At 42.8% G+C, this 999380-nt stretch overlaps 6 protein-coding genes, 2 long non-coding RNA genes, 2 other non-coding genes and 4 pseudogenes across 39 annotated transcripts; 5 read left to right on the top strand and 9 right to left on the bottom strand.

Annotated features, from left to right (window-relative positions):
- Positions 1 to 25789: 25789 nt before the first annotated feature.
- DUT (deoxyuridine triphosphatase) lies at positions 25790 to 35310 on the bottom strand. The gene is made up of 7 exons (XM_061595364.1): positions 35162 to 35310; positions 32675 to 32819; positions 30966 to 31057; positions 29901 to 29945; positions 28382 to 28456; positions 26197 to 26267; positions 25790 to 25929 (listed from the first exon to the last, which is right to left on the bottom strand). The coding sequence occupies exons 1-7, from the start codon at positions 35196 to 35198 to the stop codon at positions 25873 to 25875; spliced, it is 522 nt and encodes a 173-aa protein (XP_061451348.1). The 5' UTR covers positions 35199 to 35310; the 3' UTR covers positions 25790 to 25872.
- LOC133369787 (uncharacterized) lies at positions 33018 to 66643 on the top strand. Of its 3 annotated transcripts, none has more exons than XR_009758990.1 (5): positions 33018 to 33170; positions 42572 to 42687; positions 47329 to 47849; positions 61944 to 61993; positions 64306 to 66643. It is a non-coding gene; the product is annotated as an uncharacterized LOC133369787 (long non-coding RNA). The 3 variants fall into 3 exon arrangements; XR_009758991.1 differs by lacking the exon at positions 33018 to 33170 and adding an exon at positions 34772 to 34851; XR_009758988.1 differs by lacking the exon at positions 33018 to 33170 and adding an exon at positions 34996 to 35244.
- On the bottom strand, positions 39010 to 99774 carry SLC12A1 (solute carrier family 12 member 1). Of its 2 annotated transcripts, none has more exons than XM_061595362.1 (26): positions 99367 to 99774; positions 97693 to 97827; positions 96077 to 96152; positions 91248 to 91343; positions 88172 to 88311; positions 87634 to 87744; positions 81553 to 81664; positions 80080 to 80207; positions 76423 to 76507; positions 73923 to 74074; positions 71763 to 71870; positions 70860 to 70983; positions 67714 to 67815; positions 64312 to 64467; positions 61581 to 61680; positions 61386 to 61497; positions 58947 to 59087; positions 54353 to 54459; positions 51669 to 51751; positions 47887 to 48034; positions 45799 to 45926; positions 45465 to 45576; positions 44797 to 44883; positions 42484 to 42619; positions 40272 to 40339; positions 39010 to 39851 (listed from the first exon to the last, which is right to left on the bottom strand). In XM_061595362.1, exons 1-26 carry the CDS (start codon positions 99772 to 99774, stop codon positions 39716 to 39718), a joined length of 3291 nt encoding a protein of 1096 aa, XP_061451346.1. In that variant the 3' UTR covers positions 39010 to 39715. The 2 variants fall into 2 exon arrangements, with proteins under 2 accessions (XP_061451346.1, XP_061451347.1); XM_061595363.1 differs by lacking the exon at positions 91248 to 91343 and adding an exon at positions 90468 to 90563.
- An 18970-nt stretch (positions 99775 to 118744) lies between these two features.
- On the bottom strand, positions 118745 to 130359 carry CTXN2 (cortexin 2). Of its 6 annotated transcripts, none has more exons than XM_061595201.1 (4): positions 130124 to 130359; positions 129060 to 129207; positions 120935 to 120985; positions 118745 to 119205 (listed from the first exon to the last, which is right to left on the bottom strand). In XM_061595201.1, the coding sequence occupies exon 4, from the start codon at positions 119155 to 119157 to the stop codon at positions 118912 to 118914; it is 246 nt and encodes an 81-aa protein (XP_061451185.1). In that variant the 5' UTR covers positions 119158 to 119205; positions 120935 to 120985; positions 129060 to 129207; positions 130124 to 130359; the 3' UTR covers positions 118745 to 118911. The 6 variants fall into 6 exon arrangements, with proteins under 6 accessions (XP_061451185.1, XP_061451184.1, XP_061451182.1 ...); XM_061595200.1 differs by lacking the exon at positions 130124 to 130359 and adding an exon at positions 129696 to 129854; XM_061595198.1 differs by lacking the exon at positions 129060 to 129207.
- An 8840-nt stretch (positions 130360 to 139199) lies between these two features.
- On the top strand, positions 139200 to 171473 carry MYEF2 (myelin expression factor 2). Its single transcript, XM_061595413.1, has 18 exons — positions 139200 to 139532; positions 146349 to 146578; positions 147760 to 147812; positions 149030 to 149037; positions 149144 to 149237; positions 150168 to 150359; positions 151127 to 151280; positions 153507 to 153556; positions 153634 to 153697; positions 153834 to 153935; positions 155783 to 155833; positions 155911 to 155982; positions 156067 to 156162; positions 158130 to 158228; positions 158790 to 158865; positions 164204 to 164414; positions 164497 to 164548; positions 170703 to 171473. Exons 1-18 carry the CDS (start codon positions 139366 to 139368, stop codon positions 170864 to 170866), a joined length of 1935 nt encoding a protein of 644 aa, XP_061451397.1. The 5' UTR covers positions 139200 to 139365; the 3' UTR covers positions 170867 to 171473.
- Positions 171474 to 171521: 48 nt separating this feature from the next.
- Positions 171522 to 180855, bottom strand: SLC24A5 (solute carrier family 24 member 5). Of its 4 annotated transcripts, none has more exons than XM_061595410.1 (9): positions 180289 to 180855; positions 179321 to 179500; positions 178562 to 178645; positions 178364 to 178467; positions 177513 to 177613; positions 174779 to 175059; positions 173945 to 174151; positions 172386 to 172487; positions 171522 to 171907 (listed from the first exon to the last, which is right to left on the bottom strand). In XM_061595410.1, the coding sequence occupies exons 1-9, from the start codon at positions 180413 to 180415 to the stop codon at positions 171585 to 171587; spliced, it is 1509 nt and encodes a 502-aa protein (XP_061451394.1). In that variant the 5' UTR covers positions 180416 to 180855; the 3' UTR covers positions 171522 to 171584. The 4 variants fall into 4 exon arrangements, with proteins under 4 accessions (XP_061451394.1, XP_061451396.1, XP_061451395.1 ...); XM_061595412.1 differs by lacking the exon at positions 180289 to 180855 and adding an exon at positions 180003 to 180166; XM_061595411.1 differs by lacking the exon at positions 180289 to 180855 and adding an exon at positions 179805 to 179994.
- Positions 179801 to 381247, top strand: LOC133369801 (uncharacterized). The gene is made up of 2 exons (XR_009758994.1): positions 179801 to 180477; positions 381015 to 381247. It is a non-coding gene; the product is annotated as an uncharacterized LOC133369801 (long non-coding RNA).
- On the top strand, positions 297647 to 297722 carry TRNAA-UGC (transfer RNA alanine (anticodon UGC)). Its single transcript has one exon. It is a non-coding gene; the product is annotated as a tRNA-Ala (tRNA).
- LOC133370159 (5S ribosomal RNA) lies at positions 322184 to 322303 on the top strand (annotated as a pseudogene).
- Positions 365258 to 779839, bottom strand: SEMA6D (semaphorin 6D). Of its 19 annotated transcripts, XM_061595391.1 has the most exons (24): positions 779500 to 779839; positions 757507 to 757685; positions 651288 to 651393; positions 646420 to 646487; positions 561573 to 561682; positions 543887 to 543899; positions 403136 to 403304; positions 402658 to 402769; positions 400727 to 400787; positions 400561 to 400623; positions 398934 to 399035; positions 396107 to 396197; positions 393733 to 393852; positions 389711 to 389799; positions 388219 to 388436; positions 387959 to 388090; positions 384832 to 384987; positions 383471 to 383644; positions 381154 to 381294; positions 380988 to 381065; positions 379211 to 379302; positions 378776 to 378832; positions 373735 to 373902; positions 365258 to 369732 (listed from the first exon to the last, which is right to left on the bottom strand). In XM_061595391.1, the coding sequence occupies exons 5-24, from the start codon at positions 561608 to 561610 to the stop codon at positions 368426 to 368428; spliced, it is 3381 nt and encodes a 1126-aa protein (XP_061451375.1). In that variant the 5' UTR covers positions 561611 to 561682; positions 646420 to 646487; positions 651288 to 651393; positions 757507 to 757685; positions 779500 to 779839; the 3' UTR covers positions 365258 to 368425. The 19 variants fall into 19 exon arrangements, with proteins under 19 accessions (XP_061451375.1, XP_061451374.1, XP_061451376.1 ...); XM_061595390.1 differs by lacking the exon at positions 651288 to 651393; XM_061595392.1 differs by lacking the exons at positions 651288 to 651393; positions 779500 to 779839 and adding an exon at positions 778750 to 778767.
- Positions 502064 to 502218, bottom strand: LOC133370124 (U1 spliceosomal RNA; annotated as a pseudogene).
- Positions 611263 to 611381, bottom strand: LOC133370170 (5S ribosomal RNA; annotated as a pseudogene).
- Positions 779840 to 857937: 78098 nt separating the features above from the next.
- Positions 857938 to 858012, bottom strand: TRNAE-UUC (transfer RNA glutamic acid (anticodon UUC)). The gene has a single exon. It is a non-coding gene; the product is annotated as a tRNA-Glu (tRNA).
- A 131868-nt stretch (positions 858013 to 989880) lies between these two features.
- LOC133370077 (5S ribosomal RNA) lies at positions 989881 to 989999 on the bottom strand (annotated as a pseudogene).
- Between the last annotated feature and the right edge of the window lie 9381 nt (positions 990000 to 999380).

Below are 999380 nucleotides of genomic sequence, written 5' to 3'. Positions count from 1 at the left end.
CTCACTTTTGTTTTCCCCAGCATTATTGTCTTTTCTAGTGAATCATGTCTTCTCATTATGCGTCCAAAGTATGATAACCTCAGTTTCATCATTTTAGCTTCTAGTGACAGTTCTTGTTTAATTTGTTCTAACACCCAATTATTTGTCTTTTTCGCAGCCCATGGTATGCACAAAGCACTCCTCCAACACCACATTTCAAATGATTTTTTTTCTCTTATCTTATTTTTTCACTGTCCAACTTTCACATCCACACATAGAGATTGGGAATACCATGATCTGAATGATCCTGACTTTAGTGTTCAGTGATACATCTTTGCATTTGAGGACCTTTTCTAGTTCTCTCATAACTGCCCTCCCGGTCCTAGCCTTCTTCTGATTTCTTGACTATTGTCTCCATTTTGGTTAATGACTGTGCCAAGGTATTGATAATCCTTGACAAGTTCAATGTCCTCATTATCAACTTTGAAGTTACTTAAATCTTCTGTTATCATTACTTTAGTCTTTTTGACGTTCAGCTGTAGTCCTGCTTTTGTGCTTTCCTCTTTAACCTTCATCAGCATTTGTTTCAGATCACTACTGGTTTCTGCTAAGAGTATGGTATCATCTACATATCTTAAATTACTGATATTTCTCCCTCAATTTTCACACCTCCATCTTGGGCCAATTCCGCTTTCCATATGATGTGTTCTGCATATAGATTAAACAAATAGGATGATAAAATACACCCCTGTCTCACACCCTTTCCATTGGGGAGCCAATTGGTTTCTCCATATTCTGTCCTTACACTAGCCTCTTGCCCAGAGTATAGGTTGTGCATCAGAACAATCAGATACTGTGGTACCCCCATTTCTTTTAAACCTTTCCATAGTTTTTTGTGATCTACACAATCAAAGACTTTGCTGTAATCTATAAAGCACAGGGTGATTTTCTTCTGAAATACCTTGGTCCATTCCATTATCCAGTGTATGCTTGCAATATGATCTCTGGTGCCTCTTCCCTTTCTAAATCCAGCTTGGCTTTTTTTTTTCCAGAGAGCCGGTTGTTAAACATTTACCAGCACACCACTGCCCATATCCTTAAGAATGAGAAGACCAGCAGCCATTCATTTACTCAAATAATTCCAAAAGTCTGGAAGGGAGCCAACTCAGGCCAGGGAAAGCCTCCAATGATGATCTTGTCAAGGCTGCTTTGACCTCTTCACGTATGCCTGGTAGACTGAGTTATACATGGAATTGGGCCCAGGAGCATGGACCCAACTTCTTCAACAGAGGATAGTACCCTATAAGTGGGGAAAAGAATTTTTAAAAGACAAGGCCATTGGTAGGGTTGCCATATTATCTAGAAATCTACATATTACTATGGTCAATTCTAGGCTCTCCACCTAACTCTTTAACACATTATAAGAATCAAATGCACAGCCAAAGTGATGTGGATGTGGTCTTCTCTTTGGGGGGGGGAACACTTTAAAAAATGGAACCTGCCAAGTAATAAGAAAGTATGACAAATGTTACTTCTTAAATTGTCAAGAAGGTTCTATTATATATCCTGAAGTAAGTGATGAAAATTAATAGTAAAATCTGGCATCATGCTACAAAGCCCTGTGCCACTAGATCAGGCTAGAGCAGAATGAACAACTACAGTGTATGCAATTTCATAATAGCCAGCCAAGCTTTACATAGCAGGAAACTGGCTTCATGTTAGTGTATAGTGTATGAAAAATGATATGCTAACCTTAGTGTGTCAATCATAATAAACTCTAAAGCAGTAATGTAAAACAGGTGAAAAGAAGCTTTGAGTTCCATTTCAAATCCATCATGATGGCCAGGTTTGTCAAGGTTCATGAACCTCTTCTTGAAACTGGGCTCACTTTCAATAAATCCTGGATTGTTATTCAAGAAAGACGGGGCCAAGTTTTGAGCCAATTTGGAATAAACTTCAGGTGAATAAAGGAATGTTTATGTGGTGACGTAGAAATCCTACAAGCCTTGGAGGCTTTACTTAGTTTCAGACTAAACCCAGTGAGTTGTTGACAGTGCTTTCCGTTTGGTTTTCAATCCTGAAAGCAAAATGGCAAGATGAACTCAAAAGTAGGTACCAGCAAGCTGTGAGGGAGATTCATTTCCTACAGTAAATTACTCCCATGTTAAACATTTTGTGAATTCTGCATGCAATTTGATTACATGTTGGGAAATAGATTTGTGTGCATGTTATCATGTGTGCTCAACTACGCACAGAATCCCTTCCTAAACTGAACTGACGTGTAGGAAATGTTACGTGAATTGGCCCTGAATGAAACATCTTTCTGATTACTTGTGCAGCTTTCACCTTGCTGTCAGCATCTGCCTTGTCTTTCATAAATGAAGCTGAAAACATTGACCCAATAGTATCCAAGCTAGTTTGGGAATTACTATTACATTTTGATCTGCCAGAAATCACTGGACATGGAGCCTCACAGCCTATAGCAGGTATGAGAACCTTAGGACCTCCAGATGTTGCAGAGTTACAACTTCCATCATCCCTGACCATTGCCCACATTTGCTAGGGCTGGTGGGAGTTGCAGTTCAGCAACATCTGGAAGGCCAAAATTTCCCGCTCTTGGTCTATATGCTGGTACCTGTTGTACTGAGCCATTCTAGAATCTTGAACATGTGGAGTAGGATCTTGGCTAGTGCCCCACCCCAAACCTCTGTGGGCACAATACGAGGCATAAAGTGTATGCACATAGCTTCTCCCATGCCATAAGGAACATGCAAGCATGATGGGGAGTCTCAAACATGTGTCCAAGTCACACGCACCTTCCGCTCAACAGATGTAAATCAGGTTTAACTCTTTTTCTTATTTTTCCAATATTGAGTTCACCTCATTTCTGGTTTTTTTCCTGATTATTTCTCCTAATATACACTTCTTAAAATGCAATTTTTCTTTATACAATTTTGTAAGCAATTTAGCTACACTTTCTTTGGTCAGAGAACTGCATTAAAAATTCAGGGAAGTGTGATTTTAAAGGATAGCAGCATTTCAATTTGCATGTTGTTTCAGGAAGTGTGAATTAGGTAGGTTCACATTAAAATGCAAACCAAATCAAATTTGTTTCCCGGAGCAGGCATGATTCCACTTTATATGGTCAGTGCTCTAGAATGAATAGAGTTTGAAGGTCAAAATAGGGCTTAATGGAGTAGAGGGGAGACAGTATGATCAGGGCTGGTTTGATATGGCTCTCAGCAAAGTGCCCTGTGGTGGGTCCCCGGCTTACCTTGTGGGATTGGCAGATGACTATGAGCTGCCATTTCAAAATTTTCTATAATACCCTTAACATTGTGACATTCCAGGTAGGGATGACAAGATCTGCCTGTTTCTGTTCTTTATGTAGCCAAAACGACACAATCCATGCATAATATAGAAATATCAGCAGGCTTGGGCAAAACAAAACAAAAATTTAAGGGGAGAAAACCCTAAATGGGGAGCACCTCCAAAAAAAGCCCTATGAGACCTGCATATGCTTAGTGGTCACAGAATGCAGTGAGTTTGTTGAGGAGGGGATGGTGTTGGAGAATTTTGTATTTCTCCTTGGGTTCTTTTGCTGGGGTCCTTGAAGACATAGGCTTGCAGCAAAAAGGTAGGCCTTTATTGGATGACAAGTGTACACTTGGTCAGTCTCCCTCCTAGTGAGTGGAGAACTGCAACTTGGCACTGTTTGCCTGGGGGTTTTATACATTTCAGGACAAAGACTTTAGCATCTACCAATCAGGATTTAACACATCAGAATGACATAGGCATTACAGTATTACACAGGCATTTGCACAGGTATTGCATAGGTATTGTACTTCTCTGCATCGTGTTCTAGTGAATTTGGTGTTCTAATGAATTTGGCAATGTTCAGTACTTCACATGAAAGTACATTTTCACAGTGAGCTAAGCACTCCAGCTAATGAGCTAAGCATTTTAGCTATTCTGCAATTCTTTCTACGTCTTAGAGGTACAGAGATATTTAGCACAGTGTTATAATTTGTTTTGAGTACAAGTAGTTCCAAACAACCAGCATAGTCAGGGGTGATAGCTCCAAAGAGAAAAAGATCTGGCTTCCTACTAAACTATTAAAATGTTATGCACCTTTATAGCTTTATAAAAGAATATATTTTGCTCATTGTTTATGTATCTCGAATTCCCCATTAGCTATACATGTATGTATATATAAAATTCCCCATCAATGGAATGGAGTATCTAGAAAAGAATGTGGCTTGTTGGCTGGCACCCTGAACAGAAATACTCACTGCAACATTTTGTGAAGATTCTATACCAGGGGTAGCCAACCTAGTATAGGTTGATTATACAGATGATTTGAACTGCAACTCCCATCAGCCCGAGGCAGCATGGTGCCAATGATAAAGGATGATGGGAGTTGTAGCTCAAACCATCTGGAGAGCACCAGGTTGGCTACCCCTGCTCTCTACCTTAGAAATAGGAGGAGAAATCAGTTGCCGTTGAGAGGTCATTTTCAATGACGTTTCCATTACCGCTGTAACGTATCTCGCAGCCTTAGTTCATGTTCTGAGATTTCTCACTAGAGTAACATTGTTTTCAATATATAAGGAGTGCTAAACTCAGTTCAGGTCAAACGTAATGTCTCAAGCTCAAAAGAAAATATCCAAAAAAGATGACAGGTTTCTGGCAAGGGTTGTGATATGAACACTAGAAGGCTGCAAACAGAATATATGTCAGTTTAATACAAAGTCACCCCCTCCTTGCTATCTACAATCCTTAAACGTAATGATGGTTGTACAGTGTAGTCTCTGTTAAGCTCCACGGTTGCATTCTACTCATTTTATGTACGCTACTGTGCTGATCTAATTACCATTATAGCAGTTTGCAGAGGATGTGGGATCTGCTAGCCATATATCTTGCTCCAAGCAGCCTGATTCAGATTAAAGAACATATACTGTAGAGGGCTCAATTACGTTTCAGTGTTAGCAGGCGTGGTAATAATTCGACTTCCATGAAATCCCTGTTGCTGGACAGCTGGGAATTAGGCTAACTATCTTTTTTTGCTGTCATAGGGCAATGGTCTCTTGAGCGTCCATTAGTTTTTTATGTTTGCTTCAAAAATGTGTATGCAGAGCTAATCTCTTGTGAATCCAGCCCTCGGTAAGAATATTGGCGTCATGCTAGAATGTAAGGAACCCCATCAATGAAATAAATCAGGGTACAGAAAGTTTATTTGATTCTAATGTAAATTATGCATTTTGAATGGGAAACCCAGACAAATAATTCATCCCACCTCCTTGTTGCTTTGTTTGCTTCTTATCCCTATAATTGAGACCATGTGTTATAATGTAACAAACAATAACTCTATATATTACTCATTATTCTCATTTGTACACTTTGTAAGGAAAGTGATGGGGAGGAGAATAATTTCTTTTTGGTATGTTAACAGCTCTAAATTATTAGGGTGGGAAGCAAATGTCAATGGAACATGAAAGTTCTTGGTGCAGTATTCACATTTGCTCATGCTTTCAAATCCACTGTGGCTTATTAGTTCATGGGAAAGATGACAAAGAGAGAATAAAAATCAGAGAATGAATCCAGGATCAACAACTGGCTTCTATAGTAACCGAGAAAATTGGACTGGTTTGCTGAGAGGTGGCAGCATGAGGAATTGTATACAGGGGGAAGGAATCAAAAAATGAGATGTCCTCCTGAGAGATGCATTGTCTTTTTGGCACAGCAGGTTCCAATGGAGAAAGTGCTGTCCTGCACGTTGCTTAGAAGGGCTGAGATTCTGAACCCTCTGCTTCTAAAAACTGGTGCTTTGACTATAAAAATACTTCTCCATGGACCTTGAAAAATTATCTGCTTAAGAGGAATGTATTTTCTCAATTTACTGCAAGGGGGTTCATACCTTGTCCATTGGTTGTTAGGGATGATGGACTTCAAGCAAAGTGCAAAATAGTCCAGAGCTTATAACTGCTCCCCTAGATTTCCCGCAAAGGAGATCCACCCACCCATGCTCATGTGCCCATGGAAAACTAGAAGCTTGGGTCTTTCCTTGACAGGACCAGCTGGGAACAGAAAAGCAGAAGAACTAAGCTTCTTCAGAAACCACTTCCTGATGCCTCACAGCATTACCCCAACCAGAGACATATCATGTGCCAGTCTCCTTTCATTAGATTCTTTCCCAGGCATTCAAAACTACTCCAGCAACTGGTGCAATATACTGGCTATGAGTGTGAACAGGGAAGAGGCTGGTTCAAACCTCTTCCCTCTCAAATTCACTAGAATCTGGTCTTCAGACAAATCACTCTTCTTTAAGACCCCCTTCTAAAAGAAAAGTATCACTGGCTTCTCATACAGGACTTTTTTGAGAATTGCCAAAATAATGTATGGGAAATGAGATATAGAAATGCTAAATATTATTATTAAATAGCAATTTAATTGTTGTTACTTAAACTGTTTTACCTTAGAGCGATTCTGTGGCGGTGGTGGAGTGTATGTGAGGGGGAGAGTCTGTAGCAGAGGAACTGCCACTTCATAAGCCTTGGCAGGCTTGCTCCACCAAGGGCAGATGATGGGGGATTTTCTCGCACCTCCCTTTCTGTTCTGTATTCTCTTCCTCCCCCTTCCACTGGTTTTGATGGAAGGGGAAATAACAATAGCTCTAAGGCTGGCATAGCTTTTCTTTCTTGTTGGCAATGAATTGGGGGAAGAGGAGAGCTGCAGATCCAAAGTCACCCCTAATCTATACTGACACACCCCTTTCCATCCCCTCCTGCTGTCAGAGCACCAATAGTGACAAGGCAGTGGCAGCAGGGCTTTCTGGTGCTGTCACGAGGCCTCTGGCAGTGGATCTCCTTCGTCTCAAATGGAGGAGATCTGGAAGATCCAATAGCCCCTCAACCATCACTCCTGGGAGCTTAGAATTGTTCCCTGTCAAATGTTTGTTTTCTGAGGTTTTTAAAAAATATTATTTTGCTGCTGCTTTTAATTTGGCTGTGTTTATTGCTGGTTTATTATTTTTAGGATTTTATTATATTGTAATAATTTTTAACTTTTATCTGTGATATCTCGTTATGTTTTAGCTGTTTTGAAAAGCCCAAGATATTATCAATTTAATATTATTATTTTATAAATTTATATACTGCTTAAAGCCTAAGCAGATTTCTAACTGAACACAAGTATAAAAGGTTGGTGGAATGCCAATACAGATGGGACCTCTCATATTTCAGCAGGGAGTGCATTCCATAACACGTACTATATCACTGAAAAAGCCTGCCTCTGCAACATCACAAGCCATAATCATTAGGCTGTGGTAAAACTATCCAGGTTCCATTAGTTGACCTTAATGTCTTCACTGGGCAACGCAGGCAAGTCAGTCTTCCAAGTAACCTGGTCCAGTATTATTCATGGCTTTATGTAAGGAACAACAACTGAACCTTAGAACTGGCTTGGTGGCTAATTGGCAGCCAGTGCAGACCCCGTAGCATGGGTGTGATATGTGCCCAATAAGTTTTGGGACTCCTGACCTGCAGGTCATGTTTTTTTACTTTTTTTGTCTCCTGAGCTACACTCAGGTTTGTCAAGATGCTGCTCAGGATCCAAATTGGCAGGAAAAGTAGGAGGAACCTGTCTCCAAGATCTAGATTCTGAAAAAGCTTGAGTGCAGCTCAGGAGACAAAAAAAGTCAAAAAAAGTGACACGCGGGTCAGGAGTTCCAAAAATGTGAAAATTTTTAAAAGTGCCTCAAACTACCTTAAAATGCTGCTCAGGATCCGAATTGGCAGGAAAAGTGGGAGGAACCTTCTCCTCTGTTGGCATTCAGCTCACATGGACCCTAATAGCTACATTTCCATTATCAAAAATATTGTTCACTTTCTATTTTGGCACAGAGGATATCAGAGCATTTTTTTTAGTGCGTGGAGGATAGGGATTGTTAACTGAAGCTTTATTAACACTGAAGGGCAAATTACCCATTCTTGCAAATGTAAGATTCCATTTGCAACTTCACTTACATCCATGAACCTCACATTAATTGAATTGTGGCTAGCTCAAAAACCTGATCTCAGCCTAATATGTAGTTATGTGGGAACTCTGGTTTCTGGAAGAGTTCCCAAGCTGCTTGGGCGTGTCCCAGATGTCAAGCATTTGGCACAGACAGAAACTGTGATGCACCATTGTCCTAAATGCTCTCTGGGATATTCCTTAGCACTAGTGTTGAACAAAGCAGAGAAATGACCTATTGCAAGAGTGATTCAGGCCATTAATTTGGAGAAAAGAGGTTAAAGGAAAACAAACACGCCTGGAACAGCCCTCTGTACATCTCTGACACAACTGCATTCCAGCCCATCACATATATTCCATCCTACGTATTTCATTCGTGGCTAACAGCCCTGGATTTGATCAGATCATCAGACCAATGTACAAATTAATCAGTATTGTTTCAATGCCATTTGAAATAATGTGGTCAGAAGCTACACTTCCAAATCTGTCAGACTGCATAGAAATACATTTTACAGAGTTAATGGAGGCGGAGTGTGTGGGTGAGGTAGTTGTTCTGAAGACTGATGATTGAATTACAATTCTGCCAACTCTGAGGGCATATCTTAAAGCTATTTTAAATAGTTATGTTTTGTAATAAAAGCTATGTTTTCATTATGTCTGTAAATCACCTTAACACACACATAGATGATTATATACTATACTATTACTATAGAAGCTTTCTCTAACTGTAGATAGCTGAATTGCTGTTTCCCAAACCATCGGTTATATTCCTTAACCTATCTCTGAGCAAGCTCATCACTCTGAAGGATACTCAATTTTGCATTTTTAAATAAAATACCAAACATACTCACCCCACTCACACATACTTTATAGCCTGTTTTAGCACCTAGTCAGGATGATGGAATTGTGGCTGGTTGGAAAGTCCGGTTTTTGTCTGTTAATACTCCCCACCTGATTCAGAGGATATGGCAGGTGCTCTGGATAAAGGCTGAAAACATGGGAACCTCACTATAGACTGTTTTTCTTCTTCTTGGAAGAAAACATCTATTTTCAGACCCTACCCTGCAACCTGGCACAAGAATGGCTTGTGGAGGTATAGTCCAAGCACAGATGGCACAGTAGGATCTAAGGTGTTTTGGCTGAATCTGGCTAACTGAAAAGGTTTTCATCCAACTAGGACACATGGTTATTTTGTCCTGACAAGTTGGAGACAGCCTTTCCTTTTTCTTCTTAACTCTGGCTACAAATCTGTAAACTGCAAATACTCGTGTTAGAAGAATCCAGCCAAAGTGACTTCTTTTATGATTGTTCAGTTTCCTTGATTATTTATTTTGTTATGTCAATTTTACCACAATCAACAGCAATCAAGAGAAGCATTTGCTTCATTTCAAAACATACCAGCTTCAGTTGTTAACTGGGTGGTTTGGTTATTCATTGACATTTTTATCCTACTGTTCCAGGATGCTTCAAGTGTTTCATATTTAATTAGAATTAAAAACATGATAAGCACTGGGAAAAAACCTACTAAACAATCAACAAAAAATGATAAGACCATATAAACAGAAGTAGCATCAGCAGTCTTCTGTAGCCAGATAACAGCCAAAGTCCTCAATCAAATGCTTCCATGACCATCTAAAAGGACAAGGCCTTTTCATAACTTTGGGGCCACCACTTAGAAAATCCCACTTCTCACTGCAAATGTGCCCAAATCAAGGGAATTCCAGAGCAGGCTATCCCAAAGGTGACTGGTAAGAACAAGACCAATGGAGGTGTCCAGAGCACTGTCTGTTCCATCTGTACTGGATCAGTTTCAATTATTACAGCTTATTGCAAGAATTGGACAAGCTTCTTGAAGTGTGGCAAATCACCTGCCCCCTTGACCCTTGCCAATCTTGGCTTCTTAGAGCTAGCTGTAGCTCTGGGTGGGTCCAGAGCGTGATTAATGCACCACTTGAGGAGGGGGAGGTACCATCAGCCTTGAAGGAGGAGGTGGTGCATCTCCTTCCTAAGAAGACCTCTCTGGACTCAGAAGTGTTAGGAAACAACTATCACCCAGTAGCAAATATCTCCTTTGGGGGCAAGCTTGAGAAGGTGGTGGTGGTCCAGCTTCCAGCATGCTTTGAGTAAACTGATTACTTAGATCCATTCCAGTCTGGCTTCAGACCTGGCCATAGCACTGAAAGTACCTTGGTCACCCTGGTTGATGACATTTGTCAGGAGAAAGATAGGGGGTGTGTGACCCTGCTCGTTCTCCTTGATCTCTCAGCAGCTTCTGATACTGTTCATCAGTATATCCTTCTCAGGGAGGTGGGGGCTGGGGGTTGGGGCACTGTGTTTTAGTGGTTCTGCTCATACCTCCAGGGCCGCTTCCAAAAAGTAGTTATAGAAGGCTACTGTTCTATACTACGGGAACTGTCCAGTGGTGTTCCACAGGGTTTCATCTTGTACTCCATACTATTTAACCATCTACAATATATGAAGCTGTTGGGGAGCTGTCATTAGGAGATTAGGAGTGAGCTGTGATCAATATGCAGATGACACCCAACTCTATCTCTCTGTTCCATTTGAATTGGGAGAGGTAGTTGAGGTGCTGGACTGGTGCTTGGAGGTGGTGATGGGCTGGATGTGGGCCAATAAATTGAGGCTGAATTCTGAAAAGACAGAGGTGTTATGTGTCTAGAGTTCTCATGTCTAGGAGATAGGGAGATGTCCTGTTCTGGACAGGGTTGCACTCCCCTGGAAGGAGCAGGTCTGCAGCTTGGGGATACTCCTGCATCCAACATTGTCACTGGAAGCTCAAGTGACCTCAGTGGCTAGGAGTGCCTTTTTTCAGCACCAGCTGGTTCGCCAGCTTCAGCTCCTTTTGGACAGAGATGACTTGGCCACAGTACTCCACGCTCTAGTAACTTCCAGATTGGATTATTGCAACGTGCTCTACGTGGGGCTGCCCTTGAAGACAACTTCAAAACTTCAAATGGTCCTGGCACTGCTGGCAGACCAGGCCAGATTAGGGGAACTGGGGATAGAAGCTTAATACCCATCCCATGTTCCGGGTCTGTCCAGAACCAGATGACAACTGGGGGATGCAGGATTCCTACCGACCTTCGACTGCTGTTGTGTAATGCCAGGTCTGTAGTACAAAAAACATCACACATCCATGATATTATCCTGGATGAGCGGGCAGACCTGGCATGTATTACGGAGACCTGGCTGGATGAGGCCTCAGCCCCCATTCTTGAGGCCATGTGCCCGCCGGGTTTCTGTTACGCACAGCAGCCGAGGGTAGGAAGGCGGGGAGGGAGAGTGGGAGTCATCTATCGGGAGTCTTTAGTTTTTACCAGACCTCTTCTTCATAGGACCAAGTTTGTTGACTGCATGTACTGGAGGTTGGGTCCGAAGGGCAGTCTAGGGATCCTGCTGGTGTACCGCCCACCCCGCTGCACAGCAGACTCCCTGGCCGAGGTGCTGGAGGTGGTCTCGGGTGTACGGGCGTTGTCCCCAGAATTATTGGTGCTGGGTGACTTCAACGTGCATGCCGAGACCACTCTCATTGGAGCCCCTCGGGATTTCTTGGAAACCATGGCTTCCTGGGAACTGCACCTTAGTAATATTGGGCCTACCCATGTAGCCGGTCATGCTCTCGACCTTATGTTTGTCCTGGGAGGGGAGGGAAGTGCTCTGAAGTTGGGGGTGGTTTCTTCCACCCCTGTGTCATGGTCAGATCACTACTTGGTAAATATAGACCTCTCGATGCCACACACCCTCCGCAGGGGAAAAGGACCTATTAGAATGGTCCGCCCCAGACGCCTGATGGATCCAGAAGGATTCCTGACTGCGCTTGGGGAATTGGAACCTGCTGAAGGCCGCCCGGTCGATGCCCTGGTGATAGAGTGGAACGAGGGAATCACCAGGGCATTGGACCGGGTGGCTCCGAAACGTCCTCTCCCCCTGAATAGAACTCAGTTAGCACCATGGTATACACCACGGTTGCGTAATCTGAGACGGGAGGTGAGACGACTAGAACGCCGGTGGCGGAAATCACATTCCGAAGATGTCCGGACACAGGTTAGAGTAGCAGTAGCTACCTATCAAGTGGCAGCGAAGGCAGAAAAGAAAATGTTCTTTGCTGCCTCCATTGCGTCCGCAGAGTGCTGTCCCAGGAGGTTGTTCCAAGTGGTCTGAAGCCTGGTCGGTCCAGTTGCTCAGGAACCCTTGGAACCGTCAAAGGCCTCCTGTGACAAATTAGCAAAGCACTTTGCTGATAAAATTGAACACTTACGGAACTTGATCCCGTACGCCGTGGATACAGTGGATGAACCAGAGTTGGCCAGTTGCAAGCCGGTTAAACGGGATCTGTTTCGGCCTCTCCCTTCTGAGGATGTGGACAAGGTGCTCTCAACTGTAAAGCCTACCACATGTCTAAATGATCCTTGCCCGTCGTGGCTCCTTGTGAGCTGCAAAGAGAAATTGGGCGAGGGGATTAAGGCGGTGGTTAATGCATCCCTAGAGGAGGGTGTAATGCCATTAGCCCTCAAGGAGGCAGTCGTGAAGCCCATCTTAAAGAAGCCCTCCTTGGATCCCCAAGTTTTGAATAACTTTCGCCCTATTTCAAATTTACCATTTCTAGGCAAGGTCATTGAGCGAGTGGTGGCTAATCAGCTGTCGGCACACTTGGATGAAACGGATTATTTGCATCCATACCAATTGGGTTTCAGGACTGGACATGGAACTGAAACAGCCTTGGTCGCTCTGGTGGATGATATGAGGAGGGCATTAGATAGGGGAGAATTCACCTTTCTTGTCCTCCTCGATCTCTCAGCGGCTTTTGATACTGTCGATCACAGTATCCTTTTACATCGCCTGGAGGGACTGGGAATAGGAGGCACTGTACTGCAGTGGTTCCGCTCCTTTCTCTCCGATAGGCATCAACAAGTAGCATTGGGGGAGGAGGTTTCAGACCCTTGGCCTCTCAATTGTGGTGTGCCACAGGGCTCTATCCTCTCTCCCATGCTATTTAATATCTATATGAAGCCGCTGGGGACTATCATTAGGAGATTTGGGCTGCAGTGTCACCAGTATGCAGATGACACTCAGCTCTATCTCTCGTTTAAATCCTCACCAGAGTTGGCTGTGGAAACCATGTCCAAGTGCCTGGAATCCGTGAGTGGATGGATGGGAAGGAACAGGTTGAAGCTGAATCCTGATAAGACCGAGGTGCTACTCGTGGGGGACAAGGGAAGGTTGGGAGATATTGACTTGATGTTCGATGGGGTGAAACTGCCCCTAAAGGACCAAGTCCGCAGCCTAGGGGTTGTTCTTGATTCCAAGCTGTCCATGGAGGCTCAGATTTCGGCAGTGAGCCGGGCAGCTTGGTATCAATTACACCTCATACATAGACTGCAACCCTACCTCCCTGTTCATCAGCTCCCATTGGTGGTACATGCCCTGGTCACCTCTCGTTTGGACTACTGTAATGCGCTCTACGTGGGGCTACCCTTGAAAATGGTCCGGAAACTACAACTTATACAAAATGCGGCGGCTCGACTACTTACAAACTGTCGTTGCCAGGAGCACATCACCCCAGTGCTGCTCGATCTGCAGTGGCTCCCAGTTGTTTTCCGGGCCCAATTCAAGGTGTTGGTATTAACCTTTAAAGCCCTACACGGTCTCGGCCCAGTTTATCTGATGGAGCGCCTCCAACGCCACCAATTATGCTGCCTGACAAGATCAGCCACACAGGGCCTTCTCTCAGTCCCACCAACTAAAACAGCTAGGCTGGTGGGGACTAGAGAGAGGGCCTTCTCAGTGGCGGCCCCCACTCTCTGGAACTCCCTCCCATATGATCTTCGACATGCCCCTTCCCTGAATGTATTCCGCCAGGCCTTGAAAACCTGGCTTTTCAGACAGGCCTTCGGGACTTCCGGGGAGGGTTAATCTTTTTGACTAATTGCCTGCTACTCTGAACTGTCACTGTTTTACTGTTTTATTGTTGTACTGTATTTATTATGATGTATTTTAATTGAGTTGTACGTCGCCTAGAGTGGCCATTGGCCAGATAGGCGACTTATAAATTAAAATTATTATTATTATTATTAAATGCAACAGCCAGATTACTGGTTGGAGTTCCCTTTAGAACTCATATAAATTCTATTTTAAAACAGCTGTTGCCAGTTTGTTTCCAGGCCCAATTCAAGGTGCTCACACTAGTGTTTAAAGCCCTAATATTTGAAAGACGGCTTCCTTCCCTACAGACCCTCTTGGGTGTTGAGCACAGCAGAGGGGGCCCTTTTGGTAGTTCTGCCACCCTCAGAAGCTCAGGGTGGTGGCCCAGGAGAAGGCATTCTGTCAGCACCTAAGTTGTGGAACTCCCTCCCCACCAAGGTGCATCTGGCCACTTCACTGTACAGTTTTAAGCAAATGTTGAAGACACCTCCTTACCCTGACACCTGAGACATGTACTTTTAGGACTCACCCTAAATTTTGGGATTTTAAAATTGTTTTTAATGTTGTATTTTAAAATTGTTGTAACCTGACCTTTGGGTGAAGGGCGGGTAACAGGTGATGATGATAATAATATAGTGGATAACCAGGGGAAAGAACGGTGGTGCTACTTTAGAAACCTGAATAGTCCATAACATGACCATTTTTTTTTTTAAAGCAAAACCTGGAAAACACTGGAGCAAAGCATTCGCTTTAGTTTCATTTGAGATCACAAATGTATGCAAGCTGAAAATGCCATTCCTGCCAAAAAAAGCAAGCTGAATTCTAACCAAAGAAAAGGACGCTGTTATTCTTGTAAGGATTTGACAGGGCAGGAAATTGGCAGGGCTATAGAAGTTTGCTTAATACTGAAGCTCATTTAACCATCCTGAAGCCAAAATACAATGACAGCAGACACAGAGTACCTGTCTGAGTAGTTACAAGAGTCCCAGCCAATAGAAAAACTGAGAAATATTCACAAGGATTCTCTTAACACTCCCATGTTTCTGTAAGCAGATTAATTTAATGTGCAGAGGTCGAGCACATTCAATTATCATCATGAAACAAAAGTTAAATTAAAGGGGAGAATAGAAGTTAATAGTGGGGAAAGGTAACATTTATCTTGCATTTTTCCATTCTTGTTGAAACCCAGCAGGGGAAAGAATCCAGAAGTTTCTCTGCTGGTCTCCTATGCCAGGAGCAATTGTACAAATGGCTCAACCTTCCAAATCTTATTTTAATTATAGGCATTGTTCCCCTCCTTGACATGTTATGCTTTTGCCAGCTTTCACTCAGCTATTGCTGAATGTTGCTTTCCACCAATGTAATCCCATTGGGAATCATCAATGATTAATTGCAGACAAAAATATATTTGGGGAAAAAAATCCCTTGCACAAGTATGTGCAGTGTGAAAAGCAATGGCTTCAAGTGCCATCTAGTGGTTAATTTGCTAAAGTAGAAGAGGCATCCCGCAAGCATTTTCACAGTCTGTTACTGCTTTGCTGCCTGTAGGAATGCAAGAAAGGGGAAGGCGGTCCAACACCTAGCAGGCCACCATACGTGGCTAGTGGGCTACATTCAGCTTGGAGGGTTACAACTCAGGCAACCCTTCATTAGGCAAAATAGTAAATATTGCAGAATAAATTATGAATGAGATGGCTTCATTTACATTTACACAGAAGTCATAAAATTTAGATTTTTTTAATTGCCAAATCAGTCATCAAGGTGTGGAAATTTTTAGTAGTAGTACTTTAGAGAGCCAGTGTGGTGTAGTGGTTAAGGTGCTGGACTACAACCTGGGAGACCAGGGTTCGAATCCCCACACAGCCATGAAGCTCACTGGGTGACCTTGGGCCAGTCACTGCCTCAGCCTCAGAGGAAGGCAATAGTAAACCACCTCTGAGTACCACTTACCATGAAAACCCTATTCGTAGGGTTGCCATAAGTTGGAATTGACTTGAAGGCAGTCCATTTCCTTCCCCCCCCAGTAGTAATTTAATTAAAATTGTTAAATAGTATAACAGTATAATCCTGATTATTTATATGCCAGATAAAAGGAAGTCAGTTCAACAGTGACCCTGTCTCACATCCTTCCCATGTGATCGAGCTTAAGTGTACAAGGACAGCTTTGTGAGCCACCACTAGGGGAAAACTTTTGTGGTCTTTTAACAGCCATGTAATGACAGAGGGTAGCTGTTAAGTCCAACACTAAGGGCACAATCCAGCTTGCATTTATGCCAGGCTGAGGAGTTGGCTATGGTGGATCTCTGGCCAAGCCGGCTGGATACCAGCTCAGCCAGGGTACGTTGGCATAAGTCCCTTGTCCTGGAGGTCCACCAGAGAAGCACAGCCTGGCGTATGGGGAGCCTCATAAGGCCTGCAAAAGGGTCATTCCAGGAGTGTTGGAGAAGGGGCCGAGGGGGAGACTGGATATCCAGGTCCTATTCAGCTCTCTCCCGTGACACTCCGTCACAGCAGCCAGTACGCTGGGAAACGGGGTGGCAGAAGAAAACTTACTGTTTCCTTCTGCCATGCCTTTAATGCACAGCCTCATCCCCCTCTCCATGAGGCAGCTGGATGTGGTGGCCCACATTTGAGGAAAGGTGGGATACTAACGTAATGAAATAAAAATGCCAGCTCATAAAGCTGTCTCTTTGCACTAAACCCCCTAAGGTTGATCATTTGCACATCGGCATGGACTACAGAAGCTGTAGCAGACCAAAGTACATATTAGAAGACAGAGCTTGGTATACAGTGGTCCCAACAAATTTGTTTCCTTTATGATTCTGACTGCCCATGTTGGTTAAAAAGCAATGCTTGCTGCTGATATACATTTTAAGTATTACAATTAAGTCTTGTTGTATTAGTTGGGTTTTCTTAACTGTTCACACCATGGTGGCTCAGGATGATGAAATTAAATGCTGACATAAGTAACAGTTTGCTAGGCTGCTAGTTCAGCAGGATGCACTTGGAAGCCATTGGGAAATAACAGCAGTCAGAATGCTTAAGAGTTCTCCAATGTTTATACTGGAAAAGTTCAGCTTGAGGTGAACTTGAAAGCATTACTTTCCCATTGAAGTGGATTTTTCCCCAGATCCTTCGTGGCATGGGTTCTGCAGTTTCTTTTCTTCAGTTCAATATTGACTTTCAAAAATAGGTTTTGAAAAATGTATCATAAGATGAAATGCTTTGTCTTCCTCAGGGAAGGATAATAGTATAATTGCAAAGATGCTTTCCTTGAGCATTAGCTCCACACATGTGCATATTACTCAGCATATTTTATATGGAAAAAGGCCGAATATACTGTACTCAATTCAGTTGCAATCTTGGGCTAAAATGGTTCGTGACTATATACATCCAATTCCATTCTAACTCTCTGCTGTAACATCTAAATTGGGAATATGCTAACATTATCTGAAGGCCTGCTTTAGCAGCCTCACTGAACAAAGCAGGGCTGAGGCTAGTAAGTGACTAGATGGGTCCAATGTATGCTGCCTTATGCCCAATTTCCAAACTTTCTACTTTTCCTCCCATATTCCGCTTACTCACCCACACCAGATCATATACCTAATTTTCAGTTCCTGTGTGGTCTTTTAAAGGTCAGACTGTTTTGTCTCTGAAGAAAAGTCTCAAACATTAGGCTGTTTATTTGAGCTAACCACTTTTCCTTTTTGTGCAGGAAGTTGCAGACTTGGTAATAATGAAGTATCAAAATATCTGTGCACGTTTCCTGAAGTTCCTGGTACATTGTTATATCATTTAACCCTAAGACTCCTTTTTCTAAATTTAAATTTTAAGTAAACCATTATGCATGGTGGATAGAAATTCAGGAGGCAATTATTTTCATAATCTATCACAGTTCTGCAGAACAGTGTAAAAGGCTTTTGAATGATCTTGTTTTCATTCCATATTAGTGCATTTAGGACTATCACCTGCTTTATATGAATTCATAGCTTATATTTATAGACATTTCCCAAATGTTAAAATGGGCTAAACAGCTGAGTAGTAGAAGTATGAGGGTAAGGACATCTCTCCTTGTCCATTTACCTTATTAAGAACCTTATTAGGAATTTCCTATTATACCCAGGCAGCTCAGTGCTTTTGATGCCCTTTTTAAGTTTTGAATTGTTATATTATGAAATATATCAATTCCATTATCTGCAGATTGGAATAATCGATTTCAAATTCCAACATTTTCTTCAAATGCTCTAATACAATAGCTGAGAGCAAAGCAAAGTATATTTATTGCATATAGCCAAAACGCCGTTGCAGCATAAACAGATAAAAATAAAACAACAGAACAAGGTTAAAAACATCTATACAGAGTAAAATTTGCAGCTTGAGGGAAGAATTCTGTACATCTCAGATAGTTTTAACAAATGCAGCTCTAATCTTTTTAGCAGCCAACGCAAAATTGGCAACTGCAATTATGATTTGCTTATGTGGGGCTGACAATAAACTAATTACCAATTGGGCGATGGGAATCCCTTCGACCGTATCTATGAGAGGGACTATAAATTTCTCTCTCGGAGACTGGTATAAAGGGCAGAAAAACATGTAATGGACTAGATCTTCGGGGACCATACAGCCATTGATACAGTGGTGTTCGGCATGGTTTGGAATCTTAATTCTGTGAAGGCCCTGTGGAGAGGTGCACATGTCAAAATATCAAGATAGGGAGCCCAAGCGTGGTTAGGTTTAATGTATGGGAACCATAAGGAAAAGGGTGCAGTGGCTATCAAAGCCCTGTCTTGCTGCGCATCATAATCGAAGATCCTATTGCGCAGTTCAGCATGGTTAAAGTTCTTAAGATTATTTCGAGTGAGATCGTAACGGGATGCTAGCTCATCAAATTTAGCTGCCCAACCCCCTTTCTCCAATTGGTCTTCCCAACACTGTTTCACAGGAGATGGGGTCTCCAACAAGGACAATTTTTTCCAAAAATGAAGGAATGCAAGGTCGGTCTGGGCCAGTAAAGATGGAAGGCCAAGCTCAGCCCTGATGTGTGCTGAGGGGGTGCCTTTAGGAAGCCCCATAATCTGTTTCAAAAAAGATTTTTGAAGAACTTCAAGATTAGGGCGTACAGGGTACCCCCACAGTTCTATCCCATAAAGGATTTTGGGGAGAATTTTGGCCACAAAGAGTTTGGTCATTGGTCTTATTAATTGGCCACCATGGGAATAAAATAATTTCTTTAGTTGGCCGCAAGATCTGGAGGCCTGAAGCTTAACGCATTCCAAGTGGGGGGTCCACACCAGATTATTGCTGAAACAAATACCAAGATATTTAAAGGTATTTACCTGTTCTAATGGCTGACCATCTAGGGTCCAAATTGACATTGTTCTATTATACTTCCCACAGACCATGATTTTAGATTTAGTATGATTGACCTGTAAATGTTGGGCCTCACTATATTCTTGCAGTCGAGACAGCATTCTTATGAGTCCACTCTTATTTAATGAAAGGAGAACCAGGTCATCGGCATAAAGTAATGGGGGGGGGGAAAGGCAGGGGAGGTCATTGAGGGAATAATATCATTAATGAAGAAGTTAAACAAAAAAGGGGCCAGGATACATCCTTGCTTTATGCCTCTTTTAACAGGGATTTTGTGGGAGAGGGATCCGTTTAGACCTAAGCGGATCCTTAGGAATGTATTCTGGTGCAGGACTTGGAGGAGCCACAGTAATCTCTTCTCGATACCTGCCTGATTGAGTTTCTGCCATAGTAGTGTTCTGTCGATAGAGTCAAAGGCCGCTGAGAAATCGATAAATGCCAAATATAGGGACTTAAACGCCCCTGTTTTGATCTTGCTTATAAGGTGCTATAATACAAACACGTGATCGAGACTGCTTCTGCCTTCTCTGAACCCTGCCTGTTCTTCATAAATAATGGAGCGGCTATTTTCCCACTCAATTTATTTATTTAGTAAGAATCACCCATATAATTTAGATGTCACGTCCAGCAAGCTGATCGGTCTATAGTTACATGGATCAGAGGGGTCACCTTTTTTAAATATGGGTATCACAATGCTGGTGTGCCAGCCTGGGGGAATGGTACCGGTGTCATTGATCTTTGTGAAGAGTATTGCGAGAATGGGGCTCCACCATAAGGGATCGAGTAAACATAACTCAGGTGGAATCATGTCCTCTCCTGGGGCTTTCCCTGGTCGGAGAGAGGATATTAAGTCTCCAATATCCGCACATGTAACTGGCGGCCAGGGGGGTAAATCATACCTTAGTGTTTGGGGATATTGAGACTGAGTTCCCCAAAATTAAGCAAAAATGAGAAGTCCAGGTTTCCGGGAGGATTGGTGGCACCGGTACTGAAACATTTTGGGACAACCCTCCCCGGGCCAGTCTCCAGAACTCCATGTCATTCCCTTGCAGAGCAGCAAGGCCGAATGAGCGCCAACTATTGGCAATAAAGATTAGTTGTTTCTCATTAAGATGTTTCTTATATTCCCTTTTCAAAAAAAGGAGACAAGAAACTGCTGCTTCTGAGTGATGGCGTCTAGTGAATCTTATTTGGGTACAGAGTTCTCTTTTTTTGGCTTGACAGACCTTATCGTACCACGGTTTGGAGCCCTGGGAGGGTCTAGGGGCAATTGATGTAGAGACTAGGGGTTTAAGGGTTGAAATGACCTCCTCGTACGTCGGGAGGATAGCATTTGGAGAGGAGAGGACCTTTTGGCGTAGCTCAGTTAGCTTTGTGGCCGCCAAGGATTGTCTTATGGTAGCCTCTATAGCTTGAGACCATTTAAGGCGCCTGGTCCATTGCAAATCATCTAATAGCGGCATCGATGGGTGAGGAATGACGTGGTGGAGAGGGCCGCGGAAGGATAGTTTCAGGGGAAGGTGGTCACTGTCAGGTCTATCTCCTATAGATAGTTCCCCGACAAGGCTAATCAATGAAGGGGAACCCAATACATAGTCCACCACACTAGCTCCCTTACTAGATATATAAGTGAAGAAACCTTTGGAGGAATCCAGGTGGGTGCCATTTAGGCAAATTAGTTGGAATTTGATCGACCTCCTGAATAAAGCTAAACCGTTTCTATTGGTTAGCCTATCTCGGGAAGCTCGGGCCAGAAGCGCTAGCTTGCAGGTGGTGAAGTCAAGAGTATCATAAATTCCTGGATAGCTAACACCCATCCTGGCATTGAAATCCCCTCCCACAAGCAAAGGACACAGGGGGAATTCACATAGAACATTATCGATAAAATCATCAAATTCCTGCCACTTTAACATCATTTGTGAAGAACTTAAGGGAGGGAGATAGATATTGATACAGATAAAAGGTGGGAAATCTGAGGTAGGTGTTATATGAAGAGCTTGACAGAAATCGGGAGCTGCACAGGGTAATTCCACCGCGAGCACATCCATAGAAGTGGCTATCAGAATTGCAAGGCCGCCACTGCCACGGCCCATGTTAGCAGAGCGCTTCGCCGGTTTAGACCAAGATTTAAAGCCATCAATGAGGATATGGTTTTTTTCAAGTAGCCATGTCTCTTGTAAGCAGACCAAGTCAAAAGATTGGAGAAAGGTGGTTAATTCCAGGTCTGCCGCCTTATTGTTCCAACCTGCTATGTTCCAAAAGACGAAGTTTGTAAGGGACAGAGGCAAAACAGTGCTGTCTAGGGAGGACTTTATCGGGGGTAAAGTCGACACAACAGAAGGCCGATCTTGTCATTCCCTGTCATCTCTCAGGGGTGTGATTGATCCATTTCTGAACTGTGAATACAGACGTTGGACAATGGCGGGCTATTGTAACGTAATGGAGATTGTGGTGCGTGGGAGATCTTGACTGGAGACCCCAATTCCTCCGGGTCCAAGCGGGTCATGTCAATCCATGTCGGGTTGTCAAAAGAGTTTGGTCTAGCAGCAATTGTAATCCTGTCTCGGAGGGCTGGAATGTTGTCGGTCCCTCCATGTTTGCTTTGGTTAGGATTGTTGGCTTGCAGGTCTGACAAATCCATTCTAAGACGGTCTAGTCTACGGATTATTGCCAGCTGTTCCTCCTTGGGTAAGTCCCTGAAAACTTCCAACAGCTGTAGATCCTCTGGTTCACGTGGATCATCGGAGGGAGCAGTTGGAGGAACTTGAACTTCTGGTGAAGTAAGAGAATGTAAAGTGACTGGAGGATGGGTTGGCGGATTCATCTCAGGTCTGACCAATTGTGGAATAGTTCTTGGCTTATAGGTCGGAGGTGTATGAGGGAAAGGGAAGAGAGGCTGCGGGGAAGCCGCATTTTCGAAATACCGTCGAATGTGTATACCAGAGTTTCCTAGGCGCTCTTTTAGGCTATAGACCATTTTTACAATGGCTGGATTCTTAAAGGTAACAATTGTTTTCAGTCTTGTAGCTGTTATAAAGAAAGTAGATATGTAGAATATCTGAAAGATGGAGCTGTGCTGAAAAAAAGGGCTCCAAAATTTCCCAAAACTGAAATTTACTAAGATGTTGCTCCTGCTTTCGAGGGGGCTTAGGATAATTGAGGAAGACCAGTTTGTTCTGTACCAGGATCAAGTTCCAGTACCATTTTGCCTGGAAAATACATGGCAGGGCCTCCTGTACTGCCAAAGGAGAACTAGGACTGGGAGCCGGTTTATGGGACAGGGGCTGGGCTGGAGGAGGGGAGGAAGGGACGCTCACCAGTGGAGTTGGAATAGTGGTAGTAATACCAGCCACGTATTTCCCTTTAGCGCTTCCCTGTTCCTTAAAATTCGCTGGAGAGCGGGTCCCTCTGGGGGATTGAAAAGTCCCGCTGGATAGAGATTTTAGGAGAGTGAAGAGCGGTTTAAAGTTTAGTTTCTTGTAGCGAGGTTGTTTAAAGTTCTTAATATTCTTTGTTTTCTTTTGTGATACGTTCCTTCGACAACAAAAAGTTGGATGATGTTTGGTCTTTCCTAGCCTCGAATAGGGGGGCTGGAAGGTGGGCTTCTTTGGCTTAGTTTTCAGCTTCCTGTGGTGTTAGCGCTAACATCTCCTGCTTTGGTCACGTTGTCAGACTTAAGTGTTTTGGCAGCTGACACCAGTGTATTTAGGATGGCGTTGCACTCAGAGAGGAAGGTTTTAATACTTTCTAATTCATCCAAAATCAAAAGGGACCATCCTACCAGGGAGTTGTTAGATTTTACTTCCAAGGAAGGGACTGATATATTCCTTGCAGACTTGGCAGAATCGAGAGAAAGTGGGGATGATTGTGCCGGTTCTGTAGCAAGGAGCGTGGGTTCTGGAGAATGATGGTTGTCTGCCAGTGCAAGCTCCCCTGCCAAGGACAGGGAAGGAGGGCCTCCTTTCAGCTCGTAAATATCATTTATGTGGTCCAAGGACCAGTCCATGATAGGAGGCGGAGGAGGCGGCGACAAAGGCCTTTCTGTAAAGAGGTACGTTTCCGTTGAAGATGGGAAAAATTGGGTGATCTTTGGCTGTAAATCAGGTGGAGGAGTTTCAACCAACTGAAATTTCCCCTCAAGTTCTTTGCACTTTTTCCTGGTTAAAACCATGTTGTAGGAAACATAAAACAGAGAGACAAGGTGGAAAAATTATCTGTCTTGGATAATGACTTTATCAGTAGAAAAACACCTTGCCTCTTCGGGTTTCTGCTTCTGTTTCAGCTTCTACTAGTAGAAATGTTCGGCGTTGGGCACTCCCCAAACGCTGCGTTTAATGGTGACAGGTTTATGCCCGTCTAATAATAAAACTCTGAACAGCAAAAACACATTCCAGAGGGGGGGAGGCAGGGAGGCTAAACCGGGAAACTAATAGCCTACTATCTGCTGCAGTAGCCCTTTTTTAAACTGTTAAAATAGTTCATAGGAAGAGAGCTGTGAAATGTGCTGCGTACCTGCCTCCACCTTGCCCGGACTCTAGCTGAGACCAAGGTTTCCAAATTAGAGACATAAAAGATTATGGTATCCAGTTATAGCATATAGGTTTTTGGCTGAACAACTAGAATCCTTGAAACTGTCAATTCACTCAGTTCTAAAGGATGTATTGGGAAGAGGTGATAAATATTTGCAATATTAGTGGAGATTCAACATGGGTCTAATGTTCACGTTTGTATAAAGTAATTGAAAAGCCATGATACAGGACTTTAAAATCAATATTAAAATCATAGCTATCAGATTCAGAAATAAGCTCAAGGCTATGGAAAAGTAAAATATTTACATTATAGCTTTGGTAGAAAGAAGTTCATCGAACATGGAGAAATTATATGCAAGGGTGATCATAGTAAGAGTGCAGTTAAGTAGGGAATGCCCCCCTTGCATACTTTGTTACCACCTGACTCTGGTATCAGCTCACTGGAGATTCAAAGGTAGAAAGTGGAAACTATAGGGTATCGCTGTTGAGAAGTATATTGTTGAAACTGTAAATATTTCAAGAAGCATATTGTTAAGATTGTGTTGATGCTGAAGACACTTACATAAAGAAGAGGGCCCCTGCTGACCTTTCAGTCTGACAACCACACCATTTATTATAGGAAAGACAATGTTAACATTGGAGAATGCTCACTGCTGTTTGTCTCAGTCAATAATGAACACCAAGATGGGAGATGACAGCAAAGCCACCTGAAGCCTCCCTCACCCAGCAGCCCTACAAACCTTGAGGCCCTAAGTCTTGGCAGAGCTGGGAGGAAACACCAGCTGTGGCTCATTAACTGACTTTCAGTCCAGATATTATTTAAGGAGTGCTGTAGCCGGCCACCACTGCCACCTCACTTCATGAGGGCATGGGCATCACTCTTTTTCTCTTGCGCATTTTGTTATTTGCTCAGTTGCTAAGTGTGGCTTTTGCTGTGTATGCTTGTAGGCAATAATTGATGCCACTCAGGGTCAGACCCTAGGAGAGTTCATGAGTGAGGATGAAAAAGTTGCTCATAAGCTGCAGTGACTCTGTTGGCACAGCTGAAAGCTTTTTGGATGAGAGCTGAGAGAAGGGATGGGAGCAGTTACTCAAGCCATTAGGTCATTTTAGTTGGTTGGAGGTCCTGTTTTCTTTACCCAGGTATTTGACTGAATTGGAAATTCTGATCATTGTCCTCATTGCTGTTCAGCTTTGTTCATTTTATGACAAAGTTGTGAATCTGTTTGTTGGACTTGTTTTTATGGATCTGCACATTTTTATTTTGGCTCCTCAACCGTAGTATCAATGAAAAGCAGGTTATACATATTTAATAACTGTTTCTCAAAAGCAAGATCCACATGGATAGCTTAAGATTCATATTTAAATAAGAATTTCTAAATATTTTCTCTTAATATTTGCATTTTAGAATGTATTTTGATGTTTGAGCCAAAAACTGTGTTGCAAGTAAGTACAAAAGCTGATAGATAATTCTAGTTCTGCATATTACTTTGACAGATGTGGGTCAGATCTGATTACATTGAGATTTGTAAAAACTAAGCATTCTACTGGTAACCCTTTCTGTGGTGGTGTCTCATTCATGCAATAGCCTTCCCAAACAAATTCGCTTGTCAGCATCACTATTGCCCTTTAGGTACTAGATTGGAGTTGATCGTGTTCTTAGGCATGTTTTATCTTTGCTTGTTCTTGCTGCTTTGTTCCAGTCTGTTTTAAGTGTGGTTTTATATACTGCATTTTGTTAAGATTTCAGGGATATTTTGTGAAAATGTTCAGGTGAATAAGTACCTTTTGTGAGAATTTAAAGTAGTCCCTGAGAGTTGTACTTTTTGAAAATTCTTCTGCCCTGCTGCAGCATTATATTAACACCTACTGACCATAAATTGGTGGAGAGTAATACTTGGTAACACACTCATAATGGCCGTCACTTCAGCAACTTTTTATGAAGAAAAAGCGAGTCTAGCAAAAATGTTTTATTTATAAAAAATACTTTATATGAAACCAATAAAACAAAGGCATTTCCTGCATGTAACAGCTCTCATTATTTCTGGCCAGTGGACCCAAAGCCTCCTGAGCCACGTTCTGTTTCATCCAAAACCTAAAAGAAAGAAATGCTGTTAGCTTCTCTATGTCATGTTCTGCCTCTTGTTCTATAATTTTTTTAAAACTGTGTGACCACCATAATGTATTCCATGTTTAAATACAAGAGATTAATTCATAAAATGTAGTGGGTAGTGAATGACAAATTCTCGTGCAAAAGTGTAATTTCATTCAGCAGGATATAATTTCTTCCCTTCCTTTTTTTGTTAAGAATAAATCAGCTGGGCAAATAGTCAACTCTTTTGCACATTAAAATATTCCTTACCTGAACTTCTTCAATCTCAGGATAGTAGATGCGCTCACAGATCAGCTGGGCAATCCTGTCCCCCCTTTTAACTTCAAAACCAAAGCAAGAAGAATTTAGTATTAATACTTTTAAGAAGACTACAAAATATATTATTTCCCCTGCAATCCTATGGCTCCTAGGCAGAGATCCCAGGAGCCGACTAATAATCAGATCTCCACAAAACAGCCCTCACCTATCAACATTTGAGCTCCATGGTAGGGCTGAAAAGGGGGCATGCTGGAGGACAATCAGAGAATGGTTTGGATCCAACCTATCCCCTAAATCAAAGATTAGTATATGTCAATCTTATTTTCCTTCCAGTGTTTGCAATGCTTTAAAAAAAAACAAACGCTTGGGAAAGAACAAAAGCGCTCTTTCACCTTCATTTCTGCCTTGCCAGCAAAAGTGTGGCAGGGCATTAGATATGGTGATATACAACCTTTCTTCCCCCCCCCCCACAGCCTTGAGACTGCTTACTTAGTTATCAATTTTAAATCCTGTCTTTTTTTGTTCTAAAAAAAAAGTGATATACATAGGGTTTCTAACAGGGTAAATTAAGTTTTTTTTAAAAAAAAAGGTTAATGGGTGTTTTGTAAAAGCTCAGTGATAGCAAGTATCTTTTTACAATGAAATCCTGATTTTATACAAACATATTAATATTTACACCTATATTCCAAAAACGGATTAATTACCATTTATCAGAACAAATGGGCCATCAGAATGGCATTTTTTGCTATTGTCCGTTCTGTGGAATTTATTTCCTTTGCCATACGTGAACCAACAACCATCAGTTGTTTCAGATGTCTTGTGAAGGCTTACCTTTTTTGCCCAGGCTTTCCCTGACCCATAAGACTGGACTCTATTGTACGTGTTTGAATGTTTTGAATTTGTTTTATTCACTTCTGTATGCTTTTATGTGTTTTTATATTGCTGTTTTACTGGTTTTAGGTTATGTTTTTGTTTTAATGTTATTGCTTTTTAGACTGTACACGGCTTAGAAATTTTTTAAATATTAAGCGGTATATGTTTTTAAATAATAAATCTTTTTATCCTGAGATTAAAACATGAGTTCACCAATTCAGAACAAACATTCATCATTATAAACAATTAATAATTTATGCATTATATTATTCTGGGTTTCTACTCGATCCAAGGACTAGCAAGTCATCATAATTGCTAGGTTCTATGATATGCCATGTTATATAAGAACCATCCGTGGAGCCTCTGTGTATGATCCTGAATACTCAATTTATATTGTCCCTATTACCCAAGCTCTGCAACGTTTAGTCTTATTCAGTTAACAGAAAAGCATGTTTAGCTTCCATTGTTTCAAAGAGAAACTCATAACTACCAGTCCTTGCTTATAGAAACCATCAAAGTAAGCAATGTTGCATGGTATCCCCAGAGTGAGAGGAAGACAGAAACCTCTCATTTCTAAGCAGATAAAGTGTTGCAGTGCATGTGAGCTACATAATCAAAGGTTTTGGATTAGCCCCCATTACAGCTGTAAACAAGTGCTTTTTTAATATAGTTAGTAGGTTTACACAGACTATGAATTTTAGAATGAAAAACGTGATTTAAAAACAGCAATTTAAAACCCAGTCCACCAGATCTAGACCTGCTTTAGCAAGGCTGTCTGCATTATGTTCCTTCAGATTATGCCCATAATCTCAAGCAGTGTCAATTCATCTCCAATTTAATGCAAAATCAATGTATTATTCTGATTAAATATTTAACTAATTTATTCCTGAAGTGGAGCTTTGTTTCACCACACACTTTAATTCTGGTAACATCTGCATCAGTCATTTGCTGATATAGCAAGAATGCTGTAGAAGTTTTAAAAACAAAACAAACAGAGCAGTTATGCCATTTACTTTCCTTTGTGGATGCTGCTTAAACTCCAGGAAGAATAGACATCCTCTAAAAAACAGACCAAGCTGACTACACAATTCTGGAATACTGAAACCTACTTTGTAAATGAACTTCAGAGGGGAAAAAATGTCACAACCAGAAGCTTAAAGTATCATTAGATCTTTCACATTAAGCACTGGACTTTTTTTGCATGTATTTAGTGTACTACTGGATCATGTTTCTGAAAAGGACGGTTTCTAAAAAAAAGAAAGAAAAAGATTAAAAAAGAACTTCAGGTGGATATAATTCTTACCTTTAAAAGGTTCCTTTCCAAAGTTAAAAAGTACAACACCAACATTTCCTCTATAATCCTCATCAATAACCCCAGCTGTAATAAATAAATAAAACAAATGTAAAAAAGATGTTTTTCATTACATATTTATGCCAATTAAGAGATTCCAGCTTTTATTTGATAGTTAAAAGCACCTGAATATTGAAGAAAGAAACTGACTTTGATGCAGCTTATATTACAGTGGTGTCAGCAACTGATTATTATCTGTATTTATTATCTTTATTTACGGGTAATTTAGAACTGAAGTTCAAAACTCTAATTGCCTTGTTACTACTTGCTACTAGAATAGATGATAGTTAAAAAATGGAAGGAATTGGATGGACTTGATAAATCAGCATAAATCCAATTATGGAGAAGATTTCTTATGAAGTAAGTTTACTGCAGGGGAAAAAAATAATACTGGGCTGCCCAAGGAATTTAACAGCAAGCTAGCATGTAGTTCATTGTGAGCATCACATAAGCAATGACATGAAATGCTGCACTCTCTCTGCTGGATTAAGAACACACATTTTATTGAAAAGCCTTCATTCCAATCTGCACAAACAGATTATGGAAAGTCCCTAAGTACTTTTTCAGAATTAAGGATCTCCCAAGATAGCTACATTTTAATACTTTTCAGAAGATAAAACTATCTTCTGAAAAGCAGAAGATAGTACCTTTCAAACCCAACGGTGATGCTTCACTCATTCAAAAATGTATTCATAATTTGTGTGCATTTTAATCTAGTATTACAAAGATAAATAATGGAGTTCTCTGGCATTAGGCCCATTTATTCAACTGCAAAGTTTATATATAAACCAGAACCAGCTATTCCAAATATTCAGTGTGTGGCTGAAGAAGCAATAATGAATTCCATATGAATAGGCACTAAGCAAGATTTTTTCCTAGAAAATGTTAAACATTAAGAAATAAAGCTGTTCTTATTCAACAGTTATAAACCGCCTAAAGTTTCTAGAAGATAATTCTTGCTAGCAGGCTCACAATCCCCAATCAGACAAGGAAAAGGGAAGAAAGAGGAATGCAAGAACTTGACCAGCTGCTCCTTCTCTGTCCAATGAATGGGGCCAGGTAGCTTCCTTTAGTCACCTTGCCAATTAAATTATCATGTATGCACACCATATGTAACTTCTTGTGTTTATCAAGCAGTGCAAATGTTACCCAGACCAGATATTACTGCTGGTTCAAACCATTAGCTCTTTGACCAATGTATATGTATAATGGACATTGTACCACCTCACTAGAAGAATTAGGGATTTTATTTCATATCACACATTTCAGTATTTCGGCTCCTTGCTTGTGAAGATAGTATGTCTACATCTCTTATTAGTGAAATGTGTAGATTTGTAGTGAGCCACACACCTCCTGAATAAGCATGAGCTTTTATACTGACTTTTTATATAAAAAACACAGGAATAGGAACCTCATTTTGTAGCATACAAATATATACCAGTATTACAGAACAGAAAAACAAAAATCTTACCACCAACATCTATAAAATGGTTTGCAGCTAGTCCAGAACGAGGAGCTAAAAAAAAAGAAAAAGGAGAAAGAGGCTCTCAGTTTTAAAAATAAATCAAAACTATTTTCGTAAATGTACATTTTACCCATGGCAAGTTGTTCAACACTAGTAATACATTCGCATATTATAAATATTTCTAAGCTATTTCCAGTGAGAGCATTATAGTTGCTTTCAGCCATAAAATAAAATACAAACATCTTAAGATCTGTGTTTAAGTAATTGCATCTTGCATGGTTGCAATATGTAGCTCCACTCACATTAGTGAGCATTATGAAGTGACACTTATGGACATGTCTAAGTTGATTAAGGTAGCCAAGTTAAGAAGTACATTTCCATCCATAGTTCCTGGACAGTTACAGTACCTAGTGTGGCCATTTCCTCCAGCTTCAGTAGAAATCTGCATTGCTTACAGAACTGCTATGCTACCTCCTTCAATATTTTGTAATCTTTTTCAGTTAAGGGCGCATTTTTGCCCCTAAATATGGGCTCATTACTCATTTTATACAGTATAAGCAAATAGAGGCACTGCAATCATATAAGCATGTGAAGCATATACATAAATTCCTGAAGGACTGGAATACAAATGGTTTGTTAAAACAAGCTCCAACTCCATTGACCCAGAGTTCACTTCTGTGCAGGTGGTAAGCTCAGGACCTCAGCTACAAAGGGACACATGGGGGAGGGGAATGGGAGTCCGCAACAAGGGCTAAGGCCTCCATAAAGTCAAACATATCACACTCCTGTTGATTGTGGTGATAATTAGGCCCAAACATCAGTCCCATTGAACCCATGAATCAAGGTGCCTTCAACATGCTCCTCCCCCAGATGCCCACACCCTAGGCTGCAAACTCCAATCACTTGCTTCAATACAAGGAATTATGCAGAGCTAATGCAGTCCTACATGTAAGCATGTTGTGGATTTCCAGAAAATACTTAAAATAATTTAAAATCTTACTGTACAGCTCTCATGAGAAAAGCCCTAGGAAACAATCTGCAAAATTAGAATCTTTCTGTTTTGCAACTTACCTACTCGACCATAGCACCCACCAGGAAGGGCAATCTGAATATCTGTTTTCACTACAGCCTTTCCTGAAGCAGGGATCTCACAGTCATATGCACTAGAGAAGAAAAAAGAAAAAAATGTTATTGCCACAAGACAATGCAAATGGTCTTGTTGAACAAGACCATTGGGCCAGCATTCAATTGCTAGGCATGACCAGCAAGGTTCTCTGGAAGCTCTGAACAGGGCCTGAAGGTGATGGCCTTCTCCTAGTGTTTGCCCCCAGAACCTGGTACTCAAGAGGTATACCATCTCTGAAAACAGAGGTTCCACTTGCCTCATCATGGGTTTCAGCCAGGAGCATTTTCTAACATAATACAATTTCTTAACATGCATTCAAACATTTTTAATCACATGGGAGGCATAGAAGCCATAAAACGCAAAACTTGTATGACATGCTAATAAGGAGCCTTATTCATAGTGAGTGAAATTCAGCATATAACACACAATACAAAACCAGAACTCTGCCCCTCTCTGCTCCTAGAAAACTGACCGACACACTAGTAGCGGTACCCCTACCTAAAAAAACCAGTTTTGTAACAGAAAAGCAGAGAACTATTAATACCTGTGAAGAAATTCAGCAAATGCAACTTCAGCAGGTGATGTTTTACTTGTGTTTATTTTACATGTTTTTATAACTGTATATTGTTGCAACCTGCCCTGGAACCTTATGGCAGGTAAACAAACAAGCTTTTCCCCCATTCCACCTAACAAACCGAGTGTCAAAATTCCCGCTTGTGTACATCAGGGTCTTTTCCATCTGTTCACTCTAGCTCTGGAAAAGCAGAAAGAGGAACAGTGGACACCATAAACATTTAGAATTGGGTCACATGGTGGAGGCTGGAAATAAGGATAGGTCCTGGATCCAAGAGTTGAAAACTACCATTTTACAGAGTAATACAGATAGAAGCACCATTTAAGACATTTAATGGGGTGCTCAACACTGTACTTTTTTTTTGCATTAGACTGCCTCCAACCACAGGAAAATGAAAAGTGACTTCACACTCTGCAGCCAACTCAGGCAGATTTAGAGAAGTGCTTGAATTAATGTGTGTGTGTGTGTGCGCATGTGTGCCATTAACCATCTTGGGCACTATTGTGTGGAAAGGTAGGGATAATAAATTTAAATAATATGTATCTTTTCTGACAGACCCATACCTGCTTTTAGAGAGCTAGTGGTGGGGAAGATGTGATTCAGCTAAAATTGCAGGCATTCAGTGACCACAGTGTTGCACTAGGACCTGGGAGACCAGGGTTCAAATCCCCACGCGGCCATGAAGCTCACTGGGTGACTCTGGGCCAGTCAGTCTGCTAGCCTAACCTACCTCACGGGGTTGTTGTGAGGATAAAATGGAGGAGGAGGAAGACCGTGTACACCTCCTTGAATTCCTTGGAGGAAAGGTGGGATAGAAATGCAAACTTAAAACAAATATGAAGAATTCTGGGGCAGTCAAAAGATTGCCCACGGCTTAGCGACGTTTGGGCTGGCCCTACTAAAAGATATTGCCCGATTGTGAATTTGGGACGGGTTTCCCACCCATCTTATGCGTCAACACGGCTGCCTTTGTTTGCAGCTTGTTTTTTTGTCGCCTGGAATCAGCAGGGCGGCGTAAAGCAGCGAGAATCCCTCAAGCCAGTGACAGAGGGGGGGGTTCCTTTCAAATCCCTCACTCACCTGTACAAATCGTAGCCCGCAGCCCTGGACGACCCTCTGGAGGGAGCAAAGGCGTTTTCGGACAGTTTGGAGAAGCGGAGTTTCTGGCCGGGCTCCTCAGAGCTGGAAACTTTGAGCTTCTTGGTGGGGGAAGAGGCGAAGTCCGCTTCAGAACAAGGCATATTGCGAGCGCGACAGAGAGAGAAGGAGCACGAAAGGAGAAAGGAAAGAGGCGGTTAGTTCTGAGCAGCCCGCGCTTTCTTCCCGCGCTCCCTCTCGCGCGCTAATTTCAAGCCAAGCACCAATGGGAGCGCGGCGGGGGAGGGACCTTTACAAGGCGACCGGAAGGGCGGGCGAAAGGCACTTTCCCCGTCAGTCACCACCCTCTTCCCGCGCTCTCGCAGAGATAAGAAAAATGTAGAGGACCCTAACACTCTGCTGGAAGCAACGAAACTGGAAATGGACTGCCTTCAAGTCGACCCCGACTGATAACTATCCTATGAATAGAGTTTTCATGGTAAGCGGTATTCAGAGGGGTTTTCCCATTGCCTCCCTCTGAGGCTAGTCCTCCCCAGCTGGCTAGGGCCTGCTTAGCTTGCCACAGCAGAAGAGCTGCCCAAATTGAGAAATGCAAAAATGGATCACTGAACACTAAAGTCAGGATCATTCAGGCTGTGGTGTTCCCGATCTTTATGTATGGATGTGATAGTTGGACAGTGAAAAAAGCGGGTAAGAGAAAAATGAACTCATTTGAAATGCAGTGTTGGAGAAGAGCTTTGGACTGTGAAAAAGACAAATAATTAGGTGTTAGAACAAATTAAACTGGAACTGTCACTAGAACTTCAAATGATGAAACTTAGTTTATCATACTTTAGACACATCATGAGAAGACACAATTCACTAGAAAAGACAATAATGCTGGGAAAAACAGAAGGGAGTAGAAAAAGAGGAAGGCCAAACAAGAGATGGATTGATTCCATAAAGTAAGCCACAGACCTGAACTTACAAGATCTGAACAGGGTGATTCACGACAGATCCTATTGGAGGTCGCCAATTCATCGGGTTGCCATAAGTCATAATTGACTTGAAGGCATATAACAACAAAAGATTTTAGCGTAGGTGTGATTAGGTAATGGTGTGACCTCTCCCATCAAAATAAAAACCCAAAACCAAAACAGCATTAAAGACAACTGCTCTTTTTAACTTGGGTGTTATTTTATATGGGAGAATGAGATTATTTTAGATGAAGATGATTACCTTCGTTTTAAAATGTTTGTCCTCGCCCGCCCCCATGCCGCTTCCGCATGAAAGAAGGCCACAGAAAGATTCAGGAAATTCTTGTGGTTGACAGTAACTCTATACACATTTACACTGGAGAAAGCCTCATTTGAACTTGATGGTGCTCACTTCTAAGTATACATCATTAGCTACTAGCCACCATGGCTATGTTCTGCCTCCACAGTATGACTGTGGGCCTGAGGCCCTTTTGGCTGGAAGGTGGGGTAGAAATATTAAAATCAAATCAAACTGAGTATCAGTTGCTGCTGGGAATCGCAAGAGGGGAGAGTGTTGTTGCACTCAGGTCCTGCTTGTAGGCTTCCCATAGGCATCCGGTTGGCCAGTATGACAACAGGATGCTGAACGAGATGGGCCTTTGGGATAATGTAGTAGTAAATTCAGAAGTGCAGTGTCCCATCATATTAGTCACAGCCACACCATTGCCATCTCTTTTCTTTGTTGCCGGGTTGAGAATGAGATCCATGTTAATGCCCCTTTCCTCAACAACATACATCCGTAGGAGCCAATAAGCATGAAAGGGGAGAGTGTTCCCAATGAGAAGACTCTCCTCAGTAGCTAACACACTCCCGTTTCATGCTCATAGAATGCTGGAGACATAGGGACCCTGCAGGAATCCTGTTCCCAAAAAAGTAGCCCCCCTTAGTCACCGGATGACTACACCCCTGTTTGCCAGGAGCCAGTAGGGCTCTTCTTTATGTTTCTACATGTATACGATTGCATTAAATATATATGCATCCAGCTGGGTTAAAATACCCTTAAGGCATATCCCCCCATAAAAGAATAGTGGAGGCCGTTGTTTGCTCAGAATTGTAGCTCTGTGGGGCAAACTACATTTCCCAGGATCCTTTGTTTCCTATGGACAGCTCTCCGTTGGAAAAGACCAACAACAGCCCCTCTGTGTGAGTCTATACTACAAATTTACGACTCCGCTTTATTCTTACGTCTTCTGTCGCTTTTGGTACAAAACTAGACTGACAGTACCGGCTTACAGTAAAGAAAGAAACAGTTGTTATATTACGGTCAACGAGGTAAAGGAGCCCCCTTGTGGAAGAAACCAATCTATCCAAAGGGGAGGAAAGAGGGCGTTTTTGCTCTTGCGGGTACGATTAATTGAACCCCTGTCCTGGAAGGAAGTGGTTGCGTCCTTCTGAGCATCTGGAGCTAACGGACAAAACCGCCGGTTCTTGGTTCTCCCCATTCCCTCCTTACTGTTTCTGAAAAGCTTCCGGAAGAAACGCCAGGCCATGGCGCCTGTAGGTCTGCGTTGGGGCTTCACCGGTAGGCAGGCGCAGGTAGCTTCTCTCTCAACCCCAGTATGGCAAGAGCGTTGCTTATAATACAACCCCCATGAGACACTGTGGAGACACTGTAGTTGGGACTACATTTCCCAACAGCCCCTGTTGTGTGGCTGGGTCTGAGTAAGGAGGAAAATTGCGTTCTTGGGGGAAGGCGAGAAAGTGTGCTTCATTAAGAATTATTAATAATCACCACTACTACTACGGCCTATTAACAATCACCACCACCATCACAATAGCAGATTGGGGGGGGTGTCGGTGGATGAGTGTGCTGGTGAGCACCGGGGGGGGACTTCAGAGGAGAAGATTCAAATCTAGCAGTTTGGAAGCAAAGCAGCCCTGGGATGGTTGCTAGACAAAGTGATTCTGTGGGAAAGGCTCTGAAAAGAAGGAAGGGAAGGGTATAGCAGTGGTGGAGTGTGATGCGTCCTTCCCTGGCTCTCCCTGTCAGGTTCCTACCTGCTCGTGGTTACTGCCTGTCTCTAGGCACCACCAGGGACTCCACCAGTCCGGACCGCTCTCTCTTATGATTTCTCTCCCCGCTCTAGCACAGATCTCAACAGATCCCCCTGCTAGGCAACCACCAGTAACATCCCAATACTAGTATTCCCAGAGACTCTGAATACTGGTATTGTTACTCTCTTCACCGCTGCCACCATTTGTTACAGTTCCCCTTCAGCCTTGGTCATTACCTTACCCTCCCTTCTGGTCTGTGAAACCCCAGCCAAGGATCAGGCCTTTGGTAAACCAAATTAAGTATTTATTACAGATAACAAAGCTAACTAGATTAACAAGATTTCTTCTTAAGGCACATAGGCATATGGTTTTACTCAATACTAATCCGAACTCCACCTCCCTCCTGGTAAACAACTCTCTAAACCCCACCAAGCAATCCACTCTTTCTCTTCTCCCCCCCAGATTCCACAATTCACCATCTCACATTCACCCAGATTTACCTGTCATCCTTTCATTTATACTGTCAGCCATTTTAAACATTCAGCCAATCATCAAGCATTCTATTGCCCATTCACTCCCCCTCCTCTTTCACTACTTACCATGTATACTCTAAACAACCAGCACTTACCATATATACACTAATATATAGGAACATCACATGGAGGCCTATCGTTCACCTGATAAACTCAGAAGCCTGGGCTGTTGCTGTTTTACCCCAGTTCTTTCTACTATGTAGGTGGTTGAAAGTTTTCATATTCACATGACCCAGTAAACCAACTTTTATTAGCTGTAACCAGCAGTTGGCCAGGTTGGGCACCAACCAAGAGCCCTAGGGGCCTGGAAGGGCCCTTCATTGGCCCAGCCATGCTGCCATTTATCACCTTTCCTGATGGGTCTCCAGATGCTTTTCAGTGGCGAGTGGTGGTGCTGGTTTTGAATTGGAGCTTAGCTCAGTTTCTGCCTGTAAATTATCCAAAATGTTGTCTTCTGCCCCATACTTTATAGATCTATGGGCCAGGGCATTGCATTCTGAGTAACTTAAGGTGACAGGCAGCCACTATGGATGGGACCCGAGCTTAGCTCCTATTCAAAAGTGCCACCTCCCCTCCATTGTGGAAGTGTGCCCAGTGCCCAAGGCAGTGGCAGAGAAAGCATGTGACAGCTGCAGCTAGGAACACAGGAAGTTGCTCTATACTGAGTCAGATCACTGGTCCATCTAGCTTAGTATTGCCTGCACTGACTGGCAGCGGCAATCCAGGGTTTCAGGCAGGCATCTCTCCTAGCCCTACCTGGAGATGCAAGGGATTGAACCTGGGACCTTCTGCATGCAAGGCAGATGTTCTACCACTGAAATACGGCCCTTCCCCTATAGCCACCACAAGCGGAGCTGGGCCTACCCTGGTTGTGGGGTGTTAGGGACCCCATTGTTGGTATGTTATGCTGGTGCCAACTTTAGCGACATTTTAGTGTGATTGTTGGAACCCATTAGGTTAATGCAGAGACTAAACACTAAAGTGCCTTTAGCACTTGTCTCCAGTCCTGCACACTACAGATTTTAAAGTGTACCAGATCCCTAAGGTTGGGAGGCATGATAGTTGTGTTGGTGTTGTTTCTCTCTTCCCACACCCTCCACTTTGGGTGTGGCAACTGGGTTCGGCTTGAAACAAGGGATGAAGCTTGGCTGCCACTCCTTTTGCAGTGTCATACTAATTCATAACCCTCTTTGCATCTTGTGACAGTGAATTCCATAAGTTAATTATGTATTGTATGTTATTTTGTTTCTCTTGAATCTACTGTCACTCATTTAACTGCAATTTCTTATGGGAGAGCAAGGGGAAAACGTTGCATTCAGCTAAGTTTTACTCAGAGTAGACCCATTGAAATTAGTCACTTTGAGCTGAGTACAACTTAGCTGGATACAACCTAATATCTTGCCTCTGCCTCCCCTGGTGAAGCATCTTTAAGTACCTGAAGGGCTGTCACATAGAGGAGGGTACAGATTTGTTCTCTGCTACCCCAGAGGGTAGGACTAGGTCTAATGATTTTAAGTTGCAGGAGTGTAGATTCAGATTGGAGAAGGAACTTCTTGACAGTAAGGGCAGTTTGGCAATCGAACCGACTGCTTAGGGAGGTGGTGGGATCCCCTTCACTGGATGTCTTCAAGCAGAGGCTGGACAGCTATCTGCGGGAGATGCTGTAGCTGTGGATTTCCTGCTGTGAGCAGGGGGTTGGACTTGATGGCCTGCAGGGGGTTGGACTTGATGGCCTACAAGGCCCCTTCCAACTCTATGATTCTATGATTCTATCACTTACACAGCTTCCTAAGGACCCTTAGCCAGCTTTATGGTGATGTTAGGCTTGCTTTCTTAGGATGCAGTTTTAACCCCTGCCTGGCAAAGGCAGGGCTTGATGGAGCAGTATAGGCCGTGTGCCGCATCCACAGCTTTGACGCATCCACCAGCCAGAAAACGTGGTGAGAATTGTCACTGCATTGTGTAAGTTCCCAGACGCAGTGAAGAGGCCCTGATTGGGACTGTTGTTATCGCACGTCAACAGCAAGGTCCGCACAGGATCTAATGGATCTCCATCAGCCCTATGCCATTCCTGAAAGGGTCCATCTGCTGGTTACAGCAGATGGTGAGACCACCATTTGGGCAGGCACATTGGGCTTGTCCTCACTGGAGGGGTTTCCCTGTTGCCAGTGGAGCTCCCCCACTGGTAGACCTGGGTGGAGGGATACCCTTTCATCCAAACCCTCTCCAGCACAGCAGATTGGCGGTTTAGATTGCTCTGTCCAGCTACAATCTTAAATACACTTACAAGGGAGTAAGCTGCATTGAACACAGAAGAACCTAACTTCTGAGTAAACATGCATAGGGTTACGCTATTTGTCTTTAAGGTGCTACAGATCTCTGTGAACTTCATGCTGCTACAGACTACCCCTCTGGAACTGGATGTTAATGATAAAACACTTAGAAATAATATATCAAACATGCAATAGGAATAATACTGTTGAAGTCACTTTAATTCACTTTAGTTTATTTCATGTTAAAATATTCAACATGCTGTTGCAAGTCCAACAAAATTTTTCCTAATCAGATAAAATTAAAACACATGAAAAATAATTAATATCAAAATCATTTCAAGACCCTGTGGCAATTTTTCAAAATATATTTCATTATATTTCTTGAGATTATAAATCTAGAAAAAATAATAATGTCCATATGAAATCTTACAAAAGCTTAAGTTAGTATTACATTAATTTTGCATTGAAATTGATTTAATACGATTGACATTCTTCTCTATGCAATAATCTGAAAATTCATTTTAATCTAATGTAATCTGCCCCCCATGAACTTGAGAAAGACTCTGGCTCAGTACTGGAGCATCTGCTTTGCATGCAGAAGGTCCCAGGCGCAATATCCAGGAAAGGCAAAGAGTGACTCCTGACTCAAATCCTAGAGCGCTGCTGGCAGTCAGCACAGAAAATGATGAGCTAGCTGGACCAACGATCGGATTTGGTATAAGGCAGCTTCCTATGCTCAGATATACTGGTTGGACAGGAACAGGCTTGTCTAGTATTGTAACCAAATCCCCTACCACAGATGGAAAATAAAACATAATGAAGTTACTTGGTTTGGAGGTAAAAAATGGTTGAAGTCAGAACCTCTTTGGGGGTTTTGCAACCACCCCCTTAGGCTTTTTTTCTGCACGTTTTTTGTTATTCTGCGATTCTTGGGTTACCCCAAGTCTGCTGAGTCCTCTTCTGTATGGGTGGTGCAGTTTGGGCTTTGTAGGCATGAGTACAGGAAGACTCAGATTGATCATTCGTACATATGAGGATTGGAATTTTGCTGTCAAATGGTGAAAAATCAAAATGATATATCGGTAGTTTGGAGAGTATATTGCAAAGTGTCAGACATTGAGATACTGTTGCTTTTTAGTGTTTCTTCAATATGTTAGTGCCATTGATGTGTACAAAATGCATATATTGGCTTCTAGGTGCTGCTTGCTAAGAGTAAAATGTTAGTACATTTTTGTGGTTGCCTCGGATGAGCAAAATTGGAGGCAGGTTCTTTGAGAGAATTTCTAACCAAGCCATATAGAGGTAATCGGATACAATTCCTTTTCTTGCTACTGGTAGAGTCCTGTTGAATTGAATAGGATAATAGTATTAGTGATATTCTTCAGTAATACAATAATATTCCCTTCAAAATAACATTTCAAGGTGCCTGATTAGCCAGGTGCCCGAGCAGCCAGGTGCCCGAGCCTTTTCCATTCCTGAATATGATTTGAAATTGGCAGTCATTAGTAAAATGGTGCCATTTTCACATTCCTCTTGCTCAGATAAAAAGTACATTTAAAAAGAACAATCAAACAGAAGCATAATAATCTCAGCTAAAGAGCCTACAAAAGCCTTTTATTCCCACAAAAAGCTTCAAATATAGGAGTTTGTAGGTACAAATGAATCTCAGTGAACCACTGTAATTCATCCTTGAGTTCTTGCTTTAAAAAAGCACTGGCTTTGCTGGCACTATACAGATCAAAATTAAAATCGTGTAACTTACAGAACAATCAAATTAGCAGCCCTAGAATGTTCCTGAAGGAGTTGGTTCAAACGGACCTGGCGGTAGCTCTGTTTAAAAACAAGCAAAACTTATTGGAATTAAAAAGCTGGGGTCTGATAGAATGCTTAAAGTCAGAGATGTGATTGATAAGTGAGTTATTTGGACACCAGGCAATAGGAATCCCTGGGGTCCTAAAGAGCTGCTGTTTTTCTCTCCCTTTTAGGACACTTTTCTTGCTTCTTCCCCCCCTCCCCCCTTAGAATCTCTGTAATTTGCCCTTCCTTTTTTCCCTAGCAAACAGGATGCATCTTTCCTGTGCTGGGTTTGCCTGAGATCAGGTAGTGCGCAGAAATTTATTTGTGTTTAATGGGGCTTACCTCCACGTAAGTGGGTACAGGATGGCAGCCTAGGCTTTGGTTTAGGGTTGGCATTGAGTAAAACGTAGCTGAATACAACCCATGAAGGGTTGATTGCTTGAAGAAAGCTTAACAGTTCTGAAAGAATTTTGTTTTCTGTTGTCATTGTCAAATTAATATGCACCAGAATTTCTTTTTAGTCTGCTGCATAATGAAATACTGATGGCTATGAAGTAAAATTCTACCTAGAGACATGAAACAGCTAGATGAATGTTTAAAACTACAATTACTCTTATGCTTTCTCGGGTTGATGATCCTACTGAAGATTAACAATTTCCCAGTTTTCACTGAAAATTTACCTACTTTAGAGGGAATATAGAATATATTCTACTTTACCGACAGACTGGTCCCTACAAAATTGGCACAGCATATTTCTCTATATATAAAAATATAACAATGTCATGATATCATGCAGTGTGATGGTAGGGGCTGGGCGAGTGGGCAGGCTATCCAGTGGTGGAGACCTGCGGTGGCTGTGCAAGCACATGGGCGGGCTATCTGGTGGGGGCCACATCAGTGGCAAAGACCTGTGGCAATAGAGGCCCATAGCAGCCATGCAGGCATTGTGGGCAGAGTCTGCAGCAGCAGTGGAGGCCTGCAGTGGTAGTGCTGGCTGAGACTGTCGTGGCAAAGCCCCACAGAAGATGGGAGGGCTGTGGCCTGGGCCTTAGCATGGGTGGGTAGGAGGCCAAGGGTGAAAGCAGCCAAACAGCTGAGGCAAGTTGGTTGGTGTGGGGAGTGCTGATGTCTGGGGGGATGGCAGTGGTGAGAGGGCAGCGGTGGTCTTCATGAGAGGGACTGTGTTTCTCTGTGTGTGTGTGTGTGTGTGTGTGTGTGCGCACGTGCGTGTGTGTGTTTGTGTGTGTGTGTGAGAGAGAGAAAGAGACCCACTTAAAGGAAAGAATGTTATAACACTATGAAAAAATTGAAAATGGACTGCCTTTCAAGTTGATTCCGACTTATGACAACCCTATGAATATGGTTTTCATGGTAAGCGGTATTCAGAGGGGGGTTACCATTGCCTTCCCCTGAGGCCGAGAGGCAGTGACTGGCCCAGTGATCTTCATGGCAGTGTGGAGATTTGAACCCTGGTCTCCCAGGTCGTAGTCCAACACCTTAACCACTATGGCACACTGGCTCTCTTATAACACTATAGTTCTAATTTTAAAAATGATGGGAGGGCAGAGGGAAATACCCTTCCTACACACACCACATCTCTCCCTCCTCCTTCCAGGCAAGGAAGAGACGTTGTCACAGTTCAAGGGTACATTCCAGCCAGACAAAACATCTCAAGAAGGGTGTGGTATGCGGGAGGGAGTGTAGCCTGGGGAGAGTCTTGGCCTCTGGGCCTGAGGTTCCCTACCCTGCTTTAGTAGAAGTTATAACAGTTAATCTTGTAAAAAAGGATAAACATTTCAGTGTACATATGCCCTTAGTCTATTGATTTCTCATTGGCCATGGGATTCAATCTATCCTGAAACATTAGAAGTAGTGTCTTGAGTACCCTTTGGGTAGAAAAAAACAGTGAATTAATGCCATAAATAAATATTATTCAGGGGCTATTCTGACTAGTGGTAGTTTGCTTGTGTCAAATCTATACAAGGGTTCAATTAAATACTATTTTCTTCTGAATTTTACCACTTGAGCTACTTAACAGTTTCCTGACACTTAATGAAATCGGGTTCTCTTTTTTTCTTTGTAACCTACCAGATTTGCCTTACTATTCTCAGGCTACATTTTCTTTCTCAACTAGTCATCCTGCAATGTCAAAAGTAATGGCAGGTATAGCTCTTTACCTTTTCCTTGACAGCTTCCAGCTCTGCGTCAGTGATTTTCCATGGTGCCTCTCTCTTTAATTTCTCAGCAGTTGTTAAATCTTTGCAGCTTTCATGAAGGCGGAATGGTTCAATCATCTCTTCAAAGAATTTCCAGCTGGAACAGAAATTATAAAGGAGACTTCACAGCAGGCCTCTGACTCATTATTTCACAGATATTCTAAGGTAGGACAGACTGTATTGGCTGTAGAACTGTGGGTGAATTACATTCAAAGTCTTTTAAACTTCATGCATCAGATTTCATGCTCAGTTATAGCTGTGGAGCTTCACTGTGGCAATACCTTGTCTAGATAGATCTCTATTTGTCACTGTCCTAAGTTTATAACTTGTGCTTTCTTAGTTGTAACCTAAAACATAACACTAGAATGTGTTATACTTATGCCATTGTACACAAGAAGAAAACAAGGATTTTTCTCTTTTCTTGTCCCTCTGTATAATACTGTAACTGTGGTCTTGACTCCCATTACTTCACTTAACACTATCAGTAAAACTGACAGAAGTAAAACATTTAGGCCACAATGCAGCATTTAGGCACACTTAGGTTGCAGTGCTAACCACAACTACCTGTGAACAAGACCCATTGGATATAGTGAGACTTGCTTCCAATTGAACAAGCATAAGATCATGCCCTTAAATGTGTTGAAATCAATTGCCTACTTATGTGCACCTAATTCTGTCTTGGTTTGTGACCACAGAATAATCATTTTTCAGAGTTGTTAGCTGGTATGTGAAGTCATTATGCATGCCACACCCTGACTATTTGTGATCTGCCATAGTCTCTGATTAAATCAATTTGTCAGGTTTTCATAGCATTCAAGTTTGTGCCCTGGAAAAGCCAAAACTAGCCCCCTAAAGCGCAACCAGTAGAGATGCAGGACATGTGTGTACACTTTGACATTATTGTTATGAGCAGTGTGTGTGAAAGCAGAGGTGCTCATCCACCTATCTAGGAATGCCCTAATTCTTATTTCATCACCGAGTGAGGCTCATACTTTTGTGATCCATGACAGAGTTCTCTCAGTACTGGCTCTCTGGCTGGGGAATGCATTCTCTTTCTCACTCACTCACTCTCTCTCAAAATCCAGCAGTAGCTGAAAAATGTACCCATTTAGGGGGCAACCCAAACCCTGTAGAGGGCAGGATGATAGCTGTGCCAGCCTGGCACTAGCAGAGTGTTCAGGCCCACATTCGCCCCAATGCTGTAATGCAACAGGAGTGGTACTGGCTCAGGATCCAATGTTTTCCAGGCCGGCTCAGCCCCTCTTTTCTGCCACACCTCTGGAATGCCCCGTTTTGGGGCCTTCTACTGACTGCTGCCAGCAGGGATCCCAATCCCACTGGCAATGCTTCCACGTACATGTTTGGTGGGTAGAAAGGGAAGCTTCAAACAGGCAGAGTGACACCTATGTCACTCTGCTAGTAGCTGGCCACTTTAGTCAGCACAGCTGGATAGTGAGACACCTTTGTCTAATCCAAATCCCCCCCCCCCCCGGGCCCAAGGGCCAGGGGCACTGGATTGCTCTGCCCACCAGGCATGTAATGATGTAGGTTTTATTATGTATTAAGCCGCTCATATTTGGAGTTAGTAAGTGTAGTTGTGATATTTATTAATTTTATGCTGATTTAATATTTATTGCATCTGTTTGTTATTTTGACCCTGGGACCACTTGGCCGATGAAGGACAGGATAGAAATTAAATGTAATTAATTATATTTACATGAATACTCAAGTTACCTTTAAAAATAACAAAAAGCATAGGGCTACCTGCCACAGCAAAGCCTTTTTATTTCTATAATATTTTAAAATGTCTATTTCTCATCAGAATTTATGTATTGCCCTCTGCAAAACTAGAGTAAACATCTCCCGTCTATTTTGTTTGCCTTTACCTACAAGAAAACAAAAATAAGTCCCCCCCATCCCCAGCAAAGATATTCCCACTAAAGCAAATTGCCACTCCATTCTTTTTTATAGTTATCAAATAACAAGCAAGATTGGGAATGCCATAGTGGTAAGTAGCAGTTACTACTTTTGCTCAACAGAATATCTGGGTTCAGCTTTAGACCCTCAACTCTTAGATGTTCTGGGTTAAAAAGTAGCTTTGCTTCTTTTTAAAAAATGCTACAATAAAATCCATATTTTCACTCATTTCAATTTCTGAGTTACAGTGCAATCCTATACATGCCTACTCAAAAGTAAGCCACATTGAGTTCAATTAGACTTCACTCCTTGGTGTTACAGGATTACACCTTAAACATTTTGTTTAATTGCTCTTACCTCTCTTTGTTTGGTTTCATATTGATATCACCAATTATATTAATGTCAGCAAATTTTATTCTGAATTTGCTTAAAAGAGAAGCCATCCTGAAAACAAAATGGAAGTATATTTTAGTGTTACAATTCAGAACACTGATAAATAAAGACAACAAAAGCAGTAAAGTCTTGCTAAATTACTTGTCCTGCTGTTAAAATATAGTAAGGTTTTAATTAGGACTTTTCATTTATAGAATGAGATGGACACGGCAGGTGTTTGCTACTTGATTTAGCTGAAAACCAAAGTGGAAAATGCATGGGGCTTTACATGAGCTGAAGCTGCCCCATTCTTTTCAGGACCAAGTAATGCTCTGTATAGCTGGAGTTCTGTGAGTTCATCAGAGCAGCTAAACTGGGATAACAGCTGTCAAGAACAGGCAGAGGGCACGTTTATAGCACTGAAAATATTTCAGAAAAAAAGATATAAGGAGATAAAATGTATAAGGTTTGGTCCTGCTATAAATACCTAGCATTTATATAGGTATGGCTCAATAATTCTTGTGAGAATCCTGTAGTAGGTAATTAGGACTGATAATATGAGGTCATTACTATTAATTTCCCTCTTTTCCCACCACATGCAAATAATCTCTGTAAGCCATAAAATATTAAACATGGTAAGGAGAGCATCATACATTAGCTTTTCCTCTTCAAGACGAGTGACTTTTCCACCAGTAAAAATCCTTAATTTACAGTCTTTCCATTTTTTACGGAGAGTGAGGATGTACGGAATTAATAATATTAACCCTGGGTGAACAAATTAGATCACATTAAATATTTTTTTAAAACAAATAAACCAAATTAGAACAATGTATAATAAAAAAATCCAAACCACTTTTTATTACCATTAAAAGTGTGTTTGCCTGATATTTAAATTATTCTGATACTTTTTTTAAAAAAATTGCAAATCCTATTTTGGTTACTCAGCCTCCCACCCCACACTGTGTAATGTTCTTTTCAGTGACTTACCTCCATCATCAAATAGCCACCACACATCAATGGTACCTTTCCCTTGCTTTTTTTTGAACTGAGTGCTAGCTTCAAGCAGTCGCTGATTGAATTCACCCTCATGCATTGAAGAGATGGTCTTAATGCTGCTCTCTGAAATGAGAGGACACACTCAGGGCTTTTCTGAACATGCTCACAAACGCAATTTTAGCACTTGGAATGTAGTGAGTACAATTAAAAATGCATATTTAGCCTGTGAGCCTTTTATGGACTTCAGTGGGATCCTGTGTTTGGTTATTTAGTCATTTAGTTGTTCAAAAGGCTGTGAGATGGTATATTAGCCAAGATGGGTGTTGAGTGTATAATATGTGTGATTCTTGATTATAGCTAAGCTGGCAAAATAAAGTATGTGTGTGTAGACAGATAAAATATGCAACGATTGTCACTCCATATTAAGTTTATACAACTGAAAGTGATGATGATTGAACTAGTACAGGCTATGAAGTTTTCCCTCCTCTCTTCCCATGCTTATCCTTAAGTGTCATTGCTGGAGATCGGCTACAGCACCGAAACCTGTAATCTTTAACTCAGCAGTACTTCTTAGTTTCTAAGTGACTCAACTCAGATGCTAAGTGCCTGACCAGCTATGAAATGTGCTTTTTAAAAATTGCTAACCCTCTACTATGCACCACATAGTCCTATTCTTAGCTCTATGTTTGGTACATATACTGTAGATAACCTGGCCACTTTCCCTGGCCTTGGACACCTAGACATGTTTTTAAATTGTTTTTAATGTCATATTTTAACATTTTTGTAACTCGCCCTGGGACCTTTGGGCGAAGGACGGGTAATTGTTGTTGTTGTTGATGATGATAAATCCTACTTCATTTCCATAATCACTTTTCCATTACATACTATACATTTCGAAAAAGCTTTTTAAAATGTATTTCCCTATTTTAATTGCTCTGAAAGATTCCAACAGTTAATTTTCATCCCAATCTATGTATGCAGATTTGCTTCATTTTTTTAAAACAGGGAACTTGATTATACTTTTTGCATACTGTGCAATGTTTACAAAGCATTTCAGGTGAGTGGTGAGCTATGACATTACAGGTCTTTCTTTGGCTTCTGCTCCACCAATCAAACAGGATCTTAAAAAAAACCTACCTGACAAATTACAAGAGAAAGACAGATGGGTTTTTAAAGAAATAGGAAATCATTCTGCCAACAGATGTTAGGCTGAACCTCATTAAATACTCATTTAATCCACCGTAATCCATTAACATATGTGTAGCGAAATAAGGGAGTAAAGCCCTTTATTCTCATGGTTCTTTTTTGGTAACATGTTCCTGCTTATTTAAATTGTTAGTTAAGATACAAGAAGCTACTTTTAAAGAAAAGAATAGTTTAAAACAGGGTTGTGAACATCATTATGAAACTAGGTAATTGCACAGGTTGAGAAGGGTATCTGTTGAAATGTGATACAATAAACAGACAAGGAGGACCTCAGTACTCTTCTCTTGCCCCTACCTTCTTCTGCCTTCCTTTTAGCCCTTCTCTATCTACTCTTCCCTGGAGCCTAGCTGGGAGACACAGACATTGCATTGGAAACATTCCTAAACTGAAGGTTCCATTATTGGGGGAGCTCAGAAATCAAAAAGCATCATCCCCTTTTCCTCCTTCAAGCAAACTGGATGTCAGCAGTCTAAATGTAAGAGTCTATGGAAAGAGAATGTGGGAAAACTGGAGTCAATTCCTGGGCTAAGTAAATTCTCAGAAGAGTTATCCTGCCCTCCCCCTAGCTGGAAACCCAAACTGATTGTGGAGGAGTGGCATCTGCAGGAGCAGACATTCTCTGAGCTAATTTGCGGGGGAAAGGCATTGAGGTCTTGGGGTCTCCATTTAGAAGTCCCTTCTCAAAACTAAAGAGAGTATCTTATGCTGAAATAAATCTGACTTTAAAGTGCCACAAGGCATTTTGTTGTTTTTGCTGCTGCAGAGTTAACATGGATATCCTTCTGAAAAGTGTCCTCTTCTCAAAGTAGCACTTCAGGAATATGAGCTGGTGACCAGTGAGTTATTACATATTTTATTTTTCAGCTTCACAACTTGCCTTTTTTGGGTATAGTCTTTGTAATATTGAGCTTGGTGGCTCTTCTGAAGAATCCATGGATGCCACCATTACCTTCTTCAAATTCACTATCTTTAATGCTAGCTTCTAGGGCTTGCCTCTCCTGCTCCAGCTTCTTCAGTTCCTCTGTTGAAAGAATGCAAGATTGGCAATATAATCACATAAGAGTTGAGAAAAAAATAGATAAGATCCATTTCAACCTGTGGTATTTACATAGACCGAAACATTTTCTTTTCACTGGCACAATCGCCTTGTATCAGATAGGAATAGAAACAGTTCTTCAGAGTATCTTGGGTTGACTTCAAAGCTCAAGGTGCTCATCATGATACTTAAACTAAAAGCATGGTCAGTGTCCAGCACAAATATTTCATTGCTGTGTTTTGTTTCACTGCATTTTGGACAAATGCTCTTGTGGAAAGAGATCTGGTCTGCAATTCAGTACCTGCTTAGGAGTAAGCCTCACTGAGCTCAATGAGACTCACTTATCAACTAGCTTTTTCACTATTTTTTAAACAATAGAACAGGTGATTCTTCTGGAGATACAAACGGAATAGATCATAGTCCCAACTTCATACATGTGAACCCTAGCCCACAATTTACTAGACCGTTTGGTTCAAAGTAGATGGATTTTCATTATATGAGAACGCAGCAAAGAAATTAGTGGTATTTTTCCTCCCAGTTTGATCAGAAAGGTGTATGTAGGAGTATCATCTTAAATACTTCACTTAGATCATTAATTTCCTACATTAGATGTTTCTGAGCTTTCCCTCAACATTTTGGGGATAAGCTATGGATAGAAATGAGAAAAGGCAGCAGGTGGCAGCAGAGAGTTGTAATTTTGCATTATGATTATGACCAAATATTAATTTTAAGCTAATTCCTGTAGACTATGGATGGGAAACCTGTGGCTGTCCAGATGTTGTTAGACTATGAGGCTGCATTCAGACATGGGGTTTATTGAGTTAGTTTTATAGATTATAATGGTAGTGTTTCTGTCCCAGTTTCTAACAGTCCTGTCATGCTGCAGTACCTTTGCATTATGGAACTGTGGCTTTTTAACCAATATACCGCCATATCATGTTACATTTAATTCATACCAGTGGACCTAGTGTGATACAGCAGTGAAAGTTATTGGGCACGTTGGTACTCCCTCAATGTTTCTGCACATGCACATTTCTGTTCCCTCATGAAAACAGCAGGAAGGAATTGTATGCCGGTATACTGCCTCAAATTTCATAACTTTACTCCTGCGATTTTCTGGGTTAATAGGGTTGCAAACAGATGTTTTCTGGAAGCAATTAACATGGAAATGAAGGCTAACTTACACTATATTCTATGGGGTTTTCAGCAGTGGCTTTTACGTCACGTGCAAGATCAAATAAAATGTGGAAATTATCAGGTAAGGAAACACTGGGAAAACAATAAACTACTGTGTGAATGTAGCCCAACTCTCTTCAGCCCAGCTACCATGGCCAATGGTTAGGGAATATTGGAGATGAGGTCCAGCAACATCTGGAGGCTCACAATTTCCCCATCCCTACTCTAGACACATCAAAAAGTTTACTCTCTGTTTTTGGGGGGTTGCTTCTGGAAGCCCTCTGGAACAAAAAGAAGTCCAACTGAATGAGGACGCCTTCACACTTTACAATATTACTGTACGGAAGGGACATAGATCTCTGTCCCCATATTCACACAATTCACACACAGAGAGAATTCAAACACATATACAGAATGTGAAAAATCTCTGTATGTGATTGCCACATGTGGTGATCTAATATGCGGAAGCAAGCTAACATTTGTATTATATGAAGTGACCTTTGTTACTTTGCCAAGCTGTTCAAGAAGTAAGAAACAGTCAGATTTTACAACAAAGGAGGTATAGAACACTCCCCAATAGATAATATATTGTGGTCCTGTGCATATTACATTGGAATCCTATTAAAATCAATTGATAATAATAATAATAATAAAATTTTATTTATTAGTCGCCCATCTGTCCGACTTAACGGACACTCTGGGCGACGTACACAATATAAAATACAATATCAACATATTCATAACAATCACAGTATTAATATCATATCATCTAAAAAACCATCCTACACTGATACAGTATAAAACCTAACCCACCCCAGAGATCCCATAGGCCTGCCTGAAAAGCCAGGTTTTTAAGGCGCAGCGAAAGGTCATCAGGGAGGGGGCATGCCGAAGGTCAAAGGGAAGCAAGTTGCAGAGGGTGGGGGCCACAATCGAAAAAGCCCTCTCCCTGGTCCGCACCAGCCTAGCTGTTTTCACCGGTGGGACCGAGAGAAGGTCTTGTGAGGCTGACCTCATTTGGCGGCATATTTGGTGATACTGGAGGCGTTCCTTCAGATAAACTGGGCCGGAACCGTATAGGGTTTTAAAGGTTAATACCAACACCTTGAATTGGGCCCGGTATACAACTGGCAACCAGTGTAACTCAATCAGCACTGGGGTGATATGGTCCCGGCGATGGGTCTGCTTTATTAAGCGTGCCGCCGCATTTTGTACCAGCTGGAGTTTCCGGACCGTCTTCAAGGGTAACCCCACGTAGAGCGCATTACAGTAGTCTAATCGAGAGGAGACCAGGGCATGTATTACTCGTGGGAACTGAGTTTCGCATAATGGTCTCTGTTGTGATTCTGATCTCAAATAGCAGCCAGGAGTCAGACATGGGGGGGGGGGAAGCCAGCCAAGTCCAGAGAGCCAGTGCCAAAACACTGAGCCTGATGGCAAGGAGACACTGGAGCCCAAAACTCACAAGCCAGGGACCCTATAAACAGAACCCCCTGAGCTAGAATACCCTCGGGGATCAGACCAGTCCAAGCTAGAAATGTTATGCTGCCTCATGCCTGTTTGTCAGCAAAGGCAAGTTGAACATTAACTGCTTGGCTGCAGGCTGAAGGGCTGCCCATTAAGACCCCTCAATTATCAGTAGGGGGTGGAGCTTGAGAGGAATAGCCAGGGCCAGGAAGGATATAAGAGCTCAGGACCAAGACTCTTCTTGAATAGGAAGTTAGCTCGCAGTGATCTGTCCATGGTCCTGAAAGTCTTGTAACTGACTTTCCTTGTCCTCCAGTCTCTGATCTTGGACTATAGTCTTCTGCCCATCTGTTTGGTACTTTCTAGCACTTTTACCCCTTGCTCATGGATTGGACTCTGTCTGCCTACTCGGTTCCTATCTCCTGACAGCTTCTTGGATTTTCTGCTTACCCAGCTGTCCGTGGGCTTCATCACCGCAGCCTGGGCATGGTCTGCTTGTTCTGATCTGAGAAGTTCCTCAGGCGGGGACCTCTATAAGTGGGGAATGCTCTGTATATACAGTGGAAACTGCTGTGCACTTGTGGAGTATTCCTCTTTTATGACATTGACAGTATGAATCCTGACCAGAATTTTTAGGACTGAGTGTTACATGCTGAAATTCTTTCTGTGGCCATGTAATGGGATAGCACAGCTTTTTAAACGGCTTTCATGATTCCCCCTCTCCTCAATTTTGTGCCTAGATTTCCATTGGGCTGTGCCCCTTGATTTATTATATAGCTAATATATCTTAAGAATTCCCTATCTCCCAGGAAGATAATTAACAATATTAATGGTCATGTCTAAAAAGTAATTGAACAAGGTTTCTTAAGGCTGGTGTGTTTGGAAATCAGTGGAATTGTTATGGAAACATTTTTGTTTACAGAAATTATTTCTCTAGTATAGGAATTATTTGAAATTCGGTTAAGTCTTTACATACCTTGAACCAGAAGTACTTGGGATATGTCAAACCCTTGACTTATTCGAGCAACAATCACACCAAAGTCAAAGTCGAATGCATCACTGAAACAGAGTGTAAGAGTTAGGCTGTGGATCAGCAGCAGTGCAGTGGATTGAGTGTGTGTGTTACCTGTAAAGGAGCAGAGTTTAACTCTGCTATGATCATTGAGGCTTCAGACTTTGGTAAAATAAGAAAAGCTTACTTTATTGAAAGAAATACATCACAGATAGGAAAGGGATTCTAGTTCTAACTAACCAGCTAAGTTGGAGGCACAAAGACCAGATGTTGTCATTGCCTTCGTGCTGCAGGTCAGAGAGACAAAGGAAAGATGGCTCCTCTCCTCAAGAGATGGAGAAGCAGCAGGAAGGAGAGTTTGAATGAGTGGTCAGCTTCCCTAAGAAGGGGGCTGTGACGCCCTTCCCTGGCTCTCCCTGTCAGGTTCCTACCTGCGCGTGGCTACTGCCTGTCACTAGGCACCACCAGGGACTCCACCAGTCCGGACTGTCCTTTTTTATTGTTTCTCTCCCCGCTCTAGCACAGATCTCAACAGATCCCCCTGCTAGGCAACCACCAGTCACGTCCTAATACTAGTATTCCCAGAGACTCTGAATACCGGTATTGTTATTTCTCTTCACCGCTGCCACCATTTGTTACAGTTCCCCTTCAGCCTTGGTCATTACCTTACCCTCCCTTCTGGTCTGTGAAACCCCAGCCAAGGATCAGGCCTTTGGTAAACCAAATTAAGTATTTATTAAAGATAACAAAGCTAACAAGATTAACAAGATTTCTTCTTAAGGCACATAAGCATATGGTTTTACTCAATACTAATCCGAACTCCACCCCCCTCCTTCTCCACTCTCTCCTGGCAAACAACTCTCTAAACCCCACCAAGCAACCCACTCAGTTTCACCTCATCCACCCCCACTCTCACTCTTCCTTTTATACGTTCAGCCATTTTAAACACTCAGCCAATCATCTAGCATTCTACTGCCCATTCACTCCCCCTCCTCTTTCACTCCACTTACCATGTATCTTCTAAACAATAACACTTACCATATATACATTAATATAGGAACATCACAGGGGCACAGTAGGATGGTATGGTAAGCTTCCTTTACAAGAAAGGAGATGAGCAAAGGACAGGTGCAGCCAAGCATCCTGGAGGACTCCTCTGTCTCCCCACAGACATGCAAACCTCAACCCAATTTGAGGTGCATTTCCACAATTCAAACATATTTAACCCAGTATTAGAATAGTGACAGTTACCTGTAAGCTGTGCTATAATATTTACTTGGACATTTCTCACAAGCAGTACAAGAAACTATTGGATTTCTAAAATTAGAAAGTCTATGTTGAACTTCCCTCCCTCCCCCCCCCAAAAAACAAGTCCTTGAGCCATCAACAATGCCTTGATTTCTGTTTCTTGCTTCCCCAGCTGTCTGGTGTCCAGTTCCAGCTTCCCATCTCACTGCCATATTCGCTTGTGACATTACTGCCCCTATCCCTTACTGAGCTGTTTTTAAACCCCTACAAGGCAAGCTCAAGCTAAACGTTATGTAGAGTTCCACAATTCTTGTGTGTGTGTGTGTGTGTGTTAACCCAAAACATGTCAGCTGGTTTTCATAAGTGAAAGAAGGGCATAGCTCGAAATCACCTTCCTCATGACTTTTCCTGCCATTCTTCTTAGGTTTCATATGCCCAGGTTGTTTTGAGTTACAGAAAGCAAAAAGAAATTGCAGAGGAAAAAAGAATCTTGGAACTCTAGGTAACACGTAGTTCGAGCCATAGATGAAAGCACAAAGTAGAGTTTGCTTGAGATAAATGCTTCATCATCAATTTTGGTAGAATTTTCAACATGAGCGCATCTCATGCTTTGCCTTCAACCATATGTTTCTTTCATGGAGAAACCTTCATATTCCAAGGTGTATACAGACTACACATTTAAATTAGTTTGAAACTAGTCAGGGGTATCTCAAGAACTCTATGAACTGTACTTTTCTGAGATAGCCAAGAACGCTGTGTCAGAGACCCCTACACTCTGGGTCAAATTGCAGTCCATAGAGTTCCTGTCATGGGAGCCATGACAGTTATACACAGTTTTGAAACAGGCATAAAATTTGAAATGTTTCTATTAATATACACACTTTTAAGGGGGCAGGGTAGGATAGTACATTATTGCCATTCAACTGCTGGAATGGAACATCACTGGTTGAGGAAGCTCTGCCATGGTGGAGGTCCCAGCTTCACCCAGTCAGGTGGAAAGCTACCAATGGCAATAGATAGCAGGAAGCCCCCAAACAGGAGATTTTTGAGTGGGGTGCTGGATCCACCAGATCCAAAGCATCACAGATCCCCTGAGGTGCCCAGTTCTCAAGCCCCTCAACTATGCCAACCTAGAACTGATGCAGCAAAAAATGAAAATACCCCCACCCCATCTATTTTGGTCAGTGCAAGATGAGAGGGCTACAGATGTGGTGTGTCTGCTGCAGTGGTGCTCCCCAGCTGGGGTTTGAATTGCTGTGCCTCTCTGTTTTCCCCCTGAACCTCATGCAGTGCTTGAAACTGGAATCCCAAAGTTCAATAATGTCTCCATAATTTATTTATATGAAACTATTTAAAGTTCCAGGTCTACCTAAAGCAGCATGCTAAATGCTTCAACTTACTGTATGACACCCATGTAGTTTTCAACTTGTGTTGCACTGGCATCTCTCCAGTCCTTTTTAAATCCAAGCACCAAAGTATTCGGTCTCATCCTGCCCAAACCAGAAGCCTAGTAATATTAAGATGCAGTGTTTAAAAAGATGCATGTGCAAGGTTTATCCAAAATGAGGAGTAATGGCAAAAGATAACTAAAGTAATATTCTGGAGGGATTTAAGATTAAATTACACAAGTGTCCTTCATGCTTGTACCCAAGCAGCACATATAAAGATTAGCCCTAAATCATCTCGGCTATAAATGGTTTTTAGATGACAGAACTGTATCTTTGCTAAATTAGCATTCATTTGCATTTCTTCTGATGCATACTCATTAAAACAGTTTAATAATTTAAGATCAACAGAGTTTTCATGCCACTGCTTGTATGCTAATTTTTAACATGATAGCACCAGGTTTGCAGCTCACGTTATGTACGCATGATATGACATGTTTGAAGAGTTCTAGAATCAAGGAAGAGGTATACAGGTCCTGTTATTCAATTTAAAATTGCAATCCTAAATACATTTACTTATGACTAAGTCCTGTATAAGACTGAATGACTCTTGGCATACTAAGAGATCATTCACACCTAGCACCTTAGGGGGCCAGGATTTGTGCATTATCATAGCATCATAGAATAGTAGAGTTGGAAGGGGCTGTAAGGCCACTGAGTCCAACCGCCTGCTCAATGCAACAATCCAACTTAAAGGAACTTGCTGCCCTGGGCTCCTACTGGGAGGAAGGGTGGGATATAAATCAAATAATAAATAAATAAAATAAAATAAAAGCATATTCGACAGATGTCTATCCAGCTGCCTCTTGAATGCCTCCAATGTTGCAGAGCCCACCCCTGGGTCATTGTCATACTGCTCTAACAGGACGTTTTTTCTGACGTTCATCTAAAATCTGGCTTCCTGTAACTTGAGCCTATTATTTCTTGGCCTGCTCTCTGAAATGATCAAGAAGATATCCTGGCCCTCCTCTGTGTGACAGTCTTTCAAATACTTGAAGAGTACTATCTTATCTCCCCTCAGTTTTCTCTTCTCAAGGCTAAACATGGCCAGTTCTTTTAGTCATGGGACTTTGTTTCCAGTCCCCGATCATTCTTGTTGCCCTCCTCTGAACCTGTTCCAGTTTGTCTGCATCCTTCTTGAAGTGCAGTGTCCAGACTTGGATGCAGTACTCAAGATGAGTCCTAACCAGTGCCATATAGAGGAGAACTAGTACTTCACACTATTTGGAAACTATACTCCTGTTAATACAGCCTAAATAGCATTTGCCTTTTTTTGTAGCCACATTGCATTGTTAGCTCAGCTTGTGATCAACAACAATTCCAAGATCCTTCTCACTTGTACTATTGCTGAGCCAAGTATCTCCCATCTTATAACTGCATTTGGTTTCTTTAGAACTTTGCATTTATCCCTGTTAAATTTAATTATGTTGTTTTCAGCCCAGTGCTCTAGCCTATCAAAATCACTTTGAATTTTGTTTGTGTCTTCCAGGGTATTAGCTGTCCCTCTCAATTTTGTATCATCTGCAAATTTGATAAGCATTCCTGCACCTCCTCATCCAAGTCATTAAAAAAATGTTGAAGAGCACTGGGCCCTAGACTGAGCCCTGCGGTACCCACTCGTTACCTCCACTCAGTTTGAGAAGGAACTATATAAGCACTCTTTGAGCACAATTCTGTAGCCAATTGTGAATCCACCTGATTGTTCCATCCAGCCCACATTTAGCTAGCTTGCTAATCATGGTTTCCCTGTTTTAAATTGTTTAAATATATATTTTACTTTTTAAAACCATGTTGATATTTCTTTTATTGTAAGCGGTATAGAAGTGTTATCAAATAAATTTCTCTCTGATAGGTACCAACAGGTGGCATTGGGGGAGGAGGTTTCAGACCCTTGGCCTCTCAATTGTGGTGTGCCACAGGGTTCTATCCTCTCTCCCATGCTATTTAACATCTATATGAAGCTGCTGGGGGCAATCATCAGGAGATTTGGGCTGCAGTGTCACCAATATGCGGATGACACTCAGCTCTATCTCTCATTTAAATCTTCACCAGAGTTGGCTGTGGAGACCGTGTCCAAGTGCCTGGAGTCCGTGAGTGGATGGATGGGAAGGAATAGGATGAAACTGAACCCCGACAAGACCGAGGTACTTCTCGTGGGGGACAAGAGAAGGTTGGGAACCGTTGACCTGAAGTTCAATGGGGTGAGTTTACCCCTAAAGGACCAGGTCCGCAGCCTCGGGGTTGTACTTGATTCCAAGCTGTCCATGGAGGCTCAGATTTCGGCTGTGAGCCGGGCAGCTTGGTACCAACTACACCTTATACGTAGGCTGCAACCCTACCTTCCTGTTCATCAGCTCCCACTGGTAGTACATGCCCTGGTCACCTCTCGATTAGATTACTGTAATGCGCTCTACGTGGGGTTACCCTTGAAAACGGTCCGGAAACTACAACTTATTCAAAATGCGGCGGCTCGATTACTCACAAACAGTCGTCGCCGGGACCACATCACGCCAGTGTTGTTCGATCTACACTGGCTTCCAGTTGTTTTCCGGGCCCAATTCAAGGTGTTGGTTTTAACCTTTAAATCCCTACACGGTCTCGGCCCAGTTTATCTAAAGGAGCGCCTACAACGCCACCAATCATGCCGCCTGACAAGATCGGCCACACAAGGCCTTCTCTCAGTCCCGCCAACCAAAGCAGCTAGGTTGGCGGGCACTAGAGAGAAGGCCTTTTCAGTGGCGGCCCCCACCCTCTGGAACTCCCTCCCACAAGATCTTCGGCACATCTCTTCCCTGAATATGTTCCGCAAGGCCTTAAAGACCTGGATTTTTCAGCAGGCTTTCGGGACTTCTGGGGAGGCTTAATATTCTTCTGTTTTAAATGCCTCCTATTATGTATTGTTTGCTCTTATAATTTATATATTTCACTGTATTTTTATATTGTATTCTGCCATTTATTATATGTACGTCACCTAGAGTGGCCATTGGCCAGATAGGCGACACATAAATTAAATTTATTATTATTATTTAATAATAATAATAATAATTATAAATATATAAAATATTTCATGCACCTGATGAAGTAGACGGTAGTCTATGAAAACCTATGTCATAAGATATATATGTATATTTATTCTTAAAGATGCCACAGACCCTTTGTTTTTTCTGCTGAACATTTGTGCAGTCTGTCTCTGCCAAAAACCTGAAAATCTAAATGCATTTGTATGAAGATGATTGTTATTTAAATTTATATCCTGTATCTTCCTCCAAAAAAGCCCAGATGTGACTAAAGATCCACAGATGCACATAACTGAGCTTTTTCTATGGTGGCAATTGTAGTTCTTTGATCGTAAGATTGCCTATTGATGTTTTATGTAATATTTTATTTATTTATTTTTTATCTATTAAATTTATATCCTGCCCTTCCTCTCAGAAGGAGCCCAGGGCTATTAAAACTATTTTAATAGTTTTTATATGTTTGCAAACTGATGAGAACTTTCTGGTTGGAAAGACAGGCTGTCCATTTTTAAAAATTATAATAAGTATGTGAAAATGCAAATACAGAGCACTCTTTGTTACTTCAGAAACATTAGTGCAGTCATTTTGTCCACTTATGGATGATGTCAGTAATGGATTTGCCTTCTGATCCTAAAGAAAGTTATGTTTCAGTGCAACTTAAAACATCTGGTTTTACGTTTATCATTGTATCCTTTGTAATATATGCTAGGGACTTCCCCCCTCCCCCAGTATATGCATCTTTCGTCTAGTGTATGTATGGCATACTAAGAGGACTGAACTGTTACTATATGACAGATGAATTTCAATATAATATTAAAGTACATAAACTATTGAATATATTTCATACTGTATATGGAGACAATAATACATATTTGCAGTGAGCGTGTATAGTCTCAGACACTTGTGAGACATCCTTAAGGCATCTCCATTTACTACCGGGCTTTGTTAATTTAATATGGAATTGCATAGTTTGTCTCATAGTTCCATAGCCAAGAACATAAGAACATAAGAAGAGCCTGCTGGATCAGGCCAGTGGCCCATCTAGTCCAGCATCCTGTTCTCACAGTGGCCAACCAGGTGCCTGGGGGAAGCCCGCAAGCAGGACCCGAGTGCAAGAACACTCTCCCCTCCTGAGGCTTCCGGCAACTGGTTTTCAGAAGCATGCTGCCTCTGACTAGGGTGGCACAGCACAGCCATCACGGCTAGTAGCCATTGATAGCCCTGTCCTCCATGAATTTGTCTAATCTTCTTTTAAAGCCATCCAAGCTGGTGGCCACTACTGCATCTTGTGGGAGCAAATTCCATAGTTTAACTATGCGCTGAGTAAAGAAGTACTTCCTTTTGTCTGTCCAGAATTGTTTCTGAAATAACCCATAATACAGAGAGAGGTGTCTCCAGAATTCACTCTGCCCTTACAAGATATTATCCAGATATACATGAGTGCTCTTAACAAATAAACAGAAATTCTTCACATAACAGAGGCTGCTTTGAAGTAATGCTTCTTGCATGTGCTCTGCAAATAAAGAGCTTACTTGGAGGAGACTTTTGACTCCATCTCTAAAGCTGTCAGCTGCCACTGCAGCATAAAAGGCTTTCCTTTTGTTCTTTGTCAGCCAGGCCTGCTTCGTTGCCATGCCACTGTTCATCTCCGTAACGCACAGCTTGCGTGGGCCCTGTGTGACACAATAATATATTAGGGAGAGGACTTTGTATTATGCATCACACAATAGGGTGATTTTGAAGGAGTAACTGAATCTGCTCTGTGAGGGAATGGAAAAATACATTTCCACCAAGGTTTTACAGAGATTCAACCTTTTGAAATGAAACCTGCTGGTAACACTCATTTTCTATTCAAGGAGGGGCAAGCCTGTTAACACCACTTAGGCATAGGGAGAAGTGGCAGGAACAAGTTTGAAAATATAACTTGAGAAGTTGACCCCATAGCTCTTCAATAACGGAACAAATACTGTAGTATGGGGTTAATTTAACAATCCAGTCTACAATCCAATTAAATAGAAGTAATTGGATTTTGAAGTGATTTCGGGTCAATTCACACAACCATTTTTACATGGTGTTTATTTAGTAAAGGCCACAAGTTGGCATTTGGGGGGGACGACATGGTATCCTGTTTTAGGAATGTTCCAACAAATGGTGAATTGCAGTCTTGGCACACGGCAGCTAGTTCAAAAGTCCATTCATTAAAAGGTCAGCTCCTAGTGGCCTTGTTATATAAAAGATCACTATGTGCCTAAGAGGCACTATCTTGCAGCTGGGTATGACTAAGAATGTCAGATGCATTGCTTCTAAAAACAAGGATGCCCTACGAAAAGCACTACTTGGGACTACAAGGTCTTTCTGCAATGGATCCTTGATACATGCCAGGTTCCTTGATTGTTAGTACCATTCTAGGATTCAGAATAAGGTAAACTGGAAAAATATGCAATTTGAATAATTGTATATTTTACATGTTTGCAACATATGAGTGCAATTTTTTTCAAGGCACAGCATAAGCAGTACTCTACACAGAAGTAAAAAAAGCAACCAAGTGAGTTTAAATCAGCAGTCTTTACTGTTGACAGCACATTCCTGTTTTATTACTCTCTTATTTTCCTAGTTACACATCACAGAAGATCATAGTGTCACATATTTTATTAGCCAATAAAACTAAGCTTGGCTTAAATTTCTAGAGAAGGTAGAAGCAGCCAAAATGCTTACAGTAGCATAACAAGCTTGTTGTAAATATTAGTAGAAATAAAAATCTACCAACATGAAAACTGATAAGTAAAACAAAACCCTTGCTGACCTGGAACTCTTATAGAACCTTATGATGTCTCCACTGGAATAAACCATAAAACTTCCATGGGTTTCAGCTGCATAGGTCAGCTAGGTGAAGAGAGATCAGCTAGCTCCTCCTTTGGACTGTGCAGCAATCCTACACTATTTTAATTATTTAGGAACAATCTCATGAAAAAGAGTATCTCATAAAACTTGCTAATACTGCCCTGCTATTTGAATTTGAGTCTAATAGCTTGGAAAACGCTGATTTAGTGTACCACCATGATCTCCAAAACAGATGCTACAGACCTTTCTTTTATTCCAGAGTGTATTTTAAATTAGGAAATGTTAACATTTAAACCTATGTCATATAAAACAGGGAGGTTTGCTCTGCCCATCTTTACTGTTTGAGGCTCTCTGAAGTTGAGGGGTCTATTCTCTTGAAGTATTCTGTTGCTAAGTTTTGTTGCAGCTCAATTTTTTAAAATTTAGTTTGTTCGCTTCATGTCTTGTTTTGATCATTGATCACCTAAGCCAGGTGTGAGGAACCGTTGGTCCTCCAGATGTTGCTGAACGACAACTCCCATCAGTCTCAGCAAGGATGGCCTATGGCCAGGGATGATGGGAGTTGTAGTCCAGCAACACATGGAGGACCAAAGGTTCCCCACACCTGATCTAAGCTCCCTTGTGTGGCGTTGCCAAACCGTTGAGAACCTAATATTTTAAATAAATAAAATTAAAAATAATATGAAGACCTCTTGAAACCACACCCTTATTGGCAGATGCTCCTTACACAGCATGCTCCTTACACTTCATACATAGCAACTTGGCTGGGACTATGTGCTACTGCAAACTACCAATGGTAATGTTTTGTGACAACATTGAAGCAAACCACATAATGAGGAACATAGGAAGATGCCTTTTACTGAGTCATACCGTTGGTCCATCCAGCTCAGTACTGTCTACGCTGACTGGCAGGGGCTCTCCAGGTACATTCCCAGACCTTCCTGGGATGCCAGGGATTGAACCTGAGACCTTCTGCATGCAGAGCAGATGCTCTGCCACTGAGCGATGGCCCTTTCCAAGCCTCTGATCATTGCTCAGTTTTCCACACTGAGCAGCTGCAATTTCATGTTGCTGTCATGGGGCAGCCGTTTTGTGTGAAGCAGCCCTTAGTACATATTGACCTAGCTTACCGTGTATACTTCACAACAGATGCAGAGACCGTTGTTCTTTGTGAATGAATGTGCAAGGTCTAGCAAAGCTGGTCTTGACATGGGTCCTCCTGTTAATACTATGCACTGAGGCCTGTGAAGGTGGAAAAGGATGCATTAAATTTGGTAATGTATCCATGTAAAGCAGATCTTGAATCATGTCCATTGAGACCTTACCTGAAGTTTTTCACATGATCATCTACTGTAGTTAATTCTAGTGCACTGTCAATGGCGTTAACATAGTAGAGTGCCTGTGATGATGACCCCCAATTTACATCTGTAGTTGCAAAGAAAAATATTGCATATTGCATCATTTTTAGTTTCCACTTTTCGGTCCTTATTTGTGCAGAAGTTATCCATTTTCTTATGTCATAGCCATGGGAAGAATTTGACTTTTGTGTGGGGGATGGTCAACAAATTCAGTGCATTCACTACAAAGAAGCTCCTAATACGGGAACACTTTTATTAAGAGAACATCTGTGTTTTATAATGGACCTTTCCAGTGAAAACCTTCATGTGGCTCAAATAATTGTTTTACAGAACATTCCTCTGCATGTCTACTCAGAAGTAAGTTCCATCGACGCTTTCAGGTAAGTGTATATGATTGGAACCATGCAGTGTTTTTTTTTAAAGGAAAGGAATATGCAGGGGGTGAGTGAATTGTCTAGCAGTGACCAGAACACTTGAGTTGCAGGCTACAATGTCACTGGCTAAGACTCCAGATTGAGTTTCTTGCTCTGAGCCAGATGCTGGTGATCAGGGGACCACTAAACCAGATGCCATGGCAGCAGGTCCCATAGAACCAGGACCCTCATGGGTGCTGTCCCCAGGGCAGAAGAATCTAGTACCTCCCATAGTACCCTGCCAGTCCAATGGCACGGGCCTCAGAGAGCGAACCAGGTAAGAGGCTATGGAATGGTGAATTGTACCTCTTCATGCAAGAGGACTGGGTCTTTAAGAGTTGCTAGTTCTCCAAAAGGAACAAAACCTAGCAGAGGTGGACTGGACGCAGTGGCTCAAAAGGTTTCTGTTCCAACCCTTGTCCTTGGAGCACGTTACTCACTAGGAGCACTCCATAGTGCTGTGACAGCCAACTTGCCTTGCTGCCCTGCCCTGAGAGTCATCCACAGGCCAAGAGCAGGATATTCATACTATATACTCTTAAAAGGTTCAAGATCAGGGTTGGCTGCCAGTCCTGAATCTAAGCACCTTATTGCTGTCTGGCATGAGGAGATACTCTTTTTTTAAACTTCAAGGCATGTTCACCTCCTAAACTGCTAGACGCTCGAACAGACCAGACATTTTTCTTTCCTTTTTTAAAGCACTGCATGGCACAGCTGCCTTAATCTATAGATTACACAGGCTGCCTGTGTAAGTAGGTACTAGTGCCAATATATAATTTAGTCTTGAGAGGCATTGGACTTAATTGCATCTTGGAATTAGGATTTTCCTCTTGCTGTTGTATTCTTGTTTGAAAAAGATAGTAAAGTTCTCGTCTAGCTTCCTAACTGGTTTGTCCTCTAAGCCTTCCATGATGCTGCCTGACTTTCAGTAGCTTTAGACTCTTCTACAACCTGAGGCACAAGTAACAGCTGCCTATAAAAAAATGGAGAAATCAAGGATTTTGGCTGAGCTGTGCCTCTGAAGGTTGTCTCCCATTCCCCACAGTGAATAGGAAGCAGCAAAGCCAGAAATTTTTGTCTTTGACATTCACTGTGAACCCAGGCTTTTCTTCTTCTGGCAATGAAATGAGTGATTCTAAAATTTCCTTACCTCTGTGACCCCAAATTCTGTAGGTCCTGGAAGCTGACAAAGCCATTTTTGGAAATTTTATTTTTTTAAACAAAATTTTAAACATTTACTTCTGCATACGTAGTAGCCCCCCATATATAAAAATTGCTATCTTACTTTTGAGTGGCACCAGATTGATTTTGCCTCCAGACATATAGGCACTCAAAATACCCTATTGTGCTATTAAAGGGAATGGAAAGTCTTCCTTTTTTTAAAGTGCCACTTTCCATTTGCTTTCTGTGTGATCCTGACACATTGCACTCATATATCCGTGTTGGCTAGAAACATTTTGTTTTAACAGGAAAGTGGAAAGTCATGGAAATTATCCTATGTCTAAAACAGTAGTATGGGAAGCAAACTCAGTTTGAAAAAATAATATATTTTTAATCTTGCACATAGATATTCAGATATAAGCTTTTTTGTCCTTGGTTCATTTGGATAAGTGTATACTGTACATTATTGTGAAGATGTAGCACAATGACTTCTAGATTAAAAGAAGTGGGAGAACAGGTGATTTTTGTTGATGTGTTCTGCGAAGAAGGACTGAGCTGTACTCATAAAAGCCTCATTATTAGATACATGTCTGGAGTCAGGAAGACAATTTTTCAGAAGCTGCCTTCTGAACTGTCTCCTTGAGGATTTTTCTAGCAGGAGAGAGTGGCAGATTAAAGTGGCAGCAGCCACCTGGTAGGAAGGATTAGAAACCTGAGGTAGGAATGAATAATATCAAGTGTTCTCAGGAAATATTGGTGTTTAAAAATATATATATTTCACTGGGGCTGGATTAAAGCACCTAAGGGAAAGGAGTAGAGTGGAGCAGAGGGTAGATTAGGGAAGAATTTAAAGCTGTATCATCCTTTTATGTTCCTCGATATATATTTGCTTGTAGCTAACTGGACAGGTCCATATATTTAAACATTGATCTGTCTCAATCGCATAGAAAGAAGTAGAAAGTCAATTTTTAGCAGCAAAAACAGTAATAGTGAAACATTTAAACGGTAAATAAGATACCCTGTGGGAATCGTCCTTTCTGTATCAAACTTGGTCTTTGAGGTTTATACACCGAGCAATCCTTCCATATTTAATTATTCTCTCCCTTTCCATTGCCCAGTCTTACCCGGCTTCTTGTATGTCACATAAATATAAAGAAAGAGCTCAATAGCATAAGTGATGAGAGCTGCCCGCCAGTCGATGACGAACATGACTCCACAACACAGCACAGCTCCAAAAAGGGACACCCACAAGTTGTAATATCTGAAGGCAGGTCTCCAACCTGTAGAAAGCAGAAGAGAGTAAAAAGGGCAAGATTGAAATAGGTCTCATGTATTTATTAAATTTATATCGTGTCTTCACAAGAACATACCCAAACTCCCAACTTGCTATTATTGTGTGTGAAATAGGAGTGCAAATCTTTTTCGTCGGATTTAAAACTGAAACAACTGTTAGTATTACATGGCATGTGTTGGCATGTGCAACGCTAGCAAGCAAGAGACTTGGAGGCTCTAGAGATGTTATTGACCCTGGTTTCCTTTTTTATTATTATTCAACTGGTATCAAATTAGTTTTGCATGCTTTTTGCAACGCTTCAAGCAGATTCCTGGAAGAGCTGAAACTAATCTTCAGATGTGTTTCCAGTGCTGCTGTAATACATGTGTTCATATTTTCTGTATTGTTTGAGACTCATGCATGGAACTGATTTGGAACTGTCTTTGGAGGAGGGGGTGTAAAATGGCTTTGTCTGTCCTGAATTTTGTGCCAATAACTTTACAAGTTCAGGTAGCATGAATGAAGGAGAATAAATTGCTATCTGTTCACTTTTTCCATGCCTTGCATATTTTTTTCTAAACCTGTCTCATGACCCCCCTTATTTTCCTTTTTTAAGTTTACAAAGACATGCATGATATAGAGGAAGAGGGAAAAGAGAATCCCCACCTCTCATAGTACTAGGATTTGGGATCACTCCATGAAGTCTATTGTCAATGATAGTTTATGGTCCCTTCAGCTTCAGACCCAGGCCATTTAGAACACTAAGGGCAATCGTAAGCATCTTGAATGTTTAAATTGGTTGAATTTTTAAAGCTCATTTCTACTATTTTAAAGTTTTGTAGTTTGGAGGGGTTGGGGTGTCCTGATAAATATTGGTTAGTCACATGTTGGCATTTCCTCTTTGTTATATTAAAGCTTTCTCTTACTAGAAGTTAAAAATGGACACGTGGTGATTTGCTGTTCTCTGCTAGCTGCTCTTCAGAATGTATTACTTGAAGCAAAAGAAACAGTATAATTCTGTGCTTGCTTTCGTGGAAGTAAGCCTCTGTTCAGCTGGTTTACTCCCAAGTAGATGAGCATAGAAGGACAATCTCTCTAAGATACAAAGTAGGACCCAGCAGTCCTAAGATGTACCACCCTAATAACAGTGGGATGACAGGTGCTGCTGTGCAGAGTTTTTTCTGTTTTGTATCCATGCAGTTACGAGCACTTGTTTACTAAACTAGTTTGGGCAACCACAATTAGCTGAGGAAAAAGAGCAATGATGGAGAAATGGGTATTGCTTTTTCTGGAATGAATCCAGGTCTTAAGTAATCACAGTATTCTAACCCATGGCATTCAAAGTATATACAGTAATTGGTACTAAGGCTTCTGCCAGCATGGATCTAATCTGCAATTGTTTTGCTCTGCAGATAATTAGGGGAAGTCTGTCTTTTAAGCCTGCACTCTGATCAGGCAGCAGCATGGAAACTGATAGGAACAGAGTTAATATATATATTTATGCCACCACTGTGGTTTCTTCCATGCTGGAAATAAGAGGGCTGTTTCTCTGCAGCTGAAATAAATATCTCCATGTGGTATGACAAGCGATTTGCAGCCAAAGGAAGTTGTTCTTTGAGTAAAAAAAGTAGGACTGTAAGCTTTAAACTCTGGCTTTAGCTGATTTGATCCAGAGAGGCTGCGAGTAAAGGGCACCATCTATTTTTTACTGAGGTTAGCTTTGCTTGTGGTGCATTATTGTAATAGGCAATGAAAAAGAAAATCTGAATGATGGTCTTCTGACAATGAGAGGTAGCTTTCATTTATTAAATTACTATTATAGAATGGCATTTTTCCTGCATTATGTCAAAAAGGCATCAAACTGAGGTTTGGTAATATGCAAATCATATAAATTTCATTGATTTTTTTAAAGGATAATTTGTCAATCAAAAATTCTATGACCAGTGGATGTCCCTGGTAAAAAGATCATAAGGGAGGGGGAACCAACTGGTAGAAGATAAACTGGTAGATTTATTCTATTTTATGTAAACTATTTAGAGATTTTTTTTTAGAGTGATATGTAAATCTTGCTAAACAAAATAGATTTCCAATAATTTATGTTCTACTGCTTTTAAAGTCTGCTTTGATTGTTATTTTAAATGAATGTTTTATACCATTTTTGTAAACCACTTAGGTTTTTTAAATTGAGAGGAATACAGATCTTGTTACATAAAATAAAAATAAAACACATTTATTAAACTTCAAGATTCAGTATTTTTCTTGGGTTTGTGGATTGGATTATCTCCTCCATTTTTGTTTGCTTTTCAGTGGGCTGTTGTGCTCCCCTTCCCTTCAATCTAATAAAAAGGCCAGTATTTTACATTTGTATTTCTTTCTTTCATTTTCAAATCTGAATTCACAAAAACTGAGTGGGACTTTCGTTTTAGCATACCTTGATAGACTCATCATCAGATTATATGCATTTGTATAAGAGTTATATAACTTATTGTTATCCACAAGTCAATGCAGTTCACCAGCCTATAGGATAGCTCCCCTGGTGTTTAATAAACTAGTTTTGTTGCCTGCATCCCACTGGATTTGGTGGGTGACTTCTTGTTTGTAAGTTTTACTATCATGTTTTTAAATATATTTTGTTTGTCACCTTGAGCACCTCTAGGCTGGAAAATTGAGAAAGAAGCATGATAAATAATAAAATGAGAAGGATTCTGGCCAGTGAGGTTGTGTTTGACTAGGTGGGTCACAAGTTTTGCAGCCTTGATATTGCCTCTCTGTCTTTGTCAGTTGCATGCATCTAATGAAATTGAGTAGTTGTTCACTAAAGCTTATGCCACAATATATCAGGTAGCCTCTAAAGTAGCAAAATATGTATTGTCTTCAGCACTTAAATGCAATACAAGCCTGTCAGGAGAAGGACAAAACTGTGATTTGAAAAAAACCAAAAAACTGCAAAATTGTATATTGCCTAAGTCATCTTTTAAGAAGAAAGGAGATTAACATAATTTATACATAAAACAAACAATAAAATACAACAGTTGCTTAACAGTTGCTCAAAACCCATGTAAGTTACTTACACTGAGGGCTTATTTCCGTTATTTTTCAGACTGGGCATCATGAGTAGCATGGACAACAACTTGCCATCATAATGTTAGCCTTAAGTTAGCAGTCTGAAAATCACTTTTTCCTAACTGTAGAAATGGTTTCAAAAATCAGCTACCTGATAGATATAACTGAAAATAGAAAATGAAAAGCTAACCTGGAGATTTTGCATACGATGCATGGAAACAAGAGAAATTGATAAGTGCATACGAAGCCAAGAAGAAGTTGGAGATGATGGGAGCAATGGTGTTCAGCTCAGCTGCAGGGAAGAATCACAAAAAAGATGTACAGATATCTGAAGAGAGTCAATCAGGGATTAGACATCTGTTTCTTCAAAACAGATCCCAGACCAAGAAACACCTCTCATACAGTACATTTCTTTATTGACATCCCTAAAAGTATAATTTCCTCAAACAACCACCTGTTAGACTAAATATTAAATTTATATTAATCTGACAGAAAGAAACAAATTTGGAGGGCCACAAGTTTTCCATGTTATGTAACAAAAGAAGATCACAATTCCATTCATTATCTACTTGGGAAAAGTATTCCAGAGTGTACTATGTATCTTGGCTGAGGAAATTACTTCCCTTTATTAGATTAAAGGTATAGCTACACTACATTTTTTAAAATTTTAGGCCATTTTAACTGTTGTGACTCCCCCCCCCAAAAAAAATCTGGGAATTGTAGTTTGCTGAAGTGCTGAGAATTTTCTCCTCTAAGCAAAACATTATTGCAGCCTTCCCAGCCTGGAGCCCACCAGAATATTTTGGTCTCCAACTCCCTTCAGCCCCAGCCAGTGTGACAAATGGTCAGGGATGATGAGAGCTGTGGTCCAGCAACATCTGGAGGAGACCAGGTTCAGGAAGGCTACATTATTGTTCCTGCATATCCCTTGAGAAATACTTGTGAGGGTGTAACCACACCTCCCAAAAGAACCACATACCAGTTTAGGAAATGCTACTATGAGGAATGAATTTATCAGTAATAAATGCATATTGGCTGTAGTTTTTGTTTTTGAAATGGTGTATTTTGCATTTATTGTTTTAGTGATTCAGGGGGATTTTTTAAATTTAAAAGTGGGGTATAAATAAATTATAATGAATTAACTCTGAATGTGAGCAAAAATATTTTGTGCAGGGCTAGTTTTATAGCCTTTTTTTTTTGGATGCTCCTTAGGAGAGTAGACATAGCGTGCACCCAGATGAAAAAAGCTTCTTTGGTACTGTTACAAAGCATTGTGCATTCAAAACAGGGAGCCAGGTGCAAAGTAAAACATCACAAACTGAAATCAGCTGTGATCAAATGAGGAGTACTGTAGCTGAAATATTCCAGGAATCAGTACTATGAGCCTGATGTGAAGGCAGGTAGAATTCGCTGTGCTAATGGTTTGGAGCAGGAGGCCTTTGATTTATGTAGGCAGGTTTTTCAAAAACTAGACTTATGCTACATTGGGGAAAGTGCCTTGAAGGGCAGTTGCTTGATTGCTTTGATTTCTTAGCTAGACTTATGTATGCTGCTCGAGGTAACTATGACTGAATGACTTTGACATCAAACAAAATATTTAAAAGAACAAAACCTTCCTTGGGTTCTCTTCTTCCTATTCACTAGTCAGCTGATAGCTCGGTTGCATAATGTGTTTCTGTATAATATGTGCCTGGCTGGGCAAGGTTCTCCTGTCCCACCCATAGTCTGCACACAGTTGTGGCAGTTGATAAGTTCTTCCTCTTTCTCCACACTTTCATGCTGGTGACAACCAGGTATCACAGAATGCATTACTGTAGTTGCCATTGTTGGCCATACACTGCTATTGTAACATCCTACCCAAAGTGTTGGAAGTATTCCAGGAATAGGTAGATGCTTTACATACAATCTCTTAATTGGCACCTTCACCCCAATAGTTGAAAGCCAACTCTGATAAATGCAGAGCAGTGTTGATACTAAAGTCTTCATAAGCCACCCAGAATGTGTGGGCCACTGTGGAAATCCCAGCAAATGGGGCTTCTGTGGGTCAGATGCACTTCATCAGCACATCTCAACCACTAGATAAGCAGCATGTGCACATTACCTTAGTTATCACACAGCCAAATCATGCAGTCAGGATATGAATGTATATGAGTTTATTTTGGACTTGTATTAATGTACAAAGCCCTGAACAACTTAGGTCCAGGGTGTCTTAGGGACCGCCTGAACCGTTATACCCCAGCTTGATCTCTGAGATCATCTGCAGGAGCAGGTTTGGTTGTCCCCCGAGTTGGCAAGGCGCATTTAACACTGACAAATCGAGCCTTCAGTGTCATTGGCCAAATTCTCTGGAATGCTCTGCCATCAGAGATTCAAAAGGGACCTTTCCTTTAACTTTTAAGCACCTGCTTATGCAGGCAATTAAGAAGATGCTTTTTTTTTTTTGCAACAGTTGACCTTTGTTTTTATTGTATTTTTTAATGTTTTTATTCTATGGTGATGTTTGTTTTTAACATGTTGTAAACCGCTTTGATGTTTTTAACAAAATAGTAGTGTGTGTGTATGTGTGTGTATATATATAATATATTTGTTAGGGGTGTGCTAGAATTCTACCCGGTTTGGGTTTGGTACAAAATTTTCCATTAATTCGCTTATTCTCTATAGTTGTGGATTGGATTTTTATTTAGCTATTTTCTACGGCTTTTTTTGAAAACTTTTTTAACAGATGTGCCTCTAAAATATTGATATTAATAATGATAATTTTATCAATATTTAAAATTATCTAATTTCTTTTAAAACATAAATATTGATATTAATATTAATTTCAATTTTTTTTGCGAGGGAGAAAAAAGGATCAGTAAAATCAGTGTAGTGGCCAAAGATACTTTAATAGATACTGGTCTGTTAGGTTGACAGAATGCTTTTAAACTGGCACGAACCAACAGATCCCATCTCTAATATACATACAGTCTTGAGTGACTATTTTTGTAACCTGTTAGAAGGTGCCCAATAGCTGTTGTAATATCAATAAATGCTTTGTCATTCCTCAAACTGCAGTTTAGTTATTCCAGGCTAAGATATGGTTTAGCAAACTAATCTCAAGCAATTCTTCTCACTTTAATTAATGCTCTGAATAGAAGATGCATTAATAGTCAATGGCAACAAAAATGTATTCTCTCCTTTTTACATCTCTCTTTCTTGCAATATGGCACTATTTTTTTTTTAACATTTAGCTCAACATTTGAAATAACAGCCTTTCCTGAAACACGAGGAATGGTTCAAAAGGAGGCTTAGGGCTGATAAAGAAAAAAAAAAGGAAGGTATTTGTGATATACACACCAATCAAAATAAAGGCCATGGCAATGACGAATGTAAGAACGTATCCTCTAATCGGCTCATTGTTTTTCCCATATCCTTTGGCAAAAAAGTGGAGTGCTCGGTAAATGTTATCCTTGCAGAGAGCCTGTCAAAACAGCACAACTTAGTTCAGAAAGGCAGAGTTGGTTGTGTTTTTTATTGTAACAAAAAAACTTTACTTCAAGTGTGAAATGTTTGCTTTCATACAAGTCTCATCCTATGATGGCCTGATAATGCTTGAAGCGTGGTGTGAGGAGAAAATGGATGACACATTCACTCTAACACCACCCTTTCCTGGGAGCCGGTAGAACTGGTTTTGAAAATAATCATGTTAAGTACCCCTCCCACCTGCTTTCCCTGTTTCAAACATTTTCATTATGGAGTGGCGTGGGATGCAACTATGTAGAAGAGCCAAAGCCACACTTCTCTGGTAATGTAAGAATTCGCCCACAATTGCAGAGAGTGGGGAGAACATGCCTCTATTACAAGAGTGCCTTTTCATAAACCTGAAGGAGCTGGCCTGTGACTGAACAGGTATCGCATTTGTTCAAGTTGCTAAATCTGTGGTGCTTGCCATGTGGAGACCAGCTCTGTGCCCTCAGGACCGCCCATTGCCATAACTTTACGTGTCAGACCCAGCTGGCCAAATGTGGCAGTTGAGGCTAGAGAAGAAGGAAGCATTTTTGAGTTATGAAGAGATAGAAGACTTTCTTGACCCCTTCTGTGTCACCCAAGAGGGAAGTAGAGTGTGAGCCCTAGAGACAGGGTCTGCGAATGCGGTATTTGTCGAACATACATATCAGTTGGCCGGCATGCATGTGGTCTAACAAATCACACGATTATATGGAAAACAAAGAACAAAGAACATTGTGCTTTTGGTTGTACCTGGAAAACTTTGGGTGCACTGACAAGCGAAGCTAGTGCTGATGAAAGAGTTGCAGAAAATATTCCGGCAGTGATTAAGGGACCAAACCCTGAAACCATGGTCATAACCTAATGGGAGGAAACAAATGCACAAAAGATAGCCATGAAACTCATGTCGGCAAAGGGTACAAACAGAGCTCCCAAATCCCTCCTGTTTGCCACATTGATGATAATGCACTCTGCCATTTCCCACCACTGCTCTATTATCTCTTAAGTCACCCATTAAAGATTTCCGAATGAGCCTGTACTCAGCACAGCAAATTACTTTAGTTAAGAAAACAATTTGCCTGGTAATGGAGAAGACTGTTCTGTAATTGAGGCCTGCCCTGTTCCTGCTGAAGCCAAAGGCAGAAGTTTTATTTCTTTTACAAATGGAGAAGCAAGATGTTACAAGAAACAAGGTTGCCACACTTTAAAAAGTGAGTGATCTCCATATCCTCCAGACAGAAGCTTTCATGTGTAATACTCTCAAATTCAGACTTTATATGCTGAAAGATGGCATGCACATATATATTTATGGAAAGTTTCTATCAACAACTTCTCAAAAGTGTGCCTGTGTCTATTTAAGGCACAGACCAGTTCCAGCTGTCTTTGGCATGCTGGTTCTATTAATTGTTAGAGCACCAGAACAGTAGCTATATAGATGCTGACTTCTGTTGGGCCAATTTTTTATGGAGATGTAATTAATAAGTGTGTTTCTAATATAGATCTTATTTATTTTTTTATTTTAAAAGAATAAGCTTCCAAACTCACACAACTCTTCACAGAGTGGTTTGTCTTTATATTCTGTATCGTTCAGCATTTAATTTAGCAGTACACAATACAATGCGTTGCTCTGATCCAAAGCTCTCTGTGTGTTCTGGTGTAGAACGAACTCTTGAGAAGGTCTGCTTTCCTGATTCAATTCATATGAGGTAGCAAATCTGCCCAGGCATTGTTTTGCAAAAGCAGAATTGGCACCTCATTGGCAGTGAGTAGAGAAGCTCTGGCGTGCATGAGATACTTTGTACACATTGGAATTCCTTTCTGCCCATATGTAATACATGCTACTTACAACAGCCTTCCAAAGTAAGGCAGTACAGCTACAATCCTAAGCACACTTGCTAGGGACTAATCATCCCCACCTTGAGATATCAGGTCTTACTTCGGAGTAAACATGCTGCCTAATACTGTGTTGTGAATTTTTTTATAGATGGTGTTATAGGCTGAGACCTGATATACACACACAGCAGATTGAGGTGGTGTGGACAATAGTATTTCAGGCTGCAAGGAGGGGGTGCCATTTTCCCTGCAAGTAAAGCTTAGCACATCAAGGGGAGGCCAGGTGTGCCAGCCCACTCCTGCTGCTGTAATTTTCCACTTGTAGGAATTTTTTTGGGTTGCAGAACATTGAACATGAACCCTGGCTGCAGTTTGAAGAAGCATATTCCATTCTGCCAACTTACAATACTATCACCTCATTCCCACACATTCTGCTCCTTGTGTAGGCCAAGCCTTAGAGAGGGTGAGTTGCCCAAGTGTTTCTGGTTCCAGTTATTCACCTTCCCTGGCTAGACCATGCTCCCTGCCAGCTGGGCTATTAGAGCATATGTACAAATCACCCAAGATTGAATAGAGTGTTGCTTAGGAATCTAGGAAGCTGCCTTATACCAGATCAGACTATTTGTCTGTCTAGCCTTATATTATCTACTGTGACTGGCAGTGGCTTTCCAAGGTCTCTGGCAAGGGTCTTTTCCAGCCTTGTTAGTCTGAGAGTGTTTTAACTAGAAATGCCAGGTGTTGAACCAGGGAACGTCTGTGTGCAAAGTTTTTGCTCTGTCGCTAGGCTATGGCCTTTCCATATAGGCTATAGTTCTGCTTCCTGTCCTTTTGAGTAAGGAGGTATGGAAAACACTTGCTGGATGTGTTAATGACTACCTCAAAGGCACAATGGATTGGCTTTCATGTCAGGCCATATACCTTACCTGGGTTGTTGTTAGTAGAGATATTGAATAACCAGACAATGCACACTAGTGCACGGTTATGTGCGTGTGAGTTTGTGTTCTTATATGTAGTGTGTAGCTTGCTTAGTTGTACAACACATATGATTATACAAATTGCATAATTAGAGCTCTTTTGAACCTGGAAATTATTCATCAGCCCATAATCACATGTCTGGGTTTTACAGCTGGAGAAATCATAGCCTAGGGCACAAGCAGATGATCCATTGCAATTCATTCCAGACACAACTGTATCATTGACATTCCCTGTAGCATCACGTACGACACACGCAGCTGTGGAAACAACAGCATATTATTATTTCCCTTCCTTGTGACAATACGAGAATATTCTCACCACGCTGCATACATCTTAGATTGCCTAATGCTCTCTATATGTTCCTGCCTTTATTATCTTGGGGCAGAGGGGTGTTGTTTATTTTTTATCACTGCAAATAATTCCACTATTCATTAGAATGTTGTTATCACTGCTCTACATTTTATACTTGGCCTACTTTACATTCAACAAACTAGAACATATGCAAAATTTACTAACAGCTAATGCTTGACCCACCTGGACTTCTTTAACCTTAACTGACAATTGCGGTGTCTGAAAGATACTGGGGAAGATTATGAGAATGATGGAAAGTTCTTGATGTAGCATCATCTGCTGCATTTTAACACTAAAATGTAGATAGCTTGTCCTCGTGCCACCTGTTGCACAAAACAACTGTCATGGACTTGACCTATCAGGGACACAACCTAATGAGATATCTGATCCAGAGCTTGGAAAAGTTACTTTTTTGAACTACAACTCCCATCAGCCCCAGCCAGCATGGCCACTGGATTGGGTTGATGGGAGTTGTAGTTCCAAAAAGTAACTTTTCCAAGCTATCTGTATATGCTCAGTCCTCAGATCTCTCTTCGAGCATGGAAAGGAAATGAGAGTGTCACATCCTTCAGTCAGCAGGCAGTATAATGCCTCTAGATCAACCAGGTCAGATACACATTCCAGGAACTTTGCCTTCTGTCCTGGTGCCCCCATATTTATTTATTTATTTATTTATTTATTTATGAGATTTGTTAGACGCCCATCTGGCAGAGGTTAATCTGCCACTCTGGGCGACTTACAACCAAACACAGGTACAATCCATATAGACAATCAGAATACTAAAATCTTAAAAATTAGAAATGAAATTAAAACTCAGACATTCAACCCCCAAAATCTGCAACCTGCCAGAATTTAAACCCCCCAAGAACTACATTGTGCCAGCCTGACCCCTTCCCACACCTGAGTAAAGAGCCAGGTCTTTAAGGTCCACCGAAAGCATAGCAGAGAGGGGGCCTGACGGAGATCAGTTGGCAACAAATTCCAGAGCGTAGGAGCCACGATAGAAAAGGGCCTGGACCTTGTCCTCACCAGCCTCGCTTCTTTTGCTGAAGGTATAAGAAGTGAGCCATTCAAGGACGATCTAGTAAGCCGATGCCCCTGGTGCGAGTGAAGGCGACTTTTTAAATAGAGCTGGCCAGCCTCATGAAGAGCCTTGTAAGTTAGAGCCAGGATCTTAAATTTGGCCCGCGCAGCCAGTGCAATTCCTTAAGGACTGGGGTGATATGGTCATGGTGGTGACTGCCCTGAATCAGGCGGGCCGCTGCATTCTGCACTAGCTGCAGCTTCCGAACCGTAGTCCAGGGAAGACCAACATATAAGGCATTACAATAGTCCAACCGGGACAAGACCAGAGCATGTACTACTTTGGGAAGCAAGTGGCTGGGGAGGTAAGGGCGTATCCTTCAGATGATGTAATTGATGAAGCACCACCCTCTTTGCGGGTTTCTCAGAGGCATCTGGTTGACCATTGTATAACAGGATGCTGAACTGGATGGGCATTTGGTGTGATCCAGCAGGACTCTTCTTACATTCTTATGCCTGGTCAACAGAGCAGTGCCTCCTGCTGGCCAAACTTCATGCTCCAACTCAAGTCCCCAGCTTCCAAAGATACTGTGGTTTTGAAAACTTCTTATCACACAGCTGGATTCAGGCACAGCTGCCCACAGCCCCACTTGGACATTGAAGTAGCTGGTCAATCTGTCTTTGGAGGAAATCGTCTTTCTTCCTTTCAAATATGGCAAGTGGTTATTCCTTGAGAAGAACAGAACTGGCTTTTCTTGTCTTATAGAATTGCACAACCCATGTGTTGTTCCCCTAATGGCAGTGACGAAACAGGAAGAGGCATCCTGAAGCGGAATAGTTCTTTTCCCACTGTAGGCAGTATTTTTCCTAACTCATTCTAATGGCTGTAGTAGTTTTCCACAAACCAAGCACTGGTGGAAGCTAACTATATGGTGAAGTCACGTGTTTGACACAATGGAACTGTTTGACTCGGTGAACTTTTCCTAGAACAGGAGCCTCTTTAACTGTCTGTAAATTCACAGTTGACCCAATTCTATGTAGTGCTAAATGATTATTGTTTCTTCCCCCCAAGTCTGTTATATGGTAATATTCATCTGTTTTACTATGTAGGAAATCCACAAGATAAACAAAAAATGAGGATAAGTAATGATCTAACCACAATACTTTAAACACACTTAACTATATTAATTGTGACTCTGTATTATAATGCAAACATGTGATTCCTACTTACCTGCACAGATTGCTACACCTAGGTAAGCAACAGTTGTAAGCAGAATGGACAGCATTGTTCCTTTGGGTATAGCATCTTGTGGATCCTGGAATATTACAATAAAAAGACTGCAGTGAATACTCATAAAGCACACACACGCACACCATAGGCAGGATTGTTCATTCTCTGGCTTTTTGAATGTACAGATAGTTCTAGTACCAAATTTAAATCACTTAAAACTCATGGTAATGTGGCAGTTAAATATGAAAATGTGTAGGCAATCTGGAGCTTTTGTGTAGCATTACAGGAACCTTTTTTAAATGGACATCGTTCACCGCACTGTGTGGGTTTCATGGAAATTGGAGGGGATGTAAATCAAAAGGGGGGAAGCCCACCAACTCACTGCTAGCCATGTACATAAGAGGTATTGTTGCGCCAATCTCTGAGCAGTGCAAGACTTCCAGGGGCTCCTGTACTTACTCAGGGTTTGGTTTCCTTGGAAAGAAGGCCAGGGGAAATGGGGGTGTCAGATACAGTTTATTTACACACATTCACAACCTGAGCTTAAGATGGAGGGATTCGAAGCATTAACAGTCCAATAGATCGTGCTTTTCCATCAGGCTTGTAGGGAGGCACCCCAAAACCATGGAGTAGAGCGCAGGCCTCTCTGTGTGTCTTCCTAGCTCCCAGCTTCTCCAGACTAGACTAAAAACACAAGCCTCTGTTTGGTACCAAGATGCAGGAGGGGAGGACTGCTTTCCTGAAAAGAGTTGTAATACCGACAGGATCTCTCCTGGCCCCATCCCTTTGGATATGCAGATTTACCATTCAATACGTCCAATATAGGCTAGCTTAACGAACGAAATTAGTCTGATCAGTAGAGCAGGATTCTTGCTTCCATATCCCAACTTTAGGCTTGAAGGGGACCCAAAGAAATTATGTATCTCAGCCTTCAATCCCATAACAGTATTATATGTTTAGCTTATCTAAACATTGATGAAAAGCTGGCACTACCTAAAAATGGTAAGATATAGTGATATGTATGACATTTAGAATTCCACCCGCAATTTTACCCCCCATGTTGCTAACCGCATGACTGGACTGCAAAGGTTATAAGTGCTGTATTTGTTAATGTTTCTGGAGTCATGTCAACATGTGACTGTGAAATCTACAGCTTTCATAATTTAATACAAGAGTTCCCAAATGCCATTTGCTGAAGGCTTGAAAAGCAAAAAAGAAAGGAAAGCCGTATTTATAACAAAATGAGGCCAAAAAAAGGGAAGAAGAAGTCTTGTGTCGCATACGTTTCCGTGATTATACCAAAAACTTACAAGATACTTGACAAGTGATGGGGCATGATTAGGTCTTCATGCAAAGAACCTTGTAGTAATGTAAAATATAGCCATGTGAAGCCTGTACTAAGGCTAACCCAATCCACTTTGGAGAGAGGAACTTTGCATATTACTCTTCCCCTTCCTACTGTAAATTTGATTTCCACCTCATATGCAGTTTTTATGAATTAGCAAAGCTGTATTAATAGGAATTGCATAGCTCATTTCTATGTGCAATACCCTGGTAATGGGCCTATTAATATTCTGCTTCTAGAAGTTGCTGAAGTGGCCATTAAATTTCATAGTCTGTTTCTGAATGACAAATTTAGTTAAATTTGTGTAGCTAGCTCTGTTTTATCAGACAATGCAAGTAGGGTACTTAGCTAACCAAACCCATTGCCTGGATCCAGAGGTGCCCTTCCATATACAGACACACGTTTTCTATTTATTAAATGACTGCTTTACAGCTTGTGATATTGTGTGAAAAAGTGAAATTAAGAGTGCTTCCAGATGACTTGTTTATTGAGTATTCATCCTGATTTATTTGCGGAGAGATTAGATGATATTGGCTATTTATCAAGCATACATTCTAATTTGTTTGCGAGGAAATTAGACAGCGTTGTGTCAAGCAAGTGTAATCCCACACATTCCTGTGCATTTTCAGTCCCTTTCCTTACAGCAAAATGTCTGATCTTTTTAGGAAGCAGGTTGTTGTTGCATAAGAGCTCCAAATCAGCTCTAATTGCACAACCTGAACTTGCCAGTAGGTGGCTGAAAATGACCCAAAAAGAGCAACGGTCTGGAAGTGCCCTAAATTCAAAGGTGTTCTTCCAATTTGGGGCAAATGTGTGAAGCAGAAGTATAAGAGCTGCTCTAGAACCTACCTATGACACCACTGCACAAATGCACAAGCTCTTGATAAAAGGTGTATGGAACAGTGTTAACAACTATTTCCCCTTACAGTTAGGATTATTTGGATTCAATTCCATGGTTCAGTGTTAAAGTTTGTCAGTATTCAACAAGAAAGTACATTTTAAGCACTCTATAATAGGGCGGGAAACCTTTTTCAGCTTGAGGGCTGCATTCTCTCTTGGGAAACTTTCCTGGGGCCACATTCCAGTGGTGGGTGGCACCAGAGGCAAAAGTGGATGGAGCAATGGATTTATTACATTTATATACCGCCCCATAGCCAAAGCTCTCTGGGCGGTTTACATTAAAAACAAATATACAAATTTTAAAACACAAAAAACAATTTAAAAACAATTTAAAAACACAATTAAAAATATTTAAAAACAATTTAAAAACAACGGATGGAACTTTAACCTTTTGTGCAGTATAAATCAGAGGTTTATACAACCATCTCTGGCCATCCAGGAATTCGAGAGGCATCATCACAGTTCCAGCCAGGTAAAACACTCAAGGGAGGTGTGAGAGGCGTGACCTGGGGAAGGGCATGATGTAGGGAGAGTCCCAAGGGCCAGCTACAGAGGCCTGGAGGGCCACTTTTGGCTTCTGGATTTGAGATTCCCTGATATAACTAAATAAAGGATGACTTTCACAATAATTATGTTATTACTTAAATAAAAGACATTGTACTGGATACCCCCCACAGAATCAAGACTTGGCTTCACCGGTGTGATTGTTGCCAAAGGCTTTAATCCAGAACTTGGCTCATGACTGGTACGTAGATCAAACTACAGGTTACACAGGTGTCTTCAACTCTACAAGGCATAGTGTCATGGGCCCGGCAGAATGGGGGTGGAGCGGCAAGGTGGCAGAGGAGGAGGAAGACTTTGAATGGACTGACGCTTCCCATGTCAAGCCACCGGGCACACAGGACTATGAGAATTCTCTCACTCTGTATTGTATTGTTCTGTTTGCTATAATGGTCTTAAATTATGGGTGCATTTTTACCTTTTTTGATCATAGTTAAGTGTCTCAAGAAATTTAAATAGTATTGTGCATGATTTCATTTATATGAATAGTTGACTTCTACATTTTTAATTATCTCAAGATTGTTTCTGAAGAAGAAACCTTAATTCTGAAATGCAGTGAACTACAGTAAGCCAGTGGCGGCTGGTGACTCCATGTCAGTGGGGCAATGAAATCTGCTCCGGGTTTTAGTCCAAACTTTCTAGGAGCTATCTGAGTAACTTTCCACCTTGAAATTTTGGACTAAAACCTGGAGCAGACTGCACTGCCCCAGAGACATGGCGCCACTGGGCGCCATTGTAATAAGCCTCAATAGATGGCAATTTGAGAACTAGTTTCTCTTTGCATTCTTTTTGACTTCATTCTAGCAACATTCTAGTATAATTCTTATTCTGTAATTTGAAATATGCTGTACCTCCAGGTCTCCAGAGATATTGGCTCCAGCAAGAATGCCAGTGGCTGCAGGGAAAAAAATGGCAAACACAGAGAAAAAGCCTTCTTCACCTCTGAAATCTGGTCCAAAATTTTCTGCAAATATTGAGGCTGTAAAAGCAAAGAGAAAAATTGTTGTGAAATTTTGGGGCCATGGCATGGACTGATATTTTATAGCTTGCAGAACCTTCTGGTATAGGAAGGAGCATGACCAAGATTGCTTGCCACATAGATCCTCCTGAAACACCGCATGCAGTCAACATGGCATGGAAACTCCCCACATAGTTGGCAAGATCATATATGTGTGAAATCGTTCCAAGTGTTACGTCCAAGGTATTTTTATTTATTATTATCACTGCAAATATTTTAAGCCACCCTTCATTGCAATGGAATACCAGGGCAGGATATAAAGCGTAGAGATGCTGGACTCAATTCTGTTAAAAAATCTCTAATATATCAACTAACCCTGATTCTAGTCCTTGCTGCTCTATGCTTTAAAGCATTACTTAGGAGGCTGTCAAACTTAGATCTCAACTGGAGCCACATAATTCAGTGTATATCAGCACTTGCTAGAATTGAAAGTTCATAGCACAAATCACATGAAGATTCAGCCTTCAGTAGTCCTTGGTAAGAATGGAACCAATGAACTATTTCAGGAATCCATTCAGTATGTTGCAGTTCCCATGTGGGAGTGGCTTTGTGCGGAGAAGATAATATATAGATTGGCCCTTGATCTATATTGGCAAGAAGGGGCACAATTCAGCATAATGTCAGAACCAGTTCATATGAAGTTAAGGGCAGGGGAAGGCAAAGGAATCAGGAAGGAAGTTGAAAGCAACATGGGCCGATATTCTCCTTGTTTAGATGAGCAAGCGACCCTGACCAAGAAGCTTCAGTGTATCAGGGAATACCACCCGACCCATTCTGACTCCTTTGGCTTCCTTGGCTAGTTTTCCTGCAGTTTCCTCATTTGGCCAGAGCTGAGTGGTGGCATGCAAGCTGACATTTCTCAGCTTACCAGTTCAAAAGCCACTGTGAGTTCAAGTCTGCCTGAAAGTTAAGATGTGAAAGCGACAGAATGGCTCTTCATTGTGACTAAAGTTCCACAAGTTTCATTAGGACTAAGTCATACCAAGCATCTACAGGATTGTGCCCAAGGCCTAGTACAAAATCCATCACTTGTGATGTTGTACCAGTGACACAAAGAGACCCAGCATGTTAGACAGCAGGATGTCATCACTGAGTACAGGTAAAAGAAGTGTTGCAAAAGCTCAGCCATCTGGTTATGATTTTCAAGTCAGCTACTGGTGCAAACTTATGCACATAGACTGACCCCATTTAGCAGCCTGGATGTACACAATTACTTGATGTAAGATGCTGCTATAGTCACCCAATGTATGTCAGTAGTTTTTTTACTGCAGTAACTTTGCTTACCTGCAGCAAAAGAAGCACTTGCCTTGATAATTGAAAAAACCTCTAGCCTTCTTGTCGTTGCTGCATGGAATGACTGTCCCAATGAAGAAATTTATGATAGCAGCAAGCAGGATAATTAGAAGAATAACCTGTGCCTATAAAAGCAAGAAAGAGAATATTTTTGGTAGAAGTCATGCCTTCAATATTAGTTTTTAATTTCTGTTAATAAGCCGCTTCAGAACGTCACAGTTCCACAGTGGCACGGTGTTGGTAGTGCTTTTAAAAGGTTTGGGGCCTAAATTCAGAGTTAGTCACATTTGTAAGTCTCATTAATTTCCGTAGGGCCTAAGCATGACCATGGGCCCAACATTCTCACCCCTCCTCTACTCTTTGCTTTAATGGCTGATAACTGCAAAAGTTGACATAAGTACTAAGAACATAAGAACATAAGAAGAGCCTGCTGGATCAGGCCAGTGGCCCATCTAGTCCAGCATCCTGTTCTCACAGTGGCCAACCAGGTGCCTGGGGGAAGCCCGCAAGCAGGACCCGAGTGCAAGAACACTCCCCTCCTGAGGCTTCCGGCAACTGGTTTTCAGAAGCATGCTGCCTCTGACTAGGGTGGCACAGCACAGCCATCACGGCTAGTAGCCATTGATAGCCCTGTCCTCCATGAATTTGTCTAATCTTCTTTTAAAGCCATCCAAGCTGGTGGCCATTACTGCATCTTGTGGGAGCAAATTCCATAGTTTAACTATGCGCTGAGTAAAGAAGTACTTCCTTTTGTCTGTCCTGAATCTTCCAACATTCAGCTTCTTTGAATGTCCCCGAGTTCTAGTATTATGAGAGAGGGAGAAGAACTTTTCTCTATCCACTTTCTCAATGCCATGCATAATTTTATACACTTCTATCATGTCTCCTCTGACCCGTCTTTTCTCTAAACTAAAAAGCCCCAAATGCTGCAACCTTTCCTCGTAAGGGAGTCGCTCCATCCCCTTGATCATTCCGGTTGCCCTCCTCTGAACCTTTTCCAGCTCTATAATATCCTTTTTGAGATGAGGCGACCAGAACTGTACACAGTATTCCAAATGCAGCGGCACCATAGATTTATACAACGGCATTATGATATCGGCTGTTTTATTTTCAATATCTTTCCTAATTATCGCTAGCATGGAATTTGCCTTTTTCACAGCTGCCGCACACTGGGTCGACATTTTCATCGTGCTGTCCACTACAACTCCGAGGTCTCTCTCCTGGTCGGTCACCGCCAGTTCAGACCCCATGAGCATATATGTGAAATTAAGATTTTTTTCTCCAATATGCATAATTTTTACACTTATTTATATTGAATTGCATTTGCCATTTTTCTGCCCATTCACTCAGTTTGGAGAGGTCTTTTTGGAGCTCTTCGCAATCCTTCTTTGTTTTAACAACCCTGAACAATTTAGTGTCATCAGCAAACTTGGCCACTTCACTGCTCACTCCTAATTCTAGGTCATTAATGAACAAGTTGAAAAGTACAGGTCCCAATACCGATCCTTAAGGGACTCCACTTTCTACAGCCCTCCATTGGGAGAACTGTCCGTTTATTCCTACTCTCTGCTTTCTGCTTCTTAACCAATTCCTTATCCACAAGAGGACCTCTCCTCTTATTCCATGACTGCTAAGCTTCCTCAGAAGTCTTTGGTGAGGTACCTTGTCAAACGCTTTTTGAAAGTCTAAGTACACTATGTCCACTGGATCACCTCTATCTATATGCTTGTTGACACTCTCAAAGAATTCTAATAGGTTACTGAGACAGGACTTTCCCTTGCAGAAGCCATGCTGGCTCTGCTTCAGCAAGGCTTGTTCTTCTATGTGCTTAGTTAATCTAGCTTTAATAATACTTTCTACCAGTTTTCCAGGGACAGAAGTTAAGCTAACTGGCCTGTAATTTCCGGGATCCCCTCTGGATCCCTTTTTGAAGATTGGCGTTACATTTGCCACTTTCCAGTCCTCAGGCACAGAGGAGGACCCGAGGGACAAGTTACATATTTTAGTTAGCAGATCAGCAATTTCACCTTTGAGTTCTTTGAGAACTCTTGGGTGGATGCCATCCGGGCCCGGTGATTTGTCAGTTTTTATATTGTCCATTAAGCCTAGAACTTCCTCTCTCGTTACCACTATTCGTCTCAGTTCCTCAGAATCCCTTCCTGCAAATGTTAGTTCAGGTTCAGGGATCTGCCCTATATCTTCCACTGTGAAGACAGATGCAAAGAATTCATTTAGCTTCTCTGCAATCTCCTTATCGTTCTTTAGTACTCCTTTGACTCCCTTATCATCCAAGGGTCCAATCGCCTCCCTAGATGGTCTCCTGCTTTGAATGTATTTATAGATTTTTTTGTTGTTGGTTTTTATGTTCTTAGCAATGTGCTCCTCAAATTCTTTTTTAGCATCCCTTATTGTCTTCTTGCATTTCTTTTGCCAGAGTTTGTGTTCTTTTTTATTTTCTTCATTCGGACAAGACTTCCATTTTCTGAAGGAAGACTTTTTGCCTCTAAGAGCTTCCTTGACTTTGCTGGTTAACCATGCTGGCATCTTCTTGGCCCTGGCGGTACCTTTTCTGATCTGCGGTATGCACTCCAGTTGAGCTTCTAATATAGTGTTTTTAAACAACTTCCAAGCATTTTCGAGTGATGTGACCCTCTGGACTTTGTTTTTCAGCTTTCTTTTTACCAATCCCCTCATTTTTGTGAAGTTTCCTCTTTTGAAGTCAAATGTGACCGTGTTGGGTTTTCTTGGCAATTGGCCATTTACATGTATGTTTAATTTAATAGCACTGTGGTCACTGCTCCCAATCGGTTCAACAACACTTACATCTCGCACCAGGTCCCGGTCCCCACTGAGGATTAAGTCCAGGGTTGCCGTCCCTCTGGTCGGTTCCATGACCAACTGGTCTAGGGAATAGTCATTTAGAATATCTAGAAACTTTGCTTCTTTGTCATGACTGGAACACATATGCGGCCAGTCTATGTCCGGGTAGTTGAAGTCACCCATTACTACCACATTTCCTAGTTTGGATGCTTTCTCAATTTCATATCTCATCGCAAGGTCTCCCTGAGCATTTTGATCAGGGGGACGATAGATCGTTCCTAGTATTAAGTCCCTCCTGGGGCATGGTATCACCACCCACAACGATTCTGTGGAGGAGTCTGCCTCTTTTGGGGTTTCGAGCTTGCTGGATTCAATGCCTTCTTTCATGTATAGAGCGACTCCGCCACCAATACGTCCTTCCCTGTCCTTCCGATATAGTTTATATCCAGGGATAACCGTATCCCACTGGTTTTCTCCATTCCACCAGGTCTCCATTATGCTCACTATATCAGTGCTCTCCTCTAAGACCAAGCACTCCAGTTCTCCCATCTTGGTTTGGGGGCTCCTAGCATTAGCGTACAGGCACTTGTAAGCAGTGTCTCTCTTCAAGTGTCTTTGGCGCTTGTGGTTAGGCCTGTGGTAATTTTGCTCTTCTGAATTTATATCCTTTGCCCCTGCTCTCACAATGCCTACTTCTAGGCCTACCCCTTTTAAAATTTCATCATTTCTTTGGTTTTTATCCCAGGGGGGAGGTTTATTCCGAACCGGACCTTCCTCAGCTCCTGTTGGGTTTTCCCCCTCAGTCAGTTTAAAAGCTGCTCTGCTACCTTTTTAATTTTAAGTGCCAGCAGTCTGGTTCCATTCTGGTTCAAGTGGAGCCCGTCCCTTTTGTACAGGCCCGGCTTGTCCCAAAATGTTCCCCAGTGCCTAACAAATCCAAACCCTTCCACCTGACACCATCGTCTCATCCACGCATTGAGACTGCAAAGCTGGTCCTGTCTGGCTGGTCCTGCGCGTGGAACCGGTAGCATTTCAGAGAAAGCCACCTTGGAGGTCCTGGCTTTCAGCATCCTACCTAGCAACCTAAATTTTGCTTCCAGGACCTCACGGCTGCATTTCCCCATGTCGTTGGTGCCAACGTGCACCACGACCACTGACTCCTCCCCAGCACTGTCTACCAAACTATCTAAACGATGGGCGATATCCACAACCTTTGCACCAGGCTGCTCCACGAGCTAGAGGGAGCCCCAGCTGACAAAGCGTCAAGGCCCCAGCTGACAAAGCATCAAGGCAAGTTAAGCAGCAGAGCGAGTTCGGCAGCAGGGCGAGGAGGCCAGGGCCCCCCACTCTGCCCGTCCATTCTGTAACCTCAACTAAACCGCAGTCTCCAACCCATTGACGTAATAAACCTTAAACAAAACTATGCAGGTAAGAAGCCAGCAGGGGTGTGGGGGCTTTCCAGTGTTTTGCACCATCTGCAGCATGTACGACTATCTGCCTGTTGGACAGAAGTCGTGGGTGTGCTCTCGGTGCAATGAGCTCCTGGCTCTCTGGGAACGACTTCATTTCCTTGAGGCCAAGGTGGCGGACCTGGAAAAGCTGAGAGAGGCAGAGAGGTGTGTGGAGGAGGCCTTCAGGGACGTTATAGCTGTGTCCCACTCCAACGATGATAGCTCTCCTGTTATCATGGAGAACGATGGTCTCGGGGAAGGAGAGCATCCAGCTGAGGAAGAGGGAAACTATCCCTTAGAAGGGACCCATTCCTTGGGGGATGAGCAGCTATCCTCTCGTGCCGAGGATATATCTCCAGGGGGTGGAGGGATCCTTGTAGTGGGTGATTCGATCATTAGGAACATAGACAGTGGGGTGTGTGATGGGCGTGTAGACCGCAAGGTGTTTTGCCTGCCTGGTGCGAAGGTATTAGGAGATGTTGATCCCCAGTCTCTGATCTGATGTCTCATCTCTGGGTATTTTAGCAAGTAGCTACTGTGTGCCATGTGTGTGTGAGAGAGATTTGGATCGGGACCTGGAAGGGGCAGGGAGAAGAGCCTTAAGCCTTTTCCCAATTGCCCTCTCAAGCCTCCTTCTTGCCCCACTACAGGCAATGTACATTTACGTTTCCCCTAAAGAAAGAAAGAAATCCAACTGCAGATCTTGACTATCTTGTCTCACTCATCTAATTAGATGTTTTAATCCACCTAATATCATTAAAACCGCAAATGGCACTAAAACAAATGGTAATAACAGGCACTGTCCTGAAAGTACATCACAACTAGGGCTGAGCCAAATTTGCTAATTTGATTTGAAGAGGGTTTTTTTCCTTGACCAACTCTTCAAATTATGAGAAAAATCAACCGCTTTGCTTTCTTTTTATTTTTATTCATTTATGTAAGGCATTTATATACTGCTTAATCATTACCATTTCTAAATTGTGTACATGAAAATAAACCATACAGAAAATGAAACAATAGAATTCATCATAAAACCAAACAGAAACCTGAACACTACCTTAAAATGCCTGCTGGAATAAGAAAGTCGTTGTCAAGCGCCTGAAGTTCAGCAAGGAGGGTGTCTATCTTATCTCATTTGGGAAGGAGTTCCACAGGCTTGGGCCCAAACACTGAATGCACAGATTCTAGAGATTACAAGCTGTGCATCTGAGCCATGGGGGACCACTAGCAGAGACTCCTTGTCCAAGTCCCAGCCACTAAGCTTTGCTTACTAGGAGTAGTGGAGGAAGCCCCAGAAAGTATTCTAGTGAGCCATGCAGTCACATTTCACAGGTTATGAAGACCTGGGAAATAGCTATTTGCATCAAATATGTGGCAGTGGTGGGACTGAATACCACATTTCTCCCATTATCTTTTATACTCAACAGAAAATACATGAAAGATATGTGCATTTTTCTTTATGTACATTTCTGCCACACTCCATTTATTGGGTGGTTTGCATGTATTTTATATTTTCAAAATACTTCGTTGTGCCTGATTCTAGAGCTGCTCAGAGTAGACCCATTGATGTTTGTGAATATGACTAACTTGGGTCCATTAATTTCAGTGAGTCTACTCTGGGTAGGACGTAGTTGGCTACAACCCATAATATGCATGCATCTTTTTTACTGGATGGGGGATATGTGCATGTTGTATCTATAATGGAGTAAAAATTAAGTGAAAATGGACTCTCAAACCCAAGGGCAACTATTTCCGACAAACCACATTGGCTTCTCTTGTGTATTCATCTTCTCTAAACACTTCTAATATTAAAAGTGTTTTACCTTAGCTTCCCATTCCATACCAGCCACCGAAATGCCCAAAAGAATGACTACAGTTATTGCACCTATTATTCGGATGTCGTTGGTTGCATCTACCATGATTGCATTACTGCTCTGGGGAGGAAAATGTGAGACAGAAATGATTAAGAATATAGTTTCTGCAAGATAGTTTCTGGCAGCAACATAAAATAGAAAGGAATGGCTAGAGAGGGATTCTTCATATTCCATGGGTAATGAGCCCTGAGTTTCACATTTCTTATGATGGTTGGGCCTCTATCGTCAAGGTTATTGGCTAGCTAATTAGAACCCTAATTCCCTTTAGTAATTTTGAAACTCTTAACGGCCCTGTAAGAAACATTTTTTTTTGACCTGGTTGTAGGAAAGGCAAAGCTTGTAAATTAGAATTTATGATACATTTAGGGAGTTCTAATTCATGAATACGGTTGCCACTTAACTCATTTATTAGAGCTATGATAGTTATTTATAAAAAGTTATTAGCCAAGGTTCCCTGACTTAACTGCATATAAAGACTTGCACGTACCTTGAGGAGATCCACAACTGTTTCTGCAAATCCAACAACGTACATGGCCACTGCCACAGCATTTGCAAAGGCAAAGATTAGACCAATGGAACCCCCAAACTCCGGTCCTAAACTTCTTGAGATAAGGTAATATGCTCCACCTGTCAGCACAGCAAAGAGTATGCTTTGAGCATATAAACAGAGTTGACCAAAATATTTTGCTGTCCCCAGTTACTGCTGCATGTGAGCCAAGGATCTCTTGCCCAGTTGCACAGTGTAACTCTTGTATTGTGCACACTGCATAGCTGATTGGAGAGTTTTGCTCTGATATCATCTGCTCTGATGCTGCAAAGGATCCTGGGTGCATCTCTTGGATTACAAGGTGCTTCATTGTCCCTCCTAAGAATATTGCTGCTCTGCTCGGCTGCAACTCAAGCAACTGGGCTAGCCCTACGTAGAGCATCCAGGATGGAGAACCTGTGGCTCTCCAGTTATTTTTGGACTCTAACTCCCATTAGGCCCAACATTTCCAGTGGTTGGGGAAGATGGCGGTTGTGATTTGACAACATCAGGAGGGTCACAGATTCTCCTGCCCTAACCGAACCGGTCCAGATTGCAACCTTGTACTTGCTAGAGGGGCTATGTAAACTCGCTGCTTTGTCAGGCTGTCAAATAATATATTGTTCCACCGAGACAACAGCTACAGTCCTGAGCAAACTGTTCTATGGAACTCTTAAGATTTATTTCCAAATCAACATATTTAAGATTGGGTTGCAGAAACAGGAATGCAAAAACCAAATCCTCACTCAGCCATGGAGCTCACTGAGTGGCCCTGGGTCATTTACTATCTCTCAGACTTGCCAGGGATAGCCAAGGTGGTGCCCTTCAGCTATTTTGGACTTCAGCTCTCATCATCCTTGACCATTGGCCATGCTGGGAATTGTAGTCCAAAATATCTGGAGGGAACCATGCTGGCTACCCCTGCCCTAGCCCATCTCTCAGGGTTGTTGTTGTGTGTAAAATGTCAGTGGAGGGTGGGAATCACATGTGATCCTTGGAGCTCCTAGGAGGCATAAACATGTAATAATAAAGTAAATCAGCCTGCTCTATCCCATAGGCTTCCCCAATCACATTTAAATCCAGTGACAGTATCCTATGAGAACTCAATTGAACAGCTGCAAACATAACAGATTAAAACCACAAACCTCCTTGCAAATGTATAAAAACAATTGCTGAAGCTGAAGGTGGCTTGTTTCCCGGGACTGAGTAAGCTTACCACGATCCACAACTGGGGAACATGGAGAAATAGGAGGCTGGAGCCTGAAGGGCAGCATGTACTACTCTATTGTCTAGGTAATAGTAGAAGGACTGGTTGTTAATATTTACAACAGTCCTGGCCAATCTGGAGACTTCATACTATAGGGATCAACACTGCATGGTCCGCTCGTCTTATGTCCTTGTAATAATCCTCTGTAAAAGCATTTGTGCCTTTGGTATGGATACCTAGTACCTAGGCCCATTTATTTGTTTTTTAAAATAGTCACTCATTGTAACCGTTGGTGACCTTCTAGGGAAAAGAGCTCTTGTCTGATGCTATTATTGAAGCCAGTAGTTTGGCCAGAAATGTGGGTGCTCCTAAGGAATAATCCCATATGGTCTGAAAGATGGGGAATGTGAAAACTTTCCCCCATCTGTCTTCTCTAAATGGCACTTGTAGGATTTCTGTATGTAAATGTTCCTCTTCATGGAATCACCAAATCGTGGATCCGGAGAGTGTTTAAAGACCAAACAGACCAAATCCTGGGCCTGCAAAGCAGGACTGTCTCCAAGCGTCAGTGCATCCCACAGTATGCCACAATGGCAGATACTTTGCTGAAAGGCTCTTGCTGAATAAACAGTTACTTTGTTTAAATACATATACCCTTTCTTGAAAACCTCAAAAAGAGGTGATTCTACATCTTCAAACAACTTGTTCTACTGCTAAACTGTTAAAAGTTGGGAACATTGTCCCAATATTTAATCACAAGCTGCCTTTATGTAATGCAAACCATTTTGACTACTAGGTTCAGTAGATATGGTGAAGATTGTCCTCATCTGATTCTGCTGTCCTAAATATCTGAAAAGTGTCTTTTTCTCTAGGCTAATTTAACCATTTAACAATGGGTAATGATCCTGTCTCCTATAATCCAAGCTGCCTCCCATGGCTCAGAAGAGTTCTTGTAGTTTTGTTTTGATATATTTATCTTGGCTGGATCAACACAGTTATTACTTCTCCAGAGATATCTGTATTCTTCATTCAGACATGAAATTGACTCACCTCCTCTTACCACTCCATTTGTACATATGGCAGACATGGAGATACCTGTTAAAGTTGTAACTACCACACTCAGGGAAATAACTACGACTCCAAGACCTGAAAAAATCCCAAAAAAGACGTTTGACCCAAATCTCTTTGTTACAGTATTAGTGATAAAAATCCTCTTAACAAGAAGCCGCCATCATTCATGGAGAGGGAAGAGGTCCGACTGGATCTGTTAAGTACCTGGAATTCACTAGGTCATCAAGATAAAGAGTAAGGCAGTGGACATTGCTGGTGTGCCCCAGAACTAATACTATCCTCAGGAGACCTTCTGTAGGTAAAAGCTAAGAGAGTGAGAAACAAGTTAATGAATCCAATGATCTTCATGAAGTATTCCATTTTTAAGGGATCTGGTTCTTCATGCCCAATCCATCCAAGGAAGCACAACCTGCAATGTTCTGAATACATTTTTTTTTAAATGAAAGAGAAAAAGAACAAAAGTATCTCCAGGGAAAAGTTGGTTCTGTTCCTCCATCAGTCTCGGATAAGATCATCTGCCCTTTATGAACTGAACTGGACTTTATGATTGACAAATATATTACAAATCAGTAAATTATAGAATCTTAATATTGTTTATTGTGTGACTCACCTTCTGATTCCTTTGAGTCTACTGTCTGCTCTGCTCTTATTTTAGGGTGAGGAACCCTTGACTCGTCTCATAGTAAGACAAAACATGGGAAACTAATTTAGAAAATAAAGACTGGGGGGGGTGCGGAAAAAAATCCTAAAGATTTTTACCTCCACGGACAAAACCATTAGTTGCTATTGCGGAAGTTGATAAACCAGTAATGGAGGTGACCATGGTGGCAAGGAGGATTATGATAACTCCAAGACCTGTCAGCAATGAAAAGATTAAAAATGTAACTTGTTCATAATTCTACAAAACTGATATCTAAAGTGGTACAGAAACTGGGCTCTTGTCTTTCACTGGTAAAACTTTTTCCCCTTTACTGCTTTATGAATCTCTGTCCCATCTCTCTTCCTCATTTGATCAGTTTCATGTATAGGCTATATAAGCTATTTGGGGTAGGATCTGGATCCTCTTAATGTTCTCTATAGCGTCTGGCACACTGTGGTTAAATACATTGCAACAAAAAAGAGCAGCAGTGTTATGTTGTGTTACGTTATAGTTTATTTCTATAGCACCTTTTGGGCAAAAAAGCCCGCTAAGGCAGCTCACAAAGAAGTAGGAGATGAAGCAGAAGTGGGAACCGTTGCCCCTCCAGAGGTTGCTGAACTACAACTCCCATCATCCCTAGCCATACTTGCTAGGGCTGATGGTAGTTGTAGTTCAGTAACATCTGGAGGGCCCAAGGTTTCTCACATCGGAGATAAAGTATGGAGGGTAGTATCTAACTATATAATTGTCTACACAGAACAACTTCCATGAATGCAGTGGAACTCCCCGTCTCTACTATACACTCCCTGCACTGCCCCCAAATCTGTTCCAGAGGATTGGGGAAAACTCCAGAGCAGATTTGGGGGTGCATGGAGGAAGAAGAGAGAGGGGAAGTTTCATTGGGCTCATGGAAGTTGTTCTGTATACACGATGATCTGGTTCAATGCAACCATGGGTATCTGCATTTGTTCATATGCATCCCTTGCCCCTCTCATTTCTTCACTCTCTTCATTGTCCTCTCTGCTTGTGATCTCCACTGCTGATGTATAGATTTTAAGCTGCTTGTGGACTTATCTTTTATATATATTACTCAGCAATAATGTCATATTCATTGATTTCATTTTAATAAGTAGTAATTTTGTAGTAATTTCTCCATAGTGTAATATCTTGCTTCTAAACAGGGCATATTTTTTAAAAATTGCAAGCAAAGCAATATACAACTAAAAAATGAACCCCATTTGGATGATGCTCTCTGTTATTATACAGCCACGAGAATGGCTGTATACTATAGCCAGCATGGATTTTCCGCATTCCTCATTGTTAAATTGAAAATACCCCCATGCCATTCTGATGTTCCCATAAGCTAATTTCAAAACAAAACCTTGCAAAAGTTACAGTTCTGAACTCAGAAACTCTTGCTTAACCCTCTAAAGTTTCATGGCCATACACAAAACAGTCAAAGAATTGAGAGTTCAAAGTGTAAAAAGAGAGAAAAAAACATCCCTTTTGGACTTTTTTTCTGTCAGAGTTCTCATAATTTGTTGAAATTAATTAAAAATTAGCCATGTTCACAGAGTACCTGTAATCCTATTATTGACCTTGCCCCATACTCTGACCTTCATCTTCCGCAGTTTAAAAGTTTTTAAAATGCCTAGACAATTTTTAATTAATTTAAGAAATTTAGCAATGATAATGTTGGGCATGCTCAGTAAGAACCAACTGTCAGTGTTCTAAAAGCCAGACTTACAGCTGCTGGCTTGCCTAATCAGGGGGCCACACCCACACCAGACCTTTATTTCACTTTCAATAGGCATGGCGTTCCCCAAAGAATCCTGGAAAGTGTAGTTTGAGAAGGATACTGAGAGGAGACTCCCCTGACAAGAGCTCCAGTGGCCAGAGTAGTTTAACAGTCAGCCGCTCTGACTGAAACTCTGTGAGGGCAACAGGGCATCTCCTAGCAGCTCTCAGCACCCTTCACTAACTACACTTCCTAGGATTCTTTGGGAGAAGCCAAGACTATCTAAAGTGAAATAAAGGTCTGGTGTGGATTTGGCCACTGACAGCTTTGGTTTAAATTTGGGTGGGAGACTATATGTGCCTGCTGTAGAATAAAAAGGTGGGGGAAATGCTGAAAAATGATACTATTCACAATGTTTTCCTTTTGGAAAGGAAAGGGGCTTCCCTTCTGTCCAGTGCCTACCCACCCAATCTCTTCCCCTCCCTTTCTCCTCCCTGCCCCTCCCCACGGTCAGTTTCACCTATCATAAGTGTGATGTAGAGAAGTAAATCCCACTGAACTCAAAAAGCATGCAAATGATCAAACCTGCCCTCCCCTCTTCCTCCCTCCTATCCCCTCCCTCTTGCCCCTCCCTCCTCCTCCCCTATCCCCTTCCAATCCCCTCCTTCCCCCTCCTCCTCCTTCCCCTCCCCTCTCTCCTCCCCTTCTTCCTCCATGGTCAGTGGCAAATGTTACCAAATGCTTCCAAGTTTACCCAGAAAGTAGACTGGACTGGGAAAGCCCAACCCAAATTGTGTTGTCATTTTTACAAATTTGTAGGGCAGTACAATATCTCAGAGAGGAGGTCAGGTCTCCTCCCCTGGTGCATTCACTATAGCTGCCCAATTTCCCTGCTTTTGAAAGTTTGGTAGAAATATCTGTTGACTATAGGTACGTTCTTAAACTGCAAGGTTTTTTTTGCCTAATAGTGAATCTCCCTATGTCCAGCGGAGGAGCAAGATGGTGCTTCTGTCCCACCAACCCATTCCTTTGGGAACTACTGTCCTCCATCTCTCCTGGACATCCACAAATAGGCATAATGTTTGAATAGGATGTTCGTTCACAGGATCCAATGCATATAACCAAAGTATGTCAATCCCTCCCCTCCTTACACAGACACAATCTGGGATTTGACTAAGTGATGGGACCCTATGTACATTGGGTTTAGTTGTGCACAATATATTCATATGTTACATCCATATATAGACATCTGGGAGCGTTTCCAACAAGACAGCCATACGTGGTGATGAGGAAGCACAGGGAGAAGACAGGGGAGAGTATCCCTCAAAGTTTGATTACTAACAAACAACAATTTGAGAATTAAACGTGAAAAGGCAAAGCCATTCTAACGGCTCTTGTTGCAAAGTAATGCCAAGCTCTGATTAAAGTTTAGATTAAAACCTCAGTTGTAAGGACATTAAATAACATTAAAATGAATGACTCTTGCCCATGGCTATTTTCATACCTTGGAACAAAGTAATGCTTCTTGATAATGGCAATAAGTTACTAAACTACCCTTAAAAAAAGGAACTAATCTTGCATGAAACCCCTGAGCAAAGTCTTGGCAATGTTGAGATGCAGAGTTTTCATGGCAAGGCATATATTTATATGTGCTTCCAGCTGCAAGGCCTCATTTGTTATGCATCATAAAACCAGCAAGTACCTTTTTGTCGGGCACAGTTCCCGGTGCAAACATGTAAGGCTGCGTAGATGCGGAAAACTTCCCGTCTCCCCTTCATTTATTTCAGCAAGTTTCCTGCCTCCTTATTCTCCTCTAAAGCAAAAGTTCTTTCCTGGTGCAATCCTCTACATGCCTACTTAGAAGTAAGGACCGTTGAGTCTAATAAAACTTACTCCCAGGTACACGTCTATAGGATAAAACCTTAAAGTTTCAAAATCTAATTACAGAGTTTTTTCACTCAGTTCAGAGAGAAAAATCCTGGAGTCCTTATCCCAACAAAATGCCCTTGGAGCTTACTGAAAAAGAGATGTTTTAGGCTAGACTGGGAACTCTAGCAAATAAAGGCTGCCACAACTGAACTGAATTGGGTTTGTACTTTGATCTTCATCCTATCCATTAAGAATAGGAGGGTTGCTTTTAGAGGATTGCAGCATGGTGTTATTGCAGGTGTGGGTGTTAAGTTGTCAAGCATAAGGTCCCAATGGCCAAAGTTCTCAGCCCACATAGGAACCGCATCAAATTGTGGTCTGTTTGTGACTCTGCAGTCCACATGGAGAAAGAGACAATGGAAAAAACCCTCTGCCTTTTGTTTTGCCTTCTTTGTTTTACCATTTACCATGGTCCCAGGCTATGGTCTGAAGGCACATAAGGCCAGCTCCAGGGTCAGGTCTGGTCAGTGCCTGGATGGGAGGCCGCCTGGGAATCATATGTAAGCCACCTTGGGTTTCAGTCGTGAAAAGAGAAGGCGGGGTATAAATGTAATAAATAAATAATAAATTTACCCTGTTTACTTTTCTTTCTAAAAACATTTTTATAATTCATTAATGAGCACTATTAATGAGCACTACATAAAAATGAGCATCAAAAACAGAGAACAGAGATGTACAAGTCATTGCTTAGAGCAGCCTTTCCCAACCAGTGTGCCTCCAGATGTTGTTGGACTACAACTCCCATCAGCCTCAGCCAGCATTGCCAATGGCTGAGGCTGATGGGAGTTGTGGTCCAACAACATCTGGAGGCACACCGGTTGGGAAAAGCTGGCTTAGAGGCTTACGCAGCAATATCTGGCAAAGGTTTTAAGTATTAATATTTGCCCAATAGTTAGCATTCAGAACAGTTAGGGGTACTTAAGGCTGCGATTCTTTGCACATTTTTTCTGGAAGTAAGCTCCATTGAACACAGTGGGACTTACTTCCAGGGACGCATGCTTGTGATTATGTCCTAAATCTCCTTGACTCCATTGGCAATGAAGCACACATGTATTAGTGTGGTGGACATCAGCGAGGCTAAGTGGTAATCTGACTAACTCTCTGGAAAATTCCAGCATTGGTTGGGTTACCTTTGTCTTCAGAGATAACTAAAAACAAAAAAGACTGCAAAACGTGAATATATACCATATGCCAATTCACACCACAAAAGTTAATCATCTTTGTAGAAAGTTGATCCTGTTTCACCTTCAAATAGTAAAAGAATACTTTAAAAATACATACCAATTCCAGCTTGACCTACAATCCAGGAGAGACGAATGAAAAGCATCACACCCCAGATGTTCAGCATGCATCTCACCTAAACATTAAACAAAGACCATTGCATCACTGTGTGATTGCAGAATGCGATTGATAGCAGTTTTTAATTTGTAAAAATAGCCTATGGTTTTAAAGACTCTGATCAGGTCAGTTAAAATGTTTAATAAAGCTAAGAGGCCATAGCAATAGAAAAAAATGGCCACAACAAACAATCTCTTTAAAACACACACACAAAGATTGATTGATTTAATTTTATTACGGTCATAGACCAGCCAAAGACAAACATACCAGTGTCCCTTGAGCTCTAATTAGCTTTCCAATATGGAATTTTAAAAAGTTGTGTTTTTAAATCCCTGTTAAGGCATTTGCTAAGAATGGGGCCATACAAGTTAAGTCCACCCCCAACGTCCCTGATTCCACTGGCTTCAGCCTCAGACTTTCACATGTTGAGCAGGGAGGTCTGAAGGGGAATCTTTGTATGTTCAGCTGAATATGCTTAGAATCCTGCATGTAATTCATGCCATGATTCATGCCACTCAAGGTGAGAGCCTGGGTGGGTTGGATAGTGAAGGTGAAAGTTGTTGAGTTGATCATCAGCTACAACGTGGGAGTCTGTTGGCACATAGGATGGGACCCTCTTTGGGTGAGAGATAGAAGGGGAGTGAGTGGGCTGCCCAGGTAAGAGAAGGGTTGGGACCTGTTGCTAAGGCCATTTGGTTGTTTTAGTTGGTTGGATGTCCTGCTTTCTTTACCCAGGCATTTGGTTGAATTGGAAATTCTAATCATTGTCCTCATTGCTGTTTAGTTTTGTCTTTTATCATGAGGTTGTTAATTTGTTTGTTATTTAGGGGTGGCCACTCCGTGGCTCTCCAGATGCTGCTGGACTACAGCTCCCATCATCCCTGACCATGAGCTGTGTTGGCTGAGACTGATGGGAGCTGTAGTTCAGCAGCATCTGGAGAGCCATGGAGTGGCCACTCCTGTTAGACTATGGATTCTGTCATTTTTGTATTTTGTTACATTTTTTCTTTATATGTTACTGTTATTTGTTCCATTGTTGCCCACTCTGAGATCAAAATACTCATTGAAGAGCAGATCATAAAATAAGAAGACATAACTAGAAAGCCTGCATGACTGGGATTTCTGATTGTATGGAGGATTGATTCTAAGTGTGTTCAGCTAAATGTGTAAAGATTTCATCTTCAGACCTTCCAATGCAATATGCCAAGGTTAGGCATGGCGCTGACGGGAATGCTTGGAGGAGAGTTAGTATGTGCGGATCTGCTCTTTCCTACAAGCGTTCTGAGAAAATGAGTCAAATATCTGAACAGTGCTTTAAATGTAATGAAAAGCACGACATAATGTTCAAGCAACGTATGAGTGCTAATCACTGCCATCTCTATATGCATTACAGAGAATGAAAACGTGATATACTAACTGCAGCAAATAAGCTCCAGCACAAGCAACTGCATAGCTTTCTTGGAAATATTTGGAAATATGATTATATCTATTGCACAAAGCTTAAACTTTTAACTGAAAGGAGCAGAATGTGATCAACTAGTGAGATGTACTTTGCTTACCAGGACACCTTTCACCCATCCAAATTTCACAAAGCCTCCTTTGGTTTCTTCTTCCTTGTTGGATTCAGCTTCTTCTCCCACATTGCCATCTGCTTTGGTGAATTTGTCGGCTGAACCAGAAGACACTGCAATGTTCTAAACAATAATTTATTCATTTATTTTAAAAGTATTCAGTATTATTGGCTTTCCTATCTAAGGAGCAGGTCTATGTATATGCTGACTTTCCACAGGGACACAGAAGACCTGCAGAATGTGGTAATGGGTGCAAAATTTTGAAAATGCCAACTTTCATGTAAAAAGAAAAGAAAAGAAAGGGTTTTGGCACTAATGTTCATGAAGATATGGTTGGAAGTGTGTGGGTAATGCCAGCTGAAATATGAGACCCCAAAGCAGTGGCATGATAAGCTTTTCAGTGATTAGAGGTAGGGCTTCAGGACTCTGGATAGTTTCTTGTCCATTTCCGTAATTAGCAACACCAGAGTAAATCATGCAACATAAGAGAAAATAAGCAAATCTGCATAATTTATTCAGATCGCAGAACTGAGCTTTTCTTTGTGCAAAATATGGAGTGCCTTAATGGAGAATTTCAGTGTTTCCCCTCACATAGAATACTACATGGCTGGGCAAAGGTATAGCAAGAGGCTATGAGAGATTTTCTCTGCATACTGTTATCTCATTTCTTTAGGGCATTAGGCACTTGAATCAGGATCTTGGGTGGAATGTGGAATCTGGAGACATATTCATATTGGGCTGAGCAAAAATGGGCTCCCAAAATTCTCCATGCTATTTGTGGGTGGCAAAATGGAGGGGGGGATTTCTCAGTATATTCTCCAAGGAAGGACATCAATTTTCTAACAGTTCAGGAGATGTTTGGAACATTAAAAGAACTGTCAGAAAATTATTTTCTGAGAAATTTTGGATCAACTCTAATCTACACAGGAAAGTGAGGCTTTGCTTTCTTTCTTTCTTTCTTTTCTTTCTTTCTTTCTTTCTTTCTTTCTTTCTTTTACATAAGTGGGTTCCAGATTTTCTAACCTTATGGGACTCTTTCCACGTTGGTTGGTCTGTAGGACAATCCTTGCAAACCAGCTTTCTCCAGCTTGTTAGGGATTGTGTGAAGTGATGCATCCCAGTGATTAAATCAGTGAGAACTAGGGCTTTGTGTAAAGATGATTGCAAGCTCCTTCTTTTTGACAAAAAAGTCTTGCGTTATTACATAAAACCATGGAGGTTTATTTACATACTTAAACTTTTCATGTTTTGTAGACTGCAGTTATATGCATGCACACTGCCAGTAGGACCCATTGAACAGTGGTACCCAATGTGGTTCCATCCAGAGATGGACTCACAACTCCCATCCACCCCAGCCAGCATGGCCAATGTTCAAGGATGACAGGAGTTGTATTCCACAACTTCTGGAGGGTACCATATCGACTACCCCACCATTAAATATGGATTTCCATATGAGTGACATGAATTGGATTGGGCTACATGTCTGAAGCATACTTAATTCCTTCTGAGCTGAGGCTATATGGGTTAGATTACCAACCTGTTATTTGCCGCCTTGAGCTCCTCCTGGGAGGAAGGGCAAGATATAAACCTAATAAACAAACAAGCAAGCAAATAAATAGCTGAAGAACAAAAAGAGAATGTCTTTTCTTTTTTTTTACATACCTTTACCAACTGTTCATGAATGTCCATCAGACTTGGTCTGTTCATTTTGATTCCACTGATGCTGCCAGTGTTTCGGTAGTAACCAATCTGAGGGACGGCATCTATTGTATTATGACCAAATGTTTTCAGATAATATGTGTTACTGTGAGTATCATAGGGGTGAAAGCTTCCATCTGTTTTAGCAGCATCACCATTTTGAAAGAAATTGTCGTACAATTCTCTGTTTTCAGGCTTGTAGCCGATTCGGAGTCTATTGACATCATCTGCAAAAGATGTCTCTTCATAACGTTGAGAGTCTGGATCTCCCTGTGATTGTACTGTATTATCATGGTTTTCATTAATGACATTGACCTGAAATCTATTTGGACTTGGGTCCAAAAATACATTTGGAGAATTATTCATAGACATATTTGTGGGCAACAGGTGTTTCCGTCACAGAACTTTCTACTTCTGCTTTGTCTTCTGATCCTCAGTAGGTGACTGTTGTGGTACCTGGATGATCCTGGTGTCTCTCATGCAGTAACTACTTCCACAAATGCTCTTATGCAGTCATAGTGATGTTGTACAACTCTGTCATCAAACACACAAAGCACATGATATATTTAATCAGCTAATTTCTTTCCAACCATCAAGCCTGGTGTCTTACCAATTTTTTTTTTTAAAAAATATCAAATTTATACACTGCCTTTCATCAGAAAAATATCAGAAGGGTTTGCAAGACTTAAATCTAGAATAAAACATTGGCAAAAATAATACAGTCCAGCAGGGTTAAAAGCAGCAGCAAAAATCCATGATGAACATCTCAGATAGTAACTGCCTGGAACATCGCCTGAAATAACTTCATATTGCTATCTTGCTGGTGCTAAGCAGGTCTGGGTCTGGTCAGTGGCTGGATTGGGAACCCCATGTACACACAGTCTTGAGTTTCATGTGGAAGAAAGGTGGAGTATATAAATATAGTCAATAAATCAATATTTGTTGCTACTGTTGTAGGACACGATCCAAACCCCCTTTGCACCGGGCTGGGGGGACTGGATTGGGGGGAGGTATCATTTTGTGCAGAGCTGGCTCAGAGCTTCCCCTTCCACCCACTAAATGTACAGGTGGGTGGAACTGCTGCTGGCAGGATCCCAATGGCGGAACCAGCCTGCAATCCGTTGGATCCTGAGCCAGACATTTGGCTTGAACTAGGGCTGATTCCTGCACCAGTTCCAGGCTGGTGCAGTGATTTGCCTGCCCTCACCTTCTTCCTTGGCTGGTGTGTGTATCCAGGGGCAGTGTGACCCCACCATGCAGCAGTTGAATTTTGGATTGTACCCTGAGGGTTGTATTCAACTAACTTTTGCTCAGAGTAGATTTATTTAAATTAATGGGCCTCAGTTAATCATGGGTAGTAATTTCAGTGGGTCTACTCTGATTAAAAGTTAGTTGTGCATATTTTAAGGTGTGTTTTAATTTGTTAATTTATGTTTTTGCCCCCTTTTATTTTCTTATTTTTTCCCTGCTGTCTTGGGTAGACCTCTGGAGCTTTTAAGTAAATAAAAATATGTCCATGCACACCAAGCTTCCCTTGGTAGAGAATGGGGCACCACAAGAGAAGGCCCTCTACTGACTTTGGGGAAGGTCCATGACTCAGTGATAGAGCATCTGCTTTGCATGCAGAACACCCTAGGTTCAATCCCTGGCATTCCGAGGTCGGGCTAGGAGAGACTCCTCTCTGAAACCCTGGAGAGCCACTGTCAGTCAGTGTAGACAGTACTGAGCTAGATGGATCAATGGTCTGATTCAGAATAAGGCAGCTTCCTCTGTTCCTAATAGGTGTCTCCTAACAACTCTCAGCATCCTTCACAAACTACACTTCCCAGGATTCTTTGGGGGAAACCATGACTATAAAGCAGTTCCCAAGGTTCTTATGGCTTGCCACATCAGATAGCTGGGGTACCCAGGGAAGGGCCTCTGAGGACCATCACAGTACAGGGGCAGGTTGATCTCAGAGTGGGAACAGGCATTACTTCAGGCACAAGAGTCCCAAGGTGCATGAAAAGTAAGTACCAGCACTCTGACTTGTGCTCAGAAATGGATCGTGCCAGTGCATCTCATTAAACACATGCGAGGTATGATTTCGGCGTCCCGCCCCAAAGGTTAACTGGTATCCTCACAAGAACTTCTAACAGGTAGTTAGAGCTGGTTCGGCTTGATACCAGCTATGGGAAGATAGTGCAGTTTTGGGTTCTGTCAAGGGACCACTTCCAGCTTATATATTTATTTTTCAACTTCCTAGTACAATTCCCAGCCAACAGGGCTCAAAGAGGCTTATAGTTAATTTAATAAAGCTGCAGATGAAAAATTAAATAGAAATATAGGGTGGTATCCAACTAAGTTCTACTTAGAGCAGACCCATTGAAATTAGTGGACCTAAGTTAGTCTCATAGATTAATTTAAATGGGCCGATTCTCAGTAGAATTAACATTTGATGCAACCCATACCTCTCAACAGCAATGAAAAAGAAGCAAGAAGAACAACCAACAAAACACATGGCATTCTGAGGACAAAGTGGAGGAAAGGAAGAACCATACACCACAGGGCAGTGGTGCTGTTGTGTTCAGGACCTGCTTGCAGGTTTCCCACAGGCATCCGGTTGGCCGCTGTGAAAAGGATGCTGGACTAGATGGGCCATTGGCCTGATCCAGCGGACTCTTCTTATGTTCTTAAGTCTCTCACCACTTGGAGACTGGGGTGCCCACAACAATACATTTCACGCTGTGGCTGCTTGAGAGGGCAACATCCCTCGTGCACATTGTACAACAGCTGAGTCCTGGGCTCTTCCATCCCCTCTTTCCAAGGCCCTATTCCAAAAATGGGGACCTGGTGTTTGACAAACACTGATTTAAACCTCCACACATGAGTCAACTGCCTCACTGTGTATAAGACAATTAGTAGCATTCCAAATGCAGTTTCCCCCAAATTAGCTGATTAACATATTTTCAACATTTTCAGTGGTTTGTTGAGCAGACGTTGCTTTGTGGTGCTTGTAGGTTACCTGAGCAAGCAAAGAATTAATTCTGAAAAGCGTCTATTGATATTGGCTTAGGCCCAAAGGAGCCTTTGTGCAAGGGGAAGGCATTTCAGCTCGTGTGTGTGATTTCCCCAATTGCTCCCGATTCCCTTTTCCCACTGCATCCCCCCATGCTACATGCCACACCACTGCAGATGATGCCCCAACCCTCAGGAGGCATGGAGTCCCAGGGATCAGTGAGAAAAGTACAGCAAAATTCTGCAAGTGGAAGCCCACTCCTGACACTTAGGATCCAAGCCAATATTGGCAAGAAGCTACCTTGTGGGTCACTCGGGATGAATGAAAATGCAGAGCATTGTGACTTGCTCAATTCCAAATGTTGCAAATGGTGGAAATTAATCACCCCATTTCAGCAAACATATCATTTTATAACAGAAGTCACCAACATGGCACCAGTGTGCCTACTAGGGATGGGGTTCGCTATCTGATTCCATTCCGTTTTTCAATTCATCAAATGGGCTGCCAGTTACGATTCACTATAAAATGTGTTCCACTAGTTATTTTGATTCCTGGTTCTCCCTTTTTTCCCCTCAATTTTTTCCAAAAAAATTGTGTAATTTTCTCTGTTATTCCTTATACTACTGTATATTTATACAATGTATATAGCAGCAGCAGATTACAAAAATAATTACATAAATAATTATATGATTCTTGCTGCAGATTTAAAAACACACAGTGTCACTAACAGCTGGAAACACACACAAAGAGTGGGAGCCTGTTGAAAAACCCCCAAATATTTTAAAACTGGCAATAAAAATGTGAATATTGTTTTATACACACACACACATATATATACATATGCCTGGCTAAGTTTTGCTAACTTGGAATAGATGTCAGCAGCGAGAAAATTATTATGGCAAAGAGACAGCGACTGACTGTTGAACTCCAGGAACTGATTTTGTATTCCCTTCACATGTCAGGTTCCTGTTTTATAGATGTGTTGAAATAAACAGTGGCAGATGGTCAGACCTCAATGTACCCAAAACACAAGACTAGGCTCCATTAAAGAAAAAGATGAGTCAATAGGTGCATATTTCTGCCAAGATGGAAGGGGAGCATCCTGGCTTCTTAAAAACAACAATGAATTTGCCACTGCTTAGCAAACCAAAGGAAGAAGGGAACATAATTTCGGAGAGTGCTGCAGCCTTCAGAACGTTGTCACTGTTTCATTTACTTGAATGCAGTTTCTTGGATCAAGATGACTGCAAGTCATTAGGGCTGAAATCTTAAATGAGTTTAATTGGCAGCTTAATCAGCTGAGGTTCAGTTGGTTGACAGATGAAGACCAATTTCAATTGGTTAGCGTTAATTTTAATGCGGTTGGTCAAAACAGTTGTGTCAGCTTCAGGTTATCCCAAAGGTACCACACACAAAGAGGGGACAAAAGACAAGGGATTGGGTCCAAAGAGCTGTTAAGTAGATAGAAATAGCCAATAGTACTATTCAGCAAACTCTTGCACAGAAGTTCATGTAGTGTACTGTCCCTTCCCCCAGAGCATTCTGGAAACTGTATAGTCCATTAAGAGTGCTGAGAGCTGTTAGAAGTATTAAAAAATGTAAATGTACTGCCTTCAAGGTGATCCCGACTTATGGCGACCCTATGAATAGGGTTTTCACGGTAAGCGGTATTCAGAGGGGGTTTGCCATTGCCTTCCTCTGAGGCTGAGAGGCAGTGACTGGCCCAAGGTCACCCAGTGAGCTTCATGGCTGTGTGGGGATTCGAACCCTGGTCTCCCAGGTCATAGTCCAGCACCTTAACCACTACACCACACTGGCTCTCATTCGAAGTATTATACCACTTTAAACAGTTGTGGTTTTCCCCAACGAATCCTGGAGCTGTCATTTGTTAAGGTGCCGAGCATTTTTCAGAGAACCCTATTCCACTTGCAGAGCTACAATTCCCGAATGGTTTAACAATCAGTCCTTCTTCACCAAGAACTCTGGAAATTGTAGCTCTGCGAGGGGAATAGGGGGTCTCCTAACTCCTCTCAGGATTCTTGGGTAGGAAGCCACAACTGTTTAAAGAGATATAACAGTGCTTTAAATGTATAGTGCAGATGGGGCCATGTTCTGTGTGCCCCATTGGAGTTAGTAGTCTATCTGCTGTGTTTTGTGCTAATTATAGTTTTTGAACCATCTTCAGAGGCAGCCTCACACACTACAGAAATCCAAGTGGGTGGGATGTTATCAGAGCATAAATAACTGGCTAGGCTACCAGAGCTTGGAAAAGTTACTTTTTTGAACTACAACTCCCATCAGCCCCAGCCAGCATGGTGCTGGCTGGGGCTGATGGGAGCTGTAGTTCAAAAAAGTAACTTTTCCAAGCTCTCTGTGGAGTGTAGCTGGGGATTTAAAGCAGAGAAGCAGCAGACCGGAAAAAGGTGCCGAATCCTTCCTTGCCTCTGTTACCTCCTGTAAATGGCCTCCCCATATTTTCAGTCTTTGATCTCAGCACAGAGAAAAGCAATGGGGTTGGAGATGTGGAGTCAGGGAAGAGTTCTGCACCTCCTCCCCACATCTACTTTAATTCCACCCCATCATTTTGGCAGTGGCCCATGTTCTAGCCTCAGTTTGCCGCCATCACATCTGAAAACCCATGTATATTACTTATAAAACACAGTTTGCATTTAGACACTTGTTTAGTTTCCCAAGATAGCTAGCTCCCAGAGGCCACAATCCAATAGAAAATTAAGCACATAAAGGTTCGTTGATTTCAGTTGGTGTCAACATGCCTAGTTACGTGTTGGATTGTGGTCAAACACTACAAATACTGAGAACTTGGAGGGGTGTCTCTGTATGTTTGCAAACAGCCAAGACAACTGGTGTTCTTCATGACAAATCAACATAGTTTGGAGGTAACTTTGGATGACATAGGTAATATTCAGCGCTAGTTCTACTCAGGGTAGACCCTTTGAAGCTAATAGACATGACAAGCTTAGGTTCATTGATTGTAATGGGTCTACTCTGAGTAGGATGTAGTTGCATACAATCCCATAGGAACATAGGAAACTGCTTTATACCAAGTTAGGCCCTTAGTCCATCTAGCTCAGTACTGTCTACACTGACTGGCAGCAGTTCTCCAGGGGTTTCTCCTCCTCTACCTGGAGACGATGGGGATTGAACTTGGGACCTTCTGAATGCAAAGTAGGTGCTCTACCACTGAGCTCTGGCCCTTTTCCAAATGTTCCAGTATTAGGTATATATTTGTGCTCCATTCTGGCAAGCCTTCCATGCATAGCTCCCCTTGCTGAACAGGGTGTCACTGATCGCACATGCAGATCAGATGTGCATGCATGTCAGACATCTGTATATGAAGTATCCAACTGTTATCTCAGCTGCAAGGCTCAGTTTGGATGTAGCTCTGTCTTACTATCTGTCCGGCAATGCAGATGGAATTCTGTATCCCCATCCACAGTCTTGGACTACCAGTTGTGTGCAGAATCGGTTGGTTCAAATGTTCATTGCTTATGAGCAAAGAGCTTCGCAAAAATTCAACAGGCTCAAACAAACCACATTTTTAAATACAAATACTGAAAGTACTGTGTATATATAAAGCACAGTAAAGAAAGGTATGGCATGACCAGTGCACTGCCTTGTTTCATATAGCGCTTTTTAGGCTAGTTCCCTAGCATACATCAACAACTGATACACCAAGTATTCTGCCACACTGGGCTTATTTTAACCATCAGATGTAGTCACACAGTGTTTTCAGTTGATACAGTTCGCATATGCTAGGGATTTCAGCTTCTGTTGGTTCTCTAGTCAATGACAGTTGTGGAACCAGTATGAATGAAAAGATATCTGTGCTTGCTAGCTTCCTGTGTTGTCTAGTGTGAATGAAATTGAATGAATGAAACTTTATTTTTACCCCGCCCTTTTTGCAAACTGGAACTCAGGGCGGCTTACAAATAAAACTACATGTAGTTAAAAACATAGAAAAACATACAATTAAAATACAATTAAACAATGCACAACCTTAAAACCTTAAAGGCACTTAAAAATCTAAAAACAATTTAAAATAATACAAATAATAATATAAAACAAGCCTTGTAAAGCCCAATCCTAAACACCTTCTATCCCAAAAGCCTGTCGGAATAAAAAAAGTCTTTACTTGCCGACGGAAGGATGGCAAGGAGGGGGCCATTCGTGCCTCCCTAGGAAGGGAGTTCCAGAACCTAGGAGCAGCCACTGAGAAGGCCCTATCTCGCGTCCCCACCAATTGCACTTGCGAGGGTGTTGGGACTGAGAGAAGGGCCTCTCCTGAAGATCTCAGGGCCTGGGCAGGCTCATACAGAGAGATACGGTCTGACAAATAGCCTGGACCTGGGCCGTATAGGGCTTTAAAGGTCAAAACCAGCACTTTGAATTGTGACCGGAAACAAACTGGCAGCCAGTGGAGCTGTTGTAACAAGGGAGTTGTATGGTCACTGTAACCAGCCCCTGTTAACACTCTGGCTGCAGCTCTTTGTACCAGTTTAAGTTTCCAAACAGTTTTCAAAGGCAGCCCCATGTAGAGCGCGTTACAGTAGTCTAAACGGGATGTAACTAAGGCATGCATAACCATAGCCAAATCAGGCATTTCCAGGAACGGGCGCAGCTGGGGCACCAGTCTTAAATGGGCAAAGGCATTCCTGGCCACGGCCGAGACCTGGGCCTCCAAGTTCAGAGCTGAGTCCAGGAGCACACCCAAACTGCGAACCTGTGTCTTCAGGGGGAGTGTAACCCTATCCAGCACAGGTTGAATCCCTATTTCCTGATCTGCCCTTTGACTGACCAGGAGCACCTCTGTCTTGTCTGGATTTAGTTTCAATTTGTTCACCCTCATCCAGTCCATCACTGATGCCAGGCACTGGTTCAGGACCAGGACAGCTTCCTTGGCTTTAGGTGGAAAGGAGAAATAGAGTTGAGTGTCATCCGAATACTGATGGTACCGAACCCCAAACCCCCGGACAACCTCTCCCAGCGGTTTCATATAGATGTTGAATAACATGAGGGACAAAACTGAACCCTGAGGGACCCCATAGGTCAAAGGCCAAGGAGTCGAACAGGAGTCCCCCAGCACCACCTTCTGAGTTCGTCCCTCCAGAAAGGAATGGAGCCATCGTAACACGGTGCCCCCAAGTCCCATCCCAGCAAGGCGGTCCAGAAGGATACCGTGGTCGATGGTATCAAAAGCCGCTGAGAGGTCCAGTAGAACTAACAGGGACACACTCCCCCTGTCCAGCTCTCTGCGAAGGTCATCCACCAAGGCGACCAAAGCTGTCTCTGTCCCGTAACCAGGCCTGAAACCAGACTGAAATGGATCCAGACAATCCGTTTCATCCAAGAATCTCTGGAGCTGGGCGGCCACCACACGCTCTATTACCTTGCCCAAAAATGGAATGTTGGAGACTGGCTGATAATTTCCCATTATAGAGGGATTCAGGGAGGGCTTTTTCAACAACGGTTGTACAACTGCCTCTTTTAGGCGCGATGGAATTCTGACTTGTTGTAAAAAGGGATTAACTACTCCCCTCACCCACTCGGCCAGTCCCCCTCTGGCACTTTTGATAAGCCAGGAAGGGCAAGGATCCAGCAGACATGTGGTGGCTCTCACCTCTCCAAGGATCTTGTCCACATCTTCGGGCTGTACAAATTGAAAGGAATCCATTATTATTGGACAAGCAGGGGCCAAAGTTACATCCCCTGAGACTGTATCAATTTTAGCGTCCAAGTCGGAGCGAATCTGAGCAACTTTATCTGCAAAGTGCCGTGCAAATTCTTGACAGTGGGCTGTTGAGTGGTCTATATTACCTTCCTGGGGGCCAGAGTTTAAAAGACCCCTGACCACTCGAAACAGCTCCGCTGGACAGCTCCCAGCAGACGCAATGGTGGCAGAAAAGAAAAGTTTCTTCTTAGCCCGCACTGCCACGGAGTAGGCCTTCAGATAGGCTCTAGCCTGTGTTCGGTCAGACTCGCACCGAGTCTTCCGCCAACGTCGCTCAAGTCCCCGTCTTATTGCTGGTTTGGCTCCACTCCATAAGAGGGGACGCTCAGGAGCAGTCGTGTCCACCGCCCTGGTCATTTCCCCATTCCAGAGGTCAACCAGGGCTTCGACAGAATCACCTGCCACTGTGACAGGAAAATCCCCAAGAGCCATCAGAAAACCATCCGGATCCATCAGCCTCCTGGGGCGGACCATCCTAATCGGTCCCCCACCCCTGCAGAGGTTCTGAGTCCCAGTAAGTCTAAACCCAACCAGGTAGTGATCTGTCCATGACAACGGAACTATAGAAAGTTCCTCCACACCAAGATCACCATCATCCCATCCAACACAGAAAACAAGGTCCAAAGTGTGACCAGCAACTTGAGTGGGGCCAGATAATACTTGGGACAGACCCATGGTTGCCATGGAGGGCCATGAAATCCTGAGCCACTCCCAACAGAGCAGTCTCAGCATGAATGTTGAAGTCACCCAATACCACAAGCCGAGGGACTCCAACACCAACCCTGAGACTACCCCAGCTAGCTCAGGAAGGGAGACTGTTGAGCAGCGGGGTGGGCGGTACATCAACAGAATCCCTGTTCTGTCCTGGCCACCCAACTTCAAATATACACATTCGAACCCCGAAGACTGTGGGAGAGGGCACCTGGCCAGGGGGATGGCCTCACGATAGACTACTGCAACTCCACCTCCCCGTCCCCCCGGTCTCGCCTGCTGCTGCACAGAGAAACCTGGTGGGCAAAGCTGGGAGAGATTAACTCCCCCAGCTTCATCCAACCAGGTCTCCGTGATACAAGCCAGGTCGGCGTGCTCATCCAAGATCAAATCCTGAATGGCCATCGTTTTGCCATTCACTGACCTGGCATTCACAAGCAGCATTTTCAACCTGGGGGAGCTGACACCGCGGCTATCCAGACTATTTGAATGTTGCACTTCCATCTCCCCCGATGACATAATTGCCTCCCCACTCCATCTCTCCCTCTGCCCTCCACAACATTAATGGCAGCCCCTTGGTTCCCTTCCCCTACCTACTTACGTTGAAAGCACATCCTTCCTATATAGCAGGCAAGCTATACTCTTAAAACCAACACGCTACACCAACAGGCAGGTGTCAAACACATAAAAAAAACAAACACCTTCCCACCGCACTAACTTCCAAAAAAGAAAAGAAAAATAATAATAGTAATAAAATAAAATAAAAAATAAGAATAAAAATAAAAACAAACCCTCCCCTCGTAGTGTGACGATTCTCACAGTGAAAGATGGTAGCATCATGCATCCAAGCACAAGAAGAAAACTGTAATAGATACAGAAAAAAATATTAACAAACCCTAAAGAGAATCCAGAGCCTTTCAGGCATGTGTGCTTGCTCTTCAAGAGGGAAAATAGTCCAAAAAGTAAAAGGTGTTTTTGCAATTGATTCCAGCTGTTCTCCAATGAGTTATCTAGATTTGTATCTTTCTAAAAGAACTGACATGCAAATGCATGTAACAAGCCTGATAGTTTTTAGATGAAAAGTAGCCTAAGGATGATGAGAGCTGTTTGTGGGGGGGGGGGAGGGAGAGACAGTGCTTAACTTTCTCTTTGCTGTCTGTTTTTCTATTCAAAATTCCAGATGGGTATTTTCCCATGTGTAGCTTGTGAGGGTAGGGGAAGCAGTTTAGGAGTGGAAAAATCCATGGCAGGGAAAGGGTAAAGAATCACCATCCCTCCACCACACAAAATCACAGCCTCTTGAGACTGCTTTTCAAAAATAACAACAACCAGGCTTTCTTACCACGCATTTACATTGAGTTTGCTTCTGACTCTTAGGCAATAGCATCCCAAAAAGAGTGGAGGCAACCACTGTACAGAGATGCTGATGGGAGGAGGGCATGCTACCTGGCAAATAAAATTAGTTGGGGAGTACCGATCTTTTAAATTAGTTGGGGAATACCAATCTTTTAAACTGGCAAGGTTTGCAACTGAACCTGGCAACTCCATTCATCAATCAGTGGGGCAAAAAAGGAACAATGTTAGGATCTTACACCTGCTTTTTTTCTTTCTTTAAACTAGTGCAACACCCACACATGCTCCTGGGGATGGGAAAGAAAGCAAAATGCATAGTTCCCCCCCCCCCCGATTTCCTTTGTGCACAAATATCTGCTCAAAATTCCCTTCTTGGCACTGAGCTGATGAAAAGTTGAGGGCAATATCGATTGCGCTATATCTACGGAAGGTGTTTTATTGAATTCAATATCTCAAAATGGTGAATATATCACCATTCATTCAGTTTACATTTATTGTTTCATTGTTTGGATTTTCTTTCACAGGAGAAAATATGGATCAACTCTGCCCATAACAAGTTTTCTATTTGCTATGGACAAAGACTTCAGAATATGAACAATTAATCCAAATAATGAATGAGCTGCAACCTTCATGGGAAATGAAATAAAAAATAACTTACCTCTTCCAAATGATATTGGGTGGGATGCCAAATTGTGTTTTCAGGGATCCACCTGCTTCAGTTGTTTGTCTTTAAGCATATCCAGAATATAAAATCCTTCCCTTTAAAGTGACCAGCAGTTTGCTTCTTATTTTCTAATATGCATAGGTGGCCTTTTCCACCATGAACAATATCTCAGTGGCCGGGTCCTTTCTTCTATATAGCCAATCCCTGAATTCAAAACACAACCTCTCTGAGCTACATGTTCAGAGGAACATTTCAGCTTTTTAAATATTAGCTAATAATGAGCCCATTAATTCTTGGATGGAAGGAGACAGATTTGGCACTCAACTCTTGCTGAATGTCAGTGGACCTAGTGAAGGTAATTCCGGTACTCTTCAAGATCTTGACCTCTGCTCCTTTGAGTTCATAAACTATGGTTGCAATTGTAAATGCACTCACAGAAATATGCACAGGACTGTTTGGGACTATACTCCCAGCCAGTCATGTGCTACTGAAATAATGACTATGGAGCAATGTTAAAAGGTCCTTAAATATTCATGCCAATATGTTAAATTTTTATTTATACCCTTGAAGCTTAAAAAGGTCGTTCTTTCACTTTAGACACTGGAGCAAAAATTAGTTGTAAGACAACCTGTTTCTCAATAAAAATGAACTTTGCAGATGTCTCTCACTAGATCATCCTGTCTAAGAAGTTAAGCCTAGTTGGTGGGTGACAAGCATATTGAAAGAATAAAATCTGACATTTAGCTCTATCCTGAGAAAAACATGGAATAATTAGTATCACTTCTGAAGCACACCATTCTTTAACAGTTGGGTGTTGCTCTTCATTTGATTTGGAGTGATTAATAGCCGCCCTGAGTTCCAGCTTTGGAAAAAGGGCGGGGCAAAAATAAAGATGATAATAATAATAATAACAACAACAACAACAACAACAACAACAACAATAATAATTCAGACAACAACAACAAAAACCTGCATACAGAACAGCCCAGATGTTTTGAGCTTAGAGATTTGTTGTATCTGTTTACAGCCCGGATGGGCAATCTCTGGCCCATGGGCCAACTCTTGCCCAGCAGGCTTCTCAATCCAGCCCTAAAGCTGACTGTTTCAACCAATGGTTATAACAATTTCACATCAACCAATAAAATAGCATTTGAAAGATGGCAGTAGTAAAGCCGTAGCATAACAAATTTAACACTTTGTCATTAGGACAACTAATTTATTATTTATTTATTTATTTATTGCATTTGTATACCGCCCCATAGCCGAAGCTCTCTGGGCAGTTTACAATTAAAAACATTAAAAACAAATATACAAAATTAAAAACACGTTTTTAAAAACAATTTAAAAACACATGCTAAAATGCCTGGGAGAAGAGGAAAGTCTTGACCTGGTACCAAAAAGATAACAATGTTGGCGCCAGGCACACCTCGTCAGGAAGATCATTCCATAATTTGGGGATCACCACTGAGAAGGCCCTCTCCCTTGTTGCCATCCTCCGAGCTTCCCTCGGAGTAGGCACCCGGAGGAGGGCCTTTGATGTTGAGCATAGTGTACGGGAGGCAATAGCATTTGTCCTCAGAAAATCCCCACAAATCTTAACTGATGCAGATTCAAATGATAAAGGGTCAAATCAGGGCCCTCCAAATGTTGCTGGACTACAGCTGCCATCATCCCAGACCACTAACCATGCTAGATGAGACTAAATGGAGTTGGAGTCCAACAACATCCAAAGGCTACAGGTTCTCCTTGCTTGAGTTAAATATATTCACGAAGGGAAGGTGTATCAACAGCTATTTGACACAGTAGCAAAGAAATGCTGGATTAGCTGGATCCAACAGGGTCTGATCAAATAATTCTTACACGCTTGTATTGTTTGTTTCCAGGGTTTCCACATTTGATAGCTTACTACAAGTTTACTATCTATAGTGCAACAAAAGTGGGACATTTGTGGTATAAAAAATGGTAGGACTTCAGCAGGAAGTTATGGGACATGCATTGCTTGGAAAAGAAGCAGCATGTCTGTCCTAAAACATTTGCAAGTGCAAACAGTATTGAAAGCAGGGTCATGGAATGCCTCTCCTGCTATGAACCTACCCGTGCACTTCGTTCGACATCTAAGGCCCTCCTCCGAGTACCGACTCATCGAGAAGCTCGGAGGGTAATCACAAGATCCAGGGCCTTTTCGGTGGTGGCCCCCAAATTGTGGAACAGTCTCCCCGAGGAGGTACGCCTGGCGCCTACGTTGTTATCCTTTCGGCGCCAGGCTAAAACCTTCCTATTCTCCCAGGCATTTTAATGCATTTTATATATTTTAATGTTTTAGTTATCTCAATACTGTTTAGTGTTATTATGTATCTGTATTTTATATCTAGTGATTTTTGTTGATTTATTGTATTATTGTAAGTTGTACACCGCCCAGGGAGCCATTGGCTATGGGCGGTTTATAAATGAAATTAATTAAATAAATAAATAAATAATGTATAACCGCCCCCAATATCATCATGAGCCCAAACCAGAGCTTAGAAAAGTTACTTTTTTGAACTACAGTTCCCATCAGCCCAATCCAGTGGCCATGCTGGCTGGGGCTGATGGGAGTTGTAGTTTTAAAAAGTAACTTTTCCAAGCTCTGGCCCAAACTATCATGAATGCAGAATAGAAGGGATGTCTGGAGGGACCCTGAATGCCTGTATGAGCTTCACTTCTGCAAAATATTGACAGTCTGGAGGTGACATTATTCTCTTAAATAGCACACTGTCTCTTGCCAAGGCCTCAGGAAGGGATCTTTGACCCTGAGATAATGGGCAAAAAACTTTGCATCTATTTTTTTTATAACTTTGCTTTTATTCAATGGGCTAATAGACAAGGTAGACATAGGAGTCCACCATCCCCACATTGGACTCTATGGACTGTTCTGCTGGGATAAATAAGAGACATTCCTTTCCTACTCAGGGAATGAAACTAAGGTTGTTCTCTACCTACATTTGTACTATGAAAACGAAAGTAAGATTATCTACTTACATTCATATTGTACCGCATCTTGCTATGCTTTTAAAAAATATAGATGGTTTAAGAAAAAATATTAAAATATTTAATACATTAATAGTGCAATCTTAGACATGCCTTCTCAGAAGTAAGCTCCATTAAGTTCAATGGGACTAACTCCCAAGTAAGTGTGTAGAAGATTGCAATGGAAGCTGGTCCATTTTAGGGCAAATAGGGCAGTGCTCCACCAACTTCAGTGAGCTCCCATCTGCCTGCATTCTTGTAACCAATCGGGATGGCTCTACCCATCATTGGCTCTGGTTGCACCTACTGTTGGTCTTCCTACCTTCTGCCCTACCAGTATCAATTGGCACCAGCCTCCACTGGATCTTTCCCAGTCCTGCTATATCAGTCTTTGAGAAGACATGGTGGATTGAACCTGGGATCTTCTGGACGTGACTCATGTGCTGAGCCACTGTGCTGTGCCCAACTGTTACCTTACTGCAGTGTTCCATCATGTTCATATTTCCTGCGCATCTGAACCTGTTCCTCTCTTTGGACTCTGGATTTATGTTCTTCTTGGCTTCTCCCTTAAGATCCAATGCAGTCTGAGTGACATTTTCATTCAGCCAACAGACCCTCAGTTGTCATTTGTCTAGATTATAAGGCAAATGGCACTATATGAAATTAAAGAGATGAATGAATGAACTGTCTGTGCCAATTTGCTTTATCTCAGTGGCTCTCAGAGTACCTCTTCATTAACAAGAGTGACAGTGCTGAGATGAAAGTTTGATTCCAGCCTTTCTTAAAATGGAATTGAACCGCTGTCAAATATTGTCACTCTTGCTCTCCCCGTATGAGCTAAGAGGTGACCTTGAGGCACAGCTTGTTACTATCTCTTCTTTGTACCTTCTGAGAGCTTTTCCACACAGTCTTTATTGTGACAGACCAAGTACAAGGACTCTTCGCAAGTAATGAATGGTGCAAGGTAGCCCCTTCCAGATGTTCCTGGATGATCTGTATCGCCATGTGGCAATTAATTTGTGGATGGTTGAGTGCTATGTTTGCTTCATTCCACCTCCCCCCCCCCCATTTCCTAGGTATGGGGCAGAAATACAATTCAGTTCTCTTTTAAAGCCAAATCTATCAAATTCACACTTTCCAAAACAATATGCATACCGAAACACAGCCATACTTTGGAATTTGCATGTATCTGGATTTTGCAATGTAATTCTCCAACCAATAAATGCTTGCAAAAATGCAAATATTTGGGGGAAGTATGCATAATCATGAAAATAACATGTAGAATGTGTTCTGTTAGGAGAAATTGCTTGCAAAGATGTGTACATCAATAAAAAATGCATAAATGTGTTTATTATTAGGAGAAATTCACACTAACATTTTCATGAATTTTTTTTTTTAAAAAAATTGCAAACTGCTGCAGAAATGTGGAGAACTGAATGTAAGATTGGAACCAAAAGTAACAGATCTTTCCATCCCTCCTTTTTCCTGAGTTACTGCTCACTCGCTGCCAGTTCCTATGTCCTGGAGTTGGCCCCAAGAACCCATAGGATTGGGATCAGCAGCTCCTTCTTTTCCTGGTGAAAATAAAGTAAAATTCAGAGTTCAAGCTGGATGCAGCTTGGTGGGCTAGGAGAAGGAAGAACATGGATCTCAGAGCATTGGTCTTCAACTGGGTGGGTTGTGAGTGAACCCACTACTGGGTCACAGTCTGATCTAAGGTGGGTTACAACAGCACAACTACCACCACACAAATATGTGGTAAAAAAGAAAAGAAAGAAATGGGTCCTCAAGTGCATGTTTGCGTTAAAGATGGGTCCCAGGTTGGAAAAGATTGAGAGCCCTGCTTTGAGATGCATTACAGAAAGGAAAGCTGAAGCTAGGACCAGAGCTAGCAGATGGAAATGTCAATTACTTGCTGAGCCCCAGTAACCAGTGAGGGTGATGGAGAACCCCTTAAGGGGAAGCACTGAACCAGGAGCAAAATGGGGAAGGCCTTTGGGAAGGTCAGAAGCAGTGCAAGCCTGTCATGGCTTCCAATCTTTCTGGAGCAAGACAGAGGTCCGCTTCTCTCCCCAGCCTCAGAAAAGCAGCCTTGCTGAAAGCACCATTTCTCCTTTTGTACTTCCAATTATCCTCAGCGTCATGCTAATGATGCTATTTTGTTTACCACGGATGGTGAGCCTCAGGCTCAGGTGCCAAATATCGATAGATATTGGCATCTCTATTGGGCCCCAATTCTCCCTAGGCCACACCTCTCACTAGCTTTACGTCACACCCCAAATGTTTTTGCCTGGCTCGAATGTGTCCTTGAACTCCAGTAACCACTTTTGCTTGCCTGGTTGGAGCACAGTGTATGTGTGTCTGCTTGTGTGTGCGCACGTGCAGAAACCAGCCTATTTTCAAAGGTTAAAAATTGCTCTCATTACTCTGCTCACTTTTGCCTCTGGCCCCACCCACCACTGGCACATGGCCCTCGAAAAGTTGCCCCAAAGGGTATGTAGCCCTTGGCCTGAAAAGGGTTCCCCATCCCTGCTGTTTACAATGCAGAAGATTTTGCCTTGCGTTACGGCTACTCCAAATGTAGATCTTTGGCATTTGCATCAAATTACCGAGCAAGTCCACATAGTGTAAGAACTTTGTATATATATAAAAAGTATGGAAATGTATAGAAATTTTCACTTTAGTTAATTTATGGATTGTGCATCATGTTGGAGTGTTGCACAGCCTGTTGGGAGTGGGGGAAGATGCAGTGAGATGGTTCAGTGTCCTTCCTTTTGCATTTCTTGTTATGTTAATCCTGTACTGGTTTGAGGCCCTGGTTCATGGCATTTCATTTATTTATTTATTAACATTTGTAGACCACCTCTCCTCCCAGGAGCTCACAGTGGTGTACGTGGTTCTCTTTCTATTTTATCCTCATGTGAAGGACCACCAGGGACTGCCCCACTGCCCCCTTGGCTTCATTCCTGTGTGGATGCAGAATCAGGTCCCCAGTCAACTGAACTAGCTGAGGAAGAAGGGCTGGGAGACAAGCCAAGTAAGGAACAGATGGAGAGAAACTCAGCTGAGGGTAGGGAGCCTGCAGAAGCCCATATAAGAGAAAGCCTGAATGAAGCTGGAGAGCAGGTCGGTGCCAGAGGGTGGCCTGATTGGACCCTGACTAAGGGCCCTGACTAAGGGCCCCTGTGGCCCAGAGGAGCCTCTGAAGGGCCCTTCCTTAGGTTGAGGAGGTAGTGCTCCCATTCTGTGATCCATGGCAGCATCGGCTCCCAACCCTACTGCAGATTGCAGACAGGGAGCTCCAGGGCATCCTCCATACAGTCAGTGCAGGCTTCAGTTAGTCCTCACGCACACCCCATCTATCTCTCCCATCCCTGTGAATGATGTGTGCACTGCACGTGCATGCCTCCCATCAGCCAAGATGGTGGCAGAGGTTTCCCTAAGTGGTTGATGTCCCTGCTACCATCTTGGTTGATGGAACACATGCATGTGCATGTTGTTCACAAGAACAGGAGAGGTAGATGCGATGCGTGGGTAGACTTATTAGCCCCATGCCACATATATGGGGAGGTTAGGCTACAACACCGTGGGCCCAGGACAGGCTGGTGCCCAAGGACCCGGTCATGCCTAGGGCTCGCCCTGCTGGAGAGGGTCTTCAACCTTAGAGGAAGAAAGGACTGCCAGAGATCTCAAGGGCTGGAAGGCTACAGGATGAGAGGTGAGGCCTCAGACTAGCACACACACACCAAGGAACAGGAAAGGACACTCACTGGGGAAGTGTGGAGTGATGTAACTGCTTGTCCCCAATAAAGAATAAGAAGCCAAGCTGTTCTGGGGGTTGTAATTTTTTTGTCACAGCAAAACGGAAACCCAGGCCCTGGAAACCCGGCCTTTTGATGTTCCCCTACCCATGGATGCCCGACAAGTGGTGGAGAATGCGGGCAACGCAACCCAAGGGGCATCAACCCATACCCAGGAAGACTGGTTGGCCTGGTTGTCAGAGCATCAGCGCATGCAGGCACAGGAGCAGCAAAGATTACTGTAGCAGATGGCTATGTAGCAGAACCAGTTGGTGGAACAATTGTTTGCAGCCCAACAGCAAAACCAGGACAAAATGCTGAGGCAAGCAGTGGTCGCCCTACAGGAACAGTGTACTCTTATGGCCCAGTGTGGATTTTGATAACTGGGGTAATTTGTAGCAACTACCCATCTTGCTGATTTATATTTCTCTACTGGTGCTTCAAGCCACAAAGCCATTTTACTTACTGTCCCTCATTTTGTGGAAATAATCTATGCATGTCTGTTGGCATTTGCTGGCTCTTGCTGATTCCTCCAATTAAGCAAGACAATCGTGGTAATTCCAAAGTAGTTGTGTCCATCCCAATTTTGTGGCATGCAGTCATCTCCAATAAACCACGTCTTCTGTGAACACATGTGTAAGATACAGGTTCACATATGTATAGAGTTGTTTTTATGACCTTTACAGAGGTCTTGCGGTTGTTACATTTTAGTGGTGTCGTCTCCCTTCACTCTGGAACAGGCACCTGCCATGTTCTTCAGCCTGTGGAGCTTGACCCTCCCAGGAAAGATGCTCAGGAGGAGCCATGAATATATTAACAACAAAGAGAAAGTTTGCCCCTCCCCCAGCAGCTTGGCTTGGCTGCGTCTGACCTTCAGTGCTGACGAACTTGCCTATCCCTGTCCTATCGTTACTAAAAATCAAGCTGTTTTGGTTTTCTGCTTATGCCGAGTCTGTGAACCTTGATCATGTTTTAAATATTCCCCTCCACCTCTTCTTCTTTCTTATTTGCACAGTAACAAAACACAACAGCATCCCAAAGCAAAAACGGCATATAAATGGTTTATGAATCTGCAACAAAGCTTTATTCAACAACAACAAAAAATGCCATCACTGTATCTTCAAAACATAGATGTCTGTTACAAATGCATCCTTCCTAGGGAATTCCGCCCCCTCCCCCCCAAATGAAAAACATCAGAATTAAGGCAGGGTCATTCTTTTGAAAGATTTCATGCAAGAGCATATTCAAATGTCCCCTTATCCAGCCCTTCAACTTCATCCTCCCACGTGGAAGACGGCATACTGCTATAAGGGTCTAATAAGATTTTGAAGCATCTGATAATCAGAAGTCCCAAGAAGACACACAGGATCCCTACAAAGGCAAAGCCGGTTTTTTGTTCCAGAGTCAGGGGAAAGGTGGACACCTCATTGACGCTCATGCTGACTGACACGTTGTTGCAGTAGTTACTGCTCATATCTGGGCTTCACATCCTGCTGGGCCTTCAAGATTTTAACTTCTTCACCTGGGCACAAAAATAGGAGGCACGTTTTGGGTATCTTAGTATAGTTTAGGGAAGGGGGTGAGAAACTCGATTCAGTTCGCATTTCAAGCCAAATCTCTCAAATGGGAACCGAAACACAGCCATCCTTCAAAAATTGCACTTGTTCAAATTTCGCAATGCAGTTTGCCAAAATAATGTTTGCAGTGTTCGGTTCTCTCACTTTCTCTTTTTTTCCCGATCTTAAATTCAGTCCTCCAGCAATTGCAATTTTTAAAAAAATCCTCATGAAAATCCTTCAGCATTTTAGTGCAAATTTTTCTTAATATACACATTTTTGTCTGCAGCTTTGACTAATGTAAACATTTTTGCAAGCAGTTTTTCTTAATATAATGCATTTGTATGTTATTTGAATTTGATAAATGTGGCTTCTGTGTAGGAAGGGTTACATATGAAGGCGTTCTTAGAACAGGAGAATGGATCCTGTGTGCCTCCAGAGGTTGTTGGTCTTCAACTCTCATCATCCCTAGCCAGCAGGGCCAGTCATCAGGGATGATGTGAGTTGTATTCCCACAACTTCTGGAGGGCCACAGGTTCCCCATCACTGTCTTAGAACAGGTGAGGAACAGCAGCTTTAGAGCTGTTTCTTTGCCACTTCTTCCATTCACACGCACCCACTGCCTTGGAACAAACTTGTCCAAATTGCAAGATTTGGCAACAGTACTTTTTCTTCATAGAATCATAGAGTTGGATGGGGCCTATAAGGCCATCGAGTGCAACCCCCTGCTCAGTGCAGGGATCCAACACCCGACAGGTGGCTGTCCAGCTGCCTCCTGAAAGCCTCCAGTGTTGGAGAGCCCACCACCTTCCTAGGTCATTGGTTCTCTGGTCATACCACTGGCACAGTTAGGAAGTTTTTCCTATGTTCAGTTGAAATCTGGCTTCCTGTAACTTGAGCTCACTATTTTGTGTCCTGCACTCTGGGACAATCAAGGAGAGATCCTGGCCCTCCTCTTTCAAGTTCATTTCCCCTGCTTTTTTAATTTTGGGGTCCTGGCGAATAATGCTTCACTATTTGAGTTCTAAGCATGTATATGTAGTATACTCAGAATGATTACTTAGGAAGATATAGTACCTTAGAAAGATATTGCTACAGTAGTGAGTGGGATGATTTGGTTTAGTGGCTAAAAGTGCGACTTGGCAAGTTCCCAGTTCAAATGTCACATCAGACTTAAGTAAGCCAGTATCATAGGAAGCTGTCTTATACCAGCTGAGACTTTTTGTTCATCTAGCTCTATACTGTCTGCTCTGACTGGCAGCAATTCTCCAGGATCTCAGAGAGAGGTCTTTCTTATCCTCTGCCACCTGATCCTTTTAACTGAAGGTTCCAGGGATTCCTGGGACTTTCTGCATGCAAAGCATATACTCTGTCACTGGATATGGTCCCTATCTCTCAAACTTACCTTGCTTCCAGCCCCAAATCTGCAGTGCAAAAATGATGACAATGGCCTGGTTTACAGGGATATTGTAAGGATTATCTTGCAACATAATGTCCTGCCTTGCAGGGTTGTTGCCTCAACAAGGTATGTCAAATATTTTGAACACTCCAAAATGCTGTATAAAAGTTAACTATTATTGTGTCTGTCATAAAACAAATTCTTAATTTAGATTTTTTAAAGGTGAAATATCTAGGTTCATAATGAAATAATCAAACAAAGTTAAATGCTTGTGTGTTGTAACTGATAAATGGTACCTGATGCATTCATGTAAGGCACACTTCCAGGCTTTCCTGAAGTATGAACAGCTGTAGAGACAGAAAAGAAAAAGGTTAAATCACTGAGCTGCTTTATTTGTGGTAGAAATAGGCAGGTGTTGAATTGGATCAAAGTGTCTTTCAAAAAGGATGAAGTAGTCACATGTTTTTCATATTAAAGCAGGAACACACAATAATAGCAAAAAAAGCTTACACAATGTGCCATATCTTCCATTTCAAAAGGCAGTTATGAGTCTGAATGTTTTATTCAACCTATGTAGACCACCTGGAAGTATATACATGTGTCTCTCTCTGTGTGTATATATAGCTTCTAATTTGTCTCATCCCTGGAAAATATGGTTGTTATGAAATATGTGAGAGCATAACATTCTGGCATTCTTTCTTCTGGCTATTGAGTGCCTCTCATCTCTGCATCTAGATGAGAGAAACCTGGGGATCTGTCACCCCTGAGATGCTAGAATTTTCTTGGCAGATTCCCAAGTGCCATCTACTCCATGTACCTCCGGGCTGATGCACAAATGGGGACTACCAGATCCAGGAACTACCCAAAGCCCCCAGAACCCATTTAGCCTGCCTTGAAGTCTCCAGAGCATGGATGGAGAACCTGTGGCACTCCAGAGAGGTTGCTGGACTGACAACATCTGAGGACCTGCAAGTTCCTGGTTATATGTTCCTCACCCCTAGTCTTCCACCTCTACTCCCCTTTTTTCTGGCAAATAATCCAAAAGCCACTCCTCCCACATCAGATTCCTAGGGAGACAGTCAGAATCATCCAAACTCTTAGGCTATGTACTCATTACTGTTTACTCTGGCTCCAGTACACTCTGACCACTCATTTTTGAATCCAGGTACACACAATGTTACTCAGGATCCCGAGTTATCCTGTAGTTTCTGTAGTGTTTTGATGTGGTTTCCTGAGCCAGCTTCAATCCGACTTGACCACAGTACCCTTATTCATGTCACACTGAATCCCAGGTGTGTACATTTGAGAAGCTTTCCCTTCCTACTGGATTTCCAGCAGTGGAAATGGGGCAGAGAAACGAACTGGATGATTCCATTAGGCAAAGATATCACCACACACTCTCTGCCCACTGGTATGGACATACAGGTGTTGACTTCACTATACATCAACCCGTGCTGATGTGTTGAATTTGATGAAAATTCAACTTGAAATGCAGCAAGAAAACCTCGCTGTGTTTTAAGCCGGTAACGTGTATACACCGTTAGCGCTCTTGCTCTCTCTGTCCTGTGACTGTCTTGATTCTGCCTCCAAAACTCCACACCAGAGACTGTCCTCTACATACAGCCACTTGGATTACCACATTCCTCTGTGTGTGCGCGCGTGCATGTGCACTTATGGAAGCATTAGCTTTTCAGATATTTCCTTAGCCATTGTGCAAGGGTAGCTATACAGAGCCATCCGCCCAACCTCCCTAACAAAAGGAATCAGCCAGGCTCAACTTGTCCAGCCAGTGTGACCCACTTTAACAGTACTCCTTGTAAGATCACAGACTCAAACACTTGGAAAAAGTGGTAATCAGACCCCAGTCCCATAATAGTAGGTTGACCCATTCTCTGAATTTAGCGAACGCTTTCCAAAGCTAGCCTAACAAGAATGAGGCCAGCCCTTCAGGCAGCTGATCTGGGGTGTCACAAAAAGGCAGAAAATTATTGGTTACTAATGGTTAGTTATTTAATGCATTGCTGTTGTGTGTGTTTTCTCCCAGGGAGACACACTTATGGGATTTTCTGTCTTTGGTCCAAAATAACCTGGGGCACATTCGAAGTCCTATTTGTGCCAGGCTGGGGAGAGGTGGATATGGTAGACCCCCAGCTGAGTTGGCAGGCTCTTGGTGCTGCTGGGTTCTGCTGGGCTTTGCCAGCAGAAGCCCCCCATCTCAGCTGAGCTGCAGTGGTGCCAGGACCCTGCCGGTGTTGCCAGGAGTCCGCTGGCACGGCCAGCCCAGAAGACGGAGAGCCAATGGAAGCTGGTGGTAGCCCCCAAAATGGGACATTCTGGGGCGTGGTGGAGGAGGAGCCATGAGGGGACACTTACGTGACATCCAGGTCCCCCTCAGAGCGCTCCCGTGGGTCCCAATTCCTGCGAGAATTCCACCGGCTAATAAGCCAGCGCAGTAAATCTATTCCCATGGCGGCCTGAGGGGACCGCTTACTCCCCAGTAGGCCTGTTTGTGGGGGCGGCTCTTCTCTGCCGGCTCCCGTGAGCAGCTCCTGATGGAGCCGGCACTCAGCGAGGCCGGCAGCCCCTGAATGGGGAATGGGTGCCCACAGAGCTTTCCGCTGGCTCCTCCTCCACCAGCACCCCCCTCCTGCAGGCTCCCCGTCATTTGGATTGCACTGCCCAACATCCTTGGGTGCTATGCAACCCAGGAGTATAGAAAGCTGCCCAACACCGAGTCAGGTCTTTGGTCCATCTAGCTCAGTATTGCCTACACTGACTGGCAGCAGCTCTCCAGGATTCCAGACTGGGGACTTTCCCAGCCCTACCTTGAGATACCAGTGATTGAACCAGGAAGCTTCTGTATGCAAAGCAGACACTCTGCCACTGAGCTAAGGCCCTTTCAACTTTACTTGAGGGATGCGTATGTGGAATTTGCTGCCCTGCCTCAGGCAGCAAAATGTCTTGGACGGGTCCTGGCTACTGGCCATCTAGACCATCACCACAGCATGTGCTGAGATGTTAGGAGATGAGGCTTGAAGAAGCGGTTTTGAATGCTCTAGAGCTTCTTCACTCGTGTTTGTCCAGAGGGCACCAACGTCTTTTTCCTACTTCCTTATCATTCTCCCTCAGCTTGCCATTCCACAAATAAGCAGATGTCTTTTACAAAAGAAGCTTTTTTGTGCAAGTCTCCAACGGCCCAACTCGTTCCTATGAGAAGGGATAAAACATAATATCCAGAGTATATATTTTACTTGAGGAGAGATATGATAACAACTTAAGAACATAAGAAGAGCCTGCTGGATCAGGTCAATGGCCCATCTAGTCTCTTCTCACAGAGGCCAGCCAGATGCCCATGGGAAGCCCGCTAGCAGGACTTGAGCGCAAGGCCATTCTCCCCTTCATAAGCATACTGCCTCTGACTATGGAGGCAGAGCATAGCCGTAAGGGCTAGTAGCCACTGATAGCCTTAACCTCCATGAATTTGTCTAAGCCTCTTTAAAAGCCATCCAAAGAGGTGGACGTCACTGCCTCCTGTCTAGTATGAATTGCTGTGTGCTAATAATATGTATATTTTGTGATTGGTGGAACGAGAGATTCTATGAACAACATAGAAAGCTGTCTTGTACTGAGTTAGGGTCTTTCCCTAATCCTACCTGGAGATGTCAAGGATTGAACCTGAGACATTTTGCATGCAAAGCATGTGCTCTACCACTGAGTAAGGATGGGAGAATCGATCAATGTTGGGTCCTCTCCATTTCTAACTTCTTGAATCTTAAGTTTAGGTCTCTGGGTTTTCACATCAGTTTGCAATTTATTAAAATAAAAAGTCATCTACACTTTACCATCAATTTCTCCCAATATGCACATGTTTGTATGCAGTTTTGCCTGATATACTCATTTTTAAAGAGCAATTTTCCCTAATGCATTTTTATGTAACTTTCTCTAATATATTTATTTATTTATTTCATTTCATTTCATTTCATTTTTAAACCGCCCATAGCTAGTAGCTCTCTGGGCGGTGTACAAAACAGAGTTAAAATACCATGTTACAATAAAATCCATTTCAATTAACAGGAGAATTTAAAACATTAAAATGAACAATTAAACATTAAACATTAACATTAAACATTAAATGCCTGGGAGTATAGCCAGGTCTTAACCTGGCGCCTAAAAGAAAATACCGTAGGCGCCAGGCGTATCTCCTCTGGTAAGCTGTTCCACAATTCAGGGGCCACCACAGAAAAGGCCCTAGATCTAGTAGTAATCCTCCGGGCATCTTGATGAATTGGTACCCGCAGGAGCGCCTTAGATACTGAACGAAGTGGACGGGTAGGTTCATAGCAGGAGAGGCATTCCACAAGGTACTGCGGTCCCACACCGTGTAAGGCTTTATAGGTCAAAACCAACACCTTGAATCTGGCTCAGAAACAAATAGGGAGCCAGTGCAAACGGGCCAGGACAGGTGTTATATGCGCGGACCGATTGGTCCTCGTCAACAGCCTGGCCGCCGCGTTTTGCACTAGCTGTAGTTTCCGAACTGTCTTCAAGGACAGCCCTACGTAGAGCGCATTACAGTAATCCAATCTAGAGGTTACCAGAGCGTGAACAACTGAGGCAAAATCGTCACTGTCCAGATAGGGGCGTAGTTGGGTGACTAAGCGAAGATGGTAAAACGCGTTCCGTGCCACCGAGGCCCCTTGAGCCTCCAGTGACAAGGAAGGGTCAAAAAGGACACCCAAACTACGAACCTGTTCCTTCAAGGGGAGTGTAACCCCATCTAGAACAGGTCGAACATCCACCATCTGGGCAGAAAAGGAGTTCACCAACAGTGTCTCGGTCTTGTCTGGATTGAGTTTCAGTTTATTAGCTCTCATCCAGTCCATTATCGCGGTCAGGGAACGGTTTAGCACATCGACAGCCTCTCCTGAAGAAGGTGAAAAGGAGAAGTAGAGCTGCGTGTCATCAGCGTACTGATGGCAGCGCACTCCAAAACTCCTGATGACCGCACCCAGAGGCTGCATGTAGATGTTAAAAAGCATGGGGGACAAAACCGATCCCTGAGGGACTCCACAATGGAGAGTCCAGGGTATCGAGCAATGTTCCCCAAGCACTACCTTCTGGCGACGATCCGCTAAGTAGGAGCAGAGCCACTGCCAAGCAGTGCCCCCAACTCCCAACTCCGCGAGCCTCTCCAGAAGGATAACATGGTCGATGGTTATCAAACGCCGCTGAGAGATCAAGGAGAATCAACAGGGTCACACTCCCCCTGTCCCTCTCCCGACAGAGGTCATCATACAGGGCGACCAAGGCTGTTTCAGAGCCAAAACCGGACCTAAAACCGGATTGAAACGGATCCAGATAATCGGTTTCATCCAAAAGCGCCTGGAGCTGGGTGGCAACGACCCGCTCCAAAACCTTGCCCCAAAAAGGGACATTCGCCACCGGTCTATAGTTGTTCAAAACATCTGGGTCCAAAGAAGGTTTCTTTAAAAGAGGTCTCACTACTGCCTCCTTGAGACTGCCAGGGACTACTCCCTCTCTCAAGGAGGCATTTATCACCTCTTTGGCCCAGCCAGTGGTTACAGCCCTGCCAGCCTTCACCAGCCAAGATGGGCAAGGGTCCAGAGCAGACGTGGTCGCCCGCACCATTCCAAGTACCTTGTCCACTTCCTCGAGCTGCACCAACTGAAACTCATCCAATAATAAAGGACAAGACCGCGCTCTGGACACTTCAATGGATTCAACTGTCATAATATCAGAGTCCAAGTCCTGACGGATGCATTCAATCTTATCTTGGAAGTGCTCCGCAAATTCGTTGCAGCGGGCTTCTGATGTTTCCTTATGGACATTTTAGCCCACTGTATGCATTTTTTTTACACATTACTTGGTTGGGGAGCTGTCTTTCAGTTCACGTGTTGTTTCAGATAGTGCAAATTAGGTATGTTCACCTTTAAATGTGTAATGAATCATATTTTCCCCTTATTCCTATCACTGAGTCACGACTGTTCCCATGCATTGCCATGAACCTGCTAATGTCAGTATACCTAGGCTTGCTTGTTAATATACTACCAGTTAATATACTACTTGTCTGGGGTCTCAGTAGGTCTTAAGAGTCCTGCGAGCAGGATCCCAGCAGGGTCCCTGTGTCTCCAGCATCCTATGACCCAATCAGCATGAAAGGAAAGTCTGTTAGCCACTAAAAAGAGTCTTCTGACATGCTTCCTTGTCGTTTCCTGTTGATTGCAGCCAATCAGAGTCAGGGAGTGAGAAGACTCCTTTCAGTAGCCAAACTCTCCCTTTTCATACTTGTTGTCTCCTAGGGACATCTGTTGTTGTGGGAGAAAGCATTAACAACGATCTCATTCCCAAAAAGAAAACAAGCGGGGAAGGGATGTGGTTGTGACTATCATGAAGGGACCCTGCGCTTCTGAATTTGCACTTGCATTACTGTACTTCCATTACTTATATACCGAGCAGGGTAACATAGCAGGAAATAAGATTTTAAAAGCAAGCCAGTTGTTGATTCCTGCTTGTATCTGAAGAACGCAACCTTTCAAAGACTTTTCTGAACTTCTTAGGGAAAGGGGATGAAAAGACACGGAAATATTTCATCACAACTACCATCATATTTCATCATCTGCTTTAGTCTGGAACACTGGATTGGAAATGAGAATTCATGACTGTGAAAGTAAAAACCGATCACTGCACTTTTTGTTCCAGTTCATTGCTATATTATAGCCTGATTTTTTAAAGAATCACTTTAGACCTTTCCAGAAGATAAAAAATAACACACTCCCCCCCCTTAGCTGAGGGAGTGTAACAGTAGACTGTATGAACTGAGAAATCCCTAGCTGGACATCACAGTTCAGGCTCCAATCCTAACCGCACTTACACGAGCGCAAGCCCCACTTAATTCAATGGGACTTCTGGATAGACATGGTGAGGATTGCAGACTCAGCCATGAATGCACAGCATGGCTATACAGGCAAACAACACTTTCTCAGCCCCAGAATCACCACTCCACCCTATAACCTGTAAAACAGGCCTGCTTTGCAGGGGTGTCATAAGGATTTCTATGGTAATGTGTGCATTTAGAGGAAAATGCTCCATGGATTATTTTTACTGTCATCAACAACAATAGCCCCGCCCCCAGCATCAATAGTACTACATCCTTTCTTTCCAGAATGGAAAGAGGTGTGGGACACCTGCTGCAGGTAATCGCCTAATCTTCTTTGCATTTAAAAGAAAAGTATGTGTGATGTGTGTTTCAGTTCTGGAGCTGAGGAGTGCACAACTTTACACAAGGCTGGGATCCTATGCACACTTCCCTGGGAGTAAGCCCCATTGAACACGGTGAGGCTTACATCTGAGTAAAGATACATAAGACTGCAGTGTAAGTTGTTGTTATGGCATAGGCATATCTAATGACACACAGCCACATTTCTTACTGCAGACAATTGCAACGGATGCGTTCCCTGGAGAATCTAAGTTTTCCCAATATACAGTTAATTGTGAAGAAATGCCTCAAAAGGCAAAAATACAACCTGAAAGAAAGGTGTCTAGATCTCCAGCAAACAAATAAAATAACATCTGTGCATCTATTGCAATTATACATATATTGGAGTGGCCCTAAGATGATACTTCTCTCAGACAGGAGAGTTTAAGATCCAACATCCACAGAGCTCTAGATTGTGAGCGATGCAACTGAGCTGTTCTGGGTGTGGACAGCCATTTTGAAGATTTGGCTTTCAAGGTACTGCCTTGGATCTGCATTTCCCTCCTCTTTGTTGCTTTTGAGCAACAGTAGGTTGCATTGCAGCCAGAAAATGTGAATCACAACAACCTTACCTTGCAGATAATGGCTATAGAAGGCAACTCTTTCCAATTGGAATGTATAATAAATAACCCTCAGAATATATATTTCTTTGATGAGAAATGTTTGTGTTTAGTATGTTTGTGGAATGTTGGGCCGTTAATAATCCTTGTCTTTTGTGGCCAATGGAACAGGAGACGATGTGTTGCTCTGAACCTGCAACCAGACGTGTAGTTGTCCAGGGTCTCAGGGGGTCTTAAACCCCTTACTTTTGTGGGAGCAGGGTCCCTATGTCTCCAGCATCCTGCAAGCCAATCAGCATAAAAAGGGAGTGAGGTAGCCACTGAGAAGGATCTTCTAACATACTTCCTTGTTCTTTCTTGCTGATTGGAGCCAATTAGAGTGAAAGGAGGTGAGTCAGCCACTAAGAAGACTCTTCTCAGTAGCTAACACTCTCCTTTTTAACACTTATTGACTCCTAGGGATGTCTGTCAAAAATGGGGTGGGGGCATGGCTGTGACTAACATGAAGGGCCCCTGCACTTCTGAATTTGCCATTACATTACTGCCAGCAACCATCAGTGTAGCCAGGCTTGGTTGTTAACATACTTGTTTGTCTGCCTGTCTACGTGGAGCAGGTTAACAAGACAGCATATAAAGTCTTCAAAATATGCCGGTTGATTCCCACTTGCATCTGAAGCCTCTTGGGATATGACTCTCTCTCTCTCTCTCTTAAAGGCTGTAGTCCTCATCACACCTGCTGGAAAAAGAAGTCCCACTGTAACCAGCGGGACTTGCTTCCAGGTAAACATGGTTAGGAGATTAGCTTGCTCCACAGTGCACCCACCCAAATCCCTGGGTGGATCCAGCACCCAGCAGTTTTTAAGCAGCAGCCTTTATTTAGGTGTTCTAGAAACAAAAGCAAAATAAGATAGATCGGCCACTCCTAGACAATCCCCCTCCCACCCTGCTGTGGGATGTCACCTGGTCGTAATAAAACCGAGGTAGTAAACAGCACAGCAGTTACGTCTCCGGCGTCGCTGCCTGGGAGGAAACCAGCATAACACATCAAACCAAAGTCAATACACCCTGTTGCGTTAAGCCCAGTCAATGAACCAACACGGATGCCTAACCCCACTCCCTGTTTTCTTGCCCGCCCTAGATCTCTTAGCAACACAGTCCCCGCCACCCCGCAGAAAACAGCCCCCTCACCCCGTCCGAATCAGACATTCTGAGAGTACAAACCCTTTTCCTCCTGAGCCTTTGACCCCATGCTAACGACCTGCCGAAGTTTCAGGGGCTCCAAGAGGATCAGATCCCAAACTGTCAGGGAGCCTGGCTAAGACGCTGTGGCTCCCGCCGCCTTGGCTTCACCACACACGCCCAACGTGACCATCCTCAGGCTCAGGCTGCTGGTTCGCCGTCGCACCCCTCCTCCTCCTCCTCCTCCCCCCCCGAGTCTGGACTCAACCTATGGGCGTTCCTTCAGCCGGGTTAGATGCTTTGCTTTTGGGTGGGGTAAAGGGTCTCTCTCTCTCTCTCTCTCTCTCTCTCTCTCACACACACACACACACACACACACACACACACACACACCGGCAAGTACCTGCAAATGGTCAAGAGGTTTTTAATTTGAGGGGGGGGAATGAGGGGGATAGATATTAAAGTTTGACCATTATGCAGCCAAGGCTCCTCTCGCCAAACGATCCGGAATGATTCGGACGGCCGTGGAAAGTTCCTGCAAAACACGACGTGCGAGGCATTCGCAAAATCTTCTGCACTCCCCACCCAACTGCAGCAACGGCGGCTGGCTGCCTCCTCTTGCTTTCTTCTTGCTGGCTGCAAAGGCTGTTGTACTGAAAGAGGCGAGCCTCTTCTCCCCGGGGAAACCGTTTCCCGGCCGCCACGAAACACCTGCGAAGGGATCGAAGGGCGGGGGGTGTGTGTTTCTTGTTATTTATGGGGGGGGAGTTCCCCATCTTCCATGTTGGTTGCTAGGTAAATAAAGCTTGGGGAGGGGTTTTGAATCTGACTAGGTGCCAAGCTAGAAGATGCCCCCCCTTGTGTGTGTGTGTTTTTTCTCACAGCAGACAAGTGCCACATTATTTAATTTAAACACAAACCAGCAAGCAAGCTGTGGCAAGTTCCCGTAGAGCTATTTGAGAGCGCACGCTGGTTTCGAAGACGGCAGGGTCCTATTCCGTCAAGGCATCGCTAGAAAAAGACAAGAAAATCGATGCTTTGTCGATCTACCGTGGCAGGATTTTTTTTGGCGGGGGGGGGGATTGGATGACGACTTCCCATTTCGCTTGTGTTGCTCCGTTCTGGAGAACTGCCATGTTATACGGAAGCCGGGATGTGTCTTGTGAATGAAATGGTGCCCCCCCCCGCTTATTTTTAATAGGTTGCGAATGCCATCTACAAAAGTCAGATCAGGGGCTTTCCCCATTAACTTCAATGGAATGTGGATTGCCCTCTCTGACTCTTCCCCTTGCTAAAATGCTTTTCAGGTATTTATGAGAACAATAGGTGCGTTTCCAGATTTCTGCCCTGAAACCTCACATGCAAGGGGTAACAAAATGAGAGAATAATTCACTTGCATTATTTGTTTGTTTTTTAAAATAATCCTCTGATTTTATTTGATTTTTACCTTATGAGGCACATCGTTATTTGCAGCTAAACGAGCAGCAAGTGAAACGAGTCTCGATAAAGCCGATTTATATATTACCTTGAATAAACGCCAGGCACAATTTTGAACGATAATTTAATATCCATGGTGTTCTCGTAACTCAACCACCCATTGGGGAACCATTTGCTGGGATTGTGTGGCAATGCTAATGGGCTGGATGAAATTACAGACCCATCCTTCATATTTATCTGCTATTAATTCTGCACCAGTCATTTGCTATGGCTGCTAAGAATGGCTGAGAAAACAGGCTTCCAGTTCTTGTGGGAATGGCAGCTCTTACTAACTTATAGTCATGATTGTGAGAACCGAGACCAGTATCAAAAGAAGAGGAAAATTTTTACATGTAATTTTAATATGTAATTTTATTTTTTTATGTTTTTTTATGTATGTTTTTTTCTGCCTAAGAATAGGACTGGCTCTGAGAGGGATCTTGGCGGTCATCTAATTCAACCCCTTGTTCAATGCTGTGTGCCCAATGTAGGATGCAACTTGCAGAGATACCGTAAGGAAGGAATGTTTAGCTGAAATCTGTTTCTCTGCAAGTTCCACCTGGGTCAACAAGGAACAAGTCCGCTCCATCTTCTGTGTGACAGTCCTTCAGATATTTGAAGATCACTATCATTTCTCCCCTTAAGCTTCTCTTGTTCAGGATAAGCATACCCAATTCTTTCAACTGTTCCTCGTAGGGTCTGGTTTCCAGATCTTTCACCATTCTGGCCCCTGCTGCCATCTTGGTTGTTGGCAGGCATTTGTAGGCAGCACACATGTCATTCACAGGGATGGGAAAGGTAGGTGGGGCTTGCTTGCGGGCTTATTAAAGCCCACACTGACTGTATTGGGGGGGTGCCTGGGAGCTTCCTCTTCACCATCCGTGGCAGGATCGGGAGCCAACGTTGCTGTGGATCGTGAAATGGGAGCACTACCCTCCCATCCTAAGGAGGGCCCTCTCTGTGTTGCAGGGCCCCTTGGCCAGGGCCCGACCGGACTGCCCTTTGGCACTGGCCCTAAGTGTATTCCATAGAATTCAAATTGTAACACAATAAAATACAATATAAGAGAAGCAATTAAAATACAATTAAAAACAAGCTGAATATTTAATATGATGGATGTGTCATCTCCTGTCTTTAACCACAAATCCACAGATATGCTGTGGACCACCTAAATGAAACTCGTGGACCACTGTTGGTCCATAGATCACAGTTTGGGAATCCCTGCTCCTTGTTTGGGTTTCAGGCAGGAGTTTTTCTCAGCATTAGCTGGAGATGCCAGGGATTGATTCCTCTGATCTTCTGCATGCAAACCATGTGCTCTACCGCTGAACTACGTACCCTCTCCTGAAATAACATCTTTGTTTTCCATTACCTGAAACTGTATGATTCAATGAAACTGTAATTCTGGTACAAGTAATCCTTCACAAGTTTTGATGTGAAAGCCATGTGGATGTGGTGACAAGATGAGACACTCAAGGTAACTGAGGACTCAATCTTAAGAACACTTACCAAGATATAAAGCCCCACTGAACCTAGGAGACTTCTTTCTTAGCACATATGCATACGCCAATACGATAGCATGCCTTTTATATACAGCAGCGTAATTGAAAACCTAGAAGCTTGGGGAGTCCTTCACTTCTCTTGACAGTCTTTTGCTAAATGAAATGTAAAATATGTAGGCTGCTTACAAGAGGCCAATTCAGTATGATGAAGCAAAAAAGTATAAGGGATGCAAAGGACAGCAGTAAAGTAATTAACTATTAATTAACATTTACATATAAACTGTAACTACAAGACAATACAGGTGGGCCCCGCTTATACAGCAGGTTCCATTCTGGACTGCTGCCGAAAAGCGGAAACCGCCAAAAAGCGGAACCCATTGACGATAATGGTGTGCGTCACGCAAAAATGACGCCAAAATGGTGTGCGACGAGCAAAAACCGCCGTAAAAGCAGAACAAGCGCCTTAAAGCGGGGACTTTCCCTAATTGAAAGTCGCTGTATTAGCGGAATGCCGAAAGGTGAAGCGCTGTAAAGCAGGGCCCGCCTGCAGCTTACATCTGATAGCTGTGTAAAGATGCTGGCAACTTGTCTACATGGTATGCCTCTGAATGCCATTTGCTGGAATCACAGGTGAGGAGAGTGCTGTTGCACTCATGTCCTGCTTTCAGGCTTCCCCAGGCTGGCCACTGTGAGAACAAGATGGCGGACTAGATGGTCCACTGGCCTAATCCAGTAGAGCTCTTCTTGTGCTCTTCTTGTGAACAGGGATGGATTAGGACTAGTATATGAACTCTCTGCAGCAAGAAAAGTGGCAACATCAGGGAGAAGACAAGGCAAGGCTCATCTTTCTGTGATGCTAGCTTTTTATGGGAAAACAGGTTGTGCCATGGGTGAACATTCAGTCATATGCATCCCCCACCCCCACATCCTAGTAGTACAGTCACAGGGGGACTCCCTCCACAAAGGACTGTACCACATATTTTTCCAGTCAGTACAGAGAGGCACGTAGTTCCCCTTAGCACTGCAGCCTAGGTTGGAGGTAGAGAAGTGAGGGAACAAATAAGGATGGGTACATCTGCTCTGGTTTAAAAAAAAAAAGTAAGAAAGACTGATCACCACAAGGAGAAAACTGATCTCTCAATGCTCTGAGAAGTTGGCCAGGAGAAAATACAAACTGTAAAAAAAATGCTGAAATGACAAGGAGGATGGCTTGAAGCAATTTGCAGCACAGCTGCAGGGACACAACTCAGCGGCAGTGAGATGGTGGATTTCAGTGCTGAATTTATTAGGCTGCTTTTGTGTTGGTTCTGGAATGCCTGTGCCAATGAATGAAACAACAGATATTGCCATTTGTCACTGTAAAGTATTTAGGTTTTCCAAACAATAAACATCCAGCCCGGCCAGCAAATATTGTTGCATTTCAGGAGGCTTGAAAATGGATGATTCCTGTTATCTCTTTGAAGCTCTCTACTGAGATCCTTCCTTTCTTCAGGCTAGGGTTTCTTTCTCTAAATTCAACTGATGTGGGCTAGACATGCCTTTAAGCTTTCAACTGGAGCTTATTTCCTGGTGAATGTGAGTCTGTATGTCTATGTCTCTATGTCATAGAAAATAATCTATAAGAGAGAGAGAGAAACCCAAGTTAAGCATTTCCTCTAAAATAGAAAATCTAATTAACAAAAAACTGTTAATAAACATGTATTAACAGCTTTCCACATTCACTCAAGCTCTAAAATATGGGGAATTGCAGTTAAGGGCCATGTCATTGACTGGCTCGATATTTAGGCAAAATTGCCATGGTCTGGTGTCCTATCCTGTGGTTAGTTTCAGCTTCATCACTATCTTGAATCTGGTTGGCTGTCAGTGGCAGAATGGTAGACTTAAGTTCCAGATTTGTCTGTTCACTGGAACAGACACATGGAATCTATACAACTGAAGTTAGTATTCCAAGTTAACATCTATGCTGTTTAACATCTATATGAAGCCAATATAAAATGCTGTTTAACATCTATATAAAGCCTTGGGAGTGGTCATCAGGAGTTTTGAGGTGAAGTGTCAGCAGTATGCTGATGATAGATACTCAGCTCTGTTTCTCTGTAACATCTGAATCAGGAGAGGCACTGAATCAGTGCAAGCCCTGGATCAGTGCCTGGACTCGGTGGTGGGCTGGATGAGGGCCAATAGTCTGAGTCTGAATCCTAGCAAGAGGGAGGTGCTGTAGGGAGGTGGTTCCTGAGTTTGGATAATAGGTCAATTACCTGCTTTAGGTAGGGTTGTACTCCCTCTGAAAGAGCAGGTTCATAGTCTGGGGGTATTCCTGGATCCATCTTCGTTGTTAGAGGCCCAGGTAATCTCAGTGGCTAGGAATGCCTTTTACCAGCTTCAGCCGGTAAGGTAGCAGTGCTCATTTCTGGACCGGGATAGCCTGCTTGCAATGGTAGCCTCCAGCCTAGATTACTGCAATACACTCAATGTAGGGCTGCCTTTGAGGTTGGTCTGGAAGCTGCAGCTCATGCAAAATGCAGTGTAGTGATTGTTCACTGGGGCAGGATATTACCATCACGTTACCATGCTGCAGAAAGAATTGCACTGGCTGCCCATTAGTTGCTGGGTCACATTCAAAGTGCTAGTTTTGGTATACAAAGCCCTATGCAGTTTGGGACCAGCATACCTGAAAGATGAATGAATCTGTCATCCTTGCACCTCTTTTAATAGAGTTCTTCAGTGTATTGCTTCCATCTTCCTTTTATTTTATCTTGGTCAGTCAGTGTGTCCCCTGTTGATCCCCACTCTTGGTTTAAATTTCCCTTTCATTTTTCTAATCTTTTGGAATAGGGTTCTTGTTCTTCCCTTTTTGTTGTCCTCTTCTATTTCTATACAATAACTATTGTACTTTTTGTCCCTACGTACTAGTCGCTGTATTGTTGCATTTAGGGCTCTAACCGTGTTTCTGTCTCCTTTTGCCTTTGCTTTCCTTCTCTTTTTAACCATTTTAAGTTTCTTCAGTCATCCATTGAGGTCTTTCTCTCTTTTTAACTAGAGGTATTGTCTTTTTGCATTCTTCCCTGATAATGTCTCTGACTTCTTCTGGTTCTCTGTCAACTAAGTTTAAAGCCTCAAATCTGTTCCTAATTTGATCTTTACATTCTTCTGGGATATTTAAATTATATATTGGCATTATGATTGCTTATCAGGAGGTCCATTCCTCACAACATAGCAAGTGGACCTTTAGTGGGGTGGCACCTGTCGTTTGCAATTCCCTCATCTTAAATATTAGGTGCCATCTCTGTTATCTTTTTGGTGCCTACTGAAGTTTTTCCTCTTTCAACAAGCCTTTTAAGTAGAGACCTTATCCCAGTCTGCGTCTGTGATGGAATTGCTTTTTAAGATGTCTAAAGCTTTTTTTTAAAAGATGTTTTTAAAGATGTTTTTGTTTTAATATGTTTTAAAGTCCTTTGTTTTTAAGAGTGTTTTTAGTGTTTTTGTTTGCCTCCTTGTACTCCTTCTAGGAGGAAAGGTGGGATATAAATTTAATTAATAAATAATATTTATGAAACTCAGACAAAATCACACTGGACTTGAGCGGTGGGGAGAGTAAAGAAATTAAGGCCACATCCACACTATACATCTAAAACACTATTATACTGCTGTTATATGTACAACATAGGAAGCGGCCCTTTAGTGTAGTGGCACCTCCCCTCCCCTTAACTATTAGATAGGCACCTTCTTTGTTATCTTTTTGGCACCTCCTGAAAACCTTCCTTTTTCAGCCTAAGCAGAGACCTTATCCTAGTCTGCATCTGTTTTGGAATTGCTGTTTAAGATGTTTTTAAAGATTTTTAAACAAGATTTTTAAAAGATGTTTATTTTTGAAATGTTTTTAAGCTGTTTTGTTTTTGAGATGTTTTAAGATATTTTTCGTGTTTTGTCCTTCGTTTACTGCCCGGGGCTCCTTCTGAGAGGAAGGGTGGTATGGAAGTTTAATAAATAAATAAATAAATTACATGTGCTACTCATTGGCTAACAATATCATTCACATAGAATGACACAATTCCCATTGAAATCTGATGGCACCTGCAATTCTGATATTTCATCAAAGAGTGCTTGTTTTGCCAAGTGTCCTTAGAGGATTAATTTGATTCAATGTTGGCCATCTGTTCTGCATTTTATGATTTAATGATTTTACTGTACACCTCCTTGACACTGTTCAAGTGGTCTCAGTATTTATCTGCACCTCTTGCCTGGATGAAACAGTAATGTTGGAAGAATTTCAGTTGATACAGCTCGAGGATGTGGACAAGGTGCTTGGACAGGTGCAGGCGACCACTTCTGCTCTGGACCCTTGCCCCTCGTGGCTAATAAAAGCTAGCAGGAATGGAACAGCCGGATGGGCCAAGGAGGTGATCAATGCCTCTTTACGAGAGGGAGTGGTACCACCCTGCATGAAACAGGCGGTGGTGAGACCGCTCCTAAAAAAATCCTCCTTGGACCCTGAAAACCTTGACAACTATAGACCGGTAGCAAATGTTCCATTCCTGGGCAAGGTTTTAGAGCATGTGGTCGCTCGCCAGCTCCAGGCTCTCTTGGACGAAACTGATTATCTAGATCCATTTCAATCGGGCTTTCGGCCGGGGTTTGGTACAGAAACAGCCTTGGTCGCCCTGTATGATGACCTGTGCCAGGAGAAAGACAGAGGGAGTGTAACTCTGTTGGTTCTCCTGGATCTCTCAGCGGCTTTTGATACCATCGACCATGGTATCCTTCTGGGGCGTCTTGCGGATTTGGAGGCACTGCTTGGCAGTGGCTGCGCTCCTATCTCGAGAATCGTCTCCAGAAGTTGGTGCTTGGGGAGCATTACTCGAATCCCTGGGTACTCCAATATGGGGTCCCGCAGGGTTCAGTTCTGTCCCCCATGCTCTTTAATATCTATATGAAGCCGCTGGGTGAGGTCATAAGGAGATTTGGAGTGCGTTTCCAGCAATATGCTGATGATACGCAACTCTACTTCTCCTTTTCATCTTCTTCAGGTGAGGCTGTTGATGTACTAAACCGCTGCCTGGCCGCGATAATGGACTGGATGAGAGCTAACAAACTGAGACTCAATCCTGACAAGACTGAGATGCTGTTGGTGGAGGGGCTCTCTGCCCAGATGGTTGACGTCCGACCTGCCCTAGACGGGGTTACACTCCCCCTAAAGGAGCAGTTCCATAGTTTGGGGGTCTTATTAGATCCGCTCCTGTCACTGGAGGCTCAGGTTGCCTCGGTGGCACGGAATGCGTTCTACCAGCTTCGGCTGGTGGCCCAACTACGACCCTACCTGGACAGGGAGAACCTCGCCACAGTTATCCATGCTCTGGTAACCTCTAGATTGGATTACTGTAATGCACTCTACGTAGGGCTACCTTTGAAGACGGTTCGGAAACTTCAGCTGGTGCAGAATGCTGCGGCCAGAGTTCTTACTGGGACAAAGAAATTTGACCATATAACACCTATTCTGGCCCAACTGCACTGGCTACCAATATGTTTCCGGGGCAGATTCAAAGTGTTGGTTCTTACCTATAAAGCCCTTAACGGCATTGGACCGCAATACCTGGCGGAACGCCTCTCCCGCTATGTATCTACCCGCTCGCTGCGCTTGACGTCGAAGGCCCTTCTCCGGGTTCCAACGCATAGCGAGGCCCGGAGAGCAATAACTAGAACTAGGGCCTTCTCAGTAGTGGCCCCCAAATTATGGAACGCCCTCCTTGACGAGATACGCCTGGCGCCTTCTTTGTTATCTTTTCGGCGCCAGGTAAAGACCTACCTCTTTGCCCAGGCTTTTTAAATTTAAATTTTAAATTTCAAATGTTATTTTTGTTGTTGTTGCAATCTTGTTTTCACATATGTTTTATAGCGTATTTTATTTATACTCACTTGTATTTTAACCTGTTTTTATTGTTGTACACCGCCCTGAGAGCTTATTGCTAAAGGGCGGTATAAAAGCACAATAAATAAGAAGACACAGAATGGGGGCAGATGACGCCTAAGGTGGGAATGTTTAGGCCCCGATGGGGAGCAAGGGAGAGGGTTGGTGAAATGCAGTTTGGATCCCAACAAAGGAGGCTAAGCATGATCGTGGGTTCAAATTCCTACTCAGCCATGAAGAAGGGAGGACCTTAGTTCAGTTGCCACCTCCTACCTCCCTGCTTTGTTGCAAGAATAAAATGTATACGCGAGGGGAGGTATGTATGTATGTGCCCCGAACTCCTTGGAAGGAGGACAGGGTAACAATGGGATAAATACAACAACATAAATAAACATAAATAAAAAGAGCAACACCAACATCAAGTTGTACTATGTGAGTAAGCAGCAAGGTTTAGCTTTATTTACAACCAGCTTTCCCATCGCAGGCTTCTTCGCCGTAAGATCATTTGTTTTATTAAATGCAATGAACTAAAGGCGGGCGCCCTCGCCCTTCTTCTTCTCCACACACCAGTCTCGGTGGGGTAGCCGCGAGAGCGCGCGCTAGGCGGGCGCCAGCACAGGCCTCCGTCTCCGCCAGAGTTGCTGTCGCTATGGTAACCCGGCAGTTGCCACTCGACCAGACACAGAGGCATCCTCACCTTCTCAGCGCTATTAAAAAGTTCTCGCGAGAGCCTGGCGAAGCCGGGGCGGAGAGCTCCAGCGAGTAGAGGCCGAGGCGCGCGCTCGCTCGGGGGAGAGGGGTGGGTGGCCTTTTCAAACCCAGCGAGCAAATGGCGGAGAACGACAAGTTCGAGGTTGTGGCGTCGTTGGGAGAAGCTGAAGAGGCGGCCGCCAACGACCACGAGCGGCAGCAGCAGCAGCAGGATGGAGAGGCGGGCGGAGCCGCCATGGCCGAGAGCGGCGACGGCACCAGCGGCAGCGCCAATGGCGTCAAAATGTGTGTGGTTTTTATGTGTATGTGTGCGCGAGGAAGAGAAAGCGGGCGCGGCGGGCCTGGCCGAGAGGCCGGCTTGGCCGGCCCTGTTACCTGAGTGCGGGGATTCGAGGGGCCGCACAGGCCGCGCACCGGGGTGGCCGGGGAGTCTGCGCCATCGCGGGGAGGCGGCGGCGGAAGGGGATAGCTTGGGCGGGGAGGGGAAGGTTTGGGGCTCTCCCAACCTGTAGTGTCTCCAGTGTTGGTCAGAGAGGGGGAGCTTAATCCGGGTGAGGGGGGCGGCAACGAGCCTGTCAGTCTCCCTGCCTGGGGGAAGGGAGGCTTCTCAGGGGCTCTGTAGGCCTCCGCTTGTTCCTTAAGAAGGAATGGCAACGATGAATAGTGGGCTTAGGGAATTCGCTACCACACGGTGCGGTGATGGCTGCTAAAAACACCACTACTGCCAGAGACAACAATAATAATCATAATAAACAATACTGAGGCATATTCATGAAGGATGAAGAAAAGGACCAGCAGATTCATGAAGGATAGAACTTGCAGCTTCCAGAGGGGTAGCGGGGCTTGTGTGTATCCTGCGCACACTTTACCTTGGATTAAGCCCCGTTGCACTTAATAGTTTTGAGTAAATACGTATATCATTTGCACTCTTAAGTTTGTTTACAGCAAGCACAACAAAGATTCCCATGGCACCTTGAACACTGACAGGTTTGTTGTGACACGCTTTTGTGGACTGTGTGTGTTATGTGCCTTCAAATCGATTATGATTTATGGCAGCCCTATGCATCAGCGACCTCCAATAGCATCTTGTAAACCACCCTGTTCTAGGGCCCACTTTTATCCCAAGTTTGCAAATACACAACAAACAGATTGCAGACAGCCGGGCCAGTTGACAGTGAAGTGCAAGAGGGTACAGTCTGTGACACTTCCATGCAAAGCTCAAAGTGTACAAGATAAGCATGGTAGCCATTCACAACAGCAGGAATTGATGATAATGCTAGGCTTTTGGTAGTGGGCTGCTTGTTGGTGAGTACTAGTTCCGCTTGAGAACTGTTGTGTCTGTATTAAGGCGAGATGAGTTTTGTTTTTATAAAAACCTTGATCTCTCCTATACATTTTTTTCAGTCTTATTTTGGAAGAATTTCAGTGATAAAAGCATAAAATCCTCTTCCAACGCCCTAATGTCCTTAGGGATAGTTTAAGAAACCTCTTCCACATCTGTTTGTTGCTGAATTGTTATGACTAAATAGAATTTGGGGTTTATGTGTGTGTACTGTGACTTTTCAGTTCTCTTCCTTTGATGATTATGAATAGTGTGGAGAAAGTGTCCCCACGCTCACTGGGATTGCTCACTGAAAATGATTGACAATTCCACACAGAAGTACTCTTTCACATTAACAATCACTTTATGGAATTCACTACCGTAACATGCATTGATGACCATCACCTTATTTGGTTTTAAAAAGACACACATTCGTAGAGATAGTAGCTTCGGCTATGGGGTGGTATAGAAATGCAATAAATAATAATAATAATAGTTGACCATGATATCTAAATGGAATCCCCCCAATACAGCTGAATACCACATGGTGGGGAAAAATAGCAGGGGGAGGGCCTTCATGCATTGCTTGCAAGCTTTCCAGAAGCATCTGTTTGGCCACTGTTGGAAACACAATTCTAAACCAGATGGACTGTTAGTCTGAGCCAGCAGCAGTCTTATTACATTTCTCCTTAACTAGTCTATAACTTGTTGCTGTAAAGGAATGCTTGGACTTCAGTCAAGTCACCTGTTCAGCTCCTTGGTTGAAAGCAGGATAAGTTACTCCATTTCCACACTGTTACAGATAAATCATACTGGCTTTCTTAATAGCAGCAAGCTGTTTTCATTCTGGTCTTCAACTTCTACAGTGATGGCTTCACAGAATGCCGTTTCCCTTTCCAGGCTTGGAAGTAGCTGCTATCTCTGGCAAGTAAGGATGCCCCAAGCAGAGAACTTTCAGGCCCAATGGTCTTGGTTTTGTCTCTGTCTGGTGTATGTTTGAAGATCACTTAGGTGAATAATAAAACTCAGTTTACAATAAAACCTTTATGGTCTTGCCTTTTAATAGCTATAGTTTATCTTGTATTTCTTTACTGTAGCCTTTGGATTACTTTAAAACCTACATTATTGGGCAAGAGGTGTGGATATCAATTCTTGGTTAATTTTATAATTTATGCTTTTATAGAAGTAATGAACAGTTGGATTCCAACTAAATAATTTGGCTGATTATTCCTAGTTCATTCTTATTGTATGAGTTGTTCAAAAAACTTTATCTGTTATGTTCAGTAAAACACTGTGCAGAAATCTAATATAATGAGAGCTTTTTGGTTAATATTTCTATTCCATTAAACCATAGTGAAATCACACTAAAAACCATTATGATGAACCTTGTTGCATTCAGTTAATTTGATGACCAATGTCATTCTGTTTTCACCTATGATAGCATCTTTTGTCTGGCCTGGAGTTCCTATTAAAGAGATGAGCATCCACAAAAATGGAAGGAGAGTCTCTTGTGCTTTATTCAGGCATTCTAATAATACAGCAACATGAAATACTGTGAATTTCATGTAAAATCTGTGAATCCATTGGTCCATTTCTTGTTGATTGATTTGTGCGTGAAGGCTTTTTGAGTTGCACTTTGCCTAGGAATTGATTGTGTTGGAGAAGTTGCAGTTGTGTTTGGCCTTAAATATTATTGCTACAGTAGTTTTTTCCTTAGAACATTCACTTACAGTTCAGCTACCCCACAGATCTCCTTTATTGGACCACATAAGAGCTTTCAAAGTTGGCCCTAGTCTTTTGCATTATAATATGTTTTAGCATCTAACTAACATGCTGTAAGATGTTTTAATTTCAGGTGGCAATGAAAACAAAAAAATATGAATTTATCCAGTTCCCTGCCTAACAGAGAGAAATCCGTAGCTGAGCACATAGTTCTTATTTGTGGCCTTTATTTTTACAGCCACCATTAGATAATGATTGGAGTTTTTTTATTTGTAATGCATACATTCCTCTTGATCTTCCTCCTGCTCAGTCAGATGTGGACCTGTCCAAAGTGTGTTGTTTCCTTAGCAATCTTGTGTTATTATTTAGAAATATTCTCCTGTGAGCTCTTGGCTTGTTTGTGGTGGAATTAGCATGAGTTGACTTGTGATAAATACAGTCACATAGAAAAAGTGTATAAATTGACAGAGTTGACAGTGAGCACGGAAGATTGTCAACAGATGTTGGAGAATATGACTGCCAGAGATGTTTTCTACAATTGCTCTGGCAATTTGTGTAATTCAGCCTTGAAAATTCACGTAAAGAAATTAGTAGCCCACAAACTCTTTTACTAGCCTGTTTTCTATTCCTTAGACGGACAGGTGGATAGATGGGGCCTCCTGCCAGCTTCCCTTATGAGTAAAAATCATGCTACAAATGCTGTGTGTGGGGGGGCAGAGAACTTGTCTCCTCCACTGGCTTCTATAGTAGATGCACAGGAGGCTTATCTGCTGTACATCTGGCTTGGAAACTCAGCAGGCTGGCTGTGGAAGGAGAGAGAGTACTCCTTCCCTCCATGCTTGTGTCTGCTTATGGACTTGACACAGTGGCCAATCTGATGTCTATGGGAACAGGATGCCAAACTAGATGATCTTTTGGCCTGATCTGTCAGGGTTACAGTTTTAATACTGGTTTCTGTGCTGGGTTCTCTGCAGCCAGCATGGAAACACAGCAGGCAGCTCAAGGAGGGATGCAGTGTTCCGTGCCTTCTCCATGAGCCTGCTTGTTTTCTGCACACCCGCAGCTTATATAGCAACATAGAATTTGTTGCTGTGTTGTATGCTAAAGAAAGTTCCTGCTTTGTAGACAAGTGTTGATGTCTTCATGCATTCTGATCCTCTTAAGTATGGCAAATATCAAATACTTTCCTTTATATGAAACCTAACTAATCTTTGACTGAGAACATTGTGATCTTGTATTATCCCACTTCTGTAATCTAGCTTGCAGAAGGAACTGCTTAGTGTCAAAGTTAACTAATTGGCCTTAAGTAACTGATATAATACCCTCCCCCATCCCCGTAATGCTTAAATGTACCGGAAAATAGCAGACATTTTGGTTATATTTTATGGAAAGCTAAAAAAAAGGATGATGGTTGTGGAGTTACCATGACCAGTTAACGTATGTTTGTTTTGTCTCCTGTCTCCTTTGCCATTTGTGGAAAAAATAAAAGTGCCAAAAGCAGCATAATTGAGAAACAATTAAAATATAATTATAAAATAATTATAAATATAATATAAATGGTAGATAGCATAACAGGCTGAAAATTCTGTTTTCTTTTTGTGTCTTCCAAAGACCTGTGCAAATGAATAGCTCTTGCATGCTTTCTAGGACAGGGAGAAAACATTGATGGCTCATTTCTGAAAGGTTATTCCAAATCTTCGGAGCATACCTTTTGAAGGCCTTGGTACTTCTAGTAGCATTTTAAATGTCTTTGAAAAATGCCATTTGAAGCAGGGCTATCTCTAGCTATCTTAATAGATGATATAAAGGGGACCATACAAGGAGAGGTGATCTCCTGGAGACTAAAAATTGTGAATCTTCTGTCAGCTGGAAAGTCTAGAACTGGTTTGGGCACTTTCTTTAGGCCCTTAAGAACATAAGAAGAGCCTGCTGGATCAGGCCAGTGGCCCATCTAGTCCAGCATCCTGTTCTCACGGTGGCCAACCAGGTGCCTGGGGGAAGCCCGCAAGCAGGACCCGAGTGCAAGAACACTCTCCCCTCCTGAGGCTTCCGGCAACTGGTTTTCAGAAGCATGCTGCCTCTGACTAGGGTGGCACAGCACAGCCATCATGGCTAGTAGCCATTGATAGCCCTGTCCTCCATGAATTTGTCTAATCTTCTTTTAAAGCCATCCAAGCTGGTGGCCATTACTGCATCTTGTGGGAGCAAATTCCATAGTTTAACTATGCGCTGAGTAAAGAAGTACTTCCTTTTGTCTGTCCTGAATCTTCCAACATTCAGCTTCTTTGAATGTCCCCGAGTTCTAGTATTATGAGAGAGGGAGAAGAACTTTTCTCTATCCACTTTCTCAATGCCATGCATAATTTTATACACTTCTATCATGTCTCCTCTGACCCGCCTTTTCTCTAAACTAAAAAGCCCCAAATGCTGCAACCTTTCCTCGTAAGGGAGTCGCTCCATCCCCTTGATCATTCTGGTTGCCCTCTTCTGAACCTTTTCCAACTCTAGAATATCCTTTTTGAGATGAGGCGACCAGAACTGTACACAGTATTCCAAATGCGGCCGCACCATAGATTTATACAACGGCATTATGATATCGGCTGTTTTATTTTCAATACCTTTCCTAATTATCGCTAGCATGGAATTTGCCTTTTTCACAGCTGCCGCACACTGGGTCGACATTTTCATCGTGCTGTCCACTACAACCCCGAGGTCTCTCTCATTTTTAGTAATATATTCCACCTCTTTTGTGATGCTGTGACATCATGGCTAGCTGTGACGTTGCTGCCTCGTGGAAAATATCACACTGAAGAGGGTGGCAGCAGAAATCTAAAAGCAAAGCAAATGATTCAATGAATGCAGAAGAAAAGTATCCTATATTGCAGCACAGATTCAAGTACACTTGGAGCATTAAGCTCTTCATAAGGGAAAATGTGATAATATTTCTTTTGGTTTTTTAATATTTACTCCAGAAGGAACAATTAACATAGTCTCTTGCTATATAGAATGAAAAGCGTAACACTTTGAATGCATTGGTACCTTTGTTGTGCTAAATGAAGCTGCTTCCTGCTGCTTCCTGCACTCATTTAATTTTATTTACTCATTGAAACTGGGCAGAGATGCCAGCCAAAAGAGAGGATCACAGGCTGCTGACCGAACTTCATGTTATGTTGCATGTCTTTGCATTTTCAAGTTTATCTGGTTTTTAGATGGCAGCTGTGGGGCTTCCCAATCTGGATTGGGACCACAGCACAGCTGGAACAGTGTCTAATCATTTTCCCTCTGTGCCAGGGTCTTGCCAAAAAATTTTTCCTGGGAAGCTGCTATTAGCATAAATAGCAACTCTTTTTTTAATGGAGAGATTAGTAGCTTTGAGAGGGGTGGGATTTATGCCAGGACCATGGGAGTAAGGTCTTAATGCGCCCACCATCTGCCCTGTGCTGCAGTCCCAGTTCTGGATCCACTCCCATGCCTGCTACTTTAAAACACATACACAGATGTGAAGGTATTATGTTGAATATGTGTCCCAGTAATGGATGCAACTCCAGCCTTTACATCAGTGGTTCTCAACCTTTTTTGCTCCATTCCCCCCTTTCACCATTGTTCAGAATATAATCCCCCCCTTCCCAAGATAGTCTCTCATAGCGTGTTGACGTTTCGCGAGTGACGGTGGTGTTTCTCGTGAGAGAAAAATTTCTTAGTTTATATTATAACAGAATTGGAGCACCTTCTGGTTTTTAAATAATAATTTAATTTTGCAAATGAAAATAATGCTGCATGTTCAAGAATCGATTTTAATCTGTGACATTCAATAAACTTCATTGAATGTCGCAGATTAAATTAAAAACAAACTACAATTTTACAGATTGTACATAATCTACAGGACATCACACTTTGCTGAATAGTGGTCCCAATTTCCCCCCTGGAACCCTAAAATTCCCCCCGGGGGGGAATTCCCCCATTGTTGAGAACCCATGCTTTACATTTTGCTATAAGGACTTGACAGAATTATATGTTTGAAAGAAAAAATAATCTTTCCTTTTTTTCCTCAAATGTAGGGAAAATGATGAAACAGGAAAGGATGAGAGACCCTCTGTGAAATCAAAGTATATTTCAAAGCCTAAGGCAATCCCATCGCTTGGACACAGGAATAGATTCCATCCCTACACAAAGGAGAAGGGTGCAGGCACTGGAGAAAAGAAGACCCTTAACCGTAACAGAGTATTCATTAGCAACATCCCATATGATATGAAATGGCAATCTATTAAAGATCTTATGAGAGAGAAAGGTAACTTGCTCCTTACAGCCTGCTTCTCACAAGAATGGGACAAACTCAAATATTTGGAATACTGTGAACCATACAGTTTTGGTTTGTCCTTTTCAACTTCTGCTTGTCATGTCTACTTTTCCCCTCTCTTTCACTGGAGACATTTGCATTGCAGGATAGTATCGGTAAACGAATGAAGTATCCACAGTCTCCTTCCATTCTTGTATGACCGTAGATAGCCTAGAGAATATGCATGCCCTCATGAACCTTTAAAGGGACTGCGTTATGTCTAGGTGTAGTTCTGAATATAAGCAAAATTTAGTGTGTTTTTAAAGTATGAATGACAAAGGATGTCTTTCAAAAGATGTTTCTGTATTTTTCTCGGTGGAATCTGGCTGTGGAATTCTTTGTCTGCATTGTCACTTCTGCCATGACTTGTCTGTCTGGAGCTCTATATCAAGTGTGTTATTACAGTTGTAGTCTTTTGAATGCCCCAAATGTCTTGCCATGGGCATGTCTGGGGTGGGACAAACCCCTATTTATGAACTGTTAAAAGTTAGTTTTGCATTAACTGGGAAAAAATGATTGCTTCAAAATCATGCAAAGAACATTTGTTTTCTAGTTTTTTTAAAAAAAATTAAAACAAACCGTTTAACTGTGCTAGGTGTATCTGTTGTAAGGTGACGTGACTTATATGATTGGGTTTATGCAATGAACCCTTAGAAAGTGTGTGGCTTGCTGTGAAATTTTTGACTCTTGTAAATTGGTTATTCTATTGAAGGCAACCTCTTTACTATTTGAAGCTATTCAGGTAGAAAGTCACCTTAAAACAGCTGTTGTGAGCAGGATGACAAATGTCACTGAAAGTGCTATTGTTGATGTCCTTTATTGATAGGTGAAGGGACTATTTGTATATCTGAACTTGTTCACCAACTATATCATACTGGCCAAAATATGATCTGTAGTATGAATTAGGTTAAACATAGTTGTTTTTCTTTAGCTTTTGAGAATGTGGCTGTTGCATATTCCTGAAAATTAGCTAAATTATATAGACCTTGACAGGAGGTATGTTGGTCTGGTTTTGATTGTTGGTGAATAATAGGTGCTTCTTCGTAGAGTTGTGCACAGGGACACAGCAAAGCAAGACATTGGTGTTTAAATGCATTGTCTCTTGGTATTTTCCCTTTGTATGTCTTATGTAGTTGGTGAGGTTACATACGTGGAGCTGTTTAAGGATGCAGAAGGCAAATCAAGGGTAAGTGCCGTGGGCAATCATCTGCTAGAGGTTTAAAGTTCCTCAGCAGTTTTACTTTTGTATAATACTTGTACCAGTAATTGGAAAGTAAGTTTCATTTTTTCTCATTGATGTTATTACAGACTGAGGTTTCTGTATCAGATACAGTTTTGTCAACTTCTATATAAATTGGTGTAGCTGGATGCAAGGGGAAAGCTCTTCAATAAGTGTTTTAAATAAATGGCATTTACCTAATTCATTTAAAACAGCAGCTCACTGTAGGATTTCTGGTGTGTTCAGATGTGTTTAAGTTGAGATTTGGAAAAAAAATCACTGAAATGATAAATTAAGTGTAGCATTCTAATTAGAGGCTGAGTATAAACATAACGTTTTGATGAGCCTAAAAGATTGCAGGACTACTTTTGGATTATTGAACTTGTCTAGGTTTCTTTTCAAAAAATGGAATGGAAGGAAGTTGGTTGTTAGGCAGTGGATGCCAGTAATGAGGGAGGCAGTTCAGTGCAAAGAATGTTAAAGCTGCTTTGTGTCTGTCTTCTTAAAAAGGTCAAACGTTCAAACTATAGTAAGTCAAAGCCTGCTGTGTGAACATGCGAAATGCAGGTTTGACTCAAACGTAAGCAATAACATCTGTTGGGTGTTTGATTTCTCCCCCTTTTTAATTGAAATGCTCTTTTTATTTGGCCTGTGGGAATGTTTTTTTTAAAAAATAGACTTAAGCTGGTTGCTTTATTTTTGTTGAAGAGTAACATTGAAAAAAAATCAAAGTGTTCTTCTTAAACTTGAATTACGGAGAGAGTACCAACAATTGTAAAGTAATGTGATTGCAGTCATATTTCTGAAAAACCTGAGATAATCATCCAAGATAATCATCCACTCTTGGTTATCGTGCTCAGTTTTTTCCTTGGTCATGGAGATTTGTGTATCACTGCCACATTCTATTTCTGGTTTGGCTCAAAGAAAAGATAGTGGAAGGAGTCAGATTTGTTTTAAAAAAACTGACTATTTGTATCCATACAACTAATGGTAAATAAACTGTTTACTATTTTTGAAAGGTGGTAGGAGAAAAAACTAGTTAAATGCTGCTCTTCCCACTCCAAAACGTTATTCTTTTGTTCAGTTTGTCTGAAGTCTTGAAGTACTTTACTGCAACTGCATTTACTGATTCAATTTTTACTTATTTTTTTCTTCCATGTTGGCAAATCTTCATGTGGATATAGGGTTGTGGGTAAGTATGTTTTTGTTTTTCCCTTGGTTCTTAAGACATTTATTTTTACAAAGTATTTAAAAAGTTATTCAAATAAACCACCATGTCATTATTTTTTTTCATCCAGTGTGGTTGAATTCAAAGATGAAGAATTTGTAAAGAAAGCACTGGAAACTATGAATAAATATGACCTAAATGGAAGACCACTGAACATAAAAGAGGTATGCTAGTAGTTTTTGTAGCTTTGTTAGAGCGTACTAAAAGAGTTTTGGATTTCTTTTAAAATAACAGAAGAAATTGTAGAGCAGTATTAAATGCCCCCAAATATATTTGTACACAGTATCTACAATCAATTGTAGTACACAGTATCTACAATCCTACTTCATTCCCAAACAAAAAGTGAAATCAAATTGCCAGTTCTCTTTTAAAATACCTACTGTCTGTTTCTATTACTTACAATTTCTAAATTGATTAGATCGGCTGCAGCCTCAGACTAATCTAGGAAACTTTCAAGGCATGTAAAGATAAGAGCGCTATATTTACACCGAGTTGCTTAAGTTGAGGATTCATTCCCTCATAATTTTCTGTGGGACTTTAATAATATGCCCATTTACCTACAAGATTATATCTGTAGTTAGGTGAAGAAGTATTTTTAAGTCCTGGGGAATTTGCTACAAAACAATGATATGTATCATGTTCAAATTACCTTGCTGTGTATCATTGAGCCTGGTGGTGGTGGTTGGGGAGGAACAAATTGTGTCAACATATTCACTTGTTTGTATGAGTGTTTCAGTCTGAACTGTTCTGTCACTGAGGGTTATATCTCCTACATACATTAACAAAAAGCACCAAGATAATTGAATTTGGTTTTTGAAAGAACATGTTAGGCTGATAGATTTCTACTTGTCCATAGGCCAGGTAACAACATATGAAGTGGCAATGCACACTGTCTCAACCCTCATCTGAAAGGACCACCTCTAGAGGTGAGGGAACTAGGTCTCCATGCACATGAGCTATTTATTCCTTCTGCCACTGATAAGGATGCTATCTACTCTTTTGTGATTTTGTGAAATTTCAAAATAGTGATGTATCATTTGTTGCCTGTGATTTGGGATTAATAGATGTGTATTCTCTTATTAAATATGTTGTAGGATCCTGATGGTGAGCATGCTCGCAGGGCATTGCAGCGTGGGAGTGGACCATTCACAGGAGGACATGGCCCAGATATATCACCTGGCTTGATGAATTTGCCACCTTCTATTCTTAATAATCCAAACATTCCTCCTGAGATTATCAGCAATCTGCAAGCTGGCAGGCTTGGGTCCACCATTTTTGTTGCCAATGTAAGTATAAAGATGTATGTGCTGAGCATTGTTTAACTTTTGAGTACAATTTCAAGTTTTCTTGGCATAGACGACTTCTTAGCTGATAGTAATAATACTATTTTTACAGGGCTTTAAGCACCGTTGCATCTCATCTGATGGTGGCTTTGTGTATCTAAACTGGGATACAAATATTTCTCAAACTTGTATGACAGCCTTCCCAACTTGGTGCACTCCATCAAGTACAGCCATGCTAGCTGGGGCTGATGGGAATTGTAGTCCAAAACATCTGGAGGACACCAGGTTGGAAAAGGCTACTCTAGGACCATTAGTTTAAAGTTGCTGCTGTGCAATTCTTGAAATCCTTTTTAATGAAACTGTGAGTGGTGTATGCATACAAATGAATGTATCTCTTAAAGTAACCAATTTTAAAATCAATAAATTGTTTTTGTTTACTCTTCTCTAACAAGAGACTATTGAATTGGGTGCTGTGTACTTCCTTCCTTCTGGTAGCTTTTAGCTAAGTTGTTCCTTAATCTGAACTAAATTGCCGATCAACACGTTGAAACAGTGGAGGGAAAAAACATGGATGTGACCAAAGATTTATTTGCATCTCTGACACTAATATTTCAGTTTTAGAACTCTTAATGTATCTGTCAAGACCACATGATAAAAAAATTGCTGTATTTAAGATATGAGTAGAGTTTGCCCTTGATTTTAAAATCCCCTCTGTTGAGTGAGGTAAACGCGTGTTGATTTGTCTCATGGAAACTCTTGTCTATTTTAAGCTTGATTTCAAAGTTGGCTGGAAGAAATTAAAGGAAGTGTTCAGCATTGCTGGGACTGTAAAACGTGCAGATATTAAAGAAGACAAAGATGGCAAAAGTCGAGGAATGGGAACAGTGACTTTTGAGCAACCAATTGAAGCTGTTCAGGCAATATGTATCCTGACAAAAGTTGGAGAGTGACTGGGACTGATTAAAGGAATGTTTTGACAACTGTGGGTTAAATATGAGGAATGTTAAAAGGATTTTTGTCTGTCTCCAGTATATTTGACATGTATGGTTGCTTGAAATAGGTGAACTCTTCAACAAAGCAAATGATATACGAAAAGTTAACTTTGGTGTTTGTAATATATCTGATCAGTTGCATGTTTTACCTGATACACTAACAGTAGTACTGCTAGTATATTAAGGACATTGACTACAACATGGTGGTGCCATTGAAGTAAGAATAGCATGGAGTGGGGGAATAATGGTGTTAAGAGAAGGATTTGAAGCCATATTGGAACAAAATGGCTCAAGGCGTTAGAGATTCGTGCTTCTTATAAATAAGTAGCTTTCTAGCCTAATTACAATAGGTGGGCCCCCAATTTCATGTCTTGGGGTGAAGTTAACAATGGATTTGGCATGGGGGAAACGTGGCCCTCTGAGGAAAAGGATCCATAGATAGTTAACTCCTCAAAGCCATGCCTGCAACACTGCCTTCTGTCTGTCCCGTCAAGTGCTTCGTCTTTTGGGGATGCCCTGCTCTGTGCCCTCCAACCCTTCATCAGAGGTTACATTTGTGGCTATATGGAGAGGCACCCTCTCTGCAGAATTCTTTGTTGAAGGAGGCTCATCAGGCTGACACGCTTGACAGATTTCTGTTGGCTGAGGAAAAGTTATTTGTGAACCTTTTCGGGTATAAAATAATTTGTTAAATTTTTTAAATAAATATATTAGCTACCAAATAGACTGCATATCACCTGGGGAAATTATTATTTGATAAAGCCAGTTAAAAATACTATAATATTAAAATAATTCATTAAAAATGAGCAGAAAACAATAAAACCATACCATCTATTTCATCCAGCAATTCCATCATGGACTGAAAACAGTTTCACTAAGCAAGGAAGTTGCTGCTATGGACTGCTGCTTGTTATAATTATTTTTTAAATTATTTTTTTAAAACACAAAATATTTGTTTGTTTATTATTACATTTATATCCCACCTTTCCTCCAAGGAGCTCAAGGTGGCATACAAACACAATTTTTCCTTTCCTGATTTTATCCTCTGAGGATAACCCTGTGAGGTAGGTTAGGCTGAGAGACAGTGACTGGCCCAAAGCCACCCAGTGAGCTTCATGGCCGAGTGGGGATTTGAACCCTGGTCTTCTGGGCCCCAATCCAACATTCTAACCACAACACCACACTGACTATATTATAATGATGACAGCTTCTGCATCCTAGTATTTAAGACCTAACAGAAGAATTTGCCAAATACAGCTAGACTATATGGAAGGTTAGTGCGACTTGTACAGTCTACAGAGCATTGCTTAAATACAGACTTATTTCACACTTGTCAATTGTGTTATCTACAAATATTGCTCTGGTAATCAAAATTACTTAAACCATTGTTAATCACAACTTACAACCCGTGGCATACTTGAAGGATAATTTGCTGCTCTTTTCTCTTTGTGCCATTAGCTTTAGGTAACAAATTTCCTTCTAGGAAATGTTTGTAGTTGGTAGGAGTGCAACACTGCTTCAGACAGGTGGGCCATTAATGAAAGCTATAACCCACCCACCCCAATGTGGTTGCTACTCTCTTGTTTTAGCTATATCATTTCTTCTACTATATCAAATACCTGGTAGTCTTGTTAAACTGTAGCTAAGGTTTCTGGGCCCCTGCTGCCCTCTCCATAATTTGAGCATTGGATTGCAAGTTGAATACTTTCCTACAATTGGTGAGAAGGCAATGATTCATAATAGTATATAGTAGGACTGCACTGTTTCGTTGAATTTTAATTGCTTAGCTTGAGGGACTAAAAACATGGCCCAGTCTAAATCATATAGCAGATTTTAAAGAAAATTATTTTGAATGTAATTGTATCAAGATCACAAGCAACAGTTGCCATCAGAAAAGGCATTCCATCTTTCTCTTGCACCCTGGTGAGAATTCTTCTAAGATGGTGGCTTGCTGTAATGCATGCAGAACACTATTTTCTGTTGCACTATTTTATGTGCATGCATTTATATGAAGATTTCATTAACAAAACTCTTATGATAGATCTACTAGTATCTTGCATTGGATGGCAGCTTACTGTATGTGTGTGTGTTTGTTTATAAGTTCACGTGTAGTTTAACATCTGTCACTGAGAAGCAAGATTCCTTGACTTACTTTCAGCTATGTTCAATGGGCAGTTTCTGTTTGATAGACCCATGCATGTGAAAATGGTGAGTTATCAGTTTACTTTTCCCAAGGTGGCTGAAACAAACTGACATCTTTCTAAAAGCCTTTCTCTTGTTGTTAGGATGACAAATCAATTCCTCATGATGATTTCCGCGTAGCAGACAGCAAAACACCGCAGCTGCCTCGTGAGTGTGAACTTTTTTTGGGGGGGACGACGACTGCTTATTAATATAGCTACTGATGTTGTTTTAAAGAATTGCCCTTGCCTTCAACTGTTTGGAAACCCTGGAAAACCTTATGGGGTGATCTTTGCTTTTAAAGGTGGTCTTGGAGGCATTGGAATGGGACTTGGACCTGGTGGGCAGCCCATAAGCGCAACCCAATTGAGCATGGCTGGCGGAATAGGAAGTGTGGCTCCAGGAGGTTAGTATACTTTTCTCTCCGCAATCTTATAAATAACGTTTTCTTGCCTTGAGGTGAGGAAGACACTTTTTGAAGTTTCATATGAGTCTTTAAACGTAGTGAGACTCCAACGTTAGGATGAAGGAAAAAATGATAAAAGGTAACAGAGCAATCCAACTTGGGGAGCCAGCTTGAGTTGTTCTGGAGCACGAGAAGCCAGCATAAAGTTCTGCCTCATCTAATTGCCATTCAGGAGCCTTTGGGTTGGCTGAATGCTGGCTCAGCCAGGAGCTGTGAGCAGGGACCAGAAAGTAAAAGCTTGTTCTCCCAAATGCCCCTACCAGGGAGTAAGCCCTCTCCATTAACTTCTGTTGCAATTTATTTTCTTAGACCAACCTTTTTCACAGTGTAACTTTTGCCTGGATTGGGACCTGCAGGAGCGCTCCAAACATGAGTTGAATGTGGTCTGAGTCTCTTCACCTCGGCACCTTCCTTGACATGCACCTTTTTGGGGCCTTATGCCGACTCCACTTAGGCTGGTCCCAGCTGAACTGGACCGAGGGACTTACGCTGGTGTAGCCTGGCTGAGGCAGGGCTCAGCTGGAGATCCACCGCATGTAGCTCACCTCAGCCCATTGTAAATGCAAGTTGGATTGTGTCCTGAGCCTTTTTTTTTTTTTAAGCTTTAAAAGTGCCTTTTCAGTGGAGGTACCCTGTTTATGGAACTCCTTTCTTTGGGAGGGTTGCCTGGTACCTACTCGGTGATCTTTTCAGTACCAGTACTGATACTTTTTTCTTTTGTTCTTCCAAACTCTTATGTATCTTAACTTAGTCTTAACTATTGCTTTATCACTAGCTTTGTTCTGATATATTTTGTTGCTTTATTTCATTGATTTAGGGCGCAATCCAACTCGCATTTATGCCTGGCTGAGGGATATTGGATACGGTGGATCTCCAGCTGAGCTGCCTGGGTCCCAGCTCAGCTGGGCTACACCAGTGTAAGTCCCTCAGCTTGGCTCAGCTGGCCCAGCCTGCTTTGGGGACTTAGGCCACATCCAGCTCATGTTCAGAGTGCTCCTGCAGGTCCCAATTCAGGCAAAAGTTACCCTGGGAAACGGTTCAGTCTAAGAAAATAATTATAATAGAAGTCAATGGAGAGAGCTTACTCCCTGATAGAGATATTTGGGAGAGCAGGCTTTTACTTTCTGGTCCCTACGTGCAGTTTCTGGCTGAGCGGGCGTTCAGTCAACCCAGAGGCTCCTGAACAGCAACTGGATGCAGTAGAACTTTATGCTAGCTTCTTTTGTGCTGGCACCACTTCCTCTGGCTTCCCTTGAGTGGGATTACTCTGCTTATTGTGAACCTCCCTGGGAGCTGTTTAGCTGCAGAATGGGGTGGTATTTATTTTATTTAATAAAATGTATATACCACTTCATTGTAACAAAATCTCTAACCTATAAGCAGTACACAAGAAATATTAAAATTACCAACAAAACAATTAAAAACAAGTAAAGCATTTAAAAGACAATTAAAATCGCCACAAACTAAGAAGAGGTTAAAAGACATTGACATCTGTATGTCCGGGTAGGCTTGCCCAAACAGGTGCCGAAAAGAGTATAGCAAAGGCACCTGCGTAATGTCAATAGGCAGGAAGTCCTAAAGTGTCACACTAAAAGAACAATTTTTTACAAGTGCGGAATGAGTATTACGTGGCATCTGTAACCATGCCAGTTCTGGAGAGATCAAGGTGGTCGAGTGGGTACATATGGGGGTAAGACAATCCTGCAAATAAACTAGTCATAACATACACCCAAATGTCCTAAATAATAACTTCTTAATCTGTGTTTGTGTTTCTCATGTATTTTAAGGAATGGGAGTGGATGGTCCAGGCTTTGGAGCAATGAACAGAATGGGTGGAGGTAGGTTTGTACCCTGCTTACTTTCTCTATATATAAAGCTTATAAATTTAGTAAAATGCTCTTTGCTTATGGTACAGGTGTTGGTGGATTTGGGGGCATGAAAGGAATGGCAAACATGGGAGGATTTGGTGGAGTCAACCGAATGGGAGGTAGGTGAATATTTACTCTTAAAATGTCCAGTTGTTTTAATGTATCTAGTAGTATTGTAAAAAAAAATAAAAATCTCTTTCTAGGAATGGGCAGTGTGGATGATTTCCGAGGAAATATTGGCACTGGAATGACTGGTGGCATAGGAACAGGCATGGGGGGCATGGCAACAGGTATGGGAGGTAAGTTAGTCAGCTTCGTTGTTTATGCTGTGTTTGCCCTTGCTGCCCAATCTTTTAAAGCTGTGTCCTTTGATTTGATTTAAGAGCTTAAAATCAGACTTGGAGACTGACATTAAATGACTTCAGCAAAATGTAAACTTCAGTTGTCTACTTAAACAAGGGGAGCACAGTGTTTGAGAGGCCTTGCACACTTTAATCTATTTTGTGTTCCTCCCTCTCACCCACCCCACCCCCCAAAACTGGTGTGGAGGGTTGAGTTGGGTTTCTTACTGGAAATACAGAATGTTCTGGATATGAATACCAGATTTCTTTTCAGTGGAGTTCATGTATTGCAAGCAAACTTACAACAGGAATGTCTAATGGGTGAGCTAAAAGGCCTCAGTTGTGAATTGACCAAATCAGCTGGAACTTAATGTTTTTTAAAAAGATGATTGAAATCCTCTGAGCGTATTACAAATTAATAAAAATTAAGAACATTTAAACTTCATCAAATATCATTTTAAGTGTTCTTGACCAGAGCTTCTATCAAAAACTCAAGTTAGCTGTTGCACACTCTCCAGTACGTTTTTAACACAAGCCCAGAGGCATTTATGTGAGACTGCCCTTGGTAGCCTCATTCTGGGACATAGTTGTCAAGGAAATTATTAAAATTATTGGACAAAATATTGTCAAAATCCTAAAGCTTTTGTTCCCTGTTTTTGATGACATTTACGTTGATACTAAATATAAGGAATTGGTAACATTTATGTTGGTTTCAAACTGACCATTTCACAACAATGGAAGACTATTATATATAGCTGTTAAGGAAAAGCTAACCCTCCAAATTTATTTATCCAAGGGATAATCAAATTGGATTCATTTTTCGTAGTATTGCATGACTTTATTCTCTACAAATAAAATACTCTGTAAGACACCCCCCCGTTACAGTACAAGCGCATACATACTTGCAATAATGACTAATAAACACTCAACATGATCAAGTGTTTATAACTAGAAATTGACTGAGGTTTCCTCATCCAATAATACCTCATAATGAAGTAAATATTTTGTCTGTATTTTCTGTTAAGAAAATCAATGACTCTATTAGCTTTATGCCAGCGTCCTCAGTGTTTCCCTAAGGGATCCTGGTGGCTGTGTACAAACATATTTATTTTGTTTTTTGAATGCTATTTGTTTGTTTTTGTTAAAACAGCTGAAGGATTTCTCTTTGCATTTATGTGCACATGCACAGAGATGGCCCACCTTGACATGATGTTAAAAATGGGACTTTGCATTTAACATGATTTTTTTTAAAACTGGAGGAGTCTGCTTATTATGATCAAAGCAGCTGTGGATGGGTAATTTAACCCTTTCCTCCCCTGGTTGGTCCTGAGGAATACCCGTGCTCTGAAGCTGGAATTTGGTGGTGGTAAATCTCCCATTGCTGCCAATGCTTGATGTCATGCTGCACTTTGGAACTTTTGCATTTTGGTGCTGTTGCCTCCAAAACTACTGGGATCCTTGAGTGGAGGATTCATGAAGCTAGATTACATTGGGATCATCCATTGAGCCTGCGGGGGAAATCTGCTACAACTATTTTACAGTGCCTCTTTTAGACTTCTGAATCCTGCAACTGTCATAGGGGAGTGGAAATGAGCTAATGAGTTGTGTTTAGACTGTTTAGCCACCATATACAATCAACAATGCATGACTCCTGCCTTGATACCCTTGGAGAGCCACTTCCACTCAGTGTTAACAATACTGAGCTAGATGGATCCATGGTCTGACCTGTGTAAGGCAGCTTCCTGTGTTGCTAACTTTTTAAATGAAGTTGCTTGAAATCAATGTCTTAAGAATCTTTCCACGTGTCAATTTGTGGTATCCATTTAAAGCCAATCCTTAGGACTCAAATGTCTGTCTATAAGCGTGCATACACTATACGGGATTTTTTTAAAAAAAAATAAAGTTGCCTACTGTGTTTTCTGCAGAAATGTTTCGTGGAGGAATGGGAGGCAGTATTGATAGAGACTTTGGTCGAACTGATATGGCAATGAACCGTGGCTTTGGAGACTCGTTTGGAAGAATGGGTATGACCCTTAGCAAACTTGTATTTTTCATGGAATTGAATATCAAGCATGTAGCAAGCAGATCATTTTCACAAGTGAACATGATGTCACTTCATACTCATAATCTCCCTTCCCCCACCACCCCCTCTGCCTGAGATGGCTGCTGTGAAAAGTACTGTGACTTTCTGGAGATTGGCAGAGTGCAGGGATTTTCTTGTGCTACTTCTTGAGACTCAATAATAGTAACTTAAAGCAGTAATTCAAATTAATATCTTGCAACTGTTCTCAAATAACCCTTTCAATTGTAAGAGATATTTGTGGACTTACTGCTCCATTGTAGCTCTACTGACTGTATAACTTGCATTCTCTGAAAAGCATTCAATGAGAACATTGTAGTGTAGATATTTTTCTCAAGTTCTAGTAGCTGTCCTTGTTTAGCTTTTGCATTTTTAGATGATTATATCCTTTGAATATTACACCCAGAGATAAATTGTTTTGTGATAAGAAACTGGTTTGGTAGAATTCCCTAGCTTTAAGTACAATTGAGTTGTATAACATAACTTTTTTTCTGTCCTTGTTTAGGTGGTGCAATGGTTGGTGGTTTTGCAGGAGGAATGGGAGCTTCTAATATGGGCCCAGTAGGATCTGGAATGAGTAGGTTGATCTGTTTCAACCAAATGCTTAAAATAGAAAAAGGGTGGTTTTTTTTAGTGTTATATTTAGAAGGATCCAGAGAAACTTGTTGTCAATAGCAGGAAAACCACACAGTTGATTTATAATTTTCCATATTATGTGACTGTAGTTTTAATTGAAGTTGATTAAAATGTGGTGTTTTGAATACAGTTTCTAGTGTTTTGAGTTGTTAAGAGTTTATTCCTAGTAGTGTTTCCTGTGGAATCAGCTTCTAGAGTAGATCATTTGTATAAAACAATAGCAGTCCTATACCTGGGATTTCTTAGGAATTATAAGAAAGCAAAAGAAATTAGTGCAGTTTTGTAAGGTTTGGCCTGCCATTTCCATTCAAAATGGCATCCCATTGTATCCAAACATAGATGAAAACCTGCTGCTTGGTCTCAAGGAACCATCATGCAAAATTTGATTATGATATCTTAAGAGGTGTCTGAATGCATAGAGAACAGACAAACAACTTTCCAAAATATATAGTAGATAATAGCACATAATTGGAATCTGAAGAGTGAAATCTGTAGGAAAAACACATCAAGAATTTTAGATTACTGACATACGTGGTGGCTTGGTTTAACATCTGTTTGTAAAAGGGAGATTCATAGAGTTGTCATGCATGGCTACAAAATTACTGAAAGGTGCATGTTAAGAACACTAACACCTCTACATTGTAAGTGTGAACGCATTTCCAGTATGTGTGGTGGAATATGATTCTAGCTTTCTCCTCTGATCATTTAGTAAGGGAATAAGGGCTCCTACTGGGAGGAAGGGTGGGATAAATACATACATACATACATACTGATAGTTTCATGCTCATGAGAACCATTATGCTTAATTTTGGGAAAACTCAAGAGTTTTGATTAATGCATTTCTATAGTAAGAATATTGGAAAGTTCCCTTATACCCAGTCATATGCTAGGCCCTGAATCTGTTGACGTGTGGCGGTTCTTGCGTGAAACAACACGTTACGTTGGATGTAAGATGGTAAAGAATCATCACAGAGGCTTGAGAAAGTTTAAGAGTCTTTACTTAGACATTAAGGCCAAAGGCTTTAAAAGTAGATACATGTAGAGTTCCCCCCCTTCAAGGAGAAGCTCTCAGTTCAGATACAAGACACAGACAGCACAGCACAGAACAGAAGAGCAATAGAACTTTTTCCCAAGCTGTTATCACCCATTACCATGACAACGTGTCTGTTTCCCAGGCCAGTCTTAGCTGATAACGCTGCTCCTGCAGACACAAGCTTGTAACTCTTTCAGACCTGATGAAAACATCCATAGGCAGTACGGCCTAATGCCAACAGTTCCCCCTTTTCATCATGTCTGTATAGCCATTACAACAATTACATTACAGTAATACATTTCTACAATACAAAGTAATGCATTTCAATACAGTGCATCATACATTGCCAGTTCAGTACATTACAGGACATCTCAGTACATTTTCAAAACTTTATCAATCAAATTTCGGTTGCACACAAGTCAGATACAGTATCTCAGGGTCTATCTCAACTTCTTTGTGCATCCCTGGACTGGTTATTAATCCCACAGTAAATCTTTCTGGCGGTTTTCCAATGTTAGATCTCTCAGAACGTCTCAAAGGCACTAGAGCTTCTGCTCTCTCAGCCCCCCTGTTTGAGCTGGTGCTTGGCACAGCTTGATCAGGATACTCCATTTCCTCAGCCTTGCGTTTCTTTGTTCTCCGTTTCCCACAAATGAGTTCATTTAATGCATCCCTAAGTGGAATTTGTGTGCCTTCCACTTTTATGTCAAGGTTTGGTTTAAATGCCAATGCCGGTGCTTGTGTGTCATCTGACCCTGTGAGAATGACTGTTTGCCTTTGATCCCAAGGCTTTTCTGAGACTTTAATGCTTCTGCTCAGAATTAATTGCTGTGTTTCCAGTATCCAAACTCTGAAATGTGCATTCTGAAACCCCAGAACAAATCCCTGTTGTGCTCTGGGTGCAAGTTTGCCTCTTCTTTTTCCCTGTGGAATGTGGACCCAGCATCTTGCTCCAAATCTCTGAATGTGTTGCACTTTCGGCTTTCTCCCAGTGAGCTTCTCGTAGGGAGACATTCCAAGTGCACTGTGTAACACCCTGTTGTGAATGTAATTCGCATACATAATTGCCTCTCCCCAGAAAGAATTCCCTAAACTGGAATCCATTAACATGGCTCTCATAGCTTCTTGAAGCACCCTGTTTTTTCTCTCTGCAGTCCCGTTAGAAGGTTTAAGTGCTATTTTCTTACTTGCCAGCACTTCATGCAATGCTTTACCCATGAATTCCTCCCCCTGGTCTGAGTGTATAGCCCCCACCGTGGTGCCATGTTGAGTTTCGATTCTCTTAATGAACAGTTTCAACTTCTGCTCTGCTTCATCTTTCCTCTTGAGTAAAAAAACATGACAAAATCTTGAAAAATTATCAACCACTACCATAAAGTACTTAGCACCTCCTCGTGAAGTGTTTATTGGCCCTGATAAATCAACATGAACTAGCTGATAGGGAGCTGATGTCATGCTTTGAGCCTCCCGGTTTATGGGTGCAATTGTCATTTTCGCTTTATGGCATGCATCACAATCCATCATAACTGTCCACAATCTTTCAAACGCATGTTTTCACTATGCATCGGGGTTTTCTTTATCGTGTCAAAGTTTGCATGCCCCAGCCTCTGATGCCATTCGTGGACACAGCCTTGATGTGTCTGTGCCTCAGCGTTTAACACAGCACACCCTGCTTGACTGCCTTTTATTACAAACTGGGAATCATTCAGGCTTCCCTGCAAGCACACTTGATCTCCCCTCATTACATAACATTTGTATCTGTCAAACAACACTGAAAACCCACAACTGGTCAGTTTTCTCACAGACAACATGTTATGAGACAGTTCTGGTACAAACAAACAATCTGACAGTATTCCAAGCTTATCAAATCTCACCAGTCCACGAGCCTCTACATTCTTCCGCGATCCATCCGCCAATTGAACAAAGTCCTGCTCATCTGTAGACGTATAAAACAAACTCCTGTCTTTGATTAATACATGGGACTCACCACTGTCAATAATCCAGTCAATTTGTCCCAAATCTTGAGGCTTCTGTTTACAAACAAAGTTCACACTTCCCTGCTTCCAGCCTCCGTCCCTGGAGTTGCGCCTGACTGCACAGTCTCTCTGGAGATGCCCACGAGCTCCGCAGACATAACAAGCTTTTAGCCGCTGCTGCTCCTGCTTGTAATCCTGCTTGCTTCCGACTGCTTCCTTCGGCACGGCATTTTTCTTCACCTCTTGTCTCCGCTGCCATTCCTGGGTCAGTTTTTCCTCAATAAAGGCGACATTCAGCCCCCCATCTGGCAGAGCTTCCATTGCCATGACAAAAGTATTCCAACTCCCATCGAGTGAAGCCAGGATCAAATAGGTCTTCTGAAGCTCACTGTGTTCGATGCCTCGGTCCGTCAACTCAGCAAACAAGCATCTGAATTCCGTGAGATGCTCACTCATATCGCACTCACCCGTGAAGCGCATCTGGTACAGCTTCCGTGCCAAACACAATCTAGATCCCGCGGTCTGTTGCACATGAAGGGCCTCCAACACGTCCCACATCTGTTTGGCGTTTGTAACATCTCTCACGTGTAGCAGTTGAGAGTCTGATAGAGCCAGAGTAATAAAAGCCTGCGCCCTCTCATCATTCCGTACGCAGGCCGCTGTAAGGGGTGCAGGGGGTGTTCCTTCAATAGCTTCCCATAAATCCTCTTTTATCAAGAAAGCACGCATTCTTGGCTTCCAACTGCCATAATTCTTTTCCGTAAGTCGTTCCATCGGCAAGCCTCCAGACATGTTTACAGCAGCCATCTCTGCTCACCTCTGTCTGGCACAATCAATCAAGCTGCCCTCTGGATCTCCGTCTGCCGTTCAGACCAGCCACTTACTCCTGTGTAACGCGCTGTGGATCTGGGCCCATAACCCTGTTGACGTGTGGCGGTTCTTGCGTGAAACAACACGTTACGTTGGATGTAAGATGGTAAAGAATCATCACAGAGGCTTGAGAAAGTTTAAGAGTCTTTACTTAGACATTAAGGCCAAAGGCTTTAAAAGTAGATACATGTAGAGTTCCCCCCACCTTCAAGGAGAAGCTCTCAATTCAGATACAAGACACAGACAGCACAGCACAGAACAGAAGAGCAATAGAACTTTTTCCCAAGCTGTTATCACCCGTTACCATGGCAATGTGTCTGTTTCCCAGGCCAGTCTTAGCTGATAACGCTGCTCCTGCAGACACAAGCTTGTAACTCTTTCAGACCTGATGAAAACATCCATAGGCAGTACGGCCTAATGCCAACAGAATCTGGTATCTTTTGCATGAACAGTAAGTGATCTGCCATTGAGCTATGGTCCTTTCCTGCAATCAGTGTCTATCAGACACACAGAATAACTTTTAATATTCCTCAATAACTTCAGCTTTTTTAAATTCACTCGGATCCTGCTTGCTTATGTCAAAGGCATATGATCTTAATAGGACTGGTGAAATCACAAAAGTTGGTTCACACAATCAGTAAGTGACAGACATGACCCTATAAGCCTACAGAGAAGCGTTCACTTTCATGAACTATTATGCACTGAGTTACTTTCGGTATATCATGCAAACCACCCTTTAAAGGTTAGCTGTAACATCCCAAAAGCTGATGAAGGTGGAATTCAACATGGTGGCAGTGGAGGCATCTAGTTGGCTGAATTCGACCACTGTATGTCATGGGCTGATACTAGCATAAATCGCTAATAGTTAACTGAACGGTATAGTGGCAATATGAACAGCCCTTCAGTTTTGCTGTGTGAGTTAATGAAACATTAACGGGTTTACATATACTTGCACAACCCAAATATATACCACTTAAAATAATTCTGTAATTCTGTTAATTACAACTTACATTTATGAAAAACGTAAGCCAATGGCTCGAAAAAGAAAGGAAAGAAACAAGCGCAGTCTCTTTGTTGCTGGCTAGTAATTAGCAGCATAATAAATGTTTGCCCCCTTTGCATCCTTGAATCAAATCGGACAAAGTACTATATGAATTTGGTTAAAATAGCACTCAGCCCTTTAAGTGCTGTTTCATCTGAGTATCTTGGGATTCTATTGCATGTCAGAGTTAACTTGACTGGTTGCACAAGAAATTTTAGTTTTCTCTATGTTAACTGATCTGCATTTTCCTTTGCTTCAAACCAGTTTATATACAAATTTGAAACTAATCTATAGCTTGTGTTTATTATAGTATACCTGTCACTCTTGGATTCCTAAAAGTATTTCTTTGTGTTTTCAGGTAGTGGAATAAGTGGTATGAACAGTATGACTGGAGGAATGGGTATGGGTATGGGAATGGATCGGATGAACTCCACGTTTGATCGAATGGGGCCAACCATGGGAACTGGTCTGGAGAGAAATATTGATATGGATCGAGGATTTGTGCCTGGCCCAATGGGAAGTGGTGTGAGAGACAGAGTAGGCACCAAAGGCAACCAGATATTTGTCAGAAATGTAAGCCTATGAATTAAACTTAATGAGCAGCATTTCTCTTGCTTTTTCTCCTTGCGTTACTATATGCTTATCTTCATTTCAGCTTCCTTTTGACTTGACCTGGCAGAAGCTTAAGGAAAAATTCAGCCAGTGTGGTAAGTATTAGGCACAAATGTTGTTGCCTCTCAGAGAAAGATTAGCTGCAACAAAAATGGTAGGGTGAGACTATCACCTGTACCAGTGTCGTTGGGCATCACTCACTGCTTAGTGTGAACGGAGTAGGCACCCAATTTCAGGGGAAGAGTTGGCCTTTCATGGAAGCTTGACCTTCATTACTGATCATCATTAAGGAACCCCAAGGTTCCACAGAATGTGGAGGGCTGGCTTGGATGCAATGCCAAAGTATGCCAACTCATTTTAGTCTCCAAACTATGACCTGCATTTCTCATGCACAGGCAGACGATGGTTTGAGCAGTTTCTTGCTTTTCCTGAGAGTCCCCAGATGCTGCCCAAAACTGACCTCAGAGGGTTGAGCAAACTGGTTTGTTCAAATGTGATGAGAAACCACAGTTTGCCCAAACTAGTTTGCAAACCAGTTTCAAGCCATGGTTTTAGTTCCTGCTTGGTGGCCACTCACAATTTATGATTTGTTTGGATCATGTTGATTCTTTTACTTAAATTGCCACAAGCCATGGTTTGGGTTTACATCTGAATCCATCTCAGTTTGGAACTGTTGGAATGTATTCAGACTACATTGGGAAGAAGCCTGATATTTCCTTGATAACTGAGGTCTTCATTTTAAGGATGTCATAATGTTGGAGTAATGCTAGTTCTTGGCATTCCTGTAAAGTATAGACATCTGGTGGTAAGGTTTTTAATGTATTTAGTTTTTTTGTTTTTATAGCAAATAATGATTTTTTAATTAAGGTCCAAGTCATCTTAGCTTCCTTTTGTTGACTTCTGAAGGGAATGTTATCTTCATTTATATTACCTTTTTGTGAAAACTCATCCTTACTTTGTACAGATTGTTCACAAAGTGAACAAAGAGAGAGCTTTTGTGGCTTCTAGTAGAACTCAAGCTTTAAATACCTTCTTTGACTGCACACCTCTCCAGTGTTTGTTATAATCCATAAATCTTGCTTTGAAATCCACAAAAGTGCCTATTTAAAAACAAATAAACTTTATTTTCAGTAGCATTTCCTGTTAGTATAAATCACCCGCAAAAATTATATCTTTTTGCCCTGTTTAAAACAGGAATAGAGAACCTGTGCCTCCCCCCCGATCATTCGCTATGTTGTCTGCAGCTGATAAGAGTTAAAGTCCAACAGTATCTGGAGGGCGAAAGTATTCCCATCCCTGATTTCAAACATCAAAAAAGCAAGATTGTCACCATGTGAAATTTGCTCTTTATTATATTTGTGGCTTAAGAAGTTGAGGCTTCTCTCTCTCTATGTTTTTAAAAAACATAGCATAGACTTGGTCTGTCCCAGTGTGAGTGGTGACCTAGGCTGCTTGAAAATGCAGCAAGGAGTGTTGGAGTCAGTTGATCTTACTTAAGGGCCTTACTGTAAACTATCATAGTCTGAATGTAGAATTGTGCTGTTTAGTGTCAATTTTAAATCCTGTTCAAGATTTTAGATCAGTATGCCTGTTTCCTGGGATCATCCAGGTGACTAAAATATTGAGAAGCCTCTCAACCTTTAATTACTGTTGAAGTTCTTAAAAGTGTGTCCCCAGTGTATCAATTCAGCTTTGCTTGAGGGGGCAAGAAAAAAGTCTGGAGGTATAGGAAAGAGAGCCACCATAGCCAAACCTGTTGGAAGAAAATGATTGCTTTTTGAACAGCTGAAAGCAGGATAGACTATTCAAGGACAGGACATAGCAGAGCAAGTAGAAGTGGGAGAGTTGGGGTGGTGAGTGAAAAATGATGGGAACTAAACATCTGCAGCTAAGGTAGAGGAGGAAGTCATAGGTGGGCAGATAGCTGGAGTACAGTGGAACTTGGGGAGCACATAGCACAGTGTGACTAGTATTTTGTTAGAGTGTGGTATGGCAGAATGGAGGCTGCTAAATGGTTAGTCGTATTTGTGTGGTTGGTGTTAAGATAGGAAAGGGGGAGGTATAGCCATAGGAAGGCGGGCTACTCTGGAAGACGAGGACAAGGCTATCTATGCCTTGCTCCCACTCCTCCCATGGATGGGTTCCTGGATGCTCATCTGCTGTGCCCACTGGCCTGTGTGTGTTACTGTTTAATGCCAGACTGGTACACAATAAGACCACATTCATCCATGATTTGATCATGGATGAAGGTGCCGATTTGGTGTGCATTACTGAGACCTGGGTGGGTGGGTGAGCTGGGAGGAATTGACCTGACCCAGCTTTGCCCACCTGGGTACTCGTGGGCTGCAAGGAGGGGGGAAGAAGTTGCTGTGGTCTATAGAACTTCCATCTCTGTCACCAGGAAACCACTCTGTCAGAGATGGCTGTGAGGGCTTGCACCTGGTGTCAGCCTAAAGAAACAGTAAACTAGGGTTGCTCCTGGTGAACCGTCCACCCTGCTGCCCAGATTGAGGTGGCAGAGGGCGCCTCGGCTGTGGTATTGAAGGAGCCCAGAACAATAGTCCTGGGTGATTTCATGTCCATGCTGAGGCTGCCTCTAGTGTTCTGGCTTGGAACTTCATGTCTTCCATAACGACCATGGGACTGTCTCAATTTGTCACCGGTTCAACACATAGGGCAGGGCACACCCTCAGTTTGGTTTTTGTTCCAGATGAAGGAAAGGGTGTTCTGGAAATTGGGGTGGTGGTAGTTGTCACCCCATTGTTGTGGGCAGACCACTTCCTGGTGAAGTTTACACTTACAACTCCCCTACAGAGGTGGTGGACAGATTAAGATTGTTCGCCCTTGGAGAGTAATGGAATCTACTGGCTTCTGGAATTCCCTGAGGGAGGTTTCCAGTAGATAGAGCAGGTGACCATGTTGAAGCCCTTGTTACACTATGGAAAAATTAGACTTGTCGGGCTCTTAATACGGTTGCCCCTGAGCGCTCTCCCTGGCATTGTGGAGCCCGGTTTGCACCTTGGTACACCGGTGAACTAATGACAATGAAACGGGACGATGGCTAGAGCGCAAGTGCAAAAGACGTGTTGTGAGGCTGAGTAGGCATGAATAAAACATCATAACTGTACCTACTGTGTGGCAGTGAGGACGGCAAAGGTGGCCTGCTGTTCTATCTCCATCGCATTCTCAAGTAGCCATCCAGTGGAGCTTTTTCGTATTGTCAGGAGGCTGTTAACATCAACTCGAGGAAATGGAGTGTTAGGCTGTTTGGAAGCTCACTCTGAATTGTTTGCAAGGGCCTTCGAGGATAAAGTTGCTTGCCTCTGTAGCAATCTGATGTCCTATCTACATCTACTGTAGCCCCCAGTAAGGTGTCCATTGCAATGTCCGCTGCAACATCTTGGGATCAGTTTCAGTTGATGTGGCTTGATGATGTGGACAAGGTGCTTGCAACAATGTGGCCAGCAGTGTGTCCTGTTGACCCTTGCCCTCCTTGGCTTATTAAAGCCTGCAGAGGGGGTATAACTGAGTGGATCCAGGGTGTAGCCAGTGCATCTTTGTGAGAGGGGGTGGTCCCACCTGCCCTGAAAGAGGCGGTGATCCGACCTATCCTGAAAAAGCCCACTCTGGACTAGGGATGGGGTTCACTGCATGGTGCTCATCCACATGCAGTTCGATAATCCGTTGTTTCTTTACTGGTCCGTCTTTTTTTGTTTCTGCTTGCTCTGGTGCTTGCCAATTTGATCTGCTTTGGGTGATTCGATCTGCAGGTTTTTTTTTCTCTGGGTTGCAAAAATACAGAATTGTTTTCATAGATACTTATGTAAATGACAGCATCCCATGTAGTTTTTTTGGCAGCGGAAAAAAACATTGCGTAATTTTTAGGTTGCCTTACGACCTGGTTTAAGCAATGAATTCCCAGTTAATTAAATTATTTAAAAACTCTCACACTTAGACAGGGTGCCAGGAGCTGTGCCAATGATTGAACATCAACAAGGGTCTCGTGAGGGGTGGCAATAGAAAGTTAAAAAACACAGTCTGAGAGAGTGTGGGAGAGGTGCAGGCAGGCGCTGGCGGTGCCCCACTGCGCTGCACAGACACTGTCTGTCACTGTCAGTCACACAGTGACACACACACACATTTAGCACAGAGAGACCGAGAGAGAAGCAGCCCTTGGTTAGCTCAGAACAGCAGCAAGGAAAGGGGCGGGAGCGGGGTGAGGCAGGTAGTGTGGGTCAGTTTCATCATCGTAATGTTTCCCATGCAAGAGATTCAGAATGCTCTGAGATACCTTGTTTGAAAAACATGACCTTGCAGGATGATTTGACAATTAACATTGAAGACATATATAGCCAACTTTTGTGGTATTATGTTGCGATAACAATTTTTTCCCCATAATATATATAATGGATAAATGGAAATCCTGTGGTTGACACATCCTAAATTATGAAAAAAAAAACCTAAAATAGGGGGAGATTAAAAAAAAAATTTTGCTGATTGCAGTCATAGCCACAAAATCCGTGCTGTGGCCCGCTGCAAGAGATCGGTGCCACTCTGAAGGGATAGCGAACTTGCGAATTCAGTCAGGATCCGGTACGAGGTTCGATTTTGTCGGATATTCTCTCCTGTCCCTACCCTGAACCCATTGGTTTGTGACAACTGCTTGGTCGCAAATACCCCCTTCTTAGGGAAGGTGATTGAGAGAGTTGTGGCGCAGCAATTGCAAGTCCTCTTGGATGAAACGGATTAACTTGACCCATTCCAATCTGGGTTCAGGCTTGGTTATGGGACTGATTCAGCCTTGGTAGCCCTGATGGATGACCTTTATTGGGAGAAGGACAGGGGGAGTGCGACCCTGTTATTCTTAATTGATCTCTTGGCAGCATTTGATACCATTGACCATGATATCCTTCTGGGCCAACTTGGTGAGATGGGTATTGAGGGCACTGTTTTACAGTGGCTCTCCAATTCTATCTCCAAGGTTGTTTACAGAGAATTGGGTGATTTTCTTTTGCCCCCCTGGCAGTTGTGCTGTGGGGTGCTGGAGGGTACCATCTTGTTTCCAATGCTGTTTAACATCTATCTGAAGCCCTTGAAAGTGGTCATCAGGAGATTTGGGGAAAGGTGTCAGTGGTATGCTAGTAATACCCAGCTCTATTTCTTTGTAACATCTGAATCAGGACTCAGACCAGTGCCTAGACTCTGGTGGGCTGGATGAGGGCCAGTAAACTGAGTCTGAATCCTAGCAAGAGGGAGGCACTGGGAGTTAGTGGTTCTTAAGTTTGAATAATTGGTCAGTTGCCTTCTTTGGATGGGGTTGTATTCCCTTTGAAAGAGCAGGTTCATAGCCTCTTTGTCACTAGAGGCCCAGGTGACCTCGGTGGCTAGGAGTGCCTTTTACCAACTTTGGCTGGTAAGACAGCTGTGGCTCTTTCTGGACTGGGATAACTTGACCACTGTTGTCCATGCACTGATAACCTCCAGATTGGATTACTATAATGCACTCTATATGGGACTGCCTTTGAGGTTGGTCCGGAAGCTGCAGCTGGTGCAAAACATTTCAGCGTGACTGGGCAGGATATCACCAACATGTTACCTTGCTGCTGAATGAATTGCACTGGCTGCCTATTAGGTACTGGGCTAGGTTCAAGGTTTTAGTTTTGCTGTACAGAGCCCTACGCAGCTTGGGACCAGGATACCTGAAATATCGTCTTACCCCTTATATACCTGGTTGAACACTATACTGTGCAGGTGAGGGCCTCCTACAGATACCTTCTTATGAGGAGGTCCGTTTCACACAACATAGGAAATGGACTTTTAGTGATGTGGCACCGGCACTTTGGAATTCCCTCCCCTTAAATATTAGACAGGCACCATTTCTGCTATCTTTTCGGCGCCTATGCAAGTGCTCCTTTCAACAAGCCTTTTAAGTAGAGGCCTTTTGTCAGTCTTTGTCTGTGCTGGAATTGCTTTTTAAGATCTTTTTAAAGCTGTTTTTTTTAAAAAAAATGTTTTAAAAGTGTTTTGTGCTAATATGTTTTAAAGTCTTTTGTTTTTAAGATGTTTTAAGGAGCTTTTAGTGTTTTTGTTTGCTGCTGTGGGCTCCTTCTGGGAGAAAGGGTGGGATATTAATTTAATGAATAAAATAATCTTGTGGATAATTCAGATTTTTAAAGTTATCTGTAGCGACTGGTATTTCAAACATCAGTATATTGTAGACTAAACTAAACTTTATTTTTCTTTGTCCAGGTCATGTAATGTTTGCAGAAATAAAAATGGAGAATGGGAAATCGAAAGGCTGTGGAACTGTCAGATTCGATTCACCAGAATCTGCGGAAAAAGCCTGTAGAATAATGAATGGCATAAAAATCAGTGGCAGAGAAATTGACGTACGTTTAGATCGCGTTGCATAATTTATAATGACATGCTGGGGAACATTCCTTTTTGTCTGTTTAGCTTCTCTCTCCCTGTCTCCTCCTAGTAAGTCATTTTTAGTAACATTGTATGCTTTATTTCAGTTGGAAAAACAAAACTTTTAAACCCACCAGCCTTTAACAGTATAGCGTTAAATATACTGTGAAGTCATTAACTGACTCTTATTTTGGTTTTTGAAGAGAACTTTCCTGACTTGTTCAGTGGTATGAACACCCGCACCTTCTCTTGAAGTCTAGGAGCTGTGGCTGTTCTAATACCTTTCCAAAATCATGCTAAGTGTCTCTAGTCATTCAGTTTAAATGAATGGTTCTACTGTTTTTAATAAAACAAGCCATTTTCTCTGTTTAACAAAGACTGTATAGTGGAACTTGTTTTGTGTCATATTTCCCCATGTTACAATTGTAATGTAAAGAATGTGTCTTCCCTTTTTTTACCCCCCTTTCCCAGTTTGTTTTACATGCATTTGTAGTCACTGCTGCTCTTATCTCTGAAAGGAAATGCTCTCATTAATTCTTGATAGCCTTGAGCTTTTCAGTGATTTTTATGTCATGATGTGGAATTTCTGTAAATAAGTTTTAGAGCTCAGAGAGAATTCTGGAGTTTTTTATTTGATGAAATGAAGAAAGTAGTCCTTTCATTCCTTATGTATGTTTTATTTTTTTATTCTTGATTACAGTGTTAAAAACAACAACCAACCTAGTCCCCACACATCGTCATAGGAATGTTTCCTATGGCTCCAAGTTCATATAGGACTGATAATACTACAAATGCTAAGTACATCACTAGGCAGACTGCCCCCAATTTTTTGTCTAGCTTCCATCCATTAAGGTGAACGGCCAGAAAAATAAAAGCAATGGAGCAAACAAGTGAAATGGCAGTATAAGTCAAGCCGCTGCTGTTTACTTCCATAGGAGCTGATGTGTCTACAAAGGTTGTCTTTATAAACCATGGTAATCCCAAACACAACAAATCAAATATATTGGATCCTACAACGTTTGACATTGCCATATCTCCTAGTCCTGCAAGATAAAACAAACTTTAGTATCAGTCTTAAGGAAACTCCTTGCTGCATTTTACTGTATTTTAAAATTAATCTACTATACTATGATCACAGGAATTGCCACCTTGGTCGCTTCTCAGTTTAAACATGCCTGCAATATCTTAGGATGGCTGCTAAGAATTTTTGTTGCTGTATCCAAGCTCTATGTGGTCTAGTATTCTGTCTCCTAATAGCTGCTGCTTCATTGCCTTTTGGAAGCTCACAAGTGGGGTATGAAGGGGGTTGCCTTCTGTTTTGGCCCAAGCCCCTGGTGCTACTTACAAAAGTAACATTTCCTTCCAGTTTTATATGCTAAATATTTGCCTGTTCTTCAGGGCAATATAGCGTGTTAGTGAATGTAAACGGCACCTAAATGCATTGTGTCAGTGTATTATAAACAAGGGGGGAGAATCTTCTTTGCAGTAGTTGCAAATTGCTTCATAATAGTATGGGCTTACCTTTCCTAGTCACCAGCACACTTGCAACTGTATCTGGTATGCTTGTTCCTGCGGCTAGTAATGTAAGACCCATTACAGTTTCTGGAATGTGCAAAGTTTCTCCTGAAGCAGGAAGAATCAAAAGGATGAAATATTTTAGCTTTCTCTTAAAGGACAAAGAACAGATTAGGGGGTAGTTGTACTACTATTGACTCAGGGGATCACCTTTTAAAATTATTATGAACAGATTAACATGTTGCAGCTTCATGGTTTACGCTGAAAGAAGCTATCAGTTTAACAGTAACAGATGAAAACTTTCTAGCTTGGAAAATATTGTCACTAAACAGTATGAAAGTCTGCACCAAGTCTCCATTCAAATACTGGAGAAGCTTGCTCTTCTTATTGCAGCCCACTTTTTGGAGTTGCTACAACTGCTTATAATCCCCTTCTGTTCCCTTGGCATCTTTATCACATGAGCTCTTGAAGTCATATGAACCACTAACCCCTTTTAATCATCTGCTCTTGAAAGAAACACATGAATTCCCGGGGTGGGGGGAAGGGATGAAGTCAGCTGATAATCTTTACTCAACAACTTTCAAATGGCATTGCTGTGAAAGTTCCAATGGAAAAGTAACTTTAAGAGTTTTGGTCCTGAAATGGATGAAAAGGGGCACTCTTCAAGACTGGTGTAGGCTTTTTCATTGCAATAGTTTGGGATCCAAATTTCTAAGGTGGTCTTGTTGGCTCTAGGTTTTACATAGTTGGTGATGCCTGAAAATTTATTACAACATTGCAATTTGCTACACAGTCAGAGACTGAATCCAGATGTACTGTTCAACACATGATTCCCATATATTTATTTTCCACTATTTCAATTGCATAGTGACAGATGGAATATAGGAACGATTCAATATAATACTGCTTGTGATTTTTTTTTAGCTCATTCTTCAAAAGATTCCATTTTGGAATGTTAACATAGGAGAATCTGATCTTCAGGGGAAGGTCTGTAGAAGACCCACACGCTTTGCAAGCAGCACTTCTCAGGTCCAGTCCTTGGCATCTTCAGTGAAAAGGACCGTGTAGCAGGTGATGAGGAATCACGAATGGGTAAAGTGCTGTTGTGCTTAGGTCCTGCTTTTGGTCTTCCCATAGGCATCTGGTTGACCATTGTGAGATCAGGATATTGGGACTAGATGGGTCTTTGGCTCTATCCAGCAGGCTCCCCTTATGTGTCCTAAGGTTAACTACCTGAGATACTAATTCACTATTCAGATTACCTTACATTAGTTTGCTATGCACTTTGATTTTTTTCAGGTAGTTATACCTACTGAACATGTAATCTAAACTTTTTTAATTAAAAAAAGAATGCTTTTTATCTCCTACAACATTTGTTAAAAGGTGGCTAAGCCTGTCTCTTAATTCTAGTAAATACGTACTCATAAATTGGCCTTTCATGAGTGCAAGGCATTAAATGTCAAAGGGGGCCAGTCTGAAATCTTAAGCACGGTAACTTTATTATAAGCACCACTGAAATGCTGATTACTGTCTTAGATGGATTATTATGTAGACTCAATACATACCCACTATTGTTACCATCCATACAAGAATGTATGTAAATGCAGAAATCCATACTGCTGACATGAAAAATGTAAGCATGAACAAGTTCTTCCAAAACTGTCTCCTGCAGTCAGGTGTTGTCAAATAGAGTAGAGTAATAATTGGTAGAGACAGCACCCACAGAACTCTTTTCAGATCTGTTTCAGGCATGGAGAACACACTTGGAGAATCTGTCAGATGACAACGCATTTAAGAAATGAGATCTTGGTTTTAAAAAGTCATGCTTTCAAGAAGTGTATAATTTTCCTAATGTGAACTTGGTCCTATTTAGCTATTTGGACAGATGTGCATTATATATTATTTACAGGACTTACTACTTATCGTTCCAATAGAACTTTCTCCAGGTAATGATTACCTTGTAAAGCATCACAAATAATTATTCAAATCCCCAGTCATCTTATGACTATGTATAGACTTTAGCTGTGCAAAGCTTAGGCCTCTTAGAGATCCACTAAAACTAACCAAGATTGGGTATAACAGGAAACAAAACTTAAGATATCCATCTATGCCTTGCAGGCAACCCAGGATCAATGATTATTCTGTGCGTGAGTGTTGCTGGGGGAATATCACCCTGATCAGGCCTAGTGTAGTCCTGCTTAAGCTTATGTCTCACCTGAGCCATTATAAACTTTAAAACATGAGCTTCCAGACTTGTAAGTTACGTTCAGTAGCAACATTTTACTTTCATAGGAAAACTTGAGAGTGACAAGAGTGGCTAATAGTTTAGTTTTGGACTAGAATTTCTGAAGCTGTGCCAGCCCTTTTGAAAAGAACTGTTGGTAAAGATTGCAGTTTACCTTCAGAAACCGTATGGAGTCCATGTAAACTTATTGAAAGTTGAGAGTAATTGGAATCATCATGGAAAATTCCGCTGTCTGCTCTTGACTGTCGCCGAACAAGGGGTCCTGTCTCTTCCTTCCAGCCAATCAGTGGCTGTTGTTCAGCCTCTTCTGTGGTCGCCATGAAACAGGTACAGCAACAACTAAACTTCTTCATGATGTACTGACTGATTTTAATGTCAAAGCAGAGCACCAAAATATAGATTCCATATATTAACAGAAGGGAAGCAGATTCATACCTGGAACAAAGAAAGAATTCACAGGGGAAAAAACCTTACATGTTTCATGGCATGTTTTTGTATTCAGTACATTTCATATTTGGCTACAGAACAACCGTAATTGAAAATAATTCACATTTGAGGATGTATGCTTAGTCCAAAGGGATGGGTTAACGGTTTTCTTTTTCCAAGAGGGAAGATTGAATTTGCAAGGCAAGATGGGAACATAGGAACCCCCCTATACTATTTCGGAGTGTGGTCCATCTAGCTCTGTATTGTCTTCTTTGACTGGGAGCAGCTTTCCAAGGTTGCAGATAGTGGTCTTTCCTAGCCCTACCAGTAGATACCAGGGGTTGAACCTGGGACTTTTTCATATATGCTTTGCTACCAAGCCATGGCCTTTAAGTCTGTCTCTCTAAGGATACCCAGCATTTCCCAAAGCATTATTTCTTTTGAAGGGCCGAATGACTGGCAATTGACATCTGACTACTTTCCATATTAGAGTGCAAAGATAAACAGCTTTCTATATAATCCGAGAGTTCTCAAATCTTCATTGTAGCGAGTCTCCTAAAATCAAGGACATAATTATTCAAGCCGCCTCAAATATTCCTTGGCTCGCTATAGCAAGGTATGGGAGTGCTGGGCACCTGCAGAGGAAGGGGGCAAAAGGTACGTTCCCTTTGTGTGGTGGATTGTTTAAAATGGACATAGTTGCCAGCACCTTGCTCAGAGAGTCTTTATCTGCACTGTACTTGTGGGGCCTAATCAACATCTAGGGCAGAGGAGAGGTCGAAAAAGCAGATTTACCTTCCCCGAAAGTTTAACTCTCCATATCTTCTGAGAGATTGCCTTTGGATCATGCTGCACTACCACTTTAAAGCAAGAAGCCCCAGTCCCTATGTGCTTTGGTGCTGCTTGTTCCTAACTGAACGTGGCTATTTTAATGGCCCTATGTCAGGCAAGTAAGGCCTAGAGAAGAGGGTAGGCACTCTCCCCACATCTGTGTCCTGGTTTTGTCACCTAGTGGCCAGCTTTCAAACAGGAACAGGAAGTGACTGTTTTTCACTATGTATTGTTAAATTGGGGGGTGAGGGAAAGGAAGGGTCTATTTGAAAGATGCTATTCCTTGCAACCATGTGCACTTTGAAGGACTCATTAGGCTTGAATTTTCATACACACTGATGCCTTCTAAAATACAGATGATACAGAATATACTTTCTCTGGCCATAGATTCCCCATTTTTGATGGGTGGTTTTATGTGTAATGGGGACATGATTACTTGCTAAATTTCCCTTCTGCAGTGGTGAGTGGTGGCTGTTGCCCATAGAGACTTGTTGGGTGGAAGGCAAAGATGGCAAAAGCAGAGGAATTAGAGCCAATATTAGTCAGAGCAAACTCATTCTAGCTTTCTCCTCATCTTGCTGAGTTTTACAAAGGCAACACTGAGATGAAGGAGAAGGAAGCTGTTAGTGCCACCCCCTGGACTGGCTATATGTAAGAAGACAGGTAAGAAGTGGGGGCTATCCGAAGGCAGATCAAGGTTAGTGGATCAATGCTCCATATGACGTAATGGACCCACCTCCGCTGCTTCTGTGAAGGTGGCGATGACATTTAGTGGCACTCCTCGCTTCATGGCATTAATTTTTTAAAAAACATGTTTTTAAAGATGCTTGATTTTAATATGTTTTTAAGGATGTAATATAATTTAAAGTTTGTTTTATGTTTTAGAGTGGTTTTCAGTGCTTTTGTTTGCTGCCCTGGGCTGCTACTGGGAGGAAGGGCTGGATATAAAACTAAATAATAATAATAATAACCTGCACTTACAGGTGTGATACATATGATCATTGTCACGTGAACAAGTCCCCTTATCAGACAGAACTAAACCTGTCTTTTACCAAAGTACATTTTAAGATCGGTTCTTGCTGTTTCTTGACTGAAGGAAAACCATGTATTAGAGGCCATTATAATGAAGCAGCTTGTATTTGTCAAACTAAAGATGGGTATTGATTGGACACAGTTAGCATTCCAGGTCTGACTGTATGCTGCTCCCATGTAATGCCAAGAATAGAATAAAATGTCTCATTGGGAGTGAAACACACTGGAAAATCTATGTGGGAACAAGGGATGCTCACCAGTTTAAATAATTTTGGTTGATTGATAACCTGCCTTTTAACTGTGTAAATAGCATATTGTCAAAATCTCAACGTTCTGAGATGTTGAATTGCAGCGTAAGAGATGTTACCACTAACCTTTTAAGGTCATATTTTTATTGGCGTCTGTGCCTGCTGTTCAGCTAACTAACCTTTCAAGTTGGGTAATTTCATATAAACTTTGAGGTTATAGAGAATTGTAGATTTGCAAAGGACTTCAAAGATCATCTAGCCACCCTTCTGCTGACGGAGGAAATAACTACAAAAGAGAACTGAAAAATATTACTGTATGGCTGGCTAGTGGAACACTAGCTGGGCACTTACCAGTAAACTTTGTTGTCTATTATCATTGCCAGAACTGCTGCTGCACTAACTGCATAGGCTAAACAGTCTCTAAATAATGGCCAGCAAGACAGTCTTGAAACCTGTAGAATATAATTAGATACATTTTTTACAAAACTAAAAAGCTTGTGTTCTACAAAGATGTATGTTCCTTGCTGCAAATGCTTCAGTTAAATGTGCAAAGATGCAACAGAGTCTCACAGTCTTTAATATGCCATCCCATATGCTGCTTGACTTGGAAATGTTGGTTACAGTTAAAGCTCACAGGCAAAATCTAGGGCTTGAGGTGTAGAAATATTTCTCATAATTTGTATAGCAGACTCCATGCATGTGTGTACCATGGTTTCTGGGTGACCTGGATGTACCTGTTTGGGGAACATGCTAAGAACTCTAATTTGAGAGAGAGGTGAGCCATTTGCAGATTTTTCTACTAATTGGGATGACTTGGATTAACTACTGTACTAGTTTCTTTGGCCGTGTGTGTGTGTGTGTGTGTGTGTGATTGTAGCGTACCTGGAAATGCCCTAAAAATTTCAGTAGCTCTGTAACCAAATCAGTCAGTGAGACCCAAGCATCTTTATCGATGTAAGATTTTATATAAATACACAATGATGCTATTGTCATACAACTTTTGTGCTTGGATCTACATTTTAAACTTGCAGCATTCTAAAAATGACTGAACCATGACTAAGTGGGGTAGCTTAACAAAAGTTTTCACTGTCTTCCAATTGATCACACGCTGCTTTGCTATCGTAAATGACCTCAAATTAAGTAGGCTTCAGCCCTAGAGCATGAGAAAACCGTTGCAGAGCATCATAAAAGCTAGGACAAACCATGGTAGATAAGAGCCCGCAAGCTGCACAGATACCAAGAACATTGTAGATCGCAGAACCAAGGATGGTGCTGACTCCAATGTCTCCTTTAGTGACAAATACCCCTAAAAGTAAAGCATTCAACATAATTAATTTCTGCTTTCACAAGTGGGGTGGAAGGAATTCTGTGTGCTGTTCGAAACTGTATCTTAACTTTACCGAGAAAGGCTGTGACTAATTCAGGCGCAGAGCTGCCGGCTGCCATGAATGTTGCTCCTGCAACATCCTGAGAGAGACCAAGAGCTACGGTAAGGAACAGAGGGGTGAGAAACGAAAAATACATATGAATATTGGGGCTATACATGTTTCTGAACATAACTGCAGTAGTGGATCCATGGCGCAGAACAGAGGTTATGGTGAAATACTACAGCAGCTGAAGGAGGAATGGATTTCAAACAGAAGTGGCAGACAAGCCTCTTAGGATAATGGTAACTCTGCCTTCTATGTGTTATCTGGGTGCGATTATCTGCTGGGGTGGGGAATTCATTCTGTTGAGAAGACCTTAGCTTAGGGGTAGTGCACATACGTTTTAACTCGTAGCCAAGGGCTGAATCATCAAGGAGCAAGTGATGGGAAAGATCTCTGCTTGTAAACCCAGAGAGCTGCTGCCAGTCAGAGTAGATTAATAATATTGTTGGGCTAGACAGGCAAATAGTTTGACCTGATAGGCAGCTTTCTATCTTCCTAAATTCCTATAGGAAAGACTGCTGAACTCTACCCCCACACTCACCACTTTCCATAATCTACTCTCCCAACCAAGCTTTGTGACTCCTTAAAAATTATACTAAATTTTCCAGCTCACATCTTATCTACGTAAGAGAGAGCAACCTCCAGTTTAATCGAGTGAAGGCCTTTCAGTTTTGTAGCAAAGATTTATGCCCTTTCAAAAACCACCACCACAAGAAAAAACAAACTTACATTCGCTGATGATCTCCAGTGAAGGGAGGAAGTAATCATCACACACAATGGACACAGCCAGAAACATATAAAGAATTATTAGGAAATAGATAATGATGCCTCCATCTTCTTGCTCCTGCTGAGTGAAAAACCCTTCTGGGAATTCTGATGACAGTGAGACAATGCACTGGGTTTTATTTTCTGAAAACAATGGTTGTGAGGTTTTAATTTGATACAGAACACACCTGACTTGATGAAAATCAACTGTTAAAAGTGTAATAAGGTAGAGCAGGCTCGAAAAGAAAGTGAGGCTACTAAAAGTAAAATCTAAGAAATAGTATTTAGTTTTTAAAAACCTTAAGCCAAAGGAGCACTCATGGGGGTGCTCCTCTTTCTTTGATTCTAGACGGGGGGGGGGGACCATTTTTAGCCCAAGGGCTGCATTCCCTTCTGCACAACCTTCGGGGGGCCACATGCCCGTGGTGGACAGAGGATGCAAATTTACTTTTGAACAGTAGGCTAGTTTCTACACACTCGACGTTCTTCATCCACGCAAGCAAGAAGTGCTATCTAAGTTCAGCCAAGCAAAACCACACACGGCTAATGAGAGAAGAAGGACTGTGGTCCGGGGACTGTCCTGAGGGGCCTGAAAGCCCACATTTGGCCCCCGGGCCTGCTATACTGTGAAGTTTTCAATGCGTACTCTCAGGCTGCTCCTAATCACATTTATGCAGAACATCCCACTCTTGCTGTTTGTCCCCAGGTGGTTCACTCTTGACGAATGCAAACTCAGGTGATGACTTGCATGTGTGATTGGCCCACTGCGCCGCGCAATCCTAAACACGCTGGCTCATAACTTTTCCCCTTAAGCCCCACACTGGGTTCTAGAGGGGACCTGTTGCTTCCCCTTAAAGCGCGCGCCAGGAAAAAAAACAAGGACTACCGCCCAGAGCTTTCCAGCAAGCAGCCAGCTTTGCAGAGCCTCCTACCTGAATCCTCGTGGAGCTGCTGGGGAGCTGCAGCAGGGAGATTTCCTGCAGGAGCCGCGGCCAGCAGCAGCAGCAGCAGCAGCAGCAGCAGGCGACTCTTCCTCCGGTGGCTGCAGCCTCCGTGCATCCTGACTGCAGCCTCGCACTGGGCGCGGAGCGAGGCGGGATCAGGGGCTCCAGCGGGATCATGTGAGTCGCCCAGGCAGGCCTCCCCCGGCCGCGGGTCTGGGATTGCGCGGGGAGAGACGGAGAGAGGAGGGGGGAAGGAGGCGAGGAGAGCAGCGGCCGACAACTAACCAGGCCAGTCTATTTCCTTGTGGGAGATATACTGAGGGTCCATGAAACAACTGGTGTTTTACTGTTGCGAGTGTATCTTGCAACATGTTCTTGGTGAGCCCATAACGGGGCGTTCGTGGTGGGTTTTAGGCCACAGCCACGCCATACATTTATTCCGCTATTGTTCCACTTTACACCGTCTCCCAATGAATCCCGGGAATTGTACTGTGTTGAAGGTGCTGAGAGCTGTGAGGATGCCTGGGGGTGGGACTCGATGGCCTTAATAGCTCCCTTACAACTAGGGTTGCCAGGTCCATAGCCTGAGACTGATCCTGTATCTTTAGGAGAAGAGAAAGTCAGCCAAGTGCAGGTGTTCTTGCAACTCTGTAATGGGAAAAACCACTAGGTGGAATTTTCCATTCCCCCTGCACAACTTTTAAAGATACAGCACACCTCTGGGAGGCCAGGCCTGGCAACCAAGAGGTCTTCTGTATCTTTAAAAATTGTTCATGGGAAAGGGAGAATTCCACCTGGTGGTTTTTCCCATTCCATTACAATGTTGCAAGAACACCTGCACTTGGCTGACTTTCACTTCTCCTAAAGATACAGGCCAAGAACCTGGGAACCCTACTTCCAACCCTATGATTCTGTGATTCTATTCCCATTGGAATGGAAATGAACTGCTTTCAAGTCGATCCCGACTTATGGTGACCCTATGAATAGGGTTTTCATGGTAAGCGGTATTCAGAGGGGGGTTACCATTGCCTTCCTCTGAGGTTGAGAGGCAGTGACTGGCCCAAGGTCACCCAGTGAGCTTCATGGCTGTGTCAGGATTCGAACCCTGGTCTCCCAGGTCATAGTCCAACACTCTAACCACTACATCACACTGGCTTTCTCTGTTACCCTTACAGACCTACAATTCTCAGAAAAGAATTACCTGGAGAGAGGGATTGATTGTTACACCATTCTGGAACTGTAGGTCTATGAGGGGAATAGGGTCTCCTAACAGCTCTCAGCAAACTACCTTTCCCAGGATTCTTTGGGGGAAGCCATGATTGTTTAAACTGAAATAACAGGGGAATAAATGTATCATGTGAATGTGGCCCTAGTTTCCGTTAGTTTGTTCTGCATTGCTTCCCCATTAGTGCTGTAAAGTGGGACAAAAGTCAACCAGACCATTTGTGATGCAAAAAGTGACGAGATTTCATTAGGAAGTCACAGGATATGCATGGATGGGAAATGAAGCAGTGTGACCTCCCCAAGACCTTTGCAGGCACAAACAGTATTAAAAGCTGGGTTGTGTATGACTGCTTTGATGGCATTGTGAGCACAAATCATCTTGAATGCTCAATAAAGGCTGCCTGAAGGAGTCCTATGGGTACTTATTTAATTTATATCCTATCCCTCCCAGAAGGAACCCAGGGCAGCAAATTTATTTTATTATTATTTTATTTAAAATACTTATACCCTGCCCTTCTTCCAAGGAACTCAGGGCGGCTCACAATTAAAACAATAAACAATCAGAACAACCAATATGCATGTTAAAAACAATTAAAAATAAATTAAATCAAATAGATTAAAACTGTAACATTTTCAGTTAAAAGCCCGCCTAAATAAAACAGTCTTCAAACAAAAACACTAAAAGCACTATAAAGCATCTTAAAAACAAAATACTTACAGGATCATAGAGTTGGAAGGTTCCCTCTAGGATACACACCTTAACGTGGTGAGGGGCTCTGAGGGTATCAAAGAAGCTGAGAGCAATGCCGTCAGGAGTCTAGACCAAGAGGCTAGGCTCCTAGCAGGGGCACCCAAGGTGGAATGGTCAATGCTGAGATGCCAGACTAAGATGCATCCAGACTCAGAGGAAGGCAATGGTAAACCACCTCTGAATATCTCTTACCACGAAAACTATGTGAACAGAGTATCCAAAATACAACATAAGATAGTGCTGGAAGATGAGACTCCCACATCAGATGGCACTCAACGAGTTACCGGGGAAGAACAATGGACAAGCACGAGTAGCGTTGTAACTAATGATGCAACTGGATCAAAGCCCAGAGGCTGATGTGCACAGATGCGAAAGGAGAGTTGGGGTGGGATTCAATTGCATATCGAGACATTCGGGTTGGGCAATTAGAATTGATAAGGAGTTTTTGTGGAATTAGCTTGCTTCCCCAAAAGGAAAGTGATGGGGAAATGCCCTTGCTTTGAAAATAATACTTGCTTTGACTCAGTACCATCTAACCTCCCTACAACCAAATCGGAATGAATGCTCATTAAATAGACAGTGTCATCTAATCTCCCTGCAAACAAATCGGGATGAATGGTTAACAAACAGGCTGTCTGGAACTGTCCTGAGAGTTAAAAGTACAGGACAAACACACACAGGCCAACAGTGATAGGTCAAGGTCAGTACAGGAATGAAGAAACAAAGAGCACAACCAATGCACGTTTTTAAAGCATGTGGAAAAACGGTGATGGGAATTTGTAGCTCTGTGAGGGGGACACCACAATTCAAAGGATTCTTTGGGAGGGAGTCATGCTTTAAATCTGCATTGGATGTGCTTAGACTACTGCAATGCGATCTACATGGGGCTGCCCTTGAAGGCAGTCTGGAGGCTGCAGCTAGTGAATGCAGCTGTTAGGATGGTAAGCAGGGCAGCCTGTTGTGATCATGTCACTGGTCCTGAGAGCACTGCACTGGCTGCCAGTGGGCTACCAAACCCTATTCCAGGTATTAGCACTAGCATACAAAGCTCTAAATGGCATGGGACCCAAGTACCTAAAAAAGCAGCATCCCCAATATCAACCATCTTGGGCCCTACAATTGGCAGGGGAGGCCCTGCTGGTTGTGTACCTCTGGGAGCTGCCCAGTTGGCAGTGACCTGTTCCAGGGCCTTCTTGGTGGTGGTCTCCCTTTTGTGGAATGCTCTCCCTAGTGTGGGTGCGTCTATCTCCTTCAGTGCTAACTTTTCGGGGAAATTTAAAAACATCCCTGTTTACCCAGACATTTGATACTTGGAAGTCTTGTCCCTGGCAACTCTGAAATTATTAGTGTGGGAGTAGGTGATTGTTTTGAAAGCACAATAGAGTGCATAATAGGGTGAATCCCAATTATGTTTAAAATCATAGGGACATGGGAAGTTGCCTTTTACTGAGTCAGACCATTGGTCTTTCTTGTACTGTTTACATTGACTGGTAGTGCCTCTCCAGGATTTCAGACTGGGTTCTCTCCCAGCCCCACCTGTAGATGCCAGGGGTTGAACCCAGAGAAACTGCATGCGAGGCACATGCTCTACTGCCAAGCTATAGCCCTTCCAAATTGAAAGCAGATGCTTTCAATCAAGCAGGGGAAGAGGGGAGCACTCATGCCCATGGTGCATTGTGGCTAGTTCTCAGAGCAAGTAATCATAGTTTCTTGTTACATCTGAACCAAACCTTTGAGTTATTATTTATATACAGCAGAAGCAGTATAGGGCACTTTTACAGAGTAATATCAACTAAATAAATAAGGTACGAGTTTCTGCCCCCAGGCACCTACAGTCTTAATTTTGGCAGTGAAGAAACAACAAGGAGAGGAGAGGAAAGCCAGGGGCAAGAGTAACAATGGAAGGCATCTTCACCCTAAATCCGTGCTGTACAGAGCTTGTTCCAATTGTGGTGCGTTTGCTTATCTGGAATGGGAAACTGACCTCAGTTTTGTTGGTCTGGCAGGATGCCCACCCTACAGCTTTTGGGGCAGAGGGGCTTCTAGTGCTGTTTGAGGAGCGGGGGAAGTATTTGGCAGGAGCAGCATTGAACTAGACAACACAAGCCCCAGGCTACTTTTCTGGCTGTTTTGCTCCGATGCCCTCTTTAAACACTGAAGGATGTATGTAATTGAGGATTAAATGCTAACGTACTTGGCTGTTTCAGCACACAGGCTTTATGTGTCTGTGAAATAATGATTGGCTATCTAAAAGATGGGGCAATGCAGAGTTATGGTTCTACTGAATCAGTTGCGGTGGTAGTTTTCATAAATATTTGCAAGTCAATTATGCGCAATCATATGCTACTATTGTAACTAATGATTTATAAAGGATTGGTCTATTACTTACATGGAGGTATATGGGTATATTAGTCATGTGCAATAGGGAGGGAAAAATACACAATTGTTTTTCTTCATTCTACTTCACCTTTGGGTGTTTTTCTTTCTTTTTTTAAGTCTCCCTGTTCTTACATTGTTTTACTGATTCACAGTCAAGGTGATGTAGGTTTAGTGACAAATTGAGAAGCTCACGGGTTGCACTGGCAAAAATATAGCCATGCGAAGGTTTTTGAGTGTCCTGCACTCTTTCCTGGAATTAAAATGTTGCCTCCAAAGCAATTACATCAAAGCATACTGGAAACACTTAATTACATTATGTGGAGACTGGTGGCTCTGATGTCAGTGGGGCCGTTAATCCACTCTGGGTTTTAGTCTGAACTTTCAATGAGCTGACAGCACCTTGGACAGCTCCTTCAAAGTTTCGAAGTAAAACCTGAAACTGTTTCGCTGCCCCACTGACATTGGAGCCATTAGAACTGATTCACACTTGAAAGTACACACTGATTTCACTGAACAGTAGGGATGCTTGAGGGATTTGTTTTTTCAGATATGAATCGACCTCCTTCACATGTAATAGACTACTGTGTGGATTTGAATAGAGTTGTCCTTTTGGATTTCATAGTTCTCAGAATTTTGTGATTCAGTTCTCAGCTGAGAAAACACACCAAATTACAAACAAAATGTGCATTTTTGGATAAAATATGCTTAGCATTGCATATGTTGTGAGCAAATACTACTGCATGCACCACAGTCTCCAAATGGTGAGAGATTTCAAGGGTGCCAAAACAAACCTTGGAATGAAGGTCATTGGAGATGCTGGTATCTTTCTGATACATGGTTTTATTTACATATGTACAGAGTGAGCATAAGATAGGGGCTCTCAGCATTAACACTCCAAAAGATGTTGCTCTTCATTAGGTTTCATCTGGAGGGGGCATAGGTGTAGATTCATAACAGAGAGCAAGTCAAGCCTATGTCTCATCCAGCTTCAACTAAAAAATTGAGACTGGACCAGATCTGTTGTTCTCTTACACTCACCAGTGACATCACCTCCAGTCAAGATGGGTGGGTAAAGGTCTCCTATCTGGAAGTATCTCCAGGTAGTATCCTTGTTAATGCCTTCTCCCACAACAACACATGCCTCTTGGTGCCAATAAACATGAAAAGGGAAAGTGTGAGCTGCTGAGAAGAGACTTCTCAGTGGCTGACTCACCTCCTTTCACTATGTTTGGCTCCAATCAGCCCGAAAGGACAAGGAAGCATGTTAGAAGTTTCTTCTCAGTGGCTAACACACTCCCCTTTCTTGCTGTTTGGCTTGTAGGATGCTGGAGACAAAGGGACACTGCTGAGACCCTGTTGTTCACCGCCCAGAGAGCTATTGCTAGTCGGGCGGTATATAAGTTTAATAAATAATAATAATAATAATAATAAAAAGGTAAGGAGCCTCAGACCCCCCCAAGACCCTTGATGACTACACCCCTGAATGAAACTGATCAATAAAGAGATTTCTCCCAGCAGAGACAGTGAAAAATATGGGGATTGTTTGATTTTAGAGAGCAATGAGAAATAGCAAGAGAATGAAAGCATGTTTGCTGAAAGAAAAATGAATGATATACGAAAGAAGAATTACAAGGTTCCCCCACCCCCTTTCCAAACCTTAAAGAGTGTTGTAAAGCATTGAAGCCTCCTTTGGCACAGATATTTTTGCTTCTGGTTTGCTGCCCAAACCTTGGGCTTAGCCACATGTTTGATCATTTTAGTTATACTAGAAAGTTTGCCGGTTCCTGGGTAGCTCAAGTCAGAATGCTTTAGGGTTTGAGAATTTTATCTGATTTATTTGTTGACCATCCAATCAACAAGGTCTTTTAAGATAGTTTGCACAGACTTCAATCAATAAAATATTGATTTAAATTTTAATTCTGCACCCTCCCCCACCTTCATTTGAAGCACTGTGAGGACCATACAAGCACTGATAGGGCAGGGCAAACATTTTTACATAAATAAATGGTCCTCCCTGATTGGTAATTTGGGAAGCAGTGGGCAAAGGGGGCACTGTCCCACCACTTTCAGTCAGCCTTCACCTGCCTGCTTTCAGACTTGCATGCAGTCTAAGGAGTGGCACTGCCTACCAGCTTCTTTCTCCTTAAGACTCAGGCTTGTCCTTGTAGCACTCAGCCGGAGGATGGGGGAGTAGCCATAGTTGGCTTTGCCTGCTATGCCTGCCATTGCCTCTGGCTCCACCTACTGTTGGCCTCCCTGCCTTCCGCCCTACAAACTTCAAGGGATACCAGCCACCACTGATAGGAAGACTACAGAGAGCCCAGAAAGTAGGTTATCTCTGGACCAAAACGGATGTTAGTCAGTTGTGTGGCTAGCAGCCACGTCTGGATTTTTAAAAATTAAGCATTTGGCATGCTCCCTCCTCTGAAAAAAACATGCATTGGGATTGCCGCACATAATTCCAGTGAAAATTGCTCTAGCTTGGCAATTAGCAGTATAGGAAAAAAAAACACATGCCAATTTCCCAGTGCTAATTGTGGTGTTGGGGACAATTGTCCTTGGGATTGTTGTTATCTCCCATGTTACAATCCTGATGAAAATCCCCTCCTCTCCTTGCTGGATATTCCATTTTAAACAAAAACAAAACCAGATGTGGTTGCTACCCTTGCAGTTCCAGCTGGTATGTGGAACCTATGGCCCTCCAGATGTTACTGGGCTAGGCTACAGCTGCCATCATCACTGACCATTTGGCTATGCTGGCTGGAGCTGATGGCAGCTGCAGTGCAGCAACATCTGGAGTGTTGCAGGCTCACCGTCCTTGAATTACAGTAATGTCTGCTTTTGCCCTGTGAGTGGCCTAATAAAGAGTGATTATCTGAAATGCCCTGGTATTTATCTGGATAACAATGACAGATACAAAGTCATTACAATGTATATTGCATTGCATTATCATGTAATGCCTTTGTAGGTTGTGTGAAGACTATTGCAAAGTGTGTCCAGGGGGCTGCCCCTCTCCAGAAATACATTGCAATATGATTTCTGGAAGTTGCAAAGCTGCGGGTCTTGGGCTCTGACCTTGCAGATCCTTTTTTTGCAAAATCATTTCACGAGTCTGAGTAGCCCCGCCGAGAGTCATCCAAGAAGTAAGAATGACTCTTTTTTTGTGGTTTTTTTTTACAAAAATGACTATCAGGCTGTGAAGCTCAGGCTCAGTTAACGGCTCCTTTTTGGCATGTGTCTTAAACAGCGGAACTGCTTTTATTTCCTTCTCTGCTGGTGAGTAAAAGGGGACTCTGGTTTCTGCAGGAATCTGTTCTCTGAAATTATTGTCATCTGCTAGAGTTGTGAGCCCATTTCTATGCAAATGAGATCATGGCTATCAGTTTGTGCCAGCTCCTTATCAATTCACAAAAGACTTTAAAAAATAAAAATAAAAAAGAGGCCGAGGAAAAGCTGCCTTTTTTGCTTTCCATCCTGGCCTCCCCAAACTCTATTAGGAGCCAGTCATGGAGCTAAACAATCATTCCCTTCTGGCGGTGTTCTTCTGACAGGTGCGAAGCAGTCGGAGAGAAAAGAGGAATCCGAATGTCATCAAATCAAACAGGAATGCTTTCCTTATTTTCTATATTGCAGTCTTGGCTTTCTCCTTAAAAATCAGTACTTCGCCAGTATTCTATTTTTTTTAAATCTTCTGCCAAGAGTACAACTCTAGGGCTTAGTATGCCCTTTTATTGGTGAGGCTCAGCTGTTGGACAATTTAATAAATGATTAACCAAGACAAGACAGTTTCTGAGCATGTAAAGACTGCATATGAGGCAGAGGGTGTGGTTTCCAGGTAGTCCTGAACTTGTGCTTGCAAGCTTATTTTCCAGGCTAAGAGCACTATAGAATTGTAGAGTTGGAAGGTAACCTCAAAGGTCATCTACTCCAACCCACTGCCGATGTAGCAAATCCACTGTTACAACATCCCTGATAGATGGGCATCCTCCCTCTGCTTAAAGATTTCTAACAAAGGAGAAGCCACCATCTTCAGAGGCAGGCTGTTCCACCCGAATCCTAGATTTTTGAAACGTTTGGTCTGGTTCATATTCTCACAGGCAGCATCCGCAAATAGTTTGTTGGATCTCCTCCACCTCTAGACTGGGTGGGTGGAGGCTCCTTCCTAAGTGCAGCGTGATGCAGTGTTGAAAGTTGGTGATGCCGTCAGTTCACATCAGCATGTGCTAGGACATCATCTCAAGTCTAGTTAGGATCAGCTTGTGGAGGGGAAAGTGTGGGAGTCTTGGATCATCATCAGTGGCCTGCATAGACTGTAGACTCCATCCCCCAAATGCCTGTGGCATCTGCAATGAAAACACGGCTTGTGTAGCATTTTGTTCTTCGGTATCTACTAAACATCCCATGAGAAGCAGCGCTAAAGAGATTAGATAATTTTATTAGATGTTGCCAAGCACAGGCACAGCCACTAGGGGATGCTGGAGGGCAGTTTAGGCTCCTTGGAGTGTAACAAGATGCACATCTGGAGCTCTGTTGGCTTTTATTTATTTATTTATTATTTGATTTATATCCCACCCTTCCTTCCAGCAGGAGCCCAGGGCGGCAAACAGAAGCACGAAAAACACTCTAAAACATCATAAAAACATAGCTTAAAATAGATTAAAACAAAACGTTAAAAACATTTTTAAAAAAAGCTTTAAAAACATCTTTAAAAAAGAGTTAAAAACATTATTAAAAAAACCATATTAACAAAAGCAGTTCTAACACAGATGCAGACTGGAATAGGTCTCAACTTAAAAGGCTTTCTTCTTTGTACTTACGTATTTAAGTCTAGATTATTTCTTTTGTAATACTGTATTGAATTTATTTTACGCTTGCTAAATTGTTTATTTTTGTCTTATTGGAATGTATTGCTATGTTTTGTAAACTGACTTCTCTCTCCTACCCCGGTGCTTTTATTTTGAGTGTTCGTTGTAAGCCACTGTGGGCACAGGTCACTGTGGAAAGGTGACATGTCCGTCCGTCCTCTTACCTTCTACATTCTTTGTGCTTTAAAATGTTGCAAGAACAAATGTAATGGAAGGCGAGGGCTGCTGTACTCTTAACAGGAGTGTAGAAGAGGGCGTTTCAGCAGGGGCAGCTTTTCTTACCCCGGTGTGACAAGCTGGGTCTGCCAAAATCCGTTAAAAGACCTTCCATCTGATGAGGTTTTCACCGGTGGTGGCTGGTGCCCATTGGAACACATAGGGCAGAAGGCAGGGAGCCCAACAGTAGGCGGAGCCAGGGCCAATGGTAGGTAGAGCTAGAGCTGATGACTGATGGATCCAACTAATTCTGGGTTTCTCCCCATCCTCCTCCCTGCCGAATTCTGCAAGGCCAGCGTCACCCCCTAAACTTGTTGTAAAGAAGGAGACAGGCGGTCAGGACATGCTGAGGGCAGCCTGAGCTTGTTTGCACTAGTTTGTCTCAACTGGTTTCCACCTTGGTGTACCTCCCTTCTCTCCAGCTGTTGGCTGCTTCACATGTAAACATTGCGGGTGGGAGAGAGCCTCTGTTTCATGGTGCCAGTGTGGCGTACTGGCTCGATGTTGAGGTTCAAATCCCCCCTCTGCCATGAAGCTCCCTGGGCGAACTTGGGCAAGTCACTGTCTCTCAGCCTAGCTTACCTCACAGGGTGATTGGGAAGAGAAAATGGGGAGGAAGGGAAGAGGGTATGCCATCTGGAGGCCCTAGGAGGAAAGGTGGGACATAAATGTCATGACTAAACAGAGCAGAGGTGAGGCGAAATGCCCTCCTGCTTTCAAGATCCCAAGCAGAAGCTGCAAAAGCGTGTGGGGAATTTTTAGTGTGTGGGGTGAATTTTGAGAGAGCGGGTGTGAAATTAACCACTGCCCTCTCAGCTTCTTGCTCAGCCAGCCGCCATCTTTAAAAATGTATCTTTCTGAAGAGGAAAATGGCCAGTGAGAGCCACCATATCCCCCATACCCTCTCAGTATATATTCCCCCAAAAATCCACAATACAGGATCTGTTTGCCTTTTCTGATAAGTTCCTCTTTGCAGTGCCTCAGCCTCTCCTATACCCCACTTAAACATGCTCACATTTGATTGGATGCCAGGATTGGACGCCCCCCCATCCCTGTTCTGAACAGTGGAAAGGTGCAAAGAGCTCCTTTCTGACTCAGTGTGGCAGTGACTGATATTGCCACTCCCCCTTTTCTAGCTATTTTAGGTGCGCCAGCCATTTTGTGCTATGCCACACCCCATGGGCAGCCATTTTGTGATTGGCAGCCGTGGCACTTTCTCAAAATTCCAAATGTGCCCGCTGGCCCAAAAAGGTTGACGACCCCTGCTTTACAATATATGCAAAGCATACGAGCCTTTACTATTAAGGTGATAAACATTGTATTAGAGGATCTGACCATCCTCAAAGGGGTTGGATTGTTCTGGAGACTGTAGTCCCCTCTGCCCCTATCCCCAATAAATACAAGAGCTGGCTATCCCTAATCTACAGGCCCAGTTTGCATAATGCAATGTGACAGGAGTCAATCCGCTGTTCATTTGTTCCACCTTTGATCAATTTCCTCACTTTGTTAACCCTCCTCCCCTCTTCGATTAGGGCTTTAATGTGTTTGCTTAGATTGCATGCTTTTGCAGTGGTCAGCTGTGTGATTTTGTTATAGCGATTGGCGTCAACGTTGTGAGCCTAGACAGTTATGACACTAAAGTGACAGTGCAGAAACCTGGAGCCATCACTAATTTTATTGACAGATGGAAGACTCCACGGAACCTTTCCCCCCTGTTCTCTCTGTTGTTTTCTTGGTGACGTGCCATTTGTTTGAGCCTTGGCCAACAACCAGATTTGTTGCTAATATATAATGATTTTAAACAAGAAAAAAAGAGCAGCTGCGCTTTGATTTGGTTCATACTTGTGCTCTGGCTTTCCCAACAGCCTTCAAACATCCAGGCCCGCTTCTGAATGTCAAGCTGTCTCTTTGATGCAGGCGGCTTTATTTTCACGGTTTTAGATCATGAGTGTTCTGTAATAATAACAATAATACAGGAGACATGTGGCGTAGCAGCTGAAGTGGACAATTTGCATCAGGGAGGTTGCCTTGCTCTGCCTGATGGTAGAGCCGGCCTTGATTTATGAACATATAGAAGATTGCCGTATACCAAGCAAGAGCAATGGTCCATCTAGCTCAGAACTGCCTACACCAGTGGTTCCCAAGCTTTCCCTCCCCATGGACCACTTGAAATTTGCTGACGGGTCTGTATTTTATATATTTGGAGATATTTTATGTAGTTCTCATCACATTCTGGTTATTGACCATAATAGAGATTGATTGGGTGATTGCTGATGGCCCTGGCTGACCACTTAATGATTTTTCTGCCTGTTGTGACAGTTGTAATGTGCTGTGCTAGAAACTGAATGATTTGTAACATTTTTAATTGCTCCTTTTATTTTTTATATTGTATTTTGTTTCACAATTTGTATTCCATAGAATTTGAATTGTAATGCAGTATAAGGAAGCAATAAAAATACAATTAAAAATCAAAATCAATATTTAATGCGGACAGGTCATGCACCACCTGAATGATGCTCATGGACCAGTTTGCGAACCCCTAGTCTACACTGACTGGCAGCTGAACTTGGGACAGGGAACATTTCCAGTCCTACCTGGAGATGCCAGGGATTGAATTTGAGGCCTTCTGCATGCAAAGCAGCTGTTCTGCCACTGGGCTAAAGCTCTTAGAAGTTCAGAGGGCAGCTGTGGTTTCTTTTGGAAGAGACTTACAGGGTTTTTGTAATGTTTCCTTTTGTAATATTTTATATTATTCTATATAAACCACTGAAAAATGATCATGAAGCAGCCTGTAAATCTTGTGATTGTGATTATGTTTCTGTTTTATATGGTTTTAAATTGTTGTAAGCAGTGGTGGGAAGATAATGTATTTTAAAGACAACTGTTCCTGGGTGCTCTGGAACTCGGGTGCTCTGGAACCCGGGTAGCTTGGAAGCCTTGAGCACAAGTCTTGTGGCAAAGATGACCAATCATGGATGAGAGCGCATAACCATGCTTACTATGTGGTGGTGATGGCGGCGAAGGAAGCTTGGGATTTTTTCTTATAGATGCTGCTCTGTAGTTTTAGGATTGATGATGGCTGTAGGTTTAACTGCCCATGGGTGACACTCAGTGCTCGTCATACTCAAGAGTAGACCCACTGAAGTTACTAGACAGACTAATAGGTTCATTAATTTCAGTGGGTGTACTCTGAGTAGGATTTAGTTGAATACAACCCCTTATGTTTTGATTATGCACTTTAAAAAAACCAACGAGATTAGTGTTCCCTACCCCGAGATCTTGTGATGAAGAGCAGATTATAAATATTTTAAATAAATGGATGTAAACAGTTTCTGCCATGTTTGTCTCCTCAATGTGGTCCCAAGGGATTTTTGGGACATGTTCTGGAATAGGGGCTGCCAACATTTTTGAGCCAGTGGGCATGTTTGGACTTTAGAGAAATGGTCGGGGTGCAAAATGGATAATGTGGGGGCATGGCATAACAAAATGGATATTTGTGGAGACCTTTCGTGGGTATCATAGGAAGTACCAGTGGGCACCATGTTGGTGATCTCTGATATAAAATTATCTCTGCAAGGGAAGGTCTTTGGAAATGTAGAGGTGCAGAGAGAAGTGTGGTAGGGGTCTGAACTGGCAACGTTTCAAACGTTTTTGGACTTCTGAGCATGTACTGTGGACTCATGGGAGAAACATATTTTCTCTCACACACTTGCTTTGTGGCCTTTTAACCTGCAAAAGAAAAAAAACACATTAGGGGCAGAAATCTATCATTTTCATTGGAAAAACTTCATCTGTTTGGTGATGGGTTTATGGTCTTCTGTGATATTCGGTATTGGTGTATGTTGAGCCGTTAATTCTTGACGTGGCTATCTTTCAAAGGGGATCTGAAAGACTCATGTCCTGCTGTTCAAAGGTAGGTGGATCCTGCGTTATATTTTAATCCTCTGTAATGAGCTGACATTTTAACTGTAAGCAGAGCACAGCCACAGTCATCTTCAGCCTTTTCATGGATGCATCCCCCCCCCCCCGGTTGTCTCACCAACCCCAGGTGCTGCCTTCAGATAAGGTAAACCCATATGCATATGCAAAACGGCTCTCCTGGGTCTCTTTGTATTTATTCAGTTTTTAAAAATATCTTACCCAAAGGCCATAGACTGGGTTGCATAACTAGTGTTTATAATGTTATGTCTTTAGAAATGTGAATTTACTATAAACAGCACAGAGAGGGAATTATGTGGATATCCAAGTGTAGATAATAATAATAGATACCATGGCAGGCTGCACTAGGCCATGTAATCAATAAGATGTTGCTGTGTTTCTGTGATACAGTTAGAGATTATGGGGGGCTCTTTAAAGGCTGCAGACCTAACCATCTTTACTCAGAAATAGGTCCCGTTAAATTAAAAGGTGATTTCGGCCAGGTAAGTGGGGTTAGAGAGAGCCAGTGTGGTATAGTGGTTAAGGTGTTGGACTACGACCTGGGAGACCAGGGTTCGAATCCCCACACAGCCATGAAGCTCGCTGGGTGACCTTGGGCCAGTCACTGCCTCAGCCTCAGAGGGAGGCAATGGTAACCCCCCTCTGAATACCACGTACCATGAAAACCCTATTCATAGGGTCGCCATAAGTCGGGGTCGACTTGAAAGCAGTCCATTTCCATTTTCAAGTGGGATTAGGATTTCAGGCTAACACCATCATCGTTGTTTATTATCTGTCCTTCACCCAAAGGTCCCAGGATGGGTTACAACTATTAGAAAATATGATATGAAAAACAATTTAAAAACAACCTTATGATCTTCTCCAGTTATATTTATTTATTCTAATTTCTACCCCACCTTTCCATCCATAAAGGAATCTTAAGACAGCTTTACCAGTCTGCAGAGGAGAAATTAGGCTCCCAGCAAGCCCCTTTGAAGGCATGCGCAGGTCAGCACTGGCAGCAAGCTCCTTTGAAGTTGCCACCTAATGTCATAATGACATCAGGTTGTTGACTGGTAGAGGGCTGCACCCAGCTGTGAAAGTATTCATGGAAAGTGAGGGAGGTCAGGATCCATTCTCCATCTCTGCTGTGAATGGATCTTCTCGTTGATCCAAGGGCTGTGACAGCGGAGCTGCGGAATTGACTCTACATCCAGGTTTTGCTTAATCCTGTCTGGAAAGTCCTTTTATACAACAACCCCAATTGTTGGTTTTCTAATTGGTTGTTTCAGGTCGCTGGAGAGTGTGCTTGTACAATAAACAATCATCGCCATACACTTGCTACATTTATTCCCCTCTGCTGCATATTCAGCACATATTTCTCTGATGTCCCCCAATTCACTCCTCTGCGATTTGGATGCCCATAGTATATCCTTTTGCAATCCTACATATTTCACTCCCTTTGAGAAAAGCCCACTCCTGTATGGTGCACTCCATGTTGGCCCCTCCCCTTTAGAAAAGCCCCACCCCCAAAGCCTTGGAGGAAGATGCACATTATGGACTGCCGGCTATCCTTTTTATACCTTGCCCATAACTCATCTTTGGGGCCAAGAAATTGGGCTAGCCAAATTGCTACCTACCCACATAGCAGATGCGGTTGCTATTTAGAATTCTGTTGAACCTTTACAGCTTGTTTTTGTTTAATATGGTTTCTCTTGTAATCCTGACAGCTGGCTGAATGCTCTAGTAGCTTTTAGCCAAATTGTTGCAAGCTTTCAATTTCCATCTTAAACCCTGTGGATAGATTTATAATCATATTATTTTAATAAACAGCCAAGGGCTTCCTGGGGTCAACAGAATAGAGGAAAGAGATTCAGGAGCTGTACAAGACTCAAATACAAAACTGTAAGCTTATGATAAACGGAGTTTATTTTCTACAAATGTCTAGTAGTATACAAGACTAATGTCTTTCATCACAGTCGCTCAATTGAATCAAACGAGGCTACTTGGGAACAAATCATTTAGGCGTTGCTTCTCTCTCTCTCTCTCTCTCTCTCTCTCTCTCTGTCTCTCTCCCCTCTCTCTCTCCCCCCCCCGACATCCACAATGTGCTTCAGATGGAGGTTTAACACCTGACTTCTCAGTTCAGCAGTAGGAAAGGGGACGAAATTTTATTTTAATGGCATTTTAATGAGAAGCATTTCTTGAAGAACCAATACAGGAACTGCAACACTGCTTATCCTTCGAAATCTGCACTTCTGTAAATTTTGTGATGCAGTATTCCAACCAACCAGTGTGTACAAAAATCATATATTACGGGGAAGTGTGCATACAATGTATATATAAGTGAAAATGACATACACAAATGCATCATTAGGGAAAACTGCTTGCAAAAATGTGGGTGTTAGTCAGAAGTGCATACAAAAAAGTGTATATTAAGAGCAAATCACACTAAAATGCAGACACGTTTTTATGAGGTTTTTGTAAAAAAAAAAAATTAGCAAATTGCTGGAGAAATGCGGAGAACTGAATTTAAGTTTAGAAAAATGAGAAACTGAAAGAAACTGGTACCAACAGATGCATCCATCCCTGTTCAGCAGCCTGTGACTCTATAGCACCTGTGCTGATTAGGAGTTATTTATTTATTAATTTTATATCTCACCCTTCTTCCCAGAAGGAGCCCAGGGCAGCGAACAAAACAGTAAAAACACTTTAAAACATCTTAAAAGCAGACTTTTAAAATTCATTAAAACAAAACATCTTTAAAAGCATATTAAAACAAAGCATCTTTAAAAAACATCTGTATTAAAAAAAAAGCTTTAAAAACATCTTTAAAAACATCTTTAAAAGCAATTCCAACGCAGACATGGACTGGGATAAGGTCTCTACTTAAAAGGCTTGTTGAAAGAGGAAGGTCTTCAGTAGGTGCTGAAAAGATAACGGAGATGGCACCTGATTCATATTTAAGGGGAGGGAATTCTAAAGGGTAGGTGCCACAACACTAAAGGTCTGCTTCCTATGTTGCGTGGAATGGACCTCTTGATAAGATGATATCTGCAGGAAGCCCTCACCTGCAGAGCATAGTGATCAGTTGGATATATAAGGGGTAAGATGATCTCTCAGGTATCCTGGTCCCAAGCTGCATAGGGCTTTGTACACCAAAACCAGAACCTTGAACTTGGCCTGGTAGTTATTCTTTCAGTAGTGGAGTAACATGTTGGTCATACCTTGCCCCAGATGCTGTTGGATTTCAATGGGATTCTGTCATTCTATATGGATGATATTGGTGTGGATGATAACGAGTACTTGTAACTTATTATTTATTTATTAAACTTACATCCTGCTCTTCCTCCCAGAAGGAGCCCCAGGAGATAAAAGGACAAAACACTAAAAATAGCATAACACATCTCAAAAACAAAACAGCTTAAAAACATTTTAAAAATAAGGCAGCTTAAAAACATCTTTTAAAAATAAAACAGCTTAAAAACATCTTTTAAAAAATCTTTGAAAACATCTTAAACAGCAATTCCAACATAGACACAGACTGGGATAAGGTCTCTACTTAAAAGGCTTGTTGAAAGAGGAAGGTCTTCAGTAGTCTCTGAAAAGATAACAGAGATGGAGCCTGCCTAATATTTACGGGGAGGGAATTCCTAAGGGTAGGTGCCGCTATACTATAGGTTCACTTCATATGTTGCGTGGAATGGATAAGATGATATCTGCAGGAGGCCCTCACCTGCAGAGCGCAGTGATTAGCTAGGTATATTGACTGAGTTCAGTATGATATTGAGAAGGAATAGTAAGGAATCTTCCAAGCGACTTTCATTTCTTGCACAAATAGTTTGCAACTCTTCCTTGAAAGCATTTTTAAAAAAAGAAAAGTGGCATTCAAGTAGTTTTTCTTCTTCTTCCCATCCATCTGTCCACTGATGACACGTCTGCTAAATGAATGTTTTCCAGCTTCTTATATCTTCAGCCAATTTTCAGCCTCTTCAACCTCTTCTCTTAATGACTCCTCTTTACGAGATCAATCCGTCTCTTCCTTGGCCTCTGCCATTGCTTTCTCCCATCCGCCCATTTGTTACTGCGCTCAGGATATTTTGCTAGTCCTGTCTCATAACCAAACTATTGTAACCTCTTTGTCAGTCTCAGTTTGAAGGCCAAACTCATTCGAAATTCTGTGTTTCATAGTTTATAGCTAAGTAAAAATCGTAACTTTTCAGAAACTTGGATGTAGCACGGTAAAGTTGTTATTGTCTGTGACATGCACATAATTTTTTTCTGTTCTGCATACTGTATGATCAAACCAGTTGTGTAGATTTCTGGAGTACAGGTGTAGGGAACCTTTGGCCCTCCAGATATTGCTGCACTATAACTCCCATCATACCTAGCAATTGGCCATGCTTGCTGGGGCTGATGCAAGTTGTAGTTCAGCAACATTGGATGGTTCAAAGGTTCCCCACACCTGCTGTATTACTTCAAAATAATACTTAAGAAAAACCATGATTATGTCCCAGGAACACCATTGACACATAAGAAAAGCCTGGCTGGATCAAACCAAAGGCCCATCTAGTCTAGCATCCTGTTTTCACAGTGGCCAGCCAAATGCCTCTGGGAAGCCCATAAGTAGGACCTGAGTGCCAGGGCACTCTTCCCGCTTGTGATTCCCAGCAGCTGGTATTCAAAGACATGCTGCCTCCAAAAGTGGAGGTAAAACATAGCCATTAGCCATTGATAGCCTTATCCTCCATGAATTTGTTTGTTGCTGGACATCATTACCTCTTCTGGGAATGAATTCCATAGTTCAACCATACAGTTTGTGAAGAAGAACCATAGCTGGAGGCAGCATGCTTGTGAATAACGGTTGCTGGAAACCGCAGGAGGGGAGAGTGCCCTTGCACTCGGGTCCTGCTTATGGGTTTCCCATATGGGCATCTGATTGGCCACTGTGAGAACAGGATGCTGAACTAGATGGGCCGTTGGCCTGATTCAGCCAGGCTCTTCCTCTGTTCTTTTGTCCGTCCTGAATTTTCCAGGATTCAGCTTCATTGGTGGATCACTGAGGTTCCAGTGGAATGAGAGTGGGAGAAAGATTCTCCCAATCCACTTTCTTCCTACTGTGCATTTCCAGTTCCAAGAAAGAGGGAACAGATGATGAGGAAGACTTCTACCATAGACTCTGGAGATCTGCTGCCTGTTGGAACAGACAGTATAATGGGCTAGGTAAGGGTGGGGAGTCTGTGATCATCCAGATGTAATAGTAGACTACAGCTTCCAGTTTACCTGACCATTGCACATGCTGGCGGGGGCTGATGGGAGTTGGGAGTCCAGTGACATTTAGAGGGTCGCAAGTTCCCTAGCCCTGGACTGGATAGACTAAAAGCCTAGCCTGGTAGAAGGCAACCCTTGTCTCAGGTTTCTGAGTTTTTCTTAATGTAGTAAAGAATGTGTGCATATCCACTGGGAATGGGCCATAGCTTAATAGTAAGATTTGTGCCCTAGTTTATTAGATTACTGTAATACTTTCTACATGGGCTGCCTTTGAAAAGTGTCCAGAAATTTCCATTTGTCCAGAATGCAGCAGCTGTTCTTATTGTGAGGCATCTCTTGGACAAGACAGCTAGTGCCAAGTCAGGCAGTGCACACATTACCATTTACTCAGTATCCAGTACGCTCCCAATGCTAGTTTTTGATGCCACATGCACATGTGACGTTAGCCACAATCCATATGATCCTGTAGTTCCTTGAGAAATATTGCTGTTTGATGCATTTTTCCTCAAATCACTGGAAAGTTAACCCACATTCACCTTGCAGCTAAGCCGGGCATGTACATTTGAGACATTAGCTGTGCATGTGCAGTTGAGCATGCCTGTGCAGATAACAGCTTTATGAATAGGCATTCCAAGGAGGTGTGTTGCCGGGGAGGGGAGACAGGTAATGCATGTTAGGTGAAGACATCCTCACCCCTGCCTCCAGTGTGTACAGTAATGGAGAAATACGATTTGAAACACAGCAGAGGGAAATGCCCTTGCTGCATTTTAAGCCTCTAATATGTATGTGCCCTGAGAATAATATTGGATTAGCTGGCCCAGTAGGTTGAGTTTAAGGCAACTTCATATGTTCAGTATGTAGTAGATATTTTTAGGAGAGATGGAAGTTACCTCAGAGGTCATCTAGTCCAACCCCCTGCACATTCAGGATATACACTGCTATAGTATCCCTGCTAGGTGGCCATCCACTCTCTGCTTAAAAATCAATGTAGTGTCTGCTACCTTCAAAAGCAGTTCTACTATGGAACAGCTCCTACCAGTGGGAAGCTTTTCCTAGTATTTAGCTCAACATTTTAGGTCTTGATCCAGATGTGTGCTTATGCTTGATTTATAATGTAGCCTTAAAAAAAATGCAAGACTACCCACCTCCACATATCATTTCAGAAATGTTTTCTTATTTTTAAGAACTCATTTCTGTTTGAATTGATTGTTTCCACTCCTGTACCAGCACATTAAAAAATATTTTCTTTTGTCTTTTGTTCCATGAGCCGGGGTGAAATTGACTAGACCAGAATCTGAGTGCAAACCAGCCTAATTTACCATATCTTGAGCTGTCTTTAAAGGAGGCTTTGTGCAATTAAGCAGAAGGGACGTTAAAGGCAATGCCCCATCCTATAGATCACAGGCCCTCCTGGAGAGGAAGGCAGTGAGTGGTGATGCAGTTGGGTCAGACATGCAGTTGGGTCAGACCAATGAGGGGCCCTTCTGAGCTCCTTGGGCCCTCAGCCTGTGCCTGACCTGGCCATAGCTAGGCCTGCCAGTGTACTTTGCCAGCAACTGGAATTCATAGATATCTTGCCCCAGAGTCTGGCAGTACCATGAAGTCATCTCATGATTGCTAACCATTCACAGCTTTATTGTTCATTCATTTGTCTAATCTCCCTTTAAAGCCACCCAAGTTGATGGTCAGCACCGCATGTTGTGGCAGAGAATGCCCTAGTTTGGCTGTGGAAGAAGTGCATCAGTGTCTACTAGCCGCCATGGTTATGCTTTAATTCCATGGTCAAAGGCAGTATGTTTCCGAATACCAGTTACTGGAAACTTCAGGAGGGGACAGTGCTGCTGTGCTGAGGTCCTGCTTGTGGGATTCCCATAGGCCCATAGGTTGGCGACTGTGAGAACAGGATGCTGGACTAGATGGACCATTGGCCTGACCCAGCAGGCTCTTAGATTCTTATGTGTTCCTGTTGTCCATTCCTGAATCTCCCACCATTTAGTTTCATTGGTGACCCCTGAGGTTCCAGTAGTATGAGAGAGGGAGAAAAAAGTCTCCTTATTCACTTTCTCCACACCATGCATAATTTCATACACCTCCTATCATGTTCCTTACTCACCTCCTTTTCTAAGCCAAAAACCCCCACATGTCATAACCTTTCCTCTTAAGGGAGTTGCTCCAGCCCTCTGAACATTTTGATTGCCCTTTTCTGCCGTTCCACAACATCCTGCTTGAGATGCAGTGCATACGTTTCTCAAAACGCAAGGTGCTGAAAAGTAAAACTGCTTCATTCAGGGGTGAAGTAAGAGGCACATCTGCACAGGCTCTCTCTTCAGTCACATGTTTCAGGACTGAGATCCAGCTTTAAAAAATAAAGGCTGTGACTTGATGAACTGAAGCTCCTCTTAAGACCTGGAGGATAAGAACTGAATATAAACCTCTGCTTTTTGAAGAGCCTATAAGAGTGGAAAGATGTTAACAGCCTGGAGATTTAAGGGAGTCTGGAAGAGCTCATTTGCTAACCTTTATCATCCATCTCATAATACTGGCCAAATTGCCTGCCCCTGCTTGTGTGAGGGAGTAGTGTAATTTATTATCAAGGCATTTTGCTGTGTATTTTGTTCTCCTTGCTTAGCATAGAGAGATTTGTTCATGTAGCTTTTCATCCAGGGGTAGGATTGCACCCCCCCCCAACATCAGAAATGGCAATATCCAGAAAGCCAGCGAGGAAATGTTTCAGCCTCCAGGGCATTCTGTAAGTGACTTTAAAGCAGTCATGACTTTAAAGCGGTCATACTAGAATGAAGGACTTTCAACAGAGGATTGCTACATGAAACCACCGGGTTACAATTTATCAAAAAGTTCAATGCTATCCTATGTGGATTGAACCGAGACACAGGATTTTTTTTTTAAATCATGCAACATGTGTTAATTGGCTTGCCAATGCCAGGATGTCTGGTGTCAACAATTCTAATGATCACTGTCTGTGTTTTTCCACATTTTCTTTCCCTCTGACCTCACTGTTTAAAATCCCCTCCATGTGTATATGTACCTGGAACTCAGAGTAATACTTTATGTGTCTGATGAAATAGACTGCAGTCCATGAAAACTCATGCCATCATGAATTGTTTAATCTTTAAAACGCTGCAAGATGCTTTGCTGTTTTTGCTGCAGGAGACTCACATGGCTACCCCTCTGGAAAAACAACAAACAGGTGCACAGACGAAAGTGTAGGTTGCACTACAGCCTATTCTGTTTTGTATTTTTGGATGTGTTCAGGTTGCTTCCCACCTACGCCTTCCCCCCCCCTTTCAATCTCTCTCCTTTGTCTGCTGTTGGCTCTCCCCACCTACCCACTGTGGAACCTCTGGCTTCAAATGCACAGAGCTCACGGGGCTCTGAGAGTAGCGCATCTGTTTCTCTACAATGAAAGAGCCTCTCATATGAGGCTCTCTATTAATGCTGCAAAGATCAGCTGATGGAGGATGAAAGACGGGCTTCTTTCAATCTCTTTTGAAGAAGGGGGAAAAAGTGTTGTGGTGAGACCTTTGTGAGCTGGGAGAAGATTGCTCTCTCTTCACCAAATCACGGTTTTGAAGCTTTGATTCTAGGCCCATAGAATTGGAGAACAGAATCATAGTGTTGTAGAGACCTCAAAGGTCATTCTCGTCCAACCCACTGCCTGTGCAGGAAATCTACTACTACAGCATCTGTTATAGGTGCCCATCTGGAAACTGTCTTAGTCACCCTGTATGATGCCCTGTGTTGGGAGAAAGATGGGATGTGTGACTCTGTTGATCCTCCTTGATCTTTCAGGAGCTTTTGATACCATCGGCCATGCTATCCTGGAGAGACTGTCTGAGTTGGGTGTTGGGGTCATCACATTGCAATGGTTCCATTCATACTCAGGTGACCAGCTCCAGAAGGTGGTTCTTGGGGACCGTTGCTTGGCTGTGTGGGTTCTCCAGTGTGGGGTCCTGCAGGGGTCAGTTCTATCCCCCATGTTATTTAACACCTACATGAAACCACCGAGTGGGGTCCTATGGGGTTTTGGAGTGCGTTGTCACCAGTGTGCTGATGACACGCAGCTCTGCTTCTCCTTTTCATCTTCTCCGTAAGCAAAGTAAAACCTTTTTTAAACTATAAAAAAGGGAAACGGGCAGGAGATTTGGGGCTGTGCCATTCACAAGAATCCTAGGGCTTGGACCCCAACTGTCATGAGCCGCATGGAAAGGGCATGAAGTGATGAGGGCAAGGAGGAGAAGACAGACTTGGACTGGGGTGAAGACTCTAGTGATGTGCATTCAGACGCGTTTGAGCTTGAAGGCTCCCATGCCACTGACAGTGACAGCTCTTGTCCCGTAGATCAAGTTACCACTGATGAAGTGCTGCCTGATCAGGAAGTGGTCTCTCCAACTTCCCTTCACCCCCCGCTTCCTTATTCACCCTGCCATTGCCACCACGCGGCCCTGGTGGTGGAGGAGGACTTTGCTAAAGTGGTCCAGCAACCCTCGCCTCGAACACATAGGCTGTGATGCCGATAGGCTCAAAGAGTTCCCACTGTCCCTTTGAGGAAGAGGAGTGCTCGTGTGCACACTCTCCCAACTGTGACCCTTCTCTTATGTAAGTTGGGAGCCTGCCCATCCTTACATAAGGCTGGTAAGGAGGCGTGTCTAATTGTTGTGACAACATCCTAGTGCAGTGTAGTCATGCCTGGCTATTTCTAGTAAAGATGCTGAATCCTATGCAACCTGTAAGCTGATTTATGAAGTGCTCTGAATGGAAGCTTTCCATTAAACCTATTAAAGAAAAACACCCCTTCATGTCTGACACCAACTAGAGATGTAAGAAGGCATCATTTTTCTGTTCTGCCCTGTATTTGTTGCATGCAGCGCTGTTTCCATCTGCTGCAGTTTATCTTCTGCCAAAAAGTATGTTACTCACCTTGTTGTCTGCTGTGGCAAAATTACCAAACTTGTGGCATCTACATAACTGCATAAATTACATTATCATTACATGATTCTACTGCATTCATTTCAGTGCAAAGGAAATCTGGTGTAAGGGGGGGGCATAACTTTGTATCATTTACAGACTGAAAGAAACAAGAATAGCAAATACTGATCATATTTGCTGGATTAATTTCCAGTCTGGGCATGGGACGAATAAGCGAACACTGGCAATTTCCACTCCTGGTTCTGTTTTCATTGAAATTGTCCAGCATCCCTTGTCCCAACAATGTCCTTGAGTCTCCCCCCACCTCTCTGGAAGAAACTACAGTGCTCCTGAAATAAGAAACATCTGAAATAGAGCTCTTTTTGTTGGTTCATGGTTGTTTCTATCCAGGTGCAAATCACCCCATCTTTCTTCCGACAACATTAGCGGTGGTGCACTTCGATTGAAGGGAAGCAAATGCCTATAGAAACAAATCAATCCTCTGAAGTTTCTCCTCCCAGTTGTCCTGCCTGCTTGATGAGGATTTTCTTTAAAGGCATGCTGGGCCACAGATTGGTGGCTCCTGTTCTAATTAAGTTCTCTTTTAACTTGTGCTTGGCGAAGCATTTACTAGCAACTTTTTAAAGCACATCAAGCCATAACAATGCAGTTACAGTGGTAGGGATCAGCCGGGGATCGATAGAACTAGATTGACTGGCTGGAGAGGAGTCGATCAACCCTGAGTGGCCAATTTTGGGGACAGAGCAGGCCATTATGATGGGGATGCTTGGATCTGAAGGCTGTCAAACCTGAAACGAGACACAAATCCAAGGCCTATGTGCTACTGCTACTACTTAAAAAAAAAGGGAACCAATTACAAAATGATTTACTGTTGACCTAGCAACAAACATAGCTTTGGAACATGCCAGGAGATTATAAAATGTAATTGGTACAGAACTTTAATGAGACAGGACGGAAAGAGGTATGTTGATAACTGGTTTTCCATAAAACCCTGGAGAATCACTGTTAGTCAGTGTAGAGGCACTACTGAGCTAGTCTGACTCAGTATAAGACAGCTTCCTATGTTCCTATCTTTGACTTTTAAGAACATCAGAAGAGCCTTGCTGGATCAGACCAAAGGCTTACCTAGACCACATCTGCACTATACATTTAAAGCACTATGATGCCACTTTAACAGTCATGGCTTCTCCCAAAGAATCCTGGGAACTGTAATTTGTTAAGGGAGCTGAGAGTTGTTAGGAGATCCCTTTCCCCCTCACACAGCTACAATTCCCAGAGTTCCCTGGAAAGAAGGGTTCCTTGTTAAACTGCTTTGAGAATTGTAGCTCTGTGAGGGGTCTAGGGGCCTCCTATAACAACTCTCAATACCCATACCATGCTACATTTCCCAGGATACTTTGGGGGAAGCCATGACGATTAAAGTGGTATAATAATGCATTAAATGTATAGTGTGGATGTGGCACTAGTCCAACATCCTGTTTTTCATGGTGGCCAGCCAGATTCTTCTGGGAAGCCCATGAATAGGGCATGAGGGCAATAGCCATCTCCTGCTGTTTTCTCCTCGGAAAATATTCAAAGGCATACGTTTTGTGACTTTGGTCTGGTTTAAGAGGCAGCAATTGCTATTATTTTTTCTAAAAAAATGCCTGTCATCATCACAGGAGGATGTCTGTGTCTGAAGCAGTCTGTGGGACTTAGGTAGGTACTGCACCAAGACGGGGTCTGCTGGTACTCACCTCAATTCCCCTCACTGTAATTCAAGCCAGGCTTCTCACAGAGTTGAAAGTTTATTTCATCTTCTCCAGCTCTCTTTCTCCTCTCTCCACCCACCCCAATCTTTTCTAGCTTTTCTTTTCTGAACCTGTTCCAGTCCTACGATACCATTTTTGAGATGTGACAACCAGAACTCATAGTTTTCCAAGTGCTGAGGTGCCATAGGCTTATATGACCTCACTATGATACTGGCAATTCTACTGTCAGTATCATTCCTGTAATAATTCCAAATGTTAAGTTGCCACCCTGAAGAGATGTCTATGAGTTGTCTACCACAATCACCAAGATCGTTTTCCAGGATAGTCGTTAGGGATGTCAGAAGGCATAGTTTTCCATTCTGACTGATATTTGTCTCATACAGCACTGTTTCTGTTCCTCTGCAGTTTGTCTTCCACCTAAAACAATATTATTTGCCTTGCCATGTGCTGTGGCAAAATTTCGTAGCTTATGTAATGATGTAATTAATGTAAATTATGTTATCATTACATTATTCCACCCCATTCATTTCAGGGAAAAGGAAACACAATGCATATGAGAAGATGTAATTAATAACATATTGTTTGCAGATTGAAAGCGATTGTTTTTGCTGCATTGATTTCTGTTGTGGACATGGGATGAGTAAGTAAACACTGGCAATTTTTGCTCCCATTTCTGTTTTTGTTGGAATTCTCTGACATCCCCAATAGTCACAGTAAATTCATATACCCCATCATGCATCATTTTCTGCTACCATTTTGTTGACCACTCACCCACTTTGGAGAGATCCATCTGAGCTCTTCAGTTTGCTTGGGTACAATCTCCAAACATGGCATCCAAACAGCTTTCAGTGCTGAGTCCAGATCATTTACGAATGTGCAATTATTAAGATTTTTTCAGGTGACTAGCCCTAGGAAACAAATATATTTATGCGCAAAGTTCTTTAGGCATGCTACAATTAATGTGTGGTGTAAATGTTTTCATTTCCCCCTTGAAATATAAATAATGCAAGAAAAGTGTATGCTTTTGGTTTTCATATCTTAGTATTTCAATAAAAATAATTTCCAAGTACACTTTGAATTTGTTTTAATATAATATAATTTAATATAATTGTACTTTATTGATTTTTTTTTGGTGATTATATATTTCTCTTTAATGGCTTTTGGCTATTGGAACAAACTTTTGAGATATTTATACAGCATATAAAGTTAACATGACATAATTTTTGTTTAGTAAATGTAAGTCAAACATTGATTTAGGTAAGCAGAATTTCCCCCCAGAAAACCGATATCACTCTTGGAAAGGCAGGACTTCTATTTGTGGAGGCCGTGCTAATTTGTCCTCAGGCAGGCTTGTTCTTGTACATATTTAATAATTCTAACTTTAATAATATTTTCTTTTTTTTTTCAATAATTTTTATTCAGGTTTTCATAAAACATACAAGACAAAATCATAAAACATTCAAAGACAAAAAACAAAATCAAAAATAGTTAAACAAAAAGAAAAAAAGAAAAAAAAAACAAAAATAAAAAATAAAGAGTAAAATATTGACTTCCCATTTGTCAAAGATCAAATCAGTTATAAGTCTATAATATATAACAATCCTGTCTCTTAAGTCATATTATAAAATCACTTTCCTCCAGTAGTTATCTTACTTAATCATCAAATCTCATAAACATTACTTTATTCTTTCCACAAAAAGTCAAAGAGAGGTTTCAATTCTTTAAGAAATATATCTATCAATTTTTTTTTTCCAGATAAGCATATCGATTAATCCATCTCATTACTAATTATGATAATCTTGTTGTCATAACCATAGTCAAAATAAACATTTCAATTAATCCATCACATCAGAATCTGTTAGGTTCAGTAATTTCAGTAGCCATTGTTCTATTATCCCTATTAGTTCCATTTTCCATCTTCCATCTTCAGTAGTCTTGTTAAGTCCAGTAATTTCAGTATCCAATCTTCCATTATCAGTATTCCATAATAATCTTGCTGTCAAAGCCATAGTCATATAGTAAGAGTCTGATGGGAATTACCTCTATCCCAAATATTTTCTTGCCATCCATTCTGAATAGGTTGCTGAAATACTGCTGTAAAATCATATCTCTGTTCTTTTTTTCAAAATACACTGGGTCATCTCTTTTCCATTGTCACATGGCTGCAGTTAATTCCATAGATTTTCTCTATATTGGGCTCCATCACATCATTCCAGTCCAGAAGATTATCCATGCCATTGATAACTTTATCTCTAGAATCTTCATTAATTTCTTCAGAGATAACATTGAGTTCCAAACAATAGATTTTATTTCTAAAGTCCATAGACTCCAAATCTTGTTCCTGTTCCACGTTTGTTCCAATCTCCGGGATCTCCTCTCTCACAGGGACCCCTGTTCCAGTCTCCAGGGTCTCCTCTCTCACAGGGACCCCTGTTCCAGTCTCCAGGGTCTCCTCTCTCACAAGGACCCCTATGTCTTTAATCTCCTGTGTCTCCAAACAATAAATTTTGTTTCTAAAGTCCATAGACTCCAAATCTTTTTCCTGTTCCACGTTTGTTCCAATCTCCGGGGTCTCCTCTCTCACAGGGACCCCTTCCAGGGTCACCTCTCTCACAGGGACCCCTATATCTTTAATCTCCTGCTTCATTTTACTCAATTCAATTTTCAGCTCCTTACAACCCTGTCGCAGGTTTTGTTTCGTTATCTCAATCTCATCCATTATTTTCTGAAACATAGTTATTTCCAGCTTCTCAGCCACTTTCTTAATTGCCATTTTAAAAGAAAAATATAGGAAAACCACTTCTTATTTCAGCAACAATTGGGTTAATACTCCAAACTTGGTGACATCACAGTATAAACAGAGCAGACAGCCTTATCTCTCCATGTTTAAGTAAACAAAATGCAGTTCCCAGGATCGAAACAATTAATGGCGGTCGTCAGAAAACAGATTCGTCAAAATAAAATAGACCAAAAAGAGAGTAGTCTCAGACAATATAATATTCTTCAAAATAAAAATCTGGAATAGAAATCCCTCTTCTGTGTATATCTTTAGAATGCAAATCCAGGACAGCTTTTTGCAACAAAAACAGAGATAAGCTATTAATTAATGAGTAGCAGAGAGAAGTTATGGCTCCCCAGTGAGATGTCAAAAACCGATCAATCTGGCAAATCTCTTTTAAACAGCAACAATTTAAGTCAAGTAAAAGAAAAATATAGAAAGAAGGGTGCTTGCCTGTTAGTGCGTTCTCTCTTAGAAGATAAGATGAACGTTCGCTTTTCCAGATAGAGCTTGTTGTTAAAAATCCGTCCCACCTTCGTCGGCTGGACCTCGTCCCATAAATTAATGAGATCTGGTCGTCCCAACAAAAATAGGCTTTGAGGTTAATCTCTTCGTTTCTCCCTACCCGGGAGAAGTTTAATCAGTCAAAAAAAGAAAAAATCTGACTGATATATCTGAATAAGCTTCTTTTGAGGCAGGAGCCCGTCTCAAGAGCAGGCACAGGCTAAGTCACCCTTCCCGGAAGTGCTTTAATAATATTTTCTGACAATTTACCTCAGTATTAGGGTGACAAATTTTGGGATCCCTTTTAAAAATCAGTGTTACATTGGCCACATTCAGATGATCATATTTTTGGCTTATTAAGCTGAGATAGGCACAAGCATTTTACCTGTACACACAGTCCACTTCTCCTTTGCCATGTGCAGCAATCAAACCAGGAAGCATCTAATTAACCATAGTTTCCAGTTTCATTGAACTGGGAAATGAAGGCTATCAGCTTTGGATACTAAACCATGGCTTGAAGTTGGCTTAATATCCTGGCTTGTTCCGACACTGTTTAACAATAGTTCCCCAGTTTGGATGAAATGGGACGTTATCATTAATTGCAGATTTCCTAGATTGATTGCTTTGAGCTGTAAAGGGAGGAGGGAAGAGGGTAAGGGGGACAAAAGTTTGATGCATATCTCAGCTTAATAAGTGGGGATATGATTGAATGTGACTGATATGCTCCTAGTATTTTATTTTGTGGTCTGGAACTCCCCCTCCCCCCGTGATTCTGTGACTGCATTTATGCCCCCTAATGTTTCTAATTTGTTGCACTCAGTGCCATATTTGACAGTTAGAGCAACATAACTGTCAGTGTGACCTACACTGTCCTTTCGTGTAGATTTTATATATCCAGGGATAACTTTGTTCCATTGATTATCTCTGCTTCACCAGGTTTCTGATATACTCACTCTGTCTCTGTTCTCTTCCAATACCAGACATTCTAAACTCATCTGACTGTGGCTTTAAGGTGTCTAGTATTAGCATGCAAACACCAATATAGTTTGCCTTCTTTATATGTCTTTTTTTGGCAAGTGATTTTTGCTGATGCTTTGCCTCTTCATTGTAGCCGCATGCTTGTAATCATGTACTGTTCTCTTCTCAGTCTGAGGGCACTGAGCATCAGATCATCATCACAAAGGGATGAGTTATTCTGAATCAGATGCTTCCTGTCAACTAGCGATGGGGAAGAAATTCAGTTCAGTTTACATTTCAAGCTGAATCTATCAAATCTGCGCTTTCCAAAACAATATGCAAACAGAAACACTGCCGTCCTTCGAAATTCACACTTACCTGAATTTTGTGATGCAGTTCGCCAACCAGTGTTTACAAAAATGCATATATTAAGGAAAAATGTGCATTCAGATGAATTTATTGATGAAAATAATACACAAAATGTTTTATGTTAGGAAAACTTGCTTGCAAAAATGTGTATATTAATCAAAACTGTATATAAAATGTGTTCCTTAGGAGAAATTTACCTCAAATGATGATGCATTTTCATGAGGATTTTTTCAAATTAATTTTTTATTTGTAAATTTAACAGAGAAAGGAAAGGAAAAGAAAACAAATAAAATGAAATGAAATAAAAATATTAAAGGTACAGAAATTAAAAATGAGGATTTAAAATAAAAATGAGAAGTGTTACAAAATGTGGGGAAGTGTATTCAAGATTGGAAAAAGAAACTGAGATAATTGAAATTGACAGATCCTTCCATTCCTACTGTCCCCTCACAAGTCAGTTTCAAATCTGTTCCATAGCCTTTTTGAGTTTTAGCGCCACCAGTCTGTTCTGGTTTTTTTCAAATGGATCACATCTATTTTATGCAGGTTTGCCTTGTCCCCAAAGGTCCCCCAGTGTCAGTAACACATCTGAACCCCTCCTCCTAGCATCACCATCTCGTCCACTCATTTTGACCTGGCAGCCCTGCATTTGCGACAGGAAGCATTTCCAAAAATACAACCTATGGGATGGAGTGGTCTGCTGTGGAGTCCAGGTCCTGGGCCTACAACCTTCCCTGCTCCTTCCTGCCTGAAACAAGTGACCCCCAAAGACACCTGCCTTGGCTTTGGCCCATTACCTACTGCATCACAAGCCTCAGCAATCCTACTTCCTCCCTTGAAGTGGCCAGTGGGTTAAATATGGTTTATATCTGTGGGTTTATCTGTAGTTATTAGGTTTAGAACCTTGTTTTGTAGCGAAGTAACGACCAAGCACATGGTTGGATTTTTTAAATGAATAAATATCTATTATGTTTACAGCATCAGTTAAAGATGTTATGTATTAATTATAAGCCTAACCTGCCGACCTACTCACACTAAAACCAGAGGTTGGTCTGGAACATAAGAACATAAGAAGAGCCTGCTGGATCAGGCCAGTGGCCCATCTAATCCAGCATCCTGTTCTCACAGTGGCCAACCAGGTGCCTGGGGGAAGCCCGCAAGCAGGACCCGAGTGCAAGAACACTCTCCCCTCCTGAGGCTTCCGGCAACTGGTTTTCAGAAGCATGCTGCCTCTGACTAGGGTGGCACAGCACAGCCATCATGGCTAGTAGCCATTGATAGCCCTGTCCTCCATGAATTTGTCTAATCTTCTTTTAAAGCCATCCAAGCTGGTGGCCATTACTGCATCTTGTGGGAGCAAATTCCATAGTTTAACTATGCGCTGAGTAAAGAAGTACTTCCTTTTGTCTGTCCTGAATCTTCCAACATTCAGCTTCTTTGAATGTCCCCGAGTTCTAGTATTATGAGAGAGGGAGAAGAACTTTTCTCTATCCACTTTCTCAATGCCATGCATAATTTTATACACTTCTATCATGTCTCCTCTGACCCGCCTTTTCTCTAAACTAAAAAGCCCCAAATGCTGCAGCCTTTCCTCGTAAGGGAGTCGCTCCATCCCCTTGATCATTCTGGTTGCCCTCTTCTGAACCTTTTCCAACTCTAGAATATCCTTTTTGAGATGAGGCGACCAGAACTGTACACAGTATTCCAAATGCGGCCGCACCATAGATTTATACAACGGCATTATGATATCGGCTGTTTTATTTTCAATATCTTTCCTAATTATTGCTAGCATGGAATTTGCCTTTTTCACAGCTGCCGCACACTGGGTCGACATTTTCATCGTGCTGTCCACTACAACCCCGAGGTCTCTCTCCTGGTCGGTCACCGCCAGTTCAGACCCCATGAGCGTATATGTGAAATTAAGATTTTTTGCTCCAATATGCATAATTTTACACTTGTTTATATTGAATTGCATTTGCCATTTTTCTGCCCATTCACTCAGTTTGGAGAGGTCTTTTTGGAGCTCTTCGCAATCCCTTTTTGTTTTAACAACCCTGAATAATTTAGTGTCGTCAGCAAACTTGGCCACTTCACTGCTCACTCCTAATTCTAGGTCATTAATGAACAAGTTGAAAAGTACAGGTCCCAATACCGATCCTTGAGGGACTCCACTTTCTACAGCCCTCCATTGGGAGAACTGTCCATTTATTCCTACTCTCTGCTTTCTGCTTCTTAACCAATTCCTTATCCACAAGAGGACCTCTCCTCTTATTCCATGACTGCTAAGCTTCCTCAGAAGCCTTTGGTGAGGTACCTTGTCAAACGCTTTTTGAAAGTCTAAGTACACTATGTCCACTGGATCACCTCTATCTATATGCTTGTTGACACTCTCAAAGAATTCTAATAGGTTACTGAGACAGGACTTTCCCTTGCAGAAGCCATGCTGGCTCTGCTTCAGCAAGGCTTGTTCTTCTATGTGCTTAGTTAATCTAGCTTTAATAATACTTTCTACCAGTTTTCCAGGGACAGAAGTTAAGCTAACTGGCCTGTAATTTCCGGGATCCCCTCTGGATCCCTTTTTGAAGATTGGTGTTACATTTGCCACTTTCCAGTCCTCAGGCACAGAGGAGGACCCGAGGGACAAGTTACATATTTTAGTTAGCAGATCAGCAATTTCACCTTTGAGTTCTTTGAGAACTCTTGGGTGGATGCCATCCGGGCCCGGTGATTTGTCAGTTTTTATATTGTCCATTAAGCTTAGAACTTCCTCTCTCGTTACCACTATTTGTCTTAGTTCCTCAGAATCCCCTCCTGCAAATGTTAGTTCAGGTTCAGGGATCTGCCCTATATCTTCCACTGTGAAGACAGATGCAAAGAATTCATTTAGCTTCTCTGCAATCTCCTTATCGTTCTTTAGTACACCTTTGACTCCCTTATCATCCAAGGGTCCAATTGTCTCCCTAGATGGTCTCCTGCTTTGAATGTATTTATAGAATTTTTTGTTGTTGGTTTTTATGTTCTTAGCAATGTGCTCCTCAAATTCTTTTTTAGCATCCCTTATTGTCTTCTTGCATTTCTTTTGCCAGAGTTTGTGTTCTTTTTTATTTTCTTCATTCGGACAAGACTTCCATTTTCTGAAGGAAGACTTTTTGCCTCTAAGAGCTTCCTTGACTTTGCTCGTTAACCATGCTGGCATCTTCTTGGCCCTGGCGGTACCTTTTCTGATCTGCGGTATGCACTCCAGTTGAGCTTCTAATAGAGTGTTTTTAAACAACTTCCAAGCATTTTCGAGTGATGTGACCCTCTGGACTTTGTTTTTCAGCTTTCTTTTTACCAATCCCCTCATTTTTGTGAAGTTTCCTCTTTTGAAGTCAAATGTGACCGTGTTGGATTTTCTTGGCAATTGGCCAGTTACATGTATGTTTAATTTAATAGCACTGTGGTCACTGCTCCCAGTCGGTTCAACAACACTTACATCTCGCACCAGGTCCCGGTCCCCACTGAGGATTAAGTCCAGGGTTGCCGTCCCTCTGGTCGGTTCCATGACCAACTGATCTAGGGAATAGTCATTTAGAATATCTAGAAACTTTGCTTCTTTGTCATGACTGGAACACATATGCAGCCAGTCTATGTCCGGGTAGTTGAAGTCACCCATTACTACCACATTTCCTAGTTTGGATGCTTCCTCAATTTCATATCTCATCTCAAGGTCTCCCTGAGCATTTTGATCAGGGGGACGATAGATCGTTCCCAGTATTAAGTCCCTCCTGGGGCACGGTATCACCACCCACAACGATTCTGTGGAGGAGTCTGCCTCTTTTGGGGTTTTGAGCTTGCTGGATTCAATGCCTTCTTTCACGTATAGAGCGACTCCGCCACCAATACGTCCTTCCCTGTCCTTCCGATATAGTTTATATCCAGGGATAACCGTATCCCACTGGTTTTCTCCATTCCACCAGGTCTCGGTTATGCTCACTATATCAATGCTCTTCTCTAAGACCAAGCACTCCAGTTCTCCCATCTTGGTTCGGAGGTTCCTAGCATTAGCGTACAGGCACTTGTAAGCAGTGTCTTTCTTCAAGTGTCTTTGGCACTTGTGGTTAGGCCTGTGGTAATTTTGCTCTTCTGAATTTATATCCTGTGCCCCTGCTCTCACAATGCCTACTTCTAGGCCTACCCCTTTTAAAATTTCATCATTTCTTTGGTTTTTATCCCAGGGGGGAGGTTTATTCCGAACCAGACCTTTCTCAGCTCCTGTCGGGTTTTCCCCCTCAGTCAGTTTGGAAGCTGCAGCTGTTGCAAAATGTGGCGACGAGACTGCTCACTGGGGCAGGGTATCGCCAACATGTCATCCTGCTGCTGAAAGAATTGCACTGGCTACCTATTAGCTACCAGGCCAAGCTCAAGGTTCTAGTCTTGGTGTGTAAAGCCCCATACAGCTGAAAAAAGTGCTGTTCGTTAACTGCAGTGTGAAAGGGATTTTAGAAGTGCTGTCTTTTTAATCCGTTAAACTAACGCAATCAGTCCCATGTGTGAAAACAGCCTAAGAAAACATCAGAACACACACAGTGAAATGTGCATTGTTGAATAACTGGTAGTCAGTGCAGGGGAGAAGTCACTGAGTGCATGTTAGTATCAACACCTTTAAGAAATACAGTTCTGCAAGGATGATACTTTCCAGGGGCTCCTCCGGACAACCAGTTTATTGAGCGTTCATGCTGATTTCCTTGCACAAAGCTTACGTGGAAGTTATACTAGGTCTGCCCTTTACTGAACGTCCATTCTGATTGTTTGTGGGGATGATGTATGGCAATGAGCATTCATCCTGAATTCATCCTGATTTGCTAGTGCGGTGGTTAGTAATACTCCTGTGGTATGAACAAACGTACCACATTATTCAGTGAATTTCCCCATCACTTTCCTAACAGCAGAAACTTTTTTTTTTAAGTTTGGTTGCAAAGTGGTGACAGAGTGCTTTAATCCACTTTAACTGTGCAAATTTAAATTTCCAGTATGTGCTTGAATCCTGCAAAATCCTGGCAGTCTGGACTCAACTGTAGATGATACACGTGTATGGACAGAAATATATAGAAAGAGTGTTCCTTCATATGTATAATGGTTCTCTTACCCTCTTCAGCTGGTGTCATGATGCAAATGACCGAGAGGGATTTAGCTGTGTATCCTCCCTTCTCCCCACAGCCCCTCCTCTCTAACTGCTGTGTACTTTTCTGCCGCATTAGATTAACTTTCAGCCTCAGGCCAGTCTGTCACACAAAAGTAATTTCTTCTTGCAGAAAAGAGAGCTATCACTGAATCAGCAGAATGCAAACCTCTCCCTTGCATTATAAGGCTGTGATCGGAAAATCCGCAACAGGCAACATTTTTTTTTAAACAGTTCTATGTAGAAAGATTCTAGAAATGTCAACACAATGGGAACATTCAGATTTCTAAGATCAAAATAATTCCCTCGACAGTATGTCAGAAAAACGGTTCCTTTCTCTTTCACTTTCTAGTTTGGGAAAGTTAGTTGCAACGTATACCTTAAAAACCTTTCAGAGCAATAAGAAGAAAATGAGCCTTAAGGTCAAGGGTGTCTTAGGGACCACCTGAACCCTTATATTCCAGCTTAATCACTGAGATCATCTGCAGGAGCAGCTTTGGTTGTCCACCAAGTTGGTGAGGTTAATTTAACAGCAACACAAAATCGAGCTTCAGTGTCATCAGCCCATGCTCTGCCAACAGAGATTTAGCAGGCGCCTTTTAAATGCCTGCTGAAAACCTTTCTGTTCCGCTAGGCTTATGCAGGCAATTAAGGAGATGTCTCTTTTTGCAGTAGCTGACATTTGTTTTTTGTTGCATTTTTTAATGTTTTAATTGTATGGTTGTGGGCTTTTTTTTACCTGGTCCTAAATCACTTTGATATTTTTAATGAAATAGCAGTATACAAATGTATTTATGAATATAATGTGCCACTCCTGGCTTGAACTTAAGTCCCCATAACTAAAGAAAGCTTTTGTGAATTCCTAAACTTGCACATCAAACATCTGGGGCTTGTTGAGAACATTCCAGGTCAGGCACTTATAACCAGTGCTGCTGCGGATCCCTCTTTTGTACACTGCTGGCTGGTGCCCATTGGGACTGGTAGGGCAGACGTTAGAGAGGCCAACAGTAAAGTCAGTGAGAAGCAGACCAATGACAGATGGAGCCAACTAGTTCTAGGTTTGTCTCCAATTCTCCCTGTTGAGTTCTATGAAGGCAAAACTGTGACCGTGGAAGCTGACAGGGCTGTCCTCTGGATTGGTTGTAAGAAGGCAGGCAGGCAGGGGCTGGCTGGGGGCAGGCTGAAGTTGGTGGGACAATGTCCTATTTGCCCTGATGGGCCAATCTCCAATGCTTCAGGGTGAAATCAAAGGCAATGATGGCCACATTCACACCATACATTTATTATTCCACTTTAAACAGTCATGGCTTCCCCCCAAGAAACTTGGGAAGTATAGTTTGTGAAGGGTGCTGAGAGTTGTTAGGAGACCCCTGTTACCTCCTCAGACCTACAATTCCCAGAGTTGTCTGGGAAGAGGGACTGACTGTTAAACCAGTCTGGCAATTGTAACTCTGGGAAGAGAGGTCTCCTAACAGCTCTCAGCCCCCTTCACAAACTACATTTCCCAGGATATTTTGGGAGAAGCCATGAGTGGTTAAAGTGGAATAATAGTGAAATAAATGTATGGGGTGAATGTAGCCAGTGTCGCTTCCTTTTGCTTTTATGGGTATTCTGAGGAGGAGGAATTATTGTGGGTGTCTTATGGGAAGCATGCAAGCAGGACCCAACTGCAGCAGTGCTCTCCCCTCCTGTGGCTTCCAGCAGCTGCTATTCAGAAGCATCCTGCCTCTGACAGTGGAGGTAGAACCTAGCTGTCATGGTTAGTAGCCATGAGCATCGTGGTTTGTGCCGGCAGAAGTGAGACTGCTGCTGCTACCCATAAATATGTTTTTAATTTTTGTAAACCGCCCAGAGAGCTTCGGCTATGGGGCAGTATACAAATGTTGTTGTTGTTGTAATAATAATAATAATAATAATAATAATAATAAATACAGGCTAGTATATTTGGTGTCTCTGTTGTATTTCCTTATTTTGGAACTAGTAGTAATTGTTTTGGACCCTCTACATTAGTTCTTTGAGATTACATGGATGTTTTTAAGAGGCCATCTTATGTAATTTTTTGTGCCGCTTTAAAACGTGGATTTGTGATTCTCCCTCCCGTTTCCCCCTATTTATTTGTGATTAAAAAAAAAAAAAACTTCCGAAATTTGCTGCCACGAGATGCAATACTGGCCACTGGCTTAGATAGCTTCAAAAGGGGATTTGACAAATCCATGGGGAGGTGGGGGGAATCAGTCTTATCAGCGGCTGTTAGCTATGATGGCTGAATAAAATGCCTGTGTTCAGAGGCTTATATGCCACTCAATGCCACTTGCTGATGGAGCAATAGCAGCAGAGAGTTATTGCTTTCAGATTCTGCGCAAGAGTGTCCCATTCTTATCTGCACTGGCTTCTGATCCATTCTCAGGCCCAATTCAAAATGCTGACTTTGACCTTTAAAGTCCTACATGGCAGAATGCCTTGGTACCTAACAGAACATCTCTTAACCTACTTGTACCCTCCAGCTGAAGCTCAGATGGGTGGCCACAAGAGAAGGTATGTTTTTAGTGGTGCCTCTCTCCTGACCCTGGTAATGGTATACTCTCCCTAGGAAAGTCCACGTGGCATGCACATGGCTGTCCTTTCTGTTGTTGTTCTTATAGGCCTTTTAGGATACCTTGGCACAGTCATTAACCAAAATGGAGACAAAAGTCAAAAAATCAGAAGAAGGCTAGGACTGGGGAGGGCAGCTATGAGACAACTAGAAAAGGTCCTCAAATGCAAAGATGTATCACTGAACACTAACGTCAGGATCATTCAGACCATGGTATTCCCAAACTCTATGTATGGATGTGAAAGTTGGACAGTGAAAAAAGCGGATAAGAGAAAAATTAACTCCTTTGAAATGTGGTGTTGGAGGAGAGCTTTGCGCATACCATGGACTATGAAAAAGATGAATAATTGGGTCTTAGAACAAATTAAACTATCACTATCACTAGAAGCTAAAATGATGAAACTGAGATCGTATTTTGGACACATAATGAGACGACATGATTCACTAGAAAAGACAATAATGCTGGGAAAAACAGAAGGGAGTAGAAAAAGAGGAAGGCCAAACGAGATGGATTGATTCCATAAAGGAAGCCACAGACCTGAACTTACAAGATCTGAACAGGGTGGTTCATGACAGATGCTCTTGGAGGTCGCCAATTCATAGTGTCGCCATAAGTTGTGATCAACGAAGGCACATAATAACAACAGGACCTGGTTTTAAGCTTCTGTGGAATGGCTGGTGGTTTCAGTGTATGTATTTGATGGCCATTTTAGTTCTGAATAGGATAGGAAGCTGCCTTATACTTAGTCAGACAATTGGTCCATCTAGCTCAGTGTTGTCTACACTGACTGGCAGCAGCGGTCCAGGGATTTCAGACGGGGACATTCCCAGCCCTACCTGGAGATGCCGAGGATTGAACCTGGGACCTTCTGCATGCAAAGCAGATGCTCTACCACTGAACTATGGTCCTTATTGTGCTGGTTTTGTATTTGGGTTTTTGTGCTGATTGTCTCACGTTTAAAGTGGTTTTCTTATTGCATGGCTTTATTGTTGTGTTTTATTCTTTTTATCCTCTGTGGCCCCTAAAGGATTTATTTTATGTGGTGCCATATGTTATATTCATGAGGCACCATTCTATTATATTCATGAGGCACCATTCTATTATATAATTATATATAATATTATATAATAATATATTATAATTTTATAAATAGTATATAATAACCGTATTGTATTATAATATAGCCTTTTGTGGACTAGACAGTTTTGTGGTCTTCTCTGCAAGGCAGGATTAAATAGACAGAAAACAGCACTGAGACAAAATAACTCCACTCTATCCATCAATCTGCAACAGGCATAATTTTAAATAGCTTTAATAAAATAAAATAAATCTGTATGTCAGAAAGGTGATTCCAGCAACTATGGGAACATAAGATCACAATAATTTCCTCCAGAATATGAGAGAAAAACGATATCTGTAATTTCGAAGTGTGGCTTCAGCATTGTTATTTCACTGAATGGATATTCTGTTGCAGAAACAGATCAATATGTTGACGCGTAACTCGGAGAGATCCTGTGTTACCAGGCTCTGTCTGTTCCCCCGGCAGTCCACTATATAAAAAACAACAGCCACACAAAACATAACGCAAAAGAAAAGAAAATCCCATAACAACAATGTCTAACCTAATTTCCCTTCTAAAATGAAAGGTAAGAGATTGCTTGTTATATATACCCCACTTGCCTTTAGGTTATGCTAGGGGCACAAGAAGAGAGGCTAGCACAGGTAAAAACCCTTTAATTTACAGCAGAGCTGCCCCAAAAGGAAAATCAATACTGCAACACACAAAGCAAATTCAACATTGCAGCAATTCTGTCTCTCTTTCTCTGTGTGTGTGTGTGAGCATGCACAAACAGCTGAGCAAGATTTCTATCAAAGGCATCCCCTTTAGAAATTTTCTACAGAATCACACAACACATAAAGAGCTGCTGAGTTGCCCTCTGGGGGAAGTTATAGGTAGCCCTGAACTGGCTGTTCAGTTTTCATTCTTTTTTTTTTTTTTTACAATAATTTTTATTCAAATTTTCATAAAACAAACAAAACAAAATCATAAAACATTCAAAGACAAAAAACAAAACAAAACAAAAATGATTAAACAAAAAAAAAATGTTGACTTCCCATTTGTCGCAGATCAGTTATAGGTCTACAATATATAACAATCCTGTCTCTTAAATTATATTATAAAATCACTTTCCTCCAGTAGTTATTTTAATTAATCATCAAATCTCATAGACATTACTTTATTCTTTCCACAAAAAGTCAAAGAGAGGTTTCAATTCTTTAAGAAATATATCTATCAATTTTTCTCCAAATAAACATGTCGATTAATCCATCTCGTTAATAATAATAATAATCTTATTGTCATAACCATAGTCCAAATAAACATATCGATTAATCCATCTCATCAAATCTGTTAAGTCCAATAATTTCAATAGCCATTATTCCATTATCCATATTAATTCCATCTTCCATCTTCAATAGTCCTGTTAAGTCCAGTAATTTCAGTGTCCAATCTTCCATTATCAGTATTCCATAATAATCTTGCTGTCATAGCCATAGTCATATAATAAGAGTCTGATGGGAATTTCCTCTATCCCAAATATTTTCTTGCCATCGATTCTGAATAAGTTGCTGAAATATTGTTGTAAAGTCATATCTCTGTTCTTCTTTTTTACAAAATGCACTGGCTCATCTCTTAAGAGTTTTTCCATTGTCACATGGCTGCAGTTAATTCCATAGATTTTCTCTATATCAAGCTCCATCACGTCATTCCAGTCCAGAAAATTATCCAAGCCATTGATAACTTTATCTCTAATATCTTCATTAATTTCTTCAGAGATAACGTTAAATTCCAAACAGTAGATTTTATTTCTAATATCCATAAACTCCAGATCTTTTTCCAATTCCACATTTGTTCCAATCTCCAGGGCTTGTATCTTCCCTTTATTTTTTCTTTTCTCATCTCTGATCTCATTCTCCTCTCTCACAGGATCCCCTATTTCTTTAAGCTCCTGCGTCATTTTGCTCAGTTCAATTTTCAGCTCCTTACTGCCCTGTCGCAGGGTTTGTTTCGTTATCTCAATCTCATCCATTATTTTCTGAAACATAATTACTTCCAGATTCTCAGCCACTTTCTTGATTGCCATTTTTAAAACCACGAAAACAAAACAAAACAAAAATAAAGAAGAACCACTTCTTATTTCAGCAACAATTGGGTTAATATTCCAGGCTTGATGACATCACAGTATAAACAGAGCAGCCTGCCTTATCTCTCTATGTTCAAGAATACAAAACAAATTTAGTTCCCAGCATCAAAACAGTTAGTGGCGTCGTGAAGAAGCAGATTCGTCAAAATAAAATAGACCAAAAAGATAATAGTCCCAGACAATATAATGTTCCAAAGTTCATATTTTTTATTTTTTTCTCCTCGGAATAGAAATCCCTCTTCTGTTTATATCTTTAGAATGCACTTCCAGGACAGCTTTTTGCAATAGGAACAGAGATAAGCTGTTAATTTCGTGAATAACAGAGAAGAGTTATAGCTCACCCAGAAGTTCTTTAAAGCTGATTCATTTGACAAATCTCTTTTTGCTGCAACAATTTAAACCAAGTAAAAAAAAAATGGAAAGAAGGGTGCTTGCCTGTTAGTCCGTTTTCTCTTTGAAGAAAAGATAAACGTATCGCATTAATCAGATAGAGCTTGTTCGAAAGTCCGTCCGGCATTGCTGGCTGGACCTTTTCTCATAAATTAATGAAATCCAGTCCTCCCAACAAAAACAGGCTTTGAGGTTGATCTCTACGTTTCTCCCTGCCCGGGAGAAATTTCATCAGTCAAAAAAAAAATGTTCTGACTGATTTATATCTGAATAAGCTTCTTCTGAGGCGGGAGCCCGTCTCAAAAGCAGGCACAAGCGAAGTCACCCTTCCCGGAAGTCCCAGCTGTTCAGTTTTCATTCTTGAGGGGCTAAAGGTGAGAGGAACATGCCTGGCTCTTGTCTTCTGTGGCTGTCGAAGGAGAATGCCACATGCAGACGAATAAATGGACATGCGTGTGAGCTTTGAATTAAAATGTTAAAGGCTTTCACCTAGATCCAGCAAAGGAGATATGCATGAGAAAGCAACTTATGCTCAACTATTTGCATGCTGGATCGGGGACCCATCTACACCAGTGGACCAGAGGCACATCAGGATGTGAATCTGCACTGTGAGGTTCAGAACTATGGGAGGCATCATTTGAAGCCCTTGTGGACTGTTAGTGTCCAAGTGTGCTTTTTTGCCTTCTCGCTCCCAACTCCTTCTCTTTTTGTGTGGTGTCTTTTAGATTGTAGGCCTGAGGGCAGGGGCTGTCATTGGCAAGCCACTCTGAGAGCCTTTTGGGTCATACACAACCACACCATACCAGTGACGGCTATGGCTCCATGTCAATTTCAGTACCTTGGAGAGCTCCTTGAAAGTTTGGACTAAAGCTGGAGCAGATTCCACCGACCCACTGATGTGGAACCACTAGCCGCCACCACACCATACATTTAAAGCACTTTTATACCACTTTGACATGAGAGCCAGTGTGGTGTAGTGGTTAAGGTGTTGGACTACAATCTGGGAGATCAGGGTTCAAATCCCCACATAGCCACGAAGTTCCCTGGGTGACCTTGGGCCAGTCACTGCCTCTCAGCCTCATGAAAACCCTATTCATAGGGTCGCCATAAGTCAGAATCGACTTGAAGGCAGTACATTTACATACCACTTTGACAGTCGCTGCTTGCCCTGAAGAATCCTAGGAATGGTAGATTGTGAAGGGTGCTCAGAGTTCTCTAGCAGAGCTGCAGTTCCCAGCATCTTCAACTAACTACAGTTCCCAGGATTCTTTGGGAGAAGCCATGACTGTCAAAATGGTATAAGAATGCTTTTAATGTACGGTTTGGATGTAACCCAAATACTTTAACTGAAAGAAAATAAAAAGTGGAGTTGGCTTAGAAAACCCCTTGGGTGGTATGTTTTTGTTTTGTTGTCTTATCATTGTTGTTTTATTGTTACAGTTCCATCAATACACAGGACATTTTATAGAGTAACATAAATATCTGTATTGGATTTGAAGTTTTCATACATGCATTGTGTGTGTATATATGTGTATGTGTGAAGGAAATAAAGAAACAAATACATAAAATGGGGATTGGAGGTCTTTGCCCCAAGGAGCTTACATTTTTGACAGTCTGAATGGAAGAGCAATGGGATGGAAAGCAGAGACAAGGGTAACAATCAGGGAAGGGGAAACACTAGAAGAGTCAAGGGCAGCAAGGAGTAAATGTGACTGAATGCAACCTGGTGCCCTCTAGATATTATGTATAATTTGTGGTCCAAAACATGTAGAAGGGATGAGGTTGGTGAAGGGTAGAAATGGAAGGACTGGTCAATTTTGGTTCTTTCCGCTTCTAATTTTTCCAGTTTAAATTCAGTTTCTCCATATTTTGCAGCTATTTGCATTTTTTAAAAAAAATCCTCATGGAAATTCATCAGCATTTTAACGTGCATTTAATAATAAACACATTTTAATTAACCTAATAAACACATTTTTGGTTGCAGTTTTGACAAATGTAAACATTTTTGTAAACAACCTCACCTAATACAAATGAATTTTTGTATGTTATTTTCACAAATATGTTAGTTTTTGTGCACACTTTCTCCTACTGTATGCATTTTTATAAACATTGCTTGATTAGAGAACTGCTTCTGAAAAATTTAGATGTGTGAATTTTGAAGGCTGGCTGTGTTTTGGTTCTCAGATTTTTTGGGAAGTGTGAATTTGATAGATCTGGCTTTGAATCTGAACAGAATAGATTTTCTCCCTTGTCCTTAGTGCAGGCTAACTTCTCCTCTGACTTTCTCTCTCTCTCTCTCTCTCTCTCTCTCTCTCTCTCTCTCTCTCTCTCTCTCTCTCTCTCTCTCTCTCTCTCTCTCTCTCTCTCTCTCTCTCGTGTGTGATTCTTCAGCTTGATGGCTGGACCTCCACTGACTGAGGAGCATCAGCTAGCAGATGCTGTCATGTCCCAAACTCAAGATGTATCTCAAAACAGTGATTCTGCAGCAGATAAGGGCTCTGTGGATAGGCTAGTAGATGTTCCCTGTGAAAGAGGGAATTGATTATTAAACCACTCTGGGAATGGTGGCTCTGTGAGGGAAACTGGGGTCTTCTAACAACTCTCAGCATCCTCACAATACGTGATCATTGGACAGAAGAAGATCACAAGGTAACAGCTGCACTGTGAACAGTACATGAATTGAATTGGAAGTTTGTGAACCTGCTGTGCTTTACTAATGGTAAAGTGAACATTGGTTGTAAGCTTGGAAGAAAGGGAAAGTGGTGTTCAGCATTCCTTGGCTAAGTTACTTGCTGGGAGTTAGATGCCTCTCTGAGTTGAACGGTATGAGAGGGGTGATACTACTGATCTACTGGGCTCATGGTGGGCTTGTGAGAAAAAGATGAATCCTGGAAACTGAGCCGATTTAAACGCTCCGGGAAACATGAATAACGGGCTTCACTTCCCACCTGAGATCACAAAAGAAGTGAATTGTGACCTTCCTGATCTCATTCTGCGCGTTCCCCTCTTCTGCCAAATGACTCCATGCCACAAAACTGAGAGGGAGGAGTATGCATGTGTGTGTGACCTGACAATGAAAATGGGCTTTTGAAAAAGTGGGACAAAATGGAGATGCAGGCAAAAAAATAGAGCTGCAAACGCTGGGAATACTGTCCCCCGCTTCTGTTTCCGCTGCGTTAACAGCAGTAAATCTTGGTAGGATGCTAACAAACAGTCAATTGCAGTAGGAAAAAGAAAGAAGGTGGACGATAGAGATAATTTAACTACAAGAAAGAAATACTTGAGAACTGACGATGATGATGATTATAAGGATGATGTCATGAACATACATGATGATGCACATGGTGATCTTAAAGTTCTGCTAAGACTGTTGTGATTATGATGATGGTACTTTATTTTTTATTAAAACAACGATAATGCATAAACAATACATTAGTAACATTAAGAAACATAGGATTTCCCATTCATAATAGTTATCAACATATTTATTTATTTGTTTGTTTTGTATCCTGCCCTTCCTCCCAAAGGCGCCCAGGACAGCAATGAATCTACATGGTGATCTTGAAGTCCAGTTGTTAACAACTACATTTCTGCTTGCTAGATTGGTGCTCTTGGAGCAGTCTGTAAAGGGAGACCATCAATGCTCATAAGAATATAAGAACGTAAGAAGAGCCCGCTAGATCAGACCACTGGCCCATCTAGTCCAGCATCCTGTTCTTACAGTGGCCAGCCAGGTGCCCATGGGAAGCCCACAAGCAGGACCTGACTGCAAGAGCACTCCCCTCTCCTGTGGCTTCTGGCAACTGGTTTTCAGAAGCAACACTCAAGTCAGGATCATTCAGACCATGGTTTTCCTGATCTTTATGTATGGATGTGAAAGTTGGACAGTGAAAGAAGCGGATAAGAGAAAAATCCACTCATTTGAAATGTGGTGTTAGAGGAGAGCTTTGCGGATACCATGGACCACGAAAAAGACAAATAATTGGATGTTAGAACTAATGAAACCAGAACTGTCAATGATGAAAGTGAGGTTATCATACTTTGGACATATAATAAGAAGACATGATTCACTAGAAAAGACAATAATGCTGGGAAAAACAGAAGGGAGTAGAAAAAGAGGAACGCCAAACAAGAGATGGATTGATTCCATAAAGGAAGCCGCAGACCTGAACTTACAAGATCTGAACAGGGTGGTTCATGACAGATGCTTCTGGAGATCGCTGATTCATAGGGTCGCCATAAGTTGAAATCGACTTGAAAGGCACATAACAACAAAACAAACCGCCTCTGACTGTGGTGGCAGAGCACTGTCACAAGCCCTGCTGGAGTGGGTGGACCGACTAGAATGAAGTGGAGGAGAAGGAGGACTTAGAGTGGGATAGTTGAGCCAGTGATGGGCCAAGCAGGGAGTTGGACTCAGAAGGCACCCCAGCTCACGACTTTGACAGTTTAACCCCAGCAGCTCCAGATATCCCTGTGGAGAGTCAACCTGACGAGCCGGTTGTTTCCCAGCCTGATGCTTCCCCTCTCCCTGTTCCCATGTCACCTGCAGGCAGCCTTCCTCCCTCTGAGGGGGAAGATGGGACGGTGACTCCGCCTTCGCCTTGCACCAGGAGGCGAATGTGGCAGGAAATTCAACAGACACAGTTGAGGTGAAGTCTTCGTCTGCACGTGAGCTCCCAACAGTGACAGTTGGCACACGCAAGTAGGGTGCCTGCCCAGCCTCACTTAAGCCGAGTGGGGGGGAGAGTAGTTGCTGAGTCAATATCTTAGTGCAGCGAAATTGTGCCTAGTTAGACCTAGAGAAATGCTGAATTCTGAGTAAGCCGTAGGTAGATTCATGAAGCGCACTGAATCCAAACTTTCTGTTCCTCCAATAAAAGAAGGAACCACAGCCGCGTGTGAGTTTGAGTTCTTCGAGTTCGGGCAGGACAAGCACAGCCACCATGGCTAGTACCTTATCCTCCATGAATTTCTTTTAAAGCCATCCAAGTTGATAGCCATCACTGCCTCTTGTGGGAGCGAATTCCGCAGTTTAACTGCGCTGCATGAAGAAGTAAAATGCTCGATAGTCGGTCTGCTTCTAGCAGCTCAGACACAGATGGATGCAAGAAATTACTAGAGGAAACGGTGAATAAATGCACTTAGATTTTGATTCCCTCTGCAGTGAAGTCTTAAGCCAGGGGTGGGGAACTTCCAGCCCTTGGGCCAAACGTGGCTTTCCCGGCTTCCCCATTTCACCCACCAGGCTATTTTGGGGAAGCCACACCGAACTGTTGGACACCGGACTTCATACAAGTCAGGGCTTCAGAGGAACAACTGGGAGCTTAAAGTGGTCTCCTGATTGTCCCCTTCCCGGAGCAAGGCATGCTCCTAACTGCCCACCAGGTGAGCTTGCCTTGCTGCAGGAGGGGGAAGTAGTTTCCATTCAACAGAAGCCGCTTCTCACTCCTAGCGCTGTTCTTTTCCTGCTCAGAAAGGCTTCTTTGCAAGCCTCCCCGAGCCTTTTCTTTCCACCTCTGACTTCAGCACGGGGAGACTTGCAAAGGGCGAGGGGTTTTGACAGGTGGCTGGGACAACCAACGTGGCAATCATGTGATGTTGTAATGATGTCATGTGAGTGGCAGGTGGCTTGCCCCTTGCCTACCTGTCAAAGTTGGTCCATAGGGCGGGGCCAGATAAAAATGGTTCCTCACCCCTGGTCTAAGAGGGTGAGCCAAGTCTTCACAGGAAAGTTGCATTTTTGGCAAGAGAGGTGTTCCAGACTTCAGGGAAAGCAAGGGCAGTGTTGTTTAAGGGAGCAGAGGACAACAGGCAACAATCTTTCTCATGACCTGGTCCTGGGGACTGAATTTGGCATCTCCTGTGTGCAAAGTGTGTGCTCCAAGACCACATTCGCAGCAGACATTTATTCCACGATCATCACCCTTTTAAACCACCATGGCTTCCCCCAAAGCATCCTGGGAAGTGTCATTTGTGAAGGCTGCCGAACGTTGCTAGGAGACGCCCTTTCCCCCTCACAGAGCTACAGGGTTCAGAATGGTTTCACAAGTTAGTCTCTTTCCCCAGAGAACTCTTTTTCTAGGGAGCTGCTTAGAATCAGAATTTTTCAGAGAAGGAAAAAGCGACCCCATCCTATTCTTAACCTCTTGAAGTGTGTGAATAAAAGGATTCAACGTTATGGGCTGTTTCAATAAGTATTCACAAGTTTTTAAAAAGGCCTCTGTCTATCCGTCTGGGGTAGGGGGACCTCAGACCTGGGGGGTCCACTGTAGCCCCCAAGTCCTCTGGACTGTCTGGCCCTTGGGGCTCTCCCCACACCACACCCTTTCCCCAGCCACACCTCTTTTCCCCAGGCCTCCCTCCCTCATGGGCTCTGCTTCTCACCCGCCTCGAGTGTTTTTGTCTAGCTGGAATGTGTCCTCACACACTGACAATGCACTTGGCTTGTCTGGATGGAGGATAGAGAGAGGGCTTGGAGTATGGAGAAACTAGCTGCAAACACTGGGAAGTGTACAAGGTAAAGTGTACATTTGTTGCTCTGCCTACTTTTGTCTCTGCCCCTGGAAGGTTGCGCAGAAGAGAATGTGGCCCTCAAGCTGACCTATAGGGCCATTTTGCTAATATTCCTAGAGAAAAACAATCAAGAGGGAACAGCTAGTATGAAAATGAATTAACAGCTATTCTGGAGCTGTCTGGAGTTTTTTGTTTTATTTGCTTTTTTGGGGGGGGGGTAAGGTGCGTTTCTCCCTTTCCTAATTTTGCACAGTCTAGTGATTTTGCTGTGGTCTTGTCAGCCATTAGTGTGAATTAGAGAGGTTCTGCTGCTCTTGCATAGACAGGCAAGTCGATAGACAAAAGAAAAATATCCACATTAGTAAAAGGAATAGGAAATGGGCACCAATCCCGTTCCACCTGTTAATGTGCGGTTCGTATATTTAAATGATGTTCTTGAGAACCCTCAGTTCAAAAACACCCCAAGTGGATTTTTTTTTAAGTGGTGGTGGAGTGCTAAGGAAGCACTTTCAATGCTTTTAAGAACATCTGATGCTGAGGGTGAACACACCTCCCCTCCCTGTGGGGATCTGCACATGGTCTAGATGATAAGGTAAGGCAATGCACGCACATCCCCAAGAAGCGTTGGAAGTAGAACATAGCAATTTGCCTTCTACTGAGCGAGACCATCAGCTTATTTGAAATGTGGTGTTGGAGGACAGCTTTGCGCATACCATGGACCACAAAAAAGACAAATTATTGGGTGTTAGAACATATAGCACAGTGGGGAGGAGAGCCTGGCTGGGAGTCCAGAGTCTGTGAGTTCAAATGCTCGCTCATGTCTCCTGGGTGTCAAGGGCCAGCTAAAGATCATCCCCATGGTGAGTGGCTCCGGGGTTACGTGCCCTGCCACCTGTGCAGCCGTGGGCAAGCTGCATAGTCCCAAGGAGCCCAGTTGCCCCCCAGCTGGCAGTTGCAGACAAGGAAGGGGCTGGCTTGTGCAGCTGTGGCAAGCTGAGCAGGCCCTATCCAGCTGGGGAGGACTAGCCTCAGAGGGAGGCAATGGTAAACCCCCTTTGAATACCGCTTACCATGAAATCCCTATTCATAGGGTTGCCATAAGTTGGGATTGACTTGAAGGCAGTACATTTACATTTCAGAACAAATTAAACCAGAACTATCACTAGAAGCTAAAATGATGAACCTGAGGTCATCATACTTTGCACACGTAATGAGAAGACACGATTCACTAGAAAAGACAATAATGCTGGGAAAAACAGAAGGGAGTCGAAAAAGAGGAAGGCCAAACAAGAGATGGATTGATTCCATAAAGGAAGCCACAGACCTGACCTTACAAGATCTGAACAGGGTGGTTTATGACAGATGCTCTTGGGGGTCGCTGATTCATAGGGTTGCCATAAGTCATGATTGACCTGAAGGCACGTAGCAACAACGAGTGAGACCATCTGCCTCAATAATTTCTGCATTGATTGGCAGCGACTCTCCAAGGTTTCAGGCAGGGGACATTCCCAATCCTTGCAGGATTGCAGGGACTGGCGCTGGGACCTTCTACGTGCAAAACATGTGAAGTAAGTGGTGGCACTTTGTCCCTGCCCATCCCTGCTCCACTACATCAGCACCAATGTCATCAGTTCCAGTTCATTTGTGAGTCTTTTTGCGTTTGAAGCTCTGAGATATAGAAAAGGAAACAGAACTATTAACACTTTTGTGTGAAGTTGATTGCTGGTGCTGGTTTGTTTGAATACCTCTATTGTGGGCTCTCCATCATTTTTATTATGGATAAGGAATGTGGCATCTCTGCAGCACCTGTGTGATAGCTGTTGAAAATTAACTTGGTTTCAAAGATTGTAAAGATTTCAGTGGCAATGCTCTTTCACGTTAACCGAATGCCACTTTTATTCAACACAACAGTGGCATTTGGCTTGTCAGCTTTTATAAACACTGGGTCTTTAAAAAAGAAGCTCCTCTGTGGAAGACTGGGCTCCACAATTTTCTGACTCTGAAATCTTCTAAGCATTTGGCTTGGAATGAAGCCAAAATTGTTCCCTTACCAAAAATCATCCCCCCTCTCCTTAAAACCCGAGAGGCATCCAAGCATTTATCACATGATTCTTCATTTATGGAGAAGAAAAGAATGATGATTGGGTAACAAGGTGTTTCATAATCACTAAAGATTTTTTTTGTGTGCTAATCAAGCCTGACAGTGATTGGCTAAGCTTGTTCTGACATCACAGAATGTTCACAAGGATTCTAATTGGTCAGGGAACAAACCTTCAGCATCATAATGCTATATCCTTTTTGTTTGTTTGGGATGCAAACCGCACATAGTCACGGTGGAACAGGAGAAGCTATTCATGTGAGGCAAATTAGGGAAAGGAAAACTGAGTGGGAAGAACCTCCCGGTGATAAGGAAGCTGTGGCCAGGCAGCCTAGTGTCAAGGTGGAGATGAAAGAGGAGTGTTCCTCAGTGAGATACAGGAACCTGAAACAATGATAGCGAGAAGAGACAGGTCTGTGTAAAAGAAGAGCAGAGAAAGAATGTCTAATGAAAAGAGGAGCTGTAGGGGGGTTCACATGGGATGTGAGGGTGGAAAATGCCAGGTACCAGCTGTGGAGAAGTTGTGGCCTTCCAGATGTTGCTGGACTCCAGCTCCATCATCCCTGACCATCGGCCAGGCTGGCTGGAGTCCTGATAAAATCAGGAGGGCCACAGGTTCCCCATCCCTCCTAGTGGGAAGGAGGAGGATGAGATGAGAGTTCTAGGTAAGCAGGGGAAACTGACCAAGGCCCCACCTGTATTACACATTTAAAGCAGATTCATACCACTTTAGACAGCCATGGCTTCCCCCAAAGAATCCTGAGAACTGTCATTTGTGAAGGGTGCTGAGATTTGTTAGGAGACCCTTATTCTCCTCACAGAGCTGCCATTCCCGGAGCGGTCAACCCCTCTTTCCCAGGGAACTCTGGCAATTTTGCCTTAAACTAGTTGTCCTCATGTTGCCCCTGGAGTGATGTCTAGTTTTATAAGAATTAAGCGTTAACAAAAACCCATCCCACCCAGAACCCATTTTTATTCCCCGTCCAAGAACAGTTTCACGTTTGCATTAGCGTGTTTGTAGATAACGGATACCTTGCTTGCCTGATGGCATGTGGTTTTAAATGCAGCCATATTGTACCCACATTCTTTTTGATCTGCAGCTAAAATGTTCGCTTGCTTTTATTCGTTGCTGGTAGATGGCTGCCAGCATTTCCATCTTGGGAAATGTCTGCTGAATAAGGGAGATTTTCAGGGTGTTTTTTTTTTGCATCCTCCCTTTAGCTGTCCTCCATCCCAGTTCTGAAAAGATACAGACATTCTCCAGACTTGCAGGTGGCAAATTGGTAATGGGAAACAGAGCGATTCTGTGGGGAACACACATAGGAAAGCAATGTCATAAATAGGTCCTGTGTCAGCATTTGGTGTAATGTCTTGATATGTGTCATCATGAATTATATATAATTTCCAGATTTATCATATCTTCCACTGATAAGGGACATTGCCTCTCTGAGTGAGTTTCCTTCACAGCTGAAAAGATTTACTGGTGCATTAAAATTATTGGAGATTCAGATCAACTTTAGAAACTTGAGATAAGAAGCATAAATTTGTGGGGGTTTTGTTGTTTTTAAACCAACAAACTTGGGAGCTATTTCTCAGGATATGTATTTGTTGACAGTATGGTGTAGTTCAGTGCAAAGAATCATTTTCCATTAGCAGAGTGAAGGCATCATGTGCATCTTAGCGGAGATCCTACATCATCAGGGCAAGAAAGTTGTGGCCTTCATTGGCAGGCACATGGGTAGCTGCTTTAAAGCAACTGAAACCATTGATTCAGCTAACTCAGCCCTGTCTATACCAAGGATGAGGAACCTGTGGCTCTCCAGATGTTGTTGGCCTCCCAGTCCCATTGGCCATGCTGGCTTCCCACTGGCTATGCTGACTGGGACTGATAGGAAATGGAGTCCAGCAACATCTGGAAGCCACAGATTCCTCATCCTTGGTCGACACTGATGGCGGTGACTCTCCACAGTTTTGGACATGAGTCTTTCTCAACCTTTCTTGGAGATGGCATGGGCTGAACCTGGGACCTTCTGTGTGTAATGCATACTCTATCACTTTCCTCTTGCCCTTCCCTACATTGCTACATAGAGGCCCAACATGGTTAAGGATGACCCAATCGTGAGTGGTGTTGTCACCATTGTGTTGTGCTGTGGATGAACTATGCAACCTCGCTGCTGTTCCAGACTCCCTTCTTCTGTTCTCCTCTTAAACTGGGAGAAATCCTTCTACAGGCTAGTGTTTATAGCCCTGCCAGGAGTTGTATGTCACCCTGTTAAATAACCCAGAAGTAGGCAAATGCACTGGTGGCACCAGCGTAGTGGAATGTTCTCCCTGCTGAATTTCAAGAGGCCCCATCCTTGTTGGCATTCACCAGCCCTTGAAAACACACCTGTTTAAACCAGATTCCCCTGAACTTGAACTTCCTGATCGAATTATTTTTTAAACTGTTTAATTGTTATGCTTTTTAACTGACTTGCCTTTTTTAAAATTCTGTGATAAATTGTTAATATTGTGGATTTTTATTACATGTGGATTTTATAATTGATTTTATATGTGTAAGCTGCTTAGAAATCATTTTATTTATTTGTTTATTTATTATTTGATTTATTCCGCCCTTCCTCCCAGTAGGAGCCCAGGGTGGCAAACAATAGCACTAAAAACACTTTAAAGCATCATAAAGACAGACTTTAAAATACATTAAAACAAAACATGTTTAAAAACATTTTTTTAAAAAGCTCTGAAGACATCTTTAAAAAAAGGTTAAAAACATTGTTTTTAAAAAAAGGTTTAAAAACATATTAAAAAGCAATTCTAACACAGACACAGATGGCATGTAAGCTGTATATATAATATATAACCAGTATCAGAGTGGAGCCTTGACCCAGTAGTCAGTTCAACACAATCTTCTTCGACTGAAGTCAAATAGAGGGGAAAAACTGTGTCCTCTAGGTTTGATAAAAACAGCCACATCTAGGCCTACTAACACAGTCACAGAACTAATGAATTTGACTGGGAAAGAAACTGATTCTCTGTTGCGTGATGCAACATTGCTAGAGTATAGGATTGGGGCAAGGGTCACCAACGCAGTGCCCACGGGCGCCCATGTACCCATAGACACTTTCCCTGGTGTCCACAGAAGCTCATCTCCCATCTCTCTGTCTGCTGACATTAGGCTTGAAAGAAGCTTTCTGGTACACAAGTGTGTCCGTGTGTGTGTGTGTGAGTGATTGTAGTGTGTGCAGATTCCAATCCCTTTAAGGACAGACAATGCTGGGGATACTTTTGGTGTGCTATAACTTCTTGCACAAAGTTGGAGAGGTGTTAGGTATACTAAGACCTGGTTCACATGCAATTCCAAGCCAAACCCCACCTTTGTGAGTTAAGCTGTGGTTTGGCTTTAGCGGTATGTCCGAACCCAGACAAACCACAAGTGGTAAGCCATAGAACAAACTTTGTCTGTAGCTAGTGGTTTGTCTGGAGTGAGACAGACCAGGAGCCCAGATCTGGATGATGCGCTAAGCCAAACCATGGCTTTACCCTCAGCAGCGTGACAGCAGCAGGACTCCAGAGGAGGAGCAAAGCAGCCACGAGCTCTCCGGGAATCTATATGTTTGCTTATGCTTGTTTGTGCTAAGCCATTGCTTGGCCGAGTGTTGTGTGCGAAACAGGCCTATATTGTCCAGCAGAAGGTTTGTTTGTTTATAAAAAGTACTTATACACCGCCCTCTCACAAAACATCGGGATGGCGTGCAGCAGCAGAAAAGCATTTAAAAGCAATGCAAAACAATCCTTAAAATGACTGGCTTGGACTCACATAGTCTTTTGACTCACATAGCTTTCTGGTGTGACGACTGTCACGGATAATGCACAACTGGTTTGATTTACTGGCTCGAATAAGAAAATATTCTGGTTCTTTTTTTTAACCAGCTCTGTTTGTTCACGCATAGGAATAAAAATTCAGAAGCTAGAAGTGGAATTTGCAACAAAATGTTGCAGTGTGGAGTGCTCCTGTTCACTCTTCCAGTTGGTTACCCATGTCCTCCTCCACCATCTTTCCTCTCCTACCCGGTTTTCCGCTGCCCAGCCCAGTCAGCGTTCTATGGCTAATGAGCATGCTCAGTCCTCATTGGGTTACTTTAATGTGATTATTGTTTTTTTTACCCCATTAGGCATAAAAAGGGTTTTGTACTTCTGCAAACCTTGGAGTTCCTCCCAAGCCTGCTTAGGCCTCCCTCTTGCGCACGGTGTTGCTGTTGTTCAGGGAAGAGCCGTAGCCGAGTGGCAGAGCATCTGCTTTGCATGCAGAAGGTTCCAGGTTCAATTCCTGGCATTGCCAAGTAGGGCTGGGAGAGACTCCTGGTCTGAAACCCTGGTGAGCTGCTGCCAGTCAGAGTAGATGTTACTGAGCTAGATGGAGCAATACAAGGCAGCTTCCTGTGTTTCTTTGTTTTTGCAATATAAGGATCCGCCATCACCTCCGAACTTTGGAAATAGAGTGAATGCTCGCTCAGTACCTTGGTGATCATCACCCCTGTAGGTGGCAGCACCTTCCTACTGCATCTTTGCATCTAAGAACCAAGCCTCTCTTCCTTTCCCTGACTTGATTAAGAAATTAACTATTAGTGACCGAGGGCAGCTTGCCTCTTTCTAAGGTCTCGCCTTCTGCTGGGGGAGCAATAGGTGGGCCAAGCTGTTCGAAGCTTTCCGTGTCCTGCCAGTTTTTCACATGGCTGGCTGTGCTCATATTTAGGCCAGATCTGCTCTCTGTGATTTTTCTTTTGATCTTTTTATTTTCCCCCTCCTCTCCTCAGTCAATTAGTGTCTGTGTTGTTCTTTCAGGCTTTTAAAGGTCTACATGAAGCTAGAAATCAGGGCCACAATGTGAAAGAGATGCTAGAGGCTTGCCTGACAATGTGTGCATACTGCAGGGGACTTTGGATTACTTTCTTTGTGACAATAGACAGCAACACCCCCCCCCACACACACACAACAGACCCCATATGAATTTGTACAAGGATTTTTCTGTTTATTTAAATCAGAGGTAGGGAGACTCTGGCCTAAGGGCCTACCAGGGGATCCGATTTGGCTTGTTATTTTTTCAAAACTATGCCCACCTGTCAATCAGCTGATGTCACTCCAATGGGTGGCTGATGTCAACTGATGGGCAGGGTGGGGTTTCAATTCTGTGTTGGCTGTGTGAGCCAGTTCCCCACAAAGAACTCTTGCGTGCAACTGGCACAGCAGGATTTCACCCCCTGCTGATCTTTTAAAAACATTTTAAAAAACAATCGCAATACAGACGCAGACCGAGATAAGATCTCTCCTCAGAAGCCTTGTTGAAAGAGGAAGGTCTTCAGCAGGTGCTGAAAAGACAACAGAGATGGTGCCTGTTTAACATTTAAGGGGAGGGAATTCCAACAGGTAAGCGCCAGAACACTAAAGACCTGATTCCTATGTTGTGCAGAATGGAATTCCTGATAAGATGGTATCTGCAGGAGGCCCTCACCTGCAGAGTGTATAAGGGGCAAGATGATCTTTCAGGTATCCTGGTCCCAAGCTGTATAGGGCTTTATACACCAAAACCAACACCTTGAACTTAGCCAGTGCACAAGTCGTCATTACTGACTTCAGACAGAAGCTGACCATCAACTGAGTGGCAATATTGTTCTAAGCAGGATGGTCTTCCAGGCAGATGTCTAAAATAGGATCTCTCTTGCCCTCTGATCTTTCAAGGCACGGTGTAAAAATCCTTCCAGCTGCGTAAAGAAAATGTACGACTTTTTGTTGTTCTTAATGTTAAGTTAATATCATGTAGCTGCTGCACTGCATTAAAACTATAGTGTCACCTAGACAGTCAGTAGTGAGGGCATTGCATTGTAATGCCCTTGCCGTGTCCTGGCCAATGCTGCTCTTATTGATTTCCTTTTCCCGTCTTTCTTTTTGGGGGAGAATAATTCTCCTGGCCTCTCTAAAGGTCAAGCCTGCCAGCTCCAGGATCCCCAAGGGATTTGTTCTGCCATATGCAATTGACATCAAAGCATGCACGCACACATGCACATTCAGAAAGTACAGCATGGACATGTGGCCTTTTTTTGGATTTGCCCTGTCTGTCTGGTACCAATTCTGCAAAGTAGGTTTATCGAGGTTGCTCAGTAGGTAGGGATCATGTAGTTCGTAAGCCAACCTGCCTAATTTGTACTTTCCAAAATGATACTTGAACTGAAACGCAGCCATCCTTTGAAATTTGCACTTCTCCAAACTTGCCAATGCAGTTCTCCAGCCAAGTAACGCGTCCAATAATGCATGTACTAAGGTGAAGTGTGCATAAAATGCATACACTGTGGAAAATGAGATTAAAAAATAGTAGAGGAAATTGCTTTGCAAAAACTGTGTGTGGCAAAAATTGCAAAAAGTATGTGTATTAGGAGAAATTCGCACTAAAATACCGATGAAGTTTTATGAGACCTTTTGAAAAAAAGTCAAACTGATGTGGAGAACTGAATGTAGGACTGGAAAAATGAGAAACTGAAAGCAACTATAAATTGACATGTTCACCCAACTTTATTAGTAGGCATCCTCGGTGGAAAGAAAGCTTAAGAGTGCAATTCTGTGCACGCATACATACTGGATTTTAGCCTCAGGATGTCACTTCCATTTATTCCCTGTTATCCGTGCATCTGTCATTCCTGCTCTCTGCTCTCTCTGATCTTTGCTTTGTCATAGAATCATAGAATGGTAGAGTTGGAAGGGGCCAATAAGGCCATTGAGTCCAACCCCCTGCTCAATGCAGGAATCCAGATTAAAGCATACCCGACAGGTGGCTGTCCAGCTGCCTCTTGAATGCCTCCAATATTGGAGAGCCCATCCCCTCCCTAGGGAATTAGTTCCATTGTCGTACCTCTTCTCCATATATCTCCTCTCTGTTCCAGATGTAGATTGTAGGCTCCTTCAGGCAGGAATCTCTCTTTTGTTTGCTTGTGCTGTGTAAAGTTCCATGCATATAGATGGTGCTATATAATAAATAAATAATGCTCTTCTGCATTGCAACCCCCTCCCCCAAATTATCAGTGCAGTCCTAACCAGGCCTACTCAAATATAAGTCCTACTGAATTCAGTGAGGCTTACTCCCAGGTAATTGGGGTTAGGACTGCTTTAGTCAGGGGAAAATAGGTTATAACCCCCACCCCACCCCCATTATTTATTACAGCTTTATCCTGTGCTTCCTCCCAGGAAGAGTATGTTTCCCATTTTATCATGACAACAGACCTGTGAGGCAGGTTAGGCTCAAAGATGCTTATTGACTTTGGTTGCCCACTGAGGTTCATAGCTGAGTGGAGGCTTCCACCCAGGTCTCCCTGATCAAGCACAACATTCACTATAGCAGGTCTCCAACTGTTTCAGAACCTGAACATTTTGCAGAGCACCTTACGTTGTGCTTCAAGAGAGATTTAAGGGGAAAATAAAATAAAAGTATGAGTAAAATGATACTTCGACATGCAGGATCAGGGTTCATGGAGGTGCTAGCTTGATGATTTGGACTACCATAATCCCTGACCATTGATTTTTGTTGTCTGGGGACGATGGGAGGTGTAGTCCAAAAAAGTCTGGAGAGCACCAGGTTGGGGAAGATTGATCTAGAACTGGGGTGGGGAGCCTCAGGTCCCAAGTTCAATCCCCAGCATCTCCAAATAGGGCTGGGGGAGGCCAGCTTGGACTAATGGTTCCTTCACATTCCAATCAGAGTCACAGTTTGGTAGGACTGGGAGAAAACCCTTCCTGGTACCCTGGAGAGCCGCTGCCAGTCAGTGTAGACAGTGCTGAGCTGGATAGACCAATAGTCTGACACAGTATACAGCAGCTTCCTGTGTTCCAGGTCACCTGCGGTAGAGATTGCTGACATTGCTCCCAAATGCAACTTTCCTCTCTTGCATTTGCATCCTGGGGTTCATTTTTTTCTTTAGCTATGAAAATTTGGAGAGAGATTGCTTAAACTCAGCATCGCAGATGTGATAGGGCATACATTGGCATGTTTGCTCTGATGTTGATTACACATGACAAGGCTCCAGGGGTAAGCACAGAACCCTGGAGGTAGCTTGTTTGTGTGACCATGGCCTTTCCCCCATGGTTCTGAGGCCCACAGCAGATCAAATCCCCGACAGCACCCCCCTTCCTCTTCTACTTCCATCACAAGCAGCCAACCTCGATTGTCACTTCGGGAACTAACTAGGCACTAGAAAGGCTGATGTATGTCTCTGTCAGGCTGAAAGCAGCAACTTCCTTAAACTCTGATACTAAAGATTCCCCAAGCTTTTGTGTACTCTTCGTAGTGAGTGATTTGTTTATGTATGTGAAGCGGCCATTAACGCAATCATTTATCATGGGATTAGAAATTTACTCGAGCCTCTGATTTGTTGGCACCTTTATGGACTTGTGAATTAGGAGCTGAAGTGTGTTGTCAACCACCAGCAAGATCAGAGGCTTTCATCTGACACGGACCCATGGCAGAGTTGGGGACGTTTATTGAGCCCCAGAACCTCATTCTTGGCCAGCGGTGAAAGAGGGCAGGGCAAGAGATGTGACTCTTTTCTTTGGGCAGTAGCCACACCAAAACAATTTTCTGTACTCCTCCCCATATCTCTCCTTCCAGGAAAATCAAGAGACATTATTATAATTGAAAGATATATTCTAGCCAGGAAATTATTATTAGTATTATTATTATCTTTATTGATACCCTGCCCTTTTTCCAAACTGGAGCTCAAGGCGGCTTCCAGATAAAAATAAGTACATGACAAAAAGCTGTCAACGAGGGTGCTGAGTGGGGCTTGGAGGTGTTTGGTCTGGGGAAAGGGCGCAGCCAGGGGAGAGTTTCAAGGGCTCAAGAGAGAGGCCTGGAGGACTGCATTTGGCACCCAGGCCGGAGGTGAAGGGCAAGAAGGTGCTCCACTTGCACATACAGATGTTAACTCATCTGGCTTTTAAATATCACTTCATCAGTTGTGATGGGATAGTGTTCTCCATCATGCTTGAGGGTAGCAGGCTACCTTAGGGGGGTACAGGGCCAGCCTCATGGCACACACAGAGCTCCTTGCTCCAACACAGAGCAGCTCAGGTGAGCTACCACACCTGTCCCTTGCAACCTCTGGCATCTGCCACCTGAGTCTGCCAGCTCACTCTGTCTAATGTAGGTGTAGGGAACCTTTGGCCCTCCAGATGTTGCTGAATTACAACTCCCACCAGCCCCAGCCAATGGCCAGGGATGATGAGAGTTGTAGTTCAGTAACATCTAGAGGGCCAAATGTTCCCTGCACCTGGTCTAATGGAAGGGCTGGCGCTTATGTAGGATGTATATACAAGACAATAAAAGGCCACAGATTAGACATGGAAAATGGTAATGCTCAGAACTCTGAGTGAGAGCCTTTCAGTCTTTTATGACATTCTCTAGCGGACCTGAAAAGTTTTAGATGTGAGGCCACCACTGTGGGACGGTGGAGTTAGAGTTCATAAGCAAAGTTGACACTTTGGTCTAAATAGAGACTGAGAGTGGGCTACCTCACTAGAGAAAACACGCTGTTGTTTCTCAGCCTCTGCCCTCGTTTTTCAAAATGAGTGAAACGAGTTTCCAGGAAGGTTGCTTTCATGAGGTGGGCACTTTGAGTTCCCACCTGGATCTTGGGGCAAGGCAGAGCAAGCTGTGGCTACTTCAAATGGACTAGTGATGCCTTGTGAAACAAAAGACAGAATGTCTGCTCTGAACAAAAAGAAAGAGAAGGGGATTCCAGTCACCTCTGACTGTGACTTCTTTTTTGTTTTTAATTTTTTAAATAATCCTCATGAAAATCCATCATTTTAGTGCTAGTTTTGTATGCAGTTTTGACAATTGTACATATTGTTATAGGATTGTGGGGGTGGGTTTGGATGATATATGTGAGACCCTTTCTAGTTTATAATTGTATGCCTGTAAGAGATACAACTTGCAATGGAAGAAACCTACTCCACTGGTAGACTAGTTTCCTTTGTTAATCTAATAGAGTGGCTAGAGGGCCCCCCTCCCCGCATCACCTGGCTGGAGGCTCCCCCCCATCCTGAGGCCAAGGAGAGGCTTGTGTTTTTAGTTTAGTCAGGATAAGTGGAGAACTAGGGGGCCATAGAGAGGCTTGCTCCCTGCACCCTGGCCTTGGGGTGCCTTCCTTCAAGCCTGATGGAAAAGCAAGACCTGTTGGACTGCTAATGCTGTGAACCTCTCCATCTTAAGCTCAGGTTGTAAATATGTGTTAATAAAAACCATATATCATATAAGACACCATAGTCTCCGCTGACCTTCTTCCAAGGAAACCAAACCTTGGGTGAGTGCAGTAATCTCTGGAAGTCTCACACTGCTTGGAGATTGGGGTGGCGTGCAACAATATTTTGCAAGCAGTTTCTGCTAATGTAATGTGTTCTTTGAATGTTATTTTTACTAATATATTCATTTTTAAACACATTTCCCCCTAATATATACTTTTTTGTGAACACTGGTTGGAAAACTGCATCGCAACATTCAGATGTGCGAATGTCTAAGGATGCCTGTGTTTTGGTTGTCATATTGCTTCAAAAAGTGCGATATTGATAAATTTGGCTTTAAATGAGAACTGAATCGATTTCCCCCCCATCCCTAACTGTGATATGAAGTAAACAATATTCCCTTTCTCAAACTTTGAGGGGAAAAAAAGAGAAGATATTAAAATGAATGGTTGGCTTTCATTTCTCAAGTTGTAACATGTTGTCTCGCTGCTAACCGCTTTGCTTTTCCCGGAGCATTGAAACGAGCCACCCTCGCTAGTGATGCTGTGCTATGCTAAGGCTTGGCAGACTTGATCGTATTTTCTCTGTGGCTCCTTGCTTTGGCAGCAGGAATAATAAACGTAAAAATCACTGAAACGTCAAAGAGCTTCTTGTATTATGAGCTTCATTACTAATTATGCTTAATGCATTTTTAGATACAGTGGAGAGGCAGTGTGTTCTATCATGGGCCTTTCTATTGATCAGCTGTCATTTCAGCTGCAGTTGAATTCTAGTTGCTTGTTAGTGTATTAGGGACACTTGCTTTGCTGCCTTATTTTCATGCATTTTTTTTTTTAAAGAACAGTCTTAGAGAGGAAATTCCGTATTTGGCCATAGAAAACACTAGCAATGCAAATCTTTCCTCTAGTGTCTTCCTGTTCTTTCCTAGTCTTAACTGTAGCATCTTCTTTGTGAATGAAGGCTTGGGATATTTACATATCAAAGTGAGGTCCACCTAAAAAGTGTGTATGTGAAAGAGGCCCTGCATAGACAGCCAGTGTAGCATAGTGGTTAGAGTGTTGGACTTTGACCTGGGAGACTAAGGTTCAAATCTCCACTCAGTCATGAAGCTCACTGTGTGATCTTGGGCCAGTCAACGTCACTCAACCTTACCTACCCCCAGTAGTGGCAAATTCAGAAGTGAAGGGTCCCTTCATGATAGTCATAGCCACACATAAGCACTATTTTTTTTGCTGTGGGGTTGAGAATGAGATCCTTGTTAATGTCTTCTTCCACAGCAACAGACATCCCTAGGAGCCAATAAGCATGAAAGGGGGAGAGTGTTAGCTACTAAAAAGAGTCTTCTCATCTTTCACTCTTGATTGGCTCCAATTAGCAGGAAATATGTTAGAAGGCTTTTCTCGGTGGCTAACAGACTCCCCTTTTCATGCTGATTGGCTCATAGGATGCTGGAGACAAAGGGACCCTGCTCCCAAAAAAGTAAGGGGTCTAAGACTCCCTGAGACCCTGGATGACTACACCCCTGCCTACCTCACAGGGTGGCTATGAGGATAAAATGGGGAGACGGAGAACCATGCACACCACCTTGAGCTCTGTGGGAGAAAGGTGGGATATAAATGTAACAAATACTGTATTTACTGGTGTCCAAGAACCTATTCCTAAGACGCATATACTGGGACTGATTCTAGGCTCAGCTACTCACCCACAAAGAACTTAAACAGCCATCCTGCACTCAGTTACATAGGAGTTCAGTGGGGCTAACTTCTGAGTAGATAGGCACAGGACTGTGGTGTTAGTTAACTGTGCTTTCTATCTCCAGCTTTACTAATAGCTGGATGTAGTTAAATGGAAAAGACAAGACATACATTTAAAGCAGTGTTACACCACTTTAGATAGGCATGGCTTCCCCCAAAGCATCTTGGGAACTGTAGTTTGTTAAGAGTGCTGAAAGTTGTTAGGAGACCACTATTCCCCTCACAAAGCTACAGTTCCCAGAGTTCCCTTAACTAGCACCCTTAACAAGCTGCAGTTCCCAGGATTCCTTGTGGGGGAAGCCATGGCTGTTAACATCATATAAGAGTGCTCTGGATGCATGGTGTGGATGTGACCTTCCAGGCACTCCAACAGTGGGCTTACTGCTGCAGATAACATGTTACAGCTTTGGAGAGTTCTGTTTGCTTATCGGTTCATGAATCATCACAGCGATATCCCCCCAAAATAAACACTGAGTCACAGAACTCAAACAAGCGATACCTCTAATTGCAATCCTATTGAACAATAGCATTGTCGGCATGATCTAAAATAAGCTAGACCATAATAGTCATCTCAATGATTGCCAGGAACTGCTAGGACAAGAGCTAGGATGCAGAGACACCCTGTGTGGTGAGCTGCCAGGACCACAGGTTTGAGCATCTCCTTAGAAAGTAAAGGATTCCTGGTTGCCAGAGTTGAGTCCACTCACCCAGGCTGGCTGTTGAATCCCCTCAATGGAAAGGACTGTAAAGACTTCCTATTGGTTTGTTTAAAACAGGGATGGGGAACCCCTGCTCCAGGGTCTGAATGCAGCGTGGGGGTGAGTCTTGCGGGCCGGGCTGTATAAAGAGGCCTGGAGGTCTGGATTTGGCCCCTGGGGCTCAGGTGCCCCATCCCTGCCCAATAGCGTACTTATTCCCCTCACAGAATGACAATTCTCAGAGTTCTCTGGGAAGAGGGACCGACTGTTAAACCACTTTGGCAATTACAGCTCTGTGAGGGGAACAGGGCGTCTCCTGGCAACTCTTGGCACCCTTCACAAACGACATTTACCAGGATTCTTTGGGGGAAAACCATGACATAAAAGTGGTATAACAGTGGAATAAATGTAGGCTGTGAATGTGGCCTATGAGTTGTCTTATATTGTCAGATGATTGGTCTGTCCATCCTAGAGCAGTCTCTTCCAAAGGGCACTAGCTCCCCTGCGCTTCCCCGTAGTTCCATGCAAGCTTGACATCTGTTGATTTAACCACCTTTTAATCCTCGTTTTCAGCATTCGAAAAGCATTGTATATATAAATAAAATGTAAAATACACAACTAAAAGAATCCAGTGCCAAACCAGGAAATTAAATAAGAAGCCTAGGTGACAAAGCTAACAGGAATAGTCTCCCAAAGGCCTGACAGATGGCCTCTTCGCCATCTACATAATTTTATGGGGAAGGCCCATGGCTCAGTGGTAGGGCAATCTGCTTTGCATGCAGGAGGTCCCACATTCAATCCCTGGCATCTCCAGGCAGGGCTGAGATACGATTGCTTGGCTCAGCTGCTGTAGGGCTGCGGCGATTGGCTACTCCATATAAGGCAGCTTCCTGTGATCCTAGAATGTTCTCTGGGAGGGGGGCTGCCATTGGAAAGGTTCAGGTGGATGGAGCTTGGCAGGGATCTGGAGTCAGATTCTCCTTTTCCAGGTGATGGGAGTCGAGGGTACACAGGCCAGCCCCAGAAGTGCTGCTACTGGACAAGCCTGTGGGGTCAGTGCCTCTCCAGCCTGTGCCACTGCCATCCTTGGAGGACTCCATTGCCGACTGCACAGAGAGACTAAAGGCTCCCCAACTCCATCCCTACTGGAGAAGGTTGGACCCCTCACCGGCCTGGCTCCTTTCTACTCTCCTTGAGTGTATGCCTCTCACTTGTCTGGATGGAGGATAGAGAGTGCATGTGCGTATGCATGTAGAAACTAGCCTACTATGCAAAGGTGAATTTTACTTTTGTTGCCCTGTCCACTTTTGCCTGTGGCCCTGCCCACTATTGGCACATGGCCCAGGAGAGAACATGGCCCTCAAGTTGAATGAGGTTCCTCACCCCTGCCCTAAGATTGGGGCTGCACGCCATTGATTTCAATGGGGAAGGAAGGGATTTGAGGAGCTAGCAAGCCTCCTGACGTCTTCCTTTTTTCTTTTGTGCTGCTGATTTTTGCCTCCTACATCAACAGCGCTTGAGAAATTATGCTGTCTTCTCATCTGGAGGAACCGATTAAAATTCAGCTGTATGTCATAAAACTGGCCGCAAATCTTAATGGGCTGAAATTCTTTCTAGGATGAACAGCGACTGGAGAGGAGCAGAGCCCTCTGGTAATCATGAAAGCGACAGAGCTGCTGTGTTACCTTGTGGGTAATGATCCTGCTTTCACCTAATTATCATATCTAGGCGATCAGTGGGCCTGTTTGCATTGTGGTGCACGCAATATCTGGGGCTGTTGATTGAGTAATGATTTACATGGCGCTGTTGCTAGAACTCATGAGAGCAGCAATTTAGAAGCTGATCAGAGCAATTTGTTTGTCTTGCTGAATCGATCAAAATATTTGTACACAATTCCTCCCTTTATGATTCTAACAACGCTGTTTAATACAGGTCTGACGGCATACTTAATCTCTGGCATTCGAACATCACACAGGAAAGAATGGGCTGTATTGTAGATTCTGGATACACTTGCGCCTGCTTGTCCTGCTGTCTGGGTACAGAGGAGTTAGAAGCCAGTCTAGCCCTCTCCTCCTGGCAAATGCCATCTTGCCTCCCATTGAAACCTTGAGAGCCAGGGTGGTTAGAATATCAGGCTAGGACTTGAAGGACGCAGGTTCAAATTTAACTTGGCCACAAAGCTTGAATGGCCTTGAGCCAGTCACTATCTCTCAGTTTAGCTTACCTTGCAGTGTTTTTATGAGGATAAAATGGGGCAAGAACCTGGAGCTGTTTGGAATGAATGAATAATCCAGCAACTGCCTCTTCCCCAAGTGCTGTGTGAGGGCTACCATTGGCCAGACTCACAGTTCAGGTGCCTGCAGGGGCCAAGGCAGGAGGCAACCACTGGATGCTTCCTTGTGAAGAGAGGATGGCTGCTGCTTGAAATGAATTGCCTGGACCATGAAAAAAGTGCAGAAAAGAGAGTACTGGTTTCTTATGGGACTATACCGTGCCTTGTTCTTCACGCTGCAAGGGAAGCAGGATAGCACCCTATGACTGTGTTTACTAAGATCTGCCTTTTCTTGGATCAGGCCATCTAGCCTCCTACCATCTACCATGGTTAGTGCTATTTGTATGATACTCCCACATTAGTGCTGTTGCACAGGTCCCCTTCATTGAGGCCTGCTCAGGAGAAATTCCTGGTGGGTTCTGCACCGTGCTGATTAGTGGGAAAAGGTGTGCGTGTGTGTATGTTGGGAGGTGTCATTTGGATGTTCTACTCAGTGTTCCACTCAAGCACCAGAATGCCCTTTCCTGCAGCTGTCATCTGTCATGGCCCAGGGGCCCAACTCCTCATGAGGTAGAGTGTGGGAAGGGTTAGCTCTCAGTGCAGAGCCCATGTGATCCCACTTCCCCCAAGGCCTTGGAGCATGAATCGTGCTGCCATCTTCCTAGCCCAAGGAGGATGCATTATGGCCATTCTTGAATTGCAAGGACTCCACTCCAGAAACGTTGGAGCCATGACCTACCCAATGCCGTCACTTATGAAACCAGATGATGGCCCTTTAAATACAGGTGGTTTTCTCCAGCAGGGACAGTGCTAGTCACCTAGCCTGAGCTGTAGCCTATTTAAAATCTCAGTGAACTGCTGAAGCAACATCTGAGCTCTGCTTATGTCTTAACATCCAGCCTGATCTTTCCTAAGCTTCACTTAGAACTGTCCAAGGTCCTGTTTGTGCCTGAACTTCTGACTGAATCTCGGTTTTGCCTTGCACCTCAACCCAGCTGTGTCCAGTGATTGGAATAGGATATCACCTGGTCTTGCCCTACCATTGAGGAAGCACTTTGGAGGTACTAATCAGCTGGTTAAACTGCTGCCTCCCAGCTGATGGCCTTTACCCTGAATCTTTGCAGGAAACAGAAATAGTCAGTGTGCACTTGCATCTGCTCTGCTAGCTTCCTTTCTCATTTTGAAGTTTCTGGCTGCTTTCACATCCCCTGCTGTTTATGCAGCAAGGATGCTGTGAATCATCTTTTTTTCTAAAATGAGCATTTTACTGTTCTCACAAGAGCAGATTGCTTGCCGTTGATGATCACTGAGCTGAGCCTTCCTATTTCTGTATGGCACTGGAGACCTAAAGTGGAATCTCCTTTTGAATAGACTAGGAGCCAGATATATACAGTGCTGCTTAGCTCATAAGGAGGAAATGGAAGGATCTGTGCATTTCAGTTCTCTCAGTTTCCCAGTCTTACATCCAATTCTCCACATTTCGGCAGCAATTTGTAATTTTAGAATTTTCATGAAAATTCAGCATCTTGCTATGAATTTCTTCCAATAAACATATTTTTGTAGGCAGTTTTGACTCATGTATATAATTTTACAAGCAGTTTGTCCCTAATATAATGCAGGTTTGTATGTTGTCTTCACTAATATATTGATTTTTATGCACACTTTCCCCTAATATATGCATTTTTGGTAAACACTGGTTAGACAACCTGCATTGCAAAATTCAGCTAAATGCAGATTCTGAAGGATAGCTGTGTTTGGTTCACATATTGTTTTGGAAAGTGTGAATTTGATAGACTCACCTTTAAATGCGAACTGAATCAAATTTCTTCCCCATCTCTGCTCACAAGGAAGTAGCCTGCAAAATCCAGGTGTAAGGTAGAATCATATGTTATGTGGTAGAGCACATGTTTTGCATGCAAAAGGCCCCAGGCTCATTCTGGAGGGGTATGTTTGTCTTCATTGGAAAGGATCAGGTAGTAGGCATTGGGAAACAATGTTCTCTACCAGGAACCATGGAGAGCTGTTGTTCAATAAGGCAGTCCTGGCCTACATGACAACTTCCTGTGTATCAATGTTCATATATCTGCTGGGCTTCCTGGTGACACCCCAGTATGTTACAAATTAATGAATGCACAGGTGGTGATGGTGGGGGAGAGCTGTTGTGCCATTCCCCACCCCCAGTATATTCATTTACATGAACAAGACTATAGGTTCTATCTAATATATAATCTCATTAAACACATAAATTTAACTGAGTACAAAAGAAGCTGCTCTCTGCAGCTTTGACTAACATCAAACCATGATAGTAACAACTCCCTCTAATTGAGAATTCAGGCAGTGAGTGCAAAAAGAAAAGGAACCAAAACAGGACCACTGAGAAACAAGAGGCAGGTGACAGGTATGGGGGAGAAAGTCGGTTCAGTTTGCATTTAAAGCCAAATTGATCAAATTCACATTTTACGATACAATTTGAGAACTGAAACACAGCCATCGTTCAAAATTTACACTTATCCGAATTTTGCAATGCAGTTCTCCAACCAATGTTTACAAAAATGTATATATTAGGGGAAAGTGTGTATTGGTGAAAATAGCATAAATGTGTATTTTGTTAGTATAAATTGCTTGCAAAAAATGTCTACATTAGTCAAAACTGCAGACAAATATGTATTTATTAGGAGAAATTTGCACCCAAATGCTGAAGAATTTTCATGGGGATTTTTTTTAAAAAATCCGCAAATTGCTGCAGAAATGTGGAGAATCAAATTTAACATCAGAAAAATGAAAAACGGAGAGAACTGAAATTGACAGATCATTCCACCCCTAGTGATGCTATACTTAGGGGGAACCGTAAGTGCATAAAAAGAGCTCAGATGGATCAGGCCAGTGGCCCAGCTAGTCCAGCATCCTGTTCTCACTGTGGCCAACTGGATAACTCTTGGACTCCCACAAGCAGGACCTGTGCACAGCAGCACTTTGCTGCGATATTTGTTCCCTGTGTTATGGAGGCCCGACTGGCTTCAGTCAGAAGACGGGCATTTAGTGTCGCTGTTCCCAACGTTCTTCCAGCAGAGATTTGGCAGGCGTCCTTGATATTGATTTTCAGGTGTCTCTTGGAGAGCTTAAGCAGCTATTTAAACTTTCTTGATTAGCCAGTCATTTTAATGACTATTTTGTATTGTTTTTAGTGGCGTTTTATGTTTTGTTATATTTGTTGTATATATGGTACATATACACCGCCTTGTTTTGTATGAGTTGGCAGAGTATAAGTATTTAAATGAATAAATAAGATTAAAAGTTTTTAAAGCCTAATACCTAAGGGGAGGGGAACTCCGCTCCCTGTGACAACTCAATGAAGACTGGGCATACTGAGTAGGCAATTAGAAAAGAAAAATGGAAAACCAGGGTGAGGAGGAAGGGAGTGGAGTGGTCTCCTTACAACAGGTGTGGGGAGCCTTGAGCCCTTCTGCTGTTGCTGAACTACAACTCCCGTCAGCCCCAGCTAGCATGACCAGTGGCCAGGGACGATGGGAGTTGTAGTTCAGCAACAGTGGGAGGGTCAAAGATTCCCTGCACCAGCCTTGCACCTTATAAGCTGCAAGGCCCCTAAATTGTGGAACTGCCTCCCCACTGAGGTGCAACTTTGCTATACAGTTTTAGGCAAATGCTGAAGACATACCTCTTTCCCCCTGGTGGCATGTATTTTTAGGGCCCCCCCTATTTTGAGATGTTAGGTTGTTTTTTTTTAATTGTTTGTGACTTACTTTAAAACTGTCGTAATCTGCCCTGTGGCCTTTGGCTGAAAGGTGGGCAAGAAATGGTTGTGGTGATGATGATGATATAATATGCTGGAAGAGGGTATGGCTTGCTGGCCCCTAGACAAGAGCATCCCTGCCTAAGGTGGGGATACATGGCAATATTCTGTTGTGGGTTATAATTATAAAAAGAACACATGATAAAAACCGCTCGTGTGGGCAAGCTGAATTGGATTCCTGTATTGCATGCTGAAGGAATAGAGGGGAAAATCTGCGTCTTCAGAAGTATGAAAACAATTTCTCACTCTTCCTCCCACTCTCCATAATAATATGAACAACGTGGCATGTCTGTTTATGGGATCCTAACATTTGTATTGGCTTCCACTCAGGGCACGTGACCCATTCGTTCTCTTTTCTTTGGTAGAAAGACTGCCTCGATTATAGCATCTTGACCAGACTGGCTAAATTACATACACACCAGAGCGAAATGCATGTTTCAGAAATGGGCTGTCAATTGTCCAAGCAGATTTAACTTTACAGTTTGCAAACTGATTTCAGAATTCTATTTGGAAGTGGGGCTGATATGCCGTATAGCAAATTGCAGTGCTGTGAATTTCTTCCCCCTCTCCTTCTCTCTCAGGATGGCTTAATCTGCATTAAAGCACCAGAATGGCATGATTTTCATAAATTATTGTGCAGCTTGCCAGTAGAAATTACATAAGAGCTGCAAATATAATAGCCTGTCCTCTGCGCCAAGTCTGGAAGGACTTGCATGAGCTCTGTTGTAACTAGTTTAGAAGTCCTCCTGTTAAAACTTCCTTCTTGTGGAATGTGTTCGCTTTTAAGCAATGTTTTTCACTCTGTCAAATGAAGATGGTTTCTCACTCTCTCCCTTCCACCAGTCACCCCCTCCTTCAAAGAAAAAAAAAACTAATCTAGACTTCCCTGTTCTGAGATGGAAATCAAGGGAAGCTTGTCATGTCTAAAGTGCTCTGTGTTTTTGTGCGTGTGTGTGTGTGTGTGTGTGTGTGTGTGTCTTTTTCCTTTCCTTTCCTCTTTTTGGTGGAACTCCCAGGCAAGTGGCCGCTGGTATGTAACACTGGGACCTGCACCATAATTGGAAGAAAATGGCCTGTTGCTGCGACACACCCCATATTTACTGCAGGATAGATTTAAAGCAACATTTTAAGGAACAGCTTGAGAAGAGCAAATGCAGAGAATGGCCAAAACTGTAAATGTAACATTGCCGTATCATGTGCTAAAGCAGGCTTTGCTGATTGAGGTCTTCAGAGGGCACAGAGGATAGGAATAAATGAGGCGGCAAAATGAGTCAACTGCTGGTGAGCCAAACTGGTAAGAAGCAACACTAAGACCCTAATCTGATGGATTATCCATTGCAAACTCCTTTTTACTTTGTGAGACAGAATTTGAGAACAGAACACACAGTGGAAGATGATGCATTAGGGCAAAGGGGGCACTGCCCCCCCCCAAGCACAGTCTGCCTTCAGCCAGCCCCTGCTTGCCTGCTTTCTTACTTATAACCAGTCCTGGAGGTGGCCCTGACTGTCAGATTCCTTCTTTGTCTCAGTGTTGCCTTTGTAGAACTCAGCAGGGAAGAGGATGGGTACAAAACCAGAATTAGTTTATTCTAGCTCTGCCTGCCATTGGCTCTGGCTTCACCTACTGTTGGCCTCCCTGCCTTCTGCCCTGCCAGTTTCAGTGTACACCAGCCTCTCCTGGAACTGCTTACATAATTTGAAAAGTACATACATTCAAAATCCTGGATAGAAAGAAGAAAATACAAGGAAACCTTGGCAGACGTGAAGCACCAAAGGCCCTAATGACATATTTTCTAGGTGGCTCTTCATCTTTTTTTAAAACAAAAATTACTCAGAGGCACTTGCTTCTTCTTCTTTATTTCAAGGACCCTTGAAATGTTGCCATCAGCTAGTTGTAAGGGCATCACAGAGATGGAGCACACATGCTTGGTTGATATATTATCAGCAGGTGGGCGTGTGACGAATGAAAGGTCTCTTCAGAAGGCAGATTGGCAAAGGTCCTTTGCCGTTCCAGAATGTACGTGAGATAGCACTGCAGTCGAATCCAAATATGCGTGGTGATCCATTGCTTCTTTTTTGTACGGTTTAAAATTTGATGGGGCCATCGTATTAAAAAATAACACTGAAGTCTGGATCCATCCTGTGAGTGGGCTGTCCTTGTCCTGGTGTCAATCCCTGCTGAATAAGGAATTGATTACAGTAAACCTTTTAATAGTTATTCATTATTCCTATTCATAGTTTTTTCAGCAATATTTTAAAAAGTACAAGGATTCATAACGTATTGCAAGGCACCACATGCTCCACCAGGCAAAGTGGCCTGACTCCCTGTACCACTGCGCAGTTCTGCTGCTCTCTTGATCCTGTGTTTCTCTGCACCTCCCTGGTAGTGGCTGGGAGGTGTTCTGCAACTTGCCAGCCCATCCAGAACAGAATTTGATCCGGGGAGTGAATTCTGGAGGGAGGGCAGGGGAAGTACAGCCTAACAAAGGTATCATTTATTACTTTTATATTCCACTATTCTTCTCCTCTTCCAATGCAAAGGACATGGTTCTCCTTTCTCCCTTTTTATCCTCACAGCAATCCTGTGAGGTAGATTCAGCTGAAGGATATTACTGGCCCAAGATCACACAGAGAGCTTCATAGCTGAGTGGGGAAAGGAACTTAGAATGGTGGCATGAGAACGGGCCTCCTCAGTGGTGGCTCCCTGTGCACGGAACGCTCTCTCCAGGGAGGCATGCCTGATGCCATCATGGTCTATTTTTAAGCACCAGGCAAAAACATTTCTCCCAGGCATTTGGCTCCTAAGTCTGCAGGGCTTTGGGGGGGACTTTGATGCTGTAGCCTCTTTCAGGGGATGGGCTTTTTCTTTTTCTTTTGTTTTAATCTTTTATATTGGTTTTAAGCTTTTATTGACTTTTAAGTTGCTTTGTGAAGAACAGCGACTAACAAATTTAATAAATAATAATAGACTCTTACGCCCCATCTGCACTATACATTTAAAGCAGTATTGTACCACTTTCAGTAGTCATGTTTTCCCCCAAAGAATCCTGGGAACTGTAGTTTGTTAAGGTTGCTGAGAGTTCTTAGGAGACCCTTTATTATCCTCCCCACAGAGCTATAATTCCCAGAGTGGTTAACAGCCAATCCTTCTTTTAGGGAACTCTGGGAATTGTAGCTCTGTGAGGGGAACGGGGTCTCCTAACAGCTCTCAGCACTCTTTGCGGGAACCCAAGACTGGTTAAAGTGGCATAATACTGCTTTAAATGTATAGTGCAGATGGGACCTTAGTCCGGTACCCTAGCCGTAACACCACACTGGCGGCATAGAAGCATACACACCTGTAACAACCTGCAAGGTAAAAAAAAGGAAAATAATAGTCCTCTGCACTTTTCATGGGAGACTCATGAAAGCATCTGTGGTTCCGCTGTAAAGTCACTGCATGATGAGAAAAGCAATAGCACCCTGTTGCTTGGCTCCTGCCTCTCTTCCAATGCAAAGGATAGTGGATTACAAAATAAAATAAAATAAAAAGCTAAACTGAGATGGTACTGTACACTCCCTCCTTGCTTTGCCCCCCCCTCCCCATAATCCTCCCTTTGGCACATATTTGCTCATACCTGTGTGGCACAGCATGTGGTAATAAATATTCAATGATTGCTTTCAAATGGTTGCAGCCAAGTTAACGCGGGTGTCTTCCAGCTGGAAAGATCATTGCATCTTGAGGTACTGTAACAAAAGACTTGGCAGTTCATAAGAAAAGCCTTCCTGCCGGGAGCAGGTGTCTTAGGGTGCACAAGATTGCATTTTAAGCCTGCTTACTTAGAAGTGCATCGTGGATAGTATTGTTGAGTTAGATGGGCCGGCCTTTCTTATTGCCTCCTCTCTATTTTTTTAATTTTATTTTTCTGGACAGAGATGCTTTGAGAGAGCCTCTTTGTGAATGATCTCGAGGGATGGAGAACATGACACTATCAGGAACTATTTCTTGCGGACGATGAGCCATGGCACGCGAAACTAATTACCGGTTTACTAATGTCACAATAATTTGGTCATTTTGCATTGACTGGGTGATGCATAGCCTTAGCTGCCAAGCATTGTTTCCGCCCCTTGAGGGTGTCTACACAGGCACTGTTTTGCTAAGATGTGCTGCCCCGCCCCCAAATTGTTTTACCATTATGGGCTGGATTTGAATTCGCCAAGTGTATTGGAGATTTAGGGACTGCCCTTTTTTACAGGCATGTCATGTCACCAGAGGGGTGATCTGTTTTCGCTGAATGGCATAAACTGGACTCCCAATAGAAGAGTTAATTACATGAGTGCTAGTGTTTTCCATCGTCAAGTACATAATGCGTTGAAAGTGTTGTTAATCCTGAAGTGTTGCCTCGCTTGGTCAAAAGAATCATAAAAATAAAAGTCTCCAAGTTCCATGATCGAAATTTGATTCCCACGGCTTGAGTTTTCAAGCACTGACCCCAGAATAGTAAACAAGCCACATATCACAGGTTGGGTTCTGCTTTTCCGTTCCTTTGGGCAATAAACGTTTGACCTTGCGACTGAGTTAAGTACAGAGTTAAAGTGGCAATCTGATATAGCCACCTTGAGTCCCACATCTGTGATCCAATGAACCACATATCAAAAATAATTTTAAAGCTCCCATCAGTCTTGAGGAAGGAAAAGTTTTAACTTTGCAAAACACTTTTGTTGTGATGCCAGGTTTTTCACTCTGAAGTTCCTTCACATTCACCTCAATCTGGGTTCCCTGCAGTTTCTTGGTGATGTCAAGGGGCTAATCTTATTGCCATGTATTATTACAACAACAACAACAAAAACACCAGTGAGAAAAGCAAAGCAATTGGGAAAGTTGTTTCAAATCCCTGTTTCTCTAGATTTCCCAGGATGCTGCATATCCTCCCTCCCTGCCCAATTCACACTTGGAATTTGTTCCAGAGCTCTGGAAAGCTGAATGCTAGCTTTGCATTCTGATGAGAGAGGGAGGGGCAGCTTGAGTTTACAGGGCTGTGAAATTAACCCCCAAATTTCTTTAAATGGCAAATGATGGTGAATGAAAGCGACTGATTCAGAGTTTAGACTAATAAGCTTAAACTGGGGAGGGAAGGCCCTGTCAATTTCAGTTCTCTCAGTTTCTCATTTGTCCAACCTTAAATTCAGTTCACATTTCTGCCGTAACTTGTGAAGTTTTTTTTAAAAATCCTCATGAAAATGCTTCAACATTTTACTGCAACTTTATAATGTACAAGCAGTTCCTCCTAATATAATGCATTTTTGTATGTTATCTTCACTCGTATATTCATTTTTATGCACACTTTCCCCTAATATATGCATTTTTGTAAACGTTCTTGGGTTGGACAACTTGATTGCAAAATTCCGAAGCAAGTCCCAGTGAGTTTGATTGGGCTAATTCCCAGGGTGCGCATGCGTAGAGTTGCAGCCTCAGTCTTGGCTCCCATCTGTAAATTGGGAACTTGGGGTCTTCATGGTGGGAAATGAGATGTGCTAAAGAAATTATGAATAATTGTTTAAAAAATCTTATGATCGCACTATTAATAATTTATGCAGCTCTGTCAATGCATATAACACTTTAGCGCAGTGTTTCCCAAACTTTTTTTATGTTTTTGTTGCTGGACTACAGTTCCCATAATTCCTGACCATTGGCCATGCAGGCTGGGGCTGATGGGAGTTGTAGTCCAGCAACAAAAAAAATAAAAAAAGTTTGGGAAACACTGCAGTTTAGCGTATAAGCAAAATGAGAATAAAACAAAAAAGCAGACTGGTACCTCAAGCAGTTTACAAACTAAATTTAGACCGTAAGAGGACAAAACTGAAGAAGGGTAGCTACTAAGGAAGAAAATACAAAGTTTTCAATAAGCAAATATCTATGGCACGGTAGAGAATATTTTTCAGCCCCAAGGCTGCATTCCCTTCTGAGTAACCATCTGAGACCACATGCCAGTGGTGTGCAGGCCAGAGGCAAAAGTGGGAGCAGCAATGAATGTAAATACTACCTTTGTATTTGTTGTTGTTATATGCCTTCAAGTCGATTTCGACTTACGGCGATCCTATGAATCAGCGACCTCCAACAGTATCTGTTATAAATCATCTCAGTTATAAACCACCCTATTCAGATCTTGTAAGTTCAGGTCTGTGGCTTCCTTTATGGAATCAATCCATCTCGTTTGGCCTTCCTCTTTTTCTACTCCCTCCTGTTTTTTCCAGCATTATTGTCTTTTCTAGTGAATCATGGTCTTCTCATTATGTTTCCAAAGTATGATAACCTCAGTTTCATCATTTTAGCTTCTAGTGATCGTTCTGGTCCAGTTATTTGTCTTTTTTGCAGTCCATGGTATGTGCAAAGCTTTCCTCCAACACCACATTTCAAATTTATTTATTTATTTATTATTTTATTTATATCCTGCCCTTCCTCGCAGCAGGAGCCCAGGATGACAATGAGTTGAAACATTTCACATCTATACCAAAAAAGTGTCTAAAAAGAAAAGCTTTTTACAGTTATCTGGAATGACTCCCACACAGACACTTTGTGTAGTCTGATGGAAGATAATTACTGTAGGTAGGGACCCATCTCTAAAAAAAGCCCTATTGTCTCTTGCGGTCAATTTTACCTCTGATGATGGTGCCACCCACTAAAATGTATATATATACACACACAGACACACACATATATATATCATAGTGGTCTCTCAGATATCTTGGATGCAGGCAATATATAGGACTTTGAAGGGGAAAATAATCATCTTGAACTTAGTGTGGAAGCAGACTGGCAGTCACTGAAGTTTTTGTCATACTAGAGTTATATGTCTGACATGCCTAGCACCAATCACCAGTAGGGCTGTCATATTCTGTACCAGCTGACCTGCCTTTAGGCCAGGAGTTCCTAAACTGTGGTCCATGGTTGAAGATGGGAGATGGCACATCCATTGCATTAAATATTTATATGTTTTTTATAATATTTGTGTTGCTTTTATTTCTTATATTTTATCGTACTACAATATGAATTCTATGGAATCACAATTGGTACAACAGGCAGAAAAATAATTGCGTGGTACACCAAGACCCTCAGCAATTTTCAGGTGGTCCATGGGGAAAAACAGTTTGGATACCACTGACTTAGGCATATTCTTTGGCAACAATTACAGAGAAATCCAGCTTAGGGGAAGCCAGCGTAAGTTGTGGTGGAGCGAGAGAAGCCAGAGTAAAGTTCCGCCACATCCATTTGCTATTCAGGAGCCTCTGGGTTGGCTGAATGCTGGCTCAGCTGGGAGCTGCATGCAAGGACCAGAATGTAAAAGCCTGTTCTCCCAAATACCCCTACCGGGGAGTAAGCCCTTTCCATTGACTTCTGTTGCAATTATATATATAATTAGACTGCCCTTTTTCCTGTGTAACTTTTGGCAGGAGCGCTCCAAACATGAGTTGGATGTGGCCTAAGTCTCCTCATCTCTATCCCTCCCCCAATACACCCCCAACAACCCCTTTTTCAGGCCTTACGCTGGCTCCCGTTGTGCCAGTCTCGGCTGAACTGGCTAGGTCCCAGTTGAGCCAGGCTGGCCCAGCCGAGCCCCGGGCAAGCCCCAGCTGAGCTGGGCTGAGGGATTTACACTGGCGTAGCCTAGCAGAGATGGGACCCAGCCAGCTCAGCTGGAGATCCGCTGCATCCAACTCTCCTCAGCCCGGAGTAAATGCGAGTTGGATTGTGCCCTTAGTGAAGTGGTTGACAGAGATAAATAGCAAACAAGGAGCACATAAACTTTTGCAGGAAAGAGATAAAGTTCCAATTTGGATATACTGATTGGATTTTAAACCACTCAAGAAAGGGAATTCCACAGTGATTGGCCACCTCGAATGACTTTCTGTATCCTTGCTATTCAAACTTAGCATATGAATAATGTCAAGAGCAGATTCTCAGTTGGTCTCATTGATTGTAGTAGACAGGAAATAGGCAAAGCTTGGAAAGTTCATGTTAAAAAGGAGCTAGTTCTAGTTCAAGAGCAATGTGTCCAAAAAGGAACTAATACCAGTTCATGTTCATAGCTTTACAAAATGAACTAGTTGGGTTCATGTTCAGTTCACAGTTCAAATAAATCCATCCAAATTATCCGTAACAATTTTTTTCAGCATCTATAATATTCCAAGCTGCTGTGCTGAACTATCAAATACACTTAAGACAAAGAGAACATCAAAGCACACATACACAGAGGGTCATGTGAATTGTTTACTTTATTTTTCCAAACAATTATAATCTTTACGCTTAAAGGTCTGAAGCGTCTGGAGCATAAAAAACACACGTGAGAGAACAAACCTGAAGATAAACTAGAAACTGTTCAAAGTTCTATCCCAAAGTGAACTTTCCCCCCAGTTCACACGGCCCTTATGGAAACTACTTTCAGGTGTTGGGCAAAGATTTTTGGACTAATTCAGTGAACTTTGTTAAACCGAACTAATTCATTTCATGCACTGGAAATTATGCTGTCTTCTCTTTTTTTTTGTACAATCCAAACCCTTCCAGACAAAACTTTCATTGTATTTCTGTGCTCTGTCTGTTATAACCTTGAGTTTTGAGAAGGAAAGCTAGCAACAGAGCAAATCCAATCAAAGGTGGTGTTTGATGTAAGTGAGAGCTTGGTGCTGAGTGATAAACCAGGTTAATTACTCTCAGAAGCAAGAGCTGCAGAATCTCAGTAATGAATAGGAGACTTATAAGAACGGAATTCTTTAATTCTGTCTGATTCCCACCAGAAATGAGACGTGAAGAAGTATGAAGTGATAATTACAATGAGAAATAGCTCCTGAAGTACGTAAAGCAGTGTAATGGAAACGCAAATGTCGTCCTTGTTTTATGAATGGAAGACCAGGAGTTCTCGTGCCTATTCAAACTTTTTATTATTATTATTTTGAAGGAAAAGTATAAAGAAGGGGGGGGGAGCAATGGACATTACAGATGAAAGCAAATTTCACTAAGAGTGCAGGCAAAAATAATTGGGATGGCCCAAATGATTATGCAATCCAGAGAAAAACAGGAGAAAGGGGGAAAGGGGTATGAATGGAGTTGGAAGACATGGTGATAAAGATGGACCTAGTCATGATGGCGAATATATTACCTTCAGGATCATAGGCTGTATGCCTCTAAATATCAGTTGCTGGAGGTCACAGGTAAGGGTGCTTTCTGGGGAAAAAAATGAAAAAGTGGTCTGATGTGGATGATATAGTTATGCTTTGGTATGGTTTGGAAGTCAGAGACAGAGGGGGAGAGACGATCACCGTGTTTAATAATGGGTCAGACTGGTGATACCTTGGATTCACCAGCAACTGAATTTCTTGCAATGATCTGTCCTATTTCAATGTTCTGTTTTTCATTTTTCTAATCTTAAATTCGGTTCTGCACGTTTCTGCAGAAATTTGTGAATTTTTTAAAATAAAAAATCCTCATGAAAATTCTTCAGCATTTTAATGCCAATTTCTCCTGATATGTTTTTGCATGCAGTTTTGACTAATGTACACATATTTGCAAGCTCTCCTAATATAATACATTTTTGTATGTTATTTACACCAATGTATTCAATTTGTGTACACTTTTCCCTAATATATACATTTTTGGAAACATTTTTGGGTGGAGAATTGCATCACAAAATTTTGATATATGTGAGGATTTTGAAAGATGGTTGTGTTTTGGTTCTCTTTCTGTTTTGGAAAGTGTGAATTTGATATATTGGGTTTTAAATGCAAACAGAATCAAATTGCTTCCTGTCCTGAATGGTTTGTCATTGCTGGTTGAAGAACTGCATTGCAAAATTTAGATAAATGTGAATTTTGAAGGATATCTGTGTTTTGGTTCTCGTGTTGTTTTGGAAAGTGTGAATTTGATAAGTTTGGCTTTAAATGCAAACTGAATTGAATTTCTCCCCCATTCCTATTGTGGATTTAAATGGAGATGATTGCGTAACAGCTGTGTTCTGAAGTGGCAATTGCAAATCCTCAGCCTGGTTTTTCTATCTAACGTGTTTTCAGGGTCTAATGGGACTTTCATTAAGAACAGCTTGGGCAAAAGGTTGATTTTATGAAATAGCTTAGTGCTAGAGCACATTGTTTGTATATTACAGGGTCTCTGGCATCTCCACTTTGAAGGCTCAAGTAGCAGGTGATGGGGAGACACCTTTGAAATTGGCTGCCAATCAGAGTAGACAGTGCTGGTCTAGATGGACAGCATTATTATAAGGCAACTTGTAATGGTATAAGGCAACTTTCTCTGTTCAGTTATCAGGAACAGCTGGAATTCATTTTCTAGCCCCACTGGAGCGTTTTATATTAATTTATGGAGCTTACATGACATGTAAGGGACTGGCCCAAGAGATTTTACTGCCTGAGGCAGACCAGCAAATGGTGTCTCCTCTCATTGAAGGTGCATAATAACCAAACTAGCAAAGTTGCTTTAGCACCAGAAAAAAACACAAGTGCTTCTCCCTTTCCGTGGCAGTAAAAATACAATCAGGATACATCGGGTGACAATTTGCTGCCCTTACATGACACCCAAAACCAGCTGTTTCACTCTGCCTAATGTTAGAGCTGGCCCTGTTTGTGTACAATTGTTTCCTTACATGAGTACTGACTCATGATAATGGGTAATCCTTTCCTTTCCATAAGTATTGTCTTTTCTCTTTCTGGACCCTTAACACAGGCATGCACTGTTTCCTGTCCCTGGTTAAGGCTGAATATACGTTTCTCATGTCTCAAGATTGCAAACAATCCCTGACATTTCTTGTTAAACAATGTAGGATCACAAGACTGTAAAACCTCTCCAGAATCTTGAAGGACCACAGATGGCATTGTTCTTGAGGGGAGACCATTAGCTTGACTTTGTATGTGACAGCTTTTCTTGTTAAATGAAATGAGCCCTTAACTCAAGGGCAGAATACCATAGAAGTCCACTGCATCAATCACCACATTCTCCCCATAAAGCAGGCCCTGCTGTGCACTGTTTTTGCTTGGCTAAAATGTGCCCTTGAACTCTGATAATGTTTCTTGCTTGCCTGGATGAAGGAGAGAGGGATTGGGGGGGGCAGGGTGTTGTTACAACCCCCAAGCAGAGCTCCTGGCCGCCACGCATGTATTGACCAAGCGTCCTGGTTGTAGGCTGCCCACTGGGGCATCTGGTTGGTCACTGTGAGAACAGGATATGGGAGGAGATGGGTGACTGACTTGATCCAGCAGGCTCTTCTTATGTTCTTATGATGCTGCAGCCTCTTCCCATCAACCAGTGAGTTGAGAGGGGACACTGAGTCAAGGAGGGTGTGAAGTAAGGTCGGGGAGGGGTATGGCTTGGGAATAGAAGGTGTGGAGGAGAAGGAGGTGTGGCCTGGGGAAAATTCTGAGGGTCAGACAGAGAGGCCAGGAGGGCCACATTTGGCCCCCAGGCCCGAGGTTGCCCACTGTAAATAGATGTGGCAAAACCAGCACCAGTGATTAGTGGGGGAAACACACTGTTCTGCACCAACCAAATTATTTTTACCTGCTCCACTTTTCCTTCTGTCCTCTTCTGGTGTGTGTTAAGATTCTATCGGAGGCTCAGAGTGGAGAATGGTAGTCCCAACGCTGACTGAATGCTGATGTGGTTTTTTTTAGCATTCCCTGTGCCTCTCATGCATAAGCGTTCTTTGCAAAATTGCAAAGGAGGGAAGCGCGACCCTCCTTTCATGAGTATTTTTTTTAAGACTTCTAATATCCGGCCACATGAAAGGGAAGGCAGATTTACTTTTGGTGTGAACATGAAATGTATTTACTAAATATTCTGAAGAGACAAGTTCAAATGAGGAAAGGGAGCATCAAGGCACGAGAGATTCTGATCAAGGAAAATAGGCCAAGAAACAGGTCTATCCTTGCTGCTCAGAGAACAGTGAGCAAGTATTTTTGATTTTCTGTAACACCTCCATATGTCAAGGGCAGCAAGTGTGTTGTACATCTTGATTTTTACAGGCATGACTAACATGAACAGAATAATATTAGAGACGGCTGGGATATATTCGCATATCCCCCCCCCCGGCCTTTCCCTGTTTTCTTCCACGCCGTGCTTCTGATTGGAAATCCATAATAGATGAGTACACAGTTAGGATAAACAATGGGTTATAATAATTGTGAGAGCCAGTGTGGAGTAGTGGTTAAGGTGTTGGACTACGACCTGGGAGACCAGGGTTCGAATCCCCACATAGCCATGAAGCTCACTGGGTGACCTTGGGCCAGTCACTGCCTCTCAGCCTCATGAAAACCCTGTTCTTAGGGTCGCCATAAGTCGGAATCGACTTGAAGGCAGTATATTTACATTTTTTATAATAATTGTGGCAGAACTAGTCCTATGTATCTCTCACGCCTATCTCACAGCTCATCCCCGCTGAAAATGCTTCCAATTAGTGGCCCTTTAGGGCTAAAGGAGTGCTGCCCCACCCACCTTGCAGTGCCTTCGTATTTAAAACCCGTCCAGGAGATGGCACTGCCTATCAGCTAATTTCTCCTTTGTCTCAGTGTTTCCCCTTGTAGAACTCAGCAGGGAGGAGGATGGGAACAAAACTAGAATTACTTCTCTCTACCTGTCATTGGCTTTGATTCCAGCTACTGTTGGACTCCCTGCCTTCTACCCTAACAGTTCCAGTGGGCACCAGCCATCACGGCTGCCACTGGATTAATGATGTGGATGTTGATGGGGGAGGGGGCTGAATTACACCCGTGATCCACGATCCCATTGGGTAGATTCCTGCAGCTCTCATTGTTTGATACTAGGCAATGGCTATACCATCCATCATCTTTAGTTCTAGAAGGGTTATCTGTTATCTTGGCAGCTGGGTTTCTGGTCCCAGCCAGTTAATGACCCTAGTGCTAGCCTGCACAATCCTGGCAATTTATATTCCTATTCATATGTTACTCCACTTGCTGGGGCTTCTCACCCTGCCCAGATGTCATGTTGCCATGCTAGATAGGCCCAGAGTTGTCTGCAAAGGAACCCCTACGTATGAGGATATGCATGCACATAAGGGCTCAACATGATTGAGAACCTCATGCCGTTGAGTGTCCGGATGGCATGGAAGTCCCACCTGTGAGCAGCTGCTTGCATGGGAGGGGTTCCCTTGCAGACAACTGTGCTCAGTACATGATTATTAGAAGATGGAGCTGGTGTGGCAATGTGGGTAAAGGCAAAGTGAGAACATAGGAAGTTACCTTATAATGAGTCAGAAATTTGGTTCATCTAGCTCAGTATTGAGCTATATCAGAGGTGGGGAACCTCTGGTCCATGGGCCCATCTTGACCCACCGTGTGTGTGTGTGTGTGTGTTCCAAATTGGCTTACAAGGCCATTTTCTTCAAGCCATGCCCACCTGTCCATCAGTGGATGTTACTGGGTGACATCAATTGATGGGTGAGTGGGCTGGGTTAAATCCTGCTGGGGTCTGCCTTGCCAGTGGACCTTGTGGGGGACATCCTGGCAAAGTAGACCACTGCAGCCAACAGGACTGCACTCTCTGCTCCTCAGTCCTACTGTATGCAGGCAAAACACCCCTTCCCCCCATCCTGCGGGTCAACTATGACAAGTGGGCAAGACCGTCCACTAATCAGTCACCTATAAAGTTGCCATGGCATCAGATGATTGATAGGATGATTAATTTGGATTATTGCATTGAGCAGGGAGTTGGACTCGATGGCCTTATAGACTCCTTCCAACTCTATGATTTTACGATTCTCTACGATTCTAGGTTAATGGATTTTTTTTTAAAAAAATGTCGCTTTATTGTTTTGCATTGGGGCATTTTACTTGGATTTTCCTTGTTTCATAAAAAGTAGACACTTTGTAAAATAAAAAAGGTACCTGGTTGGCATGAGCCATTCATTCATTCGTTTCTTAATCATGTTTTGCTGGCAGGTATTTGCCCACTTCTGCAGTGTTGCTTTGCGCCTCAAGCCACTTACTGTGTTTTATTTGTTCTGTCTGTCCTCAGTGATTAGCAGCCCAAACAATCAGTGTTGTGCAACTGGAGTGAGTAATCACAGCCCATTGCAACAACATGGGTGGCGCAGAGACTCTTAAGCAAGAATAAGTGTTCCCTCTTTCCACATGAGCAGCTGATATTATTTACTGGACTAACAGTGCACAGCTCCCAAAACTTGCCTGGGCTGGCCAATAAGACAGTGCAAAGGAAGAACTGGAGAAATACGATGCTGGGGGCGGTGAGGGTAGCTTTGGGCTACTATAACTGTTCATTGCTTTATCAAAACAAGCAGGCCACTACAAGCATCTCTGCACAACCTGATCATTGCTCAACAACAACAAACGAACCAGGAAAATTAGCAAAGCAGGCCTTAAGCACTAGTCTAAAGGCCAGCCAGGCAACTGGAAGGTTGATCCCTATTAATCCATTTAAAAAAGAACTGCCTTTGTAACTTCAAACCAACTTTACAGTCACAGATCCTTGAGCTTAGTTTGCCTTATCTGGAAAATGAGAAGCTGAAAATGAGAAAGACTGGGAAAATGAGAAATATAGAGATCTGAAATTGATAGATCCTTCTGTCTCTTCCATCCAGCTCTCCCTCCATCCTCCCCGTTCAAAATAATGGATATCAACTTTTCCGCTGATAGAATTCCTCCGAAGGCACCGATTGCTGTGTAAAATTATTACAATAATTATGAAATCTAATGCTACTCGCCCACCAGGAGCTACTTACTTTCTTTTTATACTCTACTTAACTACTTTTTTATTTTATCAGCTGTACATATAATGACTAATCCAGGATCCTTTTTTTCAGAGAGGGTTTTTTGTTGCTGCAGATTTCGCTATCACATTTTAAGCTACAGTCCAATTTAAAATCGCAGAAAGGTACAAGTTTGGGGCTTTTGAAAAAAATCTAATTGGGTAGTTATATTATTAATGCAATGAAAAATGCTAATTCAGTTTTAGTTTTGACAGTTTCTTGTGTTCATATGATCTGAGGAACGGTTTGGAACGGTGGAGTCAGTTGAGGGAGGGAGGGAGAGGGAAGGAACCTCACTGCGGGTTGAAAAGCAGCATGTCAGGCTTGTTTAGCATTCTGCCCCCCTGCTGTTTTTCTACGTGGGTGGAATTTTTGTGTATCTGTAGAGATGGGGAAGTGTGGGTTGTACTCAACTAAGGAATACTCAGAGTAGGCTCATTTAAATGAATTACAAAAAAGACAAAAATTTGTTACTTGGGAAGACCCAGTGCATTTCAGCCTCTATTGTATTAGGCCTTCATCAGGGGTTATAAAGAAGATAATACACTACATTAATACATATAAATGGACATTTATAAATCAGAACACAAAATACCGCATTAAAACACAAGTACTTAATGCATCACTAATTGATCTTTCGAGACCCAGTGTGGTGTAGTGGTTAAGGTGTTGGACTACGACCTGGGAGACCAGGGTTCGAATCACCACATAGCCATGAAGCTCACTGGGCGACCTTGGGCCAGTCACTGCCTCTCAGCCTCATGAAAACCCTATTCATAGGGTCACCATAAGTCGGAATCGACTTGAAGGCAGTACATTTACATTTAATTGATCTTTGGAAAATATTTTTAAATACTTGCATAAAATAGTTTTGTTTCCATTTAAGTGAATGAAACTAAGCTGGGCATGTCCATTATTTTCCATAGGTCTGCTCTGTATGAGGCCGACATTGGATATATCCATATAAAAACAAAATCACTTCCTTGCAGTCTGAAATAGTATGTTTCAGGAAAAGTTTGACCTCTTGATTTCTTCTGAATGAACAAACTTAGAATCGTAACAGTGGAAGGGACTTCAAATGCCCTCTAATTCAGTGGTTCTTAACCTTTTTTGGGGTCACATACCCTGTTGAGAATCTGATGGAAGCTATGGACTCCCATAAATAAATAAATAATATTAATTTAACTGCTTTGGAAATTAATTATCTGTTTGTGCCTGGTTCATAAACTCCTGAAGCTCATCCATGGACCCCAGGTTAAAAAATTTGGTACCAAATCCAAATTGGGCAGAATTCTAGCACATCCCTCTAGGAGGCTGAGAAATCATGGTACAAATACCATGATGCATTGCACCTGAAAATGAAAGTGAATGTGCCTTAACACACAGGGATTTTAAAAGAGACAAACATTGTGAATATGTATTCCCTTACTAACAAGTATGGTTACCTACATCTATTTTGATGCAGAGATGCATGTTTAGAAAAACTCTGGATGCTGGCTGAATGGCCAGATATTGTTTACAAGAGACTTGACTGGGTGAGATGGCTAAATATTTCTGGCTATATTTTAGGCTGGTAATATCTACTCTTGATGCTGGTGAAATGTGAGGCAGGGACTAGTCCCTGAAATGCTTTTTCTGTAAGAATGAAGAATCCTTTGCCACAAGGCACTGAAGTGTATTATCAATGGGTAAAAACAATATCCATTGTAATAACACAAGCAATGGGATGGCAGCATCCTGGAGTGATTAAGTTACCCAGAACTTTGGTTTTAAAACTATTTATTTACATGCTTTCACATGTCTGGCCTTTGTAGCAACTGTTGTGCAAGAATGGACTTCTTATATTGGAATACAAGAATTTTGGTTTAAGCATTTTAAACAGTTGTTGATGGGCGTTCAACAAAAGCACACGTTTGAACTTGACCCAACATCTGGGTTTGCTGTGGCTGTGTGCTTTTTCCCCCTTTCTGTATTTGAATTGCTAGCAAAACACATTGCAGAAAGGTCATTCACTCCTCTTTTAATAATACTACTCAGTAGGGTAGGTTAAAAACCTAGAGGAGAGGTCTTTTCCCCCGATTCCTACCTTCCAAAGCAGGTTCACCCGCTGCAGAGGATTAGGAACTTTCTCCTGATAGCTTAACCAAATTATACTTGTGATGGTGGGATTTTTTAAAGCATTGTTTTTATTTAACTACTGCTCAGAAGGGATCTAGTTAAGTGAAGGTAAAGTTTGGGAACAGGAATTTAAGATAGGCCAATGGTGGGGAACCTCAGGCTCAGAGGCTTCTTCCTTCAGACTTCTTTATCTGGTCCCCAGAACTCTCTGCAGGCTACATCCCTCACTTGTCTCGCTTCACAGTCTGATAATGCCTCTTGTTTCCCTAGATGGAGGACAGAGAGGGGTGCATGAGTGCTAGAAACTAGCCTACTAAAATTCACATTCGTTGCTCCGCCCACTTTTGCCTCTGGCCTCTCCCACCACTGGCATGTGGCCCTTGGAAGGTTGGCTAGAAGAGAATGTGGCCCTTGGGCTGAAAAAGGTTTTTCTTCCCAAGCTAGGTTGATAGATAGGCTTGGAAAGGCATGATGGGAGTTGTAGTTCAGCAACATCTCGAGGGACTAAGGTTCCCCACCTCTGGTCTATATGATTTGATGGAAGTGCCATTGTCTCTTAAGCTCTTTCAAAAATCGAATTGTGGTTTATGAAGGTAACTAATTATGTATATTAATTCAACCTTAAAAAATGTCTCAACAAAAGAGAGAGGGGAGGGGGAGAGACAGAGAGAGAGCTTCTCCAGATGGCCTATTTATTGAGCATGCATCCTTGCAGAAGGGTTACATGGAAGTTAATTTATATCCAGCCTTTATTAAGCATTTGTTCTGGTTTGTTTGTGGGGAGGTTATACAACAATGAGCATTCAACCTGCATTCATGCTGATGTGCTTGCGGTGTGTTTATGCATCTTCCTGCTAATCCTTCCTTCATTCCACACTTTTCAATGCATTTCCCTGTCACTTTCCTAACTGCAAAAAGTCTGTTTCTTTTTTAAAAAGTAGATTTGTTGTGTCTGGAGGTCGACAAGAGATAGAATTTCAGTTTCTCAGAATTCTCTAAATTAGCCTAAAGTTTCTTTTCCCATGCCTTTGATACTCAGCTCCTTGATTCAATGGGAACAGAGTTTGGAATGTCACCAAGCCTGTGTTATGTAAGCTGACGTGAGTCGTGTATCTCAGTGCTACTTCCGTGTTCCTAGCAAGTCTTTTAAAATTTTATTTGCTCAGAGATAGTTATTAATAGTGATTGGGGAATGACATTTAAAGGAAGATCGGTTCTGTGTCTTCACTTTGCTGGAGGCATGCTATGTAGCTGGTTGACCCAGTCAGACAAGCAAAAATAAATAAATACATAAAAATTACTTTGACATTGTGCACTTTAAATATAAAAGAGCTGCAACCCCCTGCAATAGCATTTTGATCTCTGATATACATAATGCTTCCAGTCTGCTGTGGGGTTGGCCAGCATCACTGCTCAGCAGTAAAAGCTTCACCAGCATGGTGCACATGTGCTCGGATGGTATGAAGTCATCGATTGCACTGTGTCGTGGATGCCAAGTGACATCACATTAGTGACACAGCACCACTCTTAAGTGCAGGAAACTGTTGTTGTTGCTGCAAATAGGCAGTGTGAGGAGCTCCATCCGGATCTGGTAGAGGGATTTAACTCTTTGCCTCCTGCTTCAGGCATATGCCTGCAATTTTCATCCTTGAAAGATTCCCCTCAAGAGGCGGGTTGACATTTTTACATTCTCTTTCCAAACAACGAGGTAGCAATGCAATGACATTTATATTACAAATGTATTGTATTTATGAGTCTGTGAGCATTTTTAAAATGATTAAAATTTAGTTGGGCCACGAGGGGTCAATTGAAAGCAGCTTAGGCCTTTTGACTACCATTTGTCCATTGTTTGGCTAAGACGGACTTTGGCTCATTGGTGCAGCACTTGCTTTGAATGCAAAAGGTCCCTGGTTCAATCCCTGGCACCTCCAGTTTAAAGGGATGAAGTGGCAGGGGTTGTTGGAAGAATGTGGAGAGCTGCTCTCTAGAGCAGGGATGAGGAACCTTTTTTGCCCAGGGCTGTCGTGGCTGTCGTGGGGTGTGTGGCATAACACAAAATGGCTGCCACTTCTACAAGAGCAGAAAAAGAGAGAGGACCACAAAATGGTGCGGAAATGCCCCCCCCCCAGTCATTCACCCCATCAATAGGGGTGCAAAGCGCTTACATCAAGGAGGGTGTGTTCAGTATAGGAGAGGCTGAGCCAAACAGACACTCCTTTTGACCCTGGGAAAATTCTGGAGCAGATTGTAAAGCGGTCAGTCTGTAAGCACCTTGAAAACAATGCAGTGATTATAGAAGCCAACATGGATTTGTCGAGAACAAATTCTGCCAGATTAATCTTGCCTCATTTTTTGATCGGATAACCTCCCTGGTAGGCTGTGGGAATGCTGTGGACATAATATATCTTGACTTCAGCAAAGTTTTTGACAAAGTGCCTCATGACACTCTGATTAGCGAGCTGGATGAAATAACTATCAAGTGGATCCACAGTTGCTTGCAGAATCGTACTCAAAGAGTGCTTATCAATGGTTCCTTCTCAAAGTGGAGGAGGTAACGAGCAGGGTACCTCAGGGCTCGGTCCTGGGCCCGGTGCTCTTCAACATTTTTATTACTGACTTGGATAAAGAGGTGCAGGGCATGCTTATTGGGAGGGATAGCTAATACCCTGGAAGACAGAAACAAAATTCAAATTGAACTTGATAGGCTGGAGCATTGGACTGAAAACAACAGAATGAAATTTAACAGGGATAAGTGCAAAGTTCTACGTCTAGGAAAAAGAAACCAAATGCAGTTGTAAGATGAGGGATACTTGGCTTAGCAATACGAGAAGGATCTTGGGATTGTTGTTATCACAAGCTGAATACGAGCCAACAGTATGACGTGGCTGCAAAAAAGGGAAATGCTATTTTGGGCTGCATTAGCAGAAGTATAGTTTCTAAATCGCATGAAGTAGTAGTTCCCCTCTATTCAGCACTCATTAGGCCTCATCTTGAGTACTACATCCAGTTCTGGACACTGGACTTTAAGAAGGATGCAGACAAATTGGAACAGGTTCAGAGGAAGGCATCAAGGATGGTCAGGCGACTGAAAACAAAGCCCCATGAGGAGACACTGAAAGAACTGGGCATGTTTCGCCTTGAGAAGAGAAGACTGAGGGGAGATGTGATAGCACTGTTTAAGTACGTGAAAGATTGTCACACAGAGGAGGGCCGGGATCTCTTCTCGATCATCCCATAGTGCAGGACATGGAATAATGGGCTCAAGTTGCAGGAAGCCAGATTTCGACTGGACATCAGGAAAAACTTCCTAACTGTTAGAGTGGCACAACAATGGAACCAATGACCTAGGGAGGTGGGGGGCTTTCCTTTTTTTTATCATTATTTTTTATTCAAAGTTTCAAAAAACAAAACAAAAAAAACAAAACAAAAAAACCACAAATTAATAACTAATACAATAAAATAAAATGTTGACTTCCGATTTGTCACAGATCAGTTATAGGTCTATAATATATAACAAACCTGTCTCTTAATATATTACAAAATCACTTTCCTCAAGTAGTTATCTTAATTAATCATCAAATCTCATTAACATCACTTTATTCTTTCCGCAAAAAGTCAAAGAGAGGTTTCCACTCCTTGAGAAATATATCCATCGATTTTTCTCCAAATAAACATGTCAATTAATCCATCTCATCAAGTCTGCTAGGTCCAGTAATTTCAATATTTATTTATTTATTTATTTATTTATTTTAATTTATATACCGCCCTAAGCCCGAAGGCTCTCTGGGCGGTGTACAAAAAGATAAAAACAAGCACAATATATAAATACAATAAATACAATAAATAATAATAAAAACAAACAAACAAACAATAATGAACCAAACAACATCCAAAATATGGAAATGCTGTTTAAAATACACTTTAAAATGCCTGGGAGTATAAAAAGGTTTTCACCTGGCGCCGAAAAGATAGTAGCGTCGGCGCCAGGCGCACCTCATCAGGGAGACTGTTCCACAGTTCGGGGGCCACTACTGAAAAGGCCCTGGTTCTAGTCATCGCCCTCCGAGCCTCTCGATGGGATGGTACTCGGAGGAGGGCCTTAGATGTTGAGCGTAGTGTACGGGTAGGTTCATATTGGGAGAGGCGTTGCACCAGGTATTGCGGTCCCATGCCGTGTAGGGCTTTATAGGTCAAAACCAGCACTTTGAATCTAGCCCGGAAACAAATAGGAAGCCAGTGCAGACGGGCCAGAACAGGTGTTATATGAGCGGACCTTCTGGTCTGCGTCAACAATCTGGCCGCTGCATTCTGGACTAGCTGTAGTTTCCGAACAGTCTTCAAGGACAGCCCCACGTAGAGCACGTTGCAGTAGTCCAATCTAGAAGTTACCAGAGCATGAACAACTGAAGCGAGGTCGTCACTGTCCAGATAGGGACGTAGCTGGGCTACCAATCGAAGATGGTAAAAAGCATTCTGTGCCACCGAGGCCACCTGGGCCTCAAGAGACAGGGAAGGATCGAAAAGAACATAAGAACATAAGAAGAGCCTGCTGGATCAGGCCAGTGGCCCATCTAGTCCAGCATCCTGTTCTCACAGTGGCCAACCAGGTGCCTGGGGGAAGCCCGCAAGCAGGACCCGAGTGCAAGAACACTCTCCCCTCCTGAGGCTTCCAGCAACTGGTTTTCAGAAGCATGCTGCCTCTGACTAGGGTGGCAGAGCACAGCCATCACAGCTAGTAGCCATTGATAGCCCTGTCCTCCATGAATTTGTCTAATCTTCTTTTAAAGCCGTCCAAGCTGGTGGCCATTACTGCATCTTGTGGAAGCAAATTCCATAGTTTAACTATGCGCTGAGTAAAGAAGTACTTCCTTTTGTCTGTCCTGAATCTTCCAACATTCAGCTTTTTTGAATGTCCATGAGTTCTAGTATTATGAGAGAGGGAGAAGAACTTTTCTCTATCCACTTTCTCAATGCCATGCATAATTTTATACACTTCTATCATGTCTCCTCTGACCCGCCTTTTCTCTAAACTAAAAAGCCCCAAATGCTGCAACCTTTCCTCGTAAGGGAGTCGCTCCATCCCCTTGATCATTCTGGTTGCCCTCTTCTGAACTCCCAAGCTACGAACCTGTTCCTTCAAGGGGAGTGTAACCCCATCAAGAACAGGATGAACATTCACCATCTGAGCAGAGAAGGCACTCACCAACAGCGTCTCGGTCTTGTCTGGATTGAGCTTCAGTCTGTTAGCTCCCATCCAGTCCATTATCGCGGTCAGGCAACGGTTTAGCACGTTAACAGCCTCACCTGAGGAGGATGAAAAGGAGAAATAGAGCTGCGTGTCATCAGCGTACTGATGACAATGCAGCCCAAAACTCCTGATGACCGCACCCAGCGGCTTCATGTAGATGTTGAAAAGCATGGGGGACAGTACCGATCCCTGCGGGACTCCACAATGGAGAGTCCAGGGTATCGAGCAATGTTCCCCAAGCACTACCTTCTGGTGCCGACCCACCAAGTAGGAGCGGAGCCACTGCCAAGCAGTACCCCCAACTCCCAACTCCGTGAGTCTTCCCAGAAGGATACCATGGTCGATGGTATCAAAAGCAGCTGAGAGATCAAGGAGAATCAACAGGGTCACACTCCCCCTGTCCCTCTCCCGACAAAGGTCATCGTACAGGGCGACCAAGGCTGTTTCGGTGCCAAAACCGGGCCTAAAACCGGATTGAAATGGATCAAGATAATCAGTGTCATCCAAGAGCCCCTGGAGCTGGCCGGCAACCGCCCGTTCCAGTACCTTGCCCAAGAACGGAACATTCGCCACAGGTCTATAGTTGTTCAGGTTATCTGGGTCCAAAGAGGATTTCTTCAGGAGTGGTCTCACTACCGCCTCTTTTAGGCAGTCAGGGACCACTCCCTCTCTCAAAGAGGCGTTTATTATCTCCTTGGCCCAGCCGGCGGTTCCGGTCCTGCCAGCTTTCACCAGCCAAGAGGGGCAAGGGTCCAGAACAGATGTGGTCGCCCGCACCAGTCCAAGGATCTTGTCAACATCCTCAAGCTGTACAGACTGAAACTCATCCAATAAATAAGGACAAGACCGCGTTCTGGATGCTTCGTTGGAACTCACTGTCATAACATTGGAGTCTAAGTCCCGGTGAATGCATGCGATCTTATCCTGGAAGTGCCTCGCAAACTCATCACAGCGGGCTACAGATGAATCCATAATATCCCGAGGGCCAGAATGTAAAAGCCCTCGTAAAATTTTAAAGAGCTCCGCCGAGCGGGAGAGAGATGCCTTAATTGTGGCAGCAAAATATATCTTTTTTGCTGCCCTCACCGCTACTATATACCGCTTAGAAGAAGCACTTACCAAAGCATAATTGCATTCGTCAGGAGTTCGCCTCCATCTGCACTCAAGCCTCCTCCTCTCTTGCTTCATCACTCTCAGCTCCACGGTATACCATGGAGCTGTATGAGCTCTACATAGGAGGGGGCACATTATCATTGTTAATTCCATCTTCCATCTTCCATCCTTGCACCCATAATAATCTTGCTGTCATAGTCATAGTCATATAATAAGAGTCTGATGGGAATTTCCTTCCTCACAAATATTTCCTTGCCATCAATTCTGAATGTTTTACTGAAATCTTGTTGTAAAGTCATATCTCTGTTCCTCTTTTTTACGAAATGCACTAGCACATCTCTTGAGAGTTTTTCCATTGTCACATATCTGTAATTAATTCTATAAATTTTCTCTATTTCAAGCTCCATCACATCATTTCAGTCCAGAAATTTTTTCGAAACATTGATAGCTTTATCTCTGATATCTTCATCAATTTCTTCAGGGACAACGCTGAATTCCAAACAGTAATCTTTATCTCTAAGGTCCATAAACTCCAAATCTTTTTCCAGTTGCACATTTGATATATCTGTTCCAATCTCCAGGACTTGCATCTTCCCTTTAATTTTTCTTTCTTCTTCTATTGCTTGTCTAGTTATATCTTTGATCTCATCAACCCCCTCTCTCATAAAATCCTCTATTTCTTTCAGCTCCTGCTTCATTTTGCCAAATTCAATTTTCATCTCTTGTTTGCCATGTCTCAGTTCTTGTTTCGTTATCTCAATCTCATCTATTATTTTCTGAAACATATTTACATCCAGGGTCTCAGCCACTTTCTTAATTGTCATTCTTACAACCAAGAAGAAAAAAACCCCTTCAATTTCCAATATAGCACTATTCCCAAGCAAAGAGCAATTTATTTCTTTTTCCAGCAACAAAGGAGTTAATATTCCAAACCTGATGACATCATAATGTAGACAGCACAAACTGCCTTATCTCTTATGTGTCCAAGAATGCAAAACAAATTTAGTTCACAGCATCCAAATAGTTAGTGGCATAAAGAACAAGCAGATTCGTCAAAATGAAGTAGACCAGAAAAAATAGTCCCAGACATATAATACTCAAAAGTTCATATAAATCAAAATTTTTCTCCTCAGATTAGATGCCTCTCATCCGTTTGTATCTTTATAATGCTCAATTCCAGGCCAGCTTTTTGCAATAAAAACAAAGATAAGCTATTTCGATTTCCTTCCACCTTAATTCCGTGTATAAAAGAGAAAAGTTATAACTCACCCAGGGATTCTTTACTGCTGATTCTTTTAACAAATCTATTTTACTGCAACAATTTAAGCCAAATGATAAGGATAGACAGAAGAATGCTTGCCTGTTAAAATCTGTTTTTCTTTGAAGAAAAGAAAAACGTGTCGCTTAATCAGTTTGAGCTTGCTTGAAATTCCCTGGCTCCGTCCGACGTTGCTGGCTGGTCCTTCATTCATAGGCGATCCTAATGAATTCAAGTCCCCCAACAAACACAACGAAGCTTGTGGATGATCTCTTCGTTTCTCCCTTGCCTGGGAGAAAGTTTTTACCAGTCAAAAAAAACCTTTTGACTGGTTTTAAAACTGAAAAAGCTTCCTCTGAGACGAGAGCTCGTCTCATAGGCAGGCACAAGCGAAGCAATCCTTCCCGGAAGTCTCGGGAGGTGGGGGGCTTTCCAACATGAGAGGCATTCAAGAGGCAGCTGGACAGCTATCGGGTATGTTTTAAGTAGGATTCCTGCACTGAGTAAGGGGTTGGACTCTGTGAGCCCCCTTCCAACTCTACTATTCTGTGATTCTATGAGACCCTTTCGCAGATGCCATAGGAGGTACTAATGGGCATACAGTAGGGCCCCGCTTCCCGGTGCTTCGATTCCCAGCATTCCACTAATGCGGCGGCTTTCATTCCCTGTTTTAAAGCCGATTTTGCGCTTTTGCGGCATTTTCGTGCGACGTGCCCCATTATACTCAATGGGGTTCCGCTTTACGGCAATTTCCGCTTTACGGCGGGGATCCGGAATGGAACCTGCCATATAAGTGGGGCCTGCCTGTATTGACTCCCACAGGTGCTACATTGGCAACCCCTATGCTGGATGTACAAATAGTCTAACCTGAGAAAACAGTTTCCTATATTTATACCAAGACTGTTTAAGTTACTCCTCTTTTTCCAGGTTTGATCAATGATCTGACTCACTATAAGTGCAGCTTCCTATGTTTCTAATCATTTCTTCTGCTACTATATCTAAAAAACAGCACTGTAAACCTGTCTTTGGGTCTATATTCCTGCTGGCTTTATTTCTTCTTCTTTTTGAATCCAGTTTTTTAAATGCAGTATTTAGCACTGTTAAGTGCCAGTAACACAGCAATGATCACAACTAAGCAGTCTATTCCACAGTGTTCTTCTTAAAAAAAGCTGATTTACTTAATGGTCTAAGCCTCTGTGTCAGTTTTTTGTGCCTTTCCTTTCAATCAATGCAAAATATCCCAGTGAATCCAGAGAGTTTAAATATCTCTGTCAAACTGGGGGTGGGGAGAGGAAGGGGGAAGAGTCTCCCACACAGAAGGTTAGCGAATTAGAAGCGTGGGAAGTTAGTTTGAAAAATCAGGCATTCATAGTGGCAAGTTGCATACTTAGATGATATTTTTGATCATTTAAATTCTGACGGCTGCTTTGAAAATTGCCATTGTGGTCTTGGTTTCCATGCTAATATTTTGATTTATTCTTTGTTCGAAATTTGGATTGTTTTATTACTATTTTTTTTAATTGTCAACAGCGTTGAATTTCTGCTGAAAAATAAGTGGGATATCAAGTTTTTAAAATAAATAAATAAATAAATGACAATGTTTAAAATTAAAATTGTTAAGGCTGGAATGCATGACTGATTCCTCTCTTCCCCCCTCAAAAAAAATTAAAAGTCAGTTTGGGGTAGAGCCAGGACTGGCATAAAGATAAAATTGGTATTAATTCTACCCAGTGGATCTAAGCCTGAGTATTTCATTAGGGCAGATGGTGCACTGCCCCACTCTCCTCAATCTGCTCTCCGCCAGTCCCCACCTCCCCTTATTCTTACTTATAGCCAATGGTAGGGACAGCACTCCCTATCAGATTCCTCCTCTTCAGTCTCCAATTTGCTCTTGTTGAACTCAGCAGGGAGGAGGAGGATGGGACAGAATTAGAGCTAGTTGGCTCCTCCTTTTATTGGCTCTGGCTCTGGCTCCACCTACTGTTGGGCGTCCTGCCTTCTGCCCCACCAGTCCCAACGTGCACCATCCACCGCTGTTTGTGATTAAGCAGTTTTCAGAGACATGGTGACAGGTGGTCAATAAAGCTTGTTCAAAGCATCTTTGGGCAACTGTGGCCATACTGGATTACCTTGTAAGTTAAGAGCGAGTTACTACGCTGTAGGAAACATTAATGATTTTTTAGTGTGTCACACAATGTGGGGGGGGCTTTCCTGTTGGAAGCGAAGTACTAGTTTCTAATTATTTTTAGATGTCACTGACTAGCAACATTCGTTTTAATTTGGTTTGAGTGGAACTTAGGAAGCTGTCTTATACCAAATCAGACCATTGGTCTACCTAGTTCAGTACTGCCTACACCGACTGGCAGCAGCTCTCCAGGGTTTCAGACGGGGAACATTCCCAGCTCTACCCGGAGATGCCAGGGATTGAACCTTGGGCCTTTTGTGTGCAAAGCAGATGTTCTGCTGCTAAGGATGGGGGAGAAATTCGATTCAGTTCACATTTAAAGCCAAATCTATCAAATTTGTACGTTCTGGAACAGTATGAGAATCAAGACACAAGTCATCTTTTGAAATTTTTGCTTATCCAAATTTTGCAATGCAGTTCTCCAACCAATCGGTGTTTGCCCAACTGTGTATTGGTGAAAATAACATACAAAATGCCTTATATTAGGGGAAATTGCTTGCAAAAATGTGTACAATAATCAAAAGTGCATACAAAAATGTGTTCATTAGAAGAAATTCACGTAAAAATGCTGAAGGCTTTTCATGAGTTTTTTTTAATCACGAGTTGCTGCAGAAATGTGGAAAACTGAATTTAAGATTGGAAAAATGAGAAACAGAGAGAAGCAAAAGTGACAGAACCTTCCATCCCTATCTGCCATTGAGCTATGGCTCTTCCCCGTATGTAGAGGGTCTGTGTTTTGCAGGAACCTTTGTGCTGTAAGTTAGATGAGACATCCTATTTGTTTCAGTGAGGTAGCTAGACAATACCCAAATTGCCGGTGTGGAGGAGTGCATAGTGGGCCAAGATTAAAGCCCCCACCATGATAGGATCTTGATCTGAACCAGGCCTCCATGGTTGCAATTCATGGAACACACAACAACCTTGCACTGAAGGACAGAGCTGCACAATTAATAATCTTTTATTAAACTTTTGCTGGCTGCTCATTAGCTTTCATGCCCACTGAAGTTCATTTTGTTTCCTCCAGAAGGTTGTCAGATATGCTGGGCATGTGTTCCTCTAATGCCATGAACTTAATTGAATTTTCTAGGTATAACAAATTAGGATGAATTTCTTGTTTTGGGAAAGATAATGAATATAACCGCTAATGAATCTCTAAAATGATTCCCATGAAATTACAAGTTCATTGGCAATGGAGGCATGTGTCTAAAAACAGCTGAATCAGTTGATTAATGTAGTCAATATGATCACTTATTGAGCAAACGTGCCGATTTTGTTGTTGTTGTTTTCTTCCAGGAGCCATCTAGGTTTTTTTACTCCTGAAAAAACGTATTGATGAATAGCTGTTTCCAATGGGTTCTGACATACAACACACACATCTGATTGCAGTGGTGGCTGGTGGCTCCATGTCAATGGGGCAGCGGAGTCCTCTCTGGCTTTTATTCCTCTGGGTTTTGCACACTGATGCCATGTTCTAAGCTGAATGTAAGGACAGGGGAGACATTTGAATTAGTTCTCATTTAAAGGCAAATTTACCCAACTGCACGTAAAAACGTGATCCAATTTGAATAAATGTATCAGTACAATTCATTTTGTCTCTCTTGGGCCCTTTGCAGATAGGGTTGGGGGAGACTGAGTTGCAAATCTATCAGGTTTGCACTTTTCAAAACAACTAAAACCCAGCCATCCTTTGAAATTCACACTAATCCAAATTTTGCAATGCAGTTCTCCAACTGATGTTTACAAAAATGCATATATTAGGGGAAAGGGTGCATAAAATGAAAATATTAGTGAAAATAACATAGAAAAGTGCATTATATTTGAAGAAATTGCTTGCAAAAATGTTTGTTAGTCAAAACTGCCTACAGAAAATGTGCTTATTAGGAGAAATTCACACTAAAATCCTGAACTGTCGTGAGGATTTCTTTTTTAAAAAAAACATAGCAAATTGCTGCAGAAATGTGAACTGAGCTTTAGTTTGGAAAAATGAGAAATCGAGAGAACTGAAACTGACAGATCCTTCCATCCCTATTGTCAAATTGTTCTGAGCTGAGCATGGTGGTGGCTGAGCTTCCAACTGCCGTTGAACTGTTGGGCAGTTCCCACTGAGACAGAGAATCTTGAGATGGTGTGTGGGTCGCAGATATCACTGTGTTATTTATTAAATTTATACCCTGCCCTTCCTCCCAAAGGAGTCCAGGGTGGCAAACACATTTCCAACAAAACGTTTTAACAACAACAAAAGTTCTAAAAACAATTAGAAATATTCTCAAGCCAAGTGCAGATAAAAAAAAACGTTCTGAAAACAGTTGCAGGTAAAAACATTCTGTAGTAGGCACCTCCAATGTTGAATCGCCAGGCTTCATGTGTACTGGACAGTTTGTTGATACAGGCAAGCCCCGCTTATATGGCAGGTTCCGTTCCGGACCCCTGCTGTAAAGCGGAACCCCATTGAGTATACTGGGGCGCATGACGTGAAAATGCCACAAAAGTGGCTTTAAAACGGGGAATGAAAGCTGCCGCATTAGTGGAACGCCGGGAAGCGAAGCGCCTGGAAGCGGGGCCCTACTGTACTGCAAAAGGACGAGTGGAAATGAAGGGGAATGGAGTAAACTAGCTAACAGCAGAGGTCTGGGCATGTCAAATAGGAGCGCCCTCAACTTTAGCAATCAAGTGTCACTGTGATATTGAGCGAAGGAGGCCTCTTGGCATCCAGGCCAAATGAATTTTTTTGACCTTGTGGGTTGGAGCACTAACCAGTGGGAAGGTGTGAGTGTGTATGTGTGTATTTCAATAGATGTGCAGACCTTTTGTTCTCTCGCTCTCTCTTTTTTAAAACCATACATATCTGGTGTTCACACTGGACTTGTTACATCCATCCAAGACAAAGTGCAAACTGGAGTAAAAAGGAGACAAGGGTATGACCACAAAATGGCCATAAACCCTGCAGAATGTGATGATAGCAAAGGATTTTTTTTTTTAAAAAGTTACTTTTGCCTCTGCTTGTGGTACTAATGAGTGCATTTTCTCATGGCAAATTGAACAGCAGCAGAGAGTGCACAGAAGCTGCGTACAAACTCCCTTTCAGTCAGCATCATTTGTCATGCTGTCCTTTTCGTCACCCCAACAGCTTTTTATATAACCTGTTACCTTTCTCAGTTAAAAAGTTATATCACCTCTGCAAGAAAGTGCAAAGACTTTTTTTATCCTTGGGCTTGAACAGTTAAGCTGCGCACAATGGAACTGCCACATAATCAGTGCTGATTCTGTGAAATGTTATTGTTTAACTCCAGTGTGCAAAAAGTTCAGTGGGTTTAATGAGACGAGGAGCAGTGTTTGTTTTTACTGGCCTAGGTGCCAGCTTTGTGGTTAAGCTGCTTAATTGATACATATGGGTTCTCTGTCTTTCACTTTGCCAAAGACTTTTGTACAATATAACCTACTGATAATTATAAGTGCTGCATGGAATGATACGTAAAACATATCATTAGTTTGGATTTGGAGGCCACCCAGTCCTGCAGGCCACATGCTTGTATAAATGCATAACCTAAACTGGGGATGGCAGATTTCAGGTTTGCATCTAGTGTTTTTGTTTTTTTACTAGAAATCTGAAGTCCACCAACCAGAGCCAGGTGAAACCCAGTGGCTCAGCTGGGTGGACAGACACTAACAGTGAAGGAACCGGATACCTCTGAGCCCAGGAATTTGTGATCATCATTAGAATCTCCCAAATCATTTTGAGCTGGGAGATATGGTTTTCTGGAGAAAGCTTGCTCTGAAGTAGATTAGGTGAGACTTCTAGAGAAACTGAATCTGGTTCTTCAGCTCCCATGTTCTCCAGCATTTGTGGTCTCTGTTCACTTATTGTACTTAGTGGTTAAAAAACAGGCACCTCAAGACTGTCAATATTTTGTGGGAGGATTCAAGGGCATTGTGGGAAATGTAGGTTTGTGCAATTAAAGTGGATCAAAGCGCTTTGTCACCCCAGCACAGCTCCACTTTTTTTTTTAATAAAGGAGTTTTTGAGGTTAAGAAAGTGACAAGGAAATGCCTTGAAAAGTGTGGAATAAATTCATGATAATTTATTTATGTATTAAATTTACATATTACCCTTCATGAAGAGACCGCAGGGTGGTTCAAATCATGGAACATAACAAACAATATTTTTAAACACTCAACATAATATCTGTGCAATAAAAATAAAATAAAACAATTATAATGCGAAATAATAAAATACACTGTCTTACTACTTATCTCCATTAAAACTGTTAAATATAATATTTATATGGCAACAACATCCTAAGAAATGAGGGGAAAATCCAGAGCAGGGGATATAAAATATGAAAACTATGTACAAGTACACAATCTAGTCTCCATATACAAGTAGCTCTTAATCTCTGCCCTCACAGAAAATGACACACTGTCCCAGCTCTTGTCTGGGAGCTTTCCTTTCATCTCCCAGTCTCTCACCCTGGGAGATCTCCCTTACCTCTCATTTAGGGTCATTCCTCCCTCTATCTGCCACTTGCATGTGGGTAGAGTCCTTGACCCCCAAAGGCATCCCAGAAGGCAAGACACCAAAGAGGTAATTCCCTGTTGGGTCTTCCCCTTGCAGTGATCCCCACTGGTGCTGGCACATTACTAATGGGACTAATGTGAAGGTGTATCATAAACACCTCACAAGCAAATCAGGATGAATGCAGAATGAATGCTCCCTGCAAACAAACCAGAATGAATGCTCAGTAAAGACTAGATTTGTGCAAGCATGAATGATCAATAAATAGGTCATCTGGAAGAGCCAAAACTTTGAGGTCAGAGTGCCAGCTTTCTTGACACTGTGGACTTTCCCTCGGGGTTGCATGCTGGGCAGTCCTCATCAGATGAAATAATCCAGTGGTGTTTGTTATGTTGCAGCCTAACATGGTTTAAAGACTGCTTTTCCTGCTTTCTTTTAAGGGTAATTATATCAAATATCGCTCAAGCAGGTATCAAAATCACTAAGAAAATGAGAGCTCAGAAAGACAATGCCAGATAATGCAAATGACTCCAAGGCACTGGACTGAAAAAAAGCATCCTTATAAAAATGTGCCAACACTTGACTCCAAACTGGCCTTACAAAAAACTTCTGATGAACTAAATCTTTTCCCACAAACTAATAATCTGACTAATATTCCTGCCAGCAAGACACGGCCATTAAAGCAGTGCTGGCTCATCTCCATAGTTCCCCACCCACTCCCCAAAATCTATTTAGAAATGGATTTGCTGACACTAGCCAAGATAATTTGAATCTCTTTATTCTTGCTCCTTATTAACAAAGGATGCTTGCAGATATGCTGATCCTTAAGAGCTCATCCTACTCTCCTCCTTACCTTTGGTTCTAATCTCATGCATATGACATTCCACCTGATGGCTTTGCAGATGATTATGGCACCTCCAACAGAGCAGTGTCCTGTGCAGATGAGCTCTCCTAAGGCAATGGCTTTGTCTGGAAGGCGACAACACGACACCTTCTCAAAGCAACTACAGTGTCCTCCCCCCCCGTTTCCTCTCGAGGGTCATTTAAAATAATGTATATCAAATGATTCTACTTTCTACATTAGCTTGTCTGCCATGTGACCTCTGTGCACCCCAGAGGCGTCTGGGGCATATTGGAGGGGCCACTTTCCATTTAGGGCCTTGGCAAAGCCTGGGGCCTCATTAGTGTACCACAGGTAGGGTTGGAAAGATCTGTTAATTTCAGTACTCTCAGTCTCTCACTTTTTCAATCTTCATTCAGTTTTCCACATTTCTGCAGCAATTTGCATTTTTTTAAAAAAATGCTCATGAAAATTCTTCAGCATTTTAGTGCAAATTTCTCCTAATAAACACATTATTGTAGGCAGATTTGACTAATGTACACATTTTTTGCAAGCAATTTCCCGGAATACAGTGCATTTTTGTATGTTATTTTCATTAATATATTCATTTTAATGTACTCTTTCCCCTAACATTCACATTTTTGTAAACGTCATTTGGTTGGAGAAGTGCAAAAATAGCAAAATTCAGATAAATGCGAATTTTGAAGGATGGTTGTGTTTTGGTTTTCAGATTTGCCTTTAAATGTGAACCAAATCAAATTTCTCCCCCATCTGTAGTCAGGAGCCAGTAGGGTGAGAACTGGGAACCGTCTGCTCTTTATGTAGCTGCCCTGTGTGATGAGTATCTTCTAGGTAGGGTGGCCAGCCCTTTATCTGAAGAACTATCTGGACCAAGAACCACAAGAAGCAGAGGCCTACAAGGGTCTTGAAGTGGTCCATCAGCAGCTCTTGGACAGCAGATTCTATAGTCTGTGTCTTCCCCGCTATGGTGAAATGTACTATATTTCTTCCTAATTAAATGTGTAGTGATGGTTTCTAAACCTATACCTATAAATGAGCAGATACACATTTTATGCACATCTGTACCCCTTTTTGTCCTCTTCTGTTTATCTTTTGGGCAATGCGCAAAAACGGTCATCGTGCTCTCAGGGAAGGAAAGTATTTTCAGGCTCTGGACTGGCACTTCCGATCCAGGCTGGTCATTGGCCACTCACAGCCAGGAAGAGCTAGAAAGAGCTTCCTGTTTGAGCCGGCACATGGAGCAGAACTGGTTTTCCTGGTTCTGTTGTCTGTTTGCAAGTGAAACACACACACACACAGAGCAGGTCAACCAGCAACTTGCATTTCTGCTTGCTGCCTTTTGTCAATAGAGCTTGGACATAAGGCAAAGACATCAGCGAGATTTTTCTCTCTCTATTCATTAATTTACTTAATCATCTCTTGTTGGCCTTGCCAGTGCTTGTCCAAGAATTTCAAGCTGCTTTAAAACCTGCTTTCCTGCTGGCTTTAACAACCTTTCTGTATATGAGGTGTTCCACCCTGACCTGGAAACTAATTGAGAACTTTGCCAGCTAGCACTGGCGTTTTGTGTGTCTCTGTGTCTGTGGGTTTTTTCAAAATATGGAAAAAAATCAGGATGTTGCGACTGAGTTTTTGTGTTGGAAAAGTTTTTGTGTCTGCATCATCCTCATTTATTACCCACCCTTCACTCAAAGGTCCCAGAGTGGGTTACAACAATTTTAAAATAGGACATTAAAAACCATTTAAAAACAACCTAAAATCCCCAAATAGGGTGGATCCTAAAAATACATGTCTCAGGTGTCAAAGGCCAGGGTGAAGAGGTGCATCTTCAGCATTCACCTAAAACTGTACAGTGAAGTTGCCAGATGCACCACAGCGGGGAGGGAGTTCCATAACTTAGGGGCCACCACAGAGAATGTCCTCTCCTAGGCCACCGCCACCTCTGAGCTTCTGAGGGTGGTGGAACATGCTCATGGATGAACTCTATACAGGGCCACAGGAAAAGAAACTTACATTCAACATGTCTTTGAGGAATGCTATAGTGAGCAATTGTCATTTGGCTTGCTCATTATTATGTCCAACTCGATATGTAACAAGAACTTCCTTGGCTCATCCCAGGGGGCAAACGGGGCTTCCCCTGTCCATGAAAAGTTGCAGAAAAGGGGCAACCAAAAACCAACATTTTGGAACATCTTTTCTAGGAGGGAAGCTTTGGGGGCTTCATAGTTTGTTGCTGGTGCCACTGTTGTTTTCAAAAGTAAAGAGAGGACACACACATAATAGAGTTTTAGAGAAATATGCACAGTGTGAACAAAGTAGATTACACATAGGAACAGAGGAAGCAGCCTTATACTGAGTCAAACCACTGGTCCATCTAGTTCAGTATTGTCTGCACTGACTGGCAGCAGCTCTCCAAGGTTTCAGGCAGGAAGTCCTCCCAGCCCTTCCTGGAGATGCATGCAAGGCAGATGTGCTACCACTGAGCTATGGCCCTTCCCTTTTAAAAGGAGATCAGACAGATTCAAGTCAGCTGTTGGCTATCATAGTTTAACCGAATATTCCATGTTTGGAGGCTGTAGGTTTCTGAAAAACAGTTGCTGCAGGGGAGGAGGGAAGCCCTGCTTCTGTGGAAGCATCTCTTATAAACCTGGCTGCTGGAATAGACCGGCCTTTGGTCTAAATCAGCAAGGCTCTTCTTACACTCTCATGAACGAACTGGTACAAGCTTTTTTCCTATAAACTGGATCTGAACTGAATATTGCTTTACTTCCAAGAAAAACAAATCTGTCTGGAAATTCCAGACCCTCCAATACGAAAGCCCTTCCACCTAGTTCCTGACGTGTACAGACTCTCCTTAGTGTGGGAAGAGTGGAATTCCCCAGCTCCTGGCCTACTGCGTGTTTTAAAGGGTGGCCCCAGCCTACCTAGTTGTTGTTACGATGGGGTTTCAGTATTTACCGTATATTCCGGCGTATAGGACGACTGAGCGTATAAGACGACCCCCAACTTTTGACCCTGATCCCCATTTAAAAAGCCAGCGTCCCTCTCCCCTTTCTTCCCTGCGTGGCCAGCGCCCCCTCGCCCCATAGCCCGCACCGACCTGTGGGCGGGGATGCGCGGCCTTTGCCCACCAAGAAGTGGACGTCGCTGAGCACCTCGTTGTTGAAGAGGAAGGCGAAGCGCTCCTGCACCGTCGGCTTCGTCGCCTGCCAGTTGTAGGCCGGCTCCCGCGGCGCCAGCGGGCCGGAGGCGGAGGCGGCGGCGGAGGGCGCCGAGGAGGAGGCTGCAGGGGCAGCTGTCGGCAGCGGGTTCCCGCCTCTGCCGCCTCCCGCTGCTGCTGCTGCTGCCGCCGCCCAGTGGTTGTGCGTCAGCGGAGGCACCGGTGCGGCCTGCGGCGGCGAGAGCAGCGAAAGTGGCCTGCCGTTGGCCGCCCGAGGACGAGCAGCCGCCGCCACCGCGGCCCCGTCACTCGCCTGAGCAGCCGCGGGCGGAGGAGCAGCAGCAGCGGCAGGAGGCGGCGCAGGCGAGGCCGCCACGGAGGAGAAGGACGCGGGGAGGCTGCTGCTGCTGCTCCCCACCCCGGCCGCCATTTTGCGACGGAGGAGGAGGTGGAGGAGGCCGCGCAGGGCGCCGCCTTCGCCGCAGTGGAGGAGGCGGAGATGGCGGGGACGGAGGAGCAATGGGGATTCCCCTCAAGGGAGGGGACGCCGGGCCAGGCTGCGAGCAGGAGAAATATTCCGGCGTATATTCCAGCGTATAAGATGACACCCGGCGTATAAGACGACCCCCGACTTTGGAGAAGATTTTCCGGGGTTTAAAAGTCGTCTTATACGCCGGAATATACGGTAACGTTTTTCTTGTGCTTGCATCACAGTATTTTACTTCTTAACTTGTGGTTCGGGATGGAAGGATCTGTCAACTTTGGTTCTCTCAGTTTCTCAATTTTTCCTGTATTAAGTTCAGTTCTCTATATTTCTGCAGCAATTTGCGACTTATAATAATAATAATAATAATAATAATAATAGTAAAACAACCTCATGGAAAATCATCAGCATTTTGTATGCAACCTAACCTTGGTAGGTTTGAGGCCCAAACTTCACGTGCTGATGCATCTGTTTCTATTCACATCAATAGCCTAGGCCTTGGCTGATGCAAGGCCTGAAACAGTGCCAACACTGCTCTACAGAATACACGGGCTAGGCCTCAGTACACCTGGTTCCTGCTAGAAAGCCCAGAGAGATATGGATCGGTTCACATCAGAAGTAACAGAAACCAAATTTCCCAAGAATAGCTGCTTCTGATAAAACTGCTGACTTTGGCCCTCCAGATGGCACTGAATTACAACTCCCATTGTCCCTAGCCATTGGCCATGCTTTTTGGGGCAGCTGGGAGTTGTAGTTCAAGCAACATCTGGAGGACCAAAAGTTCCCCACACCTGGCCTAGATAGTGCTTCAGGAATAAGAGCGTGCTCTTGATTCTGCCTGGAAAGTTTTTTTTTTTTAAATGGAAGTGTGTCAGCCATTCAAAGCAGAAGAAAAGTGCCCCTCTATGCCTGTCTGCCTGTCGAAAGTAGCTGTTCTGGAGAATGGAAAGAGACCACCCGGGTAGCCAAACGCCACAAAGGATTCTGCATGTTTAGCAGAGCTGCTCTGAGGTCAATGAAATCTGTTCTCCATTCTCCCACATGGAAACCTGTAATTGACAGCTTGCTAGGTAGAGATATCAACGTCACCCTAGCAAATCTATTTCAACGTTTGGCCATGCTGTTCGCTGATATACCTCAGCGTTGTCTGTATACTGAAGAAAATGAGGGGGGTTTAAATGACAGCTGAGGCTTCCAGAGGCCTCATGTTTCAAACTCTGCATCCCTCCTTCCATGCTCAGCTGGTGGTGCCCATTGTGAACACTGGGGGTGGATTACATTCAAAGGAATATCCATCCGGTGTTGTTGGGTCTTCAGAAGAGCTGAACAAGGGAAGAGTATGATGAGAATAAAAGTATAAGCTAAACAAAATTCAAGGATTTTTAAACAAGTATTTTTATTCTATCCTTCAGTCATATTTATCACTTACTACAAATGTTTTGTCTCAAAGCGACTTGCCATTTTAAACAAGCACATGCAATACCAAATTTAAAATATATCAAAAGATAATGTTATTAAGAGTGTTCATTCTGCAATAAGCTAAACAGGACACATCCTTCCCTACCCAACTAAAAGGTGAACACCAATTAAGAGCAAAATGTCTGGGTGAATAGAAACGCCTTCACTGGGCATCTGAAGATTGATAGTGATGGCGTTAGGTGCATCTCCCTGAGGAGCATTCCACAGTCCGGGAGCCACCACTGAGAAGGCCTGATCATGTGTTGCATTCTCTGCAGCTCCCTTGGAGGGGGCACACAAAGGAGGGCCTCAGATGATGAACATGGGGTCTGGGGAGGCTCGTGAGGGGAGGCAGCCCCCTAAGGCATTGGGGTCCTGAGCTGCATAAGGGTTTATAGGTCAAAACCAGCACTTTGAGTTGATCCTGGAAACTAACTGGTACCCAGTGCACTCGGGCCAGGATTGATGTTATATGATCAAACCTCCAAGGGCCTCAGATGACGAACGCAGGATCTGAGTAGGGTCATGCGGGGAGAGGAGGTCCCTAAGGTATTGGGGTCCTGAGCCCCCAATATTATTTTCTACGAAAAGAAGAAAACAATTAATGTAAATAGAAGAAAAAGAGAGCTAAAAGACACATAATTACGAAAGTGGCATAAGACAGTCAGCATGATTAAAAAGTGCATCTGAAAAGGTTGGGATAATAAAAAGGGCATTGAAAAGACAATAACTGAACATTGCCAGGAGGGGGTGTGGCATGGGCAGAGTCCCAAGGGCTAGATAGGGGGGCCTGGAAGGCTGTATTGGGGCCCCGGAACCCCAGGTTCTCCATTCCTGTTTTATGGGGTATTTCTGAGCTTTCTGCTCAGTGACCAAATGTGGCCCTCCAGGCCTCTTTAACTGGCCCTCAGGATTCTCCCTGGGCCACACACATACCTTCCTGAGTCACATCTCTCACCAGCCCTGCCTTGCACCCTCCTTGAGTATTTTTGTCCGGCTGGAACATGTCCTTGAATTCTGCTCATGCTTCTTCCTCGGCTGGATAGAGGATGGAGATGGGTGTGTGTAGAAACCAGTCTACTGTACAAAGGCAAAATGTATGTTCCTTTTTGCGTGTGCCCCTGCCCACATGTGGCCCCTGTAAAGTTGCCAAGAAGGGAATGTGGCTCCCAGGCTGAAAAAGGTTTCCCACCCCTAGGCTGTTTGAAAGCAAGTCTAGATTATTGCTCCATGGTTCTGCGCCGCTTAGCTTTCACAGGATACTGCTTTTGTGGGGTTCGTCTCTCAGTACGTTTTGCAGGGGTACAAATGCATGGGTGCACCTCAACCTAGCCTACCTTGCAAGGTGGTTGTCGTAGAAGAAAGAGCTGTACAGTCCAGTTAGCAGCATCTAATTATTTGTGAAATGCTGGACAGGGGCACATGGTCACATGATTCTCTGAAAGAAGCAGTAATGAATAAAATAGATCATTATATACATTTTTAAGATGGGTCTGCAACACAGCACATGGTATCAAATGGGATTCTGCTGTATCACATCAAATGTCTACTCCGAGAGACATGATGTGACATCCCTGTGCATAAGGCGCTGCCACCTTGATCATATCACCCACTTAATGGTAATCTGATAAATGATTGGCCCTGTGTTATGACCTTTTGGTCTGAACAGGACTAAAATAAAAAGATCATTAGCTGTGGCTGGCATGTCTAGCCAGTAATTCCTCGGGTGTGCCGGAGAAGTTCCTACGGATTTATTATTGTTGTACATTTTTTAAATACAAAAGCGAAAGACGTGTCTGAATACGAGCTATAATCTAATCCGCTAAATCAGGGTGTCTAGAGGTGCTTTGTGTTGCATAGGGCTGAATTAGCTTGCTTGCACATCTTGCCAGTCTTGAAACAGTTTGTTTCTAGAGCCAGTTACAGGTGCTAGTGGGGAGAAAATTCTATTCCATTTGCATTGAAAGCCAAATCTGTGAAATTTGCACATTACAAAACAATATGAGACCTGTTACAAAGCCATCCTTCAAAATGTGCACTTATCTAAATTTTGCAATGCAGTTCTCCAACCAGCAATGACAGACCATTAGGGACACAGAGAAATTCGATTCAATTCGCATTTAAAGCAGAAACAATCAAATCCACACTTTCCTAAACCACATGAGAACCAAAACACAACCATCCTTCAAAATCCTCACAAATCTAAATTTTGTGATGCAGTTCTCCATCCAAACAATGTTTACAAAAATGCATATATTAGGGGAATGTGTGCATAAAAATGAATATATTCATGCAAATATCATAAAAACGCACTATATTAGAACAATTGCTTGCAAAAAGGTGTACCTTAGTCAGAACTGCATACAAAAATGTGTTTATGAGGAGAAATTTGCACTAAAATGCTGAAGAATTTTCATGAGGATTTTTAAAATGCAAATTGCTGCAGAAATGTGGAGACCTGAATTTAAGATTGGAACAATGAGAAATGGCAGGAACCAAAACTGACAGCTCCTTCCATCCCTATTCCTTAGTCACAGTGGGGAGCTTGGGAGAGGGAGGGAACTGTGTGTAATTTTGCCCCACCTTTTAGTGGGAGTAGAGGAGACAGCAGCAGAAGGGAGAGTGCTGCCACTACCTAAAATACATGCTGCCTATTTGGTGGGTGAAGCTGGTTGCCTCTCTTGTATTTCTGTATTTTAGTTCTGCTGGTCGCTGTTATGGTCCCCATACGTTTGCCGATGGCTTAAGATATCCAAGTGCTCTGTCCCACTTTGAAATGTGGATTTTAAAAATGGGATTATTTTGTATTTGCGATTTTTTTTATAATGTTGTTAAACCGGTCAGATATTTCTTTGAAATATGGAGCGGTATATACCGTAAATCACCTTTAAAAGTCTCCCTGATGCTGGAGATGCCAGGGATCGAACAGTTGCACACCTCTGCCTTTGTCTTTTCAAATAGCTGCTCTCCTGGGTCTCAGACACGGGCCTGAATTTTCTCAGTCCTGATTTTAGATGTCTGGGATGTTCTGGAGGCAAAGCCTGTGCTTTGCTGCTGAGCCATGTATGACTCCTCCCTTGTTGAATAGCAGGGAGGCTAAGGGAGAGCACATCTACTCTCCCTGTTGATGTTAATATCTTAATTGGCAGAGAGAGAAGGAACCCCATGTGGTTTCTGATTTTCTCTCTCTCTCTCTCTCTCTCTCTCTCTCTTTCTGCCTGAGCTGGCTGCAGCTCTGTTCAACCCTCCCCGCCCCCAAGCAAGTTTAACTCCTTTAGATGGCTGGAGTGGAAAATGGCTTTGACGATTTGAAAGGTTTGCTGTCAGTTATCCTGGGCTATGATAAATCCGTAGGAGAAAGCGAGTGAATGCTTGTATACCCACGTGCTGCGGAGCCAGGCTGCGGCCAGAAGATTGGATAAATCTGGAGAACTAGGGGACCATTGTGGTGGAAATTGAAGCTTATTTCATCCTGCAATTTGGGCAGCTACCATCTCCTCCCCTTCGCACTCCCTCCCAGTCCCATTGTATATCAAAAAAAGCACCCAACAACAATATTAATCACTGATGGTGGCAAACCTGTGTACTCGCCCAGAGCGCAATGACTTTGGAATCGTTGCCAGCAGGCGTAAAGGTAGCCGTGGAAACACTGAGAGGGCCACAAACAAGGAACCTGGAAAAGTATTCTTAATCTAAACAACAGCCCTGAGAAAAGTAGTTATACGGAACGAGCACACATACACGCATGCGGAACATTGCCAAGCATGCCTTTTTATGGCACCAGAATTCCATCGGTGTTAAAGGGATGTTAACTTTTATCACTAGGGGGTCTGTTATAGTTGCAAAGGAGCAATACTCTCTCTATTTAACATTTTCAAAAACGCCCCATCTATCACAGCACAGAAATGTAGACTGAACAAGTTATTTTGCGTGTTTTTGCCCTCGGAAGTTTGGGTGGCGGCAGCCCAGAAGAGGGTCTTCTTTGTGGCAGCCCCTAAGTTGTGGAATTCCCTCCCTACAAGGCTGCATCTGGCACCTTCGTTATACAGGTTTCATCATGCTCTGAAGGTGCACTTCTTCACCCGGGCCTTCGACACTATTACAACCCTCTCTAGTTGTGAGTATAATGCCTTGCCACTCAGCTACAGTGATAAGGGAACCAATCTGGAGAACACAGAGTATGCCAAACTCTCACTGAAATCAATGAGACCTGAATATATTGTAGGATCTAGGACTTAAACAAGCCCAGTGGAAATCCAGTGGGACAAGTATGTCTGGCTTTCCTTGCATTGCACCTCCTTATTATGTACTGTGCCTCCTTATTACTGGATTACACCCGGGGACCATGGGAAATAGTGGAAATAGGTATACTGTGTCTCCTTGTTACTGAATTACAACTGGGGACCCTAGAAAATAGTGGGAAGAGATATACTGTGCCTCCTTGTTACTGGATTACATGTGGCGACCATGGGAATTAGTGGAAAGAGGTATACTGTACCTCCTTGTTACTGGATGCTTTTATGAGAGTTTTTCCATTTGTTCATATGTCTGTCATTTCTTCTGCAGTTGAAAAATTGATGGTATTTTTACTCTTGTTGGAAGTACACCAAATTTTAGTTTTGTTGCAGAAATACCCTAACAATTTTGATGCCCCTTCTATGAGTGATTGATTCCGAAGTATCTTGATATAATTTTAATTTTCAGTGGGGGTTTAGAAACTAGCTTGCATTTGAGATTAAATTGGAGTTGTTGTTTGAGAGGTTGAATTCTATAATGTCTTAGGGAGCCAGTTTCTGCCTTGAATAATTCCTAAACTGCAACTAAGATGCATTAAAAGTTCTGCATATTCAAAAGAAATGTCTGTGGAAGGCCACACCATCGATCCTTCCTTGATAGCAACACTCCGCAAAACTGGCAGCGTGCAAAGTAAAAAGACAATGAATAAAGCAAGTGTTTGTACAGACATGCCGGGGGATTGCTAATGGCAGCTGGGGTTGGCTAAGGAGAACAGAACAAGCAGAAGGAAGAAATTGCATTTCTGTGTACAGTAACCTCTGACTGGTGAGATAAATCATCACCGGTCAGAAGCTTGTCTCAGGCTGGCAGAGCCAAGGCTGAGTTCGAGGTACAGACAGAGAAAATGATGAGATTGGGGAGGGGTGCAGACAGGGAGGGGTTATGTTGAGAGTGGAGAGAGGAAACTTCAAAAAACAAAGAAACAAAAGCAAAGTCAAAGGGATTGTGTACAGCTCCTTGGAAGTCTAAAACCTAGAGCAGATTCACTTCCCCCACTGACCTCGGTGCCATCAGTCTCCACTGGTATGTACTTTATGGTTTTGTGGCATTAACCATGGAGGTAAATGCTCACTTCACATCACAGTAGAGGGAGGATATTGGTTACTTATTCTTCTATAGGGTCAGGAAAAGCCTTACGATGTGCTGGCACTGGTGAGGCTCAACCAGACTCGTAGCTGTAGTAGGACCTGTGTGAGTATCATGAATGAAAAGATCTCCTTTTGACAGCCAGTTGTGGATTCAATGGATGGCTTACATTTTAAGGTGTCTTTGAGGAATCCATGGGGCCCAGAACACCACACATGCCCAAAGTGTAAACACTGATGTGCGCACACATGCATGGCTCCAGGACCGCTCTGCGGGTGCCCCTGTCAAGGGGCAGAATATCTTAAGATGCCTCTGGTACCACAGAAAGCTCCGCAACATCCTATCCCACTTTGTGAGGAGCTGCCTGCTGAGTTTTTATTTATTTATTTATTTACCAGTTGCTTTTCTCGCAAAAGTGACCCAAAGTGACTTACAATCACATAACAAGCCGATTATAACAAGCAACCCTTGAAAACATAATTGTATAGGACTTCCCAGGAGGATCCCTACGCCTGTGCAGCCTCTGAGACAAGCTCCGTCTTGGATGAAACTTATCCAGTTTAAATTCAGTCAGAAGGCTCTTTTCTGACTGGGAATAATTTCTTCCGGATAAGGAAGAAACGTGAGATTTCCCACACAGCTTTGCTTTGATTGTTGGCGTCTGGAATTCGTCAGAATTGTCTGTCTTCCAGCAGCTCAGCCAGAGCGAGGATTTTTATGCTAGCTCAGCTGGATAAGTGACCCGTTTTTTTAATACGGATTAACAGGCAAACATCCTCCTGTCTACATTCATCATTTTCTTATCTATACAGCTAAAGAGATTTGTCAAAGTAACAGCAATTGAGATAACCTAGGTGAGGTAAAACTTTCCTTTTTTTATTCACGGAACTAAGGGGGAAGAAAATATAAATAGCTTATCTTTTTTTTATTGCAAAAAGCTGACATGGAAAATAGCATTTTAAAGATTACAACGGATGAGAGATTTCTGATTGGGAGAGATAAGAAATCTTTTTGATTTATAAGACTTTTGTGTAATATATGGCTGGGACTATTTTTCTTGATCTACTTTTTTTTTGACGAATCTGCTCATTCTCTCTGCTACTAGTTATTTGGACGCTGTGAACTAAAGCCGTTCTTACACTTCCGGGCAGATAAGAGATAAGGGCTGTCTAGCATGTGACGTTAGTTGGTTGGAAAGATTAACTCCTTTGTAACTGGTTAAAGAAATAAGCTGCTCTTTGTTTGGGACATTGAAAATTGAAGGAGTTTTGTTCCTTTGGCTTTAAGAATGACAATTAAGCAGATCATGGATGTACAAGAAGGGACTTTATCTCTAGACATGTTTCAGAAAATAATGAATGGGATTAACTCAATAAAACAAGAACTGAGAAATAATAGACAAGCGTGGAGAATTGAATTTCACAAAATGAGACAGGAGCTGAAAGAAACTCAGGATTCTATGAGAAAGGAGAATAAAGATAGATCTGGAAAACAAAAAAAGGATGAAAGAGAAATTAAAGGCAAGGTTCAAACTATGGAGATTGGCTTAATTATGGACATGAAAAAAGATTTGGATTTCCTGGCTGTGATGGATCAAGGAGACAAATATTACAGTTTGGAATTCAGCGCTGTCCCTGAAGGAATTGAAGAGATTGGAGATAAAGATATTATCGGTTCAAAAAAATTCCTGGACTGGAAGGATTTGATGGAACTTGAAATGGAGAAAGTTAACAGAATTAATCCCTGTTTTGTGTCAATGGAAAAACCTTCAAGAGATGTACTAGTGTATCATGTGGAAAAGAGGAACAGAGATGCGGCTTTGCAACAATACTTCAGTGATACGTTTGGATTTGATGGCAAGAAAATATCTGTGATGGAGGAAATTCCTATCAGACTTTTATTATATGAATATGACAGCAAGATTTTTGGGTGCGTAAAGATGGAAGATGGAAGATGGACCCAATATGGATAATGACAGAAGAGCGATTTAAAATTACTGGACTTAGTAGATTTGATGAGTTGGATTAATTGATATGTTTATTTAGTAAAAAATTTGATTGATATATATCTCAAGGATTGGAAACTTCTCTTTGACTTTTTGTGGAAGATTAAAATGATAGGATGTTAATGAGATTTGAAACCAACTAAGATAACCGCTGGAGGAAGGTGATTTTATAATCTATTAAGAGATAGGTTTGTTATATATTATAGATTTATAGCTGAATTATAGCGATTTGAAATTACTGGATTTAGTAGATTTGATGAGGGATTAATTGGCATGTTTATTTAGAAAAAAAATTGATTGACATGTATCTCAAGGATTGGAAACTTCTCTTTGACTTTTTGTGGAAGATTAAAATGATATGATGTTAATGAGATTTGAAACCAACTAAGATAACCGCTGGAGGAAGGTGATTTTATAATCTATTAAGAGATAGGTTTGTTATATTATAGATTTATAGCTGAACTATGACAAATCGGAAGTCAATATTCTCTCTTTTATATATATATATTCTTTTTGTATTGTACTAGTTATTGATTTGTGTTGTTTTCTTTTTGTATTGTTTTGGTTTTGAAAATTGGAATAAAAAATAATTGAAAAAAAGAAAAAGAAAACATAATTGTATAAATAAAAGGAAGGTCTTGCGACACCTGCCACGCTAAAAGAGGCCACCAGAACCTGAAGCTCTTCAAATTAAGAGCCAAAATCCCAAGTAAAAAGTCAGAGGAGACCATTCCACAAGCTGGCAGACATCACTGAGAAGGCCCGTTCTCATGTTGCCACCCTCTGCACTTCCCCCAGAGGGGGCACACAGAGAAGGTCTTCAAATTAAGAATGCTTTCCCTTGTACACTGGTGTTGCAGTGAGCATAACATCACCTTTGACCTGTGTATACTTGCTGCAAGATGAAAAAGGGGCCTGTTGGAATATCCTGAAATTTGTTTGGTCCACATTTTAAAGTGAATCAGCCTAACTCACTGGTCCCAGGTTTATATGCGGATTGGGACACAGCTATCAATTGGATTGCACAGGAAAAGATTGTTGAGAACACAAAAAGTAATCAGGCCTCCAAAAACAAATCCCCACTCCCCAAGCCTCCACAAGAAAGAACCAGATTAAATACCATCAGCTGCTGCAGGAATTAACACTCAGATGCTTGGCAGAAGATGTTGGTGAGAGCACTCCACAATTTATAGGCCGCTGTCCCACCAAGGAAATTGTGTCCAAGGCAGCTCACTATAGATAAGACAAACAATAACAGCAATACCTAAGAATAATCAGCGTTTCAACAATACATTTCAAACATTTATTCATTTAACAAATGTATATACCACCTGATTGCAATAAAACTTCAAGGCGGTTTACAAACAAATAAAATAAAACATTAAAATAACAAACAAAAGTATTTAAAAACATTCAAAAACTACTTGAAATCAACAATAAGCTAAAACTAGATTAAAGTCAATGTAACTTTTACTTGTCTGGATGTAAATGTAAATGTACTGCCTTCAAGTCGATTCCGACTTATGGCGACCCTATGAATAGGGTTTTCATGAGGCTGAGAGGCAATGACTGGCCCAAGGTCACCCAGTGAGTTTCATGGCTGTGTGGGGATTCGAACCCAGGTCTCCCAGCTTGTAGTCCAATACCTTAACCACCAAACCACACTAACCTAAACAAAAATGTTTTAAGCACATGCTGGAAAAAGTACAGCAAAGGTGCCTGCCTGATGTCAATAGACAGGGAATTCCAAGTGTGCTGCCATGCTAAAAGATCAGTTTCTTACAACTGCAGAACAAGTATTATATGACACCTGTAACTAGGGATGGGATCTGTTGGCCATAGCTGGTTTGAAACCATTCCCTCAACCTAGCATATATATATAAAATAAGAAATACCAATATTTTAAAAGGAAGTATCGATAAATTATCATTCTTACAATTGATATTTTAGAGGTGGATTTGTTTCCTTTTTTTTAGAAAAGTCGGTGTTCAAAAATAGCTGCGGAAATTTGCTATGTTAAAATCCAGTCCTCAGCTATTGAGAATAAGCAAACTAATGGAAAATTCAGTACCAGATTGCACCAGATGAGTGGGCACATATAGGGTAAGGCGATCCCACAAGTAATATTAAGTAACATAATATCAACATTTCAATAATGTTTCAATAACAATATATTTTAAAAGTATTTAACAAAACCCAAATCAAAATCCATATTAAAATCTAACTATACAAAAGCACCATCAGCACTTGGCCCAGTAAAGGCACTTCTACATCTCCTGGCACTCTACCCCAGTAGTCAGTTGGTGAATCCAGAATGTTTGGCAAGATCTGTTGCTCACTGCCCCTTCTGACTTGGCAGGCCCCCTGCATAAAAGAACAAACAAAGCCACTTTCTTCACCTTGCAAGGTCAAACTTGTCCCGGTGGCAATGATGTCATGATTTGGGGAATCAGCTCCCCTGAGCATTTTGGCCAGAAGGAACACCCCACCACACACACACAAAGTTAGACAAGCTGGCCATCCTTGCTGTAGATCATCTCAATGGCTTTCTTGTAATGCCTTGGTTTTTTAACCACATGGTGTGATGAGCTGCCATAAAAATTGATCATGACAAAACTACACAAATCAGCAGCACTAGGGGGTGCTAAAGAGTAGCACTGGGCATGTTAGCTACGTAGGGATGGCAGAGAAATCTGATTCAGTTTGCCTTTAAAGGCAAACTTATTTAGTTCTTAGTTCACACTTTCCAAAACAATACACAAATTGAAACACAGCCATCCTTTGAAATTCACACTTCTCTGAATGTTGCAGTGCAGTTCTTTAGACAAGCAATGTGTGCAAAAATGCATATGCTAGGGTGAAGTGTGCCTAAAACACACACGTATTTGTGAAAATGACTTTCCAAAATGCATTATATTAGGGAAACCGGTTTTTGCAATGTGTATGTTATGCAAAATTGCATACAAACATGTGAATACTGGGAGAAATCCTCACTGAAACGCTGATGAAATTTCCTGAGGACTTTAAGAAATGTGGAAATGCGAGGAACTGGGCTTAAGAGTGAGGGGGGAAAAGCGATCCTGTCAGATTTGCCCATCCCTAAAGCCGAGTAATCTTGACCCACCGCCCAACAGGGCCACTGTGCTATTTAGCCAGGAGGTGTCTTTGTGTACATTGAGCTTCCCCAGCAGGCTGAGGCTGTGGTGCTTTTCTGTTGACACTACTGGTAAATGTTTTACATTAATATAGCACCTTTCATAGTGAAGGACTGCAGAGCTCCTCACAAAATATGTACAAACAGTGTAGCCCCAGCTGGAAAGATGGCACCGGAAAACTGGAAATTCTTCAAGGAATGGGAAAATTGCTCTTGTAAGTAGCAGTTGGATTTAGAACTGAAGCACATTGGAGATGGGGGGGATTCTCAAGCATCTTTATTTAACGTGTGTATAATATTTATCTATATCTACCTGTCTGTCTGCATATCATCTCCCAGTGTTGAAGGCAGCATGCCTCTGAATGCCAGTTGCTGGGAATCACAAGTGAGGGGATTGCTGTTGTGCTCAAGGACTTCTACAGGCTTCCCATAATGGGCATCTGGTTGGGTACTGTGAGAACAGGATGCTGGACTAGATGGGCCATTGGCCTGATCCAGCAAGGCTCTTATGTTATACTGTATATTCTCAGGTAGGGTGGCCATGAGTCCTACTTTACTGAACACTGCCCTCTGTATGAAGATCTCTCTCTCTCTCTCTCTCTCTCTCTCTCTCTCACACACACACACACACACACACACACACACACACACACACACACACACACACTCACTCACTCACTCACTCACTCTCTCACTCACTCACTCACCCACCCTATCTGTCTTAGGTCATATTCACACCATACATTTATTCTATTTATTTCACTATTATTCCACTTTAAACAGCCATGGCTTCCTCCAAAGAATCATGGGAAGTGTAGTTTGTGAAGGGTGCTGAGAGTTGTTAGGAGACTTCTACTTTCCTCACAGTGGTACAATTCCCAGAGTTCTCTGGGAAGAGGGATTGATTGTTAAACCACTCTGGGAATTGTAGTTCAGGGAATGGCCATAGCTCAGTGGTAGAGCATCTGCCTTGCATGCAGAAGGCCCCAGGTTCAATCCCTGGCATCTCCAGGTGGGGCTGGGAGAGACTCGAGTCTGAAACCCTGGAGAGCCACTGCCAGTCAGTGTAGACAGTACCGAGCTAGATGGATCAATGGTCTGAGTCAGAATGAGGCAGCTTCTTCAGTTCCTAATAGGTGTCTCCTAACAACTCTCAGAATCCTTCACAAACGACACTTCCCAGGATTCTTTGGGGGAAGCCATGACTGTTCAAAGTGTCATAATAGTGTAATAAATATATGCATGTGGTCTTAATATGTGGGATCATGAGGCAGATGCCCATGGTGCCAGCAAACTACTTAGTGCCCAACCCCCAAGACCATCCTAGATAGTGGCAATGTTAGAGATTTTGACAGTAGCAGCACTGCCTGTTTGAATTCAAACATAACAAGTGTTGCAGGCAGGAGGATGGATACACAGCAGGTTCATCTGTGTGTCACCCACCCATTTCTCTCTGGCAGCACCAGCAGTGGAAGCAAACAGTCCATCCTGTTCCAGTTAAGATTTGCTTGAGCAACAAGATCTTCCTGAGCTCTGGTGTGCTCTTCTATCCTTTGGGTTTTCCCCCTTTGTTCCTGACATCTGGCTTGATCTTACCTTCTCTCTGGTCCTGACTTCTGGCTTGCTCCTTGATCTAGCCTCCAGGCTTGTTCTTTGGCACTTGGCTTTTGGTTCCTGGCTCACCTCATGCTGCTGTTCTCAGCCCTGCCCTGAAAGTGCACAAGCCCTTAGGTTGTACTTCACAAACCACCTTCATGGCTCCCAATATCTACATCTTTTGAAGACCCAAATCATGTGTCATGTGCTTGCTTTTACACTCACATGTCATAGGGGGAGAGCCTAAGGTTCCCACCATCACATAATTTACAAAAGAAATCCCTGCACCTCTTTTCAAACTCTTCAACCACTTGCTCTCTGCTTAATCCCTGGCTGTGAGATAAAGAACCAAACAGACAAGACACGAGGAATCCCAGCTGCTGGGTTAACTGACTGTATATTTTTTTACTTTCATGCTGTTGGGAGGAACACCAGTTTTGATCAGAGCTTTGGTGATGGGACAGAGGTGTTTAAAGCTTCACCCTGTGCTATTTTTTCAGTCTAAATACACAACAGGGACTATTAACAACTTGGGGGGATTGAGACTGAGGAGGGAAAGCACAGTGTGAAAGGTTGAACACCCCCTTGGCCTAAAGTTCTTGGAGTTCCCACCACTGCTGTGTTAAAGTGCACCCCACCACCACCACAACAGCTGGGACAGCAAATCACAGTGGTTGCTGGTGCCCATTGGGACTGGTAGGGCGGAAGACAGGGAGCCCAACTATAGGTGGAGCCAGAGCTAATATTTATTTTATTTTATTTATTTTATTAGATTTTTAAACCGCCCTATAGCTTTCTAGCTCTCAGGGCGGTGTACAAAAGGTAAAAACAGATTAAAATACAGTAAACATGATAACAATACACTGTAAAATATAGAAACAAAATCAAGATAAAGACAAATTAAAATAAAATAAAATTAAATAATAATAGCTGGAGGCAACTAATTCTAGTTTTGTCCTCACCCTCCTTCCTGCTGAGTTCTGCAAGGGCAACTCTGAGACTGAGGAGGAGGAAGCTAACAGGCAGGGTCATCCCCTGGACTTGTAAGTAAGAAGGCAGGTGGGTGGGGGTGGGGAGCTGTCTGAGGGCGGACTGAGGCTGGTGGGGCAGTGCTCCATTTGCCCTAACAGACCAGCCTCCATTGGCAAATCATGGTTCCCCGATTTCAGTTTTGTTCAAACGTTGTGATGGGGAGTTCCACAAGTCTTTCCTCTCCTCCCCCCCCCTTTGTTTTTGGAAAGCAAAACGACCTTAGTATGCTGCACCTAAGCAGCAGAAGAAGGTGGGGACTCTTGGACTTGAGGCTAGTTGTATACGATACGTTACAGAGAGGAAAGGGCACGTAACATGCATCTGTCTTTTTCAGCAACACCCTCGTGTCTCTCAAAACACATTGTTCCACTTCATTATGGGATGACCTCTCTGATGAGGTGCGCCTGGCACCAACACTGTTATCTTTCCGGCGCCAGGTCAAGACTTTCCTCTTCTCCCAGGCATTTTAGCATGTGTTTTAGACTGTTTAAATTTTTAAATTGTGTTTTAAATTGTTTTTATAAGATCTGTTTTAAATTGTATTTGTTTTAATGTTTTTAGTTAATGTAAATCGCCCAGAGTGCTTCGGCTATGGGGCGGTATACAAGTATAATACAATAAATAAATAAATAAATAAATAAAATTTACTCTTTCCCCTCCTGTAATTTTTTACAGATGAAAATTGCCCTGTTTTTCCATCTGTGAGTTGGGGGAAAATACATACTGTACACATGCAACCACATTCATGTATTCAGTGGAGGCTAGCCCATTAGGGCTGATGGGGTTGTGCCCCACTAACCTTAGCCTGCCCTCAACCAGCCCCCACCCGCCTGCCCGACCTTCTTACTTACAACCGGTCCATGGTTTGACAGTGCCTGTCAACTTCCTTTTCCTTCTAAGTCTCAGTGTTGCTCCTCAGCAGGGAGGAGGATGGGGACAGAACTAGGATGCCTGTTATTGGCTCTGCCTCCGGTTTGGGCTCCCTGCCTTGTGCCCCACCAAAGGGCACCAGCTGCCGCTGCTATATGGAAGTTAATTGTGGGCAAACTGCACATCTGTCAGTTCCAAAGTTTAATTTTGAGAATCCCTTCATTTTAAATCTGTAGACTAGAGGAGCTGCCTGCAAGGCAGAATAAACATGAAACAGAATTGGGGAAATCCGTTCACCAACTCTACTCATTTTATTCTCTCTGTCTTAAAAAACAACACTGATCTGTTATTTTTGAGATCCTGGAGGTGTAGTTCATTGCCTGACAGCAATTGGCAAATGTCTTAAGCGAGCTAAGTGGGTGGGCAGCAATTATGTCGCAACACATTTTTTTTCCTGGTGTCATTGCAAAAGCAAATTGCGCTTGCCAATATGAAAATCAGGCCAGTCCACTTTGCCTGTATAGAGCTGCAATGCTACATTGGCCTCAGGATCCTATTATGCTACTTCACTCACCCAATCTGGTTAATATTTTTTCTCAGCTCTTGTAGACTTCTGTATAACAGTTCAATACAACTATTTTTTCCTCCATGTTTTGTATTGAACTAAGTACAGAAACATTTGCCTGGCTTTTTGTGTTTTGTGTATGTATGTTATTGGCTTTTTCTGCACCCGGGTGCATGAAAAAAGGCAGAGCAGCCCTTCTTTCCTAGCAGTTCTCACAACTATGTGCTGAGCATAATGCCTGTTGTATCCTGGTCTTCCCCAATAGTTTCTTGATCTCAGTGAAGGCTAGTTTACGATCCTGATTTGAAGGGAAAACACAACTGCCAGTTTTGCAAAATTGACAAGCTATGGATTGCCATAAGCCAAGACAGGAGGGAGCAAATTGCTGCATGCAAGGCGAATGCATGAGGGCAATTCTTTGTTGTTTGTTCACAAAAGGGCAAGCTATGATTTGACGTTATGCCTGAAGACCATATCTTAGATTTGATCCCCTGTACCTGCAACTCTGAGGTGTGATCAGCTGCTAGGAGAACAGTCATTTAGGGCCATTCATCATTTTATGCAGAACTTTTGTCTAGGTAGGAACCTTTTTTATTGTGGAATTTCCCCATATTTTCTTTTAATTATTTTAAAACTTTTTATGTCTCTGATTAAACATCAGTTCAAAGCAGCTTAAAACAGCAGATGGGGGAAAATTAAACTATAGTAATAGAACCAACAAAAAGCAAGATTATACACATGCACACAAATATACAGTATGTGTGTGTGTATTCTATGGGGCTTAGTCCCTTAGTGTGTTTAGAATCGCAGCCTCTGGGGGCATCCCTCTTTACTCCTGAGTGCTCCCATCTAACATCTCCATGACACTAGGCCCCTTTTTCCTACAATGGCCTTCTGGTGACTGACCTGGCCTGAGGGCACTTAAACCCTTCTTGCCAAAAGCAAGCTGGCTAGATTAAATGTTCCTTACCCAGACTCCATCTTTTAGCTAAGATTTCTATCTTAATTTCCAATTGGAGAAATGTTTTTGTTTGAATTATATGCGCCAAGCAACTGTAGTTGATGCTTAATGTATCATGCCTAACGATGTCACTCGGGCCTGCCCCTATGACATCACTAGGGTCTGCCCCTGAAATCTCAGGTTTTGGGATGCTTCTGACTTGGCAACCCTAGAGTGGTTTGATAGACAATCCCTCTTCTCAGGGATTTCTGGGAATTGCACCTCTTTCATTTCATTTCATTTCATTTCATTTTATTAAATTTATATACCGCCCATAGCCGAAGCTCCCTGGGCGGTTCACAACAATCAGCATAAAATACAATGAAACACATATTTAAAACAGTTTTTTTTAAAAGCTTAAAATTTAAATTTAAAAACATAAACATTTTTACACATACTAAAATGCCTGGGAAAAGAGGAAAGTTTTAACCTGGCGCCGAAAAGATAGTAATGTCGGCGCCAGGCGTACCTCATCAGGAAGACTATTCCATAATTTGGGGGCCGCCACTGAGAAGGCCCTCTTTCTTGTTGCCACCCTCCGAGCCTCCCTCTGAGTAGGCACCTGGAGGAGGGCCTTCGATGCTGAGCGTAGCGTATGGGTAGGTTCATATCGGGAGAGGTGTTCCATCAGGTCTCGTGGTCCCATGCCGTATAAGGCTTTATAGGTTAAAACCAGCACCTTGAACCCGGATCCAGGCCCGGAAACATATAGGCAGCCAATGCAAGCTTTCTTTGAGAGAAATAAGGGGTCACAAGAACTCAAAAAGAGCCTGTTGGATCATGCCAGTGGTCCATTTAGTCCAGCATCCTGTTCTCACAGTGGCCAACCAGTTGCCCATGGGGAGCCCATAAGCAGGACCTGAGTGCAAGAACACTCCTAACAACTCTCTATTTATTAATAATAAATATTAATACAGTGCCATCAATGTGTGTAGCATTTTATAATGACAAGAGGACAGGTCTCTGCCCCTAGGGGCTTACAATCTAAAGTTCCACATAGACAACAGAGGAAGGGGAAGAGAAATGGAGGCAGAGTAAAACAGAAGGTCGTGCCTTTATAAGTGGTACATCTTCTATCAGTGCAGTGCTATTTTAAGTCACTGTCAACCTTGCGCCACTTGTGGTCTGACACTAAGCTCTTGCTTCAAAGAAGGCCACTGGAGGCCTGCTCTACATCTTGTGAGTAAGTAGAATACAGGGAGCATATCCAGTGATGCCACACTCCCAGCTCAGTAGGACAGTTTTTAGAGTAAGGTGGAAATCCGAATTTCTCGTAAGTCTTAGCTTCTTGCAAGCTGTAATAGCTGGATCGCCTGTCATAAATCATTGTGATTGCACAGAAAATCCAGGTGCCTGGATGGATTTGCGGCAGAATTCAAAGTAGCACTTGGAAGTGTTATTTAAAGCTTTGCAACAGCTGTAGCTTGTTAGCTATCAGAAAACCTTCTTGTGAGAAAGGCAATGCACAATGTGGGCTGCGTGTGCTTGTAATAACAATCGGTGCAATTCCAAAGAGCCATTCAGGCGTCTTCTCTAGGTAGAATTTAAGCTGACACTTTCCAGATCTGTGACTTGCTCAAAAAAGCGTTTGAATTCCATTGAACAAAGTGAAAGGCTGCCAAAAAAAAAAAAAAGTGGAAAAGTTTATTGCAAAATTTCACGTCTAGGGCCTTGCTGCATCTGACCAAAGGTCTATTTAGCCCAGCTTTCTGCCTCTAGCAGTGGTCAGCCTGATCTCCCTCAGAAACTTCACCTCCTGCAGAGGTTGGCAACCTTTTTTGGGTCCATGGGTGGGCCCATCTATAAACTGGAGAAACTCTCATGGGTACCCCCCCACACACAATTTATTGATTAAAGAAAACTTCTTTCAAGCCTAATTCAAGCTTCTGTGAGCACTAGAGAAAGCCTCTCTGTCAGTGGTGGCTAGTGCTCATTGAGACTGGTGGGGCAGAAGGCAGGAAGCCCCAACAGTAGGCTCCTCCAGAGACAACGACAGGCAGAGGCAACTCATTCTAGCCTTGTCTCCATCCCCCTCCTCCCTGTTGAGTTCTACGAGGGCAACACTGAGACTAAGAAGGAAGAAGCTGGCAGGCAGGGCCACCACCAGGCCTGGTTGCAGGCAGGTGGGGATTGGTTGGGGGCAGATTGAGGTTGGTGGGGCAGTGCCCCATTTGCCCAGAGACTAGCTTTTGCTGCTCTATGGGTACATGGGCAGCTGGGGATACTACACTGGCAACTCCTGAGTTCTCCCCTTAATCAGATGTAGATTGCCTCTGAATATGGAGGTTACCAGCCGTATCCCACCAACAGAACATACATGCCTGTGTTGATGTACCTCCTTAAATGGAAATTATATTTTTCTCTTTATGTTGCCAACCACCAGTCATTGCTGTGTTCCCCAAGAATGCAGAGGACACGTGGGAAATTCTGCCACCATCATCTCTTGATATCCTTTCCCAGCAATTGTACATAGTTCCATCTGCCCTAATTTGGCCACTTGAAAATTGTCCCCCCCCCACATCCATCCACCCCTACTATTTTAGGGCTTTTAAATAATTGTTTAAACCTTATGTCGATAACCACGAGGCCTAGCAGCTTTCTTTTCTGACATTAGAGCTAAGATATGGAATACATGTAATACATACATGTAATACATACATAGCACAGGTCGTTGACTGTGCAGAACTGGGTGGGCTGATATCTTGTAGCAATATGTTTCTTTTCCTTACGGATTCTTCTCAGTCTTGCTGTCCTTGAGCTCCGTTTTGTCTGCCAACCTTGCTGAGATGGTCAGCTTGGAGTCTACACTGGAGAAACTGGGCTGGGAGCCAACACTAGCAGCTGTAGATAATCCTGCTTGAAGGAACGATTTAGGCGCAACCAATACACCTCTGATAGCTCTGATAGTGAACAACCACAACTATTATTCTCCACGGGATACCAGAAGATTATTGTTGTTTTAATTTGCAAGTAGGTTTGGAGGATACATTAATTTGGTTTGTATTTTTAAATGAACTGATCTGATTCACTGGTCCTAGACTTTTATATGCCGATCAGGACACAGCTTATCAATTGGACTACACACTTCTCCAAATCTTGTGATGCAGTTTTTTTTGAATGCACACAAAAATGTTCTGAAACACTAGCAATTCTATTTTACAGGAAGAATGTGTATAAAATGTGTGCAGTGTAGATGTGATTTTTTTGGTGCCCTGCAGCCAACCACATGCCTCCTGCTCACATGCCCCTTTTTTATGTTGGTGCACTTCTTAAAGGTTCCAACGGCAACATGGGGGATAGAGTTGATATTCACCCTCTTCCCCTGCATTCTGGATGTTGCTGCTCTTCTGGATGCTCTTGTTCCAGATATTCTCCTGTTTTGATTGCCAGATTAAAAAATGGTGCTTATGACAAGGTGGAAATTATTTCTCACAATTGGTATGGGCAAATATTGACCTTAAAAAAACACCACTGGTTTGGTGCTATTGCTTCCCCTGAGTGCAGATCATCCAATCAGGGCTCACACAGAGAATGGGATGATGTCAAACTGATACCCAGACAATCAGAATTGGCTAATGAAAATGTCATTGAGGGCAAATGAGGGTCATTGAGAGTAAGAGAAATGGATTCTTGAGATCCTTCCCAGTCAAAGTGATGACACAACTTTAGATATTGCCCATCTGATTTGCTAAACGATGATGTCCCTAATGGCAAGTGAAGGCAGTTGGAGCAAGAGAGGATAATGTCAATGAGTGAGTGACTATTTTGGCAAGCAGTGCCAAGAAATATTTTAATGGGTTTTTTGAAAATGCACCCAAAATACTCTTGAGTGGTTTCAGCTCAACCTCAGTTCCAACTTCCTGGCCATCAAATCTTCTTTTTTTACCATGGGCGTCATGCTCAAACCTCCCTAGCAGCTCTTTCTTACTCCTTTCTTCTAATGTTTTTGGCTTCTGGCTAACAGAGCACACAGTAACATCCTTTAGTTCAAAATCCACTTAACTTGTTGTGCTCACCCCACCCATTAATACAGGGCACATATAATCCTTTTATTCTTTTTGTGCATATTAGACATCCTTTTTAAAAATACAAATCAAACGATATTATTTCAGCTATGCTGCAGGGGAAAGTTAAAAAAAGAAAGGATTCCAAGCTTCTAAGAGATTATTACTAAAATATGCAAATAAGGCACTTGACAGGGCTTTTTAAAGGGGAGACTTTTTCATGATTTTTGTTATTTTACCGTTTGTGCAACAGACTAGGTTTTTCATTTTTGTTTTCGGGATTGCAGCCGAGGTCATCTTGACAATGGTTTTTAGTATCACTTGGCTTTGGTACTCTATGAAACCCTAAGGCACAAATTTAAACTGTCACATAGAGTATGCCTCCCACTGGCATTTAAAAAAAAAATGCTAGTGCAAGATAATACAGGAATTGTGTGGAAGTATAAAATAGCACCCTGTCCTCCCTAGCTATGAAACACTGTCTTTGGGTTTCAGTATGCAGGCCTGGTTCTTTCTTAATTGTGGCATCAAATCCAGGGTGGGGGTGAGGGCAGGAGGAACACCGCTCAGTTTGTTTCACTTTGGAAAGAACAATATCTAGCACTGTAGCAAGTGATAATGTAGTCAGTTTATTCCACTATTGGAAGGCAAAAACTAATGTAGAATCTAGAACAGCCTTTCTTAATCTTTGGGTCTCAAGACATTGCTGAACTGCAACTCCCATCAGCCCCAGCCAGCATGGCCAATGGTCAGGAATGATGGGAATTGTAGTCTGGCAACATCTGGGGACCCAAAGGTTGAGAAAGGCTGATCTAAAACTATGCATGATAAAGAAACACAAGTCTGCTACCCAAAGGGCAGCCCCACATTGAGTGCCCCCCTTCCATAACAATGTTGTAAAGGAGGGAGGGGTAACCTGTGTCCCGTCAGATGTCATTCTACTCTAGCTCCCGTGAGCCCCACGAGGGATGGGGAAGAAATTCAATCAGTTTGCTTTTGAAGTTGGATTTGTCAAATTCGTACTTTCCAAAAAATGTGACAACCCGAACAGGCATCTTTTGAAATTTGCCCTTATCTGAATTTTTCATTGCAGTTCTCCAACCAAACAATGCTTTTAAAAATGCATATATTAGGGGAAACTGTGCCCCCCCAAATGAATATATTCATGAAAATAACATACAAAAATGCAACATACAAGGAGAAATGGCTTGCAAAAATGTGTACTTTAGTCAAACCTGCATACAAAAATGTGCATATTAGGAGTGCTAATGAATTTTCATGAGTACTTAAAAAAAATAAGGAAAACTGAGGGAGGCAGAAAGAGTGAACTGATCTGCTTGAGCCCTGAGCACTTATAGTATACTAGAGGAAGATGGGGCTGGTTGGAACCCTGAATAGGAGCATAGAATCACAGAATCATAGAATCATAGAATAGTAGAGTTGGAAGGGGCCTACAAGGCCATCGAGTCCAGCCCCCTGCTCAATGCAGGAATCCAAATCAAAGCACTCTTGTTCCTCTGTGAGGATATACTGCAACATTTTGGTGCAGGCCCCATTGGTTCATATTTATTTATTTAGAAAATTTTTCCATCACTTTATATTCAAGAATGTCAAAGCAAGGTAAAGAAAATAAAAATCAAATACAATAGACCAGAATTTCAGAACATTGAACAAAGTAGAGATCCAGTACCATACAAAGGAATATCAAAACCATGTGCAAAAGAGAAATAGAATACAATTCCAACCCCCCCCGCAAAAAACCCAAAACCCAACTCTCAAATCAATATGCAATATAAAAATCCAATATATAAAGAAAGAATAATATGCAAATTAGAAGTCAAATACAATACAAACGAAATCAAAGCAATATACCAAACAGAACTCGGAGAAAAGAAAAATAAATCTCCAAACAGTATAGAAAACAAAAATCAAGTACAGTTTAGAATATTAATGATCAAACATAAGAACATAAGAAGAGCCTGCTGGATCAGGCCAGTGGCCCATCTAGTCCAGCATCCTGTTCTCACAGTGGCCAACCAGGTGCCTTGGGGAAGCCCACAAGCAGGACCCGAGTGCAAGAACACTCTCCCCTCCTGAGGCTTCCGGCAACTGGTTTTCAAAAGCATGCTGCCTCTGTCTAGGGTGGCAGAGCACAGCCATCATGGCTAGTAGCCATTGATAGCCCTGTCCTCCATGAATTTGTCTAATCTCCTTTTAAAGCCATCCAAGCTGGTGGCCATTACTGCATCTTGTGGGAGCAAATTCCATAGTTTAACTATGCGCTGAGTAAAGAAGTACTTCCTTTTGTCTGTCTCGAATCTTCCAACATTCAGCTTCTTTGAATGTCCACAAGTTCTAGTATTATGAGAGAGGGAGAAAATCTTTTCTCTATCCACTTTCTCAATGCCATGCATAACAAAAGCCTTTTAAAATAATATTATCAAAGCAGTAACACAAAATCCCAAGAAAGCATTTTGTACAATAAAGACACTAAAGATAACAACTCATAAACAGCCTTGGAACTGAAGCAAAGGTAACTCAGTGATGCATTCACTGACACCTGCGGTGGGGTGGGAGCAGCTCTGTGCCGATAAGACCCTCGCTCTGCACAGCAGTGAGCAACTTGATCTCATCCACATTCCAAATGCTCAGGTTCTTACCCTGAGGTGTAAACACCAATGCCCATCTGCCCATCAGACCAACTGCTGTAACCTCCATACTTTCCAAAATAAACTGCAAACAGAGGTGGCATCTCAAAGTGGTTTTGAAGCTGTTTGAAGAAAGTCAAAGTTCCACTGGACTAGCACAAATCCTCACCATGAACCTCAGCTGGGAACGGATGAGAACTTCTATTCCATTCACATTCCAAGCAGAATTTATCAAATCCACGCTTTCCAAAACAATATGAGAACTGAAACACAGCCATTCTTTGCAAGTTGCATTTATTTTGGGATGCACTTCGCCAACTAAACAACATTTACAAAAATGCATATATTAGGGGAAAGTGGGACTAAAAATGAATACGTGAGTGAAATAACAGGCAAAAAGGCATGAGATGATGAGAAATGGCTTGCAAAAATGTGTACCTTTGTCAAAACTTCCTGCAAAAATGTGTTTATTTGGAGAAATTGGAATTTGCACTAAAACGGTAGAGAATATTCATGAGGATTTAAAAAATTTTTTTTTTCTGCAGATTGCTGCAGAAATGTAGAGGACTGAATTTAACATTAGAAAAGTGAGAAATTGAGAGAGCCAAAAGTGACAGATCTTTCCATCCCTAGCCTCAGCAGGTGTTTGGATCCTACCCTTGACTTGTATATAAGAAGTCCTCAATAGGAACTGAGGAAAAGATTGCAAACCTTCCAAATGAACCATATTAATAAAAGTTCTGGTCTAAACACTGAAGCAGAAATTACTTTTCCTTCTGCTTTTTGATACAAAAAAGGTAGTTTCAAGGAACACAAAATTAAGAAAATGATTAATTAAATTTCTTTTTCTTTCATGCAGTAGGCTTCCCTGTGATTTTTTTCTTAAAAAGTCTGCTCACATAGACATCCAAAATTCAGAATAAATCATTTTAATAAATAACTTTGGGAATAGCCAGTGTTTCTGGGTTTTGTATATGGAGAGGGGGAGAGGGCTTTGCTTGTATTTTAAAGAAAAGCTCCCTCCCATATTTCCTTTAATTTTATCTTTGTTTCCCCCCCCTCCCCAATACTGGATTCCTGACATATGTGGTGTTAATTAAACAGTTGTTACTTCCTTTCATTTGTGCTGCAAATTACTTCAGTAATTATGCCTTTATTCACAGAATGTATTTTTGCAAACTGACCTTGGGCTCAGCATGGAATGCAAAATAAGAGAGAGAAGCGTTAAAAAGTTCAGGCTGACTCTTGAAAGATTCCCTGGGAGTTTGCACTGCTCTGCTGAGTTTTTGAATTTTAATTTGGGAGACATCAACAGATATATACACACAATGGAAAGATAGAGGGTCTCCACTAAGGATATTTGACAGAAGTCACTGGGTTCCACAATTAATTCCTGCCTGTAGATCAATACATTTCATAAGCTGCAAGCTGGCCTGTCGAGATGAAACAAATATAATCGTTAGCGAAATCCTGATTATCTGGAACAATAGGCTGTGAAAGTAGGTCAGTTTATAGCTGCTGTGAAAGATTCCCCCCCTTTCTTCCATAGTATTTCACGCTCGATTAATCTCCATGATGCATTTGACATCTTTGGTAATTGATCATATGCCAATTAGAACTTATCCTTGTATGGGCGCATGTAGATCCCACAAAGAGATGCTTTAATGGAATAAATGGCATGTGCAAGAAGAACGTTAAGAGAAGAATCTAAAAGATCTTTCTAGTCCGAAGAATGCTCATTCTCTGCATGTTCTTGCAAAACAGCTACGTTGTAGTGTTTACAGTTTTAGGTGTAGTAGGTAGCATAAGTCTCCAAGATTAATAACTCTTTGCCTTTTGCCTGTCCCAGCAAATGTTTTATTTGACTTCACGGTACATGGGATTTTGAGAAAATAAACAGTTCTTCCTGCTGCCCTACATAGCAAAATTTGCAGCTCAGTCATTCCAAATGGGACCCTAGTGGAAATTGCACAGAACTTCCCGTCCTACAACAGGGGTTGGAAATGTCACAGCTGAGGGCCAAATGTGGCCCTCCAAGCCTCTCTATCTGGCCCTTAGGGACACCACATCCCCTTCCCAGCCACGCCCTCTCTCCTCAGGCCACACATCTTCATGGAGGACAAGGATATCAGCGGTAGTGTAGTGGCAAATCCAGAAGTGCAGGGTCCCTTCATGATAGTCACGGCACAACCCACCATAGCCACTCCCCATTTTCCACTTTTCCTCATCTCCCTTGCTCTCCTTGTCGTCCACACTCCATTACAGCAGACTTATGAAAGGGGAGGCTGTGTGTTAACTACTGAGAAGAGTTTTCTCAGTGGCTGACTCACTTTCACTCTGATTGGCTCCAATCAGCACAAAAGGACAAAGATTCTTTCATGCTGATCAGCTCATACATAGGGACCTGGCTGGGACCCTGCTTCCAAAAACGTAACAGGTCTACAACCCCCCTGCGATCCTGGGTGACTACACTCCTGGATATCAGTGGCTACTAGCCACTATGGCTATGCTTTGCCTCCACAATCGGAGGCATTATGCTTCCGAATACCAGTTGATGGACACCAAGGAGCACCAGGACTTGTGCTCAGGTCCTGCTTGTGGGTTTCCCACAGGCATCTGGTAGGCATCTCTGAGACCAGATGCTGGACTAGATGGGCCACTGGTCTTATCCAGTAGCTTTTCTTATGTTCTCATGTCATTGGGCCAGCTTTGCGTCCCAAGTGTTCTTGCCCGGCTGGGCTGCGTCCTTGTCTTACACTTAGATCATCACATCTTTCTGGAAATAGTTTTTCCACTCTTCTAACTAAAGCTCAGTTAACCAATCCCCATTAAAAATCGGGCATCAGGAATTTTTCATTTTCAAAACCCAAATCTTGCTTAGAAATTAGTCATCAATAATTTGAATTCTAATGCTCAGCTCCCAGTTGTTCTTCTATGGAATGCAGTGAGATCTAAAAAAAAGAAGAAGTCTCCTTTGGGAATACAGTATTTAATATATATATATATATAAATCTGGCTCAAGTGGTGTTTGTTTCCATCAGTGGCTGCTCCGATATAAGATCAGCTGCCTCTGGTCTCCTCTGCATGCTTGGAATGAAAAATGTCAGACTGGCAGGCATGTGGGACAGAGCCTTTTCAGTTGTGGGCCCCAAGCTTTGGAATACCCTACCCCAAGAAGTCCGCTCTGCTCCCTTAATAAATAAATAAATATCCTGCCCTCCCAGCAGGAGTTCAGGGTGGCAATTTCTGATGGTTTTCTGATAGTTTCCCTGAGACTTCTGAAAACCATTTTGTACTTGAAAGCCTTTGGGAGGGTCTGAAGGTATAGCCTGAAACTGATTTCCCCCCTTTTTAGTTTTTACCTCCTTTGTCCCTTTTAATATAACCCCCTATATTTCCCAACTGTATGTTCTATATTTCTATTTTTAAACATTTTTGTGTGTGTTTTTATTGTGTATAATTTTATTGTGAGCTGCTCTGAGTGCCATATTATAGGGTAGAAGGGCAGGATAGAAATATTTTAAATAAATAAATAAAAGGGGCGGTTTTACCCCCTGCCTGAATCCAAAAGGGGTCTGGGCAGGAGTACATTTGTGATGGGGGCTGGAAGTCTGGCAAGAGTGGGCAGAGATTATATAGGACATCCCCCCCCTGCTTCCTTCCCATAGTGAGTACCTTGGGGCACCTTTCCGGTAAATAGTGATTCCAGAGACTTGCACCCAGGGCTGTGGGACCCCAGGGGCAAGGTATGGATTGCTTTTCAGGTCAACCTGTGTTACTCACTTGTGGGGCTCTGAGGGGGTGTGAGTCAGGAAGACCTCCCTCTTCACCTGAAGGTGTGTGGCGGGGGGAAAGAGGTGGAATTAAGGGCACTGTTTCCCCCCTGCAGGGCAGGCTCATCCAATCATGGCAAGCTTAAGAGCCTGACGGAGAATCTGAATATTTCCCACACATAGTCTCCTATGTAGTTCTTAAGTTCTCAAGTTGTAATTAATTAAGTGGCACTGGTTAAATCCCATGCGCTGTGTCTTGCCTCTTTATTTCTGGTCTCCTAATGCTATAGGGGGCAGAAGTCCAGGGTTTCATTGAGCGGAGGGAGCAGATGGGCCCCCAACTGTGACAGGGCTGGCTTACCCAATTTTGAAGTAAGTGAAGTAATGCACATTACCATGGAAAGAGTCTCCAGGCTCCCCACCCAAGACCATTAACATTGCTTCACTGTGCTGCTGGTTTGCCTGTAGAATGTTTGGAAGCTCAAACCACAGTTTTGGGTTCTAAGTGATGGTTGGCTCAAACCACGGTTTGGCATGATGCCTGGATCGAGGTAGCATCCCAGGAGTCTGAAGCAGGCATTGTAAAGTCTTTCCAACTTAGCTGGCCCCAGCTCATCACCACCAAAAGCTTTTTCTCCCTGTTCCCTCACATATCAAGCCACATGCCAAGCCTTGCATCTGGTGCTGTCCCATGAAGCTGTGGTGTGTGTACACTCCAGCCGTGGATGAGGTAGATCACATGGGTCTTTCTCACCCAATAAGGTTCCTGCCAGCAGAGTGGGAGGGATGCCAATCATCACACTGTCAAGTTCGTAACTTGGAATGGTCAGGAGGACTGCCTGTGTGTAGGAGAGAAGCAGCCCTACAACTGTTCCCATTGGCAGCATGAAATTGACTAGGAACTGGGTGTACAACTTTTCCCATTGGTGAAAGTGCAATTTACAAGCAACTAGCCCTGTGAGTTTCCCCACTGAAGAAAATGAAATTGACGTCCTGTATGCAGAAACACACTGCTACCTCCATAGGCATTTCATCAAATATGACTGAGAACCCCATTTTATATCTAGCTTTGGAATTTTATTTTATTCCCTTGCCCTTTTCCTTTATCAGGCTCACTCCTCTGTACTTGGGCGTGTTCCGTCTGTGACATGAGCTTTCAAATCTGCTGTAAGGAATGTGTTGAATAAAGATCAGAGGTACTGCAGATGAGAACCCCCATTCTTCCCCACCCAGTATTTCCATTAATAGCCTGAGTGCTATACACTGGAGGAAAGAGAAAACACAAAAGCCTTTGAAATTTGAGCTAACTTCTCTGGATAGCCCCATTGCCACTGTCCTGAGCTTAACTTTGCCTAATAGGCAATGATGGGAGGCGGGAAGGAACCAGAGCTTATGATGACATGTCTGTTGAGGATTTTCTCTTGGCTCAGCCAAGGAAAAAACAACATGTTAATAAAGGGAACTTGTCTAGTTCAAATGAAAACTCTGTTAATGAACACTTTTATTTCTGTTTTTTGGAGTGTGTTGGATTTTCTCTCTCAAAAATAAAATAGACAATGCTATATTCTTGCTGGATTCAGCTGTGTTTGCTGGTCACTTTTATCTTTTTGTGTGCATGCAAGCTTCTAATTATACACAAGAGCGAGTGATCTCTCCTGTAATTAATAATGAGGCTTGCTTTCACTTGATCTGTCTGCACTGGGTTTTTCCTTTCATTGTGTTCTCTTCTTACCCTGTATCGTGCTTATTTAATCTTTCTAGAGGTATTTCGTCAGATCCTCCTTTCTGTCTGCCTTCCTCATACGTTTCAGTGTTAAGTACAATGTCTGGGGTGATGGCCCCATTTCATCGCTGTTTTCCCCCCTTTCTGATCTGCTTCCTCAGCATATTAGCTGTTGAAAGTCTGTGGATGTGTTTACAACCAAAGTTCCCATGCAGAGGTCTTGATGCAGAGTGAAATGTTGAGTCCAGAGACCATACCATGGTGTTTAAAGTGTTAAAAAGCTAAGTGGTTTTTTTAAAAAAATTATTATCAGGGTTGCAGACAGGAGTCTTTCGCAGCCTTACCTGGAGATGCAGGGGATTGACCTTGGGACCTTCTGCATGTAAGGGAGATGCTCTTCCACTGAGCTACAACCCCTCCACAAAACATGATACTGGTAAATTTGCACAGACTGGTTTTTTTGTGTTGGGAAGAGCTAATTTGAAGATCTCATTAAACTATGTGCCTGAACTTGTCTGAAAGCTTGCTTACATAGACATTCACAATGCACGAAAACTAGCTGTACCAAAGCTAGATGTGCCTGAAGTAAGTGGAACTAAGTCCTAGTTGTCACGTGAGTTGGACTGTTGTGCACCGCTTCAGACTGCATGTGATAAAATGTCCCTCTTTTCAAAAATAAAACCTCCTTGCACACAGAACCTGGCATGTTAGGCAGAAAGCTAAACCAGAACCACAATACGCTAGTTTTCTATGTACAAGGATCTTTTTAAAAAAATACTTTTTAAAACAGGCATAAAAGATTCCACATTTGATTGGGAATGGCAACACTGGGAGAGCTGGTTCTTAATATTTTTTGCCTGTGCCATTTCTGTTGCAACTTACTGAATTGCACGGCAATAGTACTTTATGGCAAAATGCTTCACGTCAGTACTACTGAAATCAAGCAGTTTTGCAGCAGTTTTGAAACACTTGGCTCCAGTTAATGTGCATGATGCTTTTGGACAGTAGTTTGTTCCTCCATCATCATCTCAAGGACACAGTGAGTACACAAGGCTGAAAGGCAAGTGGGCTGTTTGGTTATTTTTGATTGCACTATCTAGAGTCTTCTAGTCAAGTTTTGGAACAATTAAATATTCAAGCACTGTGGTTAGAGTGCCCAGATTAAAAAATACATAGACAGGGTTCCTGTATTTTTAATAGTTGTGCAGAAGAGGGCATTTCAGCAGACAGCTTGCATGACACATCTTCTGAATAGCTATTACAGGTACAGGAGTCTTGTTCTTCGTCCTTAAAAAAAAAAAAAAACCAGCCTGGAAACCCTAACTATAGTGTGATTCACACAATGCAATTGTTCCCCTGATATCAGTTGACCCTCATCCCAACCCCAGTAGCTGTTATTAGCCCTATAGGAAAAACACAGGTACTGGTATCAAAGGCCTAAATTACACTGAAATGCTTAAATCTTATATAAATCTGTTGCAGATGTTTCACTCTGTCAGCTTTGACAATGCTAATCTACTTTTATTGCTGGTGCTGTTGACATCAGGCAGGCATCTTTGCTATATTCTGTTCAACATCTGCTTAAAACTTTTTTGTTTAGGTAAGCCTATCCAGACACATAGATGTTGATGTGTTTTAATCTTTTTAGCCTGTTGCTGTTTTAATCATTTTACAGTGTTTTAATTACTTGTTTTGAACTGTTTTACCAATAATTTTAATGTTTTTTGTAAACTGCTTAGAGGTTTTCAAGCGGTATATCAATCTTGTTAATTAATGAAATGAATAAATGAATGAATAAATAGTGATTACTGTGCTGCCTTTCCAACATGTGACCAGCACAGCTGACAAGCCATTTGTTGCATCTGTATGTCAAGATGCATTTGCAGAGTTCTTGTGTACAGCAGTACTACCAAAACTTGGAGTGTGTGTTGGATACAGATGAATCTATCCTGAACAAAAGTGCAGTTCCTCAGAGGGATTTTCAGAGGTGAAGTGGAATCTGAATGAAGTGGCACATGTTTGAAATGGGCAGCCTTGAACTGCTTTGCTGTGCCTTAGCAATCCAGACATCAGAAACATTGTGCAAACAAGTGTCTGCTAAAAGTGAAAGTAATGCCTCTAAGCTTATAATATAAGCGCTAAAGGCTAGGTAGAGTGATGGTGAAAGGGAGAACAAACACGAGAGTGGGGAGAGCTCCATTGTGTCTGGCAGGTAAAACTAATAATCGGGGTATGATTTTATCTAGGAAGTAAATCCTGTTTAGTTCTCTGCCAAAAATTAGGTTTAAAGGTGCATTGCACAAGAGCCCCTGGACCTATATGTCTGCAAGATGGCAGGCTTCTTACCCAGGAGCACCTTCTCATGTCTGAAATTTTCAGACAAATAGCCCACAAAATAAAAGGGGGAGATCAAGTCATATCTTTTTTGTCCATCCAAAAGCTGTCACAGCAAATTGTGCAGGAGAACCACTGCAGCTGTACTTCTGAAATTTGGCAGGGTTCATGTCCCCAGAAAGAGAAAACATACCTGCAAATTTCATCAAATTCTGTCCCAAAATAAAAACAATATAGAGCGATAAAAATTTCAAAGTATCTTGCACAAGAGTCCCTGGAATTCTTTGCCTGTAATTTGGCAGGCTTGTCCACTTTGCAGGTGATACTATACCTGTACATTACATCCACTTCTGTCAAAAGGGCAGGAGTTAGGGTTGCTATGGTGAATTGGCAGGAACAAAGTGGACCTGAACAACTCCCTCTGCTGAATCAGTCTATAACATACCACAGACCAAGGCAGATTGTCTTCTGAAGTGCAAAAGGGGTTCTGAAGGGAATCATGTGATTGGTGCAATACCCCTACCCCAAAGCCATTACTTTATATGAGAAGCAGTGTGGTATAGTGGTGTGATTACTGTAAGCATTCATTGTAGCTTTTTCATTGGAAGTGGAGTTAGGGATGGCAGGGATCAAATTGGGGGTTTGCTCTGTGTATTTCAGCTGGGGTTTTGTATGGCTCTTGAGATGCAAAAAAAATCCCAACCCGTCTCTGACTCTCTCTTACCAAAAAAGTCAGCGATTTGAACCTGGGCATTTGTGTGTCAGACAACTTGTTTGATTATAGCATTAGCGTTCGGTCAGTCACAATGAGCCTTTGAATTTAACATCCCATTAAGATGAACGGGTGATGTTCATACCTTGGGGCCGTAGATTCAACCAAGGCAGTGCTCTGTTATTTACACTGTGTGTATATAGTGAGCCAGAAAACCTGTGGATTTCGGGGGTTTTTTCCCCCTGAAGGGAAAAGCTTTGTGTTTCTAGAGAACACAGCAGAGTTTGCAAAAAGAAAAAGAAAAAAAAGACCCCAGATCAGCAGTGCCGATAAATTTGGAGAGCTGCCAGCTATCACTTTAAACGGTAAGAGATCAAATGAAGCTTTCCCCACCTGGGTTCAGATCCTAGCTTGGGTCAGATCTGCAGGTGTTGGTTTGCTCCAGTAATTCAAGCTGTGTCTCTTCCCCCCCCTCCACTTTAGAAGTCATTTATCCACCCACATCTCTTCAAGGGAGGGAACAAAAGGGAAATGCGATGCTGTCTATGCGACCCATTCTAACCTCAACAGTGTGCATCAAAGCTGGGCTTTCCCTGCCCTTTTCATCCACATCTCCATTTTGCCCTTGTAAAAAGGGGTGGTATCCTCCATCCTGTTTGCATTGCTTCATTGTTTTCTTTATTGGTACCTTCCACTGAGATTGGACATATCTTTATGAACGGTATTCTTTCTGATCTCCTTATTTACCTACAGAGGCACTCATGGCGCTGTCTTTCTTTTCTGGCACATTGCATTGCTTCCTTCATTTGAACCCACTCTAGTCCTCTTGGGAAGAACTGTGGTTCGGCGGCAGAGCATCTGCTCTTTGCATGCGGAAGGTCCCAGCTTCAGTCCCCGGCATCTCCAGCTAGGCCTGGAAGACCTGCCTGGAAACCCGGGGAGCCGTTGCCAGTCCATGTAGACCAGTGCCTGGCTCAGTACAAGGCAGCATCCTATGTACCTTGTCAAAACTGGTCTGTTGAAATGCCACATTGCAGCTGCTTTGAATCTGGGAATAAATCAAGAGTCACAATGCAGGTCACCTCCGGGGAAACCCTCATTCTGAGTTTTGCAATATATATATATATATATATTCGGCTTACTCTCTTTGAATCTTTTGGGGGGAGTTATAAATCTAAGGAACTAACAGCGTGTCTATCACGAGAACGGATGGAGCGCACATGGAAGTAGTCCAAGCCTTTCTTCCACACACCCTTTGCCTGTTTTAATGACAGCCATGCTGCCAGCTCCTCAGATTTACAACACTCATGAACATTCAAAGAGATGGAGCAGGGAAAAGGTGCAAACCCAAAAAGAGGCTTTCACAGGAGGGGTACAGTGCTAGGAGATGGATGGAAAGGCCTTAATCTGGTTCATTCCTTTTTTGCATTTGCTCACAGGTAAGTGGATTCTGTTCTGTTTCCATGTAGATTTTTTCTAGGAGGAAAATCCTTTAAAATCTGCACAGTTTTTGGATGGCATTCAATGTTGGTCCTACTCAGAGTAGACCCATTGTAGTTAATAGATATGGCTAACGTAGGTTCATAAATTTCAGTGGGTCTACTCTGAGTAACACTTAATTGACTAGCACTCTCAATGTTAAAGTGCTTACAAGGTTGACCAAGGAATGAATCTTTCTTTCTTTCATTCTTTCTTTCCTCCCTGCCTTCCATACTAGCAGTCTGGAGCAGCTAGCATGCACTTTTCCTTCTTTTGAAAATCCTATGGAGGCAGCCATGTTTTTATCCATACAGGAGGTGTATGTAACAAAGTCCTACTCAGAGTAGACCCACTGAAATTAATGAACCCTAAGTTTGGCATGTCAGTGACCTTCTGTGGGTTACTCTGAGTAGGCCTAGCCTTGGATCCCACCAAGGGTTCCTCTAGACTGCACCTATTTTGCAGGAGGGATTGCAGCATATAACAGACATTTAGCTTGGTGCAGTTAAAGTGGATTAAAGTGTTCTGTCGCCTTACCTCAACCAAATCTGCTTCATATATATTTTGTCTTCTTGCAGTTAGGAAAGTGACAGTGACATGGCCCTGGAAAGTATGGGACAAACAAATGGTTAATGGGAAGATTTGCCCTGCAAGCAAATCAGGCTGAATGCTCAATAGAGATGGCATATAGTCTAACCTCAGTGCAGGGAGGGAGGGACTTGTCAGTTTCAGTCCTCTTAGTTTCTCATTTTTCCAGTCTTAAATTCTACATTTCTACAGCAATTTGTTTGTTTGTTTTTTTAAAAAAATCCTCATGAACATTCTTCAGCGTTTTAGTGGGAATTCATCCGGATAAACACAGTTTTGCAGGCAGTTTTGCCTAATGTACACATTTCCCAAGCAATTTCTCACATTTTAATGCATTTTAGTAAACACTGTTTGCTTGGAGAGCTACATCGCAAAATTTGGATAAGTGCAAATTTCAAAGGATGGCTGTGTTTTGGTCCTCATATTGTTTTGGGAAACTGCAAATTTGGCAGATTAGGCTTTAAATGTGAACTGAACTGAGTCCCCCCCCCCCGGTTCCTACCTTCCTGTAAGCTTTGTGCAAGAAGATCAGGATGAATGCTCAATATAAAGGTTGTCTGGAGGGGCCCTGATAGCAAACATAAATGATCAAAAAGAGGGAAGCTATGTAAAAGCCTTTGGAAACAGCTAGGGTTTTAACAGCCCCCTAAAAGAGTCCAGCGACTGGGTCCTTACTTTCTTAACAGCTCACCATTGCAGTTCTTTGAAGATCTTGGCTCTTGCCACAGGTCCCAAGAGCCCACGATCTAGATTTGGGTAGAACTCCTGGCTCATAGGTTTTATTTTCCGTACTGCTGGCTCTCATGTTTTGCACACTCTGACTTCCCAAGCCTGAGAACAGCAGCCATTTCAGAAGACGGGGATACAATTTCTACCAATTTGTCCCTGACAAAGAAGTCTTTTCAAAATTGAGTTGGCTTCCTTTTTTGTTCGAAGCACTAGTAAACACAATTAGCCTCATTAACCCCAGTTTCTGATTCACAACAGAAAATTAGCCTACAATCACTGAGTGGCTGGAAAGCGCTCTTCTAATTAGTCCTCGGCAGTCTGCAATGAGGAATCCATTCTGTGAGATATTAGCAAGCTTATGACTTCAATCAAGGGCTTCGTTTGGAAACAACAACCGCAGCCCAAAACAAAGGACAACAACCCTTGATCTAGACTATGACTGCTGTTTTCTACTGGTGTAAATCTCTTTGGATGAAATCTGGACTTGCTGCTGTTAAGAAAAGTTTACTGCCATTGCCATCCACTGGGAGAGGATTTCATGCTATGATTTCTAATTTGTGCTGATGTAATTGCATTGAAATGGGTGCCTGACTTGCAGTCTCTGATTAGCAAGATGAAAAAAGAGAACACTACCAGATATCTAAGGGGCAAGCTTCAAACAGTTTTATGCTTATTTATTTTGAAAGCATTTTCATCTCAATTTCTAGCCAATGAGGCTTCCAGATGATTTACATAAGATCAATAAAAATGATAAGAGCATCCCTGCCTGCCGGCTTGCAGTCCGAACAGAACAGCATAAAAGGGAAGAGGTTAGGAGGGAAAAATTAAACTTGGGCTCCAGTTCTTAAAGTTACAGAATTATTATTTATTTATTAAATTTATATCCCACCCTTCATCCCAGAAGGATCCCAGGGTGGCAAACAATTATAAAACACTAAAAACATCTTTAAAATACATTTAAAACAAAACATCTTTTCAAAAAAAATTTTTTTAAAAAATATGGTGGCAGTTGATGGAGAGAGGAATATCTTTTAATTTATTAATGTAGAACATTTATATCCTACCTTTCAGCTAGAAAGCTTTCAAGGCAGATTACAAACAGTAAAACGCAAGAATCATTTTATGAAAGGCCAATCCTTTACCTAAAAGTCCAATAAATATCACTAAAAGAAACACATTAGCCATTAAATGCTTGGGTGAATAAAACAGTCTTTAACAGTATCAGCATCGTTTCATGAATCACCTTTCACATGCATCTCAATGTGACTTATAAACATACCCCAAAAAAGCTAAAAAACATTTAGAAACAGTTCAACCCCCCTTTATCATCATTATTATTATTTGCCTTCAAGTTGATCCCCACTTATGGCGACCCTAAGAATATTCATAGGGCAGTGACTGGCCCAAGGTCACCCAGTGAGCTTCATGGCTGTATGGGGATTCAAACCCTGGTCTCCCAGGTAGTAGTCCAACACTTGAACCACTATGCTACACTGGCTCTCAAAGATAGGGTTTTTTTAAAAATACAAAACAAACACCTTTTCATTCAGCTTGTAAAACTTGTTGAAACAAAAATGGCTTCAATTGTTTCTAGAAAGCACAGATAGCGGGCACCTCTTGTATCTCAGTAGGGATATTGTTCTACAAAACAGGGGCAGCCCCACTGAAAGCCCCACTCTGAGTTGCTGTGGAGCAGGCTTCTGATGGTTTAGGGAGTTCAACGAGAAGCTCTGCTACAGAACATAGTGACCTACTGAGTATGTAAGGGATAAAGTGGTCTTTCAAGTAGCCTGGTCCTGAGCTGTATAGGGCCTTATATGTTAGTACCAAAACCAGGAACTTGGCCCAATAGCAGATTGGCAACCAGTGCAGATCCCACAGGCAAAGTGGTATATGCTGGCAGTAGTTTGGCACCTAAAAAAAAAAAGCTGAGAACCAGCACCACATAAACATCTCTAGAGGAGATATTTCATCAATGAGGTGTCACCACAGAAAAGGCTGTGTCCCTGATTGCCAGTCACCTAACCTCTGCATCCAGAAAATGATTGGAAGGCAAGAGTGGGGAAGCTTTCAGCCCAAGGGCCATCTTTCCTTCTGGGCAACCTTCTGAGAGCCACATGCCAGTGGTGGGTAGAGACTATAAGTAAAAGTGGGAGCAGCAATAAAGGTAAATTTGCTAGAGTTCAAGGTCACATTCCAGCCAGTCAAAAACACTCGATACAAAGTAGGGTGTACGGCCTGGGGAGAGTTTCAAGGGCCCATCTCTGCCTTAAGGGATTGATGGTGATATGGAACAAAGTTGTCCTTTGGATAGCCTGGGCCCACACTGTTTAGAGGTTCATAGGTTAAAATCAGCACATTTAATTCTATCCAGGGAAGTTAGGGATTGGAAAGACATTTGATTGTCTTGCATTTTATGGCCATTGGGCCATACTGCTCTGAACACGCCTGACCTCGTCTGAACTTGGAAGCTAAGCAGGGTCAGGCCTGGTTAGTACTTGGATGGGAGACCACCTGGGAGTACCGGGTGCCGTAGGCTTAGAGGAAGGCAATGGTAAACCATCTCTGAATACCTCTTACCATGAAAATGCTATGAATATATCCAAAATAAGATTCATAGGGTCGCCATAAGTCATAATTGACTTGAAGGTGCATAACAACAACAGAACACTTCCTGAGCCTATCTGTGAACTGCCACCCATTTTGTAATGCACTTTGCCTGCCAAAAGCTGTGTGCAACACGTGAATTAGGGGAAAGGTTCACTCAAAAATTGATATTTAGTAAAGAAGCACTGAAAATGCCTTATATTAGGCAAAATGTCATGTGTTAAAAGAAATGGGGGTGAAAACTATACGGATTTTCATGTGGTCCTTTTTAAAAAAAATGCAAACTGATGTGGAAATGGGCCAAAAAAGTTTGGAGAATCGAGAAACCAAAATGGACCAATTCGTCCCTCCCTAGAAAAAGTTTCGTTCGATAAAAGTTTGCTGTGCCTGGTTTGATGTAACTATAAAATGTCCCTCTCTGAGGGACAAGCACTTTCCCGTGGAAGAAATTTTCTGGGGATGGGTTGCGATTGAGGAACGACATGTTTTTTTAGATTGATCGGCCTGGTGTGAGGGGAAGTGATTTCCCTGTCATTTCCCTAGCGCGTTAGATTTCCCCATCACGACTCTTGTTAAGGCAGAGGGCAATGTGAAAGCTTTCCTTCAGATCTGCTTCCCCTGGGTGATGGGGGGAGTGGAATTGCCTCTAACACAATTCCAACCACATGGGGTGAGGAGAGGATGGGGATGGCATTATTGGCCTTGCCCCCTCTATTGCATTCCAGATGGCCCATCCCTGTAGCCCTTCATGTGTTTCGGCTGAATTTTGGCTGCAGGGAGTCTCAGCTACTTGAGTAGCCTCCCCGCATAAGGACACGGGAAACTGCCTTATTACAGAGTCAGACCCTTGGGCCATTTAGCTCTGCATTGGCTACACTGGCTGGCAGCAGCTGTCCAGGGTGTCAGGCAGGGGTGTCTCCAAGCCCTACCTGGAGACACCGGAGATTGAACCTGGGACCTTTGGCATACAAGGCTGATGTTCTACCACTGAGCTACAGCCTGTCGGAAGGCAGAGCTGGGGTCCCAATCCCGGGGAGCTGGATCCCGGAGAGTTGGGAGAAGAGTATTCGGATGGATGGCAGAGGGAAGGGGGAGGAACTTCCCCCCTTTGGAGCGAAGACAAAACAGAGGAACTGCCAGTGATAAGGTCGCTTAGCAACGGGGAGCCTGAGCCCTCCCTGGACATTCTCACGCCTCCCCCTCTTTCAGGCTCAGAGCAAGAGGGGGAAGAGGGAGGGCTGCTCACAGCAGAAAAGCGGGGAGGCAGTTTACCATCAGCCCCTCCCCTATCCCCCATCCTGGAATCAGAAACTTCAGAAGAGGAGGGGGTGATGCTTCCCTCCTCACCGCGCACACGCAGGCAGCTGAAAAGACAGGAGAGAAGGGGGGAAAGGCAGGCAGTACCTGAGGGGCAGTTAAGGAGGAGCGAAAGATTGCGCGCCCGTTTGGCCCCTTCTTAAAGAACAGGCGGGAAGAAGTCCCTTGCTCTGTCAACTTTTTCCCAATGCCGCAGGACCTGTATCCCTGTATTGCTTCATGAGAAAACGCAGTCTTTGTTTGGACATTACCCTAATAAAACACGAATTAACTACAACCGCTGGTCTGGTTCCTGAGTCACATCCTGGGCCTGACACAGCCCCTTAACCATCAGGGTTTTACATTGCATGGGGAGTCTGCGCAAGCGCAGCAGGCTTCCTGCTGCAGAGGTTCAGCCTGAATATGAAAGGGCTGCAGGAGTACAACAGAGAGGGCAGGGCAAACAAGTGCATTGGAATTCCAAGTGATTGGATTTACCTGCGGGGAAACTGGCTGGTCAATTGACCGTAATAAATCTAATGAATGAATGAATGAATACCTGCGGGGAAATGACTAAAGAGGGGCCATGTGGTTAGATATTTGGGGATGCACATAGCTAGGGATGGAAAGGTCTGTCAGTTTTGATTCTCTGATTCTTATTTTTCCAAGGTTGAATTTCTCCTGACAAGCACATTTTTGTGTGCAGTTTTGACTTACGTACACTTTTTTGCAGGCATTTTCTCCAAACAGCATGCATGTTTGGTATGCTATTTTCACTGATATATCCAGTTTCATGTACATTCTCCTCAAATAGATGCATTTTTGTAAACATTGTTTGGCTGGAGAACCGAATCGCAAATGCGAATGTCAAAGGATGGCTGCGTTTTGGTTCCCATATTGATTTGGAAAGGGCAGATTTGATAGATTCGGCTTTTGCAAAATTTGGTACAAGTGCGAATTTCAAAGGATGGCTGCGTTTTGGTTCCTATATTGTTTTGGAAAGTGCAAATTTGATAGATTCTGCTGAAATGTGAGCGGAATTGAAAATCACCCCTATCCTTACACACGGCGCACACGCTTCTGTTTAAACTGTAAAGTGGATATATTGGGAAGAGCTCAAATATTGTGCAAGCTCTTGGCCTAAAGGAATATCCATATTAAACTTTCCTCTCATTTTCAATTGTGCCCTGCAAAGTGCAGACAGCCCCCTGGGAAGGATATCCATTTGAACCAATTTGACTGGGCAGTGTGAAATGAAGCTCAGGCTGTTCCATCCTGACAACTAAACTGCAAATGAGAAGTTTTTATAACTCAAGAAAGAAGTTCATCCAGTCCACTTTGTATGTTTATTACAAAGCATTAGAGTAACTGAAGAGTGACAAAATGGAGATAGCCTAATTTTATTTATTAGATGCCTGGAGCACTTATGATAGAAATGGAACAATGTTAGTGAAATGAATATTGCATGCTCATTTCAGAGCACAAACCGCCCCCAACCTCTTGCAAGACTGTGGAGTTGAAGCCTCCAGAGCACTGCCGTGGCCATCCATGCGAAAGGCACCCTTGTGTGCAAAATGATAGTTCTAGGAATGTCAGCCAATCAAGCAGTCTAATTGGCAGTACTATTTAAGTGTCTCAACATGGAGATGGCTGATTTTTCAGCTTCTAACACCACCTAGTTCTCCCAAGTAGTAGCTGTAAAGATGCTGTCCTCTTTGTGCACTGCTGGACTGCGCCAATCATGGGTTCAAAAGTGGACGACCAGTGCCACTGGTTGCAGTGCCAGTTGTTGGAGCACTGGACTAAGAGGAGAGGGTGTTATGTGCCTTCAAGTCAATTTCGACTTATGCCGGTCCTATAAATCAGCAACCTTCAATAGCATCTGTTGTAAACTACCCTGTTCAGATCTTGTAAGTTCAGGTCTGTGGCTTCCTTTATGGAATCAATTCATCTCTTGTTTGGTCTTCCTCTTTTTCAACTCCTTTGTGTTTTTCCCAGCATTATTGTATTTTCTAGTGAATCATGTCTTCTCATTATGTATCCAAAGTATGATAACCTCAGTTTCATCATTTTAGCTTTTAGTGATAGTTCTGGTTTAATTTGTTCTAACACCCAATTATTTTTCTTTTTCACGGTCCATGGTATGCGCAAAGCTCTCCTCCAACACCACATTTCAAATGAGATGATTTTTCCCTTATCTGCTTTTTTCACTGTCCCAACTTTCACATTCATACATAGAGATTGGGAATACCATGGTCTGAATGATCCTAACTTTGGTGTTCAGGGATACATCTTTGCATTTGAGGATCTTTTCTAGTTCTCTCATAGCTGCCCTCCCCAGTCCTAGCCTTCTTCTGATTTCTTGACTATTGTCTCCATTTTGGTTAATGACTGCACCAAGGTATTGTTAATCTTTGACAAGTTCAATGTCCTCATTATCAACTTTGAAGTTACATAAATCTTTTGTTGTCATTACTTTAGTATTCTTGATGTTCAGCTGTAGTCCTGCTTTTGTGCTTTCCTCTTTAACTTTCAACACCATTTGTTTCAGATCATTACTGGTTTCTGCTAGTAGTATGGTATCATCTGCATATCTTAAATTATTGATATTTTCCCCTCCAGTTTTCACACTTCCTTCATCTTGGTCCAATCCCACTTTCCGTATGTTATGTTCTGCATATAGATTAAACAAATAGGGTAATAAAATACACCCCTGTCTCACACCCTTTCCGATGGGGAACCAGTTGGTTACTCCATACTCTGTCCTTACAGTAGCCTCTTATGCAGAGTATAGGTTGCGCATCAGGACAATCAGATGCTGTGGCACTCCATTTCTTTTAAAGCATTCCATAGTTTTTCATGATCTACACAATCAAAGGCTTTGTTGTAATCTATAAAACACGGCGATTTTCTTCTGAAATTCCTTGGTCCGTTCCAGGTTCAAATCCTCACTCAGCCATGAAGCTCACTCTCTCTCAGGGTAACCTGTCTCACAGGGTTATTTTGAGGATAAAATCAGGGAGAACCATGAGGTCCTTGGAGGGCTACAGGGGGTAGCCAAACAAATGCACCCTCCCAATCTTTAAAACGGCGTTGGAACTGGGTAGGACTGTGAGCAAGTGACTACTTTATTTGTGGGCAGAGAAATGGGGGGGGCTTTTACTAAATATGGGGATGAGAAATTCTTGAAAAGTTTCTTGGGGGGGGGTTGCCAGTGACAGTAGCACAGCTTTTTTCTTCCCTTCACAGATTTTGTTTTTTTCCTCTGTCACTGCAAACAGCAGCAAAACATTTGGCTGAAGGTTTCTCCAATTGTTATTTTAATAGTGCTCGCTTTGTTATTGTGTTTTATGATACATGATTTGTGATTTGATTATCAGCTTGTATCAGGTTAATCATCATCATCATCATTTATTACCTGACCTCCACCCAAAGGTCCCAGGGCAGGTTACAACAACTTTAAAATACGGCATTAAAAACAATGTACTGTAAACACAAATCCCAAATATTTTTATGTTATGATGAGACTGTATTTTGTAAGCTGCCTTGAGTTTACTTAGTGAAAAAAGGCGGAGTAGTTGAATCCATGGGTAGCAACTGTGGTGACCTCGAGGTGTTGCTGGACTTCAGCTTCCATCAGTCCCAGCCAGCATGGCCAATGGCAAGGGGTTATGGGCGTTGGACTCCAATAATATCCAGAGGGCACCATGTTGGCTACTCCTGATGTAAGCAATCTAGTTGTGAGCAAGGTTGTAGCCTTTCTCCTCGATCTTGCAAGGAGATGTGCCACAACAGAGGAAGACGCAGATTTACATCTGCACGTGCATTGCAATATGGTGCTCACCCAGGCCCCATTGCACCGGCTGAGTGCATCTTGGTTATGGGTGGGAATGCACACCTCTATGTGAAGCCTCTAGTTATTGTGCATGACTAGATGCAAGTGATTATAACTGGATCAGATGTGCGTCTGTTTAGTGCAGTGGCCCCATTTCTCTCTCCTGCTCTTCTGTTTGCTTGTCTGTACTTTTATTTCTAAGCAATAATACCCGAAATGGCACCAAAGTGTATTCTGTATGGCATATTCATAACAGCAGCAACCACAGCAGACTGCAGAAAAGGGGCATTTTTAGCATTAATTTTCTCTGTGTTGTTGTGGCTGGGTAATTATGCACACGAAAGGTCACCTTGTGTACGGCAGTAGCAAACATGGGAAACCACCTAAGGGGGCTTCGTAGTAAGCAGAAAGGCAATCGGAGAGGTAATCTTCTCCATTTTTGACTTCCTTGTCATCTTGTTTCCCCACGATGCTGAAATATATCGATTCTTTTATTATGCTCATACATTTTGTTTTACTTGCTCTGAATGAACACCAAATAGCACCATTGGGAGCTGCGTGGGAATCAAAGAGTGTGTGTGTGTATGTGTGTGTGCTTTAAAGCACTGCTCTGTTTAGTCCTAAAAAAGAGAGATCTAATTACTTCCTAGCCAGGAGCATTTTAGCGCCTGGGAAATGCAGAGTGCTAGTCCAGTCATTCAATAATCACAGCTCATCATGTGCGACATGCGGGGCAGACACAGATTAAGCATATTCCTTGTTAATAGCCGTACAGCAAGTGTGTAACTTCTCTCTCTCTCTCTCTCTCTCTCTCTCTCTCTCTCTCTCTCTCTCATTAGTGGTGCCACCAGAAAAGATGTGGTGAGGGAAGGAGGAACAAAAAAGTGCAAAGTGCATTCCTGGGGGTGTATGGAGGGCAAGTTTCATCCCACATATTAGATTTCTGAAAGAGAAATGATGGTACATTAATGCTTCCATCCAAATCTTATTCAGAAGCTACAACTGGTCCAAAATGCAACAGCCAGATTTACCTACTGAGATTCCATTTAGAATTTGCATAACTTTTGCTTTAAAACAGTGGCAGTTGGCAGTATGTTTTCGGGCACAATTCAAGGTGCTCACATTAGTGTTTAAAGCTCTAACCGATTTAGGCCCCTAGATCACCTCCTTTCCTACAGACCCTCTTGGTTGTTGAGATCAGCAGAGGGGACTGTCTTGGTAGTTCCTCAGCCCTTGAAAGTGAACCAGGGAGAACTGAAACACAGCCATCCTTCAAAATTTGCATTTATCTGAATTTTGCAATGCAGTTCTCCAACCAATGTTTACAGAAATGCATATATTAGTGGAAAATGTGCATACAATTGAATATATTTGTGACAATAACACATTATTCAGTTGTTATATACAACTTATTGGGATCAGTTTCAGTTGATGCGGCCTGATGACATGGACAAGGTACCTGCGACAATGCAGCCAGCAACATGCCCTATTGACCCGTTATTTATTTATTTCCTGCCCTCCTTAGCTTATTAAAACTTGCCAAGGGGGTGTGAACTAGTGGATCAAGGGTGTGGTCAATGCATCTTTGTGGGAAGGAGCAGTTCCAGCCACCCTGAAAGAGGCGGTGATCTGACCCCTTCTGAAAAAACTCACTTAGACTCTTTGGTTTGTGACAACTGTCACCCGGTCGCAAATGCCCCCTTTGTGGGGGTGGTGATTGAGAGGGTTGTGGCGCAGCGATTGCAAGTACTATTGGATGAAACAAATTATCTTGACCCATTCCAATCTAGCTTCAGGCCTGGTTATGGGAGTGAATCAGCCTTGGTAGCCCTGATGGATGACCTTTATCGGGAGAAGAACAGGGAGTGAGACCCTGTTATTCTTACTTGATATCTCAATTGGCTGCTTTGGATGAGGTCGTACTCCCTCTGAAAGAGCAGGTTCGTAATCTGGGGCTGCTCCTGGATCCATCTTATTAGGAGAAACTGCTTGCTAAAATGTGTTTATTAAAAGAAATGTATACTATAACTGCTGAAGAATTTTCATAAGGATTTTTTAAAAATAAAATTGCAAATTGTTGAATTCAGTGGGGCTTCGTTCTGAGTACACATGGCTAGGATTGCACTGTAAGTCCTGACCTGCACGTTTCCCAGGGAGGTGCAGATCAGGTCACTCCCAGCAGAATTTACAAAAATTAAATTCCACAAGTGTTCCTCTGTCAAAAGACCTGTGATTTCCTCGTTTGGGATAGGAATTTTCCTATTCCATATTTTTTTCATTTGTTATTCAAGTTGAAGGGTCTGTGAGTGGCTGCCCCCTGTGGTGACCTGCTAAACTGCAGGTGGCAGTCTTCTCAATGAAGTCCTTTCAGGCCCTGGACTGGCTCTGCCCATGCAGGCTGGCCATTGAATCCTTCTTGGGCAGAAGCAGTATCCTGGTCCAGCTGAGTCTTCTTGAGGAACCTAGTCTCTTTTTTTGCTCTGGCTTGTTCCTGTGTTCTTGGCTATGAAGGCAGCTTCGGAGCATTGGTCCATTTAACTAAGTAATGAGCCATGCTACTTTTAACATTCATTTTTTTAAAAAACCTTCTCCTTTTTCTTTAAAACACAGTGGATTATATGTGAATAACTGTACATATAGTGCTTTAAACATAAAGGTGGCCAGCTCACCTGATGCATGAGACAGAGGCAGGATATACAATATAATCAAGAGTCAATTCACTGGGCACTAAATACGTCAAAGGAAATGTGAAGGCAGGGGAAAGCCAGACTGAAGCTGTGCAGGAAAATAAAGGCAGCAATCTTAATCTGCCTGCAGGAAGGACCATAAATGCTACAGTGGTAGACATAAGAACATGCGAAGAGCTCTGCTAGATCAGGCCATTGGCCCCTCTAGTCCAGCATCCTGTTCTCACGGTGGCCAGCCAAATGCCTGTGGGAAGCCCACAAGCCCAAGCTGAGTGCAAGAGCGACTGGTATTTGGAACATAGCGCTTCTGACTGTGGAGGCAGAGCATAGCCAACATGGCTAGTAGCCATTGGTAATCTTATCTTCGGTGAATCTGTCCAATCCTCTTTTAAAGCCGACCATGTTGGTGGCCATCACTGTCTCTTGTGGGAGTAAGTTCCATAGTGGACCTCTATGCTGTGTACTTTCTTTCCTCTGTCCTGAATTATTTATTATTTATTTATTAAATTTACTTCTATTCCACCTTTCGGCCAAAGGCCCTCCAGGCAGCTTACAAAGAAAAATAGGCACAAATATAAAAATACAACAATTACAAAAGTTAAATTAAATAACAAATAACATTATTAAGGGGGGGGGAAATGTCCAGGAAAGAAACTCAGAGTTCAAAAAACTTGTCTTGAAAAGACATCCATCCCTTCTCCTGCTGTGTTTTGCATCTTGATGTCACAACCCCCTGAAGCCTATTCCAACTGAAGGCGGTGGTGGCTCCGTGGTCTTTTCCATGATGCCAGCTCCCACAGCCTGAGTGGCGACGCTCGCCAGCGGGGTGCTGTGGAAGCCAGTGAGGATGAAGCCGCGGCCGGGAGAGGGACGCGGGGTTGCCGGGGGAGGAACGCAGCACCATAGATGCAGGCCACACCTCCTGAATCTTCCAACGTTCAGCTTCACTGGATGTCCACGAGTTCCACGTGTCATGAGAGAGAGAAAAAAACGTTTCTCTACCCACTCTCTCCATGCCATGCGTAATTTTATACACACCAATCATGTCGCCTCTTACTCGCCTTTTCTCTAAATTGAAAAGCCCCCAATGCTGCAGCCTTCCTGCATAGGGGGAGAACATCTGCTTTGCATGCAGAAAGTCCCAGGTTCAATCTCTGGTGTCTCCAGGTTAGGACTGGGAAAACCAGTCTGCCGCCAGTCATTTTAGACAATACTGAGCTAAATTGATCAACAGCCTTGACTTCTTTTTGTCCCAGCAGGAGTTGGGAACAGTCTTGTTCCAATCAAGTTATTGTCCTCTTCCACTGGATGTCTGTGGAATGTTTATAACAGAGAGGGTGCATGCAAAGTGCTTTGAAAGTCTATAATCTAAAAGATAACAAAGGGTAGAGATGGATGACAGATTTGATTCTGTTCACATTTAAAGGCGAATCTATCAAGTTTGCACTTTCCAAAATAATAGGAGAACCAAAACACAGCCATCCTTTGAAATTCGCATTTATCTGAATTTTGCTATTTTCCTTTTTCCAACCAAAAATGGATATAATAGGGGAAAGTGTTTATAACAATTAATAGTGAAAATAACATGCAAAAATGCATTATACTGGGGGAAAGCTTGCAAAATGTGAACAACTGGATCACAAAATGTGTCAATTAGGAGAAATTCTCACTGAAAAGTTGGTGAATTTTCATGAGGATTTTTTTTTTAAAAAAAGCACAGATTGATGACAACTGCATCTCCTCTGGGTATGCAGGGACGTGAGCGATACACCATGGAGACGGGACTAAATCTGATGCCACACTTTGCAAGCCTGGCACATTTTTTATGGAACCAGCCGGGTCACATGATCACCTGCCATCCATCACCCGCAACAGAAACAGCGCTCATTTGTCAGCCTTAAAAATACCAAAATACCAAAAGAAAGGGGTGTGCAGTGGCAACAACAAACGCCTGACACCTCTTGCTGATTGCCAGTTTCACTCTGACAGCCTGAGCAAATCACTTTTCAGAGACAATGACTTGTTTACTGTTCAATGAAACTTGAACGGAAGATATTTTCACAACATGCTCGGAGCGAATTTGCCAGATGTTTCACTCCCTTTGTGCTCTTCTGGACAGGAGAGCTCGACCGAGTGCCTGCTGCCAACTGAGGCTAGTAAATCAGTCTGAACAAGGGAAGCGGAAGAATTTAGCGCTTTGTCTGCCTGTGTGTGTGACCACATAAGGATAGACATGTCCCCATTCACGATCTGGCTAGCCCGGTGCTTCCTGAGTTTTCCTTAGAGGTTGATCTCAAATACACATTGCGTGTGTGTCTGTGTAGAGAGGAGGAGCCATGTTCTTTTGTTATAATCTAAGGTGGGGACATTTCGAGGTTTGGTTGAAATGCTCTTTTGGTGCCAGCAATGGAGATCATGTAAATAATCATAACAATACTATTTATTTTTAATGGAAAGGAAACATGTTTTGATCCAAACAGCACTCTCTCTCCAGCTGGGAGAATGTGAGAAATCTGAACATGTAGCACTTTTCCAAAGGCTGAATGTGACCCAGTAGAAGCAGGATATAACACTAGAGAAAGATTTAACAACCCTCTCTTGGCCGATTTCCGTTTCTCCGTCGTTTGCCCTGATCTTCTTACAGGCTGGGAGTATCAAGTAGATCCTGACTGTGTTTGCATCACTATGTGTCTAGAAAGAGCATTTTGCTTATTTTAAAAGGAGCAATAATATGTTTAGGGTGGTTTTTCTTCTTCTTTTGGCTTATTGGAAAACCAGTGATTATCTCACTCTTCTTATTTTTTAAACACACACACATTTGGGATGCCTTTTAAATTACTACACGTACCTCTAAAAGAGTTTGGGGTGAGTGTCTAGAGCAGCCTTTCCCAACTAGTGGGCCACCAGATGTTGTTGGACCACAATTCCCATCTTTTCTGACCATTGGCAATGCTGGCTGAGGCTGATGGGAGTTGTGGTCCAACAACATCTGGTGGCCCACTAGAGTGTCTAGAATTGGCTAAGAGCAAACTAATGCAACTAATGGGCTCCTATTGGGAGGAAGGGTGGGATATAAATCTAATAAATAAATAAATAGAATAATAAATAAAATAGAGACCTGGTCTCTGGGCACAGTTTACTTCCCATCTGTCTTCAGCTTGTGCTCAAGAGCTAGCCATTGCAGGAGTCGGCCTCATTGCTGACTTCCCTTTAGCAATGCCTGCGAAGAAGGCCATTCCTGTTCAGCCTCTCTGTAACCAGAGCACAAATCTCTCTGAACCCTGGGTTGCTTCTCAAACTCTTGGGGAAGGACATAGCTCAGTGGTACGGTGTCTGCTTTCCATGCAGAAGGTCCCAGGTTCTATATATAAGAACATAAGAAGGGACCACAGGATCAGGCCAGTAGCCCATCAAGTCCAGCATCCTGTTCTCACAGTGGCCAACCAGATGCCACGAGAAGCCCGCTGGCAGGACCTGAGTGCAAGCGCACTCTCCTCTCCTGCGCTTTCCAGCAAGTAGTATTCAGAAGGATGCTACCTCAGACCATGGAGGGAGGGCATAGCCATCATGGCTACTAACCAGTGATAGTTTTATCCTCCATGACTTTGTGCAATCCTCTTTTAAAGCCATCCAAGTTGGGGACCATCACTGCTTCATCTGCAAGGGAACCCCATAGTTTAACTCTGCATTATACCTGGCGTTTCTAGGTAGGACCAGACGCGACCCCCTGCCTGAAAACCCTGGAGAGCTGCTGCCAGTTAGTGTAGGCAATACTGAGCTAGATGGTCCAATGGACTGATTTTGTATAAGGCAGCTTCCCAGGTTTTCTTAGTCCTGGCCGCCTACTTCACAACCATTTGCATTTGTCAGCTTTTACACAGCATTTGCATTGCCATGTGGCCTGACACTGGAACTGCTGGCGCTCCAGTTGGCTGTTTCTTGCAACAGGCACGCATGCAGAATGTTTCCACAGAGGCCGGCTTGTGCAACCTGCTGCCAACAAAACTCTGCATTGGTCAGAAATGAGGATTTATCTGGATCCAGTGGACAGATGGAATGCAACTTGGTGCAGCCAAGGGTTATTTCAGACAAGGACCCGTTCCAGTAGATGTTTGGTTGCCAGGTTGAAGCAAATTGTTACATGTCTCCATATGCTGAAAAGGCTTCTGTTTTCCTAACCCAGGCCTTCATTTCAGTAGGACAGTGTCTGTATCAATGGTAGTTTTCCCTTTCCCCATCACAAAAAGCTGCCTTATACTGAGTCACACCATTGGCCATCAGTTAGATTGTCTAGCTGCAGCGGTAGCGCCTCTCCGGGGTTTCAAACAGGGAGTCCTCCCCAGCCCTACCTGGACATGCTAGGGACTGGACCCGAGACCTTTGGCATGCAAATCAGAGGCTCTACCACTGAGCTACGGCCCCGTCCCCTAATTTGTATTGAAATAACACCCCATTATCAACCCCAACAAGGGGAAACATGATAGCATTTCAGTGATGTGAAGATCACTACCATACGGCTGTCTCTGCACACCACTGACCCAATTCACAAAGCAGGGCATATCCAGTGGAAGGTGGTCTGTTAGGGTCCCCAACAGCTGGCCTTCTTACAGGGGGTGGCATTGCTTGTCACTGTCCTCCTCCTTAGTCACAGTGTTGCTCATTGTAGAAATCAGTAGGGAGGAAGATGGAATTAGAATAAGTTGGCTCTGCCTGTCACTGACTCTTGCTCCACCTATCATTTGCTTTGGTTCCACCTACTGTTGGTCTCCCTGCCTTCCACCCTGTTACTCCCATGGGCACCAGTCACCACCAGGCATACCCTGTTTCTGTTCTTTTCAAGTGGGCAGCTGGTTAATAATTTTCCCAATTTCATGAACTGACCACTTCCTGGTAAGGTTTGACCTGGCAGTGGTAGTTCCCCCACTTGCAGGACTGGAGGACTCATTATAAGATACTCTGCCCATGGAGACTTATGGAATCTGATGGATTCCTGAATGATCCGGGTAATTTTCCAGTGGTTAGTGCCTTTGTCAAGTCCTTGGTCTCACTTGAAGAAAGCAACCAATGAAAACTAGTAGCTACCGTTGTTGCCCTTCATGAATGGAGAAATGGGAATCCAGAAAACTGAACATGGCCAATTGTCAGGTATGATGGGAGCTGGGAGTCTCAAACATCTGGAGAGCGTCAGGATGTGGAAGACTGATTTAGAGGAGCAGGCCATGAAACATGAATATGTCAAAAATGAAATCCGAGACACAGAAGAATTGTGTGGTCTACTGTTTAACTAGGACCAATGAGACTCTGGTTCAAATCTCCACTCAACCTTAGAACTGTGTGGCCTTGGGTCAGTCATGATCTTTCTCGACCTCACAGGGTTGTCGTGAGGATAAAAAAAGGGACAGGGAGGAACCAAGTACACCACTCTTGCCTCCTTAGAGAAAGGGTGAGATAAAAAATGGAATAAATAAATAAATATTCTGCCAAGACTAAACCAGACAGTCATATAGCTCCAGTTAGAGGTTGACATTAGGCCATGAAACATAGGGCAGCTCAAGGGTATTGTGAAATACGTCTCTGGAGCTAGGAATGAGGACTAAATGACCTTCGAATCCGTGGGGATGAAAGTTGCCTTTGACTAGATTCCACATGGACTTACTAAGTCATGAATTGCAAGGTCAGGTGGCCGGTCATCGGCAGGCATGTATAGACAGGGCTTGCAGTGCGAGTCTAGTGTAGGCAGGGGATCATTGAAATTGGGGACATGCCATAAAAATGGGTTTATATAGGTTATAGGAGCTGTTGAAGATTGAAAAAAAACTCATTTTGAATGCTTATTGCAAAACTAACTAGAGCTATTGTCAATATGTTGGAAACAACCATTGCTCAACATGCTTCTGAGCAGTTTAAAATAATATCTTAAGCTGTAAACATTTTACATTGTGGTCTAAAGGTAGGTGTAAGGATTTTTTTTTTTTACTTTTTATATCTCAAATGAACCTTCAAAATAAAATAAAATAAATTGGAGATGGGTGGGGAGAAAGCTGAGAGCTGCATTCTTTAGCTACTACAAAGGTGGGCAGCCTACGGCCCAAGAGCCATATGCAGCCCTTGACTTGTGTGGCTCTTGGATAGGGATATTGGGAAATTCCAACAAAAATGGAAATGGGAGCAGAAATGGCTGATGTTGCTTATTTGACCCCTGCCCAGAACAGAAATCAACCCAGCAAACATGGTTGATCTTTGCTGTTGTTGTTTTTAGTCTGCAAACAATATGCAACAATATGCAATTGATGACATTCTCTCTCTCCCACCCAATTTGCATTGTTTCCTTTGCATTGAAACAAATGGTGTGGAATAATGTAATGATAATTATATAATGACGTAAAATTTTGTAACAGTGGGCAACGAGACATATAATGTCAATTTTGTTGGAAGCTGAACTGCAGCGCAGTGGAAACAGTGCTGCATTTGATGAATACAGGGCAGAATGGAAATTGATGCCTTCTTACATCCTTATCCTTTGCCTATGCTCATGTGAAAGGGGATGGGGAAAGGGCAGTGCAGAATGAGAGGGAGGAAGGAGTGGCAGAAAGAGAGAAAAAAGGGAGTGTTCTTGCCAACTTCTGGCTCTGCCCTGTCCACTGACAGCCCACACCAGATTACCTTCAAGGAAATGTGACCTTTGACAAAAGAAAGGTTGACCAAATACCACATTCTGCACTTTCTTGTGTGCTTCCCTCTGCCCCCCCCATGGATTGCACACAACCCTGAACAATGGTCTATCAGGTCCAGCGCCAGTGGGTGGCCAAGTTGGGCCCTGGCCAGGGCCCCCTCCTTGGTGTGGGATGGGGACGCTCCTGCTCTGTGATCTGCAGCAGCATTGAGTGATGCGACCCAACACTGCTGCGGACTATGGAGCAGGAGCTGCCAGGCACACATACACACCAATGCAGGCAGTGTGGGCTTCAATAACACCTGCACCACCTACCTGTTGCATTAGCATGTCAGTGTGCACGCATGTCTGCCATCACCCAAGGTGGTGGCGGGGGTGTTCCTAAGGGGTTGACGTTCCCACTGCCATCTTGATTGATGGCAGGCATGCGTGTAGCATGCACACTGATGCAAGAGCTAAGTGGGGCCGGCAGGCCTATTTAAGCCACCACCACCTGTATTAGAAGGGGGTGTTGGGCTATATGGCCCTGTGGGCCAGGCCAGTCTGATGCCCAAGGACCCAGTCACGCCTGGTGCTGGCCTGATATTTATTTATTTATTTATTTATTTATTTATTTGATTTATATCCCACCCTTCCTCCCAGCAGGAGCCCAGGGCTGCTCAGAACCATAGCCAATGTCAGAAAAGAGGCAAGGGGGCAAGTAACATCCCACCCCAGAAGTAGTTGGATCTCTGTGGTTTGAAGAAAAGATCATTTTTGCAAAGAGTGGTTTACTTTATTGTCACCAGTCAATATTGGAGTAGAAATGTTTGTTTGTTTAAAAGATTTATATGCTAGCTTTCTTGGTGGCTTACAAAAGTACATAAATAAAATGCAATAAACAAGACAAACATACAGAAATAAAATAGGATAACATGTTAAAGCGGGAGGCAAATTAAAATACATGCCAAATGTACAAGACAAACAAATGTATGCTATGAAGTAGGAATATGTTTTTCTCTAAAAGTCCTAGGTCATGGAATTTGTGATGTAAGGGTGCCTCTGCGCATGTTTTGGGTGCTGAATGCATGTTCAGTGGTGATATGGATATGCAAGTCCCAAGCAAGGAATTTTATTGTGGGGTTTTATCGTTTTGAGGTAGCATAAACAGCTTGCTATTCTTTCTCAGATGTGTCTCACTTGGGAGCCCAGACTTCCTTCCCCAAAATGCATCCCTTCCCCGGCCCACTTTGGTGCCTTTCCCCCCAGTATTTTTTTTTCTGGTGCTACAGCTGCTCAGGGCAGAGTTTTTGGAGTCACCACTTTTCAAATATTGGCAGGCTTGTGCGCCTCAGGATTTTTTCCCTTTTTTTAATTGTGTGTGGCCAGCCACTAGGCTCTGAAAATAACTCTCCAGAATTGTAAGGGTTATTTATCTTGGAACAAGTAAGGAAACATTGACTGCCTTTGGGACAATCTCCTCCCCCCCCCGCTCCTGAAAAACTCTAGTTTTTTTCAAAACCATTGGCGTTTCAGCCTTATGGTCTGTTGAGTGAGACTGAAAAATTGGCACGGTTCATGTCGCAGCTGTCCTTTAAAGATGAACAAGAGGCTTGGAAAAAAAATATCTTAAAAGAACTGTCTCCTCTCCCTCTTTTTAACAGCTGCTTTTCTCCGAGACTTAACTGTAACAATATTAAGGCTGGGAGAACTCAGCTCTGTTCAGCCCATATATCAAAATAAACATATTTTAAAATATATATTTATGGATCCCCACCCCACCCCACGGGTCAAAACAGACGTGACACAGGAGGGCTGTGATCGGATGTCTTAAACTGTTTTTATTTGTTACACTTTAAAGCAGCCATTTAAAGAAAGAATGTTCCAATTTCTTTTATTGGAGCAACAGCATTCGGAGAAGGGGGTGTTTATGATTCATCCAGAGCTTTTCAACAAGTTGTGCTCTTAAAATCGGGACTCTTAATGTTTCAGGTGTAATTAATTTTTATCTCTTTATCCATGGGCTGTTAAAAAACCCTTTCTATGCTGCTGTTTAATTGTTTTGCTGTTGTATTTTAAGGTTGCATTTGGCTGAATGCAAAGCAGGTGCTCTGTGTCCCAAATAGGGATGGGAAAATCTGTTAATTTTGGTTCTCTTCATTTCTTGTTTTTCCCATCTTAAATTCAGTTCTCCATATTTCTGCAGAAATCTACAATTATTATTTTTTAAATCCTCGTGAAAATTCTCCAGTATTTTAGTGCAAATTTCTCCTAATAAATACATTTCCGTAGGCAGTTTTGACTAATGTACACATATTTGGAAGCCATTTCTCATCATATAATGTATTTTTGCATGTTATTTTCACTATTATATTCCTGTTTATGCACGCTTTCCTCTAACATACTCATTTTTGTAAAACATTGTTTGGTTGGCAAACTGCATCACAAAGTTCAAATAAGAGTGAATTTTGAAGTATGGCTGGGTTTCAGTTCTCCTACTGTTTTGGAAATGGCGGTTTCAGTAGATTTGGCTTGAAGTGCGAACTGAATCGAAATTCTTGCCCATTCCTAATCCTCAGTATCTCCACCAACATCAAAAATAAATAAATAAATATTACCAAATGGGAGACAGTATTTTTCCGGGATCAAAGTACCAGAAAATAGGGACCGTCTCTGGGAAATTGGAACCATTGGAGGAGCACTTGTGCTGATTCCCCCCCCCCCAGTAAAAATATGCCACTCAATAACAAAGCTTCCAGGGAAACCTCCAATATGATTAAAAATAAGAAAATACAAGTGCTAATCATAAAAACAAAACTTAGAAGCCCTATTCAGGTCATCTCTATTCAGGCTGATATATTCATTCAACACCTGAGTGGAGAGCATGGCTGTGCCAATTAGCCCAGCTCTGATGTCACATATTCCAACTAGGCCTTTTCTCTCACATCCATCCATACAGAACATATGTCTGCAGAGAGAGGGCCTTTGCATGTACCTCTGTGCACACAAGTCTTCCATGCAATCTGGGGTCCACGTAACATGGCAGTATTCATGTGTACAGCTGTGCGCACAGTATGGCTTGAAGGGGAGAAGGACTTCTGGACTGCTCCCCTTCATAAGATCTGGTGGCAGGTGAGGAAGCACCTCAGTAACACATGACATGGAACATACACTTATGGTCACATTTGAAAACACATTTGGGACTCCTAAAGCTTTGCCAGCATCAGGAAAGAACACAGAAATGGGCCTTTTTGCCATGTCATACACATTGTTTCCCTCTCTCATCTTTTCTCTCTAGATTAGGTTAAATAAATATGACTTTGACATTAAAACGTTCCCAGCAAAAATAAAATGAAGCTTCTTCTCTTCAGTGAACCCGTTAATTTTTTCTATAATTTGAACCAATGGTTGCCCATTTATAAATAGCGGCCTTCATAGATATAAATTACAGATGGCAAAAGATGAATCAGTTCTTGAGTGGTGTGCAATAGCATGGGATCTGACCTGTATTGTCAAATTAGAAGAAGTTAGAGTGGGGATAGCAAAACATTATTTATACAAACTGATTCGTTTTCTTCATTGCTGGAATGACAAAGTACAAGATGCACTCCACCACATTCTTTATTGGAAGTAATTGGATTAGCAGTCATTTTTAAAACAATATCTCCCTTTTCAGCTCGTTCTTTTTCTAAATTTTAGTCTAGCTGGTTTTATTCAATGACACCTAGGAATGAATGTGATTATTTATGTTTTCTTCTTTTTTTCAAATGCTGCCCTCATAGTGTTTTATACTTTTCATATCTGTATACTTTTTCTGTTGCTGTGGCTATTGTTGACAGCATATGTATAAAAACCTGAAAATTGTCTCACCCCTTATATTCCCAGTCGATCACCGCGCTCTGGAGGTGAGGGCCTCCTCCAAATATCATCTTATCAGGAGGTCTGTTCTGCACAACATAGGAAGCAGACCTTTAGTGTTGTGGCACCAACACTTTGGAATTCCCTCTCCTTAAATATTAGAAAGGCAAATATCTTTTTGCCGCCTACTGAAGACCTTTCTCTTTCAACAAGCCTTTTAAGTAGAGACATTATTCTAGTCTGAGTCTGTGTTGGAATTGCTTTTTGAGATTTTTAAAAGATACTTTGTTTAAATATCTTTAAAAATATGTATTGTTTTGATATGTTTTAAAGTCTTTTGTTTTTAAGATGTTTTCGAGCTTTTAGCGTTTTTGTTTGCCGCTCTAGGCTCCTTCTGGGAGGAAGGGTGGGATACAAATTAAATAAATAATATTAGGAGAAACTGCTTGCTAAAATGTGTTTAAGAGAAATTTACACTAAACTGCCGAAGAATTTTCATGAGGATTTTAAAAAAATAAAATTTCAGATTGTTGAATTCAACAGGACTTAGTTTTGAGAACACATGGTTAGGAATGCACTGTAAGTCCTAATCTGCACATTACCCTGGGAGGTGCAGATCAGTTTGCTTCCTAACAGAATTTACAAAAATTAAATTCCACAAGTGTTCCTATGTCAAAAGACTTGTGTTTTCCTGGTTTGGGATAGGATAGAAGAACCCATTATGGTTTAAGAGTGAAAATATATACCTTTCTTTCTTTTGAATATGTTGAAATTGTATTGAAAATGATAAAGGAGAAAATGAATTAAAACCTAGTCTGTAGGACTTGAGCGCTGTAAGACTTTCTGTGCCCTAATCTTATCCCAAGATAGATAGGAATGAACATAATTTCATGCAAATCAGACTTCAACGTCTGGGTATTTTTCCTTTTCTAGTTAAAAAATAAAATAACAGATGATGAACAAGAGCAAAGATTTTCTTTGCCACCCCATGTATGGTGCATTCATTTTCTGAAGTGGGAAAAAGAGGGTGAATATGATTCTGGGCAATAGCATCACCAATGAACCAAACATATTTCTGGAGGTGACCGGGACAATTTCCTTGAATATAAATGAGCCACAAAAAGAAATTTTCTATCAAGAGCAAATGCATTCACGACAAAAAAGAAGACTGATACTGCCAAAATGGAAAATGTTCATAGGGATTAAAGCTTTGTAAATGGTACACAGGGTTAAGTGAACACAGAAAAAATAATCCTGCATTCATGTAGGCGAAGCGTCTTTTTTTCCTTCTCCGTTCTAGGAAAAAATCATTTATAGGGATTTTTAAGTGAATTTCCATATCTCAGATAGTGTTACCATTTCAAATGAGAGTGACATGTTTGCAAATTACACAGGGATTGTTGTTCATTAATTTGGAGAGCTAGCACTGATACATAGCACAGAATTGAGCCAGGGCGTGTGAGTGGTTCATATCAAACCTCAAGTAGCCCTTCCATGCGTTCATGAATGTAAGAATGGTGAAGCTCAGGCCTGAAGGCCAAATGTGGCCCTCCAGGCCTCTCTGTCTGAACTCTCTGCAGGCCACACCCCATCCCTAGGCCACATAGTACTTCATCTGAAATCTCCCACTCTCTTGAATCTCTCACTGTGCCGGCTGGCTCAGCCCACTGATGTCATCAGCCCTGCCTTGCCCTCTCCTTGAGTGTTTTGCCTGGCTAGAATGTGTCCTTGAATGTTAGTAATTCTTTTTGCTTGCCTGGATGGAGGCAGAGAAGGATGTGTGTCGAAACTAGCCCACTGTACAAAAGTAAAATTTGCATACATTGTTCTGCTTACTTTTGCCTGTGGCCCCAACCATCACTGGTATGTGTCCCCCAGGAAGATTGCCCAGAAGGGAATGTGGCCTGTGAGCTGACAAAGGCTCCCTTTCTCCCATAAAAGAAGAGCCTTGCTAGATCAGACCAGAGGCCTGTCTAGTCCAGCCTCCTGTTTCCCACAGTGGCCAACTAGCTATCTATGGAAAACACATAAGTAGGACATGAAAACAGTAGTTCTCCCTCCTGGCTGGTCACTCAGCAGGTAGTATTCAAAGAGAGATGCTGCCTGAATCCGGAAGTAGCATATAGTCATCATGATGGGTAGCCATTGACAGCCTTATCCTCAGTGGACCTTTCTAATGCCTTTTAAAGTCATATAAGTCGGTGGCCATCGCCGTATCTTGTGGAAGCTAATTCTGTAACAATGCACAGTGTGACTAAGTACTTCCTTTTATCTCTCCCACTGTGCTAGGTTGATCAGCCCCTTGATGTCCACGTGTTTGACTCCTACGTGCTTGCAGGACTGGGATGAGGAGCCTGTGGCCCTCCAGATATGATCAGATTCCCATAATCCTTGACCATTGGCCATGCTGGCTGAGGCCGATGGGAGTTGGCATTCAACAACATCTGGAGGACCACAGTTATGTTCCTATGTTTTTAATCTACCCTTGCTGCCAACTAACCAAGGAATCTGGCTCACCTTTTGAAAAGTGGGATTGATGACATACATTTCCTTTGCAGTCCCTAAACCGAGCCCCCTCCCAGCAATGATGCACAATACAGCACAGCGCAATGTTGGTGGCACACATAGTTGATTGGTTCTTTTGGTTTTTATTTTAACTTAAAAGGCCAGTTGCCTTGATATTTACAACAAATCCTTACACATTTGAGGCGAGTGAAAAATGTATAATGCTCCTGCAGGTTTCTACATCATTGAAGTGCTTAGAAATTATTTTGTGTGCTTTTAGAATGACACACTCACCAATCATTTTCTGTTGGGTGCATGCAGTGAAGTTTGAATAGATGGGAGCATATGTATTACACAATCACTGATGCTCCTTCATGTCCCTCATAGTGGGAACTGTGGCTTGCTAGTACTTGGATGATATCTGGCACATGTTGATGTTCAGTAATGTGGTTGTGGTTACTACTCTTGACACAGTCTTCTAACCTCATTGCCCTTACTTTATCTTCACTGCCATGTCATACACTACGCTCAATATCAAAGGTCCTCCACCGGGTGCCTACTCCAAAAATAGCCTTTTCAGTGGTGGCCCCCAAATTATAGAATGATCTCCCCAATGAAGTTTGCCTGGCCATTGTTATCTTTTTGGTGCCAGATCAAGACTTTCCTTTTTTCCCAGGCATTCTAACAGCATGTGCTGAGCTCTGAGCCCAGGTCTTTTACCTTGTTTATCTGTGCTTCATCGTTTTAAACTTTGTATGCTTTTTAAAAAAAATGTGTATTTGTTTTTAATGTTCAATGTTTTTAATTTTTGTAAACCGCCCAGAGAGCTTTAGCTATGGGGCGGTATAGAAATGAAATGAAATGAAATGAATGAATGAATGAATGGATGGATGGATGGATGTCTCTTGCTCTCCTTGTTTATTGTCTCGCATCTGTCACATTTCTACTATAACAATTTATCCACCAAGCTAAGACCCTCTTTCTTAGGGATTTGAACTGGGAGTATTAGGAACCTTGGGAAGTGCCTGGAAATCACATAAGGAGCTGCCTTATACTAAGTCAGACATTGGTCCAACTAGCTCGCTATTGCCTACACTGACTGGTAGCAGCTCCCCAGGGTTTCAGAGACTGGACATTCCAAGTCCAGATCTAGCTGGAGATGTCGGGGATTGAACCTGGGACCTTCTGCATGCAATACAGATGCTCTACACCTGAGCTACAGCTTAGTACCTCTGGATTGGCTAATGTTGGCCCCTGGGATTGGCAGGCAAGATGAAGCATCTGGATTGACCAGCCCTGGTATATATATTAAAACCGGTCTTCTTCCCTTGCCAGGGTAGCCGAGCATTACCTGCTTCCAACTGGAGGTCTGGCCTCTTCTCGTTCTAGTTGTTAAATTAAATATTAAATATTAATATATAAATTAAATATCAGACAGGCGCCACCTCTGTTATCTTTTCGGCCCCTATTGAAGACCTTCCTCTTTCAACAAGCCTTTTAAGTTGAGACCTTGTCTCAGTCCGCTTCTGTGTTGGAACTGCTTTTTAATATGTTTTTAAACCTTATATGCAGATCCAGCAGCATTGACTAAAAGGGAGAACTTTTGGATTTACTCTCTGGACACATTGGCCCCACATGGCCTGAACCTGGAGGACAGTACCAGCATCACTTAGCTTCTGCAAATGAAGCCTCTCTCAGCATTCCATCCTCAAAGCTCTATAACTGCCACCTTGGTAACAGCATTTGTATGTTGGCAGCTGATGAAGGCGGAAGCTGAAACATAACCACAATTATGTTCATATATATATATTAGGTGATTAATGGAATCCTTATAGGGATCCAGAGCAAGCTTGAGTGAAGTTCTATTTGTTGCTTTCAAAACTGTCCTATCTATCTATCTATCTATCTATCTATCTATCTATCTATCTATCTATCTATCTATCTATCTATAAAAAGATGTTTCGACAGGTTTTTAAAAAAAATATTTTTAAGATGTTTTGTTTCAGTATATTTTAAAGTCTGTTCTTAAGATGTTTGAAAGTGTTTTTGGTGCTTTTGTTTGCTGCCCTGGGCTCCTGCTGGGAGGAAGGGCAGGGTATAAATAAAATAATAAATCAAATAATAGTTGTTCTACACTCTCCTATATTTTCACATGGATGGGTCTTGACCTTCCTGCCCTTTGAATTCACTTCCTCCTTAAAGCCTTCCTCGGAGCACTGTAGGCTAATTGTCCCTTCCCCCCTCCCTGCCACATCGGCTACTCCCAGTTAATTATTTTATACTACAGCTTCCCTGCTCCTTCTCAGCGTTGATCTCTTTTCCCTTTCTATATGTTCAGGCAGGTCACTAGCTTAAGGAAAGAGATTTGCTTTCGCTCAGTTCTTGGCATCTTCAGGTAGAGTTGGGAAGGAGTCCTGCTGCAACCCTTGAAGAGACAAAGGTCTGGCTTCCTATGATTCTATCTGGGTGGGGTTGGTTTTTTTTGCCAGGATAAAGCAACCTGTAGCTTAAGGCTGCTTTTACACTGCATTTTATTCTGTTATTCTGACGATTTCTTACCTGTTAATTTGTGCATTATATTTGATCTTTCACATGACGTACAAGCTAGCTCCAGAATTCTAGAGGAATGTAGTGCAAGTTTAGCACAAATTTCCATGATATATGATACCAGAAATAATCCGTTAGTAAGGCTGGGAACCCAGAAGATCATGGGAGTTTTTTGCTAGCTGCAGCCGCTCACATGACAGACATCCCAGCGTGCAGTGTGTTCCCGCCCTTTAGTCGTGCGGTTTTTTTTTTTTTGCCTGATGAAAATTGTACCGGTATTCTGGCATCAGGGCAGATGGTAGCAGTATTTCCTATGCGCACCCCTGTATCGATACAACGAAAATAATTTAAAAAGTCAGATCCTAAAGGGAGAGGGTTTGCATGACGTTCTTCCTGGGAGGCTAGGGAAACAGCCTCCCAGTGACCCTTGTTGCCCTGACTGATGGCAGAGATCAGGGTGTGCTGCTCTTCAACTCCACAGTCCTGGGCATCCAGTGGTTGGAGTTGAGCAAATACATAAAACTTGGCATGGAGAAGGTCCCACATCCAATCCCTGGCATCAAAGGATCTTGGGTTGCATGGCTGGGAAACACCTTTTCCCAAGACCCTAGAGAGACACATCCAGTACCGAGCTTGGTATAAGGGACTTTTGTTAAGTTCAAAGTGTTCCTGCGCATGCTTATTTGACGAGATCCTATTGCTCAGTGCTAGAACATATGCATTGTGCGCTCTCCTTCCCGGCATCTCCACCCCAAAAGGGAGAGGTGGCAAGAAGGGAGAGATTGCTACCTGTGTCCTCTCCCCTGCTGCTGCCCCCCCCCCAAAACCCTGCTGTCTGTCACAGCACTTGGGTGAGATGAAGTAGCCAGCTATGTTCCAGATTTATCAGCTCCTGACAGATGGCTGATGAGAACTGCTTCAGAATTGGGGCTCTTATTGAGAAATGTGTTTTGCATTTAGTCTGTGCCACCTGATCCTGTGAGCTCATGTGCCCATAGGTTATTTCATAGGATTTTACCATCCAGTTGTAAGATTTTGTAACCTGTGTTTGGTACAGCAGGTAGCTGTATTTTGTTTACTTACTGAGATGTTAGTCATTGCATCGAGATCAAAACATTAGGAAACGCTAATCTAACCACAAAGGCCTAGTGGAAATCTTTTTTATGCATCTTTATGAGCAACAGCGCAGCATTACTCTGACTTGAACATTTTCTATATCAGAGCATCCCCCGTAAATTGGTATCATTAAAACTTTCCTTTGTACAGGGAGCTGACTGGCAGTGAACTTGACCTTGAGTGGCTTTTGCTTCATTCTGGGAGTATATCTGTATTTTTAGACAGGTACATATGGATGCAGAGCGAGCAGAGGGGGCAGCAGTGCGTCAGTTTTTTGACTTTGATTTGCTCAGCTGTTATAAGGTGGAAAGTGGCCAAGAAAAACTACATCTCTAATTTGCCTCCTACCAGCAAATAAAGGCTTTTCATCTTCAGCAGATTTCCTGGTTCCAGCCAATCAGGGATCCCTGCTTTTCCCCCCCTGTTGTTCATTACAAACAAATTACAAATGTAAGATTTGCCTGGCTGGATCTGCCCCAGATCCATATAACCCAGCATTCTGGTTCCGGTGACAGCAGTCAGACAGATGTTCCTAAAAGTGCTCAGCTGTAAAGCATGCAAGGCCCTTGAGGCAGGGCTCCAATTTACTTATGCTGCAATTAGATCATATGTCATATTTATTAATTATTTTATTTATTTATTAAATATATAACTCCGCCCTTCCTCGCAGAAGGAGCCCAAGGTGGCATAGAGTAACTATAAATACATACTGCCATGTGTGTGTTGTACTAACCTTGCTGAAGCTCAGCAGGTTTGGGTCTCGTCAGTGCCTGGAAGGGAGGCCACTAACCCTATATGCACTGCCATGGGGGGGGGGGAACGTAGGATATAAATGTAATAAAGAAAGTGAGGTAAGACATCTCTAGGCTCAAAGCAAAGCTTGTACTAATTTGCAACCACTCTGAATAGCGTTTCTTTCTTTGTTTTATTTCAACAATTTGTATATGCTAAACGCCTTAGGTTGCAATCCAATACACACTTACCTGGGAGTATGTCCCATTGAGCCCAATGGAGCTTACTTATGAGTAGGCGCGTATTGGATTGTTGCAACCTTAGTCTCCAAGGGGAATGTTCAATAAGGTTAAAAAAATACAATAAAAATAAAATGAGTTACAATTAACCATAAAATCTGAAAACGTACTTAAAATGCCTGCTGAAATAAAAAGGTCTTAATATATGTCCCTACGAGGGATGGGGGAGAAATTTGATTCAATTCTCATTTAAAGCCAAATCAATTTCACATGTTCTAAAACAGTATGAGAACTGAAACACAGTCATCCTTTAACTTTTGCAATGCAGTTCTCCAATGAAACAATGTCTATAAAAATGCATATATTAGGGGAAAGTGTACATAAAAATGAATGTTAGCGAAAATAACATAGAAATGCATTTGGAAGAGATATTTTTAGGAGCCTCTCTAGTTGTGAATGTAATTTATTTTAAACTATTTTTCATAATGTATTTTATATTTATGTGATCTGCCCTGGGACCTTCTGGTGGAGAGTGGATGATAATAATAATAACAACAATAATAACAACAACAATAATAATAATAGTTTTCTCCATGTTTTTATTCTACAGCAGACACATGTAGTCTCCTACCCAAATTTAAAACAAAGCTGTCCCTTTCACTTTAGACAGTCATGGCTTCCCCCAAAGAATCCTGGGAAGTGTAATTTCTGAAGGGTGCTGAGAGTTGTTAGGAGACGTCGTATTCCCCTCACAGAGGTGAAGAGTGGGTGGTAATCATAATAATAATAATAATAATAATAGAAATTGCTTGCAAAAATGTGTACTTTAGTCAAAATTGCATACAAAAATGAGTCTATTATGAGAAATTAGTGAGGATTTTTTTAAATTGCAGATTGCTGCAGAAATGTAGAGAACTGAATTTGAAATTGGAAAAAATGAGAAACTGAGAACCAAAATGTATAGATCTTTCCACCCCTGTGTCCACCTATGTTAGTTTAACTAAAATATTGTTGCATCGGAAAGATATGCTTTGGTTTTATTTAACTGCAATGAAACATGAACTGTAAGGCCCCCATCCTCTCTGTTTCCCAGTTGCTCTTTTAATTCATGCCAGTAAATAAGAACTTTTTGTAGCTTGCCTAGTGAGAAAGCAATTCCCTGCTATTTCCTGCAGATATTTCTGCTGAGATGGGTTGGCAAGAAGACATCCTAATTCTTTTATGTTGCATAATCATACCATTTTTGTTGGAATGTTTAGCTCATGTGGCCTAGAAAATAGCTTCTTGTTCTCATTATGTGCTCTCACATTGGAGCTGCAAGCTAAACCTCTCTCTTGAGTCTAGGATGCTGCAATCTGGCAAATAACTCTCTTTGAGCCCAGTAGGACTTACTTCTGAGTAGACATGAAGCTGTAGAGTTGGAGGCCTAGTATGTAAGGAAGGGCAAATCTGTCAACTGCACTTTCTCATTTTTCCAATCTTAATTTCAGTTCTCTGCATTTTTGTGATTTTTTTAAAGTCCTCGTGAAAATTCATCAGCATTTTAGCGTGAATCTTTCCAAATTTACACATTTGGTATACAATTTTGCTTAATCTACACATCTTTGCAAAAGTTTCCCCATACCTAATATGATGCATTTTTGTATGTTACTTTCATGAAGGTACGCATTTTCATGCAAATGTTATCCCGGTACATGCATTTTTGTACTGCAGTGCAAAATTCGGAGAAGTGAGAATTTATAAAGATGGCCGTGATTCGGTTCGGATATTGTTTTGGAAAGTGCAAACAGGTAGATTCACTTTTGAATGCAAACGGAATTGAATTTCCCATCGCCACTTGTATGCCATCTAGTTCAACCCAAATAAAGAACACAAAAGAAAGAGCATCCCCAACAGATGACTGACCAGTGTACTTCCTCTTGGGACCAAACTGTTGCTGAGCTCAGTTTGGAGGGGGCTGCATTGGATCCAAGCTGCCTCAGATGCCAAGGTGGTTTGGATTTTTCCGAGGTAGGGTTCTCACCTCTGGCCCTGCCTGAGGTGAATGCACAGCCCTACTGAACAAGACTATGAAATAACCTGCAGGGGGCCATTTACATGATCACTGTGGGGGAGGGGGAGGAGGAGGGGAGGAGATTGGGTGGATGGGCACTGGGCACAGGGAAAGCGCCTTTCCTTTCCAAAAGGAAAACATTGTGAACGTTACCATTATTTTTTGTAGTTTTCTCCACCTTTTTAATTCTACAGCAGACACATGTAGTCTCCCACGCAAATTTAAAACAAAGTTGTCCCTGGCCACATCCGCACCAGACCTTTCTTTCACTTTAGACAGTCATGGTTTCCCCAAAGAATCCTGGGAAGTGTAGTTTTTGAAGGGTGCTGAGAGTTGTTAGGAGACGCCGTATTCCCCTCACAGAAGTACAATCCCCAGAAGAGGGGCTGACTGCTAACACTGGAGCTCTGTCAGGGGAATAGGAGTCTCCTAACAAACTCTAAGTACACTTCCCAGGATTCTTTGGGGGAAGCCATGACTATTTAAAGTGAAATAAATGTCTGGTGTGGGTGCAGCCCCCTGATTAGCCAAGCCAACACCTGCTAATCTTGTTTTTACAACACTGACAGTTGGTTCTTACTGAATTTCCTAAATTAATTAAAAATCAGCCGTGCATTTTTTAAAAAATTAAAAATCAGTCATGCATTTTTTAAACTTAAACTGCAGAAGATGAAGGTCAGAGTATGGGACAAGGTCACTAACACGATTACAGGTACTCAGTGAACATGGCTGATTTTTAATTAATTTCAACAAATTAGACCACTGACAAGAAAGAAGTCCAACAGGGATCTGGATTTTCTCTCTGTCTTGTTTTACAATTTGAACTCTAGCTTCTCTCTGAGTGTTTTGTGTATCACCACAAAAACTTAGAGGGTTGTTAAGCAAGCGTTTCTGAGTTCAGGACTATAAGTTTTGTAAGATTTTCTTTTGAGATGAGCTTATGGGAAGCAGCAGAATGGCATGGGGGTATTTCCAATTTAACGTGGCAGAATGTGAAACACCCATGCATGAAAAATGACAAAATACCTCTCTGTAAAGGCCGGAGTATGGGAGCAATCTAATTTATCTTTACACCAGGCTGAGAGGAGTTGGATATTGCTGACCTCTGGCTGAGCTGGCAGGGTCCTGGCTTGGCTGGGCTCCACTGGCAGAAGCCCCTCAACTTGGCTCAGTTGCAGTGGAGCCGGGACTCTGCCAGCTCAGCCCAGCCTGGCAGAAGTTGGGGTAAGGCCTGAAAAAGGGGGCTTTCTCAGGGCATGTTGGAGGAGTGGCCAAAGGGGAGGAGCTTAGGTGACATACAGGAGCACTCCGAACATGAGCTGGAAGTCCCAATCCGGGCCAAAGTTACGCTGGGGAAAAGATTGGTCTAAGAAAATAATGACAATGGAAGTCTATGCAAATTGCTTACTCCCCGGTAGGGAGCCGGTGTTTACTTTCTGGTTGTTGCAGGCAGCTCCTGGCTGAGCCTGCATTCATCCAGTCCAGCGGCTCCTGAACGCAAGATGCATGCTGCGGACATTCCCACCAGCTCCTCCGCCACCTACATCCCCTTCCGCCGGCTTCCCATGGGTTGGTTTGCTCTGTGTGATAGGAACATAGGAAGCGTCCTTTTACTGAGTCGGACCATTAGTTCATCTAGCTTAGCATTGTCTACACTGACCGGCAGCGGCTCTCCAAGGTTTCAGGCAGGGACTCTCTCCCTGCCCTACCAGGAGATGCCGGGGATTGACCTTGGGACCTTCTGCATGCAAAGCAGACGCTCTCCCACTGAGCCAATAATAAAAGCAGCTTTCAAAGATGATTTTAACGCTTTTTTAAAAATATATTTTTAAGATGCTTTAATATGTTTTTAGTGTTTTTTCCCTTGCTTGCTGCCCTGGGCTTCTTCTGGGAGGAAGGGCATGATAGAAATTTAGTGAATCAATCAATCAATTAATTTTCCCTTGATGAAACAATTTCTTACCTCCGTCCCATTCTTGTCATACTTGCATTCTCTCGTTCCTTGCAGAATTGTGGCTGTTTGGGGTGCCCCTGATTGCACTGTGGGCCTTTTTTTTTTGAGTTGAAGGCTTATTCGGAAAGACTTCCAATTTATCCATGAGCATAATGGCACTACCTGCACAGTGCTCTTGCCATTTATTTTTTCAGGCTTAGTCTGTTTGGCCATAAAGAGCTGCACATTCTTCTGTATTTTTAAATTTCGGTTCCTTCAAGTCCTTGGTAGTGCTGGAGACAGCAGTGCGGGAAATGAATGGAGTAATCGGCCTGGCAGTTCTTGAGAGAGGTAGAGAGCGATTTTTTATTTTTTCTTTATCAGCATGGTGCGATTTAAAAAAGAAAGGAAAACTCCAGGATACTCCTAAATCTCTGAAAGTCACTCGCTTAAGCTGAGCACCTTTGAACTCCACACAATCCAGATTCTGCTTGGTATATAACTAGCTGCCTTGGGCAACTCCATCTGATGAGCCTCCTTTATGGATCCTGCTAAATACGACAGGCACCTCTTCAAAGGGTTTCCAGAGAAGCTTAGCCGTCCAATCTCCCTTTGGTTTTAATGCAAGCCACAAGGTTAATTCCCCAATGTGGCCTTCAAGAGCTGATGCAGGGATTTAGAGACTAGGCTAAGGCGATGTTAAATGTGTGCTTTGGTGCTGCATCTCTCTTTCTTAAAAAAAAAGATCCCTGTAAATAGCAGCTGCTGGAGGGCCTGATCAGGACCGGGACCATGGCATACAGGGAGAGGGGAAGAGCTGTAGGTCCGTGACAGAACATATCTTTTGCATGTAAGTTCAATACCTGCTGTCTCCAGGTAGGACTGGAAGAGAAGCCTGTCTGGAAGAGAAGCTGTTGCCATCATTGTAGCAATACTGAGCTAGATAGCCCTATGGTCTGACTCAGTACAAGGTAGGGTTGCCAGGTTCATGGCCTGAGACTGATCCTGTATCTTTAGGAGAAGAGAACGTCAGCCAAGTGCAGGTGTTCTTGCAACACTGTAATGGGAAAAACCACAAGGGGAATTCTCCCTTCCCCCTGCACAACTTTTAAAGATACAGAAGACCTCTTGGTTGCAGCCTCCAGATACAAGATCAGTCTCAGGCCATGAACCTGGCAACCCTGGTACAAGGCAGTTACCTCTTTGCTTGGGATGATGACACGGCCCCTGCCGTGAAACAAGTACCAGAGCTACTGTGCTATCCTGTTACTCGATCCTGATCTTTCCAGCATCTTAGGAAAATGTCTTTCAAAGCCCTACCACCTTTAACTGGAAAAGCCAAGGAGTGAGTATTTCCATACGCAAAGAATGTGTGGTGGGGGCTCCCATCATCCCCAGCCACCATGGCTAATGGTCAGTAATGAAGGGTGTTGTAGTCAAACACAGCTTGGCCTACAGCAGCCTTTCCAAACCTTTGGGTGCCCAGATGTTGTACTACATCAGCCCCAGCCACCCTGGAATGTTGGGAACTGTAGTCTACCACCATCTGGGGGCCCAAGGGTTGGGTTCTGGCCTCAAGCATCTCCCCAATCAGCTATGGAGGTCCTACTTGGCAGGATCAAAGGATGATCTTGGGAGGATTGGCGGACTTGCTTCCCTCCTGGAGTGTGCCACTCTGTATCTTATGGGAACACAGTTCCCCTATTTCTGAAATAGGGCTGTCCAAATCTTCCTGCCATTTCTTATTCTGAGTTGTTCACCTGTTCTGTTAATGCTTGAAACCATTTATTTTTCTTTAATAAACACGATATACCCCAAGTGAGTATCAGATCCCCAGTCCCCTTCTCTCCTTTTGCTAATTTGTAAGATATTGAAAAATGAAACATGGGTATGTGCAGGGTGCAAGGATATTCAAATCTTGGGCAATCCTTTAGAAGAGGGACAGGGTGGAGAAAACTGTGGGAAGAAGCTGTGGCTTTGTAGTAGAGCACCTGCTTTGTAGATCCAGTCCTCTGCGTCTCAGGTAGCAGGTCTAGGAAGACCTCTGCCTGAGGGTCAGGACAACTGCTGCCAGTCAGAGTAGACAGTATTGAGTTAGACAGCCTAATAGTCTGACTTGGTCTAAAACATCTTCATGTGTTCATATGGATGAGATGGTTACATCTGAATACTGTGAACATTTGTGACACCTAGGGAATAGGGAAATAATTATATTTGTCTCACATTTAAAGCTGCATCTACCTAATTCACACTTTCGAAACAATAAGTGAACCAAAATATAGCCATATTTTGAAAATAGTACTTCTCCAGATTTTGCAGTGCTGTTCTCTAGCCAAGCAATGTGAACATAAATGCACATACTAGGGTAAAATATGCATAAAATTGCATATCTTTGTAAAAAATAACATATACTGTAAATAGGTATTCTGTTACGGGAAATTGCTTTGCAAAATTGGATATAAAAAGGCACAGTATGTTAGGGGAAATTTGCTTGTAATCATGTATATTATTATTAATAATAATAATAATAACGGGTAGGTTGCAAAATCTAAAATACAATTATTTTTAAAAATTAAAACACATTTCACTCCCCAAAATGGGGTGGGTTCTGAAATTCGGTGAAACTTCATAGAAAAGGGCAAATCAAGAAATACACACTAAAATGTTGACTTTTTTCATGAAGACTTTTAAAAAAATGCAAACTTTTGCAGAAATGGAGCAAACAGAGCATGACTGGAAAAACAGAGAGAAATTGAAATTGACAGATTTGCCCATCCCTAGTGACACTCGCCAGATATTTGAGAGTGAATATTTCAAACACATCTGAACACTACTGAGATACCTACAAAACTGTCTCGTTTTTCACCTGAAGCACCATAGCAACTAGTTTACAGGCATCATCATATCTTGCTATATTAGGAACACCTAGCCCAGAATTTGTCTCTTTGAAGAGTAGATTGATTTTTTTTTTTTTGGAGGGGAGGGTTGTTTTCTCCAAACGAAACTTTTGTCAGCTTCTGCCGACAAAATCTGAAGCATAAAAAGCCTTCAGGGTGAGGTTGATAGCATGGTTAACATAATAACAGTGAATGTGTATAGTTTGGTTCTCTGAATTGGTCCATGCACTCATGGGCTGGTACTCCAATGTTCATGGAAGAGGAGAAACACCAGTTCCTCCCCTTAATCGTGTATGTAAAGTCATGTGTGAAGTGAGCTGCAGCAGTTAGTAGCTCCATGTCAGTAGGCCAGCCTTTCCCAACTAGTGGGCCACCAGATGTTCCCATCTTTCCTGACCATTGGCAATGCTGGCTGAGGCTGATGGGAGTTGTGGTCCAACAACATCTGGTGGCCCACTAGTTGGGAAAGGCTGCTCTAGGCACCAGACATAATCCTTTCTATTCTCCCGAGCATTTTAGGGACTATAGACCTGGATTTGCTGTTATAGATTTTCTTCTGATTGCTTTTACATTTAATAAATATAAATTTTGGTTTAATAAATATTTATTGAATATACATTTCATAACCAATAACAATTTTTATGCCAATACTATTTTATATTTTTACTGTTATTTTTAGGTAACCTGTCCTGGGATGTTGAACCTCTTAGATCATAATAATATAATAATAAAATTTTATTTTTAGGCCGCCTATCTGGCCGAATAATCGGCCACTCTAGGCGGCGTACATAATTAAAATTTAAGATACATCATATAAAAATAGATCATCAGGCCGGGGCTTCAATTTTTGTGGAAGAAGTATCTGATCATGGGTGGAGTGAGTGCTCTATTTAGAGGCCTTCATGCAGGGGCCCCCAAATGAGACAAATGTTCCCTACCTTGCCCTTTTTTGGGGGGGAGGTAGAAGAATCATGAAAACCAGGCCATCATACAGATGGGCTTCTGTGTTAAACACTCACTTCCAGCGGCGGCTGGGGGCTCCATGTCAGTGGGGCAGTGGAATCCACTCCAGGTTTTAGTCTGAACTTTCAAGAAGCTGTCCAAGGTGCTGAAATTTCCTTGAAAGTTCAGACTAAAACCCAGAGCGGATTCCACTGCCCCAGGATAACAGGTCCTCCCTGTGAAGGAATTTTCTCAAAAAGGGCACCGCAGCCCATACAACTCCCTGGTCAACACTCACCTCACTTCCAGTGTTAACGGGACCTGAAAAAGAACACTGGCAGATGACCTCGAAATATGGGTAGGCTGATAGGGAGAGAAGCATTCATTTAGGTACCTGGGACCTAAGCTGTTTTGTGCCTTAAAGATCATCACCAGCTGCTGGAATTGGGGTCAGAAAGGACATGGCAGTCATTAAAAGAACAGTAAAGTTCTTTTAATACTGGTGAAATATATTCCCAGTCAGCTGCTCTAGTTAAACACATCATAGCTGCAATCTGTATGGTTAGCAGTTTCTGAACCACCTTCAAGGGAAGTCTGATATGCAGTGCATTGAGTAGTCTAAGCAAGAGCTTGCCAGACCATAGATACCCGTGCAATAGTGTGAGGTGATAAAATCTTGCAAGTAAAACACACACACACACAATTGGATCATATTGGAGAGGGACACACTAGTCTTCTACTTACAGGCTTATAGTTTTCTACTAGTTTTCTACTTACAGGGAAGTTTTTACACAGGACCAGCCAAAAAATGGTATTCACTACCTGATGCAGCCCATTCTACCACCGTAGAAATCTGCTACTTCATTCCTACCTCATTCTGCTGCTTATGCAGGTCCAGCCTAAATTTCTAAAGCATTGGTCTTTAATCGATAGGTTGGGACTTGCTATTGGATGGCAGCCTGACCTAAGATGGGTTGCAACAGCAGCATTAGCACCTTACAAATATTTGATAAAAAAATTAAGAAATGTGTCTTCAAGTGCATGGAATCATATTTGGGTTAAAGATGGGCCCTATAATTGCAAAAGTTGAAGACCACTATTCTAGAGCAAGAGACTTTCACAGCTGTAGAACACCCTCTGATAATGCTTCTCATTTCTGGAGGTGACAGTGATATATGCTGTCTTAGCTGTATGGTATTTGCTAAGCAAAAATGTGCCATTCCCACTTTACAAATGAAGAATTTGGCATGAATGAATGGTGCCGCCTGCGCAAGACCAGCCAGGAAGGCCATGACTTATATTTTCCTGGAGTGTTCAACATTTGGTAGCCCCCTTGATTTGAGTGACCAGTGCAGTTGATCTTTTGAACTCTCAACCAATCCCACACTCCTGGTGCTGTTTAATCATTTAATTATCATTCATCCAGATTACCAAGAGACCATGGGTCTAAATCACTTGTTAAGGGTTTAAGCTGTCATTTAGCAAGTATGTTAATTGATATTGCAAGGAATATCTCCAGGTATCTTCCTAAATGCCTATTATCTGGTTCAACATTCTGGCAATTTGAGTTTGTTAGTAAGAATCTAATTACACTAGTTTACTGCTGATGGAATTACACAAGATTTCTCTCCTACATACTTATTAGGGCACAAATAAGTGATCCTTAGCGATCTGTTGCTATTCAATTAACAAGTAATAACTTTCTTAATGAACCTAATTGAAATGCTTATATGAGTCAGGCACCTTACATGAAAAATGTGTTGTTTTTCTTGGAAGTACTTTTCAAACACACCATTCCTGTTTACTTAAGTAAGAACATGAAGAGCCCCAAGGCTAGGGAAGATGAGCTCTTAAGTACATGATGGACAATTCCTCCTTGAGATGATCTGTCACCATTTAAGCCAGTCAGGTTGTGTCCTGCGTGTTGGCACAATTAATATCCACAAGCCACACATATCCTGAACTGAGTCTATGCTGTTTCTCCCTCCCCCGTCTGTAAGGGCAGATCTATGTAGTCGTAGTTCCCATCAATTATTCCAAACTGAAAAAGAAAGTATTAAAATCGAACCTTAGTTTTTGATAGCCATAAATGATTTATTTACTTACTTATTTCAACAATTTTTATATGCTGCTTAGCACCGTTGTTTCTAAGCAGTTTGCAGAAGGGTTTCAATAGTAATAAAATCAGTTAAAATGAACCACAAAATCAGAAATACTTATTTCAAATGCCTGCTGAAACAAAAAATAGTCTTTACTAACTACTTAATGTAAGAAAAATCTCTTGAGTGGTTTACACAAGAACAACAAAAATACGAACAATAACATTCAACAAAATGTCCTAAAAACAGAACAAAACAATATCACAGATAATATTGGGCAGTGTGCAGAGAGTTAAGAAGAGTCCAGGAAAAGGTCCAGGAAAGGTTGGGTAAATGTAAAGAGTCATTTAAAGATCATTATTGTTTCTGTCTTGCAAATTACCTGAAGGAGTACATTCCAGAGAGTTGGTGAGATTAGGCCCACTTTGGCGTTGTTAACAAGTGACAAACCACTGGTTGTGAAATGACCAGCAGGCTCTCCTCAGAAGATCTTAAAGATTGGCTTGATCTGTACTGGTGGATGTGGACTGCTGTCTAATCCTGGTCCCTAAATATCAGCAACAAAACCTTGAACTTGGCTAGGTAGCTGATAAGCAGCCAGTACAGATCTTTTAACATTGAAATGCATCATTCATTATTGTTCTTTTCATTTGGAGACAACCGATCTCTTTGTTACCTCTAGACTTTATCTGTTCTCAGTTAAAGACCAACCCTCTTTGTCAAAGTGGTGAGAACAATCTGGATTTGACTGCTCATTTTGACCGTTGGTGAGTTTTCTAAATCTTTGTTTTAAAATCTTAAGTGTCCTTGCCCCACTCCCAGCCAAATCCCAATTGCTCCCCTGACAAGTTTTGAGTTAATTTACCGAATAACTTGTTTTTTTTTTTGCTGGTGGCAGCCTTTACACACTAACTAAATCCTTCATTCTGTAAATTTAAAAACCAATGTAATACAGAATTCATTTTTGTTCATTTTCATATGGTGAGAATACATTTGCACAAAGGGTTTCAAGGTATCAAACGCAAAACCATTGGACAGCATTATGTTTGAATTTTTTGTGAGATAGTTGTTTTAAGTTCCAACTGCGGCTTTATTCTGTCTATGATAGTGCATCATGCATATAAGTCACCTGTGGATGTTGCAGCCATGCATTGAGACTTCATGTGCCAGCCTCAAGTAGCTCATCGGATGTGAGCGTATGGGTGAACCAGACTTTTTTTGGACAAGACCATTCACCTGTAGTGAGTCATTGAAGTATTGTGAAGCACAATCATATATGTCCAATACTATTTTGTATGAAATGCAAATTAAATAAATAGTTCAGAAGAAAAGAGGAGCGGTGGTGGTCACACACACACACACACACACACAGAGGCAGTTGATCATGTGGACAGATGCCAGCTGCCATTTGGGCCAAACGACCAATTTATTCCATTTGGAAGAGTTACTAAGTGGGCTGCAACCTTTTCTTAAATTCTCCAATTCCCTGGATTTAGTGTCACAATAACAGGATAGAGAGTAATAGCTTTTGTCGTCTGTCATGTCGTTTGCCTGCATATTAATGAGTCCCTTAGTAATAATTGAGTTGAAAGGCCTTAATGGTCCCTTCACAGTCAGCCAGCAGTAGTTACTGGGTCAAATATGCATATGTATATACAGGTTGAAACAGACTGAGTAACTGTGCATTAAAATATATTTCACTTCTCACAAATGTCTATGAACAATTTAACTGAAGCAGTGTGAAATTACTACTAATGGCTTAGCGCAAATATACAAATAAGAGAAATGATGGAGGCTGGGCTATCAGTTGTCATTGCTGGTTTTAGAAACAATGCTTGGGGGGGATGAGAGATGTATATAATCTGTAAGAAAGAGCTGTCTCCTTTTAGCTATATAAAGCCAAACTAAATGAAATGAAGCCCACTACAAATACGAGGTCAAGGATAAGTAGTTAACTCCAGACTATGGTCTGAAGGCACATGAGGCCACCACCTTGCTGAAGCTAAGCAGGTCTGGGTCTGATCAGTGCCTGGATGGGAGCCACCTGGAAACCACATGTGTGCCTCCTTGGGTTCTATGATGAAGGAAAAGTGGGATATAAGTGTAATAAATAGTAGTTTTTGACAACAGTTGCTTGATTTGCATGGATATTTTTTTGGCCTTTTTCTTTTAATTTATGATTATCATTATACACTCTTCATTAAAAGAAGAATAAACAGGTTAAAAGTTCTAAAAAATAAAAATGGCAGCCAGGAAACTTCAGGCATGTCTTTACTTGGCATTAAAAAATTTAAAAAGGAGATGCCAGGTGAACTTCCATGGGTACAAAAGTGCACAGATTGGGTGCCACAACTGAGAAGGCCCTGTTACCTGCTGCAATCTGTTCACACTGTTCGACCTCCTCTCTCTGTGCTCCAACCTTTAGCCTTGGCTTGTCTGCTTTTAAATATTTGCAGGTAAGACAGACGTACATTCTTCCAACTCCTGTACTTCCCATGTCCTATCCCAAATGCAGATTTAGAAATAATTACTCTAAATGGAATAGAAAAATAATACATCTTACCATGGGTGGAGAAGACTGTAACCAGATAACCTGCGTGCAGGTAACCCAGTCTGCAATCTAAGTGCTAACTGTGAATGAGCATCTTCAAGGCCCCTCTGCTCTGCCTATTTCTAGTTATTTTCTGTGAAACCAGACGTGGACTGGGCAGCCCTTCAAACATAGGACTCCTACAAATAGTGGACTGATTGCCGTTCAAAAAGAAGAGTGTAAACTACCATGACAATGGGAGTTTCAGGCTGCAATTGTAGACACGCTTCTGGGAGTAACAATGAATTCAGTGTGCCTTACTTCTGAGTAGCCATTTATAGGATTGTGTTGGCTGTGGCTCTTCTGTCAGTGGACTGGTGTTCCAAGTGTTACATTTGGTGTTAGGGCTGTTCTTAGCCCTTGGGAGAGGGCTGGATGTGCGCCCTAGGCATATGTTTTTTAGTTTTCAAAAGTTAAGCAGAACTTCTGATTTCTGCTCTGTCAACCAACCACTGAAAAAATGTTTCTTATTCTTTCTAGATGCTCATCAGCCCCAGGCAACATGTGTTGGTCAGGGTTGATGGGAGTTGTAGTCCAGCAACAACCCTGGCCTACAGCTTTGCTGGCCAGACCAAAGGCCCATCTAATCCAGCATCCTGTTTTTCTCAGTGGACAACCAGATGCCTCTGGGAAGCCCACTAGCTTGTAGTCCTCAGCAGTGCTAAATTTGATACATTGTTGACGGGGCAAGTAGGATCACCTGAGGACCTCTTTTGAGGAAAGAGCAGAGTATAAATGTAATCAATACCTAATTTTTGAAAGCCCACTAGCTTTATCCTGCTTGGAATACATTAGGCTTCTATCGGACAAGATGAGGAAGGCCTGTATGCTCTTAAAATGGTCCGTCAAGCTAAAGAAAGAAAGGAAGGCTGGGGAAAAAAGTGTTGAAAAGCAACAAAACTCAAAGCTTGTTTTTCCTTTCCGGTCTCTGACATTGGGCAAAGTCAGAACCTGACAAAATAATCACTAGAGCCCTATTAGCATCCTGACCTTAAGAAACGTTTTGTAATAATCTCAGCACAGAGCAAGACTGTGAAAAGACTGTGTGCATTAGGCTGTGACCCAGTGTTTCAAAAGCATTTTGCTCATTATTGATTGGATCCAAGGAGGAATGTGCACACTCAGAACCTTTCTCTTTCCTCCAGTTCTTCCCCCTCACAGAGTAAAAATGGCATAACCCTATGCATCATGCTTCTTGGAGGGAGGGGTCTTAATGTGACGAAAAAAGGCCTGCCTCTCCCCATATGGACCAACCTGAATGCCATGCTCATCATCTGAGGCCCTATTTTGAGGGCAGTGCAGAGCGTGGGGACAGGTGAACGGGTCTTTTTCTGTGGTGGCTCCCCATTTGTGGAATGCTCTCCCCAGGGAAGCATGCCTAGTGCCATCATTGTCTCTCTTTATGCAGCAGGCAAAATACTTTACCCAGGTGTTTGGCTCTTCATTTGGATGGTAATTAGTTAACCTCCGTATTGTGCCCATTGTTTGAGCGGGGTGGGTAGGCTTCATGGGTGAGCGTTGTTAGTTTTTTGTTGTATGCATGTTTTTATATTTGATATTAAATGTTTCTTGAGGAATTTCTACCGTATTGCTTTTGTAAGTCACTTTGAGACCCTGGAGTGTATAATGTTGGACTCGATGGCCTTATAGGCCCCTTCCAACTCTACTATTCTATGATTCTATGTGACAAATGCAATAATTAATTAATGAATGATCTTAAGGAGCGATCGTAAGGCTGGCTGAGGGACCCTTGGAAGTGAGCAGAGAGGAAGGCCTGCTGGTGGTGGAAAGCTTTGGAGGCACAGATTTCTAACACGGCCCATTATCTTATTTATTTATTTATAAATACCTTCCCAACAAATCTTTCCAAAGAGGTGTACAAAAAATATATATCAAAAGAACAACATGTGTAGTATAAAAATTAGGCATACTTTAAAAAAAGACCTTTTTTTTTTTTCAAAAAAAAAAATCCCAGATCTTAAAAATATTAAATTACAAGATTCCATACAATATAAAATGACTGAGTTGCTCTTCAGGGAAAGCTCTCACAAAAAGATAACTTTTCAACAGCTGCCTAAAAGCCAAAGTGTGAGCCGCTTGTCATCAGGTCGCTTGGAAGCCAGTGGCGATTGGTGCCCATCAAGTTTGGTGGGGCGGAATGCAGGGAGCCCAAACAGCAGGCAGAGCCCGAGCCAATCAGAGGCAGAGCAAACGCATTGTACTTTTGTCCCCACCCTCTTCCCTGCTGAGTTCTACAAGGGTCAACACTGAGACTGAGGAGGAGAGCGCTGACAGGTAGCCCTGCTATTCCCTGGCATGGTTGTCAGTAAGAAGGTAGACAGGTGAGGGCGGATTGAGGTTGCTGGGCAGTGCCCCGCTTGCCCTAACGGACCGACCTCCATTGTTGGAAGCTGGCTCCATAGAGTTGGAGCTACAACACTCAAGGCCTGGTTTCTAGTTGATGAACCTTTGCAGACATAGGAGTTATGTATGCAAAGGTACATCAACTAGACACCAGGCCTTGATGGCCCACTGGAGAAACGCAGTTGCAGTGCTGGGGTGTATGGGGCAAGGCGGCCTCTTAGCCATCCTCCCCCCCCCAAATTGTATAGGGCTTTAAATGCTAAAAGCAAAAAACTAAGCCTGGGACCACATTGGCAGCCGGCAGCCGTGTTGTATGTATGCTGTCTGGAGCAGAGCTTGGAAAAGTTACTTTTTTGAACTACAACTCCCATCAGCCCAATCCAGTGGCCATGCTTGCTGGGCCTGATGGGATATCTACTGAGACCTTTTGCAAGGGCTGCAGGAGGTACTCAGTTTTGGTGACACCTGCAAGAACAGATCCCTGCCAAGGCACCCACTAAAGGAAATAAGACGTTTTAAAAGCTGCTTCTAGCATCCCACTGCTCACGGAAGGAGTGGGGAAACTGAACAGTATTATGAGCTCCTTAGTTTAAAACCTCTTGCCAGGTTAACATCTTCTCGATCATCCCAGAGTGCAGGACATGGAATAATGGACTCAAGTTACAGGAAGCCAGATTACATTACAGAAAGGCTGAACGTTAGGAAAAACCTCCTAACTGTTAGAGTGGCATGACAATGGAACCAATGACCTAGGGAGGTGGTGGGCTGTCCAACACTGGAGGCCTTCAAGAGGCAGCTGGAGAGCCACCTATTGGGAATGCTTTAAGTTGGATCCCTGCATTGAGCAGGGGCCTGGAATCGATGGCCTTATAGGCCCCTTCCAGCTGTATGATTTCTTTCTTTTCCCCCTGAAGACTGTGCAGGTTGTCTTAGGAGCCAGGAATTTTGGTCGCTGTGGTAGATTTTCCTTTGCTTTTTTTCTTTTGAAGAATTATACCAGGCAAAGGATATATATATGCCATCTCTCAGGGCTAGAAGGTAGACAAAAGGGGTGGCATGGCAGTTTTCAAGAGCAGACCAAGAGAGCACTGGGAAGTAGCAATGGAAATTGTGTTAACTGCTTATACAAATCATGTGCCACCCCTATGTGGGTGCCTATAGGATGAAGTGCATGCTCATTCTGTAAGTCGGGGATTGTGTGAACTCTACATATGTTAATAAATTTAGAACTCTCCACACATTTTATTTATGGCTCGGTATAGGCATTCCAGCCATGTAGTCAGGATTCCAGTTTCAGGCAACATTGTGCAATTGGTATCACAACATCTCTTGAAGCCTTAAACAGCAGAATGAGTCTGTGAGAATTGTGAGGTGATCAAATAAGATTGTACCACTTCACACTGCATGCAAATAGTGGAGCATGATTATGAATGCTCCCCTACATAAGCAACTTAATGCAAATAGAAAGTACAACACGGAACAGACTGGGCTAGAACCTTGTTCCCTGATGGGCTAGATTTTTTTTTAAACTTTCATAGCAGTGTGAGTTTTTTGTTTGAAGAGCATTCAATAATGCTATTTTCCACATATAGTCTGGAGTGGGGAATAGGTCCATAGAATGGATTGGATGATAAAGATAGGGGCAGGACAATCTCTGAATGGCTCCAGTTGATTACTATGGACAGGACTGGCTCTAGGTTTGGGGGGGGGGCCTTCATCAAGTGCTCTTAATAGGTGCCTTCCAGTGTGTGTGGACCACCGGAAGGGTTGCAGGGGATGGAGGGCTTACTTCATAGTATGACATGAGGCAACCTCCTGCCATCCATCGTTTTGCTTTTCTTACAATGATCAGACATTGTGTTAGTCTTGGGGCATTGTGGGAAAAACAAAATGGCAGCTGGCACCATTGCCTGGTGGTGGTGAGAGCTGGCAGACATCAGTGCAGTGAGCACAGCTAGTATGATGGGGTTCCAGCAGATGCCCAAGGATGCCATGTGCTGAATATTGGCCAAAGTAAACAATTTGCAATCTGGAGGAGAGCTGGGTGTGTGTGTCAAAGGATGCCCAGTATCCCTGCATATCTATCCATCAGGTATGAACAGTGAAAAGACACAGAGGTAAATGCAGTTGCCCATCTTGATACTTGAGAAATAGGATGGGTTAAAAAGCTAGTATAGATATATGGTGTAAGTCACATGACCCGTCCTATGAAAATTACAGCAAACTGCACAAAAAAATATAATACCGCCAATTCAGTGGGTTGTATTCAGCTAAGTCACACTCAAGAGTAGACCCATTGATATTAATGAGCCTATCTATCTTTCCTTTCTAGTCAGCGAGTCTACTCTAAGTAGGACTAGCATTGACTACCAGCCAGTGACTTCGTGGGAAGGGATCGGTGCTTTGTCATATGCAATGAATTCCCCCACCAGCAAAGACTGTCTCTGCAATGGATGGGTCAGCTCATTTGGCCTGCTTCTGTGCAGGAGTTTGTTCCTGTGTGATTATGCTCACTGTTTTTCAATATATAATCAAGTGAAATGTGAGATGCTTGCTACTTTTGAATAGTTTATTTTGACTTTACATGCGGTGTTAAAAACCCAAAAGGACGTATTATTTACACATCCACAATACAACTTTACAAGATATCTATACATGTTAAAGTACTCTATAGACCATATAGAGCGGCTTTTCTTTTTAGGGTTACTTTTATAAGCTGTACCATTAAAAAAGATACAATCTGCATTTACCTTTGCACAAATGGATAAAGCATGTTTTTTATATAAAAAAAAACAACAGCCCAAAACCCAACAAAAAGTTATAAATTAACAGAATAAAGACTATGTTGAATGTTAAAAGATTTCAACATAAATACTGAGAGAACACACATTACCATCTAACAAGGCAGCACAATGTTACAGAAAGTTATTTGGGTTCACAAAACATTTATGTTTCGGTTTCACACAAGTATGTATTATTCATTAATATTTGTAAAGTGAAGTCAATTCAGTTTTGTCATTTGATTCTTTTTTAATTGTAAAATTATTAGTTGCAAGGTTGAAAATATTTTAAGGGGAAAAAAAGATCCTTAGTATTTTTGGAGGAAGTAAAGATCCTTCATGATCAACATTTAAAATGGAAAATTAAGGAACAAGGATCCCTATTTTTGAGAGACGGAGAGAGACTTACATTTTTTTTTTCTTGACATAAAATAGAAACCAGTGTTTTGAACTGAAGGTACTTTTCCTATCAGCTCACAGATATTCCCTCGTGTTGGCTAAGGTAATGTTCAGCAAACAAGTGGTAGGGCATTATTTGCAAGCTAAGATCACCATCTGTGATGATCAGCTGTAAGCGCATGCCGTGGCAACCCACTAAGTTGCACGCGCAACTTCAGCAGGTGTTCCATTACCTCAGAAACCTCATATGATTTCACATTATAACTGTTTGATCCTTAAGCGAGTTAGGGGTGGAATGTTTAGCTTGGAAAAGGTTGATTTAATGCTGCTGTCTCCTTGGCTTAGAGACTGCCTTTTCGGAGTTAATTAATTGTTCTTGTGGGGATACCCCCCCGTTTCTTTCATCTTTTCAGATACTGTTGAGAGAACTTACAGCTGGCACGCAGAGAATTGTGATCTGAGAACACTTGACAGGGTTTTAGTCGTTTTTAAAAAATCATTTTCATGAATAAGGCACAAAATGCACAGATCCAGGTAAACAAACACACAGTATATTTACAGAATATTGTCATTACCGGCATGACTATGGAGAAACCACAAGCTAAACAAATTGATTGCGCTACTGTCAATTTTTTTCTTGGAGAGATCCTGACAAACAAATGGAACTTCATTTCTGTTAGAAAGGGTTCTAAAATAATAATAATATTAATAATGGGACATATCATTCCATATTCCTCTTCTCTCTTTTTAAAAATACAGCCATAGCTTACATAGCTTTTTAAAATACAGATATGTCCCACCTCTAAACGTCTCAAACAGCAAGGAGGGGACCTCCCTATGATGGTGTGAGCCACCTTCAGACTGGTGCCCCGGAGATGTTCTTGTCTACAATTCTCATCAGCCTCAGCCAGCATGGCTGGGTTGTCTTCCAAAACTCCCTCCAGGTTGGGGAAGGCTGGAATAAGCACTTGCCATGCATGCAGAGAGGCAGGCGTTCTTCTTATCCCTCTTGAGCTTAATTACTTGATGCTGAGATACGAACTATGTATTTGCATGTTTATCCCCCATTTGCTAAATAAAAATGGGTACATGAACAGTGCTGGCTTGGAGGGGGAACTATGAAGCAATCCTTTGTATCTGGAAAGTATTTTTTGTTTCTCCTGCTTTTATGTTGCTCTTCTCGTCCCCTCTGCCTTTATTTTGTCTTATTTTGAGAGAGTTTTTTTTTAAAAAAATGCTGTTTGAATTGGGGGAGCCTCACCACGATGGGAATTAAGAACCTTCTAAAGTTCACATTCAGGCTGGGCAGTAAAGAAGACTGAGGACCGGCTGAGTACTGGGAACGGATGAGAATTTAGCTTGGTTTGCATTTTAATGTGAACCGAACTAGTTTGCACTTCCCAGACCACTATGTGAAACAAAATTTGGCTACATTTTGAAATTTGCATTTTTCTAAATTAGAAATTGGCAAACTGGTGCAGAAGTGCCCTGAAGATTGGGAAAAACAGGAAACCGAAATTGACCAATTTTAATCGACCCTATTGAGTACCATGGAAATCTATTAATGCTACATTTGGAATTGAGAATAATCTTGACTCTATAGCAGCATAATTTAGAATGAGTACATCTGCACTGTTTCGCATAGTACCTCGCTCTGCCCAGTGCAGAAATCTGACAGGGCAAAGCTTCCTGCATGAAATCTACTATACACCTCGTGCAATCCAAAACAATCCAAACCACAGTCATCTATTTGTTCAATCAATGCTCAAATGTAAATGCTTCTGTAACTTAAAAGATGCGATGGGATTGAGTACCTCCTAGTTTTGTGCACGCACGCATGCGTAAGCACAACCTCTCTCTCTCTCTCTCTCTCTCTCTCTCTCTCTCTCTCTGTCTTGCACACACACAGACACCCTCTGTCACACACACATACACACCTTTATCTGCGTCATAAACAAAAATATCATCCTTTGGAGGAAAAAAAAATGCTACAGTTGGACTTAAGAGACCAAAGTTCAGCAAGTTGCTTATTAACCAACATACTTGTTGAGACATTATCATTTGCTGACATTTGTGCAAGAGGCAAGGCAAATGCATACATATTAAAATGTTCACATTTCATGGGAAGACTACGCATTATGGCAGTCTAAAAATGAACCCCATTTTATTGTTATTGTTATTATTATCTTCAAGTATTATTTGTTTTTGCTCCCGGATCTTTTTCCTCCCTCTTTTCTTCCCCAAGTCTTTTAAGAACAGTCAAGTAGTCCCTTCTCATTGTGCTACATGTCTCCTCCGCTCCAAACAAAAGAAACATTGACGGCCAGCACCTTCCTTGGTTACAATCTATTTAGCAAGTTGAGCCTTGCTGTAGGCCAGGCGTATAGTGAAAACCAAGATGTTGCTGGAGTAAAAACAGCTTCTTTGGCCGCTTGTTCAGTCGCTCTTTTTTTCTCTCATGACAAGCGAGTCTCTGTCTTACGTTTGTCCTGCACCATCATCCCACACCTCTTGACAGAGTATGCAAGTCTTAGTAGCTGTACTTGTTCAGTGGTCTGACTGAAGGCGTCTGAGGAACAAATGAGGGTTTTGGTGGCACGTCTGGTTTGAGGGAGGGCGCCCTCTTTACCCCTGTCCGAGGAAGTGTTCCGTTGCTCGTGTAACTGCTTTGCCTAGACAAGGAAGGCTGCAGGTGGACGCTCACTGGTGTCCCTTGCATGTAGTCCATCTTTGAGCCTCCTGCAGGAGGCATGTATCCCCCACGGTTAATACTAGGCTGCCGTGACAGCAGCACACCATTGGGTGAGTTTAAGTTTTTAGGAAGGGCCGATATAGAATGCCGCTGTGATGAATTTTTGTGATAGCCCCTTTGTCTTTCTAGAGAGGTCATGGGTACCGCCGGCGTGCTCGGGACATCCACCCGTTTTGTCGGGCTGTTTCGGGGAAGGGTGGACGGAGGAGAATACAAAGAGGCTTCCCTGTTAGGAACTTTAGGCGGGATCTCCGTCATATTTCCCATGGGATCCAGCATTAAAGTCTGGTGTGCCACTTGGATGTCTCCCATAATGGCTTTGGGGTTGTTGGGGGTTTCGTTTAAATGTTTCAGGAAATCGTTCAAGGTGTTCCTGGAATCCACAGACCTTCTGTGGTCTCTTTTGCCTGACGGCTTGGTAAGCGGGTGGTCCATATTCTGCATCTTTCTGTCGGCTTTGTGTGCATTGGAATTTGAGAAGGACATATTGTAGTCGTGGGTTGCATTTGGAAGAACGATAGCACTGGGGATGTGTCCATGACTTAAAGGTGAATGGGGTGGGGGGCTGGATGGAAAAAACTGAGGACTCTTAAGAGGCGTTTCTTTTCTAGAAGCGCTGAGGTTGTTCTGTGCTTTGTCCATCTGACTTTTCATAGACTGCAAAGTCTTTTGCTGCAGCACCGGCGTGGATTCCGGCGTCGGAAGAGCTGCCAATTCTGGCGGCTGGCCTCTGTGGTCCACCATCATCATGGACTTTGTGTCGGCCGTAGGTGGCAGCTCTTTCCTGCTTGTTAGTAAATTTGAATACAGCTTGGGCGAATCGATATTCTGTTGATACTCCTTGACAGGGCTATCAAAGAGGCCATTCAGTTTGGCAAAACTCCCACTAGAATCTGTACAGGACTGAGCTGACTCTGCATCTTTGTGTATCTTCCTAGACTTTCTCACAAATATATCCCGGTAACAGTAAACGGCCACTCCTGCAATAAAAGCTCCCAGCAGAAAAGCAGCAAAGACACATGTTATCAGGACATTCATGTGTACCATTTGGTTGGAATCTCCCGACTGGACTTCCCACCTGACACCTACAACAAACACATACGGTATTGATAGATTAGAGTATGTTTTATTTTGCACAGTTGTAAAACTTAGCTTGCTTATCTTAAGCTGCAGTCTTAACCATACTAAACAGAAACCTAGTGCCTTTGAACTTGAGAAAGATTCACACGGCAGGTGTAGGACTTGCAAGAATTCTGACATGGGTACATTCTGCAGGGAGCCATCGGCGGTGTATTGTACGAGCAATCCCACAACACGGGCTCCGTCCTCAAATTTTGCAGATTTTGCACTTAAGCCTTCATGCAGGCCAAGAGGCTGGTGCCCCCTGTGCCAAGACAAATATTTATGCTGGCTCAGGAGGTTGCAAGGCCATTGTTCTGTACTGTCAGATCAGCAGGTGGGTGTGATGTAGTGATGACATGGCTTTGCTTCGGTTCTGTACTGCAGCTTGGCCTTTCCACACATCCTTTTCGGGCACCATGCTCTTAGATAAATTACCAAAGTGGACTGTGGAAGTCAAGCGATGCATGGCTGTTGTAGGAACACTGTCGGACAACATGTGACCCTGTTAGTAAAGGTACTTGTGCTACAGTTACACCACTCCCCAATGCCTGCTTTACCCTCTGGATCAAATGATGATGGACACCAGCCAGCATGGCCAACCATCAGGGATGATGGGAGTTGGCAGTCCAACGACATCTGCAGGGTCACACTTTCCCCACCCCTGTTCTGGATCTTACAGCCATTACAGGCACCTGCAGCTGGAGAGGCTTGATCAAGCTCTTACCTAGCTCTATACTTCTAGTAGGAGAGAGCGAGCTGCTGTTACCTACTTACCCTTGCAGCAGTGCCATGCTTTTCCTTGCTCAAGAAAACAAGAAAAACACAGGATCAGTAGCTGTTTGCCTGCCTTGTTCTCTTTGGCAGCTAGTTTTTATTTTACTGTATTTATTTAAGTATTCATAACCCACCCTGTATCAATTTGATCTCAGAGCAGGGTACAAGAATACATTTAAAACAATCATTCTATTAATAAAACAAAACAGATAAAACAATAACAGTCTTAAAACACAGGGTGGTTTACTGTTACATAGCAAAGCTGACTGTTCATAAATGACTGAAAAAGCAGCCAGGTCTTAACCTCTCTGCTGTGGTCCCAAGAGCAGGCAAGAGTAGCCACCATCAGAGAGAACAAGGAATATTGCCAATGCGGAGATGTTGTCTTCTTCTGCGGTGAAAGCAAACCACAGTTATGAGGGTGAGCAGACAGCAGTTTTAATACTCTGCATGCCAGGAACTCAGAGAAAAGTGACGACTTGAAGGAAAGCTCTACTTGCATGGCTACCTGCAATGGCTGTCAGATCCAGAGCACAGGGACACTTCCCTTGATATGCTGACAATTTTATGACCTGTCTGTGTCCATTAATCTGGAGAACTAGACTATGAGTAGCAATACTTTGTTCTGCCAATCTACTCTCTCTCTCTCTCTGTCCTGAAATATCCTTTTAAGACTCATAAATAGTAGCTTGTATGTTATTAACATTAACAATTTCTGCTGGAAAATTGAGGTTAGAAGGTGCTACGCTGCCAGACTGCAATTAATAACTCGTGGAAGGATTTCTCTTTCAATTCCCTGCCCGACTCATAAATCAGAATCAGAAGTGAGATAGGATTATGCAAATATTGTGTAAAACGCTATAATGTGCATATTGCATTGTTAGAACTATGTTAATATTTTTACACCACCTCCACCACCCCAAAAAAAGAAATGCCTTTTGGCTTTGCTATTTCAGGTGTTTTCTCTGCAGGTCAAAAAAAAAGTAGTCGTCAAGATTACCCACACATTTTAAGGCCTATACTTCAGTGAGTAATGAACTTCTGGAAAAGAACATCATTTAAAAACCATACAGCTAATGAGAGGTATTAGTAGTTTCTATAATATAGAATGCATTTAATTTAAATCTAGAAGAAGAAAAAACAATAGAATTATGTTTTCATTTCACACATTAATAATCAGTTTGTTTGTTTTTAAAGCAACCACAGCCATCTTACTGTTAAGAAAATGTTAGTTTGGCAGGATGCACCTAATTGTGTTATTCCGCACAGGGGAACAGCTAAAACAAAGAAGAGTATTATGTGAGTTATTTATTTATTTTTTGTTAAGAGGCAAGGCCTTTGAAGAGAGTTAAAATGTTCAGGGTGATTGGTTTTAATGGCATTGAGCAAATGACAAAAGAGGGGAAAGAGGGGAAAAACTTGCTACAGGAAACCTCACTGAGCGTGACTGAGAGTGCATGTGAGCAAATCCTGGCAAAAGCAGACTTGTTTTAAAGGACAAGCAAGCAATAAAATACCTGAAGCAAATTATGAATGCACTGCCATAATGGCTGAAAGGAAACCTGATGCGTTTCAGCGAATACTAGAATGCGACAGAATTGTTTGATAACTTATAACTCTTAAAAAAAAAAAAGACAGGCTCATGCAGATATATGCCATTCCCTGTGAGGTGTGCAGTTTGGGTGTATCGATAACAAAGGCCTAGACAGTTTGGACAATGAGATAACAGAGGCCTGGGTTTGAATTCCTGATTATGACATGAAGCTCACTGGGTGACCTTGGGCCCTCTTCCCTTTCTCTCGCTCTCAGTCTAGTTTGTTTCTCAGAGCCATTGTGAGGATGAAATGGGCTATGCCATCTTAAAACATCGATTTTGTATTTCAATAATTTATATACCGCTTACTTACTACAGCCCGTAAGCAGTGTACAAAAAACTGAACAGAATGACAGAAATCAGTTAAAAGTATGAAGTTTTCAGTAGATGCCAGAAGTTCTATGGAGAGGGGGGCTGTCTCACCTCAACTGGGCGTTCCATAATATTGGGCCCACAATACTGAATGTACGGCTCCTGTTGGATACGAACCATGCATCAGAACCAATGAGGATCACTATCAGTGACCTCAGTGATCGGGCAGGGATATAAGGGTTCCTGAGGTATCCTGGAACCAATTTTTATCTTCACTACAATCCTGTGTGGAGGGTTAGGCAGAGAGAGGGAGGGAGAGACCCAATGTCACTCAAAAGAGTTGAACAGTTGAGAAGGATTTGAACGGAGGCCTCTCCTGTCCATGTCCATGTTGCAAAGAATGAAGGGCAATGGCAGGGTTTTCTTTCCGTCATGGGCACACAGATCAGGCTGTCGCTGTATGCATTGGCTGCCTGATCCCATGTACCTGTGGCCACTTCTTCCTCAACTCAGCACTACACTGTCCTTACAAGGTGCATGCCTCTTCCTACCCTCTATGCACGGTGACCATATGCGGGGTTGTTCTTAGTGGGAGAGGTGTAGGGGATTTGAACAGGTATTTCTTGTAGAAGCAACCAAGAGTTCTCTGGCACCTTAAAGACTAGCAAACATGTTGTAGCTGACGCCACAATAGCTTTGTGGATCCTTTGTTAATATTGTGGATCCTTTGTTTACTTTTGCTAAAACAGATCAATGTGGCTACTCTTCAGCTGGCTGCTGTAAAGCCATGCTGCGGCAGGCCTCTTTCGAGAGCAAATGCTCAATGTTATTGGCAAGTAGACTCCCTGCAGGCTAGCCAAGAGGAACAGCCAGCTGGTAACAAAGAACCTGAAAGGCGGTGTGGTGCTGGAAGGCATTTTGCTGCCATTGAACTCGATGGGATTTGCTGCTGACTGGATATGCATAGGATTGCGATGTAAAGCATGCATTAACTGTGTATGCAAAGCATTGGCAAACAACTTTTTGAATTGCGGGGGGGGAAGACAACAGGACGAGCAACAGTTTGTCGAGCAGAAATACAAACTCTGTAATGCTTATCTTGCTCCTTGTCCCCAAAATCCCCCCTCCGTTGGCCAAAAAGAGACACACACGACTGCACCTTTTATTACACCAACACAGGCTGATACTGCATACATATTTAGCTAATAACCAACATTTGGATTTGAAACTGCTGAAGCTATCAGGTTTCCTTTCGACTGTATGATATGCCCTGATTAGGCCTTACCCTTTGGGACCCCTGATAACGGATCAGAGTAATCAGAAGTGTTTGGGTCATCTTGTGCTACAAATTTCCGAGAGCCGGTCACTTTAGGTTTCCGGGAACCAATCACTTGGGGTGAGATACCTGGGATACTTTCTGCTGTGGCAACAGAAGCTGAGGGTAACTCCGTGTCTGTGGTGGCAAACAGATTTTTATTAATGTGCATTGCAATCAATTGGTTTTGTGCGTGTGTTTGTTTTGTTTTTGTTTTAAGCCCTCACCATTTGGCGACTTTGTACGACGACGGCTGAATTATGTTCAGAAAAGGGGCTCGGTGCTAGCTGTATGAGAAACATCATCATCATCATAACTGTGACTTGCTCTTTGCAGATGTACCAAAACGAATCAGAGTTAAAGTCAGGGGCAGGAAATGTATTAAAAACAAGTTATCGCCATTATTCAAAGACTGTGGCGCTTAAATGGGATCAGCAAGGAAGATGGATAATGTAGGGCGGCAGGATTTAGGAATGGAGGAATCTGCTTTGTTTTATGTTAGGATGCTTTGTTTGTCCATGCAGTCCAGTGTTGTCTGCTCTAATTGGCAGCAGCTCTCTGGGGTCTCAGCCAGAAGCCGTTCCCAGAAGCTTGTTACCTGAACCTTTAAGCTAGAGATTCCAGGGACTGAAGTGGAGACCTTGCTCATGCAGAAGATGCGTTCAGTGGGCATCTTTGCATGTTACAGTAAGGAATCTCTCAAACTCAAAGTATAGAATTCCACAGGTGACTGATACTTGTGGCATCACTGACTGTGCAAGTGAGGCAATACTAGCACGTAAACTCCAGGTCCAGGAGGATTCATTTTATTGCGGTCCCATGTAAAATAAGGTATAATCTGGACAGCCATAAAGATTGGAATCCATGCCCCCTATTACTTGAGCTGAGGCTGTTGCACATGTGTTCGCTTTCACTCTATGCCTCAACACCAGTCGATGGGAATTGCAAGTGGGAAGAGTTGCTGTTGCACTCGGGTCCTGTTTGTGGGCTTCCCAGAGGCATCTGCTTGGCCACTTTGAAAGCAGGATGCTGGATTAGGTCGGCCCTTGGCTTGATCCAGCAGGGCTCCTCTTATGTTCCTTCTTCATAGTCCTCTTGCTGCAACCACCAACTTGAAATGGTTGCTATTTATAGCCAAATCCTATGCATATTTACTTGGAGGTCAGTTTCTCTGACGCTGATGGAATTGATTCTCCAGTAAGCTTGCACAGATGTACATACTTCCATTTTAGCTCTTGTGATTTCAGTAGGGTTACAGTTGTGACCAACTTTTGCTGGGTTGGGGCAACTATCATGAATAGACCTGAAGGAGTTTACTTCTAATGCTTCTCACTGGGGAGCTTGCACTGGTTAAAGCTTTCAGGATAGATATATTTGCTGTGTGTATTGATGAACACTAGCTGTACAATCCTTCAAGTAAGTACAGGTTATCTGCATACCCATAATCAGCAGGCACTTTGGATCTGGTTATCGAAAGTGGGTATCATTTGCAGGAGCAAATTCCTAAGCTTAACGTATGTATGATCGGGGGGGAGGGGAGGAGGCTCATTATACATTATTTTGCTTTGCATCCAATTCCTTGACTCAATAATGCAAAACAGACACTTCTGCATAGCCTTGTATACCATGCATGCAATTGTATGGTTGCGGAATTGGGGCAGCAAAGTTTTGAGAACTGCTTTGTTTCTAGGGAAGGACAAGAAGCATGCAACAACCATTTAAAAAATGCTTAACTTATGTATTGTGATTTTTACTTCCCAAACTTTTTTTTCTGGAACACTTAAGCTATTTTTAATAGGATCCACATGTATAGTATCTGAAAACTGTGGCTCTCTGTATATTGCTGAACTGCAACTCTCATAATCCTTGGCCATTGTCCATGCTTGCTGGTACAGATGGGAGTTGTAGTTCAGCAACATCTGGAGGGCCAAAGGTTCCCCACATCTGATGTATGGAGAAGCATGGGGCTCACAGAATCATGCTGAGTGAGCAAATACTGTGCTAAGTGCAAATGTCCTAACACGATTCGCTGAAAACCTCCCAGACCTTCTTGAGTGTGTGAAGTTTCGTTTTCTGCTGTCAGAGCCCCAAGAATGCAGCTGAAGATTCCTAGTACAAGCAAAACTAGTGCCTTTGCACCACCACCAGGATATGGCTGCAGTGTCTGCTGTGCAGCAAGCTACTAATGCTGCAGCATGCTTGGGGCCCTTCTTCCTCTAATATGACTTGGTTAATTGCATCGATGAGGTCCAGCCTCTTGCAGTTACCAACAGGGGTTCTCCTAATTTCAGGAGCAATAAGGAAGGAAAGGGGTTGTGTATGGCAAGCAGGGGAACATAAGAAGAGCATGCTGGATCAGGCCAGTGCTGCTGGACCAAGTCTTGCTGGACCTAGTCCACCATTCTGTTCTCAATGGCCAACCAGATGCCTATGGGAAGCCTGCATGCAGGACCTGAGTGTAAAGAGCACTCTTCTGTCCTGCAGTTTCCTCCGACTATGGAGGCAGAGCATAGCCATGATGGCTAGTAGCTATTGATAGCCTTCTCCTCCGCAAATCTGTCCAGTCCTCTTTTAAAGCTATCCAAGTTGATGGCCATCACTGCCTTTTGAGGGAGTGAATTTTCATAGTTTAACTATATGCTGTGTGAAGAAGTATTTTCTTTTGTCTGGCCTGAATCTTCCAACGTTCAGCTTCATTGGATGTCCACTGTGCATGTCTCAGCCATACTCTATAGCTATGGAGGATTCAGAGGATTGGATGTGAGCCTTTATCAGAAATTGCAAAGAAGTTTTCGGCAGTCTGTCATCATGAGGGCCAGGACCTTGATATTTTTTTTTAAAAGCAAAACTGGGAATTCACAGGGTTCTATGCTGGAGCTCATATGCCACAGTTTACGTTGACAGCAGGGTGGTGTCACTTTCGAAACCACCTGTGAACATCTAGCCATGTATATCTACAGCGGAAGGCTGTGGGCGAGCATGACTTACACATGCCTATTAATGGGAAGTGTGACATTAAGTGCATCATGTCAACATTTAAAAATAAACCTGGGTTTTTTTCATCTATTCATGCATAGTCAGAAAAGGGCAACATTTTCACACAATGGAACTGCAACTCTTCTCCTTGCCAAATTAGTCCTCGGGTAAACAAATCTATGAAATGTTTGTTGATCAAACACCATTCTTGTTCTGTTACGGAAGTGCAAATAGTGTCAAAGAATCATGGGTTTTTGAGCTCGCAGAAGTATTAAAAGCCTTGTGAAAAATTTTCATTGGCAGCTCAACTTAATGACACATCAGAGGGAGCATTTCAGGCAGGAACAAATCCTGTGCTTGATTGTGCTCTCATTGAAGTCCAGCATGGATGGAATTTTGTGCTTTGAGTTCAAAAAGAACAGCTGCCTAAACATTGAAGAGGGATTTGAGATGAAAATGCTCAAATCAAAAAAAGCCTTAAATGACTGAGATCCCAAATTTCTGAAAGGCCGCCACCTTCCCTACAGGCCCTCTCTGGTGTAGACATCAACAGAGGGGGCCCTTTTGGTAGTTCCACCACCCTCCAAAGCTCGCATTACAAGAGAGGGTGAAAAACTCCCTAACCATCTTCTCCACAGCATGCGTAATTTAGTTGATCTCTATCACGCTCCCGATTTTTTTCTATTTTAAAAAGACCCAAACGTTGTAAACTTTCCTCCAGCCTCATGATCACTCTTTTCTGCTTTTTGGGCTCTCCAATATCCCTCTCCAGCTCTACAATATCCTTTTTTGAGGTGTGGCAACCAGACCTGTGGCCACACCACAGTGATACACAATGTACAAAGGCTTTAGAATATTGGCAGTTTTATTTTCGATTCCTTTCCTTAATGATCCAGCAAGGGAATTCTTACATTAACCAGCTGATAATTCTGTTTACATATTTAATTATGTTAAGTATTACAGTCACCTTAGTTACTGCTAATTATCTAGGTCCTGTTGGTAATTTGTCTACCTAGGTAAGATGCTGAGATTTCAGGAATGACACCTGTAATCTGAGGCCACTGATTTTTGGAACGGAATATTACAAGTTTCAATACTTAAACCAAGACATCTCTTGGAAAGCTATTGTATAATTTCTCCTTTTGAATAAGGGCCATGAGATCAGAGCTGAGAAGGGGGAAAAACATATATAGGTAATTGAAAAAGCATCACAGAGATGAAAAACCTATTGGTTGGTACAAAGAGACCATGAACAAGAGTCCCATGATCTTAAGGGGGGCGGGGGGGGGAGAGAAAACTCTTCTGCCTCTTTCCAACAGCTTATTAAAGGCAATGCTCTCCCCCTGTTTACTCTCTAATTTTTCTGGAAGCAGCACATACAACTTTCAGCAACATGATGCTAAATGCCACCTATTAGCAGATATGATGCTATTAGCACAAATGCATTTTGAAAACCTTTGAAGAAATCAACACATTTCCAACACTTGAGAAATACGCATTTCAGAAAATGTGTATTTGCTTTTATAAATAACTGGACAATACAGGAGGAAAGGAGGAAGGAAGGAAGGAAGGAAGGGAGGGAGGGAGGGAGAGAGGGAGGGGATGAAGAGGACCAGGCATCAGACTATTCGGGCTGCATTCATGAATTGCATGGTTGAGTGGAAAGGGGAGGGGAGGAGTTGAAGCTTAGTGGACGTTTCGTGCAGTGAGGATGTCATCTATGTTAATCAGGCTCTTCCGTTAATACAAGATGCGTCTCAATTAATAATGAGCTGTTAAGCATGCAGCTACAAAAAGTGAAGAATGTGGAGTGAGAGAAAGTCTTGGCTGTATCTTGACCATCAGAAGGAAGATGAGTAAAAGCAGACAAGCAAAAAATATGAAGTCTTGCCAACTGCACCAAAGGAAGGAGGGAGGGCAGGGGAAGAGAAGAAAAGAAAAAGAACGTGGGAAGTGGGTGTCTGAAAATGCTGAACTGAAGGAAAGAAAAGCTTCATTAACTGGGGGAGAAAAAAAATTATTGAATAAAACTAACCAGATGTTGGTTCGCCAAATATTTTGTAATCTGGTGTAGTTGTAGTAGGCAAAATTTCTAAAAGAATTAAAGGAACACGTAATCAGTGAAAAGTAAACGAAAGGAAAAGCAAAATAGATTTTTCAAAGCCTTGAATAACTGAAAAATCAGAAAATAAAACACAATAGGTTTACCCAAAAGGAAAAAGGAAAGGGAAACAAATCTGTTTGAATAACCTGGCTTTTAGACCTTCATGAGCAATCCGTGAAGGTTGGGAGAAAAATGGCCACGGGGTTCCACCACCCAAGATCAAGCGGCTTAGGTTAGTGCCAATCGGTTTAATAGGAATTGGGGGGGTGCTCAGTGCCATTAATGTGTCGTCCACGCCAACTGGAGTGTGACCCACAAACAAAACCACGCCACATTCTCAAGTTGGCATCTGGGGCTGGAGCTTACCATGGCAATCCCCGAGTTGTGCGGTGTTGCCGTATTCCACATCTTGCTCATATCCTCCAACGCTATGGTTGTATGAAACAAACAAAGATAACCTGCAATTAACAGCATTAGTTGGGGAAAAAAAACCCAATGGCCATTGTCACTGTCAAAAGAAACACAAAAGAGCCACAAAACATGTTCATTCGGCATTTGCAAGGGGAGGTGGGCACTACTAGTAGATAAGATACACAAAGATGGGAAGGGCTTTCATTTTTAACAAGCTGCGCTTGGGCCTCTCAACTCAACTACTTATGAGCTGCTCTTCACAATGGTCTGTGAAGCTTAGATGGTCACTGCCTAATACAATTGTGGGGAACTTTTGGCTCTCCAGATGTTGCTGAACTCCCATCAGTCTAGGTCATGCTTGCTGGGGCTGATGGGAGTTGTAGTTCAGCAACATCTGAGGGGACGGCAAAGGTTCCCCACACATGACCTAATACAAAATCTGTGTGGAAGATTCCCTCACTGCAATGAATGGGAAACACTGTGTTTGCTTATGTCTTCCATTCACCCCAGCAGGTCTTGCTCAGGGGAACTTCTCCTGCTTGTGGGTTTTCCAGAGACATCTGGTTATTATATGACACAGGATGTTGTACTACTTAGGCCATTCCTCTGATCTGGCAAGGCTCTTCTACTGTTCCCATGTTCAATAAGCCTGTTGTTGTTGTTGTTGTTGTTGTTGTTATGTGCCTTCAAGTCAATTATGACTTATGGCAACCCTATGAATCAGCAACCTCCAATAGCGTCTGTTATAAACCACCCTGTTCAGAGCTTGTAAGTTCAGGTCTGTGGCTTCCTTTATGGAATCAATCCATCTCTTGTTTGGCCTTCCTCTTTTTCTACTCCCTTATGTTTTCCCCAGCATTATTGTCTTTTCTAGTGAATCATGTCTTCTCATTATGTGTCCATGGTATAACCTCAGTTTCATCATTTTAGCTTCTAATGATAGTTCTGGTTTAATTTGTTCTAACACCCAATTATTTGTCGTTTTCGCAATCCATGGTATGTGCAAAGCTCTCCTCCAACACCACATTTCAAATGAGTTGATTTTTCTCTTATCCACTTTTTTCACTGTCCAACTTTCACATCCATACATAGAGATCGGAAATACCATGGTCTGAATGATCCTGAATTTAGCGTGCAGTGATACATCTTTGCATTTGAGGACCTTTTCTAGTTCTCTCATAGCTGACCTTCCCAGTCCTAGCTTTTTTCTGATTTCTTGACTATTGTCTCCATTTCAATAAGCCTAATCCCACCGACACTGCTTGCTCCTTTTTCCAAAGCAGTGTATCTCTATTATTTTTATAGGGGCGGGGAACCTGTGGAGGGCCAAAGGTCCCCACATCTGTTACATATGCTTGCCTGCCTAAATTCCCCAAGAAATGCCCCCAACTATGCTGCCATCATTGGGAAGGCCCTGTACCTGGTGCCCACCCAACTGGACATTAGCTAATGATGCAGATTTTAAACTCCAACAGGTTCACATGGGTGAAAAGAGCCCTTTAAATAATCTGATTTCAAACTGTTAAAGGCTTCAGAGTACCAGCACTTGGTTTCTAAGCTCAGAAACTAGTTGATAGTTAACTTTATGAAGGCCATGTTGCACATCTGAACATCAATTACCTTCTGTTTCAAGCACACCTGTCCCTGCATGCACACTGAAACATATTTAAACCAGTTGGCATTTAACTGTGCACTGTGATTTTTTTTTTTTTTAAAAAAAGCTGCTACTTACAACATGCTCGATTTCACTCTTCCGCAGGTCCCGTGGTTCAGCCATCCGCAGTAAGGATCTCGAGAGGCAACACAAGACCTGTGGCGAGACGAAATTAATCTTTGTACCATTTCCGAACCCTTGGTGTTTTCCATTGTATGGACATTTTTGGAAAGAGGGGGCTTACTTTTTGCACGACCCATGGCGCTCACAACGGCTGAGTGGAATTCTAATGACACAGCTGGAGAACGCAACAAATAAACCATGATGCTCTTTGTCCAGCTGCAGAGAGATGACCTTCTTGTCCTCTTCACCTTCCCCGTTACACCTGTTCAGCACAAGGAATTTTAAAGCTGTTATTTCTTTTGTCCCCTTTTAATCCAGTGTGAAGCTTATCACCTCTTTATTCTACACTGAGCTGGGTTACCTTTTCTTTCAAGTCAAATGTTACAAGTAAGAAAAGCCCCATTTCCAGAGAGATTTTTGCAGGGGGGGGACTTGTTGGTTGATCACAGTAGATTTGAGGGTGGGGGAATAGATAAGGCATATGATAAAGAGCGATACAAACATGGCGTTATGAACTAAGGCTGTGTACGCACCATACATTTAAAGCACCTAACTACCCCCAAAGAATCCTGGTAACTGTGGTTTTTTTAAGGTGCTGAGAACTGTAGTTCTGTGAGGGGTAAAAAAGAGCGTGAGGACGGTTCATTTGAACGGCATGTGGAATGAATGCATAGGGTTGTATTCAACTAAGGCCTGCTCAGAGCAGACACACTGAAACTAATAGAGATGAATGACAAGTCCATGCATTTCAGTGGGTCTGCTGTGGGTAGCACTAAGTTGTATGCAACCCATACTGACAAGCCAAATGCGATCCATCAGATATGTGTGCATTGCATCTCCCTCTCTCATATAAGACTAAAACTTGGGGCCATCCAATGAAACTGGACGTTGGAAAATTCAGGACAGGCCAAAGAAGGGACTTCTTCAGACACAGCACACAGTTAAACTATGGAATTTGTTCCCACAACACATAGTGATGCCCACCAACTTGGATGGCTTTAAAAGAAGACTTATCAATGGCTACTAGCCACAATGGCTATGTTCTGCCTCCACTGTCAGAGGCAACAATGCCTCTGAATACCAGTTACTGGGAATCACAAGCACTGTTGTGCTCAGGTTCTGCTTGTGGGCTTCCCATAGACATCTGGATGGCTGCTGTGCAAAGAAGATGCTGGACTAGATGTGCCTTTGGCCTGACCCAGCAGGGCTCGTCTTATTTTGAGCCCCAAGCAAATCCAATCGTTTGCTGATTGGTGCCTGCCTCTTTCATTTGGGATCTTAGGGTAGCACTTTATCCTCTGCACAACCTTGCATGCAGATATTTATTTATTGCATTTATATCCCACCTTTTTATCCAAGGAGCTCAAGGTGGTGTGCATGTTTCTCCCCCTGCTCCACTGTATCTTCACAACAGCCCTGTGAGGTAGGTTAGGCAGAGGCAGTGACTAGCCCAAGATCACCCAGTGTGCTTCATGGTCAAGTGGGGATTTGAACCCTGGTATCCCAGGTCCTGGTCCAACACTAACCAGTTTGTCACTTTGGCTCTAGGTAAAGGGATAAGACAGCCAGTGTAGAGTAGTGGTTGGGAGTGTTGTCTGGTCATTCACATGATGGTGTACAATAAACTGAATGATGGAGGGGACAAAGCCAAAGTACCATACTTCCAGCCTCTACCATCTATGCAAGCCTAGCAGGAGAACTGTTAAGAGTTTTTGGTAGATATATATTGCAGCAGAGTGCACAAATAACTGGTCTGTTGGAACTGGTAATTGAAAGAATAAAGAAACATAAGGTTTATTACTACAAAGGGATAAAGTCATACACGCTGAAGCAGCCGTGTCGCTTCCACTCAGGGAGCCATTACTAGCTAACTGAGAACAAAGGAAGAGAAGAGAGGAAGGGGAGGAGCTAAGCCTGCAAAAACAACGAACACTTTAGAGGAGAAATCAGCAACAAACACTTTAGAGGAGGAAGAATAGATTGCCTTTCTGTCTGTCATCACCCCCCACCCACCCCCGGTTCAGGGCACTTGTAACGTGTTGATGCTTTACTTCCAACAAAAACAACTAGTTTTTCCAGTCTGAAATCTAAGATATTAGCACAGACTATAGCAATTTATATCTAATAAAGAAACAGTAAAAACAGGCGGAAGCTAATACACCTGCACAGTAACAGAATGGTATTGGTGACTTGGTGGGGCATGCGCATGAATGCATGTTCATGGCATCAGAATGCATTCATTGCCTATGCAAGACTGGCACACAAATATTTTCAGATATGCACACATTCCTATAAACACCAGGAAGCCTCAGACAAGAAGATGGGGTGGGGGTGGGGTGAGGGACACACATTTAGGTAAGGTGGCAAAGAAGCAAGTGACTCAAACGAAACGGACACTATCAAATGTCTCTGAGCAGTTCTCGTAAAATTATACCTACTTTGCATGATTGTACGCATCAATCTCTTCCAGTAACACGCTGTCATTCAAAGAAAAAGGTTTGGTCTTTGTCAAGATTTTAAGCACCATTCCAGCTTCGGAGCCAACAAAGATGACTGTGTAGTTTTGATATGGGCCAGCAGAGTGGTCCACAGCGACCGCGGTCAACCGATACCTGTCGAGACCGAGACATCACATATAAAAACTGCTCCACATTTTCTGCTCTCTACCTTCTCATCCTGAACCACTTTGACATTGTGTGCAAGAAAGCCAAGAGGGAGGGAAAAGTAACAGTAATAGACTTCTTCCTGGGAAAGACCCCCCAAAATATTGGTACCTTCTAGGTACTGAACATGGAGGTATTGCTGCTTTCGCCTGCTTTGGGGAGGCATCAGGATCTTCTCTCAGCACTCTTCATAAACTATACTCCCCCAGGATTTTCTGGGGGAAATCCCAACTGTTTAAAGTGGAATGATAGTGCTTTAAACGTATGCAGGCTTAGTGCAGTTAAGATAATTTTAGACACATAGCCTGACAGGCTCTTCTGTCTTTACTTAGTAAGGTATATTAACCACTTACTTCAAATGTTCTTAGCCCCTCCCCCTTGATGACAAAGCTTCAAAATGTGTTAATCCAGACCAGTTACATTTGGGGGCCCTCCTGCTCGCTGCGCAGAGAGTGGCCATGGACATTTGCCCTATAAGTCTTACACTGACAGCACCAAATCAATAAATTGTACCTGCGCGCGCATGTTTATAGACTCGTTCACACATTACTCTGAACACAGGTACAAGCTGTCTTTTTACACCTGGACAAGTGTTTGTGTGAAAGAGTGTACACTTGCTGATTCGTATAGCTTAACTATTGGGTACACAGATAGCACACTAGTTGAACTTTACATGTGAGCAACTGTGCGAGCACAGAGCTCAAATGTTTGTGTTCACAAGTACACAGACTGTACATTTGTTGAATGTAACATGTGAACACCCTTTATGTATGTGTGGCAACGAGGCTCATAGATCCACACAGATTTTTTTAAACTACTGAACAGGATTTATCTCTCCTCTTCCAGTCCAGTTGAGCTACCATGCTACTGCCACTTAATTAGTCCTGTGCAAGAAAACCCAGAGCTTGGAAACGTTACTTTTTTGAACTACAACTCCCATCAGCCCAATCCAGTGACCATGCTGGCTGGGCCTGATGGGAGTTGTAGTTCAAAAAAGTAACGTTTCCAAGCTCTGAGAAAACCCTGCGATATAAGGCACGCTCTCCCTAAAGGGCGGCCCGCGGTGGCTGGAATCGTGTCATATTTCACACATGCAGCAGCTAAGCCTTCTGTCACGACAATGTCTCCTTCCTTACCTGACCCTTGTCTTTGTAAACCAAGGCTCCTCAATGACGGATGGAACAGCGGAATCCATCAAAGGGTGGGATTTGATGAAAGAGAGGGTTTCATCTGGGAAATCAATGGAGGTTTTGTAAGCCTCTGCTAGGCCGTGTTTTGCACAGCAGCCAGGTCTGAAAGGAAAGCAACATTTTTTTCCCGATTTTTTTTTTTTTAAGTTAATGAAAAGGGCAGAATTCTGAAGGAGCAGGGCAAACAGCCAAAGGGGAAAAAATCTCCAGGGTCCAAAGGAAAACAGCTGCTTTGGGACCATTTCAGACAATCTTTCAGCACATGGGTGGCCAATTGCTTTGTTTTAACCTGGATTATCTCATGCATGTGATCAACAGGTCATCTGTCTACAAGCACCATTTGGGATTTTGCACATGTCCACTGAATAGACAATAGGAAAGTTCACCTGTGGTGTGCAAAGTCCTGGAGAAGAGGGGAAGAGTCATAGCTCAAGGCTCCCAGGCTAGGGACGATGGCCATACAAGACCCTGGAGGGTCCCGGCCAGCCAGAACAGACTCAGTGGGAGGGACCAGTGGTCTAGCTCAGGGGTAGCCAACATGGTGCCTCCCACACGACAGCTTCCAGCATCCCTGACCAATGGCCATACTGGCTGGGGCTGATGGGGGTTGGAGCTTAACTACAACTGCAGGGCATCACATTGGCAACCCCTGGTCTAACTCAATGCACGGTACCTTAGGATACCTTCTGCAGGTGATGTATTTGATATTAGCATTTCTGGGAAGTATTTTAGCCTGATGAAGACTTTATTACTTGGCAAGAGATAGTCCTCTCAAGGTAAGAGCTCAGCGGCAGAGACCATGCTTTGGATGCACAAAGTCTCCAGCATCTCCAGGTATGGATGGGAAAGAGCCTTGCTGAAAGCCATGGTGAACCACGGTCAGTAAGCATAGACAGCAGTAAGCTAGATGGACTGATGGTCTGACTCGGTGCAAGGCAGCTTTCTAAACAAAAACTGTACTAATCCACTACTTTGTTCAATCCTTGTAAGGTTTGTTTTCTAATTTCTAAATATATATAAAGGTTAAATATTACCTTGTCTGGCATCTGCTTCAGTTACTTAATGTTAACATCAAAAGATGTCGAAAGATTAACTTAAAGATTACAGTGTGTCCCTTTTCTAATCTGACTCTCCCTTATTCTTTACTTTTTGTTTGCCTTTGCATGTTACTTCACATTGTATTGTTCAATAACTGGAGTAAAAAACGTCATGAAAAACACACACAACAGTCTCAAGATTACAACAAAAAATAAATAAATTTGCCAAACAGGATAATCAAACAATAACACATGAAGCAATCTGGGTTTCTAAAGGTTATATCAACGAAGGGAGTCTAAACTGAGCAGATAACAAAATGGAATCTGAAACTACAACTAGAAGCATACAGAATAGATGCGTTGACAGATCTCAACATTGTTGTCTAAATTGTGTCAATATACAGCTTTCAATATTCCTGGAGTCTGGGGCTTAATGATAGTTTTATTTATTTTTATCAGAGCCTTCATTTTTATGAAAAAGGCTCTTTTTAAAAATACATTCAATGGCTTTTATAGTTTGACCTATTAATACCACCATTGAAACCATTTCTAATAATAATAATTGCCCTCCTGGATCAAACTCCAACATTTTATCTTTAGCAAGGACCAATCAGATACTTCTGGGAAAACCACAGGCATAGGTCAAGCCAAAGGCTATGACAAAATATAACCGTATCAAAATTCAAGCGTGCATAAACATTATACTTCGGGTTGTATTCAGCTACATTTTATGCAGAGAAAACCCATTGAAATTAATGGCCGTGACTAACTTAGGTCTATTAATTTCAGTGGGTCTATTCTGAGTAAAAGTTAGTTGAGCAGTGTTTTAATATGAACATTGTCAAATAAATATGGGAAGGGATGTTGCTCGAATTTTAAATCGGCGCAACTACAGGGGGCGATGGGAGTTATAGCCCACAACGTTTGGAGGGCACCAGGTTGGTGAAGGCTGCTTTAGAGTGTCCTGCCCCACAAATGCATCGCTGTCAAGATCTACAGCTCAGGGACAGAGCACATGACTTTACATGCAGAAGGTTCTACACATAGTTCAATGTTCAAAGTCTTCCATGGGATCTGGAACTCCAATCATTCAGGAACCCTAAGTGTGTGCTGCTATATGCATGGACCTCAGCAGAAGGCCTTGCTGGAGCAGGGCTATAGAGTTAACACCACCTCAGAGGGCTATTCAGCACTTTATTTCTGCAGGTGCCCTTTCATAACCCAAGTGGGCATTCATAGGCACTGAAGCTCTGAAAAAGTAGCACAGAGACTTTCTCTTTCATCCACCTTTATCCCACTCTTCAACCCCAAAGCGACCCACAAATCAAAATGTTACAAAACATTACAACAATAAAATAATATGTTTAATAACTATAAAACAGCAGAACACTAAAAAACAAAAGAAAACAGAGTCAAGAGAAGATTTAAAATCTTTTGTTCAAACAGCATCGGAAAAGCCTGGGTAAGTGAAAAGGTAACAGCGTTGGTGACAGGCTAGCTTTCTGGGGAAGGACATTCCTAATAGGTGCCACCACTAAAAAGTCCTGCCTTAGGGCACCACCCATCTTGCCTTTGATGGCAAGTGGACCTATAAAAAGGCCTCCGTTTCAGGTCTATCATGCTGACCGGCAGCAGTTTTCCAGGCAGATGCTCTACCACTGAGCTACGGCCCTTCCCATCCATTTGATACCAAATCAGGCCATTGGTCTAGCTCAGTACTATCTACACTAACCGGCAATGGCTCTCCAGGATTCCAGGCAGGGGTCTCTCCCAGCCCTACCTGGAGATGCCATTGGGGATTGAACCTGGGCCCTTCTGCACGCAAGGCAGATGCTCTGCCACTGAGCTACAGCCCTTCTTCCATCGTGCCAAGTGCAAGGCGCTGTTTCTAAAAAAAAAACGAACAAGCGAAAACATTCCCAGCAGTCAGATACACACTGACTGGCTGAGCATCCTTCAGCTATTCCAAAGCAGGCGTACAGATGCGACCATGGCAACAAACATTTTTATTGGGTATGATGTTTTTTTTTTTTTACCTTGGCCTTGGTACTTTGTCTTCAGGCACAGCTGTCCAAACAGAGTCGGGGGTTTTTTGTTCTTTAAATCGTCCTTTGAAGACCTTCTCAATGTCATCCATGCTAAAGGCACACACCGCTGAGCCGGGGATGCTGTAAAAGCCAGAGAGGAGAAGGAGGAGTTGCAGGAAGGCAGGCAACAGAGCAGTACCAGGTTCAACGTTGGCAGCGAACCGGAGAGCTTATCGTTTCGCACCTGTGCCGAGCCGATCTTCTCTCACCTGTTAAGCTGAGTAGTGAACACGCCAACAACAGTCGGGACTCCGCTGATGTCAATTATGTCTGTGATCGACTGCAGCACATCGAAGTAGAAAAAGGAATCCCCGGGGACAGAACAGTTGAGACGTGCTTTCAGGAAGGAGGTCCAGTGCTTCTCCAGCACTCTCTGGGAGCCGCCCATGTCGTTCTTGCAGATGCGAGCCACGCGGGAGTACACAGCCTTGCAAGGGGAACGACGGGGAGGGGGAAAAGTCAGACTGGCCTCTAATCTGCCTGGAAAGCGACTGACTTTGCTTGTTGACATCATCGGTTTGCTAATAGGAAAGCAACTGCTTGTAGAGTTCTGACGCCAACATCCTAGAGCTTGGGCAGGGAAACTTTTTCAGCCCAAGGGCCACATTCCCTTCCGGGCGCCACATGCCAGTGGTGGGCGGAGCCAGTGGCAAAAGTGGGTGGAGGAATAGATGTACATTTTAATGGGCTGTATCCAATGTCAGTCTTACTCAGAGTAGGCCCACTGAAGTGAACAGACATGGCTAACTTCGGACCCTTCGTTTCAATGGGCCTACTCTGTGAATGCAACCCACTGTATATATTATTTACGTTAAATATTTATACACTACCTGTCATGTAAGCATCTCCAGGCTTTATATATATATTATATATGTATATATATATATATGGTCCATTCATGTCAATGTGTCTACTCCGCATAGAACTTAGTTGGGTGCAACCCACTGTATTTATTATTTGCCTTAAACTGCCTTTTGTGTGTGTGTGTGTGTGTGTGTGTTTCTACACACATTTTCTCGATCCTGTGTCCAGGCAGCCAAGAGGCATCATCAGATTTCAAGGGCACATTCCAACCAGACAAAAATCACTCAGAGAGGGTGTGAAGCAGGTTCTCTGAAGGGTGTAGCCTGGGGAGAAGGTATGGCCTAGAGACAATTCTGAGGGCCAGAGACAGAGGCCTGGAGGGCAGCATTTAGCTCCTGGGCCTGTGGTTCCCCACCGCTGGCGTAGAGGAAGTCATGTTTTGACTAGGGCCACATTCACACTGTACATTTATTCCACTATTATTCCATTTTAAACAGTCATGGTTTCCCCCAAAGAATTCTGGGAAGTGTCGTTTGTGAAGGATACTGAGAGTTGTTAGGAAAGCCACAGTCCCCTTACAGGCCAGCAATTCCCAAAGTTCTCTGGGGAAAAGGACTGACTGTTAAACTACTCGGGGAATTGTAGCTGTGTGAGGAGAATAGACCTCTTCATAGGTCAAGCCTGCTCTAGAGAACAAGGCTGTGAAAGTGAAAAAAAGAAAAGCAACCCACATTCCACAGCCTCTTCCAACAATTAGAAGTATGAAAAGTACCAGCTTGTTTATTATTTTGAAAAGAAACTAGGTGAGCCACTCCATAGCAAGCATATTTTGAGCCCTCTACAGATCACCCTGAGACTTTGTAGCTTATCATGACAAGCAGCTGTATTTACTCTTACCTTGCCTAAATTATTATGCTCCACGGCAATCTCTCGAAAGAAGAAATACACAAAGTTCCCGTATTCAATGGCATGAAGGAAGTGAGGCTCTGGAAGATACAAGGAAAAGGAGATCTGAATTGGAAATATTCTGTTTGCAGAGTGTGATTTTTTTAAAAAGTGCATTGCTATACTTGACTTAAGAGCCTACTACCATGACAAAGAGGCATGAGGTCACATCCAGCTACGTTTTAAGCCACATCTACACCATACATTTAAAGCACTCTTATCCCAAATTTTAATATATTTTTAATCTTTTACTTTAGTTTTTATATATTTATTTTTTATTATTAACTGTAAGTTGCTTTGAGTGCACATATGTGTGCAGAAAAGCCAACAAATTTAATAAATAAATAAACAGGAAGGTTGAAGCATTATTGAAGCTATGTAGGTGTGGATCTGGAAACCACTCGCATAAGAATGAGATATCAGTATCTTTTAAAAAACCATCACCAAGAGCTGCTGGAATGTCACAGAAGTTCAGAGTCACTGTGCAAGAAACAAACCACCAACACAAGATCGTAACAGACAAGGAACATATGAAGTTGTCTTATGCAGAATTTAAGAAGGACTGTTGCTCAGTGGTAGAAAACACTTTGCATGCAAAAGGTCATAGATTCAAACCTTCCCACCTCCAGGTAGGACTAGAAAGGAAGCTTGTCTGTAACCCAGGAAAACTGCCACCAGTGGAGACTTGGTGCAGTTCAGATGTTGTTGGACGCCAAATCCCATCAGCTTAAGTCACCATGGGATGATGGGAGATGTTGTCCAACAACATCTGGAAGGCACCACATTAGCTATTCCTGGTGCCAACAATTCTGAGTTAAGATGAACCAATGGTTTGACACTGAGTAGCTTTCTATGTTAGAGTTAGATAATTGATCCATCTAGCTCAGTATTATCTGCTCTAACTGGCACCAGCTCTCCAAAATTCTCAGGCAGGGACTTTCCCCAGAATTTGGCACCCAAAATCCTTTTGAGCTGGAGATGCCAAGGACTGAACTAGTGTCCTTCTGTGTGCAGAGCCAGGATCCTTCTCACATGCGGAGCATGTGCTCTGAGACTCAATGATGCGCCTTTCCAAAGCAGGCACAACAAGGCAGAAGGAGAGGAGGCAGTATTGCAGGAATGGGGAACCTATAGCTCTCCAAATATTGTCAGACTCCAGTTCCCTTCAGCCCCAATCAACATGGCCAATGGTCAGGGATGATGGCTACTGCAGTCCAGGATCATCTGGAGGACCAAAGGTGGGTCCCCATCCCTGCCATATTGGGTCTGCTAACCTTTTGCTACTGCAGAGGAAGGAAATTAGTATTTTAGTACTGATTACTAAAATTAGTATTCAAGTAAACCTGGTACAAGCTAGATCAGTGGCTACTTTCTTTTTGCAATGAAGGGGAGAGGTATGTGAATTTTCCCTCCAGCGAAAATAATGTCTGAACATGCCCAATGTTGGGGCAAACCTACATGATCCAGTGTGCGATACTGTGGTTAGAGTCTTGGGGTTGTATACAATGTTAGTCCTTCTCAGAGTACATCTGTTGCAAGTAACAAGCATGACTAACTTTGGTCCAGTAATTTCAATATGTCTACTCTGAGTACAACTAAGTTGGATACAACTCTTAGACTAAGACTTAGGTGGCCTGGATTCAAGTCCACATGTAGCCAGTGAGCACACATGGTGACCTTGGGCCAGCCACTACCTCTCAGCCTAATCTATCTCACCAGGTTCTTATATGGATAAAAATAGGGGGAACGGGAGGAAAGGTGTTATATATAAAAAAGGGAGGGTAAAAAACCCATGTAATATTTGGTGAGAGCCAGTGTAGTGTAATGGTTAGAGTGTTGGACTAGGACCTAGAATCCACATTCATCCATGAAGCTTACTGGGTGACCTTAGGCCAACCGTTGTCTCTCAGCCTAACCTACCTCACAGGATTGTTGTGAGGATAAAAGGAAGATGGGATAGAACCATGTACGCCACTTTGAGCTCCTTGGAGGAAAGGTGGTATAATAATAATAATAATAATTATTATTATTAATCAGTTGTTACCCAAAGATATATAAACGTAATAAATAAAATAAATTTGTTGGAGCTTATAAGAATGACATCAAGACCACTCAGAACCAATGGGACCAGCCTGTTCCATGTGTTTCTCACAGAATGCTTTCTTGTAGCAGCATACTAATAAGCTATCTTAAGGTTATAGGCATTACTGTCTTTACTGACATTACAGACAGGATACTATTGCAGCTACTATGCTGACCTCGTGAATACGGATGCCAAAGGGTTTGCTGTAGTTACATGCAGACTAAGAGTGAACTCTGCTATTCAAGGCACTTTAGGACATCCAACTATGGATGAAGTCGAGCGTCAGTGTGTAGACTTTCATGTCAGCTCATGGAGTGTAAAAAGGCCTCAGAGGAATAGTATTACTGCTCTGGCCTTTTGTTACTACAGCTTCATTCATGGACCTATTGCTGACTGGAGGAGGTAGAAAAGGGTTTCGTTCCAGGGCCAAACCAGGGCCAAACCTTTTGCTGAATGAAGACAACCCCCCCCCCCCAAAAAATAACAAAAAAGAGGTTGCTGGGCTTTGGGTTGCGCTCCACTGAAAGGAGAATTTGTGCTCTCAACCACAGAGCTTGCACATATATATTGCAGCTGATGGATCCTCCATGTTCATGGACTAGAACATGCGGGGTAGAGGGATGGGGACACTCATTATAGTCATAGAAGTGTGTATATATATGACATAAGATTAACTGCAAGGGCAATTGTATATAAAACTGTATCAATTTTTGAGATGACAGACCCTTACAGAGCAATATTACACATGGCTGCTCAGAAGCTAGCCCCAGTGAGTTCAGTGGGACTTTCCCCCAGGAAACCGAGTATAGAATTTCAGTCTTGACCATTTTAGAAAAGCTAAAGAAGTTGTTCCCAGACTGTGTGCTGGGACACGCAGAGAATTTGTTACTGCGCCATGAGGAATAAATTAAAGCATTCATTCACAGAGGAGGATGCCTGGTGGATCTCTGTATGATTAAGTGCATCATCATCATCACTATTATTTATTACATTTATCAGTCACTTTACACAAAACAAAAAATCTCAAAGTGATTTGACAAGATAAAATACAACAAATGAAAGCAATTTAAAACCAGAAAAACCTTAAAAAATGAACAATACAGTATATATATATATAATGCTCATCCATATTAACATATCAATGACAGGTCTGATCCACCGCACTGTAAGGAGGCTTGCTCTGGGCAGGGTAGGTCTTCACCGAGAAATATGGGAGGAGGGCTCTGCAGGGGTGGGGAATTCTTATTCTTACACACGATCCTCAGACATCATGATAAACTAGGAATGCACCAGTTAGGCTTGGGCCCTCCTTCCTCTCTCTTCCTCTGGAGGAGGAGCTCAAAGGTTTTTTGCTTCTATTGTAGATTCACTTCAGTTATATGCTATGTTTGAACCTGCACAAACTGTGTTTAGTCTTAACTATGGGTTGTTTGAAGCAAGAGAACTTCAAACCATAGTTTATGAAGCATAGTTTACGGTTCCACTAATCATAATTCTAATTAATCATGCTTTAGATTTCAGAAGTAACGCTAAACTATGGGTAATTGAAATCAGAAATGAAAGCTTCGGATGTCCTCATGGCTGTGTCAGAGGAGAGAGGGAAGAAAAAGCAGGATACCAAGCTTCCTCATGTAACAATAAACAATGGTTTATTAATTTAAAAAAGTGTGCCTTGAGCCTCAAAGGTTGGGGAAACAATGAGCTAAAGATTCAAACTGAGAAAATCTACTCATCTGCAAAAAGAGTGATCAGGAAACTGAACAACAATTTTCTAATATGTAATGATAGGGTTATGGGAAAGGGACAATACCCCCCACCCCTACACATAACCTCAACTAGGGAGCTACAATGACATTTCAAGTTGTAATTATTAGTATTTTACTAAAAGTACCTTTTATCCATTTGGAATCGTATTTTATTGTTCTTAATGCCGACCCGTCCCCCATGCTTCGGTAAATTACCGCATCGCTTGCCAGAAAATCTGCAACCGTTGCAGAATACAGTTTGCCATCTAAAACAATAGCAAAATGGGGCATTAAGTTATCAGTTCTATGTCTGAATTCTGAGTAAACTCTTATCATTGCCTCTTTGTCATATCCTCCCTCCCAAACTTTACACTACCTTAAGTTATGTAGGCACCAGTCCAGAGGCTGGAACAATCCAGTTCACTCATGGATGGTCAAGCTCTATTATAAAAGTTGGCATCCCCCAGCTGTAAAGGTGATATCACAGGTATGGAGCACATGCGCTTGGATGGTATGAGACAGGCTTTCCCAAACTGATCCCCTCCACATGTTTTGGTTTAAATCTATTATCAGCTCCAGCCAGCATGGCCTATGGTCAGGGATGATGGGAGCTGTAGTCCAGCAACATCTGGTGGGCACCAGGTTGGGGAAGGCTGGTATGGGGTCGTCCACTGGAAATGGTGCTGGGAATGGGCTTCTCAAAAGATCTCAAGAAGCCAATTGGCAGAGGTCCTTTGATTTTCCAAAACAAACACAAAAAGCAGTATGATGAGGTTCACACAAAAACACATGGAAACTCATTCTCATTACAATGTTGAGTCAATTAATCAGTTACATAGGAGTAACTATGGCCCTTCAGATGTTGATGAACTATAATTCCATCCTTCCTGACCACTGCCCATGCTGGCTGAGGATGATGGGAAATTTAGTCCAACAATCAATCAATCATTTATTATTACAGTTGATGACCAGCACCTAGTAGCACTTAGTCCAACAATATCTGGCATCTCCTTGGCATCTCCAGCTAAAAAGGATTTTGGGTGCTGTCCTCAGGTCAAATTAATCATTTAAAAACCTATGACCAACCTTAATTATTGTTTTATAGAAAAATGGAGTACATTTATAATGTACTAGTGTAATAAAGTACAGGAAAATGTAAATCCACATATTTTATTAGGTATATTATAATACATTCCTGTATAATTATACTGAGACTTTATGCAGATCAAGAAAGGAATATATACAATAAGTTTCCGTTATTATACATTTTAAAAAAATTACTTCCCTTTTGTTATTTAGGATTAATATTATATATATTATATATATATATGAAAAAAGAAAAATATTATTTAAAAAAATCACCTTGTGACCAACTAAAAAGGTGCCTTAGATTAAAGCAGATCTGTCTATCTAAATATAGATATAGAATATAGCAACATATACAAAGCTGTGTTTTATTTGTTTATTAAATTTATATCCCAAAGGAGCCCAGGGCTAGCAAGCACTATCTTAAAAGAATGGCCTTAGAAGACACATTCCTTTCTGTGCAAAAGAGAAGAATGTATGCCTCTTCTAAGATAACACTTACTGCAACATGCTTATTATTTTGTTACGCCTATGCATGTGCAACTGAAGTATCCACATACTGCATCTCTGTTTAACCGCTGTCTCCCCTTCCTTCCCCTTGTTGCCCCATCATGATTTTTAGACTGTAAATTTCTCAGGGCGGGGGATCTGTCCTCTCAAACTCTGCAACACACCACACACACGGATGGTGCTATGTATACAGTAATTGCCTTGGCTGTTTTTACTGGAAAGGCAAAGTATAAATGCACCATGTGACAAATAACTAACTAACACTCCACTATAAGTGTGTATTATCTAAAAACAAAGAATCATAGAATTGGAGGGGGCATTGTAGATCCAGTCTACCCCCCTGAAAATCTATAGAGCTGGAGCATCCCCAACAGATAGCTATCTAGCCTCTGCTTGAAGACTGAGCCTCCAGCGCCCCTTTTCTCATTAGAGCTGTCATTCTTTCCTCCTTTTGTGCAAATCCATGCAGATTCAGTTGATTCATTCATCAATTAAGAGTGCAACCCTATGCATGTCTATTCAGTAGTAAGTCCCATGAGTTTGATGGGGCTTACTCCCAGGTAAGTGGGTATAGGATTGCAGCGTAGGAGTTCTTCAAACTGACAACAGCCCTACTTACAAATGAAAATGTGAGCATGATTTCCCCCTCTACCACAATTAAAAGTTGACAGGGTTTGGGGAAAAGGTCATTGCTTTGGGGTCCAGAACTGTTCCAGAAGAGGGAAAGGTGTTGTCATTTGGCCATCCCCTGCAACAACATGAAACAGCTGACAGCGTGATTACTAATTTTTAAAAAGTGCCTTAGTCTTAATCTTAAAAAAAAAACACCTCTCAATGTGATGTCATTTCTTTCGGCTTTCTTGAAAATCTCTTCACCTCCTGAACAATTTTTCCACCAGGATTTATTAAAGACAAGGTTCTTACCAGCAAAGAGGGCAACGTTGGTTTGCCTTGCATCGAACGGGCACCTGGCCAAGCCACTGATTTCTTCGCCATCGTACTCCAAAGTATTCAGCTGCAGAAGGAAAATAAATTGTTTAGCGGTGTCACTTCAAGCTCTGCAGGCCAGCGTGATTGGGCGAGGGTGGGGAATACTGTTTTGCATATACCATCATTCAGTCTGTCAGATTTGATCTAAAGTTCCATATAATGCTCAAGAACTGATTCTTAAGAAGCTGTGCAATGGAGTATAGCTTTCACACCCACAAGACTACAAGTCATGATGGCTGCATGGTACCTCCAGGTGCAGAGGGCAGTTTCTTTCTTTCTTTATATTTATAATCCACCTTTTCCACAAAGAGCTCAAGATTGTGTACACAGTGGACACTGGTGGCTCCAATGTTAGTGGGCAATGAATCTGCTCTTGGATTTAGCCCAAGCTTTCAAGGAGTTGTCCAAGGTGCTGAACTTAGTTTGGGAATAGGTTAATTGCCTTGGACAGCTCCTTTAAAATGCAGACTAAAGCCCAGAACCCAATGGCATCAGAGCCACCAATCTCCACTGGGTGTACATGTTTTCCCCCTCTTGATGTTATCCTCACAACAACCCTGTGAGGTAGGTTAGGCTGAGAGCCTGTGACCGGTCCATGGTCACCCAGTGAGCTTCATGGCCAAGTGGGAATTTGAACCCTGGGTCTCCCAGGTCCTAGTCCAACAATGTGCCACACTGGCCCTGAATTATTATTTATTTATTTATTTATTTAATTACATTTTTAAACCGCCCTATAGCAACAAGCTCTCAGGGCGGTGTACAAAAGATAAAAACAGGTTAAAACACAAATAAACATGAATTACCAGTGCTGGGGAACAACAGTGGGAAACACCTGTGGGGCAGAATTTCATTTAGTCCACAAGTTTAAACAAACTAACCTAATTTGCACCTTTGGGATAAAAATATGGATTGGAACATAATAATCCTTGGGGTTTTGCATGTGGGAGGATCCAGGATACATTCTTCAGTTCAAACCTCTCCCAAAGGTGTTAAACTGTGTATTGTAGGATAAATTAAGGCTCTAATCCTAAACCCACTTATCACTGAATGCAACAGGACTTACATCTGAGTGGATACAATTAGGATTGTGCTGTAGTGCATATGTTGAGATAGAATACTTACTGAAATGTGCATTTTTGTCACACTATTTAAATATGGATTTTTGTATGAATTAATTGCAGATTAATATTGGAAATGGATGGAACAGGGTGATGAATGAACACATGTGACATTGAAATGGGTCAGAAATAAGCCAATCCATCCATCCCAAGAGAAGGCTATTGCCTTCCTATCCTGCTTGAGTGCTTCCTAAAAGCATACAGTTTTATGTATGTATTTATGTATTTATGTACAGTTTTATGCTAAAAGCATACACAGGACCATCTACCTGTGTGAGTTTCTGCAAGACCTGCTCCCTGCATTTCTGGCTGATTTCCACCTGGCCTGGAAGGGCGGGGCCCTGTCTCTCTCCAGCTGCAAAAGCAGCAACTGCTGAAGGGGCCAGAGACCATCTACCTGTGTGAGTTTCTGCAAGACCTGCTCCCTGCATTTCTGGCTGATTTCCACCTGGCCTGGAAGGGCGGGGCCCTGTCTCTCTCCAGCTGCAAAAGCAGCAACTGCTGAAGGGGCCAGAGACCGTGTGTGTGTGTGTATGTGTGCGTGAACCTGCTGCTCGGGATGTCTATAGACTACTGGGGTTTTGTTTAGTATTATGTTATATTTTACTCTATGTTATATTTTAGTCTATGTACGCCGCCTAGAGTGGCCGTTAATTCGGCCAGATAGGCGGCCTAGAAATAAAATTTTATTATTATTATTATTTATTATACAGTTGGCTACTGTGTGAAACAGGACTAGACTAGACAGGCCTTTGGTCTGATGCATCATGGTCTTTATATGGGTTTCGGCAAGCCTACAACAACAGAGCTTAAGAGGCCTGATACAGCTGCATGTCATTTATTTATTTGATTGAGATCTCGCATTTCAGTCAAATGATCCTCAAATGCAGTTCATAAGAGATTGCAATACTACAATACATCAATGTCCGCTGCACCCAAGCAGCTTTTAGTCCTGTGGCTGGCATCAGAATATCTTTCCCTTTATTGACTCTGCAGCCTGAAGGCAGCACTGGAACAAAGTGCTCTACAGTGATGAGCCTCTAGACATGGGCAAGAAACAACTGTCAGTCCCAGTTGCTGATGTGCTTCCTGTGTTACACTGCTCCATAAAAAAAGAGAACCAGTGTAATGTAGCGGCTAGAGTGTTGGACTAGACCAGGGATAGCCAATGTGGTGCCCTCCAGTTACTGTTACAACACTGATCAGCCCCAGTTAGGAAGGCAATTGGCCAGGGATGACAGAAGCTGTAGTCCAACAACATCTGGATGGTACCACATTGGCTATCCCTGGAGTAGACTCAGCTATGAAATTAGCTGGGTGAATCTGGGCCAGTTACTATGGGTTATATTCTCAAGGTCTTGCTCACAGTAGATCTAGTTAAGACATTTAATGTAAGTTAATCATGTCTATCAAATCCAATGGGTCTGCTCTGAGTAAGACTACCACTGAACACCACTCAGTCAGCCTAATTCATCTCATGAGGCGGGAGGAGAGAACCATGAATACCACCCGGATCTTCTTGGAGGCAAGATGGGGTAATGGTGGTGGTAGTGGGGATGATCGTGAGGACAGCTATATGGATGGGTATGTTTCCTTATGTACACCCACATGCAGGATCTGTCTTGCTGGACTGAGGTCCTTACCCTATAGTAGCGGCACATGGGGTTAAAAGCATTAGTTCCACAGACAAACACCATCTCATCATTCCTGGGTACAAAGACTTTAATGAAATTATGGCATTCATCCTGGAGAAAAAAGGAAAGAAGAATAGAGACAATGGTTTACATTACCATTCATTCACAAATATGGTTTATTTATTTTAACTAGAGAAGTAGAACATCAAGATGGTAACATTTCAATAATATGAAAGCAAACCTAAAGGAGAAAAAAAAATACAAGAGGACACACCGTCCTGACATTTACAGTGCAACAACCCTCTTCCCGAGTGTGATTCATCACGATTTCTTAAAATAATGCACTTTTTATTTCATTTATTTAACAAAATTTATATACCACTTAATCAGAAAAAACATAAAACATAAAACAACATAAAATATTCATCAGAAAACACTGATCAAATCAAACTTTAAAAACAAGAAGACCTAATAAAGATTATTAAATATTGATAGAAACAACAGTTTTAAAGCAAATATGTTCAGTATAAAATTACGTGTCTGGGTAGGTTTGCCCAAACCGGAGGTTCCCAAACTGTGGTCCGTCAACCACTAGTGGTCTGTGAGCTTCAGGTGGTTGTATGGTCACATTAAATATCCATATTGATTTTAAATTGTATTTTATTGCTTCTTTTTTCTTACATTGTATTTTATAGTATTACAATTTGAATTCAATGGAATGCAAATTGTAATGTAATGAAATACAAGAAAAGAGGCCATCAAAACAACACCGCATCTAGCGCAGTGCATTACCACTGCTACAACAGGCAGAAATACCATGAAACAGTTCGCCATGACCATGGGTGATTTTCAAGTGGTCCATGGGGAAAAAAAATTTTGGGAGCCACTGGCCTAACCCAAACAGTTTGTAGCAGGCATCAAAAACAGTACACCAAAGTTGCCTGCCTAATATCAACGGGTGGGGACTTCCCAAATGAAGGTGTTGCCATACTAATTCCTTGCAAATGCAAAGCAAACGTTAAGTAGCACTTGTAAAAGTGCCAGTTCTGCAGATCCAAGTGAGTGAGTGGGCACATATGGGGTAAGGTGATCCTTCAAGGAAACCGGTCCCAAACTATTTACATAGTAACACCTTGAACGTGGCCTTGTAACCAATCAGCAGCCTGTGCAGATCTTTGAGCACATTCTGTAATATGCTGACAGAACCTCATTCCTGTCAGCAACCACGCTGCGACATTCTGCACTAACTGCAGTTTCCAGATCAAGCACAAGGGAAACCCCACAAAGAGTGTACTGCAGCAATCCAGTCTTGAAATTACCAATTCCTGGACTCCTGAGGGAGGTCAAGCTATGCTGGTCCAGAAATGGTCACAGCTGTCGGATCAGCCAAAGATGACAAAAGGCACTCTTAGCCACTGAGACTATCTTGGCATCCAGTGATAAATCTTGATCCAAAAGCACCCCCACAACTAGGAGTGGTGCAGCGCCCTCCCCGGTTATCCAAAATACAAAATTTTATGTCGGTAGGTAGAGCCATTCACTATTATTTCTAAAGCGGCCTGACTTTTTAAAAGATGATAATGGATTTAAATATTTTTGCTGATTAAAAAGAAAAGTAAAAAAAGGACAAACCTACTTTGTGTTTTCCCTTCATGGCACAGTTCTCTCTATCCTGTTGCTTTGACCGCCATGTTAATTTCTGTTCCGATAAAAGAAAGAAACAAAGATAAGTACGCTCCAATCTTTCATCTAGTATTATTGTTTCTTTAAAAAAATGAATAGTCCAGCTGCTTTTTCAATACCTTGCTTGGAGCAACTTCTCCCTTTGGAACTTCATTCAAGTTTACAGTGTAAACTTGATCCCTGTAAGAGAAGAAGGGAGAAAGATTCATCAAAGCCCCTCACTCACTCAGATGGAATTTAATCCTGCTAAATTAGCACAAGGCCTACTATGCTGTTGGGGAAGGGCCATAGCTCAGGGGTACAGCATCTGCTTGGCATGCAGAAGGTCCCAGGTTCAATGTCTGGCAACTCCAGGTAGGGCTGGGAATGTCCCTTGTCCGAAACCTGGACAGCTGCTGCCAGTCAGTGCAGACAATGAGCGAGATGGACCAGCAATCTGGTTTGGCATAAGGCAGCTTGCTATGCACCCTTGGCACCGCTCTCAGTCATTTCAACAGGAGGAAGAACTTCATAGTGGATCATGCTTCACAGGAGGGATCTGCCTGTCTTCCAATCTGTTGTCCTTAATGCACCAGAAGTTCACTTACTGCGATGACCATCTTGTGCTAGGGCCCTTTCAGCTGACACCCGACAGTTCAAGCTCATTGTGAAGGACAAATGCAGAACATCCACCACACATTTGTCTTGGTCATTTAATTGTCTTAAATGTTCAAGGAATCAAATTACAGGCTATACAATCTTAACATCAAAACCTATTATTATTATTATTATTATCATTATTATCATTATTATTGAGTAACCGCTGGTATAGCATAGTGGGGAGGAGAGCCTGGCTGGGAGTCCAGAGTCTGTGAGTTCAAATCCCTGCTCGTGTCTCCTGGGAGTCAAGGGCCAGCTAAAGATCACCCCCACAGTGAGTGGCTCAGGGGTTACGTGCCCTGTCACCTGTGCAGCTGTGGGCAAGCTGCAGAGTCCCAAGGAGCCCAGTTGCCCCCCAGCTGGCAGTTGCGGACAAGGAAGGGGCTGGCTTGTGCAGCTGTGGCAAGCTGAGCAGGCCCTGGGCAGCTGCGGAGGACTAGCCTCAGAGGGAGACAATGGTAAACCCCCTCTGAATACCGCTTACCATGAACACCCTATTCATAGGATTGCCATAAGTTGGGATTGACTTGAAGGCAGTCCCTTCCCATTTTTTAATTTTTATATAATAATAATAATAATAATAATAATATTTATTAATCGCTTGTTACCCAAAGGTCTCCAAGTGAATTACAACATTGTTAAAAGCAAAAGTAAATATACAATACCAGCAAAATAAAATAATAAAACAGCCACCACCCTCATAGAATCATAGAATAGTAGAGTTGGAAGAAGCCTACAAGGCCATCAAGTTCAACCCCCTGCTCAATGCAGGAATCCAAATCAAAGCAGCCACAGAAAGCTTTGTTAGCACACTAATACAAACATCATCATCTCAGTCTATCAAATGCGTGGGAAAAATGCCAAGTCTTTACTGAAGGCCAAAAAGATGTTAGTGATGGCCCAGGCAGACCTCACTGGGGAGTGCATTCTACAGGTGTAATTCCCAGAGCAGTTAAACAGTAAGCCCGTCTCTGCAGGGAACTCTAGGTACCGTAGTTCTGTGAGAAGAACAGGGGTCTCCAAACAACTCTCAGCACCCTTAACAAACAACAGTTCCCAGAACTCTTGGGGGAAAGTCATGACTGTTGAAAGTAGTATAATAGTCCTGCAGATGGGGCCCTAGAACCCTGTGCACTTCCATTTACCCTTGGTGGGCTTTCTGGAAGCATCTGGCTGAGCACCATTTGAAACAGGAAGCTGGATTAGATGGGCTGATGCAGCAGGGCTTCTTTTCTGCAACCTACTTCGTCCTGCTCCTCCAGTGCCTTGATTCCTTCCTTCCAATTCTATTTCCTGATCCCATTCTCTCCAGATTACTTTTAAACAAGGTGCACAGATTAAATGCAAAACAGTTTGGGGGGGGTAGGGGGAGAGAATTTTAATTTAATCAACTGACTGTGGGGAAAATTACCTGCCAGCAATATAAAGTGTGTCTCGAATTTTCAACATCAGCTGAAAGTCCAGCCTATGTTGGGATTCATTGCCTGAAGGGCGTCCTCTAAATACTGGATATTGCCTTGAATCTGCAAGTAAAAACAGGTTATGCCATCAGTCAGGATTAGAGAGCTAAAGAATCAATAGACAACATTGATTAGCTGTATATACTGGGAGTAGAAGGCTTAAACTAAATTCCTTGCATAATGCATTGAATATAAATGAATAAAAGCCAGCTAGTATCTGCAAACACACTTTAAAACAAACAAACCTGAACTTATTGCAGGTTTCTTATTGCCTTTCTGATTGTTTTTTTTTTTTAAATGATGAAGTTGTCTAATAAGTCAAAAGGCGAGTGAGTAAATTTGGTGAGTTTCAGGAGACACAACTGCTTTCCCTCGATGAGAAAAATAAATGGCAGTTAAACAGCAAGTTTAGTTCCGCCGGTTACTCACAGTGGTAGTCGACAACATTAATAGGGTCATCGTCTTCAGGAAAACTGACAGCGCAGCACCGAGAGGTGGTCAATAGCACCACATACGCAGAAAGCAGTAAGAGCCTCATGACTGGTGTATATGGAGGGTGGGTGAGGGGGATGAGCCACTTCTGGATAATACTATTTACCTGCAGGAAAATAGATTTAAAAAATCGAGGGGGGGGGAGGGGGAGAGAGAGAGAGAGAGAGAGAGAGAGAGAGAGAGAGAGAGAGAGAGGGAGGGAGGGAGAGAGAGAGAGAGAGAGAGAGAGAGGTTGGTTCTACTTCAGTGCTCCAGGCCAACGAGTGACTCCTTAATGCACATTTTATGCTAGCAAAGACGGTGTAAATTATGTTGCATGAAAGATCTCTTTGTGTTTGTCGACAGAAAAACTGCTATGTGACAGCCCTGATTAAAACTTTTCTGCGACATATTGACATTTGCTAATTTTTGTGCTAAATTTACAAGTGGGTTTCTTTTCTGGAGGTAGCTGACGAATGTCACCCCGGCTGAATCACAAGGGGTGCAAACAGAACATGCAGCCTTGCTGACTTGGCAGGAAGATTGTTAACGCTGGGATTAGAATATTAATTAAACTGCAATCTCTCCTTTTTCCAACTAATTGCCACATGGTACCCAATGAAGCCTTTGCCTGTAAATTAACCAAAGCTCCTTTGCAAAATTCAAAGCACATCCAATCCATGTTAACTCCAAGCCAACCTTTTATTTTTACCTCAGAGGCTGACTTGCTGTAAGAATATTTTTAAAAATTGTAATTGGAATGCTTGCTACTCCAACTCGGCTAACAAAATTGAGCTAGATGACCAAATTGAAATGACCACTTGTGAGTTTCACAAGTTGTCGTTGCTATTATTATTATTATTATTATTATTATTATTATTATTATTATTATTATTATTATTATTATTATTATTATTATTATTGGCTCTGCCCCTCTGCAGTTTGCATGCCAATCCCCCTCCCCCAGGTCGCCAAGGCACCTCCCTCCCTCCTCCAGGTTGCTAAAACACCCTCCCAATCCACGGCACCTCTCCCTCCCCAGGTGAACTGCACAGGAAGGCTGCCCCAGCCTGCTGCCTCCCCCTCCCCCAGGTCGCCAAGGTACCCCCCCAGACCAAGGCACGTCTCCCTCCCCAGGTGAGCCATACAGGAAGGCTGCCCTGGCCTGTTGCTTTGTGGCTTGCCAGGACTTGTTCTCCTGTTCCTCGCTCAATCTTGCCTCCCTGCCCTTCCTCCTCCCTCCCTCAGGTCATGGCCTTGGCCTCAGTGGTGGCAGCAAAGAGCCACTCATTCTCCCCTCCCTGGACACACTATCTCTCTCTCCTCCTTCTCCCCTTGCTCAGTTGCAGGCCTTGGAACTGGCAGCAAAACACCACTCATTCTCCCACTCTCCACCTGGCCTCACCTTCCCGCTCACCCATCTGTTCTCCACCCTCCCTCCTCCCTCGGTTGCTGGGCTCAGTGGTGGCAGTAAAAAGCTGCTCATTCTCCTGCCCTCTGCCCGGTCTCATCTCCCTGCCTGCCCTCCTCTCTCCCTCGCAGCTGCCCGTTTGCTCTTCCACTCCCTGCCCAGTTTCATCTTGCTGCCCTCCCTCCCTCTTCATTTAGTCGCTGGCCTTTGCTGCCACAGCCATGTTCTCGCAGTTAGAAGACTGTCACATGCCTACAGCATGACGCCTTACAAAAATATTATATAGTAAGCTCATCATTATCACAACAATATAAAATATTTAAGAAGTTTAAACCAATTACATTCACAACTAGCTAGAGATGTAAAATTTCTGGAAATTTTGAATCCATAGAAAACCCCCATTTTTTTTCTGGGGTTTTTTCAGAAAAAAACAGAAATTTTCAGAAAAACTGAAAAAAGGCAGTATTTGCACTTTTTACGGATTGAAAGTCACTTTGTTACTTCAGGGACATCAAATGTAATTAGGTACAAGTTGGTTTGGCATAAAATTATCACATTTGGTATATTAAAAGTACATTTTATTCAAACAATTATTACAAATAGAATTTACTTTTTAAATTTTTTACTTTTTTTTGTAACAAATGGATCTACAAGATCTTGAACTGCAAGGAACACCTGAACTGTAAGGAACCTTTGCCAGTTTATGAGGAGCAGGCAAAAAACAATTAAAAAAAACAGAAGAAACCATCAACATTAATAACAAAGAAAATTATTTATGTCTCCGCTAGTCCTCCACAGTGTCAAGCGACATAAAGCATCCATTCCCATAAAAAGAACTGAGAAAAAGGGGGGAGCAAGATTCAATTAAACATTTTATTCATTATGCTAAAATAAAACATTCCATAATCCATTTTTTCTTCATATTTTCCAATTTTTCCAATTTTTCAGAAAAAAGGCTTTGGGGAAAAATGGGGGGAAAGGTTTTTTTTCTGAATTTTTCCAGTTTTTTTCCGGGCCTTGACATCTCTACATCTAGAGAGGATCCTAAAAATATCTCTCTCAAATGTCAAAGGCCAGGGTCAAGAAGTGCATCTTCAGCATACAGTGAAGCTGTATAATGAAGGTGCTAGCTTAGAGGTGCCACAGGGAATGCCCTCTGCTGCACCCCAAACTTCTGAAGGTGGCGGAACACTCGAAAGGGGTCTGTAGAGAAGGAGGCGGTCCCTCAGATATTTGGGGCCTAAATTGTTTAGGGCTTTAAACAGTAGTGGGAGCACCTTAAAATTGGGCCCGAAAACAAACTGGCAACCAATGCAAATTACACCCCCCCCATTTATGCTAACGTTGCGAAATTTGTTATTTTGCCCAAACCATACAAGGAATATAGGAAGGTGCCACATAATGGGCTACATTATGTGTCTATCTAGTCCAATATTGTCTGTCCTGACCAGCTGCAACTCTGACTTGTTATCGTGCACTTTTCATGGACAGTGGTTTATGGAATTTCTGGATTCTTACTCTAGCACAGAGCTAATGTTCATCCTTACGTTTTCTGTCTTCCAAGGCTACCATTAAGAACCCAACATAATAAAAGATGTTGATCTGTAGAACCCAAATGCTCTACTACAACTTGCCATTCATCTTCTAAAAGGCATGTGCCCAGACTCGAGAACTAAGCTACTTGCTAAATTAAGTTGCTATTACTTATTTATTTAATTATATTTATATACAGCTGAATATGTCAACTCCTTAAGAGGTTTACATAAAGCACAATAAGATAATTACAAAAAGAGAAATCTCTGTGTAACATTAGAGCCATAGATACAAAGAAACAGATTAATAAAAACAGAGAATCCATCATTAAAACAGTCAGTAAAATATCAGTAAATAATATAACAGATCAATGTGATGACTATTATGAGCCAGGGATAGCCTGCCTAAATAGATATGTGTTTTTTAAAGCTTGCTACTGTTTCTACATGATGAAAAGTGCATAGGCTAGGGACTGGAAATCTGTGGTCCTCCAGATATTGCTGGACTATGAATCACACCAGCCCTGGCTACGAATCACACCAGCTGATGGGAGTTAGAGTCCAACAGCATATGGAGGACCTCAGGTTAGTCTCCCCCCCCCCCCGCTTTAGACATCAGACTAAGTCTGTCTTAGTGGCCTTCGCTCATCTATTAGTCTAAAATGTAATAAAAATAATAAAGAGATTTTAGGGCAGCCTAGCAAATACATCCACGAGAATGACTAGTCCACTTGTTTGCGCATAGGTTAGTCATTTGTGCCTCCCAAAGCAGCATTTGAGTCATTCAGTGGAGGGCAAGGTAGGAATCCCTTACTGAAATCTACAAGCCCCCCTCCTTGACCCCCTCAATTAGGGACAAAATGTAGAGATGGGCTCACATTTCTCAATATTTGAATTTGACACCGATTTCCTATTTATTCGCATTTTTGTCCTTGCAGATGGGTTTTCTTTCTCGCGGCTTTGTGTGGCTGAAGCAGATTTTTTAACAATTTGCCTCAAAAATATCAACATTAATATCAATATTTTCCTCAAAATAATGATATTAATATTGATATTTCCCTCAAAATATCAGTATTAATACTGATATTTTGAGGAAAATATTGATATTTTTTAAAATATGAAAAACATTATTTCTAAAAATACTGATATTATTATTGATATTTTTGTGCAAAAAACCCTGAATTAGTATTTATTTCAAACAGTAAACATTTATCCCTTACAAAGCAGTACTGGAAGAAAGTTCAACGGAACGAAGGTTGAACCAACAATGAAATGTGATCCCATCCTTAATTGAATGATCTATCAATTTCAGTTGTCTCAGTTTTTTCATTTTTAAATTCAGTTCTCCACATTTCTGCAGCAATTTGAGATTTTTTTCGGGAAAGATCCTCACGAAAATTCTTCAGCATGTTAGTGCGAATTTCTCATAATCAACACATTTTTGCATGCTGTTTTGAATAATGTTCACATTTTTGCAAGCAATATTTCTTAATATAATAATTTTTTGTATGTCATTTTCACAAATATATTGATTTTTATGTACCCTTTCCCTTAATATATTTATTTTTGTAAACACTGGTTGGTTGGAGAAATGCATCGCAAAATTCAGATAACTGTAAATTTCAATGGACAGCTGTATTTTCATATTGTTTTGGAATGTGCAAATTTGATAGATAGTTGGCTTTAGATGCAAGTTGAATTGAAGTCCTTCCCCATCCCTATCCTCAATTTGAGCCAAATCACATATCTCTTGTAGCCTTCTAAAAACACTGCCTAAGGAGAGATGGTCTCCTGAAATTTGAGCACTGGGTAAAAATGGAGAGGAAAAAGGGCTTAATATTTGTAAATGCTGGAAAATTTTTGTAATCCTTATTTGCCTCAAATGAGCCCTGATTTACAAAACTATTCTAAGGAATGCAGGATGCTATTCTAGACCTGCCTCCCATTGCAAGCTTGAGCTCATCCAAGTCCCTAATTGATTTCTGTGCCGGCTTGCTCGAATGAGGTCATGCTGGAATCAGCATAGATGCGGGTACCACTTGGCAAGGCAAAGTGCGAGGGAGTTCTTAGCCATTAAGAGCTGACCCGAAAAAAAAGATGCATTTCTAACTGTTAATGATGTTTCTGCATCACAGGTCCACCAGTCCAGAACTGATGGGCTGCCCTCTTTGCCAAGATTGATGAGCAGCAGTGGCTAATAGACACTAATGAATCCTGGCATTTTCCCTCTGCTCTTCCCCATCCTGACAGCCTACTGTGATGAAGCATCTAACATTAAACTGCTAATGAATAAAAGTAAACAAACCAGAATGACTAAACCTGAATGAGAAAGAAGTGACATGGCCCAAAGGCAACCCGAAAGCAAGGTAAAGATATTTTGTAACTCAACTGTTTCGGAGGTGGGGGGGCAGTTAAGAACATACGGAGGAGCCTGCAGGATCAGACCAACGGTCTATTGATCTCAGGGATGGAGAACCTTTTTCAATCCAAGGGACGCATTCCGTTCTGTAGGTGAAATTCCGGTCATGCAAACATATATCCATCCAGGCAAGCACGAGGCATTATCACAGTTCCAAAACACATCTCAGTCATGTCAGCAAAAACATTCAAGGAGGGTGTTGGGCAGGGTGGTTGAGGGGTGTGACCTAGGGAGAATGGCCTAGGGAGAGTCCTGGGGGCCAGATAAAGCGGCCTAGAGGCTGCATTTGGCCCCCAGGTCTGAGGTTCCCCACCCATGGTCTCTATCATCCCGAAGTCTACAGGAAACTTACAAGCAGGATATGAGGGTAATAACTCAGAGGGTGTCTATCATTGCTATCTCCTAACACCTACTAATCAAAAACAAGGTGTTCAAACCGGCAACTACACTCTTCTCCTGGCTAGTTACAAAGAATGTGCTTTGAGCTGTTTGGAGATGAAGTCTTCAAGGAAACAGCTCTGAGCATGCTCAGACTGTTCTTCAAGCAGCCCTACTTCATCCTACACAGCGGCCTCTGTATTCCGGCCTATACAGAGGCTGAAATACAGAGGCTGTATAGAGGGAGGGAGAACCTACACAACAGGGGCTAAAAGGCTGGCAATCCTAATACTCAAATTTTACATGGTTTTTCTGCCCAGAGACACATTGGGTGGGACACCTATTTGCCATAGCTATACTTTTGGATTAGGACTGGCTGAGTGGTGCAGAGACCTGACTGGCCAGAGAAGAGTACACTAACAGAAATGATTTCAGAATTTCTCTCTCCAAATAGAAGTATAAATGTGTTTGGGATAGGAAAGAGTGTGGCTTTGCAATGTGTGTGTGTGTGTGGAAATTGCTTGACATTCTCCTTAGGAGGGCTGTGGCCCAGTAGCCCTAGTGGACCAGCCTCCACTGATTAGAGGTGTGCGTGTGGGGGGAGGAGGCATTTGAGTTTTGCTGTTGACAGAAAGCTCTGTTGGACTGGTAGCTGACCTTTTAGATTTTCCTGAATGCCCTATTCTGAGGGGCATTCGGGAGAGGAGTAGCTGCTGCCCCTGAGGGCCTTTTGGCCCTCCCCCAAATGCCCATCAATTCCTCCCCCAAATGCCCATCAGAATAGTCATTCTGGGAAATCTAAAATGGTCGCTGCTAACCCAAAAAAGTTTTGAAGAGCTTTCCCCCTTCACTAAAATGGCGTTTCCCATTTTTATGAGAAATGGACATAATTTCCCACACCTCTATTCATGGCCCCACCCCTTGATAATAATAAATGATGTACCTGAAATAATTGTTGTAAGTTTTACTGAGACAATGTACCATTTGAAAGGCCAACATAAATATCCTCTTGGTTGTCTGAAGAGATCAACAAGTCCTTGTGAAATTCCCAAAGACAGTTTACCTGCATCAGCACAAAATCCACAGGTCAGTTTATCTCTGCAAGTGCACTCAGCGGACAGCCAAGCTGTGCAATCCATACTGAAGGCAGGGGTGTGGGCTCGGTTGGCGTGCGTAATGAATCAGGGAGTGGTATTTGCGCAAGCCTGGACTGTTGCCCACCAAACTATTCTTGATTCACGAGGCACAATATGTACTGTAACATGAGCTATGATAAATGGTCTGTCTAGACTTGAATTTGCAACCAAGGTTAGCATAATATAGGAATTAAAAAACCCCTCAACCACAGCCTCACTAGGAGTTAGTAGGCAAATCTAATGCTCAGTCCCTGCATCTGAAACATGAGAGTAATAGTACATCTGGCCTACCCTATGGGGCTCTTGTAAGGATTACTTGCATAATATACACAAAGCACTTTCAGGGGATATAATATTATTGCTGAACCTTTCAAGTTGGCTTCCTAGTATGAAAGTTGATACCTTATCCCAGTCTGCGTCTGTGTTGGAATTTCTTTTTTGTATGTTTGTAAAGCTTTTTTTTTTTTAAATATATTTTAAAGTTTTGTTTTAATATATTTTAAAGTCTGTTTTTAAGATGTTTTAGAGTGTTTTCAGTGTTTTATTCTCCACCCTGGGTTCCTTCTGGGAAGGGTGGGATAATAATAATAATAACAACAACAAAACAACAACAACAACAACAATAATAAGGGGAGAGACGATGACATTGACAACTGTCCCTGTGATCAAATTTTTGGATTATTTTAATTTGTATTTATTGCTATATATTTTTACTGGTTTTTAAGGGTTGTTTGTTGACTTGCCTTTTAAGATTGTAAACCACATTGGGATTGGTACAGAAGGTGCCATATATTTTTTTAAGAAAACCACCAAAAAAAGAGAATATACATCACTAAGAGCATGCACTGATTTACAACAAATTTTGCCACACTGCTATGAGACATGACTTGGAGCTTTTCCCAGATTGTCTGTCTCTCTACCTATTTACACTCTGCTTTCAAAGGATGGTTTCCACTTTTATCATGTGACTTCAGAACACTGTCAGTGCTAGATACAAAACGTAAGTCATAAATTGCTTGCACTATTGATTTCAGTGGGACCCAGGTTCAAGTGGCCTACGTTCAATTATGGGTCGAATCCCTGCTACACACACTCTCTGTCTCTGCAATCAGCCACTAAGGACAGCCACTGTGCTGCAATGGATAGAGTGTTGGACTAGGACCTGGTCCCCACTCAGCCATGAAGCTCACTGAGTGACCTTGAGAAAGTCACTCTTTCTCTACCTAACCTACCTGACAGAGCTGTTGTGAGGATACAATGGAAAAGGGGGAGAACCAAGTATGTCATCTTGAGCTCCTTGGAGGAAAAACAGGGAACAACAAGAACAAGAATGAATAAGGTAAGCATAAACAACTGACAGGTAGTGATTTTCCCAGAAACATCTGACTAACAGTAAGTTTACCAAACTAAATGGACTTATGGTTTGAGCCAGTCTGGTAGACCATTTTAAGGTTCAAATCCTTACTCAATCATGGAGGTCATTAAATATCTATAATCAAGTTGCCCTCCTTCAGCCAAACTTACCAATAAGGTAACTGAGATAAGAATTCCAAAATGCTGTCAAAAGAAGTAATGCAACTAAAGTCCTGGAGTCGTTTGCTTGGAATAAACAGAAAAGCCGCTGATTGTGACGAATGACCCACTGATCTCTCTAGTTTTCTATGCTATAAACCCACATATGGATTGCAAGTTGCTCATCTTGCAATTGAGGAGTCATATAATTGGCTGGCTCCCCTCGCTGGATCGTCACCTTGTAGTGGTGAGTGGGCTTGCGTGTTCCAATGAACCCTGTGAGCGATGCCGTCGGGAGTCATGTACTCCCAGCAGGGTCAACCATGGCGGTAAGGTCAAGGGAGAGGAACCAGACAAAGAATGATCCAAGAAAGTCCTCAATGGCAGAACAGGCGGAGGATAACAATGTGTACGTTACAAACAGCTGTGAAGGCGGATGAAGGCTGCAGCAGATAAAAGACTTCCAATCGTCGTGGTATCCATGCCACTGGATCAAAGCCTTTTTCTGTCAAGATTGTGTGTTGATCGTCGTGCGCCAATCTCCCCACATAAAACAAATTCACGCACAGGGGTCTTCCAAGCAAAGACTTTATCTTGGAAAACAATCTTACTCAGCCACGAGTGATCGCCAATGAATGAATGAATTGGCTGGCTGACGTTGGAACAGTTGGTGGGATGCATTTCTGGACACTGCGGCCAGAGAGTCAGATGGTAAAGTTGCATGGAATGATTTCATGCCCGCGCATGCCAGGTTCTTAACATTGCAATTGGAGAGCATGCTATTGTTGTTGTCAACAGGAAGGTTGGGCCAACAGCCTCACAAAAGCATTTCATGTGCATTTGGTCACCATTTTGTGCATGTCCTAACAGCAATGGCTGAATATTAAGACAGAGAAAAAGATCCCTCCCCTCCCAAAAAGTTTTGCAGAAGCCAAACTAGTTCAAATATGACATTTTATTTGCAGCATTTGACATAACCGTTGAACCCAGGAAAATAAAAACGGGGATATGAGAGCAAATAGTGCCTATATGACATGTGTGTTCCCTTTGCTACAGGCAGTGGCAGATGTATGCAATGCCAGGACCAGAGTCAAGCTGCCATCACATGCAAGAGATCACTTTGTCCATTAAAGTCTGAACTGGCTCTGGGTCCCAATGAAATATTAAATATGTAAGAACATAAGAACATAAGAAGAGCCTGCTGGATCAGGCCAGTGGCCCATCTAGTCCAGCATCCTGTTCTCACAGTGGCCAACCAGGTGCCTGGGGGAAGCCAGCAAGCTGGACCCGAGTGCAAGAACACTCTCCCCTCCTGAGGCTTCCGGCAACTGGTTTTCAGAAGCATGCTGCCTCTGACTAGGGTGGCAGAGCACAGCCATCATGGCTAGTAGCCATTGATAGCCCTGTCCTCCATGAATTTGTCTAATCTTCTTTTAAAGCCATCCAAGCTGGTGGCCACTACTGCGTCTTGTGGGAGCAAATTCCATAGTTTAACTTTGGCAGGTCTCTGGGAAAGAGAACTGAGAAAGCATTCATTTAGAAAATCTCTCTCTCTCTCTCTGCCCTTGCAATCCTAACTTGGTACCTAGATGGAATACTCCATGATTCTGCTGAGCAAACCTTTGAGTTGCACAGAACTCCTTCTTGAGGGACAGCAGATCCCTGGACCCTTTTAAGACACTATTTTTGAGCAAGAAGACCTTCACATTCCTGGAACCATGAGGCCCTCTTTGAAAAGCAATACAGTCTTAAGCTGTTAAAGCTGTAAGTGAATTAGTCAGAGAATATGTTTGCCTCTGAGCTAATTGGCGGGGAACACCTGACCTCAGAGGACACATCCTGACAAACATCCTGACATCATTAAGACCTCCTGAGTGGAAGAAAAATCTGCAACAAAGGCAAAAAAAAATTTCATGGGAATATGAAGGTGAGATCTTTTTATCCCTGGTAATCCCTTTTAAATAACTCACCTTTTGCTCTCTCATTCTGTCAAGGAAAGGGCCTATAATTGCAGAAAAGAAAGATGTTGCCTAATGCAAGAGAAAAAGTTTGATCTGAGTCAGATTAAGTCTGCAAGCCCTGTCTTGTAATTTAAGTTTGCATTTTTTTATAAAAAAAATCTGTTCATTAATGTTTTGGGCAGGAGAAATGAGCAAGAATAAATCTGCTGAGATTATGTCCAGATTAGCCTACATGATCTGTTCACTAACAAGCTTCTTCACTCTTGAATCAGATGCAAATTGTCAGCGGTAGCTGACGCACTGGAGCAGGAGTCAACCAAAGCATTGGGTACTGCCCTGGGCTCCTGCTGGGAGGAAGGGTGGGATATAAATCAGATAATCAATCAATCAATCAATAAAATAAATACCGTGGGCACATTTTCAAAGCAGAGAGACTGCTGTGGGCACCACACACACTCTGCAACCAAGCACATGCCGCAACCTATTATATTGGCTACAACAGAACACTTCTTTCAAGCCTAGTTTTGGGGAGGGGATTCTGCGGGCACCAGGGAAGACCTCTGCAGACACGTGTGCCCATGGGCATCAGGTCGCTGACTCCTGCACTAGTGTGTCTGTTTTAAAAACGGTGGTGACTTATTACACATCCACACCATACATTTAAAGCACTTTCAATTGCCACTTGAACAGTCATGGCTTCCCCCAAAGGATCCTGGGCACTGTAGCTTGTTCTGGGTGCACAGAGTTGTTAGGAGACCCCACAATGAGCTACAATTCCCAATGACAAATATGAAGAAGAAGAAGAAGAAGAAGAAGAAGAAGAAGAAGAAGAAGAAGAAACTTATAGTGATGGCGTAGAAGATGGAACTGATTAAATTTCACTTAGTATTCATGGAGTCTTGGTCCCCCACCCCATTCCATCTTTTTCTCAGCTCTTTTTATGGAAATTAGTCCTTTATGTCTGCTTCACGCTGTGAAGGAGAGAATAATTTTCAGAATACATAATAGTTTTGTTTTTTTACTACAACGTTGATGGTTTCTCCCCTTCTTATCATTTTTTTTTGCCTGCTCCTCATAAACTTTTCAAAGCGAAAGAGATGCTAGGTTCTGTACAGTTCAGCAGCTTGTAGCTCCATTTGTAACAAAAAAATTAAAACAAATTCAATTTGTAATTATCGATTGAACAAACTGTACTTTATATATAGCAGACATGATCATTTAATGGCAAACCAAGTTTATCAGTAACACGTTTTATGTTCCCAAAGTGACTTTTGATCTGTAAATGGTGTGCACACACAAAAAGTACTGCATATTTTTTCAATTTCCCCCAAAATTTCTGTTTCCCCCTCCAAACCCCCCTGAAAAAAAGAAACACTTTTCCCCATGGCTTTAAAATTTCTAGAAATTGTACATCTCTACTCTCCCCAGTGAGGTCTCCTTAGTGCCATCACTAACATCCTTTCGGTACTAGGCAAAAACTATCTTTTCTCCCAGGCATTTTATGGATTATGATGATTTTTTTTGCTGCTGTTTGTTTCACAGGTTATGGTATTTTTTTCTGCTTTTATGCTAAAAAAGAGCATAAACATAGTATGTTTTAAATTTTTTAAGTTGCTTGGAGCCTCCTTGTGAGTCAAGCAACTCTTAAATTGAAATAATTGCAATAATATATTTCAACTCTAACACTTCCAAGGCTGATCCCCAAACATTAGTGACCATTCTAGAATAATCATATTTTGATTAATTTTTTTATGTAACACTTATCTGAATGAGCATTAGCTTTCTCTCACAATATCTACATTCTCCTATTTCATGATTTTTGCACCTAAACTATATATGCTTTCTTTTTTCTTTTGCACAAAACCATTTGTATTCTCTCAGTGCTTTATCTTGCACAAAATCACTGGCATTTTTGCAGAGCATTGGTCACAAAGAGTGAGGAAGAGTTACCCGTTTGTCATAAAGCGAACTTGTCATTGAAAATCAGCTATTTTTCACAATAAGCTATGAAGAACACTAGGTCAACCAACTGGAAAGTCTATATAAGAGTACAATTTCTATTTAAGACTATAAAACCAATTATTGTTGCTCAACTATGAGTGAAATACACATGGTGCTAGGGCCTTTAACTGAAGCAAGCAACTTGTACTCTTGAAGGGATGGCAACATAGTCCAAGGCTATGGTCTGAAGGCTCATGAGGCCACCATCTTGCTGAAGCTAAGCAGGTCTGGGTCTGGTCAGTGCTTGAATGGGAGACCACATGGGAACCACATGTATGCTGCCTTGGGTTCCATGGTGAAAGAAAGGCGGGGTATAAATGTAATACATAAATAAACAAACAACTCATCCTGAGAAGTGCTGTTAGTTTTTAGTTGTTACAGAGGCCCAGCTGGCCTCAACCAGAAGTCGGGTGTTTAGTGACACTGGTCCCATGCTGTGGAACACTCTTCTGGCAGAGATTCAGCAGACATCTTTGCTTTTGACTTTCAGGTGTCTCTTGGAGACTTTTTATGCGACCGGCCTATGCAACTGTTTACAAAGTAGCCAGTCAATTTAATTATGATTTTGCATTGTTTTAAAATGTTTTATGTTGTGGTACACCACCTTCATGTTTTACAAGAGGGCAGTATATAAATTATTTTACAAATAAAAAATAAATATAAATAAGCTTCTGTCCAAGATTATAAAACCAATGATACTACTGATCTATGAGTAAAACACAATTTCTATTTAACCCTACAAAACCAATGATGCAATCCAACAATGAGTAAAACATATGCACAATCTGGGTCTTTCAGCAACTCATGCTATTGAAGGAATGGCAGCCTTACTGATATTGCCAAAATTTGAACAAGCAGATGTTTAGGGCTAGGACAATGGAACTGTGGGTGTCATGCATACTTAGCTCTACGAATCCCTTTGCCTGCCACTGGAGTGAAATAAACACTAACAAGTCATGAGTTGTAAGTCACAATCTCAGCAAACAAGTGATAAAACACTGCCTGTCTAATATTTAAGTGGAGAGAATTTCCATGAAATTTAAGAGGACTATTATGAAGAAAATGTTTTATCACTACTACTAGGTCTGTTACACCAAAATTGATTAATGACATTTAAATCCCATCATTCCTCTAAGGAACTCAAGGTGGCATAAGCAATTCTGTCTCTCCCTGTTTTATCCTCGCAACCCTGTGAGGCTGAGGCGGGTTAGGCTGAGAAACAGTGACTGCCCCAAAGGTCACCCAGGGCTTCATGGCTAAGTGAGGATTTGAACTCTGATCTCCTGGGCCCTAGTCTAATAGTCTAACCACTATACCACACTGGCTCTGGTCTGGACATCAGAACAAAAATGCATAACTTACAATAGTGAGGAACAATCCATACTCGTCTTAAAGACAACAAAGTGAACTTGGTATTGAAAATCAGCTATTTTTCGCAACACGGTACAGAGAATACTGGGTCAACCAATTGGGTAAATCTATAAATAAGACAGTGAATCACACCATTAGCTCCATGGCCACTGTGATTACCGCCAATCAATCTTGGATTACAACACATTACTTGATTTATAAGTGCAGAGGCTAGAGCACCATCCTTCATTCTGCATTAGGCAGCCTGCAGACCACATCCAACCTGCCAAGCTACTCAGACAGACCCTTAGAGACTATCACTCTTCTTCCCCCTTCTCCATGCCATCACCGCTTGCAGCATCTTGGCTACTTGAAGGGGCTTCTGGAATCATGTCTCCTTATGGTGCATCACCATTGTGTAGTTCCACACATGAGCAGCACGACATGGAAGCATGCAGTGACTAGGGAGCAACTGCAAACAAACAGAAAGTGAGACAGGTGACTTGTAGTCCTGATGGTCCAGTCAAGCCTTCTCCAACTTGGTGCCCTCCAGATGTTTTGGACCACAACTCCCATTATCCCTGGCCATCAGATCTTCTGGCTGGGGATGATGAACACCTGTAGTCCAAAACATTTTGAGGGCACATGGTTGGGGAAGACTGATCTAGTCTAGGGATGGGGAACTATTTTCGGCCCAAGGGTTGTCTTCTAGGCAAGCTTCCAGGGGCCACATGCCAGTGGTGCACAGGGCCAGATGGAAAACTGGGCAGAGCACAAGTCTCTACACACACTTGCACTCCCCCTCTATCTTCCATCCAGGCACAAACATTTAGAAAGGGTGCAAAGAAGGACCGGTGAGGGATATGGCCTGGGGAAAGTCCCAAGAGACATACAGAGGGGTCTGGAGGGCTGCATTTGGCCCCCAGGCCTGAATTTCCCCATGACTGATCTAGTCCATCCCGTGACTGAATTGTGCAATCTGCAAAACAGGTTCTAAACCACAACACTTTACATGTATGGTTCATAGTTCATACTTTAAATCCCATCAATTTATTGGTGGCATTGTATCAAAGGTTTTATCTTTATTCTCCTGTCCTCTTTAAATAAAACAAGAGAGAGGGAAGCCAGAAGAAAAAAGAGACCCTCCTGGAAAATGTGAAGTCGAAGGGGCAGGATTGCAGCTTGAAATTGACAAAATTGATAAAATGTTCATAGACTAGTGAAGGAATTGGCTGAAGAACTCTCAGAACCGCTGTCTATTATGTCTGCAAAATCGTGGAGGATGGGTGAAGTGCCGGATGAAGGGCTAATGTTGTCCCTATCTTCAAAAAGGGCAAAAGGGAGGAACCTGGGAAGTACAGACCAGTCAGCCTGACATCAATCCCTGGGAAAATTCTGGAGCGGATTATAAAGCGATCAGTCTGTAAGCACCTTGAAAACAATGCAGTGATTACAACATGGATTTATCAAAAACAAATCCTGCCAGACTAATCTTATCTCATTTTTGATCGGATAACCTCCCTGGTAGACTGTGGGAATGCTGTGGACATAATATAGCTCAACTTCAGCAAAGTTTTTGACAGATATTCTGATTAGCAATCTAGCTAAATGTGGGCTGGATGGAACAACTATCAGGTGGATGCTTAATTTGGATTCCTGCACTAAGCAGGGGTTTGGACTCGAGGACCTTATAGGCCCCTTCCAACTCTATGAGTCTATGATTCTATGAAATTTTGTGAATGAATACTGGTGGTGTGTTAGTACTGAGCCTTTTTCAATGCAGGCAAAATGCTGCATTGATCATGTACAACCCTCAACATTATCATCATTTTTCATTTATTATTGTTGTTGTTGCTGTTATTATTTATTTATTTATTAGATTTATATCCCACCCTTCCTCCCAGTATGAGCTCAGGGAGGCAGGAGTCTGCCTTTCACCCAAAAGTCCCACAGTGGGTCATAAAGTTTTAAAATACATCCTAAAACTATTTTAAAACAACCTAAAATCATATCACAAGTGGGTCCTAAAAATTTATATTTCAGGTGTCAGAGGCCAGAGTAGAGTACTGTTAGGAATTTTGCAAGCGCATAAAGTAGAGAGGTGGGGTAGAATTGAAATCTGTGCATGCACAGTCCTGTGGGTCACCAATTAAATTAACCCAGCTGCCTCTGTGAGTTGCGCCAGAGATCAAAGCTCAACCAGTACCTGCAATATCAGAGGCAGTTGTGAGATGGTCTCTAAGTGCAAATGCTACCCAAACCCAGTGCTTGGGTACACAGCAGTCACTCCCTTGCTATTCCACATGGGGTCTACCATTTTGCTGGCTCTCAGAGAAGATAAGAGGAAGCACTTAGGCCAGGGGTGGAGAATCTCTGGCCCTCCAGATGTTGTTGATCTACAAGTCCCATCATCCCTGAGCCACGCCAGTTGGGGCTGCTGGGAGTCCAAAAAACATCTGGAAGGCTGCAGGTTCCCCATTCTTGACTTAGTAAATGCTAACTCATCAATGTCCCTCTGCTAGAGGTGGGAGACTGATCCAAAAATATAACCTGTCTCTGTCTTTATAAGAAAAAAAAAATCAATCCTGCACGATCTATGTGAAGCAAGAATAGCAAGGTTTCTAAAAAGAGGTCCAAAGTGTGGATGGAAAAAGATGGAGGAAAATAAAGCACATAGGCCTTTGTTTAATTTTTAACCAAAGGCTATCTTTAGTATTAGTTCTTTAGTATTAAATAGTTGAGTAGTGGTTGGGAGAAGGAGACGCAGGAACACACATAGTTTAGAGCATAAATCCAAATTCTAGATGCCTAACAATCCTGTATAGATAGCAAGAAATTATATATGCAAGAGAAATATCCTGTATGTTTTGGTTCTTGTAAAACAAGAATTGGGGAAATCCCAGCCCCTGGACCTAAACATTTGATGCCTAGGGATCTTCTCCTTCTTGCTGTTTTACCCTTTACAGGGCTGGCACCTATAGATCTGGAGCTGGTTCTATACTTTGGGGATGTTGTTGCTTAAGAATCACAATCTTTCCCCCTCTTCTATTGCAAAAGGTTACAGCCTACAGCAGTAGTTTTCACAGTTGTGCACTGGTGTGTGTTTCCCTGGAAGTCTATCAAAGGTTTGTTCCTCAATGAGAAAACCAGTGATGGTGGAGAAACGTTCCTGAGAAGACTGGCACTTGCCCACCACTACCAAGATTGCCCAACAACTTTCAGATGGAATTGAGTATTGGGTGTGTTCCAAGGCAAGGAACCTTCTATGGTGAGGACCAGTGGAATGAGAGGTGTTTCCTGCCTTGGGGGAAAGGCCTGGCCCAAGTGGGTCATCCATTCCCTGCACAAATGCCCCTAAATTCCATTGCACAGTTGGCAATTCTGTACCATCTGATAAAATTATCATACTACCTCCAGTTGATCTCCATACCAACAAATGTACATTTTGCATTTAAATGAATGTTTGATTTGGTTAGTTCCTAAACTTGTTGTTGTTATGTGCCTCCAAGTCGACTACGACTTATGGCGACCCTATGAATCAGTGACCTCCAAGAGCATCTGTCATGAACCATCCTGTTCAGATCTTGTAAGTTCAGGTCTGTGGCTTCCTTTATGGAATCAATCCATCTCTTGTTTGGCCTTCCTCTCTTTCTACTTCCTTCTGTTTTCCCAAGCATTATTATCTTTTCTAATGAATCATGTCTTCTCATGATGTGTCCAAAGTATGATAACCTCAGTTTCATCATTTTAGCTTATAGTGGTAGTTCTGGTTTAATTTGTTCTAACACCCAATTATTTGTCTTTTTTGCAGTCCATGGTATCCGCAAAGCTCTTCTCCAACACCACATTTCAAATGCATTGATTTTTCTCTTCTCAGCTTATTTCACTGTCCAACTTTCACAACTTTCACATCCATACATAGAGATTGGAAATACACAGAACATAAACAGGATTTAAAAAAAAATAAAAATCTTACAATTCCAAGAGGAGGGGGAAAAAACTCTGTGCATGATAAAGAGCAAATAACCAATTTGTTGCTTTAAGATACTGCTCAAGCTTTAAAGAATAACAAAAAGGGCTATGTATGAACACCTCTTGATCTGTCTCAAAGATTTTTTTAAAAAAAGGCTTAAAATCAAACTCAACTACTGAATATCACAGCTTTGATCTTAATTGGCTTCACTTATTTGCAAGCTTTTAACTTTTCTGGGAGTTCACCAACACCACCAGCAGCAAATTCCTCCTACAAGCTGACAGAACACTTGCAACGGTATAGGGTGACTTTTAATTATGCAAATACTCACTGCTCGATTAGACACACTTTGAGGACTAGAAGTCTCTTGTGATTTTTTTAAAAAAATATTCGGTTCCAGCTGGAAAGGAAAACGAGGCACCATCCTAAACCATAAGTGATGGCTTCAATTAAATTGATTTAAAATTCATCTTTTGACAGGTCTATTTTGCTCTGCTTTCCCATCCCGGTCCTGCCCCCCCCCCTTCGCCGGAGCAAAGTGAAAACCCTCCAGCCAAAAGCAGCTTTTTGTTTCAACCGCTAGAACTACTGTCAAAAGTCGTCTCTGTTTTATATCACTCCTGCAGGACAAAGCTGTGCTTGACAGTTTGCCAGGCTCTGTGCTTTCCCTGGGTTTCTAAGACAAAGTGCAAGGTACGGTTGTTTATGCAGGCTTCTGATTAACTATCCTGACAGGTCTATATACTGTTAATTTAAACTGACTGCCTCATGCCGCTCAGATCATTATGTCCATTTTTATTTTATTTTTTGCATTAGAGGCACCCCGTGAGCCCCAGAGGAACACAAAGGAAGAATGAATGTACATTATGTCGTCCTTTCACAAGGATCGACCCTCACTCTGCTCTAAAAGCCATATCGACAACTCCACTTAGTCGCACAAGAGGTGTGGCCCAGATCACAGTGGATGGTGTGTTTACATGTGCCCTGAAACTGAAGTGAAGCAGAGCAATAATGGAAGGGACTACGGCTCAGGGCACAGGCCATGCTTTGCATGGAGAAGGTCCCTGATTTAATCCCTGGCACTCCGTTAAAAGGCTCAGGGAACAGGTGACGAGAAAGATCTCCTCCTGCGACTCTGGTGAGTGGCTGCCAGTCACAGAGGGCGATACTAGAAGCAGGAACAGGGCCTGGTGTACCAACCGCAAACAACTAAATTGGACTTAGTCCCAGATTTTGACTGAATCCAACAGTCCGGTGCCTTTTCGAACTGGCATGGATTTCCTGCGGCGGGCCACGGCTGTAATCGGCACGGCTTTTTGTCCTCAATTTCCCCTCTTAATTTTACATAATTATCTTCATAATAACAATCGCTATTATCCATTAACTTCCATGGATTTACATAAGCATTTATGTTAAAAATTATGTAATTTTTTCCACCACCAAAAAAGCACAATAGCAGATCGAATCGGCAAGTACAAAAGTAAGTGGGAACAAAAAAAGGTGGATCAGGATTGAACAACGGACTATCGGAATACAAGCGGATCGGAACTAGGCAGCAAACTGCATCCCTAGCGTAGGCATCTGCCTAATAGTAATGGGCAGGAAGTTCCAAAGTGTAGGTGCTGCTTCATATTTTGAAACAAAGTATAATATTACACTTCTAATGGACTCCCTTCCAATGAACTTCCATCTTGGTTACTGAAGGATACCTCCCAATTAAGATGTAGTCAGGGGCCACATCTGCACCATACCTTTAATGCAGTACCATACCACTTTAAACAGTCATGACTTCTCCCAAAGGATCCTGGAAACTGTAGTTTGTTAAGGGAGCTGAAAGTTGTTGGGAGACCCCTATTCCCCTCATACAGCTACATTTCACGGAATTCACTAGGGAGAGGGACTGTTTGTTAAATTACGCTGGGAACTGTAGCCCTGTAAGAGGAATAGGGGGTCTCCTAACATCTCTCAAAACCCTTCACAAACTACAGTTCCCAGGATTCTTTGGAAGAAGGCATGACTGTTTAAAGTGGGGTTATAGTGTTTTAAATATATGGTGTGGATGTGGCCAGAATCATATCTGCGTCAACACAATTTTTTTGGCATAAGCTGGTCTCGTGGGGGTCAGAGTGCCAGTCTCAAACTTAACACATTGCATTGATTTTAATTGTGAAAACAATTTGCTAATGCGCTGAAATAGCGAATCCGGGAATGCTTTTCTTGTGCTGGAAAACAGCTTCTGTTGTGTATGTGTACAGCGCAGGTCTCTCCTTGCTCAAAGATTAAAACTTCTGAAGCATTTGTCTGTGCCGTCGCTCTTATTTACTATATCACAAGGCATTAATCTGCCATGTGGACATCTCATATTTCTCATTTGAGACAAAGCGCAATAAAAGCATGGAAGTTGGGGAAAGGCAAAACCAATTTTATAACACAAGGCTGAGCAATTGTTTTGCAGCATTGCCCCCAAATGTAAAGACTCTTACATTTTTTAAATTGCCTAATCAAATGCAGACGCTGTTCCAGTCATGCTAAATTTTCACATAATGGCAGGAGAACATTTCTTTCTAGCCCAGCATCGGGCATTTGGATCACATCATTACATTTGCTACTGTGTGGTGTTTTTATTTTTATTTTTTATAAAACAACTTTGGGAGGCCGCATTTGTAAATGCATCGTGCATTGGTACGAATACCTTGCCTACATGACTGCTATAGCGATAAATGTTTGCTTCACTCTGATCTATTTTTTTAAGCTGCAAAGGTGGGACTATAACACTAACATTTTTTCTTACATTTATATCCCACCTTTCCTCCATCATGGAGTCCAAGACAGCGCTCATTTGTTGTTATTGTTATTTCAATTTATATCCTGCCCCTCCTCCTGAAGGATTCCAGGGCAGCAAACACATCAATATTTTGTTGTTATGTGCCTTCAAGTCGATTACAACTTATGGCGATCCTATGAATCAGCGACCTTCAATAGCATGTGTTATAAAGCACCCTGTTCACATCTTGTAAATTCAGGTACTTGTCCATTGCTCTTCCCCAGTAGCTCGCTGAGTGCCACCTAACAATTAAAACATTTTAAAAAGCATTCTAAAAACATTTAAAAGAAAACATTCTAAAAACAGTTTTAAATATTCTCTTAGCCAGTAATTTCAGGGTGGCCAGGAACAGCAACTTTCAGGCATCAAATGCTTGGATAAACAGGAGTGTTGTTAAATTCCTCATGAAAATCAGCAATGAGGGAGGGTATTCTACAAATGGGGAACTGACACTGAAAAGGCCCTGTCATGGGTGGAGACACCACCAACAAGGCCTCACCTGCCAATCACAGAGTCCAAGATGGGTGATACTGGGAAAGATCACTCTTTTAGGCACTTGGGTCCCAAGTCATCTAGGGCTTCATATACTAGAACTAACATCTTGAATTGGGTCTGGCAGCTCACTGTCAGCCAGTGAAGCACTTTCAGGACTGGTGATGCGTGGTGTCATTGGGCCGCCCACTTATCAGCCTAGCAGCCACATTCTGTCTTCAAGAGCAGTCCCATGTACAATGCATTACAGTAGCCCAGATTAGAGTCCAGGCAGACACCCATCCAGCCACTGACCAGACTCAGAGTTGCTTAGCTTGCAGCAAGGTGATCTTCCTCACTTGTGTAGGACAGGTGTTTAAGGTGTACTACATCAGCAAACAAGCACCCTCAGCTACTCTCAGCAGCTGTGCACCAAAACATGTAACAGGTCATTTCATACCTGGCAAGAATTACATGAAGCATGATACACACTTTTTATGTTCAGGCCCGTGCACCTTTCCTCAGAGGATACAAAATGTCCCTGCAACGGGATGTTGCGCATATCCTCATAAGAACAGAAGCCCAAACATGATTTGGGGTGAGAAAGAGAAGCATGGAAAAGTGCAAGCGAGTCACACTTCTCGAGCTCCCTAAACCCATTTGGTGGAGAGTTAGTCCCGTTGAACTCAGAGAGATTTACTTTTGCTTGGGGTTCCCGGTTAGTGTATCTCAAGCGCAGGGGGCAATCACCAAGCAGAGGATGGCCATGTAGCTCATCGAAGGGCACATCCACACCACACACTTATAACACATGGCCTCCCCCAAGGAAACCTGGGAACTGTAGTACACCCCTCACAGAACTACAATTCCCAGCACCTTCAACAAACTACAACTCCCAGGTTACAGGGAGAAGGAATCCATGTGATTTAAACGCAGATGTGACTGGAGTCACTGTGGACAATGTGGGTGGTTGCTGATTCAAGACTCGTTGTGGAATGCGAGTGGGCAGGACCGTCACTCGTGGTGCAGCTCATGGTTTGCATGCAGAAAGTCCCAGGTTCATTCTCTAGCATCTCCAGTTTTAAAAAAGGCACAGGCAGCAGAGGACGGAACAGCTTCTGCCTGAAACCCTGGACAGCGGCTGCCAATCATAAGCAGGCTGTGTTGAGCCAGATGAACAAATAATTTGACCTGGTATAAGGCGGCTTTCTATGTCCCCTTCACAGTGCATATCTTGCCAGTGTGAATGCCAGACATCAGACAAGCCAGTTTTCTTTCCATCCCGGATGTATTCACAGGTACTGTTGTCTAGGTTTATAAGGTCATTGTGATAGCTGCATTTGATGAACTGTTCCATTGTTTTGCTTTGGATTTCATCCCAGGAACTTCCCGTCCCCTCCACCCTGCCTCGTCATTTCCCACTGGTTTTGGCTTCCCTGTTCCTGTCTCTCCAGTTACATAATAAAAGGCCTAATGCATCATAGGAACATGTCCCATGATGCAGCGTTGTCATTATTTTAATGGGGGAGAATGGAAAACTTGGGAGAGGGAATGGTGGGCATAAACTCTTCTTCCTTAAGAGAATACAGTAACACTTCAGTTAAGGAATCCTCAGGAAGAATGCTCCTTTTAAGGGAGGCTTTTTTAATGGTGAGAGCCAGTGTGGTGTAGTGGTTAAGGTGTTGGACTATGACTTGGGAGACCAGGGTTCGAATCCCCACAGAGCCATGAAGCTCACTGGGTAACCTTGGGCCAGTCACTGTCTCTCAGCTTCAGAGGAAGGCAATGGTAAACCCCCTCTGAATACTGCTTACCATGAAAACCCTACTTGAAAATGACTTGAAGGCAGTCATTAAAGGTGAAACTGACTACCTTTGCTTTGCTATGGATGAACTATGAAAGCCTGTGCCTTTGTTTTAAGGTGAAACTGACCAGCATGTGTCTTTCCTTTGCTATCATAAACTTTCAAGCTTGTACCTTTGCTTTAAAATGAAACTGAGCAGCCTGTATCTTTGCTTTGCTATGGACAAACTTTCAAGCTTGTACCTTTGCTTTAAGGTGAAACTGACCAGCCTGTGTCTTTGCTTTCCTAGAGTGAACATAACAAGCCTGTGTGTTTGCTTTGTCTTAAAGAGAGCTCTTGGTTTCTCCCAGGGCTGGGGAGGGAAGGATCCAATACATTCAGAGGAGGGGGAGGGTGCCCGGTAGGCACCCTTTAAGGCCCTTGTTGAAGCTGCCTGCACCATCTATGAGTGGGTGTAGGAACGTATCCCTATTCTTTCCATGTTATTCCTACCTCTGGTACCAAAGACTCTGTTAAAGAAGTAATGTCCAGGAACGCATCTACTTTAACTGAGGTATTACTGTAACCTTTAAGGCCCCATTTTATACCCCCAGTAGGATCAAAGGGTGGGTATTTTTTTCTTGGATTGCTGATGGCAGGCTGTTAGAAAATGGTGTGTTAATTAGGCTGAAACCACCCCTAACATACTAGTTTTTCAGGTATAACAAGATGGTCGTACGCTGCACTTTGCAGAAGATAGTGCTCCATTTCAGGGGTGGGGAATGTCAGGCCCGTCGGCCAATTGCAGCCCTCTCACTGGCCCTCGAGATTCTCCCCAGATGACACCCCTTCCCCTCCCCTCTCCCCAGGCCAGGACCCATCCCCAGACAGCTTCACAGTCTCCTTTCAGTGCTTTTGCCTGGGATGGAATGTGCCCTTGAGCTCTGATCATGCCGTTTGCCTGCCTGGATAGAGGATAGAGAGGGGTGGGTGCAGAAACTAGCCTACTGTACAAAGGTAATATGTACATTTGTTGCTCCACCCACTTTTGCCTCTGGCCCAGCCTACTACTGATATGTGGCCCCCTGCAGGTTGCCCAGAAGTGAATGTGGTCCTTGGGCTGGGGGGGGAGGAGGTTCCCTACTCCTGCTCTCTTTGAAGGCATAGAAAATGCCTTTGAAGAATGTCTCTGGTACAAGTCTGGTTGAAAGGTGAAGAAAAATAAGGAGTAAGATCAGGGACCCTGAAGTGTCCACCAACAGTCAGTGCCTGGACAGCAGCAATGCATAAGTAGCCACCCTATAAAGAATGCCAGTGTACAATCCCATGCCTCTCTTGCCACATGGAATGGTCCAAGAAAAGTTCCTTCCTTATATTCAATGACCTGGTTTTTATCTGGGTAAGTTTTCACTAAGTCTGATTCAATTCAAACCTCTACCAACACTTTTAAAAAGCAGGGCGGAACCACATCCACCACAGACTTTTAAACGGTCTAGACGGGACAATGGAAGCAGATGAAGCAGGTTTACAATTGCTTACTCAACAACTGTAAAAGCCATAAAGGTCACATTGGTAACAATCTCTATTTTAATCTGTTATTTAAAAAAAAAAAACCAGACATTATGGGGTCATGCAACTGGTCACTGATGGCCACTGTTGTTAAGATCTTGTGCTTCTTGACGGGGGAATATAGATACCTTTCAACTACCCATCTTTGAAATCTTCATCTTAAAAAACAAAACCACCAAAACCTTTTTTGCTTGACCCTTGCAAGGAATACTTGCAAAATGTGTAAATTGATCACTCTTTTTCAAGATTATCTTAATGTTCAAAAGACATAGGGCTAAAATATTTGCAAGCCACCTCCCATTATGAAGGCATGTGGTGTATGTCCGGTCTACACATGCAGCAGAACGAGGTGTTATAACAAACTGAAGGCTTCAGGTGAGGATTACTAGTTGCTACATTTTTCTTCTATTTTTTTTTAAAAAAATGCCCTGCAAGAAAAATAATCTAGTACAACAGGAGAAAGGTCCTAGTCTAGCCTGTGACCTGTGTGCTTGTTTTCTACTTCCAAGGAGCTGATTTTTAAAACACAAACCTATTTTTTTTTTAAAAAATCCTATGATCCCCCCTAACCTGCAGTCTGAAATGGTACAGTCCATTCTGCTGCATGTGTGCATCAGCCCACTGTTAACAAAGAATTAAGAAACGACTCATTTTTCATTCTTGATATGCACACATGTTGGAGCCAAGAAATTATCACTGAGCAGCTGATCTCTCTGAAACCTGAAGAAAATCATTAAGAGTATGCGAGACAGAAGATGCTATATTGTTCCTTTTATGGATCAATTGAAATTCAGCTTTTTTTCTTTCTCCTTGGCAGCTTTTGGCACTGTTTTTACACACACACACACACACACACACACACACACACACACACACACACACACACACACACACACACACACACACTCCTCTTACTGCATATCTCTTCCTCCAGGTAGAAAAATAACAGAGACCAGCTACCTCTGCAGCCAGTGCCAAGGCTGGCACTTGGCCAGCGGTGGAAAGCGAGCCTCCTCTGCTGGCTTGCTGATTATCCAGTCCTAGGGAGTGAATGTGCCACTTCAGGACAATGCCAAGCCTGTTCTCTCTTGGGCTTCTGTGTGTCCAAGTTGTTACTGTTTCACTGCTGTTATAAATGTGAAGGCAGGTACAGCAAATTATATTCTTGCCTCAATTTTTACTCCAGTTTTAACTCTGGCAAAGAGAGGAAGGAGTATATAGTTGAACGGGTCCCAAACACTAGTAACTGTCTTAATTATGAGGTTCCCTCTTAAAATGTGCAATTTTTCAGAGTCTAGCATTACCCCTCTCAGTGATTCTCTGCTCTTAAACCCTCCCAGTTCCCTTCTGCATCTCTTGACTTCATTGCTATCTCTAATTCCTTCTCTTGCCTTATGGCCAAAAAAACAGGGGTTGGACTCCAAATCAGTCCCATCACCCCAGCCTGCATAGCCAATGTTCAGGGATGATGGGATGTAGTCCAAAATATCTGGAGGACACCAAATTGGGGAATTTCACACACTTTTGCTAATCTCTGAAGCGAGTGTATGTAAGCCTCTCTTCTTCACCAAATATCGACATCATTTAACCCATAGTCATGGCCATTTAGGCTGCAATTCTCTGCACCCTTACTTCAGAGGAAGCCCCACTGAATGCAGTGAGGTATACTTCTGAATAAACATGCACAGGATTGTGTTTATGCACACACATTGGCTTTTTTGAGGTGTATAAAAAATGAGGCTGCAGTACTCATCTTGATAAAAGTTGCCATGGGTGCAAGAACAAAATGGCTGGCATTAGCAGATTTTAAAAAGGTGCCGGTATTCCACACCAGTGAATACCATCACAAAAAGATACACACATATATATATTGTATTGATAATGTTTATTACACAGTTAATGACTATTTAACATTGTTCTGACATTTCCTTTACATTGAAACGAATGTATGTGACAAGTTACGAAAACAGTTATGCAACTTATGTAACGTATGTTAAATAGTGGACATGAAGATGAATAATGTAGTGTTTAGTGGAAATCGAATTGCAGCAGAACAGAAACAGTGCTGAGACAACAAATACAGGTTGGAATGGAAATTGCTGCCTTCTTACATTTCCAGTGCATTTTTATGGCAGTACTCATCAGTACAGAGTACCATCACTTTTTTCCCCGCCCTTGGCAACCATTTTGTGCTGGCACCCACAGTTATCAAGATGCGAGTACCAGCATCTCATTTTTTACCTCAAAAAGCACTGTACATCCCTAAGTAGGAGGGAAGGAGAGTGTACAACAAGCTCACAGATGTTGAAGGAGGGACTTGGAAACACCACAACAGTTAGTACAAGCCACAAGGCAAACAACAAGGCCTCCCCCCCCCCGCGATATTCACATCTAACCCTTTCTAAACTAAATTTCATCTGATGATTTCAGGGAACAATCTCAAGATTTTGTACTCTTGGGACCCTCACTGCTAGCCAAAGCTCTGAACAGGATACATGGGCCTAGTTGGGTAGCCCTTACAAACAAAGAAATGAAAGAGGAAATGCATCACAAAAGAAGAACATAAACGTCGCACATGCTCATAAACAGAAATAACTTCTATAATTCTAATAAAAATGCAATACATTGCACCATAGTGAGGAACACTGTGACCTGTGTGCCTGCTCAATCTGCTGTCCAGGTGCTAACTGTTGATAAGTGACAACAAAGCTCCAGCTCATCCTTCTTATGCTTCTTCTATCTTGAAACTGGACTTCGATTGGACAGCTCTGCCAACAGAGGATGGTTGTCTCTGAAGTAAGACATTCGACTACCTTAGTCACATCCCCAAGGGCAAATCTTTATCCAGGGCGAGCTATGGATGGTACTGGAATTCCAGGCGTGTTCTCCACCTTGTAGTAACAGTTTATAATGTAGAGACATTCCCTTATTTGAGATACTTTTTGTTAAATATGGGGAATTTGTGGACATGCCCTAAAGGTCACATAAGGTTGTGGGAGCAGAGGATGGCCTGAGACTGCTGTACAAATAGTTGGCTTTCTCTACAGATTAAAGACGTGTGCATTTGTACACCATTCTTTATTTTATGATTATATCAGCCCCCAAACCTGACACAACCCAGGATCTCCAAGGCTGGTTTCTAGACCTGGGGGTGGGGAAAGGATCTGAACTGCAGCAGACAGAAGGTAATAATGTGGATCCAACAAAAAGCCAGGTTCTCCTAGCATTTACATGAGGCCTGTCCAATCCAAAGGCTTTCTAGTCCCAGACAATTGGAGGAGCTGACACTGTATACCTGCAGTTTCCTCTCCACACCCCAAGAGGGTGCTCAGACCAGGGTACACCATAGACTAAACTAGACAAGGTCCGGGCCTTGTGCCAACCAAGTGTCCTTATTCCCCAACACCCTGCTCATTATCGGCAGCCTGTCTTTTCCACTGCTGAGAAATTTGTTTTTTTATTATTATTTAAAGCATTTTTACCCTGCTATTCAGCCTCAAAGGCTCCCAGAGTGACATGCAGTTCAATAAAAAGCTAAAACAGTCTCTGCCCTCAAGCTTATAATATAGAAGACATGCCACAAAACTAAAAAGGGATGGTGGGTGGGGGTGGAAGCAAACTCAGATGCCAGTTCTGAAAGTTGCAATTTTTATCATGACAGCCAGGATGGAAACAGTTTACAGAGCCTGATGGAACAAGCTGCTGCTTGGTGACAGTTGAGGGAAGGCCAAAGGCAGTATGTCCCTTAGCAGGGCCAATGGAATAGGCCTGCTTCCCTTCTCTCTAACTGCTGCATCCAGATGGAATGGCCACCACTCGGTGACAACTGAGGGCCAGCCAAAGACAGCTGGTCTTTCCGAAGAGCCGATGGAACAACCCTGCTTCCCTTCTCTCCAACTGCTGGATCTAGATGGAATAGCTACCACTAGGTGACAACTATGGGAGAACCAATGGTAGCTGGTCTCTCAGCGGAGCCGATGGAACAGCCCTGCTTCCCTTCTCTCCCTCTGATGCAATCTGATGAACTGTGTTTTCCATTGCCTACAATATAAGCAGTATCGCAGCTGTAGCCCTGACCCTTCACGTTGTTTACCGATTCCACTCGTTGAGGGGGAGGAGAGCTGGATCTTGCTAATTTTCCCTTAGGGATGGGGGAAAGGGTCTGCTATGGATCTTTCAGGCGCCAAGGTGACAGAAATGGGTTCTTGGCATCACCCATGCACAGAGGCCCTTTTGGCAAGAGTGATGAGGGTCATTTGTTTAACAGCTCTAAGGGGTGGCTTACCAGAAAGGGGACCTGGAATGTGTTCCTGGACATTATTGCTTGGGGAAATGCAGCAAGCCTGGCTGACAAAACTATGCCTTTTGAAGAAAAGACATGATCGACATTGCTTACTTTTTTTTTTTAACAGAGGGAGGGGGAAAAAGCAGCCTATTGCAGCGTGATCTATTATTTGTGCATAAATTAAAGCAGATTTAGTCCCACTGCCTTCAGAGTGGCTTAATTCTAAGTACCTAAAGCTTAACTGGGCTGTGGATCTGGTTGATAATAAATAATGCAACGGAGGGAAAGAGACAGCGAGGAGCAATTCTTTCGGAAACTAGCCACTGACCAAGGCAGATTTTAAACATGTAAACATAATGCATTAACATTATCAGGGTCAAAAAGTCCAAGGGTAATCATGCTGTGTTAGTATGTATAAATCAAAGCTTTCAAGGGACCAATTTAATCTGTAAACATTTTGGCTCAATCCAAATTCACCTCCTTGCTTGGGCCTCTGGTTTCCCACTTCCAGTGTCATTAATCTGGATTTTTATGTTGTTCTCATTGACAATAACACTTGATAACCTTAGTTCCCATGGTACTATAACCATAATGAAATAATGATTTTTTTAAAAAAGAAAAATGTGACTCCTAAAATGGTTGGAATGTGTTTTTTTTAAAAAAATAAATACAAAAACAATGTGTAACCTTTCAATAGGGGAGAGGTTTGGGGGAATGGAGGAGATTCTTCACATGCTACAGCTGCAGCTCAGTGGGAGAGCTTATGATTTGCATGCATAAGGTCCCAGGTGCAATCCCTGGTGTCTCCAGGTAGGGCTGGGAAAGACCCCTGCTTGAAGCCAGAGAGAGCCACTGCCAGTCAGTGTAGCCAGCACTGACTTAGATGGGTATAAGATGGGTACAACTTGGTATAAGGCAGCTTCCTACATTCCTAATTCTTATACACGATTAAGAGCAGGGATGGGGAACCTCTAGCCCTTCAGATGTTGTCAGACTCCAACTCCTGTCAGTTCCAGCTGGCATGACCAATTGTCATTGGTCATAGAATCACAGAACAATAGAGTTGGAAGGGGTCTATAAGGCCATCAAGTCCAACCCCCTGCTCAACGCAGGAATCCAACTTAAAGCATCCCTGACAGGTGAATGTCCAGCTGCCTCTTGAATGCCTCCAGTGTGGGAGAGCCCACCACCTCCCTAGCTAGTTGGTTCCATTGTTGAATTGCTCCAACAATTAGGAAGTTTTTTTCCTGATGTTCAGTGAAAATCTGGCTTCCTGCAACTTGAGCCCATTATTCCGTGTCCTGCACTCCCGGACGATCGAGAAGAGATCCTGGCCCTCCTCTGTGTGCCAACCTTTCAAGTACTTGAAGAGTGCGATCATACCTCCCCTCAGTCTTCTTTTCTCAAGGCTAAACACGCCTAGTTCTTTCAGTCTCTCCTGTGTTTCCAGTCTCCTGATTATCATTGTTGCCCTCCTCTGAACCTGTTCTAGTTTGTCTGCATCCTTCTTAACGTGCAGTGTCCAGAATTGGAAGCAGTACTCAAAATGAGGTCTAACCAGTGCTGAACAGAGGGGAACTAGTGCTCCACATGATTTGGAAACGTATACTTCTGTTAATGCAACCTAAAATAGCATTTGCCTTTTTTGCAGCTATGTTGCACTGTTGGTTCATATCCAGCTTGTGATCAACAACAATTCCAAGATTCAGTTCCAACAATCCCAAGATCCTTCTTGCATGTAGTATTCTTGAGCCAAGTATCCCTGTTTTGTAACTGTGCATTTGGTTTCTTTTCCCTAGATGTAGAACAGTGGTTCCCACTCTGGGGGCCGGGACCCCCAGGGGGCCTGCGAAGTAATCCAGAGGGGGCCGTGAACAGTAAAGAAATGAATTATTTATTAATTTTTGAAAAAAGTCTTCACTCCTTTTACACTGTCTGCTTCCCACTGCTGCTGCAGATGACACCTCCCCCTTGCTCCAAACGAGAAGGGAAGCCTTTTGCTGAAGCGCCAGAGCATCTTTCAGGAGCACTAAGGGCAGGCATCTGCCTATAAAATACATGGCAGATGCCAAAGGAGGCTGAGGCTACCAGGAAGAAGAGGGGATTACTATCACTGATTCCTGTCTCCTTGCACTGCCGCTACTGGCAGTGCCCTTACTTAGAACGAGAGGAGAGGGCTTTTGGTGAAGCAAAAAGAAGCAAGGCTGCACAGAAAGGCTGCTTTCCCCCTTCCTTCCTGGCAGCCAGGCTGCCTTCCTGGGGGGAGGGTGTTGTGATGTTCCTGCTTATATTGTAAATATGGTAAGTGCTGGTTATATAGAAGATATATGGTAAGTGGCGTGAAAGAGGAGGGGGAGTACTTGAGCAGTAGAATGCTGAATGATTGGCTGAGCGTTTGAATGGCTGGGAGTATAAATGGAAGAATGACAGTTGAATCTGGGTGGAGGTTTGGTGGTGAATTGAGGTGGTGGCTGTGAGGTGGTGTTTGGAGGTTGTTGTTGTTGAGAGTGAGTCGGAGTTCTGAGGCAATTAGTAAGAAGTCAAGTACATAACAGAATATAGATGAAACCATATGCTTGTGAAACATTCCTTAAGTAATCTTGTTATTTCTTATTCTTAATAAATATTCTTCAGCTGGGATACACATACCAGGGGGAATAGCAAAGTAACCAAGGCTGAACAGTTTGTATCGAACGGTGGCAGCAGCGGATCGGAGGAAAGTGTATCCAGTCCCACACAGAAACCCAGGGCTGTATGCTTCAGAGTCAAGGGGCTGCAGGGGGGTTTACAAATTACCTATACCCATTGACACAAGGTATCGGAATAGCCAGGCAGGGACTAGGAACAGTCTATTGGCTAAAAGGGTTAGAGTGTCAGGTGGTGCTGCCTAGCAGTGGGATCTTTTGAGATCGGTGCTAGTGCTGTAAAGGGTAAGAATAAACCTGACGTTCCTGTCTGCTGGTAGCCACAAAGTGAGAGCTTCACAGGTGGTGCTGGGGAAGGACGTCACAGGGGTCATGAGTTTTTTTCAGCTTATAAAGGGGGTCCTGTGCTCATAAAGGTTGGGAACCACTGATGTAGAACTTTGCACTTATCCCTGCCAAATTTCATTGTCATCCATGAGCCATGGGTTCCCCATTTTTGACTGCCTTTGAGTCAAAACAGATAATAAGAAGCTGCTTCATATGAGGCCTGTTTATCTATCTAGTTCAGTATTGTCTGCTCTGACTGGCAGCAGCTCTCCAGGGACTCAGGCAGAGGTCTTCCCCATCACCTGCTAACAAGAAACAAGATCCTTTAGAGCAGGGATGAGGAGCGTGTGGCCCTCCAGATCCTGGATTGCAGCTCCCAACATCCTTGACCACTGGCCATGATGGCACGGGCTGGATGAGTCCAACAACATCTGGAGGGCCACAGGTTCCCTAGCCTTCCTTCAGAGATAAAACAACAACTCCTGGAATGCCAGACATCAAACCTGGTACCTTCTGCATGCAAAGCATGTGCTCTACTCCTGAACTACAATCCTTTGCAAAATAAATGCACATGCAGCATATGCAAAATAAATGCATATGTACTAGGAGTTGTAGTACATCACAGCTTCTCAGATAAACACGGGGGGGGGAGAGGCAAGGATGCAATCGTCACAGGTTATGTAGGACTTGCATTAAATCTTGACTTGAAAATTCTATGGAAACATGTGAATTAGCCCTTAGGACTGTGACCCAATAGCCCACAATGTGTGTTTGCTTATTTCCAATACAGTTAAATAAAGCAGTTAAGACTTCATGACTTGGTTGTAAAGGGATTGATTCAATTTAAAGATTTCTTTCTTGCCCTGTTTGCTTTCATTCCCCATCCCTTCTCCACCAGCCCTCCTCTTTCTATCTAATGTCGGTTCTGAGTCCTCTGAACAGGGGGATTTCCAGATTTTGTAAGGCACCTGGGATGCTGTTGGTGCAAAACAATGTTAGGTAACATGAAGGAGCCACTTCACGGCTGAGTGGGGGGGGGGTTGAATTTGGGACTTCAGTCTCCGAACATAACACCAAGCAAGTCACAGCATACCCATTCTTTGGTCGGTTACCTTACGACTTAAGTCAATGGGGCTTAAACTAGTTTAGATCCAATTGTACAACAGATCAAGCTACTGAACAGTGTTTTGAAGAATGCTATCACTTTTTTTGTTGACGATTTGATGCTCAACACCCTAAATTCCAAAACATTTAAACCCAAGTTCTTGGGTTTAATTTGGTTTATTGCAACACAGATCTTAATTCCACACAGTAATTTTGTTAAGCTGCTTTATAAACTGTGTGGTTAAAAAGAGAAGCCCAATCAGAGTTTGGCACTGCAGACTGTGGCTGCTTTCAGACATGATAATAAGCTACAGTTTAGTGTTACGTGAACAAGCCCTGGGCTTGTGTACTTCATCATTCCTCTGGCGCAGCCACAAGGAGACTGGAAGCATCTGCTTCTGTTTTCAACTAACCACTGTCGGTCATTTTGTCTGAACTGGAACAGAACAGTTTGTCCAAACAACTCAACTCCAAACTATGGCTTATGATCGTGGCTTGTTTGGATAAACCATAATTAAAACTAACAACAGTTCCAGGTTTAGACAAAACAACAAGCTGTGGTTAGTTTAAAACAGAAGGTGATGCTTCCAATCTCCTCCTCATGGCCATGCCAGAGGAGAAGGGAGCAAGCTCATGCATGTTAACGCTAAACTATGGTTTGGTGCTACATACATCCTAAAAGCAGTTTGTTGGGTGGGGTGGGGTAGAGCCACAACACTAGCTTCCTGGCAGGAGGGTCACGGCTGCTTACTGGGAGGGAAGAAGAGATCAAGGTGGCGAGGAGGTTGGTGCAGTACAAACATGCGAGCCACAGCACCAGATTGGTTCCGCTGGTGTGTTGCGCTGCACCGATCTCCTTGCCACTTCACCTCTTCCCCTTTTGGTAAGCAACAGTGATCTGCCTGCTGGAAAGCCAGAGTAGCCGCTCTGCCCCACCTGGTGAGCCACTGCTGATACACCTGAACCAGAACAGAATATCTGGTTTGGAGCAGGGAGACACTGCTGCTAGAGGGGCTGCTAGATCTGTGCATGGTTGCCCCGTGTGGTGAATCACTGAACTGCAGCTTGCAGCCTTCTTGGTGAGTAACTTTGCGGAGCTCCGGATTCCACCAGCTGGATCTTCTTGGGCAGGAAAGAGCTAAAAGCCTTCCTGCTGCACTTGAGCCTTGCTTGAGCAGCAAGGTCTTCCAGAGCTCTGGTGGGTTCCTGTTGCCTAGCAGGGGGATCTGTTGAGATCTGTGCTAGAGCGGGAAGAGAAATCATAAGAGAGAGCGGTCCAGACTGGTGGAGTCCCTGCTGGTGCCTAGAGACAGGCAGTAACCACGAGCAGGTAGGAACCTGACAGGGAGAGCCAGGGAAGGACGCCTCACATGTGGTGGCTCTCCCTGTCAGGTTCCTACCTGCTCGTGGTTACTGCCTGTCTCTAGGCACCACCAGGGACTCCACCAGTCCGGACCGCTCTCTCTTATGATTTCTCTTCCCGCTCTAGCACAGATCTCAACAGATCCCCCTGCTAGGCAACCACCAGTAACATCCCAATACTAGTATTCCCAGAGACTCTGAATACTGGTATTGTTATTCTCTTCACCGCTGCCACCATTTGTTACAGTTCCCCTTCAGCCTTGGTCATTACCTTACCCTCCCTTCTGGTCTGTGAAACTCCAGCCAAGGATCAGGCCTTTGGTAAACCAAATTAAGTATTTATTAAAGATAACAAAGCTAACAAGATTAACAAGATTTCTTCTTAAGGCACATAAGCATATGGTTTTACTCAATACTAATCTGAACTCCACCTCCCTCCTTCTTCACGCTCTCCTGGCAAACAACTCTCTCAAACCCCACCAAGCAATCCACTCTTTCTCTTCTCCCCCCAGATTCCACAATTCACCACCTCACATTCACCCAGATTTACCTGTCATCCTGTCATTTATACTGTCAGCCATTTTAAACATTCAGCCAATCATCAAGCATTCTATTGCCCATTCACTCCCCCTCCTCTTTCACTACTTACCATGTATACTCTAAACAACCAGCACTTACCATATATACACTAATATATAGGAACATCACATTTCCCCCCCCTTAAACAATGGCAGAGTATTATTCCTGTTCCAGGATTTATACGTCGCGTTAACAAATAAAAGTCTCTATGGGGAAAATGTCTTTCTTTGTTCCTCTGTCTGGTCACGTCACTGCAGTCCCAGCCACTTGCCTGGAAAGTCCATCGGCCAGTACATTGTCCTTGCCTTTTATGAACTGGAAGTCCACTTGATAGTCCTGTAGGGCCCAGGACCACCTCTGCAGCATAGTGTTATGGTTTTTCATAGTCTGCAACCATAACAAGGCCCGATGATCCGTAGTCACTGTGAATCTTCGTCCCCACACGTATGGGCGCAACTTGTTCAGTCCCCACACGACCGCTAGGCACTCCTTCTGGACCGACGAATAGTTTTTCTCCCTCGGCGTCAGCTTGCGACTCAGGTATGCCACTGGATGTCTGGTGCCTTCTCTCTCCTGCAGCAAGACGACTCCCAGCGCCAGGTCTGACGCATCTGTAGCCACGATGAATGGTTTCTCATACTGGTGCTATTAATATGGGTCCTTGGCACAAGGCTTGCTTCAGTAGATCAAAAGCCTTCTGACATTCATCCATCCATACCACACGCTCAGAACACTTCTTCTTTGTTAATTCATGCAAGGGGGTTGCTATTTCTCCAAAATTTCTCACAAACTTCCTATAAAATCCAGCCACACCCAGAAATGCCCTTACTTGTTTTTTGGTTAAGGGGATCGGCCACGCTTGTATTGCCTCCACCTTGCTCCATAAGGGGGTGATTTTCCCACTCCCCACCTTATGTCCTAAATAGATTACTTCCTTTAGTCCAAACTGGCATTTCTTAGCTTTTATTGTGAGGCCTGCTTTTCTTAAGGCCTCCAATACTGTTGTCAGGTGTTGGACATGCTCAGGCACCGACTTGCTAAAAATGGCCACATCATCGATATAGGCCACTGCAAAATCTGACATGCCTCGCAACACAGTATTGATTAGCCTCTGAAATGAACTTGGTGAGTTCCTTAGTCCCATGGGTAAGGTCACAAACTCATATAACCCATCTGGTGTACTGAAGGCAGTTTTGGCTCTGGATTGCTCGTCTAGTTCCATTTGCCAAAATCCTTTACAGAGATCTAGTGTAGAGATAATGGTTGCTGCCCCCAATAACTCTAACATAGCGTCTACCCTAGGCATAGGATACGCATCTGGGACAGTAATTTTATTGATTAGCCGATAATCAATGCAAAACCTTGTCGTTCCATCTTTTTTCGGAACCAGGACAATACTTGAGGCCCAGGGACTGATGGATTCCCTGATCACTCCTAATTCCAGCATCTCTTCCACCTCCTTTTTGATCTCATTCAAAACTTTCCCATTCACACGGTACGGAACAGATCTGTTTGGGGCATGATCTCCAGTATCAATGGAATGTATAACTATACTGGTTCGGCCAGGTTTGTTGCTAAAGAGATTCCTATAGGTTTTCAAAACTCTCAGAATCTCTTCTTTTACTTCCTCCTTCACCTCCTCTGACCATTCCACTTGATCTACCCCTCCTTTCTCTTTGCTTTCCTGTACCAAATCTGGAAGTTCAGGCCCACTTCCCTCAGGGAATAAGGTAACTTGCAACACCTTTGCATCCCTGGTATGGTAAGGCTTTAACATATTTACATGAACCACTTTGCTTTTGTTTAATTGGTCTGTGGTGATTACATATGTCACTGTGTCAAGCCTTTCTCTGATGGTATATGGTCCTTCCCAGTTAGCCTGTAATTTGTCATGTTTCCTGGGTATGAACGCCATAACCATATCTCCCACATTATACACATGTTGTCTGGCTGTTCTGTCATACCAGTAACTTTGCTTCTGCTGAGCTTGACTCAAATTCTCTTTCACCACTTCCATCATTTGTTTCACTGGTTCACATTCACCCCCTCTCTCAGCAGGCATCCACAGTCCACATAAAATCCCATTCTCACACACAACTTGACTCCTCAGCTTGTCAGTGAAAGGAATCTGTTGGGTCAGCGCTTGTTCCTTTATCTGCTTCAGACTTATATCTTTATGCAGCTCTTCCCTGAATTGATCTGCTTCTTCCCCAGAGACCACTTGATACAGTTTGTCTTCTTCAGCAGGCCTGCTAGTGGTTGCTATGGTGACCTGAGGCTGGCTAACAGATTCCACCCTGTTTGTTTCAGCCCCCCTTAATATAGCTTCTTTTTCTCTGCCAATTTGCTGTCTGATCACTACATATATTTTCCCCTGTGCCCCCATAACATCTCTTCCCAGTATTACTGGTTCTTGTTGCTGGGCATTAATACCAACTTTATATTGGCCCTTTCGGCCTCTCCATTCCATTTTCACTAGGGCCACAGGCAAACTCTCTGGTTGACCCCTCACTCCTTGGATAGTCACTGTTTCCTGAGGTAATATTTCTTCAGATTTTATTAAACCTGGCCTCAGTAACGTCTGAGCGGCACCAGTATCAAGCAATGCCCAATAAGTTGCCCCTTGTACACTCACTTCCTCTCTCAGACTTGAATCCAGGTCTGTTACTTCTGTCCAGTTTATCTGGCAAAACTGAACCTTTTTCGCTGCTTCTAAAGCCTTGGACTCTGTTTTCACTGCCCTTGTCTGAGCAGGATTACTAATGGGGTTGGCAACCTCACATTGAAAACGTAGGTGCCCCGGTCTACCACATTTGTAGCATAATTTCTCTTCACTTTTAGGGTACACAGATCCACTCTGGGGTGTCCTGTGCCCTTCAGATTTTAATGGAGGACTCACTCGCTGTGGTACCACATCCCTTCTGCCAGCACTATATGGTCTGGGTTTAAACTCTCTTGATGTTTTCCCCACCCAGCCAGTTCTATTGGAGGCGAAGTGATCCGCCATCTCTGCGGCCTCCTGCACAGATGTAGGGGAACGGTCTTTGACCAGGAGCCTTATTTCTGGTGGTAACTGATGGTATAATTGATCCAGTATCATGAGGCTTTTCACCTCTTGCACTGACTGAGCTTTGGCACTACTCATCCACTTTCCAAATATATCCATCAACTTTGCTCCCAGTTCCACAAAAGACCTCCCTGTCTGTATCTGGCAATTTCTGAAAAGCTTTCTAAAATAATCAAGCCCCAGTCTGAATCTTTTAAACACTGCTTATTTGAATTCAGCATAGGTGACGGGCTTGTCTGAGGGGAAACATTGGTATACCTCAGCCAATTCCCCTTTAATCAGATTTGATAAATACTGCATGTATTTATCTTCAGGTAGCCCCCACAACTGAGCTGCTTTTTCAAAGGTGCTGAGGTAAATTTGAGGATCTTGACCAGGCTCATAGACAGCAAAGTCCTTTGGAGTAATTTTTATTTTTGCTCCATCTCTGTCTTTCCTTGTCTCCTCAGAGTGAAATTTCTCTCTATCAAATTTTAACTTTTCTACTTGTAATTCAGCATCCAATGCTCGTTGCTTCTCCCTCTCCTCAAACCCCAATCTCATTCTCTCAGCTTCCAACTCCCTCTGCTTGTCTTTTTCCTCAGCTTCCATCCTCAATCTCTCAGCTTCCATCTTCAATCTCTCAGCTTCCAACTCCCTCTGCTTGTCTTTTTCCTCAGCCTCCCATCTTAACTTCTCTCTCAAGTACTCTATATAAGCGGGATTGCTTAAATATCCTTCTGGGGTCTCTTCCCTGACAGGTTGTTTTTGCTGGGCAGTTGCAAATCCTATAAGTGCTACCCTCAATTCATCTACCCCTTTACCCTCGTGAGGTAAATTGAATGTTATGCACTTCTCCACCAGCTCCTCTCTTTTCATTTTTATGTATTCAGCCATGGTGTTTGAGTTCACTCACTCTTTGCCACACACTCTTTGCCAGTCACTCTCACAAGAAATCTTGTTTTGTTATTTCTGTTTGCCACACCACTGTATCTGGATTCTCTGTTGTTCGTATCTGGATTCTCTGTTGTTCGTATCCCACCGTTACTGACACCACGTGTGATGCGTCCTTCCCCGGCTCTCCCTGTCAGGTTCCTACCTGCTCGTGGTTACTGCCTGTCTCTAGGCACCACCAGGGACTCCACCAGTCCGGACCGCTCTCTCTTATGATTTCTCTCCCCGCTCTAGCACAGATCTCAACAGATCCCCCTGCTAGGCAACCACCAGTAACATCCCAATACTAGTATTCCCAGAGACTCTGAATACTGGTATTGTTATTCTCTTCACCGCTGCCACCATTTGTTACAGTTCCCCTTCAGCCTTGGTCATTACCTTACCCTCCCTTCTGGTCTGTGAAACTCCAGCCAAGGATCAGGCCTTTGGTAAACCAAATTAAGTATTTATTAAAGATAACAAAGCTAACAAGATTAACAAGATTTCTTCTTAAGGCACATAAGCATATGGTTTTACTCAATACTAATCTGAACTCCACCTCCCTCCTTCTTCACGCTCTCCTGGCAAACAACTCTCTCAAACCCCACCAAGCAATCCACTCTTTCTCTTCTCCCCCCAGATTCCACAATTCACCACCTCACATTCACCCAGATTTACCTGTCATCCTTTCATTTATACTGTCAGCCATTTTAAACATTCAGCCAATCATCAAGCATTCTATTGCCCATTCACTCCCCCTCCTCTTTCACTACTTACCATGTATACTCTAAACAACCAGCACTTACCATATATACACTAATATATAGGAACATCACATTTCCCCCCCCTTAAACAACGGCAGAGTATTATTCCTGTTCCAGGATTTATACGTCGCGTTAACAAATAAAAGTCTCTATGGGGAAAATGTCTTTCTTTGTTCCTCTGTCTGGTCACGTCACTGCAGTCCCAGCCACTCGATATAATTGTTTTTTTTTTTTTTTTTTTTTGAGAAAAAATATAATTGTAATGCCTCCTACCCAGTTTTAATATTGTTGTTGTATCTATTGTTTTTATTGTATTACTGTATTTTATTAATTGTATTTTAATAATTTTGTAAGTCGCCTAGAGTGGCCATTGGCCAGATAGGCGACGAAGAAATTAAATTTATTATTATTTATTATTATTTACTCTTCAATCCTACTTCCTGGATCATCTGGACTTGCCCCTCAGTCGTGTCTCTGGAGTGTGGGCAGCAGGTAGGGGGAGAGGGGGGTCACATGCACCCCATATATTTAAAGCACTCATGCCATTTGCACAGTCTTGGAGAATCCTGGGAACTGTAGTTTGCTAAGGGCGCTGGGAACTGTGCGAGGTCAGCATCCTTAACAAAGACAGTCCCCAGGATTCTCTGTGACTGTTCCAAATGGTGTATGAGTGCTTTAAATGTATGGGGTGTATGTGACCTCCCTCTCCCCCTGCGGCCCCCACTCCGCTGCAGGTGTGCCTGCTAAGCTGTGTTGAGGCAGGCCTAAACCCAACAAACACAAAAGAAACCTCCCGTTCTGGATGTTAACTTTGGTTACCACAGCCAGACAATGCTGCCAGTGGCGTGGAAGGAAAAATGGCTGTTGCCAGCTGTGTTGTTCACAGTCGGATGGTTTCTCCAAATGGTTATAGAGCCAGTAGCCTGGTGCGGCCAAAGACAGGATGATGGATGAGCAGCGCACAGTGTCCAAGTCAAAAGAATGGCAGAAGTTCACTTCAGGGTTATTAAAATGCAAATCTAGTTTAGTTAACAAAAGCGTAATGGAATGGAAAAAGTTAAGGGAAAGCAGCACACCATACATGCACAAATATGGATATATGTATTGGTAGGCTACAGTGAGCATGAACAGCTGGAGAATGTGCAGAATTACCAGTAAAAGTGCACATTAACATGAAATGGCAGAGAATACACATACATGTGAGCTGCAATCCTATGTGCACGTACCTCTGAAGAGACATGGATGGGACTGTGCAGGTAAAAGCATAAGCAGGGATCTCCTCCATTGCTGGGGAAATACGCATTGCCTAGCTAACATCCCTCTGTTGGATTTGCTAATGCATGGAACTCTTGTTTTACTATACTGTGTGTGTGTGTGTCAGGACTTGTTTTAATCTTATCTTTGTTTTAAATTGCAGTTAACTGCAATTTTTATAAGGAGCTTTGGTGGCATAGCTTAGGCCAAAAGGAGGCATATATACACATTGATGCACATTTCCCTAAGCTTACAGGATAATATGCAACAATTACCAGATATTCTGTACATTTCCTGTCTTTCCCAATGAGAGTTCTCACACTTACTGTAAGAAATACACACAGAACTCTCAGGTTTCATCTTTGTTGTTATATAAACACTGACATTTGGAATGGAAGCATCTTTGATTCTCTTCTTTTAATATTTTTTTCTCAATAAATGAGCCAACGGCTGCTTTAAGGCATGGCCAGGAAAAGGAAATAGATGCCCCCCCCTCTCTCACATACACAAGTATTGAAAAACAGTTTGATAAAGCTAGTAATGTGATTTTTCACTGAACTGTTCTTCCATGTGACATGGGAACAGATCTGAACATGCTTTCTTTTCAGCCTGAAGTTGGCAGCTATTCACTGAACGGAGTAACAACTTAATAAAACAGCTTAGATGGATTTTAATGGCAATGGCTGCATCTTATCTGAGGCATAAATAAAGAGAGATCATCTGTCCTCCCAGTAGGTTTAATGAAAGCAACATTTGGGTTGTTTTAATTAGATTCAGGATTTTTAAGGCTGAAATTAACACCACACTCCACCACAGTAAACATTATCCCTTAGCTGCTTCTGGGGTAAATTATTAATTCCTGCAACCGTGAAATGTGTGTTGACTCTCTGGACTAGAGTTATAGGTATGTTTAATGAGTAAATATGCAATCGCTTTCTCATTTTCTCTTTACCGAGCCAAAAAGAAAGTCCTTTGCAATCCAAGAAAGCTCAAAATGGTGATAAGAAACAATGTTAAGAAACAGCCAGGTTGCAAAAGAACAACACGTCACTGTTTCCCAGATTTTACATGGCACGGATGAGCTCGGGACTAGACGCCATCTCTTGCTGAACAGAAAAAGGAATGGAATGGGGAACTCTATTTCCAATATTCTTGTCTTAAATCTAAGAATGTGGTTGTCAGGGAGAAGGGAAGCGATCTAACAGTTTTTAGCTTTTGAAGGACATGATGCTTGCTTTCCTGTAAAATCCACCACAGAACAGAATCATTGTCCTTCCTCTCATAATACTGGGGCTTACCCAGCAAAATTTACTAGTGACAGTCTGGGAACAAACAAAAAGAAGCACCACACCACACAATGCACAGCCAACTTATGGATTTCACAGCCACAAGGTTGTGGCCTCAGAGGGCTTGAAAAGGACAGGATGAAGCAAATCCATGCACGAGATGGCAAATTCATGCAGGAATCAATGGTTGTTATTAGACATAACTAAATTTGGAATAGCAAATCCTGGGGGCAACAATTAACATAGGAAAGCCCTTGCCTTCACACCCAGCTTGTGAGCTTTCCACAGGCATGTGGCTGGCTGGCCACTTCTGGAAACACAACACTGATCCTCAGCAGGAATTCAAAAGCCTTCCACCTTGCAAACTAAGTTACGGAACTGTGATTCATTGAAAGAATAAAGCCATATGCTCCAAGCCATGATTGCTTGGATCGACTATGACAACAGATATTGTGACACAGATATGTGTGTTTTCAAGGCTTACAGAATGGGAGCCAGCTGGAAAAGGACGAGACCAACATGGAGCCCTGCTGCTGGATGACCTACTGGCAGCACCGTGATGCCAAGGCGGCACTGGACATCTTTGAGGCGCCCGACCTCATCACCAGCAAGTCTCACCCACCCAACCCAACGACAACGATGAGCTGGCTGCCAAGTGCCTGGGCATCGAGTAGGTGGGCGCTGTCAGCGTCGCCACCACCACCAATGGCTCCCCCCCCAACAGCAAGGGCAGCTGCTGCAAGAGACTCCAGCCGCAATTGTGGGTGCTCTTCAAGGAACCCTACTCTTCCCGAGCCACCAGGGCTCCTGATAATCTGATACCCTAAGATGCAGCTTACTTAGCTTGTGCGTAAATCCAGCACTGGCCATCCCCATGTCTTACTATCTGAGCAACACCGAGCTCTTCGCAGAGTACCTCTCCCTCGAGCAGTACCGAGCTGCCGCCGTGGAAGAGAGAGAAGAAGAAAAGTTTTCCCTCTGTTCTTGTTGCATTGTATTTTTACTGTATATTTTTTACTGGTTATTTCTTATGTAATATTTTTTGTAATATGTTTTATAAGGTTTTGTTCACCACTTTGGGGGCCTTTTGGCCAAAAAGTGGTATATAAATAAACTACACATTGTATTCCATATGACTCTAGACTCAATTATGCACAAATGAATGGGATGTTTTAACAGTAGGTCTTCCCAGCGAAATGCAAGAACATGGTATGCAGGTCTCAAACCTCTAGGAGTTCCAGGTCCTGCTGCTGCAACAAACAGCTCAGATCAAGTGGCCAAACAACAGCAATTAAGCAAAACTCAACTAAAAATGTTCAGGTGGATCACCTCAAAGGGTGCTGGTGATTGGAAAAAAGATGCATTCACCCAGCTGGCTAGTGCAACAGAGGTTGAGGCAGTCACTGGATTCCTGGCAGAGATGTCTGCATCACACAAAGCATGTTTGGAAAATGATGTTGTCCTGGCCTAAAAAGCACAGGTAGTGACAGGCTGCAGAGAGTAAGAGAAGAAGGCTAAGGAGGTGGCTGGTGCAACTAAAGATGCCAGTGAATACAAGCAGACTCTTAAACAGCCTCTGGCTTATACTTTTGGCTTCCCGTTTGAACATAAATTTAAAATGTCTACATATTAATGGCTTTTCTCTCCATTTTAAAAAAAGCAACTGAGCGTTTGATGAGATACTATAAAATGCATTTAAGGCTTATGATAGAAAAGTGGAGGAAATTACAGAACTTTTCTGGAAATTTTGTATTTATTTGAGCCGGAGTAAATGTTTATGTCTGTCACTCACCAAATTATACATGGTTATGTACAGCTTCATTTACTGAATCAGATACAGAATGCTATATGGCATTGAGTTTTGCAAAACTCCCCCTGGCATAACTGAAAATAGCCAAGCTTCTTTCACAACACTAGTAAGATTTGGTGAAAACCTTTCCTGCATACAGCAAATGATCTCTGAAAGACCTTTTCTGAAAGTGTTTTCAGAAGATTTTTTTTGTAAAACAATTCCATAGGTTTGAAAGCAATCCCACACAGCAGCAGCATAACTTTAAAATAAAAAATGTGATCATCGGTAACTTTTTTTCCCCCAAGCACTAAGGCTGCTGTCCTAAACACACTTATCTGGGAGTAAGCCAAACTGAATCGGGTGAGACCTGCATCTGAGTAAACATGCAAAGAATTGCTTGGTAAGGATTTTCAGTGCACATCTCATATCAGCAAAGCATCCTGAAATTAGTGAGACAATGTTTATAGCCATTCAGCTCCAGTCATTTTGGTAAGCATGCATTTGCTGTGACCACTCTTGGAATATAGGATGTATATATTTAAACTAGCAGTTCTAATTGCACAGGACATAGAAACTACAGTCTTATTACGTAGTAAATTATATATCAATGCACACATACACTGGCCCATCAGTGACATTACTGCTGACGTATGTAAAAGTAAATAAAAATACATACTCCAGTCTATTCCTGTTCTTTCTCCCCCCTCCCGATATCTACCTAGTGCTCGTGCCTGAGTTTGCTGTTTTCCTCTTCCCTCCCTGTCCCTTTCCCCTTGTGTGTTGTGTTTTTTATATTGTTAAGCCAACAAGCAGGGAGTGTCTTGTTTTAACTGACTAAAACCACTCTGGAAGCCTTACTGCCTGAAGAGCAGGGTACCAATGCCCTCAATAAAATAAATCATCAGTGTGTTCACAAGAAGAGGCGCACCGCTGATGCTTAATACATGTCCAACAGAAATCACAGTATAGCAAATACAGCTTTATCAACCGTATCACACAATCTGAAGATCAGGAAACTTGCATCAGCTATTCTGGGACTGCACTATTAAGGGGACTAAGCAAGATGGCAAACAGAAATTGTAGCATTGTGACTCAGTAGCATCCTCTGGCTGCAAGCTATGCCAATCCTAACCCTGTTTACTTGCAAGCAAGTCTCACTGATTTCAGGGCAACATTTCAGCCCCTTTAGGTGTTTTGTTCTGAATACTGATTGCCTTGTGCAATCACCCAAGTCAAATCAACATAAAAAAGAGCCCTTGCTCTTAAGCACAAGGAAACAATCGCCACTTTAGAGCAGCCAGGTGATCTGGCATTTCTATCCAAGAATTATGAAGGGGGGGAAGGGGACTGTGGGGCGGGATGGGATCTTCTTGAACCCTTTTCTAATTACTTGGCAATGGCAGCTGTATTAGGTCTGGCAATTATTTATTATTTGATTTATATCCCTGCCATTCCTCCCATTAGGAGCCCAGGGTGGCAAACAGAAGCGCTAACAACACATCAAAACATCACAAAAACAGACCCTAAAATACTCCAAAACAAAACAACTTTAAAAACATTTTTTTAAAAAAAAGGTTTTAAAACATCTTTAAAAAAGGGTTAAAAACATATTGTTTTTAAAAAGCAATTCTAGAAACCTAGAAAGCAAAAACAGTGGGAGCCCCCCCCCAAAAGAAAAGACAAGAAAGTTCTTTCCATTTCAACAGGAGAGGAAGATGAAAGGGAGTGAGAAAGACAGACCTTGCCACAATACGGGCTAATTCAGAAGTGACTCCCTTATTTGTTTCCATCCATAATTGATGGGTAGCTTGTAATAGTGCTCCCTCTATCTCCCGGAGCTTGGCTGCTATGGATGGCTGGAAACAGCAGCCTGGTTCCGCCAAGGCTAGCCACTAAATCATTCAGTTTGGTGTGCACTTAGCAGGTGGGGTGGAGATACTAGGACACACACACACACACACACACACACAGAGGGGTTTTTTTCCCCCAAAAGCCTGAGTTTTCCTGCATGTCTACTGGTCCAAGCAATTTGTACGGCTTCATAACTGGGGAGAAGTGGCCCCCCTGCATCCCCGGCCATGCCACATAAGATGCCCAGGGAGCTGCGGGTGATGATCTCAGGAAAATAATGCCACCCCCAAGTGACCCAGGTAGCCACTAGTGTCATGGGGCTGGTCCTGGTGCGCACAGTCATTTTTAATTTGATTTGTGCATGGGTATGTATGTGTGTGTCCCACCTCTCTGGTCAAGGATGCTCCCAGATGCGAAGTCTGCACAATCTAGAGAGGAGGAGCCACTTGCAAGCTCAGCAATCCAGGGATCTCTGAGATCCTTGCAGCCCATTTGTGAAGGGACCCCTACATAGAGTTTTAAAAACTGCCCCCTCCTCCAAGTCCCCCCCCACAGACCTCAAGGCCTGCTTATTAATTAATGCATCTTCCCCCTCATCTGCCCCAATTGAGGAGCCTAAGAAGGGAGGGGGAGGGAAAAGGAAGGACCCTACCCCCAAGGGAAAGGCTCCTCAACTCTGTCTGGGCATTGGCTAATGCTGTCACTACCCCTACATGCTTGGCTTGAAACTGGGACCATCCTGGGAGGGAGATGGCGGTGTGGATCAACAGCCTTTTCTGCCCAGATTGCCAGGCTCTGGGCTCTAAAAGGAGAAGCTGCGCCTAGAGCGACTGGAGATGTACAGGTGGGCGCATCACCTCTCTCGAGGTTTGCCAGGGCTGCACCACCGGGACCTATCTGCGGTGCCAGTTCTAAACTGTTGAAGCGGCGATAAGGAGCTTCTCTGCAAAGAGTCAACCGTCCTCCCGCCCACCCCCAGCCCGTTAAGACTCCCCCATCTTGGGGTGACCTGCTGTCCATGCATAAGGTTTAATTCAGGTTTAATCCCTGGCATCTCCAGGCAGGGCTGAGCAAAACCCCCGCCTGAAACCCCGGAGGGCCGCTGCCAGCCCGTGCAGACAATACCAAGGAAGATGGACCAATGGCCCACGCCCTATGCTCTCCAGGCAAACACAAGCCCGGGCGCCTCTGGTTCTGAGGAATCTGGAGCCAATCTAGCCAGCCAGCCGGCACAAAACCAGGCGCCCGATGCTGCCGTCGGCTCCCTGCCGGTCCTAACATTCCCTGCCCGATTTCCAACCCTCTTCCTTGGAGCCTGCCATAGCAATAAAAACAAACAGCCCCCCAAAGCGCGCACACCCCGTGCAAAACCGTCAGCCCACCAAACCTTCCCAGCCGTCCGCACGGCCCCTGGCTGGCTCTCGCTGACCCCTCCTCCTCCTCAGCCGGCCTTTCAAGAGAGCAACTCTCCCTCCCCCCCTCGATCGCCCCCCCCAACAACACCTCGCTTTCTTCCTGATGCGCAGCCACCTCTTGCAAACGCCAACCCTCCGGATCAAAACTTGGCCGCTCCTCCCTCGGCAAACCCGCAAACGTCCTTTTTCGCCTCCAGGAGCAGCCCCGGGGAACGTCTGCTGATCTCATCCGTCCGATTTCACCAAGTCAATGCGCTCAACCCATACAAATCCAAGGCGACCGCGTCCGCCAGCCCTTGCAACTTTTCAACCGACCACCCTGACACGCGGGTCGTCTTCTCCGAGACCCTCGTCCCCAGCACTCCCCATTCTCTCCCTCCTCAACTCCCCAGCGCTCTCTCGGAGCTGCAGCGCCGGCAGCCGACGAATCCACGAGAAAATAACCGCGGAAGGGGTTTAAAAATCCCTACTCGAGTTTGCTCAGAAGCAAGCCCCCGTGGGCTTCAATGAGGCTTCCTCTCGGGGAAGTGCGGCGATCAAAGGCGTGCAAGTCTACCTGACACCCGGGTTTGCTTCGGACAACGTCGCGTCTGTCCTGTCTTCCCACACGCATAAACACAGAGAGACGTCCCCCCCCCTTCAGGCCGCTAGCAAACAGCCGAGGCGACGCGCCTTGCAGACGGATCGACTCTCCTGTGTGCAGGAGGCGACAGCAAGACCATCACCGGCCGGCCCCGTCAGATGCCGGGACACGCCGTCGCAGCTCGGCTCCTGCCCTGACAAGGCTTCTCCGACCGGGTCTCGCCTTACCTTACAGACGGGGTGGAAGTGGAGGGGAGAGAGAGCGGAGCGAGGAAGCGGCCGCCTCGGGAAACCGGAGCGAGCGACCCAGGGGAGGGCTGCAAGACGAACCGACGCAATCCGAATCAAATCAAGGCTCCCGATCCAGCCCGGCTGGCCAGCTCGGCGCTTCCCCGCCAGCGTCTCGCCTCCTCGGCATCGTCCTCGCAATCCTCCTCCTGCGAAGAACTCGCCGCACCGCCGGGACGCGCCGGGAGCAAAACAAACCCGAGCGAGGCAAAGGGTGTAATACGATCCATCTCCAGGCGCCCGGCAAAAGGAGCGAAAAAAGGGGAGGCTGTTGCCGCCGCCGCTTCCCTCCCAACCACCAGGCGGCTGGAGAGCCCAGGGTCCCACCCCCAGCGCGCTCGCATAAGGCGAGCCGATTTGGGCAGCTCGCGCTCACTGGCTGCTGCCAGGCCCCCGGCCCCACCCTCTCCCGCTGACCCTTCAGTGGCCTCTCCCCCCCCCTCCAAGGAGCTGCTACAACTCGTACACCTCCGTTACACTGGCAGAGCTTACACCAGTGGACACGAAGGAGCTCTCTCGCTCTCCCCCCCCGCGCCCCTTTTATTATTCAAGCCTTATTTCAGACATCCTGAGGACAAACAAAAGTCTGAAAGCACCAGGAAAGTTGAGGAAGTTAAGTCCCAATTCTTCCCTTTCCCAAGCATCCACTTTGTCTCTCTCCCCCCCCTTTCTTTCTTTCTTTCTTTCTTTCTTTCTTTCTTTCTTTCTTTCTTTCTTTCTTTCTTTCTTTCTTTCTTTCTTTCTTTCTTTCCTTCTTTCTTTCCACTGTGCCCCACCTCCTCTCCAAATCAATGGTTCCCAAACCTCTTCTCCCCCCCCATGGACCACTTGAAAACTGCTACAGGTCTTGGCAGACCGCTTAATGCGTTTTCGGCCTGGTGCGGCAACTGACGTGTGTGTCGTGCTAGATGCTGTATGGTTTTCAGTTGTATTACAGGCACTCCATGGGGCGCCTGAATGAAGCATGTGGTCTGCAGATCACAGTTCAGTAAGCCCTGCTCCAAATCCTTCCTTCCTTCCTTCCTTCCTTCCTTCCTTCCTCAAACCATTCCCTTTTTCCTACTTCCCATACTTTTTTATTTTTCTTCCTCCAAACCTACCTTCCCATCACACAACATATATCCTTCATCAGAAGTCAAATAAGTGGGAAAGAACTCAAGTCACCCACACAAGTATACATTGCCTTTTCCTTCCAGATTGCTCACTCAACATGTCTCATTCCTGATTTAAATGAAAGTCCTTCAGACCTATCATTTGGCTGGGTCACAACCAGAGACCATTTTTACAGACAGGGTAAAAGAAAAAATGGAAAGGAAAGTTGGAGTGGGAAGATCTGCAATGTCTTCCATCAAAAAAGGGGAGAAAGTAACATATAGGGTTTTTTTAAAAAAAAATACCATGGATTCACTCTTGGAAATAAATGCTAAGAACTGGCTATCATTTATTAATTTTTCTGCTGAAACATGAATCATTGAAGGTACAGAACAGTATAAAAAATCTTGCACCACTTGGAAAATGGGGGGGGGGAATGTTTCTCTGAGTTTTATTATTTGAGCTTGGGGGGGAAGAAACAGAATTTCATTTAAATATATATATATCACAGCAAAAACTGATTTTCTCCATAAAGTCCAAGGCTGAAAACCTGCTAAGTAAAATCACCAGGAGTTTTGCCATAGGCTTCCACAGAAGCAGCACTGCACCCCAGGGCTTCAATATATTATGCCCCATTGTCTGTCATTAACTTTGCAAAGTTGTAAAAGTAAACTTGGAACTTGGCCTCAAAAGGCATTTGGTTTATCCTTTCATAGACCTGGTTAGAACCTCATATTTACTTGCAAGAAATGTTTGTGGCACAATCCTCAAAAAAACAAAAAACAAAACAAAAGCTGCGCATTGACAAAAAGTCTGTTTTATTTCATTATTAGAGAGAGAGAGAGAGAGAGAGAGAGAGAGAGAGAGAGAAGTATAAACGTTTGGCCCACAGTACATTCTCTTCAGTGACTGCCAACAAACGTTCCCAGCCATGGGAATGGGCCATTTTTGGCAGGCAAACTTTTGGATATTTCACCCTGATGTTTTTGGGTGGTGACAGACTGAAGACTGCATCACTGTAGCCTTCTCTACAGCTGACATTCAACAGACCCATTTTCTGACACCAGAAGCCTTTGCCTCTTTAGAAGCATAAGGGCATTCTTCGTTTTTCTCCCTCCAAGGGAACAGCCCAAATGATATGGGTGTCAAAATCCACACACTCCATGAGGAAACTAAGGTGGTAACCACAGACGTGATCTAGGAATCAAATGGCAAACCAGAAAGCAAGCCAAATACATATATGGAAATGGACTGCCTTCAAGTCGACCCCGACTTATGGCGACCCTATGCATAAGAGTTTTCATGGTAAGCGGTATTCCGAGAGGGTTTACCATTGCCTCCCTCTGAGGTTAGTAGGGCCTGCTCAGCTTGCCACAGCTGCACAAGCCAGCCCCTTCCTTGTCCGCGACTGCCAGCTGGGGGGCAACTGGGCTCCTTGGGACTATGCAGCTTGCCCATGGCTGCACAGGTGGCAGGGCACATAACGCCTGAGCCACTCACTGTGGGGGTGATCTTTAGTTGGCCCTTGACACCCAGGAGACACGAGTGGAGATTTGAACTCGCAGACTCTGGACTCCTCCCTACTGTGCTGTATCAGCCTCAGAATACATATATAGGGACTTCTAAAAAGCTCCAATGGCAATGGTGTCGAGAAGGTGAGCAAAAAGCTTGAAATGTTTTGAAGCAAATCAGGGGATGGCATGAGCATTCCAAAGCCACATTCACACTATGATTTTGTTCCATTATGATTCTACTTTAAGCAGTCATGGCTTCCCCCAAAGAATTCTGGGAAGTTCTGTCACCCAGGGTCTTAATCAAGATAATGGGTTTTTATCCTGCTGGAGAAGTTTATTAGCTTTCCATTGCCAGGATATATCTGCTATCATGGATACTGCTTTCTGAATGGTCAGTATAATTAGTTTTACATTTAAGATTTTATGTAATTGTCACTGTTTTGTATTTGTTGCATTTTTTATTTCCCTCTGATCTCACTGCCAACATTTCCCCTTCTTTGTACACATGTTAATTTTTTAAAAAAATATTTACATGTATATAAACTGTTCCAGTTAGTCATATTATGGTCAGACGATTATTGGCTTGTGGTGACATGGAAGCAGGCCTTTTCATTGGTGGCACCATTGTTATGGAATGCGCTCCCTGTTGAAATACAAGAAGCCCCATCCGTATTGAATTCCTCTGGCTTTTAAAGTTGCATCCGTTTACACAGACATCCCCTTGATCTCTTGACCTGAGTCTTCTATTTTAATTACTGTTGTTTTAATGGAATTGTTTTACTGCATGTTTTAGTTATGGATGTTTATATTTTAATGTTTGAATGAGATTGTTTCATGGTATATTTTAACAGTGTATTTTAATTAAGGATGTTTATACATTAATACTTGTGTAATTGGTTTTTATACTTGTGTAAAGCAGATGACTTCACCGCAAAGAATCCTGGGAACTGTAGTTTGTTATGTGTGCTGGGAATGGCAGCTCTATGAGGGGTAAACTACAGTTCCCAGGATCTGGGGTGTGGAAGCCATGTGCTTGAAATGTATGTTGCGTATGCAGCGTAAGACTGCATCCTAACAAGGCTGTCCCTCTGGAAATTAATACAGTCTTGTTTACATTGGAAGACTTGACAGTTTTGTACCAAAAAGCTGTATTGTTTTGACCTGAGGTACCATAAAAAAATATTTATAATATAAGATGTTTATATATAATGAGGAACAGTATATTAAACTTGTTTTCTTAAAGCAGATTTTTAGAATTTCATAGTCTACCAAATGAAAGTAGTGAAAAGCATTTTACTCTCCCTCCCTCTCTCTGTGTAGGCACAAGTTCAGCACAGCAATTGCTTTTAAGGCAAATGTATGCAGGCCCCTATTGACACGATAAACCATCAGTAACATGTGGAGGAAAACTCCTTAAATCCTTGCACACATAATAGGCCAGCATTGTGTCAATAGCCAGCAGATTAAAGGGCATATTATCAAGCTGTTTAGACCTTATCTTTGCATTATCCTGGACGTCCCTCATTGTAACTCTTAACCTCCCCCCAGTTCTGACAACTTTTAAGAACAAATGTTTTAAGAGAATTAGAAAAAGCAGGATATTAAATGCTTGTTTATCACGGAAAAGCTTAGCAATTGGGCGGCTCTCGTGTGTCTGGGTGTGAGTTGGACCTGTCTCTTTTAATTTGGCAGCTTAGGCAAAATAAAAGTGGAAGTGGATACTAGTTGGATTCATGCAAAATAAATAAACTTCACAACTATGCTATATAGACATTAAAAGGTTCTGATAAGAACCTAAGAGTCCTGCTGGATCAGGCCAGTGGCCCATCTAGTCCAACATCCTGTTCTCACAGTGCCCAACTACGGGACGCCTGCAAGCGGAACTTGATTGCAACAGCACTCTCCCTACCTGTGATTCTCAACAGCTGGTATTCAGAGGCATAACTGCCTCTGGCAATTGAGAGAGAAGGTAGCCATTGTGACTAGTAGCCACTAACAGGCTTATCGTTCATGAGCTTGTCCAGCCTTTTTAAAAAAGCCATCCAAGTTGGTGGCCATCACTATATCTCATGGGAGCGAATCCCATAGTTTCAGTATGCACCGTGTGACGAAATGGTTTATTTCTCTCTCCTGAGTTTTTCAACATTCAGCATCGTTGGATGGCCCCAATATTATGAGGAAAGGTGGAAAACTCCTCTGTACCCATTTTCTCCACACCATACATAATTTTATAGACCTCTATCATGCCCTCTCCCCTTACTTGCTTTTTTTTCTAAACTAAAAAGCCCCAAATGCAAGCTTGCCTCATAGGGGAATAGTTCTAGCCCCTTGATCATTTTGGCAGCCCTTTTCTCAACCTTTTCCAGCTTTACAATATCCTTTTTTGAGGTGAGGTAACCAGAACGGTGCAGTTTCATCTTAGCTTTGTATAAGGACATTATGCACTTGGCAGTTATACTTTCAACCCCTTTCCTAATGATCCCTGCTAAGGAATTCGTCTTTTTCACTGCTATTTTACACTTGGCCAGCATCTTCATCGAGCTATCTACCACAACCCCAAGGCCTCGTTCCTGGTCAGTCTCTGCCAGTTCAGACCCCATTAGGGTATCTGTGAAATTAGGGGGGGAAATGCCCCAATATGCATCACTTTACATTTGCTTGCATTGCAATGCATTTGATACACACGGGGAACTTGATATCCTGTTATCTGACATGCCAGAGAATGTTCTGAGCATGCAGTGGACATTCTTGGCCAGGGTCTTTTTATGAACTTATTATGAGGGAACAAGTGCTATTGATGCGGGAATCAATGGCACTTGTTTTCCCAGAATAAGCATGACCCAAAACTCCGATGCACATGATAAGGACCTCCGTTCCCTAGAATCTCCAGCGACACAGATAAAGTGATGGCTGTAATCCAGCTGTTGAGGCTGGCATCACGTACCCACTTCCTGGGAGAAAGCCCCACTGAATTCTTACTTCTGAGTAGACATATATAGGATTGCACTGTAAGAACTGCATGTGTGCCCAGTATCCTTTTGGAGGCGAAGCACACACATGTGCTTTACTGGGGACAAGGCTTTGAGACACCAGCTAGATACTGCTTCCCAGTAATGGAAGCGTTTAGGGTGAATGAGGCACTGTCCCACCAGCCCCACCTGCCTGCCTGACTCTGCCTGTCATTGGCTCTGGCTTCACCTATTATTGCTCTACCTGCCTTCCGCCCTACCATTCCCAATGGGCATCAGCCACCACTGTTTCCAGGTGAAGGGTCACCGCACATTTCCTTTCCTCTTGGATTTTCTGCATGCCCCAGAGTTTGCATACAGATTTCCAGGAAAATGTCTTTAGGTGACCATTACTAGGAACAGGGTGGAAGTGTGACAAAATCCTTACGCTACAAAGATGTGGTGAGAAATTGTGGGCCTGCTGATTCACTGAGCAGCAGCACTTTCCTGTCTGTCAGCACTGATTCAGCATCTCAGAAATGCTGACAGACACATCCTAAGCTTTGGGATGAGTCACGTCCTGATCACTGGTGAGACAAAGTAGGTTAAAGCTGTAGATAGGAATAGTGGCAGCTACCGCATAGGGTTGCAGCCACCTAACAACTTCTGTTGGCTCTAGCTCAGCCTTTCCCAACCAGTGTGCCTCCAGATGTTGTTGGACCACAACTCCCATCAGCCTCAGCCAGCATTGCCAATGGCTGAGGCTGATGGGAGTTGTGGTCCAACAACATCTGGAGGCACACTGGTTGGGAAAGGCTGCTCTAGCTGTAGAGATGGAAAGGACTAGAGTTACACACATCCTTGTACTTTTCACTTCCCAACTGAAAGCTGTCATTTGCGTCACAGGAGCAGAACATGCATACAACGAGCCATTCTGCCTCCATATATCTCTGTGCTGCCCTGTCCCATATTTCTGGCACTGGTGGCCCACACATATGGTGGCATCCAGTTGGTTACCAGCCAATAGCAATGGAACTCCATTGACATATAGCTCTAATATTTTCCCTCCTGTTTTAAGCTTTGTGTGAGGCTGGGAAGATGCTGCTGGGGATAATGTACTCTGTAAAATATTCTGTGCTGATAATATTACAACGAAGCGTTTAGATCAGAGATAGGGAACCTGTGTCCCTCCAAGGGTCATAGGGTTATAGGCAGAGCTTGGAAAAGTTACTTTTTTGAACTACAACTCCCATCAGTCCAATCCAGTGGCCATCTATCTTTGATTGGTCCATCTATGATTGGTCCATCTATCTATTCAGCAGGGGGTTGGACGTGATGGCCTTATAGGCCCCTTCCAACTCTACTATTCTATGATCTCAGTATTGTCTACACTGACAGGCAGTGGCTTGCCAGCGTTTCAGTTAGGGAGTCCTTCCCAGCCCTATCTGGAAATGCCGGGGATTGAACCCTGGCCCTTTTTGGCATGCAAAGCAGATGCTCTACAACGGAGCGATGGTCCACTCCTGGCAACGTCAGCCGGTATGGCTAATGGTCAGGGATGATGGTAGTTGTAGCCCAGCAACAGGGCCTGATCCCTGATCTAGATATAGCCAGGAATGGATACAACACGTTGGACCCAATATGGCAGCTCTGCGTAGTTGAGGAGATGGCAGAGCTTAGATCATCATCATTTACTGAGGTACGAAAGCAGTCTTAACAGCGCTGAGCAATTCTTAAGGTAGATGAGAAATCTTGAGATAATATTTACATCATTTAAGTACTAGCCCAAAAAGTCTTCAGTAAAGATGCAAAGCTTCTTTGACCAGCACTGTGTACACGCCAGGCATTTAAACCACATGGCTTCCCCTAGAGAATCCTGGGAAATGTGGTTTACCCCTGACAGAGCTACAGTTCCCAGCACCCTTAACAAATTACATTTCCCAGGATTCTTGGGGGGGAAGTCATGTGTTTTAAATTCATGGTGTATACGTACCTTTAACCACAACAACTGATAGCATTTGGAATCCGATGCTGTAAGAACAATTGTGTCCATCTCGGTTTCTTTGCAAAAGCGCTCATGACGCTCAGTGCTTCCATATGGCAGTTTTATTCTGCTCGCTGCTGCTCATGCATGCAAGGTTTTGGAAGCACCCACACAGTGTCACCCTCATTTCCCCCCCATTTAACCCAGATTTAACGTTTCTACAGATAATCCAATAAGTTAAAAACAAACACTCACCCTGTAGAAATGGTAAATTCAGATTAAATGGGATGCAGGAAATGGGATGACATTTTGATGGGGATGTGGGCGCTGTAAAAAATCCCTGCATGCATGAGCCCAGAATAAAGTGCTGCATGGAAGCACCCTTGATAGCTGCCAATTTGTTGCCCCCTTGGGAAAAGCATCCTCCTTCCCCCCCCCCGCTTACTTTTTCTCCCATAAAGCATTGCTTCTGTTCCAGTGCATTTTGGTGCTGTTGAAAATCTTTTCATGCTATTTTCTCCCCAAGTATACACAATTCAAATGTAAATTGGTATGTAACTAATTACCGTGTAGGTTTAATACTTGTTTATCACAGTAACGGCTTTGGAGTCACACTTGCAAAATGCACACGAACAGTCTTGCCATGAACTATGGTAATTATAACAATGAAATAGGATGTAATTATTAAGGCTGCATATAATTAGGGCTAAAAATTAGCATTCAAACTGGTATTTAGAGACTAATTTGCAATCCACAGGCGGAGTTACTAGTAAATATCAATCCTTAACTGATAATATTAGTTGAGCACGGATTGGTAACCCTCAATCAGTATAATCATAGAGAGTTTGGTTTCCTCGGTCCCTGGTGGGTCTGATGCGGCAAGGTGAGAGGTGGAGGAGAGATTTAGTGAGTATGGAGAGAGTGAAAAAAATAGTTCTAGGGAAATGTCCCTTCATCGTTGTTGATTTATTAAATAAACTGGTTCCAATCTCTTCTGCTTAGAAAGCAGAATGCTAGCAAAGTGAACTATGGCTGTTCAGACTACATGGGACCCCATCACGGCAAGCTGTGTTAACAGGTAACTTGGACTTTTGTGTGAAAGACTCAACACAGTGATAGGTCCCAGGGTATGGTCTGACGGCACGTGAGGCAACCACCTCGTGACACCACATGCCTTGGTCTCCATGAAGGAAGAAAGGCCGGATAGAGATGTAGGAAAATAAATGTAAAGTGTATACTGTGGAACTTGCTTCCTCCAAGTGTCAAACTTTGTGCTTCTTCCCCCACTTTTTAAAAACAAATGGTTTTTAATTCCGGGATTCACAGTCAGTTCATGGCAGTAATATCTTAGATTCCTGTACTTTTATAAAAACGGCCTTATATTTATTTGAGAATCTGAAGAGGAATGGCTTTTTGCCATGATAATAGGCAGTCATACACCTTATTGACTACTTCCCATAGGTCCCATTAAGTGTCGACACCATAGCAACTGTTTCTGTTGGACTACGTTCTGGGAATGGCTGAGACGGTCTGCACCTCATCCTGGGATTATAACTCATCAGAGCTCCACTTCCAGATTTTTTCAATCAGGCATTTTTATTTATTTATTTATTTATTAAAATTGTGTTCCGGCCCATGCTCCAAGGAGTTAAGGATGGCATACATGGTTCTGTTCTCCTCCCCCCATTTTTATCCTCACAAGGACCCTGTGAGGTAGTCTAGGCTGAGAGATGGTGATAGACCTGCAAGTCATCCAGTGAGCTTCATGGCGGAGTGGGGATTTGGACCCAAGTCTCCCCTACCCTAACCTGACATGCTAATCTCTATACCATGCTGGCTGGCTCTCTCAAGTGCCAAACGCCATAGCCCAAACAACACTGCAGAGAGCAGGCAAACTCACATGCAGCTAAGCAGTATCACATACTGGCTATGCAACACACTGGCATGACTGGCGACTGCCACAGACTCCAACCACGTGCACCCACTTATCCAAAGACCACAAAAGAAAGGAGATAGAGTGAAAAGACTTTGAGCTGCAATCAAAACAAATGGAAGGTCTCCCACAACAAATGTCAGATCACAGCAGATCGCACAATACTTCCACATTTATACAAGTACAAGCCCTGTTACAAAACTCCATATCACTTCTGATATAGGGGAGCGGAGGGGCCGCTGTAGCCCCAGGGGCCCTCGGCCAGGGTCCCACCTGGGCGCCCTTTGGAACTGGCCCTGATGAAGACTGAGCTTCATGGTGGACTCTAGCCTCCACCAGCAGCCATAAGAACAAAAGCTGCTGGGTCAGTTGCTCTGTCCAAGGAAAATCATCAGCAAGGGTCCCACTTGGATGGACAGAAATGAACAGCTGACTGCTCACCGCTTTTGGCTGTAGCTCAGGGGCAAAGCATCTGCTCTGCATGCAGAAGGTCCCAGATCCAACTCGCGCATCTCCAGGTAGAGCTGGGAATGTTCCCTACCTGAAATCCTGGAGAGCCACTGTCAATGTGGAAGGACCATAGCTCAGCGGCAGAGCATCTGCCTTGCATGCAGAAGGTCCCGGATCCATTCCCTGGCATCGCCAAGCAGGAGACACTGGAGAGCCGCTACCAGTCAGTGTAGACAATACTGAGCTAGATGGAAGAATGGCCTGACTCAGGTCAAGTCAGCTTCCTGTGTTCTGACACTGCCAAACCAATCTCTGTCTTCTACCTTTCCCCTCCACTCCCCTTCTCTTCTGTGCCTTTTTTTCGTTTGCAATGCTGAGACCATAGCCTCCCTCACGCTCCCGTTAACTGATGTGAGCTGTGTTGTCTGAATAGCTTTACATTATGAAATCTTTTAATCTGCTTTTAGACTGGTTAATGCTGCCGACTGCCACTGTGAGATGTGCGGGGTAGGGGTGTGCGCGAGCGCATGTGACGTCTGCTGTTATTTAGTTACAGCATTGTAATTTGTCGCCTTTCAGTGGGTTTTATCTTATAATTGTGAGCCACCCTGGAGTCATAACGGAACAGAAGGGCGGGATATTACATTTTCAACAAACAAACAAACAAATCTGTGTAATTATTTGTTCGGCTTTCACTGCACCTTCAGGGAACCAGGAGTTTTTGAGAATGTGCTATGTAACAGGACTTTGGAAGTGATGGCGGGGGGGGGAGGGTGGCTGGGCGTTACCGTGGAAAAGACTGTGGAACAGGATCAAAGGCAGGTGTTGATGCAAGGTCCCAGCTTCTCTGTGGATGGAAACTGCAGCTGTTGCAGCTGCCCACTTACCTTTACTGACGTCACAGCAGTTACCCTGTTTATTGCCAATTATGTCAAATTCCCCATGGAAGCAATAAGCCTGATCTTCAGTGTGCCATGAGGGACTTGATCCAAGCTTCCTGTTTGTTGCTCCTGATCCTTGCTGCCTTGGGGAATGGGAACATAGGGCACAGGGGCTGTGTCGGTTGCCACATGCTTAAAAGCTGCCTGAGCGAGCCCTTACACCCCAGCTCGATCACGGAGATCATCCAGAGGAGTGCTGCCGGTTGTCCCCCATGTTACAGAGGCCTGACCGGCCTCCACTAGAAGCCGGGTGCCGGTCCCATGCTGCGGAACACTCTTCCAGCAGAGATTTGGCAGGCGCCCTTGCTTTTGATTTTCAGGCATCTCTTGAAAGGCCTTTTTTAAAGGTAGACAGGCCTATGTAACTGTTTTAAACTTTTTGATCAGTCAGTCATTTTAAGGATTTTTTTTAAAAAATACTGTTTTTATGGTATTTTATATTTTATTGGATATATTGTTGTATGCCACCATGTTAAATTGTATGAACTGACAGTAAATAAGTAGGTAAGGAAGTCAGTAAATAAGTAAGCAAGCAAGTAAATAAATAAATAAAGGGCAAGGCATTGCAACTGACGTTTGAGCCCTGGATTCACAAAATCATATAATTCCCTATTACTTCACCAGCCAGCACTATCAGGCAACCTACTTTGTACTTAAAGACATTCTTGAAAGCAGGCATAAGATGAAGGATCGTCAGGGTAAATAGCCGTTATCTCATGTAAACACTCGGCTAAATCCAATATAACAAACTTTTCGGTGATTTTTTTTTTTTTTGGTCTGTGGAGAATTATACTTGAAAGGATATGTGTGTTTGTGTGTGTGTGTGTGTGTGTGGTGGGGAAGTAGCAATCTGACACAGGTCATTGGGCCTTTCCTGCATGTGGCTGTATGTCTGATCTATCACCTCTTTGGGTTTCTCACCATGTTGGCTTCTTTACTTCTATTCCACTCCATTTTAACTGTCAAGAGTCGGCTGTTCTGGAGGGTAGATTTCGGGGTGTTCCTCTGGAGCAACGCCTATGACCGTGCAGTGAAGGATATGTAGAGACGCTTACCCATGTTCTCTTCGTTTGCCCACTATATTCCATGGAAAGGAATCAATTAATCTTACCCTTTATCCACGAGTATCCTAATTCCGTAGAGCATTGGACGTCTAAGCTTTTGTCTGGTAACAATAGCGCTTATCTGATAGCTGTCGCTAAGTTTTTATATATAAGTCAGGGTAAACGCTCAGTACTTGGTCATCATCACTCTTCTTAATTGTTATGTTTTAGTATTTTAGTAGTTTTAGTGTATAATTTTAGTAGTCTTAGTGTAATTGATATAAGTGACTAGATTTATTTGTATCTGCCCTATTTTATTTTTTTGACGGGTCATTGACCGTAATAAAATTTGTTGTTGTTATTCTACTCCAGCCTTCCCCAACCTGGTGCCTTCCAGATGTTGCTGGACTTCAGCACCTGTCAGCCCTAGCTAGCAGAGCCAATGGTCAGGGATTATGGGAGCTGTGGTCCAAAACAACCGGAGGAGACCAGGCACCGGTGGCTCCATGTCAGTGGGGCAGTGGAGTCCACTCCTGGTTTTAGTCTGAACTTTCAGGGAGCTGTCCAAGGTATGGATTCCACTGCCCCACTGACACGGAGCCAACAGCCGCCACTGGTACAAGGTTCATACTGAAGAAGAGGGGAAAACTGCATCCAGTAGAAATTCTGAATATTAAGTGGGATATAAATATTTATAATATAATTCCCGGGGCTAGAACTTTTGCTGGCCAAGGCAATCTATAATTATTAGAGACAGCTCAGCCATTATTACAGGATCTTTTAGATTGGGGAGGGACTTTTTTGGCTCCTTGGGCTAGATCCTTAATATCGGCCTCACAGGCCAAATTTGACAGGTGAGCAGGGCTAATCTGACAGGTGGGCAGGGCTGACCAACTGTCAATCACATTATGGCATTATGACATCATGTGATTGACAGGTGGGTGGGGTCAGACCTACCCACCTGTCAAAATCCCTGATGTGACTTTGCAAGTCTCCCCACACTCTCCCTTTAAACTCCTAGTGTCAGAAGTTTAAAAGAAAAGGGTGGGGATACTTGCAAAGGCTTTAAGACAGCCCATGCGCTGCTGTTTGAGCCTCTGGAGACTTAAGCAGGGGTTGTCTGAAAGCCCTTTGCAAAAGCACTCTTTGAAGCAGCCACCCCCTTCTCTTTCAAACATCAGAGCGAGTGGGCTGAGATTCTCTACCCCCTTCCTGGACAGCCACAATTCTCAAGAGTTCCTTGGGAAGAGGGATTGACTATTAAATCCGTCTTGGAATTGTAGCTCTGTGAGTAGAATAGGGATCTCCTAACAACTCTCGGTAACCTTAAAAAACTACACTTCCCAGAATTTTTTGGGAGAAGCCATGGCTGTTTGAAGTGATATAATACAGCTTTATGCGTATAGCGCAGATGGGCCTGTGTGGTCATAAAGCAGAAGCTTTTTCTAATTTACTATGTCAGTGAACCTCACTGCCTTGTATATTTGTCAGCCTGAGAGGGGCTGGGAGGGACATGCCTGCTTTGGAAGGGAAAAAAATCTATGAGCAACAAGATGGAAACTGTGAAGGATTTTGATGCTTTAGAAAACCTCATCTTTTTATTGCTAATATGAGGAATTGAAAAAAGGGAATAGTTTTAACTTAGAGGGATTTTCTGTCAGTGTTGGGGAAATAGCTTTTGTGCTTTGATTTCATTAGCCATGCTTCCTATTTTTATTAAACTGCTCATTTATTCTCTTTTATGGGAAAGATTTTTGGCTCCCCCCTTTTATGTCCTTTTGAAAAACCCAGACAGTCTGAACAGAGGAGAACATGAATGTTATATGTGAAAGACTCTGAGCATGGACAAAGAGAGATAAAGGAGGCAGAAGGATGGCAGTGCTTAAAGCTCCTCCACACCAACTTACTGGGAAGTAAGTTCCATTGGACTCAATGGGACTTTCTTCTGAGTAGACATTTATTTACTTATTTTACTATTGCTTTTATATCCCACTCTTCCTCCAAGGAGCCCCAGGAGGCGTACAAACACGGCTCTCCCCCTCTCCATTTTATTCTCCCAACAACCCTGTGAGGTAGGCTAGGCTGAGAGACAGTGGCAGGCCCAAGGCCACCCAGTGCGCTTCATGTCCGAGTGTGGATCTGAACTCCTGGTTCGACACTCTAACCACTCTGCCATACACACATGCACGGGCTTGAGCTGCAAAGCTCCTTAATCATGGTCAGCCTTGTAGGTTGCAGCCAACTTTAGTCCTACTCAGAGTAGACTCATTGAAATGAACAGACTGCCAGAGGCAGCATGCTTCTGAATGCCAGTTGCTGGAAATTGCAGGAGGGGAGAACGCTGTTGCACTCAAGTTCTGCTGGCATGCTTCCCATTAGCTTCTGGTTGAGCCCTGTGAGAATAGGATGCTGGACTAGATGGGCCACTGGTCTGATCCAGCAGAGTTCCTCTTATATTGTTAATAGAAACAACTAACTTAGATCTATTCATCCAATGGGCTTACTCAGAGTAGGACTTAGTTGGATACAATCCATTGTTAGGAGATGTAGCACAAAACTCAGTGGTCCCCACAACCTCAAGTGGCGAAAGGTTCCAGGGGCAGTCCTTACTGAATTTGACTCCCTTTGGAAGGAGGGATGCCTGGAGACTTAGGTTGTCATCCTAACCCTGTTCACCTGGGAGTAGGCCTAACTACATTCAGTAGGACTTACTTCTGAGTAGACATGGCTAGGAATGCTCACTGCTTCGACGTCATTTGGCATTATCTGAGTTTATTTACAAACATACACGGTGCGCATAAATGTAGGGATGCAGCTTGACATTCATGCCAGCAGCAAATCCACTGCCGTACATCAGATCACCAGAGAGGAACCCCAAGCACCCCAAAGGTACCTTCCAGAGCTCAAAGCTCCCTCTCTCCTCTCCATCTTAGTTTCAGAATGATTTCATACACTGCATCACCCTTAGCTGAGTAGAGAAGGGGAATTTTTCACTTTCCAGAGGTGTCTCCAATTATTTCAATTTGTCAGCCATTTAACTGTTATTTCCCTAACAGTAGATGTAGTAGGCATGCTGGGTCACAGGGTATTAAGAAGCTTTGCTGCAAAATCCTGAACATGTCTGCTCAGAAGTATGGCTGCAATCTAAACCCCCTTTGTGCCATGGTGGTGGTTGAATTGCTAAAGGAGTCTGTCCATCCAGCTCTGATAGTCTTCATGGACCACGGAGTGATGACATCACATTGTTCCATCTGCTGAATGTGGGGGGGGGGCAGAAGTACCAGTGTTGGGATCCGTGCTGGCAGAAGCCCCCAAAGGCCCCCAAACTGGGCATTCTGGGGATGTGGAGGGGCTAAGCTGGCCTGGAATCCACTGGCTCCACTGCTGGCCAAACTGCTGTCATTTGATGGCATCAGGCCTGATGTGGGCCTGATTACTGTGCCAGCTTCGGAGGTCCCTTCTGCACAACATAGGAAGCAGACCTTTACTGTAGTGGCACTTACCCTTTGGAATTCCCTCCCCTTAAATATTAGACAGGCGCCATCTCTTTTATCTCTTCGGTGCCTACTGAAGTCCTTCCTCTTTCAACAAGCCTTTTAAGTAGAGACCTTATCCCAGTCTGGGTCTCTGCTGGAATTGTTTTATAAGATGTTTTAAAAGATTTTTTTAAAATATGTTTTTAGTGTTTTATCACCTGCTTGCCACCCTGGGCTCCTCCTGGGAGGAAGCACAGGAAATAATAATATGCCTGAGCCCCACCTTCCACGCCGGGGTTGTGAGCAATGGGGCTGCAAATGCAGTGGTGGCTCTGGCACTGCTTCACACCCCGTCTCTGCCTGCCCAGAGTCCCACTGAGTTCATTCTGACCTATCCCCCACTGCATAGCCATCTCTTGTCCATACCCAGATTCTTTCACAGCATTCAGATAGCACTACTCTAACAATAATATGAAGCATAAAATATACAATCCTCAAGTTTTCTAGTTTGAGTTGCTGTTTCTTGATGTAGCACAGCAACGGGCGGCATGTCATGCTATCTAAATAATACACATCCGTGGAAACGAATTTCCAGGGTGTCCCTGATGCCAGTTTGCCTCTGCCAAGCCAGAGTGACAGCAGAAATGCCACAGGTGTCGGCAGAAATCTACCGCCGTATCTCAGAGACGAGAGACACGTTAGATGCACTTTCTACAAATCAAAAGATGGGGAGAATGGCTGGGGAAACAAGAGATAGGGAGAAGTGTTGTTTCCCAGATGATAGCCTGACAGCTGGAAGTGCTTAAAAAAACCCCAGTAACACCTAAGATTTGACAGCATAGCAACTTAAAGAAAAAGAAATATGAAGAAACTTAACATTGTTGCAGGACTCCCAAGCATAGGAAGCAGATTTCTACATGGTCAGGCCGTTGACTGATGTAGCTCAGCATTGCCCACACATAGACTAAGGAACCCGTGGCCCTCTTGAAGTTGTCGGACTGTAGCTCTCATCAGCCCCAGCCAACATGGTCAACGGGCAGGGCTGATGAGTTGTGGGTGAGCAGCATCGGAAAAGATGGGCAGTGGCTCTCCAGGGTTTCAGGTGGGAACCTATCCCAACCCTACCTGGAGATCTCATAGAATTTGAACCTGGGACCTTCTGCATACAAAGCATGGGCTCTACTCAGCCAAAAGCTCTGCTCACGGCCGGAGTTTGATTCCAACGGAAGGAGGAAGTCGAATCTCCGGTAAAAGGGGTCGAGGTCCACTCAGCCTTCCATCCATCCGTGGTCGGTAAAATGAGTACCCGGCATATGCTGGGGGGTAAAGAAAGGCCGGGGAAGGAACTGGCAATCCCACCCCATATATACGGTCTGCCTAGTAAAAGTCGCAAGACGTTACCCTAAGAGTCGGAAACGGCTCACACTACAAGTGCGGGGTCACCTTTACCTTTACCTTGAGGGCAGAAGACAGGGAGGCCAACAGTAGGTGAGGCCAGAGGCAATGGCAGGCTCTTAGTTTAGTCCTCCCTGTGGAATTCTACAAGGGCAAAACTGAGACTGAGGAGGAAGAAGCAGAAAGCCAGGACCACACTCCAGAACGGTTGTAAGAAGGCAGGTGGGTTTAGAGGAATCAAGACTGAGGTTAACATAAGAAGAGCCTGCTGGATCAGGCCAGCAGCACTTCTAGTCCAGCATCCTGTTCTCACAGTGGCCAGCCAGATCCCCATGGGAAGCCCACAAGCAGGACCTGAGTGCAAGTGCACTCTCCCCTTCTTCAGGTCCAGCAACCTGAAGCATACTGCCTCTGAACATGGAGGCATGTATTTGGAAGCATACTGCCTCTGAACATGGAGGCAGAGCATAGCCATCCTGGCTAGTAGCCATTGATAGCCTTAGCCTGTATGAATTTGCCTCATCCCACTTTACACCCATCCAAGTTGGTGAGGTAGTGTCCCATGTGCCCTAACGGACCAATCTCTGCTGGCTCTACCACTGAGCTGTGACCCTTTCCCTACTTCAGAGGCTTTTTGTGGTTCTCCGAGCAGCGGGAAGAAATCTTCAGAGGGGTTTGCCAGATATTTAAAAAGACACAGACATACAAATAAAAGACGACAGGAAATACATCTGCTACCCTTTGAAAACACTGTGCCCAATTGGGTTTTCCCTATTTCAGAAAGCAATCATTTTTTGTCTCAGCGTGAACACCTCAGCCACAGTGCCATGAAGAATGCGGTGGCGATAAACATTATGTAACCCACCCCCAACACCATTAAACAGAGCTGCTGTGTAAAGGGACAAGTGTGAGGGGATGTATAGTGTCTGGCCGAGAAAGGGCTCCCTCGTTCCGAGAGGGAAGGGCCCCAGCTGCACCATCTCAGTAGGAGGACTGTCCGTGACACACTGGAACAAAGGCCACAGCCCAGCTGTGGTGGTGAATTAAGTCATTCTCTCTTGGGACTTGATCCCGAACCTGTTTAAATCAGCGGGAAAAGCCCCCGTGAGTTTTCAAGCTCATCGGATCCACATAAACAAGGGCGGTCAAGCTTTACAGCCAAGAGAGGTGTCTTTAAACCTGTCAAGCCGTAATAGAGAGAGACAAAGAAAAAAAGAATGCTTGCTTTATATCAAGCGAACAAAAGGTTCACAGTAAGGAGAGAGCTACTTCCTGGAGTCCTCCAAGTGGCATGGCCTGTCAAAGAATTTTTGACACGTTGAAATAAAACACACATACACAACTCCCTGCCCCACCCCAAATAAATGGTTTATGTGGAGCAACTGTGTACTGGTTGATTCTCATTCCCTTGTGTTATAATCCCAAAATCTGATTATACACCAGCACAATTCAGTTCCCACGCGCAACTTTGTCAAGACTTGCGTGAGAGTTCCGCAAACAGAATCTCTTTCTTGCACTTGGAATTTGGTGCGCAAGAAGCCCAGGAAGGCATTCTGATTTGGCCTTAACGAGACTGTAACAAGGAGGAAGTCCTCAGATCAGATTACCTTTGTACAGAAGGGTAGTGTCTACATACACTCACGCCCACCCCTCTCTCTATCCTCCATCAAGAGGCATTATCAGCGTTAAAGGACACGTTGCAGTCAGGCAAAAACACTGAAGGAGGGTGTGAAGTAGAGCCAATGAGGGGTGTGGTTTTGGAGGGTGAAGAGGGTCCCAAGGACCAGATAGGGAGCCCAGAGGGACACATTTGGCCTGCAGGACTGAGGCTCCCCACCCCTGATGTGCAACTAACAAGATGCTGACCCTGTTGAAAATACACAATGTGACTCCAGCTTCCTACTGTGAGCTTGGAATAGTTGAACATGGAGAGAAAATGGGGAGACATGGGCTCTATCTGCCGTGTACATGTAAAGCAGCCTTACGCCACTTTAGACAGTCGTTGCTTCCCCCAAAGAATCATGGGAGCTGTCATTGGTTAAGGGTGCTGCGAGTCAGAAAACCAGTATTCTCCTCCCAGAGGTGCAATTCTCATAGTGCCTGAGAAAGAGGGACTGATTGTTAAGCCACTCTGAGAGTTGTAGCTCTGTGAGAGGAAGAGGGCTCTCCTAACAACTCTCAGCACCCTCCACAAACGATCATTTCCAGGATTCTCTTAGGGAAACGACGGCTGTTTAAAGGCATAATAGTGCTTTAAATGTATAGTCACTAGAAAAGGCAATAATGCTGGGAAAAACAGAAGGGAGTAGAAAAAGAGGAAACAAGAGATGGATTGATTCCATCAAGGAAGCCACAGACCTGAATTTACAAGCTCTGAACAGGGTGGTTCATGACAGATGCTCTTGGAGGTCGCTGATTCATAGGGTCGTCATAAGTCGTAATCGACTCAAAGGGACATAACAACAACAACAACAACAACAACAGATGTATAGTGCAGATGGGGCCTGGCTCCCTCCCATACAGGTCTCTGGAACACGATTTATAAAACGCGTCATGTGCAAACTGTCGGTCTTTGCAACCAGTAGAGGTGGCTGAAAGGGTCCTTTTTCATTCTCGCACATGATGCCTTCGCCTGGGTGGAGAATAAAGAGGAGTGTGTGAATGTATGTAGAAACGAGCCTACTGTACAAAGGTAAAATTTACATTTGCTGCTCTGCCCAGTTGTGCCTCTGGCTCTGCCTGGCACTGGCATGTGGCCCCCAGAAGGAGGAAATATGGCCCTTGGGCTGAAAAATGTTCCCCACTGCTTCTCTAGGATCAAAGGACAGTATGGGCCACTTTGAACAATAGTCCTTCCCCAAATCCAGCCCATCGCATGGAGTGGAATTAGGAAGATTACTTTTAAAAAGTAATAAATTACAGTTACAATTACATGGCCCCCCAAAGTAGTAATTACCGTTACAATTACAATTGCTCTGAAAGTAACATTACTTTTTCTCAAAAGTAATCACTGCAATTAAATTTCAGTTACTTTTTTGAAAAACACCTACAAGGTGCTGGCCTTGGCTGCTGCACATCTAAGTAGTCTAAAACAACATTAAAAATAAACACGCACATACAGAGGTAGTAGAATAATTCTGTTTATCCGTAAGATAGCAATGGTGGTCTCTCCGCTGGTAAGGGAGGTGGGGAGGGAGGCAGAGGCCACTACTCGGATCTTTGCACGTCAAACCAAGTGTAACCCCCCCCCTCAGCCAGCAAGCATAATCTCTCTCACTTAACCACCTCCTGGACCCTACCCTGCCACCAAATAAGGGACACTCACTCAAGCAAACATTTTCCCCTGAGATGCAAAAAAGTTAAAATACTGCAAATGCAGCACAATAGCCAGAAAGAGTGGTGGAGGCCACTTTGTTTGCCAAGTGCAAACACAGTATTCACACACACACGCACACACACAGAGTAATCTTTCACCTCTACAGTTCTTTATCTCCATTCTGCTGCTGCCTCCTTCTCCTCCTTTATCCATGTTCTTGCCCTCCGGCTCCTTTTTCCTTCCACTCCATTTTTCACCACAACCATCCATTTTTTTTGTTTTCTCCACTCCTCCCCATCTCACTCTCCACTTCCTCCCTTGTCGCCTCCTACCCACCCACAGAGCATGAGGGAAGAGCGATGCTGCACAGAAGCCCAGTTTGAGGCACATGATTTTCATCCACAAATCAGAGGAGCAGAAGACTTCCCCTGCTTCCTCCCCCCCAAGTAATGCCCCAAAGTAATGCTGGAAACATTACAATTACTCCACAAAAGTAATAAAATTCCTCCTAATTCTATTACCATCAAAATGCAAAGGAATTACCCACTTGTTCCTCAAAAAAGTAAAGAATTACAAGTAATTCGTTACTTGTAACGAATTCTTTCCAAGCTCTGGAAATGTGTACATTACTCAAAACTGCCTACAAAAATGTGTTTAGTAGGAGAAATTTTCATTAAATGCTGAAGAATTTTCATGAGGATGTTTTAAAAAGAAATCCCAAATTGTTGCAGAAATGTGGAGAACTGCTTTTAAGAGTGTAAGACTGAGAAACTGAGATAACTGAAATTGACAGGTCTTTCCATTCCTGCTCCCCACCCATGAAGCATACTCTGCCTCTCCATCCCTGCCTGTACATGCAGGAACAGATGTGCCTATGCAAATTGCAACATCACCATTGATGCCTATGCATGTTGAATTGTACACCCTTGGGCAACATCCAGGAAAAAAAAGTCTCCTCCCCTTCATGAAGGAGTCAGTGGCACAGCTGTCAGAAATAGTAAAAAACAACCCAGCTCTAGCAGTGAGTAGGAAACCCAGTATTTTGCTACAACGATTGCACACACAAACCTGTGGTTAGTAGGACAGGCAATTACTCACTGCATATAAATACCACACAATACATTTATCTGTAGATTAGTATCACATTACTCAGCTTTCAGTGCACAAAATCCAACATGAATCATCATGGTTTGAAGGCTCAGATTTCAAGCCTGGCACAAAAGCCATTCCAACGGATAACAAGTGATGTCTTAAGTTTTGGTCACCTGTCTTTCTGCAAACTTCTAAAAAGAGTAAACTCCCCCCCCCCCAGGTTAGGCACTTTTAGTGAAATTTCATTTATCAAAATGAACCATACTGCAGAACGTTTATAAAAGAACGCACAGCTCTGGCTGCCGCACTCAAGGAAGGATAATATAGAGGCAAAAAAGTTATCGCAAGAGGCAACTAAAATGATTAGGGGGTTGGAACACTTTTCCTGCAAGATAGGGGTAGGAGAATATACCAGTTTCTCTCTGTTTCTTTCCTATTTTTCAGTCTTAAATTCAGTTTCTCCACATTTATTATTATTATTATTATTTATTTATTAGACTTATATACCGCCTGACAAGCAATAGCTCTCTGGGCAGTGAACACAAAGAATACAATAAAATACACAATATAATACAATAAGAACATATAAAATAAGAACAATCTAAAATCAATACAACAAATATGAAAATCAGGTTAATTTAAATTAAAATGCTTTGGAAAAGAGGAAGGTTTTAACCTGGCGCCGAAAGGATATCAGTGTCGGCGCCAGGCGCACCTCCTCGGACAGACTGTTCCACAGTTCGGGGGCCACCATTGAGAAGGCCCTAGATCTTGTCACCACCCTCCGGGCCTCTTTATGAGTCGGAACCCGGAGGAGGGCCTTCGTAGCAGAACGTAGTGTACGGGCCAGTCCGTGTAAATTTTATGAAAATTCATCAGCATTCTCCTGCAAATTTCTCCTAATATACAATTGTATGCAACTTTTGTCTAATATATATGTTTTTTTCAGATCAAATTTCCTTAATATATTGCATTTTTGTGTGTTATTTTCATCCATATATGCATTTTGCATGTACACCTTGTTTGGCTGGAGAACTGCACTGTAAAATCCAAAGAAGGGACAATTTCAAAGGACGACTTGAGTTTCGGTTTGCGTACTGGTTCAGAAAATGCAAATTAGGTAAATTTGCCTTGAAATGCATGCTGCATCTAACTTTTCCATCACCCCTATTGCAAGAAAAGGCTAAAACGTCTGGGATTTCATAGTTTAGAAAAAACATTATTAAGGTGTGTGTGTGTGTGTGGCGGGCCACATACATAAGTTAGGAATAGTGAGGATAGAGGGTTTCCTCCCCCCTTTTTATATTATATTATTACTATTACTGCTATGATTCAGGTGTGGGAACCTTTGGCTGTCCAGATGTTGCTGAACTACAACTCCCATCAGCCCTGGCAAGCATGGCCAATGGTCAGGGATGAGGGGAGTTGTAGTTCAGCAACATCTGGAGGGCCAAGGGTGCTCCATGCCTGTTAAAATCTCCTGTTATAGATGTTAAACAGCAAGTGGGCCAAGATGATACCCTGTGGCACCCCACAGCACAACTGCCAGGGGGCCGAAATACAATTGCCCAATGCTATTCTTTGAAAATGACCTTGGAGATAGGATTGGAACCATTGTAAAAGAGTGCCTCTGATACCCATCTCACCAAGTTGGCCCAGAAGGGTACCATGGTCAATGATATAAGCCACCAAGAGATCAAGTAAGAATAACAGGGTGCACTCTGGTTAGGACCAGAACTAATTGGTTATGACTATTTAAATTTTGCCATACTTTTGTAACTGCCACAGTGAATTATGCAAATCCTTTGGTGTGGCAAGCTGCCTCGAATGTGGTGTAACCATGGAAAGATGGCATACAAACCTATGAGGATGATATTGAGTCAGAACCTTGGTCCATCGAGCTCAGTGTTGTCTACACTGACTGGCAGTGGCTTTCCAGGACTTTGAAGACGGCTCTCTCCCAGCCTGACCTGGAGATGATGGGAGTTGAACCTGGGGCCATCTGGAAGCCAAGCAGATGCTTGACCACTGAGCTAGGAACCTTCTCCTTTAAATGTTGAAGAAGAGAAAAGTGCCTGGGAGTTTCTCATGCCTATAAAGTTCCATTTTCTGAGGGAAATCACTGAGGGCGTTTTCTTGAGGCAAATGGTTGGCAGGGCAGATGAGAAGGCTGTGGCCTTTTGACAGACTCTGAATGATTTGAAACATTATTGGGGGATCATTTCCCAGCTAAACTGAAACAAGGGCTTTGAAGGTTTTTATTTGGGATATATAGCATATTTTGTGTTTTGTCTGTCACATATTTCATGATTTTGTGATTGGGTTTTAGTTACTTTCTGATACTAATTCCCCCCCCCCCAAAAAAAAATATTGGACTTCTTCACAATGATGAAAAGGCTTTTCTTCTCACACTGAATTTATTATAAAATTTATTATAAAATTTATTATAAAATGAAGCTGAGAACAAGACTCACCTATAAAGGAGGAAATGATTGCCTCCAACAATACACGTTAATTTAATTATTTTGCATTTACTTTACATTTAAGTATTTTTATTTGTAAGTACATAATCATATTGCCAATAAATGATGTCCAGGTTTTGCTGTGAATTTATCTCTGTTTTATATGGAGGATCCTATATGCTAATAGTGAACTCAGGGTTGTATCTAAGTTTATTCAGAGTAGATCCATTGAAATTAAGGGACCTGAATTAGTTATGTTCATTAACTTCAATGGGTCTACTCTGAGTAGAACTAGCACTGGATACAACCCTCATTCTTTAGGTGTGGATCCTTATGTAGCCCAAGTGGTACCATCCATGCACAAGGTATTAGCAAACATGAAGAAACCCTAAAGTTTGCAAAAGTACAAAAAAGTCTAAGGAAAAAAAATGGCCTAAAATGGTTTGAGGTCCAATGAGGATTGAACGTGCTCATTGACACCAAATACTGACGGACTGTTGGGGGAGGAAAAATGTGGTGGTTGGAATGGAATGTCCTGCATCAGATCAGATTCATTTGTTTCTAGTCATTAGACCACTAAAGAACAAAGTTTAACAAAAGTATAAAAGTACGACAAGATAGAAATAGAAATTAACTTGGACACAGATAAACCACAGCGTGAAGAAAATTAAAATGCTGGAACTTCCTGGGCAAATCACACCATGCCTATTTAAAAAGGGAAGATTATTACTATGAACACATGTTAAAATGGCTAAAATGAAACAAAATATGAACTTATACAAAATCAGAATAAAATTATGTAAAACCAGAAGGAATAAAAGCAGAAAACTAACTTAAACATTTCCCTAGCAAAACACAGGATTCTCTTTTATGAATTTTCTTCTCTCGGCAATTACTGCCAACATAAAATGTGCAGTTTTCACAGTTGTGTCTTGTCCACTTCAGTAAGTAAAATATAGATTCATGGTCAGACCTCACCCCATATCTTCCTAAAATGTGTCCCAAATATTGCTGTCTCAAAGCATTATATAATGGGCAGTATATAACAGCATACAAGGTCTTCAACCTGGTTTAAATCATAAGGATAGTAAGTTCAGAATATGGCATATTTCTGTACTTTCCTTCTAAAAACAGCTGAAGGTTACAAATTTAATTGGGCTTTAGTAAAATCCATCCAGTGTGTCCTGGAAAAGAGCGTGGCTGGCTGGCTCCCATACTGCAACATTTTGTTGCAGTTCCCATTAATTGACTCTAAATGTTACAATTGATAGGGAGTAGGGTTGCGGGAGAAATTAGATTCGTTTCCCAACGTACATAATTCATACTTTCCAAAACAATATGTGAAATGAAATACAGCCATCCTGTGAAATTCATATTTCTCCAAATTTTGCAATACCATTCTCCAACCAAGGAACATTTACAAAAATGCATATGCTAGGAGAAAGTGCATAAAATGCATATATTAGGAAAAGCGGCGTACAGAAAGGTATTATACAAGGGAAAAGTGATGTGCAAAAATGTGTATAGTAGGCAAAATTGCATATGAAGATGTATACATTAAAAGAAATCTGGCACTAAAACGCTGCTGAATTTTAGTGCTTAAAAAATAAAATCTCATTTTCTCAATCTTAAATTCAGTTCTCCACTCTTCCACACAAGCTTGCATTTTTTAAAAAAAGAAAATCCTCATGAGAATGCAGCAGCATTCGAGTGCAAATTCCTCCTAAACTGCATAGTTGTGCAAAGTAATTTTCCTAATATAAATGCATTTTTCATGTTACTTTCACCAATGAATGCATTTATTTGCAGATTTTACCCTAGTGTATACATTTTTGTACACATCATTAGGCTGGAGAATGACATTACAAAATTTGGAGAGGTACGGATTTCGAGGGAAGGCCAGATTTTGGTTCGCATATTGTTTCAGAAAGTGCAAACTAGTTAAGTTCACTTTTAAATGCAAACTGAATCAAATTTCTCCCCTTTCCTACTGTGACATGCAAGTGCAGCCCAGAATTGCAGAGTTGGAGAGGGCGGGTAAACAAGCAGCAATAGAAAGGATCATTAGAAGGCCCCTTGCTGGAGAGTGGGCCTTGGCAGGTTCCCAAGAAGGCTGATGCCTGGCGCTAGCCTAGCCCAGGAAGGATGGCTCCCCAGGATTGATTTGCCAAGGCCAAATGGGCTGTGTGTGTGTGCGCACGCAAAAGTACCCGAAATCGCTATTAAGCAGACTTCAGCTGCAGAGAGAAATTCAGCGTGGCTCAAGAGCTGCCTGCATCCTCCTGAGCCTCATTTATTGCAATTTGATTTTCATAAGTAAAGACAAGGCAAGCTGTCTAGGCTTTTTGTTTAAGTTACAAAAACATATTCCAGAATCAAGAAGTGTTTTTTTTTTTTTTTTATAAAGCTGCTCCTGACCTCGGTTATAGCAAATATGATGTTGATGAATAGGAAGGTGGCTTTTTTTTTTTTAATGCTGTTCAGCTGTAGAGGATTTCAAAGCTAAAACGTGTTAAGGTTGTAATGAAACAAGTCCCATGTGGAAGTCAATGTACATGCTATGCCTGGAAAAAAATGGGTGTTTAAGACCATCAAGGACAAGAGAGAAACAAACCATCTGGCTACCTCTGTGCCAAGAAAGGGTATTTTTGCCCATGCTTTCTCAGGGTGGTCTTAACCAAGTGATTGTAAACATTTATCTAAATTCTTTAAACCAGATGCAGATAAAGGCTGCATACACACCTTTAAAGCACATTGAAAGCATGCCCCCGCCCCCAAGAATCTTGGGAACCTATGGGTTTCGGGGTTGGAATGGATGATCCCTGTGGGTCCCCTTCCAGCCTCTGATTTGGAATCCTGTGCCTTGGGGTGAGGGGCTGGCTCTGCTGGAGTTTCTTTTGTTAAGCTAATAGAGTGGCCAGGTTGTTAATGGGCCTATTAGGTGCCCAGCAACTGGTGAATGGGCCAGGTAGATCCTTTTGTCATTCATACTCTTCAGGAGAGTCTTCCCCCCCTCCTGGTGGCTAGCAGAGGTTTGCGCTTTGAGTGTGTTTTAGAGCTGTGTCTAGAGAAAGGCTGGGAACTGGAGGCAGGCAGAGAGACTGCCTCTCTGCGCCATGGCTTTAGAATGCCTCCTGCAACCCTGATGGAAAAGCTGGATATTGGCCTGCTGATGCCTTGAACCCCTCCATCCTAAGCTCAGGTTGGAATGTGTGTAAATAAATAAACCATATTTCATAAAGACACTACCATCTCCGCTGACCTTCTTTGCAAAGGAAACCAACCCTGGATGAGCGCAGGGACTCCTGGAATCTCACTGCTCGGAGATTGGGGAGGCGCACAACAATAGGAAACTGCTTTATACTGCGTTAGATCATTGGTCCATCTAGCTTAGCATTGTCTAAAGTGACTGACAGTGGCTCCCTAGGGTTTCAGGCAAGGATTCTTTCCCAGCCCTACCTGGAGATGCTGGGACCTTCTGCATGCCAAGCAGATGCTCTACCACTGATCTAGGCTGAGGGCAGAGGAAGTAACAAGGCATGCATAGCATCCTTGGGTGAGCATGGGGACATCTCTTTCCATGTGCACCAGTTTGCATGAGCCCATTCACTACTTCACTTACTACAGACTGAAATAATCACAGGTGTATCTCATATTTCACATTATGCCACTTTGCCCTTACAACAACCAGTGGTGCACTTAGATAATTTTAGACGCTGGACTTAATGCTCATATCAATGGATGCTGGTCTATGAGGGCATGTGGGGCACTGCCCCACCAACCTCAGTCTGCCCTCATCCCCACCTGCTTGCTTTCTTACTTAAAAATATTCCAGGGGGTGGTATATTGCCAGGTAGAGTTGGAAGTGTCCCCTGTCTGAAACCCTTGAGAGTCACTCTGTTCGGTGCAGACAGCACTAAGTTAGATAAGCTAATTGGGCAGACTCAGTATAAGGCACAGGCTGCCTTTTATTTTCTTACTATTTTTGGCTCTCTTGAGGTCTCCAAGGTTAAACTAAATGTATAAAAAAGTTGGGAGTCAAGAGTTTATTTTGTAGTGAAAAACCCCCAGTTAGAAGTACACATTGCCCAGCTGCTGTAAGTGTTAAATTTCTTTCACTCTCCGCTCCTTCCCCCTTATCTGAAAACTGGGACCCTCCTTTCGCTTAGAGAACAGCTGGCTAAGAAGTCTTCCAAAAGTCTGGGCACTTCCCCATCTCCTTTTGTAAACAAACATATATAGAGAATCAAACATGCTAGGCTTTTGAAGAGAGACACCCTGCACCATTGACAGCTCTTTAAAGAGTCACAAGTCCTGTCATCTTTTTAACCAGTTACAGGCCATGCTGCTGTCAAATCTTTGAGAAGCGTCGCAGTGCAAAGCAGCTAACCCTTTAAAGAGACACATAAGGGTATACTGAGAGCTCTCAGGAGATAAGAAAAGCCTAACAATAGCCTGCAAACCCAATGTTTGAGGCCAGTCTTAATGACTGTGCCAAAGAGGCATGATGCCAGCCCTAGTGGCTGTGTTGAAGATTGCCGAAGGTCAGTGAAGTGAAGATTCCTGAAGAAGTCTGCCAAAGCAAGTCTGATAAAGATAGTTGGAGATGACATTATGATGCCTGTCCTTGTGACTATGCCAAAGAAGCTGTCACAGATGCTGCCTGATGCTAACGAACAGTTACTTAGAACCCCACTTTTCTGATAGTAAAAGTTTGTATTGAAGTGTAGCAGGTATTTAACACTGCAAAAAGTGTAGGTTATACCCATGTGTGGTGGTTCAGTTTTCAGACTCTTTTTCTGAAGTCAAAAAGAGAATAATACAGAAATTTTCAGACTCTTTAGCTGAGACTAAAGAGGGAATATTATAAAAGATTTCAGACCCTTTGTCTAAAGTCAAAGACAGTATTGTTTGTACCAATAAGAAATATCTAAGGTTGTTTGTACAAATAAGAAGTGCATAAGACTGTTTGCATAAAGCTGTTTGTATAAGACTGTTATTACTAAATGCATAATGGCACCATGTATTTCCCAGCTGCATTAAGGCACTGTGTAACTGCATCACACATATAAGCACTACTTGTGCATTGTTAAAAATTGGTTAAAGTCAGCTATGTGCCACTTTAACCAGAATGTCATGATAAAGCCAGCTATGTACCTATCTAACCATTAAGTTATAAGCTAAGAGCCTGCTATACTCTTGTTTGAATCATATGCCCTGGCTACGGCCAGCAATATAGATCTGTTTAGCTATTAAGCAACTGGCTTACTGGCTAAAGCCAGATTCTTTCTCTAAACCATGTATGCACAATTTCTGCAATGACTGAGGCCAGTTATTCATATTTCTAGTCTGAACCAGACCTTAGTATAGAAATTAATATATTTTGACTTTCCGCTGTGGGAATCCAATTATTATATGTCCTGATGCATCCTTAGTCCCAATGAGTAACTTGGGTAGGATTTCTTTTTCTAGGTCTACCTAGCCAATTGTCGACAGCAGGACTCACTTAGGTGAGTACAAAGTTAGGCATATAAGACTCTTTTAGATATAAACCTAGAAAGAACGTGTAGAAGCCTCATCCCTGTGCATCCACTAGATAAGGGTCCGGGTGGTAACTGTCCTGAGTTCCTAAAGGTGGCATGAAAATAAGCAAATACATCATTGTTATTATCGTCCTCATCATCTCCAATTATCCCTCTCAATGTCCTTGTTGACATCCTCAAAGAATTCTAATAGGTGAAGAGAGGTGACACTTCCTTTTGAATGTAGGAAGCTACCTGACTGTCATGAGCCCCGCAGTTCCGACAAAGTCTGGCCTGGAGCGGCAGTCTCAGATAGACAAGGAGGAGGGAACAGAGGATGGGGTGGAGTTATGGCAACCAGGGATGGAGGGTGGAAGTTCTTCCCTTGTGACTCTAGCTGTTAAGGAAGCAGAAACAGATGTGTTGGCTTTCCCCTCCACTCCTCCCATGGAGCAGAGAGCCTCACTGGGAAGTGGGGAAGACCTTATTAGCTGGGGAAGGAGGGTGGCTGAGCAGGAACCTGGTGGTCAGGACACCTTCCTGTTGCTAAGAACCTGCTGCTGCTTTTGTTGATGGGAACAGAACACCCCCTCCAAAGTAGCGTGTGCCTGCAAGCACACCATTCCCACAAGGGGAGAGAATCTTGTGAGTAAACTCATCACACCTTGCCTTTAAAAGCTTTTTGGGAAGGGCATGACAGCTTGTCATGAGATATCCGTTGCTGCTGTCTAGTCCTGAATTCCTGATCCTACTCTCGATTCTCGCGTGGGCTCCTGTGCCTGCTGCTGAACCTGTACTGTTGCATGCTGGAATAAAGTTTTTACTTATATGGAAGAACCATATTTGGGACAGGAGTTAAGACACTTACACTGAATCAGACCATTTTGTCCATGTAGCTTGTTGTCTCTACCCTAACTAGTAATAATTCTCCAGGATTTCAAATAAGGCTATTTCCCAACCCTGCTTGTTTTTTTCCCCCTGCAACATCCTGCATGGAAAGTATGTGCTTCACCACTGATCTTTGCCCCTGATTATTCCTTAGCAGGGCTTATCTTAAGCAATTATAGTTTTTAGTTTTGAAGTTACATTTTCCAGCAATTATTTATTTATTAAATTTATATCCCACCCTTCCCCCTAGAAGGAGCCCTGGGCAGCAAACAAAAGCAATAAAAACGTTCTAAAACATCTTAAAAACAAAAGACTAAAACATATTAAAACAAAGCATCTTTTAAAAAAAATATTTTTAAAGACAGCTTTAAAAACATCGTTCTTTTTTTAAAAAAGCTTTAAAATCAACTTGAAAAGTAATTCCAGCACAGATGCAGACTGAGATAAGGTCTCTACTTAAAAGGCTTGTTGAAAGAGGAAAGTCTTCAGTAGGTGCCAAAAAGGTAACAGAGATGGTGCTTGTTAATATTTAAGGGGAGGGGATGCCAAAGAGTAGGTACCACAACACTAAAGGTTCACTTCCTGTGTCGTGCAGAACGGACCTCCTGATGGTATCTCCAGAAGGACCTCACCTGCAGAGCGCAGTGATTATTTAATCACTGGGTATTTAAGGGGTCAAATGATTTTTCAGGTATCCTGGTCTCAAGCAGCATAGGGCTTTGTACACCAAAACCAGAACCTTGAACTTGGCCTGGTAGCTAATGGGCAGCCGGGAACTGGGGCAGGAATTATACTGTGATTACCTACCATCTCTCACTTTACTCATATCCCTTTTGCCACAATGAACTGCACTGCAGATCAACCTATACCTTGGGATATCCATTGGGTTGCAAGGATTGGTCAGAACTAAGAGTTGGAGAGAAATTTGTTTCAGTTTTGATTTTAAAGCAAACCTACCTAATTTGCACTTTCTAAAACAATATGCGAATCAAAATGCAACTGTCCTTCAAAATTTTCAGTTCTTCTAATTGTGTGATGCCATTCTCCAACCAAATAATGTGTGTAAAAAAGGTGTATATTAGGTGAAATTGTGTATAAAAATGCATACATTAGGGAAAATAACATATAGAATCATAGAGCTGGAAGGGGCCTTGTAGGCCATCGAGTCCAACCCCCTGCTCACAGCAGGAAATCCACAGCTACAGCATCTCCCGCAGATAGCTGTCCAGCCTCTGCTTGAAGACATCCAGTGAAGGGGATCCCACCATCTCCCTAGGCAGTCGGTTCCATTGCTGAACCGGCCTTACTGTCAAGAAGTTCCTTCTAATATCCAATCTGAATCTACGCTCCTGCAACTTAAAACCATTAGATCTAGTCCTACCCTCTGGGGCAGCAGAGAACAAATCTGTACCCTCCTCTATGTGACAGCCCTTCAGGTACTTAAAGAGTGCAATCATATCACCCCTCAGCCTTCTCTTCACCAGACTGAACATGCCAAGTTCCTTCAACCTTTCCTCATAAGACTTGTTCTCCATACCGGCTATCATCCTTGTCGCCCTCTTCTGAACCCGCTCTAACTTGTCTTTATCTTTCTTAAAATGAGGCGCCCAGAACTGAACACAGTATTCCAGATGAGGCCTGACCAATGCAGAATATAGTGGGACTATTACTTCCCTCGACCTGGAAACTATAGCTCTGTTTATGCAGCCCAAAACCGCGTTTGCCTTTTTTGCCACAGCATCACACTGCTGGGTCATGTTCAACTTGTGATCCACTACAATTCCAAGGTCCTTCTCACACGCACTACTGCTAAGCCGGGTATTTCCCATCCTGTACCCGTGCATTTTGTTTTTGTGGCCTAAATGGAGAATCCTGCATTTGTCTTTATTAAATGTCATTTTGTTAATTTCAGCCCAATTTTCAAGTCTATCCAGGACCCTTTGGATTTTATTCCTGTCTTCCATTGTGTTAGCTATCCCTCCCAGTTTCGTATCATCCGCAAACTTCATAAGGCTTCCCTCCACCCCATCATCTAAGTCATTGATAAAAATGTTGAAGAGTATCGGCCCCAGGACAGAACCCTGTGGCACTCCACTCGAGACCTCCTTCCAGTCCGAAGCAGAGCCACCAACGACCACTCTTTGAGTACGGTTTTCCAACCAGTTGTGAATCCACCTGACAGTATTTCCATGTAGTCCGCATTTGACTAGTTTGCTAATCAAAAGGTCGTGGGGGACTTTGTCAAACGCCTTGCTGAAATCTAGATAGATGACATCTACAGCATTTCCACCATCTACTAAGCTAGTGACCCGATCAAAAAAACAGATGAGATTAGTTTGACAGGATTTTTTCTTGACAAACCCATGCTGGCTCCTTCTAATCACAGCATTGTCATCTGGATAGTTGCCAATGGACTCTTTTATTATCCGTTCTAATATCTTTTTCCCGGTATTGAAGTCAGACTGACTGGCCTGTAATTCCACGGATCTTCTTTTTTACCCCTTTTAAAGAGCGGGACGACGTTTGCCCGTCTCCAATCCTCCGGCACCTCTCCCGTTCTCCAGGATTTCTCAAAGATGATGGCAAGAGGTTCCGAGAGTACATCCGCAAGTTCCTTCAATACTCTGGGATGCAGTTCATCAGGCCCTGGAGATTTGAACTCATTTAGGTTAACTAGGTATTTCCTGACTATCTTCTTATCAATCTTGAACTGCAATCCCGACCCCTTACTGAGATTGCTACCGATGCAAGGTTGCACACTGTTCCCTTTTTGGAAGAAAACGGAGGCAAAATAGGTGTTTAGTTCTGCTTTTTCCTCGTTATCTGTCAACATTTTGCCATCCTCATTGAGCAGCAGTCCCACCGTTTCCTTGGTCTTTCTCTTGCTTCGAACATATCTGAAAACCCCCTTTTTGTTGTTCCTCGCTTCCCTCGCCAGCCTCAGCTCATTCTGGGTTTTAGCTTTCCTTACGCTATTCCTGCAAGCCCGAGCCGCTCGTCGGTACTCTTCCTTGGTGATGCGTCCTTCCTTCCATTCTTTATACATGCTCTTTTTTACTTTTACCTCCTCCACCAGTCTTCCGTGTAGCCACATTGGCTTTTTCCGATGTCTTCCATTTTTCTTCCTATTTGGAATTGTTTGTGATTGCTCTTTTTGTAATACATTCTTCATGAACTCCCACGCTTTTTGGGCTCCTTTTTTCTTTAGTCTATCTAGCCACGGGATCCTACCCATCATTTCCCTGAGCTTGCTAAAATCAGCTTTCCTGAAATCCAAGGTCCATGTTTGACTATATTCTTCTTTGGCTTTCCCCAGAATCCCGAATTCCAGCATTACGTGGTCACTTTCCCCCAAGGTACCGACCGCTTTAATTCCCGTGACCAATTCGTCCGTGTTAGTTAAGATCAGGTCCAGGATTGCCGATCCCCTTGTTCCTTCTTCTACTTTTTGAAAGAGGAAATTATTGGCCAGGCCCATCAGGAATTTGTTGGAGGCTTTGTGCTTCGCAGAGTTTGTCTCCCAGCAGATATCCGGGTAGTTGAAGTCCCCCATCACTACTACTTCTTGCCTCCTTGAGATTTCAGAGATTTGTTTGAGAAAGGCCTCATCTACCACCTCTTCTTGACCAGGGGGTCTGTAGTAGACACCTACTACCATGTCGGTTTTATTTGTTTCTCCATTTATTTTTACCCAAATGGTCTCTATCGGACCACTTTGTTTGCTCTCTTGGATTTCCATAGAGGTGTATTTGTCTTTGATGTATAATGCTACTTCCCCTCCTTTTCTGTTGCTTCTATTCTTTCTGTAGAGTTTATATCCTTGAATGGCTATATTCCAATCATGGGAGTCATCCCACCAAGTTTCTGTTATCCCTATGAACTCATATTTGCCTTGATGCACTAAGACTTCAAGCTCCCCTTGCATGTTTCCCAAGCTCCGCGCGTTGGTATATAGGCACCAGAAGTCTCTTTTGTCCCAACTGGATTCCTCCATTAATATACCGTGAGCTTTGCCGTGCATCCCTTTCTCTCTCCCAGTGTCTCCTGTACCCTTCAAATCGCTGCGTTTACAACCTGCTGTCTTTGGATCGGTCTTTAAGCTATCATCTCCATCCCCCAGAGGCTTTAGTTTAAAGCCCTCTTGATGAGTTTTGCCATACTTCTGCCAAAGAGATTCTTCCCAGTCCTCGTGAGGTGCAGCCCATCTCTTGCCAACAGTCCCCCCTCCAAGAAGCTTAGACCATGGTCCCAGAATCCAAACCTCTCCCATCGACACCATCTGCGTAACCAGTCGTTGACCTGCAGTATCTTCCTTTCCCTTTGTAGTCCTCTATCCTTCATGGGAAGAATTGACGAGAAGACCACCTGTGCCCCCAAATGCTTGACCTTCCTACCCAGAGCCTCATAGTCCGAGGTGATCTGTTCCAAGGTGTTTCTGGCCGTGTCGTTCGTGCCCACATGGATGAGGAGAAAGGGGTACCTATCTTGTTTCCCAATGAGCCTCGGCAGGTTGTCAGCGACGTCCCAGATGCACGCCCCAGGGAGACAAAAGACTTCTCGATTCATTTTGTCCGGCTGGCATACCGGTGCTTCTACCACCCTGAGCAACGAGTCTCCAACCACCAGCACCCTCCTCTTTTTGCCGCGAGCAGTGATTGCATCAGTTTCCTTCTTCCGAGGTGTGGAGTCTTCCTTTGCAGTCAGTGTCTCTTGGTGCAGGTGAGTTTGTTGAGGCTCTTCAGAGGTGCTGTCTGCCGAGAGACACTGAAAGCGATTTGTTAGTTGCATCAGATCTGAATCCCTCCTGTTTTTCCTTGCCCTTACAGTGACAGTCCTCCACGGGGATTTGTAGCTGTTGCAGTCCTGTTCTTCCTTGTCACTTTCTTCCTGTACTTTGTGTCGCTCCCTTAATTCCTCTTGTGTTCTATCGAGGAAGTCCTCATCTTCTCTGATAAGTCGCAGGGTGTCTATGCGTTGCTGCACCCCCCTAACCTTTTCTTCTAGGAGCGCCACCAATCTGCACTTGCTGCAAGTGTAATCGCATCTGGTTTCCGTTAAGAAGATGAACATAGCGCACACGTTGCAGGTGACAACAACTGCTTGATCTCCCTCCATTTTATGTTTGTTGTTTCCTATTTCGGTTGTCAGTGGCAGTCTTGATGTTTCTCTTGTGAGTGCCAGGAGTTAGTTGAATGGATTTTGGTTTGGTTTTTTGGTTTTATCTAAATTTGCGCGCCATAAGGCGCGTGCCGCCGAGCCTGATGGGAAAGAAAGTATCCAGATGAGCTGCTTACCTCACCAGAGCTGCGCCTCCTCTCTCGGTCAGCTGCCTCCCAAGTCTCTCAGGTCTTTCAGGGTCAGGAATCCCAAGTCCCTTCTCCCTCGCAGAGAGCGCCGCTGAGCCTCACCAGAGCTCCAAATGCATTGGGGAAATTGCTTGCAAAAATGTGTATATCAGGCAAAATTGCATATAAAAATGTGTCTATTAGGTAGGGATATCAGAGAATTCTGATGGAAACAGAAATGTGAGTAGAAATCATCGATATTAATTTATCTGTCCCAAGTCTGGAATGAAAATCAGTCCAGCGAATATAATCAGTACTTGATGCTGTTGTTGCTTTCAGTCTGCAAATGATATGCAATTGATTGTTTTCCTCCATTTGCATTGAATTTCCTTTACACTGAAATGAATGGGGTGGAATAATGTAATGACAATGTAACTAATGTAATCTAAGTAATTACTGTAATTAGTAAATTATGTAATTTCAGCACAGCAGACAGTAAGTTCAACAATATAGTTTTTGGCAAAAGGTGAACTGCAGCGAAACAGAAACACTGCTGCATGTGATTAATCTAGGGCAAAAGGGACAGCAATGCCTTCTTACATCCATAACATTAGGAGAAAATTGCGCTAAAATGCTAATGAATTTTTATGAGAACTTCTTTAAAAAATTGGCCAACTAAGCAGAAAACTGAATTTAAAACTCAGAAAATTAGAGACTGAAACTGACAGATTTGTCCATCCCTTGTCAGAACTATGAAACAGTTCAAACAAAGCTCTGCAACGCATCAGCAGACTTGTTTCAACAGCAGTGGCTGATCTCTCATCATTCTGGACCAGCCACAGTGAAAAGCGGGGCTGGTTCTGCATAAATTACCAGACTGCTCCAGTTTAGCCATGCTGCAGAAAATCCTTACAAAAGTACTGGGGTCAGGAAATTCCAAAAAGTTGTGTGATTTTGTTGCTCATGTTTGCCTGCTTTAAAAAAAAAAAAGCCTCCAGGGATGTTAGGATGTGCTGCTAGAAGAACATGACAACACTTACAGAAAGTGGGAATGCACACATGCTGCTGGGTGTGATCTGGTTTTGAAAAACCCAAAGGAAATCAAGAGGTTGGCAGTTCATGCAGTAGCACATCGCCAAGAGCATCCAGCCTTAACTTAGAAAATAGTTCACATTCGCAGAATGCACTGGGATTATTAACATAGCAAATGGTACTATAAGCAAGTGAACCATGCTGAAGTTATTATGAAGTTTGCCGAATAGTGTTTAGTTTGGGAGAAAAAGGTCAAGGTAACAGAGCTAATGTTAATATCTAATGTGATGGAGAGGGACAGAGAGATGGAGAGGCAAAATCAAATCGAGCAGCTCCACACTTAGCAAAGGACACAGAACTCTGGTGATCTCTCTCTCTCTCTGATTTCCCCCCCACATGGGAGGTACAATCTAAAACTGCATCACACTTCACACAGCAAATGAGCATCCAAGATACCAACCAACATATCTACAGGGTAAATGCACATTAGATAAGGGCTGTGGAACTCTGGTCCATCCTGCCTCCCCAGCTCATGTCTTATGCATAAATAAGAATATAAAAAGAGCCTGACTGCTGGATCAGGCCAATGGCCCATCTAGTCCAACATCCTGTTTTCACAGTGGCCAAGGATGCCCCAAAACAGAACTTCAGTTTCACAACACTCTACCCACTTGTGATTCCCAGCAACTGGTACATAGAGGCCTCCAACTTGGAGGCAGAGCGTAGCCATCATGGCTAGTAGCCATTGATAGCCTTGTCCTCCGTGAATTTGTCTAATCCTCTTTTAAAGCCATCCAAGTCGGTAGCCATCACCACTTCTGGAGGGGAGGTGAATTCCATAGTTTAATTATGTTATACGTGAAGAAATAAAAACTACACATAATACATTACTAAATTTCAGCAACCAAATAAAAATGAGTACACGTAAAGCAGTTATGATGAAATCATCTGTTTAACCTTGCTGTAAAAGGTGTTCTGTTATGAAATAGTTAATGGAATGCTAGGAGGTGTGGATGATACAAGACTGCCAGGTGGGAGGGTGTGTGAGAGTTCTGAGTGAGTTCTGAATAAGAAAAGCGCTTTGCCTTGTCAGTTAGGGGAGACATGGATTAGATCTTGAAGAGTTAGGGTGGTTTTTTTGGAGGGATAGGATTGGGAGGGTGTTGAGGGAGGATTTCATTAGGATTAGAGGGGTAGAGTAGGTAGGGTGGACAGGCACAATAAGAACACTATTTCTAATATTCTGCATCTTGTAACTAATAAAGTTTATTTCATTTGTTCAAAATCCTGCATGTCAGCTTGGTCATATATGCTACCGTAACAGGATTCAATTCCATACCATATCTATACCAATTGTGATATCAGTGTACACCAGTGGTCACCTTTTGAAGAGAAAGGTGGTGGGCTGAAGGTTGTGATTCAGAGGGTATATCTGACACAGGCTGAGGCAGATATCTCTTGGGGGATTTCCTGATCCAAGCGTGGGGCATCAGGAGGTAGAATCCCAGAGAGGCACAGGGACGTCACAGCCATCAATACAAACAAAGATAAAATCAATAAAACTTTTACAAGGGTAACTAAATTATCTATCTGGAAAAGCTTGTGAAATGGAAATGTTTTCAGCAGGTGTCTAAAACAGTACAGTGGGAACTCCTGCTTAACATCAATGAGTATTATTGACATCCCTGCTTAACTTCACTGTTTACAGCGAGGCATCCTACTTTTCAAATATTAGGTATACTGGAAGCAGGCATGAGAAGCGCAAAGTGATTGTCAGGGGCTGATGCAGACCTGCTTTCTACCAGGGCCTTCAGAGGGGAAAATAGAGGGCCTTCTCAATAGTGGCCCCCACCCTGTGGAACTCTCTCCCAAATGATCTACGCCACGCCCTGTCTATGATGAGCTTCCGCCGGACCTTGAAGACCTGGCTTTTCAGGCAGGCTTTTGGGGCGGGTTAGGTTCTTACTGTCTTTTAAATTTTTTAATTGTTTATGTACTGTTTTTACCTTGTACGTCACCCAGAGTGGCTGGACAACCAGCCAGATGGGCGACTAATAAATTTAATAATAAATAAATAAATAAAAGAAATTCAAGCAGGCTTGCAAAGAAGCACTGTACCTGGGAAAACCACTGGAAGCTTGAGGGCCCTCTCTGCATGATATATTTAAAGCAATATCATACGATTTTAAACAGTCATGGCTTCCCCCCAAAATCGTGGGAACGATAATTTATTAAGGGTTCTGAGAGCTGATAGGAGACCCCTATCTCCTCCACAGAGCTATTATTTCCAGAGTGGTTTAACAGTCAATCCCTTTTCTAGGGGAACTCTAGGAATGGTACCTCTGTGAGGGAAGTAAGGGATCTCCTAAAAACTCTTAGCACCCTTAACAAATGACAGTTGCCAGGATTCTTTGGGGAATGCTATGACTGTTAAAAGTGGCACGATACAGTTTTAAATGTATAGTGCAGTTGGAGTTACAGGGAGCACGAAGCAGCAAGGTTTCAGGGGAAGTGCTTACCTCCCACCAAAGACAGTTATGACCCGATATATGTAGAAGGAGTCAGAAACAAAGGATAGTTGGTAAAATGTGGAGAGAATAAATGTATAGTGCAGATAGGGCCACAGAGTCCATTTCTGGCTTTTCCCAAAGCCATCTTAACCCCGCACATGCAGATGAAGGTGTACATTCTGGTCTCCTTCCAAAGCACATTATTAGTTGCGTCTTTTTGCACAGGTCCCTGTTATAACTCAGCCATGAATTCCTCACTCCCTGCGTGTAGAAAACTAGCATGACAGAGAGAAGGGACCATACCACTCTTTGTTCCTGATATGCTGTTCTATGTGCAGGGAGTTTGCTTCCGCCATGGGATGCTGCCATTCACACAGTTAACAACAGGGTAAATGAAAACAAGTGAACTGCAAGAAATGTCAGGAGTGTAATCCAGACTGGGTTCCTGGCATGGGACAGAGGAGGCTTTACTCTTTGCCCCCACGCCCAGTTCGAATCTATATTGCCTCCCTTCCAGCATTTGCTATTTATCCTTGAGGAAAATGGCCCCTAGTGCCAAAGGCTACGTGGGGCCTCATGAGATGGATTGGGACCATGGCGTGGGAGTGGGGTTAACCCTTTGCCCCTGTTGAGACCAAGATCCAGAATGGGCACCCTGTGTCTGCTATTTGCATTGGAGAAAAAAATCCCATTAGCTCCAATGGGAGCTTTCTCCCCAAAACAAATGGCACAAATGGAGTGAATATGGCCCTCATGCTGATAAAGGTTCCCCACCATGACTTACCCTGTTCTTAAGAAGCTCAGTGCACAAACCACAGCAAGCAACAAAAGGAAAGAAAATTGCCAATCCTAACAGAGAGAGTTTTTTTTAAAAAAATTGTGCTGATTTGTGTTCATTTGCATTTGTTCATTCATTTAAATGCACATTCAAAATGTCCCAGTGTCTAGATGTCCCAACAGATGGGCTGGTTTGAAATGGCTCAGGTGGCAACCTTACAAGCAAAGAGCAGAATGATACTAATTGCATGGGTTATCTGGGTACCAGCGTGCCTGCCAAGTATCATCAGGTTTCTAGGTACCAAGTGCCAATTGGGGAAGGGCCGTAGCTCAATGACAGCACATCTGCTTTACATGCAAAATGTCCTAGGTTCAATCCTCGGCATCTCCAGGTATGGCTGGGAGAGAACCCAGTCCGAAATCCTGGAGAGCTGCTGCCAGTCAGTGTGGACACTACTGAGCTGGATGGACCAACGGTCTGACTTGGTAAAAGGCAGCTTCCTCTGTTCAATCTCAGTGTCACCCAACTTGCCTAAGGAAATGCATCCTGCCCAACACATGACTGATAATATTCAAAAGCAGGCACAGTTAGTTCTACTCTAGCCAGCCAATAATTCTCCCTCGTCAGAAGAAAGTCCCTTCTGCTGCCCCGGAACGTTTGCAAACTGCTTTTTATCGAATTAGGCTTTGTGTTATTGGTGCTGGGCACTGAGAAGCATGGCTACCGCTATCTAAAAACGCAACCTACTAAAGGAAGAAGAGGAAGTTTTCCTGAATGCACTGCTCAGGAGCATCCCTTCCAAATCAAAACAGGCATGTCACTACCATGGGCAAAATGCCACTCTAACAGATGGACAAGCAGCAGGAGGCCTGCCAAAGACCCACTCAGTACATCAGTAGTTGGAGTCAGGGCCAAGAATGTCAAAATGTCTGGTGGCAAAATTGCTGCCCTGGCCAATGGCTTAGCATGCAATGCACTGATGTTCCCACTCAAAGCGTCTCTCAGAGCTGACAAAAGTGAAGCCTTGAGCCCAGAAGAACGTGTGAGCTGCGAGCAGAGGGGCAGAATATCATGCAGGTGCCTCTACCTATTGGCAGGTGTCTTGATAACTAGCAGGAGTGGCCCAAGTTCATAAGATAAAGGCTGCTTTTTTAAGACAGTGCAGTATTTTTCATACGGAAAGGGGATATTCTGAGGCCATATGCCACTAGGGATGGGCGAATGATTCAGTTTTACTTTTTTGCTGTGTAGGGGCAAATAATTCCGCAAGACATCTAGATGTAACCAAAGAGTGTAGCATGACCCATTCCCCCGTCCCATAATCCTTGTCTCATACCCCTGATCGATAGGGTTGTTTATTGCTTTTGTGAACTTCTTGCATAGTACTGGAGTCTGAGAAAGCTCTGTTCAGGAATTTGCAGGCTTTCTCACAGGTTATGTAAACAAAAGTCAGAAGTGTGAGATCTAAAGACACTAACCCCTGAGAAAAATAAAAATCTCACTGGTATAGGTGCCACCTGTGCCCCCTCCCAGAGGGTCTTTTTGGTATAAATAAAGGGCCCTAGATCTGGGCAGATAAGCCTTGACACCAGCCTGCAGGCAAGGGCGGCATGGTGTAAATCCAAACAGGGACATAATGGGATCTCTCCGCTGTCTGTTGTTTGGGGCTTCCAGCAGGGAAAAGGAGAATGTAAGGTAAGAGCTGTGCTCATCATTAGCTTTAAGTGTGTCTGCCTGCAAAACAGCAGCTTTGGTTCAATAAAGAACTAATTTTTCCTTCTTCACAAGGGTTTTTCATGGTCTTTGAGATCCTGAACTTCCTTGCCTCTGGGAAAAAACACCTTTGGCAAAACACCCCATTTCTCATTTTTTCAATCTTAAATTCACTTCTCCACATTTTCACAGTGGTTTGCAATTTTGTTGTTTTTTTAAAAAAATCCTCGTGAAAATTTGTCAGCATTTTAGTGTGAATTTGTCGTCTAATATAGACACATTTTTGTATGCACTTTTGACTTACACATTTTTGCAAGCTATCTCCCCAATATAATACATTTTTGTATTTTATTTTCACTATGTGCATTTTTATGCCTACCGTCCCCTAATAAACATCCACACCATACATTTAAAGAACAATAAACCACATAGCTTCCCCCAAAGAATCCTGGGAATTGTAGTTTACCCATTACAGGGCTGTATTTCCCAGCACACTTAACAACCTACAGTTCCCACGATTCTTTGGAAGAAGCCATGTGCTGTAAATGTGCTTTATATGTACGACATGGATGTGACCCTAATTTGGTTGGAGAACTGCACTATGTAACATGTAGTCTGGCTCCTATCTCTAGCATAAGAACATCAGGCCAAAGGCCCATCTAGTCTAGCGTCCTGTTCTCACAGTGGCCAACAAGAGCCCATGGGTAGCCAGCAAGCAGGACCTGAGTGCAACAGTGCTGTCCCCTCTTATAGTTTCCAGCAACTGGTATTCAGAAATATACTGCCTCCATGTGTGAAGGCAGAGCACGGCCATCATGGGTAGCAGCCTTTGATATCCTCCATGAATTTGTCTAATCCTCTTTTCAAGCCATCCAAGTTGGTAGCTATCACTGCATCCTCTGGGATACACTTTGTGAATAAGTACTTTCTTTTATCTGTCCTGAATCTTCCAGCATTCAGCTTCACTGAATGTTCCCGAGTTGTAGTGTTATGAGAGAGGGAGAAAAACATCTCTCTATCCACTCTTTCTATGCCGTGCATAATATTTTAAACTTCTATCATGTCACCTCTTACTCTCCTTTTCTCTCAACTAAAAAGTGGAGTTGCTCCATCCCTTGATCATCTTAGTTGCCCTTTTTTGAACCTTTTCTAGCTCCACAATATCATTTTTGAGATGAGGCAACTAGAACCGTACACAGTATTCCAAATGTGGTCCACCATAGAATTGTGTAATGGCATTATCATATCAGCAGTTTTATTTTAAATACCTTTCCTAATGATCCCTAACATGGAATTTGCCTTTTCCACAGCTGCAGCACACTGGGTCGATATCTTCATTGAGCTATCCACTATGACCCCAAGGTCTCGTTCCTGGTCAGTTACTGCCAGTTCAGACCCCCATGGGCATATATGTAAGATATTTTGTCCTGACATGCATCACTTTACGCTTGGTCATATTAAATTGCATTTGCCATTTTACCACTCATTCACTCAGTTTGGAGAGATCCTTTTGGAGCTCTCCACAATCTCTTTTTGATTTAGCAACCTTGAACAATTTAGTAACATCAGCAAACTTGGCCACCTCACTAGTCATCCCTAACTCTAGATTGTTTATGAACAAGTTAGAAAGCACAGGTCCCAATATCAGTCCTTGGGGGACTCCATTTTCTACAGCCCTCCATTGGAAGAACTGTCCCATTTATTCCTACTCTCCTGCTGCTTAACCAGTTTCTGATCCACAAGAGGACCTCTCCTCTTGTCCCATGACTGCTAAGCTTATTTAGGAGTCTTTGATGAGGTACCTAGTCAAAAGCTTTTTGAATCCAAGTACACTATGCCAACCTCTATCTAGCTGCTTGTTGACACTCTCAAAGAACTCTAAAAGGTTGATGAGACAAGACTTAGCCTTGCAAAAGCCATGCCAGCTCTGCTTCAGCAAGGCTTGTTCTTCTATATGCTTGGTTATTTTACCTTTAACAATTCTTTCTACCAGTTTTCCTGGAACAGACATTAAGCTGACTGGCCTATAGTCTGAATACCAGTTGCTGTTGCACTCAGGTCCTGCTTGTGGGCTTCCCGTAGGCATCTGGTTGGCCACTGTGAGAACAGGATGCTGGACCAGATGGGCCACTGGCCTGATCCAGCACACTTTTCTTAATGTCTTTACATTTTTTCTGGAGGCGGGGTATATCCCATTTGTGTTCATATATAGACTGATAGCATAATGCACACAGTACATACGTGGAACCCTTCAACAATTCACCTTTTCTATATACCTCCTTGGCACCTGGTTTAGCAATCGCCAGGAATTAACATTTGAAAAGGGCCACTAAATGCATATTGCTAGGAGGAAACAACATTAGTTACACATTACCAGAACAAAAACTAAATTAAGCAGCAGCTCATTTCCTTTGTGCCATCAATATTTTACTCAGCCGTAGCCAGGATGCTTACAGTCACCGACAAGAATTAATCATTCATGTGCTAATGTACATCCATTATTTTTTTTTAAAAAAATCATCACTTAAGTAATCATTTTGTATGTATGCTGAGATGTGTGATCATGGCTTATAAAAGTGCAGCAAAAAAAATCAATATAAATTAAATAAAATTTAAAGGTTGATATCTGTGAAACAGATGCAAAGGAAAAAGTCATCTGTGCAATAAAATGGCAATTCTCTTCAAACACAATCTCTCCCTCACCCTGCCAGTCTTAGTGAAAAATCACCACCAATAGGCTCTGAGGTTTAATTTTGCCGTTGCGGTTCATACCCCAAATAATTCCCTGTATGGCACGGTGGCTGTCCAGAAAACTTCTGTCTACTGCCCTCCTCTAAAGAACTCCACACACTGCTGTTTTAACTGCTATTTTATATTGTTTGGTTTCCACACAGTGATTATTTACAGAAAGATGCATGGCTCTTAGAATGGTATCACCCTACATTTAAACAACCCCTTCCATTTCCCAAACGAAACATTCAGTGCCTTACTGCAATGCCACTACGTTCAGAGACAAACCCATGTTGGCTGGCCTGACATGCAGCGCAAGAGGGCTGGGGTGAGAGGGGGGACATTTTTGTTCCTAGACAAACCTTCCTCAACCTGGCACCCTTGAGATCAGGGGTTCTTAACAGGGGGTCCATGGGCCCCTAGGCTTCAGGGGGTCTGTAAACCAAGCACACACACACACAAATCAATTTCCAATGCAATAAAATAAATGGTATGTATGCATGTATGTATGTATGGTGGTCCACAGTTATCATCAGATTCTCAACAGAGTCTGTGACCCCCCCTCAAAAAGGCACTGCTCTAGATGCTCTGGACTACAACTGGAAGCACAGTGGAAGGGGATGATGGGAGTTGCAGTCCAAAACATTGGGAGGTCGCCCAGGTTGGAGAAAGCTAATGTACAGAACCGGAACAAGGGCTAAAGTAGAAATGATCTTAAGCACCTGATTTTCCCTTGTGTATTTTGTTTTTTTTTATTAAAGAGCAGCTGGATCAGATGAGGGGTTTCACTCCAACCCCCACTGCAATCTCAATCCGCAATTTCACTCTGACCCCCACTGCCTCCCGGCCAACAGCAGCTTTTCTCCTGGGTCAAATAGCTGCAGAGCAACCCTCACTTGGACCGTGCCTTGTGCAAAGGGTGGTATACAGGAATACCCCGCTATATGGACCTTCACTTTACGGACACTCGCGAGTACGGACATATTTACAGTAGCTGTTTAAGTACTCTCGCTTCGCAAGAACGGACACATAACTGTTTTAATTTTACTAGTGTAGCGTTATAGCTAAGTTTTATGAGTGATTGAGTGTGTGGGACTGAACCCATTATTCCCTTTTCCTCGTTCCCTCCCCTCTCTCACAGTTTTGTTTCGTCTGGGGCATTTGTTGGGGGATTTTTTTACCTCTCCCCTCCTCAGCCCTGTTGAGGGCTCCGGCAGCTGCCGTTCCCCCGAGACGAGCCTGGGCTGGGAGCCTTCTCGCCTTTTGCTGCCAGCTTTGTTTCTTTCCAGGCGGCGGTGAGGTTTTTTTTTACTTTCCTTCCCTCCTCCTTAGGAGGGCTCCGGCGGCTGCCATTTCCCTGTTCAAACACGTTTGGCTTTGCAATTTAATGGCAGATAAAAAGAAAAGGTAGTGCTTCACTGTAAGTACATTTCCAATTTAGGTACTCGCTCTGGACCCATTGCGTTCGTTAATGTGGGGTATTCCTGTATACATCATTTAAATGAGGGGGTGGAGAATCCTGAGAGCTAAATGTGACCTTCAGTCCTCTCCGTTTGACCTTCGGGACTCTCTCCAGCCTCTCACAAGCCAACTGTTTCAAACCCTCCTCAAGTGTGCTGCCGCCTGGCTGGAAGGTGTCCCTGGACTTCGATGATGCCTCTCTTGCTTGTCTGAATGGAGAGACATATCACGGCTGTAGGCATTGAAGAGCCTGAATTTTGTGTGGCTGGATAACAAACGACTGTACGATGATTGTTGTTGTTGTTATAAGTCTTCAAGTCGACTTACGGCGACCCTATGAATCTTTTACATATATATATTCATAGGGTTTTCATGGCAAGAGGTATTCACAAGTGGTTTACCATTGCCTTCCTCTAAGCCTACGGCACCCGGTATTCCTGAATACTACTATTAGTATCTCCATCTCCTCTCACCCAACTAAATCAAAACAATCTAAGTAAGGACATTTTTGGGTGATGCAATAACCCAATCTGTAGACTGGTAGTCTGGATGCAACCTTCAGTGTGTGCTGTATATATAGGACAACGACTGCTGAGTAGCGACTGAAATCAAGCGTGCCGCTGCGATTCTGAAACCCTTGTCACATCCCAGCACTCGTTTGGGTAACTCTACTTTATTTCAGCATCATTAAATGATAATGTAAGGTCACCAGTAGCATGTGAAGCAATAAATGGCTACAAGATGACATGTCCACCAGACCTGAAAACCATTAATGATGAAAACTGCATTTATGATCATACATTAGGCAGAAAAATAATTACACATGAGCACAGACTTTTAAAAAGGGAATCTTAACTACCCTCTTGATGTGCTGTTAGGAACAGAGAATCAACACCAGATGCAATGGCAGAGGAACCTTCAGCTCAGGCTGGCTGTGGCACAAAGGCAAGGCTTCTACCTACCTGTCAGCTCTACTGCTTTCCAGGTCAGCAGAGACTATTTTATTGGGGGCAGAGCCTTCAATTTAGGCCAGGCCCTACCACAATGCAGAATGAGAAATCTGTCGCAGACAGCTGATTCTAGGTGTCATGAAAGGGCAACAGATTATTAGGTATTTAATTTATTGCTATTGTGATTTTTGCTGCCAGAGAAGGGGGAAAAGGTGTTTGTGGGTCTTTTCTTTTTGTATCAGGCATCAAGTTCCAAAAACCTGTTCCTCAATCTCAGGAGCCATCATGCAAAATTTGGTTGCGACCTCTTAAGAGGTGTCCAAATGCACAGTGAACAAACAACCTTCCAAAATATATAGTAGATTCTCTATGCAAGGGAGATGAATGTTCCAACAGATATGTGTGTGTGTGTTTTTAAATGGCACAAGGGGCTGATCCATATGCAATTCATTTTTAGGGAAAGGGCCACAGCTCAGTGGTAAAGCATCAGCTGTGCATGTGGAAGGTCCTAGGTTCAATCCCCAGCATCTTCAGGTAGGGCTGGGAAGGACTCCTGCCTGAAACCCTGGAGAGCTGCTGCCAGTCAGTGTAGACAATACTGAGCTAGATGGACCAAGGCAGTTTCCTATGTTCCCGTGAAAGGAGGCATTACTGCCCATGCTGCACGCACATCCCTCATAGAATCATAGAATAGTAGAGTTGGAAGGGGCCTATAAGGCCATCAAGTCCAACCCCCTGCTCAATGCAGGAATCCAAATCAAAACATGCCCGACAGATGGCTATCCAGCTGCCTCTTGAATGTTTCCAGTGTCGGAGAGCTGACTACCTCTCTAGGTAATTGGTTCCATTGTCGTATGGCTCAGTTAGGAAGTTTTTCCTGATCTCCAGTCGAAATCTGGCTTCCTGCAACTTGAGCCCATTATTCCGTGTCCTGCACTCTGGAACGATTGAGAAGAGATCCCGGCCCTCCTCTGTATGACAACCTTTCATGTACTTGAAGAGTGCTATCATATCTCCCCTCAGTCTTCTCTTCTCCAGACTAAACATGCCCAGTTCTTTCAGTCTCTCCTCATAGGGCTTGGTTTCCAATCCTCTATGACCTCTGGTGTGCAGTTGCAGGGATTTTTCAGAGCTTCAAAAATCTACAAAAAACATATCTGATACACAACAACGCACCGATAGATGTGGCAGCTTCAGGCTCTCAAGGCCAGGACACACTTCACTGTACTTCATCATTAGTTGTAATGTTTACTATACCGAAGGATGCATTACTTTTTTATAGACTGCCTAAGAAAAGTTTTGATGGATCTAATATTGCATGACAGTCCATTGTTTGTCTTACCCTGTGTTTATAACCTGGCTCCTGCAGCTTTAATTCCAGCAACAAGCATCCTGTTCTTGATCATCACAAAAATCAAGAGGGGGATTTCCCCCCCCCTGCTACTGGTGTATGACCAATGGCTTCAGACAATTTAATAAAAAAAAGAAAGAAAAAAGATGATAGCTGTGCCAGCAGAGGTCAGTGGGAGCTGTTGTACAAAAACATCTGAAGGACACAAGTTTGGCCAAGGCTGCTGGAACATGTCCATGGCCAACACTTGAGGTGGAGGCCAGAGCCAGGAGGTGCAGACTAATGAACAAAAAGGGGAGCTGTTAACTCAGCAGAGATCCAGAGCAGCCTGGGAGACTTATATAGCCAGCTCCTCCTCTACCTGGCCCTGTGCTGGAGCATGGTTTGCAGCTGGACCTACTCCTTACTCTCAAGCAGACTCTTTCTCTTATGTAGCGTTTTCCTGTTGAGTAGACCCCTGGCGAGGAATCTGTCCAGCAGCCAGATGACTCTGGGCTTCCTGTTGTGTCTGTAGCTATCTTCCCTCTTGTGGCTCAAGTGACCATGGGGAAGAACTGGGGGGAAAAGGAGGGCCCAGGTTGGGATCAGAGGGGCCCTTGGGCTGTCCAGGTGAAGCATTTCTGAGATGGAATGCTTCAGGTTGTTGCTGAACTACTGTGAGTTTCCTCCAGGTCTTTAGTTGGAGTGGGGTTCTCTGGGAGGTCCCAAGCCTCTTCCTCTGAAGAGGTCTCTCCAGGGTCTGGGTTGGACATAACAACAACCATTTGAGACTGAAGAATGTGTGTTGATTGCTATATGAAAACATTCTATGGATGATTAGCCTTTATGGTAGATGAAACTGAAGTGGTTTTACAGGCTTAGTATACAGACGTATTTGGTTGCTTCTTCTTCACAGTGAAGCACTGGGACTGGTGTAGGGGCTTTATCACCCCACAGAATTATACGGCGGAGTAGACACTCTTGCTGTACAGATGGTCATTGCCTTAGGAGGATAAGAATACATTTTCTTTGACTTGGTAGAAAACAACATTGTGTGATTTGGCAGCAGCATCTCCTGGCCGAGTATAAAGAATGGGGAAGAGCCGTAGCTCAATGGGAGAGCATCTGCCTTGCGTGCAAAAGGTCTCAGGTTCAATCCCCAACATCTCCAGGTAGGGCTGGGAGAGACTCCTTGTCCGAAAACCTGGAGTACCACTGTTAGTCAGTATAGATAGTACTGAGCTAGATGGACCAATGGTTTGACTTGGAGTTATGCAGCTTCCTGTGTTTGGGCCATATCAGCAAATTTGGGCCATATCAGCAAACAGTGGCTCTTGAACCCAATGGCATCGATCCATGTATTTGACACATTTATAAGAAAGCTATCAGTTGATATCTCTGGAGCATGGAGTCATGAAATCTGTAAGTAGCTGTTAGGAGTTGAACTCCAGGCCGAGGCAGTTTGTTTGTGAGTCCTTTAATAACCAGTCCGACTTATCTTGGGTCTGCCACCACATTCCTTTAGTGCCAACTGAAACCTCTTTGTGAGAGTGGAACCATCTCTTCTATTCCTTCACTTACTTCCAGGACATTGTTTGACCTTGTTAAATTATGAGCATGTTTTTGCTTTTCAACAGGGTTATCGGTAATATTGTCAACTACTGTTGAAAGAAAAGAACAATTTGTTATTTCAAGATGAAGGCCGTTCCAAAATGTAAGAAAACAAAAAGCTACTCTGCTGTAATGAATTTGCTGGGATGAGTGCAGCGCTGAAGTTCGTGACCTGCTGAAATAATGATTTATAGATCCTTTGTTTCAAATGAGCAGTTGTAATATTTTAATACATTTTCCCACCGTAGTGCTTGGCTCCCCCTCTCTTGGATTTGTATATGGAGATCCTCTGCTGAGATATCTCCACTCTAGACAGCTTGTAAGAAGATTCCCCTCAGAGAAAAAGCACATCTGGCCTAATTCTCACCAACTTCTGTTTCTGGGGTGGCAACCTTGAACAGACACCTCTTTGGATTGCAGTTTTGGGTTTGTGGTCATTCTCCGTTTCAGATGTACACTTCTGTTATCAATGTTGGCCTATCATGGGACCATTTCCTGTGATGCTGCAGTGTCTCAGTTGTGTTGCGGAGCACAGGAAGTTATTCGGATAAGAGAATGTTTGGGGAAACAACAAAAGCACTACGCCGAGGAAGAACTTGCAACCAGGGTCACATCCACACCATACATGTAAAACACATGGCTTCTCCCAAAGAATCCTGGGAACTGTTGTTTGTTAAGGGTGCGGGGAACTGTAGCTCTGTGAGGGGTAAACGACAGTCCCCAAGATTGCTTGCGGGAAGCCATGTGCTCTAAATGTACTTTTAAATGCATGTTATGGATGTGACCTTGGTTTCTTAGCACTCCCAAGCAATGCCAGGTACAAGGCTGCTAGTTACCTATACTGCTAGCATGAATGAACATAACACCTTGGGTCAGAATGGGTAGGAATGAAGGAAGCAAGACATTTTGCTGCCTGGGGCAAATGTCCCTGCCCCAGTCAAAGTGCATGGTACCCAAGGCTGGTCAAGTTATCCTGACACCTGATGCAGAAAATCCCACAAGCACCTCTCTCTCTCTCTGGCAAAGAACCAAAGTCACATCCATACCACACATTTAAAACACATGGCTTTCCCCATAGAATCCTGGGGACCTTCGTTTAACCTGCACAGAGCTACATTTCACAGCACCCACAACAAATTATGGTTCCCAGGATTCTTTGGGGGGAAGCCATGTGATTTAAGTGGACGGTGTGAAGGTGACCCATGTTACTTTCTGGTCTTTTAAATTGTCTTCCCTCTGCAGCCATCCAAGTGCTCAGCTTCAAGCAGATGTTGTATACGCACACTAGGGCCACTCACAGCTTCTGCTGAATGCATGAAGGTTATGGCCAGCACAGTGGGTAGATAAGGATCGGTAGGCATGACCACAGCATGATCCTACTCCCATTCTGCCTGTTCAGTAGTACGCACCATTTAAAAGGCTAGCATAAAACTCATCTGACACCACTCCAGTGGTATTATATCAGCATTGCAGGCAGGCAAGTGAGCAAGATCCTGATCTTGATAGCCTTCTTTCAGGTGCCACCACTAGCCAAGTGGGACCTAGTTTATGCAAACAAATGAACACGTCGGGGAAGTGGGTCCACTAGATCTGTGTAGAATTCAGCATATAATAGATCACTACCACAAATTATGCAGTTGAGTTTCCCACATTTGGGGAAATGGCAGGGGTCAGCACACTCAGAGTGCAATGGATGAGCCTCACCCTGGGAAAAGCACCTTCATGATCATGGTATCTCCCCTGCCAGAGCATAAGAAGATCTCTGCAGGATCAGGCCAAAGGGCCCATCTAGTCCAGCATCCTGTTCTCACAGTGGCCCACCAGATGCCTCTGGGAAGCCAACAAGGAGGACCCGAGTGCAACAGCAACTCTCCTCACTTGTAATTCCCAGCAATTGTCTCTGACCTACCTCCACTGTTCTACCTCCACTAACATGGCCATCATGGCTATCATCCTCCATGAATTTGCCTAATTCTCTTTTAAAGCCTTCCAAGCTGGTCGCCATCAATACATCTTGTAGGAGTGAATTCCATAGTTTTAACTATGTGTTGTTTGAAGAAGTCAGTTGTACAAGAATGACTGGCGCATGAGTAGATATGTGATATTAGGGGGATACATATGTTATAATATTGTTACATTTTCCATATTGTTACATTTCTACTCCTAAGAGTTATTTTTTGTCATGGTGCTAGTAGTCCCACAGCTGCCGCTGATGCTTCTAAATGACTCCTTGAAACTAATTCAACAGCAATGACCTTGCACTCTTAGTGGGAGTATCACCTGGAGATTAGGGCTTGCTGCAGAGACACAGGAAGAATTTGTTGTTTTATAGTCTTCTCGGTTCTTTTGAAATAGTTGCTTGTTTGGGAGTACAAGATTAAGGCTTCTCCAGATTGAAGAAATCAAACAGCATTTATAGGTGAATATATTAGATTAGAGAAAAGGGAAGAAGTGACGTGATAGAAATGTACAAAATTATGCATGGCTTGGAGAAAGCGGATAGAGAAAAGTTTTTCTCGCTCTGTCATAACGCTAGAACTCGTGGACATCCAGTGAAGGTGAATGTTGGAAGACTCGGGACAGGCAAAATAAAATACTTCTTCACACAGAGCCATAGTTAAGCTATGGAACACGCTCCCAGAGGAGGCAGTGATGGGCACCAACTTGGATGGCTTTAAAAGAGGATTAGACAAATTTGTGGCGCATAAGGCTATCAATAGGTACTAGCCATAATGGCTATGATCTCCCTCCACGGTTGGAGACAGTATGTCTCTAAATGCCAGTGGCAGGAAGGTGGAGAGCTCTTGCACTCAGGTCCTGTTTACAGGCTTCCCATGGGCATCTGGTTGGCTCTGTGAGAACAGGATGCTGGACTAGATAGTTCCTTGGCCTGATCCAGCAGCCAGGCTCTTCTTATGTTCTTATAAGTTGAACGGTTGTCACTAATGAATGCTGAGGTATATGGCCAGTTATCGATTTATGCATTTTTCTACGGGTGTTCTGGTTGGTTCCATGGGGCTTAAGTTATGATGTTCATACACACTAGAAGTGATGGTTCTACACAGGACAGCACTCACCAGTGTACCAGTGTCACCTCTTTTATTGATGCCTCTGGCATCCATTTTGTGCTGACACCCACCGCACCTTTATCAGTATATGAGTACCAGCGCCTCATTTTTTACAACAAAACAAACCTGACTCTACAGGGTTTAAAGGAATGGAAGTTACAAATATTGCTCATGTCACGTTTCTGGTTGGTTGTAGATATACATATTATGTGTTTCCTTAGTGTAAGAGTGTACTACAACTTATCTTTTCAGATAGTAATTTCGGAGGGTACATATTTTTAAATGTTATATAGTTTTGTGCTTTCAACTATTAATAACAATGTTGTCCATTTATATTATTATATTTTGTATTGTTTCTGTTTATAGCTCCTTACAAAGGAGACATATATTTGAAAACACGCTGAACTAAATAAACAGGACATTGCAAAAAGCACCTGAGCAGATCTCCTGAGATTTTTGTTCCATCCACTTTCTCCACATCATACATAAGTTTATACACCAGCCATTTTTTAAATTATTATTATTATTTGAACTTATATCCCACCATTTCTCCTCAAGGATCCCAACAACTGGCATTCAGAAGCATACTGCCTCCAATAATGGAGCTGGAACGTAGCCATCGAAGTTTGTAGCCACTGATAGTCTTCTCTATGAGATTGTTTAAATTTATAAGAACAAAAACAGAAATGTATCTGGAATCTAGTCTGGTTCAGGAGAAATAATCCATCTTGTTTGACAACCAGCTTTGTTTTCCAAAGTCTGACTGGCAAGGAGTTGTGGCGGAAGCTGCTCCATCAGCTGGTTATTATTTTACCTCAGGGCATATCCAGGCTGAGTTCAGCAGGCCCTTTTGTCACACATTATTCCGTCTAAATTAGCTCTGAGAAATACATGATTAATATAGCAACAGTTTCAGTGCCCCATGGAGACCTCCTCACCGTTTGCCCTCATTACCTCTTAGGCCAAGAAACGAACACAGTACATAAAATGACTGCCTCACTGCGCTCACCATAGCACAGAGCCTAGGAGTTACCCTCCCCTTCAATTCTTATTGTTTGCACACCCTGCTTTTTTAAATGTATTATGAACAAACCAAGCAGTACCTGTCAGCTATATGTAACTGGCCACCATAAATTATATATATATATGTGTGTATATTAATTGCAGGGAAAAAACTTCCTTTAATTTGTTTATCATTAAAACACAGACTTCTAAGACATTTCCCACCCCTAATGCTTGGACATACCCTCCCCCCCCCATAATTTGCTATCTGGTTTTTAATGTTTAAGTCATATCACAATCATATCTGAATTATTTTAGATGGACTCAGAGTTACTGGGTTGTATTCATCTAAGTCTTAACTTGGAGTAGACCCATTGAAATTAATGAACCTAAGTTAATCATGCCCATTAACTTCAATGGGTCTACTCTGAATAGGATTAGCATTGAATACCACCCACTGAGTTTGCTTAAAATATATGTCACCATGCTTCAACCAGGAAATAATATTCCTATATTATATTTCTGTAAGCGTCATGCTTACAAAAAGGGGGAGCTTTGGTGACTCAGGAGGGGGAAACTTTGACTGCGACTCTAGCTGTCACCTATTTTAATTTAAAACATCTCTGACCCCAGGGCAAGAGTGGCAGTGTGCTCAGCCAATCAAGCATCACCTTTGGGGTTTTATTTGGTGAATGAGAGTAGTGAGAGGTGGGCTGAGGGAGTTTGGCCCTTCCCCTTACTGCTCTGGCACTCTCATTAAAGATGGAGGGGAGACCCTATGAACCCATTTAATCCAGAGTCTCTAGTAAACTGCCTTCACAACTGGTCCATTGCAGATGATATGAAACCCGGAGATACTAAAAGTTGGAGAAGGTGGCAGTATCACTCCCAGTGACCATGCTCCAGACCTCCATGCATTGTTTGGGACTTCAGAGCTTCAGTGTAGAGAACCTGATTAATGCATAGAGCAGCCTTTCCCAACCAGTGTGCCTCCAGATGTTGTTGGACCACAATTCCCATCTTTCCTGACCATTGGCAATGCTGGCTGAGGCTGATGGGAGTTGTGGTCCAACAACATCTGGAGGCACACTGGTTGGGAAAGGCTGGCATATAGAATGAGAACCAAGTCACTGTGCGTGATTCTGATCCCTTCTCCACACTTTGATTATCCCTGGATTTCATGGGTTTGGACACACACAGTTACGTTTATTGATAGAAACCAATGTTGAAAGACTTGTCCATAAAGATGAAGGAGAAATTTGATGCAGTTTGCATTGAAAGCCAAATCTATCAAATTCACACTTTTTGAAACAATCTGGGAGCAGAAACACAGCCATCCTTTGAAATCCACACGTATCCAAATTTTGCATTGCTTCTCCAACCAGTATTTACAAAAATGCATACAACAGGAAAAGCGTGCATAGAAATGAATATATTTGTGAAAACAACGTACAACAATGCAGTATATTTGGAAAAACTGCTTGCAAAAATGTGTACATTAGTCAAAACGGCACACAAAAATGTATTTTGTGAGGAGAAATTCACACTAAAATGTGATGAATTTTCATGAGGATCTTTTTTTAAAAAAATCGCTAATTGCTGCAGAAACGTGGAAAACTGGATGTAAAACTGGAAAAATCAGAAACTGAGTGGACGAAGATGAACAGATCCTTGCATCCCATACTTTTCAGATTCAAAAGCAGTTGGCTGTGTGGCATGAGGTAACGATTATTAAGATACAGAAATTCAAAGCCCTCTTGAGTGCATCAACCCATTTGTGTGGTTCTGTGGATCCTGCTTAAGACATAAAAGTTCTACACAGTACAATGCACCCACATTATTTGGGGATGTTTCCTTTACGTGTTTAATGAGTAACATAGAGTTTCATAGATAATGAATAGAATTCCACAGAGTGATTTTTTTAAAAAAAATAATTATATCTATGAAATTCTATGTTATTCATTGAATGAAGAAAGGAAGCATCCCCAATCCCAAATAAGGTGGCTGAACCTCTTTTGCTCTGCATTTTGACCCTATGCCATGCTGAAAAGGCACTCAAAGCAAAGGATCTGTTGACCAAGGATTTAAAAACTCTCTGAATGTAAACACACAAGCACGCACGCGCGCACACACACACAGAGGGGGTGAATATCAAACCAACATTGTACTCTTACAAAGCACTCTCGTATATTTAAAAAAGCATCAGGTTACAGGTGAAGTTCCCCCCTTTTAAAAAATGAGCCAGCCACAATGCATGAGGATTTCCCCAATCAGTGGCCTCCCCCTTTATCTTCTGCAATTAGACCCACTTTTAGCACATAAGAAATACACCTTGCTTTTTGGCTAGATGCACAGGCACATTTTATTGCATCAAAATGTTCAGACATAACCGTTGGCAAAAGATGAGAGGCCTGGAGATGTTTGTGCTGGTTCAAAGCACCAGGTGCTTCTTGCGTGGCTGCTGGAATCCACTGTGTTTGACATACTGTTTCAGTTTCCTCCTGAATGTATTTATTGAAATATTGTTTCAGTTTCCTCCTGAATCTAATTTTTTTAGTTGTAACCCAGTGGATGGGTATATCTAGCTCTTCAATGATGCAAAGCAATTTACACCGATCATTCTCAAGACTGCAAGATTACAGACTTTGATAATGCACAAGAGAGTACTGAAAATAGCTTTGCATTGTTTGGGGTTGCATTAAACTATGCGGGCTGTGTTCTCAGTCGGGATAACAATTCTGAGGAAAACAGAAACTGGAGCAGAAATTGCCAATGTTCGCCCAGGATGGAAATCAGTCCAGTGAATATGACCGGCATTTACTATTGCTGTTGATTTCAGTCCACAAACAATACGTAATTGATTACATCTCCCCTCCTCCATTTGCATTATGTTCCCTTTACAATGAAATGAATGGGGTGGAATAACATAATGACAACATAACGTACATAATTTACATAATTAATTACATAAATTGCATAAGTTTTGCAATTTTGCCACAGCAGACAGCGGGATGAATAACGTAGTTTTGGCAGACGGCAAACTGCAGTGGAACACAAACAGCGCTGCATGCGGTGAATAAACAGTGGAATGGAAAACCATGCCTTCTTACATCTCTAGTTCTCAGCACCTTATTTATTTTATTTTATTTATTTATCCCACCCTTCCTCCCAGTAGGAGCCCAGGGCAGCAAACAAAAGCACTAAAAACACTCTAACACATCGTAACAACAGACTTTAAAATACGTTAAAACAAAACATCCTTAAAAACATATGTAAACAAAACATCTTTAAAAACACTTTTTAAAAAAGCTTTAAAAACATATTAAAAAGCAATTCCAGCACAAAGACTGGGATTAGGTCTCTACTTAAAAGGCTTGTTGAAAGAAGAAGGTCTTCAGTAGGCACCGAAAAGATAACAGAGATGGTGCCTGTCAAATCATGGATGAGTGTGGTCTTATTGTGTACCGATCTGGCATTAAACAATAGCACACACAGGCCAGTGGGCGCAGCAGATGAGCAATGAGGAACCTGTCCATAAGAAGAGTGGGAGGGAGTAACAAGGTGTCGATAACACCTTGCAAGTCAATGGACCAGCTATGATTAGGGATACTCCAGAATTCTGTCCCAACAGAATCCACATATTAATTCTGTGGAAAGGAGGAAGATATCAATTGGATTTTTCACCTTGGGCACCAAACTGTCTTAGGCTACAGAAAATGGGAGTAATTTTTAATGTGAATGTATATTCTGATTGGTATAGCGTCTCTGATTTCTTTTTTCCAATGTGGGAAATTCAAATCATATTCTTGGTCCTGGGGAAGGGGGAGAAATTCTATTCAGTTTTCACTTAAACCCAAATCTATCAAAATTGCTCTTTCTGAAACAATATGAGAACCAAAACACAGCTGTCCTTTCAAATTTGCCTGTATCCGAATTTTGTGATGACGTTCTCCAATCAAAGAATGTTTACAAAAATGCATATATTAGGGGAAATTGCAACTAAAAATGAATGTATTAATGAAAATAACATACCTAAATACATTTTATTAGGTGAAATTGCTTGCACATTAGTCAGAACTGCATAAAAATGTGTGTTAGGAGAAATTCACACAAAAATGTTAAATAATTTTTATGAGGATTTTTTTTGGGGGGGGAGTCGCAAATTGCTGCAGAAATATGGACAAGTGAATTTAAGACAGGAAAAATGAGAAACTACGACAACCAAAACTGACAGATCCTTCCACCTCTGGTGCTATGTGTAATGACGATGATTACAATGATAATGGATGATGACAGTAGTAGACACAAGAAAGTCAGCAGGGAAGGCAAGGAAAAGAGAGGCAGGGGTAAACAGGAAAAATGATATTATTTAATAATAAAACATCCTTATTTGGATTACTTGCAGCTGCCCATGCAAATTCTTTTTTTAAAAAACATCTATTTTTAGAATCAGATTGCCAGCTGGAAATTCACATATATATTCACTAATATGCAAAAAACCCTTGCAGTTTAAGAATGTACCTATAGCCAAAAGATATGTCTATCAAACTTTAAAAAACAGGGAAATTGGGCAGCTCTAGTGAATGCACCAGGGGAGCAGGAGACTTGACCTCCTCTTCGTGATATTGTACTGCCCTACAAATTTGTAAAACTTTGGGTTGATCTTTCACAGTCCAATCCATTTCCTATGCAGCTTGGAATAATTTGGTAACATGCCTCTGAGCATATGGTGAGTGGTCGCAACACCTGAAATCAGCCCAAATAACAGAAACAAAACAAGCTGTGGTGATCTTGTTTTAGCGGGGAGGAAGCAACAATATTAAGACAGTTGATATAGTTCAGATAGTCACTTTAAATATATTTGATTTACTTTGCAATTTTAGTGAAGTTTCCTATAGTAAATCATTTTCTTTTGCTTCTGTTTCTGTGAATATGTGAAGTATATATAAAGTATACATATAAAGTCTAACAGGGGTCTGTTTTTACACTTTTTTACACTTTGAAATCTCGATTCTCTCTGACCGTTTTGTTTATCATCATGAAAATTTAGAGGGTTGTTAAGCAAGCGTTTCTGAGTTCAGGACTATAAGTTTTGTAAGGTTTTGTTTTGAAATGAGCTTATGGGAAGCATCAGAATGGCATGGGGGCATTTTCAATTTAACATCCATGCTGGCTATAGTATACAGCCACTCTTGTGGCTGTATGATCACTACCACCAGCAACTGTTTAGGGTTTGTTAGAAACAAGGATGGACTAAGACTGCCATCATCCTTAATCACTGACCATACTAGAAGGTATTGAGAGATGGGAGTCCAAGAGGAGAGTGCACCATTGCACTCAGATCCTGCTTGCAGGCTTCCCAGAGGCATCTGGCTGGCCACTCTGCAGCAAGAATGTTGGACTAGATGGGCCTTTGGCCTGATCAAGCGGGGCTCTTCTTATGTTCTTATCCCTAATCATTGCCCATGCCACATGTAGCTGATGGGGGATGGAAGCCAACAACATCTGGAGGGGCATAGGTTCCCCGTTCTTGGTTTAGAAGAAGAGAGTGAGAGGTTAATCAGATGCCAAGGAACACAGGCAGAACACTGGGAGGTAAGCCACTGAACTCAATGCAGCTTATTTCAGAGTATGCCTGTATAGGATTGTGCTGCCAACAGCTGTGTAGAAAGGGTGTACTTTTTAGGAAGCACAGCACTTTCACCTTACTTTCACTCTGCTGTGAGAAGCAATTACCAACATACCCTCTTCTGTGCAATAGTGAAAAGTACTGGAACCATGTCCTCCATTTTGTCTGATCACCCTTAAGGCAAAATGAAGCAAGACAAAATCGGGAAGGTGGGAGGTAGGCCCAGAGTCTGCAAGGGCTAAGAACGATTGCATTAATTAACGGCAAGTAATAAATTCATTTGAACAACTGCGTCGGGCTCCAAGATCTTCAGGGAAGAAGGAAAGTGCGCCCAACTTAGTTCAATGAATTATTTATTATGTGTTATTAACTCGCCCCACCCATCTCCATGACCGCGGACACCATTAGCTCAGACTTTTGCGCTGCATGTCGAAAATATTGCCGGTGCCAAATTGACCACACAGCTGCCTCGTTCCTTCCATTCACTGAATGTCAGTCAGTCAGTCTCCTTCAACCTGTAGGCAGCCTTTGGGAGAATTAAGATGGAAGCGATGCACAGTTCCAGTCATGTAATCCTGTTAGCACAAAGCGATTCTCAATAGCTCTCGATGGTGCATAGCACAATTGGCTCAATGAATTAAAAACAAAACAATTCTGGTTTTTTTTTAAATGTACAAATCAGCGCTTGTTGACATGCTATTAAATTGTTTTAATAGCCTGCACTTATGGAGGCATATATCTTTGTAGTTAAAATCCAATACCTTGCAAAGTGCCCTCTATACACAAAATATTAGGAGAGCTATAATCACAGAGTTTAGCTGGGTACTAATATAGCGAAAATAAATGGCATGTCGGCTAGAAAACGCTCCACAGATCTCTTTTGCCAGGCAGAATGGAACGTTGCCCAGCAGAGGTTATCGATAACACCCTCTAACCCCTTCTGGGGCCATGTGTAAGAGGTGCTTGAAACACTACAGGGATTTAATTTTAGCCGGTTAGCTATATGGATGCACTGATTAAAAAAATTCATTTACAATTTACTCATTTACATGTCACCATTTGTATCTTGCTTAGAGATGGGCGAATCTATCTGAATTTCAATTTCTCATTTTCGAATCTTGTTCTGCTCTTCCCAGTTTGTGATCTTTTTTAATATACAAAAGTCCTGTTGAAATTCAACAGCATATTAGTATGAAGTTATCCTACTGTAGACATTTTAGATGCAGTTTTGCCTAATATACACATCGTTGCAAGGCAATCTTCCCTTATACAATGCCTTTTTGTATGTTATTTCCTCTAATATATACATTTTCATGCACATTTTACCCTAATATGTGCATTTTTGTACACATTACTTGGATGGAGAACAGGAAAATTAGGAGAAGTGCAGATTTCAAAGGGTGGCTATCTTTCAGTTCACATATTGGGTTGTATTCAACTAATGAACCGATGTTAGTCACGCCTGTAACTTCAGTGGGTTTACTCTGAGTAGGACTAGTATGGAATACCACCCATTGTTGGAAAATTATAATTTATTTATAAAATTTATATCCCACCTTTCCTCCAGGAAGGAGCTCAGGGTGGCAACAAGTGATAGAACATTAAAAACATCTGTAAAACATCTTAAAAACCAAGCATCTTTTAAAACATCTTAAAAAGGCAATTCCAACACAGATGTAGACTGGGATAAGGTCTCTACTTAAAGTCTCATTGAAAGAGGAAGCCCTTCAGTAGGCACTGAAAAGACAACACACACAGAGCCTGTCTAATATTTAAGGGGACTGAATTCCAAAGAGTAGGTGCCACGACACTAAAGGTCTGCTTCCTATATTGTGAGGAATGGACCTCCTGATAAGATGGTACCTGCAGGAGACCTTCACCTGCAGAGCACAGTGATCAACTGAGTAAAATGATCTTTCAGAATTAGGTAGCCTTTAAATGAAATCTGAATTGAATTTGCTCCCATTGGTAATCCTAACCTTTCCGTAATGAGCTCAAGGCAGTATACATTGGAGCTGGTTCACGTTTTGTGCTCAAAGCATCCACGTGGGGTGTTTCTGGTCCAATAGCACCACACACCCACACCCGCACACCCACCCACCCACACCCACACCCACACACTTGGGAGCATGTCTGTTCAAAATACCCCGTATGACAAAGATGAACTCAGGACCGGGGTGGAAAACTGGATCCAGTTGGAGGGCTGGATCCAGGACTGGTCCACTCTCTGCAGGCCATTGTGATAAGGCTTATCTCTGAACTTAGCACTGCGGTCCGACAGTGTTAAGGCTTGTGATATGCCTCTGCCTGCTGCCTTTTCCCTCCACCTGCTCCCTTTCAGAGACTGGGCATAAGCTTATCTCAGATCTTAGCACTGTGGTGTCACAGTGCTAAGACTGGAGATAAGAGAGGTGTTACCTGCTCTTTGACATGTGTGAGGGAGGCACACCTGACTAATCTTCTTCCCCTGAGCAAATACTCTTACTTGTATCACCCCTGCTGTTGTGACATGGCAAGCTCACCTATTTCAACTAGTTCCCCCCACAGAAGCCAGGCTGAGGTGAGGAAGAAATTTTCTAAAAAAACCCAAAAATTTAACATATAATTCTCAAGTTCGATGTCACTCAAAAGTTCTTGTATACTCTTATACACATATGTAGTGATTTTAACTTTATATCAGATTCATCATTATACAATTCTAATCCCCCCCATTACCTTATGTTTGTTGTACTTTTCTCTATGGGAGAACACAGAAAGGATTGTGCAATAAAAGCATTAAAAAAGGGAAATTTAAAGGGATTGTACATTTGATTGCATCACAATGCGCAGAAAGAAGTGTGTGTAAAAGTACAAAATTTTACACACACTTCTGCATATTGGTAAGACAACACAAAAATAGTAATCTTGCAATAATACATGTGGTATCGCATTGAGATTGCCTTTTTGCAGTATTTTTGTGAATGCACAAGTGCATATTGATCATGGTAAGGTGGGGGCAAGATGCAGAGGAATTGAAAGAACCAAAGGTTGTGGCAAAGTGCATGTGTTCTAGTTGTAGGATACATTTTAGAAATTTTCCTGTTTGTCAAAATCAGAATTCAAGAAGAATGCAACTCAAGAGTGAACACATGGTACAATAAAGGAGTGTGCTCATGTCTGTCTGTTGCATTCTGGGTATTTAATTAATTAATTTATTTATTACATTTATAACCCACCTTTTCCACAAGGGGCTCAAGGTGGTGTACATGATCCTCTCTCCCCCCATCCCATTGCATCCATGAAGCCCACAATCACCCAGAGAGCTTTGCGCCCAAGCTAGAATTTGAACCTATGTCTCCCACAGTGTAGCAAAGGAATTGCACTTCATCCTCTGTGAGTTCTTCATAGATAGTCTCCATCTCTATTTACCTCCCCCATCCATCCCATTGTACTCAGAGAGTTGGTTACTGACCCAAGGTTACCCAGAGAGGATCATGCACGGACTCTCTCAATCTACGTTCTCAACTCCCTGGCTTGGTTGTGTGAAGTGCACCAGACCATCACCTGCAAATTATATTGCATTGTGTAAATTGACGGCCAGTCAAATATATGGTTCTGATTGGGTATTTGACTCTTTGTTGCCATAAGGGCAGACTTGATGAACACTGAGCTGCCAGGTTGGTAACTTTTAATCCACAAAACTAACAAACATTAATCAGCCTTTGAAGCAGATATTTACTTTGTGTCAAACAAAGCAAATGAAGCATTTTCCTCCAAGGAATGCTTTCTTTGTTATACAGAAAGGCTCTATAGTCATGTTTAGAAAAGCAATGCGCGCATGCACTAGGAGGAATGTTCAGTCTTAAGGCCTTCTCGGCTAGATGCTCTTCCAGTGCACTCGGCTCACGATGCTAGACGTGTTCCCCTAAATGAACATCATCCATGAAAGAGTGCCATTGAGATCTTCTCTTGCTATAATGGCTATAATGAAAGCTACTGCAGCACAGTGGCTGTGAACAACAAAGTCCCTAATTCAAATCTCACCTCTTTGATGACCTCACTAAAGAGCCTCAGGCATTCTACTGTCAGCCTCAGTCGTCCAACTGTACTCTGGAATTACCACAGATTTTCCCTTACAGGGCTGTTCTCAAATTACTGAGAGAATGTATATGGAGCTTGTTGAACACTCTGACAGAGCAATCCAACCCCCTTCTGCACTGGGGCGGGTGTCAGATTGGATTGGACAGAGGAGCCCCTCCACCCAGCCCTGCCATTCTCCACTGGCCTTCCACTGGCCACCACCTGTGGAGTGACGTCAGCATCACTTCAACTGGGGGCTTATGTAGCTTGATCCCTCACACCCGACTGCAACTGGTTAGCCCTACCAACAAGTTTCCCTGCTTCTGAGAGGTTTGTTGCTTCTGAGGAGGCCCCTTACTCCACAGGATCCTGGTTTATCTGAGCCCCGAAGTGCATGTTCCATCAATGGATGGCTGCCTGTGCCTGCACCTTCTGACCACAACATTGCCAGGGACTGGGAGGTAATTTGACTTCCCCCTCTGATTCACCATGTGAGGCAGCTGCTCTCCTGGATGCGTTTTTCTCTGTTACGTTATGTGACATCTCAGTTTAGAGCAATTCATAGATCAGCGTACAGATTATACAGAACTCCGCGTCTCTACACAGCATAACTAGGCATGACTTCTCAAGCTAATACATGGTTGCAGCAAGTAGACACACCCCTTGAAACCCTTCAAGTAGGCTCGGGGTGGGCTCTCTTTATTTGTGGGTTTCTTTGAACGGGATTGCATGAGCAAGCCAGTGCTCCTATGGAGAACTTGAAAAGCTGGCACTGTCTGTGAGTGCCTGTGCATCCTTGGTGATGGTGGTGGTGGTACTTCATCGAGATCCTCCTCAGACACTGCCTTTGGTTGAGCCTCTTATTCCTTCTCCTTGAGAGGAGGCGTGAGCAGCAGCAGCTCGGGTGACAAGGGAGGGCTGTGGGGACGGAAACCGGTTGGTTCGTTGTCAGACAGTGTTTCTTCAGTTGTAACTGGAACTATAGAAGCCTTCTCCTGTTTCAGTCTGTTGCAGCCCCCTCCTGCTGCAACCCACTGGGCCCCTCCACAGGATCCTAGACCTCTCCCTCCGCCTCCTGATCACTCCAGGAACTCTCCACGGGTCCCATGACAGCTGCCCCATGTAAGGCAGGAGCCTTGTCCATGTCCTTCTGGATCCTCTGCTGCAGATGAGCCTGGTGTTGCTTTTCCTCAGGTGCCAGGGGTGTCTGGGATAGCTCTGGAGTCAGGAGGCCCCATAACATCAGGGACTTCATCTGTGGAGGAGTCATCCTGGCTCAGGGGCCTGGATCAGCCATCCTGGCTCAGGCCTGACTCAGGCCTGGCTCCGGCAGGGCTGGGCTCAGCATCCGGCATCCTTGGTCAGTTGGCAGAGCCCCAGCAACTTGGCACAGCCTACTGGTGACACCTGCACTGCCACCCCTTAAAGAATGTGAGTAACTGATTTAACAGAGTGGTCACTAATTTAAATAGTGCTAGACTTTTAATTCCCCCTCCCTTAATTATATCTTAGGTTGTTGCTGTCATGAATGTATGACATTTTACAGTTGAACCTGAGATAAGTAGGTAATAACTTATGTTGTGAGACTTTGTATTTTACTGAGTATTTCTCATTATAATTGCTTTAATTTTTTATATTGTATAGATATTATATTAAGTACTGATATATACTGGTTCTTCCGTTCTGTGTTGTAAACCACCCTGGGGTCTCTTGACGAAGGGTGGCATATAAATGGAATAACATAAACAAACAAAAAGACAAATAAATAAATTTCTTTCCTTGCTCAGCGCCCCAACTAGCACCAGGCCACTGCATTTGGCCTCCATTTTCATTTCCCACAATGCTTCTAGATAACACAACATTGCCCAGGGGCATTATGGGAAATGAAAAGGGCAGCGAGATGCAGCTGCCTGGTGTTGCTTAGAGCACCATTGTTGCCTGCCAGTGCGCATAAGTACAGAGAGACCCACTCACAGCCCACCTGGGGCCTCCTCAAACTTGGCCTGGCCCTGCACTGGCTTTTAATTTAAAACTCTTCATTGTAGGCTGTTAGCATGAAGAGACAAAATGTTTCCTGCCTTGGGCAAAGCTGTCAAAATGGCTCATCACCGTGAGATTTTCCTCCAGAGCCAGATGTTCCAAGGGGTCACCATGTCATTGTGAGGCTGAGTAGCTCTCAGATGGACACCATGAGCCTCGGGATGGTTTTCAGAGGGCCAGAGAATGGTTTTTATTTGCATCTTAAAAGAGGCAGCCTTGCTTTGTCAGTCCCTTTGCCGCCGTCTCTCCCAACACAGCCCCATATGTAGCATTTCCCCTGCAGATGGCATGGCAGTGCATTCATGGGAATGTCTCCAAAAAGCTGCAGATCCTTTCGTTTGTTCGGCACACAACAGATTACCCCTGGTGTCCTATAATTCTCGTTAAGTGTCACCGAATGTCTTAAATGTAGCAAAGACATCTGGTTCGCCAGCCAAAGGCTTTCAGGAAATCCAACTTCCAAGGCCGTAAAGCTGGGTTTATTGAGACATTGGTTTCTGAATGTGTATTGTAGGGTTGCGTAAACTAGTGTTTGCATTCACAGAAATTCATGCTTCCATTGGGAGCAGTTCTGGCCTCTCAGAGGAGTCTTCTTTTGGCAAGGAAACCCAATCAATAAACTGGTTAGAGGACAGACGGATGTGAGGAGACAGATGACTATCGACAGAGAAGAAGGTCACTAGCAGGGAATCGAATGTCCAGTCCACCGTCTTGGAGCCCAGCCAAAGGATTGGAGCCATCTGCTGATATGATTTCTGAGCTGTCTGGGCAGGATTGCATTCATGTGTGAAATTTTGAAAGAGACAAGGAAGCGGCACGGGGGGTGAGGGGTGGCGAGATATACAAAAACAAGTCCCACAGTCTGACGTGTTCCACACTAAATTAGAAGCTAATGAAAGCAGGCTGTATTTAAGGCATTTTAATATAAATTAAGTCAATGGTGACATCTTCAAAATAGCACACTCAGAATCAGTCTGTAATAACAGACTAACAGATGTTGGCACTTTTTTTTATTAATTATACATTTCATTATCATATGATTATTGTCAAACATTGATAGCAAAAGCAGCAGCCATGAATCATGCTCATTTGCTATCAAAGCCGCTGCCCGTGCCTGCATTTTTAATGCGTCAACTCTAATAAATTAATGCAGTGTGGTTTAAAAAGAAAAGAAAAATACCGGCAGCCTCCAATCAAGAATATTTAAATGACTGCATTGCAAATAGAGCACATGATCTAATAAATAAGAGGAGCTTTTAGAACTCTGCCCCCCCCCAAGAAACAGCGGCTGACACATTTAAAGGGAAGGCCCATAGCTCAGTGGCACAGTTTGTGCTAAGCATGCCAACCATTTCAGACTCAATTACCAACATTTCCAGTTAAAGGATCTCAGGCAGAAGTGCTTGGAACAATCTCGGCCAGCCTATGCAGGTGAGCAAGGACTAGGCTGACTCATAGGGTCGCCATAAGTCGTGGTCGACTTGGAGGCACATAACAACAACAGTATCCTTTGAAATCTGCACATCTCCAAATTTTGCAATGCAGTTCTCCAGCTCCCTCTCATGTGCAAAAATAAATATATATGGGGAAAATGTCTATTGATATGGTATATATTAGTGAAATGAAATACAAACAAATGCATTATATTAGGCAAAATTGCAGGAGAAATGCATATTAAATGCAGACCAATTTTTGTGAGGACTTTTTAAAAAACTCATAGAGAAATGTGGAGAATTGATCATAAGAGTGGAAAAATGAGAAATGGGCAGAAACCAAGACTGACAGATTTATCCATTCTTGTGTGTGTGCTATGCGACTTCAAGTCAATTACGACTTATGGCGACCCTATGAATCAGCGACCTCCAACAGCATCTGTAGTAAATCACTCTGTTCAGATCTTGTAAATTCAGGTCTGTGGCTTCCTTTATGGAATCAATCCATCTCTTGTTTGGTCTTCCTCTTTTTCTACTCCCTTCTGTTTTCCCCAGCATTATTGTCTTTTCTAGTGAATTATGTATCCAAAGTATGATAACCTCATTTTAGCTTCTAGTGATAGTTATGGTTTAATTTGTTTTAACACCCAATTATTTGTCTTTTTCGTGGTCCATGGTATCTACAGAGCTCTCCTCCAACACTTAACCAAAACTATCATAGCCATGTTGGCAATTCATGGAGAGCATATGTTGCTACCACAACAAAATTATATTCAATGGTGCGAAATTGGGCAACATCTAGAGGGTGAATATTTCTGCGTCTTCCCTGCCCTCCCACCATTTAAGGAACCATTTTTTTCAAGTGAAGGGTCATAGCACAGCAGTAGAGCAAATCCCTTGTATGCAGAAGACCCCAGGTTCAATCCCCAGCATCTACAGTTTTGGTTTTGGTGTCTAGTTTTGGTCTCTACAGCTTAGGACCAGGGTACCTGAAAGACCATCTTATCCCTTATATACCCAGTCAATCGCTGCACTCTGCAGGTGAGGGCCTCCTGCAGATACCTTCTTATCAGGAGGTCCGTTCCGCACAAAACAGGAAACGGACCTTTAGTGTGTTGGCACCGACCCTGTGGAATTCCCTCCCCTTAAATATCAGACAGGCGCCATCTCTGTTATCTTTTCGGCCCCTATTGAAGACCTTCCTCTTTCAACAAGCCTTTTAAGTAGAGACCTTATCCCAGTCTGTGTCTGTGTTGGAATTGCTTTTCAATATGTTTTTTCACATTTTTTGAAACCCCCCCAATGTTTTTAACCTTTTTTTAAAAAATATGTCTTGAGTTTTTAAAAAAATTTTTTTAAAGATGTTTTGATTTAATGTATTTTAAAGCCTGTTTTTATGATGTTTTAAAGTGTTTTTAGTGCTTTTGTTTGCCGCCCTGGGCTCCTGCTGGGAGAAAGGGCAGGATATAAATCAAATAATAAAATTAATAAATAAATTCATACAGTTAGGGCTGGGAGAGACTCCTGCCCGAAACCATGGGGAGCCACCTCCAGTCAGTATAGTCAGTACTGAGCTAGGTGGACCAATGGTCTGAGCTATTCCTTCCTCTCTTTCTACGAAGAGTTGAAGCTATCTGAAATGAAATGGACCGCCTTCAAGTCGATCCCGACTTATGGCCACCCTATGAATAGGGTTTTCATGGTAAACGGTATCCAGAGGGGGTTTACCATTGCCTCCCTCTGAGGCTAGTCCTCCCCAGCTGGCTAGGGCCTGCTCAGCTTGCCACAGCTGCACAAGCCAGCCCCTTCCTTGTCCGCAACTGCCAGCTGGGGGGCAACTGGGCTCTTTGAGACTATGCAGCTTGCCCACGGCTGCACAGGTGGCAGGGCATGTAACCCTTGAGCCACTCGCTGTGGGGGTGATCTTTAGCTGGCCCTTGACACCCAGGAGTCACGAGTGGGGATTTGGACTCGCAGACTCTGGACTCCCAGCCAGGGTCTCCTCCCCACTGTGCTATACCAGCTGTTGAGGCTATCTAAGAGGCTTCAAATCACATTACATGTGATGTAGCCTTAAAATTGCAGCTTCAGCAATTACTGCTATAAATACAACACATATCTCCCACAGAACACTTCGTCGGCAGGACTCTATTTACCCAGACTGTCGTACTGAATAGATCTGGGCTCTGCTTATCAGTATAATTACCTAAGGTTTTGAGAGGAGATGGGTGGGCAGGGTTGCTTAGTGTTTGCTAGGTCAGCAAAAACCATTCTCATCCAATAAATGGTAAAATGCCACAAAAGAAATTAGTCCCGGACATCCTTTCATTTTAAAATAATCAAATGGCACAAGATTGAAAGGTGAATTATTGTGAAGTTTTTTTAAAAAACGGATTTCAAGTGAGAATTACAGAGTATTTGCTAAAACAAGTCATAACCATCCTTGTCAACCTCCATCACCCCACAATGCATGTCTGACATACTTGTGTTTGCTTCTGCAGGGCAGGAAAAACTCAAGCGTGCTGCTAATAATGCTGTCTTCAGATGTCCCTTGTATGCACTCACTATCTCAGGATTAAACCTTTTCCCCATTCAGCCCCTTGCTTCATTTTCATTGCTTGCACCCAACCATTGCTTGTTCCTTCTTAGCCATCGCTCCTGAGAAAGCCATTTTAATTCTGTTTTTCTGAGGCTTATGTTCTTTAAAGTGCTTATAATCTATGACTGGAAAATATCCATTACCCCAAGAGCTGTGATTGTAACAGTAGATTACTCTTGGCTGGCTCACAGAAAAAAAGAAAGAGAGGAAGATGCAGGGAACCATTTTTTAAAAACTAGCACAGGAAAAACACAGATTATCCAAACCTCAGGTTTTTTTTAATGAAAATGAAAATAAAGATAGTAACAGAGTGGTGGGTATTGCATCTGGTTATTCCATGTGAAAGTTGGACAGTGAAAAAGGCGGATAAGAGAAAAATCAACTCATTTGAAATGTGGTGCTGGAGGAGAGCTTTGCACATACCATGGACTGCGAAAAAGACAAATCATTGGGTGTCAGAACAAATTAAACCAGAACTGTCACTAGAAGCTAAAATGAGGAAACTGAGGTTATCATACTTTGGACACATCATGAGAAGACATGATTCACTAGAAAAGACAATAATGCTGGGAAAACAGAAGGGAGTAGAAAAAGAGGCCAAAGAAGAGATGGATCGATTCCATAAAGGAAGCCACAGAGCTGAACTTACAAGATCTGAACAGGGCGGTTCATGACAGATGCTCTTGGAGGTCACTGATTCATAGTGTCATGGCTTATGCAATTGACTTGAAGGCACATAACAACAACAACATAGCCCAACAGACTCTGTACAAATCTGTTTATTGGAGCTGTTTGTAAGCCAACTATGCTAACTAATCTCCAACACTGCATTCCTAATCTCACTTACCTGGGAGCAAGCTCCTTTGAATTCTATAGGACTTACTTCTGAGTAGACATGGTTAGGCATGTGCTGCAAGTCATTTGGATACACATAATAGCAGTGGTCATAGGAGCAGTCATCACTATCATCATTTTAACAATTAGGGGCTCTGCCTCTGCTTGCCTTGCTAGCCAACCCTACCTACCATTGCCAAAGCTCCCCCTTCTCCTGGGTCACCAAATCACCCCTCTCCCCTTCCCCCTTCACAAAAGTTCAGCACTCCCCCTGGGTTGCTGAAGCTCCTCACTCCCCCTTATGGGTCACCAAAATTGCCCCTCACCCCATGGGCTGCCGTACCTCCCCCCCAGGGCACCAAACCTCCCCATTTCCTCCATGGGTCACAACGCTCCCCCCCACAGATCGCCAAATCTTCCACTTCACCCTCCACAAGTTGCCAAACCTCACCCACCCCCCAGTTGACAATGCTCCCCTGCCCCCATAGTTCCCCAATGCCCCCTGCCCCCTCATGAGTCTCCAAACCTTCTCCCGCCCCCTCATGGGTTGCCAAACCTTCCTCTGCCCCTCCATGGTTCACCAAACCTTCCCTCCTTGTGGGTTGCGAAACCTTCCCCCACTCCCTCCATGGGTCGCCAATGCTTCCTCATCCTTCAACACTCCCTCATCCTCCCATGGGTCAACAATGCTCCCCCCACCTCCCCCATGTGTCACCAAAGTTACCCTCATCCAGAGGCAGCTCTCGACACCACCCTTCCACTGCTTACCTTGTTGATGGTGCTGCTGCTGCTCACTCATCCTCCCACCGCCCCTCCTGCCGCTGCCAATCAGGTCACCATTTTTTTTCATAAGATGCTTTGCCACTGCTGCGTGACATCATGATGGCATAACGCCTTACAAAGATATACTACATAAATCTCTTATACAGTATATTATGTAAGAGATTTACATAAAATCGTGTAAAATACTTATGAGCAAAATTATCAAAAATGTGGATTTTTAAAATCATCATTAGTATCATCATCATAATTATGCATTAATAGAAACATTGCAGAACTTTAGGCATTGTGTGGGGAACCTTTAGCCCTCCAGATGTTGGTGAACTGCAACTCCTGGGATTCCTGGCCACTGGCTATGATTGCTGGGGCTGATGGGAGTTGTAGTTCAGCACATCTGGAGAGGGAAAGATTCCCCACCCCTGTGCTAGGCTGACAAGAACATAAGAAGAGCCCTACTAGATCACACTGAAGGTTCATCTAGTTCAGCATCCCGTTTCCCACAATGGCCAACCAGAAGTCTCCGGGAACCCAACAAGCAGGACATGAAGACATCAGTCCTCCTCCACTACTCAGTAGCCCACTGCCTCTGGAGATGGAGATTCCATCTTTCCTTCATTGCCAATAGCCATTGATTGACCTATTCCCCTCCATGAATTTGTCTAGTCCCCCTTTAAAGGCACCTAGGCCAATGTCCATTGCCATCATCTCCTGATAAGTGAATTCTATCATGCTTTTTGTTTTGATCTTTCAGAAAGATTTCTTTTCTGCAGGGGCCACTCCCAATGCTGTTTGACTACAAATCTCATCAGCTCTCACCATTAGCCATAGCTGGGGCTGACAAGTTGCAGTCCAGCAACATCTGGAGTGTGCTTCATTGGTGGGCATGCTCATGGGCATCCCATCCATTCATCTATCTCATCACACCCATTTTTTTTTGAGTGAATACCATTAGCTCTCTGTTTGGTATAGGGTCATGCAGTCTGTTTTACAGGCGGCTATAGAAGAACGATGCAAGTGACTTGTCATTTTGACCTAAATTGCCTACCTGCAGTATTTGAACTGCTGACAGATAAGGCACGATCCTCTTTCTCTCCGTGTGACTTTCCATCATGAACTCAGAGAAACACCTGAGATAACAGATCTAAGATTACCAGGCATGGTCCTAGCAGATCTTGGCCTTAATCCAATTCTCTGTATAACTCAGGAGCAGGCACTGGGCAAACTATCAGCAAAAATTATTTACTCTACAAATGTGGTTTTCCTTTCACCTTCATCTATTTGTGAAGGGTTTATTACTTGTTTTGATTCATTCATTACTCACAATTAGCTGAAGTATAATTTCGGTAAATAAATCTCATTTTTTATAGGGATACTTCAACTTTTTTTTTGTGCCACTCATAATATGAGCTGTGTTGGTTGTTTGGACTGAATCTAAGAACAGTCCTGATGGACTAGACCAAAGATCCACCTGGTTCAATGCCCATCACCGGATGCCTCTAGGAAGCCCACAAGCAGGACATGAGCGCAAAAACACTATCCTATCCTGCCCCACTGCAACAAATGGTACTGTGAAACACTGAAACAAGCCATTATAACTTGTAGCTAGGGTTCTGATGAGAATGGAAAGAGAAGTGTAAGTTGCCAGTGTTTGCCTATTCATCCCATGTTTGGAATGAAAATCAATCCAGCAAATACTAATAGGTACTAACACCTCCGCTGATGTTTCCTTTGCACTGAAATGAATGATCTGGAAATAATGACATAATTAATTCCATTAAATCATGTAAACAATTACATACATTAACAGTAGAAAACAAGACGAATAATACTGGGTGGAAGCCAAACTGCAGCAGAACAGAAACAGTGCCAAATGTGACAAAGACAGATCTCACCCAACCTTCCAGACATGTGACTGAATATTCCAACCCCTGCTCCACTTGATTACCTGCTTCTTGCAGGAAACTTGGAGCATGATGATTCACATCTCATGTACTTTGAGTAACATTACTGGGAGAGGAAGACAGAACAAGGAGGTGCTGGGTTCCTAAGTTGGCCAACATCCATGTGTTTCCAGTAAAAGGTCTAGTTTTGTCTTAAGAGTTAAAGGATATACAAATCTAGCAGCTCAATCCTAACCATGTCTACGTAGAAGTAAGTACTACTGAATTCAATGAGGCTGACTCCGAGGCAGGCATGTGCTAGAATGAAAATGAAAGCGCAAGTCACATATGTAGCCAGTTTGCTGAAGCTAAGCAGGTTTGGAGCTGGTCAGCCTGGATGAGAGAGCATCCAAGAATTCCACATATGCCACATTATTTTCATGATGGAAGAAAGGTGGGGTATAAATGTAACTAATTCAAAAAAAGCATTGCGGGTCTTTTTAGAAAAACATTGTGCTGCACGCTGGCAGTGTACCACAAGCTGATATTTAAAGTTCTCTTAGTTACTTGCGTCTATATGTGTGTTTTGCTCATCTGTTCTGACATTTAAAACCTGCTGTAAGTAGGAGTAACAAATGAAAGGCAAAATAATGGAAAAGTACACCCTCTCACCAGTAGTGAACAAGCAGCACCACAAACCAATGATGGGGTCATTACTCAACTTAAATTTGCTCAGTTGCATCACTAAAGTCGAGATAAACTGGTAGCCTAGAGCTGATTTCTAGATTTTACCTCTTTAGGTTCTTTAGAAGAAAAGACCATTTTACTAGGCCAGAACAGACTTGTTCCAGTGTCTAACACAAACAAAAACTGCTAGTGTTCATCAGCATGTAGGCATCATAGTTGGTCATTGCTACGAAACACCCCTTAATGTGACTCCCATTTTGGGAATGTTTTCCCAAGGCGATAAAAAGTGATGGCATGTAGTGAGTGAAAACATTGTTGGCTGATACCAAGTTTCCACTCATCTGTGAGAGAGAGTGAGAGTGTGAGTGTGAGTGAGAGAGAGTGAGAGAGAGTGACAGAGAGAGAGAGAGAGAGAGAGAGAGAGAGAGAGAGAGAGAGATCATGCCTAGAAGCAGACGCTTTATAATCACATATTGTGGTCATCCCATTGACTCCAGTGAGTGATTATTGGAGCCAATTTAATTTCTAACATAGTTTATTGGGGGGAGAAGTCATAGCTGAGAGGTAGAACACGTATGTCATATGTCCAAGGTCCTGGGTAAAATTCCTTGTGTAAAATTCCTAGGACAGGGATGGGTAACCATATTCAGCCTGAGGGCAGAATTCTCTTCTGGGAAACCTTCTAGCAGGTGGGGGGCACACGCACATGGTAGGCAGAGCTAGAGGCCAAAGTGGGGAGAGCAATGAACATGAATTTTAATGTTGTGCGGTAGTTTACTTCCTACACACACTAGAGATGGAAGATCTGTCCATTTCGGTTCTCTTCGCTTCTGTTTCCCAGTCTTAACTTCAGTTCTTCACATTTGTGCAGCAAATTGTGAATTGTTTTCAACTCCTCATGAAAATTATCCAGCATTTTAGTGAGAATTTCTCCTGATAAACACATTTCTGTAGGCAGTTTTAACCAACACACACATTTCTACAGGCAATTTCTCGTCACATAATGCAGTTTTACGTTATTTCCATTCATATATTCCTTTTTGTTCTCACTTTCCCTGAATATATTCATTTTTGTAAACATTGTTTGGTTGGAGAATGACATTGCAAAACTAGAAAATGTGGCAGATTTTCGAGTGAGGGCTGTATCTTGTTTCTCATATTGCTTTGGAAAGTGTAGATCTGATAGATTCAGCTGGAAACATGAACTGAATCAAATTTCTCCCCTATCTCTAACACTCATTCACACACTTGCCAGGCCCGGCCTCCAAGAGGTCTTCTGTATCTTTAAAAGTCCTGCAGGGGGAAGGGAGAATTCCACCTTGTGGTTTTTCCCATTACAGGGTTGCAAGAACACCTGCACTTGGCTGACTTTCTCTTCTCCTAAAGATACAGGATCAGTCTCAGGCCATGAACCTGGCAACCCTAGTTCACACCCCAGCCAAGCAAAAGTACTCAAGGAGGGTGCAAATCAAGCCTGCTGAGGGATAGGGCCTGGGGAGAGTCCTGAGGGCCAGGCAGAGAGACCTGGTGGGTCACATTGAGCCCCTGGGCTGGAGGGTTCCCATCCTTGGCCTAGAAGGATCTCAGGCAGGCTGGAAGGACCTCTGCCTGAGACCTTGGAGAGCAGCTGCCAGTCACAGTAGAAAATACAAGGAACGATAGGTCAATAGTTTACCTTACTGGAAGGTAGACTCACGTATTCATGCCTATGCCTAATATACTACTATCACAATTATATATCAGGGCCATAGCAAATGGGAATAGTCGCCCATTAGCCTTGGCTTCCTGGCCAAAATGTACAGAGGTAGAGAAGTCTTGTTCAGTCATTTAGCTTAATGCATGGCGGTCCTGGGTAAAAATGCTTGCTCCTGTGCTTCTGGTTCCTGAACCTGAGATTTTACTCTTACCTCTGGAGACTTCAAAACTGGGAGGCTGAAACTCTGAAACCCCAGAGACCTGAGTCACGAACCACCTTGACCTCTGATTAAAAAGCACCGCAGTATTTCTCCTAACAGCACAGTTAGTATTAATCCCAGCAGGTCTTCCTTGCTAATGCGTTTTCCAACTTAATCATCATCAGCACATTAAGGACTAGCAGCATATTGAATCCAATTACAGATTTTCAGAAAAGTCAGCCAAGTACTAGTGGCCCGGATGCAGCCAATGACAAGGAAGCTATTTACTCTAGTCATATTTGCAGCATAGGAAGAGGGGAAGAAATATCCTTTTAATTAACTATTTACTAGGAATATTAGAGATAAAATGAGAATGGTAATGGTGGAATGTAAATTCGCTTTGTGCAAAGCTAACAATGGAAAATGGGCTTTAAAAATCTCAAAACCCAGCCCCTTTCCTTCTTGCATTCTCCGTCTGTGCTGTTACTTTCTTCTCCCACTTTATTTGGGATCTTCCTGATATGGTAATAGCAGGTCCTAGGGCCATATGCTCAAACACATTAGAATGCCTGATGACTTTGTTCTAGTTTCTTAGCACATTTTATGGCTGCCAATTTTGGAGCTGGAAAAAAAAATACAAAAAGCTTTTCTCACCAAAATGTGCAGGACCATTCAGAAGATTGTCATACGCAAACATGCTGGCTGAATGTAGTAGAGCCTTTCTAGTTAACAAGGCAGGCATAAAAAAGGAGTCACCCCAGAATCCATGAAGCCTTGGATGTGAGGTGAGAACCTTTTTACAGATCGAGGGCCACATTGCCTTCTGGGCAATATCAGAGGGTCACATGCCAGTCATGGGCCACAGGCAAAATTTATTTATTTATTTATTTAGACTATTTCTATACCACTTAATATATAAAAAGATCTCTAAGCGGTGTACAGAAAAGTAAAACAAGTACTTATTTTTAAAAAATGCACAATAAAACCATGATACAAAACATACACACATAATACAAATTATTAATAAATAAATACCGACACAAATTCCATCACACTTCCCCACTCAACATTTCTCAGCCTCCTGGGTCCCACACAGGACTCCACCCATCCACCCCTGGCTCTCACCCAGGGCCCAAACAAACACAAATCTCCCCAAAGTCTCACCAAAAAAGTAGGTTCCCAGGGGAACCCAAAGATGGCACTTAGGACCCACATTTTATAAGCCTGGTAACTATCTTGAATGCTGGATCTTTTCTGCCGCACATGAATTTACTGAGTTCTTTGCTGAACACTAGGAACCAGAGCCTGGGGTTGTTGCAGCCAACCAGGGCCTATGCTCTTCCTCTCCACCAGTGAGTTGGCCTGCTCCATTGATATCCTGTTGGCTAGTATATTGTGTTCAGGCTACCGGTCCTCATCTTGCAGCTTGCGCCTCTGCAGCCTTGTCCCATCCTTCAGGAGATGCAGCTGCCGCCGCCTCCTCCCCCGGCTTTACAGACGGCACACCTGGAATCACTGTTGTGTTATCTCAGACTGGAGGAAGTAGCTGTGCTTTCAGAAGTCTTCAGGGTGTGTTGGGACCAAAAAGCCATGAATGCAAATTTGATTGGTTTTTTTAAAAAAATAGTAGGCTAGTTACTACCCATGCCCTCCTCTAACCTCCATCTAAGCAAGCGAGAGGCATGATCAGAGTCGAAGGAAATGTTCCAGCCAGGCCAAAACACTGGAAGATGGAGATGAAGTCCAGGCACTGAGAGCCTGGAGAAAGGGGATGTGGCTGGAGAGGGGGCGTAGTCTGAGTCCCGAGGGCCAGACAGGGAGGGTGGGTGGGCCCCCAGGCCTAATGTTCCCTAACTATGGCCCAATTTTGTATTCTACCTGAAAGGACCCAGGTGACACTTTGGGAGGTCACTTAAAAAAAAAAAAGCTCCTGGGAAGGGGAGAATGGATTGGTGCTGTGATGCTAGGGGAGGGGGGCTTCCATAAAACAGGAGCAATAACCATAGATTATAACAACAGCTCTGCTGGATCAGAAGAACGGCTCATCTAGTCCAACATTCTGTTCCCGCAGTGACCAAACTGGATACGTTTGGGAAACCCACAAGCAGGAGATGTGCCTAACAGCCCTCTCTCCAATTAAGCCCTTTTCTGCTCTTAAAGAAGATCGTCATGAGTAGCCCTGCTCCAAATGGAAGGATGCCCTCGCATGGGAGAGGGCAGAAGCGTTCCCTGTGAGAAGCTGGACCTTAGCCATTGAGGGCTTTCAAGCAGGGTTGGGGAACCCATGGCCCTCCAGATGTTGCTGGACTACAGCTCACATCATCCCTGACCATTGACCATGGTGGTTGGGGTTGATGTATGTTGGAGTCCAACAACACTTGGAGGGCTATAGGTTCCCCACCCCTGCTTCAAAGGATATTAGTCCCTATCTTGCCAACTTTCATTCCTGGAGGCCATCTAGTGTTCTCCATGTACCGAGAGTTTTCAGAATCAATCCTTTTGATCATAGATAGGCAGATGTACAGGTAGATATGAACAAACGCTTGAGTTGGGGAGAATGCAGTTGCAGGTTATATGGCACTTATATTGTGAAAGAAGAGGTTGTGACCTGAGCATGATCCAGGCCTCCGGCAGACCAAGTATGCAAATGATTGCCTTCAACAATCCTCACCTGGCTGGGCCTTCTGGGAGACTTGTGACATCATTTAAAAATGCAAACGGTTGCAATGATCCCCGTGATATGAGCATTACTGTAATATTCACTGGGGCAGGCTCCTTCTTGATGACAATGGGGTTTTTTTGAGCATATGGCTTCAGTCCCCCAACCCCCAAGCTGCCCATGTGTTCTGATCAGCAGCCTGCTAACTGTATGAATGAGGGATATGTAAAAGATTCAGATGAATCCCAAATCAAGAACAGCAGAGAGGCTGTTTTTGACAGATATGGAGCTGGTCCAACCTGAAGCAGGAGCTCTTAGAAGCGGAGAACTCTGAAGCACTTTGGGGCGCTTTGGACATGTGGATCCTAAAAAAAAAAAAAAAAAGGCTGCTAGCCCTACTTAGGTGATCTTCACTCCTAGGTTGAAAAACAAGGCAGGAAGGAGATTAGCCCTACTCTTAACATTGTTAGGGAACGTGTGGCTTTCCAAATGTTGCTCAACTACAACTCCCATCATCCCTGACCATTGGCGATGCTGTCTGTGACTGATGGGAGCTGGAGTCCAACAACATCTGGAGGCCACAGATTCCCCACCCATGAAATAAAGGATTCCTTGAAACAGTGGATTTTCCTCTGTAAAGTAGGGCAACAGCCCCCCCCCAAATCTGATATTATGCACTGAATTTTGGAATCCTTGAAAGATCAGTGTTTCAGCAGTTACTGAGAGAATGTGCAGCAATAAAATATCACAGAGAGCCTTGTGGCACCTTTAACAGATTTATTGTGGCAGACGCTTTTGTGGCCTAGACCTCACTTCATCAGATGAATGAACTGTTAAGAAATACAGCCTGTAGCATTTCTCTGCAAAGCAGGGGTGAGCAGTTTTCTCCACTCTTTTCCTTTATTGTTCTGTGAGATCACCCTGCCCTAAGTTTCATCGTTCTTTTTATTTCTGAGGTTCAAGCTGTGAGTATCATTGCTTATGTAACAGCAGTGACTGGTACCCATTGGGACTGGTAGGCAAGAAGGCTGGAAACCAGAGCCAATGACAGGTAGAGCCAACAAATTCTGGTTTGGTCCCCATCCTCCTCCCTGCTGAGTTCTATAAAGGGCAGCATTGAGATTAAGGAGGAGGAAGTTGGCAGGCAGTGCCTTCCTCTGGACTGGTTGTACATAAGAAGGCAGACAGGTGGAGATTGGCTGAAAGCAGATGGAGGTTGGAGGGTCAGTGCCCTATTTGTCCTAATAGTCCAGCCATCATTGTTATGTAACCTCATCACACAAGAGGGAGGTACCAGCAGACTTGGAGGAACCCCGAGGTATTCAGAAATACCCCCCCATCAGCCCTATGACGACTGAGCATGCTCAGAGCCCAAAGGATGTGGACTGACTGTTGAAAACAACAACAACCAGAAAACAGAGGGCAGGAGAGGAATGCAGTAGTTGGAATCCCAAACAGGAAAAGCTCCATGCTGTAACATTTTGTTGCAGCTCACAGTTGTTCTTGAATTCCAGTTTATCTAAATCTAACACTTATTCTGGAATTAGAGCACACAGGATAAATACTGTGACTAGGGATGGGGGAGAAATTTGATTCAGTTTGCATTTAAAGGTGAACCTTATATATATATATATATATATATATATATATATATAAAAGCAAACTGAAACTCAGCAATCCTTCAAAATTTGAAATCCTCTGAATTTTGCAGTGCAGTTCTCCAGCCAACTAATGTGTACAAAAATGCACGTGCTAGGGTAAAGCATGCATATAAACGGAACTATTAGTGAAAATAACATACAAAAATGCATTGTTATTTGGCAAAATTGCTTTGCAAAAATGTGTGTATTAGGAAAAATGTGTACTCCCAAATTGCACAAAAGTGATCTCTTCACATTTCAGTGAGAGGATTATGTATTTTGTCTTTAGGTATACCCAGGGCTTTTTGTGTGTGACAGTTCTGTAACTTTCCCCACCGCTGCCTATGACAACCATGTTTTGCTGGCACCCAGCACTTTTATCAAGGTTAAAAAAAGCACTGGGTATATCTGAGTCCAAATATCAAAAGTGAAATGGCCTTCAGCAGTAAGGAGGAAGCCAGTTTGGAAAAGTGAGTGTATCCATTGGACCAGAAAACACCCCGTTACTGTCATGTGGTTGCTTGGAGCATAAAAACTAAGCCCATTGTCGAGCTCATTGTGGGAATGGTAGGATTAGCAATGGGGGAGAAATTCAATTCACGTCGCATTTGAAGGTAAATCTACCTAATCCTGAAAGATCGTCTTACCCTGTTGATCACTATGCTCTGCAGGGAAGGGCCCGTTGCAGATACTACCTCATCAGGAGGTCCATTCTGCAGAACATAGGAACTGGGCCTTTAGTGTTGTGGCACCTACCCTTTGGAATTCACTCCCTTAAATATTAGGCAGGTGCCATCTCTGTTGTCTTTTTGGGGCTTACTGAAAGCCTTTCTCTTTCATCAAGCCTTTTAAGTAGAGACCTTTATCTCAGTCTGCATCTGTGTTGGAACTGGGTTGTTTTTTTTAAAAGGATTTTCTAAAAAGACTTTTTTTTAGTGTTTTATCACTTGTTGTTTGCTGCTCTGGGCTCCCTATGGGAGGGAGGGAAGGATATAAATGTAATACATCAATAAATGTTCTGGCTGGCCCTTCCATTGCACTCCCCTTCCTGGGCCTCCATCCTTTCATGCATTGGAGGGCGACCATCTGCAGCGGAGAGCCTCTTGTACCCAGGGAGGTTCCCCATGTGATTTAGAACTCTGATGGTGCAGGGTTTCCTTCTAAACCAAGCTGGGGGCCTATATGAGCACGGCAGGCTACCCCACTGCTGATGTTCACCTTCCAACACATGGAAGGCAGCAGAGCTGGGCTTTGGGACACAGTGGAGCAGGTGAAGCTTGCAAGGCTGTCCACATTCCCTCCTCCCATGATTCTAATTTCACTGGGGAACCGAATGCCCACAGAAGTCCTAGAAGTCATCTAAATGTGAAAAAAATGTGTTTTTTCCATATTGTAGTGGAAATATGTCAATGATGCCACAACAAACCTACAACACAATTGGGGTGTTCACACCATGGGTGTCTACAGAGGTGAGTAAGCGTGGCAGTTCCCACTGGATGAGCCCTAATCCCCAGATCCACAGCTTTCATTTTGTTAAAAAAAGAGAGTAAATTTGTAGCATTTGTAGAACCTAAGATGCAAGACAAAATGCACAGGCACTATTATTTCCAATTTTTGTGAGAAATTAACCTGCTCACCGCTTCGAGGTTTTTTTTTTTTAACTTTGCTCCTCTCCCTGAAAAATTCCTGCGGGTGCCCATGGTTCACACGTTACATTCTTTGAGTGTACAATCTGTGTACACAAATAATTGAGCTGCATGCTTGCACGGTTATTCACATGCAACGTTCAATGAGAGTAAAGCCTGGATACCTGTGAATGCAATAGCTGTGCTGAACAAATCAGCAAGTGTACACTCTTACACACAAACACATGTACATGTGCAGAGACAGCTTGTCCCTGTGCTCAGTGTAATGTGTGAATGAGCCTTACGCCTCCCTCACCTGCTGTATTGTGAGCTCTTTGTCCCAGTCTGATGCTATGTGTGTGTACTCGGGGCTGTGTCATGCTGATTGCGGTGGGATTTTCAACTTACCAGTTAGCTTGCACAGAACTGAAGCCTGAGAGTGTCTATTTTCTTTTGCCAAATATTGCAGGGTCTGTGTTTAGGGTTGATCCACCTCCAAGGCAAAGCTTCAGCTGGTGAGTTTTGTAAGTCAAGAAGCTTCCCCGGTCCAATCCTTATTAAAAGACCATCCCAATTAACAAAGCAGCTGTGTCGAGGATGACAGAATCAACTCCAGACTTTGCAGGAGCTTGTCTTGCTATAAAGCAGCCATTAGCCATGCAAAGATTTTCACCTGCAGTCACACCATGTTCTCTGAGATGACTTATTAGGGTGCACAGGCTTCAGTTTTCCGAAGTTAAGCTAAATTAGTCGGTGACCTTTTCAAGATTAGCACATGTGGGGAATTTTCTTTGTCGTATCCCCCTCCCTCCAGCTATGCATTTTATGGAACCGGAGAAATGAAATATATTTAGAGACAGGGTCTTTATTCATATTATGCAAGACTGTGTGTTATTTGCATAACAGAGTATTGGGGAAAACAAAAGAATGCCACTGGTTTTTTGACTGCACACACCAGCCAGTGATATAGAACTAAAGATGGTCACATTATTTTTCTGCACAGATCCTAGGTCTAAAATTGGGAGGGGGGAGGAGGAAGAACAAAAAAAAATCAATGGATTTTTTTCACTAGATCCAATTTGCCACTTTTTGATAAGGACACCACTTTCGACTTTGTGCCTGTCGTGGGAAGGGTGATAGGGGAAAACTGCAAGGTGGAGAGGCTAATAGGCACTCAAGTCTGGGGCTTGCTTGTCAGCCACGCTATCAGATGGATGCTCTACCTTCTGCAAAGATAGAGCCTTTTCTAGAAAGCTGGTGTAGTGTGCTTGCTAATGGACTGAGCTATGAATCAGGGAGCCTCTAGTTTGAATCTTGCCTCTGTAACGAACTCCCTAAGAGGCTAGCCTCAACCCCCGCCCCCAATCTGCAATAGGAGGGATAATAATACTGACAGCTTACAGGGGTGTTGCAGTGATGACAACTAGGGTTGCTGTCCAGACCCATTTCTGGGAGGAATTCAAGCACATATTTTTGGTTAGCGCAATTAAATTAGATTAAAGCGCTGTGTCGCTATAGCACAACAAAACCACTTTAAAAACAATGACAATAATGGATTTTTGGCAGCTGGGAAAGCGATGGGGAAAATGCACTGAAAAGTATGGGATGAATCAATGATTAAAGGGAAAACAAGCAACCTGCAAGCAAATCAGGTTCATTGTCATGTAACCTCCTCCTACACAAATGTTCAATAAAGACCAGACATAGGTCCCATCTGGACTATACATTTAAAGAAGTACTATGTCACTTTAAACAGTCATGCCTTCCCCCAAAGTATCCTGGGAAGTGCAGTTTGTTAAAGATGCTGAGAGTTGTTAGGAGACCCCTGTTCCCCCCCTCAAAGGTCAAATTCCCAGAAATACGACCAAGGGGAAATAACAGAGAAAGGGGAAAATGTGTATACAGAGGAAGAATATGCAGTTAATTCATGTGCATGTACTTATGCTCAATTACAGCCTTGGCCAACTTGCAGCTCTCTAGATCACTTGGACTATGTTATTCATCTCCATTATTTTCAGTGGGTCTACTTGGAATCGAACAGATACAACCCTATATGTTTTTATGTTGTATTTTTGTTTTGATTATATTGTTTCTCGTTTTTACATTGTACACCACTTGGAGATCCTTTTAAAACAATACTAAGCCATTCATAAATGTTTTAAATAAAAAAAGAAAATCAATATTCAGGCATTTGAAAACAAGCAACAACAATTGCCTGAGGGAGGGTATGAGAGGGGACCTACGTTTGCTCACCCCACTCCTGCCATTGTGCCTCATGCTGGCCTCACCCCAGATTTGTTCATGAACTGAGGGTATGTGCAGTAGGATAAATGTAGGGGTTCCAGCTCACAGGGACATCGTACAGATGCTCCTCAGGCTTCCCCACTGCAGACATGCCCTCAACCTGTGGCAGTGATGGCTGGTGCCCATTGGGACTAGTGGGGGTGGATGGTAGGGAGCCCAGCAGTAGGCATAGCCAGAGCCAATGACAGGCAGAACCAACTCATTCTAGGTTTGCCCCCATCCTCCTCCCTGCTGAATTCTGCAAGGGAACACTGAGACTAAGGAGGCAGAAGCTGGCAGGCACTGCCACCGTCTGGACTGGTTGTAAGAAGGCTGGCAGGTGGGGGCTGGCTGAGGGGTGACTGAGGTTGGTGGAGCAGTGCCCCATTCATCCTCATGGACCAATCTCCACTGTCCTATGGGAAGCACTGGGGTTATGGTGGTGGCAGTAGGGGAATACATGCGTGTGGCCCCACTCTTCTATTGTTGCATGTGTTTGAAGGCCTGATTGATGAGGATTAGTGAGCTGATGCAAAAGGGGTTGCACTTCTCCTTTCCAGCTTGATACATAAGCAATCACATTTGGTTGGAATTGGTATGATGTACACAGTGGGGTCTACACAGTCCCCTCTAGATGTTATTATGAAGCACTCTATTTAAAGTCAGTGTAGCTAAAAATATAACAGCAAGTCAATGAGTAGGAGATGGAGGGGTTGGTGGTAGAAATGCCTGTCAGCTGGATCAGCTTCTTCATTCGACTGCCTTGGGTAAACACGGAAGATTGCAGGAGAGCAGATTAGAGGAGATTGAAAGCAAGCTGAAGGCTACTCCTTCAAATGAAATGAGCCAGCTTTCGGAATGATTCCTGAGGGATGCAAACAAATGAAAACTTCCTGGCAGGACAGCTCCATCATCCGCGCAACCTGGTCATGGATTGCATTTGACAAAATTGTGTGGCTGACAGGTGAATATCTTTATATGTCTACTGCCAGGCCCTGGCTGGAGCTGGAGACGTGATGGGCATGCTCAACTTGAGGCCTGGGGTGTAAGGAGAAGCTGGAAACAGAAAGTAGGAGCCTGAAGTACAGGAGAGAACACATTGCACTGAAGGTCCATAGCTCAGTGGTAGAGCATCAAAGGTTCCAGGTTCAGCCATCAGCTGGGAAAGGTTCCTTCTTGCATATAATTTCCGCCCTTGGAGCAGAGGAGATGGTGGAGGGATTTTAGCAGAACTGAGCCAGACACGGACTGCTCACAGCAGACTGTGACTACCTTGATTCCGCTTGAAAGAATTTGGACAGGGAGGCTTGTCTATTATTATTATTTAGTTATTAAATTGATATCCCGCCCTGCCTCCTGAAGGAGCCCTGGGCAGCAAACAAAACCATTTAACAACATTCTAACATCAATTAAAAACATTCTAAAAACAGTTACAGATGAAAACATTCTTCTGTCCAGTGATATTTGGGTCAAATGAAGCCATCAAATGCTTGGCCAAACAGGAATGTTTTAAAAATTTTCCCATAAGTCAGTAATGTTGGAATGTCAAATCTGTGCTTACAAAGCTGTCACCGGAAAGCCCAAATGAAGAGGAGCAAGTGGGGCTAGAACTTCAGTTCAGTGTGCAGTTGCCCTTTGTAGTGAGTCACCAGGACTGTTGTTTGGAGCCACATCCTGGCAATGACGCATTCTAGGGCTATGAACTGGCTCCACCCACCAAACTGGCCACTGGGTACTCTTAGACAGGAAGGGCTACAGAGGACTTCCTGTTTGGGCTGGGACTTTGCTTGAACATCAACAATTTTCCTTGCTCTGATGTTTTTATCTCTGTATTCATTGGTTCTGACCCCCAGCTTTGAACCTTGGTCAACATCTCTGATTCCCAGTGCTCCTCTGAGAGTTCTGTGCAACTCAGCCCTGACACCACAGTATACAGGCAATATAAGAACGTAAGAAGAGCCTGCTGGATCAGGCCATAAGAACATCAGGCCAAAGGCCCACCTAGTCCAGCATCCTGTTCTCACAGTGTCCAACCAAATGCCTATGGGAAGCCTGCAAGCAGGACCTGAGCACAAGAACACTCTTCCCCGCACCTGCAGCCTCCAGAATTCAGAAGCATACTGTATGAGACTGTGGAGGGAGACCATAGCCATCGTGGCTAGTAGCCTTTGATACCATTATCCTCCATGAATTTGTCTAATCCTTTTTTAAAGCCATCCAGGTTGGTGGCCATCACTTCATCCTCTGGAAGTGAGTTCCAGAGCTTAACTATGTGCTGTGTGAATAAGTACTTTCTTTTATCTGTTCTGAATCTTCCAGCATTCAGCTTCATTACATCTCTCCAAGTTGCAGTATTATGAGAGGGAGAAAAACTTCTCTCTATCCTCCCCTCTCTCCATGCCATGCATAATTTTATACACTTCCAACATGTGAACTCTTACTCACCTTTTCTCTGAAATAAAAAGGCTGAAGTAATGCAACCGTTCCTCATAGGGGAGTTGCTTCAACTCCTTGATCATCTTCGTTGCCCTTTTTGGAACTTTTCCCAACTCTACAATATCCTCTTTGAGGTGTTATATGATTTGATTTCAAGTTCCTTACGGGCCGTGGAATCTGAATTCTAAAATCTCATCTCCCTGGCCCCAAGGCTGCCTGTGCTCTCTGCGATATCAAAGGAGATCAGCCAATGGCAATTAGAGAGGAGGGCTAGTCAGAGAGACAGGTTGAGGAGACTGAAAGCAGCCGGAAGAGGGAGAAGAAAAATAGAGCGCATCATGTGGATGAGGGGGAAAAAATTCTCTTCAAAATCACAATTATCCTCTCACTTTGAACTATTTTGGGAAACTGAAAAATCTCAAAGACCACCCGCTCCTACAAAACCCCTTACAAAGCAATCTGGATTTAGCATCAAAGCTTTGATGACTCCAGTTCCATTGAGTTAGTTATCCTGGTTAATTGGATCTATGGTGACAACTATAATTACGAGAAATGAGACCACTTTTACTGTAATTACTTGTCAATCTTCAGCGTGAGTGGACTATAAGGATATGTACAGTAGATTGTCCCAATTACAAGCAGGTTACGGCGAGCATGATATATTGGTGCTAATCATGTTTGTTATTGCATAGAAGTGGGGGGGAAGCAGAAGCTAAGAGAATGTCTAATCGGAAGCAACTGCCCCAGTTCAAAAGCATTAATCCACAAAGCGTTGCTGCTACGCAGCTTTGCAAGATAAACATACCACTGTGGAACTGAAAGGATTTAAAAAAAAATCTTAAAGAATTGCAAATGACTTAGAGTATTGCGATGCCAGCTATCACTCTGGGTTTAGCATTTTTGTTATTACATTGTTTGAAGAAGAAAGAACTCCTACCTTCCAAAATACACATTAAATATGGGAACAATTTGAATTACTGTAATTACTTGCCCCACGTTTGGTAAAAGTCCCAACAGTGGAACATATGCTACCAATAAAAAACCTCTGCAAAAAATAAAACTCATCCCCTACAAATAATTGGGATCCCGAATTTGCTTAATGCTCACAAGTTAAGTTATTTGGATAACTGAAACGACACTGGAGGACAATAAGAAAGCTCAGATTATATTCATCTGAACCAAAACAGGTTTGAGCCTCACTATACCAGAATTGCTTCAACCTTTACAGACGGAGGGCCTAATCCAGAGGAGCATGGGCATAAATAGATGGCCAGCACCACCAGAGGTACAGCCCTGGCCATCAGATTGACACTCTCTGTGATGTCAGAGAAGATCAGCAAATGGCAACTAGAAAGGACTGTTGTGCGCAGTACCACTCCAAGGCTGAGAACCAGCATACAACCTAGAGTGCAGGAAGTGGACATCCAGGCCAGGAAATACATGGATGACACACACATTTGTAGCATGAAGAAGTAGTTTTTATGAATATGGAATCTTGCATGCTCAACATATTGCTTTCAGTCTACATATATTCTAGATCTTGATGTCCATAAGGATGCGTATGGTTACTTGGTACATGTTTGAAAGCACTCCCCTTGATTAGGTTATCCATGCCTTTTCCTCTCCAGGTGAATAAAGAAGGAAGTGGGAATTGTGATCTTGGTATATACCCACCCACAATGTCATTGGGCAGGTGTGGATACATCCCCGTTGCTGGGAGTGCCTCTATCTGTTTTCAAACAGACACACAGGGAGTGTAAAGCAGAATTACTCTGCACTGAGCTTTTATTCTTGGAATGAAACTTGTTTGTGAACCAGTACTTTCCAGGGGTATAAAATATGCAGTTTGGTCCTGACTGTGCATTAGGTAGAAAAACCAAGACCTCATTGTGCACTGAATGTAGAATACAGTGTTGTGTGTATGCAGCCTAAGTATGCAAGCAAAGAGAAGGGATAGCAGGCACTACTGCCCTGCCCTCTCCTTTTTGGCAGTGATGCAGCCTAGAGAGAGTGGAGACTGGTGGCTCCGATGTCAGTGGGGTAGTGAATCCTCTCTGGGTTTTAGTCCATACTTTCAAGGAGCTGTCCACGGTTCTGAAATCTATTCCCAAATAGGTTCAGCATCTTGGACAGCTCCTTGAACTTCAGCCTGAAACCCGGAGTGGATTCACTATCCCACTGCTGTCGGAGCTACCAGTCTCCACTGCCTAGAGCAGCCTTTCCCAACCAGTGTGCCTCCAGATGTTGTTGGACCACAACTCCCATCAGCCTCAGCCAGCATTGCCAATGGCTGAGGCTGATGGGAGTTGTGGTCCAACAACATCTGGAGGCACACCGGTTGGGAAAGGCTGGCCTAGAGAGTGGGCAAATTGAATAGGGAGTGACAACAGTGGCCCATTAATAAAGGGTAGTGAGAGTGACACTTCTGCAAATGAAAAGGAGGAAAACCAATAGCATAATAGTAAATGTAATGTACCACACTAGTATGTTACAACTAGGAATGGAAGAAGGTATTGTTTTCTGTCCTGTCCTGTATTTGTCATGTGCAGCACTGTTTCCATTCTGCTGCAGCTTGTCTTCCACCAGCTTTGCCTCATTGTCTGCTGGCGAAATGATGTAACTTACATAATTTACATAATTAATTATGTAACTTACATTGTCGTTACTTTATTCCACTCCATTCACTGCAATGCAAAGGAAATGCAAAGCAAATGGGGAAAAAGTGATCAATTACATATCATTTGCAGACTGAAAGCAACAACGATTGCGAATACTGATCATATGCGCTGGATTGATTTCCGTTCTGGAGATGAGATGGATGTGAACACCAACAATTTCTGCTCCTGTTTCTGTTTTTGTTAGAATTCTCTGACACCCCCAGTTACAACTGTCAGATGTTTGTGGTCTGCAGTTAGAGCATCAGTTGTAGCATCATTTATACATTTTCCTCAATGTAACACTGCACACGGAAAAAGACAATGCCATTTGAGGAATATCTGCTCTTCTGATAGCATCAGATCTTTAGAGACATTATTGATGTAGGTCATTCGCTGGTTGAGTTAATTTCTGGCAAGGAAACTATTGTAGAATTTTCCCTCAAGTGTTTGTGATAACTGGCCAGAAGTTCAGGAAACACCAGAAATAAATGTTCCAGATGGTGGCACACAATATTCTTAATAAACTGTGGAGGTTTGCTGATGGCACAACAGGCTTACTGTAAAAATAGTTTCCTTCTATTGTAGTAATGTCACCCCACTCAATGACTACAGAAAAAACATTTTTTCACTACAACCAAATAAAATCTCTTCATCAAATGTCTTTGCTAGTAAAATCTATTCATTCAAAATTGTTTGACAAAGGAACGGCTATATATGATCCACATCCAATGACAGCCGAGACCCTGATACAGTATATATGTAAAGAAATTTAGTTCAGAAGCTTTTCAGAAAAACTGTGGGTTTGTAAGAATTTTATCAATTATTGTGCAGTATGTTCTGTTTTATTCACACTGTATTTCTACAGTGGGAAACTTGGGCCAACTTGGGCAGGTGAGTGGGGCCACCCATCTGTCAAAACCTGATGTCATTATGATGTCAGGTGACAATTTCAAAGGGGCTTGCTCTCAGCTGATTGGTGAACTCCTTAATGCACCCAGTTCCAGTAGGGCTCACTGTCAGGGTTGTCAGTTGACTGGCACTGACAGCAAGTCCCGCATGCCAAGGAATAATCGGAAGCTCACTTTAAGCTCCTGAATATTCCTTTGCAGCCATGTCTTTACCTGCTCCACACCTGACATCACAGAAATGTCAGGTGTGGGGGGCAGGTGAGTTTGGTTTGGGGAAAACAGCCTTCTGGGCCAAATTAAGACCCCCGACAAGTCTAATTAGCCTCATGGATCAGAGGCTCCCCATTGGTTCTGTAAGTAGGGATGGGGAAAAAAATAACTTCACATTTAAAGGCGGGCCTTCCTAATTCACACTTTCCAAAACAAGACCCGAACTGAAATGCACCCAACCTTTGAAATTTGCACTTCTCCAAATTTTGCAATGCAGTTCTCCAGCCAAGGAGTGCGTACAGAAATGCATATAGCTAGGGTAACACTTGCATAAAAACGCACATATTAGTGATCTTAACATACAAAAGGCATTGTATTAGGGAAACATGCTTTGCAAACATGTGTATGTCAGGCACAAATGCACGCAAACATGTGCACGTTAGGAGAAATGTGCGCTAAAGTGCGATTGAATTGTCATGAGGACTTTTTTTTTAAATTGCAAACTAATGTGGATGTGTGGAGAACTGAACTTAAGAATGAAGAAATGAGAAAGTGAGAGAAACAGAAATTGATGGATTTGCCAGTTCCTAGCTGTAAGTAGTATTAACTCACTTTTTGCATAGTTTAATTATAAGTGCTGCTATACTAGTCGCTTAGTAGACAAATATGAATATTGTTTGAAACAAGGGTTGTGATTTCATTTTAAATGTAAAATGTTACTAAAAATGGTATGCATATTACAACTTATTTCATGTCCACAATACCTTAAATTATCCCCCTGCCCACATTTCATTACATGAAAGTTACATGTCCAAAACAGATTTGCTGGGTGCCCGCTACCTGGGACTTGGAGACGCGACTCTTAGTTGACAAACGGCCTGGAGAAGGCCCCAAAAGGTCCCTTTCACTTCAGCACAAACATTTGGAAGAGTCTTAAAAATGAATGGGATCTTTTATACCCTTAAAAACAAGGAGAACGCCTAAACTCTTTCCAGAGCAGGCCCGTCATCTTGAGGTTACCTGAGATTTTAATAACACAAGTGGTGCCCATTATAGATGACCCCTTACGCTGAGTAACAATAGAACAAAGTGTTCTTCTTTTATACCCTAATCTCAGAAAATAAGATTCAGACATTTCCAGCAAAGCTTTGATTGATACTATTTGAAAGCTGAACAACTTGGCTAATTAGGCAGTCCTGCAGGGGCACTGTCTGAAGTGCACTGAAAACTATAATTAAAATATTACATTACAGCAATATGTGAAGGCAATCTGCTTTTCTTTTCATCTCTCTTTTTCTTTACAACTAGGCCTTAGGAACAGTCTTTCCCAAAGGTGTTCTGTTGTGCGAGTGGACCCCAACAAAGGATCCAGCCACATGATCTAAGCTTCAGAAGTTAGGTGCTTGTCCTTTCATTTTTAAAAAAAAAAATTAAAATGTCTCGCTTGTCAAGGACCTAACCTCAAGCTAGTCGCATCCTGCTTTATTGCCTCTTTGGATCTTGTAAGTCCCAAACAGAACCAGGAAGTAGTCACTCTTGTACAGTTGGCATGACTCATTCTAATTCATAGAAATGTCATTGACAAAATATATTTAACTGAAGGGTGCTTGCATTTGCCAATATAGACTGCTTCAAGAAAGGAAGGGGGATTGTGTGCGTGTGTATGATCAACAAGAACAACCGTCTACCACCCTAGGCTCCTGGGAGGAAGGGCGGGATATACATTTTAATAAAATAAATAAACAAATACTAGAATGTTGATTGTTTGGTTACATCTGAACTCCTTCACTTTGTATATGTACAATTCTTTTCTGTTAACAGTGATAAAACCACTGATGATGTATTGCTAATGCTCACTCTTGCTGGGAGTGTTCACATAGCCAAACATCAAAAAGACTGTTAGCATTAGCTTTTTCTACATCAGTGGAAAGAGAGTATTATCACTGGTATATAGTGGTACTCTTAAAACTCTGTGATAGAACATATTCTTTCCAGGCTAAAGGTTCCCTCTCTGGCATTTCTAATTAAATTATTATGTTGTTGTTGTTAAAGACAGGTATTCAGTACTATTCCTAATCAGACTGCACATTAATGTACCTAAATTAGGCTGCAATCCAATACATGTCTATTCAGAAGTAAGCTCCATTAGATTCAATGGGACTTATTCTCAGGTAAGTGTGTATTGGATTGCAGCCTTGGCATGTCCATTAACTTCAGTGGGTCTACTCTGACTTAACTGAAGATAACTCAAAATTTGAAGCCTGACTTTCTACCCATGGTGCTCATGGCAGCTAACATCAACAATATAAATACTATAAAATACAAGAAAATACAGTAAAACAGCAATACAGTATAAAGTAAATAACATTAAAAAAATTAGTCTGGCAGGAAAAAAATAATCATTAAAAACAGCCAGTTTAATTACCCCCTGCCCCAATTTCAACATTTTTACAAGTCAGTTTATAGGTCAAGAACCTCACTTAAATAAAAATGTCTCTGCCTACAATGGAAGGTCATCAGAGATGGGGCTAGCTGGGCCTCCCTTGGCAAGGGGTTTCAGAGCCTGGGAGTAGTCACCAAAAAGGTGGTGTTCTTAGGAGGGTTCAGATAGATTAAGGGTGGAGAACTCTGTCTGTGCTATAAGTGTGTCTTCTGTTACTGTTACTGTTAGAGCACACACTGAGCCAGAGCTGGAGAATCTGTGGCCCTCCAGATGTTGCTGGATCCCATTCAGCAGGGATGGGAAATGCCAGTGGAAGTGCCTGACAGAGCTGCTGCCAATCAGAGTAGATAACATTAGGCTAAAAAGGGATTTCTGACTGAATAATAGCCCAGAGTATGGGCAGCTTCGCATGTACCTTGTCAGATGGAGTTGCAACTCTCTTGATTTAACACCTCTGCTATGAACACCTTTGACCAATGGAGATGAAGTGCTAGTGGTACACTATTTATTTATGCAATACTGCTCACGGATCGTTAGCAAATTGCCACAACTGAATCCTTTTTCGTTAGGTTGACTTTGAGAGACACATACATGCATGCTAAAGACACTGGCAACAGCGGTTCACCCATTTGTAAAGACAAGACGGTACTTACCTTTGTCAGATAACTGGATGTTGAATGTTGAAACGGGGGGAGAGAGAGAGAAAGAGAGAGAGGAGACAATGAATCTGGTTTATTCAAATGTATAGTGCTTCTCATTAGGAAGGTTCTTAGGGCAGGTAACCATAAATTTATTTATTTTAAAAAAGTATTTATATACCCCCCTCCCACAAAACATCAGGGCAGTGTACAGGAACATAAAAACAATTAAAAGCAATTCAAAACAATAAATAAAAATGACTGGCTACTCAAGAGACATTTTAAACAACTGCACAGGCCTGTTGGCATAAAAAAACTCTTCAAGAGATGTCTGGAAGCCAAAAACAAGGATGGCTGCCGAATCTCTGCTGGAACAGTGTTCCGCAGCATGGGACCGGCGACACTAAATGCCTGCCTTCTGTTTGAGGCCAGTGGGGCCTCCATAGCATGGTGGACAACTAACAGTGCTCCTCTGGATCATCTCAGTGATCGAGCAGGGATATAAGGGTCCAGGTATAAGGGTCCTTAAGGTATCCTAGACCCAAGTTGTTCAGGGATGTGTATATCAACAGAAGAGCTATGAACCTGACCCAGTAGGATGTGGGCAGATAGTGTAGATATTTTAGCAGAAGTGTCACATGCTGTTGACCATCTACCCCTGTCAACAGTCTGGCCACTGCATTCTGCACCAGCTGGAACATCCGGACCAAGCCCAAGGGGAACCCCACATACAGCTCACTCCAGTAACCTCCTCTCAAGGTTACCAATGCATGGACTACAGTGGCCAAGTTATCCAGATACAGCTGGAGCTGGTATATCACTTGGGCTTCTAATGACATATATCCAGGAGTACCCCTTCTGCTTCTTTAGAGGGAGTGCAGCCCCTTCCAGAACAGGCAACTGGCTTATATTCTGGGTGCAGGATCTACCTACCCACCAAGCATCCATCTTCCCAAGATTCAAGCTCAGTTTAGTAGCCCTCATCCAATCCATTACTGCATTAAGGCACTCGGCCAGAGCTTGCACAACTTCTCCTGATTCAGATGTTATAGAGAAGTAGAATTGTGGGTCTGTAAATAATTTCATTTATTTATTTATTTCATTAAACTTATAGACCGCCCCATAGCCGAAGCTCTCTGGGCGGTTCACAAGAACAACAACAACAAGAACAATTTCTACACACACAGCTACAGTCACATATGGCAGTAGAGTTGGATTAACATACAAATATAAATTTTCCTGACCACAAAAGACATTCTGTGTAGAATATCCATCTACATAAAGAGCGTCAGACAGCTGCTCTGAATAAAGTGTCTTCCTGGGGCAGGGAAATGATGTCTTCTGTAGAACAGTGTTGGTATCGTCCCAGACCTTGTCAGGTTTGAGGTCCTAGAGTAATGTGCCAATGCACCTATTCACATCAGTGACCAAACCCTTGGCTGATGCATTTGAGGTCCAGCATGAAACACATAAACTGCTGGATCAGGCCAGTAGCCCATCTAGTTCAGCATCCTGTTCTCACAATGACCAATGAGATGCCTATGGGAAGCCCATTAACAGGACCTGAGTCCAAAAGCACTCTTCCCTCCTGTGATTTCCCGCAACTGTCATTTAGAAGCATAATGCCTCTGACAGTGGAGGGAGAACATAACCTCTAATGTTAGTAGCTATTTAGCCTTATTCTCCATGAATTTGTCTAATCCTCTTTTAAAGCCATCCAAGTTGGTGGCCCTCATTACCCCTTGTTAAACTGTGGGATTCACTCCTACTATGTGCTGTGCGAAGTGTTCTCTTTTCTTCCGAATCTTCCAACATTCAGCTTGTTGGATGTCTGCAAGTTCTAGTGTTATGAGACAGGGAGAAACACTCTTCAAGTACATGAAAGGTTGTCACACAGAGGAGGGCCGGAATCGCTTCTCAATCATCCCAGAGTGCAGGACACAGAATAATGGGCTCAAGTTGCAGGAAGCCAGATTTCGACTGGACATCAGGAAAAACGTCATAACTGTTAGAGCCATACGACAATGGAACCAAGTCCCTCGAGAGGTGGTGGGCTCTCTGACACTGGAGGCCTTCAAGAGGCAGCTGGACAGCCACCTGTCGGGAATGCTTTGATTTGGATTCCTGCATTGAGCAGGGGGTTGGACTTGATGGCCTTATAGGCCTCTTCCAACTCTACTATTCTATGACTTCTCTATCTACTTTCTCCATACCATGTGTAATTATATGCATTTCTAAAAGGAGTTTTTTTATTATTTAAGAGCCTCAATAAATTTAATTAATTTAATTTAAAAGCCTCAAACAAGAGTCCCCAAAATGTTTGCAGGCTCAAGAATCCACAGGTGAACTCCGATGGCATCTCAACTGGTGACATTTCCTTGTCAAAACTGGTCACATAACATCAGCCTTAGAGGCAACGATGGTCACCATGAAAACAGCAGCATTTCTTTTAGACAAACTGAGAGAGTCAATCTCGGTTGGAGCACGTCGTGTTTTGGGTAAGCTTTGCTCAGTAACTTTTGTGGAAAGACCAATCTCCAAGGCCAGCTGCTGGGAAAACCCTTCCCTTGCAGATCTTATTCATCTCAACATTTCAATGCATTTTGCAACAAAGCCTGCAGATGGTTCGACTATCTTGGTGCAATCAGCTACAGAGGCCCAGATATATAAATACATATCCTTTTTATACTTTGTGTCTAGATTTAGAATCCTTTCGTTTTAAATAGTCCAGGGATAATGAAGTATTTCAACCTTTTTGTTAAACTGCTGCAGGAGTGTGCAAGATGTTAAGCTTACTTGAAAACTCACGGTTCTTTTTCAATTTACAGTTCCCCTCCCCAAACACTTAAAGGAAACAAATTTCACTTCAACATATAACAATGTCGACTAAATGTGATGATCTCAATTAGCACAGTTTTGTTTCCAGCATAATATATGCAAGTACATTAATAATCCACAAAGATTAACCTCTTGCCACTGAACAATGCACTTAGAGTACTGGCACTTAGGTGCCTGCTCAAAAGTCATCTCTTTACCCAGACTTTTCCTGTGAAGTGGGCCAAATATATTGATGTATTAAGCTGATCTCCTGAACTGTGATCAGTGGGGACTGGTGGCTCCGATGTCAGTGGGGCAGTGAATCCACTCTGGGTTCAAGTCTGAACTTTCAGGGAGCTGCCCAAGGTGCTGAACCTATGGTGGGAATAGATTTCAGCACCCTGGACAGCTCCCCGAAAGTTCAGACTTAACCCGAGTGGATTCACTGCCCCACTGACATCAGAGCTACCAGTCTCCACTGTTTGTGATGGATTTTATACTTGCTTTAGGTGCAAAATGTTATTGTTAATTTCATGCTGTTCACCACCATGACAATTTTTCCTTAATGCTGGTCGTCCAGAATTGTGTGTGTGTAGATATAAATAGATAAATGGAGACAGGTTATAGTCGTCTTCAGGCATTATCCTCATAAGAGGAAAGGCAGGTGGAGTGGAGCTGTGTGGACACTCGAGTTTAGCCCCATCTCCCCGAGCAGTGCAACTCCTCCTTGAATTTTGTGGGATTAAACTAAACTTCAGCAGTGGAGAGTTTTGTGTATTTCTCCCTGGAGGATCTTCGGTCGATTCAGAAGCCTGGGAGATCAGGATTCTCAATCTCATGTGGAACCTCCATGGATACACAAGGCTCCCCAATACAGAAGTTTACTTTAATTGCATGGGTGGTCCAGAGAATTTGCATGACTTCAGGAGTAAATGTGCACCCCAACATGCCTGCTCAACCTGTGCTGCAGGATGTTAACTCCTGAAGAGGAATTGTTTCTTGCCTTGAACAGGGCAAATTGCTCCCTGTCCCAGTGAGGAAGGCCACTGGAGGCATATCACATTAATGTTTCAAGGTCTGCACTGGCTGGTTCTCTAAGGCACAGCAAGGAATGCTTGTGATGACTTCCAAAGAGATAGAAGTCTGCATTATATCAGGTCAGAGTTTTTGTCTATCAAGGTCAGCACTGTCTTTAATATATGAACTGAAATATAGCTATCCTTTGAAAAACATCACTTCTCTGAGTTTTGGAATGCAACACCATTCTCCAGCCAAGAAACGTGTACAAAAATGCATTACCAGGGGTAAAGTGTGCACAGAGGCAGCGAAAATGACATACAAAAATGCATTGTATTTGGGAAAATGAGTTTTGCAAAAATGTGTGCATTAAGCAAACTTGCATACAAACACGTGTCTGTTGGAAGAAATGAACCCTAAAATGCTGATGAATTTTCATGAGGACTTTAAAAACTGCACACTAAGGTGGATATGCGGAGAACTGGATTGAACTAAGAGAAACCAAGATTGATAGACTCACCCAACCCTAAATTAAGGAGGGGCCAAAGCAGGTTCAGCTACGGAGACTAAGAATCAAACAGGCTGTACTTGCTGGGAGCCGGCCCAGAATGGCCCTGGGAACTGCACCATGCCTTGATCTAGCACAGTTCCTGGGGCATTCTTTTTCATTGATAGGTTGTGTTCAAATAAGTCCTACTTAGAGTAGACTCATCAAAATTAATGGTCCTAAGTTAGTCATGTTCATTCAGTTCAATGAATCTACTCTCAGTAGGGCTAGACTTGCACAAGCCATTGTCTTTTCCATAAAAATGACAATTTTAATTATATATCATGTTGTATGCACAAAGAAGAGAAAGAGTTCAAAAAACCACTAAGTTAGTAGAAATGAACAGAAAAGGGGGGAGAGTTATTGAAAGTATTCCAGAGGGTATTATGTAGTTTGTATACGGTCTATTGTTCTTGTGAGAATCATACATTTTCAATATTATCTTCAACACATTCTTATTAGATAATCTCTTAGACAGCTTGTCTTGTGTTTCCATGTGAAGCACTTTCTTTCCTCTGTCCTGAATCTTCCAACATCATTATTTTATACATAATATATTTATCATATGAAGTGGTACAAATGTTATATAAATAAATACATGCATCAGTGAAATCAATGAGACAAATTAGTCTCCATGCAGAAGGTCTCAAGTTCAGTCCCGGGCATCTCTAGGTAGGGCTGGGAATGTCCTCTGCCTGAAACCCTGGACAGCTGCTGCCGGTCAGTGTAGACAATACTGAGCTCAATGGACCAATGGTCTGAGTCAATGTAAGGCAGCTTCCTCTGTTCCTTCCTGAGGCCGAAAGAGAGAGTGACTGGCCTAAGGCCACTTAGTGAGTATGCCAGATTCAAAACAAGGACTTCTGGATTCGTAGCTCAGAGCGTTCCCTGTTCATTTTAATACAGCCTGCCTAGGAGTACTTTCCTTTTTTGAATATTATGGGACTCTCTAGGCATGATGATGAACTATGGCTGCCGTTTGATAAAGCTGCAGCTACTGTTGAAATCTGAAAAATAAATATTTTCCTTTTCATTTCAAACAACTTTAAAAGGCATCCTCTCTCAAATTTTCAGGGGCAGGATTTTAAGGTTAACCTTCACAGTATAAATGAGGATGATTCCCTCTGGCATGACATACAGCACAACTGAAATATCTTTAAAGTTTTACGTTTCATGTATAGGGGAAGGAACATGCTAGCCAATTCCTTTGATGCTTTTAGTCAGACCATTTTGAATGTTTTTTTTTAAAAAAATCAAAACGAAAGAAATCCTAAATCTTTGGCTTATAGAATTACTAGATTACATTTTTACTTTTTCTGGCCTGTGTTGAATGCTGGAACAAAAGAAGATTTGATATAATTTGAATCAAGGCTGAACACTGAGGAGGCTATCTTGTACCCAGTTTGCTTAGTTTAGCTCTTGGGTAGGTTAGCTGGAAGGACATCACAACCTTTGTGTGTACTGGAAGGTGCGGAATCCATATTTTAATTATTCATTGCATGGATGAGTTTGGGGAGATTAATGCTCATCACAGCCACTTGTCACTAAATTGTCTAGACAAAATTTATCACCACCTTGCTGCTGTTCCATTCAATCACAAAAACAAACTTGGCAAATGACAAATAATAGAGAGTTGGTCAATAAAAATGTTTATATGAAAAACAGACAGTATAAAAATTTGTATGTACAATGGAAGACTTTCATATAGCGGTAAACTAGGGATAATTCAATTCATTACAATGCACAGAATGTTAAGGACTCAGAAGGCCCATGAATATCATTGAAACCAATAATGTTATATGTATGAAAACTGGTCAAGGCCAGGCCGAGGCTGTGAGTAAGCAAACTTGAATGGAGACTAGGAGGACTTGGCAGTAGTGGATGAAGCACCTTGGACAGCTCTCTGAATGTTTGGACTAAAACCCGGAGCAGATTCCACTGCCCCACTGACATACAGCCACCAGCCTCCACTGGGCTATTGCTTGCATCCAATGTAGCACTAAGTTAAAATCACTTAGCTGTATCCTCATTCCACTGGTAAAATGTTTGGCACCAGCGGAACATTGTTGCACAAGAGAATGCATGAACAGGTTGCTGGCAACTCTGTTGAGCAAGAGATTGCATAAATTCGTCCACAACAAGTTTCACTCCCAATGCTATGATTCTACACAGCAGGCATGGGGAAGCTTTAGTCCTCCAGATGTTGCTGAACTACAACTTCCATCATCCCTGGCCTATGGCCATGCTTGCTGGGGCTGATGGGAGTTGTATGTAGTACAGCAACATCAGGAGGGCCAAAAGTCTCCCACAGCTGCTATATGGTCTGCCAGTGATGCACACACCCACTCCTGAGTGCACATCGTCCAAAGATTATGAATCAGTTCAATACCCCAAACTGCATTGTCAGGAGTAATGGGGGCAGGAACCAAGGAGCTTTCTTACTGGCACTCTGACATCCCATGTATCAAGCTACTCAAGTCTCCTATGAGAAGGCTGAAATGGTGATATGATCCTCCTAGGATCCAGTATAGCTCCACACATTGAGGAATCTCACTGGCATCCCCAGGCTTGGCCTGGCCGTAAAGTCTTCTTGGTCTGGTCTGGGCCTTCACTTGGACAGCAGCTAGGAATGGGACAGAAGGCCAATTCAGTTTTCATTTAAAGGCAAACCTTCCCCTATTCACCTTTTCCAAATCAATACGCAAACCAAAACACAGACGCTCACACAGAAGCCCCCGAGTTCCCCTTCCATCCCAATCAACTCACTGTGTGTTCCTGACTGCCCATGAAGGACTGACGGAGGGTATGTGACAGGCAGTGAATTCGAGGGGTGGCCATGTGCTTCAAAGATGCAATTCATTGATTAAATCTGCCCACCTTTACCCATGGGCAAACCCTAGAGCCATTCTGAAACAAGAAACACAGGGCCCCTCCAGACTGTCAGTTATTTTGTGGGAGGGAGTCAGCTGCATACTGGGATCTTTAGGTCTGTGCAATTGAAGGGGATTCAAGCACTCTGTGTGCCCTAGAGCAACAAATCCACTTAAAAAAAAAGGAAGCAAACTTTTTTCGGTTGGGAAAGTGAAGAGAAAATGGATTGAAAAGTGTGGAATGAATGAACGATTAACAGGAAGATGTATAAAACCCCCACAAGCAAATCAGGATGAATGCAGGATGAATGCGTCTTGCTGTATAACCAGCCCATAAAAATAAATCAGAACAAATGCTCAATAAAGAGAGGGCATACCGTATATTCCGGCGTATAAGACGACTTTTTAACCCAGGAAAATCTTCTCAAAAGTTGGGGGTCGTCTTATACGCCCAGTCGTCTTATACGCCGGAATATACGGTAGTTATTTCGCAAGAGTGGGCATTGCAGGACTATTGCCGGCGTGCCTTTCCGCAAACAAACGTGCAGGCTAGGGCTGGTGTGTATACACACACACATGTGTGTATACACGCACAGACACCCGGCGGGGAGGGCAGGGGGCGGGGGTCAGTAGCGTCAGGCTCCCATGGCATCACTATTGATGTCTCGCATTCCAGCTGCTGTATGAAGAGGCCTCTATGGCTCCTCTCGCATAAATGACGCACGGCGTGGAGGGAGAGGGAGAGCAAGTGCGCACTCAGGAGCCTCCTTCAGTTACAACCGACAGGGACGGGGACAGGCTCTGAGCGCACCGCAGCTAGCCGGCCGGCCTATATAGACAAAGACATTGCTTTGGCTTGGACTCCTTACTCAGTCCCAACTCTCACAGCAGCGACACGCAGGAGACGCGGCTTCGCTTCGCTGCTGCCATATCCCGGCTCTCCCCCGCCCCTTTCAACCATCCAATGCCTCAGGACAGCGCCCACCTGCTGAGGTTTTCAGGGAAATAAAGCGTTGGACACACTACATGTAAAGACGGAACCGCCACAGCAACCGAGTACGTATACAGTATTATGAATGAGGTGCTGCTGCAACAGGGTATGGAGGTGGCGGGGAGACACTTGGGCAAAGTTTGGGTCACTTTTGGTCATGGCAAATCCGGGCAGGGAACAAAACGCTCCGTCTTCATGGTAGTAAAGAGGAAAGCGGCCGATCAGAATTGAACTCGCCACTTGAAGCGCCAGCCTTGGGGATGTGGGCTCTTCTGTGCAGCCTGCCCTCTCGATCTCGGCCAGCGGCGCTTTCTTTCCTCTGCTTGTAGTTGTCATGGGGATGATGCTCGTGGGCTTGCCCTCCCGGGCTTGATGAATGGCGGCAATTTGTCCTCGTCTGGGACAGCCGCAGCGGAGCTTTCTCTCGGGGGGAAAAGAAGTGCTCTTGGACCTTCCCTGTTGGTTTTTGATGCGCGAGCGTGGCTTGGGCAGAGGTTGGATTGGGGATGGGAGAAGAGGGGAAAACAAAAGCCGGCAGGATAGCTTAGAGGAGAAAGCGGAGCGGGGAGCTCGTTAAAGGACCTGGCGGCGGAGATGATCTGATCTGGTGCGCGGAAGGGCCCAGACAAAAGTTGAGGGGATTGCGCCTCGTTGACGCTTTTCAGCTACGACAAGCCCGCACGTGGAACAGGGGGAAGAGAAGCAAAGGGGTGGCTTTTATGTTTACATGTTTGATGACAAACAGCCTTATGTTTATAAGTGATAGTTTTCCTGCTAAGTACCTGCATGTCATAAGCAGGGGTAGTCTTATACGGCGAGTATATCCCAAACTCTATATTTTAACTGGAAAAGTTGGGGGTCGTCTTATACGCCCAGTCGTCTTATACGCCGGAATATACGGTAATTTAACCTCCATGTAATCTTTATGCAAGCAAAAATAAATGGACTGCTTTCAAGTCGATTCCGACTTATGGGCGACCCTATGAACAGGGTTTTCATGGTAAGCGTTATTCAGAGGTGGTTAGGGTTAGGGATTACTGCTCAATAAAGCAGTCACCTGGAGACTCCCATACTTTGTTTTTAGGAAGGGACATGATATGAATCAGTATAAGGCAGCATCTTGTGTTCTCTCTCTTTCCAGGGAAGGGCTGTAGCTCAGTGGTAGAGCAACTGCTTTGGGTACAGAAGGTCCAGGCTTCAATCCCTGGCATCTCCAGGTGGGGCTGGGAGAGACTCCTGCTTGAAACTCTGGAGAGCCACTGCCAGTCAGTGTAGACAATACTGAGCTAGATGGACCAATAGTCTGTATGACAGCTTCCTATGTTTCTAGAATATGTGTGCATGTGTTGTAGCAGGCATCATCCTAGGACAGGTGTTCCTTCCTGTGTGTGAGAGAAGGGGAAATGTTCCTTTAAGATGGTGCTTCCCATCTGTAGGTTTTAAACCTGCATAACAATTACAACAGCTTTCAGCTCTGCTACCCAATTAATCAGGGGTGCCTTTGTCATTTATTACACCTAAAATCAATTCATTTCACCTATGAGTTGATGGAATGTTGAGGTCCTAACACAAACCAGAGTAACTAATCTTTATAGTATATTTCCCTGTTTGTGTTCTGAAAATGCATATAGGGAAGATATATATGATGTCCAGGGCTCCTTTCCGCAGAATGAGCAGGAGCTGCCTTACCACATTTTTAAATAAGCAAAATAAGTCAAGTAAATGAAGTAACACAAATTTCCCCAAGAGGGAAAAATAAGACCTTTGATGCCCAGAGCCTAAAATGACCTAACTGCACCACTAAGAAAGTCGACAGAACCTGGCCTCACTCAGTGGAGGCTGGTCCATTAAGGCTAACGGGACACTCCCCTACCAACCTCAGTCTGCCCTCAGCCAGCCTCCACCTGCCTGCCTTCTTGCTTACAACCAGTTCCCTCCTCTTCAGTCACAGTGTTGCCCTCGCAGAACTCAGCAGAGGGAGCAAAACTAGAATTATTTGGCTCTGCCTGTCATTGGCTCTGGCTCTGTCTGTCATTGACTCTGGCTCCGCCTACTGTTGGCCTCTCTGCTTTCTGCTCCCTCAGTCCCATTGGGGACCAGATGCTTGTTTTTTTTTTTAAATTATTATTATTATTATTATTATTATTGTTGTTGTTGTTGTTGTTGTTGTTATTTATACCCTGCCTTTCGGCCAAAGGCCCTCAAGGCGGCTTACAAAGAAAAATAAACACAGGTATAAGAATACAATAAAAATACAATAAAAACAATACAATTTACAAAAAATAAAATAAAATAAATAACATTATCATTATTGGCACCGCCAAGGAAGAGGAGGTAGTAATGAAGGATTGGGCAGATGTTAGTATGAAACACACATCTTACCAAAACTTACTAACCCCTATGTGACATTCAGAAACATTACGTTTATGATCATTTAGGTCACTTTTCTACTATGCAAATCATAGAAAGAAATAAAAAGAAATGAAAAGTCAGAAGCAGCCATTAAGAACAGCTGTGTCTACTGAAGGGGTCTAGATGAGATTGCTGGTACTCACCTAAACTTAATGGTACATTCTTCAGATTTCTTTCTGAATTCCAGAGTAGTTCAATTAAAGTACAACATATTTACTTACAGCTAAAATTTGCAACTAACAATGCAATCCTGTACATGTTGACTCGAAAAAAAGTCCCACTGAGTTCAGTGGGGTTTACCTCTCAGGTACAGGGTTGCAATTAGGGAAGCAAGGATCTGCCAATTTTGGTTCTCTCAGTTTCTCATTTTTTCCAATCTTAAATTCAGTTCTCCACATTTTTGCAGCAATGTGTGATTTTTAAAAAAAATAAAACATTTTCATGAAAATTCTTTAGTATTTTAGTGTGAATTTCTCCTAATAAATATTTTTGTATGCAGTTTTGAGCAATGTACTCAATTGTGCAAGCAATTTCTCCTGCTATAATACGTTTTTGTATGTTATCTTCACTAATATATTCTTTTTCATGCTCATTTTCCCATTATATATGCATTTTTGTTAACATTGTTTGGACAACTTCATTGCAAAATTTGGACGAGTGAAAATTTCAAAAGATGGCTGTATTTCAGTTATGTTGTTTCGCAAAGTACAAATCTGATAGATTCCACTTTAAATGTGAACTGAATCTAATTTCTCCCCCATCTCTAGTTACAAGCTAAATTCCTTTTGGATTCAGCAGCAACTTGATACCTAAGTCACTCTTTGTGTGCCTGTTTTAAAAACCGCAGCTCCATTCACATCCGGAATACGAGAACAAAGGCAACCTGCAACAATGTTTTTGGCTAGAATATCTGAAGGAAAATTTGCACTTGTGCCTTCAAAAGAAAAAGGGCATGTTTAAAATAATTCATGGGGTAACGGGTTCATTTTCTGAAAGTCACAGATGTTATTGAGATGCTAATGATCACTCAATTAAATCTATGGCCACAGATGTCCTCCATTAACTGAGACAGGGAAATATACAGTTACTAAACATTAACATTAATAGTCAAAAGTATCCAAAGGTTTAAGAGCAGGGAAGTCATCAGGGATAAATTAAGAGCTATTCTGGCCCAACACACTGCTATGGTCTGAAGGCACATGAGGCCACCACCTTACTGAAGCTAAGCAGGTGTGGGTCTGGTCAGTACCTGGATGGGAGACTGCTGGGAACCACATGTATGCCACCTTGGGTTCTATGATGAAAGAAAGGCAGGGTATAAATTTAACAAATAAATTAATAAATAATGGTAGTACAAGACCTTGGGCCATCATGATTAGAATATGTCTGTTCCACTTTATATACCCAACAGCAGCATCCAGGTATTTCCCAAGAGTCCCAGCCGGCACGGCCAATGGTAACCGATGATGGAAGTTGGAGTCCAAAACAAATGGAGGGCACTGGGTTGGGGAAGGCTGCCCAAGATGCTCTCAATGCAGCTTACAATTTTATTCTCCAAATAAAATCACACTGAAGTCAAGTACAAGGAATATATATAGCAGCAAAGTGTATATTCAGTTCTACCTGGAAATGCCAAGAGACTGAACCTAGGATCTTTTGCATGCAGTGCAAATGCTGCCCATGAACAGATTTCCTATAAGCTGTTTTTAAATGTAAAAGCAGCCACTTTTAGGCATGCACACATACACAGTGTGCGCGCATAATCTAGAGAAGAGCTGTAGTGCCAGAGCAAAAGGCTGAACGCTTTTGGGCCTTGCCCGTACCCCAACCCCATCCCACCAAGAGGTTGTGCTTAATCCACAGGACAAACAACATCAATATATTCTCCCTTACAGGGCCAATAGCAGCTTGGGGAGAGGGTTGTTGTTGATTTAATATTAGATAGCTGACAAAATGCCTTTTGAGAAAGTTTGTTCCCCGTTAGGGATCTGCTCATTGAGGAACCACTGATAAACTCCCAAAGAATCCCACCACAAGGTTTCCTGGAGCACAGTTTGAATGACTGTAGAGAGTTCCAAGACGCTTTTTGCCTCTGTTTCAGTAGTCTTCTGTTATTAAACTTCCCATTGCTCAGGGAATGATAAGGACAGAAAGCCGAAACTCTGTTTTGGCGCTTGAGGCTAAACCTTTTGTTAATGGGAAACAGCAGCCTCTCAGACCTGTCCGTAGAACTGCTGGTCTGCGGCCATTCAGGGGGGAGCAAAGATCTCCATGAAAGTCAACATTAATTCTCCTGAATTTGGGGATTTGAGGAATTCTGCCGGGCACACGCATATTCTTCATCAAAGCAAAGTGGATCTGACAAATCTGATTTATGGAACGACAATGACAATATCGTGAGCTTTTATCAAAAGCATAAATCTTCAAGGGAAAACGCGCCAGCAGTAACGGTTTTTAAAAATGTTTTCCCCACAGCGGCGACCAGAGCAAAACAGTGGCTCAGAAGTGCAATTAATAACCTCCGATCATAACATGCTCAAGTCCAGCATGGCCCTTCTCAAGGCAGTGCTGCAAGGTGAGGGGAGCACTCGGCAACTTCATCATTTATTTAGATCAGAAAAATGCACTCAGAGGGTCAGGTAAGACACAGATCCCATCTGCACTATACATTTAAAGCAGCATCATGTATATTGAGAGGAGACCCCTCTTCCACTCACAGAGCTACAATTCCCAGACTGCTTTGACAGACGATCCCTCTTCCCAAGGAACTGTGGGACTTGTAGCTCTGTGAGGGGAAGAGGGGTCTCCTAACAGCACCCTTAACAAATTACAGTTCCCAGGATTCTTTGGGGGAAGCCAGGGCTGTTTAAAGTGGTATGATATCCAGAGCATGTTTGAAGGTACGTAAGTCCACCACCATGCTCATGCTAAGCAGGTCTGGGTCTAGTCAGTGTCTAGATCTACATTCACATCACGTTCTTGTGACTGTAATTTGATTTCATTGTTTTTAATATTGTAACCTGCCATGAGACCTGCTGGTGAAGAATGGGTCATACATTATTTCTTCTTGTTCTTCATCATCATCATCTTCATCATGTGCCAGCTTGGGTTCCATGACAGAAAAAGGTGGCATATAAATGCAATAAATAAATACATAAATTTATTATTATGACATTTACATCCCACCTTTTCTCCAAGGAGCTCAAGGTGGCATACATGGTTCTCCTCCCTATCTAGTTGATCCTCACAATAACCCTGTGAGGTAGGTTAGGCTGAGAGGCAGTGACTGGCCCAAGATCACCCAGTGAGCTTCATGGCTGAGTGGGGATTTGAACCCTGGTCTCCTAGGTCCTAGTTCAACACTCTAACCACTATGACACCACTGTATAATGCAGATGGGACCCTAGACAGGTGTGCATCACAAAGCTCATGGCACTCAATGGGACCTTCATCTTGTTTTATTATGGATTCTGCCTTCACTTTCTGCACTCTGCATTCATTGGAAAAAGCAAGTCTGAGTTTTGCTGCTCGGTGGCCTTACTGAGAGCTGAGCTGGCATTTTAGTGCTGAGTTCTCCCAATATACACATTCTTGTGTATGCAATTTTGTCTTAATGTACACATTTCCCCAAAGCAGTTCTCCATAACATAATGCCAATTCTGTACGATATTTTCAGCAATACATGCATTTATATGCACACTTCACCCCAGTATAAGGATTTTTGTACATATTATTTGGCTAGAGAGCTGCACTGCAAAATTCAGAGAAGTATACATTTTGAAGGGTGTGTGTGTTTCAGTTTGTGTATTATTTCGGAAAGTACAAACTAGGTATCCTAATCTTGAAATGCAAACAGAATCAATTTTCCGCCTCTAGGTGGGAGCCACCATCACAACTGAGTTGTCAAGTGGAAACCAGGAGCCAGTGTCAGGAGCTCAAAGCCTGTTGTCGGAGCCAGGGAACAAGCCGAGAATCAAAAGAAGTCCCAAGAAATTGTTACAGTCAAGGTGAAGTCTGCCTCAGAACAGGAGGTCTTTATAGTCCTCTCTGTCAAGGATAACCAATGGCCAACTTGAGCGGGCAGAGCCACTTCAGTTCCCAAAGGGGTGTTCCGATGTATAGCCCCAACATCTCGCCTAACAGGCCAGTTGCAACAGGGCTGGCCCTACCATTAGGCAGAGTAAGGTGCCTCCTCCCCTCAGGTGCCACATGCTGGTGGTGATGCAGTCATCTGGACAGCACCTGGTTGGAGAAGGCTGGTTTAATGTATCACCTATTGAGACCAAAAGACTGCAAGGGTGTCCTCCTTCAGGGGGCACACAGGCAGAGCAGCTGAGATTCCCCAAGCACAGTTCCAGAATCACAATCTGACAGCAGTCCAAAGCCCAAATACAGGGGCAGCATGAGAAGCAAGGTCCAGAAACAATCCAACATTTGGAGAGCAGCTAGTTGGTAGGGAACTGTCCATCAAGACACTGGTGAAAAGACAATAGCCCAGCACTCTATGCCTGGACGGAAGGCTTCAGAGCCCCATCTAGAACATAGCTGCAATCCCCCCTCCCCCCTCCTCTTATTATCATTATCATCTTGCTCTTCCTCCCAAAAGGAGCCTACTGCAGCAAACAACAAGTGATAAGACAATTAAAACATCTTAAAAACAATTCCAACACAGATGCGGACTGGGATAAGGTCTCTACTTAAAAGGCTTGTTGGAAGGTCTTCAGCAGGCACCAAAAAGAAAACAGAGACGGCAGCTGTCTAATATTTAAGGGGAGGGAATTCCAAAGGGCCCAATTCCTATGCTGTCCAGACTGGACCTCCTGATAAGAAGGTATCTGCAGGAAACTCTCACCTGCAGAGTGCAGTGATCAGCTGGACATATGCGGGGTGAGATGATCTTTCAGGTATCCACGTTGCTTGCAGATTTGGTCTACTCATGTGGACTAGTTTCCTCATGACTACTCCTTTACCCCTGAGGAATCCTTATTCCTCAGGTGGGCTTTTTGACCAGCTAGCCTGCATCTTTAGCTGCCTCCTCTTCCTAGGGCTTAGTGGCTGCTCGGTTCAAGAATGGGCTACCTGTGCCAAGAGGGGAAGGTTGGATTGCCATTTCCAGCCAGTTTTCAAGGCCAGTTGATAGAAACTGCAGAAGGGGAGTGCACTCTTGCACTCAGGTCTTGCTTGTGGGCTTCTCCTAGGCATCTGGTTGGCCACTGTGAGAACAGGATGCTGAACTAGACGGGCCACTGACCTGATCCAGCAGAGTTCTTCTTATGTTCCCCTAAGGGCCCCGGATCTCCCTGATCTGCCCCGTGGTCCCTTAACACAGGCTGCTCCTCTGTGGTGTTTTGCTCTGTGAGCCCCAGGTCATGGTGGGGCCATGACAAAAGACAACCTGAACCAAAACTGCACTGACAGAAATTTAATTCCCAGGGGAAAAAATAAATTGATACAAGAATGATGATAAAAATGTGCTATTAAATAAAACTACACAAATTTTATAGAGAAATTATCCAGTCGGCCACAGCTATAGCAAAAAATGTATGTATCTTATGAGGCAATGGGACAGCTTTAAATATAAAATAAACCCAAACAATTAATTTCAAAGTGAGGCAGTGTGTGGATATAATTACCAACCTCTTAATATAATTTTTAATGTCCCCCCATCAACAGATATATGCTAATGAAACAAGACACTGGCTAAGTTTCTTCTGCCTCTCTCATGCGCATTCTTTTTTCCTCCTGTGGCATAAAACATCAGATTTTGGAGGGAAATGTAAAACAACAACAATATACCAAATCCTCCAAAGAGATTGTTTCTGGAGAAAGTGGGTATTTTAATTCAGTAACTTCAGCTTGTTGCGTTCTGCTTAATTTGCAGTTCCTACCCACAAGAGGAGCAGACAGAGCACCAGGGCTGTGCATAGATTATGGCTGACCAAAAACCACAAAACTTTCAGACTGTTTGGCACTCTGTTTATTGTTCCTCCTTGGAATGCTCCAGGTTTCTCACAGCATGTGAGAACAAAATAGGACTTGGGGGCATTTCATGTGTAGCTCTTTAGGCTTTGTGATTTTCATCCCCAGGGACTGGGGCAGGCAGTGCAAGAGAGAGAGAGAGAGAGAGAGAGAGAGAGAGAGAGAGAGAGAGAGAGAGAGAGAGAGAGAGAGAGAGAGAGAGAGAGAGAGAGTGTGTGTGTGTGTGTGTATATATACACACACACACACACACATATATATATATGAAATATGGAGCTCCCTTAGAGATGCCAAGGACTGAACCTTGGACCTTCATCATGCAAAGCAGGAGGAAACAGGAAGAAAATATGTTCTTTTTCTTACAGGCCTTCAATGTGCCATAAAGTAGTAACATATTTTACTACTGCGGACAGATGGGTTCTTCAGTACAGTAGGGCCCCACTTTACAGCGGTTCGCTTTATAGCGTTCTGCTAATACAGCGGTTGTGAATTGCAGAAAGGCCCCACTTTACAGCGCTTGTTCCGCTTTTACAGTGGTTTTTTGCCGCCGGGTGCCATTTTGGTCAATGTAAGTCAATGGGATCCGCTTTACAGCGGTTTTCGCTTTACAGCGGGGGTCCGGAACGTAAGCCGCTGTATGAGCAGGGCCCTACTGTATTTTATTTATGAGCTAGTAACTACTATGGATTTATTTGCAAGGCCACTAGATGAACACAGTGCATGCAGCTTTTGACCAATGGTCATTCCACAGATTTCCCTCCAATGATGGTGCCAGCCGTTGTGAATTTAAGCTTTTTGGCTATCATGACTACAGACACACACACACATTAGCATACTGTATATTTGTATTGCTTTTATTTTTGCACACTGCCTGGATATGTTTTACACAACAGATGGAAGGTGGCATAGAAATATTTTTTAGATAAAATAAATAGATAAATAAATACATTTATGGGACTCCTGAACTAACAAAGCACTAGCAACCACTGTGCAATCAAGACAGAAATTCTTTAAAGCCATGCATGCCGCCTTATATTTATCGTCACTAAAAGGGAAAGTATATAATACCTGCTTTCCTTCAGCTCCCAAGCAATGAAAATGCACATTTCCTTGCTTCAGAGATTTCTGTCATTAACATCTGACTCCAAACAGGGGATGCAGTTAGAGGCTCACCTGGGCTTTGAAGAAAAGGTACAGGTGGATTCAGTGATTAAAAATATCCTCCACCCTTCTTTACCAGCAATATTGTGTCCAAGACTCAAGGCAGAGGTAAATCACAAATGTGTTATTCTAAAATAAGAAGTAACAACCACAGCAAAACTGAACACCTAGGCTAGGGATAGAAGGAACTGTTCATTTTGGTCCTCTTCGTTTCTCATCTTTCCATTCTTAAATTCAGTTCTCCACATTTCTGTGCCAAATTGTGAATTGTTCATGAAAATTCATCAGCATTTTAGTGCAAATTTATCCTACTAGTCACATTATTGTATGCAGTTTTTACTAATGTACACGTTTTCTGCAAGCAGTTTCCCCTAATATGATGCATTCTTGTATGTTATTTTCACTAGTATATTCATTTTTATGCACATTTACCCCAAATATATGCATTTCTGTAAACCTTGTTTGGTATTATGTACCACAGAAATTAGCTCTAAACTTGTACTATATACCATTAGAATTCCAGAACTAGCTTGTATGTTGTGTGAAAGGTCAAATATAATGCACAAATTAGCAGCTAAGAAATTGTCAGAACAACAGAATATACTGCAGTGTGAAAGCAGCCTGTGTCACATTTTGCATATGACTGAAAACTTTTAATAAATTGTTTATTATTATTATTATTATTAACAAGAATTGTTGTTTATTATATGGAAGGTACTGACTGGAACAAAACCTTTTTTCAACTGACTTATTAATTTTCACACAAATCATATGCATTGTCCAAGTCTTCCCTTTTACTGTGGTGAGCTTTGGGTATTTAACATCCAATACAATTTAGTGTTCTATATTAGTTTGATAAGCAGGTTGTCTATTTAGCAATGATCAAAGGAGAACAAGCAAAGTCACAGCACACCAAGAAACTATCACAAACCTTTTCCTTTAGGTAGGTGTACATATCACTGTTACTTTTGAAACAGCTTTTAACAAGAGGCTGGCTAAACAAATTAATTGGCAATTGGCAGCAGAGAGATGATACATTAAAGCAAGTATTTCTGTTCTTAGAAGCATAAACGGGAGCCAAGCAACTACTATCTGAACTGTCATGGGGAATAATAAATAGTCTTACCTACTACATCTGAATGTGAAGTATTTTCTGCCCCAACAATTTTTGATAAGGTTTAGAAAAATGCATTGATTAACCTCCCTCACACCTTCTTTCAATATGTGAGAGGTGGTCATCAGTGCCAAGGAAATGCAACGGAAATGGTGGGCGAGGAACAGTCATCAATCACACATCATTTGTGGACTAAAACAATAACAGCAAATACCGATTGCATTCACTGCGTTGGTTTCTGTTCTGGACACGGGATGAATATGCAAATGTCAGCAATTTCCACTCCCGTTTCCATTTCTGTCAGAGTTTTCTGACATCCCTAGCCGTGACCTGACCTAGCTGCATATGACGGTGCCCTGACTGCTGTGACCGGAGCTTACCAGACGTGACTCTGCCTTATCTCTCCTGCCAGTAGGTGCCGCTGTTACAGTTCGCTTCCCCTGGGAGCTCAGAACCTGACCACAGCAGGACAGTTCTCAAAACAGGTGCTGTGTGAGGATGGCTGGCAGCCGTTTTGGAAAATGGTATCAGCGCACTTGGGCCAATCTGTTCATAATGACTTCCTAGTTTTCCCCCCTCTCGTTCCAAACCATGCCTTCTACTTCGTGCAGGTGGAAGTTGCTGCAAGGCATGAAATCCCTGTGGAGGTTGATTATTTGTATTTGGATATCTCTCAGGCAACAAGGTAACCTGCCAGTCACTTCTTGTTTGTATAGCTGGTATGGTAGCCCTTGAAACTTATCCAATGGCCTTGGGAAGAAGTAGCACCTGTATGTCTTCTAGTCTGCCTTTACTCATCTTAAAAACAGCATTCAGCTCCTCATGACTACAGTAAGAAGCCGAAGAACCACAAGGGGTCTTGGGCAGGGGCCCCGGTGGCCAGGGAGGGTCCTGCATATTCCCTGACCCTCCACGCAGCTGCATCATATTCCTCCATCCTTGCGTCGGTACTTTATATAATAGTAAAAACATCCCAAGCTCTTTAATAACTCAAGCAATGCGTTCTGCAGGGAGCGCATTCAAGTTAATTTATATTGTTTACCCTGAATACAAAAGAGTGATGCAGAAATGAGATTTTATTTATTTACAGCCAAATCTAATAACTCGGGCTGTTGTTATATGTTGCAGGAGCAGCAGCACAAGCTTCCATAAAAGCAAAGCAAGTTACTCTGTCTGGCCTTTTGTGAAAAGCAAAGGGGAATGTCCTTGCTCCAGATCCTGGCCAGCACTATGTCCTAAGAATGATATGCAAGATATGATATGATGTAGTGCAGTCCTCGCCAAGGTGGTGCCCTCTGGATGTTTTGGACTACGTCTGGAGAGCATGGGATGGCTGGGGCCGATGGCAGTTGTAGTCCAACACATCCGGAGGGCAACAGGTTGGCAAAGACTAGTGTAGTGGTTAGAGCGTTAGGATTAGGACCTAAGAGATCTGGATTCAAATCCCCACTCAGCCATGAAGCTCACTGGGAGAGTCACCAACTTCAATCTAACCTACCTCACAGGATCGTTGTAAGGATAAAATGGAGATGGGGAGAACAATGTGCACACCACCTTGAGCTCCTTGGAGGAAAGATGGGATAAAAAATAATAAGACACAGGTGACAGCCCTACCTCTTTGCTATGACTCCCCCAAATCCCCCTCAAAAAAACCTCTTCCACCACATATAGCTGACTTCATGCCTCTGCAACAACAGCAGCCAACAGAGGCAAATGGGACACTGACCTCCCAAGTTTAGCCTGTCCTCAGCCAGCCTCCACCTGCCTACCTCTTTACTTACAACCAGTGGCGCTGGCTGTCAGATTCCTGCTCCTTAGTCTCAGAGCTGCCCTTGTAGAACTCAGCAAGGAGGAAAATAGGGACAAAAACAAGATTAATCAGCCCTACCTATCATTGGCTCTAGCTCCACCAGCCATTTGCTTTGGCGCCTCCTACTGTTAGCCTCCCTCCCTGACTTCGCCCTACCAGTTCCAATGGGCACCAGCCTCCAACTGACAGCAGCTATTTGTGTGAAGCAGTGCTGGAGAAAGGGGATTTGGTGCTCCCTTAGCTGGTGCTGGGAGTGCCAGTCATAATCACATGCTTTCCTCGACGTAGTAGAGCATAGGACTGGGCTCATAATTCTTATATTAAAACAAAACAGAGTATGCATAGCTCTGACTTACAGGCTTGTGGTTATAGAGTTTTGAATTTTGAAAACCCAGAAGTCTAAAGTCTGTAGGTGAGTCCTGCTTTGATGAGCACCTTATCCCAGGATAAAACAGCTGGAGGAAACTTGGAGCCCCTCCAGACATCCTGTTTTGCTAGCACGCTCATGACAGTTTGTTCTCATGATGCTTCTGGAATAGTCACATGCACCCTATGTGTCAGTTTCACCACTGTTTGCGCCTGCAAAGGTTTTGGGACCGCCACACTGCTTCATTTCCAGTCAGTGTGTATCTTGTAACTTCCTGCCAAATTCCTGTAACTTTTTATAGCACAAATGTTGGCTCTTTTTTGACCTGCTTTTGTTGTGCATCCAGACAGCAATAATGCGGCAGCATTGAGGAAGTGTCATAGAACAAACTAAAGCAGAAAAAAATCCACCACTAATGCACTATTAATGGGTCAAGAACACGATGCAGTCTGGAGTAATTCTCCATTTCCCTTTCTTTCCTATATCAAACGTTTCCTCTCAGGAGATACAGGAATAAAGTAGCCTCAGTTACAGACATTATTTACACCTACCCCGCCTATAGACAAATGCCGTAACTGATTTGAAAAGTCCTTTTCAAATTATACCATCTTTTAAAAACAAAACAAAACCCTTCTTAGACGTTGACCTCTTTCTGTACAATGATGAAGCCAGGGGCGGAGAAATATAATTGGGTCTGTAATGGTCACAGTTTCCTTTATCTCTTCCTAAGAAAAAGAAAATAAGCCACATAAAGCCACTGATTATATCCATCATTTGTCAGCTAGAAAGATACAAAGCCTGTATTCTTGTCTCTGATTATTGTACAAAGCTAAAGAGATAATTGCTGATATTTAGCTGATAACAGAATGCCAAGAACATGCCATAAACTGGTACTGAACGTCCACTACTGAAGCCCAAATGGCATTGATTTTTTTAAAAGGAGTATTTCCCTCCTTTTTTTTGCCTGGCACATTAATAGGCATGGCATACAATTATGCAGTTATTTTTACTTTTCATTTATTAAATTTATATCCCGCCCTTCCTTCCAAAGGAGTCTGGGGAGGCTGATAAAATAATGAAAATATAAAACAAATGATAAAAGGATAATAACGTCTTCAAAACAATTCCAATACAGGTTTTTATTTTAAATTTAGTAGCTCATTTGTAATCACTGACGTCATGGTGTCGTGGCCATGGCAATCAAGAGCACGGGAGGGGGAGGGGAAGAAGCCTGTAGCTTCCGGGTATTGTTGGACTCCAACTCCCATCAGCTCCAGCCAGCATGGAAACTGCCCAGGGAGGATGGGAGTTAGTCACGGTCATCATCAATTTATTTATATACCACATTTTCCACAAATATATCTATGCTCAAAGCGGTTCACACAAACAGTCTAAATACAGTAGTACAGTAACAGTGCATAGTAAAAAGTCCCACTCGCTGGATCGTCACCTTGTAGCGGTGAGTGGGATTGCGTGTTCCAATGAACCCTATGAGCGATGCCATCGGGAGTCATGTACTACCAGCAGGGTCACCCATGGCAGTAAGGTCAAGGGAGAGGAACCAAACAAAGAACGATCCAAGAATGTCAACAGCAGAACAGGCAGAGGATAACAATGTGTATGTTACAACGGCTGTGAAGGAGGAAGAAGGCTGCAGCAGATAAAAGACCTCCAGTCATTGTGGTATCCATGCCATTGGATCAAAGCCTTTTTCTTTCAAGATTGTGTGTTGATCGTTGAGTGCCAATCTCCCCACATAAAACAAATTCACGCACAGGCGTCTTCCAACCAAATTATCTTGGAAGACAATCTTACTTGGCCATGAGTGATCGCCAGTGAAGTGCAAAGTACAATATACCCCCTATATACCCAGTTGATAACCAGGGCCTACTGCAGATACCACCTTATCAGGAGGTCTGCTCCACACAACATAGGAAGTGGACCTTTAGTGTTGTGGCATCGACCCGCTGGAATTCCCTCCCTAGACAGGTGTTGACTCTGCTGTCTTTTCAGCACCTACTGAAGACCTTCCTCTTTCAACAAGCCTTTTAAGTAGTGACCTTATCCCAGTCTGTGTCTGTGCTGGAATTGCTTTTTCAGATGTTTTTAAAGATATTTTTAAACTGTTTTGTTTAATATGTTTTAAAAGATGCTTTGTTTTAATATGTTCTAAAGTCTTTTTTTTAAAAAAAAATGTTTAAAGTGCTTTAAGTGTTTTTGTTTGCACCCTGGGCTCCTTCTGGGAGGAAGGGCAGTATATATCTCACTACAACACTAAAAAAAAAGTTAATTTTTGTTGTTATGTGCCTCCAAGTCGACTACGACATATGGCGACCCTATGAATCAGTGACCTCCAAGAGCATCTTAGTATACATCAAAATGTAAATGGGCATAAAGCTCACCAACAAAGCTCAATTAAAAGATCCAGTAGTCACCACTTCTGGCTAAGAGGCTGTCAAACATAATCCTATGCATGTCTACTCAAAAGGAAGTTCCACTGAGTTCAGTGGTGATTACTCCAAGGAGAGCGAGTATGCGGAGAAGCCCCATTGAACCCAATGGGATTTACTTCCCACTGAATATGGAAACATGATTGAATGTATGACTTGAATACAACTGCACAGTCAGTTGTGAGTTAGGGAGTCCATGCTTTGATTCCCTTGGCTACGAATGCACTTGAAGGCATTAGGTAAACCACTCTCAACCACAGATCTCAATTCCAGGCACTGGTTTAAAACAGTCCCAGCCTCTCCTGATTCAGATTTAACAGAGAAATAGAGCTGGGTGTCATCAGCATACTGATACTGTGCCCCAAATCTCTGGGATATTAAACAGCACTGGGGATAAAAGAGCACCACAACTGCCAGGGAATGGACATGTGCTAGTCTCTGAAAGTCTGAACCTGCCCCCTGAGATACCCCTGCCACACAATGCCACCATTTCCTAGCTCATAGAGACGGTCCAGCAGGGTTCTGTAGTGAACAGTACTGAAAGCCACAGAGAGAGATAAGCTCAGTATTAATATCCTAAGTCAATGCAAGACTCCTTTAAAATAGTAAAACAATTAAAATTACAATACGATCATCGACCAAATAACTTGGGACTGGGAAACCTCAGGTCTGGGGACCAAATGCGGCCCTCCAGGCCTCTCTGTATGGCCCTTGGGACTCTCCCCAGACCACACCACTCACTGGCTCTGCTTTGCACCCACCTTGAGTATTTTTGCCTGGCAAGAATGTGTCCTTTAACTCTGACAACGCCTCTGGCTTGGCGTGTGAGCAGAAACTAACCTACTGCACAAAAATAAAATGTATGTTTGCCGCTCCACCCGCTTCTGCTTCTGGCATCACTGGCATGTGGCCCCCAGAAGGTTGCCCAGCCAGGAATGCAACCTTCCCTGCTCCTGAAATAACTAGTTAAGAAAACCTAAAAGGAGGCTACATATCCCTTTAAGGGTGGAGATCCCAATATTAAGTCACAAATGGACTATCCAGCTGTGAATACATTAAAGAGCAAAATCGATATATATCCACATTATTCACACCACGATGGATAACGTAGCAAGACTGACTTGATTTACCTTAATTTGCAAATCAATCGGCTTCACACTTATGAAAAACTGTTAATCAATTTTCGATCCAAATTAATTGAAACACAGCAAGAGCAGCTACCACAGTCCAAACGATTTTTCAGAACCCTGACTGCTTTGTGTGTGTGTGTGTGTGTGTGTGTGTGTGTGTGAGTGAGTGAGTGAGAGACAGAGAGAGAGAGAGAGAGAGGGAGAGAGAGTTTGTGGCTGGGACTAACTCAGCAGTAGCTTAAGGGTAAAGTGTGCTGTTTCCTAATTGTTCTGTGTACCTGTGCATGTGTTTTAAGCTACTTTGCAAGTATCCTGTGGTCCAGATGTGTAAAGCAAAACCTGAGGGTCAGAAAAGCTTCCAGTGACCTTAGCTGTCAAACTTGGGGGAATTAGTTTTTACAAAAATGTGTCACTGATATCACATAGAGGTTTGATTTTACAAGCAAGGGCTATATACATTTTGTTAAATACTAATACTGAAGTCACATTATGCAACAATCCCTGACCTATGATACTTTATGCCACATTAAATCTGTGCCTCCAAGTTCTTTACTGTTTTTGGACGAGTCTTGAGTTTTCAAGACTAACATGCTTGTTATGATAGAAGCTGCCCCCCCTCTGTGCTATACATTTAAAGCAGTTTTATGCCACTTTAAACAGTCATGGCTTCCCCCAAAGCATCTTAGGAACTATAGTTTGTTAAGGATGCTGTTGTTAGGAGACCCCTGTTCCCCTCTTGGAGCTACAATTCCCAGACTTCCCTGGGAAAAGGAATTGATGGTTAAACTGTTCTAGGAATTGTATCTCTGAGGTGAATAGGGGTCTCCTAACAACTCTCTCAACATCCTTAGTAAACTACAGTTCCCAGGATACTTTGGGGGAAGCCATGATTGTTACAGTGGTATTATAGTGCTTTAAATGTATAGTGTAGATGTGGCCTTGCATGGGTGCGGCAACAGCAACAGCAGCCTTAGTATTATAGAAACAAACAGACTTACAAAATGAGGCGGTCACCATGAATTAACCCTTCCCCCCTCTTTTTTTTGTACAGTGACTTGGTTTGTTAATTTTCTGAAATAATGACTTATCCTTGGCTCAATCTAGACTTTGAATATTTTACAGGATGTGCAAAAACATGGTTTGTAAAATGTATCTAACCATGGAATTAATCTAGTCAGCTGCTATGCTCCCCTTCATCAAGGGCCCAGAAACCAAATCCTGGTGGATCATCCCCCCCACTAAACACTACCAGTCCCAGAATCTTTGGCGTAAGTGTCATGTATAGCATTCGTTTCCCATTGAGGATTCTGGGACTGGTTGTCCCAGCCCCCATTGGAAAAGGCACCTCTCTGAAAACCAAAGATTATATGTGATTACCCTCTTCCTGTATGCCAAGGTAAGTTTAAAGGTCCCTAGGCTGTAAGCACTTGGGATTCACTCAATGTAAGCTTTTGTGAACACCCGCACTGAGCACTCGCAAAGCTCTTGTGTCTTTGCATTTGCTTAGCAAAAGCTCAACTCCTTTTGGAGTGAGAAGTGGGATGTTTATGTAACCAAAGAGAGGCAAAAATTAAGTTATTTGGCTATGGAAATAACAGTCATGTAATGGGAGGTTAGGATACGATGTCGACTACCCTTAGTCCAGCATCATGGTTCCTGCAGAATAAATTAAAATCACAGCAGCACAAAACTCTCCCCCACGCCAGGTCTCTCCAGATTGGAGAAATGGGCATTAAAAAAGCAAATGCGGTTCAAAGTCAGCAAGTGTAAAGTGGTGCATATTAGAACAAAAGGGGCACATTGTCTGGGGTGTGCCCTGAGGGACAAACAGAGAGGCCTGGATTGCATTTGGCTCTAGGGTTGCCAGGTTCAGGGCCTAAGACTGATCCTGTATCTTTAAATTGCTGGGCCTGGCAACCAAGAGGTCTTCTGTATCTTTAAAAGTTGTGCAGCGGAAAGGGAGAATTCCACCTTGTGGTTTTTCCCATTACAGTGTTGCAAGAACACCTCCACTTGGCTGACTTTCTCTTCTCCTAAAGATACAGGATCAGTCTCAGGCCCTGAACCTGGCAACCCTATTTGGCTCCCAGGCCTGAGGTTCTACACCCAGACCTACACTGCACCTGAAGGGGAATGCAGAGCTCTTTTGCTCTGTTGTGTCCTTTCCTCGTATATTACCATCTAGCCCAGGGCATCCCACACTGTGGTCTATGGACCACCACTGGTTTGTGAGCTTTATCCAGGTTGCCTGCAGCATGTCCACATATTCATATTCAATTGATTTTAATTGCACTTTATTGCTTCTTTTATTTCATATTGGTTTTGTTTTTTTAACAGTTAAATATTAATTGGTTATTCATAATGGTTTTAACCGTATTTCTATTGCTTCATTTATTTCTTATATTGTAGTTTTATTGCATTACAATTTGAATTCTACGGATTCTAGAAATATACAATTAAAAACCATGCAGCATCTACAACAGTGTGTTACAATTGCTACAGCAGATAGGGGGGAAAAACATTAAGTGGTCCGCCAAGACCATCAGCAATTTTCAAGTGGTCCATGGAGAAAGAAAGTTGGGGAACCACTGGTTATGCCGAAAGAATCTGCTCTCAGTCCGACCTTCTCATTGGGACAGCTAGTCAACGATCAATATCAAAATTAATTATAGCATGTAGCGATGTTAAACCTTTTCTGTGAAGCAGTTGTAGATAGATATCACATAATAACAGCCAGCTGGATTAAGGTAATTATTTTAGGGAACATTAACTATCGGATCATAAAAGAGCCTACTTTTGATCCTTTTAATTAGCTTATTTAGCATTCATGATGAAAACATATGAATAGATTTGCTTGTGTCTCTTTGGACCGCCATAAAAATTGAAGCTGTAATGGCTCCAAGAGCTTATTCCAGCAGGGCCTTTTTTAAATAAAAAAATAAAGTTAAATTAACAATACTTTAGTCAAGGAGTCAGGAAACTTGTTTTGAATGTGAGTGGTACACATACCAGTCTACTAGTATCAACGAGTAAAAGTGCTCTTCAGACAACCATGTTATTGAGCATTTATCCTCAATTGCTTGCACATCACTGATGTGGAGGTTAAGCGATAGCCAGTCTTTACTGAACTTTTGTTCTGATTTGTTTACGGGGAGGTTATACAACAATGTGTGCGTGTGTTGGTGTTATACGCTGTCACGTTTTGCTTGCATGGTGTTTACACGTCTTCCTCTTTAATCATCCCACACTAGTCAGTGAATTTCCCCATCACTTTCCTAACAGCAAAAAGTCCAGTATCAATGATTAAAGAAGCCATTTAGCTGCTGCATTTAGCTACCTGGAGGTGCCATTCACATGTTTTGGACTACAACTCTTATCAGCATCAACCAGCATGGCCAATGGTCAGGGATGGTGTGTGCTACATTTATCAAGCAGATTTTCTTCAACCTGTCAGTTTTACTCCCCCCCCCCAATGATGGCACAGACTCTTGGTATAGATGCTTTTGCCTCAGTTCTCTACCATGAAAGCTTTTTTTTAAAAAAAACATGCACACATTATACGTAAATAGATACATAAATTGCTCTTCAGTATACATTTACATATTGACTGACATATAATTGCTGCTGAACTGACAGGTGCCTGGTTGTTTTCCTTTTTTTCTGAAGTGTAGCTTGTTGATTTTGTGTGCGTTCAACTTGTTCATTGCTAGAGGAAGCCTATATGCACAATGGCTACAATCCTAACCGTGTCTACTCAGAAGTAAGTGCTACTGAATTCAGTGAGGTTTGTTTCCAGGTACATGATGCTAGGATTGCAGCCTTAATCCACTTCCTACTGTGAGTTTTAAAAACAACTGAAATGTATTGTTAATTCCTGTTCTTTTCACATGGAAAGAAGTGATATCTTTTGTTACCTGTGAATTTTATCTGTGCTCCTCAGTCAAAGTCTGAGCCTCTGTGTCAAAGTAGATAGAACCATCTGGATTTGATTGTTCATTTCATCCCCTAAACTTCTGTTTTGAAATCTTTTAGTGACTATTTCTGTCTTCCCTCCCTGAGGAAAACAAAGACAGGATGACAGATTTGTACTGAATTGTGAAATCAAGGTAGGAAGATAGGCTGCAATCCTAATCCCATTTACTTTGGAGGCAACACCATTGAATTTAATGGGACTTCCTTTGGAGTAACATGGTTAGGGTTATAGCCATAGATGGCTTTCTGATAGACAATTAGCCACTTCATTAACTTTGTCTTAAAGGTGATGCAAGACCCTTGGTCATTTTTGCTGCAAAAGAGTAATAGGGCTACCCCTCTAGAAATTCATTAACGTTGAAAGGGAACACCCAGGGAAGGTAATCGATTTGTAAATATCTGTTGATGACTTAGATATTCATGTGTGCTATGATAAGTTAAAAACATGTTTACAAAACCCCATATGTCCACATCAGCAGGCTACGAAATGGAAGAAAGACTTTCACAAAATAAACCAAATGCAGTAGAATGGAAAATACCAGGTGAAAGTGTCAATGGGTGCCAGAACAGACTGAGGCACGGTTGTACATTCCTAACCCAACGTGAACAAAAACATATATAAAACAATGTAATATATAAACACAATTCTAAATTTAATACAGATACAGATTGGGATAAAAAAAAATCCCAGATACTGGGGGTAGGATGGGAGTAAAAGCAGAAAAAGAGGAGGTGGTGCTTATATTTCTGCTACTACCTGCTCCCACTTCATCTTGGGAGTGGTGGATGCCAAGCTGATCTGGAAGAGTAGTGGGGCTGAATGAGTTACCTGAGCTGGGAACGGCACGCTTCAGAAGAAGGCACGGCTGTGACTCTTAACAGTTCCAGCCCATTGACAAAAACTAGGTGTACCTTTCTTACCACTGCAAACATTTGGCCTGCACCTGCACAATGAGTTACTACAGCTGAGGAAGAAATGAGATCAGGCTGTCTTTGCCAGAAACAAATGCATACTCCATCACACCTCTTTCCCCGCTCTGATCCTGAACTGTGTGCCAGTATTATGTTATTTTGGTACATTAGATCTATATAATGACTCCCAAGCACACAAATACCACAAGGCATCTCCATGGCAGAAAACCAACATCTTTTTCTAGTCTAAAGTGATATTTCCTTGGGGAGGTGCAGGAGCAGTTACTCATTTGGACGAGGGAACAATCCTCCCCCCTGCCCCCGCTCTGGTGCAAAAATAGCAGGAAGAAGTCAGGCTTTCAAAGGCAACAATAGAGACGTTGCATTAGTGCACCGACATGCAATGTCTTTCGAAAATCTGGGGGGAGTTCTGCTACCTGCTGAGACTGATGTAATGAAAAAAAAGTTGTGTCTCTGCACCAATTCTCATCAAATGTTGGACATGTTTTGTTGGAAAGGAGGGAGGAGGATGTCCTCCCAGGCTCTGAGCTGGGATTTCTTCAAATTGATTTTGCACATGTAGCCAGAGAGCTGAAATGTTGGGACATCTTCCCCTGCTTTATTTCTATTCCCTGCAAGACACTGGCATGGTGGCAAAAGACACAGGTAGTTTTGTAAAGTTCAAAAAATGGTCACCCTGTCATTTAAAATGATCCATTGCAACATGATAGGATGTCACAGAAACAGCAGAGAATACAAGCCTCTGGTGACTTCTGCTCAGATCTCATTGAGCAGAAGGTAAGTTTTGGAAGTATGTAACTCTTATAATGCTCAATTCATTTCCACGGGATTTGCAGTACACAAGCTCCTGGCTGAGCAGTGGTTCACCCCTGGCCACCTTCAGGGAACTTGTTCTCCATAGACTTTTCTGCCCAAGGAGCTTCTGTGTGCTGCAGAAGCTTCTGGGCAGCCTTCTAGGTCAGTGGCCCCTAAACCTTTTACCCCATGGACCACTTGAAAATGGGTTAAGTCGGTGGACCACTTAATGAGTTTTTTGCCAGTTGTAGTAATTGCAATGCACTCTGCTAGGTGCCATACGATTTTTAATTGTATTTTACAGACGTGCTGCAAGCCCACCTGACTGAAGTTCATGAACCACTGATGGTCCATGGGCCACAGTATTGGAACCCCTGTTGTAGGCTACACATTGAGTTCATGTGGAGTGCTGACTAGTCCTGTTGAGCCCATTTTTTACATACACTGGAGAGATGTAAGATTAACTGTCTGATGGGAAATGTACACATGCTTATTATTACTATTTTTAAAATCCCCTTTAAAGCCTTGTTAAACCAGGGAACATCACATCACGTGGCAGTGAATTTCACAGAAGTGTGTAGAGGTACTTGCTTTCTGAATCTCCTGCCAAACAGTTTCATTGGATGACCAAGAATTCTACTGTTATAAGAAAGGGTGAACAACTTTTTTCTATGCGTTTTCTCCACACCATGCACCATTTTGTAAACTTTGATCCTGTCCCCTCCTATGTTGATTTCCCTCTGCAAACTGAAAACGCCTTGTAGCCTTCCCCCGCAAGGAAGATGCTTCCGCTCTGTAATAATTTCAGTTGTCCTATTCTGCACCTTTCCCAGCTTAGCAACATCATTTTTGAGATGTGGCCATTTGATGCAATTTACCACTTCCTCTTCTGGACCCATCCAAGCTTAGTTTCTCCCTGTTCAGTATGCGTATCTGCACGAAGGAATAAATGCAGTCATCACCTGCTAGCAAGAGAAGGACCATAGCTCAGTGGCAGCCGCATCTGCTTTGCATGCAGAAGGTCCCAACACAAATCCCCAATATCTCCAGCTGGGAACACCCACAGTCTGAAACCCTGGAGAGTCACTGCCGGTCATCATGGACAATACTGAGCTAGATGGACCAGTGGTCTGACTCAGTATAAGACAACTTCCTTCCTATTTTCAACATGGCTTTCCTTCTCATCTGGCCAGTAAACACAAAAACATAGCCAAGCCCAGGGTCTTATTCCTCTATTTTTGACTCAGAGTCAACCCATCGATATGAATGGCCATGACTTATTTAGGTCCATTCATTTAAATGGGTCTACTCTGAGTAAAAGTTAGCTGAATACACCACATTGTTTGCTGGTGTACGGTTGGTAATCCGACGCATGAACCTTATAAATGCAAGATTTTTCATCTCCTCTTTTCAGGATTTGTACTCGAGAGGAGCCCAAACCTCCCCCAGGAAATAAGCCTGCTATTATGTGTTCCTTTCAGGCACATTGTGTTCCCTCATTGACTCTTGAAGGTTCTGGTTCAAGCTCTTGTTTTCTTGTATTTGTTTTGGTGTGTGTGTTGTTCTTGGCATTGAGAGGCTTTTACACCTCTGTGAATCTAAAGACACTGAAGAGTAGCCGCTATCTAAGATAAAAAGAGCCAGCAACTGAAGAAACAATATAGCAGTCCTAATAAGCAAAGCATGGGCACTATATGTCAGGGGTTGCTATAATTGGCATAGTTAAAAGTTTCTGAACAATCATATTTCCGCAGCAACAATGTGCACACTGTTGAAAGATCTTCCTCACATACTATTTTCCTGTCCCATCTATAATAATCCCCGAGCTAGATTTCTTAGGTCTGTGCAGTATAACGATAGGTTGATCTCAATCGAGGGAAACATAATTATTTTAATGTCCGATCTTGAACCTGGGATCACTTATAATGTTTCGCTGTTTACTATAGCCGCCCGAACTTTAAGGGCCGATTTTAAAAGCACGCTTTCATTGGATACTGCTAATAATGGAGCAAATTTATAACTAAATTTTAACCTTTTCTATTTTAAGCTCGTTATTAGATTTTATTCAGATTGTATTTTATTTTATTATTCTTTGCCTGGTTTTGTAAGTTTGTACAAATGTTGTACTGATTTTACTGTCATTTGTTTTTTGTTTTGATATCTGTAGGCCTTTGGCCCTGGAATAAACTTATACTATACTATACTATACTATACTATACTATACTATACTATACTATACTATACTATACTATACTATACTATACTATACTATACTTTTAAAAAAGGTCAACAGATTGTTTAAAAACGGAATCAAACTGATTTGCTGAAAACAGCTGCACCCTATTTACAGGCCAGAAGGGATGCAGGGAAAGCCTTCCGTTCAGAAATAACTTTGGTTTCCAAACTTGTAAGACCATTCCCTATATTAGCACACTGGATGCATGGGTTGCACAGTACTAAATGCAGAAATAACCAGATTTTATGATGGAAGTGATGCAATAGTCATAAAAATGGTAATCACAATAAACTTATTTATGCAGTCGATAAAGCTGGGAACAACAGAAGGGAGCAGAAAAAGAGGAAGGCCAAACAAGAGATGGATTGATTCCATAAAGGAAGCCACAGACGTGAAGATCTGAACAGGGTGGCTCATGAAAGATGCTATTGGAGGTCGCTGATTCATAGGGTTGCTGTAAGTCACAATCGACTTGTAGGCACTTAACAATAATTTATGCAGTGCTTTTCCTGAGTGCTCAAAAGTACGTTGCATATATTGCTTAAGTATTTATTGCATAAATTCATGGAGGACAGGGCTATCAATGGCTACTAGCCATGATGGCTGTGCTCTGCCACCCTAGTCAGAGGCAGCATGCTTCTGAAAACCAGTTGCCGGAAGCCTCAGGAGGGGAGAGTGTTCTTGCACTCGGGTCCTGCTTGCTGGCTTTCCCCAGGCACCTGGTTGGCCACTGTGAGAACAGGATGCTGGACTAGATGGGCCACTGGCCTGATCCAGCAGGCTCTTCTTATGTTCTTACGTTCTTATGTTAAGTAAATCTTACATCATCCCTAGTATAACAGTATTATCACTCTGTGTTTCATCTAGTATAAGCTATTGAATATAAGGGAGAGGGTGCCCAGTCATCCTCATTAGACTTCCCTTGCAACTAGATCGCCTCCAAACGGTCACTATTTTGCAGGAGGGATTACATCACAAACTGGAAATGTAGATGTTCACAATTAGAGCGGACTAAGTGCTCTGGTGCAACAAATTCTTTTTTTTTTAAAAAATGGACTTTTTGCAGTTGGAAAACTGGTGGGGAAGTGCACTAAAAGTGTGAGGTAACTGATTGATGGAATGGCATATAACCTCCCCGCAAAAACAACAACAGGATGAACGCTCATTGCCATATAATATCCCCACAATCAAATCAGGACAAATGCTCAACAAATAGTCATATAACTTCTGTGTAAGTGTCATGTAAGCTAATCAGGATTAATGTAAAATAGATAGGTTGCCTGCAGAAGGCCCCAGGCTTCCTCAGAGAGGCTTGCCTGCTACTCACACAATCATCGTTTAGACATAGGTAAAGACCTCCCTGGATTTTTAAAAACAGTGGGTATAATCATCAGGTCCTTTTAGATTCATGCACCAAATTATTCCCCTTTCTGGTTAAATGTTGGATTTAAAATGGTTTCTAGCTGCTGTGTCTATCTTGGTTTTAGACAACCCCCCTATGTTTTATTTATTATTTATTATATTTATTTTATTATTTCAATTTATATACCGCCCTTAGCGAAATAGCTCTCAGGGCGGTGAACAAACAAAATAAAATACAATATATCATAATAAAAATACAAAAACATATACAAACAAACAACGAAAAGCACAGCAAAAACAAAATAAATACTACAAAAATTAAAATACAGATTAAAAGATTAAAAAAGTTAAGAAGATTAAAATGCCTGGGAGCATAAAAAGGTCTTTACCTGGCGCCGAAAAGATGGAAGTGTAGGCGCCAGGCGTACCTCTTCGGGGAGGCTGTTCCACAACTCAGGGGCCACCACAGAAACGGCCCTAGATCTCGTAACCACCCTCCGGGCTTCCCGATGGGTTGGTACCCAGAGGAGGGCCTTAGATTCTGAACAAAGTGAACGGGTAGGTTCATAGCGAGAGAGGCGTTCCACAAGGTATTGAGGTCCCACGCCGTGTAAGGCTTTATAGGTCAAAACCAGCACCTTGAATCTCGCCCGGAAGCAAATAGGAAGCCAGTGCAGACGCGCCAGGACAGGTGTTATATGCGAAGACCGACTGGTCCTCGTCAATAATATGGCAGCTGCGTTCTGCACCAGCTGAAGCTTCCGAACTGTCTTCAAGGGCAGCCCTACGTAATTGTTTTGTAATTGTTTAAACTCTGGATTTTTTATTTTATTTTAAAAGAGCCCATAAACCACCCAGAAAATTGGCCAAGGTGACTGTTTTTTAAGAGTGTTGAATAGGCATAATAGAAGCATATCACAGCATGCACAGATTCATTTCTTTTTACTCAATGCCGTCTCTGAAAAGCTATCAAAAATCCTCAGAAAATCCTGCTTACTAGAGACAATTGTGAACTATATTCCAGAGGGGTAGCCACATCAGTCTCTTGCACCCAAAGAGTCTTGTGGCATCCTAAAGATTCACTGTGGCTTTTGTGGCATAGCATCTGCTTCCTGCATCTGACAAGGCAGGCTCTATCCCACAAATGTTTATACTCTATCCCACATCCACGTTTTTGGATGGAGGGTGCAGAAAAGTGTGTGCGTAAAGAAGCTAGGCTCCTGTAGGTAAGTAAAATTTACATGTGTTGCTCCGTCCACTTTTGCCTCTGGCCCTCCCCACCAGTAGCATGTGGCCCTTGGAAAGTTGCCCAGAAGGGAATGTGGCCCCCAGGCTGAAAAATGTTCCCCATTCCTGACTTGCAGAGAGAAGCACTGCACACAGTGTAACTGCAGAATGCCTTTCTTAGACATATTTGGGAAGCACCACTGTTAGTATCATTTGGAAACCAGGTCAAGACTCTTTTATTTACCAAGGTCTTTCATGGTTAAACTGCGATTTGCTGTTTTATGAGTTTTTACCATTTTTAATGTTTTTTTAAAATTTTTATATAATTGAAAAATGATACAACATGCAATTTAAATTGAAGGAACAATAGACAAATAAAAACAGGAGCCACGTTTACAATAACCTTCATCCGTGAACTTGAGAGCACTCTAGTCCTAAAAAGGATGGGTAAAGTAGAGGGAATGATACATCAGAGAAATAAAGCAGTGAGAGGTTGAAAAAAATTGCAGAAAGGCATCAAAGGAGGGCAAACAGGGAGAAAGAAAAGGGGGAGAGAAGGAGAGTTAGGGGGAAATGTTTTGCAGACAACGCCAAGCAAAGTCGCGATTAGCAGTGATCAGAGCATGGAGAGGGTGCTCAGTAACATAGGTCATAAAAGACCATCAAATTGCAGCATAGTCTTCCAGCTCAGCTTTGTCCCACAAGACCCTGAGGTGGTGGGTGAGTTTTTCCAGACAAAGCTATGTAGAGTGATTTCATGTACCAGTTTTCCAAACAAAAATTTGAAGCGTCTTTCCAACCCTGTGAGATTACCAGTCTGGCAGCAACCAACAAATAATGTATTCAGGGCTTTCAAGTAAGATCTGAGTTATCACAATAAAACATTGACAGCGAACAAAGTGCAGGGTCCAAGCATATTGTTTGACCAGTAATAGCATTAATTTCAGAAATTACGAGGGACCAAAACTGATGGGCATGAGGGCAAAGCCACCATATTTATTTATTTATTTATTGCACTTGTATACTGCCCCATAGCCGAAGCTCTCTGGGCGGTTTACAGCAATCAAAAACATTAAAACAAATATACAATTTAAAACACATATTTTAAAAACAATTTAAAACACAATTTAAAAATTTAAAGCACTATAAAAACAATTTAAACACATGCCTGGGAGAAGAGGAAAGTCTTGACCTGGCGCCAAAAAGATAACAGTGTTGGCGCCAGGCGCACCTCATCAGGGAGATCATTCCATAATTTGGGGGCCACCACTGAGAAGGCCCTTGTTGCCACCCTCCGAGCTTCCCTTGGAGTAGGCACCCAGAGGAGGTCCTTTGATCTTGACCGTAGTGCACGGGTGGGTTCATATTGGGAGATAAATGCCAATAGGTTTCTACAGAGTCACAGCCGCACCAACAAAAGCCATTGCCATATCCCTCAATATGAGCCAATCGAATTGGTGTATAAAACCACCTGTGAATGTTGGCAGAAACCAAGGAAAATGGTTTTGTGGACCATATGTTCAACCAACAGGGCATATCAATTTCTTGGCCAAGATCCTTTTCCCAGATAGCTTTAAATCTCATGAATCGTGGAAACTGAGCATCTAGGAGCATTGCATAAAGTCTTGAGACCAGGTTCAGGGCCTGGCACCTCCACTTTAAAAGGCTGCGGTAGCAGGTGATGGGAAAGAACTTCTGCTTGAGAACCTGGAACGTAAGTCCAAGTTGGGCCAGGTCACAGGTAGCCAATGTGGTGCCCTCCAGATGATGTTGGACTACAACTCCCACCATCCCTTGCTCCCACCATCCCTTGGTCATGGGGCTGTTGGGAGTTGGAGTATAATAAATCCACACCATACATTTAAAGCACATGGCTTTCCCCAAAGAATGCTGAGAGCTGTAATTAGTAAAGGGTGCTGGGAATTGTAGCTCTGTAAGAAGTAAGCTACAGTTCCCAAGATTCTTTGGAGAAGCCATGTGCTTTGAAGATGCTTTAAATGAAAGGTGCGGATGTGACACTAGTGAAAGACAGTTTCCCCTATTCCTAAACGAAATAAGCTAGGCATGCTGATAAAACTATTCATGATCTATGTGCCGATTTAACTTCAAGGAGCTCAGAACAGTGTTTCAGCTTCACAACCACTCTGTAATGTAGACTATGCTGCAAAGAGAGTGACTTGTTTAGACCACCCAGTGAGATCATAGCTACATCCAAACCCAATATTGTAACCATTACACTAGCTTACGAGGCTGGAAGGTTAATGAACAACACCGTCATTGTTTCACCTCAATTTTCCCCTCGTGTTTTTTTTTTTAACATGTAGAAACCTTATTAATTTGGATATTTGATGACATGGTTTCAGTTAATGCAACAGCAACACAACCAAGAAGGGGACATTTTTATATATAAAAGTTCAGGCAACGAAAAACCAAATGAGCCACAATAACAGAGTTGTGCTCATTTTCCATCTCCCGAGGAATAAAGCATTAAGTTTAATATGTTAATTCAGTGTGGAATGGATCGTCTTCAAGCCCTGAAAGTAATTTCATACCCCTTCTAAGACTGGGCTGCACATTCTGGTGAGAATTCTCATCTTTTGCAAGAGGTAACACAAAAACTATATTGAAATTACATGCCGACCCCAATTGCTTTCCTTTTGCAACGACGTTGGGCAAGCTATTTCTTTGCATTCATTGCTTTCTCCCTGATAAACCCATCACAAGACTTATTTGCATTCAGACTACCTAGGACTGAATAACATACTGATGGACAAAAGAGGGATTAGGAGATATGCACGTCAATCTTGCAGAAAGGGGAGTGTGGAGTAATGAACCACTAGTGTTTTGTATGTAAGTTTATGGGGGTTAGAGATGGATGGCAGGATTCTAGATAGTCTACTATAGCTTAATTATAAGGCAAATGCATTCAGTTGTACACCAGTCTAGATTTGGATGGCAGTTCCATGAAATTATGTATCAATGTCTCCTCATACCCTTCCCTCAATCACTGTCTAGGTAATTCGTTCCCAAATTAATATTTTTCTACCTGTTCTGCTTCTTCAGTCACAGGCGGTTTTAAGGACACATTCAAGAACACATTAGAGGGCTCTTGTACCTTGAATGGAGCTAAAAGTTGCAGATCAACCCTATTGCAACAGTCCAAAAGGCAGAGTCACACATCTGTGTCTGTCATGTGGCTGTAGTTCAGTGTTAGAAGATGTGCTTTGCCTTCACATCCGGAAAGAAGTTTCGGGACACAAGGACTGGAATGATGTTATATTTATATAACAAAGTTTGGAGAACATGCAGGCCAAATCAACCAAATTAACTAAATTCAAACCGTCTGGACAGGTGAGGCCTTAGATTAACTTGGGGGGGGATTTCCCCCCAGCCCCCTGGGCATGTAACTAACCACAGGGTGAGGCTCCCCAGCCAAGAATGAGGAGGAAAACCTCCCTCCTTGCCAGGTGAGCCTTGGGTGTGCACCCAACCTGCGCATCCGGGTCCTGCTGTACTGGCGTTCACCCCAATGTGCAAGCCAGGCTACAAGGGGCACCCCCAGGTCCAAGGGTGCCCGCCAACCCGAAATGCCTCCGTACATCAAAATGTTTTACTCCCCAACCTCGTCACCTGCCCAGAACTCCACGCCCAAAGGCAAGCAACCCTGCCCACCGTGCAGTACGGAGGTACGGAGGAGGCAAAACAAAGGGGATCAAAATGAGGATCCCCCCCAAAAAACTCCTACTGAGCCCCTAAACAAGACAAGCTCGTACTGAAAGGGTAGGACGGTGGGCTCATCCACAAGCGAAGAGTCTCCCTGCCCTACTCCAGATTGGCCAGCAGGCCCCACATGACCTCCCCTCTCTCCTTGAGATTAAACCACCCGAGTCTTCTTTTAAAAGGAGAGGGGGTGGAGGGAAATCTGCCCCCGCATAAGCGGGAACGATATTGTAATCAGAAGGGCCCATGACCAGTTCCTGGCATCTCCAGTAAATATGATTGGGAAGAAGGTGATAGAAAAGACCTTCCTCTGCCGAAGACCCCTGGAGACCCAGTTATTATTATTACTCAGACAGTAGCAACATGAGAAAGGGCCTTTTCAGTGATGGCCCTCTGGCTGTGGAATTCTCTTCTCAGGGAGGCATGCTTGGCACCAACTTTATCCATCTTAAGGTGCCAGGCAAGCACCTTCAGCTACAACCAGGCCCATGGCCTTTGATGACTTCTTTAGGGAGAGCCAGTGTGGTATAGTGGTTAAGGTGTTGGACTACGACCTGGGAGACCAGGGTTCCAATCCCCACTCAGCCATGAAGCTCATTGAGTGACCTTGGGCCAGTCATTACCTCTCAGCCTCATGAAAACCCTATTCATAGGGTCGCCATAAGTCTGAATCCACTTGAAGGCAGTACATTTAGTGGGGTGGCACTGGTATACCTGCCCTTTATTTGTACTGATTGTGTTTGTTTTAATTTGGATTTAATTGTTAGACATGTTTTTACGTTTTATGGATTCTGTTGTTTTAATTGGTTATGTAAGTCACTTTAAGTCAACTGGTGAGAAGACCATCATCATCACCATCATAATCAGCATCATGATTTCTAACCCAGCCTTCACCATAAGGTCCCAGGACAGGTTACAACAAAATATAAAGATACAGTATTAAAATTAGTTTAAAACAAATTACAATCAGAAGAATGAGGAGGAGGTTCCTGAATATGTATTTCCGTATCTCAGGTCTGAAAAGCCAGGGTAAAGAGGTGCCTCTTCAGCAGATGATGAAAGCTGTACAATGAAGCTGCCAAACGCAGCTCTGCCGGGAGCGAATTCCACAGCTTAGGGGCTGCCGCCCCCTGAACTTCTGAGGGTGGTGGAACTATACCAAGAGGGCCAATCTTCACACCTGATAAGGCCTGTAGGAAAGTAGGCAACCTTTTGAGGCAATGCTGGGCTCAAGGGACAAAACGTTCTACCTGGTATGAGACAGCTTCCTGTGTTCCTATAGGACTGCCATGCTGCAGCCTGGTTGTTTGGAACTGTCATTATATTATTACTGTTAGTATTATTAATTGCATTTATGCCCCACCTTTCCTCCAATGAGCGCCAGATGGGGATTTGAACCCTGGTCTCCCAGGGCCTAGTCTGACACTCTAACCACTACACCACCACAGTAGCTCTCAGTCAATTATGCACTGTCTCTTCTTGTCATAGGCTTTTCAACACGTTCTGTCTTGTTTCAGAGATCTGTGCAGACTCGTATCTGCAGATGAATCTCTTATAAGTGTGGCGAAGGGAGGGCTTTTTTGTTTTTTTGTTTTACAGTTGAGGGAACTGATCCACATAGTCAGATGAATCCAGAATGACTCCCTGCATAGCTGGAGACACCATTCAGATAGGGATGAATGAATCAGTCTATTTGTAATCCACGTCACTTGGGGCTGTGTCTGCCCATACGCCTATTCCACCACATTTCTGCATTAATTTTTTTTGTTTAAGTTTATTTATTTATTTACTTTGAACGTCATTACAGAAACAGATGTCTTTTGAGCCTTACATTTCCATATCTTATATTCCAGTAACCAACAGAGGTCCATCTCTCAATAAAGCTAAGTTCCGCATTAATCTGTGGCTTTCCCTTTCCACAAACACACACTTCTCAACATATTTTGACACTTTATATTTGAGCTGAAAACCAGCAGGAATTGAGCTGGATTTTTTTCTGGAGGGTCAAAGTAAAACACTGACAAGAGAAGCAAGCTAGTAGATTCTCTCTCTCTCTCTCTCTCTCTCTCACACACACACACACACACACACACACACACGAGTGCCTATACATTTTGTCTCCTGTCTCGGGTTGTAAAAGTGCTAGAAACTTACTCTTTTTTTAGAAGAATGAAATCTGGGGATCTGATTATGGCTCATCTGGGGAGGGAGGCAACTGGTCTTTGATCCAGTGGAGGTTTCCATGAGTGGAAAGACAGGTGGTGTCCTGCCCTAGGCTGCTGAAGTCAGACTCGGATGCCAAGGAGTGCTTTTCTTTAATAGGTTTAATAGAACGTTTCTGTTCAGAACGCTTCATAGATTGGCTTACAGATTACCCAGAACACTGCAACTCTACTTGGCATAACTAGGCACGGCTGCACAGCCCTAAGACATCATCGCATCAATTCTGCATGCCCCCTTAAACCCTTAAGTAAGCATGGGTGGGTTCATCTACTTGCATGAAGGTGTCACTGAATGGGAATGCAAGTGCACGCATGCGCTTTTCCTTAGAAGAACTGGGGGAAGCCACTGAGTGTGCCGGCACAGTTGCCTCTGTGACTGAGGCAAGGGTGGCGGAGACACATCTGTGAAGTCCTCCTCCAGAGGAGGAGTGTGTGATGGTGGCAGCAGCATGGACGGGGAAGGAAGGGTAAGGGAGGTGAAAGGGCAGCCTCTTGATTGGACAATGTCTCATCAGTTGTCACTGGAGCTTAAGGGGCAGAGCCATCAGTGTCAACGGAGCTGGAGCTTTCAGCTTCAATGCCCTCTGACTCTATGACTCTACTAGGGCCCTCCCCCAAATCCCAGTCTGTCTCCTCTTCTTCATCGTCACTCCACAGACATTCCACAGGGCTCATGACAGGTGGCTATTTTCACCGATTCCTCTTTAGAAAGATACAAAGCTGTCTTATACTGACTATTAGACCATCTAAGCTCAGCATTGTCTACACCGCCTAGGAAGCAGCTCTCTGGGGTTTTAGGCAAGGGATATTTCCTTCCCTTCCTGGAGATGATGGGTATTGAACTTGGCATCTTCTGCATTCACGGTAGGTGCCCTACCACTGAGCTACAGCCATTCCTCAGTTATGGCCCTTCCCTTTCACTCTGCAGCCCCCTCACCACCTCCCACCGTATTTCAAAGGGTTCTCCAATCCAGTGGAGCAGATCAGGGGGCACAGGGGAAGCCTCTGCTGGATCAAATAGCTTTCCATTAGCAGAGGAACTCAATTGGATACAACTGTATAATTACATGCCCTTGCAGCATTGTTTATATTTCGAAGTGGCTGTTACCTCCCACTGTCCTGAGAGAGAGTGCAATTTAGGAATGTAAATAAACATTCAAAGTTACAAACACAGCTGAGGGTTATAACCATGCTTACTCATAAGGAAGCCTTACTGACCTAATCATGAATAAGTGGATTAGCGACTAACCTGGCTATATTCTTGCAAAGCTGCTAGGAGAGAGATGACCCTCCTAGAAATACAGCAAAATAAAACCGCCCAGAAGTCTATAGCAGGGTGTGTGTGTGTGTGTGGATACAAAATTCCCCACCTAAAAATGTATAGCTGGATCTGGGGGTTCCAAATTGGTCATATTGTTGCTTACAGGCTATGCGTATGAGTGCAAATGCACATCGATTAGAACACTGTGCAAAAATGAATCTTAATGGGCTGTAGCTCAGTGCTTGGCTCCCAAGTTCAACCCCTGGCAGCTCCAAGTGCGGCTGGGAAAGATCCCTGCCTGGAGGGATCGCTGGAGAGCTGCTGCCAGTCAGTGTCAACAATACTGAGGTAGTTAGACAAAATAGTTTGGCTCAGTACAAGGCAGCTTCCTATGCCCCTCTGTGATTTAATCAACATCTGTGTGCACTGGTGACCTAGAGATGTGAACCATGGCAAACTGCACATGTCCAGCAGTTTCAGAGCCAGAACCGATCAGTGTTGCTTCACAAACATGACCCAACCTATTTCTAACTGGCTGTTCCCACATCTTTAGTTCCTGCATCTGCAGGAGCCGATATGTCCCTTCCTACATTTATGCCCATGTGCACATTTCTGTCACTGTTGCCCCCACAGAGCTAAAATTCCCAGAGTTCCCTGGGAAGAGACATCCTGTCAAAGCTCTCTGGGAACTTTAGCTCTGTGGGGGAAATAGGGGGTTTCCTAACAACTCTCAGCACCCTTAACAAACTACAGTTCCCAGGATTCTTTAGGGGAAGCCATGACTGTTCAAAGTGGTATAATAGTATTTTAAATGTATGGCGCTGATGTGGCCTGCCACTAAGGATGGGATCTGTTGGCCAGTGCTGGTTTGACAGCATTTTGTCAACCTAACAGGTTGGTATTGAGCTAGTTCTTTGTCCACAAGCAGTTGCTTTTAATCATCCATTCCCCCTCCCTTGGAAAAAATATTGATATTAACAGTGATACTTTAAAAAAGGAAATATTAATAAATTGCAGGATATATCAATAAAATATTGATGTTCATATAAATAAAAACACTGATATTCATATCAATATTTTAGAAATATTTTTTAAAAAACATCTGTTTCCAAAAATAGTCGTAGAAAGTCACTACATATAAATCCGATCCGCAACAATAGCGAATAAGTGAATTAATGGAAAATTTGGTACCAGATCTGAATTGAGTGGAATTCTAGCACATCCTTACCTGAGACTAAGAAGGAAGAGGCTGACAGCCGGTGCCACCGCTTGGATAGGCTGGAAGTATGGAGGCCGGCTGGCCAGACTGGCTGAAGACAGACTGGGCATGGCGGGGCACCAGCTTCCATTGGCCATACTTCTTGTCCATCTAACACAGGACTATCTATTCTAACTCCCTCTTCCTCTTTCAACAAGCCTAGTAGAGACCTTATCCCAGTCTGTGTCTGTGTTGTAATTGCTTCTGAACATTTTTTAAGCTTTCATTTTTTTAAAGTCTGTTTTTAAGAAGGCTTAAAGTGTTTTTAGTGTTTTGTTTGCCACCCTAGGCTTCTTCTGGAAGGGATGAACAAACAAACGAACTAAAACTGGTACCAGCTCTCAAAGGACTTTTCCACATACCCATTGAAGTTAATAGACATGACAATTTAGGTTCATTAATGTCAATAGGTCTACTCTGAGCAGGACTTAGTTGACTACAACCCCTGATCCTTTCAACCGGAGATGCCAACTAGGGCTTTTCACAGGCAGAGGATGTGCTCTCCCACTGGGCTACGCCCTCTGTAACATGCATCTCTTCACTGGAGAGAGCTGGGTCCCCAGATAAGGCAACATCAGGAAAAAAACAAGCAAACAAAGACAGGGTTATTTCATCTTCTGTCACAACTGTGCAGGAAGTAGTCCTTTCTATAATGGCAGAATTTACTGGTAACGTATGATATAAAAGCCAAATTAGGGCCAGCTTGTTCCTCATTCCGTAAATGAGCAGAGAGAGAGAAAGAGATGTCAGGTTTGTCTCACAGTGGAGTAGCTATAGGAAGTCTGAAAGGACGCTACAAATGCATCCTGTCAGTTAAAACCAAATCATGGAGTAAGTTAATTCAAATGCCAGATCCCTTCTTTTATGACCTTGTTTTTGTTGTCTCTGCAAAGCAGTTATACTCTCAATCCATCGTGGAACTGTCTCCATCTAATAAGGCTACAAAGAAGGCAATAACGTTTTGTTTCTTTAAATGCTACTCTGGAAATCTCTGAGTTGGCTCAACAAAGATACATCCAGTTCTCAGATTTGCTTCTTACCCTGATTTTCATATATGTTTTGATTTACTTTTCTGTTCATGGGTAATTCACATTAGAAATCCCCCCCCCAGCTCTCCAGCTCCTTAGACAAAGATGTTTTCAAGCAAAAAGAGATCATGGGCTGCTGGTCCCCTCGAAAAAAAGATGGTCAAGTTTTCCAGTCTCTCAGAATATTCCTGGATTGTCCGTGGAGGGAGACCAATTAGTCTTCCCTGGAACGCGCGTCTCTTTTCGAAGCAATCAAAGCAGCCAAGAAATAATATTTAAAACCTCAACAGAGAAATCACTTTGTTCTCCACTTAATAGGTATGATTGGCTCTACTGTATCATGTGTGCATGTGCCAAGTTTTCTTTTGTGTTTTTAACTAGAACCAAATACAATCTTGTCTTCATCAAACAACCTATAATCCAAAGGCAGGGCTGAGCCAATATGGTCCCCTCCAGATATTGTTGGACTACAACTCCCAATTGTCCTTGACCTTGGCCATGCTGGCTGGGGTTGATGAGAGTTGGAGTCCAACTCCAATGTGCTGGAGGGCACCACATTGGCCCTCCCCATCCTAAGACCTAGCAGGGGTATATCTGTCTGCACAGGGGCATGAGAAATCCTGAGGGCCACATTCCCTTCTGGATTGATGGGAACTGGATTACAACAACAACAACTGCAGAGCACCATATTAGCTGTCCCCACCCTGAGATCTATCAGGAATATATCTGAAAACCTTTTGTAATTTTTGCAATGCAGATTTCACTTCTGTAGGTAGGCTAGTTTCTATGCCCCCCCAGCCCCCACTTCTTTGTCCTCCATCCATGCAAGCAAGAGTCATCATCAGAGTTCAAGGAGACATTGCAGCCCAGCAAAAACACTCAAAGAGGGTGTGAAGCAAGCTCTGGAGAGAGAGGGTGTGGCTGGGAAGGGGAGGGAGTACGGTATGGGGAGAGTCCCCAGGGCCAGATAGAGAGGCTTAGGGGGTCACATTTGGCCCCTGGGCCTGAGGTTCCCCACCCTTGGTCTACATGCAATACAACCTCCTAGTGATACCAGACGCCAAAAGGTTCTGAAATTTGTGTTTGTTCCTGTGTGCTAGTAGGGGTAACCAGAAAGGACCAGCGTGAGATCAAAAGTAGTTTAAGTAGGAATGAGTTCATTTCTGTTCTGTGATTTAAACAGATATATTCTATTTTTTATCTGACGCTGATCTTACCTGGTTACCACCATTAGTTCATTGGAGCAAGCTCAGCAGAATCAAATTTCTTGAATCTTGGCAAAACAGGGCACTGTGGGTGAGTGGTTTCAATGTTCAAGAAACTATTAAGTCTACAAATCTCTTGGCTTGAGACCAGTTTACCTGAGGGGTTGCCTTATCCCATGCCCACTTGATCCCTTTGTTCTGAGGAACTGCACTTTTACAAGGGCTACATAATGTTATGACAACAGACTAAAATAATGACAACAGAAGCTTTATGTAACTTTAAAGTTGACAATGACGACACTGAACTTGTCAAGGATTATCAATACCTTTGCACAGTCATTAACCAAAATGGAGACAATAGTCAAGAAATCAGAAGAAGGCTAGGACTGGGGAGGGCAGCTATGAGAGAACTAGAAAAGGTCCTCAAATGCAAAGATATATCACTGAACACCAAAGTCAGGATCATTCAGACCACAGTATTCCCGATCTCCATATATGGATGTGAAAGTTGGAGAGTGAAAAAAGCGGATAAGAGAAGAATCGACTAATTTGAAATGTGGTGTTGGAGGAGAGTTTGCAGATGCCATGGACCTTGAAAAAGACAAATAATTGGGTGTTAGAACAAATTAAACCAGAACTGTCACTAGAAGCTAAAATGATGAAACTGAGGTTATCTTACTTTGTACACATAAGGAGAACACATGATTCACTGGAAAAGACAATAATGCTGGGAAAAACAGAAGGGAGTAGAAAAAGAGGAAGGCCAAACAAGAGATGGATTGATTCCATAAAGGAAGCCACAGACCTGAACTTATAAGATCTGAACAGGATGGTTTATAACAGATGCTATTGAAGGTCGCTGATTCACAGGGTTGCCATAAGTCAAAACTGACTTGAAGGCATATAACAACAACAACCACTGTAATGTTCATTCTGCACTCATAACAAATCCATCTTTTAGTATGGCAGCACCTACACTCTGGAACTCCCTGCCCATTGGCAGGTGCCTTTGTTGCACTCTTTTTCTTGCCTCCTAAAAGCTTTGTTTAGGCAAGCCTACCCAGACATGTAATGTTGACATTTTTTAAATGCAATTTTAGCTTATAATGTATACCACCTTACTTATATTTTGATTTTTTTTAAAAAAAAAACACTTGTTCTTAACTTTAACTTTCATCGGCAATATTATGGTATATTTTATATTCGAAGAGGTTTTGTTTACAATTCAGTGGTATATAAATTCTGTTAAATAAACAAAATAAATAACATGTTTTCACCAGACATCTAAAATGGCTTAAGAAATAAATTCCCTTAAGTAAGCTCAAGACAGACCTGAAGTCATTTAAATCTAATTCTTAGTGTTCTTATGTCTGTAGTAATGTTTACCATCTGCTCGACTCAGCCTGTTGAGGTAATTGTGACACTATAAATAGGCTCACATATGCTACACATATTTGGACCTGAACTGCAACAAGCTTGTAAATCCACTGGAAATAAAATGTGATATGACTTCAACTAGGGTTGAGAAGATCTATTATTTATTGTTATCATCTTTATATATACCCCGCCCTTTTCCTAAACTGGAACTCAAGGCGGCTTCCAGATAAAAATAAGTGCATATCATTAAGAACCTATAAAAATATAAAACATATAAAATCAGCATTAAAACAGGATTAAACTATTAAGATGTTAAAACCAATTAGATATACACTTAAAATACTGCAACCCAGTTTAGGAGCATACAAGTAAAACAATAACATACAGCATTCTCTTCAGTCACTACCCTTAAAACCTTCAGTTCCAAAGGCCTGCTGGAAGAAAAAAGTCTTTAGCTGTCGGCGGAAGGACTGCACAGAGGAGGGCATTCTTGCCTCCCTAGAGAGGGAGTTCCAGAGCCTAGGGGCAGCCACCGAAAAGGCCCTATCTCGCGTCCCCACCAGTCGCACTTGTGAAAGTGTTGGGATCGTGAGAAGGGTCTCTCCTGAAGATCTCAGGGCCCGGGCAGGTTCATATAGGGAGATACAGTCTGACAAATAGCCTGGACTTAAGCCGTATAGAGAGTTCTGGGAGCTTTTCACCATTGTATACCTTTGTGCTAAATCCTTTATGCACACAGAGTAGAGGGCAATGGTTTTGCTGACATGCTCAGTACTACCAGGATCTTCGTTTATGAATGTAAACATTGCCTTACTAGATCAGATTTAGGCCCATACAGTGATTTTTTTTAAAAAAGTTCCCTGAGCTAGTGGCCATGACTATGCTGACTTATGCTCTGTAACAATGAAGACAGACGTAACATTTTTAGATCAGTGGGGTCGATACGGAAGTGTCCTTGCTTCATTCTGTCCAAGCATGTCAGTCCTCTCCAGGGTTTGACTTCGAGGTGTGCCTGGGGGAAATGATTGTAGCAGAACTAGGCTGAGACCCATTGGCTAGTGCTAATGGGGCCCAGCAGAAGCAGTCTGAGGCTGATTGGTTAGTGCACATGATATCATCAAGAAACCTCCACCTGCAGTCTCACAGCAGCTATGCACCTAAAACAAGTTTAGATTATTTTTAAAGTGAGTAATCTATGCATAAACGGGTCAGTTTGCATGCAACTCTTTAAGTAGGAAACCCACTTTAAACATGAGGTGGGATGTGGTGGGGGAGGATAACACTGATGGGTGAAGCATTCAGTTTGCTAGTCTGTACATCTGTCATTCAAAGCCAGAAGGAAACTAAGTTTACTTTGTGCTTGATGAAGTCAGAGTTCTCTTTCCATATAATGGCTACTAGCCATAATGGCTAGGTTCTCTTTCTACTTTTGGAGTAAAACCTCTGAATACTAGTCGCTGGGAATCACAAATGAGGAGAGTGCGCTTGCAATCAAGTCCTACTTCCTGGCTTCCCATGGACATCTGGTTGGCCACTGTGAGAACAGGATGCTGGACTAGACTGACTTTCAGCTTGATCCAGTAGACTCTTACGTTCTTATATTACATCTGTTTTAATTTGAAGTGGTGTTTTTTTTGCATTCAGATCCATAGATAGGGGTGTCCAGCTACACAATATTTGTTTTAAGCATTCATATGCCATTCCTCCCCCTCCCTGCTGATAGTTCAATTGCTTAAAACTTACAAAATAAAACAACAACCATATAAAATAAGAAGAAAAGTATCTGAGAAAGCCTTAATAAGCAGTCCATAAATAACAACAGCAATAACAATCTTGGAACAATGTTAGGGGAGAAATTTGGTTCAGCTTGCATTTAAAGCTAAATTATTACATTTGCATTTCCAAAACAATGGGCTCATCTACATGGGAGCATTTCTTCATAGGAAATACACTTCTTTTACGTTCGCTTTTCATTTGCATTGTCCACAGTTCCTGCTCAATGTTAGCTTCCAATCACCTTTTCCCATTCACACAAGCAGGCATTCCCTGGGGAGGATTAGGTTTGCTTTTTCCTTGTGGCCCCTCCCTCTAATTATACATCTCCACCCCCTCTGGTTGCTAAGGTGACCGAGCATGCTCAGTCTGTTCTACCATCTACAGTAGTTTTTTTCCATTTAAAAATAACCTGGAAGTGCAAATATCTGTGTTTTCCCTGGTAGAATGCCGCTGAAATACAAATCTTTGCTTGAACAGTGTTATGTTTTTGTGCACAAGTTAGCAGAAAAAGAATTAAGGGCACCATTTGCAGCAACATAAAAAAGGCCAGGAGAATGGAGAGCAACCAGAAGTTGCTTGTCAGAATATAGGAAAGAAAATGAATGGAGGAGGAGGGAGTGGGCGTGGAGAGGGAAACAATTGATACACCCACCTAAAACCATTGGAGCAAAGTGTCTGCAAGCACTAGAGAAAGGGAGTCAAGACATTTTTTCTTCTCTTTTCATATTATCAGTGGATTGGGTTAGTATGGATTTACAGGAAAAAAACTGTGATAGCTTCTGTTTGCCAGTAATGTCATGTGAACCATACAAATTTAAAGGAGATGTGAGTAGCACCAAACACACAGTAACCACTGTGTAGATGAGCCCAATATGAAAGCCAAAACCCAGCCATCCTTCAAAATTTGCACTTATCCGAATTTTGCAATGCAGTTTACAAAACCCAATGTTTACAAAAATGCATATATGGGGGAAATATGCATTAAAATATGTTATATTAGTAAGAATAACATACAAAAATGCATTATATTAGGGGAAATTGCTTGACAAATGTGAATATTCTTCAAAACTGCATACTTAAATGTGTTTATTAGGAGACATTCACACTAAAATGCTAAGAATTTTCACAAGGAATTTTTTTTAAAAAATCACAAATTGTCAGAGAAATGTGGTGAACTTCATTTAAGACTGCCAAAACAGGGACTGAAATTAACAGATCCTTCCATCCCTACTTGGAAGAGAGCCGATAGGAACTTGAGCACTTGTATTTTAAACAATTATGAAAGAGAGAGAGAGAGAAGTTGCCTAGTTGCAGACACAAGCACCCAATCCATGTGTGATACTTGTATGTGCTTGAGTCTGTCTGTCTGTCTGAAGAGAGCCTATTAATAGCTTGGAAATTTGCTCATTTCCTTAACAGAAGCTGGTATGAATTGCTGGTAAACCCTCTTGAACTCACCTGGTTCTTTTTTTAATCAAATTTCAGACCAAAGCAGTCACTTGCACTGGGAGGGAATGGGACAGTGCTTTGGGCAATCTATGATAATAATTTATCTGATCCCAGATGAGGGGATTGCTATTTTGATTAAAGGAAATACGGAGAAATTGGACTCTTATCAAAGTGAGAAACATTTCCTGTCCTGTAAGCTGGAGTTACAACATGTGCTGGAAATAAATATATATGGGGAGGGTAAAACTTTGGGGATAAACATTAAGAGCAATTAAGAACAAATGGGAAGTTAAAATACACAATTATAATTTTACATTAGCCGTGGAGGCTTTCCTAGAGCCAATCATTCTACTATCTATTTATTACATTTATAGCTTGCCTTTCTTCCATTATGAAACTCAAGATACTGGCTTCCCCAAGGAATGTCGAGACCAATTAATACTCAGTGTAGAGCCCTGTACTCAGTGGCGGCTGGTGGTTCCATGACAGTGGAGCAGTGGAATCTGCTCTGGGTTTTATGTCAGTTTGGATGAAAACCTTCAGCAGATTCCACTGCCCCACCGACATGGAGCCACTAGCTGTCACTGCCTATAGTGCTTGAGATCAGCTTATCTCAAGGCCTTCTTGCTCCTGTATGAGCCTGCCCAATTCTTAATATCATCTACTAAAGCTCTTCCCTGGGTCCTCCTGCCTACTGAGATTTGGCAAGTAAGGATTACGGAATGAGCCTTTTCTCTGGTGGCATTCTGCTTCATTTTGCTTATGAGACACCTTCCCTACTTCTTCAGAGCTGGTGCCAGGCCAACACCTCTGTCCCTTCATTGACTGACAAAAACATCCATCATTTCTGTCCAGCAGATCAGCCTTCATCAGTCTGGTGCCCACCCCAACAGCCCCACCTACCAGCACGTCGATATACTTCTGTTTTATCACTGCTGTTTGATTTCCCCATTTTTATTGACATTTGGTTTGAATTTCTAGGACTGCTGTTGCGCTGTGCTTGTTTGAAATGTGCAAGGTTTTGTTTGTTTGTTTATAATAGCTATATTTCACTTTATAGCCTCCAAAGGCTCTCGGAGCAGCCTTCAGAAGATTCTCACATTCAAATCTTGGATCAGGAAGAGAAATAACACGGTTGTCCCTAAGGTGCCAGGATTACTCAGGTGGCATTTCCTGCCCTCGTCACTGGGCTTCCCAGGTGTTAATGTATGGATATAAGAGCCCTGTTGAATCTAGGGCAGCATTCTGTTCTTATAATAGCCAATCAGTTCACCTTGGGGAAGCCCACAAGAAGAACCTGATCATTTTAGTAATAAATGTATGCAGAACTATGCAGGTTTGACCAATGTATACATTAGTGCAAAGCAATTTCCCCAAATATAATGCCTGTTTGTATGTTATTTTCACTAATATATGCACTTATATGCACACTTTACCCTAGTACATGGATTCCCCATCCTTCATTCAGACGGTCCATGGCATGTCCGCATTAAATATTCACGTTGATCTTTAATTGTATTTTATTACTTCTTTTAGTTTGTAATATGGCATTTAATTGCATCACAACTTGAGTTCTATGGAATGCAAATTGTAATACAATAAAATACAATATAAGAAATAAAAGAAGGGATAGAAATGCAATTTAAAAAATATTGCACAGTGCACTACAATTGCTAAAAGAGGCAGAAAAATAATTAAATGGTCTGCGAAGGCCATAAGCAATTTCAAGTGGTCCACAGGAAGAAAAGTTTGGGAACCCCTCCCCTAGCATGTACATGTTTTGTACACATGCTTTTGCTTTGCAAAATTCAGAGATGTGTGAATTTCGAAGGATGACTCTGTTTTGGTTCTTGTATTGCTTCAGAAAGTGCCGATTAGGTAGATTCGCCTTTAAATGCAAACTGAATCAAATTTCTCCCCCATTTCTAGTGATGGGGTGCCAGATAGCACTTTGCCATGGCCCCATTCAAACCTGGTGCCAGCCCTGCTGGATTCCCAAAGTCCTACAGAGGGGGCAGAAATGCTGGCTGTTGTAGCTGAATGGTGTTTTATCTGCTTCCAGCTTATGCCTGACATCTCAGCAGCCAACCTAATTGCCAAAACTCAAATGTTTCTTTGTGCTTCACACAGATGTTAATTACAAAGCAGAGAAAGTGTAGCCAAGACAGGAAGTTTTGTCGCTGACTTCAGTTGGCGATTTGTGTTGACTCAATTGTGTGCGCACATGAATTATTAGTATGTAAGTTAGAAAGCCAGCAGGGGCATATAATGGGAAATTGCTGGTTGCTCCCTGGCAGTTTAATTCCTTTTTCATCACACCTGATCCTTGAATTGGTGGTCCTCGGAGACCCAGTTTGTTTGAGGCCAAATACAACGTGTGTCTATAAAATATATATTGATTACTTTAACAAGCTCATTAAATTTGATTGTCCTCTGTAAGACCATTAGCTGGTTCCCCCTTCCCTGAAATCAAGCTGAAAGACACCTTTATGCTAAACAAAGAGCACCTTGCAACAACCTCACCATTTCATTATGGTAAATGTATGAGGAACGTGGGTTCTGGATTTCAGAATTCAAAACATTGCCGCTAACAAGCCTCATTTAGTGTTCATGCTGCAGAGATGCATATATATGGACCGACACCTTCTTACATGGCTATAAACTTATTTTGCTGCTCGTAAAGAAATTCGGATATGAAACACAGGCCATAGAGAGGCCTTAATGCCTGGAAAATGGAGTAATAGGTTTGGGTAGCCGGAAAAGGTGAAAATGTCTGTGTTTCAAAGCAAAGGGTCCACGGCTTGCAAGCAAAATTGCCAGGACCAAGGATGGAGATTCTATGTGGCTTAGATCTGGGATGGAGGAATATGGCCTTCCAGTTGTTTCTGGAGTCCAACTCCAATCAGCCGCAGCCAGCATGGCCAATTGTCAAGATAACAAAAGTTGTATTCAAACAACACCTGGTCTAGATCATCCCTGGCCTGGATCATGAGGCTCACCGGTCTCCATTTATGTGACCTCTTCACACCATGGCAACAGGTTTATAGTTTGCCCTCAATGGCGTTTAGTTGCATTGAACATAGGAGCATAGGAAGTTGCCTTATACTGAGCCAGACCATTGGTCCACCTAGTTCAGTATTGTCTACACTGACTGGCAGAAGCTGCCAAGGATTTTAGGCAGTGGGGTCTCCCAATCATAACTGGAGATGCTGGGGACTCAACCTGGGACCCTCTGAATTCAACGCAGATGCTCTACCACTGAGCTGCGGGCCCTCCCCAGCGAGTTCATCTAGTGTGGCCATGTGTCCTACCGGTAGGCTGTTAAAGGGCAATCTTACATTTGAAGAGTCCTCTATCTGAAGGGCTGTTCAGTCCAAGTCTAGTTTAAAGCAGATATGGTTCCCATGTCCAGGAGATAGGCAGGTTACCTGTTCTGGTTGTGGTCCCTCTGAAAGACCAGGTCCAGGGGTACTCCTGGATTCATCTTTGTCACTGGAGGCTCAAGTATCCTCTGTGGCTAGGAGTGGCTTTTACCAGCTTTGTCTGGTTCATCAGCTACAGTCATTCCTGGACATGGATAGCCTGACCAATATAGTCCATGCATTGATAACCTCAAGACTGGATTATTGCAATGTGCTCTATGTGGGGCTGCCTTTAACCCTGGGGTGGAAGCTCCAGCTGGTGCAAAATGCAGTGGCCAGAATGCTGATAGGAGCACATTGCTGACAACACATGACACCACTTTTAAAACATATGCACTGGCTGCCCATTTGCTACCGTGCCAGGTTCAAGGTCCTTGTATTAATTTACAAAGCCCTGAATAACTTAGGTCTGGGGTATCTTAGGGATCACCTGAACCCTTATATCCCAGCTCAGCCACTGAGGTCATCTGCAGGAGTGGCTTTGGTCATCCCCTGAGTTGGCGAGGCACATTTAACTTCAGCACAAAATTGAGCCTTCAGTGTCATCAGCCCAGTTCTCTGGAATGCTCTGCCAACAAAGATTCAGCAGGCGCCTTCTGTTTTAACTTTTAAGGGCCTGCTGAAAACCTTTCTGCTCTTCCAGGCTCATGCAGGCAATTAAGAACATGCTTTTTTTTTGGCAACAGTTGACCTTTGTTTTGATTGTATTTTTAATGTTTTTTTATTCTATGGTTATTTTAAACGTGTTGTAAACTGCTTTGATGTTTTTAAATGGAAATGGAAATGGACTGCCTTCAAGTCAATCCCAACTTATGGTGACCCGATGAATAGGGATTTCATGGTAAGTGGTATTCAGAGGAGGTTGACCATTGCCTCCCTCTGAGGCTAGTCCTCCCCAGCTGGCTAGGGCCTGCTCAGCTTGCCACAGCTGCACAACTGCCAGGTGGGGGGCAACTGGGCTCCTTGGGACTATGCAGCTTGCCCACGGCTGCACAGCTGGCAGGGCACATAACGCCTGAGCCACTCCCTGTGGGGGTAATCTTTAGCTGGCCCTTTACACCCAGGAGACACGAGTGGGGATTTGAACTCACAGGCTCTGGACTCAGGCTCTCCTCCCCACTGTGCTATACCAGCTTTTTTAGAGGTTTCTCTAGTGTCCCTAAAAATACTGCCACTCTGAGCAACGACAGAGAAATGCTGATTCCACCAACTTTGGTCAAATGGTTCAGCTCTGCACCTGGAGGGCTGTCACTTCCACAAATTAAATATTAGGGAATGGGTTTAAAGTTCAGTCGCCTCCCTCCCCCTGCCACTCACTGTGGGAGTGATCTTTAGCTGGCCTTTGACACCCAGGAGACAGGAGCAGGGATGTGAACCGCCTTGATTTTTCTTTGAAATGAAACAGGGTTTTGGGAGACCAGGGTTCAAATCCTGTTTCACCTAGCCATGAAGCTGACTGGGTGACCTTTGGCCAGAACTGTCTCTCAGCCTAACCTACCTCACAGGGTTGTTGTCAGGAAAAATTAGGAGGGGGAGAACCATGTACACCACCTTGAACTTCTTGGAGAAAAGGTGGGATATTTTACTTCTTGTGGTTGCTGCTATATTATTATTATTATTATTATTAATCATCATCATCATCATCATCTCTCTCAGAAGTAGTTACCAATATTTATTTCAAATTATTTTATTTATTAAATTTATTTCCCACCCTTCCTCCCACAACATGCCCAGCACAATATGGCGCCAATATGATCATTCCTTCCTCCTCCTCCTCCTCTATCAACAATGGCCATACTGGTGCCACATCACTTTTTAAAAAAGGTATATTGTAGGTGATCAAATTGAGACCATTGATTAAACTATTGATGGGATTGCTTCTCTAATATTCCAGCCTAAGAACACTAAACTTTTATTGCCATGTAGGTTCCTCAAGATGCTATAGTTAAAGGTTGTGTCAGCACTTTTACTATGAAACCCATTTACGATGGGTTTATAATGTGAGCTATAAAAGCACACTCCAAGATGAAAGGTGCTACATATAAAATCTCAGGCAGGTTGTGTGTTTTGTTTTGTTTTTTTGCTTTCGAACCCCCCCCCCGAAAAAACCCCTCCACATAAATTGGTTTTGCTATTTTAAGATTTTATGAGTGTAAAAAAAAGATTTCCTGATTTAATACACTTTTGCTTGAATAGATCAGAAGCAACAACTTCACACAATCAGATGGCTTTTATTTATTTATTTTAGCTTTTTGAAAGCAAATAAAATAAATCCAACAGCCTTGGTTCGAGATTTGTTGTTGGATTAGTGATTATGCTTAGAAACCTCTGTCATCACAAGAGCCATGGGGATCTTGTGGAAAGCACAACTATTGCAAGCTCATTCACAACAAGCACAGGATGGCAACTAGTTGCTTTCCTGGAGGACCACTTTGAGTAGTGAGGGAGGGATGGTGTGGCAGCATCTCCTCACCAGAAGCCCTAGAGTGGCGTACTAACAACTTCAGCTCCCATAAACCAGCTTTCCCCAATCTGATGCTCTCCAGATGTTTTGGACTATCATCCCCATTGTTCCTGACCATTGGCCATGCTGACCTGAGCATATGGGAGTTGTAGTGCAAGACATCTGGAAGGCACCAGGTGGGCGAAAGGCTGCTCTATAAGCTGTTTCGCACATGCATGTCCTTTACGTGGTGAATCCAAGTAATGATTTACATCCATTAATAGCCCATCACAGATCACACACCATAGACTGACCTTTCATTCACAGCAAACCAGTGTCGCCCTCCCCCACCCAAAATATGACAAGATGCCCTCCCATTCCACATTGAATCTTACTTCAAACTTTGATGGCCGGTCCTCTATCGCATGTGAAGGCAGCGGAGTAGCTTAGGGAGTGCAGGGCAGGCTGAGTGGCACACACAGTTCCGTCCTCCAATACCTCCCTGCTGCCGGCTCATTGTTCCAGCCTGGCACCTGCTTGCTAATGGCTCAATCAAAGGTTGCAGTGCAGCAGAAATGGTGCCAGTGTGTGTCGTTGCAGAGAAATTGACATGTGCACTGCAAACCGGTGTCGCCCTCTGAAGAGCAGGACCTGGACTAGCGTGGCTGGCTTTCAGTCTGCTCATTCACCCAGGGAGCCTTTTCCGACTGTGTTATCTGTGACATGTTAGTTGGCTACAGCCCTGTGTACTTAGACAGTCGAAATGCTTTTGATACAGTTCCTCACCAAAGATTCCTGAGTAAGTTCAGCAGTCATGGGATAAGAGAAGAGGTCCTCTTACAGATCCACAACTGGCTAAAGAACAAGAAACAGAGTAGGAATATATGGACAGTTCTCACAATGGAGGGATGTAAGAAGTGGAGTCTATTAGTATTGGGACCTGTGCTTTTTAACTTTTTCATAAATGACTTGGAGTTAGGGGTGAGCTGTGAGGCGGCCAAGTTTGGTGATGATATCAAATTGTTCAGGGTTGTTAAAATCAGAAAGCGACAGCAAGGAGCTCCATTCAAACTGAATGGATGGACAAAACTGCCAGTGTCATAATGCTATTACACAAATCTATGGTGCAATTGCATTTGGAATACCATGTACAGTTCTGGTCACCACACCTCAAAAAGCATATTGTAGAGCTGGAAGATGTGCCAAAACACTGGCACCAACCCCAAACAGCTCTTCTGTGAGGAGAGTGCAACATATGGAGCTTATTAGTTTAGGAAAATGGTGAATATAATTGGTGTGAAAAAAGTGGATAGGGAGAAGTTGTCCTCCTCTCATAATACTAGAACCACCCTAAGAAGCTGAACGTTGGAAGCCTAAGGACAAACAAATGGAGCTACCTCTTCACCCAGTACATAGTTAAAATATGGAATTTGCTACCACAAGATGTAATAATGGAGTTTAGACAAATTCATGGAGAAGTCTATCAATGAACACTAACCAAGATGGCTATGTACAACCTTCAGTATTGGAGATGGTGAATGCCAGTTGAGGAGGAGCACAGGTTGGTGTGAGCTCTATTGTGCTCATGTCCTTCTCACAGGCATCAGGTTGGCCATTGTGAGGCTACCTCCATGGTAGAGCACCTGCTTTGCATGCTGAAGGTCCCAGGTTCAACACCCAGCACCTCTAGGTAGGATTGGGAGAGACTCCAGTCTGAAACCCAGGGGAGCCGCTATCCATCAATATAGACAACACTAAGCTAGATGGAACAAGGGTCTGACTTTGTAGAAGACAGCTTCCTGTGTTCCTAAGTAGATGGGTCTATGGTCTGATCTAACTGAACTCTTCCCATGGGTTTTATCCAATGTTAGTCCTACTCATTGTAGACTAACTGAAATTAATGGAAACAACTTACTTAGATTCATTAATTTCAATGGGTCTACTTTGAGTTGAACTTAGTTTGCTAAAACACTGTGTATTACCCTTTCTCGCTCTGTTTGACAAGCTCTTAAGTTTTTTTTTAAATTCCTGCTTGCTGCCATATCTCTTCTTAAACAAACCCGTTTGATTCATTTTCTTCTTGAACAGGGCTATGCCTTTCTACCCTCTTAAAAAAAAAAGAACACCCAAGAAAATGTGCCAAATTGTTTGAATGTCTTTGAGAAATCGCCCCTAATTACTACTCTCTCTCTAAAAGCCCTTAACAGACAAACCACAATCAAAGCAGCGGCTTCTTTATTTTTTAAAATAATGTTTTTGTCTTGCAACGCAAGTCAGCGTGGTCTTTTACATTCATTTACCAGTTAAAGAAAATTGCTTTAAGCTGAAGAACTTCAAAATCTAAGAGTGAAAGGAAAGAAAATCAATCTTGTCCTTTACTAATGTTCTCGGCTACTGGGGGAAAAAATAATATGGGCACACACACACACACACACACACAGACACACAAACACAGCAAGCCTTCCACTCTTCTGAGTAACATTTAGAATTCTATTAGCGTGCTGTTGGAAGAATGTCATACATTTCTAGAAGCACAAACTGAATTAATTTTTATAGATCTTATTGTGTTGTAGGGTTTTTTTTGCCCATTCTATTTTTTCCCCTTTTACCCTCTCAATGTTTGTAATGCTGTCTTAGAAACTTGGAAATATAATTTTCTTCCTCCTGATATTGTCTTTTTCCATTAGGCAAACATTGATTGTTTTCTCCCCTGTGTTTTGAATGGAGATAAAATTAACACACCAACAACTTCATTTCACACAAGATTATGTAAGGGTTTCATAAGAAAAGTTATATTCAACTTCAGAACATTTGCTTTTATTTAGCTGCCTGAAAGGCCACAATTTGACCTGCAAGGACTGACTGTGGCAAGCCTATTTCAGAAGGAGTAGCAAAGCACGGATTGAAATATGATTGTTAAACTATGTAGAGTTGCTTATTCTTGTGAAACAGAAGACAATACGCTGGGTCACAATCTCCCATATTTTACTCCAGTTTTACTTTTTCGGCTGATCTGAGTTGCTATACTGGCTCATGTCAGATTTCATCCTTAGGCCATGGTTAAAAGGAAGCTTAACTATGGATTTGCATTATGTCCACATTGGCAGACCATGCTTGGTGAACAGCCAGCAAATAAAGATCAGAAACCTTGGCTTGAAGCAGACTTGAAAACCAAGGTTTATGATAGCTATGGTTTGATAAGTTGTCTGAATGGAGAAACCATAGTTACACTCTACCCTAGATACGAGTATCAACTTGCAAAGCTGAGTGCTGAAATGAAAGCACACATTGGCAGAACATGCTTGGTGAACAGCCAGCAAATAAAGATCAGAAACCTTGGCTTGAAGCAGACTTGAAAACCAAGGTTTATGATAGCTATGGTTTGATAAGTTGTCTGAATGGAGAAACCATAGTTACACTCTACCCTAGATACGAGTATCAACTTGCAAAGCTGAGTGCTGAAATGAAAGCACACGAACAACTTTAAATCATGGTTTGCCATGTCGTATACTTGAAGCTCAAGCCTGTTGGGTTCAAACTAGTTTGAATCCTAAAAAATGTAAATGTACTGCCTTCAAGTTGATTCTGACTTATGGCGACCCTATGAATAGGGTTTTCATGAGGCTGAGAGGCAGTGACTGGCTCAAGGTCACCCAGTGAACTTCATGGCTATGTGGGGATTTGAACCCTGGTCTCCCAGTTTGTAGTCCAACACCTTAACCACTACACCACAAACCGTGGGTTGATAGTATGCAAGTCCTAATTTATACTACCAGGATCCAAAGGCCTTCCTACAGTTAGTTAAATAAAAATACAAACGTCTACTGTATCCACCTGAAAATCATGGAGTTACATTAGTAAACACTGAACATGACCATTAGGTGACCACCTGCATACTTGTATTTTGGATATTCGCCATATGCAGATGAAACTGTCAACAATTTCTGCATTTGGGATATTTTATGGTGACTCTGCATATATAACTAACATATGACTGTGTGCTTATATGTGTTTGGTATTTAGAGGGTATGCTTGCATGTGGTGTGTGCATGTGTCCATATTATATCAGTGAATAATAAGTGGTGAACAATATTACCACCGTTTACATTTCAGGCCCAGTGTCTTGACTACTCTTGCAGAACTACTTCTTAGTGGAACTCATCTCCAAGTAAACATGGATAAGATTGGGGCCCAAGAAATGGCCTGAATATACCGAACTAATAAAATAAATGCAGGCAAAACATGACAACAGAAATATTTTCAACAGTGTAAAAAAATGGTCAGATCATAGTTGGATTTTTGCTAGCTGTACACAGGCAAAACAGAATTCAAGAATCACTAGATCATTCCAAAAAGTCATTAAAGGCAGCTTCAGATAGATTGCATTGACTAGCACAGAAATTAAAAAGTGAGTGGAGAGGATTATTTTAAATTTGCCCTCCTTTGTTCCCTCCAGCCATCCAAACCTAATACTTTGAGAACAGAGAGCTAGATATTGATGAATGTGCTGCAAGGCTCTGCAAGCCCATAGGATAGGGCATCATATTCATTTTTATTGTGACTGTTGTCCACCATATTTACATGGGCAATTCTACGGGTATTACCTATGTGCAAATTGTGAAGGAGTGATGGTTCTTCATGTGCTCTATTTTCATATAAATTGCTTTTTAAAAAATAGGGGCAATTGAGTGAATCCTTGTTTTTAACCATCCCAGAACTGAAAAGGCTGCTCTTGCAGAAAAAAACACTACTGCAGCTATTGTTCTGAAATTTGGCAGGATTAATTTCCTCAGAAGGAGCTATTATGCCTGCAAATTTCATCTACTCCTGCCAAAATGTAGAAAGTTACAGATGGTTTGGGGGTGGGGGACTTTGAAGGTGATCAGCACAAATACCCATGGACCAGTTTGTCTGCAATTTGAGGCATTTTATCTACTCAAGAGGGCCTAAGTGAATCTGCAAATTTTATGGGATTTTTTGTCAAAAGGAAAGAAAAAGTTAGAGCTGCCCCCTGCCTATAATAGTGAATGGGGGAGACACAAAGCTCTGTTTTTCTGAATCAGGATACAGACTAAAAGCCAAATTGTATAGTCTTCAAAGTGCTGAAGATGGATCTGAACCAAATCTTGTAGTTGGTGCACACCTCCATTACTCAACTAGATCCCTCCCCCAGGTCATTGTTTTACAAAACAAAGTAGTAACAGACATTGTCAAACCAAATGCAGGTACAATAATTCAAACTCATCCTTCCAGGGCTGAAAACCCACACATTTCCTCAAACATAAAGGGTCTATAGGCACCAGCTCAGCTATACTCAACCACCACAATTAAGTTTCAGAACTGAAGCATTTTTCTTGCTGAATCAAGTTCCATAAATTGATCCTAATCCTTTAAGCCTCTCCCTCCTGAAAAACAAAAAACACACAAAAAAATAGGACTGCTCATTTGTTATTGAACCAGCCTCTCCCCCTCTCCGTTTGACAAAAATGTATTAAAAGAAATTGATTTCTGCAGCTCATACTCTCTTACTGAATAAGACAGCATTGTATCTCATTTGCTCTCTGGAATTTTGGTAAGCAAAATGAATTTATGCATTATGTATCTATATCTATCGAATTACGTATCTTCATACATATTATATATATTTTGAATAGGATTGGGATGTGAGCACATGCACCCGTGTGCACACCCAGTTATATTGTGTGCATACATTATAGGCTACAATTTGTCAGTGTCCCTGACTTTAAAAGAAATGATTTTTTCTAGGCAATGCTCACTGTGCTTGAAATTCCCCCAGGATGCAAACAAAATAAGCAAACATATTCTTCTAGGAGTATTCTAGTGGCACAGCTAAGGGAAACTATCTGCTATATTATGTTTTTAGCACCTTGTCTGCTGGCTCTCATGCAACTTTGCCAGCTGCATGAATGTTAAATACAATTGCTCATGTTGTTGTTTTTTAAAAAAGAGACAATTAAGATGATACATTTACTTATTTTTTAAAATCACCCTGATCTGTTCCCAACACACACAATACGTGAGCTGTAGGGAGACGACTAGGAGGCTATACGGCTTCCATTAAAAACAACAACAACCAACAAATGACTGTTTGGTCTCCCTCAATATCAGAACGCCACTGTAAATGAGGTCAGTGGACTTATCCATCAGAGGTTTCTCCAGACCAGGCAAGGAGGCTCCCTTGGTCATTTAGAACCCTGCTTTATTTTGTTTCTCAGGCTCCCATCTGCACTATACATTTAAAGAAGTGTCATTCCCACCTTAAACAGTCATGGCTCCCCCCCCCAAGAATCCTGGGAACTGTAATTTGTTAAGGGTGCTAAGAGCTGTTAGGAACCCCCCTTCCCCTCACAGAGCTACAATTCCCAGAATGGTTTAACAATCCATCCCTCTTCCCAGGGAACTCTGGGAATGGCAGTACTGTGAGGGGAATAGGGGTCTCTTCTCAGCACCCTTAACAAACTACAGTTCCCAGGATTCTTTTGGGGGAATCCACGGCTTTTTAAAGTGCAACAATATGGGGAAGGGCTGGTAGTACAGCATCTGCTTTGGATGCAGAAGGTCCAAGGTTCAATCTCCAGTATCTCCAGGTAGGGCTGGGAAACATCCCTGCCTGAAATCCTGGAGAGCAACTGCCAGCCAGTGTAGATAATACTGAGCTAGGTAGGCCACTGGTCTAACTCAGTATAAGACAGCTTGCTATGTTCCTAAATGTATAGTGCACAGGGGACCTAGATTACACATGGAGCCTCCATGAGCAGCCATTGATCTCCACTTCAGATCTTCCACTTCAGGTCACTGAGAATAGAAAAGTCTGCCTGGTACAAAAAACCAATAAAAATAAAAATAAAAATCAAGGTAGGCCCCAGATGGGCCTTTTTAGGGAGAGCATTCTACAAATAGTTGATTTTTACGTTTTGTAAAGCGTTTGGAAGCCATCTGAGCATTCAACAATACATAAATTAATAAACAACATAAAAAATAAAATAGAAAGAGTGGGCCACCACTAGGGTTGCCATATTCCAGTTCCACAAATCTGGGCAGGTTAATTTGCATATTATGCAAATTATTTGCATATTATTCACATATTATGCAAATATTTGCATATTAATATTTGGATTGTCCAGTTGTTTTGTTTTTGTGCCTAGGAATTACCACCAAAAACTGGGGAAAGATGTGAGAAATCTTTTTTTTTAAAGCAACATTTTCAGCCTTAAATGCCTAGACTCTAGTTTCCAACACTATGGAGTATTTATTGATTGATTAAGAGAATTTATATCCTGGCCTTTTGCTGTTAAAAACAGAGCTCAGCACAGCTTACAAATATAATAAAAACAATAAAAATACACAATCAATATAAAAACATAATAAAAACACAAAATAGCAACAAACATAAAGTAAGTCAGGGCAGCAGCACAGTTAACCATAACATATACAATATATTTCAGAGATGTGGTGGGTGGAGAAAAACAAGCCAAAATGTTAGGAAAAGGAGTCTTTCACACCACATGCTCAGTTCTAAATACTGTTGCAGCAAGTTTTACAAGTTCCTCCAGTATTCCACTGGTGCAGGCACTCAGAATTCAAAGTATCTGTATGTTTCTTAGGTTTTATAAAAGCAGAGCTTTGCTTAACTCAAAATTTCTCAACCACATCTACACAGGTTCCACCTCCATACTCAAAATGAAACTGGGCCTGGAAGTGTGCAACAACCCCACACATACCTTGCTAATTAGATTACCAATGCCAGGATGTCTGTCTTATCGACTACTCTCCTGCTCCCCCCCACACACCGGGCATCATGAAAGACCCAGTCCTGGGCTCAGAAAGAAAATAAACATCTGGTCCTCTTCAAAGTATTGATAAGCCTCTTGTTTTAATTGAAATAATAATTATAAATTCTTGTTCTTATCACTAATGGGAGTTAATTATCTTGCATATGCTGCTGTTGCTTCTATGGCTGTAACGGAGTGAGGTTAAAGATAAGTGAAATGCAAATACGAAAAAAAAACACAGAAGGCAGTAACTTTCCTAAATGTAATACCATACCAACCACAACAAGATTCCTATGAGTAAGGCAAAAAACTAAGCATCTCACAACCAGTCAGGATTCCTAACCAAAAACCAAAAATATGATAAATGAAGAAATATGTATGCATGACTATCAAATATATTTATTATTTACACAACCTGTAAAGATATTTATAGTGCAATCCTAAATTTATTTATTCAGAAGCAAGTCCCAGCATATTCAGTGGGGCTTACTCAAACAGGGACAGAACTGCAACCTCAAGTGATAAGCAACTTCATTCACACAACCCAAAATTCCGAATCATGCCACTTTACGCTGTTTTGCAACTGTTTATACTTGTTTTATGGTCATTGGATTTTAAATGGCTTTATTTCTTCTTGTGAGCTGCATTGGTTTCCAACCCTACCTCACAGGGGTGTTGGAAAGACTCCATACACGCACACGCACACACAGCAGATGTATAAATACATACAGCCCATATAATAGTTTATTGTCAAACCAGTTGGTCATTGCAGAAAAATCAGTACTAGTTTTAAAAAAATCAGTATTACTTTCCTACAGAATAAAAACTGTAATACCTAAGTAAGCCCTGCCTACTTGCTTTAAAATTGGACTGGAGACAGAAAGAGTTAGAACACACACATAATTCTTTTTTACATTCACTCCAAAGTCCCATTGATTTTCAGCACATTCATAACCATGTCTACTCAAAGTAAGTCCTATTGAATTAAATGGGATTTACTTTGGGCATATGGGATTAGCATTGCTTTTACAAACAGCAAGTATTGGGAAGGTTTTCAAAACACTGCCCAAGCTCTGACTCCTGCACACAAGAGGAAAAAAAACTGAAATGTATATACTTACCCAATTTATGAGATTTTCAGATAAACGGGGGGGGGGGGTGAAGCCACCATTTTGTTTTCTAGACACTGCCTCAGGTCAATTAAACTGAAACACAATCCCTGATTGGCTGCAATGCTGAACGGGCGGGGTTAAAGCTACAAAGTGCTATAGTACAGTACTGTTTAAAGAAAGATTTAACAGTCGAGGGGAGTGGCTGACGTTTTTATGTATATCTCGAGAACCCGACCACCTAGAAACTTAATTTTTAAAAAAAATTAAAACTGAGAATCCGGGCCATGTAAGGGGCTAGCCGGGCGCCGGGTGACATGCATAGAATCCGGGTAAAACCCGGCTATCCGGGCAATATGGCAACCCTAGCCACCACTGAAAAGGTCTCTCTCGTTGCCGCCATCTGTGTTTTAGAAGAGGCAGGGGCTCAGAAAAAGGTGAGACTCTGGGGTGCAGAATTCAATACACCACACTACAAATCAAGTACATTACCAATGAGCCATGAAGACCCTCTTCAAAAGCCACCTTTTCCATAAAATCTAAATGATATGGTCCTACTATAGCTTGGCCTCTGAAGGCATAACTGAAATAAGTGCACATATTTTCCCTGTTTACTCCCTACCTCTATTTCCTTTCCCTTTCTCTACTGTGTAATGTTTTGATTTCCAAGACTGTAAGCCTCTTGGGACTTGGGGTCATATCCACATTGTACATTTAGAGTATCCTTCTAACACTTTAACAGTCATGGCTTCCACCAAAGAATCCTGGGAACTGTAGTTTGTTAAGGATTCTGAGAGTTATTAGGAGATCCCTCACAGAGGTACAGTTCCCAGCTCCCGTAACAAATTACAGTTCCCAGGATACTTTACTGGAAGCCATGACTTATAAAGTGGTATAAGAGTGCTTTAAATGTATAGCATAGGTGTGACCCAAGTCAACACTCTATCCACTACATTGGACTACAACACATATATTACTGAAGCATGGCCCCTACATCAGGCCTTGCACCTGCACCTGGCTGCCTTGGGCAAATGCCAAGGCTTCAGATTCCAGGCCTGGCTTGTTGGAATTCAAAATTGCCATAGAGTCTGGGACAGCCACCATTTTATTTTCCTGCCTGACACAGTCCTCCTCCAGGGCATTGTGGGAAACATAAATGGCTTTCCATTGCTCCCATGGCCTGATAAACCCACTGATGCAATAAGGGCCCATTCAAACCCAACACAATGGAAAGTTAATTAAAACACAACAGAGCTCACCTTAGTGGCTCAGGTTAGGCAGATGTTCGGCACTCTCTGTGAAAGGACGACAGTGAGTTAACCAACCAATCTCACTTTCTCTCTCTCTCTCAGCTCAGCAAAGGGATTAGTTTGGAAAGTTTAGCCCTGCAAGGTGAGAGGAATCATGCCACTATCTCTTTCTTCTTCTTCTGAGGCATCCCTATTTTTCTCTTCACAAATATTAATTTGAAACTGTGAAAAAATAATGCTAGGTGGCAGGACCCAAGGAGGAAATTATCTGCTGCGTCTATTCAGAGCGACGCATTTCGTGCCAAATTGAAACCCGAGGTTCATTTGCGCTGTTTTTGACACTTCTCTGTTGCAGAAATGAAAAAAAAAGAACGGTCCTCGCTCAAGGGTGGGTCTGTGACACTTAAGCATGTCTCACAGCCACTATGCTCGTCCCAGATGTTCACACTGCCACAGCTGCTATTCAAAGGGGGGGGGAACACACAGTCTTCTTCAAGGCAAAAGACATCACACTCTGCTTTGTGCTCAGATGGGATTGTTTCTGAGCCTCAGCGAGCAGAAGCCATGCAGCAAAGTGGTGACAGGCTGGAGTTATCCCACATTCCTGCTGCAGTCCTAATATTATACAATCACAGTCTTCCTGTCTGTTCTGGGACCAAGACCACAATCATGCCATACATTTATTCCATAATTATTCCACTTTCAACAGTCATGGCTTCCCCCAAAGAATCCTGGGAAGGGTAGTTTGTGAAGAGTGCTGAGAGTTGTTGTTGTTGTTATATGCCTTCAAGTCGATTACGACTTATGGCGACCCTATGAATCTTTATATATTCATAGGGTTTTCGTGGTAAGAGATAATCAGAGGTGGTTTACCATTGCCTTCCTCTAAGGCTACGGCACCCGGTATTCCCAGGTGGTCTTCCATCCAAGTACTAACCAGGACTGACCCTCCTTATCTTCCAAGATCAGACGAGATCAGGCTTGTTCAGGGTAGTATGGCCGTAGGCACTGAGAGCTGTTAGGAGACCCCTATTCTCCTCAAAGAACTATAATTATCAGAGTCGTTTAACAGTCAGTCCTTTCCCAGAGAACTCTGGAAACTGAAGATCTGGGAGGGGAATAGGGATCTCCTAACAACTCTCAGCATTCTTCACAAACTACACTTTCCAGGATTCTTTGGGGGAAGCCAGGACTGTTTAAAGTTGAATGATAGTGGGATAGTGGTCCAATTCACAGAGCTGGCCTTAACCTTGAAAAATGGGGGACTTTGGGCCTGAGGCCCAGATGAGTTCTCCAGGTCTCTCTATCTGGTCCTTGGGACTCTCTGGTCCTGCTTTGTTTGAGTGCTTTAGGCTGATGGGAACGTGTCCTTGATCTCTGCTAATGCTATTTGCTTGTCTGGTTAGAGCAGCCTTTCCCAACCGGTGTGCCTCCAGATGTTGGAACACAACTCCCATCTTTCCTGACCATTGGCAATGCTGGCTGAGGCTGATGGGAGTTGTGGTCCAACAACATCTGGAGGATACCACCTTGGCTACCCCTGCTCTGGTAAGTAGGTGTAATGATTGCAGACCCACACCAGACATGGAGGATAGAGTGGGATTTGCAAGTTGCCCAGAAGGGCTGAAAAAGGTTCGCCACCCTTGCTCTAGTGCAGCCTTTCCCAACTAGTGTGCCTCCAGATGTTGTTGGACCACAATTCTCATCTTTCCTGACCATTGGCAATGCTGGCTGAGGCTGATGGGAGTTGTGGTCCAACAACATATGGAGACACACTGGTTGGGAAAGGCTGGGTTAAAGGATAGAGAAGGATGTATGTGTTTAGAAACTAGCCCACTGAACAAAAGTAAAATTTGCGTTTGTTGTTCTATCCACATTTGCCTCTGACACCCCCCATCTGGCATGTGGCCCTCAGGAAGTTGCCCAGAAGGGAATGTGGCTTTCAGACTGCAAAAGTGTACCCCATCCCTGCCTCAGACAACTCGGCCCAGGCTACTTAAGGGAGCGTCCCCTCCCATATACATCTCCAGGTGTGCCTGCCAAATGGTTTCAGGCAGGTGACTACTAAAACGATGACCTTTTCACTTGGAGGCACTCTGGTTGCGAAATGTCCTTCCCATAGAGCAGCCTTTCCCAACTGGTGTGCCTCCAGATGTTGTGGGACCACAACTCCCATCAGCCTCAGCCATTGGCAATGCTGGCTGAGGCTGATGGGAGTTGTGGTCCAACAACATCTGGAGGCACACTGGTTGGGAAAGGCTGCCATAGAGGCTCACTGGCAGCCAGGTTATGGTCACTGTAGAGACAGGTAACCTTTTTATTGTCCTATTAAGAAAATGTTTTAATGTTCCTTACCTATTTTTAACTATCTGCTGCTATCTGTTGTTGCTGGTCCCATTCTGGTTTTGCATCATGCTGGTTTTATACTCTTTTAGACAATAAGTATTGTTCTGTTTTGTTTTACAAAATAGTTTTAACCTTCATTGTAAACTGCCCAGAGGACTTTGGCTAGGAAGGTGTAGAAGAGTATTCAGGAAAAAACAGGAATGTCTTTCCTTGGTGGCAATGGTGGGAGACAGATGTTACCATTGCCCAAGCTAAACAAAATCTATGACAGGGGCTTCGCCTTCACTGGACTCCTTTGGGAGGAAGGGTGGAATATGAATCCAATAAATAATAATAAAAAGTACTAATCAATAGCAGATGAGGTCAAAAAATGACAGAGCAGCAGGCTCCTTGGAAAAGTATTGCCCCTCTTGAGAAGAGCCCTTCAACGCTGAAAGCCTCTGAGTGAGCGAGACAGAGAATAAGAGAGTGAAAGAGAGAGTACAATGTTCAATCAGTTGCTCAAAGGGACCCAATTCCGTTTATGCAGGCCAGCCAGTGGCTGTCAGTACACTGATAACATGCAGCTCTGTCTCTCCATTCCATGTGAACCAGGAGAGTCTGTGAAGGTGCTGGACTAGTGCCTGGAGGCAGAAATTGTTTGGATGAGGACCAATAAACAAACTGAATGCTGGTAAGATGGAGGTGTTGGGGGTGGGCTGTAGGGATGGAAAGATTTGTCAGTTCTGGTCCTCTCAGTTTCTCATTTTCGCAATGTTAAATTCAGTTCTCTACATTTTTGTAGCAATCTGCGATATTTCTTTAAAAAGTTCCTCATGAAAATTCTCCACCATTTTAGTGAGAATTTCTCCACATAAACACATTTTTGTAGGCAGTGTTGACAAAGGTGCACGTTTGTACAAGCTGTTTCTCATCACATCATCATGCCTTTTTGCCTGCTATTTTCACTCATATATTCGTTTTGATGCACACTTTCCCCGAATGTATGCATTGTTGTAAATATTGTTTAGTTGGTGAACTGCACCCCACAATTCTAATAAACACGAAGTTCAAAGGATGGCTGTGTTTCAGTTCTCATATTGTTTCGGAAATTGCAAATTTGATTAATTTTTCCTGGAAATGCGAACTGAATCAAAATTCCCAGCCATCCCTAGTGGGCGGCTCTCATTTCTGGGAATCAGGTGGGAAACTATATGGCTGTTCCTGGACTGGGACAGCCTGGCCTTAGCCGTCCATGTGCTAGCAACCTCCTGTTTGGATTACTGCAATGCACTCTGCTCTTGAGCTCCTGGGAGAAAATTGTTAAAAATTGTTAAAAAAAAACAATTTAAAGATGGTCCAGAAGCTCAGCTAGTGCATAACGTAGCTGCCAGGTAGGTGAGTGGGGCATCCCGATGGGATGATGTGTCATCAGTCCTGCAAGTGCTGCACTGATTGCCGGTGAAACACCAGATCAAATTCAAGGTGGCAGCACTAGCACACAAAACCTTAAATGGCTTAGGGCACAAGTCCCTAAAACGCCACCTTTCCCAATATCAACTATCTTGGGGCTTATGATCTACATGGGAGGCCCTGGTGGTGGTGGTGGTGCTTGGTGCTACCTGGCTGGCACTGAGCCATGGCAGGGCCTTCTCAACAGCGGCTCGCCATTATGGAATGTCCCTCCTGATGAGGTGTGTCTGTCCCTTGGATTATCAACATTTAGGTGGAATTTTAAAACATTCCTGTTAATCTAACCATTTGGTGGCTGAAAGGCAACTTTGAAATTAATAGATGTGAGGATATTTGTTTTGTTTTATTTATTTGTTGTTTTTTAAAAAAGGATGTTTTTTATTGTTTTGTAGTTTGTTACTGTGGGCTTCTTTGAGAGGAAGCACAGCATAAAAATAACTTTCTTAACCTTATTCTTATTATAAAATAATTAGTTTATGAGACCAACACGCTGTCAACCGCACCAACGAGGCTCCCTTATTATTAAATAATTATTACTGAATACTGATACTAAAAATAATCCTATTTACCTGAGGGTAAGCTCCATTGAATTCAATGGGATTTCTTTCTGAGCAGACATGTATAGGATTGCACTATAAAAGTAAATATTTATGCCAAGCCAACATAATACCAAATACGTTTCAAATAATATATTCTTGTTTATGGCCTAAGCTCAGCAGTATCATCTTGCAGAACATATAAACAAACTTGATTCCCAAAGTTGAACGAAAGCTAACCATTTGGGAGTTTTTCAACCTGCTGCTTAAAAAAAATGTTCTTCCTAAATTTGAATCTCTCTCTCTCTCTCTTCCTATACTGATGCTTGCATCGGCCCAGTTGTGGTATCAAAGGCCTCTATGGTTACTTTAGATGCTACACGGGATGAAGACCTGGAGGCTGAATGGGTCTAATGGGAGGGTATCAGACATCTGTGTGCAGCCTCTCCTCCCCCACTCCCTTTCCTGACATGTATCCCAAGGGCTTCAAAATGGATCAGGACTCACATTATCTCAGAAAGAGTTGCCAAGTAATTTCACCACTTTCCCAAATTATCCTCAGTTGTAGGTGTCACTTTCAGTGCTTCAGCTCTGTGGGACATCTCATACCCTTCAACATCTGACGGAAGAAAATAGGCCCATTTATTTAGCTTTTAGTGAAGTAGTCAGGATGGGGGAGCATTCCCCTGCTCATTTTTGGAATTAATCCTCCCTCTCCCTGGCAAAGCTTTCTTGGATGATTTTTTTTTGGTGGTGGGGGGAAAGGTTTTTCTGAGAAAGGCTGAAATAGTAAAGGGCGATATCCAATGTTCTACTCAGAGTAGACCCACTTAACTTAATGGACCTAACTTTGTCATGTCCTTTAATTTTCAGTGGATCTACTCTGAATATGTCTAACACTGGATATAACCCAAAGCCATGGGGAGTTTTAAGCTAAACTTAAATTTATAATTTTGGGGAGGGGGAAAAGAGAACTAGCAGTAGGAAAGGGACACCGCAGGCATGAGATGACCTTCAGGCTGGACATTCTTGTGCATACTCAGGAGCTTAATTTGCTGCTGAGATGCACAGCTGTGGGGGCTGGTCCACTGGGGCAGAAGGGACATTGTTCCACCTGTCCCAGTCTGCCCTTAGCCAGCCAGCCCCCATCGGCTTGCCTTCTTACTTACAACTAGTCCAGTGGGTGGCACCACCAGTCAACTTCCTCCTCCTTAAGTCTCAGTGCTGCCCCTTGTAGAATTCAGCAGGGAGGAGGAAGGGGAGCAAGGTAGAACTAGTTGGCTCTACCAGTAATTGGTTCTGGCTGTATATACTATGGATCTCCTAGCCTTTCACCCTATTGGCTCCAAGGGACACCAGCCACCACTGATGCGTAGTTTGCTCTGCATCACAATTCAATAACTAGGGCCAGGAGGCAAGGGAAATGACAAATCCCATGTACCCCAGTGAGTAGGGATGGGGGAGAAATTTGACTCAGTTTGCATTTAAAGACAAACCTACCAAACTGGCAGTTTCTGGAACAATATGCAAACCAAAACGCAGAAATATTTGGAAATTTAAACTTCTCAAAATTTTACACTGTTCTGCAGCAAGTAATCTGTAGGAAAAGGCATGTAGGGTAAAGTGTACATAAAAACACATATATTAGTGAAACAACACGCAAAAGACCATTATATTAGTGAAAGCTGTTTTGCACGAATGTGTGTATTACTGTAATATACATACAAAACATGCATATTAGAAGAAATTCATATTCAAATGTTGATGAATTTTCATGAGTTTTTTTTTAAAAAAAAGAGCAAAGTGATGTGAAAATGTGGAGAACAGATTGAGACTGGAGACACTGAGAGAAACCAAAATTGGAAGATCTGTCCATCCCTAAGTGATGGTAACTTTTAATTTTTCAATGGCATAAAGTAAGGATGAAAAGATCTGCCAATTTCAATTCTCTCAGTTTCTCACTTTTTTCAATCTTAAATGCAGTTCTCCCCATTTCTGAAGTAATCTGCATTTTAAAAAAATCCTCATGAAAATTCTCCAGCATTTTAGTGTGAATTCTGCCTAGTAAAACACATTTTTGTAGGAGGTTTTGACTAATGTGCCTAGACTTAGTGCCTGACCTCAGTGGTGGGCTAGATGAGGGCCAATAAACTGACTCTGAATCCTATCAAGATGGAGACACTGTGGGTTGGTGGTTCCTGAATTTGGATAATTGGTCAGTTGCCTGCTTTGGATGGGGTCCCTTTGGATGGAGTCCCTCTGAAAGAGCAGGTTTGTAGTCTGGGGATGTCCCTGGATCCATCTTTGTCACTAGAGGCCCAGGTGACCTCAGTGGCTAAGAATGCCTTTTAGCAGCTTCGGCTGGTAAGACAGCTGTGTCCATTTTTGGACCGGGATAGCCTGACCGCTGTTGTCCATGCACCAGTAACCTCCAGGCTTGGTTACTGTAATGTGCTCCATGTGGGGTTGCCCTTGAGCTTGGTCTGGAAGCTGCAGTTGGTTCAAAATGTGGTGGGGCCAGGCATTGCCAACATGTTACCCCATTGCTGAAAGAATTGCCCTGGCTGCCCATTAGCTACCTGTTCAAAGTTCTGGTTTTGGTGCACAAAGCCCTATACAGCTTGGGACCAGGATACCTGAAAGATTGTCTTACTCTTATATACCCAATCGATCACTGCACTCTGCAGGTGAGGGCCTCCTGCAGACACCATCTTATCAGGAAGTCTGTTCTGCACAACATAGGAAGTGGACCTTTAATATAGTAGCACCAACACTTTGGAATTCCCTCCCCATCCCTGTTATCTTTTGGTGCCTACTGAAGACTTCCTCTTTCATCAAGCCTTTTAAGTAGAGACCTTATCCTAGTATGCGTCTGAGCTGGAATTGCTTTTTAAGATGTTTTTAAAGCTTTTTTTTTTTAAAAAAAATTAAAGATGTTTTGTTTTAATATATTTTAAAGTCTTTTAAAAAGATGTTTTAGAGTGTTTTAGTGTTTTGTTTGCTGCCCTGGGCTCCTTCTGGAAGGAAGGGCAGATTATAAATTTAACAAATAAATAGATAAATAAATAAATAATGTACACAGTTTTGCAAGCCATTTATTGTCATATAATGCATTTTTGCATGTTATTTTAACCCATATAATCATTTATGTGCACACCTTCCCCTAATATATGCATTTCTGTAAACACTGGATGGTGAACTGCATCGCAAAATTTAAGTAAGTGCAAATTTCGAAGGATGGCTGCATTTTGGTGTGAATTGAGAGTTGGTCTGAAATGCAAACTGAATCGAAATTCTCACTGATCCCTAGCATAAAATTATCCAGGTACAAAGATAGATTTGAAATTATCTGTGAGCAGGAAAGTCAGCTTGTTAATAGTGCTTGATTCCCCCACAGTTGCATTTGATTTTTGCCCGAATTGATCATGCCAAGTGTTGCTATTAAGTAATTTGTGTTCTCCCTGTATTTTCCCCCTTTCCCCATCAACAGACACACAGAGCTTGGGTTTTAAGTGAAGTTAATCACCAAACCTGGAAAACAGAAACACCTGCAGGTCTACTCAACTTAAACCCACCACGGAGCAGGCTTCAACCAATTCTATAATTATTACCCTTTTTCTAAGGTATTACAGTTAAAGCATAAAATCTGGCTCACCATACCATCTCTATTCATAGACAAGCCTCGTAGTACAGATTAGGAAGGGGGGGGGACGCAGATAATTAAGATGGTAAGTGCTATACATTTTGCCAGCAGCTGTCTTGTGCTGCATTAAAATGGAGCCTTTTGAAGTCGGCTTTAAGCAATTACATCTGAGTACTTGTTTGGGAAGTTTTAAGAAATAAAGAAGAACATTCTAAGCTACCATTGTCGTTTCCTCCCCCCTCCCCCAGTAAGTATTATTTATCATGTCTAATGACAGATTGATTTAAATTAGTTCTGGCTGGGGAAACAGACTTTTCCTTGACAAGGAATAATTCAAGAAGCATAGGGAAAATGGTGCCACTTACTCATTTTTCCCCTTTGTTCTGCAAAATGCATGATTAAGATAAAGTGGGTGATTATATATATATAGGGAGGGGGAGAGAAAGAGAGAGAGAGTATGGTGACATTTAGAAGCTTAAACATAAACCTGATCTGTGTGTGCATGAAATGGAATTGTGGCTTCAAAAGGGAGGTGGGATCATGGGTGTCAGATGCATTTGCGTGCACACTGATCGCGTGCAGGGCTGAGTCATGCCAAAAGGCTTCCACACAACCCAAAGGTTCACAGGACCTTTGAGGACAAGGTGCATGTCCCCGTAACCTCTGTGTTCCCTGGCTAGCATGAAATGGACCTGAGAGTAGAGCCCTTTTTGCTTGGGACCAGTTTACTAAAGGGATCAGCTTGCCCCATTCGTGGCTATTCGATCCCAAGTGCCACATAATGCTGGTTCCGCATGGTGAAGAGTTGATATTTTACTGTGACAGCATCTGTGCTTTGGCATTCCCTGCCTACTGACAGGTGACTGTTCCATATATCTCTCCTTGGCAACTGCGCTCCTCAGATGGGACACTGCTAAGAAGACCGCACGTGTACTTAGTTTGTACTAGAAACTGTGCTTTTGATATTGCAATTCCAGCCCTCTGGAATCAAATACCAGCCAAAATGAGACAGGCAAAATCTCATGATGTCTAGGCACATAGTGAACATTTTTTTTGTTTAAGGTGTGATCCAGTTATTTATGTAATATAAACTGTACATCTGTAGGAATAATCTCATTGTTTTTAGAGCTTCAGAAACGGCTTTATTGTTGAGTTTGTAGAAATGATCTTAATTGTTTTTTTATTTTTTTGGTTGTATTTTATCTTATTTTTATCTTGTTGTACACCACTTCAGCGGCTGGGAAGCAGTTTATAAATTTGTAACATCAAATCGATATACTGTATTAAATTAGGCAGGCACCCTTGCCATATTGTTTTAGACACCGTGTTTTGGCAAGCCTGCCCAGACATATAATCCAGTTACCTATCACTTTTTTACCGTTTCTTTTTTAAAGAAATTACCCTTGCTTTAAAAAATGATAGTTTAATGTATATTTGTTTTTATTGGGTTTGTGGATTTTAGCTGTGTTTTATGTATACTTTTATTTGTACACCACTTGGAGAGCACTTTGATCAAGCGATTTATAAATATAAATAAGTAAGTAAGTAAGTAAATGTGCAGTGAACAGATTTTTGGGGGGTGGGGGGAATGGGATTATGGCTGCTGCCCATGCCCCAAAATGCTGCATAGAAACATAGGAAGTTGCCATTGGTCCATTTAGCTCACTATTGTCTACAGTGACCGGCAATGGCTCTCCAGAGTTTCAGATAAGGAGACTCTCCCAACCCCACCTGGAGATGCCGGGGTTGAACCTGGGTCATTCTGCCTGCGCAGCAGACACTCTGCAACTGAGCTATGACCATTCCCATTTAAGCTACAGCCATTCCCTACATATTTAATTGAAGCTATGCATAGAATTGTATTGTATGCACATGCAGTACAAAAAGGATTTTTGGGGGAGGGGAAATCCCTAAACACACATCCGGAAATAGATCAGTGAAGACTGAGGATGTTCAATGGCCACAGAATGCTGAGTGTATGCTGGGTGTGGGGGAGGAGACTGAGACAACAGAATGGAGTATAGAGGTCATTGGCTGGAATATTCAGCACCAATATTCCATGCCGCAACATTGGGTTGCAGGTTCCACTTATATGATACCTAGAGGTCAAGGTATGTGTCAGGAGCGGGGAACCTTTGGCCCTCCAGATGTTGATGAACTACAACTCCCATCAGCCTTAGCAAGCATGGCAAATGGTCAGAGATGATGTGAGTTGTAGTTCAGCAACATCTGCAGGGTCAAAGGTTCCCCACACCTGGTGTATCCTGGTCCCAAGCTGTATAGGCCTTTTTCTTTTTCATCTGCCAATTTCCATTTCTTTCTGTTCCTCATGTTTCCAATGTTAAGTTCTCTACATTTCCATATCAGTTTGCAATTTAATTTTTTTAAAAAAAATAATTTGGATTTTTGAATGCAATTTTATTTAATATACATCTTTTTGAAAAGCAAGTTTCACTAATATAATGCATTTTTGCATGTTGTTTTTACTAATATATGCATTTGAAGCAATCATTCCTTTCTGCTTGTACTGAGGGATGCATCTGTCCATTGAACCGTGCATGGATCTTGTTTTATTTATGTTTATTCTTTATTAAATAAAATTCTTTGAAAAGAGAAAGAAAGAAAGAAAGAAAGAAAGAAAGAAAGAAAGAAAGAAAGAAAGAAAGAAAGAAAGAAAAAGAAAGAAAAAGAAAGAAAAAGAAAGAAAGAAAGAAAGAACTAGAGATGGAGAATTTAATTTGGTCTTCTTTTTAAAAGAAAACTATCCAAATTCACATCTCCTGGATGAATACATGGATAATGGTCCTTTGGATTTTGCACTGCTCTGTATTTTGCCATATGTAGTCCTCAGCTCAGAAATGGTTGCAAAATGTGTATAAAAGCACATATGATAGGATGAAATATGTTTAAAAATGCATACATTGAGATAAAATACATTTTAAATGCATAGTTAAATATGGATTTCTATACAGGTTTTTTTAAAAAAATAAATCATAGATTAATGCAGAAATGGAACATAGCAGATTTATGAATCAACGCGTGAAATTGACGTGAACTAGAAATAGAGTGATCCATCCATCTCTGCACAGAAATCTCTCTCTGTGTGTACTTAAATAAATAAATAAATAAATTCCCTTTCGAGTATTTATTTGCCCTTCTTGCAAAAAACCATTAAAAAAATTACTTACCCAATTATATTATTCTCATTCTCAGTTATTCTCTATGGTATTCTGCACCCAATCCGATTGTCTACATAGTGTCATGTTGCCATTGTGTTCACTTTGTGATCCTTAATTGACTGGGATAACCCATGTGACTAATTCAGGAAAAAGGGTAGGGCTGCAGATGCCGCAACTTGGAGAAACAATAGCACTGAAAAGGATTTTTGGGGGAGAGGAGAAACATTACACAGTTTAAGGGTGGCATTCAGTTTTAGTCCTAGAGTAGACCCAGTGAAGTTAATAGACAGGTTCATTGGGCTGTGTTCAGCTAAGACCTACTAAGAGAAGACCCACTGAAATGAATGAACCTAAGTTAGTCATGTCTATTAACTTCAGTGGGTCTACTCTGGTTAGGATTACCATTGAATACCATCCATTATTTTTCAGTGGGTCGAGTCTGAGTAGGACCTAGTTGAATACAACCCTAAGTATTTTCAGAGAGAGAAGCCCCACACCCTTGAATTTTTTTTTTTTTTAAAGCAAACTTGGAAATTGGAAACAAAAGTGGAACAGGTCTGGTTGTCTCCCAACATTTTCTTTTTAAAGATCAGGATCAGAATCAGTAGAAGCTTTGTTTAGAACTACGACAGAATGATTTGACATTTTTCAAATCTCAAAGTGGATTTGGAATTTGGAACCCTCTCTTAAATGGCAGTTTTGCCATATCTGCTAATTAATGGTGTTATATTTTTGTTATCTCCAGCCCAGTCAATTCCTTTACTTAATTTTTCTGTGTGTCCCAGAACTTCATTTTAGACAGAGATCAGGACTTGGCGCCCTTTTGCCTGACCTTATTCTAATCATGCATATTAGATTAATACAAAATTAGATTTATATAACCAAGGAAACCCAATTTTCTCCAGAACATGACCAGAGCCTAAATATACCACTCTTCCTCATTTATCTCTAGTCATCATGAAAAAAGATGTCCTCTCTCCCCCCCTCACCCCAACCACCACTTAAATCTTCCCAAACTATTATTAAAGAACTTTCAAAATCTGAAAGATTTTTAAAGGCAAAGAAAAAGCTATGCTTTTTAAAGTCAGGATTAACCATGTAAGGACACTGAACTGTTCCTTCAAGTTCCACGTGTGTCTGGTGGTGGTGGTGGAAATGTAACAACAGGGAAGGAAGGAATATTATTAGGTTGGATCAAGAAACACAAGGTGAATGGCAACAGCAGTACCTGCAGTTGCCTGGAGTGTTGAGATGTGGGAGAAATTCAGACCAATTTGCCTTTTAAAGGCAAACCTATGTAATTTGCTCTTCCCAAAACAATATGTGGACCAAAACACAGCCGTCTTTCAAAATGCACCTTTCTCCAAATTTGGCAATGCCATTTGCCAGCCAAATAATGTATACAAAATGCATACACTTGGGTAGAGAGTGAATAAAAATGCAAGTTTTAGTGAAAGTGACATCCCCCAAAACAGATTCTGTAGAGCTAGAAAAGGGCAGCCAAACTGACCAAGGAGAAACTCCCCTATGAGACAAGCTGCAACATTTGGGGCTTTTTAGTTCAGAGAAAAGGCAAGCAAGAGGAGGCACGACAGAAGTGTATAACATTATGCACAACGTGGAGAAAGGCGATAGGAATGCATTTCTCTCTCTCATAATATCAGAGCTTGGGGCCATCCAATGGCACTGAATGTTGGAACATTCAGGTCAAATAAAAGAACGCACTTCACACATCACATACTTAAATGATGGAATCTGGTCCCACATGATGTAGCTACATCTAACTTCGATAGCTTTAAAAGAGGATTAGCCAAATTTACGGAGGGTAAAGCTTTCAGCGGCTATTAGCCAAATTGGCTATGTTTCACCTCCACTGTTGGAAGCGGCATGCTTCCTCTAAATACCAGTTGCTGGGAATCACAGGTTTGGGGACAGCACTGTTGCACTCAGGTCCTGCTCGTGGGCTTCCCGTGGGCATCTGGGTTGGCCACTGTGAGAATAGGATGCTGGACCAGTTAGGCCAGTGGTCTGATCCAGCAGAGCTCTTCTTTTGTTAAGTGACTATGCTTCAGGGAGAGGAAGCAGGATCGCATCAGCTGCACCTATCTCTGATCCATGCACATTCAGAAGAATGTGAGAACAAACCCTCCATGCTTCTAAAATACACCTGGGGGTTGTCTGTACAACTGCAGATGTGGCTTTCTGAAAGGTTTCTGGTTGCAAATCACTTTGCATTTGCCCTGAATGCATGTTATGTTAGGACAGAGCCTAATGCTACAAACCGCCCCACCCCAATTGTTCACCTTACATTGGTTGTCTGAAAAGGGATGACAATCTCTCCGTCGGGTTCTCCGACATTGGAGGCATTCAAGAGGCAGCTGGGCAGCCATCTGTCGTGAAAGTTTTGATTTGGATTCTTGCATTGAGCAGGGGGTTGGACTTGATGGCCTTATAGACCCCTTCCAACTCTACTATTCTATCTCTGTCTTTCACACACACAAACACGAATGATCCTGTTCCACTGAACAAAACACAATTTCATATTTCAACTGCCATCAGTTGGTTAAAAAATTGGATAATATAGACTTCATGTGCTTTTAGAGATAGGCCAGAGGTGTGGCTCAGGAAACTCAAGGTTATCTCCACAAATATTAATTTAGCCAAACCCCTGAAGCCTCAGGATAATCATGTGCACATGCTGCACCCATCCATCTGATACCGCTATCGGCAACTGCCCATTCATCCCCCCCAAAAAAACTTTGTTTCCCATGAAATAATTTCCGTTATAGATTCTGTGTATGTGTGTAGTGATTTTTTTTTTTAAATGGAGTCTCTGCTCCAGTTTTATCCGTGCAAATAATCCATAGAGTTTGTCTGGCTCAACTTGCTTTAATGGCTTGACTGCATGCTGAGTTTCTAATAATTAATATGAAACCTTTGTCTCTCTCTCTCCTACGTGAAAAAGAAGCCTAAGCATACTAATTCACACTCAGGCTGTAATCCTATACTTTCTAATTTGGGAGTAAGCCCTATTTAACCCAATGAGATCTTATTTATTTATTTTTTTATTTTCATCCAATGCTGATCCTACTCAGAGTAGATCCATTGATATTAATGAACATGATCGGGCCAACTAATTTCAGCGGGTTTACTCTGAGTAACATAGTTGGCTACAACCGAAATTTTTTTTAGTCTAACTCTAAGGAAGCAGTGGGGCACATCAAAACAACTGTCAGGTGATGTCAAATGATGTCACATGACTGGTAGATGGACAGGAAATGGAAATGGACTGCAAGTCAATTCTGACTTATGGAGACCCTACGAATAGGGTTTTCATGGTAAGCGGTATCCAGAGGTGGTTTACCACTGCCTTCCTCTGAGGCTGAGAGGCAGCGCCTGGCCCAGGGTCATCCAGTGAGCTTCATGGCTGTGTGGGGATTCGAACTCTGGTCTCCCAGGTTGTAGCCCAACACTCTAACCACTATGCTACACTGGCTCACTGGATGGACAGTTTGCTATAAATGGCTTCACAAGCTACTTAGAGGACCTGATGGGGCAAATTAGACCTGTGGGCTGAAGGTTTTCCATGACTTCTCTAATAACTGTGGTTAAGACTGTAGCTTAAGGCAGCTTATCCTGCAGCTTCTCCATTTAGCCATGGATAAATGTATTATTATTATTTATTTATTGCATTTATACCCCGCCTTTCCTCCAAGGAGCTCCAGGCGGCATACATGATTCTTCCCTCCACAATTTATCCTCACAACAACCCTTTGAGGTAAGTTAGGTTGAGAGACAATGACTGGTCCAAGATCATCCCGTAAGCTTCATGGTTGAGTGGATATTCAAACCCTGGTCTCCCAGGTCATAGTCCAACACTCTAACCACTTCACCATACTGGCTCTCAATTCTGGATAAGTGGGGCAAAACGTTGCAGCGTGGAGTGCTTCTGATTTATTTATTTATTTATTTATTCGACTTATTAGTCGCTTATCTGGCTGAATTGTCAGCCACTCTAAGCGACGTACAAAGCAGAACATGCAAACATCAAAACATTAAGAGACTAACAATAAAAACTAACAATAATGGAAAAGCTAAAAAAACAGGAACAGCAAACCAAAAACATTCATCTTCCTGGTAAAGGACAGTCCCCAAACAAATGTCACTAAGAGCAGGTGTGGGGGGCAAGGCAGGTGGAAATGCTTGCCCCTTGATGGTCCCAGCACAGTCTCATCCCTGCAGCAGCACGACTCAGCCTGCAGCTCCTCCCGATAAGGCCCAGGCAGAGGGGCGGGGCAAGGCGGGTGGAAATGCTTGCTTCTTGATGGTCCCAGCACAGTCTTATCCCTGCAGCAGCACGACTCAGCCTGCAGCTCCTCCCGACAAGGCCCAGGCAGAGGGGCGGGGCAAGGCAGGTGGAAATGCTTGCTCCTTGATGGTCCCAGCACAGTCCCATCCCTGCAGCAACACGACTCAGCCTGCAGCTCCTCCTGATAAGGCCCAGGCAGAGGGGTGGGGCAAGGCAGGTCATCCCTGCCCTCTTCCATGATACCCCATTCCATTCCCCTTCCTACTAATTTTTCCCCATTTCTCCCCTTTCAGCCAGTCAGCATTCCAGAACCATGCAACATGTTCAATTTCCCCTGGGCTGTTTTTGGTGTTTCCCACATCACCCTTAAGATTTTTCTGGGCTTCTGTAAATCTGCAGATACATTCCTCTCATGCATGGGTGGTGCCATGTTGGCTACATAAACATCGATACTCATGCCTGAACATTGAAATAGAATGATGATATGTTCAAACAATACAGTTGCACCTCAAAGTTGCACATAATGGCTCTGCTGCATGTCACCTTTTATCTTTAATAAAAAGGAGGTTCACTGGTATTTGCAGAGATATGAATTTAAACAATTCTTCCCAACAGAGTCCTGCTTGCCATGGTAGCATTTTCCTTTTGCGTGTGTCATTTTAGGGCAACTCACTTCCTACACAGCCATTCAACAATTCTTTCCTTATAATCCTGCCACAGGGTAGTCATGCCAATTGCTTTACTGGTTATACAGTACCGGTATTACAAAATGAAATGTAATAACTTCTTGTTTTCCCACCGAAACTAGACCTTGTTCCTTAAGCTTCAAAATCATTCTCTTTTGGAGCATTCCAAGCGTTAAGGATTTGTTTGCATTACATTTAGTATCACTGTATAATTTGTATTAACTGGATGGAAGAAGCGACAGCACAATCATTTTTAGAGTGTTTAAACAGTGCTGGATACTGAAGGTTGTATTTAACTAACTTTTACTCAGAATAACCCCATCAGAATCAACGGCCATAATTAAATTAGGCCCATTAATTTCAATTAGTCTACTCATTTAGTTGACTCAAGTTAGTTGACTACAACCCTGATCCTTTGCTTGCCCAAACCATTAGACTTCAGTGGCAAAGCATGTAAGTGCATGCATTCCTACATAGGAAGCCTGGTTCAGTGAATTCTTCTTCTTCTTCTTCTTCATTCATTCATTCATTCATACATACCCTGCCTTTCGGCCAAGGCCCTCAAGGCCGCTTACAGAAGACACAAATATCAAAATACAATACAAGAATACGTCAATAAAACGATAAAACAATACAATAAAGCAATACAATTTACAAAACACAATTTACAAGAGTTAAATAACAATAACCATCACAATATACATTTCCAACTTGCAGCACTAAAATTGGCCCCAAGGTACCGTCTAAAAGCACATAAGTCCATGAGTCCACTACCTAGCTGGAACTAAGCAGGTCTGGGTATGTCAGGCCTGGATGGATATCTGCAAAGAAACCTCAGTAATCTGCCTTGAGTCCCATGATGGAAGGAGGCTTGGTGCCTACAGTAGGCCCTTCCCGGTAGCTAACTTGCTCCTTGAAGCGGCTCAGGTAGGCGAAGGTTAGATTAGTCCTGAAGGAACACGCAGGCAAGGCTCCTGAAGAAACACACCTGCTGCTGTCGCTGTCACCTCCTCCTCCTTCACCAAGCTGGCGCGGGAATTGAATGTGTCCTTCATCCCTACTTCAGGGATAGTATGCCTGAAAATATTTTAGTTACTAACTGAACCTTCAGTTGGACTGTAACCAGTGGCATAAATCCTCCTGTTTATCCTTTTGTCCAGTGCACTGCTGCTGGTCCTTTACTTTTTTCTTTTGCGTGAGGACATTTCAGTGGGTCAGGATGAAATGCTTTTACTCTTGTTACGCTTTTATTCAATTCACTTAAAATATTTCTCTCTATATGCTGCCTCTCTTCCTGACAAAGTACCTCCAAGATGGCTGGCAGTAAGAGAAAATTAAGACAGATGATAGAAAATGTGGGCTTTTTGTTTAAATGCGCCGTGATGACTGATGACAGCACTGGTCAGTTTTGCAGGGCAGCTGGTAGGGAGAAGAGAGGAGGGGAGCGGGTGTAGACACACCTTGAGGGGGACCCTCAAACCTGGCAGTGCCTCTGATACCAACGTGCCAGGGAATCTGTCAGATGATGCCTTGAGCTCAATGAGGAAAGGGGAGGGTATACATTAAATAGATTGGACTGAGGAGATGCAGGTTGAGATGCACACTCAGACATGAAGCTTAGTGTGTGACTTTGGGATGTCAGAGAATTCCAACAGAAACGGGAGGTTCACTTTGTTGTTGTTGTTGTTACGTGCCTTCAAGTCGATTTCAACTTATGGCAACCCTATTAATCAATGATCTCCAAGAGCATCTGTTATAAACCACCCTGTTCAGAGCTTGTAAATTCAGGTCTGTGGCTTCCTTTATGGAATCAATCCATCTCTTGTTTGGCCTTCCTCTTTTTCTACTCCCTTCTATCTTTCCCAGCATTATTGTCTTTTCTAGTGAATTGTGTCTTCTCATGATGTGTCCAAAGTAGGATAACCTCAGTTTCATCATTTTAGCTTCTGGTTCTGGTTTAATTTGTTCTAACACCCAATTATTTGTCTTTTTCACGGTCCATGGCATCCACAAAGCTCTCCTCCAACACCACATTTCAAATGACTTTCACATCCATACATAGGGATTGGGAATACCATGGTCTGAATGATCCTGACTTTAATTTCCAGTGATACATTTATTTGTCTTAAATCCAGCAAACATGACCGGCATTCACTGTTGTTGTTGCTTTGAGTCTGCAAACAATACGTAATTGATAATGGTTTTCTTTCCTATTTGTGTTTCCTCTGCGTTGAAATGTACAGGGTGGAATGATGTCATGACAATCTAATTTACATAATTAATTATATTCGTGTTTCCCAAATTCCCTCCCACTCCATGGACCACTTGAAAATTGCTCGTGGTCTTGGTGGACCACGTCATGATTTTTCTGCCTGTTGTAGCAATTGTAATGCACTGTGCTAGGTGCTGCATGATGTTTAATTGCATTTATTGCTTCTTTTATTTCTGATATTGTATTTGTATTATAATTTGCATTCCACAGAATTCAAATTGGAATACAATAAAATGCAATAAAAGAAATAAAGGAAGCAATACAAATACAATTTAAAATCAATATGAGTATTAATGTGGACATGCCACAGACCACCTGAATGAGGCTTGTGGACCACTGATGGTCCATGGACAGCGGTTTGGGAACCTTTGATGGAAGGTACATCACTTACACCACAGCAGACAATGAGGTGAATAACATAGTTTTTGGTGGAAGGCAAATTGCAGCAGAACGGAAACAGTGTTGCCTTTGACAAATACAGTATAGAAGACAATGCCTTTTTTACCTACCTCCCTATCTCACAGGGTTGCTGTGAAGATAAGTGGCAGGGAACCCATGTATGACACCTTGAGTTCCTTGGAAAGAAGGTAGGATATAAATATTAATAAACAATAGTAATTTATTACCATTATTTTTTAAAACATTACTTTACACTTTTCCCCAAGTCACATTTTAGTCTTAAGCCTTAACTTCAAAATTCACATTGATCAATCAATCTAATCTGCATTTTCTGCCTGGGACTTCACTGGGAGCCTGAATGACAATGGACTGATATTATTTTTGCATACATAATTCATTGCATGGTTTGCGGATTAAACGCTTCTCCTCTTGCATGGAGGGGGTGTATCAACTTCACTATCAGGAAGAGAAGACATGAAGCTAACTTCTTACACAAAGCAATCATCCTCTATTGAGACACTAGTAACATTAGTAAGCAAATATTTATCATAAACAAAAGGGGCTATTGAGGCTTTCAGCTCATTAGAGAGAGGTCTGGGCAGATGACTACATTGTGGGAAGTCAAAAGAGTTATGAAAGGAAGAAAATACTTATTTATCCATAAAAGCATCCTCACTGATTTGGAAACTCATTAGGCTTTCTTTAAAAAAAATGCTAAGATATATATTTACATTTTTAGTTGTGATGCTGGATTTTTAGCTGAGGAACAAGCAATAAAAACATTTAACAACAGAGAAACATTGAGAAAGAGTTTTTTAAGCTTGATGACTACAGTAAGCTTAGCTAATTATATTTTGGTGAATTCCACTCAACACAACCAGGGCTCTGATATTATCAGTGTTAAACTCTAGTTCCCAAGTACTCTAAACCTATCTCTTTGATGCATGTGTTTATTATGTGCAGGGAATATTTGATGTGGAGGAGCATGCCAAGATTTGACACCCATCTGTGGTACAGTTCATAATTCTATCACATCCCGCCTAATGTGGAAACCAGTGATTTCAAAACTGTGCTCTGAGGATCTGCAGAGTTTCCTGAGCAGCTCATAAGAAAACGATGGAGAACCCGGTGCCCTCCAGATGTTGCTGGACTCCAATCCCATCAGCCCCAGTCAAGGAGAATGGGAATAGCTGTCAAGCAACAACTAGAAGGTCAGAGGGCATCCATCCCTGTCATAACGCATTCCCCAATGACAAAATCAGTACTAGTGGACAAGGTTCCCTGCAAGACAGATTGCTCACACAGCCATTTGTGGAATAGCTGATGCTCAGTGGTACATCATCATCATTCAAAACAGGTCTAAAGTGACATAGCCCACATAGCCACCTCAGGATTCTGATCTCCTCATTCTACTAGAGGTGGAGAATAGGCAATGACCCTCAAAAACAGGAATCTACCACACCAGCAATTACTACCTCCAGCTTTCACAATCAGATATGACATGGTTTAGCACTTCAAAGGCACATAATAGAGCCTTCTTCAGGAATACATGAGATGTAAGAGATGGGTGGGAGAGCAGGGACATGCCCGCTGGCTTGTCCACTCTGTCACATTCTCCTGGGTTGGGAAAAAGACTTCTACAGTGGGACGTCTACTTGTGTATAAGGTACCTGATGTGACATTTATTTATGTATTAGATTTTTGACCTACCCTTCACCATAAGGTCCAAGGGCAGGTTGCAACAATGTAAAAATACAGCATTAAATAAACCATTTACATGAACTGTGCTTGTGATGGCTCAGATCATATGCCTTCATTTGTATGAAATCATCAGACCATTACAAAACAAAGTTTTAACACATTGAAGGCAACACAAAGCAACACTCCTTATGGGCAACTTTCTGGGGGAAAGTGGTGGGCAGGACCGGAGACAAAAGTAGGTGGAGCAACAAATGTAGATTTTATTTTGTGCAATTGGCTAGTTTCTGCACATGCGCGCACACACACACCACTCTCTGTGCTCCATCCAGACAAGAGAGGCAAGCAAGCAGCATTATCAGAGTTTAAGGACACATTCCTTTTCAGCCAGGAAAAAAAGCACTCAAGGTGCAAAGCAGCTACAGTGAAGGGTGTGGCCTACAGAAAGGGGGTGTGGCAAAAAGGGAGAAGAGTCCTGGGGGTCAGACAGAGAGTCTCCGAGGACCAAATTTGAACCCCATGCCTGAGCTTCCCCAGCCCTGGTATAAATACTGTTCAGAAGAATCACCTCTTAATGGTCATCGAAATTCATTACAAGTGTACCTAAAAATCAGCTGTGGTCTTCTACACAGACAGTTCCAAAACCATTCATTAATTATCCCCCCCCCCAAAAAAACAACCCCAAAACCCAGCAGCTCAACCCACCCTATTTTTAAAAGGATGCAGGATCCACCCTCCCCAAGTCCCATGACCCCACTACTGACTTGCTTTGGGACCAGAGCTCCTAGCTGTTAACTTTAGCAAGTGGGCAAATTTTGGGAAAAGTAAGATAAGAAAGTAGGCTCAGAAGCCTATTTTTTCTTGATTCTGCATTGCATGTAGCATAAAAATAGACTCCTTTTGTTTCCATAATGGATTTTACAAAGCAATCTAGGTGGGTTGGCAGCTCTGCAATCTGACAAAACAAATATTTCTTTTCACGGAAAAGTACATATGAGTCCCCCCCCACCCACCCTCCTATCGCCCAAAAATCTCACGAAGCTTTTCAGAATCCAGCACACGTCCTTTCCTCTTTGCAACTCATTTTCCCCTCTTTTTGTGAAAACCAAGGCAATAATTCACAGCTCACTGGGTCTCTTAAATAACCCCCTTTATATTTACATGGTAGGCATCCCCCCATTACCCAGCAGGGATCAGCTATACTGGCAGCCAGTCATTACGCATTCTTAAGACTTTGGAGGTTTAACATGCCCCCTCCTCTAGTTAGTATTTTTTTTTAAAAAAAAGTAATGATAAAAAATTTCCTGTCACCGTCTCAAAACCAAACAACATAACTGTGTCATTTTGTAATTTTCAAGTATTTCCTACTCTGGGCCTCATCCAGACTCCCACATTAAAGCTCAGATGTGTTCCACCATGCCAAGAACTTTTACTCTCTCTCTCTCTTTCTCTCTCTCTCTCCTATAGGAGATTAAATGAGGTACTTGAGTTTCTTTGCCGAAACTTTTTTTAAGTGTCGACTTGCTCGGCCTTACGCGCTGCAGTTAATTTAATCCAGAGGCATTCAGGAGTCTGGGAAAGAACAACACTTTCACTCATCGCTAAATAACGAGAGCTTTCTTGAGAGGCCAAAAATGAACTTGAAAAGAAGAGGGGGGGGAGAGATATCTATCTGTATATACAGTACATGAAAGATACATTGTTTGGTTCCAGAAAAGGGTTCTTTAGAAACCAATTTAGCAGTCGGTATGGAGGATTAATTTGTAGGAACCCTGGGTTCAGATGGAATTATTATCAACAATCATTTTGCCGAGTTAAAAAGAGGTATCGGAATCGGGTTGCTGATGGACATCTTTTTGGAGACTGATTCAGTTAAGAAATAGCTACCTTTCTTAGTTCATGGAAGTTAGCAAAGTGTGTCTGCATGGTGCGCTAGGTATGGAAAGACATGGAAACAGGGGAAGCTGCCTTAGACCAAAAGTCAGACCATTGGACCATCTAGCTGAGCACCATCGACACTGGCTGACAATGGCTCTCCAGTTTTTTTGACGGGATCTTCCCACCCTACCTGGATATGCCGGAGACTGAACTGGATACCTTCTGCATGCAGGGCAAATGCTCTACCAATGCCCATTGTCTTGGAGTCTTGGGGAAATTTCTCAAGTTGAGTTTAGCGGCTCTGAGTTGTACCCTACAAAATATTGCATTATATCATGTTTTGGAGAAAGAAGCATTCCTTTAAAAAACAACAACAGTGAACATGCTGCCAGTCAATCGCATTAAATGATGCTAACTTGTAGTGTTTGGGGAGATCATGATTTCTTTCAGTTCACTTTCTCTACATCATTCATAATTCTACAGCCTGTCATGCCATCCAACCTCACCCTCTTGCTACTCAACTTCTTTCTCAACTGAAAACCCCATAAGTCGTTCATTGTAAGGAAAATGCTTTAACACTGCCATCACTCCACCAGAAAATGAAGGCGGTAGGTCTGCTATTATCTGGATCCCTTTTAAAAGATGTACGTTACCATGGACATTTCCCAGTCCCTGGGTTACAAGGTGCTTTGACAAAAGGTAATATTTTCATTAACCATTCAGTAATCCTACACCAACTGAGTTTTTTAAAGAACACTGCAGACAAGGATTGCTAACTTGGAGCCCTCCAGAGCAATGACCATGATGGCCGCAGCTCCAACAACATCTGGAAGGCCACAGGTTAGCCACCCCTGTCTCAGGGAAATGTCACCTGGTCTTAACCCTTTCCCTTCAGGGCCCAATCCACTTTATGTAAATTTGCAATGCCATAGCCAATCTTGATCAGAGCCTGCAGAGTGGTTTTCACAGAGCTACTTCACCATTTAAGCCATAAGCTACCATCATTAGTGATGCCACAGACACAGCACAACACAATGGGGGCCTGTGACAGCAGAGGTGACAGAGTTAAAGCATTTTCCTTACAATGAAGGACTTAAGATCTTTGGGCTTTTCAGCTGAGGAAGAAGCTGAGTACCAAGAGGCAAAGCCAGATGGCATGACAGCAACAACCTCATGCCAAATAGCATGCCAACTGTTGCTACAAGTCCTACTTGGAGGAAGGGCTTAAATTTTCTTAGCAAGAAAACATAGCTGTTTGTGAGGTGTGGAAATGCAAAGTTTCCACTTGGGCAGATTGTGGGGAGACCAATATTAATGGAAGACATTTGGATCCTGTGCAACCTCTCTAATTATCCATGAATTCTGGGAATCGTAGCGTTGTATCCAATGTAGCATGAAGTTAAAGTCACTTAGCGGTATATTTGTTCTGCTGACGAAATGCACAAGTGACTGCATAAGCAGGTTGCTGGGAACTTTGTTGCACAATATATTGCACAATCTGTGGCACAGCAAGTTTCCAATAGTGCCACAGCTGTGTTGGATCACTCTGTTGCACAACATTAAAACTCACCTATCTGCTAGCAGAAGAGACCTTAGGCTAGTGGACAGAGGATGCTGGATAAGAACATAGGAAGAGCCCTGCTGGTTGAGGCCAATGGCCTATCTAGTCCAGCATCCTGTTCTCACAGTGGGCAACCAGATGCCCATATCAAGCCTGCAAGCAGGACCTGGGTGCAACAGCACTCTCCCCTCCTGTGGTTTGCAGCAAATGGTAATCAAAAGCATACTGCCTCCAACCATGGACCCAGAGCATAGTCATCATGGCTAGTAGACACTGACAGTCCACTGACTGGTGACAGTGCTAGAATAAGATCTCACCCTCATGTAACTACAGTTCCTAGGATTCCTGGGGAACAACAGTTAACCCAGCTCAATTCAACCACTTGCAGGATAGCGTGACAAGAAGTTAGCAACACATGGAAGCGTTGACACTAATGGTTGGGCTTTGGACATGGCACTGAATGGAATGCACCATGGCTCTGCATGTAGATGCCCAACAGATGGGCAATGTAAAGCAAATCCAATAGGAAATGGTTGAAGAACCTGAGCCTGGAGAAGTGGGGAGGGGGGAAAGATGATGGAAGTCTTTAAGTCTACCTGAAGCACCGCTGCATAGAAGAGGGCAAATTTTTGTTTTCTAATGCTCCGGAAGGATTGGATCAAATGGGCTGAAATTACAAGAATGAAGATTTTTAGTTGCACATTAGGAGAAATGCCTTACCAGTGAGAGCAGTTTCACAATGAAACTATTTACCTAATGGGATGGTGGGTTCTTCCTTACTTGAGATGTTCAAGCATAGGCCAGGCAGCCATAGGATCAGAAGAATTTGTCTTACACTGAGTCAGTCCATTGTTCTATCTAGCTCAGTACTGTCTACACTGACTGGCAGCAGCTCTCCAGGATTTCAAACAAAGGTCTTTCTCAGCCTGGAGATTCTGGGGATTGAACCTGGGACCTTCTGCATGCAAAGCAGATGCTCTGCCACTGAGCTATGACCCTCCCCTGTTGGGGATGCTCTAGCTCTGGATTTCTTACACTGAGCTAGGGGTTAGAGTAGGTGACCTACAAGGCCTCCTCCAACTCAATGATTCTATACTGCCTGACCCCTTATATCCCTGTCCGATCACTACGATCTTTGGGGGAGCCTCTGTTGGTGGTCCTCCATGGCTCAGATGCACACCTTGTAGCTACTATAAGCCATGCTCTCTGTGTTAGCCGAAGGATGTGGAACTCTCTCAGCTGAGATTAGACAGGCACCCTCCTTGCTGAGCTTCAGGCGCATGACAAAGATTTTCTTATTCCAGGAAGCATTTTAAGGCAGAGCTTGGCTTTACGGTGAATATTTATTTATTTATTTATATATATACTGCTTAATCTTTCACATTTCTAAGTGGTGTATATAAAGATGAGCCATACATAAAATAAAACAATAAAATCATCATAAAACCATTTATTCTCTATATAGTTTTTTGTACACCACTTAGAAATGCCAATGATTAAATGGTATATAAATGCCTTAATTAATTAATTAGAATAAGATGCTTATTTTTGTTGACCACATGTGGAGCACAGGTTTCAGCATCAGAATCTCCTGTATTTTACATCATTGTAATTGCCCACAATGCACTGAAGCGAGGCGGCATGATTCCATGGCACATGGGCAGTTACTCAGGAGACTCCCTGTTGACATCAGACGTGGAGCATGTCACACTGATATACAAATCTAAGACTTTGGTTACAAGCCAAATCAGCTTTACTGTGCTCGTTGTAACATTACTGATATTGTTATAGGTTGTTGACCATTCTCAACCATTAACTCACCTATAAAACTGTGATATTTTAGAGATTAATATAGTAATTACAATTAAGATAATTTAAGAATGGTATTTCTGTTAAGGACAATCTTTTAAACAAAACCCTTTGAAAGTTAAAGGCTCCCTACGTTGAAGACATCACTTTTGTTTTACTCAGTTTATACAAAGTTTTACTATAATGCAGGGCTATCTCTTTTCCAGAAGCTGGTATAGCACAGTGGGGAGGAGAGCCTGGCTGGGAGTCCAGAGTCTGCGAGTTCAAATCCCCTCTCGTGTCTCCTGGGTGTCAAGGGGCAGCTAAAGATCATCCTCACAGTGAGTGGCTCAGGGGTTACGTGCCCTGCCACCTGTGCAGCCGTGGGCAAGCTACAGAGTCCCAAGGAGCCCAGTTGGCCCCCAGCTGGCAGTTGTGGACAAGGAAGGGGTGGCTTGTGCAGCTGTGGCAAGCTGAGCAGGCCCTAGCCAGCTGGGGAGGACTAGCCTCAGCGGTAGGCAATGGTAAACCCCCTCTGAATACCGCTTACCATGAACACCCTATTCATGGGGTAGCCATAAGTCAGAATCGACTTGAAGGCAGTCCATTTCCATTTCATCTCTTTTCCTTTCAGGTTCTTGGACTGGTATTTGTAAATAATCCATTGCATCTATTCCCCCCCCCCCCGTATATATCAAAATGTAAAGGCACTGAGCAGAAAAGCTCTGAAATGTATTTGCCTGTAATTTGGTAGGTTTAATCCACTGGCTGGTGGGGAGGGGGGTGCCATGCGTGCAAATTTCACCCACTTCTGCCCAAAAGGGGAAAAAACAGACATTTTTGAGTCCTCTTATTAGCCAGCAGAGTGGGAAATTGAGCTTTTTTTTCATGAAGTGGATTCTGATCAAGAAGGTGAGTCAAACTGGGCAGAATGCAAAGCACTTTGGGAAGAAGTGGACTGATTCCTGAAGTTCAGAATCTGGATCTGAACTGAATCTTGATGCTGATGCACACCCGTATGGAATAGTCCTGTGAGATAATAATAATTGCACAGGTTACTAGTCATCCAGGAAGCATATGCTGAGCACATTCCAAATGGTTCAGAACTACTTCACCAAGTCATAAATCTTTCATAGGTACAATTATGTGTGAACAGTGGTAGGAAAAGCACATTCAACAGCTGGAGTCAGGTTGGCTTACCAAAATAAAATTGCAAAATTAAATTTAGATGAACCTAATTAAAAAGGGGGGATTAATTCATCACATGCTCATTGAAATCCTTTTCTGTGTCCAAAAAAAAAAGAAATCTATTAAAGCCTGAATTCAAAAGCCACAGAAAGGCTGAAGAGAAGTGTGAATGGCTGGAAAATAAAGCAGTTTAGCCATGGGGAACTTTGTGTGTGCATAATGTGGGTGCTCCCACTCGCACAGTTACTGAAGAAAGGATGCCTTTTTAAAGACTAGCAACAATAAAGAGACCTGATGAGCACTGATGTTCTGAAGATCTTTTACAAGAGTGCTGTTAGGACCTCCCCCCCCAAACCATAGTCTCAACAGATGTGTTCTCTGGAAACATGATTTAAGGCTAATTTACAAAGTTAAGAACTGAAAGGGTACCAACACCCCATGTTAATATTTATCTACTCAGAGAGAAGCTCCCCTCCCGACATTCCCTTTGAGTTGGTAAGATTTAACATGGGTAGAAGAGGCCGGCATGGTGGGATGGTGACGCAGATCTGCCCTCCTGACACTGGCACCACTGCCGCTTACTGGGATGAGGCAGGATGGCAGTGAGGTCGGGGTTGCTTGGACGCACCAGTGGAACGTTGGATTGGCGCTGCTGGTGCACCTGTGCGGCCCCTGACCTCATCGCTGCCCCCTTGCCACATCCTGGCAAGTGGCAACAGCTGCAGTACTGGAAGGCCACCTCCCCAGCACTGCCCCACCTCACTGGCTGCTCCTGAACACGGCACCTGATTTTCATACAGGAGTATTTTCAAGTAAACACCCCCTCCTCAAAATCTCAGTAAAATTCAAGCAGAGTTTCATCTTAGACAGAGAATAAGATCTTTGCACAGCGTTCATCCGTGACCCTGTGCAGAAACAGCAGACTTTTCCTGGATCTGGCACTGAGACAATAGTAGGACTCATGCAAGAGGGTGGAGAAAATCTGCAGGGAACACGGGGAGGTCTCCAAAGCCACTCAAGAGTGGGTCCCCTATCCAGTGTTACCTTAGGGATTATCTATGCATTGCTATTCCAAAATGTCCGTGTAGGATTTGAATTTGAAGGAAGAGCCAGAGCAGGCACGCTCACATATATGAGGCAACCGAGAGATTCGCCTGATTGCATTTTGATGCCTGGTCTCCCTTGGGCTATGAATGTATATTCATAATGGGTATTGACTGCATTTGCAATAACTTTAGGAAATCAGTCTGCACAACAAAAGGAGGAGGGCAAGACGCCAATTCAGCATACTCAGAAAAAAGAAAGAAAGAAAGAAAGAAAGAAAGAAAGAAAGAAAATACTTGAAGTGGTACACAAACAGAATTCTGCAGCTGGCATGAATGCAAATAGAGCAAGGGCTGTGGCTCAGTGGTAGAGCATCTGCCTTACACTCAGAAGGTTCTAGGTTCAATTCCTGGCATCCTGCGGAGCTGCTGCCAGTCAGTGTCAACAATACTGAGCTAGATGGACCAATGACCTGACTCAGTTTAAGGCAGCTTCCTATGGGTGTCTATGTCAATAGGTCATCTAGTCTTGCACACTCAGGCACTACAGGCATAAGAAATTGAGCTCCCCCTGGTATAAATCAAAATCAACACCCTGCTCTCAGTTTACATCACGTGTATTATCATCAACTATTTCTTCCTTATAACTAGAAAATATCTAAGGTAGAGTGCTCACAAAAGTTTCTGAGATGCTTAAGCATGCTGTATCAAAGGCATCACCGAACATCCAAAATACATCCCAGTATGAATTAATTTAGGAACAGATTTGAGGCTTTAAACTTAGCTGACAAAGGACCAGAAGAACTATGGATTGAAGTCAGAGACATTATAGAATGCAAAAAGACAATACTTCTAGTTTAAAAGAGAGAAAGGTCTCAATGGATGACTGATGAAACTCTTAAAATGGTTAAAGAGAGAAGGAAAGCAAAAGGAGACAGAAACACGGTCAGAACCCTAAATGCAATAATACAGCGACTAGCACATAGAGACAAAGTACTATTACAATAGTTATTGTATAGAAATAGCAGAGGACAACAAAAAAGGTAGAACAAGAGCCCTATTCCAAAAGATTAGAGACAAATTAAAAGGAAATTTAAACCAAGAGTGAGGATGTTGAATAATCAACAGGGAAACTCACTGACTGACTGAGACAAAACAAAAGTAAGATGGAAGCAATAAACTGAAGAACTCTATAAAAGAGATGCAAGGATGACAGATTCATTCACAGAAGAACTGTACGAAGAAGAACCAGAAATTTTAGAATGTGAGGTGAAACCTGCTCTTAAAATACTTGGAAGAAACAAATCACCAGGATCAAATGGTATATCAACTGAGTTGCTACAAGCTACTGAGATGGAATCTGTCCAAATGTTGACAAAAATTTGTCAACAAATATGGGAAACAAAAAAATGACCCCCAGACTGGAAGATATACATCCCAATTCCAAAGAAAGGGGACACCAGGGAATGCAGTAGTTATCTAACTATTGCCTTAATATCCCATGCAAGTAAAGTAATGCTCAAGATTCTACAACAAAGGTTCTTACCATATATGTAGTGAGAAATGCCAGATGTCCAAGTTGGATTTAGAAAGGGAAGAGGTACCAGATATCATATCACAAACATATGTTGGATAATGGAATAGACCAAGGAATTTTAGAAGAAAATCACCCTGTGCTTTATAGATTACAGCAAAGCCTTTGATTGTCTAGACCAGCCTTTCCCAACTGTGTGCCTCCAGATGTTGTTGGACCACAACTCCCATCAGCCTCAGCCATTGGGAATGCTGGCTGAGGCTGATGGGAGTTGTGGTCCAACAGCATCTGGAGGCACACTGGTTGGGAAAGGCTGGTCTAGACCATGAAAAACTATGGAATGCTTTAAAAGAAATGGGGGTGCCACAGCATCTGATTGTCCTGAGGTGCAACCTTTACTCTGGACAAGAGGCTACTGTAAGGACAGAATATGGAGAAACCAATTGGTTCCCAATGAGAAAGGGTGTGAGACAGGGGTGTATTTTATCACCCTATTTGTTTAATCTATATGCAGAACTTGACATACTGAAAGCAGGATTGGCCCAAGATGAAGGAGGTGTGAAAATTGGAGGGAGAAATATCAATAATTTAAGATATACAGACGATACCATACTACTAGCAGAAACCAGTAATGATTTGAAACGAATGCTGATGAAAATTAAAAAGGAAAGCATAAAAGCAGGACTACAGCTGAATGTCAGGAAGACTAAAGTAATGGCAACAGAAGATTTGTGTAACTTTAAAGGTGGCAATGAGGACATTGAACTTGTCAAGGATTATCCATACCTTGGCACAGTCATTAACCAAAATGGAGACAATAGTCAAGAAATCAGGAGAAGGCTAGAACTGGGGAGGGCAGCTATGTGAGAAATAGAAAAGGTCCTCAAATGCAAAGATGTATCACTGAACACCAAAGTCAGGATCATTCAGACCATGGTATTCCTAATCTCTATGTATGGATGTGAAAGTTGGACAGTGAAAACAGTGGATAAGAGAAAAATCAACTCATTTGAAATGTGGTGTTGGAGGAGAGCTTTGCAGATACCATGGGCTGCAAAAAAGACAAATAATTGAGTGTTAGAATAAATTAAACCAGAACTATCCCTAGAAGCTAAAATGAAACTGAGGTTATCATCCTTTGGTCACATAATGAGAAGACATGATTCACTAGAAAAGAAATAATGCTGGGAAAAACAGAAGGGAGTTGAAAAAGAAGAAGACCAAACCAGAGATGGATTGATTCCATAAAGGAAGCCACAGACCTGAACTTACAAGATCTGAACAGGGTGGTTCACAACAGATGCTATTGGAGGTCGCTGATTCATAGAGTCGCCGTAAGTTGTAATCGACTTGAAAGCACATAACAACAACAAAGAACAAATTAAACCAGAACTATCACTAGAAGCTAAAATGATGAAACTGAGGTTATCATACTTTGGACACAGAAGACATGATTCACTAGAAAAGACAATAATGCTGGGAAAAATACAAGGGAGTAGAAAAAGAGGAAGGCCAAAGAAGAGATGGATTGATTCCATAAAGGAAGCCACAGACCTGAACTTACAAGATCTGAACAGGGTGGTTCACAACAGATGCTATTGGAGGTTGCTGATTCACAGGGTTGCCATAAGGTGAAATCGACTTGAAGGCACATAACACACATGTGTGTGTGTGTGTGAATTTTAGTGTGTATTGGTGTGAATGTGCATTTTGTGAGTGAATGTGACTTGGTGTGTGTGTATATGTGAGTTTTATTTGTTTTAATATGTGCCTGGGAGAGAGTACTATACATCGACCGGGGAGACTTTCGGGGGCCCGGGTAATGGGAGGTACGGTGTTGTGAGGAGAACATGCCAGGTAAGGGGAACTCTTCCCAGACAAGTAGTGTCTGTGACTTGTTCCGGTTCTCCTCACATCCCCAGGACTGCTGGTTGTTCCATCAGTCAGCCTTCGGATCTCCATGTGCTGTTGTTAAACGCCAGGTCGGTTCACCATAAAATCTCCCTTGTTCATGATTTAATTGTGGAGGAGGCTGCCGACCTGGCATGTATAACTGAGACCTGGGTGGGCGATCAGGGAGGAGTTGCTCTTTCCCAGCTCTGCCCACCTGGGTATACGGTTCAGCATCATGGTAGAACCGAAGGACGGGGAGGTGGGGTTGCTGTGGTCTATAGGAGTTCTTTCTCACTCACCAAGCACCCTGTCCAGGTGACGACTGGCTTGGAGTGTCTCCACCTTGTGCTGGGCCAGAGAGACAGACTGGGAATTTTGTTGGTGTACTGCCCGCCCTGCTGCCCAACAAATTCCCTAACTGAGCTGACAGAGGTAGTCTCGGAGGTATTGTTGCGGTCCCCTAGACTATTGGTACTGGGGGACTTCAACGTCCATGCCAAGACTGCTTTATCTGGGGCGGCTCAGGACTTCATGGCCTCCATGACAACCATGGGACTGTCTCAGGTTGTTACTGGCCCAACGCATGTGTCGGGACATACTCTTGATTTGATCTTCGCCACTGGGCATGGAGATAGTGATCTGGTGGTTGGGGGGTTTTCATCTACCCCATTGTCATGGACAGATCACCGCTTGCTGAAGTTTAGGCTCACAGTGACCCTTTCCCTCTGCAAGGGTGGGGGACCTATTAAATTGGTCCGCCCCCGGAGACTAATGGATCCTGAGGGTTTCCAAAGGGCTCTGGGGGATTTCCCGACTGAGAAGACTGGCGCTCCTGTCGAAGCCCTGGTTGAATTGTGGAATACGGAGATGACCTGGGCGGTTGACACGATCGCTCCCATGCGCCCCCTCCTATGTAGAGCTCATACAGCTCCATGGTATACCGCGGAGCTGAGAGTGATGAAGCAAGAGAGGAGGAGGCTTGAGTGCAGATGGAGGCAAACTCCCGACGAATGCAATTATGCCTTGGTAAGTGCCTGTTCTAAGCGGTATATAGTAGCGGTGAGGGCAGCAAAAAAGAGATATTTTGCTGCCACAATTAAGGCATTTCTCTCCCGCCCAGCAGAGCTCTTTAAAATTGTACGAGGGCTTTTACATTCTGGCCCTCGGGATATTATAGATTCATCTGTACCCGCTGTGATGAGTTCGCGAGGCACTTCCAGGATAAGATCGCATGCATTCGCCGGGACTTAGACTCCAATATTATGGCAGTGGGATCTAATGAAGCATCCAGAACACGGTCTTGTCCTTATTTATTGGATGAGTTTCAGTCTGTGCAGCTTGAGGATGTTGACAAGATCCTTGGACTGATGCGGGCAACCACATCTGTGCTGGACCCTTGCCCCTCTTGGCTGGTGAAAGCTGGCAGGACCGGAACCGCCGGCTGGGCCAAGGAGATAATAAACGCCTCTTTGAGAGAAGGAGTGGTCCCTGACTGCCTAAAAGAGGCGGTAGTGAGACCGCTCCTGAAGAAACCCTCTTTGGACCCAGATAACCTGAACAACTATAGACCTGTGGCGAATGTTCCGTTCTTGGGCAAGGTGCTGGAACGGGTGGTTGCCGGCCAGCTCCAGGGGCTCTTGGATGACACTGATTATCTTGATCCATTTCAATCCGGTTTTAGGCCCGGTTTTGGCACTGAAACAGCCTTGGTCGCCCTGTATGATGACCTTTGTCGGGAGAGGGACAGGGGGAGTGTGACTCTGTTGATTCTCCTTGATCTCTCAGCTGCTTTTGATACCATCGACCATGGTATCCTTCTGGGAAGACTCACGGAGTTGGGAGTTGGGGGTACTGTTTGGCAGTGGCTCCGCTCCTACTTGGTGGGTCGCCACCAGAAGGTTGTGCTTGGGGAACATTGCTCGATACCCTGGACCCTCCATTGTGGAGTCCGTCAGGGATCGGTACTGTCCCCCATGCTTTTTAACATCTACATGAAGCCGCTGGGTGCGGTCATCAGGAGTTTTGGGCTGCATTGTCATCAGTACGCTGATGACACGCAGCTCTATTTCTCCTTTTCATCTTCTTCAGGTGAGGCTGTTAATGTGCTAAACCGTTGCCTGGCCGCGATAATGGACTGGATGGGAGCTAACAGACTGAAGCTCAATCCAGACAAGACTGAGACGCTGTTGGTGAGTGCCTTCTCTGCCCAGATGGTGGATGTTCATCCTGTTCTTGATGGGGTTACACTCCCCTTGAAGGAACAGGTTCGTAGCTTGGGAGTTCTTTTCGATCCTTCCTTGTCTCTTGAGGCCCAGGTGGCCTCGGTGGCTCGGAATGCTTTTTACCATCTTCGATTGGTAGCCCAGCTACGTCCCTATCTGGACAGTGACGACCTCGCCTCAGTTGTTCATGCTCTGGTAACTTCTAGATTGGACTACTGCAATGTGCTCTATGTTGGGCTGCCCTTGAAGACTGTTTGGAAACTACAGCTAGTCCAGAATGCAGCGGCCAGATTGCTGACGCGGACCAGAAGGTCCGCTCATATAACACCTGTTCTGGCCTGTCTGCACTGGCTTCCTATTTGTTTCCGGGCTAGATTCAAAGTGCTGGTTTTGACCTATAAAGCCCTACACGGCATGGGACCGCAATACCTGGTGGAACGCCTCTCCCAATATGAACCTACCTGTACACTGCGCTCAACATCTAAGGCCCTCCTCCGAGTGCCATCCCATCGAGAAGCTCGGAGGGTGGTGACTAGAACTAGGGCCTTTTCAGTGGTGGCCCCCGAACTGTGGAACACTTTGTCTGATGAGGTGCGCCTGGCGCCGACGCTACTATCTTTTTATACTCCCAGGCATTTTAAAGTGTATTTTAACAGTATTTCACTATTATCTTGTATTTTGGACGTTGTTTGGTTCTTTTATTATTTGTTTGTTTTTGGTTCTTGATTTATTGTATTTATTGTACTTATACACTGTGCTTGTTTTATCTTTTATGTACACCGCCCAGAGAACCTTCGGGCTTAGGGCGGTATATAAATTAAATTAAATAAAATAAATAAATAAAAATAAGTGCTGGTATCTCCCTCTTGTGCATACGATGGAGAGGATGGTACCATTTTGGCTACATCAGCATCGGAGAACAGGTTTACTGTTGGTATGTTCACAGGAGCAGGCTACTGTCAACATATTATTCCACTGCTGAGAGAGGTGGAGTGGTTATCAATTTGTTACCAGGCCAGTTTCAAGGGTCTTGTGTTAATTTACAAAAGCCCTAAATAATTTGGGCCCGAAGTACCTTACGGACTGCCTGATTTCAGACACTCCGCCTTGATCACTGAGCTCTTCTGATGGGGTACTTTTGGTGATCCCACATGCCCCTGGTTGGGCTTTACCAGGGACCAAGCCTTTAGTGTGGCTTGCCTTGCCCTGTGGAACTCCTTGCCAATAGAGGCTTGGCAGGAGTCATCCCTGCTTGCTTTTAGTCATCTTCTGAAAACTGTATTATTCAGATAGACCTTTCAAACCCGAGACTCTTTACTAGTACTGTGTTATTAAGTTATCTTCTACCTTCCAGTATTTTATATGGAAATGCAGTTTATAAATACTTAAGTAAATAAATAGATTCCTTGAGGCACATGAGCAGAACTCTTTCTTCATGCTGCATTGCTTCAATTGCTGATGTAGAGCAGGGGTTGGCTGATCTCAAAGGATTGCATGATCTACTTTGTTACAAAAACTCCAAGACCTGCCAAATGGACCAACATGCAAAATAGTGGCTTACGGGTGACTGTAGTGGAGCAAGACCCTCCACATTCCACATCCTTGAGTGACTGAGCTCACAATCCTTCCAAAAACACACTGCTCCTAGTTCCTCCCCACACACAAAGTTTCTTCATTTCAGTCAGTATTGTGGGGTAGGTTTCTTGTTGCTGCTATTGTTTAAACAACTGAAAGTCAGAAACCCTTCCTGATCCACTTAAAAGCGGCCAGGCACACATCGCCGAAAAAGAGGAAATGCATCACCAAAAAGGGGGACAAAGGAGGGAATGGATTTGCTTCCAATTTGCATATGCTAATGCATATGCACATATAGAAATAATGCTATCATTTAAATTGAAATACAAGGCACCTCACACCAGAAGGGAAGACTGTAGCTAGGTGTGCTGCTCACCTGCTCAGTATGCTGTCCAGGTGCTAACTGATGATGGGCAACTTCAAGGCCCCCTTGCTCTACCTTCTGACAGTTCTTTATTTCCAAACTGGACTCAGATTTGACAACCCTTCAGTAGACGACTCCTTCAAACAGACAATGTCCTCTGCAAAGCGGGACACGTGGACAGCCTCGATGTACTGTAAACCATTCAGCAGCCTGCCAGTAGATCCCAATCTATCTTCTGCTTGCCTCCAACACAGATTTTTTTTTTTTTTAGGGGAGGGGGGTAGACTGGGACCTCTTTTCTAAGAAAGGAAATGGGTTGCTGGATTTTGCACGTTTCATGCACACACCTTAGGGAGCTAGCAATGGCTCTACACTGCACTGAAGGCATGTCAACTCCCATCTGTCATCTTCCATGTGTCTTGACTCCCCTTCCTACATCACCGGGCGACATCTGATCAGCACATATCTTTAGATCTTACCACTGATTCTTAAATGGTTGGCATCGATGTCCCCATGCAGGCTGGTCCCAACTCAGGTGCTTGCAACCCTGCCAAAGAAAACCAAAAAGAGAATATCCATGAAAGGGAGGCTTATTTCTACATGCTGGGTACCCATGGAAAGGGCGACATGACAATGGCTGCGAAAAAAGGTTTAGTGATGAAACCTCTACACCTGGGGATGGAACACCCACCATGTCCGCATGCCAACTATGGAACCTGCCTATTGATTTCCCAGAGAGTATTTTGATTAGAGGCACTGTGCTCTGATGCACGCAATCGCAACTATCCAACCGGGAAGGAACAACAGAGCCCGGCATGGTTAGTTTTAATAAACAGCATTAAAATAAAAATTTTAAAAGGTCAACGCAGGGAGGGAGGGGAAGCTGATGACCAATGTGAGATTAATGAAGCATGTACAATAAAGTACCATTTCTTTAATTAAAATCCCCAAGATGCCTCCAAGTTCAGAGAAATTCCATTCCTCTCAGTTCTCCTTCAGGAGTCTCTCTCCAAATATCAGAAAATGAAGGTCAAAGAGCCGGCATTTTATAGCTTACTTAAAATAAAAATCAAGGAACACACCTCAAGCAACAAACACGTGGTAGCAAAGTTATGATTTCCCATAAATAATTATGATTGCACTATAAGGGGCCCACACAAAGGCGTGTGTGTGTGTTTGTTTTATGATTGTTTACTGCCCATTCGACCAAGTTCATATCCACACCATACATTTAGAGCACTCTTATAATTTAACAGCCATAGCTTCCTCCAAAGAATCCTGGAAACTGTAGTTTGTTAAGTGTGCTGAGAGCTGTCAGGAGACTCCTCACAGAGCTACAATTCAAGGAATTGTAAAAGTGCAAGCTTTTAAGCACTGTAGTTATGTGCTGGGGGCAGCCTGTCTCCATCAGCAGCATTTTGCACCAGCTGGAGCTTTTGGACCATTGTGTTGCAAGAACCACTTGTTAACATTACTACTACTACTATCAATACCAGTACTACTACAAGGACTAGACTGGGCCTATCCAGGCAATGAGATGGTTGCTTGTACCCTTTTAACGTCTGACTGTGTCATGAGCCCTGTGGATTGGGTCTTGGAGCAATGAGGACAAGAAGGAGACAGACTTGGACTTGTGAGAAGACCCTAGTGATGTGCATTCAGACACAATTGAGCTTGAAGACTCCCATGCCAGACAGTGACAGCTCCGCCCCCAAATATCCAATGACCACCGATGAGGCACTGACCGATCAGGAAGCGGCCTCTTCGCCTTCCCTTCATCCCCCTTCCTCGTTCACCCTGCTGTCACCGCCGCACAGCCCTCCTCCTGAGGAGGACCTTGCTGAAGTGGCCCAGCCGCCTTTGCCTCGAGCCTGTAGGCTGTGGCACTGGCAGGCTCAAAGGGTTCCCACTGTCCCACTAAGGAGTGCTCACATATGCGTGCACTCCCAACTGTGACACTTTTCTCAGGTGTGTAGTGAGCCTACCCATCCTTACTTAAGGTTGGCAAGGGGGCATGTCTAACTGCTGCGACAACGTCTTTGTGCAGTGTAGTCGTGCCTAGTTATACCTGGTAAAGATGCTGAATGCTATGTAACCTGTAAGCTGATTCATGAAGCGCTCTGAACTGGAATTTTCCATTTAACCTATTAAAGAAAAACACACTTTCATCTCTGTGTCTGTCTTTGACCGGTTTGGGCAGGGCAGACTGTCTCTTCCTTTATCCTCCTTTTCCAGCCACTCCACTCTACTCCATTCTATTCCCCCTCCCACCTGGTTGTCAGTTTTCCCCCCTCTCGAAGTCCGTATTCTATAAGCACTGAGCATTTACAGTCCTCTTTGGACTATTTTTGGAGCCTCTCCATAATATTCTTCTCCTTTCCCCACAAAGAGGCTTGTGGGCCAAATGAGGAGAATAGGCAGGACTAATTAGGCCTGCAGGCTGGAGGTTCCCCACTGTTGTTTTAAGAGGAAATCTGTCACTCAAACGTTAACCAACTGCAGTGACTAAGAACTCTGTGAGAGACTATTTTGAATAGTCTGTTACAGGAAGCTGAGTGTAGCTATTAAGATATTTAGACTGCTTTGGTTGGTTAGACAGAGAAGGAAAGGGGAAGACTTATTAAGGAGGAAGGAAAGTTCTAAAACAAATTTGTTTGCAGTCTGACACCATGTAGGGAAAGGTGAGGATTTCGATTCAGTTTGCATTTCAAGCAGAATTTATCAAATTCGCACTTTCCAAAGCAATACGAGAACCGAAACACAGCCATCCTTCGAAATTCGCATTTATTAGAATTTCTGAATGCAGTCCACCAACTAAACAACATTTACAAAAATGCATATATCAGGGGAAAGTGTGCATAAAAATGAATACGTGAGTGAAGATAACATGCAAAAAGGCATGAGATGATGAGAAACGGCTTGCAAAAATGTGTACCTTTGTCAAAACTGCCTACAAAAATGTGTTTATTTGGAGAAATGTGCACTAAAATGGTGGAGAATTTTCATGAGGACTTTTTTTTAAAAAAAATCGGAGATCGCTGTAGATATGTAGAGAACTGAATTTAACATTGGAAAAATGAGAAACTAAGAGAACCGAAACTGGCAGATCTTTCCATCCCTACATGTCAACTCGGTCTTAAGGGTCCATCTGAAGGCTTTGGTATTGATTATATTATGTTTCTAGATGTCAAGCTGCACCCGTATTCAGATAAACCAAAAGCACAGGAAAGAGCGACGGCTTCTTCCAAAGTTGTTAGGAGACCCCTGTTCTGAGTTACAATTCCTAGAGTTCACAGAGTGACAATTACCACAGTAGTTTAGTAATCAATCCTTTTTAAGTCTTTTAAAGCTTTTAAGCTTTTTTAAAAAAATGTTTTAAAAGTTGTTTTGTTTTAATGTATTTTAAGGTCTGTTTTTATGATGTCTTCTAGTGTTTTTAGTGCTTTTGTTTGCCACCCTGGGCTCCTGCTGGAGGGCGGGCGGGATATAAATCAAATAATAAATAAATAAATAAAATCCCTCTTCCCAGGGGACTCTGGGAATTGTAGCTCTGTGAGGGGAGTAGGGGATCTCCTAACAACTCTCAGCACCCTTCACAAACTACACTTCCAAGGATCCTTTGGGGTAAACCGTAACTGTGCAAAGTGGTATGAAAGTGCTTCAAATGTATAGTGCAAAACTGGGCCACTGTTTGATAGTAGCTTATTAGGGCATAAGAAATAATAACAACATCCTAACCTAAACCTCCTGTTTTAACTGCTGTGATTGAATTATTTTATTGTGTATTTTAATTTTCTGCATTTATATTCTGCAATTGGTTTTATACTTGTAACCTGCTTAGAAGTCACTTGGACAACTAAATGGCATTATTATTATTATTATATTATTATTATTATTATTATTATTATTATTATTATTATTAAGGTTTGGAAGCATCATGAATTTGGGGTTACCCTGAGTCTGCCAAAACCTCCTACCCTCCCTTCCTCTCCTTAACAAAACTTCAAAACGACCAAGTTAACCTAAAGCTCTGGATTATAAATTATACAAAAATAAAAAATGCAATTTTGTTTCGTACTGTAAGATAAAACAACAGCAGATAAACTAAGGATTTACTCCTTATGCTGTTTGTGGCCAGATACCAGTTCATAGTAAGTGCTGCTTAAAATGAGTTAAAATGAGGGCCAGAAGTAAAGCCCTCTTTGGTGGCCAAACATTTATAATTCATAGGCTTTAGTATAAAAACGTTGCAAATGGAGTAGATATGAAACCGGTCCAAGTGCAAGATATTTAGATTCCCTTGAGTTTCTGATTCCAGTACAAACATCCAAATGATGATAATGATTTTCAAAAATCATTAAGAAGCCATAAGGAGGCATGACCACATGCTCCTGCACATGTCTTTTTGATGGTGCTGTTTTGGTTCCATAAATGACAGCACTAAAAAAGAACACTGAACTGGAATTAGAATATAAAATGATGAAACCCTCTCATCCTACATTTAATACAGAAAAAGGGAGAGAAGATATATGCTATACTTGTTTGAGAGCTAAATAATACCATTGAAATAAAAGCGGCAGGGTGGAGAAACAGGTCATCAGAATATTCTGTTAAGCAAGTCCCATTGAAATGAATGGGAACCATCCAAGGACACTACTGTGCCCTTTTGTGGCTCCCATTCATTTCCATGGTGTTTGTTTCCTCAGAAGAACTTCCTGGTGGCTTCTGTCCCAAAAAGGAAAGCCACGATGCAACAGAGAGCAAGTGGTGAAAGATTGAGGGTACAATCCAAACCCATTAAAATGCATGGGAGTTTTGCCACAAAATAGATCAGTGGGCTTGCAACCTCATGAAGAATAAGACCTAGCACTGCAAGACAGAAAAGGGAGGTGGGGGATAGGAATGAAAAGAAAACATCCGAGAGAGAAATTAGCAAGAGAAGCCACACATTAAATCTAAGAGCAGGTCATAGTTAGGAAAGTATCTTTTCTTTTTTTAAAATAAGCACTGCTTTATGTTGCAGTGAAAAATTTCCATGACACACTGTTCAAAATGTAGCTTATTTTATGGCAAAATAAAATCATAATAGGGAAATACTTTTTGCGGTCTTAGCAAATCTTATCAATAATCTAGGACATTGCAACATGAGTCACGACTCTTTCAAACAGGGAAGGAGGTTAATTTACAAAAAAAAAAATCTGTTTAACACTATTTTCCATCCTGTTCAGCCTGTTGTTAGCTGCTGCCTACAATATATTCAAAGCAATACACATAAACCTTCCAATAGTAGGCCTGAGACCAAGGTGGGTGCTGTTCACAAACATTTGGAGCAGCTGTAATAACTGACCCCTTAAGGTGGTTTTCCAGAGCTTGTCCAACGTAGGGTAAAGCTGCCCATTTAGAGTGATGGAAGAGCTGGTCGAAGATGAATTCTCAGCTGGCTGCTGGTTTCTCTGTGACATAGGGATGGAAAGATCTGTCAATTTTGGTTCTCTTAGTTTCTCACTTTTCTCATGTTAAATTCAGTTCTCTGCATTTCTGCAGCAATCTGCATTTAAAAAAAAAAATCCTCTTTTTGCAAGCCATTTCCCATCACATCATCATGCCTTTTTGCTTGTTATTTTCACTCATAAATTCAGTTTTTAGGCACACTTTCCCCTAATATGTGCATTTTTGTAAATATTGTTTAGTTGGCAATTGCATCCCAAAATTCTAATAAATGAGAATTTCGAAGGGTGGCTGTGTTTCGGTTCTCATATTGTTTCGGAAAGTGCGAATTTGATAAATTCTGCTTGAAATGCGAACTGAATCAGAATTCTCACCCATCCCTACTCTAGAGGCAAATAGTGTGCAGTGTGCCAGTTCCCAAAGGAACATATATTCTGCTTTTCTATGGAAGCACCTGATGTCGACTGTTGTAACTGTTTTATAATTTTGTATTTTATTGTAGCTTCCTCTGGAACCTTGTGGTAATGGGCGGGTGAGAAATCTAATAAAATAATGATAACCTCTGCTGTCACTTCACTTTTTTCTCTTTCAAATAAGATATTTTCTGGGGGGGTGGGTTGCCTTAGAAAAGGGGGGAGAGGTGGAGAGGTCAGCAGGCACTCAGAGCACTTTCAGAGTGTCCGAATCGAACACTCGAATCATCCCCAAACACTCGGAGGTGGCCAGCAGTGTGATCACCCATCCTTCCCTTCATCTCATCAGAGCTTTTCAAAATGTCATCTGCAACTCATGGTCATGAGCACACAGAAAGAAATCGTTGTTGAAACTACCTTAAAAAATCAAAGCTATATTATAACTACGCTTTCAAAATCTGATATAATAAAAGCGGTGCTGAGCTGCACACACCCAACATGGGAATTCTGCAGTTTAAAAGTTTTATATTTGGGGAAGGCGGTGGGAGTGAGCAATGTTTAACTCTGAATGGCTGTTAATGCTGTAAAATTCGTAAGTAGCTTGGAGGGCTCCGCCAGTATCAAGACGACATACATACAACTGTAGAGGGCCGTGTATATCTCTGCAGGATCTGGTAACACGGTGAAAGCCTTTCAACAAACAGCAGCTTAAGTAAATGAACAAGGAACGGTGGTCTGGTTTTATCAGCAGGCTGGCATATTGCCAGGGCATGACACAGAAAGAGGAGCCAGCCACAAGGGGAACATTTTGTGGATGAGTTCATCTTCATGCTCAAAAGACAGCAAGATGGCCCACTGGTACAATTAGTGTTCTAGTGATCCAAATCAACTTCTACGTCTCTGGAGAGAAAAGTTAGCCGACTCATTCCAGGTTGATGCAGGTAAATGTAGGACAAGCAATCCTTCTCGTATTATAAGACATACACTGAAGCACAGTTCCTTTAGGATATTCTTTGCAGCTCTGAATCTGAAGGAGGGCTGGCTGATCTGTGGCTCTACATGGATTCTGACTCTCATTAGCCCCAACCAGCATGACTAGTGGTCAAGGATGATGAGAGTTCTAGTCCAACAATATTGGAAGGCTGCAGCCTTCTACAGTGTATCACTATGGGTTCTGGAAGGGAGTCACTAATATACCTGCAGATCAAAGGATTTGAACCAATGGGCCACTGCAGGTAGAGAATGTCACCCATTATTGGTGGAAGCTGGTCCAACAGGGCAAATATGGCTGCGCCCCACCAGCCTCAGTTTACTCTCAGCCAGACCACATTAGTGGCGGTGGCTGTCAGCTTCCTCCTCCTCAACTCAGTGTTGCCCTTCTAGAATCAGAAGGGAGGAGGATGGGGACAAACCTACAGTTAGTTGGCTCTGCCTGTCATTGCCTCTGGCTCCACCTACTATTGGGCTCCCTGCCTTCCGCCCCACCAGTCCCAATAGACACCATCCACCACCGTCCATCATGTATTTGTTTGTTCTTTATGTAGTCAAAATAGGGTAATATTTCTTTACTTGAGTTCTACAGCCACTTGCAAACAGGGTCAATTCTAGATTAGATATACATTCTCCTTGTAGGGAATCAATTGCAAAATTGGCTCTAGTAAGTACAGAAATCTATTTTCAACATATAAAAGTCAAGGAGGTTCCTTGTGTGTCTGGTCATTTTATTTGATATTGACTATTTTAGTCACAGGAGTATCTGAGTATTTCAAGCTCCTTAATCTGTTGTTGTTTTCCTTTTTTTCCCTATAGGTCAGTGATTGAAATAAATAGTCCTGTTTGAGTATCTATACGAACGATGTGGGAGAATATTGATTCAGTTCGCGTTTAACCTACCTAACTCACACTTTCCAAAACAACATGTGAACCGAAACACAGCCATCCTTCAAAATTCACATCTCTGAATTTTGCACTGCAGTTCTCCAACCACGTACTTGGAGAAGCATATTCTGGGGTACAGTGTGCATATAAATGCGTATGCTTGTGAAATCAACATACAAAAGTGCATTATATTAGGAAAACTGGTATGCAAAAACGTGTATATTATACATACAATATGCATATGTTAGAAGAAATTCACACCAAAAACGTAATGAATTTTCATGAGAACCTTTTTTTTTTTTTTTAAATGCAAACTGATGTACAGTTCTGGTCGCCTCATCTCAAAAAGGATATTATAGAGTTGGAAAAGGTTCAGAAGAGGGCAACCAGAATGATCAAGGGGATGGAGCGACTCCCTTACGAGGAAAGGTTGCAGCATTTGGGGCTTTTTAGTTTAGAGAAAAGGCGGGTCAGAGGAGACATGATAGAAGTGTATAAAATTATGCATGGCATTGAGAAAGTGGATAGAGAAAAGTTCTTCTCCCTCTCTCATAATACTAGAACTCGGGGACATTCAAAGAAGCTGAATGTTGGAAGATTCAGGACAGACAAAAGGAAGTACTTCTTTACTCAGTGCATAGTTAAACTATGGAATTTGCTCCCACAAGATGCAGTAATGGCCACCAGCTTGGATGGCTTTAAAAGAAGATTAGACAAATTCATGGAGGACAGGGCTATCAATGGCTACTAGCCGTGATGGCTGTGCTGTGCCACCCTAGTCAGAGGCAGCATGCTTCTGAAAACCAGTTGCCGGAAGCCTCAGGAGGGGAGAGTGTTCTTGCACTCGGGTCCTGCTTGCGGGCTTCCCCCAGGCACCTGGTTGGCCACTGTGAGAACAGGATGCTGGACTAGATGGGCCACTGGCCTGATCCAGCAGGCTCTTCTTATGTTCTTATGTTCTTAAACATGGAGAACTGAATTTAAGATTGGAAAAGTGAGTGAGAGAAATTGAAATGGACAGATGCATTCTAATTCACCCAGATTCACCCTATCCCTAATCCCTGAATTTGTGATCACATCAGTGGAAGGGAATGAGGCTGCATTTGCTGTCCTCCACTATCCTGTCCCCTGCTAGTCATACCTCCTTCTTTCCCACCCACATGCCTGTGAAGCAGGGAGCCTGATCTATATGAGTAGCCCCTACAGGTGATTTAGAACCTTGATCATATAAGGTCCAAATCGTGAAGGGCGTTCACACAGAGAACTGGTGCATGAGTGGGGCCAATGCGCACGGCATCCCTCTTCCCCTCTCATAACTCAGAACACTTAGGTACAAGGGCCCAAATGGTTTTAGCATATTTGCTTGTTCACTTTATTATACATCTGCATGTGGTGTTTTGTTTATGAGTTGTGGCGGCCTATGCAATAAAGTTGGTACAGATGTATTGGACATATATATCATACACACAAATATACATCCAATAAATCATGGGTTGCCAGCCTCTGCGGGCTGGTGCGCGCATCTGGAATTTTGAGAAAGTTCTGTGGGAACCAGTCAGGAAATGTGGTGTAACACAAAATGGCTTCCACCTCTTAAAAAAAAGTAGCAAAAGAGACAACAGCACAAAACGTGCAGACATGCCTCCCCATCAGCCCTTCCATCAACGAGGGAAAAGACAGCTATCATCTGCCACTGCTGAGCTTCTGGACAGAGATGATGATGAGATGATGATGATGATAATAATAATTGGCTTTTTTGTGATGTACTCTCCAGAGCTTGGAAAAGTTACTTTTTTTGAACTACAACTCCCATCAGCCCCAGCCAGAATGGCCACTGGATTGGGCTGATGGGAGTTGTAGTTCAAAAAAAGTAACTTTTCCAAGCTCTGATACTCTCTGATACAGGGTACTTGCACCTCTTTTTTTGGCTGTCCATGGCAACTAGTCTGTGCTGGCACCGATGACATTTTTATCAAGTTATGAGTACCAGCACCATATTTTTTTATGAAAAAAATGGAATAACAATAAAAACAATAACTGTTGTTAACTTTATATCCTGCCCCTTCCTCCATAAAGGAGCCCAGTGCAGCATCAGAACAGAAGGGAGGATGGATGTCCATTCCTGACATCCATTGCAAACTAGGTATGTGGAAGGCAGTGTGTTCAATGCAGGAAAGACTGAGCCAAGACAAAGAGGAAGAGGGCAGAAAGAGCAAACAGTCTCTCATGCATTGTGGATTTTTGAAGGGTTGTCAACAGAGTCCTTTCATGGGTGCCATAAGAAGTACTGGTGGTCACGCTGGTGCCCTTGGACACAACATTGGTGACTTCTGCAATAAATAAATAGCAATTACAATGGCTATTTCCTTCTCATTTATTTCAGAGCTGCCTACCACATGATAACATTTTTCTAAACCTCTAAAAAGTTCTAATGGTGAAGGGTTGGGGTTTTCCCCACTGAGTTGAAAATTTGATTACTTTACGTAAGATTTTATTTGATGTTAAAATTAAAATCCTAGTGAGCTTTTAATATCCAATCTAGAAATTAAAGACTTCTCTCTAGAGACGGTCAAAGAGTTTGATTACACGGCACATAAAAGGAGTTTATCACCCTGTGAGTGAAATCATATTGTTATTCTAGCATTAGGGTGCAAATGAAGTCTCCTGTGCAAAGGGACACAGGGGCAGGATAATTCAAGAAGCTAAACCATGCAATGTATTTGGCAGGAGAAGGCAAAAGGGGTGAGAAACTGCATTTAAGGGAAGGATAAATTTAAGGGAGAGTCTTCTATGTAGAACAGCTGGGGGATGGTGAAAGAATCACTGTTCTATGGTGCAGTAGGAAAAAAGGAGAGATCATGTGACAGGCTGGGAGAAAAGAGAGTAATTTAGCCAATTTCCTGTAGATAAAGAGGGAAGGAGATAAGAGAATCCAACCTCAGGTTCTATGATGTTTTGTATGTGTGTGTGAATGCAGGGGGAGGGGAAAGGAGGTGGGAACAATGTAAAGCTGGGGAAGAAATTCAATTCAGTTTGCATGTAAAGGTGAACCTAACTAATTTGCACTTCCAAAACCATATGCGAACTGAAACGCAACTCTCCTTCGAAATTCCCACTTCTAAGTTTGCAATGCAGTTCTCCCGCCAAGTAATATCAAGCAAAATGCATATACCAGGGTAAAGCATACATTATACATACTGCATGCTATTAAGAGAAACTGTTTTGCAACAACAAATGTATGTTAGGGGAAATTCGCAACAAAAGGGCTTTAAAAATAATAATTTGAGAACAGATGTGGAAATGCGGAGAACTGAATTTATGATTGGAAACGTATCAAACTGAGAGAAATTCAGGAGGAATGAAGAATACTGAAATGTAGCTTCATTGACTGTAGTCCTTGCCTATGGAGATAAGACATTTACAGTCTCTTAGATGCCAAAAAGCTCCCACCTCCTGACAAAGCTACAGTTGCATACCATGAAAGCTAAATTGCTTTTCTGGGGTCCAGGAGAGAAGGAAACGGCATACCTGTGAACAGATTTAGATCATTTCAATTGAACATTCTAGTCTTGCCAGTTCTAAGTCTATCACTCCAAGCCAACCTGAAATGTCCAGGTGGAGGTGCTGTCTGCGCCTCCAGGCCAGTGAGGAGGTAGGAGTCACTGCCTCTCTGGTTGCTAGTCCATAAGAGAAACACAGGCCCTGATCATGTGCAGGCTGTGTTCTGCACTCAAATTACATGTGCAAACTCGGACTCTGCATTTATCAGATCATATAAGGGAGAATTTATGTGAATACAACTTGACCATAATCAGGTTCTATGCACAAGGTATGATCAATACATGGAATTCAGGGAGGGGGGCCTGCTGCTGTGCTCTCACCCCTATTTATTTATTTATTCCCGTCTCTCCTCCAAGGAGCTCCCGGTTCTCACCTACCCATTTTATCCTCACAACAGCCCGATGAAGTGCAGAGGGACATCGGAAGCTGTCTTATGCCGTGTCAGACCCTTGGTCCATCTAGCTCAGTATTGTCTACGCCAAGGTGTTCTTCAACCTTGGGTCCCCAGATGTTGTTGGGCTACAATTCCCATCACCCCAGCTAGCTTAGTAAATGGTCAGGGAGCTGTAGTCCAACAACATCTGGGGACCTGAGGTTGAAGAGTACTGGTCTACATTGACCAGGAGCGGCTCTTCAGGATTCCAGCCAGGGTTTTCTGCCAGCCCTGCCGGGAGATGCTAGCGATTGAACATGGGGCTTTCTGAACGCAAAGCCGATGCTCTACCACTGGACTATGCCCCTTCCCCTGACTTGAAGTAGGTTAGGCTGAACAATAGTGACTGGCCCAAAATCATCATGGTCGAGTATAAAACTGAACTTGGATCTCTCCACTCCTAGTCTGACACTCTAACCCAGCCTTTCCCAACCAGTGTGCCTCCAGATGTTGTTGGACCACAATTCCCATCTTTCTTGACCATTGGCAATGCTGGCTGAGGCTGATGGGAGACACACTGGTTGGGAAAGGCTGCTCTAACCACTATACCACATTGACAATCGTGTTCAGTCCCACTACTTTTTCATGTATTCTGTTTCCAGTCGTTTGGACAGGGTTTGTGTGAACAAACGTTGTTGGGAAATGCAACTGACACCCTTTTGCTAACCCCTGTGCTATTTTCATCAAACGCAGCAGCCCTGTGCTTGAAAGCAATGATACAGCACATTGAGAAGTGGAGGACTAAACACAATTGGGAAAACCACTCAAAATTATGACGGACATTGCACATTAATGATGCATTACTAATTCATGAAACCGTTATTGCTGTACAAGATTATATGCCATAACTTATATTTTAATGCAATACCAAAATGGAACATCTTTCTTTGATCATTTCCATATTAAAGAAAAACCCATAATTTAAAATTCACAGTGATATTAAATGGTGCCTGATATGCAATGACAATATTTTTATATCTCACTGTCAGAAAGATATTCTAAAACTACTTTAAAACTAGTAAAACTGTGAATGGGTAGTAAAACAGCTCAGAGCTAGAGCATGGAGTTTGTAATCAGAAGGTCACAGGCCAAATTCCTAGCAATTCTAGGCAGAGCTTGGAAAAGTTACTTTTTTGAACTACAACTCCCATCAGCCCCAGCCAACTGGGGCTGATGGGAGTTATAGTTCAAAAAAGTAACTTTTCCAAGCTCTGATTTCTAGGTCAGATGGGGAAAGATCCTAAAATCCTGGGTATGGTTCCTGGTCAGTGCAGATAATACTGAGCTAGGTTGAGAATGGTAGAGATAGTGGAGAAATTTGATTCAGTTCACATTTGAAGGCGAATCTATCAAATCCACACTTTCCGAAACAATGTGAAAACTGAAACAGCCATCCTTCAACGTTCACCCTTATCTAAATTTTGCAATGCAGTTCTCCAACCACACAATGTTTATGAAAATCCATATATTAGGGAAAACTGCATATAAACATATTAGTGAAAATAACATACAAAAATACATTATATGAGGGGAAATCGCTTGCAAAAAATGTGTATGTTAGCCAAAACAGCATACAAAAATGTGTTTATTAGAAGAAATTTGCACTAAAACGTTGACAAATTTCCAGGAGGTTTTTTTTAAAACAACACCACCACACAAATTGCTGCAGAAATGTGGAGAACTGAATTTAAGATTGGAAACATGAGAAATTGAAAGAAACAAAATTGACAGATCCTAGTCAATGGTCTGACATAAAGCAGCTTCCTATGAAGAAGTCCAGCAGTCAACCAGGAGCTATGTAATGATTATGCACGTGCTTCCTTTTTGCATTTGTACACCTGTAAAACACCAATCCATGAGTACAAAACATGTACTCGGCCTCTAATATATTGGGCAGGGGATAAAATTGTCTGTAGAAATCTCTGACGGCAAAAATGCTTAATTTTTTAATAGCAACTCCAAGAGGAAAACTGAATCGTAAACCTGTAATTTCAGGCGTTTCTAATGCATTCAGTTTTCCTCTTGTAAAAAAAGGTAAAGGTGTTCTCGCACTTGTAGTGCGAGTCGTTTCCGACTCTTAGGGTGACGTCTTGCGACGTTTACTAGGCAGACCATATATATGGGGTGGCATTGCCAGCCTTTCTTTACCCTCCAGCATATGCCAGGTACTCATTTTACCGACCACGGATGGATGGAAGGCTGAGTGGACCTCGACCCCTTTTACCGGAGATTCGACTTCCTCCTTCCGTTGGAATCGAACTCCGGCTGTGAGCAGAGCTTCGGCTGCGTTACCGCCGCTTACCACTCTGCGCCACTGAGTTGCTATTATCCTCTTGTAGTTGCTATTAAAAAAATAAGCATTTTTGCTATTAGAGATTTCTACAGACAGTTTTATCTCCTGATGAAAGCCCAACATATTAGAGGCTGAAAAGTGTTGGGCTTTCCTAAGAAATAATTTTTCTCTTAGAGTTTGGGGTTTTTTTTCTCTTTCTTTGTGGTTTTTGTTTCCTGAACTACAACTCCCACCAGTCTAACCAAGCATGGCCAATGGCCAGGGATGATGGGAGTTGTAGTTCAGCAATATCTGGAGAGCCACAGGTTCCCCACACCTGGTGTAGGCAATATTATTATTATTAAATTTTATTTATACCCCGCCTTTCGGCCAAAAGCCCTCAAGGCGGCTTACTGAACTAGACGGACAATGATTTGACTCGATATAAGGCAACTTCCTAAGACCACCAGAAAATTTGCTCAAGCTGTACACCCTTCTCCCAAGCATTTTCTGCCACTAGCTGTCTTGAGGGAAGAATCTTGATGATTTGATATACTTTAAGATTGCTCTTGTAATTTTATAAATGTATATTGATCTCTCATGTAAGCTGCATTGGAAGGAGTTGTATACTGAATTGTGGGATGTAAACAATTGTAACAAATATAAATAAATGAGATACATCACTGCAATTTTAAAAAATCCAATATAATAAAAACTACACCCAAACACAGTAAGAAGAGGACCTTATAAGTGATGGCATCTCATTTATGGAATGCCTCCCAGGAGAAGCTCACCTGGCATCTTCCTTACAGGCATTCTGGTTCCATGAGAAGTTTTTTCTAATCTCCCAGGCCATTTAAAAATATTTGTTTTAGTGTTCTGAACCATAGCTTTATGTGCTGCAGGTTTGCTAGTTGTCCGATTTTATTAGTCTCTTTGCTGGAATTTTTTAATGCTGCAAATTTTTTATTATATTCATTTTTTTACATATTGATTTTATTCAGAATATATTATATTGTTTGCAAACCACCCTGGAATTTTTTTTAAATGAAGGTGATATATCAGCCCTTCCAAAAGCAAAAATATACCATTAACTAACTGTACTCACTAGTACTAACTAGCTCAGTATTGATGACATGGATTAGCATTGGCTCTCCAGGATTCCAGGCAATATTCTTTTCCAGAGATTGGATTTTGGACCTTTGCATGCATGTCATAGTGATGTGAGGTGACAATGCGCTTTGAAGCCCCAAATTCTGTGACTTCAAAGTGCAGCATCAAGCTGGTTGCAAAAGACTTTCATGTGCTGTGCTTTGGCTGTGCATGCCTGTTCCCAGAAGAGGAACAGTTATGTGCAGCCACATGAAGCACACTGAATCCTTCACTCATCAGTTGATACACAGGAAAGGGTTAATTCTCCCTCCCACCATAGACCCAATTCTGATCAGCACCTCTCACCCCAGCAACTGATTTTATAAAAAGGAAAAAAAATAAAAATTAATGCATACATACATTTACTTTATTGCCTAATTTGGCCCTCAGATGTTAACTTGATTGCTAATGCTCTCCCCCTCCCCCTCTTCTATTTAATATAAGGGCACATAAAGCAAAGTTGGCATAACTGTTTCCTTGACATTTGGAATCCCAAATTGCAAACAAGAAACCAGCCAAGCAGTCAGATTCTGTACACTTGGAGGCTGGACTTGGTTTCAAGTTAAATGAAGAATTTTGTCTTCAGGTTTTTTCTAAGATGAGGGCATTGTTGAAGCTCACCAGCTCTCAAAATAAAGCCTGGATGTGTAAAAATATTGCCAGCTGTTTCCTTATGTTGGATTTGGCAGCTGCTTCTGGAACGTACTAAGTATGTGTTTCTGGGTGAAGAAGGAAAGTATGAATTAAAAAACATATGCGCTCTCTCTCTTTTGCTCCTTCCCCACCACTGCAAAGGATGTGGTGGGGTGGCAGCATAGCGAGGGTCCCAGATGAGGCAAGGCATGCAGGTGTTCATATGTTACCTTGCACCATGCTCACACAATAGCTGGCACAGAGGCAGAATATCATAGGGTAGCCATGTGTCTTTCATTGCAGAGGACAGTTCTTTCTTTGATGAGCTGTCCAGTTGAAGTCTGGTTTAAATATAAGGACCCATAGGGCTGTATCCAACAGGCTAGTGCACAAGTTCCTGTGCTAGGGGATGGGTGAGTTCTAAGGTTGCGCAACAGAGGAATCAATGCAACAGTTGTGCTAGTGGAAACGTGTTGTGCAACAGATTGTGCAATCTATTGTGCACAAAGTCATCCGGTGATGCATTCTCTTGCACAACATTCCGCTGTCGCAAAACATTTCACCAGTGGTATATGGATATTGCCAAGTGATGTTAACTTAGTGCTTTGTGTACAACACATCAGAAAGGACAGCGGGATCCTTCAAGCTGCCCATCAATAGTCAGCACCTGGACAGGAGACTGAGCAGGCACCCAGGTCAACTGGCCATAGTCTTCACCCTGTGGGAAGATGGAAGGATGGAGGAGAAATCTGATTTTGTTTCTCATTAAAATAGAAACGACATCATTTGCACTTCTCAAACCAATACATGAATCAAAACAAAGCTACCCTTCAAAACTGACACTTCACTGAATTTTCTGATGCAACTCTACAATAAAATAATATGTACAAAAATCCATATATTCAGGTTAAGTATGCATAACAATATGTACATTATAAGAATAGGTAAGGGAAACTGCTTGAAAATGTGTATATTAGGAAAAACTGTATACAAAAAAGGAGAAAGTCACACTAAAACGGAGAGGAATTTTCACTAGGATTCACCACTAGCTGCAGAAATGTGGAGAACTGAATTTAAGATTGGAACAATGAGAAATGGAGAGAAATGGTATTGCTAGATTTGTCCATCCCGAGTGAGATGCCTTGTATTTCTACTTAAATTATAGTAATTATTTCTAAATTTGCTTCCAGCTATATCAATTTGCATACGGACATTTTATGCAAAACGGTGTCCTCTTTTTCTGGTGATGCACAACTGGTCATCTGAGTCCCTATTTGCTGCTTGTCTCGGCCCTGAGATTGGGTTGAAGCAGCATCAGCAGCAAAGTACAGCTCTGCAAGTCCTTTTACTATTTGTCAGCCAAGCCTTCAGCAAGTAGAGTCCCAACAGGCCACCATAGTGGCCATGAGCATCTGCAAGGGGCCAGTGGGGCTGTTGCTGCTCTCCCTGGGTGAACCCTAATCTTTAAATTCCCATTGTTCATTTTGTTTTTGAACAACCAAGGTCCTAGCACTTATATAACTCTAGATATAAGGCAAAATGGCTATTTCCCTCCTTTGTGTAAGAGACACGAGCCTGCTCCCGCCTTTTAGTGTTTTTAGCCAATGAATGAGGTCATAGCAATGACTGACATTTAGGAAAGCAGATCTTGCCAATTAGACAAGGCTGAAATGAAGCATCCACTATCTAGAGAAGAAACTTCTTGGTTTGTGTTTAAGTCTTTTCTGCTAGTGCCCCAAAGAAAGCAATTTATATATCCAGAATTTAAGTGCAACTGCAATTGGGGAGTAGCATGTCAACCTAAAAACAAAAGGTTTTTAGGCTGACATACTAAAAACAAAAGACAGGAGTTCACGATCTGTCTGCCAAAGCGGACAGTGAGACGAATACAGGGCATAACAGAAAATGATGCCTTCTTAAGTTTAAGTTTAGAAAAATGAGAAACTGAGAGAACCGAAATTGACAGACTCACCCATCCCTAGGGTTGAGGTGAAAAATCTCCCCTCCCTGTACTACATAGGGATGCATCCTGGAAGGAATGGAGATATACTGTAACATTTTGTTGCAGTCCCACTGGTTAGACCCTATAATGATAAAGCAGGCTGGTGAAACTGCAGCAGGTTACACAACCATATTCAGTTTGGAATCCTTTATCTCAAAACCTGTTTGCAATGCAAAATTACATTATTAATGATCCAAAATTACTAATCACGCCTCTTCTTCTTCTTCTTCTTCTTCTTCTTCAGCTTTGAAAAATATTCAGACAGCTCACTAAATGATTGTATAGGAGCCTGGACACTGACTCATGAGTTCTGCAGAGAAATATATTACCATCTGGTTCTATGAACGTAATTATGCTGTCGCTTAGACCTGACTGATCACCTTTATGGTGCAAGAAAACCATGTGATCGGTCCTGCTGTATAATCACTCTTAAAGCGTTCTTAAAATACAAAAGGGAAAACGCAAGAGGCAAAAGAACAAATTATCTGACACGGAAGGCAGGAAACACACATTTAAAAATGAAAATAGCTTTCTTAACAGATTGTTATTTGGAACCAGATAAATGGGGAAAGCACCAGCACTCTTTGCATGCTACTGGTGTTCTAACTATGTTTTGTTTTCTCCACCATCACCTGGGAGTCATGAGGTTTCTTTTCCCCTTCCTGCAAAGTGCCCTCATTCAGTATTACAAGAAACCAATGAATGAGGACAAGTCAGAGGTCTTTTTTAAAAAAAATTAACTATATATATTAATGATTCATCTGAAGGCACAAGGTCTTTTGGCAGGTAGTAACATAACCACAGGCAGGACATTAAGGCAACACCCCCTCCCATTGCTGTACCCCAGTAGCTACCTCTGAACTTGGAGGTTGCATATAGCTAGCATGACTACTAGCCTTTCATAGCCCTATCCAGCTTGACAGCCCTGCCCCTGTGCTCTTGCAGGTTCATATGGGCACAGGTGGCCCTTTAAGGAGCTGAGAAGATCTTTGCCTCCCATGCCACCTCTCAATCATCCCTGATAGAGATGGGCTTCACCTCTGCCCTTCCCCTCAGCAGCAGCAGCAAATCACCTCATCAGCCTCTCCTGGGAAGAGCAACAATGCAACCATTTGAAATCCTTGCTCAGTTAAACTTCATGCCAGGAGCAGACCTGCAACCAAGCACTACAAAACACATACAGGCCAAAGACCGTCACCAAAAAAAGGAAATGTTTTGGCTAGCCAAATTTAGGTTGGCAGCCTTTCCTTTTATGAGAGTCCCAACCGGAAAGATGAGCTCCTGCTTCTTGCAGATGTCACCTCAGGGGTGTTCAGATGTGAGATTCAATGAGCATGCCATCTCTGTACAGGAACAGTTGGGCTGTACGTGCACACAGTAATTAACATATACTTTCAATGGGTGTATAGTCTGTGGGCCTGTGTATACAATAGTTGAGCTCTGGAAATTGTGCTGCACTGTAGTGGCTAGAAAGTTGGACTAGGACCTGGGAGACCCACTCAGCCTCAAGGCTCACTGGATGACCTTGGGCCATTCACTATTTCTCAGCCTAACCTGTGAGGATAACAAAACAGAGAAGCGGAGAACCTTGGAGGAAAGGTGGAATATAAATGTAATAATAAATAATAAAAATAAATGTACACACAAACACTTGTACATCTGTAGAGACAACTTGGACCTGTGTTCAATGTAATGTGTGAACAAGTCAACTAACTTCCAGGCATGACAGCACAGAAGGCTTCTCCAGAAGATCTAAGACTAGGTCCAAAGTTCATATGGGACAGGTGTGGGGAACCTGTGGCCCTCCACAGATGTTGCTGAACTACAACTCCCATCATTCCTGGCCATATGCCATGCTTGCTGTGGCTGATGGGAGATGCAGTTCAGCTACATCTGGAGGGCCAAAGATTCCCCACCGCTGTACAAGAGGTATCTTGATCAGCCATTTAGGACTTTGAAGGCTTGGTTTTAATGCTGCTCCTGAACTGGTCTTGGAAAGTGACTAAAAAAACAATGAAGTTCTCTTCATGGTGGTGTTATATATTATCCATGGCCTGCTGTAGAAAATGACCAGGCTGCCACATTCCAACCCTATTTGCATTTCCCAAATTGCCCTCAGGGACTCTCCCATATTGAACAGATTAAAACAATCCCATCAAGACATTACCATCACAGTTATGATACTTGCTTCAGTACATATAGAGCTCTGGATCAGGGCAACTGGTTTCAGAGGGATTAATATGCACTTTCCAGCATATAATCAATGAGCATAGAATTGCAACTTTCTGCATTGTCAAGCCACTATTTACAACCTGAAACGTACTTATGGCAATATTAGGGAAATACCCAGAATGCTTACTGAGCCAACTTATTTGGCGTACAGTCAGGCTGCTCTTGACAAATAAATACCTTAGTATTTCAACACAGTTGCAATTTATTTTGCTAAAATATTGAAATCTGGGCTTAATAAAGCAAGGGACATGTATGAATCAGCAAATCCAGGATTCTAATTTCAAATTTATACACTGAGTAGAATAAATTATTAAGGCCCTGGAAGCTGTTCTGAATGACAAGGGGAGGGGAATAAGCCACACAAGAAGGAAATTTCCCCCCACCTCCTCCTGTTCTTGCATGCCTTTATATAAGTCATTTGACAATATGATGGGCTGGGTATTTTACCCATGCAATAAGGATACATTTTTAATATCCGCAATACTGAAGTCTCATTCTCATGCTAAATCAAGGTTAAAGCGTAACTGAGAAAAATCTACTTATCTAATTAACTCTCTTATGCCAAGAAAGATATTGCAAGCCTGCAAGCATTAAAAATAATTGTGATGTTCTTTAAATCATTTATTAATTAAGTTTCAGATTATATATTATTAAGAGGCAGGGGGAAAGAACCATGTATACAGCAGTGCTATTAACTTCCTATTTGTGTAAACACCAAGCCAGTGGCTAATGGCTTTTCTGTCTCTTCTGCTATACATCTGATTTCATTAAGTCACATGATTTAATTTTCCAGGATTGGGAAATGAACTATGGTCCCTTTATTTTGTTTTTGTTTGTCCTAGATAAGGGATGAAGAACCTGTACTACTAATACTACTACTGCTACTACTACTTAGGGTTGCCAGGTCAGAAGATTCCCAAACCCCAAGTTTTTTTGGGTTGGCCTAATGATATCACAGGGGCCGGCCCTAGTGATGTCATGGGAAGAGCCCTAGTGATATATTAAGCATGATGCTTGGAGCATACCACTCAAACAAAAAAAATTTGAGTAGGCCTATTGGCGTTAATAGAGTTTACTAACTTAACTTCATGGATTTCAGTGGTTCTACTTTGAATAGGACTTGGTTAATACAACCCTTTGAGGCTATGGAGAAAGAAGTGGATGGCACTGCCAACCCCTGACTGATGGAAAGTAAGAAGGAAGGCAGGTGGAGGGTGGCTGTAGGCAGAGTTAGGTGCCCTACTCACCCCAATGGACTCTCCTCCATTGCTTTGATCTCTGAACTGGGCAAAGAAAGGCTGCTGCTAACCATGGGTGGTGTTCAATGCTAGTCCTACCCAGAGGACACCCATTAATGTTAATAGACATAACTAATTTAGGTTCATTTCAATGAGTCTATTCTTGAGCTGAATACAACCCCATGGTTTGCTTCCAAGGCTGACTCAGAAATGCATTTCAAACCCGATTTCTGATTCTGGATGGAGGCAGACTATGGCCGACGAGAGTCATAGTCTGCCGGACTCAGTCACTGGGGCAAGGTTTGGTTGCTGCAAACATATAAGTGAAAGACAGAACTGGTATGTGTTTGAACACTGCTAGCTCCAGTGGTGGAACAGGAACCAGGAACACAGGAAGCTGAACCATTGGCCCATCTAGCTCAGTATTGTGTACACTGACCGGCAGTGCCTCTTCAGAGATGGAACATTTGCAGGCTTACCTGGAGATGTTGAGGATTGGTCCAGAGACCTTCTGCATGCAAATCAGATGCTCTACCACTGAGTTACAGCCCTGCTGACGTCGGTGGGGCACTTAAGCAAGGTTCTCCCAGTACCCACTCACTTGTTTCTCCATCTGGGCCCAAGCTGTGCTACCTCTTAGAGAGAGAGAAAGAGAGCAAGAGCAAGAGAGGAGGGTGGAGGTTACTGCTCCTTCTCCTTGCTTCAATCCCTGCCTGCTCCCTTGAAGAGAGCAGGTGAACAGGCAGCCACAACAAGGAGGAACATCAGGGGCATGAGGCCCTGAGGATTAGCAATGGACCACTTCCTCGGGTATGGGCCTCAGTAAGTGTCTGATGATGCTGATCTTTGCTGCTGATCCTTGTGAACTGGGCACAATCTCAACAGACAAACCATGGTTTCATGATGTTTGAACTGGGCCGATGTGGTGACCCTTAAAAAAATAAAAAAATAACCACACCCAACATTTCAAATAATACACTACTGATATAATCCTTAGTTGTCCCTGACAGCTACATGTCTGGCCACACTAAGTTTCATGTTGCTTATGAAAAGTTTCCAGTTTCAAACAGGTGAAAAATTGAGAGCAGTGGGGGAAGGGGACGCCAAGAGGACATTACTCTATGTACTGTATTTGAATACTTGGCAGCCCGTCATTGTCAACAAATGTATTGTATTAGTCACTGGGCTTGACAACTTTGAAAAATAAAAACCCAAGAGGTTCCAATATACAAACAACAAAATGAAAACAAACAATGCAATAAGAAAGTTAAAATACAATACGATTACCTAAAAACCTTTAATGCAACAGAGTAAAACCCAAGTAAACTAAAATTATACCAAGCACTTTCTTAAAATTCTCAGATGTTTCTTAAAACTCTCGGATAACACCTACCACTCACATGAGTGCCTCCAATGTCGCAATCAGCAACCCCACAGTCAAGTTACCTCCCAGGAGGCCTGGCTTCCCTTGCTAGCCCTAACATCAGAGATACCCACATCTGCAAAAAGAAAAAAAGGGGGGGGAAGTCTGGGTGCTCTCTTTGGAGCCACCACAGGGGCTGCTGTGCTGGTAAGAGAGTGTCTCTTGGAGATCATGATGGGATCTGAGTTTATATATTTATTTATTTATTTATTTGTTTATTTATTGAATTTATTAGTTGCCCATCTGGCTGGCTGTCCAGCCACTCTGGGCGACGTACAACATAGGCATACAATATGTAGGCATTAAATATCTAAAAACAATGAAGATAAAATCTAACCCACCCCAAAAGCCTGCCTGAAGAGCCAGGTCTTCAAGGCCCAGCGGAAGCTAATCATAGAAGGTGCATGGCTGAGATCATTTGGGAGGGAGTTCCACAGGGTGGGGGCCACAATTGAAAAAGCCCTCTCCCTAGTCCTCACTAGTCTGGCTGTTTTAACTGGTGGGATGGAGAGAAGGTCTTTTGAGGCTGATCTTGTTGGGCGGCATCGCTGATGCCACTTTCTTTACGAGAGTACGAGAGAAGAAAGTCCCACACACTTTCCCATAAAAGAATATGCTAGTATTCAAGCTCCTCCCAGGATGAGAAGCGCAAGAAAAGCGGGCAAATAGACAAGATCTAAGACAGGGATGGAGAATCTGTGGCTCTCCATATATGTTGGACTCCAACTCCTACCAGCTTCAATCAGCCTGGCCAACAGTCAGGGACGGTAGGAACTGGAGTTCAGTGACATCTGGCCTCCCATCCTTGGCCTAAGGGAAGTCAACCAAACCCTACAGTAGGTTTTTGATCTGTATGCATTTCCTCATATCCTGCATAAAATGGGCACCTGGAGCAAAGGTTTGATCCTTAGCATTTTCAATTAAAAGAGTCCCAGGTAAGAGAGCTGGGACAGACCCCTTGCTACGGAGGACCACTGACAATCAAAGCAGGCAATGATGAGCTACACTGGGGTGGGGAATGTCAGGCCTGCCAAATGTGACTGTCCGAGCCTCCTTATCTGGCCCTTGGGACTCTCACCAGGCCACAGCCCCTTCCCAGCCAGACTCCTCGCCAGCCCGGCTTTGCACCATCCTTGAGGGTTTTTGCTTGGCTGCAATGTGTCCCTGAACTCTGACAATGCCTCTTGCTCGCCTGTGTGGTGGATAGAGAGGGGTGTGCGAATTATGTAAAAACTAGCCTACTGTACAAAGGTAAAAATTGCCTTAATTGCACTATCCGCTTTTGTCTCTGGCTGCATCCAACCCTGGCATGTGGCCCCCAAAAGGTTGCCCAGAAGGTAATGCAGCCCTTGGGCTGAAAAAGATCCCCCTCCTCCTTGAGCTAGATGAGATCATGGTTCAGTACTAAGTTGCTTCTGGGGATGGAAAGATCTACCAATTTCGGTTCTCTCAGTTTCTCATTTTTCCAACGTTAAATTCAGTTCTCTGCATTTCTCCAGCAATCTGTGATTTTTTTTAAAAAAATCCTCATGAAAATTCTCCACCATTTTAGTGCAAATTTCTCCAAATAAACACATTTTTGTAGGAAGTTTTGACAAAGGTACACATTTTCACAAGCCATTTCTCGTTATCTAACAACGCATTTTTGCATGTTATTTTCATCATATATTCATTTTTATGCACGCTTTCCCCTAATACATGCATTTTTGTAAATATTGTTTAGTTGGTGAACTACACCCCAAAATTCTAATACAAGCAAATTTCGAAGGATGGCTGTGTTTCAGTTCTCATATTGTTTCAAAAGGTGCAGATTTAATAAATTCTGCTTGAAATGCGAACTGGATTGAAATTCTCACCCATCCCTAGTTGCTTCATGTAAGTTCACTCTGACACAGCTTTAGAGCACCACCTATCTGAAACTCCCCGCCTAATCCAATTACATATTTCAAAGAGATGTAAAATTGTTTGTAATTTGCAAATGCTGTCCCTAATTTGTAATGCCATTCTGGCCCTGGACCAAATGGTGCTGTGACAACCACCATTAATTACAGAATTCTCCTCCTTTGCATGTCTTCAGCAAAAAGGTATGATGCAGATTTATTCCCCACTTCTTGCCCGAACACTCAGCAAAATTCATTGCCCGTTTTGCATCACTTGGAAACTCCTGTTTTGCCCTACGTAGGCAGGTTTGCTGGAGATAAGGCTTGACGACTTAGAAATTATAGATTCCTCTGCTTCTTCGCTTCAAAAAAAATGGCCGTGCCTTTTTAGTACAAGCATCTAAACTATCACCAGAAAATAATTATATTCTGGCGGAAAGGTAAATTAAATCAGAATTAGTACATGCTAAATATAAAATTGGTTTCTCAGCCTGGATTCATTAATCTACTGTTTTGAAAAAAGAAACATACATAACACATCTCTCCTGGGCAGAGTATTGCAACAAAAGCAAAGTGGAAAAACTTAACTCATGAAATAAGCAGAATGTGGAAGGTTTACAGAAGTTAGATTTTCATCATCTTTTCAGAAAACAAAAATGTGGCTGCAGTCACTGGTCCCACACAATTCTCCACCGATTTTGCTTGGGGGCTCATTAGGAACAAATCACACCTTTTAATGTTCTAATATCATGTTTACTTATCAGCTGCTCTGATAGACCTTTTCCTGAATCGTTATTATATGAACAGTAATGTCAGTTCTCTATCACTTGTTGTGTATAAAATGGCCCCACCCCCACACAAGAAGGAGGCATCAGCAGTTTTGCAGACGTAAAAAATTATAAATAAGGGGGAAACCTCAAAGGGGATACCCCCAAAAAAAGAATCCCAATGAGGACTGAGCATGCTGAGTGACACAAAATGTGAACTGTGTGTGGGGGGGAAGGAGTAGATCACAAACATGGTAGCAGGAAAGGGAATAGAATGGAGTGTCTAAGCTAGCATCTTGAACAGGGAGCATTCTACACTGCAGCATTTTGTCGCAGGTCTCACTGATTTGAAATGATTTCCAACATCTCTCACTGTTTCAGAAAAGTGTGTTATTCCCGGCGTAATTTCTTCTGCATTCTAGTTGTGTCACATTTTCTTCCACAATTGCTTGCTTGCCTATTATTCTTTTGCAGCCTTTTTCAAAATTACACATATTTGCCTTTTTTCAGAATTTTTATCCCCCCTCCCCCAGTTATAAACACAGAATATATAAGCATTGGGAACGGAAGGGGGGAAGTAAAGAGGAGGCAGAGAGGGCTGGGTCAAAATATTTAAAGATCACAGACAAGTCATAGCTTTCAACAACAGTATATTTGATAAGAATGGAAATATTCTGTATCTGTCTGGCTCAAGATATGGAAACAGCTTAGGCACAGACATCCATATATGACATCCAAATATCCTGATAAGTGTCTGGAAGCTGCTGTGTGCAATAATCTGCACATTCAAACATGGAAAGTCTTCTGCCCATTGTATGATCGCCAGAGGCGAGCACTGAAGAGGTAGTATCCAACGGAAGCTTACTCAGAGTAAAACACATTGAATTTAATGGGCATGAGTTAGTCATGCCCTTTAATTTCAGCAGGTCTGCTCTGAGTATGACTAACATGGGTTACAACCCAATGCATCCAGAAGAGGGTGGCAACAATGGCAAGGGGCCTGGAGACCAAGCCCTAGAGGCAAGGCTGAAGGAACTGGGCATGCTTCGCCTGGAGGAGAGACTATTAAGTGGTGGTGTGGAACTCATCTTCAAATATTGGAAGGGCTGCCACATAGATGGAGGAAAATTGTGTTCTGTTACCCCAGAGGCAACAACCTGAACCAGTGGATTAGACTGCCACAAAAAAATAAAAGGCAGGGGCAGGGGAGAGAGAATTTTGGCTAAATATTAGGAAGAATGTCCTGATGATACAAGCTGTTCAGCAGTGAAACAGACTCTCCTTTGTTAGAGTATTTTTAAGCAGAGGCTGGAGGGCCACCTGTCAGGATGATAAAGCAGCAGATTTCTTGCATTAACAGGAAGCTGGGCTAGATGACCTTTGAGGTTCCTTTTGAGGCCATATCTGCACCATACATACATTTAAAGCATGATTATAGCATGTTATAATGCTATAGTCATGGCTTCACCCAAAGAATCCTGGGAGCTGTAGTTTGTTAAGGGTGCTGAGTATTGTTAGGGGACCATTGTTTCCCTCACAGGGCTACACTTGTCAGAAAGAGGGTGGTAAGTGGTCTATATTTGGCTATGATTGGATGCCATTTTGAATCAAGATGGCAGGCTAAACTCTTGAAAACTGCACTGATTTGGATACCAGCAGGAGAAAAATGTGCTTGTATTGGGGGTTTATGTTAGGGGTGTACCATATGGAGGGTCCCCTGAAATCTGGCACTGGCCGTGGATCTAAAGTTGGGTAGGGGACAGGAGACACAGATCAAAGCATTTGGATGTGTGTACAATGGCCAAACAGTCCCGAAGTTCTGAATTCACCAGTATTCCATGATGAGTTTCCACCAGGCCTTGAAGTCCTGGCTCTTCAGGGAGGCTTTTGGGGTTGGCTAGATTTTATCTTCATTGTTTTTAGATTTTTAATGTCTAGGTATTGTATGCCTATTTTGTACGTCGCCCAGAGTGGCTGGACAGCCAGCCAGATGGGCGACTAATAAATTCAATAAATAAATAATAATAATAATATTGGCAATTTAACTTCTACTTCCATTTAACTTCTACTTTGACATCTCAGATGTATTTTTTTTAGGACCCATCCTATTTCCTATTATTTATTATTTTATTTATTTATTTAATTACGCTTTTAAACCGCCCTATAGCAACAAGCTCTCAGGGCGGTGTACAGCAAATAAAACCACATTTAAAAAATGAACAAGTGTGGATTAAAACATACAATATAAAACATATTTAAAAACAAAATTAAAATGCGAATAAAATAAAAATACAATTACAGTTAAGTTTAAAATAAAATTAAATTTAAGTTTAAAAATTTAAAATGCCTGGGCGAAGAGGTAGGTTTTTACCTGGCGCCGAAAAGATAACAAAGAAGGTGCCAGGCGTATCTCATCTGGGAGGGCATTCCATAATTCGGGGGCCACCACTGAAAAGGCCCTATTTATTTATTTATTTATTTATTTATTTATTAAAACTTATATACCGTCCGACTAGCAATAGCTCTCTGGGCGGTGAACATAGATACAATAAAATACAATATAATACAAAAACATCAGTCTAAAATCAAATTTCACAATCTAAAAACAGCAAAGGCTAAAATCAAATTACAAACATTACAATCATTAACAAAAAATTAAAATGCCTCGGAGTAGAGAAAGGTTTTAACCTGGCGCCGAAAGGATGATAGTGTTGGTGCCAGGCGAACCTCCTCGGGGAGACTATTCCATAGTTCGGGGGCCACCACTGAGAAGGCCCTTGATCTTGTCACTGCCCTCCGGGCCTCCCTATGAGTCGGGACCCGGAGGAGGGCCTTCGTAGCAGACCGTAGTGTACGAGCCGGTTCATAGCGGGAGAGGTGTTCCGACAGATATTGAGGTCCCGCGCCGTATAAGGCTTTATAGGTTAATACCAACACTTTGAATTTGGCCCGGAAGCGTATTGGAAGCCAGTGCAAGTGGGCCAAAACAGGTGTTATATGGTCAGACCGCTTCGTTCTTGTTAGCAGTCTGGCCGCTGCATTTTGCACCAGCTGTAGCTTCCGAACCGTCTTCAGAGGTAGCCCTACGTAGAGCGCATTACAGTAATCCAAACGTGAGGTTACCAGAGCATGTACTACTAATGTAAGATCCTCCTTACTCAGGTAGGGACGTAGCTGGGCTACCAATCGAAGTTGGTAGAAAGCATTCCGTGCCACCGAGGCTACATGAGCCTCAAGTGACAGGGAAGAGTCTAGAACGACTCCCAGACTACAAACCTGTTCCTTTAGGGGGAGTGTAACCCCATCCAGGACAGGATATGTATCCACCATCTGATTGGAAAAACCATCCACCAACAGCATCTCAGTCTTATCAGGATTGAGTCTCAGTTTGTTAGTTCTCATCCAGTCCATTGTCGCGTCCAGGCAACGGTTCAGCACATTGACCGCCTCACCTGAGGAAGATGAAAAGAAGTAGAGCTGCGTGTCATCAGCGTACTGGTGACAACGCACTCCAAAACTCCTGATGACCGCACCCAACGGCTTCATATAGATGTTAAAAAGCATGGGAGACAAAACCGAACCCTGCGGGACCCCACATTGGAGTACCCTAGATCTAATTGTTGTTCTCCGGGCCTCCCTATGAGTTGGGACCCGGAGAAGGGCCTTAGATGTCGAGCGCAGGGAACGGGTAGGTACATAGCGAGAGAGGCGTTCCATCAGATATTGCGGTCCGATGCCGTTAAGGGCTTTATAGGTAAGAACCAACACTTTGAATCTGGTCCGGAAACATATAGGTAGCCAGTGCAGTTGGGCCAGAATAGGTGTTATATGGTCGAATTTCTTCGTCCCAGTAAGAACTCTGGCCGCAGCATTCTGCACTAGCTGAAGTTTCCGAATCGTCTTCAAAGGTAACCCTACGTAGAGTGCATTACAGTAATCCAATCTAGAGGTTACCAGAGCGTGAATAACTGAGGCGAGGTTCTCCCTGTCCAGATAGGGTCGTAGTTGGGCTACCAGCCGAAGCTGGTAGAACGCATTCCGTGCCACTGAGGCTACCTGAGCCTCAAGTGACAGGAGCGGATCTAATAAGACTCCCAAACTACGGACCTGCTCCTTTAGGGGGAGTGTAACCCCATCCAGAGCAGGTCTGACATCAACCATCTGGGCAGAGTACCCCCCCACCAACAGCATCTCAGTCTTGTCAGGATTGAGTTTCAGTTTATTAGCTCTCATCCAGTCCATTATCGCAGCCAGGCAGCGGTTCAGTACATTGACAGCCTCACCTGAGGAAGATGAAAAGGAGAAGTAGAGTTGCGTATCATCAGCATATTGCTGAAAACGCACTCCAAAACTCCTGATGACCTCACCCAGCGGCTTCATATAGATATTAAAGAGCATGGGGGACAGAACTGAACCCTGCGGGACCCCATATTGGAGTACCCAGGGACTCGAGTAATGCTCCCCAAGCATCACCTTCTGGAGGCGATTCCCAAGAATTATGTTGTTTAGATTGTTTTTAACTGTTTCAATTGTGTGTTTTAAAATTGTTGTCACCTGCCCTGGGACCTCTGGGTAATAACGGCGGATAATAAGTAGCAGCAGCAACAACAGCAGCAGCAGTAATAATAATCAGGCTCTCAAGAGGTGTTCTTTTTCCGTTCTGTAGGGGATGATTGACGGGATGCAGAACAGCAAACAGAATTCATGGACTGTGGAGAATCAAGGGAGGTTGGAAAGGCTCTCTCTCTCTCAGCTTTCTACATCTCCCTTCAAATCGTCACTCCCATACAAGTTATGAGGTGGCTGACCATGGATGCTTCTTTGGCTATGTACACAGAGCTTTTAATCTAGGTTCTAGCATATAAAATAAATACTTCTTTTCCTATGTAGTCCACACACAATCTAGAGCTATTGCATACTGTCTGCCTCTGAAAAGCATTTCTTGAGAAGCTGATTTCATTCCAGAAAGAAAAGCTCATTGCAGGTTGGTTCTGCATTACGCCACAATGTGTCCAATCACCACTTCCTTCTTCATTTACCTGGGGCATGTGCAGGGAGGAAAAGGTGGAGATAATGCAAGTCAAAAGGAGGGTTTTCAAATGAGTATCAAGTAACTACACCCATCCTTGTGGACAGCAGAATCTAGAATTAATCCAGACTGAAAGCAGCACATTAAGGATGAGCATGTACAGTTCTGGATTGAGGAAAAACTATTTTTTGAACTACAAATAGGATAGTGTGTATGCAGCCCTTATCAGCCAAGAAAAAGGCAAGGATCTCCCCTGGTCTGCATCCTATACATCTGCAGAAAAAACAGAATGAAAACATGACCACTCTCTGCATTGCATGCTTCCATTATACACAGGGGCAAGACAAAGGCAAAGCATGCAAACCAGTGAAGAACATTTAATGAGTAACTGACATCATTACTGGAATCACAGCACGGTTTGCCCTGAATAAACACATTCCTTAAAAAAGAAGAAACAAAAAAAAAGGGGGGGGGGAGATAGAGAGAGAAGCAGAAGTTGGCATGGCTGCTCATTGCTACATTTGTCTGTACACATTTGCTTACTGTCTCTTGACAAACTATCCATACAGAGGCATAATAGTCTCCCTCAAGTCAAGAGATGACTTGGGTTTTGCAGATGAACATGTGAGTTTCCCTAAAAGCTGTAATTTTCCAAAAGCCCAAGGACTGAGTTAGGAATTGGCTAGGAATGAGCTGAGCACCATTCATATAACTACCGGGTGAACGGTGTTCTCAAGCCAATGACTGTTGCTGCCAATCTTTCTACCATACAATTTTGTCAGGTCGTTTTTCATCAAAGTAGACAGCCCAAGTTTATGTTGAAGATATGAATAAGTAGAAACTTTGTTAAAACATAGGTCACCAAACAACTCAGCATGACAAAATTCACACCCACCATGGAGAGGGAAAAAGGGTGTCTGATTTTTAACGTTAATGCAAAAAAAAATAAAAAATAAAAAAGGCAAGACATTTTCAAGAAGAAAACAAGAGTCAGAGAGAGATTGAGAGAGGTGGCGGCAAGCTTGCTTGGACTCAGGGCCAGCACCAAAGGGCAGTCAGATCGGGCCCTGGCCAAGGGCCCCTGAAGGGCCCCTCGTTAGGGTGGGAGAGTAGCGCTCCCCTTCTGTGATCTGTGGCAGGCTCCCTGCCATGGATCGCAGGAAGGGAGTTTCCAGGCTGCCTGCCCGTTCGCTCGCTCCGCCTACCTGTCTCCTGTCTTTGGCAGTCCAGCACGCACAGCAGCATCGACCAAGATGGCAGTGGAGGCTTCTTTAAGGGGCTGATGCCCCTACCACCATCTTGGTTGATGGCAGGCATGTGTGGGCACGTAGCTTACCATGCCTGTGTGCCATCAACCAAGTTGGTGGCGGGGGCATCAGCCGCTTAGAGAAGCTTCCGCTGCCATCTTTGTTGATGGCAGCCCTGCATGCACAGCACATGCAGCAGCAAAGACAGGAGAGATGTAAGTGGAACAGGCAGGAGCCACGCGCCCGGGGCAGGCTGGTGTCCAAGGAGCCAATCATGCTTGTGCTGGCCCTGCTTGGGATCAAAACCTCATCTCCTGGGAATGGCTTGTGATGGCACATGAGCACAGGAAATGCGCTAATCAGGGACACTCTCTCCCTTACTGTTGCAAAGTCATGTACCAAATCAAAGGTTGCCTTTAACTAAGTCCTGCTCAGAGCAGACCCACTGAAATTAATGAATCTAAGTCATTCTAGCACTGAATACCACCCTAATCGTTGAGCATAGCACTGAAAACTTCAAGGCTCATTTACATGAGTGGTGCATCTAATTTACATTTTTTGTCAACCAAATAACGTCTTACCCGATGAAGCGATAAGTGGGTGGCAGGCTCCTCGCATCAAAAACAGATTGGGCCACTTGATTAAATGTTGATACCCAGTCAGTGTTTGACTGGGCCACTCATGAAGGGGGCCCAAGCCAATCCTGCCCAACCTGTTCTCCAAGGGAGGGGAAAAAGCTTATTGCAGGCTAGGAGACTCTGGCAGCGGTGCTTCCAGCCCTGTGGGTGGTATCCAACGCTAATTCTACTCAGAGTTGACCCACTGAAGTTAATAGACATGACCAAAATTAATTAATTTCAGCGGGTCTACTCTGAGCAGGACTTAGTTGAATTCAACCCTTGGACAGGAAAAAGAGCAGAATATAAGCAATTAAGGGTGGGCCGAAACACCGTACAGTCCATGCTCAGGCACGGGGGGGGGGTATGCTTCTAGACAGGAGATTGTACTGTAATACCAAAAAGATCCATGTAAGTACTGAAGTTAGCTCAAAGTTGCATTCATACAGCTATTCTCACAACAGCCAAATGGCAAAGTATTATAAAGGACCAAGAAATCCCACTGTGATAATACGACCAAAAGCCCTACTTGATGAAGACTTTTTAAAAATAGACAGGGCAAGGTATTTTAAATGGTAGTGATGAAATGACCTCACGCCCCCTGCTGTTTTCAACAGGTGCCAAATCATATTTCTGACATTAGTAAACAGGCTGTAAGGCACTTGGCATCCAGTTGACATTAATATGTAAAAAGATACAAAGAAGAAGAAGAAGACGAGGAGGAGGAAACTATACTAAGAACGTAAGAAGAGCCAGGCTGGATCAGACCAAAGGCCCATCTAGTCCGACCAGATGCCTATAGGAAGCCCACAAGCAGGACAGAAATGCTCCACTATCATATCTGAAGGTTGTATATTGCCACAATGACCATGACCCATTGATATTCACCATCAGTTTGTCTAATTCCCATTTAAAGCCATCTAAGGTGGTGACTATCAAAACATCTCATGGTAGTCAGTTTAACAAATTAGACCCCATCCGCACCATACATTTAATGCACTATTACATCATTTTAAAACAGTCATGGTTTCCTCAAAAAAATAAAAAAAAAATCCTGGCAACTGTTGTTTGTTAAAGGTGCTGAGAGTTGTTAAAGGTAAAGGTGTCCCCGCACTTGTAGTGCGAGTCATTTCCGACTCTTAGGGTGACATCTTGTGATGTTTACTAGGCAGACCATATACATGGGGTGGGATTGCCAGTTCCTTCCCCGGCCTTTCTTTAGCCCCCAGCGTATGCCGGGTACTCATTTTACCGACCACGGATGGATGGCAGGCTGAGTGGACCTCGACTCCTTTTACCGGAGATTCCGCTTCCTCCTTTCGTTGGAATCTGCGCCACGGAGGATCGCTGAGAGTTGTTAGGAGACCCCTATTCCCCTCACAGAGCTACAGTTCCCAGAGTGGTTTAACAAACAATCCTCTCTCCCAGGAAACTCTGGGAATTGCAGCTCTGTGAGGGGAATAGCGGGCTCTTCTCAGCACCCTTAACAGACTACAGTTCTGGTAGGCTAGAGGATGTTTTATGGCACGTCTATCTTAATGAAGGAGGTATATAAATGGAAGGAGTTAATGTTTTCTTTTTAGATATCAGGCCTAGAAATAATGGGAGCAACATGGCAGCATGAAGAGGCATGAAGGGACACACTACGGATACGCTTAAGGATGTTGTTGAACCAGTTACAACAAGATACCAGCCTGGGCCCTTTATATATGGCACACAGGTCGTGATGTCTGCATAACGCTGGTCTGTATGGGAGGGTGGCAAGAAAGAAGCCATTACTCAACAAGGACCATCTGAAAGCATGTCTGACATTTGCCAGAAAGCATGAGAGTGCCCCAGTTGCAATGTGGGAAAAGGTTTTGTGGTCAGATGATGCCAAGATAGAGCTTTTGGGCAAAACTCAAAGTGCTATGTGTGGTGCAAACCTAACACTGCCCATGCCTGAAAGCACACCATCCCTACAGTGAAGTATGGTGGTGGCAGCATCAGGCTGTGGGGATGCTTCTCATCTTGTTCAAACCGAAGGAAGAATGGATGGAGCAAAATACAGAGAAATACTGCAAGAGAACCTGCTTCAGTCCACTAAAAAACTGAAGCTTGTGAGGAAATTCACTTTTCAGCAGGACAATGATCCCAAGCACAAGGCCAAAGCAACATTGGAGTGGCTCAAGAAAAAAAGGTGAATGTCCTACAGTGGCCCAGTCAAAGTCCTGATCTCAATCCCATTGAGAATCTGTGGTGCTCTTTGAAAATTGTGGTCCACAAGCAATGTCCAACCAACCTGAATGACCTGGAGCGAATCTGCCAAGAAGAATAGGCCAAAATCCCTCTGACACTGTGTGTAAAGCTGGTACATACCTACCCCAAAAGACTTAAAGATGTTATTGCAGTGAAAGGTGGCTTTACCAAATATTAATGTGGGGGAGTTGAATACTTATGCAAGCAACATGTTTCAGGTTTTTTTGTTTCTTACAAACGTTTCCCAACATAAAACCAATGTCACCTTACAATAATTGATTTTGAGTTTCAGTGTTTCAAAATAAAATATCATACAGAATAAAATTACAATGTACCATTTGTAATTCAGTAATATGAGAGCATTGGTCAGGGATCTGACTACTTTTGCAAGGCACTGTATATTTATTTTATGCACGCTTTCCCCCAATATATGCAATGTTTTTGTAAACATGGCTTTGTTAGAGAACTGCATCACAAAAATCAGTTAAGTGTGACTTTCGACAGATGGCTGAGTTTCAGTTCTCATATTATTTCAGAAAGTGCGAATTTGATAAATTTGGCTTTAAATGTGAACTGAATTGAATTCCCCCCAGTCCCTATCTACCACTGAGCTACAGCCCTTACTCAAATGCATATTCGGTGTGATTGGTAAGTATGTCGTGATTTTGCTATTTTATATTGGTTTGATTGAACATCTGCCATATCTTCCTTTTGTATTAATATGCTGTTCAATGCTTTGGGGGCATTTCTATCCCACCCTTCTACCCTACAATAGGCTGCTCAGGGCGGCTCACAATAAAATCACACACATACAACTGTACACAATGAAAACACAAAACATTACAGTAAATTAAAATACATAAAATACAGTTAAAATACGTAAAATATAATATGCATATATATGTATACAGACAGACAGACACATATATGCATAGATATATGGGGGAGTGATATTAAAAGGACTCAAAAGATAAAAATTAAAAATAAAAAGCATAAAAACAGTGTCAGGCTTTGGACCAAAAAGTGCTACATAAACAAATCATAACATAATTCTTTGGATATAAAAGAGCTCCTATGAGAGGAGAGAAAGAGTATGGTATTATTAAGCACCATCTTTGTTATCTTTTCTGAGCCTATCAAAAGCCTTTTAAGTTGAGACCTTATCCCAGTCTGCTTCTGTGTTGGAATTGCTTTTTAATATGCTTGTAAACCTTTTTTAAAAAAACAATATGTTTTTTAACCTTTTTTAAAAAAAAAAATCTTCAAAGCTTTTTAAAAATGTTTTTAAAGTTGTTTTGTTTTAATGTATTTTAATGTCTGTTTTTATGATGTTTTAAAGTGTTTTTAGTGCTTTTGTTTGCCGCCCTGGGCTCCTGCTGGGAGGAAGGGCGGGATATAAATCAAATAATAAATAAATAAAATTATTATTATTATTATTAGTAGTAGTAGTAGTAGTAGTAGTAGTAATATTCCAACAATTAATCCAATAAATAAAATTCTGCACATCCCTGATACTGACGCAACACAGGGCTATTGTAAAGAGTACCTATTCCTACTGCAACACCTGTTCAGTCTGTTGTGCGAATCAGTAACCTATTCCCCCTGCCCACAAAGAAAGGGGGTAGATTTATTGCTGTAAAGATGGAAAAGATTATCTTTTTTTTTTAAAAAAGTGACAAGAAACTTTCTTTCTCGTTATTGACTTTCTATTGCCCCAAAGGTTAAAAGATGTCAGCCTTTGCTAATGCTAGTTAAGGCAGCAGAAATCTGTTGAAGTGTTAATGACATGAAGCTTGTTCTGATTCTCACCCGGCATCTTTTCCCTTTTTCATCTGGTTGCTTTCCCCCCTTCTCAGCAGCTGTTGCTTGATGGATGCTGGGGAGATAAAGAAAGGGTAATTTCTTGCCTGCAATGCTTTCCTTGTGCTCTTCTGTGGTTTTATTTTTATACTAAAGCGTGAAATATTCCTACTGTGCTGCTAGATGTTCTGTAATCCTATTTTTATACGGCCCAAAGGGCACAAATCTCAGGTAATGTCTGTCCTGCAATGCCTTGAATGATAGGCACAGTTGGAGCTCAGAAGCCCAGGAGCGGTGGGCAGAGAGCACAGAGGCTTTTGCTAACCAAAAAACAAACGCCTCTTCTCATGCTGTCCTAATGCAAACAATATATTTTAACCATAAACATTGGGATCAGACTGGATCCCGCCTGCCAGAAAAAAACTGAGGTAACATGTTAAAAGCACAATATGCAAACAGTCTTCACGGGAATGATCTAGGGGCCCATCCGCAGCACACATTTAAAGCACTATGATACCACTTTAACAGGCATGGCTTCCCCAAATGACCGTTCCCAGGATTCTTTGGGGGAAGCCATGATTGTTTAAAGTGGTATGAAATGTATAGGACCGATGGGGCCTTAGTATATTGATAACTGCTATATTTTTAACCCTGTACTTTTATTCTGTTTGCAAATTGCCTAGTGATTGTTTCTGAATTAGGTGACTAATAATAATAATTGTATGGCACCTTACGCCAGGTCATTGGCCCATCCAGCTCAGTACTGTTAGCCCTGACTGGCAGCAGCTCTCTACAGTCTTATATTTAATGTTCAACTACTATATATTTCATAAAGTTGTTTTGGACACCTCTTAAGACACTATAATTGAATGTTGCCCAATTGTTCCCGAGATCAAGGAGCAGGTCTTTGTCTATGTTTGGATAAATTTGAAGGCCATTTGGGATCAAGAAGGTGGACCGAACCTTTCAAAACTGCACTGATTTTAACCACTGATTTCAAAATACCACTGATGTTTTGATTTCTAAGAACTCCCGAGCAACACCAGGTAAGAGGCTGGTAGTTAAATAGAAATAAGATTTCTCAGAATAGTATGTTAAGTTTAAGCAGGTGTGAGCTCTTAGGAGTACCTTATTGCCGTTTCAAAACGAGTATAATGATGATGGAGCTAAGCACTTTAAAAGTTCACTTCTGCCCTATGCCATGGCAGTGTCCTAAATGAAATAGCAAAAGCTGTCCTGCCCAAAGAAGGGTAAGATATACATGTTTTAAAAAGACAGGCCAGTGTGAGATGCTTCCTAATTAGTGTCTGCAAAGTTGTTCTGAAAGGGAAAAACAGAGAACATGGAACATGATCTGGGACAGTTCATGGGAACATTGAAACCTTTGCCATTTTTAATCAGATACTCAAACTTTGCTTTCACAACTCCCATTGGCCTACTAAATAACCTTAAATGATGCGCCGAAATATCTGACGATAAGAATTAAGAAACGTGGTCCTTGGTTGTTGCTGTTTCTTAAAGTTCCTGGGGATGGCTGGTTGGACATGCACATTTTAGACAGATCCGGCTGTTAAGTAAAATCTGCTCTGTGAACCTCTTCGATATGTCCCCTGCCAGCAAACAGAAGGACAACGTGGATTTAAAGCCCTTTTGAAAGCCACACAAAATTCTCTTTTAAACAGGATGGCAAGCCGCCACTTCTAACCATAGCAGACGGCCTTTATCTCAGATGACAACTATGCAAGTCTTGCCCTGCCACCACAACACACAACAGCAAGCCTTGATGACTACGTGTTTTCAGGAGAAAGTGACATGTTTAAAGGAAACATTTCTTCAGCTTTTTTTAAAAAAATGGAAATCACTGTTTAAGTGGAAGATTATGAGAAGATCACAAGAATAATTGCATATGATAACACAGACACACACACACTAAATTGGTCTACATGCTAAAGAAATTGAATGTGAAAACGTGTGCTATGAGGTTGTCTGTTTACATACATATTTGTAAGGTTCTTTTTTTCACCCTGCTGTTCAATTATTTTACACAATGAATGGAAGGGTTTGGACTGGCCTATTACTAAAGGTGAAACTCCCATGAAGGGAATTGCCACAATGGTGTTTCGCTTCAGTTCTAGAAAATCCAGCTGCCCTGAACTCCAGCGTTATCAGTTCTATTGACAATATGCTCAGCTATGTCTTGTTGAAAGCAAAAGAACAAGCCATGAACAGTGATTCTGACCACATTCAATCTTTAAAAGAAAGGAACAGTGGTGCAAAAGATATTTTTCCTCAACCCCTTCCTCCTTCCACCCACCCCAATGAGCCATTGCTGACCTCCCAAATGTTATTTTGTGAACTGTGTCAAATCAGCCTATTGTAAGTGTGCAGATTGCAGCAGATTATATTTATTAACACAAACAACAATAAAGTGTTCCGGGGAAATAGGAAATACTGTGCAATACTCCAAATAGATACAAAAAGTTGGATTTTTTTTTAAAAAGGATGAAGTTGACACACATAGGGCTAGGGAAATAAATCTATTATTGATCCTTGTAGGAATGGGGGAGATATTCAGTTTAGTTCACCTTTTAATGTGAACCTACTTAATTTACAGATTCCGACTCAATATATGAACCAAAATGCAACTAATTTTTGAAATTTGTATTTTGCTGAATTTTGTGATGTACTTCTCCAACCAAATAATGTGTACAAAAATGGGGGGAGTGTACTTAAAAATGCATATATTATTGAAAACAACATGTGAAAATGCATAAATTAAGGAAATGTGCTTGCAAAAATGGGCATATTAGGCAAAAAATCATACAAAAATGTGCACATTAGGAAAAAGTTGCACTAAAACGCTGATGATTTTTTTAAAAAAAATGCAGACTGATGAAGAAATGTAGGGAACTGAAGATTGGGGGAAAATGAGGAACAGAAAAACAAAAACTGACAGATTGGTCAATCCCTATTCACAAGCCCATTTCATCCCATTTCTTCATCGGTCTGTAAATCCACACAAACATTTGCATTTATATGCTATTTCTAAATGGATTTCCCCAGAAAATACACATTTCTACACATATTTTGAAATGTTTTTGAGCCAAGGACGGCATCAGAACGTTTGGGAAGTTCAAACGAGAAAAACTATGTTCCAATTCACACATTCATCTAAGGGGTGCAGTTCCAGTCGGCTCATATCAGAATGACAAAGACCAGATTCCTCAGGCATTGCTAAACAAGCAAGCTTTCATTATGATTTGAAGACATGGTATCGTACCCAGGGAGATGCAAACTTGTCAACGTTGGCGGATTTTTCCCAAAAGGAAGTTTCCTACAAAGAGGCATACTTTAAAATGAGATCACAAAGAGGGAGTGGAAGAACTCCAAGAAGGCTAGAGCTGTCTTAGAAACTGTGAACAAAGAACAGTTTTACCAGTAAGAAATACTTCAAGAACCCCATGGAAACAAGCCAAATGATAGTTTATGAATTGGCACCTTTAACCTACATTTTGTAGGGCTGTCCACCAGGCCTTTGCAATAACATGGTCTTGAGCATGCCAATTCATAATAGTCAGCTTAACCTTTTCTCGCTATGCTAATCGCCCAAATTAAGGGGAGCAAATTTGAATGCGTTTGTCAAAAGATGAACTCACACAGTGTCACACATGAGTTGCTCTGCTTTGGCTTCATCGGATTTAAAATGCATTTACTTGCTTTTTGCTCTGTTCTCAGAGTGAGCAGGATATTAACAAAGCCAAGTTGAACCCCTCCATCTCTAGCCTATCTCATCCCTGTTTAAAGAGGGGCTCATTATATCTGCTCAGAAAAAAAAAAGCAAGGGAAAGTTATTCCTTCAGCACAGGAGATAACAAATAGTGACAGCAGCTACATGATCATGCAGGATATAATCATTACTTTGCTGAATCAGGCCTTACTGAGGGCAGCAGGCGTAGCGATCCCCTTGGAAACAGTGGCGGCTGGTGGCTGCCTGTCAGTGGGGCAGTGGAATCTGCCCAGGTCTTAAGTCCTCATTTTCAATGAGCTGAAGCACCTTGAACGTTTGGAGTAAAACCCGGAGTGGATTCCACTGCCCCACTGAGATGCAGCCACTAGCTGCCACTCCTTGGAAAGCTTACAGACAAGGCAGAATAGAGGCAGCTTGGCCTGACATTTGTCCCTACCATCTGATAGTAGTGGCTGGTTGGGAGAGGTGGCACTGCATGGGCATTTGGCTCTTACGGTAAGCCTGCGCAGTGCCGGCTTGGCTGCCACCTCTCCCTCCCAATAAATAGCAGCAACTCTCCAGCTGGAAGGTGTGTTCCCCAACCCCTCTGCTGGCCATTAGCATCTGACAGTCAGAGATACACTACTACTGAATATGAAGATTCTGCTTAGCCATGAGACTAGCAGTGGCGAATCGTCCCTATTGTATCATATGCGTAAATGTATCGTATAAGTCATATATGCTCCCTGGATTTGTAGTGTAAGTCATATAAGCTACTCACAAAACCAGTAATAGATAACTTTGGATTTATGATATTTCAGTTCCTAACTTGCATCAGCAATCAGGAGCAAGCAATGCATTTTCAGGTATCAGCCCTCAGATGCAGGGGATTTTTCTAGTTTTGCATGACAATGAGGGCTTGTTCTCATGCTCTCATCAAGAGCCCTGCTGCACTACACGGCCATGGCTTCCCCCAAAGAATCCTGGGAACTTTGTTAAGTTTGTGAAGGGTGCTGAGAGTTCTTAGGAGACCCCCTATTCCCCTCAGAGCAACAATTCCCAGAGTTGTTGAACAAGCAAATCCTCTTCCCAGGGAACTCTGGAGTATTCTGGGAGAGGGCAAGGCTGGCTGGCTGGAACCCTGAACAGGAGCACTCCAAACTGGAACAAACTGGAGCAGCAAGTCCCATTTGTTTGGATCTTTTTCTGAAGTTACCATGAAAACGGACAGGGACTTCCATTAAGCTCTGATCACTTTTTGCTACAAGGTTTCAGTCAGTTACATTTCACTGCAGAATGTTCAGCTACAGTTGTCTTGGCTAGCTGACAAATATGCTTTTCTTAATTGCTGCCACAATGCTTTTATTGTGAATGCTCAGAGTTACTTATGATAATGTAAACAACGTGGGTACATGTTCTATGGCTACCACGGGGTGGGGGGAATTTTCTAAAATGCTTACAGTTTTTTAGATAACTGAATTAACAATCTGCCTCATTCTTCATTCCCAAATGGTATGAGAAACCCCTTCAGTTCTGTTCATTTCTTTGCTGAGAAAAGTGAGTGTCTGCACTTTCTGCATAAAGGAAATATTGAAGAAATGCTCAGCCCACAAATGACCTGTGCTTACATTCAGATAGCTGTCAAGCCTCTAGTCACACTTTTCTCTTATAGGAGTTGGGCTGCAACCTGGTCCAGATTCCAAAAAATTCCGCAGTGCCCTCACTGCTGATCATGACTGTGATAATAGGAGTCTTGTGGCACCTTCAAGGCTATTTATTTATTAAATTTATATCCTGCCGTTCCCCCCAGAAGGAACCCAGGGCAGCAAACAGAAACACTAAACTCTAAAATATCTAAAATATCTAAAACCACATTAATACAAGCATCTTTAAAAACATATTAAAACAAGGCATCTTTAAAAACATTTTTTGGGGGGAAAGAGCTTTAAAAAATCTAAAAAAGCAATTCCATCACAGACGCAGACTGGGATAAGGTCTCTACTTAAAAGGCTTGTTGAGAGAGGAAAGCTAATAGGTTTACAAGTGAGATCCCCAGCAAAGAGTTGCAATGTTGATTCTTCCTGTTCAGAATTCCAGCAAGACAGACACCCCCTTTTCCAGGGTACTCCATTACATGCTGCATCCCCCACTCGGTTTTCTGTGTCCTCCCCCCAATTATCAGATGTCAATCTATACTCACTGAATACGGTCAGTCCTCATGGAGTTGTTTTGGGTCCATCCCCCCCAACTAGGATGTGGTTCCCTCCCCCCAAAAAAATATTTGTTGTACCTATGTAAACATTGGGTTTCCTGCAAGTCTACTTGGGCATTTGGTGGTGCTCTGCTGTTTTAGGTGCATAAGGATCAACACTCAAGAGAATGAGCTCACTGTTGGTATATAGCAGAGGTGGAGAACCTCTGGCCCACCAGGCCTCTGCATTTGGCCCACGAGGCCTACACCTCATGGCATATATGATGTCATATTTGAACAGGTAAGGGTAGGATTTCAAAGGAACAATTGGGAGTTTGAAATGGTCTCCCGATTTTTCCTTTTCTGGAGCAAGATGCACTCCCACCGCCCATCAGCTGATGGATGGTAGGAGGGTACCTTACTCCAGGAGGAGGAAGCAGTTTCCACTGAAACTACGGTTAAAATGGAGGTTTAAACCCCCCCTCAATTTTAGCAGTATTTGGTGAGTGGTATACACACCTGTCCACCCACTGCCCTCCCTTCAAACCTTCTTCAAATGTGTATTCCTTACTGCTTCAGTGGTGGTGGCATCTGATCCACGCCTGGCACACTGCTACAGTTGTTAGCCAGACACCAGAAGCATGGGAAAATGCTTCCATATCTATATAAGTGTTTCCATATCTATATTTCCCCTTGTTTCTGGTGTTTGGTTTGGGGAGGGAGAGAGGGAGGAAGTGAGGTATCCCTGAGGCAAGCATGTGGGTCAGATGAAAAGATAATGAATGTTCTTCTCCAGCTTGGATTAAAACCTGAGCTGAAGAAGAATGTCTGGAGCCATTATGGTCACCTCATAATTGAGATGAGAATTACGAGCCACTAAAATTCATGATCTCTAAGTCAGGAAATATTAACCTGGCCAACATTGGTAGCTAGATTGGGCCACATTACATATGCAATGTATCAGTCATTGGGTCACAGCAGCTTCTATGATCTCTGGCACAAAATCTTGGTGCATCAGTCACATGAGGTCCTTGAGCTGTTAATTTACATGTCACATTGGTTATGGGAATGTGAGACTCCTGAGAGCTCCAGGCAGCCCCAACATCACACACAAATCAGCCCTTGCCCCTTCGGTGTTTCCATCAAAGCCTCTGCTTCCCTGAAAGTACATTAGCAGAAGATGTTCTGAAAATATTGTTATCAAAATAAACCAAGATCACATCCCATGCCAGTATTTTCCCTGCTTGTTCTTTGCATTTCCAGATGAATGGTTTTTCAGAGCACAACCGAGGAAGATGCCAGATTTTCCACCTGACCAACTCAATACAGCCTTAATATCTCAATGGACTCCAGGCATACCTGTATATTATTTCAAGCTGAAATGTATTGCAACCCTTCATGATCTTTACAATTCCCATCTCTGCTTTTTTTTTCTTTCCTTTTGATGAATTCTTATAAAACAGATGTTTTATAACCTGGTTTTTTTTTTAAATTGTTTCCTCACCAATCCATTCTGCTTTTTAAATTAACGTCTTCTATGTCAACAGTTCTTATTTACCGGGCACAACACCTATCTCCTGGCTCTGGCAAACAATGACACCTATTTTTTTTTCATATTTTGGGGAGGATTCATTATTAAAAATCTTGTAAGAGTTAGGCTGCATTCAGACAGTACTTTATTCCATTTCCCCAACATTTCCTTACTTGATAATTTCCACATTTTATTTGATCTTTTACACGTTGTAAAAAACACTTCTGGAAATCTTGTAAAAAACACTTCTGGAAGTCTAGAGGAATCTAGTGGAAGTTTAGTGCTCATTTTCATGTTAATTGCTTCCAGAAAAATCCATTTGCAACCCCATTAACCAGGAGTAAAGTGACAAGATTTGGGGCCGTATACCGGCATACAGGTCGTTCCTGCCATTTTCATGGGGGGAACGGAAGTGTGCATGTGCAGAAAGGGCGGGGGAGTTGCGACTTGTCCGATGACATTGTTGTGCCATGCCGTGCCCACTGATGGGAATGAAATTTAGTGCAACATGGCGGTATATTGGTCAAAACACCACAGTTCCATAAGGTAACAAGTACTGCAGTGTGAAAAGAATATTAGAAATTGAGACAGGAGTGCTGCCATTATAGTCAGTGTAACTAAGGCAATAAACCCCATGTCTGAGTGCAGCCTTAGTTTCCCAGGGTATGGTCTGTAGACACATGAGGCCATCACCTTGCTAAAGCTAAGCAGGTCTGGGTCTGGTCAGTGCCTGGATGGGAGACCGCCTGTGAACCACATGTGTGCCACCTTGAGTTACTTGATGAAAGAAAGGCAGTATATAAATGTAAGAAAATAAATAAATAAAATTGCAAATCATATCACTGGGGAAGACCATTAGTCCTGCCTGATGGAGGAAATCCACACCTAGAGCATCTCCAGACAGTGGTGCCTGATGCCCGTTGGGACTAGTAGGGTGTAAGGCAGGGAGCCCAACAGTAGGTGGAACCAGAGCCAACTTGTTCCAGTTTTGCCTCTATCCTCTGCCCTGCTGCCTCTTACAAGGACAACACTGAAATGAATAAGGAGGAAGATACAGGTAATGCCAGCCCCTAGATTAGCTGTACAGTAACATGAAAGCAGGCAAGATGGGGGCTGGATAAGGGCAGACTGAAGGAGATGGGGCAGCACCCCATGCACTCAAATGGGCCAGCCTCCATCATCCCAAACTGATGGCTGCCCAGCCTTTGCTTGAAGCTCTCCAGCAAGGGAGAGCCCAGATGCCCCTCTAGGTCACTGGTTCCATTATTGAACTGCTCTTACTGTCAAGTCATTTTCTCAGAGCGTTCAACTACACACGCCCTCCGGTGACTTAAGCTGATCAGATCCAGTCCTGCCATCTGGGGCAGCAGAGGACAAGTCTTTGCTGTCTTCTGTGTGACAGCCCTTCAAGTCAGCTACCATTCCCTCCCGCTTCCCAAGCCTCCTCTTTTCCAGGCAAAATATAATCAGGAACACAGGAGGTTGCCTTTACCAAGTCAGACCACTGCTCCATCCAGCTCAGTGTTGTCAGCACTGACTGGCAGCTCCTCCTCAGGGGTTCATGCAGGATTTCCTTTCAGCCCTACCTAGAGATGCCAGGGATTGAACCTGCAAAGCAGACACTCTACCACTGAGCTGCAGCCCTTTTGCAGGTTCCGTCAAACTTTTCTCAAAGGCCTTGCTTTCCATATCACTGACCATCGCCACTGCCCTCCTTTGAACATGTCCTAATTTGTCTATATCCAGGAAAGGGTGTGTGGCCCTCAGGGTGAAAAAGGTTCCCCACCCCTGGGCATTGTCAGGGGTGAACTACTCGAGTACAGCAACATGGAAGCCAGCCCTGTCTGTAAGGGGGCTATTGTTTTATGAAGATCCTCTTTTGTCATATTGCAGTTTGGGGCATTATTGAGCTTATTCATGTCTTTTGTACACATACTCCGGTATCCATGAGAATACTGATTGGTTTAAGAAACACTTGTTAAAACAGATAAAGACTGTAGGGCAATTCTGCTTGTTCCTAATAGGTATTTAACTAAAAGAACTAGCCCATTTTGGCTTTACAGGGCTATAGCGGAACAAAATCAATACGGCATGCAGCAAAATGCAGTAGAGCTGTCCGTTATAATCAGTGCAACTAAGGCAATAAACCCCATGTCTGAATGCAGCCTTAGTTGCCCAGGGTATGGTCTGAAGGCATGTGAGGCCACCACCTTGCTAAAGCGTTAAGCAGTCCTCCTAGGTTTGTAAACAGGGTGTGTCTATTTTCACCTGTACAACGTTACAACGGCACACAATCTTCCCCTCCAACCTATGTGCCAGCCTTTCCCAACCAGTGTACCTCCAGATGTTGTTGGACCACAATTCCCATCTTTCCTGACCATTGGCAATGCTGGCTGAGGCTGATGGGAGTTGTGGTCCAACAACATCTGGAGGCACACTGGTTGGGAAAGGCTGCTATGTGTGCTGGTCTACTCATCTCCCCCTTCCACATTGTGTGAGGGGTTAGAACACCTGAATGGGACTCCGGTTGGTCTTTAAGGTACTGTCGGACTCATTTTTTCTCCACCACCGGAAGCTTATCTGTGTTTAGCATCCAGCCCGTTCCTGTGATGTGGATGACAAAAGTGGATCCTGCGAGCCTTTGTGGTTGTAAAGAGATTCATACTTCCAAGGTTGGAAAGGTAAACATCCACCGTCCATTACTCAACAATCTGAAAATCTTACTGCTCTTTCTACACTTGAACACGCATCTTATCAACAACCTCGTTTGGATATGTATTTGGACATGAGCTGATATTGTTTGCTACACACACAAACAACACAGCTGCAGAAATTGAATATTTTGGGTTTTGTTGCCCTCCACACCAACTCCTTACCAACTCACTCCCCAAGACACCCTTAATCCACTCTTACCACTTCCAGTCTCTGCCACAAATTACTACTTTGTTAAAATGTTATTACACACTAGGCCGCCTAGCAGCATTTTGCTCTTTCTTCTTTGCAATTCGTGCTTCTTTGCAAGTCCCAGTTCCTCTCAATGCTAAAAACAACAACAGTAGGATACTAGATACAGTGTGTAAAAGCAGGCCATTATGATTTATTGTACCAATAACACACCTTTTAATAATACAATTAGAGACATATTTCCTTAATGGCCTGGGATAACAGGATTTAATCATTTTTTTTTCATAGCGATTAAATGCTGTCCCGATTTGAGAGGGAGGACGGGCAGTTCAGCACCTAATATATTCATAAGGCTTTTCAGCTACACTCAGGTAGGAAATGCAAATTTCTAATAATATATATTACTAATAATTTGCAAGAATAACAGGCCACCTAAAAGCCCTAATCTTTCAACACTGATTTTCAGGTTGAGTTCTATTCTTATAGCTCTTCAAAGCTATGTTTAAAAGGTAAGTGGAAGGGAAAAAATATATTCTCAACCCATTATAAACAACAATAAAAGGCCACAGCACAAAGAGAGCTGATAGCAGTATATCACTCTCAGGATTCTGCTTTTGAACATAAACAACTCAAAACACTCTTATTCCAGGCAAAGCCCCTAGAGGGACTGAAAATCTGCTATTTGCAGTGACTACCCATTTTCCTATATATTTTAAGATGATGAAGTTTACACCACACAGAAATCTTGTTTTTCTTTTGCACGTTCCAGAGCAGACGTACGGGGTCTTAGGGCAGCAACCCCCCATCGCTTTCGGTGGCATATCTTGCTAAATCTTTTTGCTCTGACTTAGAAATTTACTGTCTACTATTTACCTGTGTGACGCCCGCATTTCACCACGCTGTCTCCAGACACACAGCTTATGCTAAGGTAGAGCCCGCTGCTTCTGAAGACAAGGGTGAGATAGATGAGATACACAGGGCAATCATACTGCATGGCAAGCACATTACAGCCATGCGCTTACATCAAAAGAGAACTTGTAGGCGGTCATACTGGATGACAGCAATTACAAGATGCTGGGAGTGTGCCATCAACCTCTAATAATGCATAGTAACGCATTTCCTCCCATATCTTCCCACACAACACTGTTCTTCAACCTTGGGTCCCCAGATGTCTGTTGGATTACTCCCACCAACTCCCATCAACCGCAGCCAGCTCAGCCAATGGCCAATGATGATGAAGTCCGACAACATCTGGAGACCCAAAGTTGAAGAAGAGCACCACAGAATACACTGTGATCTTTTTAGTGTGCTGAGGTGAGGCAAGTATGCCATTCATACTGAGCTCCTGCTGGGAGGAAGGGTGGGATATAAATCAAATAAAGAATAAATAAAGAATAAATAAAGAAATTCATCGGAACAGAAAGCCACCAACTTAAATTCAGCCGCATTAGGTTGTAACACAGACACGCCATTGAATTTTTACCTGCTCCAAGATGGTATGATGCAAGGCAGGCTAAAAAAATATGCGTAGGGTTGTATCCCATGGTAATCCTACTCAGAGTAGACCCATTGAAATTAATAGCATCTGTCCATTAATTTTAGTGGATCTGCTCCAAGCAGGACTTAATTGGAGACAACCCAATACAAAACGTTTGTGCCAAATTCCACGTAAAAGCTTCATGTGGAAAGCATGTCCTGGGTGGTCTCGGAACGGAAGTTCTCAAGGGAGATTTGACGTTTCAGAACTGATGTTTGGATCCTCTCCAGCTCAAACAAGGCTGATGTGGAGGAGCTGATAAGTCTCTCTCTCTCCCTCTCTCTCTCTGATGAAGCAGAGCAGCAAATCGCACCCCTCCACAGTCAAGTTCCACAGTACACTTGAATACAGAAAGGACTGGCTTCCCTCTATGAGAAGGAGCTTTGCATGTAGAAGGTCCCAGGTTCAGTCCCTGGTGTCTCCAAGCAGGGCTAAGAAAAACCTCTGCCTGAAACTTTGGAGAGTCGCTGCCAGTCAGAGTGCACAATTCTGAGCCAGATGGCCCAGTGGTCTGACTCAACAGAAGGCAGCTTCCTGTTTTTAAAGGAGCATGTTATTGATGATGCGTAGGAAGACCAGACACAATCCATGCTGTTGTGCCACTGGCCTTCCTATACCAATCCCACTTCCCACAGGGCCAAAGATATGGGCTCCCTAAACCTAAAGAACTGAGGTGGCATCAGAGATATATTTATGTATATGGTAAAGTACATTCTATGGGTCATGCACCAATGTGGCATAGTGGATAGAGCATTGGGTCAGGACCTGGGAGGCCAGTGTTCAAACCCTGACTCACTGGGTGACCTTGGGTTAGCCACGCCCTCTCTCAGTCTAACCTACAGGGTGGTTGTGAAGATAAAACGATGAGGGGGAGAACCATACAAGCCACCTTGAGCTTCTTGGAGGAAAGGTGGGATACAAATGTAATAGGCAAATAAATAAATTTGTGCTCCTTTTTTTTTTACCCATAAAGAATAACTTCTGCAGCCTATCCTATATCTATTGGGAGGTGGGTTCTCAGGAGCCTTGTACCACCAGCTGCTGCTGCCTGAGGCAGCTGGGTCGCTTTGCCTAATGATAGGGCCAGCTCTGCTTGGACCAGGGAACCTACTCATCTCTCATCAGCTTCTAAAGCAAGGAGTCAGGGATGTAGTCTTTTGGGGTCTCAGGGGGTCTTAGACCTTTACTTTTTTGGGGAGTAGGGTCCCTATGTCGCCAGCATCCTACGAGTCAATCAGAATGAAAGGGGAGTCTGTTAGCCACTGAGAAGAGTCTTCTAACATATCCTTGTCCTTTCCTGCTGACTGGAGCCAATCAGAGGGAAAGGAGGTGAGTCAGCCACTGAGAAGACTCTTTTCAGTAGCTAACAACCACCTCCTCTTTCATGCTGATTGGCTCCTAGGGACATCTGTTGTTGTAGGAGAAGGCATTAATATGGATCTCATTCTCAACCCAGAAGGAAAAAGGATGTGTGGCTGTGACAATCTTGATGGGACCCTGCACTTCTGAAATTTGCCACTACACTACCGGCAAGGATGAAGAACCCTCCCTATCTCTCATCCAGGCAAGCAAGAGTCATGATCAGAGTACAAGGGCACATTCCAGCCAGGCAAAAACACTGAAGGAGAGTGTGAAGTGAGAGCCAGTGTGGCGTAGTGGTTAGAGTGTTGGACTATGACCTGGGAGACCAGGGTTCGAATCCCCACACAACCATGAAGCTCGCTGGATGACCTTGGGCCAGTCACTGCCTCTCAGCCTCAGAGGAAGGCAATGGTAAACCCCCTTTGAATACCGTCTACCATGAAAACCCTATTCATAGGGTCGCCATAAGTCGGGATCGACTTGAAGGCAGCCCATTTCCATTTCAGAGTGCGAAGCAAGGCTTGTGAAGGGTGCAGCCAGGGGAGAGTCCCGAAGGAAGGCTGCATGAGGCCCCCAAACTGGAGCTTCCCCACCCCTTGTTCTAAGTCCTCAAAAGAGCCACTGCCAGCTTATTCTAGGTCCGCTTATGCACTGTTGGCTCAATGAAATATTATCACCTTCCCAATTTGGTTTCCAGTTCTCAAAGGTCCAATGCGGCAAGAAGCGTCTGCACGGCATATTCAACATGGGTACTGAATAATCACAAGGGGCACACAACAGAAGAGGCAGCTGGACCACACAGACACAGACTCACACAGAGCAAGGGACAAAGGAGACAAATCAGCAAAAGCAGAGGGCATTTGCTCAATACTTCCCCCTCCACCAATTCTTTTTACAGATTCATCTATGTTTCAAAACAATAATGGATAAAAAGCGTCAACAATTCAGGAGGAAAAATAAAGTGCTTCGATATTAAATAGCCTGGCCTAGACATAAAAGGACCCTGGGAATATTTCCAAACGGGAGGGGGGGTGCGCGCGGGCGGGAAGCAGAACCACCATTTTAATAATTAACTGAATTCAGTCGGTCTTCATAGAGCAGCAGTTCTTTGGTTGCCAACAAAAACACTCACTCTCCACTATACAACCACATGGCAGGTTGCCTCTGTGGAGTCACGGCATTTGTCATCTGCTGAGTGAAGAATCAGAATAGTTTGTTAATCACCGTAATAACATAACGGGAATGTACACATACTATGTTAGCTGCTTGTTGAATAGGACCCAACTTCAGCAACTGGAATTTGGCCATCCTTCACGCTCAACCATCTGCTTGTTTGGCAGTTTTCCGTGATTAAAATCCCACCCTGACACTATTCCCCATAAACCACCCTCACTGAAGAGAGAGGAAAGAAATTGGTACAATATACGGGTCTCTCTCTTTTGCCCCAATGTGGCTATAGGCATCTTTTTTTGGGGGGGAGGGGGAGGTAACTTTGAGCAATGAGACCGCACCATAGTCATAAGAACAAAAGAACATAAGAAGAGCCTGCTGGATCAGGCCAGTGGCCCATCTAGTCCAGCATCCTGTTCTCACAGTGGCCAACCAGGTGCCTGGGGGAAGCCCGCAAGCAGGACCCGAGTGCAAGAACACTCTCCCCTCCTGAGGCTTCCGGCAACTGGTTTTCAGAAGCATGCTGCCTCTGACTAGGGTGGCACAGCACAGCCATCACGGCTAGTAGCCATTGATAGCCCTGTCCTCCATGAATTTGTCTAATCTTCTTTTAAAGCCGTCCAAGCCGTCCAAGCCGTCCTGACCCAAATGCCCCTCCCTGTGACATGACTGGGTGAAAGCTTTGGAAAAGATGTTGGGAGAGACCTCCAAGTGTCTAATCTAGTGTGGCTCCAAGAAATCATCGGTAAGCACACTGAAAATAAGTCAGCTTGCTCTAATGGCGTTTCATGAACACTTTGACTCAGATGCATGCAGCAGATTACTTATGAAGTCTTTTCATGAGATAGGATGGACAGCTGCATAAGGCTGGATGCTTAATGCTCAGAGTATGTAACAGTAGTGAGCATGCAAAAATCCCAACATATCCAAGTTCAACTACCCTACTGGGGGGGGGGGAGGATTTGGTTCCGTTATTTAAAGGCTAACCCTACCAAATTCACTTCCTGAAATGATATGTGAACCGAAATGCAGCCTCTCCTTCCAAATTTGCACTTTTTTGAATTTTGCAGCGCAGTTCTCCAGCCAAGTAACGTGTACAAAAATGCATATGCTGGGGTAAAAGTGTGCATAACAATTCATATACAAGTGCAAAAACATACAAAAATGCGGTATGAATTAGGGGAAATTGCTCTCCAAATATGTGTAGGGACAATTGCATAGAAAGGTGTATATTAAGAGATATTCACATTAAAATCCTGATGAATTTTCAAGAGGGCTTCTTTAAAAAAAACCAAACACATGGAAAAGTAGAAAACTAAATTTAAGATTGGGAAAATGAGAAACTGAAACCAAACTGGACAGATTCGCCCATCCCTAGGTACAATACGGATATCTATCTCCCCACCTGTATCCTGTGCAGCAATAGGTATCTTTTCTTGGGGGGGGTTAATTTTGAGTAGTGATGCCATGCCCCTGATCCAAACACCCCTTCCCCATGCCATGGCTGGGTGAAAGCTTTAAAAAGATGTTGGGAGACCCGATCGTAGATCTCCCAGTGTCTCAATCTGGTGTGGTTCCAAGAGATCAACTGTAAGCATATTCAAAATAAGTTGGTTTGCTCTAATGGCTTTTCATGAAAGAGTTCTGCTCCCATGTGCGGAGCAGATTACTTATGGAATCTTTTCAGGAGACAGGACGGGCAGCTGTGCCAGTTTGGATGCCTAATGCTCAGAGTAATTTAACACCAGTGAGCATTCAAATCCCAACATATCCAAGTACAATTACCCTAGTAGCAGCTAATCAGCGGCGGCAACGCTACGCCTTTCTGCGTACCTGGGAGGTTGTCCAAAGCAATATAACACTTTCTATACTTTTCAAACATTTTCTTTCCTAACTCAGAATACAAGGAGAGCAGACAGGTTTCCCTCCCTCATTGAAAGCTTGAGCTCCTGCTACACACATTCAGGCGCTGCCAGCAATGAAGTCAAAAGGAAAGAGTGAAGCAGAAAGAGAAAGAATGGGCATCCACGTGAGCTGGTACAATGCGGAAAGACAACGGCGCCGGGAAATGTACCAAGGCTGGTAGAGAGTGGGAAGAAAGGCAGGATGGCTTCAAGACATGAAGGAGGCAAAGGGGGAGAAAGCAGGCTTTTGGAAATCGGAAAAGGACAGCGTGTGTGCTACTTTAGACACCTTTGGAAGTGTGGCCAGCATCCATCTATTTGCTGGGGCGGGGAACTTTTTCATCCCAAGGGCCACATTCCCTTCTAGGCAACATTCTGGGGGCCATATGCCAGGGGTAGGCAGAGCCAAAGGCAGAAAAAAAGGGCAGAGCAACAAATGTGAATTTTACCTTTGTACAGTAGGCTAGTTTCTAGACAAACACCCCTCTCTCTCCTCTATCTGGGCAAGCAAGAAGCACTATCCGAGTTCAAGGGTGCATTCCAGCTGGGGGGGACACTCAAGGAGGGTGCAAAGAAGGACTGGTGAACGGTATAACCTGAGAAGGGGTGTGTGTAATGTCCCTGTATATAGATATTACTGTAAAGATGGTAAGTGCAGGTTTATTAAAGTATATATGGTAAGTGGACTGAGTGAGAGGGGGGAGTACATGGGCTAGAATGCTGGAGAATGCTGTATGATGATTGGCTGAGCGTTTGAGTGGCTGAAGGTGTAAATGGGAGGATGACAGTTGAGAGAGGGTGGTTGTTTTGGGTTGTGAGGAGTTGAGGGAGTTGTGGGTTGGATTGCATTAGGCTGGTATTGAGGCAGATTATATATGACTAGAAACATAAAGAGTAACGCAATATATGAAACCATATGCTTGTTAAATATACCTTAAGTAATCTTGTTATTTCCTGGTGTATATAAATAAATATTTTCTTGGTTTACCAAAAGCCTGATCCTTGGCTGGGGCTTTCACAGACCAGAAGGGTGGGCAGGGTATTTACCAAGGTGGAGAAACAGTATCAAATAGTGGCAGCAGTGAAGAGATAGTGTAACATCATCAAGTATCCGGAGCAACCCAGGGCTGTATTCTTTATAGGCACAAACATGGGGGTTGTGGCCTGCAAGTGCACCCAGACACAAAGTAACTATAAGCCAGAAGGGGACTACGGCAAAGTCTCAAGGCAATATTGTGAAATAGGGAGTGGCTGGTGGTGCTGCCTGGCAGTGGGATCTTGCGAGATCTGTGCTAGAGCCGGTGAGAGAACAAAAAAAAAACCAGGATCTTGACTGGTGGTGACCAGAGCTGGGGCACACAAGGTGGGACCTGACAGGTGGTGGCAGGAAGGGTCCTGACAGTGTGGTCTGGGGAGGGTCCCGAGGGCCAGACAGAGAGGCCTGGCAAGTTGCATTCAACTCCTGGGCCGGAGGTTCCACGCCCCGGCTTCGGCATCCCATATGTATCATAATATGTGCTTGAAATTTTTTTCATCAAGGGCCAAATCGTACAATGTGTTTTACCTGGATGGCTCCCATACTGTTTGTGAGGAGCAACAGTGTGCCATTCCCCATCCACTTGTCCTGCCAGTTTTAACTGTGATGCCACTGGATGTCCACAGGTAGGCATACTGTTTCAAAAAGGCATGCTCCTGCTAGGGAAAGGCAATGGGAGAGAGCTAGTGCCCTCAACATCCTGCCTGTGGGCTTCCCAGGGCCATCTGTGAGAAAAAGGGTGCAGGAGAAGACAGACCTTTGGCCTGATCCAATAGAGTTCTTCCAGGAACAGAGGAAGCTCCCCTATACGTTGGCCTGCTGACCTCATTGATTGAACCCGGGACCTTCTTCATGACAAGCAGGTGCTTTATCACTGAGCTATGGCCCTTCAGCACCAGGATAGGTGAAAAGCACCTGCACGTCTTCTGCACATTTTATAAAATTACCTGTATTACTATGTAACACTCTGATTGGCATATAAGGGGCTGCTCCGCCAACCTTTGTCTGCCTTCAGCCAGCTCCCACCGGCCTGCCTTCTTACTTACTACCAGTGCCAGGGGTGTCAGCACTGCCTGTCAGCTTTTAGTCTTGGTTGTTGCCCTTGCAGAATTTAGCAAAGAGGAGGATAGGTGCAAACTAGAATTAGCTGGCTCTGCCTGTCATTGTCTCTGTCTCTACCTACTATTTGGCCAACTTGCCTTCCACCCTACAAGTCCCAATGGGCACCAGCCAAACACTGATTATGCTCTTTTATAATATGGGATGATAGCTCTACCCTCATATTACAATTGTCAGAGTGGTTTAACAGTCAATCCCTCTTCCCAGAGAACTCTGTGAATTGTAGCTCTGTGAGGGGAACAGGGGTCTCCTAACAACCCTTACCATCCTTCACAAACTACACTTCCCAGGGTTCTTTGGGAAAAGCCATGGCGGCTTCAAGTGGAATAATCGTGGAATAAATGTCTGGTGTGAGTGTGGCCTTCATAGAAGTAAAAGGCAAGTGGAAGCCAAGGGGAGGGGAGAGAAAGTCGGATCAGGCACCAATTGTCATGGTCCAAGCTCATCAACAATACAGGATTATACGACAGCGCTGCTGGAAGAATAAGAGCTTTAGTGGAACATTTGTGAATCATATTAAGAGTCGGATTTGTAGTAATACACTTAGAAGAAAATAAATGGTCTCCTCCACTTCCTGCCACAGCACAGCTAGAGATTCAGCTGCCATTTAACATCACAGTCATCTCAAGAGCTTAAATGTCTCGTGCACCAAGTCACCATCTTGAGGAAACGATGCTTCCACCATGGGGTTACACTCACATGAAGTAGCCCCCCTCCCAAAATGCCCCCCAAATAGGGTGAGACATTTCTTATTGGTCTTTATAAATGTCGGATTTACAAATGTCCAAAATCGGTATTTGAAGTATTTGGATTTGAGCTTTATAGTTTGCCATGGAAAATTCTGGGGGTGGGGGAGCAAGATTTAAGGATCCCGTCTAATTCCAGTGTTCAGGTGTGTGTGTTGATGCTTAAGCAGCCAAAATGGCTGGTAGCAGCAGACTTAGGGGAACCCCTTTTTTCATAGGGGGAAAAACATTCACAGGGAAAAGCCCTTGGTGGAAGAATAAGCAAAACAGGCCAATAAGCACTGAGCATACTCAGTGGACATGGAATGTTGACTGGGGTGGGGTGGCTGCAGAAAACTGGATTGGAGAGGATCTACTTTGGATTGGAGAGGATCATCCAGGATCTATTTTTGGGGAGCAGGGTCCCAGCAGGGTCCCTATATCTCCAGCATCCTACTAGCCAATCAGAGTAAAAGGAGATGAGTCAGCCACAGAGAAAACTCTTCTTAGTAGCTAACAGTCTCCTCTTTCATGCAGATCGGCTCCTAGAGACGTCTCTTGATGTGGGAGAAGGCATGAACAAGGACCTCATTCTCAACCAAGCAGCAAAACAAAATGGGGGAAAGGGGACATGGCTGTGAGAACATAAAGGGACCCTGCACTTCTGAATTTGCCACTACACTACTGGGCATATCCGAGAAGAAGGCATGAGAGGCAGATTGAAACAATGAATAGAAGCCCCCTAGAAAAAGCCCCCTACATTGCAGCATTGTGCTGAAGGTCCCACTTAAGCAAACCTATAAATAAGTGAGATTATGCAAACTGTGTGCAACATATGAAACTGCCTTCTACCAAATTACACCATTGACCCATCTAGCTTGGTGCTCTGTAATCTGACTGACAGCATCTCTGCAGGGGGTCACACTGAGTCTTTCTGAACTCTGCTACCTAACAGTGTGTCTCCTGGGATTGCATGTTGAGCGTGTGCCACCCCACTGAGCGATGGCCCTTCCAGGACCGCAGAGGTGGGTGGAGAGATAAATGTCGTTGCAACAGCGAGGGTGGCGGGTTTTGTTTTGTAAAAGAGCCCTGGTTGCATATAGCCTCTTCCAACAAAACATAAGTCACTGTAAGTTATATGGAAGAACAAGCATTGATCTATGAAGGGTATCATATTAATAGGCTCAGCAAACAAGTCCTTTGAGATGGTCATGGCCTGCAGTCACAGTAAAATGAGTGCTACACACAATCTTCCATTCTTCATACTGGAAGCTTGTATAACCATTGCCACATTCTCCCTTAAATGAACAAGTTCATTGTAGCTGAGTGCTTTTGGATTCTCAGGTGGCAGCTGTGGCCTTTTACTAGTTTTGACTGGTACACCAGCTGCACTTTCCACTGGGAGACAAAAGACTTGGCCATTATCATTCACACCTTGGGGATCTGCAGATTTGGTAATGTAAACTACGTAAACCACGGACATGTGTGATGGGCCGCCAGGGCTCGCTGGTCCTTGGCTGGTACCTGGCCCCTTAAGTAGGCCACAATCTACACCAGAAGGCAAAAGCCAGGCAATGACTCCTGAGGACACCTCATTGGGGCACTGCCTGGAGACTCCACCTGTGGGAGAAGAAGGGTGGGGCCCTCTCCCGCAGGTGCCTGAGGGTGGAGAAAGAGCTTAGCTATTGAGGCTTGGGCAGAAGGAAGCGAGGGGAGTCAGGGAGGATATATAAGGCCCTCTCTGATTTCATTTTGTAGTGAAAGCCGTTTAGTACTGTCACATGTTTGGGAGTTACAGGAAAATGGGTTATTTTTTTCCTTTAAGATGTTTCAATTTGGGTGTTTTTCTTCTTTTTAGGAACACAAGTTGAAAAAGTGCATATACATTCACTATGGCAGACAGAAAGAAATCTTGAGTTGGTATGCAGATCTGACACCCCACAAACACTTATTAATGGATCATTTAGCTAAAATTTAAGTTTAAATGATAGGCCCAGGGATCATACCAGCTGACATTTCAGAAGAAGCTTAACACTTCTTCATCATAAAGTTCCTTGTATTTCCTCACATTATTCCCCTCCCCTTTTTAAAGGAAATTCTCTTTCTTCAAAAAAATTCACCAGCGTATCCCCTGGGTTTAACAGTGAAGATTTAAGCCCCACAGGCCATCCACACATGCAATCTCAAATTCATACTTCTTCAAGGACTCAAGAGGATAAGGAGCTTGGGGGATATCCTCGCAAACCCTTCAGGAAATATTTAATCTCCCTGCATGATTTTTTTAAAAGCTTTCCCTGGAGATTCATTTTATCTCTTCTGTTTGTAAGAACTGCCTTGCTGGAACAAGCCAAGAGTGCATCTATTGCAGCCTTCGCCAACCTGGTATCTCCCAGATGGTTTGGACTACACCTCCCATCAGCCCCAGCCTGTGGTAGTCCAAAGCATCTGGAGGGCGTCAGGTTGGCAAAGGCTGACCTATTCCACCCAAAATTCTGTTTCCAGCAGCAGCCAGTCAGGTGACTCTGGAAGGTCACATACACATACATACACAGGAGATGCCAGGGGCTGAACATGAGACTTTCTGCATGCATAGTGAGTACACTGCCACTGAGCTATAGTTACTCCCTAATCAGCTAGCTTATAGCATACAGCCCACAGATTACACCAGCTGAACCTTATCGAGGATCTGGACCATCACTTGTAGCAAGAAGGGCAACATGGAGACTCAACGAAGGAAAGTTTTGTCTCCCTCCTTCCTGTATATCAGTGGAGGCTATTGCATTAGGGAGAATGGGGCACTGCCCCACCAAGTTCAGCCTGTCCTCAACTGGCCTGCCCCCTTAATTACACCCAGTTCAGGGGGTGGCATTGCCTATAAGCTTCCTCCTGCTCCTTAGTCTCAGCATTGCCTTTGTAGAACTCAGCAGAGAAGCGGATGGTGACAAAACCAGAATTAGTTAGCTCCGACTGTCATTGGTTCTAGCTCTGCTTGCCATTGGCTCTGGCTCCACCTACTGGTGGCCTCTCTGCCATCCACCCTACCAGTCCCAACAGGCACCAGTCTCCACTGCGGTAGATTGGACATGGATAGGACAGAATGATTCTTCGTGGGCAGTAGCCTGAAAGCACTTGCTGTAGCCACTTTGATGAGGGTAAGCAGATCTTGTACACCTCCACACCAAACATTTAAAGCACTACTACACTCCTTTAAACAGCCATGGCTCTCTGCACCGAGGCAAGAAATCCTGGGAACTGTAGTTTGTTAAGGATGCTGAGAGTTGTTAGGAGACCCCTATTCCCCTCACAGAGCTACAGTTCCCAGGGTGGTCTAACAATCAATCCCTCTTCCCAGGAAACTTTGGGAGTTGAAGCCATGGCTGTTCAAATGGCATAACAGTGCTTGAAATATCTGGTATGGGTATGGCCTTTGTTGAGGTCAGTACCTGGATGAGAGACCACCTGGGAATCCTCTCTGCTGTGTGGAGCCCCATGATATTCGAAATGGGGGACGGCAAGTGTACTAAACAAATAACAGGCCGGACTTCACTGTGTTTGCATGGGATTGTTCGTAAGTGAGAAACAGTCAATACTGCAGCAAAACAATGCTTTTCTAAGCAATTTGGTGAAATGTCAAGGAGGTGAAAAGTAAAAAGTGACATAAGGAGTTTCTTTTACCCATCTATCCAGGTTGCCCCATGCACAAGAAAGCAATATGCTCGGCAGTTGCAAAATTGCTTCCCAACTTTCTCAAGTCCCTTGTGTTGCTTAATCAGCACTCCTAGATGCAATATTTTCTGTCAACTGATTGACAAGAAGGTACTGCTTTTTCAGAAATGCTGAATCTACAGTGCAGAGGGACTTGGTAGGCTCACAGTGACTATGACAAATATAAACAGCACAAAAGGATTGTGCTAATGAGTTGCAGCGGCACGTTGCTTTCAACAGAATGGCATCAGGTAGAAAGATTTTGGCAATATGTTGGTAGAATTAGATTGATGTTTGGATTAACCAGGGGTCCCCAGCTATGAGCAGAAATAAAATATAGTTTACTAATAAGGCAATCTTTGTCCAATGAACAGATGGGATTCCTAGGCTGCACTCACGCAAACAAAATCAAATATGTATTATAAATAAAATGGAATTTGAAATGAATCTTCACTTGCAAATCTAGAGACTATCTAGAAAGCATCAGGGTGCTTAAGGGTTATTGCTGGGGAGGATTTAGTGTTGGGGATGTATTATTGTTACTGGATTCATGATCTTGTATTTTAGTGTTGGACCTTATTATGAATGATCAGTAGATTATGAATTCAGCGGAAAACCTCTTGTACGAATAAACCTACAATAAAAGTATTTATTAATATGAGACATTTTCATTAGCCTATTGTTTATGACTATTTAAGTTGTGTTAAGCTTTGTAATTGTTATAAAATAATAATAATAAAATAAATTTAATTTTTGTGTCGCCTATCTGGCCGAAGCCACTCTAGGCGACGTACACATTAAAATTCAACAGTACAATGTTAGTGAATTAGGCAACCTTTTTTATACTACGAGTCGCTTTGTGCATGGTTTACTAAGGAAAAGTGGCCTACAAATAGATGATGATGATGTTAAATGCTCATTTGAGTCCGGCCTGCAGTTACAATTGGCGATGAGGCTCTGCTTTGAATTCCATCCTATAGGATATAAGGTAGCCACAACATTGGTTCATCTAGCTCAGCACTGTCTTCATTCAATGGCAGCAGTTCTCAAGGGTTTCAAGCAGGAATCTTTCCAAACCTTACCTTGCAATGCCAGGGATTGAACTCAGAACCTCTGGCACGCAAAGCATGCACTTCAGCACTGACCTACAGTCCTCGGCTTCATTAAGAAGCATGTTCTTTTTCGGCTGCAGCTCCAACATTTTGGAATGCCCTCTCCTGGAATGGCCTCCTCCCTGCTGCCTTTTCACGACCTTTCCTTTCCAAGGAGAGTTTGAGTTGGCTAGCCGATTAATTGTGCAGCTCTTGAGTTCTGCATGGATGATGATTTGTTTTAACAGGCACTAAGTACAGTATTTCAAACTGTAGTACAACAACATCTAGACATCTAAGGTTGGAAAAAGCTGCTGTAGCCCTTAGGGACTGAATGGAGAATCTGCACCATAGCGGGAGCTCCTAAAATCTGTGATGGGCCCCAAGGGCTTGCTGGCCAGCACTTTACCCTCTAAATAGAGCCTGGTCTCCACCACCAAGCACCAGCATGGCAATGGCTTCTGAGGAGACATTACCTGGAGGCTCCACCTATGCTAGAAGGAGCAGATCAGAGCCCTCTTATTCATCTGCCTGATGGGAAGGATCACAGCTGCAGGGCCTTAGGCTGGCATAGTTAGGTCTCTAAGTGAGGGTCCTCCACACAAAGAAGAGAGGCTTGGCCCTTATTCCCTTGCCAAAGGCCATCTTCAAGCTGTCCCCCTAAGCCCCATTGGGTGGAACCAAAGAGGAAATAGCTGCACCCTAGGTTCACCCAGCCCCCTATCTCCACAGGGAGATATAGGCATTCTGGACTTAAGCCTGTCACATCCAACAGCACAGAAGCCAGGCACTCCAGGAGGCTGACAGAAGGCCTGTTACTTATTATTGAGAGTAATCTGGGACAGGGGTGGAAGTTAGCCTGTGAAGCAACAGACCTGCAACAAAGCCATACTTGCAGCAGACCAGATGTGAGTCAGTGCCTTCTTAGACTCCTTAGTCAGACATAGGCCCATAGAAGATATGGAGCAGCTCTCTTTTGATGTTCACCTTGCCCTGGCGTACAGCACAGGCTCCCAAGGTATTTTACTCTTTATGCTTCTATGGAAAACATTTCAGTGGTGTTTATAGAATCATGGAATAATAGAGTTGGAAAGGGCCTATAATGCCATTGAGTCCAACCCCCTGCTAGGTGCAGGAATCCAGCTTAAAGCATACCCCACAGGTGGCTGTCCAGCTGCCTCTTGAAGGCCTCCAGTGTTGGAGAGCCCACCATCTCCCTAGGTCATTGGTTCCACTGTCGTACAGCTCTAAGAGTTAGGATGTTTTGCTTGATTCTTGGAATAGTGTATAGGAGGTCATGGATTGCTTATGGAATGGTGAATATCTCATGGCTCTCAAGTTCTTGAACAATTTTTTGCAAATCTAAATGCCATTAAGAAATGTAGCTCTCCAGAAAAAAATGACACATTGATTTTTTTTTTTTAAGAAAAGTGTTTTTATCCAGTTGTTGACAAGATACCTGTATTTTTCAACTCGGTAATTCTGATGTAAACCACTGTCCATTTGAGAACACATCCCTCCAGATGTTTTTTGAACTTCAGACAGCCTCAGACTGCATGGTCAATTGTCAAGGTTGATGGGAGTTGTAGTTTGAAACATCTGGAGGGTATCGGGTTGGAGAAGGCTGCTTTAGACATTTGATTGCCATAACTAAACAAATCCCCAAATACAGTTATTAAAATGCAATGTCTTCCTCTGGAGAGAAAATGGCAGGGAACATGGAGACCTTCAGCTGGTCAGTCGGCTGAGTGATGCTACTATTATATCTCCATTTGTTTTAATGGGGCTTAGGTAAGAGCACAGTGTAGGCAACAGAGCAAACACTGAGAACATAAGAACGGCCAGACTACATAAAAAGTCCATCTATCACCCCACACTTCTGATAACAGCCAGCACAAGCTTTCTCAGAGAAATGAGGCGAGATGGGGTGGCTACTACTCTAGCCTAAAGCGGAAGTTTCTTTCTGTGTACCTACAGTAAACAGCTGCCTGTTGCCCTGAAGCTACAGAATATCTATATCCCATATTTTAAACGCTGCTCATTGTTAAGTGTGGAAGTTGTCATTCTGCAAAGGAATGCTTAATCCGCTTTGGAATCCTACTAAGCCTTTTTATAGAGCTCAGTGATATCATATGTCATTGCATCCTACACACCATTTCTTTGTATTTAGCCAGGTAGTTTAGTCATCTTTTATCAGTCCACCGGCAGGTCAAAAACCCCAGTCTTGGATTCTATTGCTATTTATCCTATATGCGGGAATGAAGATGAACCACGCTGCCTTTACTGGATTCAGTTACTGTATGTTGTGGGAACAGATTTTTGTTTGGTCTGCACAGCAAATCAGTTAATTTGTGTGTCTCAGATGGGTAATGCACAGATTGGAATTAAATTATCCTTTGGATTTCACACCTCCAAATTTCACAATCATGACTAACAAAAAAAATTCCAAAATGCATATTTTATTCTAGAAGTGTGTGCATTGCAATAAAACATGTATTTCAGTATCCATTATGGGATAAAAGAGGTATTAAATTCTGTATCTGAATTAGGGATATATGAGCAATTCTTCAGTTGGCATTTCAAGCTGAATCTATCAAATTTTCATTTTCCAAAACAATATGAGAACTGAAACTCAGCCATCCTTCTAAATTCGTACTTATTTGGATTTTGCAATGCAGTTCACCAACCAATCAATGTTTGCAAAAACACTTATATTAGGGGAAAGTGTCCATAAAAATGAATATACGAGTGAAAATAACATACAGGAATGCATTATATGACAAAAAATTGCTTGCAAAATGTGTACATTAGTGAAAACAGTCCACAAAAAATGTTTATTCAGAGACATTTGCACTACAATGCTGGAGAAGTCTCATGAGAATTAAAAAAATAAATCGCAAATTGTTGAATAAATGTGGAAACAATTTAAAACTGGAAAAATAAGAAACTGAGAGAACTGACATTGACAGATCTTTCCATCCCTAATCTAAATACAATTTTTCTATGGATCAAAAAACCCAAAACCAAAATCCAAGTTGAATACAGAAACAGAATGGAATGAATTTATGAATCAAAACGTGCAAAACTGACATGGACCAGAAAAAGGCCAATCCATCCCATCCCTACTGAACGCTTAATCAATATTTATTTATTTATTTATTTATTTATTTGACTGAACTTTTATACCGCCCATAGCAATGCTCTCTGGGCGGTGTACATAAAAAATAAACACTTACAAACAATTTAAAAAGCAGCTAAAAAACCAGCTAATCATCCAATTATTAAAAGGTGTGTCGTATGACTGTCTGTTAAAACATTAGATACAATATAAACTATTAACAGATACAAAAAAATATTACAATATTACAAATATTAAAATGCCTGGACAAAGAGGAAGGTTTTCACCTGGCGCCAAAAGGATAGTAATGTAGGCGCCAGGCGAACCTCATCAGGAAGGGTGTTCCATAATTCGGGGGCCACCACCGAGAAGGCCCTCTTTCTTGTAGTCGCCTTCCGGGCGTCTCTTTGAGTAAGCACCCGGAGGAGGGACTTCAATGTTGAGCGCAGTGTACGGGTAGGTTCGTATCGGGAGAGACGTTTCATCAGGTATTGCGGGCCCATGCCGTGTAAGGCTTTATAGGTTAAAACCAGCACCTTGAATCGGGCCCGGAAACATATAGGCAGCCAGTGCAAGCGGGCCAGGATCGGTGTTATATGTTCTGACCTCTTGGTCCCAGTTATTAATCTGGCCGCTGCATTCTGCATGAGCTGCAATTTCCGAACCGTCTTCAGGGGCAGCCCCACGTATAGTGCATTGCAGTAGTCCAATTTCGAGGTTACCAGAGCATGAACAACTGAAGCAAAATGTTCCCTGTCCAGACATGGGCGTAGCTGGGCCACCAGTCTAAGTTGGTAAAAAGCACTCCATGCCACTGAGGCCACCTGCGCCTCAAGTGACAAGGATGGGTCCAAAAGGACTCCCAAGCTGTGCACCTGCTCCTTCAGGGGGAGTGTAACCTCATCCAGAACAGGTCTAACATCCATCATCTGGTCAGGGGATCCATTCACTAACAGCATCTCAGTCTTGTCTGGATTGAGCTTCAATTTGTTCGCTTTCATCCAGTCCATTATCGCGGCCAAGCATCGGTTTAGCACCTTGACGGCCTCACCTGAAGAAGATGAAAAGGAGAAGTAGAGCTGCGTATCATCAGCGTATTGATGAGAACGCACTCCAAAACTCCTGATGACAGCACCCAGCAGCTTCATATAGATGTTGAAGAGCATTGGACTGATCCCTGCGGAACTCCATATTGGAGCACCCAGGGCATCGAGTAGTGCTCCCCAAGCACTACTTTCTGGAGACGACCTGTCAGATAGGAGTGGAACCACCGCCAAGAAGTACCTCCAACTCCCAAATCCGCAAGCCTCCCCAGAAGGATACCATGGTCGATGGTGTCAAAAGCCGCTGAGAGATCAAGGAGAATCAACAGGGTTACACTCCCTCTGTCTTTCTCCCGACAAAGGTCATCATACAGGGCAACCAAGGTCATCATACAGGGCAACCAAGGCCATCTCCGTGCCAAAACCGGGCCTGAAACCTGACTGAAATGGAACTGGGATGCAACCACCCTTTCCAGAACCTTGCCCAGGAATGGCACATTTGCTACCAGCCTGTAGTTATTCAAATTTTCTGGGTCCAGGGAGGATTTTTTCAAAAGTGGTCTCACCACCACCACCTTAAGGCGGTTCGGGACCACTCCCTCACATAGTGAAGCGTTAATCACTTCCCTGGCCCAGCCGGCAGTGCCATCCCTAGTAGCTTTTATTATCCAAGAAGGGCAAGGATCTAACACAGAGGTGGTTGCACGCACCTGTCCAAGCACCTTGTCCACGTCCTCAAGCTGCACCAATTGAAACTCACCCAGATAAGGTGGCCTCAGCATGAATGTTGACATCGCCCAGCACCAATAGTCTAGGCAATCTCAGCAAAACCTCCGAGACCACCTCAGTCAGCTCAGTCAGGGAGTCTGTTAGGCAGCAGGGTGGGCGGTACACTAACAGAATCCCTAGTCTGTCCCTCTGGCCCAACTCAAGATGCAAACACTCAAGGCCTGTAGTTACATGGACATGGTGCCTGAAGAGGGGGATAGAGCTCCTATAGACGTGATTAAGATAACTGAAGGGTGGACAAGCTTTCGCAGAAGATTTTAGCTTTTCTTACCATGCACAGTCCCAGAGAAGGGATGGCCATTTTTTCAGGAGACACACTCAAGTAGTGTGAGGCAACAATGAAGGACTAATTTCTTCAGGATCCATACCGTAGGAAAAGCTATGACCCCTCTCCAACGGTTGATGGCCTGACAGTGTGCAGAGCTGGCATGGTAATGTTGCACAAGAATGGAACATGTGATAAGTGCACTTTGAAACATAGCCAGGCACATACCCTAGTCCCACTCAGAGTAGACCCATTGAAATTAATGGACATTTCAGATGGTCTACTCTGAGTGTCCTTTACAAATCAGGCTGGACAAACCAAACATGCATTCTAAACCAAATAGCCAAATCCTTTTCAATGCACAGAGATTTTGTGGCAGAAGTGCAAGGGGTTCCTTAGCAGATAAATCAGTGCAGAAAGAGAAGCTTGAAATCTATTGGCCTAAAGAACTGGATATTCTGCAGCCATTTGCACATTTGAAACCGACAGTCAGCCCAGTTCAAAGCTCTGCAGACACAGTGTCCCTCTGCATGTAAGGTTGTCCCATTAATCTTAACATCAGGGACACTTTCATTCTTGCAATGGGAGTGGATGCACAGAGCTGCCCCACCCCATGCAGCATGGAAATGAAGCAATACAGGCAAACAAGCAACAATGATCAGATGGCCCATGCATATGGCCCTAAGATTTAGTTAAGTTTCACTCTATTTTTAGCGTCTTTTAGAGACTTCATCTCATTCATCATTACATTACACCACTCTGACAACTATTAAACGCTTCAGGCACTTAGGAGGAGCAGCCTAAAAATATAGTCAGACAGCTTAACAGAATAGGGGTACAGTTAGCTGAGATGCCAACAACAACCGATGAAAAACATTCCTTCTAATCCAATTAGCGTGAGCTAATGCCAGAATGTCATCCATCACTTGGCCGATCGTCCAACTTTTCTTTTACTATTGGCTTTTGAAGTTCCATGCAGTCTTCTCTGGGACATTCCTAAATTCAGTGTCATCTGCAAAGTTTCACTGGCTTATTGTTCACTCCGTTTTCCTTCCAAACACGAAAAATGCTTTGCCCCAATGTGCTGTGGTCAGAGACACTTATAACTAAGAGGGATTATGGAAGAGTATGAAACCGGGGAGGGGAGCAGACAATACTGAATTTGAAATACAGAACAGCCCTGATTTGATGTAAGCCTATATAATCCTAAGGAACTGCAAATTAAATCAGGGATGGTGGTCTGTTTGCATATGTGCATCTGTGCGCGCGGACATACACACACACCTTCAGACTGGAACGTGCAATAATATTTTATAATGGGGGGTATCTCTGCTCTGGATTCCAGCCAGCCACAGTTATTGTCTGGATATTCTATTCCATTTCCCTCCCCCTCGCTGGTTTTCTTCCCCCAGCCCAAGGCATTCAGCATTCTGTGACTAGAGAGCATGGTGTGTCCTCATTGCTTTGGAGTGCTTTTTTGCTCTCCACTTTTTTTCTAGAGATTTTTTTCTGCTTCTGCAAACCTCGGCCTTCACTTGAGAATGCACTGTTTGGGCAACATCACAGCCACCACAATGTAACACTTAATTTCTTTGTTATCGGGCTACATGTGATTATCCCTCAAGAGCACCTGTGACTCTGGCCAGCTCACTGGTTCTATGAACTGTGACTATCACTCCAGGTAATTAAATGAGCCAGTGTATCAGGCGTGCTGTCTGCTGAGAGGGACTCTCTTTACATCAACAGGAAAACGCAGAGCTTGGAAGATCTTTGGCGATCCTTTACTTATTTCAGTGTACTAAATGTATGCTCAACTGGTGCATCTGATATGAAGATACAAGTGAGCATTCTTAGGACAAACGTCCAATGCATTCAAAACTTTATGCGCATATGGCCCACACAGGTAAGGATGGATGGATCTTCAAATTTTGGTTCATTTCTACCATCTTTTTTTTTAAAAAAGGAGAAATCCTCATGAAAACTTGTCAGCATTTTAGTAAGCAAATATACATATTTTGTATCCCTGTTTAACTAATGCACATTTCTGCAAGCATTTCCCCATAAAACAATGCATCTTTGTTATTTTCACCAAGGTATGCATTTTAACATATGCTTTTCTCTAATATATGCATTTGTGTATCTATTGTTTGGAGAACTGTATCACAACATTCAGAGTTGTGTGAATTTTGAAGGATAATTGTGCTGCAATTCGCATATTGGTTTGAGAAGTGCAAATTAATTTCTCATTAAAATGCAAACAAAGCATAACATCGCCTCCAACCCTATGCATAGGACATTCAACTGGATGCACACAGGTGCTGCTCTGTTTTTAATATCTTATCACAGTTTGCTCAGTCCAGTTACTCTTGGTCCTTAATTATTTGCTTATCTTTTAGTGGGGTGGGGCTGAATTAGATCTGATCTTTTCTGTATATTACTTGTTTGTTTTATGTTGTTTTATCCTTGCTTTTAATGTTTTTGTAGGTTCCTTGGATTTCACTTTTTTTTGGAAGGGGGGGGATGACTAATATATACAAGATTTTTTTGTGCCCTGCTAATTGTAAAATGTCTTGCATCCAACCTTCTGTACCTGGTGTGGTTCATGATTTCCAGTGCTGGAGGACTTTATGTTTGGAGCTTAAAGTGGCCCACTGGAAATGTAATTTCTGCCCTTCTGATAGGCTCCATTTGACAGCATGTATGCCATTAAGGCATTGTCATTTCCTATCTCTAGGGATTTATCTAACAGCATAAATAAAAATAAAACAAATTACATACAAAACAAAAACAGCAACAGCAATTTCAAATCCAACATAGAAACTATTTAGAAGGCTTGCTGAAAGAGGAACGTCAACAACAAGCACCTACAAGACAATAGAGAGGGTGCCTGTCTGATATGTAACGGGAAGGAGTGCCAAAGGGTAGGTGTAGTAAAATTAAAAGTCTGATTCAGACACTGTGCGGAATGGAGCTCCTGATAAGATGCTGTCTGTAGGATGCTATCTCCTACAGAGTGCAGATCGGCTGGGGACAAGACAACTTGGTACACCAGTACTAGCACTTCTGAACTTAGCCTGGTAGCTAACTGACAGCCAGTGCAATTCTTTCAATAGTGGCATAATGTGATAGTGATAGTCTGTCCCAGTGAGCAGACTAGCTTGGAAGAAACAGCCAGCTGCATTGCAATAGTTGAACTTAAAAGCAATGAATATTCTAGGGCTGAGACAAAACCACTTTCCTAGTTCCCAAGAGTTTCAAGAAGCTGCTTCCACACACTCTGGCTATTTTTGGGAGTTGTACAGCGGAATTTATCTTCTGTGATACTGTTTGATGCCTTTTTGCTGTTTTGGCTATTGTCTCTTCTTATCGCTGTTTATCTTCCTTTGCCATCACTTTCCTTTCCCTCATTTGTCCTGTTATTTCATCTGATTGTCTGAGGCAATCCCTGTGATGGTCAATGATGTCACATTCTGATGGGATTATGCCATGTAGACTTCTGTAAACAAAACCATCTCAGTGGCCATGTCCAGACTGGCCAGCACTGTGGGCAAGTGAAGGATAAGGGCAGTGATGGCAAAGAAGCAACAGCAGCCAGGGCACCAAGCAACACTCAAGCCGTGCAAATACTTGACAAGGTGAGTATTTCAGGTAACTAGTTCAACAGCATGGTATATGCTAATTTGAAACAAATATCAGCAGTAGTATTTGGCACAGCCAAACACACTTTGGTGCCAAATTGGTCTGCAGCTGAAACTCACCCAGAGGAAGACTAAAGAGTGCTGCTCCTACCTATGGTGTTGATATTATATTTCTTTACACAGATATTTGACCTGGCTGAGTTTCCAAGGGATCCTAAAAATAGCATGTACAGTATTTAACAAGCTGATTAAGAGGGACATAGCGTATTAATGTTATTTCATTTATTTATCTTTTTTCTGTGCCCTGTGAACTCACTTTATTCTCCTAAAGACTCTTGGAGGTAAATTAGGTAAATTAGGCTCAAAGGTAACAGCCTGCTCAACAGCACAAAAGCAATCATTGCTGTTTCTTTTTTAAAAGAGTGAGAAAACAATTTTCCATTCTTCAGAACTCTTAAACAAAAATAAAGAGACAGCATTGTTCAGTTAGCTGGCTCTGTGTCCAAATTTGTCGAGCTCCTCATTCTTAGGAGTCAAGTGACATTTCTCTGCATAGGTTTTTGTCTAGCTGAGAATATGAAACTGCTCCCTCTATTGCCACACTTCAGAGGCGAGCACCGCTGCTACGGTAGCCAAAACAGTGTCACCCACGTGCATAAAAAAGATATCTGCAGGCTTAAAGAAACAACAAGGCTTAGAGAAGTACAAAAAAAAAATTCAGAGAAAAACCCTAAGGGGGAAAAGAACCCCCCAAAACTGCCTAAAAAGGACTGCGCATGCTCAATAGTCATGGAATGCTGGCTATTGAGGAGGCACAAAGCCATGAGGGAGAGGGAATAGAATGGACTGTCCTGGACAGAAGCACTCCGCACCTCAACATTTTGTTGCAGGCCCCACTTGTGAGATCTATTTCATGGGTAGAGAGTTTTTTTCCCCCTCCCTTTCTCAAAACACTAGAACATGGGGACATCCAATGAAGCAAGATTCAGGACAGACAAAAGGAAGCACTTCTTCACACAATGCATAGCTGAACTATGGATTTGACCCCCATCAGTGGTAGACATAGCCAACAACTTGGATGGCTTTAGAAGAGCATTAGACAAAATCAAGGTGGATGCGTCTGTCAATGGCTACTAGTGACTCTTGCTGTGGAGACAGAGAGGCATCATGTTCTAAATACCAGTTGCCGGAAACCGCAGAAGGAGAGAGCGCTCTTACACTCACACCCTCCCCGTGGGCTTCCTGCAGGCAGCTGGTTGGCCACTGTGAGAACAGGATGCTGGACTTGATGGGCCCTTGGCTTGATCCAGAAGGCAGACTCTTCTTAGGCTCTTGTTAGTAGGAGCATAAGCAACAGTAGGAGTACTGAATGTGGAATCTGTATTGTATTTTTATATTCTTTTTTTTTGGGGGGGGGAGATATGTAAACCTCTTAGAGGTGTCTGTTGAAATGTAAAAAGAAAAAATGAAAGCGTAAAAACCCTGTGCCGGCGTTACAAGCTGAGAGAGTAAACCGAAGAGCCTTTCTCAAACACTTGCTGAGAAAGCTTGTCATGAATGAGCCAATTCTGAATGGAGCTGATGGAAATTTGCCCATCACTAATACCAGCAGCTCCCACGTGTGTAGGCCTGTGTACAGATAAACACATGGAACTCTGAAGAACCTTTAATGCATCTTGACATATTCCAACACGTTCTCTAACAATTTCATTGTTATAACCCTGATTTGCCTGGGAGAGACATTAAGAACATAAGAACATAAGAGCCTGCTGGATCAGGCCAGTGGCCTATCTAGTCCAGCATCCTGTTCTCACAGTGGCCAACCAGGAGCCTGGGGGAAGCCCGCAAGCAGGACCCGAGTGCAAGAACACTCTCCCCTCCTGAGGCTTCCGGCAACTGGTTTTCAGAAGCAGGCTGCCTCTGACTAGGGTGGCAGAGCACAGCCATCACGGCTAGTAGCCATTGATAGCCCTGTCCTTCATGAATTTGTCTAATCTTCTTTTAAAGCCATCCAAGCTGGTGGCCATTACTGCATCTTGTGGGAGCAAATTCCATAGTTTGACTATGCGCTGAGTAAAGAAGTACTTCCTTTTGTCTGTCCTGAATCTTCCAGCATTCAGCTTCTTTGATACAAATGTTCATATATTTTCTAATTTACAATGTAAATTAGAAAAAAAACCAGTAACATAAGAAATTTAACAAAGAGGGTATTTTTTAAAAAAGAGAGTTACGTATTGATAGATTGTTGTATTAACTTAAACAAATACAGATGCATGCTTTTAAAGCTTTCTAGCCTTTCATTTTTCTGCGAGGGAAAAACCGCCACAATCTTGCAAGAGCAACACAAACAGCACAACACCTTTAAAAGTGTGATCATCACATAAAGATCTATTTGAGCTCTCAAAAACATTCTGGAAAAGGGTGCACCGGAAAGGAGCAGAGAGAAGAAGAGAGAGAGTCTTTAATATATCTTTGGGCACAAGAGTCATGTAGAAACTCATTAGAGTATCTCTCGTTATCATAAGAATTCCGATTATGCTGAAAAACACCAAGCGCTTCAGGCCAAACAAGCAAGTGTATCATCATGTATAGATCTCTTTTTGTGTAATTCTTGTAAATCATCACCGGGAAGATGATTTTAACTGGTGAAGTGTAATTAGGGTAATTGCTGCTTTGCAAAAGTAGCAATAAGTTATACCCAGTAGGGACAGGCAAGGGGAAGAGAAAAGGCAGAAGGTGGCGCTTAAAACCAGTTCTGAATTATTTCGGCTTGCGGTTTATTGCAAAACACACAAAGCTGCACAATCCTGCTATGCACCATTGCTTGCTGTTAGGGGTGGGCAGAATCGTCCTGCGATGTTAGTGGGGCAGTGAATGTGCTCTGGGTTTTAGTCTGAACTGTCCAAGGTGCTGAATCTATTTTGGGGGTAGGCTTCAGTGCCTTGAAAGTTTAGAATAAACCCCAGAGCAGATTCACTGCCCCGCTGACATCGGAGCCACCGGTCTCCACTGACTACCAGTATTAGGATTGAGGGAGCCTCTGGTCCTGGAGTAAGCATATAGCTATCATGTCTGTTGTTATGTGCCTTCAAGTTGATTATGACTTATTGGGACCCTATGAATCAGCGACCTCCAATAGCACCTGTTATAAGCCACTCTGTTCAGATCTTGTAAGGTCAGGTCTGTGGCTTCCTTTATGGAATTAATCCATCTCTTGTTTGGTCTTCTTCTTTTTCAACAGCCATTAATGTGTTTATCTTCCATGGGTGTGCCTAAACCCCTTTTAAAAGTCATCTCAATTGGTGCCTGTTGCCACCTTATATGGAAACAAATTCATTGTCTGACTATGTAATTAATCTCATCTGCCTTAAACCTTTTAACGTTCCGCTTCATTAGATGTCCGTGGCTTCTAATATTGTTCGGGAGCTGGAAATAGTATTCCAAGAGAGGCAGCGATGAGGGAGGAATTAAGATTCAGTTTGTATTTAAAGCCAAATCGATCAAACTCACAGTGTCTAAAGCAATATGAGAAGTGAAATCTGCACTTATCCAAATGTCTCCAACCAATGTTTACAAAAAGGAATTATTAGGGGATAATGAGCATGAAACTAGTTATATCAGTGAAAATAACATACAAAAACAAATGACAGAAGGAATTGCTTGCAAAAATGTGAACATTAGTCACAACTACATTCAAAATATGTTTATTAGGAGAAATTCATACTAAAATGCTGGATAATTTTCATGAGAATGTTTTGTTTTAAAAAACTGCTGCAGAAATGTGGAGAACTGAATTTAAGATTGGAAAACAGAATTTAAGACTGGAAAAATGAGAAATGGAGAAAAGTGAAACTGGCCGATCTGTCCATTCCGAAAAAGAGGCCACACCACAGATTTGTATAACCGGCTCGAGTGGTCCCACTGCAGATTGAGCCTCCCAACATCTGCTGTTTATATTGGAAGGAAAGCTCCCATTTGCACCAATGGAAGTATTTCTTCTCATTCAAACAACAGGGACCACACTTTAGATCAGGACCACAGCAAAGGGTTCAAGCCCTCTACTCTTCACTGGCAATGTCAGAGAATCCCATTAGAAATGGAAATTGTTGCAATTTGCATGTTGGCCTGAAGTCAGGAACAGAAATCATGCAAGCTAAGTCGAGCAGTATTTGCTCTCGCTGTTGTTTTAGTCTGCAGACATTATACAAATAATTATGTTATCTTCTACATTGTTTTTGACATTTCCCTTCTACTGAAATGCAATGAAAACAGATTATATAATTAATTACATTAGTTCCGGCCACAGCAGATAGCAAGATGAACACTGTAGGTTTTTGCGGAAGCTGCACTGTAGCGGAACAGAAACAGCACTGACTGCGACAAAGACAATACGGGATGAACATTTCTGCCTCCTTACATCTCTAACCCCCACACACCAGGGCCCCGATCCAGATCTGCCCCCTTGCTCCTGCTTTTTACTTGTAATTGCCAATTCAGCTCTTAGTTGTCCTTTGTTTCTAAAAGCCTTTAATAAATAAAAAATATTGCCTTATACACAGGAGTACAGAAAGTGTGCCAAACACAGCGTACAGCAGACTTAAGATTCTGATCCGGCCAATTGCGTAGAAAGGCTACATTCAAACATAGGGTTTATTGCATTAGTTTTACTGATTATAACGGTACGGTAGCCCTTCTGTCCCAAATTCTAACCTTCCTTTCACGCTGCAGTGGGCGTGGGCATGGTGTGACCTAACAATGAATGTCATTGGACATGCCGCTACTCCCCCACCCTTCTGTTTCCCCGTGATTCCTCCATGAAAATGGCAGGAAAGAACTGTATGCCGCCCCAAATTTTGTCACTTAACTCCCACGATTTTCTGGGTTAATGGGGTTGCAAATGGATTTTTTCTGGAAGCAATTAACGCGGAAAAGAGTGCTAAACTTCCACTATATTCTTCTAGATTTCCAGAAGTGGCTTTTATGTCGTGTGAACAAGCAAATAAATTATCAGTAAGGAAACGTCGGGAAAAAGGAATAAACTGATGTCTGAATGCAGCCTAAGAAGATTTTCTTCTGATACCCCACAAGTATATTCAGTGGTCCTTTAATACTCATCAGTTTTAATTTCCTGCTTCCCTCTTACTCCTGATCATTACAACCTGAGGACATTGCTTAGCTACCATTACTAATCATGGCTAAATACAGAACTAATGGGAAAGTATTTTTTATCAGTTCCAGCATTAATGTATGTACCCGCTAGCACATCTGTACATAATAGACGAGCATCTAAGTCGGCACCGAGGTATTTCATTTAGTGCATCATTGCTTGCCTTAAATAACATGTTAGAAAATAATATTATTATTCAAAGGTTGAAAAATGTTTGCATGTGGCTTGCGCACCTCAGGAGACGAACGTTTCTAATTATCTTTGATTTACTGCGGTCTCCCTAAGTATCACTTCACCTACCCATGGTTTTCCAGATTAACCCCTGCCTCCCCAGATGTAGCCTTCATCATTTATCCACACAAACACACTCCTGAAAAGTACAACAGAAACAACTGTTACTTTTTAGCTGGGCTGATCAGCTTCAGTCTTAAAGCCAAAATTAAATATCCCAGAGCAATCCAAAAATTACCCAGCATTGTAATCTGCATGTGCATCATTTGCTCTTTAATGTGGGTAAATATAGCCTTCAAAGGGTTTTTCTCCCCATCCCTGGGCATTTTTCCCCTTATCTGTCAACAATAGCTATCAGTAAGCTACTGTATGCTTTCCACTCTGTCGTTATATTGTTGTATCCTCCCAACTAAGAAGATTACCTTTCCTCCAGTCTTTTTCATAAAAAATAATCTAACTCAGGAGGTGTCTTTAAGAAGCACTGATGGGTAGTACAAGTTTGCTTAAAATGAACATTGGTGGCTGGTGGCTACTAGATACCAAACATCTGCTTTGGTGAAGTTGTAAAACAGGGAACGGAACCTGCGGCTCTCCATTCCCATTATAACTGACCATGAGCCAGTGGCAGCTGGTGCCCATTGGGACTGGTGGAGCAGAAGGCAGGGAGCCCAACAGTTGGTGGAGCCAGAGCCAATGATAGGCAAAGCCAACTCATTCTAGTTTTGTCCCCGTCTTCCTCCCTGCTGAGTTCTAAAACTCTAACATGGAGGCTCCATCTGCACTATACATTTAAAGCAGTAGTATACCACTTTAAACAGTCATGGTTTTCCCCAAAGAACCCTGGGAGCTGTAGTTTGCAAAGGGTGCTAAGAGTTGTTAGGAGATCCCTCGGAAGGGGGATTGATTATTCAACCACTTTGGAATTGTAGCCAATATGAGGTGAACAGGGGTCTCCTAACAACTCTCAGAACCGTAACAAACTACAGTTCCCAAGATTCTTTGGGGGGAAATGTGCCTCTTTAAAGTGGTATGATAGTGCTTTAAATTACTGGGAGAAAGGGTGAGATATCAATCTAACTTGAAAGTTGACAGGCAGTGCCTGGACTGGTTGTAAGTAAGAAAGCAGACAGGTGAAACCTGGCTGAGGGCAGAGTGACGTTGGTGGGGCAGTGCCCCATTTGCCAATGCCATTGGCCACACTGACTGGGGTTGATGGGAACTGGTGTCCAAGAGCATCCGAAGGGCAACAGGTTCCCCAGCCCTGCTGTAGAAAATAACCCTGGGAGACTGGTCGGTATACTCTGATCGACGCCTGAGTTCTGCAGCTAGATGGCGAGAAGGCATTCCAGGAACAGGCTGTTTGCTTTGGGGGACATCAGTGGAGCTTTGAAGACTAGCATTGGATTTGGGTTGGCTGTCTGCTCCCCTGTGCTCAGTTAGTGGCCACTCAAGAGTAATCCGTAGTATTGCTAAACAAACAAAACCAGATACAACAAATCCCAGCCCCAACTCTTTAGAACTCCCTTGTTCCAAGGAACCTCATCCTAAACGTTTCCATCGCTCAAGAAAGTTGGGTAGCAGGAAATGTTGTTCCTCTTTTCTTGCAACCCTACTAGACACAACCTCTGTATTAAAAGGCCACGGGAGAAGTAAGGGAAGCCAATCGGGATCACACCCCTGGGGTGGGCAGAGGGTGGTGGAAACCCTATGCCCCCCTGCTGCAGTCCTAATGCAGACAGAGCCTCACACCTCAGCTTGCTTGCACGGGAGGAGACTTCTGTTGGCCCAAATGGAAGCTTTCCTTTCCAAACAATTAGCAGGCTTACCCAGGGCCGGTGCTATCATTAGGCCAACTAGGCAGCTGCCTAGGGCGCAGACCGCAGAGGGGCGCAGTACTGACCTCTGAGGGGCACAGTTTTATACAGATTAGTTTTTTAACCCTTGGAAAAAATGCAACTAAAATAATAATAATAATAATAATAATAATAATAATAATAATAATAATAATAATAATAATAATAATAATTATAATTACCCTGCCCTTTTTCCAAAGCTGGAACTCAGGGCGGCTTACAAGTAAAAAATGAATACATATAATAAAAACATACAAAAGCCCACAATTAAAATAAATTTAGCAGTTTCAACTTTTGTGCTTTTCATTTTTTCCATTTGTTTTTGAAAATTGAAGTTAGCAATTTTTGGGGGGGGTGTGTGCAAGTAGTTAGCCTTGCCTAGGGCGCAAAATAGCCTGGCACCGGCACGGGGCTTACCCCCAAAGCAGGGAGCACATCACAAGACCATATTCGCATTGGCCCATCTAGCTCAGTATCTTCTACACTACCTGGCAGGAGCTCTCCAGGACTTCAGCCCGGGATCTCTCCCCTGACCTATCTGGCTATGCAGAGGATTGAACCTGGGACTTTCTGCATGAAGAGCAGAAGCTCCAGCTAGTGAGCTATGGCTCCTCACCCCCAATACAGATTGGACAATAGCATTATACATAGCAACGCACCACGGGCGCACAGCCAACAACTGGGCCCCTATCAATACGGGGCCTCCAATGCCGGCTTTCACTTTATAAAAGCCATTTGCATAATAGCTAATGACGCGCGTCGTATCTCAGCTAGTTGGGCCCTTAGAGGCTAGTTCAGCCTGCTCCCGTGACTTACTAATAACAAAAGATTTCATCCAGGAAAAAAGCAGAGCTAAGTCAATTAAAACAATCGCTGTTCCAAAGTATTCAGCTCCTTGCAATTTATCTTGCCCGACTGTGATGGGGGGGGCAATGTGAAGGTGTGTGTGGGGGGGAGGAAACAGGTGTTTCAAATAAGTACACAGAAAATGTTTTGCGATGCATTTAAAAATTGCACCTGGTTCTACTTTGCAAGGATATTTACAGCACAATTTACTCATTTATTAAACAAAAGGAAGCCTCCCTTGCCACTAAAGTCGAGGGTCATGATGAAATACAGCCACCACAATATATTATTTCTCTCTTAAAGAAACAGCCTTATTGAAATACTGCACCCCATTCTGCAGCTTTTACACTGTTAAAAACCATAAATCCATTTTCAATTAACATCTCCTCTCCATTTGTTCTGTTTCGGCTGCAGAAAGCATCAATACAGATTTGCATAAGTGGCCTCCTGATATCACACCATGAACTTTGTTGCAGTCAGGCTCGCCACGCTTTTGCACAGAGATGTGGAACCTGGGACCCTCCAGGTCTTGCTCAGGTCTAATGCCAGATCTCAACAGAGAAACAGCTGAGGCTCGTCAAAGGCTACTGGACCATGGATAGCTCCAAGGGAGCAACTTGCTCCAGAACAGGTTGGGATCAGACAGAGTCCTTTGCAGCCTCTCTCTCCAGCCACCCTTCTCCAGGTTTCCGCCCCCACCCCAGAGAGAGCTTCAGAGCCTTAATGTGTCAACCCTCTGGCCTGAAGGTGGGCACTCCTCCTCTGTTCCACAGCCTCCCTCCTGGTGCACTCCTTGCACCACCAGACCGGCAGCATGCAATGAGAGGGATCTGGTTCTTCAGGTTCAGGGGAAGGTGTCCATGAAGATGCAGGCTCTGGCCCTATAGGCTCTGGTGGTTCAGGAGATTCCTCTGGGATCTCCTTTCCAACAGACTCTCAAGTGCACTGGCCTCCCTTTGTTCAGCTCTGGGTCCTGACCCTGACCCAGCTCCCACTCTGGTCCCCTGCAGCCTCTGACTCCAGGTTCAGATCACTGCTAAATTCAAGGGTGACAACGCTCCAGGCACTGCTGAATCCCAATTCCCATCAACCCCAGCCGGCATGGCCAAAAGGCAGGGATGATGGGAGATGTATTCCCAACAATATCTGGAGGGCCACGGATTCCGTCCCCCCCGCATTAAAGGATTCCGAGGTTCTTTAGCGTGGAAGCATCCCCACTTCAAAACCTGAGAGCAAAATGCCTTGATAATTTGTCTCCCCATTTTTTTTTAAAGCAGGAAATAATTGGGTGGTGAGAAGTGTGGGGAAAAAAATGATGACGGCCAAAGCTGCTGACACGCATGGTGACAAAGCACAGCAACTCTGTGAGATACCTGAAGAATTTCCTCTCCCTGTAAGGGTGTTTCTGAAGCACGACAGCTTCTCAGGAGGCCTTGTCTCTTAAGTGGGGTGCTCTTGCCTTCCTTCTTGCCTGGCTTGAGGGATCTTGGTCCTACCAGGCAGAACTAAAGAAGGCACTGCACACTGCCTGGCTGGAGCTGGCTGCTTCTCAGAAGGTTCTAGCATCCCAAGGAAACAGCAGTGGAGACGATGGGTCCTGTGCCTGACTTCCTGCATTGAGCCTCCCAGAAAGGGAACCTCAGGCCTGGGGGCCAAATATGGCCCTCCAGGCCGCTCCATCTGGCCCTCAGAAATCTCCTCAAGTCACCCCCCTTACTGCTTCATGCTCAATTGTTTGGCCTGGCAGGAATTCATCCTGGAATTCTGAGAATGCTTCCTTGCTTGCCAGGATGAAGGACAGAGAGGGCTGTGTGAGTGTGTATAGAAGCTAGCCTGCTGTAAAATTAACATTCCTTGCTCTACTTCCTCTTTGCCTTTGGCCTTGCCCGCCACTCCCATGTGGCCTTCAGAAGGTTTCCCAGAAAGGTATGTGGCCCTCCGACTAAAAAATGTTTCCCTCCCCTTTGGCCTAGGATGAGGGACTGAAGACCCCTTTGTTTGTATGCTGCTGTGAGCACTTTGGGAAAAGCAGTATAAATAAATAAATGTCAACTCGAGTTAGGTCACAGAAGAAAATAGAGCATTTGCCATTAAAAACTGGGGGGGGGAGGGAAATCCATACATTTACCATCTTTATTTTCAATCACGCGGGCCGAAAATAGAAAGTGAGAGAGCTGCCAAAAGTTCCTTAACAAAAGAAAGAAACAAGACTCAAACACAGCTTATTTCATTTGCCGTACCTTTGCCTTACAGCTGCCAAGTAAGTTTAATAAGCCTGGGCTTTATGAAGAACCATAAAATGTTAGAAAAGCAATTTTTATATGGCCAACAGGTGTGAAACTAACACACTGTCATTGACATTTACATGGTCTGCCTCTGCTCTGATGGGGCAATAACTTTACTTTTCACTTCCTTTTTTTAAAAAAAAGATAATTAATTACACTTATAATTAAGGTTAGATGTCTAGGCAGATTTTTTTTGCCATTTTCATTATTGGAAGCTTAACAAAAACAAAACAAAAAAGCAACTTGAGAAACCAATGAGCACAGCCTTGAAGACATCCACTGGCCCAGTGATCAACGGGGTCTACGTGGTAATCGTCTTGTTCCCTTTCTGCCCATAATGAGGGAGGAACAAATCTGCCAATTTTGCTTTCTCTTTTTCTCACTCTCAGCCGCAGTTCTTCACATTGCCAGGTCAGTTTGCTGTCTTCTTTTGTAAGTGCTCACGGAAATTTATCAGCATTTGTGTGTGAATTTCTCCCAATACATGTACTTTTGTATGCAATTTTGCCTAACAGACAATTTTGCAAAGTAATTTCCTCTAATAGAAAGCATTTTTCTATGTTACCTTTTAACAATATGTGCATTTTTATACACACTTTACTTAGTATGTGCATTTTTGTACATGTTACTTGACTGGAGAACTGCACTGCAACATTCAGAGAAGTGCAAATTTCATGATAGTCAAAGGCACACATCTTCCCCCCCTTTTTTGCTGCAGGGTTGAGAATGAGATCCTTGTTAATGCCTTCTCCCACAACAACAAACTATCCCTAGGAGTCTTCTCAGTAGCTGACTCGCCACCTTTTACTTTGATTGGCTCCAATCAATAGGAAAGGACAAGGAGCATGTTAGAAAACTCTTCTCAGTGACTAACACACTTCCCTTTCATGCTGATTGGCTCACAGGATTCTGGAGACATAGGGATCCAGCTGGGACCCTGCTCTCAAAAAGTAAGGGGTTTAAGACCCCCTGAGACTCAGGACGACTACACTCCTGGTATCAGATGGTAATTAATTCACATGGGTATTTTTGAAATGTTTTCCTAAAGCAGCCATGGACACTGCCCCATAGACCTCCAACCAGTCCTATCAAAAATCCTTACCTGCGTTGGTCCTGACAGCTAACAAGGGAACTGTCGCTATTTTAAGGCAGGCATTTACATGCTCATCTGCGGCTAGTATGACCCCTATCTAATCAAGACCAGCCAAGGAAACCTTACTAAGGATGCTTCCAGATGCCCACTAATCCCAATTTGTGGGCTATTTAATGAACATTCATTCTGGTTTGTTTGCAGGAAGGTTAGATGAGAAGGCATCAGAGCAAGCATTATCCCACACTTTTTAGTACCTTTTCCCATAATTTTTCTTATCACAAAAAAACTCAACCTTTAAGGGAAGGGAGTTTGTTGCACAAGAGCTTTCCAATCAACTATAAGCGTGCAACCTGAATTTGCCAGTATGTGATTGAATCTCACCTGAAAATAGGGAGAGTCTGGAAGCTCTAGGTTTCCTAGACTGCATCGCTTCAGTCTATAGGAGATGTTGGAGAGGCATGAATGGTGGAATGTCCCCACATATTTCTTACAGAAAACAACTGTGTTGCAAGGGAACTCTCTTCCTCAATTCCATCCCACACACATGCACAAACATCCTTAAGGGGTACAGTAAAGTAAGGGTTGTTACACATTCTTTCAATGTTTAGATTAGTTTTCAGCCATAAAAACACAGGAAGAAACTGGTCTGACACTGAAAACTGCAGGTAGCCATGATAGTCTTATTAGAAACAAAAGCCAAAGGGTTTTATCCAATGTAGTGCTGAGTGAAAGTCCACTGGTGAAATGTTTTGAGGTTTTGAACCTTTTGAGGTTGGGTTTTGTATTTCCTTTTTCATGTGTGTCCTACAGGATTGCAGCCTTACAGCACAATCCGATGCATGCTTACTCAGATGTAAGTGTGCATAGGAGTTCAAATTTAATGACGGTAGATTGGTGTAAAGCAATCTTAGACTGCAATAGGGTGTGCTGGAACACATCTACAATCCATGCTGTTCCTCTGAAAATATAAAAGCCAAGAGTAATTCAGATTACTTTGGAACAATTCTGATGTTGCTGAATGTATACATTGAGACATAGAGTTATATTCCTGCTCAGAGTAAAGCCACTGAAATTAATGAGTCTAACCTGGTCCTGTCTATTAACTTCAATGGGTCTACTCTAAGGAGGACTAGCACTGAATACTACCCTGATTCTTGTCCACGAGAATATTCCTGATATGTTTTAAGCAAACTAGCCAACAACAAGAAATAAAAACCACATGATGCACACAAAAAAGGGAACCACAACAGCAGCTGTCTTCCAGCTTACACAAGAAATCTCTGTTGAGACACTCTCTTCTGCTTGTGAATGCATAACTCTCTTTGACAACAGCATGGAAAGGTCAATACGCTCTCCTCCTTCCAAATGATCTTTCTGATTAACTTGAAACAATGAGACACAAGCCAAGAATCAATCGCAGAACAATGTCAAGCGCCTGCTGTCGTTTCAACTGAAATTTTTAGGTCACACTAAACAGAGCAATCGAACATCTTGAAACACTTGCTGCTCTGGGTATCATGAAGTGAAAGAGAAGTGATTTCCACTGACATCATCGATCAGAAAGATGCTCTTATTAAACTTCAAGCTAGACTTGGATGTATTGTTAAAAAAGAAAAGACAGGAAGATGAAACACGGTCAGACGTATTGGCCTATACATTGGTCACAATGGTTCCCAGCTTTTAAAAAACAGATTCCCCCACAAGGAGTGTGATCCCACCTAGAACAATTAACTTTGATTGGAACCTACAACATTAACTTTCTTTGCTTATGAACCTTCTACCCTGCCCTTCCTTTTGGATGATCAGAGTGACTTAAGTGGCTCTCCTGTCCAGCCTCTCTGCATTGGTTTGGGCAATCATATCTCAGATTTAAGAGCCAAGATATGAACAAGCACTGTTCCTACACATGCACAACCCCTTCCCTCTCCCCTTCACAGCATACAGCAATCAAACTCAGAAGCCTCAACTTAATTATGGTTTCCCATGTCATCTGAACCAGGAAACTATGGTTATCAGCTTCAGCCAGGACCTTAAATCAACTTCATACTATGGTTTAAGTTCCTGGCTTGTTCCTAAGCTAGCTGCCATAGTTTCTCATTTGGATGAAATGGGAAACCATGGTTAATTGGGGACCTCAGCATTCCAGGTGCACCAAAGGAGGGAAGGAGGGAGGGAGGGGCAGCAGGCACCAGGAACAAATGATTCATAGTTTTGCTTATTTAAGCAGAGTCGTTATCATCTGAACCAGCTCTATGACTATATGAAGCTGCCTTATACTAAATCTGCAGTAGATAATGATCTAGCCCAGCCCAGCAGTGTCCATCAAGCCCAGTACTGTCTACTGCAGTCTTTCCCAACTTGGGTCTCTTGATATTGTAGGACTCCAACCCACGTCTTCCCTGACCATTGAACATTCTGGCTGGGGATGATGGGTTGCTGTCCAACATCTGCTGGCATTTGTCAGCAGCACTCCGGGTTCCGAGCAGGGGTCTTCTTCTAGGCCCTGTCTCTGGAGAGCTTTTAAGCTAGAGATGCCAGGGACCTTGCTCCTCCCATGAACTACTTGCCTGGTCTCTCCACACCCAATTCAGCCAATGACTTAAATAAGGCTGAACTGAGACACACAGAGTAATCATCTGTCAATCAGTGCAGTGTTTCTGAGTTAATGGTAATGCTGGCTACAATCCATTTTGTTCCCTCCATAGCTTAGGGTGGAGAAGAAATTATATATATATAAAATATAAATCACCCATAAGGAATAAATAATTCACATATATTTAACCTCTCAACTGCCTGCAAAGCATGCTTTGTGACTGAAAATGGTTCACAGGGCCCATATGAGAAATGATGGTTATCATTTATTTAATACGCACTGCTGCAGCCTTAGGAGAGAAAGTTTAAGAAGTAATGTCAACAGACAAAGGATCATACTCAGAGTCATCTACCTAAGCTCATGTTTCTCCCAGAGGCAAAAGCCTATCCGAATTCATTCAGGGCCCTTCTATTATTCATGCAAGAAAGTGCTGATTATAACCGCAATATGAAAAAGAGGAGGCTCCAAACAAGCACTTTGAAATATCATGAAATTAAAACCATTCGTTATTAGGGAAGATTTCGGGGATTCTCATTTAAAAGTACCTGAAGCAAAAAGTCTAAAATGAAAATAAAAAAGGGGGGGGAATGGAGATGCGATAAAGGAAGCAATTGAGGCAGCAGGTTTGGACAGCAAACCTGACTTCGGCTCCGAACAGCAATAAGCTATGCCACACTGATAACAGGGGGAACAAGGCAAATTCAAAACAATACCAGCAACATAGCGGCAAAGGAGAGCTCTTCCAAGAAGGCTGCTGATGGGCACAGACTATCATCACCACATCGTATCGGTGCTCAAAAGCTTGCACAGGCTGACCATATGCTACCAAGTCAGGTTCAAGGTTCTTGGATGAAGTTACAAGGCCCTTACAACTTCAGGAAACTTCAGGGCCACCGGATCCCTCATATCCCTCCTCTATCACCGAGATCTTTGGGAGTGTCACAGTTAATGGTCCCTCATGCACCGTTCATATCCACCAGGAGCTGTGCGTTCAGTATTGTGGGCCCATTTTTATGGAACTCCCTTCCAGTTAAGGTCAGACAGGCCCCCTCCCTGTTGAACTTCCGGTGCTTACTGAATGCTTTTTCCCCCCCACTCCCAAGCAGGCTTTTTAATTCCATTCTGATTTTATAGCTTTAACCCATTTTTAGTTTCACTATACTGAGTCTCCGGTACATAAAATAAAAATAAAATCAATAATTAAAATATAATATAATATTTAATAAAATAATTAATAAAAGAAATGAGACATTCTCCAGAAGAGCTCTGAGTTTACCCTTCTTAAAGTCCCAGGCTATGATTTGAAGGCACATGAGGCCACCACCTTGCTGAAGCTAAGCAGGTTTGGGTTTGGTCAGTGCCTGGATGGGAGACTGCCTGGGAACATGTATGCCGCCTTGAGTTCCATGGTGAAAGAAAGGCAGGATATAAATGTAATAAATAAATAAATAAAAAATAAAGTAATGGCCAAGCTCCTGGCTATAGAGTGCAGTAAATTAAATAGCAGGAATGGGAAACTTGTGGCCAATGGAGGTTCATCCATTAGGGCACATGGGACACTGCCCAACCACTTTCAGTCTGCCCTCAGCCAGCCCCCACCTGCTTGTCTTCTTACTTTCAACCAGTCCAGCAGCAGAGGAAGGAAGAGTCTGGTGTGATCAAGTAAGTCTTGAAAGTTTTGAAAGTTATGTCTTGAACTAGGCCTGAGAGACATGATGGGTGAACTCTATGACGCACTGCTAGAGAGAACGGAATCTCAGTGGGATTTTTTTAAAAAAATATTTATTTATTACATTTATACCCCACCTTTCTTTTCATGATTGAAACCCAAGGCGGCTGACATATATATGGTTCCCAGGCGGTCTCCCATCCAGGCACTGACCAAACCTGACCCTGCTTAGCTTCAGCAGGGAGCTGGCCTCATGTGCCTTCAGACCATAGCCTGGGACATATGAATCTCTAGTTGGGTTTGTTGAAGAGACATGTCTGAAGATCCAAGAATTTCTTATTTAGCATTTCTCAAAGCCAAACTATGTTATTCACACCCCTGTCCTAGGTCTTTCAGTGTTAAGCAGCAGTGCAGCAGGAGGATAAAGTCAAAAGGAGTCCTTGGTAATGTTTCCCATCCGAAGGAGTCCTAGGTCATCTTTAACCTCACTCTTGTAAAGTAAACCAGGACTATCCCTATTTCAGAGATGCAGAGGCTGAGAGATATTGGCTTGTTTAGCACAGGGCTGTGGAGTCGGAGTCGTGGAGTCGGAAGCAATTTTGGGTGGAGTTGGAGTCGGTAGAAATGTACCGACTCCGAATCCAGCTTCAAAATAAATTTTGATTGACAAATTTTAAAAAATATTTTTTTAAAAAAAACTCATTATGTTTGCAGACTATGGCCCTAAAATAAGCACAGAAGCCCAACAGAGAGGGGACAAGCAGAGATGAGAAGGGCAACAATTCAGTGGTACAGCATCTGCTTTGCGTGCAGAAGGTCCCAGCTGCAATCCCCAGCATCTCCAGGTGGAGGTGGGAAAGATCCCTGTCCAAAACCATGGAGAGCCACTGCCAGCCAGCATAGGGAATACTGAACTAGATGGTCCAGTGGTATAAGGCAACTTCTTATGTTCCTAATAGAGACCAACTGGATCAGGCCAAAGGTCTACCTTCTCCAGCATCATCAGGACCTTGAAACTGCCCATCAACAATTAACTGCGTCAGGATAGCAGACCAAGCAGGCACACAGGGTGCATTCCTCCCCACTCTGATGAGATACATTGCATTTCTATGTAAATTACAGTGACTATTTCTAAATTTGCACCTGTGCATTAAAAAAAATAATCTACAATTTCTTCTACAAATCTATGTCCCCTTTTGTCCTCTTTTTTTGGTGATGTACTTCCTCTCTTTGATAATGCATAAGTGCCAACCCTAGGTGAAAATGAAATTATATATGTGATTAGATGAGAGAGAGAGATAGAGAGAGAGAGAGGGAGAGAGGGGGAGAGAGGGAGAGAGAGGGGGGGTTGACATTTTGTGATGTTACAAGCCAGAAGAAAATGAACGATATTTCTCATACTATAATTAGATCAAAGCTGAATCTTCGCAGCTAGGTTAATTAACATCCAACACATTTCACTATTCAAATAAGCTGAATCTGAATATAAAATCTGTATTAATTCTGTAAGACCTGAGAGTTGTAGTATTTACCAAACAATTTGAGTGTGTGTTCGCATGCGCTGAAATACGTGTTATTAGCAGAATTTAGGATTGAAACTGGTTCCATTTCAGGAGTAGGCAAAGCCTAGCTTTGGGCTGGAACTTATTGGCTGTGATTTTTATTCTTGGAGGATATTTCTAACTGGGCTCCTACTGGGAGGAAGGACGGGATACAAATCAAATAATAAATAAATAACACGTTATATTTAGTGGGTAAAGCCTTTTCTAATTATTTATTTATTGCATTTGTATACTGCCCCATAGCTGAAACGAGTGAAGGCAAAATTTTCTGGAAAACCATTTTTGTATTTTTGCGGTCAAAGATGTTGATTATCAGAGCTCTGTAACATCCAGCTAGAAGATTTGTTCTCACATTTGGGAGTTATTATGGAGTCATAAGGAGGTTGTGTTAGTTCCATGGGGTCATTATTTGACTCCAAAAGGAAGAAAGTATTTCCAGTAATGTCAAGGGTGAAGGACCCATGGGTCAGATTCAGCGACATGGGAACATGATCTGCACTTGTAGCAATGTCGTAAGTTTACATAAGGAATTGCCTTACTGCAATATCTTTTCTGTGTTTGTAAGGAGTTATACCTTTAGGGTGGCAGCATCAATCCTTTGGAACTCCCTGCCTATTGACAATAGGTGCACACCATCATTGCATTCTTTTAGATGCCTCCTGAAAATGTGTTCATTTCAGCAGGCCTATCCACATGATTGGTTACATGCGTTATTGTGTCTCAGTGTTTTTAGATGCATTTAACAGTTTTTAAATGCTTTAACAATAATTTTCCTTTCTTTTTAATTATATTTTATTATAGATGATTTTGTCACCCTGGGCTCCTTTAGGAGAAAGGGTGGGGTTTGAATTTAATAAAATAAAATAATAAATATATAAATAACAGGATTTATACACTATTTAACCATTAAAAGGTTTACATAAAATGTACATTAAAATTACTGATAAAACCAAGTTAACCAAGAAAATGTCAAAATATAAATAAAATCAACAGTTCTAAAAATATCTGCTATATTTTTTCGAAAGTTGTTCGCTATGCCTTTGGACACCTTTTAACATACTATAACCAAATTTTGGATCATGGTTCTTGGGTTCAAGGAGCAGGTTTTGGTCTATGTTTGGATACAGTTGGATGCTGTTTTGAGGTGGACAGAACCTTTCTAAACTGCACTGACTTTAATCACTGATTTCAAACCTTCACTTTTTTTTTTTGCTTCCCCCAAAGACTCTTGGAAAGTGTAGTTTGTGAAGGGTGCTGAGAGCTGTTAGGAGACCCTTACTCCCCTCACAGAGCTACAGTTCCCAGAGATCTCTGGGAAGAGAGCTTGATTGTGAGATGACTCTGAGAACTGTAGCTCTCTGAGGGAGAACAGGGCTCTCCTAATAACTCTTGACACCCTTCACAAACTACAGCTCCCAAGATTCTTTGGAGGAAGCCACGAATGTTTAAGTTGGAACAATAGTGGAATAATTCCATGGTGTGAATGTGGCCTCAGTCCTGTAATGATTTCAGCTCTGTAAGCAGAAATTTGGCACGTGCATCCAAAAGCAAGTATTAGAAGTATTTTTAGGGCAGCATAAAGCCATTAAAGATGAACAACTCCTTCCAGCTAATGCTCTTGGAGAAACTTACCCGCAAATTCATTTCACACTTAAGAAAACAACAACACCGTATGCTGCTATCACGATCCTTCTTGGACGGAAAGCTTTTGCCACAACCTGCCATAATCTTCAGGGATTACTTTCCCTCCGCTTCTTTCTTCCTGTCACTTCCATTTTCTTTTAAAATGCTCCCTGCTCATCCCAGCAAAAAGCCCCCTTAGGACCTTGTGCACTTTAGCAGCATGCACACCCCTCTTACGCTTCTGGATGCCATCAGGTGTTCTGTAAATAAGTTAGCTGGGGCAAAGCAAGGAACCAGCAGGATACACCACAGCTAATTTGGTTCTGTCCATTTCAAGTGCGTAACTCTTTCACTCCCCAAAGGGCGATGCAATTTGGAAAGAACAGAACAATCCCTAATCCCCGCCGCATCCCACCCGGACAAAGTTTAAGACCCTAACTTTACACATTGAATTGCACAGTCCTATGCATGTTTACTCAGAAGTCTGAGTTTGTTCACCGCGTTCAGCAGAGGTGGGGAATGTTTTTTCCCTGTCCAAGGGCGGCACAACCTTCTGGGCACAGTAATGTAGTGGCAAATTCAGAAGTGCAGGGTCTCTCCATGATAATCACACCATGCCCCCTCATAGCCACACACCCCACTCACTTGCTCTGCCATCATCTCCACACTCCTCAGTCCTTTCCACGCGCACATTCTCCCACAACAACAGATGTCCCTAGGAGCCAGTCAGCATGAAAGGAGAGTGGGTTAACTACTGAGAAGAGTCTTCTCAGTGGTTAACTCACCGCCTTTCACTCTTATTGGCTCCAATCAGTAGGAAAGGACAAGGAAGAAGAGATTCTTCTCAGGCGCTAATGCACTCCCATTTCATGCGGATCGGCTCGTAGGATACTGGAGACATAGGAACCCAGCCGAGACCCTGCTCCTCAAGACCCTTGACAACTACACCCCTGTCTGAACAACCTTCTGGGGGTCGCATGCCAGTGTTGGGCAGGGCCAGAGGCAAAAGTGGCTAGAGAAAAAATGCAAATGTTACCTTTGTACAGCAGCCTAGTTTGTATACACGCCCACATACACCCCTCTCTAGGCAAGCCAGAGGATGTGAAGCAGAGGCAGGGAGGGGCATGTGTGGCCTGGGGAGAGTTCTGAGGGCCAGAGAGCGAGCCCTGGAGGGCCGCATTTGGCCACCAGGCCTGCGGTTCCCCACCCTGGTATACAGGATTGCAGGTTACTATAGCTTTGCTCTCCTCTTTTCCTGAGCCATGGGAAATACCACGACAGGGCCACTTACAGAATCAGCGAGAGCAGAGAATTGCAGGCCTATCGGGTGTTCTTTTATACCAGGTCAGCTCATTTACACGTAGGCCAGGTGACCATGGAGCAACCAGAGAGTGTCCAGACAATCTCTCTAGTAGCATCAGTTCTCCCAAACAGACACCATGCCCATGGAGCCCCACTGGATCCTTCATGCCAACCAGCGGCCAAACTCACAGACTCCTTCACCAATCTACATTTCTTGCCTGGCCCTGCTACCTGAGCAGCGAAGCTTTGAGTACCTGGCTTCTGGGCACTGAGGTTCCCTGCCATCTACTGAGAGGTAGAGAGGCGAGGGGGGTACGGGCATGGTGGCAGAGCCCATCCAAAGCTCCAGCCTCCCCCCTGCCACTGCAGTATCTGCACTGTGCTGAACTCCCCACAATTTGGCCCTCTCAGTGAGGCGGCTGGAAGGAAGGCACACAATGTCACCCCACCTTCTCCGCCCCACCGACCGCTACTGGGAGGAGGAGAGCCATGTATGCCCCCTTCAGCTCCTTGGAGGAAATGTGGGATATAAATGCAACAATCATGAGAAAGTTCTTTTCTCAAAAGGAATCTCCCCAGTGTCGTGACTCCTGTATCCCGCAGCAATCCAGAGACAGTGTCATGGCCAGGACTCTGAGCCAGCTGCTGGAGATCAGGGAACCACTGCAACTGAGCCTGGCAGACAGGAAGCTCCAGAGGGCTGCCTTTCCCTGAGCCCGAGGAACCAGGTGCCTCCCACCACACTTCGTCAGTCCAGCAGCACAGGGAGTGCACCAGGAGGGAGGCTGTGGGACAAAGAAGTGTCCATCTTCAGGCCAGGGGGCTAGCCCTCTAAGACTCTGAATTTCTCCATGAGGTGGTAGAGCCTGGATGATGTAATCTGTTTTAAAGGGCCTCAATCTGCTCCCAACTTTTTAAAACAAGTTGCTCACTAGGAGCTATCTGTGGTCCTGACCAGCCTTGTCTCCAGTCTTGTCCATCTTCAGTCTAGCCTAGCCATCTTCTCCACGGGATCCAGCGTAGGACCAGGACACAGCACCCAGTTTGTTGGCTCACCTTACAAGAAGCACTGGATGTTCTCATAAGAACGTTCCAGGTGTTTTGCAAAGAAGTGACGAGCTGATATGATAAACCTCAATTACATACATTTTGAATTTAAAACGAAGTGGACAAGCATGACTACAGCTTAAATAAAAATCACTTTGCTCAGCAAAACTCCTGTGTAGTTAATATTCATTTGCCACAGACATGATGGCTTATACCAAAAGTATAAAGAGACTATTCATTTTTTTCCTTTGTGCTATAATCAAATGGTAGTGTGCACAAATTGTTCCTTCTCCAGGTACAATTACTGAAGACACATGATGTAAACAGAACCAGGGTGATGGAGCTATATAGAGATGGAGGATACTATGGCGATCTGGTAGGAAATCTGTTCAATGCAGAAATCACAAGGAAGTTATTCGGGGAAGGACAGTAGCTCAACAGTAGAGGATTTTCTTTGCATGCAGAAGGTCCCAGGTTCAATCCTCGGCATCTCCAAGTAGAGCTAGGAAAGACTCCTGTCTGAAGCCCTGGAGAGCTGTTGCCAGTCAGCGATGGCATTACTGAGCTAGATGGACCAATGGTCCAATTCAGTATAAAGCAGCTTCTGATGTTCCTGTATTGCATTTCTGCTGGTGCAAACAAGTATTCCATATCATGTCTAGCCTATTTTAATTTCCCAATTTTAATTTCTGGCATCTTCAGTTTTGAAAGGATCAGGTGGCAGGGGAATGGAAAACCTCTCTTTGCCAGAGACCCCTCCACTACCAGTCAGGGTAGACAATATTAGGCTAGTTAGACCACTAGTCTAACCTGGTACAAGGCAGTTCCCAAGCACCGATGTACAATTTGTCCACCCAACAGAGCTGAACATGCCTCTTGCCATTTTTCTAAAGGTTTACCAGATGTACACGTCGACAGCACAGATACCTTTGGTGTAAAAAAAAAAGAGCGTAAGAGACAGGCAGGCCACATCTGCACCACACTTAAAGCAGTATCACACTACTTCAACTGTCATGGCTTCCCCCAAAGAATTCCTGGAAGTGCAGCTTGTTAAGGATGCTGAGAATTGTTAGGAGACCCATATTCCCCTCACAGAGCTACATTTCCAGAGTTCCCTGGGAAGAGGGATTGATTGTTAAACTACTCTGAGAATTGTAGCTCTGTGAAGGGGGTCTCCTAACAACGCTGAACACATGTATCAAGCTACAGTTCCCAGGATTCTTTGGGGGAAGCCATGACTGTTTAAAGTGGTATGATACTGCTTGGAGTGTGCAGTGCACTTGGGGCCTCAGTTTGGCAAAGAACCACAGCTTACGGTTTGCATGAGAGATAAGAAAGAGAGAGCAACAGGCAAATGTTTTTAACACACACAGGTTTCCCCCCCCCTTTTTTTCAGTTTAAAAATTCAAAACTTTGAAAAGGCATCCCTCTGCTCTGGATCTTATGCATCCTTCCCACCACCAGCAGTAACTATAAACCTGAAAAGGCTTTCATGTCTGTAGCAAAATGCAGGGAGGCTATTTTTAGCACTGACTTTATTTGTCGCACTTCTGCCAAAGTCTACAGTAAATTTTTTAAAAGGTAGTGCTTTGGGGATTTTTTTTTTTTTTTAAGAATTACATCTCTTAACAGCAATAAGGCACACCATGTAAATGCATCTGAGGCCAGATTATCCGTCTTTTCTGGCTGTTCAACCCAACATTACCAATAATATACCTGAGGCGGATCTTACTCCAGCTGAAATGGACTGCGTTAGCACGTATCACTACATACTTAAAGATGTACATTGAGTGAAGATATACAAATGCTCCTGCAGACATTGCACGGACGGTCAACTATTACTTCTGAAACCACCGCTATTTAACTTTTATAAACATCTACAATTTTGCAGCGCCTAAATTGCCTTTAAAATGTATCAGTGGCAGAGAGGATGTCTGAGCAGAAGTAACTTCTGCAATAATCCTCTTATACAGAGTTGTACTATTAAGTATAAAAAAGGGGAAAATAAGTGATTGTGGTGTGGGGAGGGTAGAGAGAGAACAAGTGGTTTATTGCCTGGGGATCTGAATTCTGCAATTCCTTATAACTAACAGGCAATCCTAATATCAGGCAAGAATAAGCCTGCAGCGTCAACTGGAGCAGGTAACCATGGTTGGAGTGTCTTTGTTCCCAGACTTTCTCAAGCTACGTTGTGTACGTGAGTGAGCAGGAATAAGGGAGAAATTTAATTCGATTTGTATTTAAAGGCACGCCTACCTAATTCACACTTTCCAACTCAATATGAGAACCGAAACACAGCCATCCTTAGAAATTCACAGCTCTCCCAATTTTGTAGTGCAGTTCTCCAGCCAAGTAACATGTACAAAAATGCACACGCTGGGGTAAAGGGTGCAGAAAGCATGCACATGTTGCTGAAGATAAGATACAAAAATGCATTATATGAGGGGAAGTTGCTTTGAAAGCATGTGGATATTAGGCACAATTGCATACAAAACTTGTGCATTAGGAAAAAATTCACACTGGAATTCTGACAAATTTTCATGAGGATTTTTTTGAAATGCAAATGGATGTGGAAATGTGGAGAACTGAATTTAAGAAAAGTGAGAAACTGAGAGAAACCAAACCAACGTATTTGCCCATCTGTGTGTGTGTCTTTGTGTTTGCTTTCTGTCATCCTTCCTCCCAATCCCTTTTTCCTTTTGCATCACATCTTTTAGATTGTAAACCTGACGGCAGGGGCCATCTTATTGTTGATCATTCTGGGAGCCTTTTTTTGGCTGAAGAGCAGAGTAAATATATACATTAAAAATCAGCCAACCCCCCCCCCACACTCACACTTCTACAACGTACATCAGGCTTCCACAACTTACATCAGGCTTCCACAACATGATGTTCTCCAAATGTTTTGGACTACAACCTCCATTTGTCCTAGTCAGCATGGTCAATGGCAGAGGATGATGGGAACTGGAATCCAACAATATCTGAAGGTCCCCAGGTTGGGGAAGCCTAACTTACACACACACCACTCTGAATCCCTGCCCCTCCTCTAAAGAGCTCAGAGTGGCTTACATGGGATCAACACTTTTCATCCTAACAACAAGCCTGTGAGGTAGGCTAGGCTGAGTGAGAAGGACATACAGATTAAGGCCACCAGGTGAGTTCTGTACGTAAAACAATGGAGAAACAGCTACTTTGCCATGGGAGATGGTTTTTAGGGGGTAGCCTTGGGAAAGCTAGAGAACAGAAGGCTGATCCTTAGGACAAGAGCGAGGAGAGGGCTTGTTGTCCCCCATGGAGTTTTCCCAGGAGCAGCCCAAAAAACTGGACTCAACCCAGGAAGATTTTTGTGGCTCAGTTTTTCATTTTGTTTTTACTTTACCGCCTAAAGTAAGTAAATAAAATGTTAATGACATTTATACCAAGGGTGGCCCCTCCAGATGTTGCTGGACTCTCAACTCCCATTGTCCCTGATCACTGGCCATGCTGCCTGAGGCTGAAGGACAGTGGAGTCCAACAACACCTGCACAGGTTCCCCGCCCCTGATTCAGACATGCACAGCCCACATTTCCTACTATATGATATTTTTGTAAGGCATCACACTATAGTCATGTGACAGCCATCTCCTTCTATCTGTGTAGACATGGTGCTGGTGGCAGAGGCCAGCGACCGAGGGAAGAAAGGAGAGCAAGCGGGCAGAGGTGGACGACAGCAAAAGAGGGGGAAAGGGGGGGCGAGAAGGTTGGGGAGGCGAGACCAGGTGGAGAGTGAGAGAATGAGTGGTGCTTGGTGCCACCACCTTGGCCAGCAACCAAGTGAAGAGAAGGGAGAGAGGAGGGTGGGCGAAGGGCAGTAGAAGTAGCCATGTTTTGTTGATGTCACCAAGGCTGAGGCTATCCAAGAGAGGAGGGAGGAAGGAGGGCAGGTGAGCAGGGAGGCGAGACCTGGAAGAGAGGAGGAGAATGAGCAGCAGGTGGTGGCCTGGGTGAGCCACAGAATGACAGGCTGGTGCAGCCTTCCATGTGGCTCTGCTGGGGTGGGGGGAAGGGTGCCTTGGTGACCTGGGGAAGGAGGGTTGGTGCTCCCAGTGTGCAGGGGTGGAGCCTCTAATCTAATAAGAATCAAACAACGTGGCTCATAATGATAATATAAACCACAAGAGGTAAAAGAGGGTGCAAAATAGCCTCCCACATTTTATCCTAAATGTATGGGGTGGGGTCAAGCCCAGCTGACCCCCCAATGACCTCCTTGCCACTTATGGCCACCATTTGGCTTCCCACAAATGTCTTGGATGACAATAATTGTATAACTATAATAAAAGCAGTGCAGGGCCCCGATCTGAGATCAGGAGCATGTTCCATATTGGGGCAGGGGAGGGGAGCTGCTTTTTCCTCCAAAAGAGAAGTGGAGTTTGTGCATCACATGTAATTTGGCCCCCAATAATTCACAAAGAACCTTCAAAAACCAAGGTCACGGTGAACTCTTGCAAACATGCCAGGTTGGCTTGGCCACCTCTCTGGTAGAAAGAGAGGTAATTTTCCCTCTCTGTCTCTCTCTCACACACATACACACACCTAGAGCCTAGCAAACAGCATCATCCTTTTGAGTAGAAAAATTAATGTACAGGACTATACTAAACATCTTTTGTTACCACTTGTGCACTCCAGGTACAGGAGAGATTTATATTAATACATGTCACTCACCCCCACTGTTGCTTCCTCTGAAATTTCCTGTGTAATATGTGGCATTTTTTTAAAAAGAAAAGAAACTGAAAGGATACCTGAAATATTGTTCCAAAGCAAACAGAGTCACTTAAGACATTGTTTGGGCATAAATCATATCAGCCATGGCAAATTGCATGCGCTTCCTACAAAACAGATGGGCCAGATAAGGAAAGATGGAACGTCTCCTTGGTATAAACAGACATTGTCTTGAGGACACATTGGGTACCAGCATGCACCATTCCCCCACAACACACCCAAATCTGTCTCATTCCAAGAATGATTTAAGCATCTCCTTAAAAGAGTCGCACTGCTTGATATATAATTCAATTCAAGACGCTTTGGCCAGGAACTAAAGACTCAGATGACTCTTGTATCAAATATTCCTTTGGACTTGTGTTCCTTGAACAGTAGTGCCCCCTCCCCTTACACTACCTATGACTGCCACAAATTATAGAAGGCTCCATCCGCACAATACATTTACAGCACTATTATAGCACTTACCAGAAAGAATCCTGGGAACTATAGCTTGTTAAAGAGTGCTGAGAGCTGTTAGGAGGCCGCTATTCCCCTCACAGAGCTACAATTTCCAGAGTGGCTTAACAATCAACACCTCATCCCAGGGAAGTCTGGGAACTGTAGCTCTGTGAGGGGAACAGGGGTCTCCTAACAACTCTCAGCACTCTTTAACAAGCTATAGTTCCCAGGATTCTCCTGGCTCTCAGCACCCTTAAAAACTATAGTTCCCAGAATCATCTGGAGGAAGCCATGACTGTTTAAAGTTGTGTAAGAATGCTTTATATGTATGGTGTGGATGTGATCATAGTCTCATATACAGGTCATACAATGATCATCTTCACATAACTGACACCAGAAATCAACAGCCTCACATGCTCCTCCAAAGGTCCCTGGCTGAGATGAACTGGTTCTACAGAGGCTGTTTGGGGCAGGGGATCTAATTCTGCCTTCTGGCCTTAAAGATCTGTTCGGTTCAGGAAAGCAAATGTCATCTGCACAGCTTTCAAAGTACTGTCCACCATTTAATAGAGTGTGGATATACAGTAGCCCAATGTGCTGATCCAATTCACTCTATTCTTAAAAGAGAACCAGCTTTTTTTTAAATAAAAAGAGTCTAGAACTGAGCACTCAGTGCACATGTGCTGGTGAGAGAGCAACATCCATACAGTGCTGTGCTGTGGTGCCTGCACAGCTGGCTCTCCAGCGAACAGGGATGGAGAACCTGGAGCCTTCCAGATGTTGCTGGACCAGCGCTGTCATCATCCTTGACTATTGACTATGCTGGATGAGCCAAGGGGAACAGCATCATCTGGAGGGCCAGGGGTTCCCCATCCCTGCCAAAGAAAGACAAAGGCTACATACACTCCATACATTTAAAACACATTTAAAATGCATGGCTTCCCTCAAAAGAACCCTGAGACCTTCCATTTCAAAAGGGTGCCGGCCAATGTAGCTCTGTCAGGATTCTTTGGGAGGAAGCAATGTGCTTTCAGTGTATGGGGTGCACGCAGCCAAAGCTGCATCCTGTTCAGCCCGGATGATAGCCGCTCAGCAAAACAAGCAGAAGGGCCATAGCTCAGTGGTGGAGCATCTGTTCTGCATGCAGAAGGTCCCAAGTTCAATCCCCTGCATCTCCCGGTACAGCGGGGAAATAATCCATCCCTGAAACCCTGAACGGCTGCGGCTAGTCAGCGTAGACACCGTCTGATTCAATATAAGGCTCTTTCCTACATTCCAATGTAAAACTGTGTTTTTGCACTCAATGATCGTCTCCCCTTGAAGCGACGGACCTTTCAGTGCAGTGAGACTTTTCGGTGGCTTACATACCGTAGTTTCGTGGCAAGAAGTGCCAGCTGAATCAAGCTCTAAAAGCAAAGTGGTTGCTATTTCATGCACAGACATACACACATGGGCCCCCAGCTTTTAAGCCAATAAAGGGTGAAGGGTCAAGAAGATCCACAGAGAGCAGGAATGATGCAGAGGCACATCAAGCTCATGAGCTCCTATGCTCCCAGAGACTGTCAGTTTGCATCTATTTATACTTCCCCCTCTGGTGCTTTGAGGATTAATCCAAGGTTTAAATCATTGTTCATATATCCTTTGGGGATAGGGGGGAAAAGACATCTGGGAAACCTAAAATAAAAATTGACCAAAGGTCAACTGAGTGAGGCAGTTACTATCTTTCCCCCTCCACTTTGCAGTCATATGTACACTGTTGCTCAAGAGCTTCCATGCTCAATCTTTACTAAAAAGACCACCTCCTTCTTCTGTGTGCCTTATGATCCCACACCCTCTCCATGTCCCTACTGATCCAGATAGGCCACTTTAGGACTTCAGCTATGCTGATGCTGAAACCCAGGCCAACCCACCCAAGCAAAACAGCCTGTAGGATGGAAAGGAGGGATGGGAACCTTCAGATGTTGTTAGACTCCAACTCCCATCATACTGACATAAAAACAGCTAAAAATAGTTTGAAAACAGTACAACACACACACCACGGAAACAGGTTTGAAAACAATACAAAAGAAACACCTAAGACAGACCCTTTCATCCAGCTGGAAAAGCTTATCGAAACAAGCATGTCTTGAATTGTTTCTTGATAGTACAGATTGTAGGCACCTGTCGGATCTCAACAAGGGCGCTGTTCCACAGAACTGGGGCAGCTACAGTGAAAGCCCTGCTCTGAGTTACTGACAGAGACCGGTACTGCTTCTGTTATCTGTTCAGCACCTATCAACAGACCTTCCTTTTCCAACAAGCCTTTTAAGTGGAGATTAGTCTTCTCAGGTTGTATTCTGTATTACCCAGGGTAGACCCATTAAAATTAATGGCCATGACTAACTTAGGTCAATTAATTTTACTTGCATGATTCTGAGCAGACGTTAGTTGACTACAACCCCTAGTCTGTATCTGAATTGGATTCAAAAATCTTTTTTTACATGTTATTTACAATGATTTTTTTGATGTTTGCATTGTTAATTGCTTCAGGGTGTATCAGGGGAAGTGATTCGCAAATGAATTTAAATAAATAAAATAAGGGGCTCTATAAGCCTGTCACAGCTGGTATAACACAGTGGAGAGGAGAGCCTGGCTGGGAGTCCAGAGTCTGTGAGTTCAAATCCCTGCTCGTGTCTCCTGGGTGTCAAGGGCCAGCTAAAGATAACCCCCACAGGGAGTGGCTCAGGGGTTACGTGCCCTGCCACCTGTGCAGCCATGGGCAACCTGCAGTCCCAAGGAGCCCAGTTGCCCCCCCAGCTGGCAGTTGCAGACAAGGAAGGGGCTGGCTTGTGCAGCTGTGGCAAGCTGAGCAGGCCCTGGCCAGCTGGGGAGGACTAGCCTCAGAGGGAGGCAATGGTTAGACCCCCTCTGAATACCGCTTACCATGAAAACCCTATTCATAGGGTCGCCATAAGTCAGGCTCGACTTGAAGGCAGTCCATTTCCATACGCCTGTTAATACCATTCATAGTTCTATACTATGCCCTTGAGGTTGGTCCGGAAGCTGCAAAATATGGCAGTGAGATTGCTCACTGGGGCAGGGTATTGCCAACATGTCACCCCGCCGCTGAAAGAATTGCACTGGCTGCCCATTTGCTACCGGGCCAAGTTCAAGGTTCTACTTTTGGTGTACAGAGCCCTATACAGCTTGGGGCCAGGATACCTGAAAGACCATCTTATCCCTTATATATCCAGTCGATCATTGCACTCTGCAGGTGAGGGCCCCAGCAGATACCATCTTATCAGGAGGTCCGTTCTGTACAACATAGGAAGCAGACCTTTAGTGTGATGGCACCTACCCTGTGGAATTCCCTCCCCTTAAATATTAGACAAGCTCCATCTCTGTTATCTTTTTGGCACCAGTGAAGACCTTCCTCTTTCAACAAGCATTTTAAGTAGAGACCTTATAAAGCATGCGTCAGGACAAGAGGAAAAAGCAATATTAGAGTGGAGAAATACAGTATGTTATAAACCAAAGAGCCAAAATAGAAAATGAAATCATTCCAGATTTCACACTTCTTTTATTAGGTATTTTTCATTTCACAAAGAACATAAAAACTTCCATCAGATATTGTAAAGCTATATAAAGAGACTGCCTTCTGAAAGTCCTTTTTTGTTGTTAATGTCGCTGCAAAGAGAGCAGGTTTTATATTTTTTGAATCCTAACACTGACAGAAAGGATGTTAGGCAGGTATTAGCCACATCACAAATACCACCAAGGACTGAAATGGAGATACTCCCTTGTCCCAGACTGGCTGTAAATCCTGGGAAGGCAATGGCTGGGTTTGCACCACAATGCGAAGTCAAAAATCCTGGCTTATACCAGGATAAGCGTGAGAGCTGTGCACCAGCACTCCGCCCCCTTTGCAGCCACTTTGCCCCTCCCTTTGGACTAGCCGCTGAACAAGAACTGAATCCTGAGCAAGCAAAGATTCAGCTCTTAACCCCACAGCTAGGGATGTCAGAGAATTCTGATGGAAACAAAAACAGCTATGGAAATTGCAGCTGGTTACATATTCACTCATTGTCAGAACCAGATTCCAAAGCTGTGAGTATTACATAATGCATACCCATTACTGATCACATTTACATTGCATTTGCATTCTGTGGACTGTAATGACAGAGAAAAGATAAATACAATTTACATATTCCCTGTCCCTCCCCCCCTCCCCCGATGAGGTGACGATGGTTGGGAATAATTGTGCCCTTTTATTATCTTCTGACTCCATCATCTTGCTACGATGCTACGCACATTGACTTAAGCAAATGCTTGGATGAAATGTGAAGAGCAATGAAATAGGAGAAAGTACTCTCTCTCTCTAACAAATACACATTGGGACGGAAACTGACAACATGTTACACCCCTCAAGCTTCCCATTTTGTCTGAACCCAGAAATTATGGTTAATGGCTTCCAAGCAAGCCAGGATATGAAGTCACGGTTTAAAGTTGGCTTATTAGCCTGACCTGTTTGGAAGTCGTTAACCATAGTTTCCTAGTTCACATGCAATGGGAGACTACAGTTAAATCCAGAATCCTGCTCTTTTCAGCTGCTTGTACAAAAGGAGGAGAAACACAGCTTCAAAGGGGTCTATGTGCTGCTAAACAGCCCTCATACATATCCTGGATTAAGCGGAAATTTTGGCATAGCATTGTGTGTGAATATGACCAATATAACCAGGAAGGAAGTGGTTTTATTTTTTTAGAACAGTACTTCCACCTGAATGAGAATATCTTTGCTTGCTTTTCTGGATCTCTCACGGAATTTTGAGGCCAAGGGCTGCCCTTGAAGTCTGGTCCAGAAGCTTCGGCTGGTGCAGAATGCGGCTGCCAGAGTGCTGATGTAAGCACATGCTTGACAATATGTGACACCACTGTTAAATCATCTGCACTAGTTGTCCATCCACTACTGAACCAGGCTCAAGGACCTTGTATTAATTTACAAAACCTTGAACAACCTAGATTCAGCATAACTTAGGGACTGCCTGTACCCTTATATCCCGGCTTGATCAATGAGATCATCTGCAGGAGCATCGCTGAATCTCACCAACTTGGGGGGCAGCCATGTGACATTGACATGAAACTGGTGTCATTGGTTCTGCCTTGTAGGATGCTCTCCCAATACAGAAACAGCAGGTGCCTCCTGTTTTAACCTTGAAACATTTGATGAACACTTTTCGATGCCACAAGGCTTATGCAGACAATTAAGAAAAAATCTTCTGTAATAGCTCATGATCTCCAATTTTAATTTTCACAGGGTTTAGTTGTATATATCAGGGGTTTCCAAACTGTGGTCCGTGAGCTTCATTCCGGTGGTCCGTGACATATCCACATTAAATATTCATACTGATTTTTAATTGTACTTTTGATGGAATCATTCCTGGGGGAAATAGATTAAAAGAATATATAATTCAAACAAAGTTTAGTGAAATTAATGGTTCTCCAGACAAAGTGTATGTAATATGCAATTAGTGACTATGTATATTACATACAATTTGTATTATGATTTTTTTTGTGATGTTTGTGATTGTAAGGCATTTTAAATTGTTTTTAGAGATGTATTTTAAACTGTTGCAATCTGCACTAGCACCTCAGGGTGAAGGGCAGGTAGCAAGTTAAAATAAAATAAAATAATAATAGTTATTTGAGTCATGGTTTGTTGTTCTTTCATGCACATGAGGAAGGTTTCCACCAAAACATGCTCTAGAAACCACTATTTCACTGAAAGTTCCCTATCATTTTTCAGTACCATCTTGAGGCTTAGGCTACATACATACCATACATAAAGCACATGACTCCCCCCCCCAAGAATCCTGCAAACAGTAATTTGTTAAGGGTGCTGGGACTTATAGCTCTGTGAAGGGCAAACTACAGTTCCCAGGATTCTTTGGGAGAAGTCATATACTTTAATTGCATGGTGTGTGTACACAGCCTTGCTCTGATATCTGGGGTAGTTGTTTTAGTTTTTGCTCCTGCCCTCTTTGTTTTTAATGCGCTCTTTCTGGATAACATTCAGGCATAACTACACTTAAATGTCTGGTGCATCATGACTAGTGCCAGTGCCAGAGGGCGGCCAGGTTGGGCCCTGGCTGAGGGCCTCTGCAGCCCAGAGAGCCCCCTGAAGGGCCCCTCATTAGGGTGGTGCTCCCATTCCATGATCTGCGGCAGCGTCAGGTCCTGCCACCCGACCCTGCTGCAGAGAAGGAGCTCCCAGGCACCCCATAATACACAGTGTGAGCTTCAATAAGCCTGCATGCACATCCCACCTAACTCTCCCATCAGTGCGAATGCCATGTGCGCTGTGTGCGCACGCTTGCCATCACCCAAGATGGCAGTGGGGGCTTCCCTAAGGGGCTGATGCCCCCACCGACATCTTGGTTTATGGCAGGAATGTGAGCTATTCACACAACATGAGAGCTAGGTGGGGCACATGGGTAGGCTTATTAGCCCTGCTCTGCCTGTTGGCCTATGGAGCTGTGGGCGAGGGAAAGGCTGGTGCCCAAGGGCCCAGTCATGCCTGGCACCGGCCCTGATCATAATGTCACATCATATGCTTTGGCACATCTTATTCCACCTGGCTGCCTGCTCTTCATGGGGGTAGGGAGAAAATAATGATAGGAAATGGGGGAAGACAACTGAACACAAATATTTTTCTCAGTGGCAGCCCCATGCACTACTCTCAGCAGACAGCAAGTAAATACAGAGCCAGCCCAAAGAGGCATGTTTATCTCATTACAAACGTATCTCATGGTCACCCGCATTTCAGCTGATTGTATGAAAAAGGATCTCATTCCCTAAGGCCTCCCTGCTATTTATTTATTTTTGAAATAGTACTTGCATGCATATTTCAGGATGGAGCCGGATTGACATTTGGTAAACCACTAAAACAGCCAATGACAGAGAATATAATTCTGATGACAGCATTAGCTATTTCGTCTCTTTGAGCTCCTACTGAACTGCAGTGACACCTCCTGGTAACAGAAAGAGACTTGGAAAGTTCACATCTTCTCCTTGTGAGCGTTCTCATCAATTTCTGATGTGTTCCCCACCCAAACAGGCAAGAGAACTTCGGCTTTCTGATAGAGACCAAATAGTGTTTTCTGCTGATTTTTTTAAAAAATCAATTCACAATTTGTGCTGAAACTTGAGAATGTTCCAAATCAAAGACTTCAAATAATTATAGTAGCGTACCTTTTTAAAAAAGAAAGAACAAAAGGAAAGCAGAAACTTGACATTTGTTACGCACACAACTTACATGTGGCATCTGGAAATCTATGATGAACACGCTTACGTTTAAGGATAATAAGAAATTACAGAACAAAGAAAATTGCATCCATAGCACATCAGACAAATGGATCTGATATTTTTATATGGAGATGTCTTACGTTTCACCAAAAGTAAATAGTAACAAAAAAAATTAATGTATGGGTAGTTTTATAGGACTTCCTGCTTATAAAATAGGGAGAGTAACATACAAATCCAAGATAAAGTCTTCACACAAGAACTTGTAACATGAAGAGTTTGGGAAGTTTGAATAGTTGGGACCTGATCCACAGAGGTCCTGCACCAAGCTGGCGTCAGCTCTCATGCAAAACAGAATCAAGGGTGGGCGCATCGGTCAATTTTGGTTTCGCTCTTTTTTCAAATCTCATTGTTCAAATCTTAAATTCCACTGTCCACATCAGTTTTTAAAAAATCACAAAGTCCTCATGAAAATACATAAGGAATTTATTGCAAATTTCTCCTAATATGCACATTTTTGTATGCAATTTTGGCTAACCTACATATTTTTGAAAAACAATTTCCCCTAATGTACAATGCTATTTTCACCAATATATGGATTTATATGCACACTTTACCCTAGAATATATATTTTTGTACATATTGCTTGCCCAGAGAACTACAATGCAAAATTAGGAGAAGTTCTAATTTCAAATGATGGCTGTATTTAGGTTCATATTTATTTTATTTATTTGTTGCATTTATATCTCACCTTTTCTCCAAGGAGCTCAAGGTGGCATACATGGTTCTCCCCCTCTTAATTTAATCCCCACAATAACACTGTGGGGTTGGTTAAGCTGAGAGGCAGTGACTGGCCCAAGGTCACCCACTGAGCTTCATGGTTCAGTGGGGATTCAAACCCTGGTCTCCCAGTTCTTAGTCCGATGCTCTAACTGAATTAGGTAGGTAAATGCAAACTGAATCTAATTTCTCTCCCATCCCTTTTCCTGGACAGGACTTTCTATAAATCATCAGTACAATTACATGATCTCCCAACCACAAAGAGTTGGAAGCATTGGTTAGAGTTTTATAGATACGAAAATAGCAGTTTTATTTATTTAATCTATGCCCCATCCTTCTAGTGCAAATAAACCCCATCACACATGAAGGCTTACAATATCTAAAAATCACATCTTCACAAATCACCACTATAAAAACAATGAATAAGAGACAGAGGATCAGCAATTTATGTTAATTTATATTAAATTGCTTAATAAGAGGTTTTAATTGTGTATCAGATGTTTTTACTTGTTGTGAACTGCCCAGAGAGCTTCGACTATGGGGCGGTATATAAATTTAATAAATAAATAAATTGAAACAAGTCATAAAAACACTGTCTGCCTACTAAAACAAAAGTCAGAATAAAAAGGTTTTAAGCAACCAGCAAGGAAAGTGAGAGAAGGGGCCAGCTATACTTTGCAGGGCAAGGTGTTCTGTAATCTGGTTGAAGCCACAAAAAAGGTCCTGTCTCTCATCCCAACTCCAGAGACAGAGATAAGGGCCTCTTCCAGTCTTAGGGAGAGGTCTGGATGAAATGGGAGCAGTCAGTTCCTAAGGTGGCCTAGAGCTAAGCCATTTAGAGCTTTAAAGGTCATTTGCTTGGTTTGATTTCCAGCGTGGATACTGTAGTTCTTCTAGTGCAAACAGGTACTTTGCATCTTCCTTATGTCCAATTCAATAGCTCAGTGCTGAACAACTATTCTGCATGCAGAAGGTGTGAAGTTCAATCCTAGCATGTCCAGTTAGAAGCACCATATATCAGGTGATAGGAACATAAGAAACAAGAGACTACTGGATCAGGTCAATGGCCCATCAAGTCCAGCATCCTATTCTCAACATGGCCAACCAGATGCCTTTGGGAAGCCTGCAAGCAGGACGTGAATGCAAGAGCACTCTCCCCTCCTGCAATTTTCAGTGACTGGTACTCAAAAGCATACTGCCTCCAACAGTAAAGGTAGAACACATAGCCATCAGGGTTAGTAGCTACTGGTAGTCTTATCTGCCATGAATTTGTCTAAACCTTTTTTTGAAGCCATCCAAGTTGTAGACCCTTCTTGGCCAGAGGACCTGAAGAGAGACACTGCCCATCAGTTCTGGGCCAGATGTGCAAATGGCTTTTGTTCCCAATTTCCAACATTATGTGTATGTGTCTGGGGTGTGTGGGTGGTTGTCATTGGCTGGATACACATGCTGGGATGAAGAGAAAAAGTGACATAAGGCTGGATGCGCAACATCCCGCACAAGCTCAGAAAATTGTACAGAAAGGCTGCAGAGAGGAGCAGTAAGATCAACACACTTCCCTACCACCACTTTTTCATTGAGCTCAAGAAGGACTTTCATTACAGAGGTGAAACTGACAAAGAATTTTCACCTCTACTGCAAAGAAACATCTTTAACTTTGTAACTAGGGGGACAGCCAGATCAGTCTGTTTCTGACCCCATGCCAATTTCACACGCGTCTGATTGTAAGTCCAGTCCATCCTTTTTCTGCACATTTTTATTTTAAAATGCACCCAAAAGGAGAGATTTAAATTGTACACATTGCCCACAAAATACACCCAAAGGAGAGGTGCCACAACACTAAAGGCCCAGCTCCCATATAGTGTAGAATGGTATCTGGTAAGATGGCATCTGCAGGAGGCCCTCACCTCATTGCAGAGCACAGAAATCAACTGTGTATAAAAAGGATGAGACGATCTTTCAGATATCCCAGTCCCAAGCCATTATAGGGCACCTTGAAAGCCCGGTAGCTAACTGGCAGCCAGTGTTAGTATGTTCATGTGTGGGAGAGTTTAGTTAGTTAAGTAAGTTAGTTAATAATTATTAGATTTATATCCTGCCCTTCCTCCTAGTAGGAGCCCAGGGCAGCAAAGCATTTCTGCATGTAAAATGTCAAAATGATGAGCCTGCCTGCCAGTGTAGCATACATCTGACTGCACAAATATTTTTTCTGTCTTTTAAAAAAAATTATATGGACAGTTGTTCAGAATACCAGTGCTATGCGGGACACTCTGAGTATCCAAGAATATAAGGTGAAGCACAGAAAGTTCTGCAAAAATGAAGGGGCTAGTTTTCCACAGCCCTATGCCACGTTTTGCTGCCTGTTCAAGCACGCATAATGAGAGGGAAAAGATGCACTGGGGTGGCCAAGGCCTTTAGTGGCTTAAGCCCAAGGAAAAATAGCACAACATGAATTATAGTCAACCAGTTGTGAGAAAACGCTGACATGCACTTCTGAAAAGAACATCAGGCCCCCAAATACCTGCAAGGGAAAACATCAGTGCCTGATTGATGACGGTTTGAGATATTTCAAAAGGTTCTAAGTTACCAAGCCTGTGATGAATATTTGGCAGCTCTGATTTTCAGGTCAAAACTGTTTCTTTTTTCCAGTGGGCAAGAAATTACTGACACTGGGCCAATATTCACTTTTTGATGCTACATCTGCTGTTTCAGTGCCATGCCTCCCCTTTATGGATTAGAGACAGGGACAATCCTTACTATTCAAATATCAGAGTAAACGGGATTTCATAATGCTCCAGAGCCAAAATCTGATTTTGTTATATGCAGACATCACTGAGGAACATCTGCAGGGAGTCCAGTTTAAACAAATAAGCTAACATTTCTGCAAGAATTTCAAAAACAGGAGGTGCTTTTCAGGACTGCCAAAAGTGCTTGTCAAGCAGCTTAGCCTCGAGTTGAAAAATGACCTTTTCTTATACATATTCATATTTGTAAACCGCAGACTGCCAAGAGAAAAAATATTATTCAGCATTTTCTAAGTTTTATTTGTTAATCAGACAAATCTTTAAGCAGTTAGATCAATCAAAAACCATTGTAGTAAACCAAAAAGACATCCCAGATGAACAGATACACATTTTATTTTTTTTAAAAGTTAATTTTAAATATTAATACATTTAAAAACTGCCAAAAAATCTAAGAAGAGGTATTCCCCCTTCACACACGAATAAATGTCTCTAAGATGGTCCTGCTACAACTGCATGTCACCAAAAAAGAAAGTATTTTTCTTACTCCAAAACTATTGTCATAGTCACATGCCAATTTATGCAGATTTCATTAATGGATTCAACCAGGTAAGGGGAACCATTTGCCCTCCAGGCATTGCTGAGCTACAGCTTCCATCATCCCTGGCCATTGGCCATGCTGGCTGGGATTATGGGAGTTATTGTTCAGCAACATCTAGAGGGCCAAAGGGTCCCCTCACCTGCATTAAAACAAACAATCAAATAACTTTTAAATGAGATTGACAGCCCTACTTATTACAGCATTTGAGTTCTGCAGACATGCCCACAAACCTATATATTTTCGTCTGCTCAAACAAAAATGAGGGGGTTGGAGATTTTTGTCTTCTCCCTGCCTCTTCTTTAAGAGAAGTAATCATGACATTTTTAAACTATTTTGCACATACTGCAAAGCAATCAAGAAAATTCATTTGACAGCCACAGTCCTTCCAGTGCCGAACCGTCTGCCAATGTGTAAAAACTGTGACAACACGTTCAGCAGAGCCCCTAGTGCAGGCACATCTGTTGAGCGACATGCTGCAGAACATTAAAAGCAACGCAAGGGGATCGAGAGAGAGGAGCACTTCACTTTAAAAGCAAGCAAAAAGCCAAACGAGCCACATTCCTCCTTCTGTCACATGCAAAAATTAAAGAGTCTAATTGGAAAGCAATTTCTGCAAGTTTTAAGCACAGGGAAAATAAAAAAAAAACAATTTGGTGACAAATGGAACCAAGTAAAGTTTCAGATGTTGCAGATAATGAGATGAGTGAAGCAAGCCTGGAAGAAGAAAAAAAAAAGACAGCAAACTGATTACAGGCATAAAAACAGCTCTCTCTGCTCAACCTCTCAGATGAGGAGGTTGATAAGATTTAGATGTTTTGGATTCTTACTCCGTCTCATTTTCAAGTACAAAATAGCTGTTTACAAATCATGTTGCTACTCTAAATCCAGAGAAACGTTTTTCAGCTATGAGCAACACAAACAGCCAAAACTATGCCTTAAAAGCTGTCTACATCACACACCTCAACCTCTTCTCCAAATGCAGACATACATTGCTGATTCTTGCTCTGCAGAGCTTTCCCAAGTGCCTAATCAAACCTTCCCTAACCTGGTGCTCTCCCGATGTTTTGGACTACAACTCCCATCATCCCCAACCAACCCAGCACTGATCAAGATCCTTTTGGAGGTTTGGGGGGGAGGGGAAGGAATCTCACTCAAAACTAGTGCTGAGCCAAAATTTGCAAACCGTGAAAGTGGGTGGAGATTTCAGCTGTTTGTATGATGTGGTGGTGGTAAAGGGGACAGGGAATGCTAAAAACATTGAGGGAGGAGGTTTCCTGGGATACATGATGGCAGCAGCTCTGGTCCCCCCCTTTTTATTTAAAAAAAAGATCTCTCACTTCTGCAAGCGGCAACCTGGGAGCAGTCATCCCCCCCAACAATCGTCTCCTGGGTATGACACCACGGCTGCGTATGCACCATGCTCCATGCACTTAAAGAACCCTGGGACCTGTAGCTTCTTAATGGTGCTAGGAACTGCCGTTCTGTGAGGGGTAACCCCAAGATTCTTTGGGAGAAGTCGCCAGCTTCAAATGCATGGTATGTACGTAGCCAATGAACCCCTCTGGACCAGTTTGATGTTTTTTGCAGGTGTACGCTGCAACATGTCACTGGCAACGAAAGCAGGGCAAAACAAAACAAAGAAACAGAACATTTGTGGTATGAGAAGTTACGAGATTTCAGCAGGAAGCTATGGAACATGCACTGATTAGAAACAAAGCAGTACATCTGCCCTGAAACCTTTGCAGATGCAAACAGTACTGAGAACAAGATTGCATATAACTGCCCCAATACCATCATGAGCACAGATAATCATGAATACACAATAAAAATGATGTCTGGAGGGACCCTCTGTCCTCTTGCAGCATTGCTCCCAAAGTCATTATTTGGGCTGGGGGGCATGGGAGGGACCTACACTGACTTGCAGCGGAAGACAATTTTTTTTATTTAAGGGGTAGGGAAGAGTTACTGCAGATGTGTACTTCAGTAAGCCCTCAAGCCCTAAGCCGTCAAGCTCTACCCGCAAATAAAGTCGGGAGCTTTCTATTTATTTTATTTTTTATTATCACATTTATATCCCACCCTTTCCTCCAAGGAGCTCAAGGTGGCATATATGGCTCTCCCCCCTCGCTATTTCATCCTCACAACAACCCTGTGAGGCAGGTTAGGTTGAGAGACTGTGACTGGCCCAAGGTCACTCAGCAAGCTTCATGGCTGAGCGAGGATTTGAGCCTTGGTCTCCCAGGTCCCAGTCCAACACTCCAACCGCTACACCACACTCCTACAAATTAATTTTTTCTCCCTTTCACTCGATACCCCACACCTTTTCCAAAGAACACAGCTAATGCTGAAAATTTTCAGCTCAGGTCTACTGAGAACACTAAATGTATTCATTTTAGTGCTCACAGTAGCCTGTGCATAGCACCATCAGCTTAATGCCAAGATGTGCCCTAAGCATGATTGCTTATTGCTTGATCTTAACACTGAGCATGCCAAGAAACGTGTCCTTAGGAAGTGGTGGCCCAACAGTCCCATCTAAAAACAAGGGGGAAGACAGTGTCCTTGCAACACGAACAGAGCATTGCAAAAACGGTGTGGGAGATTTTGACAGCTTAAAAGGCAGGGAATTAGGATGTTTATTCCCATACCTGGCAGGAACAGGATGGAACACCAGGATCCTTTCTGGCTGGTTGCCCACATCCATTACAGCCAGATGTTAATCTTTCCACAAGTTTGGGGCTGGAAGACAGATAAATTTCCCCGGAGCCTTTTCACCACTTAAAAACTAAACGCACAGCCGACAGGAGAAGCCACAATATGGGAAGAAGACACAGGATGACTGCCAACATTTAAATGACAAAAAACTAAGGCTGGAGACAACCAACAACTTTTTAGAGCACATTGAAGGTGATATGACAGGCATTGTAGGTCTTGGAGCATGCAACGCACACACACACACAACAACAACAGTCCTGCAGAGAGAGAACTAACATGCCTCCTAGAATTTTGTGTATTCCACAATATACTCATTATTCCACAATATACATTAGCTAAATCCATAGTTAAGATACATTTGACAGAAACCCATGTTTACACACGCTTGTAGTTTATGTATAGCCTTCTCACCTCCCTCTGAAATACCCAAGATACGATCTTTTGCTTTTCTCACGCTCCATCAAATCCCAAGTGTGATCAACAGAACAATTAATCTCTTCTTGAATTGCTGCAAGGTGCAAAACCACCACATTTCCCACCTTGCACGTAACAGTTTCTGGGCTGTCCTCCAGTCCCATCCCACTCCAGCCCCACACTGCCCACCCCCCCTGTACTACTGAAGCGATTAAACATCCTCTAACACTTCCAAGGTGGCTAATCTTGGCCATTTTCATTATTTTCTTAGACAAAACAACAAAACACACACAGTAATATCAAGACATAACAGTAAAAAGCAAATTGATTGTTTTAATATGCAGTAAGAGGGTATCTCACGAGAGTGATTATGTTTAATGCTTCTTTTAAGTATTGATGTGCATTTGTGTATTTGTATATGTTTAGTTTGGTCTATGACTATAAATAAAAACCCATCAATCAAAACCAGAACATTTAAAACAATGAATACAAAAATGCAGGATATAAAACTCTCACGCAGCAGGGCCACAGAAGAAGTTTGCAAACTTTAGGCAAGGGTGGGGGTTTCGTGGGTTTTTTGGTAGGCCTGAAGGAGAAGGTTGCCACAGGGTTCCACACAGCCCCATGGGAGTGATATATTCAGATGGTCATTGGGTTATATAAAACAAAACAGATTCACAGATTAAACCCAAGAGCTATGCAGATAAAAGAAAATACAAGTGGCACACATGAAAAGGTCAATATTTGTAACACATGATATGGTTGCATATGCAGTATAAAATATATATCTAACTTTTTTTTATCTTGTCTGAATAAATCTCGGGTTGCATTGAGGTGTGGGGTAGATGCTATTGAGAGCCTTAAGACATTAAAGCAGAATTAAAACTGCAAGGCCAGGGGTTGCCAATGTGCTGCCCTCCCACCGTTGTTGGACTCTATCTCCCATCCACCCCAGTTAGCAGGGCCAATAGGCAGGGATGATGGGAGTTGATCTCAACAACATCTGGAGGACACTGTGCTAATTATCCCCATGCCAGGCAGCCCTACATTATCTCTGTTTTCACCTTAAGATCTATACTTACAACAGGACAGCAAATGTCATTGGGGATCCCTCCCACTATATTTTGCAGAATCCTTCCTTATACGGCTTGCCTCCCAGCTCATTTCCTTCCTTCCTCTTTTTGTTTTTCTTCAGCCTAACCTGCATCTAAAGGCTGCTTCTTGCATGGCATTTGAGTACAGGTACCCATGTAGAAAAATGCATGTGCATTCAAGCAGACATAAAGGGTGTGCATACACTCATGCACACACCCCCATCTCCTCCTCTTAAAAGTGCATGCAAGCAGCAGCCTAATCCTTTCTCACTCACTGCCCATGCATATGTTTTTAAAAAGATTTCAGGGAGGCTTATGAAATTCTCCCCGTCCCAGTTTTTTTTTGCAGGGGATTAAGTTACCTGATCTTGCTTCCAGAGTGGCACCAACTTGTTAGCTATCTGCCATTCTTCCGTTTTCGAGTCCTGGGCTTTCTTCAGTCTGCTGTGCCTGTGTTGTTTTCAGCAATCACATCAAGATGCCTTTTTTTGCACTATTGTTTTATTCAATGTGCATATGCGCATTCAGTTGCATCAGCAGCCTGTAAGAAGGGAGACAGGGAAAGGTGCAAGCTGAAAATGGTGGAGAAATTGTGCATGCATCAATGGTGAAATTGCATTCATTCATCATTTTATTTGTATGCCGCCTTTCCACAAAAAAAGTGCTCAAGGCAGCTTACAACAAAGTGAACAGAAATACATCTCAAAAACTGCAAAAAACAATATCCTAACAAAAACTAAACAGTAACATAACAAATATAACAGCAAGCAAAAACAACTTTTCAATATTATGAACCTAATAAAACAATCTTTAAAAACAAAGGAGAAGTAACCATTAACACCCCCCAAGCCCCTAAGGAAAACCATTTACTATATCTCCTAAAAAACTTCATTATTCTGAGTGAAGGCTTCTTTCGGAGGGACTACTGAGGCAAGGCCTCAGCAGCAGCACAGTCTCTTTGTAAGCAGAGGTGTGGACTCCTCCCCTTCAACACAGGTGTAGGCTTCCAAGGTCACTTTGGGGTAAAAGGGGCAGGGCAGGTCTTCTCCCAGGCAGCAGAGCTTCTGCAGAGAACTCCTTACCAGGCCGTTCTAAATTATGTTTAAAAGTTTAGAATGTGGAGAAGAGCAAACTCATGAAACAATAATGGAACAGAGGACATACACTCATCCCTAAACAATTTAAGAATGTGCCCTTCTCATCTGACACATTCATATTATCTTTTTCCCATTCTATTAGTATTTCTGGGGCATTTAAGTGACATTTTAGCAAAGCACAGCTTGAATTACGCAGTAAGCTCTGGAGAGCTGACAAGATCCAGGTCATGAGCGGCATTGTTTTAGTGCAGGGACGAGCCAACTTCAGGCTTGCAAGATCTGCTGTGTAAAGAATGAAGTGTTGTATTCCCCATTCACTACGATGGGAAATCTAAAAATGTCTGCAACCTTTTCCCCTCTTGACCAAAGTGGTTGAAACCAGAATGTGTTAGGAGGAGAACATGCCAGGTAAGGGGAACTCGTCCCAGACAAGTCGTGTCTGTGCCCTGTTCCGGTTCTCCTCATATCCACAGGATTTCGGGTTGTCCTATCAGCCAGCTCTCGGATCTCCAAGTGCTGCTTTTAAATGCCAGGTCGGTATATAATAAAACCTCCTTAGTCCATGATATAATTGTGGATGAGGGCGCCGACCTGGCATGCATAACCGAGACCTGGGTGGGGGAGCAGGGAGGAGTTGCTCTTTCCCAGCTTTGCCCACCCGGGTATACGGTTCAGCATTGTGGTAGATCCGAGGGCCGGGGAGGGGGGGTCGCCGTGGTCTATAAGAGCTCTTTTCTTCTGACCAGGCACCCTGTCCAGGCGGTGACTGGTCTGGAGTGTCTCCACCTTGTGTTGGGCCAGCGAGACAGATTGGGAATTCTGCTGGTGTACCGCCCACCTTGCTGCCCAACAGCTTCCCTAGCTGAGCTGACTGAGATAGTCTCGGAGTTGTTGTTGGGATCCCCTAGACTTTTGGTGCTGGGGGATTTCAACATCCATGCCGAGGCTGTCTTATCCGGGGCAGCTCAGGACTTCATTGCCGCCATGACAACAATGGGGCTGTCTCAATTTTCTACTGGCCCAACGTATGTGTCGGGACATACTCTTGATTTGTTCTTCGCCACTGGACATGGAGATGGTGATCTGCAGGTGGGATGTTTTTCATCTACCCCATTGTCATGGACAGATCACCGCCTGCTGACATTTAGGCTTACGGCGTCCCTTTCCCTCTGCAAAGGTGGGGGACCTATTAAGTTGGTCCGCTCCCGGGGACTAATGGATCCTCTGGGTTTTCAGAAGGCTCTGGGAGACTTTCCGGCTGATAAGACTAGTGCTCCTGTCGAGGCCCTGGTCGAACTGTGGAATACGGAAATGACCCGGGCTGTTGACACGATCGCTCCTGCGCGCCCCCTTCGATGTAGAGCTCATACAGCTCCGTGGTATACCCCGGAGCTGAGAGTGATGAAACAAGAGAGGAGGAGGCTAGAGTGCAGATGGAGGTGAACTCCTGACGGATGCAATTATGCATTGGTAAGTGCCTCCACTAAGTTGTATGTAGAAGCAGTAAGGGCAGCAAAAAAGTGTTATTTTGCTGCCACTATTAGATCATCTTTATGCCACCCAGCGGAGCTTTTTAAGATAGTATGAGGGCTTTTATGGCCCTCAGGATATCACAGAGTCATCTGAAGCCCACTGCAATGACTTTGCAGGGCACTTCCAAAATAAAATCGCATGCATCCGTAGGGATCTCGACTCTAATGTTAGGACAGTTGAATCCATTGAGGTACCTAGATCACGGTCTTGTCCTCAATTATTGGATGAGTTTCAGTTGGTGCAGCTTGAGGAAGTTGACAAGATGCTTGGACTGATGCGTGCAACCACGTCGGTACTGGACCCTTGCCCCTCTTGGCTAGTAAAAGCTAGCCAGGCTGGAACTGCCGGCTGGGCCAAGGAAGTGATTAATGTCTCCTTGAGTGAGGGAGTTGTCCCTCGCTGTCTCAAGGAGGCTGTAGTGAGACCTCTCTTGAAGAGGTCGTCCTTGGACCCAGATAATTTGAACAACTATCGACCGGTAGCGAATGTTCCATTTCTGGGCAAGGTCTTGGAACGGGTGGTTGCCAGCCAGCTCCAGGCGCTCTTGGATGAAGCCGATTATCTAGATCCGTTTCTATCCGGTTTTAGGCCCGGTTCTGGCACAGAAACAGCCTTGGTCGCCCTGTATGATGACCTTTGTCGGGAGAGGGACAGGGGGAGTGTAACTCTGTTGATTCTCCTTGATCTCTCAGCTGCTTTTGATACCATCGACCATGGTATCCTGGAGAGACTCGCGGAGTTGGGAGTCAGGGGTACTGCTTGGCAGTGGCTCCGCTCCTACTTGGCGGATCGTCTCCAGAAGGTAGTGCTTGGGGAGCATTGCTCGATACCCTGGACTCTCCATTGTGGAGTCCCTCAGGGATTGGTTCTGTCCCCCATGCTTTTCAACATCTACATGAAGCCGCTGGGTGCGGTCATCAGGAGTTTTGGAGTGCGTTGCCATCAGTATGCTGATGACACGCAGCTCTATTACTCCTTTTCATCTCCTTCAGGTGAGGCTGTTGATGTGCTGAACCATTGCCTGGCCGTGATAATGGACTGGATGGGAGCTAATAAACTGAAACTCAATCCAGACAAGACTGAGACGCTGTTGACTTCCGGGAAGGGTGACTTAGCCTGTGCCTGCTTTTGAGACGGGCTCCTGCCTCAAAAGAAGCTTATTCAGATATATCAGTCAGTTTTTTCTTTTTTTTTTGACTGATTAAACTTCTCCCGGGTAGGGAGAAACGAAGAGATTAACCTCAAAGCCTATTTTTGTTGGGACGACCAGATCTCATTAATTTATGGGACGAGGTCCACCCGACGAAGGTGGGACGGATTTTCAACAGCAAGCTCTATCTGTTAAAGCGAACGTTCATCTTATCTTCTAAGAGAGAACGCACTAACAGGCAAGCACCCTTCTTTCTATATTTTTCTTTTACTTGACTTAAATTGTTGCTGTTTAAAAGAGATTTGCCAGATTGATCGGTTTTTGACATCTCACTGGGGAGCCATAACTTCTCTCTGCTACGCACTAATTAATAGCTTATCTCTGTTTTTGTTGCAAAAAGCTGTCCTGGATTTGCATTCTAAAGATATACACAGAAGAGGGATTTCTATTCCAGATTTTTATTTTGAAAAATATTATACTGTTTTGAGACTACTCTTTTTTTGGTCTATTTTATTTTGACGAATCTGTTTCTTGACGATTGCCATTAATTGTTTCGATCCTGGGAACTGCATTTTGTTTACTTAACTATTGGAGAGATAAGGCTGTCTGCTCTGTTTATACTGTGATGTCACCAAGTTTGGAGTATTAACCCAATTGTTGCTGAAATAAGAAGTGGTTTTCCTATATTTTTCTTTTAAAATGGCAATTAAGAAAGTGGCTGAGAATCTGGAAATAACTATGTTTCAGAAAATAATGGATGAGATTGAGATAATGAAAATTGAATTGAGTAAAATGAAGCAGGAGATTAAAGATATAAGGGTCCCTGTGAGAGAGGTGACCCTGGAAGGGGTCCCTGTGAGAGGGGAGACCCCGGAGATTGGAACAGGGGTCCCTGTGAGAGAGGAGACCCTGGAGACTGGAATAGGGGTCCCTGTGAGAGAGGAGATCCCGGAGATTGGAACAAACGTGGAACAGGAACAAGATTTGGAGTCTATGGACTTTAGAAATAAAATCTATTGTTTGGAACTCAATGTTATCTCTGAAGAAATTAATGAAGATTCTAGAGATAAAGTTATCAATGGCATGGACTATCTTCTGGACTGGAATGATGTGATGGAGCCCAATATAGAGAAAATCTATGGAATTAACTGCAGCCATGTGACAATGGAAAAACTTTTAAGAGATGACCCAGTGTATTTTGAAAAAAAGAACAGAGATATGATTTTACAGCAGTATTTCAGCAACCTATTCAGAATGGATGGCAAGAAAATATTTGGGATAGAGGTAATTCCCATCAGACTCTTACTATATGACTATGGCTTTGACAGCAAGATTATTATGGAATACTGATAATGGAAGATTGGATATTGAAATTACTGGACTTAACAAGACTACTGAAGATGGAAGATGGAAAATGGAATTACTAGAGATAATAGAACAATGGCTATTGAAATTACTGAACCTAACAGATTCTGATGTGATGGATTAATTGAAATGTTTATTTTGACTATGGTTATGACAATAAGATTATCATAATTAGTAATGAGATGGATTAATCGATATGCTTATCTGGAAAAAAAAATTGATAGATATATTTCTTAAAGAATTGAAACCTCTCTTTGACTTTTTGTGGAAAGAATAAAGTAATGTTTATGAGATTTGATGATTAAGTAAGATAACTACTGGAGGAAAGTGATTTTATAATATGACTTAAGAGACAGGATTGTTATATATTATAGACTTATAACTGATTTGATCTTTGACAAATGGGAAGTCAATATTTTACTCTTTATTTTTTATTTTTGTTTTTTTTTTCTTTTTTTTCTTTTTGTTTAACTATTTTTGATTTTGTTTTTTGTCTTTGAATGTTTTATGATTTTGTCTTGTATGTTTTATGAAAATCTGAATAAAAATTATTGAAAAAAAAAAAAAGACTGAGACGCTGTTGGTGAATGCCTTTTCCGCACAGATGGAGGATGTTCATCCTGTTCTGGATGGGGTTACACTCCCCCTGAAGAAACAGGTTCGTAGTTTGGGGGTTCTTTTCGATCCTTCCTTGTCACTTGAGGCTCAGGTAGCCTCGGTGGCTCGGAATGCGTTCTACCATCTTCGATTGGTAGCCCAGCTACGCCCCTATCTCTGCGGTGATGACCTCGCCTCAGTTGTTCATGCTCTAGTGACCTCTAGATTGGATTACTGTAATGCACTCTACGTGGGGCTGCCCTTGAAGACGGTTCGGAAACTCCATCTAGTGCAAAACGCAGCAGCCAGACTGTTGACGAGGACCAATCGGTCCTCACATATTACACCTGTTCTGGCCCGTTTGCACTGGTTGCCGATTTGTTTCCGGGCCAGATTCAAGGTGCTGGTATTGACCTATAAAGCCTTACACGGTGTGGGTCCGCAATACCTGAACGCCTCTCCTGCTATGAACCTACCCGTGCACTTTGTTTGACATCTAAGGCCCTCCTCCGAGTACTGACTAATCGAGAAGCTTGGAGGGTAATGACAAGATCTAGGGCCTTTTCGGTGGTGGCCCCCGAATTATGGAATAGTCTCCCCGAGGAGGTACGCCTGGCGCCTACACTGTTATCCTTTCGGCGCCAGGCCAAAACCTTCCTATTCTCCCAGGCATTTTAATTCATTTGTATGTATTTTAATGTTTTAATTACCTTAACATTAGGTAGTCTTATTATGTATCTGTATTTTATATCTTGCAATTTTGTTGATTATTGTTATTATTGTATGTTGTACACCGCCCAGGGAGCCATTGGCTAAGGGTGGTTTATAAATGAAATTAAATAAATAAATAAATTAATTAAGACTGCCAAATTGCAGGCCAAGCACTTACAGGGCAAAATGTCCTAATGGGAATGATACTAGATCATGAAGTATTATGGTTTCCAGGTATGTCCTGGGGGGGGGGAGGGAGATGGGTGCCCATTGTCTAATAAAGGCAGCCTTTCCCCCCTCAAAAAAGAATGTCTCAGGGAAGCCACTGAGCTGCTGAGAGCAACTCAATCACCTCACCTTTGTAGGTAAGACCACCCCACAAAGCTTCATAGAGTTCCTCCTACGATGAATCTAGTCTTTCGGGTATTCCCACCCCTCCCCACCCAGAAAAATAATGAAAATCACAGAGTCTGAATATTTCTGTGCAGCACTGAATGCGATACAAACAAGACTGATTTATAATATTAACAATGAAAGGGTTCTAAGACAAGCTTCAAGTCAGGGATTTCCCGATACATAAATTTGTCTTTTAGCCATTATGCTCAATCAGCTCAGATTATTTATTACTATTACCACCACAGCGCGAAAGGAAGGGAGGCTGAGAGCATGTGCAAAGACAAGATTCATGGAAGAGATTTCCCAATACATAGATCAGGCTCTTAGCCATTATGCTAAATCAGCAATTATCATGTATTATCATCAGCATCATACTACAAAAGGTAGGGAAGTAAGAGAGAGAGTGCAGAGATAAGATTCAAAGCAGGGATGTTCTGACACATAGATTAGCCTCTTTGTCACTGTGCTAAATCAGCTAATAAAAATATCAATACCTGGCCATTTGCTGCCTTTAAATGACCATCTCACACTGAGTAACATTAGGGCCAGCCCTGCCTACTGAAAAGGTATTAGGATGACATTTCCACCTTCTCACCTCTACTCCTTGCCAAGCATGAGAGCCATGGCATGCACAGGACCCGAGCTAGGCGCTGTTCCAGAGAAGCTCAGTTCAACTGGAACTCTGCATATGCCCTGAAGCCAGGTGATGCTTTTGACTTTGTTCTGAGCAATACACATGGCACTGTTTTAAGGGACTCAGAAAAATCTCAAGCCCAGTTGCATTTATTTTGAGCAGGAGTGGGGAATCTTTGGCCCTTCAGATGAACTACAGCCCCCATCATCCCTGGCCATTGGTGACGCTTGCTGGGGCTGATGGGAGTTGTAATTCAGCAACATCTGGAGGGCCAAAGGTTCCCCATCCTTGATTTAGAAGAAGCACTAGTGGTTCACACCAAATATCCTCCCCATAGTAACTGCTGCACAGAAAAACATCCCTGCAATAACTGTCATGCATAGTGAATCACTGAAATGCAAGCCTAATTAGCCCCTCAAACCACCTTCCTATCTAATGCAAACAGATGGCTGCATTTAACATTCATCTAGGCAATAAGGCATCCTCCAGAACGCACATTCCCTAGTAGCTGAATTAAGTCTGAATTTACTTTTGGGGGGGAAATAGCTCCACCTTTCTCTCCAAGGGACACTTCAGTCACCTGGCTGTGAGCAATTATCGTCCAGAGGCTGCTCTGCTACTATGGTGCAGTTGTATGGATATGACTAATCTCCGCACTTGGGTTAAATTAACTTTTAGTGTCTCCAACACCCAGCCTCGCCCTTAATGAGATCACCCTTGGTATTACAGCCCATACTCATCAGGCAGTCTCTGTCCTATAATTGGGTATCTCTCAGTACACACTTGGTTCAACCACCCCCAATCAGGGTCTTCCATGGCCACGTTCCTCTCAGTCTTCTGTCCCAAGAATGATTCCTTATCGCTCTTTTCCAAGCTTGCTCCAACCCAGTGGATGGCTACAGGAACAAAACTTCTTATTCTGCCTAGGTAGACCCCTTTACCTTCCATGCCTCCCTTCTACATCTCCTTGCTCTTCAGGTGTGGGGTTTTTTCAGATAAAAAATGGGACAAAAAACAGACCCCCCTTTTTTTATTTTTTCCCCACCCAGTCATTCACATCAGGACCCTGTGCTAACACAATCTACTACAAAATGAGCATTAAATATCCTCGATAACCATTATGAAGTAAGTGGTCACTCCTCTCCATAGCATCCGTGTGACTCAAGTCAACCCCCACCCCCTCCGAAGTGCCCTTTGTTCAACCCAAAGCATCAGACCAGTCCTCCTGTCTCCTCTCGTTAATTTTTCCTTAATGAAACAGCAACTGGGCACATGGGTAAATTGGAATGAGAAATGAGTGGATGAATTGGATAGGATTCCTAGGCAATTAATGCTGCTGATGGATTGCAAGGATGACCTACGGCATGATCGATTGGACAAAGGCAGAAAGAATTGATCAAGTTAGCTATGGGAACTTGAGAGTAAGGAGAACATTGGATTTAAAATTGATTAGATTGGAAAGTAAGTAAGGATCGATAAGAAGAAGAATACATTAAGAACATCCAATAATTGGTCTGAAGTACCAGGGAGGAATCCTGATGTAGGGCAAAGTGTGAGACAACAATAAGAGGGGGAGTAAATAGTGGAGGCTGCAGGAGGGGGGCAGAAAGACAGAGAAATATTAAGCTCATGGTTGAGATACGAGTAAGTAGTGATTTTTGTTTGCAAGCAATTTCTCCAAATATTATGCATTTTGTATGTTATTTTCACAAATATATTCATTTTTGTGCACACTTTCTCTTAATGCAATTAATTTTTGTAAACATCTTGTTGGATTGCAAAATTCGGATAAGTGCAAATTTCAAAGGGTGGATGATTATAGTAGTGACAATGACATACAGAATGCACAGTATTAGGAGAAATTGCTTACAACAATGTGTACATTGATTAAAACTACATCCAATATGTGTTTATTAGGAGAAATGCACACTAAAGTGCTGAAGAATCTTCATGCGGTTTTGCGGACAAATGCATTTAATATTGGAAAAATGAAAAACAGAGAACCGAAACTGATGGATCTTTCCACCCCTAGCTGGGAGTAAAGAAGCCCCTGTTTCAAATCTCACTCAGCTATTGGTAACCTTCAGCAAACTACCACTTCAGCCCATCACCATTTCATCTGTAACCAATGCCATAGTTTTGCTTACTTGACAGGGAATTTGGTTTTGTACTGTAACCTGCACGGAGTCTTTCAGATCAGGGAGGATTGAGACCAAGAGGTCATCCTAAATAGGTACATGTTGCTGGTTCTACAAGGGCTATAGACAAGAAGTTAATTTTAAATGAAAGCTGGGAATCTGGGCCAGATCACAGCACAAGTGAGAACCAGGTGGCATGGTAAAAACCCAGGAATATGACAACCCCATGAAAGGAAGTGGGGCTCCTTCAGGTACTTAGGCCTCAAGCCATTTAGGGCTTCAAAGATAAGCAGCACTAGATTAGGCAAAGCTGGAGGACCACAGACAGCTCCATGGGAGCAACCTGAGGGCTTTTATGCCTCTGTCTCCAGACTACCTTCTCCGGGCTCCCCTGTCCTAGCAGAGAGCTTCAGAGTCTTAAAGGCCTAACCCTCTGGCTTGAAGATGGGCACTCTTCCTCTGTTCCATAGCCTCCCTCCTGGTGTGCTCCTTGCAGTGCCAGATTGGCAATGTGTGGTTTTTCTCCCAGGACTTTTAAAAGAGCTTCAAAAAAAAAATTAAAACTGTTAGCATCTATTGTTCGTTTGCTGCACGTGAACTGATGCTGCGTTAGAATAATAACCAATAAACAATCTATCAGATTTCTTACCTGCCCTTCACCATGGGACCCCAGGTCAGGTTACAATAATAAAACATACAATTATAAAAACAGATAAAACTGTTTCAATTATAGAGGAAACACAGCCTTCCAAATGGAACAAAACAATGACTTGCATTGTTACCTTGTATTGCTTATCATTGCATTGTAGGGCATCTAGAGGCTACAGCATTAGGCAACTAACAAAGTTAATGAGCATCAACAACTCTATTGCAGCTCTTTTGCTGCACAAGCATGAACTGAACAGTGAGCTTCAGAAAGCTGAATACAGCTAGTTAAGTGGGCTACGTACTTATTGGGTGATGAAGGAGAGTAGATATGCTTTTATTATGTTGGACAAACTGGGTGAAGGTAGCTTGAGCAATGATTGTTACCTGGAAAGTCTCAGGCAGAGATCTGTCCCATGATTAATGCAGGAGAGCCTTTAACTAGAAGCGACAGGGAATAAACTCAGGATCATCTATGAATAAATCATGTTATCTACCACTGAGCTGCGAGCCAACGTGAGTGCTCTTAAGCATGTTTTAAGGGGATGTCTGAAAATATGTGTGGCAGCTTCCCCAACTTGGTGCCCTCCAGATGTTGTTGGGCTCTACCTTCCATCCTCCTTGACTGTTGGCCATGCTGGCTGGCAATGACAGGATTTGGAATCCAGCAACATCTGGAGAGCACCAGGCAGGGGGGAAATTGATGCATCATGTCAGCCTAATATTCATTAACCCTCCATAACAGTATTTGATCTTACATTTGTGACAGCTCCTTCTTTGCACATTCATTTGCAAGTTCCACCCATTTTTGGGCTCTTGACTCTCACTTATTGGGCCCCTCATTCTCAAGGTCACTGCCCATCACTCAAAGCATTAGCACCATCTCATTTGTATCCTGTTTTTCCTTTCAAAGAAGCAGATGCGTTAAAGCTAACTACATCTACAGTACTGTACAATACATATTCTAACGCCACGTTTTGCAATGTGGTCGACACAAGGTTTTTGGTGTTTGCAATGGAGAAGCCAATTAATTGGCTAGATCGATCCCATTAAAAGGGTTTTGACTTTAAAAAAAAGACAGCCCTCCCTCCAATTAATTGGGCAGATTTTTCTTGTTTAAATGATTTTTAGGGCAAACACTTATAAAAATTGCAAGGACAGGTTATAACAATTGGAGCTCTTTTTAAAAAAGGGCAAGTAAGGAGGGACATGATGATGAAGTTGTATTAAACTATGCATGGTGTAGGGCAATAGTCCTCAGCTTTATCAGACCAAGGACCCACCTTTAACCCAGACATACATTTGGGGACTCACATATTAATTTTACACTGTATTTGTTCAATAGTTGTATTGCTGCTGAGATTCATCTTAGGTTAGGCCCACCTGTGGGTCCTGACCCACCAGCTGAAGACCAATTGTGTAAAACAGTGGTTCCCAAAAGCCCCCCCCCCATGGACCACCTGAAAATTACTGAGGGTCTTGGCAGACCACGTAATATTTTTTCTCCCTGTTGTAGCAATTGCAATGCAGATAGTGCATGATTTTAATTGTATTTTATTGCTTCTTTCATTTCTTACATTGTACAAAAAAATGCAGTATAATAAAAAAACAATAAAATGCTATTAAAATCAATACAAACATTTAATGGATGTGCTGTCTCCAGCCTTCAACCACAATCCAAAGATGAATGAAGCTCGCAGACCACTGGTGGTATGTGGACCACAGTTTGGGAACCCCTAGTGTAGAAAAAATGGAGAAAAGTTTTTTTTCCTCTTCTTTCATTAACCCTAGAATCTGGAGTCATCAAATGAAGCTTAATGGTGGGAGATTCAGGATGGAGAAGAGGATGTGCTTCTTCCCATGCTACCACAAGACGTAGTGATGGCCACCAACTTGGAAGGCTTTAAAAGAAGGTTAGACAAATTTGTGAAGGATAAATGCATTACTAATCATGATAGCTACATGTTATCTCCAGGATCAGAAGCAGCATGCCTCTCAACACCAGTCACCAGGAAACAAGAGGAGGAGAGGACTTTTGCCATTATGTCCTGTTTATGGGCTTTTCCAAGGCATGTGACTGGCCACTGTAGGAACAGAATCCCAGACCTGGGTAGGTCATTGGTCTGATTCAGCAGGACTCCCCTTATGAAGCATGTTACGACACCTGCATGCATCATCTAATAACAAAAACATGCTTTTTTTCTTTTAGAATGCCTGCGTTCTCATAAGCACACTTATACAGAATCAAACTAATTAGTCATCTAAGATTTCTATAGCAAGACAACATCCCTAAGAGATCCATAAGATGAGCCCAGTGATTATAACAAATTGGCAACACAAAGGCTCACAGCAGTCAAACACCAGTTTGTTTCTTAGAGTCTTGAAAGGGGCGGCATCAATGGGTTATCTTCAGCTGAGTCCTACTCAGAGTAGACCCACAGAAATTGATGAACCTAAGTCAGTCATGTCTATTAACTTCAATGGGCCTACTCTGAGTACGACTAGCATTGAATATCACCCAATGATCCATCTCACAATCATCTCTTTGCTTCAAAGTCCGTTTGACCACATACAACAAATTTGTGAAGGATAAATGCATTACTAATCATGATAGCTACATGTTATCTCCAGGATCAGAAGCAGCATGCCTCTCAACACCAGTCACCAGGAAACAAGAGGAGGAGAGGACTTTTGCCATTATGTCCTGTTTATGGGCTTTTCCAAGGCATGTGACTGGCCACTGTAGGAACAGAATTTGTTTTATGTTCACCGCCCAGAGAGCTATTGCTAGTCGGGCGGTATATAAATTTAATAAATAAAATAAATAAATACAACAATGGGACAACGTAAATGAGTGTGTTGAGCACAGGAAATCAGGCCTCTATCACAGCATCTTCAAAGTGTTGCTGCCTGCCTCTGGATCGGAATGAGGAGTCTCCAGAATGCTCCTCCTTCAAGAAACCAAGACTGGATGGATCAGATTTGGTGATGTATTAAATAAAGTGCAATGAAAGTCATTTGGCAGGGCTCAGGGTTATTCAGAGTCCAATGAAAGCATGAAAACACTTTTTTCATATTTATTTGTACTTTAAACCTTTATAAGGTTTGATTTATGTATTTAATGATTTAGCATAAATCATGCTATGAAGCAAGGAACACCTGCTACATACACACTAAGGCCAGTGATGTAAAATTATTGTATGATAAAACTATATTTAAAATTGCAATCAACCTTGTGTAAACTTTACTAGAAAATTGCTTTACATATCTGGAAAAAAAACCCAGATGTAACTGCTAGCACTGAAGAGCTCAATACTGAACTGGATGGATTCAGTGGGATAATTAGTCTACAAAATATATCAAAACATCCCACCAAACTTACAAAAGTTATAAATGGGAGTCCCACCCTATTTTCTGCACAGGTGCACTTGGCACCTTCACTATGTAGTTTTCATTGCATGATGAAGATGCACCTCTTTACTCTGGTCTTTGACACTCAAGGTATTTTATTTAGAGACCCACCCTGTTCTATTGATTGTAATTTTATTAACAGACTGCATTTTTTAAATTGTTGTAACTGGCCTGAGGCAACATGATGAAGGGTAGGTAAGAACTCTAATTAGTAATAAACAAAGAAACACTAATAACAATGGCATATCCCATCTACTTTTTACATGGAAATTTAAAGATTAGCTTACCCAAAACAACAGCAAAAACAGCAGAAGGCTGCTATGAGCAAACGCTGTAGATAAACTAGAGTATAACAAACAGGGATGAAAAGATTTTTCAGTTTTGTTTCTCTCTATTGCTCATTTTTCCAGTCTTAAATCCAGTTCATATTTCTGCAGCAATTTGCTTTTTTTTAAAAAAAATAAATCATAAAATTCTCCAGAATTTTAGTGCAAATTTCTCCTAATAAATACATTTTTTAGGCAGTTTGGATGAATGTACATTTTCGCAAGCATCATCTTATCACATAATGCATTTTGTATGTTATTTTCACTTCATTTTTACGCACATTTCCCCCTAACATTTGCATTCTTGTCAGTATTATTTGGTTGCCGAACTGCATTGCAAAATTCAAGTAAGTGCAGATTTAGGATGGCTGTGTTTCCATTCTCATATTGTTTCATAAAGTGCAAATTTGATAGGTACGGCTTGAAATGCTAACTAAATCGAATTTCTCGTCCATCCCTAATAACAAACTTGTGGTGCACAGATATTCTGTACACACTGTCAGGCATGTTTTTTCATATTTGTCTAGTGCTACCCTGCTGGCAGAAAGATTAGAGAGTTTATATTTTTTTAAAACCAAAGTTTTTTTTTTAAAAAAAATGCCTGCAAGTTAGAATGAAGCATGAAATAAATCAAAAAAATCCATTTCCTACAGAGCTCTACCATCTTGAGAATCCTGGCATGCACACAACAGCAATTGGCTCGCTTACATTATTCGCAGATGCCCTTCAAAATTAGCACCTCACTGGATTTTACAAGGTCAAAAGAAACAGTTGTCATTCTCATTCCGTTAATCCCAACCTCCCTTTGTGTATGTGACGTGCCCTCTGCTCTGAACAGATTTAATCAGCGCTACAGCCCTTCCTGCACACCCCAGTGCAACACTGTAGTCCTCCTTAGCGGAAAGCTTCCAAACCTGAGCTGCCTAAAAGTGAAGAGAGAGATTTTGCTTATCCATTCCTTTTTTATTGTCATCTCTCATTTTAGGCTGCAAGTGCCTTGGGGGAAGAGTTTGGTTTTTGTTTCACTTGTTAAGTACCATAGGTTGTACTGAACCCATGTCCTACTCAGAGGAGACCCAGGAAAAGGAATGAACATGGCTAACTTAGGTTAAGTGCTGTCAGTGGGTCCACTCGGAGCTGAAGACAACCCTACATGGGCTCCTACCGGGAGGAAGGGTGGGATATAAGTCAAATAATAATAATAATAATAATAATAATAATAATAATAATAATAATAATAATAATAATAAAACTGAGACCACAGCTAGCCTCATGTACATTTACAGCATGTTACATCTCTGGATGGTCTTTGGGGAAGGCCTATAGCTCAGTGGTAGAGCATCCGCCTTGCATGCAGAAGGTCCCAAGTTCAGTCCCTGGTGCAGTGGTGCTTAACTTTTTGGGGGCCCTTTCAGAATCTGATGAAAGCTATGAACCCCCATAAATAAATCAATACAATTTATTGTATTGCACTGGAAATTGCTTTTTTTTTGCAGCCAGTTCACAGACCCCTTAAGCCCATCCATGGCATCTCCAGGTAGGGCTAGGACTGCCCCCTGCCTGAAACCTTGGAAAGCAGATGCCACACTGGGCTAGTTGGACCAATGGTCTGCTTCAGTACAAGGCAGCTGCCTTGGTTCCATCCATGCCCTTTCCTCCTCCAGGGACACCATCCAAAAGTCTCCTGTTCCCTCTGCCCAATACATTTGGCGCTGCCTCCCAAACACTTGTGGGGTTTCACCTCTTAGTCCCCTCCCCGCAAATCCATCATGTCCACAAAACCTTTGACACAAGCCTCCAGTTCCTTTGATTTATTGTAGGCTCGGGCCAAGCATGTGGGACCAGGGACAAATTTGTTCAGTTCACATTTTCATCTGAACGTACCTAATTTGCAGCTCCTGAAGTGAAAAGCAAACCAAAATGCAACCATCCTTTAAAAGGTCATACCTCCAAATTTCGTAATGTGCTTTTCCAACCAAGAGGCATGGACAAAAACACGTTTTTTTTGGGGGGGGGAGAACATACAAAACCACATTCTGGGGAAATTGCATGCAGAAATGCCTATCCAAGGCCAAACTGCATAGAAAAATCCACATATTAGGAGAAATCCACACACACACTCAAATTGTTAAAGAAAAAAATGCAAATCAATGTAGAAATGGGGCAAACCAAATTTAAAGTTGGAAAAATGAGAAACAGAGAAAAAGCAAAATAGAGAGATAAGTCCATCCCTGTGTGTAACTGAAACAAGTGTATACTGCTTCCATATTTGACTCCTGCCCCCACTTCCCTCTGTTGCCTGAGGGCTGAATTTCAGGCTGTAAGTTCTTCAGGGCAAGGACTCTGTAAAACACCATGAACACTAAGTGGCACTATAGAATTATACAAGCTTACTGGTTGACCGCCCCCCCCCCGTGGCCAGTCACAATCTCTCAGCCTAACCTACCCTCTCAGGATTGTTGGAAGGATAAAATGGGGAGGGAGAAAGTCCATGTACATCTCCTTTAGCTCCTTGGAGGAAAGGTGGGATATAAATGTAATAAATAAAGAAAAAATATTGTCAATGGAGCTTTCATCCTAAGAATTGCCCAGGAATTGCAGCCTTAGGCAGCAATCCAATAATGTCTACTCAGAAGTAAGCTCCACTGGGTTCAATGGGACTTACTCCCAGAGATTAGGGTGTCCTGGATTGCAGCCCTAGCTATTAAGATGTAAGAGACAGAACCTATTTCTAGGTCCCCCCTCTGAAGGAGGCTTGAAGGTTGGTGACTAGGGAGGAGGCCTTTTCAGTTGTGGCTCTCCATCTGTAGAATGCTCTCCCCAGAGAGGTCCACCTGGTGCTTTCATTGACATCTTTCTAGCACCATGTATAGATTTATACTTTTTCCTAGGCATTTGATAGACTGAGATGATGTTATGTTATTAGTGTTCTGCCAAAGCTTCCTGTGGCTGTTAAAGGGGTTGTTTGTCCTGTTTCATAACCAAGCAGGGACTGCCTGAACCCTTATATCCAAGTTTGATCACTGAGATCATCTGCAGGAGCGGGCTTTGGTTGGCCCCAAGTTGAGACAGCTCATTTAACATCGACACGAAATCGAGCCTTCAGTGTCATCAGCCCAGTTCTCTAGATTGCTCTACCCACAAAGATTCGGCAAGCGCCTTCTTTTTTTAACTTTTAAAAGCCTGCTGAAAACTTTTCTGTTCTGCCAGGCTTATGCAGGCAATTAAGAAGTTTTTTTTTTTGCAATAGCTGACCTTTTTAAAAATTGTATTTCTAATGTTTCTATTGTAGTTTTTTTTTAACTTCTTGTAAACTGATTTGATTCTTTTAACAAAATAACAGTATACAAATATGTTTATAAATAAATCATAAGCAAGTAGAGCTAGGTCCCTCCTAGGTCCCAGTCCAACATTGTAACAACCATCATCATCATCATCATCCCTTTCTCCCAACAGGAGCCCAGAGCAGCACCACTACACCACACTGCCACAGTGCGGTTCCCACAACTTCCTTGTTTTCTGCAAAAACAGGCTACATCACTTAATGTGTCCCAGAGAAAGCAGGCAGATCAGGACAGCACATCCTTGCACCCATATTTCAGAAAAGAAAAAGAAAGAAACAAAGACAAAATGTCAATTGAACATATAAATAGGAGAGCATATGACTTCCTGGGATCTATTAATTATCCTAGTCAGATGCATCTGGGACTAGACAACAGAACCTCCAAAAATGTACACTTTAGTACATATAGTTTCACAACTGATAAAATGCATGTGAGCATCCACATGAAATGAGAACTGTATCCTGACCAAATCCTTCACAGATTGTCAGGTTACCAATTGCCGGTCTTCCCACAGCTACTAGATAAGAAAAGCCAGCAACGGTTCTTTTCATCAAACAGAAGCACAAATGCAATAAACTTCTTTTCAAAGGCATTTTTCCAGTTCTCAATACTCACTCGTTTTCAGAGTTAAGGCTAACATCCTAAACACACTTCTTAGAGAGTAAGCCCCACTGGACACAACAAAAGTTATTTCCAAGTAAAGGTGCAGAGGATCACACTGTAAAAACTGTGAGCCGAGTTCAAATCTCTCTTCAGCCATGAATGCCCCGGGTGGCCTCATGTCAGTCACTGTCCTCTCAGATTCAGACACTTTTTGCCTATCCCGCAATCTGGAGAGAACAACATTGGCCAACATTGCAGGGATGTTGCAAGAATTGCAGCAAAAGTATTTCAACCCGTGAAGTTCACAAATAGATTGAGAGCCCCTGATTCTGGAGTGCTTCTAAAGCTAAACAGGTATTATATAGAGAGCGCTCTCTCAGCCTCAGCGGAAGGCAATGGTAGACCCCCTCTGAATACTGCTTACCATGAAAACCCTGTTCATACGGTCGCCATAAGTCGGGATCGACTTGAAGGCAGTCTATTTCCTTTTCCATCTGATTGGTCCCTTACAATGCTGAACATGAGAACAGGGCCCTGCAGGATCAGACCAAAGGTCCATCTGGTTTGGCATCCTGTATTCCAGAATGGTCGGCTAGATACCTCCAGGGGACCCACAAGCAAGGCACTGGGTTAAAAGCACTCTTCCACTTGCTGCCTCCCACAATTGCCATCTGACACCGGGGCACACTGCCTACGAGCACAGAGCAGGAACGAGGGATCTCAGGCCTGGTGGCCAAATGTGGCCCTCCATGCCTCTTTATTTGGCCCTTGGGACTCTCTGCAGGCTACAGCTCCTTCCCAGCCACACCCCTCACCAGCCATGCTTTGCACCCTCGAGTCTTTTTCTTTTGGCTGGAACGTGTCCCTGAACTCTAACAATAACTCTTGCTTGCCTGGATGGAGGACAGAGAGGGACGCGCTTACAGTCTGTTCTACTATACAAACAGAACACTCGTTGCTCCGCCTACTTTTGCCCCATCCACCACCATCAGAAGGTCACCCCAAAGGGGATGCAGCCCTTGTACCGAAAAAGGTTCCCCACCCCAGCAGAGAAATTCCAGGTAGCTCGTGAAATAGCTGGCGACAGCCTTAAGGTGGGATTCTGTGCATGTTTGCTCAGAAGTAAACTGCGCTTAATTTCTGGAGGAGTAACCGCAGCGGTCTGTTGCAGCAAAAAGTCTTTTCGCACCTTGAAGACTAACCAATGATATCGTGGCATAAACTTCCACAGACCATCCCAATAGAGATGACTACAACAGACCTGTCCAATGGAGGTTACTCCCAGGTAAATATGTGCAGGCAACTGCTTCTCTAACCACCTCCGTGAATTGGGCCAATCACCTTTCAAAGCCAGCTGCCATCACATCTTTGCATCAGCAATAAACCAAAGACAAATGCCTTGTATCCCTCTGATTCGACTGCCAATCAATTTCATTGGACAACCCCCTGCATTGTAGTATTATGTGTGTGAGAGAGAGAACTTCTTTCTATTCACTTTCCCCACAGGATGCATCATTTTAAAACCTCTACATGTCACCCGATGCTATACAATCCTAACCATGTTTATTCAGAAATACAACCCACTGAGTTCAAGCGTAATTACCTCTTTATCAATGTGCACTGGATTGCAGGGTGTTGTTTTTACAGTGAAATCCTATACATTTCTACTCAGAGAGTGGGAAAGCCCTCCTGAATTTAATGGGACCAATTCCCATGAAATATGCATACAATTGCAACATTAATCTTTTCTTTTTTTGCCACTCTAAAATATACATCAATAACAAAACCACTGTAAAGGTTGAATGTATGTAAAATAAATGTTTTTTTTAAAAAACGTAGTCAAACATGAAACTATGGCATAAGTACTAAGTACTATTAGTCAAATGCTAAACATTTTTATTCATGAAAGAAAGATGTGCAGAAACTGCAGATTGAATTCTCCTTTTAAAAAACCGAGCCAGCAAATGGAAGTAAAGCTAGACACAGCTCATTTTGCATTTACAGCTGGAAACTTGGAAACACACAGAGAGCCAAAAGGCCATTCAGGCTGGGTAGGCAAAAGTATTTATGTTCTACTTTCTCTCCTAATCAAAATCTGCTGGAAAAAATCCATGTTATTGTTACACTTGAAGAGGACGAAGGCAGGGCCCAGACAGACACCGAAGAAGAGATCAATAGCAAGTCATACAAACGCCGTGATTTAAAAATAAGAATGGCACTGAAAGTGGAAACCATACAAATGAATAGAATTTCTAACTAGTTTTCCATTTCAGGGGTAGTCAACTAGGGTGCTAAGAAACCAGAGGATTTAAATCATTGGTAAAGCACAATAAAAACAGTATGTAGCGGAGTTAGAAAGCAACCGCCACAAAAGAGTAAAAATGGCCATGTATACAAGCTTTTTCAAAATAATAAAAAGGCAGCTGTAACTCTTGTAAAATACTTCAAGAAGTCTTGTTAGCACCTTGAAGACTAAACACATTGATTATGACATAAGCATTCATGAACCAGAGTCCATTTCACCAGCCTATAAAAATGCTTATGCTATCATCACTTTGTTGGTCTTTAAGGTGCTGCAACGAAGACTAAGGCAGCCACCCCACTGGAAATTGTATTTCTTTCCCGTGCAAAAAACAACCTCCAGTTCCCCCCCCCCCATTTTCCTTAGTTCAGTTAACAGGTCCCTCGCAAGTACACACCTCGCACAGAATTCCCCCTTTGAAATCATGCCAGGATGTTAAACAGAGACTTTAATATAATGCATCTCTCTCAGGGGAAAAAGGCCGGCTTAGGAACTCTCCGCCTCAGTAGGCCAGCGCGCTTTGCAACTCCATCCAGAATGGTCAGGTTCAGAAAAGACATATTCCCGCAGAGCCATTTGGGTAGACTGAAAGTCCTGTGGCAGCCACTGTCACTTGGTGCAGCCGAGCTGGTTAAATTTCCAGGTTATGCAATCGTTTTGCAACGCTTGGCTCTACCTTGGCTCTAACGTTTTGTTCCGCTGACTACAAATACATAGGCGTATTTCTGCCCCGAAAAACAGAAAAAGTAGCAGAAGAGAGAGAATCAGCAGGGGACAGCAAGGGGACACTGTCCAGTCACTCACACCCTATTTGGAATGATTGAACATGTGATGCAACGCTGTATTGATCATGTCTGAACTAAGAGCCTCTCTCCCCTTAGCTGGGGGGGGGGCAGGGAGCCAGAGAAGACCTTTGACATCCCTGTGAGTTCTTGGATGGAGGGGAGGAAGGGGGGATGTGAGACGTGAAAACCCCCAAAGGAAGGGGGAAGGGAAGAAAGGCTGAAACATTCTTTTTCTCTCTCATCAACCCTAGAACTGCTGAGTACCCAGCTGGGAGAATAATTGGAAAGTGCCAGCATCCTCAGAGCACTGCAAAAAGGAGGCAGAAAGCAGGGAAAATTTATTGGAAGGACTTGCTTGGCCGAAGCAGTCACAGACATGGTAGCAGCTCAGACGATTGGGCATTCCCGAGGGTGGAGGTGCTGCAAGGAGAGACGCTGTAACATTTGCATGCAGCCAGGTGCAGAAAACGAAAAAACCAACACGCACCCCTCCCTCTCTGGCACAAAGAAAGCCCCACAAGTGGAGGCCAGTTGTTCTGCTTGCCTTTCCTTTTTTTTTTTTTTTTACCTCCAATAACCTGGAAGTTTCTCACTAGGAGTCAGTTACCAGCCAACACATCGTCATGCGTCTCGCTATCAATGTCCACCCGCAAAACCTAGTTCCCAGACGCTACGGAGAGGAAGGCGGAGATGGCCAACGGTCCCCTCCCCCCCCGCCGCCGCCTTTCCATTCAAGATGCGCAAATGACGGCTAGGAAAGTCGACAAGGAGACAACACGGCTCTCGGCGGCTTTGCCGACCTCCCCTGCAAGGGCAATAACATCATCGCAAGAGAGAAACAATCACAAAGAGGAAAAAAGGGGGGGCTTAGGAAAGAATCAAGGCGGGGGGGCGCTTTCCCCTCAAGCTACGCGGCACACGCAGCCTCGACACAAACGCGCGCGACTTCGGCTCGGCGTTACCGCAGCCGCCACGCACGCCCGAAAACGCAAAGCCCACAAGCCCTCGCCCCGAAGCCGACGCCCCGGCACTCAGTGGGGCTTCCTGCGGAGCACAGGCGACGGCTGGGCTGAGGTTGCCCGCGATGGAGGAGACGCCGAGCCCGCCTCCCGCACAGACACCCTTTTGACCTCTTTAACAAAACGGGGTGTGTGTGTGTGTGTGTGGAGAAAACCACCCTCGACGCCTTGGTGGCGCGTTCCCACAGAAACCCAGACCCGGGGCCAACACGAGAAAGGCGCCCACCGCGCCGCTCTCCCCGCCCGGACCCGCCTTTCCGTAGTCCGCGGCCAGCCACACCCACAGCGCAAGAGCTCACCGGCTGGCGGCCAGCGCGCCTTCGAGCCCCGACGGCAACTCCGGGGACGCAGCGGCGAGGAGAACCGCCCGGCGCTGCCCGGCTTCGACAGGAGCCGCTGAGACTGGCCTCTCTCGTCCGGGGCTCAGCTGCTCGCTTGCTCGCTCGCTCGCTCGCTGGCTCTGTGGCGACGGCAAAGCGGCTCTCCGCCAGCCACAAACTCCCCTCGCGGCTTCACTTCAGCCGAGCCCGCCTCCTCGGCCCTCCCACAGCCATTTGTGGCTGGCTGGCTGCTCCTGGCAAGGAGGGAGGCAGGCAGGCTGGCTGGAGCCCCCTTTCCCCGCATGCGCGCTCCCGAAAGCGCCCCCCTCTCCCCGGCTGCGAGAGTTAGGCGCGCTTCAACCTCTGGATGGCACTTGGGCTTCTTCGGGGAAGCTGCTTTATACCGGTGCAGAGCGTTGGTCCGTGCAGGTCAGTGTTGCCTACACGGGCTGGCAGCGGCTCTCCAGAGGTTCAGGCAGAGGTCTCTCCCAGCCCTACCCGGAGCTGCCGGGATTGAAGGTTAGGACCTTCGGCGCGCGCGAGGGACGCGCTCCCGGTCTGGCTGCACGTGTGGGTGCACGAGAGGGAGAGAATGAGGCGCCTGCTAGAACAGCTGTGGGAAAAGGCGCGCTGGAAGTCGCGGGACCACATTCCCCCATGTGGACCACTGGCCGCTGGGGGTGGGGCGGATGGGAGTTGGAGCCCAACGACATTGATCCGCCAGATCCTCTGGCTTTCTTAATCCTGGGTAGGGATGGGTGAGAATTTCGATTCAGTTTGCATTCCAAGCCGAATTTATCAAATTTGCGATTTCTGAAACCATATGACAACCGAAGCACAGCCATCCTTTGGAATTCGTATTTATTAGAATGTTGTTTGCGCAGTTTGCTAACGAAACAATATTTACCAAAATGCATATATTAAGAGAAAGGGTGCATAAAAATGAATACGTGAGTGAAAATAACCTGCATAAAGGCATGAAATGATGAGAAATGGCTTGCAAAAATGTGCACCTTTGTCAAAACTGTCTACAAAAATGTGTTTATTTGGAGAAATTTGCACTAAAATGGTGGAGAATTTTCATGAGGAATTTAAAAAAAAAAAATTGGCAGATCACTGCAGAAATTTACAGGCCTGAATTTATCATTGGAAAAATGAGGACCGAAACAGACAGATCTTTCTACCCCTAATCCCGGGCCTTTAAAAGAGAATTAGGCACATTTGCAAAGGCTGTCAAAGGCAACTAGCCATGATGGCTATGTTCCACCTCTACTGTTGGAGGCAGTATACTTCTGCATGCCAGTTACTGAGAAACACAAGCACTGTCAGGTCCTGCTAGCAGGCTTCCCGTGGACACCTGGTTGCAGTCGTCACCGATGGAGAGCCCCAGGTTGGGCACTGTTGCTCTCCTGGTTTCCAAAAGTGGTGGGTTGGTGCTGCAAAGGGGAAGTGGCGAGGGGTGGGAGCTCCGCATGGTGGCCGAGCCAAACTGATGCTCCTGCAGTCACCTGCCGCATTTGGAAGCTGGAAGAGGAGCGATAACCCTCCGGTGCCATCTCACTGGCCTCTACTGGCTGGCTGGCCACTGTGAGAAAAGGGATACTGGACCAAATAGGCCTTTGGCCTGATCCAGCAATGCTCTTCTTATGTCCCCTGTCCCTGTTCTGTCGGAAGACACACGAAGAAAGAGACAACCAAGGCAGTTGAGATCCATGGGCTTACAGCCGTGGCTTCTCAGGATAAAGATCAGGCTTCATGCAAGGAGTTTGCCATGAAGGTGCCTGGCCCAAAGGTGAGGAACTTGTGGCCCTCCAGATGTTGGTGGAGTTCCAGGAGAGCCAATAGTCAGGGATGATGGAAACTGTAGTTCAGCAACATCTGGAGGGTTGTAGGTTGCCCACCCCTAGGGGAGCGGCTGTAGCTCAGTGATAGCCTGGTCCTGCACAAAGCCTGTGGAACCTTTGCCCTTCCAGACGTCGCTGAACTACAGCTCCTATCATCCCTGGCCATTGGCCATGCTTGCCAGGACTGATGGGAGTTGTGGTTCGGCAACATCCGGTGGGCCACAGGTTTCCCACACCTGTCCTAGGCCAAGTGAGGCAAGCACCTGAGCCAATGGAGAGCCTTGAGCTTGACGTTGCTTTACTTTGATGTTGCAGAAGGTCCCAGGTTCTGTCGCTGGCAACTACAGATAGCACTGGGAATGTGTCTTGCCTGAAAACCTGGAGAGTTGCTGCCTGTCAGTGTAGACATCACTGAGCTGAATGGACCTCAGCGTAAGGCAGCTTCCTATGTTAGGCAGAATTAAGCATATCTTAAGTAAACACCCATTGAAGTGCACGGGTTTGCAAGCACAATCTTATATATGTCGTTTCAGAAGTCAGTCCCATTGTGTTTAATGGAGCCTCCTCCCTAGTAAGTGGGCCTTACAACCCAATCCTATCCATGTCTGCTCAGATGTAAGCCTTACTGAATTGAGAGAAGTGTGTATGGGATCATTGCCTGGATTTTAATGGACTGGCACACCTAACTTTGCCTAGGATTGGGCTGTGAGATTGCCAGGATTCCTAGACAGATTGAACAGCTTAATTGCAGCTATGTTTGGCCATACCTAATCCCACACACAGACCCATTTTTTCATACTGGACAGAAAAGAACTGAATGAAATGCACTGTTGCATGATGTTGGGATGGCCACTGGCACAGAGACATGTTGTGCACTAGAGGAGGTTCCTCTGTGTCCAACTATTGACCATCATCACATTGTGTGGCAGAAAATTCCATAAATCAGTATTGGGCTGTGTAGAAAAAGTACTTTCTGTTGCCTGTCTTGAATGTCCTGTCAATGTCATCCAAAACATGTGGAGGGCACCAGGCTGAGAGAGGCTGGCCTTGCCTGAAACCCTGCGGAGCCACTGCCAGACAGTGTAGGCAATACTGAGCTAGATGGACCAACGAGCTGAAGTCAGTATAAAGCAGCCTCCAGTTCCAGTGACCTTCTTTAAGTGCTCCCTTTTTTCTTGGTGTCTCCCACTTGCCCCTGAAATTGACAGCCTTGTTTCCTTCCTGAATGACAGCTGTTACTTTGGCTTGGAAAATAGAATTCTCTGCCCAGGGACCCTCTCCATTGCCACATGCTCTGTTGTCAGCTTTTGTCCCATGCTCTCTGTCTCTCCCTGTTGGTAACTAGGGGACCGACCACCCAGTGAGCTGGTTTGCACAACACTGTAAACCAAACTATGCATGAGCTCCTGTGGAGGAGCTTGCAATTCCTCCTTTTTGATGACAGACCATGGTTAGGGAGAAGAGAGCTTAACCACAAGTACTGCTGTGGACAACCTTGGTTGAGCTCAGGTTGGCAGTCAAAAGGACTGGGGAAAGTAAGAAACTACTACGTCAGCCCGTGGGTTCATCTAGCTCAGTATTGTCAACACTGACTGGCAGCAGCTCTCCAGGGTTTCAGGCAGGGGGCATTCCCAGCCCTACCTGAAGATGCTAGGGATTGAACCTGGGACTTTCTGCATGCAAAACAGACGCTCTGCCACTGAGCTACGGCCCTTCCCCATCTTCCCCTTGGATCCAAGGACCCCCCATCTTCTTGTCGGCTCTTTACCTTTGATTTCTTTTCAATCTGCTGAAGGCTATTGTCCTCCAGATGTTCTTTTGCAAGCACAACTCGCCCGGCAAGCTCTCCTGCCTCCTTCCTGTGCCTCTCCAAGCTTCATCCCACCTCTTGTCAGTTTCCCACGCCCGCTTCTTGCTATAAACGGGTATGGTTTTTTTCTTCCCAAGTCCTCGCAGTTCCCTTGAGCCTCCTCCCCTTCCTTTGTCTTTCCCTGGCCGCTCGTGTCTCTTTTGCCCTCCCTGTCACACCGTCCGATTCACTCTGCTGTTTTATTCATCTGAGACTTAAGGGACACCCTCCATAATGAGGGTGCATTGACTAGCTGCCTCTGCCCCATCTTGGGGAATTCAACAGCCTCTCTGACTCCAAGCGACTCTCTCTTTCTCCCTCCCTCCCCAATTCCTGTCCCCAGCTGATGCTGCAAATGCTCTTCAGCAATCAATAAAGAAGTGGTTTGCCTTAGCTGTGGGGAAAAGGTCTCAAGCAGAGATTTTTCTCTTTAAAAATGAATTGTTTTGCTTGCCTCACTCTGTGCTGTGCTACGCTTCCTGTTCAGCTTAAACTTCGGAGGCTTCCTTTTCTCTCTTCCCCCCCCCCTCGCCTTTTATTATAAGCAAAGAGGAGTGAATGACAGATTCCGGCTGGATCTGTCTCTTTCTCTCTCTCTGTGTGTGTGTAAAATGTGTTACTTTATTGCAACAAGGGAGGGAAGGATGTGTCATGTTTTGGTTCTTGTCAGTTTCTCATTTTTCCAGTCTTAAATTCAGTTCTCCACATTTCCGCAGCAGTTTTTTTAATCCAGATGAAAATTCGCCAGCATTTTAGTACAAATTTCTCCTAATAAAACACGTTTTTGTATGCAGTTTTGACTAATGCATTTCTGTGTGTGATTTTCACTCCTGTATACATTTGTACGCACACTTTCCCCTAACATATGCATTTTTGTAAACGTCGTTTTGTTAGTGAACTGCATTGCAAAATTTGAATTAAGTGCGAATTTTGAAGGATGGCTGTGTTTCGGGCCTCATATGGTTTCAAAAAGTGCAAATTTGATCGATTTGGCTTGAAATGTGAACTGAATCAAATTTCCCCCACATCCCTAGTGTCAAGTGTTACGAAGAGCTGCCTGCCTTAATATTATGATTGGAACTAAGACAAGGGAAATGAAGAAGTGAATGGCATTTGTCTGGACTATGGACTTTCATCCATACTTATTTTTGTAATGCTTATCTTTTGACCTTTCTGATCCATCCTGTTTTCTTAGCATACCAGAGAACATATATTTAGGGTGGGGTTTTTTTGGTTCTCTTATTGTTTTGGAAAGTGAATTTGATAGATTCGGCTTGAAATGCAAACTGACTCAAATTTCTCAGCCATCTCTAATTGCAACATACAAAGGCCTTCGGGACCCTGACCTCTGGGTTACAGATGGTTTGTTGAACACAGTGCTGGAAATCCACAATGGGTTCAGAAGCATAAGATGACATGATCTGGATTTAAAGCAGGATGTGCAGAAGAGGGATGGGGAAGGCATTGCATATTCCAGGTTTCAGGACAAAACAAAAAAGGCCAGGGAGTGCCGTAAGATTCAGAGCACAAAGTTGTTCAGAGCGCAAAGTTTCAAAGTCTGCTTCTTTGACTTTTTCAACATTGCAAAATGCCGGGGAGACTCAAGAGTGCTTAATGTGGTTAACTCCCCCCCCGGCATCTTAATAATGAGAGCTATAGTGGGCCCTGAGGAATAATCAGAATTGTTTATTTATTCCTTTATATGCCACTTGCTGCCAAAATAGGCTTCTCACTGGTTTACAAGTATAAAAACCAATTACACGGTCATAAAAATACAAACCTCCATAATTAAAATGTGCACGAAAAGAATCCCATTAAAACATTAAACTGTAGATCTCTATAATTAAAATATTAAATTTTAAAATATGCAATAAAACAATCCTGGTCTGACATTTGGGAGCAGGGGCAATACCAACCTCTCTACCAACAGCAGCATGGAGAATCAGCAAAGCCACTATTGTTGGATTTCTGAAAGGCTTCATGAGTAGTGCTGGAGAGCCCACCACCTCCCTAGGTAAATGGAAGCCTAAGAGGAAATCTGTCTAATTTGGTATTTTGTGGCCCGTAATTCCCATCTTAAATAGGTGCCAAATAAAGGTGTGTGATCAGGTTCAGGTCCACTCTGTGTGTGTGTGTGTGTTTGAGAGAGAGAGAGAGTCATAGAATCATACAATAGTAGAGTTGGAAGGGGCCTATAAGGCCATCAAGTCCAACCCCCTGCTCAACCTTTTCCTTCCATATGCTGCAGTCCCAGTGAAAATGCTTCCACGGGCATCTGGTTGGGTACTACTGACAGGCAGAGAGAGTGTGGTGTAATGGTCAGCATCTCAGGTTAGCACTGAGGTGGCCAAAAATCTCCAGTCAGCCATAAGCTCATTGGGGGACCATGGGCCAGTCACTCTCTCCCAGCCTCACCTACCTCACAGGCTTGTTGTTGTGATGATAAAATATGGGGTAAGGGAAGAGACCCATGTATGCTGCCTTGGAAGAAAGGCAAGCAGCTAACAACTCAGCAATTACAGTTTATTCACATCTGGGTAAATAAAAAGTCTAAACTTGGTCTCTAAAATGCAATAAAGGATGGCACTGGACAGCTGACACTGTTGCTACTTGATTAACGTCTGATGATGGGGGGGACCCAGAGAGAGGCCCCTGACAGAAGATCTCAAGGAATGGGCAGGCTTGTGTGGGACTGCAATCTTAATTAGAAATGCCATTGACATTGGTGGGATGTATTGTTAAATCAAAATGTTTTAGAACTCAGGGCACTGGTCATACATATTCTAGCATGTTAAACAGCAAGTACCCCTCTTTCAGACATTGCACTTCACGATTTGTTTTGCTGGGCTGAAATGCCGAGCCAAATGTCTCCGACGAAAAAGAAATAAACTCTGGCACTTGCGGTTTTGCTTGTTTAAAAGGTGAGCAGTCCAAGGGCCTGATCTCCAAAACAGTCAAGGCTGCGTGCTTGGATCTGCACCACCCACAGCACAATCTTAACCTGTTTATTAGCCAGTAAGTCCCATAGTGTTCAATGGTGCTTGCTCCCTGCTATGTGTGCACAGCAAACTAGATCCCGTTTAAGTCTGTAGGACTGCGCTGGCTTCAATCCAACATTTGTGGAGATTTACAACAGTAGCTTTCTAGTTGTTCTCTCAACAATCAGGCACGGCTGGCAGTAATCGATTCACAGATGGGGGGGGAGCGAGGCTAAGAATTGAGGCCTTACACAAAGTTACCCCCAAGAAGCCCACCGCTGATTTGTATCCCCAAACTCCAAGCCTTCCAGATGCCAGTCCAATGCTCCGATCCAAAACTGGTCTAATTGGTCATTTTCATTTGTATTGCAAAGACTCCCCCAGCACTGGACTGCAAAACAATGTGTTGGGTTAAATCATGGAATAGCAGAGTTGGAAAGGGCCAATAAGGCTGTTGAGTCCAACCCCCTGCTCAATGGAGGAATCCGACTTAAAGCATACCCAACAGGTGGCTGCCTCTTGAAGGCCTCCAGTGTTGGAGAGCCCACCACCTCCCTAGGTCATTGGAGGCCTGAGAGGAAATCAGTCAAAGCTGGTGTTGTGTGGCCCATAATTCCCACTTTAAATAGGTGCCAAATGGAGGTGTGTGATCAGGTTCAGGTCGTGTGTGTGTGTGTGTATGAGAGAGACAGAGTCAACTCTTTCCTTCCATATGCTGCAGTCCCAGTGAAAATGTGTCCATGGGCGTCTGGTTGTATACTACTAATGGATAGAAAGAGTCTGGCGTAATGGTCAGCATTACCTTTTCCCTTCATATGCTGTAGTCCCAGTGAAAATGCTTCCATGGGCATCTGGTTGGCACTACTGGAGACAAGATGCTTGGCTGGATTCACCTTGGGGTTGATACAGCAGGGATCTTCTTAAGATTGTAAGAAGAGCCCTGTTGGATCGGCCAAAGGCTCATCTAGTCAAGCATCTCATTGGCCAACCATCTGCCTATAGAAACCCTGCAAGCAGGGCATGAGCACAACAGCCCTCTCTTCACCTGTGATTCCCAGCAACTGGTATTCAGAGACATACTGCCTTTGAGAGTGGCGGGAGAGCACAGCCCAGCTTAAAAAGGTTTGCTGTGCATCATGCGCGTGACATGCATGTTTTGCCTGATGTGGCACAGCCCATTCCACCAGCTCCAAACTCTTCACCATTTTGTTCTGCGGTACGTGTTGACAAGAGCCCTTCTGAGGCATGGAGGCATCGTGCAATGAGCAGGGAGAGCAGGTATGGGTCCGTTGGCCCTGCCGCCTCCATTGCATCCTCATCACTGGCTTCACTGCGTTCCACACATTGGGAAAAGGGGATTCTGAATTTCTGCAGCCTTGGGGGCTGAATGTGGAACCCTAGGACAGGATGGGGAACTGGGGGTTGAATGTGACCCTCCATGCCTCTCTGTCTGGCACTCAGAACTCTCCACAGGCCACACCCCCTCTCCTCAGGCCACATCCCTCACCAGTCCTGCTTCAGCCCCTGGTAAGTTTTTGCCTGGCTGGGCATGTGTCCTTGAAATCTGAAAATGCCTCATGTTTGCCTGGATGGATGACAGAGGTGTGTGTGTGACATTTGCCTTTGCGCTTATTTGACCCCAGCAGAATTTCTCACTGATGTCCTGACCAGTTCTTTTGCAAATACAAGATGCAAAGTCCTGATATGAAAGAAAACCCCCATCTGGTCCATTTTGAGTGTCTGGCAAATCAGAAATGTGGCCGAGCAAGCCCTGCATCCTCCCATTCCTTCTCTTTTTTAAAAGAACAATCCTCTATAATGCAATATCGAACGTAATTTGAAACACTATAGATAAGGAAAAGATATAGAAGAGGCAAGCAAAGCCTGTTTTCCTATTCAGGATGTTAAATGCCATTGAAAGAGCAGGCAACAGTGAAATCCTGTTTTAAAATTCAGTACCCCGTAATAAATTTCAAGTTGTAAGTGTTGACATATATCACCTGCTTTTTTATTTTCTTTTATTGATGAAGCAACTGGCCAGACGTGAAGTTAGTTACACAAAGGAGTGTTTGTGGCGATGACCTAAAATTGCAAAGGCGCAACAGGAGATTCTGCCTCTGTTTTATGAAGGCAAGATGGCAGCAAACAGACTCTCATGTGTCCATTAAAGGTAGACAATCCACGAGCTGGTAAACCAGATACCAAGGCGAAATTCAATTTCCTCTTGCAGATAAAGTGGGGAGGGGGAAACATTAGTGTGATAATATGGAAAAGCTAGGGTTATATTTATAAAGCGGAACAGCCCGTGGACAGGTTTAGTACTGTGGCTGTAATTGAAAGGCCAGACAAAGTGTGGCTATGCATTGATCCTTATGATTTAAATAAAGCCATAAAATGTGTGTGTGTGTCCATGAAAACACACACACACAGAACTACGATTTCAGATGGAAATAAATGTCTTCTTACTATCAAAAATAGGTGACTCTGAGCAAATAAACCTAAGCAACCTAAGCTCCTGGTTCTTGACATTTTGTAGACCTGTTGGATAGGATACAGTTCATAATCTGTTCTCATTCTCTTCCCAAAGAGCTGTACAGCTACCAGGTATGACCTCAGATGGCAAACAGTTTAATGGCCTCCAATGGGAGCTAACGATGAAATAAGCAGGGTGACCTGTTCAATATGCAGCTGTGAACCAATAGTGGCCATAACAGAAAATGGGAGAAAGTCAATGGGGCTTCAAAACACGGCACCTTTCTGCCATAATTGCCATTCAAGGTGGCTGAGCAAAGGCCCTTAAAAATCAATATAATAAAGAAACATGAAGCAGCAATAACATGTGAAAACCTACCACTAGGAACATAGGAAATGGCCTTAAAATGAGCCAGACCATTGGTCCATCTAGTTTAGTATTGTCTGCACTCACTGGCAGCAGCTCTCCAGGATCTCAGGGAGCGTTCTCTATCTGAGCCCTAACGGGAGATGGCAATGATGAATCCTCAGACCTTCTGCATGCAAAGCCCCTAGCAGCTGGGTAACAGAGGCACCCAGAAAATCAATTTAGGATGAATTCTGGGAAGAGCAGCAGGGCTATTGTGGACCTCCCTCCCCATAGTCAAAGAGAGAGAAGTCCACAGTCAGAAGGAGAGGTTCAAGGTCTCCCTGGCACAGTGATGGAAGGCTTTGACACCAAAAAAGAAGTGTTCTGGGGGCGTGTCAGGGATATATCACCAAAGGCTCTAGATCCACTGGATCTAAAGACTCCTTATTCCCTGAACACAGCTCCAGAACAAACTATGACAGCACTGCAGCTTAGTTTTTTCTTAAAAGAAACAAATGAGGCGGTGGTGGGAATAGATAAAAAGCTCTTCCCCCACCCTGGCTGGTGCACACAGGCCAGGCTTTAGAAGTGGTGACTCCTTGGCCAAGGACTTTCCCCCATAACAGAAATAGGATTGCTCAGTTAGTCACCATAAACTCAGCTAAATAGGCAAAACAGCAAACATTTCAGTGCATCTCCCTTGCGATGGAGTTCCTAAGGTGGGGCACGTTTATATCCCAGTGAGTGCAAGGTAGTCTATATGGCTTTGCCCCCTCCTCATTTTATCCTCACAGCAACCCTGTAAAGTAGGTTAGGATGAGAGGCAGCGACTGGCCCCAAGGTCATCCAGTTGACTTCATGGCTGAGTGGGGATTTGAACCCCACATCACAGCCCAATGCTGTAACCACTACTCCACACTGGATCTACATTACACAGCTTCTTATAGTAACCCTGGGCACCGTTACGAGGATGAAAAATTCAGCTGACTCCATTCTGTTGTTGTGACATGGTTAACACATTTTTTTTTGTCACTGTGGAAAAGCACCTTTGTTTTTGGCCGAGGTTTGGACAGCTCCTTGACATGGCATCTGTTTAGACAGAGCTGTGCCTACAAACAGTTTATTTTTCTATAAGCCTTCTGCATGTTCAGGGTCATGTGGCAGAGGTGGGAAACCTTTTCCAGCCCGAGGGCCACATTTCTTTCTGGGCAACCTTCAGAGGGCCACACGCCAGTGGTAGGCAGAGGCAAACCCATATAAATGCTAACCAAAGTGGTTTATTTATTCCCAAGTATAGGAGGGAATAAATATATACCAGTGTGGTATAGTGGTTAAGGTGTTGGACTACGACCTGGGAGACCAGAGTTCGAATCCCCACACAGCCATGAAGCTCACTGGGTAACCTTGGGCCAGTCACTGCCTCTCAGCCTCAGAGGAAGGCAATGGCAAACCCCCTCTGAATATCACTTACCATGAAAACCCTATTCATAGGGTTGCCATAAGTCGGGATCGACTTGAAGGCACTCCAAAGGAGGGTATTTTCTTTGGCTCGATGTCATGTCTAACTTTCCAAACCTTTGGACAGATACAAAAAACCTCCTCCAATTAATAACAGATGCTGCCCCTGCAATAATTATGAAGTGGAGTCTATTCTCCATGTCCTTTTCAACTGTCGTTATTACCAAGGGGCTAGAAAAGATCTGGTAACCCTATTACACAGTCTTTCCCAGGCCGCTCCTCTGAGTCCTTTTTGACTATTTCACTTGAGGGCTCAAACACACTAATCACTGAGCAAGTGGCAACATTTCTGAACATGGTTCTTCAGACCGCTTATGATGGATTATTAGGCTAATTGGCTTATTTAGGCTAATTGAGATGTGTTTTTATCATGTCATCTTATGTTATGTTAATGTTGATTTGTACCTCGCCTTTCGGCCAAACGGCCCTCAAGGCAGCTTACAGAAAAAGTAAACACAAATATAAAAATACATCAACAAGGCAATACATCCATAAAGCAATACATGATACAAAAAATTAAATTAAATAGCAAATAACTTTAATTCTTAATTAAATAACATTAATTCTTGTATCGTTATTACACTCATTCAACGTGGAAGCTGGACATTGTAAAAGATTTTTGCATACAACACCAATTTTGTTTAAAATCCATCACCGACAGCATGGTCACTTCCAGGATCAATTGGAGGGACTGGCACTTAAAACCCTAAACAGCTTTAGATCTTCTCCTGAAACCTTGGTCCTCTGAGCATCTCCTTTATCAAAGGTATTGTACTCAACAAAAAAGGGGGTGTTTTTCAGCTGTTACGCTGTCTTGTGTTCTTATGCATTTTGGTTTAACATATGTTGTTTAATTGTATGCACCCGAATCTGTGGTCAATTGACTGTAAATAAAGACTGATCAATTGATTGACTGAATATAAATGTTACTTTTTGTATGGTAGGCTAGTCTTCACACACACCCTTCTTTAAGGGTAGATTGAGAGACATGGGGGCCATGTTCAACCTCCCGGCCTGGGGTTCAACCCCTTGCCTTGTGAGCTGAAGATGAAATGACAGCTAAAGGGGTCTAACCTGCCAACGTGCTAGAATGGGACCTCATCCAAAGATAGTTGGACAGTCCACTCATTTCAGCAGGTGCCACGACCGCGCTGACTCTCAATGCCTTGGTGGTTCTGCAACTCTTGATTTCAGGCTGTGTGATCAAGATGGCTACTTGGAGTCTATGTTGCTACCAGAGCTTTTGTAATCATTCTCCCCATAATGGCGTGTTTTGTTTTTTTAAAAAAACACCAAACCACTAATAATAAATAATAATAAATTTAATTTATGTGTCGCCTATCTGGCCAGTGGCCACTCTAGGCGACGTACATACAATAAATATAGCAAAATACAATACAAAAATACAGTGTAATAGTATAGATTATAAAACAAAATGGGAGGCATGTAAACAAAAAATATTAAGCCTCCCCAGAAATCCCAAAAGCCTGTTGAAAGAGCCAGGTCTTTAAGGCCTTGCGGAACATATTCAGGGAAGAGATGTGCCGAAGATCTTGTGGGAGGGAGTTCCAGAGGGTGGGGGCCGCCACTGAAAAGGCCCTCTCTCTAGTACCCGCCAATCTAGCTGCTTTGGTACTAATTTGATACAAATGTGGAAAAATAGAACCACTTAAAAAGACTATTTCTGCAGCTCTTCCATCAGCAAAGAAACAATTAGATAATTGCATAAGTGACTTGCAGTGGCAGCATGATAACAGGAAGGGACAATATTTCATCGGAGTTGACAGGTCTGCAATAACTGCTCGGGTAAGTGCACTGCAGCATTGGACTCCAGGGAGATTAGGGCCCCTCTATGGTTTATTAGAGACTCTGCTTGGAGGATATGATTCTCCTGGTCCCTTCCTTGGACTCTTTTAAAGCTGCCTTCCATTTCCATTTGGAATCTATTGGTCTTAATGATGAAGCCTCATGCTTGTGATATCTGTGCACAAACCTAAATACCTAACAGTTGGATCACAACCATTATAGAATCATAGAACAGTACAGTTCTATAAGGCCATCAAGTCCAACCCCCTGCTCTATGCAGGAATCCAAATCAAAGCATTCCTGACAGAAGGTTGGGAAAACGAGAAACAGAGAAATGGAAACTGACCTGTTCATCCCTAGCTTATGCAGAACACTTTTTTCAAAGACTAACTTCAGGGGAGGGGAAAGCTTCTGTGGATGCTTTTGCACCCCTTGGTGCCACACTTATTTATTTACCCAAAATTTAAATACTGCCCTTCATCAGAAGACCACAGGATGATTAACAATACAGAACATAAATAATATAATATAAATAACATAAATATATAAATATAAAATAAATAACATAATATCCAATTACAATACAAAAACATAAAACAGCTATATAAATACAATTATTAATAATAAGCAATTATTATTATTATTATTATTATTAATAGACAATGAGTAATACATACTAAGCAACGATGCCAAATTATACACAATGTCAATCCAGCAATGTCAGTGTTGGCCACCCCGTCCTCTATCACAGTCCTCAGTTTTGCTCTGTCTTTTTCTCCCTCTAAGCTAAAAGGCCTCAGCTGGAGACAGGCATATTTCTTATTGGCCCTTGCTCATTTTGTGGCACTTAGGGCCCCTCTGGACTGGTCTTCCTCCCTCCCCAGATTTATTCTGAAACAAGTTGTTGATGCAATAATAGCACATTAGCAGTGGATTGTCCACACTGGGCTGTCCACACATTATCCTGCCTTGCTAGCTGTTCTGTGATGATTCCCCAGTGTTATCCCATTATTGTCATCTGGAGGGGGCACTCTTGCATTAATACCACAATAAAAGCGGGACAACCCCCCCTCCAAAAAAACCTGGGGCATTTATTTATTTATGAAGGTATTTCTGTACTACCATATCATAAAATATCAGGGCAGTGTGCAATGCTAAATCATAAAATGCCATTAAAAACAACACAAATAATCATTGAAGTGACTGGCTAATCAGAAAAAAAAATAGTTTAAAAATGAAATGGCTGCCAAAGCCTGTTGGCATAAAAAGATCTTCAGGAGACCCCTGAAAGTCAAAAGTGAGGATGGCTCCCGAATCTCTGCTAGATGAGTGTTCCACAGCATGGGACTGGTGATACTACACGGCCAACTTCTGCTTGAGGCCAGTTGGGCCTCTGTACCATGGGGAACCACTAACAATGCTCCTCCAGATTTGTGATATAAAAAGTTCCAGGATTTCAGCAAGAAGTTGCAGGACATGCCATGATTAGAAACAACATAGTATGATTGCCCCCTAACTTGGGGGGGGGGAATGGTATTGATGGTGGGATCGTTTTGTGCAACCAGCCCGGTGTCATTGTGAGCACAAATCATCATGAATGCACAATAAAAAAGGATGTCCGGAGGGGCCCTTTGAGGCTACATCATCAACTAGTGATCATTTGTTTCCTTTAAGTTGGCAAGGTTAGCCCTGTTCTTCAAAGCACGGCTTAGTCAAATGTTATTCCACTGTTCAGAAATGGGTAAAGTCATTGAACAGTGGGATATCAGCTTGCCTTTTCAGATTTCCTAACACGTGCCAGACAAAAATTTATAGTAAATGCAACACTTAAAGCACATACTTTTTTGTGTGTGCTGCTTGCATTTAAGAATTGATCTGCGGAAGAGCAATCAGGCCAAGAGAGAGATAGTCCACAGTGCTTTCTACCCATTCCCTGTGTTTACCACCTTTAACCCCAGCTAAGTAGACAATGTGGTTTTCGCTTTGGATACATGATTATATGTAGCAATGGCTCTTCAACCTTTTAACCTTCACATTGAACGATTTAAAATAATGTGTGGGTGTGGGTGTATGAAAACTACTTCCGGAAGAGCCTATTTTCAACCTGCCATTATTTAAATTGCTGGTGAGTCTTCAGAAGGAGAGGTGGGGGAGAGAAGAGGTCTCATTAAGCCTCTCCCTGCACCTGTAAAAAACTGCTAATGGATGGACTTTAATAGTACCTCTATCAATGAAATGCTATAAAGATCAAGAAAGATAATGATTGCAAACCACTTTGCACATTTTAAAGGACTGTGTAAATTATCCTTATCATCCCTCTCAATTGATCTTGCTTGAAGTCTGAAGAATGGATCATAAAGGAGATGATATTGGCTTATGGGCCAGTGTGTGTATCTTGGGTTGACTTGCAGACTTGTCTAGATCTGGAAAAACAACACTTTTATATTTATTTTGAAAAAGTCAGTCCTAAATCCTCATGACTGCTGTGTTGAATGTGCAATGGAAGATGAAGGTGAGGAATATCTAGAAATCATAGACAGGAGCCCAATTGATGTAACCAATTTGGAGCCAGGTTACATCTGTTGGAGTTTGCGGAATGCAAAAATAAATAGTCTGGTAAAATTGGCGCAGAGTTGTAAGCGGCGGTAACGCAGCCAAAGCTCTGCTCACGGCCAGAGTTCGATTCCAACGGAAGAAGGAAGTCGAATCTCCGGTAAAAGGGGTCAAGGTCCACTCAGCCTTCCATCCATCTGTGGTCGGTAAAATGAGTACCCGGCATATGCTGGGGGGTAAAGAAAGGCTGGGAAAGGAACTGGCAATCCCACTCCACATATACGGTCTGCCTAGTAAATGTTGCAAGACATCACCCTAAGAGATTGAAAGAATAAAGAAACGTAAGGTTTGTTGCTACTGGGAAATAAAGTCATTCTGACTACAGGTATGCAAGTGGCCATTGAAGAGCCACGAAGCTTGCACTCACACTTAACATATGATGCACATTAAGGTGCAAACTGCCTTCAAATTACTGTTCTATTCTCTTTTTTAAAAAAGTTTTGACTATAAATATGTAGATAAATAACAGAATATGTGACATTGCTATTCAGAACAACATAGTGCAGCCGTATTAACATCATATCACATTTTCTTTTGCTTTGTTGCAGGCTACCATTCCGGATGGGGGAATATAGTGCTATGTGAACACAAGAAAGTCAGCTTTTGTGGATCTTCACAAAGCCCAGATTCTTGCACATGGTTCCATAACTTTTCTATTATTGCCCAATTCATCTGGGAGACCAGAGTTCGAATCCCCACATAGCCATGAAGCTCACTGGGTGACCTTGGGCCAGTCACTGTCTCTCAGCCTCATGAAAACCCTATTCATAGGGTCACCATAAGTCGGAACTGACTTGAAGGCAGTAAATTTCCATTTTTACTAGTCCTTCAGGACCCTGGTCAGGTCCCAGGGAAGATAGTTATCAAGTCCCTCACGCTGAGTACTCCTCTCAGGCTTCACCCTCTTGCTGGGGAATGGAGAACCTGTTGTGGTGGAGTCAGCTGGTCCATTGGTGGAGTCAGCTGGCCCATCACCTCTCTGCAAGCTGTCACTGGGCATAATGCCCACAATCACACACAAACTCAGTGACATGTGAGACTCTTGAGATAAAGTGCTGGCACCATGGTGACACCTGGCTCCTGATTTGGGGAGCTTCAGATTGAAAGGCTTCTCCTGCTGGCTTTGGGCACAGTGGTGTCAGCCGGGTCTCTTTAGTCCTAATTCAGCATGCTAACCACTACGCCACGTGCATGTGGCATATTTATGCTCACAACATGTGATGTGGGTTATGCTGAGAGAGAATGACTGAACCAAAGTCACAGACTAAGCTTTGTGGGTTTGGAACTCAAGTTTCCCCAGTCCACCACTCGAACCAAAACAAAACATTGACACTCAGCGGTGGAGATTGGTGCATTAGAGCAAGTGGGGCACTGCCCCACTAAGCTCAGTCTGTCCTCCATCAGGTTCCACCTGCCTGCCTCCCAGGGGGTGGCCCTGACAGCTTCCTCCTTGCCAGTCTCAATGTCACCCCTGTAGAACATAGAAGGAAGGAGGATGGGGACAAAACTAGAGTGAGTCAGATACATCTATCATTGGTTCTAGCTCCATCTGCCATTGGCTCTGGCTGCACCTACTGTTGGCCTCCAAGCCTTCTGCCCTACTAGTCCCAAATGGGTGCCAGCCTTCACTGCCATTGATCAGAGGTTAATAAGAAGCCAGCCTCTTGGCTCCTACCCCTTGTAGATACTAACAATGAGGCTGAGAGGTCTCGGGATAAAATCTGTTGTTGTTAATGGTGCCATCCACATTCATGGATGTGATCTGCTCTTTGATTTGGGGGGAGGGTCCTTTCATTTCATTTGCTAGCTCTGAGTGTCACTTTCTTTGCTGGTGAGAGATTGTGCAGGTAGTAAAGAGGAGCAAATGGGAGCGAATCAGAGATTGCAGTGTACTTGCCTGCCTCTTTGGGGAATTACCATTCCTAGAAGTCCTGACCCTTTTATCCTCCCTGTTTCATCCTTAATGAAAGCAAAGAAAGCCTAGATGGAGTGCATAGTGCTATGCTGTATAATGCAAAGCTTAAAGGCTGATCACAAGTAGACTGCAATGTGATTCTGTTCTCCTTGTGAATTCCGATATAAGCACTCTGTGCTTGGCTTGCTGGCTAAGGGCAAAATTAAGAGTTCAGGGTGGTATTCAGTGCTAGTCCTACGCAATATAGACCCACTGAAGTTAATGAACACGGCTAACTTAGGTTCATTAATTCCAGTGGATCTGCTCTGAGCAGGACGTCAGTTGAATATAATCCTATGTGGTGGTTGTTTTGGAAGACGGCTAAACCTGAGATGCTACATAGCAAAGACTGCTTGCTAGACCCTTGCTCCTGCAAAGAAGACACCAAGTTTCCAGGCAAAAGGCAGGGGGTTGTAACCTTTGGCCAAGGAAGGAGAGCAGCCCAGGCCCTCAGTCCTAGGAGTAGGCTATCCCATAGGTGTCCTTGCAGGTGGTTGCAGCCATGGTGCCATCAGGGGAGGACTTTGAGGCACAACTCATAGTCAACTTGAAGGCACATGACAACAACAAAGGATTGCTTGACTCAGAAGAAAACTGCTAGGCAAGCAATGAAACTTTGAAAGTGTGGGTAAGCAACAGGACTTTGAAATGGCACACCCCCTTGCTTCATTCTTTAAAAAAGGCAACAGTGACGCTACAGCACACACCAAACCTTTCAAATATGTAAATCCAACAAGTAGTTTTGATTTGAATTGAATTGTACTCCTCTACGTAGCGCAGCAGAATGAATCAAAACTTGATTGCATCATTTACATTCCAAGTTTGGTCTTCAAGCCTCGCTGACTTGGCTTAAATGACAATCCTGTAGCCGTTCATTAATTAGGACTGATAGTTCTCTGCAGTTCTGAATTGGTTCCTAAACAGGTGTTTTCTTTCCATCTTTGAAAAGAAAGGGGGAAAAAATCCACCCACAATCAGAACAGCTAGGTATATGTTCCACATTTGGATACAGAACGTTCCTAACGCAAAGGTGTGAAACCCAAAAAAAGAAATGAAGATATTTGACTAAACATGTATTTTAGTCTATCTATTTATTTGGAAAATGGAAATGGACTGCCTTCAAGTCGATCCAAACTTATGGCCACCCTATGAATAGGGTTTTCAGTGGTATTCAGAGGTGGTTTCCCATTGCCTCCCTCTGAGGCTAGCCCTCCCCAGCTGGCTAGGGCCTGCTCAGCTTGCCACAGCTGCACAAGCCAGCCCCTTCCTTGTCTACAACTGCCAGCTGGGGGCCAACTGGGCTCCTTGGGACTATGCAGCTTGCCCACAGCTGCACAGGTGGCAGGGCACGTAACCCCTCAGCCACTCCCTGTGGGGGTGATCTTTAGCTGGCCCTTGACACTCAGGAGACACGAGTGGGGATTTGAACTCACAGACTCTGGCCTCCTAGCCAGACTCTTCTCCCCACTGTGCTAATACCTTCATATTCCACGTTTTCACTCCAAGAGGCTCTCAGAGTGGCTAGTAATTTAAAACAGATCCATCTGAGCAGCAAGTAAGCCTGAGTGAACTCAGTGGGACTTACTTCCACTTAGCTCAGCAAAGACTATATCAGGGGCATAAAACCTTTTTTCAGCCCAGGGGCAACATGCCAGGGGCCACATGCCAGGATGGGGTCAGATCCCAGCCAGGGGAGTCCTCATTAGAGGAAGGCCAGGAGGCTCTGGTCTTGGACCCAGTCTTGGCTCAGGTTCCATCTAAGGATGAAGGGGCCAGGATCCTGTGACAAGGCCCAGGATGGGCTGTCTGCACCTGGGGCATGCTTGGCCCCTGACAGTCAGGCTGAACCACCCCTGAGCCCAAGGGAGAGGCATCTCCTCCTCCGTAAGATGGAGACCTGGCCCATCTAGAGGAGCCCCTGACCACAGGCCTAGACTTCTCAAGAGTAAAGGGCTCCTTGGGAATAAAGGTCTGGCTGCAGGTGATTGATGAGAGTTCGATGAGGTTTGGGATGTGGTTCAGCAGCTCCAGCATAAAAACCCCAGTGCTGGGCTGGGAGGACTGCTGGAACGTCTATGCACCAGCTCTGTACCTGCCCTGTCTAAAGATTGCATGTGGACCCCAGAACTGTCTCTTGCCTTACCTATGTTGCTTACAGGCCGCTTGGCTTCTGACCCTCATTCTTGCCTGACCCCCTTGGTTTTGAGGTAGACTCTAGACTCTGACTTCAGACTGACCCTGGATACTGCCCTTCTGCTGCCTTCGCTTGTGTTTCTGCTGGGGAGTCACTCGCCTCTTTGAGGAGCCTGGTGAGAACAGGACTGGTGAGAAGGGCCAGAGCCACAAGAGGCTTTGTACTGTAGACTACAGCCCTAGCTGGTGCACAATAGGAAGTGGTGGGGCGGAAGCCAGAGAGCCCAACAGTAGGGGGAGCCAGAGCCAATGACTGGCAGAGGCAGCTAGTTTTGTTTCCATCCTCCTCTCTCCGCAGTGCAATACGGAGTCTAAGGAAGAGGAAACTGACAGCCAGTGCCACCCCTTGGACAGGTTATAAGCAAGAAGGCAGGCAGGTGGTGGGAGGAGGCTGGCTAAGGACAGACTGATGGTGGTGGGGTACAATATGGCTTGGGGAGAGTGCTGAGGGCTAGAGAGAGAGGCCCGGGCAGGTACATTTGCCCTAGGCTGGGGGGGGTTCCTCACCTCTGGCTTAAACTCACCAGGATGCCCGGAGGACTGTTACTAGATCTAGGGCCTTTTCTGTGGTGGCCCCCGAATTGTGGAACAGCTTACCGGAGGAAATACACCTGGCGCCTACGGTTCTTTCTTTTAGGCGCCAGGTTAAGACCTGGCTATACTCCCAGGCATTTTAATGTTTAATGTTTTATGTTTTAGTTTAATGTGTTCCTCTTTGTTACTGATTTTATTCTATATTGTATTTTAATCTCATTTTGTACACCGTCCAGAGAGCTATTAGCTATGGGCGGTCTAGAAATGAAAATAAATAAATAAATAAATAAAACAGAGAATCCATTTCATATACTTCATCTTTCTTTAGCAAGAGACTTCTTTGTTGAAATTGGTGCACTCATTTCGTAGGAACATGGGAAGCTGCCTTATATTGAGTCACACCCATTGGTCCATCTTAGCTCAGTATTGTCTCTTCTGATTGGCAGCGGCTCTCCAGGGTTTTAGCCGTACCTGGATACACCAGGGATTGGATCTAGGCCTTTTGCATGCAACGCAGATGCTCTGCTACTGGGCTATGACCCTCCCTAATTCCTGTTAAATATGTTTCAGGCCTGGGATGCAAAATGGGCTGTGGATCACACACCCCAAAACAGATCCCCTTAGAACAACCTCCAGCCTCAATTCTCATTTGTCTCGGCTCCATTATTGCAAAGTTTCACCTTTGCTTGAGAGAATGGCAGCACCTGACAATCATTTAATCATACTTTATTGTTCTCCAATGACTTTAAAAGCAAACAACTTCCTTGTCACCATTTGCGCAGGGACATTGTCACATGAAAGCTATAAGATCCAATAACACTTTAAGAAAAAAAAGATGGGGGTGGGAAACGCCTTTTTGACACTAATCACTCTCCTCCCTGCATTTCAGCCTTTCCATCTCTTGGATGCTGTGACAAATGTGACACTGCTATTATGTGTCCTAAATAACCACTATGAATAGTGACGTCTGTTCTTCACAATGGGATTGCGTAATGCAATCTATCATTCCTATTTATGACCATCCCTGGAGTGGGATGAGGTGGGGAGGGGGAAAGAAAGAATTAACCTTTAAAATTACAAGACTTTTTGTTATAAATATGTAATTAACTAGTTACCCTGCTGGAATTGTTCAAAGAGTTTCATATCGCAGGATGTGAAGGGCCTTCTAACTAGCCTCTGATACAGCATTTTCATCATCTTCCTGGAGCATGCTTTGAATGGTTTCTTGTAATTAGTTTGAGAGACATAGTTTGTGTGTGTGTGCGAGAGAGAGAGAGAGAGAGAAAGTGCTAATGGAAATTATCTGCGCAACATTAGGAAATTAGAACTCTGCCTCCTGGGCAAAGCGCTGATCATTCTACAGTGTCGGGGGGGGGGAGCAGATTGAATTAATGGTCAGACCCAGGGAAAGTTATACAGCTGCCTCTAATGTGAAATGCTGGCCCAGACATGCTCAAAGGCAAAAGAAATAAACAGCCATCCCTTCTATCTGCCCCTGCCTGAGAACCTGGAGAGCCGCTGCCAGTCAGCGTAGACAGTACTGAGCTGCATGGACCAATGGTCTGACTCAGTAGAAGGCAGCTTCCATATCATCAGCATGGATTTTTTGCATTCTGCAATGTTAAATTGAAAATACCCACCATACCATTCTGATGCTTCCCATAAGGTCATTTCAAAACAAAACCTTACAAAACTTACAGACCTGAACTCAGAAATGTTTGCTTAACAACCCTTTAGGTTTTCATGGCGATACACAAAATAGTCAGAAAGTATCTAGAGTTCAAAGTGTAAAACAAGAGAAAAAACAGACCACTTTATCTTCTTAATTAATTAATTTTAATTAATTAAAAATCAGCCATGTTCACGGAGTACCTGTAATCCTATTACTGACCTTGCCCCATACTCTGAACTTCATCTTCTGCAGTTTGAAAGTCAAAAAAATGCCTGGTTGATTTTGAATTAATTTAAGGAATTTAACATTGAAGTCTATTAAGTCAGGCATGCTCAGTAAGAACTAAGTGTCAGTATTCTAAAAGTCAGACTCACAGATGTTTGGCTTGGCTAATCGGGTGGCCGCACCCATGCCAGACCTTTGTTTCACTTGAAGTCATGGCTTCCCCCAAAGAATCCTGGGAAGTGTAGTTTGTGAAGGGTGCTGAGAATTGTTAGGAGACTCCTATTCCCCTGACAGAGCTCCAGTGGCCAGAGTGGTTTAACAGTCAGCCCTTCTTTGGGAGATTGTAGCTACATTTCCCAGGATTCTTTGGGGGAAGGCATGACTGTCTAAAGTGGAATAAAGGTCTTGTGTGGATGTGGCCAGTGACAGATTTGGTTTAAATTTGGGTGGGAGACGACATGTGCCTGCTGTAGAATAAAAAGGTGGGGGAAACCCTGAAAAACAATGATACTATTCACAATGTTTTCCCTTTGGAAAGGAAAGGGGCTTTCCCTCTGAAATAAAGGTCTGGCATGGGTGTAGCCTGATTAGCCAAGCCAAATAGCTGTGAGTCTGGCTTTTAGAACACTGACAATTGGTTCTTACTGAGCATGCCAGACATTATAATAGACTTCAATGTTAAATTTCTTAAATTAATTAAAAATCAGCCAGGTATTTTTAAACTTTTAAACTGCAGAAGATGATGGCCATAGTGTGAGGCAAGGTCAGTAATAGGATTACAGGTACTCTGTGAACATGGCTGATTTTTAATGAATTTCAACAAATTATGAGAACACTGACAGAAAAACATCCAACAGGGGTCTGGATTTTTCTCTCTCTTGTTTTACACTTTGAACTCTCGATTCTCTCTGACTGTTTTGTGTATCACCATGAAAACGTGCATGGTTGTTAAGCAAGCATTTTTGAGTTCACAACTATAAGTTTTGTAAGGTTTTGTTTTGAAATGTGCTTATGGGAAGCATCCAAATGGCATGGTGGGTATTTTCAATTTAACATTGTGGAATGTGAAAAATCCATGCTGGCTATAGCATACTGTCACTCTCATGGATGTATAATTAAATGTCTATCCTGCCCTTCCTCGAGGCGACAAGCAAGAAACAATCTTAAAAACAATTCCAGTACACATGCAGACTGGGAAAAGGCTTGTTGGGAGAGGAAGGTCCTGAAAAGACAACAGAGATGGCACCTGTCTAATATTTAAAGGGAGGGAATTCCAAAGGGTAGATGCCACAACAGTAAAGGCCCAGTGGTTCCTATATTGTGCAGAACTGGCCTTCTGATGAGATGGTATCTGCAGGAGACCCTCATCTGCAGAGTTCAGTGATCAACTGGGTATATAAGGGATGAGATGATCTTTCAGGTATTTCTGGAAATCTGAGATCAATAAAAGCCGGCCTCTTTTTCTAGGATGTATTATTGATTGGCTCATTGGCAAAATAAGCCCCATCTAAGGTGTAAGTAGCCTCTCTGCCCAACCAAAAATTACAAAGAGGCTAGCTCCACCTTTCCAATGACTCTGAACTCAAACGGTCTGGCCCAGCCTGGTATTTACTTTTCAATAGCTTTCCTACTTAGTGGAAATAGCTTTGCTTTTATGGCATAAGCAATTTCCACTGAAATAAGGGGAAGGTCCAGGGATACCCAAATCTGTGTAGTTCTAGCCCATGCTACTTTCACATGTTCTTCTCCCAGAACTCCATTCAGTTATGTTTCCTCATTAATGATTTTTTAAAAAAATCCCTTTCCACTATTTAAATCTGTATTTTCTTATAAAATGCATACTTGAATCCACATTTTGACACAATTAAACCACCGAGGCCTGCAACGCAGCATTCAGAGAAGTGCAAAATCTGTTAGATAGCTAATTTCAAATCTATGCATTAACCTGAGAGATGCAGATCAGAATATTTTTAATATGAATTTGCAGAAGATCAAATTGCAGACACATTCTAAATTCCTTTCCGTTTTTGAACCCCAGTGTTGCATTCAACAAGCAGAGGAACATTTGAAAAAAATATCGACTTCTACAACATTTCTTACATTCTTGAGTTAACTCAGGTTAAAGAGTTAAGGCAATCTCTCACTGAAACACAAATGACTACATGGCAGAGACAGTCATTTAACGTTAAACTGTTCAGAATGCTGCAAATTATGTTCATCTGAATTCATCGACATATCGAGATTGATTTGTAATCTCTTCAAGACAAATTCATGATGGTGCATTTCATTATTGTATATGAAGCACAAAAATTAACCACAACAATTAGCTAGTTCTGACAGAGCTGAGGAAATTAAGTAGGGGGGAGGGAAAACATTTAGATGCTTAAAAATGGCCCTTGCCGTTCCTGTTATTTGTGGAATTGGAGATCGGAGCTTTTAGCGTATTAAACCTTCCTAAGGAGCATCGTGTTGAAGGACTAAATGTTGACATTCTCATTTATGCTCAGTGAATCTGGAAAACCACCCATAATTTCAGTGGAAACATTCCAAATTCTTATGTGGTCTCTTCTTCCTTCTGAGAAGATAACAGTTGGACTACTGATAAAGTATTCCATACATTCATCATGTCTTGATATGAATGGTTGACAGTTTCGATTCTTATGGAAGCTCCACTGGAAGTTATTGTCATGACAGATCAGAGATTACCTCACCCTCACTACTTCTCTCTCTTTTCAGTTCTTGTGTTCCCCTCCGGCACTTCATATGGGAAACAAGAGGCGAGCAGCATACCAGTTCATAGCAAAGAGGAGACACTGCAACTATTATATCCATCACCGTATGTGTACCCGCATATAGGACTTCCTCATGTTCCAGATGTTCAGACACATGGGAAGAAGAGATTCAATGAATTGAAACCTCTTGATATAATCATTCTTATGACAAATCCTCTCACTATACACTTCATTGAGTGTTTTCCAGCCTTGCCAAAGTAGTTGCAGTTGTCTTTCACAGCTGCGTCCACACCTGCACTTTTCTCTCCAACATCCTTTTCATCCCATTTGTTGTTGTTGTTGTATATGCCTTCAAGTTAATTACGACTTACGGAGACCCTATGAATCTTTTTTGGATATTTTCATAGGGTTTTCATGGTAAGAGATATTCAGAGGTGGTTTACAATAGCCTTCCTCTAAGCTATGGCAGTATTCCCAGGCGCTCTCCCATCCAAGTACTAACCAGGCCTGACCCTGCTTAGCTTCGGAGATCAGATGAGACTGGGCATGTTCAGGGTAGTATGGCTGTAGGCTTCATTACATTAGATGAGAATAAAACGTCTGAGAAACGAGGCATATCCCATATATGGTCTTTCCTTCTAGTGGGAGTCGAAAGCGATGTGGGTAATCCCATCGTGCAGAAAGTAGGTGGTGTTGGGCTGAGAGCCAGTGTGGCAAAGTGGTTAGAGTGTTAGACTAGGACCTGGGAGAACAGGGTTTAGTTTCCTACTTGGCCATGAAGCTCCCTGGGTGACTTTGGGCGAGTCGCTGTCTCTTAGCCTAATCTGTTTCACAGGGTTCTTGTGAGGATTTTTCCAATTGTGAATTCAGTTCTCCACATTTCTGCAGCAATTTGTGATTTATTTATTTTTTAAAAAATCCTCATAGAATCACAGAATTGGGGCATATAAGGTCATCGAGTCCAACCCTTGCTCAATGCAGTGAAAATTCTTCAACATTTTGGTGTGAATTTCTCCTAATAAACACGTTTTTGTATGCAGTTTTGATGTATGCACACATTTTTACAAATAATTTCTCCTAATGAAATGCATTTTTGTATGTTATTGTCATGAACATAATTTTATGCACACTTTCCCCATATATATGGATTTTTATAAACATTATTTGGTTGGAGAGCTGCATTGCAAAATTTGGATGAGTGCGAATTTCAAAGGACAACGGTGTTTCAGTTCTCATAATAATAATAATAATAAATTTTATTTTTGAGTCGCCTATCTGTCCGAGCCAACGGACACTCTAGGCGACGTACAACAATATAAAATACATATACAAGTTAAAAAACCACAATCATCCATTCATCTAAAACATCCTTCAATTAATAAATCATAAAAACTAATCCCCCCCAGAAATCCTATAGGCCTGCCTGAATAGCCAGGTCTTTAAGGCTCGGCGAAAACCCATCAGGGAGGAGGCATGTCGAAGATCAAAAGGAAGCAAGTTCCAGAGGGTGGGGGCCACAATCAAAAATGCCCTCTCCCTGGTCCGCACCAGCCTAGCTGTTTTGACTGGTGGGACCGAGAGAAGGTCTTGTGAGGCTGATCTTGTCTGGCGGCATAATTGGTGATACTGGAGGCGTTCCTTCAGATAAACTGGGCCGAAACCATATTGTTTTGGAAAGTACAAATTTGATAGATCCTCCTTTAAACGTGAACTGAATCACATTCCTCCCCCATCCCTACTCCCTACTATGATATTTGCTGTTCTTTCCCACATTGCGCCACCTGGGTGTTATTGCTTATATGGCAACCTTAGAGACATTATTTTCATTTTTTGTAGAAACTTGTCTGCATCATTTTTTTTTTTTACACTGCAACCCCAGAGGCTTCACAAAGTGCTTCCACACAGGTTGCCTCACACAGATCCTGCTTTACCTCTGACAAGCCTCAAATGCCTCTGACGTTCTAGGGATTCAGTGGCTCTTCAGAATCTGACACATGCTCCTATCGAGAAGCCATTTCTTGTCTTATAATTTCAATGGCCTGAAATCCCTAGTTTATCTTAATGTGCTTTGTCACCTCAAAAGGCCTCCTCAGGACATGCTTGAACTTCCAATTGACAGAGGATTTGCCACCTGCTAATGTCTGCAAATGAACGGCTGTTTAAGGCGCAAGGTAGCGGGCAGTCAAGCAGAGCCAGCTCCGAGCTTTGGGGAGGAGGCAGCTGTTGGACAAGGTGCCCTTGAGGGACACTCCCTCTCTGAGTGGGCCTGCTTCCTCCTCCCTGCCATCACCATCGCCCATTTGCTTGCCCTCTCCCTCTGTGCCCCATCTACCACCACTGTCCAGGGAGGGAGGGCAGAAGATGAGTGAAGGATGTCATTGCGCCTTCTCCTTGCTTCTCTCACTGCCACAGAGCCAGCCCTACCATTAGGCAAAGTGAGTCAGGCAGCAGATAGCAGAGGTGTGGTGGAAGCCTCCTCAGCCATTCATCCTGACCTCCTCAGTGTGCACCATGCAGTGGCAGCTGGTGGCTTCATGTCAGTGGGGCAGCGGAATCACTTTGGACTGCTCCTTGAATGTTCAGGTTAACACTTAGAGCAGATCCCACCGCACCACTGACATGGAGCCACCATGTGCCCTGTTTTGACCCCCCCACAAGCTTTTCTTCTGCGTTCAGGAGGCCACAGTCAGGCCACCAATGTTGAAGTAAGTCTCACGGGCCAATTGGGTCAATCAGTGCACGGGGAAGGGGAAGGGGAAGGGGAGGCATCTTGCTTTTTGCAGTAGGTAGCCAGATGTCTTGGGCCAGCCCTGGCAACTACTTGTTTGCTCAGAGAAGGCAGATGAATGTTATTCTTATTCCTTTGATTTCTTACCCCATCCCTTTCATCACCCGGTCCCAGTGGGGTTATAACCATTTAAAATTCAATATGAATAAAAAAGACAGCTTAACATTACAGTCACAGGAATAGGGTGGGTCCTGAAAATGTGTATCTGAGGTGTCAATGGCCAGAGTAAAGAGGTGTGTCTCCAGCATACAATGGAAACTATATAATGGCTCTAGGAGCTGCCCTAAAGAATTCTCTCTGCTGGGCTGCCATCCCCTGAGCTTCTCAGGGTGCGGGAGCACTTAAGGTGGTTCCCTGTGTTGACATTAACAGCTGAGAAGGTCTGCAGGGAAGGAGGCCGTCTTTCTCATATTTGGGGCCTAAATCATTCAGGACTTTAAATGGTAATGTGAGCGCCTTGAATTGGGCCCAAGATGAACAGACATAGGGGTTATATGAGATTGAAAGGGAACCCCAGCCAGTAATCTGGCTACTGCGTTTTGCACCAGTTGAAGTCATCTTCAAGGGCAGCCCCACACAGAACACCTCACAATAATCTAATCTGGATGGTACCAGTGAACTACCCTGGCCAAGTCATCTCTAGGCAGAAGACCAAGGAGGAGAAGTGTCTGGGCGAGGCCAAGAGACTCCAGGGGTCAGCAGTGGCCTCCTTCCTGGGGTGTGGATCTTGGCAGGTACCAGTCCTTGATGCCAGCCATATAAACAAGCTGGCTCCCCTAATCCTACAGCAGCAAAACCAATTCAGTTTGCAAGAAGCTCCCATTTCCTTGATGATTTGAATGTCAGCCTTTCCCAGTAGAGCATTTAACACATATATGTTTTGTTATTTTTTGCCATCACCTTTATCAAATGCATCCCCAGCAAGCAAAGAGAAAGCACAGGTAAGTCTTTTTCTCTCTCTCAACACACTTCCCCTCCCCCCCCGCCCACCAGGTGAAAATGTTGCTTTGATCCTATTTTGCCCAAAGTAAAATACTGCTGCAAATTGCAGGAAAGTTTAATCTGTATTTCCTCTCCACTTGATTGCTTTTTGTTCCTCCTTATTGGTGAGGATTTCAGCTCCCGCCCTTCAGCACTGTCATTAAGCGCCAAATGCATCAGGTACCAAAAATAGCTTTTGCCGGATCAAATTCCTGCCATTGCGTTACCACTCACTGGAAAAAGAGCCTAATTGGCCTACGGTGATAATAGGCTTGACTCTAAAGTACTGATACCAATTTACAAAGCTTTAAATGTCTTGGTTCTGTCTTCTGGAAAGACTTAATCGAGGGCCTTTGTTCAACTTCTAAATGGCCTTTATCTGTTCCTGTGTGTACCTAATAGATCGTATCCATTTACTCTGGTAGCTATGAAATCTGATTCCTTTATGTTTTACAACACAAAGTGCCATCTATTTTTAGGCTCAAAACCCACCCGTCTCCTCTCAGTCACCCCTTCCTCCAACCACTTGCCTTATTAGGGCTTTTAAAATATTTATTTTGCCACATTTTGCATTTTTTCTACTTTTACCCTTTGGCATTGGGACAAAAATGCACTATTGAAAAAATTGACGGCAATTGGTTTTTTTAAAAATTTGTTTTTTTAAGGCAGACATGACAAGGTTTGGGTTTTGTTTGCTCAAAGGAGATCAGGAGAAGAACAAACCTACTGAAAGAGAGAGAGAGTGACTGCTTTCAGAGGGAAATTTGTTAAAGTTTTCATATACATACATTGCAGTAGAGTGCAGAAATAACTGGTCAGTTAAGACTGGCAGTTGAAAAAAAGAAGCCTAAGGTTTATTACTACAAAGAGGTAAAGACATATAAGGTGAAGCAGCCATGCGGCCTGTACGCAGGAGAACAAAGATGAGAAGAGAAGGGAGGAAGAGGAGGAGCAAAGCCTGCAAAAACAACAGACACATTAGAGGAGAAATCAGGAGAGAGAATAATAGATTGCTTTTCTGTCTATTCTCCCCCCCCTGCTGGTCCAGGTCATCTGGTACATGCATTGGTGCTTCACTCCCAACAAAATTAAGGAAGGATACAAGTATGGAGATCTGCTGCCAAACAGTGTAATCAGTACTGAGCTAGATGGACTAATGGTCTAAGGTAGCTTCCCATGTTCCACCTTCTGCCATGTTCTTCAGTTGCATGCTCATACAAACAAATACAATGTGTAGAGGAGTAGCATATGGATGCTTCTGCAATTGTAGCCATCCGATTTCAAGGTTTGGGGAAGGGGCCATCCTGGAGTGGCAGAGCACATGCTTTGAATATGAAGCAAGGCGGGGGACCTGCAGCCCTTCTGATGTTGTTGGACTCCATTTCCCATCCACTCCAGTCAGCATGGCCCATGGCCAGGGATGATGGGAGTTGCAGTCTAGCCACATCTGGAAGGCTGACCTATCATGCTGGGTGATGGGGAGTGGCAGCGACGGAGAACAAAACTTGTGTCCACTCAACCCGCCTTTTGAACCCAGTTTAAAATAGCAGCAGATTAAAAACCAACAGCATGTAGAGTGCCAATGAAAAATGTTTATAAGTAAATTGCTGTTCTGATGAACTGGGGATGCTGTCGTCCCAGGAGGCAACAGCCCAGGTGAGAGGGCCTAAACTAAGCTGGAGCTGACCTGGAGCAGGGAAGAATCAGAACCCTGGACAGCACTGCAGGTGCTGGCCTAGAATTTCTTGGCATAAATTTGGGACCGTGACTAGCAATCCTGCAGCTAAGGTAAGAAAGTTACCTCAGGACAAATTTGGAGCAACTTCTAGGGTTTTGTAGCCTGGCTAGGAGAGAACCTCTGGAAGTTCCATCTGCATCTAAAACTCCCTTTGAATCTGGCTAGTCATATATAACTAGATTTTGGCCCTGCTTCTTTGTGAGTTAGCACGGCTTGACCAAAGCCTTGGTGGCCTGTCCACAAACCACTTCCAATAACATTGCATGAAATGCATAGTCTGCCACAATGTTATGTGGCAGAAAATAGGAAAGGTAATCATAAGCTCCCACTTTTCCAGAAAAAGGTGGCAGGAAACCTTTGTGTTAAAATGATTTAAAAGCAACATGCATGGAAAAAACCCCATAACCTCTCATATGCTCCCTTGATTATGTGGTGAAGCTCCATGGGGTCCAAGCTCTCATGCAGGAGTACCTACTCAACTGGGGATTCCATTCCTCATATTACCCCCTTGATCAGGCTTGGTGTGTCTGGTGGTATGCAGAAATACAGTAAATGTCTGGTTAAGACTTGGTTGAAAGAATAAAGAAACTTCAGGTTAATTACCACTGGGAGATGAAATCAGTCTGATTACAGACTTACATATGGCCATTGTAAAGGAGCCATGAGGTTTGCACTCACAGGCACTATCTCTGACCAACCAGTAAAGAAGAGGAAGGGAGGAAGGAAAGCCTGCAAAACAAACAAACAAGTAGTTACTAAAGAAGGAACCAGTGAGGGAAGAACAGATTGTCTTTCCATCTACTATCACCCCCCACTGATTCAGGTGACTTGTACAAGCATCGGCGCTTTACTCCCAACAGGTCCATCTAGCTCAGGATTGTCTACACTGACTGGCAGCAGCTGTCTGGGGTTCCAGGCAGGGGGCTCTCCTAGTCCTATCTGGAGATACCAAGGACCAAACCTGAGACCTTCTGCGTGCAAGGCAGATGCTCTGCCACTGAACTATGCCCTTCCCTGAAAGTCCATATAACTGACTAGAGAGATTTGGAAGTAAAAAGCAGAGAAGGTAATGGATAGGTTACTTTATGAGGCTTCCGTGTGCTCCTGTCATTTGCATAGCCATCCCAGGATCTTTTGCATGCAAAGCATAGACTCTCCTACCATAGAGCTACATCCCTTAGGAACATAGGAAGCTGCCTTTCTACAGAGTCAGACCATTGGCCCATCTAGATCAGTGTGGCCTACACTGACTGGCAGCAGCTTTCCAGGGTTTCAGGCAGGGGATATTCCCAGACTTACCTGGTGACGCCGGGAACTGAACCTGAGATTTTCTGCATGCAGAGCAGATGCTTTGCCACTGAGCTAAGACCCTTCCCCACTATATCGGTTCTTATCCAGCCCATAACTGGTTTTCAGGCACCAATCCAGTATTTTGACTATTTCACCTGACCCAGCTGGGAATGTCAGACTGAGCTGGCTATCATCAGCATCTAGATCTCACTCAGCTCCAAATCCTCCCATGACCTCACTCAACAGCTTCATATAGAAATTATATATGAACAGGGGAAAGAAAGATCCTCAGTGGACTCCATAGCAGAAGGAGAAGAAGAAAAGCCCACCAGTACCGTCTTCTGGAATCAGCCCCTAAACTGGAGTGGGGCCACTGAAACTATGCCGTGCCTTCAATACCCAACTGGAGAGCCTCTCCAGAAGGATACAATAGTTGACAGTATCAGAGGATACCAAGACATCCAGAAGTATCAGTGGGGTTACACTCACAATTTTAGCAAAGCGTTCCCCAAAATATATTAGGGACAGATTTAGGATAGCTGTTTACCAGGGACAGCAGTCAGGCAACTGGGACTGCCCATGGTAAATAGGAACAAGTGGAACATATTGGGAATGCCATAGGTCAGTGTTGGAGCATCTGCGGTGTGTGTAGAAGGTCCCAGGTTCAATCCCTAGCAACTCCAGGTACGGCTGGGAGAGACTCCTTCCTGAAACCCTGGAGAGCCACTGCCAGTCAGTGTAGACATTGGTCCCATTCCCACCAGACATTTATTCCACTTTTATTCCACTTTCAACAGCCATGGGTTCCCCCAAAGAATCCTGGGAAGGGTAGTTTGTGAAGGGGGCTGAGAGTTGTTAGGAGACACCTTATTCTCCTCACAGAGCTACAGTTTGTCAGAGTGGTTTGTCATTTCCTCTTCCCAGAAAACTCTGAGAATTGTAGCTCTGTGAGGGGAACAGGAATCTTCTAACAGCTTTCAGCACCCTTCACAAACTATCCTTCCCAGGATTATTTGGGGAATCCATGACTGTTTAAAGTGGAATAAAAGTGGCATAAATGCATGGTGTGAATGTGGCCAATATTGAACTAGATGGATCAATGGTTTGACTCAGTATAAGGCAAATGTCTATGTTCCTATTTCTACCACTGCGTTTGAGGCAAAATCATAGGTCACATGGTTCTATTTCATTCTAGGTGGGTAGGAAGATATCCAAAGCAACATTTTACCATAGGCCTCAGGAAATGACAGAACATATTGTTTAGAGCCCCTGTATAATTTGATTATTAACAATCATTTAAAGCTCATAATTGATTGCAATTAGATGATAAGCCTTATTTAAACAACAGTTTAAACAATGTGTCAGGTAATTGGTAGTGTCAGAGTTTCCTTGTTATTTAAAGACAGGGTCTGGAGGGTATAATGATACAACTATAAACCTGTGTTTCCTAGAGGACGTTTACAGCAGTAACAACAAAAATAATAATCTGTTGTCTGATGGGCATTTACTATAGCATAATTCCTCCTAGATAATGAATCTGACTGTCTAAAGCAAAAGTCGATATTTAATACCCAATGTGCTTGAGTTTATACAACATACTCTGTTAAAATAATAAGAATTTAGAAGAAATTATTTAGTGCAACCATAAAAAAGAAGAGGAGGGGAGAAAGAATGCATGAATCTGTTGAAAAGCATAGTTGGCAAAGCAATATTCCCAACAATAACACAAGCAGACTTAAGGAAACCAAATAAATCCAGTCCTTACAACTTAGATAATTGGGTCTATTTTTCAAACAAGCACAACAATAAAAATCTACCATTTTATGTCATAAAAAGACTCCTGTTGCTTGGCTGAGAATCAGATTTTATACTAACAGAAGAGTGGGTGATCTTAAAAAATTGAAAGCAGCTCTAAGTTTCATGACATCAGTGCTGTTAGTAGGGCCCCAAACCAATTTCAAGAGGTAGGCAGGGTGATTTCATTCACCTGGTATCTTTTGGAATTTTTCACATCTCTGAATTTGGCAACACAGCGATCAGCTCAAAAATGTACTCAAATGCATATAAACACATAAAATGCACAGAGACGGTGGGTTTTTTTGTGATGGTACTCCCTAATATCAGGCACTTCTTTTTTGGCTTCTCATGGCAACCATTTTGTATTGGCATCCACAGCACTTTTATCAGGTTTGAGTATGAAAATCTCATTTTTTTACTGAAAAAGTACTGCATACAGGAATATGTGCACCGAGGGAATATACATTTAGAAATGGGTATTTTGTGAGGAAATACATATTTAAATTCATATTTTCATGCCAATTTTTTAACATTGTCGATTAATAAAAAAATGGAAGGGACTTAGGAATGGGAACATATGGGAAACTAACATGGACTGGGAGTAGACTATTCCATCCATTCTTGCTTGTAAGATCACAAATAGACATAATTAAACTATGGAATATGCAGACGATACCATATTCTTAGCAGAAACCAGTAATGATTTGAAACTAATGGTGATGAAAGTTAAAGAGGAAAGCACAAAAACAGGACTACAGCTGAACATCAAGAAGACTAAAGTAATGACAACAGAAGATTTATGTAACTTTAAAGTTGACAAGGACATTGAACTTGTCAAGGATTATCAATACCTTGGCACAGTCATTAACCAAAATGGAGACAATAGTCAAGAAATCAGAGGAAGGCTAGGACTGGGAAGGCAGCTATGAGAGGTCCTCAAATGCAAAGATATATCACTGAAAACTAAAGTCAGGATTATTCAGACCATGGTATTCCTGATCTCTATGTATGAATCTGAAAGTTGGACAGTGAAAAAAGCAGATAAGAGAAAAATCAACTCATTTGAAATGTAGTGCTGGAGGAGAGATTTGCGGATACCATGGACTGCGAGAAAGACAAATAATTGGGTGTTAGAATAAATTAAACCAGAACTATCCCTAGAAGCGAAAATTATGGAACTGAGGTTATCATACTTTGGACACATCATGAGAAGACAAGGTTCACTAGAAAAGACAATAATGCTGGGAAAAACAGAAGGGAGCAGAAAAAGAGAAGGCCAAACAAGAGATGGGTTGATTCCATAAAGGAAGCTACAGACCTGAACTTACAATATCTGAACAGGGTGGTTCATGACAGATGCTCTTGGAGGTCGCATCTAACAACAACCACAAACTATGGAATTCAGTCTTAGAAGATGTAGTGATGATCATCCACTTGGATGGCTTTAAAAGAGGCTTAGACAAATTCAGTTGCTACTAGCCACGATGGCTATTTTCGCTCTCCACTGCCAGAGGCAGTTATGCCTCTGAATACCAGTTGCTGGGAACCACAAATGGGGAGAGTGCTGTTGCCCTCAGATCCTGCTTGTGGGCTTCCCAGAGAAATATGTTGGCCACTGTGGGAACAGGATGGGGGACTAGATATGCCTTTGGCTTGATCCAGCAGGCTTGTCTTATATTCTTATGTCATTAAGATGTCAACATTCTGTTTCTTATTTTATTGTTATTTTTTAATTATTGAATGCCACATTGGGAACCTAGCTGGGCTGAAAGACAAGAATGGATGGATTAGAGTGGGGCCCAAACACCCAACTTTCATCACTCTGTATTATGATTCTAAAAGTGGGGAAGCTCCCCAGGTTTGGGGTTGGGGGGGCATAAATGGATTTACTTTGGAGGGGCTTACTTTTCAAATATTAGGTCACATAGGGACTTTCCCTCACTTTCCCTTTACTTTAAATTTTGCCTCTGAGCTGCAGCTCTTTCCCAACAAGTAGAATAAGGCCAAATTAATTTTAAATTTGGAATCTGAGGCAAAGGTTTTGTACTGAGGAACAGCGTGGTGTTAGACATGATGGAGAAGGGGTAGCCAGATAGATGAAATCTGATGAAAGATGTTAAGTGTCAAGCAAGTAAGTGAACTATAAGAACACACGTTCTCCTGAGCAAGGCTCACTAATGTTTCTCATGGTGTTCTTCTGACTAATGTAAATCATTCTACCCTTCAGCCATGGATGTAATTACCTGCCAGAGTGCTAAAAATGATTAAAATGCAATGGCATTGGCTAGGCAAATGCTAAAAGCATCTTAACATGTGACTGCAGCTATGTAGCACTAGAGGCCAAGAGGTTTTTGAGATTCTATCTAGAACCAGCAGATACTATCTTATCAGGAAGTCTGTTCCACACAACATAGGAAAAAGACCTTAAGTGTTACGGCACCGACCCTTTGGTATTCCTTCCCCTTAAATATTAGACAGGCAACATCTCTGTTATCTTTTTGGCACCTACTGAAGACCTTCCTCTGTCAATGGGCCTTTTAAGTAGAGACCTTATCCCAGTCTACATCTGTATAGGAATAGTTTTTTAAGAAGCTTTTAAAGGCATTTTGTTTTTAAGATGTTTTTAGTGCTTTATCATTTGTTTGCCACCCTGGACTCCCTTTGGGAGGAACGATGGGATATAAATTTAAACAACAACAACAAAACAACTTCTGAATGTGCATGCACCAAAAATAGCTTTCTGGATGGGGCAGAGCCGTTATGCTAACTTCCCAGCTGGTGAGTCTCTGCTGCTTGCTGGGTAAAAGGGGCAAGGGAGTGGGGAGGTGTGCGCAGTTCCAACACTCTAGCAGAGCCCATCTGCCCCCCTTGCTGGTGTGTGTGCACCTCACCAACATCCCCACTGCATTGCCCCCCCTCCTAGCAAGCAACAAGATCCAATCTCCAGGATGCTAGAGTAGCAACTGTGCACCACCTGGAGAGCCACTTCTGGCATTACAAGAAGCACAGGACTGGTTAAGAAGTCCTGCATCTTTTTATCACGCCCACTGCTTAAATGGGGCTAGCAGTTTATGCTACTGGACTGTCACTAAGTGGCAGACAACTGAGAAGTGAGGTCTGTGCATTTACTGTTCAGATGACCTATAGCATCATTGGTTCTCATGATCATCTGTCATCAAACAAATCTGTTGGTTTATTGATGTACAATGCTTCATTCAAAGCATATTATTCTCTTTGTATGGAAGACAGTGGTATTCTGAATTTGGAATCAACATGCAGCAACATGTAGCAATGTAAGATAACAATACAATGCATGGAACATAATAAGGGTTAAACATTACATAAGCATGCCATCATAACTGCATTGACAAAGTTCCATTTGAATGAGAAGCTTAGGTTTGCTGTTTCCTACTCTAACTGATGATTTGACCTATCTAAATAAGTGGTTCTGAACCTTTTTTGGGACATGGACACTTCTAAGAATCTGATGAAAACTATGGACCCACTTCCCAGAAAAATGCACAAAAACACATACTGTTGCATATAATTAATTTTATAAGTGGGTGAGTTTTTTTGTGTTCAGTTCATAGACACCCCCCCACAGGTTAAGAAACTCTGATGTAGGTGGACTGATCTAGCTATCAAACAGAACATCTAAGATCTATAGCATACCCTAATTTTTAAGTTTCCCACCATACCTTGCATTTGGGAATAAAGTTCATAGATACCCAGCCAGAGGTATGGGCCAGGATCCTATCACCTTCAGCTTAGTGAGAGCATATGAAAAAGAGTTGAATAGGCAACAGTGAGGAGAGAGAGAGAGAAGCAGAGAGGGGATTGATTTTCTGAACATCATTTATATTGATCAGGGACAAGAACACAATTTTCTATCTCTTATGTCAATTTCATTATTTATGTAGGTGTACCCAAGCAAATTATAGACCACAGGTATCCATAATTATGCAGTTTTTAAAAAATGCTGTTGATTTTGATCTATATTCTGATCATTTTATAACATCTACTGTTCGTATAGTCTGTTTTTATAGCTATTTTTTAAATAAACATTTGATACAATTTTATGTAAACTGCTTAAATATATATTTATTTTGCTAAGCAGTATTTATTTATTTTTATTTATTATCATTATTTTTACCCTGCCTTTTTTCCAAAACTGGAACTCACGGCGGCTTCCAGATAAAAGCACACATATAATTAAAAACATACAAAAGTCTAGATTAAAATCAAATTAATTTAGAGTATTAAAACCATTCATACATACAGTTAAAATAATTCAAACTCAGTTTAAAATAATACAGTTAGGCAACAGCAATGCAGCACCCTTCAAGACCTGTCCTTAACAGCTTTCAGTTCCAAAGGCTTGTTGAAATAAAAAAGTCTTTGCTTGCCGACGGAAGGACTGCAAGGAGGGGGCCATTCTTGCTTCCCTAGGAAGGGAGTTCCAAAGCCTCGGGGCAGCCACCGAAAAGGTCCTATCCCACGTCCCCACTAGTCGTGCTTGTGAGGACGTATGTATTGAGAGAAGGGCCTCTCCTGGGGATCTCAGGGCCCGGGCAGGCTCATATAGGGAGATACGCAGTATATCACTTTTCCTAAATAAATCATCTAATTAGGGGAAACTGGACCTGGGATCCCCACTTTTCCAATATTTCTTTATTAAGGTCGTGGACACTTGGACTCATTCCAGGATGTTCCTCGAAGCAATCCAACAGTGTTTATAACTTCACATCCATTGTGACACAGTTATGCTTCTCTTTAGCATCTTATTAACTATGCTGTTTTCTTTCTCCCTAACATCAGGCACTTATCACCCTAAGATGCTAGTGTCAAACATGACTGTCTTTGTGATTCAGCAAAACTTCCACACAGCTTCTACAAAGGAGCACAAAGTCTGCAGGGCCATAACTAGGGATGGAAAGTTCTATCGATTTTGATTATCTCAGTTGCTCATTTTTCCAGTCTTAAATTCAGTTCTCCACATTTTTGCAGCAATTTGTGGTTGTTGTTTTTTTTAAAAAATCCTCATGAGAAGTCTCCAGCATTTTAGTGTGAATGTCTCATAATAAACATAATTTTTGTAGGCTGTTTTGACTGAAGTACACATTTTTGCAAGAAATTCCTTGGACCATAATGCATTTTTTAAGTTATTTTCACTCATAGATTCATTCTTACGCACACTTTCCCCTAACATATGCATTTTTGTAAACACTGTTTGGTTAGCAAACTGCATTGCAAAATTCAAATAAGTGCGAATTTTGAACGATGGCTGTGTTTCGGTCCTCATATTGTTTCGGGAGGTGAATTTGATCAATTTGGCTTGAAATGTGGACTGAATTGAATTTATCACCCATCCTTAGCCATAGCTCAGTGCTTGAGCATCTACCTTGCATGCAAAGGTCTCATGTTGAAACCCTAGCATCTATAGGTACGGCTTGGAGAAATTGCTCTCTGAAATCCTGGAGAGCCACTGCCAGTTAATGTAGATAATACTGAGCTCATTGGATCAATGGTCTGAGTCAATATAAGACAGCGTCCGAGGTTCACACAATTGAGCTTTTCCATCCTTGCCATCCACTTCAGCCCACCAAATCTGCTCTGCTGCGTGCTGGAGTTGACGGTCCTTCAGGCCTTGCAAGACTCAGATCCACACAGCATATGAATGGCAAAGTCCAGGAACTTTCTGAGGAGAAGGATGCATCGCCTGCCCCGCTGAGAATTCACACAGAACAACAGCAACCTCGGAGCACAAAATAGTTAACAGAGACTTTACTTTAAAAGGCTTAAAACCACAATTTTGTCAGTGAACGATCAGCCTCAGAGGCAGAATATCAGAAAGCCTTTGAGTGGAAAGCCATGATTTCAATAGTGGCTTGATTATATTCTACCTGATCATTTTAAGAGGAATTTGAAGACATCCAAGACTGAATATCACACAGACAAAAAAGAATTATGCAAAAAGATCAACCACTTTATGCCATCCGTAGGGACCGGAAAGAATATGGAAGCATTTTCTGCATACCAACGATGTAACAAACAAGGAGAGTGAATAATGTTACCCAAGGGAAGACAGTAAAATGCAAACTTTGGGGATGGGTGGGGTGGCTTCAGGCGGCATAGTTGGATTGTTGCAGCTCTTTGCCATAACAATCCCACAAATAAATGGTAGGAGAGAAACAGTACAAAAAAACAGATAAACAAGACTACAAAACTAGCATTAAAACCCCCAAAGAGGAGATAAGCCTTAGGAAGCAGTAGAACCAAAACAGCTCCATTTAATTAACAGGAAAGAGGAGACGCAATATACACAGTGATCTGTATCACAATGGATAACCACCTAGAGTCTGGTGATAATGTTTGTTTAAGATTCCCAAATCCCCTAATTTAGTGTGTTGAGTGTTCAGCACTTGGCAGGTGCATTACTCCTGCCATGGTTTGAATCAGGGGCTATGGATGCTAGACAAGGCACTTTAAACTATGAGCCACAAGGACAGCTTCTTGAGAAGAACAGGGACAGGGTTTTTTTCTGGCTGGTAGACTGGATCCTGGTCTCCTCCATGCCCTCTGGACCATTTTTTGACAGGTGGGTGGGGCTGCCCATTTGTCAATCACCTGACATCATTATGACACAGCAAGCCCTTTGAAGGGTACATTCTGTGCCAATTAGCTGTTTGGCGCTGACAGCACATATTATTATTATTATTATTAGTAGTAGTAGTAGTAGTAGTAGTAGTAGTAGTAGTAAGAACATAAGAAGAGCCTGCTGGATCAGGCCAGTGGCCCATCTAGTCCAGCATCCTGTTCCCACAGTGGCCAACCAGTTGCCCATGGGAAGCCCGCAAGCAGGACCTGAGCGCAAGAGCACTCTCCCCTTCTTCAGGTTCCAGCAACTGGTATTCGGAAGCATGCTGCCTCTGACCATGGAGGCAGAGCACTGCCATCATGGCTAGTAGCCATTCATAGCCCTGTCCTCCATGTATTTGTCTTATCCTCTTTTAAAGCCATCCAGCTGGTGGCCTTCACTGCCTCTTGTGGGAGCGAATTCGATAGTTCAACTACATTCTGTGCGAAGAAGGACTTTCTTTTGTCTGTCTTGAATCTTCCAATATCCAGCTTTATTGGATGTCCATGAGGTCTAGCATCACGAGAGAGGGAGAAAAACATTTCTCTGACCATGTCAAGCATAGTTTTATACACTTCTATCATGTCACCTCTGACCCGCCTTTTCTCTAAACTAAAGAGCCTCAAATGCTGCAACCTTTCCTCGTAGAGGAGCTGCTCTACCCCCTTGATAATTTTGGTTGTCCTTTTCTGAACCTTTTATATAATACCTTTTTTTGAGGTGAGACGACCAGAATTGCACACAGCATTCCAAATGCAATCTCACCATAGATTTGTTCAATGACACTATGATATCAGCAATTTTATCTTCAGTTCTTTTCCTAATGATCCCTAGCATGGAATTTGCCTTTTTCATAGTTGCTACACTCTGGGTCAACATCATCATCGAGCTATCTACAATGACTCCAGGGTCTCGTTCTTGGTCAGTCACCACCAGTTCAGACACTTTGAGTATAGTAGTAGTAAATGTATTATCTGACCTTCACCAGCAGGTCCCAGGGTGAATTGCAACCATTTAAAATTCTACGTAGGGTTACCTCTGAAGACGGTTCGGAAACTTCAGCTGGTGCAGAATGCTGCGGCCAGAGTCCTTACTGGGACTAAAAAATTTGATCATATAACACCTGTTCTGGCCCAGCTGCACTGGCTACCAATATGTTTCCGGGCCAGATTCAAAGTGTTGGTTCTTACCTATAAAGCCCTTAACGGCATCGGACCGCAATACCTGGCGGAACGCCTCTCCCGCTATGTACCTACCCGGTCACTGCGCTCGACGTCGAAGGCCCTTCTCCGTGTCCCAACGCATAAGGAGGCACGGAGAATGACAACTAGAGCTAGGGCCTTCTCGGTGGTGGCCCCCGAACTATGGAACGCCCTCCCTGATGAGATACGCCTGGCGCCTTCTCTGTTATCTTTTCGGCGCCAGGTAAAGACCTACCTCTTTGCCCAGGCATTTTAAAAATTTTAAAAATTTAAAAATTGAATTTAAATTTGGAATTTTAATTATGTTTTATTGTACTGTATTGTATTTACATCCGCTTGTATTTTAATCTGTTTTATTATGCTGTTCACCGCCCTGGGAGCTTATTGCTATAGGGCGGTCTAGAAATGTAATAAAATAAATAAATAATAAATAAATAAAATTCAATATTAAAAAGTTAAAACAAATGACAGTCACAGAAATAGGGTGGGTCCTGAACACACACATCACAGGTGTTAAAGACTAGGGTAAATAGGTACATCTTCAGCATGTCCCAAAAACTGTACAGTGAAGGTGCTGGATGCACCTCTGTGGGGAGGGAATTCCATACCTTAGGGGCTGCCACCTTTCTCATTTGCACGTGTGGTTTGAATCCAAAGTGGGCTTGCAAATGGACAAAGCGGGACTTGAGGCAAGCCCCTTTGAAAGTGTGCCATTAGTACCGATCAGATGATTGACACTAAATGTGCACCTTCAAGGGGGCTTGCTTTCAGTGCTGATCAGCCTGGGGAGAGGGAATGGCCTAGGGAGAGCCATTAGGGTTATACAGGGATGATGGGAGGTCCACATTTGACCTGGGGCCTGCAGTTCCCCACTCCTGACTTAAGGAAAAAAGAACAGCAACTTTTGTTGTTGCTGCTGCTTATAAAAGTGATCCAAACATCTTTTCCAGATGAGCTTAGAAAATAAATAGCAGGCTGAGAAGGAATCAGCGGAGCACCATAGATCTTGCCAGAAGCAGCGGTTCTAAAATACAGCTGGAAAAAAGCAAGCACTCTGCTTGCAAGGATATCAAGGTTTGGCACTATAAAAGGTTTCCTAAGAGTACTTTAACTGAAACTTTCTGTGACTATTGTTTGTATCGCTCTTAAAGATGGCGTTCTGGCTTCAAATCAAATTTCCCAAAATTGTCATTTTGGAGTTGAATATTGGCTACATCATCTGCCTCATTATGCTAAAGAAAGATGAAGTGAGCTATTAGCACGCGGAAGAGGCGACGAGATCTTATGATATAGAATGTCATTCATTTTTATGAGTCGCTGTCAGACTCTGCTACAATAAACTTATTATTCCTCACCAACTGTGTGTGATGCTCTGGAATCATGGCACAATCCTTATTAAAATTTCAATAATTGTATATCAAACAAATCAGGGATGACTTTTATGAAATGGTTGTTTCTGCAAGTCCTCAAGTACAAAACATGTGGAGGAAAGCCAAACCTTCTTGTATCGTTTCATATTATCATTACTTTACAGTAATTCTATTCCTTTTAGGATTGTTTCCCCCATCCTTGTTTTCATCTTAAAAGTGATCGGTGTAGTTTCCATTGCAGGGTGGTGTTCCTACTGACAGAAAGTGTACTGGGCTGTTACAAGGTTACAGTTCCCAGAGTGGGTTAACAATCAATCCCCTTTCCCAGGGAACTCTGGAAATTTTTGCTCTGAGCAGGGAATAGGGGCACTTCTGATAACTCTCATTACCGTTAAACTACAGTTCCCAGGATTCTTTGGGGAAAGCCGTTTAAAGAGGTATAATATTATTTTAAATGTATAGTGCAGGTGGGACATGTTTGCTCTTCCTGCTTAGATCCTGTTTGCACAGGCTTGACCTCTCCTATATCAAATGCACACCTTAAAATTGGTGTGCATGGTGCCCTTAAACATATTCGTATTATGCTGGATGCAGGGGCCGGACGCCACCCTTCCTTCCATTCTGAACAAAGGAATGGAGCAAAGAACTTCTCTCTGGGAGTGAATGGGGTAGTTCCTGGTGTAGTTGCCTTTTCCCCCATTGATTGAGGGGAGGGCTGATGGGGAACCATGCCCACACCATTTTGTGGTCCTGTCTCTTTTTCCGCTCTTGTAGATGTGGCAGCCATTTTGTGTTATGCAGCATTCCGCAGGTCAGCCATTTTGTGACTGGTGCCCCCAGCACTTTCTCAACATTTTAAATGCTTTTAAATGTTTTGAAGTGTTCTAAATGTTTTCAATATGTACTGAATTTATTTTAAATGACATTGTTTTAACATTTTGATGTTTATCATCCTGGGCTCGTTTGAAAGGAAGGGTGGGATACACATTTAAGAAATACATAAATAATGACATTCCAAAGATGCCCATTGACCCCTGCCTGAAACTCTGGAGAGCCACTACCTGTCCTGCCCGAACTCAAAGAACTCAAACTCAGACACGGCTGTGGTTTTTTCTTTTACTGTAGTAAGAGACAGCTTCAATTCAGTGTGCTTCATGAATCTACCTAAGGCTTACTCAGTACTCAACATCTCTCTAGGACTAACTAGGCACTACTTGGTGGCATTAAGACGTTGACTCAGCAACTACTTCCCCCCTCCCGACTCGGCTTAAGTAAGGCTGGGTGGGCACTCTGACAGTGTCAACTGTCACTGTTGGGACCGCACCCACAGGTGAAGACTCCATCTCAACTGTGTCTGTTGAATCTCCCACCACATCCGCCTTCTGGTGCGAGGTGAGGGCAGAGCCTCTGTCTCTGTTCCATCTTCCCCCTCTGAAGGAGGGGAGCTTCTGGCTGGTGGCGTGGGTTTGGGGAGAGGGGAAGCATCCGGCTGGGAGCCAGGTTGGCTCTCCACAGGGATGTCTGGAGCTGCTGGGGTTGAGCTGTCAAAGTCCAGGGCACCCCCTGAGTCCAATTCCCCACTTGGCCCCTTCCCGGCTTGAACATTTCAGTCTGCATCCTCCCCCTCCTCTCCTTCGTCTTCATCCGTCCACCCCCTCCCAGCAGGGCCCATGACACTGCCAGTCAGTGTAGACCATACTAAGCTAGATAGATCAACTGTCTCACTCACTATGAAGCAACTTCCTAGGTTCCTAAGCCCACTGAGGGCTCCTTATTTATGAGAAGTATTTTTTTTTTTGCTAAATGTCTGGTACTTGGTTTAATGGCTGTAACATTTCATATGACCCTTTCTCTAAAGCTCGATGCTCCCCGGTTACTATTCCACATACCCTGGGGCTGGCAGAAATATTGGCACGGCATACATAATAAATCTCTGACAAAGACCAGAAAATGCTCTTTTATATCATTGCTTAACACATCAGTATTTTGGGACAAGCCCAAGGGTAGGCCTGTTTCTCATTCCTGCAGGCGAGAGATGCATCGTTTGTAAGGAATCCGGTCGGGGAAAGTGTGAGGTGGTAGATGACAAGGCTACTTAGACCCGGCACTTGTCAAACGCCTGGATCTAAAAGACTGCCGCAGTTGTGCATGTGAGAAAAGGAACTCAGTCCTGTCAATCCGGAAAGACTGAAAAAAAAAAGGCAATCTAAGGGGGGAAATTCTCTAGTTGTACATAGGAATGCAGGAAGCTGCCTTCTACTGAATCAGACCTTTGGTCTACCTATCTGTGGACTGGCAAAGGCTCTCTGAGACTTCAGGCCGGGCTGCCTCTCAGGTCTATGTGGAGATGCTAGAGACTGAACCTGGGATCATCAGCATGCAATGCTGATGCTCTACCACTGAGCTATTTTAATTATTTAATTAGTACATTTATATCCCACTTTTCCTCCAAGGAGCTCATGGTGGCCCACGTGATTCTTCCCCTATCCAGTGTAACCTCATGGGCTAGATGAGACTGAGAGCCTGCATCTGGCCAAAGGTTACCCAATGAGTTTTTTGGCTGAGTGGGGATTTGAACCCTGGTCTCCCAGGTCTTAGTCCAAGACTCTCACCACTGCACCACACTGGCCCTTCCCTATCAGGGAAGCTGTGACATTTATCCCCGGGGCCTACGTGCCCTAGCCCTGATGGAGACAAGTTCTAGGTGGAGGTGGTCATGGAACTCTGGGGAAAAGCAGGATGCCAGCATGATCAGTGACATTGAAAGGGATTGGGGGGCGATGTGCCAGGGCCACCCCTTGGACTGGTTGTAAGTAAGAAGGCAGGCAAGTGTGGGCTGGCTGAGGGCAGACTGAGGTTGGTGGGGCAATGCCCCATGTGCCCAATGCATAGATAATGCAAAGAAGCTGCATGGGGTGGCAAAATACCTTGAGCAGCAGCTCCTGGTGGGGAATTCTCAGGATCTGTTCACAGTAAGGAGCAGAGAGAGATGGGAGGGCTCTTCTAAGTGGGTTACCTTGCTCTGGGAGAGATGGAAAGCCAAAGCAAGGAGATTTTCTGTGCAGTTTTCCCCACGTAAAACCAACTATGCAAGGATTCAACTCTTCTGCATTTTGTTATTTATTTAATTTATATCCCACCCTTCCTCCCAGAAGGAGCCCAGAGCGGCAAACAAAAACACTCTAACACATCTTAAAAATAGATTTTAAAATATGTTAAAAACAAAACATATTTAAAAACATATTAACACAAAACATCTTTAAAATATTTTTAAAAAAGTTTTAAAAACATCTTAAAAAGCAATTCCAGCACGGATGCAGACTACTTAAAAGGCTTGTTGAAAGAGGAAGGTCTTCAGTAGGCACCGAAAAGATAACAGAGAAGGGAAGGGGAGGGAATTCTAAATGGTAGGTGCCACTACCCTAAAGGTCCTCTTCCTATGTTGTATGGAATGGATTTTGTCATGAGATGGTATCTGCAGGAGGCCCTCGCCTACAGAGTGCAGAGACTGACTTGGGGTGAGACGATCTTTCAGGTATCCTGGTCCCAAGCCATATAGGACCTTGAACTTGGCCCTGTAGCAAGCTTGCAAAAGTCAAGATTCTGGATACAAAAAAAAGCAGGGTCTCCTCATAACACATCTGTTCCTCTGTGAATGAATCTTCACGAGTTTTGCTCAATCTGAGCTGCTCAGTGTTATTTATTTGCTTCTAAACAAACATAACAACTTTTATCTCCCCACCCCTCAGAACTATGGTTTTATTTACATGCAGTGTTATGCAGATTTATTGAACAAAGGGATAGAAAAACTCACACGCTGAATCAACTCTACTATCTCTCATCGGGCAAGAATCCGGAATGCAAGAGGGAGCACAAAAGGTGGGCCATCACGGCAGCCTGTCACCTCTCCTCGTTGGCTTCTGCATTGCTGGCTGGGTTCTTTTGTAGCTCCATAAAGCTTTCTGCTGCTTCTGCTGAAATGATTTGCAAAATTTCCATTGACCAGTGAGTAGATACAGGCCACTCTTAATGAATCTCCTTAATGCGTCCATGTGCAGTCTCATTTAGAGCAATTAGGCTCTGCTGGCAAAAATGCTTTTAAGATCACAGCTGGTGTCTCTTAAGAAAAATCGGGTTTGCCATTCAAGCTAGCAATGCCCTGTGTCACTGAGCATGGACAGCTAGCTGCACATTATTCAGGAGCAATTTCAGCTTTCACTATAATGTAGCCCCTCTTACACTTCCATGCAGCAACAACATCAGGACTTGGCATCGCTGGGCACCTGCTGAGGCCTATGCCCCAGCAGGGGACCCATTTCTGACCCCCCAGAGACTCCTTATCCTCCTCTTTGCTGTTACTGCATGTTCACCTGCCTTCTCCAAGCATGCAAACTGTGACGACAAGCAGGGGTGGCAGTTTTCAAGTGCCTTGTCCTCTCTTTCTGGGCAACAGTATGGTTTGGACTCAGAAGTAAAAGCCAAGTGAATGGGCAGTGATAATAGTGGCAGCTGTTTGGAATAAAGCACCAACGCTCGTAACAAGTATCCTGAACGCGAGTGGGGGGGAGATAGAAAGGCAACCAGTTTTTCCCTCGCTGATTCCTTCTTTAACTTGTTCAGTTTTCTCAAGCTTTACTTCCTTCCTCCTTCATATTGTTAGTCACATAGATGGTGTGTATGAGTGCTAGCCTCATGACTCCATAACGGCCACATGTATGCCTGCACTCAGAATTGCTTCCCAGGAGTAAGACAAGTTACATTTCTTTATTCTTTCAACCATCGGTCTTGCCAGACTTTTCATTTCTCCACTCCACTGCTATATATACCAAACTTCAACAAAAGCAAACCCGTTTGAAGGTGTGCTTTTAGTGCCAATCAGCTTATTGGCCCAGATGGCACAGTTTCAAAGGGGCTTGCTGAAAACTCCAGTAGCTACAAGGTGGGCCCGCTCCGGTAGGCGAGGAGGTCGCTGCGGGCATCTTGCCCAGTGACTTCCCATGATCTGAGGATGGCACTGCATTCATGGCCCCGGTGACACTCTGGCCCTGGACCAGCTTTTCCCAACTGGTGGCCTCCAGATGCTTTGAACTACAGCTCCCAGCAGCCATAGAGAACACAGTCACTGGTCAGTAGAGATGGCGGAGAAATTCGATTCACTTTGCTTCTAAAGCCAAATCCATCAAATTCGATTGAATTCATATTCAAAACAATATGAGAACCAAAACATGGTGTCATCCTTCAAAACGGTAAAATCCTTCAAAATTCACCCTTATCTAAATTTTGCAATGCAGTTCTCTGACCAAAGAATGTTTATGAAAATGCATATATTAGGGGAAATATGCATAAAAACGCCTACATTCGTGAAAATAACTTAGAAAAATCCATTAGATGAGAAGAAATTGCTTGCAAAAATAGGTATATTCGTCAAAAGTGAGAACGTATTCAGTGGGAGAAACTTGCACTAAAATGCTGATGGTGAAGATTTTTTAAATTAAAAAAAATTGCAGATTGCTGCAGAAATGTGGAGAACTGAATTTAAGATCAGAAAGAGAGGACCGAAATTGACAGATCTTTCCATCCCTGGTTATTAGGCACTGGAACAGGAAGTGAAATGTAAAGTTGCCATGTGTTATTTGCTCTAGATGAGTTGTATGTGACAAGTGGCCCTTTCCCCACCCCCCAGTAATTAGATTTGATGCGTGGATGCACGTGGGTGCCTGTTTTGCTGTGTTATGGAAACAAATTCCATTGAGGTTGTATTGAAACCAAGGGTTGCCTTCCTTTTCCATCGTGTCTGCCCTTAGCTAATATGGCCGCTCTGCCTGTACAGAGTCCCTGCCCGAAGATTCACAGTGTGAAGTAAAGAAAAAGCACAAAAGAGGCAGAGAGAGCAAAACAGAATTTACATTGCAATTCCAACATTCAGCTTCATTGGAAGTTCTGCATTACGAGTAGGGATGGAGGAGAATATCTGCTAAATCAGACTTAGTCCTGGATTTTGACTGAATCCAACAGTCCGCTGTCTTTTCGGACTGGCACTGATTTCTTGCAGTGGGCCACGGCTGTAATCGGCATGGCTTCCCCCCCCCGATTCCCCTTCCCCGATTTCACATAATTATCTTCGTAATTCCAGTCGTTATTATCCATTAACTTCCATGGATTTACATAAGCATTTATGTTAAAAAATACATTTTTTTTCACAGCCACCCCCCATAAAAACCCAGCGGATCGAATCAGCAAGTGCAAAAGCAGGTGGGAACAAACGAAAAAGAAAAGAAAGGCAGATTGGGATTGAACGACGGACTATCGGAACACAAGTGGATTGGAACTAGGCAGTGAATCTATCCCTAATTACGAGAGGGAGAAAAACTCCCTGTCCACTTTCTCCACACCAAACATAATTTTATGTGCTATTATCATGGCCTCCTTCCTCACCCTTTCTCCATCTATCTCAATATTATGCACTCTCTGACTTCTGGTGGCTTTCCAGGATCTTCAGCAAGGGTTTCTCACATCATTTACTACCTGATACTTTTTTTCTGGAGACACCAGGGGTCGAACCTAGGGCCCTGTCCATGCAAAGCATGTGCTCAACCACTGAGCCATTTCCCTGCTATATATTCTCAGTTGCCTTCTGTCATGTGGGTGTGGCTGGCCTCGCCTCCAAGATCTGCTGTTTCTTCTGTGGTCACATCCACACCATACATTGAAAGCAGCCTTACAGCACTTTTAACAGCCATGGCTTTCCCCATTTGTTAAGAGTGCTGGGAACTGTAGATCTGTGAGGGGTCTCCTAACAGCCCTCAGCACCCTTAATAAGCTACATTTTGGGGGAACTTGGGGGGCTGGAGCCATGGCTGTTAAAGTGTTTTCAATGTATGGCGTTGACCTATGTCTAGCACTTGGATTTATCAACTTTATATGGTGGTAGAACTGATGGTGTGTTGGCACAAGCCGAGATGGTTCTGAAGCAGGTGCTGTAGGAATTCCATCAGTCAGAACTCTTCTAAAATTAAAACAGTTTCCATTTCCCCCCTCTTGTTTAAATATGAATACAATACAGTTGAAACAAACCCAGGTGAATCAAGCCTAATAGGACTTATTAAGGATATATATGCCTTTTATGTTTCCTAAGTTCTCTAATAGCAATGAGTGTTTTATGAGATTCAGTCACATTATTAAGTTCAGTCCCTTAACAGCAAACGCCAAATCCTTCTGTGGGCCACCACGATGCTTAGAACTATCAAAGAGATTGCACACGAACATCCAAGTCTTGTAGGATTGTAGCGTTTGGCGTGTTCTAATTTAGCACTACGTCCTGAAGCCTCCCCCCCCCCTTTTTTTAAAAAGAATAATTCTGCTAATTAGCTCATCTTGCTCCAACATGTAACCACCTTTGGGAAATATAAAAAATGGTTTTATTAAATCAAAAGATAGGGTTTCTCTTCTAACTCATGGGCAGGCATTAGTGATCAAATATTCCCCACAGGTTCATCCTGGTGGCATTAAGGGCTGATTTGACTTGCCGACATCGCATTAGTGAGGCATCTAATCCAATTTAGGTCAAAGCAGGGATGCTACATCCATTACAGCATTTTGAGCATCATTAGAAGCAGATTGATTTGGGGGGGAGAAAGCACCCCAGAATCGGCCTGCAACAACGCTGTCAAATCAGTCCAGCTGCGGCTGCAATTTTTTAAAAGAGAGATTTCTCCCCCCTCCGCTCCTCCCCCCTTTTAAAAAAAGCAACCAAGCAAGTAATGCATGTTACTCTGCAGGGTTTGCTTTCATTTCAGGAGCATCTATTCATCCATCTAAACAAAATGACAACAATACCCCTACAGCTCTGTTTACGAGCGTGTGTGAGAGTATCTATATCTATTTGAAAGTACTCTAGCAAAGCAGCCTGGTGATGAAACATGAAATTGTATATAGATACGGCTATGGCTGTTGTTCATGTATTTTGTTATGTAAATCAATTTGACATGGTTTTTGTCGTACTTGGCGTGTTCTGTTGTAAACGGCTTTGAGATCTTTCAAACAGTAAGTGGTCTATAAATGGAAATAACACAACAACAATAGTACTTTGATGTACGTAGCTAGGAGGGCTGTGCACTAAATTTGGCTGAAGCCTACGTCAAATTGGGCCCATCTGGACATTTTGGGGCCTCAGCCAAGTCAGATTCTGACAGCCACGGATGGCTATGGGTTGGATTTGATGACCCAGAGTGACCCGGGGCTGTCAGGGGGTAGAGCATCAGGCAGGAAGAAGAGGAAGGTGCAGCTCTCCTTCTTGTCTGATGAGCAGAGGCAGCCATCCTCCTCCAGGGGTAGGGGTGCTGTTTTGTAAGGGGCTTTCCTGCAGGATTGCTGTCTTCTGCACGATGCTTTTTGCAAAGGCTTTCCTACTTTGCAAAATAGCATCAAGAAGGCTTGCTCTCCCCCCAAGAGCTGGGGGAACAGCACCATGAAGGATAAATTGACCCTGCTCTTGGTCTCCTTCTCCCTCCCCGCCATATGTTTAATTAGGGTTTTTATAAAATCCTAATTAAACATGAACCCTGCCCCCAAACTTGTTTGGGAGTGGCTCTGAGCTGGAACAGGTGGTTTGCATGTTGATCCAGGGTGGGGTGGCCTGATATTCCCCTCCACATTGGAGCCACAGGGTAGACAGAGGGGGCCTGCGCACAGCCCTGGTAGATAGCGATGGAAAGATCTGACCATTTTGGTTCTCCACATTTCTGCAGCAATTGTTGATTTACTTATTTATTTATTACATTTATATCTCACCTTTCCTCCAAGGAGCTCATGGTTCTCCTCCCTCTCCATTTTATCCTCACCATAACCCTTTGAGGTAGGTTAGGCTGACAGACTTCAGGAAAATCCATCAGCATTTTAGTGAGAATTTCTCCCAATAAACAATTTGTATATGTAGTTTCAACTGATATACATTTTTGCAAGCAATTTCCCTTAATCTATGCATTTTTGTAAATGTTGTTTGGCTGGAGAACCATCACAAAATTTGGATAAGTGAAAGTTTCGAAGGATGGTTGTGTTTCGGTTCTCATGTTGTTTCCGAAAGTACAAATCTGATAGGTTCTGCAAACTGCAAACTGCAACGGCTGTCTTCCCCATCCCTGCACACAGAACATGCACAATTTTCAAAAGCATAGCTAGGATGTGGCAATGTTAGGGACCACTGAGGTTAAAGGAGCTCAATGAACTGTACCCCTGTGTATCTGGATCATCTTGAGATCACCTCAAGGAGTGAACTGGAATGGCGGAAGCCCTCCCAAAATGGCACCAAGCGACACCCCTCACTCAACCTTCTTCACATGGTTCTTGCCTAGCTACAATGTGTCTTTGAACTCTGATAATGCCCCTTGGTTGCCTGGGTGGAGCATAAAGAGGTGTGTGTATGGAAACTTGCCTGCTCTACAAAGGTAAAATTTACCTTTGTTTTGCTCATTTTTGCATCTGGTCCTGCTTGCCATTGCTATGTGGCCTCTGGGGGAATGTGGCCCTCAGGCTAAAAACGTTTCCCACCTCTGGTCTGAGCCAACATTAGTGTCTGTTGCATTCCTGGTCTTGTTTTTGATCTTTACTCACCAGTCCTGCTTCCTGGTTTGTCCTCGGATCTTGGCTGCTCAATGACTCTGAGTTTTGCAAGGCAGTTCTCCATCTAGGTAATGTGTAGCAATACGATTGTGTAAATATAAATAGGTATGTTAATGAAAATAACAACCAAAAATGGGTTATACTGGGGTAACATGCTTTGCAAAACGGTGTATATTAGGCAAAAATGCATACAAAAATGGGTACATTTGAAGAAATGTGCACTAAAATGCTGATAAATCGTCATGAGGACTTTTTCAAAAGAATAGCTTGCAAACTGATGTGGCAATGTGGAGCACTGAGCGTAAGACTGGAGAGATGAGAAACCGACGGATTTGCCCATCCCTACATGAGGCTAAGAGATTTTGCTGCCTGAAGCAGAACCCAAACGCTATCCCCACCCCTCTGCTAGGGCCTACGCTTTTCAAGTCTTGCATGTTTTGGGCACCAATCCCCGGCTTCAACTCTCCTTCCCCAATGAATCATGTGAAGCCGGTCGCCTCACCCTTGCTGCAAAGGAGGGCTGGCCCTTTTAAAGTGCGGAGCTCCATAGAAGCACAGGGAGTGATCCAGACCCTTGTTCCATCTAGCTCAGTATTGTCAACACTAACTGGCAGCGGCTCTCCAGGATTTCAGGCAGGGGTCTCTCCCAGCCTTACCTGGCCACGTCAGGGATTGAACCAAGAACCTTCTGTGTGCAAAGCAGATGCTCTACCACTGGGCCATGGCCCTTCATGGACAGCCAGGGTCTGATGGTTTTTACAGGCAGTCTGATGGTCTCACTTCCTGCACCTACCCGTGCCCAGTTCCAGAGCATGTGCAGGGCATCATAATAGTTCCTAGCAACTGAAACATACAAAATGGGGTGGGTGGGGGAGAGGAGTTGCAAGGGTTAATAATTAGTTTCCAACCAGAAGATGTTCCTGCCAATCTGGGACCCTGTGCATTGGATGGCTATGCAAGACAGACACAGTAAAGAGGGCATTGGTTTGGACCAGCGCCTTTTGACTTGGACGGTCTAGATCACTAGATATTTCCCCCATCTCTTTTTAATTTGCCTGCTGCATTCTTGGCATGGGTTCCTCCCCAGCAGCAATGAATGGAGAAGACTGGTGTGGGTGGTTGCAATTAGCTGAAGCTTTCTTCTTTCTTTGCCTTACATGCCAAGCATGGTTATTGTTCATATTAATCAAGCCAGCTCAGAGTGCAGCCTTAAAACAATCTTCTCCAAGAACTGATTACTTGTCAATTGTTTTTATCAGTGGCATCAGTGAAGAATGTACCTGGTGAACCCAGATCTAAAAGCAAGGGAAAAGAAAGACAAAGTTACATTTACTGCTATGGAGCCTGTTCTGTTTCCCTGGGGGAAAGCATCCCAGTCCAAATGGGTTATTGAAAGACTACTTGCTCCCATTAAGACCTGCCTGATGCTCAAGGTTAGCTTTGGAGTCCTTGTCTTCGGTGCCACCCCGTGTGAACGTGAGAGGCCGGCCTCTTCAGAGGTGGGGTCCTCTCTAAGCTCTTTTAGATAGAAGGTAAAGACTCACTTCTTTCAGCAGTCTGGTAGTGGGTGATTAACTGATTACATTTCTGCCTGAGTTTCTTATTGGTTTTATTATGTATGGCAGCCTCCGTCAACATGGTGCCCTCTAGATGATTTGGGCTACGATTCTCGTCAACCCTAGCCAGGAACGGCTGTGGTTTATTGCTGGTGAAAATGTGATTAAACATGATGCTGCTTGACTGAAGATAGGTTGACCTGTATACAACATAAACGTTCATTCTGGGGTGTGAGAAGAGTACCTGCACTGCTCCTGAGAAAGTGATGAGCTTTTTAGTGGGAAACAATGTTCTAGCAAATGAATGGTTCCCCCCCCCCTCATGCTCGGTGTCTAATACATTGCTATATCAAGATCACAAAGGTCTTCCTTGCACCCCTGTGCAGAAAAGATGTACTAGCAATAGGGCTGGAAAGATCTGCCAATTTTGGTTCTCCCAGTTTCTCATTTTTCCAGTGTTATATTCAATTCTCTACATTTCTGCAGCAATCTGCAATTTTTTTTAAAAAAAAATCCTCATGAAAATTCTCCACCATTTTAGCACAAATTTCTCCAAATAAACACATTTTTGTAGGCAGTTTTGACAAAGGGACACATCTTTGCAAGCCATTTCTCATCATTTCGTGTCCTTTTGCATGTTATTTTCACTCAAATATTCATTTTTGTGCACACTTTCCCCTAAAATATGCATATTTGTAAATGTTGTTTAAGGCATCCCAAAATTCTAATAAATGCAAATTTCAAAAGGATGGCTGCCTTTTGGTTCTCATACTGTGTCAGAAATTGCAAATTTCATAAATTCTGCTTGAAATGCGAACTGAATCGAAGTTCTCACCCATCCCTAACTAGCGAGCCTGTTGGTGGTGGTTGTAGTAGCAGGCAGCGAATACTCTGTCTTCAGTTGTGAGTGCTCATTCCCAGAGCTTGGAAAAGTTACTTTTTTTGAACTACAACTCCCATCAGCCCCAGCCAGCATGGCCACTGGATTGGGCTGATGGGAGTTGTAGTTCAAAAAAGTAACTTTTCCAAGCTCTGCTCATTCCTACTGTATCCAAGCTAGCTGTTGCTTCAAAAATGGGTGTTCCACATCTTTTGCTATAAAATAAACTTCCACGGGATTATCTTTCAGCAAATTTTAATCATGGGTAGATGCTTATTTTAATATTTGAATTGTATTGCTTTATTGCTTACTTTAATTATGGATGTTTCTATTTTAATCTTTGAGTTTACATTTTTTACTTTGTAAATTGTTTAGAAGGCTATTTTGGCATTAAGTAGCATATAAATTAATAAATAATACTAATACATTGTGAGCAGCAAGGCTATGGGTGGTCTTCAATGTTAGTCCTACCCAGAGTAGAGCCATTGAAATTAATAGACTGACTAACAGGTTCATTAATTTCAGTGGGTCTATTCTGCATTGGAGTTGGTTGAATACAACCCTATACTTTCAGGAAACTGATTGCTCAGCACTTGACCAATGAAGCTGTTGTGGCGGCTAAACTGCCCACAAGCGTGACAAAGTTACTGAATATTCTGCAGAAGGGTTGTTCTGTTTCTCCCTGTACAAAAGGAAAAGAAGGCTGTAGCAGTTTCTTCATGCAATTGGTAACTTCCAAGTACATTTGGGAAATCAGTCAGACCTTCAGCAGTTTCTGCTGACTCCATCAGGAAGAGGCAGGAAAAAACCTCCTGATTATTTACAGTAAAAAGTTAGATATACAAGGAGAGGGGGGCATCATATGCCATCACAGTTCAGATTACACTTCCACCTTTGCAGGGTTTGGAATGGCAAGCAGTGCACTGTATACTGCCTTAACTCCCCTGTGGCTACATGCATGTGCATCAGAATCAAGATGCACCCCCCACCCCCTGTTTCTAGAGACCCTGTGGAGGAAGTTCGACTCTGCAGAATGGCAACTCTCACTAACAAGATTTTAAGAAGGGAATCATTCCTCCAAAGGCAAGAATAGAATAATAGAGTAGGAAGGTACTTCAAAAGTTATCTAGTCCAGCCTGCAGCCAATGCAGGAAATCTGCCTCTACAGCATCCCTAATGGGTGGGCCATCCAGCCCCTGCTTAAAAATCTCTAAGGAAGGAGAGTCCACCGTCTTCTGAGGCAAGCTGTTCCACTGTCAAACAGCTCCTGGCATCAGGAAGTTCTTCCTAACATTTAGTGGAAATCCCCTTTCTTGTCCTACCCTCTGGAGCAACAGAGAATAAATGTAAGAACATAAGAACTTGAGTCCTGGTGGATCAGCCCAGTGGCCCATCTAGTCCAGTGTCCTCACAGTGGCAAACCAGACGCCTATGGGAAGGCTGCAGGCAGGACTTGAGCACAACAGCACTTTGTCCACTTGTGGTTCCCAGCAAGTAGTATTCAGAGGCATACTGTCCATTACAAATAGAACATAGCTATCGGGGTTAGTAGCCATTGATTTGCCCCAGGTGATAGTTCTTCAGAGGGTTGACGGTAGCTACAATGTCACCTCTTAATAGTCTCTTCTCAGGCTCAACACCTTCAACCTTTCCTCATAGAACATGGTCTCCAGACTCCTCGCATTCTTTGTCGCTCTCCTCTGGACATGTTCCAGCTTGTCAATATGTTTCTTAAACTGCAGTGCTTGGAGCCACCCTGGCTCCAGGCCCTAGATGAAGAAAAGACATGATCCATGCCTTTTGTCGCTGTCCTCCTTCTTCTTTGGCTGCTCCAGTCCATTTCTGCTGGCCAGCTTTTGGAGGCGAGAAAGTGATGCTCTCCTCCCTTACCCCCATGAACCGGCTAACAGTGAGGGCAAAGAAGGGAAGGTAGCACTGAACCGACAGGATGCCTCTGCACCCTGGCCTAATTTCCTGACCCCTTGAGCTCCCTGCCTAGTTTTGACCATGAGACAATCAACCACCAAGTAATCACAGTCAGCTACCACATCCAAAGCCAATTGTGCGATGTGTCATAAGCAATGTGTAAGCAAAAAAGGGAAAAAATGCGCTCCCAGAGGCCAGTGGTGAGATGCACCCCAAACATTTCTACTCTGCCCCCAAACTGGTGATTTTTTTCAGCCCAAGGACCACATTCCCATCCGGACAACCTTCTGAGGGCCACATGCCAGTGGTGGGAAGGGCCAATGTCCACAAAGTGGAGTACAAAACAAATGCAAATTTTACCTTTAATAATAATAAATTTAATTTTTGTGTCACCTATCTGGCCGAAACCACTCTAGGCGACGTACAACATTAAATTCAACAATACATAATAATACAATACATAATAAAATACAATGCAGTCAACAATAACCATTTTAAAAAGCGGCAGTACAGGGCCATCAATAGACAATTTTAAAACAATATAAAGAAATTAGCCCACCCCGGGGACCACAAAGGCCTGTCCAAAGAGCCATGTTTTTAAGGCTCGGCGAAATGTATCTAGGGAAGGGGCATGGCGAAGATCGAACGGGAGGGAGTTCCAGAGAGTGGGGGCCGCCACTGAGAATGCCCTCTCTCTAGTCCCCACCAACCTAGCTGTTTTCGTTGGTGGGACGGAGAGAAGGCCCTGTGTGGCTGATCTGGTCGGGCGGCTTAGTTGGTGGTACTGGAGGTGCTCCTTCAGGTAAACTGGGCCGAGACCGTATAGGGATTTAAAGGTTAAGACCAACACCTTGAATTGGGCCCGGAAAACAACTGGAAGCCAATGTAGATGAAATAACACCGGCGTGATGTGATCACGGTGGCGGCTGTTTGTAAGCAGGCGTGCCGCCACATTCTGCACCAGTTGTAGTTTCCGGACCGTTTTCAAGGGTAACCCCACGTAGAGCGCATTGCAGTAGTCTAATCGAGAGGTGACCAGGGCATGTACCACCAGTGGGAGCTGATGAATAGGAAGGTAGGGTTGCAACCTCCGTATGAGGTGTAGTTGATACCAAGCTGCCCGGCTCACTGCCAAAATCTGAGCCTCCATGGACAGCTTGGAATCAAGAACAACCCCGAGGCTGCGGACCTGATCCTTCAGGGGCAATTTTACCCCATTAAGATTCAGGTCAGCAACACCCAACCTTCCCCTGTCACCCACAAGTAGCACCTCGGTCTTATCAGGATTGAGCTTCAGCCTGTTTCTTCCCATCCACCCACTCACGGATTCCAGGCACTTGGACAAGGTCTCTACAGCCAACTCCGGTGAAGATTTAAAGGAGAGATAGAGCTGCGTGTCATCAGCATATTGGTGACACTGCAGCCCAAAACCCCTGATGATAGCTCCCAGCGGTTTTACATAGATGTTAAATAGCATGGGAGAGAGAATAGAACCCTGTGGTACTCCACAAGTGAGGGGCCAAGGGTCTGAAACCTCATCTCCCAATGCTACCTGTTGATGCCTGTCAGAGAGAAAGGAACGGAACCACTGTAAAACAGTGCCTCCTATTCCTAATCCCCCCAGGCGATCTAACAGGATACCGTGGTCGACGGTATCAAAAGCCGCTGAGAGATCCAGGAGGACAAGAAAGGTGAATTCTCCCCTGTCTAATGCCCTCCTCATATCATCTACAAGAGCGACCAAGGCTGTTTCAGTACCATGTCCAGTCCTGAAACCCGATTGGTATGGATCTAAATAATCCGTTTCATCCAAGTGTGCTGACAACTGGTTAGCCACCACTCGCTCAATGATCTTGCCCAAAAATGGCAAATTCGAAATGGGGCAAAAGTTGTTCAAAAGTTGGGGATCCAAGGAGGACTTTTTTAGAATGGGTTTTATAATTGCCTCCTTGAGGGCCGGTGGCATTACACCCTCCTTCAAGGATGCATTTACCACCGCCCTGATCCCTTCGCCCAATTTCTCCTTGCAGTTCATAAGAAACCATGATGGGCAAGGATCAGTCAGACAGGTGGTAGGCTTCACCGTTGAAAGTACCTTGTCCACATCCTCAGAAGGAAGAGGCCGGAACCGATCCCACTGGACCGGATTGCAACTGGTTAACTCCGGATCCTCTACTGCATCCACAGCGTACGGAATCGAGTTCTTCAGGTGTTCGACTTTATCGGCAAAGTGCCTTGCCAATTTGTCACAGGAAGCCTTTGAATGCTCCAAGGGTTCCTGAGCGACTGGACCGACCAGGCTTCGGACCACTTGGAACAGCTTCCTGGGACAGCACTCTGCGGATGCAATAGAGGCAGCAAAGAAATCTTTCTTTGTTGCCTTTATTGCCACCTGGTAGGCAGCTATTGCTGCTCTAACCTGTGTTCGAGCATCTTCAGAGCGGGATTTCCGCCACCGGCATTCTAGTTGTCTCACCTCCTGTCTCAGACTTCGCAACCGAGGTGTATACCACGGTGCTGTCTGAGTTCTGTTCAGGGGGAGAGGACGTTTCGGAGCCACCCGGTCTAATGCCCTGGTGATTCCCTCGTTCCACTCCATCACCAGGGTTTCGACCGGACGACCTTCAGCAGGTTCGAAATCCCCCAGCGCAGTCAGGAATCCATCCGGATCCATCAGGCACCTGGGGCGGACCATTCTAATAGGTCCTTTACCCCTGTGGAAGGTGTGTGGCATCGAGAAGTCAAAATTCACCAGATAGTGATCTGACCATGACACGGGGGTAAAAGAAATGGCCCCCAACTTCAGAACACTCCCCACCACTCCCAGGACAAATACAAGGTCGAGAGCATGACTGGCTACATGGGTGGGCTCAGTGTTACTAAGGTGCAGTTCCCAGGAAGCCATGGTTTCCAGGAAATCCCGAGGGGCTCCAATGAGAGTGGTCTCAGCGTGTACGTTAAAATCCCCCAGTACTAACAGTTCTGGGGTCAATGTTCGCACATCCGAGACCACCTCCAGCACCTCGGTCAGGGAGTCTGCCGTGCAGCGGGGCGGGCGGTACACAAGCAGGATCCCCAGACTGCCCTTCGGGCCCAATCTCCAGTACATGCAATCAACAAACTTGGTCCTTGGGAGCGGAGGCCTGGTGAACATCAAGGACTCCCGATAGATGACTGCCACTCCCCCTCCCCGCCTTCCCACCCTCGGTTGCTGCGCATAGTGGAAACCTGGCGGACACATGGCCTCAAGAGTGGGAGCTGAGGCCTCGTCCAGCCAGGTCTCCGTAATACATACCAGGTCTGCGCACTCATCCAGTATCATATCATGGATGACAGATGTTTTTTGTGTCACAGACCTGGCATTACATAGCAGCAATCGAAGGTCGGTAGGCATCCTGCGTCCCCCAGTTAACTTCTGTTTGTTACAGCAGGCTAGTTTCTACATAACAGTCACACTCCCTTTTCTTTATCCTTCATCCATCCAAGCAAGAGACATCATCAGCAGTCAAGGGCAAATTTCATCCCGACAAAAACACTCAGGGTGTGAAGCAGGGCCAGGAAAGGGTGTGGCCTGAGGGTGTGGCCTGTGGAGAGCTCCAAGGGCCAGACAAAAAGCCCATGAGGGCCGCATTCAGTCCCAGGCCCTGAGGTTCCCACCCTTGGATGAATCCCACACTGACATGCAGGGCAGTGCTGTGATGACCAAGGAGGCCACTGATTGGCTGGCCCCCTGCATGTGATTGAAGCCAACCAGCCTCCTGGTTCTCCATTTTTGTCAGGGTGTTGGGCAAAATCACCTCTGCTACAAACTGGACGGGCACCTTAGTATAGGGAGAAAATGCTAGGCTTTACGTTTTCTATGACCTCCTTATCTTTATTAATTCATCTTTTCATATCCTTTTTCATCCCTCCCCCCAATGTAAAAAAAAATTGAAAAATATAAGCACGTAATTGCAGCCAGGAGATTTAGGAAAACAAATATAATGCCAGAACAACACTGTCAATGTCTCTTCCTGAGTTTGCTGGTTTCAACAGGCTTCGAATGAGTCCACGTATGTGAAGAAGTTGCTTAAGGCAACTTTTGGAATGGAGTGAAGAAATCCCAGCAGCACCAACTCTTATCATAAAATTTGACAGGCATTTTATTAGTGAAAAAGCTTTAAGGAGATGCTGTTATGAACACATTGATTCCCTCATCTTGTCCTTCAAACCAGCTGCCGACACAGCTGGCGGGGGCAGGAGTATGCCCTTATTTATGCAAAAAAAAAATATGGATATGAACTTCTTGGCAGATCATGCCCACTTCTCTGTCCTTTGCACAGTCGGCTGAAGATCTGAAGGAAGACCAAGAACATTAGAGCCCTTCTGGATCAGTCTAAAGGCCCATCTAGTCAGCAGCCTGATCCCAGATCCCTACGGGAACCCCACAGGCAGAATCCAAGCAGAGCAGAGCTCTCCCCTCCTGCGGTTTCCGGCAACTGGTGTTTGGAGGCAAACTGCCTCAGAGAGCGGAGCAGAACATAGACAGGGGGTGCTTTCACACTGCACTTTATTCCGTTATTCTGACGATTTATTTCCTGTTAATTTGCACATAAAATGTGAGCTTTCACACGACATAACGGGTAGCTCTGGAATTCTGGTGGAATGTAGTGCAAGTATAGCGCTAAATTCTGTAATAAATGATACCTGAAAAATTCCGATAGCAAGGCTGGGGACATGGAAGATCACGGAAGTTTTGTGCTAGCTGCCGCTGCTCACGTGACAGGCATCCCAGCATGCAGTGCGTTCCTGCCCTTACAAACAGCCATCCCAGCATGCAGTGCGTTCCCGCCCTTACAAACAGCCATCCCAGCATGCAGTGCGTTCCCGCCCTTACCACCGCCTCTGCTGCTGCGCTGCTGCGCCTCTCAGCTGGTCGCAATCGCAATCATGCCTCTTTCAACCCCCCCCATGCACCGAAAGAACAGGCCTCAAACCAAAGGTAGGTGAAGACCTGCTCATCCGGTGTCGCCTGAGGCCAAATGAAGGGGGGGGGGAGAGAAAAACTCTGCTCTCTGTTCATTGTAGTGTGACTGCTTTCACACATGGGGCTAATAGTGCCTCGAAAAGTTGCGGGGGAAATACACCAGTGTGAAAGACTGTCGTGCGAAATGCCGGTATAACAGGTACTGCAGTGTGAAAGGGATTTTTGAAATCCAGAACAAAGCACTACCTTTTTAATCCGTTAAACTAGCGCTATTAGCCCCATGTGTGAAAGCAGCCAGGGTGGCTAATAATCTGTGGTAGGTGTATCTTCCATGGCTGTAAGATCCTCTCCCTGCTTGCTGGCCTCTTTCCACCTGGTCTGGAAGGCTGGGGCCTTGACTGACTGCAACTGTAAAAGGTATCACTACCTGAAGATGCCAGAGACCACCTTGACTGTGGGGTGTTGTTCAGGGGCTTCTGTTTGGGTAAAAGTTTAATTTCTGATGGTCGTTCTTTTGTTTTGCTGTAATTGGGATTATTCTTCTGTATTTTATTGTTGGATTTTATTAGGAATTATAAGGATGTATCAATTTATTGTATGTTTTTATGACATTTTTGTTAACTTATTGACCATTTGAATTTATTTCTTACAGTGAGTTGTGTAACTTTTTTCCTGTTCATGTTGTGACCCGCCTTGTGCATAAATTGTTATGGAAAGACAGCATACAAATAAACAGTGATGATGATGATGATGATGTATCTAATCCTCTTTTAGAGCTGTCTGAGTTGGTGGCCATCCCTACATCTTGTGGGAGCAAATGCCATAGTTTACTTATGCGCTATGTAAAGAGCAACTTTCTTTTGTCTGTCCTGAATCTCCCAACCTTCTGCTTCATTGGTAACCCAGGTTCTAGTATTTTGAGAGAAGGGGAGGGGACTTCTCCCTATCCATTGTCTCTACCCCATTCATCATCTTATGCACCTTCATCATGCCCCTCCCCCTTTTTTCTAAATGAAAAAGCTCCAAACATTGTAACTTTTCCTTATTGGAAGTTTCCTCTTTATTATTATATAGCCATGAGAGTGGCTGTATACTACAGCCAGCATGGATTTTTTTCATTTCGCAATGTTAAATTGAAAATACCTTCCCATGCTATTCTGATCCTTCCCATAAGCTCATTTCAGAAAAAAACCTTACAAAACCTATAGTTCTGAACTCAGAAACGCTTAACAACCCTCTAAATATTCATGGTGATACACAAAACAGTCAAAGAGAATCGAAAGTTCAAAGTGTAAAAAGAGAGAGCAGAAAACAGACCACTTTTGGACTATTTTCCATCAGAGTTCTCATAATTTGCTGAAATTAATTAAAAATCAGCCATGTTCACAGAGTACCTGTAATCCTATTACTGACCTTGCCCCATACTCCGACCTTCATCTTCTGCAGTTTAAAAGTTTTAAAAATGCCTAGCTGATTTTTAATTAATTCACTAATAGGCAAAAAACTTTGCGGTTGAAGAATGTACCTATAGCCATCAGACATTTCTATCAAACTTTAAAAAGCAGCAAAATTGGACAGCTATAGTGAATGCACCAGGGGAGCAGGAGACCTGACCTCCTCTTTGAGATATTCCTGAGATGTTTCTTCCTAACATTTCAACATAGTCCCAGGCATCTCAGAGACTTACCAAAACAGCAATTTTTTTTAAAAGTACACACACATAGAACACATACAACAGCAACACAATTGAAATGAGCAACATGAAAGCAATCAGCAGAGATTACACTGGTGGGATTAAAAAGAATGGGAAAATAAAAAGATTTTTTGCTTGGTCCCCAAATGACATCAAAGTAGGCACTGGGCAAGCTTCTCTAGGGTGATTATTCCACTGTTGGGGACACACAACTAGAGATTTTTTATTTTATTTATTTAACAAAATTTATATAAAGAAGTTGTTCTCCCTCTCTCATAACACTAGAACTCATGCACATCCAATGAAGCTGAATGTTGGAAAATTCAGGACAAACAAAAGAGAGTCCTTCTTCATACAGCACATAGTTAAACTATGGAATTTGCTCCCATAAGAGGCAAATGGCCACCAACGTGAATGGCTTTAAAGGAGGATTAGACAAATTCATGGAGGATAAGGCTATCAATGGCTACTAGCCATGATAGCTATGCTCTTCCCTCCATGGTCAGAGGGAGTATGCTCCTGAATACCAGTTGATGGAAACTGCAGGAGGGGAAAGTGCTCTTATGCTTAAATCCTGTTTGCGAGCATCCCATAAGCATCTTGCTGGCCATTGTGAGAACAGGATGGTTGACTAGAAGGGTCATTGGCCTAATCCAGCTGGCTCTTACGTTCTTATGGCCCACCAAGTGAGATGCTTCTGCTAAAGAGGGTTCCCAAAATCTCCTCCAAAAGACCAAAATAGGGACAGGTTCCAAAGAAGATGAACTTCCCCCCTGGTAAGATGACACACTTGGGAGCGCATGGCCTTATCTACTTTCTCTTGGGGTGGGTGCGGCAGAAAAGGATCCTGAGAAGACAATCACTCCAGGGATTCATCAAACGCTTTACATTCTGCAACAGGATTTCACATGCAAAGCAGCTTCAGAGCTGGTGGATTAATGTAACACTGTCAGCCTCATGTAAAGGAGCATGACAAGGCCCACAGCATGAGGCCTCAGAAAGTGACATTTTACATGACTCGGAACACAAAGGCTGCCATTGCACTTGCAAAGCAAGGGCCTGGGGATCGTACTGCTATTTCAATGAGAAGAATTACTCAAAAGAACAGGAGAGCCTCCCTGTCCTCCCCCAATCACCAGATGATTGGAAGCTCTGGTCCAAAACACTTCCGTTTCAGCGGGGGGGGGGGTTGGAGGGGGGGCGGAAGGTCAGGGATGTGATTAGATTTGGTGAAATCTGGGGGTTTTATGATGCATGGTGTGGAAAAAAGGAACACAGAGATTTGTGTGTCATTTTCCCTTTTTAATACTTCTACTATTACTTAATAGTCAATCAATCAATCAGTCAATTTATTGTGGGGTCACAGACCCAATAAAACAAATCATCAAGTAAAAGAAAACAGTCTATAAAACATTTAAAATATACAATAAAAGATAAATATAAAATATGACTTTGAAATGGAATGTTACAATTTGAAAGAAAGGGCCATCTTACGTATTCTTTGAACTGAAAGAAGGAACTTAGCTACTAGCTCTGTGGTCAACAGATTCTCATTTTTCCTATCTTAAATTAAGTTCTCCACATTTCTGCAGCAATCTGTGATTTTCTTAAAAGAAGTATGAAAATTCTCCAGTATTTTAGTGTGAATTTCTCCTAATAGACACATTTTTGTGGGCAGTTTTGACTAATGTATACATTTTTGCTAGCCATTTCTCCAAATATAATGCATTTTGGTATGCTTTTTACTTGTATATTCATTTTTATGTACACATTGCCCTAACACATGCATTTTTATGAACACTGGTTGGTGAACTACATTGCAAAATTAAAAAAAGGGCACATTTCAAAGGATGGTTCTGCTTTGGTTCTCATACTGTTTTGGAAAGTGCAGATGTGATAGATTCAGCTTGAAACGTGAACTGAGTCAAATTTCATTGTAGTTTGTTGTCCAAACATGGACAACAGTGGTTAGGTTATCCCAGTCCAGAAGTGGCAGTATCTGTTTTACCGATCAAGGCTGGTAAAAGTTGTGTAAATATGTCATTCTTGTCAACTAGAAAAAAAAAGTTAATGATGTGAACATCTCAAATAAGCAGCAGGTGTAATTGGATCAGAGGGGGGAAATCTGCTCCTTAAACTGTTGCACAATTAAGTGAACTCTAGAAGAATGATTAAGATTACTGTCATCTGTGATGCTGAATAGGCATGTGATGTGCAATTAAGTCAACGTTGCATTGGATGCACAACAATGTTTCAGATCTGTGCTGCTGTCTGTACTTTTATATTTCATAATTCTGGACAATAATATGTGCACAATGGATGAGATCTTGCTTTTGTGGCTAAATGTCCTGAATATGTGATGCTAGGATGTGGGAAGGCAGAAATATCCCCACACACAAACAAATGTGCTATTTTTCATGCATCCTGGATAGCAACACATTTTCTGTTTTTTCTCCGAATGATAAAAATCTAGAAAGTTTCTGTTTTTAAGAAACACTCAAGAACTGAATAATATTCTGCAGTCTGGCTTGCACAGAGAAGGGACTGAGCCTCCTACCAAACCTAGGAAAAGGATCTTTCTGAGACTGTGTACACAACAACCCATTTGTTGTGCAAAAATGTAGTTTTTCTCAATATGGAATCCTTCATCCTCATCCTCAACTTGTTGCTTTTAGTCTAGATTGATTATACATCCTGTGGTCCACAAAGGTGGCTGTGATTACTTGATACACATTTGAAAACCCTCCTCTTGATTAAGTTATCCATGCCTTTTCAGGGAGGAAAAGGCACAAGCCCAAGATGAATGAAGAAGGAAGTGGTAATTGTGATTTTGGTATATGCCCATCCACAAGGATGCAGCCACTCTTTATTGCTGGGACCGCCTCCATCCATTTTCAAATGGACACACGGTGGGGTAATGCAGAATCAATCTGCCATGAGCTTTTCTTTTCAGAATGAAACCAGTTTCTCAAGAAGTGCTTTCCAGGAGTTCAAAAATATGCAACAGATCTAGATTCGGCGTGGACGACACAGAAGAAGGAAGCAGTCTCCATAGATTCTTGAATAAAATGTCATTTGTGCACAGGCTCTAGAAGGCAACCTTATATAGGTTTCACATAATGATTCAATAAAACTGTAGCCTGAGCATATTGTAGCAATGAGTGATAAGGGGGTAAACATCATACTACACCATAGCAGTGAGCATAGGAACATAGGAAGCACCTTAGTCCATCTAGCTCAGTATTGTCTACACTGACTGGCAGCGGCTTTCTAGGCTTTCAGGCAGGAAGTTTCTCTCAACTCTACCTGGAGATGCCAGGGATTACTGCCCTGGGATCCTACTGGGAGGAAGGGCGGGATATAAATCAAATAATAAGCAAACAAACCAACAACAAACAAACTTGGGACCTTCTGCACAAAAGCAGCCCTTCTTATAACATACCATAGCAGTGAACACTTTGGAGGTAAACATATCCTGTCTAAATCTTCCAGAGAGCGGGGAAGCTACTATTACATTGGCAGGTTTATAGAAGGAGCTAATTATATGACCTGTTCCTCATGTTCCATACCTTGGTGATTCTTCATGCCATTATCTGCAGCTCTGGCAGGAAGTAGCTTCCAGCGAAAGCTAAAAGAACAAGTCAGAATTCTGCTCACATCCAGCAAGTTTCTCCTGGTCACAGCTTGCAGGTATGGAGATCAATCATTTGGAAGAAAGTAGAAATCCCTGTATCCAAATCTCTGCCCAGCTAAGAGTCCCAAGACATTAGCTCCCCTACAGATCAGTCTACACAAACTAGAATACTTGGTTGTTGTAAACCTCTTTCCCAGAGAGCTCTGGAAACAATATTGCCCATCTATTCCTAATTTATTGTGTTTTGTTTCCCATTGATAATTCACCACGTTATGATGCACTCAGGCATGGAGGAGAAAGTTGGTTTGGTTTTAATGTGAGCCTACTTAATTCACACTTTCTAAAATGAGCTGCGAATCAAAACACAGCTGTCCTTCAAAATTTGCACTTCTCTGAATTTTGTGACACTGTCCTCCGACCAAATAACATTTACTAAAAGGTTATATTAGGGGGAAATGTACATTAAAATGCATACATTTGTGAAAATAACACATAAAAGGCTTTATATTAGACCTGCTCCCTGCATTTCTGGCTGATTTCCACCTGGCCTGGAAGGGCGGGGCCCTGTCTCTCTCCAGCTGCAAAAGCAGCAACTGCTGAAGGGGCCAGAGACCATCTACCTGTGTGAGTTTCTGCAAAACCTGCTCCCTGCATTTCTGGCTGATTTCCACCTGGCCTGGAAGGGTGGGGCCCTGTCTCTCTCCAGCTGCAAAAGCAGCAGCTGCTGAAGGGGCCAGAGACCATCTACCTGTGTGAGTTTCTGCAAGACCTGCTCCCTGCATTTCTGGCTGATTTCCACCTGGCCTGGAAGGGTGGGGCCCTGTCTCTCTCCAGCTACAAAAACAGCAATTGCTGAAGGGGCCAGAGACCGTGTGTGTGTATGAGTGTGTGAACCTGCTGCTTGGGATGTCTATAGACTACTGGGGTTTTGTTTAGTATTATATGTTATATTTTACTCTATGTTATATTTTAGTCTATGTACGCCGCCTAGAGTGGCCGTTAATTCGGCCAGATAGGCGGCCTAGAAATAAAATTTTATTATTATTATTATTATTATTATTATATTAGATAACATTGCATTGCATTGCATTGCAAAACTGCAAACAAAAATGTACATGTTCAGAGAAATTTGCACTAAAATGCTGGTGAACTTCCATGAGGATTTAAATAAAAAATGGCAAGCTGATGCAAAAATGTGGAGAGCTGAACTGAAGCCTGGAAAGAAAATGAGAAAATGAAAGGTACAGATTTGTCCATCTCTAACCAGCTCCATGTGTGCAGTAGAGCTTCCACATTCCCACAGAACCTCTGGACTGGAACAGTGGTGATATAAAATTAGCACTGCAGGTAGTTTTGTGAGAGCATTTAGGATTGCAAACTGACTAAAATACCTATTTAAGTAATGTGGTGGACTCAGTGTTTCCTACCATGGCCTTGATAAATCTCCTGGTATTGCTGTTTTTCCTGCAAAGATGATGGTGTGCTTGCTGGGGCAGGCCATGAGATGTGGCTGGTGGACTGAATTCATCCTGATAGGTCAAAAGCTGTGCTCCCCCAGTGCCATATGCATCATCACTCCCAGAATATTCAAATTTCCTTGCAACTCTTGTAACTAGTCATGAATTATTTCACACCAAACATTAATTCTGCTCCAGTACCATACTGCGCAAAGCCCTCTGCTGCCATTTATAGCTTATTTGTGATCTCAAAGAACAAAATCCACTGCCACTTATCAAGTGATAAGCAAGTTATAGGCTGAATCCTTAAGCACATTGTTGCTTAGATTGATGAAAATTATCCCAACCTGGTCCCAAATTGAATTTTAATCCTCTTTTGCAATATCCAAATCTAAAGCCTCATTCTCTTTATCTCTGCATTTTGTATAATCCATGGAGCGACTCACCAGTTAAGCACTGAACATATTGGGAGGGGGAAATGGAAAGGGATGACAACTTATTTCCCCAAATATTAATTCTTGGTTTCCCTGCACCTCCGAGCTCATTGCAATGCAAGGCAACTCGTTCACTTCCTTAGAAAGAGATGCTGGCCAGAGCGAGAGAGCGAGCGAGAGTGTGTGTGTGTGTGTGTGTGTGTGTGTGTGTGAGAGAGAGAGAGAGAGAGAGCGAGAGAGCGAGAGAGCGAGCGAGAGTGTGTGTGTGTGGGGGGGGGGAAACAAAAGACGTGCTCCAATTTAGCAAGGCCAGATTACCCTTCTGGATGACTCCCCATGCTTTCAAACGGAGACTTTCTGTACATCAGAGTCGGGAACCTTTTCCAAGCTGAGGGCCATGTTTCCTTCTGGGCAATGTTGCGAGGGCCACATACCATTGGTGGGCAGGGCCTGAGGCATAAGTGGACAGAGCAATGAATGCAAATTCTACTGTTTTACAGTAGGCTAGTTTCTACGTCACATACCCCTCTCCGTCCTTTATCCAGGCAAGCAAGAGTTTTAAGGACACATTCCAGCCAGTCAAAAACACTCCAAGTATGAAAGAAAGGTCAGTGAGAGGCATGTCCTGCAAAGAGGGGGTGTAGCCTGGGAAGAGTTCTGAGGGCCAACTAGAGAGGCACAGAGGGCAGCATTTGGGCCCTGGACCTGAGCTTACCTGGCTAAACCCCCTCACAGTCAGGGTCACGCTACATGTGACATTATCACTCCATTTGCCCTTGAGTATAGGGTTTTTCTTCAGAAGTAGCTACCACGGGGGCATCCCAACTACATCCGTTACCACTAAGCTATGGCCATTCCCCTAGAAACACAATGTTGTCCATGCACTGGTAATCTCCAGGCTGGATTAGTGTAATGCACTCTATGTGGGGCTGCCCTTGAGGTTGGTCCAGAAGCTGCAGCTGGTGCACAATGCTGTGGCGAGACTGCTCACTGGGGCAGGGTATCACCAACATGTTACCCCACTGTTGAAAGAATTGCACTGGCTGCCCATTAGCTACCTAGCCAAGTTTAAGGTTCTAGTTTTGGTGTACAAAACCATATTCAGCTTGGGACCAGGATACCTGAAAGATCGTCTTACCCCCTTATATACCCAGTTAATTACTGCGCTCTGCAGGTGAAAGTCTCCTGCAGATACCATCTCATCAGGAGGTCTTTTTTGCACAACATAGAATTCAGGCCTTTGGTGTTGTCGCACGGATACCTTGGAATTCCCTTCTCTGAAACATTAGAAGGGCACCATCTACGTTATCTTTTTGGCGCCTACTGAAGACCTTTCTCCTTCAAAAAGCCTTTTAAGTAGAGACCTTACTCCAGTCTGTGTCTGTGTTGGAATTGCTTTTTAAGATGTTTTTAAAGCTGTTGTTTTTTTAAAAAAGATATTTTAAAAGATTTACTTTAAGATGTTTTTAAATATACTTTGTTTTAATATGTTTTAAAGTCTTTTGTTTTTAAGATGTTTTAGAGTACTTTTAGTGTTTTTGTCTGCCACCTAGGCTCCTTCTGGGAGGAGGGTGGGATATAAATTTAATTGATAAAAAATAAATAATAATGAATAATAATCATAACTATTAAAGGCACAAGAGGCCTTGCCCCCGCTTTGCATCTGATAATTCTCTCTCTCTCTCTCCCTTAAAAAATTATGATGCTAAACAACGATTAAAAGATGGTGTTACACAGATTATACTACTATCTCCCCAGTCAGCATTGCTTTTAATCTTCCTGGAAAATCTTCACCAACTGACATTCAAACCTTTGATTTTGTTCCTCTTGTCAGCTACTAAACTAGAAATTGTCTATTACTGGCATCATAGCTCACCATTTACACTCGATGGGTGGTGGGCAAAAGTGTAGAATGTAGGACGTCTTGGGAAATTGACCCAGGAACATTGATTGTGCAGTGGGATCACATCTGATACCTTCATAGAAAATTGGTAGCCTCTTCTGCCATTTGCCAACTGAGAAGAATGTACTAATAGGCCTACTGGTAGGCATCTGTCGTGCTGGTTGGGTCTGATTCACTGATGGAGACCTCATCCTTCTAGAGGATTGGCCAACATCCAAACTTGAAAAAAGTGTTGCCCCAGGTTGTGGAATTCCCTCTGCGCAGAGGTACATCTGGTATCTTCACTGTATAGTTTTTGGCAAATGCTGAAGACACATTTCTTTATCCTGGTCATTGACACTTGATGTGTATGTTTTCAGGACCCACCCTATTCCTGTGACTGTAATCTTTCAATTGTTTTTAACATTGAATTTTAAACTGTTGTGACCCTCTCTGGTACCTGCTGATGAAGGATCAGTAATGATGATGGTGATGATGATGGTGATGATGATGGTGATGATGATGATGATGTATTATTTCCATTGTTTCATGCTTCTCTTATTTACTCTGCTATGTTTTTTACCACCATACTGTTCATTTATGTGGTTAAGGATGCGGGGGGAGGGGAATTCAATTCAGCTCACATTTATAGTTGAATTGATCAAATTCACACTTTCCAAAACAATATGAGAACCAAAACAAATTCACATTTATCCAAGTGTTGTGATGCAGGTCTCCAACCACACAATGTTAACAAAAATGCATATATTAGGGAAGTGTGCATAAAGATGAAGTAATATTCAGAAATGCACTATATTAGGCAGAGTGGCATGCAATTAGTCAAAACTATTTATGAAAATGTGTTTAGTAGGAGAAACTCCCACTAAAATGCAGTCAATTCTTCATGAAGATTAAAAAAAAACACCACAAATTGCTGCAGAAATGTGGAGATCTGAATTTAAGTGAGAGAACCGAAATGGACAGATCTTTCCATCCCTAGTTATGTTGTGGTTATGTTTTGGACTGTAAATATTAAAAAAAAGATGGTGCCACTGGTGCAACTCACTGAAGGTCAGGGCAGAACTTGCAAATGGGTCTTGACCCACCAGGTAAAGGACAGTGGCTTATCTAACACCACCCAAACTCAAGAAATAAGCAAAGTCCCTCTGAGAAATCCTCTCATAGCTAGTTCTTCTTGGAAGCTAGCAACATCCATTTTCAACTGTCTTCCCCCATTCCTTCAAGAGCTGGGGAAGAGACATTCTAAACTTTTTTACCTGTTGGAGAGGTAACCTTCAGAATGTAAATCAGCATGCTCATGGCCTGATAACCCAGCAGTGCAGAGAAATCTGTCTCCGGCTGAACAATCTCGGCAGCCAAAGAAAGTTGGGGGGGGGGAAGGCCTCGCCTGCCCAGCCTAGTGTTCATCTCGATGATGTGATTGCTCAAATCTGAGATGTGATCATTTAAATGTTAATAACATTATTAAGGCAAAGAAGGGCAAAGAAACAAACTATCAGCTGGAGAGATGAGGTTGGATTTTGCTCAGCACTGCTATTACGACATAAATCAGGACCCTGTGCTGGGTATATCAACTGCACCGTACACAAGTTGAGCACACACTTGTCTCTGCCGCTGTGAAAGAGCCCGCTAAACAGGACGTGTGTCGTTTGCTAGAGTCATAGGATCATAGGAAACAGCCTCATGCCAACTCAGGCCAATAAACCATCTATCTCAGTCCTGTCTATGCTAACCAGCAGTGGCTCTCCATGGTTTCAGACAAGGAGCCTCTCCTAGCCCTGCTTGGAGATGTTAGGGATGGAACCTGGAACCTTCTGCATGCAAACAGATGCTCTGCCTCTGAGCTACTGTCTTTCCCCAAACAATGGTCAGTTTCTGTCATCCACGATCGCTGGGAACTCCATACTTAGGGTATTCTTCAGTTCATTGCACGGAGGGTGCTTAGTTAGGAGGGGGGACCATGGCTTAATGGCAGAGCAAACACTTGGCATGTAGAAGGTTCCAAGTTTGATCCCTGGCCTCTCTGGTTCAAAAGATCAGGTAGCAGACAATGGGAAAAACACCTGCTGGAGACCCACGAGGACGACTGCTATTCAGGGTAGACAATATTTATTTATTTATTAAATTTATATCCCACCCTTCCTCTCAGAAGGAGCCCAGGGTGGCAAACAAGCAATGAAACACTAAACATGTCTTTAAAAATCTTGTAAACATAGCATCTTCAAAACACCTTTAAAACAAGTCCAACACAGATGACAATCTAGAAGGTATTGAAGGCCATTCCCATTGTTCCTACCCTAATAGAATCTTCAGCCTTTCTACCTTACAGCTGATGAGACGGTCTCTGTCTATCCTGTGTCGTTCTCGTAACTAGAGCATTCCATGTCAGGTCTGGCCGTGAAGGTATTTGGAAATCCTCACAGGCACGTGCATATAGGAGTACTCTCATGGGCACTGGATCTTTGGCCAGGTGGGAGTAAATAAGCAACAGGAGGCTAGGGCATGAGGGGCCAGGAACCAATGAGAGAGAGCTTTTGTCATGACTCCCATGCGACAAGGCCCTGGGACCTTCCAGTGCATGGCAGAAGACTCTGATGAGGTCCAAGCTCCTTTTTTAGTGGATAATTGTCAGGAGTGTAGTCGGGGCCCTCCTGGCCAGAGAACAATCCTGCTGGTGGAGGCTGGTCCATTAGGGCAAATGGGACACCGCCCTAACAACTCCCATCTGCTTTCAGCTAGCCCTCAACTGCCTGCCTTCTTACAGCCAGTCCGGGAAGTGGAATTGCCCGTCAGCAGATTAAGAGGATGAGTCTCCCATGGCACCTCCATCTTCTCAGCCAGGAAAGGGATCTTTAACAACACAGCCAGCTCTCCCAGGGAGGCAGAGACAACCACACAACTTGTCAGCTTGCATAAGGCTTCTGTTGGGCTTAGTTGCTGGGAACAACATCTTTCAACAACTACCTGATTAGGGAAGAGCTTCAACCAACAGGGATCACTTGGAGCTCTCCAAGGTCCTGTTCTTCTTTGCCCTCTGCATAGGAGAACTTCCGATTGGGCTTTGCCGGCTTGATCTGACCTCACCTATTGTGACTTCACTGGATACCACCTGCTTCCACTGCAGATCTCAAGCATCCTTGGAAAAGGATAAAGCCTGGTCGCAGAAGCTTCAAAATCTGAAGTGTGGGTAGGTGGGAGGCAAATGGGGAGAGCCTCTTTTAATATAGTACGTAGGATGGCAACATTCTTAAAACCATCCAGCATCTGGTGAGCAGTGCCATGCTTCACCCAGGCCTAGCCCCTTCAGGCTACGATCTCCCACAGGAGCTGTGATTCCTGCAAGCAGCTGGACATCTCTGCCTCTGCTGAAAAGCTTGGTGGGGTAGGCAGGGAAACTTGTTGCAACAACTTCACCACTTCTGTGCAGCCTTGGAATTCTTGCTGCTGATCTTGGATGTGGGAATCCTGGCCCTGGTACCTGGACCAGACTGATTCCTGATAACCCTTTGCCTTTGTAAGCGCTCCTGGACTTATCTGGATCTTCCATGCCTCTGAGTCTGTACCATTAACCTGCTTTCATAAAGGATTACTTTACTTAGGGGAAGGTCGTAGCTCAGTGGCAGAGCATCGGCCTTGCATGCAGAAAGCCCCAAGTCAAATCCCCAGCATCTCCTGGTATGCCTCAAACCCTGGAGAGCTGCTACCAGTCAGTGTAGACAGCACTGAGCTAGATGGACCAATGGTCTGACTCAGTAGAAGGCAGCTTCCTGTGTTCCTAAGGAAGTGCACCTGCTGTTGTATGTTGTATGGGAGCCAGGCCACCTTAGAAGTGTGTGTGTGTATGTCTAAAATCCTCTGCTTTTTGCATGACTGGAATGCATCCTGCTACACAAAGACACACACTCCCAGCCCTGTCCACTTTTTCCATCTGGCACCCACCCACTGGTATTGTCCTTGATGGAACAGGGACCTTAGCATGAAAAAGTCTCTTTGCCCCTGTTCTACTGAGAATATTTTTTCCTATTGTAATTGGACGACCCACTGAGTTCTAATATTCTGATCCTTCCACTTATCCTTTCATACTTGCACAAGACTGCAAAATTTGTACACATCCATTTTCTTTTCTTTTTAAATTCCAGCTACTTTGGGGACCCCCCTTTTCTTTTAACGAGGAAGTTGTTCCATCTCTGTGATTGCTTTTTTTTGGGGGGGGGGAGAGGGGAGGGTTAGCTGTTACGTGTGAAGGTACAATTAATTACTAAAGCTTGTGGCTCATTTGACACTCTGTGCTCTAGTTCTACGGGGAGGACTGTGCTGTGGCAATCTGCTTCTCAGTTACAGTCGGGGGCTTAACAGAGCTAGCATTGCACCAGCTGCCATTCTTTGGCACCCTGTGAAAGGGGAAAAATGGCTACTTTTGATATTTCCTCTATGAGAGATGAAACCGGAGAAGATTTCCAGCATTTTTTTTTAAGAACTCCATGTAAATGAGTGGAACTTCTCAAACTGGCATTCTTTTAAAAACAGCAGCAAATCTTGATCCAGTGAGACAGGTGATCCTGAAATTATCATAGCAAGGTGACTGAGGCTGTAATCCAATACATGTCAATTGGGTTCAATGGGACTTACTCCCTGGTAAGTGTGTATTGGAATACAGCCTTAGTCAGGCCATTGATCCATCTAGGACAATATTGTCTGCCGTGATTGGCAGGAGTTTTCCAGGATTTCAGGCAGGGGCCATTCCTAGCCGGGGTATAGTTATGCAGGGTGTCGGGGAGGGTCTTAGACCCCTTTTTTAGGAGCAGGTTCCCTATGTCTCCAGCATCCTACAAGCCAATCAGCATGAAAGGGGAGTGTGTTAGCCACTGAGAAGAGTCTTCTAACATGCTTCCTTGTCCTTTCCTGTGGAATGGAGCCAATCAGAGTGAAAGGAGGCGAGTCAAATACTGAGAAGACTCTTCTCAGTAGCTAGCACTCTCCTCTTTCATGCCTATTGTTTCTAGGAGTTATCAAGCATCTCATTCTCAACTCCACAGCAAAAAAAGGGGGGGGTCATGGCTGTGATTAACATGAAGGGACCCTGCACTTCCGAATTTGCCACTGCACTATTGTTCCCAGCTCTACCTGGAGAAGCTTGAGATTGAACCCGGGACTTTCTGCCTGTAAAGCAGATGCTTTAGTACTGAGCTGTGGTCCTTTCCAAAGAGGAAACATCTCACAGCATTATCTGCGCTGACTGGCGGCGGGTCTCTAGGCTTTCAGATAGGGGACATTCCCAGTCCTACCTGGTGGTGTCAGGGACTAAACCTGGGACCTTCCTCATACAAAAGTGATGCTGTAGTACTGAGATAAAGACCCTCTCCTAAAAATCTTGGAGCACAGGATGCTTCCTTCTACCAAAACAGGCTGTTGGTCTGCCCAGATTGGTTTTGTCCACGCTGACTTATAGCCCCTCTGTGGAGTTTCAGACTGAGCTCTGTCAGCGCTACCTGCAGATGCCGTGAATTGAACCCGGGGCCTTCTGCATGCACAGCACTGGAGGTTGGTGGCTCCAATGCCAGATGGGCAGTGAATCTGCTCTGGGTTTGAGCTGTCCACGGTGCTGAGTGCCTTGGACAGCTCCTTAAAAGTTTGGATGAAAACCTGGAGTGGATTCACTGCCCACCCGACATCAGAACCACCAGCCTCCATTGATGCAAAGCATCTCTTCTACCACTAAGTTATGGCTCTAAAAAAAAGAGGATGTCCCCAAGTGTATTAACTGGAGGTCTTCACCTCCTGCTTAAGATCCCCCTGCCCATCGTGAAGCTATCAATCCATTTCTAGCATTTTACTTGGCCATGAACTTCTCAGAATGACAAGAGGGCGATTTGGAAGATATAGTAAGGCTTCTAGGAAGCTTTTTCATTTTGGAGTTACAGAGAAAAGTGAATCAGCTTTTTGCTTTCTCCCAGGAACTACTTATCTTTAATCTTTCAATTAAAGGTCAAAAAATGAAAGGAGACAGACCAGCCATCCATTATGTTTCCCCATCCCATCCATTCCTGTTGCAAGAGCACCTGCTTCTTCTTTTTTTACCGTTGCTGTGTCTAAACCAGTTTGAGAGCAGGTCTTCTGTTGCTTTAAAAATAAGCTCTTAGGAATTGCTATTTGGTACCATAAAGCAATATCAACAGGAAAAATGTGGTCTTTCCCTCCTTGACTGACTTAGGCTCCATTTGCGCTATACATTTAAAGCAGCACGATACCACTTTAAAGAGTCATGGCTTCCCCCAAAGAATCCTGGGAAGGGTAGTTTTATGAAGGGTGCTGAGAGTTGTTAGGAGACTCCTGTTCCCCTTCCAGAGCGACAGTTCCCAGAGTCCCTTGGAAAGAGGGATTGACTGTGAAAGTACTTTGAGAACTGTAGCTCTGTGAGGGGAATTGGAGTTCCTTAACAAATCTCAGCACCCTTAACAGAGTACAAATCCCAGGGTTCTTTGGGGAAGCCATGACAGCTTACAGAGGCATGATACCGCTTTAAACATATAGTGCCGATGGGGCTTTAACCATGTCTTCCTCAGAGCCATTATTCTCCCTCTCCCCCCAATGAGTAATTTGTTAGGGAAGAGCCATAGTAGATAGCAGGTAGAGAATCTGCCTGGCATGCAGAAGGTGCCAGGTTCAATCCCCGGCATCTCCAAGGAGGGCTGGGAGAGACTTCTGCCTGAAACCCTGGAGAGCCACTGCCAATCAGTGTAGACAGTACTGAGCTAGATCACCCAATGGTTTGACTCAGCATAAGGCAGCTTCCCATGTGATATGTTTTTGACTTAGTGCATCCATACTTTATCACTCATTTGATTCTGAATAGAGACAGTCGTTTCCTGTCCTGCTAAAGGTGCTAATTATCTCAGCACCAACCAGCTGGTTGTCTTGTCACCTATCGCTGCTGTTGCAAAGGGTCAGTGTGCTTATTTTACACACATCCTAGCTCTAAGTGAGAGGTTGTTCTGTACTTTTTGGGGGGGCATTTCATTTGCCTTGAACGTCACTGGTCAGACTCCCCTCCCTGCAGCAGATTAAGAGCAAAAGAAGAGCCTGATGGATCAGGCCAAAGGGACATCTCCTCCAGCATCCTGTTCTCAGTGGCCAACTAGACGCCCATGGAAAGCCCACAAGCAGAACATGAGTGTAATAACCCTGAATGCAACAGCCCTTTCTCCACTTGTGATTCCCAGCAGCAACTGGAATTCAGAGGCATAGTGCCTTCATCAGCAGAAGTAGAAGATAGCTATCATGACTAGTAGCCATCGCTAGCCTCATCCTCCATAAACATAATCCTCTTTTAAAGCCATCCGAGATGACTACGAGAGATTTCAGGGCCAGTGTCACTGGGTGCCTGTTGAGGCTCCTCCTGCTGTGCCCACTACAAACACCTGGCGCCTCCTCTCCTTCCTCTTCCTTCACCTGCCTCCGCTAAGCAAGTTAACCGTGGGAACAGTAAGGAGATGAAGCAGCATTTTCCAGTTGGCTTGAGCTCTCTCAACCTGGGTGGCCCCAGAAGGAAGAAGAAAAGTACATCAGCAGCAGTGATAGCAGTGAGAAGAAGGTGGTACCACTGAGGGAGCCACCCCCAACTAAGGGCATCTTGACCAAAGGCCCTCCGAAATTTGGGGCTGGCATTGAGAATGTCCTGTTGAGCATAGGATGAATGCAGAAAGCTGCATTACACTAAGGCAGACTGAATTGATCCATCTAGATCTGTGTACTGTGCACTGATGGACAGCAGCTCTCTAGGGTTTCAGATACTTCTTTCTGGCCCTATCTGGAAATGCCAGGGATTGAACCTGGGATGCTCTGCATGAAAGGCAGATGCTCTACCACTGAGCTACACCCCTTCCCCACTAAAGCAAAACAACAATGCAAGGAAGAATCTCACCATGTCCAAGTGAGTCTTCAGTCTCCTTATCGTAACTGTACATACGGATGGCCTGGGCCTCTCTGTGGGGATCCTTGTCAGCTCTGAAGAGGTGGAACAGTCACTCAGTCCATCAGCCTCTTTTTCTTGGAAAGGCACTTGACAGTGACTTTTCTTTTCTTGAAGAAAAGGCTTATCAGCAAGGAAAGATCTTCAAGAACAGGGAGTGAATCAAAAGATTGCTCTAACCTGCTTAGCTATTCCAAGCTTGACTGTCATTAAGTTCTCTTCAGAGCCCATATTTCTACTGCAGGTGGCTTTGTTGCTGAATAAAGGGCCCATTGCAGCAGAGACGGTGGATGAGTCACTTGCCTAAAAATGAAACTTGAAAACTCTTTGATCAGACATTTCCTGCTTTAGCATTCCTTTTTGAGAACAAAGCAAGAACTATTTGCAGCAAGGATGTGAGCACTGAGATTTACACCAAGTTCTAACGAATTAGCATATTTGTTCAACAGCTGTGGGGATCCTTAACAAACAAACAAAAATCTCACTCTGGGTGGGAATGTGTGTGAATGACAATGACAAGTAAAGCACAAAAGCACTTTTTCTTGTTGAAAGTTTTCAATATTTATGTTCATGCGGAGGTGGTAAAGGAATAGGTAAAGGGCTTTTCCTTTTACAAGATGAGGTCCATGGAGTTGCTGCTGCCTGGTTATAGAAGTAAGGCCAGAGGCTCTGGAAATACATGGGCTGAGGGACTGGTCAGAACTTGTAGTGGTGAGCATGCCATGCAAAGCAGGAATCTAGGTTGGCAGGCAAGGCAAAGCATCAGGACCCTGGACAGAGCTCAATAGAGCAGGATGCAAAATTAAGGCCAAGCAAGCAGAGTTCAGAATGTGGCTCCCATATTGGTCAGAAAGCCAACTAACTGAGTGCTGAAATTCTGATGCAGGGAGGTATGTGGATTTGGCTCCATCTCTCTGGCAAACATCTTCTCCTAGTTATAGGGTTCAGGCTGTGGTTCTGGCATAAATCTTTTAAATGTAGCTTGTTGTTCCTTAAGGGCTACCTTTCCCCATGTGAACCTGCCTTGACTCTGGGATCATCATCTGAGGCCCTTCTCCGTGTGCAATCTCCAAGAGGGGTCTGAAGGGTGGTGATGAAAGAACAGGACTTTTCTTTGGAAACTCCCTGTCTATGAAATGTTCTTCCCAGCAAGGTCCACCTGGCACCAACTTTGTCATCATTTCAGTGCCAGGCAAAGACATTGTTTCCCCAGGCAATTGGGCAGCATCAATGATAGAGTTTTTACTCTATATTTTTAACATGCATTTTTTATCACTGAATTTTATTCTTGTTGTAAATAGCTTTGGAACTATTTGTTGTGGGAAGGGATTAATGAATTCATTAAACCTAAACCTACATGCTGCTACCATGGACTACAAGTGTGGCAATGGAAGGATACCAGTAGCTGAGAGAGTTTCTGGGGAAGGGCCATAGGTATCTGAGGACAGAGGAACATTGTTGTTTTTGGGGGGTGTTAATGGATGAAACTGTTCTTGGGGATTCTTCTCCCTAATAATCTATGGCAGTCTCTGCAATAGAGGACAACCCGGTGATTGCATCCTGAGATAATCGAAGAAGTCCTCTGTTCTTCTCAAGTGTCTTTGGTATGTCAGGACTCCTGTTTTGATGCAGTATTTTCCAACTGGAAAATATAAAAAAGCTAAAGCAGCAATGTTGGTCCATAAGAATCCTCTTCCCCTACTCAGCCCAGAGCCACAGCTGGGTATACATTAATATAAGCTCACCATATGTCCAAACAGATATTATGTTTTGCCATCTTTCAACAACTCAGTGCAAACATTCCATGTGGATCAAGTTACTTAGGTCTGAACCAGCCGCTAGTTGTTGAGTCCTGGAGATAGATTGATTAGGAATGACAAATACCCTCAGCAGAAGATTTATCGCAACCAGTCAATATGGTCTAGCTCATATCTGCTTACTATTTTGTGCTTTGTAATTATATGGCTGCCACAGTGTAGACATTCAACAATGTTATAATTAGAGAGTAATTAACTGAAGCATTTCATAAGCTGCTTTGGAACATGAGGAACTGATAGCACAGAGATATGTAAACTGTCTTTGTAATGATTGACTGCATTTACCAGGAAAAATCTTATTACACACACACACACACACACGGCCTTCTTTAGCCTCTCCACTGTCGATTCTAAAGAATCAGAGAAGAGTTGATATGCATTTGAAGGAAATGGAATATTATTTAAGTCGGACAAATTCTGTCTTGGAAAAAATGTTACTGTATTTGTCTGTTGGTTAGCTAGTATTTATTTGAGATATTTGCATCCCACCTTTTTAGGACAGGGTGGGTTTGTTTTCACTGATATATGCATTTTATGTACCTTTCACCCTAGTACGTGCATTTTTGTACACCTTACTTGCCTGGGGAACTGCACTGCAAAATTAGGAGAGGTGTGAATTTTGAAAGTTGGATATTGTTTTAGGAAGTGTAAATTAGTCAATTTGCCTTTAAATGTGAACCGAATTGCATTTCTCCCCCATCCCTAGCTACAACTCCCATCATCCTTGACCACTAGTCATGCTGACTGGGGCTAATGGGAGTTAGCATTCACAACATCTGGAGGGTCAGAGACTTCCCTACCCCTGGTTCAGGACAATGCTTTCACAAGGCAGCTTACAAAAATACCTACTTTTAGCCTGTAAGGGAGATTCTTGAGGTTCATCTCAAAAAGGATGTTGTAGAGCTGGAAAAGTTGTAGAAAAGGGCTAGCAAAATTACCAGGGACTTGAACAACTCGACTGGGTTACAACATTTCAGTCTTTGTTAATTGGGGACATAAGTAAGGTTGGACATGATAGGGGCTTATTGAATGATGCATATTGTGGAGAAAGTGGACAGAGAGAGGTTTCTCTTCCTCCCTCATAATACCAGATCCCAGGGTCCTCCATGAAGTGGGAGATTCAGGACAGACAAAATGAATGGCTTCTTTACACAGTACATAATTATTCCTACCACAAGATGCCTGCTACAAGTTGCAAAACTACCATGAAAATAGCTGAATGTGCACCAGGTTCTGAAGCAGGATGTGTCAGGGAGAACAGACAAAATGAAGTAGTTTTTCACACAGCACTAGGGATAGAACCATCTGTGAATTTTGGTTCTCTCCATTTCTCAATTTTCTAATCTTAAATTCAGTTCTCCACATCTCTGCAGCAATTTGTGGATATTTTTTTTTGAAAGATCCTCATGAAAATTCTTCAGCATTTTAGTGCAATTTTCTCATAATAAATGACGCCCCGCTCGCCACGCAGCTGACGAGCGGGGCATGGCTGCAGATGGGGGTAAAGCTGCCGCCTCCATCTTGGTATGGGGCAAAGTTGTGCGTCGCGCCTATTGTGCACATGTGATGCGCAGCATTGAGGGGCGGGGCTTCTGGGACTATTTAAGTCCAGCCGCCCCTCCTACCTTCCTCTTTGCAGCGCGATGAGGGACGGCAAGGGACAGCGAGCGAAGAGAAGAACAGCGGTGGCCATTTTAAGGCGGCCGCATGATCGGCAAGATTGGTGCCATTTTGTGGCGCTGATCTTCGGCAGCAGGGGCTGCGCTGGTGGCCTCCGTGCCATTAAGCGCTGGTTTGCAGCGGCTCAGGCCACTTCCAGTGGGCCGTTTAGGCCTATTCCATTCCCCAGAGGGAGTAGTGATTGTGGCCGAGTGGCGAGGGGCTTGAGAAGCGGCGGCAGCTGGAGTAGGCCTTTTAAAAGGCTTGCAAGCTGAATGCTGCGCCCCCACGGCGGGAGGGGGAGGGAGGCGCACCACCTCTAAGGCTATTTGGTTTTCAAGGCTTTGAATACTCAAGGCTTTTCCTGCAGCCAGTTAAGCAAGATCACACACACATTGCTTACAGTCTTGGCTTTAAAATACTCAAGGCTGTTTCTGCAGCCAGTAAAACAAGATCACATTGCTCCAATGTTGACATTAAAATAGAATCAGTAATTAAAATACTTCTTGTTATAAGCTAAGGACTGGACATAAGTGAATTACACCATATAGTCAGTGGCTTATAATAATAATAATAATAATAATAATAATAATAATAATAATAATAATAATAATAATAATAATCTCTCATAATTATTATTACAGGCCAGGGAGGATTTGAGTAGTCTTGCCAATTAAGAAAAGAAAGAGGGGGATGAAAGGTCCCCTCATAAAATACAGGCCTTTGGGCAATTTTAAACCACCACCACCCCATGCGCATGGGATAAGTTTTTGGTAGTGGTTGAGGTGTCTGGACTGTGACCCGGGAGACCAGGGTTCAAATCTCCCCAACAGCCGTGGGCTGCAGGCTCAGAACAAATTATGGGAGAGGAGGCTGCACAAGCCTTTTGAGACTGTCACCAGGCCCTATTTCCCCCTTTGGTTGCCAAGGCTGGGTGTGAGTTCAGCCTAGGTAGGGGGCTCAAGACGGCGAAGGATGTGGGTGAGGCCCTGGCAGCCTATATTGGCCATTGTGCTGGGCTTTTTAGTTAGGCTTGCGGCCTTTTGCTTGAGTCGGGCCTATATTAGCTTCACAGTACTTATTTTATTAATTTTATTACAGGGTGGCTGATTTGGGGTGTGTGGAGCTTTTTGGTTAGGCTTCCGACTTCTTGCTAGGCCCAGATTATATTAGGTTGAGGTAGTAACTTCTATTATTATTATATTACACGTGACCTTTGTAGGGCCTGGTGAGCCTTTTGGGCCTTTCGACCTTTCATCTTTAGATACTAATGGTAGGCACACAAGATAGGGTTTGCTAGACAATGGCTAAATCACCACAAATTAGGTGACAGTGATCCTTTTCCAAGTGTCAGTTACACATTACTTGTTCTTTTAGACAGAAGTTGCATTTATTTGAATTTGGTCTCATAAGGAACTGCAGCTTCTGCAGGGAATTGAAGGTCTAGCAGGTGATAGTGTGGCTGGATGGGTGGATAGGAATAAAAAGGAAAGACAGGCTACTTCTTAGGCTCTTTACCTCATTTCCAGGATCTTAGACCTTAGTGAAGCAAGTGCTGCCTTGACAGGATCTTAGACTTTTGTGACACGGAAGCTGCCTCTTAAGATCAAGGCAGACTCTTCAATCTTTCCTGATGATTTTACAACAACATTTCTGGTATCATTTACCTGAAGTCATATAGCATGCAATGTTGGCATTGGCCCTTCTATTCTGATATGTATGTATGTCAGTGAATTGAAATCAATATAACGTGCAAATTTTGCATTCGAACATCTATCTGATTGGTGTTTGGAAACCAGCTAGGACAAAGCTGCAATATTGGTGACAGCAGCTACCCTCAGTCTCTGTGCTTTAGGGGAACTGGGTTAGCTGCTACAACATAGTAGATCTACTCTGAGTAGAGTTGAATACAGCTCTTACTATTTAAATTTATATGCTGCTTTTCCATAAAAATATGCTCAGAGCAGCTCACAACAGCACTACAAAAATGCAAATCAATACATCATTACAATCACAATCAAATATATTAACTATTCCAAAACATAACACAACAATCCGACAAATAATTTAGTGAGATTATGTGAACATTATAGCACGTTGAAGCCCTCATACAACAAACTGCCAATCGTTAAAACATATCAATTCAAGGCTAATATAAGAAACATTGTAGTGAGATTGCATGTCAACAATAACACAACCAGCAGTATGTAATCCAACAACTTCTGGAGGGGCACAATTTCTCCATCCCTGTTTTACGTAATGAACGCGCACACTCAGCAACAGAATTATAGAAAATATTTCTCCCTGATGTGTAACTTTTCCACAGGCAGGCGATTTATTTTGTGAAGAAGATTTTAAAATGTGATCCTTGACCTGTGGTCTTAAGTCATACGTGTGGGCAGGCACACAGAAGGCTACTCTTTTGGACCTTCTGATATTCTGTGTGAAATAGCAGGGGGACAAACTCAAATTGTGTGTGCATATTAGAGAGTATGTATAGAGATTACGTGAGTTGAGTAGTTAATGGGCATAACAACTGGACACTATGTAGATTCACCACACCTTATGGAGTATGTGTACATAATCTATCCATGAAGCAGAAATTGCACACATTTTCTTCACAGACAGGCATGGTGAATGTGCACAATGGCCAGTTATTTGCCAATCAACTTACATTTCCCTTAACACACACGTGCTCACCACACACCCACACCCTAACAGAACCATATAGCCAATTATATCCTGTTAGTACGCAAATTGGAAAAAGAGTTGGGACACTAAGTAGCCTGGCATTCAGCAATGAAAAATGGTTTGCTGTGTATAATGGTTTATTTTGAGGGGTCAGGTTTCATAAATACTGTACAACATCAATAGCAGATGAATCAATTGATCAAGAAATTAGCTGTCATGTACAGCAACCTAGCTTTTATTGCTTTTCCAATATTGCCCGTCTACACACTCTTCATTACTATTAAATAATAGTTGTGGAGAAAATGTCCTGTTCTAACACTTTATCAGGTTGGAAGGTGGGTTTTATTGGACAGACGTTTAACACAAGTTCCACCATCTCTCTCTCTCTCTCTCCCCTCCCTCTTCCCCTCCCCTTTTCTTTTAATTAAAGGGAAGAAAAAGTTTATTGGATTTGGTGGTAAAAGGCTTTGGATGAACAGCTGCAGAGTAGGCTTGCTTCAGTCCCAGGCTATAATGACAAACTCATAATATGATTTGTGGAAGGGTAACCCCATAATAAAAAGTCCCGCGGCCCATCGACACAATCATTTCTTATTTCATTGGAAAGGAAAGACTCCAAAGTGATGTTCTTTGGTGGAGCTGAAACTGCCTCCGATTTTAATGAAAGTGAAATTCCAAGATGAATGCCTGGCAGTAACAGCAAGAGATGGCAAAAGAGTTTTTGACAAAAAGTGTTGGGCTTCCTCAGTGGTGGCACTCCCATTGTGGAATGCCTTTCTGGGTAAGACCTGCCAAGGAGATACATTTTTGTACACGTGACTTGGCTGGATAACTGCATTGTGAAATTCAAGGAAGGCATTGGGTCGGCCACTGTGAGAACAGGATGCTGGACCAGATGGGACACTGGCTTGATCCACCAGGGCTCTTCTGATGTGTGAATTTTGAAGGATGGTTGTGTTCCAGCTTGCATATTGTTTTGGAAAGTGCAGATTAGCTAAGGTCACCTTTAAATGCGAGCTGAATCAAATTTCTCCCCCATCCCTAATAATCAGACAGCAGAAGTAAAGACAAGCATGGCAGTCTCCATATTAGCAAATTGAGGAATTCATAAGCTTCAAGGCACTTAGTTCGTGGCTGTTCAAGAAAGCCCTTGATTATTTTTCCTTTGTTGCTGTTGCTGTTGTTATGTTAATGCTGTTCCCTTTTGATCAATGTGTTACATGGCTGGTTGAATCCTTGGCTTGCTATGTTAATACTGCCCCAGTGTAATTGTTGTTTTATGTGGGTTGATGTATATGCTTTTATGTCTTGCATGATGTTTATTATTGTGAACTGACTTTAAGTTCATTAAAGAAGAAGAAGAAGACAGTTGGTGTTGTTTTTTTTAAAGAAGTAAGACATGGAAAATTTACAGAGAGGTTTTTCACATCACTGCCTGCAGCCCACAGAAAACATTAGTGCAGATAGTAAGCCAAGCCAGGCTTTGAGATACTTCCAGAGTTCCCCCTCATTTGAATTGTCCCCTGGGTTTTTGGAGTCCAAATTGACTAGTCTTGTTTCTGAAAGCAAAGAGATGCCTTAGGATTCTCCATTTTCCAGCTTCGTGTTTGCAGATTTTGTACAGAGTGCTGTGCATATAGGTTGCTTCAGCTCACCCAAACCTTTTACCTCCTTCTTCCTTCCCAATCTTCATCTATACATTTTCTTTTGTGCTGCATTTTACCAAGGTACACGAGCATTTGTGTGAACTGATGACACCACCAAAAAAGTTATCTTAATGTGAGGGACTGTTCATAGGATTGTACCAAGTTTCTTTTTGTGTGGTGCTTTACCTATGCTTATGTGCATCAGTAAAACACAACACAAAAAGTATCTTGATCTAATTATACACATCAAGACTGCCTTTCTTTTAACATTTTAGCAGTATATATGCATGGATCAGGAATGGGGGTGGTGGGGATGTAAATGAATGGAAGGAACTGAAAGCTGTTACATGTCCCAATTCCAGATTTAATTTTAGAAATTCTCATGGTTATACTTTAATTCAGAAGGAGTAGAATGGAGGGCAGAGTGAGCCCATAGAATAGTAGAGGAATGGAATGGGGGCCACAGAGAGCTCATGCAGACACCTATTTGTCCAGACATCCATACAAGATAGGAACAACATAGAATATAGGAAACTGCCTTTTATCAAGTCAGACTAATGGCCTATCTAGCTCAGTATTGTCACACAGATTGGTAGTGACTGTCTGGGGCTTCAAATTTGCAGATGATACAAAATCGGGAGGGATAGCCAATACCTTGGAAGACAGAAACCAAATTCAAAGGGATCTTGATAGGATGGAGCACTGGGATGAAAACAACAGAATGACATTTAATAGGGATAAGTGCAAAGTTTGACACCTAGGAAAAAGAAACCAAAAGCACAGTTATAAGATGGGGGATACTTGGCTCAGCAATACTACATGCAAGAAGCATCTAGGGATTGTTGTTGATCACAAGCTGAATATGCACAAGAGTGGGAGTGGCAGCGCTTGCAGAACAGCAGCAAATAACAGAACTGCCTGAAATTTGAACAAGCAGATGGATTTTTCCGCAGAGTTCTCTGGCCCGGGCTGTGAAAGAAAATAGAGCTGCAAATGGCTTCACACATGCCTGCTCCAGAGTGCTGAGTAGGTCTTTTGCACAAAATCACCTCAAGCAAAGTGCAAAGGCTCCAGGACTCTCACATATATATCTTACTGCATTTAAATTAAAAAAAAAATTCTAAAGAGCATTAAAAATAAAATTGAACTGTGTGTTTTTCACTGAAAGTAGGTTAACCCCTCCTCTCTTTCAGTTCTACTATTATTTCTGCAGTGACTTTGGGACATGGTTACATCCCAAATGTATGAAGCTGCCTTGTACTGAGTCAGACCATTGGTCCATTTAGCTCAGTATTGTCTACACATGGTCTGGCAACAGCTCTCAAGGGTTTCAGACCAAGTTTTCTCCTAGTCCCATCTGGAAATGCTGGGATTGAACCTGGGACCTTCTACACTCCAAGCCACATGGCCCTATCCCATCTCAGTTTTCCTTCCAGACTGAGGATTATGGCAAATACACAGGAATGGAGACTCCCCAGAGTTAGCCCAGAGAGATCCTGGTTTGACAAGCCAAGCACAAGTCTGGTGGGTGCAGTAACAAACATCTGGGAAAGTTTTGAGTGAACCTTATCCTCAGTACATTTTCAGGTGAATGTTGCCCCCCCTCCCATTCAATGCATCACTCACACACCCAAAAAAGAACAGAGAACCTATCTTAGCTATGCAGTTTGCAGGTCATCTGTATATTCTCTTTATAGAAGCTGCCATATCCCAAGGAAGCTCATTGGTTCACCACTGTTCACTTCAGGTGTGGGCAACTAGGAGTGAGGGATGGGGGCATGATGGACCTGGCCTCCCAGGAGCAGTGCTGCTGCTGCCTACCAGGATGGTGAGGGACAGCGGTGTCCACTGGAAGTAGCAGAGCAGAAGCCTGGAAGGCAGAGCCTATTAATTCTCATGTTGTCCCTCTCCCTGTTGAGTTGTACAAGGACAGCACGAAAACTAAGGAGCAGGAAGGTGACAGGAAGTGCCACCCTCTGGACTGGATGTAAGTAAGAAGGCAGACAGGTGGGACTGGTGAGGGCAGACTGAGGTCGGCAGAGCAGTACCCCATTCACCCTAATAGACAAGCCTCCACTGGTGAGGGGGCAGGAGAGGGTGGCAGTGAGATCAAGGCAGTGCTGGAACCCTGTAGAAGCCAATTCAGCATGACTTAACCACTCCCAACCTTGCTGCCATTTTACCCCATCTCTTACCATCCCAGTAGGTGGCAGCAACACTGTTGCTGGGAGGTCAGGTCCATGGCCCCGTCCCTCCATGCCAGCCAGTCCCTCTAGGCAGCCTGCAGCTCTTGGCTTAAATTCATGTGGCCCTTGGCCTAATTTTATGCAAGTGGCAAGGGAGGGAAGAAAATGGGAGGAAAGGGGGTGGCAGAAAGAGAGAAAAAAAGGGTGGCCCCACTCCCTTTGAGGCCTGGCTAGGAATGGATGTGTCTGTCCGTTTCAGTTTCTCTTGGTTTCTGATTTTTGTGATATTAGGTTCTGGAGCAGTTTGTTGGTTGTTTTTCAGTCCTCAATTTCCATCACATTTCAGCGCATATTTATCCCAATATACACATTTTTGTATGCAATTTTGCATAATATACACATTTTTGTGAGCAATTTTCCAATGTATAACACATTCTTCTTTGCTATTCTCACAGATATATGCATTTCTATCCATTTCCCCCCCAATATGCACATTTTTGTAAACACATTGTAGTTGGAGAACGGCATCACAACATTCAGAGAACTCCAAATTTCAAAAGGTAGCCACACTGCAGTCTGTGTAGAGTAGGGCCTCACTCATACGGCGGGTTATGTTCCAGACCCCCACCTAAAAGCAAAACCCACCGAAAAGCGGAACTCCATCAATAAAATGGCACCCAACGCCCCCAAAACACTGTAAAAGCGGAACAAGCGTCATATGAGTGGGGCCTTACTCTAACTGAAAACCGCCATATTAGCGAAACACTGAAAAGCGGGCCGCCGAAAAGCGGCGTCCTACTGTATTGTTTTGGAAAGTGGTGAATTTGGTAGATTCACATTCAACCAAACAAGAGATGGATTGATTCCATAAAGGAAGCCACGGACCTGAACTTACAAGATCTGAACAGGGTGGTGCATGACAGATGCTCTTGGAGGTCACTGATTCATAAGGTCGCCATAAGTCATGGTCGACTTGGAGACACATAACAACAACAACATTCAACTGCAAACAGAACTGAAATTATCTCAAATTCCTAGCTCTGCCCTGCCCATCTTTAACTCCGGGCCATGCTCACTAGCAGTATGAGCCCCCCCCCCCAAAAAACACTCTTGAGGCAATGTGGCTCTCATCAGAAAAAAAGTTGTTGGCCCTAATCTATTCTAATATGCAGCAACTTACCAGTATCTGAAGAGGTAGCCTTGCCCAGCTAATTTCTATGAAATCTTCCATGTGGAGGTATAGGGGACTGAACCTTAGGCCTTCCAGCATGCAAAGCATGTTCTTTACCTCTGAGCTATAGCTCCTGTACAATTTGTTCTCAATATGGTGGTTCACAATGAATTTTAAAAAATAACATTATGGGGGGGGAATCGGAATGTGAGTAAATACTAATTAGAGAGCCAGCATGCGGCCTGGAAGGGAGATGTGTCAGTGAGCATTTGCATGTATTGCACAAACAGGCATTTTACTAATCCATATGATACCTACTTAATCAAATTTAGCAGGCCGGGCAAAAGGTCAAATGGTGATCACACTTTCTTGATCGTGACAGCTGCTGATGCTTCCTGTGACTTTAATGCCACATACTAATAAAGCCTGCTGTGCTATTAACATGCTTGGGGGATTCAGCGCAATCATGTTTGGAAAGCGTAATAAAATGTTTCGTTGTCGGGAATGCTTGCTCGGCAGAGCAGGAGGTGGAGAACGCTACATTTGCCATTCTGTCTGTGCAACAAATTGCTGTATTAGGTATGTTACAGCTAAAATGTGAAATGTCAGTACTTATTAATGAAAGGAACAGCACTGGAAAGTCTGATGTAGACTGACTGATGGGGTTGCTCATTTCTGCAGAGCCCATTTCTGGCTAGGCACAACCTCTGTGGTTGCATTCAGACGTGCTTCTCAGAAAAAAAACAACGCACATGATTCAAACACCTTTGCAAAGAAATCCATGATAATCTTTTTCCTGGCATGGGTGCCCATATAAATCTATATTGATTGTTTCATGGTAAACCTTCCCCTGTTTATTTATTTCCATTTATAAATTGCTTCCTATGAAACATCAACAATGAAAACATACATAAAACAATTTCATATTCAGCAACAATTTCAAATCCAATATAGATTCACACTGCAATTAAAAATCTCTATTCAAAAGGCTTGTTGGGGGAAAAAGACCTTCAATTGTCCGGTGGTTCCCCAGCTTTTTGGTATGATGACCCATAAGTCTAAATTTACTTGGTATGGAGACCCATCAATTTATTGTCACATGAATTTTGGATCTTAGGTTTTCAGCAGCTGTCAGTTTCATGCATTTTAACTGAAGGCAGCACCTGTGCATTCAGAGGCGAGCTATAATAGTCACTCAGAATAACTCCCTGTATTAGCATCTTGTGGCAAACTGTCACCTGATCTGCTACCAACTGCCAGAGAGCAGTTCCCAAGAGTTAAAATGTAAGATTTGAGCCTTTTTGCTGTTCAGTTACAAGTGTCAACCCAGCATTATAATATTCCAACAGAACAGAAAGTTGTAAGAGGTACTCATCATGCCGGTTAAAGATGAAAAGCAATAATTGTTTTGGGTTTACTTATAAAGACCAGTGATCCACTTGCACAGGCTTTGTGACCCACAGGTTAGGAAACACTGCAATATACAACAGAGATGGTGCCTGTCTGATATATATAATGGGTGTGGGTGGAGAGTTCCAAATTGTCAATAGTGGGCTTTTTGGCCCTGATTATCTGGTACTCACCACAGGTGAGAAATTCATGGGCTTGTAAACAACTAAGTTCTACTCAGAGTAGACCCATTGAAATTAATAGACCTGTTAGTCCTGTCCATCAGTTTTAATGGGTCCACTCTGAGGAGGACTAGCAATCAGACAAACCCCCTGGCTATCAATGGCTATTGGTCATAATGGCTATGTATTTCCAAGAGCAGTAGTGGCATTCTGGGATAGCAAGGAGGAGAAAGTTATTATGCTCAAGTCCTGCTTATGGGCTTCCCATAGGCATCTGGTTAGTGAGAACAGAATGCTGGACTGGATGGGCTTTTGATCTGATCCAGCAGAGTTCTTCCTGCATTTTTATGTTCTTCTGACAAAGGACCAGGTGAGTGTCAATTTCAAGCCAAGACCAAAATTCCATAGTGTGCAAGCTCAAAAATCAGTTCAGCCAGGCCAACTGAATCAAGCCTACCTGTTCACTACGTTCAACATCAAAGGCCCTCCTCCGAATTCCGACTCACAGAGAGGCTCGGAGGGTTGTAACGAGATCTAGGGCCTTTTCAGTGGTGGCCCCCGAACTATGGAATAGTCTCCCCGACGAGGTTTGCCTGGCGCCTACACTTTTATCTTTTCGGCGCCAGGTTAAAACCTTTTTATTTTCCCAGGCTTTTTAAAAATTTTACATTTTATTGTTGTTATACAGACCAGGCTGTTAATTGTTTAAAATATATGCTCAGTGTTACTATTGTCATTTTAATGTATTTTTATTGTATTGTATTTATTGTGCACTGCCCAGAGAGCCTCTGGCTTCGGGCGGTATAAAAATTGAACAAAATAAATAATAATAATAATAAATAAGCTGGTACCTTAACTGACGAAGTAGTCACAGTGCTTTCAATGAGACCTACTTTTACTTCACAGTAAATGTACTTTGGATTGCAAAATTAATTTGTACACTAACACAGGCATTCATTTAAAAGCTAAAAAATGAAAATGTCAGAAATCCATCAAAACTGAACATTAGACACAAATGATAGGAATAGAGCAGTGGCAAAGGACCTGTGGCACTCTTGACATCGCTGAATTATAACTCCCATTATACTTGTCCACTGACCATGCTGGCTGGCGCTGATAGGATAGGGAAACTTTGGTTCTATGTCGGACTGCCCCATGTGGTGAGCTATCAGAACAACATCTTGCTGGCAATGAAGTATCCCCATGATCTGCATCGGTCCTGCCCACCTAGGCTGGCCATAGGGCTGTACTGGATAGGAAGAGCTATAAAAGTCATCCTGTTGGGCTGGACCTTGCCGAAGCATTAAGGTCTTCCTGGCTGTGGTGTATCCCTTGGCGCAGGTCCCTGGCTCAACAGCTGGTGGTTCTCTGACAGCTGTCTACAGCAGTGCCCAAACACGGAGTACCTTGTGAGAGTGAAAGGCATTTTGACATCACTGAGCAGAGTCCCTCCAGATTACAGCACCGGGGATGCATCAAATGCTCTTCCAGAGGGTCCTCTGATCCTCAAGCAGGGATGTGGGACCTGTGACCTTCCAACTATTGTTGGCTCCAAGTCCCATCAGCCAAAGCCAATGTGGTCAATGGTGGGAGTTGTAGTCCAGCAACATTTAGGGAGTCACCGGTTCCCCATCCCTGCTCTCAAGATAGTTTTTCGGTGTGTGTGTTTGTGTGTGTGTGAAGAAGCTGGTGGGGAACTCCCTATTGTATAGCTCAGCCTGCCGTTTCAAGACCATTTAACCTGGCAAATGCAAACAATGAACTAGCAAATTGACCGTCAAATGCCAAATACTGTCAAATATCAAGCACCAGTGGATGCTGAATGCTGACACTAAATTCTGAATGTCCTCCACTTAACCGATATTTCGGCATCAACATTTGTAAGGGAAGACTCTGAAGGAAGGTTGTTTCAGTCATCACACCGACATGAAACACCAGAGTAAACATATCTGTTAGTCATGTTTGAAAGCCGAGACTGTGCATTTAAAAACAAAAACAATAAACAGAATAGCTGCTCTCTAGAAATAAAAGGAGGATTCAGAGATCTCCTGGAAAAGATATAAATAGGGAAGAAAACGTCTTTTTCTTTTACAAGTACAGTAAGCCAACAAATCTCATTATTTGCTGATAGGATTTTATATATCCCTCCCCCTCACCACTTTGAAACTAATTTAAAGTGCCCACACACTTCTGGGGAGGGGAAAAAAAATCTTCTTGCAGCCTCCATCTTCTTTACTTCAGTGCTCTGAAGTTAGTACAAATGATTGCAGAAACATGTCTTTGCCATTTTCCGTAGGAATCTTTTTTTAAAAAATTAGTTCATGAAGCTAAAGGCTTATCATGTCAAAATCATAAGTTGACAAGGTATTAAATCCTAAAATCAGAGCAGGGCATCCATTGGATGCCCAAAGTCTCCATGCACTTTTCCTCTGGAACTTCTCCACTGATTTAAATAAGCTTCAGAAGAATTTGTTCTCTTTATCTAGAATGAAATAAAATCCAGCAGCTCCTGCGAGCAGCTCCTCTTTTTTGAAATGGAAGAACGCTTTTTTCACTTGTTTTCCTGCAACTGCTTTTAGAATGTTTTTAATTGTTTTAAAGAACACTTTTTTAATTAGGAATCTAATATATAACTAAAGAATAGATTTGTATACAGGTATTTGGTTGCTCAGTATACCAGTGATGGGAAACCTGAGGCCCGGGATGCAAATGTGGCCTCTTTGTTTGGCCCTTGGGATTGTCCCCAGGTTTCACTTTTTACCAGTCCTGCTTTGAGTATTTTTTGCCTTGCTGAAATGAGTCCTTGAAACTCTGTCAGTGCTTCTCACTTGCCTGGATGGAGGACAGAGAGGGGTGTGCATCAAACTAGCCTATGTTATGAAGGTAATATTTTATATTCATAGCTCCAGCCACTTTTGCCTCTGGCCCCACCCACCACTGGCATGTGGCCCTCAGAAGGTTGCCCAGGAGGGTATGTGGCCCTCTGGCTAGAAATGGTTTCCCACCCCTGCAATATAACATGGAATCTTCCAATCAATTGGCATTTCCCTCACAAAAACACAGGATAAAGCCCTGCAATACAGGGCAATGTTGTGTTCTGCTGATTTCCTACTCTCAGTCTCAATCCCACCTCCTCCCTCCTGGCTTTAAAAATGGCTGCAAATGGTCCGATACCATCAGCTGGATGTTTCACTCGATGCTATTTTTACTCCTTCGAAAATTCCTCCCAGGATGCATCTCACGTTTCTCCACCCACCCACCCCTGAAGCGGCAAAACTAATCCCATCCCTTCCAGCTTTCAAAAGACCAGCATGTCCTCCTTTGAGGACATGTTTTCATTGTGTGTCAGCTTTGCATCCTCAGGCAGACCCAGACAAAGTGTCTTCGCAGCCTCATCATTCCTAGGATCAGAGATCTGACCTTTCTGAGCACAAAATGGGCTTTGAGCAATGAAAAATACTCTTCCTTTCTGTGGACCTGGTAAAAATTCAGATCTAGAATTTCCCGAGAGAGCTCAAATGTTTTCATTTAATGTTGTTTAAATTAAATTATGTATCATTCTGCTTCTTCCATCTGGGCTGTTCCCAGCTCCTCCACCTCCACCCCCCAGTATAATGCAATTCAGTTCCTTCCGTCCATGTTGTTTACCATTGGCGGGCACTTATTTTTAAAATTGCATCTGCTGGAATCAGATATGTTTTGCTCCAGATTCCATATGCTGTGGGTGCAAGTTGTTTTTCTGTCGTTCACAAGCTTAAAAAGAGACTGGGAGACTCCGCTACCGTTGCAGTGGTTGAACAATTGCCTCAGTGATGCAGGTTTATATTAAGCGAGCTGACAAAACATTTTAGAAAACCTGTGGCCCCAAGCGCCTTCCTCAGCTGCAAGTGCTTGGTCATGTTGGATACGGTGGTGGCTGGCGACCATTAGAACTGGTAGGGCAGAAATGAGGGAGCCCAAATATTATCTGGAGCCACAGCCAATGACAGGCAGAGCCAACCAATTCTAATTTTGTCCCCTTCTGAAATGAAAGAGGAGGCAGCTGACAGGCATTGCCATCCCCTGGACTGGATGTAAGTAAGAAGGAAAGCAACTATGGGCTGCCTGAGGACAGTGAAGTTGATGGGGCAGTGCCTCACTTGCCCTTATGGACTAGCCTATCCTTTTTTTTTTCCTCCCTGCCCAGAACAGGCATGTGGCTCTGGGAAAGTTGCCCAGAAAGGAATGTGGCCCTCAAGCTGAAGTGCTCTAGAAGGACTCGCATATCCTCACAGAACGTGCATGTGGTGGGCAAGGCAGCAGCTGGGTTTTCTAGCTGCTTGAAGCAGCTCTTATCTGCAAAAGAGTTTTTTTTAAAAAAAGGCAGCCCTTAAATGACATTGTAATAGTGCTTTTTTAAAGGAACGCTTCCCAGAACCTTTGCCCCACCCACCTGAAATAAGTCCCTACTGCCCAATCTGTAGGAGGCTTTTTGGCATCCCCAGAAATTCCTGAATGAAGTGTCAAATATTTTGACAGCATTGTATTGGTGGGCTTCCTACCCTGTGCAAAAACTGCTCACTGTTATCCAGGTGGCCGTGGGAGATGCAGCAGCTCTTTGGAAAACCTTATTTCCCAAGGTCCCTCATGTTTTCGGGCCTTGCAAACAGCGACTCTGCATATTATGGCAAATAAGAGGGGGAGGGGGAAAAAACCCCTCCTCGTCTCTCATCTTATGCAGCTCCTGTAGGAGAAGAAAAGGTGTGAATGTGTTTGGTGATTTGGGGCTGGCAAGAAGGACTTGGGTGACAAAAAGAACTGGCCATTTCTGTCTCAGAAAACTGACCTGAGATCTTCTGAATTTTGGGAAAGGATCTTGGATCATTTCAGAGTTTCTCTGAAGTAAGCTGGGGTGTAGTCATCCAGGGTCTTGGGGGAATGGCCCTAGACACCTTACTTACTCACTATGTCTCCACCATCCTACAAGCCAATCAACATGAAAGGGGAGTGTGTTAGCCACTGAGAAGAGTCTTCTAACATGTTTCCTTGTACGTTCCTGCTGATTGGAGCCAATCAGAGTGAAAGGAAGTGCATCAGCCGCTGAGAAAGCTCTTCTCAGTAGCTAACACTCTCTCCTTTCATGCTTATTGGCTCTTAGGGATCTCTGTTGTGAGAGAAGGCATTAACAAGGATCTCATCATCAACCCAGCAGCCAAAAAGAAGAAGGTGGGAGGGGTGTGGCTGTGACTATCATGAAAGGACCCTGAACTTCTGGATTTGCCACTACGCTACTGGAAGTGAGTTTCAGAAAATTAACTCCTATCTAATTTTGTGAATGTGGTTTATTTTAGTACCCTCTTCTTGGGGGGAAAAACACCCCACACTCTTCAAGGAACAATGCATTGCTATTTTTCAAGCTCCAGTCTTAGAGTTAAGTCAGATGGGATGCCAGTGAGCCATGGAGCCCCCTGTGGATTTGGTTTTGCTAATTAGCAGCCCCATTGGAGGCTGCTTTGAAGATCAAAGATGTGGATATCTCGGTGAGATCATTCAAAGATACAGATGCTTTTTCCCCTGTGGCACAAACAGCAGCATTCAAGAGATGATTTAACCCAGGGATTGTAGGAAAGAGTTAAACACCATCCCCAAATTAGCAAAAAAATCACAAGACCATGGAGGATCCTAATCATACTTTCCCCACTTCAGTGTTTGGCTTAACTCTGATGCGTGGCCTCTTGTCTTGTTGTTTTTCACCACTTCTGCATCAACCCTTCCCTTTTCTGCTCTCCAAGGACAAGGGGAAGAGCCTTTTCAGTGGCAGCACCCTCAGTGGGGCTCCCTCCCTAGCAGTGTCAGTTGGAGGCCAGTCATATACCTCTGAGGTTACTTCCAGTTGACCTGTTTATTGAGCATTTATTGTGATGTGGTTGTTCAAAGTTTTCAAGAAGGTTAGATGACATCAGATATTTACTGACCATTCCTCCTGATTTGTTTACACAAAGTTTGCAGGGAGATTAGATGATGTCAGCTGTTTATTGCGTGTTCATTCTGATTTCTTTGCACGGTGGTTATATTTTTCATTCATTCGTTTCTTCATTCATTTCTTAAATGTATATCTCGCCCTTCCTCCCAAAGAAGCCTGAGTGGCAAACACATCAGCGATAAAACAATGCAATTAAAACCACCGTTAAACCAAACCATAGTGGAAGCATACCTAAACATTCAAAGCAATGTTGCGTTAAGCGTCATCCCACCCTTTGCAGTGTATCTTCTTATCATTTCTCCTTCTTGCAAAAAATTCTAAATTTGGGGTTATTGTGCAAAATGCATTGCATTGGGAGAAAATGCTTGCAAAAATGCCTAGAGCTGAAACTATATACAAAAAATGTGTTTATTCAGAGAAATTCACACTAAAATTTGAAGAATTTTCATGGGGATGTTTAGAAACAGTTTCATAGTGTTGGAAGTGGGGCAAGAGCAACTCCTGTTCTGTTCTTTTGTTTAAGCTCCAGAGGGAAGACAGGGCAAGGGTCCTCCAGATGGATAGGGTTTGTTTACCTTTTACCTGTGATGCTCTGACTGACTTCCTTCCGTCACTAGACTGTTACGTCTTTAGGGAAGCTTACCTACCCCTCCTCCTTCCACCCTTTCCATTCCATTCTTCTCTGGCTGTCTGGGAGAGAGGAGACATCTCTTTGTCTCTCTCTCTCTCCGAGCATGGGGCTGACTCCTACACCTGGGCATTACGCCTCCAACTTAGCTAGTTAGTTAGAACTAGGGATGCGTTTTCTATCTACTATGTATTTCTCTAAATAAAGTAGCTTTTCTTATTTTACTAAGTCTCCAGTTTCAGTGATGCTGTTGCAGGGTAAAAGCCTGCTTTCTTAGGCAAACGCATGCATACGCTGGCACACTCGCATTTCAACATCTGCTGTTACTCTCTGCTGCTGTGGTGCTGCTTTTAAACGAAAGTAAGCAAACACAACTACACACAGCGCAACACACAGATTGTTGCAGGAATGTGGAAAACTGAATTTAAGGCTGGAAACAGAGAGAACCAAAATGGACGGATCCACCCCTAGCTGCAACTGATCTAGGCTCCCGGATCAGAGCTTGGAAAAGAGCATGGCCACTGGATTGGGCTGATGGGAGTTGTAGTTCAAAAAAGTAACTTTTCCAGGCTCTGCTCCAGGTTTGTCACAGGGCCTAGGGGTGCATGGCAGGCCTGGGTAAGGAATGGGTAGAAGCTGCCTCTCCTGCTGCTGCTGTAAGGTATATGCCTCTTCTCCGACTTTGAATCTGCCAGCCCTATTCTCAAGTGACATCTGTCAGGCCAACTATGACATGTAGGATAAAGACGCAGACTTTTGTAGGCTAGCAGATTTTCTTTTTTAGGTGTGCATTTTGGAAGAGGAATACCTGAGCCTTTTAACGGTACTTCGTGCTCTGCTGCTCTTTCGCCATCTGCCTTTGCATACCACTGTTGCTCAGTTTTCCCACTTCCATTGTCTTGCGATGCGTCTTTCTTGGTTCTTTTTTGCTTATCGTGTTGTAATAAGCTGCCCGCAGGATGTTGGGTCCGTGCGTATTTGTTTTTCCTATTTAATTTATTGAACTTGGATATAAAAAGAAACAAAAAGAAACCCCATATCAAAATATGAGTGATAATATTTGTAGAACAACCTGCCTTCCCAACCTGTTATAGAAATAACCACTCAGCTTTCAGCAAATGTAAAGGGTTGGATCCACATTCAGGTAGCAATCCTAACCTCCCCTGACAGGCCATAAGGGCTTTATGGAGTAGCAGGGCTGCTGCTGCAACCCTGCTGTCCACCATGGCTGGGGTGGAAGGTGAAGGATGGGCAGGTCCCTGTGCCAGCATGGATTGGGCCCAGGGCTGCATCATGATGACAGTGACGACATCTTGGAATCAATGGACCTTGGACTGGCTCATACCCACCCCTCCCTGCCCTGGGAAGCAGGCTTCATTCAGACGGTCCATGGTATGTCCACACTAAACATTCATATTGAATTTTAATTGCATCCTTCTTTCTTCTTTTATTTCTTATACTGTATTTTATTGTATTGCAGGTTGAATTCTATGGAATGCAAATGGAAATGCAATCAAATACAATAGAAGAAATACAAGAATCAAAGATCGTACGGTATCTAGCACAGCGTATTACGATGGTTACAATGGGCATAAAATCATTCAGTGGTCCCCCGAGACTATCAGCAATTTTCAAGTGCTCTGTGGGGAAAACAAAAACATTTGATATGTGGCACTACATCTTCCCAGGAAACTGCAGTAACCTTGCTGCTGGGAGGCTACTGCAGTGTCTCCACCCCACCAGGCAATCTGCTCCTAGATACAGTTTCTTGTAGTTGCTTTGATAGCCACTACAGCCATGTAAGCCTTCTTTCCTCATGAAACCCTGTTGAAAGGCAAAGATAAGAACCTGAGCTTTGACTAGGGTTCATACTACTTGACACCTCCCTATTTTTCACCCCTTTCTTGTAGATTCCCTTTCACAACAAACCACACCAACTCATTATATAGTTTTCCATATTTGTCAAGTAGCTTTAATCAGTATTTGCTATAGGATCTGCTTCATCGTTGCACTAATTAATACGATGGGACATGAATCTGTCACCTTCTAAGCTTTGTGTTCTTATCTAGAGGAACGAAAGATGCTAATTATATCTAAATACATGTCAGGACCACCCATTGTTCTGGAATACTTATGAAATGTATAGCTAGTTGATTTGTTTGGTTTTTCCTCCCCTTCATTCCTCTTAATGTTGCAGATCAAATCTGCAATCAGAATAATGAAATGTCACCAGCTAGAGCCATTGTTGGTGCTATATATTGTCAGAAATTGTTCACAATAATCAGCTCATAATGGCATCGCTTCCTACACCCCACTAAACAAAATTCCCTTGATTGTGTATCACAATTACAACTAATAACCTTGGAAGCCCCAGTGTGGTTAAGGAGACTATTTCAAAGATTGTTTGGAGACTTATTTGAGTAGAAACTGGGGAAGACAAAGCCTACCAGATGGAGATTATTCATTAGTAATTAACTAGACATTGTTCCTTAGGGTGCACATCACCATGAAAACATTTCCTTTAGCATAATAAAGCCTTGGCGTTGGTGCTTTCTGTTTATGCTGATGAAATATGGCTTTAATATTTAACATGTTAATCAATGAATTTTATTAATAGATTTTATTTAGTCTTGGGGAAAAGGGGGAAAAACACCCGACCCAGCAACCCATCAAGTGATACTCAATAAACAGTTGGAAGGCATTAATATTAAAAGGGAAATGATGAATGCAAATATGGGTTATGATAAAAATGCATATGCATTCCATGCTCAAGAGAGACTCACCTTCATGACTATTAATTCAGTTGCTCACAATTTTACTTCCACACAGTTGCCTGGGGGAAAAGAGGGATGGAACCAGCTTGCTATTCATTAAAGCTCTAGAACAGCCTTCCCCAGCCTGGCTGCTTCCAGATATTTTGGATTACAACTGCCATTACCATTGTCCATGCTTACTTGGGCTGATGGGAGTTATAGTCTAAGAGGTCAGGGTGGAATCAATTTGGGGTAGGCTGACCTAGAGTCCCTTTCTTACAGAGATCACTTCCTATGGAAAAATCCCTATAAGATACCAGACATTTCAAGCACTGGAACCAGTGCCTTATCCTTTGAAGTACCACGACAGCTTACTGGAGGAGGGAGCTGCTAGACCTGCTCTTTACTGCTCTGCAGCACCACCACTGCAGATGGCCAGAGTGATACTGCAGTTACAAACTCCGCAAAGACCAGGAAACCCTAAAAGCCAATAATGTTCAGTATGGCCCAATAAACCTTTGCCTCTGAGAAATTTGTGGTTCACAGGAAATATAGGTAACTGCCTCTTACAAGGTGAGATGATTATTCCATCTACTGCTCTGACTGGCAGTGGCTCTTCATGCAGAGGTCCTTCTAACACCTGCTCCCCAATCAAAGATGGCAGTTAAAGAACCTGGGGCTTCATCCTTGCAAAACCTGGGCTCTACCACTGTGCTATGGTCTCACTGTTATGGTTCATCAGCCATATAGATATAAACTGACCTGCTTTTGGACTACACATCCTTTACTTGCTTTCTTGACTCCATATGGCCATCCTGAAAATGCCTCAGTGGCATTGGATTTGTTCATCTTTCCTCTGGAGACTTCTTTTTACCTTCTTTCTGTGTCTTTGGCTATTGCTGGTTGTATTACCATTTCTTCAGGCTAAAGACCTTAGCTGTGATTAGCGATGGAAAAAGCTGTCACTTTTGGTTCTCCCTGTTGCTTATTTTTCCAATCTTAAATTCTGTTCTCCACATTTCTGCAGCAATTTCTGGTTTTAATCCTCATAAAAATCCTCCAGCATTTTAGTTTGAATTTCTCTTAATAAACACATTTTTACAGGTAGTTTTGAATAATGTACACATTTTTGCAAAGTGATTTCTTGTCATGGAATGTATTTTTGTATGTTATTTTCACTCATATATTCAATTTTATGCACACTTTCCCCATATATATGCATTTTTGTAAACATTGTTTGGTTGGCATTGCAAAATTCAAATAAATGCAAATTTCAAAGGATGGCTGTGTTTCAATTCTTATATTGTTTCAGAAAGTGGAATTGTGAAAGATTTGGCTTGAAATGCAAACTGAATCAATTTTTTACCCCATCCCTAGTTGCGATCCATTCCTTTCTTTTTCTTCTCAGATTTCATCATCTGGCTAAGTCCCATCATTTATAGTTGTCAAATATTGTTAAGATTAGTTCTGTCTAGTCTGTCTATGTTCTGGGCCATTCGCTTTTGTCCCAGCTGGATTCTTGTAATGCTCTTTCCCCCCTTAAAAATAGTTATTTAACTCATATTTCAACAGAAAGCTCCATGCTGTTTGGCTATCCCAACAAAGAAAAATCATACAATACAATACAAATTCCACATTCCAAACAAAACACTACTGCTACTATTACTAAATAATAATTCTATATTAAAGTAACTTAAACAATCTCTCTCCCTCTCTCTCTCTGTCTGTCTCTCTCTCTCAGAACTTCAAAAGCAAATCATATGTGAAACATCAAAATATAATACATCATCAAAATGCAGCATACTTACTTTATTTCCACCTTAACCGTGCAATCCTATATATGTCTGCTCATAAATAAGTTCTATTGGGTTCAACAGAGCTTACTCCCATGTAAGTGTGCAGAGGATAGAACTGTACTGTAAGGATCTTGTTCTGATTTGCATTATGCTATTCGCCTTTTGCTTGCTTTCACTCTGCTATGATGATGATTGATGGACTGGATTTTTTTACCTGCCCTTGGCCATAGGGTCCCAGGTAGTGGAGGCTGGTCCACTAGGGCAAAGGGGTGCTGCCCCCACCAACCTGCCCATCTTCTTACTTACAACCAATGTGTGTGTGTGTGTGTGTGTGTGTGTGTTCACCATTGACTCTAGTGCCACCTAGTGTTGGTCTCCCTGTCATCCGCCCTACCAGTCCCAGTGGGCACCAGCCACCTCTGGTCCCAGGGTGGGTTACAAAGTCAACAATATAAAAATACACAACTGAAATCAGTTTAAACAATTTACAATCAAAAGAATAGGGGAGGGGAGTCCAACGACATACATCTCGGCTGTCAAAGGCCAGGGCAAAGAGTGGCATCCTCAGCATCTGATGAAAGCTATATAATAACAGGGTCAGATGCATCTCTGCAGGGAGGGAATTGAGCAGCTGAGGGGCTGCCATGGACTCCATCCTGGGTTGCCATCTCCCAAACCTCAGAGAGTCACAGAATTGCCAAGAGGAGCTGTTGGGAAACAGGCAGTCTTTTTAGATATTTGGGGCCTACGTGAACACACTTCTGTGTTTTGATTTTCTGCTCCCTGCTCACCTCTTCTTATTCACATTACACATCTTGCTTTTTACCTTCCTCTGTATTTATTCCCTAGCTCCTGCTTATCATTAGTCACCGATTTCTCTGAATTTTCTCCCTAAGTCTTGTTGCTTGTTAACTCCATGTTTCTCTTTTTCACATCTTCATTTGTTTCTTCTGCTCCAATTACTTCTTATCTATGGAGCCCTTCTTTATCAGACAATATTAATTCAGTTGATTCTCCATCTTTTTTTTTTTTATTTTTAAAAAACAACCCTCTTAAGACCCATTTATTTCAGCTAGTCTATGTCTAATTCTTTTTGGCCTCTTCCCTGTATTCTCCTTCCAGTTTTAAGCTTTTGGTGTTTGTTTAGGTTTAATTTCTGGTACTTCATTATCTAAATTAGATTGTATGACTGTTTGGCAAAGCCTTAGACATTTTCTGTGATACAGGTGGCCTGACTTGGCATTTGGCAATCCTTCTGTGTAAGACTTTTAAAGATAAGCACCAGCACTTTGAATGCAGCTACTAAGGCACCAGCAATGGGTTTTTTTTCCCCTAGTTAACAGGTCATAGTTAGCAGTCTGTCAGTTCCACTGACCTAACTGCAGTTTCTGGGCTATCTTTAAAGGCAACACCACATGTATGTATGTATGTATGTATGTATGTATGTATGTATGTTATATGAGTATACAAAAAGAGAGAGATGACAAGGCATTATATTACCTATCAACAACAAAGTCACCACTGGTATTTACATTCAAAATATTCTAAATCCATGATTTATGTTCAGTATATACCTTCTGATCCTGGCCCTGTCTGCACTCTACATTTAAAGCAGTATTACACCATTTTAAACAATCATGGCTCCTCCCCCCCAAAATCTGGGAACTGTAGCGTGTTAAGGGTGCTGAAAGTTGTTAGAACCCCTCTCACAGAGCTACAATTCCCAGAGCTATTTAACAATCAATCCATGTTCCCAGGGAATTCTGGGAACTGTAGCTTTTTTTTTTAGGAGCCTTCTCTGTCGTGGTCCTTGGACTATGGAATGCCCTCCTCTGTGAGTTAAGATCAGCCCTCTTTCTTCCCATGTTTAGATGACTGCTGAAAACCCATCATTTTATTCAGGCATTTGGTTAATTTTTTTACCCCTTCATACTGATGTTTTTAAGGAGTTTATGCATTTGTTTATATATGGTTTTTTAAACGTATTTATAGTGTTAAATTTCTGTATGGTTTTATGTATACTTTGTATTTTTAAATCTATGTAATCCACTTTGGGACCCACATTCTCCATGAGAGGCTGACAAAAAAAAGAAGTATTTATTTATTTATTCATTCATTCTATGTATTCTAACTGGTGTAATATCCTACCTACTGTGTTTAATACATCACAGGAGTCTAACAAAAATTAAACATAACAAACACCTGCTATATATTTTGGAAAGTCACTTGTCTGCTATGTGTTAGGACACCTCTTAAGATATTGTAACCAAATTTTGCACGACGGTTTCTGAGAACAAGGAGCAGGTTTTCATCTATGTCTGGATACAATGGGATGCCATTTTGAATCAAGATGGCAGACTAAACTTTTCAAAACTGCACTGATTTTTTTTGTGTCTTAGAGTTTTCAAGCTATGATGGTTACAAAGGAGGTATGAAAATTGGAGGGAGAAACATCAATAATTTAAGATATGCAGATGATACCATACTCTTAGCAGAAACCAGTAATGATTTGAAACGAATGCTGATGAAAGTTAAAGAGGAAAGCACAAAAGCAGGACTACAGCTGAACGTCAAAAAGACTAAAGTAATGACAACAGAAGATTTATGTAACTTTACAGTTGACAATGAGGACATTGAACTTGTCAAGGATTATCAATACCTCGGCACAGTCATTAACCAAAATGGAGACAATAGTCAAGAAATCAGAAGAAGGCTAGGACTGGGTAGGGCAGCTGTGAGAGAACTAGAAAAGGTCCTCAAATGCAAAGATGTATCACTGAACACCAAAGTCAGGATCATTCAGGCCATGATATTCCCAATCTCTATGTATGGATGTGAAAGGTGGACAGTGAAAAAGGCGAATAAGAGAAAAATCAACTCATTTGAAATGTGGTGCTGGAGGAGAGCTTTGCGCATACCATGGACTGCAAAAAAGACAAATAATTGGGTGTTAGAACAAATTAAACCAGAACTGTCACTAGAAGCTAAAATGATGAAACTGAGGTTATCATACTTTGGACACATCGTGAGAAGACATGATTCACTAGAAAAGACAATAATGCTGGGGAAAACAGCAGGGAGTAGAAAAAGAGGAAGGCCAAACAAGTGATGGATTGATTCCATAAAGGAAGCCACAGACCTGAACTTACAAGATCTGAACAGGGCGGTTCAGGACAGATGCTCTTGGAGGTCACTGATTCATAGGGTCTCCATAAGTCATAATCGACTTGAGGGCACATAACAACAACAAACTAGAATATAATTGCAATTAGGGATGTGGGAGAAATTTGATTTAGTTTGCATTTGAAGCTGAATTTATTTCCAAAACAATATGAGAACCGAAACACAGCCATCCTTTGGAATTTGCGCTTATCCAAATTTGAAATACAGTTCTCCAACCAACATTTGTTAAAGTGTGTATATTAGGGGAAATATGCATAAAATGAATATATTAGTGAAATAACATACAAGAATGAATTATATTAGGAGAAATGTGCATTAAAATGCTGAATTTTTCATGAGGATATTTTTAAAAAAGAAATTTGCAGATTGCTACAGAAATGTGGAGAACTGAATTTAAGACTGGGAAAATCAGATGCTGAGAGAACTGAAACTGACAAATCCTTCCATCCCTAATTGCAACCATACTGGATACTCCCCCTACACTTGTGAATAGTTGTGACTGAGCAGTCTGTTAGAGATCCCTAGGCTCTCTTACAGAGATACAGTTCCCAGGATTCCTTAAGGAAAGAGAGCATCTATTAAACCAGTTCATAATGAAGTTATGCTCAGAGATGTCATGATCTCTGCAGAGTGGGTTTGCAGTTTCATGCCCTTATTTGACTTTGATTGTCATTTTCTCTTTAAGACAACAGACTCACTCCCCTGTAGAGCTGAACCAAATGAAACAGCCTGACTTATGCTTCAGTCATATGAAATATAGATGGAATACATTTGTTTTCATCCTGGCAAACTACTGTTTTCATATCTCTTGTCCTTTGCTTCTGAAAATCTTGTTTCTGTTTTTTTGTATAACTTTTTTTTTGAGAGAGAATACTCTTACAGTGAAATACTAAGCATGTTTACTCCAGAATATATTGCACTGAGTTGTATCCAGTGCTAGTCCTATTCAGAGTAGATCCATTAAAATTAATGCACATGACTAACATAGGGCCAATCATTTAGATGGATCTACTCTGAGTAAAAGTTAGTTGACCACACCCCACTGAGTCCAATGGGACTTGCACTCTATTCTGGGCAGTGCAGACTGGTGGCTCCGATATCAGTAGGGCAAGGAATTCATTCTGGGTTTTAGTCCAAAATTTCAAGGAGCTGTCCAAGGTGCTTTCAGCATCTTCAGTGTATGATTATATCAAATTGTCAAATCTAGAGGGTCTTCAGATGGCACTGTCTTTAATAGTTGGGTTATTCACAAACTGAAATAAATAATAATTGTGTTCTGCAATTAAATATAAAACAATGGGCCTAAATTCTGTGAACATCCCTGCTCTCAGCCTATTAAAACTGTTTAGGCACTGACATCCTTATTTCTATTCAATAAATAAAAGCAGTGTAACAACGGCTTTTTTTTTTTATCCACTGAAGAAGCAGAGCAAGAGAGACAATGTTCTAAAACTGGCCACAGTCAGGAAAGATGGGGCGCTGCAGCCAACTGTCCATAAAGAGGGAGTTTTTAGAGTACTTTGTTGTTGTTGTTATCTGCCTTCAAGTTGATTATGACTTATGGCGACCCTATGAATCAGTGACCTCCAAGAGCATCTGTCATGAACCACCCTGTTCAGATCTTGTAAGTTCAGGTCTGTGGCTTCCTTTATGGAATCAATCCATCTCTTGTTTGGTCTTCTTTTTCTACTCCCTTCTGTTTTCCCCAGCATCATTGTCTTTCCTCATGAGTCAAGTCTTCTCTTTATGTGTCCAAAGGATAACGTCAGTTTCATCATTTTAGCTTCTAGTGGCAGTTCTGCTTTACTTTGTTCTGACACCCAATTATTTGTTTTTTTTCACAGTCCATGGTATGTGCAAAGCTCTCCTCCAACACCACATTCCAAATGAGTGGATTTTTCTCTTATCCACTTTTTTCGCTGTCCAACTTTCACATCCATACATAGATTTATTTATTTATTTATTTTATTTAATTTATATACCGCCCTAAGCCAAAAAGGCTCTCTGGGCGGTGTACACAGAGGATAAACAATTGAGATTGGGAATACCATGGTCTGAAAGATCTTGACTTTAGTGTTCAGTGATACAACTTTGCATTTGAGGACTTTTTCTAGTTCTCTCATAGCTGCCCTCCCCAGTCCTTGCCTTCTTCTGATTTCTTGACTATTGTCTCCATTTTGGTTACTGACTGTGCCGAGCTATTGATAATCCTTGACAAGTTCAATGTCCTCATTGTCAGCTTTAAAGTTACATAAAACTTCTTAGAGTACTACTACTGATAAGTAATCATTGTCCAGAGCCAACCTGGATGTTTAGGATGAAAGACATGGAAGATCAGTTTCATTGTCCTCTCTCTCTGTTAGAGCCACAGTAGCTATGGAAAGATCTGTCAGTTTTAGTTCTCAGTTTCTTGTTTTTCTAATCTTAAAATTGGCTCTCCATATTTCTTCAGTAATTTGTGGTTTTTTAAAAAAAAAAATCCTGATGAAATTTCTTCAGCATTTTAGTGCAAATTTCTCCTAATAGATACATTTTTGTACGTAGTTTTGACTAATGCAGACATTATTTGCAAGCAATATATCCTAATAAAATGCATGTTTGTTATTTTCAGCAATGTATTCATTTTGTACACATTTCCCCCTTATATATGCATATTTGTAAACATTGCTTGGTTGAAGAACTGCATTGCAAAATTCGGACAAGTGTGCATTTTGAAGGATGGCTGTGTTTCCATTCTCATAATGTATTGTAAAGTGTATTGATAAATTTGGATTTATATGTGAACTGAATCAAATTTCTCTCCCATCCCTAGGCCACAGTTCCCAATGGAGAAAGAAGCAAGAGCAAATTAAGACTCAGAGGCACACACAGAGACTGAATGTAGAGATGATTTGGGTAGAAACAGTTCGCAAAAGCCTCCTGCTGCAGCTCCCAAAATACATCTCAAGAAAGGGAAATAATTTAAGGCATTGGCAAAGGCACTTAACATGACACAAACCAAACATTAACAAAAGAAGATTTTTTCTACCAGGATACTGAAGAATGCAAAGGCTGAGAACAAGGTGATATTAATGGGAATCCCTGTAATTAGGAAAATTAATAGCATCTCTGGAGTTGTATTTACAGTCAGTGATTTCCTTTTTGACAAGTAAAGCATCATCAAATTAACTGCACACAAGATCTCGCCTCATGCAAGTGGAAGATGCTGGGTCAGGCAGACTCTTAGATCCTGTTTAGTTGTGTGTGAAGGGGGCAGGAGATGGCCAGGCCATCGCCGTTTGTTCCATGTGAGTGAGGGAATACAGAGATCAGTGGCTCCTTGTATATTTGCCCTAGAGAAGAGAAGGTTAAGAGGAGAGATGATAGCTATCTTCAAATGTCTGTAGGGCCGTGCTTCAGAAGATGGAGCAAGCGAGTTCTCTGTTGCTACAGAGAGCAACTATGGGTGGAAATGGTAGGGAAGCAGATTCTGGCTGAATATTAGGAGAAATTTCTAACAAGAATTCTTTGGTAGAGGAACAGATGCCCTCAAGTAGTGGTGGTAATAGGGATGGAAGGATCTGTCAGTTTTGCTTCTCTCATTTCCCCAGTCTTAAAATTAGGTTCTCCTCGTTTCTGCAAAATTCGTAGCAGCGCAAATTTTGAAGGATGATCATGATTTGGAAAGTGCAGATCTGATAGATTGAGCTTTAAATCAGATCACATTTCTTCCCCATTCCGTCGACTCTCCAGATATTCTCAGGCTATGATTCTCATCATTCTTCACCACTGGTCATATAGGCTAGGGTTGATGGGAGATGGAGTCTAACAGCAATTGAAGAGCCACAAGTCCCCTATCCCTGCCATAAACCAATTAAATGACATTCCAAGTAAGGCTGCTTTAAGACTGTTCCAGTCTTGACACCTACTCCACTGTGTATGCGTACTCAAACCTGAAACAATATATTGTAATTGTTTTAATAAAAGGTGGTGGATAACAACAGCTTACTTGGTTGCTTATTATACAAACGCCAAAGAAAAGTTCTGGATTTATGGAGGTATATAATGATCAGGCCCAGTGCCAGCAGGCATCCAGGTTGGGCGCTGGCCGAGGGCCCCTGGCACTGAGAGGGGGCCCTGCTGCTGGGTGGGTATAGCAGCCACCTTCCCAGGCAGCAACCCCCTGCCACCAGCGCGGGTTGGCTGGGCAACTTCCTGTGGTGCCACATCTGTGCATCAACATGCTCTGTGCACATGCTTGCCATCGCCCAAGATGGCAGTAGGGGGGTCAACACCCCCCTGCCATCTTAGGTAGTGGCAGGTGTGTGTGCACAGTGTGCTAATCCACTGATGCAGCCAGGCCTATTTAAGTGCCACTGCTGCTGAGGTCCCCTGCAGTCTGGTGCTGGCTCTTACAACAATTAAAGTTGCCCTGCTTTGTTTCATATCATGCCAATTTGATCGCTTAGGGTTGTATTAACGAATTCCTACTGAGAGTAGACCCTTTGGAGTTAATGAACCTAAGGTAGTCATGTCTATTAACTTCAGTGGGTCTACTCTGATTAGAATTAGCATGAAATACCATCCTTAACATGGAAGCTCAGGGGAAACAAAACAACAGAAACTTGAAACAGTCTTGGGAAAAATAACAAACATAAGCTGGTTTCCTACCTTTAAAAGTAAGTTTCTAGACCTCATGATGGCAGGAAGAAACTCTTGGTAAGCTGGTCAGATCCAGCTATTACCATATAGTTCCCACCCCACCACTTTGCAAAGGGTGCAGTATGTTTAGCCTACTTCTTCTGCGCTCAGTCTTGAATAATTCAAACAGAAATATCGACTGTGATCTCCATTACTATAAATCTACTCAATTTAGTAGAGCTAGTCTAGAGTTGCATTGGAGTAACTCGCTCTTGAAATTCCTTATGCCCCTCTGCAGTCATTTCTCTTCTTGCAGAGCTGAGTCAAGCTGGGAGCAAGATTTCAATTGGAAAACGCTGCTGTGGGCCCATGCTTTTCTTGCAAGGATTTGACACTGGATGAATACCCAACTTGCAACCCCTAATAAAAGGGAGGTGGTGGGTGGAGACTTTCCATTAGATTAGACATCATTAGAAACTAAAGTGCAACATCAACAGCACTATAACCCAAAGGACCTGCTCTAAACCAGGTGATGGATCATTAAGGTGGCAGGATCAGCTTTAAATCATATTGCCTCACTTGGATAGATGGCAGTGCCATCTAGAAGTGGAGAGAGGAACTTGAAGTCTGTGAACTGGTCCTCTAAATCACAGTGCTAGATTTATATCAACAATAACTGCTTGGACTTTTCTATCCCGCAGGCTGCTATGCATGCTCACAAAAAAAAAAGGGGGGGACCATTATTTTGTGTGTATCAGTTTAAAGGGCATGAACAGAAAGAAGGGGAAGTCTTGCTTATCATCATAGCTAATAATCAGTGGATAGCTTGGAAGTCATCTCATCCACCTCCCTGCAGAGCTGTTCTCACCTCCAGCCTTAATGGATTTGCTTGTTAGATGTTAAAAGGCAAAGGGCAGCCATCAAGCACATCTTGCTATGTCAGAGATCCCTGAAGGACAAAGAAAGAGCTTCAATCCAGCCACCTCAAATGGGTGAAAGATTGAATTTAGTAATGATCTAAAGCAGAGGGTCACCAATACAGTACCCATGGGTGCCAGGGTGCCCACTAGTGTCTCCTGTGGCACCCAGAATAGTTCTCTGTAAATATCATCTCAAAAGTCCAGCATGCATGAAAGACTGTTTGGCCTCTCCTACACTGAACGTGAATGAACCCTTAAACATGCCACATTTCACTGGGTGCCAGCATTAAGGCACCCACCCTTCCATGCATTCTGAACAGTGGAGAGGCACAAAGAGCTTCTGTCTCTGAGAGACTGCGGTAGTGGCTGTTGTAGATACCTCTTTCTGACATTGATGGGATGAAGGTTGGTGAGGGGCATGCCCACACCATTTCACAGTCACCTCTCTTTCTCTGCTGTTTTAGATGTGACCACCATCTTGTGTCATGCCACCCACCCCATAGCAGCCATTTTGTGTTATGCCATACCCTCAGAACTGCCATTTTGTGACTGGTGCCCACGGTTCTTCCTAAAAATTCCAAATGTGCCCAGAAAGGTTGATGAACCTTGATCTGAAGGTGTAGTACAAACATTTTACTAAACCGGCCAACCATTTAAATGGTAAGTATTACAAGCCATCTACCAATCCTCCACCCAGTGCCTTAAAAGGAATACTTAAATTGCACATGGTAGGAGTTGTAGTACACTAGCTAACTCAGGTTTTAATTTGGCTTCATACATAACATGATTTCGGGCATGAAATGAACTTATGTGGTGATAACCATAAGCTTGGGTGACTTTTTAAAAAAGGATGTGGAAACTGTATTGAGGACTAGGACCTGGGAGACCAAGGTTCAAATCCCCACTCAGCCATGAATCTCACTGGGTGACCTCTGGCCAGTCACTGCTTCTCAGCCTAACCTACCTCACAGGGCTGATGTGAGGATAAAATGGGGAGGAGGTGAGCCATGAATGCCACCTTGAGCTCCATGAAGGAAAAAGTGAGACATAAATGTAGTTGTGATCATCATAATCCAAACTGCTGTCAGTTACTATCAGTTGCTAGGATATTTAATTAGATGTCAGAAGTGTGTAAGTTTCAGATGCTGGCTCCAGGGGAAGGCCGTTACCTGTCCTGCTGATCAGCTTGATTTTATGGGAGACAGAATGACTGTTATGGTCCCTATCTGCACTCTACATTGTTACAGGTGCTGAATGTTGTTAGGAAACCCCTATTCCCTTCACAGAACTACAGTTCTCAGAGTGTTTAACAATCAACCCCTCTTTCCAGGGAATTCTGGGAAATGTAGCTCAGTGAGGGGAAGAGGGGTCTCCTAACAACTCTCAGCACCTTTCACAAACTACAGTCCCCAGGATTCCTTGGGGAAAGGTGTGATTGTTTAAAACTGTATAACACTGCTTGAAATGAATAGTGCAGATGGGGCCTAGATGTTGCCAAGAATGGGTCATGAGCAGTAATGTGCCGTGAGCCAGAAAGCCGTCTTCAAAAATGTGAAAGGCTGTCACATAGATGGTGTAGCATTTCCCCCCCTCGTTGCTCTAGAACAGCGTTTCCCAACCAGTGTGCCTCCAGATGTTGTTGAACCACAATTCCCATCTTTCCTGACCATTGGCAATGCTGGCTGAGGGTGATGGGAGTTGTGGTCCAACAACATCTGGAGGCACACTGGTTGGGAAAGGCTGCTCTAGAAGGTAAGAAGTTCCACCTGCTACCCCTGCTCTCCATTCCCTCTAGAGCAAGGATGAAGAGCCTAAGGCTGTCCAGATGTTAGACTCCACTTCCTATCATTCTTGATATGTTGGCTGGAGCTGATGGGAGCTGGAGACCAACAATGTCTGGAGGGCCAGAGGTTCCCCACCTGCACACAGAGCCAGCCCTATCATTAGACAAAGTGAGGCAACCACCTCAGGCAGCAGATACTGGGGAGCAAAAGGTGCTGCAGCAGCAGCCCCCTAGCTATTCTTCCTAAGCCCATTGGCTTTTCCCCTTTGTTGGAGAACAGAGCTGTGTTTCCACAAGGCCCGTCCTGCCTCCTGCTGCCCTAGGCTGCCTTTCAGTGATGTAAAAGGGATTTCTCTGCTGAAATACAAATTCCATCAGTACTGGCATTCTACCGGCTCTTCATAACACACCCGTTTAGGCAAGCATTCCTCTGAACTTGAACTTCCTGATATAATTGTTTTAGTTGTATTATGATTATAATTATGATTACTGTTAACTGGCTTATTTTATTATATATTTTATTTATGGATGTTTTCGATGTTTTGATGGAACTGTTTCACTGTGCATTTTTATTATGTGTGGATGTCATCGTTGATTTTATACTTGTAAACTGCTTAGAAGCCATTTTGGCATGCAAGTGGAAAATAAATTAATTAAATAAAAATAAAAAAGAATAGCACCCCAGTGAAATGGCTCCTATTGCTAGTGTTGAAGTAATGTTCAGCAGTAGGTCCAGTTGGCTTCTGTATGTGGAATGGGGAAAGGTGCCCTCTTGTTCTTCACCACAGACTCAAAATGTCTTGGGGCAGCCCTGTCTCTGCCCTTGAGGGAGGAGTCTGGGACCTCCCTTTACGTCAACTCTCAGTGACCAGAAGAAGCTGTAGGTTAACTGAACAGCTGTCCCTATGAGATGATATCCTTTATCAGACAACCCCAGAATCCCCTTCCATCAACTGGTTACTATCATGCTCCCTTTGAAGGTACTGCACTTTCTAAATTATTGCAGTGCAAATTCTATTTTGCCCTCCCTGCCTCTTCTCTCATCTGCTTTTTCTTTACTTAAAATTGTGAATCTTCAGACAGGCACTCTGTGTTAGCAGAGTGGCCATAGTAGCCAAGGGCAGACACAATGGGAAAAGAAGGCAACACTCCGGATGCAGGGTCTTACAGAGAGGAGATAACTAGGCATCATTCTAACTTCACTGAGGTGCTACAGAAGTGTGGAGAACCTTTGGCCCTCCAGATGTTACTGAATGAGAACTCCCATCATCCCCGGCCATTGGCCGTGCTTGCTAGGGCTAAAGGAAGTTATAGTTCAGCAACATTTGCAGGTCCAAGGTTCCCCACACCCATCATATAGGCTGTGCCCATCATGGTGGCTGCTTCCTGCTCCAACTCTCTTAGTGAGCATGCACAGAATTATTAAAGTAACATATACTAGTGGGTTACACCAGCAGGTACAGCTAGTCTGGCACCAAGTGCTGCTTCTGCTGCTGCAGCTGGCAATTTTGCTTCTCCACAATGCCTTTGGGGCTCTGACATTGTACTGCTTTGGAGCAACATACTACATCACATTATCGAGGCCCAGAGGCATTGTGCATGAGTCTCAATAGTGGGGCCAAGCAGCAACACTCGCCAGCTAAACTTGCTAATTTCTTGTGCTGCTGCTGTGTCTGCCAGCCTCAAGGGGAAGTGATGGGCCCTCTGGAACTACCCAATGGTGCCAAGCCTTGATGCTGGGCCTGCTAAAAGATATATGCAATACATCTATGGCTCAGCGGTGTGAACAGTGGCCAAAGAGGAATAGCACACCAATGACAATGGGAATGCAAATTCCTTCCATCCACCTGGGACAGTGGATTTCATCAGCAAAGTGGAAGAGTCAGAGGGACGGGATTGTGTTAGAGCTAATTCCATTGATTTTAACTAATATTGCATGAGTGCGGCTTGTATGGGTGAACACTTCAAGGTCAACCCTCTAATTGGTAGCAACCGAAATGCTGGTCTTCAGGGTTACGTGCCTGTGTATGTGTATGTTTTAAATATAGCAATCCAGTGCAATCAGAGCTAGATTCTTCAGAAGAATAGTTTAATTAATTATCTCAGGTAGAGCTTGTCGGCTCACTAAAGGATTCCTCTGAAGTCGTATTCCCCAATTACATCTCCTTCAAGTAGAGCAGAAGAAAGTGCAATCAAGTCAGACAATGTAGAAGTGTCTTCATAGCATATTTTATTTTGCTCAGCAAGATGCATGCTGAGTTTATCTTGTTAAGGGAAGGCAGAACAAATCCAGGGTAAATAGAGAAACCTGGGTGAATTTATTTTCAGTATAAGCAAGAGGAAGACCTGACTCATATCCCTTTTTTATTTTTTAGACAGAATCTCTATGTGGGTTACTGGGCTCATGGTGAGCAGCAAATAGTTGAATCACAATGGCAAAGCAGTCAGCTGACTGCTTCACTGCATGGCCACAGATCATGCCTCACTGTGACATGCAAAATACCTAATAATAGTGATGGAAGAACCTTTCCTGGCCAGATTTCAATTGGACAGGAGTAAAATGAATTATTGTTAAGGGTGTTCAAAAATAACTCATTTAAGCTTGCTTCCAATCCATGTTTGGCCCTGTCTTGCTCCTGCTGGAATCTATGTGTGGTTGCCCTGTGTGATAAACTGTGGGCCTGTAAGTGGCAGCCTTCTCAGTGAAGTCCCTTCAGGCCCTGGACTCACTGCGCCCATCAAAGCTGGTCTCCTGGACAGAAAGGCGCATAAGAAAATTCCCTGTTCCAGCTGAGCCTTGTTCAAACAAAATGGGTCTTTCTGAGCTTGATGAGCATTTTCCTGTTAGGGGACTACTTTCCAGAGGACAGTCTTCTCCTTGAAGGGCTGCCTGCTCCAAGTCAAGTTGAAAGATAAACAACCCCAGGATAGGAGAGAAGAGCCCTTGACATTGCTCATCAATAGTTGGTTTGTTGCAGACTAATCAGGCACACCAGTCTTCTCCAGTCCACTATGGTGAGAAGGATTTTATTTCTATTCAAATGCTCATTTTTCTTCTAAATTTGCATTATAGTACAAATTGAAAAGATAAATTAATGTATTGTAAATGAATATAAATTAAAATAGACTCACATTATATAGGATCGCGCTATAGCCAGAAAACAACACTAAATAGTCTGAAAATATACATGTCCTTGTGGATCTGAATCTGATAATAATGTATAGTAGCATCATATGCTACAATGTGTCTGTTTCACATCTATGTAATATGAATCTATTTTACATGTGCTCTTATGTTATTCCCATATCTGTCAGTTACACTGATTACCCCTTATGTTGTTCATGGAACTCACTGGCTTTGTCTTTAATTTCATGCAGACCTCAGTATCATTCAGCTGTCTGGATACTGTGAGCCCACTGTTGCCCTCTGAACTGATTCAGAATCGCTCCTTCTCATGAGAGGGCAGGAAGGGATGGAGAGGTACAGAGAAAGAAAGAGCTATGCAGTCCCGCACACACCACCCATTATTAACTCTTGCTTTCCCACCATTGGTTTGGACTCCACTTCCTTGTCTTGTCCTGTGGGTCAACCCTTCACAGGAAAAAAAATTCTCCACCTCTGGTCTGAAACAAAAGGGTTAAAAGAAGGTAGGGACATCCACCAGTAACATTTGCTGTTCTGTTAAATGCTTACAAATACTGGCTTACTGTTTCATGAGAGTAGGCAATGTCCATTTTATCCTGCAGGAGAAGAACCAAGAGTTCTGCGGAGATTTCAAGACGAAAGACAGCTGGTTTCCCCCCCCCATATGTCTGGATTGCTCTTTTGGAAGTCAAATCAATACGTCAGAGGGAGGAATAGGTGGGTTTTTTGTTGGGTTATTGCTTTTTTTAATAGAACCAAGGCAGCTTGTTTCTGGTAAATAAAATTTCAGATGCAATGATTAAGCAACATATGGAACTTCTCCAGTAAAGGAGTTTGCCGCCTGCCGTAGCAAACAGAATATAAAGTATTGAGTCACAGGAGATCACTAGAAGGGCTTGAAATGTATAGACCACATAAAAATGAGTGTGGCATATTCTAGACCTGTGCCAAATTTATAGGGACATAGCCTCTTCTCCTTCTGGTAGTATGCCTAAAGTGACACTTTGGGAGGTAGGCATGATTTTCCCTGAGAGAGTAACATTTTGCCTAGAAAATATGGCTTTTTGCTACAGAACCATTTGCCAGGAAAGGAGCATTTGCCAAGAGAGGAGGATTGATCACACTGAGAACCACACTGCTAACTGCAACCAGGGTTGGTGCCAGGGGTTGGCAAAGTTGGGCATCTACTCAGGCCCACACCCTAGCAGGGGCCCACTGCCAATGATCTTTCTCATCCTGCTACTCATTGTCTGCCACTGCCTGTCCACCTGCCCTCTTCAAGTGCATCAGAATGCACTTGCAGTTTCCAACAAAGGGGGGGGGAGACATACCATTAAAGTACTCTGGAAATTGAGCCTAGACTGAGAAGTCCTGTTTCAATTCATGTGTGACTTGGGCTTTATGGTGAACATGTTTAAGGCCTTCTGTGAGATCCCACAGGTACCTCAGAAATGCCCTGCTACATGGCACATGAAATTAAAGTGAACTCCCAAATTCATGCAGCTCTTTCAAGGTCATCTTTCTGTGAGATAACACTACAAACACTCTGTTGCAATACCCCTGATTTTGTCGGCCAGGAGATGGGAACACTCCAATATTGAGCCAAAAAGGTTATAACTGAACTAGGTCCCTCAGGTTTTTTCTTTTACTTTGCCATAACTCCATATTCTAGTGCAGCCTTTCCCAACCAGTGTGCCTCCAGATGTTGTTGGACCACAATTCCCATATTTCCTGACCATTGGCAATGCTGGCTGAGGCTGATGGGAGTTGTGGTTCAACAACAACTGGAGGCACACTGGTTGGGAAAGGCTGTTCTAGTGCCTTCTGAACCCAAGGCCCATGGAAGCCCTAAAACACAGAAACTATTACATCCCCCTGGTGGCATCAAGAAGGATAAATCCAACTCACTTTCTCCACACTCACCTACTCACTCTGCTCATCTGATCAATGAACTCCATATTCACCCATCAGTCTCACACAACACTATCCTACAAACAAAGAAAAATATCAAATAATTAACTATGTACACCAGATCCACCTGTCTCCTCAGAGTCCATTGCAGAAAAGAAGTGTTCAAAAGACACTCATGATCCAAAGCACTCCATGGGTGAAGTTCTATCCTCATAGTAATTCCCTCAAAAGAATCAATCTAATAAATTGAAATAATCTGGCTGGACTGGAAGGAAGCAGAATGCTGATTTGATGTCACATTTCCCCATCAAAACCCACCTCATCACTGCTACATGTTCAGCACTGCTGAAGAAAGCATAGTGAATTGTACAGAGATGCTCAATAACAGCATCATTAATGGAATCCCCCTAGGATATAACAAATGTTGAACTCAACTCAACTCCCCAGGAGCTTTTTTAGGCACTATAAACAATGAGGAAACTTGTAAGATAGACATTGGGAGGCTTTGAAAAGGTCCAATGTCTCTACCTTCCCTTCCTTATCCATTGTTTCCATTATCTATTTCATCCATCCCCTCTTGTGACTTCAAATTTTTGCAAAAATTATGATCCCTTATCCTCCTGGAATGGTATTTTAAACCCCTAGTTCCTGGGAACTCCTATGTTCCAGAGGAAGCACCTACATTGGTCTGTTCAGCTATTATGTGGGCTCTATATGACCTAACTCCTTGCACAGATCTAGCAGGTGTCATAAATTGAAGCCACAACTCTGGTTCCTGTTTGTCCCACTCAAGGGCAGAGTCAAATGCTGCTTTCATTCTAAACATCTCATCATATGCCAACCAAGTGGAGTCCAGAAATTCATTATTGCCCATTATGTCAAGTGTGGGTAACCTTTGGCCCTGCAGATGTCACTGAACTACAACTCTCATCACTCCTGGCCATTGGTAGAGCACCCCTGCAGAGAGAGGGAGGATCAGAAGGAACAACTATAGGTAAAAGAGAGGGAGATTTGACAGTATGTTGCCTATTACCACTGCACTCTGCAACCTCTGTTGTGGGACTCCTGGAACTCTGTTGAGCATTTGTGCCTCTTTGCAGAACTGAGACCTGATCTAGCAGTTTCCACCAGGTCCCCCATTTGAACTGTGTCATCTGTTTGGGCTGGGGAATATAAGCTGGATGCCTGCGGGAATAGAACTGCCTCCAGCAGGGTTGTCCCTTTGAGGGAGCCACTTCAGGGGTGGGACTAGGGCCTGCCCCTTTGCTCAAGAGAGGGAAGGAAGATCACCTGCTTTTTAACATTAGCCTACCAGAATGGTATTTAGGATAAGGCAGCCAGAGCGAACAGCTCTGTGTGTGCTTCTGCTTTGTGCAAAGTGCAACACTTGGTCTCCTACCTGGGGATGCATGAGCGGGTGCTGAATGATTTGGGATAGCACTTGGACAGCTCAACATCTAACACGCTGTGTAAGAAGAAAGCCAGCAAGGGGGTTCCAATGACTTCCTTCCTCCTGCAAAGAAGCCAAGCAGATTAGCAGATTTCTGCCATCTCCGAAGGGGTGCATCTATTGATTTGTTGTTGATATATGCCTTCAAGTTGATTATGATGTATGCCGGCTCTATGAATCTTTTTTTTATATATATGTATTCATAGGGTTTTCCTGGTAAGAGGTATTCAGAGGTGGTTTACCATTGCCTTCCTCTGAGCCTATGGCACCCGGTATTCCCAGACAGTCTCCCATTTCAAGATCTTATTATGTAATTGGTATTACTGATTGAATGTTTATGTTATTTTTAAAAATATGGTTTTGATTTATCAATTGTGTGCATTGTATTTTTACTGTATATTTCTTTATGTGATATGTTCCTTTGCAATATGTTTTATAATATGCTGTTCACCGCTGTGGGGGCCTTTCAGCCAAAAAATGGGTTGTGGTTTTTGTTGTTATTATTGCTTTCTAAGGCTGATGGGAATTGTATTTCAGCAACATCTGGGGAGACAAAGGTTCACCATACCTACATGAAAATTGCTTCCTTAGTCAGTTGGTTCTCCAGTGTAACCCCACAATAGGTTATATGGGTGAGAAAAAGCTCATCAACTGATTTGACAATATCCTATCCACTTTTTTCCTTAGTTTTCTCCTTGCTCATATCCTCTCCCTTATCCTTCTCTTCCTGTTCAGACTCCCTAAACAGAACAAAAAACCAATCACCATAATCCCCTTATCATATCTTTTCTTTCGTAACAAGGAGTGATACCCTATAGGAATAGATGAGTTCTGAAATGGAACCCCATTGGCCTCTCTGTATCTTATGCATCCATTACCTCCTCCTACCATGTTTCCACCCTATGGACTGCTTTCAGGGTAGAAGACTCCAATAGGAAATCTCGTGCTTTTCAGATGGTGGGCCCTATGGAGTCTGCAATACCATGGAGACCTCCCCTTCTTCAAGGTAACTTGAACACGGCAGCTGTGAAATAGGTCATGGCTGCCCCAGAGCTTGGAAAAGTTACTTTTTAAAACTACAACTCCCATCAGCCCAATCCAGTGGCCATGCTGGCTGGGGCTGATGGGAGTTGCAATTCAATAAAGTAACTTTTCCAATCTCTGGGCTGCCCTCATCCCCTAAATGTGGTTCCCATGGAGAAAACTGACTCCATCATGGCTTTGTCCTCGCCATCCCCATCAGAATCAGAGTCAGAATCACTCATGTGTTTTTCTCCATTATGTTTATGTAGACTTTCAGCTTAAAACATTTTGTAGATCAGCATACAGGTTATATAGCACTCTGTGTCTCTACACAAGCATAATTAAGCATGACTACTCAAGCTAAGACTTTGCGATGGCAATTAGGAATGCCCCTGGAGACCTTTTAATTAGGGTTGGGGCAGGTTTTCTTTTTGTGTGGGGAAAGTTTCTCTGAACGGGACTGTGTGAGCAAGCAAGCACTCCTACAAACAGGTTGAAAAGCTGGCACTGTCTGCAAGTGCTTGCGCATCTGCCAGCACATCTGCCTTGGTGATGGCAAGCTTGGCACTTCATCCAGATCCTCTTCTGATACCACCTCGGGTTGAACCTCTGATCCCTCCTCCTTGGGAGGAGGTGCCAAGTGGTGGCTCAGGTGACAAGGCAGGGCGGAGAGGCAGAGCATGGGCTGGCTCATTGTCTGGAAATGCATGTTCTACTGTAACTGGAACTTAGGGCAGAGAGCTGTCACTATCTAGACTTCTGAAGCCATCTCCTGTTTCAGCCCCCTCCCTCTGTAGTTTACTGGGCCCCTCCCCGGGATCCCATTCTTCTCCCTCCTCCTCCTGATCATTCTGCTAGGAGTCCTCCATGGGGACCATGATAGGCTGAGCCAGTGAAGAATTCTCACCTCTGAGAAGACTTGGTTCCACCTGTGCCTGTATTCCTTGTCTGGCTCTAGCTGCACCACTTCAGCTTCCTTGAAGGATGGGTCCACTGTACTAGCTGTTGCCTCTAAGGCAGTCAGGCATGCTGAAACATCAAGCCAAGACTGATGCATAACTTTTTAAAAAAAAATGTTTTCAACATTTTGTTTTAATGTATTTTAAGGTCTGTTTTTATGATGTTTTAAAGTGTTTTAGCGTTTCTGTTTGCCGCCCTGGGCTCCTGCTGGGAGGAAGGGCGGGATATAAATCAAATAATAAATAAATAAATAAGAAATCCTGCATGTAGGCTCATGCCTCAAATGGGCTTTTCCAGCTTATCACCTCTCCACCTCTGCTGGAGTTTCTCCCTCCCTCCTTCCCCCGAATTTGAGCAAATCCTGTGAATTTTGAGGCTCGGGAACAAAGATTTCAAAATGCTCTTGGAACACAGACAATGCTTTACAGATAAGAATTGGCAGAGAATGATGTGGGGGTGGGTGCTTTGCCATTTCTTTTTTGCTGTTTGCTCTTCAGCTGTATTGAGTTTCGACATCTTTGTTGCCATTGTTGCTGCTTTGAGGAGTTTTATGTGAGCTAAAAATTGCAGTTGTTTTCCCATGTGAAAATATGTAGTTTCACAAATGTACATCACGGGGGTCGATATTGTGCCATTTTGGGTGTTGCTTCTTTGTATTACAGAAACTCATGATGTTCTGGGCCTATGTGACAAAATGCTGACTTCCCTGTTAGGGGGAAAAGGGGGGAGGATATCGTATACCTATTTTGTGCTGAGAAAGCTTCCTCCAGCAAAAGCCCAGGGTGGATTAAAGGGCAGCGAGCTACCATTGACATTAATGGGATGCATTTCTATTTATTCTGCAGGCACTTTTTTCACACTCTAATTGCTACTATGTTTTTGTTAAAATGTGGGTGGTTTTTCTCAGAAAAATGAAAACCTAAAAATAACTGCAGAGCTGCATGCAGATGGAACAGATTTTGAAACAATACAGAAATGTATTTATTTATTACATGTTCATACCACCCTTCCTCCCAGAGATTGGAAAAGTTACTTTTTTGAACTACAACTCCCATCAGCCCCAGCCAGCATGGCCACTGGATTGGGCTGATGGGAGTTGTAGTTCAAAAAAGTAACTTTTCCAAGCTCTGCTTCCTCCAGGTAACTTTTGATGGTGTAGAAAGCTATTCCCTTCTTATCTTCAGAATAACCCTGTGAGGTAACTTAGGCTGGGAGACATAGTGACAGTCCTAAAGACACCCAATGGCTTTCATGGCTTAGTGGAGATTTGAATCTGGATCTCCCCAGGCTTAGGCTTAATTTAATCACTACACCACACTGTGGTCTAGTACTACCACACCTATTCTTCACCACTACCCAGTGGGATACTACACCTCCAATGGGTTCAGCTCACTGGGTAGTGACATGGGAAAGGGCCTTCTTTGTTGTGGCTCCCTGACTTTGGAATTCCCTTCCTCTAGAGCAGTGTTCTTTAACTTTGGGTCCCCAAATGTTGTTGGACTAAAACTCCCATGACCCCTTGATCAGTGGCTCAGCTGGCTGGGGATGATGGGAGTTGATGTCCAAGAACATCTGGGGACCTAATGTTGAAGAACAGTGCTCTGGAGGTATGCCCAGCAGAGACCTTATTAGTTTCTATGATCAGATTGAAACATTTATGTTCTTCCAGGTTCTCGGGGTTAATAGATAAGAGTTAACATTGTTACTGGTCTAAAATTATTTATAAAACAGTATGTATAGAAGCAGCAAAAGCAGCTTTGTGGCTTGAAATGCCACTACAGAAAAGAATTATTATTATTATTATTATTGCATATTTAAATTTATATCACTAAAACATTTTAAAAACAGACTTTAAAATATATTAAAACAAAAGCTTAAAAAATATCTTACAAGCAATTTCAACACAGACACAGATTGGGATAAGGTCTCTATTTAAAAGGCTTGTTGAAAGAAGGTCTTCAGTAGGCACTGAAAAGATAACAGCGCCTGTCTAATATTTAAGGGGAGGGAATTCTAAAGGGTAGGTGCCACAACACTAAAGGTTCTCTTCCTATGTTATGCCAAAGGATAAGATAGTATCTGCAGGCGGCCCTCCCCTACAGAGCACAGTGATTGACTGGGTATACAAGGGGTAAGATGATCTTTCAGGAATGGATTAATAATACATACACAGGAGAGTCCACCTATAACTTCCCTGAATAATTTACCACATTGTTATACAGAAATGGAGAGAAGGGGCTAAAGATGGAGGATTGCCTAATAAAGAGCAGTAAGGAAAAGTCTTTTCTACAAGGAAACAGAAAGATCTAGGAAGTGGAAAAAAAATTACAGGCAAAGTACTAGCTTTCCTGTCATGCAAAAGCCAGACTGGAACGAGATCAGGAAAATGAGAAAAACAGAGGAAAGTAGGAAAGTTGAAATACCAATATCACCTGTCTTACAGTAAGAAGAAAGCACATGGGGAATCATAAGGGTTTCTTCACTGTAACTTAGAAGGGGGTGGCACAGAGACTGAGTTAGCAGCCCTATTGTCAAACAAATTGTGCCTTCTTTATGGGTCTGCAGCAGATCCTATAAACAACTGGTGACAATGATTGCTCTCTCCCTTTAACTATGGGACTTGCGTTATCTGCTGAGGGTTAGGAAGGGCCAAAAGAACACCTCCTCCCTACAGTCTCCTCTCATTTATCCTTGGGTTCTTTTGAACCCTTTTAATGTGGTTCAAAATAGAAGATATTGACTGATCCTCAAAACAAAATAACAAACATGGCTTGGAGGCAAGGAAACATGGAGAGGGTAGAGGCAAGTAAGGGATCTAGCAACAGCCTAAGCAAAGCAATGCAAAAACCCCCACTACTGCTCCTTGCTGTGGGGGCAACATGTCACAGAAAAGCTTCTTATGGAAGTAGCCCAAAACCTAAACCAGAGTGCCATAGAGCAACAGCTTTTGCAGAAGACTGAACCAGTGGTGTGAAATTCTCTCGGTGTGGAAGACTGTACAAAATGGGGGTGCCTTGTACACCCAGCTACAGGGAAAGTGATGGATTAACCTCACCCTGAATCTGAAGTAGATCCTTTCACAAAGATCCAAGCATGTGCCCAAATGATGTTTCAAAACAAAAGGCAATGATGACAACTTCCTGGGGCAACCTGAGTGTAATTAATTGTCATGCCACAGGTTGAAAAGTCCAGCTATCTGGTGTTTCTGCGTATTCAAACTAATTTTTTTAGCAAAGTTCCCTTGCCTTAGTGACAAAAGGCATTTACTCTGAAAATTTAGTGCGCATGCGTGCCATCAACCAAGATGGTGGCAGAGGCTTCAGCCCCTTAGGGAAACCTCGGCCGCCATCTTGATTGATGGCAAACCTGCGTGTGCAGTGCACGCCACCGAAAAAACAGCACAGAGAAAGGTAAGTAGAATGGGGGAATGGCGGGCGGCTTGGGATCTCCTGCCCTGCGATCTGCGGTACCAGTCCTGCTGCAAATTGCAAAAGGGGAGTGCCGGGGCCTGGGGCAGGCTAGTGCCCAAGGGCCCTGGCATGCCTGGGGCCGGCCCTGTGTGCAGGTAACCATCTAAGCAATTTCTGTGAAATGAACTTGCCTGGATGCTCCAGCCTGTCTGTGTTTTTAGCCAATGAGGTGAATGCAGTGGGCATAGGATGGCAGCGTAGGCTTTGGCTGAGGATTAGCATTAGGGAAAGCTGGGTTCCTGTGCTTTTTAACAGCTATATCAGTACCAGTAGGACATACCTTACTTCTCATGGTAAACATCAGGTTGTCAGAGGGAGGGAACAGCAGAAATAATTGTACTCTCTGTAATTTTGTGTTATGCCATACCCCATAGTGTTATGCTATGTCCACCAGTGGTAGCCATTTTGTATCTGGTGCCACCTCTCAAAATTAGAAATGTGCCCACTGATCCAAAAAGAGTTGGCCCCACAACTCTGTCACCATGTCTCAGGGCAAAGCTAAATTACACACATAATCTCAGGGCATGTGCAGAGTTCCAGCTGAACTGAGCTACTTGGTAACAAGCGGAAACTCTGTGCATGGAGATAGCCCTGGTTGCATTGGGGCTACAGGGCTCTCACTCCTACAGAGACTTCCCGTAGTGAGTGGCCTGCATTTCTCCTGAACTGAATATCATTCAGAAACTACACATTTAAAAATACTCAGTGAAAAATTATACACATTTACCAAAAGAAAATTTTGAAAACGTCAAACAGCAGCCAAGTCCCCAAACAACTCTTTCTAATTTTAATTTTAATTGTTCTATACAGTAACCACAAAGCTTTTAGTTAGTAGCTGGTATAAAATGTTGCAAATTAATAATAATTAATAAACAATCTCTATGTTAATGAGAGAGCACCTGGTTTCCTTTCTCCTGCTCTGTATAGCTACATTACACCAAATTTTAATTTTTTGCACCAGTCAACACATAATGAAATTTTATTTTGTTTTATTATAGCTTTTCTGCTATTATCAATGGGTGTGTTTTGACCAATGGATGGGTTAATGTTACGTCTGTAACAAATTAACAAGAACCATTTTCCAGCTGTTTAACCTACCTTGAAATTGGCTATTTGTTTCAGCTATATTTAGGGATGAGGTGAATTTTATATTTTTTTTGGTGGTGGTGGTGGTGGTGGAAATTAGACCAGGTACCATTTTGTTTTTCCTAGAAATCCCCAATCTGAGGTCATTTTTTTGAATATTGGGAAACGCAAAACAGCTGCTTTCTTTGTCACTTACTGGGAGATGCCCTTATAGCAGAGAGTAGTTGGAAACATACATTTTTACAGAGTGGGGGGATCATTCTCCCAGCAGCTTGCTTTATTTGAGAGGTGTAGTGTTAAATACACTCAAAGAAAAATAGTAATTGAAGCAGTTCGTTGTCATAATCATTATCATTAGTCGGGTTCCCCCCCCCCCAGAAAGGTAAACTCCAAGAAACTTAGAAATCTGTATTTAAATCCTATATTTAAATGGCATAGGGGGATTTAGAGATTAATGGTGCACTCCCATGCATATCTAATCATAGGTACATCCTACTGAGCAGGGCTGGTGCCAGAGGGTGGCCAGGTTGGGCTCTGGCCGAGGGACCCTGTGGCTCAGAGGGGCCCCTCCTTAGGGTGGGACGATGGTGCTCCTGTTCTGTGATTCGCAGCAGCATTGGGTCCTGCAACACAACCCTGCCAAGGATCATGGATAGGGAGCTCCCAGCCCCTCAATACAGACAGTGTGGGCTTCAATAAGCCTGCACTCATGCCCCACCTACCTCTCTCGTCAGTGTGAATGCCGTGCATGCTGTGTGTGCATGCCTGCCATTGCCCAAGATGGTGGCAGGGGCTTCATACAACACGAGAGGTAGGTGGGGCATGCAGCTGGGCTTATTAGCCCCATACCACCTATATTGGGAGGGTTAGGCTACAGCACTGTGGGCCTGGGGCAGGCTAGTGCCCAAGGGCCCAGTTATGCCTGGCACCAGCCCTGCAACTGAGGTCTATGGAACTTACTCCCAAGCAGACATGCTGATGAATCAGTGAAATGACATGGCAAAATGAATTTGGGGACAAAGCTGAGGGGACAATTTAACAAAAGAGTTTCTGCTTTCATTGCTCTTTCAATTTCACAATTTTTGGATAAAACTGTTCTGGTAAAATTACAAAATGCACTGCTTTCTTAATGTAAACTGCAATACATGATGATGCAGTCTCTCAAACTTGCTGTCACAATGACCCTGACATCTTTCAGAAATGTCCGCATCTTCTCTATAATGAAAGAAACAAAACTTATACTGCTAGACTACTGTTGATTTTTGGTGTTGTTAAAGAAAGGTAGCTCCTATTGTTTTTGGTTGAAATTTCATTCCTCCTGACAGTGCATTGAAAATACAATTGTTTAACCTATCATTCCTAAATGATTGTTGTAAAAATAGCCTGCAATAATAAATCATCACCTGAGTCGAAATGATGTTTGCTCCAGGATTTTGTGTCAATATCCAGATCTACCAAGACATTAACAAAATTGGATTTCCATTCCCTTTGTTTGCACAAAAAAGATTAATGCCAACAAATTAAGGGGGGGGAGAGGAATTAGGTGTGTTCCTTTATGAGCAATTGGTTTATTGACATGATGAATGTGTCAGAGAAGATTTTGATTGAAGATGAAAAACAAAGACGTAGAATTTTTGTGTGTAACCCAGAAGAGGAATTTAACTATTCTGTAACAAATGCATAAGCATAGTTATTCAGTGATAACTAGAACAGGACCAGACATTCTCCAGCTTTGATTTTATTTTTGTTAGTAATTTTGGTAGCACCACTTCAGCTTCCTTGAAGGGTGGTTCCACTGCCTCTAAGGCAGTCCGGCATGCTGAAACATCAAGCAAAGACTGATGCTTAGCTTAAGAACTCCTGCATATAGACTCATGACTCAAGATGGGCCTTTCGAGATTATCAGCACACCCCCTCTGGACCCACTTCTGCCAGAGTTTCTCCCTGCTCTTCCCGCCAATCCTGAGCAAATCCTGTGAATTTTGAGGCTTGGGAACAAAGACTTCAAAATGCTCTTGGAACACAGACAATGTTTGACAGATAAGAATTGGCAGAGAATGATGTGGGGGAGGATGGTTTGTCATTTCTTTTTCCTGTTTAGTCTTCAACTGCACATTGCCGTTGTTTTCCTGTGTGAAAATAAGTCTGCACTCAGTCAAGAATCAAACAGTGAATGGGATGATGTGACAATGCTGTGAAACCAATTTGATTTGATTAAACACGTTGGCCACTGAAAACAAGTGAGGGCAATTGAGAATTAGGACAACTCGAGGTAATCTAAATGAATGTGCAAACGCTTTTGCTAAAAGAGATGGGGAAGAGGGTGGCATTGTTGAAATGGTGAATAATTTTGTCTCACTTCTAGTGGCATCTCCAAAAACAATCATAACACCACACCCACTCTCCCCTTGCAATCAATCAATCAATCAATCAATCATTTATTACGGTCAATGACCGGCACTATACTCCCCTTGCAAATCGTTGCAGATGTTAAAATTTTAGGCATTAACTACTAGTGATAGCATCATCTTTCTTATAACATAGAGCCACTTCTCCAGTCTTCAACATGGAGATAACAGCAGCAACCTTTTCTGCCATTATGCTGGCTTGTTTTTCTAACTGCCACCAGTGTGTTAGAGAAAAAACACAGAGGAGGGGAGGTCTGAGACTTTTTTTTCAGAGTCAGTATTGTTGTTGCTGCAATTATTTAAATGTATATCCTGTCCTTCCTCCCAAAGAACCCAAGGGTGACAAGCATACAAATGGCAAAACAATTAAACTTCTAAAAACAATTCTTACTTGATTGTTGTACGGTCATAGACCCATTAAAATAAATAAAATACATAATCAATACAACATCAAAACAGTTAAAATACAGAAATACGGTACCATAAATAAGACAAAAAATATAATTGAGAAAAAAAGAATCCTCTTATGACTACTTTGAGCAGAGAAGAGGACCTTGGGCCACTGACTCAGTTGTAAGCTGATGTCCTACCAGGGAAATTCCTCATGATAGGGCCAAGTAGTCTGTTACATTCCTTCCTATAAAAATTCCATGTAGTTGTGATTCAGCAACTTCATCTCTGCAGGGACACAACTGATCCTTGTGAGGGACACCTTGAAACCGCCCATCTGAAAGAGTGGAAGTAAGACAATGAAACCTAGCTCTAGAAAAAACATGGTACTTAGGGGTAGTCAGATTCTCCAAATAGATGGCATATTTGGGAAACTGGAAACTCAAACCAAACTAGATAGGGGAACAAATTTTACAGGCATTTAATACCGAATATTGAAAATCAATATCCTTAATTCTTTGATCTAAAATAAATTTGGCAGCCCAGAAATCTTGTATATGAAGAAAATCAATAGAAAAACCTAACAAATGCAATTTAATAATAAAAGATTTAAATCAAGAACTGGTATAAACATCTTGCTGAAGAAGACTTATATATCATAAAGAGGAATCACTGTAAACAACCTTAAGCCAGTATCTAAAAGCAAGGGACCAAGCAATACATCCTATTGATGCAAGACCAGCCTCAAGTCGTAAGCCTGTGGCTGTAACACATCTTGGCATTCTGAAAGGAGATCTCAGGAATTTTGAAAGAACACTCTCCACAACTAAGTTAAATCCCTGGATGCAAACCAGAACATTGTACAATAACTGGGGCAAAATTTTAGCCTTAAATACCCGAATGGCAGTAGGTATAAATTCAGCCCCCTTGGTACAGAAAAAAACAAAAGACTGCCTTAATAGTATTCTGAGCAGGACTTCCCAGGAGGATCCCTCCGCCTGTGCTGCCTCTGAGACGTGCTCCCGTCTTGGATGAAACTTATCCACTTTTAAATTCAGTCAGAAGGGTTTTTTCTGACTGGGGATGATTTCTTCCGGGTAAGGAAGAAGCGTGAGATCTGCCACATAGTTTTGTTTTGATTGTTGGAGCCTGGAATTCGTCAGAATTGTCTGTCTTCCAGCAGTTCAGACAGAGCGAGGATTTTATGCTAGCTCAGCTGGATAAGTGACCCGTTTTTTTTTAACGGACTAGCAGGCAAACCTCCTGTCTACATTTATCATTTTCTTATCTATATAGCTAAAGAGATTTGTCAAAGTAACAGCAATTAAGATAACCTAGATGAGGTAAGACTTTCCTTCTTTATTTACGGAACTAAGGGGGAAGAAAATATAAATAGCTTATCTTTTTTTTTTATTATTGCAAAAAGCTGACATGGAAAATTGCGTTTTAAAGATTACAACGGATGAGAGCTTTCTGATTGGGAGAGATAAGAAATCTTTTTGATTTACAAGACTTTTGTGTAATATATATAAGGGACTATTTTTTCTGATCTACTTTTTGTTGTTGTTGTTGACGAATCTGCTCATTCTCTCTGCTACTAGTTATTTGAACACTGTGAACTAAAAGCTGTTTTTGCACTTCTGGACATTTAAGAGATAAGGACTGTCTAGCGTGTGACGTTAGTTGGTTGGAAAGATTAACTCCTTTGTAACTGGATAAAGAAATAAACTGCTCTTTGCTTGGGACATTGAAAATTGAAGGAGTTTTGTTCTTTTGGTTTTAAGAATGGCAATTAAGAAGATCATGGATGTACAAGAAGGGACTTTATTTCTAGACATGCTTCAGAAAATAATGGATGGGATTAACTCAATAAAACAAGAACTGAGAAATAATAGACAAGCGTGGAGAACTGAATTTCATGAAATGAGACAGGAGCTGAAAGAAACTCAGGATTCTATGAGAAAGAATAAAGATAGATCTGGAAAACAAAAAAAGGATGAAAGAGAAATTAAAGGCAAGGTTCAATCTATGGAGATTGGCTTAAATATGGACATGAAAAAAGATTTGGATTTCCTGGTTGTGACGGATCCTGGAGATAAATATTACAGTTTGGAATACAGCGCTGTCTCTGAAGGAATTGAAGAGATTGGAGATAAAGATATTATCGGTTCAAAAAAATTCCTGGACTGGAAGGATTTGATGGAACTTGAAATGGAGAAAGTTAATAGAATTAATCCCTGTTTTGTGTCAATGGAAAAACCTTCAAGAAATGTACTAGTGTGTCATGTGGAAAAGAGGAGCAGAGATGCGGCTTTGAAACAATACTTCAGTGTTACGTTTGGATTTGATGGTAAGAAAATATCTGTGATGGAGGAAATTCCTATCAGACTTTTATTATATGACTATGACAGCAAGATTTTTGGGTGCGTAAAGATGGAAGATGGACCCGATATGGATAATGACAGAAGAGCGATTTGAAACTACTGGACTCAGTAGATTTGATGAGTTGGATTAATTGACATGTTTATTTAGAAAAAAAATTGATTGACATATATCTCAAGGACTGGAAACTTCTCTTTGACTTTTTGTGGAAGATTAAAATGATATGATGTTAATGAGATTTGAAACCAACTAAGATAACTGCTGGAGGAAGGTGATTTTATAATCTATTAAGAGATAGGTCTGTTATATATTATAGATTTATAGTTGAATTATAGTGTTTTGAAATTACTGGATTTAGTAGATTTGATGAGCTGGATTAATTGGCATGTTTATTTAGAAAAAAAATTGATTGATATATATCTCAAGGATTGGAAACTTCTCTTTGACTTTTTGTGGAATATTAAAATGATATGATGTTAATGAGATTTGAAACCAACTAAGATAACCGCTGGAGGAAGGTGATTTTATAATCTATTAAGAGATAGGTTTGTTATATATTATAGATTTATAGCTGAACTATGACAAATCGGAAGTCAATATTTTTATATATATGTGTTTTTTTTGTATTGTATTAGTTATTGATTTGTGTTGTTTTCTTTTTGTATTATTTTGGTTTTGAAAATTAGAATAAAAATTAATTGAAAAAAAAATAGTATTCTGAGCTACCTGCACTGCGTATTGTCTATGACCCAAGAAACAGTAGAAGAAAACATAATGCCCCAATATTTAAACTACTTAACTTGATCTATGTGTTGCCCATCAATTATACACTTATTTGTGAGGGCACACCTAGGAAAAAACCATAATCTTTTATTTGGTAAAATTAACTGTCAACAAGTTGGCCTTACAATAAGTCATAAAAATGTGAAGTAAACGCTAAGCAGGGTCAGGCCTGGTTAGTACTTGGATGGGAGACCACCTGGGAATACCGGATGCTGTAGACTTAGAGGAAGGCAATGGTAAACTACCTCTGAATACCTCTTACCATGAAAAGCCTATGAATATATCCAAGAAAGATTCATAGGATCGCCATCAATTGTAATCGACTTGAAGGCATATAACAACAAACAAATTTTGGAGAGTGAAAATCAGAACAATCAGTTAAATAACCAAATCATTTAAATAAAGATTGAATAATGAAGGGGCTAATATACAACCTTGATAACTCCCTTAGTGGTAGCGATAGAATTTGACAAATTACCTTCTAGTCCACACCTTACTCAGAGCGTAAAATTCCAATACAGATGCAGACTGGCGATGCAGAGTGATGACATTTGCCAAAGTGTAAGAGTAATTCAAGGACCCTCCTTGCTTTGGCAAATGGAGGAAGTGATAATGAAGCTTTTGTTTGTGACAGATTAGCATCTAGGAAATCAGACCATGAGGAAGATAATCCAGCAGAGGCTGGATATTTCTCCCCTTCTTTTTGATGGAGCCTGTTCTTCAGTGTAAGTAATAAGTTTGCATAATTTTTGAATTTCTAATTAAAATCTAAAGGTCGCATTTCAGATGGCTGTAGTTCTTTTGTTAAGTTCAATGAGTTTGACAAGTTGATCCCAGGCAAACAGAAGTAAGCAGCAAGTTCAGTGGAGCTTACTTTGAGGAACTATGCATAGGATTGTTGTTATGTTGATCCTAATAAACTAGGTATTATGCTATGGTGTGTGTGCACATATGTGTGTGTGTGTAATAGCAAAATATGGGCTACAGGAAAATATACAATATCCAATAAATGTATATAATGTATTTATTGACCACAACATTGAATGATAACTTTCATAGGTTCCTCTCCAGCAAATTTTAAATCTTGCCCAACATGTCAGATCTGCATTTACCTTTTGCATTTATTATGATTAATTTCAGTCAGGCTGCAATCCTAACCATGCCTATTCACAATTAAATCCTATTGAAATCAATAGGACATACTCCCAGATAAGTGGAGTTAGGATTGCTGCCTTGGTCTCAAGATCTCAGGTGGCCCAGATCCCTACATATTTTATTCAAGAATCTCTCCTGCAAGAAATCAAATATTTTGTTATTTTATGTTTTGTAATTTTGTCCATATCAAATCCCATCCATTCCGATTTTTTAAGATTAATTTTATAACCAGAGATTTTACTGAATTCTTTAATCAAATTCAGAGGTTTCCCAAAATAATTAACAGGATCATATAAACAATGCCCGTATCTGTGTAGATGTCAAAGGGCAAAAATGTGCAAATAGATTGAAGGAGTTGAAACCTGATGAAAATTGGATCAGCACAGCACTCTGTACAAAACTAGGAAATACAATTATGGAACAATGGGAGATTTCTAACGCATGTTTTCCACTTCATAACCCTCTTCAGAAACAAGACCTGGTGCGGTCTTCTCTGCAAAGCCACAACCTTTAGAAAGTTCTCAGACCCCCTTTATGCCAGAAGACAGGGCTTAGAGCAGGGGTGGGGAGCTTCAGTCCTGGGGACCCAATATGGTCCTCAAAACTTCCCCAAGCCCCAACCTCTATCCCCAGGCCACCCCTCTTATCACCCCTGTGTTGCGCCTTCTTTGAGTGTTCTTTGGCCTGGCTGCAATGCATCCTCGAACTCTGATGATACCTGGATGGAGGAGAGAGAAGAGTGTCTGAGTGTGTCTACAAATTCACCCTACTGTGCAAAGACAAAATTTACATATGTAGCTCTACCCACTTTGCCTCTGGCCCCTCCCAGCACTGGTGAGTGGCTCTTGAAAGGTTGTCCAGAAGGGGGTTTGGCCTTTGAGCTGAAAAACCATTCTCCACCCTGGCTTAAAGCCACTCTTGGTCTCTGCTCTTGGAGTAAGAGTCCTGCTTAGCAAAGGTAGCCTATCCTTCTACATTCCCTCTGACAAGACCATTCAGTCTTTCTGTTCCTCATGCAACTCTCATGCAATATTCCTCTCTTCACTTCTTTCTCCTTCTGTTGCCCCTCTTCCACTTTCTCTGCTACCTATAAAGCAGAAACAGCCCCTTCTATGCATCTGTTTTCCCACCTGTGCAATTCCTTCAGTATGGCTGGGGTTAATTTCAGAGAACTTGCTTGAGCAGGGACCCAAGTGGTGTCAACATCTCACCTGGATTCATCCTACCAGGCAATCCAGAATTCTAAAATCTGGTGAGAAGTTCAGAGGAGAACAATTTCTGAAGCATCCCTTAAACTAAAATGGATGCAAACTGCTGTCCTCCTGGAACTTTTAAACCAAGGGTTGGGAGCATGTGATCCTCCAGATGTTGCTGGGCTACAACTCCCATCAGCCTTGATTATAGGCCCTGTTGGCTGGGGCTGATGGGAGTTGGAGTCCAACAACATCTGGAAGGCTACAGGTTCCCAAGCCCTGTTTTAAACAACCAAATGTGAGTATGTGAATGGAGATTTTGTGCAAGGATATATTTACACCAAAAACATTCAAGGTGGATTTTACTCAGTATTATTTTTTCCCTAGCTTGCAAAATGGCAATTGACACACATTGGTCATAGTTCTCCAATCATCTTACAATTCATGCCTTTTCCTTAATGGGACTTTAAATACTGAAAGGCATTTCTTTGACAGGTGGGATTTTAAAATGCATCTTAACTGCAAGCAAAACAGAAGAAAATGTAAACAGATGTCAAAATAAATTTCCATTGAAAGACATTTTCCTTGAGAAGCGTGGCTGAAGTGTGGTGCAATTTTGAACAGCCTTAGCCTGCAAAAGGAAAGTTTCTGACTGCGAACAGACATATAGAAATAAATTGTTTCTAGAAGCCATTTTTGCATGTGCAGTGGGGACTGTGCATTGGTGAAGACTCAAAATATTTTGAAAGCATACTCCATGCAAATGCTTGGCACGAAATAGGGATTGCATTAAGTTGATACATGCTTCACCCATAGGGTTGTATCAGATATCAATAATCATAAAGTCAACGTTAGGGATGAGGAACCTGTAGACCTCCCGATGTTGTTGGACTCCAACTCCCATCAGCTCCAGCCAGCACAGCCAATGGTCAGAGATGATGTAGAAGTTGTAGTCCTGGAGGGCTGCAAATTCTCCGTCCCTGTGTTAGGAGAGCCATATGGTAGTTGATAGGGAACATGTCTCAGGAATAAAGGCAGAAGACAACAATGGGAGAAGGGAAAATCAAGAGCCGGTGAGCTTCCCTAAAGTACAGAAAAAAAGAGAATAGGACTGGGCTGAAGTTTTGTTGAATAATATTTCCTATGGGGCAAAAAAGGGGTGGAGAAAACTGGAATGGTTTCGGGGGGTGGATACCCGAAATCTATTAACTTTGGGGGGCAGGAGACTTCCCATTTATCAGAAGAGGCAGCAGAGGCTTTTCCATTTTCTTTCTTTCCTTGAACAACAACCACAAACTTGCCAACTCACGTGGTGGCGGAATTGCAGTTAGCAGCCTGGCAGCATCTGAATGCCCCAATGGGAATGGTGCAATGTCATGATGTAGCATTATTCCCATTGGGTCATTCCCTGGGACATTGGAATAGGCACACAGAAAGATGCCTTATACTGAGTCAGACCACTGATCTATCTAGCTTAGTATTGTCTACACTGACTGGGAGCAGCTCTCCAGGGTGTCAGGCATGCCCAGCCCTCTTGGAGATGGGATATGGGACCTCCCGCATGCAGAGCAGATGCTCCACCACTGATCTATGGCCCTTCCCGTATGCTGCTGATTGCAACTCCATCGCAACTTAAGGTGACAGCAAAACTTTTTTGTACTTTCTTTTTCTTAAACAAAGAAAGGAGTGAACACTGGATGATGCCCTTAAATAGGGAAATATTGAAAAGGTAGATGTTTGGGGGCTTGTCAAGAAGGTATGAAAAGATGGAGTGCTTGGAAGACAAAGGGAAATGCCAGAATGTCCAAGAATGACAGAGAATCAGAGGTGGGGGAGGTCTGCATGGAAAATTAAGGCACTCACCCTTTAACATGTTCCATTTGGGATGTCAATAGTCTGACATTTATTAGAACAGCATGACATTTCTTTGCATGGAAGATGCCCTTAAGAGATATGCAGGAGTTGTTTACTGTCTAAATTTACAAAGACAGCAGCTGAAATAAACATGGCATGTGCTCATTTGGAATGGCTCCTCCAGATCCAGCAATTGCTGCTGCCTACAGCCTGTTAATTGAACCTACCAGTGGTCCCTCTCCTTGGGAGGATGCACAAGAAGTCACCAGAGGACAACATGAGGGCCCTCTCGTACCTGGAGCCAAGCTAAAACATTTCAGAAAATAGGAAGATGATAAGAACATAAAAAGAGCATCCCTGGACCAGGTCAATGGCCTGTCTAGTCCATCATCCAGTTCTCATAGTGGGCATCCAGATGTCTACATAAAGCCCACAAGCAAGATCTGAGTACAACAGCATTTTCACCATTTGTGATTCCTAGCAACTGGTATTTGGAAGCATGCTGCCTCTGACAGTGGAGGTAGAGCATAATCACTGTGGCTAGTAGCCACTGATAGCTTTATCCTCCATGAAGTCGTCTAATACTCTTTTAGAACCATCCATGTTGGTAGCCATCTTTTGGGAGCAACTTTGACAGTTGAACCACGTACTGTGCAATGGAGTACTTCCTGTATGAAGCACTTTCTTCTTTCATCTTCATGGTATGGACCCAACTTCTAGTATTATGAGAGCGAAAGAGTGAGAGTGAGTGAGTGAGTGAGTGAATGAGTGAATGAGAGAGAGAGAGAGAGAGAGAGAGAGAGAGAGAGAGAGAGAGAGAGAGAGAGAGAAGAAACCCTTCTCCCTATCCACTTTCTCTATACCATGCATATTTTTTTACACCTCTGTAAAAATTCAGGCTCTGATATCAAGAAAAGGAAATGCTTATAAGGAACACAGAAACGCAGGGACCTGCATTGTACTGAGGCCGCTTTCACACATGGGGCTGATTGCGTTACTTTAACTGATTAAAAAGGTAGCGCTTCTGTCTCGATTTCTAAAATCCCTTTCACACTGCAGTACCTGTTGTGTTAAGGAATAGTACTTTTTCAGCCGATATAGCAGCATTTTGTGCAACTGTCTTTCACACGGCTTGTTTTCGTCCCTCACCCATGCACACTGTTCCCCACTGTGTAGGAGGACTAAAATCTCATCCCGTCGCCATGCAAGCCCTCTCCCTTTAGGATCTGACTTAAATTGTTTTATTTGTATCAACACAGGGGTGTGTGTGGGAAATGCTGCTGCTATCTGTGCTGATGCTGGAATACTGGTACAATTCTCATCAGGCAAAAAAACCCCCACATGATTAAAGGGCGGGAACGCACTGCATGCTGGGAATGCCTGTCACGTGAGTGGCTGCAGCTAGTGAAAAACTCCTGCAATCTTCTGGGTTTCCAGCCTTGCTAATGGATTATTTCTGGTATCATTTATCACAGAAACTTACACTAAACTTCCATTACATTCCGCTAGAATTCTGGAGCTAGCTTGTGCGTTGTGTGAAAGATCAAATATAATGTGCAAATTATCAGGTAAGAAATCATCAGAATAACGGAACAAAGTGCAGTGTGAAAGCAGCCTGAATAAACCCACTGGTCCATTTTGCTCAGGATTGTCTGCTTTGATTGGCAATGGCTTTCCAGCATTTCAGGCAGGGGTCTTTTCCAGTCTTACTTTGAGATGCTGAGGATTGGACATGGGACCTTTTGCATGCAAAGCACGTGTTCTGCCACTGAATGGAAAGTTCCTCTTCTCTAGTTTAATAACACACGGACTGCAGCAGATCTTCAGCTCCTGGGTGCCTAATTGAGATGTAATACTGCAGAAGAGTTTGCAGCAAGAAGCCCAGAATATTACTGGTTTAGGTTGGTGTCAGCTGGTGCCGCGATGAAAAATCATATGCATTATGGAAAGCAGATCCTTTCATGATCTTATGCATATGCAGTATTCCTTCATTTGTGTTTACTTCAAAGATGAAAGCAAATGTTTTTATTCAAAAAGTGAAAAAAGAAGATATGAAATTAGCTCACTGAGGGCTTGATTATCTTTTTCTTTCCCAATGGGAATCGATGCTATTGGCGGTTCGCAGACTCGTTCTCTTGACAAATCAAGTTGTTGGCTGAGGCATGAAGTGTTAGATTATGATCGACTCAGCGTGACATTGTGATTCATGGCTACTATGTTACAGAGGGAAAGGAGGGGATTTATGCTTCATCACCACTTTGAATCCGTGCTGAGACAAGTGCCTCATTCTGCTCAGCCTTAGGAGTTCACGTTCCGCACCTTGGGATTGAACAATATTACAAATGCTCAAACATTTGTGGAACAAGTGAGACTAAATAAGGCCAAGAAGCTGCCTCTGCTTTTCCTTCATGCTACATCCTTTTGGAGAATGATGGAGAACAGCACACTACATGTTCAGAGCTGAGAGAGACATAGGTGTAGTTGACCTTAGGAGTGGGGATGGGGGAGAAATTCAATTCAGTTTGCACTTGAAGTTGCATTTATCCAAAAATTTCACTTTCCAACACAAGGTGAGAACTGAAACACAGCCATCCTTTGAAATTCACAGTTATCTGAATTTGGCAATGCAGTTCTCGGACAAAACAACTTTTTTAAAAATGCATACATTAGGGGAAATGTGTAGAAAAATGAATATATTACTGAGAATTCACTAACAAGAAAAGAAACCTTGCAGTTTAAGAATGTGCCTATAGCCAACAAATATTTCTATCAAACTTTAAAAAGCAGGGAAGTTAGGCTGCTATAGTGAATGCACCAGGGGAGCAGGAGACCTGACCTTCTCTCTGAGATATTGTACTGCCTTACAAATTTGTGAAAATGCGAACACACTTTGGGTTGGTGTTTCACAGTCCAATCCACTTCCTGTGTAACTTGGAGATTTTGTGTTGATTTTGTGTTGATTTTGTTTTGAAACAAGCTTACAGGAAGCAACAGAATGGCGTGGAGGTATTTTCAATTTAACATGGCAGAACATGAAAAATCCATGCTGGCTATAGTATACAGACACTGTCATGACTGTATAATAAAAAAAAATTACACTGGGAAACATTGCTTGCAAAATGTGTACATTAGTCAAAAATGCAGATAAAAATGTATTCAGGAGAAATTCTAATGTTGAAGAATTTTCATGAAGATTGTTTTTTAAAAAAAACACCTGCATATGAATGAATATTTATTGTTACGGTTCTTAGACCAGCAAACAAAGATACAAAATGAGAAGTTAAAAACGAAATAAGGTTTGATAGTAAAAACAGTTAAAACAATTAAGCCCAAAGTAGTGCTGGAAGTAAATTCCTGTTGAGGTCAGTACTATATTAGTGCTCAGTAGTCAGAGTCCTTCTGCAACGTATGGCCGCCACGGAGAAGCTTGCCACCTTGTCAGTCACTTCTGCTCATCCAAATATGTGCAGAGCTTGGAAAAGTTACTTTTTTTAACTACAACTCCCATCAGCCCTAGCCAGCATGGCCACTAGATTGGGCTGATGGGAGTTGTAGTTCAAAAAAGTAACTTTTCCAAGCTCTGAATATGTGTTTCTATCTGGAGGGCCCCAACTTCTAAACGAAGAATGTAGTTAGGAACACAGCTCGGTATACTGAGAAGGGAGCGTAGAAATCGGGTTTGGACTGACTCAAAAGGGGTGTAGGTGGAATAGGTGCAAACTTGCAAACCATAGAGCATCTGGGCGATGACTTTTGGTGCAAAGATGTGAATTGCTGATGGTACATACTGGCCGCCTTTCACCTGCATATTTCTGAAGAAACCTGGAGAACTGAATTTAAGCTTAGAAAAATGAGAAATGGAGAGAACTAAAATTGACAGATGCTTCCATCCCTAATTTATTTATTTATTTTATTTATTCATTGTTATTTATTCATTTATACCCCGCCCTTCCGCCCAGTAGGAGCCCCTAATTCTGAGTCAACTCAGTGGTTAGGGTGGCCATGTGTCCTGCCTTACAAAGTAAAGCCCTCTGTGTGAAGGGTTGTGTGGTGCAAGTTTGGTTTAAGGATAACAAATCGTAAGAAGGGAGCTCAGGGACAGTGAAACTGTATTTATTTATTTCACCAGTTTATATACTGTTAATTACGTGTGTCTCTAAGCTGTGTGCAAGAAACTCAATGCAATGAACATTTAAATCAAAATTATAAAATTAAAATGATAAAATCAGAATTCAGTTCAAAAGTCTGCAGGAATTTAAAAGTCTTCAGTAAGCACCGGACGTTCAACAGGAAGGGAGCCGGCTTGATTTCAACCGGAAGGGAATTTTATAAAATTTGCCCATCAATGGTTACTACCTGGACAGCAGACTGAACAAGGCACACGGGTCACCTGGCCACAGTCTTCCCACTATGGTGAGATGCATATTTGTCTATTTGTCTGTCCGTCCGTCCATCCGTCCGTCCGTCCGTCCGTCCATCTGATTTATATCCCACCCTTCCTCCCAGTAGGAGCCCAGTTGATTTTAGGTTGTTTTTAATTGTTTTTTATGATGTATTGTAAAATTGTTGTAGCCTGCCTTGGGCTACACCAGGGCAGGTAATAAATGTGAATAACAATAATAATAACATAGTAATTATTTCTGAATAGGCATCTATACATATATATTAGCATATGGAAACTGTATGCACATCTATGCTTCTTTGATCCTCTTTTTCGGTGGCACATCAATGTGGATTTATGAAATATTGGAAATTGGAAATATTGAGGGTGAATTTTGTCAACAAATGAAGGCATCAGTTTGCAACATTCAAGCCCCCCAACCCCTCAAATCAGGTAGTATCCATAACATTAGGGGGGGTGATCAGAGTCCAGTACACTCTTACCTGGGAGTAAGTTCCATTGAACTCAATTGGATTAAGTTCTGAGTAGACATGCACAGAAACTCAATGCGGCTTACTCCTGTGTAGAGATATATAGGATTGCTCTCTTAATGAGATATATATTTGCAAGAAAATACATTTTTCATCATTTTGCAAACTGATTTATTAAACCCTTGTTTAATGGGTTATTCAAGGAAAGCTTTTGTCGACTGGTACTCACCCAGTAATAGTTGAGAGTTCAATGCACATTTTTTAAAAAAATCTTGGTAATGTTGATTTCATTTTTTTTGTATCAGGGAATGAGAAAGAAAATATTAAAAAAATGCCCTATCTTATGAAGAGTGGCTTTTGTTTATTAAATCGTAAGTTATCTGACGCTGCATTCAATATTTCAAAAGGGCCCTGAACTGAGGCTTTAAAATATGCAAATGCATTTACATTTAATCAATCATGAAAGGGTAGATAAGCAACTGATTTTTTTTATGAAATCAGATGACAACCCCATTTTTAAATATTAAAAAATCCCACAATTTGTCTTACTTTATACTGCCTGCTTAATATATATGGTTTGTACATGGAAAACTCCATTCATCGTGTCTACTGTAAAGATATTTATGATCAAGTCAGAATGGTGATATGCTAGCGCCAGGTTTCAAAGGCAGTGTGCCTCCTAGTACAATTGCTCAGGAGCACAGATGGGGAAGAAATTCAATTCAGTTCACATTTAAAGGTGAATTTATCTAATCCACATATTCTGAAGCGATATGAAAACTAAAGCACAGCCATCCTTTGAAATTTGCGCTTCGCTGAATTTTGAGGTGCACTTCTCTAGCCAAGTAATGTGTCCAAAAATGCATATATTAGAGGAAAACATGCATAATGCATATGTTGGTGAAAATATTATTTGGAAAAGTGTGAATTGGGTATGTTTGCCTTTAAATGCAAACTGAATTGCATTTCTTCCACATCCATATCTATAGCCCAGCCTTGACGCTCTCCTAGTGCCCTCTGTTGTGATGGAGGATGTCATGCCATTGCCAGTGTTTGAAGTCAGATTCAACTGCTGGTCCAGCCAGCTTCTTCGTGTGGATTGGGTGGGGGTGCCATCTTGTTCCGTGCTTCAAGCAACAGTGTAGTGACAAATTCAGAAGTGCAGGGCCCCTTCATCATAGTCATGCCATGTCCTCTCATAGCCATGCCCCCTAACTTGCTTGCTTGCTCTCCATTGCCATCTCCACAATCCTCAGTCCTTCCTCTGTGCACCTTCTCCCACAATGACAGATGTCCCTAGGAGCCAATCAGTCTGAAAGGGGAGTGTGTTAGATGATGATGATGATGATGATGATTTATTAAATTTATTAGTTCCCCATCTGGCTGGCTGTCCAGCCACTCTGGGCAACGTACAAAATAAAAACATACAAATACATTCAAACATTAAAAATCTCAACGATAATAATAAAACTTAACCCACCCCAAAAGCCTGCCTGAAGAGCCAGGTCTTCAAGGCCCAGCGGAAGCTCATCATAGAGGGGGTATAGATGGTGTTAGCTATGGAGAAGAGTCTTCTCAGTGGCTGACTCACCTCCTTTCACTCTGATTGGCTCCAACCAGCAAGAAAGTAAGTTAGAAGATTTGTCTCAGTGGCCAACACACTCCCCTTTTGGGCTGATTAGCTTGAAGGATACTGGAGACATAGGGACCTGGCTGAGACCCTGCTCCCAAAAAGGTAAAGGGTCTAAGACCCCCAAAGAACCCAGATGACTACACTTATTGGCTTAAGCAGCAAAATACCTTTGGGCTGGCGCTGAGTCTAGCAAAGAAATGGTCACTTAGAAACCATGGCAATGCTGAATGCTACATTGAGATGTTGGGCACATCTACACCACTGCCTTAAACTGGTTTAAGAAGCAGTCCCTATTTCCATGGACGCCTGGGAACTGTAGTTCTGTGAACTGGACAGGAGAGGTAGGATAACCTTTGGCAAACATGGACAATGGCCAGGGATGGTGGGAGTTGTAGTTCAGCAACCTCTGGAGGACCAGAGGTTCCCCACACCTGGGACAGGAGTCTCCTAACAATTCCCAGCCAAAGCCCAGGCCATAAGCTATGCAGATTTAAAGATAAGCACCAGCACTTTGAATGCAGCTGTTAAGGCACCAGCAAGGTATTTTCCTAGTTAACTGGCCATAATTACCAGCCTATCAGTTATGTTGGGCCAACTACCCTTTCTAGGCAATCTTCAAAGGTGACCCTATATTTATTTATTTATTTTTAATTATTATATGAATATACAGAGAAAAATATGACAGGAAAATGGCAGAATCAAATAGGCATTCTCTTACCCATCAACAACAAAACCATCACTAGCATAGACATTCAAAATACTGTGAATCCCTAATTTATATTCAGTATGAACTTCCTGATCCTAGCCCCATCAGCGCTATACAATTAAAGCAGCGTTATACCACTTTAAACTGTGACAGCTTCCCCCAAAGAATCCTGGGAACTGTCATTTGTTAAGAGTGTCGAGAACCATTAGGAGACTCCTCTTCCCTTTATAGAGCTACAGTTCCTAGAGTTCCCTAACAACTCTCAGTACCTTTAACAAACTACAGTTCCCAGAATTCTTTGACCTGCCTGTTAAAGTGTCTAAAATTTTAACCTGTAAAAAATCAACAGAAACATACAGTGTGCATGAGACCTTTTGTTACCGTGTTGTACTATTTTATGTACACTACAGAGTACTGGGCCCCTGAGAGCCAGTGTGGTGTAGTGGTTAGAGTGTTGGACTACAACCTGGGAGACCAGGGTTCAAATCCCCACACAGCCATGAAGCTCACGGTGTGACCTTGGGCCGGTCACTGCCTCTCAGCCTCAGAGGAAGGCAATGATAAACCACCTCTGAATACCACTTACCATGAAAACCCAATTCATAGGGTCGCCATAAGTCGGGATTGACTTGAAGGCTGTCCATCACTGGGCCCCAGCTTATTGCTAAGTGAATTAACAACTGCATTGACGAAGGCCTTGCATAAAACCTGATTAGAAAGTCAATAGCTCTGGTGATGCAACTCCTTGCTTTAATGATGGAATGTCTACTTCACTTTGTCTAATCCCAGTTTGCTCCCCAGTGTCAACTAGTTTGGTAAAGAGATTATATTGCTGGTTATGGTTTAGCTCTTCTTTCTTATAGGGAAGGAAGCTCATGACTGTTACATGTGGCTTTCTGATGCCTGCAGGCCCTCCATTAGGAATACTGTCCAACATTTTCTCCAGGAAACATTTTTCCAGTTTCTTCCACATTGTGAAAAAAACACACTGTCGTTTGCAAGAGCAGATTGCTGTGTCATCTGCCCCATGAACAAATCATCTGCAGCCATATTGGGCCCCACCAGGAGCATATGTGTACATTTTTCAAACGTTGCTGAATCTCACTGCCTTGAGGACAAAATTAAATGCCTCACACCATATGGAGGCCTACGACTGAGGGCCCTTACAGATTTCACAGTTTAGGTGCTGCATCGTTGGCTAGTCTGAGTTCTGAGCATCATTACCAACAGAAGATAATCGGTGTTCCAGTCTGATTAAAAGCAATCTCCTTCTTCACCGGCCCCAGCTTAATTAGGTTTCACTGTGATTTTCTATGATGATTTAGTTCTGCTTTTGCCTTTTGGCTGGCACAAGCTCCCTTGAAACTCCTTCTGATGGCAGCAATACTCATTTAGGACAAAACTGATAGCTCCTATCTCTCCTGCTGTTCGGTCCAATAAAAAAAAAACACTGCAGAAAATAATGCTGGGCCCAGATTTTCAGCCCAGCTTTATTTGGCATCTCAGAGAGAGTAAAAAGAGAATGCCTCAGATGGCTGTGGGATTAGGGTTGCCAGGTTCAGGGCCTGAGACTGATCCTGTATCTTTAGGAGAAAAGAAAGTCAGCCAAGTGCAGGTGTTCTTGCAACCCTGTAATGGGAATAACCACAAGGTGGAATTCTCCCTTCCCCCTGCACAACTTTTAAAGAAGACCTCTTGGCATTGTCTTCCCTGCCCCTCCATATGTTTAATTAAGTTGTTTGACCCTTATTACACATGAGCCCCAGCCCCAAATTTATTTGGGAGTGGTTCTGAGGTGGGGCAGGTGGCCCGCAGGACAACCCAGGGCAGGTTGGCTTGATGCCCTCCCCGGACTGGAACCACCGTGCTGATGGAGGGAGTATGGACAACCCTACTAGACTGGCCTTTGGTTGACTCCAAAGGTAAAAGGGAAGGTCCATTCCTCAGTGGTAGAGCACATGCCTTTTAAGCAGAAGAACTGAGGTCATCTCCAACCAGGGCAGAGAAAGACTCCTGTCTGGAAACCTCAAGAGCCATTCCCTGTCACTGTAGAGCAGATGTTGCTGACCTACAGTCCTCATCTTCCCTGACCATCCTTGCTGGGGCTTATGGGAGCTGTAGTTCAGCAACATGAGCAGGGCTACCTCCTGTAGACAGTACCGAGCTAGATGGAACAACAGTCTGGAGGGGAAAGGATATCCTGGGACGAGCCCCAGTAGTGGGCCCTGCAAGAGCATTGCCACAATGTCTTTATTACTGAACATTCTGCTCACAGTTGGTAACTCACACCTGCTAATACAATGTAATGCAGTGGAGGCTGGTGGCTCATGTCAGTGGGGCAGTGAATCTACTCCAGATTTTAGTCCAAACTTTCAAGAGCTGTCCTTGAAAGTTTGGACTAAAACCCGGAGCAAATCCACTGCCCCACTGACATTGGAGCCATAAGCATCCACTGATATAATGGCAACAAATCACCTTTTAAAGAAATTAAAATGAGAAGTCAGGCAGGAGTTTATCACCATCTCAGAACTGCTGTGATGCAATAGTTATATTGGATCAATTCAGATAATGAAGAAAACTGTTCAGTGGTTAGATGGAAGAGAGTGTCTTGGAAGAGTAACAATAAAATAAATATTTCAAAAGTGCCACCTACAGAAATTGTTACCATTTTCTTGGGCTCTCCCCCCCCCATCCAAGCAATGCGTTTTTATGTTGCATTGGATTTCACAATTTCCAAGGCTGTGCAATGGATTGCATGAGTTTTACTCATTGTGCATGCTACCTGATGAATGAGGGAAATGTGGGGATTATGTCCCATAATGACAAAACTAATCTCCTGTTATAATAGCAGGTGGTGATTGCCGTCTGTATTATTCAAAGTAAAAAATGGGTTTTCACTTCTTTTTCTTTCCTTCCTTTTTTTTGGTGGCGTGTTTGATTTCAAGGGATTTTGAATTGTAAAAACAAAGAGAGATACAGACAAAGGAGGCAACTGAATAGGATTTTTTTTGCACTGAAGGAAATGATTAGCCCTGATTGCCGCATAAGGCTGGCTCATTAGAAACAAGCAAAGGGATGGTTCCTGTTATCAGTATTTGATTCCAGAAGCTTTTTGTTGTGATAGAAGATGTGAAAACAACCACCATCATTCCTTCAGTCTGGAAAGACACTGCCATGCAGAAGGAATGTTTTGAGCCATTGTGGCCCACCACATTTGAATGAAACATATTAATTAAGCAGGGGAAGTTGCCAAATTGCCATAATTAGCCACACAGAATACTTGCATGCATCATTGTTTTCATACAATGACAACAGTGGAAGGTACCTCAAGGACCACCTGGTAGTTGCACCTTCTGATGATATAGGAAATCTGCTGCTACAGCATCCCTAATAGGTGGTCATTGAGGCTCAGCTTTAAAACCTCTAGTGAAGAAGTTCACCACTTTCTGAGACAGACTGCCCCGCTGACAAACAGCTCACACCACCAGCAAAGTCTTCCTAATGTTTAGCTGAATTCCCCTTTCTTGTTATTTGAACCCATTGGTTTGGGTCCTATCTCCTGGAGCAACAGAAACCAAATTTGCTCCATTCTTTATGTGACAGCCCTTCAGATACCTGAAGATGCCTATCATATCACCCATTAAATCATCACTTCTGCAGACTAAACATATCTAACTTCTTCAACTTTTCCTCATATGGCTTGGGGTTCAGTGGTGGCCAGTGACTCCATGTCAGTGAGGCAGCAGTTTTAGTCCGAACTTTCCAGGAGCAGTTCCTCAACAGGTTCAGCACCCTGGACAGCTCCTTGAAAGTTTGGACTAAAACCTGGAGCAGATTCCACTGACATGGAGCCACGAGCCACCATTGGTTATATTCAAATAAATTCTTCTTCGAGTAGACCCATAAAAAGTAATGAACCTGTTAGTCATATCTATTAACCAAATTGCAAAATTTGGATAAGTGTGAATGTTGAAGGATGGGTGTGTTTTGCTTGTCACATTGTTATGGAAAGTGTGAATTTGATCAATTTGGCTTTAAAAATGAACTGAATAAAAATTCTCTCCAAGTGAGGCTGGATCACCTGTCAGGGATGCTGTAGTTGCATCCTTCATTGTAGATCCTACATTGTGCAGAGAGTTGGAGAAGATGACCTCCCTTTCAATTCTAAACATTCTATGGTTCTATGTTTTTGAGAAGGCTGGAGAGAATCATGAATTAGCTATTATTGAGGGAGTCAGGGGGTGGAGCTTATGGCTTTCATTAAGGCCCTCTTTACTTTGCTCCCTTCCTACAGTTGGGTCAACCAAGAGAGGGAGCAGCGAAGAGGCTAACACTGACCCTGAGGGGTGAGAACCTTTTGCATCCCAAGGGCCACATTCCCTTCCAAGCAACCTTCCAAGGGTCACATGCCACTAGTGGGTAGATCTGGAAAGATCTATCAATTTCAGTTCTCCTGGTTTCTCCTTTTTCCAATCTTAAATCCAGTTCTCCACAGTTCTGCAGCAACTTGTGTGTGAAAAGTCTCCAGCATTTTAGTGCAAATTTCTCCTAATAAGGACATTTTTGTCGGCAGTTTTGGCTAGCGTACACACTTTTGCAAGCAATTTCTTGTCATATAATGCATTTTTGTATGCTATTTTTACCCATGTATTCATTTTTATGCACTCTTTCACCTGACATATGCATCTTTGTAGACATCGATTGGTTGGCGAACTGCATTGCAAAATTTGAATTAGTATGAATGTGGAATTGTGCCTGTGTTCCGGTTTCCATATTGTTTTCGAAAGTGTGAATTTCATAGATTTGGCTTGAAATGCAAACTGAGCAGGCTAGTTTTTTCACACACCCACACAACCCTCTCGATCAGGGTCAGCAGAAGATGTGCTCTGAGCAGAATTTTGGAGGCCAGATAGAGAAGCCTGAAGGGATGTGTTTGGCCTGTGAGCGTCTGGCTCACCAACCCTGTTATAAGCCCTTAACTACAATAGTAATATCTTAACTCAGTAAAGAAATGGAAAATGGAAACTTTTTTTTAAGGGAAGCACAGCTGTGGGGAGAAAGTCTCACCAACACCTCATCATTTCCCCTCCAGAATGAGAAGCAGATCTAACACGCTTCCTATAAGGTGATTAAATTTTAGTGGGAGGCAATAGTGCCGACGTAGCACTTTTAGGGTGCTTTATGAGAATTCTCTACAATCTGAAGTTCTCTCAAGTTAAATTGCACTTCAAAGTTTCATTTACACACTGTAAAAATGATATAGTTAAGTTTTCAATGGGGAATGAATTATTCATTAAAGAAGATAATGGCGTTAAACTCAACCAAGGAGCTATAACATTAGCATAAAGAATGCCTTATGTCACATTAATTTTAAAAACAGAAAACATACAACACAAAAGATATTGAGCCACAGTCTTTTTTGTGTGCATGGCCACATTAAGCAAAAACCAATTATTCTTGCAGCAACCTTTCTATTGCATATTAATTTTTTTTTTTTTTTTGCTAGGTATTTTACAACCCATTTGATCTTGGTTATTAATTGGACTGGGCTGGCCTGGGTCAAGCCACTTTCAGTCATGGTCTTTGCTCTTTGATTTTATGCAATAAAAAAATGCCCAGGCTCCAAAGTGCTGAAGGGAGAAGGGTTGATGACCCCTTTCTTCCTACTTTGTGATCATCTGGAATATTAAAACATGGGAACGTGAAGAACAAAAAATTGGAGTATATCTGACATTGTTAAAACACACAGAGAGGACTGAAAGGACACTGGATGTCTAAAAATCATTTCACTTTTAGTACCCAATATCATATGCACAGTTTCCCAGAGTGGTAGAAGCATAATTATGAATTGAAAATAATGTCTTGCAAAACACACACACTTTATTCCACCATTTGAAAGAAGGGAAATGACTTAGGTTTATAAGGATCTGTCTTCTAGAGTGCAATCCTGCAGCAATCCTGTTTGTTACATTTTTGTTCCTCCATGGAACTCAGGATGGCGTGCTTAATTCCCCCATTTGCCCCCATCCCCTAGAATGAACATGTGAAATATAAATGAAGTTTAAAGCCACAAGCAATATCAAGGATCTGCAAAGAATTAACACAACAAACTCATGTGTGCATACCTTACCTAGTACTAGGAAGACCTCTAGCACTTTCACTTGGGTGATTCCATCCCAGCTCCAGGCACTGTGCCATTACTGGTATGCTTGCCTTACAGGTGAAATGTTGGGGTATCCAAGAGATGTACCCCATCATATAAACATAAGAAGAGCTTGCTGGATCACACAAGTGGCTCATCTAGTCCAGCATCCTGTTCTCACTGCAGCTAATCAGATGCCTATTGGAAGCCCACAAGCAGGACCTGAGTGCAAGAGCACTCTCCCCTCCTGTGGTTTCAAGCAACTGGTGTTTGGAAGCATGCCACCCCAGCATTCAGAGGACTGAATCTCCATCTGTCTAAGGTCTGTTCCACCTCCAGTTTCCCCTCGAGCTGGCTGACAATAAGGCACAGGTTGGATGAACATTCTTCCACTGTGCTGGTGCCTTTGAGTGCTCATCAGAGCACCTAAGCGAACCCCCCTTGCCATCCACACTACCTGCCAAGAGTGACAATAAGGATCAGCCACATCAAAATTATTCACCTTTCCAGTATGGGGTAGTGCAGAGTACGTAAGAAAAGGTGCACTCACAACCAAAGTACACCCCGCCCCGAGTTCCAGTTCAGTCCCAAACAGGCAACTGGCTAATCCCATACTGCTTAAAGGGATGTGTGGGCAGAGTACTGTGCTAGGAACTGGGAAAAGGCCAGCACAGGGTGGAGCCAGCTCATAGGTGTTGGGAAGAAATTCAATTCAGTTCACATTTAGAGCCGAATTTATCAAATTCACACTTTCAGAGACAATATGGGAACCAAAACAAAGCCATCCTTTGAAATTTACACTTATTTGAATTTTGCAATGCAGTTCGCCAACCAACCAACCTTTTTTTTTAAAAAAAATGCATACATTGATTGAATAAATATATTAGTGAAAATAACATACATATATGCATTGCATTAAAAGAATTTGCCTGCAAAAATGTGTAAAACTGCAGACGAAAATGTGTTTGTTAGGAGAAATACACAGTAAAACGAGGAAGAATTTTCAGAAGGATTTCTTTTATTTTTTTAAAAAAGGCAAATCACTTGAGAAACCTGGAGAATTGAATTTAAGATTGCAAAAATGAGCAAGGCCCTCTTGCAGGCCTTCCTGCCGCAAAGGCTCTTCCCAGAGAGGTTGCAGCTATGTATTTCACCCAATGGGACAGTGGCCAGCAGTTCCAGAGAATATCTGATAGCCAGACACAGTGATGTCATATAGCCATATCCAATTGGCAATGTAGTCAAGCAATGTCACGATCCAATACAATGTGTTCCCCGATTGGTTCGGAAGAGTTTTGGTAGCCTCAAGCAGATAGCCAAGACAGAAGGTGTATAAAGCCACTAGTGGGCTGCCATCCATGGCTATTGCTTGCTTTTAGCTCGGTGGCCCAGAAGCTCTACAGGCCAGCTGTAGAGCATTACAGCTCCACAGGACTTAATGGATGCTCCTATTTTGAAGAAACAATGGCTCTATAGTGGCATTTATTTTCCATCTAATTAAATCACACAGCAAGTGACATGCAAGTTGTATTATGCTCAGGCAGATCCAGTGAATTTGAAGATGGGGGGGGTTAGAGGCTCTTTTCCTTAATGGTGCAACAATCAACATGCTAAAAAGAAGCAAGGATGCAAACCTAAATTAGTGTGAAATTAAGGTCAGCAGTTTGATTATGTGACACAAGCTCTATTTTGACAAATGAAAAGATGCTAATAAAAGGTGGGATTTTACCAATGGATGCTAGTTTCTTCTTGTTAGAGAAAGTCCCAAAGAGAAGACAAATGCATCTGTACTGAATGTCCTTCTGGGGTTTTTTCCCACCTTTTTTTTGGTGGACCTGTTCACTGCCATTATTTCTATTTCATCATTATTGTTTTCTTTTCATTATTGTGCCTTCTTCCCATCGATGGTGACTTGGATGACATCAATTTGCCATGTAGCCAATCAGATTTGACTCTGTAGTGAATGAAGCTGAGAGTGAGGGCAATGCTCTCTTAATTAGTTAGATTATCCCAGTCAATTGGAGATCACTTATTGAATGGCTTGATACCGTGGTGTTCATGTAGTCAATCAATTTTGGTAGCATGCCAACAGCACTGAAGGCAGATGAAACTAATGCAGGAAGTATTGCCTTCACTCAGAATAGGCAAGTGTTTTTGCCCCATTTTTTAATGCCATTGCCAGCAAAATAAAAATAAAAGTCAATGGAAAGGAGTTGCTTTTGACACTGCAAAAATGTTTTCTTTTTTTTTAAAAAGCATTCCATCTTTTGGCTCTGTCCTGAGGAAAAACCACGATGTTTTCCAAAGAGGGAGACAATTATTGGTGTTATTTTTGTTAAGGCAAACTATTACTGATGTTGAGCGCTGTCCTCCAGGAGCTACTGCTAAGCAGACTCAATTCATTTCAGAGAGGCTTCTGAGATCAGCTTATTATTTATTTAAGGCTGCAGTCCTGTGCAAGTTTTCCTGGAAGTAAGTCCTGTTGAACTCAGTGGGACTTGCTTCTGAGTAGGCATGCAGAGGATTTTTCTGTTAATTATGCTTGCGCCCAATGCACCCAACACGGCTTACAAAACAGCAGTAAAAGCTCACTCACAATAAAAGTCTGCAATAAAACAGCAATAACACAGTCAGATTTAACAAGTCCACTGCTAAAACGGTGCAGCCACTTAAAGAAACATGAGCATGCCACTGTACAAAAAGGCTTCCAGAAAAAGGAAGAGTGTTTTTCCCCCCTAACTTGTTGCATGCAAAGCTCCGCAACCTCACAGTCAATAAGTCGCCAGAAACCAGAGAGCTTCAGCTATGGGGCAGTATACAAATGCAATAAATAAATAAACAAAGGCCGGCTCTAGCACTAGACAAATTGAGCAACATTCTTCAGGTGGCAGGCATGGAGGGATAATAAACTGATGCTCTCTGGGCCTACTGATTGTCTCCACTGGCTTGGCCTGGCCTGGCCTGGATCAGTTACTGCCCAACTGCCCACTAAAGCCTTCCATCTCCTCCCTCCCTGCTTTGCTCTAGGAAACAAGGCAGGGAGGTTTCTGGTTTAGATAATATCTGTGAATCTCCTCCCAGCCTATATTTCTGTGCCTACAGGGATGAAGCATGAGGTTTTTTAGCAGAAAAACCTGCTGTACTGGTAAAACCAGTTTCTTTAGTTAATAGAGATGTCAAGTGCCCCATTAACGTGTGTAAAGATTTTGGTCCAGCGAAATCTTGTTGCTATAGGAACTCTTTCCCCCCTCACCTGGCTGTCCCCCCATCCTGGAGCCAGGAAGGACTAGGAGTCCATGTCTATGTTAGTCTAGGGGAAACTGGAAGCTGAAAAGACACAGAGAGGCTTGCCTGCTCTTTGTGCTGAATCCTAAGCTATGGCTTTGGGGAGTCCCCTAGAAGTCTAACGAGGAAGCAAGATCTGTTGGACTTTTAATGCTGAGAACTCCTCCATCTTACGCTCAGGTTGTATATATGTGTAAATAAACCATATGTTACAAAGGCATCACAGTCTCCACTGACCCTCATTCCAAGGAAACCAAACCCTGAGTAAGCACTAGAGTCCCTGCAAGTCTTGCACAGCTCAGGGATTGAGGAGCGCACAAAAGGGCTTCTTTCTTAGAGCAATATATTCTGGGTGGATGGCTGTGAGTCATTGCTGTTTGCTGCAACAGCTTAAAATTATATTCAAGATTGGGGGAGGGGAGTTTAAAGTTACTGTAACCTCCCCTCTATTCTTAGGTATTTTTAGCTGCCACAATAAACAGCGACACAACAGACAAGACTCGCTTTGAGGAAGGACCCCCTTGACTCTTCCCAGAGTGAGGCAGGTGGAGCAACAAAAAGCAGTGGTGATCCTAACCACCCCACCCAGAATCCTTCACTCTGAGGAAGGACCCCATTGGCATTTCCTAAAGCAAGGCCAGAAGGGAAGAGGCGGAGGGCCATGTTAACACCTCTGCGCTACAGCAGTGGTAAAAGAAAGGAGAAAATCCATGGGGGGGAGAAAAACCAAAGAGGGGTATGACCAGTACCACCACCACCACCATTGCTAACACCCACATTTCTAAGCTGCCCCCACTGGTATCAAACTCCCCTCTCAGTCAATGCTGCTAGAGCTAAGCTCAGCTTTGAACTGAAGCCATTGCTGACCTTGCAGATTTGCAGCAACACGTGGGGCTACTGATGAAAAGGGTTCAAAATCTCTAAGTGGGAGCAGAAGACCATTAATCTGGGACCACTCTACTGATCACATATCTCCAGTGCTTCAAGGTCTGTTCTGGCTTTCAGTTTGTTTTCAGGTGCAGCTCAAGGATCCTAAACCAGCTTTTGCTATTCTGTCTAGGGCTTATGGCGTTTGTAGTCCCAAACTTCTAGAGGATACCGAGTTAGCAAAGGCTGCCCAAAACAGACTGGGCCCAAGATATCAAAAGGATTGTTGTTTACCAATGAGCCTGCCTTTCCACTCCGAACATCATCTTAGGACCTGCTGCAGGTGGACCCAATGTCAGAAGTTAGGTTGGTTGCTATCAGGATCAGACCGTCTTTGTTGTGGTGTTCCAAATATAGCACATCATTCATTCCCAGGCATGTTCACCTATCCAGGGCCAGCTCAATGGTTTCAGGGGCCATCTGGAAAGCTGCTGTTTATATTTCCTATAATACCTTCAAGACAGCAGCACTCTGGAGGCATTGTGGGGAATTGAAATAGAGGCTCCCCAGACCAGCAATCCAGCAGTGGTAGGCCTCACAAAGATGCCGGGGTCCCTGAGGATGTTGTGTGGTGAAGCTGGGTCTGCACTTGGCACCCATTCACACGAGGAATGGGGGAGAGATTTGATTCAGTTCACATTTAAAGTCGAATCTATCAACTTTGCCCTTTCCAAAACAATGCAAGAACTGAAACACGGCCATGCTTCAAAATTCTCATGTTGCTGAATGTTGTGATCCAGATCTCTCCAACCAATGTCTACAAAGACAAGGCAAATATTAGGGGGGAAATGTGCTTTAAAAATAACTATGCTTGTGAAAATAATAAACAAAAATGCACCATGTTAGAAGATATTGCTTGCAAAAATGTGTACATTAGTCACAGCTGTATACATAATGTGTTTATTAGGAGAAATTCCAACAAAAATGCTGAAGAATTTTCATGAGGGTATTTTTTTTTTAATCACAAATTGCTGCAGAAGTGTGGAGAACTGAATTTAAGAGTGGAAAAAGAGAGAACCGAAACTGACAGATCCTTCCATTCTTCGTTCACACTTTCCCTCCAGATATTGTTCTGCTGCGGCTATCACTTACCTGAATTGCTTTGGATTTTACATTTACATTGCTCCAGTTTGCTGTCAGTCACCTTGGTGATCGTTTGATTGAAAGGCAGGAGAGAAATCTTTAAAGTAAGTCAAATCATATGGAGATGCCCACATGTACCACCAGCTTACAGCTCTGAGTTATGTACACCTTACTCTCCATCTCTAGCTTCCAGTTTCATTATTAATTTCACAGTCTAGCCAGTGGAAGGGATGTTGAGAGGAGGAAGGAGGCAGACCACTTTTATTAGTAGACAGGAAGCCGAGGTTTACTGTGGCGCTTCTCCTTTGTGGCTGGGAGAAAGTGCCCCTGCTATCAGGTGCCTTTAAAATGCATTTATTTCATATTCTCTCATAATGTGCTCTGCAAGGAAAGGCATGAATCATGGTGCATATTTGGTGAATGATTTATAAAGAGGCATTATAGATTTATGACCTGGCCCACAGGTTTGTAATAGGAAAATGACCCTATTTCTGCCAAAGGGAGGGAAAACAACAACAAAATAATTTGAATTATTTTCCATATAAAATAGATTTTTAGAAGACCATCGCCATGAACTTTTGGGTGTCTGTCATATTCAAGACAATAGATTGTGTGGCAGGATTTTAAAGTTGTATTTTTACAAATCCAACTTACTAATTTTCACTGCGTACATCAAGGCTTAACATGGAAAAGACAAAGGAGATCTGTGATTGGATCTCCCATCTCTTTTCAAACAGCTGCACTTTGTGTGTGTGTATGTGTATATAGGTCAGTGGTAGAGCATCTGCTTTGCCTGAGAAGGTCCCAGGTTCGATCCCCGGCATCTCCAGGTAGGGCTGAGAAAGATTCCCTGGATGAAAGCCTGGAGAGCTGCTGCCAGTCAGAGTAGACAACAATGAGCTAGGTGGACCAACAGTCTGACTAAGTAGAAGGTGGCTTCTTATGCTTGAATTTGGATTAGAACCATGGTACCAGAGAGGGGGGCTTTTTTCTGGTTAGTATTTCTTCCCTTGCTATGTTTTCATTTCCTCCTAACAATCAATCAACATTCCTCATTGGGTTGTTCTTAGGGCTTCTCCCACCCCTTAGGGCTTTGTTTCCCCTAAAATTTGTGTTGTCTTTCTGGGGATTCCCTGCCTGCTGACACCTCCCACTTGTATGCGGATGGCGCCATTTGGGCTTCATAAGGAATCACATTTGCTGGATCCGCAGAATACGTTTGCTTTAAAGGCTGACAGGTCTGCTGTGTTCCAGCCACATCTTCTTGTAATCAGCAAGTGTGCAAATGCGCTTGGGAGGTAATCTGTGGATTTTCTGAAACATCAAGATGAACATCCTATGCATACATGGGAAGATGAAAAACATTACCTTGAATGAACAGCATGGGCCGTTTATTTATATGCAGCTCAAGTCCAGGGGGTGGGTAAATTAGAAATGTGAGATGATTTTGCTAAATGCTAAACAGTAAGGATAAATTATGCTTATCCTTACTAACTAAAAATGAAATGATAGGATTTAAGTGCTTACTAATTACTTGATAGCCTAAAGCGAAGATATTCTAATTCAGCCTTAGCCTGATGTTTTAGACCTCAGCTCTCATCAGCCCTAGCCAGCAGGGCAATACTCAGGGATGACAGGACATTTGGAGGGCCACAGTTAACCCATCCCTGGTCTAGTCCCAGAATCTTAAGAATCTGGAAGATGCCCCTCCAAGAACAAAGGGAGCGCTTGGAAAAGTTACTTTTTTGAACTATAACTCCCATCAGCCCAATCCAGTAGCCATGCTGGCTGGGGCTAATGGGAGTTGTAGTTTTAAAAAGTAACTTTTCCAAGCTCTGGGGAGACTTTTGTGATTCCCACGCCTTGATTGTTGATGAATCTGCTAGGGAACCATCTTCGCCAACAACACCTTCAGCGTTATCAAAACATTTCTCAGGTGTGTTATACTTTAAAAGTCTCAAGGTAACTTACACAGACAGAACATACAAAAACTGCAAAGAAAAACACCCAAAGCAAAACAATATTTAAAACAGACAAAAAACATTCTATCCCATTATATGTAAAAGATAATGGTACCGCAGGCTACTGACAATGGACTGGATTCAGCTAAGTCACACTTGGAACAGACCCATTGAAATCAACGGACCTAAGTTAGTCATGACTTTAAAATACATTAAAACAAAACATCTTCAAAGACATTTTTTACAAAAGCTCTGAAGACATCTTAAAAAAGAAAAACAAAAAAAGGTTAAAATATATTGTGTTTTTTTTAAAAAAAGGTTTAAAAAACATATTAAAAAACAATTCCAACACAGACGCAGACTGGGATATTGGCCCTTCCAGATGTACTGTTTATACAGCTGCTGTTTGTTCTGCTGTTGTTGTTTTTTAGAGTGGAATTGTAGCGGGCTTTCCACACCACCATTTGTCGTTTTCCTATCCACAACAAGGATGAGTTGTGTTTGGATCAAGAAAAATGCTGTGGCTGCAGTCTCACCCCTTCCATTCCCACCCAATATCTAATGGACCATAGGCATATAAAATTCCCCCCACCCAAATAAACTTCCCACCAATGCCACTAAATGCCTGGGAGAAGAGGAATGTCTTAACCTGGTGCCCCAAAATGGTTAAAGATGGTGTCAAGAGGGTCTCGCTGTGGAGAGCACTCTATTGATGGAGGACCACCACCATAAAGGCAGCCTCTCTCATTGTCGCCCTCTGAATATGTTTTGGAGGGAGCACTTGGAGAAGGGCCTCAACTGATCACCTCAGGTCTGAGTAGGCTCATGTTGAGAGAGGCATTCCAACAAGTATTGGGATTCCGAGCCATCTAAGGCTTTATAGGTCAAGATCACTACTTTACATGAGCTGTGAGATGTATTGGCAACCAGTACAGCTGGGTCAGAGTCAGTATAATATGATCAAACTGCTTGGTCTCCATTATCATTTAAGCTGTTACATTCTACCCTTGCTGCTGTTTCCAAACTATCTTCAAAGGTAGTCCCACAAACATCCCGTTGCAGTCATCTGTTGCCAGAGCATAGACCACTGAAGCCAGGCTATCCTTGTCCAAAAAGGGATGTAGCTGTGCCAGCAGCTAAAGCTTATAGAAAGCACTCTGCACCACTGAGGCTCTCTCTGTCTCCAGTGACAGTGATGGATCCTGGAGAATCCCCAAGCTATGAACCAGATCTTTCAAGTTGTAGCGTAGGGGCCATGCCTCCTCAGTCACAGCCATGCCTCCTCACAGCCACAGCCCCTTCTAAGATTATACAACCTTCTAAAATTATAGAATAATTTGACCAGGCTTGAATACTGCTTTCTGCTTCTCTAGCACTGTCACCATTTGACTGCCCTTTCTCACTGTCAGATATATTGCTTGAATTAATGGATTCATTGTCTATATCTCCTGCTGCTACCCAATTGCTTGATGATTTAGATTGGATGCTATCATCAGGATTCACTGTGCCTTCTGCAATTACAGAATTCTCACACTTCACAACTTTTCTTGGCTCTTTGAAGTAGGAACTAATAAAGGCTTGCTTCCAATTGATACTCAGTGGGACCCTTCTCACTGGCTAACACACTCCCCTTTCATGCTGTTTGGCTTGTAGGACCCTGGAGACATCTGGTTCCCCCAAAGTAAGAGGTCTAAGAGCCTCCAAGACTCCAGACAATTATACTCTGCCTTCAAGAGCAGTGTGACCCTATCAAGAATTGGTTGAACACCATTCATTGAATCAGTGGTACCATAGGTTGAGTTACAGTTTGTTGGCCCTCATCCAGTCCATTACTGTGGCCAGACACTAGTTCAGCACATCCACTGCCTCACCTGCCAAAGGTAACCAGCAGCATTTTGCTCATTCATTCTGGAAACATGCTCCTCTCCTCTGTCACATTAATCTACCCACAGCATTAGATGTTCATTTAAGTTTCAGGAGGACATTAATAGTGAATGTGTACTAATTGAAATGCTAATTTGAAGAAACTGCAATTAGGAGGATTGCAGGCATCCATCACCTAATATGTTATGGGTGCTGTTAAAAATGAACTGAAGGGGAAGTCTTTTAATGGTTAAGGCAGGAATTATAAACTGGAGGTAATGTAGAGTTAAAAGGGTCAAGTGCTTTGTTACAAAAAAAAAGCTGTTTTACCACACTGCGTGTTACAGATAGCTAAATTACCCATCACACAGGACAAAAGAAAGATAGCAGCTGTGTGTTATAATTCAGACACCGACATGCTGAAAATTTAGTAAGTCTTAATAAGAAAGGGTCAAGTGTCTATGTGCAGAGTTTAATGGAGACTTCTGATCAATTTAATATATATAAAAAAGGGGGGAAACAGTTTCATTACATCATGCTATTAATTGGAGGCCACTGAATGGTCATTCACTGAATTTCAGGAGCTGACTGTGGTAGAACTAAGAAATGTCTGTTCTCTGTGTGACTGCCTCGTGTGGTGAGTGATTGTTATTGCTGCTTGGAACATCTTCCTGTTCCAAGAAATTTCAGGCTCTGGACTAGTCTCACCTACCCAGATTGGCCATTGGATCATCCTAGACAGTAAGGTGGGTGTGAGGAACCTTTGGCCCTTCAGAAGTTGTGGGACTACAATTCCCATCATCCCTAACCATGCTTGCTGGGGCTGATGGGACTTGTAGTTCAGCAACATATGGAGGGTCAAAGGTTCCCTGCAACTGCAGTTAGGGCTATGAAGGGCCTCCTGGTTTTTCTGGGACTTTGAACAATTACCAGGGGCCTAGGTGACATTCCAATAAGAGAATGCAAACTTGTAGTTAAAGGGTCAACTAGATGAGATGTGAGCAGAGCTTGGAAAAGTTACTTTTTTGAACTACAACTCCCATCAGCCCCAGCCAGCATGGCCACTGGATTGGGCTGATGGGAGTTGTAGTTCAAAAAAGTAACTTTTCCAAGCTCTGGTCAGAAATCTACAATTGGATACCCCAGGTTCTTCCTTCCTTTAAACAGAAGAGCAGCCACAGGAGCACCCAAACTGGATTAGAGCTATGGCACTGTGGAATGGGGTTTAACCCTTTCCTGAATGCCATTTTCCCTGTATAAAGCATCTGCCCTCACAAACAGCCATAAATGAGAACTGGTTCATTTGTCCCACTCTAACGAGCAGCAGGGCAGGGCAAATAGCACATCTGAGGGTTACATGCCCCTCCCAGCAGCTCTGACCTCCCTTTTTATATTTATGTATTTCTTTATTACTTTTTGGATATGGGATCAACTAGAAAAGAGACGGGAAAAGACCTACTCACAGAAACCATATCCATTTATATGCAGGCAAAGGACCTTGATCATATTCTTCCTTGTTCATGTATTGTACAAAATCATACCAAGTAAAAATAAATGCTTTGACCTCTAGACACTCTACCTTTTTGTCTTAGTTTATCTAACAATGCTTCATCCCAGACCAGCTTATACCAATATCCTATGTTAGCTCCAGACAGGTCGTTCCAAAAGTGTGCCACTGTGAAATGTGCCACATGTAGTAAATGATTTTGCAGATCTGAACCATCAACTGTGAACAAATTTAAAATGACCAATTCTGGAATAGCATTAATGTGTTGATACGTTATTTTGTTTATTTCCTGGAATATATCAGCCCAAAATATTTGTACTCTGGGGCATTCCCACCACAGATATAAATACATACCCATCGTATTACAGCCCCTCCAACAATTTGGTGGTGAACTTGACTTAATTAATGATAATTTTTGTGGGGTTAAGTGCCACAGATACATTCCAAGACATGTTTGTTCATCTTTATGTGAATAAGTTTCTGTCCTGCCCTTTCTTCCAAAGGAGTCCAGGACAGCAAGCAACATATCAGCAAAACAACAGAAAACCCCACACTTGCAGCTGCATGGGGTTCTTTGGAGAGAAGCACTTCTGGGAATGACCATGTGATATTGTCTGATCACATGGTCATTGCAGAAAGTGATGGAAGCCAATCTTCCAGGAGCCCTTTTCAGAAGCATCTTTGAATGATTGAAAGAAAGAGCCTACGAAAGTTTGCCACAGTAAGGAGGAAGAGGAACGGGGCCAGGAGGCTCCAGGGACGCACAGTGGTATATGGGCTTTGGCTGCTGATCATTGAAGCCAGCCCTGAGAGTTTCACAAGCCAGTTTTCTATCATCGATATAGAATATAAAGCCAATGGTGGTGGGTTGTCCCGTTCAAGCATGCCTCTGGTGCACTATGAATAAAGTGAAGATATTAATCTTTAAATTGAAGAAATGTTGCAAGAACTAGATAGTGAGTTTATTTGTAAAAAGGGTTTTCTAAACCAACCAACGGAATTGATCCAGAGGCTGCTTTAGTTGCATGCAAGCAAATGCTGTGGCGTCTCCCAAATGATTTAAAAAAAAAAATCAAAAGGAATGTGAAAGATGTACAGTGCTATTCAAAATGGCACTGCAGGATGCTGGAAGGAGATAAGGAAGCAAGAGCCCCCAGAAGGCCTGAAACATCACTTGAAATAACACCAAGATTGGCCGGCAATGACCCTCTCTGCAAAGCTGACAGCAGAAGGTCTACATGTCAGAAAGCCATTTGAAGAGTCACACCGTCACCTCCCTGTTGAGCAGTCTGCATACAGCATCTGGCAGTCTTCAATCAAGCGAAGCACAAGAGCTGACCTTTGAAAATGGCTGCATTTGTCAGGTAACCTGTAAATCAGGGAATTGTTAGTTGTTACTTTTTGTTGTCATTTCTCCCAGTGGTTTGAGCATACAGCTTTGGAAACATGAGGACTGCTCCTATTTTTTTCTGAAAGAGCAATATGAAATGGCTTACACACAGGGGGACCTGCAGCAAAATATTGCACATGGAGTGCTCCTGTTCAGGACATTAGCTGGCCACGCCTTTTGAAGGATGCTCCTTTACATGCTCTCATCTGCTCTCCCCATCCAATTTTCTAGGGTTTTTCTCCAACAGATATTCAGTGTATTCTGGCTATTCTGAGCATGCTCAGTCCTTACTTACCTGTTTTGGGGTTCCCTCCAAGGACTTTTTTTTAAAGTTGTTGTGTTTTTAGAAACCTTGAGGTTTCCCTGAGTCTCCTGATGCTTCCCTGGTGTCTGTGTGTGTTGCTGTTTTGGCTTCATAACTATTAGCGATGGGCAACTCTTGTCAGTTTTGGTTTTCTCATTTTTCCAGTCGTAACTTTGGTCCTTCATGTTTGCACATTAAAGTCCTTTTTCAAAAATCAGCATTTTCATATGAAAATGACACTGGTTTTACGCTCTTTATTTTTAATTTTTACCTTTTGAGTCCTTGTAGTATCACTCCATCATATATGTATGCATCTATGTATGTCTGTATGTTTGTATATATATGCATGTTGTATTTTTTTGTATTTTAATTGTACTTTATGTATTTTAATTTACTGTGATGTTTTGTGTTTTTATTGTGTATAATTTTATTATCTATGTGTGCGATTTTATTGTAAGCCGCCCTGAGTGCCCTATTGTAGGGTAGAAGGATGGGATAGAACTATTTTAAATAAATAAAAAATAAATAATATACAGAGCTTGGTAAGCAATTTTGTCTAATGTACACATTTCCCCCTTTTTTGTACATTATTTTCACTAATAGATGCATTTTTAAGCACACTTCACCCTAACAGATGCATTTTTGTACCTTCTACTTGCCTAGAGAACTGCACTGCAAAATTCAGAGAAGTGCAAATTTCATAGGATAGCAGTGTTTCTGTTCCCATTTTGTTTTGGAGTAAGTAAATGAAAACTCAGTCAAATGTCTCTCACATCTATAATAAGGATCCATACTTGGAGAATAAGTTCACTATTAGTATTTAATGATTTATAGGATTTGGACTTTGTTTTTTTGAAATGTGTTTCTGAAGGCCAGCTTTGATTTCTGATGTGGCTATTGTTGCCCCACTGTTTATTTATTTATTTATATCCCGCCCTTCCTCCCAGTAGGAGCTCACTAGCTCAGAGAATGAGTCCACGTTTTACCACCTTAGGCCTCATTCTGAATGATGAATGAATAGATTCTAGGGATGAATGGATTAGCCTATTTCTGTGTCAGTTTCACCAACATTCAACCTTAGGTCTGATTCTGCTCATATTTTGTGGATCATTGTATGCACTTTCTGAGAAAGTACACATCCTTCTCCTAAAACAATTCTATATGCATTTTTTGTGCATGTTGCTTTGAAATGAAACTGGATTCAAAATTCAGAGAAGTGCACAATCTGAGGGATAGCTGTGTTCCAATCTGCAAAGAAGTCCAGAACAGGCAAATTTGGTCAGCGTGCTCTACAATGCAGACTGAACAAATTTCTTTTCTGACCCTAGTAGATCCAGCCTCAGTCATGTCGGTAGAAAGTTATAAGGTATTTCATAGAGGTAGCTCTTAGCTTTCTTGATCAGGGCCTCTCCCTGCCACCCAAGCCCCATAAGTAATTTTAAAATGGACAAAATCAGGGCTCAGCAAAAATGGCCTGTCAAAATACTCTGTGCTTTTTGTGGGTGACAAAATTGTGGGGAATGGGCAACCTGAGGTCCTTCAGATGCTGCTGAACTACAACTCCCATCTTCCCTTACCACTGGCCTTGCCAAAAATATCTGAAGGACTACAAGTTAGGGAAGGGCTATTGCTCAGTGGTAGGGCAGGAGCTCCCAGGTTCAATCCCTGGCCTCTCCAGGTAGGGCTGGGAAAGAGTCCCTGTCTGAACTCCTGGTCAGCCATAGCCAGTCAATGTAGACAATACTGAGCTAGATGAACCAAAGCTAGATGGACCAAAACCATAAGAAGGACCAGCTTCTTATGTTTTGAGTTACTAAAAACAAATCCCTTCCAGGACAGAGTCTGGTTTCCATCTGAACTTTGCCTTTTCATGCAACACTTCTAGAATATTGTCAACAAAGATTGTGGTTAATGACATAGAATGGAAAAATGAATGTGCCCCGGTACCATGTGAGGACTGGAATATCTATCCTAATCCACATGACTTAAATTAGTTTGATCGGCAAAGAGAGATTACTTGTTGGTCTAATAAATTGCACCTGAATTAGTTTGATCGGTGAAGATATATTACTTGGGGATGTAATAAATTGTACCTGGTAAACCATTTGTCTGAATGTTGCTCAGGAAACGTAGGAACAGAAATTAAACAGATATTTCAAAGCTATCAGCGTCATTCATAGATGGATGCTGTGAAAGGGATAATTCATGTATTATCATGGTTGGCTTGAGGGATGTTTAAAAAATGGGGAGTATAGATTGCTGGAACTGCAATCATTTTTCAGTTTGGAAGTGGCAGAGAAACAATGGAAGGTAAATGGCAAAAATGAGGAGGAGGAGGAATAGTTTCTGTGAGGCTCACATCTCTCAAAACAACCATCACACTAGAGCTGAAACTAACTTCCCAACATTTTCAGATTCTCCTATGTGAATGTTGAATTGCTGATGTTGAATATTCACTGGATATTTTGAGCTCATTGAGTGCACTATCAAGACCTGGGTGGGTAAACTGTGTGGGGTTGATTTGGCCCAGCTTTGCCCACCTGAGTACTCAGTGCAGCACCAGCACAGGCTGGCGGTGCAGGGGTCAGGGAGTCACTATAGCCCATCAGAATTCCATCTCCTTCCTGAGAAGATCTTTCCACTTGGTGCTGGGCTTTGAGGGCCTGCATCTGGTGCTGGGACACAACAGATTGAGGATACTGTCATTGTACCACACACTTTGCTGCCCAGAGGTTTCCTCAAGCTGGGGGTTGGAGAACCCCAAGGCTAGGTTCTGGGGGACTTCAAGATCCATGCCAAGGCTGCGTCCAGGGCAACCATGGGTTCAATTTGCCATCACCCCAATGCACAGAGTGGGACACACCTTTGATTTAGTCTTGGCCACAGGTGTAAGAGGTAGGGTTCAGATAATACCATTCTCACAGCCAGACCATTACCTGGTTAAGTTTGGCATACAGTGACTATTTCTCCCTGAAGGGGTGGGGGCCAATTAGGATGGTTTGTCCCTGGAGACATCTGATGGATTTTTGAATGTTCTGGGTGATTTTCCATCAGATAGGTCTGGTGAGTTTGTCATGGCCCTAGTATCACTATGGAACAGTGAGAAGCGACAGGTCATTCCTTCTTCCCCCCATTGTGAGAACTGCCCATTTATTATTCCTTTCTACTTCTTATTTCTTAGCCAGTTACTCATCCATAAGAGGGCTCTTCTTCTTATCCCATGACTGCTAAGTTTACTCAGAGGTCTTTGGTGAGGTACTTTATGAAAAGCTTTTTGAAAATCTAAGTACACAATGTTGACTGGATGACCTCTATCTGTATGCTTGCAGGCAATCTCTAAAAGGTTAGAGACAGGACTTATCCTCGCAGAAGCCATGCTGGTTCTGCTTCAGCAAGGCTTGTTCTTCTATATGCTTGATAGTTCTATCTTTAACAATGCTTTCCCAAAAGAAACAGTAAGCCAACTGCCCTGTAATACAGAAGCTGATCTTTTGAACAAGCCATTGCTGTGCTGATATCTAGGTCTATTTCTCTATTATATCTGAATCAGCAGTCGTTGTGCAAGTCCTGAACCTGTGCTTGGACACAGTGATGGACTGGATGGGAGCCAGTAAGATGAAGTTGAAACCTGACCGAATGGAGCACCTGTGGGTGAGTGTTTTCTGGATCTGGGAATTAGACAGTATGTCTGTTCTGGAACGGGTTATACTCTCCCTGAAGGAGAAGTTGTGCAGTCTAGGGATGTTCTTTAATTCATCATTGTCACTGGTGGCTGAAGGGGCTGCAGTGGCTAGGAGTGCCTTCTGCCAACTTTGGCTGGTGGTCCACTTATGGCTGTTCTTGGATAGCAGTATCCTGGCCACTGTGACTTGTGCATTGGTAACCACAAGGTTGGATTAGAATCATAGAATCATAGAGTTGGAAGGGGCCTTGTAGGCCATCGAGTCCAACCCCCTGCAATGCACTCTATATGGACCTGTCCTTAGGACTGGTCTGGAATTGTAGCCAGTGCTAAATGTAGGAGCTCAGCCTCTCACACGCATATCACACCCCTCCCAAAGAAATTGACAGGCTGCCAATTTGCTACCAGGCCAGGTTTAAGATTCTGGTTATGGCCTCTAAACCCCTAAGCAACTTGGGTCCAGGTTACCTGAAGGATCATTTCCTCCTGAATGTTTCCATTCATTCATTATGATTGGCTGACTGCAATGACAATAACCAAAAAGAAAGAAAGAAAGAAAGAAAGAAAGAAAGAAAGAAAGAAAGAAAGAAAGAAAGAAAGAACTTTTATGTGGCAAACACTCTTCCTGTGGGACCACTTCCCCTTTAGCTAAGACAGGCCCAACACTATTTGGGTTTCAGCACTTCTTGACGACATTACTTATACTCTCAAGCTTTTGCTGATGTTTGATTCCAGTGTATGTTATCATGTTTTAATTTGCCCCTGCCCACTTCTGTATTTTTTTGTTTTGTGAGTGTTACTGATTTTTATTGTTTTAATTTGCTTAATTTGTATATACCTTTGTACACTGCCTGGAGATGCCACATGAAAGGCAGCATAAAAATAAATGAATGAGTCACAGGCAGCAATTAGTGGCCCCAAATGCAGTTGCCGATCCACACCTATCTAATCCAGTGGTTTTTAATCTTTTTTGGGGCCATAGATCCCTTTGAGAGTCTGACAAAAGCTATGGACCCCCTCCCCAGAAAAATGCACATAAGGACATGCACACAAAAATTTGCTATTTATTTTATTGCATCGGATTTTTGTGTGTGTGTGCCCAGTTCATGGGCACCCCGCCCAAAGCCCACAGGTTAAGAACCCCTGATCTGGTCCAATGAATCTGCATTGCAATGGAGATGGGAAAACACATTGCTAGAATTGCTTTCATATCCATACAAGTGGGACCTCCAGCAGAATGTTGTGGTACATCCTCCCTTCTAGTGGGAGTGCTCCAATTAGGGTTCTAGAAAAGCATTCTGTCCCACTTTCTCCCTTCTATGGTTTTCCATTTTTCTTTTCCAGCCGGCACTCAGCATTTTGTGACTACTTAGCATGTTCAGTCGTGACTGGGCTGTGTGTTTGTTTTTGTACCCTAAGGTTTTGAATGCTTTTTTTCTTTAAAAAATGTTTGTAGTTCTGCAAACCTTGGAATACCCCTGAGAATGTTCATACCTTCCTCTTATTTTTCAGTGGTCCTGCTGGTGCTCACAACTTATGTTTCCTATTGCAGGATGTGACTGGTTATGCACAGAGATGTCTGTTTCTTCCCTCCTCCGGGTACCAACCCATCGGGAAGCCCGGAGGACAGTTACTCGATCTAGGGCCTTTTCTGTAGTGGCCCCCGAATTGTGGAATAGCCTCCCCAAAGAAATACGCCTGGCGCCGACGCTTCTATCTTTTCGGCACCAGGTTAAGACCTGGCTATGCTCCCAGGCATTTTAAAGCGTTTAATGTTACAATTTTAAATCTCTTTGTTTCAGTTTATTTATTGTGATATTTTGTATTTCTGTACTTTTAATCTTTTGTACACCGCCCAGAGAGCTATTCGCTATGGGCGGTTTAAAAATGAAATTAAATAAATAAATAAATATTTGATTATTTGCTTGACAGTCAGTTAATATTTGATTGTAAGGATGGTATGCAGTGCACTTGTTCCATTTGTGCAATGATTTATGCTTGTGCAATGAAACTCCCTCACCTTTTGTCTGTGCTTATCCTGTGTCCTCCCCAAATCTGCTCTGGAGGGTTGGGGAAAAACAGATTTAGGGGTCACACAGGAGAGAAGAGGGGGAAGTTCCATTGCATAATTGTAAATCCTTGCCCAAATGAACTAAGTTACTTAGGGCTACACTGGATACAAGCCTTAGTATCTAACATCCAATGAAATTTGATTTCATCAAATCATGGTGGCTCATGGCTCCATGTCATTGGGGCAGTGGAATCCACTCTGGGTTTTAGTCCAAACATTCAAGGAGCTGTCCAAGGTGCTGAAAGACAAAAGCACCTTGGACACCTCCTTGAGACTAAAACCCAGAGCAGATTCCACTGCCCCACTGACATGGAGCCACCAGTCCCCACTGGATTTCAGTTTTTGGTGAATTAATATGTAAAAGAGTTAGATAGTTGTCATGGAATGCTGTTCATTATTTGTTGGTAATGTTAAATATTTGACTTGTGTTCTAGTTCCTGGCACCTGTCTCACCTCACCCCAAGACCCAGTTCTGATCTGCTTTGAGCATCTTGAGTGAAATTAAATTTAATCAGGGGATGTCTAGTCCTGGAAAATCTAAAGGACAATACAGAATCCTGTAGGATGCAAATGGTGACAGCTGTTTACATCCCCCCCCCAAACAGCAGCATAGAGAAGAAAGCCATTTTTGGAGGAATTATGTTTGTAATGTTGCTTTACGGCTTCAATCATGCAACCTGCTAAATTGCACAACGGAGGTTCTTCTTTTCCTCTGATTTTCTTTTTCACAGTTTGCAAATTGTCTATTCATAATGACTTCAATTAATTCAGCCTCAGCCAATCAACCGACCGTAAAGTGAATGTAAACAGCTATGAACTGTGTTTTGTGTTTAGAAATTAAACTGGTATTAATTGTGACTTCATTAGAAAACTTGAGATTAGGGAATTAAAAATAACTTTTTACAGTTAGAGCTGCAATTTCACTATTTGTTTGTGCAGCTACAGATTCCTAAATGTTACCTGTGTGTTGCAAGAATCCCCAACTGTCTTCCTTTCAAACATAGAGGCCACATCTGCACCATACATTTAAAGCACGGTAGCTTGTGACCGCTTCTAAGAGTTGTTAGGAGATCCTGATTCCCCTCACAGAGCTACTGTGCCTGGAGTGGTTTAACAATTAATCCCTCTTCCCAGGGAACTCTGGGAATTGGAGCTCTGGGTGGAGGTCTCCTCTCAACACCCTTAAGAAATTACTGTTCCAAGGATTCTTTGAGGGAAGCCATGTCTGTTTAAATATTACTTTAAATATATAGAATATAAATTATGAATGTACAGTATTTTGAATGTAAATACCAGAGATGGCCTTGTTGTTGATCCCATTGGTAATATAATGCCTGTTTGATTCTGCCTGTTTCTTGTCATATATTTTTCTGTATATTCATACAATAATAATTATAAATAAATATATAAACAAACATGGGGCTGCCATGCTTTTAATGTATGGCGTGGATGAGGCCCAAGAGAGCAATGCATGGTGGAAAATTTCTTCTACTCTGTCTATAGGGATGCAACTACCACATACTTGGGAGAGCAAGGCATACCATGAACAGTTAGTAGGAACTAGGAATAGATGAATTTGTCAATTTTGGTTTCTCATTTTCCCCGAAGTCTTAAATTCAGTTCTCCCCATTTCTGGATCAGTTTGCAATTTTTTTTACAGTCCTCGTGAAAATCTGTCAGCATTTTAGTGTGCATTTCTCATGCTATACACATTTTGTATGCAATTTTCTCTAATATATAATGCATTTTTGCATGTTATTTTGACTGTTTGATGCATTTGAATGCATACTTTCCCTTAATATATGCATTCTTATACGTAATACTTAGTCAGAGAACTGCACTGCAAAATTTGGAGAAGTGCAAATTTTGAAGGATGGCTGCATTTTGGTTTGCATACTGATACAGGATGCACAAATTAGGTACATTTGCATAAGTAATTAGCAATTAGTAAATTAGTAATTTACTAATGCAAATTACGTAAATTTGCATTAGTGCAAGCTGAACTAAATCCCTAGCAGGAATAAGGGGGCAACAGGAAGATACTGTGCAGTAACTTTGCAAGTCAAGAACCAGACTTAGGGAACTAGAGAAGCCAAAGGCAAATCCTTCAGGGAGAAGGCAAATTGTTCTGACAAGGGTGAGTGCTAACTGAGGCCTTATATCAGCCTTCCTCAACCTGGTGCCCTCCAGATGTTTGGAATACAACTCTCGTCAACCCTGATCATTGGCCATTCTGGCTGGAGGTGATGGGAGCTGTAGTTCAAAACTGGTTGGGGAAGCCTGCCTTAAATCATGCTTCAGTCTGACTGCCCCTCCAGGAGGTCCTTAAAAGGGCAGCCCTCCAGCCTGAAGCCTGGTGCTCAGTATCTCTGCTGCTGACCTTCACTGAGCATGCTATCTGTGGGCATCCACAGACTCAAAAGGATGTGAATCCTTTAGGGGCTGGGATGATACCCCCTCAATGGGATCTGGCTTGGAGGTTTCAGTTCCCAGTGGTCCTGATTTGGGAGTCTTGCAGTTTGAAGGTTTCTGGATGCTGGGATCAGACTCAATGGTGTCAGAGCACAGACCCAATGCTTTTGTGGCTTGTAGTGGTCCTGATCCTCCTATCCTGTCGGCCCTTCTCTCTCAGTGACCAAGTTACTGCTAAAAATCTGGGTCATGACAGTAGTAACTGGAGCTTATTTCCGGAGTATTAAACAGAAAATTGATGGGGAGTAGGAAAAACCTGTTATGATAGATCCTTTCGTCTACCTTATAATAATCTAGAGAATTCTTTGATAGATTGTCATGATGGTGATTAAAGAAGCTGCCTGCTGGTTGGTCCCATCTGGTTTTATGGATTTCTTTCACCATGCAAGTTACCCAGCTAAAGAAGGTCTGTTTTGTTTTGTTTGGATCACAGATTCTGATCTGTCCATGTGTATGTGTGTGTCTATCTATCTATCTATCTATCTATCTATCTATCTATCTATCTATCTATCTATCTATCTATCTATCTATCTATCTATCTATCTATCTATCTATCTATCTATCTATGCTTGTCATTGCTTAGGACTAAGACAGTAAATATTCAGCCTTGGAGCCAATGTATTTTGATTTCTTTCCCTCCGGGCATTTTCTATATATTTAGACCTTCTGTCTTTTGTGCTTTGTTGTTTTATGTAAACTGATGGCTTTCGACTGTCATATCTTTTATCTTTTGTTATTATTTTTTGTTATGGGCTATGGTCCGGTTCAAATAAATTCTACAGCTACAATAAATATTGATGACGATGGTTTGTGCTGTCACAGTTTAAGCAATACTGGAAGCCATCAGCCAAAGGATTGGCTGGTTAGTTTAAATCAATATGTGAAATGCATCTGCCTCTCTGCTTCCCACTCCCTGCTTCTTGGCCCTGTCGTCCTCTTACGGTCATCCGGTCACCATCTTGCAGTGACAGCAAACTGGCAGAATTCTACGTCTTTGCAAGTCTGTAAGGTACAGCAGCCTTGTCAGAGTCTAAAACTTCTATATTTAGCCAATCTATGCCCCTTGATTTTGGAAAGGTGAGTCCTCAGTCCTCTGAACCTTTGGTCTTCAGCCTGCAGGTCAGCAGGAACCACTACCATGTCACTGCCCCATCTAAGGTACAATAGGCGCAGTGCCACCATTCAAAAATACAGTAGAAAATTTGCAGTTCCGTTTCTGCAACAGAAGGGAAAGTTGTCAGACTTTGCAGGCTGCAATTGGGAGAGGTGGGGGGGAGCAACAGGAGTGCTTAAAGTGACTGGCCTTGATACAGAGTGGCAAAAGAAGTGGGATATTTATTTTATTTATATATTTATAAAATGTATATCCTGCCCTACCTCCCAGAAGGAGTCCAAGGCAGCAAACAAAATGCTAAAAACACTCTAAAACATCTTAAAAACAGACTTAAAATATATTAAAATAAAACATCTTTAAAAAAAAAAAAGCTTTAAAAACATCTTTAAAAGCAATTCCAACACAGACACAGACTGAGATAAGGTCTCTACTTAAAAGGCTTGTTGAAAGAGGAAGGTCTTCAGTAGGCTCTGGAAAGATAACAGAGATGGTGCCATGGATAGAAGTGGTATGAAAAAAACACAGAGAACTGGGGGAATAGTGGACACTGGAGGCATGGAGTTAGGAAACTAAGGAGGCACCAAGGAGCAAACAGGGCATGCATCTGAACTCAGACAGAACATTGGAATAGAAGGAATTCTGTATTGAAGGAAGGAAGAAGGAAAGGAAAGAATGTTTAGAGCAGTAGTCTTCACCTTTTTCAAACTTAGGACACACCTTTAACGCAAACATGCATTTGGGGACCCATTTCTTTCTTTTTACCATCTACAGTAGCTTTGTTCCCTGGGTAGCTGGGATGTTCATGAATGCTGAAGCACCAGCTGATGAAGGAACAGTGGCAGTGAATATAACAGAAAAACTATGCATTTCCCATTGCAGTTTTTTTCCATGGAACATTTCTGTCCTTGAAAACACTACTTTTGACTAAAAAAAACACTAGAGAGTAACATTTGCACAGATCTATCAAGGATCCTAACTCTGTCTAACCTTAATCCTGTCCATTAACAGATCAAATAACAGATTACACAGTTGACAGCGGAGCAATTAAACTTCCACTAGCAAGAAAAATCAATCTAGTCAGAAGCTGGAATTATGCAGTAGTTGTCAAGGTTCTCTGAGTTAAACCACAATAATCTGTATTTTAATCATTTCTGGGAAGTTATATCTCCTTCCTCAAAGTGCTAACTTTGGGGTAGGTGGCTAGGACAATTTGTTTTCTTCAAAATATAAATAGTCGGTTCGGCATGTCTTGTTTTCAATAGCTGGATGCAATACCCGCCCCCGCCCCCCCCCAAACCCTTTAGTGATGATTTTACAAGCCTTGCAATTACTGGTGTGGGCTTTGGAGAAGGTAATCTTTAATAACACAATTTTAGTAACAGCATGAGTTTCATTAGAAGAGAAAATGGTAAGAGACAACACCTTTGGTGCAGGCAGGTTTGGGACACTGTGCTAATGAAGGAATTAAAACATCAAAAGAAATCACAGCAAGTAAGATTTTTTTTAAAAGAACATTTGGAGCAAATCCTAAAGTATTCCTGTGTATGTGTATATATATTTACAGTACATACACACATGTACATACATACATGCGTACATACACATCTGGTTTTATTTAATATCAGAAACGTTCCAAAGATTCATATTGGCACACTTTCATGGGAAATGGTTGTTGGTGCATCATGCTGTTTTGCTCAAGAGGGGGAGAAATGAAAGGGAACCTCCCCCCAAGAATAACCTGTAGTCCCTGGGAGAGCACCTTAGGACTCAGAAGATAGAGCAGATCTCCTTCTCCAAGGGCAGAGAGAGAGAGAGGTCCACCTTTGGAGAAGGAGAAATACATGCTTGTGTGTTTATATAAGCAATTGCTCTACAGTTGTCCCAGTAACTCATATGTGTTCTTTGTTTTAAAAGCATGACTTTTAGTGAGCAAATTACTGGTGGGTAGAGACGGGGGGGGGAATTTGATTCAGTTCACATTTAATTTTAATTCATTACAAGCAACCTAAAGATGAAGACAACCAAGCTGTGGTATTCCCCTAAACAAATTCTTATGTGTGTATGTTGGCAGCTGATGAAGGCGGAAGCTGAAACGTTTTGTTAATATAATAAAAACCTCTGTTTGCTTAATCACAATTACGTTCATATATATATATATATATATATACACACAAAACAAAATTATTAATGTGCCTTCTCAATATTCAGGCAGAGATGGATGTTGGTTGGTTTTGTGAAATCTTAATACATTTAACACCAGGGAGATCAAGGGTCCTAGCATATACCATGAATTTGGTTTCCTTAAAATTAGGGTCACTGGTGATGGATTGCATTTTTTATGAAACGAGCTTTACATATTGTATTTTATGTATTTTAATAATTGTATTTTATGTATTTTAATTTACTGTTTTGTCTTGTGTTTTTATTCTGTATAATTTTATTATGTATGTGTGTGATTTTATTGTAAGCCACCCTGACTGCGCTATTGTGGGGTAGAAAGGCAGGATAGAAATATAATAAATAAATAAATAAATAAATAAATAAATAAATAAATAAATAACACCAGCAGCTTTAGAACTCCATGAACAAATACAGGTCGTCTCCATACCATAACAAATAAGAACCCATGCTTCCGCATGCACAGATGCTTCATTGGACTGGGGCCCAGATCACTTTGAGCCAGGCTGGTAACATGCTCTGAAAGCACCCTCAGATTTGATTCAGCTGAATTTGAGGGGTCACTTTTGCTGCTGCTTGTTGATTTGCTAGTAAGATTGCCAGGGAATGAAGAATGTGGCTTTGCAGACAAAAGCAAATCATTATGCCAAGGCACCATTCTGGAGTGCAGATAAAATAGAACAGCTTTCACTAGCCTCGTGCTTTTTAGAGATTGTTGGACTCTACCTCTCATTAGCCAGTATGGCCAATGGTCAGGAATGATGGAAGCTGAAGCCTAACAACATGTGGAGGGCACCAAGTTGTGGAAGAATATACTAGAGCGTGTGAAATATTGTATGAGCTGGAATGGAAAGAATGGCTAACCATGTGAGCTGTGAAGGAGTCAATGTACTCTAGTGTAGTGTTTCTCAAGCAGTGGGTTTGGACCTATCAGTGGGCCTCGGTGCCAGAGCCTGCCCTGTGATCCTTACTAGACTGCCCCAACCCTTAGCCAGGCCTTTTAGCCTTTTGGTTGGACCAATGTCCGCACTAGCAACTCCTTGCATGCAGAATAAAGGTGGCCGGAAGAGAGAGAAGGTCAGGTATGGAGGAGGGAAGTAAGGTCTTCCTCCTCTGAGAGAAAATTATCATCATCATCATCATAGAATCATAGAATAGTAGAATAGTTGAAAGGGGCCTATAAGGCCATCAAGTCCAACCCTCTGCTCAATGCAGGAATCCAAATTAAACCTTTCCTGACAGATGGCTGTCCAGCTGCCTCTAGAATGCCTCCATTATTATTATTATTATTGGTGTTGTTAGTCACTTGTGACTCAAAGGTCTCCAAGTGACATACAACAATGTTGAAAGCAAAACCAAATATATCATATGACCAAAACAAAACAGTAAAACAACAACAACACCTGCATACAGCCACAGGAAGTCTTGGCAACATACTAATAACAGGCAACATCATCTCAGTCTATCAAATGCCGGGGGGGGGAAGGTAAGTCTTTATCTGGCACTGAGAAGATGTCAAGGAAAGCGCCAGACGGACCTCACCGGGGAGTGTATTCCACAGATGGGGAGCCACAACTCATCATCATCATCATCATCATCATCATCATCATCATCATCATCATCATCATCGTTATTGTTGTTGTTGTTGTTGTTGTTGTTGTTATTATTATATTTGATTTATATCCCACCCTTCCTCCCAGCAGGAGCCCAGGGCAGCAAATAAAAGCACTAAAAACTTTACAACATCACAAACACATTAAACATTAATTTAAAATACATTAAAACAAAACATCTTTACAAATGTTTCTTAAAAAAAAGCTTTCATAACATCTTCTAAGATTAAAAACATTTTAAAAGGAAGGTTTAAGAACATATTAAGAAGCAATTCCAACAAAGACGCAGACTAGAATAGGTCTCAGCTTAAAAGGCTTGTTGAAAGAGGAAGGCCTTCAATAGGCGCCGAAAAGATAACAGAGATGGCGCTTGTCTAATATTTAAGGGGAGGGAATTCTACAGGGTAGGTGCCGCTACACTAAAGGTCTGTTTCCTATGTTGGGCAGAATGGACCTCTTAGAGGGGGGACTGAAGAAAGGCCTCAGAAGAAATTCTAAAGGCCAAAAATAGTTATTAAAGGAAATTAGAAAGTATGATAAAAAGTTAATTTTTAATGATAAATAAATAAACTGTGAATAGAAAAGGGGATAAGAGAGGAAAGCCATTATAGGAGAAAGAAGTGAAGGGAGGAGAGATGAAAGGATTGGCAAGGGGGAGGGGATAATGAAGCAAATTGAATGTGAAAGGAGAGCAGTAGAAGAAATTGCAATGGTTAAAACTACTTTTGTAAAGGCATTCGGGGGTAGGAAGGGGAAAATATAAAAGAAAAAGCTCTCTCCGCTTAGTCTCTGGATTAGCAAATGCTGCCTAAAATGGGGAGGCTGTGCCACAATGCCTCCAGAGCAAATGCTTGTACATAGCCTAGGGAAAGCTGAGCTATGGAACTCATTGCCACAAGGAAGATGCTGAGGCAAATAATTTAGCAATTTCCAAAGATGGCTTAGATATCAGCAGGAAGTGATGTTAGTAATTGGCAGCATTTTGTGACTGGTTTTGCACCTCCACTACTGACGGTGGCCCTGGGTAATTTTCAGCCTTCTCAAGCAAACCCTTGGGTAGAACGTTTGAGAACCGCTACTCTAGTGGATGAAATGTTCAACTTGAAGCATCAAGAACGGGGCTCAGGAATGGTAATCTAGCCGTGGTCTCAGGCCACTCCTCCTCTCTCAGCCTTATTTGCTTCATGGGGCCTTTATGAGGATAAACATTGATAAAATGCACACAGAAACACTGTAATCCTTGGAGATATGATAGGATATAATAGTCAATGTGGTGTAATGGCTAGAGTGTTGGACTATGACCTGGGAGACCAGGGTTCAAATGCCCACTCAGCCATGAAGCTCACTGGGTGGCTTTAGGCCAATCATTGTCTCCTAGCCTAACCTGCCTCAAGGGGTTGTTGTGAGGATAAAATGGAGAAGCGAGGACCATGTACACCACTTTGAGCTTCTTGGAGGAAATACAGTATATAAATGATAATGATATGATCCACAAGACTCTCTTTCAAATCTTACCTTGGCTATCATCATCATCGTCTATGACCTGGCCTTCACCCAAAGATCCCAGGGTGGGTTACAACCATTTTAAAATACGACATTAAAAACAATTTAAAAACAACATAAAATTCCTGAATAAGGTGGGTCCTAAAAATACATGTCTAAGGTGTCAAAGGTAAAGAGGCGCATCTTCAGAATTCGTCTAATACTGTACAGTGAGGTTGCCAGACACACCTTGGTGGGGAGGGAATTCCACAACTTAGGGGCCACCACAGATCTGGCCTTAGACAGATAATTTTATTCATTGATATGGGCGTTTATATCCTTGTTTTGGTCGGATAATTGATACACGCTCACCATACAACACTCTTGTTGGGTTTTTGAGAGAAGGCACGTGAAGCCCTTTGATCATTCATAAGTTGCAAAGTGTTTTGAAGGCTGGCCATTCTGCGCCTTGAATCTGCAAGGTGTGCTTTTATGTGTTTCATATCTCTGGAGTCAGCAGGTACTTGACAGATTGACCCTGGACTGTGCTTGGGTAGATACTCAACTTACATACAGGCATGCCAATCCAGAATTCAAGAGATTAGGCACCATTTGCTTTCAAGCATTCAATGGACTAGCATAAATCTATGGGAGGGTTTTGGTTTCTCTACATAGCAGCAAAGATACTGTGACAAAAATTGCACTGTTTTTATCTTTGACTCTGCCCTTTACCAAATGTGCACATGTATATTTAATGACTTGATGAAATCCTCTATGTATGGCTCATAAATGAACATTACAGGCACAATTTTACGTATATTGTGCAATGTTAAAAGTCTATTTGTAAAAGCAATTTGTACCTTAAATGATCTACACTAGGTAGAAATATCAGCTATCTCTCAAAAATGCAGAGAAAATTGTCGTGTAATGTTTGCCATGATATATCATATTATGCCCCATTTGGGGGCCATGACTGTAATTTGAACTCTTACTTCATCTGTTATCAGAATAATAGGAACTGAAAGAGATGAAACTATCATGAAAAGCCTGCCAAGACAGAGGAATAACCACCCATATAGGAGAAAACTCAACCCCACTATTCAAACACTTGAACTGATTGGCTATTTTAAAATATCAAAACAATGTTTGTGACCAGTGGTTATAGGTTACTTAAGGGACTGCCTTGCCCCATATATCCCTGCCTGGCAACTACACTCATCAGATGGGGCACTGCTGAGAGTACTGCATGCCCCAGAGGTGCACTTAGTTTGTACTAGAAACTAGGCTTTTAGTGTTGCAGCTCCAGCGCTGTGGAATCAATTACCAGCCAAAGACACCCAGCATTATGATGATTTTTGTGTAAGAAACTTTCCCTGAGGTGTGATCCAATCACTTATGAAATATTAGTTGTACATCTGTAGGAAGGGCCTATTATTTTTAGTGTTTGTACCCGATATAAACACACACACATGAAGTTCAGATCTTGCTTCCGCATTAGGTTTTCAAGGAGGGTCCCCAAAGCCATAGCTCTGGATTCAATAGGAAGAGCAGGTGCAGCCTCTGTGTGTTTCCGAGATCCTCCAGAGTCTAGTTCCTGGTCCTAGGATGGCCTCCAGCCAGGTGAGGGGGAAAGGCATCACCTGAAAGAGCATCACCAGCTAGTTGTTTCTATGGCAACACGGTTGACTCTTTAGTCATGCAGATAGGGGGAGCCTCCCAGGAAACCTAATGGGGAAGCAAAATCTGTTGGGTTGTGTGTGTGAGCATGTGTGTATATGGATGTATATGGATGAGGGCTGGGTGAGCGTTTCAACTCCGTTCGCATTTCAAGCCGAATTTATGAAATTCGCACTTTCCGACACAATACGAGAATCGAAACACAGCCATCCATTGAAAATTTGCACTTATTCAGATTTTGTGATGCTGTTGGCTAGCCAAACCATATTTACAAAAGTGCATGTGAGGGGGAAAAGTGCATAAAAATGAATATATGAGTGAAAATAACATGCAAGAATACATTATATGATGAGAAATGGCCTACAAAAATGTGTTTATTGGGAGAAATTCACACTAAAATGCTGGCGAATTTTCATGAGGATATATATATGTATAGTGTTCATATATCCTAAAGACACCACAGTCTCCAGTCTCCAGTGACTTTCATTCCAAGGAAACCAAACCCTGGATAAGCATTGGAACCTCACTCCTCAGTCTCTCACACCTCAGAGATTGGGGTGCACGTAACAATATTTACTTTTTCTTATACGTCTAGCCCTTCATGTGCTAGCTTTTTTTTAATGTAACCTAGCTGAGATCATAATTCCATTCCTCCCCCCCACACACACACTAACATTGCTTCTGAATTATTAGGTGAGAAGTCATTTTCTAAATATGTGTGCGTGTGTGTGTGTGTGTGTGTGTGTGTGTGTGTGTGTGAGAGAGAGAGAGAGAGAGAGAGAGAGAGAGAGAGAGAGAGAGAGAGAAGCTGACAGTCTCTGGGGAAATCAAAGAACTCATTGACACATATTACTGTTTGCTGTCTAGAAGCAAGAGGAGAAATGAATGTCTAAAAGCTGGGGGGGATGAAACGAGAAGCTTGCAGCTCTTAAAGCAATAATCACATTTCTGAGGATAACCTGTTGCACCTTGATGAACAAATCAGCACATATTTATGCCTCCTTTCCTTAGAATTCAAGTCACACTTGTTCAGCAGGAGATCCAAATGTCGGAGCTCATGCACATCATGTCAAATTCTGGCCTATGCATCAACCTTCACTGGATCCTTCAATCCTGGTTCAATTTGCTCAGCAGCAACCCAGCAGAGCAAGCAGCAATGATCGATGGACCAATGGAAAAAAACAGAAACTTCCTGCATTGAGCGGAAGGTTGGACTCGATGGCCTTATAGACCCCTTCTAACTCTACGATTCTATGATTCTAAGTTGTAACTGAAACAAAGACACTATATTGATATATTATAGAAAACAAAGCAAAGATACAATTTGGTGGGCTTGAGGCCTGATTGGAACTTCTACTTAACAATTTGACTCATTCACCCCCAATTCCATGCTTTAACAATTGAACAGCAAATTGATGGAGATCAGAAATCAGAGATACTGACACTTTTGAAAGTTCTACCAAAACATAACAAAGAAAAAGATAGAGAAGAGGAAGGAGAGTGTGGCCTTTCTGGAAAGGACAAGGGCGTAGGGTACATGAGGGGGGAAAATTCTATGTAGGTTCTTGTGATGGATCTTGAGGAAGAGATGTGTGAGTGTTTCCTTATGGGCAGATCTCCTTTGCTTGTTTGTTTAATGTATATCACAGCCTTCCCCCAGGCAGCCCAAGGTGGCAAACACATCGATGACATAGCAGTTTAGGCCATGTTTACATCCTAATTTATTCCACTATTATTCCACTTTAAACAGCCATGGCTTCCCCCAAAGAATCCTGGATAGTTCAAGAAGGGTGCTGAGAGGTGTTAGGAGACCCCTATTCTCTGCACTTAGCAACAGTTCTCAGTGTGGTTTAACAGTAAGTCCTTCTCAGAGAACTCTGGGAACTGTAGGTTTCTGAGGGGAATAGGGATCTCCTAACAACTCTCAGCACCCTTAACAAACTACACTTCCCAGGATTCATTGGGGGACACCATCACTGTTTAAAGTGGAATAATAGTAGAGTAAATGTTTGGTGTGAATGGCCATAATTAAAAATAATATATATATATATTAAATATTTTTTAAAATTAAAAACGGTATGTTTTACATGTTTTAATAAAACAATCACATATTCTCACAATTAGCAATTTCGAGGTTGCCAGGAACTGTATCTTTCATCTATCAGGTGCCTGGGTAAATAGTTTTTATTAAGAGTTCCTCCACCTCAGAGAGCCAGTGTGGTGTAGTGGTTAAGGTGTTGGACTATGACCTGGGAGACCAGGGTTCGAATACCCACATAGCCATGAAGCTCACTGGGTGACCTTGGGCCAGTCATTGCCTCTCAGCCTCATGAAAACCCTATTCATAGGGTCGCCATAAGTCAGAATAGACTTGAAGGCAGTACACACACACAGCTCCCCCTCTCCCCCCCAAAAAACCATGATAGGCTGCTACCTGTCAGATTGAACCTTTTGATGAATACTAGGCCAGGGGTTACCAATATGGCACATGTGGGTGCCTGTGTGCTTGCCAGTACTTCCTATGGCATCCATGAAAGGTATCAGTAAATATCCTTTCAATAGCCCACAATACACAAGAGACTGTTTGCTCGATTGTTGTCTGCAGTGGTCCAGCCTTTCCTATATTGAAGCCGTTATGTCCTGCTCCCACAGCAGCCATTTTGGGTCATGTCATGTCCCATGGCAGCCATTTTGTGTTATGTCAAAAAAAAAACCCCAATGTGTGTTACATCGTATTTTGTAGTTGGTATCCATGGTTTTTTAATCAAAATTCCATGCGTGCCCACTAGGCTGTCTAGTTGCTTTTCTCAGACCAGCACTAGAATAAATAAAAAGAGCTTTACTTTTACTCTTCAAAAGTCCCAAGATCATCAGATCTTTCAGAAATGTGTGAGCTGTCTTTCAGAACACGAGATGTACCTCCATCCCATGCAGTCTAGCAAGTGGAAAGTTTTTGTAAGAGATTCCAGGGAAATCCCAATTGCTGGGAAATGCCAATTCGCTAAACCAATGAAGCCATTTGCCAATGGACATGAAGGAGTTTATTTGGAAAAGGCGAGGAGAGGAAGAGAAAGGGAAGGTGACCAACCACAACATAGGCTTTCACATTCTAACGTAGTTGGTTACAGTTTAACTATCTGAGTAAAGTCTTGGGGTTCAGAGCATGTGCATAATTCCATGCAGCAAAGACATCTGGAGCAAAGCTCTTTAGACACCTGATTTGGATAGTTCCAAGCACACAAAGAAAGGCTAGGGTGATGCCCCCTCCTTTTACTGAAACCTCAGACTGGTAAAAGCTGCCCTCCATCCATAGTCAGAGTGTAGTACAAAGCAATGGTGAAAGATGTTCCATCTCTGATGTAAGTAGTCCAAGTGGCCAGTTATAAATTTACTTAGAGACTGCTTCATGGTACTAAATGTCCATTATAAAAGCATTAGCCAGCTCAGACCAGTTGGGCTATTGTAAAAAAGACACTGCATTGGGAAAGTAGGTTAGAAAACCCAGGATATTACTCTCTTCAGGAGTTCTTCTCAAGGGTCCAGAATGCCGGATGCTGTAGGTGGTGCTGTTGGTCTGCATCAGAAGAAGGGGGTTCATCACACGTGGACAAGAGCAGTGCTTCCCAAACTTTTTCTCCCATGGACCACTTGAAAATTGGTGAAGGTTCTGGTGGACCATTTATTGGGTTTTCTGCCTGTTGTAGCAATAGTAATGCAGTATATTAAGTGCCATATGATCTTTAACTGCATTTTTAATTTCTTATATTTTATTTAATTGTACTGCAATTTGCATTCCATAGAATTTAAATGGTAATATTGTAAAATGCAATATAAGAAGTAAAAGAAGCAATAAAAATACAGTTACAAATTAATATGAATATTTAATGTGGACATGCCACAAATCACCTGAATGAAGCTCACAGACCAATGGTAGTCCACGGACCACAGTTTGGGAATCTTGGACTAGAGAGAAAAGGTTAGACCAAGAAAATATTAGGGGTGAAAATTTCTGGTGAGTGATGGAGTATCGATTCTGCTTTGCCAAAACCATACAGTACATTGTGACATCCAGAAATAGATGCTGAAATCCACTCTGGACATGAAGAGCAATTCTTAGCTTGCCATGTTATATGCTTAGACCCGCTATTGTTTTTTATTAACATTTTAAACGGCTGCAATAAAAAGTGAATTTGCAGAAGTGACAAGTTACATAGTAACAGCTGCTCAATTATTATATGCCAAATACTGGAAACAAAGTAACAAAGTTGGATGAATGGGTAATTAAAATGTGGGATTATGCAATAATGGCAAAAATGGGGGGAAAGTAGAAAGCGAAAGAAGTCAGAAATTAGATTTGTTTATAAATAAATGGCAACCATGTCTACAATTTTGTAATCAGAAATCTCTTATTTCCAAATTTGCAACACTATTTTTAATGTATTTATTTATGCCCCCCTGTGGTTCAGAATCTATGAGCTAGAAAGCTTCAAGATCTTCCCTTACGTCACATGTAGGGAGCATCAGACCCAGGAACCAAATGTGGTCCTCCAGGCCTCTCTATATGGCCCTCAGAACTCTCTCCAGGCCTGCAGCTAGTTGTGGGCTTATTCCTGAAATGCCTTAACCCGACAAGAAGCTGAGGTTCTGCCCTGTATTCTGTCTGGGTGGACGGCTGCCCAACAGAGCATTAAGAGTCAGTACCTTAGTTTTATTCAGGACTTAGGTCGTGTGTTTATCCATCCAGTGGTGGCTGGTGTTCATTGGGACAGGTGGGGCAGAAGTAGGGATGGGTGAGAATTTTGATTCAGTTTGCATTTCAAGCAGAATTTATCAAATTTGCAATATCCAAAACAATATGAGAGCCAAAACACAGCCATCGTTTGAAATTCACATTTATTAGAATTTTGGGGTGCAGTTCTCCAGCTAAACAATATTTACAAAAATGCACATATGAGGGGAAAGTGCATATAAAAATGAATACATGAGTGAAAATAACATGCAAAAAGGCATTAGACAACGAGAAATGGCTTGCAAAAATGTGTACCTCTGTCAAAACCGCCTACAAAAATGTGTTTATTTGGAGAAATTTGCACTAAAAATGGTGGAGAATTTTCATAAGGATCTTTTTTTAAAAAAATGGCAGATTGCAGCAGAAATGTAGAGGACTGAATTTAACATTAGAAAAGTGAGAAACTGAGAGAAATGAAACTGACAGATCTTTCCATCCCTAGGTGGAAGGCAAAGAGGCCAGCAAAAGGAAGAGTCAGAGCAGGGCAGAGCTAACTAATTCTAGTGTTGCCGCCATCTTCCTCCCTGCTGAGTTCTACAAGGGGTAACGCTGAAGACGCTGGCAGGCAGTGCCACCACTAGGGGTGGCCAGGAAATTCAGTTCAGTTCATATTTCAAGCCAGATCTATCCAATTTGCACTTTCCAACACAATATGAGGACCAAAACACAGCCATCCTTCGAAATTCAATCTTATTTGATCATTGCAGTGCAGTTCGCCAACTAAACAATGTTTACAAAAATGCATACGTTAGGTGAAAGTGTGCACAAAAATGAATATATGAGTGAAAATAACATACAAAAATGCATTATATGAATGAAATTGCTTGAAAAAATGTGTACATTAGCCAGACCTGTGTACAAAAAAAGGGTTTATTGGGGAAAGTTCGCACTAAAATACTGGAGAATTTGCATGAGGATTTTTTTTTTTTAAAATGCAAACTGCAGCAGAAATGTGGAGAACTAAATTGAAGGTTGGAAAACGGAGAAACTGCCAGAACTAAAATTGACAAATCTTTCCATTCCTAGCCACCACCTGGACTGGATGCAAGTAAGAAGACAGGGAGATAGGTGCAGGCTGGCTGAAAGCAGACCGAGGTTGGTGCAAAATGGATCAGCCTTTTCTGCATGCAACATAATGACATCACACTCTGAGTGTGGCCTGGGTTTTTGTCTTTTGTTTTGTTTTGCTGCTTTTTTTCTTTTCTTTTTCTTTTGGGTGCCATTGGTTTTAGCTATGGGTGGGTTCGGTTTCTTTTTATATTGTAGTTCTTGGGTTTTTATGTAGTTTGTATGTTGTATTTTACTTTATCTTGTACGCCGCCTAGAGTGGCCGCTTGTGCGGCCAGATAGGCGGCCTAGAAATAAAATTTATTATTATTATTATTATTATATTCTAAAAGAATGATTTGATTGGTACAATTTCCATGCTCGTTAACTCCCACACTGTCCCTTTGTTGTTCCTCTTGAACAGGCGGATTTGAACAGCAAATGACTGCTGCATTTTTCCCCCTAAAAAGAAAACCAAGGTGCTTCAGTAAATTGTAAGCTATTATGGAAAGCTGGCATTAATAAACTAGATTAAAAACGTGTGTGGTTTTTTTGAGGAGGCAGAAAAGTCTCTTTTATTTGCGATCAAAAAGGGAACTTGGTTAATCTCATCTCTTGAAAGTTTGGGCTTTCAGATGTCTGTTTGGAGGAGGTGCTGGTCTCTATTTCCTTAAATATTTGAAAAGAGGTGTAAATTGCTAGCGTCAAACCTGGAATTATTTCACAATCGTATTAACTGCATGAAGGAGTTTATCTTCTTATAGACTGCCTTCAAGTCGATCCCAACTTATGGCAACGCTGTGAATAGGGTTTTCATGGTAAGCTGTATTCAGAGGGGATTTACCATTGCCTTCCACTGAGGCTGAGAGGCAGTGACTGGCCCAAGGCCACCCAGTGAGCTTTATGGCTGTGTGGGGATTCGAACCCTGGTCTCCCAGGTCGTAGTCCAACACCTTAACCACTATGCCACACTGGCTTACAGAAGTTCAAATTAAAAAAAAACGTATTGGTTGACAGATATGCTATGTTGAGTTATGAGATTGTCAAGAAGTCAGCACAGTAGAAAAATCAAAGTGATAAAGTTTTATTATTTATTTCATTTATACCCCGCCTTTCTTTACATGAAACCAAAGGCAGCTTACATATGGTTCCCAGGCAGTCTCCCATCCAGGCACTGACCAGACCTGACCCTGCTTAGCTTCAGCAGGGAGCTGGCCTTATGTGCCTTCAGTCCATAACCTGGAACTTATTTTGTATGGCAACGGCCATGACTTCGCATAGGAAGCCCCAGAACCCAGTGATAACAGTGAATGGTTTGAATGCAGCACATTCCAAATTCAGTCCTTCTCATATCTAATTCATAGGTAAATGACAAAGACCTTGGACAACAGCTCCCTGAAGATCCTTTGCCTGAGATCCTTCTGAGCTGCTGCCAGTCAGAGCAGACTGGGACAGTCTATATGTCCTGCAAAGAATGAAGGAACTGCTTTCTCTTTGGGGCAAGTAGTCATAGTCCCAATAACTGCTTTCATCTGAGACTGTATCTACACTACAGTGTTAAAATTATCTGATCATTTAATATGATTCCTAGGAACTGGAATTCTGTGATGGGCGCCAATTCTCTCTAACATATTCCCCGGCACTCTCAACAAACTACCAATTCCAAGACTCGTAGAAGGGAAGCCATAACATTGAAAATGTTGCATAAAACTGTACAGATATGCCTCTAGAAATTAGCCATGGGCTAAGCCTCTATTGGGACATGATGGGACTATTGGGGGTGGGGGCTGAGAGGCATGTAACCTTCTTGTAGTGGTGATCTGTGGATCCATTTTGATGATCTGAATGGACTCTGGCTTAAAGCCATCTCAAAAGTAAACACTAAGAAATGTCTCATTTATGGGAACTGAGCTTGCTTACTCAAACCAAAGATGATGGGAGGGCTCAAGACCACCTGGAAGTTTAACCTGAAAGTCCTTCACTATATTTTGAGTCCTCAATGCATATGGCCTAGTTGTGATTAGGAACATAGGAAGCTGCCTTATGCCTTATACCAAGTAAGGCCAAGGTCTATCTAGCTCAATATTGTCTATAGCAGCAGCAGCCAACGTGATACCTACCAGGTGTTGTTGAACTCCAACTCCCATCAGTCCCAGCCAGCATGGTCAATGGCTGGGGTTGGTGGGAGTCATAGTCCAACATTTGGTCTTCATTGATGGGCAGTGACTCTCCAGGGTTTCAGACAGGGGTCTTGCTTAGCCTAGTCTGGATATTCCAACAACTGCATTTGGGACCTTCTGCATGCAAAGCAGGTGATCTGCCACTGAACTACAACTATTTCTCAGTGATTGCTCAGGGTTGGGAGGAGTGATACTCTGGACATGTTCAGAAACACTTCTTTGCTATCCCTTGCCATTGTTCCAGGGCAGTAAAAACAAGTTAAGGTTTTTGTTTTGGAGAGGGGGGGGGAGGCTAAGCTCAAGCAAGATGCCTTAAATATCCATTACTGTCTATCTTAAATATTACAACAAAAGTTTTATTAAGCAAAGTTTTGTGAAACGCTTGGCTATCCCAGCATGTCATCAACACATTATCCCCTTTTGTAATATATCCATTGGCAATTTTTTGAAAGATGGGTGACATATCCCGAGAAGCTTGCAACATCTGTTGTTATTTTATGGCATCATAATTTGTCCCATTATCACCTCTTTGCAGTCATCTTGGCAATTTCTTTGTTATGGAAAAAGTATCTTTGCAACTACAGAAGATAGTAAGACATCACAAGGAATCTGTGACAGTGTGCGCACTCCAGTGACATGATCCCTGTCTAAGCAGTAGCATCATCATTAAAAGTTAATCATAGCATAGTTAACACTGTTTTCTTTTTGAATGCGCAGAGGATGCTGTGAGTGGGTGTGATGCATGGGCTTTGCTTGGCTTCTGCTGGCTATGTGACTTTGGCAAAAGTGTGTGGGATGACTGTGGGCCAAAGTCTGCTGAACACTGAATTTCTTGTTAGTGGAGGAATGAAATGGAAGCTGTCATCAGGCGATGACTTACTTCAGGAGCTGAGAATCTCAGGCCCAGGGTTGAATGAAGCCCTCTTGGTGCTCCATCTGGCTCTTGAAACCCTCCCAAGGTCACAGCTCTCACCCCTGAGTGCCTTTGCCTGACTAGAATGTGACCTTGAACTCTGATAATGCCGCCCTGGGCTCCTGCTGGGAAGAAGAGAGGGATAAAAATCAAATAATAAATAAATAAATAAATAAATAAAGCCTCTTGCTTGTCTGGAGGAAGGCTAGAGAGGGGTGTCTAGAAACTAGTCTACTGTACAAAGGAAAAATGTACATTCATTGCTCTACCCATGTTTACATCTGACGCCCACCGCTGGCATGTGGTTTTCAGAAGGTTGCCCAGAATGGAAGGTGGCTTTTGGGCTGAAAAAGATTCTCGAGCCCTGACCTAACACAGCTTAGTGCTGTGTACATTTGAATCATTCATTACAATACTCTGTAGTGGAGACCCCGTGATACAGACTGCCTGGAAGAAAGTGGTGAAATCTTGTTATGGCCAGTTGCTGTTCCTTCCCTTTATTTTGTTGATCCCTTGGAGAATTAATATTTGTTTAACTTTTCAGTTGTGGCTCCCCATCTGTGGAATATGCTCCCCAGTGAGGTCCACCTGGTGCCTTAATTGACATCTTTTCTGTGCCAGGTATAGCCTTATCATTTTTCCCCAGGCATTTGATAGACTGAGATTATGTTGTTTGCATTAGCCTGCTGCCAAAGCTGTCTCTGGCTGTATGGGGGTGCTGTTGTTTTATTGTTTTGTTGTATGGCATGAAATATTTATTTGGGTTTTTAACTATGTTGTAAGTCACATGGATACCTTTGGGTAACAAGTGATGATGATGCTTATGGTTTCAAGGAGCCTTGAACAGCCTCTTGAAAGTTTGGACTAAAACCCAGAGTGGATTCTACTGCCCCACTGACATGGAGCCACCAGCCACCATTAAAGGAGAGCCTGCTAGATCAGGCCAATGGTCCCTCTAGTCCAGCATTATATTCTCACAGTGGCCAACCACATGCCTATGGGAAGCTCATAAACAGGACCTGAGCACAACAGCACTCTCCTCTCCTGGGCCTTCCCACAACTGGAATTCAGAAGCATGCTGCCTCTGACTGTAGAGGTAGAACATAGGCTTCAACACTAGTTGCCAGTGATATAATCCATCCTCCATTAATCTATCTAAATGGTTATTACTCATAAATAGCCACATTTGCTCTAGGTCACCCCTCCAAAAGATGGCAGAGAAATGGGGTTCCATTTGCATTTGAATAATATGCACTTACCGAAAGTTATTTTTGAAATCCACACTTCTCTGAATGTTGTGATGGAGTATCTACTGCTTACTCAAACTAAAGAGCTTTAAGAGGTTTAAAAAAAGGCTATCTATCATCTATTGGATTTATATCCCACGGTTCCTTCCAGGAGAAGTCATTAAAATACCAGTAAAAAACCAACATGAAAAACAAGGTAACATATATACATCAGGAATTTCAAAGCGATTACACTTACTAAAAAAACACATATTAAAATTGTGTGCTAAAATGACATGCCTGGGTAGACTTTCTTGAACAATAATGTTTTTAATGGGCACTGAAAACAATATAGTGACGTCACCTGCCTGATATCCATGGACAGGGAGTTCCAAAGACTGGGTGCTGCCACACTAAAGGACTGGTTTTTTTCAAGTGCAGAATGAACATTATGTGGCACTTGTAAAAGTGCCAGTTCCTGCAGATCAAAGCAATTGATTGGGTGTGTATGGGACGAGGTGGCCCCAAGTTGCAGAGGGCAAACAGCAACACCTTGAATTTGTCCTGGTAACAAACTGTCAGCCAGTGCAAATCTCTGAGCAGGGGTGTTATATGCTGGCACTGTCTCACTTCTGTCAGCAATCATGCTGCAGCATTCTGTACTAACTGTAGCTTCCACACAATAATAAATAATAATAATAAATTTAATTTTTGTGTCGCCTATCTGGCTGAAGCCACTCTAGGCGACGTACATGTTAAAATACAATAAAAGATGCAAGGGAGTCCCACATAACGTGCATGGCAGTAATGCATTCTTAAGTTGCCAATGCTAGTGCTACTGGGATCAACGTATCCCAGTCCAGGAACATTCATAGGTGTTCCTATGGTGAACCAGACTAAGTGCAAGGTTCTAGTTTTGGTATATAAAGCCCTATACAGCATGGGACCAGGATACCTGAAAGACCATCTTATCCCTTATATACCCAGTCAATCTCTGCACTCTGCAGCTGAGGACCTCCTGCAGATACCATCTTATCAGGAGGTCTGTTCCACACAACATAGGAAATGGACCTTTAGTGTAGTGGCGCCTCCCCTTTGGAATTCCCTCCCCTTAAATATTAGACAGGTGCCATCTCTGTTATCTTTTTGGCGGCTACTGAAGACCTTCCTCTTTCAACAAGCCTTTTAAGTAGAGACCTTATCCCAGTCTGTGTCTGTGTTGGAATTGCTTTTTAATATATTTTTAATCTTTCTTTTAAATATGTTTTAAAGTTTTTTTAAAAAATGTTTTAAAGTTTTTTAAAAAAAGGTTTTTAAAGATGTTTTGTTTTAATAAGTTTTAATGGTTGTTGTATTTTAATATATTTTGAAGTCTGTTTCTATCATGTTTTAAAGCATTTTTAATGCTTTTGTTTGCCGCCCTGGGCTTCTCCTGGGAGGAAGGGCAGGATATAAATCAAATAAATAAATAAATAAAACCTAATAAAATGTGCTTCTCTAGAGACTGAGACCACCTGGACCTCAAGCAACAATGCTGGATCCAGAAGCACTCCCAGACTGTAAACCTGCCTTGTTCTGCACCCAGCCTTGCCTTGCCTTGCCTTTACTCAGAGCAGGACCCTCTACTTGCAGCATGCCCTTTGAGGAGGACCTGAAATAATCCACATAAAAATGGGCCGCTTTTATTTTGAACAAAAAGCACCCCCCCCTTTCCATCTGCTATTGCTTCTGAATGTGCTGTTGGACAATCCACTAAACTGTGGTTAATCTAAACTGGAAGAAGAAGCTTCCAATTTCCTCCCAGCGGCCACACCACTAGAGGGAAGGGGAGAATGCAGCTACTGTGTAGAACCAATAATTTGACCAAAAAATTAGGCACTCTTGAGGCATAATCGAATGTGTCCTGAAATGCTAGAGGGCTGGGGAGTGTTTAACTGTGATATCTTTAAAAACGCATTTGAGGAAATCATGTTTTCCATCTGCATAAGCAAAGGGACCTCCTATTGACCACAGTTTACCTTGGCCTGCCTCAGGGTTATATCAGGTTCTGGCCACATGGCATCAGGCAGGCATCTTTGCAACCCTCCCGTTGACCTTGAACTATCAGTTTGTGCTGCAGTATTTCTGAAGCTGTATTGGAAGCTTATCTCTCAGTGCTAAAAATAAGCAAATAAGTGACTTTTTCTGAATTATTTATAGATCATTGTTCTGCTTCCTTTTTCAGAGGGAACCTGGTGCTAGTGGAACGATTCCAATTATATAGCGTCATCAGTGTTACAGCTCCATGACCTGCCAGGAAGCAACTATTTGTGTGTTAGGTGAGGGGAGGAAGACTGACCAATCCATTGTGAGTCAGGGAGATGTGAGAACCAGCCTATCCTTACTAAGCAACATTTTCTTCTGCTAAAATGAGTAGAAGGTATAAAGATAGAACTCTTTAAGCCAGAGTTGAACGAACATATGATTCCTTCAAATAGAGGACTGTTAGGGGTTGGCCCCAGTAGGGTAGTGGCAAATCCAGAAGTGCAGGATCACATTTATGCCCCCTCACTCACTGGCTTGCTTGCTCCCATCTCCACACTCCTCAGTCCTTCCCAGGAGTGATTTCTCCCACAACAATAGATGTCCCTAGGAGCCAATCAGCATGAAAGGGGAGTGTGTTAGCTACTGAGAAGGATCTTCTCAGTAGCTCACTCACCTCCTTTCACTGTGATTGGCTTCAAGCAGCAAGAAAGGATAAGGAATCATGTTAGAAGGTTCTCCTCAGTGGCTAACACACTCCCTTTTCATGCTGGTTGGCTCATAAGATGCTAGAGTCATAGGGGCCCTGCTGAGACCCTGCTCCCAAAAAACCTCCCAAGACTCTGGATGACTACACCTCTGGATAGCCCTTCAAAGAGAGGACTCTCCTCTGCAAAGCAGAACACTTGGCCACCCTAGCCTCCACATCTAGGGCACAGCTGGACTCTGGATTCATGACACCATATGTTGTACCCCTGAGCTGTGGTCCTTTCATTTTGTTAATCTTACACCCTTTAACAGAGCAATCCTAGCTGTAGAAACCAGCGTAATTGATGCTGGTTTGAGGAACCCCTATTCCAAACTCTGTTTGGGAGGAATTTGACTTGTGCCGCCCTTTTTTGCCAGCTAAGTTCCGTCACCGGACCAAGCTGAAAGGGGTTCACCTTGGAATAGGTGTAAGTCTCTCCTTGCCTTGTCCTGCCCCTTCCACACTCCCAGAACGTGGTTTTGGGGGGCACTTACACCAGTGCAGCCCCAGCTAAGTCCCAGCTGAACCGAGAGCACCCAAGATCTGCTGAATCCAAACTCTCTCATCCTGGCAGATCTTGGGTTTGGATTGTGCTGTAAAACAGTAGTCTTCAGGATTTTCAAATTGAGGACCCCACCTCTAGCCCACACATGCAGTTGGAGATCCATTTCTTAATTTTTTAACCATATATTTATATGGTGCTTTTGCTGCTGCAACCCACCTTAAGTCAGGTTGTGATTCCACAGGGGGTCCTGAACCACCACCAGTTAGTGTTGAGTAATTTATGCACTGTTTAATTGTGAAGGTGGCTTCCATGTGGGTTGGAAGTATAAAACCAATTACAAAAATGTATATAAACACACATAATTAAAATGCACACTAAACCACTTTGTAAACCACGTAGAGTTTTGTTTTGTTACAATCAAGTGGCATATAAATGTTAACAAATGAATATAAAATGAAATAAAACAATTTCATCGGCACATTCAAATAAATATCCACCCTTAAAGTGTGCAATAAAACAAGCCCACTAAAAAAAGCAAAACAATTAAAAGAGATAAAGTAGCAATTAAAACAGCAGGTTCAAGTCAGGAGGTTAGGGGAATGTTTCTCTAAACAAGTCTGTCTTCAAGAGCTGGCCGAATGCCAGTACGGATGGGACTTCTCCTCTTTCAGGGAACACAGGGAGAGTGTTTCATAACACTGATGCCACCGTGAAAAAGCCTGTCTCTGTGTTGCCACAAGCCGATAATCATCAGGCTGTGGCAAAACTAGCCAGGTCCCATTTATTTGTTGATCTTAATGCCCTTAGTCGGCAATGGAGGGTAGCTGAAGATGAATGCTCCAAAACAGTGGTTCCCCAACCTTTTTGCCCATGGACCACTCAAAAATTGTTGAGGGTCTTGGCAGACCGCTTAATGATATTTCTGCCTGTTGAAACAATTACAATGTCCTGTGCTAGATGCAGAATTCAAATTGTAATACACAGTGGTGTAGTCATCCAGGGACTCAGGGGGTCTTAAACCCCTTACTTTTTGGAAGCAGGGTCCCACCAGGATTCCTATGTCTCCAGTATCCTATGAGCCAATCAGCAAGAAAGGAAAGTGGGTTAGCCACTGAGAAGAGGCTTCTAACATGCTACCTTGTCCTTTCCTGCTGATTTGGAGACAGTCACAGCAAAAGGTGAGTTGGCCACTGAGAAGACTCTTCTCAGCAGCGAACACTCTCCCTTTTCATGCTTTTTGGCTCCTAGGGATGCCTGCATTAACAAGGATCTCATTCTCAGGAAAAAAAATGGAAGGGGGCGTGGCTGTGATTATTCTGAAGGGACCCTGCACTTCCAAATTTGCCGCTACACTACTGGTACATAGGGCCCCACTCATACGGCGGGTTATGTTCCGGACCTCTGCTGTAAAGTAAAAACCACTGTAAAGCAGAACTCATTGAACAGAATGGTGTGCGATGCCCGAAAACCGCCGTAAAAGTGCCGTATGAGTGAGGCTTTAGTCTAATTCAGTCTAATTGAGACCGCTGTATTAGCAAATCGCTGTAAAGCGAAGCACCGTAAAGTGGGGCCCTACTGTAATACAATGTAAGAAATAAAACAAGCAATAAAAATACAGTTAAAAATCACAACAAATATTTAATACAATGGATGCGTCTTCAGCCACAAATTCACAGACCCTCTGTGGACCACCTGAATGAAGCTGTGGTCCACAGACCAGTTTGGGAAGCCCTGCTATGAAAGCCTTTTTTCCTTGCATGAAGGGAATGGGCCTCACATTTTTCTTCAGAAGAAAGCATGCTGGAGCTATCAGGTGCTTGAGAAACAATGGTTTACAACCAACGTGGCACCTCCTTCCAAATGCACCCTCCCCCTTTTTCATGCCCAGTGCAATTAAGAAACAAAAGTTAACATGAAGTTTTCTTTTCCTCCTGCAAAGGTCGTCAGTCCCTCTGGAGCAAATTAATCCCAATTAGTAATGATATTTTATCTCGATACGTCACGACACTTTTGATTTACCAGGTTTTCTGGATGCAGACAGCAAATGTTAATGATTTTGTTTGCTGAGAATTTATACCCCTGTTCATTTCCTATTTGCTGATCAGTTGCGCCTTGGTGAGGCTCGGCGACTTCAGCTAATGAACTCAGGGCCTCACAGGAATAATGGTGTGTTTTGCAGGCCTCATTTTTCGCTCGCTCTCCGTGCCATCTGTAAAAATATAGGTTCATCTCTGAGAAAACATTACTGGCAAGCAAAGGAGGAGTGATTATGATCACATAAATGTCGCATGTAATTTGTATTTTTGCTTGTTTAATGCTGGTATTGCTAAATGAAGGTATCTGTGGAGAACAAAATTAACTATAGTGAATTCAGCATCTTTTTCTGTGTAGTGGGGGAAAGTCAAGAAGGGAAGCATACCTTGTGCTCATTTTCTTAAATTATTCAGATGACAACGATGCATTTTAACATAGTGATTTATCTGCCAGCTGGTACCGTTTAAATTAGAACCATTTTTTTGGTGTTGTAGCGCTGCACCAATTTTTATCCTTGAATATTTTGAGGTGAAATGTGTGCTTTTGAGGAGGACAATCACCCCAACCCTTCCAGCCCTTCCATTAGCCTTCCTCATACACACAGTTTACACTCTGATCAGCTGCTCTGCCATTTTGCCACTTCTGCTGTGGGTTCTTCCTCAGTCATGATATGATCTTAGCCAATCAGGAATCCTGTAGTGAATGTGATGACATCCTAGCTAGCATAGCCAATCTGATTTATTTATGCGGTGACATCCCTGAGGGTAAATCAACCACTGCCATTGTCCTGACTTAGATAGAGGTAAAGGTGGAAAACATCCTAATTTACAAGGCAATCTTGCCAATACAATGCTAGTGGACAATAGCAATGCCAAGATAGCATAAAAAGACAAGGAATCTTGGAATAGTCATTCATTCATGACATTTATACTCTTCACCCATAAATCTCCCAGAGCAACTTATAAATCTGTATAACATAGTCCCTGTCCTCTGGCTCATAATCTAAAAAGACACAGCACAAAAGGGAAAAAAAAGGAACGAGAAGGGAAGAGAAAAACAAGAAAACTCGGGTGCTAAATTCTAAATGCTACAAGGTTTTTTATAAGGTGTGTGCACTGACCATCAGAGTTGAACCATATGCCCCTGTGCTTTGGAAACTAGCAAGATTCGATCCAAAGCATTCTGAAGACCAGTATTTCATTCAATAGAATATGTTGCTGTCATTGTGTGATGGATTGCATGTTCCCGCTGAAATCTTGCAGCATGTGTTTACTATGCTGTTTTTGTGTTTTATTGGTTTTTTGTTGTCATATTGTATTTTATTATGTTGCTTTTGGTAAACTGTTTTGTGAGTTTTGCAGTCAGATTGAAACACAAGACAGATGCAATGCATTATAAGCGGGCTGCCTTTGAAGATAGTTTGAAAACTAACAGAATTCAGTGGCCAGATTGTTGACTGGAAGTTGGAGGTTTGATCATATAACATCAATCCTGGCCCGAGTGCATTGGGTGCCAGTTAGTTTCCAGGATCAATTCAAAGTGCTGGTTTTGACCTATAAACCCTTATGCAGCTCAGGACCCCAATGCCTTAGGGGGCTGCCTCCCCTCATGAGCCTACCCAGACCCCGTGTTCACCATCTCAGGACCTTCTTTGTGTGCCCTCTCTGAGGGAGCTGCAGAGAATGCAACACATGATCAGGCCTTCTCAGTGGTGGCTCCCACACTGTGGAATGCTTTTCCCAGTGAGATGCACCTAGAACCATCACTATCAGCCTTTAGGTGCTCAGTGAAGTTGTTTTTATTCACCCATGCATTTTGCTCTTAATTGGTGTTCACCTTTTAGTTGGGTAGGGTAGGAGCTGTCCTTTTTAGGTTATTGCAGGTGAACACTCTGGGATAATAATGTTCTTTTATCTTTCGATGTATTTTAAATTTGGTGTTGTATGCTTGTTTTAAAAATGTAAGCGCTTTGAGACAAAATTTTGTAGTAAGCGTCAAATATATTGCATACCTTTATTTATTTATCTAATTAGTTTTGCCTGTTGCAATTTCAGCCAATTTCTGCAACCCTGGGCTCCTGCTGGGAGGAAGGGCAGGATATAAATCAAATAATAAATAAATAAATAAATAAATAAATAAATAAATAAATAAATAAATACACACACGCACACACACACACACACACACACACACACACCCCAGAGCTTGGAAATGTTACTTTTTTGAACTACAACTCCCATCAGCCCAATCCAGTGGCCATGCTGGCTGGGGCTGATGGAAGTTGTAGTTCAAAAAAGTAACTTTTCCAAGCTCTGATACATACATACATACATGTGGGGCAGCATTCATGGATGCAGTTCCTCCAACTGCAGTGTGAAGTGGTGCAGTCCATCTCCTCAGGTGTTTGATTACACCATTCTCTAACCTTATCTCAAAGCGGATTAAAAAATCCAGATTTGTGGAGGCAAGGAAAGTCTGTCTAGTACATATTTTTAATTTGCATTCACCGATGAAATAGAGGAAGCTACCTTGAGAACTGTGAGTGAAAGTTGACATTTCTAGGTAAAGGATTATTATATCATATCTGAATTGGTTCTCTCCTGCCGTGCTGCAGCCCAGTCTGTCTCAGAAAAAAAAAAGAGAGAGAGAAAGAAGTCCACTTGATAAGGCAGCCTCTTTTCTCCTTTGCTTCATATTGGCATGCAAAGAAGGAGAAAATTAACAGCGTATGCCATTCAAAACATGAAATCTCTTTCACCTTGTAACTTTGCAGAACTCTTTGTCAGAGCAAAAATAGCATTTCAGATTAGGCTCTACAGGCATTTCCTTCTCCGAAAATGGAGTGCAAATTAAATTTCACCCCTTCTTCATTTGCATGCTTTTTGACTAAGCCGACTTCTCTGAAAAGTTTTGCACCATGCCTTTGCCTTTAAAAGGCTCACGGAGCTATCCAACAGGTATAGTCATGGCTTGCCTCCTGGACTGTTGGGAACATAGGCAGCTGCCTTATCCCATTGGCCCATCTAGCTCAGGACTGCCTACACTGACTGCCAGCGGCTCTCCAGGGTGTCAGGCAGGAGTCTCTCCCAGCCCTACTGGGAGATGCCAGAGATTGAACCTGGGACCTCCTGCACGCAAGGCAGATGCTCTACCACTGAGCTATGCCCCACCCCCTTCTCATTTGAGCATGACTGCAGCAAACGGAAACCATCACAGGCCAGAGATTTATGTGGTGCGTCCGGATGTGCAAAGTGGGGCAATGTTGCTCCCCTGGCTTCCTCCCCACTCCACTCCCCAGCCCGTTCCACTCCACTGCCCTCTCGTTCCCTCAACCTCTTGTTCTCAGTTACCAGCAGCGCCTTCTGTGTTGGGAAGCCAGGTGAGCAATGCTGCCCCACCCTGCTTCTGCTGCCACCAGCCACTAATGGCAATTTAACATGCTCTGTTTTTCACTGTCATCAGGGTCAGGTGAGGCTGTTTGGGTGCTGGATCGGTGCCACGCTGGAGGCAGTAATGGGCTGGATGAGGGCCATTAAATGGGTCCTGAGGTGGGTGGATCTTGGGTCTGGGAATGGATTCAGAAGCCTGTTCTCAATGGGGTTGCCATTCCCCCAAATGAGCAGGCGCATAATCTGGGGGTACTGTCACTTAAGGCCCAGGTGAATGAATGAATGAATCATTTTATTATGGTCACAGACCCCATATTAAAACACACACACTCAACAGGAAGGATTAAAATACTTAAAAGACAAAACTACCAGCCTGGATTGATTGAGGCCCAGGTGACTTCTGAGGCACAGAGTACCTTTGCTCAGCTGTGGTTGGCTCACCAGCTATGGTCATTCCTGGGTCAGGATGGCCTGACCACAGTGACCATCCTCTGGTAACTTCGCAATTGTCCTACTATAACATGCTCTATATAGAACTGCCCCTGAAGATGGGTCTGAAATTACTCTTTGTGCAGAATGCAGCTGCCACAATGCTAGCTGGGGCAGCGAGCAGGCATCGTGTAACACAGATTCTGATGACCTTACATTGGCTTACATAGGAAAAGCCATGGCTCAGTGGTAGTGTAACAGTTTAGCCTGCAAAAGGTCCCAGGTTCAATTCCTAGCATCTCCAAGTTGTTGTTATGTGCCTTCAGGTCGATTACAACTTACAGCGACCCTATGAATAAGCAACCTCCAATAACACCTGGATAAACCACCCTGTTCAGATCTTGTAAATTCAGGTCTGTGGCTTCCTTCATGGAATCAATCCATCTCTTGTTTGGCCTTCCTCTTTTTCTACTCCCTTCTGTTTTTCCCCAGCATTGTTGTCTTTTCTAGTGAATCATATCTTCTCATGATGTGTCCAAAGTAGGATAACCTCAGTTTCATCATTTTAGCTTCTAGTGATAGTTCTGGTTTAATTTGTTCTGACACCCAATTATTTGTCTTTTTCGCAGTCCATGGTATGCGCAACGCTCTCCTCCAGCACCACATTTCAAATGAGTTGATTTTTCTCTTATTCGCTTTTTTCACTGTCCAACTTTCACATCCATACATAGAGATTGGGAATACCATGGTCTGAATGATTCTGACTTTAGTGTTCAGTGATACATCTTTGCATTTGAGGACCTATCATAGCTGCCCTCCCAGTCCTAGTCTTCTAATTTCTTGATTATTGTCTCCATCTTTGTTAATGACTGTGCCAAAGTATTGATAATCATGAGTGTGTATGTAGAAACTAGCCTGCTGTACAAAACTCACTTTTGCCTCTGGTCCTGCCCACCACTGGGATGTGGCCCTTGGAATGTTGCTTAGAAGAGAATGTGGCCCACAGGCTGAAAAAAGTTTCCCTCCCCACCCTATGTACAGATCTTTGTGTAGCCCATGTTTGTTGATTGTGAACAAGAGGCATTACCATAATGAATGGCCACTAAAAATCAAAATATTAGGGACAGATGAATCAGCCTAGTTTTGGTCCCTGTCAGTTTCCCATGCACTCCCTCATATATCTATTCCATCTGTTTTGGCATTAATCTGTGACTTTTTTGAAAAAAGAAAATCTACCCCCAAATTCACATTTCAGTACATATTTTGAATTCCAGTATGTGCGTTTCTAAACATATTTGCTCGTAACAATACGCATTTAAAAATGCATTTTGGTACATTATTGTCTGAGCCAAGAACTGTGTTGGAATATTTGGAAGTGTGAAAGCAGGTGGATAACCCCAACCTTGTCTACTCTGAAGTAAGTCCTACTGAATTCAATGGGGCTTACTCCCAAATAACGGGGACTAGGATTGCAGCCCAAGTGGTAACCTGCACATTAGTTTGAGTAATGTGGATCAGTTCATATCAGAATTCACAAAGGTCCAATTCCTCAAGTATCCTTCCTAAAGACCTATTTTAGAAGGTATCTGTGGAAGGTACCACAGTCCAATCTGGACTGATTTTCTTGCATTTCCCTTCCTTGCTGTTTTCTTGCAGTTCCCCTCCTTGATGTCCACAGACTAAGGCTGTATACACACCATACATCTAAAGTACCCCCAAAAAAAGAATCCTAGAAAGTGTAGTTTGTTAAGGGTGGTAAGAATTGTAGCTCTGGGAGAGGTAAACTACAGTTCCCAGGATTATTTGGGTGCATGTGCTGTAAATATGCCTTAAATGCACAGTGTGTATGCAGTCTAAATTTGCCTTCCCCCCACAAGGTCAACGGTTTTAGACAAAGAGTAGGTTTTGAGCACTGATAGTGGCTCCTGTGAAGAATCTCCTCCACGGCTGACAAAACAGCTCAGATAGTGTTTAGCATTGCATTCTGCACACCTCTGCTGCAAAATATGGTGTGACTAGAGACGGAAAGATGAACTTTCTAACATATGTTGAACTGTGCTTAGGGCATTGTTAGGATGGAAGAGGAGGCAGTTAGCTATGGAATTCTTAACATAAAAGAGCCATGCTGAGCTCATTGAAAATCCCTTGAAGTTAAAAAAGAAAAGGAAGAAAAGGAAACAAACATTTCAGAAACTCGCCACAAGTATAAAATCTGGAAGGCAAGCCTTGGAAGATAATTAAACTTGGCAGCTTAACAATTAAAGTCTGAAAAGAGAGGCCTTTATCCTAAGCAAATATTACTTAAATAGCTATGTAGTATGGTATTTAAATCAAATGAGTCTGGAAAATGCATGGTAAATTGCTGTTAAAAAGAGAGTGCAAGATTAAAATTGAGACCTTAAACAATGTATGTGAAGAACATTCAGATTTTTCCCCTTTGGCATCAGGGAACTGATCAGTGACTAGGGGGCACACTGACCACAAGATCTGATTCGGACCCCAATATGGTGCTTCAAAAAACAGACCACCTCTGTCTGAATTGCTTCATTGGCTTCCTAATTCTGCTCAGGTTTTCTCTGAGTCTGCCTCATTTCACTCCCATTTACTATTGGGAAATCAAAAAAATCTATTATATTACTTTTTTGTTGAGCAGAAGTGGATGAAATTTGCATGTATAGTAGCTCCTTCAGAGCAGATAAACTTGCCAGATTACAGACAAATAGGTCTAAGGAATTTTGTGCTGGTCATCTTTAATTATTTTTAAAGAAAACACCTGTTACTTGTTTTTTATTTTGGGACATAATATGATGGAATCTTCAGGCAAGGCTACCCTTTCTGAGGGAACGAATCCTATCAAATTGCTGAAGGAATGCTTGCCACAGTTTTCCACAAGGGCAACCATTTCAGTTTTGGGGTGAATGAAAAAGGAATCTCTCCTAGTGTTTTATGGGCAACCAGTCTGAAAACTGCAGAATGAAAGAGGCATCCCTCGGGGGTGGGGGGAGTTTCCTGCCAAATTGCAGAGAAATAGGTCTAGGGGCTTTTGGGGCTAGGTACCTTCAAATTTGATTTTTTGGTGGGAAGACTGCAACTTGGGTGACAATATCTTCAGAGGTGTGTAAATCAGTACAGTATGGAACTGTTCAGTCCTCCATCTTGATTCAAAATGGCATCTGATGGTATCCAAACATAGATGGAAACTGGCTCCTCTGTCTTGGGAACTGTTGTGCCAGGTTTGGCAACGTTACCTCAAGAAGTGTCCAAATGCATAGAGAACAGACAGATGGAAAGACGGACAAACAGCTTTCCAAAAAATACAGTTGATTAGTATAGGTGTTTCATTGGTGAAGGATTTGTAGGGAGAGAGAGGAAAGTTCAGTCTTAGAAAGTTTGGCCTTCCTTTTCACACTGCAGCTCTGAGCAAGCAGAGATATTCAGTCCTGAGGGAAAAAAACGCACCTTGCCAGTGCTAATTGCAGAAGCTTGTCAATCCATAATACCAGCTACTTACCGATTGCCCAGAGTCTAATAGTGTGCCTCTCTGGAATCATCTCTATTCAGTACCCTTCTACCAAGCCCTCACCATTTTTCAAGACTTGAGTTCATTAGCAATACCAGTCTATACCTCATATTCACAGCATCAAGGTCCTTGCCCTAATTTGGAATTAATGGGAATAAAATGAAGTAGAACATTTACTGGTTTTTTAAAAAAAGGCATAACTTGAGGAAAAAGGGCAGGAGACTGTGCACAAATAACGGAGAGGCTTCTTTCTGCTAGGGTTTTTCTCAGGGAGTGGAGATACGTTGTTTGGCTTTAGGATGGTACAAGTGGGACCTGCAACAAAATGTGGCAGTGCGTTGTTTAAGATTCCAACCACCCCATCCCAAATCCCTTGGTTTTCTCTCATCACTCCCATTCAGGTCACATCTATGCCACACATTTAAAGAGGTCCTATAGCACTTCAATAGACGTGGCTTCCCCTATGGAATCCTGGGAACTGTTATTTGTTAGGGGCCCTGACCTCACAGACCTACATTCCCCAGCACCCTTAACAAATGACAATTTGCAGGATCCACCATTGTTGTTAAAGTGGTATAAGAGTGCCTTACATGTATGGTGTGGGTGACCTCAGTCAGCATTCTGTGACCGATGAGCATGGTCAGCCCTCACTGGGACTATCTAGGGGTCCCTCCACCAGAATTGTTTCCAAAGATTTATTGTACTTCTGCAAACCTTGAGGTTTCCTAAACCTCCTGATGCCTCCCTCCTGTAAGTGGGCCATGCCATTTGGGCTTCATATAAAGGACAACCCTAACAGCCTGAATCCTAGAAAGACAGAATGATGAAACGGACAAAAGAAAAGTGGACTCTGTGACAGAATCTTCTCCTCAACCAGCAACAGTTGACTGACATTTTTCATTCAACAAATTCACTGTTTCAAGTAGCCAGCAAGTGGTTTGGACAGGGTGATTGCGGCATGTTTGTTTCGTGTACTGTTCATTAGTTGGTTGTGTTAATAGTTCTTAAGCGTGTGAGATCTAGAAACATTGCTACATCTATTATTTGTTCAGTTTAGTTTAGTTTATAGTTTATTTATATACCACTTTTTGACCAAAAGGCCCCCAAAGTGGTGAACAACATATTAAAACATATTTTTAAAAAAAGAAATTACATAAGAAATAACCAGTAAAAAATATACAGTAAAAATAGAATGCAACATGAACAATGCAACATGAACAAAGTAAACATTTTTGCAACAAAAACAATGTTTTCTAATGATGCACACAGTTACCACAGCAGATGTGGTCTTAGGAGAGACCTTCCTTCTTTGCTCAGAAGCACATAATGTAATTTATTTATTACATTTATACTCCACCTATCTTTTCATGATAGAATCCCAAGGTGGCTTACAGATGGTTCCCAGGCAGTCTCCCATCCAGGCACTGACCAGACCTGACCCTGCTGGCCTCATGAGCCTTCAGACTATAGCCTGGGACTCTTAGGTTCCAGAGTGATTGTCAGGTGAGAGCTCCTCATCCAGTCACAGGGCCTTGCAGCATTTCAGAGCACTCTCCCTTAGCCCATTTTAGGGATGTGCTAGAATTCTGCCCAATTTGGATTTGCTCTGAAATTTTCCAATAATACTCTATTATTGCGAATTGGATTTTTACGTCGTGATTTTCCGCACCTATTTTCAAAAAAGGATTTTTTTAAAAAGAAACATCCGCCTCTAAAACATCAATACTAGGAACATTATTTCATCAATATTTCCTTTCGTTATCAATATTTCCTTTCAAAATACTGATATTAATATCAGTATTTTTGGGAGGGGAAAAAGGATCAGTGAAAGCAGTGGCCAGCAGACAAGATAGAATCTTTATTGGAAAGTCTATAGACCATAACCTCTGTCGGATTCCTTCTGACAATAACGATAATAAGGTCGATTCAAATCTCATCTCCCTTGAGAACTCTCTGGTACATGAGCCTAGGATCGCAGGTTTAAAACAACTTAGCAGTCCATCTCGGAATAATTCTTCTATTGAATGCTACACTACATCTTTGCAGCGTCGCCGAGTCATAAGCCCTGAAATAATTGTGAAGCAACCACTTAAATTGCCATTGAATAGCAACTCTCTGAATTCATCCATAGGAGAGAATTCATTGCTGCCATCTCAACTGATTGCATCTAAAACAGCAGACAAAGAATGAACCTGAATTGATACTGGCCTGCTAAGCTGACGGAATGCTTTCAGACTGGCACCGGCCAATGGATCCCATCCCTAGTCTATTCTCTTTTAGTCCATTTTGGAGCTTCCCCCCCCCAAACTGGGCAATCCACAAATGAAAGGAGCTATTGGAAGCATTTGGCTCCTTTTCTGATTTTCTGTTCTGGGAAAGGGCTGTAGCTCAATGGTAGAGCATCCACACCACGTGCAAATGGTCCCAGTTTCCATCTTTGGCATCTCCAGGTAGGGCTGGCCGAGGCTCCCTGCCTGAAAATCTGGAGAGCCGCTGCCAGTCAGTGTAATCAGTACTGGGTGAGATAGAGCAAGGGCTTGACTCAGTATAAGGTAGCTTCCTGTGTCCTTCCTGCCTATTTCCACCTTGAGATAGAAGAAGAAGAAGACACTCTCAGACAAGCACACAAGCTTTTAAGCAACTACCTACACAACCAGAATTATGCACAGCAAGTAGTTAACAAATAAGCCATGTGAGCAAATAATGAATACCTTTGTGGGGAGAGAAAAAACATGTATATCAGCATGCTGAAGACACCCCTGGAGAGGTAAGAAGCAACATGTGTTCAATGACTGATCAGCCCACTTAATGATAGTACGCCTTATCCTCACTCAGCTTGTATTCTAATTGTCCATCCACAGGATATTTTCCCTACCCCTGTTTCAAACATTGCAACTTGGAAGATTTTCTTCTTTTGTAAGTTTCTTAAGGCATTTTTAAAAGAGGGGATGTTTCCATGGTTTTCTTACAGAAAACAATACCTAAGAGGTGGGAGATTCGCAATGATGCAGGCGTGTCAACTTATATATCAGGGTTTATTCATCTTGCATTAAGTTCAGGACAGAGGAAAGGAAGTACTTTTGCACACAATAGGAGTGTTCAAAGGAACGACCTCAATAGCACATGATGGGATAGTGGGAAAGCTCCCCTTGGCCAGACCCTTCCCATGCTGACATGGTAGCCGCCCACAGCACATTTGGTGTTAGAAATGGAGCGCAACATGCACAGGACTCCTCTCTTTTGGTAGTAAAGTACCAACATATGTAACAAGTGACCTGAACAAGTGGAGGGCAATAGACAGAAAGGCCATCTAGTCTCCCCTCTGCTGATTCCCCCTATAAAGTGTTTCACTCTATAGTGTATCACAAAGAAGGCCCTCTGTCTCACTTGGTGGTGGTGCTTGGAGAAGGTGGCACTTGAATTCACTGGCAGTTTAATCCACTAGGTTATGGTGCTTGTATTAATGGATTTCATTGACTTCAAAGGGACTGAGGACTCCATAAAATAAGAAGGGCCCTGCTGGATCAGACCAGAGGTCCGTCACTGCAAAAACCTGTTCCAGCAATGAACATCCTGATGCCTCTGGGAAGCACACAAGTTTCACTGGATTATGAATCCCAGCCACCCAACATCATTATTTTGGAAAATGTTCTGCCAACCACAGAGGTGCTATAGGTAGAGAGCCTGAGTCAAGGAATGAAAAGGGAAACCCTACACTGAGTGAGACTGCCTATCTGTGGAAAACAAAACAGGGCAAAAGGAAAACTCAAATCATGGGACAATGTGAAAGCTATGGCCGGATTCTCTCTGTGAACGGTGCTGCAAAATCTGCAGAAGAGTGAAAAACTAAAAGACAACTGCTTTCTGATCTGTGTATTAGGCTGGGAAGTATGAATCAGGCTGGTTCATGTTAAACAATGTGGGCTGAACAAAATCCTTCAACACCCTTGCAATAGGAGGAAGAAAGGAAGACATAGACAAATAACTGAGATCTTTGTAGTACTTCAGTGATAAGACATCCACATGAACAGTGTGATATCAATGATTCATTCTCATGTGCAGCGGGTGTCAAGGGAAATTCACATGACTGGCAAGGTGCAGAGGTAAGCTGTCTATCACCTGGTACAACCTAATATTTCAAAAGCATTTGAAAGGGCAATAGAACCCTGTAGGGACCACCCCAAAGTCCATTCAAACAAAATGTATTTCATTGCTGTTTCCACTTTGCAGTGGTTACCCTGGAGGGCCTTTGTCTTATGCTGATCAAAGGAGCTGCCTGCCACACATCTCACAATAGTTATAGTTTAACAGCATAAAAGAGGTAGGCTCTTTGCTGCTCATGTTACACCATGGGGAAGCCAGGAAAGGGATGCTGAACTTCAGGAGGAGCCTGAAGTGATCACCATTTTACAGAAAGCATTTGGTGCCAGTGGAGGCTGGTGGCTCCATGTCCCAAACCTATTTTGGGAATGGGTTTCAGCACATTGGACAGCTCCAGAAAACCCCTGGAGTGGATTATATTGCCCCACTGACATGAGCTACCAGCCTCCACTGTTTGGTACTGTTACAAGACTAGTTAGGGCAGATTACAAACAAATACAACAGTCTTGTATTCTGGAACCCTGCATATTTATGTGGAGGGCACATTAATAATGTAAGAAAACACATTAACAAGAATAACTATTTATATGCAAAGATCCATGCCAAATTAGTTAATAAAATACATTGCAGTCCCACATGAGAACCATGCTCAACAGAGTCTCAGTTTCAATACTACACTAATAATGGATGATCAACAAACAATTCATATGAAAGCCTAGCAGTAAAAATGCTAAGAATTTCAGAATAATATGTCATAGCCAGAATAATGGTCACACAGCAATTGTACAAAGCACAATATAGGATCTCATTGTCTCACCACTCACTGCAAAACAAACTGGCAAACCTGACATAAGTCTCCAATTTACACAGCAGCAAATCATTTTATATCAATAAATTCAAAATTATACTAAGATTAAGCTGTCCACTGACAATGGGTTGAGCTCAGCTAAGTCTTACTTTGAGTAGACCCACTGAAATTAGGGAACCTATTTTAGGCATGTCTGTTAACTTCAGTGGGTCTATTCTGAGTCAGATTAGCATTGAATACCACCCAATATATATTAACAGGGCCTAACAATAAAGTACCAACACCAGCTCAGATTTAGCAGAAAAATAATATCTCAAACATGTCTATATTTTGTATTTTGTCTTATTTTATCAATTATATTAAAATCATAAAATACCACAACCCATATTAGAACCAATTAAAATCCCAAACAATAAAAAATGCAAGCTGATTACATTGATTATAGCTGACATTGATCATCAGTTTTCCCAAAAGGTCTAGGAGAAGAGGTGCCTTTTTAAGCGGTGCTGAAAACCAGATAATGACGGTGCTGTACAAATTCTACAAATGAAGTGCCACCATAGAGAATTCCATATTCCATGTCACTGCACAATGGGTTACACCCATTAATTCCTGCCGCCCCCCTCTGGCAACAAAATAGTGATGGAGAGTATCCTCCACTGCATCTGAAGCAGGGATGGGCGAGAAATTGGCTTCAGTTCACATTTCAAGCCAAATCCATCAAATTTGCATTTCCCAATACCAGAACCGAAACACAGCCATCCTCTGAAATTTGCGCTTGTTTGAATTTTGCAAGGCAGTTTGCCAAGCAAACGATGTTTGCAAAAATGCGTATGTTACGGAAAAGGGTGCATCAAAATGAATATATAGGAGTGAAAACAGCATACCAAAATGTGTTATATGACAAGACATTGCTTGCAAAAAACATGTACATTGGTCAAAACTGCCTACAAAAATGTGTTAGGAAAAGTTCACCTAAAATGCTAGAGAATTTTCATGAATTTTCTTAAAAAAAAATAAAATAGCAAATTGCTGCAGAAATCTGTAGAACTGAATTTAAGCTTGGAAAAATGAGGATTTGAGAGAATTAAAATTGACAGATCTTTCCATTCCTAATCTGAAGGCGGCAGTCTAGCCTAAGGGGCACAGGGCAAACTGCATGGCACATGCAGCTCTGTCTTCTTAAAAACTTGCTGCCCCTTCCCACCTCCCAACATCTGCTTCCAGAGGGGGCTGCTTCATTCTGCCTAATGGTATGACCAGGGCTGCTGCTGTGACTTGTAACTCAAAGGGCTTTTGAGGTCTCACCATATTGTGCACCTACACTTGCCAGCCATCCTAAGATCTAGAAACTTGCTTTTTTCAAAAACATAAAACCCTTCACAGAGATTCTCTATTTAAAAAAAAAAATCAGCGGCTTTTCTGCTCTCCTGAGCCATACTAAAGTCACCTCCAGACTGTCAGAATTTTGCGGGATGGATTCAAGCGCATATCAGATACTTAGGTTTGCACAATGAAAGTGGATTAGGAACATAGGAGGCTGGCCTATACTGAGTCAGACCATTTAGCTCAGTATTGTCTACAATGACTGGCAGCAGCTCTCTAAGATTTCAGGCCAGGGCTCTCTCCCAGCACTACAGGAGACGGCAGGGGTTGAACCCAGGACCTTGTGTATACAAAGCAGATGCTCTACTACTGAGCTATGGCCCTTCCTCCTAAAATTCCCTGGCACAATGAATCCATGTAAAAAACAACAACCCTGGATTATTTGCATTTTGGAAAATGACAGGAAAATGAACTGAAGAGTGTGGGATGAATGAATGTTGAACGGGAAATATGTATAAATAGCATGTAAGTAAATCAAGATTAATTCAGGATGAATGCTCACTGTAGTGTGACCGCCCCACAGACAAATCAGAACAAACGCTCAATAAAGGCAGGTCGTAATCTAACTTCTGCATATGTTTGTGCAAGCAAACCAAGATGAATGCTCAATAAACAGGTCATCTGGAGGAGCCCTAAGACTGAGTCATTTCTGGATAGGGCTGGGGGAGAAATTCAATTCAGTTCGCATTTAAAGGCAAACTTACCTAATTTGCACTTTCAGGCACACTATGAAAACCGAAACACAGCCAGCCTTCAAAACCCACACTTCTCTGAATGCTGCAGTGCAGTTATCCAGTCAAGTAATGTGTACAAAAATGCATATACTCGGATCAAGTGTGCGTAATAATGCATGCAACGTAATAATGCAACGTAAACTATGTTGGGTTATATTTGACTAATTCCTATTCAGAGTAGACCCACTGAAATTAATGAACCTATGTTAGTCTATTAGCTTCAGTGGGTCTATTCTGAATAGGACTAGCAATAAATGCCCCCATCACATTATACTGATACTTTATTGTTTATGGTCAATGACCAGCCAAAGAAATACAAGTATTTAAATGCAAAAAGGCAGAAGAATTGCATATAAACAAATAAACAGATTGAATTATACAGCTTATATATAAACACACTTAAAAATAAAATAAAATAAACTCTAGTATACTAATGTTAAGATGCATTAACCATCTGTTTCCTTATAATACATGCTAAGACACAAAAATTTGCCACTTTAAAAGTTACTTCATTTCTCAAATCGGAGAGAAGAAAAGAGGTATAAAATGTGTCAGATCTACCTGGTAATTTTTTTTAAATTGGAGCAATATAAAAGGAATTAATGTCCTTATAATATGTACAGTGTAACATACAGTGAGGTTATCATAGTTTGGACACATAATGAGAAGACAAGATTCACTAGAAAAGACAATACTGCTGGGAAAAACAGAAGGGAGTAGAAAAAGAGGAAGGCCAAACAAGAGATGGATTGATTCTATAAAGAAAGCCACAGACCTGAACTTACAAAATCTGAACAGGGTGGTTCATGACAGATGCTCTTGGAGGTCGCTGACTCATAGGGTCACCACAAGTCGTAATCGACTTGAAGGCACATAACAACAACATGTATGGATGTGAAAGTTGGACAGTGAAAAAAGCGGATAAGAGAAAAATCAATTCATTTGAAATGTGGTGTTGGAGGAGAGCTTTGCGGATACCATGGATTGCAAAAAAGACAAATAATTGGGTGTTAGAACAAATTAAACCATAACTATCATAGAAGCTAAAATAATGAAAGTGCGGTTATCATACTTTGGACACATAATGAGAAGACTGATTCACTAGAAAAGACAATAATGCTGGGGAAAACAGAAGGGAGTAGAAAAAGAGGAAGGCCAAAGAAGAGATGGATTGATTCCATAAAGGAAGCCACAGACCTGAACTTACAAGTTCTGAACAGGGTGGTTCATTACAGATGCTATTGGAGGTTGCTGATTCATAGGGTCGCCATAAGTTATTATTGACTTGAAGGCACATAACAACAACAACAAAAAGGACATGAGTGATTGATTCAACCTCACCCGAGTGACATGTGCAGATGCATTGGGAATAAGGAATATGCAAGCATCTCCCCTCCAACAAGGCTGATGGTAAAGAATTAAAATGAGCCAGTGTAAGGGCTCTATGATACTTAGGAATCTCTAGGTCCCCTATTACATTAGAGAAATGAGAAATTTTGAGAAACCGGAATGGACAGATTCACCCATCCCTATGTCTGCATAAGATAGGTTTGAAATATATATAAATATATTTGCTTTGCAGACTGACTTAAGAGGGTGTATGCATAGATGAAATGGTCTCTATCTATCTATCTATCTATCTATCTATCTATCTATCTATCTATCTATCTATCTATCTATCTATCTATCTATCTATCTATCTATCTATCTATCTATCTATCTATCTATCTATCTATCTATCTATCTATCTATCTATCTATCTATCTATCTATCTATCTATCTATCTATCTGTCTATGAATAATTCCCCAAGGCAGCTAACTATTGCCCCATGCTGCCTTTTTTTCTTTTGGCAGAACCATTTGCTTGGTAGCTGCTGCTGTTTGAGGTTTCGCCATGAGCTTTGCTTTTGCAATCTGTTTCTGCTGCAGCTGGTAGAGACCTTCCAACAGCCTTTCATACCGGCCATTTCCAGGCTTCTGTCGCAATTCCCAAGGATGACACCTGTGTGGCAGATGGTGCAAATGACCCAGTATATATTTTCTGGATCGATGTAAGAAAACTAAACTGTCAGACTACTGATGGCTCCAGGCTTCTGCCTTACAGCATTAGAAGCTGCTTACAGGGAGCAAGCCTGCCTGAAACCAATTTAGATGAAAATCCTCTGGACTTTTCCGGGAAGATTTCAGGCTGTATCTTTCCATGCACTTTATGACACCCCCTTATTTTTTTTTTGTTCTATGGGCTTTTTCTTGCCCACTGACACAGATTATTTTTGTGCTTGTTGTTATATGCCTTCAAGTCGATTACGATTTATGGCGACCCTTTTTTGATATATCCATAGGGTTTTCATGGCAAGAGATATTCAGAGGTGGTTTACCATTGCCTTCCTCTATGCTTAAGGCAGCCAGTATTCCCAAGCGGTCTCCCATCCAAGTACTAACCAAGCCTGATCCTGCTTAGCTGCCAAGATCAGACGAGATCGGGTATGTTCAGGGTAGTATGGCCGTAGGCTTATTTTTGTGTAGAAGATCTATATGTCATTGCTGTTTCCCTTACTTTTCTTTAATTAAACTCAAAGACTACTCTGCTGTGGACCACTTTTTATTCAGTGATGTGAGGCTCACTTTCTCACTCTCTCTACTCAAACACACTTCTTCTAGCTAAGAAGATAAGGAAAGCCCTGCTGAATCAGGCCAATGGCCCATCTAATCCACCATCTTGTTCTCACACACTGGCCAAAAAGATGCATCTGGGAAACCTGCAAGCAGGGTTTGAGTGCAACAAGAGACCTATAAACACAGGAAGGAAGGGTAGGATCTAAATTTAATAATAAATAAATAAATAAACACCCCTTTCACAATATCACAAAATACGTTGTGGTGGTGGCTAGCAGGGACAATCCTGCTTCCTCTGAATGCATTGGAGACTGACTACTCCAATGCATATTGAATGCATTGGAGACTGACTGAAGAGGGTTTACGTGAAGATGAAATGAGTGCATATTCTTCCCATTTACCCTTGCCTCCATTAGGGATGGGCAAACCTGTCAATTTCAGTTTCCCTTCATTTCTATTTTTTCACTCTTAAATTCAGTTCTCCACATTCCCACATCAGTTTTTTAAAAAGACAGTCTTGTGAAAAGTCATTGGCATTTTAGTGTGAAGTTTTTGTCGAATATACACATTTTTTGCGATACAATTTCCCTCATTATAATGCATTTTGTATGTTATGTTCATTAATAAATATACTTCAATGCACGTTTTACCCTGGAATATACATTTCTGCACAGGAGACCTTCACTGGAGAACCGCATTGCAAAATTTAGAGAACTGCAAAGGTTTTCCATGGTTCACAATATTGTTTTGGAAAACGTGAACTAGGTAAGTTCTACCAACAAATATGCCAAAGGGTTCCTCAAGATTCTTCCTTTATTGCCTGAATGTACTAAAGTGGAAATGAGTGTTTTTTGAATCTATGATGTCTCTCTCTTTCTCTGTAAGGGTTGTTGCATTCTGCTCCATTAGTCTCTAAATCTCTTTTCTTTAATCCCATAGAGTAGATTCGTAGCACACTTTACGTAAGGCCTCAAATTGTGCACGGCCCCTTCAGTGCAGATGCCTTCCACAGGTGTGTACATAGCTGCTAGACTGAATCTCTTCCACAGGGAAGGCTGGAGTGATTATTAGTGTTAAAGAGTCCTAGCATACATAGCAAAGATGTGAGCATTGCTAGGGGGAAAGAAATGAGCACACCAAATTTATCTGGCTTATTTTTTTCCAACAGTGGTGTCTTTCTGCACCTCCCAAATACTACCTTAGAACATTAGTCATAGCTGGGGTTCAGCAGAAAAAAACCAATCTCAAGAGCTCAAAAGGTACTTAGTGTGGCAATGTTGCTGTGGTGGTGGTGGTGGTGGTGGTGGTGATGATTTTATTTATTTTCAGCTGTTATTAATTCAAGCTATTTTAACCATTCTCTTTTTCTTTCATGTTATCATTGTCGTCGTCCTCAGTGGAATGTGTCCAATGCTAGCTCTACTTACAGTAGACCCACTGAAGTTTATTTATTATTTATTTATTTTATTTCATTTTTAAACCGCCCATAGCGAATAGCTCTCTGGGCGGTGTACAAAAGATTAAAAGTACAGAAATACAAAATATCACAATAAATAAACTGAAACAAAGAGATTTAAAATTGTAACATTAAACGCTTTAAAATGCCTGGGAGCATAGCCAGGTCTTAACCTGGTGCCGAAAAGATAGAAGCGTCGGCGCCAGGCGTATTTCTTCGGGGAGGCTATTCCACAATTCGGGGGCCACTACAGAAAAGGCCCTAGATCGAGTAACTGTCCTCCGGGCTTCCCGATGGGTTGGTACCCAGAGGAGGGCCTTAGATGCTGAGCGAAGTGACCAGGTCGGTTCATAGCGGGAGAGGTGTTCCACAAGATACTGCGGTCCCACGCCGTGTAAGGCTTTATAGGTCAAAACCAGCACCTTGAATCTGGCTCGGAAGCAAATAGGTAGCCAGTGCAAACGGTCCAGAACAGGTGTTATATGCGCTGACCGGCTGGTCCTTGTCAGCAGTCTGGCTGCTGCGTTTTGCACTAGCTGAAGCTTCCGAACTGTCTTCAAGGGCAGCCCTACGTAGAGCGCATTACAGTAATCCAACCTAGAAGTTACCAGAGCATGAACAACTGAGGCGAGGTCATCCCTGTCCAGATAGGGGCGTAGCTGGGCTACCAACCGAAGGTGGTAGAATGCATTCCTTGCCACCGTGGCCACTTGCGCCTCCAGAGACAAGGAAGGATCGAAAAGAACCCCAAGACTACGAACCTGTTCCTTCAAGGGGAGTGTAACCCCATCTAGAACAGGGTAAGCATCCACCATCTGGGCAGGGAAGGCATTCACCAACAGTGTCTCAGTCTTGTCTGGATTGAGTCTCAGTTTATTAGCTCTCATCCAGTCCATTATCGCGGTCAGGCAATGGTTCAGCACATCCACAGACTCACCTGTAGAAGATGAAAAGGAGAAATAGAGCTGCGTGTCATCAGCGTACTGGTGGCAACGCACTCCAAAACTCCTGATGACGGCACCCAGAGGCTGCATGTAGATGTTAAAAAGCATGGGGGACAAAACCGACCCCTGAGGGACTCCACAATGGAGAGTCCAAGGAGTTGAGCAATGTTCCCCAAGTACTACCTTCTGGTGACGATCCGCCAAGTAGGAGCGGAACCACTGCCAAGCAGTGCCTCCAACTCCCAACTCCGCGAGTCTCCCCAGAAGGATACCATGGTCGATGGTATCAAACGCCGCTGAGAGATCAAGGAGAATCAACAGAGTCACACTCCCTCTGTCCCTCTCCCGACAAAGGTCATCATACAGGGCGACCAAGGCTGTTTCAGTGCCAAAACCAGGCCTAAAACCGGATTGAAACGGATCCAGATAATCGGTCTCATCCAAGAGCACCTGGAGCTGACCGGCAACCACCCGCTCCAGAACCTTGCCCAAAAAGGGGACATTCGCCACCGGTCTATAGTTGTTCAGGTCATCTGGGTCTAAGGAAGGTTTCTTTAACAGAGGTCTTACTACTGCCTCCTTGAGGCTACTAGGGACTACTCCCTCACTCAAGGAGGCATTTATCACTTCCTTGGCCCAGCCGGTGGTAGTAGTCCTGCTAGCCTTCACTAGCCAAGATGGACAAGGATCTAGAGCAGACGTGGTCGCCCGCACCAATCCAAGTACCTTGTCCACTTCCTCAAGCTGCACCAACTGAAACTCATCCAATAATGAAAGACAAGACTGTGTTCTGGACACTTCAATGGATTCGTCTGTCATAACATCGGAGTCTAGGTCCCTACGGATGCATGCGATTTTATTTTGGAAGTGCCCTGCGATGTCGTTACAGCGAGCTTCAGATGTTAATGAACATGACTATTTAGCTTCATTAATTTAGTGGTCTACTCTGATTAGGACCAGCATTGGATACAGTCCATCATCGTCGTTGGAAATGAGTAGAGTTGAAAGAGCTCAAATATTCATTCTTCTTGTTTCTCCACTGAAGAGACTGCCAAAGGTTCAGGTTGACAAATTGCTGCTAGGAATAAACAAATCTGTCAGTTTTGGTTTCCCTTAGTTCCTCATTTTTCCAATCTTGAGTTTCATTTGCCCCATTTCCACATTTGTTTGCAAAAATTCATGTGTGTTATTCCGTGTTTCGCAACAAAGGAAAGTGGCTAGCATCTGAAACCGGAAATATGAGGTGGAGAAACCAAGATGCTAGAAAAATATGTTTTATTCGTGATCCAAACAAATAAAATATATTTTTCTAGCATCTTGGTTTCTCCCCCTCGTTATTCCATCTTTTCCCATTTTTGGCAGAAGAGCTCTATTGCAAAATTTGGAACTGTGAGAACTGTGCTTCAGTTTGTGTCTTGGTTCGGAAACTGTGAATTTTCCCCCCACACACAATTTTACATAATTATCTTTGTAAGTACAATCGCTATTATCCATTAACTTCCATGGATTTACATACACATTTATTTTAAAAATTACATAATTTCTTTTCGCCACCAAAAAAGAAAACCCTCCCCAAAAGCAGTGGATCGAATCGGTAGGTGCAAAAGCAAGTGGGAACCAAAAAAAAGCAGATTGGGATTGAATGATGGACTATTGGAATACAAGCAGATTGAAACTAGGAAGCAAACCTCATCCCTAGTCTAGATAGGCTTCCCTAAACAAAAAAGTTTGAATCAGGTGCCGGAAAAAATGCCGCAAAGGCACCTACCTGAGATCAATAGGCAGGGAGTTCATTTCTTCTGAGCCTCTTGCACTGCCTATAGTCAGAAAAAGGCTACCATGCATATTGGATGACCTTTGCCATAGACCAGTAAGGATTTTATGTCATTTCCAGAAACTATAATGCTCCAAACCAGATTTATTTTTTCTTCCCAGGAGTCTGTAGCACTTTTATAGGTCAAAGCAACCAGTCTCCACAACATGCTTCCTATTAGCAAAAATACAGTATCTGTCAGATACATGCAATTGTTTTATTATGGAAAATATAGTAAAACAGTAGGATGAGGTGGGAGGAAAGCAGATAGAAAAACACATCTTATTTTGAAAAGGATCATCTTAAAACTATGCATAACTCCCGGCTGTCTGTTGCTTTTGCTCTCCTCTGTTCCTTTTCAAGAGACTGAAGCCATAAAGTTAATTGCATCCTCCTGTGAACAGAAACTATTTCTCAGCATCCTCCTTTTATGCCATCTTACAGCCTCCTCTTGCAACATATTATTGGAGCAAATTGGAGCAAAAACTTGCTTTTACAGGGTGGCTTCCCTCAGAGAATGATTTCACATTTTCCTTGAAAAGAAAAGGAGGATTACGCTTAAATTGTTGACTCTCTTTTCTCCTTTGCTATAATAGCCACACACATGATGTTATAACTTTGCAAGAATCCTCGCCTTCATAAGAAAGTGGCTTTTACTATGGCAGATAGACCATTGGTCCATCTAGCTCAGTATTGTCTGCACAGGGATGGGGAGCCTGCGGCCCTCCAGATGTTGCTGGACTACAACTCGCATCATCCCGGATCATTGGCCATACTGGCTGAGGCTGATGGGAGCTGGCAGCCAGGTTTCAATTGTTACATCTGTTTAAAATACCTTTAGATCACAGGGGGCAACAGGGCAGCCTCAAAGGCTTGGTCACCCCACCACTTGAACTAAATGTGTCCCAGAATCCTTGGTGTTCCAGGGTTCCATAGCAGACTTCCTCAGCAGAGAAGCTGGTGTGGAAAAGGATCCCCCAAGTGTAGGGAATAAAACAACAATATGAATCTGTCCATACTTTTTTTTTGCAGGTATCAACTTGTCCTCAATAATACATGGCATAAAATATAAAATTCAGCAGCGTGGAGTGCAGACATTATAGTGCATAATTTATGCATATTATAATAGACTTTATTCTGAATACTAGGACATTTGAAAATTCAAAGAAGTGAAAATTACTGCAGTAAATCACTCATATTCCATTAAACAAGGGCCCCAGGAGTGGGAGGTGCAACTTTTAGAAAAGACTAATTACCTTCTCCGGTTGGAATTTGATATACAATGGGAGAAGAACAGAGACAGCTATGCAGCAGTATGATACCATCATCAGTTGCACAATTTTGGTTGTTTAGGCAGTGGAAGCTGGTCTGCTAGGGTGAACGGGGGATTGTCCCAACAGCCTCAGTTTGCCCTCAACTAGTTCCCCCACCTGCCTGCCTGTCTTCTTACTTACATCCAGTTCAGGGAGCGACACTGCCTGTGGCAGCTTTCTCTTCCTTAGTCCTAGTGATGCCTTTGTAGGATTCGCTGGAAGGACAGAGACGAAACCAGAATGAGTGAACACTGCCTGTCATTGGCTCTGGCTCCTCCTCCTCCCATCCCACCAGTCACACTGGACACCAGCCACCACTGGGTTCCGGCAATGAGTGCCATTGCTGATGTAGCCAATAGAGAAACCCTTAATGGGAAACCCCCATGACAGCCCAGGGAGGGCAGAGCATGCTCATTGGTTATGGAATGCGGTCTCGCTGTTATAGGGAGGAACAAGAAAGGAATGGGATGGTAGGATTGTACTGTGAATTTCCCCTACTGTGCACAACTTTGTGAGACATCTTGCCTAATATACACATATTTGCAAAGTGTGGGGGTACCTCTGGGTCCAATACCTCTGGGTCAAGTGGCCTCAGTGACATGGAGTGTCTTTCATCAGCTTCAACAGGTGGCCCTGCTGTGCCCCTATCTGGGTAGGGACAGCCTAAGTTATGTTGTCTATGCTCTGGTAACTTCTAGGTTGGACAGCTGCAATGCATTATACATGGGGCTGCTTTTGAAGAAGGTTTGGAAACTACAGCTGGTGCAAAATTCATCAGCCAGACTGTTGAATAGGGCAGGGCACCAATTCTGGCAGGACTGCAATGGCTACCAATTCGTTTCTTGTTTTGACCTATAAAGCCTTATGCAGCTCAGGACCCCAATAGCTCAAGGACCACTGCTCCCTACATGAACTGACCCAGACCCTGTGATTGTCATCTGAGGCCCTTCTTTGTGTGCCCTCCTCCATGGGAGGTGCAGAGGATGGCAACATGAGAACGGGCCTTTTTAGTGATGCCCCCACGATTTGTGGAGTGCTATTCCCAGGGAGGCACACCTGAGTTCCATCTTTATGTATATTTAGATGCCAAACCAAGCTGTTTCTCTTTACACAGGCTATTGGCCCTTAATATGAGGGGTTCCAGGCATTTGTATCCTCTTTTAGTGAGATAGGATTTCTAAGACCTGTCTTTTATCTGTATATATGTTTTTTAGGCTTTTATTGGTTGTAACGTAAGTCACTTTGGATCACGTTTGTGAGAAAAGTGACTAACAAATAACAACAATAATGTTGCATGCCATCCCAGTCTCTGAGCAGTGTGAGACTTCCAGGGGTCCCTGCGCTTAACTAGGGTTTGGTTTCCTTGGAAAGAAGATCAGTGGAGTCTACGGTGTCTTTATGAAATATGGTCTATTTACACACATTCACAGCTTGAGCATAAGATGGAGGGGTTCAAAGCATCAACAGTCCAATAGATCTTGTTTTCCCATCAGGCTTATAGGAGGCATCCCGATGCCATCGTGCAGGGAGCCACTCAAGTGGGTGGCCATCGCGGTCTCCCATGGGGCAAATTTCATCGTTTAAGTGGAGGATGACAGAGCATCATTGCACCACGCACCTGTTACTGTGGTGATGATGTTTAATGCTGAGTTCTCTAGGGACTGCAGCATGCATGATGGGATCAAAGGCAGACTCATAAATATCAGGCCAACATCCCTTTGAGTGGAATTGGGTAAGGAAGGAAACCGAGGGCACTCTGCAATTACAGATCTTAATTGTTTAATTGCAGAGTCAGAACCACAGCAGGGAGGATGGGATCAAGCAAGGCAAACTCACATGAGCTAGGAAACAAACCAACTGACAGCAGCGTCAGAGAATGCAAGATGTAGCCTTGATATGAATGCTTCTCCAAAATTCCCCCCATCCACATTTCTCCCTGGATTTTGGAGCTGTGAATTATCCTGTCTTCTTTCCAAAGTGGAACCAGGACACAGGGGACTTTCCAGTGTGGTGGCTTTTTACTTCCAATTATTGTTGTTGTTGTTGTTGTTATCTCCGATATCTCTGGCATATCAAATATTGCTCATTTCCCCCCTGTTTACATGGAAAAGTGAGTTAATGGGAAAGATTGGTGTTGCTGGTTTGTCTCCTTTGCACCTGTCATCGTTGGACCCAGTGCAAGCCAAAGCTGTGATTAAACAGAGAATGAAAGATGTGGGTGTGTAAGCATTACATGCATCAATTAATGGGCCAAGTACACCACCCTTGCTGGACTTGACTTGGGCCCTATCTGCACTATACATTTAAAGCAGTATCATACCACTTTACACAGTCATGGCTTCCCACCCAAAGAATCCTGGGAACTATAGTTTGCTAAGGGTGCTAGGGATTGTAGTTCTGCAAGGGGGAAACTACAGTTTTCAAGATTCTTTGGGGGAAGCAATGTACTTTAAATGTGGGTATGAAATGTGACAACAGACTCACAGATGTGTGGAACATAGTTATGTTAAGATTCCCCCCCCCATATTTATAGCACTGGGGTGCCCAATGTGTGATCTGCGGGCTGCTAAAGGTCAACAAACTTTATTCAGGTGGTCCATGGGGTGTCTGTAAAAATACAGTTAAAAATTGTGTCTAGTAGAAATAGGATCTATTGGCTGGTGCTTTTTCGAATCATTCCGTCAACCTAACAGGCAGGTATCAATTCCAGTTCATTCTTTGTCTGCAACCTGCTGTTTTTACTGATTCTTTCCTGCACGCTCACACACAAAATATTGATATTATTATCAATATTTTAAAGGATATTTGATTGAAATTATCAATATTTTGAAAGGAAATATTGATAAATTGAAGGAAATATCAGTAAATATATATTTATCAAAATATCAAAATACCTATCTATATCTAAATCAAAACTGTTTCCGAAAATAGCCCCGAAAAATCACTCCATAAAAATCTGATCTACAAAGATAGTGAATAAGTGAATTAATGGAAAATTCAGTACCAGCATATTCCAGTACAATAGCTACAACAGTCAGAAAAAATTATTAAGACCCTCAGCAACTTTCAAGAGGTCCATGGGGTAATGAAATTGGGAACCACTGCTCTAGCAGGTTTCTGTCAACAACCCCAAACTAATGAACATTTCTTCTTTGAAGGGTGCTCAACACCAAGAATTTCTCTTCTGTTTTGTCTTTTCTTGTTAAAAGAAATGTATATTCCTGTGCACTTTGAGAAAGCTTATGGCAACTTACTCTTTGTGGCTTGGTCTTTGCAAATTATCAAGTCTTCAAGGCTTACTCTGTTTCTTTTTCACTGGAACTTTTTTAAAAGAATGCACTGGTATTTATAAATGACATTGGGTGAAAATATTATTTGCACAGGCTCTGCAAAGCAAGTGCCATGGAAGACAGCTGCAAAGCAATCTCCCACCTACATTTCTGCCAGTGTACTGCCAGCCTTCTCCTAGAGTGTTAATTTTCTATGGTCTACTAAACTCTTCACTTTTTTCAACACCCCCTTTTTTTTGCTGAGTGTGCTTGTAAGGGATGTCAGCAGTGATGGGGGGAAATTGTCTACAGGGAAGTGATGGGGACCACCAATTTCATTTCATTTAGCCTACTCGACAACTTGCCGATAGTAACAAGTTTAAGTCACAACTGATCAGATCCAGAGATAAATTACCAAGAAAAAAGCTGATTGTTCCGCTTCTCATTTGAAAGGAGACGGGCACATCCTCCACCGTATGTTG

Source organism: Rhineura floridana, chromosome 14 (genome assembly GCF_030035675.1).
Source record: "Rhineura floridana isolate rRhiFlo1 chromosome 14, rRhiFlo1.hap2, whole genome shotgun sequence".
Lineage (NCBI taxonomy): Eukaryota > Metazoa > Chordata > Lepidosauria > Squamata > Rhineuridae > Rhineura > Rhineura floridana.
Note: the sequence above shows the minus strand (reverse complement) of the source record. Positions and strands in the feature narration are given on the sequence as shown.

Bases quoted from the DNA above. Each gene is read 5' to 3' on its own strand.
- DUT (XM_061595364.1), bottom strand. From the start codon at position 35,198: ATGGCCTGGCGTTTCTTCCGGAAGCTTTTCAGAAACA. The intron at 28,457-29,900 runs GTAAGATTTTTG...TATTTATTACAG, and splicing joins CCATTTTATAGATGTTGGTG to CTGGGGTTATTGATGAGGAT. The intron at 25,930-26,196 runs GTAAGGAATATT...TCTTTCTTTTAG, and splicing joins CTGAGATTGAAGAAGTTCAG to GTTTTGGATGAAACAGAACG.
- SLC12A1 (XM_061595362.1), bottom strand. From the start codon at position 99,774: ATGTCTATGAATAATTCTCCAAATGTATTTTTGGACCCAAGTCCAAAT. The intron at 97,828-99,366 runs GTATGTAAAAAA...ATTATTGTTTAG, and splicing joins TTCATGAACAGTTGGTAAAG to AACATTGCAGTGTCTTCTGG. The intron at 54,460-58,946 runs GTAAGCTCTTTA...TAATATTACTAG, and splicing joins GAGTCAAAAGTCTCCTCCAA to GCTTCTGGTTTGGGCAGGAT.
- CTXN2 (XM_061595201.1), bottom strand. From the start codon at position 119,157: ATGAGCAGTAACTACTGCAACAACGTGTCAGTCAGCATGAGCGTCAAT.
- MYEF2 (XM_061595413.1), top strand. From the start codon at position 139,366: ATGGCGGAGAACGACAAGTTCGAGGTTGTGGCGTCGTTGGGAGAAGCT. The intron at 151,281-153,506 runs GTATCCTGACAA...ACTTACTTTCAG, and splicing joins TGAAGCTGTTCAGGCAATAT to CTATGTTCAATGGGCAGTTT. The intron at 158,229-158,789 runs GTATGACCCTTA...GTCCTTGTTTAG, and splicing joins AGACTCGTTTGGAAGAATGG to GTGGTGCAATGGTTGGTGGT.
- SLC24A5 (XM_061595409.1), bottom strand. From the start codon at position 179,723: ATGGTCCCCCCCCCCCGTCTAGAATCAAAGAAAGAGGAGCACCCCCAT. The intron at 178,468-178,561 runs GTAAAGTTAAGA...CTTTACTTTTAG, and splicing joins ATTAGTCACAGCCTTTCTCG to GGGTATTTGTCACTAAAGGA. The intron at 177,614-178,363 runs GTTTGTCCTAGC...TATATTCTACAG, and splicing joins GCGGGCTCTTATCTACCATG to GTTTCAAGACTGTCTTGCTG.
- SEMA6D (XM_061595388.1), bottom strand. From the start codon at position 421,274: ATGGTGCCTCGTTTTCCTTTCCAGCTGGAACCGAATATTTTTTTAAAA. The intron at 402,770-403,135 runs GTGAGTAACCGG...TTTTACTTGCAG, and splicing joins TAATGTTGTCGACTACCACT to ATTCAAGGCAATATCCAGTA. The intron at 396,198-398,933 runs GTAAGGACCTCA...TTCCTTCTGCAG, and splicing joins CCATGTGCCGCTACTATAGG to CTGAATACTTTGGAGTACGA.